Consider the following 1,007,656-nt stretch of genomic DNA (forward strand, 5'->3'; position numbering starts at 1 on the left):
ATGGTTTCGATGTCTACTCTGAGCCAGTGCAACTGGGCAAGTGACCACACTCTTCTGTGTGCACCCGACCTCATGCAGCTGTCCTTGCAGAGGGGCAGGAGTGGGTGGGTAAGGAAGCATTTACTGAGCACCCATGCTCTGCCAGGCTGTGTTCGGCAGCCACCTGCATGAACCCTGTGAGGTAGAGACTCCTTGCTAACCCCACTTTACAGATGGGAAAAGGGAGGCTAAGCTACCTGCTGAACACTGCCGGAACCTGGTAGAGCTCACATGCGAATCCAGTGCTGTCTCACTCCAAACCTGGTGCTCTTCCATGCTGTCTTGCGGCAGCCTAGAGCTTAAAAATATGCCCTCCAGCCATGACCCTGGACCGGGGGTGCCCTGCGGCTGGCAGCGGCACGCTTTTTTGAATTTTTACTTTCCAATTACAGTTTACATTCAACATCATTTTATATGAGTTTCAGGTGTACAGCATGGTGGTTAGGTAACCATTTACTTTACAGAGTGTTTCCCCCCACATTCCCAGTACCCACCTGGCACCATATTTAGTTATTACACTGCTATTGACTGTATTCCCTATGCTGTGCTTTACATCTCTGCGACTATTGGGTAACTACCAATTTGTACTTCTTAATCCCTTCACCTTTTTCACCCAGCCCCCCCAAGCCCCCTCCCTTCTGGCAACCGTCAGTCTGTTCTCTCTATCTATGAGTCTGTTTCAATTTTGTTTGTTCGTTTACCTTGTTCTTTAGATTCCACATATAAATGAAGTCAGATGGCACTTGTCTGCCTCTGACGGACTTACTTCACTCCGCATAGGACCCTCTAGGTCCATCCCGCTGTTGCAGATGACAGTGGCATTCTTAACCATACACACCGCTCCCCTGCCCCTTCCAAAACAGGTCCCCACAGCGGGCACCCCGCACTTTCCCTTCCACATGCGTGTGCCCCAGCTCTCCACAGGTCTCCCCTGCAGCCCAATCTGTCTTGTTTTGTGGCCATGTCGCCCGAGTCTCATTTCCACGCCTGTTTCTTGAGGACAGGGGCTGAGTCTACTTCACCGTAGAACTGGGAACTTCCCCTAGCAACAGTAGACAGCTCCTCAATGAACTACATGACTTTTGTTCCAGAACCAAGCTTCACGAGCATGCGCTTTTTTAGGAATAAGCTTTAGATCGCTATTAAACTTTTTGACTATTTTTCATGAAAATGTTCAAACTATCAGAAAAGTATAAAGAATACCTTTGGATATAACGCATAGTGTAATGAACGCCCCTACACCCATCGCCTGGGTTGAACAAATAGCATTTGCCATATCTGATGGAGCTCCCAGAACCAGGTTTCTCATCTGCTCTGATTGCAGTAAAAGGCCACCTTGTGCAGGACACCCTGTCCGGCACGCACAGAGGTTGCATTTGCAGGCGCTAAGCCTCGGCACCTCCAGAGCTGGCCTTCACAGAATGCCGCACAGCTCCCCGAGGGTGCTCGATGTGTCAGGCCACGTGGAGGGCCCCGATGACCTTCTCTTTTTAGATGAAGAAGCCATGTCCCCATCCTTGAGACATGCACCTCCAGCCTGGCATGCAAACAGACAGAAGTGTAGACAAGACGATTGCGTTATGATGTGCTAAGGCTAACGCTCCGTTCTCTAGATGGACAAGCTGAGAACCCGAGAGGTCTGCAGTCTCATCTCCAGTGGGCATCACTAGCTCAAAGTTGAGAAACTCTGACCAGCACCTGGGCCCTGGCTCCAGCTTTGTTGTGACATAGCTGTGGGACCCTTAGCAAGGCCCTGTCCCACTCCGGACCCTGGTTTTCTCATCTGTCAATTAAGAAGTCAGGCTGGACTATTTCAAAGGCCCCCTTCAGCTCCCGGTTTCTGGCATCTTCACGGGAAAGTGTTTACCCAGCCTCCTCCCTCCCTCTTATTTGCCTCTCCCCTCTCCTCCCAGCCAGGGCCTGCAGGAATTCCTACGATGGGTTCTAATTCCACTCGGCAGTCACCGTGCCAGGGGTAATTCTCCCAGTCAGGAGTTCCTCTGGTGGAACTAATTCGTGTGCCTATTGCTGCAGTTTCCATTAATTTCCTTTGACCTGTCCTTGGGGGAAGCTCATGATTACTGATAATTCTAGTTAATCCTTTAACTAGAAAAAGGAAACTAACCATCTAATAGGCAGAATGAGGGAACGACTTGGCACACCATCTGCCAAATATAAACCTAAAATATTCCAGTGTTCTCTGGGAGGCCACAGCCATTAACGCCCGAGAGCCGGCTACTGCAAGACCCTGTCTCCTAGCGGTGGGCACACTTCTCAGCCGAGCCAGCGGCGGGCACAGGCGTCGGCAGCCCCCGCCCCTGTTCCCTGTCTGCGTGCTTGTGGCATAATCATTTTATTCGCTAAGGCAGAACAAGTCCGACCCTGTGAAGGGCTTTCTGACATCTCTCGGAGCAGCGGGCCCTCCCCTCTTGCAGAAGATGTCATGGTTTATTAATTCTTTGCAGAAGCAATAAGAACTGGGTATTGGCTTAATTTGGGGGCAATTTACTGTTATGGTAGAAAAATTGGCTCTGTCTCCTTTTATTCAATACAAGGGCCTATAGTTCTTAACCCCTCCTGTGCAGGGCTCGTCCCCTTCCTAGTTACCTGTATGACCTTGGGCCAATTATTTAAGCTCTCTGTGCCTCAATTTTCTCAGGATAAGGTCAGGATAACCGTAGTACATATTTCATAGGATTCTTTCAAGTGAATATTAAGTTATTGGGATCTTTTAGGATCTCTCTGTACCGGCTTTATACTGACACACTATCTCTCTCTATAAAAGCCTAAGTGACTGTTTGACTATTCGACTGGTAGCTATGACATGCACTGACCACCAGGGGGCAGTCACTCTGACCAGTAGGTTACTTGCTGCTGGGGTCTGGCCAATTGGGACTGGGCGAGACTGGCCAGACATGCCCTAGATTCCTCCTATGGTCCCTCCCCACCCTGATTGTGCACCGGTGGGGTCCCAGATTGCGAGAGGATGCAGGCTAGGCCAAGGGATCCCACCAGTGCATGAATCTGTGCACCGGGCCTCTAGTTTTTAATAATTTGTAAATTTCACATAAATTATAGCGTTTCAGCTTCTTATGAAGCAGATCCCTCTACTAAGCAACTGGTGACTTAGAGCACATTCTGCCCCTCTCAGCACCTCAGATTCTTCTTTGACACATCGGGGAGGCCTCCAATCCCCCCGCAGGGATCTCCAAGGCCTTTCCAGCCCTGACCGTGGGGACACACCCGGCAGGACCCTGCAAGTGAGGCCGGCTCTGGTGGTACAGTTTCCGGAAGACACGGCACCCTATGTCCACAGTCCCAGGCGGCACTGTCTGGAGCTGAGTAGAAGTGACTCCCTTTAGAAAAGATGTCCGGTGCCTGCTCAGGTGTCGGGGCCCTCCTGCCCCATCCTGCACAGGGCGGGGCCCTTCCTTTATGTCCTGTCTGGCCCTGAGGGCGTGAGTCTGTGGTCTGAGGTCCTCAGGTTGGGCTGGGTAGAGAGCCATATACTAAGTTCTGTTCAAGAAAGCTGCTGAGAGGTGTAGCGTGGGTGCTCACCTGCTCAGAGAGCCTGCGGAGCAGTGGATCTCAACCACAGAGACATGCCCCAGGCACATTTGGCAATGCCTGGAGGCACCTTTGGTTGTCATGACCGGGGTTGGGGGCATATTACAGCCCCTCAACAAAGAATTAGCAAAACAAAATTTCAGTAGTGCTGAGGTTGAGAAAGCCTGTTGGAAGCCAAGTCAAGTTTAAGAGTCTGGTTCTACGAGGGATTTGAGGGTCACCAGAGCCTGAAGTATCATCTGTAATCATCTTGTCAGGCCTGAGCCCTGAGGTGTCCAGGAAATGTGGACATTATCTGGGGTGGATTTATGAACAACAGAGAACGTCACGCCTGGAAGGGAGCTTACAGATCATCTAAGCCCGTGGTTGGCAAACTGCGGCTCGTGAGCCACATGTGGCTCTTTGGCCCCTTGAGTGTGGCTCTTCCACAAAATACCATGTGCGGGCGCGCACGTACAGTGCAATTGAAACTTCGTGGCCCATGCACCAAAGTCAGTTTTCAGCTCTCAAAAGAAATTTCATCGTTGTAGTGTTGATATTTGGCTCTGTTGACTAATGAGTTTTCCGACCACTGATAAGCAAATCCCTCAGTTGTACTGATGAGGAAACTGAGGCCCAGAGGAGAAAGTGTCTTGCTAAGATGACAGTTCGCTCAACTAACAGGTCTGACACTTTACTTCTGAGGGACTGGAGTGTTGGCATCAAATGCAACCCAGGCCAGGGATAGGCATCATTCCAGGGGAAGGCAGGTGCAGTATCGCCTCCACTGGCTCTCAGCTTCTCCATCTGTAACAGGAAGTGGAGGGGCACAGGCCTCGGCATTTCTAGGTCAGCTGGGGACACCATCCAGGGCAGTGGTTCTCGATCTCCAGCAGGTGTCAGCACCCTTGGAAGGTTTGTTCCAGCACAGCTGCCCTCCCCGCTGCGTTCCCAAATCTAGTAGGTCTGGGGTGGCACTGAGACCCTGAATTTCTAACAAGTTCCCAAGGGATGCTGATGCAGCTGATCCGGGGACCACACTTTGAGAACCGCAGTTCTGGGAGGATGGGTCCATTTGAGAGATATCTATTACTTGAAAGGTAGGAGACTTTGCCTCAGATCGGGCAGCTGCAAATTAGATGGGGGATGTCAGAAGATCCCAACCCCACAATCCTCCACATTTTGGCCTAGAGTGGGTCTGAGCCCCTGAACTTAGTGCAGTGAGACCCAAACTTCTGTTCCTGGGAAGGCCACTCTGCCCAATGGGGAGAGTCACCATCTATCATCTTCCCAACGGGTCACACTTGAGCACGAAAGGAGGCGGTGCTACATGTATGTGGGGGACAAAAGGCATATTCTGGGCCTGTCTGTGGAAAGTTGAGCCATGGGAGGTCAGCTGGGCAGCCGGGCCTCTGCGAAGACGGCTGGGCCCACGTGGAGCCTTAAGCCTCCTTCCAAGGCCTTTTGATGTGGCCACGTTGTGTCCACTGGAATCATAGGAAGGGAGGGGGCCATGTTGTCCACCCCAAAGGCTTCCAAAATATGCAGAGCAGAAGCCAGCAGAGCCGTGACCATGCAGGCAGCCCAGGGCCAGCTGGTGGGCGCCTCGGGGGCCAGCTGGGGCCCCTGCTCCGTGCCCTGGGGAAGCTGTGCTGTCATCTGCCCTGTACGTCCCCACAGTCAGGGCTGGAAGGGACTGGAGATCCTGCAAGGAGGGCTGGGGCCTCCCCAATTGTGGAAGAAGAACTTGAGGTTCTGAGAGGGGCAGGGCTGTGCTCCAAGTCACCAGTTGGTTAGCAGAGGGACCCGAACCAGGTTTTCCAGGTCAGAGGTTGTTCCATTTACATCGATATGTAGGCACATTGAATTGGGCACGTATGTAAATTCAGAGGGACACTCTGCTAAATGTTCGGGGGCGTGTATCACCCCAGGGCAGGCAGGCATCACCTACTGCTCATCCGGATAAGGAAGACGGGCATGATGCCTTGTTGAAACTTTGTAGCCAGTAGTTCACAGAGGACCTGTGTGTTGTAGTTGAATGCCCATCCTCCTCTGCCTTTGATTCACATTTCCTTCAAATTGGGAATGTTTGGGTTCTTTCTTTTTTCAAACATATTTTTATTGACTTTAGAGAGGAAGGGAGAGGGAGAGAGAGACAGAAACATCAATGATGAGAGATAATCACGGATCGGCTGCCTCCTGCATGTCCCCCACGGGGGATCGAGCCCGAAACCTGGGCATGTGCTCTGACTGGGAATCAAACCGTCACCTCCTCATTCATAGGTTGAAGCTCAACCACCGAGCCAAGCCAGCCGGGCATGGGGTCTTTCTTACACTGCTTTTCACCACTTTTATTCTTCATGGTGGGATGGAGAGAGCAAGGAGGAGCACAGCCCCTCCCCTCCCCCTCTGGAAAGGCTGTGTGTTCTGGACCTAGATCAAGGCCACACCAGGAGAGCCCGCCATGCTACCCAGATCACCGGCATGGACGAGCCAGGGTTGGGGGACAGAGGGGTGAGCCCTAGGCCCGGTCAGCACACCATGGGAGATGGGGAACTCCAGGACAAGACCTGGGCAAGAGGGGGTTCAGCTCACAGGACCACACAGCCAGAGGAAGGCTTGGGAATCCAACAGGTCAATCTCTTGTTGTGCAGATGGGGAAAGTGAGGCCCAGAGCGGGGAGGGATTTTGCAGTCCCACAAAGTCACATAGCCAGGTCTGCAGTCCTCCTCTCCTGGCCCCTGGCTCTTTCCAGCACTGCATTGGCCAGGCAGGAATTCGGGGTGGCTCTTCAGGTCTCCCACACTTTCTAGAGGTATAAGGTGTGAGGAACACACATGGCTTTGTTTGAAGCTGTGAATGTGGGTCAGGGAGGGTGTTTTAATCATTTCCGAGCCACTGTGAGATGGTGCAATGCCTCCCACACGGGAAGGGCTCAGTCCATGTCTGCTAAGTGAACCACGTCACAGTGATGCTTCCAAAAGCATCTAAATGGACTTGTAATAACATTAGCCTCCCTTATAATGCACCTGAGAGCAAGGCAAGGGTGGAAAGAGGGGTCTCGTGTGTCCTCGATGTGAACCTTCTTTTAAAGACATTTTATTATTTCATGCATTATATAAGCAACACATATTTACTGTAGAAAAAGTCTAAGTAAGCCAAAAAATGAACATTTCAACCACGATGGAGCCATGGACCTCCAGAGAGCATGCTGCGGGCTGGGGTAGTTTGGATCTCTCGGGTCTCTCCCTGCCGCCCCAGATCTCGCTTCTGGGTCCTGATGCCCCGTTCTCTGTGTCCTTGGCTTTAGCATCTTTGAAGGAAGAAGCCCCGTGAACAAACCCTGTCCCAGCATTTCATCTTGTTTCGGCAACAAGTCCAGCTCAGGGCGGGGCTGCAGCGTGCAGGTGTTTAGCTCAGATGCACATTCCCATTTTCTGCAAGAGCAAAACGAACATGTCCTGAGAGACCACTCCCCACTTGGCGTGCTCACAGACGTTGCCCAATGCTACCCTCCCCACCACGTGGAATCTGGGGCTTAAAAGAACTAACAGGTCAGCTGGGACGGGAGAGTGTACCCAAACTATCCCAGACTCTGGCAGTCACTGCCCGGGACCCATCCCAGGCCAAGGACGTTGGAGCCACAGAAGTCAGAGCAGCTTCCATCCGTTTGTCACATGCTGTCTCATGTGCCATGAACCAGCAGTCCTGAAATGAGAAAACAGGCCGTCAGCCAGCCCTTGGCAGCTGTGTGCTCTGCTGGCACTGGCTGGCCCGATGCGTGATGAGAGCCTGGCGGACGTGGGGGGAGGACTGGCGGTGTGACCTCTGACCTTTCTAGCTGAGCTCCTTCTGCAACGCGGGGCAATAACCCGGCCTTCCCTGTCCGCTCTCTGGGGCGGGTGGGAACCAGGGCATGAGGGTTCTAGGGAGGGAAAATGCCGCCCAAGAGGATGTGAGCAGAACCCTGACTTAGCTCGCGCTGTTCTAGGATGGACGGCTGTCTTTCCTTCCTTTGCCTCCTGCATCTCGCTTGGCTCCTCCCACCCCCTGCCAGCCTCGCTGGCTCCCGACTGCTAATGTTCGCTTCTGTGGAAAATGACAGGTGACAAGTAGCTCCCCAGACCCCGCCCCCGATCAGATAAGCCAGGAGGAAAAGTGAGTTCTTGTAGGAGAGGAACAGCCTGTACTTTGGAAATTAAATATTCCTTAGAGCAGAGCAGGGAACTTCAGATTCCCGCCACGGTTTCCGAGGAAGGCCCCCCAGAGAGGCGGCGGGTTCCCGGGCGAGGGCTGGAAGGAGGGAGTGTTGCTCCCAACATCTGCAACTGTCATCCATGCCACCCCACCCCACCCCACACGGGCAATGGGGTCAAGTCCTCGCTCCCTGTGGGCGCCCGACGCCTTCCACTCACTGAACAGCCAGAGCGCCAGGCACTTTCTCAGAGGCCCGAGGTTGACGGCAAGGGAGGATGTGAGAGGCACATCACCGCCAGTCCCAGTGCAGGGACACTGAGGCACAGAAGGGTGAGCAGTTGTTGATGCCACTGTGAACAGAGCTCCGAATGTGCTCTTTTCACCCTGTGGTTGTGCGTGCGCGCTGAGTTTTACAGCTCGCAAATTTATGAGGAGAGTCGAGTACCCTAGATCTCTTAATTAAGCGGCCTTCCCCCAGGAGAAAGGAAATGGGCTTCCATAGTCTTAGCACCGACATCGATGGCATGATTTACTACCCAAGGCCTACATTTCCCCCCAGATCAGCTCCTCTAGAGTGCAAACATCTATCACTTTGAAGGCTGTTCAAACGCCACCTCCCCTCCCCCCTCCCTGGTGCCCTCCAGGCCTCAGCATTTCCTCTGATCTGCCCCCTTACCCCAGAGGTCCAGGGTCAGGCAGAGCCCCGAACACACGCCTTACTGTAGCCGGGCTGGGAGAGAGGGGACGCCCTGAGCCCAGGGCTGGCACGGAGGGGCTGCCCTCACTCGTGTGGGCACAGGGGGCCGGTGCCCGGGACTTTCCCGCAGCCCGCTATGGCTGCTGATGGCTGCCATGAAGATATATGATTTTAATCAGGCCCCTGACAGGTAAAGACCCTAACAACGAGGACAGTTTGTTCTCCCAAACTGTTGAGTATCTAAGCCCAATGTTTACTTTGGAATTGAATGAATAACATTGTTCTGGGAAAGGAAATTAAAAAAAGCAGGCTTGTAATTTACAGTAGAGAGAACAGATCTGGAGGTCTTGTCACCCCCCCCTCCCAGGCCCAGGCCCCCCTCCTGAAAACCCTCGCTCTGTCTTTTTGCTGTTTTAAACTTCTAAACACACCACAACCGACCAGCTCATCTTCTCAGCCCTGCCAGGAAAGGTCTCAGCATTGCCAGGCCCCCTAAAGCTGCCAAGAGAAATCATTGCTTCAAGGCAAAGGTTTTTTTTTTTTTCTTCTCTCCTTTTAAAAATCAAAACCAAATGCCACTGAAATTCCAAATGCTGAGACCCATTCAAAATGTGGAGGGGCGGGCGGGGAGGGGGTGGGCCAGAGATTCACCTGCCCCACCCCCACCAAGGTAGGAGTGACTTTCTATCAGAAATAAGGGGGGAAGCCCACCAACCCCCCCCACACCCCCCCCGCAAGCCAAAGCTCATACCCCTTCACTAAAGTCGATTTATTTTTAAATTCTTGGGTTGAGATCGAGGGATAGTTCTTATGTACCCCACATCTAGAAAACTCCCAGAGACTTCCTCTGAAGAGAGACCAGAGCAGGCACTTTGCTAAGGCCTGGGGTGGTGGTAGTCAGCAGTGGACACCCTGGCCAGCCAGGGGGTGCTGGAGACCAGCCTGTTTCCCTCAAACAGATGAAGCCCTCCTCTTCACAGATCCCAGCCCCAAGAATCCTAAAGCTCTCCCCCAACCTCCCCTTCTGGGGTCGCCCCCAAATGGAAGTCAGGAGGAACCAGGTTGAGCTGGGGAGGGGTCCGATAGAAGGAACCCCCACCCCCGGGCCTGGCCACAGGCTGCAGCAGGGCCCTGGGGCGCGGACACCTACCTCTCCGGTCCTCCTCCAGAAACCAGGCCTCGCTGCCCGCCGACCCGCCTCCGATGCCTCAGATTAGCTAATTGATGGGGGGAGATGACTTTGAACATTTCAAGGCCTGGTCAGAGGCCAAGTCTCATTACTTAGCTTCAAAGCCAGAAAGTCCATAAAAAGTTCATTGGTGGAGCCGATTGTTCCAGATTGTCCCAACGGAACTGAACCCACCACGGCACCCCGGGCCTCATGTCTTAAAGTGAGGCGAGAACACGTGTGTGGTACTGAGCTATGGGGGGGGGGGGGCAGGAGCCCCAGACCCAGTTTGCATTATCTCTTCTCTTCTCAACCACTTAAAAATTACAAAAGAACTATAACTGCATTATGCAAAATTTGGAAAAAAGAGAAGAGAAAAAGAAAATATTCTAGAAGCCCATACCTTAATACAATAATATTTATTTCTAAGCATTTTTCTTATGGGCAATTTTTATATACTACTAACCAGCATAACCAAAGTCTGAATTAATACTTAGTGGGTGCATATATATATATGGCCCCTTTTTTCTTTATGCATTAAATTATAAGCATTTCCCCACCTCTTCAAAACTAGTATTTTAAGCACCGTACGATATTCTGTCCCTGGTAATGTGGAATAATCATTAACATTTAGGTTGTTCATAGTTCCAGATTTTTATAAATAACACGAACATATTTATATTTCCCCATGATTGGTTCTTGAATTTTCTTTTTAAAAGACGTAACAATTTTCTGATTATAAAAGTCACTCATATTTATTTATTTTTTTTAAAGTGTGGAAAATCTGGGAAAGTATGAAGAAGTTAATAAAAATCATCCATAATTGTTCTGTCCAGAGCCACTGTTAATCTTCCGGTGTATTTCCTTTATATAGACACTAGTGTATGTACACACACACACACACACACACACACACACACACACACGAAGCAGGATCACGCTGCACAGAAGTTTTGTAGGTCCCTGGGGCTGGGAGAATAAAATTGGCAGAGGAAATACTATTTCCAGGAGAGATTCAGCGTGGGGAATGTGCGGACTGGGAACGGGGTGGCATTTTCATTCAGGATGTTCAAGGTGGTGCGGACGTGTGTCCAGCCCCGAGCGCGGCGTGGCTGCCCCCAGCGCTGTGGCCTGGCTCAGGTGTGGGGTCAACGGCAAGGCGTGAGCAAACACACTCTCCTGGTTCCTTCTGACAAGCGCCGTGGAGCCCCTGATTTATGGCCGCACTTCACGGGACACTAGTAAATGTCCCATAGTATGTTTTGTAAGAGTAATGAAGTCCCGGTAACCCCAGCCCTCCCGGCAACCTCTGCTAATAAATTTCTTTCTGGCGGAGGGTGAGCCTGCCAGGCGCTTGGCAAGAGGCCCCGGGCTGCGGATTAGCAGAGGGGCACTAGGGCTCCCCAGGGCTGCTGCTCTCCTTCTCCAATCTTCCTGGGAGGAAGCGGAGGGCTTGGCTGTGCCCCCCACCTCCAGGCACCCCTAGGACGCAGGCCCTGTTTGCTCAATGCCCAGCTCTCCGAAGGCGGGAGAAAGATGAAAAGTGAGTCAGGGAGCTGGAAAAGAAGGGGGAGAACCCCAAACCATAATTACCCCTTTCCTGCTGCAGCTCGGGTTACTGGCCAGGGGCAGAGGGGCTGCGGAGGGCTGTTTCTTTTTTGACTACTGTTTCCCTTGAGTTTGGAGATGAACTATGGGATGAAAGAAGACGTTGGGGCATTTGAGATGGGCTGAGTTGGGGGCCACGGTTTCTTCAGGCGGCAGAAGTGGGGTGGGGCTGGGGGTGAGTGGGGCTGGGACATTATATTCCACCGCCATCCCATGCCAACACAGATATCTCAAAGGGCTGGGGACAGGGGATATATTTGTCCCCACCCCCGCACTTCCCTTTCCATATATTTGGTTCGGAGCTAGATATTTTTTTACTCATTGTTTTAGTTTAGCCCACTTTTCAGCAGCACCTGCCAGGGCCCACACCAGGTGCTGAGTAAAGACACAACCTTTGTGGGCACAACCAAAGTCTGAATTAATACTTAGTGGGTGCTTAGGACACGTGCCACACTGTCCTAAGCACATGCGTATTCATTCATGTGCTCCTCACAAAATCCAAAGAACTAGGTGTTTTATTATCATCACTTCCTGTTACTCAGGCACCACGGTCTCTCTGGTTCCTGAGTCCGGGGCCTCAGGGACCCCTGGAATCTTATGCACCCTGAGCACAAAGGCCACCCAGACTTCATGTCCAACAAGCAGGTGATTCTACGAACTAGGAAACTGAGGCTCAGAGAAAAGCAACTTGCCCAAGGCCACACGGCAAAGTGGCGAGGCTGGGATTAGAGCTCCCTCGTTCATATTTGAAGAATTCAGTGAAGTGAGAACAGTTTTCTGACATCTGGAAACTTCCTGTGTGTGATGAACTCCACAGGGACCCACCCAACAGCCCTAGAAGGAACCATGAAGAGGGTTAAGGAAAGAAAATACCCCCAAACCAGCAAGCTGGGGGAGCATTCTAGAATTAGTGAGTGGGAATGAGTTTTTCCAAGTTAAAGACATGTTTCAGTAAATAGAAATGCCCCATGTATGTCATATGGAGCTTACCAATTTCCCCACCCAGATGTGAAGCTTGTGGAACAGGGCACCCCCGAGGCATGTCTGCCACAAGCAGACGCTCTGGTGCCCATGTGAGAAGCGCCGAGTGCCATCGGCTGGGTTCGCAGCCCAGATTGCTGTGCACACAGGAGCCTCGACCCTGAGCTTCTTCTGGTGCCCAGCAGGATTCCCAAGCCCTAAATGCCATCGCAAATGCCTGGGACAGACTGCTTGGAGAAGCAAACCTCACAAATAAAATCCGGGGTTTCAAAGTAAAGTGCCTGGTCTAATTTGACGGTGGTTGCTTTCCAAGTTGGCTTGTGTGGGGGCACCAGGGCACCGGGGCCTGGAGCTCTGCTTCTCGTTAGCATTTCCCTATGCTCTCATACAGGGAAAACCCGCATTGCAGGCTGGGCCCACCGCAGGACAAGGAAGGGCCCTCCGCTGGCAGCCAGGGGCTTCTGTGTCACCAGCCAGCAGTGGCACGTCATATCTCTGTGATTTGGGCAAGGAGATGTCTTGCAGCCTAGAAGTAGAGGGTGGGTGTTGCAAGACCCTGATGTCACCGATCCTCACAGCAACCCTGGGTGGCAAGTGTGGTCATGGCCACTTACAAATGAAGAGGAAGAGGCATTAAGGGGTTAGGAGACTCACCGAGCTTGGAGGGTGGAGGCCGGTGGGGGTGGGGTAGGGATGACCCACAGCTAGGAAAGGGCCATGCAAGGGTAGCGTGCAGAAGGCTGTAGTTATAAACCCTCTCCATGACAAAACCGGTTTGGCTCAGTGGATAGAGCGTCGGCCTGCGGACTCGGGGGTCCCGGGTTCAATTCCGGTCGGGGGCATGTACCTTGGTTGCGGGCACATCCCCAGTTGGGGGTGTGCAGGAGGCAGCTGATCGATGTTTCTCTCTCATCGATGTTTCTAGCTCTCTATCCCTCTCTCTTCCTCTCTGTGAAAAATCAATAAAATATATTAAAAAAAATAAAAAATAAACCCTCTCCAGTAAATGGCCTGGCACACTGCTGGCGTAATCCATGTTAGTTTCTCTCTTGGCCAGAGGACAGACGAAGGGGCTGTGTAGTGTGGTGATGGAACACTGGATTCTGAAAATTTGGGGGACCTGGGCTCAAGTCTTGACTCCAGCGTTAACGGGGCGACAGAGGCCTTTTCCTCTCTGGGAAATGAGAGGCCTCCCTGACTCTTCCAGAGCCATCGCGAGAAGACATGTAGCCGTGTGGGCGTTGAGTATCGTGCCTGGCTCACTAGCCTTCAGTGAGTATTTGTTGAACTAAGTTGGGCTCTCGCCGGGCTCACAGAGATATTACAAGGCTCACAGAAAACGAGGAGGATGGAAGTCATGGCCGAATTCAGCGGGAGGACTCTTTGCTACCTTCTCAAGAGAACAGGAGGAAAGGAGACGCCAGCTCACCCTTCCTGCATTCTTTGCAAGGAGACGTGGGCGTGGGGAGCCTGCCCCCAGCAGAAGCAGACACGTTTGTGGGATTTCTCAGCCTTTCACACTTGGACCCCGTCATCATGAGCGTTAAAAAAATCTGTGCCCTCTCTTGATGTTTTTTGAAATTTCAAAATAAATGAAATAGTGACTTCAAAAAAAAAATCAGTGGTAATTTTAGATCATGCTTTTTCCAAACTTCTCATGTCCCCTGGAGAGTCTGATAAACATGAGGCAGGCACTGAAAAGTGCTATTTTTCATTCAAGGCAGGTGTGGAAATTGAGCTTGTCGGGCATTGCCTGGCCTTTAGGTAAGAAGGAAGGCTCCTCTCCTGGAGACGCCTCTCACTGTGAGACCTTTGGGGCCAGTGGAGTGAGTGTGGCCACGACCTGCCCCGGCCAGCTCCCTGGCCATGATGGAGAAGCTCTGTGGCAAAACGGTGTGCCATGCAACATGTGTTTTTTTAAACAAATATATTTTTATTGATTTTAGAGAGGAAGGGAGAGGGAGAGAGAGATAGAAACATCAAGGATGAGAGAGAATCATTGATCGGCTGCCTCCTGCACACCCCCTACTGGGGATTGAGCCTACAACCAGGCATGTACCCTTGACTGGAATCAAACCTGGGACCATTCAGTCCACAGGCCGACGCTCCATCCACTGAGCAAGATGGACTAGGGCCAACAATTTATGATATTGTTATTAATATGACTATAATTATTTATGACTGTGCTTTTCCACTAGACCAAATTGCTTTTTAATTTTGGCTTTGACTTCTCAGTAGGAGTGATGTGGGCAACTTCAGTGGTGCTCTTGGCTCATCGTTGATTCTCTTCATTGCCTAGGTTGTTCTTCCCCGCTCTGTCCATCCATTTGAGTCAGCACTTCCTGGGTGTCCGTGACACAGAGGACTCGGAAACAGCCGTCCTTAAGGACCTTAGGATTGCCTAGAGGAAAACAGATGGAGACGAATGATAGGTAAATGATTAGGTGCCATTGCATGGTTGAGTGCCTTGAAACGCAGGCTTTCTGTCCAAGGTAACTATTTTTTCAACTTTCTCTTCCGTTCTCTAAGGCCAGAACAAATCCGGCTTAATTACGACCATGGGCAGTTCATCTAACCTCTTTGAACATCAGTTAACTTGAAACCAAGGTTGGGTGCGATGGTGTTTAAAGCCCCTTCCAGGTCTGGCCCAGGGGGTCTGGGGGACACCTGTCAGCACAGGAGTGGGGCCCACTGCCCTTGAGGTCTGAGGTCCTTGTCCCCAAAGCCCTCTGGCCCCACCCTGTCTGGCTCCTCCCAATGGGGCCTCCCTGCTCCCTACCTGGCCCCTTTGCTTTCCCAACGCCGTCTTTTTTTCCTTCTGTCTTTAGGGAAAAAGTGAAAATAGAAGAGCTGGCATTTCCAGGACATTGTGGGTGGCCTGTAAGGGGATTATGCGGTAGAGGACTGGGGGGAGGGGCACACAACTTACCAAACCATTTCACACCACCACAGCCCTGCCCACTGCCAAAGACGATCGCCATATTTGCCATGGACTCGCTGCCAGCTGGCTGGGCCCGGCGCCCTGCAGGAGGCCTCCCAGGAGCCCAGAGTGATGCTGGCTGTGAGTGGCAGGAGGATGGGTAACTGATGAGGGCTGCGGAGACTCTTCATCAGGAAGACGACGAAGCGTTCTGTGGGGCTGGGGTTCTCATCAGGTCCAGGCAACTGGCCAAGAAAGCCTCCTTTCTCCAGTTCCAACCGCCCCCCCGGCCCCAACCCCTGCAGACTGAGAAGCCCCACGGGCCACACCCTGGCACGTACTGGGCACTCAGAGTAAATAGCTGCTGCTTAGCATGGCGCCTGGCCACATGGCTGGTAGGTGGCCAGTGAAGGTCAGCTTAATGAATGACTGCTTCAAACCCACAACGTATTAAGCTCAAATAGTTATTAAATGAATAGCAATTGACAAAGCCACTTTTTACATGTCACTTATTTTCTTATTGAGATTTATTTATTGATTTTCCTGTCCAGCACTTGTTTCAAAGGCCCAAGGATGATGAGGTGCACTTGAACTGGGACCAAGAAAGCCTGGGACCAGTCACTGCACCTCCCTGTGCTTCCGTCGCCCGACTATGCAGCGGTGATGAAAACAGCACCTGCGGCCTGGCTGGGGATCAAGCCAGGTGGTGGGAGGGACCATTCAAGCGGCTGTGATAGGCGTGAGATGTTCCGCATGGACAATGACCTCCAAAAAGAGTGTCTCCCATTCTCTCTGGCCGTCCTTTTGTCTGGCATCATCCAGCAAAGCTTTCGCCCCACCTAACACCACTATTCCTGCTGCAGGTGATGGGATTCTGAAGGAGCGAGGCCCATTTCCCTAAGCCATCCAAGGTGCAACTTCCATGGTTTTCCTTAGGAGCCCAGCTTAGATGCCTCCCCCTCAGGAAGCCTTTACCGAAAAAACTAAAAGAGTGAGTGGAGCAAACAGAGCAACCGCAGAAAGAGAACTCCCGACAGAGGGTTAGCAGGGGACTGTTTGGCTGGGCCTGAGTGAGCAGGGAGGGTGGGCAGACAGCTTAGTGAGCGGCCAGGGTCTGGTTGCACAGGGCCTCGCGGACCATGGGGGACTCTAGATTTAATTCTAAGTGCAGTTAGAAGTCACTGGGGAGTTCTGTGTGGGAAGTGGCATGGCATGGCCTGGCTGTTGTGTGGAGAGCAGTCCTGGGGGAGAGGAGAGAGAAGACAGAATTTTCTGGTGGATTGAGTGTGGGGGGCGAGGAAATGACAAGTTTGAGGCTCTCAGTCTGAGTACTCAGAAGAGTGATCAGTCTGGCCTGCTGGGACCCAAGTCCTGCCAACAGTACCTCACCAGATCTCATTCATTCCTTTCTGTCCCCCAGCCACCACCTTGTTGAGACTCCCATCACTCCTTGCTGGGGTTTTTACAGAGGCCCCTCACTACCAATCAACTGAATTGTTAAAGATTAGGTTTGATTCTTTCACTTTCAGGCTTGAAAACTCTGAGGGCCACCTGTACTGCTTATCTATTACTGAGTAACAAATTGCCCAGCAGTTTAAAGGGACACATTTATTTCCTCATACCTTCTGTAGATCAGACATCAGGGTGCAGCTTAGCTGGACCCTCCATCTCAGGGTCACAGAAGGGTGCAGTCACTATGGCTGCTGGGCTGTGGTCTCATTCGAAGGCTCACACGTGTGGTTGTTGGCAGGACTCAGCTCCTCACAGGCTGTTGGGACTAAGGCTTCAGGTGTCCGCGTTGGCTATTGGCCAGAGATGTCAGTTTCTCCATGGAGCAGCTCACGACATGGCACTGGCTTCCCTTGGAGTGAGCCAGTGCGACAGCAAGAGTGAGCACCCAAGAAGGACGTCATGATCTTTTCTGCAACCTCATCTGGGCAGTGAGATTTCCCACAGGTTCAGCTTGCTAAACCTCCCTCAGTATTTCTCTTCCCTGATCTGCTCCAGCCTTGAATGGGCTTCTGGCCCTGCCATTGCCCCTGGATGTCCCTACTCTGCTCTCCTGTGCTCTAGGTGTGCCCTTCCCTCATATTTCAGTCACACTCAGCTCAGTTCCACCTGTCTTAGGCATCTCACCCAACGAAGTGCTTTCAGGGAAAAACCCCAAGGGTTACAGTGGTTTCTAACAGTTTCCTCCTCTGAATTCCCACCACCCCTCAGTCTGGGACCTCACGAGGCATCTGCTGTTATGGCGCTCTAGGAGCAGGTCTGCTCTCCCTAAGAGCTGGTCAACTCCCGGAGGGCAGTTTTGACCCTTCACCTCCTTCCAGTCTTGATGTCACCTTCTTAGCGAGGCCTTCCCTGATCACTCATGTAAACCTCACTTCTGCCTCCTACACACCCAGTCTCCCTAACTCTGCTCAGTCTCCCCCATGGCACCCACTACCTTCTATTCACAAAATCACGTATTCATTCTGTTTCTCATCTCTCTCCTGACAATAGAATATAAGCTCCCAAAGGGCAGAGCTTTGGGTTTCCTCTGTCCCTGGTGTCCCCCCAGCACCTAGCACAGAGCCTGACGCAGAGTAGGTGTTGCAGAAAGATGTGCTGAATGAATGACTTTTGAGCAGTGCCCTTGCATGCAGGGGTGCTCTCTAAATGCTCTTTGTTGGTTGCTCTGTTAATTGAGAAAGCCTGCCAAATTAGAGCAAACCCGTCTCCTTCTCTTCTAGAAGGGTCCTTGGACAGACAGCCGAGGCTTGGAGACTCTGATTTCTTCAGAGTGAGCCTTGTTGAGACTGTCACGGCCTTCCTCGCTGGGCTGAAAAATGCCTTTGGAATCAGTGCCGGGAGGCGATGGGCCAGCTCCAAGACTTCCCAAGGAGCCGGAGTCAGGCCTGGCTCCACATCCCGCTCGTCAGCCCCAGCACGCAGCGGAGAGGCCTCCAGCTGCCAAGGACTTTGTTTTATTGTCACTGCAGTTGGCTTCCCTCTGGATGGGAGCTGCCAGGGCAGCAGCCCTCAAGCCCTGGACACCGAGCTGGGGTAATAATAGCAATTCCATAATTCTCACCGGAGCCACGCTGAAAGGAGGAACTGCTGGAGGTGGCTGAGCAAACAGGACCCAGCGGCAGCAGGAGGCGGAGCTGGTACTGGCTGTTCTCTCTCACTTCCTTGCAGACCTGGCCGTGGGACGTGGCTCACGGACCTTCTTCCAGCCCAGTCTCAGTTCAGTTTTTTCCAAAGCTTGTCGCAGAAAGAGGGCTGGGATGTTATTCTTAAGTCTTAGGGAACACAGCAGAGGACTCACAGGTAGGAAATTCTGATACCACCTTGTAGATCTTGCCACGGACAGCCTGCCTCACAGGCGAGAGGGATTGCTGCTCAGAGATGATTTGAACTGCTACTACTGTTATATGTGCCTCTGGCCACTGGAAGATTGAGAAATTACCCCAGGACTGTTCTTGTTACCCACCCCCCTGGGCTGTGAGACCCCCACGTGTGTGGGACAGTAAATCTTTGCACCAGCCTGGTCTGAGATAGCCCTGGCTTCTGGCCTTGGAATGGGCGGCCTATGACACACACGGCTGTCTGGGAATCACTGAGCCATTGCAGTACATTCCTGTTCCGTATTCAGAGAGAGAAAATAACTGGTGTCCTAAGATCTGCCTTGTCAAAGAGCCTCCCTCTGGTGCCAGAAGGTAAGGCCAGATTTGAGAGCCCAGGAGATTCTCCAACCCAAGTATCCATCTCAGGCACTGGGCAGGGAGGCAAAGCAGGTAGCTCATGCGAATATTAGATATGTGATTGCACACAATCCCTCCATCCAAGACCGTATTTAAGGCTAAATAACATTCCAGCCTCCCCCCCCCCACCTCCCCCCCCCCACCACACACACACACACACACACTCTGGCATCACCTAGACCAGTCTTTCATGAAAACCATTCCCTGGCACATGAAGTCTATAAGATGCTTCATGAAAAAGGCCTCCTAGATCCAAAATATATAGGAAACGCTACCCGTCTTCTTGGAGATTGACAACACGCTAACCTATTCAATGCTCTGAAACGTTCTGCAATGAACCAATCTGTTTCATTTTATTTAACCCAATGTTTCCCACACTTAAACCCTTTCCCTTTATCATTTTTTGATATTCCTAAGTACTGGGGTTCCCCATATAGCTTATTGGGAAACACAGGTTTTGAGGATGAGCTTCCAGAAATGCTAAAGGTTGGTTGGGCCTACTTGGCACCACTCAGTCCAAGGCCCCGTGTGATTTTCATTCATGGCCACGCAGCCTCCCAGGGAAGCCCACTGGCCTGAGCGAGGAGCACCCGACTGCTCCAGCTTACTGGAGGGGCCAGGAGCACAGACTTGGAAAATGCAGCCTCTGCTCTGAGCTGTTTTCAGGGGAGTGTTTCCACCATCCATGCAGTCACACAGATGAGCCCAGACCCTAGTGATGCATATAGGTGTGGCTTTAGGATACCACCATTCCTTCCCTTTTCAGCACTTTGTCTGGCCCTACTCTCTGGTGCTGCCATCTGCTCACCTGACCAAGGCGAACCTGTGGCCCAGATTATGGATTCTGTTTCCCCTTCATCCACAAAGGCAAAAAATTGTCAAATCACCCATGTTAGTAATATGACTTCCCCCTTAGTGTTCTAATCTTATAGTTCAGTGAAGATAACAATCATTATAATGTATGTTTGCTACCGGACCTTACTCATTATAGAGACTTCCTGAGTTACCCGAGTACCCCTCATGTGTGTGGTGCTGCCTTTGGAGGTAATGGATGGTGCCAGGCCTCCTTCTGAGGCTGAAGAGATGTTTGTGCAAGGGATAGGGCAGTAAAATCAAAGCCCCTCTACTCTAGGTCAGGCCTGAATATGGCCTGTTGGGCAGGAAGTTATATTAACAGTTGCTGCAAAGAAGGCAATAACTCTAAGCTCTCAGAGGAAGGACTCATAGACATTGTCACAGATCTGAAACTCCAATCTCACCATTGGCTGACTCCATCTGACTCTGTATGTTCACTCATTCACATCTTGGGCAGAGAACACTTGAACCCATCTCGGAGGTGACCTGAGGATGCCTGCTAGTTTCGGCAGCATCTTCTGTCCATGGAATTGTCGTTTTTCCTCCTTGAAAGAATTTTTCAGATTTTTACTAATACCTCACCTTCTTTCCAATGGTGTTTCAGTTTTCAGAGGTCTGATGGATACTCTGGCCTTGGTCTTATTTCATTGTCTTTACCCTTTAGACTTTCAGACATCTGATGATTTAAGTTCAGGAGAGGCTAACATTTTATGTTACTGCCTTAGTTTCTTTAAGCTGCTTTTGGTAACACACACACACACACACACACACACACACACACCCAGAGAGAGAGAGAGAAAGAGAGAGAGAGAGAGAGAGAGAAGGATTCATCCCTCAAAAGCTTTCAAGATGGCAGTTAGTTGAGTGTAGTAGTCAAGAGAGGCCCCCAGGGTGCCAAAACTACTCAATGGAGAAGAAATAGTCTTTTCAGCAAATGGTACTGGGACAATTGGATAGCCACATGCAAACACATAAAGTTAGGCCTCTACCTCGCACCATATCAAGACCTAAATATAGCCCTGACGGGTGGCTCAGTTGATTGGAGTGTTGTCCAGATACACCAAGGTTGCAGGTTCCATCTCTGGTCAGGGCACATACAAGAAGCAACCAATGAATGCATAAATAAGTGGAACAACAAATTGATGCTTCTCTCTCTCTCTGTTCTCCTCTTCAGAGGAGACCAATTTTTTTTCTCTAAAAAAAATTAACAAATAAAAAGACCTAAATATAAAACCTAAAACTTTAAAACTCATAGAACAAAACATAGGAGCACATTTTTATGACCTTGGGTTGAGCAAAGCCTTTTAAAATATGACACCAAATGCATAAGCCACAGAAGAAAATGACAAATAGATAAATTGAACCTCATGAAAACTAAATATTTGTGCTTCAAAGCACATCATCAAGAAAGTGAAAAGGCAACCCACAGAATGGGAGAAAATATTTGCAAATTACTTATGTGATAAGAGACTTGTATCCAGAATATATAAAGAAATCTTACAACTCAACCATAAAGAGACAAATAAACATTTTTATGAGCAAAGCATTTGAACAGATATCTCTCCAAAAGAAAAAAAAAATACATGCAAATGGCCAATAAGCACATGAAAAGATGCTCTCATTAGGGAAATGCAAATCAAAACCACAATGAGATACCACTTCACATCCACTATGATGACTATGTTAGTGAGGATATGGAGAAATTTGACCTCGTACATAGCTGGTAAGAATGTGAAATGGTGTAGCTACTTTGGAAAACAGTTTTGCAGTTCCTCAAGAAGTTCAACATATAGTTAACACATGACTCAGCAACTGCATTCCTAAGAGAAAAGAAAATATAGGCCCATACAAAAACTTGTCACAATGTTCACAGCAACGTTATTCATAATAGCTCCAAAGTGGAAACAACCCAAATGTCCATCAACTGATGACTGAATAAACAAAAATGGTACATCTATGCAATGGGACATTATTTAGTCATAAAAAGAAATGATGTATTGATAGATGATACAACATGGATGAATCCTGAAAACATTATGCTACGTTACAAAAGCCAGTCACAAAAGTTTGTATATTGCATGTTTCCATTTATATGAAATGTTCAGAACAGGCAAATCCTGAAAGTAGACAGGAAGTAGATTAGTGATTGCCAGGGGCTGGAAGAAGGGGGGAATAGGGAGTGTCTGCTAATGGGTATAGGGTTTCTTTTGGAGGTGATAAAAATGATCTGGGATTAGATAATGATGATAATTGCACACCTCTGTGAACATATGAAAAACCATTGAATTGTACACCTTAAGAGCGTTGATTTTATGGTATGTAAATTATATTTATTTCAATAGAGCTGTTTAAAAAAGAGAAAGAAAGGAGGTCTCTGGAGCCATACTGCTTGGGTTCAAACCCCAGCTCTTTTGGTTACTTTATCTTTTGATAACTGTATAGCTATATAACCTTGGGCTAGTCATTTATGCACTCTGTGCCTCAGTTTTCTCATGTGTAAAATGGAGATAAGGGTAGTACCTTCTTCATAGGGCTGTAAAGATCACGTAAATTAATGAAATGGTTCTGGCACAGAGCAAGCATTGCATACAGATTTGCTGTTGTTTTAATTATTAATGACCGATGTCATGAGGACCAATGATCCCAGTCATCTGTACATAAATCAAAGGGCCAGAGAAGACTTGTCAACAGGGAGGGTTTGGTCCAGGTTGATGTCCACAAGCAGGACCATGGTTTGGAGATCTGGGTAGCTCCCACGTTGAAAGAACCACTCACAAAACTTGTAGAGCACTTAGTACATCCAAACATACATAAATACAGAGTTTGGCTCCAGGTTTTTGGCTGGAGTCCATCGAGAGTTATGAATTCCTCTTTGAACAATGGCAGCTATTATTAAAATCTAGAGACTTTGAGTTGGATGTTTTCTCCAGCCCAGACACTGATTCAGAGCTGCAACATTCTAAATAGCAAGGCTAGAAATTGATGCCGTTTTGGAGTTGATTTATTGAGAGGTTTCTTGATTTGGGTCAGGTTCCTGCAACATTTGGAAAGTGACGACTATAGCATCACTATTTCCCCCAAATGACCAAAATTATAGCCGGTAACTTGAGGCCAGTAAATTTCCCTGCAGCAGATGTTAAACTCTTTTAAAAGATGATTAACAATGGGAGACTTGGGCTCTATGGCAGAGCAACCAATCGGGTGGTGTTGCTCTCGAGTCAACGTGTGAGGTATGGGGCACATCCAGCCCCCAAAAGCGTGATGGGGAGCCCAGGTTGGAGACTGTAAGAACCCACAGGTTGCGGCGTAAATCATGCCTGTGGTCCTGGGTGGCTGGACACGCGGTACTGTGACAAGAGACCTAGACCGGGTGTTTGGAGACCTGGGCTTCACGCTGGCTTCTGCCAGCAGTTGTGGCTGAGGGCAACCTATTTCCCTTCTCTGGGATACAGTTCCCCCATCCTTTCAAACAAGAAGGGACCACATTTGGTGGTCTCCAAGGTAATTTGTGAGTTTTAGACTGATTTGTTCTATTACTTAAGAAGAATGAAAGTAAATCATTGGTTAACCTCCAAAGAATCTGTGATTCTTAGAGGAAGCAACCACAAAAGAACCAAGATAGGTTATAGAATTATGATGATGCTCACTTCACAACGTCACCGCCAAAAGTGTGGGGACGAAAAGGCCGCTCCTGGGACACCCAAACCATCTGGGACCAGATGCTAACGTTTGCTGGTTGAAAACCAGGTGCCATCAAAGTCCTCTTGAGAAATGCTAAGCAGCTTTTATTCATCTGTCCAGCGGTTAAGTTCTCCACCTATTCATTTCTCCTCCCCTTTCCTAAAGGTTTGTCACCCACGCGTGAGATTTGTGGATCAGCTACTCAATGTGTATACTTACACAGATTCACATGTACACACGTGTGTACACAATTGGTAGGTAGAGTTGAATGGTGTTCTAATTAACTTCTCCAATGCAGGTGTCTTAGGATCCATTCTTTATCAGTTCCAACCTTTCCAACCAAGCTCCCAGCTCAAAGTGACAGGACAGTGGAAAGGGACCACTGAGATCCTTTAGGAAAGTCCCAGAGGGTTTTTGACTTTTGCATTCCTCCATGTCTTCCCCCTACACTAAGGGGAGATGGCTCAGATTCTGCACCTCATAGCACTTCAGTCATGGGGCTCTGGGAACTTGAGTTCTTCCAAACTCTTTCTGCCATGTTGTAAGACAACATAATACACCCCTCAGAAGAATCATCCATCCATCCACTCATTCAATCAATATTTATTGAGCACTTACTGTCAAGTTTGGTGCTAGTCCTGGAGACACAATGCTGAGCCAATAGTCAGGAAAGAGCTTAGGTTATTCTAGGAAATGAAAGAAGACCAATGTGAGAAGTGCCTTAGTTCATTCGTTCAGTCTATTATAACAACACTAGAGACCTGGTGCATGAATTCGTGCACGGGTGGGGTCCCTTGGGTTGGCTTGTGGAGATCAGGCCCCAGATCACGCCCCCAGCTTTGCAGCCCCAGCTTGTGCCCCCAAGCCTCACAGCCCTGCAGCCCCTCCTGGCACCCTGCCTTGGCCTGGCGCCGCCCCCTCACCTGCTCCACCATCCCGCCTCAGTCCTGCTCTTCTTGGGGCCCATCGGAGCTGGCAGTGCCTCCACTGCTGCCTGCTGCCAGTGCCATGTTCTGCACCACCCTCTGGTAGTCAGCGCACGTTATAGTGAGCAGTCAAACCCCTGGTCTCTCCTTCCAACGACTGCCCCAGGGGGCAATTTGCATATTAGGCTTTTATTATATAGGATACCACAGACTGGATGGCTTGTGAATAAAAAACATTTATGTCTCAGACTTCTAGAGGCTGGAAGTCCAAGATCAGGGTGTCAACAAGGTCTGATGAGGGCCCTCTTTTGGGTTGTAGACTTCTTGTTGTGTCCTTGCCTGGTGGAAGGTCAAGGGAACTCCGTCTCTTTAATAAGAGCACAATCCCATTCATGAGGGCTCCACCCTAAAGACCTAAGCACCTCCCAAACACCCCACCTTCTAATACCATCACATTGGGCATGAAGATTTCAGCCAATGAACTTGGGGGTACACCAACATTCTGACCACAGAAAGGAGCAATTGTAAGTATGTGTGTGGGATAGTGATATGGAACAAGTCTGGAAAGGTAGGTAGGGCTCAGGCCATGCAAGGTCTAGGCATCCCAGAGTTCACTTTACCAACCCACACTTCTGAGGGAAGTGGACACAGAAAAATATGTTGAGGAAAGCCATGTGGCATTGGGGTAGCCCATGGTCATTTCTTGGATTCATCAGATTGAATTCTTAAGTCAGTTTTAAACACTATAAAACAGCTTTTTAATAAGTGAGTTATTGAACTCACATAAATATTGAGAAGAAGACAACATAAGCTTTAGATTCAGACTTGAATTTGAACCTGGGCTTTGCTAATTGCTGGGTGACTTTGGGCAGGCTACCTAACTTCTCTGGTTTGAGTTTCTGTCATCTGTACAGTAAGGTCAGCAGTGCCTATCTCATGGGCTTCTTAGAAGGTGATACAAAAGACCATGTCTGCACTATCTACAGTTCCCACCAAGCTCTGCTCTATCACATAAACACCTACATATAATGGTTCTCAGTTGCAATAGACAGAATCTAGTCGGGCCAGTTTGAGCAGAAAGGATTGTAGTAAGAGATAGTGACTAACTCCCAGACTCGGTGGGAAAGCTGGAGAAACAAACTCAGGACCAAGCTTTCAGGACACTCCTGGAACCATGCTGCAGAACTGACCCTAACTGGAAACTGCTTCCCTCACAAATGACCTAGAATCACTCCACCTCTGCCATCACCCACGCAGATGAGAATGGAAATCCCCAGTCTACAGAAGTTTCTGGCCTTAACTGGTGATCCTTGGTTCTAGACAACATTCTGTTCACCAAGTAATAAATACCTAGAGGCCCCTGCTATTTCTGGCCACAAAAACTTCAAGCTACCACTGTTAGCTCTTCTCAAGCTGAGTCATCCGATTCTCCACAAACTGAGTTTGGGGTGGCACATTCTCTAACTAAAATTTTTATTTTTCTATACAAATTATTGATATCAGTCTGTCTTAGAACTCCTAATAATCTCACCTTTTCAACCTCTAGTAGGAAATAAAGGTTAATTGTACCATGAGGGCTGTTTTTCAAGCAGCTGCTCTCTCTTCTCTTCCTCTTTCTCTTCCCTTCCCTTCCCCCTTCCCCTGCCCCTTCCCTTTCCCCTTCCCATTCCCCTTCTCCTCCTCCTCCTCCTGCTCCTCCTCCTCCTCCTCCTCCTCCTCCTCCTTCTCCTCCTCCTCCTTCCTCCTCTTCCTTCTCTCTCTCTCTCTCCACCTCCACACACATGCATACACACACATCTTCCGTCTCTCACTCTTTATTATTATTTTTTTTTTACCATTCTTTATTGCTTTAAAGCCAAATAAAACCACAGACTTTTACTTCTTGAGAAACCTTCCAGATCACGGAATCTAACCCTATATCTAGCCCAGAGCAGGGCTGTGGGGCTGTGGCTTGTCTGAGATCACTCATCAAGCTGAAGACCCTTGTGACCAGAGGAGATGGAATCAGAGGCTCTACATTCTTGTTTCAGCCTAGCTACTAAGAGGCTGAACCCTTGCCCGGCGGCGTGGCTCAGTGGTTGAGCATTGACCTATGAACCAGGAGGTCGTGGTTCAATTCCCGGTCGGGGCATATGCCTGGGTTGTAGACTCAGCCCCCAGTGTGGGGCATGTGGGGGACCGTGGATCGATGATTCTCTTTCATCATTGATGTTTCTCTCTCTCTCTCTCTCTCTCTCTCTCTCTCTCTCTCTCTCTCTCTCTCTCTCTCCCTCTCCCTTTCTCTTTGAAAAAAAAAAATTAAAAAAAAAAAACGAGACTGAACCCTTGACAAGGCACTTCCGGTACTAGTCAGGACTCCAGGCTGTAAGTGAAAGAAGCCCAACTGGAGCTAACCGTAGCAAAAAGGGACTTTACTCACTCATGCGCTCTGGAAATGCAGGGGTGGGGCCGGGGAAGGTAGCAATCAGGGACTTGCAGTCATCAGAAGTCTTCTGTGGCTTTTGTTCTACTTTTTCCTGCCTCAGATGAGATTTCTCCACACACTGCGGCCATGGCTGCTGCCTGATCTTGACTCACATTTCCCAGATTTTTCACTGAAAAGGAAAGGGCTTCTTTCTTCAGCTCCAGCTTTAAAGGGCCTTTGGTCATGTGATCGCCCCTTTGGGCCCTCCTGGACTCCTCAGGTCCTCAAGTCTATTGTCTAATATTTAGTTTGCATTCCCAGCCATCTTTTTTCCCTTTCTTTCTTTCTTTCTTTCTTTCTTTCTTTCTTTCTTTCTTTCTTTCTTTCTTTCTTTCTTTCTTTCTTTCTTTCTTTCTCTCTCTCTCTCTCTCTCTCTCTCTCTCTCTCTCTCTCTCTTCCTTTCTTTCACTTTGAACCTTTCTGTGTCCTTATGTTTTGGGTGTATTTTTTATAAGCAGCATGTAGTTGATTTTTTAAAAATTCCAGTCTGATAATCTCTGTCTTTTAAGTAAGAGGTTATTATTATTATTATTTTTTTTACATTTATTGTTATTGCAGACATATTTGGACTTGTTTCAGTCATTTTACTTTGAACTCTCTATTTGTCCTGTCTTTTCCTATGATTCTTTGTTTTCCTCCCCTTTTTGGATTAAGTTTGTTTTCTTATTCTATTCCCCCAACCTCCCACTGATTTGGATGTTGTAAATGCCTTCTATTATTTCATTGAAATTTTATAATGCATATAAAAAGATTTGAAGTTAATCAACATCTTAAGCCTCTTCATAAATAATACAAGAGCCTTGCATGTTTTTGACTTTTTGTGCACACTTTCCAGACTTATATGCATTTATGTTCAGTATATAATTCTGTCTCTTTCTGTTTCTCCAATAGATACTATTATAATTTCTCTATAAAAGTGTTTGGTTGGATGTATGTATATGATTATTAATCTCTTTGTTCATCAATTCTTCTTTCATCCTAGACCTTCTATCTGGGATTATTTTCTTCTTTCTAAAGTATGTTCTTTAGCACTTTTTCTTTAAACTAATGGCTTGTTGGGTTTGTTATTTCTGTATCAGAAAATATCTTTACTTCACCCTAGTTCTAAAAGATAATTTTTTCAAGTACACAAATCTAGGTAGACAATGATTTTCTCTAATCATTTTGAAGATTATTTCTATACTAGAAGCCCAGTGTATAAATTTGTGCATGGGTAGGGTCTGGCTGGCCCTGCCCTGATTGGGGTGGGGGGTGTTCGGCTGGGAGGAGGGGCCATGGGTGGTTGCAGGGGGGCGGGGTGCCGATTGGGGCCCCGATTGGGCCAGTTGGCTGCCGCAGTGTGCATCATAGCAATGGGTCGCTTGACTTTTATATATATAGATTTGCTCTTGAGAATTATGCTCTCTAATTTTTATGTCTTTTTGATAATCAGCCTTCTCTTTAGCTGCTTTAAAATGTTTAAATATCTTTAAATCTTCTTTCTTGTTGATGTTCTATGGTTCACTATCATATATCCAGGTATGTGTGTGTGTGTGTGTGTGTGTGTGTGTGTGTGTGTGTGTGATATATTTTGTGCTTCTTATATCTGTGGATTCAGACTTTTTATCAGTTCTAGCAAAAGTGAGGCCATTATCTCATTGACAATTGCCTCTTTCCCATCTTTTTCCTTTATTCTAGAACTCTTGATTAGAAATGTTAGCCGTCTTTATTCTTTCTTCCACATCTTTTAACTGCTTCTGGTCCTATTGACTTCCTTTGCTCTGGACTCTTGCACAACATCTAATTTATGCTATGAAATTGAATACAAGCATTATTTCTTCTGTGTTAGTCCTGTCTTCTTAACTAGACTGGAAGCCCTTTGAAGACAGTGTACCTGTCTTATGTGCCATTTGTATTCCCACAGCACTTGGTCCAGTGCTTGACATAATAAGTGCTCAACTAATACCTCATCACTGCAGGCCTGTTCATTCATGCTCCCATGTTGCACCCTAGCCTGAGTCTTACACTGTGGCCTCTTAGGAGCCAGATGAGTGCATTGGACCAGGACACTTGGGGGTATAGTGCTTGGCTCCAGGGGCCTTGGCGGATTTCCTAGGATTTCACCTTTCACCTTCATGATCTTCCATCCCCTGTGTCATTTGAACTCACATCTTGTCATTTCCATCTGGTATTTTCAAGCCAGTCCTGTTTGGCTGCCACCCACAGCCCAGAGATACAATTCCAAGGGCAGACCTTGGAGCTATGCGGGAAAGAGTGCAGTTTAAGTTGGAAATGTCAGGGCTGTGTGGCCCTGGGCTCTGAGCCTCAGTTTCCTTTTTGGAAAACAGGAATGATGTGGTGGTGAACAATAACTGAAATAATGAAGGTGAAAGTTCTTACCAAATGCTGTGTACAGTGATTGTCTGAAAAACAGCATTGAACGATGGCCATAACCATTAGACACAGGAAACATGGAACATAGTCCATATATCAGCTTTGGGGAAAAGTTAAATTACATTATTCAGCCTGGTTTTTAAAAGATTACTTTAAGAAACTCTATCAATCTGACTTTAATCAAAAAGTGCTGAAAGGAAAAAAAAATCCCAGATCTTTTTTTTCTTCTGGGTTGCAAAATAAAAATTAAAAAAAGGGGGGATTGAGTGGTTTATTTAAAACTCTGAGCACCTTGAAACTATTTGAAGTCCTGCTTCCCCTTTAAATCATGGTGCTCCTGAGTTAATGGGTAAGATTACAGTCAGGAAGAACAGGGTAACAGGAAATAAGGGAGAGGATTTAGAACATAAAAAGTGTCAGACTTCAGAACTCCAAGAATGCTGCATTTCTTCTCAGTCCCAGCATCCTGCCCCTTAAGCCTTTGGTGAGGCCACCCTGCATTTGCAAGGATCATCTTCTCTATTGCAAACTGTTGAAATCAAAGCCACACGAATGTCTTGCTGCTCCACCCCGTGACCACCCTCCAGCTCTGTTCCTGCTCTCTTTGGGGTCTGGTGACACTGGAATCTTGAAGCCTCTGTAAGAAGCAGTTTCATCCTTAGACATTCTTATGGCAGCAGAGATAGAAGGGGTGATGTCATTACAATAAATGTCTCTTGTCTTTTCTTTTTTTTTAAAAAAATGAGTCATTGTTACAGACATGGGGTCATTTCTTCTCAACCCACCCAATGCTCTGTGAGGAAAGTAGGAGAGACTACATTCCCATTATATAGACGGGAAAACTGAGATTTGCTCAATGTCACACAGCTTGCAAATAGCTAATATGGAATGGCAGGTCAGGTTTCCATCCAGGACCATGCAGGGCGGGGCCAGTTACAGCACCACCGCCCATGGAAAATGACCCCAAGATCATGGGCCTCTCAAACATTAAAGAAATGCCTTTAAGAGAAGCCATTTCTTCAGAGGCCTGAACACTCACCCATGGACCTACCCACAGGGGGTCGTTTCCAAGCCTGGGTTTCGTGACTTTTATTCTACATTCACAATGAATTTAGTGTTGCAGATTCTGATTCTTTTAAAAAGCAGAAATCCATATTTGGTGTTTCTGTTAACTAGAGGATTTAATTAGCAATTGAAACTATGTGTTCAGTCACTGAACTCTCTCCATTCTACAAAGCACTTTCACATCCTTCTTTGTCTTATTCGGTCCAGACACCCCAGTGCGAAGTGTGCCAATTACCCAGGATGTCACCCCCTCCACGGAAGCCCGTGTTCCATGGGTATTACTACAAGCGCTCTCATGTCACAGATGGAGAAATTGAATCACAGGAAGCAACTTTCCTAAACAGAGTTGACCCAGAAGTAGAGTTGCTCCTTTCTCGCTCTAAATCACTGCCCATGTCCTGTGCCACTGGATTCTCCTGGTGGAAACACAGATCATGAAAAGACCCTTGCTTTGGTAGGGATTCAGGAGACTTGGGTTCAAGTCCTGCTTTTGATGCTAACTAGCGGAGTGACCTTGGTCAAGACACTTTCCCTCTCTGAGCCACTTACTTTTCTCATCTATGAAACGGAGGGGGGGGGGGCGTTTAGTATCTACCTGAGAAAATATGTGATTGTGCTAAGTTCAATGCCTGTCATGTTCTATAAACATCAGCTGCATCTTTCTAGGACTTAATTTTCTTTTTTTTAAAATATATTTTATTGATGTTTACAGGGAGGAAAGGAGAGGGATAGAGAGCTAGAAATGTCTATGAGAGAGAAACATCGACCAGCTGCCTCCTGCACACCCCCTACTGGGGATGTGCCCACAACCAAGGTACATGCCCTTGCCCGGAATCGAACCTGGGACCTTTCAGTCCGCAGGCCGACGCTCTATCCACTGAGCCAAACCGGTTTCAGCAGGAGTTAATTTTCTTATCCGTAAAAGAGGGATCGTAGTTTCTGCCTGCCTTCTTGATAGGGTGGTTAAGCACCTCAAATGGGATCGTGGATATAGGCTAACTCAGGGAAATAATTGGTAAAATGTTTAATTATGAGAGCTTTGTTCGTTAAAACTGCATGGAAATTGCTGATGCTCATTTATAAGTAGGATCCTGGACACATTGGCTTTTGCTCATGCTCCTCTCACACCAGAAGATGTACAAGTAGCCCCGTTTTGCAGACAGAGCCATTGAGGGGTGGTTTGCTGGTGTCAGCGCAGAATGTAGGCATGGCGTCTTACTCAAGTGCCCACAGGAAGGCATGAGGAGGCAGGAGCGTGCACATTCTCCCCGTCAGGGAGCGTTCAGAGAAGGGCAGTGTGTGCGCTGGGTTTTGACGGGTCGGTAAGATGGATAAATGGAAACAGTGGAGGACAATGCCAGGCTGGAGAAACACCAGGGCACAGGCGAGGAGACGGGAAAACAGGGGAACGCGGGAGAGACTGCAAGTCCTCTCATTCGACCGGAGCAAAGGATGGGGGAAAGTAAAATTCATCAGAAAGTGTCCGGACCAAAAGCACAGCCTCTAGACCATCAACAGAATGGACTAGAAGTTTCTGTGAGTGTGACAGGAGGGAGCCCAGTCTAAGGATCAGATCTAAGAAGAATGTAATCTCAGAGGTTCAGGAGGCATCTTTATACCACTAAGGATGAAACCTGGGCAACTGTCCCTTTGGTTTACCAAAACAGGTGGGTGAGTTTCCCCCTATAATTACTACTTTTAATAAAAAAAGTAGGTTCAGATAACAGTAAGTCCAATAATAAGTCCAATAATTAGGCCCAGTCATAATAGTTGCTAACAGTCATTGAACATTTCCTACATGGCAGGTGCTGTTTGAGTAGTTGTATTAATTTCCCAGCAACTGCCACACACTGGGTGGCTTAGCATAACAGACATTTGTTCTCTCACAGTTCTGGGGGCCAGGAGTCCAAATTCAAGGTGTCAGCTCTGAGGGGAGGATCATTGCCTGCTTCTTCCGCCTTCTGTGGCTTCACATGTGCCTTGGCTTATGGATGCATCACTTTAGTCTCTGCCTCTGTCTTCACCCGGCCTTTTCTATGTGTCTTGTCATTGGATGTAGGGTCTGTTCAGGCAATCTGGGGTGATATCGCCTTGAGATCCTTAACTTAATTCCTTCTCCAAAGACCTATTTTCCAGATAAATTTATGTTTACAGATTCTAGGGATTTGCATGTAGTCATATCTTTGGGGACCTACCATTCAGTGATCTACATGAATCATATAATCCTCAAAGGGTGTTTCTCCTATGGGGTAAGTAATGTCATTTTCCTGGTGTTATACATGAGGACACTGAGGCTCAGAGAGCTTAACTAACTTACTCAAACGCACATGGCCAGGAAGTGGCAGAGCTGGGAGGTGGACCCCAGTGGTCTGGCTCAGGGGTCTGTGTACTTCTAACCATCATGTGATGCCACCTCTTCTTGATGTTGAAGAGAGAACTCACTCTGGGTGATAAAGAATCCTGGAATTTGGAACCTTTCCTTAGTGGATGGGCGCCCTTGGGGTGGGGGGAGAGGGGCAGGGGCGGGCAGGAGGGGATGCTGGGTCCTAGAAAGGAGAAAAGATGTGACCTAGGGGACAGGGCTCTGACAAGAGCAAGAACAGATGCAGCCAGGCCTAAGGAGAAGGGCACAGCACAAGAAACTGTGTGTGTGCACGTGTGTGTACGCGTGTGCGCATGTGCTGGGTGTCTGGGTGGATATCGCATCAAGGCCCTCTGGAGCAGTGAGGTCTCATGCTGGCTAACATGTTGGGTCCTGGACAGGTGTGGATCTGTGGTTCCTTAGGGAAAGGAGGAGGAGCCATGGGGGTCATATGGGGCTCAGAAAGAGGATAGAGGCCACAGGAGGGGTGACCCTGAGGGTACCACTACCCAGGAGCCTCTGGGTCTTGGGGACAAAGTTGCTGACCCACATTTACTTGGGATGAGACTGGAGTCACTTCGTTGGCTGTCAGAGGAAGGCCAGGGGGGCCCAGGCTGCAGGAGGTCGGAGAGGGAGGATGGCCTGGGATGTGGAGGGAGGTGCTCCTCCCACACGTGCCGAACGAGTCAGCACCCTCCCAGGAAGCGTGGTGGGGACTTGCCCACAGGAGAGGAAGCAGCCCCTCACAGCTGGCCGTGGGGGCAGCGGGCAGCTGCAGGGAGCCGGAGGGCGGGGGTTGGGGAGGAGGGGAAGGCGCCCTTCTCCACCCATTCCTTTTTTCTTCCCCAAGGCTATTCTGGGAAACAGGCCAGTTCAGGACACTTTGGAGGCAAGGGGTGCCCTGTGTGAGGCCCGAGCACCAGGGAGGTAGAACCAGAGAAATATGACCTTGGGGACTCTGTGCCTGGTTCTAGGTGTGAGCTAGACAGCAGGGTGAGTGGCAATAAAGCCATTGAGACGCTGCACAAAACTAAACATGGCAGAATAGAGACGTCCAAGGAAGGCTCTGCCCCAAAGCTGCCCATCATTCTAACTAGGCTGTTGTTTGGGGTGTGCCTGCTTGCTAGCCACATCCTTTAGGGTTAAGCCACTTAAGTGCTGGTTCTGTTTGTTCTCTTTCTGTATTGTTTTCAATGTATTTTTAAATAGATAAGAAATACAGGATTCAGAGATTTAAAAACATCAAAGGTATTCAATAAAAGTGTACTCTCCCACTCTTGTCCCATCTGCTCAGTTCCCATTCCACCTGACAAGGAACCATGTGGCTAGTTCATTATGTCTGTTCATATTTTATTTTGGAAATTTGCAAGATGATTGAGATATGCATTCTTTTTATCCTTGTTTTTCTCATGGATAGTGTCACGCTAGATAGCATCCTGCTTTTTTTTTACTTAATACATCTTGGAAGTATTTCTATCCAATAATGAAGAGTATAAAGATTGCTTTATCTTGTCAACAGATACATAGTACGTATTCCATGGTAAGGAAGTACCACCATTTATTTAACCAGTTCCCCGTTGATAGACATATGTTGTTCCCAACCTTTTGCTATTACACAGAATGATGCAATGCATATCTTCTACACATGCCATTTTGCATATTTTCAAGTGTACCCAAAAGATAAATTTCTTCAAGTGGAATTTCTGGGTCAAAGGGTACATACATTTTACACTGTGATAGGTGCCAAATGGCCCTCTACAGGGGTTTATTGTGACAATATTATTCCTATCAGCATGCAGTATATAAGAGCGATATTTTCTGTACAGTTTTACCAACAGAATGCATGTTCAAACCTCCAGACTTTGTTATTCTGATAGAGAAAAGTAGAATTGTTTTAAGTTACATTTCACTTACTATGAGTGAGATTGTACATATTTTTAATGTTTATGAGAGATTTGTAGTTCTTTTAAAATATTTTTATGATTTTTAGAGAGAGAGGAAGGGAGAGGGGGAGAGAGAGAAACATCAATGCATCAGTGTGGGAATGGAACATCGATCGACTGCTTCCTGCACACCCCCTACCTGGGATCGGGTTATGAAATTTGGGCATATGTTCAGACCTGGAATTGAACTGGCAACCTTTTGGTGTATGAGACGACAACCAATCTGAAACACCCTGGCCAGGGTGATTTTTAAAAACTCTTTGTTCCTCTCCTTTGCCAATTTTATACTGTTACTAGAGGCCCGGTGCACGACATTCGTGCACTGGGGGAGGGGGTTCCTCAGCCCGGCTTGCACCCTCTCACAGTCCGGGACCCTGCAGGGCATGTCTGCCTGCAGGCTTAGGCCCTCCCCGATGGGTCCTTAGTGCTGCCGCAGAGGCAGGAGAGGCTCCCACCACCACTGCTGCTCTCACCAGCCCTGAACCTGGCTTCTGGCTGAGCAGCGAATCCCCTGTGGGAGCGCACTGACCACAAGGGGGCAGCTCCTGCATTGAGTGTGTGCCCCCTGCTGGTCAGTGCACGTCATAGCGACTGGTTGTTCTGGTCATTCTGCCGTAACAGTTGCTTAAGCTTTTATTATATAGATTGGTCTATTAATTTGTAGGAGCTCTTTATTTAATATACTAGAGGCCCAGTGCATGAAATTCATGCACGGAGGGGGGTTGTCCCTCAGCCCAGCCTGTACCCTCTCCAATATGGGACCCCTTGAGGGATGTCCGACTGCCCGTTTAGGCCCGATCCTACCGGGATCGGGCCTAAACGGGCAGTCGGACATCCCTCTCACAATCCAGGACTGCTGGCTTCCAACTGCTTGCCTGCCTTCCTGATTGCCCCTAACCGCTTCTGCCTGTCAGCCTGATTACCCCCTAAACCACTTTGCTGCCAGCCTGTTTGCCCCCAACTTCCCTCCTCTGCCAGCCTGGTCACCCCTAACTGCCCTCTCCTGCAGGTTTGATCACTTCCAACTGCCCTCCCTTGCAGGCTTGGTCCCTCTCAACTGCCCTCCCTTGCAGGCCAGGTGCCTCCCAACTGCCCTCTCCTGCTGGCCATCTTGTGGTGGCCATCTTGTGTCCACATGGGGGCAGGATCTTTGACCACATGGGGGCAGCTATATTGTGTGTTGCGATGATGATCAATCTGCATATTACTTTTTTATTAGATAGGATAGAGGCCTGGTACAGGGGTGGGGGCTAGCTGGTTTGCCCTGAAGGGCGTCCCGGATCAGGTGGGGTTTCCCTTAGGGTGTGGGGTGGCCTGAGCGAGGGGCTTGTGGTGGTTTGCAGGCCGGCCACGCCCCCTAGCGACCCAAGCAGAGGCCCTGGTATCTGGAATTTATTTTCCTTCTACAATTGAAACTTTGTAGCCTGGAGCGGAGCCAAGCCTGGGGCTCCCTCCGAGGCCAGCCGGCAGCCATTTGTGTTGGGGTTATAATTGAAACTTTGTTGCCTTAAGCGGGTGGGCCTGGCCAGGGTGTGCGGAAAGCTTTGCTTCCCCTGTTGCCGGCGGCAACCCTGGCCTGCTCTCTCAAGCTCCTTTGTTTGAATTTGTTTACCTTCTATAATTGAAACTTTGTAGCTTGAGTGGAGGCTTAGGCCTGGCTAGGGCAGGCAGAAAGCTTGGCTTCCTCTGTTACCTAGGAAACCTTGCTCTCTGTGGCTGTAGCCATCTTGGTTTGGGTTAATTTGCATACTTGCTCTGATTGGATGGTGGGTGTGGCTTGTGGGCGTGGCTTGTGGGTGTGTCGGAGGTATGGTCAATTTGCATATTTCTCTATTATTAGAGAAGACTAGAGGCCCAGTGCATGATTGAATCATGCACGTGTAGGGTCCCCTACACACTTTCGCTTTCGATCGCAGTGGAGCTGGGTGCCTGTCTGCTGTGCCGGAGTGGACAGGCACCCAGCTCCCACGCTTTCGCTTTCAATCGAGGGGGAGCTGGGTGCCTGTCCACTGGTGCACCAGGCCTTTCAGAAGCCTCCGGCTCGGTGGAGGCTTCTGAAAGGCCTGGTGCACCAGTGGACAGGCACCCAGCTCCCCCGCTTTTGATGGTCCGCGGCGGGACGTGAGCTTGCTGCCCCAGAGGCCCCTTCTGTTCCGCAGCACAGCCATGGTGCAGACACTGAGCTCGCGCTGCCGCTGGCCCAATCAGCTACCATCCCGCTGGCCCAATCGGCTACCCCGGCCACCCCGAGTCCCGCCCCCTGCGCCTCCCGCTGGCCCAATCGTGGGCGTAGCGGAGTGATGGTAATTTACATATTACCATTTTATTAGGTAGGATAGGTCAGCTTTTTGTCAATGAAATAAGTAGCAAATGTTTTTCCCCAGTTTGATATTTAAAATAAAATTTTTGCTTAGGATGTGTGCTTTCTTTTTGTTTGTTTTGTTTGGTTGTCATGCAGAAGTTTTTTATTTTTATGTAATCAAATCAGCCTTTCCTTTTATAACATGAGTATTTTGTTATAGTTAGAAAGGCCTTTTCTATTCCAAGGTTTTAAAATAATTCTTCAAAGTCTTTTTCTAGCATTTTTATGGTTTTATTATGTTTTGTTTAAGTCTTTGATCAATTTTGAATGATCTAATTGAGACCAAGTTTATTTTTGCTAGTCAGATATCTAATACCACTTCTTGAATAATCTATTTTTTCACTAATTATTTGAAATGCCACCTTTATCATAACAAAATTCTATATTATTTGGATTCTCTTTCTATTCTGTACCATCGGTTTATCTGTTTATATGCCAATATCACAGTTCTTTAAATTATTGTACACATTTTATATCTGGTAGGGTAGGACCTTCTTATCTCTCTTATTTTTCAGAGTTGCCAGCGTTTTAAAAATTTGTTTATTTCTACATATAGAATTTAGAATCAGACAATCCAGTTCAAAATATATGTTAGTATTTTATCAGAATATCCTGAAGAGTAAGAGAGGAAAGATTGACCTCCTATTTTTTACTTTGAATCTTCCTATCCAAGATTGTGGTGTGACTTGCCACGGTCTGAGTCTCCCTTCTGCCTCTCCACCCATTTGGTCCTGCTAACAGCTGGGAGATGGAAACATTTCCAAATTCACACGTACGCTTTAGTGTTCGCCATGACAGCAGTAACTAAGGGCCTGCTTGGCCTCCACTCACTCCCTGTGGGTCACCGCTCACTGGCCTCTCCCTCACTGGTGTTGGGTTGGAGGTTGAGGGGTGAGAGGGGAGATAGTCACCAACAGATAGCAAGATAAGGGAGGGGACTTGGACCTGTGGAGAGAGGCACCATCTGTGTATCCAGAACTGAAAGTCAGCAATCTCGGACAAAGATAGAAAGAAAGAGGCAGGCGTGGAGGACTGCGGGTAACTGGCGAGGTCTGCAGGAAGGCAGGGAGGAAGAGAAACCATAAGGGAGGGCAAGAGCGAGTGTGGGTTTAGAGGAGGAAGAGGAAGAAGAGTGGGAGAAGGAGGAGAGGAGAGGGAGGAGGAGGAGGAGGAGGAGAAGAAGGCATCTCAGCAGGAGTACGTTCTAGCAAGACCTTAAAGAGACTGCACCCTCTTCAAGAGCCGGGGCAATGTCTTCAGTGTCAACATCTTTCTTTTCTTTTCCTTTAAAAATATATTTTTTATTGATTTCAGAGAGGAAGGGAGAGGGAGAGAGAAACAGAAACATCAATGAAAGAGAATTATCGATTGGCTGCTTCCTACACGCCCCACACCAGAGATCAAGCCTGCAACATGGGCATGTGCCCTGACTGGGAATCGAACCGTGACCTGTTTGATAGGTTGACGCTCAACCACTGAGCCACGCTGGCCGGGCTCAACATCTTGTTTTAAATGCGATATTTAACATACATATAAAATGTACAAAATATATATGTGCTGCTTACTAAGTGGCTATGAAGTCAACTCCCTTTCAGCCTCCACCAGATCAAGAAGTGAAGCACTTGTCAGCACCCCAGAAACTCCCTCTCACGTGTCTCCTAGAGGTAACCAAGGTCCTGATTTTTTATGATCAGAAGACAATTGCTATTATAATAAAGAAAAAAAAATGTTGAGAAATGAGAGACCAGGACTGAAATGTGCTAGAAAGAAGATTGAAACCTAGGCCAAGAAAGGAGACCTGGAAGACAAATCAGGAAACTGAGGCAAAGCTGCAGGCCTGCAGACAAGGCCCCTGGAGCAGGGGTCCGGAGCAAGCCGCTACCGTGGGTATGTGGGTCGTGGCAGCCCGAAGGCTCTCCACCTGCCTGGCTCCACGTGGGCAGCCCAGGCCAGCCCGACAGCTGGGAGCAGCATCTGTGCACAAACATTCAGGGCCTGGGGGGCCAGCCTGAGGAAGGGGGGTGAAGCCCAGCTGGTCCCAGGTCTCCAAGGGGAAATCCAGAGTGTGGATTTCTAGACCTCTCTGTGAGCTGCTGGTCTCCTTCTGTGCTTCTGTAGGCTCCATTCCTCTCTTGCTTTTGGGGGGTACTTTGTCCTCTTGCCCAAGACCCAAGAGAAGCCTTCTTTATGCACCAGGACATTTTTCAGTCCTGGATCCCCAGTGCCCTCCATGCCTTAGTTCCCTTCCCTAAAAGAAGAAATTTGAGAGCTCTCTCCATCAGTCCCACCTAGTTTAAGTGGGGTTCTTTCCACTCCCCAGAACTAAGATAATCCTGCACTGTGGTCCCACCCAAGCCCAGAATGTCTGTGCACCGGAGAGTGGGACCCAGATTCCGGGGGAGGGGAGCATGAGCAGGACTTTTGGCAAATTGTCCATCACAAGGGGTACCAGGCACCTTGGTGTCCACGGACAGAGCATCAGTAGTTTCCAGGCTTGATTCCTCCCGAGGCCAGTAACCAGGAGATTCGCTGAGGGTCCATTTGAATGGCCTCTGCTTTCTCATCAAAAGAGAAAGTGTTCCTAATAGTCTAAAAGGCGTTACCCTGGGGTGGAAAGACAGATTCAGAAAACCCATGATTCTCAATGCCTGGGGCCTGTAAAAACACTTTGGAGTTTGAATATTTGTGAAGGTCAAGGGCATGTGTGCTTGACCAGCCAGGAGTAAAAAAGGATATGGACCATGTGAGGCTCAATTAGAGGGGAAGCCAGAAAGTGGTGTCCGGGCAGGTCAAAGGTCAAGGCAACACAGGCTGAAGCTGCAGAGTGTGAAGTGGGCAAAGGTTTCTCTCTATTATGTTCATGGATACACCCCCAGTGCCTAGAAAAAGTGTCTGGCATATGGTAGGCACCTAGCAAACATCTGTGGCATGAACTGATGGTCTATAACCTGAGGATGCTGACAGGCCGAGGCTGTCCTATGCCCGGGTGATAAGGCCATCTTCAGTGGCTCAGGGGATTAGGGACAGGTATTTCCTGGCCCCTGGAAGCACCACCTCTGGGCAGAGACTGGGGTTCCTGGATGCATTTGCAGGCCCTGCAAGTGGTGACCACGTGTTCCTTGCCAGGTGGTTGACGAGAGGCCGTCCCCTTAATGAGAGCGAGAGAGAGTGCTGTTTGAAGCTCAAACGGAGACTCTGATTCTAATCAGCACTTTCATTCCAGGACATTTGGCAAACTGAAAACAGCTGTGAAGCGAGCCAGTGAAACAGGAGAGCCACATCCTTGCCTTTCAACCGCAGCTTTGGGAGACACTGGGCCATCTCAGCCACCGTTCCTCTCCCTTTTCTCTTCCAGGCTTGCCAGGGAGCATGGTACCTGCCAACAGGCGAGTGCCCCCATCCTCCGACCCTCCAGGTTCCGGGCGGGGCCTGTCCCTTTGCATTGCTGTGTGTGGGTGTCTGTCATTTCACATGGACTCTGTGACCGGACAATCCCACAGACGCGATCCACAGGGATGACAGTGGGTCTGTTTTCAAGACATGGGACTTGCAAGCGAGTCCCACACAAAACCAAAGAACACAGCCCATTGCCCCAGACACCACTTTGCAGCTACTGATGGGTTTGGCCTCAGTCCTCTTTTTTGTGGGTCAGCCGAGAAGTGTCCACTTACACAGGATGTAATTTTAAAGAGCTTTGAGATGTCCAACCATCCTTTGGCCTGAAATAGAAATTCTCCTCCTAGGAGACATGCCTTTGGGTTGAGAAGGCTCCTGTGAAAAAGAAATAGCTAACCAGAGAGGAGCAGCCTGCTTTACCCACCAGCAGGCACCAGCACCCGAGTAGGCTTTTATGTTTTTGGAGGGGAAGGCTCATGGTAAATTGCATGTAATATAGGACAGGTGCCTTTTGATATGGAGGCAGGTGTAGGAACATGTGGATGGCCAGGGGAGGAAGTTCCTGGTAGGAGGAGCAGCGTGGGGACCTGGCTTCTAGAGAAGTTGTAGTAAGAAGTGCAGAGGCAAGAAGTCCTGATTCCACTGACTTCACTGTCTTGGCCACTGACTGGATTCAGGACCACGTGTTGGTCCAAAAGTTCATGGAGCTATTCATTCGTTTACGACTCTACCAGTGCTCTCCTATTATCTTTCTGTGTTCTACAAGGGAAGCAAAATCCTGCTCCCACTTCCCCCAATTGAACCCAAACATCAGGAACAAGGCCAGGCAATCTTCTAGCTAGGCTCCAGGTTGGAGAGCAGGGCCATGACTTTGCTTATTTGAATACTCTGAGGGGTGGGGCCGAGTCAGATGCAGCCCGCGTGTCAGGCTCTCTGGTTGATGAAGGACCTTGCAGCCCGGTTTTGCTCTGTCTACCAGGGACCCTAACTCAATGCAGACAGCCTGAGGAGGCTACTTCTTTGTTGCTGTAAAGTGAGACACTCTCAGAATGAAGGTTGTTTCTGAACTTGGTTCAGCTGACAAGTGGGAAGAAAAACCAACAAGCAATAAAATATTTAATATTCTCAATGTTTTTTATGTGCCAAGTTCTGTGCGAGGTACTGAGGGGATACAGCAGGGACGTAAGGGAGGGACCACACCTCTGGGGGCAGTTCTGGCTATTGTGATGTAATTCCCATAGCTCCCTCTCTTAATCTCAGGAGCACCCTGGATTGGACAATGCATTGTATGTCCATCCCCAGAATAAAAGCTCTCCTGGAGAGCTCACAATCTAGTTAAAAAAAATAAGTAGCTCATGTGTTTGGAATGAGTGAGGTGAGATAAAGCTGGGCTGCAGGTAGGGAGTTGCTTACTGGAATCCATGCATGTCCAAAGAGTGAGCTGACATTTTGCTTTCATCTGCTGTTTAGGTTCCTGCATTAGCTCCAGGTGGCATGGCTATGGCACCTCATATGCACCATTCCATGTAGGAAACATACTCGGGGGACATCCCTAAGGTCAACTTGGGAAGGGTGCCCCCTAGAGTTGTGCATCACAGCTCCCTGGGTCTTGGGTTTGGAGGGGCTGAGAGGTCATTGTCTTATTCCAGCTGTTCACGCTCAGCTGGAAGCCTGCCAGCATCCCAGGGCAATGGCTTTACCTTCTTCATCTTCACATGCCTTGACACAAGTTTATGCAATGGAGAAGTTCTCCAATACCTGTGGGTTGATCTGAGCCAGATTTAGCCATCAACCCCTAACATGGGCCCCAAACCTGCATGAAGATGGTCTGACCCAGTGGTTCTCAGCTGTGGCTAAGGAGATGTTAAGATGACTTGGGTGCCTGAGTGCCCCTCACAGGTGTATGGCATCGGCATCTCGATGATGGGGCCTGGCATGTGTGGGGTTCTGACATGTGGGCTGGGATCGGAACCTCTGGTCTCTCCTCTCTGTAGTCCAATCCCAGCTCAGTCAGTTTCTACCTCTGTAGACCTGTGGTCAATCTGAGGTCCAATCCCAGCTCAGTCAGTTTCTACCTCTGTAGACCTGTGGTCAGGTGGGAGGTCAGAACCTTCTAAAGGGGCAGTGCCATGATGGGTGGCTCTCACAGTCTATGGTTTTACGATGTCCATTGGCTGGGTCCTCTTCAGAGGTGCCGATTCTGATATAGAGAATAAACCCAGGCTATAGGGCTTCTGCTGGGGGCAGGTTGCAATTCTGGGAGCTGCTAATGAGAGGGGAGGGGCCTCTGATTGGAAGAAGAGATAGCTGAATCACTCTCTTCATGGCCCTCACTACAGGCCACCATCATCTGATTAAAATGTCCCCATCTCAAACCTCTCCAACAGGGCTGAGAGCAAGCAAGAGGGAAGAGGTCAGGGAGTGCATGTCCCCAGACTTGGCCTCATATCAGGCCTTCTGAGGGTTGATTACAGTGTTAACCTTGGGATTGGCCGGGCCAATACCCTGGCCGCCAGGGTATCGCATCGGTTTAGAAAGAGAAGTGTGCAGCTGGAGGCAGGGCTGGTGGAAGGAGGGGAAACAGATATGAGCATATCTCATCCCAGGACAGGTCGTGGGGACACTGCTACGTGGAGGCTCCTCATATAAGGCCAAGTGGTATTTGATAAAGTGGCCCCACAACCCCAGCCTTCTGCCCAAGATGAGTCACAGGACTCATGGGGTGGGGGTGGGGGTGGAGCGGGGCCTAGAGCAGCAGACAGGGCATCTCCTCATACAGGGCAAAGGCGCCGTGTGGCCGGCCCAGACTCCTGCTGATGGGATAGAGCTTCTCCCCAGCTGGGAGCACGCGGCTCCCAGGGAGCCCCTGTGGTGGGGCCAGAAGGAGAATCTGGGAATCAGTTCTGATGTTTCGATCAGCTTTCAAAAAATTTATTGTTTTAATTCCCAAAGCGCTCTGGGAGGTGTTTCTATTTGCTCTGTATCATTTTACAGGTGGGGAGGCGAGAAATAGATGGTGAAAACAGATGAACGTGGACAGAGGGATTTCAGTTCCCCATAACCTGCCTCCCAAAGTGACCATAAAATTGTGTGCCCTGGCTTCTGCTCTGGAGCCAGATAATAGGAGGTCCAATCCCAGCTCAGTCAGTTTCTACCAGGATGGCCCTGGGTAAGTCATCCCACTTCTCTGAGCCTTGTTCTTCTCAGCGATCGCATGGCGGCTGTGTGAGGATTGAAGATAAGGGATGTGGCCTGGCTCTGTGCTCAAGAAATGGTGGCTGTTCATGTTGGTCTGAGTAATAATAGGGAGCACTTACCAGGTGTCAGGAGTCCTGCTAAACAATTTACACACCGCAGCCCATTAATGCCCTCAGCTCATTTCCCAGATGAGGAAACTGACATACAGCTTGGCTCAATAGAGGACAGAGAGGTTCAATAGCTTGCTAATGTGTAGAGGTCTGGGATTTGACCCCATGTGGGCGCCAGAGTCCACACTTGTTCTGCTGACTTTGTCCACTGACAATTTATATCAAGGCTAGAAATAAACCCCATCCTTCCTGCCCTAGTAAAACTCATGGCATTGACACAATTTGCCATGGAGGAGTCCCCATCCTCCCTCACTGGGCTGTTCCTTTTTTTGTGGTGGTCCAGACACCAAGAACACTTCAACCTTCCCATGTTCCCGCCCCTGGCTCCTGTGTGCCCAGTGCGGTTTGAGGAGCTCTGACTACATCTCCTCATCGCATCCTCTGTGCAGCTCTGGTGACCATCCTTGCCCAATTTACAGATAGGAAGTAGCACTCTCTGGATCACCCAATGTGGCCTCCCTTCCTCAAGGGTCCTGTTTTCTGGAGGAGAATGTTCCACCTGAGGGAACAGCATGGGAAGAAGCTCTGAGGCAGCACAGCCCTTTGGGGAATTTACAAGTGTCTACGTGGTTGGCACATGGTGAGAGGGGGACTCAGGGAGAGATGAGGCCTGGACTACCTTCTCTTTGCTGAGCCCAAGCACAGAAGACTGTGGTGATCCTGAGTCTGCTTTCAGGGTGGGCTCAGGGAGACCAATGGTCCCAGGAGTGAGGGTACGGGAAGTCAACAACTTATTTTCCAGCTCCTCCTCTGAGCTAGAGTGGATGTCACTCGATCTCTAGTGACGCTGTGTCCCCAGCTATAAAAGAGGCATAGGTGTAAGGGTAGATGGGGTGGGCAGCTGAGATTCAGGAAGGGGCTTTTTGGGAGAGAGGTGTTGTGTCTAGGTAGCTTCCAGGAGGAGGCTGGGCTCCGTGGGGGCAATAAGCAGGCAGCCGGAGTCATGATGATGCACAAGAGGGCTGGTCTCTGAAGGGGAGGAGTAGGACACCGGCAGAGAAATGGAGGTGGTCATGGTGCCCTAGTCACTCTTACTCCTGGGATCAGCAGGCTGGGCGAGTTGAAACCAGCCAATCCATCCCCACTAGCTCCTGTTTGAACTCACCTCTGTGGGTTTCATTCTTGGCTTTCCAGCGAGAACCTGTGTTGACATCCAATTCTCTGAGAATCTTAGCCTCAGTGAAGAAGGTCCAGGCCCATACTCTAGACTTGTTGTTCACAAACCCAAATTTTCCAGATTTCTGATTACTAGTCCTGCTCTGAGGCAGAAAAATCTATAGGTTCCATTATTTCCAATATGCCCATAGCTCCCTTCCATCTTCTCAGTCCTGAATGAACACAGGAATCAGAGATAGTTACCTTCGTCCTGGTGTCTAAGCCAAATGAAGCCTGCATTTCCAATTGAGAGGGACCCCAGGGTAGCAACTCTGTGTCCCAGAATTTCTAAGAAAGTCTTGATTTCAAACAGCCTGCTGTGTTGGGAGACCATGTGTCAGGCCAGTGCCAGATGAATGTGTCCTGATTTTTATTTCAGAAACTATGGTCAGCATAACTGGGGAGAAAGAAATTGGAAAGGACAGTAATTGGAGCCTGGTCCTGGGCATGAGATGGAAACCACAGAAAGGCTCCATTTCAGTTTGCTTAAGCAACTGTAGCTATCACAGCCTATCAGGGTGGAGGGGCCCATCAACGTCAAGGTCATCTGGTTCAGCCTCAGTCTTTCCATAAACATGTCCTGGTGGCTTTGAGTATTGGCTCAAAGTCAGATATACGCAGGTTTGAATCCTGGCTGTGCTACTTCCTAATTGTGACCTTGAGCAAGATGCAGAACTTCAATCTCCACAGTGTGTAAACCTGGAGGAATAATAGTTCCTCTGGTGCAGGGTTGCTTTTAGAGTTAAACAAACAAATGAATGGAAATTGATTAGTTCAGCCCCTGGCTCCATAGTTGTTACCACCCTCTTCTTCCTCATCGTGTGCCTGGAGCTGTGTTGGGTGTGGGGACTCTGGAGTGAACTATGCCTGGCCTGTGGTAGACACTGCTCATTGCCTGTTCTTTACCCACACTGTCCTCCACCCTGCCTCCTCTCTCTTTCCCTTTCTCCACTCTTCCTTCCACGATGAGCCCTGGTTTATTCATAGTGGCAAAGTATCTATATAATAAAAACCCAGTGGTTGTAACACCATAACGACCAAAGACTGGTCACCAGGAGGTGCATTTGATGGGTCCTGTGTGCATCCCACAGCGCCAGCGGGACTTGATGCTGCATCCTGCCGCACGCTGGGTCTGGGTCTCACACAATTTCTCGGGCTGGGCCCCTAGTTCCTCTATAAACAACCACATGATCTAGGTGGTCATGTGATGTGGTTTGAGCCAATGAGATGTAGGTGGGAGTGACTGGGTAGGATCTAGCAAGATGCTTTAAAAGAAGATGATGCTAAAGGTGGGGTAGCCACCTCTGACAACAATGGGATAAGCATGATGACAGAAGCCACGTGTTAAGGCAGAGCAGAAAGAAAGAGAAAGAGTTGAATCCTTAACGGCATAGTCAACAAAATAGGACCCACAGGCCAAACCCAGCCTGCTGTCTTTGTCAATAAGCTTTTTTTTGGAACACAGGCCTGGCCATTTCTTTATGTATTATCTGAGCCTGCTTTCACATTACAACGGCAGGATGGAGTAGTTATGACAGAGATTGTGTGGCTCTATTTATGATCTGGCCTTTGAAAAGAAAAAAAAAAGAAGAGAAAAAATAGTCAACCCCTGCTTAATGGGATCCGTGTGTCCTGTACAACTCTGGATTGCTTACCCCTGAGTATCTTAGTGATGCCATATAAATCCTTGTATAAATTATGTCATTTAGTGGGCATTATGCTTTCTGACTCTCCAATGTAATACTAGAACACGCACGGCCCTACGACAGCATTGCTTCTACTTCTTCAAAGATGTTGCAACTTCTGCTGGAAGACTCAGGGACAGTGTATCTGTGAGGGGTCATGGGTGTAAGCAGTAGAAAACCTCTCTATTTCTGATCATGACAGAAAGGAAATTTTTGGAATGACAAGGAAAGGTTTGAGAACTGGTATGAGAAAGGGCAGGTACTAGGCATTTCCAGGGGTAATGGGAATCAGTCTTTCCCTGAGGTTGGAGGTAGAATGAATGATGGAGCTCTTGGCTGTGGGAGAACAGCACCTGCATTAGTAGTCTCTGCAGATAGTTCCGAGGAAGAGTGGTCCATCCCTGAATAGGAAATCAAGGTGCTATTGGAATGCCAAAACAGCGAGGGTCCATCGCAGACAGGAAAATTCCTTTGTCCAAATGAACCAATCATCACTATCAGAGCCTGCTAGTTGCCCCTCCCCCAGTCTCAATTCTCCCTTCCTCTTCCATTACCTTCCAGGGTACTGGAACTTCCAATTTTTTAGAAGGTCACATAGTCACCCAGAATAAGGATGAGTTTCCCAGTTTCCATTGCTGCAAGGAGAGGGCATATCACTGTGTTGTCATTGGACTAAGAGCAAAAGTGATGTGCATTATGGGATGTGAACTTAGAGGTTGCCCCCTTCCCTCTTCCTGTTTCCCGGAATGTGGATGTGGTGTTCTCTGCTGAGGACCAAGTGGGCAAGAGCATCAAGCCAGGGGAGGCAGTGCGTCAAGTGAAAAGGAGCCTGGGACCATGACATCATAAAGCCATCAAACAGCCCTGCACTGCTCACCTCCAGAGGCATTTACCAGGATAGAAAAGACACTTCTCTCATTTAAACCACTGTTTGTTCTTGTCCCTGTTATTACTAATTGATACAATCATAGATTTCCAGGAAGGAATTACTCAGAGTGAGCTGAGTGTTGAGTTCCAGTAGATTTTACCCAATAGATTCCCCCTTTGGGACTGTACACGACATTTCTAAGTTCTCTTCCAAAAGACAGCCCATCAAATATTTCCCAACAGCTCCATCCAATCCCCACATCACAACTGTCTTTTCAGCTCTAGATTCTCCACTGTTCTCTGTGGGACCTGCCAGTTTCCTTTGGAACTGCCCTGACTCCATGGTCCCTAGGCCTCACACCAGGCATGCTCAGGCCATGCCGGGGGCACAGAGGGGACTGTCACTCCATTTTAGATTTTCCACTTCACAGTTTTTCAATCAGCTTTTGTAAGTGGTTAATAAATCAATATATTTTAATCTTTCTCTTTAGCCCCAATAAAATATATATTACATTTATATTCTATGGATGCTGTAACGAATTACTACAAAGATAGTGGCCTAAAACAACACACATTTATTATTACAGTTCTGGAGGTCCAACGTCTGAAATGGGTCTCACTGGGCTAAAACCAAAGTGACAACAGGGCCCTGTGTGTGTGTGTGTGTGTGTGTGTGTGTGTGTGTGTGTTTCTGGAGGCTCTAGGGGAAAAATCCATTCCTTGCCCCATCCAGTTTGGCCACATTCCTTGCCACCCACATTCCTTGGCTCTTGGTCCTCTTCTTCCATTTTCAAAGCCAGCAATGTTGGGCCAAGTCTTTTAAATCCGCCATCTCTCTGGTTCTGAATCTTTTTCTTCCCTCTTTCCATCTTGAAGGACTCTTATGATTATATAAGGAGCTGATCCACGATAATATCTCTATTTTACAGGAACCTGATTCCACCCGTAACCTTTACAAATCCAGGGATATCCACAGGTCCCAAGGATACCTCCACGGGCCATTATTCTGCTTGTCACACATCCTATGACTTCTGCTCCTTGAGGCTTCTGCGGGACACGTGCAGAAGTCGGCACTTCACACACAGTGTCTTATTTGATCCCGAAGCCCCAAGGCAGGCAGAGTTCTAAGATGGTCCCCGAGAGTTCCGCCTGCTGGTGTACAGGCCCCACCTAATCCCCGAGGCAGGGCCTGTGAATGTCACTCTCGTGCGTGGGTTCTGTGATAAGGCAAAGGTGATGGGCTTGTTAGCCCCATGAGTAGGTTATAAAATGTCACCTTTTGCAGACAGGGAGAGAGATTCTCCTGTGGACCTTGAAGAAGTGCCTGCCCTATTGGGGACTGCCAATGGAGGGGCCATGGCAAGGAGCTCAGGGCAGCCTCTAGGGGCCAAGAGCTGTCCCGTCCAACAGCCAGCAAGAAGAGGGGACTGCAATCATATAGCTGCTAGGAGCCGAGATCTGCCAACCCCTGAATGAGCTGGGAAGCAGATTCTTTCCCAGAGTCTCCAGAGGAGAACGTGCACCTTGATTTTAGCCTCAAAAACCTACAGAAACGATGAGAGGATGAATGAGTCTGTTTAAGGCCTACTGTTTGTGGTAATTTGTGACGCAGCAATAGAAAACAAATACACTTCAGTGTGAGAGAACTGAAGCTCGGAGAACCTAAGAAACCTGCCAAGGTCAGAGAGCTAATAAGGGGCAGAGCTGGTATTCAAACTGAGGTCTGTCTCCAAATCTGAATTCTGAACCACTGCTTCTTCCCCACTGACAAGCATGAATAATAGAATTGGTGTTATTTTTATTTTATTGTTAGCTCTTCCTTTGTGCTGATAGAAAAGAAATAGTTTTTGGCTTCTGGAACAGGAATTATGACTTTTCTCTTACCTGCAATGAGATACCTCAGCTGCTCTGTTTCACTGGGGCGTTTCTATGCTTCTGCGGGCTTCCCATTGTAAAGTGATGTCCTATTTTTGAACTCTGTGGCACCAAAATTTAAATTCTGAAAGAAGCTGGATGTGTGACCAGATTTAAGGTAGAAACTTTCGTCATTTCAACCAAACTTCAAATTGACAAAAGCTACCGAGCTGTGCCAGTGAGTTCGCCAAGAGAGTCAGGCCAGTGTTTGACATGGACTGGAGAAATATTGGTGTTGCTCACATACATGACAGACGTGAGCCCTGTTGTGAGGAGTGAAATGCAAATTAGTTGAAAAATGTTATGAATTTTTAGTGGTTTTTCATCTTTAGGAATTTTCTCTACCACAGATGTAAAAGCATAACTACTCCCAACAACTTCTACTTTCAAAAGGGGCCCTTCTGCCCTGGCCGGTGTGGCTCAGTGGCCTATGCACTGAAGGGTTGTGGGTTCGATTCCTGGTTAAGGGCACGTACCTGGGTTGCCGTTTACTCCCTGCCTCTGGTTGGGCGCATGTGGGAGGCAACCAATCAATGTTTCTCTCTCACATAGAAGTTTCTCTCTCTCTTTCTCTCTCCATCCCTCCCTGCCTTCCACTCTCTCTCTGAAAAAGCAATGGAAAAAATAGCCTCAGGTAAGGGTTAACAAACAAACAAAAAAAGGGGCCCTCCTACATGAAAGCTAGGGTCCCCACTTCTCAGGGGGTCGTGCAAGCTCACCTCTGCTCCACAGCCCGGAGCTGCTCAGAAAAGCACAGGTGTTCTGGTTACCCTGGGTTCCTTGCCTGTGCCATGTGCCTTTTCTCCTTGTGAGACGCTCCCATAGCCCTCTGATACCAACACCATCTCAGTTTTCTAGAAGTTATTGGGTCATCTGACTGAGGTATGGTTTACTTGTTGAGGTGACTAAGAAGCTATGGGGATTGGGGAGGGGCGGGGGGAAACGGAGCAAAGCTCCCCAGCTACTGGCTGTGATGCTCTGTGGCCTAAAAGTAGTTTCCCACTAATTCTCTTGGGCCTGAGGAGAGGGTGCCCTTTGGACCAGAGGTGGTTTAGTTGGGTCTTCTGTTCTCAGGGCACAGCAGGCGAAACACAGCTAAGGGCCCTGCCTGCCAAGTGACAGTCCTTAATCAGATAATCCCAGGCTCCTCCTTAGAGAAGTGGATTCGCAGCACCCAGGCAGGGAGCTCCTGAGGAAGCTCCTAATCTCACTGAGGAAGAAGGTGGGAAGGGTGCACTGTCATCCCGGCTTTGACGCCGACAGCTGTCAGCTTTGGGCAAGTCCTTCTACCTCAAGAGCGCAGTTTTCTGGTGCCCGATGTGGGTCACATCTTCCTCACAAGCCTGGGGGGAGGACCCTGTAGAGCTAACGTGTTTAGTTTGCTGTTACCACATAACAGATCACCACACACACAGCTTAACAAAACAGTTTTCTTTTAAGAAAATCATACACATTTTTATTTATTGGCACTACACTACAAACACAATGAAGAGCATCTGGTTTAATGAATGACAGCCGTGTTTTGCTCAGGATACTATTGTACACGTGCCCTATAGGTTGTTTGGGTACCAATCTGCCGAACTTCAGACGGCAAGATGCTAAGCTGTGGGTTTGATATTGTCCAGCCAGCTGTTTCTTGTCGCCCGGCAGAGTCTGGTGGTGTGTAAATGTTGGGAGACCACCTTGTCACCACCACTTCCTTTCTCACAGGTGACTCCTCTGAGGTAGAACTCTCAGATCCTTAAGATGCAAGGCCTCGCCTAAAGGATCCCAGAAACCCACCGGCGATCAAAGGTTCTGTGCGACAGATTCTGGTGCCTCCTCAGTTATGTTGTTGATTTCAGGTGCTGCCTTCACAAAACACGTTCTTACCTCAGTTTCTGTGGGTCTGGAGTCTGGACATGGTATGGCTGTGTCCTCAGCGTAGGGTCTCACAAGGCTGTGATCCTGCAGTCAGCCAGGACCCAGAACTAAGTTCCGTGAGGCTGAAGGGCTGTGTATTCGATTCCTGGTTAAGGGCACTTTTTTCGTGGCTGTCAGCTGAAGTCCACCCTCAGCTCCCAGAGGCCGCCCTCAGGTCCTTGCCACAGTGGGCCTTCCCACCAAGGCAACCCACCTGGCAGCCTGCCCCTTCAAAGCCAGCAAGGGAGCGAGAGATGCCATAAGACAGGTGTTACAATCATGTGGTGTAATCATGCCATCTCAGCCATGCAATCATATACAACATGTCATGTTCTGCTGTTGGAAGCAAGTCACAGGTCCCACACTCAAGGGGTGGATCACACCAGGACATGAACACCAGGAGGTAAGAATCATGTACGCCACCTTAGGAGTCTGTCCTCCACAGCCCCAAACTGCTCCAGACCAGGAAGTTTGCTCAAACCCTGAGCACCATTTCTTCCTGCGGAAATCAGAGCCTGACTGTTCTCGTCTCAGGCCCTCTAGGGACACAGTCAATACTTACCACTCATTTCTTTGCTTCCATGAGTTCATTCACTCACTCAGCAAGCAGCTGAGCACTTACCATGTGCCAGGGAGTGAGTAAGGCACTGACCTGAAGCCCCCTCCCCCTACCTTTTCCTTCCTAAAGTAAATGTCAGTCAGAATTGAGGGGCCTTACATCCCCAAATTTGGGGGCAAGATAAGAAAATGTGTCTTTAAGAAATATAAACTAGAATAAGATATGCGACTGTCCATCTTGAGAACAGCCTACCATAAGATGTAAATTGGGGGTTGGGACAACTTTAGAATATTGAAGGTAGACACTATCTAAAATGTGATTAGTATAAGATAAACTGTGATCGATCTCAGATCAGTTAAATAGAGTCCAATCAAATGATGCATTTCTTGGAAATTATTAAAGATTACTTGTGGTAGATGATCTTACTGTTTCCGGTTATTTGCTGCTGGCCCATAAGAGGGCCATACATCCCTGCATGTTGCTATGTGATTCACAGTGCCCCCTTTGGGAGGGGTAGACCGCCTGGTACTGTTGTTGTTGTTGTTGTTGTTGTTGTTGTTAGGAATAACCATGTGACTTGCTTTGGCCAATGGAATATGAGTAGGAAGTGGTGTACGCCACATCTGATTGGACACTTTAAAAGCCATTGAGATTTTCCCTCTGCCACAAGAATGGCATGCTCCAGATGGGGGCTGCTGCTTCATCCTGGGCTCTGGAATAAAGACATGTGGAGCAGAGTCACACCTGCAGGTACATACAATGCGACTGAGAAGTACACCTTGTTGCTTGAAGCCACTGAGATCTGGGGCTGATTAATACCACGCATGACTTAGGGAAACATGACAAAACACCGCACTGAACCAGTTGTACTTTCTGCATATGGAAGAGGGTGCTAGATGGTGCCATCCTTGTTGTCTTTGAATTTCTGCTGAGACCCCAAAGCAAGGAGGGTGGGGAAGGAAGACAGAAGTCTGAATTGGTAAGAGATTGAAGTTTTGATTTACATTGTCCTAGACATTCAGTTGAAAATCAGACTCTTATACTTTCTCAAGGGGATGAGAAAAGCTGTCATCCAGGGCTGGAGAAGTCAGACCCAAGAGACTGTGGTGACGGAAATGGAGCTCTTTCCTGATGGTGCCCTGCCCAAGTGGCCCATCGCATAGACCTGCTACTTTATTTATATGGCACTCCCTCTTTACGGAGACAGTTTGAGGAGCTACTAAGGCAGCTGTGGTACCCAATAAATAAGGAACCTGGTTCTAGATAAAGACAGTAGCTTTCTTAGAATAGGAGTTTGGGAATAGAAAAGACTCTAGAAGCCATCATATCCTATCCCTGTATTTTACATGTGAGAAAATTGGGATCCAAAGAGTAGAGGCCACTAACTTACTTTTTTTTTAACTCTCTGGTCACTCAAAGGCTTGGGGTTTTTATTTTCAGAGTGGCCCTACCCCTCTGGGAAGAAACACCACACCAGTTACCCTGCCATATACAGGCACATTGGTTCCCTTTTGTCCTCCTGTGAGTTAGTGATTATGACTTGATTCCCCAGGGCCCGTGTGCCCCTGAGTGAGCTGAAAAATCAAGGTGTGAACCTGACTGCACACCTTGGGGTGAACCCGATGGAGCTTGAGCTCCCCTGGGAAGCAGCCTGCAACAAAACAGCAGGAATGGGTCATGGGCCTTCATCTTATTTCCAAATTCTTAATCCATTTGGCTCCATTATGTCTGCCCTTCCAGCTTCCTGTTTTACTTCCTCTGATTGCTTGGTGCACCCCCCTCAGGATGCTGGAGTGGGGGTGGCACTGCTGATACCCATGGCAGCCTCAGTGGATCCTCTGGAGGACCCCATCCAGGTGACACATTGCAGAGACATCACTTCTGAGGGTCAAGGAAGGCCTGGCAGAAGATTTCATCCATCACACACATGCCCAGATAGGCACACAGCATCTGTGCTCTCTGAACAATCTCTCTGCAGCCAGGGCTGATCACAGCCCTCCCTTCCCCACACCAACACCTCAACTTACTTGGTTTGCCTGCGGACTCCTTAGGGACAAGCCAATCTCACCATCCACCTCACCAGGACTGAGAATTAGAATGTCAGAGGTAACAGAACCTCCACAGAGCACGACCTCAATGGCCAGATTTTACTTTTAACTGCAACATATAGAAATTGTTGCCTTTGGTATCTTCTGTTTCTGGATCTCTGTTGACCCATTTTTGTGGCTCCATCCCACAGAGCGAATTTGTTGACTTTGCACCTGTACATGATTTAATCCCTGAGCTAAGGCCCGGGGTGGGGGAGGGGTTAAGGCAGGTTATGGTGCAGGCCTCACAGGCAGCTCCCCCTAATGGAGCCCAGTGCCTGGCACGTGTGCTCAATGAACCCCAATGAGCCCAGTGCTCAATGAACCCCAGCCCAGGGGAGTGACAACAGAATGGAAAACCCATCTGAAGCACAACAGCCTTAGTCTTTTACCCACAGTGGGGAAAGGAGCAAGGCTGTTGTACACTAACGATAATTAAGGGACCCAACCCAGCTGACTTCCTTTGACTTTCGGTTCCTCTATTTAGAAATGTCATGTCTGTGGCTTCAAATACATCAAGAGAATTGAACCTGAAAGATAGGCAATTTGGCCAGGTTTCAAACCCACTTAAAACTCCAGCTCTAAATTTAGACGTGATCTGGAAACTTAAGTTTCAAGTTCCCCTTGACTTGGGCAAAGCCTGAATTTCGAGCTATTGCACTTTTTTATTTTTCTGTTCTCATCTTGATTCCCCCAAACATCTCCCTCCCTTTTCCAGTCCCATTGCTCTGGTTGTCGTAGCTTCCATTTGGCCATTGATGGACTTCGCTCACATTATTGGCTGTTACCAATGCTCTGACATTGCACCGTGCATCTCCCCTTAATCTTCTTTCCTCTGCTGAACTGGAGGCCCCTTGTGGCAGGGGCTGTCCTCAGACCTCTTTCCTTCTCCCTCAGTGAACCTTGCCCAGGGTCCAGCAAGCCATGGTCACAGTTGGGGCTTGAGGGCTGCTCAGTTGTAAAGCTAGGACCTGGGAGAAGATGCGTTCCAACCAGATTTCCAGAGCCTTGGCTTTCTGATTTGGTTAGTTATTCATTGAAAATAAACAAGTAAATAGCAATATAGACGTCTGAGAACAGTGGTTTGAATGAAGAACTTTACACAATTTAAGAAAAATTTGATAAGAACCACACCATGATGCTGGGCAAAATTCAATCAATTCAGAATAGCTCTCCCTTACCTCCGCCATGCGGGACTGCCTGGCTTGTCTAGCTCCATGTTGTGGGAGGACTAAAGGAATAAAGGGATAGAATTTGGCACACGAGGCAGAACTAGACTTCAGAAGTCAAGCGCCTTTTCACCCCTTCACTCTTCCTTTGGAGAAAGTGGGGGGTATTAGTTTCCTAGGGCTGCCTTAACCAAGTGCCGCAGACTGGGTGGCTTCAACTATAGAAATTTATTGTCTCGGTTCTGGAGGCCAGGCGTCTGGTCAGGGGGAAACCTGCTCCACACTCTCACCTAGCTTCTGGCCGTTTGCTGTCATCTTTGGGATTTCTTGGCTTCTAGGGCTCTGCCTTCATCTTCAGATGGCATTCTGTGGGGGGTTCTGTACCCACATTTCTCCCTTGTGTAAGGACACCAGTCATATTGGAGCAGGGCCCCACTCTACTCTAGGATGACCTCACCCTAAGTAATCCTATCGGCAGTAACCCATTTTCAAATAAGGTCACGTTCTGAGGTACTGGGGATTAGGACTTCATATATGAATTTTTTTTTGTTGAGGGGCAGGGGGTACAATTCAACTGATAATAGAGAACATAGTCTTCTTGTTTGAGTTTATTGTTCTCCAGATCCGGGTGTATCAATTTGATTCAGTCTGTGCTACGACTATGATGAATTTGGATGGTAAGCATCTGGAAGAACTTAAAGGTGGGTTCCTTTCTCTCCCCCTCCTCCCAGTAATCCATCCATCCATCCATCCATCCATCCATCCATCCATCCATCCATCCATCCATCCATCTCTTGTTACACACACACACACACACACACACACACACACACACACACACTTTATATAGCTGGGACTTGGGGAGTTCCCACTTGGAGGTTCCTTGCCATGGCAGGGGCACTACTTGGAGCCCTATCTGCATGTGTCCTATGAGACACCTCAGAGGAGTGAAGTGGGGTTCAGAGCTCAGCCTCTATGTACCCCCTGGGTGACCTCAGTGACCTCTTCCTCTTGGAGCCTTGGTTTCTTCATTTGCACACAGCAAATACTAGAGCAGAGCCTGGGGCTTAATAGAGGCTGGAAAAAAATGATGGCGGTTATTAACATTATTACTGAGTGGTGGCGGTTATTAACATTACTACTGAATGGTGGTAGCTATTAATGTTATTACTCTTGAGTGAGGTGTGGAAAAAGGGAGAGAGAGTGGAAGCATTGGTGTCTGCCAGCTTCCAGGAGCTCAACACAATACATCCCCCCAGACAGAATCCCAAGCTCCCTCATAGACCTTGTTTGGTTTATCCTTGCAACCAACCCAGAGCTGTGGTTCGTTACTGTTTTGGGAACTGGATCCCTCTGAGAATCTGTGTACTCTCTTTCCCAGACAGCCCGTGTGTGTGGACTGCCCACACCGATTTGTGTGTGATTTCAGAGGGCTATGGTTCCTCTTCAGTCCGTCCGTGGAGGCTAAGAACCCTCACTTGGGAGGCAGCAGCCTCAGAAATTCATTTGTTCACTCATTAAACATTTATTGTGTGGCTGTCACATTCTGGGTGCTGCAAGAAAGGCCAGGGAGTCAGGGAAAAGTCAGACAGAAGACCTTTCCCCAAGTTGCTCATAGGCATCAAGAACTGTAATCAGAAGCAGAAGTACTTGCAGAGGAATCAAGAGGGGTTTGTGGAGGGGAGGATATTTGTGTTGGAAAATGAATGAAAGTTTGGCTTGAAACAACATGTTGGCATTTCTAAGTACCCTTCCTGACAGCTCACACGAGTGCGCATATGTCAATCTGCCGGCATTTGCCTTCACTTCAATGAAACTAGTTGGTAGATTCTTAAAATGCGGCTCCACTGATAAGAAGCCAGATGTAATTCATATCCTGTTCTTCAAATGTGTTCTTCCTAGCTCAATACACCTCTACAACACGAATCACAGTTGAACCATTTATACAAAACACACAAGACGTCCTACCTGTCTTCAGTCTTCACCTTTGTCATGAGGACTCCCTGAGGTCTCTGACCCTCAAGGGGTCACTGCTGCTGAGGCTGGGTGGGAGGTAGCTCAGCTTTCTGTCCCGCCCCATAAACAGGAGCCTCAGATGCCCTACTAGGGTGTGGAACAGGGAAGTTCACATTGTGGGTAGTTGGCCACTAACTTCTATTTTCTCTCTACCAGGAGAGAGTTTTCTCTCTACCCCACTCCCCCTCTTTATCCACAGCACTCTAATGGCCACGAGCTGGAACTCCAGGGTCAGAACATCCCGAGGTGCCAGGTCCTGTTCTGCTTTGGCTGCACTGAAAGTGAATCCATGTGGTTCTGGTTCACAGTGCTCCACGAGGAACCTTTCTGAGGGACTGGAGTTTCTTTGTGGTTCAGTGAAAACACTGGTATTTGGATTGGTGGCAGGTTAGGATTAGGCTAGGAGCGAGGCTTGTTCTGGTTTGGGTTTTATAAGGTGATCATTTAAAAAAATTTTAATGTATTTTTATTGACTTCAGAGAGGACGGGAAAGGGAGAGAGATAGAAACATCAATGAGAGAGAATCACTGACTGGCTGCTCCTACACACCCCTATTGGGGACCGAGCCCACAACCCCAGCATGTGCCCTTGACTGGAGTCAAACCCCAGGACCCTTCAGTTTGAAGGCTGATGCTCTATCCACTGAGCCAAACCAGCTAGGGCTACAGGGTGATCATTTATAAGACCCCGTCTCAAGCCAGCCCAGCTGCAAGGGCAGCGGCAGGTGGCCTGGGAACCCACTTCGGGGAGCATCGTCCATCACTGGACTGAGAACACAGCCTGTCCTCCCCTGCCCAGCAGCAGCCGGCAGCCTCCGAGGAGAAACTGGGCCTGCAGTAGAGCGTTAGGTTCCCAATGTCAAATGAGTTCACTGTAGCAAGAAGTCAGGAAAGTGATTTCTGCTTCAGGCTTGGGCACAAACTTGCCATGTGACCCCAGGTAAATCAATTCCCCTCTCTGGGACTCGGTTTTCTTATGTGTAAATAAGGAAATTGGACTGGAAACTAGATGATGGTCGAGGCACCTTTCAGAGCTAAAATGGTATGATACTATGAAAATAACTTTATTTTAAATTAACTATGTCTCTAAGGAGAAGACTCAAAGTCTCCTTTCCCCAGTCGAACACCCAGTTCTTCCTTCATCGAAATTTATCCCTCCCTCGTGCCACTCCCTGAGGTTGGGTGGGAGGTAGCTAACACGATGCTCATTGGAGAGCTAACTTAATAGCTTAAGCAGCCTTCCTGGACACCATTTATATTTCAACAGGAGCCTTGTTGTCATTAGCTGAGGCTCCCTTAGTGACTGGGGCTGTGTAATAATAGAATCGTGGGCCCACACATCACAGAGCCGTCCTGCCTCCCTTCTCCCCTCCCCCCCTCCCCCCCCCACACCCTCTTTCCTTTCAGTAGACCTTGTGTTGGGTGCTTCCCTGGCATGATGCCCTGTGTTGGGGCAATGTCAGGCCTGATCCACACAGAAGGCAATGCGCTGCTTCCAGGTGCTAGAAGGTCCTCCAACAGGGGAGGCAGAGAGTTCCCGTCCTGCTGTGACCCCTGTACCCCCAGTCCAGGGGCTGGATAAGTTCTTAGGAAACAACATGGCACCCGTCTTGTAGTCACCGCCGAGCACTGCAAGGCATTTCATGCCTGAAACTCTCCCTTTAGATGAAACTGCTCTCATTCATTTTAGCTATTTTACATGGAAATATGTCTACTTTGGGGTTCTTGCCTCTTGCTTTAGTTGGATATCATGAACAGAATGGAACCCCCACCCTAAGGAAAATCAATTGTCATGCTTCCATGGGTAAATTGAGGAAAAGCATACCATTTGAAGCCCAGTGATTTTCTAACTAAAGCACCTGCCTGGAAAGAGGTAAGTGCTTAGTTACTAGTAGTTATTATTCTAATCGCCAGTTGAGTATATGGTGATATATTCAAGACTGATTTATGTGGAGCCATTTGCCCTTCTAGGAAGTGGTTTCTAGACTGTCAGGCATTTTGAATTTTTGGATGTGAATTAAATAGTTTCTCTTCCTTTCCCCCATTACCCGTTACATGGCTTGCAGCTGCCTAACCTAACCTTCCTTTTCTCTCTCTCCCTTCCTCTTTCCTCATTTCTCTTTTTAAAAGTTCATTGGGTGTTCTTCATTATAAAAGGACTGCACACTCATTACAGAAAATTTGAAAATGGGAAACTATGACAAAAATGTAGAAAGGAAACAAACTCACCCATGGCATTCAGAGAAAACCACATTTGGGTATCTTCCTACTTTATCTCTCTTTTCATAGTTTTGAATTTTGTTTGCTTGTTTGCCATGTTGAAGTCCTACTGTAGATATAATTTTATCCTGCTTGTTTTTATTTTTAAGTTTAATATATTTTTATTGATTTTATAGAGGAAGGGAAAGAGAGAGAGGTATAGAAACATCAGTGATGAGAATCATTGATTGACTGCCTCCTGCACACCCCCTCCCCTCCTCCCCACCACTGGGGACTGAGCCTGAAACCGGGGCATGTGCCCTGACCAGGAATGGAACTGTGAGCTCTTGGTTCATAGGTTAACACTCAACCCCTGTCCTGGCCAGTTTTTAGTTATAACGACCATATAAGCACTTCCCGATGTTAACCTCAAATTCATCTCTAACATCATCTATATTGACTGCCAATGTGGCTGGGCACGATGCTATATTTTGATTTCCGCCTCCCTGCAAGGTTGATATTAACTTGGTTCTAATTTGTTGCTAATGGGCTGTGGCTGGGAAACCACCCACCAAGCCTGTTAGAACTGCCTGTAAAATAAGAATTAATCCGTTTTTGTGATCTTTTGGGAAGGCCTGAGGGGCTTTCCTTGGGAGTCTTTGGATTTGAATTTTGTGACACAGTCTTGAGTCTCAAAGACCCCCGTTTCTTACATTTTCAGTTCTTGATTGAGGCCTGCATGGTTGAGACTATCAAATAATGGACTTATTTAAATGGAAATACTACTGCACTAGTAAAAATCATAAAAATCCACTTTTCCCTCCATTACAGAGAACTTCTCATTAGAGAGGTAGAAACATGCAATTGTCAGAGCCCTAGTGTTCAAATCCCAGCCCTCCATCCTGGCTGGGCGACAGCAGGCAAGTTTCAGCCTCTCTGTGCCTCAGTCCCCCGCAGAACTGGATGATAATAGTACTCGCCTCAGGTTGTTGTGAACAGGAAAGGAATGAATCTGTGTTAAGGTCTCAGGACAGTGCCTGGTGCTTGAGCCGCTCTAGTGAATGTTTGCTATTATTATGGTCTACTAGTATAGAGAGCATTTAAAAGTTTCTTTTAAACATTTTGACCTGCTCTTTAGGCCTTCAGTTTTTTAAAGAGGCTCAGGAGTGAAGGAGGGAAAAGAGGAGTAGCAGGGACGAGAGCAGGGGAGGAGGGAGCCAGGCCGACCCCTGGGCACCTCAACCCCCCAGGCTGGGGAGTGGGTGCTGGTCTCAGGGCTCCCTACATACTGTGCAAACTGGGCCAGGAAGTGAGAGTTAAGGCCCAGAAAGGGAGGGGAAGGCAGCGAAGCTACAAACTAGAACCTGGAGGAGAAAGGGGCTAGGGTGGGCCTCCCCCAGGGCCACAGCCGAGCCGGGGCTTGCAGGGTCTGCAAAGAAAGCCTGAGTTGGGGGAGGGGCAGTGAGGGAGTCTAACTATAGAATTTGCAGTTTTCCTTACAAGGGGTGCAGCACAGTTACACTGTGGTAACGGAAGCGAAATTAAAAATATGAGCAGGAAATAAAATTAATTTAAAAATATCTGAAAACACATATTCTGTGGCTTGTCCAACTGGCTGAGCGTGGCTGGCTGGTTTCCCCTCAGCCTGACTGATTAATAGGACGGACATGAGGAGGTGTGAATTTATTTTGGACCTGGGTGGGGAGCCAGGGGGGTTGGCATCAACCCACTTAGGCTAAAGCTGCGTTTTAAAGTCCAGGAGGGGTGCCCACCCACTGGATAGCCTGAGGGGTGGGGGCGTTGGAAGGGAAGCGCTGGGGCCTGAGCTCCTTCTCAGCAAACTTCTAGAAGCAGTTTGTTTTTCGCCATCTTTTGAAAGTACAGTCCTGCAGGCCCAGTGACTAGTGGACGCTGGACGCCTTTTCCTGGCCAGGCCCCAGGCCAAGGACACAGAGCTGCCCCCGGGGGACAGAGAGCCCGGCAGATTGTCCAGCCTCAGATGCCCCCTGGGACGAGGTGGAGGACAAGCCGGCATTCAGGGAATAAATATAAAATCCCCCTGGGCTGTTTTCTTCACTGAGCATGGAGAATCATTTATCGGCATGGAAGGTGGTTGAGAAGCAATAAATAATCTGCACTTGGGGAAAGGCCTAGTTTCAACTTTTTGCATGTATCTGTCCAGTTTTCCCAAGACCATTTATTGAATAGCCTATCTTTTGCCCATTGTATGTCTTTGCCTCCTTTGTCCAATATTAATTGACCATAAAGGTGTGGGTTTCTTTCTGGGCTCTCTATTCTGTTCCATTGATCTGTATGCTTATTCTTATGCCAGTGCCATGCTGTTTTGATTCCTATGGCCTTGTAGTATAGTTTGATATCAGGTAGCAGGATTCCTCCAACTTTGTCCTTCTTTCTCAAGATTGCGGTGGCTATTCAGGGTCTTTTGTGGTTCCATATAAATTTTTGGAATATTTGTTCTAGTTCTGTGAAATATGCCATGGTATCTTGATTAGAATTGCATTGAATCTATGGCTCTCTTGGGTAGCATGGACATTTTGATGATGTTAATTCTTCCTATCCATGAACACAGTATATGCTTCCACTTATTTGTCTTCATTTCAATTTCTTTCTTCAGTGTCTTATAATTTTCTGAGCACAGGTTTTTTACATCCTTGGTTAAATTTATTCCAAGGCATTTTTAAAATGCAATTGTAAATAGAATTGTTTTCCTAGTTTCCTTTTCTGATAGTTCATTATTGGTGTATAAAAATGCAACTGATTTCTGGATTTTTGTTTTGTGTCCGGCTACTTTACTGAATTCATGTATCAGTTCTAGCAGTTTTTTTAGTGGAATCTTTAGGGTTCTCTATAAACAGTATGTTATCTGCAAATGATGACAGTTTTACTTCCTTTCCAATGTGAATGCCTTTTATTTATTTTTCTTGTCTGATTGCTGTGGCTAGGACTTCTGGTACTATGATAAATAAAAGTGATCCCTGTCTTGCTCCCCATCTTAAGGGAAACACTTTTAGTTTTTGCCCATATGATGTTGGCTGTGGGTTTGTCATATACTAGTATGTGGCCTTTATTATGTTGAGGTATGTTACCTCTATTCCCACTTTGCTGAGATAAGTTATTCCACTCCTGAGAATATGTCCAAAGACTCCTGAAACACTAATTCTAACGAATATATGAGAACACATGCACCCCTATGTTCATTGCAGCATTATTTACAATAGCCAAGATTTGGAAGCAGCCCAAGTGCCCATCAGCAATGAATAGATTAAAAAAACAACAACTGTGGTACATTTACACAATGGAATACTACTCGGCTGTAAAAAAGAAGGAAATCTTACCCTTTTCGACTGCATGAGTGGATCTGGAGAGTATTACGATAAGTGAAATAAGCCAGCCACAGAAAGAGAAGTACCATATGACTTCACTTATATGTGGAATTTAATGAATAAAACAAACCAACAAACAAAATAGAGCAGACACATAGCTACAGACTGACAGCTGTCTGAGGGGAGGGATGTTGGGGCGATGGGTGAAAAAGATGAAGGGATTAAGCAAAGAAAAAAACTCATAGACACAGATAACAGTATGCTGATTACCAGAAGGAAAGGCGGGCGGGGGCTGTAGAAGAGGGTAAGATGAGGATAAATGATGATAGGAGACTGGAGTGGGGTGGTGAACACCCAATACAACATACAGATGATGTATTATAGAATTGTACACCTGAAACCTATATAATTTTATTAACCAATGTCACCCCAATACATTCAATAAAAACTAAAAATTAAAAAACTAAAATTAAAAAAAATGGGGAAAGGCGACCTTCTGGGAGGTAGAGAGAAGGCTGCCACGCCGAACACTTTATCGGAGCTTAAACTCCAGAGAGAGGCTGATTTCGCTGTGGCCCAAGATAGGGATAATTAAAAACAAAGACATCTTTAAGACAGATCTAAGGCAGCCTCCCTGTGCCGCTCCTTCACCCTGCCAACCCCCCAAGTCCCGCCCCACCCCCTTCTCCTTTTCCCGGAAAAGGCCGGGAACACCCTCAGAAGTAAAATCACCCTAATGAGAGAAGACGTGTTCTTGAAGAAATTTTGACTTACAGTTTACAGCTTTATAAGCATCTCAGCAGAGAGATGTCCCGCACTTGGGCACGAAGTCAAGGGCACATAGTTTCAATGCTAGGGAGTCTTCTGTGTGATTATTTTTACAACATTTGCAATGAAATGCAGATTTTCTGCTGCCAGATTCTGACTGGACAGGGGCTCTGGTGCTCCGAGGTCTCCCAGCACACACTCAGGCACACACGCAAGGACACACCCACCCACAGCACACACAGTGCAACCCGCCCGGACACAGACGTGCCCTTAGAAAAGCCGCTGTCCCCAAACCTTCTTCATTCGAAACAGATCCGCTCTGCTTCTCTGTTACTTCATTTTGATGATGGAAATTTTCCTCAATCAAAAGTGAAGGAACAATGACCTTTTTAAAATAATACTCCAGAAATCTAGGAGAAAACATAATTAATAAATTCATATATTTTGGTCTCAAGAGGAACTGGTGTGTGTGTGTGTGTGTGTGTGTGTGTGTGTGTGTGTGTGTGTGTGTCAGGAGGGGGGAGCCTCAGAAGAAAAGGGCGAGGAAGGTTCTACAGAGATGAGAACATGGTGGGTCTGACAGGCTGCTTAAGGTAGTAGTTGCTACTCTAGAAGAGAAACAATGACAGGAGATGAAGTGTGGAAATCTGGGTTACTCCAACAAGTCCCTGTAAACTTGAGGACTTAGTGGACTTCCAGAAAGTTCCATATTGTCTTTTCTTCTGGGGTGGCCCATGCTGCCCAGTATTGATTGGGAGCAACTTGCAGGAAGAGAAAAGGTTGATGCTAGTTCTGCAAATTCCAGCCCCTGCCCAATCCTGCATATTCTGGGCTCCACCAGGGGAGTAGTATGTTGCTTTCCAAGGTCAGTTTAGGAGAGGTCAGAGCCCACCTCACCTAAGGCAGGCAGGGTCGGTAGTGAAACAAGCCAGGCCTCGAGTAGCAGAAAGACCTAGAGCTGAATCCTGCTGGCCGCTGATTAGCAGTGTGACCCTGACTCTCTCAGCCTCAGCTTCCTCAACTGTAAATTGGGGCCAGTGATCTCCATAATATGCAATTCTTGTGAGGCTGTGAGGAGATAGTGTAGGCATAGTGGCTGGTGCACAGTGAGTGCTCAAGGGATAGCGGCCCGGCTCTCCTCTCTCACCAAGCCCTCCAGTCTGCTGTTGGAAATGGACTTGGTCAAGGGAGGCTTATTCCCTTTTAGAAAGCCCCACCCCATCTTCCCACACCCTGGCCGCCTCCCTGGGCATCTCCTCAGCACTTGGAGCTGGAGTAGGTTTCAGTAAGGGGAAGAGGAGGAGTGGAAGGAGGGCACTGAGGCAGGATGGGGTCGGCCAGGCTCGGGAGACAAACTCCCACCTGCTGCCCAGTTTTGCCCAGAGCCAGCCCTGGATATGTGGAATTCACCCATTTTCCAAATAGCCAGTTCAATGCCTGCAGCCCCCAACAAGCCCGTGTGCAGACTCCCTCTCTTCTCTGGAGAGCTTCCTTTGTTTTCCTCTGATACCGTCTTTGACCGCCCTGAGCCGCGCCACAGGAGTAGATCTGGCGCGGTCCCTTACCAGTTGGCATTTGGGGATGCCATCATTATTTGTGCCGGGGACTGCCTCTTGGCATCTCGCCTGATTTCTCCTGGAGCCCTGGGCATCTGCGCCACGCATGGCTGTGCTGGCCCTGGGAGCAGGAAGCCAGCAGTAGGAGTCCTTAGCCAGTTCCAAGGGCAGAAAGCCACACCGGTGCTCAGGCGAGGCCTGTGGGGTTGCTGGCACTGATTCAGGAGTTGAAAGCCGGACCTTTGGACATTGAAATGTAATCGATTGTCAAGTATGTTCAACCCATCTGTTTTTTCACAGGAAAATAACTGGATGGAAAACATCCCTCCACCGCCACCCGGATTTCTCCGAAGTTGGGCTTTTGACATGGATTTTCCCAGCTCCGGATCAAGGGTAGCATCACTGGAGATCACCAAACTGCTATTTAGACATTTTAAAGATGCAATTTGAGTTCCAGGCAGGGGAAGGGGGCGGATAAAAGAGATTATATGATAATGACATGGCGGTGGGAGCCTGTCAAATCAAGTGCCTTTTCTCCGTTGGGCAGGCTATTTCTGGAGCTGAGCATGGCTCGCCTCACTGAGGGATGTGTTTATCCTAATGGGAAGCAGGACCGAGCTCGGCCGCAGATCCCTGCACAGCTTTTAAAGCCTTAGGATACCGCAAAGACATTTGTGGTGTCCAGAAGGCACGGTTAGTATGCCCTGGCCCCTTCAGTGTGTGCTGACTTGGCTCTGACAGGGGCCAGGGGAAGGAAAGGGGACGTTGAACAGTGGAAGTGGGGGAAAGTGTGTCCGTCCAGATGTGCCCATTAGGATGCTTTGGATAAAGGGAGAAGTCGATGCAAAGTGACTTAAACAATAAGGAGTTTACCGTGGGATCTAAAAAGCAGCCCAGAGCCAGGCTTCCAGGTAGGGTACGATCAGGGAGCTAACTTTATTTTCCTGTCATCTCTGCCTTCTAATTCTGTTCCTTAGGCTGACTTCCCTCAGGGCTGCAAAGTGGCTGCCTGCACCAGCTGACACTTGCTTCTGAGGTCCTGTCCAGGCAAGAAGAGGGGAACCCTTTTTCCCTTCAGTCTACACTAGGCTGACATCCTGGGATGATTGGCTAACTCAGGGTTAGGGGCCCAACACAAGCAAAGAGATTTTAGTTACTCTAACTGCTTGGATGGGATTCCCCAGAGACATGGGCATTACGTGGGTGCAGGGGGGCGGGGCAGATTTTACTTGGACTTTGTAAGACTTTGTAAGGAAAGCAATAAAGGAGTGAGTTGGAAATGAAAGCAGTTAATCAACCAACAGAGTTCCCAGCCAGAAAAAGAGAAACTGAGTGCTAGCAGAGCTATGCCCTGGGCCGAGAGGCTGTCACCCTGCCTTTTGACCTCCCAGAGCTGCTGGGGATCAAGAAGGATGAAGGAAAAGAAAAAAATGGGAAATAGATGTAAATAGCATCGACACTAATAAAAGATAAAGATGCAAATTGACCAAACCTTTGTGACGCCCACCAGCCAATCAGGAGTGAGTATGCAAATTAACCCAACAAAGATGGCGGGTTAATTTGCATATGGAGTGGCCAGGGGCATTCCGCACCGCCCCAGCTGCTCCAGGCCTCTGAGCAGCATGGGAAGGCAGAAAGGCAGCTCAGGCAGCAGCGAAGGCGGTGCCAGCAGCCAGGGGAAGGAAGTCCCGTTCTTGCACGAATCTTCGTGTATCGGGCCTCTAGTTATATATAATGTAATGTGTATGTACATGAATAGTATTAATACTGAAGCTGTGAACTTCACAGATGAACCTCATACCTTGGTTTTCCCTCACGTGAAATGGACGCAGTAATTCTGACTTACTAGTATCATCCTTTGCAGAGGGTATGGAAGTTTCATGAATTAACTCCAGTGCTCTTAGAGACCTGCTAGACCCCCAGATTGGGTTGCCCTCCTCCACAGTGGAACGGTGACAACTCCAGCCTCCTGATACTCTCTCCCTGCCTCCCATCACCTGGACCTATGAGGTTTCAGCAACATTCTTTCTGGAAAGTATGAAAAACAAACTTCCCCACAGTTGTCTGTCACTGTCCTGCTCAACATGGCAGGGCTGGGTCTCCTGGATCTAAAACACCTCATCATAGGACTCACAAGGAGGAACCTGCCTCTTTCCATGAGTCCCCAGGTGACTGATCAGGGACAGTCACAGAGATGAAGCCTGGCTATGAGTATGAGATGGGGTGGACAGGGATGGGGATGGAGCCTGCTGGCTGGTTCCCAGGACAAAGCAGCGCTGGTGACAGTGGGAATTAGGAGGGTATTCTAGAGTGGTGAAGAGGGGATAAGGAGAGTATTCTAGAGCAATGACATAGGGAGTGAGGGGCATATTCTAGAGCAATGACACAGGGAGTGAGGGGCGAATTCTAGAGCAATGACACAGGGAGGGGAGTGTACTAGAGCAATGACACAGGGAGTGAGGGGCGTATTCTAGAGCAATGACACAGGGAGTGAGGGGGGTATTCTAGAGCAATGACACAGGGAGTGAGGGGAGTGTTCTAGAGCAATGACATAGGGAGTGAGGGGGGTATTCTAGAGCATTGACACAGGGAGTGAGGGGAGTGTTCTAGAGCAATGACACAGGGAGTGAGGGGCGAATTCTAGAGCAATGACACAGGGAGGGGAGTGTTCTAGAGCAATGACACAGGGAGTGAGGGGCGTATTCTAGAGCAATGACACAGGGAGTGAGGGGGGTATTCTAGAGCAATGACACAGGGAGTGAGGGGCGTATTCTATAGCAATGACACAGGGAGTGAGGGGGGTATTCTAGAGCAATGACACAGGGAGTGAGGGGGGTATTCTAGAGCAATGACACAGGGAGTGAGGGGGGTATTCTAGAGCATTGACACAGGGAGTGAGGGGAGTGTTCTAGAGCAATGACACAGGGAGTGAGGGTGTATTCTAGAGCAATGACACAGGGAGTGAGGGGAGTGTTCTAGAGCAATGACACAGGGAGTGAGGGGCGTATTCTAGAGCAATGACACAGGGAGTGAGGGGGTATTCTAGAGCAATGACACAGGGAGTGAGGGGAGTGTTCTAGAGCAATGACACAGGGAGTGAGGTGAGTATTCTAGAGCAATGACACAGGGAGTAGGGGGTATTCTAGAGGGTGACAGAGTGGGTGGGGTAATTCTAGAGGGTGACAGAGTGAGTGGGGTTATTCTAGAGGGTGACAGAGTGAGTGGGGGTATTCTAGAGGGTGACAGAGTGAGGGGGTTATTCTAGAGGGTGACAGAGTGAGTGAGAGGGGTATTCTAGAGGGTGACAGAGTGGGTGAAGGGGGTATTCTAGAGTGGTGACACAGGGAGCGAGAGGAGCACAGGAAGACACAGGGAGACATCTACTCCTTTTGTCACAGACAATACAATACTCAGAGCTGAAACTGGCTCTGAAGGCTGCAGCTTCCAGCCCCGAGGACAGCCCTTGAGAAGTGCACTTGATTGTTTCCCCAGGCCCAGCCTGGATTTTCAGGAAGAAAAGCCAGTATTCATTCCCCCGAGGCCAGGAGCTCCTCTGCACCCTCTGTCTTCCTTCAGGCCTTGTCTCTACTCATATGGGAACAGACTCTGAAATATGCACATGCAGGAACATGCACACGTCACAGGCGCATGGACACACAGGCACACATATGCACACACATACACACACACACACAGGCACACACAAGTGCTTTTTCCTTACTAAGAGGGACTGACAGGGGAATTCTTAAAGGAAGAGCAGTAGAGGTCCTTACTACCTTAGGCCCATCCGCGGCACAGTCTCTCAGCAGCCCAACACGATGCTAAGTGCTTTGAGGGGAGAAGTGGCTGCCATCTCTTTCTGGGTCCCCCACGGTGCCTTGTACAAAACAGTGATGCAGTATAAACCGCATGTAAACGCTGCAAGGATCTTAGGGGCTTGCGATGCCAGGACAGCTTTACAGAGGAGGGATGGGCCCAGACAGGAGTCTCCTCCAGCACACAGCTGATCTCCAATGGCTCCTGGTCCAGGCCCTGGGGTCAGAGGAGGTGTTGGGCAGCCAAGCCAGAGGGAAGGACTGCATTTCCAGGAACATGGGTAAACCCCTGGGGAGCTTGTTACTTAAGACCAGCCAGGAGAAGTCAGCGAGGACTCCGAGGCCCACCTCTGCTCACCACAAGATGGCAACAGCGCTTTGTATGCTCCCTGGCGCGGGGGAGGGGGGACGGAGGGCAGAGAGGGCAGTATTCTCTGGGGACTCATACATCCCCAACTCTGATGGCCTGAGTATTCCTTCCATGTCTTCACTTCAGGCTGAGAGTCCATCTGATGTGGGCCTGGGTATGTCTCTGCATGCTGCTTTGAGCCCTGGACTGCTGCTCTGACACGCACCCATTGACTGGTTCTGATCGCTGTCCCTTAGCGCCTCTATAGCTCTGTGGCTGCGTGGGTGGCCGGATGGCAGCGTGGGTGGCAGGAGGACACAGTTTTACTCACAAGACTTTAAGGGCCCTTGGGAAGACAAGCCAAAGATTGAAAACCCGTTAGACCATCGACAACTAGATATAATTTAGTACCATATGCAGTGTGGATGTGCATTTTCCACTTTGGAGAAGAGGTTTACAGTGGCTTTTCCAGCTGGAAGCAACATTGCCCAGCTTGTGCACCTCTCTCCAGCAGCCCCCTAGGCTCCCATTCGCCTCTGCTCTCGAGCGCTCCTTCCCGTTGGGCCATGTCTGGCAGCAGCAGGCACACTGGCTGGCAGCTCTGGGAGGAGGTTGGGAAGCTGGAGTGGGAGAGTGGATGAGCCACAGCATCGCACCCAGGATCCCGCTCCATTGGTCCCTTCACTGCCAGGGGACTCTTGTGAGCTGGCCAACCAGGAGTCCATTGAGGAATCCATTCCCTTCATGATAACCACTATCTGTGCTTATCACTCCAACTTGGCCCTGGAAGGCTGGATGCTGAGGGGGGTGGGAAGACAAAACAGAATAAGACACTCTGCCCTAGATATAGGTTTATGAAGTGGATGTAAAGAGAGCACGAATGCATGGTGCGAATGAATGCATGGCGTGAATGAATGCATGGCGTGAATGAATGCATGGTGCGAATGAATGCATGGCGTGAATGAATGCATGGCGTGAATGAATGCATGGCGTGAATGAATGCATGGTGTGAATGAATGCATGGTGTAAATAAATGCATGGTGGATAAATGAAGGGTGAATAAATGAATGGTGAATAAATGGGTGGTGTGAATAAATGAGTAAATGAAGACATGGAAGTCCCGGTGAGGAGAGATGAACTTCTCCATAGGCCTGGCTGGCCCAATGGTGTGTGCTACCTGTGTTCTTGTGCCTCGGAGGGGGCACGTGCCTTTGCCAGCCCCCAAGAAGCAGCTGTTTATAGACTCCCAAGAAGTCAACCCTTTGACAATAGGAAAGGGTTGACATGTTCTCTGCTTTGTGCTGTCTCTGCCCTATTGGGTGGGTGTCCTGGTGAAAGATTGGCTCCTTTCTGTAAAGATGAACATCTCTGTCCATTAGAGGGCTGGTTAGAGACTCTGCGTGCTGCCGAAAGGCAGGCTTTGGGGACAACTTTGTGGTCAAGGGCAAACATTAAACATATTCTTATTGATTGTTTAAGTAGAAAAACATTGTATATCTATAATAATAAAAGCCAATATGCTAATTAAACCAGACAACCAAACAACCTTCTGGACGTCATTCCGGATGTCCTTCCAGCCGAAGCTGTGGCAGCGGGGGCCGAGGCAGAGGTGGTTGGGGCAATCAGGCAGGCAGGTGAGCAGTTAGGGGCAATCAAGCAGGCAGGCAGATGAGTGGTTAGGAGCCAGCAGTTCTGGATTGCAAGAGGATGTAGGATCAGGCCTAAACTAGCAGTTGGACATCCCCTGAGAGGTCCCGGATTGCAAGAGGGTACAGGCTGGGCTGAGGGACCCCTTCCCCTCCCCCCTGTGAATGAATTTCATGCACAGGTGGAGTCCCTTGGCCTGGCTGGCAATCAGGGCTGATCAGGGCCGGCCAGGGGGAGGGACCACTGGAGATTGGCCGGCTGTGGGAGGTTGGCTGTGGGAGTGCTCTGACGACCAGGGGGCAGCTCCTGCATTGAGCGTCTGCACCTTGGTGGTCAGTGCGCATCATAGCAACCGGTCAACTGGTCATTCAGTCGCTTAGGCTTTTATATATATATAGACTAGAGGCCCAGCGCATGATTGAATCATGCATGTGTAGGGTCCCCTACATGCTTTCGCTTTTGATCGCAGGGGAGCTGGGTGCCTGTCCGCTGGTGCACCAGGCCTTTCAGAAGCCTCCGGCTCAGTGGAGGCTTCTGAAAGGCCTGGTGCCGGAGCAGACAGGCACCCAGCTCCCCCGCTTTTGATGGTCCGCGGTGGGATGTGAGCTCGCTGCCCCAGAGGCCCCTTCTGTGCCACAGCACAGCCATGTTTCAGTATCCCGCTGGCCCAATCGGCTACCCCGGCCACCCCGAGTCCCGCCCCTTGCGCCTCCCGCTGGCCCAATCGTGGGCGTAACGGAGTGATGGTAATTTACATATTACCATTTTATTAGGTAGGATATTTGATTCTCCTTCTTCATCAATTCCATATTTGCGAATTTACTGACTCACTAAAACTTGTTTGTAAACCACAAATCAATACATGTGGTGCTTCTGCAGCCCTCTGTGCACATGAGCAGATTGGCAAAAAATTTGATCCCAGGTGAGGTCAAACAAGATGACATGTGTTTCAGCTCTCATAGTCTAAACAAGTATCCCTTTCTCAATCTATTTAGTGTCACGTTTTTTGCATTTTTGTGTTTTATGTTGGTGATTTTGCTGTTTAAAATGCCTCCCCAGTGGCCCTGGCCAGGAGGCTCACTTGGCTGGAGCATTGTCCCACATACCAAAAGGTTGTGGGTTCAATTCCCAGTCAGGGCACATATCTAGGTTGTGGGTTTAATCACTAGTCAGGGTGCATATGGGAGGCAACTGATAGAGAGCTTCTCTCTCACAGCAATGTTTCCCTATCTCTCTAAAATCAATAAAAAAATATACATATCCTTGGGTGAGGATTAAAAAAATAAATAAAAATAAATAAAAATAAATCACTTTGATGGATCGTTTAGTTTTGCCTTTTCCAGAATGTCATGTAGTAGGAATCATACTGTATGTAGCCTTTTCAGATTGGCCTCTTGCACTTAGTAATAGACATTTAAGGTTCCTCCATGTCTTTTCATGGCTTGAGAGTTCATTTCTCTTCAGCATCAATAAAATTCCATTGCCCGGATGTGCCAATTTATTGATTCAGTCACCTACTGAAGGACATTTTGGTTGCTCCCAAGTCTTGGCAACTATGAATAAAGCTGCCTGCGTGTTTGGTGTGGACATAAGTTTTCAACTCCTTTGGGTAGAGAACCGTTGTTCAGGAGCTGCACCTGAAGCAGGAGAGCTGAGTGTTGGCAGGGGGATGAGAGGGACAAGAAACAGCATGGACAAAGGCGCAGGGGGCGGGGCAGCTGCGGGCCTGCTGGAGCCCACACAGCAGGGTCCAAGGTGATGGGTGGGGTGCAGGATCCCAATGGGCTCTCTGGCTAGAGGCCAGGTGTGTGTGTGTGTGTGTGTGTGTGTGTGTGTGTGTGTGTGTGTACAGGCTATGGACAGTCTTGTTAAGGAACTTGGGCTTTATCTTTAGCTGATGAGGAACCGTTTGAGGGTTTAAGGTGATCCACCATCCAGTTTTAACAGTAAAAACTTGCATCCCAGGAAACCCCTCCATCCTGGGCAGACTGAGATGGTTGGTCACCCTAGGTTTAAGCAGGAGAGGGAGCAGCATGGAGGAGATACCCGGGCAAGAAAGAATGTGGGGACCTCCCTTAACCGGTGCAGGAAGGTTATGGATGTAGACTCGACGGGACTCCTAGATTGACGCTGGCTGATGAATCGGTGATTGCAGTTGAAATGCTCCATGTCTCGCTTGCTCCTGCATTTTACCCAGCAGTCTGTGCAGCAGATCATTCCTGGGCACCTACCAGGTGGCGGGCACTGATGTTCTCTGGACACATGGCTACGATTCCACCTGCCACCCTCCCACCTCTCCAGCTCTCTCCTGCTTTTTCCCTTTTCACAGCTCCCGCTAACTTCCGCTGCCTGTGAGTATGCTAACGGAAAACCCCACTCCTTAAAAGAAGTTCAACCCTAAAAGAATTTCGCAGCCTGTCCTTACTGCTGCCAGAATATATATTACCAATTTCCAGTGGGGGCTCAGATGTCCCTTTGCACTAACCTGGCCTCTGAGCACTGAGTGGCGGGGTCACCACAAGCTGGGACTACACCCAGGGCCCCGCCTGCCATGCTGCCCAGCGAGAGGTGTGGAGGGAGACAGGCGTGAGGTGGTGATGGGGCTTGAGCCCCAGGGTCTGGATGCACTCTCCCCTGGGTTGCAGCCCAGAGTTAAGAAAATTCAGAGAAACCCTGGATGGCATGCTTCTAGCCCAGATGGAAGAGAAAAGGACAACCTGCTAACGGGTTCCAAAACCAACACAGGAGAAGTGCCTGCTGCCAGCAAATTCCACGTATGTTGGCACGTGCAGTAGAAGAGAAATGCATTCGCTCCGTTGGGAAGGGGAAGACAAGATGACGGACGGCTGTGGAGAGAAAGCAGGGTGCTCCTTCCAAATGACAGAGCAGGACTGGCTGGAGCCAGAGGAAGGGGCTCAGACAGCCAGGCGACAGGCACCTCGAGATGTGGGGCTCTGTGGGGCGCGTGGCTTGTCAGCCTGACCCCCCTCCCCTGTGTCTCAGCCACTCACCCGCCTTTCTGCACCAGTTAGGAGAGGCGTCCAGTGTCCACATTCTTTCTGGCTTGGCCCCTCCTACATGCTGCTTGCTCTCCTGACGGGGCTCCTCCTCCTTCCTCCTCGGCTTATTCACACTGACCCCCTCTGTGGCCGGCATTTGTCACCTCTCTGCATACTGTCCCTACAGTTTGGATAGCTCCTGCATTCCAAACACCACATTATGAAGGGAGAAGGTAGAAAACTTGCATCTCTAGACCCCTGTGCCCTGCATTGTGTCCACATGAGAGCTGGATTGGAGGCCGTGTCCCATCAGGGAGGTAGCAGAGACACTTGGTTCCCGAGGACATGGAAGGATTGAGCTTCCTGATTCCAGTGCAAAGGGTCCCAGGTGCCAAGGGGCTGTGGGGTCATCCAAAAAACCCCGTTGTGCAATTGGGCACGTTATGGCTAATGGCTTCAGAGTTTGGCTCACCTGGACATTTTGTGGCCTTGCTTAGAGTCCTGATTAAATCCTCTCTTTTTTTTTTTTTTCTTAAATGAACAAGAATGGCTTCTTTTGTTGTCAAGTAAGAATACCGACTATGACACCATCTTAGTCATTTTGGGCTGCTATAACAAGACACCATCGACTGGTGGCTTAAACAACAGACGTTTATTTCTCAAGGTTCTGGGATGTCCCAGATTGGGGTGCCGGCAGGTCCATGTTGGGGAGGGCCTTCTTCCCGGTTTGCAAATGGCCATCTTCTCCTTCTATCCTCACTTGGGGGCGAGAGAGCATCTCTCGTCTTCTAAGTGTACTAATCCCATTCATGGGGGCCCCACCCTATGACCTAATCACCTGCCAAAGGCCTCGCCTCCTAACACCATCGCACTGGGGGTTGGGCTTTAACATATGGATCTTGGTGGACACAAACATTCAAGCTATAGCACCATCCTTCAAGAGCAGCCGAAGAAATGACTTTTTCCCTGCCTGGGCCTTAGATTCTGTAGATGTGGCTGTCTTCAAATGCGCCACCCCAATGAACACTATTGCCTGTTGTATTCCAGTGTTTGCAGGGTTGGGTCAGCCTCCTCATTGGTTTGGTAACATCTGATGACAGTGAGTCTATCTCTTCTTGTCTTGTTAGCAGCATCCCACAGCTGCGAGGAGATGGACAGCATGTTGGCCAATCCGCTCATTGTTCAGGCAGGGCGAGGTGACTGGCCAAGGGCTGGAGGGGCCGGAGAACCACAGCAGGGCCTTTCCTTCCCGTTGCCTTTGGGGAGCGCGGTGAGCCCACACAGGGGTGTTTATGAGGAAGATGTGCTGTGACAGTACTTGCGTTTAAACAGGGTCTTCTGTGGGATTCAAAGTGCTTTATCAACCTGCAAGTTCCAGGTTGTAGACTTTATACTCCTGGGAAGTACGAGGAGTGGAGAAAAGCTCTTCTATGTATAGTAGGTAAGCCTGAGGTCCCACAGCACTGAAGTGATTTGCCCAAGATCAGTATTGAAGTTGGGAGTCTCCAGCTCCTTAGATTCCCATATCTGTTTCAGGAAAACCATAGGATGTGGGTTCCAGTAATGGAAACACTTCCCAAGATGCATTTGGGCTTGCCATCTGAGACCTCCCTGAATAATGTTCAGTCTTCAGGGGTTCCCTGGAGAGGAGAGGATAGAAAGCCCCCGTATGAGGTATCTTTGCTGCTTAACATACGGCCCCAAAGCTGAATGGCTTAGAATGACCCTGGCCGTGTATGACCTCTCAGTGTGTGTGTCAGGACTTTGGGAGAGAGAGTCAGTGCCTCTCGTGAGGTTGCAGTCACTGAACGGATGTGGCCGGGATCATCTTGGAGGCTCCTCACTAATGAGCCTGGTCCTTGGCTGGGAAACTGGAATGGCTGGGGCCCCAGACATCTCTCACTGTCTCTGTCTCCGTGTGGCCCCTCCAGCAAGGTGGCTCCAGGCGGCTGAGCTTCAGAAGTGTGTGTCTTGAGAGAGAGCACCAGGCCTAGCCTGGGAAGTCACACATAGTCACCTCCACTGCCCTTGTACGTCAATGAGTTAGAAGTGAATTCGTTGAATTATTGCATTCAAAGGGAGAGGAATTAGGCAACATCTTTTAAAAATATATCCTTTTTATTGATTTTTTAGAGAGAAAAGAAGGGAGAAGGAGAGAGAGAGAGAGAGAGAGAGAGAGAGAGAGAGAGAGAGAGAGACATCTATGAGAGAGAAACATTAATCACCTGCCTCTTGTATGCCCCTCTACTGGGGATTGAGCTGGTCACCCGGGAATGTGCCCTGACGGGGAATCGAACCAGTGACTTCTTGGTGCATGGGATGATGCTCAATCCACTGAGCCACACCAGCCAAGCAGGCATCATCTCTTTATGGGAAGAATTTGTGGACCTGTTTTAAAACCGCTGCAGTCCCCAAGTTTCAGAGAGTGATCTTCCCAAGTTACATGGTAAAGGATGAGCAGGACCAGGATCTGAGCAGCAGACCCAGCAGCTCCTTGTCTTTTAATGACCAGCATTTAAATATTGAGGGAGCCAGAGAAAGGGGTCTGGTTTGGGCAGCTTTCTTCAGGGTGTTACCTCATTTTTAAGCTGTTATAAATTCTTTGAGGAATAAGATACCTGAGGGTAGCTAACACGCAAACAAATAAACAAGCCTACAGACAAACTCATCCTGCAGGAATTACTGCTGGTAACAACTGTAATACTGCCCCTTTACACTGAGTGGCCAGATTATTATGATCTCTGAAAGCATAATAATCTGGCCACTCAGTGTATATCCTATATAATAAAAGGCTAATATGCCAATTGTCCCCTCGACCAGGAGTTCGACCAGCAGGCAGGCCAGCCAACCACCCATGTCCCCTCCCCCTGGCCAGGCTGGCCGGACCCCACCCATGCACGAATTCATGCACCGGGCATCTAATATATATATATATCCTACATAATAAAAGGGAAGTATGCAAATTAACCATCACTCCGCTACGCTCACGATTGGGCCAGCAGGAGGCGAGGGGGCGGGACTCGGGGTGGCCAATCGCGCTGGCAGGAGGAGCTGGGAGCGGAGACTCGTGAGTGATCCCTGGCAAGCCGAGCCAGCTTGGGCTGGGGGATCTCAGGCCGCCAGGGCCTCGCCCCCAAGCGCGATGGCTCTCAAGCCACGCAGGTTTGGGCTGGGGGTCTCAGGCTGCCAGGGCCTCGCCCCCAAGCGCGATGGGTCACAAGCCGCACCAGTTTGGGCTGGGGTCTCAGGCCGCCAGGCCACACCCCCAAGCCACGTGAGTGATCCCTGTCAAGCCGCACAGGCTTGGGCTGGGGGGGGTCTCAGGGCGCCAGGCCTCGCCCCCAAGCCGCGCGATGGCTCACAAGCCGTGGCGGCTTGGGCTGGGGTCTCAGGCCGCCAGGGCCACGTCCCCAATCCGCACGAGTGATCCCTGGCAAGCCGCACAGGCTTGGGCTGGGACCCCCCAAGCCGCGCGATGGCTCGCAAGCTGCGCCGGCTTGGGCTGGGGTCTCAGGCCACCAGGGCCACGCCCCCAAGCCGTGTGATGGCTGGCAAGCCACACCGGCTTGGGCTGGGGGTCTCAGGCCGCCAGGACCTCGCCCCCAAGCCGAGCTGCTTGGGCTGGGGTCTCAGACCGCCAGGGCCCCGCACCCAAGCCGCAGGATCCCCTGGCCATGAGGACAGCTTGGGCTGGGGTCTCAGACCTGCAGGGCCCGGCACCCAAGCCGCATGATCCCTGGCCGAGGTGGCTGCCTGGGCTGGGGTCTCATTCCTGCAGGGCCGGGCACCCAACTGCATGATCACCCAGCCAGCAGCAGCGGCAGGGTGGTGCACCCCCACCAAGCTATCTTCAGGCCAGTGAAGGCAGCCTGGGCTGGAGACATACACCCCCACCGGACTATCCACAGCCAGGCTGAGATGGCAGCCTGGGCAGGGGTCTCAGCTTGGCTGGACTGAGGCAGCAGCCTGGGCTGGGGTCTCAGCCTGGCCAGGGCCCCATCCCCTGCCAGCGGTGGCAGCCTGGGGTCCCAACCATTGAGTCACACCAGCCAGGCAGATATGGAGGAATCTTAAATGTTTATTTTTTATATAATATATATTTTTATTGATTTTTTACAGAGAGGAAGGGAAAGGGATAGAGAGCTAGAAACATCTATGAGAGAGAAACATTGATCAGCTGCCTCCTGCACACTCCCCACTGGGTATGTGCCTCCAACCAAGGTACATGCCCTTGACCAGAATCGAACCTGGGACCCTTGATTCTGCATGCCAATGCTTCATCCATCCGCTGAGCCAAAACAGTTAGGACTGTCCAATATGCTAAAGAAAAAACCCTATCTAATAAAGAGGGAATATGCAAGGAAGGGCATTTGGGGGTGACCGGGGTATCAGGGGCTGACAGGGAAGTGGTTAGGGGATGATCAGGCTGGCAGGCATAGCGGTTAGGGGCAATCAGGAAGACAGGCAGGCGAGTAGTTGGGAGCCAGCAGTCCTAGATTGTGAAAGGGATGTCTGACTGCCTGTTTAGGCCCAATCCTAGGATTGGGCCTAAACAGGCAGTTGGACATCCCCCAAGGGGTCCCAGATTGGAGAGGGTGCAGGTTGGGCTGAGACACACACACACACACACACACACACACACACACACACACACACACACACCACCTGTGCACGAATTTCGTGCACCGGGCCTCTAATATATATATATATAGTGGCCAGATTATTATGCGTTCAGAGATCATAATAATTTGGCCACTCAGTGTATATTTACCGAACACGTGATCCAGACACATGTTGAAAGACTTGTCAAAGATCACATGGCAAGTCAGGTCCAAAACAGAATGCGAACCAAAACCTCCGTCTTGATTTCTCTTGGTTCTGCTGTGTGGGCAAAACTACCTGGACAAGCTACTAGTTAATGAGAATACTCTCATTTCATCTTTCCTAGAAATAGCAGCCAGGAGACCCATCACTGACTCGGGGCAGCGTGGCTCTGGCTGGTGCTGGGCAAGGTTCTGCCCAGTTAGGGGACCTGCAGAGTCACTGGAGATAGCTCCCCGATGACACAGCTTCAAAAGCCAAGGTGGGGTGGGCTGCTGGGATATTGCTTACATCCTCTGATGAGTCACACCTGAGATGGGTGGCATTCAAACCCAGGCCTCTTGACTGTAAGATCTACTTTGCCTCTCTCCCGCCACCCACACCCCCGCCACCTTGGATTCTTGTGTTTCTGAAATGGAAAGCAACCTCGTTCTACAAAAGTGGCTTGGATTTAATCACCCATAGGTTTGCTCCCTGCAGGGGCCCTGGTAGAGTTCTTGCTATACTTCGGGCAACTTACAAAATAAGTTGCTCCCTGTGCAATTACTGAGCACTCTCTGTTTACCTAGCATTGGACTTGCTATGGATGCTGCTGAATGTAAAATCCTGGTGTATACTAAGTGTATGGTGATGGTTCCAGATGTCAAATAACTTTATGAACCAAACCCCATAGAACATGCTATTGAACCAAATATTGATCACATGAGTGACCAAAAATGGTCACATTTCACAGAAATAACCTTAATCAGTACTTTCTAGGAAAAACAAATAATTAATAGCCGTGTATTTCATTAAAAAAAAAAAAGCAAATATATGACGGCAGTGAACTTAAGCACTATTGGAAAATCCGAAATGTGTGGCAGCCTCCTAATTAAAAAGATTATTTCCTGCAAACTCAGATGGAATATCCGCCCCCTGCCTCTGTTCTTTTTTCCATAAAACAAACTCTTTGCAAGAAATGTGAAATTTATTATGAGAGGGAACATGCTAACTTTCCAAACAGCCAGTCGGTCTGAGGAAACAAGGCAATGATGGCCTGGAAAACGCCCCCCTCTACGCACACAGCCCTTCACTTGTGTCCAGGCACCGCCCGCCCGTCACCTCGGCCCCGTCGGCCCCCAGCAGCTGGGCTCTAACAGCAGGGGGCATGTCTGGTGAATCAGAGCCCTGCCGATTAAAATCACCTGGTGGGTCTCCTGCTCCCACCACCAGACTAATCCAAACTCCAGCTTTGTCTATTGTACATCCTCCACGATTTTCCCCAGCCAAGGTTTCAATGACTCAAGTTCCACCATGTTCCCTGGAGGGCTGATATTGCAGCCAAATAGAACAAACTCACCATTCGGAAATTTTTTTCCCTTTTATTGAATCTAATTTTTCCTTTCCTTCTTTTCCCACTGTCATGTTCTTGCTGGATCCCTTTGGACCACCCACGGTGCCTGCTCTTCAAACGTGTACAATGGAATTTCCCAACATGATTTGGTCTATGACACACTTTTGAATTGTCTGCAGTCTTGGCTGTGGCACTGGGGTCCCATCCCTTAGATTCAGATACACCGGAGGTCCTGCCCTCTGACCACACTGCTGATTCTCTCCTACGCACTCATGAAAACATTGTCTCTTTGTGCCAGGGTCCCATCACCTCACTCTCAACCCCTTGGGCCACCTTTCACACAGTGGGGTAAGAAAGTGGCAAAACAGGAAGGATGTGTTTGAGACACAGAAAAAAGGTTAGGCTGCCCAGCTGAGAATCACTACTGAATATGAAGCTAAAGAAGCTAAAACTCTTTTTTTAAAAAAATATATATTTTATTGATTTTTTACAGAGAGGAAGAGAGAGGGATAGAGAGTTAGAAACATCGATCAGCTGCCTCTTGCACACCCCCTACTGGGGATGTGCCAGCAACCAAGGTACATACCCTTGACTGGAATTGAACCTGGGACCCTTGAGTCCGCAGGCCGACGCTCTATCCACTGAGCCAAACCAGTTTCAGCAAAAGGTAGAGCTCTTAACTCACTTTCCCCCATAGGCACTTTTACTCTTCCTTTTAACATTCTTGCTACTTTATTTTGAAAATTCTATGACAATTTTCTAAGTCCTCCTTCAAAACCTCAAGTCAAAAGCAACCATGTCTAATCATAGGCAAATAGAAACTCCTGGTTGTTGAATTCAATCATAGTATGGGAATACCCGAAATAAGCCTGATGATAATATTTACCTTTTATTGATAAATGTATACAGACATATGCAGTCTCATTTAATCCCAATAGTTAGTACAGAGCCCATTGTTTGGGTAAGAAAACTGAGGCTTAGAGATGTTAAGTAACTGGGACAATGATAAGCCTGAAATTGGACTTGAGATGAGCTGGAGAACATAACCAGTGCCAGCCCTGTCTCCGGCTCTTTAAACGAAATCATCTTGGAATGACCCGGGAGAAGGTAGAGGTGGAGGTGGGGTGGGAACCGACGCACCCACACAATCCAGCATCGCCCGAGTTTCTGTTTCCCCTCATTGCACGCAGAGCAATATGCGTCAGACCCACTTTCAGCTCCCAGGGACAGCTGCTGTGCCCAGCTTTACTCGTCGATGCCACCATGCTGCCTCTGCCAGGCCTCTGTCATCAGGGATAGATGGTCGTGGGTAATTGGGACTTTGCCTGTGAGGGAAGGCATCCAGACCTGGGCCCAGGAGAGACTGTTGCGCCACAACATCCTTTGGTGGTTTAGTTTTACTTTTGAGAGTCCCATCAAGGCTCCATCTGTCACTGAGGCTCATGTGCCAAACACAGTGAAGCAGAGTGTCTGTGTGAATCACCTAGTGGTGCCTGCCCTGGAGAACCACAGAAAGACCCAGACCCCGGGGTGCCACCTACCTGCCCTTTAGAACTCTGTTCTTCGTGCTTCAATCCCCCAATCCAAACAATGGACAGACACTATCTCGTCTCTCCCTTTCTCAGAAGGATACTGACCCCAAATGGTAAAACAGGACCACCCTGCTGTTCCCGCCACTTCACCCGGGAGCAGGCCATGTTTTCCCGGGATCTCCGCCCGGGGCAATGGCACCCCTCTGTGCTTCCCATCCTCCTCAAAGCCTCCTCAAGGCTCAGAACCTCTGCCTGTGCATAGAAGGCTAGTTCCCAGGGTGCTGTCCCATCAGCGTACTCTGAGGCCGCCCTACTTCCCAAGCACCTCATCTCAGAGCAACCGAATTCCACGCTTTCTATCTTAGCAACTCAGCTCAGATTCCGCATCCGTGGCTTGGTGTCAGCCATAGATTCCGAGACATCTTCAGCTATTGGGCCGTCAAATCGCCTCCTCCCCATTTCCTTTTTCTTCGCCCTTTAAAACACTGGTTAGACATATCTTGGATCTTTTCATTCTGTACTCTACGGCTTTTATTTAATCTGTTTTACATTTTCTGCCTCTTTATCACTCTGGGATGTATCCAGGTCTCAAAGTGTCCCTTCATGGGGTATATAGTCTGCTGTTAAATATATCCATTGAGTTTTTAATTTCTATTTTATTTCCAGACTTTTATTTTCAATAAGTTCTGATTTATTCTTTTTACAAATCTGCTTATTCTTTCCTCAAGTTTTAAAGATTATCTTTCATTTAGTGGAAAACATTGATATTCTGTTTGATAATTTCACAACCAGAAGTCATTGCAAGTTGATTCTGCTGCCTGCCACTTCTGCTGGCTCTTGCTCTTGGTGCCTTGTTTCCTTACACTGGTGGTGATTTTTTAGCTGTGAGCATCTCATCCTCCTAAGAAATTGCTGGAAACTCTTTGAGGACTAGGGAAAAGGTGAATTTTTTCAGAGAAGATTTCGGTTTGTCTCTTTGGGTGCCTGTTGATAGTCTAATCTGATATCATTTAATCTAAATTTTCTGCCTTTTTTTTTTTTTTCAGATGACCCATGTAGAGTGAATTCCAGCTACAATTTTATAAGAAGTCTGGCTTGTAGTTCTCAAGAAAGATATTTCTGCCTCCACTCCACTGCCAAGAATTCAGATAAGAGATTCGCCTTGCAGGTGCTACCTGCTCCCCAAATCTGAAACAGAGGTTGGGTTTATTTCTGGTCCTTTCTTACATGGGGGGCATAGTCCTTGGAGAGTTTAATTTTATGAGACATCTTTTATTAGACAGACCTGGCTTTGGTTTCCTGTCCACAAAACCTCAAAAGGTTCCCAAAATATCAATTCTCAAGTTCACTAGATCCAGAAAATTCCTTGAAGTGCTTTCCAATGCTCTTCTCACCTTCTGAGTTCTACCTTCATTTATTCCCTTGGCCAGAATATTCAGTTCTTTCTTGCAAATTCATGGAGCATTTGAAGATAATAAATATGTTTCCCCTGAATTGTTAGTTGTTTTGAGGAGGGGGCTATTCTGGACACCTAGTCTACCACATTTCTAGTAGCAGAAATCTCAGTTAATGTTGACCTTTTCCAGGAACCATTCTACAACCTTTTCATCTGACAGAGCTTCTTACTCCTCAGAAATGTGATAGAAGCTAACTAAGGTGGTCATTTAGCATGAGAGACGCTGGGGTCCATCTGAGCCTTTCTGTCCTATCCAAGACCCAGAGCTGAGCAATTGGCACAAGGATGCTGAGCCTCTCAGTCTCCCTTCTGTTTCATGTGCTATAGTTTACATTTCCCTGTTCCTTCGGTTCCTCCCTGGGTGCTCTCCTCCAGGTAAGTGGACATATGACTGTCACTGAGCTAAAGTCACTCCCTCTATTTGGGTCTCAATGCAATACTTTCATATGAGCCTGAGGAGAGCAAAAGCTCTTTTTTTCTGAACTGAAGGAAAGAGTTGGTCTGGGGTAGTATATTTAGATACTCACATGATTATCATTTGTAGTCAGTGTGGAGACCTCTGTGTTAAAGTACAAACTGATGTTTCAAATTCTACTAGTAACTGTGAAGAAAAAAATTAACTCAACAAATATTAGTCCCTTATGTGACACTATCATGCTATGTGAAAAGTTGTCATTCAATTAGGAAAATGTAAGAACCTTGCCTAAACTCTTTCCAAGATAATCAACATTTATTCATTCAAAAAAAATTCATTGTGCATCTACTACATGCCAGACCTTATGCTAGTCATGGTGTCTAGGGATGAATAAGACAGACATGGTCTTTGCGGTATTTGCTCTTTAAGGCATGCAGTGTGTGTGTACGTGATGAGGGTTGGAACATGAGGCTGGTCCAGGATTGGGGAGTGAAGGGGGAATGTTGGGTGGATGAGGCATCAGCAAGAGCAGCAGGCCTTCCCCAAAATACCCACACCCAAGCCCCACTCCAAGGGAGTGTGTATGGCTTAAGCTTAGGTAGCTTTTAAAGCTCCACAGGTGATTCTAATGACTACCCAAAGTTGGAAAGTACCAATTTAATCAACAACTTAAGAGAATTTCCAAAAATAGGGTCTGGGGATGGGTCACAAAGTGTGGAAATCTTGGTCCATTCACCCCTCACTGCTGAGCCAGATGTGAAGCTGCCAGAGCCCCCAGGCATGTCACACCTCCATAAACAGCAACATCTGTTTGCTGGCCCATGCCATACAAATGTTATGCTTCCTATGTGTGCCATGATATGGGTGGTCCTGAAATGGAATATCTGTACCATAGGATTTGGTTGGCAGTGTGATTTAGTGGGGGAAAAAAGAATTTTGGGTCAGGTAGACTTAATTTTATACCCCTTCTCAACTACTGACTTACTATGTGACCTTAAGCAAGTTTTTAAGCTTCTTTTGGCCTCAATTTCCACATCTATAAAGTGAGAATATCACCTATTCTGCATGGTTCTTCTGAGGATAGAAATAATGCCTATGAAGCAGTTAGCCTCGGAGCTGGTTTGTATGGACAGGTGTTTAATAAGTGGTAGCCATCATCATCATCTAACACAGTGCTTACGATTGCTAGAGAGCTTCCCAAACTTCTATCAGGGCCAGAGCCAGAAGATTAAGAATGAAAGACAGAAAGATAAACGTGGATGGAAGCTTGGGAAATGGTTGATCTTGGATCTGTCAGCTAGAGGTTGTCCATGTATCTCCCTTTAGGGCCCTTGTGGTTTCCAAGATGGGTGAGGCAACAGCAAATCAAACCCACGAGAAGCATTTGTGGGGACACTTCTGCCCAAACATGCTGCTTCTGGCTCCTCCTGGGGCCCAGGGCTCCCTGCACATTCCTGTTTCAAACACACTGAGGGATCTCAAAGGTCCTTTTCTGCCTCTGGGCTGAGTCTGGGGGCTGTGGCCTGTCCTGGAGTCCCCTTGGATCTTCCAAGCCAGGCTTCTTGCGGTCAGGAGAGGATGGATGAGAAGCTGGGCAGGAACCGCAGACAGGGCCTGGTTCTCCTCCCTGGGACATGGGAGAAGAAAGGAGACACAGCACAGCCTTGCTCCAGGCCTGCTCCAGGAAGCTGTCGGGTCCACTTCTGAGGAATGACAGCTCTGAGACAGCAGGCTTCCTGGGCAGTCAGGTCTCCTGCCCAGACACCGCCTGGAGGTGTACTTAGGGTGCTGAGGACCTGACAAGTAGAGCTAAGCATGAATGCAAGGACACCTGCCCTACGCCTGAAAGGACTATTGGGTGTGTCCCCAGGGAGTGACGCTGCCTGCTTTGCAGAAGGAATTGTTCACATTACAACCGGATTGATGTCAATGGTGAGCTGACCCTCTGCAGCCCATTTAGGAAGTCATTCATGAGCTTGTCCTCTTTCCATTCCTCATGTCCCACCAATCTCTCTTGACACGTCCTTGATCAGTTCAACTGTATCATGAGGAAGATAATAATGACATCACCAACGCAGATGCTAACACACACCCCATAAATAGCCCAACTGAGGCTCCAATCCACATTATGGGATGCCTCACCACACCCTGGGCTGCTCTATTTCCCAGGCAAGATTTATCTCTTCAAGAAGACAGTCAACTCATGGATGGCAGTGACCGTGTCTCCCTTGTTCTGTGCTGCCCTGGTACAAACTCCTGTGGGAAACAGAATCAGCCACGAGCATTTCCTGTTTGCCTGCTCATGGCAACCTGCCAGAGAGGACAACCTTCGGTCTCTCCCACCTTCACAGAACCCAAGGCATCTCGCAATAAGGTTGCCAGGTTTGCCAGGTGGGTTCTGTCCTGTGGGGCACTGGTCAGGAGGGGGAGCCACACCTGGCCAGAGTGTTATTCCATTTACATGTCACCACCTGGGTGGTTTCAGGCTGTTGATCTATAGACACTGTATTTGCATCTCATCCCTCTTCCTCTTCCTCTCTGATGGTCTGAGTCCCAGGGTCCACATATGGTTCATTTTGGTATTAAAAAGTAAATGTCCTGGCCAGAGGATTCAGTTTCCAGGAAGGCTCTCCCGTGGCCTGTGGGAGTCGGAAGCGGCCCCAGGGGCCTGCCTGTGGTCAGGCCGTCTGCTCTCTCTCCTCCTGGAGGCCATTCTCTTTGACTCATGTCTTCTTCCAGTGTGAGTTATTCTTGCCTTGACCAGCCAGACCACATGGGAAGAAGTCTTGGAGAAGCCCATGGCTTCCAGTTAGCTGGAAGGACACCTCAAGAGGACTTGGGTGTGCCCTTGGCCAAGCCTCCCTCCAAACCAGGCCTGTACTCTCAGCTGCCCAAATCTGTGGGTCAGACTAGGCTGAGTTTTCAGATTCCATTTGTTACCCATTTCACCTTCTGATAAATATTAAAATCATGAGACTTCTCCTGCCACCAAAGGATACGCTGAACAGCTTCAAGAAAAAATAATGATTTTACATACAATGACCTTGTAGATAGATTCTGGCTAGGCATATGCTCACCAGCCAAGAAGATTTTGTATAACTGTCCTTTCTGTTTCTTAATTTGTGGAAACAATAGTCTTTTGTTCTTCCCACAGGATGTCTAACAAGTGTTTGTGGAAGGACAGGTGCTCCTTCCTCACCCCGTGCCCTGTCTTCCTGGAGAAATACACCTATGGAGGCCAGGACAATGGGGCACTGGGCGGTGTGACTCTAGGCAGAGAGGAGCCCTAGATCCTTATGCCCCAGCTGTGCTGGGAGAGGCCAGGCAGTCACAGGTCTGCTCACAGGATCCAGGGCCCACTCACCTCCTCTCCTCGCCCAGTCCCTGCCCTCAGACCAGTGAGCGGGGCCAGGATGAACAGAAAGCTTGAGACCCCACATGGGAAGCCCAAGGGAAGGAAGAGACAGGATCCTGGGGAAAGGAATAAAGGGCCAAAAGCACATGAAGCCACGGAGAGAGAAGAAAGGGCCGCCCACAGCCCTTTGCACTCCTTACAGGACGGAAGAGAAGCCTCAACCTTGGCGTCAGGATTGGTGGGCACATCTGGGGACTCCCTGTTCAGGCCTGACTGATTGGCACCTCACCCCCATTAACGTCAGAGCCTGTGATGACACCGTTTTACGTCACATTTTGTTCTCCACCTCACACATGGGATTTCAACACACTTGTGTTCCCCTCCCTGCAAATAACACAGGGCCCACAGCTTGAGAAAGTCCTGGGCCTCCGCAGCATCACGTTCTCAACCACATGATGGCCTTGGTTGCCCAGGCTTTTACAGATGGGAAGCGCCTTGAAATCACACATCTAGGTCACCTTGTCCACATCCCTCACCCTTGGGGCCTCCCTTCCCTCCCCCTGCACGGGCAGTGGCTTTGCCACAAATCACCCAGCCTCTGTTCTTTCTGCTTCCCACTGGCCATGGCCTTCACAGAGACCAACCAAAACCAAAGACCCCACGCTGTGCCTGTACCTCGTGATCCATGTCCCAGTTGGAGCCCCTGATCCACAAATCAACCCCCAGCTCCCAATCCAGGGCCATTCTACTGATGAAAGTAAAGTGGGTATTTGAGCAACAAAATACATAATACACTATTGTATTATAAGCCAAAGTCTAAAATAAATATCCATGAGTCCATACTTGCAGATGACTGAATAAGTAAGTGGTGGAAGAGAAGCTAATCTTTACACAGAAGAAATCCAAATAACATGTCCATACTCCCTCCTCCGAAGAAGGGGCTTCATCTCTCGCCACTTGGAGTCTGAGCTGCACATAGTGACTCGCTTCCAAAGAATAGAGTGTGGAAAGGGGTTCACTTTCCATGGAAAAACCTGCAAACCCTACCTTGGCCAGGTGGTCAAGGTCAACGTCACCAGTGATAGGTTGCCATGACAGCATTGCTCCTGGTACGATGCATTGAAAGGGCACTTCACCCTGCGGTTTTCTCCCAAACTCACAGCCCCCGTCTAGTCATGAGAAAACACCAGACAAGCCCAAATTCAGGGGATTTCTACGAGATGCCTGCCCGGTACTCTTCAGCCGTGAGGAGGTCATGAAAAACAAAGACAGACTGAGGAACTGTTACAGCCAGGGAGGCTCAGGAGACGTGATGACTAAATGCACTGCGGTGTCTCGGATGGGATCCTGGAACAGAAAAAGGATATTGGGGGGGAAATCCCAATGAAGCCTGGAGTTTAGTGAATCCTAATGCATCGATGTTTCTTAGTTTTGACAATTGCACGATGGAAATGTAAAATGATAACATTAGTGGAAACTGGAACTAGGTGAGGGAACATGCTGTGCTATTTTGCCACTTTTTTTGGGGGGGATAAATCTAAAATTATTCCAAAATAAAAAGTTTATTTAAAAAGATGAGGTGGGCTAAACCAGAACATTTATTTCTTTTTTGTGTGTGTGCTTTATTATACAATTAATATATAAGTAATGTCTCATTATGCAGGCTTTAAGCAAACAGGACTTAACAGAACAAAAGTCTCCCTTCCACCCTATAATCCTGTCTTCCTCCTCGGAGCTAATAATGTCAGCTATGGCTCAAACCTGGCAACTGCTTACCCTGTGCCAGGCTTGGCCAGAAATGCTTTATCTCTACTAAGTGATTGAACTTAATCTTCAGAACAATCCATTGAGGTCGGCACTGCAAATTCCATTTTACAAATGAAGAAACTGAGGCACATGGAGATTAAGGACATTGGCCAGGGTAGGTCATAAGTGGTAGAGCTGGGGTTGGAGCCCAGGTAATTGAATGTCAGCATCCAAGCTTTAACCACTTCCACTGTTTTGTGTTACGAGGGCACACAACCCCCGTAAATACACACACACACACACACACACACACATACACACACACACACACACACACACGCCTTTTTATTGGGACTAATATCTCTTGTCATTGGCAACTTACTTTTCATTCTTAAACAACACATGCCAGTGTCCGGGCTTTCCACCCTCTTCCTTCATTGCTCTATGCCAGTGGTTTTCAACCAGAGGTGCTTTTGTTCCCAGGGAACATTGGGCAAAGTCTGGAGACATTTCTGGTTGCCCCAGCTCAGGGAGCATGATACTGGCAGGTAGAGGCCAGGGATGTGGCTAAACACCCTACAATGCATAGGTTAGCCCCCAGATTATTATTATTTTGGTGCCGAGGCTAAAAAATCCTGTTGCGTGGTATTCTGTGGAAAAACCAGAAGGTTCCCCAGTTCCTTCCACCTCTAACACGTCACTCAGGCCTGCTCTCTCAGATCCAGCCCTTCCCGTCTCTCTCTGCTCAGTCCTGTCCCATCGCTTCCTGCTGGGGACTCACCCCCTCAACTCGCCTCACAGGACACGGTCACTTCTCAACCCCACGCTGTGGAGCACCTTGGGAGGGCTACACAGAATTGGTCACGGTGTTCGTTTCTGTATCATCGCGACGCCCGGCACGCTGCACATGATGGGTGAGTCAGAAAGCGACATGACTCCCACCCCTAAAGCGGCCCATTTACGGTGGTGATATTTTATCCGGGGCCCCCAGCCATGGCGGCACAGTGGAATGACCGGGATAAGTCAATACCAAGGCCAGGGCCCCTTCCCAGACACCAGTTGAATCACAGTCTCGGGTTGGGCCGGCACATCCATATTTTTATTGTTTTTAAAAAGTTTCCTCGGTGATTCTAACACAGCCAGGGCTGGGGAGTTACCCCTGCAGAGTGATCACAAACATCTGAACCGAATTCCTGCAGTTCTTCAGATAATGCCTGGTGATAAATTCGTGTCAGAGGAGGGGTCACGTCCAGTTTCTGTTCTCTAATCCAGGGCTTCTCGAATGGTGATGTGCACATCAATCACCCGGGATCGTGTTAAAATGCAGATTTGGACTCAGGAGGTCGGAGTGGGGCCTGACACCCTACGTTTCCAGCGAGCTCCCCAGGGCTGCTGCTGCTGCTGGCCCCGGGGCCACACTCTGAGGAGCAAGCCTTGCCATGCAGTTCCAGGGGCTCAGGGCCTTCCGGCTGCTCCCCATCCCTCGGCTCTGAACTGTTTGCTTGCTCCCAGGCCAAGCACCCAGCCACCCTCTCGGAAAACTCCACGCCAGCAAAGTTGAACTGAAACAAAGGCTCCGGGAGAAATGGCAGATGTTTACTGGGAGTTAGAGAATCAAATCAGGGAATAAAGCGAGAGCGTGACAGCTCGTGAAGCTCAAACAACAACAAAACAACCAACCCAAAGCAGCCCAATCAGGAGCTCGGGGCCCCTTCCCGCTTTAGCCGTCGCGATTTGAGGTCCATTAGAGTGTCAGCTAAGATCCATCAAGAGCGCAATTTCCTCCCGCAGACCAGGGACCTCGTGCTCCTCCAGCCGCACTCTGTTCTCCATCAGTGGGATTTACGCATATGGAACCGAGTGTGGAATTGGGCCGCATTACATTTAACTTCCTTTATCTGACATATTTAATACCTACTTTTCAAATAAATGAAATCCCTGTTTAGCGCCGGCCGGGAAAGGTGCCGCTGGCTGAGATTTTTCACGGCGGGTCTGTCAGCCCACAGCCTCAGGAAGAGTGTGCAGTGACCGAGTCTCCTGAAAACCGGGGGCAGGGTCACGGAGTAATAGAACAGCCTTTATGACAAATGGGCCAATGCATTTTTTAAAAAGTCTCCCTAAAAGGAGAGCTGCTTTGTGTCAGAATTACGATCACGCTTAGAAATGTATGTGTCTCAGACTTGGGGTGGGAGGCGCCTCCAGAAGGCGCCGGGTCTATGCACCTACCATCATCAGGTGCCGTTCCAGAGAGCCTCGTGGATCTTGAGTTGGTAAAGTATAACAGCAACGTTACAAGGGGGCCCGGCTGCGATGGATCCTCTGTGTCCTCACGAATGTTTTGAGCTCATCGCCGATGATAGCGCAGAGATCGGGGCTTGTAAGTGGGTGGCTGAGACGAGAGGTCAATACCCACACACACTCTACTCTTGTCCACCAGCTACCTGGCCCTCAGGTGTTGAGGTGGCTGTATCCCAGGGTGTCTGAGCTGGGCCAGCGCTGAGGGTCCAGAAACTGGAGCTTCTGGAGAGAAGAAGAAGGCACCCCCGCACCTTGCCCTGCACCCCAAGGACCCCATCGGCAAGAGCTCACTTGCATAGGGTCTCTTGGTCTGGGGCGGGTAGGGAAGTGGCATGTGTGCAAGTGAAGGGATATGTAGGAGGAGAGAAAAATAAAGGAAATGGAGGGGGTACTGTGTGTTTCCTAGTCTTGATGGAGAGATGGAGAAAAGCTGAGGAGCTCCTTTGAAGACCTGCTTTGTGAGACGGTGACCGGGTGGCAGGGGCCGGGCTCAGCCATTCTTGGCTTTCATTTCCAAAACCAGACTCTCTAGCCAGAGTCACCGTCCTGCAGTGGTCAGAGTCACTGTCCTGCAGTGGCAGAGGCTGCGACATGACGAAGCCTCGCAGTAAACCCATAATCTGGGCCTTGGTTCTGGAATTGGCCGGGCGAAGGTCGGGCAAGGGTGGGGTGCCGTCAGCGTGTGCAGGAGGAACTACGTGTGAAGAATTTGGCTCTCTGCTTTATAGTATTCCCTTTGGACCACGCCCCTTAGCTTAGCACACACCAGAGCCCCTAAGAGCAAAATACCTTAGAAAAGTGAAACAAGAGAACCTGGAGAGAAATCCATAGTTGTGATGTCCTCATTGCTGCAAATATCCTCCGGTCCTCTGTTCGAGGTCAGGGCTCAGCTCACCTGTCCTCCAGGCCAGCTCTTTCCCGCCCTCGAGGTTCCGCCAGGGCCCGGCCACCTGGGCGTCAGCATTGGGCTGGGGCTGGTCCCTTCCTGGCTCCTCCTGCTGCTGCAGGGGCAGGAGCCACGTGAGCGGCTCCCGCTGGAAGACAGATGGGTGGAGTGCTCCTCCTGCCCCCAGCCCTGCCCCCATCTCAGCCCCGACACAATAACAAACAGGCCTGTAAAAGGCACTTACATTTATGAACTGTTTATAAATTTACCGACATTGATTTATGACCCTTGGCTGGACTTGACATTAGACTCTTTAGGGGTATTTCGTTCTCTCTTCCTTTTTTTTTTTTTTTTTTTTGACTTTTTTAAGTGTTAATGTTACGGTTCACATTCTTAATATAGCCACACGCCAGGAACTACGCGGAAGACAGCTGGGAGCCCAACCAATGACCCGTGGGCAGGAACCAGGACGTGATTTATGCCGGGGCTGGGGCTGCGGGAGAGAGTTGCTTGGTTGGTTGAGGGACAGGCTGTCGCTCCGGGAGAAGGCCCCGAAGAGCAGAAGGCTCTGAAGGGCAGTGGGGAGAGGCAGGAAGAGAGCGCCCTGGACCTGGGACTGTGCAGACCTCACTGCTCCTAGATGTGGGACCTCAGGCAAACGGCCAGATTGCCCTGAGGTCCCATCGATGTCATAGGACAGCAATCCCGACTTCAGAGGGTTGTAAACTACCTGGCCGTGCCTCCCCTAGGTGGGCGCTCAGTAAATGGGGATGGACATGAAGTGGATCTGTGCTGGGCACACTGGGCCCTGGAGGTTTTCCCCACAAAGCGTAGCCAACAGTGACTTGTCTTGTTACTTATTAACCAGCCTCGTGTAGGGTTTGGAGCGGAAAGGAGCCCTTAGCTTCTTTGACGGAGCTGAGCACCGAGTAGTGGTCCGTTCAGACGCCCCTTCCCAGCCCTGCAGACTCGGAACCACCTGCTGTGGTCCGTGCCCATAAGCTTTTGTTCGTTTGTCTTGTTTGTTCATTTATTGCTGTCAGTTTTATATCCCACTTGAAATCTACACGGTTTTATTAACCAATGTCACCCCAATAAAATTAATTTTAAAAAGTGCTAAAGACTCTGGGTGTTGGAGGAAAGTGAGAATGAAGAGGTTCCCTCCATCCCCAATTGCTCTGCACATTACCCCACACACCCCGAGAAACAAATACTACTGTCACCGTGTCTCGAACTTTTACCATTAACCATATTTTTATTTACGTTTCCTTATGCCTGCTAAGAAAAGAAGATAGCAACATTTATTGAGCTAGAACAAGTTGTCAAGAACTGGGAGGCCTTCTCTCATTTTAAATCTCGCACAGCGCTCTCAAGTGGGTATCGTCCTTCCAATTTCACAGATAAAGAAAGGGAGGTTCCGGGAGATTTGAATAACCTGCCCAAGATCACACAGCTTGTAAGTGGCTGAGATAAGGCAGAAACCCCACCTGGCACCCAACCAATCCATTATCCCGGAATCCCTTCTCTCTCAGCATAGTAAAAGCAAAACACACCTCTGGAATACCCACTGAGGGTCTTGGAGAGCTCCTGGTGAAAGCCGGCCCTGACCATGGCTAGTCCTTCAAGGCAGGAAATGTCCCTCGTCCGCTTGTGTCTGCTCAGCTGCTGGAATCCAGACAGACCCCAGCATTCACCACCGAACCTTTCTGGGCCTAAAAGAAGAGCAGGGAAAACAAAGACAAATGCAAAAACCACTTGTGCCCTTTCCCTTAGGCCTGGAGGAGCCCACCCGCAGGGACCCTCTCGGACACCAGGTGGCGCCCGAGTAAGGCCAAATGGGGAGTTGCAGGCCGGGCTGATTTCTGAGGGGAAGCGGTGCCTACACACTTGTCAACTCGAGTGGGTCAGACTGACCACCAGCGAAAGAGAGGTTTCCCGCCTCTTGCCGGTGGCATTTTGGAGAGAGACTCCGATCTCAGGGCTAAGATGTCCTGGCTGCACTCTGGCTGCGATGGCAGAGCGGCCTGGCAGAAGGTGTGGCACTGGGTTGGAGGGGTCTGCCAGGCAGGTGGAGGGACAGACCACGGAAGGTGTGTGGTGGTGGGGGCTGCTTCTGTTTATGGAAGAAAGGCACCCTCAGTTCTGGGTGGCCCTAGATGGCGCCCCGGGTGGGCACCAGCCGATGTATGTGGTCACATTGAGGAATCCCTAGACCCCCAGGGTCTGATGGCAGCGAGGGGAGGGGGGCTCTCTGACCTTGGGGCTGCCCACAGAGGCTGTGTCCTTCTACCCACGGCCCCGCCCCCTCTCCCGTGGTCCATGGAGCCTTGTCTTGCTCTCGGTGTGTACAGTGTTTCGGTGAAAACACAATACCTGGGGCCCAGGGACATGGACAAGCCCAAACGGATACGGGGCGTGTCACTATCATCCTTCACTGCCCCCCCCTTCTCATTACGGGCACTATCTCAGCCCTTCCAGGAATGTCCATCCCAGTTTTTCTCATAAATCATTGAAAATAGTCTAGAAAGCCCAATATTCCTCATGGCTTTTCCCAAACAGCTTCTCTCGGCCAGAAGTGGGACGGGACATTTTGGGGGGTTCGATGTTCTGGGTTTGGTTTAGATGATGAGGTCACCCGCGGTGCATCTTAACTCCCCGGGGCTGGGGGTTGCCGGGCAGGGGGGCTGGCTCTCTCCTGCACGTGGAGTGCGGACGGGGAAGGCCCCTGCCTCCCAGGCGTGGCGTCTGGGCCCTGCGGTCCTCCTTCTGCCTGCTGTGGGCTCCAGAGCCAGAGCCTAAGCTTCTGGTCTCGCAGACAGAGGTGGAGTTCATTTAACTACACGACCAAGGGAAGGAAGGGGAGAAAAAAACCCATGAAAATGTTCATTTAAACTTAATTGCCGCCCATACGCTTACTAATTGAAGTAGCTCAGTTGGTTTTCACTTATGTACCTGTGTGTGTTTAAAATGGGATATTATACAATATAAACTAAGCCACATCACAGCCTAACGATCTGGAAAATCTCAGTTTAATAAACAAAGCTGGCTTTGAGTTACTCAGGAGAGCATACATTCGCTTGTGCACGCACACACACACACACACACACACACACGTGTGCGCGCACACATGCACACACACACACACACAGCACCGGATCTCAGACCTCCTCTTCATGCCTTTTCCTCCGTAGTTCAAATTAAACACAGTCTCGGTCCCTGGCTCTCTCTCTTCCTCTCTCTTTCTCTTATTAAAATTTATTTTTAACACACCTTAAAAAAAATAAACACACCCCTCTGTGCCACTCCTATGCCAGGTGCAGCCAGGGGCACATTTTTACAGCTGAATTACACGACCTGAAAAATACGGAGCGCATAATGAGGACATTGAGAGGCACCCATCTAGAGCGCCGGCCACCGGCGGGTGCAATAACATTCCTGGAGAGAGCAGTAGCCGGGCAGCTCCCGAGTCAGGCCTGCAGCCCTTACTCAGCATGAGGGATTATATATATCTTGGAACTCTTTCTCGAACCTAAACATTATTGCTAAGAAAGGGATAACAGTGTGAGCGGCCCTCGCTCTGCAGCGGGGTGCACACAGGGGTGCACACAGGGGTGTGTGTGTGTGAGTTTCCACACAGGCTGGCGGGGAGCCTCCAGACCAGCTCTGCCTGGGGTGGGACGTCAGCTCTGGAGCAGCGCTGGCCCGGGCCGGGCCGTGGGACGAAGCTTGGCACTCTGCAAGCCCAGGCGTCATCACCTGAGGGCCCCTAGAAGGTGTCAGGTTTTTTTTTTTGTTAAAGTCTCGGGAGCCCCTTCAGTATAATAGCTGATGGCATCATCCTGGGACCCTCAGGATCTGGAGCTTCAGAGTCCAGCCTCCTCAACCTCAGCGTCCGCGACCACAGCATGAGCCGGGGGGGGGGGGGGGGGGGGGCGGCCAAGCTGCCAAGCAGCAGGGATTACAGCAACAAAGATGGCTTTTAGACGGCGGCCCATCCTATAGCACTTTCTTTCTTGAGGTAAAATTCACATAGCATAAAATTAACCATTAACCATTTTAAAGGGAACAGTTCAGTGGCATTCAGTACATTCACAATGTTGTGTAACCGCCACCTCTGTCTAGTTCCAAGACATTTCATCACCCCAAAAAGGAAACCTCCTACCCATTAAGCAGTCACTCCTCACCCTTCTAACCTCTGGCAACTTCCAGTCTGCCGTCTGTCTCTTCGGATTTACCTATTCTGGGTGTTTTATACATTGGGTAACTTTTAATGTAAGATACAGATTTAAAGGACCTTTTATTGATGTATGATATGCATCAAGTACACAGATCCCAACCATACAGCTTGACAAATTTTCATAAACAGACCACACCCAAGTAACCACCAGCCAAATCAAGAAACAGAACATGGCCAGTCCCCAGAAGCCCCCTCATACCACCGCCCAGCCCTACTCTGCAGAGAGAACCACCTTCCTGACTCTTGTGTTGTGGATTACTTTTACCTAACTTTGTACTGTTGTGTGTGGTTTTCATTTGTCCGTCTTCATTGCTGTATAGTATTCCATTGTGTGCCTTGTTGGTGAACATTTGGGTAGTTTCCAGCTCCCAAGCTATATATTTTAATTGACATTCAAGCCCAACAAAGCTTTTGAGTGTATTTTTTTTTCAGATAATAGCAGATAAAAGCATCAAAATTGAAGGTATGGGGACATATTGGGGCAGGGGGCTGCACTAAAGGGTCCCTGAGGTTTTCAATAGTTCAGGCATACTATGATTTGAGGCACAGTGAGAAAGAGTAGAACAGAAACAAAGCACCCATGAGTGGCCTCTCTCTGAATAAACTGGAGAGCCCCAGCTGGTTTGGCTCAGTGGATAGAGTATCAGCCTGTGGACTGAAGGGTCCCAGGTTCGATTCCGGTCAAGGGCACATGTCTGGGTTGTGGGCTTGATTCCCAGTCGGCGGGAGTGAGGGGGGGGTTGAAGGGGGTATGCAGGAGGCAGCCAATCAATGATTTCTCTTGTCATTGATGTTTCTCTCTCTTCCTCTCCCTCTCCCTTCCTCTCTGAAATCAATAAAAATATGTTTAAAAATAAATAAATAAATAAACTGGAGGTCTTCATGGGTAAAGGGTCATGGAGTCAGAAAAAAACACACAAAAAACAGACTAGCTTCCAGAGTTCATAAACACCTGTCCTCTACCCCCATTTTGGACCCCAAATGGACAGCGGCTTCCTCTGTCCACAAGGGCACACCTCAAGGCCCACCTGACCATCCCTCCTCTGTGACTGTGTCATGTAGAAGTACAGAGAGCTGGGCACACAGCAGGGAGAAGGTCTGACTGGACGATGGTGGTCTGGGGGCTGCTCAGGCAGTCTGTTACGGATCTGGGCTTGCGCGGGGCTCACCGTCCTGGCACCCAGCAAGCTCCAGCTTCCCTCCAACCTGCCCACTGCCGTGAGTCTGTTGTCCAACTGACGTGAGGCCAGACCCAGGAGAGAGGCACAGAAGGAGACCTCCACTACACCCACGTACAGCTTGTCTGCGGCGCATCCCCAAAGTGCTCCTCTTTAGAAGTCAGTGGCAGGTCAAAATGTATTTCCCTTTGCACATATACCGAATTGTGCCTTTTCTTGTTCCACTGTCCGTTCTGCTACCCACACCGCTAAAGCAGATTTTTTCACTTGTTTTGCTCAATTTCTGAGATGAAGATTTGGGGCAGCCTCTTTGAAAACAAAAGATTCAGGTAAAAGAAATGCAGCTTGCAGGCACCCAGCCTTTTTACGTCCTGTGTTTGCGCAGTTAAAATTAGGGGACCGGAGTGGCCCTTTCATTTCCACCTTCTGTGCTGAGCACGGCCCATGTGGGGAAGTGGATAAAGCGCTCACTCACCGGTACGCTTCGTCCGGGGGTTGCCTTTGTGGGGAGAACGATGTCTTGGAATGCGGATTTCTTCATTTCCTTTCCCATTAAGGATGCTGTTAGGACAACTTACCACCTACCGTCCCCATGGGCATGACATCCTGGGGAAATAAATGGGTTAGGAATCGAGATCTCTGCAAAGAAACAGAGCTGAGGAGACGGGCTCACCTATCCCTCCTGAGAGCAGAGTGAGAGCCCAGAGGAGGGTCCTGATTTCTGGGTGACCTTGGCTCACTGTTTTGTCTACTCTGCTTATCCTTCAAGGTTCCACTCAAGTCTCCTCAAGTCTCCATTTCCTGGGAAACCTGTTCCAACCGCCCCCTCCCACCCCCATCACCTCTGCCTCCTGCAGCCCAGCCACCCGTGGTTGCTCCCCTGACCCTTGGTGTTGCACCGTGGTTTGTCTCTCCTCTCTCATTTCTGTCTCGCTACCCAACTCATAAGCCCCATAAGGGAGGAGGGGGTGCGCGGGCCAGGTCTTCTGCGGGCATCTCAGCTCCCAGCTGGACACTCGGGGAGCCTCAGTGTCTCCATGACTTTTTGGTTGCTGACGTCAACGGTGCGAAGTCATTGTCTGCTTTGGCTTTTCCCTGTTGGTGTATTCTCGATCAGGGCTTTTTTACTCAGAATTCTGGGAAATCGGAGGTCAGAGATGACAAGTAGGTTTGAGGCAAGCATCGGTTCCCCGGATGGATGGTGGGTGGCTGGAATGCTCTGTTGAGTGCAGCCGGCATGGCTGGCTCGCGGGGAAGGGTGCTTAGATCAATTAGCGATGTCTGCTGCGGCTCTGAGCAGTCGGGGGCAGCAAGTGTGCACAGATTTGCCATGCTTGGTCTCATCCAACCGCTTCATCTTAGTGGAAGAGACTGAGGTGCCGAGAGGGGAAGTGCCTTTATCCAAGGAAAATCAATTTCCTAAAAGGACTCCCTCCGCGCTCTGGGCGATGAGCTAACACATTGGCACCAGGCACACGCGGCCGCCGTGAGCGCGGTCTCCGGGAGGCCATCTTCCGCTTCCCTTTGTGGTGGTGGATTTTGACAGGGGAAGACACACTGTAGCAGGAAAAGGCATGACTCAGATCTTCTGAAGCCGCTAAAGAGCATATTAAGCCATCGACAGCTTTTTCTGATTTTCGGTTTTCTTGCAGTAATTGAACTGATTTTTTTGCTTTTTAATGTAAACAGACTTTCCCTCTGTAGCCAGCCAAGTCCCCCTGGCGAATCTGGTAGAGCACGGTGGCTTTTATGACTTCACTGCTGCAAGAGTTGAAAAAAAGGCAACCGATGTCATAAGAATTTGTGCTGCTTTCACTGAGATCAGTCCCCAAGGTTTTAGCTGGGACTTGGCTCTCTTAATTCCTCGAAGTTGGCCATGCCCTGTCACATGGAGTCTACTTAGCATGGACTCCATTCTGAATGGTTTCCTGTCACTTGTTCAAACATCTCCAGCCCCAGTAGACAGTGAACTTCTCAAGGGCAGGGGCCATGACTTACTTATGACTATGCCTCTCCCACAGCCCAGCCGACACCTTGAACTTGGCCTTTCATTCATAGTCTATTCATTCACATATGCCCGCATGCAAACCTTCCGTGAAGGGCCCGCTCTGTACCACAGGACTCATTCTGGGGAGAACGGCTCCGGCAAGGTGGGTCATGCAGACCCCGGGGACCGTTAGCGTTCTCATGGAGCAAGGACTCCGCCGGATGTGACTTTTCATGGCACAGCTTGATGCCTTTTAGGGTGGTGGACGCATGGCACCGAGTTCCAGAGGGATCTGATTAAAGGGCAGATTGGGAAAAGCTGGGGAGGAGGCAGTAGCTGTTCTTTGAGGAGGAAGAAAGTACCTCCAGCTTCAGAATCCTGGCCATCATTTCCCTTCAATTCATTTTCTTTCTTTGTACATATTTTTTATGTGAAAAATTTCACCAACACCCAAGTGAAGAGTATAATGAACTCCTTGACCCCATCACGTATCTGTAACCTTTAACTCACGACCAGTCTTGCGTCTTTGTTTCACTCTCTGTCCCCAAGTCTGGATTATTTTGAAGCCAAGCCCAGTTGTCATACCATTTTATTCAGATGTTTCAGTATGTACTGCCAAGAGATAAGGGATTTGAAAAAGATACTCAATGTCATTATACATTTAAAAGTTAATAATTCCTTAATAACATCAAATATACAGTTCTGCAATTGTCCCATGAATGAATGTTTCTTTTTTCTTTTAAAATGTATTTTTTTAATTGATTTTAGAGAAGAAAGGAGAGGGAGAGAGGGATAGAAACATCAATGATGAGAGAGAATCATTGACTGGCTGCCTCCTGTACACCCCACACTGCGAATTGAGCCGGCAACCCGGGCATGTACCCTGATCCAAATCGAACCATGACCTCCTGGTTCAAAGGTTGATGCTCAACCACTGAGCAACACTACCGGGCCCTTTTTTATTTTTAAACAGTTAAATTTTTACTTGTTTGATTCAGTATCCAAATAAAGTCCATGCATGATGATGGGTCAACGCGCTTCTTCAGCTTCTTTTTAAAAAAATATTATTTTATTGATTTTTTACAGAGATGAAGGGAGAGGGATAGAGAATTAGAAACATCGATGAGAGAGAAACATCAATCAGCTGCCTCCTGCACACCCCCTACTGGGGATGTGCCTGCAACCAAGGTACATGCCGTTGACCGGAATCAAACCTGGGACCCCTGAGTCCGAAGGCCGACTCTCTATCCACTGAGCCCAACCAGTCAGGGCTTCTTTAGTCTCTTTTAACTCCTGGTGGCAGTGCTTACCTCGGGGCAGTCTCGCTCCCGAGGGGCCTTGGCAGTGTCTGGGGACATTTTTCTTGGGGGGTGTTACTGGCATGTAGGGTGGAGGCCAGGGGTGCTGCTAACATCCTCTGTTGCCCAGGACAGCAACTGTGACAAAGCATTATCTGGTGCCAATATCAAGGGTGTTGGCACTGAGAAACCCTGACCTAGAGGTTCCACTTTGCTGTCCTTTTCTTTGTTGAGGAAAGCAGAGCCTGTGGAGGCTCCGAGCGTCCCCCGTGCTGGCCTGGGCTCCTCACACCTCAGCGCTTCATTTCAATACGTCCCTGGTTCTGAATTTCCTGAAACTTGGTGGTTCAATCTCCCCACATTTTCTCAAGGCGGATCCTGTGCATGGCCTCTCACACATGTGGGCATTTTCCTGAGAGGGTGCCCCCCTGCCTTTAGCTGGGTCTTGTGTTGGCGGCTGACCTCCCCCACACACAGGGCCTGGCTGGGGGGAACGCTGTGTGAGGCCTGCTGTCCCAGGAGAGGCGTTTTCAAGGGCACGGATTGTCCTGGGGCCCCAGATGGCCTCCCTGGGCATCCTTCTCTCCAGAGGGCTAGTCATCCCTCAGCTTAAGCAAAACATCTCTCTGTGGTTTTGAATTTGACACTAAGAAACTTGACATTTACACAGATGCAAGCTCTCAAAGCAGGTTCCAGGAACTCAAGTTATTCTTAATCAAATTAGCCCTGGAAGCCATACGGAAGCTCTGGTTTCTGCAGTTGGCATGCTGTCCACCACATTCCCCAAATCATCACGAGCTGAGGTATTGCACACGCCCACACTGTGCCCCCCACCACTTGTCCAAAGGCCAGATTCCTGCCCCCTCCAAGGGCTGAGGGCAAAGCAGAGACAAAGGTGAGGAACAAGACCCCTGCCTGGTGGGGAAACAGCTCAGGGCCCTGCAATTTAATTTTTAAGACAGGCAATGCCCTCGCCCAATAATTGTGCATGAAGTTAGGCCCACCATCAGCAGCCAGAGCTGAGGATTGACAGCAGAAGAACAAACAGGAGAATTTAAACCCCCAGTGGCCTGGGCCCACTTAGGGTGGAGATAAAGAGCTTTATTCACGTAGCCCCAAGGGTGTAATCACCACCCCCACCCCCAGCCTTGGGGGCTCAGTCTCAGGCAAAAGAGTAAGAAAGGAAGCAAGATGGAGCCTAAATGGGCACGGGCTGGCTATTCATCACCACCACTGTGGGCGCTGGGAGCAGAGGGAAAGGACAGCCCGGCCCTTGGGAGGTTCATGGGGGACACAGGCAGGGTTTTAATGGGATGAGAAGAATTCCATGGACAAGGGAGCCCCATATAGGTGGGCCTGATGCTGTCTGGGAAAGCTACTAGGAGAGCTTAGAAGAGGAGTAGCCAAGTAGAAGGGGATCAGAGTACCTGGATGCTCTGATCTGCGAGGACCGTGTCCCGGAGCATAGTGCCCCGGGAGGGGAGGGATGCCCCGGAGTGCAGTGCCCAGGGAGGGGTAGGTGGAGGGAGGGAGGCCCAGCTAGGATGCTTTGCAGCAAACCAGAGGCTCAAATCAAATTCTCAACGCTCTAGTGGTCGGCAAACTCAGTAGTCAACAGAGCCAAATATCAACAGTACAAGGATTGAAATTTCTTTTGAGAGCCAAATTTTTTAAACTTAAACTTCTTCTAACGCCACTTCTTCAAAATAGACTCGCCCAGGCAGTGGTATTTTGTGGAAGAGCCACACTCAAGGGGCCAAAGAGCCGCATGTGGCTCGCGAGCCGCAGTTTGCCGACCACGGCTCTAGAGACTTCTGAAGGTTTTAAGGAGGAGGGAGACATAGTGTGATTTACATTTTGGAAAGGTTTTTTTGGTTGAAAGCGTCAGGGAGAGGAGAGGAGGGGACAGAAGCTAAAACAAAGGTTTATTTAGTGGTTGGCAGTAACTCAGGCAAGCGAGGAGGAGTGTGCAGGAAGGTGGTGGAGATGAAGAGGAGGGAAAGGGGGTGATTAAAGGATTACATCATTTAATCCTTCCCACACCACCAGAGGTCAAAATCATCTCTTTGTTAGGAGGCTGTCTGCTGGACCTGTCAAGGTCTTAGGTAGTAAGCGATGCCCTCTGGATCCGAACACAGCTCTGACTCCTGACTCTAAGCTTGGTTCCAGCTACCAGAGTCATCCTTCATTTTATGTTTTCAAGTTAAATTGTGCTCAACACAATATGCATTGTTTTGTGTGTTTTTTTGTTTGTTTGTTGTTGTTTTTTAGGTTGGAAAGCACAATAGTTTTAGAAAGATTCCCTTAAAGTATCAGAGTGCATTGTCTGGGGAGAACCTGGTAACTCATGAAGCGGGTGTTCCCATGCTGAGTGGGGACTGTAAAAACTTGTATCCCAGCCACTGGGGACCCGGCTCTCAGAGAGGCCCATCATTCCCTGGGAAGAGGGGCGGCGCCAGGGCAGTGAGCTGGTCCCTAGAAAAGTCGTGTCTGACCTAGAGACTCATGGGAAGGTGAATGGCCCTTGGGAGAGAAGGATGGTAGGGAGTGCAGACCCAGGGCTGCTGCCATGAGCAAGGAACTTGCCCGGCGAAACTTGCCAACATCAGAGCCACCTACCACGTGGCTCTTATTGAAAAGTGTGGTCTCCCTGCTGGGAGAAGAATGGTATATTTCAGTTTCTCTCTCTCTCTCTCTCACACACACACATACACACTCGTTTAAATGTAAAAAGCAAGGGGAAAATGTCTATTTGCACCATCTGGCTTGTTCTTTAAATAGCTCATTCCAAGAAAGAAGTATGTTCTCCTTGCCTTAATTTATGTTTCTACCTTTTTCTTCCAATAGCCCTGCAGAAGGAACAAGGGGGAGGGGGGGAGGGGCAGGTCTGATGCCTTGCAAGGATTCCGCAATGGCTTTGGTATGCTGCTGCCTACACAGCAGTATTTAACCCAATTACAGGATAATAAGGGCTCAGACAAATTATCTGCAAATAGATATGTCTATATGTAAACCCTCGCATTTGGAACATGCGTCTGGAGCCAAAGAAAAGTTAAGCACTTAGCCAGAGAGAGACTGAGCTCACAATCTTTTATTTCCCAGCCCTGTGTGTGGAGATTCCTGAGTCAGATAAATACGAAATCCCAGGTACAGACTAGAATCTAGTCACTAGATGGTCCAGCCTTAAAGCTGAGCAAGTGAGCAGTGTGGCTCCGAGACCATCAGCCTCTGGGGTCTGTGCCTGCTAGTGACCCGGGTGCACAGAGGGGCTCTGCGTGGTCCTCACATAGGCTGCCCGGCGCTCTCCTCTGGGTCCTTCCCAGACCAGCGAGGACAGACCTCCCTAGAGAAGACTCCCAGGCTGGCCCTTCCAGCCCAATAAGCAAAGGCCGTGCGCGGGGCTGGGAGGGCAAGGGGGCAAAAGGGTAAATTGCAAGGAACTAAAGCTTGCATTTAATGGCCTAACCGTCCACCAATGCTCATGCGCTAAAAATTCCACTTTCCAGCAGAGCAGGAAACTGAGGTCCAGGGAGAGGGACTTGCTGTGAGGCCACCCAGCTGGCTGGTGGGGAGGCCAAGACAGAGCCCAGGCGCCCGGCCCAGCTCGGGCCTCTGCAGGGCCAGCCTGCCCGCACAGCAAGGCTGCGGGTGTTGCCACGATTCTCAGCAGTAGGACTCTTCTCTGAGAACACAACTTAAAAGAGAAAGTGGAATTCATTTTCTTTCCCCCTTAATAATTGGAAATTTTAAAAATCCCCACGATACATAATGTGAACAAGGCAAGTATAGATCGCAAGATGCAGAATTCCTTTGTTGCCATGTAGGGGTATGTTTGCACGTGTGTGTGCACGGGAGCGTGATGGGGCCTGGCTCTGTGTGTGGGTCTGTGTGCGTCTGAGCGGTGTCCCGTTCAGCCCAGCACTAGGACGTGTTAACCAGCCTGTGGGGTGACAGTTCCCACTTGGGGCCCGTGTCTCCATCTGCCCGCGCCCGCCCCCCCCACACCCCCACCCCGTGGCTTGCCCGTCCACAGTTTTCTCCCTGCTGGCTTCTGCTGCGCCTTAAACACTGTCTGCTTCAGGCAGGGTGTTTGCTGTTTCACGTGGGCATTGGCACCAGCCCACATCTAGGCCTTGGAAAATAGCTTTGCTTCCCAGGGAGAGGGAGGTACACCAATCCCAGTGGCTGGGGGCGAGGGGGTTCTCGGTGAGGCCTGCTTGAGACACCTTGACAGTTTCCCTGTCATTCCCGGGAATGTCCGCAATCAGTTTGAACATCTGCGAGGCTTTGAGGACCATGTGGCAGGGTCTGGGTGAGGCTGTAGGAGGAGATGTGGGAGGGGAGGCAAGAGGAGGGAGAGGGGTAGGGAATAAGCCCAGAGGCCCAGCCTCAAAAGTCCCCTGTCTGAACTCTTGCAGGACACCCCCATCTGCCCCGGCCCCTCCTGCCTGCTTCCACCAGCTGCGGTTAGTACCTGGGTTTTTCAGTTCCCAAAGATCAGGGACAGCTGAGCACGGAGCAGGGCCGGGAGCGGCGGAAAGAGCAGGGTGTTGTTTTTGTAGCCGGGAGGCCTGGTTTCCATCGGTGAGAGGAGGTACCCAGGTGTTTTAAACGAAGCCCCCAGTGCAGGCCTGGCCCGCTGGCTGGAGTGGATTTCGATTCTCATTTGCCAAACTACACTTTCAAGAGGTGTCAGATATCGATCCCCCTCACCCCCGCCCCCCCGGCCCCGCCCCAAGCCAAAGCAAGCATCTGGGGGAGGAGAGGTCCCGGCGGGGCTGGAGACTGTAGGAGAAGATGCTAGTTGAAAAAAAGGAAAAAGCAGAAGCAAAAAGAAAAGTTCTTTCACACAGTGTTCCCAGTTGGCTGTTTCTTTTTAAAGTCACTGGTTAAGCTGTGCATGAAGCCAGGTAGGTCTGTTCTGCATTGCAAAGGAGCCTGGGCAGGGCCCGTGCTTCTTGGCACAGGTGGGATTTGGGGAACCAGGGCTTTGTAGGACGAAGGAAAAGGCTGTGTCCGGTGACCCAAAGTGACCTTTCCATTCAGGGACAGCGGTAGCAAAAAGGGTGTGAGGAAGGGAGGGAAGAGAAGGGGATAAAGGAGTAGGGAGATGAAGGTGTGTGTGTGTGTGTGGGGCGGGGGAGGGGGGCAGGCCTCTTAACTGCCTGGCCATCAGGCCTTGCACGTCTGATGGGAACTGCTGGAAGGACCCCGGGGACCCTGGCTGGTGTTCTCCCACGTGGGTCTTCCTGCCTCAGTCCTTGCTGACGGCTGCTCCTTCCACAGGGTTCAGATGCTTCTCTCCAATTACTCACGAAAGCCTAAAATGAAGACATTCTGGGAAGCCAGAGGAATCTGGTTTAAAATGTGCGTTTGGGGAATGGAAGGCATTAGAAGAATGCTCGTGTCTGGACTCTTCTGTTGTTTTCTTCCCGTTTTCTCTTCACATTAATGAATGAGTCACGGTCGTCTCTAGGCCTGGAGAATGCTCCAGAGGGGGAATCAGGGGGGCTGACAATCTCATTTTCTCTGGCTTTTTGGACTGTTCAGACTGCTGCTGGTTTTCTCTTCCTCTTTCTGTCTCTCTCCAGAGAAAGGCTCTTTCCCATTAATAAGCAATACAACTTGAACATCTTTTTCGTCCCTCCTCCCACTCCCAGGTCAAGACCGCCTTGCCTACCCTGAATACAACCCAGCCCAGATCCAGGGGTGTGCACAGGGTGCTCCCACGATCTGACACCCCAGTGGGGCGGGTCTTGCAAAAGCCCTGGCTTCTCACCACGCACCTCTGATTCTTCCCGAAGCGCCTGCCTTCTGTCAACTCCCCAAGCCGAGGGCACTCCCTCAGGATGAGTAGAACTATCACAGGGTTAAAGAACAATCCTTTAGCTTTTAGAAAGCACAGAAGGTCTCCATGTTGCTTCTGGTGCCTTTCCCTCTCTCCCTCCTGTACCTCCATGACCCACCGGTCTGGGCCCACAGTCCAGTTGCCTTCTCCCTGCCCACCGGGCCTGACCCCTGCCCACCGGGCCTGCCCCCCTGCCCACCGGGCCCGCCCCCCTGCCCACCGGGCCTGCCTCCCTGCCCACCGGGCCTGACCTCCTGCCCACCGGGCCCGCCCCCCTGCCCACCGGGCCTGCTCTCCTGCCCACCGGGCCCGCCTCCCTGCCCACCGGGCCCGACCCCCTGCCCACCGGGCCCACCTCCCTGCCCACCGGGCCGACCTCCTGCCCACTGGGCCTGAACCCCTGCCCACCGGGCCCGCCTCCCTGCCTACCGGGCCTGCCTCCCTGCCCACGAGTCCTGACCCCCTGCCAAGCAGGCCTGCCCCCATGCCCACAGGCCTGACACCCTGCCCAGGCATCACTTAGCCACAGGACACCTCAGAAGTAGTTCTTGCTCAATAATTATTTCTTGAGGGAACAGCTTCTTTCCTCTACTCCAACAAAAGCTCCTCTTCCCTTAACATCGGCCTTAGGAATTACTATAACACAGTGGTTGGCAAACTGCGGCTCTTTGGCCCCTTGAGTTTTTAGCAAAGGCAAGCTTAGGAGTACCCTAATTAAGTTAATAATAATGTACCTACCTATACAGTTTAAGTTTAAAAAATTTGGCTCTCAAAAGAAATTTCAATCGTTGGACTGTTGATATTTGGCTCTGTTGACTAATGAGTTTGCCAACCACTGCTTTAACAGAAGGAGGGGAAGGAGGAGGGACTCCCATTTAAACAGCTCTTTAGAGGACCCCTCATTGGAGCCCCCTGAAGCCTGGGCAGCTGCTGCTGACGGTGGCGAACAGACATCCTGGACCTGCCTCCTTGTCAGTGCTCATGGGCTTCTGTGTCCTCTCCTCCGAGGAGAGAGGGGGCCGTAGACTTATTTCATGGAGCACCTACTGCGCACCCAGAGACTCTGAGACTGAATCATGAAGACTGCTGAGGCCTTTGGGGGTGAATAAGCAGCCAAAGGTCACATGCCCAGCTCACACCGGACTCCTCAGTCTTCTGGGCAGGAGCCGCCTGTCTCCTGGGGGCTCAAGCATCTTCCCAAGTTCTGACTTAGCTTTTCTTCCAGGAGACAGAACTGGCAGCAGCCACAGCCCACTGTCCTCAGCGGCCGGGGCCGCAGGCTCCGCACTGGGGGTGCATCTTAGCTTAGGGCTGGGCTGCCTCCTGTGTCCAGCTCAGACCTGGTGGGAGGCAGTGACAGGGAAGAGGGCTCCTGCCTCCGCCCCATCCCAGCCAATCTCCAGAATGCGTGAAGTTGTTGTGCCCAAGTTAGGTGAAGAACATGTGTGCCTTGTCACCAAGCCACAGCAACACCTACGTATATGATTGAACATGCATCAGATGGCCGACCCTGAGTTTGATTTAATCACAACACTAGAATTCTACATTCATTTATTCCGCTTCTATAGCTTCTTGCTTGTTGAGTATGGCCATTTGCTCAAAATAAACGGAGGGAACACTGTTTGTGTATGCCAGTTTCAGAGCCAGAAGAGAAAAGCTGATGTGTGTGCAAGATGTGATTATAACATAATGACTGTGTTTTTTCAGCAAACAGAGGAGGACTCCAAAGACATTCCACTGGAAAGCTCCATCCCATTCCGGAGACGCTGCCATCGCTCCAGGGCCTTGAGGCATCTCGTTTTGGAATCACCTTCAGAGTCCATTTGTGTGGGCCACATGGAAAAAAAAATAAACCACTCCACCCCACCTCGTTATTGACTGAAAAATTCTATTACCAGTTTGATTACTCACCTAATTCCCCAGGATTGGCCTCAGATGGCTTTCAATTACTTCTAAATATCAGATCGACCAGTGTGAGAACTAGCAGGGCATTTCCAAGAATGCTGAGCAGGCTCTGGGAGCCGTTCCAAAAGAATGGAGACCCCGGGCGGGGCTGGAGGGTGAGGCCGGTGTGGAGCTGAGCCTTGAAGGAGAGGAAGGCTCTGAGTAACGTTAGGATCACGCTGCAATTTACCAAGTGCTTTCCCCACCGACTCCTTTTTTGGAGTCTCACACCAGGGGCGGACATAATGGTGATCACCAGGCTGGAGATGAGGAATGTGAAGCCCAGAGGAAATCAGGCTTCCTAGTCACACAGCTGGCAAACAAGTCCCAGAGTTGGGACTTGAAATCAAGGCTTCGTGCCCCTGTGTGCACAGGGCCCACTGTCCCCTCTGGGCCAATGGTGTCTCAGGAGGTGGAGGCTGCCTGGAGGAGGGGGCACCTGTAGAGAAGAGGTGGAAGGCCAGGCCCAAGGACTAGGTCGGGCTTGCTTCTGGAGGCTTTGGAGCAGGTCCACAGTATGGCAGAGCCAGAGGCTGAAGCTACTCACTATTCACAGGACTACGATGCAGCCTGTTTTGTCACAGGAAAAGCCTTTTGTAATCATGCTGCATGCTCAGCTCTCCTTTGTCATTCGAGATTTTCATAGAAGGAGTCTACAGGCCATGGGGCCACATCTGCCCCTGGGTCCCCCCCAGGCTCTTCCCCTGAGCTCTCTGGACAAAAGGCTGAGGCAGGAGGGCTGAGAGCATTTTAACTCGGTTTTCTCTCTCCTTGAAGCAGGTGAATTTTTATAGTTAGTGCTCTGCCACAAGGATTTCAGAAACCTAGGTTTGCTTCCTCTAATTAAGTGACAAAGACCTGAAAACACAGAAGGCAAAGATTTGGGTTAATGGGCTCAGGTCTGACCACCATCCCCAGAGAGGCAGGCCCCCCTGCCCAGCAGACAGGGAGGTGCTTCCGGCCCTTAGCTCACCTGGAACAGCCCATGGGAGGCACCACCCCTCCCTCATCTCCCTCACTTCCTCTACTGCTTCAGTTTCTCAGCCCCTTCACTCCCTTGCCCTCGGCCTCCATCATAATCTTCACTTCTCTCACCCCCTTATTCTCTCATTCCTCACCTTCCTCATCTCTACCTCCACTCTCTATTCTCCCTCATCCCCCTCCAATTTCATACTCTTCTAATGTCTCCTACCCTTTTACTCCTCGGACCCCTCACCCCCTCAGTCCCATCAGCCTTCTCACCCTCACCTCCCTCATCCCTCACCCTCACCTCCTTCATTCTTCACCTGCTCACACCCTGCTCCCTTTGCTTCCCTGAATCTTGGGTGCCCCGTATAGCTACTCCACTCCTTCCGAAATCTTCTATTAGAAGTAACAAACTCAGGCCAACTTCTTGGATATTCTGAGTGTGATCATTTCTATTGCAATTAATAGAAAACTCAGCTCAAAAATGACTTGACTGTAAGGAAATAGTACATTAGGAAGGAGTGGTTCAACCTTCAGGAATGGTTTGATTAGGGCTATGTCTCCATTTCTCTGTGATCCTATAGTCCTTGCCCTTTAGGGTTGCTTGGCTTCATAGCAGCCCGATTTCCCAAATGGTGGCAAAACAGCTGCAACAGTTCCAGGCCTCAAATCCACATACCACACCATGGAGAGCAAAAGAGAGAGCTCTCCACCCCACCCCCAAACATTCAAGGTGGTCTCACACTTTTCTCTGATTGGGTCAGCCTGAGTCAATCACTATGGCCTGGAGAAGGTTGAGCACCCATTGGCTTAGGCCTGGTTTACTTCCATTCTTGAACAAGGAGGATGAGACTATGCTGATTGGCTCATGAATCTGGGAAAAGGATTAATTCTCCCAAACAAGCATGCTGCCCCACTGTAGGAGTGGGCTGGAGAGGGGCTGGAAGGCCGTCACATTATCTGCCTCTGCAGGGAGCTGGTCTTTGGTCTCAGATACAATATGAGCCACAGGGCAACCTAGTAAGAGCGTGGGCTTTTGGTCCTGACAGACCCAAATCATTGGAGCTCAAAAAATTTGGTCAGCTACTTTCAGGTTAAGGAACCTTTAATACATTACTTAATCTTAATGAGCCTCTGTTTTTCCAGCTGTAAAATGGACATAATTCTACCTGCCTTCCAGAAGAGTAATATATGCGAAGAGTCTGCGTGATGCCTGGACACCGTAGGCACTTTATAGGTGGCAGCAATGCTTATGATATGAAAAGTTTTAAATTCCTGAGCTCAGGAGCAGGCTCTGTCTGTTCTCTGCCCATCCATCACTCCCCCCTGCTGGGAGAAAGAAGCTCTTTGGGTAGCATCTGAGTCAGAGGCCAATACAAAAGCCTCAGGAGACCATCAGAGCCTCCTCCCTGTCCCTCTGATTGTCTGTGAGTCAGGACCCAGCGAGATGCATCCGATGTCCTCAGCCATGGGTTCCGGGCAGCACGGAGAGGTTGTTCCAGGAGACACACTCAGAATTGGCAGGCACAAGGCTTTGAAAACCTTCTTGTCTGCTTCAAAAGTTCCAAGCAAGATTCTGGGAAGAAATCAAAGACAGTCTTGACCCCAGACATTGGTGTCAGGCTTTAGGGGATGAGATAGGCTTTGGAGTCAGACATCCCTGTTCCAATCCCCATGCTGCCACTTAGGAGTTATAATCTATACTAATAAAAGGGTAATATGCTAATTAGACTGGGAGACCTTCCTGGAGACCTTCTGGAAGACCTTCTGGATGACCTTCTGGACAAAGCCACGGTGGCAGGGCCAAGGCAGAGGCAGTTAGGGGTGATCAAGCCAGGAGGGGAGGGCAGTTAGGGGTGATGAGGCTGGCAGGGGGAGGGGCAGTTGGGGTTGAGCAGGCCAGCAGGGGGGCAGTTGGGGGCGAGCAGGCCGGCAGGCAGAGTGGTTAGGGGCGAGCAGGCAGGCAGGCAGGTGAGCAGTTAGGAGCCAGGGGTCCCAGATTGCAAGAGGGATGTCCCACAGGGATCGGGCCTAAACCGGCAGTCCGACATCCCCCGAGGGGTCCCAGATTGGAGAGGGTGCAGGCTGGGCTGAGGGACACCCCCCCTATGCACAAATTTCATGCACCAGGCCACTAGTAAGGAAATAAGAATCGGGCTCACTTCATGGGTTTGTTGTAAGGATTGAGTAAAATAAAGTATGCAATCAGCCTAGGACTCTGTCAAGGAGTAAAAGATTATAGATAAACTAGAGGCCCAGCACACGAAATCATGCATGGGTAGGGTCCCTAGGCCTAGCCTGTGATCAGGCCCATCTTCTGTCGGCTTGCCAGTCCCCGGTCCTGCCCTGCCGCCACCGCCAGCCAGCCGGTTCCCCTCGCTGGCCCCCTACCTCATAGTGACTGGTCGAGCAGTCATTCTGGTCATTACGCTTGTGGTCACTGGCCTCTTATTATATAGGATATTATGATGATGATGATCAAATGCCAACAAAATATTTGTATTTGAAGAATCTATCTTCATTATATCTCTAATATTCAAGGACCTTTTGATTATATCTGGGGTTCACTATGTTTTGTAGGATGCTCATGTTATCCTCTGTTAGTTTCAGTTGCATTAACATGTTTTCATTGACCCATATTTACTGATCGCCTACTAAGTGCCAGGTACTCTGCCAGGAACGGAAACACAAGGGGCTGCCATGCATGGCTGTACAGGTTGTGCACTGCACAGTTCCAGGCGTCCAGTCACATCTCAATCACATCGGGGTACGGCACCACCTTCCTGCATGGCCACACAGAGCGTCTACCCACTCTCTATAGTGCTCACATCATCCCCTTTATATAATCAAAACTCAGATTTGTGCAATAAAGAAAAAAGCAAGGGGTATGATGAAATTTTTATCAAAGGAGGGCTTGGCAAACCATGCAGGACCGTATTGGCTGGGTTAAAGAGTGGAATTTTATTCTTGAAGCAATGAGAAGCCATTGAGAATTTTTAAAGGGAGCAACATGGTCAGATTTGCATTTAAAAAATATCCTCCGGCCCTAACTGGTTTGGCTCAGTGGATAGAGCGTCGGCCTGCGGACTCAAGGGTCCCAGGTTCAATTCCAGTCAAGGGCATGTACCTTGGTTGTGGGCACATGACCAGTAGGGAGTGTGCAGGAGGCAGCTGATCGATGTTTCTCTCTCATCGATGTTTCTAACTCTCTATCCTTCTCCCTTCCTCTCTGTAAAAAAATCAATAAAATATATTTAAAAAAAATAAAAAATATCCTCCGACTGCAGTGTAGAGAATGGATTCTCGGGGCAAGTGTGGAAGCAGGGAGTCCTCCATGAGGCTTTTAGGGGAGAGGGATGGTCATGGCTTGGACCAGGGCAGCAGAAAAATCGAAAGGAGAGACAAAGTCAAGTGCTGGGGTGGGAGAGGAAGGTCTCCATGGAGGCTGGTGAGTTTTTCTGAGACCTGGGAGGAAGCTCATGCTTTCCCCAAACTTCCTAACAAAATCTGTGAAGGACTTTATGAAGAGCCTTATATTTCCATGTGTTGGGACACTTAGAGTTTTCTCCACAGAGGCAAGAGCTGGGCTCTGAAGGGCAAGCAGACAAGGCGGCGCGGAGAAAGGGGCGTGGGGACAGAACCCCAGCCCAACGGCTCTACTCAGAAAGATGCTGTGATCTCAGAGTCCAGGGCATGCCTCTGCCATGAACTTCCTGGGATCCTCAAAGCAGAGCAGCCATCCTCGCCCACAGGTGACAGCAAACCCAGCATTTGAATTCCACAAAGGAAGGTGCTTGTATGGAAAGCTGCCCCGGGGCCCTGGAAAGATGAGTCAATCCCAATCCCAGGCACCAGAAGTCTGGGTGGATTGAACTGGCCTCAGAAGTTTACCTGTTGGAAAGCCTATTATTAGACCTCCGAACTGCCTTAATCCAACCCGCAGAGGCACACCCTGCCTGCATGCAAATCTCCCTTCCACCCTTCAGGTCAGAGCCATTAGTCACCCGTGTCTCCTGGCTTCCAAACGTATTTCTGCTCCACAGAAGTGACCCAGGCTGGAGCTGGTGCCCCTGAGGCAAGGGTTCCACACAGACCAACTTCCCCTCTTCTCCACCACAGGGTTCAACAACGGGCCACCACCCTGGCCCCAGGCAGACAGGCCACCTTCCCCTGAAGGATAGCTGCACTCTGAGCACCTCTCTCCCCAAAGCTCAGCTATGGAGACACAGACCCAAGCCTAAGAGCTGCGCTTGGTGCTGAGGGAACTTCTGGATGCTAAATAACCCAAATGGGTAATATTTGCAAAATGGCTTGCACTCTGGTACCTCTGGGAAAAAAGAAATCTCCAACAAATCAGAAGCAAGCTTTACCAAAAGTTCAATCTCTCAAAAAGAATGACAGAAAGCCTGGCCGTCTTAGCTCTGTGGTTGAGCATTGACCTATGAACCAGGAGGTCACAGTTCAATTCCTGGTCAGGGCACATGTCTAGGTTGTGGGCTTGACCCCCAGTGTAGGTCATGCAGGAGGCAGCTGATTCATGATTCTCTCTCATCATTAATGTTTCTCTCTCTCTCTCTCCCTCTCAATCTCTCTCTGAAGTCAATACAAATATATATATATATATATATTTTAAAAGAATGACAAAAAAAAAAAAAAAAAAGACAAAGATGTAGGCTTTCCATTGAAAGATTCCAAAGCACTTGTCTTTGTTGTGTGTTATTTCTCAGTTCATTGGTTCATTCATTCATTCATTCATTCATCCATCAAAATGTGAATCAAGCATCCAGCATTGGATTCACACCGAAGCGGCCCAATTCCAGAACCTGTGCCCTAACCACTGCACCCCTCTTCACCTGGTGAGAGCTTCCTGGGGAGGAGCCTGGCCCACGAGGAGCAAGTATGCCAGTCCATCCATGCTGCTTTCCTCGGCCAGGTTCCAGGACGAGAACGTCAGTGAAAGACGGTAGGGACTGTGTTTCTGCTCAAGGCCGAGAACTCTGCCCACGTGAAGATTCAATTGGGTAGGAGAGTAACTGGCTGACCAACTGTATTCAAGGGGTGCAGACTGGGTGGGTATTCCCCCCGGAGGGCACTTTCCAGAAAAGAACCACATTCTAGAATGTTGGAGCCAAACATCTGAACAAAGCTGCCCTCAGCTTTGTCCTGTTGAGCATTTGCCCCGGTGACTTGGATGAACAGTGAGCGGCTGTGCCGATGAGCGGGCAGCGGCGGGATGCGGGATGGAGAGCCAGCGTGGGCCGTGGTGGTCTTTTCGAGAGGAGATGATTAGAGGCTTTGAGGAGACAACTTCCGGGAAACAACAGCAATGAGCGCTAAGCAGAGGGAGGCTTTACCTGCAGGAGGCCCTGGCTGGATCCAGTGGGGATGCTGGTTTTGTGGTCTCCTGTGCCCGTCCTAGACACCCTGGAGCCTTGGGTTCAAATCCCATAAGACCCTGGCTGACTCAGCCTGAAAGGGCTCCTCATCCAGCCTGCAGGCGGTTTCCTGTGACTGGATCCCTCGGAGGTGACGTCAGTTGTGAGCTTTGTAAGCAGAACTGGAATCTGCTCTGCTGGCTGGCTCGCACCGTCACCCCCGACGCCTGTGAATGCCAGGACTGGATGTCTCCTACTCAATCCACTCCAAAGCTCAGCCAGGAGACATCCTACTACTGCCATTTGCAGATCAGCAGGAATTGGTTTCTTGGTTCCCAGGCCAAGGACCAAGAAGTGTAGAAAGGAGAGCAGGTAGTATTGTTTTCCTAAGGGAGAGGAATAAGGAACCAGCCAGGACATAGGCTGCATCAGGGTCCCGCAAAGGCAGGTGGGTGGATGTATTGGTTCTCAATGCAGCAGTAACAAGTTACACAAACTTCATTTATTATCTCCAGAAGTCCAGCGTGGTGTGGCTCAGCCTAGGGTCTCACCTCCATGACTCACTTGTTTCAGAGAGAAAGAGTGAGACAGAGGCCTGCAGCCTCCGGTGATTGGGTGGAGCTGCCTCATGCCCAAGCTCCCCATTGGCCCCCCTTCTCTGCCTTCCTCATTCTCCTACCCAGTGATAAAGGCTCCATCCAAGCCCAGTCCCTGCCTATCCAGAGGGCCCAGCAATGCAAACCAGCATCAGGAAGAAGGCTCTCCGGAGTGTTAGAGGCATTTGATTCCACTTAATGGGATGCCCCCATTACAAATGGTCTTGGCTATACATGATGACACCCAACTTGCAAAAAGCTTAACCCCCAAAGACATCTAATTATCTCATAGAACAAGAAGCCAAGGTAGGCAGTCCCAGGGCATAGTGGCTCAGTGGTGTCATTGAGACCCAGGCGCTCCCCAGCGTCCTACCCTCAGCCCGACTTCCCTGGGTCTCCACATTGTCACACAATGGCAGCCACAGCTCCAGACATGACATCCTCAGAGCATAGCGTTCAAGGCAGATCGAAGGGTGTGCTACAGGGGCTTTCATTCACGTTATTTCTGTTTCAGGTATGAGGTACTTTCAGATCTGGCAAGCCCACATAACCAAGAGGGATTGCTACAGCCCACAGCTTAACATGTCCTTGGCTCCTTTGTCCCTGTGTAAAGAAGGTCAGAGTCAAGATTTAATGCTCTCAACTAATTTGCCAAGGAAGGCCAGTGTTCTTCTTCCTGCCTGTTCTCACCAGTCATGCCTGCTCCCTTTGCCTCTCTTACTCCTGTTTCTATGAACCTTCTCTGCCCACATCTCTATGTGGCAGCCCGAGAAGTGGGAGTCAAGGTTACCCATAAACAAATGAAGTGTTCAGCAAATACGGAATATTGGTTTGCAATTCCTTCATTCATTTGTTCCTTCATTGAACAATTACATATTAGTCTTATATAAGTGCCAGGCCCTGTGCTTGAGAACAGACGTGGCCCTGTCCTCGTGAAACTTATCATCTAGTGGGAGGCAGATAATAACAGAATCACACAAATAAACGTATCATCACACTTTGTGATAGATGCTAGCCAGGACAATTACAGAGTTGCTGTGGGCTCTGAGAGCATCTGGTCTGGTCTGGGGGTGGCGGGGGCGGGGGAGGTGGAGGAGTGGTGAGAACAGGCCAGATTTGAGAGAGGGTTGGGAGTTAGCCAGGCCAATGGGAAGGCCACAGGCAGAGTGTGCTGCAGTTGACGGGGTGGGTACTAGCTTGCTAGAATCTATGGTGGGGATCACTTTCCAACTCTGCTTTCGGTAGCTTCCCATCGGTGGCTTGAGATAAGCCGTAATAGGAGTATTTACACTGCAGAAATTGGCAACTGCTACAAATCAGGGCTGCTTTTCCTGGAGAGCCAGGAGCATTTGCCAGCATGCCACTGGGCAAAAGGGCGACTTCTGGGCATACGCAGAGACCAGGTGCCCATAATCATATTTAAAATCATTTCTTCACACAAAGTTCTGCAGGCTCATGCAGATGAGGTACAGATTCTCTCCTGTCAGATGCATCATGAGCACAGTTCTGAACCACCCCACATTTAGGGCTGTGGGGTTGAGAGCACTGAGGTCTGATGAGAAAGAGTGAGTGGGCATTTAATGCTGATGGGCCTGATGATGGCCACAACCCATCAGAGGATGGCCTTTGATCCACAGAGTGCTCTCCAGGTCTCCTCAAGACTCACAGCTCTCCTCCAAGTGCTACTGCAGTCTCCCCAAGCCCATGCCTGGTTATTTTCTTCTGCAGATCATCTGCTCAAAGTAAAGCTCAACAAATTCCTTCCTATTCAGCCCCTCCCCCTTACCCTGCTCCCCAGATCCTTCCTTCCTTCTGTGACTAACTAGTTCACACCTTCTCAGAATGTAGGCTTCTTATATCTCCAATAATTAGGTATATTGTAGCCTCTAAAATGTTCTTTAAAACCCACCTCCTCCGGGAAGCCTTCTCAGATTGCCCCAACTCCACCTTGATGCTCTATTATTTGGTTACCATTAGCAGATATGCTTTTCATTCCTATCTGCAAGGTTGGTGGCTTTGTAACCAGCCTCAGGTTAATTCACAGGTGTGCAATCAGACTTCCCAATAGATTATAAGTTCCTCCAGGTCAGAGAGTACCAGTACATCTCAATATTACTATGATTATTATCATGTGTAACTCCTAGAGAACACTAAAATGAGACTGGCGCTTGGAGACAAATCCCAAATGCTTAGTTACTTATTGTAAAAGTATAAAAGAGAGTTCTAGAAAGTAGGCAAGAAGGCAGAAGAGGGGTGGTGTGAGCCTGCTCTTTACTACCTTCCTATCCAAAGCGAGATAGGATGCTGGAGATGGACTTGTTAAACTAAGTCAAGCACAGGCCTCCCAGCCCCACCAGTGACTAGCTGAGCCTATTATTCTAATCTCTCTCTCTCTCTCTCTCTCTCTCTCTCTCTCTCTCCTCCCTCCCTCTGTGCCTCTCAATTTTCATCCCCAATATGAGGACAACAAACTCGCCTCAGAGGCCGGGTGTGGCAGTTAAGGAGAGAGTGCCCATAAGTGGCACACGGCAGGGCACAGAGCATCGCAGACTCGTGCGCTTGGCCCTGATGGATGGGGTGAAAGGGGTCTGTTTCCTTGTACCCACAAGACATTATATCGTTCATTCTTGGACTTCGTCTGTTTTGCTCGTTGTTTCCCCAACATCTAGAACAGGCTCTGCACATAGTAGGTGCTTACTGCTTCTGGGATGGAGAGACCAGTGTGGTGTATCCAGCTGTCTGAGAGCAGTTACCGGTACTTACCTTCACGGGAACAGGGAGATTTTCTGGTAGCTCTCCCGCGCCCCCCCCACCCCCCACCCCCCCTGCTCTGCTTTCAGTAGCATAGTCAGCTGGGTCCCATTATTCACTCTCTGCCGTCCACAACCCAGGAACTCCTGGGGTCCTTGCTGCAATTTACGCCCCAACAGCTGCCCCAACCTGACTCCTGGCATGCAGTCCCCTTGCAACAGGCTGCTCTTTCAAGTCTACGCACATTCTCTGACCCTACTTGTCCCCGCTCTCCAATCCCAGCCCTGCGGTCTCTGGGTCACCCTGTGGTTTGTGGAAGGTCAAACCGAATGAGTCCAAGCAGAATCCAAATGCTGCCGGGGGGAGGGGAGGAGGGCTCAGTGAAGTGTGCCAAGTGAGCCACCCCTCCCGAGCTCTGTCTCCTTCCTCCAACGGGGCCCACCCCCACGCACATATCTAGGAGGCACCCCGTGTTGAAGGGTCCCTGTCCTTTGAGTTTTTTATGCTTCAGCTCAACTATGTATCAGCCAACCTCTTGACTTGGGAGAAGCAGTCGGGGCCAGGAGACCTGGGTCCATTTCAAAGCCCCATGTTTTTCCAGGAAGAGTCATAGGAAGCCCAGCGACCGCTGGTTCCTCAGAAGGAAAAGGGGGGCCAGCAGAGGTAGGCCCTGTGCTTATAGACACCCTGGCAAACCCTCCTGGCTGCGCTGCCGGCCCTGTCTACCCTGAGGACATGACCTCCAGACGCTCCTTGGCCAGGAGTCAGCCACCCTGGGCCCCCAGGCCTAGGATTCCCTGTGGACCTGGGCCATCCTCTCCCGGGGCCAGCTGTCACCCCTCTAAGCCCCTCAGCAGCAGGCTTCAGGGATGGGGGCCAGGACACCAGCCCCGGCGCCCGTGTGCCCCTTCCTGCCGCTGCGTTGCTGCCGCCTCCTCCCTCCCCTCTCCACTCTCTCCGTGGAAGCCGAGGCTGGACTCAGAATTGTGACCAGATGACCATGTAACTGAGGGGAGCTCCAGGCAGTTGTGACATCACCCTTGTTCTACAAACCTCCACGTTGGCTCCTCTGATGAGTTCACTTTAGGGTTTGGCTCCCAAGCGGCTGGTCTTACTGCCTCCATGTTTCCTAAACCCTCTGCCCCAGCTCAGCGGCAGCCCCGGTCCAGGCTCCAGGCTCCAGGCTCTGAGGGAGGGACCGAGGCCAGGATGCTCTTGGCTCCTTGGAGTCCTGTGGAAATCCCTGCAACCTACAACCAAGCACCATATTTTTCTGTGTATAAGACACTATTTTTTTTTTCTAAAATCCTTAGACTGAAAATTGAGGGTCATCTTATACACAGAAGTCAGCCGAGGAGGGAGCAGTGGGGGTGCATAGCTGCCCATACCTTGTCAAACAGGCTTCCTCCAATCACGAGCTTTATTGTTACTGATGTCAGCTGATGCCATAATTAAAGGTGGAGAGTGCGCAGATTCAACAGGGTCCGGAGCGTTCCGAGCCCATAAAGATGTCAAAAAATAAAAAGATAAACCCAGTAAGCGATTGTCTTACTCTGCAAAATTCAAACTGAATGTAATCAGCTATGCAATAGAGCATGGAAATAGAGCTGCAGAGAGACCATTTGGACCTCCTCCCACTGCGTGTATGATCAGACAGTGGAGAAAACAGGAAGAACAACTCCTTAAGATGCCCAAAAAGAAGAAGGCCTTAAGAGGAAAACCAGCAAAATGTTTAAAATATTGATTTCTTAATTATGGGTTGGAAAAGTGGGTGGCGTCTTATACATGGAGCGTCTTATACACGGAAAAATGCAGTATTTCTCAAAACCCCTTTAAACATGCTCATGCTTCCAAAACATAGAGCAACAGCGAGAGAAGCTGTTCGTGGACTCATCAGGGGACGGGGCAGGACGCACCCCTCGCTGAGTACATCCCTGCTGTTTCTGCCAGGAACTAGATGTCACATGGTCAGGTTCTTGGATGGTGAGTTTTGATCCTTATCTTTGGGGAGGGGGCCATGAAGGCCACAGTCAAAGTCATAAAACTACGTCTATAGCACAGAACTGTGGCGGCCCTGCCCAGTTCCCGCCCCCAGCTCCTCAGTCCCAGGCCTGTCATCATCTTGTGTCTCAGCTCCAAGGCCGCTGCTGCGGACAGAGCCTGCGGGACGCAGTGGCTTTTACTGAGACCCTGGCCCCTCCTGACAGTGGCCGGTGGCGCCCACATCGCCGCAGCTTCCACACTCTCTCCAGCCCGTCTCCGTTCTGAGGGCTGATGGCCTGAGAACATCCGTCACCCCCTCAACAGCCAAGGTGATCAGCCTCGATCCTGGTCACAGCCCTTTTCCTCTCCTACAGTCCTTTCTTTGGAACCCCAGCACCTGTCCAGGTCACTTGTGTTGGAGGCTTGGGGTGCAGGAGCCCGCCATAGGAGAGGGTGATGAAGTGCACACATGCGAATTGTTTAAGAATCTCTCTGCTCCCCTGGAGATAAACCATGGTCCTTGCATCAAGCATGTGCCTTGGTACCTCTCTTCCCGTAGAGAAGTGACCCTCAAAGGCGGCCCTGGGGGGGGGGCGGAGATTTCCAGCCCTGTCTCACACACAGAGGTTCTGATGCCTCCACTGTGCATGGGGGTCGTGATGGCTGCTGGCTGCCTACTGTGCCACGTTGACTGTTGTGACTCTGCACCATTCAGGCCCCACCCTCTGTAATGCAGGGGCTGCACCCCAGGGCACCGCATTCCCGGAAAGGCATTGCCAGCAGGCTTCCGGTTTAGACTCCCAGTGAGGGGCACTCATATGAGAATTGGAAGGCAGAGGGAAGCGCAGGTCATATTCTTTCCCAGCAGTGGTGGGAAGACACCTTGGTCTTGGCAGGTGTGGGGTTTGCAGCCACCTCTGGTCCTTCCCGTGGGAATCACCTGCCTCAGGGCTACAGGCCGTTCTAGTAGCTGGCAGCTCTGGAGTTCGTGGTGGGCCCTGTGGGCGTAGCTTTTAGAGCCAGCACCGGCCTTCCCGCCTTTAGCCCTTTCAACACAATTCCCTGAATCAACTTCCTTTCTGCTTTTCTAACTATGCTTTATACCGTCTTCCTTATGAATAGAATCCTGACTGTAACAGGACAGCCATTTACCCTGCTGCTAAAATGTCCAAATGTGATCATTCTGACTGATAAACCATAGCAAAAGTCAACGGGGCATTTGGGAAAAATACTTTGCTTTTCTGATACAGGTATTGCCTCCCTTTTTTTGCTCTTTTTTCCTATTCTCTACTTCCTGGTTAGAATTTGGAATTTGTGGCTGGAAGTTCAGCAGCCATATTGTGACCATGAGGAAAAGGCCAAGGAAATTGCAGAGACCTCAGCCTTGGGACCTTAAACCCCTGAACTAATAGTAGGCATTGCTTCTTCTGGATTTCGTGCTTTGTGAGGAAAAATTCTCCTCAATTCATGTTAACCACTGTTCAGTTATGCTTCCTGTTACTTTTAGCCAATAGCAGTCCCAATTAATTTTCTACCCATCTACTCAGCCTCTGGGGATCACTGTCATGTTAAGCCACATACTTCAGGCATGGTGAGAGAGAACACTGGTTGCAGATGTCTGTGTATGCAGAATTCCTTCCTTGCCCTCTCATGCAAATTCAGGGCTCTCGGGTTGCTTTGATAGTTTCTGAACATGTCCAGGCACATCTGCATCCACAGGACACAAACATCTACGACACAGGACACAAACCTTCTAGCATTAAAGCATGCATGGGCTTTATCTAGAATCTCTTAATCAAACGAACTCAGTTCTAAAATATAATGTGTTTCTTTCATCTTTATAAGGCCTACCTAAAACTCACAACCTGTAATCTGTTATATGTAAACTAGGGTCACAAATTCACACACACACACACACACACACACACACACACACACACACACACACACAGCCTTCTTCCAGGTGTCATCATGGAACAGAACTGGCCTACTTTGGAAAAAGCCATAACTAACATGGTGATAGAGACTATCTCACAGGTAATAGTGACAGAGAAGTAGTTAGTGGTGTTTTGCTAATTAAGGGGAAAAGTAATTGTGTCCTAAAATAAAGAGTTTGGTAGTTCCAGAATGTGAAAGTATAAAACCTCTATGAATATAAGAAATAGTAGAACTTTGTGAAAATGGAATTTTATTTGCCTTAAATTATAAGACCTACAAATAATGAGTTTCAAAAAAGGCAATGAAATATAAAATTTTGCCAAAGCTGGCTAAGTTTTTATGGAAACCCTTAATTCATAAGATTTTTTAAAAATGAAATTGTTAAGCATTTATGCCAAATATATGAATGCAAAAGTCAGAATTTTGTTCTCTCTCTACTAAAGTGACAAATTAATTTGCTCTTAACAACTAGTAATAAAAGATTTTTCTTTACCTGGACAGCAGAGGTTCCATACTTCAGAGTGACTTTCTGTGCTTTGTGCTGTTTTCTTCATGCTTTTGATTATTATTATTTTATTCAAGTATAGTTGCCACACAATATTATATTAGTTTCAGGTGTACAACATAGTGAATCGACATTTATATACCTTACGATGTGATCACCCCGATCAGTCTGGTAACCATCTGTCACCGTACAAAGTTATTATAATATTACTGACTATGTTGCTTGTGCTGTACAGCACATCCCTGTGACTTATTGATTTCATAACTGGGAAGTTAACGTAGCAAACTACAGAACTCTCTTGCTTTGGAAAGAGCTGAGCTTCATTAAAAGAGTTGTTTTCAGGGTCTCAAGACCATCTTCAGGTTTGCTGATTTGCGAGGAGAACTCACAAAACCTGGTGTCAGGTTATAATCACAGCTAAGGTTTAGTACAGGAAAAGGACACAATGCAAGCCAACAGGAACAAGGCTATGTACTATTGATTTAGCCTCGTCCATGGTTCCCTAAAGATAGGTGTTAACATGTAGAAAACGGAGAATGTTGTAAATGAATCGTGTCCAATCGCAATGTAAATGAATTTTGTTCAAAAGACAGACAATTATTTTTGTGGGGTAGAAAAGATAACTCTAAAGGTTGCAGTGTTAGTTATCGTTCTGTGGAATATTAACCACTGATGTACCTAAATTAGCAGCGACACACAAACATTCTTTCTTTTAATCAGTATGGTTTGCTCACTCCAATTTTCTGTGAATCAATCTTTCCATCTTGCTGGTTCCACTAGTGGTAACCTGCCTGCTCAAAACCAAACACTCAGAATGAAGAAACATCAACATTGAGATAGGCTTCTAAATATTCTTTTTAAAATATGAACGTTAATCTTCTGACTCCGAGGAAAGCAAAGAAGAAATGATATTAGTCATCAGCTGTAGCCTGGAACACCTCCCCACACCATGTGAGCAGCCCGTACAGCTTGCCTTGTGGTCCACAGAAGAACTGGTACAAAATAAACCAAGTAGGTCATATTTCTGGGATGAAAGACAGCTCACAACTTGATTATTTCAACAAAAAATGAACAGCTTACTTTGCCAGTAATGGAAGCGCGGGATACAAATAATGCTCAAAATGGTATCATTAAAAGTTGAACGTGCAAAACACATGTTACCAGAGTGGCAATCCTGTTCCGGGGAAGGTCACGGTCCAAATCGTCAGTGAATAAAAAATTATCGTGAGTTAATTTTGTATAAAGTAGCACTTGAAATCATCAAAATGTCTGAAAACTTGTTCATCAATGGCTGTCAATAAAACCAGACCCACAGAAGATTCCGTCAAACATTTAGAAAGTACTACCAGATTTCATAACAATATCAAGTGGTTAGTTAAAAACAACGGAGCATTCTCAGATATAAAATCCTTAATAAAGTTCAAAAATAATAATTTCAATATGGGTGTATTATTATAGTCTAGATTTATGGTATTGCTTGTTATAAAACATTTATCCACTAACATAGGAAAACTGCTTTTTGGAAAACTTATATACATCAAGGCAATAAAATGTCAACCATTACTACAGAACCTAACTGTCTCACATGGGAGTGAATAATTTACTTATGTGTGGAATTGAATACTTTGAAGCTATTTCAATAGATTTTGTTTATCATATGGAACTGGAAGTAGTAACATTTGAGATAATATATCTAAGTTTATCATCAACGTTTGAGAAAAATAACTTTTCACTGAGGAATACAGGGTATCCTCCCAAAAATGTGTACATACTTTAATAGCTGATAGCTCAATTTTGAAAATGAAATGTATTTTAATAAACACTGCCTTCATAATTATTCAAAGTGTGTGTATACATCTTTTGGGGATACCCTTTATTTATATGAAAATCTCATTGGATTTTGAAAGTACCAGTATAATGCTAGAAAGGATGTTTGAGATTTCAATCCAAAATTTAGAAAACTTTCTAGATGTTTTAATTTGATATTGTCTAAGTCACTGTGCTCTTTGAAAGACGCGATGAAAGATACAATACAATCAATCGCCTTAAATGTCTCTTCCATAAATTTTATATTTGCCACCATTCTTCAAGTAAAACGTTATTAGGGATTAAATAATACATTGGAAGAGCTTAGAATTTAAATAAGAAGAAGTGGAAAACTATTGAGACCTCAAGAGCAGCCTGCAGTGTCAAATTCCAAAAGCAGCTTGGAGATTGTGCCAAGGTTTGGATATTTGTTTTAACAGAAATGATGAATAGCACTAGTTGGACATTTTGAAAATATTTTTTAGAGATTCAGCTTTAATAAATGACATGCTACAAAAATATCAGTTCTTTCTTGAGCTTCATAAGAAAAGAATGTTTCTGTGATGGTGGGTTTGGGGACAGCAGAGACGGAGGCAGAGGATTTTACAGACACCAGGCAGTGGGAACACCTGTCCGCCCCACAGACCCCCTCTCCTTCCTGCGGGGCTCTGCTCTCTGGCCAGGCAAAGCTGACCAGGATGGGTTCACCAACAGGCTCCGGGCTTAGCAGACTGGAGGATCGGCAAGGTCTGAGAAGGGAGGAATCTGAGGTCTGAGGGAGGTAGCCAGGCTTTCTCCCTCACTGCATTCTAACAAGGGCCTGGGGCTGCCCTTCGGCGCGGCTCTCTCTCCGAAGCTGGGAACCGCTCACTCCCACACCTGGGCTGAGTGAGGACTCCCTACCGCGGCCAGCCCTTGTGCTGCACTGACCCTGGCCACCTTTAGTAAGAGTCCTTTTTATCAAACTCTCCTCAAATTACCGAATTCGACTGATTTATATCCCATTTGAAACAACAACTAAAAAGAATATCTAGGCCTGGCTGAGTAGTTCAATTGGTTAGAGTGTCGTCCTGATACGCCAAGGTTGTGGTTCGACCCCAGGTCAGGGCACATACAAGAATCAACCAATGAATGTGCAAGTAAATTTGGCTATCTCTGTTGGCTAACTCCCTTCTTGAGAATGCCATTTAAAATAAACCAAGGTGTATATTTTTATAGTTGCTATGAATGTGTGTATTTAAATTTCTGAATTAAAATATAAGTTGATTTAAAGTAAAAAAAAAAGTGGAACAAATCGATGTTTCTCTCAAATCAATTTTAAAAAGTTAAATAAAGAGTATTTACTCTGTGAAAAAAACAATTAGATTAAAAAATGTTTATTGTTTGACAACAAAAAATAAAAATATAATAAATGTTTATGTTTTTTTCAATTTATGGACTCCTGAAGTACGACTAAATGATATTTGGGTTAAATGTAAACAAAATAAAGTTAGGCCAATTAATTAAATATGACATTCCAATAAATGATGCCAATAATGGAGATGTTAAATGTATAAAAGTCAATGTTTTAATTTGTAATATACTGTATAATGAATGGTTGTATATTTTTAATAGTGGCCACACCATCTGCCACATGGAGGGTGCGCCTCATATAAATAATGAACAGTAGAAGGTAGAAACCAACTTAAATGACAATAATACAATCCAGACCTTATTTTTAACAAAGCAATATTCTGATTTCCTTTGGTCATTATCTGGGGTTGAATCATAACCAGTTGTTTTTTTTTGTTGTTGTTTTGTTTTTGTTTTTCATATAACTTAGAAAATAGCCACAGGAAGAGGATCCACGATTTTTTCCAGCTCTTGCCTCCCTGGGATGTCTTAGCGGGGACATGAGGACAGTGCCCTGGCCTCAGCCCAGATCGCTGTGCCCAGTTACAAGGACAGCAGGGTCTCGGGATGGCGGGCAGGACCCCGGAGAGCGCCCCTCGCCTGCTCCCTGGGTCAGTGAGCATCCTCTCCCCCCCCCTCCCCCACCCCGACAAGAGACCCAGGCTAAAGTCTGGGAGGGCACACACTCCTCCAGAGGAGTTAGTCTCCAGTGACGAGGTGTCACCAGCTGTGAGAAGGTGCCTGCCCTCCTTAGACAGGAGTCTCCCTCCAGCCTCAGAGGTCTTGTCGGCAGCCCCGCCGGACTCGCAGGGGGCCCCCCCGCAAACCGGAGTGAGACCGACATGGACACGAAACCCCACACCGGGGCCACTGCAGCCACTGCACGAGGCTCAGCTGGACCTGTCAGGTCTAAGAAGTTCCTGAGTGGGAGAGGGCTCCGACCCCGGGGCCTGACACACACGCAGCGTGGGGGCAGCGGGCTGCGGGCAGGGCACAGGGCGGAATGCAGCATCCTGGGGTAGGGGGGGCCAGGGGGAGGCGGGCACACTGCTGCCAGCCAGGCCCAGCCGTGCGAGCCTTCAGGCCGTGGCACGCCTGCAAGGCTGGTCTCCAGACATGCCTTTGCCAACGGTCCCTCTTGGACCACGAGATTCCCTTCATGCCACGGGACTGGGGACAGGGGATTTTTGAGAGAGAAAAAGTCCGCCACGGCCAAGAAGTGGACAGGACCCTAAGGAGATTTCATTCATTGCTTCCACCCTTTCTTTCTCCCACCCCTGCAAACCCATCCCAGGAGATATATGTTCTCTCTCTCTCTCTCTCTCTCTCTCTCTCTCTCTCTCTCTCACACACACACACACACACACACACACACACACACACACTCAGTCACGCTCCGGTTTTGAAAGTGTCATTTATAAGTGATTTTCATGTGGCTGCGATGATGACATCCTGACGCACGGGGAAGGCATTCTCGGCGCAGAGGCAGCGGGGTAGGAGCGCGGGCAGACAGCTGTAATCCTCCTGCCTCTCCGGCGCGCACAGAAGATTCCGTCAGCCATTTAGGAACCACAGTGTCGGGCCGTGGCTGCCCCAAAAGGAGGCTCAGAGACAGGTCACACCCGGCGGCTGAAGCCGCGGTTTGGAGATGTGTCCCGGCTAAGCCGGCTGTCGGCGCCCAGCCCTGAGTGTCAAGCCGCCTAGAAAGTGGGCCCGGGCCACGTGGGCTCCTCTCAGGTTGCTAATTCTGACGTCAGCCCGGGAAAGAAAGCCAGGCCTGCACAGCCAGAGCAGGGTGGTAAGAGCAGCGGGTTCCTGGGCGTGACTGCTGGGCATGGTCTCATCTCCCTCTTAGGTAAGGGGAGTTGGGAGGTAGTCAAGGCAGCCAGCTGCCTCCACTCCTGGGTGATGACCACGAACGTGGTGCCCTGCCCAGTGGGCATACGGGACGGGCCTGGAGCAGAGAAATCCAACTGCCTTCCCCCGCCATGTCCTCCTCGGCCAGGAAGGCTGGCCTTCCCCTTGGGGGCTGTGGTTGTCACCTCTATGTTCTTCCCTAGGACCACAGTCTAAGCCACCACGTCCATGACCACAATTTACACCCATGGCACCATGGACCACCAATTCATGTCTCTCTCCTCTGCTTGGTCTACTTTCACTCTGCCCCTTCATTTTCTCAGCGCATTTATTGAGCATCTGCTACATACCAGACCCAGAGCTAAGCCGGGAAAGTTCATGCATGAAATAAGACAGACCACGTATGATGTATGGCCACTTACATCACTCAACCTTCCTGAGCCTCGCGTCGTGTAAAGGGGGACAATTGCACGTGCCTTAGAATGTGGTTGTAACAATTAAGTGAGGTCATAAGTGTAAGGTGCTTAGCACAATAGGCAACAACTCTAAGTCTTCTTCCTACTTCTCTCTACCTTTTTAGAAGGTAGTGGGCTTGCTTTGTGCTTCCCCAAGGGCCCAGCAGCACCTGGCAGACATGTAGCACTCCACAAAGATGGGGAGAGACGCCAGACGTTGCCTGGTGACGAGCTGGCACACAGGAATGACCCTGTGCCGTGCGCGGGGGTCTCACTGCGTCTTGCTATCCTGGTACCAGTCTTCCAGCTGCAGATGCCTTAGAGACACTGTCATTGTTTCATTTTGTTTTAATTTTTTCTCTTTTGTTAGCAAATGAGCAAACCAAGACCTGAGGAGGTGGCACCGTGCCAGTAGGGAAGCTGAGCAGAAGCGTGGGGAGCACGCTGGATGGACCAGGAGATCTGGTTCAAATCACAGACTCATCGCGGACCACATGTGTGCTGCGCCGAGGCTTCTCAGCTCTCGGTGTCCAGCCCTGCCTCCTCCGAGGTCGTGGGGCTCATCCTTGCCCCATCTGCTCTCTGAGGTTGTTGGCAAGGACTGGGGCCTCATACAGGCGTGACTAGGATGACAGAGAGAGTTCACAGAGCTGGGACAATAGGGCTGGCACCGTTACTGCTATCGCACCTCAAACCACATGCACATTTGTGCTAAACAAAACCGCTGTCATGTTGGAAAGATCAGGGCACCGGGGCAAGGTATTGGAATCTCCAGCTTAAAACTGGGCACGGCTGGTAACCCTGTGTGTGACCTTGGGCATCTCCTTGCCCACTCTGCAGACCCAGAGTCTGCGCTGGTTAACCTGTCACATCGCTTTGGGACTTGAAGGCTAATGACTGTGAACAGACACGAATGACTTTGAAACGCAGCAAACGCAACTCCAGCTCTCGATGCTTTGGAGAGTGACAATCTGTTGACAAAGCTCTAGTTGGCTGCTTTAGGCCGACGCTCTTGGCAGTCAGTCACCCTGGAGGTGCCTGGAAGGAGTGGGGGGCTGCCCAAGGCATGGCTACGGCCCACGTGCAAGGCAGCTGTGGGGCTGCAAGCACATATTTGAGAGGGAAAATCATTTTCCTTCAGCAATAAATCTGGCAGCTGCAGGAGATGTGGATCCCCGGCCCAGGGGTTTTCCAAGCCCTATCAGACTTCTGGCTCCTACCCAGGGTGCTTTTGTGCCAAAGACGCAGGAGGGAAACCTGATTCCCCCACTCCCAGGCCCGACAGGCCTCAGTGGGGACTCTCCACACATTGCCACACGGAGCCCACCTTTGGACCTGCTGTTTTGTGCTGTTTTGCCTCCCAGCGGTTCCACATCATATACGAACCCCACAAGGTATCACAGGGCTACCAGGGAGCCACGGAGCCTCTGCACTGGAAGAATCTAGAGAAACTTGATTCCTCTGGTCTTCCAATCTTTTCAGTAGTTTCATTAAAAGAAAATGAAATCACCGCAAACGGTACTTTTAAAGTTCAGTTTTATAACATTGGCTTATTATATAGCCAATAAATGAACACAATGATGCAGTTTAGATGGACTTTAAAATGAAAAATTCAGGATTAGGGGTGACAGTTATAATCACATTAACATCAGCATTCGATTTATTTCTGCATGTGGTGTATTTTTTGGTGTTTTTTTTAAATGTATTTTTATTGATTTCAGAGAGGAAGGGAGAGAGAGAAACATCAATGATGAGAGAGAATCACTCATCGGCTGCCTCCTGCATGCCCTCTACTGGGGATCAAGCCTGCATCCTGGCATGTGCCCTTGAATAGAATCAAACCTGGGACCCTTCAGTCCGCAGGCCAACGCTGTACTGTACCCACTCAGCAAAACCGGCTAGGGCTACATGTGGTGTTGTTGCAGATCATTAAGAAGATAAGTAGCTGAAGATGGTAATATGTTTTAATTAGCCTGCAATCTTAGGATACCCTTCAATTAGAGATGGCTAAGCAGCATCATTTGAGTCTGCTGAAGAATGAGTTCACCTGTGTCTCTCTGGGAGTTGGGGTGGATTGGCAGGTTTAGGAACTACAGACAAAGTTACTCAGTCATGGAGCATGCTTTCCACATCTGTGTATCTCTGTGCCAGCACAGCACCTGGCTCATAATAGGAACTTGATAAATGTTCGTTGAATGAATGAATCAATGGTTAGTTTACTTGATGTTTTAATCTTGAATCTATCTTCCTGCCAAACTGTCTACCATATTCTCAGTGAAGACGGATGGATGGATGGATGGATGGATGGATGGATGGATGGATGGATGAGTGGATGGATGGAAATACAGGGCTCTAGTAGTGTCTCAGAGTCATCATTCTAAATGGAAAGCCCACGTTTATATTTTCATACAAAAAGATTGCCTTCTGTGGTGGCAGATGTTCACCTTGCTAGAACCGCATTGCTCAGTCTCCCTAGCAGCTACGTTTGGCGATTTAACTAAATTCTCATGGGTGGAATGTGAGCAGAACCGAGGTCTGTAATGCCTGCATCACTTGCTAATACAGCACCCTCCTCTGCTCTGCCTTGCTCCCTATGAGCAGGGATGCTGGTGTGGTGGTGGCCCAGCTCTGACCACGTGGTTGAGGACAGCTCTCCAGAGGACAGCAGGGCAACAAGATAGAAGAAGCCTGGGTGCCGAGTGACCGGGTGGAGCAGAGCTTCCCGGACTGGCCTTGGCCACTCACCTCCAGACCCTCATGCCACAGAGAAATAGCGTTCAGTCTGATTAGGGTCTCTGATCTAGCAGCTTATACAGCCTGCGTCCTACCTACCACATCAGTCTAGGATTTACTCCTCAATTACAATCATTTTTTGCAGAGGATGTATTTTGCTAAAACCATAAAAGGTCAAGCCAGGGTATGGCATGTGGAAACCTAAATGGGAAAATTAGAGCCCTCTCCTCCAGCATCCAACCTTCCAGGGACACACGTAGCAAGGACCAGTGTGGCGAGACACCAGTGGAAGAGGGAGCAGTTCCCAGTGATGCTGGGGAGAGGCACCAGGGCCTCCATAGCCACAGCTCTGACCCCTCGCCCTCAGCTCCGACCAATAGGAGCAGCCTTTCAAAGAAGCAGTGTCTTCAGGTCCTCATCATCCCAGGACACACCTCTGACTGACAATTTCCATCTTCCTTCTTCATGAAGAGTGTGTGTGTGTGTGTGTGTGTGTGTGTGCGCGCATGCATGCGTGTGTGGGTGCACACATGCATGGATGTATGTATGTGTGGGTGCATGTGTGCATGTATGTGTGTGCATATGTGGATGCATGTGTGTGTATGTGTGTGCACGTACAGTGGGCATGTGTGGTGCTGTGAGGGCTAGACAGAAGGGGTGGAGGTTGAGAATTTAAACAAGGCCCCATCTGGAAGGCATGCTCTAACTTCCATTCTGCATGTTGTGCCAATCGTCCAGCTGTGATGGATGTGACTCTCACACTGGAGTCAGCTTTTCACCTAGACCTCAGGGTACAGTCATTACTGGGTTATGCCCCCCACAGGGTGTAGGTCTCCTCTACCTGTGAGCAACCCCTCCTCGGCCTAAGCCTTCCGTCTCAGACTCCAACATGAAATGCCACAGAGCCAGTAGCCCCTCTCGCTCGCAGTTCCTCACCGCTGTTCACTCCCACAGGCCTCGTCTCTCTCCCTTTTGATCTCCCCGAAGCTGGCACCCAGCGCCAGCACTGCAGTGGGACTTTGATCCGAGTAATAGAACCAGGCAGAGGGAGACAGTAACATATGCTGAAAACCCTTTTCGGCTGGCTTTTGGGCTTAGATGTTTAATGAGGGCAAATTCTGGAAAACCCGGGAAATAAAAACTGAAAGATGCAAATAGGAAGAGATTATCACTGAATTCTTCTAACTGTCTTACAAGCCCCTCTGGAGGGTAGACAGTGACTAAGAGGGACTCTGCCACGGATGACGATTAGGGCTTGGCAGGCAGAGGTGCGGTTTATAGCTGCTCCTGAATGAAGCTAAACGTTCCAATCCGGTTTTTTCTATCACTGGTTCTGTCAGCTTTCCACCTCCCACCCCCGCCCCACAAGCTTGTTAGGCGTGAGTCAGGGAGAGGATGCTGTTCCTGAGGAGCTGGGGATGTGGGCCCCCCCCCCCCGCCCCCACTCCAGGAGACCAGGGTCTGCTGAGGCAGGGAGGCAGGAAGCTGTAGGAGCCACTCAGGGGCAGGCCAGGACTGCATGGTATTACTTATATATGGGATGTTTAAAAAATCAAACTTGTAGGAACAGAGAGTGGAAAAGTGGTTGCCAGGGACTGGGGGTAGGGGGGGGATGGGGAGAGGTTGGTAAAAGGGTATAGACTAGCAGCAGTAAGATGAATAAGGTCTGAGGATCGCAAGTATAACATGGGGACTGTAGTTGATGACAGCGTATGGTATAATTGAAATTAGCTAAGCGAGTAGAACTTAAATGTTGTCATCCAAATATATATAGTTTTATTTGTATCAAATCATCATGATGTACACTTTAAATATCTCACAATTCTGTTTGTCAGTTATACCTCAATAAAGCTGGAAAATGGGAGGTGGGAGGATTAAATTAAAAGTGTCTTACAAAATGCTTGGTGACCCTCATGCTTTACCAAGTGAGCACTCAATTCACATTTCCTACTGCTATTCCCTCCCGCTTTCCTCTCTGGCCAAGGTTCCCTGCTGCAACTAGCCCTGGCCCCTGGGTCCTATGGCCGCCCCATGGCCTCTGACTCTGAAATTCAGTGTTGACCTGAAGATGGTGAGATCACCCATCCGCGGCGAAGGAAGCACATCTTTAAAAGATTTCCCTCTCTTCAACCGCCACCGGCACTGCCACGCCATTGTGCATACTTATTTCCAATTCTCAGCACTCTTACAGGGAAGGCATCACTTTCTTCATTTTATAGAAAAGGAGACCGAGTCTCAGTGAAAGTAACAGAATGGACCAAGTTCTGGAGCCAAGATTTGCACCAGTTGGATCTGGTGTCAAAGCCCACAGAATCCCATGCCCACATGGGTACCAGATAGGCCCTCCCACCTTCACCTCACCCTCTGAGACCAAATGCCTCGGCCAAGTGGGCAGGACCAGACCTATGGGTGTGAGTGGACAGGGCAGCCATATGGGCATCGTGCTCCCGGCAATGGAGCCCTCCTGAAAACACCTGGGGAAGAGATAAAGACCAAAGGGAGCCTCCCAGTCACAGTTATGAAAAGGCTGAATTTTTAAAAAATATATTTTTATTGATTTCAGAGAGGAAGGGAGAGGGAGGGAGAGAGAGAAACACAAATAAATGATGAGAGAGAATCATTGATTTGCTGCCTCCTGCACACCCCACACTAGGGATCGAGCCCGCAACCCTGACTGGGAATTGAACTGTGACCTCCTGGTTCATAGGTCGACACTCAACCACTGAGCCATGCCAGCTGGGCAAAAGGTGGAATTTTGAATTTGGACAGGGGCTGGAATGAGTCTTGTTGCTATCTAGAGAGAAAGAACTTAATAATGTAAACAGGCCTTCCCAGAATCTTTAATCCATATAATCCTGTTCAAGTCAGTGAACATTTCATACGGGTACTAGAGATACAGAACTGAATGAATCGGTCTCTTTCAAAGGGAGCTCACAGGCCAGCCCAGAAGCAGGCATCTAAGTGCTCATATACACACCCAATAAATTTTAAAATTTTAATTAAAAAAAAAAAAGAAGTTCTGCATGAGCCCAGTGACAAGAGGGATGAATTGAGTTTGGGAAGGTCCAAGAAAGCGTAAGACTCAACCAACTATTTTCAGAAACCCATTTCCTTCAGAAGTACCTTCAATTGGAAAGATTAACCTGCTGATTACAATGATTCTCTTCAGCCCTGACTGGTTTGGCTCAGTGGATAGAGCGTCGGCCTGCAGACTGAAGGGTCCCAGGTTTGATTCCGGTCAAGGGCATGTATCTTGGTTGCAGGCACATCCCCAGTAGGGGGTGTGCAGGGGGCAGCTGATCGATGTTTCTAACTCTCTATCCCTCTCCCTTCCTCTCTGTAAAAAATTAATAAAATATATTTAAAAATGATTCTCTTCAAGTTATTAAAGCAGGATATCAAAGGGCTGATACCACCTCAACCTTGGTAAGCCTAGTGGAAACTATTAGGGAAGCTTTAAAACACTAAGATTTAGCCTCTTCTAGAGACATTTTAGAATTCAGATGTATGCTTAGTTCAAGTAGGTGTTCCTCTCAGTCCAAGTTAGTCCAGCCTCTCTGTGGGCTGTGTGTTGAAAGGTTATGCGTTCCATTTCTTGGGGGAGGGAGTTGGAGAAGGTGATGGTCCCGGCGGTGGCTCCTGGGCAGGTCCTTGCCCTTCCAAGCACATGGCCGTGCTAGTGGCACCTCCGAGGGCTTTGCAGGATTCGCACGAGAAGTTGCTACCCACGTGGTTCTCCAGCCTGCTTGCTTTGGTGTCCATTTTTTGCAATGACATTTACCATAAAAATGAGGAGAAGGTGGTACAGAGGGGATGCAGGGCTAAGATGAAAGGGAGGGCGCAGGCGATGGCACCAGAGGGAGGGAACCAGTCCATGGACTTGGCATTTAACTAGATTTCCTGGAGAGGCAGGGGCAGAGGGACCTAGTCAAAGAATGGCAACGTTCAGAGGCAGAATTGGCAAGGAGCAAAAAAGATGGAGCAAGAATAGGCCTTGGCCTGGAAGGGTCTACTTTGGAAGGAGGTTGTGAGGCCATGAACCCACCGTGGCAGGATGTTGGGGCCATGGGAGGTCGGCAGCAACCAGAAGGCGCCCCGGCGGTTACCCCCCAGGGCTGCTGGGCCTGCGTAGGCCCGATCCACACACCCCCTCTCAAAACCCAACAACAGCCCGCCTCGCAAGCTCACCCAACCCCAACTACACTGACTCAGCAGGCCCGGGAAGCACCGAGAAACCCTTTGGGGGAAATCCAAAGCCCAGATCTTCTTATTCTGAGAACCTTCCACCACCGGAAGGAAGAAAAGATCAGGAGAGTCAGCACTTTCCAGCTCGCCATCCCTCTCCACCGTGGGGGCACCAGCCAGAGGCTGGCGGCGCGGCAGCTATTTTTACCCTCAGATTTCCGGCATTGCAGACCAACCTTGGTTACAGGACACCACAGTCAACTCAGCTCCGTCCACAGCAATCCCAAGAAGCTTAGCCACAATGCGCAGCTGTGCATGGCCACACTCATCCTTACCCCGGACACCCGGGCCCCAGCTACAGAGTCAACTTCCAGGGCCCACCCCGGAGAAGCGAGGCGGCGGCTCCCTCGGGCTGTCCAAGCGACCCTGTGAGGCCCGTTGTAGCCAGCAGCCTCTGCCTGTGCAGGAGGACGCCAGGCTCAGGGTGCCTGTCTGAATCCTTCAAAGGGCCTCTAAGTTGAATGTTCCCGTGGTTTGTGGCGGACACAGTCCAGGAGAGTTCTTTATAGCCACAAGGAGCGACTTTGTTGAAAGCTGTCTTGCTCCAACCCTGTTTTGATGGTCACCCACTCAACATGGTTCCTTTCCTTCTCTTCTAAACTTCTCACCTGGGAGCCTCCAGGCAGACTCACCTTTTGTTTTCCATCTTCCATGTGTCTTTCAGTCTATAGACTTCTCTCAGGGGTCCCAGGGGCTGGCATGTTTTGAGAAGGAAACACTGCCTCATAATGTAGACAGATAAATCGTGTTGATGCCAGAGAGAAATTTTCAAACCGAGATAGGACTTTTCTCCTGCCTGGGAGACATGTGAGAGGATCCCGTGAAGTGTCAAGTCCCACCCAAGGCTTTTTCAGGCCACGGTGAGGAGGGTTTCGAAGGGTAAGGACATGATTACCACATTCTCTTTTCCAAAGACAGCCAAGGGCTTTGGGAGAGTCTGGGGTGATGGCTAGGAAACGGGTGAAGAATAATCCTATATAATAAAAGGCTAATATGCAAATTGTCCCTTCGGGCAGGATTTCAACCATCAGGTGTTAGACGTGCGCTGACCACCAGGGGGCGGCACGGAACATGGTGGGCATCGGTGATGGAGCAGGAGGCTGAGGGAAGGGAGGCCCCCCAGGCAGGCAGCTGCCAGGGACCCTACCCGTGCACGATTTTCGTGCACTGGGCCTCTCGTCTCTTATAACTGTTGTTAGTAATGGCACTTATGGTTGTTGTGACAAAGAGATTCCTGCCTAAAGGCCAAAGGCTGAGCTCCCCGGCTTCTCTCGGGAGAGGGCCTCACATTGAACATTTCTAACTCCTGTGATCGAAAATCTTGTCAACTGGAAGCAACTGAATACCCGAACTACCATTTTCTTCTTCGTTATGGGCCAATATTTTTTAAGACTCAAAACACCACTAAATTATGAGGCTTTCCCCCACCAGATTTCCTTCAGAAAATTAACTTGGATCAAGAAGGATTCAGTGTGGGTCAGACTCTAAGTCTGCACGGCTCAGGGAGCTCAAGTGCTGGCCAACGGCCCCTCCTTCGCAGGTCCGGCTTCCGGTGGCCATTCATCAGGGGATTTGCGGCAGCAGTATTTTCCATTTCGGTTACTGAGCGGTGACTCACCGGCTGAACTCACCGGCTGCAGAGTTACCCGCCCACCGGCAAGGGCACCGCAGGGTTTAGAAGGCCGGGCTGAGGGTGGGAGAGGGGTGAGCTGAGGTGGGAGGAAGGCTGAGAGAAAAGAAAGTTACAAAAATAACAGACTCCATAGGCCCACTATTTCATCATGCAATATTCAAATATTAGACCCTGGCCCAAAATAGCTGCTCCCTGACTGCCTTTCCCCTTTGTGTTGGCTCCAAGAAACACGGAGCACGCGGTAGCTGAACAAAATGCCTCATTCATGAGAGTCTGGCGGATGCCAGCGAGTTCATGACTTGATAATCCCTGACAGCCCTCATTAAATCTGGGAGCTGCAGGTGTGAAGGCCGCTGGGGTGGGGGCTGTAATCCGGCCGAGGACTGGGGCTCTGTCAGTTGAGGGACCTTGTCAGGTTAGGGCAGCTGTCCAAGTCGATAAGGGAACAGTGCCAATTCAGCAGGAACGCTCAGGCAGAAGTCTCTTTTCATGGCCAAGAGTCAGAGGCTGTTCTCGGAGTTCCTTGTGTGTGTGTGTGTATAAACGCTTGGTTTCTTCAACAAAATTGAGCTGCAGGTACCTCAAAAGGGAGAGAATCTCCTAGTATTGACTCTCATCCCCCAAAAAACAACAACAACAACAACACAACTTACCTTCCTCTTAGGGATCAGTCCTAACTGCTGTTTCCTGTGGACCAACTTCAGCAGCTGGAGCACAACCATCTCTGCTTGGGGCAGGGGACCTTCCCTGGGGAGCTCTCCCTCCCAGTCCATCTCAGAGTTTTATTAGGCAAGTGAGTGCACCTCAGGGCATGTTTTTCTGACAAAGGAACAGGTTTAGGTTCCGGGCAGGATCAGCTGCCACGCTGCAGTGTGATTTTAGGAGTGCCTTTAGGAAAGTTTGAACTTCAAAACATTTCTCCCACACTGATCCCTGAAATCCCTCAGTTAGGAGTTTATTAATCTTGGTAAACATTTTATTCTATTGCAGGTACTATTGAGAGTCATAACGCATAATGTTGTTTCTGATATTACAAGCTACCGAGAGGGGACATTAAGGAGAGACATCACCCAGGTCCTGCTGCCAGTGGCTCCACCAGCAAACTCTTGGTTGGCTGTCATGAAAGAGAACTGACACGCATGGCAGCTTGTGACAACCTTTGACCCTCGTCTTTACAATGGGAAGGATAACAAAACCAGCACCTAACTCCAGAGGTTTGGTAGGAAAATGTAATGAAGTCCAGAAATCTGCATGGGCACCACAAAAGTATAAAAACAGTCAAGTGGAAACTTCCTAAATGTAGCATTTGCCAGAAGATGGGGTCCAGGGAAGTACAACTCTGTTAGACCCTTCCACATGGTTTTGGTCCTTGACCTAGCAGAGGACAGGCTCTCCAGGATGGAGGCCACAGGATGTGTCCCAAAGACTTGGCTTTGTGAGGTCTCAGAGTCTTTTGGTGCAGAGAGGCAGTATTGGCTGCTGGGGCTCCTGGTAGACAAGTTGTCTAGTATCTAAGGGAACATCTGTTTCCAACTTCAATATACACATTGAAATCTATGCTTCGTGAAAATACCTACGACTAATTCACTCATTCACCTGGTCACCTAGATAGCAACCAATATTTGAGGAATCAGGAACAAAAACACAGAAGTCATTCAAAACAATCCAAGCCATTGAAATTCAACCACCGTGTCAACACACTTTGCAAGCAGACAAGAAAAATGTAACACTGAAGCTATTTCAATGGCTTTAGCTAAGCAAAATAAACCTAGAGGGGAAAATAAAATTATTTCTTCCAACTGGAGTTTTAACAAGGGGAGAGAAATCAAATGCTTTCCTTGAACTCTACAAAGCAAATAAAGCCTTTCAAAGGTCCACGAGAACTGGCAGGTATTTAGGTGATTAAGTTTGAGTGGCTATGCAAGAAATGGTGCTGGAGAACCTTGGGGCAAGCGGCGGGGACAGCACTCATCAGAGTTATGAGGATTTGACAGCGTTAGAAATGCAAGCCTGGAGCTATGAACTTGAAACCCAGGGCGTGGAAACTGAATCCACTTCTGACTCCCCGCTACCCTCACCTCCCAACAGAATAGAACCCTAATGTCTTCAGAAAACTGTAGTGTGGAGAAATAACAGGCAAAATATTTGAAATCATTAACATTTACTGGGGCCTTCCTTCTCTGTTTTTCTAATTGGCCTTTCTCTGTAGTTCGCTAGGGCTGCCATAAACAGAATACCACAGACTGGGTTGCTTAAACAACAGGAATTTATTTTCTCACCGTTTTGGAGGCTAGAAGTCCAAGATCAAGATGTTGGCAGGTCTGGTTTCTCCTGAGGCCTCGCTCCTTGGCTTGCAGACAGCTGCTTTCTCACATGATTGGGGTTTTGTGTGCTTGCATCCATGATGTTTCTTTGTGTGTCTAATTTTTCTCCTCTTATAATAACACCACTCAGCTTGGATGAACACCCACCCTAACTCATTTTAATTTAATTACTTGGTTAAAGGCCCTCAGTCACATTCTGAGGTACTGGGAGTTAGGACTTCAATGGGTGAATTGGGTGGGGAGAGGGCAGGGGAAGGGGCACAATTCAGCCCATAACACTTTGTTCTTAATCTCTACACCTTTGCACTGGGAAGATTCTGCTATTAGCTCTCTTGTCTCTTGTCTAGTCTACCTGTCTCATCTCTTCGTCTTTCTAATTCTCTATGTATCCTCAGTTCCTCTATGGTTGTTCTTCTTTGGGTATCTTCCACCCTTACCCAGGCCCTCTCACCTACCTCATTCGATTGGTCTTTCTTCAAATATCTAAAGAGCAATTCCTATGTGCCTGTTCTGACTGATGGCAACAGAAAAATGCTGTCCCTGTTCTCAAGGAATTTTTATTCTAGAAATTGAGAGGAAATTTGACCTCAAATAGCCATAATATAAAGACACCCTGTGATGAACTCCATGAAAGGCTAGAGCAGAGATTGGCAAACTAAAGTCATGAAGTTTTTGTAGTTTCTTGAAACACAGCCATGCCCATAAGCATGCCCATTTATTTATGTATTATTTATGGCTACTTTTGCAGAGTTGTGTAATTGTGACAAAGACTGTCCGGCCCACAAAGCCAAAGATATTTACTATCTGACCCTTTAGAGAAAAAATTTCATGACCCCTGGACTACAGTCAAATTACATAGGAGATGAGAGCCAGGAAGAAGCCCATCTGACTATTGTCTTCTGCGATATGCCACTGAGAACATGTGATTTAAGCTGGGCTTTTAGGGATGAATAAGAGTTCAACAGGTAGAGGTGGGAAAGGGGGTTCTAAGCAACATCAATGTTATGAACAAATGTGTGAGGCAGCAGGAATTCAAGGCACAGTTGGGGCTCTAAGCAAAGACCCTCAGACAGCAAGATAGGGGCCTGGCAGGGGCCTCAATGTGAGGGGGGGGGAGCAGGGGTGGACATATAATCAGCAGATGCTGTGTGAGGGGCGCCGCATGGAATGCACAGATGAATCAGACCCAATCCCTGCCATCAGGGAGTGTCTGACTCTAACAGAGGGAATAAGACAGGTACCCAAACAATTACGGTACCGGGTAGAATAATACCTCCACGGGGGACACTTAAACCAGGAAAGTGATCAAAGAGGGGTTTGAGCAAAGTCAAAGCTGATGATCAGGTGGAGGATGGATTAATGTTTGCACGGATTCATTCGGCCCACGGTATGCGTCTCCTCTGATAAGGTGTGTGCTTTACACACACCTCTCATTTAAGCTCATAACAATCCTGTGAGCAAATATTCATCCCAATTACCTGGTGAGGAAGTGGGGGCTCAGACTGAGCAGGGATTCAAACCTAAGTTAGACTCTCCCATACTCCAAACATACATCTTAGATTCTCCCACCCATGCTCTTCACCATTTGGCCCGGAGGCCTATTAAAGGACTTTTGCAAAAGTCTATCATTTGGAGAGAAGCAAACAGGAGGATTTAAGATTCACAGTTTAGAGTTAGTATTTGAGGAAGTTCCAATTTTTGAAAAACAATGTCAAAGTGTAGAAGAATGACTGCTATGCCTCAGTATGTGTACTTGGCTCTGGTGTGTGGCTTGCGAAGGCACAGAGTCCCTGCAGCTCCTGAGTGCAACGTATGCCTCCAACCCATGGACCGCGGGCCACAGTGCTCCCCAGAGAGGCGCAGAGAGGAAGAGCTTGTCTTTCCAGGAGGGAGTCTAAAGAGGTGTTGTTCTCAGTACCAGGCCAATTGTGTGTGCTCATACCATAATAATGTGTGCTTGCATTTACATGCACCATAAAATACTCAGAGAAGAAGTCCCTCTGACTCGACCTCCCCTCCTGGTGGTGGTGGTGGTTGTTGGGGGGGGGGGGGCGGGTCAGAGTGGTTGCTGAAACAGTGCTGATAGGGCTCCTAGCACTGGAGAGGCCGGTGCTACTCAGAACCACATCCAGAACCGCGGCGGACAGGGCCCAGGGCATCAGCAGGAGCTCTCCTTGGGCAGCGAGTGTAAGTAGGTGCTATACAGTCCTGACCACCGGCAGGAAGATGGCAGACTTCTTGCCTACACTGGGGTCCTGATGGGAACTGTCGGGCGCTACCTCCCCGGGTCTGAGGGAACACAGAGTGGATTCAACATGGGAACTCAGTCGCTCTTGGTCACCCCCCTCCCTGCCTCCTGGGTTCCCCACATACCACGAGGCCCTAGATGACAAGCTGCAATTACAGTAAAGTGCTAAAGTTACAGGTTGTTCTATTCAGTGAAAAGGAACCCTGGGCGGTTAGAGACCTTTTTTGCTGTGTAGAAACCATAAGGTTTGCATCCAAGAATGTGTTGTCTGTTTGAGGCTGGCCTTTATTCTTTCAGTCGGGTGCCAGTGGCATGCATTTCAAATGAGCAGTTGTCTGTGGCCCGAGCCTGTGGCTGAGGCATATCTAATCAGGTTAACAGCCGTTCATCCCGGCTGTCAGCTCGCTGGAAATCAGAACATTATCTGCAACCACACGCAACTCAAATAGCAGGTTGGCACTCGGAGCCCTGCATCCCCAGCTCCCTCCTGACCTGGCTGTGGTGGCCCCTGGTTTTTTCTTTTCCTACACGAGGGGAGAACAGTAGCAAAGCTATTTCAGGGATGAAAGCAGCTAATTGCAGATTTCCATCACGGCCAGCCACTCAGAACACAGGTTTGGAGAGCACGCTGGTGGTCTTTGGCTGTGGGAGGGTTTTGGCTTGTTTGCCCGTGTAGTTGCTCGTCCACACCCTGGACCCACAAAGCTGTTAATTGGAGGCTCTTGCATGTGGGCCGTTTGGTTCTGGGTGTGAGGAATTTGGTGGAATTTCGTGTGAAATAGCATGCGATGTTTTCTTGGCCCTCAAAGCACGGCTGGAAGGGCCTCTGAAGGCCCTCTTCTCCTCCTGCCTACTGGGTGGGTGAAGAAGCCGTGGCTCAGGAAGTCCCCTAGCCAGCCGGGGGGCAGAGGTAGTGAGACCCTGTGTTTCCAGGCCTCCTTTCTGGGGCTCTCTTTTCTGAGATGTCTGCACAACTCCGTCATGCTGCTTAAAAGCTTCAGGAAGGCAGTAACACAGGCTTCATTAAGGCCAGGTTCATTCAGATCCAAGCTCCACCACACACAGAGGCATGATCTTGGGCGATAGTTGCCCTGCCTATACAACAGGGATCATTAGGCCTGCCTATCGGGTTGTTAGGTAGGACAGGAGTCTCAAGGTCTGAGCCATCCCTACTGAATGCTATTCTTGATAAATGTTAAAGTGTAGTACACTATTTTGCAGACCAGCTCTAAACAGGATGAGCTTGACAGAAACTGAACTGAATCAATGTAGTCAACTGCACAGAAGAAATCAACATGTAATTGACCAAATGAGCAATGGCCAAGCCTCCCTTGGTATCCTTTGGATACAAATCTCACCTCTCCGTTACCTGATGCCAGTAAATAAAACTACCTTGGGACAACCACCTCTCATTTTTGAATAGAGCACCCCAAGCAGTGAACCCCTTGAGTTCAGTAACAGGTTGGCCAGTTAAATGAATGAGATCATGACTTGATCACACCTGGAAGGTGATTCTCCTGTGTGACCCCCTCCAGCTTCCTAAGCACTTCCTGTCATTTCTCAGAGGTGTCTACAGGGTCAATGGAAGCTAGTATTGGAAAAAATGGAGACGTGAGTGGGATCAGAAATTAGGGAGAAAAATACCTATTATTTTCCATAAATAACACTTTTATAAATGTCCAATGAAAAATAAGACCTTTGCCCTGGCTTGTTTGGATGGGTGGATAGAGCGTCGGCCTGCGGACTCAAGGGTCCCAAGTTCAATTCCTGGTCAGGAGCATGTACCTTGGTTGCGGGCACATCTCCAGTGTGTGTGGGTGGGGGGGGTGTGCAGAAAGCAGCTGATCAATGTTTCTTTCTCATCGATGTTTCTAACTCTCTATCTCTCTCCCTTCCTCTCTGTAAAAAAATCAATAAAATATACTTTTTTTTAAAAAAAAAGAAAGAAAAATAAGATCTTTGATTATGGTTCTTCCTTCTCTTTAGAATGGAGTGATGTGAGGATGGCATGCTCACAACTGCTCAAGGTCCTTGGCCTCTCAGAAGAAGCTGTTTGCATCTCTCCACCATTGGCCCAAGGACACACTGCACGGAACGGCTGGCAACAGCCAGAGAGGGCTTCCCTCCTGCAGGGAAAGAGAGAATAGGACAGGCTTTGCTGGCTCCATCCTCTCGCACTGACCTTGGGCCAGAGAAGAGTCAATAGGTCTGAGGAGCCTCAAAGGCCAGGGAAGGAGCCACACAGGGTGGAGACTGCCAGGCTCCTGGAGATACTGGGGATGCAGAGTTTATCTCTGCCGAACCAGACACCTGTCTGTGGAAACTGAAATTTCATGGCAATCTTGCCACATCTTTGAGGAAGATTAAAAAAAATAATAATAATTTAAAAAAAAAAAAAAAAGAAAGTTTGATTAGAAAATCATGAGCTTGATCATTTAAAGTCATAGCTGGAAAAAGAAAATTTGATGATTTCAGAGATTATTAGCAGGGAAGAAATAGCTGTCCTTAACTGCAAATAAGAAAAATTAAAAAACCCCAAATAATCAGCAAATTTACAGACTGATAATGATCAGAACTGATAAGGATAAGGACTGATAAGGATATTTAGCAAGGTTGCTAGAGACAAGTTTAACTTACAAAAAACTCAACTAATAACATTTTTTTCTATATTGGCAATAGAAAACTAAAATATAATATAAAATATTATTGTTAATAATAGAAAAACTGAAGTATCCAGGATTTTTTTTGTATTATTTTTTTAAATTTCTTTATTGATTAAGGTATCACATATTTGTCCTCATCCCCCCATTCCCATCCCACACCCCTCCCCACACATGCCCCCACCCCCCTGTTGTCCTTAACCGCTGGTTAGGCGCATATGCTTGCACACAAGTCCTTTGGTTGATCTCTCCCCTTTACCCGTACCCTCCCCTACCCTCCCTCTGAGGCCCGACAGTCTGATCCATGCCTCCTTGTTTCTGGGTCTGTTCTTGTTCATCAGTCTGTGTTGTTCATTATTTCCCCTAGATGAGTGAGATCATGTGCTATTAGAAATACACTTATAAGAACCGAAAATGAGACAAGCAATAATGGTTATGGTGACAGGCAAATGAATCAGTGTGTAGTGAGTTTCTTTCTGGGCCAACAGTTCTTTTGAAACCCAATTTCAATGTCCAACAGTTCATTATGTGTACATTTCAGCACTGACATTACAGTTCTGGATGGTGGACAAATGGTGGTAATGCAGGTCCGACTCTCTCTGGTTTGGTCCTGGGCAACCTGCAGGGATGCACAGCTGCTAACTGCTAGTATGGGAAGGCCATGTTAGTATTTTAAAGACTACACCATGGAAGAACGTTAAAATTCTTCTACGGGATACCAAAGAAATCTAAATAACTGGGAAAGACACTCCACACACTCAGATGGGATGGCACAACATTATAAGGTTGAAATATCCCCTAAATCAGTGGTCGGCAAACCGCGGCTTGCGAGCCACATGTGTCTCTTTGGCCCCTTGAGTGTGGCTCTTCCACAAAATACCACGGCCTGGGAGAGTCTATTTTGAAGAAGTGGTGTTAGAAGAAGTTTAAGTTTAAAAAAATTTGGCTCTCAAAAGAAATTTCAATCGTTGTACTGTTGATATTTGTCTCTGTTGACTAATGAGTTTGCCGACCGCTGCCCTAAATGATCTACAAATGCAGTATAATCCTAATATAAAAATACATTGCATGTTTAGAAACTCAATATGTTTATTCTAAAATATTTATGGAAACATAGAAATCCACAAATAATTAGTCTATAAAAGATTTGCTTTACCAAACATCAATATATATTACAAAGGAAAGCCAAATAGAAAAAGATGGGCAAAGGATGTAAACAGGCAATTTATGGAAAAGGGAGACCCATCTAGCTAAAGAAGCATGTGGTGAGATGCTCAGACTCTTCAGAAATGAGAGAAATTCAAAGTGAATTAAGAATTCTGTATCACTTGACACACAATGGGATGTTGAAATGGAAAAGTTGGATAGAGCCAAGGTTGGATGGATCTGTGGAAACAGGAAGTTTGTGTGCTCCTGGAGAAGTACAGTTGGGGGCACTCACACTGCTAAGCAACCTGGCCACAGTCAGTCAGTGAAGTGTGTTGGTGTGTTTGTGTTTGAGCAGTGCCACTTCCGCACACGTAGCTCCTCCAGATCTATAAGGGAACATGTATGAGCAGGTTCACCACAGATCGTTTGTGGCAGTGGGAGGAAGAGGAAACCTCGGTGTAAACAAGTAAAATGGAGTGAACGTGTGCTATGGAGTACCGAGAAGCAGAGAGGCATGGATATATCATAAGAACATGGTGTGTACTGAGGGGGAAACTAAGAAACAGAATGAGGTTCATAGGACCATATCATTTATACAAAGAAAATACTTGCATGCTTAATTATCATACTAAGCATTGAGAAGCATGTGTACAAATTCAAGAAAACATAGGAAACACATTAGAGTGGTAGCCTATGGGGTGAGAGGATGCGTGCAGGAAATGGGGCATCAGTGGGATAAGGCCTAGACCTTGCAGACTGACAGGTGCTGTGAACTGAGTGTGATGCTCTCCACCTGTGGTCCATATGCAGGTAAGAGAGAAAGAGAAACCTGTTGTGTGTAAAAGAAAGTTCCATGCTTGGCATTTATTTTGAGATTACACAGAAGCAAATTTGGAGTGATTTATCCTTCTAAGGAGATTCTGGTGAGTCCAGTGAGGTTTAGTACATTAGACCTGCTGGATCCATGGTTCATTCACTATGTCTTCAACATCTCGTCCGTTTTCATATGTCTTAGAAAACTGGGGCCTGAGGTAGTTTCAGAGTTGGATGTTGGAAAACAATGCTGCTAAGCATGAGTATTTTAGCAAGAGTTGATCATTTTGAGAGGTTTTAACACCAAACAGGTAAATTGGAGAAAGAGCTCGAAGGCCTCACTTAGAGATTGCTAAAAGGGTAAGAGAGAGAAAAGAACAAAAAACAAAATATAATTTAGGATTGATGCAAATTTGTATTTTTAAAGTATTATTCATCTTAAAATGTATCCTGGAGAAATATTATCTCAAGGTTTCTTTCTAGATCTTAAGTTTCTTTTCTGTGAAAAAGAATGATCCATACACTGATTCATTTCATTCTCTAGCAATCCTGTGAATGAGATATCAGAACCTCACTATACAGAAGAAAAAATCTGAAGCTCAGAAAGGTATAGTTACCTTTCCCAGGCCATGAGAACAGAAAGTGGAGAATGATTCAACCCAGATATGGCTGACTAGTTCCAAAGCGCCTGCTCTTTCTTTCCGTGTCCACTAAAAGGCATTTGAGCTTAACTATGCTTGTATAGAGGCCTTTTTGACATTATTATATGGTATGCAGTACAGGAAAACAGAAACCATGCTGTATTTTAAGTGAAATGGCATCTAACAGCATGAAGTAGTTGCTTATGAAATCATTGGAAGCGTTGAAGGGGCAGGCTCTCAGCTGAACCACCATAAAATACTCCCAGAAGGCTGCAGAAATGACATACCAGTCAGGAAGGTGGGGAAGATGGGAGATCAGGAACCCCTCAGTAACTAAACCAGGAATCAGGAAGCCAGTCCAAGAAGCTGTCATCATGACCAATATTGCTCCTACACACCCAAGACGCTGGTGATTGGACAACTGGAAAGCTGTGTTCAACTTGACAGTGCTTTAGCTGCCTTTCTAAGACCATGTAAGTGGAATGGACCCTGCATCTTCATGACCTTGATTGCTAGCAGAAAAAAAAGCCAAAAGCATCTGGAAGGAGGCTTCTAGCTCATTTCTGCACCCAGGTGGCAAAACATAACTGTCATCCAGAACTCTGGCTGAAAGGGAGTCTGGGAAGTGTAGTTTTTAGCCTCCCAGACTCTGTAGTATGGGGAGGCACACTAGAAAGGTGTGGTTATGGGAAGTGAGTCCACAGGTATAATTTTATTGGAAACTCTAAAATCATACCACTAAACATAAGAAAGTCAATGAACTAACCTCTTAAACTCAAGAATATCACACTCCCTGCCAGAATCCTGCATGACCATCATCTATTATTATCTGCTAGCAGCATATCAAAATATAAGACTAAGAAAAAAATCACCCTCAGTGTTGATCCAAGTGAAACTTCTAGAAATAAAATAGACATTAAAAAAAAATCCAAAAATACTCAATGGTCAGATGAAACAGCAGATTAGATATAGTTGAAGAGAGAATTGGTGAACTAGAAAATAGTGTTGAGGAAATTACTCAGATTAAGGCACAGAGAGACAGGAGTTGGAAAATATGAAAAAGAGAGAAGAGTCATGGAAGACAGAGATACTGTACAGATAATAGGAGCTGTAGAGAAAGTAAATTCAGAATGGAGGAACATGTTTGGAGTTAATTGCTAAAGTATTTCTAGAATTTATTAAAGACATTCATGTTCAACTTCCAAGCAGACTAAATAAAAATAAACCCACCACCCAGAACAACCAAAGTCAAAGAAAATTTAACAAAAACAAAAGAAAGGAAACATAGATCACCTTCAAAGGAATGACAGACTGAAGGTAGACTTCTCATCAGCAACAATGGAGGCCATAAAATATGCAATAATATTCTCAATGTGCTGAAGGGAAACAACTCCACCTAAAATTCTATGCATAAACTATCACACGGAAGTCAAACAGAGATTTTTCTAGTATTGCAGAAACTAAGTGAATTTATAACTCACAGACCCTCACTCAAAGATCTAAAGGACAAACTCCAGGAAATAGAAAATTGAATCTGAGGAAAGAAGATGCAAGGAAAAATGGCGAGCAAAGAAACTGGTACATATTGACTAAGTCTAAATAATTACTGGCTTTTCATATAGTAATAATAACAAGCAGGGGGGGTTAAAAACAAAAACATACTAGAAAATAATGACAGAAGATGAGAGTAGTAATCAGAATTAAAGCCTTTCAAGGCCCTTGTTTTGTTTGGCAGGAGGGAAGGGATACTGATTAGCTTCAGTCTTTGCTAGGCCAGGATATGTTCTTGGCATGTTTAGGGCAGCTATTTAAAGGATAGAAAGAAAATGTGTAACAGGAAAACTAAGAACTCCTCACCACTTGTCTCCAAGAGAAGAGGAAGGGTTCAGCTGCAGCCTACATTTCAGTGTGAAGGACAAGTAGTACATTTAAAAAATACTCTCCTTTTTTTAAATTAAATATATTTTTATTGATTTCAGAGAGGAAGGAAGAGGGAGAGAGAGACAGAAACATCCATGATGAAAGAGGATCATGGATCAGCTGCCGCCTGCAAGTCCCCCACTGTGGATCGAGTCAACAACCCGGGCATGCGCCCTTGACCGGAATCGAACCTGGGACCTTTCAGTTCACAGGCCGACGCTCTATCCACTGAAAAAATACTCTCCTGGTTTAGTCCTAAGTAAATACAAGACACGAGGAGGAAATGGACATATTTCCTTGCCGAAGACTTGCTAACTCAACCTTGGTTCGGTGTCACCCAGCAGTTGGAAAGAGTCACATAGCAAGGGGGACTCGGAACCCTGCCCTCAGCCTGGCCTCTCCTCCCCGGGCGCTGGCTGCCAGCTCAGCTCTAGCTCCTGTCTGTTTCCCACGCACCCCTCCCATCTGCATCCCAGCTCTGCCTTGCCTTACCCTTCTTCAGTTCCAGAACTCTGAGCTCATCTCTGCCTCCTGCTCAGCTATGGGAGCAGGTTCTGCTCCCCCATCTCATCCACCCCCCAACCCCCGGTCACATGCTGCCTGCCATGTTCTGCCATGCTCAGACAACATCTTGAAATGGCAAGAAGGGCCACTTACTGAGCATTTGTGAGCCATCGTCATGCTAGGCATCTCCAGACAAGTTACTGAACCTCTGGGACCTCAGTGTTCTCAGCTATAAATGGGAGTAACAGTAGCACCTACCTCATAGTGTTGCTATGAGGCTAAATGAGTTACTGTACTGGTATGTAGAGCACACAGAATGGTGCCTGGCATTAAGTAAGCACAATGTACGTGTTGATTAAACAACAGGTAGTTCATCTTAGTCCCAATGTTACATGTGAGGAAACCGAGGCCTTGAGAAGCTCAGTAACTTGCTTGTGCCCAAATGTTGTCATGCTCGCTGAGGCCGGAGCCCATAAATGGAGCAGTGACCCCTACAGCTCAGCACTGTCCCAGCCCAGGAGGGGGTCTCTTTCCAGGGCCTAGGTTTTGGATCATGTCCCTGCAACTGACCAAACCATGCTTAGCCTTGGGCACAGTGTGGGTTGCGCCACCATAATACAATGGACTGAAAAACTGGAGAGAAGTGCTCAGCTCAGACCAGAGCGCTCTCTCTGTTTGAGTGACAGGGGGAAGAAGCTGTTTGGATGAGACTTCAAATGCAGGGGCCAGGTGACCAGCGGCAGCCAGCCCGGCGACGAGGCCAGGGGTTTGGCCGTCTCCCAGAGAGGGAGCAGAGCCCACCTCCCAGAGCAGCTCCCAGGGCCTGCAGACACCTCTGTGGCTCTCCCTCAGCCCCTGGAGCCCACAGCTCACATTGCCACAGGGGCTCAGCTATTGCCAAAGAGGAAGCTTGACAAAGCGAGCCACGGGGTCACACAGACGCAGCTCAGACTGGCTCTGAGGGGTGGGTGCCAAGGACGAAAGGGAGAACCAGGGCCATGAGAGCATCTTGTTTAAACCGCCTTCTGCAGGAGAGCCTTGACAAGACCCCTTGGTGCCTCTTGGGTGCTGCTCAGGGTGGATCATCCTTGTTGTTCAGATAATCTGAGGGAAACATTGTTCACCCACACCTTACGGTTCAGCATGGTGGTTGGTGTGTCCCCTCTGGTCCCACCCCTTCCTGGGAGTCTGTCTCAAAGGGCTTTGCGAAGGCTAAAGGCCTGAAGCCACGTAAGACGCAGGGAAAGGTGTGCATGCTCAAGAAATATTCGCTCGTATTTCTGGGAGGTGCCAGGATAAAACAGCGGCGGTGATGAGCCACAGGTAACCCGGGTTTAGAATCAGGTAACCCGGGTTTAGAATCAGGTAACCCGGGTTTGAACCCCAGGTTCTACTTCTCAAAAACCAACCTAGTCCCCCAGAGCCTCAGTGTCCTCATCTGTAAAGTAAGGATAAAGACACCTACCCCTTGGGTTGTTCTGAGGGTGAGTAATACACGGTGAGCTGAGAGCTGAGCACGGAGTTGGCGCAGCACAGCCCCCGTACGTAGAGGGTACAACAATAACGATGATGATGATGATAATGCACCTTAAGGACGCTGAAGCTTTGGGAGGTCAAGTGACCTGTCCGAGTCACCCAGGTGGTGAGGGCAGGACTGGGTCAGAGGCAGGTTTGCTGACCGCCCTCAGAGCTCTTCTCCCAGCTCTTGGCACCCGCCCTGGACGCCACCGTGTCCTTCGATGCCCAGTGTCCTGGAGTCTCGTTTTTGTGGTGAAGTAGGATGTAGGACCTGTTTGAATCCGGATGACCTGATGCTTTTAGCCTGTAGAAGCCTCTCCAGCTCAGGAGGCCCCAATCTGAGTGGATTTCAGAAGCGTGAGTTTCCAGATCAGGGACAACGGCAGACACCTTGCTGGAGAAGTGGGTCTTTAATGGAAAGAAATTTGACCAGCAATAGAAAGAGAAGGGAGCTGTGAGAGGGGGAAGAAACAAAGCAAGCCTTTGGGCAAGGACCTGATGTGGGGGCGGGGGGGATGCGCTGGAGGAGAGGCCCCCCAGCACAGGCTCCGGGACCAAGGCCAGGGGAGGGCCGTCGGGCCGCCCTCGGAGGCTGCCCCTCGCTCTGGGAAGCCAGCGGAAGCGCTACCTGGTTTGTGCTCCTCGAATTTTTTCCAGACGCCATGTGGACCTGCCAACATTTTCCACATTAAGAACAAATCAAAAGAAATTTTTCACTAAGCATGAGTTAGTGCAAGGGAAGGAGAGCAAATCAAATTCATGCAAAAATAGAGGAAATTAATTTTTAAAAAGTCCAACCGAACACCCTGTAATTTTCAGTGATTTCCTTTCAGGGAAACTGACCACTGTCACTATAAACAAAGACGAGAATAAATAAATAAAAAGGGAAAGAAGGCTGTGTTTTTTCTCCTCGCCTCCCTGATGGATGGTTTATAGAGGCCTCGGGATAAAAGTCAGCCTCTAATTGTTCCCAGATGAGGCCGCCTCTGCCCGTGCTGTGGTGTTTCCCCAGCCTCAGCCGGGCCTGCCAGGCGGGCTGCTGGTGACGGGAGCTGGACACTGGTCCCCGTGGCTCTGGCCACAGCCAGACGTAGAGGGGCAGCAGGAGGTCAGGGCCATTGGTGGGAGGAGCAGACGGCCAGGAAAAACCCATCACCACCATGGAAAGGAGGCTCTGCCCTAGCCAGCACCCATGCCCCCCTCCCCCTCAGAAGGGCTCCCGTGCCCCCTTTCTCTCGGGGTCACTTTCCTCACTGGCTCACTGCCATGCTCTGGGGCCCACCAACGTCCCGTCACCGAGGAGGGGCCTGGCTGGGCAGAGGCCCTCTCCTAACTCAGGAGGCCTTAGCCCCTCCAATGCGCGGCCAGCGTTGTGGCGTCTGGGCTGGTTACTTATCCCAGGCAGCCTCAAACCCCTCTGAAATGAGGCAGGTGCTCGTCGTCATGCGAGAAACCGGCTCATGCCAGCTTTGTCCCTCTGGATTGCCCTCAGCTGGCTTCGCTGTCCCATCTGCTAAGAGTTCCCTCACCTCACGTTGCCATCCTCACGTCCTCTGCTGGGTCTGGCTCCCTTTGGGAAGTGTGTTCTGTCTTCTTCCCCCTCCCGCACCCTGCATCCCAGGAATGACGCCCGAAATGCCCCGTGAACGGGTCTTGTCCTCATTTCTCCACAGCAGGGGCTTACCAAAAGTGGGGTCGACATGTGGCCAGATCCCGAGCCTCTGTTCTCACCATCTTGGCGTCCCCACTGGCTCCATTTCAGAGACCCCAGCCCTTTCACAAGATCAGACATTCCCTTTGTACAAGAGAAGACAGAAGGCTTTCTCTCTGAAGAACTAGAAAATGACTTTTTAGTTGTTGAATATCTCTGGCAAAACAAACATCGTGATGAGTTGGGGTAAATGAATCAGAAACAGATGGATAAAATGTATCTGAAACACAGAATTTCAACCCAGAGGGAGGGGTGGGGGGGAGTGCTTGGGGTTTCCATGAACCCAAAATATAAGGCAAGGGGCTTGAGCCACTTGACTGATCCAACCAGCTAATCTGGGAGCGCCCAGTCCAGCGTCAACAGAGACGTGTGTGCGGTCGTCCAAGGAGCCCAGTTATCAAGAACACAGAGCTGCTATCGGGTTTCCGAAACGGGGCTTCTGGAAATAAGCTGCTCTAATTTACAGTATACCTTCTAACGACTCCCCTGGAGCACATGGCTCCGTGAAGATGGAAATTATTTTGGAGATAACCAGTTGCTGGGTTTGGCATCCATTCTGCACCAGTTACATGTGTGGAAAGAGGCCCTGATTGGTGGGGTGGGAGTGTGCTGGGGGGGGGGGGGGGGTGCGGGGGGGGGCACATCAGCGGTTTCAACAAGAATGCGAAAATACTGTATTCTGTGACAAAGTTGCTCCAGGGTAGGCAGATTACTCACAAATCGGTTACAGACTTTCCTGGAATATGGAGGCCTTCCATGCAGAAGAAAGGGCGTGCGGGGCTCAGATGCCTCTGGAGTTCTGCTGACCTCCAAAACTGGGGACGGGGTTGGAGAAGGTGATGGTCCCGGCGGTGGCTCCTGGGCAGGTCCTCGCCCTTCCAAGCACATGGCCGTGCCAGTCGCACCTCCGAGGGCTTTGCAGGATTCGCACGAGAAGGTGCTACCCACGTGGCTCTCCAGCCTGCTTGCTTTGGTGTCCGTCTCTCCAACACTGGTCTGTTCAGAAGAGGAGTCTACTTCCCCGCCTGGGACATGATATCCGACACCAAAAGGAAGAGCAATTGGGGATCTGTCCTGATAATAGTGTTCCACTGAAAAATTTAGACACTGCATCACAGGCCCAACTGCGGTCCTTCCCAGGGAACCCAAAGCATTCACTAATGTGCCAGTTCACACGCATCTAAAACGGGACCCTGTTTCTATTACCATCTAACAGAGGCTCCACCTGGCCAAAGGGGTTAGGCACCTCCTCTGATCTATCCCCTGGAGGGGCTCCATGGGCTCAGATAGGACCCGTAGACTGCTGGATGGAGTTGGGGCAGAGGGTGGTGGTGGGGTGGAGTTCTGAATGGCGTTGCCCAAGGCAAAGGCAAGGATAACCAAGAGGCAGGGTTGGGGAGGCAGTGGGTAGCCTGAGACAGCAGGCAGAGGGGGCAGGATGGAGCAGAGGCGGGGCAACCCATCCCGGAGGTTCCTGGGAGCTCTGGAGTAGGACTCATGGCAGCCTAAGGGCCTTCCAAGGTGCCAAATCTGTTTAAACATGTGCCCCAAATTATAAGGTGCTATTTCCTGAGCTGCCTAATTTAAAATCCCACATCAATGACTGAGTAATAAAAAATCATTTCATATTCCACATACGATGAAAGCTTCCTCAGTGCCAACATTTCCACGAAGGAGCCTCCTGCTCTTGAGATGGTCCCACTTGCACCGTCTCAGAGTCTGCTCTGATGCAAGGGGAGCTGCAGTGAAGTCATCAAACCCCAGCTTGGCAGCTCAGCTGGTCGAGGGCAAGTTCCTCACCTCCCTGTGTTTCCTCCTCTGCAAGATGGGGACAAAGTGGGACCTGTCCCACAGGTATCCAGTCACATAACTGCCTGGAAGAGAGGTTATAAGAAACAAGCTTTCTCTGGCTGCATCTACAGTGTAACATGGAGAAGGACCTTCTACTTACCAGACACCTGAACAAAGTCAAATCACTATCCAATGTGGAGAGCACTTCCATGCTTTGTTTTTTGTTTCAGTTCAGGATTTTTTGTTTGTTTGTTTTTTAATTTTTGTGAGTTTATTTGAAACAAACTGTCAACAATTGCCGGGAAGCAGTATCTCCACAGACTGGGATAATTCTCCAGAGTAGCAGTTGCCAATCGGTGGTCCGAGGACCACTGGTGGTCCGTGAGGTCCGAAAGGTTGGTGACCGCTGCTCCAGAGAATGGCGGTTTCTTCATCTATTTTATACATTGCAATCAAAGGAAGGGACATAGGTGGGTTACATGAAATCCACTGGTGATAGATTAGAGAGGTGGAAGAAATCAAAGCGGGGAAACCTCTGGGATTGGATAAAAAGTAAAATGATAGACACATACTTAGGTGGGTGCAGGATAGTTAACAGTCAACAATTAACATGATAACAATAACAATGAAGGAATTTGTGGTATCTGTCCTGGCTCCCAGGCACATTAAGTTGTGCCCCAAGGGGTCTGGGAAAAGGGAAGTTACAAGTTACCTTGACATTTCGAGGATATGTTATCATAGATGCAAAAAGACAGATAGGCTCAGTTCAGGTAAAGGTTGACCTTGTCAGGGAAGATACAGCCTAGGAGGTGACTACCCACCATAACGGCTTTTAATTAAAATTTAATTTCAGACCATCCTTTGTGGTTACTTTAGGTCTTTGAGTTTGCAAGACCACCATGCAGGCCTTCCCTGAGCTTATCAGGTTAGCATGCGGCCCCTTTCGTCCACACATCCCCCTTTTGGTTATAAATCAATCCAAAGGATGCATTGAAGACCAACCTTTTGGTTGGATAATGGATTCCCGCGGTGCTAGGAAGGCTCATTCCTAGGATGTCTCAGTGTTAGCATGTCTTGCTGAACAGGGTAGACCACTAGTCAGGTTTTTTGTTTTTATTTTTTAATTTAAAAAATTTTTTTTCATTTTAAAAATTTATGCAGGCCTAATTACTTTTTCAAACTAGGTTTACTGGGCTAATGTAAAACCTTTGGCTTGGTTAGCAGCAAACTTTGAAAACTAGCATTTGGGTTTGGCTTGATTTTTCATGGAAGAGAGGAGCTTGGGCTGAGATGGGTGCACAGTTGGGGTCAGCTCCAAGACTGACCTTGGGATTTTTTTGTTGTTGTTAGGAAACCTCACCCAAGGAGATTTTTCCATTAATTATTAGAGAGAGTGGGAGGGAGAAGGAGAGACACAGAGAGAGAAACATCGATGTGAGAGAGACGCAGTGATTGGTTGTCTCCCGCCTGTACCCTGACCTACAACCGAGGTAGGTGCCCCTGACTGGAATCAAACCCAGGACGCATCAGTCCATAGGCCGACGCTCTATCCACTGAGCGAAACTGGCCAGGGAAGACGGTGGGATTTTGTTTCTCTTTCTCTGTTGCCCTTTGGGATGTACATAAAAAGAGATAGTAATGCCCTTGAGGCCCGCGCATCTGCACATTCGGCAAAGAAATTACTTGAAAAGAGTGGCTCATGCGCATCTTGAAACAGGACCATCCAGAGGTCTCAGAGCCACGTTCCTCACAGTGCGGACTATGATGGAGACAGGTGTTTTTCTTTCTTTTTTTTTTTTTAAATATGTTTTATTGATTTTTTTACAGAGAGGAAGAGAGAGGGAGAGAGAGTTAGAAACATCGATGAGAGAGAAACATTGATCAGCTGACTCCTGCACACCTCCCATTGGGGATGTGCCCACAACCAAGGTACATGCCCTTGACCGGAATCGAACCTGGGACCCTTCAGTCTGCAGGCCGACCCTCTACCCACTGAGCCAAACTGGTTAGGGCTCTTATTGTTTTTTTAAAAAATATGTAGCATAACGGCTTTACCCAAAACCCACAGGCACTTGGAAGAACCTGCAGCAGAATCAGGTCTTAACCTGAAAGTTCAGCAGATATTTGCACTGAGTTCCTGTCCACTGATGAATTTTGACTTCTGGCCTCACACTGTTTGAGAGCCACTAAATTGGTAGGAGATGCTGGAGTCATCACTGAAAACTGCTTTTAGACACATTCCCCAGCGACTTTCAGACAGGGAGGTCACGTGAACTCCCAAGTCACCTGACAGCACAGGGGGCATGAGAAATGCCAGCGGGAGCCACTGTCTGGTGTCCCGCCCTAAGCTCCAGGATTTCCTCGTCTTCAGGAAGGCTGGCACCAGTCTCAGTGGGACCCCTTAGTTCATGGGTAGGTCTGTGGTCACCAATCGCTCAAGTGAATAGGGAGTTTTCTCCCTTTCCCTTTGGGTATCTCACAACCTGAACGCAGGTCCATAACCCAGAGCGACAATTACGAGTGAATGTGCCCTGCTTTCATTTACGGAGCTTTTCCAGAACTGATCGTTTCCCCTGGGGTCCCGGTCTCCCCAGGCTCGAAGCTCATTAACGACAAGAACCACATCTCACTGCCCCCCCCTCCCCCGAGGATTTCTGGGGGTCGTCCCGTAGACACAGCCCCTGGGCTGTGGGGCAGCAGCCCCTCTTGTTTGGGTTGCAGGCTCCCATCAGCTCTGCCTCCAGGTCTTTTACTGAAACAGCTTGTTTGCCCTCAGCCTTCTATCTTCTTAGGTCCCAGAAACGAACCAAGCACGAACTCTCCTCAGACCCAGGCTGCCCTCTGTGAGGCCTGTTTTGGTGGCTCGGTCACCGTCACGTTGGGCCCTGGGGCTGCCTGTCTCCAGGGCTGTGTTCTCCCAGGTGCGCCTTGCTCCTGTGGGCACAGGTGCTCCTAGTGACCCTGCCCCCGTGCATCCCAGCCACACCCAGAGGAGTCCCATTTCCAGTGGAGGACTTGTCTGCTGTCTTAGATAAACAGTGGCCGTGGGGAAGTGCAAATGTCATGAGTTAGGGTTTGAGCTATGGGCTGATGCGATGGGTTGAGTAAGTGACAGGAAAGACTCCAAGTGCCCTGCAGACAGCAGGCAGCTGCTGTCCTTCCCACTTTTCCGCGCCCACCCCTGCCTTTGATCAGGCCCCATGACCTACCAACCAAAGTGCTGTTTCTCTGAACTACTTACGATGTTGATGGTATTCACACTGTGTGAGGTGGTCTCCGCAGCCTCAGGGGAGCGTTTTCTTGTTTTCAGTTCCAGTTTTGCTGAGGCTTCCTAAAGCCAGTCCCTGAGCCGGCCGGCCGGGGGAGAGGGGCTGAGCCCCTGGAGAGAGGGTCCAGAGAGCTGCCTTTCAGAACAACGCTGGTGCCCTCCTGCCCCACTTGCCCCACAGCTGCCCCTGTGCCCTGCCCTCAGAAACACCTGGGAGCGAGCCCTCATGCCTCCTCTCACGCCATCGTGGGAACGGCCAGTTTGGAGTGCAGCTGTCACTTCTGGAAGATTGTCCAGGGGTAAGACTTATTCTAACCGGGGTAGACTGTCTGCAAACACCACCAGTCACAGTTCTTCCCATCCCTCCGGGCATTGAAAGGCTGGGTGCCTTCTGGGCTGACCTGTGGAAGGAACATTCTGGAATGTCTGAGTGCAGGCGTGAAGAGGCCTGGCAGCTTCTGAGACTTAACACTCTGAGCTGCTCCATGCAAGTCAGACTCCCCTCCAGGGGCAAAGGTTCCTCCCTACCCCCCGGCTCTGGGCTGGTCCAGCCATGGCCACTGAAGGACCAGGCGTGCGAGTGTGGCTTTTTTGATGTATTCAGCCTCAACACAGCCTCAAAACGGTAGAATCATGAGCAAATAAATGGTTATTGTTTGAAGTCACGACGGGGTGGCTTGTTACCTGGCCAAGATAACCGGTACGCCATCTGCAGCAAGCTGATGACTCGGGCAGCTGGCGTATGACTGACAGGAAACACTGGGAAGATGTGAGCAAATTTGTATAAGGGGCTCGGGTCTTCTGGGAGAAACCTCAGTTCCTCCTGGAGATTTCAAGTCATGGAGGAATCTGAAGCCTGAACTCTAATCCTGAAATAAAACTGGGGGAGTGGCTGTGACCAGAGCTCAGACCCTCATTACCAGCCAGCGGTTCCTGTACGAAGGCAGGAGCCACAGGCAGAGGGACTCGAATTCCCTACAGAGCTGGGGTCATTAAGAACAGCCAGATCGACAGATTGGAGTTTCTCTAAGAAGGGGAGGTTATGGGAAGGAAGGAAAGAAGAGAGAGAGAGAGAGGGAGAGAGAGAGAGAGGGAGAGAGAGAGAGAGAGAGAGAGAGAGAGAGAGAGAGAGAGAGAGAGAGTCAACACATTGGAGCCTTAAGCACCGCTGTTCACGACATTTTGAGAATTATATTTTTACTCCCAAACTGTGAAGCCAGCTATCCCAGGTATATTGGGTGTGTTGCTATTATAATTTTCAGCTTAATTTTCCATCTTGAGGAAGAAAAAATTGTTGGGAAAAAAACATCAGTAACAGGAGTTGTACAGCAAAATCCTCCTGTTCAGAGTCACTTTCCTTTCAAATACGTACTGTGTGTAGCAGAACACAAAGAAATAATTTTTAGCATATGAGGAAAATTGTTTATAACATTCCCACAACCTAGTGTTTGAAAATAAGCTCTGACCCTCACTGAATATATGAATGGTTAAAATAATGATTTTTTTTTTTTTTAAATAAAGGCTCCAAAAGATGACTGATTTGGTTTTTTTCTGGTCTTTCCTTTCTGTTTTCCTCCCAAAAATCAACAAATCAGTACACACCTTCACCTCGCTGAACTTGAACTCCAAACGTGTGCTTAAGAGAGACAGGGCTGACAGCCCCGGGACTCGGGGTCCCATTAGCAGTCATCCACACCCATTCCCCTGTCTCTCTGGATTTCCTTTCATGCCATGGTTCCAACACTCTTTGCCAAAGAGATCCGGCAGACAGATTGTGAAATTTGCATGCAGATCCTTCTTGATAGTAAAAATGCTTCAAGATGTGGCGCGGAGGCCTGGGTGGTTGACTTCTGGGCTTTGAAAGACCCTCTGGCTTCAGCCTCATTTCTGACAGTGGAGTGACCCTCTGGACAGAGCAACCCCTCGCCTCCTCTGCAGCCAGGAGTTCCCAGGGGGACCATGTGACCTGGAGGGTGATGTTCTCCATACTCCGGAGCACCTGGAGGTCAAGGTTCAGAGTGGTGGGGAGGGGTAGCGAGGGGCTGTAGAGGGTAAGTGTGTGAATACGCTGGGTGTGCAAACCCTGTTCAGTGACTGTCATCAGGGCTCGAGTCCATCCCTGGCCATGGGGGGATTTTTTGATGTATTCAGCCCACGTCATGCTGCCAGGTAACCGGGGGGCTGGAGGCTGGGCCTACCACTCTAGCAGCTCTTTCCCTGTAGCTTCAACCTGTCAGGTTTCCGGATCCTCCCCCAGGAATCTCTCCAGCACACGTTTTCTTAACCTGGGGTCACGATTTGAAGGGGCCCACGAATTTGGATGAGAAAAAAAGTACATTTTTACTTTTACTCACTTCAAATTGAAATTCAGCATTCTGTGTGTGTGTGTTTGTTAATTCTCACCCAAGGGTATTTTTTCCATTGATTTTTTTTTTTAGAGAGAATGAAAGGGAGGGAGGAAGAGGGTGAGAGAGAGAGAGAGAGAGAGAGAGACATTGATGTGAGAGAGACACAGCGATTGGTTGCCTCCCACACAAGCCCCGATCATGGCCAGGGATTGATCCTGTAACCCAGGTTTGAGGGCCAACGCTGTAACCACTGAGCAAACCGGCCAGGGCAGCATTCCATTTTAAAAAATTGAGATATAATTGAAATTTAACATTATATTAGTAACAGGTGTACAACATAATGATTCAATGTTCGTACATATAGCAAAATGATACCCACAATAAGTCTAATTAACACCCATCACCATAATTAACGTTCTTTTCTTGTGATAAGAACTTTAAGATCTACTCTCTTGGCAACTTTCCAATGTGCAGCACAGCATTGTTAGCCGTAGTCACCACGCTGTATGGGGACATGACATCCCCAGCACTTCCTTATCTCAGAACTCGAAATTTGCACCTTTCGCCCCCCTTCCCCTGTTTTGCCCAACCCCCACTCTTTAGTGTTCTTTTTAAATGTCGTCTCTATCATCAGTGGAATTCACAGGTACTTTTAAATGACAGTTGTGTGTATCAAGAAATACTACTTACAGACCGTCCAGCATGGCTCGGTGGTTGAGCGTCGACCTATGGAGGTTATGGTTCGATTCCTGGTCAGGGCATATGCTGGGTTGCGGGCTCGATCCCCAATGTGTGGCGTGCAGGAGGCAGCCGATTCATGATTCTCTCTTGTCATTGATGTTTCTCTCTCTCCTTTCCTAAAATCAGTAAAAATATATTTAAAAAATACTATTTACACCCATCAGTACTTCAGCTTGCTATTTAAGGTCTTAATAAATAAGCACATATAAAACTATGCATCACCTACCTCACACCCATTAGGATGGCTACTATTAAAACACTACCTGAGGACCCAGCCCCAGGTCCTGGATAAATAAGGAAGGCCCTTGGAAGGTCAATTTCATTCAAGCGTTGCACCTTTCAAACATTTTTCTATGAAAGCAAATCTGATGCACTATGGGGTAGAAAGCACACACTGCGGGAATTTTGGGGATAAGCCCTGAAGTGTTGAAAGCATTTCCTGCGTGGCTGATTGTCTGGGCGTTGCCTCCACACCTTCAGAGGCCCACAGTAAGCCTCCTCCCGTCTTAGAGACAGATGTGCTGCCCGGCGTGGCCCAGCCCTGAACATGCCAGCCAAGCCCTGCTGTGAGGAAGGCCGCAGGTCCCGCTTTAGCCTGCGGCCCTTTAAATCAGGGAGGCTGCACAGAATGGCTGAAAAGGAAAACGTTTTTGCAGGAAATAAACTTGGGTTCAAATCTGAGCTCTGCCTGTTACGAGCTGTGTGACGGGGGCACGTTACTTACCCTCCGGGGCTTCCCCATCTGCAAGCAGAGGTAGCAAAGTCTACCTCATCAAGATATAAGACACCTGCTCCCTAGGGGGCTCAATACATCTGAGCTTCAAAAGAGTAAGGCCAAGTTCCTTTCTGCCTGTGGACCCACTCTCCCAGGGATTTCATGGCTGGGCACCAATGTTCATCTCACCTCCTCCCTCCACCCCCAGCCCCAGGGAGGGGTCCAGGAAACAGGCTTGGGAGAGGAGCCTGAATTGCGTTTCCTTCTTTCTCAGTCAGAACGTGGGGCCCTCGGTCTTTTCGAGCTGCATCCTCTCCAGTGCTTCCAGTTTGATCGCAAATCCAAACTGGCCGAGCACAGCCGCAGCGGAGCCATGGGAAGGTCGCAGAGCTGAGGGGGCCCCGGCGAGGCCCACGCGCCCGTGGCTTTTACCAGGACAGAGATCAGCACCAAAAACGTGTCAGCCAGTGAACGAGGCCGCAGAAACCCCAACCCAGGCCAGAGGGGTGGCCTCCAGACAGGCCTAAAGCAGCACACAGGCGTGGTGTGAGGCTGTTCAAGAGGCAGCAGGTGCCACCCCTCAATTCCCCGCTGCCCCTGGGGCCCAGGGGGAAGGCCGGAAGGGTAGGGACCTTGGGCCAGGCCACAGGAGGAAGGACAGGATGAGTGGAAGGGAAACCAGTAGCCTGAGCGGGGCCATGAGCCCGCTGCGAGCCTGAGGCAGTGAGCGGGTAGGAACGCTGGAGGACTGCAAGCAAATGGAACAGCCAGTCTCAGCTCTGTTTCTCTTTGGGGCTCCAAAGCCCTGCACTCTCCAGTCCCAGCTTGCCTCTTTAGTCTTGTTTCTCACTATGTCACGGTCACACTCTCAGCTCTAGACATCTCCCTCGGGTTGGGGAAGACTCCCCAGTAACTGTACCCTGGATTGAATGTCCCAGGCCTGGCTCTGCCCCCTTGGAACTTGGCCTTGCTTTTTTGAAGCTCAGATGTATTGAGCCCCCTAGGGAGCAGGTGTCTTATATCTTGATGAGGTAGACATTGCTACCTCTGCTTGCAGATGGGGAAGCCCTGGAGGGTAAGTAAAGTGCCCCAGTCACACAGCTTGTAACAGGCAGAGCTCGGATTTGAACCACCTGAGCAACTGGGAGTAGCTGTAAGGTCACCTGACAGTATCCCCGGGATTCCCACTCCACTGTCAGCGGCGCCTCAGTCACGGCAATCATCTAGAATTGTTTGGGTGAAGCCCTCTGCTCAGGGCAGAGAGCGCAGTAGACAGGGGGTCAGCCTGGGTTCTCTTCTGGCTTTGCCCCTTCCTGGGGGTCAGAAATCATTTCAGAACTCAGTTTCCTACCCTGTAAAATGGGTCTGATTTTATATCTGCCGCCTCTCTACCAGGGCTGTAGTGAGAATTGAAAAAGGAAATAGAATCAAAGTCTTATACCCTGCAAAGCTGTATGAAAGCCATTGTCATTGTTTGGTGTTCGGTTGCTGTGCCACCTTCTGGGGAGCCCCTCATGTTCCAGAACAGCCAGCTCCCCCTTCTGCTGGCGGCCCACTCAGGTTCCCACAGGTGGGGCGCGCCCCCTGCGGGCCAGCCCTGTGCAGGAGGAGAGCGTGCAGGCCAGGCCAGGGGAGCTTGGCTTGTTCCCCTGAGGCCAAAGGATGGGCTGTGGTCAGCACTAGTTGGATGTTTCTTAGATGTTCTCAGTGAACTAGTGTTAATACTGTAAAATAAAAGAGTAGTATCACCCTACATTTGTTATGTTACTTTTCATTTACAGTTGACATTCAATATTATTTTATAACAGTTCCCGTTGTACAGCATAGTGGTTAGACATTTATATAATTTCCAAAGTGACCTGCCTAATAAGTCTAGTACCCAACCAGCACCATATAAAGTTATTATAATATTACTAGTGGCCCAGTGCACAAAATTCGTGCACATTAAAAGGGAATTAATTAAAGGAAATATTTTAATATTGCTATTTGCCCTTTATAATAGAAGTGTCAGAGATGAAAGAAAATTAGTAAACTGTATATGAAAATCTCCCTCCTGTCAGAGTCTGGAGCGCATGGTGGGACCCAGAGTCAAGTCCCCGCCCTCCCACATGTGCCTCAAAATCACGCCAGACCCAGAGCCAGCCGGCCCCACCCCCATTGGGTGAGACCCAGACCCGGCTGGCCCCACTCCCGTCAAGCCCCGTCGGGTGGGGGGTGAGGCTTGAGGTCCCTTGTCAAGCCCTGCCAGGCAGGGGGCACAGTCTCAGGTCTCCCGGCTGGGTGCCAGGGTGGGGGGCGAGGCCTCAGGTCCCCCATCCGGCCCGGCACCACGCAGCCTCAGGTCCCTGCTGATCAGTTGTTACAACATCACAGCATGATGACCATTTGCATATTAGCCTTTTATTATTATGATTGACTATATTCCCTAAGCTGCACTTTACATCCTGTGACTATTTTGTAACTACCAATATGTACTTCTTAATCCCTTCACCTTTTTCACCCAGCTCCCCAGCCCTCCTGTCTGACAGCCATCAACATGTTCTCTGAGGCTATGACTCTGTTTCTGTTTTGTTTGTTTATTTTGTTCTTTAAATTCCACATATATGTGAAATCATATGGTATTGTCTTTCTCTATCTGATGTATTTCACTTAGCATCATATCCTCTAGGTCCATCCATGCTGTTGCAAGTGGTAAGATGTCATTCTTTTTTTATGGCTGGGACATATTCCATGGTATATACTAGTATGTACCACAGCTTTTTTATCCATTTGTCTATTGATGAGCACTTGGTTTACTTCCAAATCTTGGCTATTGTAAATAGCACTGCAAAGAACATAGAGGTGCAATGCCCTACATTTGTGCTTTCAAGTCTGAAAAGCCCTTGCATCACTATTATCTAATTTAATTCTCACAGCAATCTTATAAGGCTAATATTATCCCTATAATATTATTTCCATTACCGATGAGGAAAACGAGACACAGAATTATTAAGCAACTTGCCTAGGTCATGGGATCTTTTGGTTTATTTTTCTGTTTAGGTTCCTGATTATAAGCCTTTGTGGTTAGACTGGGGGTAGAGGGTTAAAGAAGAGCCACTGCAAGTATTACATACAGACACTGTCTGGTCCAAAAGTTCTGAAAGCATCCCATGTAGAGAAGGCCACTCCTGGGCCCTCAGTGCTGCCACCAGCCCGGCTTATAAATGGATCTAAAGCTAAACGAGACCTGAGATGTTGGGGCTGGTGTAGAGGCGGAGGACCGTGTGACAGACAAAGCTGGGGCTGGGGGTTGGTCAGGGGATGTCCTTGGTGCTCCAACACAGCTACCACCACGTCTACTCCAGCAAACCAGAGTGATGTCCTAACTAATCCTATAGGTCCAGTGTCCCCGCCTCCTGCCTCCAGAAGTCCTGGGCAGCGAGGAGACTCCAATTCAGCCATTCTGAACAGGGTGGTACCACCAGCTGGGGCCACAGCTGGCATTTTAGTCAGTGGGCCAAAGGACACCATTCCTGAGACTGTCCTATAAGAGGAATTATTCCGTGGCCTGCACAGCTGGCAAATGTCCAGCTTGGACAGTTGTTCCTGGAAGTGAAAAGCCTGCTTTCCTCATCTTATACCAGAACCCAATAAAATTATTTTCCCATGGTTTTAGAGTGCATTGACTTTTCCCAGGAATGCAACGTGTACATAAATTGAGATAAGATTATACTTCAACAATATACAAGGTTTAGTTAAAATTTGTTGTCCATAGACATGCTATAGATAGCTCTTTTCTTTTTTCTTTCTTTCTTTTTTTCTTTCTTTCTTTCTTTCTTTCTTTCTTTCTTTCAATAAATATATTTTTATTGATTTCAGAGAGGAAGGGAAAAGGAGAAAGAAACATCAATGATGAGAGAATCCTTGATCGGCTGCCTCCTGCACGCCCCCTACTGGGGATCGAGCCTAAAACCCAGGCATGTGCCCTGCCTGGGAATTGAACTGTGACCTCCTGGTTCATAGGTCGATGCTCAACCACTGAGCCACACTGGCTGGGTGCTGCTCGTGGTTTTTGAATCCCAGTATGACCCACCTGCATCCCTGGCATTGGTGGTATAGCAGGCACAGGGGTCTATTCACGGGGGCCGCTGTGCTTTTTCAGTTCTCCCAGAGTAGTCATTTGCATATGGCAATACATATGAATGTATCTTAAATCTCTTTCTTTCTAATTAGTTATGATGTTGACCTAAAATTGTGTGTGTAGATACATATTACCATTTCCTTTCCTTTCAGGACAATAAAGGAGCATATGAAATACTAGTATTTGTAATAGAGAAGGTTGAGTTTTCTTCTTTTCCTAAGAACCACTCAGGGTTGGAAGAGACCCTTAAGGTCACCCAGTTCTGCCCCTGCCTCCGCTGTGTTCAAACTGTGCAGCTGGAGTAAGGACTAAGGGACTTCACACACCTCCTGCTTCCTTCCTCCGATGATACGACCCCTGTGCGGTCTCAGGATGAGGCAAAACAAGAGATGGGCCTGGAGTGTTAAGGACCCAGACTCAGCAAGCCTTATGGGTCCAGACAGGAGGTGTTATAGATGCTGGGGTCCCAGAGCCACTTACGTTGTCCACTGAGAGCTCTGGGCATCAGCTCAGTGGGAAAACTTGGACCTGCATTCCAAGTAGGAATAGTCTCCTCTCAAAGGCTCAGTCCATATCAGGATCCCCGAAATGCCAAGCTGGTGGAACACGCATCATGTCTCAGAACAGATGCTGGTGCCTGAGTTCCGAATGACACGGTGGACATCTGATTCTCATAGAGCACTGGGCTTGTGGAAATGAGTAAACAGATGGCTGAGATCAGTCCAAACCTAGAGAACAACTAGGCAAATGTGTCCGCTCTTGGTAGGTTATTCCAGAGTCAAGCATCCATGACTCCATATTTCTCGGATAAAGGGACTGTGTTAGAGGTGGGCTTCAGCCAGAGCCAGCCCCAGTGTTTCTGCTGACTCAGTGTCCCCAGAGCTGCTCCAATAGGAGTGAGACCCGAAGAGCAGACGCTGGGATAAACCAGCACCTTCTGCTTTCTGATCATGTTGCTTTGCTGTCTGCTGCTACCACACCCCATCCTGCACCGCCCCCCCCCCCCACAACCTTCCTCCCCACTGCACCTTCTACCCCATGGGTTTGCACCTTGTCCTGCCCCTTGCCCTGTGCCCTCCCCACTGGGGGCTGGACAGCCTTACTCCCCCTACTCCGCGGCCCCAGGCTGACACAGAGTCCTCTGTCTTCCAGTGGAATGCAGTAGCAACGCTGAGCATGGTGTTGGACAAGGAGCCGGCTCCCCCTATAAACTTTTTATAGCTTAGGAAAACAAACATGTGGTTTAAGGTCTTTGCATAGGCAGTGCTTGCCGAGTTGGAGCTTGCTCTACAGATCTACGAAAGAAAATACTGGAAGAGCCAATAAATCTCCGAGCCAGCCGAGGGACAGTAGTCCAGAAATCTCGGGGAGGGTTTGATGGTTTAGGAGATAAAAGAGGAGTTATCACTGCAGCTGCCACTTCCCTCCCCTCCCTCTCAGAATCTGCCTGCCTGAGTTCCGTGGCCAGGCTCCCGAGCTCCCCCCAGCAGGAACCTGGGAAGGGATGGGGGAGTCGCAGCCTTTCCCTACTGTGGGGCCCCTGGGGATGATGTTACAGATGAGGAAGCAGGGCCCAGCGAGAAAAAGTGGAGGAAGTGACCTGCCAGGTCACACAGGTCATTAGAGCTGGAACCGGGGCACTCTTCACTCAGGCGGCTCTCCCTCCAGGCATGCGCTGTGTGCTGTGTGCTGTGGGGTAGGATGCAGGAGCCCACTGATGCGGGCATGCCTGGGGCAGGGCAGCCTGGAGAGCCTCAGGGGCCACTTCTGAGGTTTAATTCCTGGGTTTGTGAAGGAGCAGAGAGCCCAGAGGAGATAGAATGATGAGGAGGTTTCCAAATGGAACACTGGGTAGTAACAATAAAAAACAACAACATTGCTCTTGCTACCATTTATTAAGCACTAGAGGCCCAGTGCACGAAATTCGTGCACAGAGGGGGGTTGTCCCTCAGCCCAGCCTGTACCCTCTCCAATATGGGACCCCTCAAGGGATGTCTGACTGCCCTCTCACAATCCAGGATTGCTGGCTCCCAACTGCTTGCCTGCCTGCCTTCCTGATTGCCCCTAACCGCTTCTGCCTGCCAGCCTGATCACCCCCTAACCACTCCGCTGCCAGCCTGGTTGATGCTTAACTGCTCCTCTGCCAGCCTGTTTTCCCCCAACTTCCCTCCTCTGCCGGCCTGGTCACCCCTAACTGCCCTCTCCTGCAGGGTTGATCACCTCCAACTGCGCTCCCTTGCAGGCCTGGTCCTTCTCAACTGCCCTCCCTTGCAGGCTGGGTGCCTCCCAACTGCACTCTCCTGTTGGCCATCTTGTGGTGGCCATCTTGTGTCCACATGGGGGCAGGATCTTTGACCACATGAGGGCAGCTATATTGTGTGTTGCAGTGATGATCAATCTGTATATTACTCTTTTATTAGATAGGATAGAGGCCTGGTACAGGGTTGGGGGCTGGTTTGCCCTGAAGGGTGTCCCAGATCAGGTGGGGGTTCCCTTGGGGCGTGGGGCGGCCTGAGCAAGGGGCCTGTGGTGGTTTGCAGGCTGGCCACACCCCCTGGCAACCCAAGCAGAGGCCCTGGTATCTGGAATTTATTTTCCTTCTACAATTGAAACTTTGTAGCCTGGAGCAGAGCCAAGCCTGGGGCTCCCTCCGAGGCCTGCAGCCATTTGTGTTGGGGTTATAATTGAAACTTTGTTGCCTTAAGCGGGTGGGCCCGGCCAGGGTGTGCGAAAGCTTTGCTTCCCCTGTTGCCAGTGGCAACCCTGGCCTGCTCTCTCAAGCTCCATCCTGCCGCCATTTGTTTGAATTTGTTTACTTTCTATAATTGAAACTTTGTAGCTTGAGTGGAGGCTTAGGCCTGGCCAGGGCAGGCGGAAAGCTTGGCTTCCTCTGTTACCTAGGAAACCTTGCTCTCTGTGGCTGTAGCTACCTTGGTTTGGGTTAATTTGCATGCTCGCTCTGATTGGATGGTGGGCGTGGCTTGTGGGTGTGTCGGAGGTATGGTCAATTTGCATATTTGTCTATTATTAGGTAGAATTGACTCTGTGCCAGGATCTGAAGTCAACCCACCGAATCCTCACAGCCCCGAGAGGCCGGGATTACCATCCCTATCCCTCAGCTGAGAAAAACTGCAGCCACTTGGCTGGAGAGTGGCAGGGCCAGAAGTCAAACCCAGGCTGCCCGAGCCCCGGAGCCCGTGCACCTGCCCAAACAGCTGCTCCAGGAGCAGGTTATGGGGAAGGCAAGGAGGCTGGGTTAGGCCAGACGAGTCTGAGGACCTGGTGGGACAGTCAGGCAGACACACAGGTCCGGGTTGGAGACGGGCATCATAGATTGGTGTGTGCATTGGGGGTCACCAGCTGGAGAGTAGATATCAAATCCAGAGAAGTTCCTGCATGGGGAGGGGTGCTGGAGGGTCCGGTGGAGACCTGAGCACATTAGTGGTTATGGCGCGGAAGGCTCTGGAGGTGGCTCCGGCCTTGCGTGCTGCCTCAGGGAAGGCCAGGCCACAGCAGATGTCCCTGCTCAGGGTATCATGGCTCTTGAGGCTGGCCAGTTGCTCTCCAGTGAGAAAGAGGCTGACCCCATGGCCAGTGAGGACATGCGCATGTTCTTCTGCTGTGGTGTGCCTTCCAGGGCGGTTCACGCGTTCTCTCCAGGCCAGTCCCGCAGTATCTGAATCAAACAGCCCTAAAGCGGGACATGCCCTTCAAATGGAGTGTGTCCTCTCCTAGGAATTTCTCCTGAGGACATACTCAGGGCCATATATGAAGATGTTCATCACAGCACCCTTTACATTTAATGTCTCACAATAAGTGATTGGTCAAACAATGAAATGCAAGCAGCCAGTACTAGTAAGATCAAATCGTAGAATAGCATTTATGGCCAATGTTTTTGACATGTTGTTAAGTTTTGATTGACAGGCTATGAATAGTATGAGTAGCTACATACAATTTTTTTGTAAAGACAAGAAGGGACATGTGTGTATATTTCAGCACACGTGCCGTGCAGTTGGTAGATCGTGGGATCGTGGTGGCCAGTTTTTTTTTCTTTCTTTTATTTTTTCACTTTTCAAGGTTGGTTTTTTTCTTCTTACATTGAGCATACAGTGGTGGGTAAAAGTAGGTTTACAGTTGTTCCTATGGAAAAAGGCATCTGGGTGATGATGATTACAATATCTTTATTAACTCTGTTCTGCATACTCGCAGCTGTACACTACTCTTGCCCACCCCTGGATATAGTTTTTGTGATTTGAAACGAATTGCTTTCTGTAGGAATGCATCGTGAATATTAGCAACTACTAGCCTGCTGGTTATTTCATGCCAGGTGCTGTTCCGAGTGCTTTACCGGAATTAAAGAATGGAATCCTCAAGAGAATTCAGACGAGGGAACCATGGCTCAGGAAGGTCAGGCAGGTTGCCCGAGTTCACAGAGCTGGGATGAGGCACAGCTGGAACCCGAAGCCAAGCCCTCTGCCTGCAGAGTCCATGCTCTGAACTACTGCATGACACCACTGCGCCCCAGTGAGGAAAAGGTGGTCCCGTGGCTCACAAGAATGTAGGATGACATGCATGTGCTGCTATTGGTAGTCGGGGCTACCCCTTGACCCACTGAGTGTCCCTGATACCCCTTGACCCACTGAGTGTCCCAGAATGGCAGTGCTCAGGCTCTGTGCTCAGTGAATGAATGAATGAGTTAAGGAATGAATGCATGCATGCCAGTGACAGCCCCTGCTTATCCTCCACGATCTGAAAAGGAATCCCAGCAAGAGGGAGGATGGCTCCAGGCGGCATGGCTCTGTCCCCACCAGGAGGGATTCGCCAGCTGTGGTAGATTATTGCATTGGTTGCCTCCAATGGACCATGTCTTCCAGAATTCACACTTTTGTGTGGTCCCACCCACATTGATTCTGGGGTTGGTCATCTGGTTTGCTTTGGCCCATGGGACATTAGCAAGTCTGAGGCAAGCAGAGGCTTGGTACAGTCCTTGCACAAAGGGCTTGTCTTCTCAGAATGGTTCCTCTTGGAGCCCAGCCGCCATGCTGTAAGGAAGTCCAGGCTAGACCACTGAATAATGCGAGGCCATGGAGAGAGGCCCTGGAGAATAAGAGGTCATCTTGGGCATTCCAGCCACAACCAAGTCCCAGGTGAATGCAGCTGCTGAGCGAGCCCAGCTAAACCGCCCAGCTGAGCCCAGTCCACCGACAGATTCATGAGAAAGAATAAATCGTTGTTACTTTAAGCCACTGCATTGTGGCTGGTTTGTTTTGCAGCCACAGGTAAAGGACATACTGGTTTTCCTTTCCTGGGACAACTCTTGGGAACAAACTCACACACATTTATTAAAACCTACTCTGTGCCCAGCACTGTGGGTTAATAATGAAAGGACTCTAAGACAGTTGCTTTCCCCACATTTCCTCACATGGTAAAGCTGTTCTAGCCGATATATTTGGTGAACAGGGATGGAATCTTTGGATGCATTGACCTTTTACTTCATTATAGCCATAGTCTTACTGACAGTCCTGGATCCCTGCTTTGCTAAATGATTTGACCCCCACCCCCACCCCCACCCCATGCACTTAGAAGGGTCCTGGGCCCTCAGAACAAAGAGGAGAGAAGAGATGGGGAACTAAGTGTTCTGCCCAGCTGTGTGTGGACCACGACACCATCACTGCTCTATATCAGTGATGGCGAACCTATGACACGCGTGTCAGCACTGACACGCGTAGCCATTTCTGATGACACGCGGCCGCATGCTGAGGATGAAACATTTGCTGCTCCTGAGGATGAAACATTTGCGACTAGAGTCTTGGAGTTAGTTTTTTCCTCAAAGTGACACACTACCCGAGTTATGCTCAGTGTTTTGGCGAAGTTTGACACACCAAGCTCAAAAGGTTGCCCATCACTGCTCTATATATAGCGGGTGGGAGGGGCATTGGGTTGTGCTTCTTGGCTCTGGCCTGCCCAGAGCTTCATGAATATGCAGCTGCTCCCTGAAGCCCATAACCTAGAACTTGGGAGCTGGGGAGACTCAGAGATCACCTGGTCTGAGGTCCTCATTGTAGACAGGAGGAGACTGAGGCCCAGAGCTGAGAGGAGCGCACAGGGTTTCTTTTCTTTCGCTGGCCTTCCTCCTGGCCAGAGCTCAGCTGCAGCCCACTGGCCGCTTGGCCCTCAGCTCCCCTGCTCTCTCTCTTCATGCCCCGCCCTCCTCCTGCTCAGGGCTTGCTTTGGTGGCCAAGCCAAGCTGGGCTGAAGGGGACAGCTTCAATCAGGGAGTGAGAAAGTCCAGCTTGTGAGCAAAGCTATAAATGTTAACCTCCACATCAGACAATACTCTGAAATGGCACAAGTGTGTGGAGAGAGAATCCCACTTAAGACAAACTATGTAGAGGCATCAGGGGGAGTCCCTTTAGAAACCAGCCAGCCAGTCCATCCTTTTGCTCTCCTTCTTCGCTTGACTTTTAATCTGGGTGTTGCTTCCAGGGAGCCATTGCACATTGGAGGGCAGGCCACGAGTGCTTGGAATCCTATGTTCCAGGCGTCCTTGTTTCTTACTGACCCAGCCTAGAGTGGCAGGGCATCGGGCACCTCGCTGCAGACATCAGCCTGCCGGGCCTCATTGAGCTGCTCACTTCTTCGCTGTTTCCCAATTTCCTCCATGGGACCAGGTGAGGAGAGCCAGGACTGAAGGGAATCCTGTGACTCAAGCACACATCTGGAAGGAGCTGGAGAGCCTGGGCGGCTAGTCCAGCCAAGTGTCATCATTTCGCAAAACCAGGAAGTGCAGGCGTGGAGGGGCAGGGGGTTCCTCGAGGCCTGGGGCTGGCGGGCTCGACGCCAAGGAGAGACAGGGGGGCGATGCTCCCGGGCGGAGGACAGGATGAGTCAGGCCCCGGGGTGTTTTCCTCACATGGTTTCAGTTCTCAGGTCAGGATCTTGGCACCCGCGGGGAAAGCCTGGTCCAGGCCTTGAGGAAATCCTGAGCGGTGCACCATCACGCTCGGATCAGGCGTGGCTGGGAGGCGAGCGGCTGCCAATAAGTGATTTACAGCATGTTCCTCATGTTTTACATTTTCATCATTTCATGTTGCAGCCCGATCTCCAGTAATGGGATCTGCAGAGGTGTCCGCTCCCGGACTGCTGCCCGCAGAAGGAGCCCGAGTGGGGAAACCTGCCCAGTCTCAGGCGCTTGGCCTTGATTTTCAATGCGGCTCTGTCATGTCTCAGAACTCTGGGTCTCAAAGCCTTCTAAATGAGCACCTTCCCAGTGCCCCTCCCTCCCTCGTTCTTCATGCCTCAGACTCCGAGGGCCTTCTCTGAGTCCACACTGTTCTGGGTGCTGGGGGTGGGAAACTTGGGTGCCCTAGGAGCAGCAGGAAGGACCCTACATCTTAGCCTCCCCCACAAAACGTAAAACCCCCAGGTGAATCTTCTACCACTTGCTGTCTGAGGATTCTCCACTGATAGGAATGTAAATGACGCAGCTCCTGTGGAAAACAGGAGGTTCCTCAAAAAGTTAAACATAGAATTATTATACGACCCAATGATTCCACTCCAAGGTGTACACAAATTGAAAGCAGGGACTCAAGCAAATACTTGTGCATGCATGTTCATAGCAGCATTATTCAGAATAGCCAAAAGCTGGAAAAAATTGTCCCACACCAGATGAATGGATAAACAAAATGTGGCATACACATAAAATGAAATATTATTCAGCCATAAAACAGGAATGGACTATAACATGGATGAATCTTGAAAACATTATGCTAAGTGAACGAAGCCAACACTAGGAGTCACGTTGGGTATGACTCTGTGAAAGTGAATAAGGGCGCGTCATTGAAAATGGAGTTGGGAATCATGAAGGGGGAGCTCTCACACACCACCGCTCACGGCACCCTGCAGACTGCAACAGAAAAAAGCTTACTGCACTACTCTCAGGAGAAAGGATGGTTTTCTACTTGCCTAGCAACAGACCCAGCCAAGGAGAAACTGCCATGACTCAGACAATGGGAAGTGACTATACTTTGAACTCTGGTTTTCTCCGATGCACATTTAATTGATAACAGCTCCTCCCAACCCAACTCCCCTTTTTCTCCATAAAGTGATGGTCCCTCTTCTTTGTTCTTTGACTTGCCATCATTTTCAGGTCTCGAATTGCAATTCCTCTGCCATTCCTGAATAAAGCCATTTTGCTGATAAAATAACTGGCTGTTTTATTTTTAACGTCCACGACTGCATTTATTTGAAATGTCCAGAGGCAGAAAGCATATCAGGATTGCCAGGGCTGGGTGGGTGGGGGGTGAGGGGAGTGAGGAGTGACTGCTTAATGGGTACGGGTTTCCTTTTGGGGTGATGAGAATGTTTTGGAACGAGATAGAAGTAGTAGATGCATCACATTGTGAAGGTACTCCAACCTCCAGTGACCCCTCCTCCCCTGAACTCCTGAAGCAACTGTCGGGGCCTCTTCCTGGGTACTTACTCTACCAGGTGTGGACACAGGTTGGACATATGGAGCTGGTGTTTGGCAATTCAGAAAACCCAGCATCAACCACACTTTGCATTTGCTCTTTGAGAAAGTGACCTGCATCTTATGCATTGATTTTATCTTTTGCTCCTGGTCAATATTCAATAAATACTAGCTGCTGTTTAAACACAGACCTGCTGCATGTGGCTCTTTCAAATTTGACACCAAGGACTTGACAAATGGGTGAGTTGACCCTGGCTTGTCCCTGGACTGTGGAGGAGAGCAGCGGCCTGCAGGGCTGTGATGACAGGCAAGGGGGAGCAGGGGCTCTGTGGATGGAGGGGGATGCCAGAGGCACCCCGTGTAGCCAGGGCGAGCCCTTCTGGTCAGGGTTCCCATCTTCCCAGGCCAGCCCAGCTTCCAGGAGGGCTGAGAGCCACGCGCCCTGTCCTGGCTCCTCCCAGGCTTCGGTAGAAGGTCCCCTTAGTTCCCTCTTTATATTGTTACTTATGCTTCTTAAGACTTCAGGCTTCGAGGCCTCAGGCTGAAGATGAGCAGAAATGCAGATGGGGCCTGGTGGGAGGTGGCACATCCAGAGCGTTAGGATGAGCCCAACACCTGGGTATCTTCTCTCTTGCAGTGGTTTTGAAATTGCTTTTCCATGTAGAAGAAAGTCCTTTGGATCCATCTGAAAACAACACTGAGGAGGCACCTCATCAGGAGAAGGGTTAAGACAGGCCACTCTGCCTCTCTTTGGCTGTGAGGATGGGGTTTGGGGCTGGGGAGGGGAGAACAGGCAGGCAGAGGGGCAGAGAATGTCAATCCAGGTATGGCGGCTGTCACTGGGAGGAGGGGCTACCGCCTGGGGAGAAGATCACGGGGGTGCAGAACACCAGGAGGTGGGCTGGCTCAAGAGCAGGGACAGAGAACAAAGAGAGTGAATACCCTCACGGAGAGAAAGGGAAAAGAATGGGGGGAGGGGACCAGAGCACAGAGGAGGCCTCCCCCCTTCTCTGCCCCTCCAAACGCTGAGGTTCTCCGGCTTCCCTCTCACATATGGGCCTAATTCAGGTAGAGTGAAATCTCGCATTGCTCTGGTTAAAAATTATTGCTTCGGATAATGAAATCTTTGTCATTGGAAACTCCAAAAGAAAAAAAAGGGCCTTCAAGCCGTGACTTATGGGCAGTGTGGTGATGGAAATGAATTCATCATCCCATTTTCCTGCATCGTAACCGGAGGACAAGCTTGATTCATAACTGGGCCGTGTGCGGCGGTCCCCGAGGGCAGGGTGGCGGCGGGGCCTGTGGAGCAGCCAGGGGGGAGCTCCTGGGACCGAGGGGGTGTGGGAAGTGAGCGATAAGCATCTCATTGGCACGCTCCGGCCTCAGGTTTTCCTGAGGATTTGCCTGAGCTGTCAAAACATTTCAGGGCTGCGCAGACTGTCTGCTTCTGCAGGGGAAGCCCGTAACAGCGCTATGGAATGAGCCGTGCTTTTCTCTTCAGGCCCTAAGCTTCACACCCACATAAAAACCTCCCAGACAAAGCGACGGATGGCCGGGGCTCTCTCTCCGATCGGGGCACTTTTCATCTGAGAAGCACAGCTTGCTTCTGATTTTATATTTCACTGATCCCCGGCCCCCCTGCAGGGCACTTAAAGGGAACAAGGGGCTGAATCTGTTTGACAGAAGAGGGATTTAATGGGGGCCCAGGGGTGGCAAGCATGTTGCACATGGAGCCGGGAGCCTCGGGGCCCAGGTCCAGGTCAGGGTCTCCTACTCAGGCCTCCAAGTGGCTCCCACGCTGGGCCCCGCATTCCTTCCGTCTCCTGGTGAGGGTTTGGCCACCTGGAACCAGGTGCCTGAGGTTGTGATGGGCCAAAGCTATTTTTTGTTTCCCTGAAGCCTCGAGGTGGGTGAGCAGAAGAGGAGATGGCAGCGCTGGGAGGGCATCCGGGGCAGGGCTGGTGGGAAGGGCTTCACAGGGCGGGGTCAAGGCCTGGTCAGCCAGGGCGGAGGCCACCAGGTGGGTCTTGGGTTCCTGGGTGACGTCTGGTTGAGATGTGAATTCCCCCGCAGCGATTCTCACGGGGAAATGGGGCGGAAAAGTGACCGCTGAGGTGGTTGTGGCTACAGAGACAGGGATGTTGGGATGGACACCTTTGCTGGTGTTCAGAGCCGGCCCCTCATTCAGTCCTTCACCAAACGTTTGGCGAGAGCCGTGACCCAGGTGCTGGGGACCCGGAGGACAGCACAGGTTCGGCCACACTGTCATGCTTGGGGAGGGGGCAGATAATGAATAATAATTGGATAAATGAAGGAAGGAATGTCAGGCAAGAGCCTTGAAGAATCTATGGCAGGTTGAGGAGGTAGAGAGGGTGCTTTGGATTGGGAGGTCAGGACTCTCCAAGGAGGACCCACCCACCTGAAATGAAGCCCCAAAATGGGATGGGAACTGCCAGGTTGAAATCTAGGAGAGAATATTCCAGAACAGGGCAGAGTCCCTGAGGTGGGAATGGACAGACCCGATTCACCAACCACCGCCAGCAACTGAACATTTTCCTGGAGCCACCATGGCAGACCGGACACTGGTCAGCAGCAGAGGCCACCCCAGGCGGGGAGCAGGCGCCAAGGCCTGACCTGAGCTCTCCCTCCCGGGACCCAGGGCCTGATGAGCTCGGCCCCTCACCCCCGTCTGGCTCGGGCTATGCCGAGAAGAGGACCAGTGGTAGAACTTAGGGGACACTCCTGATGGGAGCCCAGGCTGGCTGTTCACTGGCCGTGGCTCTGAGCAAATCACTCGACCACTGTGAGCCTCAGTTTCCCTATCTGTTAACTGGGAGGATAACTGCCCCTCAGGCTGGCTGTGTGGTTAAGCAATGCTGGCTGTACAGACTTTAGCATGGCGAACCCTCCCGGGCCTGCTGCTTTCTGAATCCTGCCTTGTGCCAGCCCTTACCCCACACCCTGGCTTGGTATAGGCCCAGCCACCCCATAGTCTCTCTGGCTCTCAGGATGGCCTGTTCTCTCGGGACTCCAGGCACTGCTGCTGGAACTATGACGAGGAGGTAGCACCACTGCTTCCTGCCGGGGCCATGCGGACCCCTTCTCAGAAGCACCCGCTCCTCCCTCTGCAGACCCCTCCTGCAGGCCAAGCCCACGGTCAGCCCAGGAGGAAATGCCACGGTGAGTGAAGACAGATCCGAGTGGCATCCCAGCTCTGCTTCTTACCTGCTGTGTGACCCCGGCAAAGTTACTTAGCCTGTCTGAGCCCCCATGTCCTCATCCCTAAGGAACGGTCCTTTCAGAGGAAGAAAGGTACTGCTTCACCACAACCTGCATCCGTTTCATGGAGGAAAAGAACAACCTTAGTTTAGGAAAAGGGGAGGGGGGGCTGGAGCAACAGGACCTGAAGCTGAGGGGAGGGAAATTGCCTGGGAGCTTCTTAAGAACTTCAAAGCCCACTGCTTATTTCCTCTGCATCTCTGAGAAGATGCATGCTTCTTGCTGTTGCCCACAAACCTTCAGGAAAACCTCTCCACTCAACTTCCGTGCCTGCCTGAATACAGAGGGCAAGGGCCATCCCGCTCCTGGGTCAGTGCTGGGGGGTGTCATAGGAAGAGCGACACAATACAGAGAGGACAATTCAGCAGAAGCCGGGAATCAGAGCCCAGGGAAGCCAGAGAAAGTGCGAACCTCCCAGAATTCCCAGGAGTCTTAGGCCAGGCACTGGACATGCCATCGGAGGGGGTCAAGCCTATCAGGTCTGCATCTTAAGGGGCAGGTGGCCCTGGGTGACAAGAGGGTTATGCCACCTTGCAAGTCTTGAGGGAGATTCAGTGGCATCTGTAAAGGTTTGTATTAAAAGGCTCCCTCACAGGCCCAGTCCATGGTCCCAGCTGGCATTCTGGGGGCTGAGCCCCATCATGGCTCCTTCACCGGGCCTGGCCAGGCAGAGGGTCTGGTGATTTCTGTGAAGGAGAACTGGCTGGGCAGCTTCCCCAGAGCGGGGGAGGCCTGGCTGGCGCCTTCATGTAGCCTGACAGCTCCGCACCAGCTGCTGGCCGTGAGTGTCAGAGACCACGCCTCGGGAAATGAGCCGCACACTCTGCAGAGATTTCTGCTCCTTTCTGCTCTGAGCGCAGGCACGCGCTGCAGGCCAGCCAGTTACTGAGTGAGCCAGCGCTGCCAAAGTACGCCCCCCTCCCCCCGTCCTCCCCCCCCCCCTCCCACCGCTGTCTTTGCTCATCCTGTGGCCCCTGAGCCACCAGAGGGAGAAAAAAGCCATCAAGCTGCATTATTTGCTTTAAATTAAATCAAGTCTGACCCTGATCCCCCATTGCCAGTCGGGGGCCCTCTCCTGGGATGGCACAAGCATTGGGAAATGTATGGGGCAGAAAACAGGGCAGCCTTACTTCCAGTTCCTCTTGGTGGAAGCTCTGGGCAGGGGCTCTCACATGGGCCAGTGGGGCCTCTGCTTACCCCGGGGGACCAGCCTGCCCTGGGTTGCTCAGGACTTTCCCGGCTGTAGCACTGAGAGTCCTTTGTTCTGGGAACCCTTCAGTTCTGGGCAACTGGGATGGTAAGTCACCCTCTTCTCATCTGCATCACTCAGGTGCGCCAGGTGGCCATGCCCCGGGAGGCCCGTCACCTCCCTAGGGGGTGGGTTACAGACTAGGGAAGCCCATGGCTCCTCTGTGTGGGTCCCCTGTCCCCCATCTTCTTGCCCTTGCTCCCATTGCATGATCCACTTAAGCTTCTCCAGCTTCTGGGAGGCAAAGGCCCGGAGAAGGGTGGTCCCCAGCAGCCCTTCCCCCCAGCCTGCACCAGGGGCCTCCCCAATGGGGCAGGAGCACAGCGGCTTCTTAATGCAACAGAGACAACCAGCCTTCATAGACATCTCGGTGGTGTCGCCTGCAACAGTCCGCATGTGAAGGCCTTCAGGTGCTCAGACCAGGGGGGCTGCTGCCAGTCTGTGCCGCCGCGGCAGGCTCTTCCCGGAGCTCTGGGAGCACAGCTCCTTGAACCCAGGGCTGAGAGAAGGACCTCAGGCTGCGAGAGTGCAGCGCCAGGGACCGCAGCCCCCTTCCCCAGCACCTTCCCCAGCTTTCCCCGCAGGAAGGGTCTCCTCCCCGGGCACGATGCTTTAAATTTGCTGAAAATCAAGACCAGGAGCCTCAGACATCTGGGTTTGCCGCTGATTACAGAAATGGTCTACGATTTAAGACAGTTCTGGGCAAGGTACAAGAACCAGCCTGGAGAAAATGATGCTCATTAGCCGGTAACACCACGGCTGCGAGAACCACAGGCAGGGAAGGGGCAGTAACGGGCCAGCGGCCAGGCCTGAGCATGTCTGTTTCACCAGCTGCAGAAAGATGTTAAAAAAAAAAAAAAAAGACAGAAAGATGTTTAACCCAGGTAAGAGAACACATAACTGTAAGCACTTCGGACATGCTGTCTACGTGTAACCAACTGACGCACTAAGTCCACCTCATTCTTCATGCTGTACTAGAGGACGCTCCAGAGCTCCTGCCAGTAGCCCTGTCAGGCTGTTTTCTGCCCTCAGAGGGAATAAGCCGTATTTCTTTAGACAGTGTTCGATTTCTTTAAAACAGCCTGTAGTTGGGGGTTTTAATGCATTCTGTTAATGGCCAGTGCGTTCCCAAGCAGCAGGCCCGTAAGCATTGCCATCCAGGTCCCCACAGGTGCCTCTCTGACTTCCAGGGCCAAGGGCAGGGTGAGGGGGACATGGCTGTGCGATGTGGTGACATCCCTCCTCGGGAGATGAGGGACGTTTCTAAGCACCTAGAGCGTCCTGATTGTCGGGCCTCCCCGATGTCACCTAAGCAATGCTGTGGGCCCTCCATTGGTCAGCTGGGAGAACCCGGCCACACGTTCCCACCGACGAGATGCCTTCCTTTCATTTTCCAGAGCTCAGCTCTGCAGCCTTACCTGGCAGGACCTCTCCTGTTGGACTCATGGGCGTGGGGCATGTGCTGGGGACCCAGGTCCTGGTCCATGCTCCCTGGATCTCAGCCTTCTGCCTTGTGGCCTGGGGACTGGGTCCCACGTTCAGGCTCCCTTTTCCTCCTCCCCGATTCCTCCCGGTTAAAGCTGCTCTTCGATGCACCTCCTCTAAGTGAACCAAATGCCGTATTTTGAAGGGCTGGTCTGACTTCCAGAGCCAGAGGAAACTCACTCAGCACAAATGTCACTCACCCGGGATTTCCAATTCTCCCTCCACATGGTATTATATTTCTCTGCCCCTCGGAGCCAGGCTGGCTATGTGACATGCCCTGGTCAAAGCAATGTGAACCGAAGAGGCACCTGTCACTCACTGCTGGACACATACAGGAAGAGCCAGCATATCCACTCTGTGGATATACCATTTTATTTAGCCAGTCCCCTTCAAAGAGACCTGCAGTCTCCTTCTAGCGCCCCCTAATGGCAGAGTAAGGGCAGCAGCTGGCAAAGCAGAATGGTTTGCTGCATCCCAGCCAGAGGATCACAAAGCAGAAGAGAGAAGGGTGAGTTTGGAGCTGAGAGTGAATAACATACATTGGAACACCTCAAGGTGTGTTGTCAAACATTTGCATTTTTGCCAACCTGGTAGGTAAGAAATGGTATCTCAATGGAGTCTAAACCTGCATTTCTCTTATTCTGAGTGTGATGGACCATTTCTTTATAAGTTTGGGGGCCATTTATATTATCTTTCTGTGAACTTGCTGGCCATACCATTTGGCCATTTTTTCCATTGAGTTGTCGATCTTTTTCAGCAACATCTTCGTGCAAATGAGCAGTTAGCCGAGTGATTGTCTACCGAGCGCAAGTTCATATGTAGAGAGGGAGAGGAACCCAGGGGAATGAAGCTTTCTGGGGAATTTTGGGCATAGCAAAACCCAGCTTGGCTGACCATCAGGCCTCCGAGTGACCCTCACAGCACACTCTCATAGCTCAGAGTGATATCCCTGTGTCACTCGGGCCCTGACCTAGCAGCCCCCTGGGACTCTGGCCATCTTGGACTGTGGCTTACACAGTTGTTTGTACATCTGTGGTCTCCGTGGTGGGCCCTTGGGCCTGCTGGATCCTTATTTGTGCCTGAAATACGGGTGGTCACTGCCAATGCCACTTCCTCAACAGACTCACCCAAGGTGGGAAATGCTGTCACAGAGCAGTTTCTTCAAAACCTGGAAAGTACTGGAGAGTTGCCTCGCATTCGGGGTATATGACATTGGACGTGAAACACACTTTCCCAGGAGAACAGGAACCTGCATAAAATGGGTAGGTCACACAACAGATTGGGAAGCCCCTCAACTACACGCAGCTGAGAATCAGGGAGGAAGCAGAAAGTCCTGGAACCTCCCAGAGGTCATGCGCTGGGCTCACACTGCTGAGCTCCTTGGGCCTCTGCTCACAGCCTGCTCACCCCCAACAGGCAGGGGGAGTGAACCACACAGGGAAAGAGAGGTTTGGCTATGACTCGTACTAGCTGCTGTTTAGTGAGTGACTGCTATCGAGTGGCACCTGCTTTGCGAGTTCTATTTATTTCTAACTAGAGGCCCAGTGCACAAAATTTGTGCATGGGAGGAGGGGTGTCCCTCAGGCTGTTCTGCACCCTCTCCAATCTGGGACCCCTTGGGATATCCCTCTCACAATCTGTGACTGCTGGCTCCTAACTGTTCCCCTGCTGGCTTCATTGTCTCCTAACTTCTCCCCTGCTGGCCTAATCACCCCCAACTGCCCTCCACTGCTGGCCCAATTGCCCCCAACTGCCCTCCCCTGCCAGCCTGATTGCCCCTAACTGCCCTTCCCTGCAGGCCCAGTCATCCCCAACTGCCCTCCCCTGCTGGCCATCTTATGGTGACTATCTTTTGACGGCATCTTGTAGCAGCCATCTTGAGATGACGTGGCAGCGACCATCTTGTGACAATGTCACGCTACGCCACCTAGGCTTTTATTATATAGGATGCCTACAACAGCTGGCAAGGCAGTGTGATTATCCCCATTTTACAGATGAGAAATGGAGGCCCACAGGGATCAGGTAACTTGTGGCAGGGCGCACGTGTAGTAAGCCTGGAGCCAGGTTTATTTACTGGGATGCAGGCAGAGGAGTTGAGTCGTGTCCTAAGGCAGGGGTGGGGTGGAAGTCCTGGAAGGATGCAGTGGAGGAAGAGACTGGAGTCAAGGCAGCCCGAGGAGACTTCTCAGAGACAGTGAGGCTTGAGCTGGGCCTGGACGACTGCAGAGGGTGAGCAGTGGGGAGAGAAGATGAGGGGCAGTGGCATTCCAGGGAGGGGAGCTCACTGGGGCGAAGGAACGCGGTGGTCCGGGTACAGTGAGGACCTCTGGCTCAGTCGGCACTTCATTGCTACCCCTGCAGTGACAAGCACGTCGCCTGCCCATGGGTGCTCTGGCAGGAAGAGTTCCTGCACAGCCTGTACTAAAGGGACTGGGCCCCAGGCCCTTACAGAACCAGAACAGGAACTGAGGGGACATGGTGTCCTGACCCAGTGCTGATCGAAGCTGCAGTCAGGGGCAGGGGGGACCGGGGGTCCACCCAGGTCCTTTGGGTTTCTGTGTTTTCTATTTGAAATGAAACGGTGGTGACACCCAGACGCCTTCCCAGGTCAGCAGGAGACTCCGGGCCCCCACTCCGAATCCCCCAAGGGAACTCTTCCTAATCAGCCCCAAGTGCAACCACTGTTCTTTGCTTCCACTGGAGAGGATTTCCCCTCGTTAATGCAAGAGGAAGCACATTCACTGTTTCTTTTGAGGCTTATTTACAAATTCCACCCGGTACAGAAAGCACCCAATACATATTCTCCTATAAAATAGGAGAAAGAAAAGAAAGAGTAAAAGGAAAACATTTTCACTCCCCAAAACCGTAAAGGGAATTTCAGTCAAGGACACAGTGAACGGGTCCAGGTGGAAACAGGATCCCTTCCTCCCCGGGGCAGCCACTCGGGATTTTCCGGTGCCTCCTCGGGAACTGGAATGTGGCTAGGGAAGTGAGGGTGGAAATGGAGTCAGAGAAGAAAGAGAAAAGCCAAGTTGTCTTTACAGGATCCAAGCTATAGAAAATGCTGAACGCCGCCTCCCCTGGCAGTCCAGATGAGGACAGCTGCAGAAATGACTGCGGTGGGGCCCTGGCCCATGCTGCAGCTCCTGCCCTTGGCATCTTCTAGGGCAAAGCCAGCTTGCACGACAGAGTTGGCCCTGGTGGTGGATTCCTGACATGGTGCTAACATCCTCCAGCTGAAAAGCAGGCAGCCGGGCGGCACGTGGGGGACAGGCTTCCCCTGGCCTGGCCTTCGCTCTGGGGTATTCAGTGCATTTTTTGGCAGCTTCTACATCAGTATGACTCACCTCCAGCACCAGATCCTGGCCGGGGACCCAGGATAGAAGGGCACAGGCAGTGAGCAAGTGTCCCCATGCATAGTACTGTAGGGGTGAATCCTCTCCAGGCCCCTGCCTTACTGCTGACCCCGCCATCTGGAAGCAACATAGGCTTCTGCTTTTAGTGAAGAATGTTGACAAGTGATTCCATCGAGTAATATTCCTGGCTCGGTGGGCAAGAGTGTACGGTAGCTAAGAACCAGCCACGTCACTTACTACCAGGGAGAACTTTGGCAAGTTAATTACATGCTCAAAATACCACTTCGTTCACTTGTAAAATTTGGATGATAAAGAATCCTGAATTAGACAGAGGTGGCCATCTCATTTCATGACTTCGTTCCTCCACTTTGCTTAGATCAAAACCTTAGAGACCTTGACCCTTCTCTCAGACTCCTTATCCAACCGATCACTCAATCTTATCAGCTTTGCCTGATAAGATGTTATTCACTCTTAGCTCCAAACTCACCCTTCTCTCTTCTGCTTTGTGATCCTCTGGCTGGGATGCAGCAAACCATTCTGCTTTGCCAGCTGCCCCACTGCAAAATATAAAAATATATCTAGGATCTGAGCACTGGTTCTTTTCTGGTCCCAGCCATCATATCTTTCATAATTTTATTAGCTTCTTTATAAGTTCCCCACTTCTACCTGCGGCACCGTACAGTCTATTCCCTTCACAGCCACTGGAATGATTCTGGTTAAAACGTAAAGTTAGACTCTCCCTTGTATCGCTTGCTCTGTGGGAAGCCAGCTGCCATGTCATGATGACACTTAAGCAGCCAATGAGGAGGGCCATGTGGAGAGGAACGGGGGCCTCCGGCCAACACCCGTGTGAGTGAGTCACCTTGGAAACTGGTCCTCCAGTCCAGGTGAGCCTTCCAATGGCTTCAACCTCTGCTAATATTCTGACAATCACTACATGAGAGGCCCTAAGCCAGAACCTCTCAGCTCAACTGGCCCTGGATTCTTGAATCCTAGAAACTGTGTGATAATAAATGTTTGCGGGTAGTTTGTTCCATATCAATCAGTGACTAATTGATACAAGTGTTGGTACCTGGAAGAGGAGAGTTGTCATAACAAATACCCATAAATATGGCAGTGGCTTTGGAACCAGGAAGTGAGTAGAAGGATATCGATGAGAGGGCCAATAAAAACCTTAAGTGCCTTGAACAGTCTGGATGTGGAGGAGGCTGCTGGTGTGGGCTTAAAAGCAAATAAGAAATTTATTATTAGAAACTGGATAAAAGGGACTCCTGATATGTAATAGCTGAAAGCTTAGCAATAGTGTCGCCTGTATGTTATGTGGCAATAGAAAAGGCACCCAATAAACTGGGCCATCCAGCTAAGATATTTTCAGCCAAAGTGTTAACAGTTCCCCTGGTTCTTGCTACTTGTGCTAAAATGCAACAGGAGGGAGATAAGCTAAAGGAAACACTGTTAAACAAAAAGAAACCAAGACTTTCTGATTTAGAAGCTTTCCAGAAACTCCAGTGGCCAAATGATGATAAAATTAAATAACTCTCAACTAAAGCTGGGGATATGGCTGTGGAATCCTTTGTTAAGATCCCAGAAAGTTGGGTACATTAGAAGGCCATTAGAGTACCATTCAGCTAGGAAAAAGGTGCTCTAAAGTGTCTAAGAATATGTCTCAGAGATTCTCTTAATCAAACAATAGAGTTTCTGAGGAGCTTACAGGCAAGCTTAGCCATTGCAATAGACGCCCAGCGTTGGAGAAGGGCTTATCTCAAAGAGATTTATGTGTGGCTTTTGTCTAATGGAGAAAACCCCAGGAACATTGATAGGAAAACCACCAATTTTAAAAGATAATTAAATTCACACACACACAAAAATCTCCAGATTGGATTGAAAGGGACAGATACAGTACAAAATAAATAGAGGTTTGGATCTCCAAAATTTTACTGGCAGGACCCAGACAAAGCAGGGAAAAGGTAAAGGATGACTCAGGGAATGAAAGCAAGAGCCCCAGAGCTAAAATGAAGAGCCTAGAGAGTAGAGTCAAAAGCCAAAGAGAATTATTTCCTGGCAGAAAGAGAACTAAGTCCTTACCCAGGAGCCTACACAATTCCATTGGATTTCAGAACTGCTATGGGCCAGTGACTCCTTTGTACCTCCTGCTTTTTCATTCTTTAACAGGAATGCCTAGAGCAGTCAACCTATCCATGCTCCAACAGCATAAGTTGGAGGGGATACTTTGTCTGTTTTGTTTGGAGCTTATCTAAGGAACTGCACTTGAGGAGCCTCATTTACACTTAGACCTGATTTAAATGACGATATTCTGGACTTTGAGTGGATGCTGTAATGGAATGAGACTTTGAAGGGCCTTGGGAAGGGGTGAGCATGTTTTGCATGTGGGGGGATGTGAATCAGTGGGGGGGCAGAGGGAAGACTGTGGTAGCTAGCCTCAAAGATGTCCCCCTGTTAGGAGTTACCTTGGGAAATGCCTGGGAGTTTACACCTGCCCCTGGGTGTGACCTACAATGCCCCCGACTGATACCGGGATACATAAGGATAGTCTCTTTGCTTGTAAGAGGAATGACTTTTTGTTATAACTCATATTCCAGAACTCCCCTGGAATCAGACTGAAGTTAGACTTCAGTTGAACCCATTTCCTTGCCAAGCTTTTTCCACTGTCCTATCATACCTTCTTTACTCCCTCAATAACACACTTACACATAGAGTCCTTGTCTCATGTTCCGCTTCTAGGAAACTCAGTCAAAAACACCTAATAATTATGAAGTGGTATTCATTCAATATATGCTCACTTTATAATGGAAATCTGGGATGTTTTGTGAAATCATCATGGGTACCAGGTAAAAGAAGAGCAAAATAGCCTTGATGTCAAATTCAGGGCCTCCTAGTTGGCAGCTTTTATTTGTTTTGTTTTCCATAGTAGATTTTAGAAGCAGAACAGAGATATCGTATGCACTAGTTCATACTGCACTATCTTCACCAGCCTGAGCAAGATCCTTCTTTCATTTTATTTAATTCCATTTTCTCCTTCTGTCTGACTCACGTTCTCATTTATTTCCAACTAGAGGCCAGGTGCATGAATTCGTGCATGGGTGGGGTTCGGCTGGCCTGCTCCAATTGGGGTGATTAGGGCCAGGCCAGCTGGGAGAAGGGGCCAAAGGAGGTTGGCCAGCTGGCCCTGCCCCCACCCCCAATCGGGCCCTTTAGCCAGCCACAGTGCACGTCATAGTGACTAGTCGTTCCGGTCGCTTGGCTTTTATATATACTAGAATATACATAGCTCCTATAGGATGTACTACATTTTAAAATATATTTTGGGACTTGATTACTAACTAACCTTTTATTCGGGATCTATGTGTCTGTGTTCAGGAGTAAGCATGTCTTGTAATTTTCCTTTCTTGTACTATCCTATCTGGCCTTGGTGGAGAATTGAAGAGGAAGGAATAAATTTTTCTTATTTGTTCCTCAGTTTATATTGGAATTATTAATTCTTTAAATGAGTCATAGAACTCTCTGTAAAGCCTTCTGGACTGATTTTTTTTTTTTTTTTTTTTAGTGGTTTTAAACTTGTGATGTAATTCCATTAAATAGTTACAGGATTACCCAGATTCTTTATTTCCTCTTAGGTCACTTTTGTCAAGTTGTATTTTTTGAATAATTTATCTATTTCTTTAATTTTTTTAATTTGCTGACATAAAGTTGTTCATAACTTCCTCTTATCTGCTTAATCTCTCCAGCACAGTATATGTTGGCACGCTCTGGTTTTCATTCCTAAACGAGACCAGCTGAGCCTTCAGGTGGCATTGAATGCCTTCACACGTTCCTTCCCACTGTGCCAGCTGGTTGGCATCCCAGAGGAGACTCGCCACACACTCACTGCCAGCCCTCGGCAAAGGCTGTGATGGGGAAAGGGGAGGCAGAGCCAGTTTTAAAATCTGGAATCTTTGTGGAGGGCCCGATGCCTTGCTAGAGGGTGGAGAGGGCTGTGTCAGGGATGGAGCGGGAGCTCAGCACCGGCCACTTTCCTCTGGTCTGGTACCACCAAGGATTGTGTGAAGGGCCACATCTCCCCCTCATGGTCTCCTTGACACATCACTGACCCTAAACTATCTCCTATCTCACCCCACCTCACCCCACTCAGGCCCGCCCCCCCCCCCCCCGCCCCGCAACTGCCCACTGTCACTGATGAGTTTGCACAGGCCCCGATGCCACTGCAGGGCCACTGGAGGTCCAGCAGAGGGGCCGTGGAGATGACAGGGCTGCCCCCGGGCAGCTTCCTGGAAGATGTTTTAAAGACAGAGCCCAACTCCCAGGCCAGGCTCTTGTGATCCTAATTTGTGGCTTTGTCTGATGGGATTGGCTTCCCTCTGGCTGTTTATTTGGGTAAAGGATAGTCTTCTCCCTTTCATGTCTGATCAGCTTCCTTCTGTGTTTGTTCGCTGTGAGGTCTTCTGTGCGCCTGGCCCGCAGGGAGGGGAGAGGGTGCTTCTCCTGTGGAGGGAGCCCTGGGCAGGGCGGTCAGCCGGACCCTCCCTGGGGCTGCCCCCGGGGGCCACCTCTGCCCTGTAGGCCATCCCTGCAGATCCTTGCAGCCCTCACAGATTTCCTTGGACTTGGGCTAATAAGATCTTTCTTTTAAAAGGAACTTTCCATTGTTTGTTTTAAAAGTGAAATGAGCATTTTTTCCAACCACTGAGGCGATGCTGAAGGAGCCTGTAATTTCTAGGATCCAAGACGGGAACTTAAAAACAAGAAGAAAAGGAAAATTTTAAAAAGCTTTCCAATTAAAACGGGCTCTCTCTTCCTCCCCTCAGGCATTCTCTCATCCTCGGTCTCCACTCCGGGCATCAGCAGGGCTCTTACTTTCCCCTCTTACCCCAACTCTAATGAGCTCATTCTTCCGTTCTCTTTGCCACAATAAAGAGGTACCTGCCGTTAGACATGAGGAACTGGGTCGAATCTCAAACTGAAAATGGAATTTCAGCGCCTCCCAGTTCGATGCACACCTACTGGGGAAATTTTGTAAAAATCGTATTTGAAAAGAGTGTTTCTATTTTTAGTTTGCAAAGAGTTGTTTTTCCATTGCGAATTTTTAAATTTCACCTAATGCTCTATAAGGAATTCAGTCGCCCACCCCCTCCCTCCCCGAACATTGGCCCACAGTGTGGCCCCTGCTCTCGGGGGAAGCACAGGTTAATAGAAAACTCCACTATCTTTTTTTTTTTTTTTTCTACAAGAACTGTAGCAAATAACAGTAATACAGAGTGATGAGAGCCACAGATCGTGATGGGAAGGAGCAGAGGGAGCACAAAGAAGGCCGGATTAACTGTTGTTTGTCTTTCTTTTTGTCTCCCGGAGCAAGCCAGTGGGTGAAGGAGCCAGGCTGAGGAAGATGTAACCCTGCTTTCCGGAGACCACAGCCTTGGGGGACAGCAGGTCCACTCACAAGTCCAGATGGAGGCAGCCAGCTTTGTAGTAAGGACTTGACCTAGTGAGGAGCCGGTGCCCCAAGGCCGAGGGTCGGGAGGGATGAGTCTAGCCTGCGGAGGAGAAGGGCCCAGAGACTGGATGACCCAGGAACCCCACATACCTTTGGGGGCAGAGATTTCTCTTAGATAAACCCCAGGGGAAGAGGGACTCTGGCCTGGGTGGGTAAGGAGGGTACAGAGCAGCCGAGCGGCACCGTTGGGAGGGAGGGATGTGAGGTCCCTCCCCAGCAGTGAGGGGGGCTGCCAATCAAAAGATCTGGGAGCTGACCTGGCCTGAGTGCTCAAGTTCGTTACCAGCCTGGATTCTACCCTCCAACGTTTGCAGAGCTTGGCTGGAAAGTTTATGAGAACTGGCTTATTCTCTGGTGTCTTGGCACTTTCCCTTCATGTCCTGATTGGAACCAGGGAGGCTGTAAGTGCAAACGTTTCTGTACCTTAGAGTAAATTAGATCTGCGTTCCCGGAGAAGCCGTGGTGAAAGTGTCTCTTGTTTCCAGTGGCCCCCACCCCCCCTCAGGAGACCTGAATTCCAAGCCGGCGCTACTATAAAGTTGATGAATGCGTGCCAGGCCCTAATCCAATATGCAATTGCCCTTCTTTTTCTCCTCTCCTTTCTGCAACGAAAGGAAGCTGGATTTTTTAATAAGGTAATAGCACCTCTTTTATATTTTCCTTTCATAAATTATAAGGAATTGAAAGCAGAATAAGGCAGCAGCTTGGCATAATGGAAAGATTACTGAACCGGGTGGGAGTGTAAATTGGTAGAGCCACTTTTGGAGAGCAAATTGGCATCATCCAGTAAAGCTGAGGCCGTGCGTGTCCACAGCTCAGCTCCTCCTCTCAGGCGAGGCCGGAGACACCCTGGCCGCGTGTCCAGGAGATCATACAGCACCCGTGGGGTCAGCACACTGGGAGAAGAGTGCTTCCCTGGGGAATGAAAAAACCATGTCCCTCAGTGCTTATTGCAACATGATTGGAAACAGTAAAAAAAAAAATTAAAAATAAAATAGAAAGAGCTTAAATGTCCATCGATGAAAAGATGACTAAATTATGGTATCTGAGTAGCTAAAATGAATGAACTGGCCCCTCCATTTATTATCATGGTTAAATATAAAGAACATAATAGCAAGTTGCAGGACTTGTACAGCATAATGCTGTTTATATCAAGTTCAAAATCATACAAAATGGTTCTATGTACTATTTATAAATATAGCGGGTGGAGCAAAGGTAGGTTTACAGTTGTGAGTACGTGAAACACAGAGTTTATTCTTGTGTTATTATTTGTTAATTATTGTATTATTTTCCATATGAACAACTGTATACATATGTTGGAAAAGTACCAAAATGTGTGGGAATGATATACACCAGATTCAGGTGGTGGTAACCTCTGGGGAGGAGGAGAGAGGAATGGAATCGGAGTAGGGTATGCGGGGAACTTCAACTCTGTCATAATATTTTATTTAAAAACAAAAACTGTTTTGCAAAATAGAAGAATTTGGCAGAGCTGGGACAGGGGTCCGTTATTCACGACGCTCTTCTGTCTGCAGAGAGCCTGGCTGTGCCCCAGCTCTGCGCATACTCTCCGGGGGACTCTGGGCAAGTCACATCCCTCTCCGGGTCTCGTGGCCTCATTTGCAGAATGAAAGGCTTGGACCAGGTTATCTAATGTCCCCTTTGTGGCTCAAAGCTCCCATAGGAAGTTTGGGGTAACTATGCCATGAGATCCTGAGCAGGTGTCCCAGGAGGCTGAGGACAGTCGCTATGGAAGGCCTCCAGCGGGAAGGAGGCCCAGGGGCCCTTCCTAAGCTCGCCTGTGTCCTCCGACTGGGGAGGCACCCAGAGTGGAGTACACTCAGGTGGTTTACTGCTCAGCTTTCTCAGAGGCCCCAGAGTAGGACAGTGTATGGTACGTGGTCGTGAAGGAGCACTGAATGGATCCTATTAATTGGCTGTGTGACCTTGGGAAATCACGTCACCCCTCCTGATCCTCTGATTGGTGAAAAAAAAAGAGAGAGGAAAATGAGGGATTACTCTTGTTCTCCTTAGGATGGAGCTTGTGACAGCCAAATAAGCCAATATCTGGAGAAATGCTATAGAATGAGGGGCACTGTTATTTTTGTCATTTTTCCCAGATCCTCGGATTTGATTTTTCTTCTATAAACACCCAGCCCGGACTAAAGATTCCTTCTGTGCTCTGCTCACTCTTGTTTTCTACTTGTAAACCACACTTTCTTTCAAAACAGAGAAACCGGCCCCAGCTATATATACGTTTGTGGGTTCATTATTTCAATAAATATTTATTGAATGCCTGGTACTGTGCTAAGTGTTGGGAACACAAGGTCCCTGCTCTCATAGAATTTATATTCTGGTGAGAGGAGACAAAATAATCAAGTAAGTTAACAAGCTAATGTTGAATGATATAAAGAAAGGAGATAGTGCGATGTGGCAGAGATTGAGTGTCAGGGAGGGGCAGCTACTAGAAGCCAGGTTAGGACTCTGAGGAGGTGACACGGAGCTGAGATATAAATGACAGGAGGGAGCGGGCCACACTCTCTCTGTAGGCAGCGGAAGTTAGTGAGAGAACCCAGGAGCTCAGTTCAGAAGTAATGGGGTCTTGGATTAGGGCAGTTGCTGTGGAGATGGAGAGAAGTGGATGAGGAAGGGGGCATATTTTGACTTGATGTATTGGATATGAGGAGAGAGGATGATTGAGGGTGACCCGTTATTACTGAAATTGGGAAGAAGGTGTTTCTGGCATAAATTCGATAGAGGTATCTTTTGACCATGGGGAGTTCGAATTCAATATCCAAATGAAGACGTCAGGTAAGCAGCTGGGTATATCGATTTGGTGCTCCGTGGAGAAGTGAGGATTAGGGACATAAATGTGGGAGTCCCTGGCCAGGAGATGGTGTTCAAAGCCAGAGGACTAGCTGTAATCTTCTAGGGAGAGCCCGTGGGTAGAAAAGACCTAGGGCCACTCTTAAGGCATCTCAACATTACATGTGTGATCAGAAGAGGAAAAGCCATCAAAGGAGACCAAGAAGGAGCAGCAGCTGATGTCGGGGTCGGGTGGGGGAACCAGACAACTGGTGTCACTGACATCAAGAGACAAGAGTATGAAAAAGGAGGGACTGGTCAACTGTGCCACAAGCTACTGAGAGGCCAAGAAAGGAGAAAAAGTGACAGTGGATTGGGCAGGGTCACTGATGACCTCAACAACGGGGGCTGGGGGTTGGAGGAGGACAGATTTTGGAGTGGGAAGGAGTCAGGGCACGTGCCCCAGGTGCTTTAGGGAGGAGGCTGTGAGCCATGTGACTCCAGCCTCCTGGCCTCAGGTGAGAGGCACAGGAGTAGACTCTTCCCCCAAGCTGAGCCTATTGACTGAGACCTGGAGATGCAGTGACTCCAGTTGATCGATTGGTGCTCCTGGGCCTGGAGTGACTGTTTTTGTTGTAAGTATAAGAGAGCAAGTTTCACCACGGTCCCAAGCAAAGGAAGGTGCGGGAGGCCGGGGGCTTCATTTCCACACTAGACCCCCTTCTGTGCATCACTTCTGTGTGAGGAACTGTAGTCGATGCCATTAGAATGGGAATGAGCAGTGTCTTGGGTGCCAGAACAGTCACCAGGCCTTGTGCCGGTTCCACCGGTGGAAGATACATGGTGACTCACAGTGAGACTCCCCACTGTGCTTCCGAGTTGGATGGAAAATGGGGTCCAGGAGGCTGTGGGTGCTGCCTGGCAGTCTCTAGGTAATGAGCCTCCTAGCCTCTCATCCCGGACCCTGCCAGTCCCCCTTTGTCATGTCCCCTTTGCTTGTCCCATCCATTCCCCAGCTTGTGGCGCAGCTGATCTCTGGGATCGGTGGTCTCTGCCTCTCCTAATCCTCCAGGTCACCAATCTATGGCTTATGGCATACAAGCTCTTCAGGGTTTTGCCTCTGTGTTTCCATAATCTGGTGCTTAGAACTCAACAGACTCTTTTGCTCCCACAAGAGCTTGGCTTTTGCCAATCAAAAGCCCTGTCTTTCAAGACTACTGTTTTGGCTGTTCCTGTCAGAAGTCTCTGTTTCAAAAATGGGCTTTGGTGGTTTCTGTCTGATTCCCTTCCTTGGGGTTAAGAGCCCCAATGCTCCCTGAGACAATGGATGCCACCGCATAAGTAGGATCAGGTCCAGAGAAAGCACCTTGTTCACGATACTATCCCACCGCGTCAGGGAGAGAACGCTGGTGGCCAGAACCGGCAGGGAGAGCCGTTCCCGTGTTTCCTGTCACTAGCCAGGTTCCAGTTGCAATCCCTGTTAGACCTGCCCTATTTCCTGCCCTGACTCCTCACACCAAACCCCCTCTTCCTTGAGGCAGTTGGGAGGATGTTTATTTTTTCCCACCTGAGGAAGTGTGAAGGGTCCAGGGAGCTCATTTGGCTGGAATGTGTGCCAAGGAGGCTGCTGGCCACACGAAGACTTTTCATGGGGGCGGGTGCAGCCAGTGGTGAATGGACACGAGTTACTCTCACTCTTAGACACAAGAGAGACCTCACAATTACTTCCACCTCCAAAGGAGTGTGTGATTTCAACGGATAGGCCTTGAATTCTCCCATCTTCCTGGTTTTCTTTGTTATTTCTTTTGTAGAAGCCAAGCTCTTGGAGAGCCTAGTGATCAATGCCACAGTAGATGCTCAAAAAACATCCAGTAAAGAAATGACATGTAATTTATTTTTCTAGAGAGAGTCCTTTACTTCTGGCTCAGTCCACATGGAGAGCACTCAGCATCAGCTAGTGACTGGGAGCCACCCCTCCAAGCCACGCAACGTGTCACTCTTGGTGAGCCCTCCAACCTCATGCTGCACCACAAAACCACCCTCCCAACCTGTCCTTTAAGCCCTCTTCTTCTCCCCTGCCCACTCTCTCCCACCACCTGTAGTTTTTCAAAACCCCTTTATTAGGGAAATTTTCAAACGTAAGAGTAGACAGACTAGTATAATGAATCTCATAGTACCCATCTCCCAGTTTCCACATCTTTCATCTCTCCCCCACCACTGTTTTCCTAAAGCGTTTTAAAACAGATCCCATATGTATGAGTTTTTTATAACTACTGTAACAAATTACCCAAACCTTAGTGACTTAAAAGAATATAAATTGACTATTTTATAGGTGTTGGCAGGGCTGGGTTCCTTTCTAAAGGCGCTAGGGGAGTATCTGTTTCCTTGCCTTTTCCAGCTTTTAGAAGCTGCCCACATTCTTTGGGTCCTGGCCTCCTTCCTGCATCACTTACGTATGTGATTAGATCAGGCTCACCGGATGGTCCAGGCTATCCCTCCACCTGAAGATCCTTAATTGAATCACAGTGGCAAACTATATATCACCGTTTCTTTACCCATTCATTCATCGGTGGACACTTAGGTTGTTTCCCCTCCCCCCATCATTTGAATGCTATTGATTTGGTGGAGAAATCAGATTATTTGACCTGCAGGATGTCCTACGTTTTTAACTTGACTGATTGCTTTCTTGTGGATTTGTTTGATTTCTTTCTCTACCTCTTAGATTTCCTGTATCTTGATAGTTAGAGCTACAGGCTCAGTAGGATCAGATTCAAGTTGGTTGGGCTTTGTATCCAAGCTCTGTAGGAGTACATCACATGAAACACACCATGTTCAGCTGTCCCACCGTCAGTGAGGTTAGGGTGAACTGGGGGATTCAGGCGGTGCCACCCGGACTCTTCCATCACAAGGTTCCCCATCAACCTTTTGCCCAGTGATTTTGGCAACTTTCAATGATTGGTGCTAGATATATTATTTCATTAGGAGTTGTAACATGGTGACTTTTATACCGCTATGTCTTTCTTGCATTTATTACCTGTAATTCCTCCACAAAGAAAAATTTCCCCCTAACAACAATTTGGTTAAAAATACAGTTCATGCCCTGGCCAGTGTGGCTCAGTTGGCACCAAAGGGTTGCTGGTCCCATTCCCCATAAGGGTGCTTGCCTGGGTTGAGGGCTTGATTCCCAGTAGGGGCGTGTAGGAGGCAGCCAATCAATGTTTCACTCATATCAATGTTTCTATCTCTCTCCCTTTTTCTTCCTTTCTCTCTAAAATTCAGTTTGAAAAAACTCTTAAAATATATACAGTTTACATAGCAAAGATGAAATAAATGTATAATTCTTCCCAATTTTAAAAATTAAATTTCAGAATAGTTAATTTGTGGCTCAGTAACTTGCAAAAAGGTAACATGTGAATTTTCATTTTAGAATTGTTTTGAGCTCATGGATATGCTTAGATCTTTTTAATGTTCAAATTGTCCTCAGGCCAACAAGAGCCCCTTCAAGTAGTCTCTATGTCTTATGTTCTACTGCGTGGACTCATTAAAATTCATCTTTAATGTTTTCTTTACTTTTTTGTACAAGACATCCAAGGCTCATCCTGTATATCTCTTGTCCTAGACCTGGAATCAACCATTTCTTCATAAAATTTTGGTTCCTTTTGATAGAAAATCACATTTAAAGTCCATAAAACTAGGAGTTTATTGCTAGTGGGTTGTCAGCTTCTAAGCCTTTTCAATGGATAGAGCTAGCAAATGTTACTTTTTAAAAGAGAAAGGAATTGTAAACTTATAGTAGTTTTCCAATGTGGATTAAAAATTATAATAAGGCCACTGAATAAAATTTAAGGTTTCTTTGTTCTTTTTCTCCAGGGAATATATCTTACTAGCAATGTATAAGTAAAAATACTGTACTTTAAAATGACCTGAAGTAATTATTTTTTCTGTGTGTCTGTATCACCAACTTTATATACAATTAAGATTATTTCTCTCAGTTTGAAAAATTTTTTTATACTCATGTATATGCTCAATCATATATCCCCATAGCAGTCATTACTCTTGGGAACTTCTCTTGTTCATTATTATATTGTTTATTACCTACCTCCCCCTTTAGCAGGTAAACTCTCCTCCTGTCTTATTTGCTGCTTAGCCCTAGCACCCAGACTAATCCTGGCATATCCTAATCCTAATATATAAAAAGTCAGGGGCCATCACAACTGAAACAACCGGATGGACAACCGAACAGCAGGCTGCGTGGGGCGACAAGGCCAGCAAGGGGTTAGTGAGGGACAACCAAACAACTGAACAGCAGACTGTGTGGGGTGACCAGGCCGGCAGGGGAGGTTAGTGAGGGATGACCAAATGACTGAATAGCAGGCTGCGTGGGGTGACCAGGCCAGCAGGAGGGGCAGTTGGGGGCAACCAGGCTGGCAGAGGGGCAGTGAGGGGTGACCAGGCCAGCAGGGGGATAATTGGGGGCAACCAGGCTGGCAGGGGGGCAGTTGGGGGCAGCCAGGCTGGAAGGGGGAGCAGTGAGGGGCAACCAGGTCGGCCAAGGGGGCAGTTAGGGGTGACCAGGCTGGCAGAGGGGGGCAGTTGAGGGTGACCAGGCCAACAGGGGGGTTAGTGAGGGACGACCAGAAGACTGAACAGCAGGCTGCATGGGGCGACCAGGCTGGCAGGGGGGCAGTTGGGGGTTACCAGGCCGGCAGGGGGGGGCAGTTGGGGGCAACCAGGTCGGCAGGGGGGGCAGTTAGGGGCAATCAGGCTGGCAGGCAGAGGCAGTTAGGGGGTGATCAGGCTGGCAGGGTGGCAGTTAGGGGCGATCAGGCAGGCAGGCAGGCAGGTGAGCAGTTAGAAGCCAGCAGTCCCGGATTGTGAGAGGGATGTCTGACTGCCGGTTTAGGCCTGGGATTGGACATTCCCCAAGGTGTCCCAAATTGGAGAGAGTGCAGGCTGGGCTGAGGGGACCTCCCCTCCCCGTGCACAAATTTTGTGCACCAGGCTTCTAGTAATACATAAGATGCCCACACTATGGAAATACAGATGTATGAGAATTCATCATCCCAACAGTGAGAAGTAGGCATCATTATCTCCAATTAATAGATGAGGAGACTGGGGCTCAAACAGGATAATTCCTCACCCAAGCCTTCACATGTGGGAACAATGGAGACTTGAGTGAGGGTGGGCTGGTGGAGAAAATCCTGGACTTGTAAGGACTCCAGATTGGGACTAATCCCACTGCTGAGTGTAGAAACAGAGGCCCCAACCCTGTGTCCCTGGAAGAGAAAGCCATAGCAAGAGCCTTCCAGCAAATGCAGGCAGCAAGGCAGGCCTGGGCCACCCTGGCGCCTATGCCCACACCCTGGGCCACAGTGAGAAACCCTTCCCTGCCTTCGGTATTCACCCAGAAGAAAGGTTTCTCCCAGAAGAGCTTCCTGGTGTTAGGAGCTCTGGTGTGGCGTCAGAGGCCTGCTGGCTACACTTATCACTGGGTGCCCCTGGCAAGCCACGCAATCTCAGGGAACCTCAGTTTCCCCATTTGTAAGACGGGCTGACGGTCGGTCTCAGCTCTGACCACTCCTCGGGCTGCAGTGGATGGAGCTCTGGCCGCAGAGAGGAAGCACCTCGTGAAGGGCTCTTCAGATAGAAGGCGTGTGGCTGCTCCTCCCTCCAATCTCCTTCCTGGTGGCATTTTAGCAGAAGCGGCTCCTCTCTGCCCAGGCTCTCGGAGCTGGCCAGAACACACTCACCCGGGAGACAGGCAAACAGTTTTCTGGAGGAAATCATCAGATGAAAAACAAAAAACAGGGAGCAGATGGAACATTTGGCTTTTGGTGACTACTCACTGTGGCAGGAAAAAATCTTCAGCATAAACAAAGCGTAAGAGATACAGTGCTGAGAACCGGAGGTGTAACAGTGGAGCGCATTCATGGCTCGGGCTCCGCCGGCCGCGGCACCGCCTCCCCGCCTGCCAGGTGGAGATGATCACCCCACGTTATGGATGAGGAAACTGAGCTCGAAGAGGTCAGGTGACACGCCCAGGAGCAGACATCTGACCAGACCCAGAACCAGAACTCTAAGCCGGGGAGGGGCTCGCTGGTTCTTAATGCGCCCTCGCCCAGGGAGGGTCAGAGAACTCGACCAGGCAGTGGGGGTGAGAGAATCGCACAGTTAATAGTAACCCGATACCAGGTACAGCTTCACTTCGCTCGCCTGCGAGGCCCTGAAGCAGCTCCCTGTGCTGCTGCGTGTGGCACAGAGCTGGGCACCGAGGGCTCAAGGAAGAGAGAAAACAGGCTGTTCCAGAGGGTCTTAGACAGTCTGCAGGGAGACGGAGCAATCACCACGTTTGGAGATGCTGGTAACAGTCACCGGAGCAGGGCTGGGCCAGCGGCCGGCCGTGTCTGGCTTCGTGGCTCTGGGGAGAGAGAAGCCCAGGCAACTCAATGAGAGACTACGTGGGAGGGGCAGTACCGAAGGCCACCACGTACCTTCACCGCCCCAGGACCAGGTAAACATGCTGGTGCTCCTCCCGGCTCCATCACGTGGGTTTTACCAGAGCTGGTTCAGCGGGGGTGGGCGGCCTGCTCCAGGTGTGGGGTCAGCATGACAGTGGCCCATCCTCGGACAAAGCTCCCCTGCAAGGCTTCCGGTTTCTCCACGCTAATGGACAGAGAGGGACGGTCACCTCTGAGCACTCCCTAAGCCCCCAGAAACGGTCCAGAACCTTGGCCGGGTTCGATGACTTACTTGCCTTTCACCACCTGAAAGCAGAGGTTCGCTGCTGTGATGTCATTAACCTCTGGCTTTGCCTTCCTAATGGCACGAGCCCCCTTTCCTGTCTAGAACCACATGGGGATTCCCAATTCAGTCCATGGTCCCATCGGGTATCCTCAACCCCTCTGCACCCAAGATTTTCAGCTGCAAAATAATCACAGTATCCATGCCGTAGGGTTGTTGTAAAGATTACGTGAGAGCTAGATAAATATAGATGCATATCCTATCTAATAAAAGAGTAATATGCAAATTGACTGTCACTCCAAGACATAAGATGGCTGCCCCCATGTGGACACAAGATGGCCACCACAAGATGGCCTGCAGGGGAGGGCAGTTGTGGGCAGTTAGGGGTGACCAGGCCAGCAGAGGAGGGCAGTTAGGGGTGACCAGGCCAGCAAGGGAGGGCAGTTGTGGGGGGACCAGGCCTGCAGGGGAGGGCAGTTGTGGGGGGACCAGGCCTGCAGGGGAGGACAGTTAGGGGCAACCAGACTGGCAGGGGAGGGCAGTTAGGGTGACCAGGATGGCAGGGGTGGGCAGTTAGGGGTGACCAGGCCAGCAAAGGAGGGCAGTTAGGGGTGACCAGGCTGGCAGAAGAGGGCAGTTGGGGGGGACCAGGCCTGCAGGGGAGGGCAGTTGTGGGGAACCAGGCCTGCAGGGGAGGACAGTTAGGGGCAACCAGACTGGCAGGGGAGGGAAGTTAGGGGTGACCAGGACGGCAGGGGTGGGCAGTTAGGGGCAATCGGGCCAGCCAGGAAGCAGTTAGGCATCAATCAGGCTGGCAGGGGAGTGGTTAGGGGATGATCAGGCTGGCAGGCAGAAGCAGTTAGGGGCAATCAGGCAGAGACAGGTGAGCGGTTGGGAGCCAGCAGTCCTGGATTGTGAGAGGGATGTCCGACTGCCCGTTTAGGCCCGATCCCACCAGGATCAGGCCTAAATGGGCAGTCGGACATCCCTCAAGGGGTCCCAGATTGGAGAGGGTGCCGGCTGGGCTGAGGGACACCCCCTCCCCATGCATGAATTTTGTGCACCAGGCCTCTAGTGTATGTATATTTCAGATAGCACTGTGTGCGATATTATACGTACTGTTAGCTTTTCCTCTTTTCAGTACAGAAAATTCTGTCCCGTTCTCTGATTTCTTTCCCTGTCCCATCATCAGAACAAGATGACGGGAGTCCGTGGAAACCTGGAACTTCTAATTCCGAAATCTTAACCTGAAACCGCAGCAGGGGGAAGTGTTTTCCTCTGGTTTGAACGAAAGTGCAAGAAGAGTTATGACTGCAAGTTGCCGGAGTTTAATTCTTACATATAATTACATATTTATTATATATAAATGCTTTTGTTACTTTTATTTTGCCCTAGAGGGAAATAAGAGACTTAATTCTCTTTCCATTCTTTTCCTGATTGGAGTTTTTGCTCGCTGACTTCCCTGCCTGTTTATCTCTCATAAAACATATCTCAGGTGATGAAGCCCTGGAGCAGGAGGAACCACCTGAGGACGCGCGGGGCTTCTGCGGAAAGCAGCTCGCCGTTGCTAGGAGGGCCGCAGAGTGTTTGTTTAACATCCTTATTCCTGCCTTGTCGAGTCCAATGGCGTGTTATTTCCACTGGGTGGGAGCCAGCGCCGAGTTCCTCCCTGTTGTGTCCAACCTTGAACGTTTCTCTGCGATTATGTTTCATCCAGGGATTAGCAAAATGCAGAGGGGAAAAAACCTGAGAAGGTGTCTGGCACGGGGCTCGGTGCTGCGTTAGCAGATTTCGCACAATCCGCGGGCATTCTCGGCTAATTGGCGAGCAGCATCGCACAGAAGGGCTCAGAGCTCAGCTGCCTCTGAGTTCCTGCACATGGTTTATTTATGGAGTGTCAAGCTTTTTGTGTGTTTTTGTTTGTTTGTTTTTTATAACCCCCAAGGAAATTCCAAATAAACAAGCAGTTCTCACTCCCTGGCGGGGCCTGGCTGTGTCCGCACCGTGGCTGAGCTACCAGAAAATCTGGGAGCAGCAAGTGAGAAGCTAAGCATTTTTCGCTTCAGGCTTGCCAAGCGTTGTCTTTCCCGAGCAAGTCTTGAAGATGCATTTTTGCTCTTATAAGGGGACACCCCTTACTTAGCTATTAAAAGCAGAAGACGTGGCCATTCCCAAAGATGCTCCTGAAAGATAAAGTTCTGCTCCCCCCACAATCTGCTTTTTGCAAAAAAAAAAAAAAAAAAGTGCACAGGGGGTCTTCCTGAGTCAGCCTCAGTCTGCACGTGGTCACCCCAAGTCTTCAGGGCGGAGCTGGGCAGGCTGGTGGTGCCTGTGTGAGGGGAAGGGTGGCGTCCAGGGCAGCCCCGAGAGCCCGGCCACCCGCCCTCCACTCCCCACCTGGCCGCCCTCTGTGCCGCTGCTGGTCCTGAGCCCAGAGCTCTCAGCGCAGGGCCAGCAGAGCAGCTGTGTGCCGTGTGCCATGTGCCGTGTGCCATGTGCCGTGTGCCGGGGCAGGAAGGAGCCGGCTGGCTGGAGAGCGGCAGCCAGTCCTCTCCAGGCCCAGGAGCCGTGTGAACAGCCTCTGTCCAAACGCTCAGGGCCCTAACCTTTTACAATCCTTCTGTGGGGCCGGGGGAAGCAACACTTTAGCAGGTACGGAGCCGCCACCAAGTTGCTACAGAACCAGGAGCTCCAGGTCAAGTTTCTTAATAAAACTCCGGGGCCGGTGGTTGCGTTTAAAGAGTTTGCAGCGCAGTCGAGGAGCGTGTGAGGTCACCAGCCGGTCCCATAAAACCTGGATGAGGGCTATAAGTCCTGGGGAAAAAACAACAGCCCTGAGATAGGAAGTCATCAGGAGAGGAAGGAACACGGATTCAGGGTGCAAGCGGCAGGTCCGAGGCGGGCTATGCGGCCAGAGGTTGAAGTGGAACGGTGGAAACAGACACAGTCCTAAGGTAGGGCCAGCTGGGAGGCCGGATTTAGCAAGAAATAAGGACATTAGAGTGAGCCCGGGCCGTGAAATCACTTATCCTGGAGGGAAGTGTCTGAGGATGTGCAGAATACAGCCTCTCGCTGGGATTATTTGCCTGAGGGGGCGGGGGGGTTCCAACGTTGTCCCAAGGAGACACAGGGGCCAAAGCACGGGGGTCAGGCTCCGTGGGGATCCATGTGCCCCACCCGTACCCCATCCCGTGGCCACAGATTGATTGCTCTCTTCTTTGGAGGAAACCATTTTGAAATGCATGCCATTAGGCCGAAGGGGACCCTCTGAGGGGAGGGTCGGAAATGACTGACCTCACGGCGGAGGCCCTGGCTGTAGTCCTGGGCAGCACTCACCCGATCTCGGCCGGCGACCCAGCCTCGCAGAGCCTCTGGTGCCCTCCGCCAGCGGGTTATGTAACGGAATGCAAGATCAAGAGCTTTGAAATTATAAAGACATGTTGTCGCTTACATTTAGAGTGAAGAAAATAAAAGCTATTCACAGACCCTGGGTAGGCTGATGCCAAATAGCCACACGTGGCCACTCTTCCCTGTCCACAGCCTTCGAAGTGACACTTCGCAGTTCCTCTCACTAAGAGTCGTGCCCTGGCTGGTGTGCTCAGTGGTTAGAGTGTCGGCCTGCACACTCAAGGGTCTCAATTTGATTCCTGATCAAGGACAAGTACTTGGGTTGCAGGTTCGATCACCGGGATCCAGTTGGGATTTGTAGGGGAGACAACCAGTTGATATGTCTCTCTCACATCTCTCTCTCTCTCTCTCTCTCTCTCTCTCTCTCTAAAAGTCAATAGAAAAAATATCCTGGAGTGAGGATTAACAACAAAACAAGGAGAGGCAGAGCCATGTTCTCACCCCTTGAATCTGGGCAGGCCTTCTGGTTTGTCTTGGGCAATGGAATGTGGCAGAAATGACACTGTCATCAGGTCTGAGGCCAAGGTCCAGGAGACTTGGTGTGCTTCCTCTCGCTCCTGGAACCCGGCCACCTCTCTAGGACCAACCTCGGAGAGGGGGTGAGAAGAACCCCGTTGTTTCCGCCATGGCCGTTCTAAGCCAGATGCAGGCCCCTGACCGCCAGTGTCAGCCAGAGACAGCAGACTGCCTGCCCACCCGCAGCTGCCCGCAGACGCACCGGTACGCTGGCCTGGACTAGAATACCTCTGAGCTCCGTAGTGATAGCAAGTGCTTTTTGGGTTAAGCTACTGATTTTGGAGTGTTTCTGTGGCGAGAGCTAACTGATACAGAGCTTGTGGGGAACTTTGCCACAAATAAGTCAGTCAGAACTAATCGTCAGGTTGAGGTCAACATCTCAGACCATGGCAGTGGCGTTGGCGGTTGGTCACGGAGAGGAGCAGTCTGGAGGCCAGCGCCCCCCCCCCGCCTGCCCTCCCCGCCCCCCCCCCCCCCCCCAGTCACACTCTTGGGCAGGAGGATGGAATGGCACATGGAATGATACGCTAGTGTTGTCAGGTCTCAGGGGGTTGGTGACATTGCAAGAATCATGGCATGTTAGTGTGAGAGGCAGTCTCTGAAAGGGAAACCAGTGTTTGTTGAGGGTGTATAAAAGCGTGATTGTAACCAGTGAATTCCTTCGGTAGAATCGGTTGAACTAATATGCAGCGTTGTAAATATAATAGTGCCAAGTCAGAATCCCCTTTCTTGATTTATAGATTTACCAAATCACATCCTTCTTGCAAAGACAAAGAAGCTCCCGGGAGTGGGTTCGATCGCCATCGTCCTCTGCAGAGCCGCCCTGCGGTGGGCATCGGGGACCTCAGCGGGGGCTGCAGGGCAAGAAGGAACCCACAAGCACGTGCTGGAGTTCACACGACTACAGAGAGTGCAGGCTGTCCCGTGGAAGATGGGCACTAGTCCCCGTCACCGTCTGAGGGGCGTGGTAAACGGGGCTCCAGGCAGGGGTATCTGCCCACGTCCAGGCTGCTGTGGGGAGCCAGCGGGGTCTTCGCAGAGGCAACGGTCAGGAGCTGGCTCCAGGGGCCTCCTCCACCCGCGGGAGCTGGATCTCCTCAGGGAGAAGGGGTAGGACACAAGGGTGTCCTGGGGGAAGTGGGGGGCGGGTTTGAGAGGATGGTCCCTATATCATCGCAGTGGAGTGGAAAGGCCCCGGGAAGCCAGGGCAGCCATGCAGAGGCCTTTGGCGCTGCTGAGAACGGCTGCCACGCAGGCTCGGTTGGGACTGGGGCAGGGCCGAGCATGGCTGTAGGTTGATGACGCTGAGTTCCTTCGGAAGCCTATGGTGATCATGGACGGCCAGTGAAGAGGACTCAAGCCATCATGTCACTCTGTGTCATCCATGGCAGCGAGGCCTTTCCCAAAAGACTTGTAGAAGGAAGCGGGCACCAGGGGTCAATGCCCACAAATTGGAATCCTCTCCCCAAAGATCTAGAGCATCGGGCTTCGGCAAGAATGCATGTAGAGGGGGGAGCAGGCTCTGGGCGGAGAAGACACCACCTGTGGGCGGGCGGGGGCCTCCGCTCCTGGGCCCTCCTGGGGAGTGCAGACTGGCTCTCACTAGGCCCCAGGCTTCCTCAGCTCCAAAGTTCATTTCCCCCAGAACAGAACCAAACTGGCCCCTGATTTAAAGGAAACACAGTTCTCTCTGTAGACACTGGGCCTGCAGGCTTTGGGCTGAACCCAGTCATTCCCCCCGTAGCGATGGCTGGTCCTGGAACGCTGAGGGACTCCAGACTCACTGTCCAGGGTGAAATGACTTATCGGGGGGCACTCTTTCCATAGCAGTGACGACACCATTGACTCTCACAGCAGACTCAGCCAACCCTGCTCCGTCGGCGTGCCACATCCTGACCCTCCAGGGCTGGGCCCAGGTTCCTGTGAGCATTCACAGTGACACCCTAAACCCCCAAAATGTGTCCTCTCAGGGCAGAAGAATTACAACAGTGCCTCCTCTAGGTGGAGAAGTGAGAATCAGTGCTCCCTCTGAGTGACCTTGCTCTAGGCTGACACGTGTCCCCAAGCACGACGCCAGGCTCGGCCAGGCAGCCCCCGCTGGTGAAGGCCCCATGCGGGCCCCTGGCCGGCTTCTGTGCAAGGCACAGCCTGTGCAAGTCACAGGACTGAACAGCCTGACGCCTCGTTCCAATGGGGCCTGTGCACACTGAGGACAGGACACGTAGGATTCCGATTGGGTGGCGAGGAGGCCGCAGAGACAGTGTGCATGAGAACATGTGTGCGTGAGGACATATGGACAGGCCTCCTTCAGGCTTCCCTTCCCCTGTCCTCAGAGTCTGGACTTCTTGTCCCTTGCCATTCAGTGACCCAGGGGACTTGGGTGAGCAGGAGAACACCCAGGTCTTTCTCCAACAGCCGGAACAGGTGGTTCTTCTCTGGAAAACAAATGTGGGTGACAAACAGAAAAAGGCCAGCGGGGGATCAGGTCCCATGAAAGCACACATGAACAGTGTGCCCTTCTGTGACACAGGCTCGCAGAGATGGCAGACTCAGCGCGCGAGCTGTGCCCTGGGCGGGGACACATGTGGCCCTCAGAGCTGTAGGGAAGGCGCAGGCCTGCACAGGCTGCCAAGGTGCACCCCACTTATCTTCTGGGGTCTCTCTGGAGCCTGCTGGCAAATGAGCGATTCTACTGTTTCTTGCTTCTCAACACCACTGACATCACCCCTTAATAAGTCAGGGAATCACAACCACATCTCAAAGAATCATTCGGTTTGCTCATTAAGATTCTATAGGAATTTCCCCCCACAGCAGCAGCCTTGCCAAAACAATGTTAAAAAGAGGCCTGGTAATACTTTTCACATTTGTAGGCAGTCACGAACGTTTAACAGGGTGTATGTCCAGCAGATGCACACAATTTCGGCAGCAGGCACTGAATTTTACACAGTACCTCGGAGGGTGTGTATTGGCCAAAAGAATTCTTTAAGAAATGAAGCAACACACACACACCTTGGGCATGGGTTACCCAGGGGAAGCGCAACGTGTTTGCCACTTCATCTTCTTGTAGGAAAGTATTCACTGCAGAGAGTATCAGGAGTAAAACGCGTGTGTGAAATTAAATTCAAACGTGGTTAAATCTGGACATTTTGTTTCAGTCAGCTCCTACGGTAAATTCCCCCAAGTCAGGGGCCTGAATTCTAAGCATGGAATTATTTGTGACGCGGCGGCGCCCTGTGCTTGTCTGGGCTGCAGCGGTTGGAGAGGGGCCCGGTCTGGGTGCAGCTGGGACGCGGTCAGGGTCAGAAGTCTCCCTGCTGAGCAAATGGACGGAGTCCGACAGCCGGGGATTTTTCAGCCAGGTAAGATAAGGCCCACGGAGAATGAGACGCTACCTAAAAAGAGGGAATGAAGTAAAACTTAATTATAATGATTAAAAAACCTAAGTACCACACATTAGTAACTTTATTTGGGGAGTGTCCGTAGCGAGTTCCAAATAAACCACCGGCTGCCTGCCAGCGTCAGGGCTGCGCGCACTGGCCTAATTGGCCTGTAAAGAATCCTTCCAGACCGGGCCCTCGACGTCCTGGAAGCAGAGAAAATGGGCCTCTGTGCATTCGGAGGCTGGAGACACGGATATTTCCCGAGCCCCCAGCTCCATTCTTTGTTAGTGGTTGGAACTGACCAACGGATGATAAAGAATGGATGGCTCTTAACGGTAACCGTGACTTTCTAATTTAGCCTCAGCTGGAACTTTTTAATCGCCAGAGGTACATCTGCAAACGGAACTTTTCTTGCTTTTTGGGCAGTCACGTAGATGGAGATTAACCCTCTTCTTCCCCCAGGCCCTAAACATTATTTGGACCGAAATGTTTAAGTCAGGGGTTTCGTGTAGACACAGCTTAAATGAGTCATTAAGAATTTTATTGGTTAGAGTAGGCATATTTTTTCCTAGTAGACATAATGACATAACAGTAATAAAAATGTAATATTCAAGTAATTGCTGTAATGTAATTATAGCTTGGTCATAAAGTGAGATTAGAGGTCTGGGATGGCTGTTTTGTGGGTGTGTGTTTTAACGTCTGAATGCAGTCTCCGAGGTGCCTGTCCCGTCTCCCGGGGCGGCTGGTGCAGTCAGTTCAGCACATACCCAGGTGGCCGGGAGCCCAGCTGAGCCAGCACTATCTGGGCGTCCTGTTTACCCAGTCTGCCCTCGCTGGACACTGGCATCCTGCCTGCCTCGGATACCTAACCATCGCAGAAACTGAACACAGTGTTTCTGGTCTTCTACAGACAGCGAAAGGGGGACAAAGAAGGCCAGGTCCTCGCGGGGGGAGGGCCCAGATGGGGCCCAGGTGCCAGCCGGGAGCAGCGGCATCTGCCCACAGGGCGCTGGGAGCTCTGCTCTCAGGACTGTGCTGGGCTGCCCGGCTCTGGCTTTCCAAGGGGAGGACAATTTCCAGATTGAGTCTGAACAAAAATAGCTGGATTAGGCATTTCCCCCAAGTCTATTTTATCAAAGGGCTTGGCTCCCTCTAAGTCTATCTGTCATCGCTGGAGATATTCTTTGATCTGTTATACATTTCTGTCTGTTTTTCTTTTTTTTTAAATCTAAACACAACATTTAAGCAAAAGAAGTGCTTAAACATTTGCAAACCAAAACAATAACAATACGTTGATTAACAATATTTACAATGAATAATTAAAAGAGGACTAGGTTTGTGTCTGTGGTTTGTGGGGATATGATGTGAGACTATGTAAATGTACACGCCTATCTGTCCTTCTCCCATTGATGGTCTCTCAGTGCCGTGACTCCATCTGTTTATTAGCTGTCATTCTGTGTCAAAGAAGAGCTACCACTTCCTCCTCTATTTATCTACTTACTTATACTGTGGGGACTCGGGGATATTTATTTTATTCTGTGGTGATAACCCATTATTGTCATTTACGCTCAAATTGTTGCAGACTTGGCCAGTTGGGAGTCTCTTCAACCTTCCATGTCTGACACGTACCCATGGCTCTTTGACCAATTTCTTACTTTCTGGTGAGTTAGGATGTTCCAGGCTCATTTTCCCAGGCTCTTTCCCTGCCCTAGTCCTGGAATCAGCCGTTTCTCCAAGGAGCCTGAGTACCGGTGCAGAATGCTTACAAGCTAAGATCTGGGTTCCAGGTAAGAACATCCCTTTGTAAACGTGTAAAATTTACTTCCAGAGTGATTCGTCAGTTTTGGAAGGATGTAGGGGGTCTTATAAAGAGCCGGGCATGCACCAGAAGTGAAGGATCCTGAAAGAGGTGGAAACTGAAGAGGAAATCAGCCCCCTTGCCTCCAATAATACACACCTGTCACGCGGTTTCTGCGAATTGCTAAGATCCTTAGGCTTTTTCTCCCTCTAAGTCTAATCAAATACTGTTCTCCAAGCCTCTGATAGCTCTTGCCGTCTGCTGACCCATGACTCAGTCACACACCAACCAGGTAGAATATTCCACAAACTTAGCCTCTTGCCAATATCTGTGGCCTTCAGTATCCATGGTCTCTGAGAGCAGGTGTGTAAACCACACACCTACAAAGCTCAGTCAGAAACACAAGTGGCCACCTGCAGCATGTCTGTGCCACCTTTTGTAGAGTCTCCTTCTACACCTTGAGTCTGTGGTCTTGTTTTCCACAACAGTGACAGCTGAGCTCAGGCCTCAGGGAACTGGGAGAGCCACTGAGTCAGCGGTGGCAACAGTGGCCGGAGCAAGGCTGGTCGGACAGAGTTTCTTCTTTTCCTTAATGCCTTTGAGCGAGGTCAAGGGAAAGCAAAGTTTGGGATTTGACGGATTCAGGAAAGTTGTTGGCTTTCACTTGGCACCTGCATTCCTACTGCTTGAGGAATGCTATTTCCCCCCTAAACTTCTATCTCATTAATCTTGTGTTAAGAGCGTTCTAACCCTATTAGTGGGGTAGGCTGCTTCTGTTCCAATTAGCATATGTTTCCGTAAGTGTTGAGTTGGGGAAGGGGGAGGAAGAGGCAGAATTTCTAAACTTTGACCTGGAGGGACTTGTACGAAGGTGTGTCTGACGTGAGTGTAATACAACTGAAAAGGCTCTGGTAAATGGCAAGTTGTGGCTGGCTCTGATGATTTATGCTAAGCAGAATAAACTCTGATGGAAACATAAAATATTTCCAAACTTACATTTTAGTCACTCAATACACAGAAAACGCATTTTTCTTCCTTAAGAATAGATATTTAGAGCACTGAGACTTGCGAAGAAATCAGGTTATTTACTAACTTTGTAGTCGCCCATGTTGCACACTTCAAGTTTAAGAGTTGACAATGTTTTGATCTTCTCAAATGAAAATTTGATGTGATGCCCTGTTTAAATCCTATTACTTTCCACTGACAATTTGAAGGGGGGGGGGGGGGGGGGGGAAGGTCAGGACAAGGCTTCCAAAGCCAAATTGTTTCATTGTTTAAATATCGTCAGGTTGGTTGCCTAACCAGAAAATGCAGACTTAAACCAAGGAAGCTTATTTTGCGAGCAGGTCTGTCACCATGTACAATGTGTATTACCAGGAGGTAAACAGGAAGTGCTGAGTTGGCTTGGCTTACTCCTACAGGCACAGAGAGAAATAAAATCAGTGTTTACCAAATGGAAAAGCACAAAGTTGGTACAGGGAGAAATGCTATTTTCATGCTTCTAAAAAGGTATTACAAATAACAAAGTTTAAAACCTGTAATTAAAAACTATTTTAAAAATGCTTTGATTAGGTTCCTTTCAAAAATAGACATTCTTGGTTGAAATAAATTTCTTAAAGGTCTGACTTCCACTTAGGCTTGTTTCCCTAATCCATACCCTATAAACGTCCCTCTTAAATAAGACTTCAAGAGTAAAAAGTGTGCCTTTGAGTCATTTAGCAGAATTTCAATGCTCCCACTTAATGGGTGGAGAATCCAAGGCCACAAAGTTAAAGCAACTTATCAAATGCCACATAGCCAGTCGGGGCAGGGAGAATTTATGATCCAAGTTACTCATGAAGCAAAAGTCATAGATGAACTGAGTTTCTTAGTGCCAGGCCTAAGGACACAAACCTTTTGGTGAAGGGGTTAAATGCATTGTTGGTGTAGTGTTGACCAGAAGCCAAAATCTTGGTCCTATGGGTCCAAAGTTAGTGGACTCTTCCACCTTCAGAAAGGACAAGACCCTTTCCTCTTTTGATGTCAATGGCTTCAACGGAAAAGTGAGGCAATTTGCAGTTCTAATATTGTGAATCTGAGAAAAGAAAGGACTGAAAATGCTGATATGATCTAGGGAAGTAAAGAATAAACGAATAGAAATGAGGATAGATTATTTTGGGCAAGGGTAATTCATAATATTTAAACCTAGCAGGGTTGTCTGAGGTCAATTAAACTTTAATAACCCAGATTTCAGACCAACATCAACACTCAAACCAGGAATAGCCCAAGAGAAGAATGGGCAAAGGACAAGATTAGGCCATTCAAAGAAGAACATCTACGCATGGCCAATAAACACATGGAAATTGTTCAACCTCAACAGCATCCAAAAATGCAAATAAATTTTGCTTTAAACTGGAAAAAATAAAAAAGGGTAATGTTATCCAGTGTTGGGGAAGGCACAGAGGAACTGACTTTCAAACACTGCGATGTGAATGCAAACTGGTAAAACCCAAACACAGGGCCTTTTGGGTATGCGTCAAATTTTTTTAAATGAAGACTAACTTCGATTTAGCAATTCCGATTCTAGGAACTTACAGTAAAGGAAATAAACAGATTTCCACAACCAGTTTAGTGGATTAAAAATGGGCACAAATTCTTTGCTGCCCTCCTCCCAGGAAGTAGAGTCTTTGTCCTTCCCCTTTTAAGCTGCACTGGCCTGGTGGCTCGCTTTGACTGCACGCTATAGCAAAAATGACTTGGTGGGACTTCTGAGCCAGGCCTTACGATGACTGGCACTTTCTGTTTCATTTCTCTTGGAAGCCAGGTGGCTTTTAATCCCAACTGCTCTGAAATCACCATGCTGGAAGGAAACCAAAGCTTGTCTCAAGCGAAAGGAAAGAGGTGGAGGTCCGAGGCTCCAAAACGATGAGCAAAACCTTTCTGATCCTTCCGGGCAGCTCAGATGCTGGCTGAACGCTGACCAGGTGATGCCTAAATCTCTGACCCCAGAATCACAAGAAATAAGAAATCACTGCTTTAAGCCACTTAGTTTTGGGATGGTTTGTTATGCAGCAAAAGACAATTGAAACAAATAGGCAGGCTCACCCCATCACTGGCCGAGCTGCTCACTGAGGGCACAGGGAGTAGGACTGGCGAGCTGAGGAAGGAAGCCATAAACACCAGCCATGGCCAGTTCCAGAAATGACGACAGAGTGGCTATGGGTATTTCTTCCTTACCTGAATATACAACACATTTATTTAGGTATTAAACTGTTGTATCGTAAATTAGCTAATGAGATACAAGACGCCTTAGTGAGCCAATTAGTTAGGAGTCATCTATTGCTCGAGACCCAGAGGAAGGTGTCTCTTCCAAATCTCTGAGCATCCCATACAGGAAGTCTCCCGTATTTATACTTTTCGAGCCTCTTTGTTTGCAGATATTACAAAGGGCTCTGTGTGAGTTATTGTTACAGACAGTTGTAACCTTGCATACATAAGGAGTGTGTGCTTGGCATAAGAAATTGGGGATTGTTATCAGTATTAGTCTATTTTAGTCTATTACATTGGATGGCTAGCTTGCAAGGTCAGACAGTTAAGTTTATCTTTTTCTATTACTTGAACTAAAAACAAAGTCATTTTACAGAATAACAGACTGTCTTAAAGTGATAGAGTTTATAATGACAGAGTTTACAGGACTAGGGACTATCTAACAATAGCAGAGAGTTTCAAACAGCAGTTTTTTATACAAGATGGAGATTACTATGCTTCAAAACAATTCTTTTTCTTTATTTTCCCCCTCTCCCATTCCCCTATTATCTAGCATATGAGGTATTGATAGTGGTTATCTCAGTAGTTAAGTTATAGGATATCAAAGGGGAAGTACGACTCAGAGAAAAAAACAAATACCATACCAAAATGGACAACATCATACTTTATAACCTTTACAATATAACCTTTTTATTTTAGACTAGTTTTACATTCATAGAAAATTGGAAGATAATACAAAATCTGAATATAATCACCGTGTACCCCCACACCCGGTTTCTCCTACGTTAATAACGTACATTAGTATGGTACATTGGTCATAATCAATGAACCAATTTTGATACATTATCATTCACTAAAGTCCATACTGCATGCAGATTTCCTTAGTTTCTACCTATTGCCCTTCTTCTGTTCCAGAATCACATCGAGGACCCACATCACTTTCATGTCATGTCTCCTCCGCTCCTCTTGGCTGTGGCAGTTCCTCCAAGTTCCCCTGTTCTTTGTCGCCTGCACAGCTTGGAGGAGTACTGCTCAGATATTTGGTTGAATGTCTCTCCATTGCGACTTGTTTGATGCTTTTCTCACGATTAGACTGAGGTAATGGTTTTTGTAAGGAAGACCACAAAGACATTCATGTCCTCTTTGGAGAACAGGGTCAGCGTGCATCATGTTAGGTAGGAGCATTGTGTTACTGTCTTTCTTTGGAGGCTTCCTAATACAGTTACAAAGGGTAGACTGTGGTTCTTGGTACTGTGTTACTTGGTGAAACTGAAACCACTTTTCCACGACCCCCTGGCCTCTATGGCTGGGCAAAAGAAAAATCTGTGGAAGATTTGGGAGATGGGAGTGAAGCAGTTACTCATTCATTGGGGTTGGGTGTAGCTGCAGACATGGAAATGCTGGTAGTTCCAGCTTGTCCTCACCTTCCTCTACTCTACATCTTCTTCCTGGATGAAGACCCTGCTTACCCACAGTGGCTCCCACTCACGGCCAGCCACGTGGTAGATCCCAGGGTGGCAGGTACACGGAAGCATGGCTTCCTATGGGCCTTCCTATGCAGCCTCTTTTGCCAGGTGGCTGTGCTTTGCTTCTCAAATTGATGGGTTAGTGATGTTTTTCTGATTCTTCAACTTTCTTCTTAGGCCTTCACTTTCCCAGCTCCTCCCATAACTAGGTGAGATCTGTAATAAAATCTTTATCCCACAAAAGACAGTGGTTCTGACTCTGTGAATGAACTCTTGACGGGCACAGCAAGCTATGAGAGGCTCATCTTTGACCTGAGAACAACTATAAAAGCTGGACAACATACAGAACAATTGTGTAATAGTTCCCCATACTGCGACAACAAATTACCACAAATTTCGCAGCTTACATAAAACGGACAGGTAGGTCAGAAGTCTGGTATGGGTCTCTTGGACTAAAACCAAGTCTTCTTTTCTGGAGGTTGTAGGAGAGAACCGGTTTCCTGCTCATTCAGATCATCAGGAGTGTTCAGTTCCTTGTGGCTGTAGGACTGAGGTCCCATTTTCTTGCTGGCTCTAAACTAATAGCCATTTCAGAGGCCACCACATTCCTTGGTTTGTGGGCCCCTTACTTCATCTTCAAAGCTGGCGATGTCAAGTCCTCATGTCACATCTCTCTTACCCACTGTTCTGCCTCCCTTTTCTGTTTTGAAGAGCTCATGTGATTAGAATGGGCCTGGGTGAATAATGTAGGGTCATTTCCCTATTTTAAAGTCACTTGATTAGCAACCTAATTCCATCTGCAACTTTAATTCCTGTTTGTCATGTGATGTAAAACATCCGCAGATGCTAGGGATTTGGGTGTGGACATCTTTGGTGGGGCACATTGAATAGGAGGCATCAGTAAAAAGCCAAGGTAGTCAGGATTTGAGAGACCAAGGTACTGAAGAAAAGGAATGTTCATTTTTTCCTCCTTCAGGGAATTTGCCAATAAAATGTGAGAAGAAGAGAAGCCAAGCAGAAAGAGGGGTCCGAGTTTGCAGCAGCCTCGCTGGGCTGGGGAGGCAGGGGTGGGAGCTTGGGGCCGCCAGGGCAGTTGAGGGACTGAGATCTCGAAGAGGAGCAAACTGCAGGGAAGTCAGCTTATAATTCTATATGCAATTTCCCCTTGAGTATATGTCAGCTCCAGGGCTGCACATGTGTGTGAGAGCAGCATCTGGGAGGTTAAAGAGGTGAGAAGACATCTCATCAATCTCGAGGGGGTAAGGGAGTCAGAGGCCAGATTTTAAGGATCACCAAGATTAAAGGGGGTTGGTGAACCCCACAGGCTCTCAGCTCAAACCCTAGGGATACTTTCCAGGAATAAGGGCAAAACAGAAATATATCCGACTGTGGCCCCATCTGTCAGAGAATTAAATCCTCTTTGGAGGACATCACCATCCACTGCTTCTATATTTTTCCATGTACAATGTCTGGCCTCCAATAAAAACTCGTAAGTATAGCAAGATACAGAACCAAGTGGCTGAAAACCAAGAATGTTTTCCCCATAAAATCAGGATGTCTGTTCTCACCACTCCTATTAAACCGTGTGATAGTGAACTCTCACTTAACCTCATCTGTAAGTTCTGTGACTTTGAGCAAACCAAGGTATACCAAAAACAACTTTACCATAGGCTAACTGATACAAACAAGATTTAAGTTCCTACAGCATCTCATGTACTGGGGCAAGAAGAAATGAAAAGTATAGTCCTGGCTGGGAGGCTCAGTTGGTTGGAGTGTTGTCCTGTACACCAAAAGGTTGCGGGTTTGATTTCCGGGCAGGGCACACACATAGGTTGTAGATTTGATCCATAGTCGGGGCACCTACAGGAGGCAACTGATCGATGTTTCTCTCTCTGTCTCTGAAATCAATAAAAACATATCCCCAGGTGAGGATTAAAAGAATAAAAAGCATATAGATTAGAAAGAAAGTAAGAACACTGTCTGCATTTGAAAAACATGGTGATTTGTGTAGAAAGTCTCAAAGAATATACAGAACAAAACAATAACAAAACAAACAAAAAACAAAAAAACACACAAGTGTGAGATTGTCAAGATTGCAGGACAAAAGTTTCCTATCAAAAATAGATTTTTTTCCCTTTTATATTAGCAATGAACTGGAAATGGAAAATAATTTTAAATCTTTCTTATAGTATCAAACATAAAATATCCAAGGATAAATATAACAAAATATGTACTAGATTTATAGTCTGAAAATGATAAAACATTGATGAGGGAGATTAGAAAAGACCTAAGTAAAGAACTATGCCATGCGCCTTGATTAGAAGGCTTACTACTGCTAAATTCTTCCCAAATTGAGCTATTGATTCAAAACAATTCCAATCAAAATCCCAGAAAGTGTTTTGCAGAAATATAGAGAAGCAAAGAATCTAGAATAAAAAATAATTTTTCAAAAGAAAAGCTGAAGTATTCATTGCACTGATTTCATGATTTAGTAATCAAGATAGGGAGGTACTGGCACAAGAATAAACATATAGGCCAATGGAACAAAATAGAATCCAAAATAGATCCGTACATACACGGTCAATTATTGGTTTCAGACAAAGTGTCAATTTAATGAAGAGAGAGATAATCTTCTCAACAAATGGTGTTGGGACAATCAGAAAACCATATGCAGAAAAGGAACCTCAACGCTTACTTTGCACCACATATAAAAAATAAACTCACAATAAATCAAAGACTTCAAAGTAAAAGTTAAAATTTAAAATAATAAGAATAAAACATTGGAGAAAACCTTTGTGGCTTGGGTTAGATCAATATTTTTTAGCTAAGGCACAAAAAGTATAAGCCATAAAAGAACAAAAATTGATAAATTGGACTTCTTCAAAATTAAAAACTTCAACTCTCCCAAAGACACTTTAAGAAAAGTAAAACCTCAGACTTAGAGAAAATATGTTAAAAACACATTTCTGTCTCTAGAATATATAAAGAACTCTGATGTTGTAATAAGAAGACAACCAACCAATCCTAACACATATAGTGAGCTAGGCGGCGCCACCACTGAACGGGTAACCGGTCACCATGAAGTGCATGGAGCACCTCTTGGTCCCCCCTCTCCCCCAGCCCCTGAGCCGCTCACCATGAGGGGGCGCTGGCGGCGGGGTGGGGCTGGGGACTGTTGAGCGGCGGTGGCGGGCTGCTTTGTGGGGTGGCCGTGAGCTTAGCAGAGCAGTGGTGGGCGAGGGAGTTTCACGGAGCAGTTGCAGGGTCAGGGGAGCCTTGCGGAGCAGTGGTGGTGTGGGGGCAGTTTTGCGGACCATCCAGCAGTGAGCTTCGTGGGGTGGCAGCAAGCCTCACGGAGCAGTCGAGGGGCCGCGAGCATCGCGGAGCGTCCCAGGGTGGGGAGCTTCACGTAGTGTTGCAGGGCGGCAGAAGCCATGCGATGGAGGCCAGGCTAGGCCTAGGGACCCTAACTGCGCACGATTTCGTGCGCGCTGGGCCTCTGGTTTTTAAATAAATGGACAAAAGATTCAAACAAACACTTCAACAAAGAAACAATATAGATGGAAAATGAACACATGAAAAATGCTTACTATCGTTAGTCATCAGAGGGAAGCAAAGTAAAACCACCGTGAGATCCACTATCCACCTATGGGGATTGCTAAAATTAAAACTAAAACATCCAACCAAACAAACAAAAAAATAGGTTATACTAAATGCTGGCAAAAATATGGAGCAACTAGAAATCTCACATTTCTGGTGGAATATCAAATGGTACAGCAATTTTGGCAATTAAATATTCACTTACCACATAACCAAGTAATTCCACTCCTAGGTATTTACCCAATACTAATGCACACTTAAGTCCACACAAAGCTCTGTCCATCCATGTTCATAGCAGCTTTCTTCTTCTTTTTTTTAATTGGTGCTTTATTCTTAACTAGAGGCCTGGTGACAAAATTTGTGCATGGGGATGGGGGGTCCCTCAGCCCGGCCTGCACCCTCTCACAATCTGGGATCCCTCAGGGGATGTCCCACTGCTGGTTTAGGCCTGATCCCTCAGGGATCCCTGCAGGATTGGGCCTAAACTGGCAGTCGGACATCCCTCTCTCAATCCAGGACCACTGGATCCTAACCGCTTGCCTGCCTGACTGATCATCCCTAACTGCCTCTGCCTGGCTACCTGATGGCCCCTAACTGCTCCCCTGCCTGCCTGATCGCCCCTAACCACTCTGCCTGCCTGCCTGATCACCCCTAACTGCCTCAGCCTTGGCCCCTGCCACGGCGGCTTCATCTGGAAGGATGTCCGGAATGACGTCCAGAAGGTCGTTCCGCTGTCCGGTCTAATTAGCATATTATGCTTTTATTATTATAGATAGCCAGTCACCCAATGGAAAGGTCCATTCAATACTGAATGAGTAAACACATTGTGGTGCATCCATACAGGGAATACTCAGCAATGGAAGGGAATAAACTACTGATTCACACAGCACTGCCGAATCTCAGAAGCATTCTGCCAAGTGAGAGAAGCCAGGCAACAAAAAAGCCTTGAAATCCAAATTCATGTAGAATGATTCCTTTTTATTTGCTATTTTTGAAAAGGTAAAATTAGAGAGATAGAAATCAGATCAGTGGTTGCCAGAAGTTAGTGATGCCACGGTAAGGGGAGAGGGTCAATGACAAAGAAACAGGAAACAACTTTTTGATGTTCATGTACCTTCACTGTGGTGGTGGTTACAAAAATGTGTTTATTTGTCTAAAGCCACTGAATTGTACTGTACGTAAACTGATATCTAAAAAAAGGAATATATTCTATTTGTCCTTTCTGAAAAACACTATGCCCTGGCCGAGTAGCTCAGTTAGCTGGAGCATCATCCTGATACACCAAGGTTTCGGGTTTGATCCCCAATCAGGGCACATATAAGAATCAACCAATGAATGCATAAATAACTGGAACAAAAGATAGATGTTTCTCTCTCTCTCTCTCTCTCTCTCTCAAATTAATAATTGAAAAATGAAAATACTATTGTAATATATGAAGTCATAAATAAATGCACTAAAAATATTAACCTGGAGTTGTAGTAAAAAGAAAATTTAAATAAGTAGTGAAATAGATATATTAAAAATTCACCCTATCATTAAAGAAAACATCACTGAATCATAACTCACTCTTGCTTGTGGTGGCCAAATTTCTTACTCTGTTGAAGATGCACTGTGATTTAGGAAGTACTGGATGTAAAGCCGTTTAAACAGAGTGCTGTTGAGGAACACAGTTGAAGTTCAGAGGAATTAGGAAGGTCAAGGGGAAGCTCACAGTTGAGGCTGGAGGAAAACAACAGCAGCCAGGACAGAAGTGAGAAGAAATGAAAGTCCAGCAACATGGGTCCAGTGTTGTGAAAAACTGTAGATTTAAGGACTGATCAATCCATGATTCACTCAGTAAAATACTGACCGAGTGCACTATGTGTCGGGCCCGTTCCAAGTGCTGGAGATGGGGCAGTGGGCAAAATAGGCCGTATCCTTAATCTTAGACAGGACACATTCTAGAAGGAGGAGACAATACACAAAGTAAATAAGTATAGGAAATGGTACGTGTTCAAGTGAACAGCAACAACCAAAAGCAGGGAAGGGAAATAGTGTGGTAGCGCAGAGGCTGGGGTTTCAATATTTAAAAGGGTGGCTAGTGAAGACTTCACTGAGTGACAGTGTGAAAAGATGTGAAGAAGATGAGAGAGCCGAAACCGGTTTGGCTCAGTGGATAGAGCGTCGGCCTGCGGACTCAAGGGTCCAAGGTTCGATTCCGGTCAAGGGCATGTACCTTGGTTGCAGGCACATCCCCAGTAGGGTGTGTGCAAGAGGCAGCTGATCGATGTTTCTCTCTCATCGATGTTTCTAACTCTCTATCCCTCTCTCTTCCTCTCTGTAAAAAATCAATAAAATATATTTTAAAAAAAAGAAGATGAGAGAGCCATGAGGGTAGACATTTAAAGGGGGGTGCTTTTGAACATGCAGTAATCATGGGGTGCTCGGCTAATATCATCTACTTTGTTGAGATCCACTTAGTTCCCATAATAATCCTATAAAAAGATACCACTTAATGTGATAACTGATTATGAGAGCTTATAAACATGATTTATAGAATACATATAATCTTGATTTCAACTGAACAAGAAACATTTGAAATCCAGCTGAAAGAAAACCACCACCTCAATTTATTTTTAACTCTGACTAACCCTCCTCTCTCTAACCTGCCCCTCTTTCAATTTTCATTATGCCTGATTCTGGAAAAGCTGAATGGCACAGTTTCATGTTAATACATTGTTGAGTATTATTAGTTGGGAAAGGGGTTTAGAAAAAACAGAGAGGAAATAACCTATCCATATGAAAACAATAATCACATAATATTTATTGTCTGGGATTGAAATGTTTCAAATACGCAAAGCAATAAAATGCCAGGAAACGCAAAACTTCCTACTGTTAAAAAGATCATAAATTTTTCCAAAAATAAGACGTCTGAAATAAGTTCAGGTGACAGGTTATGCCAAAGGAAAAACACCCTGAATGCTGAGTGAAACGGCCCCAAGCCTTCAGGAGGCACAGCCCCTCGCTGCTGAAGAGCTGAGGCGACTGGCTGTTACTGTCAAGCACAGAAAGCAGTGGGGCCTGTGCCCTGAGCCTGAGAGTCACTTTCAACAGAAACACACTCACTAACCCATGCATTCGATAACTTGCATTTTTCCTACCTTGTGAATTAAAAAAAATATGTAATGTTAAAAAGCTACCAGGATTCTACGATCACTTTTAAATGAATTTATATTTTATAAATCACAATGGTGCATATATGTACTTATTTAATGTATATTACACATCATATGTATTGTATATGTATATTTGAAACAGAGTGGTGCCCATGTGGGCAAAGCATGCATAGTTAACCTACACATAATTTAATCTAAGTAGCCTCATGAGCCCCTTGAAGACTTCTGATGTTCCCCACAGGCCCGTGACTCATTGTTTGGGAATTTATAGACTCCATAGTGATTGCTTGGCTTTCATAGGTGCTAACGTATTTTTTTTTTTAATGAAAACAATGAATAAATGAATGAATGAATGAACAGAGAGACAGAAAACAGATATTTTTATCGCAAGCTATTCTTGGGTGATAAACTGTTGCTTCCAGTTCACAAAAATATCATTATTTTCAGTCTGAACAGATCATCATATTTACTTTAAGGTTGGTGGAAATGTTATTTCCATTACCTTTAAGGACATTTTATCCTAAAATGGTTCATTGTCCTTACAGGAAACAATGGGAGAGCTAGCAGGTTTTCAAAGACGGTGCTATATACAAAAGTAGCGAGTGAGTCTAGGATTCATTTTTACGTTTGTGTGGATTGCGTTTGAATGGGACAGGGCGGTTCCTTAAGTCTTGAGCAGGGTAAGTGAGATTGAGCTCCTCTCTTCCTGAGACCATTAACCCCTTCAAACAGCCTGAAGTCACAATGCCCACTCAGAAAGGCCACAGTGGACCTGAGCATGGGGCGCTCTGAGTTGGTTTCCCGGAGACACTGTATTTGTTTTTAAGAAAAAGGTTGTGATCATCTACAGTTCAGATTTGCAGCCAAATAAGTGAAACAAGCATGGATAAGAGATTACACAGAGAATTAACAACAACGAAAAGGATTCTGCGCTTCTGCTTAAATGAATTTTTCTGTTAACCAACTAACAAATGTTTATTGAATACCTAGTGTGTGCATGTGGTGATTAGAGATGTGTACATTCAAGACTTGCCCTCAGGAAACCCTTACTCTGGGGCAGGCTGCAAAGCCCAGGGAGAGGTGATTAGGGACACTCACAGGAAGGATGGAGACCAACAGGGAGGTAGAGGTGAGAGCAAGCAGCAGGTCTAGGCACTGAGGCGGCAGGAGGTTTATTGGTGGGAAGGAGGTCACCGTGGAAACCTAGGAAAGAGGAAGCGGGTTGATTTTTCCTCCTGTTCACAGAAACTCACACTACACATGGCAGGGGAAAGGCGCCCAGTGATCTCGCACGTCCCCACACAGGCCGCCTGGGTAAGATTCCACGGCCGTCTGTGATCACCCGAGGAAGTGGCCAGCCAGCCAGTCCTGGGAGGAGCTGCCTGAGGTAGTTTCTCACCTCCCACCTGGTTTGCGGGGAGGGAGGGGGGCATGGCACAGTCCGTCGCCACCTCCTTTTGGGTATGGATGCAAACTAAGAACTGCGTGGCTGCCCTTCGGGGCGGGAGCCTCCCTGACTCACGACTCCATCATCAGGATCAGGCCCACCGGCTGGGCGGGTATCTCCCCGTGGCCTAGGAACATGGGAGGCTGACGCCATGCGGATCTCGCTTATGCTGCTGCCAGGGTGGAAGTGTCGCTGCCGCGTAGGGTCTGCATGCCGGATGGGCACATACAGGTCAGGGAGGAGTGACGGGTACTGGCCACTGCACTGCTGGGTGGACTCACTTCTCCCAAGGAAAGTGGCTGGAAGAAGTCCATCAAGGCCACTCAGAACAGCCAGCTGCAGGCCCGCAGGCCCGGTGGCCGGTGCGCTGCTAGGGGATCTGAACAGGCAGACATCCGAAAATGACTTGTGCTGAGGCAGCACAGACCTAGGGCTTGATGGGAAAAGGCTGCCAAGCCCTGATGAGAGGAACAAGGATCACTTCTAACTCAAGCTGTGCCCAGCCGCCTTCTTCTTGACCTCTGCTCACCGCGCCCCTCCAGCTCACGGGCCTCCTGGGCCTGGAGAAACGATGACCTAAGTAATGAGCAAACACCGGCCAGGGGCTGTGGCTAGAGCTCCAAGGACTGCGTGGGGACTCTGTGCCACGGCAGACACATGTACACAGGTGGGACTTTTATAACACGAGGTACACACCTGCATGAAAGAATACAATAGCAGCCTAAGTAACGAGAACTTCCTGGAGAGATCTCCTCTTCGCAAGGGGAGGCTTGGAACACATGGATCTTTGAGGCCATTTCGTTCATAATCTGTATAATGATGCTTAGTATGTGCATTCATCATATTTATTTATCTTACGGCTTAAGACATTATAGAGGACTTGGCATCATTCTATGTAATTATATTCTATTATACATGATATGATATTCTATTATATACACACTACTTGGCCTTAAAGAAGGAAAGTTAAAATGGATTTCTCTTGTAATCAGGATTTTTAGTGCTGACAAGTGCTGCCAGGTTCGGGAGCAATCCTCTCCGACAAGCCGCTAGAACTCTTTGTTCGCGAACACTCCATGCTGTGTCTCAGTGGTTATGAGCGTGAGCCTCGGGGTCAGCGTGCTGGGCGTGGACGCCAACTCCACCGTGGGTGCCTCCGCATAAGGCACCGAGCTTTCTGTTCCTCAGTGTCCCCCCTGCTGCCCAAAGGTGACAGGGAGAGCAATGTGTGTTTCTGGTGGCGGGGTTGTATTTAGTGATTCAACCCACACAGTGCTTAGCGCACAGGGTGGCATACGGTGTGCCATCAGTGTGTCAAACTTATTAAAATACTGATACAATATATCATCATTTTTAATAGCAAGTACAGTGTTACTTGGTATTAGTAAAATTATGTAAGCAATCATCTTGATTATTCATTCTTCCTATATTTTTATTCTATTTTTATTTTCCTTTGGAAAAAAATGAGAATAGTGGATATTGTTGGGTGGTGATGAGCAGAAAAGAGAACATGAATATGACGCTGCATACAGAATCACCATGGTTTCCAACAATGAAATACTGTATGTGGGCTTCTCGTGACTTTGTAAGAATTAATTGTTTTAAAATCTGCTTCAATTGTCAAAATTCCCATGACTTATGACAGCTTAAATATTTGCTATTTTGTTCCAAAACACAAATGCCAGTCTCTTTCTTTGTTTCTCTTTTTAAGTGCTATGATATCACTGTCCTATTCACAACACGAGAGACTTGCTTGAAGAGATATGACTTTTTAATATCCGAGTTTTTAAAGGCATCTGGCCCTTATTTAGGCGTCACATTTCCCTCCGGCTCCTGCAGGCACGGTTCTGTTGCTGAAGCTCGGCTGGCTGCCCTCTGCAGAGCCCCTGCTTGATGAACACAGCTCCCCTCAAACTGCCGGACCCCACCCCTGCCACTGCACAATCAGAGCACACAGTTTCCCTGTGGCTTTCAAATAAATAGATAAAAATAAGAAAATAAATTGCTGGACACTCAGCTTTATGTGGGGGCCACTGCCATGACATGTTCAGTTTGATGCCTGATATTATTTGCAGAAGTGTTTATGTACTATGAAATGTTCAGCCAGAGCATACAGGAAACTGTAAAATATTTTATGAGATGTGTACATGGTTGATGGTAAAATTTTAAACGCAACCTGGGACGGTTCTATCTAAATTCCAGGAGGACAGATGAGGGAATAGTTTCTCTATAGTGATTCCGTTTTACACAAGGGGTTACATTAACTGGGAAGAAATATCTGATATGGGAACTATATAAATTCTTTTTCATGAAATTAAACTTTATAATTTCTAGACAAGTAAACATATTTTCTTTCAGAACAAGAATCACCAGTTATGTTTATTTGTCTTCTACATGGTAAAAGCATTAAATATGAATTGTTTCTTATTTTACAGAAACAAAGGACAGACAGTAATAAATGAAGAATTTCCCCACATACAGAAAGTACGTACATAATTTAAAAAATATTTGTACTTTTGTTTTTAAATAAAAATTCTTAGTTCTAAAATGGGAACATTATTATTTATTGATGTGAGAGAGAAAGAGAGAGAAAGATCCATTTGGTGTTCCACTTACTGATGCACTCATTGGTTGATTCTTGTCTGTGCCCTGATAGGAGATGGAACCCACAACCTTGGCATATAGGGGGACGCTCTAACCAACTGAGCTACCTGGCCAGAGCTGGGAACATTATTTTTGGATCTCAACTATTGCAATGTGTGAAGACAGGAAGGTTAAAGACATAGCTTTAAAATGTCATGTTCACAAAGTTGAATTTTCAAATTCAGGTGAAAGGAGAAATCTTTCTATTTCCTTTACTCTCAAATCTATGAGGCAGTGTCCATTTCCCACTAGAGAAGCAATTTACTGATTTGCTGATTTTATTTTCAAATTTTATCTCCAAAACACAAGCCTACAAAAATAGGAACTATTTTGTGTATTCACATTTGATTTAGAGAGCATGATTTTTGTGTTTATTTTGTGTTTTACTTTGTTTTATAGCATGTACCTCATAAAGTCATTGTGAAGATAGAATGCCAGAGGTCTGCTTCCTGACACGAAGTAGGTTAATTCCCCTCTCCCTTGCTTGCAGACTTCTTTTTTAAAAACATTGTTGTGTAATTGACAGATTATTTAATTAATATCAGTCCCTTTTAAGAAGATTTTAATATCACACATCTAAGGTACACATGCCACAGAAGCGACGTGTCTTGGTAATGTCGTAGCAAGCCCAGCACGGAGCACACCGCGAGCCTGGGACCTGGGGCCAGGACCTGGCTCTGGTCTCCCTGCCTTTGCTGAGCCATCTGGGGATGTTGGTTTCCCTCCCTGGGCCATGTGTTTTAATGTGTGAAACAAATGGTTGTTTTCAATGATCTTTAAGACCATCTTCTGCCCTAATATTTTATGAATCTACGTAACATTTTAATCTTTAGAGAGAAATTTGTTGAAGTCACATTTTCTGAAATGTTCCTTCTTTTTTTCTATATTCACCGCTTAAGGAAATTTTATTTCACTTCGAATTTAGTGTTGTGGAAAGAGTCAGAGAAAGAACCTATGGGTAGAAAAGTAAAAAAAGAATTAAAAATATTAATATTGAGCAATTATGGGGACATGTAGGCTGGTTCAGGAAAGACATAAATGACCTTGTTTGATTCTAAATTCAGCTCACTGGCTTATGATGGAAAGTGAAAGGTTATTATATGGACTTACTGGGCAAAACCAGATTTTATAAATAATTACCTGTCAGACTGTTCAAGATAGACAAACATACGCCAGACCAACAAAAACACAGACCTGTCATATTTCTGAGAGAAATGTACGTTGAGTCTTCCTTCTCTGGGAGTATAAGGAGATCAGGTAGAATAAAATGAAGGGGAAAACCCTAAACCCTATATTTTCTGCCTTGTGCATACTTTAACATATATAATGTGGGAAGAGAAGGAATTTTGATGTGAAAAAATAGCCCCTGAAAATTTTATACATCAATAAGCCAGGCAGATTGAAACCAAATACAATAAATGCTGTCGTTTTAAAAGTTAGGATGTTTACTGCAAGCTTATAATTTTCTATGATTAGGGATGCCAAGAAAAATAAGAATGATGATAAAAAGAAAAGTTTAATCATACATTTTAACAACACAGATGGAACATCAAAACCCTTTGGAAATTTCTGATATTACATATCTGCACTTTCTGTCCTTGACATAAAGATTTTTTCCAGAAGGACTAACATAGAACAGGTAAGTGATAGTTAACAAATGGGAATAATATGGCCCAATCATATTAACTGGGCTGCACGATGACTTTGGTCACCAGACGAAACCTTTCATGTTTCTCATTTCTGTTTCTATTAATTCTTTACAAAGGCTGTCTCAGTGTGAGTAAAAGCCATGATAAAAGCAAAATTACACAAAACTCCTACGAATTTAAAGGAATAACTTCCTGTGTTCTTTTGCAATTCAAGTCTAATCAGGAACTGTACAATTACGTCTGCTCTATTTTGACGTGTTCCCGAGGGTGCCGGGTCCTCGCTTACTGGAGAGCGTAGATGCCAGAGGGGAGCTCAGCTGCTACCGGCAGCTCCTGCCCACATGTGCAGCCTCAGGGAGGTGGTGCTGGGAGAAGGCACATCCTCGCTCCTCTCCTGAAGGGGAGGGTGGGTGTGAGAGTGGTCGGCTGGGACGACAGGGACAGGGAAGGAGAGAGCTGAAGATGGGGAGAGGGTCTGGGTGCGGGAAAACACACGCCAGGCAGATATGCAGAGAGCTGGGAAGAAGGCATGGACATGACATACACTGTAAGTGGGAGCAGGGAGGCGAGGGTGGGAATAGAGTTCATCAGGTCCCCTCGAACTTTGATTCCTGTGAGTTTATAAAATAGACATCTGTCTCTAAAGTCCATGTGGATGTAGTCAACGAAGTTGGAAAGTGAAGTGCAAAGGGAAAGCTGACTGTCCTTTTAATTTTGTTTCCTTTGTCCCAAAGTTGGATTACTAAATGCATCAACTAAAACATAGACTAAACACTGAAAAAAAAAAAAAAAAAAAAAAGACACTGCTTTTAAGATATGTGAGCTGAGGGCAGTAAATCCATTCCAAATTAAAATTTCAAAATTGTGTGATCCGCATTCTTGTCCACCTACACACTCTCCCAAACATCCTGCCATTAATTAGCCAACGGCCCGTCTAGTAAACAAGACTCGGCGTTGAGGGGGCTGGGGAAGAGCTGGAGTCGGCCCCTCCGTAGTCACAACAAACCAGCCCACTCCCGAGGGTGCAGCGAAGGCCAACGTGTGCTTTCCTTTGTCCGCGCCGGGGAACAGAAGTCACCTCACGGAGCATCGCCTTCCTGTGGGCCCGGTCCAGCCACGTCAGCAGGCCAGAAAAGCCATCCCGTTCCTGCGGTAGGCACTCTGTCGAGAAGAAGAAATCTGCAGTGAATTATCACAAGTCGGCCAAGAAAGGAGGCACGACGCAAGGAGAGCTTCGTCCTGTGCTGTGGCCGGCGGGCCGCACTCTAACGGGGGCTTAATCCGAACAGTTCTGGTGGCAAAGCTCTAGCAGCTGCTTTGTCTATTAAAAAGTCAATGTGGTTTAACAAGTGGCTAGTGATCCTATTTTGGGGGAGTGGGAGATAGGCAAAATAAGACATCCCGTTTTGTTAATTGCCTGGACTTGGTTAGGTTAAAGACATGTTGTGTTGAATCTGTTTGTCCTTTGTAAACATGTGTTCCCTATTGGACATGCTCAAGAATCATTTCTAACTAAGTATCTTAATAGTCTATAAATTACTGGCTCATTATAGCCTTCCAAGGCCTAATTTATAGTCTCCGGGCAACGCTCTGGGAACAGGCACTAAAGAGGCCGTTCCTCCCCCCGAAAACGGTCTCTAAGGAGTTCTGTACATTACAGATGTTATAGAAAGCTCGAATCTCGCATAACTTCATATACACGCATGCACATGCAGTGTAACTGTGGATTTTCATGATTGGATAAACAGTCCCATGAAAGAAACTGGGAAAGTGGATGCTAATTACAATGTATTTCTTCAGACAAAGTAAAATGCATGACTTTTCATCCCAAGAGCTGTCTCTGCCCCGGAGCTGGGAGAGCCGGGCTACCCAGGCCTCTGTGACTCGCCCTGAGCCTCGCAGCGAGACCGGCGTGGAGCAGAACTGAAACCCACGGCGCAGGAGTAAAATGAGCCCTTTCACCACCACAGCGCTCAATATTTAAACTATGAAGTCACATTCAGACAATTCATAACCCTCAATTAGATGCCATTTTTCTATAATGTTTTCAGAAAAATGGAAACAATTACAGAATCTGTATCAGGGATTTTCCCCTCTAAGGTAATAACTCGGGCTATTCTGGAATCTGCACACTTTCAGTCCAATAAATTTACCGTCAACAGCATATTGTCAGAAATGCAGAATAAGCTTTTATGATTAAGCTAATGCCATGGACGTACTGTACAGTTTTATCCAAAAAAAAAATGACAAATACATTTTTAATTACATTGCAAAAAAGGTAAGTGAACCCCAAGCTTTTAAAGACTTCTACCAACATGAGTTGAAACAAAAATGTTTTTTTTTTCAATAACATTCTGTTAATCATAAAACCAGTTCACTTCACATGCATCCCTTCCAAACAGCCGGCTTGTACGGGATTTCCTGTGGTTGTCAGGTTTGGAGCGAGGCTGAAATTCCATCAGCCGCGATGCTGCCACGCAGCTCACTCCGGAGCAGCGGCGCAAGGATGAGAAAACGGGCACATGCCTGTCCACTCCTCAGGGCTCTCCCGTGAGTTCGTTCCTGACATCAGGCTTTTTGTGCCAGAGGACACCTCTGGACTGGAGCAAACATCCTAACAAGAACTAGAAAGTTCCACGTCCACCCCTGAGAGCCTGCACTGAGAGCAGTGTTAACTGCATTCCTCAGAGAGCCACAAATAACTCGCAGCAATGGATAGAGTGTCTTCCCGCAACCACAGGCGGGAGCCTCAGGCCCCCGCACAGCCTGCCACCAAGGCTGCCTGGGAAGCTTCCGCCCCAGTAATACTTTGTTTCTGGACCTCGGTATTTTAAATTTTACAACCACAGTGACAACCTTTAACATAACATAATATTTAAACACAGGGACGGTTTACATGGAGATAAAGGGACCTGGAGTCCAGCCGGATTTCTCTTCCAGGTAAATGGCAGAGTGAGCCCTCCTGGAGAAAGAAGTCTGGTTCAGGAGAAGAGCCTTGGCTGACGGTACCTAAGAATTTACCGAGTTTAATCTTTCCAGGGTGGGCAGTATGAAGTGGTTCTCCCCAGGACTGAAAAGGTCACTTTTAGAAAATTAATTCACCTTTGCAAACAGTGAAAAGATCGCAGGCTTATTTAGTAACAGATCCCCAGTAGCCAAGCTGACCCAGATTTCTGGACGAAGGTCTTCCTATTCTAATTCTAAAATAGAGGAGGAACAAACATGCATGTATAATTAGCGAAGAGCAATTTCAGCAAACCAATCCCCCAGGGTCCCTCACCCTGAGTCACTGCTGTTCCCTTTGATGTACAAAGGATGTGTGCTGTCTGTGTAGGGTGATTATGGGAACGTCGAAAAGTTGGCATCTTTTCCAGAGTAAGCAACTTTAAAGGAAGATGGATGAAGACAACTCATCTTTGTGTCAACTGTGAATTTCTCTTTATTTGTGTTGCAAATGTTGAAACTAAATTTAAACATCGCTTGGTGTGAGGGCCTTCCAGAGGCCACATTCTCACGAAACACTTTGTATCCCACTTACTCTCTACTGTCAGATCCTATGACTGATTCCCACTTCTATATCTTCACAGACACTCTGCAGACCCTGACCGGAAACAGCCAGGACCACACCTCACTACTGAAAAGAATCAATCAATCAATAACCAAATCAGGTTTCCCCATTAAACCAGCTTCTTCCGTATGCCACTTAAGATTTATTATTGATTTAATAAAGGTCTGTACTCGACTACTAGTTGCTCCTATGTGAATTTGTTGAATAGCTCAGACATTTTAGCATGTTACCAGTAAAGCAGCGAAGATAATAGTTAGGTCGTTTTTAAAGTACCAATTGCAGTTACTATGCCTTTTTTAAAAAAATTGAAGATCAAGTGAGCTCCCACCTTTTACATTCATTTATTCACTCAGCCCCAAATTATGACCTGTTACCAGAACCTCAATATACCTGGATAAGCAGACACAGATTCTATCTACTGCAGGGGCATGGGTGGGGAAATTAACTTATGACTGTGTACTTCTAAAGAATGACTTTTTTTTTTTTTTTGCTTATTTGAATATGGATAAGCTAGAGAAAACATTTAAATCTCAAATTGTTTTACTTCTGCTTTGTTTGTGGGTCACCTAAATTGCACATTTTAAAGAATATACATTACTATGACAAAGTAAAAGATTAACATTTATCTTAAGCAAAAGAAGGTATTTTACAAAACATATCCTGTTGTTCCAACTTGAATATACTTGTGTGTGTTATTTATACCACAGTCTAAATCTGTCCTCCACCCAGTTCAGATGTACATTTTATTCTCACTACCACCTTTCCTGACTCTTTCCTACTTTCTCAAACTTGAAATAAAACAAGAGTTTCATTGTAGGGACTGACATCAGCAAGGCAGGCTAGAGAGTCCCAAAGCTCATCTCCCACAAAAACAATAAACAAACAACTACCAACATGCAGAAACAGCTCTGGGGAAGCTCTGAACTACAGCAAAGAAGCAGAGCCCTGTGGAGCTGAGCAACAAGCCTGGCCACTTAGAAGTGTGGGAAGCATTTTACCTGCGTCACCCCACCCCACCCCCAGTTCAAGCAGCTCAGCGCAGAGGGACTCCCTCAGGTGAATGTTACCCCAGGGGAAAGAAGAATAGGAGCACCTCAGAAAGTCTCATCACTGCCATGGCCATTTGCAGCCTTGGCTACAACACTGAACCCTGCTGATGGAGCTGCTTGGGATCCCCACGGCTGTGTCTCCTCATGGGGGCTGCTGCTGTGAGACCTGCCCCAGGGCCCCACCTGATGCTGTGCCCACTCTCTGCTCTGCGTTTGGACACCACAACACCTCACCCTCTATGGACGGGAGCTGCTGCTGCTCTCTGTGCCCTGCCTCTCGGATCCCAAGTCACAGCTTTGATCCAGCACCACTGGGCGGTGCTCCTGCAGCTGCTGCTCTCTGCAGACCCACTCTGTGAGTCTGATGTCATGGCACTCACTTGCCATTAGTGGGCAGTACTGTTGCAGCTCTATGTCCCATTCCCTGGGTCCTGAGTCATGACTTTGACCTGGCATCACTGAGGCTGAACTGCTGGTGCTCTGCCCCCTGCCCCCTAGGGCCAGAGTCGGGACTTTGACCCACCATTCCAGGGCATCTGCTGCTGCACCCTAGCCACTGCTGGGGTTCCCCACCCTCGGGCCCAAATACTGTAGTGAGTCTCAGAGACTCAGACCTGGGTTCCCCAGGAGACCTGCACATGTCTGCACCTAAGACACTAGCATTACCATTGCAGCAAATGCACCTGTGCCCCAGGACTCAGGCACTGCGGTAGTTCCACATGTACCTGACCCAAGCACCCCAGCTTTACTGCTGCTCTGAGTGCATGAAACCAAGTGGGATAGCCATGTCTAGCGCATTTTCCTACAGGCAAAAAGGGCGACCAGGAAGACCCAGCAGCTCTGCCACTGAGGACCCCAAGAGTCCTAGGCACCACTGCCACTTGCAGGACCCCTACAGTCTTGGCCACCAAAGACCATGCAGTCTTGACCAATGTTGACCTTGGTTGATGGGTGTATGGAAACTATGCCACTGTGCTCTCCCCAGAATCAGAGATGCTGCATCCACCCAGCCAAAGCCCTCATGGCCACCTTCAGAGAAAGGTCTTTCCTAACCAGTGTTAGTCTTTAAAAACTATAGAAGAGCTGACTGCTCCCTCAAATGCACAGACATCAATGTAAAGCCACTAGAAACATGAAAAAGTAAGGAAACATGATACTGTCAATAATTTTCCAGTACCCAACTCCAAAGAAATAGAGATCTATGAGTCAACTGAAAAAAAAAATTAAAAATACTTATTTTAAGGTAGTGCAGTAAGATTCAAGAGACCACAGACAACCCAATGAGCTCAGGAACTAAATGCATGAATAAGATGAGAAGTTCAACAAAGAGAGATAAATCATAATGCACCAAACAAATTCTGGAGCTGAAGGATGCAATGAATAAAATGAAAAATGCAATAGAGACCTTGAAAAAAGGCTTAATCAAGCAGAAGAATTAATCTGCAAACTTGAAGACAGATCTCTTAATATTATTCATTCAGAGGAGAAAAATAAATAAGAATGAAAAGGAGTGAAAAAAGCCTATGTGAATTATGGGACAATATTAAGTGAAACAATATTTGCATTATGGGAGTCCTAGAAGAGAGAGAAAGGATCTGAAAAGTTAACCAAACAGAGATTTTGAAAGAATTAAGAGTTTAAAAAGAGTCATCACATAGAAGCAAACCCAGACAACATTCTCAGCAGGTTTCTCAGAAGAAACCTTGCAGGCCAGGAGGGAGTGGGGTGATATATTCAAATTGCTCAAAGACAAAAACCTGCCAATCTAGACTACTTTACCTGGAAAAGTAATTCTTAGGTAGAGATATAGACAAAAATGGAGGGAATTTATCACCACTAGGCCACCTTAAAAGAAAGGCGAAAAGGAGTTCTTCAAGATGAAACTAAAAGGATGCTAATTAGTAACATGAAAACATATGAAAAATATAAAATCCATTGATAAAGGTAAATACACAGATAAATTCAAAATAATACTGCAATGGTGGTATGTAAATCACTTTGGACTCTAGCATATAGGTTAAAAGACAAAAGTGCTAAAAATAACTATAGCTAAAATATTTTGTTAGTGAAAATACAATATAAAAAGATGCAAATGGTGAGATTAACAACATAAAGTGTGTGTAGGGGAGCAAATAAATGTGTAGATCTTTTTAATGAATTGGAGTTAAGTTGTTACCACTTAAAATACACTTAGAAGATGTACTATAAAAGCCTCTTTGTAAACACAAATTAAATACCTATAATAAGTACACAAATAATAAGAGAACATACCATTATCAAAAAAATCACCAATTCTCAAAGAAAGACAGCAACAGCGGAAGAAAGGAATGAAGAAAGTATAAAACAATCAGAAAACATTTATAAAATGACAATAGTAAGTCCTTACATATATAACATAAATGTTTTTAAATTTCCAATGAAAAGACATTGAAGTGCCTGGATGGATAAAAAGAAAAAAAGAGACCTAAGTACATGCTGCCTACAAGAGACTCACTTAAGCTTTAAAGACATTCACAGGCTGAAAGTGATGGGATGGAAAAATGCTAATGAAAACAAAAGAGAATAGAGGTAGCTATAATTATATCAGAAAATGTAGGCTTTAAGTCAAAAGCTATAGCAAGAGATAAAGAAGGCATAATCCTATATAATAAAGAGGTAGTATGCAAATTAACCCTCATGCCCTCACAAGATGGCTGCCTACGACCAGGCCGGCAGGGCGGGTAGTGAGGGACGACCAAACGACTGAACAAGCAGGCTGCTGGGGCGACCAGGCCAGCATGGGGGTTAGTGAGGGACGACCAAACAACTGAACAGCAGGCTGCGTGGGGTGACCAGGCCGGCAGGGGGGGCCATGAGGGGTGAGCAGGCTCACGGGGGGGGGGGGGGGGGGGGGGGGGGAGAAGTTGGGGGCAACCAGGCCAGCAGAGGGGGCAGTTGGGGGCAACCAGGCTGGAGGGGGTCAGTAAGAGGTGACCAGGCCGGCGGCGGGGGGGGGGGGGCAGTTAGGGGTGACCAGGCTGACGGGGGGGTGTAGTTGGGGGCAATTAGGTTGGCAGGGGGTGCAGAGAGGGGCGACTAGGCCGGTGGGGGGGGGGGAGGAGGAGGAGGGGAAAGTTGGGGGCAACCAGGCCGGCAGAGGGGGCAGTTAGGGGCAACCAGGCTGGTAGGGGGGGGGGCGTAAGGGGTGACCAGGCCAGTGGGGGAGGGCAGTTAGGAGCGACCAGGCTGGCAGGGAGGGGGCAGTTGTGGGTGACCTGGCCAGCAGCGGGGGGCAGTTAGGGGTGACCAGGTCGGCAGGGGGGGCAGTTAGGGGCGATCAGGCTGGCACACAGAGGCAGTGAGGGGCGATCAGGCTGGCAAGGGGGGGCGCAATTAGGGGTGACCAGGCAGGCAGGCAGGTGAGTGATTAGGAGCCAGCTGTCCCGGATTGTGAGAGAGATGTCTGACTGCCGGTTTAGGCCCGATCCCCAGGATCGGGCCTAAACCAGCAGTCGGACATCACCCAAGGTGTCCCGGATTGAAGAGGGTGCAGACTGGGCTGAGGAGACCCCCCCCCTTCCCATGCACGAATTTATTTACCAGATTAATGGCTTATTAACAAAAGGATATAACACAGGTACAACCAAATGGAAGAAATGCATAGGGCAAGGCATGTGAGGGCAGAGCTTCCATGCCCGCTCTGAGTGTGCCATTATCCTGAATCTCTGTGTGCTCACCAACCCAGAAGCTCTCCAAACCTCATCCTTTTGGGTTTTTTAATGGAGGCTTCATTACATGGACATGATTGACTAAATCACTGGCCACTGGTGACTGAACTCCATCTCCAGCCCCTCTCCCCTGGCAAGAGGAACAGGGGTGGTACTGAAAGTTTCAACCTTCTAATCACATGGTTGGCTCCACTGGCAACTAGCCTCCATCCTTAAGTGCAGTCCAACAGTCACCTCATTAACATCAGAGAAACCTTTATAATTCTCATCATAAGAAATTCCAGGGATTTTAGGAGCTCTGTGATGAAAATAGGGACAAAGACCAAATACAGCATTGGGCAAAAGTTGTGAGTTTATTCTTGTATTATTTATTAATTATTATATTAATAGAATATAGGGGTGGGCTTACAGAATAAAAGATAAAAATCATATAATCATTTCAGTAGATGCAGAAAAAGCATCTGACAAAAGTCAACATTCTTTTATGATAAAATTACTCTCAATGAATTAGGTATAGAAGGAATGTACATCAAAATAATAAATGACATATAGGACAAGCCCACAGCTAACATAATACTAAATGGAGAAAAGTTACAAGTCTTTCCTCTGTGATCAGGAACAAGACGATGTCCACTCTTTCCACTTCTATTCAACATACTGGAGGTCCTAGCCACAGCAATTAGGCAAGAAAAAGAAATACAAGGCATCCAAATCAGAAAGGAAGAATAAAATTATTTCTACTTGCAGATGACATGATCTTATACATAGTAAACCATACAGACTCCACTAAAAACAAAACAAAACACACACACACAAAAAAACACAAACCTGTTAGAATGTATGAATTGAGTGAAGTTGTAGGACACAAAACCAACACACAAAAATCAATTGTGTTTCTATACACCAACAATAAACTATCTGCAAAAGAAATTAAGAAAGCAATCAAATACAATAAAATAATCAGGAAAAATCTAACCAAGGATGTGAAAACCTGTTCACTGGAAACTAGAAGACATTGGTGAAATAATTTAAAGAAGACACAAGTAAATAGAAAGATATCCTATAGTGTTGGATTAGAAGAATTAATATTATTAAGAATATCAATACTATTCAAAGCAATCTACAGATTAAATTCAATGGCATTTTTTTCATAGAAATAGAAAATACAATCTTAAAATTTGTTTGGAACCACAAAAGACCCTGAATAGCCAAAGCAATCTTGAGAAAGAACAAAGCAGAATGCAACACACTTTCTGCTTTCAAACTATATTATAAGGTTGTAGTAATTAAAACAGTATGGTATTGGCATAAAAACAGGCATGGATCCATGGAATAGAATAGAGAGCCCAGAAATTAACCCACACATATAGTCAATTTTTGACAAAGGAGCCAAGAATATATTAGGATAATCTCTTCAATAAATGGTACTGGGAAAACTGTGTAGCCACATGCAAAAGAATGAAACGGGACCCCTATTTTACACCATATAAACAATCAACTCAAAATGGATGAAGGACTTCAATGTAAGACCTGCAGCTGTCAAACTCCTAGAAGTAAACATAGGGGATATTCTCCTTGATATTGGCCTTGACAGTGGTTTCTTAGATTGACTTTTGCATAGCAAAGTCAATAATAAATTGAGAAGGCAACTACAGAATCAGAGAAAATCTTTGCAAACCATATATCTAATAAGGGGTTAATATCTAAAATACATAAAGAACAAATGATTCAATAGCAAAAATGCAAATAATAAAATTTTAAAATTGGCAACAAAAACTGGATAGACATTTTCCTGAAGAAGACATACAAATGGCCAATAGGTACATGAAAAAGGTGTTCAACATCACTAATCATCAAGAAAATTCAAATCAAACCACAATGAGATATCACCTAACACCTGTTAGGATGGCTATTATAAAAAAGACAAGAGATAACAAATGTGGAGAAAAGGGACTCCTTATATGCTGTTGGGGGGAATGTAAATTGGTACAGTTATTATGGAAAACAGTATAGTGGTTGCTCAAAAATTAAAAATAGAACTACAATTGGACCCAGCAATCTGACTCCTGGGTATGTATCAGAAGGAAATGAAATACATATCTCAAAGAGATAACTGTACCATGTTCATTGCAACATTATTTACAATCACCAAGATATGGTAACAACCTAAATGTCTTTGGGTGAACCTGGAGGGCATTAGGTTAAGTGAAATAAGCTAGACAGAGAAATACAAGTACTGTTTGGTATCACTTGTAAGTGGATTATAAACAAAATAAAACTAAAATCAAAGCAAAACACACACACACACACACACAACACACACACACACACACACACACACACCAAAAACAAAACAGAGTAGAATTGTGGTTGCCAGGGGCTATAGGGACAGAGAAATGGGGAGATGTAGATCCAAGGGTACAAACTCTTGGTTACAAGTTCTGAGGATCTAATGTACAGCCTGGTGAGTTAAACATACAGTGTTGTATACTTGAAAGTTGCTGAGAGTACATCTTAAGTGTTCTAACACACACAAAACAAAACAAAAAGAGTTAACGGTGAGATGATGGATGTGTTAATTATCTTGATCATGATAGTCATTCCCCAATGTAAATGTATATCAAATCATCACATTGCATACATTAAATACATGCAATTATATTTGTCAATTATTCCTCAAAATTGGAAATAAAAAAATAATTTCATTGTAGCAGGTCCCAAATTCAGTTATAAATATTTCCTTTCTCAAAGTCCTAAGACAGAAGATTTTGGTTCTATTGCCTGAAGTGCTATACATTTGTATGATATGATTTTAGAAAATCTGAGTTCTTACTCTATATAAACCACTCTGCTCGGTGTCTAAGGACAAAAGCTAAGTAACACAGTCCCTGCAGTCAGTAAACTTCCAATTTAATGCCAACAGCTTACAAGTAAAATGCAATGAGAGGTCATTCGCAAGGGTGGGAGGAGGGAGAAAACAAGGCAGCTCTTTTGTTTGCTTTTTAAAAAAATTATCTTTATTGTTGAAAGTATTATTACAGATGTCCCCCTTTTCCCCCATGGACCCCCTCCACCTGACCCTGCCCCCCCCCCCCACAGGCCTTCACTGCACTATTATCTGTGTCCATGTGTTATGCATATATGCATATAAATTCTTTGGTTAATCTCTTCCTGACCACCCCCCCCCCCTTAATCACAATATTTAATTTCAAATAACATTTAAAGGGCACGAAATCTGTAGATTTCTTAAGGCAACGAGAAAGGGGTAAAGATTAAAAAACACTACATGGTTTTATGGTTGATAAGCACTTTCATGCCCATATCTAATTTACCCTTACCACAACTAGTAAAAAGGGTCTTATTATTCTCTTTTTTAAAGTTACATACTCCAGTGAATGGTAGATTTAGTATTAAAAACCCAGGGCCTGTATTCTTTTCATTATACCACATTGTCTTACACTAAACAAAAGAAAAAACCCTCTGAAATCTGGCATAATTCATTCCACCCGGATTACTGAAGACATACAAAGTCTCCTAGTCCTGACAAACTCAATTCTTGCTAACTCAACATCACTTAAAGGTGAAATGAAAATTTAACTTCAAATTTAAACTAAATCAGCCTGGTCCGATACTTCAAAGTGCGGAGGGGGACTTAAATCTAAGTCATCTTCAGTTTTGAGGCATCTCAACGAGTGCTTATTTTCCAGGCTAATTTTAAGAACAGTATATACTAGAAAGCACTGTGCAACCTAATCACCGAGGGAGCTTTGAAAAAGAACAGATCCTCTGGCTCTGCTGCCTCTGGACTGTTTCCAAAGCCCCCAGGTGACTGGCTGCAGCGAGGGCTGAGAATGGCGGCAGAGAGGACAAGGACACCATCAACAGGACCAAAGATGGTTTTGTCAGCGGTGGGAACCATTTCAGAATCTGTCATGATTATACAGTAAGTAACATCTCTTAGTGGAAATCCTAATACTGGCATTTAATTTAATACAGAAGAAAGAGAAATTCAGGTTTTCAGACCATGCCTTTCTACCCAGACAGCAAATGGGTTACCTGTGTCTCTCTCACATTTCTCACCTGCAGTCCATCTGTAGAGTAGTCATTGTTTTTTTCTTTTTCCTTCCTAGATGCTGGGATGCCACTCTTAGGGACATAATCCTTCAGACTGTCTCCCCATATTTAATTCCATAATGAAAAAGGAATTTGGAAACAGCCTATTAACCCAAGCTGAACAAACCCTTTGCATATATCAAGGAATAGACTTTGGAACTGGAAAGTGTCTTTGTGAACGCCTCAAGCCCAATTCCAAATTTAACAGAGAAAACGAACGCCCAGAGAGAGCCACCCATCCCTGGTCATGTGGGGGGAGAACCTGGGATTCCTGACTCAGTTTAGGGCTCTTTATGGATGGTTCTCATTCTGTCCAAAGCTATGTGTTTAGCGTCCCAGACCTTAATGGGGAAAACAGATGTAGGGGGAAAATTGTTTTTCCGGATTAAGAGCCCTTGGGAGCAGAACAAAAGTGAAGGGACTGGGAAGGGGAGACTTAACGATGTCCAAACAGCACAGCTGAGGAGTCAGAACAAGGAAGACCGTTATGAGCTGCTAGCTCTACTTTTGGCTCTTCTGCTGCATGATTAGCTCTTCCTTGGAGAATCACTAATTTCCCAAAGTGCCCCAAATAATAACTTTGATAAATGGACGAAATATCAAAATAATTAAGATAAACCTGTCTGGAAAGTTGTGTGGCGAAAGCACACATCTTTAGGACCTTCAAGGGGCGACACACCATGTGTTCCCATTCAAGTCTTACTAAGGCTGTGCTCAGTGTCCGACTTAGGGCTGAACAAATAATGTGGCTTGCCTGGATATGCTTGGAGTTGACCATTTGGATGAAATCCAGTAAGAAAAGGACAATAAAAAGATTTGGAGCATATATTCTCTCTCCCAAACTACTCTTAACTCCCAATTAACTAAGTGTAGGGCAGACTTTCTGCAGAGGATGACTTGTGGGCCACAGGACCCGCCCTGGTTACCAAGGGCCTGGTGGTTTCACAAACGTTCCCCACTCCAGAGACTCGGAGGGCATGGAGGGCACAGAGGGCACACGGGGGCTTAGCTGGGAGAAGAGGCAGGGAGGTAGCAGAGGAAACTGGAAGCATCTGCCTTTCACTAGTCCTTACCGATTTGGTTAATCTAAGTGATTTGTTGGAATACTCAGTTGAATCGGGGTTGGGAAGGGAGCTACATCTCTGAATTTCACGTATAAATGCTGTTGCACAAGCTACATGAGCCCTCCTCTCTGCCCCGCCTCACACCCAAGTTTTCCAGGAAAAGCCAGTTGTTTTTGCATCTGGCCTTTCCCTCCCTCCCTTCTGGCAGCCACACTGGAGACTACATCAAGCTGTTCCCACACGCCCCAATTCAGCCCTGCCCTCTATGGAGCCACTGGATTCAGAGACCAAGCCTCCCCTAGACCTTCATTTGCCTCAGGAGGTATCTATGCCCCAGAGACATACTGCTTTGCTTTAATACTGTACATCTCTGAGGCTCTGGATCTTCATATCAAAGCTGTGCAACAGCTTTTTAAAAGATAAAATATGACACCCCCCCCCCCCCAGGCCTTTGGCTGCCCTTGTGTCTGCGTGTGGGAAGAGATTTAATTATAATGAATAAATCTGAATGGTGGTCTAAGACTCTTAAAATCAAAGTGGGAATCATGGCTGAATTTCATTAGCAAACATAAATACAAATAGGCACATCTTGTTTGCACCAAAGCCATGTGACTTTTCCCCTTTTGATAATTTTATTCTAACTCTGATATTTCAGAGAATCTAAATTGAACCATATGATGAATAGCACTGCAACACGCAAAGTTCTTCATTAAACATCTTCCCTTTGTATACTTCCCAGTGTTAGAAACATCCTGTGGAAACCTGGAGGGCAGTTTGTCGGACAGCAGGGCACTGGTTTAAGAACAGGAACAGGGAGGGAAAAAGACATATCACTAACTGTCCTTCTGGTCCAAGTAACTGGGAGCCTATATAAATTTCAAGAAGTTGTCATTTTATGCATGCTTTCCTGTATGTCTCTGTCATATTCTTATTACCAAGTTATTCCAGCATTCTGAATACAAAAACCTCTAAATTAAAATTTAGTTATTAAAAATTGCCATTTATAATTGTCCAAGACAACTCAACCAAATTATATGAGAGATATGTTAATTCTGTTGTTAAGCAAAATAATTAAGTAACTGATAAAAACAACATTGTTTTTTAGCACAAAAGTGTTTTGTGAAAGTTATTTTTAGCAATTTTATATGAGACTAAAAGTATACCATTTCTATGTATAAATTATTCTTTCCATGATATCGTATATACTTAAACACAACTATGGTTAATAATAATTTAATGCCTATAATGTTAAACTTTTCTTCAGCTACCTTATATTAACAACAGTCAAAACACAGATGTCTGAAATTATTCCAAGCTGCAAACACATATAACTCTATATGAAAACAGTGCTAAATTGGCAGAATTATTAACTGAAATCTCCTTTTTTGGGGGGGAGGGGGACAGGGCTAACAACAGTTAATTTTCATTTCTCTATAGCGTTCAGAAGGCAGGGACCTTACTATTTTATCTATGTGTGCCCACAGTATAACCCAATGCAGAGAAAATAAGTAGGTGCTCAATAAATACCCATCGTGGGAATGAATGCATTTGATTAGCAAGTAGGTTAGTTTCCTCTGGGCAACAATGAGAAATGCTAACATGTGTTCTCCACCAGAACAGGGGCTGGGATAGTCTCAGCTCTTAAAAATTAGGCTTAGACCACACACTTATCATTTTACAAGATAACCATCAGTAGCAATTGTTAAGAAAAATAAATTAGTGACCTTAATAATTCAACCATAAACATTGCTGCAAAAAAAAGTCACTGTGATATGGGTTCTCAGTTCCCACTGGGAGCATTTCTGGGCTTCTCCTTACTGTTATCTGCTAGGAGTAAAAAAATTGGCTCCCACATGCCTTGTTTGCCAAAAAAAAGAGAGTCCAAGTTATCTAAAACAACACTGTTACCGTACTTTCCGGCGTATAAGACGACTGGGCGTATAAGATTTTCCTGAGTTAAAAAGTCGTTTTATACGCCGGAAAATATGGTATATTGGACTATATTGATGGGATTAGATATTATGGGTTAGATATATTGGACTACCGTATTTTCCAGAGTATAAAACGACTTTTTAACCCAGGAAAATCTTATACACCCAGTTGTCTTATACGCCGGAAAATACGGTGATTATATTGTTGAGTCTAAACATTTGAAGTTCAAATATACTGCTACTGAAAATTATAATTAATAGCGAGTTTACAGTAGGTAGTATAAAATAATTTTTTTTTACAATCTTGGTTATATGGCAGTGATATTCAATTGTATTTTCAATCTTCAACAATGATACAAAATAAAAATAAAATATTGCCTCAACAGCCAGTGCGACATCAAAAAACACAACACAAAAAATAAGATCGTGGGTAGCAATACCTGTTTACCAATGGTCAAGACAGCAATTCAGGTTAGTAAATAAGTTATGATTAAGGTTCCTAAGAATTCTTTGAAGACAAAAAATACTAAAAATTATGATAAAAACAGTCAGGACATAGTAGTTAATAATATCAATCATGTATGGAAGCTACTTGAGAAGGTATATTTCTGTATGGATTGTCATTCATTCAACAATACAGCCTACAAGGTTCAGTGGATACAGCAGTGATCACAGCCCCTCATTTTCTTCTCCTTTAAAAAAAAAAAAATCCTGAGGCTATGTTTTTACTGATTTTTCGAGAGAGAGGAAAGGAAAGAGAAACATCAATGAGAGAAACATCGATCAGTTGCCTCTAATACACGTCCCAACTGGGGATGGAACCCCAAACCTGCAACCAAGGTATGTGCCCTGACCTGGAATTGAACCCTCAATCTTTTAGTGCATGGGACGCTGCTCTAACCAAATGAGCCACCAGGCCAGGGTCTGCCCTTCATATTCAACAGTCTAATAAAGAAGACATATTGAATGAGAAATGACAAAAGTAATACAAGTTTAAAAAATGAGTATAGCATATAATGGGACCATAGAAGAAGGCGGTAGAGGTGGTATTGGTGATCAAGGCACCTTCTTGAAGAAAAAGACACTCAGCTGAGACCTGAGTTGGGGACAAGAGAAAATGGTGAGCAGAATAGAGAGTTTTCTAGGTAAGACCCAGAGGAGGGAGAGCTTGCCTTAGCTTGTTTCTAAATGCTAGACTATAGGCTATGTCTGTCGCCATAATATTAAATCTAAGACACCATCCACACTACCTACCACTAAAGTGTTTATCAAAATTCAGATAAGAGCCCAGCTAGAGTGGCTCAGTGATTGAGCATTGACCCATGAACCAGGAAGTCATGGTTACATTCCTGGCCAGGGCACATTCTTACCATATGATCCAGCATTTGCACTACTTGGTATTTACCTAAAGGAGTTGAAAACTTATGTCCACATGAATACCTGCATATGGGTATTTATAGCTTTATTCATACTTGTCAAAACTTGGAAGCAACCAAGATGTCCTTCAGTAAGTGAAAGGATAAATAAACTGGTAACATTCAGACAGTGGATTATTCAGTTCTCAAAAGAAATGAGATATTAAGCCATGAAAAGACACGGGGAAAATTTAAATGCTTATTACTCAGTGAAATAAGGCAACCTGAAAAGTTACACAATTTATGACTCCAAGTATATAACATTCTGGAAAAGGCAAAACTTTGAAGCCAGTAAACTATGGACTTAGGATGAAAATGATGTGTCATTGTAAGTTCATAAACTGTAGAAAAAGCATGATTCTGATGGATGGTATGGATAATGGGGGAGGCTGTGCATATGTGGGGCAGGGGATCTATTGGAAATTTCTGTACCTTCCATTAACTTTTGCTGTGACTCTAAAACTAGTCTAAGAAATATAGTATATACAAATTTGAAATACTCTCTCTTGGCATTTATTTCAAAATTAAACTGCTCTGTATTGACATTGACAGGGATGCCTCCTTCATACCTTTGTGTCTCCTCCCTAATAAGGTGTATTTGAGCTCTTGCAAACATATTCTTTTACCTTGTACATATAGAAACACCTGTATTTCTATGATAGAGTTGTGTTAATGAAATTTGCCACAAACATTTACAATCTGCCTTAACCATTTTGAAAATTTACCTCCAAAACAAATAGCCAGAGTATGTTCACCAGTATGAAAGATTAATTTGAACAGAATTATCATATTAAATGGCTAAACTTTCTAAGGTATGAAACTATCCTGTCAGATATGATGTATTATTTATATAGCAGCGACAGTGCTCATTTTATTGGGTATTTTCCTAATTAACCCTAAAAGGTCAGCTATTTGGGTCATAGTAACTGGGATGCTGAAGAGGCCCAGATCACCCATCACACTAGTGTTCAAGTCTACTGTTTACTGGTCGCAATGTCTCTCAAAGACAATGAGAAGGTTTAGGCTTAGCACCTTAAAAAGAAAGGTTCTTTTCACTTCTACTTTCTTTTAAAAATATTTTGTTTTATTATTCACCAGCCAAATTAAAAAAAAATAGATCTTTCAAAGACCTATGAAAAAATTAGCACCAATTCTAGACTAAAGAATTATGAAAGAAGTTGTCTGTTGTGTTTCAGTAACTCTTACCATGACTTCTTGAGAAAGGGCTGAATGGATTCTATCTTTATGTATTCTATTCATGGCATTCTAGCCTCAGGATGTATAATCCTCATGCTGAAATTAATTCCACGAATCATTTCAACTAGCTTTCAAGAGAGCCTTTTTAAATTAATCTATCTCTGCCTGTCCAATCCATGTGGTGGGGTTAGTGATGGAGTAGGCTGGTCCCATCACTCTCAGGGTCCCTTGGCCCCCTCTGCATGCAGCCAGCTCCTTCTTCAGCACAGGCCTGGGAGGTGAGAGGAGGTAAGCTAATGCATGAGTAGCTGCCAGGAGAAAAGATGGGAGGAAAAAAGCTAAAGAAATATACTATTTCAATCAAAGTCAGAAATTTGTAGAAGTGGTTTTGGTCTCCATATAGTAAAAATATTTATCCAAGAAACTCCTGCTCGGGTGTGAACATCCTACTTCTAGTGGGATTTTGTTTGGCAAAGGACTGTGAAAGAGTGGAAGCTAATACAGAACATGTCTATAAACAAATTTATTTAGTTAGTACAGATTGACACATTCACTAGAGGATTTCAGCAATTACATGTGTAAAACTATTTCCTACAGTGGTTTCCTTTTGTGATTTTGCTAATTTATTCAATCTAGGCCATTTTCATGCACTGACTGTTACAAGCCATTTAGCCACCCAGGCTGAAATGAACATATGGGGACTCCACACCTTCTTTCCAATGCTTCATGTAAACATAATTATATGGTGATATTAGAGTCAAACTTCTAATGAAAGAAAGTCAAGCAAGGTTATAATACCTTAAAACATGATGCTATAATCTAACTTTGGAGAAAAGAGCTTTGGCTATGATGTACATGAAAGTTTTTGGTAAAATGCAAATATAATGTGTTTATATTTGCATTCAATATGTATTTGTAATCTATTTATAAGTATAACAACATATAATCAAATCATATTCTTGGGAGAATTTTAACTTTTAGCAAATGTATATTTATTGAAATTCATATTCTCAACTCTGGAAATACTTTGATTATAATTCTCTACTGATGCATACTTCTATTTGTAAATGTTAGTATAATTAATTACATTAATTAATAACTTCTATCTCTTGAACTCTAAGCCATTATTATAGTTTGTATAAATGTCTTACTTCAAATACTCAATAAATATTTGGTACATGAGTAAAGACTATTCAGGTTTGAATAGTCCTCATGTAATGAAAATCAAGCCTAGCTGGTTTGGCTCAGTGGATAGAGCGTCAGCCTGCAGACTGAAGGGTCCCGGGTTCGATTCTGGTCAAGGGCACATGCTCGGGTTGCAGGCTCAATCCCCAGTAGGGGGTGTACAGGAGGCAGCCAATCAGTGATTCTCTATCATCATTGACATTTCTATCTCTCCTTCTCCCTCTCTGAAATAAATAAATAAATAAATAAATACACACACACACACACACACACACACACACACACACACATATATATATATACACTGTATGTATATAAAGGAAAATCAGTATACATGAACACTTCCTTTGCAAAATAATTTATTTCATAAACTGAGAATTTTAACTTCTGAAGCATATATTATCTTCAAATATATTTGCAATTAATAAAACAAAATGCAGTGTAGCTTTACTTAGATAAAGGGTTGCACAACTGCTATCAGTAGGGAGAGGGTAGGTATCCCACAAAAAACATTTATGTAAAATGGGGTCTTCATACTCAAAACAGTTGGGAATCATTGGCCTTGCCCGAGTTTAGGTGGGTAAACCATCCAGGCAGGTATGGCAGGAAATGGCAGGGTCCTGGCAATCAAAGGCAGAAGGAACTTGAAATAGCTGGTCCCTTGAGTAGGCTGAGTGACAAGCTTCTAAAACCCTCCATTGGGATTCTCAGGTCACTAGGCCACTGGAGAACTCTCTGTGCTGGGTGCAGAAATGAGAAGATCTCAAAGACCAACCTCTACCACAAACGAGAAAGTGGAGGGGAGATATTCCATTACCTATTGTTCTAGAGTTAACGTTGACATTATTTTTCAAACATTTTGAAAATCCTTACCAGTAGTGGAGAGATAATAATGGGATATTTGTTTACTCCTCACTTTAATGTGCTCTGTTGAATTTATTTTTCTTTTTTTTTGGTGATTTGTTTCACCATAAAATCAGTAAGTCTATTTTTATGGGGTTTATGCTAGGGCTAGTTTTATTTACAATTACTATCTTGATGTAATAGTAATTAAATGATGTTATGGGTTGAATCATGTCCTCCATAAAGCTAAGTTGAAGTCGTGATTCCTGGAAGAAGCGACTGTGCCCTGATTTGGAAATGGGGTCTTTGCAGATGGGATCAAGTTAAGATGAGGGCATTAAGGTGGGCAATGGTCAAACATGAGTGGTGTCCTTGTATGAGGAGCTAAGAGACACACAGGACAAAGACCACCCCTAGCTGGTTTGGCTCAGTGGATAGAGCGTTGGCCTGTGGCCTGAAGGGTCAGGATTCCAGTCAAGGGCACATGCCTTGGTTGCGGGCTGGATCCCCAGTAGGGGGCGTGCAGGAGACAGCTGATCAATGATTCTATCATCGATGTTTCTATCTCTCCCTCTCCTTTCCTCTCTGAAATCAATAAAAACATATTAAAAAAAAAAAAGAGAGAGAGAGAGAGAGCAGAGACTGGAGCGACGGATCTTAACCAAGGAGCATCAGGCATGGCTGGTCATCATCAAAAGCTGGGAGAGACATGAATCAGACTCTCCCTTGGAGCCCTCCCAGGAACCAGCCCTGCGCACACCTTGATTTCAAACTTCCAGCCTCCGGAACTGTGAGATAATAAATCTGTGCTGTTTTAGGCCACCCTGTTTGTGGCACTCTGTACAGCAGTCTTAGGCAAGTAGTACAGGTGGTAACGCACCCACTTTCACTCTTTTCTTGTATGAATCTTTTTTAACCACATAGTCTGGAAACTAAGGCAGTGCTGAAGTCCTCTAAAACCGAAATCAGTCTATAAAGTAGAAATAGCTGCTTTGCAATCGAATTTTCTGGGCTGAGAGTGTCAAATGAGATCAGTTCAGCTTCCACCTGGGCAGGAAATTTTCCCTTTCTGGCTTTTTCAGCAGGTACAGGGGTGCACAGTACCTGAAACAAGGTCTGGCCCCAAAGTGTACCATTAAGTAAGGCTTTTCTAAACCTAGAAAAAACCTAGAGGGGGAAAAACTTAGGGTGCATTCTCAAGACTGTGGCGCTTTCATCTCAAACACTGTGAAAGTATAAGAGAAAATCAAGTACAGTCGGCCTCCCATGTCCACGTATTAAAAAATAAAAAGGTTATGTTGCTGCTGACGTGTAATATGCAGTTAGGCCTAAGGTGGTTGTATCTCTACTGAACATGTACAAACTTTTCTTTGGTCATTATTCCCTAAACTGTTTACACAGCATTTTACCTAGTATTGGGTATTTTAAGTAAACTAGAGATGAGACTGGACAAAAATCATACACCTATGGATAAGGATTGCGGGGGGGGGGGGGGGAGGTAAGGGAAGGGGGGGGTAGGAACTGGGTGGTGGGTAGATATGTGGGGAAAAAGGAGAAACAATTGTAATCTGAACAATAAAGATTCATTAAAAAAAATAAAATAAAATAAAGTCAACAGGAGGATGTTCATAGGTCATATGCAAACACTACATCCTTTTATATAAGAGAAGAGCATCTCTGGATTTTGGAATCCCTGAGGGTTCTCTCCCCTCTGCCCCTCCTCCCCCAACCTTCCATACCAAAGGATGACTGCATTGGCCTCAAAGAAAGGAGTCTGAGATACTTTAAAAGCTAAGCTCTTGATAATGGAATCACACCACAGTCCTTTTGCTTTAAGACAAACCTAAGTTACTAAGTTCAAGTTACTTTATATTTGGCCTAGTAAACGCTCAAAGTAGTAATCCTCATTTTTATAATGTATAAAGGAATGTTAAAAACATACATTATGTTGAAAAAATTTGAGTATGAGGAAATATAAAAAAATGTAAAAGCACTCACATGGGAGTTATACTTCTGGTAGCTACTGACTGAGGAAATACGTAATGATAAAAAATCCTTCGATGACGTATCTAAATGAATTTTATTAACACAACAGTATCTACATATAGTTGAAAACATATCAAGACATATCAATTATCTTCTCTATAGACAATACTAACTGCACCTTTGGGCCTGGCAATGACCTATTCTTACTGCAAGGCTCCGGGGGAACTCAGATTCACAGGTTTGAAAATGGCTTGCATTTCTTTCTTCACTAATTCACACGTAGTTATTGAGGGCCTATGATGTGCCATGCAGTGTTTGAAGTGTGGGCGATGCATCATGAGTACATTAAATTGAACTTTTTAGTGGGGTGAGATAGCCAACAAATAAATACACAATATGACAGCAGTGGAAGTGCTATGAAAACAACTAAGGCAGAGTAAGGGGACAGAGAGAGATGGGGTGGGAGCCCTGCCCTCTGATAAGGTGACATTCAGAGGCCTGTATGAATGAGGCAGACACACCTCCACAGGAAAAGACAGGCTCAAAACAATGGTGCTCCTCAACCTGAGAAAAGACATCTATGAAAAACCCAATTATTAATCTTAATTGTGAAAATATCTGAACACTTTCCCCATAAGATCAGAAGGAAAGCAAGATGCCCACTCTCACCATTCCTAGTCACCATCAATGATGAAGAAAACAGATATACAAATTGGAAATGCTAAAATAAATCTGCCTCTATTCACAGAAAACACAACCATCTACATAGAAACCAACAGAGAATCTAAAAATGTTACTAGAATTGAGTTTAGCAAGGTGTCAGCACATGAGGTCAACATAAAAATAAATTTTATTTATATATTCTAGCAATGAACAAGCAGAAACAGAAATTAAGAAATTACAAAGGCATGCAAATATAATATACTTAAGGAAAATTTTAACAAAATATGTGCAAGATCTGCACAATGAAAATAACCACGTGCTTATGAGAAAAATTTTAAAAGATCTTAAAGAGAGATATCCTGTGTTTATGGATTAGAAGACAATCTTGTTAAGATATTCTCCACAAACTTACCTATAGAGTCACTGCAATTACTTTCTAATCCCACCAAGCTTTTCTGTAAAGGTGATAGACTAATTCTGAATGAAAATGCAGAGGACCTTGAACAGCCAAAAAACTCTGAAAAGGAATGGAGGACATACACCACCTGATTTCAAAGGTTAGTAGAAAGCTAAAGTAATCAAGTCAGTATGGTAACAGCACACAGAGAGAGATGCAGATCGATGGAATAGAAGTGAGAGCCCCCAAAGACACCCACATGTATGTGGTGTATTTATTCTCAGCAAAGGTGCCCAGATAATTCAGTGGAGGAAAGGAGAGTCTTGATAGTCTTTTCAACAGATGAAGCCAGAACAACTGAACGTCGATATACAGAAAGGAAAGAAAAAGAATCCTTATCGCACACACCAAATGCCAATATTAGTTAGTAATTAATGATGGACCCGAACATTAGAAACTATAAGACTTCTAGAATAACAAATAGAAAATCTTTGCGAACTTGTGATAAACAAAGATTTCTCAGCTCACACATTTATATCAACTAAAAAGAACTGAAAAATTGAACTTCTTCAGAATCACAAACTGAAGAGAAATAAAAACATGTCTATACAAAGACTCACATTTGAATGTTAACATACTTTAATGTAAACTCTATTCATAATTGCCCCAAACTGGAAATAATGCAAAATGTATATTAGCATAGATAAAGAATGAGCTATTGATGCCTGCATGGATAAATTTTAAATGTATTATGCTAAATGAAAGAGGTCAGACTCAAAGTAGTACATATGTAGTACATATGATTTCCATTCACATGACATTCTAAAGGCAAAACTATAAGGTCAGAAAATAGATTAGTGGTTGACAAGGCTGGTAATAGAGGAAAAAGATTGATTATAAAGGGCCATGATACTTTTTTTGGCAGCAATGGAAATGCTAAATTTCTATTGTGACGGTAGTTATATAACTATATATATATTTGTCAAAATACATCAAATTATATACTTTAAATGAATAAATTTTATTGTATGTAAATTATAATTCAGTATAGCAAAACAAACAATTATGCTTTTCTGGGGATGGTCAGGATTTGTACATCACAGGCAGGAAGAATATTTGAATTGAACAATGCTAGGAAATGAAAAATAACACTTAGCAAGTTTCCAAGTTGTTGGTCTTCATTAGGAAGGTCTAGTTGAATACAAAAAATTATATGGCTAGAATTATTTTGTTAAAACCAAAATTAAAAGTGTACATATCTATAAAATCAATTTAATTTGGCACATATTTATTGAATGCTCTCTGAGTACCAGGCACTGGACTAGGCACCAGGTGGGAGGAAAACAGATATGTGAGACATAAAACAGTGTCTCCAGGGACTCACAATATAGCAGATAGGAGCCACCCATTCATTCGCTATCACTGGAAGTGATCAGCAATCAGTAAAAAGCTTTAAAATGGCATTTCTCTCTGGAGGGCCTGGAATAGAATTCTGCAGCACTGCCCTTTGATAAGGTGCATGAAGTAGCAGGCTGTGAAAAACTGCTCTGAGACCATCTCTGATCCTTGATGCCTTTCATCACTTTGCTTTCCTCTTGCTCCTTTTCTGCACTATAACTGTAGACTTGACAATCATGATATAAGCAGTTGGGCTCACTGATCTCTTCAAGAGCTAAACTTCTAACAATCTCAACAAGCTAACCACAGAGATAGTGACAAGAGGCTCAAGACTAGTACAGACACCAGGAAGCCTTGGGGAGGAACTTCAGAGCCCTTCGATGTTGTCTGTGGAGCAGACAACAAAACAAAGGGAGCTTTGAGATGGGAAACAGTGGGGAAAAGGAGGCAAGGCTGAGACGGACATGTACATTGCAGGGAAACGGACAAGGGTCTTTGGAGAGAACAGGGGAGGCCTGACCTTTCTGAACATTTTTGTCTTTTCCTAATTGAAAATATTTTTGAAGAGTAAAGAATAACTTTCCACATGAGAAATAAAGTTCTTAGGATTACAGTTTCTTCAACTTTCTTGGCTCTTCCTATATTTAAAAACAGAACTTGAAAACACACATAAATGGCACTTTTTCTTGGTTTCTGACACTAGGATCTGATTGAACTCTTGCGCTTAAGCCAGAACAAAGCTCTGGACCCTGTGCATGTGATGAAAATCGAATACTTTTCCTTGCATTGGGACTGTGCTAACTACTATATACTTTTCCAATTGCTGATACAGTTATTTTGCTAAGTATAAAATGCCACTGTCTTTCTTACAGAGAGATTTTTTTTTTTTTTTTGGCATTTCTGTAAATGACCTGAGACTATAAGTCTGGACACAATCAAAGTGTCTGCACATTAAAGGGAACCAGCCATGATTAGTTATAACAACTCAGATTAGCCATTATATAAATATTTACTACAGGGAACAAGAATTGTGAAAATAACACTTAATGCTCATGTTTACGTATACCTATTGCCACTCCACTCACTCTGTAGCTATCATATTACTGGTTGGAAACTCATTTTCCAATGGAAACTATAACAGTTATGGAAAGCTTTCTATAACTGTCTTTTCCTCAGCTCTATTTTTTTTTTTAACCTGTTGAGATGTTAGCCTAAGCTACTGTATATAAGAGGCCTGCGGGTCCCACTAATTTTCTCTATCATTCATTAGACACATATATTCTTCTACTGTTGACAGTTATCTCGTTGTGTCCATAAATTCTATCATTATGACTAGACTTCTGGAGGTCTTTCTGTGATCTCTCTAGCACAGTGATTTTTCTCAACACTGGCTGACTGTACATTAGAACCACCTGGGAATCTTAAAATACCTTGAGGCCAGACGGCACCCCCAGACCAATTAATTTCTGGAAGTGGGGCCCAGGCATCCATTCTAATGTTCAGTCAGAATGGAGAACCACTCGTATAGAAAAAAATCCAACCTTCATTTGTCTCTCAGGTTCATTCTGAGTTTTAATTCCCTGCAGCCTTCATCCCTTGTGATGAGAAAAATGTTACAGTGATATTCTGTGTACATATGCTGTGTGGATATTTGCAACTGGCCTTTTCTAATCAGGGTTCTTTTGTTGGCTTGCTTATACATTTACCTTTTCTATTAGACACTGATCGATATTACAGAAGTCCAAACTGCTTGCTCTTGATACATTGTCCTTGATTTGCCTTCATCATTTCCTTTCAGCTGGCATCAATAACAACATGTTGTATGTTCGCACGGTGGTTTATGGTTGACAATGTACTTCTATAAGTATTATCTCATATGAACCTCATTATAATTCTGGAAAGCAGGCAGGATTACTATGCCCATTTTAGTTGAAAAACTGGTGCAGGGAGGTTAAATGACTTATCTAAATCTTAGAGTTCAGTGACAGAGGCAGGACTAGGAGCCAGGACATCTAACTATTTCAGCATACTTTCCACTATTTCATTCCGTCTGACTTTCCTTTATAGAAGAACAGAGAGGCGAGTGAAAGATGACTTCCTTGTTAACTTGTGAATAATTTCAGTTCAAATGTGATATTAGAGACTACCTTATAGCTGAAGCCCTGGGTACCATATCTGGGATCAGTTCAACACAATTTAATGAGGTGCCTGGAATATATAGTATAGGATCATCAAATATCTGTTGAATGAATAAATGTACAAAACCCTATTTATTTATGGCAACATATGTGGCCCTTCTATAGAGGATGATATAGAGATAAGCACGCCAAATGAATCCCCATTTTCATCTTGGTTTGACCTGCCTATAATCGTAACAAACTGGAGTCTAGCAAAGTACTTCAGCATTCAGGCTGAACCAGTCTGGGAGGAAGACCGAGGCAGACTGATGGACAATAGGACTCACAAACACAGTCCTCTATTCTTCCTGTCTGGAAGAACAGTCTCAGAAAGTAACTAAATATGTGCAGGAGAAAATATTAACTGACAATAGCTTATAAGACCTACATATTAAATGAAAATCGCTGTGCAGGAAGAATAAAGGTTAGCTATTCCAGTAGATCAACCAGATGGATGACCAGAAGTATAGCTATCGAGGCTGCATAGCTGTACATTTATAGAAGCTAATTCACAGGTTTGGTGATGTATTTAGCTGGAGAGAAGACAGTTATTATGTATTTGTAACAATGCTCCCAACACCCCTGGCCCGAGGACCACCCCTGGTTGACAATGGGAGTAATGCACAGACACCACTTCCTCTTTAGACGCTCAAGTCTGAGAAGGTGCAAAGTGGATGAAGCCAAGAATTGGTCAGAGATGATGACCAAATGCTGAGAAACAAAATGCTAGTTAATGGGAGGACAACTTCTAAGAAACAGAATCAACAATTCTTAAAAATCACTAAAGTAAGAATGTATTAATAATGTTCAGATTAGATTTTAACAAACCAAAAGGTTTACAGAGGCCTAAGGGATAATCTCATTGCTGAAAAATAAAAACTTAAATAAAATTAGCAGAAAATCGTTTGACTCATAGTCTCTCCGCTTCTCCTTGCTCTTTTTTCTTCCTTCCGTTCAGTCTCTTAGAAAGTCCCTAGTGGGGCTTTGAAGGGACACACACTTCTTGACATATATTAGGCAGGTCAAATCCAGATGTATGTTTTTTGAATTAAGATGGCTTATTTAAAGCAATAAGAAGCTGCCACAGAATAGCCAAAATTGTAGATATTAGGAATGGAAAAGACCTATTAGATCATCAAGTCTGTCCCTCAGGGCTAGTGCCGGAGAAGCAATTGAAAAAAAATGATCCACTCGCTCCAACTGTTCTCTGTGGTTAGCAAGACAAAACACTCAAATAGAAACAAGTCTTGGAAATTTATGACCGAAATACTGAACTCTTTCTTTCTCTCCAATTATTTTGCTGTTTGTCAGAGTCTTGGGAAGCTGGGTTTATTTTGCTATTGTTTTTACCCATCCATCCATCCACTCACCCACCCACCCACCCACCCACTCACACATCCACCCACCCATCTGTCCATCCATCCAAATGTATCTGTATTTGTGTGTATGTACAAAACATTTATTGTGCTGTGAAGCCACCACTATGGCTTTCAGTTACTTCCTGCACATCCACAGTTGTCTTCTTAATCAACTACTGATTCAGCTAGAGGTGCAGATTCAGATTATGTTCCAGATTTGCTAGTATAGGTATCGTACCCAGAGACTACATCTCCTCTTTTTTGGGAGTTCAATCTAATGAGGAGTCTGTGACCACTGACAGATAGTGGACATGGACAATGAATTTAGTTCAGGAGATGGAATTCTAGATGTAAGCTTCAAGGAATTGAGGATTTTTCCATGTGCAGAGACCATAGAAGGGAATAGGAGCTTTTAGCTTTCCTCATTGGAATGGTTTCAATAATTTTGAATAATACCTTCCATTTGACTTTTTAGATATATTTTGAAGTATTCATATATAAAATTTGCCTAAGTACAGGAGTAGAATAAAGCCACATCAGTATATAAGGAATAAAAAGAGTATTCCAAACTGTCTGGGATGGATAGAATGTGGAAATACAAGAGCCTCTTTCCCAGGGACACAGCAGTCTTGGAGGGACACAGGTGTGACTCACAGTGACGAGCAAGCTTGTGTTTAGTGGCCACCTCAGTTAGGGCTGGCAGCACAACTTATAAGGAAGTTATGAGGGAATGAATCCAAACTCAAATTGATCAACCAAAACACTCATTCTCTAAAACTTGTGCTGGCTCTTAATAAAATTAGCAATGAGAAAAAGTGTGATTTTTTTTTTCAAGCCTATATTTTTTTATTGAGGTATTATATGTGTACATATCTTACCATTACCCTCCCCCACCCCACACCCATTCATGCCCTCACCCCCCAGAGTTTTGCGTCCATTGTTTATGCTTATATGCATGCATACAAGTCCTTCGTTTGATTTCATAACTCCCCCACCTCTCCCTAACTTTCCCCCTGTAATTTGAAAGTCTGTTTGATGCTTTACTGTCTCTGTATCTATCTTTTTGTTCATCACTTTATAATGTTCTTTACTATCCATAAATGAGTGAGATCATGTGGTATTTTTCTTTCATTGACTGGCTTATTTCACTTAGCATTATTTTCTCCAATTCCATCCAGGTTGCTGCAAATGATGAGAATTCCTTCTTTTTTATGGCAGCATAGTATTCCATTGTGTAGATGTACCACAGTTTTCTGATCCAGTCATCTGCTGATGGGCACCTAGGCTGTTTCCAAATCTTAGCTATTGTAAATTGTGCTGCTATGAACATAGTGGTGCATATATCCTTTCTGATTGGTGTTTCTAGTTTCTTCGGATATATTCCCAGGAGTGGGATTACTGGGTCAAATGGGAGTTCCATTTTCAGTTTTTTGAGGAAACTCCATACTGTTCTCCACAGTGGCTGCACCTGTGATTTCTTTATCAAAGAGTCATCACTGACTGGCCATACGTTTCCTTGAAGAAACTTATTAAAATATTCCCCAAAGAGCCTTTCACATTTCCATACTAATGTAGACAGGTTGTCGCCTTCTAGTTTCCTTAAAATAAAAATGTAATAGAAATTTTTTTTAAAAAAGATTCCATATGGTTTCCTATGACCTTATAGTAAAAATACATAAAAGTCCTAACTCGTGAAATACTAGAGTGCCTTCTTTAATTGATTTAGTTGATGAAATCTTGGTGTCTGGAGTTATTTCTATAAAAAGCTGGGCATCAAGCCCTTGGTCAAGAATATAAACTCCTACTGAGAACTGTTTCTATGGGAAAACTGAAAACTGATTCACACCATTTTGACTTGTCAGGCCTTTTCCAGGAACTTAACCTGCCAAAGGGATGAAGATTGACTCCTTGTTTAAAAAAGAGGGACCCCTAAGGCATTTCCTATACATTTGGGTGCCAAAGGGAATGGAAAATCCATCATCCTTAGACATTTGAAGACCAGTTCATGGTAATGATACCAATATCTTCTATTTTCCAGCCTTGGGGAAATTCAAAAGACTTTGCTTCTAATTTTTACTGTATTCTAGTGAGGAAGGAAGAGCTTAGGATCAACTATTTTAAATGTATTTAAGCCAGAATTAGGCAAATGGGCACCCGAGGGAAAGTAATTATGGGTGACACCAGACAAACTCCCGACTGTAGTTACCTTTTCCATTCGGCTTTCTTTTCCTCTCAACTAATCCCACTCTTCTATTTTCCCCTAATTATGCACTATGCTTGGCTGTGACATGCTTGGACCTTGCTCGGCTTCATTAACTATGCCATCGAGCTGTGAACATATAATATGGCACTCACCTCACAATGGCTTGAGAGGTCAAATTTCAGCAAGGCTTCAAGTTTACATTTTTACTTAACTTCTGATTGCAAGGCTGTTGAAGGACTCCTCTGGAATGGAGAAGGAACCCTTTCATCTCCCATGCCTCTGCTTACTTTCCCTACCCTCCCTTCAAACCCCCACACAAGAAATGGTATTCATGAACATTAGAAGAAAATGAAAACATTAAAAATATTTCTGCTATATTTATCCACTCTCCTAATTTGGAGATTATTTTTTTATAGAAAAACAGCTATGGTAAATTCTCTGTATTGTTTACCTTTTAGTGTTTTACTAATAAAATAGACTATCAATTCACACATACTCTTATTCTCCCCAAAACTATAAGTTAATTTGCATAAAACGATGCTACTTCTTACATATTTGTCTTTGTGAGCTAACCTTGGGCAAGGCAGCAGGATGGTGTGTTCAGGCATAATCTCACTGGGCAACAATTTGATTTCACATTTTGTCTTGAGGAGGTTCTTCAGTGTACTTCAAAACAATTCTACACTGGAAGTTTTAAATTGATAGCTTAAGATTTCTAAATAATTTCCTAGTGACTGTAGAAAGTATTTTACTTAATGCTGCTTTCCTTTTCTGGAGATGAAAGAGAAATAAGCTTTTGTTTCTTTATGACCATCATAAAGGCTAGCACACCATGATTACCCTGTGCCAGGCACTGTGCTAAGCACTGTACTGTAGTGGCACATCTAATTCTTATAACAATTCTGTGAGATGGGCACTGTCTAGAAAGGCTATATAACTCCCAAGGTCACACTTCTACTAAGTGTTGGAGGCATGCTGTGAACCTAGGCGGTTGCTCCAGAGCCCACGTTCTCAAGCTCTGGATCAGACTGGCCTTGGACTCACTGATACCCTCAGGAAGTTCAAAATCATCACAGAAACATGCACTCAACAAATGGGTGCCTGTAATGAATACGTGCTGCATGTCTACGCTGTACCCAACCTTGGGCTGTGCACTGAGATGGAAGAATGAACAAGACACAGACATCACTGGCATGGCATGCAGTCATTTAAACAAATGAATAGTTATACTGTGCTCGGGGCTTAGAAATAAATGCACAGAAAGCAAATTACAAAAGTGAAAACAGAGGTGGCCCCAAACAGGGGAATAAAAAGGAATGCAGGAATGGTGATAACAGGCAAAAAAGAACTGGCTGAAATCAACTTTCCTGAAGCAAAATACATTGTACGATCATCCCTCTGTGACCTCTTGTAATAACCGTCGTCTAACTGGTCTGCCTGCTTCTCCTCCTGCCTATAGGACACTCTCTTCGATGCCAAGTGATCCTTTACCATCTACCTGGGAAAGAAGCAGTCAATCAATTGGGAAAAACTAATTCCGAACAGCAGCTACTGTGAGTCATTCTGCTCCTCTGTTGAGCTCGGTTCTGGAGTGGGATAGCTTAGTGCGGTCAATGTCACTGAACAGCCTCCCAGTCCTGGGGCTCCTCTCCGTCCCCATTTGCTACCTCCCCATCCAGTCTTTTTTTTCTTTTTTAATCCTCACCAAGGATATTTTTTTCCATTGATTTTTAGAAGAGGGAAAGACAGAGAGAAACATCGATAAGAGAAAAACACATGGATTGGTTGCCTCCTGCATGAGCCCCGACCAGGGCCCAGGCTAGGGAGGAACCTGCAACCAAGGTACGTGCCCTTGACTAGAATCGAACCTGGGACCGCCGACGCTCTATCCACTGAGCCAAACTGGCTAGGGCCTCTTTTCTTTTCTTTAAACCTCTTGTAGACTCAGCTCCAATCAGCTTCCACTAGCCTCTATGACCCAGTCCCTGCTCATCACCAGGAACACACTAAGGTGAAATGCAAGCATTCTGATGTATCTGAAGTGTGATTAAAAAACATTATTCATATAAAAAATAAACAGAAACTTATTTACTATTTAGATAATTCTCTTTTCCTTTGAAGATTTTCTAACAGGATCTGGACACAGAATAGCTATATTCAAATACCTGAAGTCTATCTTATGAAACAGGATTAGCTCTACCCCTTAAGTTCCAAGAAAAACCCCAGAGATAAAACACAGTATTTTCTTATCTAAAAGATAAAAATGAAAAGGAGGAAGCACAGAATGTGTTCTTGATGAGGTACATACTAGTATTAAAATGAAAACAACCACTGAGTTCATTTTTTCCATTCAGTTCTGCAACTTGAAGTTCTTGGGTTATCAAAGAACAGTCAGATCTGAATGAAGAACTTACATTCTCTGATTTTAAAGCTTAGGATTTTCCCATCACAAGGAACTGTGTATAAACATGTTGCTCTCTCTAAAGAGAGTCATGTAACACAGTGTGCTTAACTCTGCCCCTCCACCCAGGTCTCTCTGCCATGGAGGAGGGAGGTGATCATGGGCTGGAGCCCCCCTTATGGGGCTGGCCAGTTTTGATTGGCAGATGCTTCTACTGAGGCAGCAGTTTTTCATCTCCCAGGCTTTATGGCCCACACTGTAACAGATAAGGGGTAGCAGACATCCTGTCTCTAGTGCACTCAGAAACGAATGCAAACTAATGCAAAACAGAATCAGAAAGCACAGTTTTTCTTAGTTTGCTCTCCTAATGAAACTGTCATCTTTATTTGTAGAATGGTTTCTTCATATCTTTCCACTCCTCCTACTGTGCAGCCACAGGTATTGACCTGAAATGTGCTGTATTTGACCCTTGATCAATGCCAGTTTTTCAAATATTGCAGGGAATCAAAAGCTAATATACAGCAAAGACTACTCTGACAGAAATGATATGAGCATGTATGTACAATGTAGATAAATATCAGATATATTCTTGCATTATATACTCTCATTATCTGTGTGTGTTCACATTCTTTTTTCTATTTTGGTTCAAGGACAGCCTTTAGTTTTCCCCCACTTCCTCTGATCAGGAACATTTTTTGACTGTCTAGAAGGCAGCCAAGCATTTACACTACCATTACTCTTATTTAATAACAAGAATGAAAAGCTTCATAACTGCCTGCCACTATGCCTGTATAAGCTGATTGTCTTTTAATAGCTTCAGTGAAAGTTGGACAGGAAAATAATATTCTCCAATCTCGGGTCTCCCGGGAAGAATATGGCCATTCCCCAAGGTGAGCGAGCCTTTGCTGAATCTGCTACTTTGAGTGAAACAGGAAGGTCAGTCCTCTTTTATTGTACCCTTTTCATTTTTGAAAAGCTGCCCAAATAGTTCCAAGTAGAGTTGAAGCAAAGTTATTAATGTCAAGAAGCCAAAGAGCTTTCTCCTTGGTTTGCTGAATGAGGAAGAAAACTGTTTGTACTCTGCTGTCCTTTGCTTCTTCTACTTGAGCCAGAGAAGCAGGAAGGAGAGGGGATGAAAAAGTGAAAGAGATGGTGTTTACCCTTCAACAAAATCCCAACGTTCTGCATGCACTCAGCGCTGGCAGTCAAATGTGGTCATTGCACCTTTAAGACAGATAGTCTCTTCTCTGGGAGGCGACACACTAATTACAGTGCTCCTGCCAGAGGGAACTCACACGTGCAAAGCATTATGTAAAATATAATTTCTTTCCTTTAAGACTACTCAAGATCATTAGACATGGTTCCTTCAATGCTAGCAAGTCAGGCCCCAAATGAAAACAAACAGTTTCAAGTATTTGCAATGTAGTTCCTGCAAGCATTTATGGAAATAGAGTAAAAGTGCCCTAAAATGTAGTTTGACATTTCATGCGACACTGTGCTTCTATTTTTCCAGTTGTAACATGTGTCCTCTTATCCTGTATCACTTTAGTTTCCCTGTATTTCAAATATTCACATAGCAATAGCCACAGCTATTACCAAATAGCTGGGCTTTGAGGGAGCTAATGAATAACAGGAAGAAGTCCAGGAGCTTGTTGTAAATTAAACAAACTCCTTATAAATTAAACATGGTAACATCTGAACACAAATGTAGGGCATGACAACATGACATAACTTTTAAAAACAGCAATTAAATGTATAGCATTGCTTTCCCTAATGATGTGCTATGCTAATTTAAAGCTAAGGTGATGATTCCGTTGATTTAACAGTTTAACATGGAACTCATAAATGAGAATAAAATCTGTAATAAAGAAATCATGGGGATTTAGCATTTATAAGCATAGAATTATAGGTATGTTATTAGATGGGAGAAAGATATACATTTCAATTCAATCAATTTTCTAAATCATAAACTAACCCAAATTTAGGTTGAAGACTTAGCAATCTTTTTAGATTCAAAGAAATACATCCATTTATTAAATAGTCAGATTCTCAAAGGAATATTAATTGGTAAATTATTGTCTTCATTTTTATTGTCTAGGTTTTGCTTCTTTCTTTCACACTGTTTACAGTTTTAATCTTTTTTTTTTGGCAGATAATCTGAAAATACAATAGAAATGTAAGGCATCACTTATAACACTTTTATCAAACATAAAGTAGCGTAATGGACATGTGAGTTCCACGTGAGTAAGAAGACAAGGGAGGAAAGAAAAACGTATCTTCTGAACACATTTGGGCTTGATGGAGGACGGGATGTTCTGCTGGGAGGGGTTCTGTTGGGAGCGGGAGGGGGGCTGAGTGGGGGGCAGCTTCCCTGGAAGGGCCTGTCTGCTGCAGTCTTTCACGCTCACTTGTTTACTCTGCTTTAGAGAAAAAAAGGTCCAGATCAATTAGGTAGATTGTTAATGTCTATGTTTAGCTCAATGTTAACTGGCATTGTTTTTAAAAAAATGGACCTTTTTCAGAGAAACAGGTAATTTAGCTTCTACAGCTAACTTGCTATTTTGGGGTGCTGTGAACAGATTTGTTTAAAAATATTTTTTTTATTTTGGAGGCCAGATTGTTTTAGTCTACTTTTCCTATCTAGGACCTTTGCTATACAAAGATACCTGTATAGAAGAGCCACTTCCATATAGACAAAAATATTATAGTTAGTAAGCAATTCTCAAGCTATCCAAACTCGCAACTGGCAATGAGTTCATCATATCGGTAGAAGTCACCCACATTTCTGCTGTAGTGGCAGGCGAGCTGCTGATTTATGGCACAGCAAATGCGGAGCAGGAGGGAAGCAGTGACTCCACTTTTGGTTCCCTGCTTCTGCCACGTTCAACTACTTGCAGATCTCAGAACAAACATATCATGCTCCCTCTCCCTCAGGCCTCTGTACTTCACACTCATGCTGATGAGACTGATCTTTCTGATTCATTTGCTTAACTAACTTCCACCAGTCCTTTAGGTTTCAGTTTAGATGATACTTCCTGCAAGAAGCCTTCCCTGATTGTTATGACAAAGTTAGGCTTTACCTGTGTTTGTCCAGAGCACCTGTTGACGTCACAGTAGCATTTACTACGTTATAGGTGCCATACACTTGCTTGTATGCTCCTCAGGGTAGGGAATGTAGCCTGCTCAGAAATTTGGTCCCAGTGCCTGACACTCAGCCTACCATGTAGTCAGATGCCAATAAATATTTGTTGAACAAACAAGTAAGGTGCTGACAATGATTACAATGCCAATAATGGCCCAATTTATTGAGTGCTTATTATGTGCCAAGCAATATGCTAAGACCTTCGCATTTAATCTTCATGATAATCCTACAAGGCAGGTACCATTATCATCCTCTTTTTATAGAGGGAGAAGCTGAGGCACAGAGAACCTTCTGTATCTTTTTGAGTTGCTTGGTTTTGGAAAATGGCTTGCTAACTTAGGTGAATTTAGTTTATGCAGGGAGCAAAGGTGAACTGAAGGGTCATTGCTAACTGATAACAGATAAAAATAATCACTAGGTTGAATTATATGAAACAGTTGACATTCATTTGGTTTTGACTTACAAATATGGCAATTTCATATGGTTCAACCTCATATAGTGAGTTCAGATATAGCTTAGTCTTAATCCATGTGCCCTACTCCACTCACCCCCAGCTGGAAAAACACCACACTCCTACATATTGTTATGTTAGGCAGTGATAGGTACATGAATAGGGACCACAGAAAGTATTTATGTATTATGAATTCTTTTTAACTGTGTCAACAGAACCTTGTTTCTATGATTGCCTGGGCCTGAGGATCTCTCTGCCATGTGTGACCCTTCTGTACGCAGTGATGTTGGCTGTGATATATTCTGTCTATGTAGAGCAAGTCAGGGGTTCCAACGAGGCAAAATCAGTAATTACATATTTTCCCATAGTTTTAACTCATATATGATGACATAAAGCCAAAGGTAAAAGAAAAAAAGAATTTGGAATTGAAAATGATTTAAATTTGCCAGTTCCCAGCACTTTTGGAATACTGCCAGGCTTACTTTGGATTGGGCCTTTCAGAGTCTTCATCGTTCTAACCTGATGTAGCCTAAAAAATAGACTTGATATTGGTAAAAAAAAGTGCACCTAACTTAACACAAGACAGTCTGTCCTCAAGTTGCCCTGAGCCAGAATGTTTTGTTTGTTTCACTCCAGAAGAGGGGGATACTGTGTCTCTCAGTGAAAGGTATTTGTGATGAAAATAACTTATAGGCTAATACGAAGCTATGTACGGCAAATGCTCACAGGAGGGAATAGGGCTTGTTTTCAAGGTGGAAACATTTTTAGAGTTCGCTGCAGATTTTTATTTCGAAATCTCCAAATTCAACAATTCTTCAGCCTCTGTAAACTTTCAAATGGAAAGCTCCAATATTTAGAGTAAATAATGTCTAAGCTTCCCCTTCATAGCAAGTTTTCTTTTTCTCCCCTGTCATAAGAGTGTTATATCCTGGCAAATGGAATACAGAACCCCTTTGTAGTACAGCTATCATATTATACCACTCAGAATGTGTTGCTAATGAGGTTATTGCTTAATAGAACCATAGAAGAACGTTGAAAAAAGAAAATACCCTGACAAATGTGTTGACCAAAGGACGCCAACAACTCTCCCAGGGTCCTGTCCGAAATTCAAGGATTTTCAAAAAAGTAAAAATGAACTTTAGTGTATGTGAAAAATCATAACATTGAAACATAAGTCCATTTATCTTTTAACTATTTTTCTAGTTCTCTTCCAAAATTTTACTGGTTATTAAAACACTGCTGTGTAAATAAAAATGTTCTGCTTTATAACTTACCCCCTATTTCTTGTCCTTACAATATAATAATGTCATTGTTTGTTATATCACACTTATTCTTAAAGTAATAGGCTAGATGCAAAGGACTTTCAACAGCGCACTGAGGAAGGGCTTCTGCAGAAAAATGGGATTAGGGAACCAAATATGGAATGGGGAGTTCAGAAAAGGACTCTGGACTTCTATGATCCTGAGAGTCCTGAAAGAGTTTATATAGCATGATGTTCACTGAGCTAAGCAGAGCTCTTCAGAAACATCCTCCTACCTGCTAAGTGGGCTGTCCAAGGCTGGGCTGTCCACTGACCAGATCATGGGGAATGTATTACCCGAATTGCAGTGAAGCTACTCAAATGCCCAGATTGGAAATACAGTTGCAGATAAAGTAACACACTGCATCAGCATATATCCTTTGCACTGATGAGTAAATGAATAAACAACTACTTCTTTTTGCAGATATTCACAATTAACTACTTCATGTATCCAACTATCCTGAATCATTAGGACCACCAAAAATGAGAGCTTATGACATCCATAAAACGTCAACACTTTCAAAGATAAAACACAACACATACTGTAATTAGAATCTCAGACTGGAGGAGCTGGAATGGACCTTTGAGGTAATTTAATTCAACCTTCTCACTGTACAGCTGAGCCTGAGTGACTTTTCCAAATGTTATTCAGCTAGTTAATGGCTGGCCTGGGAGTAGAACCAGGTCTCCTGACTCTTATTCTACTGCTTTAGCCATTAGAGCAGGTTTCAGCCAGGATATACTATTCAGATGAGGTCAGACACTATAAAGACTTCATCGGAAGGTATCCCATTGACAAGAGATCTTAACAGAAAACTCTCTATATCTAGTTCCTATACATTTACATTGAGGGATAACTTGGCATTCTCTCAACATAAAAAAAGCCAAGGGAACTGTATGAACTAGGACACAATTCTAAAAGAATCTGGTATATTTAAAAAACTACATAATCTATAATAATAAAAGCATAATATGCTAATTAGACCAGACATCCTTCCGGATGTCCTTCCTTCAGGACAAAGCCGCAGTGGGTGGGGGCCAAGGCAGAGGTGGCAGAGGCCCCCAGCCACAGCGGCGGTGGTAGGCGGGGGCCGAGGCCACGGCCCTTGCAGGAATTTCGTGCATCGGGCCTCTAGTGACTAATAAACATGTACTACAGGCAGAATATTTACTCTAACTTGGACAAATTTTGTCTCATATGTTGCACCTGCGCAACAGGAGCAAGGAATTTCTGTTGTATGAAATAGTAAAATTTTCTCCAATGACAGTATTTTAGACTAAAAAAAGGGCGCTATATTAGGAATCAAGAGACGTGGTTCTATTCTGGGCTCTTTCATTAATTCACTGAGACACTCTAACTTTCTGAGTCATAGTTTTCTAGTATAAATGGAAAGGGTTGTTGTTTAAAGTGTGTGCAGAGAAGCCCTGGAGGTTCTGGAAGGTGTCCTAAGAGTTGACAAAAGGGGCCAGGAGAAGAGTGATGGGGAGGCCAGGCTAAGATGTTCTGAGTTTTCCACCCCAACCTCAACTGGGCAGCTCTGCTCTGATCTAATTTTGATATTAAGCTAATATGTAAGATTTTGTTTGAAGAACAAGTTATGTGGTAAAGTTTCAAAACCACCGAGAAGTTGAAAGCACTACAATATTCCCTCTAATTCTGATGCTTGCTTCCCAGCTTTAAGGCCCCCACCAAGGATTAAGGCCAAGCTCCCAACTATGGCATCTCTGTGCCTGAGCCTCCACCCTTTTCTTCTCATCTCCAGCCATTCCCCACCATGTACTTAATGCTTTAATAATTTCAAATTGTTGGTAGTTTCCCAACCATGTAAGGCTGTTTCACATCTCCTGAGAACTCTACTTTTACTTAGATTCCCTCTGCAGCTCCTCCCACTCTGCTTGGCTAAACTCTTTTTGTCCTTCAAAATGCAGCTCTGGCAATTCTTCCTCCATGAAGCCTTCTCTGAGCCCTAGAATGAGGTGAAGTACCCTCTACTTGCTTTCATTTCATCCTGTGAAGGATTATCACAGTAAGTATTATAATAAAACTAGAGGCCCAGTGCACAAAATTGGTGCATGGAAGGGTCCCTAGGCCTGGCAGGTGATCAGGGCCGATCTGGGCCTTCCGGCTGCTGGCTGGGGCCTCCCTTCCCCAGTTACCAGCTGCCAGCAGGGGACTTCCTTCATTCCATGTCACCCCCTGGTGGTCAGCGTGTGTCATAGTAAGTGATCAAACTCCTGGTCTCCCGGTCGAACTCCCGAGGGGACAATTTGCATGTTAGGCTTTTATATATCTAGATAACACTATGCTGTCTCTTTCAAGTGGGCTGTAAAGACTTATTGAAAGATGAAATTTAAAAAAAGAAAATCTTGGACTTGACCAAAAATTTTAATTAAAAAAATTCTGGCAATAAAACAAAAAGGCAACCAACTGAATGGTGGATGATATTTGCAAACAACAGGTCTGACAAAGGGATAATATCTAAAATATATAAAGAACTCAGACAACTCAACACCAACCAACCAAACAATCCAATTAAAAAATGGGCAGAGGACCTGAACAGATGCCTATCCCAAGAAGACATACAAATGGCCAACAGATATATGAAAAGATGCTCAACTTCACTAGCTATTAGGGAACTTCAAATAAAAACTATAATGAGATACCACCTCACACCTGTTTGAGTGACTATTATCAATAAGACAAGTAATAACAAGTGTTGGAGAAGTTATGGAGAAAAGGGAACACTCATTCACTGGGAACAGCCACTGTGGAAAACAGTCTACCCAAAAAAACTCGAAAACATTTATTTGCAAAGATATATGTACCCCTATGTTTACTGAAGCATTATTCATGGTGGCTAAGACGTGTCCTACGATAGAGGACAGGATAAAGAAGATGTGGTACATACAATGGAATACTACTCAGCCATAAGAAAAGATGAAATATTGCCATTTGTGTCAACATTGATGGACCTTGAGAATATTATGCTAAGCAAAATAAGTCAGCCAGAAAAAGCTAAGAACCATATGATTTCACTCATATGTGGGATATAAAACTGAAATTCATAGACACAGACACAGTATGGTGGTTACCAGAGTAAACGGGGTAAGGGAACTAGTAACGGGTAAAGGGGGCCAAATATATGGTGATGGAAGATTTGACTTTGGGTGGTGAACACACAATACAATATACATATGATGTATCATAGAATTGTACACTTGAAACTTATATGACCTTATTAACCACTGTCACCCCAATAAATTTAATAAAAAAATAAAAAATTCTGAAAAAGCCCTTGACAATGCACAGCTTACCTCTTTGCAGGCTTATTTTCTTATTGTGAAAATCGTAATTCCAAGTTAAATGAAGAAATTAGTCTCAACAAGGATTTGAGGGTATGAGGTGGAGAAAAAGAATAATTCAGAAAGCCTTCATTAGACTTGATATCTGTTTGCTATCATATATAATAAAAGCCTAGGTGGCATTGTGTGACATCATCATAAGATGGCCACCACAAGATGGCCACCACAAGATGGCTGGCAGGGGGGGGCAGTTGTGGGCAATCAGGCTGACAGGGGAGGGCAGTAGGGGACAAACAGGCCAGCAGGGGAGGGCAGTTGGGGACGAACAGGCCAGCAGGGGAGGGCAGTTAGGGGCAATTGGGCCAGCAGGGGAGGGCAGTTGGGGGCAACCAGGCCTGTAAGGGAGGGCAGCTGGGTGCGACCAGGTCGGCAGGGAAGGGCAGTTGGGGGTGACCAGGCCTGCAGGGGAGGGCAGTTGGGTGTGACCAGGCTGGCCGGGGAGCAGTTAGGCGTTAATCAGGCTGGCCGGGGAGCAGTTAGGGGGCGATCAGGCAGGCAGGCAGGCGAGCGGTTAGGAGCCAGCAGTCCCGGATTGTGAGAGGGATGTCTGACTGGAATTGGGCCTAAACCGGCAGTTGGACATCCCCCAAGGGGTCCCAGATTGTAGAGGGTGCAGGCCATGCTAAGGGATGCCGTCCCCCACCTTAGCCCCCCATGCACGAATTTTGTGCACCGGGCCTCTAGTGAAGAAATAAAAGGACATAGCCAGACAGAACAGCACTCAGTTAAAAGACTTTTAATAACTTCTTCAAAGAGAAATCATTACTTAAACAAACAAACACGTAAGTTAACCAAAGAAAGGGTCAGTACATATTTTTAGGATATTTCTATGTATCTATACTATATCTTTCATGAAACCATTCATTAGTTATTTATCGAGTACCCAGTGCTTTTAACAGTCATTCTTCTAGATGCTGAGGATGCATCTGTGAGCAAAACAGGCAAAGGCCATATCCTCATGCGACATATTATAGTGGGAGTCATATATGACAAACATACAAAGAAATATATAGCACAGTAGGGGTACAAGTGCTGTGGGAAAAAGGCTGGGAAAAGCAATGGGGACCCAGTAGAGGGGATGGAGAGACTGTTAGAGTAAAGGTTCAGGAAGGCCTGTCAGCTGAGGTAACATTTGATCAGAGACCTACAGGAAATGAGGGGTAAGACATCCCGATTGATGTCAAAAGAGCAAGCCAGGTACCAGAACTGCAAGTGGCAGGGCTTTGAGGTGAGAGCCTAAGGGAGTAGGTTAGGCTCAGAAGAGAGGCCAGAGTGGCTGCAGCAGAATGAGCAAGAGGGTAGGGAGTGGGAGATGAGTTAGGAGAGGTTGTCAGGGGCAAGATCATGCAAAGCATTAGAGGTAAAGACTTGGAGTACATCACTTGTATGAGGTAGAATGTTTTCCAACCTTCTGAGGACTCTGTTGTAAAAGGGCAATTATAGTAATTGTGAAATGAACTGTCAAGGACAGGACTCAAGATGGCAAGCCCCAAATCTGCTCATAGAGAGAGGAGGCCAGGAGCAGAGTGAGAGCTTGGGGTGAAAAAGAAAAGTTCAGGCACCTTGCTTGACAAAACAATGAGTACTTCCTCCTCAAAAACATGTCCAACAGAGGTCACTGTAATTACTAAATTTGGGCCATACATAATTCAATTTTCAAAGAAGTTTTTGGATAGTTGCTTATAAAGGAAGATGCAGCTTTCATTAATGATGTTTTTGTTACAACAAAGGGCTACTAGTCAATCTTCAATTCAGAATAATTTAAATTAAGTATCTTCTACTACAAGTAAGATTCACTGACATCTAAGGCAGGTTCAGCTAGTCAGAATTCCAACCTCCCTTGCTGATCTCTTCTAGCGAGTTCTTGATTGTTATTTTTTGTTTGTTTTTAGAAAGCAGTAATAAGCAATCCCATCCTCAATGCAGACTTACAGCCTGTATGTGCAAGCCCGTAACAAATGTGTATGACACATGGTAGAATCTCATTGGTTCACACCCCTGCATAAACCACAACCCCCCAACTTTCAATAAAGCGAAGGCCTCTTTACCTAAGTGCACATTAGCTGCTGGCTTCGGCAGGCTGTGTGACATGGCTGCCTCCCCAGCGGGCAGGCGCACCACAGCAAGGCACTCATTAAGCTATTGGGTTTCATTCCAGTAACCATTCAAATACATTCTTCATTGTACCAGAAAGTATGTTTGTTTGATGCTGGAACTTTGATTCCCCCCTCTCACTCTCCCTCCATACGCCTCATCCCCTCACCCGTTTTGGTATTTGTTCTCATGCTAACATCTTCACAAATATTCAGTAATTCTCAATGGGTCTCTTGGTCATTAGTGCAAATTAGTGAGGTTTTACTGAATATGGTCAGATTTGATTTGCCAAGTTCTTTTCCCTTAAGCCCATGTGTATTTCAAGGGAAATCTAATTTGTAGGTTTCAGATTCATTTACACTCAGCTCACAAGCCTGGTTCTGTGAGTGCCTCCATAGCTGGTGCACAAGAAGCCACAGGGTCTGGTTTCCCTTCCTTTTAACAAGTTCTTGGTAGAATGTTTGCTTTGAAGTAGGTATTTAGACCGTGCTGGAAGCAAATATAACTTAAACCCCAGGAAAATGTAAAGTAAAATTTAAAAACCAAGTTCAAAACAGTTTTTCTTGCCCCAATAATTATACGTTTTAAAGAAAAAACTCTAAGCATGGAACCATCCATTTCAGCCTTTTAAGGATGATGTCACCACCCGCCTGCCTAGTTGAGGCTGCGTCTCACAATGCTTCTGCCTTGTAGAGGGTAAACCCATCTGCGAGAAGGTGGCTTTCTCTGCTGCGACCCTGCCCAGTTTACTTTGTCATTTCATTCACTGACTCATTAACTGCCACCCCTCCCCGCTTCCCACTAGGACTCTGCTGCTGGGATTCCTTTTCTTCAGGTGCCATTTCATCCATGGGCCCATCCCTACTGACTCCTGCCTGGCTCACCTTCTTTGAGCTCCTCAGTGCTTCTTGCCTGTTTCTTGCACTCCACCATAGCCGTTGCTTCCTAAATTTCCCGATGTTTGCTCCAACCTCCTCACAGGATGGATTGCCTCCTCATCACAAGTCATAGGTTTCCAATGCTACTCTGTGGCTGGGGCCCACAACTGCAGATGACTGCTGCAATGCAATCGTAGCCCCTATGCTTTGCCTCCAGGCTGGGCTTCTGTGATCAAGACTTGCTTGGTATCTGTCCTGCCCCAAATGGAAGACTTGCTGCTGATTCTGGCTCCTCTCTGTCACTGTATCACTCTGAATAAATGGGCCAGATCTCACTGATGAGTCCAGTCTATTGCCCGTTTCCATGGGGGACATCAGCAGTAGGACAGGAATGCTACTGAGACCTTGTGGCCTTGCAGATGGCATGCGCAGTGCTTAACAAGGCAGACCATCTGTAGCAGTACCAACTCTTGTCCAAACATCAAAAGTAAGTCACTCTCAATCTTGAGAATATGTTGGTTGGTTTGCCTTTTTTTTTTTCCCCTTCAAGAGTGCCTGCTTGGAAAGACAATAGAATTATCACACCCCAAGGATGGGGGCAATACCAAAAAATAGCCTCTTGACCAACTGTCCCCTGCACAAACAATTCCTTCCAATGCTTGGGAGCCCCCTTTAAGTGACTTTGGAGAAAAATAGCCATGGACACTGCTAAACGCTGGGATAACTCATTAAGACAGTGGTGAACTCTGAGTGGTGATGGAAGAAAAAGCTGAGACATAAACCTCAAAGAGCAACTAAGACTTCAGTGGATTTGGACAGACTTTAACTTGTAGATTTTTGAGAAATCTACAACAAATTTAGAGACTAGCAAAGAAAGCTCATTGACAAATATTCCAAGTAAGCTCAGATAACGTCGGTGTGTCTGTATATGTAAATACAAATGTATATATGGCTATAGTTCTATATCCTATATAATAAAAGGCCAATATGCAAATTGACCAAACTGTGGAACAACCGGTCGCTATGATGCCTACTGACCACTAGGGGCAGACACTCAATGCAGGAGATGCCCCCTGGTGGTCAGTGTGCTCCCACATGGGGAGCGCCGCTCAGCCAGAAGCCCTGAGCTGGGCTCACGGCTGGTGAGCGCAGTGGTGGTGGGATGTCCGACTGCCGGCTTAGGCCCACTCCGGGCCTAAGCCATCAGTTGGATATTCCCTGAGGGCTCCCAGACTATGAGAGGGCACAGACCAGGCTGAGGGACACCCTCCCCCTCCCCCCCGAGTGCATGCATTTCATGCACTGGGCCTCTAGTATTATATATACACATGCAAAGACATCTAAACGGACTTTGCATTCTATAAATGAGAAAGGCCCGACCTAAACTGCCTGGTATCCCTCCTTCTAACACTCTGGAGAGCACAGTGTTCCATCCATGGAGGATCTATCAGAACTGTCTCCTAACCACCAGTTACGGAGCCCCCAGAGAGGACGCTCTGACTGCTGGGATGGTCACTCATTTAAACTCATTCACTAACTCACCCATCCATCCTTAACAACCATGTGTCAGGAGCCACCAGAGGTTCTCTCCCTTTAGTGGAGAAAGAATTTCTAGGGATGAGAGCAGAGAGGAGAAACAGCATGTTTGTTTGTTTTGTTTTGTTTTTCCATTTCCCTACAAAGCAAAGCAAAGGTAGAAAGCAAATTATTTACATATGTATGTATGAAGTATCCGGATGCCTCTAACCACCTGTCAATTTGCCCTTAATAAAAAAAAAAAATAGAATTTTGAAAATTTTCTTCATGCTCCCACTTCAGAGCTCTGTCCTTTTAGCGATTTAAATAATGGTGGTTTCAACAACTAGCACAAACTATAATTAGCTTCTACCCATGGAACAGAATTCCTTTTTTTCACAACATAACTCTTTCAATTAACATGTGTTAGAACATAGCAAGATTTAAAATGGTGATCTGAAAGAATTTCATCAGAATGATAAACTTAAAATTTGTGCATTTCATTGTATAAAATTTTTATCTTAAAAGAAAAAAAACTTTAGTTAATATGCATGCTTAAGCACTGGTTTCTGCAACTTACTTTGAAATAGATTTTAAAAAGAGGTTGATGGGTGAATGGATGATGGGTAGATTTGTGACAAAACAAGAATAAAATACTACTTGTGGATACAGGTGGTAGGTATATGGGTGTTCACTATAAACTATCAGCTTTTCTATAAGCCTTTGTGTTTTAGGTGACAAAGTTTCAATAATAAAGTGCTGAAGAAAAGTTTCATCAAAATGCCATTTCTATTTCTACTTCTTTCATACATTTGTTGGTAGTATATTTATTATTACTCTAATTTTGGAAGCTCATGAAATTTTAGTTTTTTTCTTCTTATCTTAAAAAGGAGGATAATGAGTATGAACCATCTGGAATGAAAGAGTGAAATATAAAGGGGAACTGCTGTGGCTTATATTGTGTTTCCCCCAAATTCGTATGTCGAAGCCCTAACATCTAATGTGACTGCATTTGGAGGTAAAGCTTTAAGGAGGTAATTAAGGTTAAATGAGGTCATAAAGGTGGGGTCCTAATCTGATAGGGCAGGCTCTTCCACAAAATACCTCGTGCGGGCGCGCACGTACAGTGCGACCGAAACTTGGTGGCCCATGCGCAGAAGTCGGTTTTCGGCCTGGGCGAGTCTATTTTGAAGAAGTGGCGTTAGAACACTCAAAGGGCCAAAGAGCCGCCTGTGGCTCGCGAGCCGCGGTTTGCTGACCGCTGTGATAGGCTAGCGGCTTTATAAAAGGAAGAGAGAGATCCTTCTCTCTACACTCTCACTGAGGAAAGATGATACTAGGAGACAGCAAGAAAGTGCCATTTGTGAGCCAGGAAGAGAGCTCTCACCAGAAACCAACTTGGCCAGCACCCCGACCTTAGACTCCCAGCCTCCAGAACTGTGAGAAAAGAAAGGTCTGGTGTCTTGTTATGGAGCCTGAGCTGACTAATACAAATTCTCAAAATTAAATACCTGTGGATATTCAGGTAGTCTGTATGCGAGTAATACAGAGGAAAAAGAAGACCTGAACCAGTACATTCAGAATTGGAATGACAGAATGTGACAGCTGGAAGGCGTTTTAGCAACCAAGTATCCCAAGTCCTCATTGTGATGAGGAAGCTCACAGAGGTCAAGCGATCTGTCTTGACCCTTCACAGAGATTAGTGGCAGAACCAAGGACTTTTAAGCCCAAGCCTCTTGACTTCCGCTCTTTTCACTGCACATTGTGGCCTCACTGAATCAAACCCCCTGAGTCAAGTGGCAGCAGCCAAAATTCTAATTACTTCCCTTCCACTGCAATCTCTTTCAAGAATTCAACTCCATTTTTCTGACTCTGTACCCTTCACTCTCCCTTTATTTATTTTTATCACAAATCAATGTACCCATACAGGGTAAAAGCTAAAGAGAAGTCTTCTGAACAAATACAAATGTGTATAAGTATACAAAAGAATGAGTACAAACACAAAAACCAACATTTAAATTTGGACAAATGTAGAATAAATTATGCATTTACAGCAGAGGCTGGTGTGCCCAAAGATAGCATATGTGCACACAGGAGGCATCATACTTCCTAATAGTTGCCTATTATAACACATAAAGGCATTCTAGAAAAATAATAAAAATGTATTTGTTTTCCAAATTAATTTATAATCTAATTTAGCACAGTATTGCATCTTTATAACATTTAAAATATCCATTTTGATAAAACATTCCTATAAGTAGACCAAAAAAACAGGTTAATAAGCTTGTGTGTTTTATAGGGCAATAAAATCATGTATTTATAATATTTAAAAATAATATGAAATATAAAATTGAACTATATAATAACTAAACATTATTTTGTTTAAAAAGGCTCTTGTAGAACTTTTTATTTAACTTTTCCACTAGGTAAACTTAGAGTATATGAAGATAAATACTTTTTAAAAATATGTTTTTATTGATTTCAGGGAGAGAGGAAGGGAGAGAAATATCAATGAGAGAGAAACATTGATGAGCTGCCTCCTGTGCTCCTCCTACTGGGGAATCAAGCCCGAAACCTGGACATGTGCCCTGACCAGGAATCAAACAGGTGACCTCTGGACCTCTCGGTGCATGGGACTACACCCAACTAACTGAGCCACACCAACCAGGGCTGATGATAAATACTCTTAATGTTGGTGATACAATGTAAATGTGCCCAATGACATCCAGAAATGATAATTATCCATTATTACCAATCAACACTTCAATTTTTTCCTTTAACATTTCTTTACTTTTCTGCATTAATTTAGTTTTATTATACATAACCACTGAATTGAGCCACAAGTCACATTCTATAATTTTTCTTTTTATATTTATTATCAGTAGTAGTTTGAATCTACAACTATCTGGTGTGTTAATAAGATAATGTGATTGATTTGTCACCCCTGAATCTTCTAGAGATGTGTTGCAAGCTCTGAAGATAATTTCTAGAGAGTAAGTTCAAAAATATTTCGAGAAAAGGCAGCACTATTTGAAATTGTAGAGCTACTCAAGGACATTTGGTTTTGAAAAACACTCTGTGAGAAATAATGGTCTGGTTATATTTGAAAATAAAACAAACAACAAGAACAATAAAACTAGTAAAATTACTTTCTAAACCCATCTGTCTTTTTAAAATGGCTACAATGGCGTTTGCATTGTCTGGGGCCATGGGCCACCCTGATGCAATAAGTGCATTGGAGACCATGAGGTTTTACTTTTTGTGCATTCACCCAAAGCAGAATCACAATTAGTGGCAAAGATTGGAGAATTGGAGAGCAAAAATCTGTTTTAAAATCAAAGCATTAATTATTGCTATAGATTGTAAAATAAAATTCATTTTCTTTATCCAAGTAAGTGAGAAATGTGGAGACATAACTAAGGTAGGGTAAATAAATGATTACAGGCAGTGTCAGCAGAACTGAGACAGAGTCATTGGGAATGAGGTGGAGTTCTTTTCCACCTTCTTAGGTGGTGAGGATTTGGTGGGACTTCTTAGTTTTGAAGGAACCTCTCACCTGTGTCCCACAGACATCCAGAATCCTGGGGACAAACAATGTCACATCTTCTCATTTTGTACGTTTTTCTGTAAAATGACCTTGGCAGAGGGTGATTGGGGAGGGGTCTAGCTATTTGATGCTGTGATAATCAATCATATATTTCAAAAATAGATAAATAATAAAGTTTGAAAACATATCTATATATATAAAAGCCAAGAATGACCAGAATGACCAGAACAACTGGAACAACTGGTCACTATGATGTGCACTGTGGCTGGCCAACCAGCCTGATGGGGGTGGGGCTGGCCAACCAATCTCCTGTGGCCCCTCCTGCACAAGCCCGGGCCCCTATCGGCCCCTCCACCCTGATCGGGGGTGGGGATGGCTGGCCAACCTCCCACATGCCCTCCCCCCAGCTGGCTGGCCCTGACTGGCTCTGATCAGGGTTGGCCAGCTGGACCCCACCCATGCAAGAATTCGTGCACCAAGCCTCTAGTGTGCAAATAATGTGGATTAATATTAGACCTACATTCAAGTTTCAGCTCTACTACTATGTGACCTCAGGAAAAAAATAATTAACTTTTGTGAATTTCAGCTACCTCATCTGAAAAATCAATACTTAAATACTAAATCATTATGGTCACCGAGAACACTTACAGCATACTTACTACATTTCAGGCACTGTTCTAAGGGTTTCACATATGTTAATTCATTTAACCCTTAGAAAGCCCATGAAAAGGCATTATTACTAGTCTCATTTTCTACATGAAGAAACTGAGTTACAGAGAGGTTAAGTAACTTTCCCAAAGATAACATTCCATTGGGTTGTTGTGAGAAAAATACAAAATCAATAAGATGATTAGTGATAGAAGGAATCTTTAAGATCATCTAGTCTTAAACTCTAGCTGTAAATGTGAGGCATCTAAGGTTCACAAAAGAGCTGGTTACTGAAGACACTGAATCTCTTTGAGATCTTACTCTAGTGGTCTTTTAAAAGAACCTCTTTCCTATTTTGCTTTTCTCTAAGTAATTTTCATATATTCTTCCACTTATATGTATAAAATTCCTCTAGGCTGTCTTTCCCACTTTTTAAAAATCATACTTCAAGGTTAGTGTGTAGTATAGCTGGACAGAAGGTCAAGGTCAACTGCATGAATGATGATGAAGATGATGAGATTAGGATAGCTGTGATGCCATCTCATTTATTGCATCCTGATTCTCTTTACAGCACTGTGCCAAAGAATCTTATATACATTACTAGAGGCCTGGTACATGACATTTGTGCACTGGGGGGGGGCGGAGGGGGAGAAGGAGGAGGGCATCCCTCAGCCTGCCGGCTTACAGACATCCCCGGAGGGGTCCTTACTTGTAGTGCTGCCGATGAGGCGGGAGAGGTTCCTGCCACCGCCACTGCGCTCGCCAGCTGTGAGCCCGGCTTCTGGCTGAGAGGCGCTACCCCTGTTGGAGCGCACTGATTACCAGGGGGCAGCTCCTGCATTGAGCATCTGCTCCCAGGTAGTCAGTGTGCGTCATAGCAACTTGTTGTTCCCCGCTTGGTCGATTTGCATATTAGGGTTTTATTATATAGGATCTCATCTAATGCTAAATCTACTTCTGAGCATATAACTTAAAATGTTACTAGTTTTAAAATCAGAGAATAGCTAAACCTGAGGTTTAAAAATGCAGACTTTCTGGAGTCCAGATTCCAAATCCCAGTTGTGTTGATTTAGCCCAAAGTCCTACTAAAGAGGATGAACTGAAGGCCAAGCCGATTAGTTAGTGTGAGTTTGAGCTAGATATGGAGAATGGAAGCCTTCTCTCCATAGGGAGGATGCACACAGGCCTCTCAGTACTTTTTTGAAAGAGTGGGGGTTAACCTCAACTCTTTCAGCAGAATCTCAGGTTTATTTGCCAAAATGGATTTTTAAAAACAATGGCTGAATTACACTACAATCCATTAGTCATCCTACAGAAATCTAATGTTAGATAAATGTTCACTTAGGAGTTACTGGGGGAAAAATATCTTAAATATATTAAGTATGTTCAGCAGTTCTTGACTGTGGTCCTTTATTCAATAGAAATTTCCTCCTTTAAAATCACCAGTTACTGGATGTAATATAACCTAATCTTCAGCATTTGTGCTTATGGAGAAGAGATGAAGCTCTTGACTTTGCCCCCCACCCACACCCCTGCCTTTTTTTTTTTTTTCTTTTTACTGAGCCTAAATTGCTCTTTTCCTAAAAACTAGATCCTGCTTTAGCTGCTGTGGTAGCCAGCTTCCAAGATGGTCCTCAATAATCCCTGCCTCCTGGTATCCACACCCTTGTCTAGTTCCCTCCCACACTGAATCAGTGTTGGTGACAACAGCATGTGACCTTTGGGGCTAGGTCACAGGAGGCACTGAGGGTCCCACCTTGCTCTGGGATAAGCCACCTGCCATGTCATATGAACACTAAGCAGTCACATGGAGAACTGCGGTCCCTAGGCAATGGCCAGAGCTCATCTCAGTCAGGTAGTGAGCCACTTTAGAAGTGTATCATCTAGCCAAAATGAACCCCTGGTTGCCTTTCAACTGCAACTTCATGGGGAACCATAGCCAGAACTGCTCACAAATGCTGCTCCAAAATTCCTAGCCTATAAAAATCCTGATTACTGTTATCTTAAGATACTAAGTCCTATTACAGATATAATAGATATGTAATAATAGACAATGAATACAGCTACTAACACTGAGAGCATGCAACAGCTTTCTGGAATCTCTTATAATTCCTAAACCACCATCATTCCATCAGCTATTACAGACTATGTTGTTATTAATGATCATAGTGGGCTAAAGGCCAACAGTTATATTACATTCTGATTTATCTCTGATTGGTATAGGAATCATTGCTTTGGGAGGCAATTTTTTAAGAATAATCATATTTACGACATGGCTGTTTCCACCGTGTGAGATGCTGACTTCATAGGCTTGCAAAATTCCTGATTTGATGAAATTATTGGTAATATACTTATCTTTTCTTCAATGTTACATTTAAAAAAGATAAAACTTGCTTAGTTTACTTTTTGAAGATAAGTTTTGATGTCATGTCTGTGACTGTAGAGTGATAAACTGTGGAGGATCAAAACAACAGGGAGGATTTGAAAGAGCAGCAAGAAACAAATCTCTCTGCTGAAATCCATCAGTGACTTTCCAACTGCAGGAAATTTTAACAACTCCTAATGTGTCCAAATTCATTTCAACCAGTGCAAAAATGTAGTGAGACTTCAGAAAGATAATTTTAAAAAATCGAGGCACTGGGCATTGGACCTTAATTCTAAATAGAAAAGAAATGCTACACATGAATTCCTGAAACCTGCCTGGCTGCCAAAAGTATGATATTTCACACTGGTACTATGGGGGAAGCATTGAGGAGGACTGCCAACTATGCAATCCTGCTTCCCAAATTAGACCCATTCCATAGAAAAGGAACGTTACCTTCACACTCCAGAAAGTCTTCACTACAAGCCTACTCTGTGTCCAGGACTATGGAAAGAATTGCAGGAAGGTAGGTTTATACAACTCCTGATATATTAGATACCAGGACACTAAAATTGTGGAATGAAAAGTTAAAAAAAATCATTGACATAATTGGTTTGTAGAACTTCCTACTGTCTCTGCTTTACAATGAGCTAATATTTTAAATGAGGTAATATTTAAAATTGGTTTAAGAGCCCCAAAATATAGCAAAGTGTAATATTAAATAGTAAGCCACCCTCTCATCTCTGAACTCACTGAATGATAATAACTTTTACCAGTTTCATGTGTCCTTGGAGATAATTCTATGCATATATAATACAAGCATATACATAAATGTGTGTAGAAATAGACTATATGTATAGATAGGTATTTTCCCCGATTATCCTCTTAATATAAATAATAATGTAATATGCCTTCCTGTTACTCTATATCATAGTTGTTTATGTATTTTTTCTTTTTGGTTACCAACATATTTTAGAGACTATTTTTATATCTTTATCATATTTGAGTATATTTCTGGCCTTTCTTGGCTGCTCAATTATTTTATGTATGTACTAACATGAAACTTGAATTATTATAGCATTATAATATGTTTTAAGAGTTGGCCTGCCTAATTAATATTCTCTCCCCATGATTATACTTTTTGAGAATTTTCCTGGACATTCTTATATATTTGTTTTTTCTATATGAACTTTAGGTTTTTCCCATCCCCTCACCTCAAATTTCAATTTTTAAAACCTGGAGTCAGAAGTGATATGTCTTTATTTAAGTCTCACACAATCCTGTGAAGTAGGTACTCAGCTTATGTCTTACTGTATGCTATACTAATATAATATATATACTGTATAATATATATATATATATATATATATATATATATATATATATCCCCTATCTAATAATAGACAAATATGCAAATTGACCATACCTCTGACACACCACAAGCCACGCCCACCATCCAATCAGAGCGAGCATGCAAATTAACCCAAACCAAGATGGCTATAGCCACAGAGAGCAAGGTTTCCTAGGTAACAGAGGAAGCCAAGCTTTCCGCCTGCCCTGGCCAGGCCTAAGCCTCCACTCAAGCTACAAAGTTTCAATTATAGAAGGGAAACAAATTCAAACAAATGGCGGCAGAATGGAGCTTGAGAGAGCAGGCCAGGGTTGCCGCCGGCAACAGGGGAAGCAAAGTTTTCTGCACACCCTGGCCGGGCCCACCCGCTTAAGGCTACAAAGTTTCAATTATAACCCCAACACAAATGGCTGCGGGCCTCAGACGGAGCCCCAGGCTTGGCTCCTCTCCAGGCTACAAAGTTTCAATTGTAGAAGGAAAATAAATTCCAGATACCAGGGCCTCCACTTGGGTTGCCAGGGGGCGTGGCCGGCCTGCAAACCACCACAGGCCCCTCACTCAGGCCGCCCCACGCCCCAAGGGAACCCCCACCTGATCCGGGACGCCCTTCAGGGCAAACCAGCTGGCCCCCACCCCTGTACCAGGCCTCTCTCCTATCTAATAAAAGAGTAATCTGCAGATTGATCATCACTGAAACACACAATATAGCTGCCCCCATGTGGTCAAAGATCCTGCCCCCATGTGGACACAAGATGGCCACCACAAGATGGCCAGCAGGAGAGGGCAGTTGGGAGGTACCCGGCCTGCAAGGGAGGGCAGTTGGAGGTGATCAACCCTGCAGGAGAGGGCAGTTAGGGGTGACCAGGCTGGCAGAGGAGGGAAGTTGGGGCAAACAGGCTGGCAGCAGAGTGGTTAGGGGGTGATCAGGCTGGCAGGCAGAAGCGCTTAGGGGCAATCAGGAAGGCAGGCAGGCAAGCAGTTGGGAGCCAGAGTCCTGGATTGTGAGAGGGATGTCCGACGGGCAGTATTGGTGAGGGTACAGGCTGGGCTGAGGGACAACCCCCCTCCGTGCACGAATTTCGTGCACTGGGCCTCTAGTATATATATAATCTTCAACTTTATATTTATCTAGAATTTTACTATTTATGAATGTTCACTTTTATCACCTCCTTTAACCTTCTCAAGCACTCTGGGACTAAGTTGGACATATATTGTGACTCTACATTACAGACGGAGAGGAACTCATGGACTTGTCCTTAGGACTGGGAGGAAAGGGCTTCTCCCACCACACCAAAGGCAGAGAGCACTGGGAGTCTCCAAGGAACATTTTAAAAACAGGGATGGTTTTAGTTTTATTGCAATGCTATATTTTAGAAATGCTGGCAGACTATCAAATTATTAAACTTTTAATGAAGTTTAAAACTTACAATACTATAGGCATGAAGACAGTGAAGACTGAACTTTCACAGACTGTAGGTGGGAGAGTAAAGTGGCACAGCCCTGTGGAAAGTACTAGTATTGGGGCAACACACACCAAAGGGTTTTAGAGGAGGAAGGAAGCTGCTTCTGGGATTTCTGGGCTGCAGCCTCCAGTGCCCTCCACTCTGAACGCATATCCTTTGCTCCAATGTCCTGCAGTGCCTGTGATCATGCTCATCTTTCTGCCTGTCTGCAGATCGCTACATCCCTTCCTTTGTCCTTCTTTCCCCTCCCTCTAAACCCTGAACCATAGGGCTGACAAGGCCACACTGAAACCCCACCTCTCCTGGTTCTCATCTTCTCCCATTAGCTTCTAATTCTCTCTCCTCCCTTCCCAGTCTGAGATGTCCTCCTAAGTTTCTTTCTTTCACATAATCTGATGGAGCCGACCATTTATTTCATATTAGAGGCCCGATGCGCAAAATTCATGCAAGGGGCTTGGCCCTCGCAGCCCTGGCTTCGTCCGGAAGGTCATTCGGCTGTCCAGTCTAATTAGCATATTACGCTTTTATTATTATAGATAGTTTATATTCCACAATTAATTTTGTTCTCATTTTCCAAGTTAAAATTAAATGATAAAACAGAAACTTTTTCAAACAATGCATATCCCCTCACTAATCCCATAGAATTTAAGTAACTTTTCCAGAAATAACAACAAAACAAATAAATTAAGAGATTTATTGAAATGATTTTCTTAGAATAACACACCTTAATCAGAATACATTCTCTATAGAAATTACTTTTAAGATTATTTGTTTGTGAAATTTCCGCTTCATAATTAAAAAATAGGCAAATGTTTTCATTTTCTTGTTTGAATTTTCCCGATTTAGAAAAACTATTTTCCCTTAAATTAAAAAATGGTAATTCCTTTTATAAGTGAAATAACCAAACTTATATTTGTATGCTTTTGCTAACACTATTTGTAACAAGCAATAGTTTATATCAAATAACTGGACAGCACAATTTAAAATTGATTTCATTTTCCTCCAAAGACCTTGGTTTATTCTTCATTTGAGAAATTTCTGTGGTTCTAATTTTTCTTTTGGTTCATCTTGTATCTTTTCAAAATTAAATATAATCACTTTAACTGTTTTCAGTCAGCAGCATTCCCAAGGTCAAATTTGATATCTATTCATCAAGATGATCTCTCTTTGGGCAGATCCATAAAATAACATAACCTTCAAATTGTTCCAAAGAATGTCATCGTTATTGGCAGAGCTGTGACCACAACTTCTAGTAACAATTTCAAAAGAGTATGCATTGCTCAAAGCACAAAAAAATACTTCTGGAATTTTGGCCAAAATTCTGGCAGGTATACCTTTTCCTCTGCCAGTAGTGTTAATACCATTATGATAGTCTTGCCCTTAAGATGCTTTACAATTACTGAAAGCTAAAATTTTTGAAAATTTAATGAAATCCTAAATATTTATTAAAATGTAATTGCAATTCTAATATTTAATGCCCACCTAGTTGCCAACATAAAGAATGACTATCATACTTCACACACTTTACATCCAGACCTATATATACACACATTTCAAAGGAATATGAGTTGTCACTGTTTGTCAACCTCCATGTGCAACTGTTGTAGGTACTGTGTTAATACATGAGTAGATTAGAACATAAAGAGAGGATTTAATGAGGTAATTTACAAACTTCTGCAGCCCAATCCTCCCCTTACTCTCACTCCAGCAGGGTCCATTAAGACTCTGGGGTAGCATAAGCCACAAACCTTCATAGGATCTGGCAGTGGTTGCCTTTATGGGGGTGGCCTGGGGAGAGTGTAAAAATATATATAACATTAAATTTGCCATTTTAACCATTATGGCATTAATGGCATTCACAATATTGTGCAACTATCACCAGTATATATTTCCAAACATTTTTCATGACTACAAACAAAAACTCTGTACCCATTAAGCAATAATTCCATCTTTCCCCCACCTGTGGATATTTCTAATATACTTTCTGTCTCTATGAATTTAACTATTTTAGATCTTTCACATTAAGAATTCCTGAAGCACCTGCAATCAATGAAGAAAAGTTTAACAATTACCTACAAAGTGAGCTACTGTTGCCACCACCATAATTAAACGTCAAGCTCCCTTTCTGTTCCCAGGTGTTGGTGCTGGTGGTTACCAGGGATGAACAGGAACACTGGCTGTGTGTGCCAATTGCTGTGGTAGGCGATGGAGCTCCATTGATGGTCACTATTCTTCTTCTCCAGTGTCTAGCATGTACTAATCACATTACTGATTAACTGATTGGAAAATGAATTCTTCCTAACAAAATACATGACTTACTCATGACCTTTACTTTTTCTTGCTCATTAGGGAAACTAACTTCCCTGGTCAGTGAGAAGTAGCAAACCAATCATACACTCAGGAACAGAGAACTGGGTTTCCTGATTGTACATGGGGAAGTGATCTCTTCTCCTCTCCTTCCCAAGTCTTTTCTCCGCCTGTGAAGCAGAATCACCATCCTGCCATCAGGACACACCCCATTGCACTATTTTCTCTTTGGTACAATCCTGAGAATTCTTTTATTTTTCCCCAAGGAAAGTAGAATCACAGCATTCCTGTAGATATCTGCTTTTCTTTGGCATAAAAAGAAAGATGAATTCTATAGCAAGGAAAGCCCCATCTTCAAACTGAAGCTGTCCAATGATTTTATTTGGCCATATAACACAGATATTATATGCCGGGAACTGATTTCTTAATGGAGCGAGAGAAAAGCTCCTCAGTCTGTGTGGGAGCCTGACATTTCACAGCAGCATGTGAGGTTGTTATAAAAAAAAACAACAACAGCAGTTCTTCAAAATCTGAAAGCAAGATGTCTAGACTCTTGTCCTAATTGATGGCCCTGCATAAAAATGTATCATAAAAATGTGTCTGAAACTATACAGGAGTATAGCACTAACAAAGGCACTTCTTTCAGAAAAACTAGAATACATAATCATCTAAAAAAGAGATGTGTCATAATAGACAAATAATTCTGTTATTTTGGGTTTTTCAAATCTTGTTTTCCCAATGGTTATTTCTGGTGCCTAAAATTTTACAGACAAAAACTTACTGAATAGATAGTGATGATTCAGTGCTATCTCTAGTTTCATATTTATAATTGTTGTCATTTTAAAAGCAATTGCTTATTAACTATCAACTTTAGTCCTCATTAAATGTTTTCAGTTCAATAGCTCATAAAATCATACTTTATCAAGTACCATTACAAATAATAATTTTCTATAACAAGGCTAGTTCCAGAGCCCAATAGTTGGACATTGCTCTCTGGGATGTGTGTGTGTGCGTGCGCGTGCGCGCGCGCGCGTGTGTGTGTGTGTGTGTGCACGTGTGCGTGTGTGTGTAACTTGCTATCAAGAGCAGTCTACTACTATATATATAAAAGGCCAAGTGACCGACCCTATGTCCGTCCAACCATCTGACTGACCGACCAGCCGGTACATATGGCGTGCACTGGCAATTTAAAAATAAATGTTGACTCGCGCATGTGTGATACATATAAAGCTCTCACTGGTGCCAATCGCATGTGACGCCAGAATGTATCTGAAGACCAACTATTGGCACAATGTACCAGGGTTTCTAATATGAAGCTGTATGCTCTTTTAAATGATATATATAAATTCGACTTATTTGGCAAATAATAGCTAAAATTCATGTCATCAAATTTCACAAACACGGACTGCCTCAGGCTCACATATTATTGATATTAGACAGTGAATCCAAATTATGAACCGAAGATGACATTGACCATATAGTTAAGGCAGAAATTCCAGATGAAGACCAGTGTCCTCAACTTTTTCAAATTGTAAAATCAAATATGGTACATGGACCATGTGGAATACAAAATCCAAATAGTCCATGAATGAAAAATGGAAAATGTTCAAAGGGATTTTCACACCTATTTGAGTGATGATTCCATCGATTCAATGTATGATGCCGAAAAGGAAAATTTTCCCATCAAATTTCTTAATAGTATTACTCCTTCGGGAATGCTGTGTCATAAATTAAAACTGAAAGTAGGTATAATCATCATGCTACTGAAAAATCTTAATAGTAAATGGGGTCTTTGTAATGGTACTAGATTTATTATCAAAAGATTGTGACCTAATATAATCGAAGCTGAAGTGTTAAAAGGATCTGCAGAAGGAGAGGTTGTTCTGATTCCAAGAATTGATTTGTCCCTGACACTGGCCTCCCATTTAAATTAATTTGAAGACAGTTTCCTGTGATGCCAGCATTTGTGATGACTATTAATAAGTCACAAGGACAAACTCTAGACAGAGTAGGAATATTCCTACCTGAACCCATTTTCAGACATAGTCAGTTAGTTATATGTTGTTTTCTCTTGAGTTCGAAGAGCGTGTGACGTTAAAGTTAAAGTTGTAAATACTTCATCACGAGGGAAATTAGTCAAGCACTCTGAAAGTGTTTTTACTCTTACTGTGGTGTATAGGGAGATATTAGAATAAGTTTAATCAATTTATCAGTCATTGTTTTTATCAATGTTGTTTTTATCATGTTTTTGTTGTTTTTATATCATGTCTTTGTTGTTGTTATATCATGTTGTTGTTTATTTATTAATCAATTTATCAATCATTGTTTTTATCAATGTTTTTATATCATTTTTGTTATTTTTATATAATGTCTTTGTTGTTTTTATATCATGTTGCTATTGTTTATTTACTAATCAATTTATATGTTATTTTCATATACATTTTACTAATTTTCTTTCATCTCTGACACTTCTATTATAGAGAAAGGGTGAAAAGCAATATTAAAATATTTTGTATTTTAATTTTATAATACTATATTATGTATACTATTTTGACATGTAATTTTTTACAGTAATGTAATTACCACACAAATCTTTCTTCTAATTAATTTTCTTTCAATGTGCATGAATCCGTGCACTGGGCCACTAATTATATAAATAAGTTTGGTTTCTGTAATAAAAATAACAGCTGTGAGGACTGGCTCTTTTATACACATGATCAAATTTGCTAAATACCACTGCAAAATAATTGAAGAGTGATGTAAAAAGATAATACTTGAAGCCTTACAACTGATAGCAAAGTTCCTTCTTATTGGTTGAGAATGTGAACCTTTGTTCCTCAGTGCAGACAGGTGCTGAGTGCCAAGGTCAATCAATTAAACATATATATGTCAGCTTCAATTATGGTTCCAGCATGATGCTACGAGCTGAGCTTCATACTTTTCCCAATATGCTAAGGATTCAATATGACAGATTTTCTAGAGGAATCAATGGTTAATACTGGATTGTAAAAATGAAGCAACCATATCATTCTTTTTGCTGCCCTGCAGTGACCCATAAACTAATCATAGGTAGGGAAGAGTCTATTTATATAGGGCATACCAAGTTCAGGGGGCCTAAAACTGGTCAAGGAGATTGAACTTTGTCCACTGGAAGGTTGTTCTCTCTTCAGACCATTATTCCACCCATCTGTCCATCTATTCATCCATGGGCTTATTTGGAGCGCATCTATTGTTGGGCTCCAAATAAACAAAGATCATTATATTTTGCTGAGGGGAACACCAAGAAGATTAAAGCATGGTCCCTTGGTCTACCTGAGGATACATCCTTATTAGTTTGGGTCAGACCAGGAAGCACAAAGCATCTTGGAGGAAGTGGGTCAAAGTTTAGGACTTGGTTCAAAAGAAGAGGAAAATCGAAAGTAAGTCATGGAAATAAGAGGTGGGATCTGGACTCTTCCATGCCCTCTATCACCAGGAACTTCCTGGGCCTAGATCTATCCAGTTTAATCAGGATTCTTTCTCTAGACCCTGACCTCTAAGAGAAGTGTAGTATTCAGAAGCTGTCTTAAGATTAAAATGGAGACAGTGACAAAATTTTCCCGAGCAAGTATCTAAGAAATACTGTTACCAAAATTACGAAGAGCCTTGGAGAGTTTGTTCATATAACATTATAATATTTTTCTTTCCATTGAGGAGAAATAAAGAAAAATTTCAATTTAGGTTGGAAGAAAAGTGTGTAATTATTGGATACTGAAATAACTTGGGAATAGAGATTTCACAGTTAAATTCTTAGGAGATTTTTAGAAACACTATAAATTCTCATTTGTCTTGAATAACAAGTAAAATCCTGCTGAAATTGACTAAAGATCATACTAGTCACCAACTTAAATATCATCACCCAACAATCACATTGAATTATGGATCCTCTCATCTAGATATTTGAAACATTGACTTTTCATAAATATACTTAAGAGAGGACAATGACTCTTCACTAGTAGAAGTTTAGGAATCAGTGAAAGCAGGAGTAAAAATATTTTCTGAGTAAGGGTCCTTCCCTGATCCTCAAGTTGGAAACTTATAATTAAAGCCAGTTCGCAATGGAATACATGTTTCATTCTTTCCTTTAATCTAAGGCTTCCAACTTCTCTAAGCTCTCATTCCTGGAAAAGCTTTTGGCAGTCAGTTGTAGCAACCCACAATCTCTGTAGCTTTTCATCTTTTTACCATACTCCTTCTGCATCTAAGCCTCATTTCCCATATGTGGTCAGTAATGCCACCACCACCGGAAGTAAACTGGTCCTCAGCATGGGCCTGTTTGCCCACACATGGGCAGAATGGGTGGCAGGAAAGGAGTCCAGTGTTCATGGATCTCAAGGTATCTGAAGCTATAAAGAACACATTATCACATTATTACTCATTTTATACACATGAAAATGGACACAGAAACATTAGGGAATTCTCTGAAGGTACAAAGCCAATCAGTGGGTCTGGGCTTCCATCCCACACTCAGACGTCATGCTGGGTTTCCCTGTGCAGTTCTCAGAAGGGCGCTGCTGGCCAACTAGCACTGTCATCTCTACTTTTAAATTCTATTAGGATGATGATGATTTTAAAATAAAACATTCCACTTGCATTTTTTGAGCATGCTCTATATTTTAGGCACTCTGCTAGAAGCTTCCAAGTAATATTACTAAATATTTACTAAAAATTGCTAATTTTTATAAGTGATTAAACTGGGGCTTAGGCAAGTCAGCTGATTCAGAGGGGCATTGTTGGCCAACTAGCCTTTTCATCTCTGCTTGTGAATTCTATTAGGATGCTAATGATTACATGTAACAGTATCAGTGAAATTTTGGTTTATAAGACAATCTTCTCTTTCCTTCCTTCCTTCCTTCCTTCCTTCCTTCCTTCCTTCCTTCCTTCCTTCCTTCCTGATACTCATAATCTTACTACTTTTTAGGTTGTTGTAATAATTACATGATATCCTACTATTAAAACACTTAGAAGGCAATCTTTTAAAATGAGACTATATACATATATGTATGTGTATGTGTGTAGCCACACACACACACACACACACACACACACACACACACACACACACAATTATACCTCTCTAAAAGGTTATATGTACATGCATATTTATTACTTTTAAATAAAAGTGACATCTCAATGGAAATACAGTGCTCATATCTCTGGTGCTGATTTTTCTAACAACAGCAGTCCAACTCATGATGCTTTTCTGAAAAGCACATCAGTACCATGACTGACTAAACCATGCAAATATGACTGCCACACTCCTGAGACATCTTTCACCTTGATAGAACACAGGGAGTTGCACATAAAAATTTTAAGAGTATAAATGAAGCCTCTTGAGTCTTTTAGAATAAATAACTCCAGGCGTAATGGGACCACAGCCAAGCAGCCTAGAAGTTGTATCCTTTGCTTCCAATAGTCTGTGAACTATGATACCAAGATCTGTGTAATCCAAGTATTTTAAGTGCTTCCACACCATTTCAAGTACAATCATGAAATTTAAAAATACTCCTCTACCATTATATAGAACAGAAAAAGAGCAGTGCTTTGCAAAGCTCAAGTGAGATATTTGAAAATCTACTTTAAAATTACATCATTAATGCCATGATCTATCAGCACACTATTGGCTCTCTCATTAGCCAATTCACATGAAGTATGAAGGTTACCATCAGTGGTGAGAGCTGGTCACCTGCAACATCGAGCTAAATGGCATGCTTGATGGCCAACGAACTCCTAGAAAACTAGTTCAAACTGAAGCATCATTTTGTCAGAATTAGCTCTTTAAGATCTCTCTTTAGAAATTAGAAACTACTATCACAAATAGCCAACATCTATCTATCTATCTATCTATCTATCTATCTATCTATCTATCTATCTATCTATCCATCCATCCATCTATCTATAAAATCTATATATATAAAAGGCTAATATGCAAAGTGTCCCCTCGGGAGTTAGACCGGGAGACTGGGAGTTCGATCGCTCGCTATGACGTGTGCTGACCACCAAGGGGTGGTGCAGAACGAAGGAAGGCCCCGGCTGGCAGTCAGAAGGTCCCGATCGGCCCTGATCGCTGGCAGGCTTAGGGACCCTACCTGTGCATGAATGTCATGCACCAGGCTTCTAGTTTTAAATACCTGCCAACCCACCTGCTTTTCTCTAGGAAACATCAGAAAACTCACAAGTTAGTAAAGTTCTGTAAAGCCTACAGAGTCTCCATCTTTCTGTCAAAGTTTACTTATTTTGTTTAAGAAACTTTATTTTCCCCTTCCTGAGAAATATAAAGTCCCCACATCAGATTCAGTTCAAGGGACAGACTTATTTAAAAGAAGATCTAAGAGAAGTGGGTGCCAGAGAACACTTCTCTGTCTCTTTAGTCTTGACTTGGCATAGAGTTTCAGATGGTATTCATTTAGAATAAGGAGATCGATGACATAACATGGCCAATCCTCCTCTCTGGCTCCACTAGAAGTGGGTAAGGGCAGAAAAATATAAATTCATCTGTCTATAGGCAACCAAAAACATACCAACTCATCTTGGAGCAATTTAACCAATAAGATGATTTAGAGGACAGTTCAGTGGCACCATTTTTGGAAGGTAAAAGCTTAGCAGAAGGAATATAAATCAAAGGTGACTGGCAGGTAAAGGATATATGCAGCAATCAGCCAAACCATGTGCACACTGGCACAAATTCAATGAGATCATTTATAAAATTTTTAAGGCAGGAGTATACAAAAGGGGGTCTGGTGCTAACTAAATCCACAGATAGCTTACATGCCACTGAAATAAACACTTCCAGATGCGGGTGTACAAAAACCTTTCACAGAAAGAAATACTTTCTTTCATAAATCTGAAGGAGGAACTCTTAGCAGGGAAGGGCAAAAAGTCTGAAACAGACGGAGTTTCGAGTAGCTGGAAGTGCTTGCTGAGGTGGAATAACTGTGCGGGAGCTGATGGACGGCATACGGCGCGTCTCCACTAGAAGCATCTCTACAACCAGGAAGAGTTCATTCCCGTTAAACCAGAGGAACATACTAACAACTCTCAATACATCAGTCCTGGAAATGTGATGTCCGAGTCAGGGTTGCTCTCCTTACTTTCCTTAGAGTTTCTGTTCCCAGAGGTTTATGTGGTGGTGAAGACAATGGATTCACACAGAGATGAAAGCCTCTACTCAAAGTTTAGAAAAGTGATGCTTTGGAACTTAACATTAGCAAAGCTGTTGCAGGCGTGGCTTTTATGATGCAAATATTTTAACAATCTGGTTAGATTATAGTCATCTTTCAGGAATGCATGGCCAAGTTCATTAATGCCTTAGAAAGTCAATTTGTTAATCAACAGCCTAATAATACCTGGGACTTTCTGGCCACATATATAAACACTCCCAGAAGTTCAAACAGAAAGCTAGAATGTCTTTTTTTTAAGTTCAGGTGATCTATCCACTGAGCTTCCTCCACCCCCACCCCCACCCCCTGGGAGTTCCTTGAAAGTAGTTTCCTTGTTGAATCGTTAAACTGCATGCAAATTCTTCGTAAGCATCTGAGCACTAAATTGACTCTTGAGACTGTTTTTAATTGTTTCTTTTATGTAATGACCCAAATTATAAACTTGTCATCTTTTATTCTTCTTTTACTCAAGGTCTTATTCTATTTACTATTTATGCCAAATAGCTCTTGAATACATTCTATCTTCTCTATTCTCAATGCCATTGCCTTAGCAGAGGCTTTCCCGGCCTCTTGCCTGCAATATTGTGGCAGCCACCTAATTGGTCTCCATGCCTATTATATATCCTAACTCCAGTCCCTCCTCTACACCATCATTGAAATTATTTTTCTACAATACAGATCTGTTCATGTCAACCCCTTGTTCAAACACCCTAAAATAGCTCCTTGATGACCATACTAGTTGTCTAAAAAGAAATTTTCCAAACAAAATAATCCTACCCAAACATATATATATATATATATATAAAATTATCAGAACACCTGTAAAATACCTACGGGGTTCTAAAGAGCTGTTAGATAATTGCATGTCTACACCATAAAGTCTAGGTAAACTGGCTTGGCATTCAAAGCCTTCTCCAAACACCATCACTCCACCTTCGACACTTCCTTCATCTCCCCTCAATGTACTCTGGACTCAATTCCTCACCTTGGCCTAACAGCCACAGTGCTTTCAGACATTTACCCTTTCCCCTCCCCCCACCCCCATTTTATTCCAGCTTTTCTTCTGCCTAAATTGTCTTTTAGAATTCCTACTCATTTCCCTCACCTCTGCCTCATAAACCCAGTTCGAATGTTAATGACCTCCCAGAGCTTCTCTGATCTTGCCCCTTCTCTGTACCTGAGGCACTGTCACTCTTCAGTGACAGCACCAATCACAGGGCACTGCTTACAGGCGCATCTCTTTTGTTACACTGGAACATGCAGCTGCTTATCTCCCTCCACATGCCATACCCCCACGTGAACATATTTCTAACACATTGTTTGGGAAATGCTTATTGAATTAATAAATGGAGATATCAGAGCCATAAGAATCCTAGGACATGTTAGGGATGTTATTACTGGTCCTTCCACTTCTAAATCATGTGTAGTTCAATTGTACAAATATGGATTCTGCCAAATGGACTGTTATTACCTAGTCCAAACTTGGAAAGCCAGTGCTGTCCTATGTCTGTGAAGTGTGCTTTCATCCTACCAGGAAGGCATGTGCTTTGAATTGTTTTTCCAGCAGTGGTGGGTGATAGATTGACTGTAGCAGTACAGTCTTGCCTGGCTTTCTTCTTCATTTTTTGTTTTAACCATTTGTGAGCTGATTGTGTGGGTTAAAGATATTGTTTGCCACCTAAAACTGAAGTGAAGTTAGTTTACCCACACGAGGACCAACCCTACTGTCTTCTTTGGATAGTAGAAGAAAAGCACAGTGCAGAGCCCAGCCTGGTTTTCTTTCCCTTCTCCTCTCTCCTCTCCCTTCTCCTCCCCAACCCTGCCCTTTCTCCTCCACTCTCCTCCCTTCCTTTCCCTTCCTTTCCTCTCCCCTCTCTCTTTTTTAAAAATACCAACAGCTTGCTTGGATGAGGAATGCTTGTCAACTATAACTTATTTACTTATTAGGCGCTTACCTAATTAGTCTAGAATCCGGGAATGGGTGTTTTAGGTTAAATCAGGAATGTAGAATTAAATCAGAGCCAGAAATGTAGTCTCTAACTTCTCTACTGGAAACTATAAAATCTGCACAAGTGTTTAAATTGGAATTGACAGGGACTTGTAGGCCAGGCTGCAAACTTCTGGAGCCAGAGAGTCAACTCAAATACCCACTCCCTGGTATTTCCACCAGGGGTGCAGCTGCCCAACTGTCACCTTGAATGCACCTGGGCAAATTCAGGCCTGACATTGGGCTCTGCCCTCATGACCTCTGCCAACTAATCAGCCAAAATACATCCAGATCTGGAGAGCCTACTCCACAGTTTGGGTATATGCCCAGAACTGCAAGTGTACACCAATCAGGTGGGAGAGCCTATCCAGGTGCCAGGGCAAGAATCACCATCTGACTGACATATGGGCTATGAATTCTCTTCTCACAGCGTGGGATCACACACAGGCACTGTGTAGGGGTGGAATATTTGATCTGTGCATACATAGGCAGGGGGTTTGGTTTAAATCAAATCATGACTAAAACACCAGGCAGGAAAATAATGCATAATAATTTTTTTCCCTGCATATTTTCCCCACCTTGAATATAGCCTTAAATATACAATAAGGGGAAGGTATCAGTTCCATTTTGGGAAGGTATAAATTTTCCACTTAAAACAATCCACTTATTATGTTGGGGGATTAACTTTGCAACTATATCAGTAAATTAAATGACAGTTCAATAATTATATTTGTGAGACTAAAGTGCATAACACTATTGAAGAAATCATTAAAAAGTAAATCATCACCAGTGTAAAAGGTTCTCATCATGGCTGAGAAGGGATTTTTGTCACACTATCAATAAAAAAGTACACAAATGTTTCACTTAAACCATGATTACAAATGCTAGATGTTTCTGGCAATGGTAAATAAAAACTCTATCTTAATAAAACTAATGAATTCTTTTCTAGTATTTACTTAGTTTAGATATGAAATCTTAATAGAAAAATGTAAATAGTATGTTTGCTAGGTGAACATGAGCAATTTAACATACTGACTGAGTTATATGTCTAATTCGGCGATTTTCAACCTTTTCATCTCATGGCACACATAAACTAATTACTAAAATTCTGTGGCACACCAAAAAAAAAATATATTTTGCTGATCTGACAAAAAACAGGTATAATTTTGATTCATCCACACCAGACGGCTATTGTCATTTTTTTATTTGACAGTCTAAGGGAAAAGAGGCAGTGCCCTGACTAAATGGTTACGCACTGCATGTTTTAAAATTTCTTGTGGCACAACAGTTGAAAATGGGTGGTCTAATTCTGACACCATTGTAATTAGCTAGTTATTAATAATAGGAAAGGAGCAAAAAGGAGGCTAGACATTATAAGCATGGCCATTTGAGCAGCTTCACCAGGGAGCTGCAACTTTGCACTCCCCAGGGAACCACTGGACCATTCCCTGTAGATCACTGCGGGCAAGGGTCCCACAAAGGGGAGATGGATGCACGCACAGTGAAGTTGGGATGACACAGGGAAGGTACTTGCCTGTCAATCTAACTTGGGGAACCATGGATTGGCTAGAATGGGAATGGCCAATTCAAGTCAGAAAATGTGGGAATACATAATTTCCTAAACAAAGGAATTCTTTCTTGGCTCTTGGGACTCTCTTGGCCCCGTTTCCTTGCATTTCCCCGATGGCCTATGGCCATGCAGCCCCTAGAGGAAATGGACTGATGGACTACAGCAGGAAACATAAGCTAAGCTAGCTTGGTGATGTATTGGACTGCTCCAACATGGAACTGTAACTCTGGTCACTGGCTCTTATTCTAGCCCTATTAAAGCCCCTATACTTCTTCCATGGCAGGAAGGAGGGAAAGAAGATCTTGGAAACTCAGGGGTTTGATTCTTTGGAAATAAAAAGCTTTCTACAATATTTCCTCCCCCCATGCGAATCTCAGAAAATTCTTTTTTCTTGGGATATTACAAGAAATCCACTACCACAAGCAACAGTTGGAGACATGGACCTCTCCCCACTGGTAACAATTCAATACTTAACATCTCCTTGTTTATTTATCGATTTAAAAAAGTTCCTTCCCATTTTTAGAGAACAATACTTAAATTTTGAGACATCTCAGCTTAGTTTAGTTTCTCGCAATTAATCCTTTTGCTGCTTTCATGAATTTGTAAGTTAAAAGAATCCTGTGATTTTTTTTAAAGAAAAAATAATTTCATTTTGGGAGTCACTCAAAATATTTTCTATTCTGTACCTATTCCTTCAGAAGATTGCAAAAACCTAGACTATAGTAACACTTTCACATCTCAAGATTTGGATCTTTTAGAATATTCTGCTAAAAAAGTTTCCCTCTGTGGCCAATTACTCATCTTTCCTTGCTCTCATGTTCAAATTCTTCCTCCACTCTCCAAGATATCTAGCCTACCATTCACAATGAATGTTCACTAACTTCTTGAACTACTTCAAATTTAAAAAGAATAAAGGATACAAGCTTGGAGACAATACACAGGGCTAATTAGGGTATCATCTTTCATTTCTATTCTGACCATCCTCCCATTAGAAAAGACTGCTTTTCTCCTTTTCAAAACATGTACCTGAAAATTCTAGGATTCTTTGCAGGATTTCTAGGGGTCTAAGAGATCTTTGATTTGAAAGTCCATTTACAGTTTTTTTGCTATTCAACATAAAAGTTCTGTCATTTCATGTTTTATATTTAAACTTCTTGTAACTGTTTTGCTGATTAGGAAGTTATGTTTTGGAATTTTGGTTTATTAAAATTTCTTACATAATTTAAGCAGTCCAAATAAAAGCTCTACACAACACTGTGCAGTGAGCACATCACCTTTGTATTAGACCCACGTTGAACTAAACGTGAGGTCTTTACTACTGATATAAAAGTGAAGGCAGAGAACAGCAAAATATGTCTGACTACTTACTGTGTACTGTAGAAGCAAACCAGTTAACAGTACCAGAATTTTTCAAAATGGAGCCGGATAATTCCTTATAAATAGTTCACTGACTGTGCCAATTTAAGGCATTGCTGCAGAGAATTCAAATGAGAGGTCTCTTTTCACTTCTCCCCAAATTCTGTCTGATAACTAAAAACAGTTTAACAATGAACTTAGGGGTGCTTACAAATTAGTGCTTTCATTTTCTTTGCACAAATACCCAGAATCATTGCTGAGTCATAAGGCATATCTACTTTGAGTGATCTCCATACAGTTTCCTATAGTGGGTGCACCAGATTGCAGTCCCACCAACAGTGCCCAAAGGTTCCCTTTTCTTCACCTCCTCGACAACACATGTCAGTGGTAGACTTTTTGGTAACAGCCATTCTGACTGGTATGAGGTGGTATCTCCTTGTGGTGTTGATGTGCAGCAACCTAGGTGTCCAATGATAGATGAGTGAATAAATAAGATGTGCGGTGTGTGTGTGTGAGACAACATAAATGAATCTAGAGGCTATTCTGCTAAGTGAAATAAGTCAGAAGAAAGACAAATATTGTATGGTTTCACTTACATGTGAAATCTAACAAAATAAAACAAAAACAGACTCACTGAAACAGACACCAACAGGACAGTTACCAGAAGGGAGGGGGTGGGTAGATGGAAAAAAAGGGAAAGGGGAATATAGTCATATTATTGTGATAAATGTACACAACGACAGATGATTACTAGAATTAACGGGGTGATCACACCGTACAGTATAAAAATGTTGAATCACTATATGGTATGCTTAAAACTAATATGACCAACATAAGGTACATTTAAATGAAATAAATTTAAAAACTAAAAACATTTTATAATATAACACGATTGTGCCACCTCTATTTGGCAATACAGACTCATGATGCTATGCATACAATAGCAGTATCATAATGATGTTTACCAAATTTGGATTCAATAGGTAAAGGAAAATAAGTTTAACCCAGAAACCTTAAGCAAGTATTTGTAACAGAAAGGTCTGCCGGAAACTGACATTTTCTTTCTGACATCTTTGAGTAGCTTGTAATGTTTTAAGGTACCTTAAAAATATTTCCCAGAAAACCATGAAGAATTACCCTAGGTAAGAAATCCTATATTGATTCCCTATAAACATGACCAGTTTTAAAATGTGAACATTTGTTAGCTATTGTTAGTGAAACAACTTTTAAGCAAAAAATTTCTCTTTTGAGCCATGGCCATTGCATCTTGTGTAGAACATTATTAAATACTGCTATATTTGTGACTCAAAACTTCTCAATGCTGTGTAAATAAAATAAAACATGGAAATAAAGTGGACACTGTGATGGTTATATTCCAACTGTTACCCATAACTTTGTGAAACACTTTCACTTTCCTACTGAATGAAATTTTAAGAGTATATCTTCTCGATATAATATCCAGATAGTCTGAAATATTTGATAAAGAAACCCTTTTCTGGTAGAACATCTTTTAATACCTCTTGCAACACTTGTCTTCCATATAATGTAGTTTGGGAAATGCCACCTCACATTACAGGACGAGACCACTCAAAGAGTTAAAAACAGGTCAGTCTGTAAAGAGGAAGTTTAATGAGTAAGTTAGTGAGAATAAATGAAGCCCTGGTCCTAGGGAACCAGAGTATTTAGTTCCTGTCCACAGAAAGAGCTCTGGTTCTTACTAGGCAACCGTAAGCTAGTTACTTAACTTGCCTGTAAATCTTAGTTTTCTTATCTATAAAAAAGTGGGGGTGATACCCATCTTGCTGTATTGTGAGAATAAATAATATAATGCAGGGGGAAAATTACTTTTAAAGTATTATATAAGTTACTAGAGGCCCGGTGCACGAAATTCATGCACTGGTGTGTGTGTGTGTGTGTGTGTGTGTGTGTGTGTGTGTGTGTCCCTAAGCCCAGCCTGCACCCTCTCTAATCTCGGACATCCCTCTCACAACCCAGGACTGCTGGCTCCCAACCGCTCGCCTGCCTGCCTCCCTGATTGCCTCTAACCACTTCTGCCTGCCAGCCTGATCACCCCCAAACCACTCCCCTGCCAGCCTGATCGACACCTAACTGCTCCCCTGCCAACCCGATTGCCCCTAACTGCCCTCCCCTGTTGGCATGGTCACCCCTAACTACCCTCCCCTGCCAGCCTGGTCACCCCTAACTGCTCCCCTGCTGGCCCTAACTGCTCTCCCCTGCAGACCTGGTTCCCCACAACTGCCCTCCCCTGCAGGCCTGGTTTTCCCCAACTGCCCTCCCCTGCAGGCCTGGTCCCCCACAACTGCCCTCCATTGCAGGCCTGGTCTCTCCCAATTGCCCTCCTCTGCCGGCCCGGTCACCCCTAACTGCCCTCCCCTGCAGGCCTGATCACACCCAACTGCTCTCCCTTGCAGGCCTGGTCCCCCCCAACTGTCTTCCCCTGCAGGCCTGGTCCCCCCCAACTGTCCTCCCCTGCAGGCCTGGTCTCCCCCAACTTGCCCTCCTCTGCCAGCCTGGTCACTCCCAACTGCCCTCCCATGCAGGCCATCTTGTGGCAGCCATCTTGTATCCACATGGGGGCAGCCATCTTTGACCACATGGGGGCAGCCATCTTATGTGTTGGAGTGACAGTCAATTTGCATATTACCCTTTTATTAGATAGGATTATTTTCTCAACCAATACTTGTCTCAGAGTCTAATGATTTTCTCTCCCAAGGTCTTCCAACTTCTTTATTTCCACATTTCAAACATTCTCTCCCTAACTAATCCTAAATTGAACACTGTGTTAAGAAGAACCATGTAAAATTTCTGGTATTCAACTGTTTTTGTCCCATAGAAACTGTAATTTCACTTAATATGACATTATAAATTTGTTCTCTCTTTTTTAAATATATTTTTATTGATTTCAGAGAGGAAGGGAGAGGTAGAGAGAGATAGAAACATTAATGATGAGAGAGAATCATTGATTGGATACCTCCTGTATGACTTCCATTGGGGATGAGCCTGCAGCCCTTGACTGGAACCTGGGACTCAGTCTGCAGGCTAACACTCTATCTACTGAGCCAAATGGGCTAGGGCTGACATTGTAAATTTTGTAACTGCAACCCTCCAGCCTATGTTATTTATTTTTTGTTAATCCTCACCAGAGGATATTTTTCCATTGATTTTTTTAGAGAGGGTGGAAGGGAGGAGAAGAGACAGAGAGAAACATCAGTGTGAAAGAGACACATTGATTCGTTGCCTTTTGCAGACTCCCTGACCAGGGCCAGGGATCAAGCCTGCAACTAAGGTACATGCCCTTGACCAGAATCAAACTCTGGACCCTTCAGTCAGAGGGCTGATGCTCTATCCACTAAGCCAAACTGGCAAGGTCCCCCCACACACACACCATTTTAAAATTAAAAACAGCTAAATTAAAAGTTTCACTTTTTTTTTTTTCTAGAGAACACTCAGTTTTAGGTTATTCTTATAAGTATGCCACATGTTAATTTTTTTCCTGAGAATCAGTAGCCCAAAACTATAAAAAGGTACTTGGCTCCAATCTATAATGATAGACTTAGTACTTCCAAAAAATGTGTTGAGAAAATTTTTATTCCCAGTAAAAACACAAATATTTAAGAATTCTTACCCTATTTCTAGTTGGTATTTACATTTGAAAAGTATTCTAATATTTTGTGACATTATATTTTCCAGGTTGAACCCATAAGACGCAAATGGTAATGTGCTTATGACATAAGACTTATTCATGAATGTGAAATTCTAAATCAAAACAGTCAAAGCAATCTGCTATGCCATTTTTGTTTTAACAGTTTAATGTAAGAGATTCTTAAAGGAGATTTCCTATCTTTGATTCTATTTGTCTCTTGTGAGCACCTGAATAATCGATGATCCAAGAGTATCCCTATGTAATAGATGTATACACATCAGTGAATGGCCGCAGTGGAAGAACAGTAACTGCGAGTCTGGAGGCTGGATCCTAGAGTGCCCTGTCATCCCCTACAAGGTGCCTCTTGGTACAGTGCAAAGCTTCTCTGAGACCGAGACTAACGAGCTTCCTCAGGTCTTAGCTAGCTCCAAATACTAAGAATTTTAGATAGCTTAGTGGATATTGAAGCAACTCAGTTCTAGGGATGCACGTAAAGTATTTAGGTTAATGACCATGCTTAAATGAGCAATTTTATGCTTTCATTATCCTAGTTCAGTAGAAAGCACCTGATAATATGCAAGCTCATGGGGTTAACATATTTTTCTACTCTATCACTCAGGAGAAACCAAAATAGATGTAGGCACTACACATGGGGTTATGTCACTCAGTGAACACAAGTTTCCTTTCTCTGGCTTTCAAAATTATAGACCTGGTTTTACATCAGCCATTCACAGCACTTCCCATTGAGAGCTGGGATTGAGCTTCGGAGTAGGTAACCACGGGCACCACCCACTGCTTGTAAATAGCAAGGATCTAGATAAAACATATGTCTCACCACCTTCCATATGATAGACAACCAATATGCTGGGTTGCTCTGCGGGTATTTTCTCTGAGAGAAAAAACAAAATGCTCTAAACTATAAAAATCCACTTTATTCACAAAATTTTTAAATGTTTTTTACATCTAAACTTGCACAAGTAAATTCTGAGAATACTAATTTTTAAAAGATTTCTTAAAAATTGATTTTTAGAAAGAAAAGAAAGGAGAGGGAGAGAGAGAGAAACATTGATGTGAAAGTTAAACATAGACTGGCTGCCTTCTGCCCTCCCCCTCCCGAGGACTGAGCCCTCAACCCGGCATGTGCCCTGATTGGGAATTGAACTGGCAAACTTTCAGTGCATGGGCCAATGTCCAACCAACTGAGCCACACCGGCCAGGGCTCTAGAATATTATTTTTAAAAGACAACTAGCAAAAGCACTTGAATTTTTAAGCTGCAAAAATAAAATACCTTTCAAACAATTAAATATCAACTAATTTTCCAATAGAACAATTCACTTAAAGCTTTGGCTACACCTTGTTTTGAGTCCTGATGTTCTTCTTAATATAAGTTTTTTCCCCTTTACTTCTCTATATTTTATTAATTTTCTAGCACACTAACACTACTTTCATAAACAGTAAAATGAAGAAATTTTAAAAACGGAGGAAAATTAGGCTAGTAAGAATTTCTTTGTTAAAAATTACCAATTTTAATTTAGTCATCAGTCTGTGAAAACCTTTTCAATTAACTTATATAAATTATGAACTCATAAAAACTGAATTTTTGATGAAGCTTCATAAATTTGAGGCCATGTAATTTGTACATTAGATTTTTGCTGCATAAGAGTTAGTGTACAAAATCTAGCTATGCAAAAATCTATCGGTAACTATATACATTTAGTTACCGAGACCTCATTTTTTAAGATGATACAAAAATCATTAATGTTCTTCAACCATTATTAATCCCCAAAGTAAAAATGAATATTTATTCTCAGGAACAATAATTTTTAAATGGTAGTTAAACTTTACTGGTATAAACAATTAGTCTGTAAAAAAGAAATTACATTATTATTCAGGTTTTAGTTTCTTCTGTGATTACAAAGTGAGGTGTGTGTGTGTGTGTGTGTGTGTGTGTGTGTGTGTGTGGTTGGGTGGTGGGAAGAACCATTTCTACTTTCATCTGTATATTTATCTGTTGTCTTTTAGAAAATATTCTACAGGCACTACCGCTACTTCTACCACACATCAAGTTCATAGTACTCCTGAAACTCTATCATGAAGAATATTCTATTATTATACCCATTTTATAGATGGGGAAACTGAGACATAAAGAGGTTAAGAATCGTCCTTAAGGCTTCTTAACTAGTAGGTGGCACAGCTATTATATAAACCCTTGTCATTTGTCTTTAGGATAAAATCAATCATCACACAATCTAAGCTCACCTAATATCAACCACTACGAGTAAAAGGACTATATAAGATGTCAAGCATCAAAATAACTTAGGACATTCTAGATTACATAAGTACTCTAAAATAACTACTATAAATTACAAACCCTGAAGTGATTTTCAGAATTACTAATCACTTTCAATGTTCTTTAGCATGTGCATCCAGAATATCAGGCATATAGGGGTAAAGGACAGTTGCAAATATCTTGTTTTAGGAGAAAGCTTTTGAAGCTGGGAATTAGAAGGCCTGGATTTTAGCTTTGATTCCATCACTTACTCTAATCAATAGCTTAACCTCAGGAAAATTACTTAAATCTTCTAGGTATGATACTTTCTCTGATCTTCTGTACAGAATTGAAAATAAATGGGAATACAGGAAAGAAAGAACTAATCAATAAAAACCAATATGCCAAAAACAGTACAGGCATTCTTCGGAGCTATTTTGGGTTTGGTTCTAGACCACCACAGGAGAGCGAGTATCACCATAGGTCAGTTGTAATCTTGCTGGGGAGGGTCTTGCCTTCAATATGTACAAAACACATCTATGGAGTCTTCCAATATGTAAAAAACACATCTATTGAGTCCTTCAATATATAAAAAACACATCTATAAAGTACAATAAAGTGAAGGGCAAGAAAATGAGGTATGCCTGCACTGTTACAATTGGTTGAGTGGGGATGGTTTACAAGGGTCTCCACTGCACTCACTTGAGTGTCAGGCAACTGATGTTCACATTCCGACCCTCCTTCTCTGCTCTAGCAGCTACACAGTGCAAAGCATTATTGGTACTTTCTCCTTTCCTCCAATTAACATGACTTTAATAATTTATTTCTTCTATGATGTCAACTAATTCCCAAGGTGAAGAACTTACAATTCTTTATACAATGAGTTGTATTCCCGAAGCAAATCATGTTTTGATTTTGTATAGAATTATTTCTGAAGTCATAGAGAGTACAGACTGATGCCTCACTAAAAGCATTTTATCAGTTTACTGATTAATGCTGGAGTTAAGTTTCTGTGTAACCTACTGTTATTTTACTTCTTCAAATCAATTTCAAATTATTGGCTTCATACAAGTCAAGTTATAGATACTCTAAGTTAGATTATCATATTTATATATATACATCAGACAAGCATTCTAGATTCAGAATGACATGTTGCAAAGTCAAGATCTGTGTTTCATAAATATAAACTAGTTGTTCATGGGCACTTTAGTTTACAAAGGGAATTTTACATTGGAGGTAAGTTAGCTTAGCTTTTCTGTATGAAAATTTAGGTCTCACTCAATGGCTACTGTAGAGGCAGCCTACATGCCTCCTTTCCTCTTAGGAGCTGCAGCTCGCAGCCTAGGTAGCAGAGTGTTTCTAGTGCTGCATAAAGTATCACCTCAGGGAGTGGCCTCAGGGACTGAGCATCAGCACCCCAACACCAGGGACTGAGCATCAGCACCCCCAATATCAGGGACTGAGCACCAGCACCCCAACACCAGGAGCACCTCCATTTGGCAGTGAAGATATGTGAAAGCCAGGGCAGGGTGGCCACACTGTCAGCATAAATGGTCTGACAAGCTCTCCCACTTTAAAGAGAATTTTTAACTTAAAGAGGCAGATATATAGAAACTGTGTCTAAAATGTAATAGGCATATTTATTCTCTTAGGCTGGGAAAATTCTTATAGCTCTAGGGAATGAAGCGAACCTTTCAAGGTAGGTCCTTCCTGAGGAGTGATAAAACTGGGCGCCCCTTCCTGGTGGAGTGCTTTTACCCCTGGCTGTTGATTTAAGCCATCTGCTCTGGCAGTGGCCAAGTAAACCTTCCAGGTCATGGCTTATTTGTTCTGTTTTCCAGATCTATTTAAATTAAGCATTTAAAAATGGCATCATTAGTTTTAAAAGCATATTGGTTATATATTTATTAGATAAAAATTAGCTTAAACTCTATATATTATACTTACATGTATATGTATAATATTATACATAGATATTCTGCTTTAGTGTATTAAAGCAGAAGTACATTAAAAAAAGGAAACAGTAAATTCTACTATTCCTCAGTCACAAATCAAACCTCACTTTCTGAAAATCAAACCGATTCCTTATAAACAGAGGATTTGGAGATAGTTCTATTAACATGAATAAAGTTTTTTTTTTTAAAGGGCCACAAGATGAGCATTTAATTAACACACACACACACACACACACACACACACACACACACACACTTTAGACTATTGAAATATAGTCTTTAATTCTCTATTTAAAAACAAACACAACAAACACTGATTACAAGCTTTAAAACCATTTGAAGATGTGAAAGACTGTCTGCATTTCAGCCTACTTCAAAGCCAGTAAAGAAATCATTTCTTCTTCTTCCAACTCAAAGTATGTTTAGGAGCAGGAGGACATCTGATAGAAGTGGTATTGCCAATCTAACCAATTTTAAAATATAAAGTGCTTCTAGCAATATTTGGATACATATAATTTGACAAAAATGTTTTATAAACCTAAGCTTTGAAAAATAGAAAATATAAGCTCCAACGAAAAAAGCATAATTTGTGATTGAAAGAAAATAATATTTTGTAGAAAAAAATTGTCCTTCCAAAAAGAGACAAAAATGACTAACTTTTATTTCCCAAGAGAATTATGCCACTTTTATACAACAAAATTACAGTCACCACAAATTGCTTTCAACAATTCCATTGCTTCTTCATTTGACCACTTGAAAATCAAAATTCTTTCAGATTATAAATATAACTTTTTATAACTCTGTTATTACGTACTGTGAATGGGGAAAGGGGGCCAATCTTGTGGCCGTAGCGCCGAATGGCCTCTCTGATGTGGCAGGGCTGGATGGCATCGCTGTGAGCCTCAACACCACAGGCCGCAGTGCTCTGCGACAGAAAAACACATAAATTGTTACTAAATCAAAAACACACAACAGAACTACAGTGTATAAAATATGAAAATAAATTTTTATAAAAATGGACATTTTTTTTCCCCTTAGGATGCACATCACTGCTGCCATACACTACATCTAAAAAAATTCCATGAACAAGACAAAGATGACTTGCACATGACCTCTTCCGAGCAGACCTACCAAATGCAATTGCCATGCTCACAATATTTTGCCTAGGCCCGCGTCAAGGTACAGGAGAATGCAGCCACTTGCACGCACGTGCAGTCTCAGCGGTTTGCTGAAAGAACCACAGGAAGCTATTTTTTTTAACATTCAAACATATAAATGTTTCTTTGGAACTTGTTGTGCATATTTCTGAAATAACTTAAAGTTCATCAATTTTAAAATGAAAATATTGCTACATATTTATTTATAATATGAAGACTGTCATAAAAGATAATTTCAACTTGGTGCTAATTTCTAGGTGTTCCTCAGGGCAAAAGCAAAATAAAATAAAAATTTTCTATTTTAGTTTGTCTCATCTGTAAAATATAGTACAAAAAGACACAAGAAAGAGAAAGACTATTTGCAGTGAGCGTATGGATACCAACTCAAGAAATGTATATAATATGATTAAAAAATTTTAAATGCACAATAGGGTCATGATAGTCCCATGGTTCAGTCGCAGGCTCCAGCTTCCCAACCACTTGGGTCTGTATCCTGTCAGTTACCAACTCTGTCAAGTTGTGTAATATCTCTGCACTTCAGTTTCCTTGTTGCAAAACTGGGATAATTACTGTAATTGCTTTATAGTACATTGGATACCAGATGTCAGATCATGAACATTAAAGAATCAAGAGAAGGAAGCAGTAGCTTGTATATTACTATAAATATGGTCTAGAAATCATTTGTAGTCACATAATGAAGAGTATTCTTTTTCTGATAATTACTACAATTACCACTCTCATAATTCCTCATAAGGATGTAACTAATACCACCTCCATGTACAGTAATTTGGCAAAATCTTATCAGCCTGGCCAGTGTGACTCACTGGTTGAGCATCAAACCATGAACCAGGAGGTCATAGTTTGATTCCTGGTCAGAGTACATGCCCAGGTTGCAGGTTCGATCTCCAGTAGGGGGGATGCAGGAGGCAGCGGATTGATGATTCTCTGCCATCATTGATGTTTCTATCTCTCTCTCCCTCTCCCTTCCTCTCTCTCTAAAATCAATAAAAATATATTTTAAAAAAATCTTACCAAAATGAAAAAGCACAACTATTTTTTTTCTTTATTGATTAAGGTATTACAAATGTGCCCTTATCCCCCCTATTGTCCCCCTACCCTCCCTCACTCAGACCCACCCTCACCCTCACCCCCTGTTGTCTGCGTCCATCGCTTATGCTTATATGCATGCATTCAAGTCCTTTGGTTGATCTCTCCCCCTTACCCCCACCCTCCCCTACCTTCCCTCTGAGGTTTGAGCATCTGATTGATGCTTCTTTGTCTCTAGATCTGTTTTTGTTCATCCGTTTATGTTGTTCATTATAATCCACAAATGAGTGAGATCATGTGATAGCACAACTATTTTTGATCCAGTAATTTCACATATAAGAATTTACCCTACAGACATATCACACCAGTATAAAATAATATACATATAAGGATCTTCACTGGATTGATGAACTAAATCTTCATTAATGAGGAAACACTGAAGTAAATTATATCTATTCAATGAAACAGAAACCACCAAAAAGAAAGAGGCAGTTGCATACATACTCCTACTGAGTTCCAAACATATCCTATCTCTAAGATTTATTGTGTGAAACAATGCAAGGTATACAACTAGGTGGTACCATGTTACCACTTGTTAAAAAAAAAAAGCAAAAAAGGGCTAAACATGATATAGTCATAAAAGCATAGAGCATTTCTGCAAGGGTACACCAAAACTCAGGAACAGTGCTTAACTCTTGGAGGGTAAATGTGTGACTGGAGGACAAGGGTTAGAGGAGAAATTTTTCACTGTATATCCTTCTGTACTTTGTAAACACACTTTCTGTCCTTGTGCACACTTTTCCTATTACAAACTAGTAAAATAATTTAAAAATTCCTACAAAACGAGAGCATCTGCTAATTATCCAAGCTGAACCTGAAATAAGACTTAAAATTTCAAACAAAATACATCTTGATTATTTTTACTATTTTCACAAGATTTGAAATAAGCCAAATAGAAATTTACTCTAGGGTATCTTTCCCAATTTCATTCCAACAATATCCTAAATAACATATCTGCTATGCCCACAATAACACGGATTAAGTTATATAACAACACAGGTTAAACCCTCACTTTGGCACTGATATAAAAGTGCACAGGGTTTTTATTGAGTGCTTTCTGGATTCTTATTCCAAATACTTTGTTTCAGTTGGACTATATTAGAATAATGCAATTATCAGGTGCCTGAGTAAGGTAAAGACACTTCTGAGAGTTCATTTGGCTCCAAAATGTGAATAAGACTAATATTCAGAGGTGGGAAAAAGTAGATTTACAGTTGTAATTTAAATAAACAACACAATAATCCTATATAATAAAAGCCTAATATGCATATTGACCAAACGGCAGAACGACCAGTTGCTATGATGCACACTGACCACCAGGGGCAGATGCTCAATGCAGGAGCTGCCCCCAGCCTGCAGGCCCCAGGCCAGCCAAGGTGGGTGCCAGCGGGGGCTCCCCGATTGCCCTGCTGAGGGAGGCAACTGGTGGCAGCAACGGGGCTGGCGAGTAGGTGGAGCCAGGCCGGCCAACGTGGGTGTCAGCGGGGGGCCCCCTGATCACCCTGCCCGTCACCCCACAGATCGGCCCTGATCGCCGGCCAGGCCTAGGGACCCTACCAATGCACAAATTTCATGCATCAGGCCTCTAGTTAATAAATAATAATACAAGAATAAACTCTTTTTTTGAGTACTCACAACTGTTTTTGCCTACCCCTATAGACTCATTAACCTGCTAGATCTAACAAAAAGATGAAGTTAACTTATATAAAAATAAAAATATTGAATTTTGTGAAAAATGTCTTTAGATTTTCCATTTTGCCAATTTCAGATTTACCTACTATACGTAAGCAACTGCAAACATTAGCGTAAAGTTACCGTGTAAACTTCTACATTATACTGATTTGTGCACTGGACTCTTTGGAAGGGAACCTTTAAATCTCAAATGTTTATTCCCAGTATTGTTTCTACTTCAACAAGTACCATTACATTTCTGTCAACATCCAGTCTCTCACCAAGGTACTTATAACCTGTTCAAATTCCAAATTCATACCAAGTTTAGAATTTTTAATTTAGAAGTGACTCTAGCATTTTTGCAATGTTCTTCAAAATGTTTTCAGAAGAACTAGCATTACATTTATATATGTTATCTAATATTTTAAAAATCTTATATATGCTGAAAACACATATAAAGAGTATTAAATTTTTGCATCAATTCATGTTTCCTATTCTGATTGTGCCCATACTTTAGAATATTCTTTAAATTTTCAAAACTGAACCCATCTATTTGACAAAATACTGATTGCCAAAATCTCTGTGGGGACTGAACTCTTTATTTCCTTGCATAAAGTACAAGCTACTGTCAAGTTCTTCATAAGTCAGGTCCTCTTCCTCTTGGCTGAATTCCTAATCTATTCTTGTATTTCTCCATTGCATTTCTATTTATGTCTCTTCATCCAGAAGTTGATGCTGAGTAATGGAGGCTGGAGTCCTATATATTTCCTGGATTTGAGTATTATCCTTTTACTTGTCCTTTCTGTCTTGCACTGAATAAAATCTCCTGCAGTTTGAACGCTCACTTGTGGTACAAGAAGTTATATTGAAATTTCTGTTGCCCCTGGATCTCTTATAAATGTCTATACCTGTCCTGACTCTTTTCTTTCCAACTTAAAAGTTGTTGGCAACGAAAAATATCCTATCCTTGTTCAGTCTTCCCCTTGCCAGGGTAATCTAATGTTTAAGAAGGACCTGGAATCTCAGATAATTGCCTCTTATTCTTTCCCCACACAAATGGTGGCTAGATCTTTTGTTACACTTGAAGTATTAAGTCTTCTGAAGGAGTAACACATATCTCAGATGAGAGCAAATGAAAGGTTAGTACTACTATTACTAATACTTCTGTCACTCACTGACCACAAAGGTTGATATATAATCTGACTGGCCAGGCGAGTGTCTTTCTCCTCAGATCTCTGTGCTTAGAGAGGATTTCTTTTCAGAGGAAAGTGGACCATTCCTTGCTCAAATGTTACAGTATATAATGTAGTTAATTTATTCAGTTCAATTGACTTTGGGTGGTGGGCACACGGTGAAAAAATACAGATCTTATAATAAAAAAACCCACACCTGAAACCTATATGATCATGTTGACCAATGTCACCCCCAAAATTTAATAATAAAATAAGTATAATTGAGATGTTAATTTTTAAAACTGCAGTCTATATAACTAGGAAAAACTTTAATGAAAAAAATTAAAAGTAGAAATGGTATTTAAGGGGAAGAGAAGAGAGAATCACTGAATTCAAGGATTTATACATTATTAAATCTGGAAGGAACACAAAATATCATCTATTCTAAACCTTCCCAACTCCTACCCCCTTTTATAGATGAGAGAGTGAAGATAAGGGATGTGCTCAAGATTATAATGATAGAATCAGAATACGGCTATACATAAAATCTCTTGGCTTCTAGTACACAAAGCTGATATATAATAGAGACTTTATTATTTTATGTAGAATAAATTTTACCATGTTACCACCACACCATAGCTAAGATTTCCAGTGAGTAAAAATATAGCAAAACTGTATACATGCAGAAAGATGTGAATGAGTAAATAGAAAAATAAAGAATAGCTTTGAAGTGAGACATTATTCATTTTGATGCCAGTAATTTTGAATTTAGGGAAATTTAGACATGCACTTGGCTAATACTTCATTCAGGAAACCTTTGCTGTAAAATAACTCCAATTTAATAACTTGCAATAAGATTCAGAGTGAAATGTTTAAATATTTAAGAGAAAAAAATTTCAAAAATATTCATACTTATAAAGAATTATTTTTGTATACATAACTACCAGGTTAATAACAACTTCTTACATACTTTGTAAAGCAAGTCAACAGAAGAAGCTTTTTAGGTAACATTTTTTACCATAGTTTAAGTTACTTAGTAAATTAGAGAGCACTATATTTGAAATTCTTTAGAACTACTTCATAATAGTTCAGACTTCCCCTTAATAAATAAGCAGTGGACTGTGCCATTTTGTAAATGAAAGTGGAAACTGGATGAGGTGGAAATTTAAATTTACTTATTATCAATTTTGAAATTACTAGAGGCCTGGTGCACAAAATTCATGCACGGGTAGGGTCCCTAGGCCTGGCTGGTGATCAGGGTTGATCTGTGGGGTGATCGGTGGGGCAATCGGGGGGGGCCCTGCTGGCACCCACCTTGGCTGGCCTGGCGCCACCCATTCGCTGCCCCCCCCCCCCCCACTGCCGCTGGTTGGCTCCCTCTGCAAGGCAACTGTGGGGTGATGGCGGGGGGGGGGGGGGCCTTGCACCTGCCTTGGCTGGCCTAGGGCCGGTGGGCTGGGGGCAGCTCCTGCATTGAGCATCTGCCCCCCTGTGGTCAATGCACATCATAGCGACCAGTTGTTCCACTGTTCGGGTCAATTTGCATATTAGGCTTTTATTTTATAGGATATTTTGGCCTGGTTCCACTACTTGCATCGGCAAATGGTTCTTATTGTACCAACCTAGTTGTAAATGAGAGTATAAACTGGACAAATTGTAAAAAAAAAAACACTAGTAACTGAAAGTAATAGAGATTGATCAAAATCAGGTGGGAACTGAAAGGGGTGTGTAAGAAGAATGAAATGACAATGCGATGAGTTTTCTGTTTTTAATGTTTTAGCCTAAGGGCAGATGCCAGTCAGTATAGTGGGGCACACAAACTTAGCAGCTCAATACCTATAAAGTGAAAAAGGAAATTCCAAAAAGGACAGAATCAAGAATCAGTTTATAAACTACCCAACTCTTTGACTAATCTCTAAACCATTCCTGTATGATACTGAATGTAAGAAACCCTGCTAAAGCTAAATGAAGAGAGATTCTAGCTGCTGCCATGGAAGAGGAGTTTGAAGTTTAGAGCTGAATCAAGTAAACTGCCTGCTTAACACCCAGCTAGGAGAACTCTCTTCTTAGGAATATAACAGAATCTGAAATCTCTACAATGTATTACTCACAATGTCCAGGATATAATTCAAAATTATTAAACATGCAACAACCTAAGTGACTTTTACTCACTGAAGACAAGCATTTTAAAGCAGCTAATATAACTTTGCTCAAGGATATAAAATAAAATAAACTTGTAATAAATGACAAATAAAACATAATGGTAGATAAACAGAAACTATAAAAAACTCAAATGGAAAATATAAAACTATCAGAAATAAAACATTACTTGATGGATGTAACAGCAGATTGGAGCTGACAGAAGAGTCAGGAACATAAAGCAAGAACAACAGAATTTATCCAACTTAAAGAACAGAGAGAAAAGATTGAAAGAAAAATGAAACAAAGTCTCAGGTACCTGTGGAACAGTATGAAAGTAACAAATATGTACTTGGAGTCTCAAAAGTGAAGAACAGAAAGAATGAGGCAGAAAAAATATCTGAAGAAATAAATGCTGAAAATTCCCCCAAATTGGTTAAAGACATAAATCAATATTGAAGAAGCTCAGTGAACTCTAAGCAGGACAAATACAAAGCAAACCATGTATATCATGGTCAAACTGCTAGAAAACAAATTTAAAGATAAAATCCTGAAAGCAACCAAAGAAAATAACACTTTATATACACAGAAGCACTAGTACAAAATCCATAGGCATATAATTAAACATAATAAATGCCAGAAAACTGTGGAATTATAGCATTAAAGGCATGAAAATAAAACTGCCAATCCAGAATTCTATATCCAGTGAAAACATCTTCCAGGAATAAAGGAGAAGTAAAGATATTTCCAGAAAGATGAAAACTAAGAGAAACCATTACCAGCCAACCTGCACTATTAGAAATGCTAAATAAAATCTAGTAGAACAACAACAAAAAAACAATATCAGAAAATTCTGATAATAAAAAAGAAATGAAAAACAGTGGAAATGGTAGATGTTAAGGTCTCTTTTTTCTTTTAGTTTTACTGAAATACATTTGATTATTTAAGTCAAAAAATAGTATTATGGTTTATAACATATATAGATCTAAGTTGTTTGACAATTATAGCTTAAAGAGCAAGAGTAAAGTAATCGACCTATACAAATAGTCTTATATATTACATGCGTGAAGTAGCATAATAACAATTCCAAGTACACTGAAAATTTAAGAATGTATACTGGAAAAAATGATGCAGAGAGACATCACTAAGATACCTGTAGATAAGTTAAAATAGATTTCTAAAAGAAGACACAATTAACCCAAAAGAAGACAGGAGAGAAAAACAGAGAAACAGAAACAGAGAGAATAAGCAGAAAAAAAAAAAGAGAAAAATAGATGACCCCTATCCAACCATTTCAATAAATACATTAAATATCATGGAATTAAAGACTATAATTAAGAGATACACAAAGGAAAAAAAAGAAAAAGCAAGACTCAATTATTTATTGTCTACAAGAGATGTATTTTAAATATTAAAGATAAAGCTATAATAAAAGGAAATGGATAGAAAAACATATCTATACATATAAAAGGCTAATATGAAAAGTGTCCCTGTGGGAGTTCAACTGGGAGACCAGGAGTTCTATCACTCGCTTTGAGGTGTGTTGACCACCAGAGGGTGGAGCGGAATGAAGGGAGGCCCCGGCTGGCAGACTGAAGGCCCCAATTGGCCCTGATCGCTGGCCAGGCCTAGGGACTCTACCTGTGCAGAATTTTGTGCACCAGGCCTCTAGTATCATATAAATAGCACAACATTAGGCTGCAATGGTTACATTAATCAGATGAAAAGAGTTCAGGATGAATAGTATTTATAAAAGAGAGATTTTATAAATATAAATAAATGGGGAGATATACTACGTTCATGGATTATAAGAAATTCTTGGTATCGTTGAAACATTCAGATCCCCAAATTGAGTAAGTATTCAATCTAATCCCTTTCAATTCTTTTATATTTTATTTTTCCTATCACCATTTATCCCTTCTATGCTCTCTTCCCCCTACACCCCTTTGCCTTCCCTTTGCAAACACCACACTGATGTCCATATCCATGAGTTCTCTCTCCTTTTCTGGTCAATCCCTCTACCCCCCAACACCACCTCATAGCCTGCCCCTGCCAACACCAGAGCTATCTGCTTGCTCTCTATCCCTTTCAAAATCCCACTAGGCTTTTCTTTCTCTTTTCTCTTCCTGCCTTTCTCTCTCTCCCTCCCTTTCTCTCTCTCATTCTTTTTGATAGAAACTAACAAGTTGATTCTAAATTTACATTCATGCAAAGGACACAGAAAATTCATATTAAACCTGAAAAATAAAGTTTGAGGACTTACACTACCAAACTTTAAGTCTTATTAAAAAGCCACAGAAATCAAGAAAGATGATACTGACAAAAGGATTGACAAATAGATCAATGAAACAAAATTGAAATTCTAGAAATAAATCCACATAGATAGGTAGTTATGGATTATCAACAAAGCTACCAAAGCAATCCAATGGGAGAGAAGTGTCTTCAACAAATGGTTCCGTAATAACTAGATATCCATATGTGAAAAAGTGAACTTGGCCTCAATTCATACAATATGCAAAAGTTAATCTGACTTGATTAATAAAACTAAACATGAAAATTAAGCTATAAAGTTTCCAGAAGAAAACATAAGAGAACATCATCATGGTTTGGGAGTAGCCAAAGATTTCCTAGGACACAGAAAGCAATAAACATAAAATAAAGAACTGGATAAATGAGACTTCATCAGAAGTTCAAAACTTCTGCTCATCAATATACACCAACACAGTCTTGTTACACAGGATACATAAAGAACTACCAGTTGGTAAAAAAAGATAACTCATCCTCAAAAATACTGTGTAAAGGATTTGAAGAGATTCTTCCCTGAGAAATGTGTATGAATGACCAATCAGCACATGAAAAAAAAATGCTCAACATCATTACTCACATGGGAAAGGCAAACTCAAACTATAATGATGTACTATTAAGTATCCATTAGAAGGGTTAAAAGTAAAAACAATGACAACACCAAATGTGGATGAGCACATGGAGCAACTGGAACTCTCAGATATTGCTGGTAGAGGTAAAAATGATAGAACCATTTGGAAAAAGAGTTTTTCTTTAAAAACTGAACATATACCTACTCTGTGACCCAGTAATTTCTTTCTTAGCTACTTACCTAAGAGGAAAAAAAAAAGCATTTTTCCATGAGGACTTGCACAATGTTCATAATAGGTTTATTCATAATACCTTAAAAACTGGAAACAGACTAAGTGTTCACCAAAATGAGAATAAGTAGACTGATATATTCATACAAGGGTACATTACTCATCAATAAAGAGAAATACATTATACTTCTACTGAAATTTATAAATTTCAAAAATATCCTGAGTGAAAGAAATTTCACACAAAAAGTATACACACTATATGAAGTTTAGAACAGAAAAATTCATCTGTGATGGAAAAAAATCAGACCACTCATTCCCTTTTTGAGAAAGATGGCAAACATTGACTGGCAGGAGGCATGAAGAAACTTTCTCAACTGGTGGTACTGTTTTATACCTTTGAAAGGGTTTAGAAAACAACAGTCTTACACATTTGTCAAAATTCATCAAGTGGCATACTTAAGAACTGAGTGGTTCACTGTGTATATGTTTTATCTTAAAAAAAGAACCATAAACAAATTATACATAATGAAGCATTTAGGCATGAAACGCATTGATGTCTGCAGCTGTCTTTGCAATGTATCAAAAAAATTGAACTGATGGATACATAAAGGAACAATTAGATGCATAGATATAGTAAATGTAAATATATGGTTAACATAGTAAATATAGTAAAATGTTAATTGTAGCATCTAGATGGCAGATATATGATATTCATTCTACAAGTCTTTCAACTTTTGTATGTTTGAAAATTTTAAAATAAAATGTTAAATTTTTCAATATCTTGCTTTATCCAGAAGAAAGCTGTAAAAGTTTGAGTAGAAGTCATTAAGTATGATTAAGTATAAATTGGCTGCTTCTAAAAATTTGAATTATGAGAAAAACAGCACATTTTCCCTATCTCTGAAAAGAACTCAACAAGGCTTTCTCCTCTCTGAGGGGGTGGGAGAGAGGAAGGAGGAAGAAAAAAATCACTGACCTTTTTTCTTTTCCTTTGCTTGGTTTTAGCTGAGTCTTGTCCAGCATTCCCATTCCCAAGGGATCCTGCTGTGGCTTTCCCTGCATGCTGTGGTCCAGAGGATGGAGCTGTTGGTGTAGGAGGAGGTGTATTCTCAGGGGAGTCTGGGTAGGACTTCATGCAAGATCCCTGTCCAAAGAGATGTGGCTTTGAAATCAAGTGAACAGGACTTCTACTAACATTTGATTTTGTTTAGTAGATCATGAATTTAACACTAGTTGAAGCTTACAAATATACAAACACATCTTATTATTACCAAGTTCACAGAAATGGTGCCTCTATCTTGCCCCTAAAGGATCTAAATATCTTCACTTATAATCTGTCTAATCATTTAGATATAATCAGGAGTCCTCAGATATAGCTTCTAAACTTTCTGTGGATTTTGTCAGATACAGACATTTCTACCTGGAAGTTCTGTTAACATTTAAAACTTACATGTTTCAAAAGGAACCTCTAAACTTTCCCCACAAAACTGGACACCTTTCAGACATTTTTTTATATCAGTGTTGACCAGCCCTCTCCCAGTGTCTCAGGGTCACTGTAGATACCTCTAGCTCCTCCCACATCTAATTCCTTCCTTCTTTCACAAATCCCTCCTATCTATCTGGTTCCATTGGCTATGACTGTAAGTCTATTCTCTCTTCCATTTAGAAGTACTTCAAATATTTAAAAATCACTATACTTCACAGCCTTTTCTACAGGTCAAACACCTCAGGTTCCTTCAACCACTGGTACATGTTTTCAGGTTCCTTCACTCCCTGTTCACTCTCCTTAGACATCCACGTCCACCCTATAAGATGATGCCTAAACACTAAAACCAAACAAAGAAAGCTTCCTTACTGTAACATCATAATATCGGCTCCTAAGAAATTTATAGGCAAATAAAAGTCTCTGTCTTTTTTACATATGGTACTTATAACCTGTCATCCCATCAACCATACATACTAACCATACTATCTACTCGCTTACACTTCTCTATAATTTAAAAAAAAATTATGCTAAAACATTGTAAAATGTTTTGCTGAAATTCAGATATTGGTTTCTTTTATCTGCATGCCTAGAAACATTATCAAACAGGAAGGATAAAGCTAATCTAGCATAAGTTGTTCTTAGGAAAAACAAGATAGCTCCTAAAAATCATTGCTTCCTGTGCATAAGCCATGTGCTAGAAAAAAAAATCTAGAAAATTCACTTGAATTAATATTAAACTTGCTAATTTAATATGAGAAACCCAAACTTAAATAGCTCAGTTCTTTATAACACTTAATGCTTAAGAAATGATAATCATTAAAATAGAAAGCATTTTGTATTAAATTCATGCCTTAAGTTTCCAATTCCAATCCACTGTACATAGCACCTCCACTTGGATCTCCTTAAAACACCTGTTTGAGCTCATGACGCTTTAGCCAAGAAATCTTCAACACTTCCTTAATAACTAAGTGTCTAAGGCCTTAATTTTCTAATCTGACTTTCTACTACCCCTCCCCAATGAATCCTTTCCTTGAATATTTTAATCAGAGATTTTTCTTTCCTTGTACAATTATACTGATGCTGCCTCTGAGGCCAAGATTCTCCCCATTTGTACTGTCTCATCAAAGTCCTATCTCTCCTTCAACATCCAGCTTCCTCTTTGAAGTCTTCTGATTGTAATTAGGAAGTGATTTTTACCTTCACACTGTCTATGCCACGCATTTGGAAATTAGCATATGCTATCTTGAACTGTGTTTGTTTGCTTGCTCATTACTTTCCTTGTTTGTTTTACCTCCCTGAATAGAGATCATATCAGTCTCCAGAGTTCCCATTTGCACCCAAAGAGGTTAAGTCCTTAAAGCAGGCCCTTGATGTTGGTTGCTGATTAGTAACGGTGATGAGTAAGACTCTGACTTTAGAGTGGCCATGTCTTTGTGTTTAGTGAGGTGACCAGCCCTTTGAATACTTCCAGTCCCCTTGAATGTTCATTTGACTACCAGTCACATAGGAGAATGGGTGTCTGGCAGGCAAGAGAATAGTTTGGGGCTTGTACTAACATATTTAGTCAGGATGCTTTCTGAAACTCCTGCTCGCACCTCCCAGAGAGCCCAGGAACCCAGCACACATAGACCATTTTTCTAACTGCTGGGTAGCTGGGAACAGCTGCTGTGGTTGCTGAGCAGTTGCCCAGGGCTGCTTGGCCACCCTGGAGAACCAAGAAAGGGGAGAAATAAAGAACGTTCCTAGCCATGCAAGCAATCCCTTGAATGTTAAGATAAAACTAGGCTTGTTATGTTCACTGTACATTTCTTCAATTAGAAATGTTACAACAAATTTGTGTGATGTTAATGAAAAGCATACTTATAAGCATATTCATAAAGAGAACATGTACCAAAGACCTTTTAAAGGGTGTTCTTTGACATCATAATTTGGGCTTGTAACATAAACAAATATGTTTAATCAACTGGGTAATCTTTAGGGACTTTAAAAGTATGATGACTGATAATGATGTATGTCCTTTCCCAAGAAAAAAAGGATTTTTAATAGGTATAAACATTTTAATTCCTACTTGGATTCCAAGCCAATATGATTCTTTAAGGAGCATAAAAAGATGTCAAATTTTTGGCTATAATAATACGCTGTATAGACATACGAGGTATATAGTCATGGATTTACTAGGTATCCTAGAGCAGAGTTACTTAAACTTGGGAGTCCCTAGGGTCCATAGAATGGTTTCAGAGGGTCTTTGAACACCCTGAAATTGTATACAAAATCTGCAAATGTGTTTATGAGGAAAGGGTTTATAGTTTTCATCAAATTATAGCAGGTTCTTAATAAATATTTGTTTGAATGTTGACTGTCTTAAGATTCTTTGAGTAAAGGCCACAAATTCCAACATAATCTTTTCCAAAGAACTATTTGTATAAATACTGGACATGAGAAAAAAATCCATAGAAGTGTCCGACAGATTTTTCGATACTTACCTCAGCAGAGCTGTGATACTGAATGAAGGTCGCCGAAATGGCGTGGCTGAACGGGTCTCCTGCCTTGGTTACCATGTCCTGCCTCACAAGAAGAGCCAGATCCACTAACTAGGAGACCAAAGCAATGGAAACAAAGTCAGAAAACTGGGAATAATAATCTATGTCACTGAAGTGGCAAACCAAAAAGCAGTACATTCCAAATGTTATTGAGAATATTGTCTGCCTAAAATTCTGTATTGTGGACATGAGCACATACTTTCATTGACTGGTATACAAATTTCCCATGAACAGAAATGATATGTTCTGATCTTCCAGTGGAGTGGTTCACAAACTTTATTTCATAATCACTAAGCAATCATTTTAAAATACAGATTTTTGGGCTTTAGGCATATGCTGCTTTATAGAGAATATTTTTAATATTGAAATTATACAAAGCCCTCATACTCTAATACAGTAGGTCTGCTCTGGGATGTAATCTAGGAATTTACATTTTAAACAAGAACCAAGGAGATGCTGATGCTTGTGGTCTAAAGACCATGTTAGAGGGTGGAGTCTAGACTCAGATTTTTGCACCCATTCAAATAGATTGAACATATTTAGAAAAGTATTTGAAGATCAAAACTAATCTCTAAACATCGAAGATGTATGCTTGGAATTCAATATTGAGAAAAATTATGTATGGTTTCATTTCTAGTTGGAATAGATTGCATGAAATAGTCACTTTTACCCTAACCACCATCAGAGCTGAGGATGCAAAGAAACATAATTGAACTAAATCTCTGAAAATGATAAGACTGTCATAGCAGAACTCATGTCTGTTCTCATCCCTGGTGGAGCAGCAGGTGGAGTAAGAACTGATCATGGACAGGGTTTAGGAGAAAGCAGCCATGTAAGGGCTGATATGACAGATTAGAATTCTTACCTGTGCCACAGTTTCATACGCTAAATATGCCAAAATTTCCATAGCGATAACATTGGGTTTTATCTCCATACTGCTACAGTCCAACCAGTCCCGAAATTTGGAGGCTTTTTTGGCTAGCCAATAAAAACAACAACAAAAACAGGTATAGAAAATTTAATTTTTGAAGTGCCTTTTTTGTTTTGTTTTGTTAATCCTCACTTAAGGGTATTTTTCCATTGATCTTTTAGAGAGAGGGAAAGAGAGAGGGAAAGACAGAAAGAAACATCTACGTGAGAGAAACACATTGATTGGCTGCCTCCGGAATGACCCTCCACCCACCCCATCCCCCACCAGGGCTGGGGAAGAGCCTACAAAAAAGGTATGTGACCTTGACCAGAATCAAACCCAGGACCCTTTGCTCCACATGCCGATGCAATGTCAACTGTGCCAAACCAGCTAGGGCTTTAACTGTTTTAATACTGCTAATTACTATCACAAAGTGAAAAATGTCTCTTGAAAATTGCATATGAAAGATAATGCATACAATATACAATGTTTTTGAAGTTTTATTAATCTACATATTCTAGCCCCAAGAAATTTCTTATGCATTGGGCCCTTTATTTTGTATTCATGATACATAACATAGTATACAAAGCCACTTAATGTTTAGCACTTTTTCCAATATGTCAGAAAGTTTTCAGTTAACAGTAGCTTATGTTATAACAATAGAAGAATTACTTGCTTGCCATAACTTTAACTTATTATTGGGGGGGGGGGGGGGGACCCTGCAAGAAAAAAAACCAACCTGTGATGAAAAAAGGAATATACAGAAATTGTACTTATAATACCTTTCAACATGTGTCTCTTATTAGAATAGGTTTAAGGTAGCGAATTTAGAATTAAATAGAATAAACTGATATCTGGCCTGATCTAATACTGTGGTTACATTTTCCTTGTTACAAAGATGTCCAAATTCTTAAACCTGACTCTCAGAACCATATGGACTAATCCAACCTGCCTTTATATTATTCCCTATGAAAATGTCACCTGGCCTTGAGTATAATCTCTCTGTGTTTAACCCTGTGATTGCCCTCCTATCATTCTTTATTCATATGAATCCTGCCCATACAGACCAAAGATATAGTTCCCCACTCTAGTCATTTACTGAATACTTATCAGCCATCCTTTCATGTCTGCTTATAGTTTCTCAAACCGTATTATAAGTTCTTTGTGGGCAAACACCATGGGTCTGTCTCTCAGTATATCTACCAATAAAATACACAGGGAACCTTCCACAAAATCTCTTTAAAGTGCCACAGTGCTAAGCAGAGTCTAACTAGATACAGGGCCTTCATTAGATATTACTAATTTAACTATTAACCTAGAGGGAAAAGATTGATAATGAAGATTTTATCATGTCTATAACATAATCGTCTTAAAAAAAAACCCAACAATTACTCTTTTGATTAATCTGGTCCCACAGGTCTATAAAACACTTAACAGTAACTCAAAGCATGATGTTTTGATCCTCACAGATACAGTCTTCATGGATTCCACATACAGAAGAGTTTTTTTCCTAAATAAATCACAGAAGACCTTAAGTCCTGCTATCGAAGCGCATATGCAAAGTTGTCAACTGTGGCAGAATTATGGTAATCCCCCTTAAAGCTATCTCCCTAAAGTAACCAATCTTCCAAATACTCTCTGACATGCAACATTCCATCTAACTAGTAAGCTGCAATAGCTCACAAACACTTGTTTAACATATGCGGAATACTTCTGAAGTTAACGTTAACAGGCAGCAATTTGGCAAGATCAATAAAATGTACCTTATTCATTTTTCCTTCTGACAGATTGTTCAAAACACAGAGACAGATATCTTGTGAGTATGCTCTAAAAAATTTATTTTAAAAGTGAGAGAAAGAATAGTTCTTAGTATGCCATCAGATCTGTTCACCTAAGCAACAGCATTAGAACTTTCTCTCTAGATTTTAAGCACTGAGAATACAGGGACAAGAATCATGTGTCCACCATTATATCCCCAGCACCCAGAACAATGCCTGGCATTAGCAGACTCACAATAAATATTTCTAGGAGAAATTAATGAAAAAATAAACAAACAAATGAAAGACATTTCTTCAATGGAAGGGTAGGCTGCAAACCTTTTTACACATCTAAAATAGCTACAGGGGCCCCATACACCCACTTGGGTAACTGCTATTCCAGCAGCAGGTGAAGATCTCTGAGCTAATTCCCTCCCTCCCAGTCACCTGGAGCAAAAGTGCACAGAGATGGACCCTCTCAGGGTATTGTTGGTTCCAGAAGAGGAGGCACAGAGGCTCTGAGTCATGATAGTTTGTTTCCATCAGGAAGTGAGGGGGCATCAGAATGGATGAGTTCCTTCTCCTTCACCCCTCTTCTCAATATATGAGGAGAAAAGGCAACCCTGGACACTGATCAACATTTAAATAGAATCCTGAAAAGTTGAAAGTTCTTAGGATTATTAGCTTTCTCATACTACCTGGGTTTTCAGTCCATGCTGGACAACGTTATATAATAATTTCACATAAAAATTTGAAGTTAGTCCTCATACATTTTTTTATCTTTCTCATCAATGATCACTAGATCACTAGCAAAACTCAAGTTTCTCCCAATTTTCCATTTTCTCCTCCCTGCATACTATTCTATTATTTCTAGCTCATCCCTTCTCACCAGTTTTTTTCATTCCTAATCCTTCCCACAGAGCCTCTTAGGTCACTCTGGAAATTTTCCTACAACTTTAATCTCTTCAAAATCACTGTTTTTTGAGTTACTTGAGAACAGTCTTCCTTAGAGGACATGGTTTTCCCTGGGATCTTTTATAGTAGAGGTTCTTTCTTTCTTTCCTTCTATAAATATTCAATGGTCAGCTATGGATTGCTAGCCTTTACATTTCCCCATATACCAGAGGGCCTGGAGGTAATACATCTTCGTTCTCTTAGTTTCTCCCACAGGGAAAATATAGAACAAGTGGATAGAATTCTTACCAACAATGCAGGCTAAAAGACAATGGAATCATGTTTTAACAAATAACTACTAGTCTACAATTTTCTACCCAACTAACCTATCATTTCAATATGAGGAAAAGCCCAGCTGGTGTAGTAGTGAGTATCAATCTATGAACCAAGAGATCACCGATTCAATTCCTAGTCAGGGCACATGCCTGGGTTGCAGGCTCAATCCCCAGTAGGGGGCGTGCAGGAGTCAGCTGATAGATGGTTTTCTCTCAAGGATGTTTCTGTCTCTGTATCCCTCTTCCTTCCTCTCTCTCTCTCAAAAAAAAAATCAATAAATATGAAGGGAATAGAAAGCCATTTTAAGACAAAAATGAGTGCTTTAACAAGGCTGAGAAGGCAAGTTTACATATTTACCAACTTTAAAAAATCTAACTCAGGGATGTGTATTAAAATATTAAAGGTGACAACTAAAATAATCGAAATAGGATACATAATATCCAAACTGGTTAAGGAAAATGGAATGAAGAACACTCAATTGGTCCAACAGAACAAAGAAAAGGAAGAAAAGTAAATAAAAAAGCACAGTAAATTTAAAAGATAAAACAAGACAGCATATATAAACCCAGATTATAATTACATCTAAATTAAATTCATCAATTAAAATACAAAAAGACCCTCAGATTGACTAAAAAGAAAACCTAGATATTTGTTTACAAAATCCACATATTAAACAAAAGGTTGAAAGAAAGGGGTTGGGAAAAGATTTATCAAATTATAACTGAATTAAAGCTTTGTAATTAAAGTTAATATCAGACTTTAAAAGACTTTAAGGGAAACAACTATTGACATATAAATATAAAACAAAAGACTAGTGAATTTGACCAGTATCCCAATTCTACAACTTAACTTCAGCCTATAAAGTTATAGACTTGTTATCTTAAAATGCATCAGTAGCCCTGGCCGGTGTGGCTCAGTTGGCTGCAGCATTGTCCTGTACACCAAAATGTGGCAGGTTTGATTTCCGATCAGGGCTCATACCCATGTTGCATGCAGCAGGCAACAGATCTATGTTTCTCTCTCACATCAATGTCCCTCCCTCCCTCCCTCCCTCCCTCCCTCCCTCCCTCCCTCCTTTTTTCCTTACCCTACCTTCCCTTCCTCTCTCTAAGATCAATTAAAAAAATATTTTAAAGAGAGAGAAAAAAAGATAAAACACAGCAGTAGTCCCAATTCATGAATGCTATGATCAACTACTTAAGAGGACATATCTATCACAGTTCCTATATCCCAGTAGTTTATCAGAAGGGGAGGAAGGAAGAGGGCCCAACAGTCTGACCAGTGTGGGTATCAGCTCTGAATCTGCTGCTCCCTTGGATTCAGCATTCCCAACCACAGCACTTTGGCATATAAAACAGATTCTCCCACTAAGGTTTCATAATGAAGCACCCATGGGTAACATATAAAGAAACATTTTTAAAGGCCCTAGTCTCTCTTCTTTAAATTAAAAAAAAATTTAAGCATAATATACTGTTTATACTATAATTATTTTGTAAAGAAAGAAAATATATTAACTTTTAACCTGATACAGTCTATTATTGAATTACAAACAAAAAAGTGGAGTTATTAAAACTCTATCAAATGAAAGATGTATTAGAACACTTCAATGACTCTATGTTTTAATGTGAAAATAGCACTTCTGTTCCTTTAAGTGAATTAAATTTAAAATATGATTTTAAAAAATAGTTCAATAGCACTAAATGTTACTTTATAAACTGGAGATTTATACTTATAAAAGACTTGAATGCCATTTTTAAACCTAAAAATTACAATACAAAAACCTTTCATTTGCTGAAATTGCCATGATCTGAAGTGTCATTTACTTAATGCTTCACAGATGTATGATGCCAAATTGTTAGTCAGACTGCAAAGTATATTTAGTTAGGAAAAAAATCTTCCAAAACATGTTTTCCTATATTTTACTGACATTTACATGCGGCACTATTTGAAATGTGTCATTTATTTGCACTTTATGATCTATAAATGAAGCTCTCATTTTCTTTTTCCAACTCAAATACGTTGTTATTGTGACCACATAATAGCTCTTTGTTTAAAGACACCATTGTGTGTATAATCCTTCAAACCAGGGTCATGTGCCACTTCGTCAGATTTTTAACTGGACTTTTCATCACACTTACTCTTTGACCTTTACCCCAAGAGTCTTAGTCATCACTGAACTGTTACTGGGAGGATGTTTTGCTACACAATTGAGCCCCCTATTTATCATGGGCCTTAATGTACTTGTAGTAAGCCTGTGTGCATTGTCAGGACAGTACTAATTTACCACCAGGTCAGTATTACAAGAGCACGAATAAAGAAATTTGGCTAATAGGGACAAAGATGGAAGAGACCATTGGTCTGTCTTGTGGCAATATGAGTATGCGTAAATAAATGGAAAATTTGGTATCTATTAATATGTATAAAGGGCTTTTAAATGTCATTACTGTACCAAGAGAGTCCATTATGGATCAAGTACAATCAGCAATACTAGAGCAAATATGACTAAGAAACTGAAATGAAAAATGGGAATATTAAGACAAAGGAATTTTTCTGACTATGTGAATAATTAACATAGCTCTCTGTGTATTACTCAGACCCTTTAAAATCTCTTACTACTATTAATTGCAAAACAGTAGAGTGGGGTAAAATCTTTTATAGGCTCCCCAACAATGCGGAGGCTGTTTCTGTAGCAGTTATAACTATGCATATATTAAATTCACCAATTTCCAAGGAACAGATTGTGTCATTCTTTGCTATATCTGTAACACACACTCTCTTAAACATATAATGAAGTAAAGTTAAAGGCTTACTTACAGAAACTCAATTGTCGACTTTCACAGAATTCTGCATATTGGGCTGAATCCATAATTCGAGTTTGTCTTTCTGCTCTCTAATAGATAAAAATAAAAAGGCACAAAAATACTTTGAAGCAACTAGACTATTGTATATGTTTTCACAGCTAAAACTTAGAATTGAAGTTCCATGTTCCTTGCCTTACTCTTGGCGAATAGATTAGCACTACCCAAAATATCATGACACATAAAATTAAAAGTAACAGTTTTGAAGCTTGTTTCTTTTGGAAATAAAGTTTAAAATACCATTTTCCACTCCTCTGTTATTGTCATTATAGTGGAAGAGGAAACCAAAGGACCTCACTTCTCAGATTGTGCACTTCTAAATTTTCTAAAGTGTACCCTCCTTTAATTAAAAGAAAAAAAAAAAAGAAAGAAAACTGTGAGAAGACAATAACCAGTCACTTATGAAAATTGTTATTAATGATTACGGTCCATCTGCCCTGAAGCTGGGATTTTTAAATATTAAATAGGAGTCAACAAATGGGGTCCATAGATTTCCCTTCAGTTAGAACATGAAGCCAGAGCTAACAAATCCATATTTTAAATTGCAAAGAAAATAAAGAAAAAGGTAAACACAACACAAATCCTTTCATCTGAGTCCAGGTATGACTCACAGTTTGGTATAGCTTCACTCGTGGGTTTCTGATTCAGTAGAGCAGATGTTTGCTGCTTCATTGTCCCACACGAGGTAGGATAATTATAATTCACCCACAGTTTGGTGGGAAAGAATACGACCGCTTCCGCTTCCTTGGCAAGGGAAGCATTTTGAAATGAGACAGGCTGGTACTTCTTGGAATGAATTTCTGGCCAGTAAAGGAAAAAAATTCCCTGAGATTTTAATTTCTTTTCTGCTTTGGAAGGACTTTCAGCAAGTTTTCTTTATCATAGTTGTTGGAGTACATAAGTACCACTTACAATGTCTGTGGATATTTTTATATCTTTTAAAACTAAAATTATTCTGTTTTTCATTTCATTTGATTGGGGGGAGTGATCAACTTAACTCCAATGATATATCAGTTGATGGGATGAGTAATGGTACACCAGTTTTGGCTCAATACAGAAAAGATATACATGGGGTTGTGGGAGGCAAGTTAACATTTACTAACTACTGTAGTTCCTTCTAAGCCCACTGAGTACTTTACCCCTTCTTTCTCTTCCTTCCCTCCCTCTTTTTTCTTTCCTTTTTAATCTCCCCGCACATACAAACACATATATGCACTGACACAAAACAAGACTTTTGTTTATTTACCCTGTAGTTCAAGTATCCTTTCTGAGCACATGCAAGTAAATATTATACACACACACACACACACACACACACACACACACGTATGTATGCATCCTCGTGTGTGGATATGAAACATCATGGTCCTTAATGGTATAATACTTGGTGAATTTTTATGTACTTAGAAGTATTTTTTGATATGTGAATGCATGATTTAGTTTTGTCCTTTTTAAACGTATCTAAAACAACATTCTTTGCTACTGGAGAATAGGAAGTAAGGATGGGGTAATTTTTGTGTTTTGAACATAAATCAATTACTATTGTGTTTATAAATACTTCAAAGGCTGATAATACTCTGACATGTCTGTCTGTCTGTCTGAGTTTGACTATAGCAGGAACTTCTCAGGTTTGAATTTCTAGAAAATATCTGACATGGTAAATAAACAAACATTCACAGAATGAACAAGTGCTACCAGTTTAGTCTGAATCAGGGAAAATGGCTAACACCATAACGTAGCCAGTCTTTTAAATAGTAATTATCCAGCATTACTATTGGTCTTCTTTGCTACTCTCCAGCTAGGCAGCCTCATCCACCCAACACGTGCTGGACAGAAAGGGCTTAGATAAGCATGAAAAAGACAAAGTTCTGAACGGGATCCTTAAGATGAACTTTTCTTCTACCAAGTTGAATAATCAAGATTTGACTTTTACAACTATGCTTAGGTCACTGATGTCCCAGCAGTAAGGATTTCTAGAAATGGGAGTGGGAGTACTGATCCTAAGAGGTTAAGGCTGCCAGGCTGCCAGCTGTAATTGAGGTGTGTGGCTAGCTGGAAGATTCTGAGCTGCAAAGCCTATCATCTGACTACATTTAAGAGACACTAAAAGCCTTTCAACGATTACAGCTAGCTTCATTCCTTTTCCACACTGTCTTCAGTGTCTGTTCTCTTTTCTTCATTTAGCATCTTAGTTTGATTTCAATTCCTCTGTCACCTAAGCAGTAACCTTAGATCTGCGGAGTCCCATGAAGCTGGCCCTCGGGCAATGCATGGAACCATTCACTAAGTGCCTAGCACACAGCAAACAGTGCAAAGCAGTTAATTCAACAGCAAAGATTTACAGGCATACAAAATGGTGGCATGTTAGAGCTAGAGGGTGGCTTAACTTTCACCTTGTTCCATCCTCTAATTTTAAGGATAAGGAAATTGAGGTTCAGAGAGAAGTCAGAAGCCGAGGCCTACTGATTCCTGAGCCAGCCTAGTTTCATTATAAAAAGCTGTCTCTAACCTGTAGTACTTTATACCTCCAATAATTCTCCTTGGAATTCTGTAAACTCTATACACTGTGTTACTAAAACATGTTCTGTAGCCCCTTTAATTAATATGCCCAAACTGTTCATGAGAAAATAAAATTAGTGGGGTCCTGGTTCAACAAAGAAGGCACATCCCGGGGATCACACAGTACAGAGTGCACAGGTTGTGATGGACCTGACAATGTACTGGATGCTGCAAAGGTGCCACAGGTGTGTGGAGTCACTGTTTCTCTTCAACCTTCTGGGAGCCACACAAGGCAGGGGCACAAGACCCCAGAGGTAGTATCTGGCTAAAAGTTGCCTTGTCCATTGACCTTGGTGCATCATGAAAATATCATTTCCTATGTGAGCCACGGCCTGGAAAAGCATGCACACTGCTCAGAGCGTGTTCCAGTGAGCTCAACATGAAATCAGACACAACCTGGGATATGAGGATGATGAGGGTGACGCTTCTCTCTTCCCCATGAATTGTTTTAAATAACCAAAAAAGAGAGACCAATATGGCCTTATTGAAGAATTACCACCATTCAGCATCTGCTTATACTACCTCCTGTCCTTACACTATCACCTTAAGTCCTGGGAAAGAAAGGAAATACCTAACCTTCATGGACTCTGTGTTCTTTAAAAACAGTAACTGTGTTTTGCTTCTATAATCAAGTATTGGCCAATGTTTAGCTTGGATTTACTGGGCCTCAGTAAATGTTTGCTGGCTCGCTGAATGACTGGGCAGATGGATTGACGGATTGAGGCAAAAGAAATGCATATAAATTCTTGTTGGCTGATCTAAAATCAGAAACTGTAATATCAGTAATCAAACTGTATGAATTCCAGAGAGGGTAGGTAGTCTTTTTAACCAAAGACCCATAAAAAATCAAGACACTGGCCAACGATTAAATTAAGTTTGGCTTTTATTTTCTATGTTGTTCTATTTCCACTTTCCCTCTGCTCTATGCAGATGACCTGTTCTAATCCCCATGGAAGCACACACTGGCCGTCCTGTTTTACTCCTGCCACAGTAAAAAAAAATCTCTGGAAAAGATGCAAGAGGTAAAAATCACAAACCTAGTAAAACAGCATGATCAGAATAACAATGCCTACTCTTTACATATAGCGACATCATAACCTTTAAGATAAACAGCTAATTTAAAGCATACAGTTCATAAAGTAAAACTTGGGTCCTAAATGACCTACTCTGTGGTATATCACTGAATCATCAGAGTAAGTTTATCATAGTGTTTATTCATACTGAACGTTCTCCAATTACTCAGTGTTCTTCTGATCTCAGACTGCCACATGAATGTAAGGTCACCGCTGGGGTAGTCAGCTCCCGTATCTGTGAGTCCAGTTGTCATCTGTCAGCTCCACCCACTCCGTGGCTTCTTTGGGCATCAGCAGTGCTCTTTTTCTTTCTTTCTTTTTTTTAAATTAAATTTATTGGGGTGACATTGGTCAACATCAACATATAGGTTTCAGGTGTGGGTTTCTACGTTATAAAATCTGTATATTGTGCCATGTGCCCACCACCCAAAGTAGCAGTGCTCTTGAACACTCAAAAATGTGCTACACACTCAGAGGTTTTTCTGAAATGGAACTTCACTAGTGTTACCATACGGCAAAGGATTACCATATAGGGGCAGAAATAGAAAAATTACTTTTGAAAGAATTACTTCTAAAATTTTCTAAACACTCAACAATATTTTTAACATGAATTGGAATGGCTCTTAAAAATGTAAACCAGAATAAGTTATGTTAATTGTTTACTCATCTCACTACCAAGAAGTTAAAGCCTTTTCTGGTTATTGTAAAATAAATATTGTAAGAAAGGCGAATGCCATGCCAGATGAACTTTTTTTTGGGTCCTACCTAAATGAAAACAGGGAAGCAAATATCTCTATGATGCAGTACCTACTACCATTTGTGTTTGTTTAATCTTGAACACAGCAGACGCTTAGTATATATTTGTTAATTTAAATTTTTGGTTAAAGTTTTTATTTCAATTAATGTGAAATTGGTTGTATCTTTGAATAAGCCTTTCAGCGTGACAGGCAGCGTCTGCCCTGCTGGCACCAGTTTGCGTCCTTGCGTCCCAGGCTGGAGGACTTACGCGGCACGCAGTTCATTTCCATCCTCCACAGGTGTTCACTGAGGCGTATGTAGGTTATAGAAGCTCTGTGCTGGCATATCTCTTGGCAGCTTTTCAAGACACATGACATTTATCTTTCCTCAGCAATACTGAATCACAGAACATAACTTTTAAACCAAGATGAAAGTTTCTCTGCTCTCACTTCCACCTCAGATTTAAAAAAACAATCTTATTTTGATTACTCTTAGAAGTCTTACATTGGAAATGCAAAGTCCTTCCTGCACGAAAAAGGCAAAATGCCAGTGGTAACCTACCACCTACTTCATGTTAGACAGAAATGGTTGCTGGACTTGAAAACTTCAGATGGAGGAGTGGTGGGCAGCGGCAGCCAGCAACCCGGCAACATGTGAATTATGGCATAGCATGTGTGTTCATGTATGTTGTGCTCTGTTGGCAGCAGGACACTAACAGATCAGTGAACATCACAGAACGGTGAACAAAATGAGAAACCATATCCCCAACGCACAGTAAAGAAGAGAACTGAGGTGCAGGAAGGTTAAGGGTTTACCGAGATTGTAAACCAGGAGGGTACTGGTTCTGCTGCTGGGTCAGTTCGTAACTGAAGATTCCCCTACGCAAGAGTCAAGTGAGTCTCCCTTGAACCATTCGGTGGACTTTCATTGCCGTTATGCCGCTGCCCAGCTCATCATTTGGGCCTGGAGTACTGCAACAGGTTCCTAGCTGGTTCCTTCCACATTTTTAAGCTCCCAGCCCATCTGGGCACAACAATGTTAAACAGAAACAGAGAAAAGGCCTCAGCACACAGCAAGACCTCCCCCATCTCCATCCCACACCACTCTCACTCTCTGCATCATAAACTGAAACAAATGGCTCTCACCATCAAATTCAAGTTCAAATGCTTGGTCTACTAGTATAAATGCAGACATAATCTGACCCATTCTAGGTAGGCAGACATTATTCTCACTAAAATGTGACATAAAGTATAATATATATATTATACTTTAAATAGTATTTATCTCTGTTGGTAGTTCCAGGAAATTTACTTTTGCAGTTACACATTTCAGTACTGTCTTAATTTTTTTCTTTGCTTTCTCCCTGTCATCCTTTGCCATATCCCTCATTGCTGTCCCCTGCCCCTCCTTCATTACTGTGCTGGCCATTTCCTCTCCCACCCACATGGCAATTTAATGCCTTCCCTTCCAGGATAGGTACCACCTCCTCTAGAAAGTTTTCCCTGAAGGTCCCAAGTGACATGATTTCTCTCTTCTGAAACATATTTCTTCTTATACATAGCATTATTCTCCTGCACTTTCCTATGTGTGCTACTTTTGTCTCTCCTAAGAAAATTATAGCTGTAAGAATGTATTAACGGAAAAAGCAAGTTGTTAATTAGAATGTAGGCACCTAGATCCAGCTTATGTTTAAACACACAGAGACACACCACACAACGAGTGTGCAAATGTTTAGAAGCATATATATTATACTTTAAATAGTATTTATCTCTGGGGGTAGTTCTAGGAAATTTACTTTGCAGTTATACATTTCAGTACTGTTTTAATTTTTTTCTTAAGCGAATTACAATCAGAAAATAACTTTAAATAAAAAATCTTTCCCCTTGAGTTAATTTTGCTTGACTTACAGAGGTCATTAAATAAATGTCCACACACAAAAATAATCAAGAGGCAGAAAATCACAGAGAGAAGCACATGCTTGGATAGATGTTCACGAGACAATATGAATATGTTACTGCAATATGGAGCGAGTCAGCTCAAAATCCTGACTGATGTAATCTTCAAATCAAATGTTTATTTAAGTTTGACCCAGAATTTTCTCTGAATTATATAACTGAATAAACATATTTTGTAGCCTAAACAGTAAAGGTTTCCATTGGTGCTAATTTGTTCTCCCAGTGATTTTTTATAATTTACCAATTTTGTGTGTCTAAGGTATTAAGACTGTATTAATCACATGAAGTTTCCTAAAGAAATAACTGTGGAGTCCAGGAGGACATTCAAAGGATTTAAAAGGAATTTTGTGCTAAAAACAAGTGAGTAATTCTCAGTAAGTACAAAGCATTAGTGATTATGAAACACACAAAGGGATATTTGTGAAATTAGTTCATAACAGAGTTGTTTCAAAATATTGGATTTTTGGGGTCTATATTAATCAATGTAACTATAAAAGTTTTTTCTTTTCTCTATATTTTAAACTATCAAGAGTGAGGATAAATTGGTTGTATAAGGAAAATACAGTTTTTATTAAAATAAAAATACATTTAAAATTGGCTTAATGTCTGTTTAAAAATTTTAAATATGGATTTATTAAACTAGTAGTGGGGAAAATTATACGCAATAAAATATTTCCTGTCCTGGGATAGAATGTGTGCTAAGAAAAGTGTCATTTTTTTTCCCCAATAACCTAGTACCATACAACCCAAAGCCGAGTTTAACTGTCAATCTCCATGTGGTGTTAGTACTAATTTTTACTAATGTTCTCCTTAAACTGCAAACATGCTCTGTAATAACTAAGCTGGCAAATAATATGAAAAGCTATATGCATTTCTGCCCAAACTAGTTCTTAACGTAATAGAAGACTGACATCTTTTTTTATTTTCCTAATTGAGGATACTGTATCCCATTCTTGTGGTTTTTATTTGGCTGTATTTCTAAAAGTGAACATACTAGGTTAATATGTGTAAGCTCTTTAGGTATTCTGAATAACTAAAAATTCTCATTGTTTATGTCATATCCGGATGAGATGAGATGGTTTTAGAGTCTAGCAAATACACAAGGATACAGTTAAATATTTTGGTCATTTAGAGTAAAGCTTCACAACACTGCCTGAAAAATATGTGTAGAAAGCCACTATTACACAAAATTCAGTTCATACTTTCTCTTTATTCTTGAGTTATACTGTAGACCATTCCATTTTGATGTAGCCAAGATCACATTCTCAAGCAGTTTAACATGCACACCGAACCGAGGCTGTCTTCACTTAGGTACAGGGAAGGTCTGGCTCTTTTAAAATAAAATGCTGCTAAGGGGAAGCCTGTCAGTGCAGCCTGGAGGGCTCTCACCATTCTCCCCAAGGATACATGGAGCTCTGCACAGAGCAAGAGAGGGTCCTGCTGAGTTTTTCAATAAGGATTTTTTTCCTTTGAAAATAAGGTTTTATCTTAGATTACTTCATCAGTTTAATTCCCTCTAAGCAAGTCCAACCAGCTATATCTTTAAAATATATCTGGAATAAACCACTTCATCTCCTTCCACCTTCACTGCTACTGCTCTGGTCCAGGCCATCACTGCCATCTCTCCCCTGGATAAATGAATTATCTCCTAATGGATGCTCCTACCTCCACTTACCCTCTTCTGCTACCCAACACTGCATAACAGCCAGAGTAATCTTTTAAGAAATAAAAACTTGACCATACCATCCTATCTAATAAAAGAATAATATTCAAATTAACCATTACTCTGCTACAGACACAAGCCACGCCCACCAGCCAATCAGGAGCAAGTATGCAAATAAACCCAACCAAGATGGCTGTGGCCACGAAGAGAGCAGGAAGCTTGGGTTTCCCTGGCAATGGAGGAAGCCAAGCTTTCCACACACCCTGGCCACCCCAGGCCTCCACTCAAGGCTACAAAGTTTCAATTATAGATGATAAATAAATCCCAACAAAATGGCGGCAGCCATGGAGCTGGAGAGAGCAGGAGGCTTGAGTTGCCCTCAGCCAAGCTTCTGCAGCCCTGGCCAGCCTTGGACTGCACTGAAGGCTACAAAGCTTCAATTATAGAAGATAAATAAATCCCAACAAAAATGGCTGCAGCCATGGAGCAAGCAGGAAGCTTGGCTCCACTAAAGGCTACAAAGTTTCAATTATAGAAGATAAATAAATCCCAGATACCAGGGCCTCGCTTGGGTCACCAGGGGGCGTGGCCGGCCTGCAAACCACCACAGGCCCCTCACCCAGGCCACCCCACCCTTTAAGGGAACCCCCATCCTGATCCAGGGCACCCTTCAGGGCAAACCAGCCGGCCCCCACTCATGCACCAGGCCTCTATCCTATCTAATGAAATATTTATATGCAAATTGACCATCACTCCAACACAGAAGATGGCAGCCCCTATGTGGTCAAAGATTCTGCCCACATGTGGACACAAGATGGCCACCACAAGATGGCCAGCAGGGGAGGGCAGTTGGGGTGGGATCAGGCCTGTAGGGGAGGGCAGTTAGGGGTGACCAGGACTGCAGGGAAGGGAAGTTAGGGGCAAACAGGCTGGCAGGGGAGAAGTTAGGCATCAATCAGGCTGGCAGGGGAGTGGTTAGGGGGTGATTAGTCTGGCAGGCAGAAGCAGTTAGGGGCAATCAGGAAGGCAGGCAGGCGAGCAATTGGGAGCCAGCAGTTCTGGATTGTGAGAGGGATGTCCAACTGCCCGTTTAGGCCTGATCCTACTGGGATTTGGTAGTCCCTCACTACCCTCCTGCCGGCCTGGTCATCCCACGCAGCCTGCTTGTTCAGTTGTTTGGTCGTCCCTCACTAACCCCCCTGCTGGCCTGGTTGTAGGCAGCAATCTTGTGAGAGCATGAGTGTTAATTTGCATAATACCTCTTTATTATATAGGATAGCAGCTCCCCCCAAGTCACTCTCTATCCATACCCTGATTCATTTTTCTTCATAACTCTTTCAACCATCCACCACAATTATATTATGTATTTATTTGTTGATTGTCTAGTTCTCCCCAAGTAGAATGTAACTTCTTTGATGGCAGAAACTAAGTCTATTTTATTCACTGCTAAATCCCCAAAGTCTCTTATAGAACTTGACACAGTACGTATCCCCTATATTCTATATCACATAAAGTGAATATCTCTAAGGCAGGGTTTCTAAATCCTGACATTATTCACATCTTGGGCTGAAGAACGCTTTGTTGTGGGGACTGTCCTGGGCACTGTAGTAGGGTGTTAAACAGCACAGCATTTCTGACCTCTACCTACTAGAAGCTAAGAGCATGTGCCCACTATTCTCTGGTTTGTGAAAACCAGAATTGTCTTCAAACATTGCCAAATGTTCCCTGGGGGCAAAAATCACATCCAAATGAGAACCATGAGTCTAAGGGGCAGGGGACTAACACTGGGCAACTCCACCCTATGTGCCAGATGCCTGTGTGGTCCTTTACATGACCTCTTCTAATTCTTCCAGATAGGACTGAATTGCAGGGAAATACTGCAGATATGATTCCTATTTTAAAAATGAAGAAACTATGGCTCAGATATATTAAGTAACTTGGCTGAGGTTGCTAAGCAGGTAAGGTATGCTGCAACCTGAAACCAGGTCTGTTTTACTCCAAAGTCTATGCTCTTTTTACTATATGAACCTCATAAGTGAAAGTGTCAAAAGCAGAGATACTCTGACAGAGGTGAGGGAAGGGGATTAGAGTCCTCCAATTTTCTTTCTCCTTTGACAGGTATTTATCAATGAAACACCCAAAACTGTAGAACAGAATGAAAACCACCGGCCCTTCAAGGAACTAGCACTGCCTGTCTCCCTTTATATCTGGTTTCAAAACAGAGGCCATTTCACATAGGGGATGCACAGCATAAGATACTGAAGGAACAATTAATCCCCACACCTTAGTCAGAGTGATCTTTAAAATGTAATCATGTCCTACATTTCTATCAACTCCCTCCTTGCTTCTGATATCGTGGTCTGTTGCAACAATGACAGACTTATCTGTGGAGCACGTACGAAGGAGTGCTCCTGACACATAGACCCGAACAAATGCTGCTACTTCAGCCCTCCTCAGCCAATATAGTAAGACCTGCCCTCACCTCTAATCAGAATCCTGCCCCTGTGTGAAAACTGTAATAGTGCTGTCAGAAATGTTTAGGGCTGTAGAGATAACTGGCTCACGGAAGGATTACAATGACCAGTTATAGTCTTCATTACCTATAATATATGCTGATAGTTTCACTCTCTCTGTTTATAAAATATTTTAAAAACTGGCTCTTCATATATTGAACCTTAAGCATTCTAACTAAGAAGGTATTCATTTAGAAATTTTCAATTGCAGGAAAATACAGCTGTAAACAAACTCTGAAAGAGATGCAGATGTCAAAAGATGTTTAACAGTAAATCTGAATCACTCATGTTTTAAAATTCAACAAGAAGATGACACTATGAAAAGATGAACAATGAAGTCCATTACATTACGCACCAGTGAAGAAATGAAGTCACCAGTCTAGAAAAATCCTCAAGGGAAGATACTATGAAGGAAAAATAGGCTTTTACAACTGGACATCATGTGAGTTAAGATTAGAAACCAAATGAAATTGTTTGTTCCCCTAAAGAGAATGTTCTTAATCATTTTAAAGCTGAAGTTTCTTTTCTCATGATTAGCTGAGTTGTTTTCATGAGTCAGAAATGAGCAAGTTCATCAATAGAAATCTGCCACAGAGACTGATCTAGCTGAAAGCACGAGTTATCACAAAACAAAAGAACACGATTTCCTGAAAATGCCAAAATTTAATCACTGAACAACACACACAACAGAAACAGACTTGACCAAATACGACTATAGTGAGAATACAACAGAGAATAATGAGATACAACTGCTATCCTAATTGTGTTGCTTCAAATGTAATAAATGCAAATTCCTCAATACTTAACAGGAAGTAGCAGAAATGTCTACACATTCAGAAAATTAATGTCTACTTTCAATTCTTATCTTTAAAAGTCTACCTAATTAAAAATAAACAAAAACAGAAATCATCTTGAAAATAATTGTGGGTTCAAAATCCTTGAAAGATAAAGACCTGGGGAAACTTATCTCACAGAGAAGCCCTGGCTGCTCCTTAACTGGGTCTTTCAAAGTAGCCTGAATACTGGGGCAGCCTCTGGGGCTTCAAAGAATGCAGAATAGCAAAATCCCCTGGAATCACAAATGCAAAACCTGTAATTATGGTTATTTAACAAAATGGTTTCTGTTAAGATATTTGATGATGAAATTCCCTTCCTCAGATGTCAGTGCCCAAATGTTAATCAGCCTTTACTCATGAGTAAATGTATTCTAACTGTTATTTGATTAAATGTCAGTAGCCATTAGGCCCAGTTCTTAAGTAAGAAGGCTTAATGAAGGCATGACACAGAGGGTGTGGAATGGATTACAAAGAAAGATGAAGAAAGGAGAATTGTTTCAGTAACTTGGTGATGTGAGACAGTGCTTCACCTTAAATAAAGTAACCACAAAACCTTTAAAGAAGCATAGGACAACTTTGGCAGCAAGAAGAAGGGAAGATCAGAGGTGGTAAAGGGTGAAGTCAAGTGAGAAAGAATCACAGCACAGAATGGCAGCATTTTTGAGTTTGATGTATGTTGCCTTGTTGATTTTCTCAACAACTGTGTGTGGTAGGAAGAAGCAGCTGTTATTATTATCTCCATTCCTTAGATGAAGAAACTGAAGCTCAGTGACTCTTTGTGGTTTTTAAAAACTTATTTTAATTTATAGAAAATTTGTAAAACTAGTATAGAGAGTTCCTGTGTACTCTTCACCCAGCCTCAGTACCCCAAACACTCCTCATCCTTCTGATCTCAGAGGCCAAGCAGGGTCAGGTGTGTTTAGTACAAGTGTGGCTTTGCATCAGGGTAAGATGTATTGCTAGAAAGATTTAAGATTACTACTCCCAAACCACTGTTATCACTGATGTCTGTAACAAAACTCCCTACTCAAATATAAAAGTTTCTATATGGATACAGATAGAATAACCCAAGTAAATTTTACCCAAGTAGAACTACCCAAAGAGCTCATTCAGGGGTGGGGAATGTCTGGTCCCCGGGCCTTATAAGGCCCAAGAAATCACTTGGTCCGGCCCTGCCACGGCATCAGGGGTGTTAATTAAATGCTTGATCAAATATAGCAGGCTCATTTCTAAGTTGAAAATTTTGTATGGACTGTGAATGATCTTATAAATACCCAACTGGCCCTTGGCAGAAAAAAGGTTCCTCAGCCTTGAATAATTTACTAGACATTGATACTTCATGTTACAGTTCTAGAGATCTATAAGAATGGCAGTAATCTAAAAAATTCTACCTGTAGAAGATAAGAAACAGGCTTAGTTTTTACAGAACTCAAAACCCTAAAACTTTGAGCTTATATGCAGTTTTAGTAAGATTTAGAAATGTATTCTAACATGATTAAGTTATTTAATAAGATATAAGTGGACAAATGTTATAGAATTATCTTGCATAGTATCTTCTGAAGATAATACTACATTTTCTGAGCCTTTTTTTAAAAAAAATTAGGGGATAGCAGTCAATGTTAGATACATATTCCAATAACTTGATCTCTCATATATGCTATATTTTCTTTGACTAGTTCTGATTGTAGTCATTATGAGTGTATCTAAAGTAAATTCCATTTGTATGTATATCTATTGGAATTCAGCCATAGTGTACATTTAATAAAGAATATTTTTTCAAAGAAGGTTACTATTTCTTAAAGACAAGTGTTGGCCATTGAGGTAGGTACATTACATATGTCATCACAAATCCTTCCCAACACTTGTAAGATACTGATCCAATTAAGGAATCTAAGATTCAAAAACATGAAGTAACTTGTCTAAGGTAACAAGGATACTGTGAACAAGAAGAGGGATAGAATTGTGATATTAGGTGTGCCAGGCTAATCCCAAAGCTGATGCTCTGGTCATAATATCATGCAGTCTAAGGAGATATCAGAAAGAAGACAGGCATATTGAGCTTGGTAGAAAAAAAAAAATCATCATGCTATAATGAAGACTTGATACTCTTTTGTGATGAGTGACATTCATGATTGAGAAAATGATGTTAAGGGAACGTATACATTGGCTAAACACTTTGAGAATATGTACAATGTGTGTGTGTTGTTAGTCTGTAGCTTTTAAATGAGAGCACATTAGTGTGACATGAACATGTTCTCATATGCCTGGGAAGACCATCCTCTTCCAAAGAAGCCTTCCCTTGGGAGGAGCAGGTGAGGGTGAAAGTGGGAACAGCAGTTTAGTTAGCCAGCCAGATGAGTCCAATAACCCCAGTGATCACTGGGGCAACAGGTTTCACAACCAGACTGCTCAAATATTGCTGGTGAATTAAAAAAGAAAACATTGAAATGAATGACAAAAGCCCACATAATGAAAATTTGACTTTGCCAAAATAATGAATTAAGATTCTTCATTGCACAAAAGTAATCCTCCTAGAATTCCTTTATATTGATGCTCTCCTGGTACATTCATGATATACTGAAATAAACTATGATTTGATCATACAATTTTGAGAATACTACTGTACCACAGCAGGTATCCCTAAGTACAGTTAAGTGAAGCATGCCCTGATACTTTGCATACCCTCTTTGCATAGTGTTTTTTAGAGGAGGTGGAAAAACACACAACCCAGATGGTATTTATTTTCTATAGCACAGTATTTTAATTTCTTAAGTAGCAGGATGGATATTTTGATTAACAAAAAAAAAAATCTAAAATCAAATCCTTTCTTCTATTTTCCTCTGGAATTTAAGAGACAGGAAACATACCAATAAAAGCTGAATGATTTCTTTAACCTCCTGATGTTTATACATTTTGATAAATAAAACTCTTTAAATTAATATGAGGCTTAGGCTGAAACACATTAAGACATTAACGCTTGTCCTGTAGCTATGATAGTCCTTTGAAAATCATAGGCGGCATGACAAAATTTTCCTTCAATATTTAAAAAAACCTTAATTTATCAATTATCTGGGAAAGAATTAACAAGGCGGGGGGGGGGGGGGGGGGGGGGGGGGGGCGCGAATCAATGTCCTATGTTAAAGGGCTTAGCCCTGTCCCAAGTGGAGCCTCAGAACCGACAGAGTCCAAACAGAAGTGTGTTAGAGGGTTAGGACAAGCTGTCTCCACAGCTTCCCTGTTACACAGGGTGAGTTCACACGACAGCTCAGAATGATCAACTCCATGATGCAGCACAAAGTCTGTTTCACAACTATGAGTTCATTGTAGTGGCATAAACTAAAAACAGACTGTATGTGATCACCTAGATTTCTACCAGCACCAAGCAAAACAGACTCCAATCCTTGCAAGTAGATTGGGAATATCAAATGTCTTCCACTTGTGACTGTTAGCCGAAACAATTTTTATATCAGACTAGGTCTGCTCTAAGACACTAATTACTCTCTAGAAGTACATAGTGCCCGCCCCCCCCCATCCCCCCGGCAAATGCATACACACTTTAACAGCTGATAGCTCAATTTTGAAAATGAAATCTATTTTAATAAACACTGCCTTTATAATTATTCAAAGTGTGTGTATACACTTTTTTGTGTCACCCTATATTTTATCAACCTAGGGGGCTCATTTACAGGTTTTACTAATGAAAATATTTTGGCTACATCCAATATTACCCTAAATTATTGTTGCTTTAGCAAGATAGTTTATTTTTCCTCATATAAATTAAGTCTGGAGACAAGTTATTGAGGCTTGACATAACCACTTGCTGAAGTCTCGAGGACCTCAGTCTCCTCCAGCACCTGCTCTGATATTTCTAGGCTGTCGATTCCCTGCCCCCACTATTTTTAAAAGTTATTTATTTAATTATTTTGTGCCCCTACCCCCCACTTTATTGAGATATAAATGACATATAACATTGTATGGCCTTTGTCTTTGTCTTCATGATTCAGAATGGCTTCTAAAGCGCCACATCTGCATAAAGCAATCAAATGTAAGAAACGAGATGGCCCTGGCCAGTTTGGCTCATGGATAGAGCATCAGCCCATAGATTGAAGGGTCCTGGGTTCGATTTCAATCAAGGCACATACCTTGGTTGCAGGCTCAATCCCCAGCCCCAGGGTGTATGCGGGAGGCAACCAATTGATGTATCTCTCTCACATCATTGTTTCTGTCTCTCCCCCTCCCTTCCACTCTCTCTAAAAATCAATGAAAAAAATATCCTCAAACAAACAAAAAAAGAAAATAGATGTATCCTTCTATTTTAAGAAAAGTAATAGGAAGTCCAATTGAATATTTATGCATACATTTCACTGGCCACAACTCAGTCATATGATCAAACCTAGCTACAAGATGAGAAGAGGAATGTGGCATTTTCTCTGGATGGCAATATTTCCAGTTAAATATCAGAGTTTTGTGACAAAGGAAGAAGGAGAGGATGGATATTGTGTGGCAAGTAACTGTTTCTGTCAGTTGGTATATGGTTGAAGTAAAAAGTTGTTACATTTATGGGATCTATCACATTGATTTCCAGATATGATTTTTATCCGTCATTACCTGGAATGTGCTTAAGAATGAGAATTCTCTGCCATCACACTCACCAGCATTTTATATCTTAAAATGCTATTTATATCTTTTACCTTTATGGAGTTCTTTCAGGGGATAAGAAGAGGACAACATTAAGTCAAGTAAATAACCAATATCCTAACTACAACAAGACTGAGATACTCCAGTTTACAAAGAAATGTTTAGTTGCATTTAATTTACTCATGTATTAGGTTAGCATAACCATAACTCAAGGAAGGTGAGTGTTATGAAAAAGGCTTGACAAATGATTCACTCCAATGTGTGCTTAAATCTATGCTTTTGCATAAATGCTGGCTGGCAGGATGGGGACATTGCCTTTGACCTGTTTCAACCCTTTACTGGAATCCTAGACATACCCAATGAAAAGCCATCAATCCCAAACTTCATCAAAGACAGAAAAGATAGTCGGATAATCGAAGCAGACCGGGGGTGGTGAGGGCTGAAGTGATCCTTAGAACATTTAGGCACTGCTTTATCTTGAAGAGAAAGATGCAAACAAAAAGCAAGTAAGGTGGCATTCAAGATACATTTGAAGAGGAATGGATAGGGTACATTATAGGGTTAATACAATTCCAACCAATCATATATTCTAAATCAACAGTGTTGAACAGTAATAACTGAGTTTTCATCTAAGCTCTGAAATATTCTTATACCATTCTGAGAGAGATTCTATGCCATCAGAAAAAGACTGGAGTGACTGGTGAAGAGATTGCTGACCGGAAATCAGATGATCTGCACTTCAGGTTTGTTTTGCCTTAAACACAGGCAGGAACTCTAAGTTAAGTTGCTTCAGCTCACTGTGACTGAGGTCTCTCTTCTTAAATACAGCATCATGTGCTGTGTTCTGCATATATACTGTATCTTAGGGAAGTCCTGAAATCTTCAGAAATGTTTCAGTCCTGAGAACTAAGATTTAAGAGATCAGACAACCTATTCAAGTTCACATTGGAAAATAGTCTTAGTCCATTTATGATTATTATATAGAAGAAATATCACTGGGAGAAGCTATCAGTTCCTAACTTCTGGGAAACAGACATTTCAAAACTATAAAAGTGTGTGTGAGCCACCTCACCTGGAGCAGTGATACAGCTATTCAATCAACTGCATCTACTTTCTCTATGCCTCCCATGCCTCACGCTGAAGGGCACAGGATCTAGGAAATCAGGCGGCCTTGTGATATTGGTAAGGAAAGAGAGACTGTGGCATTCATAAGAATCTGCACCTTCATAATAGATGGACAAAGAAAAAGAGTTTCAGGTACTAATTTTCAGGGAAGGTAAAGGTGAGGAAGATCACTGGCACTGTGGCCTCAACTACCTCCTCCTCACGCTGTTCCTTCCTACAGTAAACCAGGGCCAGCACCAGACATCTAAGTGCTACTGAACTTTACAATAAGTGTAAACCACTATGCAATTCCCATGAATGCTAAATATGAAATCCGTCTTTTAAAAATAAATGAGATATACTCTGAAAGCTATTAGCAGTTTTCTTTAGAGAAATATATTTAAGGGACTGTAATAGTCAAAGGCATATAAATGTTCTTTAAAAGCAAGAACAAACTTGAAATGGACATTAGAGTCACATAGACACAGACGAGCAGAAGAAAAGGGAAACCTCATTAACAAATAATGGCAGTTATTTGTAAATCACCATAGCCTAGTACTTTTTCATTGTCCTGGTCTATACAGAGTCACTGTTAGGTAGAACCAGATATTCTACAGTACAAGAAAAGTCTAGGTATTGTGGTTTCAAGAAAATAATAGTGAGGCTTCAAAAATGTAGGTACATTTGGTGGACATGTTTTAAGCCTCCTTTAAGAAAGTTGGTGTCTATTTTCCAATAGCTAACGACGGTAGTAGGTACCTTCGGTAGGTAGGGATTGTGAACATTTTGCTTATTCCTTAGGAGAAGCACATCCTATACAGTTCCTCATGTTGTGGTGACCCCCAATCAGAAAATTATTTTCGTTGCTACTTCATAACTGTAATTGTGCTACTGTTATCAATCGTAATGTAAATATCTGTGTTTTCCAATGGTCTTGGGCTCTACAGAAGCGGTTCTCAACCTGAACCGCTAGCAGGGTCGCCTAAGACCATCGGAAAACACAGATATTTACATTACAATTCATAACAGTAGCACAATTACAGTTATGAAGTAGCAATGAAAATAATTTTTTGCAATGGTAAGATATGTACACATATAATACTTTAATAAAAAAAATTGAAAAAAAAAAAGAAAATAATTTTATGGTTGGGGGTCACCACAACATGAGGAACTATATTAAAGGGTCGCGGCATTAGAAAGGTTGAGAACCACTGTCCTATACCATTAACTGGAGGAAGAAAAAAAACCCTAGTATGTCCTTAATAAAAAGAAATCAGATTTGGTATGCATGTGACACTTCAAAGAGCACACTATGTGGAAAAACAAAATAAACACTCAACCTGGCAAATGAAAATGGACCTGGAGCTTCAACATATTTGGCAGACGGGTAGAATTAAATTCAAGTCAAGTATGCAGAGGGACTAATATAGTGTATAAATATTTGCTTAAGTGATATAGTATTTAAAATAACATATTTGAAGAAATGTTTTTGTTGAAATGTTTTACAGTTTTAGTGAGGATATTTTTTAAGAGAAAAGGCTTGACTAAAGAGTATTTAACTTTCTTTGTTGTTCTGTGAACTTTATTGGGATATTTTATATTACTCTTTCATTAGCCATTCTCTGTTAAGTCTAAGATAACTGTATAGTATCCCATATAATTTTAAAAGGAAATTAGTTTTAGATTATGAAATCATTTTTGGAGTAGAATGTTTTCAAGTAGATAGTCTCACAATCAACTTCAGTACTGGATGGACGGTCCGCTGGAACAGGCAGCTAATGCGCTGTATCCCTCCAGTGCTGCTCCCACCCTGCAGTCACCCTCCAAGCCGCCTCGTTAGAGTGGCACAGCATGGCCTTGCCTTCCAGCCACACTGCCAGCTCCAGTCCTGGATGCCTGGTATGAGCTGGGCCAATCAGAGGCCACCTCCTGAGATTTAAGATTGTAATGCAGAGCATTGGGTCTGCCTCCCTCCAGGTGATGGAGCTACATCGGAAGCACCTGCTGGTGCTTATCTTACTTATCTATCAAGTAAGAAATGTAGCTTAATAGTAAGCCTATGTAGAGAGAGACGCATAGATCAGAAATAGTGAACAAAAAATTGATTTAATTGGTGCCTGAGCTGTAGTTCCATTCTTGGGCTGCTTAGAAGATAAACATACTTACATGAGGAATTTTTCGATATGCAAAGTATTTTTTTAAACAACATATCAAATGGATTATAGTGAATAAATTTAGCCTGTTTGTCATGCCTAGTCTCTAAATGCACCCATGATCTTTATACGGTCTGTGCACCAATCACAGAAAGAACAGTGGGAACTCCCACTGAAATACAACTCCTCTGAGAACTCTTGTGTCATCATCCTGAAAAAAACGTGACCTCTTTCCCATATGGAAGCAACACTTCTTTTATTTAATATACTAGAGGCCCAATGCACGAAGATTCGTGCAAGAATGGGTCTTCCTTCCCCTGGCTGCCGGCACCGCCTTCGCTCTGGCTGGAGTCGCCTTTCCACCTTCCCACACTGCCCAGAGGCCTGGAGCGGCTGGGGTGGTGTGGAATGCCTGCATTGTCGCCATGGTGACAATGAAAGCATCCCACCCCCTGCTGCTGGGTGCCTGCATATGCAAATTAACCTGTCATCTTTGTTGGGTTAATTTGCATACTCACTCCTGATTGGCTGGTGGGTGTCGCAAAGGTACAGTCAATTAGCATGTTACTCTTTTATTAGGTAGATATCTTTAATTTACCATCAGGATACTGTCAGTAGCTAGACATAAATTATATAAAAGCCTAAACACAATCATTAACCTTTTGCACTCGGATGTCGAGTGTGACTCGACATGGTTAGCATTAGAATAAAGGAATTGAGAAAAAGCAAGCGAGTGCAAAGGGTTAAGTTCTTTACTCAGTAGGAAATATGATCATACTAACTAACCCTACAAGAAACCAGGCGAAGGTGCGGAATTTTTATTGAATACTGATCTCTAATACTAGTAGTTGTTTGTTTCCAGAGAAAACAAGCTTGATAAGAATTTCTAGCAATGACAAGCAGTTCTGCTTCACTAAAAATTTGTATAACCTGTAAAAAAAATTCACATTTAAAACTAAAATATAGAATCCTCCAACTTACAAATATACTATTATCCTAAAAATTTATCTTAAATTCAGAATGCACCTTCTCATAGAAATAGTCTTAAATGGTGGTTAGGTTCCCAAGTATTCTGCAAAAACCTCTTTAACCCACTTGCAGCCGGACTATGCTGTTTATTTAGAGATCAGAGGGGCATAATTAATTAAGAGAATTCTGTCCTCTTCCCACATGACAAAATTATGCAAAATTAAGAAAACATAGTAGTTGGTGTTTGACGTCTCACTGAAATTTCAACTTCCTAGCACCTCTCTCTTGAGATTTCTCTTTCTCACAAGCACATAATAGAGCACATCACTTAATGTTCTCCACTCTTCAAATTTCTCTAAGGTTTAAAACTACTTTACCTCTATTCTTTGTTGACCAAAATTCTTTAAACAAAGTTCCTTTTGGCTAATACTTACAAGGTAAGCAATCTGATTCATTTCAATATGTAAATAACTGAGTGTCCTTGGCCCTTCAAGTGTTTTGTAAAAATTTTGAAAGCTACAAGAATCTCTTATCAAGGATGGTTTTGAAAACTGTGGAATTACGATAATGAGACTTCACGTTTGTAAAACAAATACGATAAAGCTGTTATCATTTTAAATGTGTGATTCAATTCACAAAGGACCTGAAATGGCCAAAGGAAAGCAAAATATTTTTATCAGCTTTGAAGTAAGGGCCTGCTTTATTACTATTATGTCTATTTCTCTGGAATATTACCCATTCTGTAGAGGAGAGAACTATTGCGAACACGACTCTGTATTCCCGGATCTAGTACAGTAGCTGGCATTCAGTGGATGGTCAAAGCATATTTATCAAATGGAAAAAAAACACTAATTAATTTTTAAAGTTGACAAATTGAGACACAGAGATTTAAGTTTCCTCAGAATTTGAAAATAACCACTGAAAGATTTAAATGCAGGTAGACACTGAGAATCATAAAAAAACAGAAGAATAAGTAAGATAAAATATATGTGCTAGGTCAATAAAGGTAAATAGGGTAACCTCATCAATTGAAAAGACATTAAATAAAAAAATCTTACTATTTGGAGGAAAACACAAAACTCCACTGTATATGGTGTTAGCAATAGTTACATCTAAACCAACTGGCTCAGAAAGAGTAAAAGTAAATACAGGCAAAACTATAACAAGCCTAGGTATTAATTTGAATAAGAGAACCAATGTCTACTGCTGAATGGTCCATCAGTGATAAAAAACCATTTTTGAACTTCTCCCTCCCAATGTATAACTAAACTATATGGTTAGATAATAAAGGAGATATTTACAGTAACATAACATCAATAAAAAACACTTTCTTTTAATATACTTGTTGGTTTCTATTTGATTAAGTAGAAAAAAATTGGGGTGTCCAAGTTGACCAATTAAGATGTAAACTAGTGGAACCCCTATTTATATTTATTTTTAATTAAAAAATTGAATACATTTAACAGAAACCAACACTGATATTCTCAATTAGTCCATATGTCCAAAAACGGTATGCGATAAATAAAATATCCTGAAGGAGAGGGAGCAGTGCTTACACATGGACAAGCTGGCTGTGGCAAAGTCAAACGTTTGTTCAATTTGAGGAAATTGCTGTTTCTTTCACCTTACTTGGTATAGGAGAATGTCTTCATTATGCCAATATACATAAAAAGACCACCAATAGTAGGATCTTTGCAACAATTTGAATAGAGATGTAGAATGAACATAAAAATCTTTCATATCACCCAAAGGTTCAGGGATTATTTCCAAGCAAAGTAATTAAAAGTGATATAGATCTTAAAGGCGAATAAAAGTTTTTCTTGTTGTTATAAATTTGCTGAATTTTTCTGAGATGATTATACCAATAAACATTTAAAAAAATAAACACAATTTATGTACCCCTTTAAAGGTAAAAGTAGTAAGAAAATAAGTGCTTTCCAAATGATGAAACATCTATGATTTATAGATGTTTGGGAACATTTTCATTATTATTTGTTTGTTTATGTAACATATTTATTGAGCACCTACTATGTAGCTACACATTGTTCTTGGTTCTGGAGATATTGTATAAAACAAAACAAAGCACTGATCCTCCTAGAGCTTATATTCTAGTGGGGAAGACAAACAATAAACAAACATATAAAAGATTAATGTTAAATATTATGAACAAAAGATAGTAGAGTAAATGAACAGAAAAGGATTGGGTAGGAGAGGTACTCTGCTTGTCTTAGTCTATTTATGCTGCCCTAACAAGATACCACAGACTGGGTGGCTTAACAACAGAAATTAATTTCTCATAGTTCCAGAGGCTATAACTAGCAAGGTCAGGTTCTGGTGAGGGCTCTCTTCCCCGCTCACAGCCAGCCAGTTGCCTTCTATTGTGTTCTCACGTGGCAAAAGAGCTCTGGTGTCTCTTCCTTTTCTTATAAGGGCACTAATCCCATCATGAGGGCCTCACCCTTATGACCTCATCTAAACCTAAGTATCTCCCAAAGGACTCATCTCCAAATACCAGTACATTAGAGGTTAGGGCTTCCACTTACATTATTCATGAGGGAACACAATTCAGTCCATAGCACCTTTCTATCACATTGTTGGAGCAGGTCTCTCTGACGATGAGATATTGGAACAGAGATCTGAGGGAAATGAAAGGGCTAGAGAACAGTACTTGAAAGATGAAAAATTGTACAGGGAGGGGCACAAGTAGGTTTATAGTTGTTCCTATAGGAAATAATAATCCTACCTAATAATAGACAAATATACAAATTGACCATACCTCCGACACACCCACAAGCCACGCCCACCATCCAATCAGAGCGAGCATGCAAATTAACCCAACCAAGATGGCTACAGCCACAGAGAGCAAGGTTTCCTAGGTAACAGAGGAAGCCAAGCTTTCCGCCTGCCCTGGCCAGGCCTAAGCCTCCACTCAAGCTACAAAGTTTCAATTACAGAAGATAAACAAATTCAAACAGAAATGGCGGCAGAATGGAGCTTGAGAGAGCAGGCCAGGGTTGCCCCCAGCAACAGGAGAAGCAAAGCTTTCCGAACACCCTGGCCGGGCCCACCTGCTTAAGGCAACAAAGTTTCAATTATAACCCCAACAGAAATGGCTGCTGGCCGCTGAGAGAGCCCCAGGCTTGGCTCCTCTCCAGGCTACAAAGTTTCAATTGTAGAAGGATAATAAATTCCAGATACCAGGGCCTCCACTTGGGTTGCCAGGGGGCATGGCCGGCCTGCATACCACCACAGGCCCCTCGCCCAGGTCGCCCCATGCCCCAAGGGAACCCCCACCCTTATCCGGGACACCCTTCAGGGCAAACCAGCTGGCCCCCACCCCTGTACCAGGCCTCTATCCTATCTAATAAAAGAGTAATATGCAGATTGATCATCACTGCAACACACAATATAGCTGCCCACATGTGGTCAAAGATCCTGCCCCCATGTGGACACAAGATGGCCACCACAAGATGGCCAGCAGGAGAGGGCAGTTGGGAGGCACCCGGCCTGCAAGGGAGGGCAGTTGGAGGTGATCAACCCTGCAGGAGAGGGCAGTTAGGGGTGACCAGGCCAGCAGAGGAGGGAAGTTGGGGGCAAACAGGTTGGCAGCGGAGTGGTTAGGGGGTGATCAGGCTGGCAGGCAGAAGCGGTTAGGGGCAATCAGGAAGGCAGGCAGGCAAGCAGTTGGGAGCCAGCAGTCCTGGATTGTGAGAGGGGTCCCAGATTGTAGAGGGTACAGGCTGGGCTGAGGGACAACCCCCTTCCGTGCACGAATTTCGTGCACCGGGCCTCTAGTCCTATATAATAAAAGGCTAATATGCAAATAGACCAAATGGCAGAACCAAAAAACCAGTTGCTATGACGTGCGCTGACCAACAGGGGGTGTGTGGCCGGATGGTGGAGCAGGTGAGCGGGGGTGCCAGACCAAGGCGGGGTGCTGGTCGCTGTCATCAGAAGCCTCTGGTGGTTACTGAAAAGTCTTTGCTCCCGTGTACCAGGGTCCCTCCTGGCACTCGCACCTGCTGCTGGCGCCGGCCCTGCTCGCACCCACTGCTGGTGCCCAGTGCCCGTCCCGATTGCTCGGTACCATCAGTGGGTGCGAGCAGTGGCTGCCGGCCCTGATCACCCCTGAGGGCTTCTCCACCTCCCCCTGCTCCTAAGGGGCAATCGCTTGCACCCGCTGATGGTGCTTGTCCCCACTTGCACTTGCTGCAGGTGCCGGCCCCAATCTCTCCGTGCTGTCAGCGGATGCGAGCAGGGCCGGCGCCATCAGCGCGTGAGCCGCAGCGGTGGCAGTAATGGGGCTGCCGGCAGACAGGGGACCAGGGGCCATGGCAGGAGGGGCTGGGTGGGAGAGTGGAGGATGGGCCGAGACCTGCCCCTGTGCCTACCACAGCCTCGCAGACCCCAGTTCCTTTCAAGGTGCACAAATTTGTGCACTGGACCCCTAGTTAATAAATAATAATACAACAATAAACTCTGTGTTTCATGTACTCACAACTGTAAACCTAGTTTGGCAATAATGGAGGTTACTAGTGCCCATATCAAGAGCAATTTCTATAAGGTGATAGGGATGGAAATGTGATTCAAGTGGGTTCTAAAGAGAATGAGAGGAGAGCAAATGCAATCTTTCCTGAGAAGTTGTATTCTGAAGAACAACAGAAAGATGTGGCTGGAGGTATTTTTGTTTGTTTTAAGGCAGTGGAAATGGTGTAAGGAATTAGAATAAGTATGGTGTTGTGGTAGGAACTTGCAGAAGTACTCTTCTGATTGCTTCTCTTTTCTCAGTGAAATAGGAAGCAAGGTGTCAGCTGAGCAACGGCAAGAGAAGTGCTAGAGGCCTGATGAGAAAGGAAGTTTAAATGATTACAAGGTCAGTGGGAAAACAGGTGCACTAAGGATATTCTAAAGTTGCTGGGCAATACTATGGGCTATTTGAAGTTTTTAGTTAATAAATTTGATGTGAGACTATTCAGCTTGTCTGTGTTTGTCTCTAGTCATGTTCTGCTATTGAGGAATAGACATTATGTAGCTATGAAATAAGCAACAAATTGGATTTAATCAGGATAAGGATTTTGCTAGGGCAGGTGTAAGTAGGAGCTCCCAAATTTTACTAATAAGGATCTGTAATAAAAAAGTATAGATTAATGATAAAAAGGAAGTGAATACTATTAATAATGATGAGCTAATATATACATAAAATCTCCCAACCCTGTCCATGAATAATTTACAAAAAGTCATCACATATTAGAACACTAAGTAAATTTTAATAAATTCCTAGCACTAAAAATACTATCTAACAATCTGACTACTATGCAATAAAGCAACTAAAATATCTAATAGAGGCAGAAACAAACAAAACATCCAGACACTCGGAAAACATATATGTATATATTTTAAATATTCTCCTATATAAATTAGGCCAAAGGGAAATTCAAACTTGCAATTAAAGAATATTTACAAAAAAATAGTTAAATAATAGAAGTGTTTCATATTTTAAAAACTTGTGGGCTATACCAAATCTAGGCTAAGAAGAAACTTTACAACTTGAATGTTTCCATTGTTTAAATAAAAATTTTCCTATTAAAAATGAACACTTTTAATTAAAAAAAGGCACTGTTCAATTATTTCCTTAGGATAGTATCTAAAAATGCAATTTCTGGATCAAAGAACATAAATTATTTTTTCTTTTAAAAGAGATTGTAGATATTGCTATACTTCTCTCTAGAAAGCTACAGCAACTTATATTTCCACTAATACATGGCATAGTCTACTTCTCCACACCCAAGTAAACACTGAATAATTCTTGATTAAATGTAAACAAAATACATTTTCTAGCTTAAATAAAATTATATTTTATTCCCGAGCTTGGTTTGGTTTCTGGGGGTGAATGGGAGGGGGTGGGGGATTGAGATTCAATATTATTAAAATGTATTATAAATGATTTATAAATTTGCTTATAATTGTCTTTCGAATTAGAGAATCCACAAGTTGTTGAATGACTTCTGAATATAACCAGCTAGACTTCAATCATTAAACTGTATGAAAGTACCCAGATTCCACAAAATTGGATGAAATGGTTTAAAATAATGCCATGAGACACTAGTAGAAGAGTTTTTAGAAGAGATGATGAGTTTGAGATAGCCGATATCCCTAAGAAATAATATCCAGGCCACCAAGATAACTTATTATGCTTTGGTTACAATAAATTAAAAACGAAACCTTCATGATGACTTGCTGTGATTCACAGGAAAAGTTTAAACAATACTTGAAAAAGTCTGCAAGTAGCAATGTGCATTATTTATTTAAAAAATAATGTACTACATTTTCTACTTAAAGATATTGTGCATTATCAATAAGAACTGCTTGAGGTGATGGGAAATATTCCCCAAAATTCCTCTTGAAGCGTTTTGTTTTGTTTTTTTCCAAAAATGGAGAATGATAACTGTCTTATTAGGCTATTATATTTTATTCTATTAATTGTACTGAACTCATTGTCAGACCACAAGAAACAAGTCTTCCAAGATTCAAATATCCCCCCTACCAAACCACTGGAAAATAGGAATTTTACACAGAGCTATTGTCTAGGAAAAAGGGTTTCAATCTTTCTCTGCCTTTCTCTTTTTCCCCCTTTCCGCCCCCTCCTCTACTCTTCTCCTTCCAGTCCCTCCCTCACTTAGAAAATATCTCCAGATTTAGTAAAGAATACAGTAGTATTTTTGGAAATATTTGTGTATCAACTGAATTTTGGTAAATAAAGCTTAATTTTAAATTATTTAAATGCTCTGGTATGACTTTTATATAATAAGGCATTTAAAAAATAAAAAACAATTACCCCAATGATTTTTAATTTTTCTATAATGTGTTGTCTACAAATTTGGGACATTGCAAGTCAATTCTGAAGCACTGTGGTTAGAGGAAGTTCTATAGCTAGAACTGTGGAAAAGCCGTGACTATAATTTGAACAGGAAGTTATTCAAGCAACGAAAACCATTAGCAAGTGGCAAGCACCTCTAAAAGACTTGTTGAAGAACTCCTAATATATACATTCATAAAGTACATAACTAAGTACAATATCTCTTAGCATTTCTAGGTTAGTCAGAAGAAATGACTGAAAATTCAAATCATCCAAAGGATAGATTAATAATATTCACATATAACAGCTATAAAACTATACCTATTTTATTCACCTTATTTGGACAAATATTTTATGAAAGTTTATACTGTTCAAGGAACTGTACTAGGAACAGAAGATATAAAAGTAAATAAAATAATTCCATGCTCTCAGGAGCTTATTTAGTAAGTTAAACTAAGCAAACACAACTAGTTATAAATTATCACATGCTAAAATATTTCAACTGAAATGTTGCCAAATGGCTCAGGGGAAGGGAAGAAAAGTGAATGCCTATTTAGGGAACTACAAATACTAGTATAAGGTGATTCCTTAAGTAGTGTATGGGTGCGTGCGTGCGTGCGTGTGTGTGCGTGCGTGTGTGTGTGTTTGTGTGTCCCGCGTGCTTGGTGTTTTCAAAAGAAATATGGGAGAAGACGGAGAACAGGAATGGTGGAAGATGAGGATAAAAAGGCTGCTTGGGGCCAGATTATAAAAGATGTATTACTGCCATGCTAAGGAGTTGAGACTCTTTTGTAGAAAATGGAGTCATGAAAAGCAGAAGCTTGGACCGATGCTTATGAAAAGGATAGTTCCCAACAGATATCCAAACACAATGGATTACACTGATCAAAGTATTATAGCTTAATCTACATGATTAACCTACATCATCTATAATTTATTTCTACATGAAAAAAATATTCTAGAAATGAGTCTCACTCAATTACATAGCTTGCTTGCATGATTTACCATTAAGTGGTAGCAACAATAAGAACTGAACTAAAGGCAGCTCCTTAGCATGGATGAAACAAAGGAATAGAGGGGGAGTTATCTATACCAAACAAGCAATGATCTGTTAATAAACTAGAGCATTACAAAGACAAAAGTCTTGTCACAGAATACATTTATTTTCATATTTAGAAGTACTAACTTATTGAGATTAAACCAATAAAGATAAATAAAATTCAGACTATGTAACAACAATCTGCCCACCTACTGTGGGAATGTGGGTGAAGGAGAAAGAATAGGGTAATATAATCTACAAAATATCCAGGACAAAAATATTTTGGTTATTATAACAGCCACAATTTGAGAACTATAAACATTAAATGTAAATTAGTGGTAAATCTTGTGGTGTTCTTAAATTCGATGATATTTTAAAACGGTTCTCTGCCAAGGTGTTTTATAAACAAGTTAGTATACTGATCTCTAAGAAAACCCTTGAAATGTATCTTTTAAAAGAGAAAGATTTCATTTTAAAAAGAACAAATTGAAATTATTTGAGCAAGAAAATATTGATTCTATAAAAAATTTAATTGAACAGTATAATCAGATGTGTTAGTCAAACATCCATTTATGCAAGACTAAACACTGCAGCCCAGTAAGGCCTGCAAGCATGCATTCCCAATGGTAGACACAAATGTTTACTAGTGCCTGTTTGTACCTTTCCTCCAAGAAATGATTGTTTGCCTCACTCAAGTTGAAACTCCTTGATGTGCGAAAGGTGGACAATAAAGGTGGACAATAAATAAATGACAATCATTGATCCTATATTTTCCTATCAAGTCCTGATTTAAAATATTCCATCCCCATAATTAAAGATTTGTGGATATCAAATCAAAAGTCCTGATTCATATAAGGGAAAATGATTACTGTAAGTATTGCTTCAATGCTGTCACATGTATTTTGCTCCCCAGCAGACTAGTGAAAGGGCAGGGAAAAAATCATTTAAATTTCATCCAAAGACTAACAGTAAGAAATTCTAAATAGGTCTGAGGTTAGAAGACAAAATGGGAGTGATACTAAAATTTTATCATAAAGATGGTAGTTATTTGACTTATTTTACTCTAAAATTTTTCAATAGCAAACCATAACCCATGAGATTATACATCCTATAATGTTAGAGAGTGATTAAAAAAAAAAAAAAGACGACAGTCCCAAATCCCAACCACTTCTAGTTTCACAACCAATATGTAGGGAGCTCTAATTACAGCAGAATTAGACTCTACCCTCAGAACCCAGAGTTCACATGGTTAAGAAAAGCCTAAAAGAATCCTGAGAACTATCTGTCAAATATGACATATTAAGCAACAGAATAATAAGGACTTGGGTAAGAGTTAGGGAATGCTCTATTTTTGTAAGATCTGTAACTTAGTTTCCATGTCATTAATTGAGAAATGTCTTTTCCAGAAGACACCTTTCCTAAGTTTAGACAAGTTTTTACAACAATGAAAATATACATGTTCACCATTATGTAATCAGAAGACAGCTACAGGTGTGGAGAAAAAGTAATTTGGTAGAGTGTATCCAGTCACAATGGAAATCAGGTTCAGAACTACACATTACACCTACCTTTGGGTTTCCTAAAGTCAGGTAATACTTCCTGTTCTGCAATTTCTAGGTCAAAAGAACATACACTAACTTACATTAATTCTACTCTGTATAGCTAAAAATGCACATTTTTTGTTGTTGTTGTTTTTTCAGGAATTGAAACTAATATTCCCTAAGGAATGATTTTAGAGTACTTTTAAATGATCCGAACAAAATTTATCCCCTAAAGAATAAAACAACAACAACAACAACATAGTAATGCTTCCTCCTGATGAAGCTCTTTCAGAAACTAACCCAGACACATTACACTGTTTCATGTTTTAAAATATACCCTAACTAGAGGCCCGGTGCATGAAAATTCATGCACTGGAGTGGGGTGGGGGGCCCTCAGCGCAGCCTGCCCCCTCTCACAGTCTGGGAGCCCTCAGGGGCGGGAGGCGACCTGGTGATCAGGGTAAGGTGACACCCCCATCACACCTCTGCTGCTGCCACTGCCGGCAGCGCAAGACTTGGCTGGCCCTAGTTACCTGAGCCTCAGGTGGCCCTGGGCGGCTTCGCAGCCACTATCCGAGGCTTGCCTGCACCTCAGGCCCACCCTTCGTGCCTGGGCAGCCGACGTCCAAGGCTTGCCTGTGCCTCAGGCCCACCCTAGGTGCCTGGGCTGCTGAAATTCGAGGCTTGCCTGTGTCTTGGGCTGGCCCTGGGCGGTTGAGGGGTTGAAGGGACTGGGGTCTGAGCGTTCTGGGTCTGAGCGTTCTGGGCGCCGCCATCTTTGAGGGCGTGACAGTCAATTAGCATATTCCCTCCTTATTGGCTGTGGGCACCATCTTTGTGAGGGTGTGACAGTCAATTAGCATATTCCCTCTTTATTAGCTAGGATTCTGTTCTATTTTACTTTGTGTCTTCTTTAGCAAACCACACTGAAACTAATTATATGCCCCTGTCTAAAGTTAATCCTAAAAAATTCTTTAAAAAGAACAAACTTTATTTCATATAAGATAGTAAGGGAACTAGAAAATTTGTGGCTCCATCACACAACCAATAAAGTACTAAGGAGATTCAAAATAAAGATAAAATCCTATATAATAAATAGGTAATATGCAAATCGACCCTCACACCCTCATATCACAAGATGGCTGCCCCCACGTCATCACAAGATGGTCACCACAAGATGGCCACCCCCACGTTGTCACAAGATGGCCGGCAGGGGAGGGCAGTTGGGGGTGACCAGGCCTGCAGGGGAGGGCAGTTGGGGGGGACCAGGCCTGCAGGGGAGGGCAGATGGGGGCAACCAGGCCTGGAGAGGAGGGCAGTTGGGGGGGACCAGGCCTGCAGGGGAGGGCAGATGGGGTCAACCAGGCCTGGAGAGGAGGGCAGTTGGGGGTGATCAGGTCGGCAGGGAAGGGCAGTTAGGTGTCAATCAGGCTGGCAGGGGAGCTATTAGGGGGTGATCAGGCTGACAGGCAGAATCGGTTAGGGGCAATTTACTGAATTGTCTTTCTCCTTATTTTTATTTACTATTACTGAAATATGAGGAATACTATTGTTTTTTAAAGTATTTAATATGATTTAAGACTTTAATTGGTTCTAATAGTTTTTAGATTGATTCTCAAGAATTACCTAATAAAAATACATTATCTATAGATAATGATAATTTTTGTCTCCTAACAATACTGGCTAGTGCAATTGAACTCTGGCAAATAAAAGTGATAACAGTAGGAATTTTAGAATTTAATGAAACTCTTAATATTTTTAAAACTATAATGATGTTTATTCATTTGCATGAGATATTTTTTATCACAATATGAGGTACTTTTCTATTTCTAGTTTATTGAAAATTCTAAAAACAATAGGAAGTGAATTTTGTCCAATGCATTTTAATCATCTACTAAAACAATCATAGATATTCTCCTCTGACCTATTATCTGGTATATAACAGCAATATATTTTCTAATATTGCAGCATACTTGAACTCATGAAAAAATCTTGTTTGGTCTTGGTACATCACCCATTATATATGCAATCAAATTAAAATTGCTAATATTTTAAAATTTCTGCATCCATATTCATAATCAAGATTATATTACATTATTTTGTAAAAATTAATGAGTTTTCCTTTTCTTCTGTGCTCTAAGATAGCACGATATTTAACTGTTTTATAAATATTTAGAAGAGTGCTCCCACACACTGGTTTGGATTCAGAAATTTCTGAAGAAACAACACTTCAAAAACATTTACCATTTCTTCCAAGGTTATTGATGTATCCAGGTTTTCTACTTCCCATTGAGTAAAACTAATAATTTTATTTTCTTTGAAAAAAAGTACATTCCATCAAGATTTACAATACATTATTAGATAATTATATAATAATTAATTTCTTAGTCTATGGCTATATTTTTACTCATTACTAATTTTTAGCAGCTACCCTTTTTTGGTTTTGCTTACTTAGACTTGTCATAAATTCATTCCACGTTTGTTTTTATTTTTGCAAAGGATTTATTAAATTGGTAAGTTCAATAATTTGTTTTTTAACTCAATTTTCTTTTATTTTTTATTTTTCCTTTTTATTTGGATGTAATATTTCTAATTTTAGTTGACTGTTTATTTTATTTTCATTTTCTCAATTTAGTAATGAACAACTTAAAAGCTAAAAAGTTGCCTCTTTTAAATAAAAGCTTTGTTCATACTTCTTAAATTTTATATGTACTATTCTCATTACTATTATCATCTAAATAGTCTGTGGTAGTAATTTTTAATTTATTTGTTATTGGTCCATTAGTTGCTTATATGATTTGTTTTTCTTAAATTTTCAATTAATTAGGATTCTGTTTGTTTTACCTCTGTTATTACTTTCTGGGTTTTTTTGCTCTATAAATTTGTACTTTTTTTGAATTTGTGTTTGTGTGAGAAATACTCCTCTTGGGCAGTTAAATAATGGTGTTTTGCAATGATTTTTAGTTAAAAAATAATGAAACCTTTCTTTATTGATGGTATACAGATTCATTATATAAAATCAAAGTTCTTCTGATTGAATACATCGATGAAGGGGGAGGATACAGGCTAGAGCCCTACCAAAACTCTCCTCACCTTCCCCAAAGAGCACCATGAAATCTTTGAGTTACCTGGGTAAGATTTTAAAACTGCTGCTGCCCTGGCCGGAATGGCACAATAGTTGGAGCACTGGCCTGGGCATTGATGGGCCTCGGGTTCAATTCCTGTTCAAGGGTATGTACTAGGGTTGCAGTTTCCATCCACAGGGGTGTGTGCGTGAAGCAACTGACCTTTCAAATCGATGTTTCTTTCTCTCTCTCTCTCTCTCTCTCTCTCTCTCTCTCAATCAATCAATGGAAAAAATATCTTTGGGTGAGGATTAACAAAAACCAAAAGAAAAGAAAAGAAAAAAAAACAAAACTGCTGCTCATTTCTAAAATGTTTTATATGCATCTATTAGAAAAACTTAACTCTTTATTATAGTTTTCCCCAAGTCAATCTGTTAAATACTGAGAATGTTGTGTTCCAGTCTGTACAAACAAATGCATTTCTCTGACCTCTCCTGCACCAATCGAAGCTTTCTTTTGATTGGAATGTTTTAATTCTTGGAATTTGATGATTAACATTTTATATTTACTATCTTCATTATAGGCAGCATCTCTTAGTAATGTAAATTATCGATTTTGTTCCATTTTAAAGCTTTTCCCTTTTAATTATTTTTTCTGTAAACTAAATTACTACCACTAGTATTTGAGTTTGATATCCTATGATTGCTCTTTTACTTTTACATTAAAAAAATTTAGTAAAATCCTATTTCTGGTCTTATAGATATAGGACACATGCATATATAGGCAAAGTATATTTGTGTAAATGTATATGCATATTTGTGTATATAATGTATACATCTTAAACTATAGTTTTCTAGTATATAAATTCTGTATATTTTAATCCTATATACATTTAAATATTAAACTTTTTAAGAACCTTTAAGTTTTTAACTCAAGCTTTTCAATTTCTTGATATCTGTGAAGATTTATCTTAATGGGATTAGGCTTTTTTATGATAAATCTTATCTTGAATTCTTACTCTTAAGGGAATATTATTTTACTTTACTTTATAATTTTAAAAGACCTCATTCTAGGTAGAAAAAAGGAATAGTAGAAAGAACACACTTCAAAAACCAGGGATGTAGAACTTCTACGCAAGCATGTCTAACTTGCGGCCGGCAGCCATTCACCTCTCTGGCTTCTTCAATTAGTTTTCCAATCTCTTTAGGTCCAAAAACTATAACAATGGGACTCAAAAACACTGGAGATCATCATAACCTCATTATACTTGGGGCATAACTGAACGATATACCTAATTTCTCTGATTATTCAACCTTCATGAGAAACTCTGTGTTTTTAAATCCATGGCCAGTCACTTCAGGTTAAATTCAGATGGCCACCTGGGATTTTATTCCATTTAAAAATTTTTTAAGCTGCCTTACATTTTATGTATTTTATTCTGTTTTTTCTCTAGACTCCAGTGCTAGGCCTCTGACTTGGAAACACAAGATGAACAGTCACTGCGAATTTTGTCACCACAATCTGTGTAAAGGCTGCTTTCTGGTGAGCTCCAATCTTGGCTCTCTTGTTTACTTTTATCAAAGAAGGTTAGTCAGAGGTAAGAGTTCACCCAAAATTTTAAGCATTTATTTTTATGTCCCCTTCACAAACCTAATGGCTTATTAGACCAGATATTTAACTTGATGAGTAATGAACTTGAGCTCCTGAGGTTCTTTAGCAGAAGAGCAGCTGGGTCTCAGGCAAAGCTCCTCTGTGAGTGACCACGGTTCCTCCATTAAGAAACTCCAAATGCAGCTTTTAGCGATCCTTTCTTGGCCTTTGGTTGACACCGCTGATGTTCAATGGATCAGATCTCAAAACTTAGAATGTAAGATACAGTAAACACACTTGTGTCATTCTGAGGTGGGGTTAAGTGAGGATGAGAGGTGGTTGGAGGGGAGTGTATTTATATGTATTATTATGCCCACCATTTCCCTGCTTCTCTTTCCCAGTCTCTCAAATACTCTGAAGCAATTATGAATGTTATTTAATCTTTATTTGATAATTTAGAAAGATCTTCAGAGATCACGGATCATAGCTCTCTAGTATACTTACACCCAAGTATTAAAAATTTGGTGCTGGAGAGAAAGAAATAGTGTAAGAGTTAACTATCATGATAATGAACTAGCAAGTAGAAATGGATATAAAAATTTAGACATTTTTATATTTAAAATCACATAATACTTAATATTAATGATATAAATTCTGAGTGGAATACAGAGCCAGATACACACAGAAATCAGCTGGAAAAGAAAAGGAAAGAACTCTGTTGTTGTTTTATTTGTATGCTTGCTCAATGTTTTAAGAAAAAGCGAGGGTCCCAAGTGAGTTTTTATGTATATCTATAAAATTTTTCTCTTCTAAATTATACTTAAATGAAAATAAAAAGAAGAAAGAAAGAAAAACAATAATAAGCTTTGCTGGTAGGTCTCTACCATTTTCATACATCCTAGAAGAGAAGGTAGTAAACAAAGTTTCTGCAACCGTAAGTGATGCTTAGAGGAAAATTAAATCACTGAGTGATGCCAGGACTGATTATTCTACTGCACTTTAAAAGCAAGAGATTGCAGTCTGTGAGTCCAAAGTGGTTTCATATGGACTGCCACAGTTGTGGTTTATGCTTGAAACTATAACCTGTCAAATTAGAAGCAGGCAAGGCCTGTGCTCTTAACGGTTCCACTTTCTACTGTCTACAGTTATGTCTACAAGTTCAGCACTTTTATTCAGTACAACTGTGTTATTTGGAGGAGTAGCATCTCAAAACTGCTCTTTTAAAAAAATCTTGGTTAGAGAAGATTTTAGTTAGGCTATAAAGCTTAGAGAAACTACCAATCTAATTTTTATTATATAGATAAAGCTGACTTTCATTGCAACTATTTTTATCAACTATTGATATATTATTATCATGGTTAATTCTAAGTAATGTATAATGCAACTACAGGTATATAAACTGCATAAATTCCCAAGCTTATTCCACCCAGCATTGACAGAAATGCTATTGACTCTAACTTGTACCTTAACAACTCATCATCTTTCCAGGCCTACAGTAGCTTGCTATGATGGCTCAGTGTTTCAACACGCTCCACTTCTCTTCTCCTTGATTGGGGAATGCCCTTCTGGGCAATGGGCTTAGTTCACACAGATTTTCCCATCAAGAGTGAAAAGCTACTTGTTCAATTTTACTAATGTTTTCTGTAGAGTTATTCCTTAATGAATCTTCCTTCATGCCCATTTGTATAATGTAAAAATGTTTTTAAAATAAAGCATAAACAATATTTTCTCTCTGTCATAAGTGAAACCATGCCACTAAACAATCATATCCTGTTTAGGCCATAATGACATCAGAAATATATGTTTATCATCTGCATGGGACAACTGAGCATGTTTTTGGCCCAAGGCAGAGTTGAACTAAAACCATTTGCAGTTGCCCCAAACCAAGATAACCACACATTTCTAAGGTAATTGATACCTAAGAAGAACACTGCTTTTAGATCACAGTTCCTGATCTAAGCATACTAATTCTTTAAAGAAGGCTGTTAAAGTTTATAAACCATGTATGTCTATTGGACTTCCTCCAAAATTTAACATGAAATAATAATATTCTTAGCATGCATAGAGACTATGATAAAGTGGGTACTTAGCGCGATCTTTTGGAGTTCTGAAATTACCTCTCTTGCCTAATTTAAAGAGAAAAGGGAAAATGGGGATTTTTTTTTTAATATGTAAAAGTATAATAATAAGAAGTATCATAAGAATAACGCCTTGTATTTTGGATGGCATTCAAATGAAATCAATCATTACTTTTATTTTCCCAAAGTATTTAAGGAAACAATTTTATGAATAGATAAGCTGAGGTTAATAGAAGGCATACAATTTTCATATTCATTGTTAAATATATCCAGGGAATCCAAAAATATGTCACTAACTTTGTGTTAAAGTGATATAAAGCATGTAATTGCCCTGGATACTACCTTAGCTGGTGAGTCCAACCGTAGCCTGGAACTACAGCCTGAAAAAGTTCTTCACGCTATATTCCAACACAAATGCAGTTAAAGATTACCTTTGCTCACAAAGCTAACTAGATATTTGGAACAAAAATAAATAAATATCTAATCATGAATTAGCTTTTAAGGAATAAAATAATATCAGTAAAATTAAGATCCTGAAAAAAAGAAGGAAGCTGAGGGAAATCTATCTATACTCAAAGAAGGAAACAGAGAAACAGGAAACTGAAGTCCTCTCTCCACATCAACTCTGAAGGCAGAGTCTCACATCCTCTCCAGGCTACTCCACTGCACAGTGCTGTCTTCAGACATGAAACCACTGATTGAGGCATTTCAGACGACATGTAAGGAATATAATAACAGAACCAAATAGCATAGGCACTTCGAACTGCAATGTTATTCTTTAATGTAAAAAGGGAAGAATGAACTATACCTCCATTCTTTCTTGTTTAACTTCATCAATTTCATCATCTTCAAACATTGCCAAGAGTTCCCCTGTTTGGTCAATAGAGTTGAGAAAGTCTTGTGCGATTTTCTGTCTTTTGTTTGCATTATTACTGCCACTCAGTTTGTCTTCATGGAGATAAAGGAAAGAAAAAAATGTTTAATAAGGTTATATCAGTACCGATCATGTATTGAGTAATGAACATGAAATTCATAATTAGAATTTTCTCAAAATAATTTTTAAAAGAATCTTTGCATCAAAAATAAAAGTGTAAGTGTTATAGAATTAAATCATTTATTCATCTCATAAGACTGAGAGAATAAAATCAAATTATCAATTACCACAAAAAGTGTTAATGGATTAAAATTCCACTCCCCCCCCCCCCCCCCCGCAAATAAAGGGGGAAAGGCTCTCAGATTTGGAAAAAGAATCCTGTTATAGCAGGCCTCATTAAAAACAAAGGCATTAAAAAAAACCCATCTGAATTGAGACATTAAAATAAGAGATTATTATACACATTGCTGTGGCAAACATTTGAAACCGAAAGGGATGAGATTTTATTATTTTTCTTTTAAAAGATAAAACTATCATACTTATTTAAAAGCAAAACATAAGTCTTAGAAAGTTATTACAATATTGCAATTGGTAATTAATAAAGTTTAATGCATTAAAGTATCAGTCTGAATTAGTGAGTAAATTAGTGAGAATGAACTAGATTGTTTTTTAATGTGATAAAATATCTTTATATCAAATAAAGATAACCCAACATCTTAGGGTGAAAACATCCATTTTTTTTCACCGTTAATTATGATGTGAGCTGTGAGTTTTTCATAGATGGCTATATTGGTCACTTTGGCTGCTATAGTAAATATAGCATAGACTGGATGGCTAAAGAACAAATATTTATTCTTATAGTTCAGAAGGCTGGGAAGGCCAAGATCAGGTGCTGGTAGACCTGGTGTCTGAGGAAGGCCTGCTCCCTGGTTTGCAGATGGCAGTCTTTTCTCATGTCCTCCCATGGCGGATTACCCAAATCCAAAAGTCTCTCATGAGAGGAACACTCAACAATCTAGGAAGAGAAGGGAACTTTCTCAACCTGACAGAGGTCATTGCTGTGAACTGAGTGTCCCCGCTAAAATTCATATGTTGAAACCTAACACCAATGTGATGGTATTTTGAGGTAAACACTTTGGAAGGTAATTATGTCATGAGGGAGGAGCCTTCATGAATGGAATTAGTGCCTGTCAAAGAAGATACACAAGAGAGCTTTCAAAAAGGTGAAGGGATTGAGAAGTGCAGATCAGTAGTTACAAAACAGTCATGGGGATGTAAAGTACAGCATAGGAAATATAGTCAGTAGTATTTTAATAACTATGTATAGAGCCAGTTGGGTACTGGAAATATCAGGAGGAACACTTGTTTTGAGGCAAACCATTCAGAGACTCAATTTTCCACTTCTTCGTACGTTTTGAAGAGCTGCTCAGAAAGTACGTGTGCCACCGATTGGAACAAGTGGTAGGTAATCTGAAGGAGCAAGGTCTGGCGAATACAGCGGGTGGGTTAATACTTCCCAGGCAAGATCTTTTAGCGTGTCTTTAACTGGTTTTGAAATGTGTGATGGTGCGTCATCATGAAGCAAAATTAGTTTGCCATGTCTTCTGGAACATTCTGGTCGTTTCATGATCAAAGCATGGTTCAAATTGATTATTTGTTGTTGGTAGCGATCAGTATTAACAGTTTCACCTGGTTTTAGAAGCTCATAATACACCACACCTTCCTGATTCCACCAAACACAGAGCATTGTCTCCTTTCCAAAGCAATTTGGCCTTGCAGTCGATGTTGATGGTTGACTTGGATCAACCATGATTTTGTGCATTTGGGATTCTCAAAATAAATCCACTTTTCATCACCAGTCACAATTCGATGCAAAAAAGACTTTCTTTCGTGTCGTTGAAGCAACATTTTACTGATGACTTTTCGGTTTTCCATTTGTCTTTCATTCAGTTGATGTGGCAGCCATTTCCTTCCTTTAAAATCTTTCCCATTGCTTGTAAATGATCGGAAATTGTTTGCTGAGCAATGTTTAATCTTTCTGCAAGTTTGTTTTTGAGTTTGACATGCATCTTCATCCAATAATGCTTGTAATTGTTGGTCTTCAAACTTTTTCAGTTGACCTGGACGTTCTTTGTCTTTCACATAGAAATCACTACTTTTAAAGCGTTTAAACCAGTGTTCACAAGTATCTTGAGATGAAGCATGTTCATCATAAGCTTCCCGAAGTATTCAGCAGCACTTTTCTTCAAAATAAAGTAATGAATTAAAACTTTCCGAAAATGCTCTTTTTTTGGCATGAAATTCAACATTTTTAAGCGTAAAAATATCTATGATGTTAACACCTTCAGCAAATCTGACATATGAAGGTTTGAAGCTTGTTGTCAATACAACAAAATAGCATACATATCAAATCATATATATATGAACATATGTGTAACTCCATCTATTGAAAAAAGTCCACATTATTAACCGGTACACCTGGTATGTTATTAATATGATGAATTACACAAATTGTTTTTTAAGTTTAAACCTATCTTCCATTTCTGGGATAAATCCCACTTGGTAATGGTGTATAACACTTTTTAGATGTTGCTGGATTTGATTTACCAGTATTCTGTTGAGAATTCTTGCATCTATATTAAAAAAGACATTAGTCTGTAGTTTTTTTTTTCCCTTGTGATGTCTTTGCATGGATTTCATATAAGGTAATACTGACCTTGTAGAGTGAGAAAGTATTGGTATTATTGTTCTTTAAACATTTGTTGGAATTCATCAGTGAAATCATCTGGGCATGGGCTGTTCTTTGGAGGAAGTTTTTAAATGACTAATTCAAACTATTTATTATAGGTCTACTCAGATTTTATATTTCTTCTGGATGCAGTTTCAGTCTTTATAGGAAAAAAAGTAAATATTTATATATTTATTTACCAAGTCTATTTCTTTTCATTTCTTTTTGCAATTTGAACAACCATCTTGTGTCACTCCTGACTCCAATATAGCTCTGTTACCACCCATTTCATTTATGTTGTTAATATTAAATACATTACATACCTACATGTTACAGACCCAACATTATAAATATTGATATTGCTTTATAGTATTGTTTTTAAATCAGTTGAGAAGAAAAATAAATATGAAATTATATCATCTCATATTAACCTACATAGTTATCTTTACTTCCTTGTGTATGGGTGTGTAGATTCAAACTGTCATTTGGTACAACTTGCTTTCAACCTGAAGAACTTCCTTTAGCAGTCTTCATATGAGTCCACTAGCAAGAAATTCCCCCGTTTTTGTTTATCTGGACATATCTTTATTGTGCCTTCATTTTTTAAAGGTTTTGCTGAACATGTTTCTTGGTTGACATATTTTCTTTCAGTTTAGGGCTTAAATGGGCAGTCGGACATCCCTCAAGGGGTCCTACATTGGAGAGGGTGCAGGCTGGTCTGAGGGACACACACACCTCCTCCCGTGTACGAATTTTGTGCACTGGGTCTCTAGTATATATATAAAGCCAGCGACCAGAACACCATAATGACCATAACGACCAGTTGCTATGCCGCCCACTGTGGCCAACGAACTGGCCCGATCGGGTATGGGACCAGCTGGCCAACTTCCGCCCCCTGCAGGCCCTTTCCCCTGGCTGACCCCACTCCTGATTGGCCTGCCCCACCCTGATTGGCCTGCAGCCCCTCCCCCTGGCTGGCCCCGCCCCTGATCCCCCCCCCACAACTCCAATAGGGGGTGGAGCTGGCCAGCCAACCTCTTGCAGCCCCTCCCCCCAGATGGCCCCACCCCCAATGGGCTCCTACCACCTCGATCAGCCTGCAGCCTCTCCCCCTAGCCACCTCTGCCCCCGGTCGGCCCCCCCACTCCAATCAGAGCCCAACCACCCATGGCCCCTCCCCCTGGCCACTGGCCCCCAAAACACCCCCCCACACACACCAATTGGGGATGGGGCTGGCTGGCCAACCTCCCACAGTGCCTCCCCTAGCTCCATTCTGGGGCAGGGCCGGCTGGCCCACTGCCCACAGCCCCTCCCCACGGCTTGCCCTGTCCTCAATCGGCCCCCCTACCCCAATACGTGGCAGGACCGTGGCCCCTCCCCCAAGCTGGCCCAGCCCTAATTGGGCCCTGATCAGGGCAGGCCTGCTGGCCAACCTCCTGCTGTCTCCTCCTCCCAACAGGCCTGACCTGACCCCGATCCGCCAATTGGGGCCGGGCCAGCCAGACCCCACCTGTGCAGGAATTCGTGCACTGGGCCTCTAGTATTGTTAATAAGAAGTCAGCTGTTAATAATATTGTTAGGGTTCTGTTGTATATGATGAGGTGCTTTTTTCTTGCAGCTTTCATGATTTTCTCTTTGCCTTTGTCTTTCAACACTTCTACTAGAATGTGTCTTAAGTGTGGATTGCTATGTGTTTATCCGACCTGGACATTGTTGAGCTGTTTGGATGTATAGATTAATAGTTTTCATCAAAGTTGGAAGCTTTTCCATCATTATTTCTTTGAATATTTTTTTCCTGCTCTTTTTTCTCTTTCCTTACCTTCTGGTAGTCTTATTATGCATATGTTGGCTCACTTAATGGTGTCTCATATTTCTCTGAAGCTCTTTTGATTTTCTTTCATTCTTTTTTCTCTTGGTACTTCGGACTGCATAATCTTTAACAATCTGTTCTAGTTCACTGATTATTTTTCTTCAAATATTTTTCATTCAAAGTTACCATGAGCCCCTCTACTGAATTTTTTCAGTTTGGCTTTATACTTTTCAACTCTAGAATTTCCATTAGCTTCTTTTTATAATTTCTAACTTTTAATTGATATTCTCTATTTTATAAAACACTGCAATCATACTTTCTTCTGTTCTTTAAACATGGTCTCCTTTTATTCTTTGAACATATTTATAATAGGTATTTTGAAGTTTTTGTCTCCAAGTCCAACATCTGGGCCTTTTGTGTTGTCTGCTCCCTGATGCCTTTCAGGGATCACATATACCTATTTCTTTGCATATCTAGTATTTTGTTATTACGGCTGTTGAAAATGGAGTAGTATACTACAGTCAGGTAGTATATAGCAGCAACTTAGATAATAATTCCCTTCCCTGCCTGGGGCTTGTTGTCATCATTTGCTTGTTTATTTGCTCAGTGACGGCTGAACCAGTTCAATACAATAGCTTTCCCTCTTAGTGTGCAGCCTCAGAAGTTGCTCCTCAGACGCACAGACTTGAGCATACAAACAGTCTTCTCATTTCCCAGGGATGACTGCTTTTAGTCAGTTTCTCTTTGGCTTTCACTTTTCCTGATCTCTCCACTAAGTTACTGACTGGTCTGACTCTATTTATTGATATCACATACAGCTGTTACTTCCACTAATTCCTGGCTGACTGCTCTATTGCTTTTGTTAATATTCTTGAGCATGGATTGCTCCACAGAATGATCTACATAATGCTGGACCTCTTTGCAGAGTTAAGCTACTGTCAGCTTTTAAGTTTTGCTCTGATCCCAGGAGGACACTTCTTATCTGTCTCTTCCCTTTGTTTCCTCTGTTAAACTTTTAGCTTATGCACTGTTTATGCTTGTTGTAACAAGTATCAAGAAATTACCAGCTTCCTCTTAATTGCTCACCACAAGGATCTCCACTGTTTTTTACCTGCTCTGTTCCAGTCAGTCCCCTTAGGGAGGGCTGCAGAGCTGTCCAGTTATCGTCCTGCCTTTCCCTCTGGGCAGAATCTTTGACCACTATACTGGAGCTGGGGGTGGAAACAGCAATCAGTGTCTCCTGAAGAAACTATCCTGGATTTAAGAATCGGGAGTTGGTCAAAGATGGGAATTCTGTCTTTTAGGCTTGTCCCTTCAGACATGGATCTTTACTCTCTACGAGAAAGCTAAGGTGGGGGCAATCAGGGCCCAGTATTCTCAGCCTGCTATGTCTGCAGTGGAACTTCCCTATGAATAGAGGATGAGAGGAAGCTCCAGTCCATGTAGTTATGCCTGCCTAGAATAGAGCTTCTGCAACGTGAAGCCAGAGATGATAGATGCTGACCTCCTGCCCCTCCTGAGGTGAAACTGTTACCCTAGACTGGAAGCTGGAAAACCAGGTGTCCAGTGTTCTTGGCCACACTTGCCCAGAGTAAAGCTTCTATCATACTGAGATGGGGTGGCAAGGTAGGCTGGGAAGAGAGGAATATTGGGAGTAGGTCATGGCTCAAAAGCAACAGACTCACTGGTCTTAATGAGATTTAGAAGATTTTCTTGAACATGTGTTTGTTTCTTCATTTGCTGTATGCTTTTGGGACAATTACTAAAAAAACCCAAAAACTTAAACTATAATTAAAAAAATTTTCACTAGGTAAACGTCTTTCACTGGGGAAGAGAACCACACTCTTCACATGGTCATTATACAAATCCCACCTCAGTAGATGTATTTTACTTGAGTAAATAGTTTATTGTACATGTTATATCAACTTTTAAAAAATTTTATATAAGACACACAAAATTAGAAAACTTAAATGAGTATAAAGAGGAGATATTTGAAATTAATAAGAGAGGACAGAGAACTGATATGACGACGCTAGTGCAACTGATACTAGTCTTACCATTCTGAGCATTGTGATGTTCAAAGCACGGTATTGACAGCTATCATTTATTCAGTGGCAGGAATGTATCAGGAGCTTTTCATACATTAGGTTGAAATTTCATAATAACTACACATGGTAATTGGTATAATTTCTGACTTACAAATAAGAAAACTGACCCTCAGTGTCTTACAGAGAGAAAGCAGATTAATTGAAATTCAAATCTACTTCAAATCTGTACTCTTTATGCTCTTCATAAAAGGGAACATTTAAATTAATCTGGAGAACTACTTTCCAGGAATTAAATTCTATGAGAATTTCAGGAATATTAAATAGACAACACTGACTAAACATTTGATGAGAATATTTTTTTGCATGGCTATTACAATTGCTGATTTGTTGAGGGTAAATGAAAGTAGTTTCTTTAAAAGTCTGTTAACTCTTCAGTTGGTTTTCTGGAATTCTTAATCCAGTAGAGTTTGTTTAGATACTTTATCAATATATGTCAGCAATAAATACCACTATGCAGTCACTATGTTAAATCCAAAATATGTTATTTTTAAAACTAATATGCATTGAACCTTGAACAATGTGAGGTTTAGGTGTACCAAACACAGTTCAGTCAAAAATTCACCTGTAACTTTTGACTCCCCCGGCACTTAACTATTAACCCTTTGCACTCGCTTGCTTTTTTCTCGATTCCTTTATTCTACTCAGGATTTAATTTTTTAAATACCCCAGATTTTACAAAGCACGGCAGTAGAACAAAAAACTGTAGTTTCTTTACATACAAACTTATTTATTTGGATTTTTTTATATTTCAAATTATTGATACATTCAAAGAGTATAAAAAGCTGCTACCGATGCTAACCGTGTCGAGTCACACTCGACATCCGAGTGCAAAAGGTTAATAGCCTACTGTTTACTGGAAGCTATACTGATAACATACATTGTCAATTAACACATATTTTTTTATGTTATATATATTATATACTCCATTCTTACAATAAAATAAACTAGATAAAGAAAATGTTATTAAGAAAATCTTAAGTAAGAGAAAATACATTTATATTATTTATTGAAAAAATCTGCATATAAATGGACCCACAATTCAAATCCATGTTGTTCAAGGGTCAACTGTATTTATTTTAATTCAATAGCATTGTTTAGTAATTATCTATTTCGGCTTAGCATTGTTAGATTCTGCAACAATAATATTTTTTCTAAATATTCCAGAATGGAGAATTGAGTTGGAAAATTAGATAAGGAAAATTTTCTACTCTGCGTAAGTTTTTTTTACTGGATTTCAAACAGCATAGAAATACACACAAAACAAGGTGATTTTACATCATAAAACATATCAGATACTTTCTATAATAAATTAAGAAAACCCCATATGTATCAATTTCAAGGACATAATAGGTCTGGTTCTCTACATCTACAAGAGAAAAATTATGCTTGCTAAAACAATGTTTTAAATCAACAATTTGTCAATTGTACCCCAGTAAAAAAAAAAAAGATAAAAGTTGAAGAACATTGTAGGCAGAACATTGGAGACTAGTGTTATAGGTTTAATTGTGTGTTCCTCTACTGCTGCAAAAAGATATTGAAATCCTAACTTCTAGTATCCTGGTTTCATGATATTCTGATGTAAATCAGGTCATATTATTAAAAGAAAGAATTTAAATACCAGATTACTATTAAGTCATCTAAGTAGAAAATGATAAGAATTAGCTGTCAACTAAATAAAATTTTGGTTAATTTCTAAACTACATTATTTAACAGAAGTACATATATTCTACTCTGACTAGAATACCTTCATTGACATTGCATAAATGTGAGGTCCAGCATACCTGTGTCACTGTTCTAGTTTAGTGTTTTGTTTAGATTACCTTCAAGAAGATCATCCTCGTCTATGCCTTTGACAATCTTTGATTTGTAGTCTCGGAAAAACATGTATTTTAACAGTCTTCTAAGTTTTTTCTATTAAAAATATGAAATCAGTAAATAAGAAAACTTATACATATATTCACTTTACTGAGTAAAGACTATAATAACTAAATTCAATAAAGTAGTACCCCAGAATCACTGGGGGAAATACGCCAATTCCCAGCATAATACTATGTAATAAAAAAAAAAAATGTAGTCACAAATTAAACATAAAAGTTGAAACACAAGTATTTTTAAAAGCACTTTTCATTTACAAGTATCCAGATGCTCTAGAATCACAATAATTACCTTTATATTTTGGTCGTATAAAGAGCTTTAAATTCTTTCTGAAGACTGTGAGAAATATCACACTCTCCATACAAAGCTATTTTATTTTTTTAAATGATTTATAAGCAATCCAGACAAGAATTTTGTAACAACTGCTTAAAAAGGCATGCACTCTCCTTTTATTGTGTTTTATTCTCTGAGACTTTTATTTTATTTAGAAGAGCTGGTTTATATTTCTGGAAAACATTCAGTAATATGAGAAACATATTTTTATGAAACTCAAAGCTGATTAATGATAGTTGGGTCTTAATGATGGCTTTCCTTAGGTTTATTAGAAAACCATAATACTGCTTAGCTCTAAAAGTAACTTACAAATACTTTGTAATTTGTTGTGCGCTCACACTTGGAATGTATTATTACTGGTTCTTGACCTTTAAGGTTAAGATACCGTAACAGCTGAAAACTATTGCATTTTACAAAGCTCTTTTACATGCATTTTATTTTATATTTTCAGTAGCCCTGAGATATAGACAACTATAATCATCTCCTTTTTATACTTCGGAAAATTGAGGTTAAAATTAGTCTTGCAGCTGGAGCTTAGCACGGTCACAGGTAAAAGATAACCTTTGAACCTTAGTTTCTTTATTTACAAAGTAAATAAAGTACCTATGTTACAGGACTATTGTGAGGAATAAATAAACTGCCTAGTGTAAAACATAGACAGTCAATAAATACTGCTTTATATAAACTGAAATCATGAAAAGAAAAAAACAGGTCTTTCGCTATCCTTTTCTCTTTGCTGATTTTGTTCAGTACTTGAGATTGTATTTTGTTTTATATCACTCCTGTAAACTACTTTAAATTCTGTTCAGAAAATATCATCATATAAATAAAAGTATTATTTTAAGGAGAAAGATGATAACAATTGCAAATATAATATTACAGCTATGTTCTCAGGTGCTGAAATGATTCTGGTTAAGAGTCCCACTGGACAGTAAAGGGCATTGTCAATTAGTGTGTGCTCCTAAAGTTTCAACAGGATTTTAAATTTTACTTTCCCCAAAGGCAGGAAAACGTGCCAATGTGGACTTTTTGTGTGTGTGCTAGCCTCTTCACCTCCGTCAGTGAAAAGGAAAACTTGACTAGATACATTCTGCTAATTCCCTCTTCCTAGATGCCTTCATAGGGAATCGGGGCTCCAGGCCCTCATTTCTGCCAACAGCACCTTTCGGCTCCTTCCTCCCAGGACCACTGCTATGTAAGCCTATTTTTCCTTAGTCCTCCAAGTTCAATGGTCACCAAATCCTGCCTATTTTGACTCTTCATGATCTCTTCGAATTCTTCCTTCCTATCCAGTTCCAGAGCCAACACAGTAATCAGATTTTGTCTAGATTACTCAACCAGAATCCTGGTGAGTTCTTCTGTGTTTGGTTCATTCTAGATATAATTGCATGAGTCTTACCCCAGGCAGAAACCTCCACTGCAAAAAAATCCTACATCTTCTACATCTAATCATATAATCTTAAAATTGTGTGAGTCTTAAACTGCTTCTTTCAACTAAATCATACTGGTTTTCTAAACTAAACTATACTTTCTTGAAAGTGAAGATATTTCTTTTCTTTTCCTTTATATTCCTCAGACTAGCTAAGAGGTAATGAGCCAAAAGTTTATCCAAAAGGTCAAATGGGAAGCCTTTTGATAAAAAACAGAGCCACAAGCACACAAAAATGGTGGCAGAGGAATGGGTGAGTGTAACAAAAGGCCAGGAAACATCAGTGGAGAAATGAAAGATGGGACTGACATTGGGAACGAGGCATTGCTTGCTCATTTACATCTGTCACAACACACTGTGATTATATTTTTACATGTAACTTTTACATGAAACTTATTAAAACCCATAAAATTTTATAAAATATTTTTCAACTAGCTACTCATGGAAGAGAGTTATGACAAAATTAGACATGTAAATACCAGTTCAGATATTTCTATAACAGTGTTCAAAGAATAATAAAAGTAGATCTTAAGTATAAAAAACCCTAGACATTATGGTATATATTCATGCTAATGGAATATACATCTTGATTGATTTTCTATTTCCTATAGTGTCACAGAATAAACTTTGTATTTCAAGGTAAAAAATTACTCTCTGAAAGCCTGTAATACTGTATAAAATTAGAAGAAAGGTAAATATGCCACTCACTTATCAGAACAGTAAATATTTAATGACTATTATGTAGCAATGAACATGTCAAAATAGGTGTGTACAGATAAGTGAGAATTAGTTGTCAACATAGTTTTACATACATGCCTTTGTCCATGTTAAAAAAAAATTCTTTTACAGTAAACTATGAAGTTTACTGTAAACTTCATGCAAACTATGAAGACTAAAATACCAATTCAGTAGTTATGATACCAATTTGAAAGCTATGTAAAAAGGGTATTTAATTTCCTCATATAAGTATAGTTAAGCACCAAACATTGCATTTTAATTCAGTAGAACATTTTAGATTACCTTATCTTTGCGCATCAAAAACAGAAGATCTTCAGGAGATATTACCCTTGCTCCCCGGAGCTGAGAAACTTCAGCAGCTTGGTGTAACTGACAACAACAAAATTTAGGAATTTTTCTCAATATAAATTAAATACATGGCAGTCATGATGTCTCAAGAAAGAAAAAATACATTAAATTAAACATTTTGGGGAACAACTCAGCCATCACATTACTGTTTTTAAAAGTAAAATGTCTTATGTTTTAAGGTATAAAAAATGCAATTAAATTAACTTATAAGCCCACCTATAACTGATACAATAAACAGAAATCCTTGATTTCTTTCATGCAAAAGAAAAATCATGTGCAGCTTCCAGAAATGCATTAATACACCTGAAAATAATTTTATGAAATTGTATCCTCATATCCATGTGAGCAATGGTTTCACTCAGTATCACTAGTTGAATAAGTATATTATTAATCTGAACTCCCATGCTGGTATGATTTGAAATAGGCCCATTCAGACCTTTAAAAGATCAACAAAAACAGTAGCTGTTTCTAATATCCAAAGGAAAAAAAATAGTTTTAGTTTTGGCAAGTCTTCAGTGGGCAAAGGATTCAGTCCATAAATCATAATACGGGACTGCATTAATTTCTTTCCACACTAATCACATGCACACAAAAAGTTAACTGTATCTGGAATGCACAACACAAAACATACTGCATGAAAAGTTAGAGTCCCCCTGAAATGTTCATCTGGGCCCTTATATCTACAAAGTCGGGAGTTTTCTGGAATTCAGAAGTCCTAGAAACACAATCTTACTTGAAAATGCCCTGGAAAAGAAAAGAATGTGAAAAATGATAGTCCTATTTTTTGGCACAGGCAATCACTTTCTTATTTTGATTAGTTAGAAGGAACATAAAATACATCCAGCTGAAAAAAATAAAGATGCTGCAGAAAACTCTACAAAAATGTGCCTGTAACTTCTTTCAAACTTGATCACACCATAGTGATTGCACCAAACCAACTCTATCCAATATTACAAAAATATTTACATATAAAAGCTGTTTCTGAATGCACCGTTCTTTGAAAGGAATAAATCTAACACATATTACTGAGAACTAATCTTTATAAAGTGACACACTGTTATCTTAACAATTATAAGAAATCAAATAGAGCATTTGTACTAAGAAATTCTGCTTGAAGGTTTAAGCGATTTTGCTAAGTAAGCTTCAAACCTTGTCTAAATACACAGACTACAAAATAGACTACAAACTCCCTATGTGTCAACCTTACCACTGAACTTCCTGGATACTGGTGGTTGGTATATAAACATAATTCTACCTAAATATAGAAATTTAAATTTAACTGTGAACCATTTAAAAAGAAATCTTGGGGGAAGGTTTTTTAAAAAGATGATGTATTTATTCAGAAAGAATCTAAATGTTTTCAGCAGGAAAATTTAAACATTTTTTCTAAAAACTGGAAGAGTACCAGGGAAATATGTATACACATGTGTGTATTTTCCAAATAAAAACATTCCTATCAGAGTCTAAAATACATGCAATCAGTGTGAAGAAGAATATGGACTCAATGTCCATTCGTCTGTACACATACAGAGAACAAGAGGCAGCGCTGTCAAGTACTACGTAAATATCAGTAACTTTACTATGTTAAGAAAGGGTCAGGATAAGTATATATCCCTAAACAGCTTTCCCATTAGTCAGTTATTTATCCACACTACATCTATATAGTCTGTATTTATAACACTCTCAAAAACATTCATTTACAAACATTAAGTAGGAAAAATGAGAAAATAAAGATGAAGGGTTAGACATTTTATTTTTTAATTTTTAAAATATATTTGTATTGATTTCAGAGGGGTAGAGGGAGAGAGAGAGAAAAATATCATTGATGAGAGTGAATCATTGATCAGCTGCCTGCTGCACGCCCCACACTGGGGATGGAGCCCACAACTCGGGCATGTGCCCTGACTGGGAATCAAACTGTGACCTCCTGGCTCAACCACTGAGCCACACTGCTGGGCGAGTTAGACATTTTAAAACATCTTTTCAAAACCAGTACACAACTATTGTAGAGATCAGGAATTTATGTCTTGGTTAATTAGCAGGAAATCTTTACCTTTAGTTTTCATCCACCCCATTTGCTAATTTCCCTCACCTAAGGTAGAATCCTTACTAGCACTAGTACCGCTAGTTCTCACTAATACGCCTTGGACTCCTGTGAAGTGAATCCTCTGGACTGAAAGCTACCATTGTGTTACTCACCAAGCCTATCTGGCCCTCATGTGACCCTTGTTTCAAATTTACCTCTCCCAAACTCTGACCTCTTCTTTTTTACTAAGTGAGGTGAGCAATTTAATTAGCTAATTACAGTGATCACACTAAAGTGTGTATTACCCATTAGCTTACTTCTAGAAATATTTCTCTACATCTACCAGAAAGAATAAAGAAATTCCTCTTCAACAACACAAGCTTAAAACATGGGCGAACAGCTTTGGAAATACCAAAACCAGAACCGCCCCCCCGCCCCCGCAAAAAAAAAAAAAAAACACAAAAAAAAAACAACCCTCTTAATATCTTCAAGTGCTTAAAACAAAAGGTAGATTCTGTATTCTAAAAAAAATCCCTCAAATTCTTAATCCTTGAAAATAAATAGAAGTTATACTTTCTTATTCACTGTAGCAAGTCAGTAATTAAAATAATATGAAATAATAGCACATTTATACTTTTTATTATAATAAAAATATACATTTAGTTAATTATAAAATATGCAAGAAATGATAGTGTACAGAAATACTTTAAGACCAATCTAACTTCAATGTGGTCTTTGAAGCGTGACTGAAATATCTATAATAATAAAAGCGCAATATGCTAATTAGACCAAACGTCCTTCTAGATGACCTTCCGGATTGACGAAGCCGGGGCTGTAAGGGAAGCCCGGGTCTTGGGTGCCAGAGGGAAGCCGGTGCCGGCAGCTGGGGGAAGGAAGGCCTACTTTTGCATGAAATTCGTGCATCGGCCTCTAGTTTCCCTATATGCCTTCATTCTCATTATGTTTCTTGTTTATCTCTCTTATTTTTCTACACTTAAGCTCCAGTAATTTCAGTTTTATCTTTATGTCTTTGTGTGCTTGTGATGGTTACTTTTGTCAACCAGACATTTGGTCAGACATTATTCTGGGTGTTATTTTTGAGGATATTTCTGGATGAGGATAATATCTGAATCAGTAGAATGAGTAAAACATATTGCCCTCCCTAATGTGGCTGGGCCTCAACCAATCAGTTGAAGAACTGCATACAGTCATGCACTACTTAATGGCAGAGACATATTCTAAAAAATGTATTGCTAGGAAATTTTGTTTTTGTGCAAATATAGAGTGCACTTACACAAACCTAGATGGTATAGCCCAGTGGTCGGCAAACTCATTAGTCAACAGAGCCAAATATCAACAGTACAACGATTGAAATTTCTTTTGAGAGCCAAATTTTTTAAACTTAAACTTCTTCTAACGCCATTTCTTCAAAATAGACTCACCCAGGCCGTGGTATTTTGTGGAAGAGCCACACTCAAGGGGCCAAGAGCCGCATGTGGCTTGCGAGCTGCAGTTTGCCAACCACGGGTTAGCCTAATACACACCTAGGCTATATGGTATAGCCTATTGCTCCTTGGCTACAAGTCTGTACTGTATAGTATATTACTGTACAAAACAACACAAGATTAAATCACCACAAGAGAAAATGATGCAACCAAGAGATTCAGTTAACACAAGATGTATGAGGCTGCTAGCTGGTTAATATGACTTGCTGTTTTACAGCAAAACTTTTTAAAAATATATATATTTTTATTGATTTCAGAGAGGAAGGGAGAGGGAGAGATAGATGGAAACATCACTGATGAGAGAGAATCATTGATCAGCTGCCTCCTGGATGCCCCCCTACTGGGAATCGAGCCTGCAACCCAGGCTTGTCCCCTGACAGGGAATCAAACCGTGCCCTCCAGGTTCATAGGTTGATACTCAACCACTGAGCTACACCGGCTAGACAGCAAAGCTTCTTTTTTTTTTTAAATAAGTAGAAAGATTACACTTTAAAATAATGACAAAAAGGATAGTATAGTAAACACATAAACGAGTAACACAGTCATTTATTATCAACATCAAGTGTTTTGTACTGTATAATTGTGTGCACTATGCTTTTGTACATCTGGCACCACAGGTCTATTTCCCCAGCATCACCACAAACACATGTGTTATACTATGACGTTACAACGTCACTAGGTGATAGGAATTTTTCAGCTCCACTGTAATCTTATGGGACCACTATCATTGGTGGTCTGTCATTGACCAAAATGTCATCAGAACAAAAAGGCTAAAGAAGAGAGAACTTCCTTCTGCCTGTCTTAAAGTAGGACATTTGGTATTTTCCAGCCTTCTGACTTAAAATGAAACATCTCATTGTTCTCAGGCCTTTGGACTGGATCTGGCACTACATCTCACCTCTCCTGGGTCTTCAGCTTGTCAACTACAGAACTTGGAACTTCTCAGCCTCCATAATTATATGAGCTAATTCCATCTAGCTATCTAAATGTCCGCCTATCTATCTATCTATCTATCTATCTATCTATCCATCCACACACATATATCCTATTGGTTTTGTTTTTCTGGAGAATCTTAACTAATAGAGTACTTACTAAATAAATTATGAGAAATTCTTGATTGTGGGATACACTTTCTTCTTTAAAATACAGGCTTCAAAATAATTTTCTCAAAGAAAAAATATCTATATCTTCATACAAAATAGTGTTTATTACCTAACTTAGGCATGACAATCAGTTTACAATATCTTAATTGTAGTTGTCAGTAAGTTTTTTATCTTCCTCAACCAGTTACCTAACATTCTCACTTCAAAACTTCCTTTTGAATAATATCTATAGGTCCAAGACCACCATTCCCAAAAGGAAGTTTATAAATCTTAAATGTTGACATTCTATTTCCCCTCGATGATTTTCAGTTTTACCATCTATAATAAAAATGAATTGGGCTACATGAAGTCACTAACCCCTGCATTTGGCTGTGGCCCACATAAATTCAGTAGAAAGATTTCTCTAAAGTTTCAAAAGTTTTTAAAAAGTATAGCAAAATAAAAAGAGAAAGAACTCATGGACATGAATAACAGTGTGGTAGTTGTGAGGTGAGAAGAAGTGGAAGAGGGTATAAGGAGGAGAAATGGTGATGGAAAGAAGTAAAATAAAGAGAGAATAAGTAAATAAAAGTACAACAATATTAATTTGATGATTTAAAAATCATTAACAGCCTGAAAGTATTCCTTTATAAACATGTATGTTGCACTTTTTTCCTTTTGTTTCTGGCTAGCTTCTTGGATCTTTCCTTTATGCGGATACATAATACATACATACATACATTCATACATACTAAGAGGCAGGAGTTGTTGAAAGCTGTGTCACAAAGAGGCAAAATCTTAGTCTAGGTAGTCACCTGGCCTAAGATTTGTTTGTCTTTCTATCCATTGGTCTATCATGCACTATTTACAAGACCAGATTCCAGGTTAGACTATGAAAGCACAGCTCTGCTTGCAACCATACTTGACAGCTATAGATAACGTCAAAGATCCTCTCTGAATATTTCCTGTTGAGTCTGAAGCAACTGGGAGTTAGGAAATCTGGACTACAGTTCTAGCTCTACCACTAAGCAAATGTATAACTTTAGATACATTAAATAACTTTTCTAGGTTTATATGTTTCTTTTCCATTTGAAATGGATAACCAATGTCTTTACTGACTAGAAGAGTTAATAATCTTAGTAGTAATAATAGCTATCATTTATTGAATATCTAAATTGTACCAGACACTTTGCTATGTATGTTATAAATACTTAATTCTATTTTTTAAAAATTTTCTCTCAGTTAAAATGTATGCAAAGTGTTTACTTTCTTTAAATAACCAGCTCTGTAATAATTCTTTATGTTTCTAGGAGTCTGTGTAGGTTTCTCACGTTTCTGGGGTTTTCTTGTTTTTAGGGTGGTAAGGTTTCTTTTTTTATTTATTTTTTTCTTTCCTAAAATCAATGCAGGTGAAAGGGGGGGTGGGGTAAGGGCTGTTTTTAACTAGCATGCTAGATATACTCAGGTGGGTGGGAGGGTTGTTATTTGTTGTTGTTGTTTGTTTTGTTTTTTAATGAATCTTGTTTAATACTGCCCATTAGCTGTCATGCCTGGTCAGCAAATGCTTTAAATGTAGAACACATTACTCAGTTGAGTTTTTTTTTTTCTTTTGTGAGAAAGGTAAATGCAGAATTGGAGAAATTAACATGGGCATCTTGCCTGATATTAGACTAAGTACACTTTTTTTCCCCCCCAAGGCAGACATGCGTAGGTAAGGAATATGCACCCCCAGCATAACTGTCTAGGCAACAGAAACTATCTCCAAGCCCATCTTGGGGTGCCGTCTGCCTCTGGACACTTTTAAATGGGCATCGCAGCTGTGGTGCAGACCCCATCAATTAAGTGGAGAAGGTTTCCCTCAAACCTTTAAAGCGGGTGTTTATTTAGGGTGAGTGCTTTTGTTTTGGTTTTCCCCCCTGTGGATTTTTACTTTAAATCTTAAATGTTATACTGCAGGCCGCAGGCATGACAGGCAATGAGCAGGTGAAGAACCAATGGATAAGGGTTCAAAAACTCCTGTGCTGGCTAGTGGACTTCTGAATGTATCACTGTGGTCCACAGAGAAGGCTGGAAAAGGTAGCAAGGAGATCCTGTATCAGCTACTGCAACCTTAAAACAAAGTTGGTGTCTCTTTGGACTTTAAAACAGTTCCTATGCAGGTTATTTTATTTTTTGTTTAATCAAATAAACAAGAGGGTTTCTTTTTTCCCAGGGGAAAAAAATAAATAAAATGTATGTAACATTAAAAATCAAATAATACTTTCGATACTAATAAATGCCAATTAGACCGGATAGACTGGGACGTCTTCTGGACATCCTTTCGGACAAAGCCACGATGGTGGGGGCCAAGGCAGAGGCAGTTAGGGGCAATCAGGCAGCAGGGGAGAGCAATTAGGGGCGATCAGGCCGGCAGGGGAGAGCAGTTAGGGGGAGCAGATGAAACCATTAATACTGATCACTACCGACAACAAATAATCAATTTGAACCACGCTCTCATTGTGAAGCGACCAGAATGTGCCAGAAGACACGGCAAAGTAATTTTGCTTCATGATGATGCACCATCACACACTTCAAAACCAGTTAAAGATACATTAAAAGATCTTGCCTGGGAAGTATTAACCCACCCACCTTATTCACCAGACCTTGTTCCTTCAGATTACCACTTGTTCTGATTGATGGCACATGCACTTTCTGAGCAGCACTTCAAAACATACGAAGAAATGAAAAATTAAGTCTCTGAATGGTTTGCTTCAAAACAAGAAAAGTTCTATTGGGACAGTAACCACAAATTACCTGAAAGATGGGGAAATGTGTAGCTAGCAATGGATATTACTTTGAATAAAGCACTTTCGATGTTTCTCTTGAAATTATCATGTTTTCTTTTATTACAAAATCCGCTATTATTAACCCGTACACCTAGTAATTCTGATATTCAGGTTCCAATGCTTTATTTCTCTCAGATCTGTTAAACCTTTACCATTTCTATCCACTTTAAAGCTTCAGTAATATTTTTTTATATCTCTCATCTGATATTTTGTCCTCTCTCATTTTGTCTTTGTAGTTTCATACCTTTTAAAATTATTATATTGTCATTTAGTGGGGTTTTAAGAAAGTCTCAAGATAAGGACATATCACCCATATTTAAACAGCAGCTGATACTCCTTTCATGCTAACATTTGTTGAATGTACTGTCCTATGCTTCATGATTTCTACAGATTATCTCATTTAACCCTCACAGCAAACTATGAGAGCTGTTTAGGTACACAAAACTGGAACTGAATAATAAATGCCTAAAACCAAGCCATTTGTCTTTCTCCCCAAGATTAATTTCTCATTCAGAATAGAAGAAAGTAAGATCACTAAATCAAGCCTTACATCCCATAGAAAAGTCCAACCACAAAAACATTTATTTGCCTTTCAAAACATTTTCATTGCTGGCAAATAAATGGTTGCCAAAAAGAAGGTTTGGATCAAAACATTCAAGCCAATTGCTTCATGCAGACCCAGCTTAAGGATTGAGAACTAAACAAATGTTTGATGACTGGACTTCCACTGTCTTAGACATTTGAAACATAAACAAGTATATAAATTGATAAAAGATGTGCCTAACTTTTTAGAGTTTCATTTTAACTCTTCTTTTTTAGAATAGTAAGTCAAACACAGTTAAGTCAAGTTTTAAAAAATATGATAAGTCTATAATTATCAGTATCTCATGCCTCAAAAATCCATATGTATATATAAAAGAATTACCAGCCACAATCAATATAAGCCTGCAAAGCTTAAAAACTTCCAATAAACAATGACTGCATTATTGTATAAGAACAACAACCTTGACAAGGAACTAATTCTTTGGTTACTCTTATTTAAATGTGAAATTAGTTGAACAACAACCATTTGAAAGTTTTCTTTTAAAGTATTCTGCATATAAGTTATTCATAAGCAACTTTCAAATCTAAACACATCAAGTTTTGAAAGCAAGCAAAAGTATATTTTGGAAAAATTTTGAAGTTGAAATTAAATTTACATACTAGATTACAGCTTAAATGATATACCTTAAATTATTTACTATACTAAACTATATTATAGTTTAAATACTATAGTATTAATTAACCATAGTTAATACTATTAAAAATTTAACTATTTACTATTTAACTATTAAAACTAAAATACTATTTAACTATTTAAGCTAAAATACAATTAAAATTATAGAAAGATGTCAGCATATCTTGAATTTGTTCAACATTATATGCAGCTATTTTTCTGTTACTCATAACTAAAAATGATAGTTTAGACGTCCAAAGATGCATTTCAGGTGCATTTCTTAAAATTTTAGAAGCATAAAGTTTTTTTCTTTTGAAGCATAACATTTTTTAGTAGCCTACGAAATATGTACTTTCCTTGTCCATATTTAATAATACCTCTTTTTCCTCTTCTTATTTTTTGGCATCTTTGTGCCTCCAACCATGTTCTCTTCTGCTCACATTCTGTGAGAGTTGTAGCCATTACATATTTCTCCACAGGACTAAAATCTAACAGGTAAAAGACTGAGCTGATTACTGTTCTTTGGAATGCTGCCTAATTTTTCATATGATAATCTGACTTCATTTCATCCTAAAATGTTTAGGAATAAACATAGGTCTTATACTACATTTTCACAGTTACATGAGGATATCAAAAGCACTGAATTACACCAGACCACACACAGACCAATGGAATGATTAGAAAATTTATCAAATACAAAGAATAAAGTAATTCTAAAGAATAATCATGAGGAATGAGGAAAACTGATTTCTAATTTTATCTCTATTACTATCACCCTTGTTTTAGCAAAAGCATTTTTATAAATTTTTTGTTTAGAAAATACATGGAGAAAGTACCAACTTTAGAATTTTAGAATGGCAGCTTCTGATGCTGGGTCTTCGAGCTTGACCCATGCACAAGGAGGGCACAGGCCTGCTATGACCTGCAGTTACGGGCATTTCTTCTGTTAGTGCTATGTATCCTGAGGCGTGTTCCAGAGCATTTAGATTACCTCCATTTTATGGTCTAACTAACTCAGCAAATTATCTCCACATATTGCACTATACAAATTGATTTCATGAGTAGTTTAATAAAAAAAGCTTTAAATGATCATTACTTTAAAAAGTTTCCAAAACCATCTTAACTTTTTCCCTCTCATAAAAATTTTAAAAATGCCTATATATAGGGTGTTTCAAAATATATATACCCACACTTTGAATAATTATAAAGGCAGTGCTTGTTAAAATACATTTCATTTTCAAAATTGAGCTATCAGTTGTTAAAGTGAGTATACATTTTTGAGGAACACCCTGTATATCTGTATGTATATATACACTCATACACATATGTATATATCACTAGAATCACTTCCCTACAAGTTTTAAGAAAGTTAACGCTCAGCTAAAGTTAAAGGTTAAAGTACATGAGCTTCTTTTGATAAAGAACTAATAACTTCTCTAATAATTTCTCATGTAGAATCACCTCAACATAAAGTATAACGCATGGCTTAGTGTGAATATATTTTTGAAGATATAGTTTTGAACAGAATAGTTTAGCTGATATTTTTGGCCCCTAGTTTCTTCATGTGGGAACTAAAGAAAGGTGGACATCAAATGAGCTCCAAAGGTCCTTTCAGCTCCTACGTTCTGATTCCAGTATTTAACCCTTGGCATAGTTTACTTTTGGCTCCAAAATTAATCACATCTATGAGAGAAGAAATAAAAAAGAAGAATCACAAGAAAAAATAGTACAACTTAGTGAGATGCAGATGTGAGTCAATTTTCAAAGGAAAATCTACTTAGCTATACCAGTGAAAACAGTCACCAATCCTATTTAGCATTCATATGTTATTGTACCCCAATGTTTACCATGGTACACAAATCAGCAGGTGATATAGTTAATTATTCCAGTATCCTACCAAATAGTTCCAGTCACATTTGAAAGCCAAAGATAGTTGCAAAATGGGATTAAAGTGATGCAATTATTAATGCACAGGAGAGATTGGTGCCTATCCGTTTCCAAGTTTCCCTATGCTTTTATCATCTATTGAACAGAGATAATTTGTATATACTTCCCCCTCAGTTGTCAGAGAAAGTTGCCCTTATTCAAATTTTGTATCCAAATCAATGCTGTATATAGTATTTGTCAAATTAGATGTAGTATATGTAAAGCTAAATGAAAAATCAGGTTTCTAAGGCTCACATGTCAATCCTATATTCCACTTAAGAATTTAAAAGGTTACTAAAAGGGTTCAAAAGGTGATATAGTAGAAATCTTATTACACTCACAGGTCTCTGTGAAGATCATATGAAATAATGTGGTGCAGGCAGCTGGAAAATTAGAAAACACTATAAAAGCATACGGTATTGCTAGGGATGACTCATTCTTGGTTAGGAATAAAATGAAATAGCAGTCTATATAAGGCCCTGACAGTGTGGCTCAGTGGTTGAGCATCAACCTATGAGCCAGGAGGTCACGGTTTGATTCTGGGTCAGGGCACATGCCCCGGTTGTGGGCTGGATCCCCAGTGTGGGGTGTGCAGGAGGCAGGTGATAAATAATTCTCTCTTATCATTGGTATTTCCATTTCTCTCTCCCTGTCCTTTCTTCTCTCTGAAATAAATAAAAATATATTTTAAGAAATTTTAAAAAAAAGAAAAGGGGAAAGAGTTTACTGATAATTTAGTGAACAGAGGAAATGTTTTAGATTTGTTACTAATGCCAAGACCAGGACTATTGGAGCCCCTGGGTGGGCGTCCATTAATGCTGGGGTTCTTGTCCCAGTATTACAAAGGGTTCAGCAATCTGGAGAAAGCGCTGATGCGCAGATGATTAAGAAGGAGTTCAAAGACGAAAGACAGTTTTGAAAGGCATTGGAGGTCAGAGGAGCTTCAGCTAAAGGAGCTAATGACTATCCCTTGACTCAGGATCCCGTGCTTTTTATTAACACAATTTGTCCTAAGGCAAGGTGGAGATAATACACTTCAAAGGGTAGGTTTTACAGAAGCATTGACAGATTGGGGAATAGCCTACTGCTGTTCAGGTGTTTGGCCAACAGGGGGCAATAAAATGCCCTGAGCTGTCTGGCAGCAAACGATTATCCTATTCAGGTTTGGGGGAAGTGCCTTTCCAGCCGTTCAAACAGGTAAACTACATATGTGGCTCAGCCCTTGTTGAGCCCTCCAAGCTTCACCAACCTTCTGATGAAACTCTTGTAATTATGACATGTTGGAATTGGTTCCCAGCAAAGGACATTCTTGAGACTCATTCACACCAGGATAAAATGGTACAACCATCCAACAACACTGACAGTCTCATTCTGAGAAAGAAGATAGACCCTATATCCTTCAAGAGTGCATCTGAGGTGCCATACCTCCCTGGGGTCTCCTCTAACTTAAGCACAGACCAAATATCACCTCCTTTCCATTGTGTTTCCTGGGGACCTTGTATATAACTTCAGCCAGTTTACCCCTTACCACCCTCTTTTGTTGTATGTCTGTGTGTTTTTTAATATATTTTTATTGATTTCAGAGAGGAAGGGAGAGGGAGAGAAAGAGAATCATTGATCGGTTGCCTCCTGCACGCCCCCTACTGGGGATCGAGCCTGTAACCCAAGCATGTGCCCTTGACTGGAATCGAACCCGGGACCATTCAGTCCACAGGCTGACGCTCTGTCCACTGAGCCAAACCAGCTAGGGCTCACCACCATATTTGGTAAAGATATCTTTACAATAAGGCTTCCATTCCAGAATGCAAACTCTCAATGTGTGCCAGAATGAAGTGAAATGATAGCTAAGCCATTTGGCAGGAGCCACATAAGACAAGAAACTGTATGACCGGTACTTGGAAACAGGCACAGAGACTACAGGAGAAGGCTGAGGACTGTTGGAGCCTAGTATGGGCTCTGTGTGAATGCGGCCAGTAACTAAACATACAAAGAAAGAAAAAAATACAGGAGTTATAGCAGTTGTCTTGCAGGGATATTAAAAAAAACAACTGAGGAAGAAAAAGTAAACAGAAAAGATGATGCCTAAAACATAATATCTGCCCAACAATATTGTTTTTTTACTTCTTTGTGTGGATTTTTAGGGCAGTGGTATTGCTAAAAGGGAAGCTACATATGGCAAATCTTCAAACGATAGTCTTATAGGTGAGGCTAGAGTGAAGTAAGCAAGCATGGTGGCTAAAAAAATTACATTACTATTTTTAATTGAACACCAGACCCTGGTTTGTTCGATATATATTTATTGAGCACCTAGTAGAGGCGAATCACTGGGCTCAATCTAGAAATTAAGCTAATCAGAAGCAAAGCAAAGCAAGCAAACAACAAGAAGAAACTCAAAACAATTCCTAATATCATATAGTTTATAAACTGTGCTTATTTTTTAGTTAAGATGTGCAATAAATGACAGTAGGCGTTATGATTATTATAAACAAATTTATTTTAATAAGTTAAACACATTTATGCTGAAAATCAAAGAAGGTTTATACTGAAATTCAAATAAATAGGAAATAAGCACTATAATTTATATGGTATGATGAAGAATATACTAAGCTAACACCTTTGCAAATGTTCCACAAGGAAGCCACAGGCTACCTTAAGGTTACTAATCTGAAAAGAACCTCAAAGACATTATTACTACAGATTATCTAAAATGTTTAATGAAAATATGCTGACACATCTCGTGCTAGTTCAATTGTATTTTAGCCATGATGAATTTCCAGCCTAAAGGTAAATCAAATTGTGCCTTCTAGTCTCTAACCAGGATTTAGGAAAAAAAAACCCTCAATTTTTAGAATTTATCTGGTTGAATCTCAGCTGATATGTGTCTGGGAATGACCCCAACAGGATCACTGATATTTATTTAAATACTAGAGGCCCGGTGCACGAAATTCATGCACTGGGCCTCTAGTATAGGATATATTTATCAGTCAGGGGCTTGGAAAGAAAAAATAGCATAGTTAAACTAGGTAATTGGAGAAGAGTTTACACATAAACTATTTACAAAGATGTAATGAGGGTTTAGGGATAGTGTGGTACCCTCTAACAACAAGAGAAAACAATTAAAAAAAAAAAAAAAGAATGACAACAGCCAACACAACAAAAGCCATCTGGTGTTAAGGCCCTGTATTGAATCTTAAATATATAGGTCACATCATAGAGTTGCATCTTATTGGTCAAGTCCTATAATAAGGTTGCATCTGATTGGCTAATTCTTGGTACTAGAAATCCTCTTATACTGCAGAATTTTAGTAATTAGATCATCTGTGCCATGAGATGAAAAAAGGTTGAAAATTGCTGGCTTAGAGAGTTAAGGGGAAGGCAGCTGACCCTGAACCTGAAAGCTGGAGAAGCCCACCTGGGCCTTACATTCATCCCCTGCTCAGCTCTCCTGCTGGCGCCTTGCACAAACTCAACACAAGTCAGAGGGCAAGAGAGATGCTGGAGATGAGCCTCCCAGGATACAGAAAAAGAGGAAGGTGAAAAGTGGATCTGGAAGTACAAACATTACATATCCATTAACATAAAAGTCAAGAAACTTATCAAGGATAACTTTACCAGGGCCACTTTCCCCAAAAACACCTAAAGTAGAATGTTTTTTATTCCCTTTTAAAACTATTTTTGTTCAGATCATTTAAAATAGAAATGGGTTGGAAGTGTCCTCCTCCAAGTAAATAACGTGAGCCAGTGGTGGAACTTGTCATTGCAGACGCCAAGACTTAACTAAGAAAGGGTAATACAAATAATAAGAGTAACAAGAACATAAACTAGCATTTACTGAATACACTACAAGATGTCTGAAATATTTTACATATTTTAAAAACTGCTAGTTCTTCTAATCTTCATAAAACTTCTATGGGTTAAGTTATATTACTATTTTATAGATTTTTTTATAGATAAGGAAACAGCAGCTCAGAACATTTAAATGACTGAGATGGGATTTGAACAAGTCGGTCAGACAATAAGTCCCTGTTCCCACTGTATGCCCACATCCAGCAGAAAGCTAATTTCTCCATTTTCCTCATGTAAACTAATATTTAATAGTTTCCTCATATAAACTAATACTTAAATATGTAAAATTCAGTAACTTGACCAATAAACAGAAGCAGCAGTTTAATATAGTTTTATGGAGTTTTAACAGTCTGATAAATTTCTGTAAATATCCTTATGTAAGTGAGTTTTATTTTTTGAAATAGGGGAAGAATTTTTCATATGGTCCATAACAGATCTACTCTTAGACACATAGCAATTATTTTAGAAGTCTTAACATGCTATTAAGACTTTAATTAAATTCAAAGTTATCAGTTGATGTTTCAGATCTGACACAGGCTGTGTGAACTTGTGCTAATTAATGCATCTTCGCTTCAATCCATTTTAAACATGGATATAATGACACTTGTATTTCAGAATTATGTAACAAGTATATTAAATTACATGTACAAAGTGTCTGGCACCGTTTTTGATATCAGATTATTAAGAAAAATTCATTTCTTTCGTACCCTTACCATTTCCTGTCCAAAAGGATGAATGTAGGAGTTAGTGAGAAAGGTATTAGCACAGAGCCTCACTAGACGCTGTGCTCTCTGCCTCCTTATAGGTAAGGGTGTAGGAAGGAAAAGAAATTTTCACCAACTACCTGGATTTAGGTGTCATATATTTACAGATTCTGGTGTTTCTCCTGCCCCACATAAATATTTATACCATGTATTTGTTCAAATAATTTGTTTAGTTATGTATTGTCATTGCCATAGCTATGAATTAAAAGTGAAGAACTATAAAAAACAATGTACTTTTTTGGCATTGACAATTTGCAAATAAATGTCCATAATTACTATAGATTCACAAGAAACTATAGGTCGACAGTTTCGCATTTTTATTTCTCCAAAGCACTTAAACCTAGTATATAGTATAAGTAATTAACTAAGACAAGAAATAAAAATAAGAAGGGATAAGTTGGATAATTATTCAGGTTCAACATCCCAAAATACAACTTTCTGAAAGAGAAAAAGGAGGTAAAGAAGTTATTAAAAAATACTTTAGGAAAATTTCCCCAAACTGAAGACCACAAGATTCCAAACTGAATCTAACTGCTGACATAATAGATGAACAAAAAGCATACCAAGTCACATGCACTTACTTATTCACAAACATTTATTGAGAACCAGGCACAATTCTCAACAACAGAGATACAACATTGAACAAAACAGACTAAGTCCATGCTGCCATGGAGCTTAACTTTTAATGGTCAGGAGACAAATTAATATGTCATAATTATTCCTATCTAATCTAATAATAGACAAATATGCAAATTGACCATACCTCCGACTCACCCACAAGCCACGCCCACAGGCCACGCCCATCATCCAATCAGAGCGAGTATGCAAATTAACCCAAACCAAGATGGCTACAGCCACAGAGAGCAAGGTTTCCTAGGTAACAGAGGAAGCCAAGCTTTCCGCCAGCCCTTGCCAGGCCTAAGCCTCCACTCAAGCTACAAAGTTTCAATTATAGAAGGTAAACAAATTCAAACAAATGGCGGCAGGATGGAGCTTGAGAGAGCAGGCCAGGGTTGCCGCCGGCAACAGGAGAAGCAAAGCTTTCCGCACACCCTGGCAGGGCCCACCCACTTAAGGCAACAAAGTTTCAATTATAACCCCAACACAAATGGCTGCCGGCTGCCCGTGGAGGGAGCTCCAGGCTTGGCTCCGCTCCGGGGTACAAAGTTTCAATTGTAGAAGGAAAATAAATTCCAGATACCAGGGCCTCCGCTTGCATTGCCAGGGGGCGTGGCCGGCCTGCAAACCACCACAGGCCCCTCGCTCAGGCCGCCCCATGCCCCAAGGGAACCCTACCCTGATCAGGGACACCCTTCAGGGCAAACCAGCTGGCCCCCTCCCCTGTACCAGGCCTCTATCCTATCTAATAAAAGAGTAACATACAGATTGATCATCACTGCAACACACAATATAGCTGCCCCCATATGGTCAAAGATCCTGCCCCCATGTGGACACAAGATGGCCACCACAAGATGGCCAGCAGGAGAGGGCAGTTGGGAGGCACCCGGCCTGCAAGGGAGGGCAGTTGGAGGTGATCAACCCTGCAGGAGAGGGCAGTTAGGGGTAACCAGGCCGGCAGAGGAGAGAAGTTGGGGGCAAACAGGCTGGCAGCAGAGTGGTTAGGGGGTGATCAGGCTGGCAGGCAGAAGCAGTTAGGGGCAATCAGGAAGGCAGGCAGGCAAGCAGTTTGGAGCCAGCAGTTCTGGATTGTGAGAGGGATGTCCGACTGCCCGTTTAGGCCCGATCCCAGGGATCGGGCCTAAACGGGCAGTCGGACATCCCTTGAGGGGTCCCAGATTGGAGAGGGTACAGGCTGGGCTGAGGGACAACCCCCCTCCGTGCACGAATTTCGTGCACCAGGCCTCTAGTGCTAAAATAAAAAGAGTAAGCAGGATAAGGTGTGCTACAGGGGTGGCGGTGGGTTATTATATATATTTTATACAGGGTGTTCAGGGAAGTACTTATTATTAAGTTATCATTGGAGCAGAAACCAGAAGGGGGTAAGCAATGAATATCTGGGAGAACATTGCATGCTGGGGATAGGAAGCACAAAGGCTCTGTGCAAGGCCATGCTTGAATATGATCGAGGAAAAGAAAGGAGGCTAAGCTAGCTATAGGGAGGAGAATGGTTAAGGAAGAGAACAGAGGAGCAATCAAGGTGGGATGCATGTCACATAAAGCATCCTAGGGGTAACACTGTGAAATTTCAGAATTCTGAGGACAGACAGTAGATACCACAAACTTATCGAAAAGAAAAAAAAAAGCTATCTCAGTTGTAGCAGGTTTGGCTTAGTGGATAGAGCATTGGCCCATGGACTGAAGGGTCCCGAGTTTGATTCCTGTCAAGGGCACATACCTTGGTTGTAGGTTCCATCCCTGACCTTGGTCAGGGCGCATGCTGGAGGCAACCAATCCATGTGTTTCTTTCCCATCAATGTTGTTTCTCTCTCTCTCTCTTCCCTCTCCCCCTCATACCCTTCCATTCTCTTTAAAAATGAATAAAATAAATCCTTGGGTAAAGATTAAATGTGTGTGTGTGTGTGTATCCTCATAAAAATTATTTTACAAAAACCACTCAAGTTTTACTTATAATATGAACAGTCCAAAATTTTTCTTCCTGGGCTTGATAGAGAAAATGCTAGTTGGCTTATTCAGAAGATACTTAAATTGATTGTTCAGCTCACTCCCTCAACAATCTATTTTTTGTACAGGTTTTACTAGCACTAAAAAAACAAACAAACCTATGACAAATTATAAAACCAAAATGAAAGAGCTGTATGTATACCACCAATAGCTCATACAAAGATGAATATGGGAACTGTTAGTGAAAAGAAAACATCCAATGATTAGAATAGCTATCAATATATATAAAAGCCTAATATGCTAAGTGTCCCTCTGACCATTTGATCAGTTGCTATGACGTGCACTGACCACCAGGGGGCAGATGCTCCGACCAGTAGGTTAGCTTGCTGCTGGGGTCCAGCTGATTGGGACTGGGCGAGACGGGCCAGACACACCCTGGAACCCTCCCATAGTCGCTCCCTGGCTGGCCAACCTCCTGCAGTCCCTCCCTCGCCCCACTGATCGGCCCCGTTCGGGACTGGGCGGGACAGGCTGGACACACTCTGGAGCCTTCCCACGGTCCCTCCCCCATCCCAATTGTGCACTAGTGGGGTCCCTAAGCTTGGCCTGAACCCTCTCACAATCTGGGATCCCTCAGGGGATGCTGGAGAGCCAGTTTCGGCCCGATCCCTGCAAGCCAGGCTGAGGGACCCCACCGGTACACGAATCTGTGCACCGGGCCTCTAGTTTATATTATAAGGATGCATTTTGCTTTTAAATTATTTTTCATAATAATCAGAATTGAATATTTTATCAGAATAAAAAGAAACTTTAGTACTTTCCACCTCATTATACCTAAAATTGCTGAATAAAATTGGCTGGGAAAGTGCATGAGTTTACTTTTGCCTTCAAAATATACAGAAAGAGCTATCACATTCTATGCAAATATGAAAGAATAGCCTGGTTGTTATTTTGTTGAGACAACAGGACTTCTTTATTCTAAATCCATAATTATTTTTATGATGCTAAGAGGAAATTATTTCTCAAGATAAATGAGTTAATTGAACATAGAAGATATATAAATACAATCTGAATTGAAGATATGATTTTTAAAAGGTTTAAATATTTAGCATGATATAAAAATCAAAGCTTATTTGATAAGGACTAAGTTGTCAACTTGTTAAATTATACTTAATTGTGTATATATTTTATAGCACTGATTTTTAGGTGATTGAATAGTTATGAGAAATTTTAGTATTATTTTCAGAGCAGAATCTAATTTAGATTTAACCATCAGATATTTCCAGAGAAAAATTATGTTTCTGTTCTTTAAAGTGTATTTTTTAATTAACATTTATTTCCCCAGAACATTGATTTGAAAGGGCTATTTCACTTCCCTTAGTGCAGAAAGGATCTCATTTAAACTTTAGAAGGGCATGGAAAAAAATAAACAAGTCTGCTGAACATAATTTCCTCTTTATTCCTTCTGAGAAGTTATGAAATAAAATCTATTATTTAATTACATTGGATCAAGAAACAGGAAGAAAAAGATGCAGTTAAGTCACAATACCACTAAAAGGACAAATTACTATACTTCCTCTGGGAAGAAAACTGTTTTAATATGTGGATGGGAATTATCTAAATATTTCAAATCTACTTTTCTAAACGTGTGAAAGGCTTTAAACAAAAATCAGCATTAAAATACCAAATGTCAAAATCAAGGGCAGAAATAAAAAAAATTACTTGCTAAAAGTTATATATGAGTATTTCTATAATATTCGAAAATTTAGTTTCTGCTCTAAAATCTGTTTTCATCAGTTGACTTAAAAAAAATTCTGACATGCACAACTAAGAAAATTTTATTGGACAAGTAGGATTTATCTTTCCTATGCGTGAATAAAATTTACAAGATGTTCCAAATTTTAGTACAATGGCTATGGAAATAAAAAGGCTTTCAGCTTTTTAACCTCCAGTAGGATTTAGAAGTTGGTCAGACTCCATCAGGCTACTAAGAGGCTGAAAAGTGATAAACAGATCAGACACAGTCACTGACTTCATATGGTCTGCAGCAGAGGTCAGCAAACTTTCTGTGTGAAGGGCTAAATGGCACATATTTTCAGCTTTGTAGGCTAGACACCCTCTGTAGCATCTTCTCAGCTCTGTCACTGTAGCATGAAAATAGCTATCTATACTAATAAAAGGGTAATATGCTAATTAGACCGGGAGACCTTCTGAGAGACCTTCTGGATGTCCTTCCAAACAAAGCCATGGTGGTGGGGCTGAGGCAGAGGCGGTTAGGGGCGATCAGGCCAGGAGGGGAGGGCAGTTAGGGGTGATCAGGCTGGTGGGGGAGCAGTTGGGGGCAATAAGGCCAGCAAGAGGGGGCAGGTGAGGGTGAGAAGGCCAGCATGGGGGGCAGTTGGGGTTAAGCAGGCCAGCAGGGGGGGGGGCATTGTGGGTGAGCAGGCCGGTGGGGGGGCAGTTGTGGGCGATCAGGCCGGCGAAGGGGCAGTTGGGAGCAAGCAGGCTGGTGGGCAGGGCATTTAGGGGTGATCAGGCTGCAAGGGGGGCGCAGTTGGGGGCGATCAGGATGGCAGGCAGAATGGTTAGGGGTGATCAGGCAGGCAGGCAGGTGAGCGGTTAGGAGCCAACGGTCCCAGATTGTGAGAGGTTTCGGGCCTAAACCAGCAGTCGGACATCCTCCAAGGGGTCCCAGATTGGAGAGGGTGCATGCCAGGCTGAGGGACACACACCCCTGTGCATGAATTTTGTCCACCGGGCCACTAGTATATAATATATAAATGAATGAGCATGGTTGTGTTCCAATAAAAATGTTTACAATAATAGGCAAAGGGCCAAATTTGGCCCATGGGCCACAGTTTACTGGCCCCTGACCTACAGAATCATGGGGAAAATATGACAACTATATTGTGTCAGGAAAAAAATACTATGCTATAAAGTAAAACTAGACAAAAAAAGAAGCCTCAAAACTCAACATAAATTTAAGAGTTTAAGTATGCAATCCATATATATGTACATGTAGATAAAGAATAGTTGGAAAAGATATTAGTTATATTAACTGTTCAAAAGTTTTGATATGACTTTATAAATACTTTATTAAAACAGCATTCAGTACTTTGATAGTTACTTGCAAAGTATATACTTGCAAAGTCCTATTGTCTCCTAATACTTTGATCCTTACAATCACAGACTAATAGCTCCAAAAAGAAAGAACAACAACAAAAAACAAAAACAAAAAAACACACACAAAACAACAACCACCTTCCTTGAGGAGAAATTCATATCCTTGAGCAATACATTAAATACTGTATTTGCACTCTATTCTCAGGTGCTCTCAAATAATGAACTAGGTGCTACTGATGCCCAACAGTCCTGCTGAATGACAGAGGAGCCCCACAACTTTAAGGTATATAATTGATTAAAGATATTGATAGTGCTAAGGAAATCCAGAATACAAATACACAATAAGCCACACACTTTGAGTTTGTGACATATAAGTTAAATTATTTTCCCTCTCCTCTCCTGAGATATTTTTCCCTTCTTCATATGTGTGGTAAAAAAACTTGGGTATAAATCTCTTGATATGCAATTTATTTTTTCCATTTCAAAAGAGGATTAATATTGATTTTAGCACAGAAATTTCAAAGAGAACAGGTGACTATTTTGGTTCTTGTCCTACAAAAGCAAGGATAAAGCAAGTTTTGGCTTTCAATTTGTCTTCATTCATTCATTTATTCAATAAATACTTCTTGGGTGTTTACTGTACATTATGCACTTTTCTAGGAGCTATGGCATCACACTGAAAAAACACCATTGTCTCTGCTTTCAAGGAACTTTCATTATAATAGAAAATAAATTAAATAAATAAATCAGAAATTTACAAGTAAAAATAAATGATATAAAGAAAAAATGGGTTGCTGATGTAGAGCCTATGATAGGGGTGTCAAGGAATGCCTCTCTTACTTGGTGACATTTTAGTTGAGATTTGGGACCTCAAAAATTACAGGGCTCTAGCCATTCAAAGAGCACTCACTGGTGAAAGAGAGGGCTGGAAAGAAGAATCTGTGCAAAGACCCTCAGAAAACATAGAACTTGACCTAAATGAGAAATTGAGATGACAATAATGGGCTAAAGAAATTTATGAATGAACAAATGAGGAAGGAGAAAAGGGCAGATGTCAACTCAAAGTTGGCCATTATAGGAAGTTTAAATTTGCATGCAATGGAAACCACTCAAAAGCTTTCAGTCAGCTGATCACATGATTTATCCACATTAGGACTCTTTGTAAGTATGAAAGGGGGCATTATTAATAATTACACCTTTGCCCTAGCTGGTTTGGCTCAGTGGATAGAGCGTCAGCCTGGGGACTGAAGGGTTCCAGGTTCGATTCCAGCCAAGGGCACATGCCTGGGTTGCGGGCTCGATCCCCAGTAGGGGGCGTGGAGGAGGCAGCCGATCAATGATTCTCTCTCATCATTGATGTTTCTATCTCTCTCTCTCCCTCTCCCTTCCTCTCTGAAATCAATAAAGAAATATATATTTAAAAAAATAATAATAATTACACCTGGATAACTGGTTTAAACTAGATTGTCCGGGGTAAACAGAGACCCAAACAGAAAAGTGACAAGGTTCGACTGCATTTTAAAAACTCTTTTGTCTGAGGAGAATAAACGGAAATAGTGGAGGCAGGAAGACCAGAAAGGGGTAGTGCTTGACAGCACTGGTAACAGCAAGAAGTAGCTGAATTTGAGATATACTTTGGAGGTAGACTCAACAGAACTTCCTGATATCTCATCAGTAAGTTTACTCATGGATAAAAATGATAAAATAGGAAGTAAAGTACTATTAATGGGGATGAAGTGTATGGGGTATAGTGATTTATTGTACAACATTTTAGGTCTTTTTAAGATATGACTCCACAAAATATTATAAAAAATTATTAAACAATAAACAAATATATATCTACTATCTCTAAGTTTACCTTTTAACTAACCCATTCTATACTCATCAAAAGTAAACATTTATACAAAGTAATAGTAAATGTTGATTTTTAAAACTAATAATGTATTTTAAAGAAAAGTGGTATCTATTTCCCTAGTTTACAGAGCCTTATATAATCAACAGATAAGGTTTTAACAGAGTTGCAATATTTTGTTAATTTACAAGTCTATAAAATCAAAGTTTAACTGAGAGGCATTTCTTTATAAACCTTCAAAATTAATGAATAAAAAAATAATGAATAATAAATGTTAAACTTTTCAAATCAGGAAATGATCTTACCTAATAAAAGAGTAATATGCAAATTGACCATACCTCCGCTACACCCACCAGCCACGCCCACCAGCCAATCAGAGCTAGTATGCAAATAAACCTAGCCAAGATGGCTACAGCCACAGAGAGCAGGAGGGAGGCTTGGGTTTCCCAGGCAACGGAGGAAGCCAAGCTTTCCACCTGCCCTTGCCGGCCTAAGCCTCCACTCAAGGCTACAAAGTTTCAATTATAGAAGGTAAACAAATCCAAACAGAAATGGCAGCAGCCACGGAGCTGGAAAGAGCAGGAGGCTAGGGTTGCCCAGCAATGTAAGAAGCAAAGCTTTCCGCAAACCCTGGCTGGCCCAGCCTCCGCTCCAGGCTACAAAGTTTCAATTATAGATATACATAAATTCCAACAGAAATGGCTGCTGGCCACGGAGTGAGCAGGAGGCTTGGCTCCGCTCCAGGCTACAAAGTTTCAATGGTAGAAGATAAATAAACCCCAGATACCAAGGCCTCCACTTGGGTCACCAGGGGGAGTGGCTGGCCTGCAAACCATCACAGGCCCCTCGCTCAGGCCACCCCACACCCCAAAGGAACCCCCACCCTGATCCAGGACACCCTTCAGGGCAAACCAGCTGGCCCCCACCTGTGCACCAGGCCTCTATCCTATCTAATAAAAGAGTAATATGCAGATTGACCATCACTCCAACACACAATATGGCTGCCCCCATGTGGTCAAAGATCCTGCCCCCATGTGGACACAAGATGGCCACCACAAGATGGCCACCACAAGATGGCCAGCAGGGAGGGCAGTTGGGAGGCACCAGGCCTGCAAAGGAGGGCAGTTGAGAGGGACCAGACCTGCAAGGGAGGGAAGTTGGAGGTGATCAACCCTGCAGGGGAGGGCAGTTAGGGGTGACCAGGCTGGCAGAGGAGGGAAGTTGGGGGCAAACAGGCTGGCAGGGCAGCAGTTAGACATCAATCAGGCTCGCATGGGAGTGGTTAGGGGGTGATTAGGCTGGCAGGAAGAAGGGGTTAGGGGCAATCAGGAAGGCAGGCAGACGAGCACTTGGGAACCTGCAGTCCTGGATTGTGAGAGGGATATCCGATTGTGAGAGGGATGTCCCACCGGGATCGGGCCTAAACAGGCAGTCGGACATCCCTTGAGGGGTCCCAGATTGGAGAGGGTACAGGCTGGGCTGAGGGACACGCCCCCCCTCCGTGCACGAATTTCCTGCGCCGGGCCTCTAATTACTTATAAAATGGAATTTCCAAGAACACAAAATGCAAAGAGAAAACATGCCCTTCTTCTTATCCCATACCTTTTTTACAACTCTAGACATGTCCTCCTCAGTAGTCATAAGTCCTGAAATCAGGTAAAAGTGTCTTGTGCCAACAGGACATTCTAAAGATATTTGTATATTCTCAGGACTCAGTCTTTTTGGGCTCCAGTTTCCTCATTTAAATGAGATAATAATAACTATTTCCTTAGGATTATTATGATTATGGGCTTCTCTTACAAGGGTACACAGATATCACAGCATGCAGACATATTCAGTAAGGTAAGAAAAGTTAAAGAGTAAATGTATAGCACATCTTCCAGAAGTGCTGATTGTATTAGATAGAAAGTAGCTTATATTTGCATTGAAATATACAAGATATATTTTGGTATAGAATACTAAATTTGAATGAAATTTTCTTAAGAGACTTTTTAAAAGGTCAAACTTACCTTTAAAACCATTTAGTCTAATCCCTCCCGTTTGAATGCATGCAAAGTGCCAGGAACATGGAAAAGCTGCTTACTGTGTGTCTGGAACAGAGCAGGCACTATGTATGTGGTATTATTAGGGAAAACCAGCCTTAGCGCATTTTTTAAAAAGCCTTATCCCTTTCTCAACATTTTGATCAAAACAGGACTTTACAAAATTGTCATTATCATCCTTTTCTAAATATTTAAAAAAGTGTGGTATATATAGCCCACATGAAAAGAATCTTTTCTGTCTCGTTGGTTATTTGAATTGTCCCATAAAATGCATACTTTTCTAGGAGACTTACATCTAAAAACAAACACAATGGAATACTATGCAGCTGTAAAAAAGAAGGATCTCTTACCCTTTGAAACAGCATGGAGGGACCTGGACAATATTATGCTAAGTAAATTAAGCCAGTCAGAGAAAGACAAGTATCATATGATCTCACTCATATGTGGAATGTAATAAACAAAATGAACTGACAAACAAAAAAGATCCAGAGACATGGAAGCATGACACAGACTGACAGAGCTCAAAGGGAAGGGGGGAGGTGGGGATAGGAAGAGATTAACTAAAGAACTTACATGCATACATGCATAACCCGTGGACATAGACAATAGTGCGGAGAAGGCCTGGGGGATGTGCAGTGGTCAATGGGGGGAAAAGGAGGATATCTGTAATACTTTCAACAATAAAGATTAATCTTTTAAAATAATAAAGACAAACACACAAAACCCAGAATGATTACAAAGAGAATGTAAAATCTTTAACTCAATTGATTCCTATTTAATTTCCTTTTATTCCCCATCCATGAAAATGAGACATAACAACACATGCACATAAACAGAAATAAGTGCTTGCAATGTTAGTTCTTTTAACACAGGCCTTCTCCTCCAGCAAAACTCCCACAGGGAGCAATGAACAGACTTACATGGAAGCTAAAAATCCTTTTCTGACACACTTCTGAATATCTGTTTCATTCTGTGTAGAACATTATGTTAGATGCTATTTAGAGTTACAAATAAAATGATAAATGAGTGAAAAATGGAAAGCAAAAGTCCCAGCTTGCCTTTAAGGAGCCTATCCCAGTGCAGGAAACCATACCTGCATCTCAAAAGCTGAAAACAAACATATGGAAATTCATAAATAAGTATTACTTGATCATAGCTATGAATAACTACCATTTGGTAAAATCAATTCATTCATCTTTCATTAATTGCAAATTTATAATTACTGGGGCACCCTGGACATTGAAATCCAGTTTTTACTCATTGAAGAAAATTGATTTGCTGAATGTTGAAGCTACAAACAACTCTTACAAAGGGAAAGGGCTCTCAATAAGTACTCATTGCCTTTTTAAAAAAAATGAGAAACTCAGAAATATGAAACTTAGAAACAGAATTTATTAATTTCAGGGATGTGAGTTAAGAAAAAGATATTTCTTCTACTTTTATTTGCCAAGAAGAGAGGTAAATGAGTTCATTCCTGTGCAGTTGCCATCTAAAATGACAATACTAATAGTAAAGAGTACTGATGATAGAGTATCCATCTATTGATGTCTTAAGCCCCTGTCAAAAACAAACGTTTATCATCCTCTCCTACCCATCTCCCTGCTACCTGGCCAAAAGCTCTCCACACAAGTCCTGCTGGTCTGTCTTTGAATCTATTGTTCCATCAAGCTGGAATATTCTTCCCAATTTTGTCTAGCTAATTCCTACTCAATCTTTAAACACAGCTCAGATTTCATCTCCTCTAAGAAATGTTTCCTATACCCTGTTCTCAGAATGCCCAGAGCACTACTGAATAAATGGCACTGAACCGGTAGGTTCGATTTCTTTTTCTATCTCTACCACCTATCTGCAGTCATTTGAGGTCTGGAATCACATCTTATCCTATTATGTATCTCAAGAAGCCAGCATGAGAGTAGAAACATAAAATATTTTCTGGTGAATGTTGAATGAATGAATGTGTCAGGCAGAGTTCTAGGAATTTAACTATGCTGTATGAATATCTTAACATTTTACCCATTAGTTTCAGAAATGGAAAATAATCTGATAAGGCCTCACAGTTACTAGTGAGTCAGGTGCTGAAGTCAGGAATAAATCCAGGCCTGCTGGGTTCCAGGCCAGGCGACGCTACGCTGTTAACTGAAAGTATTATCTTAGAGTTTTTTAGGTCTTAGGTTCTTGAACATGATCTTTCCCAGTATGAAAACAGAACCAGCTACCACCCTTTGGCGAACTGAAGAGTCATTTTAAAGCATGCAAACTGAGGTTTCAAATTAAAAAAAGAAAAATTAGTGCTTCCAACTGCCAGTGAAGGAATTCTCAAAGCTTTAATAATCATATAAATAGTCGATATCTCTAAGGTAACAGTTCTCAATTTCACATTGTGGACTATTTTACCAGAGGAATAAAGAATGAGTGGACCACCAACTCCACCTATACCCACTTGCCACTAAAAAGAAACCTCATCATTACTCATGGGAAGAATGGCATATGAGAAAATACTTTAGAAATGTCATTAAATTATTAATTCCTGCCACTGTCATATTATAAACCTTGGAAGAAAAGAGCTAGCAGACCACCCAGAGATGCCTAGGAGCCCATCAGCAGTCTGTGGGGACCACACTTTGAGAATTACTGCTTCCTCTTCAGTAATTCAGGACTCAACTTTTGTTGTTGAGGAATCACTGTCCTTGTAAGCCAAAAACATCAAAGTATTAAGACTTCTAAATTCTTCTAAAAACACCATCATAACCCCAAAGTGCCTTGTTTATGGGATCTAGTCAAGTAGTTTTATTTAATAAGATAGTGAACTTCTAATATGAGTATTTATGTGTGTAAAGAATATATACACCCTAACACAATTCATATTTAGCTTTTTTTCATTTCTTTCTTTTTAAACAATAGAGCCACCAATCACTTAGGGGAAACAAAGAACTTGCTACTTTTCTTCTTTAGGTTCTTACTTTAAATAAATTATTTTTATCAGATATACCGAATATCAGTATCTAAACCAAACCAAACCATTATGTCATTTAAAACAGTCTGCCTAGATGGTTATATCTTACTAGAGGCCTGGTGCACGAAATTCGTGCACGAAGGGGGGTTGTCCCTCAGCCCAGCCTGCACCCTCTCCAATCTGGGACCCCTCGAGGGATGTCCAACTGCCTGTTTAGGCCCGATCCCGGATCTAGTGAGTCAGGTGCTGAAGTCAGGAATAAATCCCGGATCGGGCCTAAACGGGCAGTCGGACATCCCTCTCACAATCCAGGACTGCTGGTTCCCAACTGATCACCTGCCTGCCTTCCTGATTGCCCCCTAACCACTCCGCTGCCAGCCTGATTGATGCCTAACTGCTTTCCTGCCAGCCTGTTTGCCCCCAACTTCCCTCCTCTGCCGGCCTGGTCACCCCTAACTGCCCTCCCCTGCAGGGTTGATCACCTCCAACTTCCCTCCCTTGCAGGTCTGGTCCCTCCCAACTGCCCTCCCCTGCTGGCCATCTTGTGGTGGCCATCTTGTGTCCACATGGGGGCAGGATCTTTGACCACATGGGGGCAGCTATATTGTGTGTTGCAGTGATGATCTGCATATTACTCTTTTATTAGATAGGATATCTGTCATCACTGAGAGCAATTGCGACTGCCTTCACAATTAGTTCATGAGCCACAGAGGGAGCAGTCCTGATACTTTGCAGTAAGAATTCAAATATTTATTGGTAACTGGTTATGTGCCAGGACATTTTAGAGAAACTGAGAAAACAGGAGAGTGAAGGAAAACTATCTAAAATTGCTGTTATCACCTTAGGACTTATATTCTAGTAAGAAAGTCAGAAGAAGGAGATAAGTCTATAATAATAAAAGCAAAATATGCTAATTAGACCAGATGTGCTTCTGGAGTCCTTCTCGGCAACCTTCTGGACGAAGCCAGGGTTGCAAGAGAAACCTGGTCCTGGGTGCCAGAAGGAAGCCAGTGCCGGCAGCCGGGGGAAGGAAGGCCTACTCTTGCATGAATTTCGTACATGGGGCCTCTAGTAAATAAATAAAAGACAGAAGTATGAAGGTGATCATAAGAAGTGCCAGTGGGAAGGAGGGATACTGATATTTTTGGTAAAGTAGTCAAGGAATAATTCATTGAGAAGGTGCTCTGTAGGAAGTGAGGGAGCAAGACACGTGGCTATCTAGGGGAAGAATGTTCTAGGCAAAGGGCAACAAGTACAAAAGCCTAGAAACGAAAGCAGCATCAGGGAGGCACACAGGCAGCAAGAGATAAGGTGGAAGATGTATGGGAGACTAGATCTTGTAGGGCCTGACAGGTGCCTAGGAGGACTCGGGCTTTTACAGTGAGGTGAATCACGCTGAGGGTTTTGAGCAGAAGAGTGGTGTTGTATGTCTTGTATCTAAAAGGATCATTCTGCCTGCACGGTTGAGATTAAACTCTAGGGAGGACACATCAGAAGCAGCGACACTAGGCATCAAAGGGCACTGTAAATGGGATATACAAGTTTGAAAGCCAGTTACTATATCTAGGCTGGAGATATAAATTTGGGGCTTATCAGCATATATGTGGAAATTAAAGCCAGATCCTACAAAAGAACACCCAGGAGGAAGTAGGGAAAAAGCAAGAGCGCTAGGGACTGACTTCTGGGGAACTCCAGATTGAGCAGATTTGTATATTGCACTGTATGCCCACCACCCGAAGTCAAATATTCTCCTGTCACCTTATATTAGGACCCTGTTCTCCCTCCACCCCCTTCCCTCTGGCAACCACCACACTGCTGTTTGTGTTCATGAGTTTCAGTTGTATATCCAACATATGAAGGAAATAATATGGCTCTTAGCTTTTTCTGATTGACTTATTTCAGTTATCATAATGTTCTCAAGGTCCATCCATGTTGTTGTAAATGGCGCTATTTCATTCCTTCTTATGGCTGAGTAGTATTTCATTTTGTATGTGTACCACATCTTCCTTATCCAGTCCTCTATTGTGGGACACTTTGATAGTTTCCATGTCTTGGCCACCATGAATAATGCTTCAATGAACATAGGGGTGCATATACCTTTGTGAATACATGATTTTGAGATTTTTGGGTATATACCCAGGAGAGGAATTGCTAGGTCATATGGTAGTTCTATTCTCAAATTTTTGAGGAATTGCCAGACTTCTTTCCATAGTGGTTGTACCAGTCTACATTCCCACCAGCAGTGAATGAGGGTTCCCTTTTTTTTCACAACCTCTCCAACACTTGTTATTGCTTTGTTGATAATGGCCACTCTAACAGGTGTGAGGTGGTATCTCATTGTAGTTTTGATTTGCATTTCCCTAACTACCAGTGAGGTTGAACATCTTTTCATATATCTATCGGCTATTCATATGTCTTCTTAGGAGAGGTGTATTTTCAGGTCCTCTGCCCACTTTTTGATTGGGTAGTTTGTTTGGTGTTGAGTTTTATTAGTTCTTTATATGTTTTGGAAATTAAACCTTTGTCGGAGCTATTGTTTGCAAATATCATCTCCCCTTCCATCTGGTTTGCTGCCTCTTTGTGTCGTCATTGTTGTCATTTCCTTTGCTGTGCAGAAGCTTTTTGGTTTGATATAGTCCCATTAATCTATATTTGCCTTTACATCCCTTGATTTGGGATCAAGTTCATAAAATGTTCTATACGACCAAGGTCCTTAAGTTTGGTACCTATGTTTTCTTCTATGTAAATTATTGTTTTGGGTCTTATATTTAGGTCTTTGATTCATTTTGAATTAATTTTTGTACATGGGGACAAACTGTAATGCAGTTTCATTCATTTGCATGTGGCTTTCCAGTTTTCCCAGCACCATTTATTGAAGAGACTATCTTTACTCCATTTCTGACTCTTTTGTCGAAATTATCTGCCCATATACATGTGGTTTTATAGCTGGGCTCTCTATTCTGTTCTTCATTTTCTTAATGGTATATTTCAAAGAGTAGTGTTCAATGTTGAAGTAAAATTTATTATGTTTTTCTCTTATTGTTCTTGCTTTATTCGTTCTAACAAGGAAATTTCTGTCTGCCATGAGGTTATGAAGATTTTCTCATATTGTTCCCTAGAACTTTTATAAAATTAGATTTTATGTTAATGTTTATACAAGGCAAAAAAAGATAGGTTTACATTCATTATTTTTCTACATGAATATTTAGGTTTTTTTTCAGCACAATTTGTTAAAATCATTATCCTTTCTACTTTAGATTACCTACCCAGCTAATTTGCTGAAATTCAATTGAACATACATCTCACTCTGTATCTGCATTTCTTATTCTCTTCCACTGATCTCTGTCTAATCTTGTGCTACACCACATTGCTTTGATTATTGTAATCTTGAAACAAAGTAAATCATCTAACTCTTCCCTCTGTTTCAAAGGTGTTTTGGCTATTCTAAGTCCTCTACATTTCCATATGAATTTCAGAATCAGGTTGTCAATCTCTAAAATAGCCTGCTGGGCTTTTAATTGGGGTTGCAATAAATCTATAGCTCAATCTGAATTAATTTGATTCTTCCAATGCATGAACAAATTATATCTCTCAGTATATTGAGGTCTGCTTTAACTTGGTAATGTTTTTGATATACAGGTCTTGAACAAATTTTGTTAAACTTATCCCTAGGCACTTTATGTCTTTTATGCTATTTTAAAAGGTGGTGTGTTGTTGTTTTTTTAATTTGTAAGACTCTCAACAATAAAGATAAAAATAATAATTACAAAAATTCTATTTACATTACTAATGTGTAAAAATACAACTGTTTTTAAAAAATACATTTTTATTGATTTCAGAGAGGAAGGGAGAGGGATAGAAATATCAATGATGAGAGAGAATCATTGATTGGCTGCCTCCTGCATGCCCCCCATTGGCCCGCAACCCCAGGCATGTGCCCTTGACCAGAATCGAACCTGGGACCCTTTGGTCCACAGGCTGACGCTCTATCCACTGAGCCAAACCAGCTAGGGCAATACAACTGCTTTAAAAAAAAAAAAAATTGACATTGTGTCCTTGAGCTCGCTAAATTCATTTATTAATTCTAGAAACTTTTAAAAATATATTCTATAGAAATTTTTATGTACATAATTATGTTGTATTTAAATAAAAATAGTTTTCCATTTTTCTTTTTATTTGCAATGTCTTTTATTTTTTTATTTTACCTTATAGCAATGGCTAAGGCATCCTATACACTACAGTCAAGATACACAATAAGAGAAGTACACTTGCCTTCGTCTCATTCTTATGGAGAAAGCATTCAGTCTTGAATGTTACTAAGGGGGTTTGTTCTGGTAGAGGTACTGGCATAGCAAACCTGCAACCATTTTTTTATGTATTAGAGGACTGGACACATAAATAAATATATTGAGGTTGTTGGTAAGCTGGTTCTTACTATGAAATAAAGGAGAATAAAATATGAAATAAAAGAGCAAGAATTGCGTTGTTAGATTATGCTAAGTGAAGTAAGCCAGTTGGAGAAAGATAAATATCACATGATCTCACTCATATGTGGGATATAATGATCAACATAATCTGATGGACAAAAATAGATCCAGAGACAAATGGCAGGGGTGTGTGTGGGGGGCGGTTAGAGAGCAACCAAAGGACTTGTATGTACACATATTAGCATAACCAATGGACACAGACACTGGGGCGGTGGGGGCTTGCCTGGGGTGGGAATGGCTGGGGGGGGGAGTGTCAATTGCGGGAAAAGGAGACATATGTAAAACTTAAGACAATAATAATAAAAAAAAGAATTGCGCTGTTAGGAAGAGAAAACCAGGAAGAAGGAACTGCAGATGGCCTATATAAATAACTATTTTAAGGAGTTCTGCTGTTAAGGAAAGCAGCTTGAGAAAGAACATCAAAAAGAAAAGGGGGAGTTTTCAGATAGGATAAATAGGAGCATATTTTATGCTGATAAGAATAATTCATAAGATTATAATCTATACAACAGTGGAAATGTGATGAAGTAGAAGAAAGAAGTGCTGGTGATCTTGTGTGGGTGGGTGGGGGTAGGGGGGCTGAAATTTAAAGCACCAGTGGTGAGGTTGGCTATAGCCTGGAGAATGGATAATTAAGCCACAGCAACAGGACAGAAAGCATATGAGGGTATACATGCAGGGAAACATACAAATGTGGCAGAAGAATGGGCCTGATTTATTTACATCAACTTTCTTAAAGAAGTAGGAAGTATGCTGTAAGTTGTGAATGGGAAAGGAAAAGAAATGGTTAGAGATTTTAAGAAAAAGAAAAGGGTATCATACGTTATCCAGGAGACTAGGAAAGTGAATGAATTAGGAAAAAAAAATTATACATTAATGTAATTAATAGTCAGCATAGTTGTACATTTTTCTCCAGTGATATTTACTTGCATGGGTGCAGAATGAGAGCTAGTGAAAAGCAAAATTTAAGTAGTGTTGGGTTTGTCAGGTGAACAGATAAAGGAGAAAAGGCTAAGGGAATTAAGCACATATGCAAGGGAACAATTATAATTACTGACCATGAAATCTAAAATTTCGTGAAGGATAAGGGAAGGTGGTGGGTGACTGAAGAGAATACTTTAAAATGAAGTTGTGGAGGGGTTGCACTTATTAACAACAAGATCTTGGGTATTACTCTGGGAATTGATGGCTGAAACAAGCCGGGGAGCAGTGTCATTGGAGGAGAGGAGGAAAAGACAGTGAAAGACCAGGGTATTGGAGGGATCATGCAAGTAACTATTGAAATGACCAAGAATTATAACATGAGTATGACTGAAAGAAGGAAAATGAACCAGACAATAGGTCTTTTGAGAAGCTAGAGGAAATGCCCTAGGTATTGTCTGATGAAATGATATTTTAGTTAAAACAGGGAAGTGAACAAAAAGCTCTTTTGAAGTGAGTCAGTGATAGAAGATTTAAAATATATTTTCTGAAATGGGATCATTAATGGGGTGGGAGAATTATGCCATTAGGGAGTTAGGAGTTTCCAAAAGCATACTTAAAGTACAATTGTTATGATTTGATTTGTCATATTTAATTCACTCTGAAATTTAAATTAATATTTAAAGGGTCATGCGACTTGTTTATCAGAGGTGACAGGAGCTAAGAAAGATACACACTTAACACTGAAGTTTCACTGAAAGGCTCTTTAGGAATGTGCTGTATATAATTTCCAAATTATGGCATGAATAACTTTCAATGCTTTGCAAAAAATTCCAATTACACAAATGGTAGAATCTTGTTCAAACTGCATTACTCAGTAGATGACGATTGTCAATATAATTAAATACCTTTGACGCAGACACTCTTATCTAACCAAATTTATAGCAATAGAAAAAATAATAATCCCCCAAACCACCACATAAATATAGCTCTTAGAAAATGCCCCATTATTACTAACAGACATTACCTTAGTTCTACTGTCAAGTGAGACAAATACATAGACTTATACCTCACCCCAAGCTCCTGAGAGAATGTCCAGTGTACCGAACACTACACCAGAGTCTAGGAATACAAAGATGACTAAAGTGTGGTCCTCACCCTCAGGCAGGTCATATTTAATAGGCAACTCAGATCAGAAAAGGAGGGGTGGGGAAGAAGAGTATGAAAGAGGAAAGGACATTTTAGGCAGAAGAAAGCATAAGAATGGCAGAAGGAGAGAAAAAGTTGCATAAGAGTGAGTGAGAGAGGTAAAGGCAGAGGGAGTGGGGAGAAGGAGGAAGAGAGAGGGAGTGAAATTAAGAAAACAAGGATGGATTTATGTTTTTTTTGACTGGGTAGAAAGCACTATCCCCACATGAGAAATAAAATATGGCAGTCAAAGAGGAATTTCAGGGATAAGCTAAGAGTTTGGTTCATATGCATATCTGAAACTAGAGGCCTGGTGCACAAAATTGGTGTATGGGTGGGATCCCTAGGCCAGCAATCAGAGCCGATCAGGTTCCTCGCCTCCCCACGTCCTCCTTCCCTTGCCGCCCAACCACCACCACCATACAGTTCCCTGCCTCCCTGTCTCCCCCTCCCCTTGTCACCCACGTGCCACCACCATGCAGTTCCCGAACTCCTTGCCTGCCACCCCTCTTTCCTTTGCTGCCTGTATCCACTGCCACCCACCCCCAGTTCCCCGTCCCAGCCCAAGGCCCGGCTCCAATCTAGCAATGGGACCTGCCAGCTGTGGGGAGGGACCGGGAGGTTGGCCAGCAGGCCCCATCGGTGATTGGGGCCTGCAGACTGGGGGCAGCTCCTGCGTTGAGAGCATCTGTCCCCTGGTGGTCAGTGTGCGTCATAGCAACCGGTCATCCTGTTGTACTGGTTGCTTCAGCTTTTATATATATATAGACTAGTGGCCCAGTGCACGAAATTCATGCACGTGTGTGTGTGTGTGGGGGTGTCCCTCAGCCCGGCCTGCACCCTCTCCAATCTGGGACCCCTCAGGGATCGGGCCTAAACTGGCAGTCAGACATCCCTCTTGCAATCCGGGACCTCTGGCTCCTAACCGCTCACCTGCCTGCCTGCCTGATCACCCCTAACTACTCTGCCTGCAGGCCTGCTTGTCCCCAATGGCCCCCACTGCCGGCCTGTTCACCCCCAACTTCCCCCCCCTCCGGCCTTCTTGACCCCAACTTCCCCCCCTGCCAGCCTGCTTGCCCCCAACTGCCCCCCACTGCCGGCCTGCTCACCCCCAACTGCCCCCCTCCTGCCAGCCTGCACGCCCCCAATTGCCCCCCCTCCCACCGGCCTGATCACCTCCAACTGCCCTACTCTCCTGGCCTAATCGCCCCTAACCGCCTCTGCCTCGGCCCCACCACCATGGCTTTCTCTGGAAGGATGTCTGGAAGGTCTCCCAGTCTAATTAGCATATTACCCTTTTATTAGTATAGATGTCCATTAGTATCTAAGACTAAGGAGACAAACTCAGACCCATCTTTGCTTCAGTTTCTGTATCTATTTAAATGAGTTAATATATATGATGTGTTAGGCCAGGACAGCATGGCTTAGTGGTTGAGCATTGACCTAAGAACCAGGAGGTCTCAGTTTGATTCCTGGTCAGGGCACATGCCAGGTTTGTGGGCTCGATCCTCGGTGGGGAGCTTGTAGGAGGTAGCCAATCAATGATTCTTTCCCATGATTGATGTTTTTATCTCTCTCTCCCTCTCCCTTCATCTCTGAAATCAATAAAAATAAGAACACATATGTAATACCTTAAACAATAAAGAAAAAAATTTAAAATATATTTTTAAATGTTATTCTACTAGAATGTAAGTTCCATGAAGATGATAATTTCTATTTTTTTTCCATGAAATATCCTATGCACCTGAAACCTCAGTAAATATTTAATGAATGAGTAAATGAATGGCAATTATTGTTGTTACTGATATTAAAATAATCAACCTTTCTTACATTACATATGAAAATAGCTTAGGCTCTCAAAAGTTTCGGTGTGTACTATTTAACATTTTAGAGATCAAATATTTCATTCTTTAAAGGAAATCACTTATATATTCAAACTACAGATAAATTTTGGATACAGTTTATCCCCTTATTCATTTCTTGAGATGGCACTGGGACATATTTCTGGACAATTTTCCTATAATCAGCATGCAACAACCAATGTTATTAGTTATTACTCTTTAGATTATAAAGATATTGTTGATGAGAATCCCACTTAAAAAATCTCAATAAGAAGAGTCAGCCATTCTCCAACACCTGTCTCTGATCGCTATTTTTGTAAGGATTTCTACTGCAAATTAACTTTCTTAATGTTTATTTTACTCATGAAGTTTTTTAAAATTAGCCTTTATAATATGAAGTGAAACTAGGGGGATAAAATTTCACAACACTCTTATACAATGTCATTCTAAGGTACCCTAATACTTCCTAATATTAAACACAATGAACAAGACCTGAGGAATGATGGAGTGAAAACCTTGACACACACCCTCTCTCTCTCTCTCTCTCTCAAAACAAACAAACAAACAAACAAACAAACAAAAACCCTCCAGCAAAATGATTGAGAACAAACATTTCTGAACTCTGGAAGGACCAAAGGTATACAACAAATCGAAAATATTTACCTAAGGAAAATGATTGAATTGTCCCAAGAACAATGGGATAGGTGGTATATTAATTTGAGGAGCAAACATCAACTGGCACTCCACCCCTGCCCCCACCAATCCAAGGCATGGTTTAGCAGTAGCCTTGCTGCTGCTAGCGGAGGGCCATCTATATAAAGTGGAGCCCTGTGGAAAAGGCTCTTTCCCAGGGGGCTGTCTAAAACAAGAACAATTGGTGGCAAATACTCAGGAATACCAGCATCAGAGCTATCTAAGGCTGCAAATGTGGCAAGCAAAAAACAACCCAGAATTTAAAATGGCAATCCGCAGAACAAGACAGCCACAGGGGACTGGAAAAGCATCTGCATATCCCAGGGGATCTGAAAGGCTGATACATGCACAGGATTGCTGCACACTGAAAGCCAGAGAGGACCGCAGATATTTACTCCTCCATCGTACACCATGAGGTCCTGTGCTTCTGCAGGTAACTGTGAGGAAATAAAAGCAAATACAGACTTGCAAAACATCTGATCACAACACACAGAGATCCCTCAATAAAAGTGGAAGCCTATGGGAAAACTGACCAATCACTGCCTCACCATTCAGAAAAAAGTGTAGCCATCACTCAGTAAAAATAGCAATCAATAGAAAATGTCCCTGAGAGAGCTCGGGTGTTGGACTTAGTACACCACGATACAATAGTGTTGGATAAACTATTAATCATAGAACTGAATAATGTATTTTTAAGTATATCATATATACACATACATTTATTTTCTATTCTTTTAAGAGTCTAAGCCTCTTCATTTAAGGTTTTACTCCTTCCCACTGTCATTGAGAAACACTGCTCTGTAGTATGACTCCAGCCCCCTATCTAGTTTCATTACCCTTTTGCCCCATCATTCTTAGCTCAGCAAAACTCATTATTCACTATTTACTACTTCATGAAGTTGCCAAAGTGCATATGTTCACACTTATCTGTTCCTCTTGGCCTGGAATGACTGTCCTTTCCACTTATCCATCTTTCCACTTGAAATCCTATTTATCCTTCAAGACTCATCCAAAAATTCAAAGTGCTTTATGAAGCTGTGTTTGATCTATTAAGCGGATCTGATATCTCCCTTGGCTGAATATCTAAGCACCTGGTATTTCTTTATGGCACTTATATTTATGAAGTGTCATAGACATGAGACAGGAAGCCTCAGAGGGGAGGGTCTGTGCTTTGCTCATCCTTGCTTTGTTATCTGTCAGCATTTAGCATAGTGCTTTTTACATGGTATGGAACCAATTTTTTATATACAGCATTGGAACACACCTTATTCAGAAATTAGAACTTGTTTATGCTTTTAAAACTAGAGTTTATTATAATGTAGATCCATAATTTTTATTATTTTAAGCTTTTGCCATGTGATATATGTACTAGAGGCCCGGTGCACGAAATTCATGCACGGAGGGGGGTTGTCCCTCAGCCCAGCCTGTACCCTCTCCAATCTGGGACCCGTCCAGGGATCGGGCCTAAACGGGCAGTCGGACATCCCTCTCACAATCCAGAACTGCTGGCTCCCAACTGCTTGCCTGCCTGCCTTCCTGATTGCCCCTAACCGCTTCTGCCTGCCAGCCTGATCACCCCATAACCACTCTGCTGCCAGCCTGTTTGCCCCCAACTTCCCTCCTCTGCCGGCCTGGTTACCCCTAACTGCCCTCTCCTACAGGGTTGATCACCTCCAACTGCCCTCCCTTGCAGGCCTGGTCCTTCTCAACTGCCCTCCCTTGCAGACCAGGTGCCTCCCAACTGCCCTCTCCTGCTGGCCATCTTGTGGTGGCCATCTTGTGTCCACATGGGGGCAGGATCTTTGACCACATGGGGGCAGCTATATTGTGTATTGCAGTGATGATCAATCTGCATATTACTCTTTTATTAGATAGGATAGAGGCCTGGTACAGGGGTGGGGGCCAGCTGGTTTGCCCTGAAGGGCGTCCCGGATCAGGTGGGGATTCCTTGGGGCGTGGGGCGGCCTGAGCGAGGGGCCTGTGGTGGTTTGCAGGCAGGCCACGCCCCCTGGCAACCCAAGCGGAGGCCCTGGTATCTGGAATTTATTTTCCTTCTACAACTGAAACTTTGTAGTCTGGAGCAGAGCCAAGCCTGGCGCTCCCTCCGAGGCCCGCAGCCATTTGTGTTGGGATTATAATTGAAACTTTGTTGCCTTAAGCGGGTGGGCCCGGCCAGGGTGTGCAGAAAGCTTTGCTTCCCCTGTTGCCAGCGGCAACCCTGGCCTGCTCTCTCAAGCTCCATTCTGCCGCCATTTGTTTGAATTTGTTTACCTTCTATAATTGAAACTTTGTAGCTTGAGTGGAGGCTTAGGCCTGCAAAGGCTGGCAGAAAGCTTGGCTTCCTCTGTTACCTAGGAAACCTTGCTCTCTGTGGCTGTAGCCATCTTGGTTTGGGTAATACCCCATGCACAAATTTCATGCACCGAGCCTCTAGTATTTAAATAAAGATAAATCTGTTTTTTCCATGTCTTGGCCACCATGAATAATGCTACAATTGACATAGAGGTGTATTTATCTTTGCGAATAAATGTTTTCAAATTTTTTTGGTAGACACCCAGCAGAGGGGTTACTGAGTCATATGCTAACTCTATTCTTAATTTTTTGAGGAACCTCCATACTGTTTTCCATAGTGGCTATACCTGTTTACATTCCCACCAGCAGTTTACATTCTATAACCTCTTCAACATTTGTTAGTACTTGTTTTGTTAATAATAGCCATTTTAATAGGTGTGAGGTAGTATCACATTGCATTTTAAAAATTTTTATTAAACCTTTTATTGTTGAGCGTATTAAAGATGTTCCTCTCTCTCCCACCCCCATTGACCCCTTCACCCCATTCCCGCCTGCCCCAGGCCTTCACCACCCTATTGTCTGTATCCATAGAAGGTAATGCACATATGCATTAAGTTCTTTGGTTAATGTCTTCAAGGACTTCCCTCTCCCCTTCCCTCTGAGATTTGTCAGTCTGTGCCATGTTTCCATGCCTCTGGTTCTATTTTATTCATCAGTTTATTTTGTTCATTAGATTCCTTGTTCATTTATTTTGATTTTTAGATTCAATTGTTGATAGATATGCATTTATTGCCATTTTACTGTTCATATTTTTATCTTTTATTTCGTCTCCTTCTCCTTCTTCTCCTTCTCCTTCTCTTTCCTCTTCCTCTTCCTCTCCTCCACCTCCTCCTCCTCCTTCTTCTCCTTGTCCTTCTTCTTAAAGAAGATCATTTAACATTTCATGTAATACTGGTTTCATGGTGATGAATTCCTTTAGCTTTTCCTTGTCTGGGAAGCTCTTTATCTGATCTTCAATTCTAAATGATAGCTTTGCTGGGTAGAGTAATCTTGGTTGCAGGCTCTCACTTTTCAACACCTTGAATATTTCTTTCCACTCCCTTCTGGCATACAAAGGTTCTGTTGAGAAATCAGCTGACAGTCATATGGGTGCTCTCTTGTAGATGACTAACTGCTTTTCTCTTGCTGCTTTTAAGATTCTTTCTTTGTCTTTAACCTTTGGCATTTTAATTATGATGCGTCTTGGTGTGGGCCTCTTTGGGTTCATTTTGTTTGGGTCTCTGTGCTTCCCAAACTCTGTTGTTAGTACGTCTATTTCTTTCACCAGGTAAGAGAAGTTTTCTGTCATTTTTTCAAATAGGTTTTCGATTTACTGCTCCCTTTCTTCTCCTTTCGGTACCCCCCTAGTGCGAATATTGGTACACTTGCAGTTGTCCCAGAGGCTCCTTACACTATCTTCATATTTTTGGATTCTCATTGTAATTTTGACTTGCATTACCCTAAAAGCTAGTGAAGTTGAGCATCTTTTCATATATCTGTTGGCCATTTGTATGATTTTTTGAGAGAAGTATGCATTCAGATCCTCTGCCCATTTTTGGTGTTGACTTGTACGAGTTCTTTATATATTTTGGACATTAACCACTTGTTGGAGCTGTTGTTTGTACATCTCTTCTCCCACTCAACTGGCATTTTGTTTCTTTGGGTGGTAAACACACAATCTAAAATACAGATGATATATCATAGAATTGTATACTTGAAATTTATATAGTTTTATTAACCAAAATCACTCCAATAAATTTAATTTAAAAATCTATTAGAAGAGGGCCCTAGTCAGTTTGGCTCAGTGGATAGAGCACTGGCCTGCAGACTGAAGGATCCTGGGTTCGATTCTGGTGAAGGGAATGTATTTCAGTTGCAGGTTCCTCCCTGGCCCAGGCCCTGGTTGGGGCACATGCAGGAGGCAACCAATCGATGTGTTTCTCTCACATTGATATTTCTCTCTGTCCTTCCCTCTCTCATCTACTCTCTCTAAAAACGAATGGAAAAATATCCTTGGGTGAGAATTAAAAAAAAAAAATCTATTAGAAGAGGAGTAACTATTTGACATGGTCTTCTTCCTTGAGAGCATCTCAATACCACTCTATATAAATGGATATGATTATATAAATGAAGACTTTTTTTTTCTAAAAAAAATCTGAAAAAGATTAATAAACCCTACACAGAAAAATAAATTTCTCAGTATTTTGTCTCAGCTTAGAATTTTGGAATATGTAACTGAAGAAAAATGAATATAGTAGGAGAAATATATGTATCTTCATTTTAGGCGGATTTCTGTTTAGCAAGACTTTGAAGTTTACTGAGAGAGGGAAACAATGAAGCCATGGTTAAGAGATCCAGAAAATCCAAATTTGTATTCATCCCATAGGACAGTGAACTGAGGATTCCCTAGGCCAACATCAAAAAGATCTAATCTATATTTTAAAATTATCTGTTAGAAACATTTTTTAAAAGCTGCAAAGTCACATGTGAGAAACCTACCTAATCAAATATCTAATTTCAGGTACAGGTATTTTCTGTCTTTGTTTTGCCTTGCTATACCTGTCAAAAATTATTAACCTACAAACTCAGTCCTTCCTAGACATGGAGCCAATGAGCCAATGAAAATGAGTCCAAAGCCAAAAAGGACAAAAAAGGAATCTGTTGTATTAGTCTGATTATCCAATGAGCCTGGTATCCAATATAGGTTCTTATACATTTACATGTCAGGTAAGACATGTTTCCCAGAACTCTGTCATGTAACATGATACCTTCTAACTGGGCACCTGGTCCTGGTTATTAGCTTACACTCCAGTTTTCTTTTCAGTCTCTCAAACTGAGTCCTGATGACCTAGCTTAGCTTTTATCTCCCTTTCCCTGAGAAGGCAGACTTTGATTTTTCTATCAATTGCTTACCAAAGACCTATTTCAACCCATACAGACTTCCCTCTTTCAATATGACAGAGATTCCTGCTGACTAGACCTATCAAAAAAAATACATAGGCAGTTAGTATTCCCTGAATTAAACCTGAGTTATTGGCTCTTGGTAGGCAGCTCTATAAGGAGAAGTAATCTCCTGTGACTTTCCCCAACCAGACCTGGCATGCTAACCATCTCTCTACAGTGACCTGTCATTGAGTTCCCAGAATAAAAATACCCAGAATGACGATATGCATTAATATATATGACAGTCCTATTATGCCATGCCAAGCAATTTCCATGACTGTTTTTATTTAATTATCACAACAATGCAGTGTGGTAGGAACGAACATTAACCCCATTTTACAATGAGGAAACTGAGGATTAGAAAGGATACAAGACTTGCCCCAAAGTTAACTAGGCAGTCTGACTCCAGAAATTCTGCTTGTAGAGAAATTAAGCAACATATACCAAGTATTTCATCAAGCCTCTCACACCTTAGTGTAAGAGCACTAAGAGAAAAACAATAGACTGCCAATTAAACTGATATGAAACTTTCTTATCAGTGCCACTCAAAGTCTGGGCCCTGGCCAATGCCAGATCATAAACTGTTATCAGTCTATAGCAAGATAAGAATGGAATATGGGACTGTTTAGAAACTTTTATAACATTTTGATGTTGCTATAGTGGGTTTTTTTTTTAAATTATATTTTATAAAAGTGGTGAAGGTAAAAAAATAATAAACAAAACTAGATCTTACTTCAAACAGTATGAGAAGCACAACTTCTGACTCTTTGACACAGAGTCCTCGGCACTCATGCTCCTCTCTGTACCAAGGCTGTGCCATTAGCTCTTGGGTGTTACTCCCAGAGATGGACAAGCACTCTTCCAACTTGGATACTGACCCTTCCTCTATTTTGCCAGAAGGACTCAGGCAATAACAGCTGCATCACACTTCACATTTAAACATTATAAAGTTAAAAAGTTGAAAGAAAAATTATTTTAGAGTCCATAAAACAATAGTATTGTTTCCCAGTAATTTCTAAAATTTCTTGATGCTCTTTACTATTTATTTGCCCAAGTATAATTTTAAAGAAATTACTTTTTCTCTTATATTCTGATTTTTGTCCCTTATCTATCTACTAGAGGTCCGGTGCACAAAATTCATGCATGGGTTGGGGTGTCCCTCAGCCCGGCCTGCACCCTCTCTAATCTGGGACATCCCTCTCGCAATCCGGGACCACTGGCTTCCTAACCCCTCTTGCCTGCCTGCCTGCCTGATCGCCCCTAACCATCTCTGCCTGCCAAGCTGATGCCCCTAACTGCTCCCCTGCCTGCCTGATCGCCCCTAACCGCCTCTGCCTGCCTGCCTGATGCCCCTAACTGCTCCCCTACCTGCCTGATCACCCCAACCGCCTCTGCCTCAGCCTCGGATACTGCGGCTTTGTCCAGAATGACGTCTGGAAGGTCATTTGGCTGTCCGGTCTAATTAGCATATTATGCTTTTATTAGTATAGATACTCAAAAAGACCATTTGGCTGATACTTTGGCACACAGTCCCCATTATTTACAAAGAAGATGTGAGGGTAGTCCACAAAGCAGTATTACTGAAAAATACAGATTTACATAGCCAAAACACATCAACTAAAAGCATTCTAGAAGGTCAATTTTCTCCATATCTATTTACATTAACTTAAAAATTCATTAAGCAAAAATACCCAATATCTAAATATGTCCTGTTAGTTGATTAGGCATTGCCAAAAGTTTAGAGAACAATATTTGGACATTATCAATGGCTATTCTTTCTTTCCTGCTTATAAAAACAATGTATGTTTATCATGGAAAACTTAGCAATAACAATAAAATTAACAGAAAAAAATAGGAGAGTATCTTCATGACTTTGGTGTATGTAACAATTCATAGGACAAAACATGGAAAAGATCAATGACTCCATAAAAGTAGGCAAAAAAATTGAAGACACATCACAAAGTAAGATACGTATATACATATACACACACACAGTGTGAAGCTCATTGGTCATTAAAGAAATAGAAATGCAAATCACAGTGAGATTATACTATAAAACAAAAAGACTAACAAATCTAAGGAAGCTAAGCACAAAAGAGTACACTCTATATGATTCCATTACAAATGGAATGAATCCAGGAACAGACAAGGAATCAATGGCGATAGAAATCACCTGGGGCAGTTGGGAGGTTGTGACTGGAAGAAGAATTGTGAGAGAAGAATTTTGTAAAGTAATGGAAATGTTATTTCTTGTTTAGAGTGGTGGTTACATGGGAGTGTAGAATTGTCAAAGCTCCCTGAAATAACTACTATCTGTGGGTTGTTTTTTTGTGTGCTGTTTTATATATACAAATATGTCTATTTACATATATCACACATGTGTATTTATATATGTATTCTGTATATATAGTCTAAGAAAAAGTGTGAAATTTAACTAAGCCTTCTTTGTATAATGAACAAATTAATATACATAATTTGAATTTGTATCATGTGCTATGTATTCTAAATTATTTGATTTTGTGTTAAAAATGAACATATCATAAATTGACTTAAATGTTTCAACACAAATACTATGATTAACACTATTATCCTAAGAAAGGATAACTTGTCAATTCTTGCATGATAGCATGATTTGGTGCCTTACCTTTTTAAAACAGAATATGCCATTATATTCAGAAAAGAAATCTTCAATTATAATATTTTAAAAATTATTATTGTTTGCTATCAATTACTTTCTACTTGTGTGCGTGTACATTTTAGAATATGTTCCTAAAGTGGGACAGTTAACCCAGGCCTGAGAAAAGTACCTGCACAACATTGGCACTAATACCGTATGGTCACACCTGATCTTATCCCATACTCAGTCTGAACTGTCCTTGGCTTCTCCCCCACATGGCATTTGTAAACAAGCCGTAGGTCTCTCCAGACTAGAACATTTCCAAGAAAACAGTGTTAATCACTTGCAAAACAACCACTGAATTTCAAAATATTTCTTTGGAACAGATGCTTACTGTCTTCTGCCTAGATTGTTATGCCTGAGTCATTACATTATCTGCTGCATTTCCTTATTACAAAACTCCAACTCATGATAGCAAATTCTCAATACTGTTGATACAGATCTTTCAAAAGTATGGGTTGTTATAAATTCACATGCTTCTTTCTATGATTTCAAAATTGCTATTTATATTGGAACTGCAAGTTCCAGGCAGAGGAAACTATTATTATTTAACATACAAAATGTACCAACAGTTTGCAGAACACTGCCCAGAATGTTCGGATTCTTCCAAATTCCTGAGTACTTCTAAATTCAATTAAGGGAAGAAAAAAAAAGTCTTCTTGATTTGAAATTCTTTGAGTCATTTCTTATCATAAATAATAATGGTCTAAAATTACTATGTTTGCATGTACCTAGGATTATAATAAATGCCATGTGTCAAAGGGGGTATTACTAGAGTAATTTTCAATATCTATATAATTAGTTCACATAATATATTTAATGGTCTGTTACATGTTTAGCTGGCAAGTTTCTACATTTACCAACCCCATAATTTTAAATTAGAAAATTATATTTCAACCTACTGTTTTTATTTTGACTGCATCCAAAATATATTAATTGTGGAACATGTAGTCAATAAATGAGCCATTATTTCTCCAAGGTGTGTAAAATATATACATAGTGATGCCAATTGCATTAAATTTTCCTGCCAAACAGGGAAACAATTAAAGTTGTGTTAACTATAAAATCAGGATTACATTAATTTTAATAAAAGGAAAAGGCTTGCCTTATTATGTTTTTTAAACTTCAGACATATAGTCATGTGAATGGTAACCTAATGCTGACTGTATAAAATATGAACTATGCAAAGGTTTCACAGCTGGTTTTGATCAGCTTCCTTTGTTTAACATTAAAAGTTAACTTCCAGAAGACACATACAAGCTACAGGTAATGATTACCAGATGGAGATGTTCTTCCTGTTACTCTGTCTGATATCACACAAAAATATACTATAAGAAGGGGAAAACAACTTGGACAGAGATTCTGATGTTTTCTGTGGTAAAGAAAAGGCTTTTCCCAACTTACACTAGCCGGCAAAGTCAAAGACTCTGGCATCAAAATGCTTTTATACTTTTATAATAGAGGGAAATAAGGTTAGAGTCAATATATATGGCCAAATATATTTTAAATTTCATTCAACACTTAATTATTAGCTCCTTTTTTCTGTCAAAATGATTAAGTTGCAGCCTACTGAATAACATTAATTACTTGCTACTCACAGTCAGCTCAAAATAAAGGTTTGCTCCCCACTACATACGCTACCCTTCCACTCTTTGTCCCATAACCACCCAGCCTTTTTCCATGCCCTGGGAGTCTAGATGCCCAGTCTCCTAGCAGGGCCCCTGGCAATAGTCTCTCTGCCCCAAACTATTCCATGTACTGACATTAGGTTATTACCTAAAAATAGCAACTGAAAAATAAGCTCAAAAGCTTAAAAGGCTCTCAATTTCTATTAAATGTGGTCTGGTAGTTTAGAAAATTTTTGTTTCTCCTTGTTTCTCTTCACGTATGCTATATTCCCCTGAAAATGCACTGTTTCTTGAACTGTTCTCTTACTACCTTCCACTACCTAATTCCATAATGACTTCCAATAGCTACAAGACTAGACATCACTACTTCCAGCCCAGCATAAAGATTTCCTCCAGGAGTCTTCCACTGATTCTTAGAGGAAAGACTACTCTGTCCCTAACTGTCATATCTCATACAACATTACATCTTCATTAATAGTAAAGTTGACCTTTGGACAATGTGGGGGTAAGAGGTGCTGACCCCCATGGTCAAAAATCCATGTATAACTTTTGATTCTCTAAAAGCTTAACTACAGTACGTCAGCATCCATGGGGGATTGGTTCCAGGACCTCCCATGAATACCAAAATCTGTCGATGCTCAAGTTCCTTATATAAGATCTAGAGGCCCGGTGCACGAAATTCGTGCATGGAGGGGGGTTGTCCCTCAGCCCAGCCTGTACCCTCTCCAATCTGGGACCCCTCAAGGGATGTCCGACTGCCCGGTGGGATCGGGCCTAAAAGGGCAGTCGGACATCCCTCTCACAATCCAGGACAGCTGGCTCCCAACTGCTTGCCTGCCTGCCTTCCTGATTGTCCCTAACCGCTTCTGCCTGCCAGCCTGATCACCCCCTAACCACTTCGCTGCCAGCCTGTTTGCCCCCAACTTCCCTCCTCTGCCGGCCTGGTCACCCCTAACTGCCCTCTCCTGCAGGGTTGATCACCTACAACTGCCCTCCCTTGCAGGCCTGGAACCTCTCAACTGCCCTCCCTTGCAGGCCTGGTCCTTCTCAACTGCCCTCCCTTGCAGGCCGGGTGCCTCCCAACTGCCCGCTCCTGCTGGCCATCTTGTGGTGGCCATCTTGTGTCCACATGGGGGCAGGATCTTTGACCACATGGGGGCAGCTATATTGTGTGTTGCAGTGATGATCAATCTGCATATTACCCTTTTATTAGATAGGATAGAGGCCTGGTACAGGGGTGGGGGCCAGCTGGTTTGCCCTGAAGGGCGTCCCAGATCAGGTGGGGTTCCCTTGGGGCGTGGGGCGGCCTGAGCGAGGGGCCTGTGGTGGTTTGCAGGCAGGCCACGCCCCCTGGCAACCCAAGCGGAGGCCCTGGTATCTGGAATTTATTTTCCTTCTACAATTGAAACTTTGTAGCCTGGAGCGGAGCCAAGCCTGGGGCTCCCTCCGAGGCCGGCAGCCATTTGTGTTGTGGTTATAATTGAAACTTTGTTGCCTTAAGCGGGTGGGCCCGGCCAGGGTGTGTGGAAAGCTTTGCTTCCCCTCTTGCTGGTGGCAACCCTGGCCTGCTCTCTCAAGCTCCATTCTGCCGCCATTTCTGTTTGAATTTGTTTACCTTCTATAATTGAAACTTTGTAGCTTGAGTGGAGGCTTAGGCCTGGCAAGGGCAAGCAGAAAGCTTGGCTTCCTCTGTTACCTAGGAAACCTTGCTCTCTGTGGCTATAGCCATCTTGGTTGGGTTAATTTGCATACTCGCTCTGATCGGATGGTGGGCGTGGCTTTGTGGGCGTGGCTTGTGGGTGTGTCGGAGGTATGGTCAATTTGCATATTGGTCTATTATTAGATAGGATGGCACAGAGCAATGCATCCATGGATCCCCAACCACAGACCAAAACTAGTTTTCAATCTGCAGTTTGTTAAATCTGTGGATGCAAAATCTGGGGATACAAAGTGCCAACTGTATATTTAGTTTAAAAAGTCACATACACGTGGACCCCCCATGAAGTTCAAGCCCTTGTATATTCATTTTAGCATTTATCACATCCACTACTGGACTGTTACCTCTTTGGTAAGATAGAAGTTATCCTCCCTAGTACCTAATGTAGAATTGTGCTTATGGTAGGTATATAAGAAATGTTCACAGGTTAAATGAATAAACTCCTAGATTTCTGCAGGGCCAAGTGCAATGGTGGAATGGAAGATGCTAAGAACAACCCCCCACCCACCCCCCACCCCTGGAGAAAAAAACAACACACAAAATCCACAAACATTTTTCACTTAATCAAATATCATATTATTAGTAAAAAAAAAAAAAAAAAAAAAAAAAAGCACCGAACGCAAGCATAAAATAGAAAATTGAAATAAAAAATATCCATGCTGTAACTTTTCTTCTTGCCTAATATTTCATGAAATTTTTCAAATGTATATATTTGGGGGGGCGGTGAGAAAACATCAAAAACACCACAAAAATAAATAATAACATCAGTGGGCCAACATTTTTAGGAAACTCCTAAAAGATATAAATTCAACAGAATTAGATGGGTGAAAGATTGGTTGAGAAACACCAAAATCCAAACATAAGAAATAGAGGTAGAAGAAATTCCTGGGAGGGTCCAAACTCAGAGAGAAAAGAGCAAGAGGGAGCCCTAAGGCAAACATCTGGTGATTAATGGAGGAGCAGTGGAGACTTATCAAGAAAAAAAGAATCAGGATTTTCATCAGCAGAGCTAAGACAAATTCCATGGAGGGTAGAGTCCATGGGATAAGGAGGTAGGTAGGTCCATTTGCAGCATGTGCCCCACACCCTAGAACCCTACAATTTCCTGGTCAGTTTCAAGCCTACAACTCTAAGATGTGAGTGGACTCGTCACAGGGTGCACCTTCTTAAGGTCAGACCATTCTATGAGCATGTACACCCGCCCCCCAAGCCTGAAGCTGGATGTGAGGGGCTGAGTATCCACACACAAATATGACAGACCCTCCGACCCTCCATCATGCAGCTAGAGTTTAGGAAGAGAAGGGCTTGAGACTCTCACAGTTTTCAGGTATGAAACTCTGTAAAGTCAGATATTTCTAAATTTGAACTGCCAGTTCAGATTGTTAAAAAGATACCTGTCAAAATAGGGGATGGAAGATATTTCATGTAATAATTTAGATTGATTTTTAACTTTCAAATATTTAGACATATAATATATAAAGATCTATATTGATTCATTTTCAAAATCACAACTCTATTTTATTCTTCACAGAGTAAAGGAAAATATTCACAACATACAAAGTATGTTAACTTGGAAATAAACTTTAGTCAAATAATAAATTATTTAGAACAGAGAGATATATCAGTTGAAGTAGAAAAAGAAAATAGAGCAAAAAAAACTTTGCTAGAATTAAATATGATTAAATAGAATTAGGTATTGATAAGACTATTAAAGATTCTTAAAGTAGAAGAAACATACTGCAAAGAATACTATGGACTTAAAAATATTTAACTAACTCAGTAAAATGTAGGAATTCAAGGAAACAGAGGAGAAAATAATATCAATTAAACAAAAAGCTGGTTCTATGAAAAGATCAATAAAACAATAGTATGCTAACCAGGATAACTAAGAAACAAAGAAAGAGAACACAAATGACAAAAATCAGAAACCAAATTTCTACAGAATTAGAAATAAAAAATGATTGTAACTGCATCTAATACTTGGTACACTCTCCATAAAGCAAAGAAGAAATCTAACCTCTTACTGAAAATTACATGGATAGCAAATGAAAACAGGAAGCTATAGGTCAGAGTTAAAACTATAATTAGGAGAAAATTAATAGCCATAAACCTAGTTACCAGTAAAAGACTGAAAATTAGTAAAGTTAGTCCTAATCTTAAGAAATTAGGAGGAAAAGAACAATAAACCAGAAAGAGGGACAAAGAGAAGAAATTAATCAAAGAGAACACAGAAAAAACAATGTAGAACCAATGAAGTAATCCATGTGCTGATTCTTTTAGAAGACCCCTAAAATAGGTAATCTCCCTTGGAGATTAAGCAAGGAATAAAAGAAAGAGAATAAACATAGACAATACAAGGAATTACTTCTTTAAACTTTCATACCCCAAACACAGAAATAAAATTCATTAGGATAAACTGTCTGATCCATCTCTCACTATCAGAAACCCAGAAACAAGCAGATTCTGATAGCATGGTATCCTTAGCTATCAGAACTTCCTGTGAGAACCTGAATTATCTGAATTCAGGAACTGAACAGATTTGGGTAACAAAAAATATTCTTATTCTAAATGCAAACCTCTGGCTATTGTATTCTTTGGGACTAGGTTCCACTGTACATCAAAGAACACACCAGAATAACAGCATTTTAAGTAGAATGTAAGCTTATTTTCCTCTGATGCGAAGAAAAGGAGCCCAAAGTAGGTAGTCTAATGCTGCTATGATAGCTTTGCAATGTCATCTACAACCTACTCTGCTCCACCATCCTAGTGCGTGGCCTTCATCTTCAAATCATTTTTAAAACCGGGGGGCTGCTGGAGCTCCAGTAGCTCCTTTTAAGCAGGCTTCTCACAAATCTCAAGGACCAGTCACAGGGTGCCTGGAAAATGAAGACTTCTGTTTAGGGCAGCACTGTGCAAACAACAGTTTTGTAGCTAGGAATGAAGATGAGAATGGATGTATGATTAAGCAACTATTAATTTCTGCCACTGCAACAAATCTGAAAACCTAAAGAAATATGAAAGTTTCTCTAGCAAACCATAAATTATAAGATTTAACCTTAAAAGTAAACATCATGACATGACCAATTGCCTTAGAACAGTGGTTCTCAACCTTTCTAATGCCGCAACCCTTTAATACAGTTTCTCATGTTGTAGTGACCCCCAACCATAAAATTATTTTCGTTGCTACTTCATAACTGCAATTTTGCTACTGTTATGAATCGTAATGTAAATATCTGTGTTTTCCGATGGTCTTAGGCGACCCTGCTAGCGGTTCTCAACCTGTGTGTCGCGACCATCGGAAAACACAGATATTTACATTACGATTCATAACAGTAGCAAAATTACAGTTATGAAGTAAAAACGAAAATAATTTTATGGTTGGGGGTCACCACAACATGAGGAACTGTATTAAAGGGTCGTGGCATTAGAAAGGTTGAGAACCACTGCCTTAGAAGAACCCGAGAAATTTAAAAAGGTCAATCATTTAAAAACAACCCAATGTCAAGAAAACTTTCACATATTATTTCAATCTAACCTTTAAAGAACAGTTAATTTAAATTTTAATTAAACTATTCCACAATATATGGTTCATTTTTTGAAATCAGGATAATCTTAAAAATTAATCTGATACAGATAGTAACTAGAAAAAAATTGCAAAATTACTAATAACATAGAATAACAAATAGAATCCAACAATATAATGAAAGGATTACAAACTGTGATCAAGTAGTTCTAGCAATACAAGAAAATTTCCATTTTGAAATTTTTCATTTCAGAAATTCAACTTCAAAATTTTTAAAATTTCAAATCAGTGTGGCAGTGAAGCATCTCTATGAATAATCAGATAGGCAAACAACACCGGTGCAAATAGACTGTTAAAGTATCTCTGAAAAAGTACCTAGTAATGTCTATGAACACATATTTTGTTCAGCAACTCCAGTCTGGGGAATCGGGTACAAAAGGATATGTTATAAGAAGAACTGCTGCAGCAATGTTTATTTAAAGCAGCAAAAAATTAGAAGTAAATGTCCTTCAATAATGCAACAGTTTAATAAAATATAGTCATTCCATACCTTGGAATGTCATAAACAATGAAAAAAATGAGGGATTGACAGGAGATTAAGTATAAAAAGCATGCAGCAGAAAACTATATAAGTAATATAATTTCAACTGTGCAAAACAATGACAAAAGAAAACTATTATAGTTTTACCTTTTCTCTATATATTTATGAAGAAGGAAATGGAAAGTTATACAGCAGGTTGTTAACAGTAGGTACTTAGTAGGAAGGAATAGGAGTGTCAGTTAAAAAAAGTGGCCACAAGTTGCACATACAATTTATTTCTTAAAATTATCAATTTGCATGCATGCACATGTGGATATGAAGTACAAAAGGATGATTAACAAAATGTTGATAATGATTATCTCAAAATGGATATCAGTTCGAATTCAGATGACTTTTACTTTCCTCCTCACTTTTACATATTTTACAGTGAGCACGTGTAAAAACAAAATGAAGACAGGAGCCAGAGAAGATGACAGGAACCAATGTTTAACAATTTCAGTGAGAGAGAAAAAAATTACTAAACAAAACTTGATTAACATATGTTAATACAATTTAAATGTGTTGACTTCAAGTTTTCAATACAATGACTTTTCCCAAAATATATATATAATTTAAGTACAAGTTCATGCATTTGTTAAAAAAGACCAAATTACTGAGTTTGGCTAGATAAAGTTATGGACCAGAAAGAAATAGAGAACCAAATAGCTTTTAGTTTTTTCTGGGTCAGTCATTATTTACTTCCAAAGCTTTGCTTTCAGAAGAAAACAAACCAAATTATTACTATTGACACTGATGTCTAAAGCTGCTTTCCAAAATGAAATACAAGTGATTTTTTTAGTTCCCTGCCATTTTGGATTAGCTTTATTTCTGGAGAATGAGAATTGTCATTAAATTTCTGATATAAAATAAACTCAGCAGCTAATTTTAAAACTATTCCTAGAAACAATACTGTATTGATAGTCAAGAAAAGTGAGAGAATAAATCGAGTATTTTATATATGACAGAGAGTCAGATATTAAGTTCTGCCAATTTCTGGCATTTCCCTTTCTCTTTTATACTTCAATAAAGATTTTATAAAAAGTAAATCTACTCTGACATAAACTTTAAGTGAAAATAGAGGTCATTGTTAAAAAAATAAAGTTTATCCTTATCTCTACGGCAAGAAATAGGTGTTTTCTGCTTCACCTATCTATGCACTTGGGAAAAGAAACCAAGTCACAGACTCTTCGAGGTCGAAGGGAGAGATCTATGATCTTGTTAAACATAACATATGCTATAAGGTAAATTGCCCCCCTCACATTGTAACATCAAGTCTAAGCCTTCCAAGGTTGGCAAAGAAGTCTCTAGTTAATGAGGCTAAAGAGCTGTAATTCTGGATCTCAGAATCCGTCCTTCATTGTTAATACTGGAGGAGTTAGCTGTGGCTTCATAAATAAAATCATGAAATGTTCTACATATGAACTCATGTACATGTGTGAAAGACATGATCATTTTTGTTTCAATCATTCCCATAGTTGATAGAAAAAGTCGTCTTCTGCCCTGGCCGGTGTGCATAGTGGTTAGAGTGCTGGCCTGTACACTGAAGGGTCACAGATTTGATTCCCAGTCAAGGGCAGGTACTTTAGTTACAGGTTTGCTCCCCAACCCCAGTTGAGGCCCAAAAGGGAGGCAACCAGTTGATGTGTCTGTCTCTCACATCCATGTTTGTTTTTTTTCTCTCTCTCCCCCACCTTCTCTCCCTCCTACTCACTCTGTTAAGCAATGGGGGAAAAAATATCCTCAGGTGAAGATTAAAAAAAAAGTCCTCTCCCTATAAATATTAATGATTTAAAAACTATAAATTCAATTTTGATAGAGCTGTTATTTTGGCAAATCAGGTATCAGGTTTGAGTATAATGTAGATGGATAATACTTCCAACTGCCTCTGAACCCAATGTGCATATGATTATAAAAAGGTATAACTTTGATTTTCTATTTATATTTAAACATCTGAATTATAGTGACATTACCTGTTTAACAGCATAATTAGATTCTTAAAATGACCAACATCTCAAGCTCTCCTAGATATTATAATTCTGTACTTCAGTTTAAATCCTACGCTCTTGAAGGTTTATTTCATTTACGCAAATTTTTAGTTAAATTAATATAAATAAAATCCTTGATAAAATATTCCACAGCAATTTATTCAGTAGTAATTACACTTAAAGAATTAATAATATCTCAATGGCTTTTACAATTAAGTGAAACAAATTACCTGGTCTCTCTATAGCTATCACATTTTTTATTAAACACTAGTGGTCCGGTTGCACGAAATTCATACACGGAGCGGGAGGTGTCCCTCAGCCCGGACTGCACCCTCTCCAATCGGGGACCCCTCGAAGGATGTCCTACTGCCGGTTTACAGGGATCGGGCCTAAACCAGCAGTCGGATATCCCTCTCGCAATCCGGGACTGCTGGCTCCTAACCGCTCACCTGCCTGCCTGCCTGCCTGCCTGATTGCCCCTAACCACTCTGCCTGCCGCCTGCTCGCCCCCAACTGCCCCCCGCCGCCAGCCTACTTGCCCCCAAATGCCCCCCCACCAGCCTAATCACCCCCAACTGCCCCCCGTGACAGCCTGCTCACCCCCAACTGTCCCCCTGTTGGCCTGCTCGCCCCCACTTTCCCTCCCCACTGGTCTGCTTGCCCCCAACTGCCCCGCTGCTGGCCTGCTCACTTCAAACTGCCCCCCCCCACTGTCCTGATCACCTCCAACTGACCCCCACTGACGGCCTGCTCACCCCCAACTGGCCCCCCTGTTGGTCTGCTTACCCCCAACAGGCCCCCCCCTCCCGCACCAGCCTGATCACCCACAACTGCCATCCCATCCTGGCCTGATCACCTCCCGGTGACCAAGCTCCCAGCTCCTCCTTTTTTTCTTTTTTGTTTTTCTCAGTGCCTCCTTGAGCGGAGGCCAGGGCCGACTGAAAGCAAGTATCTGGGATTTATTTATCTTCTATAATTGAAACTTTGTAGCCTTGAGCGGAGGCCAGGGCCAGCTGGTAGCCTGGGTTGCCACTGGCAACCCATGCTCCTAGCCTCTCCTTGAGCAGAGGCCAGAGCTGGCTGGAAGCAGGTATCTGGGATTTATTTATCTTCTATAATTGAAACTTTGTAGCCTTAGAGTGGAGGCTAGGGCCGGCCAGGGTGGGCGGAAGCTTGGCTTCCTCCATTGCCAGGGGCAACCCAAGCCTCCTGCTCGCTCCAGCTCCATGGCCGCCTCCATCTTAGTTGGGTTAATTTGCATACTTGCTCCTGATTGGCTGGTGGGTGTGGCTGGTGGTTGTAGCAGAGGTACAGTCAATTTGCATGTTTCTCTTTTATTAGTGTAAATTGAAAATCAAAGTTCAGAAACAATAATTTGCCTAATAAATATACATAGTCTGATACACAAAGGTAATAATTATAGGACCTGTTTTTGAGCATAAATGTCTGTTATTACATATACTAGAAGCCCGCTGCATGAAGTTTCGTGCAATAGACTTTCCTTCACCTGGCTGCCAGCACCAGTTTTCCACCAGCACCAGTTTTCGTCTGGCCACCCGCCGATTGGAGCGTCTCCCGAAGGCTGAGGGCGGGACTCGGAAGGCGCTCTGATCGGGGGGTGGCCAGAGGAAAACTGGTGCTGGCGGAAAACTGGTGCCGGCAGCCATGCAATAGGCCACCCCGAGTTCCGCCACTGGCATCTTCCGCTGGCCCCATGGGTCCTCCAGCAGCCCCGGCCGTTTAGGCAGGCAGGGGTCAGGGACTCGCGAGTCCCTGCCCCCCGCTCCTACCAACAGCCAATCGGCCACCCTGAGTCCCGCCTCCCGCACCTCCAGCCGGACCAATCGTGGGCGTAGCGGAGTGATGCAATTTGCATATTACCTTTTTATTATGTAGGATTATATACACTATTACAATTATAATACAAATTAGACTATTATGGGATGTGAATCCTTTTAAGAATTCACATCCCATAATAGTCTAATTTAGCTATTATTGTATTAATTTAGCTATATAGTATATATTGTATTAATTTAGCTATATAGTATAATCTAATTTAGCTATATAGTATAATTTAGCTATTATTGTATCCCTAATGCCCAAAATTAAGACAGTCAGTAGACCTTTAAACACGTGAATGAAATGAATGCCGTAAAATCAGGTTTTGTTTTGCTTTATAATGTCTAAATTATAAAATAACTTAATCATTTTGTATTAAACTAACCTACCTTATGTTAAAAGAGCATTAGAAAAGCAAATCTTACTGTATTAAATAATGCTATTGGAAAACTAAATAATATTAATACACTGAATTATACATTTAAAAAAGAACATAAATTTTATGTTATGTATATTTTACCACCAAAAATATTGCAATAGACATACTCAACAGAACCACTGAAATAAAAAAGCAAATCAGTATACCAAGTGACAGCAAGGTTGTGGAGTAAATGGAAGTCTCATACACAGTTGACAGGAATAAACACTGACACAGCCACTGTGTAAAACGATTTGTCAATATTTATCAAAGTTGACATTTTAGACACTATATAACACTGTCCCTAAAAATACCCCTAAATGTGTGCCTTATGTTCATCAAATACCTGTACAAGAATATTCATGGGAACATTATTAATAATAGGTCTAAATTAAAATAATCCAAATGTATATGAAAAGTGAAAAGGATAAATAAACTGTGGCAAATGTATAGAATGAAATCAATCACTATTACACATAACAACATGATGAATCTCAAAAACATGATGTTGAGTAAATGGAGCTAGACTCAGAAAAATATACGCTGTAAGATTTCATTTATATAAAGTTCAAACATGAGAAAGATTGTATTTATAGTGTTAGAAGTCAGAATATTCTGTTCACATAAAAGACACAGACTGGGATAAAACATTTGCAGATTATATATCCAAGAAAGACCTTGTATCCAGAACAAATAAAGAACTCTCTAACCTCAGTAGTAAGAAAACAAACATTGCAATTAAAAACGGGCAAAAGACTTAAAACACTTCATCAAAGAGGACACACCCATGGCAAACAAGGAACAAAATTACTTTAACATCAGCTATTTGGGAAGTGCAAATTAAAATCATAAAGGGGTACTGTAACACACTGATAAGAATGACTAAAATAAAAAAAATACTGGCAATATTAAATGCTGGTGAGGATATGGAAAAACTGGATCTTTCCTGCATTGCTAATGGGAATGCAAAGTATAGCCACTTTGGAAAGCAGTTTGGCAATTTCTTATTTCTTTTTCTTTTCTTTTCTTTTCTCATTTTTCTCCTCTCCTCTCCTCTCCTCTCCTCTCCTCTCCTCTCCTCTCCTCTCCTCTCCTCTCCTCTCCTTTCCTCTCCTCTCCTCTCCTCTCCTCTCCCCTTCCCTCCTCTCCTCTCCTCTCCTCTCCCCTCCCCTCCCCTCCCCTCCCCTCCCCTCCCCTCCTCTCCTCTTTTCTCCTGCTCCTCTCCTCTCCTCTCCTCTCCTCTCCTCTCCTCTCCTCTCCTCTCCTCTCCTCTCCTCTCCTCTCCTCTTTTCTCCTGCTCCTCTCCTCTTTTCTCCTGCTCCTCCTCCTCCTCCAAGTTTGGCAGTTTCTTCTTTCTTCCTCTCCCCTCCCCTCCTCCCTCCTCCCTCCTCCCTCCTCCTCCTCCTCCTCCTTCTCCTCTTCCATGCAAAGTATAGCCACTTTAGAAAGCAGTTTGGCAGTTTCTTGTTCCTTTTCTTTTCTTTTCTTTTCTTTTCTTTTCTTTTCTTTTCTTTTCTTTTCTTTTCTTTTCTTTTCTTTTCTTTTCTTTCTTTCTCCTCCTCCTCCTCCTCCTCCTCCTCCTACTCCTCCTCCTCCTCCTCCTCCTCCTCCTCCTCCTTCTCCTCCTCCTCCTCCTCCTCCTCCTCCTCCTCCTCCTCCTCCCCCCCTCCTCCTCCTCTTCCTCCTCCTCGGGTTTTTATTTTATTTATTTTTTTCTTTTTCTTTATTGATTAAGGCATTACATATGTCCTTATCCCCCCCCCCCCATTCCCCTCCGCCACACTCACACCCTCACTCCCCCTCCCCCTGTGTCTGTGTCCATTGGTTAGGCTTATATGCATGCATACAAGTCCTAAAATTTTCAGGAGGGTTTTTGACTCTTGAATCTAAAATGCACTTCCCATACAACCCAGGAAGAACAAATCCATGGCATTTATCCAAGTGAAAACTATGTCCACACAGAGACTTATATACAAACAATTCAATGCCTTTCAACGGGTGAATGAATAAACAAACTGTGGTACATCCATGAAAAGGAATACTACTAAGATGTAAAAACAACATAACTTTTGATACCCGACACAACTTGGATGGATCTCAAGACCTTGATACTATATTTAACAAGGCAACCTGAAAAGGTTATATACTACATGATTCCATTTTAAAAACGACAGGAATGAAGAACATTAGTGGTTGCCAGGGTATGGAAAGAGGGGTGGGTAGGGAGAAGTTGTGCAAATTTAACGAGTAACATGAGGGGGTTCTGTATCCTGACTGTGGTGGTGGTCACACAGATCTCCACGTGACAAAGGGTCATAGAAGTACACACGTGTGTGCACAAGTGCATGTAAACACTGGAGAAATCCTAGTTAGTAGTACTGTACTAATGTCAATTTCCTAGTTTTGATAATGTACTCTAGTTGTGTAAGATGTTACCATGGGGAGAAGCTGGATGAAGGGTTCATGGGAATTCTCCTTTTGCAACATTTTGTGAGTCTACAATTAATTCAAATTAAGGGTTCAAGTATTCTTTTTGCAATATTTTGTGAGTTCATAATTAATCCAAATTAAAAAGTAAACTACAACAACAAGTCATAAAAGTGGTTATGCACGGAAAGGTTGTTAGTATCTAGGAGGCATGAGAGGGGCTCCTGTGCACTGGTCATTCTTTGTTTACTGGGTGTGTGCTGGTTACATGGCGGGGGGTGGGGGGGCCTCACTTAGTGAACATTCATCCAGCTGCAAATTCTTATGATTTATGTGCTCCTCTGTGTCCATGTTCCACTGAAGAAGTTTACTAAACATGAAAAAATAAGTATAATCTTCATTAACCTCTAGTTGTTAACTTCATTAACAACTTTCCTAGGAAAGTTCTAGTTAAAATACACATTTGAAACAGTACATGTGTAAATCATGTTCAGACATGGTAAATATACAACAAAAGTATCTTAATTGGGGTACAGTTGCTTTGTTCTTTTAGAATCCTTCATATTCCCATAATTTAAAGTCTATGGCATAACAATTATGTTACTAGATTCATTAGAATACCACTTATTAGATTCAGTAAAATCCTCCCATGATACCACATCCTCTCTCTTTGACAGTAGAAGGAGTGCTGATAGTAATTATGCTGGGATGATGGGCACAAGCCAGGTTTTCCTGAGCAACCATGACATCTGTTGACACTACCCTTTGGAACAAAAATTCCTTAAAAGATTGACTATCATTTCTGCCTTCATTTTCTCACCTCCAATTCTGTTATTAATTCTAAAAGACTTTTTGTCCCCTCCACTGAAATAGAATTACTTTTGCCAAGTTTCATTCACTGCAATTAATCAACTCTCTATCCTCATTTTACTTAACCTCTCAACAGGATTTGAACAATCTCTTCATTTGGCTACCAGGATACCACTCCTCATGTCACACCCCACCTTGTCAGTGTCTTCTTCTCTCCAACCTGTGAATGCTGGAATATTTCCATTCTTCTGTCTTTTCCTTCTCTTCCCAGATGATCTCTACTATCTTATGACTTTAAATCCCATTTACATACCAATGACTTCAACATTTTTATCCTTATCACAACCTCTCTTGTGAATTAAAATCATAACTTAAACTGCCTACTCAATTTCTCAGATGTCTTACAGGCTTCACAACTTTAACACAATTAATATCAAATGCTAAATATTTGCTGCAAACCATTATTCATCTAGCTGATTAGATAAAAATTATAGAGGTCATCCTTGATTTCTTCCATACCTTCACATTTAATATCCACTCTGTCAGAAAGTCCTGTTCGTGCAACCTCCAAAAACAAACAAACAAAAAAAACAACCCATATTGGACCACTTCTCTCCATCACCACACCAGTGTGAGCCACCACAATGCACTACAGAATCCTGTTAACTAGTCTACCTGCTTCCTCCCCAAAACTCGTGCAGCCTAATCACCTCAAAGTAGCTGGAGTGATCTTTTAAAAACCTTAAATCATGCAGGGGGGCGAGGGGGGGGGTGTCTGGCAATCTGTTACACAACCATGTGCATGTGGTTGAAAATACTGTATTATATACTCAGAAATGGTTGGCATTGTGAAAAAGAGCATTCACTTGGACAAAGATACTGTTGAAACTGATGTGCTTTTACTTGAAAGTCAAATACATATTAAAAAACACACACACTTAAATCAGAGCACAAATCACTCTCCTATTAAAAAAACTTTGGTGGTTTCCTATGAGATTTAATGAAATTCAACTCTAACATGGTTTATCTATCAATGTAAATCAAACCTTTTAAAAACATCTGTCCTGTACAAAGTCAAACAGAGTGGAAGTGACACAGAGAGAAATACAATGCCTACATAATCTGACCCTTTTTCCCCTTTTACACTTCATCTCCTACCACTGGATCCATCACTCACTCCATGCCAACACCATGATATTTCTCACTGCTTCTGAAGTACATTCCAGTTTCAGGGCCTTTACATTTCCTGTTCCCTTAGTCTGGATTGTTCTTCCCCTAGAACGTGGTATCTTACTTGATACCATTTAATTTTATGTGCAAATATAATCTTCTCTGAAGTAATCTAATTTTATTTCTCCCTCTCCTTATCCTGCATTATTTTCTTCACATCAGGTAACATTATCAGATATTTAATGATTGTGCTTTCACACAAAAATATAAGCTTCATGAGGGCCAGGACTATACTAGTATGTTACAATTATATCCCCTATGCCTAAAACAATGATTGGAACCATTTAACAACAAACCTTTGATGAATGATGGATGAATGAATAATGGAGCCTCTGCGTGGCTAAATAATCTAACTCTATCTCCTATACATCCAGTATAATTGAGGAGATAGGATTTTACTTATATCAGAATCCACATAATTGTATACTATTTTTAACAGGGGTCTACATCAAGAGTACATTACTAGTAGCAATATAAAATTTCAGTAGTTTCCTATTTTACTCTTGGGACTGATAAAACATTAAACCAGAAACTATTCTAAAATAACTGCCTGCCCCAGCAGTTTCAGCCAATTTTTACACCTGGAACAAAGGGGGAACAAAGAGGGAACAAAAGATGAACTTCCACTAAGTTATATGTAAGTGTTATGCCTTCTTTAATTTTAATTGGGCTTTTAAATGAAATAAGCAATTTGAATAAAATGAAAGCCAATTAACTTGTAAATTAAAAAAGTATAACATCTATGCATTTTCATTAAGTACCTGAGAAAACATGTGATTTGAAATTTCACTCTATTCTGTCTTATAAGGAGCAGACCTAAATATCTGACTAATAATCCATAAACATAGATCCATAGTACTTATGCACATTATTTACTACTGCTCCAATTTTAACTCAACATAAATATATGCTGATATGCTGAATTGTAAGTTACAAACCATTTAAGCCAATGAAAACCTATGTACTCCACAATTGTTACCTACTTTATTCATTTTTGTTATATCAGACAAGTTCCTTTCAGACCTTTAATGTCACATGTGCTAGAGTAGAATTAAAGAGGTTGAGTGTGTGTGTGTGTGTGTGTGTGTGTGTGTGTGTGTGTAAAATAAAAAATAAAGAGATTGGCACTTCATTTTTAGGAACTTGGTTGATTTGTGGGTGAATTTGAAAATCCTGAAGACATTAACTCAAAAATATACTAAAATCCAAACCAAAACAGGACCACGTGAGAAATATACTAGAATTATTAAAAATGAAGAAATGGTAATAAAATTGTTTTCAACATTTCTTTATTCTTATCTTTTCTGTTAATGAAAACAGTGTGAAAGAAGACCTCATGAGAAACTTATCTCCTGCATCTAAAGCAGTGGATATCAAATAGCAGATGATAAATACTAAACAGATCAAAGGAAGGATGATAAAATGTTTGATCATCTTGGGAAAAGGTATTACATGAATTATAAAACAACAGCTTATGAGATATTTCCCCCCTTCAGAGTTCTTACATCATAATTAGTATTAAACCTAATTAAATTATTATGTATCCTCCTATATTGATAATGCTTGATTTTAGGTATGAGAAAATCATACTCCATTGAAAGATACATTTGAATATTCAAATATTCTGAAGTTTGCAGCAATTCTATTGGAAATTTCTTGAAATTTAGTCTTTGTCACTGATTTTATAAATATTTAAATTAAATGTTCAATCTTAAAATAAATGGTGAGTGAATATATTGTACACCTGAAACTGATATAATATTGTATACCAAATATATTTAAATAAAAATTATTTTCCACTTTAATGAAAGATATAAAAAATATAATAAATGAATTTCATTATGTGCAATAGTCACCTGGATTTTTGATTCAACAATAACTTAATGAATAAATAATTCTTTTCCCAACTTATATATACATTTTCATTTAATTGCAGATAATCTCACTCTAATATAGCTCTTTAAACTTGATTACTAGAAAAATTGGAGCACTTAAATCACCCTTAGAAATTCACAAGAAAATAATAAACATATATCATCACAAGATTACCCATTTCAAAAATTTGAAACGACTTAATCTTGCTTTATTCCCATACAAGCAGTAATATCAAACTCTCAATGCTAACAGGACTAAATGTGATTGCTACCTCTATCACCCAGGAGCCAGGCTCACAGAAAACAAAATCATCCACTTGGACTTGCAACTTGAAGGAACTGTGGACATGACTAAACACTGAGGTTTTAGGAATTTTAGTTTTGAGAACTCTCTCAAGTTCCTTCTACTTCTCAAATCCTATGCTTCCTTGAGTCCTGCTGAATCAATAGTCTCAGCAATTGATTCATAATGGTGTCACCTCCGTAACTAGAAAAACTTGGTCAAACGGGTGTTGAAAATAGGAGCTATTTATCTGTTAGCAGGTGCAATGCTAACAAATATTTAATGTAAATCTAGTTCCATAGCTATTAATAATTAAATTCAATATTTAAGATATCAGGAATAGTGAACACTAGGTGTCAGTGTAAGAAGTGGAAAAATATTTTTCAAAACTTGTTTCCTATCAGGTATATAACAAAGAAATCAAAAGCAGCTGTGAACACATCTACTTATAATTACATAATTCAGTTAACAAGCCAATCTTTCTTTCAAACAAAAATTCCTGTTTCAAAACCATCAAGAGTTTAAAATCAGATTAAGCTGATTATTAGAAGTTACAAGTCTTTTGTAAATTCAGCTATATGATGCACAAAAAATAATTTTACTTTTAAGAATACATATTTTGAAAAATGCGGTTAAATGAAGGTATACGTCTGAAAGTATTATGTTACATGATTTTAGTTGGTAGAAAAGAATCATTTTTAAAATAGTAGTGCTGGGTGTTTAGTAAAGGACATTGAATTTTAAGTTTCCCCCCGCTCCCCCGAATAGAAGTCTCCTACACAAATGTCAAGGTATTAGATGTTAAAATGCTTAAAGTGTTAGTTCACACACAAAAACAAACAAACAAACAAAAAACACATGAACTCAGGAAGGGTAATTGACTCTTCCAAAATTCTGGTAGCTAGAGTTTCAAAAATATAATCATCATTAGCAATAACAATTACAAGGAAAGGGTAACATTAAAATATTGACTCACATTTTAAAAGTGCATTCATAGGAAATACCTAATTTAGGCCCAATAATAACTTAAGTTTATACTCATTTTAGAACAGTGTGCATTAAGGGGGCTTGACTCTCTTCTATCTACTGAACCTTCTCTCACCTATTCATTTATCCATTTCTCTGTTCCATCTCTCAAACTCCACACCATTATCTGTTTATTAAATCTTTCCATGTGTTTTGCAAGCATATTGGGAAACTTTTTCATACAATATTCTGAAAGTCATTCAATCGTGGGAAAGTAACAAAACTCAATACAAAATGATGGGACTAAAAAAAAATAATTTAGGAGAACATTCAGGATTTGCTGGAGAAAAATAAATGCTTTAATGTTCTTATTTCACTGATAGTTAAGTTATATTCAAATTATAGTAATAATATAAAAAAGTATGAAGTTTATGGAACAACTTTAAAAATCCAGGATTGAAACAAGTTAATGAAAGCAATTTAGACTGCTCTGTGTCTGCAGGTTTCTTAGGGACATAAAGCCTAAGGGGACAGACAGTAGGGAATGGGGAAATTCACAGATAATAAATTATTTAAGCTGATATCTAAGAATTTTAAGATCTCTAATCATATTAGTAATGAGAAGTAGAAGTAGGAGAAATAGAGATAGACTGTATATGTTGAGACATTCAAAGGCAGGAAAGAGGCCCCAGAAATACAGATAGCATATGGTTTTATATTTTTTAGAAATTTCATTTTTTTGCCTCCATATATTCTATTTTTTAATATTTACTTTTCAATTACAGTTGAAGTACAATATTATATTAGTTTCAGTGTACAAACATAGTGATTAGACATTTGCATACATCATAAAGTGATCACCCTGGTAAGTCTAATAACCATCTAACTTCATACATAGTTACTACAATATGATTGACTGTATTCCCTATGCTGTTCTTTACATCCCCATGACTATTTTTATAACTGCCTATTTGTACTTCTTAATCCTTTCAACTTTTTCACCCATTCCCCCCATAAAGAAGTCAGACAGGGAAAGATAAATACCAAGTGTTTTCACTTATATTCTAAAACAAACAAACACACAAAATAAATAAACAAAACAGAAACACTTGTCAGAATGGCTACCATCAACAAATTAACAAATGACAAGTGCTAACAAGGATGTGGAGAAAAGGGAACCCTAGTACATCTCTGGTGGGAATGCAGACTGGTACAGTCATTATGGGAAACAGTATGGAGTTTCCTCAAAAAATTAAATATGGAACGGCCGTTTGACCCAGTGATCCCACATCTAGAAATATATCTTAAGAAACCTAAAAACTAATCAGAAAGAATGTACGCACCCCTATGTTCATAGCACCACAATTTACAATAGCTAAGATCTGGAAAAAGCCCAAGTGCCCATCAGTAGATGAGTGGATAAAAAAGCTGTGGTACATTTACGTATACAATGGAATACTATGCAGTAAAAGAAGGATCTCTTACCGTTTGAGACAACATGGATGGACCTGGAGAGTATCATACTAAGCAAAATAAGCCAGTCAGAGAAAGACAAGTATCACATGATCTCACTTACATGTGGAATCTAATGAACAAAATAAACAGACTAACAAAATAGATCCAGAGACACAGAAGCATGCAACAGACTAAAGAATCTCAGAGGGTGGAGTGGGGGAAGTGGAGGGGGTGTGGGGGAGAGATTCATCAAAGAACTCATATGCATATATGCTTAGCCCATGCTTAGCTCATGCTTAGCCCATGGACAGATAATAGTGCTGTGAAGGCCTGGGGAGAGGGCGGAATCAGGGTGAAGGGGGGCAATGGGGGGGTGGAGTGGGGGGAGATATTTGTAATACTTTCAACAATAAAAATAAATTAAAATAATAAATTTTAAAAATCAAAATTCTATTCCTGACGTCATTTAAATCCATTCTGAAATCCAAACATAGTTTTAGTTATTAATGATTACTAAGTATCTTATAAAGACTAAGTCAAAACAAAAAAACAATTGGCTTTAAAATTTAAGTGTAAAATTTTAAAAGTATTAATTATCATTCCCTCTTTTGGAGAGAAGCCATTTGGTCTTTCATACTGACATAGATAAATAAGTTCTTTCTTGCTTCCAAGGAACTTTCATTTCCTGAATAGCATTAAAAAACCCACAAATAAATTAGATATGTTAGAGGAAAAAGGCTGAATTCTAGTATTTTCTTTATTTCCACAAGCGAGACATTTGAACAATAGTAACTGTATCAATGCCTGATCTCTGATTTATATGAAAATTCAGTGGCTTTATTTTGTATCCAACATGATAGAAAATACCAAAGTTATTTATAAAAAAAAAGGGGGGGGGGAGTTAATAGTTTTGCTTTTAAATGGAAAACACACACACACACACAAACATTTAAAAATACTGAGTTCTACCGTGGCTCATGTTTCCCAGTGGTTAGACTGTGGCCCTACGTGCCGAGGTTAAGGGTTCCATTCCTGGTAAAGGGCACACACCAGGGTTGCAGGTTTGATCCCAGGCCCTGTTTGGGCAGGAGGCAACCAATCAATGTGTTTCTCTCATTTCGATGTCTGTCTGTCTCTCAATCTCTCTTTCTCCTCTCTCCCTTCCACTCTCTCTAAAAATCAATGGAAAAAATATTCTCAGGTGAGGGTTAACAACAACAAATTGAGTTCCTAGTAAACACAAGGAACCCATAACACCCTATTCTTTTTTTCTTAATTTTTAAAAAATTCTCACTCAAGGGTGTTTATTGATTTTAAAAAGAGAAGAAGGGAGTGGGGAGGAAGAGAGGTTACCTCCATTGATCAGTTACCTCCCATACGCACCCTGAACTGTAGATGGAATCAGTAACCTGGGCATGTGCCCTGACCAGGAATCGAACCCTCAACTCTTTTGGTGTACAGGACAATGCTCCAACCAACTGAGCCACCGAGCCAGGCACAATGTTATTCTTAACAATAAAATCAAATGCTTGTATATTTAGGAAAAAAAAACCACAATTGTTTTTAAAGCTACCACAGACAATATTATTGAACAGAATAAAGCTGAGACTTCTATGATGAAAGTAAAACAAAATAGGATAAGAAACTGAAAAAAAAATTACTTTTTCTTTATGTGGACCATAAGAAATTTTTTAGGAACACTATTAGGTATTTTACTTCTCATAAGATCATCACGTCTTACTCAAGTCTAGTGATCGGACACAATAGCCTTCAAGAGGAAATTTTCAAGGAAAAAGGCATTACCAGGACTTTTCTTTTTGAAGCCTATTACCAGGGCAAGCAGAAATATGGTGAACTTCTAAACAAGTTCAATATTTTGAAAATATTTTTCAATTATGTTTAAACCTATTCTTTTTGATACATTTAATTACCTTGTCTGGAGGTCTATTAAATGATGCCTATTTTAATGTTATCAAATTACCCATTATGCCTAAGACATTTTATAGGCTAAGACCATTTTCATATAGAAGAATATTACTTTTTCTCTTTACAAACTTCAAGTCTGGTAAATCTCCATCAGAGACTTGAGACTGAATTTATATTTTCCACACCAAAAGAAGATTCTGCTTCCCTTTCCTGGGATTTCTCTTTTTCAAGTACTTTTTTTCTTTTTTTTTTTTTTACTATTCTCCACAAAATATAAATCCTTCTCGCAAAACAATACTCTTCACTTCAGAGGGCCACAGAATACTCAAATTTAGAAGGGATCTTAGAGGTGTGGATAGTCCATTCAGTCAGATAAGTACCCATTAGTACCTATACAAGAATAAGCATATTTCCAGCTACACAAAGAAGAAATGACTTGAATTCCATATTCACTGCTTATAAGCTGTATGATTTGTGGGACAAGTTGCTTAATTTTTCTGTTCTTCAGTTTCCAAGTCTATAAATGAAGATACTGCCTTCTAACTCTCTAGATTTACTATAATATTAAGTAAAATGTTTGTTACAAGAGATGCCATTCTGTCAAAGTGTGTGCAGATTGGAAGTTTAAAAATAAAATATTTGTATTTTCTTAAGTGCATTTGCTAAATCAAGGAATCTTTACATAAAATTTTTTTGGGAAAAAATTTTTGGTCTCAAGAATCATATGCTACACTGTATATATTTATACAAAAAACCAAACTTCATTATTGAGAGATATATTTCTATGTTTATCAGACAATATCTTTAGTTTCTAAAAAAAATACCCTGAATATATCAACTTTTTCTAATTGTTTGAAGCCTTCCCTAGGAATATGAATAATCATATTTTATTATTTACGAGTGATGGTCTCTGCAACCAAAAAACTTTAGACATTACTGTACATACTTTCTGGAACATACTTTATAAATTTTTCTCCTAGACCACCTAGATACCTATAATTTTGTGTATTTGTATTTTTAAGCAATTATTTTCTCCTGGCTACTTGTGGTTTCTTATCAATGCCTCACTTAGTAAATAATCACCATTCTGCTGCTTCTACTCTATTGTGAAGAAGAAAAACAGATAAATTTTTTAATTAAACATACTGAATAATGAGCAGCATTTTTATAATATCTACCTACTTTTATTGCTTACTGTCAATTCTTAGCTGGGTTAGAGTACAAAGTCAGTATAATTTTATTGATAATAAAACATCATTTTCAAAATTAGTCTCAAAATATTCTTAAGATTTTTTTCTTAATCCTTTTTTAATTGATACACTTATTTAATAAACCTTATATCTCCTTCCATTAACTTTAAAAAATTGAAGTCAAATTTATATCAGTGCTCCATTTAGAAATACCTTATAATTTCAGATTATATACACTAGAATTTCAGAACAACTTACTCTAGAGAAGTATATAAGGATAGTTAATGTATTTAGGGGAAACTAAGAATATGATTTACACATTTATCAAGATACATAAAAATGACTAGAAATTATTAGCATAAACAAATTGGTCCCTATCCCAATATATTAAAGTTACCTGGTATATCCCTAATATAACATTAGGATGGGTGCAAATATTTGAAGGGACTAAAAACACACACACACACACACACATCTTTTAATAAAGAATTACATATTTTTCAAGTATAGAATACTATTCAATACTAGGATCTGAGAAATAAAGTCTCTTAATTATATCTACACTAGAGGCCCGGTGCACGAAATTTGTGCATGGTAGGGGGTCCCCTCAGCCCGGCCTGCACCCTCTCCAATCTGGGATCCCTCTGGCAATCTGGGACTGCTGGCTCCTAACTCTTCACCTACCTGCCTGTCTGATCGCCCCTAACAACTCTGCCTGCCTGATCACCCCTAACCCCTCTGCCTGCCTGTCAGATTGCCCCTAACTGCCTCTGCCTGCTGGTCTGATCGCCTCTAACCACCTCTGCCTGCCTGCCTGATAGTCCCTAACTGCTCTCCCCTGCTGGCCTGATTGTCCCTAACCACTCTCCCCTGCAGGCCTGATCGCTCCTAACCGCCTCTGCCTCGGCCCCCGCCACCGTGGCTTTGTCCGGAAGATGTCCGGTCTTTCAGGTCCAATTAGCATATTACCCTTTTATTGGTATAGATAATAAATAAGACAATGTTAACTGGTTAAAATTTTGCGACTTAAATCACTAATACAGAAATAGTAGATATTTTTTAAAACCAGGAAAAGGTCTATATATGTACAATAAAATATACATATAAAATTTTATAAGAAAATTTCAAAATATACATCTAAAACAAAATGATTATAGAAAAAGAATCATATGTATACAGAGGGGGAGAGAGGAAAAGGGAGAGATGGAGAATGGGAGGGAGGGAGAAAGGGGGGAAGGAGGAGAGAGTGAGGGAGAGAAAGAAAGATGGGAAGATACTGTTTTATACCCATGCTAAGATGTGAGAAGAGAAACATTGATTGGTTGCCTTCTTACATGCCCCAAGAGGGGAGGGAACCCTCAGTTGAAATAGCAACCTTTCAGTGCACAGGACTCACTCCTGCTGGGTGACTTACAATTTTTGACTTTACAGTGGTGCAAAAGTGAATGCATTTAGTAGAAACCATACTTCAAATTTTGAATCTTGATCTTTTTCTGGGCTAGCAATGTGTGATATGATACATACATGATGCTGGGCAGAGGCAGAGAGGTACAGCTCCCAATCAGCCACATGATCGCAATCACATGGGTAAACAACAAATACTCTACACAGTGTACTGTGCTGTTAGCAATTTTTGGTATTTTGTTTTGAGTTTTTGAATCCCATCATGTCTACAAAACACCCATCTGTGTCTTCTGCTTCTAGTGAAAGGAAGAACAGGAAGGCAATTACTCTTGAGATGAAACTCAATGTAATTGTCCACCATGAGGCAGCAAGTCATAATCACATAAATAACGTGAAATATTCAATGCTTCATTATAAAATGGACTTTGTGTTAAATGATTTTGCCCAATACAGGCTAAATGTAATTGTTCTGAGCACATTTAAGGTGGGCTGGCAAAGCTATGATGTTTAATAGGTTAGGTTTACGAAATGCATTTTCTACTCAGGATATTTTCTGTTTATAATGGGTTTATCATGATGCAACCCCATCATAAGTTGAAGAGCATCTGTAGTTCCTGATAGACTCATATAGCAAAATCCAATGTGATTTTAAGTTAAATGATAAATAATTATATTCTATGTATAAAAAAAGATTTTTCTAATATTTAACTTTGAGTTAAATGGAGAAATAAAAATAGCCATAAAGCCATCAAAAATCATTATAATTTTTGAACTTCACTGCAAATGGATATTAGCAAAAAGGATTTTATTCTCAGAATATCAATTCAGCCACATGATTTCCAATTGGTACAAATCTCTACCTATTTTAAGTAAGTAATGCAACTCAATCTTGAGTGGGAATTTTATAAAAGGTTTGCATTTCTTTGGTAAATCCAAAATTCTTGGAAACTATACATTAGGTATTTATAAGATGTTTCAGTCAGAACTGAAACATTCAACACAGGTCAGAAGTCCAAGCATGATATAGGATCCCAGCAGCTAGTACAGAGTAGTGAGGTGAAGGGAGCCTAGCAGGCCAGCAAAGGGGAGGAAAAATAAAGAAGCCTAAAGAAAAATCTTTGACACATGAAGAAAAATGGGAAGATACTGTTTTATACCCATGCTAAGAAAACCAAGTAACCTGAGACACTACATATCAGTACTGTGAACAACTTATGCTCTGAGATTTTCTTACCTTGAAGACTTGAACAATTGACTATTAGTGATATATTCTCTAGCAGGATAAAAAAGACATGCTAAGAATGGAGTGGGGGGTGGAAATTAGAAATCCCTTCCTGGTTGGTCCTCTAGGTTATGCTGTAGCAAATTACCCAGGGGAATTCAGAGAAAACGTAGCTCAAGAGGTTTTCTACTTCAAATATGCCCATACTGTGTCACAGATTAAAAACTACTTATCTGTTAACAGCAATATGAACTTATTTCTTTTTTTAAAGAGAAGATGCAATAGTATCTTTTGAAGCATGAGGTGGTAACATATGAGAGAAAATAAGATTAATTAAATAGAAAAATTTAAGGTCAATCAATCAGAAATAAGTGCTGTTCCAAATCAATTATAAAATTATCACAATACATTCATAAGAAAAGAAAGTTATAAGTACAAACAAATAAAAGTCATCAGTGTTTAGCAAAACAATGTTTTATATTTTGAACCACCCTGTATGTGGACATGGGCACATGTGTGTTTTCCACAAAGTGGGTGTGTTTTCAGTCTGTTTATGCTAAATATGTGGTACTTCACTTACTCCATAGTAGGACCAGATGAAACAGACCAAGATTTTTTTTCCCCAGATGGTATTTGTGAACTCCTGTATCCCATTCACATAAACACAGAGTGTGTTCCGGTTTGCTGAGTTACATATACATGCTGTGACTCAGTACAAAGTCTGAATGTTTAGTTAGCTAGAAGTCTGCTTCCATTCTGTGATTCATGAGGTCCCCCTGGTACCGCTACTTCCTTTATTTTATGCAATCACAAATTATATTAGTTTGTCCTATTTTGATAACCCTTATAATTGAAGTTCTGCACAAGAAATTTTATGACTATTTTAAAACATACTCATAAACTATTACTGAGGTGGCATAAGTGACGCCTCACAGAACTGGTGATTAGGATTGAGCAGGGTCTTGCATGAGCTCCTTCTACCAGGTTAACTGCCAAGTTAAAAAGTATTAGAAGTAGGAGGGGGATGGGGGAGCAGGGATAGACAACTCAGCGCATGCTGACCAAGATGGGAGATTTAAGCAATCTATTTTCACACATATAAATTTGTTACTAATTTTCACAATTAAAGATTATTACCATGACCCTGAAAAACTCGTTCTGATATGAAAACAGTACAACAGACCGAATAGCTTATTCATTACCTGGTAAACTAATATAGTGAAAGTCTGACATAATTTTGAAAAGAAATGTAATTACATTCTATGCATAAAATGAAGAGACTCTCTGACAAGTAACTTTGAATGAACAGAAAATAAAAGCAGCTATATAGTCATCAGAAATCATGACAGCTTGGAATGTGAAAGGGTATTATTATTGAGAGCATTATAAGAGCAATTCATTAATTGATGCTGCGATACTGAGTATGGTTCCCAGGAAGGAGCCACTCTCATTGCTCAGGGTACCGTGGCACTATAATGGCTCAATACAAAAGAAAGACGGAACACTATTTTCCCTTTATGTCTTTTTTGTAAAAGTCAAAATCCTCTTCAGATTTCTTCAAGTTAGTGAAAACAGGTACTGAGGTAGGTCTTTAGTAAAAGTGAAGTGGCGGAACGCAAACTTTCAAAAAGCAGGGGATGCCTATATGTACAGGGTGTCCCAAAAATGCATACACACTTTGAGTAATTACTAATTCCAATGGGTTAAATCTGAAAAGAAGGAAACATCAATTGAGCTATCAACTGTTAAAGTATATATGTATTTTTTGGGATACCCTATCTTACATCACACATAAAATTATCTCAAAATGTCTTAAAGACTTAAACGTAAGACCTGAAACTATAAAATTCCCAGAAGAAAATATGGGAAAAACTCTTTGACATTGGTCTTGCCCATGATTTTTTTTTTCTGGATATGACACTAAAAATGCAAGTAACAAAAGCAAAAATAAACAACTAAAACTTTATCAAATTAAAAAGCTACTGAAAGCAAAAGTAACAATAAAATGAAAAGGCAACCTATGAAATGGGAGAAAATATTAGTAAACCAAATATCTGATAAGGGGTTAATATCTAAAATATATAGGGACCTCATACAACTCTATAGCAAAAGAAAATAAAAAAGAAATAATTTTAACACTTGCAAAGGATGGGTGTCAGGAAGCCCCAATTCTGGTTCCAACTCTACCACTTACTAAGCCTGTAACTTTGGGCAAATCATCTTTCTTCACTTGGCCATTCAAATTAGGAATAATAATATCCCCACTGAGATTTAATAATAAACAAATAATACATACATGAAAGCATTGATAAAGTTTTAAAAAAAATGAGAAAAGGATCTGACAGACATTTTCCTAAGAATTTATGCAGCTGGCCAACAGGTATATGAAAAGATGCTGAACATCACTTATCATCAGAGAAATGCAAATCAAAACCACAATGAGATAGCAAACTTTGCCTGTTAGGTAGCTATTATTAAAAAAAGACATAAGATAGCAAGTGTTGGTGGGATGTGGGGAAGAGGGAATCCTTGTAGGCTGTTAGTAGAAATGTAAGTTGGAAAACAGTATGGAGGTTTCTCAAAATATTAAAGATAAAACTACCATTTCCCTTTAGTCTCCATGTTTTCTAATGAGATTTCAGCTATGTTTCAAATCATGTTCCCTTATCATAAAAAATCTGGCTATTTTCATATTTACATCATGTCTTTAGTATTCAGTAGTTGGACCATGCATTTTGGGGGGATTACCCTATTTAGAGTGGGCTCAGCTTCTTGAATCTGTAGATTTATGTATTTCGGAAGTTTTCAGTCATGATATAATTATTGAGAAAGCCCATTTACAATAGCACCAAAGAAGATTACACTTAGGAATCAATCTAACAAGAAATACATGAAGCCTATAGAAGAAAAATGTTAAAACACTCATGAAAGACACAAAAGTAGTCTTAAAAAAAAATGTTAAGACAGTCCCTATTCTTAAATTGATTTAACACTATAAAGATGTAGTTCTCTCTAAATTTATGAATTCATGCAATCTCAATAAAAATACCAACAAGCTATTTTATGAAGCTACAAAATTTAATACTAACATTCACTTGGAAAAATAAACATACAAGAAATGCCAGGAGCATATTGAGAAAGAAAAATTACAAGGTAAGACTAGCTGTAACAATCTTTAAAATATACTATAAAATTTGTATAATTAAAAATGTCATATTAGCACATGCATAGACAATTTAAGCAATGGCATAGAATACAAAATTAGAAATGTATCCTAAAGCATATACTAATTTAGAGTATGATAAAGTAAATATCTCAAATGCATCAAAAAGATTAGATCCATAGCTTACACAATAACAAAAATAATTTACAGATGAATTAGGGATCTAAATATTAAAAAGGAAAGCCATACAAGTACTAGAAGGCAAGATTGGATGATTATCTCTTTAAACTTGGTATAAAGAAAAGCCTTTCTAACTATGATTCTAAATCCAAAGGCAATAAATGATTAATGAATTTTAATGTTAAAATAACAAACAAGTAGAAAGAAAACTGACCCACTGCAAGGATATATTATTAACATATACCATAAACAAAGGACTAATATATCTAATATATATCATCCTAGGACCAAAAACCAGATAGAAAAATGGGGAAAGAACATGACAGTGTTTTTCACTGGTACAATTTGAGCAATAAAAATAACTAATATTACTGCATAATACTCTAAAAATAAAATTTAAATATATATTAGTCCATACATATATTAAAATTAAATAAATATGTGGTGATAAAGAATGGCTATTCCTTTAATCATAATTGAAATTAAAAAATAGAAAAGGAAAGAAGGAAATAGAAAACCACTATTAGGTAAATATCTATATTTATAAAGGCTAATATACAAAGTGTCCCCTCGGGAATTCAACCAGGAGACTGGGAGCTTGATCACTCGCTATGACGTGCACTGACCACCAAAGGGCAGCGCGGAAAGAAGGAAGATCCCAGCCAGTAGCCGGAAGGCCCCAATCGGCCCTGATCACCGGCCAGGCCTAGGGACCCTACCCATGCACAAATTTTGTGCACCGGGTCTCTAGTATAGTAATAATTGTCTTAAAATACACTGATGAATGCTAAAATCTACGGACAAACATAAACCTGTTCATATGATACTCTTAGAAAGACCCCTAACTTCTATTAATAAGTTACTTTTTTAAAAATTTTGTTGTTATTAAGTATCTTAGGGGAAATATTTGGTGACCATGCAAATATTCTTTTTAGCCTGAATTGGCTCCTGGAAGAGAATAGGGACATTATGAGAAAAAAAAGATGAAATTCAAATAAGGTTGATAATTGTATTAACAGTATTATGCCCACACTACTTCCTGGTTTTGATAATTGTACTATAGTTATGTTAGATGTTAACAGATGGAGTTGAAGAGTATTTAGGAATTCTCTGTACTATTTGTACAATATTTTGATGTCTAAAATTCAAAATAAAAAAGTTTTAAAAATAGTTCTGGAAAAACTATGCTTGTATAGTGATAGAATACAGATTATAAAAGCTATTACCAGGGGTCAAAGGGTAAGTGAAAAAACTGATTTATACAGACGACCCATGGGAACTTTTATGGATGATGAAAATGTCTACATATCATGATTGTGTTGGTAGTCATATGAGAATAAGTCGTCAAAACTGGTGAAATTTTGCTACATGTAAACTGTAACTCAGAAAGACTGATAAAAAAATTCCAAATGCAATCCCAACATAAGCAGAATGCAGAGATACCAAATGAGATTATATATGCTCTTACCAGATTAATTAACTGAGTGTGTACCACATCTTCTACCAAAACTGCTGTTTCATGAAGAGGCCTCCTAGAATCACCTAAAGAAAACCTGCAAAAAATAAAAAATTAATCACACCAATATCAAGAATTGCAAAGCTAAGAATAAAAAAGGTGAAAGATATTTACTACAATTATCTGTTTAATAAAGTACAAATTGTTTTCTCAAATAACAGAGTAGAGGTACAGTTTCCTATGGACAATGAATTGCATCTCTCTTACACCAGGTGAAAAGCAGTGTTATCTATGCTATTTCTTGATTTGTGTAGAAATTTTTAAGGGTATTTACTTTTTCAAAATGTAAAATATTAACAACCATTTAACACTGATAATCAGAAAATCATATTACCACCTCCAAATTGCCAATACAGTTCTATAGTAGCCATATAGAAAGTTGTAATAGCACATAAAATAATTAAAATAAAAACTGCTAAGAAAAATTTATGTAAATGCTATAAATCATCATTTTAAAGTATATACAAGCCAATTATTAAGAATGGATTATAAAACTGTTCTTAAAAGTCCTATTCTCAACTTTCAAGTGGTGGATCAGATGTGCAGAGAGTCACTTCCTGGTAGAAAACATTTGAAAATGCACAATACTATATTAAAAACTAATATTTCAGCAGTAGGGAAAACAAAACAGAAGTCAGACATAATGACAAAATACAGTTCCATAGGCTAAGAGACCCTGCAGCAAAAATGTATTCCTAGCAGCCTATAACCTGGACTTCAACTAGCATGGTACTCAAGGTATAGGAGAGAATGCCAGGAACCCAAGCAAGGTAGGTAAGTTTGCAGAACCTAATATGGAGAAAAGTTGAGAAAACTAACACCCAGATGGTGATAACTTCATGTGTGAACTAGGAAAATACCTATTCCATAGAAGGCACTTTGCCTATATCACCCGAGGCTATCAATGAAGAAAAAAAATGTGGTACTCTCCTAAATATAAAAAGATGAAAAATAAATCCTTACATATATGGTCAATTGATTTTCCATAAGAGTGGAAAGAACACCTAATTTGGAAAGGACAGTCTTTTCGATAATTGGTGTGGGAGAATGAACTCAAAATAGATCAAAGACCTAAATTAAAGAGCTAAAACTGTAAAACTCTTAGAACAGAGAAGAAATTTTTCATGACCTTCGATTTGGCAATGGTTTCTTAAGTATGGCACCAAAAGCACAGGCAACGAAAGAAAAAAATACATTGGACTACATCAAAACAAAATCCTTTTATATATCTAACACTATTCAGAGAACCTTCTGTTGTGTTCACTGATATATTCAGTATTGAATTCTCTGGACTACATGAACAAAGTTTTCATTCCATTTTTAAAAATTTACTTCAAATCTCACTATAGAAAAAGTAAAAAATTTATCATCTTGAAATGATTGACTAAAAGATAAAACAACAAATTCAATTAATAACTAGTAAAAAGAACATTTTAAAAACACATTAATTGGATTGTTTTTAACATGTTTTTAAAATGTTCTTTTCACTAGAGATTTAAATTAAATTTGTTGTTTTATCTTTTAGTCAATTGGATTGTTTTAGTCAAGTGAATTGTTACAACTTGAGCAATAAAAATAAATGATGTTACTGCATAATATACTAAAAATGAAACTTAAATATACATTAGTCCATACATACACACACACAATAAAATACTATTCAGCGATAAAAAAGAATGAAATTTTGCCATTTGCAACAAAATGTTTAGACCTTGAAGGCATACGCTAAGTGAAATCAGAAAGAGAAAGACAAATACTATATGATCGCACTTATATTTGGAATCTGAAAAACAAACAAAAAAACAAAGTTGACAGATACAGAGACCAGATTGGTTGTTGGGTGTGTGTGTGCAAAATGTGTCTAGGGACTCCACAGGTACAAACTTCCAGCTATAAAATAAATAAGCCCTGGGATGTAATGTACAAGATTATTATTATTATTATTAATACTATATTGCTTATTTGAATCTTGCTAAGAGAGTAGATCTTAAAAGTCTTTATCACAAAAAAAATATATTTTTTGTAACTATATATGGTGACAGATAACTAGACTTGATGTGGTAATCATTTCTCAGTATACACAAATATTGAATCATTATTTTGTACACCTGAAACTATTAATACATCAATTTTACTTCAATTTAAACAAAAAACGTGCCTTTTCAAATAATCTTTAAATCCTAAAAATTTCTGTCTTCAATAATTATTTTATTTTATTTTTATTTTATTATTATTTTTTTTTATATATATTTTATTGATTTTTTACAGAGAGGAAGGGAAAGGGATAAAGAGATAGAAACATCGATGAGAGAGAAACATCGATCAGTTGCCTCCTGCACGCCCCCTACTGGGAATGTGCCCACAACCAAGGTACGTGCCCTTGACCGGGAATCGAACCCGGGACCCTTCAGTCCGCAGGCCGACGCTCTATCCACTGAGCCACACCGGTTAGGGCTTATTTGTCTTTTTTAAAAAACATTTTTATTGATTTCAGAGAGGAAGGGAGAGGTGAGAGAGAGATAGAAACATCAATGATGAGAATCACTGATCAGATGCCTCCTGCACGCCCCCTACTGGGGATCGAGCCTGCAACCAGGGCATGTGCCCTTGACCAGAATCGAACCTGGGACCCTTCAGCCCGCAGGCCAATGCTCTATCCACTGAGCCAAACCAGCTAGGGCGATCCATTTATTTTTGACGAATGTGCTGAGGTTATTCAATGGAGAAAGGATAAACTTGAAGTACATAATAAATAAGCTGTGGCCCTGTATAATTATGTTAATTATGTGGCATTAACATAATTTACTTAATGAATGGATGAGCACTTTAAAAATTAAAACAGGCCTTTTTTCTTGTACAATTTTTTTTATATATATCAGAATAGAATAGTCTCTGAAACAACATAGTAAAGGCTAAAATTTAAGTCTTTCAAACTGCTACTGGAAGTATTCAATTTGTCTTTGTTTTTTTACAGGAGAAAAAGCTTGATGTTACTAAATAAAAGTAATGGTTATTGTTAGGTTTTTTTATATATGAAGGCTTTAAGTCTCCATTATCATGTTGAAAGGTTAACAGTCTCAAGTTGCCTGCTACATTCTATTTCAGGAGTTATAATAGTGTTGGTTATATATATATTCCTTTTGTAGAAGTATGTCTTAGTTAGGCTTGGAAATCTCCTTTCACTTTTTTTTTTTTTTTTTTTTAAATTTCTTTATTGATTAAGGTGTCACATATTTGTCCTCATCCCCCCATTCCCATCCCACCCCTCTCCCCACGCATGCCCCAATCCCCTGTTGAACTTAACCGTTGGATAGGCTTATATGCATGCATACAGGTCCTTTGGTTGAACTCTCCCCCTCCCCCCACCCTCCCCCTACCCTCCCCTATCCTCCCTCTGAGGCCCGATAGTCCGATCGATGCCTCCTTGCTTCTGGTTCTGTTCTTGTTCCTCAGTCTATGTTGTTCATCATTTCCCCTAGATGAGCGAGATCATATGTCACTAGATATATACTAATAAGAACTGAATGTGAGACGAGCAATAATAGTTATGCTGACAGGCAAATGAATCAATCTGTAGCGAGCTTCCCCCTGGACCAACAGTTCTTTTGAGACCCAATTTCAATGTCCAGTAGTTCCTTATGTGTACATGTCAGCACTGACCCCTCAGCTCTGGATGGTGGACAAATGGTGGTAATGGAGGTCCGACTCCCTCTGGTTTGGTCTCGGCCGAACCCAGGGGCACGGCGTCACCCAGACTAAGGGGCACGTGGCCTCACCCCTACCCAAGGGGCGCGTGGTCTCACCCGGGCCTGGGACCCAGCCTCACCCGGATGGATCCAGGGGCGCACGGCCTCACCCGGACCCAGGATCTGGCTTCACCCGTACCCAGGGACGCTTGGCCTCTCCCAGACCCAGGGGCACGTGGCCTCACCCGGGCCTAGGTGCACGAGGCCTCATCCGGATCCAGGGACACATGGTCGCACCCGGACCCAGGGACGCTTGGCCTCTCCCAGACCCAGGGCCACTTGGGCTCACCCGGGCCTAGGTGTACGAGGCCTCACCCGGATCCAGGGACACATGGTCTCACCCGGACCCAGGGACGCTTGGCCTCTCCCAGACCCAGGGCCACTTGGGCTCACCCGGGCCTAGGTGCACGAGGCCTCACCCGGATCCAGGGACACATGGTCGCACCCGGACCCAGGGACGCTTGGCCTCTCCCAGACCCAGGGCCACTTGGGCTCACCCGGGCCTAGGTGCACGCGGCCTCACCCGGATCCAGGGACACATGGTCTCACCCGGACCCAGGGACGCTTGGCCTCTCCCAGACCCAGGGCCACTTGGGCTCAACCGGGCCTAGGTGCACGAGGCCTCACCCGGATCCAGGGACACATGGTCTCACCCGGACCGAGGGACGCTTGGCCTCTCCCAGACCCAGGGCCACTTGGGCTCACCCGGGCCTAGGTGCACAAGGCCTCATCCGGATCCAGGGACACATGGTCGCACCCGGACCCAGGGACGCTTGGCCTCTCCCAGACCCAGGGCCACTTGGGCTCACCCGGGCCTAGGTGCACGTGGCCTCACCCGGATCCAGGGACACATGGTCTCACCCGGATCCAGGGATGCTTGGCCTCTCCCAGACCCAGGGCCACTTGGGCTCACCCGGGCCTAGGTGCACGAGGCCTCACCCGGATCCAGGGACACATGGTCGCACCCGGACCCAGGGACGCTTGGCCTCTCCCAGACCCAGGGCCACTTGGGCTCACCCGGGCCTAGGTGCACGAGGCCTCACCCGGATCCAGGGACACATGGTCGCACCCGGACCCAGGGACGCTTGGCCTCTCCCAGACCCAGGGCCACTTGGGCTCACCCGGGCCTAGGTGCACGAGGCCTCACCCGGATCCAGGGACACATGGTCTCACCCGGACCCAGGGACGCTTGGCCTCTCCCAGACCCAGGGCCACTTGGGCTCACCCGTGCCTAGGTGCACGCGGCCTCACCCGGCTCCAGGGACACATGGTCTCACCCGGACCCAGGGACGCTTGGCCTCTCAGACCCCGGGGCACGTGACCTCACCCATGCCTAGGTGCACGAGGTCTCACCCGGATCCAGGGACACACGGTCTCACCCGGACCCAGGGACGCCTGGCCTCCCCCAGACCCAGGGGCACGTGGCCTCACCCGGGCCTAGGCGCACGAGGCCTCACCCGGATCCAGGGACACACGGTCTCACCCGGACCCAGGGACGCCTGGCCTCCCCCAGACCCAGGGGCACGCGGCCTCACCAGGGCCTAGGCGCACGAGGCCTCACCCGGATCCAGGGACACACGGTCTCACCCGGACCCAGGGACGCCTGGCCTCCCCCAGACCCAGGGGCACGCGGCCCCACCCGGGCCTAGGTGCACGAGGCCCCACCCGGATCCAGGGACACATGTTCTCGCCCGGACCTAGGGGTGCGTGGCCTCTCTCAGACCCAGGGGCACGTGGCCTCACCTGGACCTAGGTGCACAAAGCCACCCGGACCCAGGGGCGCGTTACCTCTCTCAGACCCCTGGTCACTTGGTCTCACCCGGATCCAGGGGCTCACGGCCTCACCCGTACTCGGGACCTAGCCTTACCCGGATCCAGGGGCCCATGGCCTCACCCGGACCCAGGGTTCAGATTCGCCCGGACCCAGGGGCACATGGCCTCACCCGAACCCGGAATCCAGCTTCACCTGGACCCAGGGGCGCGTGGCCTCACCCAAACCCAGGGGCGTGAGGCCTCACCTAGACCCAGAGGCGTGTGACCACATCTGAGCCCAGAGGCTCGCAGGCTCGCCTGGACTCGGGTCTCAGCGGGGTTTCGTCTTCTTGATCCCAATTCCTGTTGGTCAATTCCCTCTCAGCAATTTCTTCGGTCATTTTCTCAGAGCTCCAGGGCGGCTGCCGCAGAACTCGTTGGGCGGCGGGCTCGGCAAGGCTCCGGTGTGCCCGGTGCCCGGCGGTGGGCTGGTCCGGTGTCGCTGCGTCGGCCCTTGGGTCTGCAACGGTGGCCAGTCGCTGAGCGTGCGCACCTGGCCACTTCGGGGCATTGAGATTCTTGAAGGACTCGGAGGTCAGCAAGCATGGAGTCTCCCACCCCATGTCTCCCAGGGGCTCGTCTGTCCGTGCTCGGCAGCGAGTGGAGCCGTCCCCTCAGCCGGAGACCGCCGGGGGAACTGCGCCGAGCACGTTCCTGGCCACCATTGTGTCGCCTGAGCCATAGTTCTTAAAGTGTGGACTTTGGGTCACCGGCATCAGCATCATCCTGCGTACCCCTCTCTTTTATTCTAGTTGTAGAGCATCTGCTCAGCCAGCCCCCCGGTCTTTCTGGCTGGTGTCTGCTCTGCTCTCCCGTCGTAGTCTCAATATTGTTGTGGTAGGCAACGATCAGGTTGCCGCCCTATGTCTCCATCTTGGTCCTCCTTTGTACAGTTAAGTCTTGATTGTTGTTGGTGTCACTGGGAGGAATTGTCCTCCAGGCCAATTGGCCGTGAGGACCCTCTTTGTCCATATAGGAAGAGTTGCTGTGCAGGAGACATGTTTGTGGGCCGGGTCTTGATGCAGCAATGCCTTGGCGCTCACTGAGTCTGCCTCTAGAGTGCCTCCCTTATGCAAGTGATTGGAATCTGGTGTCATCTCCCACCAACCACTAGATGCCCTCGTTTCTGGGTCTCCAATGCAGTGTGGGTCAGCCACTACCTGAGGCACTCAGCAGGAAAAAGCTTCTGCTCAGCTTGGCTGGGGCGGAGCTACAGGGTGGAGCCTACAACCTTGGCTTCCTGTCAGCCCCGCCCTATGAGGCTCCTGTGTCTGTGTCCCTCTGTATTCCTTGCAAACACCTCTGAGAGAAACGCGCCCTGGAGTTTCGCCCACTGCCAAACAGTCCAGTCCCTCCCCTAATGAATCTGGACTCCCAGATTCTCGCCTGGAACTGGGTTTCAGTGCAGTTGGAACTGGGTCTCAGCGCAGTCTGGCGTCCCTGTCTCCTTCCCAGCAGGGCCACCCAGTGGCGCAGGCAAAAGTCCGACCTCTGCGCACCTTCCAGTGCGCGCGTCTGGAGCCGCCGCTTCTCTGTGCCTCCGCCACCACAGCCCAAATTCATTCCCCCAGCGTGCGCCTGGCTTCCCAGGGTTTCGCCCGGAACTGGGGTTCAGTGCAGTCGGAACTGGGGTTCAGCACGGTCCTGAGCTTATGTCTCCTTCCCGCTAGGGCAGTTCAGTGGCGCAGGCAACAGTCCGTCCTTTGCGCCCCTTCCCGTGCGCGCCTCTGGAGCTCTGCCTTCCCCCGCTCCTCTGTGCCTGCGCCCCACAGCCCAGATTCATTCCCCCAGCCTGCGCCTGGCTTCCCAGGGTTTCGCCCGGAACTGGCGCTCAGTGCAGTCGGAGCCGGCGCTTAGCGCACTCCGGAGCCTTTATCTCCTTCCTGCCAGTGAACGCCGGCCAGGCCGTCAGCCGCCCCTTCCTCTCCGGCTCCATCCTCCCCGCAGGCGCGCGTGCTCGTGTCTCCGCCAGTTTCTCCATACCTCAGGCTTTTACGGCTCCCCCGATTGTCCCCGTGGCCTTCTCCTTCCCCCCAGCTGTGGGCATTTCAGTCCGCCAGCTCTCCTGTGGTTCTGGACGATGTCCGTTCTGACCTCTAGTTGTGCCTTTGAAATTGTTGTGCCCGGCTGCAGGTTAGGTGTTTCACCTATGCCGCCATCTTGGTTTCCCCTCCTTCAATAATTATTTTAAAGTTGTATTTTACAAAAATCACTTTTATAAGAAAATTCTTGTGAGAAATTAAGTTGTACTAAATTGAGTAATTGGATACCAATTATGAAATTAAGAAGAGATGAAGGTTTTATATGCATAAGATTGAAAAAGATGAATAAAAATAAATGAAGGAAGGGCAATAAGGACACAACTTATTTTTGTTTCTATATGTGAAAATATTCCATTTCCCTTAAAGAATTTTTTAAAAAAGTGTTTGCACTTTTGGATTTTGTCACAGGATTTTATATTATTCTTTTTCAGTGTATTAAATAGGGTCCACTTTTGGGTTTAAAATAATTGTTTTCAACTTTTCAAGCCCTGTTTAAGAACAGAGTGAAGGACTGAAAGGGATTCTATAATAAAGGAGATCCTTTCACAATGCATACATATACCAAGTCCTCACATTGTACACTTTAAATAGCTTACAATTTTATTAGTTAACTAGAGGCCCGACACACGAAAATTCATGCAAGAGTAGGCCTTCCTTCCCCCAGCTGCTAGAACCTGGGCTGCCAACACTGGCTTTCCTCCGGCACCTGGAACCCGGGCTTCCCTCCTCCGGCCTCTGGCGGGCTGGCTTCCCCCAGGCCACCCAAAGGCACCCGGGACCCGGGCTGGCTTCCCCCTGGCCCCAGCTTCATCAGGGAGGATGTCCGGAATGATGTCCAGTCTAATTAGCATATTAACCTTTTATTATTCTAGATTATACCTCAATAAAGCTGATTGAATTATTGAGGAAAATAGATTCTGAAAAAGAAGCCAAGAGGGTAATTTTGATAAAAATCTGTGGCAAAGAACCTGCTAGGCCCATCAGGAAGAACACAAGGCCCACAAGCAGACCTGCTCATAAAACATCCATGAACCCACCAAAAAGAAAGGACAAAGAGACATTTCTTTACTGCCATGTATGCATCTTTTTGGATGCTGAGCTGCTTTCAGTACTTACTACTGGCTACGAACTCTAATGTGGTTAACTTATTCTGGATGCTGTGGTTAAGTAATTGCTGTGGTCTTGGGAGTTAGTTACTTTTTTTTTATTACTTCTGGTTTTTGGACATTTTTCTACCTCAGGTAACTGACATTACTTTGAATGGACACCAACTGACTACTGCTTATTGTAAGAAGGTCCTGGGTGCCTTTCTGTCCCCAAAAGAAAATTTCCTTTTTCCCTTCAAACTACTTATTTGATTATACTTTATAAACTAGGTATTACTATAATACCCAGGAATTTCTCCTAACTGGAATTAGAGTGAATAGCAGGCTACAGCCCTCACTACACTCTTGTCAGCTAACCTGGCACTAGACAGCACTTGCAAACACAGACATCATACTGCTTATGTCATTCTTACCCAATATCTGTTGAGAATGATTTACCCACTGTTCAAAGGGGTGGGGAGTGCATAAGTTTGCTATGATCATTCATTTAAGGCAACCAGACAGTTATAAACACATGAAAATTATCCTTTAATGTGTTTTGTTCATTGATGATCCTAAGTACTGTATTTTCCGCTGTATAAGACGACTTTTTAACCCAGGAAAATCTTCTCAAAAGTCGGGGGTCATCTTATACGCTGGGTGTCGTCTTATAGGCGGGTGCTGAAACTTCCAAGCCGGACTGGAGAATCTTCGGTCGCCGCATACTGTGCAGGGAGCTCAAAAACGGCCGCACTCCATTCATTTCAATGGAGCCGGACGGAGACCGCAAGTGTCTCCCGTCAGCTCCTTTTTGTGGCGCATACGGTCTCTGTCCGGCTCCATTGAAATGAATGGAGTGCGGCCGGGTGCTCGCCGCATACGGCGGGGATGGGGCCGAGGCCGTTTTTGAGCTCCCCCCACCATACAAGGCGACCTTATGAAAGCAGAAAGGGGGGGCGCTGTACAAGTACGGTAGAAGAAAATCCACTCACCAGGATTCGTGGAAAGAAGTGACTTAACGTGGTCCTGATGACAAGGTGAGTGGGTGCCTCACCAGGAAGGTGTATGTGAAGGGCGGAGCAAGCTGCAGGTGTCTGGGACGCCCGGGGTATGGAAAAAAGAGATAGAGCTGTACCCAGAAAAACACGCCTTTCACCTGTCTGGCCCGCCCTTGTATCCTATTACCATACCTCCTTCTCTGCCTCTCAGATCTCGCTCCTGAGGACTGCAGTGAAGCAGCAGTTGCTAACTCACCAGGGCCTTGCCTGGCACTTGCTCTCTCTCTATTGTTTGTTATCTTCCTCCTATCATCATCAGTTCCAGTTTGGTTTACAGCTTAGAAAACAAACAGCATGGCAGCTCCCCTGGGTTTATTGTCTTATCCTTCCTTTCAGCTTTAGAGTTAATTAGGAAAAGTTTAATCCACTTGCACTGTTTTATGTTTACATGTTTGATGACAAACAGCCTTATGTTTATAAGTGACAGTTTTCCTGCTAAGTACCTGCATGTCATAAGCATTTGAATTAAAATTACCATATTGAAATCAAATCTGATGTTTTTTTAATTTTTATTTGGTGTACGTTGGAAGAGGGGTAGTCTTATACGGCGAGTATATACCAAATTCTGTATTTTAACTGGAAAAGTTGGGGGTCGTCTTATACGCCCAGTCATGTTATACACCGGAAAATATGGTAACTGCAAGAGTGCCCCCCCACGCCTCCTGGCCAATCACGGGGATAGCGAAGGTACGGTCAATTTGCATATTTGTCTATTATTAGGTAAGATATGTGGTGTTAGATTATCTGTATGGTCACTTCATGTAAGATATATAAATGTCTAATCACTATGTTATATACCTGAAACTAATACAGGGTGGGACGAAAGTAAGTTTATAGTTGTGAGTAGGTAAAAGAGTTCTCCTTGTATTATTATTTACTAGAAGCTCGTTTGCACGAAGATTCGTACGAGACATTCATTCACCTAGCTGCCTGCACCAGTTTTCCGCTGGCACCAGGGGGACCCAGGCCTTGGCTCTGGCCACCGTCTTCCGCCTTCTTTCAGGGTCGGGGCTTGGCCCCGCCATGCCAGCTGCAATCTGGGCACCTCCCGCCGGCCTGGGTCCGTCAGCTGCTCAGTGTTCGGAGCGGCGGGAGGCCCCGCCCCTCCCGCCAGCCCGGGTCTGTCAGCCACTCAGCAATGGGGTGCAGGGCAGCTCGTGGGGGCCGCCATCTTGGTTAATTTGCATAATGCCCTGATTGGCTGTGGGCATAGCGAAGGTATGGTCAATTAGCATATTACCCTTTTATTAGGTATGATTGTTATATTATTTTTCATACAAACAACTGTAAATCTACTTTTGCCCTACCCTGTATAATACTGTTTTTGAACAGTAATGAAAACATAAATTTAAAATTGTATAAATAAATAAATACAAAGCCTTGACTGGGTAGCTCAGTTGGTTAGAGCATTGTCCCGATACACCAAAGTTGTGGGTCTGATTCCCAGGGCAGTGCACATACAAGAATCAACCAATGAATGCATAAGTAAGTGGAACAAACAAATCAATGTTTCTCTCTCTCTCTCTCTCTCTCTCTCTCTCTCTCTCTCTCTCCCTCTCTCTCTCGCAATCAATCAATAAATACATTTTTAAAATCTTAAGCTTTTTAGAGAAATATGCAATAATTTCCAAAAAGTTGTTTTAGTCCCTGTGGGCCTTGAAAATATTTAATTACACAAGAATTTATCTTATTGTTGTTGAAAGTTAACAGTCAAAAATTAACTTCTATAACATTGGATATAGACACACTATAATCACAAATTTCACCCAAATTTTCAAGCACATTTCATGGACTGGGAATCAAAGACACAATAAAGTTAAGAGATTTGCCCATGGCGTTAGCGAAAATAAGCTTATGAATTACATACTGTGAGAAAGTCACTTAAAAATAGAATTTTGCATTATACAGATATTTATAAAATTAAAATGGATAAATGTGGCAAACTGTACAGAAAAATTGATCTTATCCAGACAAAAAGTATTCTGTAGTTAAATGAGTTTAGGAAATGCCTTATATTTTAGTCTTTTCTAGATTTGCAACGCATATTACCATATTAGACACTGAGTAGTTCTGAAGGAAAGAAACTTATGGTTTTCAATGTATTTACTGTGTATGTAATTATTTTTCTAAGCCCATTTAGTTATGTAGCATTAAAAATCAATTCAGGCAAAACTGACATAAGGAAAAGGACGCCAATATGACTTCAGACCTTTAGTGAGAGGAGCCAAAATAAGCGGCAGCCTTAGGTATTAGAACTTCAAAGTTCTTCTGTTTTAAACAATGAGATGATGATGTGTAATAATAACAATTGTTTTTTTTAACTTATTAATCACTGAACAAATATTTATTGTGGCCCTCTATATCAGGCACTAAATTTTACACTAGCTGAGAATTTTGAAAGTTGTACAAACTAGGGAGTTTTCAGTAGCTATGGTTAGCAGTCACCCTGCCGGTATTAAGCTGGCCACTGGGCCTCCTCACAATGGAAGCTCCTCACTGCTGGAAGCCAGTCAGGAACAGAATCATGCCAATAAACCTGCCTCTGAGTGCAGCGGTCTCATCCGAGTCCTCGCTTCTAGATGACATCCTCCTCCAGAACAACGCCAACCCCTGAACCCATGCTTCCTGCACTAGTAAGATGAGGAGTTTTCCTGCTAAGAGACTGTGTATGACCAGCATACATTGTTCTTTAATAAGAAAAATAAATTCATTTTTTTCTATTTCAGACAGTGAATGATGATTTCATTAAGTTTCATAGGGTTTAAGAAAATCTGCTCTCACAACCCTATCAACCTAACCACGAGTCCTCCCTTTTTCCTCTTTTAACTTTTTATTTTGAAAAATTTCATATCAACAGAAAAAAACAAAATAACGGTACAATGAAAATACACATTTTTCGTATAGATTCACCAACTGTTATCATTTTGGAACATTTGCTCTCTCTCAAAATTATACATACACATTTATATATAGTATATATATACACACAAACACACTGCAAACATATATACTTACATACTTCTACTTTACCTACATCTATTTTTCTTTGATGAGCAAACATTTATTGAGTGTTTTACATGTGCCTGGCATACTTAGGTAAATTGTCATTTAAACCTCTTAAAGACCCCCCCCCCCAAGTCTTTCCCACTTTTGGAGAGCTATTCATTAACAATAAGTAAAATTATGTTTCTCTGTTAACTTTCACACATGAGGCTTAATTTTGTCACCTACAACTAGATGAAATATCACATCTATCTTTTACATGTGACAGGTCTTCAAAAATATGAAAAAAGCTGCTTAAAACTTTTTTAGGTAAAGTGTCATTTTAAACTTTTCTTGAGATAGCACTATCCTATACAATAAAAGGCTAATATGTAAATTGTCCCCTCAACCAGGAGTTCAACCAGGGGAAGGGGCCAGCCTGCCAACCTCCCGTGGCCCCTCCACCCGGCCAGCCCCAACCCCAATCGGCCCCACCCACCCCAATAGGGGGCGGGGGCAGCCAGCCAACCTCCTGCGTTCCCTCTCCCTGGCCAGCCTGGTCTGACTGGCCCCAATCGGGGTGGGCCAGCCAGATCCCACCCGTGCACGAATTTATGCACCAGGCCTCTAGTATACTATAAAATCACATGTAAACAGGATTTAATTCAGTGACTTTTAGTAAATTTATACAGTTGTACTCATCACTTCCTTTTAGTTTTAGAATATTTCCATCATTTCAAAAAAATGTCTCTTGCCCATTTACCAGGTGTACTGGTTAATAATGCGGATTTTTTAAAATAGATGAAGTTACACATATGTTGTTATATATGTGATTTGATATGTATGCTATTTTGTTGTATTGACAGCAAGCTTCAAAACTTCATATATCAAACTTTCTGAAGGTGTTAACATCACAGATATTTTTACACTTAAAAATGTCGAATTTCGTGCCAAAAAAAGAGCATTTGCGGTAAGTTTTTAATTCATTACTTTATTTTGGAAAAAGTGCTGCTGAAAGTTATCATATAGTTAAGGAAGCTGGTGGTGAACATGCTACATTTCAAGATACTTGTGAACGCTGGTTTAAACGCTTTAAAAGTGATGATTTCGATGTGAAAGACAAAGAACGTCCAGGTCAACTGAAAAAGTTTAAAGATTAACAATTACAAGCATTATTGGGGATGAAGATGCGTGTCAAACTCAAAAAATACTTGCAGAAAGATTAAACGTTGCTCAGCAAACAATTTCCGATCATTTACAAGCAATGGGAAGGAAAATGGGTGCCACATCAACTGAATGAAAGATAAATGGAAAACCAAAAAGTCATTAGTAAAATGTTGCTTCAACGGTATGAAAGAAAGTCTTTTTTGCATCAAATTGTGACTGGCGAGGAAAAGTGGATTTATTTTGAGAATCCCAAATACACAAAATCATGGGTTGATCCAGGTCAACCATCAACATCGACTGCAAGGCCAAATCGCTTCAGAAAGAAGACAATGCTCTGCGTTTGGTGAGATCAGGAAGGTGTGGTGTATTATGAGCTTCTAAAACCAGGTGAAACCATTAATACTGATCGCTACAGACAACAAATAATCAATTTGAACTATGCTTTGGTCGTAAAACAACCAGAATGGGCCAGAAGACACAGCAAAGTAATTTTGCTTCATGATGACGCACCATCACACACTTCAAAACCAGTTAAAGACTCGTCAAAAGATCTTGCCTGGGAAGTATTAATTCACCCGATGTATTCACCAGACCTCGCTCCTTCAGATGACCACTTGTTCCAATAGATGGCACACGCACTTTCTGAGCAGCACTTCAAAATGTACGAAGAAGTGGAAAATTGGGTCTCTGAATGATTTGCCTCAAAACAAGAAAAGTTCTATTGGGACGGTATCCACAAATTATATGAAAGATGGGGGAAATGTGTAGCTAGCGATGGACATTACTTTGAATAAAGCACTTTTATGTTTCTCTTGAAATTATCCTGTTTTCTTTTATTACAAAACCCACATTATTAACTGGTACACCTGGTACAGTTAATCCACATTCCCATCCCTAGCTCAAGGCAACCACTAATCTACCTGAAGAAACCATGCATCCTCACTAGTCTTCAAGGTTAAAAACTCTTCATTTCTTTTTTTTTTTTAAATATTTTATTGATTTTTACAGGGAGGAAGGGAGAGGGATAGAGAGCCAGAAATGTCGATGAGAGAGAAACATAGACCAGCTGCCTCCTGCACTCCCCCTACTGGGGATGTGCCCGCAACCAAGGTATATGCCCTTGACCAGAATCGAACCTGGGACCTTCCAGTCCGCAGGCCGACGCTCTATCCACTGAGCCAAACCGGTTTCGGCAAGACTCTTCATTTCTTATCCTTTAATAAAGGGTACTTAAATGGCATATCCTTAGATAGACCTTTTGTAACTATCACCATTTCCAATCCTCATTGAAACAGAATAGCTTAGCATTTATTTAGTTTATATATTGACATCCCACTCAAAATAATATTTAAAGAAAAAGATTCCAAAACTTTTAAACTAACAAAGGAAATGAAAACTTCTAATGTAAGTGTTGAAGAAGTCACAAACCCAATATGAAGCCCTGTAGCTAAGAGATAACCTTGGGACTACAGATCAACACTTTGTGGGCTAGGAAATGGTGAAGCAACTGTCAAGGTGTCTTTGTCTTTACTCCAGTTCTCCACCTCACCCATAAGAACATCTCGCTGAATTTTTGTACTATCCTGCTGTGGCATTACCCTATCATAAAGGGAAGTCATTTTACTCTGATACGTACTGTGAACTCATGCAATTTCCTCATAATTAAAAATGCCAGATTTTTTGTTGAGATTGATGTCAAGTTCACTGGAGTGCAAAAACTAGAATCCCCCTGCCCCCACCATTTTAAAATAAAGCAAACTCATGCCAAAATTATAACTTAATTATATTTCCTTAAATAGCCTTCTAGAAAAACCACCTGGTAATAATTAATACCACTGTTGTAACTATATTCTCTCCTAATGTACTTATGTTTCCAGGATTTAATTTGTCACCTAAAACAACAGTTTTAGTCTCATATACTATAATACTGACTAAATAAACCTATAAATTCAAAAATATGGAAAACAGCGCAAATTTGTAATATTATCAATTAAGCAATTAATTTTGCAAATATTCATGACTGCCAACAGGAAAATGCATAAATATTCCAGTTGTAGTACATAATACATTCCATTTGTTCCTTCACAAAGAGCTTTAGTTTCAATCTGGAAATGTACAAGACAACTGTCTTTCTAGAATATGTAAACTAGACAATGAACTGTCACTTCTGTTCTGAGGATATTAAGAAAAAGTTTATCTCTAGTTCTACCATAATTTTCCTCAAGTCAAAATAAAATTTGAGTATGCCAGAAGAAATGCATTTTAAGTCTGTTCTCCAGAAAATGGATAAAAAAGTGGTAACAGGAGAAAGATGTTAAAAATTAATTATATATAACAATTATACTAAAGAAAAACATATAGGATATATGAATGATCTTTTGGCTTTATTTTAGATTACACTCTATAACTTTTAAAATTTGGCATGTAATAAAAATCTTTTATTGCTGTTTACACACAGTATCACTGAAACTCATATTAACCTTTTAATTATACTATGAAAAGTTTAGTTTAAAATTTTCATAAAACATCTATGTACCTTCCAAACACCAGCCTATATATTATTAAATATATTCATAAAGACTAGCTGTGTGGAAGCAAATACAAATATTAATAATAATTAACATCAACCACCAACTTACAACATACACACAAAAAAACTCAAAAAGGATAAAGGACTTAAGCATAAGATGGGAAAATCATAAAAAATATTAGAGACATCCACAGGCAGCAAAATCTCAGACATAAGCCAAAGCAATATCTTCACCGATACAGCTCCTAGGGCAATGGAAACTAAAGAAAAAATAATCAAATGGGACTACATCAAAATAAAATGTTTTTTAACAGCAAAAGAAACCATCAACAAAACAATAAGAAAGCCCACTGCATGGGAGAACATATTTGCCAATGTTATCACCAATAAGGGTTTAATCTCCAACATTTACAGGCAACTCATACAACTTAACAAAAGGAAGATAAACAATCCAATCAAAAAATGGGCAACATACCTAAATAGATACTTTTCGAAAGAGGACATAAGAAAGACCAAGAGACATATGAAAACATGCTCAAAGTCACTAATCATCTGAGAGATGCAAATCAAAATGACAATGAAGTACCATCTCACACCTGTCAGAATGGCTAACATCAACAAATCAACAAATGACAAGTGCTGGGGAGGATGTGGAGAAAAAGGAACCCTCATGCACTGCTGGTGGGAATGCAGACCGGTGCAGCCACTGTGGAGCACAGTATGGAGTTTCCTCAAAAAGCTAAAAATGGAATTCCCATTTGACCCAGTGATCCCACTTCTAGGAATATATACCAAGAAACTAGAAACACCAATCAGAAAGGATATATGCACCCCTATGTTCATAGCAGCACAATTTACAATAGCTCAGATTTGGAAACAGCCTAAGTGCACATCAGCAGATGAGTGGATTAAAAAACTGGTACAACTACACAATGGAATACTACGCAGCAGTAAAAAAGAAGGAATTCGTACCATTTGCAACAGCATGGCTGGAACTAGAGAGGATTATGCTAAGCAAAATAAGGCAGTCAGAGAAAGATAAATATCACATGATCTCACTCATTTGTGGAATAAATGAACAACATAAACTGATGAACAAAAACAGATCCAGAGACAGAGAAGCATCGATCAGACCAACAAACCTCAGAGGGAAGGTAGGGGAGGGTGGGGGTAAGGGGGAGAGTTCAACCAAAGGACTTGTATGCATGCATATAAGCCTAACCAATGGACACAGACACCAAGGGGGTGAGTGGGGGGGGGGGCGCGCAATGGGGGAATAAGGACACATATGTAATACCTTAATAAAGGAAAAAAAAATAAATAAAATAGCAGTTAACACCTAGCCTTAGAACTATCACAGAATCCTATAACTTTCTAACTCCTTTGCTTATTATAAGAAAAGTCTTTGAAATCTGGATTCTACCTTTGGTTCTGGACTTATTTCCAACCACGCATGCTTTCTTCCTGCCTTACCTATCAAACTACCTGTAGAGTGCTGACCACACAATGAGTTTCACATCTTTGGGCCTTTGTATGTGATATTCTCTCTGCCAAATATGTCTTTGTTTCTTCTTTCATTCAACTAATTCCTTCAAAATTTAGGTCAAGGGGTACCACTCTTGGGAAATTTTCCCTAATCCCCAGTTTAATTTAGATGCTCCTCTGCAGTATATTGCATTGAGAGCCCTAATTCTTCACCACACACTATATCAATTCTCATTGTCAAATATCTTTAAATGCCTCCACACTGTAATTCTGAGCTTAATCATGTTATGTACTTTGGCCAATAAGATATTAGCAGAGGTCAGCAAGCAGAGGCTAAGAAGCACTTATATTTCAACTTGTGCTCTTGCACTGTGCCACTGCCATGAAAACATGCCCAAACTAATCTGCTGGAAGACTACAGACACCTGAAGCAGAGCTGAGTCAGCTCAGTTCTCCAGCTGAGGCATCCCAGGATGGTTGAATAGGCTGACAGTCAGCTAACACGTAGACAAATGACAGAACTCAGTCAACACTGGTGGGGCTGCCTAATCTACCATGCTAGACACATGAACATAATGCTGAGGTTTTATTACTAAAGATTTATGGCCTTTTCTTATACAGCATTATTGTGGCAACAAATAACAGATCTACCCTCCTAGATGCTTACATAGCACTTATCATAGAGAAAGGGAAGGATCAAAAGTAAAGTCTTGTGGAAGAAAAAAACATTCTTATGGAATAGGATACAGTGATGAAGAACAGCCATTTAGATGGATTCATCTCCCACTGATTTCACTGGGATTTCGGATTCTAAGGAATTTCCCCCAGAGTGTGCAACTGAAGGGGGCATACAAACTAAATACTGGTAGAGCAAATTAAAACCCTACAGCATATAGGTAGCTGTGTATTAGATGAGAAAAAAAATACCTACAATTCATGTGACTTGTGGATACAATGTTAGCAGTAAAGAGCCAATAATTGTAGTACTTTGGCTGACAACAATATGGGGTTATGCAGTAGAAGATACCAGGGCAGAGAATCAAAGAGTGTATTCTTAAAAATCTTAACATTCTCATAGTAAGAGGTAATTGGCAGAACTTCAAAGATGCAAAAGAAAAAGGGCCCTCATTTTTTCTTTTATCCTGTAATCCCACATACATTTCCCATACTTCACTGCTTCTGCACCTTTGCCTCTACCTAGAAGGCTTTGTTGTACCCCTTAATCTGCCAGCACCTTTCATATCCTGTTTAATACCATCATATCTCTTAAGATCTTGATCAAATGTTTCCCCTTCCAGAAATCATCTCTAACATCTGTCACAAGAACTAATTATACACCCTTAGAATTTGTACATGCATATGTATAACATAAAAAAAATAAGTGCTAAATTAGGTGATGATAGAGACCTGATCTTTTTCATCTTTAAGAAATGAAATAGCAGATAGTGCAAATCCAATAAATTCTTACCAAATGAAATCACAGCATAAGGAAAAAATATTCAAAATCTTACTATATTTGGTATGCTTTTGTGAACAGGTAAAAATTATTCAAAAAGGTACCAAATTAATGCTATTTTTAACATCAGTAAATATAGAAAAAGAAAAGAAAAAAACAATGAATCTGAAAGGATATAAGATTTAGAATCAATATAATCAATAACAGTAATGAGGAAAATGACAATCAGTACATGATATTTGCATAATGAGAATTTACTATTTGCTAGACACTATTGAACTGATTTAAATGTCAAAATGACCCTATGAGGTAGGTACTATTATTACCATTTAGAGGCATGGACAGGTCAACTAGATTACCCAAAGTCACAAATTTAATTAGTGAAACAAATGGAATTCCACCTCTCACCAGTCTAACTGTAAACTCTAAATATCAAAACCCTGACTACTCTATAATATTGTCTTTCAAAGAAACTGAAAGGGCCTCAAATGTAATTTATTTAAACTTCCACAATTAAAAATTAAATTAAAAATTTAAGACCACATAAGCATATATCCAACTAGAAGGTGGCTACAGTAGGTTATTGGATGACACTTAGATAAATTACAAATTACCTTTTATTAATTAAGTGTGGAACATGCAGAAAAGTAAACCAATGTTTAAAGGCTATAGTTGAATTTACAAGATTAAGAGGAAAAATCTGGAGAACTGAAACATCAAATGCTATCAGAAGGATAAAAAAAATCTTCCAATTCAAATGTAAATAACTAGCTTTCTTCCTAGTCATTCAAATAGCTGAGTTTACCACATGAAATTAATATTTTAAGTATCAAGAATTAATTGTCAATATTAAAACTGCATAACTGGGAAAATCCATAGTACATTTATGTATAAATCAATGGAGTTCTGGAACAAAATTCAGAAATCATTCCAGTAATTAATGTAAAACTTCCCAAGGTTAAAACTTGGTAAAATTTATGCTTTCCAATGTAGAAATACCAAAAAAATAAGAATAGGGTTAATCTCATCACACATGATTAAAACTGATACTTGGGCACAGGCCAGTTAACTAGGTACATAATTATGATATTCAGAGTGAAATTTTATTCCCAGCTTAAAGGCACCAATACCATGCACATAACATGCACAAAGAATTGGATAAACAGAAAAATCACAGCCCTGGAGTTCCCCAAATAACTTCAGGAATTTGGGATCTCTAATTTCCATAATCTTATGTTCCTATAGAAGTAAAAACTAGAACAAATTTCAAATCTCAAATCCCTTGGTGAATCTCCACTACTCTGAGGGAAAAAGGAGTAAGTGTGATGCCCTATGACATGGGGCCTGGAGGATACCAAGATTCAAACAAGTGTGATGTCTCCCTTAGTATTGATAAGCAGCTAGAATATTAGATACACAATCTGCGTTCTCTTAGCTTCAGGGAGTTCCCTCTCCATTCCTCCCTCTCATTCCAATGATTCAAAAAGCTATGAAATTATATTCAGGTGATTGTCTAAATATATATTTCACAGCTGGATGACTCAAAATAATATTTAATACTTAAAATTAATTTGTTCATATTGCACTATTCTTCATTAAATTCAGATAGCTAGTTTCTACTTATATATGTGGTCCTAAAACCCTAAGTGAAAAAAGTTAAGTGAAAGAAAGACTATTGTTTAAAAACAAAAGAAGAGAATAGAGAGTGCCAGAGTGAGGAAATACTATTTTCTCTGCTGTTGTTGTTTTGTTAATCCTCACCTGAGGATGTTTTTCCATTGATTTTTTAGAGAGAGTGGAAGGAAGGGGGAGAGACAGAGAGAAACATTGAAGTGAGAGAGACACATGGATTGGCTGCCTCCCACCAGGGCAGGGGATTGAACCTGCCGAGGTACATTCCCTTTACTGAATTTGAACCCATGACCCTTCAGTCAGATGGCCAATGCTCTATCCACTGAGCCAAACCTCCTAGGGCAGAAATACTATTTTCTATACACTTACCCTTTAACTTTAAATAAAAAAAGAAAGTAATCTGTTTACCCTCACTATTTTTTTACACAGGTGTCATCTCTATTGTGCTGTTAACATGCAATAGCCTACAACAATCTATTCCAGACCTGGAGCAGACTGGGGGTGAGGAATCTGTGAGGGAGAAGAAGACTAACCAGGTTGTCTTAGCACTTTTAGTACATGTTATAAGAATAACAGAACAGAAAAACCTTGGTTCCATTCAGTATAACTACCTCAATTTTTTAAACATCACATATACTTGAGAGCTAAAACCCTTATATATTTTCTCTCTAAAAATCTTAATTTCTGAACATTTGGCAGCACTTTTGGAATAAGAAAAATATTAATATTTATAAATATATATTTATATTTTTAAATCATGAAACATTGATATTTGTATCATCTAAATATTCTAGATTGTCATTAGTTAAGAGGTTATTAATATCCACCACATATACATATGTACGTATATAAACATACACCTTAATTTAGATATAAATTCAATTATGTTTAACAATATTCATTGAACATCAAGATGTAAGCCCTCTCCTAAAAGCTAAGGAACACAAATATGAACAACATCAGTTCTTGTGAACTCTAAAAATAATATAGAGCATATTGGCAAATGAGCATACACATAAACAATTATAACTGTCCCTTTTAGTCAAACATAAAATTATATTATCTACTTTTTAAAAAATGTGTGAGGTAGTCTAACAGGTTGGGAATAAACTACTGGCATAATCCAGGGTCAGCAAACATTTTCTTGAAAAGGTCAGATAGTAAATATTTTCACGTTTGTGCACCATAAGGTCTCTGTTGCAAATGCACAACTATACTTTAGCACCACAGCAGTCATCAACAATCCATAAATGAATGAATGACCATGACTATGTTCCAGTGAAACTTTATTAATGACTAGAGGCCCGGTGCACGAAATTCGTGCATGGGGGGGGAGGGGGTGGTCCCCTCAGCCCAGCCTGCACCCTCTCCAATCCAGGACCCCTTGGGGGATATCTGACTGCCGGTTTAGGCCTGATCCCAGATTGGGCCTAAACCAGCAGTCGGACATCCCTCTCACAATCCTGGACCACTGGCTCCTAATCGCTCACCTACCTGCCTGCCTGGTCACCCTTACTGCCCCCCCTGCCGGCCTGGTCACCCCTAACTGCCACCCCCCGTTAGCTTGGTCACCCCCAACTGCCCCCCCCCCCGCCAGCCAAGTTGCCCATCACTGCTCCCCCTGCCAGCCTAATCGCCCCCAACTGCCCCCCCTCCCACCAGTCTGGTCACCCCTAACTGCCCCCCCACCAGCCTGGTCGCCTTTTACTGCCCCCGCCCAACAGCCTGGTCACCTCTTACTGCCTCCCCCCCACCTGCCAGTCTGGTCACCCCTAACTGCCCCCCCACCAGCCTGGTCGCCTTTTACTGCCCCCGCCCACCAGCCTGGTCACCTCTTACTGCCCCCCCCTGCCAGCCTGATTGCCCCAACTGCCCCTGCCGGCCTGGTTGCCCCTCATGGCCTCCCTGCCGGCCTGGTCATCCCATGCAGCCTGCTGTTCAGTTGTCTGGTCATCCCTCACTAACTCCCCTGCAGGCCTGGTCACCCCACGCAGCCTGCTTGTTCAGCCCTTTGGTCATCCCTCACTAACCCCCCTGCCGGCCTGGTCATAGGCATCCATCTTGTGAGGGTGTGAGGGTCAATTTGCATATTACCTCTTTATTATATAGGATTATTAAAACTTGAATTTCACATAATGGTTCTGTCACAACATATTACTACTCTTCTGATTTTCCCAACCATTTAAAAATGTAAAAACCATTCTTAGTTACCCATGTACAAAGCACATGGCTGTCAGCATTTGGCCCTCAGGCCATATTCTGCCAATCTCTAGTATAATCAAACACCAATGCCAAATAATGCATGAACTTAGAGTGACTACAGTAGGTACTGCTATGAGTATTATAGAGGAAAATATGTTAGAATCATCAAGAAAGATTTCTTTGAGTAAGAAGTACTTGAGCCAGGATCTAAGAATGATGAGAACTCCTACCATAGTTGCCATCTAATTAGTATATGCAAGAAAGCTGCTCCGCTCTCTGAAAAAACAACAACACCTACTATTTTGTCAAAATACGTAGAAAACAACACGCAGTTAAGTGTATACTGTTGTTTAAGCTGCACTATACAGCTTACCAATTTTTGAAATATTGTATACTCTCATTTAAAATGATAAAAAACAGTTACAGGTTATCAAAAATGAATGTGGAAGTCAACCCCCATTGTATTTACAGAGGCAATGGAGCTAAAACAAGTCATTAGGGTAAGCCCTAATTCAATATTCCGACATCCTTATCAAAAGGAGAAATTTGGACACAGACAGACACACAGAGGGAAGACTATGTGAAGACACACAGGGAGAAGCAATGTGACTGAAGTGATGCATCTAAAAGCCAAGAAATTTCAAGGACTGCCTGCAAACACCAGAAGCTAGAGCAGACAAGAAAGGATTCTCCCCAGAGCCTTCATGGAGATTATGGCCCTGCTGACTCCTTCATTTTGGACTTCAGTCTCCAGTACTGTAGGAAAATATGTTTCTGCTGATTTATGCCACCCAGTTTTGGGTACTTTGTCACAGAAGCCCCAAGAAACTGATACACAAACATAAAGTACTAATAATGTTTTTCACTTTGTAAGACTATTACTATAGTACTCAAGTAACCATGTCACCATTTAATGAACAACAAAAATATGAAGTCAGAAACAAAATGAACAATGAGTTAAAATTGTCATGTTAAAATTAAATTGATTTTCTTTGCATGATATGGCTAACAAACAAGTCATTCCTTGTCCTTTCCCCTCAATACCTCAAACCAGATGTTCCTGGGCTGTATAGAAAGCTAACACGCAGAAGGAAAGATAGGCTCATACTTATTTATCTGTTGCCTCTTGGTGTCAGGGTGAGTTTCCTAAATAAAGCAGAGGAGTAATTAATTTGGTTGTTGCAATTAGGGACCCTGGTCTCCTCAATGTCCATATGGTATATCTCTTCTCATTACACCTCGTGTGCTCCTCAGTAATTCAAGAAATGACCACTAAGACCACCTTCTTTCCAAATGGAGGTAACATAAGCAACCAGGAAATTGATTTGGATCCATGTCAATTTTTTTTCTTTTTCAAGATGGAGCTTTACATTAAAGAATAAAAGAAACCATATTTTTCTTAAAGCAAATGAAAGCATAACTACCTTACTCAAGAGCTCTTTCTTACAGTTGTTATGCTTTAACATTTTCATTAAATGGTATGCTAATGGTTTAAATGTGAGCACAGTCTCACTTCTTTAGGAAAAAAAAAAGAATAATTGGGGCATTGTCTTGGATCAAGGCCATTCAGTAAAAATAAAGTAGGTCAGCAACATCAAGGCTACCACAGAATTGTTAGATTACCTTTTTTGTTATTTTAAAAGTATATATTGATTATTTATTAAACGATGATTTATACAATGTAGGATATTTTTAAAATATTAAAAAGAATTCGAATTATAGGATAGCAATTATTATCTTCAGTCTGTGTTTTAATAGAACATCTCTGAAAATGTGTGTTTACTAGGAATGTGAAAGAAAACTTTAATTTGAGTTTCTTTACATTTGCCTGGAGGAAGCTGATTGATCTAGGCCATATTTAACTGTTACAACTCCTTATTTTGTTTTTCCTTCTAATGTTTCCAATTTATACAAACACTTTATCTGGAATCCTTTCTAATCCTTTTCCCCAAAGTAATCTTTTGTATAATGTGTAGAATTAAAACAAGGTGGTAGGTTCTAATTCTAGCCATTAACCATAGTCCCAAGATTATAATGACCTATTATAATGTACTAATATACTATGATAAAAACTTGTTTGGGCAAAAATTAGTTTGGAGTTAGGAAAACTTATTAAAAGATTCCTTTGGCCCTGGCTGGCGTGGCTCAGTTTGTTGGGCGATGTCCCTTGCACAGAGAGGTTGCTGGTTTGATTCCTGGCCAGGGCACATGCCAGGGTTGCAGGCTAGATCCCCAGTAGGGGGTGTGCAGGAGGCAGCCCATAGATGTTAAACACTCACACTGATGTTTCTCTCTTTTCCCTTCCTCTCTCTCTAAAAAATCAATTAGCTATTCTTTTTTTTTTTTTTTTTTAAAGACCCTTTGGTGGTAAATTAGGAGAGGTATACTGGGTACCAATTTTGAGACACGGTTCATTCCGTTTATATTTAAAGCAGAACTTGAGATTTCTACAATCAATCAATTAAATTTATACTTGGGTTTAACACTATTACCTTAAGATGTGGTAAGAGAGAACTCTACCCTGAGCCTTGAATGTCACAAACACGACAACTTCAACACTCATCACTGGCACATAACTCATATCATCTGGGTCCTGGGGAAATACTTCTCCACATTTCTCAAAACAAAAGGCTACTGCATCAGAATGCCATGAAGGTTTGTAGGCTGTGTTACTACTGACCTGAGAAATGCACACTGCTCTAGGGAATTGGGAGGATTAGTGGTAGAAATGCAGAGGTTCTCAAATCCTCCCCTGAGACAGCATGTATGCAAAGAATTCTTGCATTACAAAGTACCATTTTCAAATACTGCCCAGGATCCATTTCCTTCCTTGTCTTCCAGTTATGACTGGTGATTTCAGTGATATTTATGATGACATCAATTGGTTGCCCACCTCTCCTCTGCAGGGAGCCCTCCCTTACATGGGATTTCATTTAAATTCTTGTTCTTTGCCCTGCAAATCTGGGGGGCGGGCTTGAGCAAAACTGGATCAGACACACTAGGGTTCAAATAAAACATTTCTAACTCATTTCTAGCACAGACTTATTTTTTTGTAATAGAAAAGAATAATGTATGTTTGGAAATTCTGATTAAAATATTAAGAACTATTGACCCTAACCTATTCCAAAAAAAGTGGACATCTTTTCTATTTTTAAAGATTCCCAGTAAAATAAAGTCCAAAGCTATCTTATTGTTTATGTTAAAGTGTCCATTTTCAGCTTATTTGTATTTTTATCCATTACAAACATGTTTTGAAAAAGGAGATTCGCATACAATGTCAGCCAACTTTTCAAAGACCCAAACATGATCTCTCAAAATATGAACTTACAAAGTTCCTAATGTCTCTGAGCCCAGAGGTGTCAATGTCACCTAGGTGCCCCAAATTTAAATTTCAAGGCTGCTTATCAAGCACAGTAACTGAACACTTTAACTAAACTCACAAGTGTTCAAAGAAGTAAATATCCATTGGAAAAAAAAATCCTGATTTACAGGGTGGCCCATTTAAAACAGTTCCCATTTAATAATGTGGCTGTGTACAGGGCCTCTTTTAAATGGGCCACCCTGTATGAAGCTTAAGTCCAAGATAAAAAATGTCCTCCCTTGAGAATTTTTAAAAACCAGAAACACTGTAGGTTTAGTGGTTATTTTTAAGGTTTTAGATGGTTTCTTTGGACTCCTTTAGAACTGAAAAAAGATGGATACACATTTTAAAAATGAAATGTTACAACCACACATCTGTAATGAGAACCAGTGCCAGTGGATATTTTTAAAGCAAATTAAAACGGTCAACTTTTTTTTTAACGTAGGCAAACAGCTGCTATACACACAGTGCACAGTAACTACTTTTCAGCAAAAGTTCAGAAGGAATTTCCTAATGAAGATTTATAGGATGTTCTGGGATTGATAATTAAAGGTTCCCCTAAAAAGATATGAATGACAGCATCAAAGATGTGAGGGGTAAGGGCACTATGCATGCCTGTGATCTAAGGGAAGGGCCTGGAATTTAAAATAGAAAATAGACAAAGTAGTTACCACAAAGGGAAATTAGGATGAAACTGACACAGAGCAAACCTTTATTGTACATCTTTTCCCTACTGACTTTAAAGTGTTTTATAAGATTCCAAAGTGATTTCTAATTTTTAAATGCCTCTATTATTTAGTTGGTTTTTGAAATTCTCACCCGAGGATATGCTTTCATTGATTTTTTTTTTTTTTTTTTAGAGAGAGAGAGAGAGAGATAGACAGACAGACATTGATGTGAGAGAAACATCAATGGATTGCCTCCTATACATACCCCAACCAGGGATGGAAACCTGCAACCCAGGTGTGTGCCCTGACCAGGAATAGGACCTGCAACCTTTTGGTGTAGGGCATGATGCTCCAACCAACTGAGCCACCCAGCCAGGGCTAGTTCCTTCTTTTATAAAGGGGAGGGGAGAAAAAGGGAAAGGGCTTGCCTAAAAAAAATTACACTGATAAAAGTGATTACAGGCTCTGAAGATTTTGACTTCCATTCTGTATCTGACTTGAATAATGTTATTTCTTCTCAAAAATCAATAATAATAATAATAATAACAACAACAACTATGAAACCCCCCATCATCCTATGTGCCAAGTACTCTTCCTAGGCACCTGACATGATTAAATTATTTAATCCCCACAACAATACAATGAGGTTGATAACCGTTATATCCATTTACAGGAAAAGAAAGTGAAACACTAACAGAGTAAGTAAACTGCTCAAGGTCACAAACATAGTAAAATTGCCTGTTGTGATTCAAGATATGACTCAGGTTCCAGGATCAGTGCTCTGAGGTATTAGGCTACTCTAGATCTTCAGTAAGATCAAGAAACTGCATAGTTCCCTAAAAGTATCATTTAGTAAGGTCATATTCTGAATATTATATATCATCCCCCATCACAAGTGTAACAGCTACATTCAATTTCATCCTCAGCAGTAGCTCATTTATTCAACAAATATTTATTGACCACCTTATTGGGATAAGTATTGGTCTAGACCAGTGGTCAGCAAACTCATTAGTCAACAGAGCCAAATATCAACAGTAAAACGACTGAAATTTCTTTTGAGAGCTAAATTTTTTAAATTTAAACTTCTTCTAATGCCACTTCTTCAAAATAGACTCGCCCAGGCTGTGGTATTTTGTGAAAGAGCCACACTCAAGGGGCCAAAGAGCTACATGTGGCTCGTGAGCCGCAGTTTGCTGACCACGGGTCTAGACACTGGGAATAAGGCAATGAATGAAACAGACACTTTACATTACACTGATAATCTGGATACTGGGTCATAACTAACTGGGATGAGCACTTACTCTAAAGGCATATATTTATTGACAAGCCAATAGATAATAATGTAGACCAACTAATAGCTTTGTTCTACAATCCTAATATATAAAAACCCAGGGTCCGTAACGATCCATCGAAGGCTCGATCGAACACCGTAAGTTAGTCCTGCAGTCAGTGCTGGGTTGCTGTGGCAACCCAGCACTGACTGCCACTGGTGCGGGTGCAACAACCCAGCACTGACTGCCGAGGGGGCTGCGGATCAGGCCCAGAGAGAGGCCTGAAGTGAGAAGTAGGGTCTGATCCGCAGCCTCCATGGCAGCTGTTGATCAGCCATTGCCCTTCTCTCTCCAGGCTTCACCAGTAGCTGCACCTCTGTTTCTCCCCAGGCCTCCATGGGGGTTGCTGATCAGCCCTGCCTCTCTGATCATGCCTGGAGATAGGCCTGGAGACACTGACTGGCACAGAAACCAACCAATCCGAACCAAATTGGCCAGCAGGGGAGAGCAGTTGGGGGAGAGATCAGGCTAGCAAGAGAGGGCCATTGGGGGCGAGATCAGGCCAGCAGGGGAGGGCAGTTGGGGGTGATCAGGAAGGCAGAGGCAGTTAGGGGCAATCAGGCCGGCAGGAGAGGGCCGTTGGGGGTGAGATCAGGCCAGGAGGGGAGGGCAGTTGGGGGCAACCAGGCTGGCAGGAGAGGGCAGTTGGGGGCAAGATCAGGTTGGCAGAGGAGGGCAGTTAGGGGCGATCAGGCAGGCAGGCAGAGAGGTTAGGGGCAATCAGGCAGGCATGCAGAGGGTTTAGGGGCAATTAGGCAGGCAGGCAGAGGCAGTTAGAGGCAATCAGGCAGGCAGGCAGGCAGGTGAGTGGTTAGGAGCCATGGTCCCAGATTGCGAGAGGGATGTCCGATTGGAGAGGGTACACGCTGGGCTGAGGGAACCGTCCCCCTTGTGCACGAATTTCGTTCACTGGGCCACTAGAACAATATAACAGATTATATTTATTTTCTTGGAAAATTGACAAAATCAACAGGAAGTAGACTAGACCGAAGGAAACACAAGAGGAAAGCAGTAAGTTTAAGCAATGGAGCAACATATGCCCAAGTAACCAAACACCACAAAATATGAAAAAAGGACAGTAAAGACTGTGAGAAATGGCTCTCCTGTCCTAATTCAAATGATGGACTCTGAGGAGACAGATATATGGAAAAAATGAGACCTTTAATAGTCTCTCGAGAGCAACACTCCATCCCATTGTACAAGCACAGGCACACAGGTGGGGCAGGGAACATAGCCTATTTATTCAGTCCCTCCTCCGGTTGCTCATTGGCTGAGTACTATTAGGAAGGAAGAGGCAGAGGCAGTTAGGTCACCTGTTTCCTCATAAGTTGCCTAAGTATTGCTGTCTCCCACTGGGCCATTTAAAAAAATTGGGCTGAAGCCTTTTTAGCTGCCTCTACCTACCCTGTCTAGCTGAGGCGGACGCCTGGGGGTTTCCACCATGTTGTCCCATGTGCACAGTTCTTTGTTCCTCTTCTCTCCTCCCTACATTGTTTGTTCTAGGGAAATTCAGTAAATTCCATCAAAAGCCGACCATGCTGGAGATCAGAACACAGAGGTCCCTTTCCTACAATGTAGGGGGCTTGCAGGAGGCAGCTGATCAATGATTGTCTTTCATCATTGATGTTTCTATCTCTCCCTCTCCCTTCTATGAAATCAATAAAAATATATATTAAAAAAAGACTTGCACAGGCTGAGTAGTTCAATTGGTTGGAGCATTGCTATGATATGCCAAAGTTGCAGGTTCAATTCCCAGTCAGGGAATATAAAAATCAACCAATGAATAAGTGGAACAACAAGTTGATCTGTCTCTCTCTCTCTCTCTCTCCCTCCCTCCTTTCCTCCCTAAATACCAATAAGTTTTTTTTAAATTTATTAAAAATAATAATAATCTTATCTAATAAAGAGGCAACATGCTAATTGACTGTCACGCCCTCACAAAGATGGCAGCATCCACAGCCAATAAGAAGGGAATGTGCTAATTGACTGCCACACCCTCAAAGATGGTGGTCCCCAGTCCCCTCAGCCCCGCCAGGGCGGCAGGTGCTAGGCACAGCTGGGCCCACCCCCAGGTGTGCCTGGCCACTCTGCACGCCTGCCTCCGGAGTCCCCCAGTTCCCTCAGCCCCCCAGCCACCCAGGGCCAGCCCGAGGTGCAGGCAAGCCTTGGATGGCGGCTGCCCAGCTGCCCAGGGCCACCCGAGGCTCAGGTAACCAGGGCCAGCTGAGGCTTGCGCTGCCAGCAGTGGCAGCAGCAGAGGTGTGATGGAGGTGTCACCTTCCCCTGATCGCTGGGTCACCTCCTGCCCCTGAGGGCTCCTGGACTGTGAGAGGGGGCAGGCCGGGCTGAGGGACACCCCCCTCCAGTGCATGAATTTTCATACACCGGGCCTCTAGTTCATAATAATAAAAGCGTAATATGCTAATTAGACAGGACAGCCAGATGACCTTCTGGACAAAGCCGGGGCTGCGAGGGCTGAGGTAAGCCACCATGGCTGCAAGGACTGAGCCCCTTGCACAAATTTCATGCATCAGGCCTCTAGTAATAATAATAAAAGCTTATCATGGAATACTGAAATCTAGTCCTTGTCACTATCTTCCTAGTTATATGACCTTGCATTTCAAATTCTTGGTTTCCTTGTATAGATATTTAAGCAATAATTTATCTGTAAAATTAGGAGAATGTAATACTAAAGACCACTGATTGAAAACGTATCATGTGCTATACCAGTCTGGAACAAATATCAGCCATCTGACTACCTCTTTTACAAGCTGTACTGTTTTTTGTTCTAGTTAGACTTTATTTATTTATTTCTCTAAGTCAATACATATTTCTACTTCAATAAATTACTTTAAAAAGAAACTATCTGTCATGAAAATTGATCATGGAAAAATCAGTATTATATGCCATCTACCACTGATGGCAATTAACAAATCAATGAGATCATCCCTTTTGGGGGAATTCTGAACGATGAAGTCATGAAGGGATGGAGAGGAACGTAGGAGAAAAATGAGACAAAACAAGCAGAAAGAAGTCAAGTCACAAAAATAGCAGTGTTAAAATGGAGTTATGAGTCATGTGATGTGCCCCAGACAACTAAGTCACCAGTGTATACAAAAATTTATTTTTAACAGCTTTATTGAGGTATAAATAACATTACCATAAAATTCACCCACTTGAAGTGTATATTTAAGTAATATTTAGTATATTCCAGAGTTGTGAAATCATCACAATCTAATTTTAAAACATTTTCATCACCCCAAAATGAAATCCCTTATTCATTAAGTCATTCACCCTTCCTGTTACCAATCCTAACTATTCCCCTACCCCTGAGTACCAATAATCAACTACCTGTCTCTACAGATTTCCTATTCTGTACATTTAATAAGGTAAATTATATAGTATGCAGCATTTATGCTTGATTTCTTACACTTAGCACAATGTGTCAAGGTCCATTTATGTTGTAGCATGTTATCAGTAAGTCATTCCCTTTTATGGCAAAATGCTATTCCTTTGAACAAATATACCACATTTTATCCTATATAATAAAGAGCTAATATGCTAATTAGACTGAACAGCAGAAAAACCATCCTGATGACCTTCCAAGGCTAGGCCGGCCAAGTCAGGCAGGGCAGCGAGGACCAAGCCCTTTGCACGAATTTCGTGCATCAGGCCTCTAGTTTATAATAAAATTCAGATGATGACATTGTTTCCCACATGTTGACTATTATAAATGATACTAGTGGCCCGGTGCACAAATTAGTGCACATTGAAAGGAAATTAATTAGAAGAAATATTTTAATATCGCTATTCGCCCTTTCTCTATAATACAAGTGTCAACCAAATTCATGATCGACAATGACAGATCGAAACACACGCGTGTGATGGGCACCAGCAAGAGCTTTATATGTATCGCGCATGTGCGAGTCTACTTAGCTTTTTATATCTATAGAATAAACTTACTTAATTAAACCTGCTTTCTGATTTAGCTAAACTTTTTCCAGCCCAGTGAAATACCCCTACTTCCCTTTCAGGTAATTTTCAGCAACACAGCAGTAAATATAAACACGAAGCAGTTTATTATTGTAGATCACACAGGGAGAACAAAGGGTAAAATATTTAACTGCAGCAGTGCTTGATTATATTCTGCGCAGTGAGAAAACCTGACGTCATTTTCAAGGTCCACTATTTCTTACTTCTTTTCAGTCAGGTCAAGTTTCTAAGCTTTCTAAATCTCCATTTTCTGGCTAATGAAAAGAAAACAGGATTCTACCAAATCTCCTATCTACCTACTCCAGGACTTCTGTGAGGATCAAATGAGATGAGGCACAGGAAAATGCTTTACAGACATTTGGTTAAAGTGTAAATGTTTCCATCTGGTTATAAAGCAAGTTGTGGTCCTGGGCTGAAGAAACTGCAAGGAGGCTAGTCGCTAGGGAGAGGAAGCCAGGCGTTGCTACTGACATCATTACCTGGCGCCCACAGTCACCATTTCCGGGTTAGGCTTGGCTGTGGGCCGCATTTTGCACCATGGGTTCTCGGCAGCATCAGCTGTGATTTGGTGGGGTGTTGCTCCGGGGTGGTGGGGGGCCTGTGTCCCACTTGGGGGAAGCCAAGTGTTGCTTTGTCAGCGCCAGTTTCGCGGTGCCATTTCTCCTGCATTGAGCATCTGCCCCCTGGAGGTCAGTGTGCATCATCGCGACCAGTTGGACAGTCAGACATTTAGCATATTAGCCTTTTATATATATAGATTATTATGAATATTTGTGTACAAGTTTATTCTTGTCCATTTTAAGACCTAGCTCTGTAGTTGCTGAGCTGTAATTTTATTATAAACCCACATCATCTGAGGTACTCTGTAGGTATCCTTTATCCATTCAATATGAAATAGCTTCACTAGTGTGAGCATACATTACATGAGTTAAAGAAAGTTATTTAAAAATTTGTAAGTACCACGAAAGAGCAGTGGACAGAATCAATAATCTGAGTTATGTTTTCAATGCTAGATTTTCAGCTCCATAATCCTGATTATATTACTGTCCCTGAAAGGATCTCAGTTTCATCATCTGTGATTGAGGGATGCTGGGCTAACTAATAATAAATGTTATATTATGTTCTAAAGTATTATGATTTAAAGTTAAATCCACAGAGAAGCATGTGGATATGGATATATTAAGCACCTAAGTCCCAAGGCACCAACAATAAAAGACAAAATTGATAAAATGGACTTGATGAAACTCAAAACTGGTTCATTTCAAGAGAACATTAACAGAATAAAAAAAGCCAGATAGGGAGAGATTATTTGCAAATCACCTATCTGATGAACTTGTATTCAGACTATATAAAGAACTCTTAAAACTCAGTAAGATAAATAATCCAACTGAAAAATGGGCACAGGATTTTAATAAATATCTCTTCAAAGAAGATATATAAATGGACAATAAGATAATGGCATGACGTTCAATATCATTCATCATTACCAAAATGCAAATCAAACCCACAATGAGATACCACTTTACACACCTACTAGGATCACTATAATCATAAAGACAGACAATAACAAGTGCAGGCAATGATGTGGAAAAATGGGAATCCTAATATTTTGTGGGTTCAAATGTAAAATGAAACAACCAATATGGAAAAATGTATGAAACTTCCTTAAGAAGTTAAACATAAACTTACTATTTAACCCAGCAATTTTTCTCCTCGGACTCTATCCAGAGAAAACATATGTCCATTCAAAGACTTGTATGCAAATGTTCATATTGGCATTGCTCATAGGAGCCAAAATGAACATAATCCAAATGTGTATCCAAATGAGGATAAACAATACGTGGTATGTCTATACAACAGAATACTGTTTACCAATAAACATTCAGGAAATACTAATCCATGCACAACCTGAATGAGCCTCAAAAATACTATATTAAAGTGGCAAGATGGAAAATACTACAGGTATATGATTTCATATGAAATATCAAGAAAAGGCAAATCTATAGAGATAAAAAACAGACTAATGGGGCTGGAAGTGCAAACATGATCAAAATAATGTTAGAGGGGATTAGAAATGTTTACAACTGGATTGTAGTGATAGTTATACAACCCTATATATTTAGTGAATTCAACACTTACAATACTGACTTTTATACTATGTAAAATATACTTCCATAAAGTCTGAAAAAGCTAAATAAAGCATACTGTCAACACTAACTTTTAAGTTCAAATCATGTCAGAGAATAACCCAATCTCTTAGTGATCGACGTATTAGGCAGCAATTAAGTACTTAAATTATTTGAATAAAGAAATGTGTCATTAGAGAAAATTAAGCAATAATCACATGCTAACTTTGTACACTGTAGTATCATAGTAAAGCAAGGAATTAATGTTGGTAGCAACTGAATTACAGGCATAGTAAATCATGCCAGCAATAATTTAAATCACCCTAAATCATCCATAGAAAGTTAAATCATCTATAAAAAGCTCAAATCATCTATAAAAGTTAAATCAATATATCTGTGCCTAATTAGAGAAATAGATGTCACAAAAACATATATTTTACATTATTAATTTTGCTAAGGGCAACTTCTAAATAGGGAAGTACTTAATTTAAAACTAATACATACCGCCTGGCCAGTGTTGCTCAGTAGTTGAGAATCCACTCATAAACCCAGGAGGTCGCAGTTTGATTCCTGTTCAGGGCACATGCCCAAGTTGTGGGCTCAGTCCCTAGTTGGGCCGGGGGAGGGGGGGGGAGGTGGCGGGGGTGCAGGAGACAGCCGATCTATGACTCTTTCTCATCATTGATGTTTCTATCTCTCTCTCCTCTCCCTTCTTCTCTCCGAATCAATAAAAACATATTTTTAAAAACACACAAATACATGCCATGTTCTAGTCTAAACTTGCATGTATATATTCACCTAATCTTAACCCAACCACTGTGAGGTCAATAATATTATCCTTATTTTACACATGAGGACATCAAGGCTCTGAGAGGTTAAATAGTGTGCCAAAGATGACTAGATGGTACAGTTTGTTCTGTTTATTTTGAAAAGGTAAATTTATTCCAATGTAATTGATATATTAGGGAACAATGTGAGCATAATTCAAATTTTGTATTTGCTTATGAACAATTTCATTCACAACAAATATAAGGTGAATGCAAAAAACTTAACCCAGCTGAACTTTGCCATGTAAAAATACATGAAAAGCACATACCTTTTGCAATTGGTCTGGTAGCTCAATTGGTTAGAGCATAGTCCTGATATGCCACAGTTGCGGGTTCAATCCCCAGTCAGAGCACATACAAAAATCAACCAGTGAATGCATAAATAAGTGGAACAACAAAAATCGATGTTTCTCTCTCTCTCTCTCAAATCAATTTTCTTAAAAAAGCATACACCTCAAACATCTACAAGCTACCTCAATACACCTCAGTTCACGATGAGGTGTGCATCACATCCATTCACATCTGGTTTTTCCACAAGGGAATAATATATTTTGCAATATAAAGTGTCCAACAAATTACAGTCTTTATTAGCTAAGCATTTAACATTTATGATATTTTTTAATGTCACTGACAAGTTTTTTAGTATTGTGCCATAACCTAATTTTCCCATAAATCCTATGATTTTTTTCACTGTATGATTTTGCATAGTACAGTGATATTTTAGCAATAAACATGCTGCATTATATCAGATCTAACTCTAAGTAGTAGAGTGATATCCAGGTTTGCTCATTTCATATCAATGCTCTTAAGTTACAAGGTTTCCCACCTTTATTCATGTAGTCGTCCCAAACTGTTAGTACACTATGTGGTTTTGGATACCTTACATTTCTAGTTCTCTTTTATATGAACTACTGTGACTACATGTATTTGCTCACTTAGTACTTCAGTCAAAAGGCTTTAGAATTCACTGACTTCTTTCTTTTTCTTATGTTCCACATCTGATTTATGAGCAAACCTTGCCAGCTACCTTCAAAATATTTCTAGAATTTGACTTTTCACATCTCCAACTGCTACTGCCCTAATCTAAGCTGCCATCATCTCTAGCCTGAACTATTACAATAACCTCCTATCTAGTTTTTCTGCTTAGATCTTTATCCCATCTAACATCTTTCTTCCACACAGCAGCTTGAGTAAGTCTTTTAAATCACCTAATGAAAGTCCTCCAATTAAATATATAAATATATTTAAATAAAAGCATAGCTCCTGACAATGTCCTACAAAATTTGGCTTCTATGCCCTTATCTACCATGTTCCATTTAACCTTACCAAACAGCCTTCATGCTATTCCTTGAACATACCAAATCTGCTCCCACATAATGGCTTTTACATTCACTCTTCCCTCAGCTGTGAAATGCTCTTTCCTCAGACATTGGCATAACTTCACTCAGATCTCAGCTCAAATAGCACCTTTCAGATTGGCCTTTCTTGGCCACCATACTGAAAATATCAGCTTTACACTGATTTATTTGTCTCCTTAGGACTTATCACTATCAGAACATCATGTATTTATCTGTTATCTACCTCTGCCATGAGAATATAAGCTTCATAAAGACAAAGTCCTTCTTGTTCATGACAACATCAGTACTGGAACAACGCATCAGGCATGGCAGATATACAACACAATTAGTTGAAAGAATTAACTCTTAATAGGGACAATAGGAATTGGTTACTTAATAGAAACAAAAGATATATTACACTGTATTTCTTATGTTCACTAAACAACATCTAACAATAAAGTAAAATGAATAATAGAACAATTAAAAGAAGATGACTAAATCTGCATAGGAACTATGATACATTAAATATCAAATGGAAAATGACTGCATATTTGTGTTTCCAGAGACAGGTCAAAAGTTATTGCTAAACATTCACAAAGGACTACATTGTTTGTGTTGCCAAGTCCCTAGTTTCATAATTAAAATAGGTTTTAAAAGCTCACATACTCTATTAGGTTTAGTTTTTTTCTTACTAATATAAAATGGGAATTTTTCTATACCCCTGTCTATGTATTTCCATGAATCACCCTATACCATACAAAACATATTCATATAATTACTTGTAAAAAAAATCCTTTATATAATTCATCTATTTGGTTTTTGTTAATATATCATATAATTTAAATTTCTATAATAATTCAATTTCATTTCATCTTCATATCTACAATATCTCAGAATGAAAGAATTTTATTTTGAGAAAATAGTGAAGAAGGCAGGTAAAGAAGAGCCTTTAAAGATTATCAAGCCCACTGATTTAAAACTATATTTTTTTTCTTTTTTTTAAGCAGCTGGAATATTGTCCTTAAATGAAATTTACATGAAAGCCCAATACATAGAACGTGAATGAATCTACTTTAGGCATGGGGGTAGAAAGAAAAGTGTGGGTCTAGAAAGAAGAGGAACACTTAAATCTTGACTGCTTATTTGCCTAGGATTCAATATCCATCCTATTTATTTGAATATCTAGGAAACTCCAAAGGGGAAAATGCCACTTCTAGTCAAAGTGTTAGTTTACAGACAAGGAAATGGGGTTCAAAGATGACTGGCTGTAGGAGTTAACTATCTTTAGTCAGTTAATAGTGAAGATGAAATTTAGTATAATTATCAATTGCATTAAAGGCATTTGTGTGCATTTTATAAAATAAATCCTATTTCCTGAACAAAATCATTTTCTAGGCTGAGAAGTAATCTTTTGTTCCTTATCTACAGAAAATTAAGTAGGACCTTTTATTTCACTTTGCCAGAGCTGAATACACCATAATACATTCTGGTGACAATATAGTCCACTTTCTCTATGTACATTTGTACTTGTCAAATATGTCCTGTTTTAGGTAAAACTGACCTCTTTATCTATAGGAAGCAGTTCCTTTCCTAGGTTAGAACTAATTTCAGATGAAGAAATCAGTTAACACCTGTTGTCTTGCCTACTTGGTTCTTGATATCTGTATTGTTCATTCACTCAGAGATTATTTAATTACAGCAAAGATTCCACAAGTGTTAGAAACCCAGTGAGCAACATGGTCTCTGCCTTAAAGAGATCATAATGAGCTCACAGTAAAAATGATATTTAATTTTTTTTTCTCTGCATTTGGGCACATTTCACCTAGCCATTTGCAAATAGACAACTGATGTCAAAAGTTATGAGTACTGTAAAGACAACCTTTTCACTATAGGCAAATTTCATCTTAAGTATGTGACTATTTGACAATACATAGTGAAAACTTCCAATCTTTATAAATGAAGGATTAAGTAACCAATGAAAAAATAAAAGAAAGCTTACGAGAATGTCATCAGGATAAGGAAAGATAACATGGCAAAATATGTGATATATGGACATTGAATATGACTTCTCTGGAGAAGGTAGTTTTGCTCTACAATTTGGAGCTTGTAACTCTGATTATCTTATTAGAAGAAAGGTTTAAAAAGGATAACACACTAAAATTAGTGTGAAACAAGATAAAACTAAAAGAAACAAACACACTTGGCTGATTAGAAGCTTGATTAAGTTGGTTTCTTCTAACTTCCTATCTATATATATAAAAGGCTAATATGCAAAGTGTCCCCTTGGGAGTTCAACTGGGAGAACAGTTCAACTGCTTGCTATGACGTGCGCTGATAACCAGGGGGTGGCGCGGAACATGGTGGGCAACCAGAGGCAGCTGTGGGTGCTGAGGGAGTGATGGAAGGAGGAGGCGGGGAGGTGAGGGGGAACTGAGCGGTGGCGTCGCAGGCGGCAAAGGAAGGAGGCAGGGAGGCGGGGAACCTGATTGGCTCTGATTGCCCGCCAGGCCTAGGGACCCTACCTGTGTATGAATTTTGTGCACCAGGCCTCTACTTAATATATATATACGTTGAACCATAAATTTTATCATAGATAGATTTTGCATTATAAACAAGTGATTGAGAATGTTGTTTTTAATGACTAGAACAAAGTAAGTAGGAAAAAAAGGAAAGACTAAGGGACTAAACTGAGATTCTAGGGTCACTGTGTTGAGCAAAAAACCCATGGGTTAGAGCCATGGTCGGCAAACTGTGGCTCGCAAGCCACATGCGGCTCTTTGGTCCCTTGAGTGTGGCTCTTCCACAAAATACAACGGCCTGGGCGACTCTATTTTGAAGAAGTGGCGTTAGAAGAAGTTTAAGTTTAAAAAATTTGGCTCTCAAAAGAAATTTCAATCATTGTACTGTTGATATTTGGCTCTGTTGACTAATGAGTTTGCCGACCACTGGGTTAGAGCAATGGAATAACTAGAGGCTACTGTGAGGCATTCCACTGAAGAACATCAGTAAAAGTTCCCTTATATATGCATCATAGGCCACTCTATCCACAAGTAGGCAATTTTCATTAGTGAAACATATATGAGAGTAAATAATTCATCTGATATTCAAATACAATAAGAATAAAGCCAAGACCATTACTTCTATCTTATAGAAAACAATGTATTTGTAATTCCTCAGTATGATCCATCCACAGTAGGTAATAAAACAAAAGAGAAAAACAGCTTGTCACAAAATGGCCAATGGAACAGATTCCGTGACCAATTAATTATGCTACCAAGCTACAGGGACTTAAAAAGTAGCTCATTTTGCATATGTAACTTGTTTCCTCAATGTCTGAGACTAACAGAATCAAAGAAACCCACATCCTAAGCCACAGAATAGAGCCACCTGGCCTTATTCTTATCACAGGATGACAAAAATAATTTCTGCAGACATCCTCAAAATTTGTATAGTATTTTTTTAACTAACAAAACTGTTGCATCCTTCCTGAATTCTAGAATGGTTAAAAAGTTCAATGCAAACACTTTTTCAGATAACCTTTGCTACCACATTTAAAGGCATAGGACTCAATGACTGGAATATATTTCAAAATACATCTCCCTTTTCTTTCCCATTTCTGTTCTAGAATCTTTGCTTCTAAAAATGTTTAAATCAATGCCAGCTTTGCAGTATTCATCCATCCACCAAAATAATTAACAATTTTATGATCATGATAAGAAACAATTAGTCTGAGTAGGGGCCCAGGCATCAATATTTTCAAAACAACTTTTTAGGTAATTCTAATACTCAATCAAAGGTAAAAACCATTTTCATATCATGATCAGCATTCTAGAAATTATATATCTAAAATTACAATGTTTGTAAACTAATATAAGTATTTTAGAAATTCAACCTTTAACCATACTTTCAACCCCAAACTCTGATCTACAATCTTTGTTATTAACCTATATATTTTTCTTGCTTTATCAAATGATTATCAAATAAGAGATCCTCCAAGTATCCTTTCTCAATTACTTTCTACAGTGTACACATTTATGTATCTAAGGTGGTTCTATAATTTTTATGTAAATTCTTTCAAAATTCATTTAAGTCATAATACCATTAAAACTTGCCCCATTAAGAATTCTAATCCTAACCTATATGGAACACTTTAAAAGGACTTTGCATTGAAATAAGCTCCTCCGTAACTACATACCAATAAAGTTAAAGCCTCAATAAAATGAAAAGTGCTTAATGTTTCATTAGGAAAAAAAAAACTAAAAAAATATGTAGTAATTTTTTAAAAATTATTTTTTATTGATTTTTAGAGAGAGGGGAAAGGAGGGGGAGAGTGACGAGCAGCACATCAATGGGCTGCCTCCTGTAAGCCCCCTACCAGGGTTTGAGCCTGCAACCTCGGTGTGCCCTGACCAGGAATTGAACTGGCAACTTCTTGGTGCACAGAGCAAGGCTCCAAGCAACTGAGCCACACTGGCCACAGCCAGTAACATTTAAAAAAAAAAATCTTTATTGTTGAAAGTAATACAGAGGTTCTCCTTTTTCTCCCCATTAACCTCTTCCAGCCAGCTCCCTTTACCCCCCTTCCCCCGCAAGTAACATTTTAAGAAGTATCATCTCACTTGATTCTCAAAGGCACACCATCAGTTAGCAAGTGGTTAAATGGCTCACTGAAAATAGTATGGATGCTGTGGCTAATTCAGAATTGCTTTTCTTTATTTATTGGCAGAACTTCAAAGAGGAAAATGAGATTTGTCAAACAATGATAATCTGCCAAAATATATGTTGAAGTCCTAAACCCTAGTACCTCAGAATGTAATCTTATTTAGAAAAAGGGTCATTATAGATGTAATAAGGTAAGAGGATATCATACTGCAGTAGGATGTGCCCCAACCAAATCCAATATGACTGGAGTCATAATATGGCCATGTGAAGGCATAGGGAAAACATCATGTGAAGATGAAACCATTATTAACAGAAGATGACCATGTGAAGACAGATATAGGGAGAACACCATGTGAAGATGTAGGGAGAGATGGTGTGGTCTAAAATTAAACCTTTCCCAGCAATCTCTAGAAGCTAGAAGAGAAGCAGGGGACAGATGCTCAGTGCCCTCAGAAGGAACCAAGCCTGCTCACACCTTGATTTAGGACTTTTAGTCTCTAGAACTCTGAGACAAAAGTATTCTCTTGCTTTAAGCCACTCAGTTTGTAGTGCTTTGTTGCCATGGCCATAGGAAACCAGTATAATTACACTTTATCAAACACAGTATGATAAAAAGTGTTTCATTAATTACAAAAGAGGAAAAAAAACTTCAAAATTTTAAAGAAAAAAGATAGCCAAGTGACACGGATCTTGATCCTAGCTCCAAGATTTACTTGCTAATTTTATTTCTGTAGCTATAAAATGATTTCTCTTGGGGGCAGCTCAGAGAGTTGTGAGGATAGCATGATTCTCATACACAATACCTACAGTTATTAAATATAACTATATTTATATTTATCTTACACATACATATCTTAAATCATTCCATGTGAGTATATCTGATCACCCCAACAAGATTTATGAACTCAATGCAGATAAGAATTATATTTGTAATTCCCATAGGGCCCAACATATGACTTAGTGAAGATTAAACATCCTAGGTTTAAATTAAAAATCAATTCAGCCTGGCCAGCATAGCTCAGTGGTTGAGCGTCAACCTGTGAACCAGAATGTCGCGGTTCCATCCCCGATCAGGGTGGTCAGGGCATGTGCCCAGTTGCGGGCTCGATCCCAGTGTGGGGCATGCAGGAGGCAGCCAATCAGTGATTCTCTCTTACTGTTGATGTTTCTCTCTCTCCCTCTCCCTTCCTCTCTGAAATCAATTAAAAAAAAATTTGTTTTAAATCAATTCAGAGCCTTTACACATAGCTTATTCAGCAATCTATATATACATAAATAATAGAAAGCAGCTCAATATTCACAATACTATACTGATTAACTCATATTGTTTTATCTGTATTGTTTTCTTGATATTGAAGTAATTTTGATGTTTATTTTACACATACTTTTAACAAACACATGTAAGTGGATTTACCATGAAGTTAATGAGGTTAAGCTTCAGGTCTCCTCATTTGGCCCTTTCCATGGCCCTGGAGAGATATAGGATACATGGTCACACAGTTTTATAAAAAATCATCTAAAATAAAGTATTATCATTACAGTCAGTGAAGAAAGCTGTCTTTTTCTATCCTCCATCACATTCCCCTCTTGTTGGATGACTATGGTAACTGAAGGCAGTTTTGGAATACTGTTAAGAAAAGGATGAATTCAGGATACCTTTAGATTGAGGTTAATGTGATAAATTTAATGGTTAATTGCCACTTCCTTAAATGGTTATTGCTAGTTGTCATGGTATAGAAATGGCTTCCAGAAATATTCCTATTTCCCACTGTACTGACTCACCTGTTTTATGTTATAAAGGTGCAAAGCCAGAGGTCATATCCTGATAAACACATTGTACAGCTCTTGGCACTAAGAGTATGTAGATAATAGGAAAATAACAACAGATATCCCACCATTACTAGTGATTAGGAAAAGTGGTTAACTGATTAAAGAAACAAGAGAGAGCAAAAGGGCTCAAATCCTATGCCTCTCAATTCAACTGACTGCCCATCTCTATTGCTGTGTTCCATAATCTATAAGGGTATGTCAAAAAACCTATGCAATTGTGTTGGGGTCCTGTCTCCACAATCCTGCTCTCGCACTCCCAAGGAAGGGCATGAGCAAACTGTCCAGTTCTCCAGTTATCTTTACAGGTGGTCAAGCTCCACCATTCAAGGATAGTATGACATATGCCAGATTGCTCCACTTGTTAGCAAGGCAACAGGCCCATTTTCCTATGATGCAGAGCAATACTAGATGCAGTGCCTTTGAATCTACCTTTGCAGAGGTGAAAGACTACTGGGCATGTTTGAATGCACCTGCTCAGACTCCTCATGAAGTCACAATTCCAAATTATTTATCAGCTGCCTAACGAGGCGTCTAAGGCTCCAAAATAATGAAATCCATCAAAGTTTCATCCCAAGGCTGCCATAATTAGCCTCACCCAATAGGTAAACATCAAACTTTCTTCAGAAACAAGAGTTCTGGAGCCTAGCTAGAATGATGCAGACTCACCCATAAGCCACAGTTCATCTACAGAGCTTCTGAACATTCAGTGTTTCCATGTTTCAAGCAGACAATAACTCTTTAGTTTCTACACAACTCTATCAAAAATTGGTAATTTTTAAGTTCGAGTATTTTAATTTTTTTTTTGTGTTGCACTGAGATTCATATTTACATAGATTTTTCTTATTATGTTTTTTGTTTGTTGGTTGGTTTGTCTAGCTCTTATTTTATTTTGTTTGTTTCAAAAATATAAGAATAATATATTAATACATATCACTTAAGTTAGAAATTTTCACATAACATTTATTAGACTAAGTTTGTTTTTCTTTAAGTAGAAACCAGGAGCCACAATTTAAACACACACACACACACACACACACACACACACACACACACACACACACACAGGTCCAATATCCCAAAAATTAGTTCTAGGTTGTAACAATAGAAATTTTGGTCCAAATGATTAATTTATGTTTAGTCATCAGATAAATAAAATAGAAATTTAAAATATCACTTGAAATGTAGGTACCATAGGGCAATTATAAAGCATGGTAGTTAAAACCAAGATCATTGATAAGTATGCCAATGTGTTTCTCTTAAACAACCATTTGGCAGGCTGGGATGTGACTCATTTTATGTTATTGTCAATTAAAATACAAACTCACTATATTGCTTATTTTGAAAAATTGTTAGAATGAGGCAGGTCTCCTAAAAAGGCAGTTAAATTTTTAGGGTATATTAAAAAGAGAGTTTACAATAAGATAGATCTGTGGCAAATATTCAGAGGAATCGCCCAACAACAGTAGGGCTTCGAAGCAGAAGAGAAAACATTTTAAATGCATGACCAAATGTTTTCTTGAAAATTACTCTAAAATTAGGTGACCAAAAATATAAGTACTATGTCTACAGTCTAGATATGTAAAGATTTTCCATAAAAATGAATGAGCACAACACACATAGATCCTGCAAGCATAGCAAAATCTGAAACTAAAAATATTGTTTTAGCTGGTAAAAACATTTTTATATGTAAGTGAATTATGGTGAGTTTCCTAACTGCCTGAAATGAATACTGAATTGAAACAAAAATCTGTAAAATTTGTATGTTTAAATGAGAAGACTAGAATAAGAAATGAGTACAAAGGAAAAAATAAATGAAATTTTAAACTACCAATAGAAACAAAGGAAGTATAATTGTAGGAGATATAATGCCTTCCTTATACAAGGAAAAATCTAGATACCAAAAGGTTCTATTCTAGGTCTTGATAAGAAGTCCCATCTATAACACTCTTTAACCAGTCCATAAATTTTCCTGCCTATAAAATAGGGTAATGGTTTAACTGACAAACTACAGTGTCTGGACGGAAGCATTACCTGGGCCTGGTTATAAAAGTGATTACTGGGGGTTGACTCCACCCCACTCCAGGAGACCCAAATTCTATTGCAGGGCAATCCTCTGCCAGAACAGAAGATTCTAAAAGTACAGGCAGAAGAGAAATCTCTCTATTGTCTATAACCCTATTGCATTTTCCCTTTGCTAAAATGTGGGTGGGATCCTCAGAAACAACATTTTTAAAAGCACATTTGGAAGCATCATCCTGCCAAAGGCCAGGATACCTGACTGACAGAATTCCATGAAGGCAGGAATTGTCTGGCTTGACTTAACCCTTCCTCTCCATTCAAAGCCTGTCTTGATGCCTTGATCACAACTGGCAATCACTAAATATTACAGCAATGAGGACCTAATATAATTATTGGGGCTTTTCAACATCACACAAGTAGACACTTTATTTTAAACTACTTAATTTAAGCACGATTTCTTTACTATTTCACTAAAATGTCTTTATCACCCAACAACATTGCAAAGCCAGCAAGGTTAAAAATTATGCCTTTTTGTTTCTGATTTGTTTTTTAACGTGAACAAAACTTTGCCTTTTTATTTGAAGACTTGCTATGAAAAAAAAAAAGCCTTTTGTTTATTTTGTATCTCAGAGATACCTTGAATAAAGGTTTAATAACAACCACAGTATCCCATGAATATATATAGGAATGAATGTAATTCTTCAGAACATGCTTTAAAAACAAAACAAAGGTAACACTATAGTTTACTTTTAAGGGGCATGGAAATTTTTATGTTTCCCAACCCTACAGAAAACTAACAGGATCTTAATTCCACATATTTACAAACAATCATATAATTTTCCAAAATAACTTCATATTAAGTGATTTGACCATAAATGAGACTTTTTAAAAATAAAAACAAACCATTAGATAATTCGATTCAACAAATGGGTATGAGACTATTTATGAGGCCCTGTGCTAGAGGTTGAGTAAGATATGACCTTTTGGGTTCACAATCTATCTGAAGACTTGCCCAGGTAGTTCAAAGGACAAATCCAGCAACAGCCCCAAGTTCCTTGATGCTTATTGAGGAGGCTTTTTCATAGTGACAAATACCACACAAATTATTTTTATAACAAGAATAATGAACTACCTTAATGAATAATCAAATAAGGGGAAACTGGGCAGAAGAGATTTCACTCAAACATAAGATTACTTGATCACCTAGGGAGAAAAAGACTAGGATGTATTCCAAAGACTGTCTTCATCCTTGGAGATGTTTAGGTTATGAACTGAAAATTACTTTCTTATTTTGATACCTGCCTGAAAGTAGGGTACAGGAACAACTGATGTTTCAAGGTCTTTTGCTGACCTAAGAAATTACAGAATAATATTTATACTGGAAGAGAAGTGAGGAAGATTACATATCTAAAATGGTGATTAACAGAACTGTTGAGCACTACTCCCTATATTTCCAGTCTTTCTGGGTGAACTACAGATTTAAGAAGAAACATTAAGCTTTAAATTGCATTATTAACAACTAAAAGTAATAATGCCACCAAAACCAAAGCTCAAGTTGGTATAATTCATGTCATTGCTAATTGCTTTGTAGTTTGTGACTATACAAAGACATGTGGTAAAATACTACACTAAACTTTAATCAAGTATTACCCAAACCTGGCCATGAATAGAGCCAGGTAAAATAAATTTTTATCTAATACTGTACATAAATATCACATACCTAAAGCAGTGAGCATAATTAACCACCAATAAGTACATTAAAATCCCATGTTTCAAAAAAGAAAAATAAATACATAAAAACTGTATGAGAGCATGGCTCAGTGGTTGAGCATCAACCCAGGAACCAGGAGGTCATGGTTCGATTCCCGGTCAGGGCATACCTTATACCAGGGTTGTGGGCTGAATCCCCAGTGTGGGGCATGCAGGAGGCAGCCGACCAATGATTGATTCTCTCTCGTCATTTCTATCTCTCTTTCCCTCTCCCTTCCCTTCTAAAATCAATAAAAATATATTTTTTTAAAACTGAATTATTGTCTATATCAATTAAGAATGCATTCTGTTCCAAATAATAAAAAGTCTAACCAACAGTGGATTAAATGGGCAGGGAGTTATTCTTTCTCAATTAAAATGATTGCACGTAGGTGACTGTTAGGATGGGGTTAGCTACTCATCAGGTACAACCAATAAGCACAATTTTTCCACCTTATAGTTCTGCTTTACATCCTCATGCTTGTCACCTAGTTGTTAGAGGACTACTGCCACGCTTCCCAACACATATCAACATTCAAATGAGAAAGAAAAGATGATGCAGCACTTGTCATTTCACCTTTTATGGAAAAGAAGTTATAATCCATAACAGTTTTACCTACTTCCCATTAGCTAGAACTCAGTTACCTACTCACCTCTATTAGGGAGATTGGAAAAGCAAATGCAGTTGAACCTCATTATTCACAAATTCTGTATTAACAAATTCATCTACTCACTAAAATTTATTGGTAACCCCAAACCAATGTGTTTTCATGATCACTCATGGACATGTGCAGAGTGGCAAAAAATTTGAGTTACCCAATAGACATATTCCCAGCTGAAGTCTAAAAAGGTGAGAATCTGCCTTCGAGTTTCAGCTCTCACACAGAGGTGACCAGAGGATGGACACTTCAGAGGACAGAGCACTAGAGCGAAAAAGATCCTGCTCTAAGGCCGGTTGGATGGTGTTTGAGTTTCAACTCTGGGACCTGTTAGTGGGTGGTTCCAGGCAAGTGAGTTCACATTTTAAACCTTGTTTTCTCTTCTGTAAAAAAAAAAAAAAAAAGAATCTACGAAGATGTTTTTAGGATTTAAGATTATGTTCATGTGAGGTATCGATGTGTGCGTGCGTGCGTGCGTGCGTGTGTGTGTGTTTACATGTGTGTGCGTGTGTGTGTGTGTGTGTGTGTGTGTGTGTGTTTACATATTTGCCCTACAACAATGGTACAGTGTTTTTGGCAACTTTACATAACCCAACTACTATCAATAACAAGAGTCACCTGGATTTGCCTTTTCCAGGTTCCCTTTTATAGAGGTAGACAAGAAACGGGTTTGGTAATGAGTAGCCAACCTACAGGTGTCTGTTTCATAGATGATACACCATTGTTTTAAAGTGTGTGTTTCAGTCTTTGTTTTTTGCTTGGCCTAAGATTTAGTATTTCTCCAACTCTCCACAAAAGATCCCCCAATGTCAGAAGAGAGGAACATATATGCCAGATAATTTGGGAAGTGTCACAGAGCAGTTCACTGCAAACAGGTTATTTTTGTGGATTCATATTTTATCATAAAAACTCATCTCAATAAAAATTCATTGGGAGTTCTTGTTCTGCTTTAGGATGTACAGAACCAAAAGAGAACACTGATCCAAGCTTAGCAATGAGAAAGCTTCAGATAATCTACAAAATTATACTTTTCATGAGCCCATCAGAGGGCTAAGGTTACAAGGCACAAGTAAACAAATTTTAGAGAGTAACAAAAGCCTCTCAAACTATTTTGATTCAGGTTGTTTTCCTGAGCAGGATGCAAGGGTGATTTCTTTCCCGCGTTCTTGTCCCGGAAATGGATTCGAAGAATGAAGCCACAGAGCACTGGAGAAAGAGGTAGTCACCATAAAACTGAGGTAAGAAGAACACAGGTAAAATTTTACCAATTTTAAAGGGTGAGCATGAGCCTTAGTGACGCATATATAAAACTCCATCCATCCCACAAGACCATTACTTCATACAAAAGAAAAGCTTATTCTACTAGAGGAGAAGCAAGAAACCCTTTTGGGCTCAGACTTGAGCGCATACAAGGCAAAGTGTACAGAGTCCACTTAAGATTAACGATGGACAAGAAGGATTGAGAAAATTCCATCAGGCCTCCACCCCAAGCCCCACATCCAGGAACAAGAAACAAAAGTCTAATGCTGGGGGAAGAGCAAGAGCACGAAGAAGGACCCTCTCTGTGGTGCAGACATACAAGAACTTCTCAAAGCTGTCCTGAAAGAGCAGGAAGGAACACTAAGAAAAACCCACCAGGACCAGAGACCCCACACTAAGCACGAGGTAACATCAGCCCCCACTGGAGGAAACTGAAATCTGGTGCACCAAAGGTGACCGTAGCTACAACAAAATCCAAATCCAACTCAACTATCAGTTGTCTCAACCACACAAGAGGGTTGTGCCCATTTTCATGTGTAAGTACAATTTAGCACAATATATACTACTCCTCTATAATATACAGCATTCATCAAAACTATTAAACACACAAAAATCAATGAAACTACAACCAATTGTCAAAAAAATTTAAGTGATCAACAAATCCAGGATCAGAGATGACCCAGTTGTGGGAAATATATAGAAACTTTAAAATAAGTATTATTAACATATTAATTAAAGGTTCTAATGGAAAAGGGTACAACATGCATGAACAGATGGGGGGGTGGTTTACAGCAGAGAGATAAAGCCTACAAAAAGAGTCAAATCCAAGAGCTAGAAGTAAAAAAGAACATCAGAGATTAATTCCTTAATTGGGCTTATCAGCAGTAAGGAAACAGTAAGGGGAGAATCAGTAAACTTGAAGACAGGTGAACAGAAATTATCAAAACTGAACCATAAAGGGGTGTAAAAAAAAAAAAGGAAAAAAGAGGGGGAGGGGAAGACAAAAGGATCCAAGAACAGTGGGACAATAGTAAATGTGCTCACATACATACAACTGTAATGCCAGGAGGAGGAGAAATAAGTCACATAACAAAGAAAAATATTTACAAAACACATACCTGATTAAAAAACAACTTGGATCTGGAATAAAGAAATCTTACAATTCAATAGTAAAAGGACAAAAACACAAACAAAACGCAATAAGATCTAAGCAAATGATTTGAACAGATACTTCACCAAAGAAGATATTCAAATGGCTAATTAACACATGTAATGACACAAAATATCATTAGTCTTTAGGGAAATGCAAATTAAAACCACACTTATATACTACTAGAGGCCCAGTGCACAAAAATTCATGCACTCAGGGGCGGGGAGTCCCTCAGCCCGGCCTGTGCCCTCTCTCAGTCCGGGAGCCCTCTGGGGATGTCCAATTGATGGCTTGTGGGGAGCAGGCCTAAGCAGCAGTCTGGCCTCCCTCTGCGGGAGGCGACCGGCTGCACACCCCATCAACCCTCCGCCGCTGCCAGTCACTACCGCTCCCCCGCCCCCCGCCCCCCGATCACCATCCCCTCCCTCTGCCTGCTGGCACCCACCTTGGCTGGCCTGGCACTGCCCGCTCGCCAGCTCCGCCCCCCACTGACCGGTAGTTACACCATTCAGTCGATTTGCATATTAGGCTTTTATTATATAGGATTACACAGTCACTAATGTCTAGCATTTAAAAGACACAATACCAAGCATTGGCTAAGATGTGAAGTAACTAGAATTCTCATGCACTGCTGCTAGGGAAATGAGTTGTACAATCACTTTAAAAAATACTTTGACTGTTTTTTTGGTGTGTGTGTGTGTGTGTGTGTGTGTGTGTGTGTGTGTGTGTGTGTGTGTGTTTTAATTGAAAGATAGACAGAAAATTATCCATATGCCTCACTCCCTTGGTTTTTTTATTTTTTAGAGAGACAGAAAGGGAGAGGGAGGGAGAGAGCGAGAAACATCGATATGGGAGAGAAACATAGGTTGCCTCCTGTAACCCACAACCTGCATATGTGCCCTAACCAGGAAAATGGTGACCTTTTAGAGACAAGATGATGCTCAACCAACTGAGCCACACTGGCCAAGGTAACAGGTTTTGGGGTGTTTGTTTTTTTATATACAATTAAAGTTTTTTAATATAATTAAACTGTGAGGAAATAGTTCCACTCTTAAGTTATTTACCCAGTAGAGTAAGCAAATGGTTAAAAAGCAGCCTTAAATTGAAAAGGCCAGTTTATTAGGATATCTACATATCCTAATATAACCATGTAGTTTAAGACGGCTCCTGAACAGGATTCTCCAACTGGGTTAAATGTTTTTTATGGATAGGAGTTGCAGACACTATAAAGCCTAGCCAAAGTCATTACCTTCTTTCCAACTTAATGATATGGCAAGAAGAAGAAGAAAAGGAGTGATGGCAACAAAGTGTATATTTCAAGTATTCCGAAGTCTGATTGCTCAATTGGAACTTGACATCTGGATTCATTGAGCTTACTAAGTGATAACTAAGCATCTGTCTTTCCTGTGAAGCTGCTAGAATCCTTAATGTTATTTGGCAGATAGCAACACAGTCATGTTAACAAATTTTTTAAGAGTAATTTTTGGTAATGCAGCCTATTAATAAAGGGTGGTTATATTTTTTCTATCTTTTCTGTCTTTGCTCATGTGCTAACTTAACTGCTTTTTTTTTGTTTTGTTTTGTATTTTGCTTTATATGTTTTTAAGTCTTGAGCATCTGTATCTTTTCGTTAGACTTTACATTTATCACTTTAGGGATTTGGGCAAGGAAGAGACTGGTGATTTTCCCTTCCCAGTTGGAATAAGGAAAATTTAGATGATGATGATGAAAAGATAGAAAGAAAATAGTTACTGAACTTTTGATGAAATATGGCAATAGCTTGCTCAGGTTTAGTTTCTGGCATTGGCAAAGTTCAAGTTCACTTCTCACATTACATGAAACTGTACCCTGATCGTAGTAAATGATATTATTTGGTTTTAGTTTGTAATTAGAGCATTGTTTACCTGTGTTTCTCAAGGAATTATTGCTTTCAGGATTTCCACAATTTATGTTAGGAAGCCTTTCTTTACAGCTGGAATTGTTGATAAATTAACTATCATAATTTAGCATAATTAACTATCTGTGAGAAATTTTCTTAGCCCCATGCTTCCCAAATAGGAACAGAGGTACTTCTGTCACCAAGGACAATAGAAAGTCACAAGATAGAAACAAAGGCCTTTCTTCAATGGGTATCAGGTTTACTTCATATTACTTTATTTGCAAAGGATTTTTAAAAGCCTATTTAATATTTAATGAGGTATAATTTTCATACAGTAAGTTTTACCCTTTCTGAATGTATAGTTTAAATTTTGACAAATGAATAAGTAACAGGTGTGAAATACCAAGGAGAAGCGAAAGTCACAAGATAGAAACTAAGGTATATCTTCAATGGCTATCAAGTTTACTTCATATTACATTATTTACAAAGGGTTTTTAAAAACCTGTTTAATATTTAATGAGGTATAATATCCATACAGCACATTTGAATGTATAGTTTGAATTTTGACAAATGAATAAATAACAGATGTGTAATACCATCACAATTCAGATAGAGAACATTTCCATCACTCCTAAGTTTCTATGTGCCCTGTATAGAAAATCCTCTCACCCCCCACCATCCCAATCTCCACTGAGCTGTTCTCTGTTCCTTTTCTAGAATGTCAAAATAATGGAATCATACAGTGTATTCTTTTACAGCTGGATTTTTTTTTCATGTAGCATAAAGTTTTTCAGATATACCCATGTTGTTTTCTATATTAGTAATTTGTTGCTATTTATTGCTGGCAAGTACTAGTATTCTATTGTATACATGTACCATAAGTTATTTATTCATTTACCAGTTGATGGACATTTGTATTGCTTCCAATTTTGACTTATTACGAATAAAGCTGTTATAAACATGCATTTCCCTCTGCCCCTGAGATATCTATATGCCTCCCTCCCTTAGTTTCTTCAGAACCCTGTCCCCATGTCATCTATTCAGAAATGCCTCCTCAGACTACTCTCTATCTGAAATGGCACTTCCTATCACTCTCTAGTCCCTTAGCTCCTTCAGACCGCTTAGCATTACCTTCATTTACGTTACATATTTCATAAGAAATAAAGACAAAAAGATTGTATTAGTTAATGACCTCCAGAGAAACAGAGCCAATTGGATATATTCATAAATTTAGAGTTGAAATCTAGCCCAAATCAGTTATTTACAGATGGAGGAAAATAAGCCCAAGGTAGTGATGTAATTTGGTCTTACATTAAGTCCATTATTCTTTTTACTACTCAAATACAATCTTATATTCAGAAGCTACTGTACTTTGTAACACTAAAAAACTTACTCTGAAAAAATAAAAAGCATTCTAAATTATAAAAATTATACAGAATTTATGTGAAAAATGGAATTCATACTGAAAATTATAAAGACTTCCTAAAAATTAACATTTACTCAATAAATATTGTTGAACATTGCTCATGAACCAAGTGTGTGTGGCACTAGATCTACATTATTCCAAAATAGAATTACTCATTAAATAAATACTTTCTGAGTGCTTATAATAAGAGTAAACATTGCTTGGAGGTTAAAAAAAATTACTATGTTCAGTTCCCATTTTAAAGTTACTTACTTGCAGCTAGAATCTTTAAGCATTTCACATACCCACAATCTTACAATTTTGAAACAAGTCAGAAAAGAGCGCTTTCCAGTATTAGTGTAAACATGCAAATTAGGAGGAAACTTTGATAAAGTGGAAAAAGCTGTGGAACTCCAGGCTGGAGACAGGAATCTGTTCTGGGATCTGTCATCAGCAGTCTCTGGGCAAACCAGTTCACATCTGTGGGCCTCACTAGAAACAGTAAGACGATGGGCTTCCATAGTTCTTCACTATGGATATGGATCAGAATCACTGCCCCAGGAACTTATAAAAACACTAGTGGCCCAGTGCATGAAATTCGTGCATGGGGGAGAGGGGTGTCCCTCAGCCCAGCCTGCACCCTCTCCAACTGGACATCCCTCTAGCAATCCGGGACTGCTGGCTCCTAACCGCTCACCTGCCTGCCTGATTGTCACTAACCACTCTGCCTGCCAGCCTGCTCTCCCCCAACTGCCCCACCCCACCAGCCTTCTTGCCTCCAACTGCCCCCCTTGCTGGCCTGCTCACCTCCAACTGACCCACCTGCCGGCCTGATTGCTCCCAACTGCCCCCCCTGCCGGTCTGCTCCCCCAACTGCCCCCTCCCACCAGCCTGATCACCCCCATCTGCCCTCCCCTCCTGGCCTGATTGCCCCTAACCGCCTCTGCCTTAGCCCCGCCACCATGGCTTTGTCCGGAAGGATGTCCAGAAGGTCTCCCGGTCTAATTAGCATACTACCCTTTTATTAGTATAGATGCCTAGAAGCTGCATCAAAACTATCCAATCAAATGGCCAGGAGAAATCTGTTGAAAAGTTCATCAGATTATAATGCTATTGCTCCTTGATCAGTCATCTCAGTGATCTAGGGTTCTTTCTAATGGACTCATTCTGTGAAATTTAGTTTTAATATTTTCTAGCCAGAACAAAAATTTAATTAGAATCTCTTTACTACTTTTATAGTAAATAAGACTCAGTCTAGTATTTCAAGAACTGCAAAGTATATGGAAACTAACAGTTAAGAAGGATAAACTGCTTGCATTGTAATTTATTTTTAACTTCCAATTTAGCATTCCAATTCAAGCCAGTATATAAAGAAGATGCTAAATAAAATTACTTACTTTGGGTCTAGCAGCTCAAAATATATCCATGGGGCACAATCCCAGGAGGCAAGAGTGGTTAACAGAAAACCAAACCCCTGCAGCTTGCTTTAATACTTCCCACACCTATCTTTCAGCACAGGAAGTTAACAGTTGTCTCACTTTGATTTAGAAAACACCTCTTGGTAGACCTCTATGTAGGAAATTTATCTTCTTGAAGGGTATACTGGTAAGACTTCTATTAGCTATGGATATGTAATTATTATTTCTGTGATTGTTGGAAGCAAAAAACAAAAAAGTCATTTTTGAACAGTTCTGTAGAAGCAGCACTACATGGGTGCACATGTGAGCCTTGTTGAGTTACTGGCCAGGAGGACTGCAGGGAGTACTCTGTGTTTCCTTAAACTTTTTCTGATTTAGACAAATCATATCATATGAAATTTTCTTCATTCTCCATATGTAGAGCATTTCCCCTGTTTCCTACAGAAAAAACTTTCTGCCATCTCAGCCAAATGAAATATTTATGTTAACTGACTGCTGGCAATGTCCAAAAATCTCTGGTAGTGAAATGAGTTCAGGGAATTTGGAAAAAGCCCAAGTGCCCAAGCTGTGGTACATTTACACAATGGAATACTACTCAGCCATAAAAAGAAGGAAATGTTACCTTTTGTGACAGCATGGATGGACCTAAAGACTATAATGTTAAGTGAAATATGCAAGGCAGACAAGTACTATATGATTTCACTCATGTGTGAAATCTAATGAACAATATAAACAAACAAACAAAATAGAAACAGACTCATAGATAGAGAACTGACTGACATCTGTTGGTGGGGGAGAGAGGTGCCTAACTGGGTGAAAAAGGTGAAGGAATATTAAGAAAATAAACAAACTCATAGAGACAGACAACATTATGATGATTACCGGAAGGAAAGGGGTTGGGAGGTGGTAGGAGAGGGGATAGAGGGGATAAATAGTAATGGAAGGAGACTTAACTTGGGGTGATAAACACACAATCTATATATATATAAAAGCCTAAGCAACCGAACGACCAAACGACCGGTGGCTATGACGCGCACTGACCACCAGAGGGCAGACGCTCAATGCAGAAAATGCCCCCTGGTGGTCAGTGTGCTCCCAGAGCCACCTCCCATGGGCCCTACCCCCTGCTGACCAACCTCCCATGGCCCCGGCCAACCTCCCACGGCCCAATAGGACCCCACCTGTGCGCAAATTCGTGCACCGGGCCTCTAGTACAATATACAGTTGGTGGATAGAATTGTACGCCTGAAACCTATATAATTTTATTAAGCAATGTCACTCCAATTAATTTTTAAGTAAATTTTAAAAAATTCTGTTTAAGGGAACTAAAATACTTCTGTGCAGTTTATCATAAACTTTAAAAGGTATACCAACACATCATCAGTACCTTTAAAAGGTGTTATTTTAGTAAGGCTTCACTACAAGGAAAACTGGTGTTTGGGTTCCTTTTCCTTTTGTTTTTACTTTATTGTCCTTTATAATTTGAACCTGGAATTCTCACTTAGTTTTGTGTTCAGAATGTGAATATAATTTTCTTTTACTTAATTTAGATCATACAATTACTTTCATTTCCATAGGGCCTAACATTTCCCCAGTACCTCTATAGTTGTCATTTCTGACTAGGAATATAAGAATGCTGGCTTAGGCAACTCACCCTCCCAGAAGCACCCCAGTGCCGTTTCCCTCCTCTTCCCGCCTCCCCCCCCCCCCCGCCCCCCAAAAAAGGTACTTTACTTTAGCCAACTCTCTTGTAAGCTCCGGGTCCTTCTTTTGCTTCTGTAACTTGTTTCCTGAGCCCATTACTTCTACAGCTCACTTCTTCTATCTCTGTGACTTTCTAAATAAAATGTATCTTATAATTTGAAAAAAAATAGAATGCTGGCTTAAACTGTTAATTTTTTTTCAAAATTCAATGGGAGATAATATAAAATAATTCTAAGACATCAAGAGCCCAATAATCATTAAGATTAATTTTAGCATCAAGACATTTCCTTGGGAAATGTAGAAAAGAACATGGACTCTAGAGTCTAATACCTTGGTCACTATGTGTTATCATTATGGGAAAGTCAATTAAGTTCTCTGAGATAATAACACCCGTTCAGCAAATGGACAGTAGGATAAAAAACACCCTGCACATAAAAGGCTCAAGTATTACATACATGCTAGCTTCTAGGGGTGTTTTTTCCCCTTTTAATTGAATTTATTGGGGTGTCATTTGTTAAAATTATACAGGTTTCAGATGCACAATTATACAACACATCATCTGTGTACTGTACTGTGTGTTCCTCACCCCAAGTCAAGTATCCTTCCATCACCATTTTCCCTCCTTCACCTTTCCCCCTCCCCATAGCAATCCTCACACTGTTGTTCCTGTCCATTAGTTTTTTGTCTTATTTTTCTTTTATTGTTCAAACACTCCACCCCCCCGCATCTAGTCCTTTCAATCCCACCCCACCCTACAGCTGTCAGCCTATGACCCTGTCTCTGTTTTGCTTGTTAGTTCATAGTGTTCATTAGATTCCACATATGAGTGAAATCATATGGTACTTTTCTTTCTCTGACTAGCTTATTTCACTTAGCTCCCAGTGTTTTTTAATTTATGTTTCAAAGTAAATCTACAAAAGTCTTTGTATTTGGCCAATGAAGACTATCAATAATAGGCTCTTCCAGATTTGCTTCAAATCTCAAAGTTAGCCTATTGAATCCACTCCTGTCACATCTGAATGGACCGATTATGAATGTTAAGTACTGAGATCTCCAACAGAACAGTTCATGTTTATAATAACTTTAAATTTCTAAAAAGTATTCGTTTTTGTACCTATTTTAAGTATTAGCTTTAAGATGATGAAAATAGCATTAAGTTTTATTTAATCGTAGTGCTCTAATTTATCAGGAGAAAAGTACAGAAAGAGGCAAAGAAAAAAAGGCAACTACTCTGATGTTATTTTCTAAAATTAATACCTTATTTAATATGTTATAAAATGTTTATAAATTTACACCTTTAGTTTTGCTTTTTCTATTTTATAACACAAACAAGACAAAAATACACTTAAATATTTGCTATAAATAAAAGCAATACCAACATTGAGTAAATGTAAACAAAAATGGTAAGCACACCTACACAAAAATCAGCACACTCTATTTTTAATCAAAACCCCAAACCAACATCGCATTTTTACGGCTTATAACTGAAGAGAACCTTTCAAACCAGTACCCCCAACTCAAACAGTGAATCACTTCAAGATTGATAAAAATTAGATCATAATCTAATGTAAGACTAATACCTAGCTGTTATAAAATGTAGACAACTCTGAAATCATCCTCACCTAGTAAGGCATTCACAAAAATTCAACTTGCTTTTTAAAAAGTAGTGGAATGGGATTCCAATAGAATATGGTCATTTATTTTCTTATTTTTATTAAGTTACCCTGTATATGTTTGTATTAAACTTCTTCATTTAAGATTTTAAATTACTTGAAACCAGGCATCACAACTTTCTTAGGATTAACAATTGAATGTAATATGTTCCTAAACAGAACAAGAAAAAAATCTGAAGATACTAAAAAAAAAATCAAAAAAAAAAATCAGTAGCTCAGCACATTGTACTGGCAATCCTTCAACAATGATAAAAGAAGCAATCTAAAATTACTAATGAAACAAAAAATTTCCTTATCAAAAACTTCTTGGTCCAAAGATAGGATGAAATGAAGATGTACATAAAGCACATAGATTTCCAAGTATCACAGAAGGTTCACATCAACAACCAAGTGCTAAACACTCTGATGCCACACACTGAGGAATTCAATGGGTCAATTCTTTGTGGTTTTCTTAGAAAAACACTGTTCATTATCAATCTACGAAAATAGGACTGCTCTTAATTCTCATTTCTTCACAGGTATTTAAATTTATGGTTATAACTAGAAATATTATTATAAGTTTACAATAAGCTTAAATAAAACATTTTCTTAACTATTTTAAGCACGAATTTAGCACCAAAGTAGCATGTACTGACATTATATTTTTACAAAGTTAAGGCTCCTTTTTAACAAAAGCAGCTAAGGCAGTACTCAGTACATGCCAGGCCCTGTGCTATGAGTTTTGTGAATATAATCTCCTTTGATCGATGAAACTGTAGAGTCCCTGTTTTACAGATATTATCCCCTTTATATGTGGTCATAAAACTGTAGGAACCAGATTTCAATCAATTTAGGCCTGCTAATTCTACAAACTAAGGTATTTTTTTAATTAAATGTCACTACCATGAACATCTCTTATTTACAGAAGTTTGGTTCTTTTTAACGGTTCAAAACCAACCAGTGTAAACTGTACTTTCTAATTTGGGGTTTACAATCTTAGTAGGATGGGGAAGACTGTTGTCAGCATGCAATGGAGATATTTCAAAAACCTTTGACTTAGATGCTTGAGACTTTAAGACCACCTTAATGAAGCCAATAGCAAAACTAAACTAAAAATATCACTAGAAAATAGGATATTTGTACCATGTTATGATGCCAGTGGCTAGGCTGGGGATCTGACCAGATAATATTTGTATTCAGGAATAAATCTGGTCTACTGGGTTCTGATCCTGCATTCTAGATCACTTCAGCAACTGGACTTTAATATCAGGAAGTGAAGAAGTCCAGAAGAGCTCCTCATGTGCAGTCCTTCCTTCCTGAAGTGGTGAAGAGTCCCCACTTTTAATCTGGGTTCTGACACGAACTTCCTGAGTGATCGTGGGCAAGATTAACCATTTCTTTAACCCTCTAGTGTGTCAATAGGTAAATATATAAAGAGTGGTTATAATAACAAAGTAAGAGTCTAATACTCAGTTTTGCTTTTCTCTAAGCAAATAAAATAAGAAATTAACCTTGAGAAATTGACTACATGTCTAGAGTTTGGTTCCTCTTTTATAACAATAAGGGTATTTAAATATGTTAACTTAAAGATTCTAACCCATTCCTTGTTAATCCTATCTAATAAAAGAGTAATATGCAAATTGACCATCACTCCAACACACAAGATGGCTGCCCCCATGTGGTCAAAGATGGCTGCCCCCATGTGGACACAAGATGGCCACCACAAGATGGCAGTTGGGAGGGACCAGGCCTGCAAGGGAGGGCAGTTGGGGGCGATCAAGCCTGCAGGGGAGGGCAGTTAGGGGTGACCAGGCCAGCAGAGGAGGGAAGTTGGGGGGGACCAGGCCTGCAGGGGATGGTAGTTAGGGGCAATCAGGAAGGCAGGCAGGTGAACAGTTGGGAGCCAGCAGACCCGGATTGTGAGAGGGATGTCCGACTGCCCATTTAGGCACAATCGGACATCCCTAGAGGGGTCCTAGATTGGAGAGGGTGCAGGCTGGGCTGAGGGACACTCCCCCCCACCCCCGTGCACGAATTTCGTGCACCGGGCCTCTAGTCTATACAATATGCTACAAACTTAAGAAGATATACAGCATGAGGCATTTTAAGAATCACTGGCCATAAAAAGTGTGAATAGGCGGAAAACTGAACAAAATGAACATCAACTGCCAAAAAATGAATAATTTTAACTGTTTAAATTGGCTTTCACTTTTATGAGTTATAAATCAAAATAGTACCTTTGCAAAATACTCTAAAAGAACATATGAATGGTTTGTAGTAATAGGTTCTACTTAAAATGAACATTTATTAAAATGGTTGATACATTATACTTCACCTTACTAATGTATTTAAACAACTATATTCTCCAAATATTCTAATTAACTAACTTTTTAAAGTGTATAGATATTTCATGATAGTGAATTAAGTACAGTAAAAATATAAGTGGTTGCTAGGAGTTGTGGGAAAGCAGCAGGAAGGGATGAATGGGTGAGCACAGGGGCTTTTTAGGACAGTGAAACTATATGCATGACACTGGAATCGTGGACACATGTTGCTATACATTTGTCAAAACCCACAGAATTTATGTGGGTCATCAATTGTAACAAATGTACCACACTAATGCAAGATGCTAACAATAGAGGAAAGAGGAATACAGGAAGAGAGTACATATAAACTTTCTACTATTCATTTTTCTATAAACCTAAAACTATGCAGAAAAACAGTCTATTAATAAAAACAAACTTTTGGAAATAGATAATGATGATCATTACACAATATTGTGAATGTAATTAATGCCACTGAACTATACACTTTAACAATGGTTAAAATGGTAAATTTTATGTTATATATAATTTACTACCATTAAAAGGTCATAACACTCCTTGTTTAATTAGAAAATAATTCTGTGATCCCTGGCCAGGTGACTCAGTTAGAGTGCCATCCCCTACACCAAAAGGTTGCAGGTTCAGTTTCTGATCAGGGCACACACCTAGGTTGAGGGTTTGATCCCTGGTCCAGGTGCTTATGGAAGCAACTGATCAATGTTTTTCTTTCTTTCTCCCTTACTCTCTCTAAACATATCCTTGGGTAGGATTATAAAAAAGAAAGAAAAATAAATCTAATATATCAGTTTTAACTGTAGTAAGAACTTACCATATAATGTTTCCTTTTTTTTCTAGCTTCCTTAAGAGATATTCATGAAAAAAATATATTAAATATTGTTATTTGAGATAGGGCATTATTCTTATTCTTTTTCTCACTAAGAACAGAAGAAAAACCCACATTTTAAAAGAAAAAAGTAAGTTACAAACAGTTAAAATCATGCATTTATATATTGCTTTAAATTTTTCAAATGTATTAAAAACATCTAATCTTCACAAAGCTTTATCACAACATTTAGGTCTTTGAATTAAAGAGCTGATAATTTCATTCTCCCCTAAAAAATTAACAGAAAGTAAAGCAACTTGGTTCACATAATAAAAGAAGATGGTGGCAAAGACAAAATCAGGTTCAAAGTTTACTATCAAGTCTATATCCAGTATTTTTCTACCACTCACTTTCTTAGTCATAATTCAGAGGTGATATGGTTCCATAAAATATGTTTCAAGTTTATATTCTGTTAATAGTTAATTTTTTTAAAGAAAAGAAATGTTGTCCGGCCAGCGTGGCTCAGGGGTTGAGCACTGACCTATGAACTAGGAGTTCACAGTTCAATTCCTGGTCAGGGCACATGCTGGGGTTGCAGGCTCAGTCCCCAGTGTGGAGAGTGCAGGAGGAAGCTAATCAATGATTCTCTCTCACCATTGATATTTCTATCTCTCTCTTTCTTCTCCCTTCCTCTCTGAAATCAATAAAAATATTTTTTAAATAATAAAAATTTAAAAAGAAGTGTCTGATTTTATTACCATTGTGTCCTTTATTTTGTTGTGTTTAATTTATAAACATTACAAAAATTACTCAAGAGTAGACAAAATATAGAACTTTATAACTAAATTTTAATATGGGATTTAAAAATTGTTTTTTAAATAAACTCCCGTCGAATAGGCAACTGCAATTATTCCTTAAATCTGAGATATTAATTATAAGAAACCACTGATTAATAAAAGTTTAGGGGGAAAAACTATCGCTGTAAATATACTTATCAACTTAAAAAACATCCTACCTTCAAGAAGTTAAAACACAAATCTCAGAATCAAGATATCTCAGATAGCAAAATCCTATAATTCTAAAGTTCAAAAAAACTATGGTGATTTCTACTCTAGCCAAATGTAGACCTGAGAATTAGATGATATCACTACCCAGTCCCTGTTACAAATCAATTAGAAATTAGAACCTGAATCTCTTGATTCCCTGAGTACAATGGAAATTTTTTTATGAAACAATTTTAAAGGTACACCTCAAAATGGTACAACATAGCATTTTAAAGTACTTCCTACAATATATTCTTAATGACAAAGTTCTATTAAGTGTTCTAGGAGTTTCTAAGTATCTATACTAATAAAAGGATATGCTAACTAGACCGGGAGACCTTCCGGACGTCCTTCTGGAGAAAGCCATGGTGGCGGGGCCGAGGCTGAGGTGGGTAGGGGCGATCAGGCCAGGAGGGGAGGGCAGTTGGGGGTGATTAGGCTGGTGTGGGGGGGAGGCAGTTGGGGGCGAGCAGGCCGGCGGAGTGGCAGTTGGGGGTGAGAAGGCTGGTGGGGGGGAGGGGGCAGTTGGGAGTGAGCAGGCAGGCAGGCAGAGTGGTTAGGGGTGATCAAGCAGGCAGTCAGGTGAGCGGTTAGGAACCAGCGGTCCTGGATTGCGAGAAGGATGTCCGACTGCCAGTTTAGGCCCAATCCCTGTGGAGTCCCAGATTGGAGAGGGTGCAGGCCAGGCTGAGAGACACCAGCCTCCCATGCACAAATTTCATGCACCAGGCCACTAGTGTGTATGTGTGTGTGTGTGTGTGTGTGTGTGTGTGTGTATACATACATATATATATATACATATACATATATATATGTATGTATACACACACACACACACATATATACATATATATACATATGTATACATATAACTAGACCGGGAGACCTTCCGGACGTCCTTCTGGAGAAAGCCATGGTGGCGGGGCCGAGGCTGAGGTGGGTAGGGGCGATCAGGCCAGGAGGGGAGGGCAGTTGGGGGTGATTAGGCTGGTGTGGGGATATATATATATATATATATATATACACATATACACACACACACACACACACACACACACACACACACACTAAAGGCCCAGTGTGCAGACTGGCGCACCAGTGGGGTCCCTCAGTCTGGCCTGTGGGGATCGGGCCAAAACTTGCTCTCCGACATCACCTGAGGGGTTCCGGATTGCGAGAGGGCGGTTCTTGGGTGATGCACCCCGGAATCAGGCTCTGGGTGCATCACCTGAGAACCGCAGCTGCCAAGTCACCACAGCTCAGCAGCTCCTGTGTTGAGCATCTGCCCCCTGGTGGTCAGTGCACATCATAGCTACTGGCTAGTTGGCCGGTTGGTCGCTTAGGCTTTTATATATAGAGAGATATATATATTTAGTTATAACACATCTTTTTTTTTTTTTTTATCCTTATCCAAAGATATGCTTTTTCATTGATTTTAGAGAGAGGAAGGGAAAGAGAGAAAGAAACATCAATGTGAGAAATATCAATGTTGCCTCCCTCCCACAACCCAACTGGGTATCAAACCTGCAAGCCAGTATTTAGGTAATGCTGGTCTCCAAAAATGAGTTTGGAAGTGCTCCCTTCTCATGTATTTTTTTTTTTTTTAATAGTTTGAGAAGGACTAGTAATTCTTCTTTAAATATTTGGTAGAAATCTCCAGTGAAGCCATCTGACTGTAATATTCTTTGGTGGACAGTTTTTGAGTACCCATTCAATCTCTTATTATTGGTGTGTCTATGCATTCTATTTCTTCTTGATTCAGTTTTATGAAATTGAATGTGTTTAAATGTTATCCATCATTCCTAGATTGTGCAATGTGTGGGGATATAACTGATCATAAAAGTATCTTATAGTTCTTTGCATTTTTATGTTATCACTTTTAATGATTCTACTATTATTTTTAATTTTATATTTCTGTCCTATTTTTCTTCGTTAGCCTACCTAAAGGCCGGTCTATTTTATTTTCAAAACACTAGGTTCTTAGTTTCATTGACTTTTTTATTGTCTTTTAGTCTCTCTTCCATTTATTCCTATTCTAATCTTTGTTATTTCCTTCCTTCCACTAACTTCGTGCTTAGTTTGTTCTTTTATTACTTCCTTCAGATATAAATTAGGTTTATTTGAGATAATTCTTAATTCCTAATGTAGGCATTTATTGCTATAAACTTTTCTCTTTGAACTGCTTTTATTGTATCCCATAAGTTGTGTTGTTGTTTCCATTTTCATTTGTCTCAAGATATTTTCTCATTTGCATTTATATTTCTTCTTTGACTCATTGGTTGTTGACAATAATATTACTTAATATTCACATGTTTTCCAATTTTCTTCTTGTAACTGAATTCTACTTTCATACCATTGTGGTTAGGAAAGATATTTGGTAAGATTTCAATCTTCCTAAATTTATTAAGATGTGTTTTGTGGCATAATATATGATCTATCCTTGAGAATGCTTCATGTGCACTTGAGAATATGTATTCTGCTACTGTTGGGTGGAATATTCTGTAAATATATGTTAAGCCATATGTTAAATTTCCTAATAGATTTTCTCTGGACAATCTATTGTTCACAGTGAGGTATGGAAGTCTCCTACTATAATTATATTATTGCCTATTTCTCCCTAAAGATCTGTTAATATTTTCTTTGAATACTGTACTTAGGTGCTCCTATGTTGGCTTCATCAATATTTACAAATATTATACCTTTGATGAATTGATCTCTTTATCATTATATAATGACATCTAGCTCTTGTTGAAGTATTTGGTTTTAAGTACAATTTTGTCTTATATAACTACCCACTTAATTTTAGTTTCTTTTAGCATGAAATATCTTTTTGCATCCCTTTATTTACAGTCTATGTGTGTCCTAAAAGGTAAAGTAAATCTCTTATAGGCAGCACATAACAAGAAAAGAAAAGCTAGCATCGAACAGACTGTCCAACCTATGAGGGAAGGCAGGGGTGAGGGAGTAAGAGATCAACGAAAGGACTTGTATGCATGCCTATGAACATAACCAATGGACACAAACAATAGGGGGGTGAGGGCATGTGCTGGGGGTGGCTGGGGGAGGTTAATGGGGGAAAAAGGAGCCTCATGTAATACTTTAAACAATAAAGAATAAAAAAAAAAAGAAAAAGAAAAGCTACTTGTCCCTTCCCATTCCAAAGAACATATATGCATAACTCATAGACACAGCCAACAGTATGGTGATGGCCAGAGGGTCAGGGCCTGGGTGGAGGCAGGCAAAGGGTGTGTGGGGGGGGCGGGGGGGGGAGAGGGGGAGGGGGGGTTTATAAGTTAATATCAAATGTACTTTACTGTGCTGTAAATCTTTGACTATTAGATATTCAATGCATGTTAAGTCTTTGTGGATGGGGACATCTGTAATAGTATTAACAATAAAAATATGCCCTAGCCTGTTTGGCTCAGTGGATAGAGTGTTGGCCTGCGGACTGAATAGTCCCGGGTTCTATTCTGGTCAAGGGCACAGGCCCAGGATGCGGGCTCGAATCCCAGTAGGGGACATGCAGGAGACAGCTGATCAATGATTCTCTCTCATCATTGATGTTTCTATCTCTCTCTCCCTCTCTTCCTCTCTGAAATCAATAAACATATATTTAAAATTAAAAAAAACAATAAAAATAAAGAAAAGTTACTTATCCACAATCATATAACTAATCAGGAATAATATTTGAACCTAGGTGTGTCTGACATCAAAGCCCTTGCTCTAACCATTACATAACCACCCAGAAAACATTTTTGAATTTCTATACTAAAAGATTTAGAAGGAAAGCAAACCTTCAAAACGCTTTCTTAAGAAAAACTTGCATGTGTGTTTATAAGTTAATACCAAATGTACTTTACTGTGCTGTAAATCTTTGAATATTAGATATTCAATGCATGTTAAGTCTTTGTTAACCAGAATATTTAATCTGTTGCTCTTGCCAGATAATGGGATCCACATGAAACAAAATATTCACACAATATGCAAGATTGCATACTGGATGCCAAAGAGAACAAGATGAGTAAAACACACTAGAGTAGCTTATAATATATTAGAGCAAAAGACATGCAAATTTAACCACAATGAAATAAATCACTTAGTGTCATAAAAATAAGTTACCAAATTGATGTATAGAAAAGAACAAAAGATTTCATACATGAAATGGAACAGTGGAATTTGATCACATATTTTAGCAATATGTAAATCTTAGCCTAAGAAGCTACAGGATTTACCAAAACTCATTAATCCCATTACTCAAAAAATGTTTATGTATTAGGTAGGCAGTCTTCTAGGTAGACCCTTAGGGATAAAGCAAAGGCAAAGAATGGCAGTGTACTCTTAGCTTACATTCTAACAGAGAAAACAAAAGAAGGAAAAAAAACAAATAAATGTACAATATAAGGACAGGTAGGAAGAAGTGCAATGAAATAAAATAAGGCCAAGTAAAGAAGAGACTAAAGGATGATGAGTGTTATTTTAGATACTAGAGGCCCAGTGCATGAAATGTGTGCATGGGTAGGGTCCCTAGGCCTGGTCAGCAATGAAGGCCAATCTGTGGGGTGACCAGCAGGGCAATCAGGGGGCCCCCGCTGGCACCCTCCTTGGCTGGCCTGGCGCCACCCGCTCGCCATCCCCGTCCCCCGCTGCTGCCGCCTGTCAGGGCCTGCAGGCTAGGGGCAGCTCCTGTGTTGAGCGTCTGCCCCCTAGTGGTCAGTGCACATCATAGCAACAGGTCGTTCCGCCATTCAGTTGATTTGCATATTAGGCTTTTATTATATAGGACTAGAGACCCAGTGCACAAATTCGTGCACCAGTGGGGTCCCACGGCCTGGCCTGCAGGATCAGGCTGAAACCAGTGCTCCGACATCCCCTGAGGGGTCCCAGATTGTGAGAGGGCGCAGGCCAGGCCGAGGGACCCCACCAGTGCATAATCAGGGTTGGGGAGGGACACGGGAGGGCTCCAGGGCTTGTCCAGCCCATCTCACTCAGTTTTGATGGGCTGGACCCCAGCAGCAAGGTAACCTACCGGTCGGAGAATCTACCCCCTGGTGGTCAGTGCACATCATAGCAACTGGTCGACCAGTCAACTGTCTGCTCCCTGGTGGTCAGTGCACGTCATAGTGAGTGGTTAAGCGTCCTTAGCATATCATTAGCATATTTACGCTTTGATTGGTTGAACAGACAACTGGACACTTAGCATATTAGGCTTTTATTATATAGGATGGTGGTGGCCAGGTTAATAATTTCAGATGGCGTAATATTAGGAGTGATCTAGGGGAGGCTAGGAAGAGAAGTCTAGGAGAAAGATGTAGCAAGGGGAAAGGGTTATCTGAGGAAGTAAAATAGATGTACTTGAGGATATAAAAACCAACTTACTTACATTTGGATTCATATTGCTTTCCACTGTAGCATATACTACATAAATCAATGCTTACCACTATTGAACCATGTTATTTATTCTTACAAGTAATTTGAATTCATCTCATAGCAATCTTTCTATTCCACTGTACAATAACTCCTCTTTATAGTGACAAATATCATTGGTCCTTTCTTAGGAAGGCACTAAAAAAAAAAATGTCAGAGATCATGTGTCTTACTTTCCAAACAAATAGAATTAAATTGGGCAAAAGCAAATTTTATATGTTAAAAACACTGAGGAAAAAAAGAAAATCCTTCAGGTAATTACTGTATCCTCAAAACTCTTACATAATTATAATACCCATTCTCTGTTATAAAATAATTAGATTGAAATAGTTTTCTCCATTTCCTCCTTAATTTTAAGAAATAACAATTTTTAAAAGCCCATCACAAACCATCCTAAACTGTATCCTAGAACTTGAAAATAGCTAAGTACATAATATATATACTAAAAAAATTTTATGCAGCAAAATATTCAAAGAAAGAAGCATATGATAAAATGCACAGAACTCTAGGGAGAAATTTAATCTGTAAATTACAAAAGCAAAAAAGTTTAAGAAATAATTAAAAGCTAAAAGGAAGATACTCTTTTTTTTCTCCTTGCCATGCTCATAAATCATAAGTTGGCATTAAAACTCACATTTTTAAAGCAGAAACAAAGCCTTTGAAATATCAGTCTCTAATATGAAAAATATATTTTTATACTTCAGTTCAACGAATAAAACATGTTAATGTTCTCATCAGTCCAAGATTTCAGAGAAACATGGTTCCCTTCTGAAAAATAAGCTTCAGAAAAGCTCATGTGCCAGTCCTACTCTAGATCTATAGAGGAAACCATAAGAAAGGATTTGAATGAGAGCACTGCAGTGGTTTTTTATCAGAAAAGGTAAATTAAGATTTTTTTAAAATCAATCCCCAAGCTAAAAGACCACCAAAGACACTTGCAACGGTCCAGTAATACAAAATCAAAGAGGAAATCCTCACCACCAACGAAAATAATATTCCTTCCAGGAGAATTTATTTGTGAGACAAAACAAACCCCTAAGTTTGAGACCCCTTTTTTTACACAGGAATAGCAAAGTAATTTTATTTTGATTGGAAAGCCATTAGTAGTAACCCTATGTTCCTTGATGTCACAACTATATGTAATACAATTGGCCAGTTTTAACAGGTAGAGGACTAGAAACACTTTTTGAAAAGTCATCACAGAAAGATCCCTTTATAATCATAGTAAAAATTATTATTTTAACTTTTTATCTTCCCTTTGGCACTAGGCCAAGGGAATTTCCCACTGTATGCAGCTTTAGGGCATCCTTTTCCTCACTTTGGCTCTGCAAAAAGGTATTCTGAAAGTTGTGGGTTCCACTATCAAAGACTTCTGTAACCATTACATTGAACATATAAAATAGGTTTCTTTAGTATAAAAATTTGGAAAGATGAAATCCTGCCATTTGAAACATGGGTGGATCTTGAGAATATCATGCCAGGTGAATAAGTCAGAAAATGTTAACAACCATAAGATTTCACTAACATGTGGGATATGAAACTGAAATCAAGATATGAATAAATAGGAAAAAATCAAACCGCCCTAGCCAGTGTGTCTCAGTGGTCCAAACGTCAAACTATGCACGAAAGTGTCTCGGATTCGATTCCCAGTCAAGGACATGTACCTTGGTTAGGGTTTACTCCCTGCCCGTGGTAGGGACCTATGTGGGAGCCAACCAGTCAATGTGTCTTTCTCTCTCTCCCCGTCCCTTCCACTCTCAGAAAAGCAATGGAAAATAGATCCTCAGGTGAGGATTAACAAAACAAACAAACAAATAAAAACTCAGATACAGACATCAGTTTGGTAGTTACCAGAGGGAAGGGAGTGGCAACACTAACGCCTAAAGGGGGTCAAATATATGGTAATAGAAGATTTGACTTTGGACAGTGAGCACACAATGCAATATACAGATGATGTATCATAGAATTATGCAATTGAAACCTACATAATCTCATTAACCATTATCTCACCATAAATTATTTTTTTAAACTTGCTTTTAAAGCTTTAATATGCACTGCACAACTCAAACTGATGACATATAGTATGAAATAGTTCCCAAAATATCTAAGAAATAAAATTGGCGGGTGAAGAAATCTACATACATCTTTAAAATTTTTCAAGCATTTAAGAAATGCTATTGGAAGTTCAAAGTAAGATGAATGAAAAATTCTAATAGGCCCACAGAAATCAGTGGGTTCAATACAAAGCTTTTCTAAGCAAGACAGAACGCATGTCCTGTGCTTTCAAACCTGACATTAAACTTCGATGAATGTTTTTACTTATTTAAATTCCTTAAACAGACCAAATCTTTGTGCTGAAACATTATGAAAAAATACTTCCCAATTTAATTAAGTAGAAGATACTTAATAGACAGAATATATCAATATTGGCTTGTCAATTGTAACAGAAACAGGAGAAAGAGCAGTGATGGTAGGAACATGAGGGAACCTCTCTAAAACTGCTCTTAAAAAATAAAGATTATAAACTTTAAAAGAAGACAATAAAATAAGGTAGGTATTTTAAGACAGAAAAAGTTATCTACAATCAAATTTTATGAAATTTTTGTTTTTATTAAATCACAATTTCCACAGTATGACCAATTTAAAAATATTTATGTCGTCTACTCTAGCAGAAGAGGAGAGAATAATATATCAGGACTTCCAGTGTCCATGGCTTAAAACAATTCAGGTCATGACAGTAAAAAATATTAATATACCATGTCTTAATTGATGGCATCAAATTTTACACCTGCTTCATCTCTAACATATTTTATTGCAGTCACCTCATGTTCATTTATGTTACTAAGTGAACTGATGTCAGAGAGACTGTTGTCCAAGAGGCAACATTACCTCATGGGAAAGCTATGAGAAGGAAATAAATTTCCTTAGTCCAATACTCCTATTCTTCAAATCTCTTCAATTCCGATTTCTTAGAAATTGCTATCCATCCCCAGGATATGTCTGATTATGTTTTAGAGGCAGTCATTTGAACTCTTAGTCGATTTAAATTCTTAGTTTTGTGATGAAAGAAGTCAAGGTTCTCATTCAGGTATTATAATCCTGATTCAGATAGTGATTTTGGAGAGAGAAATAGAGAGAGGGGACTAAAAAATAATCAAAATGAAACACAATAACAACATTTTAAACAAAAAATTGATTAAAATGAAAAATTATGACTAAAATTAAGAATCATTTGCTTGGAAATGAGAATGGAGAACTGAAATCATATGAACTTTAGTTACTTCAAAAATAAGTTTAAATTTGTTTTTTAGCTTTAATTTTATTTTTTACAAGAGGGTACATTTAACTATATTCTAAATAAGAGTCTTACAAGAGCTAATAATTAGGCAATTTTTGTATTTGTCATTTATATAGTTCATTAATAAACTAACACTATTTAAACGGTGTTCTTGTCTCAGGAAAAGAATATTTTGCATATTTGTAAGCTTTTAATATACAAGGATGCAAAATTCATTCAATATTTTTCTGATTTAATATTTCTAATCAAAGCAAAAGAGTTATTTGCCCCCCCCCTTTTATTTGAGAATAAAAGGTACAATGAACTGAACATCTTGATTATGACTCACCACATCACATTAAGTTAGATGTCTACCGCAGAAATTTTAGCTACAACACATGTGGTAAGTCAGAAATATAAAATTACATAAGGCTTAAGACAAAAACAAAACAAAAAAATTTAAAGCCCTCTTACTTCTAGTATCCTAGAATACCGGCATATAAAAGCAATGTAAAATTTTAAGAAAATGTATCCTATGTGTCTTATTCTTCCAAAGATTATTAGATAGAATTTTTGAATAAAGTGAGTCCTCATACATATGAAAAGACTGTGATAACCATTAAAGAAAATTAACTTTAGTTCTGTGAGCTAACATGTAGTTTTTGAAATTTTAAATATTTTATCTATATATATAAAATCTGTCTTGGTTTAAACAGACATTGAACAAATATCTGTCCCACATCAGAAATTTAAAATATCAACTATGTCACCTTCCTTTACTAGTTCATTCATACATTAGTTCTCCAAGTCAGCATCAAAGCTACTATGAACATATATTTGAGAAAATACTATGGTTGTATGCAATAAAAAGAATTCAGTTGCAATAGAAAGTTAAACTGAAAATACACTATGGTTGTATGCAATAAAAAGAATTCAGTTGCAATAGAAAGTTAAACTGAATCTGCTATACATTTTTTATTACAGTGAATTAATAAATCAACCCAATGCAGGTGCATAGATTTCAATCCCCTCAGCCTGTGGGCTGGCTGCTGGGGCTAAGGGTATTTTGGATGCCCCTAGACTACTGTCTCCTAAGAAGCAACCTAATGCTTTTAGAGCCTGTGGTCCTATGAATACTAATTGTTACTTGTGCCCTGATGTGAAAAAAAGATTGCAAACCACTAGGAAAACATTAACAAACTCTTATGCCCCAGCAGTCACACTGAGGAAAAGGACTTATTTTTAGAGGCTAAAGTGTGTCAGATTAAATTAAGACCATTATTCTGTTATTGGTATTAGGGATTTGTTTTTAACTTCTACATGTTTTGATTTTAGAGTTTCATTAGATTTAAATGCAATAAAAAGCTGCTACCAAGGTTTTTATGTTTTTACACATTTCAGTAATGTTAGCATAATAGTGCCTTAAGTTAAAATGGATCTATAAGACTTTCTTTTCCCTTTCAATGGGATCTGCACAAAACACAAGGTTGAAAAACACTGGGATCAGTGGATCTGGAGCTCAAGTCTCGCTTGAATCAAGTCTACCACTGAGATTCTGGGCTGTGGTGTACCTTCTCTTTAAGCCTGTTTCTTCATTTGTAAGATGAGGATAAGGATAGTTCCTGTCCATGGAAGGGTCTTTGTAGGATTAAAGTCTATCAAGTGATTAAGCTCAGAACAGTAACAAACCTTTGCAGGTTAGCAAAAAGAGTTGATTCTAGGATGCTCAAACTATGTTTCATAGCTAACAAATACATACTTTTAATTTTGTTTATTTAATCATTCATAGTTAAAAGACAATGGAAACCTGACTTTATATATGTGACCATATTCCATCTTTAAAGGGGGTGGGAGACGGTTCTATTGCTTTAGAAGGAGGACTCCTACCCTTCTAAAAATACTGTCCCGCAGCTGTTTAAAATTTATTTTTTTAGACCATAGCACCACTGTTTGGTTGTTTCCAATTTCTAAAACCACAAATAGTAAAAGTGTACTCAGTCTACTGCAAACATAAATAGCAAATGCACGCTTCAGCACTTTTTAAAGGATATGGAAATTGGCAACAAAAATGCAGTTCATGTTGAAAATTTATGACAGCCCTGCCATATTTCTTCAGAAATACAATCAGGTAAAAATTAGGAAGATCTCTACCAGCTGGGTGGTATTTTTATGTGTTTTTACTTATATTTTCACTAACTGAAAGACTTTCATTATGCAACTTCTGGCACTTGATAAAATAGAGCAATAGTACCTTTGCTAAAACCACAGTTTCTTTGGTTATGTTTAGCATTACACAAACATCTTTCACCTTAGATATCCTTTTGCATTAGAGTGTTTAATTTTAAATTGACTAAAGGGAATTTTTTTTCCAGAATATTATGCTTTCTGGATATCATTAAGCACAAGAATTGTATTTTCATAACTTTTCAAAAGATTGTGTGGTGTGCTACAATTAGGCTTTTGGTTCCGTAAAAATATTGTGAAGACTACTGCTTAAAAATGAGAATATGAAAGTGATTCAGGGAAACATGGAGAAGATTGATTTAATGTGATGCTATAAATCAAAATTTTAAAAAGTCTTGTTTTATAAAAAATGTAAAAAGGAACAACATGGATTTAGTGTCTCTTCCCTGATGCAGTTTATCTAAAAGAACCCATCCTCAGAAAACATCCTGGCAAAAAAAGGTAGAAATAAATAATACTGACTGTTAAACTTAACAATGGATAAAAAAAAAGTTTTGTCATTAGGAATAATGCTTTAACACTCCATTTGTCATTACAGTGATAGAATTCCTATTTCTACATATTTTAACTGGATTTTAAGAAACATTGCTAGGAATATTGAAAGATTGTTAATCTTTGATGAAATCAATTAAAAAGTTGTTGAATTAACACAGAGTGAACAACGGATTAAATAAATGGGGGAGAAAATGGCACATGGTCATTTCAGGCAATTTTTGCTTTTAATGACTTTTTTTAATGAATGATTCAAAAGTTAATGAACAATTAGCCAGCACTATCTTCTAATTACTAAAATGATCTGAAAAGAAAATAAAACTACCAAGGAATTTTTAAATGGCTCCTGTTTTTCACGGTGGTTCCTCTTTATATGCATTTTTACCAAGCATGCTTAACTAATAAACATTTTCAAAGATTCACTAAATATATGCCTATTGAACTGGATGAAAATTTTATATATCACTTATATGATTTTATAAACTAATAAAAATAATATCGAGGAATTCATATTAAAATATGCAATGTAACAAAATTAAGGTACAATGAATGACAAAAAAAAGTTCTAGGGTACTTGCAGAAAAACAAACTGGATGTTATGTTTTTTAGTTTACTAAACAGAACCAAAAAAGTCAAGACTATAAAATTATTTTGCTTTGTATTTTTAAGTCCCTATAAACCTTATGTAAGCAGTGGCTTTCTCATGTCTTTTAATAGACATTTGCTTTTTCCCAGATAACTGCTTTGCATTGAATTTACAAACTGAAAAGTGAACCTACTAAACAAAATCTATAAAATACCCGAATTCCATGTTAAATTAAGAAATTTAAATATGTATTTGTCTCATCTACATTTAACATCTATTCAGCCTGTGAACTTAGAAAAGCATTCAGACTTACATTCTCCCTACTATGAATGTTGTTTCAATAAAACTTGATAATTCTACACCACTGCATTTCTACAAATTATCTAAAAGTATCTCAAAGTTCTCAATTTATCTTTTATCTTGTCTGCTGACCAAGATCTCATCTGAAAAATTAGATATTTTGAATTGCCCATTATTACTTTAAAATGATACTTAATCACATTTTCCTAAAATAAGAGATATAATCAATATGAAAGCTAGAAACAAAATATCTTTAAAATAGCTTTCCAAAATAGGAACATATATTCTAGTGAGGAAGTTTTCTGATTTGAAGTAGGATCACTTTTACAAAAATTGAGTGTCATTTTGTACTCAGCAACAGTAGAAAAAAGAATAAAAGTATAAATGTCTGCCTCATTGGCCATAATCACAAGCTCTGAGATGTGAAGAAGTTAAGAATTGAACACTAGGCAGCTTTGGGAGCATACAAAACTTACGATTTAAAACTAGAAAGTTTCCTCCTAATACTTTATGATAGCTCAAGTTAAAATTCATTTTTTTAAAATTAACCATAAGAAAATGGAGGAAAAAAAAAGAATCAGTCTCTAGTATATTACAATAGTTTACTGAAAATTCCACTTGTGGAAAAAAAATCAAGCTTCATAATTTGGGAATAACCACAATATAATGAATCAATGTGCCATCTATAATAACATTGACATACTTAAAACAACATCCATTTTAAGCTTCAAAATAATTAATATTTTGAAAAAATTAGCTTGATCCTAAGTTAGTTATTAATAGCTGACAGGAATGATTTTTGACTAAGCGCTATAACTTTTTAATTCTATACACATAGTCTGTGAGTTCTGACTTAAGCCATGCTACCTGAAATTATAACACTAGGAACACTAATGTCTTAGTTGTTGAAACAGTTACCTATTGTGTTTGAGTAGACACATTAACTTCAAATTATATCTGTTATTTTAAGCTCTGAATAACATGAAACTAAATCATTTGATTGAGGGTATAGAAAATTGTAAGAGAATAGCTACAAACAGACCGATTATAACACTTTAGTTCCCCGTACTGTTACTTCCTTTACAAATATTTGTGTTATTTTATAACATTTTTAAATCTTAAGAAAGAAATCATTACACTTTCTATTAGTGCTTATAAAGGCTGTTGTCATCCTCAGGGATAGAGTCTCCTTAAATTAGTAATACAAACAATTTTATGTTTCAAAATTTATTAACCCAAGATAATAAGATACATTGATTAAAAAATACTTTTAAAATGTTATGCTGCATTAAATTATGTATGCAGTTAATGAATACCTCTAATATAGAGGTAAGTCTGTTTTTCCTTGCCAGAAAATAAATCAGCTTAATTTTAAATTACTTTATCACACCATTACAAACTTAAATTATGTACAATTAATGTAACCTGAGACCTACTCTGGTCACCTGAGGAATTACCAATTAAAGCAGAATCTTCACAATTCAGCAGCACCTTAAATAATTTGATGAGAAAAATTATTTTTTGCATATTTATCCTTAACCACATGAAAATCATTTCCTTGGCTCTGACAGTGAAAAAAATATCACTTGTTTTGGAGCAAAGTATACACCAAAAATACTTGGTAACTCAATAGACTATTTTTCCTACATTATGGTCAGGCAACAAACCTTACCAAATACTGAAGATTGACATTTGTAGGTAATTCAATAGTAGGATGATGAGTCTTCAGTACTTTCACAGTAGCATAATTTTTCACATTACGTGAAACCACTGTTAAACCTATAACACATTTTCTGTTTTGCTATGGGTGTTTTTCTCTATCTTTCAGCCTAAAAGGAATATCTTTTATTTGCTTGCAGTACAAAAAGCATTCATATTTCATCAATGTTTTCCTTTTTTGCAATGCATGACTTTGAACTCTAGATTTTTCAAAGATCAGTTAAACATTATGTTTCTTTAAGACCAGAACCTTACTTATGTGAGTCTGCAGCTTGACTGACAAGAATTTTTCTGTTCTAGGGAAAGTTAGTTTGTATCTTAAATACCATAATCTAGCTTCAATCCATAGAGACATCTACAAGGGGAGGCACTCAGTCATGTTACATCCCCCGTCAACCCAACACTAAAAGAATCATTTCTCTATGCAACAGACAAAGGAAAAATGAAAAGCAAAATAATAGGAGGAAATAAAACATATATATATATATATATATAATGCAAATTAGGCCAGGACGCCATAACGGGTCATGACCAGACAGGAGGATGTTGTGTGGAGGATGTTGTGTGAGCAGGTGAGGCCCAGAGCCGAGGCAGAGACAGAGACAGGGGGGCCTGCCCAAGCCGGCGCGGCAGCTCGGGCAGCCCTGGAGCAGACACAGGCAGGGAGGCCAGGGGACACTGTGAGTCAGGCACGGGTCCCAGGCCCCGCGAGGTGCCTCCTTACAAGGCGGGAGGCGGGGCGCCTCCTTGCTGGGCCTCTAGTTTATAATAAAAAACTAATTATCAACAACACATCTCTATGTTTATTAACTATTTTTATTCAATTCAGCAAATATTTAATAAAACACCAATATGTGTAGCGAGTGCCTTGTTTGATCAGATGCCAGGCGCCTCCATATGATAAGCATTTAGAAATTTGTTCTCCAATTGTATTATTGTATGAAGTATTGTCCATATAATTTCTATGTAATTTTATTGTCTATTTCTTAATGGTTACCAGTATTAAATGACAGTAAAATTTTACCAGTATTAAATGACAGTAAAATTTTCCAATGTTAAATGAAAATAAGTATACATTAATACATTAATGAGAAATAAATGTATAATCAAAATGGCCAGTAAAATAGTTAAAGCACAAACCATTTTGACTCTTAATTTTTAATCAACAAACTTTCAAGATTTCAAAATCACTTATTTGTATAAGTGTAGCTAGTATAATAATCTCACATATATTACATGCAAATTAACACTTACTACATGAAATGTACTGTTGATAAGCACTTTATATTTTTGAACTTACTTAATGCTCAAAACTCTCTTCACTTTATAGATGATGAAAATAAGGCTCAGAGGGGTTAACAAACTTGCCAGAAGTCACAGTTATTAAGTGGTAGACAGTTGGTTCCAAAGTCCATACTCTTGTAAGCATCAGAGTAAAATATGACTTTGTAAAATTTGAAAAAAAAGGTGTTACATTCACTGATATAATGTCTGGATGAAATATGTACAAGATTATTATTCTTTAACCTTTTGCACTCGGATGTCGAGTGTGACTCGAAACGGTTAGCATCGGTAGCAGCTCTTTTTATACTCTTTGAATGTATCAATAACTTGAAATATAAAAAAATCCAAATAAATAAGTTTGTATGAAAAGAAACTCCAGTTTTTTATTCTACTGCTGCGCTTTGTAAAATCTGGGGTATTTAAAAAATTAAATCCCGAGTAGAATAAAGGAATCGAGAAAAAAGCAAGTGAGTGCAAAGGGTTAAGCCTTATATGAAATTATTGAACTTGTAACAAATGGTCATTCTATATCTTATTTATCTTCTACTTTCAAAGGAACAAAATCAAATTCATATTTACCTATTTTAAAGTTTGAATACTCTTGATTTGATTTAAACAGTCATAAACACATGCCTACTACTCTTCCTTATGGAAACAAGATGAGGAGTTCAAAGAAAGCGAACTCATTAAAAGCAAGTATAAAAATATTTTCTGATTATTAATAAACTATATTAATAAAATAATTAAATATATACTAAGCTATATTTTATATACTGAAATTTTAACATTTAAATTTAAATAAGTAATAATATAATATTTATTTCTCCTTTAATGTAAACAAAAAGATACCCTTTTAAACTGGCTCAATTATCTCTTATTTTAAAAAACTGAATGTTGCCGAGACCGGTTTGGCTCAGTGAATAGAGCGTCGGCCTGCGGACTCAAGGGTCCCGGGTTCGATTCGGGTCAGGGGCATGTGCCTTGGTTGCGGGCACGTCTCCAGTGGGGGAGGTGCAGGAGGCAGCTGATCGATGTTTCTCTCTCATCAATGTTTCTAACTCTCTATCCCTCTCCCTTCCTCTCTGTAAAAAATCAATAAAATATATTTAAAAAATAAAATAAAAATAAAATAAAAAACTGAATGTTATTCTAGAGTTTAATATAAGAATTGGTAAATGCAAATAATCTTGTTAGGCAACTTCCAAACTTAAAATGCAAGAATTAATTTCTAATTGTGTGGCTTATTGTTCACTCCTTAGTTCCTTTTCAGTGAATAATGTTTCGTGCTTGGTCAAATACAGGAAGTTACACCATGAATAGAATGTAATTATCTGTAATGAGAGTAAGTTATGCCATATTCTCATTTTGAAAAATAAATTAATATATCAACACACTCTATAACGTTTATATAAACATTAAAATACTAGCTAGCTGAGAGTGAAAAGAACATAATCAGGATAATTTCAGACCATGCATAATCATTCTTCACAGAATTTTTATTACACAGTATGGAATGGATTATAGTAAATGTATTTCACACATGCTATTTCTTATTCAAAGGGAAATAGAGAATAGGATATAGAAAAGTTCTAGCCAAATCTTTATTCAAATCCACCATTCATGGACGCCACTGTAATTGAAAGACATTTCCAAACAGATAGCTGTGGACCTCATTTTCCTTTAAAATAATATGCCTTTCACATCTGTTCCAACTAAAACATTCATGTTCTTAAACTTTACCAAACTGCCTTATGCTTAGTTTTTAAAATATTGTAGTTTTATTTTGCTTTACGTTAACTTACAACTAGTTAAGCTCATAAAATATAGTTCAAATTTTCAAATTATGTTAACATGTTAAAAATAGTATAGTATGTATACTAATCAACATTTACATCAGTTATTTTCAAAGTTTCTGAAACTTCACTTTTTTAACTGATCTTCTTGCAACTTCCTAAAATGGGATAAATTCTATATTTTGTCATTTTAAGATTAATGAGAATCCATTTTTAATTTCATTTTGAATATATCTTACAAAATAGTCAAAGTTCTCAAACTCAGACATCAAAATGAATACTATTAAATGTTCAATATTTCACTTTTCTTTTGACCTACTTATTACAAATTAAAAATATACATACACTATTAAAATATGATGCAATAATCTTTGAATTAATGATGGTACTCCTTGGAATGGCTACTAAGTTATAAGAGTTCAGATAATTCTGAAATGAGCTAAAAGAAGTTTCAGATAGAGGACATATTAAAACAAAATAATTATAAAAGGATGAATAAATAGATGAAAAAGAGAAGAAAGGAAAACAGTAAACTCCTTATGTGCTTCTTAATGAAATATATTTAAAAAGCAAAAATCATCTCTGCGGGCCTAGGTCGTGCGTCCCGGCCTGGAGCAACTGGGGTCACCCTGAGCTGCGGACCTCGACGCGATGCTGAGCAAGTTCCTGGGCCCGCGCTACCTCCAACTGGCCAAGAACTGGATCCCCACGGCGGGCATGTGGGGCACCGTGGGCACCGTGGGGCTAGTGTGGGCCACTCACTGGCGGCTGATTCTGGACTGGGTGCCCTACATCAATGGCAAGTTTAAGAAGGACGACTAATTAAAATGACTTCCTCAGACCCCTCTGGTGACTGACTGGTGGTGCCAACAGCTTCCTTCTCAGCACCTGCTGCATCTGGAACAGCCCCAGCCTTCAGCATGGATCGAGAGGAAATCTACAGTGTGACTTAGGACTTTCTATGTTTCTGAAAATAACTTTGATGTGTGAATGCATTAAACCTTGCTCTGAAACCTGGAAAAAAATAAAAAATAAAAAATAAAATAAAAAGCAAAAATCTACAGTAATAAAAATTTAGGATTACTATTCATCTAACAATAAATTCAAAGGCATTTACAAAGTTGATGCAAACAATCTAATGCTTTTAACCAATGATCTTTTGTATAAAGTAGTTAGATGTCCAGTTTAGAAAGAACTTCTGAATAATTTTATTCATAAGCCTTTCTTAACATCTAGTTTTAAAAGATCCTGTATACTATCACCACTCCTCTCATCAAAATCCCTATTTTGAAATATCTTTGCTATTCAATTTAGATGATTTATCTAGAACAGGCACTTAATATTTCTTAACAACATAAATGTAACATTTTTAATAATGTAAAATTCTACTGAATGTACTGAAGAATGAACTAATACAACTGAGGGGGTACTCATACTTTTTACTCTGATTTTCAGGTGCAAACATTCATAACGTAGAAGGAAATGACAGCATAAATTAGGAACATCTGTAAATGTATGCACATGCATATAAAAATGGCCAGAGAATAACTGCAAAGCAGCACCAAATACAAAACAGGAAGGTACAGACTAAAAACAAATAGTGATAAGCTATAAAATAAAGATAACATAATCAAGTATGAGATTATTGATGGAGTCTCCAAGGATAAAGTTTTATACCATGATTAGGAGGAAGGTTTGAATTTGAATTAAGACACAGAAAGAAGCAGTCATTTTAAATGTGTACAGAAAACACGAAGGCATGGAGAAGATGGTGATGAACAAAGGCAATGAAGGGACAGAAGAAATAGAAAATGAGAAGTGAAGGCAACATGAAAAACTAAAATATAAAAGGTATAGTCCATAACTTTAATAAATGGCATGAACATTTATACAACTGTTCAGATCAAAATCTCAGGTGTCATTAGTGATACTTTCCTTTATACTCTGGAGCGAAATAATCATCAATTCCTGTTACGCTACCTCCTAAATATATCTTGAATTACTTTCCTCTCTAGTTCCCCAGTAACATTATACACTATTAAGACTAACCAACTTTCATCTGAACTACATCTGTGGTCTCCTAGGTGGTCACCCTGTATCCCTTTGGCCCCATCTCCACCTCACCCTCACTTGAAACCTACTCTTTACTAGGTTGATAGGTTTGAAATGTAAATGAGTTCCTTACTCCCTTACTAAAAAGCCTTTCAGTGGTTTACCAATAATCTCAGAAAAAAGCCCAGAATCTTTCACATGACATATACTTACCTGTGTTTCCTTTCACCTTGCCCTGGCCATGAAGGAACCTGTCTTCTCTCTCTCTCTTCAACACCAGGCAATCTCAATTGTAACTTTCCCAAGGAAGTCTTCCTTGAATTCTTCTTCGCAACCCCCTCAGGCTAGGCTAGGTGTTCTAACAAACTCCGATCAATGGATATTTATCACAGCCCCTGATGGATTATACTTACAATTATTTGATGATTTTTAATTCTCTTTTAAATGGTGGCTTTCTATAAGGAGCTATAAATTCCATAGGTGAGGGACAATATCTTTTGTGTATTCTGCCATTCCCCATAGTCCAGACAAGAGACTAAAACAATAAATAATGGCTAAGCCAAGAAGACACAAATGTTGCCACCTCGATAATTCACAGGATATAACAAACTCTCAGGTCACCAAATAGTCAATCTAGAAAAACACTTACACATAATCTGCTTCATTGATTTCTGACTATCCTCATTAGAGCCCTCAGATTCAAAGAAGTGCTTCAAAGAATAGGAGGACCAGCCAGCAAGATGTTGGTGCCATCTACCACACACCTCTGCCCTTGTGCCAAACAAATAAGCTTCATTTTTTACTATTAATTTTAATTAAATTTATTGGGGTGACATTGCTTAATAAGATTATATAGGCTTCAAGTGTACATTTCTATAATATGTGATCTGTATACTGCATTGACTGCCCACCACCCGAAGTCAGATCATCTTCCGTCACCATATATTGACCCCCTTTACTCTTTATTCCCGCCACCCCCTTTCCTATGGTAACCACCATACTGTTGCCTGTGAATGAGTTTCAGTTTTATACCCCACATATGAATGAAATAATATAGTTCTTGGCTTTTTCTGACTGATTTGTTTTGCTTAGCATAATATTCTCAAGGTCCTGAAGTATCCTTCAATAGATGATTGGATAAATAAGATGTGGTATGGTACATATATACAATGGAATACTACTCAGTCATAAGTAAAGATGAAATACTGCCTTTGCAACAACATAGATGGACCCTGAGAATAACCTTTCATTTTTTATGTATTTTTACATATTGGATCTTCACATAACATTTCATTTAGAGGGGAATAAAAAGTTTTAAAACCTCTATGCCCAGTAATTTCCAAATCCTGACCTGCAGTCCATCCATCCATATAAAATACTTTCCTCCAGCTATCACTCATAACATAGGATAAAAACACCCTACTAACCCTGGCTAAAACACAAAATCATCTTAATTCTCCAATTCCTTGATTCATCCCTTCTAATATCTTTCTATCTCCCCTTTCCCCATTTCCACTGCTTTCAGGAAAGAACATTCAGATCCTTTTTGTTCCTAGAATTATTATACCAGCTTTTTCCCCCCATTGATTTGAGAGAGAGAGAGAGAGAGAGAGAGAGAGAGAGAGAGAAGAGAGAAACACATTGATTTGTTGTTCCACTTATTTATGCATTCATTGATTGATTCTTTTATGTGCCCTGACCAGAGATTTAACCCACAGCCTTGGCCTGTTGGGATGATGCTCTAACCCAGTGGTCAGCAAACCGCGGCTCGCGAGCCACATGCGGCTCTTTGGCCCCTTGAGTGTTCTAACGCCACTTCTTCAAAATAGACTCACCCAGGCCGAAAACCAACTTCTGCGCATGAGCCACGAAGTTTCAATCATACTGTACATGCGTGCCCGCACGTGGTATTTTGTAGAAGAGCCACACTCAAGGGGCCAAAGAGCCGCATGTGGCTCGTGAACTGCAGTTTGCCGACCACTGCTCTAACCAACTGAGCTACCTGTCCATATCAGCTTTTTCACTTGGCTTACTTAACTCCAATCTTTCCTTCCTTAAAAAAAATCCATGTTGAACTCATCTTTTTCAGATGGTACTTTCATTTTTTCCACATAAAAAAACCTTATTGAATTCCAGTTTAATATCATAACAAAATTAAATACCCCTCTCTGGCTTTTAATATTCTCCTCCAATAATCTGCCCAAACCAAACCACCATTCAATCTATTAGAACTCCTTCTTCTTTGATCAGTTTTCTCAAAAATACACCATATTCACTCAAGCAGGATGCTCTCCACACCTCTCCTCTCTGCTATCTATACCAGAGATCCCAGGCTGCACAGCCTAAGTTACTGAGGCACATCAGACATGGTAGAGTAGAACTCCATATTTCCAGTTTGACAAGTTTAAACTATAAGAACAATCTTTATTTCCCTGCATTCTCTGCACTTCTTTGGCCCAATAAGTCTTGGCATAAAATCCCACAATTACACAATATAAAATTACTGAGGTTAGAAGACCTTAGATAACATATAGTCTACAATCTCCATTTTAGAGATGAGGAAATGAAACTCAAAAAAGTAAGCAACCGTCCTGGCTGGTGTGGCTCATTTGGTTGGCCCATCACCCTGTTCACCAAAAGGTGGCAGGTTTGATGCCCCATCAGGGCACATACCTAGGTTGCAGGTTCAAACCCCAGTCAGGACACACATGAGAGGCAACCAATAGATGTTTCTCACATCGATGTTTCTCTCTCTCTCTCTCTCTCTCTCTCTCTCTCTCTCTCTCTCTCTCTCTCTCTCTCTCCCCTCTCCCCCACCATTTCTCTAAAATATCAATGAAAAACATATTCATGGGTAAGGATTTTTTAAAAAGGAAGCGACTTGTTTAAGGTCACAGAACTAAATTAGTGGTAGGCTAGGAACTAATCTATTAACTAGCTCAGCTTACCCTATTTAGTTCCAGTCTATCTCTATTCCAGCTATCTTTCCAGGAGGTCTTATAATATAAAAATGAGAGAGGACTCTAGACTCTCGACTCAGACCGCTGGAGTTTGAGTATAGTTCACAATGCTTACTTGAAAAAAAATGTTGGTTCTCCATTATATTACTTTTTAGCTATTGTCTTTCTACCTTTGCAGAATGTTAAGACTCATTCATTTAACAAATATTTATTGAGTACCTACTATGTTCTGGGGATACAGCAGTGAACAAAACTGACTAAAATCTCCACCTGTGTAAAGAATATACTTTAATAGGTGAAAATGATAATATATGAATAAATAAGTTAGGTATTTACAGTGTCAGTGAGGTGGTCTTTGGAGAAAAATAAGATATGGAAGGGCACACTCTTATTCTTTAGAGATCCAGGAGATGAGAAGCAACCAGCATCTAAGGAGTGAGTAGATGTAACTAATGAGATAAAAGAAAAACCAGAAGAGTGAGGTTCTACTAGGCAAATGAATAAAGTCTTTTATAAGAAGGAGGTGATCAACTGTATCACATGCCATTGACAGGTCAAGGAAGATGAACATTGAAAAATGATCAGTAGATTTAGCAATATATAGAGGTCACTAGTGACCTGGAGAAGAGCAGAAATCTGAATGAAGTGGATTCAAGTCAGAAGGGTATGATAGCTGGAGAGAGAGAGAACAGACAACTCTTTTTGAGGAATGCTGCTTAAAAGAGAGCAGTGTAATGGGATGGTAAATGGAGAGTGATGGAGAATCAAGATGTGGTTGTTCCTGCTGCCTGTTGTTTTTGATGGGAAAATTTTATGCAACTCTATATGCTGTGGATCAAGTAGAAACAGAAAACACAAAGAAATTCTGGAGTAACGTTCTTGAGGAGGTGAGACAAATGGAATCAAATGCATATGTATATGGGCTGGCCTTATATATAAAGGACAGGTAAGTTCATCCATAGTAACAGTCGGGAAGATGGGTATGTATATTTAGTGATGGAAACTTCAGTAAATTTTCTGTGACTAGTTATATCCTCTCAATGAAAAAGGGAGAAAAGTCAGCAACTGAGTGAGGATATGGAAGAAGGAGCTGAAGGTTTAAGGAGAAAGGAGAACATATGAGATGGCTGTCTAAAATAATGAAAGAGTAAATAGACTAAAAGAATGAAAGTTTACAAAAAAGTAGCAGTCAGTGACCATGATTTAAATTAGAAAATTCGTATTATGTTTTTTCTTCAGACACATTGACTTGTGCTTATGCAAGCACAGAGTAGGCAGAAAGTTGAATTTAATCAAGGGAAGAAGAGAGAAGCAAAATAATTGAGGGAGAAAGGATAAGAGAAAACAAAGCTAAAGAGTTGAGGATATTTTTATTGTGATGATTATAATAACAAACTTCAGACTATAGTTGGGTAAAGGAGGGAGGTAACAATTCCAGAATGGCAAGAAAATAAAAAAGGTCCAATCAATGGATTTGGAGTTGGAATAGCAAAGAGGTGTGCTATAAAAAGAAACAGTGGTGATCACAAAGAGTGAAAGTCATAAAATTGAGATTATAAAGTGGTTGCTGGTATTGATAATAACAAAATTAGAAATAGAAATCAGGAGAATTCATACTTAAGGTATGGTGCAGAACAAGATGTTTAAATCCTACAAATATCCATTCTCCCTGAGAAAACCATCTATGAACATAGCTTCAACTGCCATTCATTACGTTGCTAATTCTAAAACATCTATCTTCAGTCCCTAAATAATCTGCACCCATATTTGACTGACTACTGAATTATCAATTTATGAAATCCCAAAATGGATCAAATTTCACTTGCCTCACACAAAAGACACCAAATCATGCCCCAAATCTGAAACTATTTTTACCATCTCCCAAGCCCAAAACTCATTCTAAACTTCTGAGTTCAGACCCACTCATGTCCCATAAATTCTACTTCTTAAGTATGTTTCAAATTTTTGTACTTTTCTTCAGTCCCAGTGATGTCAACTTAGCACAACCCTTTGGCATGTCTCCCCTGAGGTATTTTGGCACCACTGTTACTCTTTCACATGCGCCAGGATGGTGGGGAATATTTATTAGGAAGCTCTGTCCTACAAATGAAGTCCAAATTCTACGAAGGTATTCCACATTCTGTCGCTGTTTACTGTACCAGTCTTATTTCTCCCTGCACTGTATATTCCAGCCTCTATCAAACAAATTAGCCCTGACAAGTTTGGCTCAGTGGATAGAGCATTGGCCTGAGGACTCAAGGGTCCCAGGTTCGATTCCGGACAAGGACATGTACCTTGGTTGTGGGCACATCCCCAGTAGGGGGTGTGCAGGAGGCAGCTGATTGATGTTTCTCTCTCACCGATGTTTCTAACTCTCTCTCTCTCTCTCCCTTCCTCTCTATATAAAAAAAAATCAATAAAATATATTAAAAATTAAAAAAAAACAAATTAGTAATTCTCTCTCTTGTACCTTCAAGCTTTTATATACACATTTCCCTCTGTCTAAAATACCCCTCCTCACTATCTACAGAGCAAACATGATAGACTTCTTTTGTCATCCAACATCACCATTTTGAATACATCTTCCCTATTTAATGAAGAGCCTTTTAAGAGAAGGATTATATTTCATTTTCCAGAACATAAGAGGATTTTAATTAATAACAGATAAATAAAAATCAGAATGAAATTCTTGCTTCTTATGTATTACTCCATGTAATCACAATACCGAAAAGCAGTAATGAAAAATATTAAGAGTGAAAAGGGAAATGTAAGTATATATATGGAAAATGAAAACATATCTATTTACATATTACTCAACAATACATAGAATTATTACCTTGCAAGACTTCAAAATCCAAAGGGGAACAATAATTATCTTATTTTATTAGTGGAAAAAGTAACATTGAGGGAAGTTAGGTAATTCGATAAGGTTACACATGTAAGTGAATAATATAACAACCTCATTCTCCAATTGAAATGCAATTAATTTTCAAAAAAAATGTAATCTGAACTCTCAAGTGTTGGGAAATTAAAAATATAATGCCATATAAACGTCTCAAAGAAGAAATCAAAATATATTAGAAAATATTTAGAATTGGATGATAATGAAGGCTGATATAGCAAATGTGATATTGTGATTTATAAGAAATATATATTTGATCTTAATCCCAGTTCATGGCTCATAGCCCCTAAAACTCATAAAATTTCCTAAGTGATCACAGCAATAGTGATGTCTTTTGTTATGCTAATGGGGTGACTTTTGGAAAGTCCCTAGGTAATTAAGGACTGGAGATGGTTGCTAGGAAAACGTCCCATCTGCTTCTCCTCCTCCACCCCAGCCTCCACCCCTGGTATGATTTCATTGCCTATGTAGTGAAGCCTCCAAAACACACACAAACACACACACACACACACAAAAAAAAAAAACACCTAAGAGTACTAGGTTCAGAGAGTCTCCAAGCTGGTGAACTCATGCAGATTCAGGGAGAGGTGCTTACTCAGTGAATATGGAAACCTGTGCTTCCCACATACCTTGCCTTGTGCATTTGGCTGTTCCTTTTATAAAAAAAAAACAAACAGGTAATCTAGTAAGTAAAATGTTTCTTTGAGTTCAGTGAGCCACACTAATAACGGAATACAAGGAGGGGGAATTACTAGAACCATCTAACTGGTCAGTCAGAAGCACGGGTAACAACCTAGACTAGCCACTGGCAAGTGAGGTGAGGGTGGGGTCAGTCTTGTAGGACTGAGCCTTAAACCTATGGGTCTGGCTTGGTGGTGTGGGGAAAACAAACAAGCAAAACACACACACACACACACACACACACACACACACACACACACACACACTGAAATTGGTGTAGATGCCCTTATAATAACCTGGTTATCATTTAACAAGAAAGGAATAAAGAGAAGACTAGATAATATAAGCATGCCACTTATATAGATTGGCTAATTTAACACTCTGCAAATCTGTTTCCCGCTGATCAATGCGGGGAAGGGACTGGACAAAGGCAATTTGGATGCATGCCCAGTAAGGTCCCAGTGTGGGAAGGTGCTTGCCCATCAGTCACACCTGGGAGCAAGTCAGTGGCCAGAATAGGCCTGGACACTGCAAAGGCAGGAAACCTGAATATTTGAACTTCCGAACAAAAGAGCACACTCCTTTGCTCTTGGCGTTTAGCCCTGACCCACTCCCCTGCACCCACATGGCCCACACAATGGACGAATGGGCTTTAATTAGCTTGAATGCTGAACTATACCCGGCTGCAACATGGAATAGAAGCTCTGGACATGAGCCTTGCTTTTGGCTCTGCTGGAACCCCAGCTGTACCCCTTTCAGGACTGGTTTAAGGTGCATGGGACTTTGGAACCCAAGAAATGTAACTCCACACAAATAAAGCCTCTTACTACATCTAATTCTTCAGTGAGGGCTTCTGAAAATTCTTATTTCAGCGGTATCTCAAGGACCCTACTCCCATTCGTGTCTGGGAAATCTGACCCATTAATTCCTCTGGCAACAGTGTCAGAATCATACCAAAACATGTGGGATACAGCTAAAGCTATAGGGGGGGAAGCATACATTAGAAGATAAAACATCAATGTGTTTATTGTTTAACTCAGATGTTGCAGAGGTAGAGAGTGAGTCCAAACAAAGGCAAAGAAAAGAAATAGTAGTTATAAGAGCAGAAAACAATATAAAAAAAAAAAGGAAAAGCTACTTCTTTTTAAATGGTTTACACAAGATTGATCAAGGAAAAGAAATACACAATATTAGGAATGAAAAGGTCATTATAACCACACACAGAGAAAGTATTATAAGTACATTAACTGAGATAAATTTGAAAATGAAATTAGACAGCTTTATAATATAATAAAATGAATTTAAAAATATAGTAAACCTAAATACACTGATGACTTTTAAACAAATTCAAAGTTTAGTTTTAAAAAAAACCCACTTCATTCTTCCCCATGCACATACACATGCACACACACATACACTCCCAGCCAGGCTAGATGATTTTACAGCTGAGTGAAATAAAACAATCTACAAACAGATAATCTTGTCCTAATACCAATGGTTCTACAAAGGACATAAAGGTGGAAATTACTCTTACGTGTCAGGAATTATAAATACCTGTCTATAACAGATTCAACAAGGAAGACTTAAATACGTAAGTCTTCCTTCATGTAATAAAAAGTCCAGACGTAGGTGATTGCTGATGTTGGTTTAATGGTTGTATTAGTTTCCTATTGCTATTGAAATAAATTACCACAAATTGGGAGGCCGGAAGCAACACAACTGTGTTATCTTATAGTCCTAGAGGTTAGAAGTTGGAAATGGGGTTCACTGGGCTGCAATCAAGGTGTCCACAGGCCTGCATTTGTTCTAGAGGCTCGAGTTACTCTTTCCAGATTCTAACGCTGCCTGTGTGTAGTAAAATGCTATAGAAAACAATAAGAGTTCCTCAAAATATTAAAAATAAATTTATCACATGACAGAGCAATTCCACTAAAAGGATTGAAAGCAGGGTCTCAAACAGATATTTTACAGCCATGTTCATAGCTGCATTATTCCTCATAGCTAAAATGAGGAAGCAACCCAAGTATTCATCTAAGGATAGATGGATAAGCAAAATGTGAAACATACACACAATGATATATTATTCAGCCTTAAAAAGATGAAAATTCTGACATACTATGACATGGATGAATTTTGAGGCCATTATGCTAAGTGAACTAAGCCAATCACAAAAAGACAAGTATGATCCCACTTATATAAAGTACTTAGAGAAGTTAAAACCATAAAGATAGAAAATAAAATGGTGACTGTCATGTGCTGGGAGAAGGGGGTAACTAAAAATTACCTTTTAATGGTTACACAGTTTCAGTTTTATAAGATGAAAAAGGTTATAAAGATGGATGGTGGTGATAGTTATATAACATTATGAATGTATTTAATACCAATTAAATGAACATTTAAAAATTAGTAAGACAGTAAATTTTATGCCATATATATTTTACCACCAAAAAATGGGGGGGGGGGGGGATTTAACCAGTTAACTGCCACGATATTTTGAATTTAATTAAAAAAGGTCCACTGCTTGCATCTATAGACGCTTATGGCATACAAATGGTTAAAATATAGGGTGTCCCAAAAATGTATACATACATCTTGAATAATTGAAAAGGCAGTGTTTATTAAAATACATTTCATTTTTAAAATTGAGCTATCAGCTGTTAAAGTGTATATACATCTTTTTGGGATACCCTGTATATATACCAGTTTAGATTATAGAAGTGCTATTCTCCCTAATATTACAAAACAAGTGTCAGAAACAGAAAACAATTCTGCTGGCCACACAATTCAAATAGTATATGCCCTGAAGAGAGAAATATATCTATTTATTGCTTTAGTCTAAGTTTCATCATGTTTCATTTAGCTTGAGTATCTCACCACACTTATCTGTCTAGAGCAGTGGTTCTCAGCCTTTCTAATGCCATGAAAATTATTTTCAGTTATGAAGTAGCAACGAAAATAATTTTATGGTTGGGGGTCACCACAACATGAGGAACTGTATTAAAGGGTCGCGACATTAGAAAGGTTGAGAACCACTGGTCTAGAGGGTTTGGGCATCATTATTCAATCACAGGACTCCTAAATATAAGAATTCTAGTGCTCAACTAAATCTAAAGCAAATTGCTGGCTGAAGAATACAACAAGCATTTGTTCCAAAATGGGTTAATATCTGTAACATATAAAAAGCCATTTAAATGTAATATGAAAAGGTCAATGCCTCAAAAGAAGAATGACCTGTTTGTAACTCACAGAAGAACAAACACAAATATCCAAAACCTTTGACAAAACGTTCAAGTTCACTAAGAGAAATGTAAATTAAATAAGCTATCATTCTACATTGTTAATGTTAAAAGAGCTAAATACTAGTGCTAGTGAAGCTGTTGGAGAAATAAATATTCAAAGCCACTGTTGCAATGAGTATAAGTCAGTACACTCATAACAATTTGGTGATATTAATCATAACATTAAATGATCAGTCCTACTGAAACAGTGGTTTCACTCTAGGTAGATATCCTATAATAAAAAACTGAACTAATTATTAGGAATAAAGTTGTTCATTAAGTGCTGGCTAAATATTTAAAAGCTGGAAACAATATAAATGTTTACTAACAGAAAATACCAGAATAAATAATAGGACCATGCAGATATAAAAATAACAGAAAACTGTAAGTACTGACATAGAAAGATGTCCAAACATAGCACAAGGTTTACAAAAATTTTGTTTTCATTGCAAATAAAAATAGTTTGATTCATCTGATTATAAAGATAATTCTGAATCACATCAAGGATGTGTGTAATATAGAAAAGAAAAAAAAATCATCCTGAATCCTTTTAGCAAAAAAAAATCTTCCTACGTCACTAGAAAGATTTTTAGGCTCAGTCATATAAACATTACTCCAAATTCACAATTAAAACAATAGTCTTTAGTACAAACTTTCTATCATTTTAACCTAGACATCTCTTAAATTCTTATGCTATACCATGGAGAACACTGAAGTTGGCACTAAAGAGGATTTATTTATAAGTTTCTAACTCATTTAAATTTACATAATATACCACTCAAAGGTGACAACCAAGTCAATAATGGAAACAATCTTATCAAGATAATAACATCCAAAAGACTTGAGATTGTGGGGGAAAAAAGTCTATAGACTGAAAGCAATTAACTCTAGGAAGTAATTTTAAACAATAAAATAATGTACAAATAAGCAAGCATAGCTCACAGCTTATAGTATCAAACGATTCAGTGACCACCCAAGTACATAACAGCTCAGGAGGAAGAAATGGGTTTTCTACAACACCTTATGAAAAAAATTTAAATATCTGACCACACACATTCCAAATCCATGCAGTTATAGAGGAGTGAAAAAAAAAAACAGGAAAAATGATATAAAAATGAAGAAAAAGTAAAAATTATGCCAAAAAAAGTGTTTTGATTGCCACATTGAAAAAAACTAACTATAGTAAAAGTTAATGAAAGGAAATTAGCATTATAAGAAAGGAATACAGAAACTTTTGTCTGATGATTACCCTATTAATTTACTCTATTAAAGACTAGATGTTATTCCATTGCAAATGCTTGTGAATATGCAGAAAGAAAAAAATACATTTATGAGAGCTTTAAAGATAGTCAATAGTATCTGTTTACAAAACTGCTTGAACCAGTATAGTAAGAAGCTAGGAAAATTCCTTGGCAAGTGGAATGGAGAAACTGAGATAGGTGGCTGATTCAAACTGACCCAATCCAGTATCTCCGTGGTCAGCAAACTGCGGCTCACGAGCCTCACGTGGCTCTTTGGCCCCTTGAGTGTGGCTCTTCCACAAAATACCACGGCCTGGGCGAGTCTATTTTGAAGAAGTGGCGTTAGAAGTTTAAAAAATTTGGCACTCAAAAGAAATTTCAGTCGTTGTACTGTTGATATTTGGCTCTGCTGACCAATGAGTTTGCCGACCACTGCAGTATCCTGACTCACCTACCTCCTTCTCCCTTGCAGGACCATTCCCTTAATCATTAATCCCTCAGGACAATGAGGTTTCCATCAGCACAGGGGGGTGAGGGCATAAGTGGAGGGGTTGGGGGGGTTAATGGGGGGGTAAGGACACATATGTAATACCTTAGCATCAAATAATCTTAGAAACAAAGCCTCCAGTCTGTGGACCATAGAGTTTTGGTCAAAGTATAGATAACCTCTAGGCCTCAGTTGTATTTCAGCTCCAGGCCCAGAAAAACAGCAAAACCAGATGAAGCCATGCAATGGCTGGCATCAGGACCAGACACAATGACTGATGACCCCTTACCCTAGTGCCAACCAATCAGTAATGACCACGACCCTGAAAGGACACACCTGGAAAGCTGATGAATATTCTACTGAGATCCTCCTCTGAGAGCTCCCCTAAAATTCCTGCCTTAAAAAACAGATAAAAACCCTTTAGGCAAAGGACCCACCATTCTGGTTCTTTCTTTTTCTTTTTTTCTCTCCCTCTCTCTCCCTCTCCCACCTATGCCTTCCTCCCACTTCTTTGCTAAGGTGTGTATCTTTGCTTTCTTTCTCCAAGGACCTTTCTTTTGCTTCAGTAACTTGCTTCCTGAGTCCATGAAGCACACCTGCCTCACTTCTTCTGTCTCTGTGACTTTCTTTCTAAAGGGCCAAGGCAGCCACACCTATGCTCACTCCTGTGGCTATGACATTGCCTCTTCTATCTTAAGCCCTTCTCTTGTTTCACTGTCCCCAGCTTTAATAAATGTACTCTCAAAATCACCTGTACTCATATTGGGAGATCTTTCCTGGACTATGTCAAGAACTAAAGCCCTATTGCCTATAACACTTTCACATAAACAATTTATATAATCCTAACTTACTTCGAAATTCATATGTAACTATATACAAAATTAACAGCCATCACCTTATATAGGTATATTGTCAAAGTAAGAGCTCCAATTAATCTAAGAAATCCCAAAACCTTTATTAAAAATCACACTAGTAGTGTTTTACATCAAAAATATTTCTATCTTTCATTTATAATGTAAATTGGTGGGGAACATTATCCTATATAATAAAAGGCTAATATGCAAATAGACCAAACAAAGGAACTGAACTGAACAACCAGTCGTTATGACATGTGTTGACCACCAGAGGGCGCGTGGGGAACATAACGGGTATCGGCCACAGCTTGATGGTGGAGTAAGTGAGTGGGGGCGCCAGACCAAGGCAGGGCACCAGTCGCTGTCATCAGGGCAAGCCTCTGATGGTTACTGAAAATTCTTTGCTCCCGAGTGGCGTGGTCCTGCCTGGTTTTGCACCTGCTGCCGGCACTGGCCCTGCTTGTACCCGCTGCCAGCGCCAGAGCTGGTTCTGATCATTCAGCGCCGTCAGCGGGTGCGAGCAGCAGCTGCTAGCCCTGATCACCCCTCAGGGTTTCTCCACCGCCCCCTGCTCCTGAGGGGCGATCAGGGCCAGCAGCTGCCTCTTGCACCCGCTGCCAGCAACAGCCCCACTTGCACCTGCAGCCGGTGCTGGAGCCGCCACTCACACCTGCTGCTGGCACCTGGTGCCGGTCCCAATTGCTCGGCGCTGTCAGCAGGTGCGAGTGACAGCTGCTGGTCCCGATTGCCCCTGAGGGCTTCTCTACCTCCCACTGCTCCTGAGGGGTGATCGGGGCAGCAGCTGCCGCTCGCACCCACTGCTGGCACTGGCCCTGTTCGCACCCACTGCTGGCACCAGCCCTCATCACTCAGTGTGTGGGAGCAACAGCGGCAGGAGGGGGACTGCCAGCAGATGGGGGCCAGGGGCTGTAGTGGGAGGGGCCGGGCAGGGGTACAGGGGATGGGCCAAGACCCGTCCCTGTGCCCACAGCAGCCTGGCGACCCACAGTTCCTTTCAAGGAGCACGAATTCATACACTGGGCCCCTAGTAGATTATAAAATGTTTGCATTAGTATTAAGATACTTTTGTTAGTGTAGAAATCAGCACAGTATTTATAAACTAACCTGCAGATTAATTACATGTTGATCTATTCTTTTTTAAATATATTTTTATTGATTTCAGAGAGGAAGGGAGAGGGAGTGAGAGTAACATCAATGATAAGAGAAAATCATTGATCAGCTGCCTCCTGCATGCCCCCTACTGGGGATCAAGTCCAAAAACCAGGCATGTGCCTTTGACCTGAATCGCACTGGGACCCTTCATTTCACAGGCCAACGCTATATCAACTGAGCCAAACCACCTAGGGCCACGTTAATCTAGTCTTAAGATTAAAAAATTTGGCAAACAACTCTTATTTCAAAGCTAGGACAGTGTAATCAAACATGTTCTTAAATCATTTTATTATATTCCAAAAATCTTTTTGTTAATTATCACAAGGTACAAATTATCTTCATCTGTATAAGAAAATGTTTTAATGTTCTTCATACCATTAAAACATACAATGTCTTTAGTATATATAGTGCATTTGTATGTACTTCAAAAATTTAATCTTATGTTTAAAACAATAAATGCAGGAATTTGTCCTTAAAGACTAGCTAAAGAAAATTCATCACAAATAAAGGAAATGAATAATATGAAAAATGCATCCCTATGTTTATAGCAGTGTTATTTACAATAGCCAAGATCTGGAAACAGCCCAAGTGCCCATCAGTAGATGAGTGGATAAAAAAGCAGTGGTACATTTATACAATGGAATATTACATGCCTGTGAAAAAAAGAAGGAACTCTTACCCTTTGCTACAGCATGGATGGACCTAGAGAGTATTATGCTAAGCAAAATAAGCCAGTCAGAGAAAGATAAATACCATATGATCGCACTAATAAGTAGAATCTACTGAACAAAATAAACTGATGAACAAAATGGAACCAAAAGCATGTATACATGTAATAGACTGGCCAGTGCCCCAGGAGAAAGGTGTGGGGTGAAGGGATTAGCTAAAGAATATTTATGGGTTCCTCATGGCCAAGGGAGTGGGAGGGGAGGATGGGTGGAGGTGGGTAAATGGGTGAAAAAGGAGTACATCTGCAATAATGTCAACATTAAAAAATTTTAATTAAAAAGAGGGGGAAAAAAACTAAAAAAGGAAATACCTCCACATACAATAGACAATTGCTCCCCCAAGTTTTATAAATTACATTTGATGATTAGAACTAACCCAATAACACCATCTGATATTAACATAATTATATTTAAAAGCAGGGAGGATAAAGGGACCTAAATAGGAATAAGGTTTCTATGTCACTTGAAGTGAAAAAAGGTAGATTAAGATAGCTCATATGTATATTTTGTAATACTGAGAGAAGCCACTATAAATTTATACAAAATATATTCAAAAGTGCTATAAAAAAAGATCATGATAGAATCCTAAATAAAAATTTTTCAAGTATCCATAAGAAGGCAAGTAACAAAACCAGAGAAATAAGAAAGAGAAAAATAACAACAACAACAAAAAACACAAAAAATTAAATGGGAGACAAGCTACAACATATTAACAATTAGCGAAAATAGAAGTGGTAAGTATTCACTAATAGCACACTTTTGCAGAGTGGATAAAAACACATGAAAGCAATTATTTGAAAGGAAAAACTTGAAAAAGACATATCATGAAAATATTAGTCAATAAGGGTAGGAGTAGATATATTAATACCAGAAATTTATATTTCAGAGCAAAGAAAATTAGTAAAGAAATAAAAGTCATATAATGATAAAAAGGGTCAATTCACTAGGAAGACATAACAATCCTACAAATGTTCACATATCAAAAAATAAGTCTCAAAATGCATAAAGCAAAAACAGAGTTATAAAGAGAAATAAACAAATTCACAATGATAATTAGAGACTCAAAAGCCGCTTCTCAGCCAATGATAGAAGTATTCATCAGAAAATTATTAAAGATATAGAAAATCTGAACAACACAACCATCAGCATCAAATTAAAACATACTCCACCCAACAACAGTGCTCATAGAACATTCACCAAGACAGACTATATCTAATTCCATAAAACAAATCTCAACATATTTAAAAGAACTGAAATTATACAGATAGCTATTCTATCACACTGTCAATATTAGTCCTAGCTGTGATCGCTGCTAAATTTATTACCATTTGTTAAAATTAAGATGTCAAAATGTTTCTATTCATTTCACATAGGGAAAGAGATTAGCTGATTGGAATTTATTGCTCTCTTTCTTCCTCTATTTTCCTCTTCCTCATCACTGAATAGGTGGTTATCCAGTATATTTTTCCTCAACACTGAAAATATATTGAACTTTTATCTCAGGCCTTTCATAAAAAATATAAAGTAAAAATAAACTTTTTCATAGAAATTGCTATAGAATTATAGATATAATTTTAGTATACTTCATTCTCATCACTTTTAAATATGTATGAAAACCTCACTCTATACCCACATCAGACATATCTCCAAAAGACACACAAACAGCCTTCCTCTCCCTCTTCCACATGGTATGGTGGTTTATAAGTAAAACTAAAATATGTATACAGCTATAACATTCCCTGTTCTACATAAATAAGAAGCAAGTTGGTTAGAACAAGTGGAGAGGGGACATATATTCATTAAAAAGATAAAATTAACCTAAACACTGTCATCCTCAAAAGACTTAAATATTCCATTGTGATCTTCAGATCACAATGTACCAGATTTACTGAGCAATTATAATGTACAAAGTACTGCGCTCATACATGTATTAACTAATTTATTCTCACAATAATCCTACATATTATTTCTATAATTTCATACCAGATATATCAAATCCAGGCTATAATGATATATTTGAGTTGAATGTATTAAAACCATAAATTTGTTTTAAAAAAGTAGTTATTTCAAGGCAGCTAAATTTTTTTAAATAGTTTTCTGCCACTATTGGGTATACACTATAAGACTATAACACATCTCTATCTATATATAAAACTTGTTTACTCAAATACATATATATATATATAAATATATATATATATAAAATACACATTATTTACTCAAATACAGGGGAAAAAATAAGAAAACTTCAGTCTCCATAATGACAAAATGTGCTGATAAAACATGCTTATTAAATTTTAATATTTTTAATATTTTAATGATTTTTAGTTTATAAAATGAAAGAATATGAAAATGCTTTCCATTTACACTACCATCAAGCCTAATTAACTGAAAAGGAAATAGTGAAACAAAATTTATATTAAAAGTAGAGCGACCGTGTCTGGGTGGCTCAGTTGATTGGAGCATCTTCCAGTACACCAAGAGGTGGCAGGTTCAATTCTGGGTCAGGGCACACACCCAGGTTGAAAGTTCGATCCCTGGTCAGGGGCATACAGGAGGCAACTGATAGATTGTTTCTCTCTCTTTCTCTCTCTCTCCCTCTCTCTTAAAAAAAAAAAATCAATAAAATATTTTTAAAAGTGGAGCACTCTGAGGACTAAGGACAGTTCAATCGTCTCTGTCCATAAAGTTATTCCCAAAAGCCAAGGTTTAGCATCATAAAAATACATTCATACTGTAATTACATTTAAAAGGCAATGCAATGAGTGGAGATTACAAAGATGTCTTTATAACAGAATTTCTAAAATTAAAATAGTTACAAAAATTATTTGTATTACATATCCTAAGAAAAAAATCTATCCTCAGAAATTCAGCATTTCTAATATTCATTAATTTAATGAATTTCTTAACCCTATGAAGTATGCATGCTTATCCCTTCACAACTGTGTTTAACTTATTTAACATAATTCTACATCTCAGCCTTAAAAATGCACAAATGATTAATTATAAGATACTTCTCATAAAAACATAAAATTCATTTAACTTCAATGATTAGCTTTTGCTACTAGTTGTAGACTGGTAACAAGCTTCCCAAGTAAATGAGTTTTTATACTTGGGTTTCATTTTCCATTTTATGTTTCAGATGCAAAATTTATTAGGTAAAAGGAAGATGGACCAACACCTGTTGCATTTCCAGAGATATAGGATACCCAGAGCCACCTGGCAGCTTTATGCTATGAATAGCAAGAAACAAAGGCAGGAAATAAAGAAAGGTAAAAACTTGAGTATGGCTACTTCACTGAGCAACTCAATAGTAATAGCTTAATTTAACATTTTGTCTGCCAAGACAAATTAAAAAAAACAAACTGAGGTTATAAAGCACTTTAGAGTAACACAGGTAATGTTTTCAAATGGGATGGTGGGAAGTTGGTGAGAATGATAAATATATTCCAAAAAAGTAAAAATAACTAATTTTTATATCTAACTTTTCTCAAAATAAGGATAGGAAAGAAAAACTAAAGCACAACTTCATATCTACACTCAAAGTACATATTAAACTTTTGACAATTTGAAAATAGAGAATATGAAAACACACAGTAATAGAATAGCCATAGCAATAGTACATATGAAGGAGTAACCTCTACAACTAAGTCATCTTCCATCTGGTCCTCAAGTGTCAGTTTATGCCAGGGGGTGCTCAGATATTCAGTTAATTATTCTGCGTGGGTTTTTTTTTTTTGAGGGTTGTGTTGGACGAGATTAACTTTTAAATCATCGAACTGAAAAAAGCAGTGTCCTCCACAATATGGGTGAAGCCCTACACGGAACAAAAGGCTGCCCCTCCAGCAAATAGAGAATTCTTCCACCCAATGGGCCTTCAACTGGTACACAGGCTCTTCCGCCTGAGAGCCTTCAAACTGAAACATCACCTGCTCCTGATTCTACAGCAGCTTCTAGCCTTACTTGCCAACCTCCATATCACATGAGCCCATTTCTTTATAATAAATCTCTCTCTCTCTCTCTCTCTCTCTCTCTCTCTCTCTCTCTCTCTCTCTGTTGTGCACACACACACACACACACACACACACACACACACACACAAACACACCCTAATGGTTCCATTTGACTGGCAAACCCTTTCTAAACATCTTCCAACACTAAATTCGTTATGATTAATTTACACCAAGATTATTGAGTTTATAACATTATAGAGAATAATTCTGCACAAAAACATTTTATTTGAACAAATTAACAAACACTTTAAAATGTGCTAAAATGAATACTAACTTTTTTTTAAATCACATGTAAAATCAAAATTATGGCCTCCTGTTTTATACAAGTTATGAATTTAAAAAGAGTAAGTTACTTTAAATGTTACTGGTTTCTGTTATTTATCATTTTATTTTTTACTTATTTTTATTATTTTACTTACTATTATTGCAATAATCATATTCACTGAAGTTACTTTTTCCTAATGAACTTCTTGGGACTGTGTGTGTCCCAGCAGCATAAAAGCCTTTCAACTTATTTCCCCTAGGACAGTGGTCGGCAAACTCATTATCAACAGAGCCAAATAGCAACAGTATAACGATTGAAATTTCTTTTTGAGAGCCAAATTTTTTAAACTTAAACTTCTTCTAACGCCACTTCTTCAAAATAGACTCGCCCAGGCCATGGTATTTTGTGGAAGAGCCACACTCAAGGGGCCAAAGAGCCGCATGTGGCTCGCGAGCCGCGGTTTGCCGACCACTGCCCTAGGAGAACTATAAATCAGCTTACATTGAAAAAACAGGTTTCTGAGTGAGCTGGGTTTTTCATTCTGAGAGGTGATACTGTCTACTTAGCATGTAATACATGGAATGAAATATAAATATGAGCCATGCATTCTGCTATACCGGAACACCATAACAAAAATAACAATATTTGACATGTACTGGGTATCTCTATGTTCCAAACATAGATGGCATTCTAAATGCTTTACATGTGTTATGCCATTGCATCTTTCCAAACAGCCTCTTTTGTTGATATATTCTCAGTCACATTTTGAATATGAGAAAACTAAAGCCCAAACACCTCAAGTATTTCAAGAACGCACAAACTAGTAAGTGGGTAACCCTCCAACCAAGTCCAGAGTGACTCTAAACCCAAATTTTTCACCACCACACTATCCGGGGAATGGTTTACCTTCCAGTAGTAAATCTTTCAGAACAGTTTGACTGAATCTCTAAGTTACACTCAAAATAGCTGCTATGATACTGAATAAAATTATATGCACACAATATCAAATTCTTATTGTTAAAAAAAAAATGGTTGAGCAGTGCTTGAAATATATTCACTACATATGTACCAAATTCTAAATCAACTATGATGTTCTAATAACTTCCCTTTTTAAAGCCATAAAAGGCCTAAACACTTTTTAAAATGTTACCTATACTGATAAAGAGTGATATTTTGTTCAATTATTTAAAGTTCTCTATTCCTTTGGTAAGCCACATCAACATTACTGAATGGAAGCAGGAACAAGGCTTCTAATTTCTAATTCCTATTTGGGATGAACAAATACTTATTTTTAAATTGAACTACTGAGATTTTTTAAATCTTTGGTGGAAATACTATATATTTTCTTCATTTACCTAATATAATCACTATTCCTACAGCATAACAACTTACAATTATTACACGTGAAGACTTTGAAAGTATAAAAATATGTAACTGGATATCAATTACTACCTTTATATCAATTTATAATTTTCTTTATTTAAATAATAAATAACAAATTTTCCAAGATCTCTGCTGATTGGAGGCTCCTCTAGGGTACAATGGATTTGTATAAAACTGAATAGTCTCATGTTCTTAAAACCAGTAGAAATAGTTCAATGTAATTCAATAGTTCAATAGTTCAATATGTAATAAAATATAACCACCAAATAAACCTGACATTTTGCCAAATTCTGTCCTAACCTCCCAAATGTGAGATTATCTCCCTTGGAAATTATTTTTAGATTTAAGAAAAAGGACACAGAAATTATCTTAGATTAGAAAGCAAGAAGGGAAAGAAATTAAAATTAATCCTCAGAAAAAAACCCATTCCAGAGATCAACAAAGACATTATATAAAATTATGAATAAAATGTTTTAATTGCTATTAAAGGGGAAAATTTAATTCAAACAGATGTTTCGGAGCCAATATAAAAATTTTAATGATGCTACATTTTAAACTAATTAGTTAAAAATTAAAGACCCCTCCATATAGTTATAGTTATATCTTAAAAGTTTACACTATTGGTAAACAACCAACTACATTCTCTTTATAAATGTCTTTCTTTTCACCCAAAGTATCAAAATCCAAAATACTTTCTCTTCGGAAATCTGGAAGGCTCAAGTAGCATTACTGAGAAACAAGTTTGCAGATACTAATCCAAATATTATTAGGGGAAAGGAGTAACTTCTTACAAACAATAGTTTATTTTTAATGTTTGAGGAACCACTTCCAGAGCAACTGCATTATTTTACATTCCTATTAGCAATGCACAAGCATTCCAATTTTTCCACATCTCACCAAGGCTTGGTATTTTATGTGATTTTTTTTTACCAGAGGCCCAGTGCATGAAATTCTTGCACGGGAGGGTATGTGTCCCTCAGCCCAGCCTGCACCCTCTCCAAACGGGCAGTCGGACATCCCTGACACAATGCAGGACTTCTGGCTCCCAACCACTCGCCTGCCTACCTGGCTGATTGGCCCTAACCGCTTCTGCCTGCCAGCCTGATCACCCCATAACCACTCCCCTGCCAGCCTGATCAACGCCTAACTGCTCCCCTGCAGGCCCGATTGCCCCTAACTGACCTCCCCTGCTGGCCTGGTCCTCCTAACTGCCCTCCCCTGAAGGCCTGGTCCCTCCCAAGTGCCCTCCCCTGCCCCCCCCCCAACTGCCCTTCCCTGCAGGCCTGATTGCCCCCAACTGCCCTTCCCTGCAGGCCTGGTTCCCCCCAACTGCCCTTCCCTGCAGGCCTGGTTCCCCCCAACTGCCCTCTCCTGTTGGCATAGTCGCCCCCAACTGCCCTCCCCTGCAGGCCTGGTCACCCCTAACTGACCTCCACTGCAGACATGGGTCCCCCGCAACTGTCCTCCACTGCAGGCCTGATTGCCCCCAACTGCCCTCCATTTCAGGCCTGGTCCTACCCAACTGCCCTCCCCTGCTAGCCTGATCACCCACAACTGCCCTCCCCTGCCGGCCATCTTGTGGCAGCCATCTTGTGTCCACATGGGGGCGGCCATCTTATGTGTTGGTGTGATGGTCAATTTGCATATTACCTCTTTATTATATAGGATTATATAGAATAGACCTTTTAATGGATTTGAAGTGGTAACTCATTGTGGTTTTGACTTGTTTTTCTCTGAAAATTAGGGATGTTGAGCATTTTTTCATATTCTTAATGGCCTCCTGTATATGTTCTTGGGAGAAGTGTTATATCAAGCCCTTTGCCCATATTTAATTGGGTTCTTTGTTGTTCAGTTGTATAAACTCTTGATATATTCTGGACATTAGCTCCTTACCATACATATGACTTGCAAATATTTCCACTCTCATGATAATGGTCCTTGGATGAGCAAAAGTTTTTAATTTATTTTTTGTTAATCGTCACCCAAGGATATTTTTTTCCCATTGATTTTTAGAGAGAGTGGAAGGAAGGGAGAGAGAGGGAAAGAGAGGAAAAGAAGGGGAGGGGGGAGGTAGAGAGAGAGAGAGAGAGAGAGAGAGAGAGAGAGAAACATCAATGTGAGAGAGACATATCTATTGATTGCTTCCTGCACGTGCCTGACCCTGGTCAGGGACTGAACCTGCAAATCAGGTACATGCCCTTGACCGAGAACTGAACTCTCGACTCTTTGGTGCATGGGCTGACACTCTAACCATTGAGCAACACCAGCCAGGGCAAAAGATTTTAATTTCAATAAATTTCAATTTTCCTACTTTTTTCTTCTTCACTGTGCTTTTGGTATCATATACAAGAAATTATTGCCAAATTCAATGTCATGGAGGTTCTTCTCTAGATTAAGAGTTTTATTGTTTTAGCTCTTACATTTAGGTAATTTGATCAATATAAATGAACTTTTGAAACATTACTGTTCACAAGTAGGAAACATCATTAACTTCCAAACTAATAATTACTTTTTATAATAACCTAAACTATGAAGTAATTCACATTAAAACTCCACTTGCTATAGAATACAGTATTTCATTGCAAGGTCAAGGCTGAAAATAAAATATTAATCATTTAGAACACATTAAGGATAAGGTTCAGACACGAATACAGATCATGAGAAAATCTACACTTCCCTTCAACTGTCAATCTGTATGGTAAAATGACTCCAGAGAGCATTTGAGAGCTTGCTTCCTGGTGTCTTGTCAGTTTGGCTCAAATAAACTAATAAAAGTAGATAGGTAGGTAGGTGGGTAGACAGACAGACAGACAGATAAAAGATGGCTCCAAATCACCTTCCTATATGGGCAATCCAGAAGCATGATACTTAAATTGTGACTTCTTTTGATGATGACTATGACAACTAAGATAAATAGGAAAAGACAGACCTTCAAAATACAACATTCAGCAAAAATATAAAATTTGTTTGAGAAACTTCACAAAAACTTATCCAAAAATAAAAATATATCAGTGCCAAGCAATGAGCAATGTTTTAAAGTTATAAGTTGACATGAAAATATTTTTTCATATATATCTTATATAATAAAAGCCTAATATGCTAAGTGTCCGGTCGTCCAGTTGTCCATTCAACCAATCAAAGCGTAATACGCTAATGATATGCTAAACCTGCTCAACCGCTCGCTATGACGTGCGCTGACCAACAGGAGCAGATGCTCCGACCGGTAGGTTAGCTTGCAGCTGGGGTCCAGCCGATCGTGACTGAGTGAGACGGACCGAAAACGCCCTGGAGCCCTCCTGTGGTCCCTCCCCGGCTGGCCAACCTCCCGTGTCCCTCCCCGGCCCTGATTGTGCATCAGTGGGGTCCCTTGGCCTGGCCTGCACCCTCTAGGAATCCAGGACACCTCAGGGGATGTTGGAGAGCCGGTTTAGGCCCAATCCCGCAGGCCAGGATGAGGGACCCCACTGGTGCATAAATTCATGCACCAGGCCTCTGGTATAGATATATAAGAGGAGAACAGAAAATAGGGTATACCTTTGCAACTAAGTAGAAATTACCAGGTCCATGGTTAATTTCTCCAAATTATGAAAAGCATTTACTATTATGAATAAAGAAATCATATTTACTTAAACTCCTACCAGGATTTAAAAATAAAAAGTAATGCAGATTTAAAATAAAAATAAAAAGATGATGTTATTTACTATGGAACCAAAACACTGCATTGGGGTCTCAGACTCCACGACACCATCACCACATGGTTCAGGAAAAAGGTGTGTTATAGTGAAAAGAACAAATAGTGATATGATGTCTGTTCCTTTCGTAATTCTGTCTCTATTCATTCTTTACAATTTAAAAGAAATAAAATGTAATGATCTCAAATGTCTCTACAAATTCTAATTATATATGATTATTTTAAACAGACAATGAATACAAGTTCCCGATTTCACACTGTCTAGGGAATAAATGTAGAGGATTTGTTTTATTTTGTTTAATTCATCAGTTATTCAATCATTCAGTAAGTATTTAATAAAATTCTATGTGATAAGCACTATTCTAAACACTAGGGATTATATCCAGACATACAAAGTCTCTGCTCTCAGGGAGTTTCTATTCTAGTGGAGAAGATATTAAATAAACCAAAGGACAGCCCTAACCAGTTTAGCTTAGTGCAGTGATGGGCAACCTTTTGAGCTTGGTGTGTCAAACTTCGCCAAAAAACTGAGCATAACTTGGGTAGTGTGTCACTTTGAGGAAAAAACTAACTCCAAAACTCTAGTCGCAAATGTTTCATCCTCAGGAGCACCAAATGTTTCATCCTCAGCATGTGACCGCGTGTCATCAGAAATGGCTACGTGTGTCAGTGCTGACACGCGTGTCATAGGTTCGCCATCACTGGCTTAGTGGATAGAGCGTTGGCCTGCGGACTGAAGGGTCCCAGGGCATGTACCTTGGTTGCTGGCACATACCCAGTAGGGAGTGTGCAGGAGGCAGCTGATCGATGTTTCTCTCCCATCGATGTTTCTAACTCTATCCCTCTCCCTTCCTCTCTGTAAAAAATCAATAAAATATATTTAAAAATATAAATAAATAAATAAACCAAATGAGAAAATACATGTCACTAAATATCATTCAATGACAACTTGTTAAGAAAAACAAAAAAAATGAGAATAACAAGTTGTAAGGGGAAGGCATGTTTTAGGTGGTGTAAGGTAGATATGTGATCGTTGTGTTTAAGAAACAGTAAAAAAGTGTGAAAAGTATGGTATGAACACAGGAGAGACAAAAACGAACTAGATCTGAGAGATAGCTAGGACATGCACATGTAGAATATTAAAGGATTTTTTAAGTAGTTTGAATTTTACTGAGTGAAATAGAAGCCACTAAAATGTTTTCTGAGCATGGGGATGATAAAGAATGGTGTATATTTTTTTAAATAAAATATGGCTACTCCTTAGAAAACAAAGGGAGGACAGAGGGAGAACCAAGATGGCGGCATAGGTAAACACCTATACTTGCTGCTTGACACAACCACATCAAAATTACAACTAAAATGCAGAACAACTACCACCCAGAACTGCAGGAAAGCTGGCTGAGTGGAAGTTCCACAACTAGAGAGGTGAAGAAAGCGCATTGAGACTGGTAAGAGGTGCGGAGGTGTGGAAAGTGCTGGCACCTGAATGTGCTGCACTTTTACACGAGAGAGATACAAGCTTCCGCTTGCTCTGAACTCCAGTTCCGGGCGAGACTCTGGAGGACCCAGACACATACAGGGAGAAACTGGACTGTCTGGCATCGGGACAGGAATGCGAGGGTGGCTTTCTCTCAGAGCTGCTCGCAGCGATCATTGTTCCTGCACCAGGGTGCTGGACGCGGAGACCCGGCGACCTCTCAGGTGCAGGGTTGACTGGCAGCCATTGCTGTTTGCTCTACCCTGGTGATTCCCAGAGACCCTGCCCCACCCAATTTATAACCCCATCCAAGCTGTGTGCATAGGCTTTTACACATGAATGGCCTATCCTTTCTCCGCCTAAAACCTGTCAAACTGCAGCTGGGTCAGAGAGCCCCAGAGCTTCCAAAAGAAGGCCCAAGGCCTGTCAGCAGCAGCCTGCCTTGCTTCACAGCTGGGCCTCCTCTGGGTACTTCCAAAATCCATACAAAGAGGAGGAATCTGCAGATGTCTCTGTAGCTCCTGCTGGGCGGCCCCAGACAGTGGCTGACCTTGCACCTCCTTGGAGATCCAAGAGCCAGTGTACCCAGTGGTCAGAGTGAGACCATACCGGATTACAACTCTTCACATCCATAAGAGACACACTCAAGGGGCAGACTCAGTGAGCACCAAAGTCCCACTGAAGCAAGTCCTGCCCCATAAGGGTGTCTCTTGCACAACAGATCTTCCAGTGTAGACACAGCTGGTCATCACAGCCAATTGGTATGGAGGTCAATTCCTCCCAGTGATACCAACAGCAATCAAAGGTTAACTACAACAAGACTGTGCAAACAACCCATAAAGGGGTGCACCAAGAGTGTCCACCTCAGGTGACTAGGGAGGCTGAGCCACTGCGCCCTATAGGACACCTACCACACAAGGCCACTCTATCAACTCAAGGAGACTTAGCAGCTACCCAGTACATAAAAACAAACACAGGGAAGCAGCCAAAATGCGGAGACAAAGAAACAAGGCACAAATGAAAGAAATGGATGAAAGCAAAATACTGGATATAGAGTTCAAAACCATGGTTATAAGGTTACTCAAGAATCTTCTAGAAACCTCCAAGAAATTTAGTGAGTCCCTTAAAGATATGAAAAAGGACCAATCAGAAATTAAGCATACACTGACTGAAATACAGAATATACAGAGATTCAACAGCAGACTAGAGATCCCAAGAATCAAGTCAAAGATTTGAAATACGAAGAAGCAAAAAACACTCAACTGGAAAAGAAAAAAGAAAAAAGAATCCAAAAACATGAAGACAGTGTAAGGAGCCTCAGGGACAACTTCAAGCATACCAACATCCAAATTATGGGGGTGCCAGAAGAAGAGAGAGAACAAGATATTGAAAACCTATTTGAAGAAATAATGACAGAAAACTTCCCCTACCTCGTGAAAGAAATAGACTTACAAGTCCAGGAAGCACAGAGAACCCCAAACAAGAGAAATCCAAAGAGGACCACACCAAGACACATCATAATTAAAATGCCAAGGGCAAAAGACAAGGAGAGAATATTAAAAGCAGCAAGAGAAAAACAGTTACCTATAAGGGATTACCCATATGACTGTCTGCTGATTTCTGAACAGCAACTATGCAGGCCAGAAGGGAGTGGCAAGAAATACACAAAGTGATGAATAGCAAGAACCTACAACCAAGATTACTCTACCCAACAAAGCTATCATTTAGAATTGAAGGTCAGATAAAGAGCTTCACAGACAAGAAAAAGCTAAAGTAGTTCATCACTACCAAATCCATAATATGAAATGCTGAAAGTTATTCTCTAAGAAGAGGAAGAAGAAGAAAAAGGTAAAAATAAAAAATTATGAACAACAAAGTGACAACAAATACATATCTATCAACAAGTGAACCTAAAAATCAAATGAATAAAAAACCTGATGAACAGAACAGACTGGTGAATGTAATAGAATAAGGGGCATGGAAAGGGAGCAGACTGACAATTCTCAGGGGGAAGGGATTGTGGGGAGCGTGGGAAGAGACTGGACAGAGCCTACACCTATGGAGGAGGTCAGTGGCGGGTGGAGAGGGGAAGGCCTGGAGTGGGGTGGGAACCGGTGGAGGGGAGCTATGGGGGGGGAAAAAGAGGAACATCTGTAATAATCTGAACAATAAAGATTTAAAAAAAGAAAACAAACTGAGGGAGATATGCGTAATTTTTAACTATGCAAATATGTAACACTGTTCTAAGAATATTGTAAATATTATTAATTCTTTCATTCTCGTGGCAACTCTATGAAATAAGTATGACATCCATATTTTGAAGTGAGGAAACTGAGACACACAGAGGTTAGAAAACATGCCAAAGATCACACAACTAAAATACTGTACAGCTAGAATTTTACCCTAAGTAGTTTGGCTTTCCTTGTCTAGGATCATAACCACTATCCTCTGCTGAATCTTAAAAAAGGTGGAAATATTTATAAATAAAAGCTCCTTGAGTTAAAGAATAGTAGACTGATTTAAGCATATCTTAAAGACACAGGTTAGAGGATTTACTGAAAAAGTAGATGTGGAATATAAGAGAAAGAGAACAATTAAGAATTATGCTAAGAAATTTGACACCACACTGAGATGAAAAAAAAAAAAATGGGGGGTAAAAGAATGTTTGGTAGAGGGAACCAAAGATGTTGTTTTAAATTATTAAACATCCAAATGAAGATGTCAAGCAGGCAACTGAATATAACAGTCTGGAAATCAGGATAATAGTGTGGACTACAGATATAAATTTGTCATCAGCATATCAATGGTATTTACAGCCATCTGAAAAAAATGAGGTAATCTAAAGAAAGATTATACATAACTTACTTAAAGCCTTGATAAAGATTATAGACAAAGTAAAAACAAGGAAAATTATTTCCCTATATCATTAATGTACAAACACTGAGATTTGCATTTGAAAATCTAAAGTTCCATTTTCAAAAAAAGAGGTATATTTTTATTATAATATATTATTGTGATTTGTGTGTATATTCCCAGAAAAAATAATTCCTGGGATACCAAATGTATGGGAGTGCAGATGGAAGAGAAGAGATATAAAGGCAGACACAGGCTCTGAGCTAGAATTAATATGGTTATTTTAATAGTAATGTAAAAGTAATTACAAATGACAGAGCACCAGGAGAAGAAGAAAAAGTCATCGGTTTCATGCAACCTTTATTTACTACCAAAAACCATACCCCTCCCCCAAATATCTAGATAATATCCATCAAACTGTCAGTGATCCAAACAGTCCTGAACCTGAGAACTGACAGTGCTTATTGGATTAGGGATCCAAGGGATCAAGAGTGGTAAAAAGGGTTTTACCCCGAGCCTGTAACCAAGGCTCAGAACAGACAAGCTGGTAACTGCTCCCAGAGGAGTTTTTTTATTCTTTTTATTACTTTCCTGGGCACTGTGGTCCAGTGGTGCAATCCAATTACAACCACATATGAAAATAAAAATCTAGTAACAACCTCAATTCCTGGTTAATCCCAAAATATCTCTTTTTACTTCATTTATGGATACAAAAAGACAAGTTTCCTCCTAATCCATTAAGAAGATGAAGGCATCAAAAAGAAAGGCTTAAAACACCTTAACTGAGGTGACAGAGATAAGTTTAAAGTAAAAAGATGAAAGACATAACATGAAAACATGAATAAAAATAAATAAGTGACTAAATTAATATCATAGAAAGTAGACTTCAAAAAAAATTACAAGGAATAAAGAATATTACTTCATCACGAAAACATAATTTCAAATGTGTATGCACCTATCAACAAAGCATCAAAACACATAAAGCAAGTACTGATTGAACAGATAAGAGAAATAGAAAAATCTACACATAGAGATGGACAATTCTACATACTTATCTAAATAATTAATACAACAAGTTGATAGAAAATCAGACACATGTCTATGACCTGAACAATACCACTTAACAACCTGACCTAAAGGACATTTATAGAATATTACACTCAACAGCAAAATAAACATTTTTTTCAAGTGCACATGGAAGTTCACCAATACAGACCACATTCAAGGTCATAAAACAAAAGAGATATAAAACTGAAATCTTACAAAGTATGTTCCCTAATAAATTGAACCAGAAATCGATAAAAGAAAGGTATCTGGAAAATCTTCTAAATAATAAGACATTATAAAACATAATTCTAAGCAATCCATAGGACGTCTTAAGGAAATTAAGAAATATTTTAACTATATAAAAATGTAAATACAACAAACCAAAGTTTGTTTGATACACCTAAAACAGCAATAAGAGGGGAATTTATGGCATTAAAAGCATATAAGTTCTTAACCTTTTGCACTCGGATGTCGAGTGTGACTCGACACGGTTAGCATTAAAATAAAGGAATCGAGAAAAAAGCAAGTGAGTGCAAAGGGTTAAATCAATAATCTAAGCATTCCATCATAAGAAGTGAGAAGTAAACCATAAGCCAGCAAATGAAATCCTATAAAGATGTAATATGCAAATGGTCTTTACGCCGTGAAGCGTTAATGACTGGCCGAGTAATGACCGGATCACGGATCAGCAGGAGGGGTGGGGCAGCGAGCTACAAGCAGGCAGTGGAGAGCTACAGGAGGGGGCAGGGCAGCAAGCTATAAGGGGGGAAAGGAGGGTGGAGGGAGCTACAGGAGGACGGGGCAGCGGGCGGAGATCTACTGGAGGGCGGCAGTGAGCTACTGGCACACGGATTTGTGTACAGGGCTACTAGTATATAATACAGAGCAAAAATCAATGAAATTGAAAACAGAAAAGCAATCGAGGGAAATCAATGAAACCAAAAACTATTACTTTGAAAAGATCAATACAATTGATAATGCTCTAGCCAGTTGGTCAAACAAGCAGAAATGCAAGAACTATCACAACAGAACTCACAGATACTGGATGATAAGGGAATACTACAAATAAATCCATGAACACAACTTCGACAAATTAGAAGAAATGGACCATTTCCTTAAAACACACAAACTACCAAAACTCACTCAACAGAAACAGATGACTAAAATAGTCCTATATTGTGCAGGAAAGAGTTAATGTAGTGGGCCTGAAGCTTCTAGGATTAGGAGGGCCTGACTGTGGACCTGGCCTTTGGCTAACATTATCAGAACTTTCCTTTTAGGGTGGTATCCATAGAGCAGGGTTGTTTTGCCTGCTAGGGGCACTGAGCCCTGCTATACCAGCCTACATAGATTGTTTGTACAAATACTGTGATTTATGGTAAATATCTGCTTTCCTTCGTGGGGTCTGAAAATTGGTAGTTGTGGCTAATCAGGCAGACACAGGGTGTGCCTACATGACCAGCACTCAATAAAAACCATGGACCTTGAATCTTAAGCAGGCTTCTGTGGGTAGAAACACTGCACATTCATTACTGTAATTCACTGGTGGAAGAGTACGTTCTTTGTGTTCTTTGTGCCCACTGCTCTCAATAGGGAAAACTTTGAAGCTTGAGTGTGGATGCTTCCAGATTCTCCTTGAATCATTTTCCCTTACTGACCTGTAATAAATCATAACTGTGAGTACAATTACATGTTGAGTGCTATGAGTTTCAGTGAATCACTGAATGTATAGGTGGTCACTGAAATCCTGGAACATAAAGCTATTAAATATATTACATGTGTACTTTAAAATCCCATCCCTCACACACTGCCAAAAAATTCCAGGCTCATATGGTTTTACTGGTGAAGTCTATCCAACATTTAAGGAAAGCGTAACTCCAAATCTACACAGTTTCTCCCAAATAACTGAAGATAAATAGTTTTCAATTCATTTATGGGGTCAGCATTACACCAGAAAAGAACAATACAAAAAGGAAAATAATAGATCAATATCCCTCATGAACATAGGTGAAAAATCCTCAACAAAATATCATCAAATTGAATCCAGCAATACACATAAAAAATAATTCATCACAATCAAGTGTGATTTACTCCCAGGAATATAATGCTAAGGGTAAATCACATTTAAATATCAGTGAATATAATCTACCATGTTAACAACTAAGGAAAAAAATATCACATGGTCTTCATCAGCTGATACCAAAAAAAGTTTTAAAATTCAACAGTTTCCTAATAAAAATTCTCAACAATCTAGAAATCAAAAGGAAAGTCCTCCATGAAATAAAGCACATCTACAAAAAACCTATAGTTAACATCACATTTCATGTTGAAAGACAATGCTTTCCATATAAAACAGCAAACAGGCAAAATGTCTCTTCTCACCACACTGTACAAGAAATCCTAGACAATGCAATAAGACTGAAGAGGAGGCAAGAGGACAAAAAGAAAGATCATACAGTTGAAAAATAATAAAACTGTTCCTATTTGCAGACAATTATCTACAAAGAAAATTCCAAGATATCTATTAAAAAGCTCCTAAAATTAATGTGAGTTTAGCAAAGTCACAGGATATATCTCACCATACAAATAGCAATTAGATTTCTACCTATTAGCATTGAGCAATTTGATACAAAAACTCTTTAAAACAGTATCATCTAAAATATCTCCACAAAAATAAAATACACAGGAATCAATCGAACAAAATATGTGAAAAACTAGTACACTGAGAACTATAAAATTCCAAAGAGCTAAAAAATGAACTTTAAAAAAAGTAGAAGAAACCATGTTCATGGGTTAGAAGATTCAGTATAGTTAAGATGTCAATTCTCCCAAATTGACCACAGATTTAAGTCAAATCAATCAAAATCTCAGCAGGATATTTTTATAGACATTGACAAATCAATTCTAAATTTCATACAGAAAGGTAAGGAAACTAGAACAGCCAAAACAATTTTGTAAAAGAACAAAGTTGTAGAAATCACCTTAAGAGATTTTCAGAATTATTTAAAACTAAAGTAAACATGGCAATATGGTCATAGAAAAAGGCTAGACTCAAACATCAACGGAAGAGAAAAAAGGGTCCAGAAATAAATCCCAAACAAGAATGGTCAAGTGATTATTCACAAAGGTACAAAGTCAAGTCAATGGAAAAATGATAGACATGTAAACAAACAGTGTTAAAACAGTTGAACATCCATACAGAAAAGAGGTGAATCTTAACCCACACTTCACAACTTATTCATTCAAAATAGACTTAAATGTAAAACAAGAAAACCAACCAACTCTCTGAACAAAACAAACAAACAAAAAATCTGTGACTTTCAGATAGCCAGAGTTCATACCAAATGCATGATATATAGAAGGAAAAAATTAATAGAACTTCACCAAAATTAAAAACTTTTGCCCTGCAAAAGATATTGAAAGAATGAGAAGACAAGTTATAGACTCAAAGAAAATATTTTCAAATCACACACATCAAACACAAGATTGCCCAAGGCCTAGTATCCAGAATATACATATAATTAACCACTAAAACTCAAAAATAAGAAAAAAATAATCCAGCAAAAAAAATGGGAAAACATCTGAACAAACATAACATTTATGATGACAAATGAACATGCTCAACATTATTAATCATTAGGGAAATGCAAAATAAAATCACAATGAGATACTACACACCTATTAGAATGGTGAAATTTAAAAAACACACTAGCATGCCACATACCAATGAGGATGCACAAGAACTAGAATTCTCATACCTTACTGATGGGAATGTAAAGTACAGGACATCTACTCTGTAAAACAATTTGGCAGTTTCTGATAAAACTAATTGATCTGACAATTCCACTCTTAGGCATTTACCACTTAGAAACCGTACAATATCCTTACAGCAATAAGAAATGAGAATCAAACAATAGTATTCTTCCCCAGTTGTAGGAATATTTAAGTAACTGGTTTGTTGGACTAACATTCAAATATTATTTCCTCATTCTCCAATTTTACTAACACATTCTTTAGAGATATTTATCTTTGCTTATTATTGTTCTTTTAATTTGCTTGTAGTTTCTCCGTATTTCATTTTTCTCTATCATGTAGAGAAAACTATATGCAAACATTACATTTTCCACCTTAAAAAGTCAATGGAATGTCTAATATGACATTTATCTCTGGTCTATCTTGAAAACTAAAGTGGTAAAAATGCCAGTCTTTTACTTTGGTAAAAATGCTAAAGCAAAACAAAATGGACAAAAGAAAAAGGAAAGGAGGTAACAGCTGACAAGAGTATTAGTACTACTTTGGAAGCTAGAAAGGAGACAAAGTCTAGTCCTAAGCTATCCTAAGGATGTCAATAAAAAGCAAAGAGTTTAGTGCTACCGACCATACAAAGTTTGGAAGCTGAAGACAGGAATGCACAGTGGCACTGAAAACCAGAATATGCTGTAGTTTCTACAGGGAGCAATTAGAACTCCAAATCCCTTTTCCAACCTCATTCAAGTCATGCCACTATTCATACACCACTCTTGCCAAAGAATGATTTCATCTTTAGGGAAATTACTTCAGAGAAATTCTGTGCTTCTGAACACCAAGTGTGGCGGGGACAGGTGGGAGGTTGTGGGGAATGTCAGATGCATCCTTCTGAAAAGAGAAAGATTAATGAAAAGTCTACAGTCTAAATACTAAATTACAAGAAACACACAGACACACTCATCCCAGACTCCTCCTCCTGCTCAGCTAACAAAATACTCACAGCCAGGTTTAAAAACCCTGGGCAGAAGACTAAAAGGTTCCTCTTTGGAGAAATTTTCAATCAAATTTTTGTGATGCCCCCACAAAAATGGCCATAATAACATCTGATCATCATACAATAAAAACTTTCCTAATATACATTTTGATGCCTCAATCTTATTTTTTTAATTATCAGACAATAAGAAGAGCCTGTCATATAAAAGATAGAAACCAAAACAAAGAGAATAAAAAGGAAACCAAAAGAAGCAGAGAAAAGGGGCGTAAAAGAAAGCTTCATAGAACCATAAATATTCTGTGGGGATGAGAAATTACCTCCACAAAAGACATAGGGGGATTTTTAAAAAAATAAAATAAATAAGTAAAAGAAACATCCAGAAAATAACAAAAACAGCTTTGGAAATTAAAATTATGACTAGAAAAATAAAAAATTGAATGAAAAGTTTAAAAGATGAAGTTAATAATCTACTAGAAATGAGACTAAAACCATAAAGGATGAAAAATGGGATAGAAAAGTAACAAATTTGAAGGACTATTTCAATAGGTCCAACCAGCTGAAAGCTGAATAACAGCAATTTAAGCAAGAGAGAAGGAAGGAGGGAGGGAGGGAGGGAAGGAGGGAAAGACAAACAGAAACAGAGGAAGATACACAGGGAGAGACATGGAGAGGAAGAGAGACAGAGAAAGAAGGAGAGAGAATGTAAGAAGTTATCAAAGAAATAATTCAAAAATTTTCCAAGAACTGAAAAACCAAAGTACACAGCAAAGACCCAAATCATAAAATATCAGAACACAGATAAAATATCCTAAAAGTGTCAAAAGTAGCCAGGGGAGGGGTGTGTGGGGGGGGAGGGAGCATGGGGGGGGGGGAGATGGTCATATATAAAGGGTCATAGATCAGAATGGAATGGGACTTGTCAACAGCAACAATGGTAGCTAGAAAATGGTTGTAGAAAGGCTTCAGAATTTTAAGAGAAAATGACTCGCAACCCAAAAATCTGTTGTCAAAGGATATGTAATTCATACACAAATAGTCTGAGATGTATGCATATGTAATCCATTCATTGTGCTTGACTTTAGAATTCTTTCAAAAATAGTTAACATATAACCAATGAGGAAATGCTTTTCTTTAAGAGCATTCTAAATGACTCTGAAGGAAAGTTGCCAAGAAAAGTGCTCAATGCCAGCAGAAAGCAGAGTTAAAAATTTGCTATGAGTAATCCCCATGTACAGTTCACTAAAAGAAATTTATGCCTGTCAGTTTTAATAAGAACAAGCTAGCAACAGAATTTTCAAGTCCTAAAAATTCCTCTTAATATAAACTAAAATAGAAAAATTAAAATGAAAAGATAGATGTGATAAAAAAGATTAACTTTTTAAGCAGAAAAGGATATGCTTCATTAGAATATCACTACTGTCTTGGCCAGTGTCGCTCAGTTGGTTGAGCATCACCCTATGCACCAAAAGGTGGCTGGTTCAATTCATGATCAGGGCATGTGCCAGGCTTGCAAACTTGATCCCCAGTAGGGGGCATGTAAGAAGCAGCTGATTGGTATTTCTCTCTTCGTCTCCCTTCCTCTCTCTCTAAAATCAATAAAAAATATATATTTATACTAGAGGCCCGGTGCGCAAATTCGTGCACCAGTGTGGTCCCTTGGCCTGGCTTGTGGGATTGGGCCGAAACCAGTTCTCCGATATCCTCCTGGGTGCAGGCCAGGCCAAGGGACCCCACCAGTGCACAATTGGGGCCGGGGAGGGACACAGGAGGTTGGCCAGCTGGGAAGGGACCACGAGAGGGCTCCAGGGCATGTCCGGCCCGTCTCACTCAGTCCTAATCTGCCGGACCCCAGCAGCAAGCTAACCTACCGGTTGGAGCATCTGCCCCTGGTGGTCAGTGCATGTCATAGCAAGCAGTTGAATGGCCTTAGCATATCATTAGCATATTATGCTTTGATTGGTTGAACAGATGACCAGACACTTAGCATATTAGGCTTTTATTATATAGGATGTATTTATATATACTAGTATATTTATATATAAATTTATATAAATTTTATATATTTATATATATATTTATACATATATATATATATCACTACCTGATATTTTTATTTAAGAAGATCAAAGTGCTTTCACATAACTCACATACTGATATAATGAAGCCAGTTCTCGCTTCATTTTATCATTGACAAAAGCCAAGTGAACTGAATGAATTACCCTGATAAAAAATTTTGTTCCTTCCACTAGATTATATGGTCTCCAAAGTTTTAGATATTAACTGTTCTTAAGTATAAAAGAACAGGGCCCCAAGATAATAAAGATTATCTAGAAAAGATCATAATTCATACTATTATCCCAAATACTCCATAAATTACATTTAAATTTAAAACAAGATTATATATAGGGAGAAAGAGAATGGAAATGAGTAAACAACCCAGTTGACTTGAAGATAGAAGGGGCATATGCAAATTTAGGTCTTCATCTCAAATTTTAACCCTACCAGACCGCTATACCAATTTTTCGGTAATTTCTGAATCTGCTGCTATACCGCTGTACCTAATTTTCGGTACTTTGAGTTCTGGTAGGGTTAAAAAGACTGGATGACAACATGTAAATATTTAATGATTCTCAACTATGTACCACGTATCATATTATAGACATATCCTTTAGTCCTCATCAACAATAGGCATTAATTCCATTTTATAGACAGGGAATTATGCTGAGAAAGGATAAATAATTCGCCCAAGATTACAGTTAATAGGGAAAGGAAGTGCATGATTTAATTCTATAGTTGATGTTCTAGTCCAAAACTAAGTTATACACAATTTTAAAATGGAATTTTATACTTTTGCTTGAATATATGTTTCTGATGCTATGAAGCCCATAATACTAGTATTTCTACCAAAATAATGAAACAACACATATTCAAGGAAAAAGGTTACTTGGCAGTTATCTCTATGCTGTCCTGCTCAATTTGCTTATTAGTTCAGCTTAATAAATGACACTGAAATTTAAAACATAGCCCATGCCCTCAAAGAAGTTTTAATCCAGTGATGACATACAAGCTAAAAATAAACATACACTCTGGCCAGTGTGGCTCAGTTGGTTGGAGCACTGTCCCCTATACCAAAAGGTTATGGGTTCGATTCCCAGTCAGGAGACATACCTAGGTTGTGCATTGTATCCCCAGTCGGGGCCTATATGGAAGGCAACCAATTGATGTTCTCTCTCTCTCTCTTCCCCTCTCTCCTTTCTTTTCTCTTTTCTTCTCCCTCCCTTCCTCCCTCCATTCCCCCCTTCCCCTCTCTCTAAAATCAATAAGCATATCCTTGGGTGAGGATTAAAAAAATAAATAAATATATATATATATATGCCTAAGTGACGGTCCGACCATTCGACCATCTGACCAGTAGCTATGACACACACTGACCACCAGGGGGCAGACGCTCACCAAAGGAGCTGCCAAGCTGCAGTGACTTGGCAGCTGCGGTTCTCGGGTGATGCACCCAGAGCCTGATTCCGGGGTGTCACCTGAGAACCGCCCACTTGCAATCCGGAACCCCTCAGGAGATGCCGGAGAGCCCGTTTCAGCCCGATCCCCATAGGCCAGGTGAGGGACCCCACCTGCCAGAGAGACCCCACTCACTCCGCATATGACCTTCAAGCTGCGGTGACACCCCAGGTGTGGCAGGCCAGGGAGGGACCATGGGAGGTTGGCTCCAGGGCATGTCCAGCCCATCTCACCCAGTCCTGTCCCGCCGGCCACCTTCTAATTAATTTCCTGTCAATGTGCACAAATCGGTGCACCGGGGCATTAGTTATTATATAAAAATCCAAAAGTGAGATGCTTTCAGCTGCAAGAAATTAAGTCCTAAATCACATAGCTGATTTCATCCTATAGGCAGTCCCAAAGCAAGGCAGACTGAGTCCTTTCCAACTCTAGACCTTGCTTCTTCTACATATTGTCTATTTTCCTGGTCAGCTCTTCTTAGGGCTATAATTAATTTTTAGCATACTTACCATCATTTAAGTGTTTGCTAAGCCAAGACTATTCTAAGAACTTTACACTCATTAAGTTATTTAATTTTTACAACAAACAATAAGGTAGATACTATTATTTTTAACCACTTTATTAAATACCAGGGGCCCAGTGCATGAACTCATGCACCTTGAAAGGAACTGTGAGCCATGAGGCTGTGGTGTGCACAGGGGCAGGTCTCGGCCCATCCTCCATGCCCCTGCCCGGCCCCTCCCACAGCGGCCCCCGGTCCTGTCTGCTGGCAGCCCTGCTCCTGTTGCTGCCGCTGCTGCTCCCATGCACTAACAGTGCTGAGCAATCGGGGCTGGTGCCTGGCATCAGCAGCAGGTGCAAGCACCGGGCGCAATTGCCGCACGCTAGAGCAAAGAATTTTCAGTAACCACCAGAGGCTCGCCCGGATGACAGCGACTGGCATCCCGCCTTGGTCTGGTGCCCGCCTCCACGCCGCCCCCCCCCCCCCCCCTCCCCCCCCCCCGCTCAAATGCTCCACCATCTGGATGTGGCCAATGCCCACCATGTTCCGCACGCGCTCCCATGTGGTCAGCGCACGTCATAGCAACCGGTTGTTTGTTGTTTGCTTGTTCTGCCGTTCAGTCTATTTGCATATCAGGGTTTTATATATATAAATAACTCACATACTGTATAATTCACTCATTTAAAGTGTACAATTCAATGTTTTATAGTATAGTCACAGTCATGTGCAACCATCATTAGTCAATTTAGAACATTTTATCACCTGAAAAAGAAACCCAGTAACCTTAAGCTATCATTCCCCATCCCCCATATCTCTGAGAAACCACTAATTTATTTTGTCTCTATAAATGTCCCTTTTCCAGATGTTCATATGAGTGGAATATGACTGTGTGGTCATTTGTGACTGACTTTCTTCACTTACCATAATGTTTTCAAGGTTCATCCATGTTGTGGCATATGCAAGTACTTCATTCCTTTTGGTGGCCAAATAATATCCTGTTGTATTGACATATTATATTTAGTTTACCTATTCATCCATAAATGGACATTCAACTTGTTTCCACCTTTTGGCTATTAAGAATAATGCTGCTATAAACATTTGTATATGAGTTTCTATGTTGATTTTCGGTTCTCTTGGGTTCATACCTAGGGTTGGAACTGCTGAGTCACAATGTTAGGGGCAAAAATAGAATATTGGGAACTAGCTATGGTTATGGGAAATATTAATCATGCTCTGTTAACCAATATTGTCTACGGCCACAAAGCTGGTAAGGAAAAAGCTGGGATTCTAACACAGGCAGCCCAGAATCTTACATTGTAATGAATGCTGCAGGAGGTAGTACCAGCATTTCATCCAGTGGAAGAGGACAAGCCTTTTCCAGGTAATTTGTTTTATCAGTTAGAAAATCTTCCCAGAAGCCATTCAAACTTCTCTGTCTCACAGACTAGGTTTGGGTCACATGACTCTTCCTAAAACAATTACTGATAAAAACAGGGTCATCATAATTTGCTTATATTATTCAGGATTTCTATACAAAATCAGAGCTCTTCCAGAAAGAAAGGAGATAAGAATGGCTCTTAATCAGTTGCATAATAAATGTCTGCCACAGGTGTATATGAAAACAAAACTTGATTTTCTTGGTTATACCATCCTAGAAATGAAAGAAATGATCAGATATAAAAAAATTATCATTTAGTGCTAGTGTTAGTTGTGTAAATATGAGTAAATGGATGATAATAATCACGTCAGTCAATCAGTCAATCAGTGACTTGACAACAAAGAAAGCAGCCATTTCAATAAAGCAAAGAAAATAAGACTTGATATAGGCTGAAATCTACCTCTGAGAAATTTAGCCTTGACTATAGAAGCAAAACATTAAATAAGGAACATTTATCTGCCCATTTTCAAATTGCCAAAATATAAATTAACTCCACTTTAAAACTGAAAAATGGCAAATACTCATTGAAATATAGCATTTTTAATTATAAGGTTTCAAAATACCTCTTCCAATAAAATATCATTATAACAAAATTTTTCATTCACTTTAAAGCTTTGTGAGGCTTAGATAAGCTCTTCTTAAGAATGTAAAATTTAATTGAAAATAATTTTAAGTACACCCTAGCTGGTTTGGCTCAGTGGATAGAGTGTCGGCCTATGGACTAAAGGGTCCTGGGGTTCGATTCTGGTCAAGGGCACATGCCCGGTTGCGTGCTCCATCTCTGTAGGGAGCGTGCAGAAGGCAGCCAATCAATGATTCTCTCTCATCATTGATGTTTCTACCTCTCTCTCCCTATCCCTTACGCTCTGAAATCAATAAAAAATATATTTAAAATAATAAGTTTAAGTGCTATTTTACATTATTTTTGCAATTGTACTAGCAATTAGATTTCAAAAACCATATTTTAAGCACTGTACTCATTCATAATGAATAAATGGTTTTAATTTCCCATATTTTTAAAATATATTACTTATAAATTATCATGTATGCTCCAAAAGTGATATAATACATATTAGCATTTGCTTCTTGTGGAGAGATTAGAAAATAAGATGAGTTTATCAGATCATTTAAGTGTGCATTAGAAATACTTTCAAAGTATCTATGCTGAACCCTAATTTAAAAAAAAAAAGTAATGCTGAGGCTTGACTTGGGGTGGTAAACACACAATTATAGAATTGTATAGCTGAAACCTGTGTAATTTTATTAACCAATATCATCCCAATAAATTCAATGACAAAAATAAAAATAAAAAATTTAAGGTGGGGAAGCAATTAAATAAATAATTACAAACCAAGCCTGCCTTTAGATATAGGGTTTATCATGTAATTATAATACTGATCATTTAAAATTATCCAAAATGTCTCCAGCATTTTAAAGAGCTAAGCAGAGTTATTTTTAAAATCAAACATATGTGCTTTTTCTGTTTATGTCTTTGGAAAGAACATTCTGTATAATGAAAAACACGACCAAATTTTTCACCCTATAATTGACTTTTGGGGTTGGTTTACTCTATATCTATTTTTGACCATGTAGAAAAGAGCAATGATGTGGTAAAAAGCCCAAAATGTAAGTCCCATTGCAGGATAAGACTCCATCCTGATTAGTATAGAAGTATCATGTTTATGCTGGGAAATGTGCCCATTTTCAAAGAGAAAATTTCAGTGCATTAGGAGCCACCTCTTTTTTAATCAAGCCATGTGAAAACTATCTGGTGACTGGTCCAGACTTTGGATAGAACCTGGATGCTGTATGTGCTGATCCCCTCCAGTAAAGGCAGCTTAGGTTGATGTTCTAACTAGTTGTTGGAAATAACAGGTTTATTTCTATCAGTTAATCTAATGGAAGGTAACACTGGATATTACAATTTAACACTATAAATTAACCTTTAAAAATACAAATTAAAAGCCTGGTCAGTGTGGCTCAGTGATTGAGCAGCAACCCAGGAACCAAGAAATCACCTGTTCAATTTCTGGTCAGGGAACATGCTGGGGTTGTGGCTCAATCCCCAGTATGGGGCATACAGGAGGCAGCCAATCAATACTGTTTCTCTTTCACCAATGCTTCTATCTCTCTATCCCTCTCCCTTCCTCTCTCTCCAAAATTCAATACAAACAAATTTGTAAAAAAAAAAATTTTTAAAAATACAAAATTATCATTTTAGAGTCACTTTTCTCATGTCTTAATAAAGATTAAATTTTAAAACTTAATCTCCCTGTAAAAGCTTTGAACTCTGTTATTCAGTGACAAAACTAATTTGTCATCCCTAACAAAAGCAGTTTTTTCTTCATAAAAAAGTCAAAAATATCTCTGAATGAGCCCTCCTGACTTCATTAATAAAATTTACATATTAGCAAGTAAAATAAACTAAAAGAGGGAGATGGTGTGTGGTTTAAAAATCAGCCCTGTAACACCTACCACAGATTTATCTCCTGTGAGTTGACTCAGCCATTCCTTTTTCTCAGTAAATAAACTAAATTCTAAGAAGGGTACTGCGGTAGAGTTTTTCAAGGGCCAAGTGAAGGAATATGTTTTAGATGGAATCTTTCAAATTGACAGCCTGCCCACTTTGGATAGGTATTAAAGGGTCCACAGCACTTTATGAATTAGTTGTGGTTTACCTAAAAAAGTATGACCCAAGTTGCCACGGTCACTGCACATTCAATTTATCCCTATCAGAAATCAATGTGCCTTAAAAATTTTTAACGAGTTTAGAAAAAAGACTGACAGCTTTCTAGTAGCACTGTTGATTGAATGGCAGTCACAATATATCATTTTAAAACCTACAAGTATATTTAATATGTCAATATTTTTATTACTATTTAGGTCCTTCATAATGCATTATCTTTTATCCCTATGTTTTAATTGAACCATTAAAACAATGAATTAATATTAACTGCCTAAGACTGTTTAATAGTTTTGCCAACTTCCTGGGATGTTCACAAAGATGAACATATTCCTACAAAGATGCTCACTACTTTATAGTAAACAAAAAACTCCTGAAAATCCTTATGTGGATTACCTATAAAAAAGATGAGCTGAGCAACAGAAGAATTCTATACCAAACTGACTAGAGAAATAAAATATCACAGATATCTGCTCTCACAGTAAGAAATATGTGAAAGAGAAACCAAGATGGCGGCATAAGGTATACACCTGTACGTGCTGCCTCTCATAACCACACCAAAACTACAACTAAAAGACAAAACGTCTATCACCCAGAACCATGGGAAAGCTGGATGAGTAGAAGTTCTACAACTAGAAGGAAAGAGATAAGAGCATTGAGACCGGGTAGGACATGTACAAGCACGGAAAAGCAGAGGTACGGAGGCGCGTGAATCGGGCTGGCGGCTGGCGACTGGGTGCGCTGTTTTTTTCAACCCGAAGGGAGACACAAGCTCCCGATTGCTCTGAACTCCAGTTTCCATCGAGACTCTGGGGAACCAGACTCCTATGGGGAGAAGCTGGACTGTCTGCCATCGATGGGAAAGTGAGGGTGGCTTCCTTGCAGAGATGCGCACAGGAATCATTGTTTACTGCACTGGGGACTCGGGGACGCAGAAACGCGGGGTCTTGGAAAAGTGGAGTCGCAGAGACTGCTGACTGGCAGCCATCACTGTTTGCCACACCCTAGTGATTCCCTGAGACCCCACCCTGCCCAATTTACAAACCCACCCAAACTGTGCGCAGCGGATTTTGCATATAAATGGCCTGCCCTATCACAGCTTAACCTAACAAACTGCAGCTCTGGTCAGACAGCTCCAAAACTTCCAAACCCCAAGCAAAGAGGAGAAATCTGCAGATCTCACTGTAGCTCCTGCTGGGTGGCCTCAGACAGTAGCTGACCTGCACCCCACTGGAGATCCAGAAGCCAGTGTACCTAGTGGTCAGTGTGAGACGACACCAGATTTCAAGTCCTCACATCCATAAGTGACACATTCAAGAGGCAGACTCAGTGAGCACCAAAGCCCCACTGAAACAAGTCCTGCCCCATAAGGGTGTCTCTAGCACAGCAGTTCTTCCATTATAGACACAGCGGATCCTCACAGCCAATTGGCCGGGAGATCAATTCATTCCAGTGTACCAATAGCAATCAAGGCTTAACTACAACAAGACTGTGCACTCAGCCCACAAAGGGGTGCACCAAGAGTGTCCACCTCAGGTGATTGGAGAGGCTGAACCACTGGGCCCTATAGTCACCTACCACAGAAAACCACTCCATCAACACAGGGAAACAGCCAAAATGCGGAGACAAAGAAACATGCCACGAATGAAAGAAATGGAGGAAAGCAAACTACTGGACATAAGAGTTCAAAACCACAGTTATAAGGTTACTCATGAATCTTCTAAAAACCTCTGAGGAACTTAGTGAGACCTTTAAGGATCTTAATGAGAATGCCAAAAAAATGGAAAAGGACCAGTCAGAAATTAAGCATACACTATCTGAAATAAAAAATATACAGAAATTCAACAGTAGACCAAAGGACCCCAAGAATCAAACCAAAGATTTGAAATATGAGGAAACAAAAAACACCCAATGAGAAAAACAAAAAGAAAAAAGAATCCAAAAATGTGAAGATAGTGTAAGGAGCCTCTGGGACAACTTTAAGCGTACCAACATCCGAATTATGGGGGTGCCAGAAGAAGAGAGAGAGCAAAATATTGAAAACCTATTAGAAGAAATAATGACAGAAAACTTTCCCTACCTCGTGAAAGAAATAGACTTACAAGTCCAGGAAACGCAGAGAACCCCAAACAAGAGGAATCCAAAGAGGACCACACCAAGACACATCATAATTAAAATGCCAAGGACAAAAGACAAAGAGAGAATCTTGAAAGCAGCAAGAGAAAAACAGTTAGTTACCTACAAGGGAGTACCCATACGACTGTCAGTTGATTTCTCAACAGAAACTATGCAGGCCAGAAGTGAGTGGCAAGAAATATTCAAAGTGATGAACAGCAAGAAACTACAACCAAGATTATTCTACCCAGCAAAGCTATCATTTAGAATGAAGGTCAGATAAAGAGCTTCACAGACAAGAAAAAGCTAAAGGAGTTCATCACCACCAAACCAGGATTATATGAAATGCTGAAGGGTATTCTTTAAGAAGAGGAAGAAGAAGAAAAAGGTAAAGATAAAAATTATGAACAACAAAATGACAACAAATACATACCTATATCAACAAGTGAATCTAAAAATCAAGTGAATAAAAAATCTGATGAACAGAATAAACTGGTGAATATAATAGAATCAGGGGCATAGAAAGGGAGTGGACTGACAATTCTCGGGGGGAAGAAGGTGTGAGGGGTGCAGGAAGAGATTGGACAAAAATCTTACACCTATGGATGAAGACAGTGGCGGGGGGTAAGGGCATGGGGTGGAGTGGGGAATCAGGTGGAGGGGAGCTATGGGGGGGAAAAAGAGGAACATCTGTAATAATCTGAACAATAAAGATTTATTTAACAAAAAATAAAAAGAGAAAGTCTCCCCCCAAAAAAGAAAGGAAAGAAAGAAAGAGAGAGAGAGAGAGAGGGAGGGAGGGAGGGAGGGAGGGAGGGAGGGAGGGAGGGAGGAAGGAAGGAAGGAAGGAAGGAAGGAAGGAAGGAAGGAAGGAAGGAAGGAAGGAAGGAAGGAAGATGTGAAAGTTTTAGCTGAGCAACATTGGAAATCAGCAAGATCAAAATTAAGTGGCAAAGGCTTGACCCAGATGTGTCACCATCCTAGTACAATTTCTGGCAATAAATTCCTCATCCAAACAGATGAAACTGTCCACAGTATTTTACCTGCATCTCTACATGAGACAGCTTTTAGACCCACTATTAATTGTTATGGCAAAGGTAAACAAGAAAAAGTTTCCCAGCCAACTTTTTCTTTCATTGGCTAACTTACTCAAGAAAATTATGCCTATGTTAAGGAAGGGAAAAGGAATTACCTTCTCATTAAGTGACATAAGAAGAGTAATAAGTGGGCCTGAATAGTTTGTTCAAAATCACTGCACTGATCCTTTTACTGGAAATGTTTCCCAACTACATTAATGGTCTGTTTGATAACTAAAATTTGATTATTAAGCTCAAATTATTAAGACAGTAGTATGCCTTAAATTAGAGGCCTGGAAATATCTAAATTTCAAGAGGAAAAAAACAACACACACAAATATAACTGCTGCAACTTGCAATGAAATCAAGATATTGTTACTTTCTCAAATACCTCTTATGTAAGTTTTAAAATACTCAAATGGTAGACTAAACCAGCATAATCTGGCTAGGAAGACTTCCCTGTCATCTTCAGTTAACTGGATATTATCTACATTTTACTATCTCAGGTGGAACACAGGAATACATTTGGCATCCAGCCTCTGATGTTTACCAAATGTGAGACTTTGAATAAGTAACTTCCACACCAGACTTGTTTCCTTATCTCTAAAATAGGGGCCATGATCTTAACCTCAGAGGAATGTAGTAATGCTATAATTAAATAATTCAATTCATTGAATAAACTTTTATTAAGAACCTACCACTTGCCAAACACTGAAGATAAGAGTCCCTATATCCTCACCGTTGTAGTATGCATGCCACAGGCTAAAAGTAAAATAGAACACCTTCTCAAGACTCAAAATCCTTACAATAGGGCAGAGACAGTATCTATAATTAATTGATAGGCAATGTTATAAGTGGTACAACGGCTCCAGATGTAAGAATGTGGAAAGGTATTTAGGAGAGATGATGATGGACTAAAGTTTTGAAAGTAAAAATGTTAATTCTTTTTTTTTTCTTTTTAAATGTTTTTATTGATTTCAGAGAGGAAGGGAGAGAGAGAAGCATCAATGATGAGAGAGAATTATTGACTGGCTGCCTCCTGCACACCCCACATTAGGGAACAAGCCCGCAATCCAGGCATGTGCCCTGACCAAGAATCGAATCATGACCTCCTGGTTCATAGGTCGATGCTTAAACACTGAGCCATGCTGGCCAGGCAAGATGTTAATTCTTAAAAGAACAAAATAATTTTGATAGCTGGAGCAATGAGTACATGTTGGGGAGTAGATGATAAAGCAAAAGGGGGTATACAGGAACAAAAATATTAACATACACTGCAAGCTGTAATAAAAAATAACTAATACAAATATAAGGTACTATTATATCTCAACTAAACTATTCCTCATGCCATATTACAAAGATATGTTTCTATATCTGTTTCCTGAACTAAGACAGTGAGCTGAGAGGTAGAGGTGGTAGTAAGGTGATCCATGCAGTATTTGTCTCTGAATCTCTGATCCTTAACTATCCTCAAATAAGTACTTTTTTTTTTAATTTAATGACATTCTTAAAACAAAACCTATCAGAATACATTTCACTGCAAAGTAACCACAAGGAAACCTACTTTTCAGCACATTTCACTTATTCTTTCTTTCATTCTTGCTTTTGAGATTGGGTCTAAATCACTATCTGCTCTTTCCTAAACTTGAAAATCAGAAGACCTCAGTGTGGATTCAGGGTTTCTTACTTAACAGTAAAAACACACTAAACAAAGTACTAAATCTTTTTTGAACATCAATTGTTTTATTCCATTAAATGTATTTATTACCATCTAATATGTCTGTCTCATGGGGTTTTAATAAGATTCAAATTAAAAATTGAGTTAGACATGTACATAAATACTTAGTTCATAAACTATAAAAGACTTTGCCAATATAAGATGTATTCTCCAGAATGATGCTTCTGGAGTTCCTCCTCTTCCACACTTGAGATTTTAGAAGATAACCAAATATTTCCCCTCTCCCAGCTAACCCTAATCTTCCTAATGAAATGAATATAGATACCAATGTGGCAACCCAGAGGATAATCCACTGGAAGCATAAAGTTCAAAGTCTTTCATAGAATCAAGGCAGACAAAATTATATCATCTCTCACTTCAACTACTCCAGGAGCTTTCTAAAATGCATTGTCCTGCAGTTTCCCTAATCTGGCTCAACCTCCATCTGCCCAAATAGTTTTCTTCCAAAAATATAAAACTCAATCAGTAACCTGTTTAAGACCCATGTTGGCTCACTAAAGTTTATGCTCCTCAATATGGTACCCGCAATACTTAATTACATGACCTCTAACTACTATTACTATCTTCTTATACTCTCCCACTTCCCACTCAATGTCGCCCACAATAAAATCAGCATTTCTTGGACATAGACATTTTCACAATTCTTTCCTTGTCTCCCTTTACCTCTCAGGTTTCTACTACTCTCTTGCCTAGCTCAAAGGTTTCTACCTGAGTGAAATATTTCTAGACTTCTACAAGCAAAATTAAGCCAAATTCATCCTTGAAAACACATTATGCATGCACCTCTAGTACTGCATTTTCCACATTATAATGATCTCTGATTCAAAGTCTCTCATGTTGCTACATGCAGAAGAGGATTTAGGGAGAGCAAAAATAAAAACTGTGAGAGGGGTTAGGAAATTGATAAAAAGACCAGGCAAAAGATAATGATACCAGCCCTAACCAGTTTGGCTCAGTGGATAGAGCGTCGACCTGTGGACTGAAAGGTCCCAGGTTCGATTCCGGTCAAGGGCATGTACATTGGTTGTGGGCACATCCCAAGTAGGAGGTGTGCAGGAGGCAGCTGATCGATGTTTCTCTCTCACTCTCTATTCCTCTCTAAAAAAAAAAAAAAAAATCAATAAAATATATTTTAAAAAGATAATGATACCAGAAATTCACATTAGGCATGAGAGATCAACAAATCCTCATGCGAACTAGACAAAACTGTCAAAAAAACACACACCATTTCAGCACTGTGGAAGTCAAGCAAAAGAATACAACAACCTGAGAATCATTTACTTGTGAATAGTATAGAACTCTAATGGGAAATATCATGTATCCACGGTATTTTACCAGGTATGCTTCCATTTACCAAAGTCCTATCAGCAGAGGAAAGCAGGGCCGAAGAGGCTATAAAAACCACCAGCTTTTCTGCTGTTGCTAAAGTGAGTTTACACTGACTCTGGGTGGTAGGCACATAATACAATCTACAGATCATGTACCACAGAAATGTGCACTTAAAATCTATATAATCTGTTTTGGGGGATTTTTATCACTTATTTTGTGGAATTTATGCATTTATACCCATTTATTATTTTTTATTGTTGACAGTATCACAGATGTCTCTCATTTTCTCCCTTTATGCCTCCTCCACCCAACCCCTGCCCACCCAGGCCTTCCCATACTATTATCTGTGTCCGCAGAGTATACACATATGCATATATGTTCTTTGGTTAATCTCTTCCTATTCCCCCGCTCAAATGAGATTTTATTCTGTTCCATACATCCATACTTCTGGATCTATTTTGTTAGTTTATTTTGTTCATTAGATTCCACATATGAGTGAGATCATGTGATATTTGTCTTTTTCTGACTGGCTTATTTCACTTAGTATAATAGTCTCCGGGTCCCTCCATGCTGTCTCAAAGGTTAAGAGCTCCTTCTTTCTTACAGCCACATAGTATTCCATTGCATAAATATACCACAGCTTTTTTATACACTCACCTACTGATGGGCACTTGTGCTGTTTCAAGATCTTAACTATTGTAAATAATGCTGCTATGAACAAAGAGGTACATACATTCTTTTTTATTGGTGTTTCGGAATTCTTATGATATATTCCCAGAAGTGGAATCGTTAGATCAAATGGCAGTTCCATTTTTAACTTTCTAAGCAACCTCCATACTGTTTTTAATAGTGGCTGCAACCATCCACATTCCCACCAGCAGTGCACTAGGGTTCCCATTTCTCCACATCCTTGCCAGCACTTGTTGATTTATTGATGGTAACCATTCTGATAGGTGTAAGGTGATACCTCACTGTAGTTTTAATTTATATCTATCTGATGATTAGTGACAATGAACATTTTTTCACATGTCTTTTGGCCATCTGTATGTCCTCTTTGGAGAAGTGTCTATTCAGGCCCTTTGCCCACTTTTTAACTGGATTGTTTATTTTCCTGGTATTGAGTTGTATGAGTTCTTTATATATTTTGGAAATTAACCCCTTAGCAGATGTACTGGTATCATTGGCGAATATATTTTCCCATAGAGTAGATTCCCTTTTCATTTTGTTGATGGTTTCTTTTGGTGTCTAGGAGTTTTTTTAGTTTGATGTAGTCCCATTAATTTTTTCCCTTGCCCTAGGTCAGTGGTCAGCAAACCGCGGCTCATGAGCCACATGCGGCTCTTTGGCCCCTTGAGTGTGGCTCTTGCACAAAATACCACGTGTGGGCGCGCACATAGTGCGATTGAAACTTCATGGCCCATGCGCAGAAGTCGGTTTTCAGCCTGGGCAAGTCTATTTTGAAGAAGTGGCGTTAGAACACTCAAGGGGCCAAAGAGCTGCATGTGGCTTACAAGCCGCGGTTTGCCAACCACTGCCCTAGATGATGTATTGGTGACAATACTACTATGTAAGATGTCTGAGATTTTACTACCTATAATTTTCTTCTAGGATTTTTATAGTTTCACAACTTCCATTTAAGTCTAAAATCTTATATAATCTTACTAGAGGCCCAGTGCACGAAATTCATGCACAAGGAGGGAGTCCCCTCAGTCCAGCCTGCACCCTCTCTAATCCAGGACCCCTCAGGGGATGTCCGACTGCTGGTTTAGGCCCGATTTCAGAGAGCGGGCCTAAGCCGGCAGTTGGACATCCCTCTCACGATCCAGGACCACTGGCTCCTAACTGCTCACCTGCCTGCCAGCCTGGTCGCCCCCAACTGCCCCCCCCCCACTGGCCTAGTCACCCCCAACTGCCACCCCCCCGCCAGCCTGGTCGCCCCTAAATGCCCCCCCACTGGCCTGGTCACCCCTTACTGCCCCTCCCCACTGGCCTGGTTGCCCCCAACTGCCCCCCGTCAGCCTGGTCACCCCCAACTGCCCCCCCCTACCTGTCACCCCACGCAGCCTATTGTTCAGTCATTTGGTCGTCCCTCACTAACGCCCCTGCTGGCCTGGTTGCCCCACGCAGCCTGCTGTTCAGTCATTTGGTTGTCCCTCACTAACCTTCCTGCTGGCCTTGTCACCCCACGCAGCCTGTGTTCGGTCGTCCGTCCAGTTGTTTCGGTCATGATGGCCCCTGGCTTTTTATATATTAGGATTAAACAATGTCACCCAATAAATTTAATTAAAAAATAGAAATTAAAAAATAAAGTGGGTTCACTTAATTTGGAGTATTGTCAGGCAAAGTGGAAATCCCAGTGAGGCTAGAACAGGAATTATCAGAAGCTCACCATACCTCAGGCTATGATCATGTTTAAAACAAGCAATAGACAGAGAGACTAGTGAGGGGGTAAACAGAAAGTTCCAGAAGGTGAGACTGACAAATAGGGGCTGACAAGCTCTTCACATATCCTAGGTTGACCAGAGGCTGTGTATATGCATAATAGAAACTGAAGTAGAAACAAGTTATCTACACATCCATAACCTATAGTGCCTACATACATGCAGAAAAGAGACATAAGACAGAACAAAAGAAAAAACAAGACAGAGTTAAAAGAGCCAGAACAGGGAATACAGATCCATCAGCAATGAACAGAAGCTTTACTACCTCAAAATGTTTGAGTATCACCTCTATCCAAATACTGACTGAACAATAAATAATGTAGATAAAGAGATATCTCATCTTTCACTTAAAAATAAGAAAAAATGAGAAGAGATAGAAGCATTCTCATATTTTGAGGGAAACAGACTTCACAAACAAAGACATTTTTTATGGGGAAAACATCAGAATACAGACTTGCTCTATTATCTTAAATGTCCAGTATTCAAAAAACAAGTACTAGACATGTAAACAATGAGAACAAATGACCAATACCAAAAAAAAGGCGGGAGCGGGGAGGGGGGGCGGGGGGGCGAGGGGGGCGCGCAGTCAATATTAACTATCTCTCAGTGTGCCAGATATTAGATTTAGTAGGCAAAGACTTCAAATTAGCAATAAAAATACATCTAAGGAACTAAAAGAAACCATATTTTAAAAATTAAGCCCTCAGTGTGGCTCAGTTGGTTAAGTGTCATCCCATGCACTGAAAGGTCACCGATTTGATTCCCAGTCAGGGCACATACTTAGGTTGAGGGTTCAATCCCCAGTCAGGGTGCATACAGGAGGCAACTGATCGATGTTTCTCTCACAGTGATGTTTCTCTTCCTCTCTCTCTCTAAAATCAATTTAAAAAACATTTTAAAAATATGCTAATAATCCAATTAAGGTAGGACATCAATAAAGAGATAAAAGTTATAAAACATGGAAAATGTAAATACTTGAATTTCAAAGCACAATAACTGAAGTGAAAATTTCGCTAGAGGCACTTAACAACAGATCTGAGATGGCAGGATAAAGATTTACTAAAATTGAAGACAGTGAAAATAAAAATTACTTACTCTGAAGAAAAGAGGAGAAAAATGAACACAACCCCAGAGATATGTGAGACAAAAACAAATGTAAAAAATGCATGTGATAGGAGTCTCAGAAATAAATAAGAGTAAAAAAAGGGAAGGCCAGATATTTGAAGAAATGGTTAAAACTTCTTAAGACAATATACAAACCAAAGGACATCAATGAATGCAGATAGACATTGTTTAACATTTATTTATTTTTGTTTTGTGAACCTTAAATTCTTAAATGTAATTTAGTCTAGTTTGTGGCTCTCCAACTTATTCCATTGATCTCAAATCAATTTAAAGATAAATTCTAATAGCTCATAGAAATAGTTCTATTTTAGAGGTGTCTTTCTGATATGACATATAACTGTTTCTATAATATTATATAACACAACACTTTACAAAGAAAAGACAATTGAATGAGATAATCATTAAGTATCTACTATTAGCTCTTGTGATATGTCTGGAATTCTGGAACTAAAATGTACAGGTTATATGGGCTACAACTCATAGGAAAAGATAATTCAGGTACTGGTAAAAAATACAGATGGAAGTGATTAGGGCACGAAGTCCTTATCTCTACTACCCATAAAGTTTCAATCACAAGTGGATGTGGAGGGCAAAGGACCAGAAGAGAATACATAGTAATATATGGTAAAGCAACAGAAATTCAAGCAGATAGAGACTACATGGCTCTGATTACATCATCAGCCTACAGGGTCTCAGTAGAACACAATTCTTGGTAGAATTCATATTCTGTGTGCTGAAATTCACACATAGAATAGTGCACACTACTTGGCTCTCCCATTAGGAAATATAAATTAATATTATCAAGTCTACAGAGGTCTTTTTCTAACTATGGTATAAAATACCAATTACATACTGACAATGTTAAGAAGAAACTGTTGCCTTTAAAAAGTTCCATTACTATCTTACTTCATTATATTACAACTACGAAAATAAGTGTGTGTGTGGGGGGGGGGGGGGCGGGCGGAGGGCGCAGATAATTTGAAAATATTTGGTCAAAGAAAAAGCCCACTATGACTAAAACAAGATGGCTAATGATTTCATCTTCTTTTGGAAAATGACCTCATCATGACAATTAGCTTACCAACTAGCTTCCAAAGCCACTAACAGTAGCTTACAAAGTCACAGCTGTTACTTTTTCTAACAACTAGAAGTTGATTTCATTTCAAATGTCATTCCACAAGAACTGAATGATTTCTTCAAAGTATTACAACTTATGAGCAAGAATTACATTGAAGAGAGTACAATGATAAGTCTGTGAGTTGCTTAATAAAGATAATTATAAAGAATGACAGAACAATCAGTTAAAAAACACTCAACTGCGGCATTCTTGGACAACAAGCAGACATATTTAAGAGAACTGTGCATCATTCATGAGTAAAAGTTAACATAAAAAGTGCTTACTTTAACCTTTAAGCAATATAAAAATCATTTAATTGACAGAAAAGGTAGGATGTAAACTTTTGATAACTAGTTTATTTCAAAGGAAAAAACAGGTGAATATTTGAATCATATTTCTGGAAAAAATATTCAAATAATTCATGAAATTGAAAACTTTCAGATCCCAACTATAATGAAAAAACTGTCACTAATGAAAATTTTTGTGGAATTCCTGTTCTTCAAGTTTATTACCACATCTTATTAAAATCTCTTTACGAGGAAGCCCCTAATCTGTCTTTGAATTCCAACTTCTATCTGCTACATTCCCCAGCCCACCTCTACTCACTCCATTCAAGTAGATGTAAACGAAGGTAGATGTGGGATTCTCTAAGATACTCTTAAAACTACCCCTTAATAAAGACAACTCATAAGAAAGAGCACAACTTTTTGCCCATTCTCTATTCATCAACCCATCTTTACACCTGTCATTCCTCTCTTCCACTGAACTGCACTTTGGTGGGAAAATATCAAGCACTGTGACAATCCTATATAATAAAAGGCTAATGTGCAAATAGACCTAACTGTGGAACGACCGGTTGCTATGACATGCACTGACCACCAGGGGTCGGACGCTCAATGCAGGACCTGCCCCCTGGTGGTCAGTGAGCTCCCACAGGGGGAGCGCAGCTCAGCCAGAAGCCGGGCTCACGGCTGGCGAGTGCAACATCGGTGGCAGGAGCCTCTCCCGTCTCCATGGCAGCACTAAGGATGTCTGACTGCCAGCTTAATAAAGATAATTATAGACAAAACCAGTTTGGCTCAGTGAATAGAGCGTCGGCCTGCGGACTGAAGGGTCCCAGGTTCGATTCTGGTCAGGGGCATGTACCTTGGTTGTGGGCACATCCCCAGTGGGGTGTGTGCGGGAGGCAGCTGATCGATGTTTCTGGCTCTCTATCCCTCTCTCTTCCTCTCTGTGAAAAATCAATAAAATATATATTTTTTTAAAAAGATAATTATAAAGATATTGTATAACACAACACTAGTTAATTTTCTTTTAAAAAGAAATGAATATGGAAGGGAAAGACAGGATATAGGAAAACAAAGAACTGACAAGATTCTCTATATATAACAGGTTAAGTGACCAGAGGACCATACATATGATGTGCACTGACCACTAGGGGGCAGCACTCAACGCATGATCTGCAGAGCTGCGGTGATTTGGCAGCGGCAGTTCTCGGGTGACGCACCCTGGAACCAAAGAAGAGGGAGCCTGATTCCTTTCAATGAGCACGAATCCATGCACCGGGCCACTAGTCTACTATACTAAAGGAATCAAAAAACAAAATTTCAAATCTGATGAATGGAAGAATGATGGTGTCATTAAGAAATAAAAGTGATGCCCTGGCCAATGTAGCTCAGTTGACTAGGCATCATCCAGTGCACCAAAAGGTTGCTGGTTCAAATCCTGGTCTGGGCACATACCCAGGTTGCAGGCTCCATCCCCAGTAGGGGGCATGCAGGAGGCAGTCAATTGATGTTTGAGTTGCTTTCACACTGATGTTTCTCTCTATCCCTAACCCTTCCTCTCACTCTAAAAAATCAATAAAAATGTTTCTAAAAAAAAAGAAATAATAGTGTCATTAATTACTGTAAATTGGTGCGGCCACTGTGGAAAACAGGATGGATGTTCCTCAGATAATTAAAAATCCAACTATCATATGACCCAGCAATCCCACTTCTAGGTATTTATCCAAAGAAATCCAAAGCACTAATTTGAAAAGATATAAACATCATTGCAGCATTATTTAAAATAGTCAAGATATGGAAGCAACCTAAGTATCCATTGATAAACGGTTGGATAAAGAAGGTGTGGTACATACACAAAATGAAATATTACTTGAGCATTAAAAAAAGAAAGAAGTCTAACAATTTGCAATAACATGGATGGACCTAGATGGCAGAGATTTTGAAATTATCACACTAGAATTTAAAATAACTATGACCAGTATGCTAAGGGAGCTAATGAAACAAGTGAACAACATGTCAGAACAGATGGGTAATATCAGCAAAGAGAAGAAAATGCTAAAAATAAATGACAAAAAAGGAAATGATAAAATAAAGAAGTCAAACCACTGTAAAAGAAATGAAGGTTTTTTGTGAGGGTTTTTTTTGGGGGGGTGGGAGGGGTAGGGGGCTCATCAGTAGATTGAAATGGTAGAGAAAAGAATCACCAAGAATGAAGATATGTTACAAGTTTCTAGAACTGAAAGGTAAGAAGAAAAAAAATGATAAATGAAAAAAAAACATTCAAGAACTGTGGGAAAATTGCACAAAAGTAACACACATGTAATGGTAATACCAAACAGAGAAGAAAGAGAGAAAGAGAGAAAGAGAGAAAGAGAAAGGAAGGAAGGAAGGAAGGAAGGAAGGAAGGAAGGAAGGAAGGAAGGAAGGAAGGAAGGAAGGAAGGAAGGAAGATTTATTTGAAGTGACATTGGCTAGGAATTTTCCAAAATGAATGACAGACACCAAAAGATCCAGAAATCTCAGAGAACACCTAGCAGAATCAGTACCAAAATATTGACACCTTAGGCATATAATTACCAAACTATGGAAAATCAAAGACAAATAGAAAATCTTGAAAGCTGCCAGAAAAAAAAAAACACAAAAAAAAAAGCTTACCTATGAGGTCAAGAAATTACATTCAGAAACTATGCAAACAAGAAGATAAATGAAAGATTTAAAGTGTTGAAAGAAACAACATATACACACAAACATTGAATTCTATCCGCAAAACTATTCTTTAAAAGTGAAGGAGAAATAAAGACTTTCTTGCCCTGACCAGTTTGGCTCAGTGGATAGAGCGTCGGCCTAGAGAGTGAAAAGTCCCGGGTTCGATTCCAGTTGAGAGCATATACCTTAGTTGCAGGCTCGATCCCCAGTAGGGGGCATGCAGGAGGCAGCTGATCGATGTTTCTCTCTCATCGATGTTTCTAACTGTCTATCCCTCTCCCTTCCTCTCTGTAAAAAATCAATAAAATATATATATTTTTAAAAAGAAATAAAGACTTTCTCATAAAAAAAGAAAAAGAAAAAACAAACAAAAAAACTTGAGGAAATTCATTACCAGTAAACCTGTCTTGAAAAAAATGTTGGAAGAAATCCTTCCAAGAGAAAAAAAATTATATAAGTCAGAACACAGACCTATATAAAGAAAGGAACAGCATTAGAGAAGGAGTGCTTGTCTAATAATATTTATGTTATTTCTTCTTAAATAATACTAGCAATGATATAGTCAGTGATTATAGCTTTCAGATAAGCGATATGAATGTCAGCAATACCATAAACAGGACATACTCTTTTATAAGATACTTGAACTACCCGTGAAGCCATATGGTATATTGCAAAGTGGGCTTGAATTAGTTTTAAGTGTTTATTCCAAACTCTATAATAACCACTTTTTTTAAAAGGGGTAAAAAAGGATAATTGACATGGAAAGGGAGAAAAGAAAATGGGATAATATAAAATGCTCAATAAAACCTGGGAAGGCATAAAAAGGCATAAAAAGTGGAAGGCGAAAATAAGAAATAAAGAAGAAGGGCACTGATGGACAAAAGTTACAAAGTTACAAATATGAGAGATGTTTAAGTGGTGAAAATAAAAAGGAATAAGCATTGCTAAGAGTGTCACTTAAAATGGAAATGGTAGAGAAAAGAAACAATGCTGGGAAGATATTGAAGAATTGGGACCTGTGCACATCTCATGTCACTGTCTCAGAATAGCTACTAAGTTGCTGACCTGTTGCCTAACTCAGTTCAAGGACAAACCATAAATATCTTGCATCAAGGACTGCTACATGGACATATACTGTCATTACTTCCTCCTTACCATGGCAACCAGATCTACTATTCCTCACCTTGAAAGGAGCCAATCCCTTCTAACTGAGCCACATACTTTATTTGAATAAATAATTTAAATAAGAACTGTACCAGTGTTTTTGCTTTTATAAATCTTGCCTTCCTTTGTTCTCTCTGGAGCACATTTTAGGTTGCTACCTGAATTTGTGTGTCCTGGGTTACAATTCCCCACCCCCTTTTTTCCTGTTCAAATAAAAGCTTTTTACTTTTTATTACAATCTGAACCTTTGTATTTTTTTTATTTTTAGTTAACAATATAGATCCAACTATATCAAGAAACACACTGTTGAAAATAATTCACAAGTTTAACAAAATTTCAAACTAAATGAAAAGGAAAATACAATCCATCAAAATTTGCATGTGCAGAAAAAGAAGTGTTTAAAAAGAGAGTTGTAGCATTATATGCATTTAATAGAAAAAAGATCCAAAATCAATAATCTAAGCTTCCACTTAGGAAATAGAAAAAAAAAATTAAACCCACAGTAGGCAGAAGATACAAAATTTAGAGCAGAAATCAAACTGAAAACAGGAAATCAACAGAAAAAAATTAATGAAACCAGAAACCAATTCTTTGAGAAAAAATGAAATGTATAAATCTCTACCCAGGTTATAAAACAAAACAACAACAAAAAAACATGAGAACACAAATTACTAACATGAGGAATGAAAGAAGAGGACATCATTACTTATCTCATGGACATTTAAAAGGTAATAAAGGAATACTAGGAACAATTTTATGCCCCAAAATTTAATAACATAGATAAAATGAACCAATTTCCTGAAATACACAAGTTACCAAAACTCAGACAAGATAAATAAATTATCTGAATAGGCCGATATCTAATTTTTCAATTGAATCAATAATTAATAACCTTCCAGAACAGGAAGCACTAGTCCTATTCACTGGTGAATTCTAGCAAAAATTTAAGGAAGAAATTCTCTACAACCTAATCCAGAGGAAACATTTCCTAACTCATTCTATGTGGCCAGCATTACTTAATACTTAAAGCAGACAAAAACATTGCAAGTAGGAAAAAATACAGAACAATATTTCCCATGAACATAGATGCAAAAAATCCTCCACAAAGGATGAGCAAATCATATCCAGTAATATATAGAAAGAATTATACACCACAACCAAGTGGGATTTAGTCCAGGTATACAAGGCTGGTTCAACATTTCAAAATCAATTGCTAAAATCCATCATATCATCAGGTTAAGAAGAAAGGCCAAGTGTTCCTAAGCAATAGATAAAGAAGAACTATCTAAAAACTCCAACACCCATTCATGATAAAAATTCTCAGCAAACCAGAAATAGAAGGGAACCTCCTCAAACTGAAAAAGATCATCTGCAAAAAATGTATAGCAAACATCACACTTATCGGAGAGAAACTAGATGTGTTCCTCCCTAAGATCAGTAATAAGACAAGGATATTCCCTTTCACCACTCCTATTCAACTTCATCCTGGAAGTTCTGGCTAATGTAATAACTCAACAAGAAAACAAATAACAACAAAAACTAAAAATAAGGTGAAAGAGCTGAACACCTCCCAAAGAAGATCTATGGATGGCAAATAGGCATAAGAAAAGATGCTCAACATCATTTATCATTACGCAATTGCAAATTAAAATGCCAAGGTGCCACTACACACCTACTGGAATGGCTGAAATCCAAAACACTGAGCAAAGCAAATGCTGACAACTATGTGGAGCAACAAGGGCTCTCATTCATTACTGTTGTGAATAGAAAATCATACAACCACTCTGGACATTTGAGCAGTTTCTTACAAAGTTAAACATAGCCTTACCTAACAATCTAACTAATACTCCTGAATATTTACCCAAATGAGTGAAAAACTTAGGTCCACATAAAAACCTGCATTCATATTTACAGTAGCTTTATTTATAATTGCCAGAAACTGGAAGTAACTGAGATGTCCTTCAATAGGTAAACATATAAACAAACTGTGGTACATCCACACAACGAAATATTATTTAGCAGTAAAAAAAGAAATGAGTAATTAAGCAACAAAGAAAGACAAGGAGGAGATGTAAGTGAATATTGCTAAGCGAAAGAATCCAGTCTGAAAAGGCTGTATTTTGTATGATTCCAACCATATGACATTCTGAAAAATACAATACTATATACAGAGTAAAAAGACCAGTTGCTAAAATAGTTGAGATCCTAAATTTTATGTAATGTTTAGTTAAACAAAATTTTATGGGAATTTTTAGAAAATATATTCTGTATGATACTACAATAGAGGATATATAAAATCATGCATTTGATACAACCTACAGAACTACACAACATAAAGAATAACTCTTAATGTAAACTACTGACATTAGTTAACAACAATGTATCAATATTGGGTCATCAATTAAGGGAGGACACCAATGCAAGATTTTAACAATAAGGAAACTGAGAGCTGGGAATAACGGAACTCTTTACATCCTGCTCAATTTTTCTATAAAATTAAATCTGCTAAAAAATAAAACCTATAAATTTTTAAATGGGTTCTTTTTGATATATTCAGTATTAAACTTTATTATGATTTCATGCAGTAAAATATTACAAAACAATTCTGCTATATTTATCAACTATCTTGATAATGCATAACTTCTTCCAGAAATATGCAATCTTTAGAATTCTTAATTTTAAAAAATGGATTGATAGGTACAAAGGACAATAGTCCTAGAAATTTAAACAATACAAAGAGGTAGCAAAATAAATAATACTTAACCATTAATTTTTGGGCCAGATTCTATTGTCAAAGGTTAATTTTCCTACTAAGTGAACATTAAAATTTTAAATGCCAAAACTTGTTAATTTAATTTTGGATGAAAATATTTCCTACATAAATATTAAATATTTCCTTATCTTTTTAAGTAAAGTATGTTTAATATCATATTTCTCCTGTCAACTAGTTTATTAAATTGCTACAGTACAGTGTTACTTTTTAAATATATTAAGGTAGGTAGGGCAGGCTTAACTTACATTAAATAACCCTAGATCCAGAGACAAATGGCAGAGGAGGGGGGGTTAGAGAGCAACCAAAGGACTTGTATGTACACATATTAGCATAACCAATGGACACAGACACTGGGGCAGTGGGGGCTTGCCTAGGGTGGGAATGGCTGGGGGGGGAGGTCAAGCAGGGAAAAAGGAGACATATGTAAAACTTTAGACAATAAATTAATTAATTAATTAATTAATTAAAAACAAAAACAAAAGAGAAAAAAAAAACCCTAGATGACGCTTTTTGAGTCTCTATAGGTTAGTTTTTTATGTGTTGCCTTCCCAGGAAGGCTATGTTACTCACATAGTGATTTATGTTAAACAGACAATAGCCAGTGCTTCTAGGGGAGAAACAGGAGAAAGAATGCTCTTTTACGATGAAATTATGAGTTATATAATAATTTTTGAACTGTCCGATCCTTAGCTGTGTATGTAATAACTGGAATTGCCTAAAATGACCATAGATAAAATAATATATATAAATTATTTCAAAATAAGGTGCTCAACAATTTGAACTATAAACTTTTGCTTAAAGTTATCTCCTTTACCTGTAGCTCAACCTAAAACCTTAAGTATCCTATATAATAAAAGGCTAATATGCAAATTGACCAAATGGCAGAATGACCAGTTGCTATGACGTGCACTGACCACTGGGGGCAGATGCTCAGCACAGGAACTGCCCCTGGTGGTCAGCGTGCTCCCACAGGGGGAGCACCGCTCAGCCAGAAGCCAGGCTCATGGCTGGCGATCTCAGCGGCGGTGGCGGGAGCTTCTCCCCTTCTGCAGCAGTGTTAGGATGTCTCACTGCTGGCTTAGGCTCATTCCCTGCATCAGTCAGACATCTCCCGAGGGCTCCTGCACTGCAAGAGGGCACAGGCCAGGCTGAGGGACCCCCACCCCCAAGTGCACAGATTTTGTGCATCAGGCCTCTAGTTAATACATAAAGGTCTCAAATTCAGATCAGGATATGAGTTCATTTGCTCATTGCTAATATTTAAAAGAAAGGTTATTTTCCTGCTAAGTTGATGTAACGATCACCATCATCCAATAAATAGTACTCACTCTATCTAATGTAGGTGAAGCCTCAGAAAATTAATTTATTTTGGATATTATGTCCAATGGTGGGTGCAATGAATGTTCTGGAGATTCAGTAATACCAAAAATAATTCATTTTCTACTCAAATTTAAATTCAAATATAAATGTAAAAGAGGGGAAATAACTCATCACAATCACTATGAAATATTTTATGCTTGCACATTAAACCCAGTTTATTGAAAAAGAAATATTTCTGTGGGTGAAAGGAAGTTTAGTATATTTATTGATAATAATGAACAACTAGATAAATTCTCAGATTAATGATAACCTTCAAATACACTATAATCAAGATTATTTATTCCAACCTTATCCCTAAAAGGATTTTAGATTGACATAAAGCTATTCACAATATTTAATAATTACATGATCAAGATGAAATTGCACTATTCAATTCAACAGACAGTTATGAAGGACCACGGATGTCATCTTTCACATAAAAATAAACAAACAAAACAGATTTTATAAATACTTTAAGAAAAAAATCCATTATAATATGTAAATTAAAAGTTGGATCATTTTTCAAATATTCTTGCCTTTTCTATAAAAGAAGATATCCACTGGGCCACAAATTTCTATACATGAAGTACAGGTGGCAGGAGTGGGCAAAGTACAGAGGCCAGCTGCCTGTTTACAAAGTTTTAATTATTGTCTAACTGACTGCTTTCAGACACAATGGCAGAGTTGAGCAGTGAACAGAAACTCTATGTTCCATAAAGCCAAAAATATTTACTATTTCGCCCTCTAGAGAAAAAATGTACAGACCTCGGTAGGATATTAACTAATATAAATACAAATTCAGAATTAATAATTTGCATAGAGAATATAGGCTTCTGCCCATTAAAATACTTCTTGAAAGAGTACAATTGAAGTTAATAGTATATAAACAATTTAGTAGCAGTAGTATTCAGTAGTATGAACTTTATGTGAATGAACTTTTTAAGGTTCTTTTATATACAAGGTAAGGCAAAAGTAGGTATACAGTTGTGAGTACATGGAACACAGTTTTTCATTATTAATTATTGTATTATTTTCCATACAAACAACTATAAACCTATTTTTGCCCTATACTCTTTTTTAAAAGCATCCAGTTCAGAATAAATAAATGACAACATCATAATTGTTTTGGTCCTCTAGAAATCTCTAGCATACTGGTCTAGCTCTGAGTTACTGTTACACAAATGTAAAATTGTAAAAGTTGCTATTTTCAAAAATATTATACTATTTCTTATTTATATTTGCCATGTATAAATTTGTGAAAATGAGATGTTTTATGGTGAATAGAACAAAAATGTAAAAAATAGAACTAAAATCTCAAATTGTTATGTACAACCCAGTCTGTTCATATTCACTTATTATTAAAAACTATACAAATAAATGAATTTTCCCCAACTATCTGATTTCACTTTGAAATAAAATAAATCTCTATACACATTCTCCACAAAGTGCTCCACCTTTCAGAAGTCACTATTTAAGTTTAAAAATAGTAAAATGAATGTCTGTATACCCTTTGCCAGAACTCACCAATTGTTAATTTATGCCACATTTGTTTTATGTATGTATTTGTTTAATCATGGTATTAACTTCTTAAAAATATCTCATCATTCACCTTTTTTAATAAGGATATTTCCTATTATATACATGCAATAGTATTATCACACTCAATAAATATGCCATAGTATCACTAATAGCCATTTTCCTCAAATATCCTAAAAATAACTTATAAAACTTTTTTAAAATTCTAGCATTCAATCAAGGTTCACATACACGACCAACTTCTGAAAGGTAAGGGCCAAATTTTTCTATAGACAATCTTTTTGTATATACTATGTTCTCTCTTCTTTCCACAACTTGTTCTCTGAAAAAGCTGTAGGAACACAATTTCCCCAGTACTTTCCTGCCAGACCATTAAGCAATGGAAGGGTATTGCAATAATAGTAGAGAGAAAACTGAATTTCCAATTATCTCTGTAGATTCTGTTTTCCCTATGAGAATACCTAGAATGAAACTGTAATCTTACCGTAGCTGGTTACAATATTTTATAAACATATAACTAACCAACATGCATTGATCATCAAGTGAAAAGTCTTATAACTATTTACCTGCCAAGGCTCAAGAAGTTAAGCTTCTTAAGCTTAATCTTCTTATCACTAGTAACTTAAGAATCATAAATAATTATACAAATGTATTTTATAAAAAGAAACATTTTATAGAAGTCTAAAGAGAGATCTTGACTAAAAAAGCCAGTTTTAGAAGACTAAACATACTTTTTTTAAACATACAGTCAATTTTACAGTTCACTAAGTTGAATAAAGTTTTAATCATCCCATAAAAAGACTAGATGGCTTGCATTTTATGACTATGCATTAAGAATTTGACTTCTCTGGCCATTTGTTTCGATGCTTTTAAGCTTTTACTAAAATGTAAAACTTACATTTTGAACAATATGTTATTGTATAAATATTATAAAAGCTGTACTTCTGAATAACAAGAACCATAAATTTTTTACCATTAATGTAATTGAAGTAATATGAATATTTTAACATTCTCTCCTAACTTATTTGATCTTAAAGTTCAAATTGGAGCAATTTTTGACTACTAAACTATCTTGAAAATTGAGATTTCCAAAGGGAATACTGTCAAATTTATAAAAGCAAAAAGACCAGTATTCTAGTGATTCATTTTCAATATATTTTCTATATTGTTAATTATGTCTGAATTCAAGTGTATTTTCCAGTGTAAATTATACACAAGGCTTAACAAATAGAGACTAAATGTGCAATCGCCTTTACTAAGACCAATGAAAAATCTATACACAGCAATGAAATTGGCATGCAAATAAAAGAACTGTCAAGACATGTAACCCTAAAAATAAGCCTACAATAACTATTTTAAAGGCTGTGTGTGGTCTCACCCATATATTTTGGCAAGATGCACTCTCTCCAACCACAGCTAGATTCATCCAAAAGCAGTGGCACTGGAGAGCCTCTGTCTCACCTGTCAAAGCTGAAGAACGTTGTTCCAAAGACCACCATGAGTCCATGGAGAAAAGCCACAGTGCTACAGCTGGTATTGATAAGCAGTCTCTGAAGGAGAAACTACTTCAAACAATTAAGCAAATCATCCTTAATAGAGATATAGACAGAGAGATAATATGTTAATCTTTAAATAATGAGATGACAAATACCATGCCAGATCTGACACAGGTAATTTATATGCTGGAATACTAAGAGGGGATCTTTCACAACTAACACTAATTTAATAGTCTTTTCTATTCTTTCTCTGATAAAATTTCTATACATTTATCAATCTAAAACTCCACTATGTTCCCTTTTTAAATCTTAAAAACCTCCCTTGTAAAGCTGCATAATTCATATAAATTACTAAGGTACTAAATTCATCAAAATTGCTATAGTCTGACAGCTAAGAGCACAGAAGATTAAGATTTACAAACAGAAACCCTAAGTATATTAAAATCTGACCTTTTCAGAAGATACCATAATATCTTTTTCAACCACATTATAAAAGCAGTTTACATTTTGCTTTAGACTAACCCTCTTTAGAGTAAAGCATATAGGTTGATCAGGTAAGCTATAGGTAGGTTAACATAAATAAAAAGACCAAGAAAAACAATTACTCTGAAAAGAAATATGCTTCAGTGGACAATTCAAGCCCCACCTCAAACCTGGTAATAAAAGACAACTTAAAACAAAATGGAAAGAAATATACCTGAGCTGGATAAAACATTTAAATAATCATGAATGTCTCATCATGATTTTACCTACCAAATGACAATGTCCTCTAAATACATTTAATACTGCAACAATTTAATTTCACCCCCTTGAAAAGAAAGGGGGTGCCGTTTTGTGCCTTTCCCAGGAAAGTTAATATCCAAAAGGTTGTCATTATAAGACAGTTTTCCTACAACCAAGTCCCACAGCACAAAGTTACCACAGAGCTCCAATGTACTATGATGCCCCGGTTTCATTTACTATATTCTCTAAATACTAAGTTCCAAGAAGATTAGTTTCATTTTTCCCTAGATAGATTTAGTATGTTAACTAGCATAGTTGGGATATTATTTTTCTTTGGTTTTGTCAGTAGCATGTTTGATATAAATTTTATTAAGTGGTAGTATATGTAACATTGCATTGTGGGTAGTAGTTTCCTGCTTTAGCCTAGCCACATCCTCAGCTGTCATATGAGCATGTTTCCCATATTTTCTGCAAGTTCTCGCCTTTTTTTTCTTCTTAGAAAAATGACAGCATTAGAAGATGAATTGTTCCAATAATTATAAGAAACATGAGTTATTTATACAGCTACATTACACAGTATGGATCACTCTGCACTTCGAAGAACAGTCAAAGGGGGAAAAACAAATCCTCATAATTAAAGTGCCAATGTCATGTGAAACAATATGTTAAAGTAAATTAACATAGAGGAAGAAATTAAAAACTGTTAAAAAGGAAGAAAATCACTGTAATCAGATGCCAATACCATCTAACCAATGAGGTGTACATATAACAGTGTAGACATAACAATGATTTGCCTTGAAAACTTAGGTGCTTCAAACCTGCCAGGTGTTCATTAGTGAGAATTAATGTCAATATCTACTACTAGAACCTTAAGAATCTACTTTGAGACACTATAGAAATATCAAAACAGAGAAAAAGAAACTGAAAAAGCCTGGAGGAGAGAGGGAGGAAAAGAGGGAAGAAAAAGAGGGGGAAAGGGACGGGGAGTACGAGGGAGAGAGATAAGTTTAGTATTTTCTCTTTTGGCATCTTATTTCCACATAATCTCACATTTAGACAGATAGCTGCTAATACTAACCAAATGAAGTTGTTCCAGCAATCATGGACATGGTGGTGCTTTTGGTTTTTACATAATTTAATTAAAACAAACTGAGGAGGAAAAAAAATACTCATTACAAAAAGTAACACAAAATAATAACCCTGAACACACGATCACAGAAATATGCATGCAGTTGTGTACACAGTAAAATTAATATCTCATAATCATCATAAATTAAAATACTAATAATGTATTTAACTAATATAAAAACTTTTCAAATAATCAATATAAGGCCCAAAAAATGCTATATCAGCTTAAATAGCTATACATCAAGTCCAAAAAAAGTCAAAAAATAAATTGTCATATATCAAGGTAAAACAATAAATTAAGAAAGTGTCTTCCTAAAAACCTCATTATCAGTGAGAAAAATTTAAGCCAAATTAGAATGTCTACAATTAATAAAAAACATACATCAAATCATTTGGCCCGGTTGTTTTCAATTAAAAGAAAAATTGAACAGCACCAAATAGAAGTTAAAACAATAAAAAAAAAAACACATAGAAATAAGCACAATATTGACACTGATAAAACTATTGAATCTAAATAGGATCATTAGTTCAGAAAATAAAAAAAAATAATTCAAAGGTAACAATGAATATATATGAAACATTTAAAAAACTATTCTACTGTTATATAGTCTAACAGCATACAATATAAAAAGTTTGACCAATGTTGACAAATTTAGTAAATACAAGGTAATGGGGGAGCAAGATAACTAATGTCTTTACTTATTGAAATTGATTTCAAGTTCAAAGGGGTATTTCACGTCTATGGCATTAAAGTACATAACTTATACAACAGACCTAAATTTGTTACTTACATCAACATAGCAAATACTAACATAATCCCCAAAAATGAAGTTTTGAGGGTCTTTGAAAAACAACAACCAAAGAACTCTGTGGCTTGCATTTCTCATTTTAAGCATCGTATAAATCCATAATCAAGAGCTTCATTTGCAGTGACTTTTTTGAGTCAATCTCTCTTTATTACATGTGGTAAGTTACTTCTAATTAAACAAACTCTCAATTATTATATATGTAACTTTATCACTTGTTTTTTAATTTTTATCACAAAGTAATATTTGCTTCAAAGTGGATATACTTTCAATTTAGAAAAAGAATGTGTAGATAATGAATATACAAACTTTAAGCACATGACTTCACTGTCTTTCTTCTGCCAGAATTTGATGGGACTCACACAAAATATAAAGGTCATATTTAACAATATCTACTAAACTCTTACATAATATGAGTGATTATCCTGACCCAAAAATTATGTGCAGGAGGGTTACCCGCAAAAAGAGAAAAAGCAGGTAATAGATACACAGATGTTGAAAATTATTCAAATGCTTACAAAGTTAGGTTAGAGGGCCAATGTGCACATAATTTTTTTAAAACATTTAAGGGAGAAAATATTTAGCTAATAGTTGGGGTTGTAAGACGTCAGAGAATCCTTACACAGACACTAAAAAAACATTTATTTGCCATACTATAGCGGCTACCTAAATTTTTTCAACTGCCTGATTCTGCTGCTATTGTATGTGCATATGGAACTACATTTGGAAATTCCACAAATTATATAAACAAAGACCTCCTTTAGATATAGATCAAACCAGTACACCATAGTTATTTTAAAAGTGTAACTAAATAACTTTTCTCTTTTGTATGAATAATTACATTAAATGAAAGCTTTTACTTCTCAATGTAAAATGTTTACATACACAATCAGGCATAAATATATATTTAAAATGAAACACTAAAGTGCATGTCTAGTGTTTTATCACTAAAAGTTTGTTATGAGAAAGTTCTGGACATGTGAATAATAAAGGATTAAAATCATTCCCATGTCTTCCCTGTGCATTTTGGGCAAATCAAATATTTTGTGAAGAAACTTATGAATATGTCTGCACATTTATCTTTATCTAATATAAACCAAAAGCAGATAATGAACTGTGCTGGGAAGTCCATAGGAAAGGATATTTTGGCTCTAATACCCTCCTTAGTGTTTCCCAGCCCTTGCTCCATTATCTACCCCAAATAATGTTTTGTAATTCACTGTCTCCGCCCACCCTCTCAGTCATTCACTCTATGCCACTCCTAGTTACTATCACACTAGGAAGAAAAGTCTAACATGCAAATTCAGAGTGGCTGATAAATGGGAAAAAATGCCTAGAAAATTGGTCTGTTCAGCTTTATAATTTTTGTTGAAAAATACCCCATTGCTCCCAACTGATGAAAACAGGAAGCTCTATTCATAAATATGAAATTCTCTGCCTATGATATATAATCATCCTAATAAGAAAATGAGTTCTATACATACATGTCCAAAGGGGCAAAAAAGGAGATAGTTTCCCAAAGATGTTTCCAATTTTCTTCTGAATCAGAATTAGCAAATCGAGACGACTAACATACTCTGTCTGTGTGCATTATTTCTTGCTACACACAGCATTTTGCAATTTATTTCAAAGCTTTCATTATAAACAAAAAATACAGCTTCTGTTAACCCCCTCTATTCTGAGTTTATCAAACCTAATATTGAACAATCTAAGTTACAACATAAGAATTTTACTTTATACATGTATAAGATTTGCTAGCAAAGACTCTGATGTTAAAGTTAAAATCCAAATAAACTAAAGAATTATGCAAAATGAATATAATTCCTTGAAAAATAAAAATCATTACAAGCATAAAGAAAACTAAAATTCAGCCAATAATCTGTTACAATTCTTATAACTGATTTTTATAAATCCTTAAACTAGTCATAAAAGAAAGGTATAAATAATATAATGATACTAATTACATTTAATCCATACTGTAGGAGCCGGCATCTAATATTGATCATACATAAACTAGACAGACATGATTTAACATTTGTAAAAGGAATCCCCAGACTAACACTTTCATGACAGCCAATTACAGTCAAGCCCAGCAAGCAGTTTGCAACCAGACCTTAAGAAAGGTAAACTTTTTTACAATGAGTTACAGATTCACAAGTTTAAGAAGACAGGAAAAAGAAAAACAGAAGGACTCCAATCACCCAGCAAATATGAAGCAGACCCCAGAATGTGATACAATCCAAAGATGTAAATTATTGTAAATCATCACTGTTGTTCAGAATTTCACACAGCCTCTTGAGCCAATTTTGCTCACTTTTCCACAGACACAATAATGAACTAAATAAAAGGAGGAGTCAAAAAAAAAAAAGTGGGGGTGGGGGGAATAGAAAGGAAAGCCCTTAACTGCAGAGTTCTGCTCTACAAATGCTTAACCTTACAGGAGTTTGAGCTCCTTCAGCATTTGTATTCTATCCAAATCCTCATGAGTCACAAAAATTAAATAGCTATATCCTTCTGGATGCCAGGAAGGGCCTTACCACAAGCCTTTTGTCAGAGAGAGAGAGAGAAAGAGAGAGCAAGAGCAAGGGGGGAAAAAAGCCACAGTGGTAGGCAGTCCCACTTCACTTTGAGCACTGTGAGGTCACAAACCACATGATTCTGTCTCTCCAGTAATAGTGCTTGCAAAAAAAAGGAGTTTTAAAGCTTTTGCTTTTTTGGATTGTGTGAATGCTTCATTCGCCTCACAAACAACCACAGAACCACAAGTGCGGTGCAAACTTTCTCCAGGAGGACAGCAAGAAGTCTCTGGTTTTTAAATGGTTAATCTCCGCAGGTCACTACCAGCCACCGAGACCAACAGAGTCAGTGAGTGCTCTCTAACCACAGTCTATGCAGTAATAGTAGGTCCTTCAAATATTTGCTCATTCTCTTTTTGTTTTGTTTCCTTGCTTTTCACATGTTACCAGCTACATAATTTCTTGACAGAAAAAAAAATAAATATAAAGTCTATGTACTCCAGGCATACTGCAAAACTAAAACAAGGTTTGGGTATGGTTTGTATTTTCAGTTTAAGGCTGCAAGCAGAATTTACAACAGAGGGTACAAGTTCTATCTGAAAAAAAAAGGAGGGACTATGGCATCAAACAGCCTCTTCAGCACAGTGACACCATGTCAGCAAAACTTCTTTTGGGGTAAGTGTTACCATATTTTAAAATCCTATAAGAGATGAACCTGTTAAACATAAAGGTATGTTTCTTGGATAAATTAACTGCTAGCTTTTCCGGATAACATTATATTAATGAAAATAATAATAATGCTATTTTGTTGCACTAAAACGTGAAAAATTAAATTGCTGTACATATTTGCATTTGGCATCTGTAACTTAACTACTTCTCAGAGTAATGACCTGAAATAGAAAAAAATTAAATTATCTCATATTAGTCAAAACGTTTTTCAGAAGTATAGAAATAAGGTAGTTAAAACAATAAAAAGGTTTAATATTCTCATTAACCCTTACTGAAATAAAATTAGATAATAAATTAATCAAAGTATTATGAAGTATTCATTCCGGCAGCTCCCAATATTTGAGCAAACTTCAAAAAGGAAGTAATTTTACAAAATAACAGACCGCAGAATTATCTCAACATTATGCTCTCCCATGTAAAACAGAGAAATAAATCTGCAGTGCAGCTAACATTTTAACTAGTCCGACTACAAGAAATCTATTTATAATTTTAAACTGCATCATATCATAAGCTATGTGTATAAGTTTGTTTCTAAGCAACTTTTTATAATTGAAGCATATGTTCAACTGAAATAAAATTATGTTAAGTATGTAATAGCCATTTTTAAAAGATCTTTATAGTTAAGCAGGATATCCAGGATATTAAAAAGTTTACAGAAATCTTTAAAAATTCCATGTAATTGTGCTTTTCTATATAATTTTAACTTCACATCTACACACTATTACCCATGTGTAGAACCTGTTATAAAAACAGAGCAAACATTGAGACGACTAGGATTCTTTTAATTATATTCTTGGACCTACCAAAATGAATACCGTTTAGTTTCATGAAAAATAAAACTCCGTAAGGATACCCTGCATGATTTAAAAGAGCTATACCCACTAAATCATGCTGGACTTTTAAAGAAAAACAGCCATAATATAGTCCCTTAATATTTAATTTCAAATTAATGTTGATACACAAAAATAAACTACTTCAACATTCATCTGCTGACATGGTATTATAATAAAATATCTAAACACTTACAAGATTTTCTTTATGATGTCCAACATATTCCAACTACAAGGCAAGTTTATAAAATTTTCTTTTATCCTTTAAAATAAATCTTTTGCTGTGTATATATTAACTTTGCTTTATAACTTACAACTAACGATTGGAGTTTCCTTTACTCCTCCTACTTCACACATTTTAACTGGCTATCAGAGGATCAGTCTTAGTTTAGGTCAAAGAGAAATAAACCTGAAGGGGAGAAAAAGGTTTCTCTTAAAAGGGTGAGGAAATGTACTCTGTATTTTACCAACAAAATGTAAAACTGCTGTAGTGACTCCTTTAATAGTTGTAGTGGGTCCCCTTAGTTATAACACATACAATATAATAATCACAGATTATTTTTTTAACTTAATGGTAGTCAATAAGAGGTACTCTAAATTTTTCTGCATTAAGGAAGCAGAACATAGAATTAGACTGCATTATAGATCATATCATAATTATAACTTATAAGTGAGTACTTTTGCTGTTTCTATCCAAAAATGAAAAAAAAAATGGCTAAAACTATTGTTATATGGAGGGATAACTTAAAACAGGCATCGCAAGCAGTTAAGTTACTCTTTCACAATATTATTCTGTTTAAAAATAAAATACATTTTTCTAACCAGATCGGAAACACAAGTTTCAAGGACTATTTCATCATTACAACTAAAGTTATTGATATTATCACAAAGGATATGTTAAAATGCTCTTTATTCTATCATATGAGCCGTCTTATATTTCTGTGACACCCTTAATAACTATTTCTATAGTAAATTTCTAAAACTTCACCAATTTCTAAAACAAGGCACTATAGTGAACTAAATAAAGATCATCTTCTATAGAATGTCATATATTTTTAGAAAACATAACAATTATTTTTCTGACAAGTGGAATTTATCCTCTCCCAACCCCAAATAGTACTTTAGAGCCTGTATAGAGATTTCAGATGAACCCACTACACTGAACTAATTACAGGTGAGTGGGTAGTGGACATTATGTATAGGTTATTATCACACTGCAAACATTTCACCAATCTATAATCTATTTGAAGTTGAAAATCGCACTTAGGGCTTTAAATTCTTATATGATAATTATCAAAACAACCTCCTGAAATGAAAGTATGTGCTCTAACTTGATAAATCTGTTTTTTAAAGTTTAGGCTTTTCCTAGGTGAGGGACAAAGCATACACCGGACCATCGCCTCAGCCAAATATAATGAGTGAAAAGGTGGTGTGTGAGAGACAGAGAATGCATTTCAGTGTCCTTGCTCTCTTAGCATATCATTTATCTTGAATTAACAAAGAATTTTCAATCTGTACTACTCAAAATAAGCCCATTATTTATCATAAAATCTGTTGAAAGTGATAGATGTGACTCATAGAGTATATTACAATTAAGAAGTTATGAAAATATATCAGTTGACCGATTAATATTTCTACATAAAACCTTTGTAACTGACCATAGTGACTGATTGAAAATGATGTGTGAACACTGATTTCCAAAATAACAGTTGTGGTCCATACCAGTAATGATAATTTTAGTTACAAGGTTTAATAGTGACAAAGTGTCACAACTTACTTCCAAAATAATTCCAAAATCCAGGGAGAGAATTTTAAAAGTCAAGAACAAACACAGAAGACCACTCCAACACAAATTAAGCTAAAAATAACTATGCAATTCCCAAAGACTCATATTATAAATTATTTTAAATTGTAAAAAACAATCCTAATTTTGCATGAAAAATTGTTAGATTTCACTTTTAAATTTTAGAACTCTATTAAAACGTTAAATATTTCAAAGAAATTGCATAAAATATTTTGGTAGTCTATATGACCTCCTAGTCTCTAAATTACAAGGAAGGCATGAAATATATGTGATTACATTATTATTTTAGTTATTTTTTAAAAAGAAAAAATTAATATATTCAATTACACCCTTCAAACTAATCACTGATAGTTTGACTTGTTTAAATCAGTCATGCTGAAGTTAAATTCAGTAAGATAGAAATGTTCCAGTTTGTTAAAACAACACTGAAATATTTGATGGTTAAATAAACTGCAGAGGGGGGGAAAGCTAACTCATTGAAAGCACTAAGATTTTATCAAACACACAGAATTAATCCTTATTGAATAGAACCATTCACAAATCAAAACTCACTGTTCTTCAATACTTTCAACCAGCACTAATCAATTACAAACCTTTCCTAGTGCTTCAAAAATCATATGCTTTCAATTTTATCCACTGGTGGTCCTCAAGTACTGTATTGGGGCTGAGTTAAGACATTCTGTATCACAACTGTTTTTTTCAACAAGTATTCATCTAGAGAGCTTTTTTTCCCCTCTCAAGAGCTGCTCACATGAAAACTGTGGTAATATTTTTATACTGTACTTCTTTGTTGAAGCAAAAGGTTAGGGGTTACCCAAATACCTCAACTGTATATACAAAAAAAGGGAAAAGGTAAGTATTCATATAAAAAATCCAATTGGACTGAATCATTATTTATTTTTGCATTTCCTATGATTAATGATGCACCCATGCATACTTGAAAATTGATGGCAAAACAGAGTAGCATCTCAATCCCTCTCCAAAGCATACAAATACCAACCTCCCATGCTGTTCTAACCTTTGTCCAAGGATACTAATATGTGACAACTCTGAGTCAATAGAGAGGTCATACCAAAAGCTCCTTAAAAAGCATTAGGAGTGCAAATGCTATTAGCTAAGAAAAGCACTGGAACAGTCAGTCTACTTATATAGTGTCTCTTTAAAAATATTATATATATGGTCAAATAGACAAATACCTTCAAAAGAAAAAATCCTTCCTTTGAATAATAAAAGTGTAAATGTGACAAAGCAAAACTATTTTTTCTAGTCATATACCATGTAAGGCCTTATTAAATGGGTGCTAGCAAAACCAATGCAGAAACTTCCCAATGTTACCTTAATGCACTACTTTTTTCTCCTAACAACTGAATTCCACTAAAGATAAAATTCTACAAAAAAACACACCACATGTCATTAAACTCCCATAATAAGGATAACGATAAACTCCAATACTTAATATTTTCCAAAGAGTAAAGTACTATAAGATAACTGTTTAAAGTGTATGAAAAGCCTTCATGAAATATGCAGTGTTTCATACTTTAAAATGAATCTTTAGAAAAGTCTCACATAATGAAAATATACACCTGAATACAAGCTATTGCTATTATAAATATTATGAAATTCATTGGACGTGTATTTTGATTAATGTGCTATAATTCAAAAAATAATAAGGAAATCATACCTTATTCAAAGGGAGCTTCCTTACAATTTCAACAACAGTAGACCACAAACTTTTGTCCATTCAAGAGCAAACACACATAAAACAGGCCTTACATCCCCACATAACTTTTTAAAGACCTGTATAGCAACTGAGATTAAGTGCTCTTCAATTACAGTGAATATAATACACTCATCTAATGTTGAATTCTTAAAAATTTCCTCCTCTATATACTATTTATTAAGGACATAGGGTTCAAGGTTTGAAAAAGGGTTAGATGGATATAAGCAATACCATATTAACCATTTCACGTGTTTATAGTGTTATTATTGAATAGGATGTTAACTCTGAAACATATTTCTTCATAAATGCTTTCTTTTACTAATAAAAAGCTTATCATTTTCCTAATATATAAAATGATTCCCAAATAAGATGAGCTGCAGAATTAAGAGTTCTTTAAAAGCTAGTTGCTACATAAGCATTTAATACTTGCAGTGAAAAATAATTCATTATTCATCCTATTCCCTATATTCCTATTAATACTCATAAACACAATATCTAATATATAGTCTAGGAGCAAAAGTCAAACCAAGTGCAATTTTGGCTATAATAAAAAGAACATAAATGTTACGTTTATCTTGATTAAATGATTTTCATTTCTTAAATAATTGCCCACAAAACAAGGAATTCTTTACCATATAAACATAGCAAGCAAATGCAATTTTTAAAAAATGTTTAAGATATTTTAAAATTATTATATTGATGTCAGAAGATGTATAAAGTTACAACAGTGTTCTGAAACATGTATTTAAGATTATTGTAGTAACAGTTAAGACTCTAATATCTGTACTATTTCTATGCCATCCCTTAAGAAATTAGACAGAAGAGTTATAATAGAGAAGTGACATTCCTAAAAAGGTACATCTAAATATCCTTTGCAAGAAAAATAACTTTTACAACATCATCAAATAAGTTATTTTAATTTTCAGTAAAACTGGCATTTTTATTTTTTTACAGCAATGGTGGTCTACTGAAATCATTATGCCATCAACTATAAAAATATATTTATATAAAAGACTTTTAAAATTCAAAAATTAAAATACACATTTATAGGTTCCTCTAAAATTATATGAACCATGAGTCTGCCAAACCATTGTTTACATATTCCTTATAATCAAATATCTTACAATTAAGTCTATTTTGTGGTTCAGTAAAAAAAAAAAAAAAAAAAAAAAAAGCAAATAAAGGAAAAATATTAGCTAAATCACAATGATAAGCATCAGAAAGGTTTTAAAAACATATATAGTTATATGCAGTATTTCTTTGGAAAAATGAATAATGATGCTATAGAACTTTATATGGACATTTTCATATGGAAACAAAGTATTTGCCACATAAATATAATTTTAATTTCTTTCAAATATCAGTCCAGCTCAAAATTTTAATACATAGTATATGCTTTTGTATGTGCATATGCATACGAGTGCATACACATAAGTGATGACAGCACTTGGGATAATTATTGCAAATCAGAGAAAAACAGTTGTAAATTATTGAACTGAGGTATTGTTTGTAGCTCTGTTGTGAAAGATAATTACTTTTTTGCATGTATACTAACAGAGAAATGTCAATCTGTAAAACCAATAACAGAGATCCAGCATCTATTGGGAAATTCAAGATAAAAACAACCAAAAACTATGTCTGTAAAACTCAAGACTTTATTTTCCACTTGTAAACTAAAAAAATTAAAAATTGATATCAGTTAAACAAATTATTACAGTTCACAAGAACAAATATGAATGTAATTACTCTTAACAAATAGCTATTTATGGACATGACCTCAAAGACCAACTCTAGTCTGGAGTTAAACTCATTGCCCATGTAACCTGAGTAAATAATTTAAATTAGGCATTGTGATTTTAATTTTGTTATTTTGTTTCATTAGCAATAGTAATTAATTTTATTTTTAAATTTCTCTACTGACTGTGCAATTTAGATTTCAAATTTCCAGGATAAGTGAAAATGTAGCATTATTTCTATCAAATGATTAAAAATTACCTAAATGAAGCTCAACAAAATGAATTCATCATGAAGTTGAAAAGAAAAAATAAAGTGCTACATTTTACAATTAATATTTTAACCCACCATTGGCTTAACTTGTGTAACTTGATCCTAGAAAACATACACATAAATATCCAAAAGACAAAGGGTGCAGATTTCCTTTAATCAACAATAATTTTATTGTAAGACTTTTCTGTATATACAGCTCAAAGAAGAACTATTTTTTGGAAAAAAGTGAATTCTCACTTTATTTCATACATTTACACCAGATTGTAGAAATCTGCAATAATATAGTACAAAAGAAAAACTTCTTTATGCTAATAATCTACCTTATACCAATTACTGAGTTTTCTATAAAATGGATATAAAAGTATATAGTTTCATACAAAAGACCTTACCACCCAATTCAGAAACATTAAGACGTTATAAGAAGATACCCACAAGAAAACTTCCATCAGGACAGTAGCATCTTAACATTAAGTAAAATAATTGGTTACAAAAGATAATCTAGTGAGATTAATTTTTACCTGTCATGAAATTGGCAAAGCTTTTAGGTAATTCAACTTTTGACAAAATGCAGAAAAAAATTGCTCTGCTCTTACAAATATAGAGTTCAAAACTAAAAATGAAAATATTTTTTAAAATAGTCCACAATGCAGATACTACTTATCAAGTCAATGTACTAGAGTACATTTGTAAAGCAATACAAACTTAAAATCAATGCAATCCAAACCTTTGATCATTAACTTCTCTCTATAGTAAAAACTCCTCTTTTTCATATTATTAAAACTCCAATGTTCAAACAGAATTCTTAACATTCCCCCAGTTGTTAAAACTAAATACGATAATGTGTGCTCTCTCCCTGTCTTTCTCCCTTTCTTTCTCTCTCTCTCTCTCATGAATTTTAGGAGGAAAACTTAATAACATTTTCTAAACTTTTTGCCACTAGTAGCCACCTCATTTTAAACAGGTTATTATCTAAGCTAGATAGAAGCAATCACTATTGTCAGAGGTATATCATTCTTGATTTAGTAATAAAGGTTTAACTGTATATTTCCCTTATAATATGCATAAGCATACTGCAGAATATTTTAGTACACCAGTAGGACCAGAGAAAACACATGAAGAGATTTTTTTTTTAAATTATCATTCACAAGTATTCAGGAAGAAAATTGAGTCATATGCTAATTATTAGGCTTATTTTTATTTTTATAAATATTACTTTTAAAAATATAATGATAAACCATAATATATTAAGACAAACAACACTTTTTAAGAGAGCAAAATATTTGGTTTAAATTGCTAAATTGTTTAATTATTAGATGGTTAAACTACTCTATATATGTTTATATATGGGAAAAATTTTTGCTGAGACATGTTCAAACTATTTTCTTATCTATGAAATAAAATTATGTGTTCCAACAAATAACATAAAATATTTTCAATAAAGTATTTATTTACAAGGTAGTTATATATTACACATATAAAATGATAGGAAGAAATTTTCTATAATGAAGCTACATTACTATATGTAACTCAAATTTTCCACTTTGATTTAAACCTATTCAGCCAAATGCATTGTCAATTCACTGCTTTTCCATGATCCAAAAACATCTAATACTCTCAATGCTATTTTTAGGAAACATTTAAGAAAAATCATATTATTATAAGCTGACAAAAAGATATTTTTTGAAAAGTAGCTGTGAAAACTATGTGATCAGAAAGCTTACATATGCACTTAAAACTTGCATACTCAAATATATGAAATAAGATGAAAACAGCAAACATTGCATAAAATAAAACTCTACCTAGCAACAATACCATACTAAGAAATTCAACCCTGAGCACAGGAGAATACATTATGCTTTTTAAAATAAATGCTAAAATTAAAGCTTGCCTTTTGAACTGCTCAAAGGAACATATAACATACCAGTGACTACAGAATTTTCTTCTAAACTGGCAAGACTAAAAAGAATCACATCTAATTCCTAAATTTACAATTATAATTTGTGATACTTTCTTTATTCATAAGACTATCATTTATTCTAAACTGGCTGAAAAGGCTTGCCCATTGCATTTTTCCTGTACATACCTCTTCCTTATCAATTATGGTTTATCTTCAGCATTCGGAGGGAAAAAAAGCTTCAAAACTTTAACTGAGTTTATAACACATCATTAAATCAATACACATAGGTCTACTTTTAAAATATTCATCTCTAAAAGACCAGAAAATCTTACTTTTTTAAGCTGATGCGTCTACACATAGAAAGCAACTTTTAGTAAGTTCTTTGCTACGCCATAATGATCTGCTCCAGAAACTCAAGGGTACCTAAAACAACGGGCTACCTGTTCTAGCCATGCTTAGGAATGTGTCCAAATCATTTTTATTGATTTAACCTTTATAGGAATGCTACATATCCTCAGAGCAAAACATTTTGAATGTATTTATAATATGATACACTTCTGAGAAACCATGAAAAAGAAAGCTAAAAACAAATCTAGATACTTCTTCACCCTTGGTTGTTATGGGTTTATTTTTGTTTACTTTAAACACTATCAACAGAACTAAATATTAAATAATTCTATTTAGGCAAACTTACTTTGGCACCACTATAAGTAGAAATAAAAATTTATTTGGGAAAAAAGGGCATTTAAATAAATTCTAACTTTAAGAAATAAAATGCCTGACTTGACAATGATGTCACATCTACAAATTTTAATGGATTCTAAATACTCCTTTCATACTATGTTACACATTAATCATGGAATCTACAAACATATCAAACTTTAAAACTTTAGTCCTTATTGAACAAACTAAGTTGTACTCTACTTCACATTCTGAGAATTTACAGAGAAAGTTCTGTGTTGCCTATCTCTAGTTTTCTGCAAGTGGCAGTTTATTAATGGCTTCAGCAGCTAATGCCTACATTAGTTATGTTTGCCAAATAATAATTCACAATATTATGCTTCCTCACATTATGGTTCATCATTCGTTAACTTGAACCTCACCTCTAAAGAAGTTGTACTTTCACTGCAAACTGTTCCTTTAAAAAGGCAAACAACTTTTGAGCATTTCCAGATGTAGCACTCAAAAAAAAAGAAAAACCATAGGCAAATTCTCAAAGAATTCTAAAACTATTAATAAAAATGTAGTAAAACTGTAGTAACTACTTATTATTTCAATAATCATCCATAATTGTAAGAGCTGAATGTATTATATGTCAAATTAAGAAGCTTATGATAGAGAGCACTAATGATTTCAGGTAACTGCCAATAGATAAAACAATCAAGCATATTTCAGTGAGATAAGATTATACTGAACTTAAATTTCTGAAACTCTGACAATTACTGAACATGCAAGAATAAAATCATAGCCCTAGCTGGTCTGGCTCAGTGGATAGAGCGTCATCCTGCAGACTGAAAAGTCCCGGGATTCGATTCCGGTCAAGGGCATATACTCGGATTGCAGGCTCAATCCCCAGTGGGCGGGGGGGGGGGGGGGCCGTGCAAGAGGCAGCAGATCAATGATTCTCTCTCTCATCATTGATGTTTCTATCTCTCTCTCCCTCTCTCTTCCTCTCTGAAATTAATAAAAATATTTTTTTAAAAAAGCATAAAATCATAATGTTATCTTTTAAGTTGTTAACTGATTTTTTTTCTGGGAAACATAAATTTGAGTTTGGCTACATAATTTTCATCTTATAATTAATCCTATATAATAAAAGGCTAATATGCAAATCGACCAAACGGCAGAACGACCAGTTGCTATGACATGCATTGACCACCAGGGTGCAGACACTCAATGCAGGAGCTGCACCCTGGTGGTCAAGGTGCTGCCACAGGGGGAGCGCCACTCAGCCAGAAGCCGGGCTCACAGCTGGCGAGCGCAGCGGCACTCGCGCCTCTGCAGCAGCACAAAGGATGTCCGACTGATTGGCTTAGGCCTGCCTCCCTCGGGGACCAGGCATAAGCCATCAGTCAGTCATCCCCCGAAGGCTCCCCAACTACGAGAGAGACCCTCCCAAGTGCATGAATTTCGTGCACTGGGCCTCTCATCCTACCTAATAATAGACAAATATGCAAACTGACCGCACCTTCGCTACGCCCAAGCCACGCCCACCAACCAATCAGGACGAGTATGCAAATTACCCCAACCAAGATGGCGGATAATTTGCATATCAAGTCAGCGTAGAAAGAAGCCAAGAGCTGCAGAAGAGAGCAAAGCTGCGGAGAAGCAAGCAAGCCGGGGGGAGGAGAAGGGAGGAGCAGAGGCAGGGCTGGGGGAAAAGGGAGGAGCCCAGGCGGGGCCGGGGGAGAAGGGAGAAAAGCAGGCGGGGCGGGGTAGAGTACAGCAGGAAACCCTATTGCAGGATTTTTCCTGCAACGGGAATGCTAGTTCTATATAAAACAAAACATCTAAGCATGCATGAGATTATGCTAAACTAAAATTAAAATAATTTATATGCAGTCTACTTCTCTGGGGTAGGGCTGGGGCTAGAATGAGGCAAGCAGGCATCTAGGGCACAAAATTTAAGGAGGTACTGACTCCTACACAACAGTGGAAGTAAGTGCCTACCTAAATGTTGTGCCCTAGGCACTTTGCTTGCCTCACCCTGAGCCCAGGTCCTGTTCTGGAGGCACATTAGTGTAAACCATTTCATGAGACATTCTAAGCAGGATATCATAAACCATAGAAATATGGTAATATAAAAATAATATAAGAAGAAGAATTTTGTACATTTAATGCCCTATCATATTTATATTTTTCTCAAAAAGTACTCATTCTAACTTAAATGTAAGTAAACATTTAAAACACAATCATTTTATATTCTAATGAGTAGTGAGAGTTCTGAGATGTTACAAATAGTTGACAAAGTTTCTTTAATGGAGATTTACATTTGCTATAAATATAAGTAAACTAAGTGGCTTTATTATTTGACATAAATCTTTTTAAAAAAGGATTGAGCACGTATGTTCCATTAAAGGGTTCAGAGGGCTACCTACACATGACTTGTTATAGCCCAATGGTATCCAAATCTGGCTGATCAACAGAATCACCCAGGAACAAGTCTTGGGGAGTGAAGAAGGAAGAAGAGAAGGCCTTGGAAATTTTTGAACAAAGCTCTCTAGGTAAATTAGCCAAGTTTAACAGCCAGTAGATTGCCAACTTTAAAACTACCTAGAAATTAAGCTAAAGTTAAGATGTACATACAAAAAATACATAAATTTCCAAATTATTTTCCCCAAACATGCATAAAGCTAATTCACAAGAAATAAAATATTAACATTTCAGTTCCTTTCTTCCCTTTTTTTCTAGTAGAGATGTTAGCCAATGCTGATGTGTCCACAAGTAATAGTAATAGAGAAAATAAAGTCAGATGCATAGACAATTCAATAAGATGATTATAGCCAAAAATATTAGTACTTTTCATTTTCATTTCAGTTTAAATAGCTACTATAAATGTATACTCAATCTATTCTAACACCTCAATATTATAAACTTTAAATTCATTTAATTAAGCTCATAATAACATTCCAAGAAAATACAGAGTGTGGCAAAAGTAGGTTTACAATTGTTGGTATGAACAATAAATAATTAATAAATAATAATACAAGCATAAACTGTGTTTTGCATAGTCACAACTGTAAACCTACTTTTGCCCCACCCTATATATGTACCTAACAACATACCTCCATGATTTTCAAAATATACCTGAATTGAAACAATACTTTGTTTTTGTTAGCTTTTCTTTGTAGACTGTTTATTGTGACAGGTACTGTGCACAATAAGTATATCTTTAAGTATTACTGATCCTTGAGAACCAAAGAGATTAAGAAAAAAATAAAACCTAAGAGTATACCAAAAGATTAGATTTAGATCACATGTGATCAGAAAATTAATTTCCAAGGAATTAAATACTTCTTAGCCAATCATTAAACCAATAATCCTATTCAATATTCACATCACATAATATACACTTAATGTGATATGAAAATACCATTTTAGGAGTAAAAATTAAACTCTTAAATTAAAAACAAGGAATTTATAATCCTCATTATTTATAAAATAAAATATTAATAGTGTCAATGATTGGCTTTGGTGTCAGAGCTAAAGTCAAATCCTAGTTCCTATAATTATCTGTAACACTCCCTTTACCATGGTCTCACTGTCCTTACCTAAAAAGGCCTAAATGTCCACACTTATGCTAAGTGACCAAGACAACCCTAATTTCTTAATCATAATTTCTATATTTCTTAAATCCTTATTCTCTTAAATATTTGATGTTTCCAAAGATCCACTGCTAAGGATACATTTTTCTTTGGCTACTAAAGAGATTATATACACGATTCTATAAAGTATATCTCTAACATGCTCTACTGTCCCAATTTCATCCACAACCATTTCTACATTATTATTCAAAACAAAATTCTCAGAGAAGCCACAAGAGCTCTAGATCCTTTTTTTTTTTTTTCTGGCAGAATGTAAGAATAAAGCTGAGATTATATTTCTCAGTCTATATGGATCCACTGGGCTGACCAGAAGCCATAGAATAAAGAACTGAGAAGAGAAAGTTGAGTATCTACAGATGTCAGCAGATCAAGCCAGTCATTCTGTGCACATATTTAATTTTACAAGTAATGTTTTAATGACCAAACCAACAACTTTGAAAAGCCTAAATGAAGTAGAATCATTCATTAAAGTTAAATACATATGCAAATATAAAATCTCAGATACAACATTTTAGAAAAGGAAACATACAAACTGGCACCGTATCTGGCAATGGAGTCAAGTAGTTAGGAAAAGAAGCTGATAGGGTAAGATACTTCACTGACATAAGTTTAAACTCCATAAGTATTCACACTTATTTCATCAGAAGTCACTGAAAAATGTGAGAAAAGAAAGACAAAAGGTTTTGTGTGCAGCCAGAACAGTCAACCAATGAAGCAGAGAACTTTAAGAATGACATGGTGATTCAGGAGTCATTAATCCATAGGAAAAAACAAGCCTGGAGGTGAAAAATATGGGCAAGTTGAAGAGATAGTACAAAGAAATGAGAAGAATTTGGCAGCAGTAATTGGAAAAGGCAAAGAATAGGGAAAATGAGATTGCAGCCTAGGAGCGAATGGTGAACAAATAAATAGAACAAAGAGTTCTATTTAGTCATTATTAAACTTGTGTTTAGTGGGAAAAATAGGATACTAATTATATGTAACACGATCTCATTTTTTATTAGACAGGAGTATAAATGTGTACCAGAGGAACTTGAAATAGTGATCATTATGTTCAGATAATATAATTCTGAAAGACTTTGTTTTTTTAAGCTTGTCAATATTTTTCAACTAAAGAAAAAATAAACATGACAATTTTTAAAATTTAGTTAATAGCCCTGGCTGGTTGCTCAGTGGTTAGAGCATCAGCCCCTGTACCAAAGGGTCTCAGGTTCGATTCCAAGTCAAGGGCACGTACCTCAGTTGTAAGCTCAATCCCTGGCCCCAGTAGGGATGCAAGAGGAAGGCAACCAATTGAGTGTACCTCTCACATCGATGTCCCTCTCTCTCTCTCTCTCTCTCCCCCCATCCACCCCCGTCCCCCTCACCTTCACTCTCTCTGAAAAAAATCAATTGAAAAAATATCTTCTAGTGAGGATTTTAAAAAATTTTAGTTAATAGTATGCTTTAATGTTTATAAAACTTATTTTTCCTGAACTCATGCAACAAATTTGGTATTGGGAACTAACAATTTTGTCCCCTCCTCCCCCCACAATGCTCAAGTTGTAAAAAATAGAGCAAATTCCTGCAATTACAAACTATTTTTATGTGGGAAAATTAGTTTCACACACACACACACAAAAACACACACACACACACACACACACACACACAAAAAAAGAAAAACAACCACAGAATCTCATGAAAAAATGACAAATATAGCAAATGTTTTTGTATCCTTTAAGTTTAAATCCCAATTATATCAATTATTATAAAACCTTGAACAAGCTCCCTGTGTTTCCACTTGTAAATATATTATCACCTATAAAAAAATAACTACATGCCTTGAAAGTTTTCTGTGAAAATTAAATAAGATAGCCCTAACCGGTTTGGCTCAGTGGATAGAGCGTCGGCCTGCAGACTGAAGGGTCCCAGGTTCAATTCCAGTCAAAAGCATGTACCTTGGTTGTGGGCACATCCCCAGTGGGGGGTGTGCGGGAGGGAGCTGATCAATGTTTCTCTCTCATTGATGTTTCTAACTCTCTATCCTTCTCCCTTCCTCTCTGTAAAAAATCAATAAAATATATTTTAAAAAAATAAAATAACACTGGTAAAGTGCCTACACCCAATCTGAAAAAAAAAAAAAAATCATTGCAGTTACTACATATAATAAACTTTCCAATCCTAAATCCTCTTAAGAGTTTAAATCTGACTACTCATAGTGTGGCTCAGACAAGTAACTTCAGCATTACCTGAAAGCACATATATAAATGCAGAACCTCAGGCCTCACCCCAGACCTTCTGAATCTGAATCTGCATTTTCACAAGACCCCCAGGGAAAACAATGTTTGAGAAGCCTGTTCAAAACAACATTCAATTAAGACCGTGTCTGACTTGCTTATGTGTAGTGTAACCAGCTCCCTGAAGTTGTCTACTTCATCTCTGCTCCAGAGTTCTTCTTTCTGATGCTGAGGGAGGAGCACCTGGCAGTGTACTTCTAATTCTTAATTCTGAGAGATTTTTAAGAAACTGACAAAAAGTCTAATCCACTTTCACTCCAAAAGACAACTTAAAAACCTAAAGAGAACTCTCATGTTCACCCCTCAATTTATCCCCACAACTAAACAAGAAAGAGGGTCCTATGGTGCATAATTCTGTCTTATAAAACAATGTCTTCAGCAGTTTGAGACATTTTGTAAATCATTAAGCTGCACAACTGCATTAACTAGCTACCAGTTTACATTTACCATGATGTCTCACCACAAACTTGTCAAATGCCTTATGAAGTCGAAATGTATCTGCCCCATGTTCCTCAGAGAGTGATCCAGTGGCCCTGACAGCACAGACGTTGTGAGACAGGGCTACAGAGAGTAAAACCATTCGCTCCTAGTACTCACCACAAGTGGTGGCTCATAAATCATGCCTTTAATAACCCACTATGGAGTCTTAGCCGGCAGAGGCTTCCAACTGACAGGTCTTCAGACTTTTCATTTTGCAACTCATTCCTCTTTTTGATATTTTATACTAATTGTTTACTGTTAAGTATTTTACAATTTCAGGTGCCTGTTTTTGTCTTTTTTCCATTCCACAACTACTGACTGAATAAAATGGGAAATATAGAAGACATTATAGATAGGAAAAATTGTCAAGCCAAATAATTCAAATTTCCTAATTTAGAGAAATAAAAGGTGGTATGAAGTAGATATGACAAAGAACATCTGCTAGATTCCGAGGGATCTAAGAGTCAGACTATTTCAGAGCTCCTAGACATTTATCTCCTCTGAAGGGATTTCTCAGACTGCTTTAAGCAGAACTTTCAACTTTTATTTCTTACACTGTAGAAAACTCCCTGATTTATTTAGCCTAAATTTGCTCTTACCTATATTCTTACTCTCTGCCCTTAAAAAAGACATGCCTTTAGTTGCCCATTCATGCACTGCTTAATTCTTTCATTCTACTATCTTTCTTCTCATTCATGGCCATAAGAGCACTGCCTTAGATTCCAAACTTCCAGTGAAGAAGTAGATTTCCCTTTGAACACCTTCAATAGTAACATAATCACTTAAGCACTTAATTGCTTTATGATAAGCAAACCAATAATGATTAAGAGTACACAGAAATTTGTTTGCCACAAATTTAAAATCCATTAAAAATTTCAAACAGAGAAAAAGCATGTCAACTTTTTGGATAAAAAGATTGTATATGAACAGCACTTTACTCTTGGCTGGGAAGGGTTAGAGATAAAAATCTAAATATAAAAAGTGAATTGGCCTCTAAGGAAAAAAAAAAAAAAAAGGCTATACTTAGAGAATAGAGAAAGAAAGGCCATTTAAGAAATAAAGAATGTGCTAAGCCAACACTCAGAGCTAGGACATGGGAGATAATAAAATAAGAGGAAGGAGAGTGGTTTTAAGCAGAGTGATTTAGTAGTTACCATATACCATTCTCTAAAACGGGCTTCATTCCTGTGAGTTCAAAAATGTCTCCATTGAACCTAATTTAATCAAAATCTATCAAACTGATTTATGTTAACAAAAGAACTGTATATTAAATTATTCTTCATGGCCAATATCTACTTGCTCAGAGTACCCAAATATCTAATGAGTAGACCTAGAAAAGAAAAATCTTAAAAATAAAAAGCATGATAGCCAAGAAATCAAAAAGTCAAGTGACACATTAATTCTAGTCACAGGATATATTCTTAATAAATTATTCCTCTTGAATTTTACACATTTTATAGTTTCCCTGATTTTCACCAGCTTTCCACCTCTCCCCAATTTTTCTAACATTTTATGACTTTTAAAAAACTATGCTACAAGTCAGGAGAAATAAGATCTAGTTACATAGGTATCTATAATAATAAAAGGGTAATATGCTAATTAGACCGGACGTCCTTCTGGACGAAGCTGGGGCCAGAGGGAAGCCCAGGTCCTGGGTGCCAGAGGGAAGCCGGTGCCAGCAGCTGGGGGAAGGAAGGCCTACTCTTGCACAAATTTCGTGCATCGGGCCTCTAGTCATGAGATAAGAAGACAAAACTCTTCATTTTTCTGAGCTTCAGGTTCATCACTTACAAGTACTGAACTATATGTACTCTCTAAGCCTTCTTTAAATTCTGTGTTTCTGCCATATTGATTATGTTCTAGATAAAAAATCATTTCCAGTAGTATCTCCATAAGACCACCCATAGCAGACATCATGGTGCAAGGCATTTTTTCCCACTGAGACCCTGCATAGCCGTAATTCTCAACTCAGGTCTTCAGGGAGCACTAACAATAGGAATATGCAGGCAGAAAGGTTTTTGTCATCCATGTCTGAGGGTGTATATTTTCAATCAAAGTTCAATTTCTTCTTCCTGGCTTTCATCTATAAACTTATTTCTATAGAATCCTTGACATCTGTCTTTTACTTTGGGTCTTTGCCTCTGCAGCCCTTGATCCATGTTTTCAGAAGGCACTAACAAGGTGTGATACAAGGTAGAAAAAGCAATTTTAAAAAGGCCAAAAAATGGAAGATCTTTCTGCATGGCTTTTTTTAAAAATATATTTTATTGGCCAAAACCGGTTTGGCTCAGTGGATAGAGCGTCGGCCTGTGGAGTGAAGGGTCCCGGGTTCGGTTCCGGTCAGGGGCATGTGCCTTGGTTGCGGGCACGTCCCCAGTGGGGGGTGTGCAGGAGGCAGCTGATCGATGATTCTCTCTCATCGATGTTTCTAACTCTCTGTCCCTCTCTCTTCCTCTCTGTGGAAAATCAATAAAATATATTGAAAAAAATATATATATATTTTATTGATTTTTTACAGAGAGGAAGGGAAAGGGATAGAGAGTTAGAAACATCAATGAGAGAGAAACATCGATCAGCTGCCTCCTGCACACCCCCTACTGTGGATGTGCTGGCAATCAAGGTATATGCTCTTGACTGGAATCGAACCTGGGACCCTTCAGTCTGCAGGACGATGCTCTATCCACTGAGCCAAACCAGTTAGGGCTCTGGGCTCTGCATGGCTTTATTTAATATATATATATATATTGTGCCTTAGTTTCCTCATCTGTGAAATAGGAAGAAAAACTATGCACTACCTGCCATGCTTCACATGGATATTATGAGATTTAGATAAGCTAAAATATGTTAAAACACTAATAAAAAATGTCAAGTGTATCAAGTGTTAAGTTATTACATTTTAGTACTATTAAACAAAAAAACAAAACAAAGTTGAAACTTCTATTCACTCGACTAAAAGAACATGCTTGCACCTTAAAATGAAAATGCAGGATAAGGGTTGGCCAATTTGTTTTTCCAGAGAATAAAACGTTAATGTCTTTAGCAAACCAAACAGTTTTGAATGCTAAACTTTGTGAAGCAATATTTATTACAATTATCTCAAAGTTACTGTCTATGGATTCCTCTAGTTCACTGGAGCTCATCTTTTGGACAATATAGCCCATTAGTAAAATATACATGTAATGACCAATGCTGTATATTTATTTATAAATTATACACATCTGTTACCTTTCTAACACATTATTTACCTTATAAATTATTCATAAAAATAGAAATTTTAAGGTATAAAAAAGACATATAAATAGAAGTCTTAGTACCGTACTTTCCGGCGTATAAGACGACTTTTTAACCAAGGAAAATCTTCTCAAAAGTTGGGGGTCTAATACACCGGAAAATACGGTAGGTTAGAAAAATCTTTGACAATCCTATCTAATAAAACAGTAATATGCAAATTGACTGTACCTTCGCTATGCCCACAGCCAATCAGAGCGCACAAGATGGCGGTTAATTTGCATATGCTGAGGGAGGGAGGAGTGAAGAAAGCAGAAAGCATGGTGGCTGCACGGGTGGGCGGTGGCGCAGCTGTGGAGCACGCGGCCATGGTGGCCTCTGAGGCGGTGGCGGGCAGTGTAAGCGGCCGCAACGCGGCCACAGCGGTGGCAGCGACGGCGGTGGGCGGGGCGCGCAGGGGAGGCAGCAGGCGGGGCATGGCGGGCGGTGTGCGAGGCCGAGGTGGCCTTGGAGGCGGTGGTGGCTGCGAGTGGGGCATGGCGAGGCGGGTGTCGCGTGGTGGGGCGGGTGGGGCATGCAGCAGCAGCAGCGCACACAGGGTGGGTCGGGGTGATCAGAGGTGGCCACAGAGGCAGCTGTGTCAGCGGGCGCAGAGGGTCGGGAGTGTGGGGCGAGGTGGGCTGGGTTGGGTGGGCGGGATGGGCGGGAGGCGCCCCACCCGTTCGGCCCGCCCCACCCCGCCCGCCGCAGCGGGAGAGGTGGGGGGGGGGGGGGCGGGAGGGAAGCCCGCCGCCAGAAGTCTTGCAGGAAATATTCCTGCAACGGGTCCCTAGTGTATATCAGATTGCTTAAAACCCAAATACCGTATTTTCCGGCGTATAAGACCCCTGACTTTTGAGATTTTCCTGAGTTAAAAAGTCCTCTTATACGCTGGAAAATACGGTATTTTTTCACTGAACTCTACTTTAGAGAGTCCTGCTATAAGTCAGTGGTTTCAAACCTTTTTAAGCTGTGACACTCTATGCAAACACCAAATTTTAAAATGTAAGCCCATCTATAAAACAAATAAAGACAGACCTGCTCATATTACAGTGGGAATAAGAGATCATGAACCTGATGGTCCATGATGAAAATGTTATGATTCCAATAAGCACAATTAGAAACCACTAATCTTGAGGTCAGACTTTCCATTTACTTAATAGTGCTATTTCCTTAGCTTGAAGTCAAAGGTGTTACAAGATTCAACTGAATACTCATGTTATATTTACCTTAGAGATACAGTTAAGGATGCAGTTGATTATACAATAAAGTGTCCCCAGAGACTTCCATGGCAGAAAATCCTCTCAGGCCTCAGCACCAAAAATTATTATACTCCTAACAATTGCTACGTGTTAGATCACGGACCGTGAATGCAGTTTCTTTTGAAACAGTATAGTATACAATGCTATGTTTTCCCATTTGCTACAAAGTTTTACAGTAAAACTTTTGCCCCATTTCAGCAACCAGAGAGGGGACTTTATATGTGCATCTCTGTGCACTTTTACCTCCTGGATTAATTTTGTGTCTCTATTCCTTTTAGGCTTCACCTTCATTTTCTGTTTTTCCTATCCTATCTATAATAATCTATAATAATAAAAGCATAATATGCTAATTAGACCGGACAGCCGAACAAACTTCCAGACGTCCTTTTGGACTAAGTCGCGGGGGCAAGGCAGAGGCAGTTAGGGGCAATCAGGCAGGCAGGCGAGCAGTTAGGAGCCAGCGGTCCCAGACTGTGAGCATGATTGGGCCTAAACTGGCAGTCAGACATCCCCCACGGGGTCCTGGATTCAGAGAGGGTGCAGGCCAGGCTGAGGGACCGCCCCCCCCATGCAAGAATTTCATGCACCGGGCCTCTAGTTCTATTATAAACACTTATGATAAAGTCTTGAAATCAGCTAAGATACAAAAGATCAAACTCAACACTCAAACTTGTCACTTGGCACCATTAATTACCCATTCCTACAGGATAGAAACCTTGGAATTATTTTTGGTAACTAATTCGCCAATTCCATCAGCTCTCAATAACTAATAAGCTAGCCTTTGTATTATGATTGTTTCCCATTCTTCATTCCACTGCCATTACCTCTCACCTAGACTACTACAATACGTCTTACCACAGCCAATCCATTTTGTATGCTGCTTGTGATCAATTCTCCTTAATCATATATCACACCTTTATATTTTCAAACACCTCTTAAAGGATTCCCAAACCTATGGAAAGGACCTAACTCCTGTTAGTCTGGTATTCAGCACTTGCCACATTCTGATACCAATCAACAGCTTTGCCTGTACTTCTTCCCACAATCGAGTTTCTCTGTAGACACACTAAACTATTTGCCCCAAAGATGCCTCATCTTTGCCTCTAGGTCTCTAATCACTGTTTTTCCCTTTGTTTCCTTTTCCTGTTTCCCTTTCTTGCAGTGTTCCCTACCTATCCTCACTACCACCCTCCTCTCAAATTTCTTTTTCTTTTTAATATGTTTTTATTGATTTCAGAGAGGAAGGGAGAGAGAGAGAGAGAGAGAGAGAGAGAGAGAGAGAGAGAGAGAGAGAGAGAAACATCAATGATGAGAGAGAATCACTGTTTGGCTGCCTCCTACATGCCCCCTTACTGGGGACCGAGCCCGCAACCCAGGCATGTACCCTTGACTGGAATCGAACCCAGGACCCTTCCAACGCTCTATCCCACTGAGCCAAACTAGCTAGGACTCCTCCCCTCAAATTTCTACAGTGCCAAATATCACCTATTCTTGAAGGCAGCACAAGTAGCATTATTTTCACAAGTTCTCATCAAAATGAAAATTCTCTTACCTTCCTCTGTATTCCCATAATAATATATCTGTAACTCCTTTTACATATTTATCACCATCATTCTCTCATTCATCTCCTATAATTCTGTCTCAGTGTCTGGCTGTGTATAAGAACATCTATCTACTTATGCATATATATATATAAACATATATTAATTCATCTAGTCAGTGACTCTGAAGAATTTTTCTTTTTAACTGTAAAATCTATTTTTTACAAGAAATGCTATGAGAAAGCCCAAACAAATAAAATGGATTTTTAAAAGGAGCCTCTCTGGTTCCAAGGGAGAATACTAGCCAGCACCTCATGTCCTCAGAGATATGGCACACTAACCCACACTCAATCCAGATAGGAAGTGTATTTACTTTCTTTACCTGTCTCTCATGTAGGAAGGCAATATTAAAATCAGATATTATTAGAATCAAATCGTAGCTCTATTATTTATAAACTATGTTCTCTATGCAAATCCTTAATCTCTCTAACACTAAATCCTCATCTGTAAAATGGAAATGGTAAAATCTACACGTGATGACCACATAAGAGATCAACCTACCTTGTAATAGACAAATATGCAAATTGACCATACCTCCACTACACCCAAGCCACGCCCACCAGCAAGCCACGCCCACCAGCCAATCAGGGCTAGTATGCAAATAAACCGAACCAAGATGGCTACAGCCACCGAGAGCAAGGTTTCCCAGGCAACAGAGGGAAACAAGCTTTCCGCCTGCCCTTGACAGGCCTAAGCCTCCACTTAAGCTACAAAGTTTCAATTACAGAAGGTAAACAAATTCAAACAGAAATGGCGGCAGCCACGGCGCTAAAGAGACCAGGCCAGGGTTGCCCACGGTAATGGAGAAAGCAAAGCTTTCTGCACACCCTGGCCGGGCTCAGGCCTCTGCTTAAGGCTACAAAGTTTCAATTATAGAAGGTGAATTAACTCAAACAAAAATGGCTGCGGGTGGAGCATGCAGGAGGCTTGGCTCTGCTCCAGGCTACAAAGTTTCAACTGTAGAAGGTAAATAAATTCCAGATACCAGTGCCTCCACTTGGGTCGCCAGGGGGCGTGGCTGGCCTGCAAACCCCTTGCTCAGGCTGCCCCATGCCCCAAGGGAACCCCCACCCTTATCTGTGACTCCCTTCAGGGCAAACCAGCTGGCCCCCACTCCTGTACCAGGCCTCTATCCTATCCAATAAAAGAGTAATATGCAGATTGACCACCACTCCAACACACAATATGTCTGCCCCCATGTGGTCAAATATCCTGACCCCATGTGGACACAAGATGGCCACCACAAGATGGCCAGCAGGGGAGGGCAGTTGGGAGGCACCCAGCCTGCAAGGGAGGGAAGGTGGAGGCGATCAACCCTGCAGGGAGGGCAGTTAGGGGTGACCGGGCTGGCAGAGGAGGGAAGTTGGGGGCAAACAGGCTGGCAGGGGAGCAATTAGGCATCAATCAGGCTGGCAGTGGAGTGGTTAGGGGGTGATCAGGCTGGCAGGAAGAAGCGGTTAGGGGCAATCAGGAAGGCAGGCAGGCAAGCAGTTGGGAGCCAGCAGTCCTGGATTGTGAGAGGGATAACCAACTGCCCATTTAGGCCCGATCCCACCCACTGGGATCGGGCCTAAATGGGCAGTCGGACATCCCTCGAGGGGTCCCAGATTGGAGAGGGTACAGGCTGGGCTGAGAGACACCCCCCCCCCCCATGCACGAATTTCGTGCACCGGGCCTCTAGTCAGAAACATAAAAGTCATAGTTCATAGTATTGATAGTTTAAGTACAAAAGAATTTCTATTCCCTCTCTCCTCCCTTTCTTTCCACATGATGTAGCAAATGCCTAGAATATAATAGGAATTCAATAAACATTTATTTTTATTTATTGGTTTCAAGTATACAGCTTAATGGTTCGACAATCATATACTTTACAATTTACATAGTGTTCCCCTTGATAGTTCCAGCACCCAACTAGTACCACACATAACCATTATTTCAATAAACATTTATTGAATTAATTAACGAATAAGTAGATGGACAGATGAATGAATGAGCAACAATTGTGCAAACAAAAAAATAAAAAGTCTCAGAAAAGGGATTTAATAACAGATCCAAAAAAAGGACATGCTAAAGAAACACTGTATAAGAAAAAAGAAAAGAACACTTTAAAAATAACTTCTGTGGCTGGAAAAGAATGAAGGTGGTACTTTATATATATAAAAACTGGAGTTCATTTCAATAAAAATTTACTACCAAAGAAAGAAGCAAAGGTGAAAGGAGTATTTACACACATCATTTTAAGGCTTATGTGTGAATAATATGATATCTGGCTAATATATCAACTCCGTTTACTTCCACAGCTTAGAAACAAGAGTTATAGTAAATTAAACTATAGTGAATGATTATCATGCTTTTTAAAATAAATTTTATTTCACTGATTTTATGTATGACTTATGGAATGGTGCTCTGATTTTCTTTTTTAAATGTGTTTCCTTGTTTCTCAAGTTACTAACGTATAGTTCTGCAATTGTATTTAAAATGTTCTGGTGGTAGATGTGCACGAAAGAAATACCTCAACACAAATCACTATGACACATAATGAACCCAAAATGAATAGGCATGTATCATTAAAGGCAAGATGTTAAGTTTGATAAAAAGAAAATCTGACCCTTAGTATTTTTTAAAATTGGTCAATAAACAAAAAATGGGACAAGGCTTACACTCCACATGTTTTTAAACTCTTCTGGCATCCTTGGGATCTGTCTACAAATGCAAAGGGGTATGTAGAGATAATGTTAAGAAAAAGAAACATAATCCTATGGGACTGTCCTTTATATAGAAGGCTGCAATCTAAATGACTTTTTTCCTATACTCACAAAACAAACTTTCTTCATGAAATGGATGAAAATCAGTGTGAAAAGCAATACTATAAAAAAATCAGTGACACTATTAGTACAATATGCTTTTAAGTAAATATCAAACTACAGGTCAAAACTAGGTCGTATTGCCGAAACCGGTTTGGCTCAGTGGATAGAGCGTCGGCCTGCAGACTCAAGGGTCCCAGGTTCGATTCCGGTCAAGGGCATGTACCTTAGTTGCGGGCACATCCCCAGTAGGGGGTGTGCAGGATGCAGCTGATCGATGTTTCTCTCTCATCGATATTTCTAACTCTCTATCCCTCTCTCTTCCTCTCTGTAAAAAATCAATAAAATATATTAAAAAAAAAAAAAAAAAAAAAAACTAGGTCGTATTCATTTATGGTCCCTCAAATTGAGAAAAACAGAACAGAAATTAGATTATAAATACCTCTTTAAAAACTTCACTCAATTAGAGAAACAAGGTTAAAGAAAGATTTCCCACATTTGACTCCTAAAGATGACTATTACAGAATGCTTTTCATCTGACTTCATGAACTATGTGAAACCTCTTCCTTCTCACTACCTACAGAAGACTCAAGTCAACATATTATGCAACTATTAAAAGAGTATTAGTATTCCAAAAAACAGATGTATATTTCATTTGAACACTGTAAGTCTATTTATTTGTAAATAATTTTGTATATATGGTCTGATTATAATTTTAAAAAAATAAATGACCAAATACTGAAATAATGAAACATAATGTCAATATGGTTATCTCAGGGTGATGACATTATTTCTTTCTTTTGTTGTTCTAGAGATTCCAAAAATTTCTCAAACATGTTACTTTTACAATCAGAAAAAGTTATACAAATATAAATTATATATATGCATATATATGCATATGTGTATTTGAATATATATGTGTATATGCTCCTAACCTGCCTACTTACATCTAGTTTCCTGTAACTCCTATGTAGCCAAAATTCCTGTTTCCTTAGAGAGGTTTGCCATAAATTAAGTTTCCACATTTCACTACTTCCTTGTTCCCTGAGCATTTTCTTTCATAGTCCTTATCACAATTCATAATCATTTACTTTTGCAAATGTGTATCCACAGTGCATAGCATATCATATGTACTTAGTTTTATGAATAAAGATGTTTGTATTTAGCCCTGGCCTGTGTTCTCAGTGGTTAGAGCATCAGCCCAAGCACCAAAGGGTCTCGGGTTCAATTCCTAGTCAAGAGTACGTACTTAGGTTACAGGTTTGCTCACTGACCCCAGTGTCTCTCTCACATAGATGTTTCCTCTCTCTCTTTCTCTCTCTCTCTCTCTCTCTCTCTCTCTCTCTCTCTCTCTCTCTCCCTTCCTCTTTCCCTTCCACTCTCCCTGAAAAGCAATGGAAAAAATATCCTCAGGTAAGAATTAACAACAACAACAAAAGTTGTATTTATAATCTCTCCACTGATATAAAATTTTATCTCTACATTATAAGTGGCATCATGATTTATAAATGTTATTGATATAATATGAATGGAGTATCTAAATGTCCATTGAGTACTTCTGGGGACAACTGTACTGGGGAGAAAAGAACATCACTAGTATTTCAGTCTCCTCTACAAACTGAAAGTCAATAATAGGATCACAGTAATTCTCTACACTTTGTCCTTCAATCTTCTATTAATGAATTTACTAAAAATAAGAATTAGGAAAAATGTTAAGTTTCTTTCTTGGCTTTTAGATTCCCTGCCAAGTTTTCTCTCAATCACCATCCAAGGCAGATGTGATTAAATCAAGGGGGCACTGCTCCAAACTATTAGTGCACTGGCTCTCAAAGTGTGATTCGGGGCCTAGAGACAATCAGCATCACCTGGGAGTTTACCGGAAATGCAAGTGATTGAGCTCATCCTAGATTTACTGCACCAGAAAGCCTGTTGGTGAGGCCCAGCACTCTTAGAATTAGCAAGGCTCTCAGGTGATTCTAATGCATCCTAAAGCTTAAGAGTCATCATTTGGATTTATTTCTCATAAGCAATAGGTTGTTTCATTGGTTTTCATCAATTTAGTCTGCCAGTATATTTCATCATTAAAACTCTACTACTGCAGTGCAAAACACTATCTCAATGAAGGAAGCAGGAGGTTTGGTGTATAATTGGGCTCAAACTACTTATCTCATAAAAGACCCATGACAAGCAATTCACATATACTGGCACTGCTTTAGACTAAATGTTGGAAGTTGAAATGAGAGGGGAAAAAGCTAAGCACAAAGAATAATCTGTAAAAAATAATGTCTGGCTGCTGAAATATGGTCAAAATTATATCACTGTGTCTTTTAAAGGAAGTATTTGAAACAAAACAAAAAATGTTTTGAAAGATAAGCTCTTTTGTTAGCTAAATGTCAGGTTCTAATCAGGAAATTTAGACATCCTAGCGGTGTCTAAATAAATGAAATCTATACACTCAAAGGAGTCTATAATAGATAATCACAGATATTAAGGCACATACTAGCAGGTAGCAGCTATGCATCACTGCAGGTTGCCCAGGACCAAACCAGAGAGAGTCGGACCTGCATTACCACCATTTGTCCACCATCCAGAACTGTAATGTCAGTGCTGACATGAATACATAAGGAACTGTTGGACATTGAAATTGGGTCTCAAAAGAACTGTTGGCCCAAAAAGAAACTCACTACAGACTGATTCATTTGCCTGTCACCATAACCATTATTGCTTGCCTCATTTTCGGTTCTTATAAGTGTATTTCTAATAGCACATGATCTCACTCATCTAGGGGAAATAATGAACATAGACTGATGAACAAGAACAGACCCAGAAACAAGGAGGCATGGATCAGACTGTCGGGCCTTAGAGGGAGGGTAGGAGAGGGTGGGGGTAAAGGGGAGAGATCAACCAAAGGACTTGTGTGCAAGCATATGAGCCTAACCAGCGGTTAAGGACAACAGGGGTGTGGGGGCATGTGTGGGGAGGGGTGTGGGATGGGAATGGGGGGATGAGGACAAATATGTGATACCTTAATCAATAAAGAAATTTAAAAAAAAAGAAATTATGCTCTAAATACACAGTAACACTTCAAGTATATACATCAGTCATCACTTTAAAGTGGGTCCAATATTATAGTGGCATCTCAAATATAAAAGAACTGAGTGAGGGCTGGTAGTTGAAAAATTTAGAAATAAGGAGAAATAGTCAATATAATACTTATAGCAGAGAGGCTCTAAAAAATGAACTGAGCTGATATTAAAATATATAAATATATTCCTAAACCCAAAACTAATCTACTACACATCCTAGGGCAAATAACCTCTGCTCTTCAGATTTTTCATGAGTAAATAAAAGACTACCCTAAACAATTTCTAAAGACTCTCAGATTTTCCATTTAAATTAATTAATACTAACAAGAATCCTTTGTTTTTGAATGAAGGCAGATAGTTGGTCCTATAAAAATATGCTGTGGTTTAATTCTATCTATAATCCTAAGAAGTCAAACTAATTTAATAAAGGTATAGACATTTATATAGATTTGCACCGAACACCTACCTATCTGCTATGTAAATGATTTACATCACCTCATTCAATCCACACAAGATACCTAGGAGATGATACTGTTAACTTTATAAACAATAAAGCCCTCACAGAAATATATAAACAGAGAATTAATGAGATACCTCCTTCCTTCCACAAAGCAGACACTACATAATATATTAAAATTTTCTAAAAGCAATCGTTTTTAAGTAAATCAGAGACACTCTAATAGAATTTTACACCTTGAAAGTTTTTATCATGCAGCAAAGATTAAGAAACAATTCCAGAACTTTACATTTGTAACTTTACATTTGTAACATTCCTTGAGAAAGAAGGAGTCACATTTACTAATAGGAACGGAATGCCTTTAGTTCTCGCTCGAGTTATTAGTAAGGAAGCAAAATAAAAACCTGATGTGTGATATAAAAATGTTCAAAACCTTAACAAATCAGGTGATGGCCAAAATAAAGCAGTAATCTGAATTTCTAATATGAATGTATAGTATGAAGATAGATTACCCAGCCCCTATTTCCTACCTTTTTAATTTTGAAAACTTCTGACCTCTTATTGAATTTAGCAATTCCTAAACTGTACTATCACACTATAAGCACAACTGCCTATTCATTCTACTAAATTCAATACCTACTAGGTACCTAATAGATACTATGGACTGTAAATAAGAAAATTAAAAATCTCTGTATTCAAGAAGCTTATATTAAGAAATAGATAGGCAAGTAAATAGAACTCTGTAATACAGTAAAATAGGAACTGTTATAAGAATATAGGTACAAGGTGCCACAGGACAGAGAGGGAATAACCAAGACTAGATAAGTAATGGAAGTGTTCCAGGTGGATGACATGTCCTAGATGATGCTTAACTTTTCTGTTACATTTTCTATTCTTCCAGCTCTCCTAATTACACCTTCTACTCTTCTTAATTTTATACTTCATTGAAATATCCAAACCTTCTCCTCCCATTTTTCTACAAATTGATCAACTCCTTCATACTTTCTATTCCATTTCTCCCCACCAGCCTAGGCTCAATGATCAGAAAATTTCAATAATCTTCTATTACATCTGTCTCTCAAATCCCTAATATTCTTCTATTACATCTGTCTCTCAAATCCCTAATCTAAAATACCAGAACAAATGTATATCATTTTAGATCCTTATTTAAGATTATTTAAACCCCATGAGTTTAAATTAGGGTGGGCTTGGCCCAGTGCACTGAGATGATCAGTCCAATCATCTTTCTTTTCCAGTCCTATGCCCAGCAGAGCTGAGCACTGCTAAGAAAATTATACAACCTCTTGCTGTTAGAGAGTCCTTAGAAATGCTGACTAAATTCAGCTGAGTCCTTGATAACTTAGGCAACACTAAGCATATTCCTAATTAGCTTTGTCTCCCTAACTCCACTATTGACACCACAAAAAACCTTGACCACTCTCTTCAAGCTTCCCTACCTCCCATCCTTGCCAACCCCAGCTGGTGGCCTTGCCTACTTCTTCCAAATGGTATAAATGATCACTAAGCATAGCTAAAAATACTACTTCAAACTTTTTTTATGAGAAAAAAAGTTGTATGTTTGTACTGAACCCAACAACTGAACTAAAATTCCTAACACTGTTTTGTTGAGAAAACAGATGCGGTCCCAAACAAGAACTTACAAATAAACTTTGACCTGCTTGCTACCTGACAATTTCAGCTATTAAAAATACGGGCAAAAACCAGAACTAAGAAGTAAACTCAGCTCTCAAAACTGATACTAAGTTTATGCACCAAAGATCACATGATTTTTCTAAGACTTGGGAAAGTATGTTAGGCTTTTCTAGCTTTTGAACTCTTATTTTAGATACAAATCTAATAATTTTGATTACTGGCCTATCATTGACTGGAAGCAGAATTCAAAAAAGGGGAATGTGAAATACTGCCAGAGTATGACACAATGACAACAACAAAACTATCAGTTGCAAAGGAGAGAGAAAACATAAAAATTCTACAAAAAATATATAGATTATGACAGCAAAGAAAAGAACTATTTACCATAGTAGTATAAAGTATATTGCATGCCTCTATGATGCCCTAGGGCAGTGGTCGGCAAACTCATTAGTCAACAGAGCGGCAAACTGCGGCTCTCGAGCCACATGCGGCTTAGGAGCCGCAGTTTGCCGCTCTGTTGACTAATGAGTTCAAGTGGATTGCAATACCTGATATATACAACAAAATTTCAGTTAAAAAAAAGATGAGCCCTAGCCAGTTTAGCTCAGTGGATAGAGCATCAATCTGTGGACCAAAGGGTCCAGAGTACGATTCCGGTCAAGGGCTCGTACCTTGGTTGCAGGCTCATCCCCAGCCCAGGCCCTAGTTGGGCTCATGCAGGAGGCAACCAATCAATGTGTCTCTCTCACATAGATGTTTCTCTCTGTCTTTCCCTCTCTCTTCCACTCTCCCTAAAAACCAATGGAAAAATATCCTTGGATGAGGATTAACAAAAAAAAAAAAAAAAAGATGAAATTGTACCTGGTAATCTGTTCATACATAGTCATAATTATGCATAATCTACTATAGAAATGTTTTCATTAAAATGGTCAAAATAAGATCCATTTGATCATTCAGATTAGTTCATATACTTATAAAATGAAAATATATAGCCCTGGCTGGTTTGGGTCAGTGATTAGAGCATCAGCCCTTGCACCAAAGGGTCTCGGGTTCAATTCCTAGTCAAGGGCATGTACCTGGGTTTCGGGTTCACTCCCTGCCCCCAGTGGGGGCACATGTGGGAGGCAACCAGTGGTTCGATGTGTCTTTCTTATATCGATGTTTTCCTCTCTCTCTCTCTCTATCTCTCTTTCTCTCCTATTACCTCCACTCCCTCCCTTCCACTCTCTCTGAAAATCAATGGGAAAAATACCCTTGGGGGAGGATTAAAAACATTTTTAATATATATAAAATTATATTTATTCTCTATGATTTATATTGCACAAACACCCTTGTATATAATCCCATTAGTCAGGATACAGTTTAACATACATATAAAAATTAAACTAGTTTTTTGTTTCCAATCATACTCACCATTCAGTCATAAGAAAATAACTATATAATTTAAAGTTGAGAGGATAGTTTGGCTTATTTTTACATACTGAGGACACAGCACAATTTTACATTTAAGCAAGAAAAACAAATATTAAAGAAAACTGAGAAGTTCTTCAGTGTCTCTAATCATATACTAGTTAACCAACTCACTCATTAATCAGTATCTATCCAGTGTTGTTTCAAATAAACTTTCTAAATGTAAAATTATTTCATTAATCAACTTTAAAAGTAAAATGAGTTGCACAAACCAATGTCTGAAATCTGAGTATAGAGCAAAAATCAGAAAAAGAAAAATAAAACTGCTTAAAATTTGCACTTAGAATTTGTTTTGGAGCTTGTTAAAATGATTCCTAAAAATTCATCTGGAAGAACAAAAATAGGAAAAAAGAGAAAAATCTTTTAAAAAGAAAAGTTATGCAGATGACCCTGAACTATAATACGAAATATTAAAACATATTAAGAAGCTATAATAACTAAAGTAATGCAGCACTGGCAAAGGAATAGACAATTCAATGGGACAGAGCAGAAAGTCAAAAATAATAATTTATTATCTCATAAAGGTAGCATTTCAATTATGAGGGGAAAGGAAGGCTTATATAATTGTCGTATTGACACCACTGGTAAACCAATTCAAAGTAAAAATGACACCATACAACAAAATAATGGATTAAATAATAAACTGTATAAAATAAAAGCCTGAAATATTAGAAGTACACATTATGATGTATAAAACTGAAGGTAGGTCAGTGGAGGCAATAAAGAAGTATAAGTCTAATTTAACTCTACATTACAAATGAAAACTCACATATTAAAAAAAAAGAAGAAGAATTATAAATAGACTGTAAGGAAACCAAAAGATGGAGGGAAGAGGGTTAGAAAGACTGCCAAATATGATCAACAAAGAATCAATGTCTTAAATATATTAAAAACCCTTAATAAACAATAGGAAAAAACAAGAATTCGGTAAAATCGTGCCAAGAATATGAACAAACACCCACAAATGAAGAAATATAAATACTTTCAAACTCAGTAGTCAAAGAAGAGCTATAACACAACATGGTGTTTCTACATCAGAGAGAGATGGAGAGGGATGCTCTCCTAACTGTTGACAGAAATGTAAATCAGTCCAACTTTCCTGGAGGAAAAATTAGAAAGAATTATCAAAAAAGCTTTTAGATTCAAAAATTCTTCTTCTAAGACTTCAATATAGGGTAACAAGTATCAAGATTTCATTACATCATCCTATATAATAAAAGGGTAATATGCAAATTGACCCTAACAGAACGACCAGAACAACCACTCAACCAGTCACTATGATGCTCACTGACCACCTCTGGGTCCCTTTCCCTGGCCGGCAGGCTCTGATCACCCGATGGCGAATGGGGAACCGGGGGTGGGTGGTGGGGGATTCGGGTGGCTCCAGGCCAAGGCCCCCTTTAACTCAGTGAGTTTAATGTGTTCATAATCTTTCTATATTTTCTCATTTTTCCTTTTCAGAAAATAATATGAACTGCTTCTATATAAGGAAATATAAAAAACTCTTCATTTTGAAAAAACTAAAGATATAACAATTCTCCCTCCCATAACATTTCCCTGTGTTGTTGTTTAGAAGGGGGAAAGGAGGGAGATATTTTGTTGTAAACATAAAATCCACCATTACAGAAATGACTAAGATCTTCTGACTTTGAATTTACAATCCTTTGCACTGTGTCATGCTATCTTAATCACTTACTCATGTATATATAGCCTTGTTGTCCTTTACATCAATTTACCCTTTAAAATACTTATATTTAATTACAAATCCTAGATAAGTGAAGTTTTATTGTACATTAAAAACAATCATCTCTGTTCACATCCTTCTAAAGAATTAGAGAGCACTGTTAATAATCCTATATAATAAAAGCCTAATATGCTAAGTGTTCGATCATCCGGTCATCCGGTCAACCAATCAAAGCGTAATATGCTAATGACATGCTAAGGCCGCTCAACCACTCGCTATGACGTGCACTGACCACCAGGAGGCAGACAGTCAACTGGTTGACCAGTCACTATGACCTGCACTGACCACCAGAGGGCAGACAGTCGACCAGTCGCTATGACGTGTACTGACTACCAGGGGGCAGATGCTCTGACTGGTAGGTTAGCTTGCTACTGGGGTCTGGCCAATTGGGACTGAGACTGGCCAGACACCCCTGGAGCCCTCCTGCGGTCCCTCCCCGGCTGGCCTACCTCTCACATCCCTCCTGGCCCCGATCGTGCACCAGTGGGGTGCCTTGGCCTGGCCTGTGCCCTCTCACAATCCAGGTCCCCTCGGGGGATGTCGGAGAGCCCTGAATTTCAAGAAACTACTTCTAAGACTGAACAATTGTTTCCCCCCTGGTAATTATGTACACCGTATCCTAAAATAAAAGTCCCATTTATTTTCTTTACATGAGAGAACTGATAGAAATATTTAAGTACAAATTCAAAACTATATTTCGTCACATTTACCAAGTGACACATTTTTTTCAATACAGGCCATTAATTCAGTTGACTAGCAACCTCAACATTTTCTTATTCCATTTCTGAAAGGAAAAAAAAGTATAACCAACTTTCAGTTACACAGCACTTTTATGTTATCAATCAACTTTTACATACATTTTCTCACTGTCAGGAAAGATTGTGACCAATTTAGTATTATAATTTGAAAATCATCCTCAATCGTGTTATATTTATAAACCGGTGTATATCTTAAAATACTCCAAATAGATGCCTCTCACAGAAAGTAAAAGGATAAGTTTATCCACACATTTAGTGTAATGTAAATATCAGGAATTAAAATAAAATATTTAATAGTGACATAATATAAATATAAGATAAACACTTAAATATTCAATAATAATGTGGCTATATTTATATCTAAAATTATAAAATATTACAAATATAAACAACCAATATGGAGTATACAAACATCAGCGGGATGGATCCGATCTCTGGCCGGCAAGGGCATCCCACCACCCACCTGGAGGGCCGATCACGTCCTGGCCCCCCCTCTCCCACTTCAAGATGGGCGCCAGATGCAGGGCTTATGGCTGGCAAGCGCTGCTGTGGCAGTGCGAGCCTCTCCCGATCGGGATTGACTGGGTGTGAGCCCGCGGCAGGTGCAGTGGGGCCGGGATGAGCAGGAGCAGCAGGCAGGAGCAGCAGGTGGCATTGGACTGCTGGTTTCAGCCTGATCCCTGCAGGCCACCCCGAGGGACCCCACCCATGAATGTATTTGTGCACTGGGCCTCTAGTATAAAATAAAATAATAAAATAAAATAAAATAAATAAAATAAAATAAAATAAATCACACAATATGGAGTATACTGAGTACTTCATTTCTATGAAAAATTATATTTTCTCTTGGTTACTGATATGGCCTTGCTTGAAGATTTGGTGATTAGGAATAAGACATTGAAAAAATGCTATGATAATATGAAAATAACAACTTAATCCAATAATTCTTATTAAATTAGACCTCATTTCTAGTAACAGTAATTAAGTGAACAATTATTTTACTTTCACATTATTACTTCATTATAGCACACTAGTCAAACATAAACTGGTAAAAGTTCATTTGTTCACTAAATTTTATAAATCAAAATAAAAGTTTTATTGATTGAAATGTAACTTAGCATAATTTGTCAAGAGCATTGACTCTGGAGTTAGACTTCATGGATTAAATCCAGGTTTTGCCAATTACTATAATGGCAATTTCTGGTGCATTATTAACCTTTGTATCTCAATTTTCTCATCCATTAAAGGGAAATAACAGAATTTACCTTATACGGTTGTATAAGGATTAAATGAAATGATATATGGAAATACTCAGGTATATGGTACACATTATGTTCTATACAAGCATTCACTATTATCAATAGTATTGTTAAAGCAACTTTGAAATTATAATGTATTAATGCTAGCACTTTTTACCTTTAATAATTTTTCTTCCCTCCAATTTTCTGAAAAACTTAAATGTACTATGTAAACTCAATAATTGAAGGGACCTTGTGTCAGTTTAGTAACTTTCTATTACTAACTCATAAAGTTAAATTTTTTTATTGACTGATTTTAGAGAGAGAGGAAGGGAGAAAGAGAGAGAAACATTAATTTGTTGTTCCACTTATTTATTCATTCACTGGTTGCTTCTTGTAAGTGCCCTGACCAGAAACTGAATCAGCAACTTGGGAGTATGGGGACAACACCTCAACCAACCGAGTTACCCGGCCAGGGCTATGAACTCAAATATTTACATATTAAATCTCTTTAAAGTTAGACTGAGGTAAGGGTAGAACTAGGAACATATTCTTACACAACTCATAACTTCAAAATGCTAAAAGGCCAAATTATACCATTCCACATATACAATTATGCCTTAGTCTAGTGCAGTGGTCAGCAAACTCATTAGTCAACAGAGCAGCAAACCGCGGCTCGCGAGCCGCATGTGACTCGCGAGCCACAGTTTGCTGACCACTGGTCTAGTGCACAATAAATAAATGGTTGTTGCTATTTATCCCAAAAATTCCCAAGAGAAGAAGCAAATCTTACTGAGAAAATTATTAGTTCAGTTTTGGACATACCAAGTTTGATGTGCTCATGGGCATTCCAGGAAGCAATCAGAATTAGACCTAAAGTTAGCAAGCTTACCCTCAGAAGTTCATCACTTCCTCCTATATACTGCTATGGAATTTATCACATCCTACTACACGACAATTATGTCTCCACAACCCTTCTCTACTGTCAGACTACCTTAAGGGCACTTAGGTTCTGCCATGTATGGGCTCAATAGTGTTGATTTTTTTAAATGCAGAACTTGCAGAACCATATAATTAAACGAGTAAATTTTATCGTATATAAAGAAAGCTCTGATTTTAAAAAATTATTTTTCATCTGTGGATTTTAAATAAGGCTGAAATTTTCATTTGGCAGAATTCTTACAGGTAACATGTAAACAAAATCTTTTTTTTTTTATCACATAAAAATTACTAAATGTTACCAAGCAGTGAAACCCTGGCATCATCACCAGGTCTATAAACCTGAAAAAGAGTAATACAAGTAAAGAAGTATATGAATAAGGGAGAGTCCAATGAAGACTTCTTAAAGTGCATTTAAATTAATTAAAATTCTTATGAAGTTTGTTAAAATAACTGAAATGTGAATTGAAAAGATTTCACTTTTTAATTTACTAGTACAAGTTACTTGAGTTCAGTAACTTAAAAATGAAAGGCCTCTGGACCCTGCCAGCACACGTTATTAAAAAAGCTGTGATAACTGTCTCACCAACTGTGTCTACTTTGCAGCAGCCATTGTGGAGAACAGTATGGAGTTTCCTCAAAAAACTAAAAATGGAACTCCCATTTGACCCAGTGATCCCAATTCTAGGAATATATCCCAAGAAACTAGAAACACCAATCAGAAAGGATATATGCACCCCTATGTTCATAGCAGCACAATTTACAATAGCTCAGATTTGGAAACAGCCTAAGTGCCCATCAGCAGATGACTGGATTAAAAAACTGTGGTACATCTACACAATGGAATACTACGCTGCAGTAAAAAAGAAGGAGTTCTTACCATTTGCAACAGCATGGATGGAACTAGAGAGCATTATGCTAAGTGAAATAAGGCAGTCAGAGAAAGATAAATATCACATGATCTCACTCATTTATGGAATATAATGAACAACATAAACTGATGAACAAAAACAGATCCAGAGACAGAGAAGCATGGATCAGACCATCAAACCTCAGAGGGAAGGTTGGGGAGGATGGGGGTAAGGGAGAGAGATCAACCAAAGGACTTGTATGCATGCATATAAGCCTAACCAATGGACACAGACAACAGGGGGGTGAGGGCATGAGTGGGGGGGGGGGGTAGGTATTACATATGGGTCCAATGGGGCGATAAGGACACATATGTAATACCTTAAACAATTAAGAAAAAAAAGCTGTGATAAGTAGCATGTAGCAAATGTGCTCTGTTGTAAGCTGCTGCTATCCCCAACCCACTAGCATTTGTGTGACTGCTAATCCTTTGACATAAAATCTGTAGAAGCACTTCCTAAAGAATGCTTCACTGGCAGTATTTACCACCTAAACTTAAAATATGGTCAATTCTATTAAGGCTCCAACAGCACAACAGACTGGCTGCCAGTGCTATATTAAATAGAAAATCATGACAATTTCATTTGTACTTGACAACTAGATACCTGAAACCATTCCCTGGAAATGTCACTACAATATTGTTACTTATTTGGAGGGGTAGGACCCAAGAGAAAAACAGGTCATTAGTGGTGAATGAGTGAAGAAGACAGTAGCAGTAGGGATGGGAAAACAGCAATACAACACAAACAGACTTAGGAGAACTGTGAAACTGCAGAAAAAATTTAAAAAAGGTAGGGCTTCACGGAATGAAATTCCTACAACACAAAATAAACACAGAGATGTAAGCCTACACTTTCTCATTTGAAATCACATAAGCAAGGATCAAACGTATATTGATTCTAAGTTTATATAACAAAAGCCTGAAAACTTTATGCCAATAGAAAATATTGTTAAATTAAAAAATATCCCTCTAATTTGGGCCCTACTTTTTTTGCTCTATGAAGCAATTCATAAGGGGAAAAAAATAACTTCAGACTATAAATGATGAATGTAACTATTAGGAGTAGCCTCTCTATGAGGTCTGAAATAGAAGGAAAATATATATTTCTTCCAAAGCTGTAGCCAACAATAACTTTTGCATTCTGAATCCAGCTTAAGCACATTAGTAGGGAAGATGTTTGCAAAAGTATTTAATAAGAAAGTGCTGAATTTAGCTTTTATTTTTATTTTTTTCTCAGTTTTCTTAAGTGGCCTGCAGTCTATCAAATGCACTAAGCAGAACCTCTCCTAAGTATAAATGATAAAAAGGAAAAAAAGCTTTCTTATTATAAAAACCAGTTTCTATAGATGAGGGGTCATCAAACTTTTTCTATAAAGGGCCAGATAGTAAATACTTTCAGCTTTACTGGCCATGTGGTCTCTATCACAAATACTCAACTCTGCCATGAAGCATGAAGGCAGAGATAAATAATAGATAAACGAGTAAAACCTTATTTTCAAACACAGGCAGCCAGTCTATGGGCTCATGGCCATAGTTTGTTGATCACTGCTATAGAGCATATTAATTACCTACCAACAAATATATTGCTTTAATAAGTACCACCAAATTTAAAATATGATGTCTGAGATGTGCTTTAAACTGTTGCATTAAAAACAAGAGGAGAGTAGGGGAAAAGGTTAAATAAGACTGGTAAAACACAGTTATTGTTAAAGCCAGATGATGGATGCATGGGGTTCACTATACTCTTCTCTATAATATATACTAGTGGCCCAGTGCACGAATTCGTGCACATTGAAAGGAAATTAATTGGAAGAAATAGTTTAATATTGCTATTCGCGCTTTCTCTATAATAGAAGTGTCAGCCAAATTCATGATCAACAATGACAGATAGAAACACATGCATGTGATTGGCGCCAGCGAGAGCTTTATATGTATCATGCATACATGAGTCAACTTAGCCTTTTATATATACAGAATAAACTTGCTTAATTAGACCTGCTTTCTGATTTAGCTAAACTTTTTCCAGTGAAGCACCCCAACTTCTCTTTTAGGTAATTGTCAGCAACACAGCAGTAAATATCAACATGAAGCAGATTATTATTGTAGATCACACAGGGAGGACAAAGGGTAAAATATTTAACTGCAGCAGTGTTTAATTATATTCTGCACATTGAGAAAGCCTGAAGTCATTTTCAAGGTCCATCATTTCTTACTTCTTTTCAGTCGGGTCAAGTTTCTAAGCTTTCTAAATTTCCGTTTTCTAGCTAATGAAAAGAAAATAGGATTCCATCGAGTCTCCTATCTACCTACTCCAGGACTTCTGTGAGGATCAAATGAGATGAGGCATGAGAAAACACTTCACAGATATTTGGTTACAGTGTGAAATGTTTCCACCTATCTATAAAGCAAGTCGTGTTCCTGGGCTGAAGAAACTGCAAGGAGGCTAGTCATTGCTAGGGAGAGGAAGCCGGGCGTTGCTACATGATGTCATTACGCAGATGAACACTAAGCATATTTGCCTTTAATATATATAGACTATATATAATATGTTTTAAAACACAAAGTAAATTGGTAGACTGGCTCCCTATAGGAAAATGAATTTCCCCACTTTACTATAAACCTAGTTAACATATTTGATGTTTTTAAACATAATTAACACAATACAACATAAAAGATTCTGTTTTGTTAACCCTCACCCGAGTATATTTTTCCATTGATTTTTTATGGAGAGTAGAAGAGAGAGGGAAAGACAGAGAGAAACATCAATGTGAGAGAAACACATCGATTGGTTGCCTCCTGCACAAGCCCTGACCAGGACCTGGGCCAGGGAGGAGCCTGCAACCAAAGTACATGCCCTTGGCGGGAATCGAACCTGGGACCCTTTGGTCCTCAGGCCGACGCTCTATCCACTGAGCAAAACTGGCTATGGCAACATAAAAGATTCTTAACATAAAGCTACTAAACCATAATGAAAAAAACTTAAAACTAATAAACTGTATACTAGTATACTAAAAGTGTATAAAGCGTAAACCCTTAACATTTTCCACAATTTAAAACACAAGGCCCTGGCCGGGTAGCTCAATTGGCTAGAGCATTGTCCCAATACTCCAAGGTTACATGTTCAACCTCTGGTCAGAGCACATACAAGAATCAAACAATGACTACATAAATAAATGGAACAACAAATCTCTCTCTCTCTCTCTCTCTCTCTCTCTCTCTCTCTCTCTCTCTTTCTCTCTAAAATCAGTAAATTAAAAATAAAACAAACTGACTCACCTTATACAACTCCTAAAGTAGTACATTTATTTTATTCTCATCTCATCTAACAAACTGTGTCTCCAATCTCTGGTTTTTTAATATAATTACTAGCAGCCCGATGCACAAAATTCGTGCAAAAGGCTCAGCCCTCGTAACCCTGGCTTCGTCCGGAAGATCGTCCAGATGTCCAGTCTAATTAGCATATTATGCTTTTATTATTATAGATTTTAGGGCATATATATATTATTTATGATATATATATAATATATATACATATAATAGGTTTAATTTTCAAATGAATTAAATAATTTTTACTCAGTTTTAAACTCTAGGCAATAAATATTAATAGATACAACCCACATAAACAGATGCTGATCAAGGTCTCCAATAATTAAGAGCATGAGACCTTGATCAGCATCTGTGGAGGGAGCCTGAGACCAAAAAGTTTAATAACCTGTGACCTAAATGTTTTCAATGTTGTTTAAAGTATGTTCACCAAGCTAGTATTAGATATATGCTCAAATGCATTTTTTCTTAGAACAATAAATATCACACAGTGGAGTCCATCCATTATGAAGTGGAAGTCCATCCATTATGAAGGCTCTCAATACACCCACAAGAGGAAGACACTTAAACCTTCAAAAGAAACATTCTTTTAAAATTGCTGGACATGTCAGGAATAATGCATCCACATCAGAAAAAGAAGAGCTCTAATGTGTTGACCCCTTATGCAGAAAATTATCTCCTGAACCAATAATAAAGAAAAACTAACATGTGCCAACTGACATTTCCAATAAATATGCTGTTAAATCAAGATATGCATTCTCATTCAATGCAGGAAGCCAGAAATCAAGCTGAGAAGAGTCTTAGGCAAGAAATCTTAATGACTGTGCAACTTTTCAAAAACTGAGTGTGTTTTTAAAATATTCTAAGTTTTTTCTCAATCTTCTGAAATACAGTGATTTCAAATATTATCAAAACAAAAAGTAAATTACATTAGGCAAACAGAATTATTGTGACATTTGAGAATAACTAAGAACTCTGTGAAAACACTGCAACTATGCTAGAATATAATCTACATCATAATTTTCTAAATCTAAAATAGGAATAAACAATTTATAACAGATAATTAGAGCAAAAATATTTACATAAATGTTCATTGTTTTATAAATATAAACCAATACTTATTTTCCTAATATAGTACAATTGTAGCATTCTTAACTAATGTTGCCCCTTTTGTCTGCATATTGCTATTGAAAATGTTATCAGACAATTTCATTTTTATTTAAGTACAAGTTTCCCAGTTAAGTTTTATAAATGTTATTTCTATTGTCTTTTATCAACATGAATAACTTAACATAGTAATAAGTGATATGCAGAGACATACTTACATCATACTCTGCAATTCTGAGGCAAAGCTTGCAGACTTTCCTGTACTTCTTCCACTACTTGAAGTGGCAGTAGACATTGGGCTGGCTGCAGTATTATTCATCTAAATAGAAAAGAGAAATGACACAAAATGTATTTAATTATAAATAAATGCAAGGAAAACAAAAGCAATTGTAAATTACATCAAAAAGTATAGAAAGCCCTAGCTGGTTTGGCTCAATGGATAGAGCGTCGGCCTGTGGACTGAAGGGTCCCAGGTTCGATTCCGGTCAAGGGCATATGCCTGGGTTGTGGACTCGATTCCCAGTAGGGGGCGTGCAGGAAGCAGCCAATCAATGATTCTCTCTCATCATTGATGTTTATATCTCTCTCTCCCTTTCCCTTCCTCTCTAAAATCAATAAAATATATATTTTTTTAAAAGTATAGAAAATTTTAAATTTCTAATTTTTGTGTGTAAATCTGATTTGTTTATACTTAATGTTCTTTATTAAAATGAAATGTAAGCCTAGCCAGTGTGGCTCAGTGGTTGAGCATCAACCCATGAACCAGGAGGTCACGGTTTGATTCCCGGTCAGGGCACATGCTTGGGTTGTGGGCTTGATCCCTAGTAGGAGGCTTGCAGGAGACAGCCCACTGATGATTCTCTCTCATTGATGTTCCTATCTCTCTCTCTCTCCCTCTCTCCCTCTCCCTTGCGCTCTCTAAAGTTAATAAAAACGTATTTTTTTAAAAAGAAATAGTAAGGTGGGGAAAAACTGCTTAGTCATGTATGATATAAAAAATTACTCTCTTGAGTGATAAAACATTTCAGTACATATTTTATAATAAGTAATGGAAGAAAAATAGTCATTAAAATATTTTAATAGAGCTCAGTGGTTTTCAAAATGTGTTCCAGGGAACCCCAAGACTCACTGGCACTATTTCAGGGAGCTCCGAGTGGCCCTCATGCATATACCAAGCATATACCTCATCCAGAACACCAAAACAACTCAATATATAAATAAGGTTCCAAGTGAGATTTCATTTAAAGAAAAAAATTGCACTACTATAAGATACAAACTTAGAAAATCACAGCACAATCTAATCCCTATATGAACTAAAGCCTTAATACAAATAATAAGTCAATCAGTAAATCAGAAGTAAGCATTGTGATATTTTATAACTTTACTAGAGTCCCGGTGCACGAATTCATGCACGGGTGGAGTTCCTCAGCCTGGCCAGCAATTGAGGCTGATCGGGGCCGATTGGGGCCAGCTGGCCAGGGGGAGGGACCACGGGAGGTTGGCCAGCCACAGGAGGTTGGCTATGGGAGTGCACTGACCACCAGAGGACAGCTCCTGCATTGAACATCTGCCCCCTGGTAGTCAGTGCGCATCATAATGACTGGTTGATCAGTCATTCGGTCACTTAGGCTTTATATATAGACTAGAGGCCCAGTGCAAGAATTTGTGCACGGGTAGGGTCCCTCAGCCTGGCCAGAGATCAGGGCCGATCAGGGCCGTCTTACCCAGTCCCGATCGGGCTGATTGGGGCCAGCTGGCCAGGGGGAGGGACCGTAGGAGGTTGGCTGGCCATGGGAGGTTGGCTGTGGGAGCACACTGACCACTTGGCCGGCCAGGGAAAGGGACTGCGGGAGGTTGGCCAGCCATGAGAGGTTGGCTGTGGGAGCGCAATGACCACCAGGGGGCAGCTCCTGCATTCAGCGTCTGCCCCCTGGTGATCAGTACGCATCACAGCAATCGGTCATTCGTTCGCTTAGGCTTTTTTATATATATAAATATATATAGATGGTTAAGTAACTCATCAATTTTAAATTGTGTGACTTTTTTCCCAATAAAATTAAGCTGATGCTAATCCTAATATATTCCACTAGAGATCCAGTGCACGAAATTCGTGTATGGGGTGTGTGTCCCTCAGCCCAGCCTGCACCCTCTCCAATCTGGGACCCCTCGAGGGATGTCCGACTGCCCAGTAGGATCGGGCCTAAACGGGCAGTCGGACATCCCTCTCACAATCCAGGACTGCTGGCTCCCAACTGCTCGCCTGCCTGCCTTCCTGATTGCCCCTAACCACTTCTGTCTGCCAGCCTGATCACCCCCTAACCACTCCTCTGCCAGCCTGCTTGATGCCTAACTGCTCCCCTGCCAGCCTGTTAGCCCCTAACTGCCCTCCCCTGCAGGCCTGGTCCCTCCCAACTGCCCTCCCCTGCTGGCATAATCGCCAACAACTGCCCTCCCTTGCAGGCCTGGTCCCTCCCAACTGCTCTCCCCTGCTGGCCATCTTGTGGTGGCCATCTTGTGTCCACATGGGGGCAGCCATCTGGGCAGCAATCTTGTGTTGGAGTGACAGTCAATTTGCATATTACTCTTTTATTAGATAGGATAGAGGCCTAGTGCATGGGTGGGGGCCAGCTGGTTTGTCCTGAAGGGTGTCCTGGATCAGGGTGGGGGTTCCCTTGGGGTGTGGGGCAGCCTGGGAAAGGGGCCTGTGGTGGTTTGCAGGCCAGCCACGCCCCCCAGCGACCCAAGCAGAGGCCCTGGTATCTGGGATTTATTTATCTTCTATAACTGAAACTTTGTAACCTTGAGTGGAGGCTTAGGCCAGCCAGGGTGTGCGGAAAGCTTGGCTTCCTCCATCGCCAGGGCAACTCAAGCCTCCTGCTCTCTCCAGCTCCGTGGCTGCCGCCATTTTTGTTGAGATTTATTTATCTTCTATAATTGAAACTTTGTAGCCTTGAGTGGAGGCCTAGGCTGGCCAGGGTGTGCAGAAAGCTTGGCTTCCTCCATTACCGGGGAAACCCAAGCCTCCTCCTCGCTCCATGGCTGCAGCCATCTTGGTTGGGTTAATTTGCATACTCGCTCCTGATTGGCTTGTGGGTGTGGCTTGTGGGTGTGGCAGAGGTATGGTCAATTTGCATATTACTCTTTTATTAGATAAAGGATTTTATTTAATGTAACTGTCCCATAACCAAGGATTAATAAAAATAACATTAAAATAATCCAAGTAGATAAAAACCTTAATTATTACACAGTAAGTGCTCAATAAATGTTAGCTATTAATTCATGGTCATATAAACCTTGCAATACTGTAACTTTCCTAAAAATAAAAATACTTTGCAAATTCTAAAGAAGAATTACATTTAGAACAAATGATAAAATAAAGCAGTGCTAAGAACTTTAACTATAGTAAACTAATTAGGAAGAGTCCAGAGTCAAACTGCCCAGGTTTGAATCCCAGCTTCGCTACTTTGCTAGTACTTTAGGCAAGTTACTTAACTTCCCTGTGCTTCAGTTTCCTCATCTGTAAAATAGGAATAATTTCACCCTCTTAGTGTTGTTGTGAAGATTAAATGAACTCATATGTTTACAGCAGTTCTAAGCATACAATGTTTGCTTTGTTATAAACAGAAAGATCTTAAGAAGTCTCTTTCTTGATTTGCTACCAGCTTTTTTATGACAAATTTAGATTACTCTCATTTCATAATCACAAAAATTTAAGAAACTTGAATATTTTCACTGAAAGACCTTAATGCATTTCAACAAATAATAAGTAATTTCCTTATAAGTTATGTTTTCACTACAGACATCACTACTGTTACCGGTCACCCTATCTCAAAAATCTGTCATTTATCTTTGACTCTTTCTCCAGCACCCTATAATCTATTGAAAGACAAATAAAGTCTACTTTATGTTCTTAAGAGGTCAAACAATTCTACTTTATGTTCTTACATTCTCCCTCTTTTTCTACCCTATGGCCCTTTATAAGCTCTATTTATAGCTTCTCTCTTTCCATCTCAATTCATTCTCCACATTGCTGCCAAATTTATCTCCTAATACATCCTCTAATATGACCATTTCTATGGGTAATGTTGGCTAAAATTGATAAGGAAACCTGAACCAGGTCCATTCACCAAGAGCTGGGATGGAAGGGCGGGACCTTATGAAAGGCGGCTGGAGGGGAAAAAACCTACTACCAATCACTGCCCTGCCTACATAGGCCATATATAAAGCTTTTGAGAAGGCAACAGGACAGAGATCTACAACAAGAGCACACTAGCTGAGTAGCTAGATGGGAAATATCTGAAATAACCTTCTGTGGCAGAACCAGCTATCTGCCAACATAAGCCCTGGCCTAGTCCAAGGGCCGTAAGGACCAGGCCAAAACCACCAGACACAGAATGCAAGAGCAGAGAAAGAGAAGGAAAAAAGTTTCACTCAAAATGAACCTGAAAACCAAAATTCTAAAACAAATAAAGAAGCTAATGCTATGAAACATCATCAGTTTTTTTAAGTCTAAATTTGCTCTATTTTTTTCAAAAAGCCTTTCGGAATAAGTAATTTTCTACAAATAATATAGGAAAAGAAGGATCACCACTTGAAACTTGGCTTTAAATAAAAAAATCACATCACCAATCCAAGATTGGGGAAAATAGACAGGAAACCAAGAACTTCCAGGAACAGTCCTGAAGAATCAAGACAAAGTGCTAACAAAGAAACCTGGCTTCGTCAAAGACCTTAGAAAATGTTTCCCTTATTGTCCCAACAGAAGATTGACAGAGAGGTATGAGATCCTAGAGAAAACGTTAAACTCAAAGATTGTGTATTAACGCCAGGCTCCAAAAACAGTTATGACTTAGTTCACTCATGTTGGATTTGAAGACATGCCATTCTGTGGGATTTTCCTGTGGCCAAATGTCCTGAGACATTGTTGGAGGAATCTGTCCTTTTTTCATTTTACAAATCCAGTCACCCTGCTTTAACACTTTCTAAAGAGGAGACATTTCAGAAAGTAAATTCATATTAAAACCACAGCTTTCTTCAGTTGTCCTCCTACTGCAAATGTTTCACATCAAGAGTATTTATTGGTAAGAGGTAAAAGGTCCCAATCCTACTTTATTATAACCACGATCATCCTTTCACAGTCAAGTTATTTAATTTTTAAATCAAACAGGTGAATAAGATTTTTCTTGACATGATGAGTTGATAGCTTATTAGAATCTTTAAAATAATTATTTCCCATACCCATTTTGTTTGATGATTTAGATAATTAACTTCTTTCAACATTAACTTCTTTACACATCAAAGTCCTATCATTCCAGCGCTTTATTTCCTTTCTCCCAGACATTAAAAAAAAAATGTCGGTTAAAAGCAGAAGCACTCAAGTCAATTTTCTCTAATAAATACAGTTAACATGGAACTGAAAACCTACTGTAATCTTCTCAATGGGTTAATGTCCTACAGTTGTTTTAGCTTTCAATTGAAATGCAGCTGTTTGCCATATTTTACAAAATGAATTCAGATGTGCAGACGGAGACCTAGATTATTTCAACATGCCACAGTTTAAATGTGAACCCAAGGAATAAGTTCATCTCTGATTAATACTTATATTTAAACCTGATCACTAAGCCAATAGCCTATACTATGTTACACCTGTAAAATCCTGTTCCAGAATAGAAAATTTGACATCTTTTAATTTAACATAATGAGATTTAAGAATATACTCCTTTCCTCAAAAAATACTGCAACAGAAAAAAAAATTTAACTATGGTAAAGTTATGTCACAAATGTAAATTTTAAAAAAAGGAATAGACATGTTCTCTTTATAGCTGGTATTTTTGATGACAAAATGACCAAAAAAGAAATACCATGAAACATCTTTAGCTTAAAATAACTCAAAGAATTGGAAGTATATTACTAGTTTCAGCACCCTCAAAACATCAAAATCTGAATTGTGAAATCCATCAGTCTACCCATTCATTAAAAGACAGTAGAAATTAATTCAGCAGGCCTATGTACTGATTCTGAGCACCTGAGTCTCAATTCCAATCATTCATAACTTGAACATTTCACATAATATAAATAGAAAACTGTTATACATTTTCATTGTCATAGAACTCCAAAGGCAGGAAGCAATTATGGTTAGGCCAACATTATTATATACTGCATTTTAGTTTTGTAAAAAAAAAAAATTCAAGTTACATTATGATCTTAATTTCTCCTGCTGTAAAAAAAATAATAATAATAACCACTAAATCACTGAGAATTCAAAGAAAATAAATTAAAATATACAAATTTTAAAACATCTATATTTGGGATAACACTATGGTAACCTAATATATTTATATATGAGCCATTTCAAGTGAACTTGGAAGGTATAAAACTCAAGTGTCCATTCAATTATCTGCTAAAAGAGAAGTAACATGAATAATACAAAGAACAGATGATTCACATGTAATTTATAACTTTTTTGAAAATAGCAATTTTTATGAAACAACTTCTAATTGCATTTTCATAACTAAAACATCATCTGTATTCACCTACCATATAAAAAAAATGAGCTCAGATCCTGAAATAAGATGTACCTATCATAGCACTTCTTATACTGCTTAAAAACAGGGACATTCTTTTATCTGTAATTTCTATAACTAATAAACTGCCTGACATAGCTGATGTTCAGTAAATGGTAGGTAAATTTAAAAATGACTGAATGATATAACAAAGAGTACAAAGATAAGAAAAACACACCTTCGCCATTTAGTAGCTTACAACCTACTGAAGTTAACAGATATATACAATGCAATGAGCTTAGAGATAATGTACAAGATACTATGAGAGAAGAGGAGGAACATCAGACCCAGTCAATTATTACATGATAATTATGCTGAGATTTAACACTTTCTATAATCTGAAAATAAACCAAATTTAACTGTACTTAAAAAACACACACAGAAATAAGTGAATAGCAAATCCAAACTACTCCTATCTCAGAAGTGAAAGTACTTTGAAAATTGTGATGCACCATAAACAGCAATATATCATCTAAGGAAATATTCTGCCTTACCACTCATTAATTATTTTTCTTATAATTAATGGAACAGGAATAAGTACTTCCCAATCCAAATCAGTCTGATTCTAATTAATATGTGTAAGAAGCAGTAAATATTCATAAGAAACACCTAATGATCAAAATGACAAGTTATTAGGAGTAATATAAGTAGAGAACCACAATTTTAAAACAATTACCAAACACTTTATATTTAGAAACAGAAAAACTCTTCTCTGTAATATCTGATACTATTACCACACCTGCTTCCATGTCCAGCAGTTCTATAAGAACACGACTAGTCTTTAGTCACACAAAGTCAAAAACTCCAAGACATTTTAGATTGTTCAGCTCCTTCCATGCCTACAACCAGGAACTCTGGTCCTGACATTTTTTCTTATAAAAAAGCAACTCTAAATCAATCCCTTCCTTTTCAATTTTATCTAATACCTTTACTGCATTATCTTTTAAACCTCCCATCTTTCTAATTAATTCTGCAAAATATCTCCAGAGTACTCATTCTAAATATGTGTTACTCCTCTACTCAGAAGCCTCCAATGGCTCCCCTTTGCCTGGAAGACAAAACTTGTCACTGGACCTCTCCAGCTTCCTGTTCTATAGCAGTCAAACCAAACATTCGGTATCTCCCAAACCATCCCAGGTTCTTTTGAATCTTTATAGTTTTTCCTGCTTGCAATACCTTGTTACCTCTCCACCTATCCAAATCCTAGTGGTCTAGAAAAGCCTGACCTAAACTCATTATCACCAAGAAGCCTTCCCAGTGACACAACCATCAAGAATTATTTCTCTGACATCTAATTGTTTCAGTTTACTAATTCTTTTGGTTTAACATTAAATATTTTAGTACATACTAATTATTTTAGTATATTAATAAACCTCTGCCCCATAATCTTCCAACTACTGGCAGGTGACTATACCTCCTACTTCATCCTATATAATAAAAACATAATATGCAAATCGACCGAATTGCGGAATGACCAGTTGGCAGGGGGCCGGCGAGCAGGCAGCGCCAGGCCAGCCAAGGCACGTGCCAACGGGCAGAGGGAGAGGATGGCGATGGGGTGGTAGGGAGGTAGCAGCTGTGGAGGGGCAATAGGTGGGGGCGGGGCCTAAGCCATCAATAGGACATCCCCTGAGGGCTCCCTGACTGTGAGAGGGTGCAGGCTGGGCTGAGGGGACAACTCCACCCCCCCCCGCCCGAGGGCACGAATTTTCATGCACCGGGCCTCTAATAGAGAAATAAAAAGCCTTTATTTAGTAACTTCCTCCATTCTTCTCTAATAAAGCTAATACATCCTTTCTTGATTCCCTCCTCTTACAATAAAGGCACCCTCTCATTTAAAGCCAGTGCATCACCTGTGCTTTGGCTTCTTCATTTATAATTACTTATTGGGTACCTACTACAGGCCAAACACTGTTATAAGAGCTAGGGCGAGAGCAGTGGTCGGCAAACTGCGGCTCACAAGCCAGCCGCGGTTTGCCGCTCTGTTGACTAATGAGTTTGCCAACCACTGGGCTAGAGTAGTGATTAAGCTAGACAGAAGAGATACAACAAGAGATACAATGCAGGAGAAAAGCACATAAATATAATCTGAGGTAGAAACAAATGCTTTGAAAACTAATTAAACAAGTTGAGTCCAACCAGAATATAAAATCTTAACAAAGCCAAGCGACTTGAAATATTTTAGGTTTTAAAAAGTTAACTCCAGCCCTGACCGGTTTGGCTCAGTGGATAGAGCGTCAGCCTACGGACTGAAAGGTCCCAGGTTCGATTCCGGTCAAGGGCATGTGCCTTGGTTGCGGGCATGTCCCCAGTGGGGGGTGTGCAGGAGGCAGCTGATCGGTGTTTCTCTCTCATCGATGTTTCTAACTCTCTATCCCTCTCCCTTCCTCTCTGTAAAAAAATCAATAAAATATATAAATAAAAAAAAAAAAAGTTAACTCCAGCTGTTGTGAGGATATACTATAAGGAGGCACTAGTATAGGCAAGGTAACCAGATAGAAAGTTATTGAAATTATACAGACAAACAATAACAGTGGCTTGAATTAGTGAAACAAGTCAAGATGATGATAAGTGGTCAGATTTCTGGAGTATATTTTGAAAGCAGAGCTGACTTGCTGATGGATTAGACACAGGGTGTGAGAGAAGAGCAGTCAAGGATGATTCTGAAGTTTGGGACCTGAGCAACTGGTTGAATGGTGATACCATTTACTGAGATCAGGAAGATTGGAAATGAGAAAAAAAGAAATCCAGTTGGGGCCATGTTAAGTTTGAGACAGCTATTAGATATTCAAGTGGAGATGAAATCCTACAGATGTTGTAAGGCAGAAAACTGAAATAAAAGTCATGATCATAGCATTTTGTTAAGGAGATTAATTAATTTAGTAGAACCTGGTAATAAGGATCAACTAATCTCTCAAGTTCAGTTTCTCCACCTGTCAATAATTTCTGACTATCTCAGAGGGGTGTTATAAAGACAATAGACCCAACCAGCATGGCTCAAGGGCTGAGCATGGGCCTATGAACCAGGAGATCAAGGTTTGATTCCTGGTCAGAGAGCATGCCCTGGTTGGGGGCTTGATCCCCAGTGTGAGGTGTGCAGGAGGCAGCCAATCAATGATTCTCTCTCCTCATTGATGTTTCTATCTCTCTCTCCTTCTCCCTTCCTCTCTAAAAATCAATAAAAATACATATATATTTAAAACAAAAAAACAATAGCCACCATATAATGGGCACTCAAAAAATATATCTGAAATGAAAAGAATACCAGCTGTAAACTATAAAATTCCCAATAGGTAAACAGACATATAAACTGTGTGCCTACATACACTAGTTGGCAATATAGGCATTTTTTTTTTAACCTACAAATAATAGGATCTTAGTGACAGACTGCTCATGGAAGCTATATTATATTTTTCTTTAGTCTCACATTAATGTAAGTTTCTATTCCATGTGCTTTCATATCCAGTACTCTTATGAAACTACTAGAGGCCCAGTGCACGAAATTCTTGCACTCGGGGGGTGGGGAGGAAGGTCCCTCAGCCCGACCTGCGTCCTCTTGTAGTCCAGGAGCCCTTGGGGGATGTCCGACTGACGTGGAGGCAGGAGAGGCTCCCGCTACCGCCACTGCGCTCGCCAGCTGTGAGCCCGGCTTCTGGCTGAGTGGCGCTCCCCCTGTGGGAGCACACTGACCACCAGGGGGTAGCTCCTACATTGAGCATCTGCCCCCTGGTGGTCAGTGCACATCATAGCAACCGGTAGTTCCGCTATTTGGTCAATTTGCATATTAGCCTTTTATTATATAGGATTGAGTTTTTTAAAAATTTTCTTTTGAAAATAGTTCTTAACTGTATCTACCAGATCCTCCTGCAATACATAAGCAAGCAAACCCTGACAAAATGGCAAGTTTATTTTTCCAATATTAAACACTTGTTTTTACATAAAATCCTTAATAAAGAGGGAATATGCTAATTGACCCTCACACCATCGCAAAGATGGCGGCGCCCACAGCCAATAAGGAGGGAATATGCCAATTGACTGTCACACCCTCAAAGATGGCGGTGCCCACAGCCACAAGATGGCAGTGCCCAGTCCCTTCAGGCCCGCCAGGGTGGCAGGTGCACACTCCGTGCACCTGCCTCCAGAGCCCCCCAGCTGCCCAGGGCTGGCCCAAAGTGCAGGCAAGCCTCGGACTATGGCTGCCCAGCTGCCCAGGGCTGGCCTGAGGCGCAGGCAAGCCTCAGATGGTGGCTGCCCAGCCGCCAAGGGCTGGCCTGAGGCACAGGCAAGCCTCGGATGGTGGCTACCCAGCCGCCCAGGGCCGCCCAAGGCTCAGGTAACCAGGGCCAGCTAAGGCTTGCACTGCCAGCAGTGGCAGCAGCAAAGATGTGATGGGGTGTTGCCTTCCCCTGATCGCTGGGTCGCCTCCCGCCCCTTAGGGCTCCCGGACTGTGAGAGGGTGCAGGCCAGGCTGAGGGACCCCCCCTGCAGTGCATGAATTTTCATGCACCGGGCCTCTAGTCTATAATAATAAAAGCGTAATATGCTAATTAGACCAGATGTCTTCTGGACAACCTTCCGAATGAAGCCAGGGCTGCAAGGGAAGCCCGGGTCCCAGGTGCCAGAAGGAAGCCGTTGCTGGCAGCTAGGGGAAGGAAGGTCTACTCTTGCATGAATTTCGTGCACCGGGCTTCTAGTATTATATAATTGAATGACCTAATAGCTAACTTTTCAGATATGTGCAAAATTTTGGAATCAATTATACTTCTTAGTAGTAAAAGGTAAGTATATTTGACAAGGATGTCAAAGAAGGAGATCTCTTAAACATCAAAATTCTCTTCCAATCTAGATTCACATCTTAGAAATATTAAACCTTATGAGAAGTCTATATTAAATATAAACAGTAAAATCTGATGTGATTAAAAACATAGTTCATCAGAGGGGGTGGGAGACGGGTGGAGGGAGGCAAAGGGAGAGAAATGGGGGACATCTGTAATACTCTCAATAAAAATAAAACATAGTTCATAGAACTAAAAAAAAAAAAAAAAAAGGAATATTTACTCCCATGTAGGCATGTAAAATATAGATGAATTTGTATAAGCGTTTCAGAGTTTATAAAGGGTCTTTAACTTTCAACTCACATTTTTTATAATCACCCTATCAGGTAACAAATACTTCTCCCCTATTAATGAGGAAGCTAAAAGTAAAAATACTGGGTAAAGGTCACAAATCTAACAAAAAACAGGCTTTGATTCTGGTAGCTAATAACTTGAAATATCTAGTCCATGTACATACATATTTTAACAAAAATTTGCCAACCTTTTCACATTTTAATATCTTTATTTACAAAAGATGCCTATCTCCTTTAGCAACTAAAATAATGTGAAATTACAGAGAAGTTGTACACCTAGTGGTCACCGGACTTGTCATTAAGTTACCTTAGAGGCTGATGACTTTAAAATGGGGGTGGGGAACCTTTTTCCTATCAAATGGGTATTTATAACATCATTCTTGGGCCATGCAAAATTATCAACTTAAAAGTTAGCCTGCTATATTTCATCAAACATTTAATTAACTCACTCCTAATGCCTTGGCAGAGCCAGATCAAATGAGGTTCCCCACCCCTGCTAAAAGCTAGTTCATAAATTCCTTCCTTAAAAGTAAAGTCAGCCCTAGTTGGTTTGGCTCAGTGGATAGAGCATCAGCCTGAGGACTGAAGGGTCCCAGGTTTGATTCTGGTCAAGGGCACATGCCCGGGTTGTGGGCTCGATTCCCAGTCGGGGGCATGCAGGAGGCAGCCGATCCATGATTCTCTCTTATCACTGATGTTTCTATCTCTCTCTCCCTCTCTCTTACTCTCTGAAATCAATAAAAATATTTTTTAAAATAAAAAGTAAAGCTTAGACAGATGGATAAACAGCTATAACAGACAAAAGCATAACTATGCAAATTGTCGGGAGGGGGACCTAAGACATCTGAAATTCAGAACTATAGTTTGAAAATCACTAATTTCATCCAAATCCCTCATTTTTCAGGTGAGGAAACTGAAGTCCAGAGGGGTTTCTTGAACTGCCCAAGGACACATCACTATTTAGTGATACAGCCGGGACTAAAACTGAGGTCCCCTGACTCCTGGTCCAGAATTCTTTCTACTATCCCACAAGGAACATACAAATAAAAGTTGATCATAATTAACTCACAAGACCTCCACAATGTGTTTGTCATAGTGAACTTTGTTGTGAAATACCTGCCTATGCTAACTCAGTTTAGCAGTGAAGAGCTGGGCTCTGGAGTTCAAATACAGGCTCTAACATTTACCATGTGACCTTGGGCAAGTCGCATCACCTCCCTGCCTCAGTTCCCTCATCTTTAAAGTGGAAATTAAAAATACTCTTCTTATAGTTTACATGAAATAATGTCTATAAAGCACTTAGGACAGTGCCTGTATATGGAAAGCTCTCAATTCATGATGATGATGATGATGATGATGAATAAGCATAAGAATCATCATCCAAGCAAAAGTATAGCTTCTTGAAAACATATCACAAAGTATTATCATTAAACATGTATATTCTCTAAGAAAGAATGGTATGATTAGTAGTAGTTGTCTTTTAAAGATTCAGAAACAAATATGAAAAAAGTTAAATAGACAGGATTCAGTCATAAAACCTCTACAGCATTTAAAATAGCAAAAGTGCACTTCAAGATTTTAAAATAATTTATATTTGTATTGTATTTACAATTTATAAAGTACATTCACATATATTATTTCAACTTATTGTCCCATGAATTCAACAAACACGGCATTTTTTCAACTACTACATATGCCAGATAGTATGCAATTTACATATTCATTACCCTTTTAACATTCAATAACCACTAGCTGTTATTAGAGGCAGTAGTATAATACAAAAAAATAACTTGATATCCGTTCCAGACAGAGCCTCATCAGTACCACCTATTAAGGAGGAATGACATGCTTGGATAAATAAATAAGATGCAGCAATTAGCACAACGAAAGGAACACCTCAAGTGCCCATGAAAATGTGGTTAGCGTAAGGAATTGTTTTGTGTATGTAGAGAATATTATTGTAATCAGGTCAAGAAAGCACCATTACTGTGACTTACAGTACTGTTGGTTAAAGAAAATAATTTTGGGTAATGGTGCCTATTATACTCTATGTGCTGTTTCACAAATTAAAATATACAACAATTTTTGCAGATCTAGGGTCAGTCTTTACTGGAGGTAGTAGGTAGAAAAGTTGAAACAAAACCACTTAAATATAAAATATGTGTAACACAAGACAATTTATATAATTCTCATCTGAGGCCTCTGACTACCCTGTGAGGAGGTAAGATTAGGTACTACTTCCATTTCACTGATGAGGTAATTGAGGCTCAGAGAAGTAAACAGTTAAAATCACAAAGAGAAATTATAGCAGAATAATTAGTTTTCAGAATTAGTTTTAAGTGCTCTTTTGAACCCATCCACAATGCATTTCAGAACATTAGTATCTTTTCCGGGTCCATTATTCAGTACCCTTAAGACTAGAGCAGGTGACCACTGGCCGGTGTGGCTCAGTTGGCTGGGTGTCGTCCCATGCACCAGGAGGTTGCCGGTTCAATTCCAGTCAAGGGCACAAGCCCAGGTTGGGGGTTCTACCCAGCTGTGCAGAAGTGAAGGAGGCAGCTAACAGATGTTGCACTCGCACATGTTTCTCTCTTTTCTCTCTCCCTCTCCCTTCTTCTCTCTAAAAATCAATAAGGTAATCTTAAAAAAAAAAAAAAAAAGGGACTATAGAGATGGTGATACTTATGTCACTACACCCAACACACCACATGAGTTACTTCATTTAACCATCAGAGAAATGAGGGCTCAAACTAAGTGTGTCTCTCAATAAAATATTGTATTCACTAATAGTATAAATTCAAATAATATAATAATGCATTTGGCTTACTATTTAAGTAAACTATAAGCAAATTTTTTCTTTAACATTCTAATACATAAGAAGCAGATTCTGACTGATTTCACTATTCAACCTCACTGTGTAATAAAAACAGGCATTATTTTCAACAACAATACTCAATCTTCTGATTTAACTGACATGGCCTAATTCTTTGCAGCCTCCCACACCAAAAAGCACTTTTTTAGAGAGAACCAAAAATCAAGCTGCCCAAGATTTAAGGAGAAAAGCAAAATTTTTAAATTACCAGTGGCTTAAATGGACAGGTCACTTGCTAGTCTTATTCTAGATATCTCATCTATTATTTAAGCTCATAAGCAATAACTTTGTCACTACTTAAAAGCAAGTACCATTTCTAAGACTGCAATATAGTTAATCCTCCTAAAATTACATATTACTATGTTCAACAAATCTAAAAGTATAGGAACCTTATTATTATGTGGTTCCAATTGGGGCATTTTTTACAGTAAAAGGAACTCTATTAATAACTATGCTGGGACAAATGCGCTCAAACATGACTGTCCCAGAAAAAGTGGGGTATAAGTCACCCTACATAAGACAACTATTTTGAATTGTATGTAATGACTTATTCTCTGTATATGCTTAATTCATGAGCTTTAAGTTTTGTTCCAGATCTAATGATTATCCTCAACCTTGAAACGAAGGTCACCATTTTACAGACATCAGGCCAGAGTTAAGTTTTATTTTCAAATAAACATTTGCTTGAAGAAAAAACAGATGTACATATTTCAAAGAAAATAATCTTGCAAAATATCACCAAATTTCAGACTTATCTCTTTAAAAGTTCTGAATACTGATAAACTGATAACCACAAAACTACTTCTTAAAAAAAAAGTCACTGTCTTTCAAAGGAAAAACAAGAATAAAAGTATTGAAAAGTTTTCAGTAAAAACTAAACAAAATGATAAAAGATAAGAGGAAACCATGATTAAAGGAAATTCTGGTTAGTATTGTTATGGCTTTCCAAATGAAACTGGCATTAGCTGTACAACCTATGAGACAAAAGAATGCTTTGTTTTAATTTGTCAAGCTGTAAATAACTACTAACAGACCCATGCTTTGAACTATAGTACTTTAATGAAAGGCATTATTTGAATATAATTATGATTCCCTAAGGCAGCGATTTTCAACCTTTTTCATCTCATGGCACACATAAACTAATTACTAAAATACTGTGGCACACCAAAAAATACATTGTATTTTTGCCAATCTGACAAAAAAAAAAAAGGTATAATTTTGATTCATTCACACCAGTTAGCTATTATTGTGTTGGCTGTTGTCATTTTTTTATTTGACAATCTAAGGGAAAAAGAGGTCAGTACCCCTGACTAAAGAGTCAGGTATTGCATATTTTAAAAATTCTTGTGGCACACCTGTGTGCCTGCCACAGCACACCGATTGAAAATCGCTGCCCTAAAGCAATAGCTGTCCCAAGAGTTAGTTTCTCTGATTTAAACCCAACCAACTCACAAAGTTGGAAGGGGTCTCAGTCTAGATTCTTGACCTTATGCTATCCAACAAGGCAGCCACTAACCACATGTGGCTATTTGTATTTTAATTAACGTAAAGTTAAAAACTAAGTCCCTCAGCACACCAGTCACATTGCCAGTGTGTCAGAGCCCCTCGTGTCTTTGATACCACAGATTATTCCAGAGTATTTCCATCATGACAGAAAGTCCTATTGGGCAGTGATGCTCTAGACCTAGGCTGCTCTAGATCTTTGCTTGAACATCCCCAGAGGGTAGAAACTTTGCAATCGCACAATAACACACACTCTTATTTCTTGCAAGTACTGTCAGAAACCTTCCCTCACACTCAGTCAAATCCAGCTTCTATGTAACACCCACCACACATCCCATCCCCCAAGTTCCGTCTAGTTGGCCTTCAAGTAAATCTTGGCAGAGCTCACTTAATTCCACCTAAAAAGTCCTGCCCCTCACATATATACTAAGACCCAGGGTCCTCCCCATCCCAGAATGATACACTTTCCAAAGAAATAGTTCCAAGTTCCTACCGGCCTCCTGGTGTTATCCTAACTTCCCCACGTGTTAAGAGTACTGTACGTGCAGCATGGGCTCCTAGTGTCAGCGGTACATCCCCACCCCACGGTTGGTCAGACCCAGTGTCTTGATTTTTAATTTAAAAAACGAGGTCACAGTCCCTCTCTGAATCGCTGAAAGCGTGGAGGCCGAAAGGAATTACACTTAACATGTAACTGACCAGCGCCTGATGCGGTTCTAAACATTTCACGTGGGTCACCTCCTACACCCCTCACGGTTCCGATTCCGAGCCACACTATTACTGTCCCCATTTTACGGGCCTAAAGCACGTGGCCACGGACACGGCACATGACTTCCCTGGGGGTCGCAGCTGCAGGTTCACCCCGCAGAGAAGAGCCCATCTTTTCCCTTTTTTTTTTTTTTTTTTTTTTTTTGGATGTTACACTTCTAACGCCACCTCACCCTTCTCCCACCCCGCTCACAAAGCAAAAGCTTCCTTCTTTACGGATTCCTCCTCCCAAAACTCTGCCTAGGGGACACCTAGGGAGGTGCTGCTTCTACCCCAGCAAACCCCGCTCCGGCTCGCCGCCCGCTCCCCGCGCCCCACGCCCACCCGCCGGCGGGGAGGAGCCAAGAGCCAACTCCACACCCCGCGGGAGAACCCGGCCCCACGCCGGGCCAGCCTCTCCCTCTCCCAACCGTCCGCCCTTCACCCTCCAGGGCGGCCGCCCTCGGGCAGAGGCCAGGGCGGAGCTGGCGCCGAGGCCCCGACGCTGGGCTCGCTGCGCCGTGTCCCCCCCCCCCACCCCCCCGGGTTCCCGGTCTCGCCCCCGCCCGCCCCCGCCCCGCCCCCCACGCCACCAACAACCTCTGCTTTAAGAACACTTGTCGGCACGGCTGCGCGTCCCGCGTGGAGAATGTGGGGATGGAGACGGCGCGGTTGCTGCTGCTGCGGCCCGGGACACGCCGGGATAGGGGCGGGGTGGGGGTGGGGCCGAGAGTGTAGAAAGGGGAAAAGTGGTTCGGCGGGAGCGGGGGTCGCGGCGGGGGTGGGGGCAGGAGCGTGAGTCCGACTCTCTCTGTGGGGCGTGGGTTGCTGGGACCAAGGAAAGAGCCCTACAGACGCCCCCGCACAGGCGGCCCCGGAGCTGGCGCTGGCGCATGCGCGCTCGGCCAGGTGGCGCGCGGTCTCCTTCCCTCCCTCTCCCCCCCCCACCCCCACGAGCCACTTCCGCCACGCTCTCTGGGGGCGGGGCGTCGTGGAGGGGGCGGGGCGTCGTGGAGCGCGCGAGCGGCGCTCTCCCAGCGCCTTGGGAGTGGCCGCTGGGCCCCGGGCGGGCGACCTTGAACCTGGAGTCAGGTCTTACTTACAGCGGGGGCTGCTGGGAGAGGAGTGGGTGTGCGCTGAGAGCCAAATGGTGCTCCTGGGCCAGGCTTGGATTCTGTAAGAGTGGAGCTGAGAGGGAATCAGTGACCGACTACTGGAAGTTTGTTTTCAAGTTCAGGTCAGAGATTGGCTCCTGTAACTTTGTCTTCAGGAAATGAGCCAGAGAGGGTTTTTAGAATGGTGAATTGAAACGAAGAGATGAGAAAAGACCTGCCGCCCCCATAGTACCGCAGTGCCTAGGGTGGACTGGAACCCTCTCTGGGAACTTGAAACACCAGCTTATTCACTGCACCACTGCCCTCCCTGCCCCTGCACAGTCACTAGAGAGGCGGAGGGAAAGATGGTCCACAATGAAGTCTTTCATTCTACTGGTGTTACCAAACTCTGGCATTTAAGGACCCACGTTTTTATTATTGAATTTTTTTTCTGTATTTTTCCTTAATTTTGGCCTGTTCCTCCTTATTTTTAAGTCTTGCACCCCCTCTCCCCTCTATTAACCTGTACATCCTGTTCTCTCGGATTTGATTGATACAGGTGTAGTTCTTTAAATAATAGGGTGGTAAGACAATGATTTTGGTTACTTTATTCTTTATATTATATGGTCTTGCTAGTTATAGTAACATTCTTTTCAACTGCTTAGGGAAGATGAATAACCATGCTTATGTCTACTCATATGATGTTAAATAATATAACACACCTCATAGAGATTCAACTAACCTTCAGGACTTCTTAAGCGTTACTGCTTCAGTTTTTTCTGCCTATAAATATTTGTGTTCTGAAATAACCCCTTCCTTCCCTTATTTGCTTACAATGTTTAAAAATAGCAGTTTATTTGGTTATTTCCTATGTGGTTGTAGTTGTGTGTAGTTGTGTTGTAGTAGCTGCCTAGTTTTTGTGTTTAGTTTACACTCATATACCTAACATTTCAATATTTGTTAAATACTTCAAGTTCCAAAAGAACCAATATATGTAGGATGTGAAAGCTCACTATAATGTATAAGTCAGCTCAATTCAGTGCTGGGCAAAGTGTAGAACATAAGGAAAAGTAACAAAATTGTCGTAATTTCTTACAAAGGAAGACTGCTTTACTATACAATAGTTGAAAAGCCCTTTCAAATACATTACCAAGAAAATAGAAAATTAAGAGAAAAATTATTACATCTAAGGAAATATAACCCAAAGCAGATAATTTCAATTAAAATTATGTTCAATTGATGTTGCCATAGTAGTTCTTGCACAGGACTTCTACCTGCGTCACATGGAGGCCAGATTTGACCTACTTTTTCAGAATTGAACCCAGATCTTCTTACTCTCAGGCTTCTGGTGTCTAACCAACATACAATCACGCACAACAGGAGTTAATGAAAGTGAGCCATGGAGAAAGGAAACTGAGTTAAATAAGACTCTGGTTGAAGGAGCTAAAAAATTCACTCTTAGGAAATTGTAAATTGTGCTGTTGGCAGAGATCTTAGCTTTGAAGTCACATGTGCTATTCTAATGTTGCTACCTCCTGGAACCTATTAAAATTCATTTTTAAGATTTTGATTTAGCCATAACTTCGTAGTTTGTTAGCACTGCTGTACACAAAGGGTCAACAATATTTTCCATTAAAAACTAGTTTCCATTAGATTAACATCAAATATCCTAAAATATCAATGGTGCTAGTGTATCTTAATCATAACAAAGCTAAAACAAGCTGTGGCTGAAATTAAGTCACTGAGGACTACCACCTCTCGGAAAACTATGTGATTTCCAAAGCATGTGGAGAAAACACATCAGGAGAGCAAGTGAATTGATTACACCACAAGAATGTCTCCATCCCTTGAACAAAGCTGGTAAAGGAAAATGAAGCATTGTTACTGTAGACTTTTACATTTCCCTGACATAATAACCTTCACATGGATTCACTAGTGCAAAGAGAAAGTAAACATACCTAAGTAAAAATGCCCCTTGGCATCTTAAAAGAATGGCTAGATTAGGTAATAAAAGAAGCCCTAATTCTCCAAAGAATAGCAGAAGTCATGCCTAATATGGAACCACTAGTGGCCCGGTGCACGAAATTTGTGCACATTAAAAGTGGGACCCAGAGTCAATTCCCCGCCCACCCATATGTGCTTCAAAATTGCATGAGACCGCTGAAACCGGTTTGGCTCAGTGGATAGAGCGTCGGTCTGCGGACTGAAGGGTCCCAGGTTCGATTCCAGTCAAGGGCATGTACATTGGTTGTGGGCACATCCCCGGTAGGGGGTGTGCAGGAGGCAGCTGGTCAATGTTTCTTTCTCATCGATGTTTCTAGCTCTCTGTCCCTCTCCCTTCCTCTCTGTAAAAAATCAATAAAATATATTTTTTTAAAAAATGCATGAGACCCAAAACCAGGCACCCCCCCCATATTGAGCTAGATCCAGACCCGGCCAGTCCCGCCTTTGTCAAGCCCCGCTGGGCAGGGGGTGTAGCCTCAGTTCCCCAGGCCCAGCGCCAGGATGGGGGGCATGGCCTGAGGTCCCCCAGATGGGGTGGGGGGTGTGCCTTGAGGTCCCCCATCAAGCCCTGCCAGGTGGGGGACACGGCCTGAGATCCCCTGTCACGCCCCCGCTGGGTGGGGGGCATGGCCTGAGGTCCCCTGTCAAGCCCTGCCAGGTGGGGGGGAGGCGTAGCCTCAGGTCCCCTGGCCCGGTGCTGGGGCGGGGGGTGCAGTCTGAGGTCCCCTGTCAAGCACCACCTGGTGGGGGGCACGGCCTGAGGTCCCCTGGCCTGGCACTGGGGCAGGGGGAGCAGCCTGAGGTCCCCTAGCCCAGCACCAGGACAGGAAGCACACCTTGAGGTCCCCCGTCAAGCCCCACCGGGCGTGGGGCGTGGCCTCAGGTCCCCTGGCCTGGCGCTGGGGCAAGGGTCCCGGCCTGAGGTCCCCCAGCGTGGCGCCAGAGCAGGGGGCGAGGCCTGAGGTCCCCCAGCCTGACGCCAGGGTGGGGGGCATGGCCCGAGGTCCCCTGTCAAGCCCCATGGGGGCAGGGGAGGGCATAGCCTCAGGTCCCTGCTGATTGCTCCTTAAGGCTTCTTAAGGCAGTGATGGCGAACCTATGACACGCGTGTCAGCACTGACACTTGTAGCCATTTCTGATGACACACGGCCGCTGAGGTTTATTAAATACAATTATATGTAACAATTATACATTTATGTTATTTAAACTATAAATATCGCAAAATAATGTTTTTTCCTCAAAGTGACACACTACCCGAGTTATGCTCAGTTTTTTGGCGAAGTTTGACACACCAAGCTCAAAAGGTTGCCCATCACTGCCTTAAGGGAACTTGGCCTCAACTGTGGGTGCAGCCATCTTTGTGATGGAGTGATGGTCAATTAGCATATTCCCTCTTTATTAGATAGGATTCTTGTGATAAAGTGGTTTCTTCTCCTCGTGTAAATGCCATAGGGATAGTTCACCTGCAAATTTTAACTCTTGTGATCCATGACTCTTATTAGGATACTTGTGGAGGCATTTTCTTTCCTACATATCAATTATTTTACCCTTTTTTTATATTTGTCTTAGATTTACTAGTATAATGCTTATATCGTAACCATGGCTAGAGCTGCATATTGTTTAGACTTGCATATTGCATTGTTGCTATATTCAGTTAATTTCCTGATATTAAGAACTATTTTTCTTGCAATCTCAAAGGTGCCTTATTTTAGTTTTAGAACAAGTTGTTTCAACAAAAAAAGATTACTGAGTTCTGTGGTACCTGGATAAGTCACTTACCAACATTGGGCTTCAGTTTCCACATCTGTAAAATGAGGTGATCAAACCAAATAACTAAAACCTTGCAGCCCTAACAGTCTGTGCTCCTTTAAATTAGGAATGACCAAAGTTGTACAGAATAATTTCAGCATCCATATTTGTGCTACCAAAAATTACATGAATATATATGCAGGGCTCTTGCTTTAAGCCGATTATCAGAGTTCAACTAGTAATATGCATTTCAAAAGAAAGACCATGTGAAAAAGTATGTACTAATCAAATACGCTGATACCTGGGAGGGTACATTACATAATTATTCAGAGTGTAATCAAATCTGCTACTCATGCTCTGGCCAGTATGCTCAGTGGTCAGAGCATCTGCCCTTGCATGAAGGGTGGTAGGTTCCATTCTGGTCAAGGGCACATACCTGGGTTGCAGGTTCAATCCCTGGTCCTGGTCCAGACATGTGTGGGAAGCAACCAATCAATGTGTCTCTCTCACATCAATGCTTTTCTCTCTCTCCCCCACTCCCCATTCCCTTTCACTCTCTCTAAAAAAAATCAATGGAATAAATACCCTCATCTTCTGGTGAGGATTAAAAAGTAATAATTAGCTTCCCATGCCTTCCAATTATATTTATATATTTCTAAGTAGGAAGAGCAAAACATGATGAGAGAAGAAATGCAGTACTGCCCTAGTCGGTTTGGCTCAGTGGATAGAGCGTCGGCCTGGGTACTAAAGGGTCCCAGGTTCAAGTCTGGCCAAGGGCACATGCCCAGGTTGCAGACTCGATACCCCCAGAGGGGGGTGTGCAAGAGGCAGCCAATCAGTGGTTCTCTCTCATCATGATGTTTCTATCTCTCTCCCTTCCTCTCTGAAATAAATTAAAAATATATATTTTTTTAAAAAAGAATTGTAGTACTGAGCAGCTTGTAGAACTATAATCATGATCCATCCTCTTAGGAACCCTTCATTGTAGGTTTAATACTCTGGGGTCTTTTAAAATTAGTGCTTAGCTGCTGGGAAAATGATGTTTTTGAGATTCAGAGTAAGAAAGGAATCTTAGAATATCAAGGTTTCAAAGGGCCCTGAAATCTCTAGACACATGGAAACTTTGTTGCTCCCATTTCCATGAAATCCAATATGTAATACTTCTTGTCCCCACCCCCCGAAGATAAGGTCTACTCACTGAGGGTGAGTGATGGGTGCTAATTATTTCATTCATTCAACAAATGTTTATTGTAGGTCCACCATATGTCTGAGATCATTCTAGGAGTTGCAGATATAGCAGTGAACCAAAAAAAAAAAAAAAATCATGTCAGCATGAAACTCATATTCTAGTAGAAGTTGGACAATAAACAAAATAAATACCTAAATTATATATGTGTAGAAGCGCATGAGTGTTACAGGGGGAAAAAATGATCCAATAGGGAAGGGATATGGAATGAGATGAAGCACAGGAGGGGTGGAGGATTGTGGATTTTAAACTGAGGAAGGGGTGTTAGAATAATGACTTAAAGAAGGTGAAGACAGCTGCAGATAGCTAAAGAAAGAGCATCCCAGGCAATGAAAATGACCCATGCCAAGGCCCAGAAGTGGAAACAGGCCTAGTAAGTTGCAATAATGGCGAGGGGTCATGTTAGCTGAAGAAGAGTGGCCCTGGAAGAAAAGAGTGTAATGTAAGGTTATAAAGATATTAGAGAGGGCAGATGGCAGAGAGCCTGTATGCCGGGACTGGGAGGCTACTAGCAGAGGATTGACATGATTTTACTTCGGCTTTAAAATAACCTGTAGAGTTACAGGTCCTATTGCAGTTACTCGGCCAAGAGATTATGATAGCCTGTACGTGGGTTGTTAAAGTAGATGCCATAAGACATGGTTGGATTCTGGATACATTTTGAAAAACAATGCTATTTACTGACAGATCGGAATCGAGGTTCTTGAGAAAGAGAGGAATCAAGGAAGACTAAGTCTGACAAACTGGAAAGATGAATTTTCCATGAACTGAGATGAGAAAGACTGAGGATGGAGTGTGTTGGGTGGGTGTAAGAGATCAAGAATTCAGTTGTAGGCACCAATAAGTAAGTTCAGTGTTCATATTATCTGTAATGTTTTTGTCATGATAAGTGCGTTCTTATAGAAATGAAGGAAAGCCCAGCCCAGTGGTTGAGCATTGACCTATGAACCAGGGGGTCACAGTTCAATTCCCAGTCAGGGCACATGCCTGGGTTGCCGGCTCAATCTCCAGTGTAGGGTGTGCAGGAGGCAGCTAATTAATGATTCTCTCTCATCATTGATGTTTCTATCTCCTTCTTCCTTCCTTTCTGAAATCAGTAAAAATATTTTTTAAAAAAGAAATGAAGGAAAGTTTGTATTTGCAACTTTTTATAATAATCATTTAATTATATTCCAATCCTGCTTCCAGACTAGAGGTCTATCTAGACATGTATAACATATGTCAAGGAATAATTTACTTTTGTTGTAAGAAGACGTGAAGAAAGTTGAACATCCCCTGTAAAAAATAATAATAATAATAACTTTTGGGGGGTAAGTCAGTCAGTCAATACCTGGAAGTAAAGTAGAGACAAATATGTAGAAACATCCAGTCCCCCAAAGTATTTTCATTGAAATATTTGAATGTAAAACTGAATATATTCAATGAATTTTTTGAATTACTGCCTCCATTTTATTGCATATGCATTTTTTTATTGCGCATGGGAACAGAGCCAAAAATTAATCAGTGCCATGAGTGAAATAAACCACAGTATGGTTAATGCAACCTGTTATTCCTAGTTCACACTCTGAAGCTGGATGCAATAAACCTATTTTGATTAAGGAGTGCTCAGATCAATTGTTAAATAGTGATCAGGGAACTATATCCCCATATTTGACCGAGTCATTTTTATTTTTAGCTTTTTATAGATGCAGCATAAGCTATATTTTCTCTTTTTAGGCTATATTTAAAATAACCATATTAATTTAGTCAGATATAGTGAAGAAAATATGGGCCTTGGTGCCACTAACTAGCCATAATACCCTGGACAAATTATTCAACCTGTCAGAAAATATGTAACTATTACACTGTAAAATAGGAACAAGAACACCTATGTGGTAGTTGTTATCAGGATTTAAATGAAAAGTTCCTGACACGTTGAAAATGTTCAGTAATTTATAGTTAATGTCTTCCAGTTTTTAATTAGTTATTAAATAATTTTATGATGTTTGTATTTTTGATGTATTAGACATCAAAATAAATTAAATACAAGATCCCATATCAAGTTTTAGGGTTTTATATTTTCTGAATTCAATAAATATATGTCAATATGACAATTATTTTTTTAACAAACATTTATTGAGGACCCTTTAAGCACATCAGTCATTCTTAGGCCTTGGAGAAATAATGATAAATAATACAGAGTTTCTGCCCTCAAAAAGACTTCTTACTGATAAATTTAGGAGTGACAAAGGTATATAAATAAGAGCACTGGTGCTATGATAATACAGAGTGGACAAAAGTAGGTTTACAGTTGTCCACATGGAAAATAATGTAATAATTTATAAATAATGCAAGAATAAACTCTGTTTCATGTACTCACAGCTGTAAACCTACGTTTGCTCACCCCCGTTTGTACCCAAGATGTCAGCTGAGATCTCCGTGCATCTAAGTCCTAAGTTGAGATTGGCTCACCTCCATTCCTCCTCATTTGCAGGCCCAATGCCCAAATCAAGATACCAGGGGAGCTAATGTCCGCACAGTCCCCTCTTGCTCTGAACTTCCACTTGTGCTAAATTCATCAAGTTGTGGATGACCTGCCAACTGTCCTTGTTCCACAAACATTCACTCCTATGTGGAATTTAAACCTGTTTCTAGAGTTCACCCCAAAGCTTTTTCACAGAGCTCTGTGGAGGAACAGCTGATTTTACTAAAGTTTTAAAATGATGAAAAGTGGTTTACATCGCAGAAGCACAATATAATGTAAATGCCTATTGTAAGAATTCCCCTTGCCACACACTATGTTTCTCTACAGTGCCCCCTTTCTTTCCATTCTATCTTTTTCTGCTCTTCCCCACCTGCAAATCCCTAGTAATTTCTAATGCTGAGCAGTTTGGTTATCTTTTTTATTTTTCTTAGATTCCAACAGCCCCAGACCTTTGAAGGCTTACTAATAAATTTTTTATACAATTTGGAGATCATTGCCTTCAAAACTATCATCTGTAATATAAATTATCTTACTTTCCTATGTGTAGATTATAACAGACACAAAGTAGAGAGTAATTATTTGAAGACATTACGTGTTGACGGAAAAGAAAAGGTGTCAAGACAGGCAACCTCTCTGAGCCTCACTTGCTTCATTCATGAAATGAGGATGATACAAACTTCTAAGTCTTATTGTGAGGATTATGTGAAAATATAAAGTACCTGGCACATAATATGCACTTAGTAAATGTTGGTTTTCATTATTATGACTATCAGGAAGATGGCTCAAAAGCTGAGTCTTGAAAGATGAGTAATCGTTGAGCACAATGAGGAAGGATAATATAGGCAGAGGGAGCAGCATGAGCAAAGTCGCAGTGTGTTAGAGGGAATTTCATGTTACTCAGCATGATAGGATCATAGGGTGTAAGAAGGGAAGGCAGAAACTTGGTAGAAGCCAGATCAAAGAAAGTCTTATTCATTATGTTAAGGAATTATACTTTAATTTTTTTAAATGGGGGACCTTGGAAATATTTTGTTTTTTTAATGCAATGACATGATTAAATTTACTTGGTAGTAACTTGGCAGTAACATGCAACAAAGGATGGAAGGGTAAAAAATTGGAAAGACCTAACAATTCAGGAAAGAGATGATATGGGCTGGTGCTATGTCAATGCAGTATGAAATGATAGAAGGTGACAGGAAAAATACTAAATGGGAAAAATACTAAGAAAGTAGAATTTATAGGACTTAGCCATTGCTATGGAAGCAAGACAAAGAGAGCAAATGCAAGGATGGTTCTAAGATTTCTCAACTTGTTGAGTGGCAGGTTAGACATTTTGAGTTTAAGGTAACCACACAAAATTTCAGGTGGCTGTAACCAGTAGCAAAGTGGACTATTCAGACAGAATGGTAGAGATGGAAGCTAGAATAATGTCTGGAGCCCAAGAGAGTAGCTAGACATCTAGATTTGGGAACTAGCAGCATACAGCATACAACATACAATATTCTACACACATCACTTAGATATGGAATTTAGCTCCGTTCCTAGATTTAGAACTAAAAATATTCTCACAGAATCTGTGTGGTCACAACTGAAGCCAGTAGGAGGCAGTGAAGTGCCCAAGAGAGCATGCTTTGAACAAAGAGAAGTGAATCAAAGGTTGGGTTCTAGACATCCATATTCTATGCGAGAGGGGAAGGAAGAGTCTTACAAAAGAACACTGAGAAAGTGGTAGTGTCACAGAAACCAGGAGAGCAGAGAGATTCAGGGGGTTAATGGGACTCAAATGAGAATTAGAGCTAATTGGACTTAGCCAGTTCAAAATAACCTTTGGCAAAACAGCCTCAATAGAGAGATTAGAAACTTGGTTGTAGTGATTTGAAAAGAGAAAATAAGGGAGTTGAAAAATCAAGTGAGTTATTCTTTCCAAGAAAGTGGCTTGTAAAAATAAATAGAGTAGCTAGAGAAATATTCAGAATCACAGGATAGATTTCCAAGATCAAGGACTTGACCTTACTTATAAGTTTTGGAGAAGAAATTGGTAAAGAGGGAAAGATTGAACACTTGAGACAGAAGAGGGACAATGACAAAATCTCTAGGATGTAAAGGGAATTAGATACTGGAAGACATGGGAGGGTTTTCGATCAATAGATTGGAAAGTAAGATGAGCCTTAAAATGGAAATGGGATAGACTGGAGAAATGAATAAGAACTTGAGGCAGTTCATATTCAATGACTCCAATTTTCCCCGTAAGAAAGTGGGGATGCTGAAAAAGTAGGAGTGATATAGTAAAACGAGTATGAGGTGATGACGTTTTGTTGAACCACTGGGGAATGGGAGAGAGATAACTAAGGACTTTGAGGTTGAACATAGTCAGTCCAGGGAATAGAGCAGTGGTCCTCAAAGTGTGGTTGCAATATCTACATCTTGTTAGTGAAAATTTCAGGCCCCACCCCACACCTATAGGATCAGAAACTCTGAAAACGGATCTCAAAAATCTACTTTAATAAGCCCTCCAGGTGATTTTGAATTTAACTAATGTTTGAGAACAACTTCTGTAGGATTTGTGACTTCCCCCAATTAGCAACTAAATGATAAAGCATAAACTATGCCACTCAATCACATTCTTGTCATCTTTAGTATCATTTTCCATATTATAGTAAAATACATTTATTCAGAAAAATATTCTTAAGGATTTTAAAAACTTTGCTGGTTTCTCTCTGAAAATGGGTGTCATATAAGGTTTAAAAATCTAAACAAAAAGAATCCTTTCTTCCAAATTTTACAAAGCAGATATGTACTATAAAATATTTTTCCTTCTCTACTCAATTTGTACATTTATAATAGAGAAAAATAAAATTATTGTTCACGGCATCAAAAGTATTCAGTAATTCACTGTATAGTAGCAGTTCTCAAATTATATTCCTGCATTAGTATTATCCCATTGTAACTAAATAGTAGTGATCATTTCTCAATTCATGGGGAGAGTGTTTATGAATTTTCTCGATTTTAAGTATTCTCCCATAAATTTTTCTTAAACTTTTGGCCCTTGCAACTGATTATCTTGCAACAAGTGCTAATAGATTACAAAATAAATGTACAAATAGTAAATGAATAATAATGAAACATAAAGTGAGCCAGTCAAGCTTAGTTTGACAGTTTTTCTATAACTGTTCCTGGCTGAGATTTTTATATTACATACTAATAATACAGTCATTTTCTACTACCATTATCCCATTAATGTTGCCTTTGCACAAATATTTGGAGCTTAACTTGGAACTATTTTCAGGATCTGAGCAATGTTATTTTGATTACCTTAAACAATGGAAAAGCTAACAGTCATAGTCTGGAAGTATCTTAAAGACTTATTTTACAGCCAAATATGTAGGTGGGTGATTAAGAAGAGAGGTTAGTTAGTCACAAAGCCTAGAAAAAGTAGAATTAGAATAAATTGGCATGACAGGTTTGTTTACTGTGGAGAGGGGTGGGAAAAGATAGATGGGTCAGGCTACCAGCATCCTAATATTACTCAAGAATTCAAATTAGGTACCTAACTCCCTTTATCTTGATAGCTTGGCTTCTGTGAAGCTTCCTCAATGATATGATGATCAAGCTGATAGGAAGGTTCCTTTCGCCCAACAGTTATGTTTCCTCATGCCAATCAATAACTCAGCGTTTGGGACTTTATGCTGGGTCTCTTATGAGTTAGAGTGAGTCAGCTCTGGAGCAGTGATAATGTTGCCAGGTGACAACTGGGGAGCCAAACCCCAGACTCCAACTTTACCATTATAGGCTCAGACAGCCCTCCTTGGCAGCACCCTAACCTGGAGACCTGCCTGTCTTACAGGAAACAGATAAATTAGCATGTATTCATTCACTTCATAAAGGATTATGTGCTTTATGAAAGTATTTTAAAACACAAGGAACTTAAAGTGGATGAGAAACTGGTAAATGACTTTTATCAGTCTTGATGATGTGGTGGGGTTGTAATTGTGTATTGAGCAATCATGCACTTGAGTTTAGCAGTTAAAGGAAGGAAGAAAACAAGATGGAAGATGGGAAGGGTAATTGGATAAATAAAAAGAGATTTGGTTGTTTTGTTTTGAGGTTCTCCCCTCCATACCCGCCCATGAAAAGGACACTAGATCAAAAGAAGCCAGTGGAAACAGAGATATGAAAGTCATGTGGTAGAAGGGGGATGAGAGATATCCAGACTCCCCAAGAAGATTTGGATTGTAAGGCAAAGGAGCAGGTTTTGTTTGCTTGTTTGTTTGTTTTTTTCTGGGGAAGACTCCTTCAAAATTACTCTGAAATATAACATTTAGAGGCAAAAATGACAAAACTGAAGCTACCTTACTTTGGGCACATCATGAGACAGCAGGCTTCTTTGGTGGGGGAGGAGGAGGAGGAGACAGATAATGCTCTGAAAAATAGATGGTAGCATAAAAAGAGGAAGACCATAGGCATGAGTCTACAGGAGCTGAGCATCACTGTTGAGGGCAGGACATGGTGCATGACTCATTCACAGGGTGCCAGGAGTCAGACTAAACAGCACATAACACATACTTTTAAATGCATAACCTTATTATTATAGAATGCCTCTCTTTCGTCTGATCAGGTATCTCTCAACTTTTTATTTACCAGATATGAATTAAGTCCCTTTCAAATTAAAGGAAGAAAAAAGATGTGATCCCTGTCCTAGAAGAGCTTCAGTCTAACAGGAGAAATCTATACTAATAAAAGGGTAATGTGCTAATTAGACCGGGTCGACCAGACATCTTCTGGACGTCCGACTTCCTTCCAGACAGTTAGAGGGCGACCAGGCTGGCAAGGGGGACAGTTAAGAGGTGGCCAGGCTGGCAGGGGGGCAGTTAGGGGGAGGTCAGACCAGCAAGCAAAGGCAGTTAGGGACAATCAGGCAGGCAGGTGATTGGTTAGGGGCAATCAGGCAGGCAGGCAGGTGAGCAGTTAGGAGTCAGCGGTCCTGTATTGCGAGAGGGATGTCCGAGTACCGGATTAGGCCCCCTCCCCCAGGCCAGTTAAGCTCTGGTAAAATAGTTTCTCCTGAGGGCAGGTAAAGGCAGGGCAGAGTTCAGCTGAATAGAGTGCTCTGGGTGTATTTCAAAACGTCTGCTTTTCCCATCTTTCTGTGGGAAGTTCCAGGGTAGTTTTCTCTGATCTTCACCCTGAGAACCTAATGAGTCTCCTGAAGGTAAAACTAGTGACTGTATCGAGTCCTCCTTTGGGTGGGTCCCAGGAGTTTTTGTTTCTCAAGCTGGTCCACAAGCCTAGTCTCCAGCAATTACAGATACGCTTGAAGTGCTGCTACCGGCTCCACTGGTGGTTTCTGTTCCTGGTGCGCTATGATTTTCTGTCTCTCCAGTGTTTGGGGCAGTGGTTTGCCCTGTAACCTCAATTCTCTGATGGATCTAAGAAGAGCTGTTGATTTTCAGTTCATTCAGCTTTTTTCTTGTGAGGAAGGAAGGGACAACGTCTAATCTTTTGGACTGGAAACGGGAAGTCTATTTCACTTTCATATATAGAATTAATCTGTGAGTATTAGAACTCTAATATTCACTCTAACAGTTGAAGCCACTCTAGTGTTCAATGGTAGAATGACACACTGTTTAACGTCAGATATAGTTGTTAACCCCCCTGGGTGTTAGGTTATTTTAGCTGAATCATCCACCCATCTGAGTTCATACTTACTCATCTGTAAAATAAGAGTAATACCCATCCTTCTTAAATCACAGGCTTAGTGGGAGGTAAACTACAAATATACAAAAAGACATTGAACAAGAAAGAAGTGTCACAAAAACTCAATGAACAACAAAGCAATTTCTGTGCTTCTTTTCCTTATACTGTAGCCTATAAAAGTAAACATTTCAAATGAGTCATGCATTGTTCAACCCAAAACCTTTTTAAACCACTGTATTAATTACAAAAATATTCTTTGCTTTTAAAATATGTTTCTTAGTTGAGTAATTGCTTTAAAACTAAGGTAGAGTTTAAATCTGAATAGGTATGATCTAATGACAGGCAATTGTAAAGCTTTAGTATAGAAAACTAATATATTATATATTATTGAGTGCATTTGTTAAAATAAATATTATATAAAACAGAAGTAGATTCCGTATGAATAATGAAAATACCTGAGATTTTTAGTAATATAATTGTCTAGGATTTTTAAAAACTTTATTAAGGTATAATTTATATATTACAACATTCAATTATTTTTATTATATGGTTTTAGTAAGTTCACTGAATTGTGTAACTATCATCATAATCTAGTTTTAGAATGTTTTCATCACCCCCCCAAATTCTTTTTTTTTTTAATTCTTTATTGTTGAAAGTATTACAAATGTCCCATTTTCCCCCATTGACTCTCTCCAGCCTGTTTCTCCACCCCCAACCCCCACCCCAAGCCTCCAGGACCCTATTGTCTGTGTCCATGGGTTATGCATATATGCATACAAGGTCTTTGGTTGATTACCTCCCACCCACCCACCCTCCCCCACCTTCCCTCTGAAATTCCACACTCTGTTCCATGCTTCCATGTCTCTGGATCCACTCCATTCATCAGTTTATTTTGTTACTTAGATTCCACATATGAGTGCAATCATGTGATATGTGTCTTTCTCTGACTGACTTATTTCACGTAGCATGATACTTTCCAGGTCCCTCCAAACTTCAAGTTATACTACAAAGCCACTGTAATCAAAACAGCCTGGTATTGGCAAAAGAACAGGCATAGAGGAACAGAAGAGAGAACCCAGAAATCTACCCAAGCCATTATGCTCAATTAATATTTAACAAAGGAGGCAAGAGCATACAATGGAGTCAAGAGAGTCTCTTCAATAAATGGTATTGGAAAAATTGGACAGATACATGCAAAAAAAAAAAAAGAAACTAGACCACCAACTTACACCATATACAAGAATAAACTCAAAATGGATAAAAGACTTAAATGTAAATCAGGAAACCATAAAAATCCTAGAAAAAACCATAGACAGCAAAATCTCAGAATAGATTTACAGATACATCTCATAGGGCAAAGGAAACTAAGGAGAAAATAAACAAATCAAAAATAAAAAGCTTCTGCACAGCAAAGGAAACCATCAACAAAACAAAAAGAGAGCCCACTGTATGGGAGAACATATTTGGCAATGATACATCTGATATAAGGAAGACAAACAATCCAATTAAAAATTCTTTATATCCATTTACAGTTAATCTCTGCTCCATTTCTCAGCCCTAAATAAACACTAATTTACTTTCTCTTTATGTAGATTTGCTTATTCTGAACATTTTATATAAATAGAATCATATATTATGTAGTGGTTTGTGTCTGGATTCTTTCATTTAGCATAATGCTTTCAAGGTTCACCTTCTAGCATTTATCAGCATTTCATTTCTTTTTATTGCAGAATAACATTATTTATTGAATGGATATACCACATTTATTTATCTATCTACCAGTTGATGAATAGTTGAGTTATTTCCACTTTTTGACTATTATGAATAATGCTCTTATGAATAATACATATACACATTTGAGTATAATTTTTGTGTAGATATCTGTTTTTATTTATCTTGGGATAATCCTAAGAGTAGAATTGCTGAGTCATATGGTAATTTTATGTTTAACATTTTAAGAAACAGTCAAACTTTTTCCCCAAAGTGGCTGAACCATTTAATATTCCTACCAGGACCCTGGCAAGGGTTTCTCAATGGTTAGAGCACCAACCTGCCCACCGAAGGGTCATGGGTCTGATTCCAGGTCAAGGGCATATACCTCTGGGTTGCAGGTTTGATCTTGGCCCAGGTCAGGTTGCATATGGAGGCAATCAAACAATGTGTGTCTCTCACATCAATGTTTCTCTTTCTCTCTTTTCCTCTCTCTTTCTTTTTCTCTCTCTCGCTCTGCCCCTCAGTGAGGATTAAAAAAATTTTTTTAAATAAAATAAAACATTCCTACCAGCAATGTTTGAGGGTTCTGGTTTCTCCACATCCTATTTTCTATCTGGTTATAGGCATTTTAATAGGTGCGAAATTATTTCTCATAGTGCATTTAATTTGCATTTCCCTAATGACTAATGACGCCAGACTTGTGATACTTGTTAATATTTCAAGAAAGGCATATAAAGCCACTTACATACCTTCTTTGGTGAAATGTGTATAACACCAAAATTAAAGAATTACAGATACATTATTTAGATTCAATTTGTTTTTGTTAAAGAATTGCACATATGCGTTAAACATAATTGTAGTACAGTTAATTATCTTTAAACTTATTAAATAACTAGAGGCCTGGTGCACGAGAGGGTGCAGGCCAGGCCGAGGGACCCCACTGGTGCATGATCAGGGCTGAGGAGGGACATGGGAGATTGGCCGGCCGGGGAGGGACCGCGGAAGGGCTCCAGGGCATGTCCGGCCTGTCTCACTCAGTCCCGATTGGCCAGACCCCAGCAGCAAGCTAACCTACCAGTTGGAGCGTCTGCCCCCTGGTGGTCAGTGCACATCAATAGTGACTGGTCGACAGGTCAACTGTCTGCCCCCTGGTGGTCAGTGCACGTCATAGCGAGCGGTTGAGCAGCCTTAGCATATCATTAGCATATTACGCTTAGTTGAACGAACGACCAGATGACTGGACACTTAGCATATTAGGCTTTTATTATATAGGATAACACAACAGAATATCAACATTGACCTGCTAAAGTCCTCACAGCAAGGATCCTGTCTCATCTTGGTATTTCCTGCATCTAACATTGAACCTAACATTGCGTCTAAAACATTTCATGGGTTTAATGGATGTTTATTAAATGGTTTATATTCAAGTTTGAAAATCCAGACTGTGTGAAGTTGTGTTTTTGTTGTTGTTGTTGTTGTTTTAACGTTGCCAGGGGTTCCAGTGAGCTGCCTCCTTGGCTTTGGGAAACATGGCAATATAAGAGTGCAAGCTGTAGATTCAGGTTGCCTGGCTTCACTCCTTTCTGTGTGCACTTGAGAATATTACTTAGCCTCCTTTATTAGGCCCAGGTTCCTCACGGAGTAACTATACTTGCGGCACAGAGTTGTGATGAGAAGTAGATGGGGATATCCATGCAAAGCTCTTAGCATAGTGCCTGGTCACAATTAGTGCTACTAAACATTAGTTACTATCACTGTGGTTGTCAGAGTCTGAACAGCCAGACTTCAGCTATAGCTTTGATTAACAGAGAGATAAGTTAGCTGCTTTCCCCCCTCAATTTCCCCTTAAAATATGTTTATATGTGTATGTTTTCTTTTGAAGCCAATACACATAACATTACAAATATTCAAAAGATGATATGTAAAGAGAAATGTTTTAAAGAGATTGGCAACTAAATACAATGTGGTATCTTTATCACGAATCCTTGCATATTAATACATGTTATTTTATTATATTCTAGCATATAATCCCCAAGTATAACTTTTTCCCCCTAATACATCTTAAATCTTCATCTCAAAGTCAGGCGGCCCCTCAAAAGAGCACCTCTAACTTTCACACCAATAGTCATCTAGAGTTCCAATTTAGTCTTTCCTCCTTGTATCATGAATAGCTATCTTTTAATGAGTGCTTAGGAGGCATGTGCTCAAACACACTTGATCTCTAATCCTTACAACAACCTAGAAAAGTAGGTATCATTTGCCCCATTTTACACACAAAGAATTTGAGACTCAAGGTGGTTGTATAATTTTCTCAAGTCACACAACAGATAGAGCTTAGATTTAACCCAATGTTTGTGTGACTCCAGAGGTATCTTCTCTTGCAGAAAAGGAGTTTCAAGTTTTTTTTTTTTTTTTACCAAAACAAACTGTAAAGAAATTTCTAATTGGGCATAACAAGTCACTGAGATACCTGGACTGTGAGATGGAGTTTGGCGGACTGAATATGGGATTACGTGGATAGGAATGATGCTTAGAAAAATGAGTGATGGACTTCACATGAGTTTTTCCTCCTCTTCCATTTTTCTGCTACTCCTCACCCCACAGTTTCCTCCTCTGTTTATCTTTATGCTAATAAATGGTCCAAAGTAGGAGCAGAAATGAACAAGATCAGCATTGGAAGCAGAGAGAAGTGCCCAGATCCTAAAGTGACTTCTTTTTTCTCTTCTCCTTTTCCCTTTCTCTTTTTCCTATTTCTACTTTCTTTCTCCTTTCTATGTCTCCTGGTTTCTTTCTTTTATCCTCTAAATTAAGGAGGTGAGAAAAGGAGATACACAGGAAGGGAGGGAGGGAGGAGGGAGGAAAGGAAGGAAGGAAGGAAGGAAGGAAGGAAGGAAGGAAGGAAGGAAGGAAAGAAAATTTGGAGTTGGGAGGATGGAAAAAATGGGGAGAAATATTGGCAGTGGTCAGGTCTTAGGGTACAAGTCAAGGTTTTCTCTCCTCTTTCTTTGCTGCTACTTTCCCATCACTGGTTATGTCTCTAGTAATAGAACACCTCTAGTCTCAGTAAGTGGTAACCAAGGAAGAGTGGGTAAAGCTACTTGTCAACTGATGTTTGGTCATTAAAGGATATAGATAAGATGGGCTCAAATCCCTACTCCCAAGGCTTCTCCAAATCCCAAGGAGTTGATAGTCTTGTGGTCTCCAGTTCTAACTTCCTGATTCCACTAAATTTGGCTTCTCCCCTCTGTCTTATATATTCTTTCATCTCAATTTCTGCATCTCTTTACACCTGGAACTCAGCCCCTTTCCCTGATGTTTATTATTTAAAAACACCATTCTCACAAGGCCTCTTTGTGTAGAGTGAGCTTTACCGAAGGTAAGGAGAAATGAAGAATTACAGTGCAGCACAAACAACTTAAAATTGAATACAATACATCCCTGTCTTTAAAATGCTTGCAGCTGTACTAATTCATGCAACCTTCTTTGAAATTCTTTTTTTTTTTAGAAAGATGAATTTCTGTAGAGATAGGACAATGATAGATGTACAGTTGTGTGATAAAGCAAGTGTAACAAAATATTAATGTAGAATGTAGGTGGTAAGCAAATGGGTGTTCACTGTAAAAATTCTTTCAACACTGCAGTTTGCTTGAAAAATTTTATAATAAAATATTGGGCGGGAGCGGGGGGGTGCGGGGAGAGGAATCCCTTCTGTCTCTCTGCCAAGTCATTTAGTCATCTATCCTACATACACTCCCTCTCTTCAAGTCTGGATTTTCTCCACAGTAGGGAAACCCTGCCAAAATTTCTGTTCATTTCTAATGGAAAACAGTTCAACTTTCTTTGTTGCATTATCTCCTACTATTCAGACCTTTATTATCTTCTCACCCAAGCTGCTTAAAGCCTTCTCCTAAACAGAGATTTCCTTAAGAATTCTTTAAGAGCAGGAACTATCTTATATATTTTATGTACTCTTTAATGCATTTAATAGTGCCTGTCCATAAGAGATGCTGAATATATACAAGAGGGCATATGAAGCTGAGAAAAGTAGGTCTAAGTCCTGGATCTGTCACTAATTATGTGACCTTGGACTCACTGTAATAACTTCTCTGAGTCCATTTGAAAGTTTCCTAATCTGAAAAATACATATGGTTGTTTTTTTTTTTTTTTTTTTTTTTTCAATTTAATTTAATTTAATTATTTATTTTATTTTTTAAAGTATTACAACTAGTAGTACATATGTCTCCTTTTTTTTTCCAATTGACCTTCCGCCAGCCTCCCCTACCCCCCGGCACATGCCCTCACCCCCCTCCCAGTGTCTTGCGTCCATTGGTAAAATACATATGGTTTTTTAAAAATGCCTACCTTACAGGATTGCCATGAGAATTAAATTGGATAATGTGGGCTTTTTAAGATTATAACCAGTAATTGATCAATTGGATAATGAAAAGAGGGCAAAAACTGTTTATGTGACTGACTGTTGGGGGGTCCCTGCCCTTCTGACTAATGAGCAACAGGCAGTGCAGCCCAGCCGGGGTGGCTCAGTGGTTGAGCATCAACCTATGAACCAGGAGGTCATATTTGATTCCTGGTCAGGACACATGCCCAGGTTGTGGGCTGAAACCCCAGTGTGTGGCGGGCAGGAGGCAGCCAATCAATGATTCTCTCTCATCATTGATGTTTCTATCTCTCTTTTCCTCTATGAAATCAATAAAAATATATTTAAAAAACCACCACCACCACAACAAAAAAACAAAAGTCAGTGCATTTTTCTAATGTGGAAGCTCAGCTTCTTCCAATGGCCTTCCTTCTCCCATTCCCAGTTTCAACCGTGGTGGCAGTCCTCTTAAATGAGCTACGGTCCAGATGGTTTTAGTGCTGCTACTTTCTGTAGCGTCCGTGTGGCACAAACAAAACTCGGCATCCTTGTCAATGCAAACAATAGTAATGTGGATACCTAACTTCTCTTTGTCTTCAGCTTTGGGTCCTAGTGCCTTGGGTTCTAGTAGTTACTTCTAGAACCTCAATAAATGTCCCATTCAACAACTGTTACACTATGAGAAATGAATTAGATAATGCAAGGGGGGTTGGTTAATTATATTCATAGAATGTACAATAGTATTTCACTGGGAATTTTTATCTTCCTCTCCACACATTTTCTTTACCCATTTAAGAATTTCTTTACCACTTCACTTTCTTGAAAACAATTTAAGCATTCCTTGTCCTCTTTTTTTCTTAAATCCTCACCAGAGGACATTTTTTCATTGGTTTTTAGAAAGAATGGAAGGGAAGAGGAGAGACAGAGAGAGAAATATCAGTGTGAGAGAGACATCGATTGGTTGCCTCTCGCATGCATGGGCTGATGCTCTATCCACTGAGTCAAACTGGCTAGGGCCCTTGTCCTCTTTTAATGTGTCTACTTTCTTAGCTGAAGGTGATATCAATGGGAATATATATATATATTTTTCAGAGAGGAAGGGAAAGAGAGATATAAATAGCAATGATGAGAATCATTGATTGGCTGCCTCCTGCATGCCCCCTACCAGAGATTGAGCCTGCAACCGTGCATGTGCCCTTGCCTAGAATTGAACCCGGACCCTTCAGTCCCCAGGCCAACACTCTGTCCACTCAGCCAAACAGGATAGGGCTATAAATAGGAATTTAAAAATAATCATTTCCTTAGCAACTGGCAAATTTTGCAAATTGCCTCTTACTGAGTTTGGAATTGCAAAAATCATATACCACAAGCTGAATTTTGAAAGATCAGTTAATATCAGGATGTCTTCAGAGCAAGTCATTTGAAACCAGTATTTAAACAGAAGAATACAAAAGATTTTAAAGACCCCTAAAATGGTTTGACCCAAATTGATTAATTATTAACATTTTATTGGTTTTCAGTGAATATTTTAGGAATTTTTATAGAGATTCTTATAAAATGCCAAAAGATAATAATCAGTTATATAAGGCATGTTTTTAAAATATTGGATATAGCCTGGCCAGCATGACTCAGTGGTTGAGCCTTGACCTATGAACCAGGAGGTCATGGTTCAATTCCCTGTCAGGGCATATGTCCAGGTAGTGGGCTTGATCCCCAATGCTGCCTGCAGTCGATCAGTGATTCTCTCTCATCATTGATGTTTCTCTCTCTCTCTCTCTCTCTCTCTCTCTCTCTCTCTCTCTCTCTTTCTCTCTCTCACTCTCCCTGCCTCTCTGAAATCAATAAAAAATATATTTTAAAAATATTGGGTATAATAATACTTAAATATTCATTTAATATTTAATGGTTCTTTTTTAAGAAAGACATAAACATAAATTTAAAAAACAACAACCTTGCCCTGACCGGTTTGGCTCAGTGGATAGAGCATCGGGTGGTGGACTGAAAGGTCCTAGGTTCGATTCCGGTTGAGGGCATGTACCTTGGTTGCAGGCTTGATCCCCAGTAGGAGGCATCAGGAGGCAGCTGATCGATGTTTCTCTCTAATCGATGTTTCTAACTCGCTATCCCTCTCCCTTCCTCTCTGTAAAAAATCAATAAAAATATATTTTAAAAAACAACAAACCTTTACCACAATGTCTGCAAAACATCTGCAGTTTTAAAAAGTAACCCACACTCATAGGTTATTTTTCTTCTTATGATTATAAAACACAAGTAGATAAGCACAACAACCTTATAGTAAGAATCCAAGTTCATGGCATTAACTGTGTCATTAACACAAAATAGGACTTAAGGATTGCCTTTGTTTTTCTTCCATGGTTGGCAGTGGGATTAAGCTGTCTTTTTCCATACTTAATCAATTTGATTTTCTTTATAATCAACAGAGGTGTGTTGAATTTAGCTTACCAGTGTTGGAAATGTGTAGCCTAATCAAGGAACTAGAACATCTCTGCTACCTTTGATCACCATTCTTCATTTATTGGTGTTCAAACTCCTATTTATTGAGTGCCTGCTGTAAGGTACTGATGCAGGTGCTGGGATTAGCAGTAAGCAAAACAGAGAAGCTCTCATGGCTGACAACCTAATATACTGTATGTGTGAGTTGGGACAAGAGGGAAGACAGACTATGAGCAAATAAAAGGGCAAGCATATACCAAATAGTAAATTACTAGAGAAATGGAGAATAATAAAGCAGAGGAAGAGACATAGGAAATTAGGGCCATTTGGGGGAGAATTGTTATTTCACATGCAACATCTGGGAAGACCTCACTGAGAAGGTGACATTTGAAAGGATAAAGGAGTAGATATTCTGGAAAAAAGTGTTCCAGGAATAAGGAACTGCTAGTGCATCTCCTTGAAGCTCTCTCCTACTCTGAAATGTCTCCATCCACAACGCTGCCTCTCCACTCCTCTGTCCTCTGTGACCTTCGGTGGTGTTTCTCCTCTTCCTTCCTGGTGTGGAAACTGCTTTCTGCTCCTCTCTCTATTATAGCTCATCCATTCTTCTTGGTAGTGTTGTCAATTGACTTTATTAATTCATTCTTTAAAATATCCATGCAATTGAACAGAATTTACAATTCTCAGGATGTCTGTGAGCAACATATTAGACATCAACGTAGACTGACCTGATTGATTTCTCACAGTTTAGAAAAAAAAAGAAAGCTGTGAAATTCATATTTTAGCCAGAGGAAGATTTGCACCAGTCCAGAACCAGAATATCTAATTTTGAAAGATTAGATTTCAATGCTCTCCTTATTAGTGCATTTCTGGAAAGGCAGCGATAGAGACATAAGACCAGGAAGGCTAATGTGTTATAACTGCAAGAACTAGCAAATTTGGAAAAGATTTCAAGAGGTCATCTGGTTCATCCTCCTGCCTCTTGTCAAATCAGTGTTGAAACTGATCCAGGTGCCTGGAAAAATTTTCATGAGTGAGATTCTACAATTTTTCTTTGTAGTCTGATTTAGTGAACTGAGCTGACTTCAAAGAAAATTAATTCACTTAATAGCACTTTCTGTTCATGTTCTTACTCCCTGTTTAATTTTGCTTTCCTCTTCACCCATGCAAACACTGCAATGACTTCATAACTTGTTAATGCTCCATAAAACCTTACTTGTCCATAGACACCACTGCTATTTTCCACCTCTAAATTAATATCTATAACATTTGGCAATTAAATGTGAATTATCATTCCTCTTATAAAGTTGCATTATATGTTTTATTCAATATTTCATGACTGTAAGTATTGTCTTTCCATTCATACCTTCACTACCATAAGCACAAGAACTGGAGCTTAAATGCCTTTTTTTCTGCTTTAGCAAAATACTTATTATCCTATATAATAAAGAGGTAATATGCAAATTGACCATCACACCATCACAAGATGGCGACACCCACAATGGGGGCGGGGCCGGCTGCTCCGCACCTGCCACCAGAGTCCCCTCAGCCCTGCCAGGGGCCTCAGGTCCTCCTGCACCCCCCACTGACTGAGGCTCAGGCAAGCAGGGCCAGCCCAACCACCCAGGGCCAGCCTGAGGTGCAGGCAAGCCTCGGATGGTGGCTGCCCAGCCACACAGGGCCGCCCGAGGCTCAGGTAACCAGGGCCAGCCAAGGCTTGAGCTGCTGGAAGTGGCAGCAGCAGAGGTGTGATGGGGGCGTTGCCTTCTCCTGATTGCCGGGTCGCCTCCCGCCCCTGAGGGCTCCTGGACTGTGAGAGGGGGCAGGTCGAGCTGAGGGACCTCCCCCCTCCAGTGCATAAATTTTCATGCACCAGGCCTCTAGTATATAATAAGCACCGGTAAATCTTTGTTCAGTTTTGCACTAAAGCTGGCTATTATCAGTTTGCTAGAACCCACTGTGCATATCTCTTCTCAACCCAGTGTTTGGTGGCATCATGATGGTAACTTAAAATCAACTGTAACAAGAATATTTACACCATAGAAATTGGCAGATGCTACAAATCAGTAGCCTGGGTTCACATCTTGTGTTACCATTTGGTGAAATACTATTCTGTCTCTCAGTTTCATCTGAAAATAAGGATATTAAATTACCTACTTCATAAAGTTGTCATGAGGAGTATATAAGTTTATGCATGTAAACTACTTAGAAAAATGCTTAGTACATAGTAAATATTTAATAACTGATAGATTAATTTTTATTAAATCATCGCTCTACCTAAATCACAAATTCCAAACCACTCTGTGAAGCTTTCAAGGAAGTCTACAATGTGACTATGCTCGATATGTACAATATCTCCCACAACTGCTTTGCTGTACAGAGGAGCAGACATCCTTGTTGCCTCAATGGATTCTTCTTCACCTACCCCTACAATAAAGAACCTGACTGTGGGATGGAAATCTCTTACTCTATATTCTGCAGTAGAAGGACCACTGACTCTCTGAGAGGCTGGCGCTAAAGTAGTAGCTAGCATGTTCTGATATCCTGACTTCTCAGGTAGAAGTTGTGCCTCATTTTCCACAAAATCACAAAAGAATGTAAGACTCTTCCTATAATAGTTAGTTATGTTACACGTCAAATAGGCTTTCCTTGACCAGATGGGAGTTTGACCAATAGTGTTCCAAACTCCCCCCAACCCCAATCAAATCCTTTTGCAAACAAAATTTGGGAATACATTTCTTCTGAATTGGTAACTGTTTGTATTTGAAAATTGACCAGTAGATGGATTTTCCTTTAATAATTGATTCACATGGGATTTAACTAGAAACTTATGCTTATCTAATATCTTGACCCCAATAAGAGAATAATTAATAGTATTTAAAAATAAGCCAAGCCCAGCCAACCTCTGAACCAGAATGTCATGGTTGGATTCTAGGGCCAGGGCACATGCCCAGGTTGCGGGCTTGATCCCCAATGTGGGGTGTGTAGGAGGTAGCCGATCAATGATTCTCTCTCATCATTGATGTTACTATCTCTCTCTCTCCCTCTCCCCTCCTCTCTGAAATCAATAAAAATATATTTAAAAAAATACTAAAATGACATAAATTTTCTAAACTAATCTCCAGCCTAATCCAACACTAGGAAATAGATGTGCTTTAAGTTATAGATTTTGGTATTCAGAACCATAGAGTTTTTAAAAATAGTTTTTATTAAATATTGAGTAGTATCAAAAGAATATTTGTAAAATATTGTTGAATGTAAAGACTAGCAATACAATGAATATTTATATACCTACCAAAACTGCATATGAAATAAAACATTATTAATACCTGTGAAACCCTGATCTGGTCTCTGATCCACTTCAGAGGTAACTGCAAGCTTGATTTTGGGGTTTATCATTCCCTTGATTTTCTTTATAATTTTACCAAATATTAGTTTCTCCAATATATTATTTAATGTTGCATGTGGTTAAATTTCATATAAATGATTTCATACTTTACTTATTCCTTAGCAACTGGTTGTTTTCTTTTTGAACTTTTATGTGCTATATGAAATATATATAGAAAAGCGTGAACATTATAAGTGTGCTACTTGGTGAATTTCCACAAGTGAAATGTCTGGTATGTTCTGGCATCCTGACTTCTCAGGTAGAAGTTTACCCTGCACTGAGAAAAACAGCATTATAACAACCTAGAAGCCACTGTTGGCCACCTGATAGCCACTACCCTTCTTTCTGCCTGGGGTAACCACTATCCTTACTTCTAACCTTACAGATTAGTTTTGTGTGGTTTTGAATTTTATGTAAAGAGAATCATACAACACATACCCTCTCACTTCTGTCTTTTTCACTTAATATTGTTTTTATGAGACTCATTCTTATTGTTTACATGTAGCTGAATTCTACTCGTTCCCATCGCTCACAGTGTTCCATTGTGTCAATATAGCACTGTTTATCCATTCATTCTCTTGATGATGTTGGCTGGGTGGTTTTCTTTCTGGTTATTATGAGTAATATTGCTATTATCATTCTCCTACATGTCTTTATATTCAACAGATTTGTTGCTTTAGCTCAATATTAGGTTCTTGCGATTCATCCATGATATCGTATGTATTATTGTCCACTCATTTTCACTACTAGCAGTAGTCCTTGGCATATAATATTCCATAATATATTTATCCTTTTAATATTGGTGTTTTCCTAGAGTACATATGTACAGGTTTCTCTAGGAAATAATTTACAACCGAAGTGCTCCTTTTACCCAATTGAGCTCTGAAAAACAGTGGACCCATGCATTCATTTTTAAAATTATTAACTTAATTTTTAAAAATTGAGATGTAATTTCCACACCACAAAATTAAGACTTTTAAAGTGTATAGTTTGATGGTGTTTTTTTTTTAGTATATTCACAAGGTTGTTCAGTGATCACCACTATCTAATTCCAGAATATTTTCATCACCCTATAAAGTAACCCCATACTCATTAGCAGTCTCTCCTTTTTACTTTCTCCCACCAGCCCCCAGAAACACTAATTTACTTTCTTTGTGTCTATATTCTAGACATTTCATATAAATGAAGGCATACGATATGTATGTAGGCTTTTGTGTCTGGCTTCCTTCACTTAGCATAATGTTTCCAATGTTCATCCATGTTGCAGCATGTGTCAGTACTTCTTTGCTTTTTAATCCATAATAATAAAAGCATAATATGCTAATTAGACCAGACGTCCTTCCTTCCAGAAGCCCCTGGCCATGGCGGGGGGGGGGGGGGGGGGAGGGGCCGGGACTGGGGCCAGGGCAGGGGCCAAGGCCCTTACACAAATTTCCTGCATCGGGCCTCTAGTGATTAAATAATATTCCACTGAATGGATATACCACATTTATTTCTCCATTTACCAGTTAATAGAAATTGAGTGGTTTCCATGTTTTGGATGTTATGAACAATGCTGCTATGAATATCTGTGTATAAGTTTTTTATGTGAACATCTGTTTTCTTTTCTCTTGAGTGTAATTGCCGTGTTTTATGGTAATACTGTATTCTGTTTAACTTTAAAGAAACTGCCAAACTGGTTTCCACAGTGACTTTACCATTTTGCATTCACACCAGCAATCTCTCCATATATTCTCCAACACTTGTTAATGTTTATCTTTTTTATTATTGCCATTCTACTGGGTATAGAGTATTATCTCATTGTGGTTTTGATTGGCATTTTTCTAATGACTAATGATACTGAGCATCTTTTCATGTGCTTATTGGCCATTTACATGTTGTCTTTGGAGAAATGTCTACTAGTATTAGGATCCTTTGCCTATTTTTAAATTAGGTTGTTTGCCTTTATTTATATTTTTGGTGTTGTTGAGTTACAAGAGTTCTTTGTATATTTTGGATTTTAGATCCTTATCTAAAAACATATGACTTATAAATGTTTGCTTCCATTTTTTAAGTTGTCTTTTTTTTCTTAATAATATTCTTTGAACACAAACATTTTAATTTTGATTAAGTCCAGTTTATCTAGTTTTTCTTGGTTGCTTGCCTCTTAGGTACCATATCTAAGAAACTACTGCCTAATAAACCACTTTAATCCATAGTTACAAAGATTTATACCTATGCTTTCTTATAAGAGATTTATAGTTTTAGTTTTTACATTTAAAACTTTGATCATTTTGAGTTACTTTTTGTATACGGTGTGAGGTAGAGATCTCACTTTATTCTTTTGTATATCGCATACCAGTTTTAGGCCGGTCACTTGTCTGTCCTCCCTTACCATGTCCTGCTTGTGTATTTTAGGGAATTACTTTTCTCGGGCTTCCTTAACAACTGGCTCTCAGGTCGTGTCAGCCAATGGAGGCACTAGTGGAAGCTTGGAGGACAGGTGTAGAGGGGAAGCCAGAAAATTTCTTTCCTTCTTATTCAGTCTCAGGTAGTGTCTTCAGCAGTTGCTGCATTGCCTCTGTGGCTCCATGTTATACTAAATAACTCTCCTCTCTGTGGTTCCCAGATCCTCAGTGTGGTCCCACCATGCTTCTGGCTCCTAGGTGGCCCTCCCTGCTTTCTGAGTTATGATAACAAAACCTACTGGTAGTGTTCCTATGGTTCTGGGTGGAAGTAACTCCAGATGTTGCTAACCTGTGAACAGCTTCATATCCCCTGTTGACTTCCAAGCTCTTCTATAGCCTGTTAAATTCCCTCTGTTAAAAAGAATAATACCTGGAAATGTTTCTGTTTTCTTCATTGGATTTGACTGATAAAACATCTAGCATTTTTCATTGTATGTTAAAATACTTGCCAAAGATGTAATTTCCACTGTGTTGTAATTATTAACTTTTACAAGTAAAACATATATCACTCAGATGTATTCAGTTCAAGCTAACTACTATAGTGATATGAGACCACCTTCATCCATTTAAAATATACATGATCAAGATCCTCATCAGTTAAAAGTTTTACATTGTTTTTCTTTGTTAAATATATTTTATTGATTTTTTTTTTTTTTACAGAGAGGGAGAGGGATAGAGAGTTAGAAATATTGATGAGAGAGAAACATTGATCAGCTGCCTCCTGCACACCCCCCACTGGGGATGTGCCTGCAGCCAAGGTACATGCCCTTGACTAGAATTGAACCTGGGACCCTTCAGTCCGCAGGCTGATGCTCTATCCACTGAGCCAAACCAGCCAAGGCTACATTATTTTTTAAATCCCACTTCTATTCCACTTCCAAAAAAGTATCTTAATATAATGTAATCTTATGCTTTAAAGTCTAGACTATTTCACAGCAGCAAAAATAAGTATATATGATTAGAAATGTTAAATTTTCTAAGTCCATAAGTTTCTGTTAAAATACCTCTTCTGGTTAGAGGTATTATAATTGCCATAGTATATAATTTATGAAAACAATATAAGTACATTATAATCTTTATTGCTAATTATTGAATATAAAAGTTAAACTTTTTTGGAAAATGTATCTAAGGATTTGAGTAAAGTGGTGCTTTTGGTGTCTTGATTAATGGAGGTTCTGTGTGGCAGCCAGGAGATTTTTTAATGACCTGGGGTAGTGCACAATAGGGGAAAAAGTTGGCCAGGAGGTATTATTTCTTTTGGTAAGTGGGAAAAGGGAAATATAAAGAAAGAAAATGACAAGAACAGGCACGTTCCCAGGCAGATCACTTTTAGGAAGAAGTATATGTGATTTTGAGGATTTGGAAATTAATTCTTAAAACTATCTGTGCTCCTGAAAGTTTTCATGTCCTGTTACACAGATACATGCAACCCAGAATTCTGTGGGAAATTACCTTGATGCAATGGTAAGAACACTAAGGCAAGCTATTTGTCACTGAACGAAAGGCTTACAGACCAAATTAAGTTTCTCCAATAGAGCAATTTATTGAATTAATTGAAAACAAAAGGAGAAGCAAGGGGATAAATACTTAAGTGTAGATAAATACACTTAGGATAGGGTGCAAGCAAGGTGGAAGGATTACAAAGTTCATAGGTATCATCTCTTTCTCTGATGCATCAGCCTTCCCCCAATGGTATAGCTGTAGTTGAGGTTTGTGCCAGAGAGCTCTGTTGAAGACAGATGTCTAGAACCAATACACACTTAAACTTATGGCACACTAGAACACAGCTGTAGCTTGCAAATTAGATTACTGAACAGCTATAGATCTTATTGAGCAGAACACACATGGGCCATAATGTCATCAATGGGATGCCAATTTAAAGATCTTAGTAGTATCGAGTCCCTCAGATGTACTTAGTGTATTATGAAGATTTGATGTTCTTAGTCCTTCTATGCCTTCCAATTGATGTTAAGCATACATGTGCTCTACTTCCTTTATGTCACACATGTCTCACAAGCTACTTGCTTCTGTATTTATCCCCCTTTTTGGAATGAATATTCTTCAAAAACATTTTTAATGTTTTTATTGATTTCAGAAAGAGGAAGGGAGAGGGAGAGAGCGATATAAACATCAATGATGAGAGAGAATCATCAATCAGCTGCCTCCTGGGCGCCCTCCTACTGGGAGCCCTGACAGGGGACTCAAACATGACCTCCTGGTTCATGGGTCAATGCTGAACCACTGAGCCACACCAGCCAGGCTGGACTGAATATTCTCAAATAATACAGTAAACCACATTACACAGGGTTTCAAGACCGCCACTATACCACAAGTGCTGAGATATTGATCCCTGAGCACTGAGGGCACAGTGTGGGCTGAGGTGGCTGGAGCTGGTCTCTCTTGCTTCCAAGTACAAGTCTCTCATTTCTTCACTCCTGTATGACACAAAGTATTGTCATTCTCCAGGTCTTTCATAATTAGATAGTTACTTAGGTGTGGAATCGCAAAGTCACAGAGCATATGCAACTTCAATTTTACTAGATAATGTCAAATTATTATCCCAAGTCTTTTCCCCCAATCCACATTTTCAATAAAATACAAGAAAGTTCCATGGCTCCACATACTCATCAATATTTGATAATTTCAGACAGAGCCATAAAATGTAATAACATGAAAAGTTTTACTTTAAAGGACAAAAAATTCAGGTCAAAATAGAATTTTAAGTAAGTTTATTTATTCATTGACTCATTTAAACAAATATTTGTAAGCACTTTTGTATCCTATGCATTATGCTAAGTGCTGAGGATAAAAAAGGAAATAAAAACAATTACTGACCTCAAGGAACTTGCACTCTATTTTGGCCAAGACCTGAATTAACAGAAAAAGAACTGTATCGGCAGAGGAAAGAACACTGGCCAAGTAAAAGCTTTTTTTCTTTTTCTCTCTTTTTACAATATCTTATGTTTTTCCCACTATGGTGTAAGTTCACCTTTACAGAGGCACCAGTGGGGATTGTCTCTTATAAGCCTCTTGAAAAGATTTGATAATAAAATCCATTAATTTATTTAAAGAATCTAATTAATTTAACACCAAAGATATACTTGTGGAAATGAAAAATAACAAGCTTTAAATGTATTGTGCTTGCAACATATTTTATTTAAATAAAATTGAAGATCTAAAATGGAATCAAACAACAATGAACTTTGCCTTTTAAAAGTGACGTACTAAGAACCATATGATCTGTATTTTTGTTGTCAAAGAGTGATAACCAGGTGCACACCACACACACACACACACACACACACACACAATTACCCGTACACATTACTGAAGGCCAAACTCTTCTGTTTTATCTGCTATTGAAACCTCAGTTAGGTACCGAAAGTTAAGTGTTCTTTTGTGGAATAATATGGACTTATTTCAACTTGTGTTTACATTTAGTAATAGATTTTTAAAAAGTAAAAATAATAACGAAGCAGGGAGGTTAGGAATCACTCTGTAAATTCTGTATATCCCCAGCACTAGGGCTGAGCCAGGAGTAGGATGAAATGAATTGAGGTACCGGCCTTGGGTGCAAAATTTAAAAGGGGTTCCAGGAAGCTCATTATTTAAGATAACATTTCAATGCAATATTCTTAAAAATCTAATTTTATATCAAAAGATCCCTGGTGAACAAAGTATCAAAACTTTAAATAAAGACAGGATGTGACCCTGCACTTATACAATTCTTTTGCCTCACCTTTCTACCGGCTCTGCTCTGCCCAGAGAAACTTCCATTCGACTCTCCTGTTCAGACCGAGGAGGGCAATGAGCTGGAACAGTGGGACAAGGCCCAAGAGCATGGCCTCCAGAAGCAGCCTGAACATTCTCCCTCTTGTAAATGTGTCCAAAGCAGTAATCACCGCACCAGGGCCCTCTGTGACCCAGCTATAAGTAGTCTAGCCAACTTTATTTCCTGACTACATTAAAATATTCCCTTCCAGACAGGATGGTCCCTTTAATGTTCCAACAAATTTTTTTCCACGTTGATAGCTCAGTATTTTCTAAAAATACTTCAAAGACTTTAAATCTGGTCATAAGCAATACTTAAATAAATTTAGGAGACAATGTATTCTAGGTTCTTTCTATGGAGACTCAAGATGCATATGGCATATTAAAGGCTTGGAGAAAATTAGCAATGCTAAGTCTATTTATTTTGTTTAATCCAATATTTTACTGATTTATTTTACTGTAGAGCCATAGCATTGCCTAGTCTCTGACTTCAAGTATAATAAGGCAAAATCATCTAATCCTGCTCTCCCTCCTGTCCTGAGTGGTAGTAGCATTTTGCTTCTCTGATCCTGCAAGATAGCTATCCACTTCCCTGACCCTGGCTTTTTATCAGATCTAGGTATGGATCAGCTCTGGAATTCTTGCATATGGTTTTATTTATATTTCTTTTAATAGAAGTTTTGACGATGAGTTTTCATGGACGATGTCAAAAGGACTTGGGGGTTGGGGATGATATTGATCAATTTTATCTCTAATCTCTGCCTACAACTTTTTCTCTTAAGAATATATGTCTTCTCAGTATATAGCTATTATATCTATCACATAGAGATAAATCATTTAATAGGTGTGATGTAGTGTTGGAAATGCTTACCTTATAATGATCCAAATAAAGTGGCCCAACATGGAAACCAACGTGAATATGAACATCTTAGCGGCCAGATCTTTGAAGGAGGTCATCTATAGCATTACCCGTTTGGGAACAATGAGGAAAAAGACCACACAGTAATTTGAACAAGGAAAGCTCATATAAAGAATTATTGACCATATCAAGGAATTGGAGTAGGAAAGAGTTGGTCAGGAAGAAGTAAAGAGAACTCTAAAGACTCCAGGATTAAGAGCATCCACTACAGACAGGGCTGAAATAGAGCAACCGAAGGATGAGAAACAGACCCTGTTGGGAGAGCAGAGCCTCAGCTCTCCATGGCAGAAGTTGCATTGGTGGAACTTGCTAGATATCTGCCCTATAGGGTGCTGGGGAAAGCTGTTCCCAAGTAGGTTTCTCACCAGAGGCACACTGCTGCAAAACAGCCAAAGGTGGGGTGGGGGTGCTGGGGGAAGCTGTGCATGGCAGGGCCTGGCACTAGCGAGGCTCCTGCTGCAGAGCTGGCTTCCCTGGAGAAGCTCCTTGTGCTGGGCTGTAGAAGCCTGTTGCTTCTGAATAGAGGGGAACCAGGAAGCAAACCCCTTTCCTTCTGCCATGTTTCTCTAATGCCCCCTACTGACTAAATGTCAATGCCAACTGGTAAAGAGAAATACTTAAAGGGCCCAGATCCATTTTCTCAGAGCAGGTAAATAAGATGAATCTGGATCCAAGAGGCAATTAGTTGGCAAACTGGAACACCTAGGAAAATGATCTGGAAGGAAAATAATGACTTACAGGATTGTGATTAAGGAATAGATCCCGCCCAACAAAAAGATAATTCATTTGAAGTCAAAGAAGAGAAAAGAGTCATTGCTTATAGAACTTGATCATGGCTAGATGGGAAGAAGAAAGTTCTTGCTCTGAGAAAAGCTTAGAAGCTTGGTGCAGGTAAGCACGGGGCGGGGTGTGTGTGTGTGAGGAGAGGGCGTGGAGGGGTATCCTGGAGGAAGAGTTTCTGAATATGAAATGCAAAGGAGGGAAACACTTAGGATGGTTCCTTGGAACTACATCCCCTAGAACTAATAGGACCAAGCTGGCTTTTTGGTATTTTATTTGTTTTCTCTTCTATTTTTCCTTCTTTTCTAGTTTGTAATTCAAATTTCTCATACTGTGCAAATTCTGATTTTGTCTTTGTTAGGTGAATTGAGAGTATTATGATTTACATTTCTCACCCTGATGGCAAGGTGTAAGGTGTGATGAATAGTTCAGGCCACCATCCCAAAGTCTAGTGAAGCTTTAGAACTCTGAGTAGTGGGATTACAATTAGATAGCACCTTCCTTGATGCCTTATGAAAGCACATCCAAAAAGGATGGTTAGATTACTTCAGGAAACCTATAATTTTAGGATATTCTTAAATGTTTCATCAAAATATATTAACTTCTGCATTTCATATTCCACTACTTCTCAAAGGTCACTGCTACCACCACAGGACAATTGCCAACACCAAAATACCCAACGGCTGCCTTGGGAAAATTGGTCTTATTTCTCTGACCCGTGGGTAATAAATTAGAACCTTTAAAAAAATCTTTCCATTAGCTTTATTTTTTTTTTCTTTTTAAATTTTATCTTTATTGTTTAAAGTATTACAGATGTCCCTTTTTTCTCCACATTGACCCCCCCCCTCCCAAATTACAGCCTTTTAAGAAATTACATAGGTCCTTCAGGTAAATAGGATGTAATTTAGTAAGTTGGTCTTTTAGTCAAACACGACATATGTCATTTTAGTCAGTGCCATTCCTGAAGACCAATTTGACAGGTGCTCCATAAACGTGGTTCTGAAAGATCACATGTCGAATGTCAGCCTTTTTATGACAACGCCGAGCTCTCTTATAAATGCCTGGAAATGGCCCATGGGGATGCTAACCAGAACAACAAGGCAAGGTTTACAATGCTAAGCCCTCCAATACAAACATTTCATCTCTTGTTACAGCCATGCAAATTATTATAGGTCCATTGACAAAGGGAAAAGTTTACCGAGCTTAAAACAAATCAGACAGTATTTAACTGTATAAAAAATTAAAATGGAAAACATGTCAGAAGGCTTTGGGATCACTTAGCTTATTAAGCTAACTGTCTGAAAAGTATATATAGGACTTGTGAAAATATTGTATTCCAGAAAATTCTTGGTAAGCTTGTTTATGCTTCTTGTGTAATCAATCTGTAAAACAGATGGAGCAAACCCATGAAAACTTTACCTGTTTTTTTCATGTTCAGACTACATGAAAGTTTTTTCATCTTTTCTCATCTATGCAGTTAATGTGCTCCCACTATGAAGGGCAATGGGAATGCTGACATACAGAGACCTATAAGACAACTATCCCCCCCTCATTTTATTTATTTATTTTTAAAATTTATCTTTATTGTTGAAGGTATTACAGATGTCCCCCTTTTTTCTCCATTCTAGCACTTCCACCACCCCCCCTCCCTGGGCCTTCACCACACTATGGTCTGTGTCCATAGGTTATGCATATAAGTTCTTTGGCTAATTAATCTCTTCCCACCCACCCCAGCCTTCTCAAGGAGCTCATGAAAAAGCACTCCTCATTCTTTTCTGTCTGTTTTGGCACATCCAAAATTATTAATTGAAAAATATTAGTCTACGTGATTAATGTTTTACACAGAAAAGAGTAAGTTAAATGATGTATTTTTAATTTTTTGAGAACTAATCTGGACCTCATACACACTCCATCCCAATATCTTCTCTTAATAGCTACTCCTTTCTGCTGTCCCATTCTGCCCCCATCCTTTCACTTTAGGGCCTGGCTAACTTTTTCTATAAAAAAACAGATATCAAATATTTTAGGCTTTACAGGCCATACAATCTTTGTCACAACTATACAATTATGCTGTATTAGGTGAAGGCAGCTACAGACAATACATAAACACATAAATATAGCTATGTTCCAATAAAATATTATTTATGGACATTGAAATATGAATTTTATATCATTTTCAAGTCTCATATTCTTCTTCTTTTAATATTTCCCTAGTATTTTAAAATATAAAAATCATTCTTAACTAGTGTGCCAAACAAAAATGGACATTAGGCCAGATTTGGCCCGTGAGCTGTATGCAGTATGACAACTCCTGGTGTGCTGGCAGTACTACTTCTTCAAGGGCGAGGTATCCTTAATTCAATCACCGTCCAAAGGAAAACTCTCCAAAGATGGTTCTGTTTATAACGTTTTCCAATATTACACCTAAAAACTTTAGGGATCATAAATATGTCCATGGTTTTCTACTGAACATCTGAAAAGGTTATCCAACTTTAGCTGGTCCATTGAAAACAATTTTAAGATTTTACAGTGACTTTTTCACTTTTCTTTTCTTTTATATCCTCACTGAGGATATGTTCTTTTCATTGATTCTAGAGAGAGAGGAAGGGAGAGGGGAGAGAGAGAGAGAGAGAAACATTGATGTGTCAATGTATGAGAGAGAAACATCCATCAGTTGCCTCCCATAAGCGCCCCAACCAGGATGGAACCCATAACCTGGATATGTGTTCTGACCAGGAATCTAATCCAAGACCCTTCAAAGCATGAGACCACTTAGCTACACCAGCCAGGGCAACATTTTCACTTTTCATCAAGAAAAAGTATATATAAAATAATGAGTAGGGGTTAGAAGATGAAACCTGAATGAAAGAAGCATGGGTTTTGTTCCTAGTTTAGGGATTCAGTTCTTCGACTAAATAGCTTGATCATTTCACATCTCATGTACCAAATGTTGTTACTAAACAGTGATATTAAGAGTTAAAAGACATGAAGGGGAAATGTATGCTGTATCTTCTAGAGTAGCCACATTTTCAGAAAAAATATGTATATTCTTTTTTTATGTCACAACCTACCACAGAGAAGATACATATTTCTGAAGAGGAATCTAGTGGTTGATTTGTTCCAAATACTTTGGGGTGAAGAAAAATCTAAACCCGAGTGAGATAATGCAAAGTACAGCACAAAATACTCAGATGTAAAATGTCAACGTTTTCCTGTGTGCCTACTATTACCAGGAGAGGTTTGGGTGAGGGGTCTGTAAAAATATTTTCTTCCTTTAAGTACAATGCTCTGAGCCAAGACATCATCAGTTCCAGGCCCAGTCAGTTCCAGTTGAAAGTGTGAATGTTCAGCAAGAGGACATTTTGGAAGAAGACTGAAAATCTGCTGTGCCAGATACCTGAAATGCTGGGAGGGTATTTGGTGGAAAATTTCATTTCCACATTATAAATAACTGTAGGATATTTGAAGGGATCCAAGACTAGTAACTTCCAAGAGCTGCTTGTATTAGTTCCACTGAAATGTGAAGTGGAGGGAGGAAGGCTTTAAAGGTGAATTACCAGATATGATTAATTAAAACAAATAAGTTACCATTGATTAAATTGCCCTAAAAAATCCCTAGTCAGAGTCCTCAACCACTGAGGCCTGCCTATCTTGCTGTCCACCAAGTAAAACAAAGGACAAAACAGCGACTGAGCAAGAGGTAAAGCCCCCCCCCCCCCTCAAATGCTTATTGAAATCCAAAGAGCTCTAGAATATCTCATTCAAAAAAGCCTCGTTTGGTTGCCCATCACTGAAATATTAATTATTACTTAGCGTCTTCAAATTTTCTGGGAGTTCCCCGTTCTGTGGACTTCCTGAGATAAGGACAATCCCAGATAAGGTGGCATATCACCTACTATGGTAGTTACTGCATTTCTGTCTCCCTTTGACCACAGAAATAATCCACTTCCTGTGACTTATTCCCTCCTTTGCAGCCGCCACATCTTTAACCAAATACAGAACAGGTCAGAAATCTTTGTTAGACAGTGGTATAACGTGCCCCAAATAAAGCGGCCCGGCTAAAAGGCAAAAAGGCGAGAGAAAAAAAAAAATCACCCACGTGTATGAGTTGTGTGTGTATTTAAGAGTGCCAGTGTGTGGCTGTCCCAGCGTGTGTGTGCGAGTGCTTGTGAGAGGGTGTAAGGTGGGAGAGTGACGGCTGCAGCCTCGTCTTCAGGATTCTTCCTGCGGGGTGAGCCGCTTCCCTTCGCAGGTTGGCTGCCGGGGCCGGGGCGCACGCTGCCCTGGTGCGCGCAGGCGGCGCGGTGCCCGGGGTTAGAGCTCTCCCCTGTGACCGAAAAGATAATTAAAAATCGCACGCGCTGGAGACAGCTTCGCTCCTCGCTGCGCCAGTTCGTCTCACGCCCTGCGGCCCGGAGGCCGGTGGACCCGGGCTGCTGTCCTAGTGGGTGGCACGGAAAGCCTCTCGAAGTCTAGGAGGGTGGCTGGCGGGCCTGGGAAGGCCGAGGGGTCTGGAGGGACGAGGCCAGGAGACTCGCGTCTGTGGGGGGTATTTTGGGGAGAGGCGCGAGCGTGGAGGGAAAAAAAGTGGGAATGGGAAATGCGGACGAGGGAGGCGTGGAGTTGTGAATGGAGAAAGGGGATGTAAAATTAAATCGAAGAGGCAGGGCAGAGTGGTGTCCCCCTGAACCCCCATCCTTACCCCGGTGAGGATGCACGCCTAGCCACCCTCCCCCTTTCCACCGCTCCCGCGCCTGAAAGCCCCTGTATGGGCGGCGCATCTCTTTATCGAGGCCAGTCCTGGGGTCTAAGTCACGCGACGACAGCCCTCCAAGGCCATCTTGCGCTTGTAATGGGTTCTAGAATCTGTGACAGGCTCCAGGTCCCCTCTTCCGTGCCGCCCTCCCCCCCCCCCCCATTCTCTCGAGGCCCCTCCAAAGGCGCAGACCCCAGCGCAGGCTCAGCGCGGGGACGCAGCGCTTTGACAACCCAGAGGGAGGGTCGTGGCCGGTCGCTACCCGGGTGAGAGAGGCGTTTATGCTGAGCAATAAAAACACCAATTCATGGGTAGTCAATTGTTTTAAATAAGATTGGGGGGGGGGTGGATATTTATCAACTACCTTGCTTCCTTAATACTACTCCGAGTTGGAGGCATTCTAATTTCTCATTTATTTATAAAATCACTTATTACGGTGTCAGCTCCCCTAGTAGGAATCTCTGACACTTTGACAACTGATGATTCTTTTTGCAAGCACGTTTTCCAAAAGCTTTGGGAGGTTTAAAGGAGTTTGACAGCAAGCGAGGAACGTAGCTGTACGCAACGTGGAGGGCAACCGGCCTGGTGCCCCCTTCTTAGGGGCGCAAAAGCCTCAAGCGGATTTCCAGGCTTTTGCGGGCGCCGCACATTGTTTTATTTGTTTTGAAGGCTCCGAGTTTGAGGCTGGTCGCAGACACCCACGTGCCTCTGACTCTCATCAGCGTAATGATTGCCTCAGCCAGAGCCGTGTCTATATAAACCACAAAAACCTAATCATTAGAAATCCCAGCCTCCAAAAACCACATTTTAGGTAAAACTGCCGCTTTCCCCCCCGTGCTCCCTCATCCTCTCGACCACAACTTTTTGGGGGATCCAAAGTCGCTTTTTAAACCCACATTGGGAAATAAATACATAAATAAATAGCCATCGAAGCATTTTGAATATTTTATTTTGTGTTTTTACTTTTTTTTTTTTTTTTGCCTGGGAATGGTGGGAAAGAAAGTTAAGACATTAATTTTAGATGCAGAATCGACTTAATAAAAGATGAAATGGATGGAAAACTGCTGGAGTTGCTCCCCAGCGAGGGTTTTTGCAACTTATTTTAATCACCGGGATGACAGTTTTCCAGTCTTTAAAAAAAAAACACTCATCCTTGTTCTCTAGGAACAAGTTTGAATATAGAGGAAAAAAAAAACTGTCCAGCCACCCACTTGAGTTTCTAAAACTATTTTGACGCGTGCACCCCCGCCCCCATTTTTCGTGTCACTTAAAACAAAAAAACACCCAAACCCTGCAAAATCTTCTCCCCTTCTCCCCCCCCCCCCCACCGGGAGCCACTCAGGCAGAGGTGGGGGTGGGGTGGGGGAAGGGTGACGAGTGCTGAGAAGTCAGCACAGACACTCAAGAATTTTCCTTCCTCCTCTCCTGAAGTTACAACGAAAAATACCGACAGTCAGATCAGCCCGCAGCTCTCTGGCGTCTCAGCTTCAACCTCGTCGGACCGAGAGGGGGTTCCTTGCCCTGGTGGCGGGGGAGGCGGGGAGAAGCCAGAGGACGCGACCAGGCGAGATCCCTCAAGACGCGGGCGCCTCTCGGCTTCGGAAGCTGCTGCGCTCGGCGTTCCGGGGGCTCCTTCGCGCGGCCGGCGGGCGGCGGCAGCGGCTGCGATTCGAGTGCGAATGCTCAAGATCCGCTGCCCCGAGTTCCGCCGCCCGAGACTTACCTCCTGGCACCTCGAAGCGCGAGGGTCAGGGGAGCTTTGCAAGTAGCAGGAGGGAGTGGACGCAAGGAGGTGGCGGTGAGAGGGAGAGAAGAGAAGGGGAAGGAAGGAGCGGAGCCGGGGAGCCTGGCTGGCCGCCGCCGCCGCGGGAGGAATCTGAGCGTGCAGCCGGCGCGGGGGGAGCGGCGGCCGCGCGGAGGAGGCGGCGGCAGCAGCCGGAGCCCGCGGGCGGCGGCGCGGGCGCCTGCAGCTGGGTCGCTGCGCGCGGTGCGGCGCGGCAGTGGCGGGCAGCGCTGGACTATGCCGGTCCCGGGGCTGGATTGAAACCGCTCGGCTCCACCGCTGGACTCAAACTGGGAGGGGGCGCCAGCGCACCCAGGACGCTGTGCCCAAGAGAGACCCCACTCCGAGCTGCAAACTAAAGCCACCCCCCCCGCCACCCCCACCTCCCCGGGTCAAACACATTCCCGCACCCGGTCGCAGCTGCCACCCCGGGTGTTCCAAAGGCTCTGGCAAAGATCTGCGCCTCCCGGGTCTCCCCACCCGCCAACCTGATTGCACCGCATCGCTACCGCTGGCCCCCCGTCAGACTTCGCCTGGCAGTCGGCTTCAACGAACTTGATTTCTCACCTCCTGAGCCCCATCACCTCCATCCTCATTCCCCCGTCTCGCCTCCACCCCCCCCAATTTCCTCCTCCTCGCCCCTCATTTCCACCCTCCTCCCCCTCCCCCGGCCACTTCGCTAACTTGTGGCTGTTGTGATGCGTATTCCCGTAGATCCGAGCACCAGCCGGCGCTTCAGCCCCCCCTCCAGCAGCCTGCAGCCCGGCAAGATGAGCGACGTGAGCCCGGTGGTGGCTGCGCAGCAGCAACAGCAGCAGCAGCAGCAGCAGCAGCAGCAGCAGCAGCAGCAGCAGCAGCAGCAGCAGCAGCAGCAGGAGGCGGCGGCGGCGGCGGCGGCAGCGGCGGCGGCGGCGGCGGCGGCGGTGCCCCGGTTGCGGCCGCCGCACGACAACCGCACCATGGTGGAGATCATAGCTGACCTCCCGGCCGAGCTCGTCCGCACCGACAGCCCCAACTTCCTGTGCTCCGTGCTGCCCTCGCATTGGCGTTGCAACAAGACCCTGCCCGTGGCCTTCAAGGTAAGAAGCTGCGGCTGCTCCCCGCCCCCGGCCGGGCGCCGCGGGACCTGCCGGCCGGCGTCTCCTGGACCACTGGGGCCCCGGGCCCGGATAGGGTCTAAGGCCTCGCCCACCTTAGAGGCTCAGACCCGGGGGACCCCGGATGGCCCTTTTCCTCCGGATCTCCCAGCGGGCTTGGGCGCAGTGACCCCGCACAGATCCTTCTCTCTCCCACCTGTGCCCGCAGCCACCACCGCAGTCCTTGTCCCCTCTTATCTGTTCATCGACCCCTCGAGCCTCCTGGGCAACGTCCTAACCCACTCCTCTGAGCCGTCTCCCCTCCCCCAAGAGCCTCCAGGTGCCCACTCTTTGCGTCGCCACCCCGCCCCCATTTCCCAGGGGTGAGGATCCCCGACACATCCCCCCCGATCCCCGCGTCTTCCTCCCAGGGCATCCCGGCCGGCCCCTCCCGGGATTCCTCGCGTCCGGCCGGTCTAGGAGTCCCAGATCCGATCCGCTAAGTCTCAGCGGCCCCGGCCCATCCCGGGCTCGGGAAGCGTGTTCCTGGGGTGACGGCTCCAGGAGTTTGCGCCCAGGGCGGGGCGCCCGCCGCGGCGCGTGGGCCGCGGTCCCGGTGCCCAGGAGGGTCGCAGGAAAACCTCGGACTCCAGGAGCATGTGAGGTGGGAGACGGGACGCGGGTATTTGCTCGGCTTGCAGACTCGCGCCAGTTCCCTTTCCCGGGAGGAAGGCGGGGCCGCCGGGGTCGCAGCGCGCCCCGAGGCGGGGGAGCCCGGGAATCGCGGGCGCTGGACCCTCGAGTGCGGGAGGCGCGGGCCAGCTGAGGGGGCGGGGGCTCGGGCCGCCTCTTCCCGCCGGGACTTCGCTCCCGCCTCGCCCAGCCCGGCGGGGACCAGGGAAACCTGTGAGATGCCTTCCGTTTGCCAGCCTTGAACTCGGAGGTGACATTTTGCGGATTTTGTCTTATTACTTCTAAAGGACGTGGATGCCGAAGCTCCCTCCTGTCTCTGTAAGGTCGTGGGAGGCTCGGGCGGGTGGCCTGGGTGCAGAGGGAGTGGTCCCGGGGTTTGGGAGCGCCCTCCGCGGCCTCCTCCGCCGCCGGGCCGTTAGTTTGAGGGCGGGTGTCCGAAGCGGGTGTCGCCGGCATCGGCTCGGCGGGTTGAGGGTGTAGGGTCCAGAACAGCAGCCTGATGGGTGTCACTAAAGCGACCCCAATTGCTAAGGCAGCCCTCGCCTGGGGGAGACGCGGAGCCCCTAGGGCGGAGCTGGGTTGAAGGGAAGCGGGTTCCTGGGCAGTCGCGGGACTAGACGCCGGGATGGAGGGGGCCGGTGGAGCCCTACGCGGGGAAGAGCCTCCGAAAGCCGCTTCTGGCCCCATCTAGCCTGGACCCTTGGGCTCTGGGATCTAAGGAGAGCAGGGTAGCTAGGTGATGGGGTAAGGGTAAAAAAGGAGGAATCATGCCAGATTCTTCACTGTGGACCCTGGGGCCAAACTCCCAAGGCCACTGGCAGTTCCCAGTTGTTGATCGCCCCCATCCTCCCCCGTCCCTCCAGGCATCAGTTCAGATTCCATGTGTGGGTGGGGTGGAAAGAGAGGAGTCCAGGTCAATTAGAGCTGGTTATCTCCCTAGGTCTTATATCAGAACAGAAATCAGAGTGAACTGTTATGGAAAGGGGTTGCTGCATTCTGGGGCAAGTTTCATTTTGCACTTGGCTCAAGAAATGTATGTGTGTGTTTTTTAACCGTCCCCTTTCTCCTTTTATAAACCACCCATTTTGTAGGTTGTTTTCTTATTGAAAAGCTCAGAATATTGTAGAAATTTAAATTTCTGTACAGGAGGTATCTTCTACAATGTTCGTCGTCCAAGGGTCCAGAACTTTCTAATTAGCCTTTATTTCCAGCCCTCTTCCCCCCCCCAAAAAAAACCCCAAACCCCCCCCCAAAAAAACCTGTATAATAAGCATATATGTTGTTTATACAATGCCACAAGTCAGGATACGTGAAAATTTAAGGATAAGTACCTGCATTTTTAAAGATAACATTTAGATGTTTGATGGTCTGCATTCCGTTCGTTCTGCCAAACATGTTTAGGTGTAACTGTTTTGAACTATTCTTTCATATTTATGATGCTGAATTGATTTTGAACTACAGTATTTTAGATGGAAAGGGTGTTTTTGGCATACAGATAGGATGCAACTTAGTTTGACCTATTCTCAGATTTTGGTGGCACGTAGGGCTCTGTGCCACCACCTTTTAAAAATGATTTTGAAAAGAAATTGCTTTCTTTGCTATTAATCATATTTATTGTTACTTAGGGTGATTTTACTTGTAATCAGCAAACAAAGCCATAGATAACACATGACCACACTAAAATAAATATTAAATACATATTAACTGAAAAAGAAATTGAGTTAACCTAAAACGTGAACTCCCATACCTGTGTTTAACAGAATTCAAATAGTAGGTAATAGCTGAGATCCACTTAATATAAGTCTTGTCTCTGCTGAAAAGGATGTGTAGATATTTGGAACATCCAGATATAGGCAACAATTTCTGTTTTCATCTGAATGTTAGTAACAACACACTCATTATCTTTTGAGATGAGCCTGAGAGCAGTAGACTTTTCACACTTGCAACAAAACCAAATACATCTGTAATGAAGAAATAACAAGACGAAGTCCCAGTTTTAAAAGTGATGAGAACAATTTGGCTATGATAGAGCCATGTACCAAGTATATTATAGTGTTATTGGGTAGATAACAGGTAAAGACTATATCTTAAAACACACAGAGAACTGAATGTGTTGAGAAATCTGATATTCAAATCAATACAATATTTATTGAGCCTGTATTTTATGTCTGTGACATTGAGCTCACCACTGTAGAGAATCAGATATGAATTCAATGAACTGTGTTTTGATATGTTAATTTAAAATAGTGCTTCAAAGTGATATTAACAATGTACTGTATTAAGTCCTAAGTAAACTGTTAGTGTTATCCATCTGATCTTGTTTAGGGATTATACAAGAATACTTAATTCGTTTATACTCAACTGCAGCATACTTTAAAATATATAAATTTGTTTATAAGCACTGTATTTTTAACAAAGTTCTGCAGTTTTGAAACGTTCAGTCCTCCCAGGTGTCAAGGAAATGGAAATAAATATTTTTAACATTTCTTTCAGGTGTATCTCACCGAAAGCTTAAAATAGTTAAGACATACTATTAGAGGATCCCAGGCCTTTCTGTCCTTGAAATTCTAGTGACAAAAAAGCAGTTTGCAAATTCATCACTTTAGTTAATGGTCAGATAGAAAAGAGAGAGTAAGTCAACCCTGCATCCAGTAGCACCCTTGCAGTTAGAGGTCTGTCAGCATTTCCACCATGAAGCCTGGTGTTCAGGGTCCATAACTCAGTTGCTTTAAATAGCTTCAAGCTGAAACACTGTGCAGAAATTTTAAGTCCAGATGTATATTTTAAAACTATAGTAAGCGCCCAGCTATTGCGCTGTTTTAAGTTAGAGAACGTTGCACTATATATTTACCAGTATCATATGTTTTTCTGGCAACGTTAAAGAAAACACATTTTTAGATATATGATCTATTACTCATAGTTAATTCTGTATGCTTAATGATAGCTTTCAGTATTTGTCATAAGTAGGGTTTCAAAATGATGGAGCAATGGGCTGAAAATGATTTTTTTTTACATCATTGGCCTATTTTCAGAAACAAATATGCAACTAATAAATATTTGACACTAGTGAGTTGTATTTTCCTTACATATTTAATGATCAGATTTTTATGTTTGTGTCTTTTTAATATAATTGTACCTAAACAAAGAAAAACAGGTTATTAAACTAGTTAATACCTTATTAAGCCTACCATGAGCTGTTATGCAAAATTATGTAAATCACAATAGATTTCAAGTTGTGTGAAGATAGACACATATTTGTGTTATGCCTTTAAATACAATCCAGTTATTTAAAGTTAAAAATGTTAGGGTTGAATATATAAAACTTATTGGTAAAGTAATTGAAATAAAAACTTTTAGATGGAAAACAAATATTAGAAAACTTACATTTGAAAACAGGCATGACAAGATATCTTTCATTATATTTTCCCTTTGTCATTACTATGTTTGTATCCTTTCAAAAATTTTTCAAAATATCCATTGTTAGATGATCTAAACCAGCTTAAAACATGGCACATATATTCTTGGTTTAAATTGGAATAATTTTAATCTATTTTCTCTTTGACATTTATTCTAAAAATTATGGAATGATACTTTATGTTGTATTTACTTTTTTCTCTACAATTCAATGGGTGTTCCTAAATTCTGGGTTAAACTTGAAAAATTAACTGTAATATTTGTGACAGTTTTTGATAGTTTAAAGTTATTTTTAAATAATTACCATAGGATTAAAATTTTTTCTTGTTGCAACTATTTCCTTACCTTGCTTTTATTCCAAAGAAAGATTTGATCATATTCTATCTTAAAAAATAATTATATTTCAATTTTGCTGCAAGTACAACATGCCAGATCATATTGGTCTGTAAGAGTAATTGATTAGTTAAGACTAGACTTCTGTTCATGGAAATGTAATGGGCAATTTTTATTTCCGTATAATAAGACCACAAAAACAATTTTAAGAGTCTGAGTTAATTCTCTATTGCTCCTCTTTCAAAGTAATTTACAGATTTAGTCATAAGGAATCTCATACAAAATTTCAGTAGTGTTTCTAGAGTTAAATAAATATCCTTTATTTTGTACAAGCTGCACATCATGTGATTTAAATACTGGTTATAGTGAGGTGTGCTAAATAAAGGAACTTCTTTCTCAAGTCTGAAATGTCAGGACGTAAAATTACTTCTCTTTCCCATGAAGTCTCTTGCATTTGTAGATTTTATGTTTCATAAACACTTAAAAACGTAGTTGTTAAGGTTTCATCACAAATTATTTTTGTAGAACAGAACTTTTGTATTGGGGAGCACGGAAACAAATTTTAATGTGTGCTTACTCCTAACTAGTTAAGGAGCAATTTTTGCCTGCTCTCTCTCTGCCCCTTAAAATGTTTTCCATTGCTTGGGTTTGGTACAGATGAAATGTGCAAAAATTTCTCGATTCTTTTGGTTTTCTTTTAGATAAACATAGTTGAAAATCTTCAAGGGAAAAGTTTTAGCTTCAGAAATCTACTATAAAAAATCTCAAACATATAATTTCGCTTCTGACTGATATAAACTCAAATATAGCACTCCCTTCCCCCTTTTCCCTCAGAAAAACATTAGGCAATGTGATTTGGTAGCGTATATAGCAGAAAAAAATAACCCAATATATTTAACCATTAAAATAGAGTTCAACTATAACAGGAAAAGTTGTCACTATATCATTTTAGTTAGCATTTTTTTAATGCCAAGTTCTAAACATCATAGAAGACTCACAATTTGTGATTACTTATTTGTTTTCTTATTAAATATAATACGTAAGACATACCAGTGTTTAATATGGTCATTATTATGCTGCTTAAGCAAAGTAAAATGGATTTATGTATTTCACTCTTAGGGATCTTTTCTTTCATATTTTCCCATATTGAATCAATTTTCCTTTTCTTCTAACTAAAAAAAAAAAAAACCCATTATGTTAAAAATATGCAGTAAAATAATAATGTCCCAGAGCTCTTGAAAATCTTCATATCGGGGCAGATTTCTTTACTTTCTTCTGAAATTTAGCCAGACTGGAGTGAAACCCATCAGCAGTTATCCTTTATCTTTCAACAGCAACAAAAAACATCCCAGGACATGAAGACTTACATATTCAATAGAATCCTTTAAGGATGCTCACAAGTAAAAGCCTATATTTACCACATAGCAGACTTGGAATAGAAGTGAGCCTCCTCATCTTACAAAAAGTACATCATTATAATTACACTCTATACTTATATAGTTTCTTCTACATTTTACAGACTTAAAAAAGTTATTTCCAATTTATATTGGAAAACTGTGGTTCCTGGAGATGAAGTGACTTGTATGAGATCATAGCAGAGGTGGGAAAAAAGTGGGGCCTCTTGAGTTTTGGTGCATTCATTCTCTTCTAAACAGTACAACTTTTCTGCCTTCATTAATACACTTACTGGTTTCATATTTATTTTGACATAGAATGCCACACACACAGCAGGTGTTAAAACGCAATATGCTGAGTGTAAAAAAATGTCAAACATTGAGATGAATCCTGGCAAACATAGTCAATTATTTCAGTATTTTCAAATGTTCACATTTTTGGCATTGTGAGTTTGAAAAATTGAAAAGCACATTGCCCCCATCAGCAATACAGCATCACCTAGATCAGTGGTCGGCAAACTGCGGCTCGCGAGCCACATGCGGCTCTTTGGCCCCTTGAGTGTGGCTCTTCCACAAAATACCACGGCCTGGGCGAGTCTATTTTGAAGAAGTGGCGTTAGAAGAAGTTTAAGTGTAAAAAATTTGGCTCTCAAAAGAAATTTCAATTGTTGTATTGTTGATATTTGGCTCTGTTGACTAAATGAGTTTGCCGACCACTGACCTAGATAGTCGGTAGCCACTTGAGGCACTAGATCAAGTATGCAGGGAGGAAGTCATGTTCTCAAGGCATTTACCCTTGACCTGGGACTCTTCTCAGATTGAAGAGAGTAACCATATACTATGAGTAAAGGATCTTTGGCATGATTCCTCCTCCTCTGGGATGGAAAAAGTTGTCAGAAAACTAGTTTGGAACAAGGGCACATGGCCTCTAGTGAGGCATGCTGACTCAACCTTTAACTGGGTCTCTCTCGTAGAGTTTTATCTGGTAGCCTCACAGACTGTTGGCTGTGGGACATGATGCTTTTTTTGGAGCTCTTTAGTTTGTTGATTTCAAAGATATTTATCAAACACTTACTATTTGCCAAGCAGTTTTGGGAATTGGGCATAGCACTGAACAAGACAGATAAAGGCCCTTCCCTCTTGTAGTTTTCAACCTAATATAAATCTGGACTTCTAGGAGTGAGTCTCAGTTTGGGGCTAGTATATCAAAAGGAGTAGATAAATTATTAATATATGCACATTGAAATGAGGATTGTTTGAGCAAGGTGGAATGCTGTGGAAGTGGGCTTTGCAATGTAAGGAAAGCTCTAGGATTTTAAACTGAATAACAAAGTGCTAAAGAAGGAATGGAATTGAAAAATAGCCTAAGAAAAAAGTATGGGTAAAAAAAAAATATTGACAAGTTAATTTTCCCCCTCCCTCCTCCCCTTGTCTGGAGCAGAGGGTAGAGTAAAGGAGTATTGGGTTAGGGTTCATGGGTAGGGGAAATTAAGCCCCAAAGTATAGTTACAGTGTCTGTTTTATCATAGTCTGAGAAATCTGCTTTGATGAGAGCAAGTATAAGTTGTATTGGGAGCAGGGAATTAAATGCTTAGGTTTGCCTTACAGAAATCTTGACAAAGGAGAAGAGAGTAGCACTAAAAGTAGGAGAAAAGAGGAATGGGATATTTGCCAAACAGGCACGCACGTATGGCTGTTAATGTCAGAGAGTGAGGAAGAGATGGAAATAATCTGGTTATAGGATCCTGGAAGTTAGTTGAGAGAAAGGGCATTATCAAGGGTCAGTGTCCTGGTAATGGATTAAGAGTATTGTGTTTTATACGTGACAGCAAGGCTCTGCACCGGCATTCCCTTACCAGGCTCCATGTTAATCCGAGGCACCCATTTGGAAGTTAGCTGACCCCGGTTAAAAGTGTGATCCCTAGCCTTGGAGCAGTGAAAATGTTTATTAGCCTCAAAGACTGATTATGCTGGGTCCTTATTTGCCTGATTAATCTGCCAAAGGTTAACTGTTGAAGGTTAAGGAGGCAAATGTGTCATTCCAAGATGTCAGATGGGAAAAAGACAGAACACAAGTATTTTTTTCTGTATATACCACTCATTTGTCAGTCATCATTATCAGCCTGTTTTATGTCTTGATGCTGGACCTAGACTTGATGCTTCTTGGTGACTTTGTATATCCCACTGAATCCTAGCAGAGTGGACATTTAGTAACTGTTTGCAGTATGATTGACAGTAAGTAAATCTAACCCAAAGCAAGGAGATGAAATGTAGTCCTGGATACCACACCATGCTTAGGCTTCCATATAGTCAGGAGCTCCAAGGTTTCGCCTAAACGTCTTCTCCCATAGAGCTGACCAGACTTTCCTTTTTAAGCCTGTGCCCGGGATGAGACCACACCTCAGGCTGCTCCTGGCTGCAGACAGGCGATGCCTTAATATGCACAATGCAATCTGCAGATGGGGCATCAGCCTTCCTCCTGTGGCATGATTCCTATGGACAACCTAACATGGGGATTTAATAAAAAAGTACATATATTCAGTGAAGAATGCAGCAACAAATGAAGGGAACTTTTGCCTGCCTTTGAAATGGGTGGATCCTGAAACATTGGTCTGTTTGAAGTGGCATCCTAACCCACATGCAGATGCTTCACTTCTGTCTGCCATTACGGGACTAGAGCACTAAGTCCTGATAAAACACATCATTTGCCATGAGCACGTATTCTCAGTTTTTAAGCTTTCCTGATGTGCCATTATTGCTGCTGTGTTTCCTATTTTATGTAGGTGGTAGCCCTTGGAGAGGTACCAGATGGGACTGTGGTTACTGTCATGGCGGGTAACGATGAAAATTATTCTGCTGAGCTCCGAAATGCCTCTGCTGTTATGAAAAACCAAGTAGCAAGGTTCAACGATCTGAGATTTGTGGGCCGGAGTGGACGAGGTAGGTCTCTGATTTTTAATATTGGTAATGGAATAAACACATTAGGGTCCTCTGATGACATGTAGACTAGTCTGTATACAAATCAGCACCCTCTTCTACTGAACTGAATTATTGAAGGTTTTACTTAAATATGTCCAGATGAAGCGGAGTGTTTTTCTGAGTACTCAGGCCTTTTTCATTTGTTTTATGATATTGAATATTCAAACAAGGTTTTCAGAGAACTCTTTCCTAATTTCATTGGGTGTGAGCACAGAAGGTGGAGAGAAGAACAGTTGGAGGTTCAAGCTATGAATTATGAGGAGCCAAATAACTGAGTAAATTTAGTGGCAAAGGGGAAAGAAAAAGGAATGCATTGGATCAATTTCCTGATAATATCAGTTTTGCTCTAAGTGGTAGCAAGGACAGTTGGTATACTGCACTTCACTTGTCATATATGTTACCTCTGTATGAGTTAATTTATTCTTATAATAAAACTCTATTTAAAAATCAAAGTTTTTTTTTAACAAAAGGCTTTTCATTTGAATAAATGCATAATGTGTTACTTGTGTTAGAATGACTATATAGTTGCCTAGACAGATGAATGATCAGGACTTGAAATATTTCCACATTATTTAAGGGTTTACACCATCTGAATGCTAATATTCAAATATTAGGAATCCTTTAAAAAGATCATAAAATAGAAAATAATCCCTTTTAGGTTTTTTTATAGCTATTTTATAGGAATGTTTTTTAAAAAGTCTCTAAGGAAACTGATTTTTGGCTTTACTTATTGTACTGAGAGACTTTTAATAGTCATTCTTTAGAAGTATTATGTTCATTTATTTATTTATTGAATCTAATATTTCCATTTTAAGTATTTCAATAATAAGAGAGAAAATAGACCACTTTAGGATTAAGGTGAAATAAATTATAAAGACCTATAGAATTACTCCAACCCAGGTTTGAATTAGGAAATGAGAAGCATCAATTTTTAAACTATGTTCAGTAATTGCTCTTTAGTTTGGATCAGATGTCAAATTATTACCATTGTAAAAACTTGATAAGGGAAATTCAAGCAAGACTGTTTCCGATGAGTAGTTTTAGTTTACTTTCTAGGAACAGGGCCAAGAAGTTGTACTTTTTAACTTAAAATAAAATGATGCATGCTAATGAGATACTGTCACTGAAAGGTTGTTTGAAATGAAATGAGGCTCAGGGCCTATGGTAGAATCAAAATTAAAGGGGTTATTTCTGCATCAGGGTTAGTTTACTTTCATTAAAAAAGAAAAAGACACATCCTCTCTCACTATTGACTGATTAGGTGTGAAGTGCGTACGTGTATGTATTCATTCTTTTTTTTTTTTTCTCTCTCTCTCAGCTATTGGTGCAGGTCCACAGCACCATTAAGCTTCTTTTTTTCTAGTAAGAATCAAGAAAGATTTGAACATGATGACATACCTGTATGCTCTGAAGTACATTGTTCTTCTTATGTAATATTACTTTGTTGTTAACTAGAGTAATGAATTTTAGTATCTAAAAGATTGGGCATTGTACTTTATTTCACTTTACAGATTCAAGCTAGTGTTTTCATTTATCTTGCTTTTGTATTATGTAGATGCTGCATAACTTTTCTCTGATCAATTTGAGTAGAAACTATGGCAAAGTGATAGTGTACTTTGTAAACCCTCAACATATTTATTTAAGGAACTTCAAAGAGAAACAAAGGGTGTGCACTGTTTTACTATATTGGCTTTCTGAGTTTTGGCTGGTTTCCCAAATAGCAATTTTTATATTTAAAAAAAAAAAAAAAAGACAGACTTAACTGCTTGCAGACTTTTCACGCATGGAAGATGAAGAAAGCTTCTTTTGATGAAGTGTAATTATGTCCAAACAGAGCTGACCCCCTCCCCCTATATTTCTTATGATCTTAACTGAAGAAAGTAGGATTTTTCCTTTGAAGCAGCCGGGACTTGGTGGAGGATCTGAAATGCTACAGTCTGCTGCCAGAGGCAGGATGGAGAAATTGGTCCAGACTTGTCTTCGAGACTTAGATGGGGAGTGGGGGGAGCGGGTGGAGAGAGAAAGAAAAATTGATTTATCACTAATAGTAGATTTTTATATCAGTACATTAACATTATATGAAAGGAAACAGTAATATCAAGCTGAAATGAAGAGTGAAATAGGACAGAGAACATTGATAAGAGGTACCACTCTTTGTAAAAAAAAAGAAGAAAGGGTCAGTTTTTCGGTGTCAGGAAGCTCTTTAACCTGCCTGTGTACCTGTCCTGCTTTCTAACAGACTCTTTCTATCGTCCTCTTTGATTTTCACACTTCTGTATTTCTCTTAAGTCATTAAGTCTGCATCAGCATGCTGCTACCACTGTTATTTTCCCCCAGCTATTTAAAAATTTCTCCTTTCAGTAGCATTTGAAAAATAACACCAAGTTCCTCAAATTATTGTAGTTTTTCTTTTCACGGGTAGAAATAAAAACTCTCAGAAATTGAAAACCAGTTTTGGATTTATCAAGGCGTCATATCACTACTTACTTTGGCTTTATGGGTTATCTCATGACCACAACTTCTGGAAGTGCTTTGGAATAAAAGTAGAACATCAGTGAAACCTGCATGCAGTTACGAGTGGCTTACGTGTTCTCATTGTCTTTCCCCTTTTTAGCCTTTATATTTTAAACAGAGGAATGTAAGATGCCTTGGGTCCTTAAGCTTTCTTGGTGTGCTTCCTCACTTTGGACATCAAGCACGCTGCTTTTAATTACAAGCATTTTAAAAAGCACCTATGGTATACAGAGCCTGGGACTCTGTCAATTTAGGCTGCAATTCCAGCTTACAGTCTCAGCCCTCCTGGCTGACTGTTCCCGACAGCCCCTCAGGTTAGGTTGGAATTGTCTCTTAATGGCAGGTCCTATGTTTATCTTAGAAAAAAAATATATGAATGATACAGTAAGAGCCTGCATTTTAAAGTAGGAGGAGCCTGAGTTTTTATCATTTATGGAAAATGATAAAAAATGGGATTTGGAAAAAGGTTGTTTTTTTTAACCTTTAAGGAAAGAATAAATACTCACATAAACATTTGACTTAGCAAATGTATTATTATTTTTATGGTAAGGTGAAGAACCAATCACCTAGTTGGGTGGTAGTGTCTGGAGCATTACATTCATGTTCTTCCCGAAGGAGCAAAAAGAAGTAGAAAGAACCTCCTTGATTTTTGTTTTAGTTGTTAAAGTACATCTTGATCCTTAGGATTTGATTTTAGAAGACAGTAGTTTTATCAAATACTCATTTCCTCCCCGCAAACCCACTTCTTTTTAAAAGAGGTCTTCATAGAAAACGGGTTCCACGTTGAACATTTAGATGCTTTATACTTACAGAGTGAATTCTGTATTTGGCTTTTGTCCCTCCATGAGGTGTTTCTCTGAATTCGGGGTAAGCATCAGTGACATCTAACATCCTATGTAAGTTCCAAAGGTCTCAAATGGAAATGTTCTCAGAACCAGTTTAGATAACTTCATGGACAGTAGCTCTAGCAGGTTATTTACAGACATTAAAGACACTTGATATATTGAGATTAGCCAGGGATGACAACTACCTTCCAAGAGATGCAGTTCTGACTCACAACCATTGCTATAACCCAGGATGGCATCTTTTTATGGTTTCGTGTAAATTAACTTTCGGCCTAGGGATTCAGCCTGTTCACTCCTCCGGACAGATCTTCCCATTGTTTTGAGGTCCTGACCTGGATCCAGTGGCTTTCTATTCAACTTTCTAATCTTGATTTCTGTGGGTTTTGAGTTTTCTGTAACTAGTTTAGACTCCTGGCTGTCTTATTCTTCTGGTTAGTTTTAATGTATATAATAAATCCTGTTCTCTAATGAGATAATTAAACCACTTACATCCATGTAACATCCAGTATATAATAATGAGCTATGATACATTAATGACACTAAGAATAGATGCTTTTATCATCTTGGCCAAGATATGGAGTTAGTAGATTTATATTTACTGTTTATTGGTCTTATAGAGTATTTTGGGACACATGTAGAAATAAATTACCTATTAATTTTTTTTAATGTTTTCTGGCAATGTTAAAAAGAAGAGCACTCATTTTGGGGTCTGGAAGAACTAGGTTCAGATCCTGACTTTTTCCACTTATTAGCTGTGTGGGTAAATTACTAAAGCCTCTCTGAGCTTCAGTTTTTTCATATGTGAAATGGAGGTGATAAACTTAACTGAATAGGATCAAATGAGGTCGTGTGTATGAACCTGGCACTTCATAGGTTTCTAATCAATATTCATCTTCCCCTTCCTTGCATTCCTGTGTTTTCTTTCTATTTTTCCCCCTTCTCTTGGGTATAGAAAAGTATATCTAAAGAGACTTAAAACTATATATCCTGAGTAACAAATGATGTGTGTCTTAAACATATTTTAGGAACTTATATGGTTTAGGTTGAAAAGAAAACCCATTCACTAGACTTGACAGTCAAAGACCTGTTCCACATTAAGCCTTGTATATAACCTGTTCCATATTAAGCTTTGAAAAGATTGCATTAAACTTTGCATTGATACATATTGTTTCAGATTTGTGTTTTGATTTAATACCCTCAGCTTTCAGTAAAGGGAAAAAACAGTCTCTGACCAAAAAACAAAGCAAGACAAAATGAGCTTTTTAAAGGTCTGTTACCAAGCAGGCTAAATGAGTCCTCTGGCCTGAGATTGCTGAATGTTTTATTGAGTCACTGTTTCACGCCCACCTTTTCCTGTCTTGTAACAGTTTGCAGTTTTGACTATCTGACATGACTAACCGTTGCAAATCTAACTGATTACAACTGTCAGTGAGTCTGTGTAACAGAGTCTGGTATCCTCTGCTGGAGAAAGAAAGAAACTCTAATCTGCTACCAAACTTTTCCCTGTCTTTCCCCCTCCATTCATCACTTGTAGTTCATTAATTAGAAACATCAGATGTAATATTTCCATGAAGCACACCCTCTGCTAAAAGCAAAACTTCATATTTATATTGGGAGGTGTCCTGTACATTTAGCAAAAATAAGTCACTGTCAGGGAGTTATTTGAAGATTTAGCAGCCAGGATGTATGTTAGGGGAGGGGTGGGCAGGGAGGAGAAAAATCTTTGTTCCAGTAATGATGAAATCATCATACCACAGGCACATTAAGGCCGGGACAGGAGACACTAGCTCCTGTTAAAATGATTCCCATAAGAACCTTCCTCTTTCATCTTCTTATTGTAGTGCAGTTGAGCAAATGCAATGCTAAAGCCATGTGAAGTAAATAACATAATCAACAGTGATTTACTATTGTTCTCTCAAGGGGTCATGACCTAATCCTAAATAAAGACTTCTAAAATTGTCTGTGCTTGGATGTGTTCCTGATGTTGGAGAAAACTGAAAGGAAGAGAACCTTCTTCAAGTGGACCAGGGTTTTTGTTTTCATTCATTACAACTATGGCTACTGAGCAGGTTTTTCTTTTCTTTTCTTTCTTTCTTTTTTTAAATTGGAGCTGCCTTGTATAGTACTACAACGAAGATGAAGCTCTTAACACTCAATGAGTTTAGTAACTTCCTGCAGTGGCCATCAAAGAGATTCTAATTTAGAATAAGGTGTCTTATTTGTCTTTGTTTCATTACCAACTCGGAGATACTTAAATGAAGCTTGGACATCTGTGCTGTTATATTGTCATCAGTATTATCTTTTTATACTCACTATGGATTTTTCTCCTTTACATCTGCAGGCAAGAGTTTCACCCTGACCATAACTGTCTTCACCAATCCTCCCCAAGTAGCCACCTATCACAGAGCTATTAAAGTTACAGTGGATGGACCCCGGGAACCCAGAAGTAAGTCCTTGCCTTCCCATTGGAAATGGTAATAGAGTGTGCACAGACCGTATGAGGAATTTATCCCAAATAAGTTAGTGCTACTTCCATGTAAATAGTTTCTTTGCGAATTTGCTATCTGCATGTGTTTTTAGTGAGGGACAGTTAGTACAGCCTCACAGATAGTAGAGAAAGAAATTATACTTTTAACCTTTGCCACAAAATTGCTAAGGCCTACACAACTTTGGGAAATGAGTGAATAATTATTCACTCACTGTAACTATTTTCTAAGAGATTCTACTCATCCACTGTACCCAATAGACGGGGCAGATCAGACCCACGAGAGCTGAGGGAGAAAATAATAAACTGAAAACTCTTGAGCTTAGTCAAAAAGCATTTGCGTATGTTTCCCATGGTCTAAGAATGTGTTTTAACTTTTTACCTCGCCCACTCAATTCCCTTTATAAAGAGCACACTGCTTAATTACAAAGAATTTATTTGCAAACGATAACTTGCTTGATTGTTACAACACTGTTGTTCGGTCATGTTCTAGTAATTGTTATAGATAGTTTCTTTTAACATAAAGAGTCAAACCAGGTTTAAATCCATCTTGGTTTACTTGTCTGTCTGGACATCCAGAAAGTTTAATTAACCAGCATCAGTTTAAGGAAGTGCACATAATCCGTTTGGGCTGATATACATTTTCCTCCTGAATCTGAATTGAAACTGGTTTGGTTTCCCCCTCCCCCAAACTGATTTGAACAGACTTGGCATAGCAGCATTTAAATGTATTTAGAGATTAACGATTATTTGCCATATACAACATTAAAAATTCTGTGCCAATGGAAACATCGCATAGGACTCTGCCTTTGATGAGGGAATACATTGGAGACCCAGCCATTGTGTTCAGAGTTTAATTTGGTTTGTGTGGGGGTACACCTGGTAGAAATATTTGTTATATAACAATACACCTGCCTAGACAGGGAGAGTGGCGTATCCTTTCTTCCCCTAAAACCGAGAGAAAAGGGCGGGTGAATTTTGCCTCGGCCCAAGTGGGAGCACACGGTGCCTTCCGTTCCTCCTGCGGCTGTCTCTTTTCACAAAAGCTGACTGCTTGCCTGAACGAGGGAGGTTTCCTGCCTCAGAAGCCAGTCTTTGAGGTTTTTCTTTTCTCCTTTCATGTGTATGGCTTTCTTCCAGGTTCCCAATGTTGGGTCAGTGCTGGCCCTGTCTGCTCAGTTTGAGAATGTCCTATTAGGTGCTAGCCGTACACTTGTCTCCGGTTGCACCAATTCTCCATTCATAGGGGCCAGTGGTGATGCAGTGCAGGTGAACAGAACAGAGCAGGCTGTCTTGCCCGGTTCGGGGCTTTGCCTGACTTTTCTGGACTGCCATAAATCTGGGGTGATGCCTTACGATAGATAGAAGACATCTTCTAACATTTGATCTAATTAGCCCCTGAGTTCCTGAAAAGGCAGGGACATCCATTTTAGTAAGGCACAAAGCAGGAGAGTAGTCTTTGAACATTTAGCCCTACGGATACTTATCTTTTAAAGATGTTTCCTGCCGATCTCAGCTGCTTTTCTCAGTTCTTGGAAAAACCATCATTGTGCGTGTGTGTGTGTGTGTCTCTGTGTGTGTATCTGTGTGTGTTCATACACTCAAGACTTGATGCTTAAAAGCTGATGAGTGGGAGAGGAAACAGGGAAGGGTGGGTACTGACACATTCTGAAAGATGTGACAAAAGGTAGCATTGGGAAAGTCACTTCTCTTTCAAGTGAGGATGACATGACTTTGTTCCCAAGAGGCTGTTGGCAGTATGAATTAGTTGATAGGCTCAATGCCCTGTAAAGGCAAAGAAGCGAGGATTAGAGGTAGCAGGGGTAGACGGTACATGTGTGACTTGAGATCAAGCTGTGGGTACTGCTGAGGGTGCTGAGGGTGTGCGGGGGAAGCAGATACAGATCTTGAGTGGCAGACCACTGCCCTAGATCAGCCTGAGTGACATTTCTCCAGAACCAAAAGTATCTGTGAAAATGTGACGTCATTTCTCTGACATCATGAGGTGACTAAGTGTCTGGATATAAGGATGGGTCTGGTATCAGTAACATCTTAACCCTACCACCTGGACCTACTGTGCTGGGTTATTTCCTTCTGCCCTGCTCTTGGCCACCCTGGGCACTAAATGTAGTATTGCATGCTTCCCAATATTGTTCTTTAATTTTGAGACTCACAGATGTGAAAAATGCCCAGGATTTTCAGTATTTTCAGCTGTGAGTATAGTAGGATGTTGATGGATTGGTGTGTGTACATAATGTTAAACGATAAAACCTCTAGAACATGGTTTGGCAAACTTTTTCTCTGAAGTGCCAGATAGTAAATACTTTCAGCTCTGCGGCCATATGATCTCTGCCACGAGTACTCACCTCTGCCATTGTAGCTCAAAGGCAGCCTTAGCCAATACATAAATGAATGCTTGTGGCTGTGTTTCAATTAAACTTTATTTACAAAACCAAGCGATGGGTCAGACTTGGCACACAAGTTGCCGTTTGTCAACTCTTGCTCTAGATCAGCAATTTTCAACCAGCGTGCTACAAGAATTTTTAAAATATGTAAAACCTGACCTCTTTTCCCTGAGATTGTCAAATAAAAAAATGACAACAGCTAACACAACAACAGCTGTCCGGCGTGAATGAATCAAAATTATACCTTTTTTCTTGGTCAGATTGGTAAAACCATAATCTATCTTTTGGTGTACCACAGAATTTTAGTAATGTGTGCCATGAGATGAGAAAGGTTGAAAATAGCTGCTCTAGATTTCAGAAAGGTTTATTTTATTGACTGTTAACAGAGAAGGGCTATAGAAAAAGGCTTTCCTGAGGGGAGGGGGGGGGGGAAGACAATGCAATTGTTTTAGCCTCCTCTCCCACAAAATTATAATCCTTTAAGTAATGGTTGTCATAGAAATAGTGTACATCTGTTTATTACTCTAATGGTTTGAAGCTGAGGATCCTGTACTGTTGATTCCTGTTAAGGAATTTCACTCTTTCCTCTAAAGGTCCGAGTAAATATTGAAGAGACTACTTCTGGGAGATCAGCCATTTGAACAAGGACAAGTTCTGGGTTAACAAGTTCTGGGTCTTTATTCAGCATAGCATAGTGATTAAGGGGGTGGGCTTTGGTGTCCAGCTGTCTGGATTGAAATCCCAGCTCCACTTCCTAGTTGTACGGTGGCGGGCAAGTGTCCCAACTTCTCTTTGCCACAGTTTGCTCATCTGCTCAAATGAGAATAATAATAATAGTATCTTCTCCGTCGGTTGCTGTAAAGACGTTAAATGATGCGGTGTATGTGAAATGCATAGGGCAGTGACTGTCAGGTAGTGGGTGCTCGTGAAGTGTTAGCTTTTATTACAGCAATTTCCTTCAGCGTCAGACGTTTGTTGTGAGTTTTGTTTATCGTTTGCTTCCAGGAAACAGATACCATCTAGATTCTGTTCTCCAGTGAATTATTTTTTTTTTCCCTTGCAGATGGCTTTGCTAATTTCTGCTCATTAGTACATGACACTAATGAATATTATAAATTGTGTCTTGAGCAGGTATCCATGCTGCCTGGAGACAGCTGTGCAGAACTGATGATTCTGTTGGCAGCAAGGCAAAGTCCAAGAGAGGATGCTAGGGCCCTAGTACCCCCTCTGAGGCCCTGGTTATCAACACATCTGCCAAAACTTGCTTTTCACTCAAAAATCAGAACGGTTTTATCCTCCTATGTTTTCTGTCTCTGGCAGCTGAACCGGCGCTGTCACATCACAAACAACTTCTCTTCTTAATATACACATCTGGCGTTGGCAGTTGGACTCACTTCATAAGAGCACATGATCATCACTCATTACAAGATTAAAAAGTACCCCATGGCATCATTGATGTTTTTTAACTTTGATCTTTTGCAGTTGTGATTCATCTCAGTTATAAAACTTCCCTTTAAAGGAACATAGCCGATGACTTATTAGAACCTTCATCTTAAGTAGCGTAAACATGAAAACGGTGCACATCTTTACAAAATGCCATTTATTTTCTTTGCCAGCTTATCATTTTAAGACATGACATCATACTTAAGATCCCAAATTTGTAAGTCTTGTGTTTAGGCAGGGTGTGTTGACCTCCTGTTGGCAAGTTAGCTCTGAGGAGCAACTGCCGTCTGTTCGCCAGCCGGAGAAGTCCGTGGAGCGGCGGCAGCAGCAGTAATGCATTTGGAGACCTGACTCTTTCACACATCAGTTTCTGTTAGGATCCTTTGTTCCATGGATGCGCTGGGTTCCAACTGCAGTCTGATTTAAAGGATTTCTGCAAGAAGGTGAAAACGTGGTTAGCAGTGTCCTATTCTATGGTGAGGGAAGGGACTAATGGTAAAGGCGTTGTTGGCTGTGCAGAGGATGGAAAAATAAGCTGTCTTACATGGTCAGCATCCTTTTAACTCTCTTGCCTCTTTTCCAGTTATCTATTGCTAGATAACACCCATCCCAAGACCTAATGGCTTAAAACAACCACAACCATTTTATTATTTCTCACGATTCTGTGGGTTGACGGATTCATCTGGGTGGGCGTTCTGCGGTCTCGCTTGGGGTCTTTCATGTGGCTGCAGTAAGATGGTGGCTGATGCTGGAACATTCACGATGGCCTCGTTCACATGCCTGGTGCCTTGGTGGGGTGTCTGCAAGGGTGGGCTTGGCTGGAATGATGGACAGTGGGCCCTTTCTCTTTCCATGTAGTCCTAGAGCCTTCCTCTCTCCACATGCCTCTCATGTGGTCTCTCCATGAGGTATGTCCGGCAACGTCTGACTTCTTACATGGCAGCTCAGGGCTCCCTAAGGTGCAAAAGTGGGGAGATGCCAGGCCTTCCGAAGCCTTCTTAAGGCCCAGAACTGTCACGGAGTTACTTCCTTCAGATTCTGGTCAAAGCAAGATACAGGGGCAGCCTAGAGTCAAAGGGAAGAATCCCCACAAAGATATGAGTGATGGGGGCAGAGGTCCCTTGAATCTCCAATAACATCAACTTCCATAAGTGCTTTGATGGCAAATGTCATTGTTGTAACAGGAGAAATAATTTCTTTGAGGTGCCATTCTCCGAAAGGCCTCTTGACTTTTTAATCTGGGGGTCATTTAAAGTTCTACAAGGTGACTCCAAGTTTCCATTATAGTAGCTTCATTCTTAATTTGGTAATTATCAGACAAATTACCTTGTGGTGCTTGGTATTAGCAGGTCGGTAGCAAGCTGAGCCAGATCAATACTTGTGTGAGAGGAGAACATTAGACATTTGAACATAGGGAGGCCTGGCAATGTGGAAAGTCTATAGCAGAAGTATTTTAGGAATCCTCAAGTGGACAAGCCCGAGGTTTTATACTTTACTAGAGGCCCGGTGCATGAAAATTTGTGTACTTGCGGTGGGGCGGGGGGTCTGGGGGGGACCCTCAGCCCGGCCTGCGCCCTCTCGCAGTCCGGGAGCCCTCGAGATGTCCAACTGCTGCGGAGGTGGGAGAGGCTCCTGCCACCACGGCTGCACTTGCAGCCGTGAGCCCGGCTTCTGGCTGAGCGGTGCTCCCCTGTGGAAGCACACTGACCACCAGGGGGCAGCTCCTGCATTGAGCATCTGACCCCTGGTGGTCAGTGCGCATCATAGCGACCGGTTGTTCCGCCGTTCGGTTGATTTGCATATTAGCCTTTTATTATATAAGATATCACCCAGCTTTGAAAATTCTCACTTGCCCGCACATCTTCAAACTGGATACCTAACACAAGTGAGTGGGTTTCTAAGAAATTTGTGTCATGCCCCGGGAAGGAATTCATAGTTACTCTGACAGAGAGACCAAAGCCAGCATCTGTGTACTTACTGCTGGGTTCCTACTGTTCATCGCTGACCAGCCATGTACTGGGAGAAGCCCCGCCTTTTCTTTCCCAGTGACCTGGCTTCTTTCCTGCAGGCTGCAGTGCAGGCTGCAGTGCTATTGCGCTTGGCCCCACCGTGACTTCAGCAGGGCTGACACGTAGGTGAGTGAGCGGTTACCAGGAAGTGCGCGGTGATGTTTGTGTATCTAGGACAGCCTCAGCACCCGGGTTCACTCAGCTTGTTGGGCTGAAGGCCCCGCAGCCAGGCTGTTCTCTTTTCCTGTTTGCTTCTCCCCACCTGTGCCCAATTCATCAACGTATTTTTATTTTTATTTTTTTAGAGAACATTTTATTCTTCCATATTCTTGAGGCACTTCCGCTTGCAGACACTTTACCTTATAAACGGAAGGTAGCAGACTTAAACAAAGCAGGGTGGTCTGGACACAGCATCGTCTCATTTTCTCTCATGCTGTTCCACCCAGTTCTGAGACTGTTTTCCAGCCCGGTGAAGGGTGGGGAGAATGAGGGCTAGGCATGCTCTCTTCCTCATTCCAGACGATGTCAGTGACAGCTCACTTTCCTCCTGCACTGCTCTGCATCCCAGCTGGGTGAAGGCGAGGCTTCTCATGGTGGCTGGATACCTACCCCACATCCTTTGTTTGTGCACCCAGGGTGTTTAGAGGTTGGTGACATGTAAAAGAAGGCAGGGACCATCTACAATGTGTTGGATGGAGGGATAGCAGGAGAATATTTTTAAGGTTATTTGATACCTCTGGACACAGTTCTTGCATTCACATTCTTGCTGTCTGTGAAGACAATTTGAGAAAAACTTGATAGGCCTGGTACCATACTCGTGATGCCACAGGCCTGAATTTTAGTCCTGAGCCTAAAATTGGAAAAACCACTGAAAAAAAGCATTGGCAAAGCCCTGAACTTCTTGACTTGCAGACTTTACTCTGGTTCCATACTGTCTCTGTGCCCGAGGAATGGACGTTGCGGGTAAATGCTGTATTTTGATATTTACAGGGCAGCAAATGTAAGCAGCAGCTTGATTGTCGTCAATATTAATTATTTGGTCCCTAGTATATAAAACATTGTTGAAAACCTTTTGACTTAAGAGGCTAATAACAGTTACAAAAAAACCTGCCCCCCTTTTCCCTTCCTTTAAGGAGAATGGAGAAGGGGGGGGTCAGAGCTCTGGTGGAGGTTATGTCTGGTGGTCGGTGGAATGTGCTCTTGAGAAGAGCAGTTTTTAATCTCTTTCAGTACTTTTGGTTGTTGACTGCCTGTCAGGAGCTGGGAAGATGGCCAAGAAGGAAATGACACATCGAGAGGCATTTTTTTGTGTTGTGCAACAGTCTGGATCTGATGCAAGGATATATGGCCTGTTTACACATTCCTTCGCGAGCAGACTGCATGGCAGTAATTTAATTCAGCAGCACATGGCATGCTGTAGCAAGGAGCTGTGGCCCTCACATCCTTTCATGGCAAATTATCACAGCCGTTAAAACATGCTCGTGGCCCTCCTTTGCACTCTCCCCTGGCTCCCCGGTTCTGAATGTGCTTTCTCATTGTATTGGACTTGTGTTAACAAGGAGCCCTGGCTTTTACAATAGGAGCTCACTTTCCACATGCATGCGTTCCAGCTGATAGATTTACTCTAAATATAGCTCGGCAGGTTTTCCAGCGGTATGTGTTCTCTGAAAACACACGTACACTCAATCCAAATGTGTCAGTAGTTTGTGCCTTGGTGTAGTCAGAAAGCATTCATTCTTAAAACAGCGTTAGGGACTTGAGAGATGTGTTGGTTTGTTTGTTTGTTTACTTATTTATTCATTTGAATATAAAATTTCCTTCCCAAAAGAGATAATTTCTGGTAGCTCACTGAACTGCTTTGCTTCTATTTTGTTTGTACTGGAGCATTTTCTTCAAGGACTGGACCAGAGGCGAATAGCATATACTTAGAAATAACAGAGAAAAGGGATTCATTGCGTTGCTCTTCCTCTTTGCACTGTTCCTACCCAGCATAGGACACACTAGGGTGTCAACTAAAGCACATCTTTGGTCGTCACATAAAATCTCAGAAGTTTTATACAAAATAATTGCTCATGCCTTTCGAGTAACTTTTGGAAATTAAGAGAGTGCATAGAAGCCATTTAGATGGAAACTGTTAATTTAAGGTCATATGCAACAGTTCAAGCAGGAGACTGCATGTGGGATGTGTGCTGAAGTAGCAAACGAAGGGCTCCCTGTTCCTCCCCAAATTTCTCTGCTACTGTGCATGGGTGGCTAAAGTCTATTTGATAGCAAACAAAAGCACAGCATTACAATTTAGGATAAAGGCTTAAGTCCAAGTACCCCTAGAAGAGCTAACTCAGACTTCAAGTCATATGAAGATAAAGATAAGTGACCTAGAATCCTTTATTGGGGGCAGGTTTGGGGAGATAAAAGGAGAGGGACAGTGAAGTCCTGGGCACCAGAAAGTGGACAGTAAGTCAGGTGTGCAGGTAGGGCTCTTGCCGGCCTTGAGGGCAGCCGTTGCCAACCGCAGGCATCACAGCGTCCCTGCAGGTCGGCCGTAGCGGTGTGGGGTCCTGATGCTTTTCAGAGCTGGCGCACTCCTAAGAGCACAGGATATAATTTTAAGTGTCCATTTTTTTAAAATATTTTTCTGTATTTCCCTCTTTTTGCTAATAGTTTCTTTTTACTGAGTATTTCTTATCCAGCTTTGCTCTAGATTCGGGCCAGCTTTCTTCTCTGCTGGTTTGAAAATTATTTATCGTAATAAAATTAGTCACGATCTCTGCCCACCTCTTGGATAATTTAGCATCTTTTAAAGCATCGTCAAACCCTCTCTTCTAATGTTCTGGTCTTATATTTTCATCCTTGTTTTTTTTTTTTTTTACAGTCCCTGGATTAGGCATCACCACTGTTCAAACTGTGTATTTGCTCTTTGTCTCTATGCTGATTGATTGATTTGCTCACTGCTCCTTCTTGCACCTCAGTTCTTCCTTCAGGATGCAGTTTTCTGTTTCTTGATGTAGATCCTTCGGTGGTCCTTCAGGAAGAGCCTGTTAGTGGTAGCCTCCGTTTTTGATCCTGCAAGTGTCAGCTCTGTGAAGACTGGCTGCCCACCTGGTGGGAGTGGAGGGGCGCCCCGCTGCAGGTCTGTCTGCTCTGAGTTCCCCAAGAACCACACTGCTGGTCATACCTTCGGTGCTGACATTTTTCAGGCCATTGTCATCAGGTTCGTTGGAATCGTATTGAAGGGAATGGAACACAGGACAGATATATTTTCATGGGAGATGGATGGAAGGAAATGTCTGCTCACCTTTCACCCTGGGACGCTCTGAAGAGCCCGGGGCCAGCTGGTGTACAGGTGGGAGGGAATGTTCCCGCAGAGGGGGAGAAGGCAAAGAAAGGGGCGTCCGCGGAGGAAATGAAACCCCCCACTTACCGTTTTCCTTTGGGCAAGCCCTAAGCTGCTTTGGAACTTTCTATCCAGATTGGTGTTAAAGGACTCCACCACCACGCTTGGTCCTCAGAGGTCCTCTCGCTGTTTGTTGCTCATTGAACAACCAGAGCAGCATTTCTTAGATGTTGGTATCCGCACGTTTTCTGACATTATAGTGGGAGTACAGGACTCAGAAACAAAACATACTTCTTTTATGTGGTAAGTGAATCACTGAAGGAAGCAGAGGGAGGAAAAGGTTTGAGAGAGCAAGGTTTGAGAGAGCCGGGAGACCATGGTGAGAGTAGGACTGCGTCTGGGCACAGTGGATGGTGACTCCCGAGTTGGCTGTCATTGGAGCGGTGTAGAAGGGGGCTGGCGGGGAGGAGGTCAGCTGACACTAAACCCAGCTGGCACTCTCTGTCTTTCCTTTGACCCTCGAATTGCATGAGCACCCTCCGCGACATGCCTCTTCTCATTCTTCACCTACTCGGCACTAATTTTCATGAGCTACAACTTGGGGGTACAAATGCTACCGTGTGTTTTGGTGGTTTAACCTGGGCTGTATGCTTCCTTAGGATTGGCTCTGGAAATTAGTAAAAAAAATATGGGCCCTTCAAGGACATTATGAAGATATCAAAACGAAGGCTACTGTACCGGAAGTGAGGTGAATTGTAGATGTGTAAGAAAGCAAGGTGATTGTGAAGACCAGGTTCCTAATTCTAGAGGTTTGGTTTCTGTTTCACCTCCTCGCCATTCACTGTATCCTACAAAAACAATTCACAATGTGTTTTGTACCATGAAACATGACAGTAGCTTAACAGAGAATTCATCTGTATGGGTAGTTTGTATTTTAAGATGGGGGTTCAGTTATGGTTAAAGGAATCGGAGGACTGGAAATTCCTCTCTTGAGACCTCAGTGCTATCTTAGTGATTTTAAACGAATCACTAAACTTCTCTCCAATACAATTGCTTCATTTTTTAAATGGAAATAGACATGAAGACAACTTCAGAGTAGCTGGGAGTAACTCCTAAGGAATGATCATAAAGTACTTGGCACACATGAAGGGCAACTTAAATACCAAATAGTAATTATGTAGCGCCTTTCTGCCAAGGAGTTCCAAACACATAGACATTACCTCACTGATTCTCTTTACATCCCTCTGAGGGATGCATTATGCATTTTACAGCTGGGTAAACTGAGGCACAGGCATTTGAAAACTCATGTCCTCTGTCACTCTGCAAGTCAGCACATGATTCTGGGAGTGGGCAAGGAGCCCAGGTCTCTTTGTGTTCAGTTATTCACTACTCAAACTCCCTGATGCTTTGTCAGTAAAGTGTGGAAGCTCCTGGTGTTGGGCCCAGGGTGTTCCTGTTGATGTTATGAAGTAGGGTTACCCAAGAAGCAAGTTTTACTATTGGTGATGTAGAAGTGTTACGATACAGTAAACTAGAGGCCTGGTGCATGAATTCGTGCACCGGTGGGGTCCCTTGGCCTGGCCTGTGCCCTCTCGCAATCCAGGACCCCTCGGGGGATATTGGATAGCAGGTTTTGGCCAGATCCCTGCAGGCCTGATCCAGACAGGAGGGAGCTTAATCCCCGCAGGCCCAATCCAGATAGGAGGGAACCCGATCCTGTGTGTTGAGTGTCTGTCCTCTGGTGGTCAGTGCACATCATAGCAACTGGTCGACTGGTTGCTCGGTCATTCGGTCACTTAGGCTTTCATATATATATGTATGTATGTATATATATATATATATATATATATATATATATATATATATATATACATACATATATACACACACACACACACACACATATATATATATATATATCCCAAGGTATAAGGCCTCAGACAGAGAAGGCATATATGTAGTGTGTGTGTGTGTGTGTGTGTGTGTGTGTGTGTGTGTTTCACCTTCAGTTCATTAAGGTGAAAGTTTAACAGAGCTGAAAACACTGCATTTTATGAGATGAAAATAAGTTGTGTTAGGTAACCGTCAATTGAATTTCACTTTGAATATCAGTGAAGTAAAGTTAGTACTTGAACACAAGTGTACTTTAAAAAAAAAATCACACAAGTAGAAAATGGAGGCAAGTACATAGCACAAAAGTTAGAAAATAAAAATTAATCAGAAGAAGAAACTTAAAAAGTGTCCATATTAGCATCTCCAAAGATGACTACTGCTAATATTTTGATGCATAATCTCCTGAATATTTTCTATGACAATGCTAGTATTTTTGTGAAGGTAACAGCAGTGAGGAAATAGCATCAGGAAAATGATGGAAAGCTACAAGTGGCCTGATTATGTTGAATCTGAAAGGAGGGAGAATAGCTGGAAATGAGATTAATTGCTTTAAGGAGCAGGAGCAAGAGAGTGGGACTCACAGCATTTTGTGATGGGAGCGCTAGCCTTGCCTGAAGGACTAGGACTAAATGGATCAGAAGGACTCCTTCGTCCTACTACCTCACCCCACCCCCCAAAACATCCTCCTCCTTTATAAAAGTTGACAGAACCTTTTTAATGACAATTCAAGATATGCTTTAAAACATAAGTATTTCTGGCAGTGGGGACATTTATTCACTCAAAAATTATTTTTGAGTGTGTACTGTTAGCCAGTGCCAGGCTCCAGAGCAGCGCGGACACGATCCCGCCTTTGAGGAGCCTGCGTTCTGTGGAGAAGACAGACAAGAAACGAATAAATGAACATTTATCTATAATTGCATCTAATTGCGAATTGTGGTAAGTGCTATAAAGGGCACTGCTGTATTAATAAAGAATAATGGGGCATTAGGGGACGGATAGGAGCCCATTCCAAATGTGCAGGGAAAGGCCTGTTTGGGGAGGGAGTGTTAGAGCGGAGGGAAAGCCAGCTCCACGGAGAGCAGGGCAGAGGTTTCAGGCAGAGGGCACACATCTTATGCAGAGCCCTGAATGCGATCAGTGTCAGAATAAAAAAAATATATAGTTTGGATAGAAGAGAGGGCATTAGAAATGCCCAAATGGTTAAGAAAAGGTTGCAGAAAGAGTTGAGTAGAATCACACACCCAGAAGTTGACAGTTGAATAATTCTAACCAAGGCCGGTGTGGCATGATTGAGGAGCACGGAATTCTTCATGTCCATCCCCACTGGCCCCAAACCTCTCTCATTTGATTTTTACCAAGGTGCCTGAGTCCTCCTTGGAGTCAAGGCTTTGAGGACAGGGCCTTCATTGTTGTCTGCAAAGGATAAAGTGTTTTTTTAGACATTGGTGGCTCACAACTTGGTTTAAATAAGTGGCCCAGGTCAGATTAGCTAGGTGCTCATTTTGTAACAGATAGTTTAGGGAAAGTGGGTCGGGAAAGACCTTGAAGGGCTCTGGTGAGGAAGACCTCGGGGCGTAGGTGGAGGGGGAATGGTTCCTCTGTTGCTCAGTAAGAATCCTGGGTTCCGAAGAATGTGGTTTTCTTGGAGAAGGAGCCATAGAAGCAGGTTTGTATTAAAAATAACCCAAACAAAGCAGCGGGTTACCTGCTCTAGGAGGTTCTCCGGACTGTGTGAAATGCACCGAAGTCTTGGGCTTTCATGGATGAGGAGCAATTCCAAAGGTGAGCAGGGTTTCGAAACATAAGAGCAACTTGGAAAACTTAAGAATGTTTAGCAAAGAGCATTGATGTTGATTAAAGGATTGTAAAATTGAACCTATAAGGATAAGTTGAAAGACTTGAGAGATTATTTAGCTTCAAGAAGAGGAGACTAAAAAATGACTTAATAACAGACTTCAAAATTATGAGGAGTTATTAAGGAGTGTATGGTGACCAGCTGTTCTGTCTCTGGCACCGTCAGAGAAAGAATAGGTTTTTAACTGAAGCATGATAGATTTAGGTTAGATTTCAAGAAGCACTTCTTGACTATAAGCATTGTTAATAAACGGGTTACTGAAGGCTGAGGGTGTGACTGGAGGGCTTTTCATTCAAATCCCTTCCTCGTTCTCCATTCTGTGTGTTTATGAAGTTCAGCAAAGCCCCACCTTTCTGCTTTTAAAATCAAAGGCACGATTTCTGTTTCCCATTATAATTCTGAAGCTCAGAGTCACAGAGGTTTGTAGACATAAATGATGAGGGTAATTTGTCTTACTTCAATGGCCATTAGAATCTTTAATTGAGAAAAATATGACCAAAAAGAGGAACAGATCTGCCACATGATCAAAAAACATTGTTATTGATAATCAGAATAGACGCATCAGGAAGAATTTGGGTCTGAGTGAGGGCGAGACTGTTTCGTTGTTAGAAAAACTCAGGTTTATTTGACGTGTCTATGCCAGATAGAAAAGGTAGGGCTTTATGAAGTTGGGTCCTTTTTTTCTGTTCTTTCTCTACCAGGAGAAATTGAAAACATTTCCAGGTGACCCCAGAGTTCATATAACCTGGGGCTGTCGAGGTGCAATCCAAAAATCACCCTCAAGGAACTTATAGGCCCAGAGAAGGAGGGAGAGGGGAAATGGGCCGGATTTATTTTTTGAAAACAAACCTTCATGCATTTCAAAGCGGGCAGAGCAGCGAAGAAGTTAAGCAGAGCAGATCTGAGAAAGGATGGCTGAGTGACTATCCGTTCCTTTAGACTCCAGCCCTGCTTCCTGGGTCAACCTTTCTCCGTGAAGCCCTGGCCTCAGAGGCTTTGTTTTCAAATTTATTCTTTAATCTTCTCTTTTGCTTATTAAATACCTGTCTGAGCAACTTTTGTAATAATCAATTAGCACACTTGCAGATGGTTTGCTTTAAGCACTTACAGGTTCCCGATGGAACCAGGACAAAGTACACGCACACATGTAGTGTTCTCAGATGGGTTTTTTGTTTTGTTTTGTTTTGAATGAAGTGGATGTAATTTTCTCTAAAGGGAAAAAAATAATCAAAGAGACTAAAGAAGCAGACTTTGAAACAGGTGACACGGCTGGGAAGAAGGCGACATGGGTGTGGTGCTAAGCGAGGGGAAAGGAAAAATACTCAGGAGACCTATTTTTCTTTCCTCCCAAAATAACCTGGGCTCCTTGGTTCACCAAGCACATTTAGACCCTTGAACCACTGCCCTTGGCCCTTCCACAGCATCGTCTCCGACGGAGAACCACCCACAGCCATGGCTGGGTCAGAAGTCACAACCCACTCCCTTGTACCGGCTTGCTTCCTTCCTTGTCTGGGCTCTTTTCTTGGTGGCCTTGGCACTTTTGGACTTCATTTCGTTCTTTTCATGGTTTCTACATTTGGGTGTCTCCCACCCCTTACCCCCAGATAATTTATTTTCCAAGCCCCTACTAAGGAGTCTTAAAAATGGCAGCTACCTTTTCCGTGGGGAAGGGGAACTTCCAAGGGATGTGTGTCCTTTCTTTTCTGCTCTTGAGGCCGAACGATTGCTCCCGGGAAGGAAAACAACCGAACGGAGAGAGAGGTGGTTTACTGCTCTGGTGAAGAGGAGCCCTCATCTGAAAACTTAGTTGTGGAAAAGCCTCTTCATTACACAGATGGGCACAGGGGAAGGGCATTGGGTCTTTATAGTCTGCAATCCCTTTGAAATACCGTGAACGGAGGCTGTATTTCCCTGAGGAGTAAGCTGTGACACTGACGATACTGGTTTGTCTGCAGCAACAGATGACCCACTGGTGTGGTCGCAAAAACTGGTTGTCTGTTCTTTCCTGAGTTCTTTCCTTCCTTCAGGTCTTTACTTAAGACTTATGAACCAAGTTCTCTTTCCTTAGAGAAGCTGTGCTAGAGTGGAGCTTTCTGTGCTCAGGGCTTTCGAGAAGGTGGGACACGTGGTATGACCATGTCCAACGTGTAATCCCGAATGACAGAGGTTTCATAAAGGCCTAAGATTTAAGGGAGCAGGAGTGGGCGATTTGGGTGGCCTGTCAGTGGAAGGCGCTGGGCTTTGGTCAGTTCTCAGGGGATTCCCACCAGGACTCTCCGTGGGTAATTTTAGAACTCGACGTTGGTGGCACAGATCGGACATAGCAAGGAAATTTGCTGGGGCCTGGGATGCAGACATTTTTGGGTTCTATAATTAGGAAAGCATAGATGGACAAAATGTAGAATATACGCCCATTTTATTACTTACAGAGCATATTTCTGCCCCTTTTAAATATGATTTCTTGGTAGAGCCAAGTCACTGGAATAAACCCAAGAAGGAGAGATGCTGTTCTCTTTACTTTTATTCAAGTTGTCTAGGATCTGTGCTGAAGTTTGATTGCAGTTCATTGGTCACATACTAGTCCAGTGGTGGCATATGAATAGAAGTTGGTTAATAGGAAGGGACTTGACGAGATGAAACAGCACCAAGCATCCTTTTTTTGCAGAGGGTTAACCTTCTATCATCAGTGACAGCTGGGAGAAGCCCTCATGTACGATGGTGTCACCACATCAATCTCTCTTGTTAGGAGGACTCAACTATGAGTAAAGAAAAATTTGCAACTGAATTGGAAAGACTCTGACACTGGCAGATGAAATGTAGCTTTTGCAGCGCGAGATTTGTGGCGCACACTGACCAGAGGAAGGAAATCTGATGATCTCGATAGATGCCTCTGGTTATTACCGCTGCACGGTGTGCCTCTGTGCTAGGAACTCAACAGGATGAGTCAAATATAGCTGTAAATAAAAACTTTTATGGGGAAGGGAGAGATCCTTGTGTCTGAAGGAGTAGGTAGCATTTCTAGCTAACTATAAAGGCCTCCTTTCATTCTTTTCAAAATTGGAATACATTGCATAAAAAGTCTATTGGAGAAAACCATCTCTTTTCCTCCCCCTTCCCCTTCCTCTTCCTCTTCCCCTTCCCCTTCTCCTTCCCCTCCTCTTCCCCTCCCCCTTCCTTTCCTTTTTCTAATACTGCAAAGAGCTCCAGAAGCCGAGCCATATCTGAGTTCTGTCCCTAGTTCTATCCCTGGTACTATTTGGCCAGTTCTTAGAATGGATTTTGATAGTTTTGACGTCAGGAAAATGTTGTCACGCTGGCCTCTTGCACATTTAGCGAGGCTATTGGAAGACTCACGGTTTGTAAATTATTTAAAATAACTGCTTCAAAACTATTCTTATTTATATCTTAGGGTCTTAAATTTCAAGACCTCTGCACATTTACAAAGTCCCTATAGTAATTCAGTGAAATTCTGATTTTGATACTTAGATCCTTTTATTCTCGGTGACTTTGGTAACTTAAATAAGCTAACCTTAGGAAGAAAAGTCAGTTTGCATAAAATAAATAAATAAATAAATAAAGCATACTTGCTTCTACATGGATTTCCACATTAGTCAGGTGAACATTTACAGCAAGCCTGCTCTGTGTCAGAGCCTTGGAGCGCTAGGTGTTGAGGAAATAACTTTGAGAATCTAACTTGAAAGAGCCACCCCAAAACTGGAGTAAAGCCAAGGGTTGTACCCAGTTTTATTTTTAACATATCAGGAGATAAAGGGCTTCTTTTATAGGGAAATGTGTAGAGTTCCAACTTTCATTTTAATAACTTACAAAAGTTTATGACTAATAAATTGTACGTGTCCGTTGACAACTTTTTGGCCAAAAACCATGTCTCTTTACAGTTTTCAGTCCCCTGGTCCGCCCCACACCTGCTCTCTGCCCTCATGGAGAATCCATCCTGCAATCTCCCATTTATCTCAGTTTATTTGTATTTCCCTTCTCTTCACTTTTTTGTCAACCACTAGATCTATTTTCCTTACGAAGCTGTCTTTCTCTCTAGCCTCTTCCTTCCAGCAGACAAGGTGAGCATGACTGCAGCACAAAATGGGCTTCCGAGTACGTTTTGACTTGCAGGAAGGGCTCCAAAGCTAAATAGAGTGTAACAAAACTCATCCAATTTAAAGTGTGTGTGTGTGTGTGTGTGTGTGTGTGTGTGTGTGTGTGTGGTGTGTGGGGGTATTAGGAGGTGTCAGAGAATAAAACTAAATTCTGAGTTCCTGAGGATCTGTGCTGGATGTTTTCTATCCATTACCTTCTCTTTTATAAATGAGCAAACTGAGGTCTCAAGAGGTTGCATTACAATAGGGAGTCAACTCTGTTTTCTGACTTCACAGCAGGAGTCGGTACTTTTTCTGCTGCTTGTTAACAAAGGCTTTGAATATCTGTGAGTAATTTTTAGGGGAAAACTTTATATCAGAGGTTTAGTCAAATCTAAACTAACTTAGAGTCTCAAATGTCTCAAATATAATTTGTGGTCTTTGGTTTGTCCTTTGCACAGTGTGCTAAGGTGAGAGACCAGGGTTAAGAGGTTTGTTAGGACAATCAGCCATATAACTCTGGACTCCTCTGGGTCTTGTTCATCTTTACCCAAGTCATCTTTTCCTCTTAGAGAAATTAGTGTTATTATTAGTCACAAAAAATGAATATTCTTACCTACTATACAGGATTTGTTTTTTCCTATCAGTCTTTAATGCCACCATGGGTAAATGCCCTGCCATTGTAGAGAAGTAGTAATAGTTTTAGTTTCAATAGTTTTTGTGGAAAATACCTGGTTTGGTGAAAATACATTTGTGGGACTAGTAACAAAGGCATATGTGATGTTCAGTACCGTCCCGTTGTTCTTACATTTTCAATAACATTTGTTTTTTAGATAAAATATATTAAGAGCAGTTTCAGGTTCATAGAAAAATTGAGAAGAAGGCACAGAGATTCCCTTGTCCTCCTCCCCCCACCCCACGTGCACAGCCTCTCTATCATCAATGTCCCCCTCCAGAGTGGTACGTTTGTTACAGTTGATGAACTTATATCGATTAACACATGCTTCTCACCCAAAGTCTTTAGTTTACATTAGGGTTCACTCCTGGTGTTGTACATTCTAATGCATGTACGATGATATGTATCTACCACTGTAGTATACTTGGTAGTAGTTTTACTTCCCTAAAAACCCTCTGTGTTCTGCCTGTTCATCCCCGAGTCCCTGGAAACCCCTGATATTTTTTATTGTGTTGATAGTTCTGCCTTTTCCAGAATGTCATATAGTTGGAACCGTAGTCTAGCCTTTTCAGATTGGCTTCTTTCACTGAGCATTGTGCATTTAAGGTTGCTCCATGTCTTTTCATGGCTTGATAGCGCATTTTCTTTCTTTCTTTTTTTTTTTTTTTTTGAGGGTTTATAACAAAATGATATTGGTATTTCATATTGGTGTTTACATTAACTGGCTTCTTACGAGTACCAATTAGTCTTAGACAGCAAGTGATTTCTTTGGCTAAATTTTACACTGAATTTACTGAATTTGTTTGTTGAACAGATAGTGCGTTTCTTTTTAACACTGAATAATGCTCCGTTGTCTGGGTGTACCACAGCTCATTTATCCACTCACAATAACATTTGTTTTAAGTTAATTACTACCTAAAAAACACATTTGTTGTAAAAGTTTCAGAAAATTTAGTCAGCATAAAAAAGAAAGTAAAAGTCACTTGAAACTCAATACCAAAGATAACCCCAAGTAATATTTTGATGTATTTCCTTTTAGTATTTGTCATAAGTGCATATTTGTGTGTATGCATGTGTATTCATACATACTTTTTATTTGATAAATTTCAGCTCATAGTTTCTAAACTGATTTTATTTTTTAATTATTAGAAGGAATTGGGCTATACCCTAATTCTTAATCTCAAAATGGTAAATCTTCTATTTGGTAAAGGTAAACATTTAAAAAATCAACTTACAAAAATTAGTATAAAATTTTCTATCTTAGTTTTTAAAAAATATCATAGCCTACAGGATGACTTATTTTTAGATAACAGAATGTAACTTATGATTGATTGTACATTCTCCTCCTTGCTTTCCTTTTTGTTTCTTTCCCCTTTCATCTTTATTCCATTTTGTAGCTGCTCATGTGATGTCTGGTGTGCTAAATGACCAAGTATATGTTGTGCTGGGTGCCTTAATCTTGCTTTGAGGGTCCTGTGGGTCTCTTCTTCCAACCTCTTGGAGGCCCCATCTCTGCATATCCTCCTTTGGAGTGGTTCTGTGTGCCTTAGCTTAGAATTCGCAGACCTGCCTTTGAGAAAAATATCATAGTCTATATTTGTGTAGTTTATAAAATTTGTTAACTCTGTTGATTTCACAATAACCCTGTGAAATGGGCAGGAAAAATGCCATTTTGCAAGTGAGGAAGAAGTCTTGAGAAGTTAAGGGACTTGCCCAGCTTCACACATCTCTGTTGAACATTTCATATTTACAAATGACTCAAACCAAATGCAAGAAGAGAAAAGGTTCCAGATGAGGATTTAAAGGAAAGTGAGGAAAATATTTCTGGGGCCAAAATGATTTCAGGTTACTCTAACTAGAAAAGTTAACCAATTTTTATATAACTTTTTTTTTTTTTTTTGGCAAAAATTGTAGGAATCAAAGTACAAGTGAAGAAAAAAAATTTAGGTCAATTAACATGGAAAAAAAGACGTAAGAAAAAGGATTGTCTCTTTAATGTAGCTGCTCCGTCATTACCAGGAATGGAAGGAAAAGATAGTTTTCACTTTTCCCAACAGAAAAAGGCTGTGGACCAGCGAGAGCTGAATTAGTGGGCAGAGTAGTTCTTTCTGGTCCATCTCCATTGGAGACAGTAGAAGGAAGATCCAAAATCAGACAATGGTTTTGCCTATTTCTGGAGTTCTAGAAACATAAAAGGTGACAGAATGTAGATTCAAGATTCTTAAAGAATCCTGAAATCTAAAATACATCCTCAGTTCATAAGGATATCTGGAAAATAAGAAGCATCTTATTCAGCAGATACCTTGTTTTTTAAGATACTTAGTCTACCTGGAAATGTAATTTGAATTACCATTATTTTTATTCAACACTTGTGAAAAGGAAACCAGCCTTTCCTGTCTGACTTCTAATGCTGGGAGGAGGGGGAGGTGGGAGGACTAAGTGAAGTAGAGAAAAAGAAGCAACAACTCTGTGGGGAGTCTGCCCAATAGAACAAGGCAGAAGAAAGAAACCAGGGCAATGGTGACTTGGCTGAGGGGGGGGGGGGGGGGGGGGGCGGGGATCTGTGATGGAGAGGAAAACCTAGAGGCTCAGTCAGCCACTGGGGTCCAAAGCTCTGAATAGTCTGCAGAGGTGATTCTAAAATGCGTTCTTCCTTGTTAATTAGACAAAAGGCTTACAGGCATAGACTAGGACAAATGGAGATTCCCTGAGTACATGGGAGCTCAACAGAGGCAATGATGTGTTCTGGGGTAGGAAATTAAAGCAACATATAGGCGATGCAGAGTATTCGTTAAGCATATTAATGTCTTGATGAAACTAGAGTTCATATTTCACTTTTGTAACAATGAAAAAAATCAGAAATACTGGGTCACTAGGGAACCAACTATGATTACTTAAATAAATTATACAATTATTTAGTGCCAAAAGGTGTTAACTGGCAAGTACAGTATGACCTCCTTCGGTTTCTAATCCTTCTTACCCTGTAAATAAATTAAGTCAACAAAAAAAATTTCATGATTTTTTTCTCTCTGGTATAAAATTTCCATTAAAAATACATGAATAACAGACTGCTAACAGAATCTTCCAGTTAGCTCAATGAACCTGTCAGGTTTCACATATTCATCTTATAAATAAAACCTATAGGTAGTAATCTGTGGCAGGAGAGATTTATTTTAAGAACTAGAGACCTGGTGCACGAAATTTGTGCACTCGTGGGGGGGGGTGTCACTCAGCCCAGCCTGTGCCTTCTCACAGTCTGGGCCATCAGTCAGACAGCCGTAAGCCCTGTGGGAGTACACTGACCACCAGGGGGCAGCTCCTGCATTGAGTGTCTGCCCCCTGGTGGTCACTGCACATCATAGCGACCGGTTGTTCCACATTTGGTCAATTTGCATATTAGCCTTTTATTATATAGGATGATTTGGAAATATTACAAAACCTCCCGATACCCTGAAATTCCAGAGCTCTGCTACTTGAAATGTTTTTGATTTGAGATGTGAGTGCTACTGATGCAAAGTCTCAAGGTCCATATTCCATCCTCTCCGAACAGTCTGTCAATAGAGAAGTGTCGCTGTGTTCTTTGTTTCTAAAATCTGACAGAAACCTGTAGCTTTGAACCACTTTCTTCTTCTTTCCTGTCTCCTGATTGATTATCCTTTCATCTTTTGTATGGAATGTTTTTCAGTTCTTATTTCTATCTTCATTTCTTTCTTCCTTTCTTTTTTTTTTTTTAGGGGTTTTGTTCCTCTTTATTTTAAATTATACTGCACAATTAATAGATTAAATATCTAGAGTTTCATCTGAAGAATACTGAAGTACCAGGTTAATACTTTACTTTCTCCATTTCCTTATTATCTACTTTGCATAGATTGTCCTTACATTTATTTTTTTTAAATTTTAATTTTTTAAAACATTTTAAAAAAATAAATCTTTATTGTTCAGATTATTACAGTTGTTACTCTTTTTTTCCCCCCATAGCTCCTCTCCACCTGGTTCCCATCCCACCCCATGCCCTTACCTCCCTCCCCCAACTGTCCTCATCCATAGGTGTATGATTTTTGTCCAGTCTCTTCCCGCAGCCCCCACACCCCTTTCCCCCCCGAGGATTGTCAGTCCACTCCCTTTCTATGCCCCTGATTCTATTATATTCACCAGTTTATTCTGTTCATCAGATTTTTTATTCACTTGATTTTTAGATTCACTTGTTGATAGATATTTGTTTTTCATAATTTTTATCTTTACCTTTTTCTTCTTCCTCTTCTTAAAGAATACCTTTCAGCATTTCATATAATACTGGTTTGGTGGTGATGAACTCCTTTAGCTTTTTCTTATCTGTGAAGCTCTTTATCTGGCTTTCAATTCTGAATGATAGCTTTGCTGGGTAGAGTAATCTTGGTTGTAAGTTCTTGCTGTTCATCACTTTGAATATTTCTTGCCACTCCCGTCTGGCCTGCATAGTTTCTGTTCAGAAATCAGCTGACAATTGTATGGGTACTCCCTTGTGGGTAACTAACTGTTTTTCTCTTGCTGCTTTTAATATTCTCTCTTTGTCTTTTGCTCTTGGCATTTTAATTATGATGTGTCTTGGTGTGTTCCCCTTTGGATTTCTTTTTTTTGGGGTTCTCTGCGCTTCCTGGACTTGTAAGTCTATTTCCTTCACCAGGTGGGGGATGTTTTCTGTCATTATTTCTTCAAATAGGTTTTCAGTATCTTGCTTTCTCTCTTCTTCTGGCACCCCCATAATTCGGATGTTGGTACGCTTGAAGTTGTCCCAGAGGCCCCTTACACTATCTTCATATTTTTGGATTCTTTTTTATTTTTGCTTTTCTGGTTGGGCGTTTTTTGCTTCTTTGTATTTCAAATCTTTAGCTTGATTCTTGCAATCCTCTAGTCTGCTGTTGGATCTCTGTATATTATTCTTTATTTCAGTCAGTGTATGCTTAATTTCTAGTTGGTCCTTTTTCATATCCTAGAGGGTCTCACTAAATTTATTGGCGGTTTCTAGAAACTTCTTGAAAAACCTTATAACCATGGTTTTGAACTCTATATCCTCCATTTCTTTTATCTGTGACCTGTTTCTTTGTCTCCGCATTTTGGCTGCTTTCCTGTGTTGATAGAGTGGCTTTGTGTGCTAGGTGTCCTATAGGGTCCAGTGGATCAGCCTCCCCAGTTACCTGAGGTAGACACTCTTGGTGCATCCCTTTGTGGGCTGTGTGCACAGTCTTGTTGTAGTTAAGCCTTGATTGTTGTTGGTATCACTGGGAGGAATTGACCTCCAGGCCAATTGGCTGTGAGGATCATCTGTGTCTGCGATGGGAGAACTTCTGTGCTGGAGACACCCTTATGAGACAATACTTGCTTCAGTGGGGCTTTGGTGCTCACTGAGTCTACCCCCTGAGTATGTCCCTTATGGATCTGAGGAGTTATAATCTGGATGGTCCCACTCTTACCACTGGGTACACTGGCTCTTGGATCTCCAAGGAGGTGTTAATTTAGCTTCTGCCTGAGGCCACCCAGCAGGAGCTATGGAGAGATCTGCAGATTTCTCTTCTTTGTTTGGGTTTTGGAGGTGCCCAGCTGAGGCCCAGCTGTGAAGCAATGCAAGCTGCTGTAGGGCCTTGGGCCTTCTTTTGGATGTTCTGGGTCTCTCTGACTCAGCTGCATTTTGTTAGGTAATTTTAGATTTCAAAGGACCAGGCCATTCATATGCAAAAGCCTCTGTGCACAGCTTGGGTGGGGCGGGGTTTCAGGGCGGAGCAAACAGCAATGGCTTCGTGGGGCGGGGTCTCAGGATGGAGCAAACAGCAATGGCTTCCCGTCAGCCCTGCCCTAATAGGCCCCCGGGTCTCAGTGTCCCTCGGTAATCACTGCAAGCACCTCTGAGAGAAAGCTGCCCTAGAGTTACGCCTCATGCCAGACAGTCCAGTTTCTCCCCATATGAGTCTGGGTCCCCAGAGTCTCACCCGGAACTGTAGTTCAGAGCAGTTGGGAGCTTGTGTCTCCCTCCCGAATGAAAAAGACAGCCGCGTACTCAGTTACCAGCCCTTCCCTCGTGCGCACCTCTGTACCTCTGCCTTTACCTCCACAGCTCCTCTGAGTCTCAGTGTGCTTTCCTCTTTCCTTCTAGTTGTAGAATTTCCACTCAGCCAGCCTTCCTGTGGTTCTGGATGATGTCTTGTTTTGTCTTTTAGTTGTAGTTTTGAAGTGGTTGCTCACAACCTTTACTCTTCTATCTTTTAGGTGAATTTATTTCAGTATGGGTTCTTGGCATAGGCTTGACATATTTTTATTTATTTTTATACCTTTTTATGTCTACATACATGGTTTTCCATTTTCAACATGATAAAACTATATCCCCTCATGGCAGGGACTATGTAAGTTAATTTTCTTTGAGAAAGTTTTCATATGTAGAATAACCTAAGAATAATTACTTGTTGAATATCCTTGAAATTCTGGTCCCGCTTTTCTTTGCATTGCTCAGATCAGTCAATCAGGCATCTACATTTTTTTTCTTGAGCATCTACTGTGTGTCTATAACGCTGCCAACTACATACAAATTTGGAACACAAGGCACAAAATTCTGCCCTTAAGGAATTAAAATATGATTCAGAAGATAACACTATAATTACCAAATAATTAAATAAATGGTATTATTTATTCAATTGTCTGATGCTATCACACGTTCATTCCTTCAACAAGTATTTATTGAGTCCTTCTCTGCTAGACATTCTTCTAGGTGTTAGGAATATAACCTTTAATAAAACACACTTTTTCCTTCTCACGGAGCTTGCATTCTGTTGGAGATGCAGTTAATGAGGACATATACATTCAGATATGCAGGTAGTGATAAGTGCTTGAAAGACAAATGAAGCAGGGTGAGGGGATAGAGATAATGAGGGGAGGTAGGTGCTCTTTTATGTAAATTAGGCAGTCTTGCTGAGGGGCTGATATTTGAGCAGAGACCTGAATTAAGTTAGGGAGTGAGCCACCTATACCTGTCTGGGAAAGAACCAGGCAGTGGAATGTCAAGGGCCAAGGCATTGAGGCCAAGCTCCTCAGTGTGCTTAAGGAGTAGCAGGTGTGGCCTACAGTGAGGCTGTAGCAGAGTGAGTGATTGGGCAAGTGGTAGGTGATGAGGCCACAGAGAGAGTTGGTGGCAGAGAGTGGTGCTAGCAGGCCCAGATCATGAAGGATCTAGAATGTGAGTCAGATCAAGTCTGGAGTGGTATTTAAGCCGTGGGACTGGAAGAAATACTATTTAGATAGAGAAGAGAAGAGGGCCAAGGACAGAGTCCTGGGGTAATTCCCCACATTTGGAAATTATGATTAAAAGGAGGAACCAGTGAGGGAAACTGAGTAGGTATAGTCAGTGAGTAGGAGGAGCCCAAAAGAACATGGTATCCAGGAAGCAAGGGACTCAGTGTTCAAGAATAATGACATCAGCTGAGTCAAATTCTTCTGACCAAGCACTGCCCCTGGGTCTGGCAATGTGGAAGACATTGGCAATCTTGGCAAAAGAAATGTCAGTGGAAGGATAGGCTCAAAAGATCATTTGGCACACACAATACATTATACAGATGATGCGTTTTAGAATTGTGCACCTGAAACTTATATAATTTTATTAACCAGGGTCACCACAATAAATTCAATAAAATTTAAAAAAAAAGATTGTTTGGTGAAAGTTTAAGAGAAAATGGAGGCTAGAAGGTGGGAAAAGGAATTTAAAAAATGAACCCAATTTAGTGTGTTTTCTATAAGGGGATTAGTGAATGGGGCAGAGACTGGAAGGGGATTGGCATAATGGAAAGACCATTTGTACTCAGTTGCAAAACTGGGGCCCTGGTGCTGACCCCTCATGAATGAGTGACCTTGAAAAACCATCTTGTCTCTCAGGGCCTTGGCATAATGGAGATAATCAAACCTACCAGTAATGGTGAATATTAAGGACAATGTAGAGGGTGGGGCATTGTAAGAATTTGTCATTTGTAAACTGCAACATAAATGTAAAAGTGTTATCATCTTTAGTGTGTAGTAAACATTTTCAAAGAAAGACATGATCATGTGGAGGAAACTGAGTCCTGAAGAAAATGGATACGAATAATTGGGTGAACTGCAGACATTCATTGAAGGCACAGGGAAGGGAAAGCTCATGGAATGTGAAGAGAAAGTAGAGAGAAAGGCCAGATTGGAACAGAGGGTGACTGTTGGGGAGAAAAGAACATCAAGTCGGATTGGGCTAATGATGCAGGGCTATGATGGTCATTCAAGAGGGTCTGAGTTCATGGGTCAGGTTGGAGGGTGGCCCTATTGGTTCTCCTGCAGGAGAGTTGAAAGTGGAGGGCTTTGGGTTTCTAAATGAGGTGGAATTGCAGGGATTAGAGAAAATTCTACCGCTGTCTACAGAAGACCTCCAATGTTGTGATACAACTAGGATATTTTAGTTTGGTGGGGGAAGCTGGAGGAACTAAAGATAAGAAACAGGAGGTAAGGAGCCTATGGTGGCAAGGAAGCCACCTGGAAAGGTACCTTCACAATCCACGTGTGATGAGAGTCAGGATTGAACCTTATTGTTAGGGAGTTCATGTGCCATTAAAGTAAGTGTTAACACCCCAGAGAAGGAAAGTGCATAAGGATGGAATGTCTCGAGAAGGGGAAACATTCGTGAAATGAGTCCTAGTCAGTCAGTTAACAAGTATTTATTGAGTACCTACTATGTGCCATGGCACTCCGGGCACCCTTCCAAACTCTGTTCTAAGCGTGGACTGCAGCACTCTTAATGGCAGGAAATGTGTGGGAGGAAGCCAGACTGTGACAAAACTAGGTTTATGTTTCTCTTTCTTTCTGTTTTGTGAGGGATTACAGCTTACTGGATTTTGTATGTTTTTCTGTGGCTATCACATAGTTTGCTAAATGAGTTTGTAATATTTAGTAAATACATTAGCAATATTAATCTGTTGCTGCAGTTTCTATAAAAAAAATGTGATTTGTTTATACACATTTCTAGCCTTAAAAATATTCTCCCAGTACAGCTGTGGTTAGAATGCATGACCAGATTTGGCTTGCCCAACTGCAAAAGAATACTATCAAATTCGAGCTCTCCCCCACCTCCAGCCATTCATGTGACACTCATAAAAATGAATCATCAAAATAGAAGGTATTAAGATAAAGCAAAACAGTGATTAAAAATAAAGGGAAAGGGGGTTCCATTTCTGATCGTCTGTCTGGAGGAAATTGGTTTAAATACATTGCAGGATTTGTTATTGTGACTTACACTGCAAACTTATTTATATCAGTGATAACTGCACTGTTTTTCCCTGATACTGCTGTTCTCATGGGTCTGAGGTGTCTTTGGATGAGAAGACCACCTAGCAATGCAGCTGGGGATAGACGGACCCATGAGTGAATGAGCTCTTGAGTTGGCTAAAAACTAACTTTAAGCATGCGATAGTGAGTGCTCACTAATTTATGAACTATAGTTCTGAGTAATTCATCAGGACGAAGGCTCTGGTTTTAATGGTTTGTGTGGTGACGATATGCCACTATTCACAATAGAAGTTTAAAAACAGTATGCTTTAATTGATGTCATTAAAATGATGGACTTGGGTTTGGGTTTTCAAGCAGATGTTCCGTGGTTAAGATTAATTTCTAGCAATGGTTTTGGAGGTTGAAACCAAAATGTGTACAAAAGTAAACATTTCCCTTTCAGGGCAAATGATTTGAACTCGAATGAAATGTAAGCAAGTAGGCATCCACTACAAGTTAATTTTGACATAGATGTCTGGAAAGCATCACCAATTAGCATACTTTTTTATGAGCCACAGTGCAATATTGTCTTTCTGTGCTCATGTCAGAAAAGAAACAAGTTATTGTTTGAGCCCAGACGTGTACTGGCTGGCCAGAACCCGAGGCTGGAGGCATCCCCATCTGGACCTGCGTGAAGGATACATGCGTTGGCACAGGCCGCTTCGCAGCGCGGCAGCCACTTATATATCTGAAGTGAAACAGGCGCAGGCCGCAGCCAGTTTCTCTGCACCAAATGCTGATCAGTGACTTTTAAAGGGAAGGAGTCTACCAAATATTTTGGTTTCTAGGTCACTTCTTTGTCTTTCTTTCTGCTCTTATGCGCACAGGAAATAAAATACACGCTGATACTTTCTAATGGAAATAAAATGCATACCATTGCTTTCCAATAGAAATAAAAATTTTCCATAAAGAAACAAGAGGAAAAGCCTGTATGAGGAAGCATTTGTCATCCTCAGGCAATATTACAAAGTGAGTGAGTTGACTAAGTAATAATAGTAAAGTAATGCTATAAGGTGGGCTGTATTGCTAAATAGGCTGACATTAAGGCATTTTAAATTTCCTTATTATTCCAAAAGGATGGAGATATTTCCTTTCTAGCTGGGGAGGAAAAAACCCTTTCTCACATTAATCTTTCTTTCATTTGCTATATGTTGGGTTTTTTCCTTGTGTCTGGCCAGTAGAGTTAAGAGTGATGGATTCCCTCAGCATAAGTGTCATATAGCAGTAAACCAAAGAAATGTACATCGTGATGCTCACATTTATTTAAATGCTATAAAACACACACACACATTAATTCTCTACCCTTTTATTTTTGTTCCCTTTTCCTTTAGTTTAGTTTCCCTGGCAAGCATAGGGAGCTCAGTTTATTTGTTCCTCTTCTTTCTCTGGATCACGCTGCTTTGAGACAATACACTGAAATATGTGCACCCTGATCTTCACTTTATCCTGGAAATAAATTAATGGGAATGTTTTTATCTCATTAATTCTCAGGATAAGGCCAATTAGACGATGAGTTGAACTCCTGGATTGTGTTCTAAATTAGAAAAATGTTCTCAACAACGGAGGTGGTTGGGTTTCTAAATGTATATTAGGGTTCCATGAGGCGCTCTGACTTTTCACCCCAAGAACCAGCACCCAGCTTGGTGCCTGTCAGGTTCACAGGGAGTAGGGTTCCAGGATGAGTAAATGAACGGTTAAGTGATTGCTAAACCCAAGAAGCAATCACTAAATAAACACAAACATGTTTTTCCCTCCTTTAGTGGACTAGGATGATGACATGAGAATAATGTAAAAGGAAACACAAATCCTTTACTTCATTGTGAGAAGTGTCAGCATCCTAAAGCTGTATCTACCATGGCCCTTGGGTGGCATGAGCTGCCTGAAACCAGATTATTATGTCCTTTACTTTGTTCTCTACAGAGCTGGAAAAACCAGCTGGGACCAGTGTCACAGCATTTATCCAATACTTTCTTGCAGGAAATGGAAGAATTTCCTCCTTCGGAATCAGTAAATGATTGAGCTGAGAGATAGCCTGTTCATTCATTTTCTCATTTTACCCTAATGCATGTCCTCAGATCATTAGTTCCATCAGAAGTTGTCGTTTTGATAGCTACAAGCACCTGCGTCTTAGTCCGATTTACAGTGTTTTTAAGTTCTCTGGACAAAGCCCCTGGGTGTGAATCACAGTATCTCCTGTTGCACAACGGGATCATGGCAGCTCCTTAACTATCTGGAACATTGATCTGTCACGTGGCCACAGCACTGCTGTAACCACAAGAGAGCTCTAAGGGGAGTGTCATTGATACTTGAGTTCGCAAGATTTGCCATCTTTTGTGCCATGTAAGATAAATGTTTGTAAACTGGGGGAAATGCTTTAGGGTTTATGGGTGGCTCTCTTTTGTCTCTTCTGTAGTTCCTTATAATTCACCCAGTGGCTCTGGGAGGAGTAGCATGTGTCTGAAATAAAGTGACCTGTGTTGTGACATGTTTATAAGCCTTGGCCAAGCCATTTCTTGTGGGCATTCCACAGACACTCGGAAAACTCCAAGTTCCTATTATGATCGCAGGGGATCTTTCAGAAACATTGCTCAGTAAGGTTTCTCAGCCCCGAAAAAACACACTGGCCAAAAGTCTGTGACATTTTCAAGTGCACTCAGTGCCAGCCAGCTGGGCTCCTCCCTGGCACCAGATCCTGGGTGCCCTTTCCTGCCCACACTCAGCGTTTGTCTCGTGGGTAAGGCGGGTCAGGCTTCTGAAACCAAAAGAAGGCAGTGGAATGGAAACATCACGGCTTTTAATCCATTTCTCTGAAATGTTAGTGTTTCATGGTTAATTATATGATCTTTTGGGGGTTTTGTATGATTTATTTAGCAGTAGATAAATAGGATTGGTCACAAGAATCTCATTCTTCAAGGTCTCTAATTGTCATACCTTGTATAATGAATATTGATACTTCATTGATTGGAGCTGGTACAGATATTCAGTTAAAGAAACAACCTGGGTCTAGTTGATATATCAGGTCACGACACTGTTAGCTTAGCCATTTGCCCTTGATTCTGTATCTGCAACAGCTTAGGAAAGCCACTTCATCATTCCATGCCTCCGTTACTACAGCAGTACTCTAATCTTGAGATAGTGAGAATAAATACCATGAATAACAGCTCATGTTATATAATGCTCATGACAAACTTAGGACACTGTAGTGACAATTATCTCAATTAAAATGTGAAGAAGAAAAGGCTTGGAGAAGTTAAGTAATTGTGCTCAAGTCCTCCAGCTCTATAGGTTGCAAAGCCAGGTTGGACCTGATGTTGGAGCCTGGGTTCTTGCTGGCGTCTGCGCTGTCTCTCAGGTGGTTGTGCAGTGGTCTCTCAGGTCTGAAGCAGGGCGGCCAGCCTGGCTTCTGGCACCTCTTCGTGGGCGGGCTGTGTGGGCCCTTCCACTGGTACAATGCTTGGTGGTTCATAGGAGGCGCCTAGTAGGAGCTGGCAGTTTATCTCTTTCCCTCTTTAAATCTCACGGAGAGAGAAATCCTGTTTGCACGAAGCATATTCTTGTTGGAATACTTTATTTCTTCACCATTATCATTTGTACATTAGAGCAGCTCATCATAGACTCTCAGAGTTGTAACAAAGGCCACTGGGACTCAGTTCATTTGTTTGACATAAGGAAACTGACAAACAGTCCCTGCAACATGTTGTTATTTATTTGATCTCAGTTTATCGTCCAAAAACGTCCCTCTTCTTTACTACTCCTTTGAACCAACACCTTATTTCTAACCACCAAACTTCTTGAGCCACTTAGACTTGTCACCTCCACTTCCTCACGCCCACTCACTCCCAGCCTCCTGCAGTCTGGCTTCCGCTCCGGCTTGAAGGTTGCTAGCAACAGCCCACGCCTCCTCTGGGCAGCCTTTCTCTCAGCATCCGCCTTGACCCCTTGCAGCATGTAGCGCTGGCGATTACCTCCTCTGCCTCTGGCTTTGGCTGCTGTCGTCTTGCCTTCTAATTTCCTCCTCTTTCTCTTTTGCTTTATCTTTTCAACTCCCACTTACCTCCTACAAGTAGAACCACCAGAAGTTCTGTTCTTAGCGTTCCTTTCTCTGGTTCCTTGCTTGCTCATTTAAGGCACCATCACACGAGAAATCACCCCGGTTTTATGAATAACTCCCAAATCTTTATCTTACGTCCTATCTTCAATTTCCCCATCTCCCTTAGCCCCAGAGCTAGTGCCACCAAAACCTGTTTGGTCTTTGATCTTTAAATAATGTTTCTCTGTAAAAATTATCCCTTTCTTACCTTAAAATAAGGAACTGCAGTGACAAACCAGGGTTACTGACTGTTCTAGCCACCTGTCGCTTTCCCCTTAAAGTTCTCTTTACCCAGCACTGCAGCTCGGCCTTGCCAAGACTCATCTTTGATCATGTTAACAGGAGGGCTTCACCGTGTGGAACCCACAGTGGTACCCTAGGTGCTACCCAGTCAATTACAGGCTTCTCAGGAGCCTCTCAGCCCACCATCACTTGGCCCCTTCTTATCTTCACATCTCCAATCACTTGCACACGAACTCCAGTCCAGTGGTTTTCTAATGCATTGGAGCTGACACCCCCCCACACTTTTTAAATGACAAATAATAGTGTCCCTTTACTACTCTGAAAAGGAATCATAGCTTTTCTATGTCTATCTGTTTATCCACATAATTTCTAAAAGATTAATATAATGCCATGATTCTAGCATAAAGGAAAAATAAAGGAACTTCATTTGAAACATATAGCGAAGTATTTTAGTGTCTAAATACTTGGAGAAGAGTGTGCTAGAAAACATAATGGACTCTCCAGCTGCTTGGCCATGTGTAGACCCATCTTGAATGTGACAGCTGCAAATTGAGATTGATGCAGGTGTGCATTAGCGGCTCAAATGCCAAAAGTGATGTTACTGCAGGTGAAGATTTTCTGAAATGCTGAACGCTCTTGGTAAAATTCCTAACAAAACAAACTATGCTCTTGTCCTCGTTTTATTTCTAGACAATCCAATGTATTAAAACTGTAGGAAAAATACTTTATGTTTATATTTAAGTAGAGTTTAGGTTCTAGGCTCAGGTAATTACAACCAGATTTTTTTTTCCTTTTACCTACTTGAATGCCTGATGGGTTTTCCAAAAGTTGTGAGGGATGTGGAAAAACTTTGTTGTGTAGGACTGTCCCATGCATCAGCGGGCTAGCCTTGTTAGCCTCTGCCCACCGAATTACAGTCCCGCACCTCCAACCACGTGACAATCAAAACCACCTGCACAAATTCCTGAACCTCTACCAGCGGTTGGTACTATCTGTGTGGAGAACCACCGTTCTAGCCAAACTGTTCTCACTGCCTTGCCCTTCCCCAACTGCCTATCTCTTCTCACACTCTGCTTTTGCTTTGAATATGCTTCTCCCATTTCCATCTTTTGAAACCTTGTCCACCTCTGTAGCTCAAATGGTATATATTCCATGAAGCTTTCCTTCAGGAGCGAGGTCTGTCAGTCTAAAACCTTGCAGCACTCCCCCTCCGACACTACAATTCTTAAAACATATTGCTCCATGTTAGTTATTTATGTATAGATACTACCTTTCAGCTTGTAAGAACCTTGATGATATAGATCATGTATTATGGGACGTTATGCTAGTATTCCCCAGTATTTCCAGCAAAGTGCTTTGCACATAGTACATGCCCAATGAATGTTTACTGGGTAAATGAATGGATAGTTTAAAAAGACTATTGGTAGAGAAAAACAAAAGGAAAGATTTCTTATGATTTTAGCATTTAAACCTTACTTTTAAAGTGATATTTTCATTTTATCTTCATGTCATAAGCTTCTAATGATACCACTTCATATCAGAAAAGTGTATAAAAAGTCTATGGGTCTATGGATTTGGTCTGTATATATTTTTATAAGTGTGTTTGTTGGAATTATTATTAGAGATACGACCTTATTCACTATCCATAGCAAAAGTTTGGAACAAAATTAAATCAGCATTCAAACATTGTAAAGAACGTGTGATAAATGTGGCTACATGCCTCTTTCCACTCAGTTCTGAAATGCACAGATAAAATAGACTTTTGAAGTCAATCAGGATGCCTGTGCAATTTCCCTGTTTTCCCCCTTTATTCAAAAACCTCAAAACCACTGTGGGTAATTCCCTCAAGATCTACTTCTAACACATGCAGTCTAAAGAGTAAGCAAGATTTCCAAGAACTGAATGCTTTTAACTTTTACTCTTTATACTCCATTCTTGAGCATCTCTCTCCAATGACATGGGCGAGGAAAGCCCAGGGCTCACTCCACCCACCTTTCATCTCTAACTAGAGGAGCATGAAGCATTTGTGCAGTCTTTCCTGCCACGGCTTCATTTTCTGTCATCTTAACTCCATCACCAGTCCTCCGCCTCCTAACAATATCCGTATGAAAGAAATCAGACCCCTTCAACAATGAAAAACACATTTAAGCTACTGCATACCACCATTGCCACTGGAAAAGTAGGTATTATTTTTTCTGTCAATCTAAGCGCAGCACTCTGGCAATGTGTAGTTTTGATGGTTGTGTTTTCATGTATTAAATAACCAGGCAAGCCATAGTTGCTAATCAACAAAAGTATTGTTTCTGTGAGAAACTTCACAGCGCTTTGTTGATCTGTATTTTTTGTAGTAGGAAGTATTTGTCTTTGAATGTAGAGACCATGTAAAGTGATCCAAGAAAATGATATGGCCAAATGACATGATTAATTTTCATTACTTTCTTTCCATCTCTTGCCTCAGATGCATTTGAGCCTTGCCCAGATTTGATCGGAAAAAAAAAAGCACAGACTTTGGACAAATCAGCCCTTCTTGTAGTTTGGGAGACAGTGGCGTATAAAGATGTATTTTGCCTCCAGAGATTTTTTTTTTTTACATAGAGATGGGAAGTTTAGAAATACCTGCCAGAGAAGATTACAAAGAAATATATGGTAGCCTTGGCTGGTTTGGCTCAGTGGTTAAAGTTTTGGCCTGAGGACTGTAGAGTCTTGGGCTCGATTCCAGATCAAGGGCACACATCTCGGTTGTAGGTTCGATTCCTGGCCCCTGTCTGGGCACATATGGGAGGCAACCAATCGATGTGTCATTCTCTCTCTCTCTTTTCCCATCCTCCCTCCCTGCCACTCTCTCTAAAAATCAATGGAAGAATATCCCCTGGTGAGGATTAAAAAAACAAACATAGTAAATGCCAGATGAAGAAACAGATACGAGTACCGCAAAATTCTGGGACAAGATCATTGTGGACCCTGATCCTCAGAAAAAGCCTGCTGGCCCCCTTCTGAGCCCCAGATTGTCTTTTGATCAGATTGCCTTCTTTGGTGCCAGAGTATCTCTCACTTCCCTTTGCTTCTGTTTCATTAAAACATTTCCTGTTTCCCTTTGTAATTCACATCTTTGAGGATATACCCCAAACTCTGTAGTTCTTTTTCTTTTTAATATATATTTTTATTGATTTCAGAGCGGAAGAGAGTGGTAGAAACATCTGTGGTGAGAGAGAATCATTGATTGGCTGCCTCCTGCATGCTCCACACTGGGATTGAGCCCTCAACCCCGGGCATGTGCCCTGACCGGGAATCAACTGTGAACTCCTGATTCATAGGTCGATGCTCAACCACTGAGCCACGCCGGCTGGGCCAAACTCTGTAGTTCTTATATTTGTTAGCTCAAGACTCTGGCAGGTACTGTGGCTTTGGGGAAGGCAAAAAGTTTCCTTACAAAGTAAGCGGATTCATTTTAACTTGCTCTTTTCACAACTCTGTCCTAGGGAAATTTTTGTAGGCTTTGTGAACTCATGTCCCAAAATTTGAGATTTAACAAAACTTACATAATAATGGCATTGTGATCATTAAAAAGCTATAGCTATTCAGTTTTGCCAGTTAAAGCCAAGGATACTAGAAACCCAACCCAGGATCCATATGAAGCCGGGACACAGAGGGTTCCTAGTGGGAGTGGGGGATTACCATGTGTTCCCCTTCTTTTTAGCAGAAGCACCTCCACTTTTCAACTTGGTAAATGGATTCTCACTCACTGGCTTCACCAGATGTGTTACATCAAAAAGCAGGTTCAGACCAGAGGGTTTCCTGACTGTGAGGAGTATGTATGGCTTTCATACAGAATGCTAGTGTTTGGGTGATGTTTATGGATATAAATCAGAGAATCGTTCTATTTTTAAATGGCTAAAAAGCAGGTCTGTTTTGTGCATGATTTTTTCCCTCTGGAAACTCAAGCAGTACCTCCATCCCTCACCCCAGGATAGATGTTGTCTGTTAACACTCACTCTGCCAGGCTCACCGCCCTTCACTCTGTTGAGTTCTGACTTCTTGCTTTGGAGAGCGCACAGCAGAGGCCAGTTTCTCTATTTAACAGACGTCCTCGTTTTGTTGTCTTAGCCAGCATACCAGCGAAGTAAAACTTTGGTACTGCTGGTGTTTTAAAGAAAAAGGGCCGATAAATGATGGTATGTAGATTTTTTTTTTTTTAATTCGAGAAAATTCAACGGAAACCTGTTTAGCAACATTGTTTTCATGCATGGCCATGGCAAGGCCGTTGCCAGTTGTTTCTGTTTTTAAGAAATTTCAATATCTTCAGGTTTTTTTGTTTGTTTTGTTTTGTTTTTAATTTAAACATTCTCCTGGATTGTCAGAAGCAAAAACGCCTTAGTTTTGAGTGGTGCCAAAAGGAGATGGAAAGGATGGAAGTGAAAGTGAGCAGAGAGATTGCTCTGCCCAATCAGCGCAGGCATCAGAAACATTTACAAAAGTGAGAAACCAAATTTAAGTCTGGAGTGGCAGCAACAAAGGCAAAAATTTCGATCAGTTGTGTGGGATGTTGGAATTATATTCCCCTCTCCCCCCAAAAAGGACATCCTTAGGTTTTCTCCTGTTCTGCCAAGTATTCCTTCCCAAGCTTTCGATATGTTCTACAGGCCACACACACAGGAGCAGGGCTGTCTGTCATAGAACCCAGATGCCCAGCTGTGGAAGATATTCTTTCAGCAGCATCCGTCTGTTTCTTGGCAAGACTTTTCGGCAGTCTAACGAAAACAGCCCCGGAGCAGCCTCTGGGCCTGGCTATGCTGTGCCGGCGGGTATCTGGTTCCTGCTCTGACCTTGAGGCCTGCACGCTTTCCCTCTCTCCTCTGTCTCTCTCTCTGTCTCTCCTTTCTCTCTCTCTTCTCGCTTTCTCTCTACTCTCTTTTTTCTCTACTCTCTCTCTTTTTTTTCTCTCTCTCTCCTCCTTCCCTCTCTCCCTCCCTCCCTGTCTTCCTGTCTCTCTCCTCTCTCTGTTTTTTCTCTCTGTTCTCTCCTCTCTCTGTTATCTCTCTCCCTCTCCTCTCTCCTCTCTTCTCTCTCTCTCTCTCTCTCTCTCTCTCTCTCTCTCTCTCTCACTCTCTCCCCTCTCTCTCTCTCTCTCCCTCTCTCTTCCTCTCTCTTCTCTCTCTCTCCCTCTCTCTCCTCCCTCTCTTTTCTCCTCCCCCCCCTTCCTCTCCACCTCTCTCTCCTTCTCCCAAAGGATATTTGTGACTTGGGGAAATTCCTGTGGACATCTAGAGAAACTTTACTCTTTTTGGGTTGTTTCTCTACTGATTCAAACAGAGGTGGGTAGGTATTGGAAGGCAAAGATCTTAGGGGAGGAAAAGAAGATCTTTCTGCAGGGTGCCAAGTATGCTGGCAAACTAAAAAGTAGCTTTCATGGGTTCACTTTCAAACCCGGTTAATAGTCTGAGAGGGAGAACTAGTTCATTTCATAGCCAACTACTATAACGGAATTCAGATTCAGGGGCAACCTGGCGTAGGTCAGCGTATTCTGTTCTTAGGGGAATATTCTTAGGCTTAAAGGGTGGTCTTTTTGAAAGCACGGCTTAAGAGTTGTATTCTTTGGTTGAAGTCTTTATTTTTACAGCATTTGTGTTGCTCCATTTTTGCGCTGAAAGGGTTTTATTTCCCCATTCTCTTGATTATTTTAAGGTTAGCAGTTTAATGTTGCTGAAACTTACACAAGGAATGGTTCCCCATCCCCCCAGCTCCAACCTCCCCTAGTCCTCCTACCTGCCAATTGTATCTGAAGTAATTTCCCAGCAGTGTTGTTGACTTTGGGTGATGCAGTATTTTTGGTTCGTGTGTGTGTGTGTGTGTGTGTGTGTGTGTGTGTGTGTTTGCCCTAATATATGACTGGTAATTGATTGTTACTCAGCTTGGAAGTTCTGTTAATCTCTCTCCTCTTTCCTGACCCACTCAGAGAATTAACATGTGATAGTCAAAGTGTGGGGGGTGCCATATGTGTGACGACAGGTGTTAATCTTCAAGGAAATTTACCTTGCATTCCACCCATTAAGGGTATGGTCTATAAAAATGGCTTAATGTCTCTTTGAAGGTGTCAGCAGGCATGTGTGGACCACACAGAATGGGTTTCACTGCAAGTAATAGAGTGAAATTGTCTGCATAATTATTTTCGTTGGATTGAGAATCAGCGGCCCTCTTTGGGTTCAGGAAATAAACCTCTGTTAAAACCATATGGCACTATTCTCAGAAGAGATGTTATTACAGGGCCACTTCCCTCTGAATTTTTGAGTCAGGAATTCTTGAAAGGAGTCACATATGTCTGAGAACGAATGTCAAGTTTTCTTCCTCCAGTGTAGTTGTGAAAGTCTGATGTTTTCATGCCCTTTTCACAAATGCCACCACAGCCCACAGGTATCAGGTCCCCGGGAGGCTGCCTGACCTGCACCAGCACGGCCACCTCAGGTGGACATGTTTGAATTATTAACTGGGCCAAGGGATTTTGTTCTCAAAAGAAAATAAAAATTTCCCTTAATCCAGTGAACCATGTGATTTGTTAACACTGAAAACACATCTTAAGGTCAGCATAATTACACTCTGTCTGCTCAAGCCCTTAATGCAGATTTAGTTGGCTTTGCTATTTTTTTTTCTCTTGCTCAGCTATAAAATTTTCCTCTGAGCTACCGTCACTAGTAAGTGTGTTCCAGAGTAGTAGGTAAAGTGAGGAAGAGTGAAGTTTGCAATAATGGCTGGGGAATATTTTGCATAAAACTAAGTTAGGTAAATATATTAAACTAGAGGCCCAGTGCATGAATTTGTGCATGGGAGGGGTCCAGCCAGCCAGCCCTGATTGGGGCAATTGGCTGGCCGGCTGGGGAGAGGGGATACTGGTGGTTGGCTGGCTGGCTCCACCCCCTGATCGAATTCCCGGTGGAGGGGACAATTAGCATATTAGCCTTTTATTATATAGGATGACACCCACAATATTTTTATGTGATATATAGATTGTATGGGATATATTTTATATAATATATATATTATTATGTGCCATATATATATATAAATATATATATATAAACATACATACACATACACACACACACACACACAATACAATATGTGCATTGTGATGAATCTTTTTTTTTGGGGGGTGTGGTCTTCTGTTTAGTCTTTTCTATAGAAGGAATATTAGCAAAAGTTAATGTCTGTTCATTTCAGTTAATAAGCCTGGAAAATTATCAGAATCTATAGAGCCTAGTCTGGCTGTTGGTAATGCTAGGAAGGTAAAATGTCTCCTGACTGTCAGACTTCCATTGAGTACTTACTAGATATTATGTCCAGCTTTTCATTTCATATTCTAGAGGAAGAAGGTAAGATCCCTATGACTGAATAGTTAGAAGGCTTTTCTAATGTCTTAGGTGTTTTCATAGTGAGAACTATTTTTGTTTTGTTTTTGTTTTTACTGGATAAGAAAGGTTGTTAGCATTTAGATTCCTTCAGTCACTGATACATTCTGGATTCATTCATTTATTTATTCAACAAACACTTATTGGGTATTTCCCATATGTACTTAAGAAAGGACTGTAAGAATTCAGTGATGACTTAGTTGTATATATGGCCCAAAAGAAACTCAGTCTAATAAGGAGACAAAGCATGGATATTCATGATTGTGTGATAGAAGTGATGGAAATGGGAAAGGGCCTAAAAAAGTGGCAGATGATGTGACATGGATGTTTAGAAGCAGTCTTCCTTCTGTTTGGGGGGAGGGATGTTTTATTGAAGTGAAGCCATTGAAGCTGAATCTTGAATATCAGTAATTAAACTTACTGGAAGAAATTCTTGAATGTTAAATTCTAGGTAGATAGATGGGAGTTTCAGAAAACACTAAATCTCTTTTATTTTTATGATAAACTCTCCCAAACCCTCCATCTTAACCCTGGTTCCCTTGGCAGAGGTATGATGGAAATTCCAGCATGGCTCAGTGCTTTGGCTCAGCTGGTTCCTCCGACCTAAGCTCTCTTCTCTGTTAATCTGGGGCCTACTCAACATTTGCGGCTAAGTTCAAATGCTGCCTTCTCTAATACTCTAATGATTCTATCTTTTTTTAGTTCTGTATTTGTTGATCTCCATTAGAGCTGTGCCAGAACCAATGTGACAATGTTTTGTTCATTGTAGGTACCCAGTTGAATATAATTCAGTTGAACAAAGTAGATCAGGTAATTGAATTAACTTTTCAAATACATAAAGAAGTTTGTTTCAATTAGAATTAAGGAATAAAAATGTATACTGTGACCTGGTACATACAATTATAGACCAGCCTAGGGCCTAATTTTGAATTAATAGAAAAGAAGCTCCCATTACAAAATCAGTAGAGGTGATAATCATATTTTTTTTCAAGGGAAATTCTAAATTACTCTACAATGTAGCGACTTCTGGAGTTCAGTTTTCATCCAGGGAAAAAGAAAAGATCTAGCAATTTTCAGGCCAGGTTGGTGACTTTCAAAAGTCCTTTTATATGTGTTTACTTATAAGTCAAATTGTAGTTCTATAAATTATATCACTCTTACAGATGGATTCTTTTCTTCCATTCCATATACATTCTTCAGGGTTTGTTACTTTCTGATGGACAGCGGGAATAAGAATGCAGAAAAGGGGAGGCCCTAGAGGAGGAATGAGTTTATTTTGTTTCTGTATTTTTCTGATATTGATTGGACTTGCGACTGGCAGGATAAGAAGTAGTCAAAAACACTGCTCCCTGGGGTTCAGGAAGAAACCTTTCTCAGAAGAGAGGTTGGGAAAGATGGTTGATTTTAGAGATTGTCAACTGTCATTTTATGTTTTCTTTTGCTCTCCCTCATCTTTGATGCTGACTCTGAGCTTGGCATCCCCAGTGTATTATTTAGACTAGAAAAAAAAAAAATGTTGCTTGCTCTCTGACCTGTGCAAGCGATAGGTACAGAGCCTCAATCTGACTTGTGACTTGGCCCAGAAAGGACTGACTGCCATGAGGTGGGAGGCTTTGGGCCTGGTACTCTCCCATTCCTTTGAAATAGCATGACCAAGCTCGAACTCAGAAGGTACTGTGTACGCTTATAATCCCCATGAAAGGTGTTCTTATTCAAAAGATGCCCAGGAAGCGCCTGGGCAGTTCAGGAGAGGCTGCAGATGCATTTTTGGATAGTCACAGGTACTTGAAGCCATTGGTGTTGAGGAGGTTGCTCAGGGAATGGGTACAGAATGAGTGGAGGAGAGGTACCCCTTTTACCTTTGTGGCTGAATTTACTCTGTGCCCTTGGTCCCAGAATAGAAGGAGAGGTTGCTCTCCACCCCCACCCCCACCCCCCCACCTCAAGGCCCTCACAGGAGCCGAAGAGCAGCATCAGGACTGACTGCTTCAGGGGCCAGGGCTGTGTCACCCAGGAGTGCTGGGCTCCCTGCCACCAGGGGCTCCTCCTTCTCCGCCTTCCTGCATTCTTCCCTGGCTCCTCTTCCTTACTTACTCCTTATCTGTCTTAGGTTCCTTCACTCATTCTACATCCGTTCTCTGAGTGACCATGTCATTCACACCAATGGCCTCCAGGTCCCTTGCCTCCTGAGAACATTCTCCAGCCCCTCCTGAGATTCAGACTCATTTTTCTAGTTTGCTTCCTGGGCATTTCCACCTGAGTATATCCCACAGGCACTTCACTCTGATGTCCCGCACAGTATTCAGCTTTCCCATCTCCACTTCAACCAAACTTGTCTACCCAGATAGGAGCCTTATCAAGTTTTATCCTTTTTATTGAATTATTGGGGTGCCACTGGTCAACAAAATTATACAGGTTTCAGATGCACAATTCCACAACACATCATCTGTACACTGTATTGTGTGTTCACCACCCCAAGTCAAGCCTCCTGCCATTTATCCTCCCATACCTTCTTCCACCTCTTCTCCTCCCCTCTTCTCTCAGCAATTCCCACACTTGTGTCCATGAGTTTTTTCTCTCTCTTTTTTCTTTTTTTCTCAACTCCACCACTTCCTCCACCCAGGTCCCCCTCCCCCCGCTACCACAACAGGGCCCCACAGTTCACCCATTTGACCAAACCAGAAACCTCTCTGCCTTACTTCTAATTATTCTGTTATACACTGTTGTGCGAACCTCTGCTCTGTGTCTCCAATGCATTCCCTTATACCCACTAGCACTGCTTTAGCTTAGTTCACACTCCCAGTGTTTATCTCCTGGCCTGTAATATAAAAAAAATTTTCTAACTGGTTCCATGCCTCTAACTGCACTTCCTTCTAGAACACGGGTGGGAACCTTTTTTTTTTGCCAAGGGCCATTTGAATATTTATAACATCATTTGTGGGTCATACAAAATTATCAGCTTAAAAATTAGCCTGCTGTATTTGGTCAAACATTTAAATAGCTCACTCCTAATGCCTTGGCAGGGCCAGACCAAATGATTTCACAGGCCTTGCGTTCCCCGCCCCTGTTCTAGAACACTTTTTCCCTCTAAGTAAAGTGGTCCTCCTAAACTGTATGTCAGCTCCTGGCATTCACGTGCTTAAGATACCTCAGGGGTCCCTGTTTAGATGAGGTTCAGACTTTGTGGATGGTGGAGAAGGCCCTTCAGCCTCTGATCTGCCCCTGCCTCTTTGAGCCCCAGCTGTGCCAAAGTGTTTCCCTCTCCACACTTGGTAAATCTCTGTCTTTGCATGTGCTGTTCCTTCTACTTGGATTGCCTTTTTCATCTGAATTTGCTTGGCTGAATTCTGTTCGTCTTTTAAGTTTACTTCTCCTCTGTGAGCCTTCCTGACTGCTCTTGGAAGTTAAGCATTTAATTCTTTGGTTCCGCTTTTCTTGATCAGACCTTGTCACATTGCTGTAGTTATTATATGCTGCCGCCCCCCACCCCCACCCCAGTATGCGCCGAGCCTCTTAGTTTAGCATATTTTATAGTACACAGTAAGTCAATAAGTACTGAGGAAGTTTTAATAGACAAATGACTATTGTATTCGCATAGTGGTTTTACCTGTGTAGGACATTTTCACTTCTAATACATTTCATCCTGATGACGTCCCTGTGATACAGATACTTTGATCCTCACTTGACAGATGAGGAAGCTGAGTCACAGGAGGAAGTTGAGTCACAGAGATGATAGTTTATTTGCTTGCAGCTCCACAACCAAGTTAGCAGCAAAACTAGGAACAGACTCCAGGATTTTTGCTCCTTGTATAGTCAGGCCCAGATTTAGATAAGGAATTCTCCTTCTTTGTCAGACACTGGCTTGGTCTTTGACCTATTCCAATTCCATTAAGTTCTCTCTCTCTCTCTCTCTCTCTCTCTCTCTCTCTCTCTCTCTGTGTGTGTGTGTGTGTGTAACCCATATTGACAGGTGAGGCTGAGTTTTAGAATTAGAAGTTAAGTAGTCTATTGTTGTGCAGACAGGACAATTCTGTACCTGAGAAATTCACCACTTATCATTAGTGGCAAAACCCACATCTCCTGACTTACAGTGACACATTATCTCTCTTACTACATGTTGGGCAACTATCAGTTCTATTGGACAGAGGTTTTACTGTTGAATCTCAAGGGTTGTTAGTAGGATTTGTTGAGCTATTAGGCTGGTTAACTCTTGGGAAGAGACCACCCTTGTAGCAGAAAGAGTATCATTTCTGTGAACATTCTCAGTGAAGGTCCATGAAAGAGATAGGACCCAGAAGAGAATCAAATGATGATGTTCTTTCATTGGTTACCCCACTCTTTCAGATTGTATTACTTCTTTTCCAGTGAGTTGTGTAGATTCTTGAGCCTGTGCCATTTCAAAATAAAACAAAGATATTTAATTAGGCTGACAGAGAAGAATTCCATATTGCAAGAAAAGGTGTGTTCAGCAGTGAGAAGGGTTGTGGTGGCATGGTGTAAATAGAGGATAAAGTCTGTTGGGCCTTGAGAGGACAGCATCCGAATTATCTGGAAAGAGATGTGGAACTTAGTAGTAGTATCATGTTCCTTTGACTAGACTTTCCTTCTCTGTACAAATACATGCATGCATACAATAGAGATTGTATAAATTTATAACCATATACGTGTACATATAGAAAAGCCAATCAGTACTTTATACATTTCACATGGACAAAAGAAAAAAATTTCACCAAACTATCCTTACTGATTAAATAAGTCAGCAGGAAGCCTGCAGATAAAAATCTTTAAACCTTTACTCTTGCTTTTGAAAACAAATTAGTTTTAATCATCTGAAGGGTTTCTTTGGAATATATATATTTTAAAGGCATTGAGCTGTTTCAACAGAGTTCTTTAATTGAGGTAGCTGGTGTTGATGAACTCTGCAAAATGAGCGCCAACCCACATCCTTCAGTTTGAAAAGAATGCACTTTTCTAACCTGCTGTGCCTTGAAAAAAAGGGGAAAACTTGCTATCTTCTAACTCCATTTAACACTGTTTTAGACTCCTTTTACATAACAATAACTTGATCCTACTCAAAATACTTGGCACCTTTAGTGACAGAGTGGAATGTAGGAACACTTTAGCAGATCTGAAAGTGAGACAACTCCAGTAATTTTGGAATGAAGAGGTGGAGTTTTCAATTCCTTATTCAGAGTTCACAGAAGATAAGAATCCCGGGATTAACACAATAGACTCCCTTCATAACACATGGCTGAATAAAGCAATTATCTGTCTATCAAGACTATAGTAAATTGTGCAACAGCATTAGGGAGTGTGGATGGATAGGTGGATAAATGCTATTCCATCAGAAAAGGGTGCTGAAATATGAAGGAATCCTTTGAGTTTAACTTGTAAACTGTTTTATTTTGGAGTTTATATCATGTTACCGTTGCAACTTGGAGTGAAATGATCTTTTTTTTAAAAAAATATACTGTTGATGGCATTTTTCAGTTCCTTACCCATCTGAATTTTATTAAAAGGGTTATTTCAAAGACATCTCCTGTTTAATCATGTTTAAACAATCTGTTTAAGACCTGTTGTGTAGATATAAACACAATAGCCCTTTAATGTCGGAAAACAGACTTCTGACAGACACAGCGCTGAACAGACATCCATCCATTATTGCTTAAGCTGCTGTTCCTTCCATGCCTGACCTGAAAGGGTAACCACAGCTCAGCTGACAGCGTTCCCTGCACAGAGACACTGACATGCACCCTGTTACTGTCTAGCAAGCAGAGAACTGCAGAGAGGCAGACAATTGGAGAGGCCTTAGACTAGATTAGAACTAAGCACCTTAAATCTGTTTTAATGGCTGTGTTTACATCTCCTTCTTCTTCATTCCTTTAAGAAAGTAATCAGGTTTCGCAAGCGTTAAGAAAACCACCTCTTCTTGCCAGCTGGATGAGGTCCAGTTTAAGCAAGAAATTTCCCCCCCTTTTTTTCCCCTTCTGTCTTTTTCTTTTTTTTTCTTCCTGTATGATCGTCACTGCCATTCAGCACAGCAAGACCAGGCTCCGGGAGCTGGCTGACTTTTTTCTTGGTTATTACTTTTTAACATTTTCTTCCTGTTACAGAAATGGGAAAATTGAAAATGATGTGCTGCTGCTGTAGCAGCAAATGTCAAGAGAGGAGTCCTTTGCACAATTTCATAACTGCTGTGTAGTGTTTTTTCTCTGCCTAAAACACACACAGTCATATAACATATGCACAAAGCCATGATAACAGAGAAACAGAGAAGATCACATGGGAAGGAAATGCAGCCAGGATCCCGGAATTGCGTGACTGTGTAGGCTAGCTGTCACTGGACTCTTTGAAGAATAATGCCATCCATGTTTGGCTGGATTATTGGCAAATAAACAGCGATGCTTTTTGTTCAACCGTGAGAACTACCATTTCCATTGCTTAAAACGTGACCATTAAAGAATCTTTACATCTCTCAGTGGGGTCTCTATAAATGCTAGTAACACAGCCCTGTGGTGTGCGTGACTGTATTAGAATAAAGAAGGCAAAGGAAATGTTTCCAAAACGAAAACACTCAAGTGTTACTAAGTTTTGGGAGTAAAGTGTAGATACAGAGAAAGAGATCTTTGTTCATTTCCCAGAAACTGAAGGGAGAGATGGAGATTCAGATGGCCCAAGATGGTTGTGGATGTTGGGTTATAGATAAAGGAGAACAAGATGCATTGTGATAAAAATGGAGGCAGAAATGTCAGATATAATGTAATCAAACCTCGGAATTAGGCCTCTCTGCTTTTCCTTATTCTGTTCTTTCTAGGTCTCTTTTCCTCTACATTCTTTCTCCTTTGCTGGTATGGTAGCCTGGTACACGAAAAAGAGGGCTGAGGCAGGTCAAGGGACTGGCTTCCAGTGTCGCTGCCTCCTTCCATGATTTCAAACCAGATGTTTTTCTGGGCATCAGTTACTTTTCTAAAATGAGGAACATGGTCTGGTGCAATCCATCTTCCCTTCCAACTGAAAAATTCTAATTCATATAATTTTACTTTGAATGGGAGGAAAAAAGGAAAGAAGTGTCCCTTGGAAACAACAGGCAGGAAAAGTCAAGGGCAGCAGGACTGGAACTAGTAAGAAAGTGCCAGAGAATTTGGAGGTAAAGAGGCAGAGTAGATTAGTGCTGTATTAGGACCTGGGAGAGGCCCTGCAGTGAAGTCAGCCAGGTCCCTGGTAGCTCTTTTTCCCCCTGTCTGCAAAAAGCGTTACATCTCCTCTGGTATATTTCCATTATGCTTTCATCTGGTCTTTCTTTAAAAATGTTAATCCTGTTTTTCTTCATACCTCCCATGAGTTGTTTATTCTTCAGATGTCTCAAGTTTTTTTTTTTTTTTTAAGTCCATTATTTCAAGAATAAAATAATTATATTCTAAGATATGTTTAGTAGAAGTTCTCCCCTGATGTGTGACTGATACAGGCATAGCCTGATAACCCTGTCCTTTCTTCCAGATACTTGGTTTGCTTGATTGTGGTGATTTGCCACAGCCTAAAATCTAAAAGTTATAAAGGAACTTGCATTTATATACATGCAAATTAAAATTTCCCAGTTCTTTCATTTGTATATGTATTGAGAGATCTTGAATTCTTTAACTTTTAGAAGCCTAAATTGTGAAAGAGGCTGTCCTTCAATGGTCTCTCTCATGCATCTAATTGTATTTTAAAAATGACTATGAGTTTGGGAGAGTGAACTTTTTACTCACTGATCTAAGCTGGCGCCTTTTATTATTAAAAGAAAGCAAATTCAGCTTTTAACATTTCTTTTTTATGAACTGGAGTTCCTAGAATATTTCTATGGAGTCTATGGCTTAACTATGTAATTATGTCTCTTGAGTAGATTATGTTTTTCTTTCCATAATTATGTTTTTACCCGGGAGACTGGAAAGCTTCAGACCTCTCTTGGGTGAAATTGTTCTTCCTCTCTTCTTCCTTGTTAAGCTTTGCATTCTACATGCCTGACTGTGTTCAAGGGCTGAAAGGGGCTCTTGAAGATATGTGGGAGTGATTATGATTTTTTCCCTTGAAATTGGTTTATATATTAAGAAGGGCCTTTAGCGAGAAGCTCTGTTAGTTCATTTTTGAAATGCCATCGGAGAAGAATCTCCTGGAAGGAGGTTTGTTTATGATCTGTGGTCCTCTGTCTGAGCCACACACTAACATTGCTCTAGGGCTGTCTCCTCTCACAGGCTGTCCTGTGTGAGCTCTGGGGCCCCATGCACACGTCATACTGCATGGCTGCTAATTTCCAGTGGCTCAGAGGAGCTAGAGGCCTCAAACATGAAGATAGTTTCTCAGTCTAGCTCAGTATTTTAGTCCAGAAATAGTTTTGACCTGAACCAGACAACATAGTCTTAGGAAAAAAGATGACTCAGCAGCCTTTCCCAGCAAAGATTATAGACTCATCAATTTTACTGTGGGAAATGTTTCCCAATAACCAGCCTTCCCCCCCCTCCTTCCTCTCTGTCTTTTACTGCACAAAAGGAGAGATAATGTTAAATTGAACAATGTTCTTATTTGTCAATTCAACAAGCATTTGTTGTCTGCCTTCCCATTACCTAGGCTCTAAGTTATGTGCTAGACTTAAGACAAGACACCCATCCTCAAGAGGTTCATAGTCAAGTCCAGGAGAATCTAAGATATTAGGGTTTGAAATTTTATAGAAACTTTCAATTCATAGTAAGTTAATGCTTACTGAACGCTTACTATACTTAAGTAGAACCACATGTAGTAGACAAAAAACAGTTGTAGCTGCTCTCAGCTTCCTGAGATAGAAACCAGAGGGATCATTGAGGCCCTAGGGACAGGGAAGACCAGAACAATGTGATGACTCAGTTGAGTCTGGGAAGGGGTTTGGCCAAATGGAGGTGGTGGGGAGAGGGCAGTCTGTGTAGACAAGACAGCTTGGGCAACCACAGGGGCTCTGAAGAACTCTGGGTAGCCCAGTGTGAGTAGAACATGGGCTGGGAGCAGTATAGATGTAGCCATTGGAAAGGAGAGTGACAGGGTACATTTGAGACCATATTTTCCAGGCCCTTGTTTGCTGGGTTCCGGGGGCTGTTTCATTCAATAGACAGCGCAACATAATTGATAGATTTTGAGAAGGTAAGTTACATTAATGTTAGGATTTAGGGACTGAAAGGATTTTAAAAAGTATGGAAACTAGCCCTTCATTTTTGTTAGGTTCAGAGGTTTCCATTAAATCCTTTCTGTGCCCTTGAAATATACCAGGCTGCCACTCCAAGTATATTAGCCACAGTGAGAGGTTAGGAGTGGTTCTAGTGGGAATGGGGCCTGTCCTTGTAGAAACTTTAGGAATGGGCTTCGCTGGGTGATGGGGTCTAGGAAAGGGAAGTGGAAAAGGTACACCTAAGCTGGGTTTTGAGCCTGGGAGACTAGGAAATGGTGATATGAATGGAAATAAGGAAATGAGAGGGGAAGCTGATGGGACTGTTTGTAGTGGAGAGTATGGGTGTGTCAGGGAGAGGCAAAAGGCTTAATTTAATAGTACAGGCTTTATAAGAGAGGAGGTCTTGGGTTTTTAGATTTTTACAAACCACCAGTGAAATGTGTAACCAGAGAAGAGTTTCACTTTTGTCAATAGTATTTCCATCTTCACACATATGTAGGAATGCAGAAAATCAAGGTTTTTAATCTAGTGCCTCAGTAGTTGTGAGTTATTTGGGTCCAAGGTTTGTATGGCTTCCCTAAGAACTCGAGCCTGTAATCATCTTTGTCATATTGCTTTTGCTGCAAACCATTGAAACTGAACTCTCTAAGATATACTAAGGTTCCTCCTTTGTAGCAGGATCCCAAGTAATTTCATTTGGAATTGAATTATGGCTTTAAAATTAGTCAACCTAGTCCCTAATCCCTCCCTGCAAACTCTCCTTTATGTACCACTTTCAGGGTAGAGAGATTAGAACTGAAGGCGTCATCTCCCCGACCCCCCCAAACTGCTGTGGAATAGGCAGCTCTGTTTCTGTATTACCAATTTACTCTGAAAAATGGTCATTCGGATGCAAGGCCTTTCCTCTCTTCCTTTTTACTCCAAGGATTATTGTCACAACATTCTTAAATGGTTATATCCTGTGGCTGAGCCCCGGAGCGTTGGACCAGATTTCATTCTATCACATACTTGCTGACAGCAAAATTAGCTAATGTGTCCCTGGTCACCTCTCTCCTCCAGGGAAGCCCAAATTCATGGCAGAGGAGTGCATGGGTTGCCAAAGCAAAGTGTTATTGGCCTGGGAATGAAAAGATCTGTCTTAAAAGCATGTTTCCCATATATATTGCATAATTTAAAAGAATTAATGTAGTTGTAAAACTAAAGGTATCAACTGATTTGAGAATCTCTTTAGATTAATTAGTAAATTTATGCAGCCACTATGAAAAATGGTATGGAGATTCCTCAAAAAATTAAAAAATAGAGCTGCCATATGACACAGCATTTCCACTTCTGGGTATTTATCTGCAGAAAACAAAAAGACTAATTGGAGAAGTTATATGCACTTCTCTATTCACTGCAGCATTATTTACAATAGTCAAGATATGGAATTAACCTAGATGTTCATCAGTAGATGAACGGATAAAGAAGATGTGAGATACATAAAATGGAATATTGCTCAGCAATAATAAAGAATAAAATCTTGCCATTTGTAACAACCTGGGTGGACTGGAAAGTATTGTGCTGAGTGAATTAATTCAGACAGAGAAAGATAAATAGCGTATGACTTCACTTATATGTGGAATCTAAAAAAGCCCCAAAATAAGTGAATAAACAAAACCAAATAGAATAGTATGCCTCTGTTTAGATTAATGTTACGTTTCTGTTTAGCACCATCTTGACTCAAGATATTTATTATCATGTTTCTGTCACTTGGCCTCTAGCTAGCTTTTCTCCTTCCTTCTCTGCTTATCAAAATCCTACTCAGCCTTAGAAGACAGGGTAATCCCATTAGTGAAGGTCTCCTCTTTTAGTTGACATCAATTGCCCCCTGTTCTTCCTATAGATAACACTTTATTAATTTTAATTTTTTTGTGATAAAAATTTCAAACATACATTAAGAGATTATATTTAAATAAAACTGCATATGCTCACCATATTTTATAATTAATAACATTTTGCAGTATTTGCTATATTGGTTATTATGCAGAAATATTTTAAAGCAAATGCTAGACATCATGACACTTAACACTAAGCATATCAGCCCTTCTAAAAAATAAGGGCATATTTTTTACATAATCACCGAAGCACCATTTCCTTAATATTCTGAAGTAGTCATATTTACTCAGTTGATCCCCAAACCATAGCAGTTTAGTGTTTGCACTCACAATAGTCTTTTTTAGTTATATTTAATTGCTTGCCTTTCTTCTCTACTAGATTGTGAACTGCTTGAGGGTAAGGACATTATCATATATTTTCTTACAGTGCCTAGTGGGACCTGCATGTGGAAGATGCTCAGTACTCTAGCTGGATCAGCTGACCTGCGTATGAGCATGTACTGATTCCTGATTGATGCTCTATTGCAGATCTGCCTTTTCACTTCATTTCATTAAAAAAAAATGTGTCTTCATGATACCCAGGATAAAAGTAGGGACCTAGTAAAAACACGTGTTTAAATTCATTTAAAATACTACTGTAAAAAGATCAGCTGCTAAACAGCATGCCCTAGTGATTAACAGAGTGACCCTGCTGTGCCACATTAGGGTGGACTGGCCATGAACATTGCCCTGATGAGGTTTAGTGGTAGAGGGTCTTTTCAAATCTGCATAAAAAGTGCCTTATTTTTGAAAGGCATTCATATGTGGATGTAAAACTGAAACTAATCGACACAGACAACAAGATGGTGGTTGAAGGGGGTGGGGAGTTAGCAAAGGGTAAAGGGGCCAAATACTAGTATATGGTGATAGAAGGTGATTTGACTTTGGGTGGTGGGGACGCAATGAAATGTATAGATCACATATCATAGAAATGTACACTTGAAACTTATATGACCCTACTGACCAGTGTCACCCCAATATATTCAGTCAAAAAAAGAAAACCCAGTGGCAAAAAAAAAAAAAAAAAGAGAAAGAAAGAAAGAAAGAAAGAAAGAAAGAAAGAAAGAAAGAAAGAAAGAAAGAAAGAAAGAAAGAAAGAGGTGCACTCTTTTGTATGTGCCTTCGGGCATCTGTCAGGAGGAGTGCCGTGACTGGTGTAGAGCATCCTGTTGTGAATATAGTGCATGGGGTGTGACATTGTGAGGTTCTGGCTGGGCCTAACTAGTTCTCCAAAGTTGTGAAGTTGTTCTCAATCAACTTTTACAAAAATGGGCAAAATGGGTCACATTCAGCGGCAAGTTTATTTTCATAGTTCACATATCACAGTTTTCACGTACCAGTTTCAGATGTGTGATATTTTTACATGGACGTTCTAATGGCAGTACTACTAACTTACACTGTGAGGTAGTTGCCCTTGGACTAAAGAGCTGGGTGGGGAGGAATGGAACGATTAGATGGACTTTTGCTTCGTGGCTTAGCAGTCCCTCACAGGTCTTTGCTTTAAGGATATGTGAATGCTGTGACCTTTTTGATCATGCTTTCTTCTTGTGCCCCTGGATTTATTGCAACAAAAGTAACATTCAGTCAAACACACTCAACTTTTTTGAGAAACATTTGTTCTGAAAACTTTTTTTTCCATTTTAAATTCTTTTGATCATGCTCTCCCCTGAATGACTGAGACTGCACTGTTAGAATCTAAAATAAACTTGTTGGCAATGGGAGGGAAGAGTGCTAGACCAACACCCAGAAAACCTGAGTTCTGATCCTGCCATTAAATATGTGACTTTGGGTAAGTCACCTCCCCTCTCAGGGACTTAGGGTCCTCATCCATAAAAGAAGTACATTGCTCTAAAATTTAGAGTCTAAATTATTTCTGTTGTCTTTTTTATCCCTATGGTTCAAAATGACTTGCAACAATGCTTAAGAATTACTGAGAGAGCAAATGGGACTTTTTCAGAAAGAACATAAGTAAGCTTTCACTTGAATGTCTTTTAGGGAAATTTCTTAGGAAGCACTAATAAAGGCCTTTCTCTAAAGAATGGCTTTGCTCACTGGACCCACTAGATTGCCAAATAAGAAGAGAAGAGTTTTTTTTGGGAAAGATAGTGTTGTAATATGAGATTCTGGGCCAAAATGTTTTCTCTCAACCAAGACATTCATCTAAAAGAGGAAAATATTTATTCATCCATTTATTACATAAATATTGAGTACCTACTGTATGTGCAGGCACTGAACTGTTGGAGGATACAGTGGTAAACAAGACAGAGCACTCATTCTCATGGACTTACAGTCATGCAGGGGAGACAAATAAATACACAAGCTAATTACAGGTGGTGGTAACAGCCATAAGGAAATAAAGAGAGGGTGTGTTTGAGAGTGAGGAAATATACTCTGGGTGTAGTAGGCCGGCAAGACCTCTCAAAGGAGGTGGTGTTCACTCTGAGGCCTAAGGGATGAGGAGAGGATTATACAAAGAATCAGGGGAGAGCATTTCAGGAATATGGAAAGGTTTTAGAATAAGAGACGAAAAGGAGACAGTGTCAGATAACCAGCGTGAGATAATGGGTTCCTGGACTAGGGTGGTACCGTTGGAAATGAGAGATTTGAGAAATGCTCTCAAGATGGAAATGACAAGACTCGGTAATGGATTGAATGTGGGAGTGAGGGATAATCGACCGAATGGCTGGTGCCACTTTTATTGAGATGGGGGGACTCTTAGGGAGAAACTGAGGTTGGTTTTTTTTTTTGATAGAAGAATAAATAATTTTATCTTAAATATACTGTATTTAAGATACCTTTGAGACATCCCAGGGGAGAGTCAAGTAGGCAGTGAGATACACAAACCTGGAACTTGGGGCAGAAGTCAGGGCTCACCCCAGAAATGGGGAGTCATTGGCGTGAATAAGTACATTGAGTGCGTGGGACTGAGATCATAGTGGGCAATGGTTCTCTACCTCAGCTGTCCACTGGACTCATTCCCAGAGATTCTGATTTAATTGAGCTGATGCGGGGCCTGGACACTCATATTTTCAAAGCTCCCTAGAGAGTTTTCATACTCAGTTAGGGTGGAAGAGCCACTGATCAAGGAAGAAAGTAGAGAAGATCCTATAGAAGAGGATCTAGGACTGAGCTTTTAAAGAGTTTTCTATTCTTTATACCTTTATCCTATTTGGAAGATCCAGTCTTTGGCTGTGTGGTTGAGATTAAGTTCTCCTTACACCATGGCAGAGCACCTGTCCCTGATTACAGTCAGTGTGCCCTCTGTCTTCCGTGTCCTCCATTTCTGAGCGCATTGCTTGGGTGCTGAGGGTTTAAGTACATCTTCTCTCAGCCAGTCGTTCAAGTGATACCCTGATGTGGTGTAGTGGTGGTGGGTATTTGTCACGCTTGAGAGATAGAGAATCTGTTCAGCTTTTGTTCTTCATTGTACTGTAAGAATTTGTTGTGGTTGTGGTGGTGGCTGTGCAGGGGCAAACGTATACAAGGAAAAAAAATGTGTGTTTTCTGTATATATGCAGCCACAGATAGATGGCCCCTGGGTTACTCTAGGGTGTCTGTAGATATTTGGTAGCTCGCCTTCAAAGATAATTTCCAAAAGGTCATTGAGGCTTTTAAAATTTCACCTGCTCTTAAATTTTTCACACTTGTAAGTGCTTCTCAAGTCCTTTATTTTTGTCTGACTTCCACTTACTCCCCTGAAGCACTAGGCTAAGAGAAAATAAAAGTGTGCTCACACATCCATATACTGAGCTCAAATCTCATACAGTCTCCATGAAAACCCAATGAAAAGGCTGTAGAAAGCAGAGGCAAAGCTTATTAAATTTTCTTGTGACCCATGGCCCACATAAAGTCACACTGTATAAAGGAGCCATGCAAGATCCTGTAGCCCTCCCCTTAGCCCTCAGGGAATCTGCCATTCCAAAAATATGGCCTATTAAAAAAAAATAACTTCCAGGGACAATTCCATAAGCTTTCTTGTTAATGTTTACAGCTGTATCAACACCACACCAATACTTTTTTTGTATGTGTGTGAGGAACAGAATCCACAGATTTAACTGTGACAAGTCCTATATAATTCCCTAATCGTGAAGCTAGTTAGACACAGCAAGATGTATTGATGGAAGTTTGTTTAGGGTAATGGGTGCGCTATTAACTTTGTAATTGAATCCTTGCTGCTGCTTCTACTTGCTTTGAAAACCAGCCTTGACACTTCACAGGGCTTAGTTCTTAGGTGTCTCACTCTGCAGATCTGGATATTTTTCAGTTCTCCACAGCAGCTGGAAGAGGAAGGGAAGAAAAAAAACTAGAATGCCAACATTGGTAGAGCCACGTGATGAGTGGAAAACTTAGTCAACCAAGACAAGAACCATACCCTAGTCCAGGACTCGCTAGTCAGTATCTGAGGACCATAGGGTAGTTGTTTTCCCTCTGTAGGGCTCAGTCACTTCATCTGTGAATACCTTACTTGCCAGGGTCTAGGAGCTGTTTGGGGTAATCTCTAAAGGCTCCTCAGAGTTCTAAAATCTATTTGTAAGCTGGATAAAAAGTCATAAATGGTGGGGTAAACAACCATCAACAAACAATGTGAATTCTCACATTCACATGGTAACCCAAAGGGTAGTTTCCCTATTTTTTTTTTCTGATCATTTTCCTCCTAGTCTTAGTCCCTCTGTTATAGCAGATGCCCCAAACTTGCACTGGCAGGAAATAGGGTGGTGGGTGCATTTCAGTTAATGGGTCTAGTTGGAACATGTTTGGCTGGGGAGACAGCTACACTCATATTACCAAGCCTTGGCTTCCTGTCTGTTTTCTTTGGGCTGGGTAGGCAATGAAAAAGGAGACAGGAAAATACATTTTGGGGCAAATAAAATAAGGAATTTGTCTTATGAAGACAGCTTATAGTTGGGAAATTCTAATGTTCAACTTAACCCTATCCTGATACATTCCTCTTGTCCTGTACTAAGTGGAAGATGAGTTGTTCTTGCTGCCCATAGAATATACCTTCCTGTTCTTGAAGGATCTTAATAATCCTCCTTCAAAGTTTTTTCTTTTTCTTTTATGGATATTAATCTTCATTCCCTTAATCAAAGGGCAAAGCAAAGACTTATTCCAGTCTTCTTAATGGTTCTTTAAATCAGCTTCAATTACTTAACATTTTACTAAAATGTTGGGGCAACATGCTAGGGCCTCACTGGTATATGGAAGGAAGAATCCACAGTATATTTCTGTTTATGTATTAGGCATTATTGTACTTGTTCACCACAGCATCACTGTACAGATCTACACTTTATTAATGTGGCAGCGAGACAGTACTGTACTCTTTACTAAGTATGATTTGATGTCTTTTTAAAGAAGTCTTAGAACCTTAATTATCTTTTAATTTGTATATTTCCAATATTTTAGGATTTCCTTGGATTTTAGACTTGAATAAACTAGAAGAGAGACAAAATTTTTTGTTTTTTAAATAATGGATTATCTCATTCACATGGTAACCCAAAGGGTATTTTTCAATCTTTTACAAAGCCACAGTTCTAGATTTAAAATAAAAGAAGCTCTGATTTAACACAAGTCATTACATGCTTTCAGGCTTTGACATCTCACAAAATATCCAGGTTTCTCTTGAGAGTTTGAGTTTCCTTTCTATGTTTTTCCCCTTAAAGGGGTTCTAGGGTTGAGTTTTAATTTTTCAGAAAAGAGTCTCAGTAAGGTAATAATTGTAACAGAAAAAAGAAAAAGTCTCTATAGTCATCATGGAAATTTCCCTTTGACAAATGTGTGTGCCCCAACTTTGGGATAGTAGGTGTCACAGCATAGCCTCTTTGAACTTGCAGGGAGGTCTTGTCCTTCACGAAACAAGAGGACACACCCCAGAGCATGTTCACCTTCCCCATCCTCACTGAAGGGCTAGAGGAGGTATCCAGAGAGTCCCTCGTGAGCTCCAGTGTCCTGGCCTCGCTCTGATGCTTGACTCAGAGTCACCCTCTGGGACCTCAGCTCTCCACTGTAGAACAGAACTAGGAATGCTTGCCACCAGATGATGCTGATAAAGCAATTTGAAATGGAAGGCTGTATATACTAGTAGACACTCCATTATGAGTACCAGTATTGCTAATTCCTTGGCTTAAACCCTCAGTATGTATGTTCACATATCTATTTAGCATGGTCAATTGTTCAGCTAATTAATATGCTTTTATTTTATGATTTGCTGTTTCCAGGGCACAGACAGAAGCTTGATGACTCTAAACCTAGTTTGTTCTCTGACCGCCTCAGTGATTTAGGGCGCATTCCTCATCCCAGTATGAGAGTAGGTGTCCCGCCTCAGAACCCACGGCCCTCCCTGAACTCTGCACCAAGTCCTTTTAATCCACAAGGACAGAGTCAGATTACAGGTAAGACAGACTCCTAGGTTCACTTGCGCAGACTCTGGCAGGCTGGGGGTGAGGGGCTACAGATGAGATGTGTTCACTTCAAAACTCCTGGAGCGATGAAATGGCTTACTATTCAAGAATCAAACTTGAAGGCACTGACCTTGTTTTTTAAATTAAAAAAACAAAAAGCAGATTCCAGCATTTACTAACTTTGGGATGAAATGTGGGTGAAGTTTCTGCTGTAGCCGTGTCAGTCTGCACACTGGTGGAATGGTAATAACTGTAATCTCTGGGAGAATGTTTGTTGCAAGTTTCTGTATTGTGTCCACATGGTGCAGGGGAATACCATCACACCCTCACTCTTAGAAAATTAGTTACTGTCTCAGATTTGGGCTTAAATTTCTTGTATGTATAAGTATTTCATTAAGTTTTCTTGAAAATCGCCCAGGGCTAACAGGAAGCCTTGACTGGTGGTTCTAAGGCAAGGTCGACGAGCAGCTCATTGGCACAGAATTTACTTCTCATTCACATTTATCTCTGGTTCCTCCAGCGACATTTCTCTTTTACATTCTAGTAAGCTACTTACTTCACCCTTATTCTTAAAAGCTACCATCAGCATTGAATACAGACTAATTCACAGTTAGTGCATTAAGATTCCCATCTTTTTTTTTGCCCTGGCCCCACTTATGGTAGGACTATTCTGCTCTTTTAGGTCATGCTGACAAGAGAGAATGTCAATCATTGTAGAGTTTAATTCGCAGCTCATAAGTATTGAGAGCTAAAAGCAAGTCTACATGTAATCTTGTTGCTATTGTTGGCAGAGGTGGCCTAGAATATAGAGGAGAAAATAACTCAAAACAAAATATACAATAAACTCTCAAAATGGATATTTTTTAATGGTCAGATTTTTGTCTATCATGGTTAGGTTTGAGTGGCTTAATGGTCTATAAACATAATTGTTTATAAATTAAATGACCTCCCTTCCCTTCTCTTCTGCTTATATTAAGTATATATTAGGTATATATAAGGTATATGTCTCCTGGGATATTTACTTAGAGTATGTTTCTGTGGGTACATGGATATTAGTCTGAATATATGAGGATGCCTGAGTATCTATTTTAAAAATAATATAGAATTATAAGAATGAAATGTCTGAACACTGGGGAGAACCAGGTATCTGCATCAGGGAAGAACATTAGAATGACATGTCTTAGCCTCATAAACCTCTAAGTGTTAGTATGCAGGATAAAAAAGTTAATGTGTTCACTAGGCATGTGTCCTGGATAAAAATGCAGGTGTGAAATTTACACTAATGTGAATTTGAAGCTTGTAGCTACAGGTGCTGCTGCATTTAAAGTAGTGGATTTTGGATCACTGATTAAGGTTCATGATACCTGTCCTTTTGTCTTTATAGTAATCCTTAGACTCTGTGTGCTTGGAGAAGCATATGTATACATATATAAAAATGTTTATATATGATTGGTAAGGGATATATATATATATATATATATATATATATATATATATTCATTCTAAATTTTCCTTGTTTGCCAGTTATATTTTGCTAATGACTAATGCTTTTAAAATGGTCTTTGGAACCTGTGTGTTGTTAGATTCAAGTAAGAAGATGCTTTTCTCAAGACTTTGTCCTCAAACCTAAAGATGACATCATAAAATAGAACCAGGGGACATTTTGGAATCTGAAGTTACCTTAGATACCATTAACCAAAAAGCTGGTAAAAGTTGTGAAGAAGAGCTGCATTTTCACGGCACCTACCCCCCAGCCCCCAGATGTGCGTGCAGTGAGCGTGGGGCAGGTTGATGCCGGAAGAGCATCTGAGCTGATCAGGTGTGTGGCCACCTGCACAGACAGCTCTCTGCTGGTTGTCAGCCTCTCTCCACCCTCCTCCTGTTGGGAAGCTCAGGAAGGATAAGCTCCTTGTCTACAGTTTATAGCCAGTTAGTGGCAGAGCAGAATTAGGTCTCTTCACTCCTAATGCAGTATGGCTTTTCTTATACAACTAGAGGCCTAATGCACGAAATTCGTGTAAGAGTAGGCCTTCCTTCTCCTGGCTGCTGGCACCGGCTCCCCTCTGGTACCCGGAACCTGGGCTTCCCTCTGGCTGTTGGCAGGCACCCAGGACCCGGGCTTCCCTCTCAGCCCGGCTTCGTCTGGAAGGACGTCCAGTCTAATTAGCATATTACGCTTTTATTATTATAGATAGATACCAAGCTGCAACTCCATCATGGTCATTTAACAATAATGTTTAAATATCCACTGGATATATTTCCAAAAAATGAAAATATAAAACAAGTTTATTTCTAGGTACGAATTGCTTTTTGGAATTATATTACAAGAGCATTATCTCTGCATTTTGGGGTTGCAGCATAGTAGAATTGATTTATAGACAAGTCTTCCTCATTTTATTTTTAACATTCACAAAGTATTGGGCCCAACAACTTTCTCAAACTTTCCAAATTTGAAGATTCCCACCTTCACCCACTTTCTTTCAATGTGTACTTTCTTTAAATGCTCCCATATTGTTAGTGAGACAATACAAGTATCTGCCCATAACCAAGGATTTCTACCATGAAGAGTTCTACCATGGCCCAAATTATTAGGAAAACCCAAGAATACCCATTGCGTGGCCACTTCAAAGTAAATTGAATAGATTTCATTATTTTCTCTCTGGATTAATTTTTTAATTTATTGAATAAGTATGATTTAGAGCCTACCACACACATATTGAGAATTGGGTCTTAGGTAATATGTGGGAGAGAAGAAAATTAGAGTCTATTCTTTTTTGTTGTTGTTAATCCTCACCCAAGGATATTTTTCCATTGATTTTTTTAGAGGGAGTGGAAGGGAGGGAGGGAGACAGAGAGAGAAACATTGATGTGAGAGAGACACATCGATTGGTTGCCTCTTGCAGGCACCTTGATCCTGGCTGGGGATTGAGTTTGCAACCAAGGTACATGCCCTCGCCAGGAATTGAACCCAGGATCCTTCAGTCTGCGGGCCAACACTACATCCACAGAGCCAAACCAGCTAGTGCTAGAGATCAGACTTTAACTTTCTATGCCCTAGACTATAATATTGTTGTTTCCTGAGTCCACTTCAATAGCACCCCACTGCAATCAGGACAACCCTTCTCTCTGTATCCCCTTACTGAGACTGTCCTATCTAAGGTGGTCTCTGTGCTGGCAACATCCACCCATCTTTTAGGTCACTGTCATTTTCCTCAGAAAAGAGTCCCAGAACTTCATCTAGAAGGCTGCCTATCCAGCCTCTAAGCTTTAGCTGAGATTGCTTTATTTCATAGCTTCTGTGAATTTGCTTTCTTCTGCCCTGCTAGATTATAAACTCTTTGAGGGGTTTATTAGAGGGATTTATTTTCTTTTGTGCCTAGTGCAGTGGTATTATCTCATTAAATATTGAACGAAAAAAAAGTTTAGATGAGAAGCAGTCAGTGCAAGAAGGGCTGGAATATCATGCCTTGTTAGCATTAACTGTTCTTTCTAATTTCCTCTCCCAGGGTGTCACTGTTCCCTGGTGATGAACAGTAATGGGAGAAATCACATTTCAATGTAGCACTTACAGGGTTAAACCATTTGGTAGCATTCTAGTTTGGGATCTACATAATTGCATGATTAAATTTAAGTTCTACTTAAGAGCCTTACCTATAATGGATTTTGTAGCTTCTTTGTAATGTGCCACACCTGCATTTTAGTTCATGTAATCCTTTGGATAAAGACATTTGTACCCGAAAGGGCCCAGTTCACTCTCATTGGCTTGGCTCTCTTGATATCTCAAGCTCTTACCCCAAAACTGAGGATAACGATCATGGTTGTATAGTCACCACTAGTTCTCACACTTGCCAACATAAAGGGCAAGTCAAACTCCCAGAAGAGCAAAATGAAATTAGAAACCATAAACTGAGTCATAAGCACTTAGTGTTTCATATTAGTGTTCTCCGGTGCCTCTTACAATTCTAGGGCCACGGGTCTAGCCACGTGGTGGGCGGGCATCCTCACAGTGCTGGTCTGCTGGTGTCACTCTGCTGCGGTCTTCAGCTGCTGATGTTCTGCCTGAGGGCCCAGGGCCTCCCCATGGCTTCCTGAGGAAGTTGGTTCCTCTGTACCTTTTTTTTTATCTTTCAGACATCTGGTGCCTGTCTCTGGGTGCTAGGAAACACCTAGTCTATCACAAATGTCTCCTTCTTTGGGTTCAGAATGTGGTTATAGCAGTAGAGTAGGGATAGTGTGCTAGGAGATATTGCTCGAGATAATTGCTGCTTTAAACTCAGTGCTGTCCACATGGGCAAACTGCACCTAAGAGGAGAGCTGACTCAGGCCGTTGGGTTTGGTGGATTGGGACAGTCGTCTAACCTTTGGGCTGAGCATTCTGCTCTTCTGTTATTCAAGTGAACAAGATAGATACAGTTTCTGCTCACCAGGAGCTTACATTTTACTTATATAGTCAGTAAATGGGCAAATAAGCATACATACAGGACAATTTTAGATTATAGTGAATGCTTTGAGAAAATGAAATAGGGTAATGTGATAGCAGTTTAGGAAGGGAAGAAGCTAATTTTGATTAGAAAGTTGGGAAAGGGATCTTTGAAGAGCTTTGAAGACCTGTGAGCACACATTTCAGGCAGTGAGAAGCTCGTGCAAAGGCTCTTGGGAAGGAATGAATGTGGCCTTCATGGGACAGGAAGGTCAGCGTAGGTGGGAAGTAGTGAACAAGGGGGATGATACAGAAAGGCAGGCAGGAGCCAGATTATAGAGAGCTTTTACGGCCCTGATAGGGAGCTTGGGTTGTCCTGATTGCAGTGGGGTGCTATTGAAGGATGTGAAGCAAGAGAATATTACATGTTTTTTTTTTTTTTAAACCCCTTTGGACACTATGTGAAGAACAGATCATTAGGAGACAATGGTAGAAGCAGGGTCATCATTTAGGAAGCTACTGCAGTAGCCCAGGAGATAGCTGAGGATGGCAGCATTTCTTTTCTTTCTTCAAAACTCAGATCAAATGCTGGCACCTCTGCCGGCCTCTTCCAACCTGAGCTGAGTCTCAGTTTTCCATACCACCGGTCTGTTGATGACAGTTATTTGTTTACACGTCTCTGTCTCCTCCATCAGACTTTGAACTTTCAATGTCTAGCGCCATGTTTTGTTTATCTCTGTACCTCCATTGTCTCCTATTGTGCCTCTGCTTGGTGATTTTGGGTTGGTGATGAATAAATGAACAGCTCATTAACTTCTTCAGGAAGTGTGGCCCATTATTATTCTAGCCCTAATATTTTTCTGGTACCTATTTGATTGAGTTACCATTAGCTAGCATTTACTGAATGTGTGTCTTGTGCCAGGTATTGTTCTAATGGGGTTAACTAACATACCTCATAGCAGCTCTATGAGATAGGTGGCTTTGTTATGAAAACTGAGGCTCAGAGAAGTTAAAACACATGCCCAAGGTTCCACTTACCTCTAGTAAGTGGTAAATATAGGAATTAACTTCCGATCCATGTAGTTCTTCACCACCATGTGTCCTTGGGAAGCTGACATGTATTCTATTCAGACTCTGTTTCCTCCTACTTCAGTACCTAACAACTTTCATTTATGCAGCTCTTTACCATTAATAAAATGGTTTTACATGGAGTTTTTATTAAAGACTTATTCTCTGAAAAGTACATATATTGAAGGCTGGAAAAATTGTTTCTCTGAGAAATGGCTCGCTGAAGGCCTCATCAGCTGTTAAACTTGACTGTGAGTTCCAGTTTCTTAGCAGGCTGTCACCCTCATCCTCATCAAGCCAGGCATGTTGCTAACAGTCTAAGTGACAAGCGTCTTAAGGGACTAATTTCTTTTCCTTCTCTCTATTGGGTATTACTTAGGATCCTTAGAGACAATATTTTTATTAAAAGGATGCATTAGGCGTATCTGAATTATACTTTAAAATGCAATGTAATCATTTTAATGATTATGTATTTTTGAACATATGTATTCAAGGTAACATTTTTAGGAATATCTTGAAAAACAACTTGCCAGACATGTAGAATGACAATGATCTTATCAGCAGTCACCTGGCCAAATAGTTGTTCCCACCAGCTTCAGTCTGATTCTGTATGCCCTTGGCAAACAACGCTCCTCCTGTGAACACTGAGAGGATCTCAGCCCATTCGGCCAGTGGGGCCTGGGCTGCATGTGAGTCTTGCTGTCCTAGGCCTGAGCCCACTGTGTTTGCATGGATACATTTATTAGTGTAATCCTTTTAGAAGTAGGAAGGCACAACTAAGGAGTACGTGTCTCAAATTACTGTTTTATTCAAGGGCCAAGTGGCCACATGATTCTTTAATGTGAAGCAAGTTGGGAGGTGCAGTTGGGAGGGGCTGGGTGGCGTGGCTCTGAATGGGAAGGAGAAGGAACCCATGAGAGGCTCAGTGACTGTGAGCAGGAAGAGTGACTGCAGGTGCCATCAGTGCGGAGAATTGTAGGAGGTGGAGAGTGGGAATTAAGTGAGGTCTCGTGCTTTATGACCACTGTGGTCCTACTCAACTGTAGCCATCTGTGTCTTAAGGAACTGAAATAATCACACGCAACGACAGGTTGTTAGAAGTACTGTTCTTCTACTTTGGTGGTGCTGGGTTTTAATTTCTGAAGTTACTGGAAAGTCTTGTCCTGTCTTCTTCCTTTCAGATCTCTTGGGCAGGATAGCCAAGTAAATTTGCTGCTACCATGCACACGTGTGATCAGGAATTGTGTTTAGTGGAGATGCTGGTTACGATCTTTGTGAAGAAATGGTGCAGATCCTGTGTGTAGGCACTGTTTCACATCTGTGCAGCTGTGGCAGCCACCTCGGGAGGAAGAGCAGCGTTCATGTCCTGCCTGTGCTGGCTTTGAGGAATAAAGCTCAGTAAGACCCTGTGAAGGGCTGGTGGTCCTCTTGTCATATTATTGCTTAACCTGTTAGCAGCATCCATAGATCAGTTTCTTATAGGTCTCTGACTTCTGTCAGCTGGAATCTCCCTATTAACCAAAGATGCTTTGGTTTTATTATGCTTTCAGAAGAAACAGAGGGGTCATGTTCCAAGAAAAATCAATTTCTTGAGTTCCAAAAACTTGTCTTTATAATTTCCCCCTATCTGGAATAGGATATGCATAGTTAATATCTAATTGGGATAAGGCTGCATTTCCTGCATAATGTCTCACTAATGTCTCCATTTCTAGCCAGCCTTTAGGTCTCTGCCCAGAGGAAATCTTAGTTTCTTTCTCTCTCATTCTTTTCCAAAGCATCATCTTTCTCATTTCAGTTTTATATTTAGTTACAGCTTTACAAACATGTGTATATATGTAAGTGTGTGCACACATGTATGCATATCTTTTCTCTTTATTAGTTGCCTAAGGACCTCTCTCACCCCCTTTTATCTTTTGCATTGGACGGTGGGCACAAAGATCACAATAGGGAGCTGACTTTGAGTGAAATATTCAATCTACAGGGCTAACCCAGGGGAAAGTTAGGCATGAGATTTGGTATAATAGACGCTCTGGTGGTATATTTTGATATTTAAACATGGGTGGGCACCTACCCAGGGCTTTAAACAGAGAGTTGGTGTATATTGTACTCTGCAGTATTAAAAGAAACAAATATTTTACATATATTATCAGTTTAAGAAGTATTTTCATTCCTTTTTTTCTTTTTTTTACACTTCAATTTATACAGAAATATTCCAGGAATATAATTGTATAGCACTACTCCCAGTTAAGGCTATCAGATTCTTTCTAGGGCTTTGTTTATTTTGCTAAGGATTTGCTTTTTAACTGTTTAAAAACAGTTGGAAAAGACAGCCATTACAGAAGAGTCAGTATTGTGAACCTGGTTTAGTGAATAAGAAAACGTAGGCACCAGGAGATTTCTGAAACTAGAAATCAGGGTCCCAGGAAGGTGAAACCTGACAGGGTGGTTCAGGTGAGGAGCAGTGGCGGATGTGGGGGAAAAGGTTGAGAATAATAATACATGTTTGGAGCTGTCACCAAGGTGAACGGTGTGAAAGGAAAATGGCTTTGGTTGAGCATCACTGAGGACCCAGCTAAGGAGAGAGATAATTGGGAGAGCCAGTCAGCTCAATTATGTGATATTCTCCTACTGTGGCCACAGTCTGTGAACAAGAGTGGGCTCTGGTGTGGTGGGTCATCAGTAGGAATGACAGTTTCTCATAGGACTCGGTACAAGTCAGGGGAACCAGGAAGATGTTGAGCCAGGTACCAACATGAGGGAATGTTCTGGAAGTTTGTAGGTTATGATAAAGATGGAAGAATTTCTGAAGAGAAGTTGGCTCATTCTGTGGCCTTGGAGGATGAGCGGCAGCCAAATGAAACGGTTAGGAGGAAAGATCTGGGCCAGTGATTGGCAAACTCATTAGTCAACAGAGCTAAATATCAACAGTACAACGACTGAAATTTCTTTTGAGAGCTGAAAACCGACTATGCGCGTGGGCCACGAAGTTTTAATCACACTGTATGTGCGCGCCCGCACGTGGTATTTTGTAGAAGAGCCACACTCTAGGGGCCAAAGAGCTGAATGTGGCTCGCGAGCCGCAGTTTGCCGACCACTGATCTGGGCAAATCCAAGTTTCAGTTCAGGTGGGAAGTAGGAGCATCCGATGGAAAGGCTGAGGGTAGTGCTCTGTTAATGCATCCCAAGCTTCCCCCATCCTGTCTTGGAGCTGACCAGATGCAGCTCTGTACTTTTGTTCTTACTCAGTTTCATTACTGCACTTTCACCTCCTCTTTCTAGTTTGTAAGGTTATTTTGTGGCTCTGAATCTTCATCCAGAGTGCTGGCTAGTCCTTACAACTTTGTCTCATCTTGAAGCTTAGACAGGTTGCTTTTGTTCTTCAAGACTTTGATGAAGATGCTGGACATAATTAGGACTCTAATATCCTTGGATACATGCCTGTGTACCTCTCTCAAAGCTAACCCCGATCCACATCAACGGCCACTTTCTGGTTGGCTTTTTAACTAGCTCTAAATCACATTAGAGATAAGGCATTATCTTGCTTAGGTCAAGATGTGCAATAGGCAGATGAGCTTGCTCTTAATCTATTGCTTTATTAATCCTAGGAAGCAAGTTTTAGTGAACCCCTTCTGCTTTCCAATAGTCACAAAAGGTAGGCGATGAAGGTGAAAAGTTCATTGTACACAGACTACTGAAATTGACTTGAGGATTTTTATTGGTCTGCAAGCAAGTCAGTAACAACAATGGCTCCAAAACAACTGCCAATGGTCCCCAGCTTACAATGGTTCAACCTAAAATGTTTCAACTTTATGATGATTCGAAAGCAATATGCATCCAGTAGAAACCAGCTAGGTCGATGTTGACCATACTCTGTCAACCAGAAGCCATTTGCCCATTAGTTGCCGCAAATTCTTGCAGTATTGTGGGGTATAATTCATCTTGGAGGAGAAACTTGAATGCATTTAAAGGAGCAAATTGCTCTCCTTATCTCCTTACCTCTCTTGGGTCTTAATTTCCTCTTTAGCATGTTTGTTCTGCTCCTTCTATTTGAAAAACATTCTTGATAGGGAAGATTACATCAAAAACAGTGTTGGGTAATTTTCCTTTATAACTGTCATCAGTAAAAATGATGTTCGTTGTTCTCAAATTTGGTTGTACATTAGTATCACCTGGGGAGCTCGTTAAATGTACAGGTGTCTGGGCTTCACCCCCGAGCCAGAAGGTACCAGGTGGAGCCTGCCTAATTCAGTGCTGCAGGCCCAAGGCCAATTACCCCAGGCTTACCTTGCTCATTCAGAGTCAATCCTGATCCAGCCAGGGGCGTCTCAGGAGCCTCATTTTCAAGGTCAGATGATGTGTGGGGGCAGCTAAGTGCCCTCAGCTGCTCCTCGGTTTCCTGAGGGCACCACCCTTGTGTCCATTTCAACTGCTGTTTTCCCTCCACACCCTTCCCCATGTGCCCAGTCCTGGACTGGACTTCTGCCCTGTTTCTATTATGATGCTGTCAGAGGGAGATTTTAAACCCGCATGTCTGATTATGTCACGCCATACTTAAAAACACCTCAGCGACCTTTCATTGCCCCTCAGTGTGGCCCAGCAGGTTCTGCATAGCCTGGCTCCTCTCTGCCTGCTCTCCCTTTCTCATGTCATACTATTTTGAACCTTGTGTCAGTAATCTAACCAAACCGGCTTTCTCAACTCCCCCCCGCCCCACCCCCGCCTGACCAAAACTATACTGCCTTGGTCCCAGGAACTTGACACACGCTGTTTGCTTTTCCTTAAGTTCTCCTAGTCCTCATCTACTTAATCTGCTAGACTTCTGCTTACCATTCAGTTTTGGTTTAATCTATCTCATTTTTTCCATTTATCACAGTTGGATGATTAGTTGGTTAACATCAGTCTCACCTGCCAAACTGAAAACTCTACGAGGGCATTAATATCCCTAGTGCTAAGCACAGTACCAGGTAGACACACAATAAATTTTGTTTGAATGAATGGGTGAATGATGGGGAGACAATTCTTAGAACCAGGGGCAGCATCATCTATCCAATAGCAGGACTCACCATGCCCGGGACCTTCTTTAACACCTTGGATGTTGATATCAAACTGATTTGAACCTGAATTTATTATACCCATTTCAGTACTGTGATTTGGACTAAGAGTCACTTTCATTGGCCAGTACCACATCCCAGTTGTATCTCAAGTTCTGGTTCTACCTGTGGGTAGCTTATTCCCCACTCTGCTGGCTTTACTTCTGAGATCCAGGCTAGGCCAAGGCTCAGGCCAGGTTAAGTGTGACATGTGCTATAACCTCTTGTTTCTTCTATTAGGTTTTCCTTTTAAATAAAACAAAAAATCCCTTCATTTTCTGTAAGAGTTATGAGTTCCATTCAGCCAAAGGTTGGAGAAACTTGAAAGGCCTTTCTCATTACCTTGTCCTAATAGTTCAACTTCCCTCTGGTTGTACTTTTAGCGTTTTGTTACAGGCTATGATGTCTTAGGCTATCCTTATCACTTCTCATTCTCTTTCCTTCTGTTGTCTCCTAAGTTTCTCTTCTCATAATCTGTTGTCATGTCCGGTATACCCTACATAGCATGCAATTTTAGCCAGTTTGCTGCCTTTTCCCCCCTCAAATTTCAGTTTAAAGTTCTGTGACTCAGTTGGGTTGGTTTTCTGCCAAATGATTCTGTCAGCCACCTTGGTCAGTGTGAGAAAGTTCATTGAAAAATCCAGTCTAGCTAAAAAGGTTATTAGAGAGGACATAGACTTTAACATTTAGTATTTAGTCTAAGTTGTTTTGAAATGGGAATTAATGTCCATGTGAATGTGAGTATATATTATGAATGACAGTAATGTGACAGAAGTAGTTGAGGATAGGAAACTGTAACTCTGCCTCTCTCTGTTAATAGTATTGACTTTACTTGACCCTGGTAGCAATTGAGATACATGATTTTAAACTAGTAGACTCTGTTCACTGTAAATACCCCAGTTTTCTCAAGAAATAGTTGAGGTCTAGAGAGCCTGATATGAGTACTGATTAAGAGAAACACAGGGGTGGAGGAGAAGAAGGGGAGATGTGGATCTCTCTAGTTGCCCCTGCTCCCCAAGTGTAGCAGGTGCTCACTGCAGGCACACTGAGCTTGGGCAGAAGTCACACTACTCAGAAGCCTGCTGGCAGCACAAACAGGAAGCAGCCTCTGGGTGCTGGTGCAGGCTCTGCCGTGTAGACTTGTTTTCTCCGTCTCCGCATGGAGTTCAGCGCCGTGTCCACAGTGCCTCGCTGTGAGTGATCCTGAGGAAGGCAGGCCCTTCTTCACACCCATACACGTTTAACCGAAGTATTTACAAAAGGGGGCCTGCTTGGAGCCACCACCGAGTTTCTACACGTACCTTTCACTGGGCCTCTGTAAAGCTCTCTGACTACTCTGCCCCCCGCTCCCGCCCTTCAAACTTATTAAGAAAGACTTCTACAGGTCTTCCCGGAGTCAGTTCATTTCCTAGCGTGCCTTTTTTCTAACCATCTGCCCTCCCCATTCCTCTCTGATTATGACCCCAAGTGTTTGGAGTTCACTTATGCAGACATGAAATGTAGGTTTTCAGTCATTTGCAAGTATGGCTGCTCGTAGAGCCCATGACTCTGCATATCCCTTCAGAAAATGCCCAGCCACTCCTTCCTTTTCCCCAGACCAGTTATAATCTTCAGCAGCTCTAGTCCAACCCAGAGAAGAGAGCTTGCTCTCCTCATACTCACAGGAGGAAGTCAACGGTCGTCTCCATTTATGCAAAGACAACTTGAGAGATGGGACCCTCCCCCAATTAGTATCTTTGAGCATCCCCTGGGCATGTTGCCTTCTGCGCTTCTATGCTTTGGAGGTTTATAGAATGGAAAGCAGATGCAACCAATCTCCAGGCAGCCTAAGCTGAAGGAACACCACCTTAGAGGAAGGACATACAAAGTCCACTCTGACATTGGTGTTCTGTGGTTCATCTCTATCTTCACAGCTTTTTTAAAAGATACAAGTACATGCTTTGAAAGTTTCGAGTTCATTGTTTACATCTATTAGTCCTACTTCCCCAACTGGTGGTGTGAGATTTTTCAAGGCAAGAAATATCTTCTGTTTCTTATCTGTCTCTTAAACATCACACTGCCATGTGGGCATCCAGGAGCTGTTTATCTCAACAAAAACGGATGATTTGCTGATTCACCAGAACAACATGTAAAACGTTTCCCCCTCAAAAGTCCTGTTCATGCGGCAGTGGTGACCATTTGTACTTTGTAGATGAGAAAGGGATAGCTAATCAGAGCCTTGCCCGCCACTTAGTGAGGTGGGAGAGAAACTGCCAAGTGTGGGCAGGCTCTGAACTTCGGTGTCCTTTCAGAATACAAGCTGTGTGGGGTGGTCCCATGCAGTTTTGGGAGTAGCAGTGTCTCTGACAGACTCTGCCTCAGTTGGAACGATTGCTGAAGTGATTCCTTAGGTCAAATGACTGCTTTTTATTTAAGTTGAACTCTTAGTAGCTAGATTTGGTCTGTTCTTACAGAGGAAGCCACGTTTTCTTTGGGAAGTGTGCTGTTGAAGATTTGAGGTGTCCAATAAAGTGCCTGCCCTTCCGTGCCCAGTGGTAGTCCTTAGCATGCGTTCACAGGTGGAACTGGGGCTGTTTTCTCATTGGTTTTATCTCCAAGCTCCCTAGGTGCTCTGCTCTGCCCTCGGTCTACTGCTTCTTTCTCTTCTTTCCCATTTAGTCATTTTGATTAGTCATATCCTGCCTGTGAGACAGCAGGCCCATAATCTAGGAAAGACCTGATTTTTTCTCTGTTTGTTACAGTTCAACTTCCCTTTAAATCCCCCTTTTTAGGCACTAGGAGAGACGTTTGGGGAGAAATAGGGGTGGAGTTCTACTGAAATGCTCATGTGGTATTTAATAATGCAGCTTTCCCAAGGACTAGTGTATGTGCACATAAAACCCCAACACCAAGGGTTTTGTTTTTAAATTGTCATATTTGAATCTCTATAGTATAGTCATAAAAATAGCATTGATACTGTTTCTGAAGATTGCCATGTAAAAACAATGAGTTATAGTTTATAAAACACCATAAACATATTTAACATCAGTTTTCATCTCTTTTGAAAATTTCAGTTATCCTCTCAGAACTTATGGGTGCTTATAGTTAATGAAAGCCACCCGGGATGTAGCATCAAGACTATGATTGGCCCCTCTATCCCCTGAGACACAAAAATCAAGAATATTCTTTTATGTTGGAGTGGTAGGACATGGTGTGCCCTCCATATTTCTGCCGGCTGGAGAAGACAAACTATTCAATGTAACTCTGGATGGGCAGAGTGAAAGAGTGGATTATACTGGCTCTGTGGGGCCTGAGGTTGAGATGAAGACAGTTTCTGGTTTGTTAGTGGTTAATTGGTAGGTTTGTCTCAGAGCTGGGCCCTGTACTCTTCCCTATTAATAACCTTGGGATTGACTGGTGATGCCTAAAAAACATCTGTCACCTGCTCTGACTCATCCAAGTTAAGAGTGAATCTCAGAAGTCTCAGGTTTCTTCAGGAAGTTGAGATCAGAAATCCTTTATGAGATCAGGTTGAGCTGAATTTTCTCTTCTATAAGCATGAATCATTGTCTACAACAAAGCAAATGTGCTGTAATCGTATATTTATAATTGAATGATATTTTCTTGGTGATTGGGCATTTGGAAGTCAAGATATTTTATAGCCATATTTTCTTCACTAACATTTTGAAAAAAGTTAAAGTGTACAGTCTTAGAAAATACACTAAAAGAGATTAAGATTTCTTGGTCTTGGATAAACCAAGACGAAGAAAGAACATGATTAAGGTTAAATGATTGCAATGGCTACTGACATGACTAACACAGATATATTCTCCAAATAGTGAACTTCAAAACTATAGGGAGCTTCCTGAAAATTGTCCTCTGCTAGAGTTAGAGTTCGTGGGCTGGAAACCTAAATACAGAATGAAGGTTCAGTGTAAGTTTTAACAGTGGTGACCATTGATTGGGTTCCTTCCATGTGCTAAGTTTGTTATTACATTATCTCATTTACTCTTCATAGCAACTTTTGTGGGGAGGTCTATCTCCATTATACAGATTAGGAAGCTGGAAGCTCAGGCAGGTTATATAATTTGTCCAACATCACCTAGGCCAGAAATGGTGGAGCTGGGATTGATGTCTGATGGTTCCGTCACAGGATATTAGGGAAGGCCTAGGCCGTGGTCGGCAAACTGCGGCTCGCTAGCCACATGTGGCTCTTTGGCCCCTTGAGTGTGGCTCTTCCACAAAATACCATGGCCCGGGCGAGTCTATTTTGAAGAAGTGGCGTTAGAAGAAGTTTAAGTGTAAAAAATTTGGCTCTCAAAAGAAATTTCAATCGTTGTACTGTTGATATTTGGCTCTGTTGACTGATGAGTTTGCCGACCACTGGCCCCAGGGTGTTTAGAGACCATTACTTGTTTGTTAAGATTGCCGTCCCACACAGGGAATATAATCAATAATATTGTAATAACTGTATGTGGTGTCAGTTGGGTACTAGCCTTATTGGGGGGGATCACTTTGTAAGTTATATAATGCCTAATCACTATATTGTACATCTGAAATTAATATAATATTTTATGTCAACTGTAATTGAAAAAATTTTTTTAAAAGATTGCTGTCCCCTTTAAAATTACTTATACTAAAATCTAGTGATCTCCACATGGCAGTTCTTGTGTTCTACTTTTCTTTAGTAACTCTTCTTAAGTAGGTCATTATCATAGAATCTTAGGATGTTGATGGTGTCCTTGAAAGAGATTGGCTGGACTGCAGCTTGCCCTCTGAGAGACAAAGCACCCCAAAAACGCAGAGAGATCTTCTCAGTTGTTCAGGGATAGTGAGAAGTTATTTTTGCTAATCTTGGACATCTGCAGGAAGGACCCCCACTAAGTAAAACTACCCTTTAATAGACTGTTCTGACAGTCAGGAAGTTTATGTAGAAGCTAAAACCTCACCGACACAACTGTCTTTATAGGGGAAGTTAGAAAATGACTAATTACTACTTCTTGTAAAATTCCATTATTCACTCAAGCCACCGTGGAAACTTCACTCACTGGTTGTTCATTGAGTACCTACTGTGTGCCAGGCATTATACTGAATTATGCTGAATGTGACCTTGGAAATCTTCACGAATAACACTAGGCAACCCAGCCACACTGAATAGTTTAGAGTCAGATTTTTAACTTTTTGGATAATGATGATTTGCACCCACTCTATATTATTTAATGCTTACACAACTCTCTGAGATAATATTATCAAACCTGTTTCACAGATGAGGAAATTAAAGCTCAGCAACATATAGAAACACACAGCCCTCCTAAAGAGAATAAGTTTCAATATAGTACTTTCCAGTTATTCAAATGCTTTTACTTATATTATCTCATCTAATTTTGTAAACAGAATGATAGTAGTTGTCATTATATTCCTTTACAGGTATCAATAGTCACTTCTAGATATTATGTACTTAATATTGCCAGGAGTGTCAGATGACTAGTTCATGTACTGCTCACAACCACCCTAATAAGTACCATTATTCTCATTTTCCAGATGAGCCATTGAGGCACCTAAAGTTTAAGTGCTTTGGTTAGTGCAGTGGGGAGCTCTACCCAGCCAAGTACACATAACCCCCCTTGCTGTATTCGCTTTACCATGTTATGCTGCCTCATTTTCCATGCGGGGAAACTGAAGTACAGAGAGCATGCTAACACAGCTGAGGTCACACAGTTTATAAAGAGCAGAGCTGGACTCCAACTCAGATCCTTTCCTCACTGTTTTCCTGGCACCGGGCTACCTTTCTGCACGAGGAGAACTGGGTTATGTGAGACTAATCTTAAACCTACAGCAAATGTATTAACTCCAATGCAGACGTGTTTTAACCATGCAAATAGCCTATGTCACCAAGAGTTGTTTTTTGTTGTTGTTGTTGTTGTTTTTTAAAGAGAAAGGCTGTATCTTACATCCAAGTTAAGTTCCCCAATTCCTCTGTGATATCTTTAACTTTAATAATTTTAGTCACTCTTTACAGTTCTTTGTATTTTTTCCCATTTGGGGGCATGGCGCCCCAATACTCCTGGTGACAGCATGTCACAGGAGAGGAATGGACATTCAGGCCACACTACTTTGCTCAGGAAGTCATCTGGTGACATTAGAGTAGAACTCAAACCCAAATGTGAGTCCTCTGTGCCCAACTCAGCTCTGTGGTTCTTGACCCTGGTGTCTACTGAAAATGTTGCCTGAAAGAAGGCCTTGCCTTTATTAGGTTGCTTCTGGTGCTGTAAGGAATGCGTCTTTTCCCATCTGAAGATCATTTCCCATTTCTCTGAATAGTGAATTACATTAATGGTTAAAGCAAGGAAGTCAGTATCAGATACATAACAAGGACCACTCACTCAGATTTGAAATGCTGCCAATCTATACAATCTCAGCCTTGAACATTTTAAAGTACAAAGGTTCATTACTTTAACAATCAAGCATCCTTTAGATTTCTGAAGGAAAAGTTTATGGTCACCATTTACACTAATATACTTTTATTCAAATTGCAAACTCAGGTAAAAATGTTTCTTAAAATGGAATAGGATGAAATTTTTCTATATATTTGTTGATAGAGTAAATATCAGATAAATATCCAGATGTATTTAATTATTTTGACTCAAGAAAAGTATGTCCTATTTAGACAGTCTTTAAATAAATTGTTTCTGAACTGAACAAATAAACAAGAAATAGCTGAAACTAAACGACTTTGTGGAGAAAAACTGAGAGTATTTAAAAAGAGGAATCATCTCAGAAAAACCTGTCTTGTTATTCTCATTTTTATTTTTAGGAATAAACTTTAATTGACTATCCAAGTATTTTAATCATTTTTGAAAAATAAGCTTTTCATATTCAGAGGCTGACAGGTGATGTGGGAATAATTTAAAACCTATTGCAAATTTATTAACTCCAATGCAGATGTGTTTTAACCATGGAACTACCCTAGTGTTACAAAGAGTTTTTTTAAAAGATAAAAATTAATACTTACTTAGTGCCTCCTATGCTAGTCCTCTATTCATAGTTTTCTCCTGTAATCATCACATCCCTGTGATTTAGGTATTATTATTCCTCTACCTCTTTTACAGATGAGAAAACTGAGGCTCAGAGTCACTGAGTAATTAACCCAAGATTATAGTTAGAAAGTAGAAGTCTCAGAGCCTGAACCTAATTCTGAACATTCCAAAATCCATAGATATTCTAATATATAAAGCTGTCTTGTGAATGGCCTGGTATATTAGAATTTTAAAAATTAACAAGCATTTTTAAATTAACAAAAATGTTTGAAATTAGAAAAAAAATGTTAAGAGAAATGTGCTTGTGATTCTGTTTGATTAGCCCTCAAGTAAGAACAAAACAGTTTGAAATATACACTTTTCCGCCCTGGAAACATAGAGCAAATTTACGTTTTTTTTCTTATGTAGACTGAAGCTCTTGATAAATCCGCTTGGGCCTTGATTTAGTTTGTTCCTCCAAGAAACTCCATAGAGATACCCCCAAACATATCATTGATGGTCAGCAGTGAACCCTAACAAGTTGGCTGCCCATGATTTTTATTATTACAGTGACTGTAGGTAACACTAGGTCACATTCCCAACACGTGACACCTTTTTGAAACAGATTCCAATAGGTTTAAAGACATGTCCCCGTTCTCCTGTTTTGGATCATTTTTCTTATTGTCTGGATGGTGATGAAGCTCTTCAGTTCTTCATAGTAGCTGACTTTGAAATTAAGTTTTGCCTTTTGGTAAAGGTTATTTTCTGGAGTCATTTTACCAGGAGAATACTATAACCAGCTCCCCTCCATTCTACTCTTCTCACATGCTGCCTTACCCTGTTCTCATCTCTGCTCCCACATCCGTGCTAGCAGGTGACACCCCACCGACCTGCCCGGGAAGAAAGCGAACCGTGCTAACATGGTGGCATCACACACCATGAAAGCCGGAAAGCATGCCTGAGAGAGTAGCTGGGTAGGCCGCAGTGGAAAGCAGCAGTCTGCCTGTTCCTTAACTAAGTTAATTGTTCAAAGGATTTTTAAACGCTAAAAGAAATAAGGAATACATGTTCGCTGGAGTAAATGAAGAAGTACAGAAAGCAAATAAAATGGAATTCAGCTTTGCAAAGATAACTGAAGCAGGTTGTTTTCTAAGGACGGTTAGACTTCCTAAGTAGACGTATTTATGTGAGAGACAAATCGTCCTTCCCTGTGATTCATTTTGTTACTTTTATTGACACCCAAAGTCGGTCTAGCTTTGTGCTATTCAGGGCCTGAGGGGATGGGGTTGTAGGGAATAAATAGACTGTGTTTGTGCGTGCGTGCGTGTGCGTGCGTGTGTGTGTGTGTGTGTGTGTGTGTGTGTGTGTGTTTCCCCCTGTTTTATCCTGTCTGGGTTGTGTGTTCTAAGGTCACAGCAGCTGGTATACTAAAGATTTTTTTCTTTTTCCCAGACCCCAGGCAGGCACAGTCTTCCCCACCGTGGTCCTATGACCAGTCTTACCCCTCCTACCTGAGCCAGATGACTTCCCCGTCCATTCACTCCACCACCCCGCTGTCTTCCACACGGGGCACCGGGCTCCCTGCCATCACCGACGTGCCCAGGCGTATTTCAGGTAAAGACCACACTTCAACTCAAAACTCACTCCCGTGCAGGGGGCGGGCGTGGGCTTGCAGGATGGGCCACGTCTGTCTTACCCGTGCTCACAGTAACTCTCTCAGACGCATGTGGGCCAGGGTTTGACAACGGGCAGACCGGGTCTTCTGAATTAGGGGGTTAGCACATATTCTCCCAGTTTAAGTCAGAAACCCTCCAGAGATGGCACATTTCCTAAGGAGATTGCATGCCACCAGTTTGCGTCCTGCTGCATTGTACCCCCTGGTGGGCCCAGCCCCTCATCACCAGGGCCTTCTCCTGAGGGTCTCCTGCCAGGCCCTCCTCTGCTTGTTCCTTTCTTTTCCTAACACCTGCCTGTGAGCCAGATGACAGAGGGATGGCACAGCCCCCCCATTTCTAAAGGCTTTTAAGTCCCAGGAGTCCAAGCTAACCAGCTTCAGGAGAGAGCAGCTGCACACTTAAGATCCTTTTCACAAACTAGTTACTTGAGGTGCAGTGAGGCCTGCAAGAGTCTTAAAAGGCCACGCGTGGCTTCTGAGCGGCCAGCTCCGCCCAGGGCAGGCTTTCTGTGAACCACAGAGCGCAGTGCTATCGCTCTCCGTGTGGCGGCCCCAGTGCTCACACGTCCACTCTGCCAAAGGCGCCGCAGAGACCTGTGGCTCGCGGTGGGAGTGCGTGGGGTCCACGGCCTCTCCATCGTGGAGAATCCCTCGTAGAGAGCCAGGACGTGTCCACGAAGACTTCCAACTCACAAGTCCACCTAACAGCTCTCGGCCAGCCCCGTGAGTCCTGTGAATAAGAAATAAATCTCTCAGCACACCCCCACCGCACATACTACGGCATTGCCCGCCCCAGAAATAGTCGCCTCCAGGGCACATAGTCAGATCCTACAGGTCAGACACTGCTCAGCGGTCGGGCTCCAGGCACCTGTGTGACTCCTGGCCAGGTTAATGCCTTTCTCTCTCTCTCTCTCTCTTTGTGTTTCTGTCTCTGTCTCTCTCCTGCTCTCCTTTTCCGCAAAGCTCGACGCCGTTACTCACTCCGCTGAGTTGCACCACTGCCAAGCTGAAGCTCCACCAGCAGGCTTGCAGGTTTTGATTAGTTCAGTCTCCTTTGTTTCTTTCAACTGGGGAGGAGGGAAGGCTTTGCTTCTCCAGCAAATAGCAGGCCAGGGCTCTCTGGTCCCAGGGCCCTCACCTTTCCTGCCACAGATGGACTCCCGTGGGGGTGAGTAGGCAAAGACGGGATGGAGGGAGAACCGTGCCACGCCTTTCATTCTGACTGCCGGGTTCCCGAGTCACATGCTCTTGACTGGGGAATGGTGCCGCGTGCAGAATCTTAGCTATCATTTCCCTTGATTGGAATGACTGGCTCCTCCAGGCAAATGCCGATTAAAGACACAGGAAAGGACAAGGAAGGCACAGGGTTATGATGAGGCAGGCTGGGGTGGCGCCAGAGACAGTGTTGGACGGTGTCGGGTCCCTTCTGGTCACCCCTCTTGTGTGTCATTCTGGGTGTTCTGTGTTGCACAGGCCGACGCGACACTGTGTCAGGACGGGTTGGTGCCAGCCTGCTTCTGTCAGGGTCCTCTGGGTTCCCTCTGTGGCTGAGGCAGGTTTGCCATTTGTCCCCTGGCAGCTGTGAGAGGGAAAGCCTCGGGGAGTTGGCGGCAGCCTTAGGGGACCCCCCCTCCCCTCCACTCTTTCTTACTGAGTCTGCCTGTATGTGAATTCAGCGGGGAAGCCATCGAAAATCACCCTGAGAAGTGTTTCTCCTTTGCACGTGTCACGTAGGACAGCCAGGTTATTTTGAGTCTTATCTCCCGATCATGACGTGAAACATGTCCATAAACAGAGGAGGCCGAAGGGAGGAACGAGCCTCTGCTTTAAACTGGTTGAGAACGAGTTCAGTCCAGCTTTTCCCTCCCACCCCAAACATGTCTATGAGTTGTTACTGGCAGAGTCGCACCATGCCAGGCTGGGAGGGTCTGTGTACACACTGAAGTGAGGAGAACAGAAAATCCCTTTGGTCAGCACACGGGGAAGCAGGAAGCAAGAACGAGGCGTGGACTGTCACGGAACCGGAGGGACCCTGCTCCACCTGCCCTTGCTCAGCGTGCTACCTGCGGGGCTTAGGGACCAAGTTACGTGGGATGAGCACCCTTCTCACTGCCCTGGCGACCAGTCATAGGCACCTCCGTGGAGAGGGGCCTGTCTCCTAGGGGCCTAGGTGCCAGGGTGCATGGTTCCTGTTTCATTATCTTCCCCCTCAATGTCTGTAGCTATCCCTAAGGTCCAGGCCCGCGTTCTCTGTGACACGGACAGCTGCAATGCTAACGTTCGTCTCCATCGCCAAGCAGTCCTGTGTTCACCTCTTCCAGTGCTTTCCAGTTTCATGTTTTCGTGTGGAGTCATCAGTTCTCATCCCCAAATAGGAAGGGATACATAAAATATTCTCGCAGCATCATGGGTGAGAAAGAATAGGATTGGAGGTTCAGACTCAGGCTGGAATCCTCGCTCATACACCTATAGGACACGTTTCTTACTTCTCTGAAACCCAGTTTTACTATTTGTAAAATAGGGATATACTATTTCTCTCTTTAAGGTTACTGTGTGGATTAAATGAGGTGCTTTATGTAAAGTGCTTAGGATGGGCCTGACACACATTATGTGCTAAATAGATTGTAGCTGATATTCTGGAGCTAGAACTGTTGTGCAAAAATTGTATGTCTATATATAATTTGCAGGCGAGCCCTGGCTTAAATATATCAAGTAGATAACAATCTAAACTTTCAGAGGGTATTATTTGCTTTATAAAATGGGTCACCACAGAGCATATTTGAAATAAAAACCTTTGACATGAGTTAATACTCATATGCATTCATAAAGCACTTAATACTGTGCTTGGCACATAGAAATACTCAGTAAATGTTTGTCGTTATTACCATTATTATTCTGCAGATTTACCAGAAATATTTATAGAGCTAAAACAATTGGGAGCCATTCACATAAAGCCAGTAAAGACTAAAGAAAATAACTATTCAATTATATCTTAGAAAATAGAAAATGTTAAGTTATACTTACATGTCACTGGGCTCGATAATGTTTTTCTCTGAGAGAGCATAGGAATAAAAGCAACCAGAAGGCTCTCTCTGAAAGACGTGTTCCTAAAGAAACTCTGTTTCATCCTAAAAGACCATGACAAAGAAAGGCATAATTTAATCTATTTAATTACCTTCAGAGATCTGATTTTACAACTTGCTTTTTTGGTATCCTTTCTTATGAGTAATGTTTCAAGTATGGATACAAATTCCAGAACTTAATGAATGACAATGATATTATATTATATAGTTTCTTTAGTCTTCCACAAATCCTTTATGGAAGCAAGGTGTAAGTAAAATAATATTATAATGGTATGTTACCCACAATCTCTGTTGCAAAGAATGATACACAACCAGGTGTCTCGAAGCTCATAGTTACAATACAAACTTCAGGAAACATTTTCTTAACCTTGAATAGCCTGAAGTATTATAACAGGAATAATAGCAGCATGTGTAGGGTTATGACTGCCCAATACATTATTGTCGTGTAATGGACTAATAGCGTCTACCTTATCATAACGAGGCATTACAGCGCAGAAGCAGCCCTGTAGGGATTGGCCCTCCGTTCCCACCACACTTACTGTGGTAATTGTGGCCTCATCACAAAGTAATCTGTATTTCAGTAGCACCCTGCCTCGAGTGGTTTTGCACATTATCTCGTTTTATCCTATACGCTCCTAAAAGAATATTCACTATGCAGAGGTAGGCGAAGTTAAAGAGCAAGCCTGGCAAGGCGAGGACCAGTGAAGCTGACAGCCACCCTAACCACGGCCCGTCTTTATCATCGTAATCATGTTATCTCCCATGGCATTTATGATGTTCAGAGCACTTGTGAGGCTTGACACAAAGATTGTAATTACTTTTCAGTAGGTCATTACCAAACACTGTGTGAATAAAACCTCACTGACTTTCAAAATATATTTTATGTAATTATCCTACCGTGAAAAGAAGCACAGCTGTGTATCGAGTCTGCTTTTTTGACTTGCAGGTCAGATGGTGAGCTGTTGTCAGCCTGCTAAAGGAGTTGGTTCATCGAAAATAACCCCACCCTGCACCCCCCCCCCTCCGCCCCACCCACCTGCGTGAAGTAGCTCAGATGAGGCCAAGTCTGCATCCCTTTTTGGCATCCACGAGGTAGAAGGGAGAGACACCGGTATTTTTTTCTGTGGTCTTGGCCACTGTGCCTGGGGCCTCTCTGATGCTTTCTGGAGGTCTCTTGGAGACTTAGGACACAGGAATGAGATTCAAGGGAAGGGCCTACGTGTTCTCTGCCTGGGTCACTTACTCTCAGAGGCCAATACATATATGGATGATTTTTCTCTGCATTTGTAGGGCCTTTTTACACAAGACAGTTAAGAACTATAATCTTTCTGAAGGTTATTTGTTTTGTGTAAGCCAATAGTCTTGAATTTCTTTCAAGACATTTAAATATCAAAAAATTCCACTTAACTACACAGGACATTAAAGAGGTCTCTGTTTTTATGACTCTTGGTCGCTAAACTATAATATTTTCAAAGGTCAGCAGAATGGGCATTAGTGTAATAAATAAAATGACTAAAACTATTTTATTGCTACCACAAAATCTAGAAATTGCTAGTGGAAAAAAACCCCTCCTTTTATCATTAAAGGTATATTGGGATGATGGTTTCATGTAATTTAAAAACCAGTGGGGATTGATGCAGTTCATTTTTAAATGACCCTTATAACTGAGTTCTTATCAAGTCCCCTGAATCAAGGTTTGAAACCAGCAGCCTCAGTAATGTGCCGCGTACACGTGGACATAGCCAGGACATAGGAGGGAGTGGTGCCCTAAGAGAGGTTAAAAGGAAAACTCCCGCAACTAATACCAAAAACCAGAACGTTGAAGCCACTACAATAGAACAGCAGAACATCCACTTTTTACTATAGGACCCTTCCTTTATTAAGAGCCACCTGTTTGATAGACACACCTCTGCCACAGCAGCCACGGGCGAGTGATTACATTTAACAGGATCCACTTTTATTTTGAAGAAGTTCTCTGTTTAAAGCCACAGAAGGGGAAGATATTAAATGTAATGAAGCCTAAACAAAGGCAAGTCCTGTGTTACCAACTGAATGTTCACTATTCTTCTCTGTTCTATGGACTGTGGCTTGTTGGGTTACTTTTGCGTTCTGTAAGTTGAACTACCTTCTGGCATGAGCAGAGGATGTCTTTATCCTATTGCCGTGGGCCCAGGTTCAGGGTGTACCTGGACCCCAGTTTGTTGTAACTTTTGAGTTACTAGAGCTGAGAACCCAAGAAGTGATTTCCATTCCGATTAGGTCAGTTGGGGATAGTTGGCCCAGCTCGCAGAGCTGACTAAACTTGGCTGTGTGACGGGTTCCTGTTATTTGTAGCTAGACCGAGGTACCAAAGCTCGGGATGAAATGCGTGTACATGGTTTGACGCTGATTTTCTGCGTGGTTCTTGTCAGATGTTTTTGGTGAGGATTTATCTTTGATACGTGTATAAGCACCCACACGTGGAGAAAGGATTCAGTAGTGAAAGGAATCATGCTTATGCGGGGACGGCAGAGACCTGGTTAGGAATTGGATTGAAAGACTTGCCGCAGTCCCTCTCTTTTCTTAAAAGGAGACCTGGAAGCTTGAACCTCACCTTGCCAAAAGTATTAAAGTTACTTTTCTGATGACACAGTGGCTTCTGTGGTTCACTGGGATCCGAGAAGAGGGTGGAGGCAATGTAACCGAGGAAACCCGAGTTTTAGTTTCATTGTCACTGATGATTCTTTGCACTATTCTCTGACGTGTCGGGGTGTTTGTTGTGCCTCAACCGTCTCACGTAAGTGACTACTCAGAATTGCCCGTGCACGCGCCTCAGAGGTTCTGCAAGGACTAAGATGGTGTCTGTCCAGGCATTTGTTGTTCTAAGGACTTTGGGGAAAGAAAGCTTCTCTTACCTAATAAATGCCTGTGAGAAACTAAGTTGTGTCATTAACTTCAAAAGAGTAAAAGCATGCTATTACATACATTTGTTTTGAAATTAATACTTTATTTTTAGAGCCATTTTCGATTTACAGAAAATTTGAGCATGTGTGTACAGATTCTACTAGTAAACTCGCCCCCCCCTCCCACTTTCTCTTACTACTAACCTCTTGCATTTGTGTGATGCATTTGTTACAATTGATAACCCAGCGTTGGTACATTATTATTAACTGTAGTTTACATTAGGGTTCACTCAGCATTGTGCACTTGTATGGGTTTTGCCAAATGCATTAAATGCCATGCATCCACCATTACAGAGTCATACAGAATAGTCTCATCGCCCTAAAAATCCCCTGAGCTCTCCCTATTTGTCCTTCCCTCTGTGCCTCCGAGCCCCTGGAAACCACTGGTCTTTTTCCTGACTCTTTATTTTTGCCTTTTCCAGAATGTCCTATAATTGGAATCATACAGTATGTAGACTTTTCAGTCTCGATCTTTTCACTTCGAAATGTGCACTTAAGCTTCCTCCTTATCTTTTCATGGCTTGATAGCTCATTTCTTAATGCCACTGAATATTCCATTGTAGGGATGTTCTGATATTTTTGAAAACATCAAGACTGCTCTCCCCACACTGGGAATACCACCGCACTATTTCCTTTTGTCCCTGACTGTGTCAGCGATGTTTCTTTTTCAGAAAGTATTTCATGCATTCCTTGCTGGGAAACATTTCCTCCGCCCAGCAGTTGTCGCCCGTGTACGCGCCTCAGATAGTTTTCCATATCATTGGCCCATTCTTTGATTAAATCGTTTCTTTAGTTTTGCCCATAAGACCAATTACTAAACGCTTACCTTTAGGTGGTCATTCATATCAATTCAAGTGCAGCACAGACCCAGCTAAAAAGAACAACCCATTTATGTGGCTACTTCGCTGCCTCCCCAAATAGTACAGTCAGCTCTCCTGGGTAGAGGACTCTCCTTTCTCTTAGGGATGCCTGGCGCGCCTCAAGTGTGTGGAGCTGGTTCACTCTTCCATGCCAGTGCAGTGGCTGCATCCGGGGGCAGGGCCCTGCCGAGCCTTCTCAGGCATCCCTTTCCCAGCCACCTCTTTCCTCACAGCAAATCTCTCTCTCATCTCCGTATATTCATTTCTCACCTCTGTACGCGGGACACCCTCGCCTGTGTACATACCCGCCTTCAGTATCATAGTTTGACCGCATGCTTTTCCCCTTTTAGGAGTTTGCTTCTCAGGGACTGTGCCTGTGCCTCTGCCTTACCTATTCTTGAATCCTTATACCCTAGCACAGTTTCTAGCACATAGGAGGTGCTCAGTTCATGGTTAATGAAACAAATATAGTAGAAAAAAAGGAAGATGAGCATGTAGAAGAGAAAAAAAAAGGGGGGACAAATGAAGAAAGAACAGCTTGTTCACCTGGAACAACAAAGAAAGAGCAAAACCAGAGGAACTTTGGTTGCTGATAAGGACAGGAAATAGCACAGTAAGAGTGTGCATAAGCAGTATGTATTTTTATCTCCAAGCCTCTCTGCAATGTGTTTCATATTTAGAGCACATATCCAGCCTGCATCTGTTTCCAGAACTTGCTGCTAACAGTTAGTAATAATGCCAGAGCATACTTCAGGTCCAGCTTGCAACCAAGTGATCAAATAGAATTTTTTTATTTCTAAATTAGAGTCTGACATTAATTATAGCCATCATGTAATAAAGTGTCAAAGTCTTTTCTGAGGAAACGATAGAAGTGATATCAACGGGGCTGTACACTGAAGCAAAACTCTTCCTCTAAAACAAAGCAAAAGATCTCGTTTTGACAATGATCATTTCTCAAACAGTCTTATCTTCAGGCTGTTTTTTTTTTTTTTCTCCCTAGACTCCCCCATCCTCTCCCCTTTCTAGATCCTTGCTGTACGATAGGGTTTTCTGTCACCTCACCATCCTGCTCCATGGTCTCGGGCGCACTGCAGTTTGCCAGGGTCCCTCTGAATGCCGGAACCCAGAACCGAGCTCCTTTCTTCCCGGCCTCTGTGAGGGCCCCTGAAGCGGCCTTGGCCGTTGGTAACCATGTTGCCCTGTTTCTCACATCGGCCACTCTGTGAAGCTGCATGTCTTCCATTTTTTCACTTTTACTGATTTTTTAGTTTCAGGTAGGATCATTTATAGTTAATCCTGTTAACATTATCTTATTTAATTCCGGTAATAGTATCTCGCTCTCAGGAATTTTGTGGATGTGTATAATGTCACCCAATATATTAGTGGCTTCTCTCATTCCTTCCTACCTGGAAAGAATTAATTTTAATTCACTTCAATCATTTCAGGTCAGCTCAACAAATACTAGGTCTACACCTGAAGGGTACCCAGGGAGGCAGTGAATAGAAGGGAACAGAAGACATTGTCTCTCCTTCAGGAAGCTTTTAGTCTCCTGGAGGCAATGACATCTTGCAAATATGACACAGTCACATGTCAGAATAGGCAAACAATGCTCTGATTTTAGTGAAAGGAGGTCTCTTTGCTCTGCTGCATAACCAACATAAAGCCTTCTCCTTTAAGAAATTTAAAAAAAAAATCAATTCCATTCTGCTCAGATTATACTGAGTCTGAGTTGCTCCAACAATTACATTTTTCAACTGAAAAAAAAATTACACTTGTTGACATGTGTGGTTTCATAATGTTTCTTAAGATATGACAAGAATATGTAAGATCTTATCTTTTCCCAGTGAGATTGAAAGCCCCTCCAGGCTAAGGGCCTGGCCTTCTAATCCTTTGCTCTGTGTCTGGGTGACTCCTAGTTTCAGGCTCTGCCTGTGGGTGCTCACGGGAAGTGCTTGCACGCAGAGAAAGGTCGCCCGGTAGTCAGAGCTGCTTGCTTCAGGATTACTTATGCTATGACCGTTGCAAGGAGGAGTTGGCTCATAGATCTAGAAGTGGGACCGTGTAGGAGGCTAATGGCAATGGCCATATACCTTAATTTCACATTCCATTACACAAATACATTCCTAGCAAGTTATTATATTATAAAGTTTCCCACTCTCCTTAAAGGGGAGCAACACCGTTAGCTCTATGCTATAACACACACGCACATGCACATATGCATGTGTACACCTCTTTACAACATTTAGAATGAGTACACGTATAAATATTCTGGACAGGCCTATTATTTTCAGGAAACAGGACCATTGAAACCCCATGCCTTAGTACTATTTTGTTCCTTCATTGAGCATTGGTTTCTCAGGAAATAGTACTTGATTTCTGCTGAGAGAAAAGGGGACGAGAAGCTGCATGATTGTTTGGAGTTAGTTCTTAGGTTTGTTAATACACACAAATGGTTATCAGGGGAAACTTAGGAAGATATATTTGAAAGTGGTGACTAAACATGTAAAAATAATTTTTTATAATTAAAATCCTATATGATAAAATGCAATGACATCACTTTAATTTTAATTGTTCAAATTCAATTTTTGGATATTTTATTTTGAATAATTTAGAGTCATTTTCAGACTCTTTGTTTTCTTGAAGAACCAGTAGGAAGACATATATTATAAATTGAGTCAGAATTTAAGTGACTTGTTCTGAGGCAAATCTAGGAACCCACTTGACATATTGTCTAAATTATTATTTTAATGTGACTCTGAAGAAATTCCTGTATCTCTAAATCCATGCAAGTAATGTAAATGAAAATAAACTACTGCTCAGGCAACATTGTCCCTGAATATCTCAAAGGACAATGTGATCAACTGAAAACAGGGCAGCTAAGCATGGCAGACGAGAATAAGACCAGTGTTTCTGCACCCGAAGTTCGCTGCTCTCTCCCCAGCCAACACAGTCACCATTCTAGCTAGTTTCCTATTATAATTAGTAATAATGCCGTAGTTAATGGAATAATAGCAACAGATATAATGATGGTTATAAACACTCCACCCTGTGCCAAGGAGAGGAGTGATTCATGATAAATCAATAAGAAACCCATTGATGTGGTCACAATAAAGCCATGCATAATTAAGAAGAACCCTTTCTAAATAAAAACTACAAAGAAAATAAAAACAGGCTTGGAAAAAAAAATAGTCTGATAATAATGTTGTGGTGCTCATCCTTAAAAAAACACACAAATCTGTAAGCTCCCAAACTACACCTTAGGAAAACAGTATATTCTCAGTGTTGCTTAAAAGTGCTGTGGAATGTTGGCCAAAGGGCTCAAAAAAGGAAAGTTTGACCCCCTGGCCAGTTGACAGAAGAAGTTAAAGTTGTTTTCTGCCCTTGGAAGTTGGTAGGTGTCACAGGTCCAGTAATTTGGAACATTCGCTGAGTCTTGGCTTTTCTTGCATTCAGACAGTCTGTCTTTTAATTGGTGCATTTAGACCATTGACATTCAAAGTGCTTATTGACAGGGTTGGATTAATATCTCGCATATTTGTTACTGGTTTCTATTTGTTGCCATTGTTATTTACCCTATTTTTCCTTCTACACTTTTGCTTCCTTTGTGGTTTTAAAATGCTTTCTTAGCATATAAGTTATGCTTTTCTTTTAACCTTTTTTAGTGGTTGCCCTAGAGTTTGCAATATACATTTACAACTATTTCAAGTCTGCTCTCAATAACACTACATATACCACATCATAGGTAGTATGGGTACCTTATAAATATCTGTGTGTAGGTTTTGTGTAGACGTAAGTTTTCAACTCCTTTGGGTAAATGCCAAGGAGTACACTCACTGCATCACATGATAAAAGTATATTTAGTTTTGTAAGAAACTGACAAACTGTCTCCCAAAGTGGCTGTACCATTCTTCATTTCCACCAGCAGGTAATGACATTTCCCATTGCTCCACATAATCTATGTGTCTTTATATTCAAAGTGGTTTTCTTGTAGACAACATACAGTTGGGTCTTGTGTTGTGATATGGTGAGGAAGAAGTATTTAAGATGAGTTCTAACAATCTGTGACTTAATTGGTACATTTAGACCATTGATGTTCAAAGTGATTATTGATATGGTTGGATTGATATCCCTTTGAAGGGTAACCAAACCTCAAATAACCTCTTTAATCCAGCAAATGATTGAAGCATTTAAATCAGGACATGGATCTCAATGGAGAATTGAACCCAACACTGATAAAATAACAGTTGCTCAATAAACTTGTGTTGAAGTAGTTTGGTTTATCAGAAAACTTTTCTTCTAAGACCCAGGCATATGGCATGGTGACTAAACACTCGTTGAATCATTGGCATTGTGTTGGAAATAGTGCTTGATTGGGAATTGAGGAATCTGCCATCTAATTTTGATGTTCTTGAGCCGGTCACTTGATAATTTCTGTGGGTCTAGTTTCATCAGGTGTGAAAGGAGTTAGTTGGGCTACATGTTCTCCAAAGTACATCATAAGCGTTGAACATCTGTGAATCTAAAATAAGGCCTGAAAGGGTAAGTTTTCTCACAGAAAGCTTCTGTAAACACCACAGCAGAAAACCAAATACAGGTTCTCAATAAATTCTTATTTATAATAAGAATAAAGGCTATTTTGAACTAACTAGAGGCCCGGTACATGAAATTCATGCACTGGGGGGGTGGGGAGGGGTGTCCCTCAGCCCAGCCTGCATCCTCTCCAATCTGGGACCCCTCGGGGGATGTCCTACTGCCGGTTTTTCCCCTGCTGGCCTGACTGCCCACAACTGCCCTCCCCTTCCGGCCATCTTGTGGTGGCCATCTTGTGACCACATGGGGGTGGCCATCTTGTGATCACGTGGGGGTGGCCATTTGAAAAACCGGCAGTCAGACATCCCTCTCACAATCTGGGACTGCTGGCTCCCAATTGCTCACCTGCCTGCCAGCTTGATTGCCCCCTAACCACTCTCCTGCCAGCCTGATTGATGCCTAACTGCTCCCCTGCTGGCCCAATCACCCCAAACTGCCCTCCCCTGCTGGCCTGATTGCCCCCAACTGCCCTCCCCTGCAGGCCCGGTTGCCCCCAACTGCCTTCCCCTGCCAGCCTGGTCGCCCCTAATTGCCATCCCCTGCTGGCCTGACTGCCCACAACTGCCCTCCCCTTCCGGCCATCTTGTGGTGGCCATCTTGTGACCACATGGGGGTGGCCATCTTGTGATCACGTGGGGGTGGCCATCTTGTGCAAGGGCATGACAGTCAATTTGCATATTACCTCTTTATTATATAGGATAGAAACAACTACTATAGATTTGAAGAAAAGCTTTGTCTTGTTTGCTTCAATTGATTCTGACGAGAAGCAACCTAAGCTCAGATGAGTTAATGCCTAAGAACCAAGCACTTAGACCTTGGCCACAGCTGAACTTCTGTCCAAGGTGAAGCCTTATGTATGTGCATGTGTGTCAGAGTCTGCAGACAGATTGGAGAACCCCAGCTTTATTTAACATTACAGAACTTTATTTATTGACGTTTTACATGCCCTTGCATGGTTTTATGTAACTTATCTGTTACACCCTTTTTACCTGGAAATGTTTATCATGGAATGTAATTTCTCTAACTGAAGAAATGAGAATCTTATAAGCTAATGGTTACTAAAACAAAAGAACTGGTGATTTTTGTTAATAATAGAATAAATGGGATCAGAGGACCAGACTTTCTATATTAAATATATTTAGAGAAAATATGAGTGGAATTGTAACAAAGTTCCTTTTAGTTAAACATTGCTGCCATAGTATTTTATGACCACGTGATAAAAATCTTTATTAATACAAATTATTACAAACATTAAGTTGGCTCATTTATTGAGACTGTTCTAGCTACCGGAGAAACAGCAATGAAGGAGACAGAAAGGGTCAGGGGCTTTTCCTACTGGCATATGGCGTAGTCATTGAACAGTCTTTGCAGCCAGACTCCCTGGGTTTAAATCTAGGCTTCTTCACTCGCTAGCTTTGTGATCTTGCATATTTTACTTAGCTTGTCTCTACCACAATCTCTTCACCTGTAAAATAGGCTAATAATAATACCACCAACCTCAAAAGGTTGTTATGAGGACTAAGGGAGGGTTAATATACTCAAAGCCCTTAGACTAATGCCTGGTACTCAGTAAATGTTGGCTACTATTGGGGAAGGGTAGGCATTTGAAAATAAGAAAATACGATTTAGTAGGGATATGTACTGTGAAGAAAAGTACAATAGTGTGATGTGATGAGGAAGAAACATTTTAGTTGAGATCTAAACAGCAGGGAGTTGGCCCTGTGGAGATCATTCCAATGCAAGGGCCCTGTGGTGGGAAGAAGGATGCCGAGGGGCTGGAGTGCACAGAGGATGAGAGGAAGCGGAGAAGTAGCCGGCTCCAGGTCACTCGGGGCCTCTACTGGTCAGGACTAGAAGTTTGGATTTGCCTGGTACATGCAGTGATAAGTCATTGGTAGATTTTAAGCAGGGTCACTATATAAATGGATTTCTATTTTCAAAGGATGTCTCTGGCTGTTTGGGGGAGAATTGTGCAAGAGGGTGAGGGAGGAAGCAAGAATGTGGCTAGGTGGCTGTGGCGGTCACCCTGGTGAGAGGATGGTGCCTTGTGCTTGCCTGCGAGTGGGGGATGGAGGCTCTGGATGGGAGAGGGTGTTTTGCCTATATTATCAAAATGTTTTAGTAATGCTTTCCCCCAATGGTTAGTTTCCTTTATAAGGAATAATATTGCATCCTATAAGTTTTTAGTTCATAATTAGACATTGTTTATATCCCTGTAATGAAGTGGTAATTCAGGAATTGCTTGATTTATTAAGTGAATACAGAACCACTAATCTGGAAAATTCCGGCCAGAAATCCATTTTGAGAGCTGAAGTGCTTGGCTTGGCTGTTTTCATTGACACATTAATCTGATTATTTCCAGTAGCGCCCCTTCCTTGGCATTGTGCAAACCCAGTCTTCAGTGCAGTGAAGCCCAATGATGGGATTAATCTGGGCGATTGACCAGCATTATATGCTCCTCTCATCCTCTCAAAATGTAGGTAGCTTGTTTTTGTGCCTTTCACACTCTGTGTACACACCCATTCGTTTTACTGCTTTCAAGACGGAAAGAAATGAAAATCACTAGATTGGTAAGCTGGCTACACAGGTGCTTGTTAGCCGATAAGACCTGGAGGTGTGTGGCAACAGCCTTGAAGTGAGCAGACTCCTGGGCCAGGGGCTAGCGGTTAGTTACAAAGGGCTCGCAAGCCCACATCCTGCATTTGAGAAAAGTAAAGCCAGGGGAGGCACCAGCCTCATCCTCCCTGTGAATGGAGTCCACCCCCAGGACAGCTTCTTCCCAGAGGACTGAGCATTGGGGCATATCTTAAACTGGAAAGAACTTAAGTTGCTAAGGGATGAGAAGCTTGTTCTAAGAAGAATCTCATAAATACAAACCAAGGTTAAAGGAGGAAGCGTTAAATAGCTGAGACTGTTGTATGACTATCACTCCTTTCTTAGATCCTTTATCTGTGCCTTAAAAAGAAATTTTCCCCCTCCCCCAAACCTTCCATTTGTGGCTCTAGAAATCAGCTCCAAGATCTTCTGAAGCTGTGAGCAGTTCTTGTATTTCCTGTTTGAAAGTTACTAAAGTCCTGTTTCCCGTGGACATAGCTTCCCCCTTTCCCTGGTATCCCGAGATGCAGAGGTATCCATCCATACTGCAAACAGTTACAAACATCTGTTTGTTTGTTTTCAGTCAGAGTCTGGGTGCACACTGCTCAAGAAGTGAACTATTTACTATATTTCATGGATTTATTTTGAGTTTGGAAGCGCAAGCAAAGGACTCACAGTGAAGTACCATTCACAGGTGTCAGCATCTCCTAGGATGGGAAATCTAGAATGGTTCCCAGGGAAACCTCTGTAGACTGGAGTTCTGGATAATAGGTTGCTGTTTCTTTGGCTTTCAAACTAGTTTCCACCGTTCTCTCTGGCTTTGCCATTTAGAATGGAACAGTGACGGAGAATAGAGTCATCACCTTCCGTGCGAGTGGGATGCAAACTAGAGTGAGAAATAACAGGTAACAGCCCACTGTAAAAAACAATAGTCACCTTGACAGGAATAAAATGTAAAGATAGTGTACTGCACTGGAAAGAGGGGTGTTTGCTCCCCAGGGCCCTCCTGATGGGCCAGATGTGTGTACTAATTTTCCTCCTCTTCACATGAGGGGGGTCCTCATACTCAGGGTCCTCTCCAATCCGAAGGCTTTGGTATGTCCTTTTTCACAACAGCACTGCAGTACGATACTGAAAGTCACCGCAAAAGTGGGTAAGGAAACAGATAACGAGGCCTATATTTAGGGACCTTAGAACTAGAAAACTGGGGATGTGGTTATGTTGCAGCCCGCGCATGCGCAGGCCCTCCAGGCTGGTGTTGGAAGCGCCAGCCTGGGCGCAGAGCAGCTTCGTGCCAGGGCCCTGCGATGGCCATGCTGCGCCGGCGTCCTGCTCTCCTTTGCCATCTCCCTGGTGCCTAGAAGAGAAAAACGATTTCACCAAAGTGAACCTCACCCTGCCAACATTTTCGTAAAAAGGTCAACTTCCAAAAGGCAAATTACAGAACTTCTAGATAAAAGTTGGAAAAGAATCTTTCTGAAAGTTTATAAAAGTCGAATAAGCCAGCACCACGTTGGGGTTATATAGAAGGCAACTGGAGCCATGCAGAGTCAGGTTAGAGAAAAATATGGCAAGGAAGTAAGCTCTAACAAACATAACAAACAGGTTAGCGCCGAGGGAAACAGAGGAGAGGGAAGAGACGAGGACAAGCACAGTCTGTGAGTGAGGACTCTGGTCCCCACAGCCTCACACAGGATGTGAGGAGGCGCATGGCCAAGGCAGGTAGATGAAGAGTGGGCGCCGGCAGGTCAGACGGCTGTCCTCAGAGGACGTTAGCCACGACAGGTGGAGACTCGGCAGGGGCCACAGAACATGAGAAGAAAAGCTGAAGACACCAGAAAGAAGGCGGCGTCCTTGGGAGAACCTTGAACTCTTGTGCTGCTGTAAGTCAGGAGCTCCAGGCAATGGGGATGGAGAAGACCCAGGACACTCATCTGTAACAGTGGCTTTTCGGACGGCAGAAATCACCGAAAGCTTCCAGATAACGGACTCACGTTAGGACCTCAGACAAATTAAGAAAATGGGGAAAGAATTCTAACAACTAAGTCCAAGGGAGATAGGAAATAAAAGCATAGCAAAACTTGGTATGAATAATTATATTATACATTCATAATTATATTTAGATAGTGGTCTAAGTGTACTAAAGACACTTTGGCAGACATTGGCTCATGTAATCATCACAACAGCTCACTGGAGTATAGATACTAGTACAGTCCCTATTTTCCTGGTAGGAAATTAGGGCTCAGGGACATTCAGAGACTTGTTCTAGGTCACTTGGGGAGAGAGGGAGAGTAAAGGATCAACCCCAAGCCTTGCAGCTCCCACTCTGACTTGTCAGGAAGCCTCCATACCACAACCAGACTCTCCTGGGGCAGCCTGTGGGTGTCATCCTCTGAGGGACTTTTGTCACCTTCATCTTTCTGGGCTGTACTCAGGGACTAACCCCAGCAATCCTCACGAAGTAGCCAGTGTTCTTGCTTGATGCAGGTCAGAGTTCCAAAAATAAGGTAACATTCACTGAGTTTCTACCAGAAATAAGGGTGGAAAAAATCCATCTCCTAATTTTAGAAAACAAAATTGTATTCTAGAGGTTAAAAGTGCACATATTTATGAAATCTTAGAACTTCAGAGTATATATTGTTATACATAGGGCATGGAGACTTAAGCTACTTAAACTATGCATCACACTATAGCCTATCCTGCAAGAGTTGGGAAGGTTGATATAAAATATTATTAATTTTAACTTCAGATCAGAACAATTTGTTTAAAAGAATATAGAACAAATAAGTAGACCACATCATATCTCATATTTAATATGTGAGCCTAAAGCTAGTCTGAGCCCCCTTTACTGCTAAATTGAATGATGAAAACCTTTCTAAAAAGCTAATAGTGTTTCTATTTCCTTTGGGCCTCTGTTGCAAACTCGTTAATGATTCTATTTTTTTTATTCTGTGGAAAAGATAATCTAAATGTTCTAATTGGTATTTTCTCTCTAGAGAGAAAACCTGGGAATATTTTGCAAAGTGGACATACCTCCTTTTCGAAAACGATAATACTGTATTGTAATGAATGGGCACCGTCCTTAAGAGGGACAGTATTTCTAGTAGAATTTTCGAAGGCATATTGGGAATCCTCAAGGTTGTATGTATGTAGCAGAATCAGAACTTTAGAACTGGAAACCTGTGGAGATGAGTTAGTCACATTCCGACATTTTACTGCAGAGGAGTGTGTGAGACAGGGAGTGGAAGGGACCCAACCAAGATCCCCCTGCTTGTTGGGGGCAGCACTGTGACCAGATCCCACAGCCCTGACAGCTAGTCCAATGCCCTCGGACCGTTTTCTCCTGTGACAGTTCTAATAGGCTGCTGGCATTTTTGTTGTTGTTATTGCTGTACATGCCATTGTCACCTGAAGAAGAAAAAGCTACCCCCAAATTACCCCCCCCTCCTCCTCATCCGTGCCTTTCCTCTATTCATCCTAAAATCAACTCTCTATGAAGAGACTGCACAGATGGTGCCCTGGATCTGTGACAGCACCATCTCCCCTGACCAGTCACCAGCTGTTTGGTCCACATCTGGCCTGGACTCCGTGGACAGTCTTCTCAGGCTGGGAAAATGGGGCTTGGGGTGGTCTGTGGCAGACAGAGAACTTACCCTGCCACTGGGTGCTTGTCCCACAGCACACTCAGTCCTTCCCCTTTCGTGTTTTTTTTTTTGGTCATCAAAACAAGTAGTTCTTCTCAGACACCTTATACACAATTAGGTGTGTTTGTTTACACTGGGAAACAGGGCTTCATGTCCCAGAAACATACAAGGAGCCTGGGAGCAGCCACAAACAGATGTTGAAAATGTCCACTGTGGCGAGTTTATCACTATAGCACCAGGAAGCAACGTTGAGGATGGGATGCAGCCCTCTGAAGGGGGTGAGTGTGTGTATTGAGAGGGGAATGTTACCGAGCAGAGTAGAAAGTGAAAGAAGCCCGCCCCCCCCCCCCACCCCCGTTTTTTTTTCTTCAGATTTGCTCTAGTATTTATCTCCTTCAATGAGGAAAAGTTCACTATTTGGCTTTGGCTGTTTGAAGGCTTTTGCCAAACGCTTAACAATCTGTAGGGTTTGATTTCGCTCAAAAAAAAAAAAAAAAAACTCACTCTGAGAACAAGGCTCTATGTAACTAAGATGTGTTTGTTTTTGTTTAAATCACTCAGAAAAGAAATCATCTCTTGTCCATTGTTAAAAGAGAGGTTTCAATCAAAGGAAAATTCTACATATTCTAAAATATACAAACAGTTCTTTGAAATCGATGCCAAATCAAACTCAGAAAGGGACATTTTCCTTGCAGAAGTTTTGAGTTAATTCCGTGTGCAAGGCTCGAGTGGAAAAACTCTGCGACTGTCAGAGAACGAGTAACTACAACACTGCACTGGGACTCGGAAGTTACATAGGAAAATTGTGTCACGATAGTACGAAGACGCTTGTACATGGTTTCAGGCTAAATCCTAACCAGATAGAAAAATAAAGTGAGTCATTTTGTCAGTTCACTCAAAGGTAGTAGATTGGTTTCTGATGTTACTGGATCTGCCTCCAGTGTGAGAAGCAGGCCAGTCATCACTGTTCTATTCAATGGAAATGTCCCCTGTTGTTAAAGAAATACCATCCTTTTCCCTATCTAAACTTCCATTAGGATGGACAGTAGTAGATGCAAAGGAGAAAAGTCTAGTGGGGGAAAGGAACACAAATTAGGAAACCCAGCAGGGTAATTTCAGCTCTGCCACTCATTGGCTGTGTCCTTGAGACAGCCATTCTTTCCTTGACCTGGCTACATATCCAGTTGGTACCTGTTGTGCCTACCTCACAGGCTTTCTGTGGAGGGAAAAAACAGTGACAAATTAAAAACCAATATGTAAATTTGAAACTTGAAATTCTATTATTATTCTTAAGAGTCCATGTTGATGTGGGACAGAATAGTTTGCTTGGGACTGAAAAAAGCCAGAAAAAGTTTTTGTTTATAGGATAAAGGAATAAACCAGGGAAAGGGTAGAATAAGAGACACATCCAAGCACGGCTGGCGTGGCTCAGTGGTTGTGTCGACCTATGAGCCAGGAGGTCAGGGTTCGATTCCCAGTTAGGGCACATGCCTGGGTTGCATGCTCAATCCCCAGTGTGGGGCATGCAGGAGGCAGCCGATCAATGATTCTCTCTCATTGTTGATGTTTCTATCTCTCTCTCCCTCTCCTTCCCTCTCTGAAATCAATAAAAATATATTTAAAAAAAGAAAGAAAGATACATCCAAGAACTGGTGATCAGAGCAGAGCTGTACATATGGAATTAACGTGAGCCCTTTCAGTCCAGGTAAATAGGGATGGTAGATCAGCAAAGCAGTTGGCTGAAGGTGAGACAGAGTTAGGGATTCTCATCCCTTTTTCCTCACACACATACTTCGGTACTTCCTGTATGTCTCTCTGAAAGGGGCTGCAGTGCATTTAAAGATGAGTAGGACAGAGTTCCTGTTGTCAAGGAAGTTGTAGGCTAGTAGAAGTGATAAGGTGATTGTAACGTGTGCATGCCTATGAGAGACACAAATGAAGAACTAATGCAGAGGAAGGAGAGGTGACTGTGGGCTAAAACTCTCAAGCAGAGTGAAGTCAATTTTAAAGGCTGCTTAGAATGTCAAGGGCCGAGAGAAGACGACAAACCGCAGAGGCATGAAGGGAGCACAAAAAACGGAAAAGGGTCCAGGTTGACTGGACTGTAAGGTTCATGAAAGAGTAGAGTGAGAGATGAGAATGGAAAGGTAAGTTGGGGCAAGATTACTGTTCCAGCAAATGTTTGTTGAGTGCCTAATAAGAGATCTAGAAATGTGCCCATCCCTGAAAAATAGCATGACACGCAGTCTCAGAACAGGTAGGCAGTCATGAACAAGGAAGTCCTGAGGAACCAGGAAGCTGGACGAGACAAGGATTCAGGAACCCAGATAAGCCGTCTGGGCAGAAGAGACAGCACACAAACAAAAGTGGATCTTGATTCTAAGGCAACCTTCTGTCAAAACCAGGAAGCCTCTCACATTTTCCTCCTGGGCCAGGAACCAATCCCGGGGCATGATCAGCCCAGGCCTACATTGGGGAGCAGGTAAGTGGATACATCTGACCATAGAGGGAGAGAGGGCAAAGATAAGGATAGGAGCTGGCAGGATACAGCACGAGGCGAAAGTCTGTGGCTTTGATCCTAGATTAACATGGATTGTGTTAGGACCGGGATAGCCAGACCTCTTGGAGCTAGCCGACTTAGAGAGATGGAACAGCATTTTGGTAGTCTTGTTCAAGTTCTGAGTCTTGGGGCATTGGGTGGTTTGAGTCACGTGCTTTAAGGTCCAGTATGGTCTCAGGGCTCTAAGCCTTTGGAGGAGAATCCTATTTGAAAACTGTCCCTCAAGCTTGCCAGGTTTTGAGCGATAGTGCCTTGGGGGCAGCTGCTGCCTGGAGCCACTCCTCCTTTTCCTGGGCCTCTCAGGATCAGTGCTACATTCCGTCAAGGGGATGGTCTGAATCTGGATTTGTGTTAGATTTAAAGGAGCAGGTCTGTTCCTACTTTGAGACGTGGAGAATTGAGGCTCCATCTGGAAACACAAGTGTGCGCATTCACACTGTGGTGGGATGTGGCCTCTATGGGGATGGTTTGCTCCTTTCCCGCCACAGCAGGCAGGTGAGTTTGGTTGGGCCTGGAACTGGGTGTGTGGGGCTAATTGGGAATTTCAGGATTCTGATTCTCCCGTCTTTTCTCGTTTGGACCCAATCTTTTCAGTTTCCTTCTTCTCAGGCTCTACTTGTACCAGTAACAAGGAATGCCCTTTCGAGATGGAGGTGTTTGCTATTTTCTGTGTACTTTTGCCAGCCCCTTACAAGATTTGCTTAAGATCACTCAGAACATCCGTGGTAAAGACAGTTTGAGAACTTCAGGGCATGGCAGATACCTGGCACTCAGCCTCCCCATTCCACAGCCCATCTCCATCTCCAGAGCTGTCATTGAGACGTGACCAGAACCCTTTCATGGTTGCCGTCTAGGTAGACATGGCCAATCTGTTAGAATCTGCCAGAAAAGGGCACTAAATCTGATACCATGGAGGAGACTGTGGCCGTTGAGCCCTACTCAGTGGGTCAGTGACACTGTCTACCTCACAAGGTTGTGATGAGGACTTAACGCTATAACGAAAGTGTTTGGATAAAGATCCTCTGTAGATCGGAGCCATTGCATCTCAATTGTTTGGTTAGCCACTCTTTCCTCTTAGTAAACCTGTAACGTGCTGGGATACTGTGAATATTAAAGCACTACAGGAGTCCTATGCTTGGAGCAAAGCAAAAACCCGTCTGTTAAGCAATAGCCAGTACTGGTTCCCAGCCCATCATCAAGCAACCTCGAGTCAGAACATTCCTAAACAATGGGTTTAGGCTTGCTACCAAGCTTGAAAGAAGCACTCCTCAGATTTTTCCACTGAAGAACCCCAAAGGCAGAGCGGACTCCACGGCTCCTTCACTGCTCCCGCTCTCCCAATCTGCTGACATAACCCTAAACAACCCCAGCTCCCGCATGGTGAGCATTTTTCAAGCCTCAGGTTTTATCTTAAAAGTCATGTGAATTTTTACCCCATTATATGCCAGTGTTTTATATGTAATATAAAAACAATGTTTTAACTTACTAATATCAGTTAAACGTCCCTCTTAAAAAACCCTCCCCCATTTGTTCCCTTCCTGCATTTCATGCCCTCCTATCACTTAGCCTGCGGTGTCTAATATATAACATCTCAACCAGTTCATAAATTTATGCTTTTAATATAGTCTGAGTTACCACTAGCGCAGGCCACAGGAAAATACCAGGCTGTCCCTTCTGCATTCGAGCTTTTTTGAAAGATTTACTTAGGAACAATTTATCATTTAGTTGCAATTTTTAAAATAATCTTAATTGGCCACATATGTTATCAAATAAGAGCCGGTCCTCTAGCCTCCGCCTCCCTCCGAATTACCTCCCAATGTGCGCATGCGTGCAACATTCTGCCAGGATGTCAGAAAATTCATCCACTCCAGGCAGATACCATCACAGGAGAGCCTCCTCCCGATTGAAGATGAGATTACTGATGTTAAAGCTGTTATTTTTAGGAGAGATAGACTACTGCTTTTAAACGTCTTTCCCTCCTTTTCCTAGTTCCTTCTTTCTTAATTGTGGCTCCATGTTTTGGTAGCCATAAGTCATTAGTGGTTTTTAATTTCTCTGAAACTGAAATAAGGTCTGAAAGGGTGGATTTGTCCCTTTTTTCTTCCTTTTTTCCTTTTTTTCTTTTCCTGGCTAATCGGAGGAACGCAACCACATCTGAAGCCACTTGGCTCATTATGAATTTCATGGAAACTGATTCTCTGAAAGTGTTTCCATATGTGTGTTCCCAATATATCCCATCCTCTCTAAATGGGAGCACAGACGTGTGCATGGGCTGGAAATGGCTTCAGGATGTGACAGAGCAGTCATATGACCGCCGCGGCACCGTGGGTGGCCTCTTCTGAAAGACACGGTGTCCTGGGTGCTGGCCTCCTTCCTGCAGCGGATCTGGTTTCAAAGACTATCCACCCTTCCTAGCCTTTAAAAAGTTCTTAATCAAGGCCTAGCAAGAAGATCTCTCATTTTTCCTCCGTTTCTCCCCCACCCACAAACCTTGGTTTCTTCCTTCTCTCTTACTCTCCCTCTGAACACATACACACACACGCACACCTCTCCTACCGCCTGCCTCCTTTCCCTTCACAGAGAGGAAATGTATTATTCCAACAATATCCTCAAAATTTGGGTGAGTTTAAGGAATGGTTGAAGTTTCTGAAAACTGGCAGGTTGTTGGGTCCCCCCGCCCCTTTCCTTCAGCATAGCATACTTTCTTAGCCTTGGGATCAGCTGGTTTTTCAGAATTTGTGAGCATGCAGTGGAAAAGTACAATTCATTACAACACGGAAAATAAATATTTATACTGGATAGTCAAGGCGCTTTTCCACTCTTTTGCAAAACGATGGAGTTTGCTAGTCTGATCTTTCATTATCTTAAAAATTAATTTCAGATTCTCATTTTGCTCGTTTCTTCTCCATCACATGACCCATTACATTTCTCCCATATAAGATATATTTTCCAGTTATTATCTAGGGAAATTAAAAGTAAAACTAATTTAGTGATAGATACCTGATCATTTTAGTGTAAGAAGACAAATTCAGGGAAATTAAGAAAATCGATGTAAAATCCCTTATAACCTCAATGTAGAAAATGCAAAGGAATGGTCTGCATATAGTCTAAGATTGATTTTGGATAATGTTTACATAGCATTTCTGCTCTGTCATGATGCCTGCTTTGAGACTATGCTAGTCATTTATTCGTTTAGCACTTTTTTTTTTGAAGAACCCATCTTTTCTCAGCACCAGGCTCTGTACTAGTAGGATCAAAAAGGACACGAGGTTCTTATTCTTAATTTGCTTTCCTTTAGTTGGAAAATGAAAATACTTATCTAAATGACAACTCCTTAAAATGCACAGAGAGGTCAACTTTACATCATCAATATTCAAGATGCATATGATAAAGAAAAGATGGTGAGAATCTGTGTGCCTGGGAAGTCCTTGTGTAGTGGTGAGATCTAAAGACTGGGCTTACTTACTCGGTCTGAGAGAGAGAAGAGAGGTGGCGGGAGTGTGTGGAGAGCATGAACCCAGCTCCAGGGGTGTCCTGAGTACCTGGCCTGCCATGAAGACGGGGGTTCACACTGAGGAGTAGTGGGACATGACCTTGGTAAGGGAGGACAGAGGACTCGGAATACGCCAATAGCCTCCTCTTTATTTTTGGCAGAATTGCTGATTCATGCCTGTGAGAAGTGGCTGGCCTGTGCTGGTTGGGGGTGACACCCTCTGGTTTTAAGGCTCTGCCACCTGTGTGGCCTGGAAAGGTAGTGTAAGTGGAAGATGTTCCCCTCCCAGGTGTGTTTTCACGAATGCAGCTCTAACGAAAGCCAGGAAGCTGCTCCTCCACCCTTCCCCCGTCACGCTGTGGCCAGCCGCAGAGGTAGAGTGGAATGCTCCCACCTGGGGTAGAACTACGTTTTAATCTTGTGACGCCATATCTCCGTTTCTTCATCTACAAAGGCCATCTGTGATTCCTGACAATTCTTACACACCAGCTCTCCATATTAGTCTAGAAATTCACGCAGCACGTGAGCTTTACCCTCGGTTATCTTTACCACCTACTCCAAACATTAAATAACAGGACTGCAGCCGCAGCGGTTACCCTAGGGCCCCGAGGGCGAGTGTGCTCACTAACTTGCCAGTGGGCCATGCATGTCTGGCCTGGCCCTCTTCCTCCTCCATGTCTTCTCCCCATGGCTTCTCAGTGTAGACGTACACACAGATACAGTCTCTAAGGACACTGGGGACAACACCAGAGGCATCTGTCTGTTCACCAGTGGCAACTGCCATGTGCGGGCCCCTGTGTGAAACATGAGGTCCGGTGACATAGCGATGCCTGACAAGAGCTTTGAACACTCTTTAGAGAGAATTTCACACAATTTTATGGGTATGGAATGGTATTCAGATTACGTTTCAGTTTTGATGCCATCATTGCTTAATTCTTATTAATTTTTTAATGTGTCAAAAATGTACCAGTTATCATACAGAGTTCCTGATGCCTAATTCACTTATTCATTCTTGTATCCCTCCACTCATACACAAAATTAAAAAAACTGTAAGCTCTTCGAATATAGAAGATTCTGAGGGATAGGAGAAGAAAGTAAATCATGACCTTGACCATCCAAAGCTTACTTTGCAGTTGGAGAGAACAGGCTAAGAAACAGCTAATAATTCAGTAAAGTATTGACGAAGAGCCCAAAAGAATGATATGGAAAGTAAATGCTATTGGAACAGGAGTGAAATAGGAAATCATATAATAGAGCAGTTGTGGAGGGGGCAGCAAAAAGGGTGGAAGGGGAAGGGGAAGAAGATTCTTAGAGGAGAGTAGCCCTAGAGAGCTTGTGTATTATGTGTTCCAATAGAAAGAACACCGTGAGGGGGTTTCATAAAAAGTACTTGGACTTTATTTGAGATTGGTTGGAGCAATAGCTCCTGTCATTTAAAAGGCCCCAATGAAGCTTTGAAGTTCACACCTCATTGCTGAGAAGTATGATGGCTTTTCATGATGTACATTTATACCCTTGTGTTAAAGAAGCAGGGCAGACAACTCTAAATATGCCAACGGATGTCCCGCCTGGATTTAGGCCCCTTTTTCTTTTCCTCGGCCCTACCTTCCTCCTCAGCTGGGATGTGTAATTCCACTGTTTACAGGGCATGAGGCACGGCACAGTGTTTCCTAGCTGACAGCCTCAAATGGCGAGTACCCAGTCTGTTATTTAAAAAAATAAAAATACTATTATTTCCTTTCATTTTAGAGATCTCCTTGCTCACTTTCAACCAACCATTATTTATTGAGCGCCTAAATGAGAAAATGTATGCTAAAATGCTAGGTAAAGGCTTGGAAACATCAAGTATTGTTGTCATTAAGCACTGAAGGAGAGAAAAACAAGGGTTCTACAGATCTCTGCCCTCAACAGCCCACTCTTCAGTTACGACTTAAGCGTGACCTGGGCAAGATCGCTGGCATTAACAAGCAGTGTGTTAAAGACGCTGAGTGGGGAGTTGCAGGCGACGAGTATTAAAGATCAGAGGTTCTCTTTTATCTTCCCTTATCTTGCTTTTCTTGCTTTGAAGACCCAAGAAACCTGGTTATTTCCTTTTTACCCATAGATCTTGGGCGGGGGAAGAGGGAACATTTTTTTTATTTTTAACATTGATTTTATTTTTATTTGTGTGTCATGGGCATCTTATTAAACTATTCTTCCCCCTGTATATGAGGTTGTGAAAAGCTTTTGCTGCTGCTGCTATTTGAATGAGCAAGGTTTTCGCGTCTGTGTTTGTGATAGCTACATTCATTTGCAAGCTGTCTGACTGTGGCTAGGGGTGCAGATAGCAGGTCTAGAATGAAATGTATCTGTAGGAAGCCAGCAGGTCCTTAGGGAATCAAACCCTTGACCTTGGTCTCATTCACATTATGTCATGAGCAACTGAACTAATTGCTCACTATTGAGTAGGTTAGATCAACAACAGGACTTAAAAGAGTTCTTAAAAGTATTCCAAAGACCGTAACTCTCATTGGGGCAATATATAGGCACCAGAAGAGCCTACTTAAATATTTTCAGGCGAATGTACTTACGCAAATAGACTTTTAAGGCAGGAAATATATATGCATCTGTGATTGTATCAACCAGATTCCTTCAGGACAAATGAGGTTCCAAAGAGGTTAGAAGTCAAAGAGGTCTGGCTAGTTTGTGGCTCAGTCTCTCTTAAACTGCTTGATTTTGTAGAATAAATGGCTCCCCTTCTCTGGACCTTCCCTTTCCTATTTGTCAACGGGTTAGATTAGGATGATCTACACAGTAGATGAGAAATTTGAGTTTTTCTATCAGAGCCCCCAACCAGCAGGGGAAGGTAAGAGGGTGCTTTAGGGCGTCTGGAGACATAGCCTAAAGCTTCACAAGTGCAAAGATTTTTTGTCCAAGTCATATTTTGTCTGTCTAAATATTCACCCAGGTGTTGCATTTAGCCCATATCATATCCTTGTTTGTTGTACGGTCTACCCTGACTCCAGGTGGAGTAAAACCAGCGCATCGGGAAGATGTCCCACGTTTATCATGGGCGCCAAGTAACTTCTGGCAGCACTGGCTTAATTTAATCAGTAGGTTGCAGTCAGGAGTTTAAACTTCCCTGGGGAGCTCAGAGACTACAAGGCACATCACTGGGTCGGTTACTGAACCTAGGTCTCACATTTATAAAATTAGACTGGGGTAACAGTACATTCCAGACTCTCCAGGCTTTCATCTTGACCCTTTTAACAAATAGATTCATGTTTTCTTTAGTTTCATTGATATAATATCTAGGACTATTTTTTAAATTTGTAGTTGTAATGTGGCTAGTGACACAGGAATGAATAATTCGGGACACAGTGTCAAAATAACCCAAGAAGGCTGTCTAAAAGAACACCTGAGTTCATATACAAAACAGAAATTAGAAGTAGAGATGGAACCCTAGTCAATGAAAGAAAAATTAGTTATATCATTTGCTCCTGCAACAATTATTATAAATAAGTTGAAGATGAGGAAAGGGTTTATGTTGTTTCCATCGCCCCATCGTAGATTATTATAAGGCAGTGATTTTCAACCTTTTTCATCTCATGGCATACATAAACTAATTACTAAAATTCTGTGGCATACTGAAAAATATATTTTTTGCCGATCTGACAAAAAAAAAGTATGATTTTGATTCATTCACACCGGACAGCTATTGTTGTGTTGGCTGTTGTCATTTTTTTTTTTATTTGACAGAACTCACAGAAAAAAGGTCAGTGCCCCTGACTAAATAGTCAGGTATTGCCTATTTTAAAAATTCTTGCGGCATACTGGTTGAAAATCGCTGATGTAAGAGATCTCATATGATACTGTGTTCTTCATACAGAACACATTGCAGTATGTTTCAGAAACATTTCTTGTAAACACAAAATGACTAAGCAACTTCCAGAAAATTCCATTTTTTGTAAGTTATAAAAATTACTGTGTAATTTATTTAATGTTCGCATTAGCTCTCTTTGCCCAGAAGGAGTTACTGCTCAAAACCTTACAGTCTCCAGGGACCAAAAATGATTGGTCAAAATTCTGTAAACCCAGCAGAAATTTGTTGCATTGTTTCCTATAAACCACAACCAGAGCTCATTAATTGAAAAAATGAATGTCAATTTGCATTAGCTGGCATCAATAAACTGAAAAAGTGCAGCGATCCTGGCATGCTATGGATAATAAAAACATCAGCAACATGGATCAGGTGAAATAGAAAAGGTGGAGGGATAAATTCAAAACCATATTGGAGTTTACTGGCAGGGCCCCACATAAAGGGTTTTAATAAGGCTTCTGCATCAAAACAAGGGAAACCACATGGAATTTTAATTATGACTACAGTATATTTTAAGTACAAATGCCCACGAGAAGCATTTTTTTACGTTGGCAAGCCTCTCTGTGTGAGCTCTCTGCTTCTAGGGTGGTGGGAGAAGGGCGGGGGACAGACATTGATGTTTTAAGTGTGACTTCTGTTGGAAATTGCTCCCATTATTCTGGTTTCTTTCACATGATCCGAGCATTGAGCTTAATGTGTACAGAAGTGGCCCGCCTGTAACTATTAGCTCTGCCAACTCAAGTTCACCTAGATGTTCTGCAGTGAGAGGGGGCTGAGGAACATCTGTGGCCTCGTGTTGTGCCTGTCTCCTGTATGGCACGCATAAGCACGGAGGCGTTCCATCTCATCTGCTCCCATTTGCGATTCTGTCATCATCACTCCTTCTCCATGTTTAAACTTGAGCTTGTCAGAATTTCGTATTTGGGAGGGCTTAGGTAGAGGCCAGTGGAGGAGGGAAGGATTTATAAAAAGCAGAGGGTAACTGCCCAGACGGTGTTAGTTTTGGTTTGTCATCTTGAAAGTGTTTGCTTCTGGTATTAGAAGCTGCTCACTAGCTTTTTAGCCTCTGCTGCTGGGGCCTGTGGATTCCGGGAAAGTACTAACGAGGGGGTGGGAACCTCTCTGCCTCCCGCTCCTTTAAGGCTGTTGCTTCTCCTTCTGTCTTGGAATTCACGGCATAGCACGTAGATGGAAGGGAACTTAGAGCTCATCCCCCTCGTTTTACAGATGATGACACTGCCACCTCTGACTTCTGCCTCTGGCCTTCCCCTCTCAGTAAGAAGAGCCAGGCAGGTGAGACTTTTAACCATGGCTGGGCGGGGCCGGGTGGGCTGTCTGATGGCTACTGTCCGATTGGTGAGAAAAACTTTGGTTAACTGCATATTGCTTGAAACAGTCACGTTTTTATTACGAATGCACACGGTGGCACAAAGTCCTGGCATTTTATGAAGGTCACAGGCAGTGTGCACTTGAACAAAAATGAACAACTCTCACTCAGCACCTTGAAAGAAAAGTATTAGAGTTATTCATTCAACCAGTATTGGAGCATCTAAGAACAAGTGCTAAATAAAAATGGGGCTGAAGAAGTACCTACTCCCCAAGGCTTCACGGGTTACCAGATGCTTCCCCTTATAGAGAACAGCTATCAGAAAAGCAAAATACACACGATTCAAAGAATTGGAAGATTTTAGATGCGGTCAAAACCTTAAGAACACTGGTATCATAAAAGGGCTTGTCACATCTGTCAATTTTAGAAAATCATAACCCGATCTTTGAAAACTGATTTCCACATGAAGTGGTTTATAACTGTGGTTTCATATGCACAGCACCAGAAATATCAATCAAGGAAGCACGCTGTTGGTTTTAGCAGCTAAAGGACTTCACATTTCAGGGGAAACCATCTTTGTCTCCCCGTTACCTGTTCAAAGTGGCCTGAAACGAATTCTATAGGATGTGGTACGGGGGCCTGCTACATGGATGGTGACGTGCCTTCCTCATGTGTCCCCTACCCAGAGAGCCTTTCACAAAAACTTCTGTCAGCACCTGGCCTAAATCAGTCCTATGTCTACTATCAAGGATTGAAATGCAATGATTTCTGGGTACTAAGCCCCACTTTTATTTATTTTCATTTTAAATTGTTAATATATTTTTATTAATTTCAGAGAGGAAGGGAGAGGGCGAGAGAGATAGAAACATCAGTGATGAGAGGGAATCATTGATTGGCTGCTTCCTGCATGCCCCCTACTGGGGATTGAGCCTACAACCCAGGCATGTAGCCTGACCAGGAATTGAACCGTGACCTCCTGGTTCATAGGTCAACACTCAACCTATGGTCGGGCATAAGCCTCCTTTTTAAAGCTACTTATTTAGTTTATGACCCTCAGGAGAATTTCTAAGGGCTAGACCCTCCTTATATATCCCCAGATAATTAATATAGTTCAGAATACATTGAAATCTTCCTTGATTGCAGTCTGGTTTGATTTTTGAAATCTGTTACTCAGATAAAGAAGATTTCAAATTATTTCACAAGTTGAAAAGCAGTGATAGGAACATGTTAGGGGATCTTCTTAAAGTTCCTTCATTGATGAAGGGGGGCCAAGAGTACCAATAGCAAAACTGATGGTTTTGGAATTTCTTTCCATTTGGTTGAGAAAATGAAGCTAGTATGCCTTAGTAAAAAAATGTCACCTTCAAGTATGTGAGGTGCAACAAGAAACAAAAAGAGAGAAAACAATCAATGAAGAGTCAGTGTTAAAGTCTGGTGAGTGAATCTATATGATGAGTGTTGGGTTGGTTTACACATATGACCTAGCACATGTTTGGGTTTTTAAAGCCCTTTGATGTTCTCTGGGGGTGAGGAGCTTAAGGACAAAATGCCGCTAAGAGGGGGTCGGGGGGAGGAAAAAAAAAAAAAAGACTGCAGCGACCTGTGCATTTGAAGGTCTGTTTGTGGCTTGCTGTTCCTGTGGGGGAAGCTAAAGTTTTATTTTTTCTTGTAAAAAATTCTTTCATTATTTTAATTGATATTTACAGATTTTTCCCCCCATCTTCTGTTGTAATTTTTAGGTGCTTCAGAACTGGGCCCTTTTTCAGACCCCAGGCAGTTCCCCAGCATTTCATCCCTCACTGAGAGCCGCTTCTCCAACCCACGAATGCACTATCCAGCCACCTTTACTTACACCCCGCCAGTCACCTCAGGCATGTCCCTCGGTATGTCCGCCACCACCCACTACCACACCTACCTGCCACCACCCTACCCCGGCTCTTCCCAAAGCCAGAGCGGACCCTTCCAGGCCAGCAGCACTCCATATCTCTACTATGGCACTTCGTCAGGATCCTATCAGTTCCCCATGGTGCCGGGGGGAGACCGCTCTCCCTCCAGAATGCTCCCGCCATGCACCACCACCTCGAATGGCAGCACGCTATTAAACCCCAATTTGCCTAACCAGAATGATGGTGTTGACGCTGATGGAAGCCACAGCAGTTCCCCAACTGTTTTGAATTCTAGTGGCAGAATGGATGAATCCGTTTGGCGACCGTATTGAAATTCCTCAGCCGTGGCCCAGCGGTATCTGGGAGCCACATCCCAAATGCATCAATATATACATATATATAGAGAGAGTGCGTATATATGTATATCGATCAGCTATCTACAAAGTGCCTATTTCTTAGAAGATTTTTTCACTCGCTCACTCAGTCATGCTCTTGCAACCGTAAGAGGGTAGCTGTTGAGAAGCAAAAGGCCAAGAGAGACAATCATAATCAGGTTTCAGGTTTTCGATCTATTTTTTCTTTAAACAGAAAACACACACACACACACATACACACACACACACACACACACGTGTACTTTTACAAACAAAAGAAAAAAAAGGTATTTTTGTCGCTGTTGTTTGGTCTGTTATGAATCACCTGTTCATATGCCAATTCAGAGAGGTGGACTCCAGGTTCAGGAGGAAGAAGAGCAAAGCGCTTCCTCTCTGCTCAAACCACGCGTCCTCACGGTGCAGCCGCCTGGGGCCCGCGCACGCTGCAGACCCGCTGGCAAAGCCAGTCGCGGGGCACGCTGAGGGAAGGAGGCAGCATGATGCTTCCGTGGCAGTGTAACTGCTCCCAACCTGGCCTGCAGACTTGCTGCAAGTGCTCCTCTGAACTGGTCGGTTCAGTTTTTTTCTTTTCTTTTTTCCTACTTTAAGAAAGTGACTTCAAAAATACTGATCAGGAAAGGTTATTTTATTTTACTTTTTTTGTAATTTTTCCTCCCCCTTTCCCATTTAACCAAAAAGAAATACCATCCTGAAACCCCTCTCCTTCTTTTATGCAAAACTGAAAATGGCAATACCTTATTATAGCCATAATGGTATAGATAGTGTTTGTGTTGGCTGCGTGTTATTGTTGTTGTTTTTTTAAATTATGAATATGTGTAAAATCTGAGGTAACTTGCTAAGTGAATGGTCATATAACTTTAAAGATATATTTATAATTATTTAATGACATTTGGACCCTTGAAACATTTCTTAGTGTATTGATGTGTTGACTTCGGTCTCTAAAAGTGCTCTTTATTAAATAACAAATTTCTTCTGGGCTAGAGCCATACCTGAAATATTGCTAAGCAATTTCAGTTCATCTGGGCACAATGTGATTTTTAAAAATACTTCCATCTCCAAATATTCTAGATGTAGCTTGTTGTTGTGATGTATGAAGGAAATGTTATGTTTCGTTCTTTCAGATCTTTGATTGCCTCTAACACAGCTTTGCCTTTTAAAGCAATAATTAGGGATTTTATAAAACAACTCTTAGCCCCTTATCACTTAGGTTGCCCTTTATCAGCATGAAATGCTGGAGTGATGTGGTTTTCTCATTTATTTCAAATAGCGATGACTCTTGTCATATTAAAAAAAAGACAAGCACAAGAGAGTCCTTGAACTGCAGAAAATGTTCTGTGGTTTCATAGCAGAACTCTAAATCGCCAGGCTGCATAGTGAAGACGCAGTGAGCCTAGAGCCACACCTGTGGCTAAGGGATCGGTCATGATACACACAGCACAGGAACGCGGAATTGCACCAGAGCTTCCCAACGCACCCGCCTTACCAAGCAGTAGGTCAGGGGAGCCCCAAACTGCCCAGCTAAGGCCCCACTGGCACCTCTCCACAGAATTTGCATTTAAAGGAGCAGAATTAAGTCATTGTCTTATGGGAGCAGGGTCCTCTGAAGCAGAGCCGATCTGAGAGAACACACCAGCCTTCAGGGCCCCACATACAACCTTAGACATTCGGACTTCTCACAGTGGAGGGTAAAGGGAAGGCAAAACTATGTGGAGTCTGGTGTCTACTACTGTCTATGAACTTGAGCAAAAGCCCTCCTGTAGGATGCACTTTGACCTCTCTGGCAGCCACATGGCGAATTCTCAAGTGTGACTCCTTAATAATCCAAGCCAGGATCATTTCATGACACCACCAGGCAAATCCCCGCCCTCCTCCCCACCGGTCAGGGCCCCTTCGTTTGAATTCTGTGCCCCTGTTGGCAGAACTTGGTAGAGATTTGCCTCCAGCCCCCAGAGGCCCCTTGCTCTCTCTAGTGACCCTCAAGCCCACCTTTCTCAGCCACCAAGTGTTGCAGGACAGCTTGCCCGGCTGTGGGACCTGTGCCTCTCACCAGGCATTCATCCCGATTCCTCCTAATAAAAATTGAGGGGAAACCAAAGCCAAACAAAACACGTTGCCTTCTAAAGGTTGTATACCAAGTATGCTTAGATCAAGAAGCCACTTTTCTATTACTAAGTAAGATGGAAGTAGTAATTGATACTATTTATTGTTTGTGTGTGGTAGCTTGAAGCACGCCACTGTCCATTTATTTGTAAGTGTAAAATGTGTGTGTTTGTTTCAGCAGCACTTAAAGAAGCCAGTGTCTGGTTACACATTTCAACTTTAATTAATTGACATAAAAACGTTACCGCCAGTGCCAGCTGTACCCTATTTAATAAAACAGGTACTATATTTGTACGTTCGTTTCTAATGTAAAAAAGGGCTTTTTTAAGTTTACAGTACACATACCAAGTGACCTTAGGGATGCTTTTGTGTTGAAATGCTATTATAGTGGCTGCAGGCAGCAACCCAGAAACACTTAAACTTTTTTTTTTTTCCCCCCATGGGAAACATTCCAGCACGTCATCCTTCCACCCTCACTCCAACCACTCCAATGGGGTAGTTCACATTTTTAGATCAAATTCTGCCCTTTTTTTGGCCTGGGGGTTAAATTTTTCTTTTACCTTTTTTTTTTTTTTTTTTTTTTAATGAACCCTTCAATTGCACTGGGTCACGTGTATGATTTGTGATTTCAAGACCAAAGCACAGTCTTCCTACTGCTCTGGCACCACGCACGAGCCAACACTCTGTTTCCTTCAGGTTGAAAGAGCACACACGTTGCTGGCGACTACAGCGTGGCCGACAGCCGCTGCTCTGTCTGCTCCAGGGTCTCCCCAGTGTAACCTGTCAGAGTTCCAGAGCAGGCACCACAGCTTTGGCTTTAGATTGTGAAATCACATCCAGCCTGGAACTGGGAGACGCGACAGATGAGCTATTGTTTGCTCTTCAGGCTGTCTTACCCCGACCAGAGCCTTTCAGAAATGAGCAGAGAAATCCCACGATTAGGGACCCTCCATTGCAAATTCCGAGGGGAGAAGGTTTGCTTGCTGGCTTAGAGAGCTCCCTCCATTCCCAGGAAAGGGACTGACTCAGAGTCCAGGGTAATACATGGAAACACAAAGCTTTAGCAAAAGTATCGATGATATCCGAAAGAACGAGGACAAATAAAATAAAGGACGACTCTTCCAAACCTTGATTTGTTATTCTTAAAAAAAGATAATGCCTTTAAAAAATACTTTCTGTGTGAGAATTTTTTAGATGTTTGTTTACTTCATGTTTACAAATAACTGTTTGCTTTTTACTGCAGTACTTTGAACTATATCAGCCAAAAACCATAATTTACAGTAATTTCTTAGGTATTCTGAATAAAATTCCATTTTTTTTTTTTTGGATATGCTTTACCATTCTTAGATTTCTGTGGAACAAAAATATGTGTAGCATTTTGTGTAAATACAAGCTTTTCATTTTTATTTTTTTCCAATCGCTGTTGCCCAAGATTTGCTTCCCATGCACATATTGTACAAATTCTGCTTTGTGCCACAGGTCACGATTGTGGACGAGTTTACTCTGAACTTCAAAGGGACTATTTGTATTGTATGTTGCAACTGTAAATTGAATTATTTGGCATTTTTCTCATGATTGTAATATTAATTTGAAGTTTGAATTTAATTTTCAATAAAATGGCTTTTTTTGGTTTTGTTATGTGTGTACATTGGGTCTTTCCTCATTTGCGGTTTCTTCTCTAGTCTCACGCCTACTCCTGTCTACACCTGGGCACTTACTGGTCATAGGCCTCGCCAGGGCTGAATGAGAGCAGAGAGCCAGTGTTACTGATGAGAGGGAAAAAAATCTTGGTAAGCGCTGGGTTCTTGTCCTACTCCTGAAGAGGGGTGGGCAAAGAATTTAGCAGTGAATCCACTTCCTTATCAGCCTGTGTCTGAAGGAAAGAATGCTCACCCCCTTTGCCAACTGTGGATGGGTCAGCGTGTAAAGACAGCAGCCTCGATGGTTTCATGAGTCTAATCTCTGAGCACATGAACGGACCAGCAAGTACACCGCTGCCTGTAGTCAGATCACAGGCTGCCCAGCCACAGTGGGTAGTCTATTTGCCTTCCCACATCTCTTTTGGGTTCTTAAAAAGACAGTCAACCGAAGCCCAAGGATAAGTAAAACAGGATTTTGGCCTGGAGAGCTCTAGCCTCAGAAAAATTCTACTTGTGAGCATAACTATAGTTTTCAGATTGTTTTTTTTTTTTTTTTTTCTGGGCCATTGTTTGTTTTTGGTAAGTCCCTCCCCTGTGACGAGGCAGAGGGCCTGGGTAGAGTGGTGGCTTTTTCTACGTCTGTGCTGTCTGTAGGCCTTGGCTGGCCACAGTTCTAAAACGGGGACCAGGAAACTAGTGTAGAGTAGCTCCAGAGCTGGCCAGTGGCACACGTCACGCTCTAGTTAGAGGCCTCCTTAAGATCCGCTCACTCTTACCCCGCGGGCACTGTTTTCTGAGAAACCGTGGAAACGGCTCATTTCTAAGACTAGGAGACATCCTAAAAGCACTTGAGTGGACTTAGGCCAGGGAACTTGTTTGCAACTCTCTGAGGATGTATACTTATTTATCCTTTTAAATTAAACATGTGTGTGACCTCAAAAGGCGTCGCATGGGAGGTGGGCAGGGGGGCGTGCTCTCCCGCTCCAGCTGGGTCTCCTCTGGGTCTCAGGTTCTTGGTTTGTGGAAAGGCGCTGGGCTGGTCCATGGCACTAGGGACGTTTCCGGCTGGGCGGTGCTTCGCTGTGTGTGGAGGGAGTGGGGCCCTGTGCACTGGGGGTTCAGCAGCAGCCCTGGCTTCACCCACTAGATGCCAGTGGCACAGCCCCAGTCCTGACAAAGAAAAAATATCTCCAGACATTGCCAGATGTCCCCTGGGAGGACCCCACCCCACCCCCCTAATTGAGAACCGCTGGGCTAGAGGCTCTCTCTAAATTCTCAGGCTAGGTTACTGACCGGTCTGCTGTGCGGAAACACTGCTCATTGAAACATTACAGCCAGGGCCAGGGAGGAGACGGAGGGGCGTCCCAGTGGTGGGGGTACATCAGCCTGTTCCAGCCCATCTCCTGCTGGCACCCTAAGGTTTGGGTGTGCTGCGCGGGAGGCTCCTGGCCTTGCCGATCCCATCCCTCATCCTCCCTGCATTGCACGGTACAGCCGCGATCGGCACAGCTGTGGGCTTTGTTAGGCCTGGACGCTTGGCCATGTTTATCATGGCTGCTTCTGTTTCTTACGGGAAACGACAGGCGGGAGAAGAAAGCAATTTCTGCAGTGTTTTTGACCCCTGGTGTCCCCTGCCCCCCAAATATTTAATCATCAGACATTTCTCCCAGAGTGGGTGTTTCCTGTTAACTCAATCCCAGCCGAGATGGCCCCATAAACACCTCAGCTCTCTGTCCCAGAGTTTATTTGGCTGGGAAATGGGTATCGCCATGTAAACAGGAAGCCCCCTGAAGTTATTATGTACAGATGCGGCCGAAGAGCACGTGTTTATATTTATGGGATTTGAAAACAGCCTGAAAAGGCAAGGGAGGAGGTGGGGGAGCCCTCATTCACAGTCTGAGAGCAGGGCCTAGGGAGCTTCGCGGGTCATTTCTCATTCCCTGTGGGAACGGGTGATTCACAATAACGACACATTGAAGAGACACAACAGAAATAGGCACTGGTGTCTGCTTTAAGCAAACAACCCCACCTAGATTGTTAGGAAAACAGGCAGCCAGTCAACTGGTCTCTGTGTCCCAATTATTTGAAAATCATTTTAGAGACTAGTCCTAGGAAACAATGGTTTGGGGGCATCAAAGAAGGTTGGAGGCTTATGGTAAGACTATCATAGTCACTACGTTTGTCTGGGCACAACTCCACTGACTGCCAAGTTCTAGTGAGCACGGGCCCGCTCACCTGCGAGATCCCAACTCATGCATTTGCCCCTACAGTCAGCATGAAGGGGCCGGGAAGGATGCCTGTGGGGAGAGCTACCTGGGGCTGGTGCAGAGACCGTGCAGGTGTTGAGACAGCCGGCCCGCACACTAGGTCTAGGTACACCGGCTACTCTAGTTTGTTTCCCACCCATCTCTGCTCTTCCTTCCTTGGCTCTCACCTTGGGCCCGGAGAAGGTGCTTAAGGACGGCCATGTAGGAGCCGGTACAGGGAGAGCGGATGCTCTCTGTTTAAATGAGGAGCTCTGAGCAAAGGCCTGGGCACCGCCCTCCTCCTGGCTACTCTTTCTGTGCACTCTCTCACTTCCCAGGGCTTTTCCATCGGTAGCTACTCAATCAGGAGACCTTGGAACTGGAGTTTTAAAAAAATGTTATGAATTAAAATTCAGCAAAGAAAAGGCTCCACTGCAGGTGCTAAGGGTAATAAATACAGTGTGTGTGTGTGTGTGTGTGTGTGTGCGCGCGCACGCGCCTACATGCCCGAAGGAGGCTGGAAGGAGGCACCGTAGCAGACATTCAGGGGAAGATGAAGCTCACGGTGCACACACACAGGCCTCTTGGTACAGCATTCATTTGCCTCCGGTGTCTGTTATCCCTGCAAATGAAGAGCATCGCCTTGACCCCACACGTGGTGAAGAAGCAGTTACCCCGCTTCAAATAGTTTATGTAGAGGGGACCGGGGACACTGGGTGCCCCCAAAATGCCAGGAGCACGGTGAAGCTGACATTTAAGAAGGGTTATTATTAATTTTTGTAAAACTTTTATTCAAAAGCCTTCTATGATTCAACCAGCCCTGCTGTTCAGACATGCTCAACCAGTTGGAAAAGCCAAGGATCAAGTTTCTGGGAACCCACTGAACCTTTACTAAAACTTATTTTAATTCTTTGTCTTTATTATCTTGTTGCAGTAATGTCTGGCCACCCTGTGGGGTTTTCTGGAAAACCTGCTTTATGTTTGAGCATTGCAGATGTAACTCAAGGATTGCTATCTTCATCCCAGGTCATTCTGTCCCACCCCGGAACCAACAGAAAGAATTGCCCCCACCTGTCATTCTCATAAAGAAATCAAGACCATATAGCAAAATGCTAAAATTCTTCCACAAAAGCCCCTCAAGAAGTAGTCTTGTCGCCATAACAAGAGACAGGACACAGCATTGCAGCCAGGCCTCACGTGGCCTGTACACTTCAGGCCTCGGGACATTTCTCCCGGGAGCCCGCAGTGCTGGATGAGCGGTGTGGAGAACAACAGTGGGAGACACAGGAGACAGCGGCAGAGCGCTAGGGGGTGTTTGAGAGAGGAAGGTACCAGCAACTCCTAAAACACAATGGGATGATGGATTGATATCACTTTGCAAATTTATTATTTAAAAATAGCAAAGAGCAAACAACATGATCATGTGACATGCATAGTGGTGTGGGAATGAATAACAATGATCTAAAGCTCCTTTGACATCCTTTCCTTTTTAAATTAGGTCATTTATTTTTTTATAACTCCATCCATCTCAGACCATTCCACCAATCGGACCAGTTTCACTTTCAGTTTCTCTTGATTCTTCGGCCCCCAGATGAGAGGAGCCATCTTTACACGTTCCAGCGATGCCTCAGCCTGATTCTGTCTTCTCTAACAGCCACTTTATATTTCAATCTTGAAAGTCACGGTGCCCTTCCTCCTTTTAGGCAGTGTGTTTAAAAAGTCTTCTTGGCCCTGGCCGGTTGGCTCAGTGGATAGAGTGTTGGCCTTCGGATTGAAGGATCCCAGGTTCGATTCCAGGCAAGGACACATACCTGGGTTGGGGCCAATGTGGGAGGCAACCAATTGATGTCATATCGGATGTTTCTCTTTCTCTGTCTCTCCCCTTCTCTCTAAAATCAATGGGGAAAAAAAATATCCTCCCCCCAAACAAAAAAAAAAAAAAAGAGAGAGAGAGAGAGAAATCTTTTTGTGCGTGGATTTGGGGGCATAAAAAAAATCAGACTCCTTATTGTGATCATCTTCCCAGTGGCTTCACAGATGAGAAATGCAGAGAACATTATTGACTATGATTCTCAACCGCAACTTCCGGGACACACACTGTGAGCTCAGGTTGTGTAGGGAAAGGCTGGTGGACCAACTTCATTCGTTGTGGGCATGAGAGGGAGCGAAGGAGGCGAGAAGGAAGCAAGTGTGAAACTCTAGCAAGGAGTTAAGTGGTTAATAGGAACTGAGGGTTTTTTTTTTTTTTTATTGGCTAATAAAACCTCTCAGGATTTTTCATATTATATGGTTCCTTCAGGCCCCTTGCTTAAAACAGAAAAAGACAAAAACAACAACAAAAAGCTGGAGCCTAAATACCGATGCAGTCCCAGTCTTGTTTACTTTTTCATTTCCGCAGTTGTAAAATAAAAAAAAAAAAAAAAAAATCCTCTGGTAGTTCAACTTTATCACACTGCCAGAGCGGGCCAGCGTTTGAACGACTAGGGATCCCAGCCTCCCAGTGAAAGGCAAAAGGACGCCCTGCCTCTCTTGTTTCAGAAAAGGCAGCCGGCGATGCAAATGATGGATGCATCAGGAAATTTTGAAATGAATGCGGTGGGGGTGGGAGGGCGTGTGTGGAAGAGGGAGCGAGCAGATATGGAAGGAAACACATCTCTAGACTCCTGCATGCAAATGATCTCGGGCCTTTTATTGCCAGTGGTGCTGTTCTCCCAACAGAGCAGGATGTTCTTGTTTTTAATAATAGCCAGACCAGATGCTAAATTCTCCCCGGCAACATGCTGTATAAGTGAGAAGGCAAACAGCTGATTCCTGTTAAGACGAACACCAGGAGAATAAGCCAGAAAGTATGAGAATTCTCGGGAGGTTTTTGCTTTGTAAACCCCTGTTTGGCAGGAGGATCACAGAATCCGAGCTGAAAACACAGTGTGTGCTCCGGCACCCGGTCCTCATCGGAGCTGCTCGCTGGGGGCCTGCGAGCCTCCCGCCTTCCCCATCCAGCCCTTTGCTCCCTTCTCCAGAGAGAGGCCTGGCTCGCAGGTTCCCCAAGAGGGAAGCCAGAAGCCCCGTGCTCTTTGGCTTTCAATGACTGCAGAAAAATACTCATCAACAGGAGGGATTTTTTTTTTTTGCTCACTCCTCGCCATCAAAAATAGTGAAACCTTGAACGTGAGCCAATACTTTAAAAATGGCATCTTTGTTCCATCTTTTTCACTCCCTTCTTCCCCCTGTCAGAGCCCATCAAATCTCTCGGTTATTATTTTGTTGTAGAATATGCCACATGGGCAAGACCCCTAGCTTCTGTCCCAGGCAGCTGCCAGAGCGCCGTGGGCTCTGTGGGGCCAGGCGACCAGAGCAGCAGCCATGGCACGGGCTCCTGCCACCTCACAATGCCGCCAGGGTCGCCTCCCAGAAAGCAGGGGGCTCGGTGGGAAGGGCCACAGACTGGCTCTCTGACCGTGTCTCTGGGGCAGCGCTTGCTCCTCAGGCCTGCAGGAGAGTGAGTGAGAGAGGGAAGGGATGTTGGGAGCAGGTGGAGAGGTTCAGGTCAGTAGTCAGTTCCAACACGCCCCCCTTGTTCCCTTTCCTCTTCACACCATCCTGCTAAACCCTCCCAATCATCACTCCCTCCCCTGCAGGGCACAGGGCACGCTACCCACCTTGTCTCCCTCCATAGCTGTCCTTGAAGTTCACTTGGTCTTGATCTCACAGGTAGGAGCATCCTGGGGAGAAAGAAATGGGGACCAAAAGTGACTGTCCTGCTTCCCCCCTTACGATGGCTCTGAAGGCCGTTCTAATGCCCTTGTGGGGAAGAGTCCTGTTGGGTACAGCTGGCATGATCAAATAATCATATTTAATGATATTTAATTTTTATTGCACACTTGACTTTGGGCCTGGCACTTTGTTTAGTATTTCACGTGGCTTATCTCCATCTTCCCAGCAACCGCTGGAGAAGTTAGGACTGGTTTGATCCCCATTTCACTGATGAGGACACTGAGGTTCAGACTTGCCCAGGGTTACTCAGCTATTAAGACTCAAGCCTAGATCTGCCTGATCCCAAACACTACGTTCCTCAGCTAAACCTTGAGACAATCTCCTTTATCATCTACAGAATGGAGGTGATGAGAAGTAAATGAGTTAATGAGCGGTGAACGTGCCTAGCAAGCAGCCAGCACCTGATAGGCATAAAAGACATTGTACTTATTTTTACCCATAATAATTAAGAAGATTATTTTTAAAAAGCACAAACAAAATTTTCAATTAGTTTGAGTCACAATACAGCTGGAGCCCCAAATAGAATGGTTTTTCAAAAAAAAAAAATGCTATTTTAACATTTTACAAAGTGTTGCTCTTGGAAAGAAATATTTTTCTATATATTTTATAAACCATTTTCGACTGCACATCAAGGCTAACTTTGGCATGTGGCTTACCATGGGCTCCTTCCCTGAAGGAACTCAGAGACATCACATCACATAAACCATAAATACAAAACACATGGACACATTCAGAACAGAAATGTTGACCCTACCCTGACCTCAATCCCCAATTTATGGTCTCTTCCAACGTTTGCCATCTTAGGTGTGATGAGTTTAGTGTCAATGGTGCTACTAGGAAACATGGTATTGAACTTAAAATGGTAGCATTGAGCTCATCTAACAAGAGAAGACCCAACCCAATTAATTTTGTCAATTTCAATTCTTACCTTCCCAGGAGTGGCTCTGGGGTCCTTCTTGCCCCTTGAAAGAGGGACAGCACCCAGATCCCCCATTACTGAACCGACATCTCTAAGAGGCAGTACTAAGCTGTGTGAAGAGGTGATCTGGGAGCCGCAAGGCCTGGGGAAAACTGATGTGTGCCAGGCTCTTACACTTGTGCATGGGTCTGGAGACACCCATCAAGGTGTCTCCCAGGAATGGGCATCTGTGTTCCCTGTGCTAACTCATACAAACGTATCTAACCAAACAGGCAGGCTCTTCCTCAAGTATCTTAAAGCACTTTATAGATATTTTCTTAAATATACTATCATCTGTGGAATTAATATCCCATTTTACTGAAATCCCAGAGAACAGAAATGACTCTATCCTCTCTCTCTCTCTCTCTCTCTCTCTCTCTCTCTCTCTCTCTCACTCACACACACACACACACACATCCTGTCTGCCTTCTTTACTTTCTTCTTTCTGAAATATTTATTGAACACTTACTATAGGCAGAACAATATGCTGGAAGGCCTTTAAAAAGCATATTAGAAAGCATCTCTGTTCAACTTAATCCATACCAATACAATGTTTGTGATGCCATTCTTCATTTAAGCAAATAAGCGAATGCTTCATATTGCCCAAAACAGATTAATTAGCTTCTAGAGAGAATTCAGATACTTTTGATTTCTGCCTATAGCCTATTTCATTTCCCATTTCTCATTTCCTAAAATACTCAAGTATTTGTAAGGTAGTTGGCAGCCTATATTTAGTCATATAATCCTTTCATTTCATCACAATATTTAGGAGGCCTGGTGTTTAAAAAGTGGGCAATTGCCGTATAGTCAAAGCAGTGGGAGGGGGTTGCTCTTCCATTTTTTTCTTCCAAGTTGTCACAGCCTTGCAGCCAACTATGTATTCGGGGTCAAGTGAAATATTGAAAGGAGGAAGCAGAAAGTGGCAGAAAAATCTGGTTCCAGACCCTTAACTCCTACTAACTATATGTGTGACCTTGAATAAGCCACTTGCCCTCTCTTGACCTCCTTAAATGTGGACAATAATATACTAGTATTACCTTCCAGATGGTGTGTTAAGGGTCTATGCAGTGGTTCTTACCAATAGCTTTGGAATACCTTTAAGAATTAAGAAATTACAGGGAGTTTTAAGAGGTGCAGCTAGAGTCTGCCTAGCATTAAGAGAGAGAATGAGGTCCATTGCTTTTCACAGAATTGGCAAAATGCTATTTTGTAGAGGATGAGGAAATGCAATCCCAGAGAGGTCCGATCTCTTCTGAAGGATAGCATGTAGGTAGATGAAGGGAGGTCAAGGGTTAGACATCTATTTCCAAGCAGCTCCCATCCTCACTCATCTGAAAGACACACTTCCTTTATGATAGTAGCATCTCTGCATTATCTTTCTATTAAGCACCTAGACCTATTTACTTTTCTAGAATCTATTAGCATTTGTTACAAATCTAGGCAAACTGATCCTGTAAACAATTGCGTATATTCAAGAAAATTAATTTCCAACATGCTGATTTCATACTATGCTCCAGCTAACTTCATTGAAAAAGTCCTATTATACATTACTTCATAAAAAAAAACAAACAACAAAACAAACAAAAAAACAACCCACCACACAGCAAGTTTTATAGCAGGCCTGACTTAATGAGTAGCAATTCACTCTAAGAGTGACCTATCTGCAGGCAACATGCTTCAAGCTGATTGTCCTTCAGTGGACAAGAGACTCCCTTGCCCTCAATGCTAAGGGTCAAAGTCTTTCTATTTGCTATTTCACTCTTTGGCTGTAGAGATGATGCCACACTCCTGACTTCAACATGATATCCCAGCCACCTAAACAAATTAAAACATGACAGCTAATCTTGAAAAAAGATAGACTTCTCATCTTAATTTTACCTTTTGTATGCTTCTTATCTGAGTTTCCTATAACCAGCGTCTCTTTAAGTTAAAAAATGCAAGAGGAAATCCATGCTAACAGGGCAATGATGGAACACACAGGAATTGGGTGGTAGTGTAAGTAGACAAAACGTAACTGACCCCTGTTTAATGATAGGCATGGTCTTATCGGGCCAGGTGATTACTAGACACAGTGCTAAGCCATTGGTAGGACCTAAGGAGGCCAAGGCTTAGATCAGGGGTCCTCAAACTTTTTAAACGGGGGGCCAGTTCACTGTCCCTCAGACGGTTGGAGGGCCGGACTATAGTTTAAAAAAAAACTATGAACAAATTCCTATGCACACTGCACATACCTTATTTTGAAGTAAAAAAACAAAACGGCAAAAACACCCACATGTGGCCCGCGGGCCGTAGTTTGAGGACGCCTGGCTTAGATATCCCTTGAGAGGAGGAAGGAACTGTGGCTTCACCCTATCCCTTGGTGAGAGAATAGCTGTTATTGCTTTGCTTCACGACCTCTAACTCTCATCTGACCTTAAGGGAGGGACAGTACTTTGACTCATTCAATAAATATTGATTGAATACTCATTAGAAATTATGGAAATGAAAAGGAATGAGACTTACCCTTACTCTCAAGAAGCTCACCATCTGCTCCGAGAGACAGGAAAACAAACTTGTAGGTGACAACACAGTGCGGCAGGTGCCATAAGAGAGAAGTGAGCCCAGGGTAGAGGAGCCCCGGGAGGGAGCAACTTCTGGCTCAGGCAGGAAGATGACTTGGCTCGGGATCTGGAAGGATGAGTAATTCCCTGCCATTCTGGGTCTGCAACTGAGCTAGTGGCAGCTCCACACCATCCCTCAGTGCATGACCTGGGAGTAGACAAATCTCCCACCAGGATGATCCCATGAACAGATCTCAGAAAGAAAAAAAGAGGAAGATTCCTCCTGGACCGTGGCATTCTGTAGCATGTCAACCACACTTGGCCTCAGAGATGAGCGAGAGGGATTCTCATGGGGGTGCAGTGGCAGGGTGGGTAAGCAGTATCAGAACCTCCATGGGATATGGCTCATGCTTCAGAAAATTATACTCAATATTAGAATAATTGAAAAAAAAGGAATACCCATGTTATCAAAATACATAGGAAAAATGTGAGATCTTAATGTTTAACAAAAGAGGACATCAATAGAAAAATGCGGAGAGATGGCAACACGAAATCCCACATTTTCAGTACAGAGTGTAGATAAATGTTAGCCGATTGCTGGCTGAACACCTACCATCTAGTGCACTGGAGTCCAGGATGAGATAGTGAGGGGCAGCTTGGCACTCAATAGGGAAGGATGACAAGGATAAGTGGTTGGGAGACATTTATGCTCTGGATGTTGACATATTCAAAGAACTTATTGAGAGCTGTGCCCGTCGCTGACCCTAAGTAAAACTTTAAAGCAGGCGCTTGGGGTCTTCTCTACCCACACCTCCTGACCTCTCCTTTGGAGGCCCACCATGTCCCTAAAGGACCATACGTACATGGACTCTGCCTCTCTCCCCAAGCCCACAGCAGCCACCCCGCATGGTGAACCTCTCCTTTTAGCCAACGAACCTGTCTTGACCCTCACCTTTGAGGAGTCTGTGTATTTGCATTTCCAGGAAGGTTTTTCTGAAACCACTAAAACCTCACTTCCAAAGCCACACACCCTGCTGCAAGGGCACGCCCTTCCTTGCCATACTGCCCTGACATCCCTCACATCCCATCCTGGGGCTGCTGCCTCTTGCAGGCTGCTCTTCCTTGCCCAGCTGAAAGCCAGTCCTCATTCTCCTCTCTCTCTCTCTCTCTTGCCCGAGCACCCTGCCCAGATCCCTTAAGGTAACAGAGGATCCGTGCCCTTAGCCACTGTGGGTAAGAGTGAAAATGAGGGCGAGCTCTGGTCCAACCTGAAGCTCACTTTAGGGACCTTGCATTCATTTCAGTCTCTGCAAGAGACCGTTTATTGATTAATGGAAGCTTTATTAGAGTTATTAGAACAAATAAAACACATGCACACAGACATAAATCCATCTCTCCCCTCCTCCCAAACCACCGGCCGCTGAAGCGAGTCCTATTTCCAGCCCTGACACCTTGCCAGTTTGTCATTCTCCTTCCTGGCCACATCAAGTTCCATCGGGTTTGAGTTTATTGGCTACGCGGTGAAGTTTATGTTGTCATAGAAATTAGCCTTGATGGACAGGGATATGGCCAGGGGATCAGGAGAGCTCGGCAGGCTCGTGGTGTTGGCATGGCTGAGATGTTGGGGTGCCTGGAGCCCTCTCCAAGAAAAATCAAAGCTGGCTCTTTGCTGCAGCAAGCGAGTGCAACGAGACACTCCCGGGGGACGGGGGCTTGGACGTGATTGTGAGCCATCCAGTTCCCATTCCTTCCATCCGCCCTCCCCCTTCCTCCCCAGCCCTCCCGGTGCCCCCCAGCGCCAGAAATCCTTCCCCGTGCAACGGAGGCAGGGCCAGGAGGCCTGAGGTTAAGCCACTCTCCTCTACAGTTCGTGGTTAGCTTTCGTAGGCTCTTGGCCGTTTGACAGAAGTTGGATAATAATTCAATATTTCTTACTGAAATACTTGACCTTATTGTTAGTTTTTGTGACAAGGGGAATTTAAAGGAGCTGCAAAAAATGCAAGCAAGTGTGGCTGAGAAAGGCCAGGGTATGCCACTGCGCACGGCACGGTTTCTTTTTCTGACATCTATAAAACTTAGGTGAAAACAGGTCAACATTGATGTTGGCAAATGAGAAGACCAGTTCTATTGTTAGCAAATGAAGTTCAGATATAAATGCAAGTCTGGTTCAATCAAAACCACGTTTGGTTTTAGACACCAGTGATGTGCTTTCTATTAAAAAAAGAAAAAAGGCGTGTTTATATAGACACACAAAGTAAAAATATTCTTTGGCCGAAAGGATCATTTTCTAAGTATCAAATCAACGTGTTGCAGCACAAGATGGGACCGCTATCGTTTTCTTTTTAAATTTGTAGGGTACATTCTCCCAGAATCCTCTCTTCTCTCTACTTTAAATTGGCAAGGGCTGTTGAAAACCAAAATCCTATATTAAGAAACAATGTGCATTGCTTGATGTAGGGACTTCCTGGAGACTGCTGGCTGGTGGCAGAGGAAGAAATGAAGTTATAGGATTCAAATATATAGCTCCCCAGATTTGGCCCGAGTCTTATAATCACTTTTATGGGTTCCTCTCAGGAGTCTCATGAGACACGTCTGAGCTCACAGAGGAGGAATATCAGAGAAGTGCAGTCACTGGCCAAGCCCAGCTCGTGGAGGGCCAGCTAATTTTAGCCTCCCGGGCAGCTGGCTGATCTCATTTTCTCTCTGTCCTGCGGTCATCTGAAGTCCCTGTCCTGCTAGGAACTGGGACAATCTCTGAATGTCGGAACTGCTTCTTCCCCCACGACCTCCTGTTAGCAAAGAGGCCGCTGAGGTCCGGAGTCAAATGTGTGCCGGTTGACGGGATTTGAGGAGGGTTCCTCTTTCTGGGGTGAGCCTTTTTTAAAAATTGAGGTGAAGTCACATAACATAAAATTAACTAGTTTCAAGTGGACGATTCATTGCCATTTAGTAGACTCTCGGTGGTGTACAAACACCACATTTTCGTCGCCCCAAGCAGAAACCTGCACCCACTAAGCCATTGCTTCCTGGTCCCACCTCTAGATTCATTTGTGATGCAAGTTGACGAGCTTGGTTCCCACAGGGTTGCTTCCCAATTTTCAATACGGCACAGCCATCTTTGCAGCAAGGACCCAGAGGGGAGCTTTCTGGTGGGGAGCATGAGGCCCTGGTCTGGGGTGGGGGGCCACAGGAGAGACAGCGCCTGGAATCACACAGGAACCCAGACCAGGAGATCTTGTGAACCGGAGGGGACCATCTGTTGGGGTAGCTGCTCTGTCTGAGACTGGTTTTTGGTCTCCTGCTGAGGTGATGATCCCTTTAAAATTCTCGGCATTCTCACTCTCCCATGTCCTGCCTCCCCGTCTGGGAGGCATTTTATTCCTTTAATTTGTGTTGGTCAGCATCCAAGTCTGGCACCAGGCAGTCCCTACTTGAGGAGCTGGGGGTGGTGGAGGCTCACCCAGGTCTGCAAGGGGAGTCTCCCCGGGATGCTAACTGCTGGCTGTCTCCTTCAATACCCATCATCCCGCTGGTAATCACTTTCAAATGGCAAACAATAATAAAAGCTTTCCTCGGCTTGGCTTCCAAGTGTCAACGTATCTACCCAGGCTATGGGTGTGTGTGTGTGTGTGTGTGTGTGTGTGTGTGTGTGTGTGTGTGTGTGTTTGAATTGTCCAAGAAGAAGAAGATGTTTGGGGAGCCCTCAAGTATGTTGGGACGGGCAGGAATGGCCTTAGGTTCCTTTCCAAACACTCTCCGTGAGGCTGACCTGGAGCGGGTCAGAGGGAAGAACTAGACTGTCAGGTGGCTTTGGCTTTTCATCTGAATCTGGAGGGAGTTGGCAGGGTCTCTCCTGATGGGGTCCCTTGTGAATCTAGGCGTAGCTTGAAGCTGGGGATGAGACAGGAGGGGAGAGCCCAGCCTTCAGATTTGGCTGCTGAAGATGTGTGACTAGATTCCAAAGGAAAAGTCCCAAGGGTCTGAGCTGGGAGGGAGGTGAGGCTGACCCCGCCCCGGGGTGTGTTTCAGGCCACACAGAGCCTCAGCTGTCACTGAGTCCCTCTCCCTGGAGGGTCTGTTTTCCTTGGGAGGGTTGGGGGAGAGTAAGGCTGAGAATTTAACTGGTAGGCAATTTCAACCTCGGCTCATATCAGAATTCAGATGCATAAATTGTGGCATGCAGTGCAAAATTCACAGGAGTTGTAAACTGTCTTCCTTACTGTGGCCTCACTGAGATGGGTGGCCCAGGGTTAAGGGGCTGCTCTCTGCAGGCAGGTGGCTGTGGTAGAAATAATTGGGAAGTCCTGGCAGTGGTCAGGGCATTTCCCCGGAGGCCTGTGGAATCGTTGGACCTTGTAGAAATCCCCTCCTTGCACCCTTTCACTCATCCAACTGCACCCCCTCCTGTAAACCTCCAGGTCCCCCTCCCCACAAAGGCTTCCTCCCAGTGGACCCCATGGCCCAACACAGCCTAGGTTGTCTGCACTGGGCCTGACCTCTGTCCTCTAACACCCTTTCAGTTACCTATTTCTGCTTCACAAACTGTGCCGCCACTTCGTGGTTGAGAGCCGCAGCCCTTTGCTTGCCCCTGACTCTGAGGTCAGGGAGGCAGGTGGGGCTCAGCAGGGAGTCCTGCAGGGCTCTGGGCCTCCCCACAGCATTGCTGGCCCCAGGACCCTTTCACAGCACGGGCTTCTCAGAGGCACGAGAGTGGCGGCTGCACTTCGTTTAGGGTCCACCTTGGGAGAGGAGATGGGCCGTGTCACCTCACTGTGCTCTGGTGGTCAAAGCTGGTCCCAGGGGCCACTAGCCCAGAGTCAAGGGGAGGAGACAGAGACCCCCAACTCTCCATAGGAGGAGAGGCAAAGGATCGACAGTTATTTTAAAACTGCCCCATGGAATGGTTTGGCTTTGAAGTTTCTGGTCTGAACCACTCTTTCAATCATTCCTCTCAGATATCACAGTTCCCAAGGACCCCTCCCTGTGCCGATGGCAGCGGGGACTTAGTCAACATTTGAAGATCATTTCAGGATTCGGGCATCAGTGACAGGTGTGTGAGGAGGGGCTTTGGTTGGGAGGATCCCGCTACAGGCAGAACCCGCTTCATCAAAGCACCGGGGCCAGAAGCAGCCTGGTGATGAAGAAGGTGCGAGGGGGCAGGGGATGGTGTGTCCTGGAGTCAGCCACGTGCTGAGGGACTCTGTGAAGGAGAAAGGAGAAGCTCACCCCACATCACAGAGTTGAGATCTGCAGGGAAGAGCTGGGGGGCAGATTCCTCTGACACACACACACACACACACACACACACACACACACACACACACACACACACGCATGCCCAGGGCACCTGGGCCTTGGGGCTGCAGGGCTGCCCTGGTTGTCACTCAGAGACTCGGCAGGGTCCCAGAGCCACCCTGCCGGGAAAGCAGAGAAAGAGGCTATTGTTTCTCCCCACTTTAAGTGGCTGATGACAGTACAAAGGAATGTAGTTAGGACCCTCCCTCCTCGCCACGGAGGATTACAGACTGGAGAACCATTGGGCACAGGGTGTGGAAACCACTGGGGTGGCAGAGACTGGAGTGAGCATTCCCTGGGGGCGCTGCATAGATTCTGGAATTCCAGCCTCCAGCTCCCAGCTACTGAAACCTCCGGCTCACTGGGCAAAATGGGAATGCTGGTTCTTAGGATTTTTTTTTTTTTTTTTAGGATTAAATAAAATAATCCAAAATAGAGGGCCTAGTATGATGTGTTGCCACAGGGTAATAAGTACTAAATAAATACGAACTTCTTTCTCCCCAAAATGTTAGAAAAGGGGCCTTAGGAATCCTTGAGTCCCATTTGCGATGACCACACAGGGGCCTGGAGGCAGTGAATGACTTGCCCAAGTGTAAGCCGTGTGTTGGCAAATCCTTGCTTCCTCCTCTTGGCCGAGCTCTGCCTTCTGTGCTGCGGGCCTGTACGTCCCTCTACGGACGTGAATGTTTCATTGCAGCCACACCGCAGCTCAACATGTCCCTGAAGATCATGGGGGCCTGGAAGAGAAAATGCTAGCAAAGCATTAAAACAAAACACGAAAAACACACACAACAAAACCACATCTAAAATGCCAGCATATGTCAACATGACAATCTAATCTAATAATAGACAAATATGCAAATTGACCATACCTCCGACACACCCACAAGCCACGCCCACAAGCCCCACCCACCATCCAATCAGAGCGAGTATGCAAATTAACCCAAACCAAGATGGCTACAGCCACAGAGAGCAAGGTTTCCTAGGTAACAGAGGAAGCCAAGCTTTCTGCCAGCCATTGCAGGCCTAAGCCTCCACTCAAGCTACAAAGTTTCAATTATAGAAGGTAAACAAATTCAAACAGAATGGCGGCAGAATGGAGCTTGAGAGAGAAGGCCAGGGTTGCCGCCAGCAACAGGGGAAGCAAAGCTTTCCACACACCCTGGTCGGGCCCACCCACTTAAGGCAACAAAGTTTCAATTATAACCCCAACACAAATGGCTTCGGGCCTCAGAGGGAGCCCCAGGCTTGGCTCTGCTCCAGGCTACAAAGTTTCAATTGTAGAAGGAAAATAAATTCCAGATACCAGGGCCTCCGCTTGGGTTGCCAGGGGGCGTGGCCGGCCTGTAAACCACCACAGGCCCCTCGCTCAGGCCGCCCCACGCCCCCAGGGTACCCCACCCTGATCAGGGACACCCTTCAGGGCAAACCAGCTGGCCCCCACCCCTGTATCAGGCCTCTATCCTATCTAATAAAAGAGTACTCTGCAGATTGATCATCACTGCAACACACAATATAGCTGCCCCCATGTGGTCAAAGATCCTGCCCCCATGTGGACACAGGATGGCCACCACAAGATGGCCAGCAGGAGAGGGCAGTTAGGAGGCACCTGGCCTGCAAGGGAGGGCAGTTGAGAGGGACCAAGCCTGCAAGGGAGGGCAGTTGGAGGTGATCAACCCTGCAGGAGAGGGCAGTTAGGGGTGACCAGGCCGGCAGAGGAGGGAAGTTGGGGGCAAACAGGCTGGCAGCAGAATGGTTAGGGGGTGATCAGGCTGGCAGGCAGAAGTGGTTAGGGGCAATCAGGAAGGCAGGCAGGCAAGCAGTTGGGAGCCAGCAGTCCTGGATTGTGAGAGGCAGGCAGAAGCAGTTAGGGGCAATCAGGAAGGCAGGCAGGCAAGCAGTTGGGAGCCAGCAGTCCTAGATTGTAAGAGGGATGTCCGACTGCCCATTTAGGCCCGATCCCAGGGATCGGGCCTAAACGGGCAGTCGGACATCCCTTGGGGGTCCCAGATTGGAGAGGGTACAGGCTGGGCTGAGGGACATCACCCCTCCGTGCACGAATTTCGTGCACCGGGCCTCTAGTTTTTTAATAAAGCCATTCATTGAAATCACATTAGTAAGTCCTTGCTCCTCTATCCATTTCTTACTTACTTAAAAAAGAAAATTAAAGATCAGAGTTTAGAGTGATACTAAAGCAAAAAGTAAAATGTCCCCCTCCTGCCCGTGTCCCCTCCCCCAGACCACATGGACGCTGTCCAACAAGGCCTCCTGCTTATCCACGAGTAGCAGCCGGAACCGACTCTCAGGGTGGTTCAGTTTATGGAATCCAGTTTTCCAGATGAGCTGCCCATCAGGAAGCCTGGGTTCTATAAGACACTGTACTGGGCCCCATTATTGATTACTGAGCAGCCAATCACCCCTCACATGGTGGTGCAAGAGGGCAGCGTTCTATTCGAAGATTCTGTGGGTCCCGAGTTGGCGCAGGCGCAGCAGGAATGGCTCACTGCACAAGTCTGTGGCCTCAACTGGTGAGACTAGACTGACTGGGGGTGGGAGGGATCCTCACTCACATGCCAGCACCCGGCTCGGGCTGGGTGAAGGATGGTCTTAGCCAGGACTGCCTCCTGGAGGGCCGCAGGGTGATTAGACGTCTTGCTCAGTGGCTTGGGCTCCGAGAACAAGTGTCCCAGCCAACCTGGTGGCAGCTGCATGGCTGTTAAATGACAGCCGCAGAAGTCACAAGTTGCCACTTTTGCCATCCTCTATTGGTCGAAGCAGACACAAGCCCACCCAGATGCAAGGACAGGGCACCCCAGCTCTCACGGGAGGAGGGTCAACGCATTGGCACCTGTGCTGTTGAGCCGTCACCTGTGGTGATCATGCTTTGTGAGTGCTGAGCCCACCAGCTAACAAAGGATTTGGGGGCTCCTCAGGGGAAAGAGACAATCGAAGAGGGGAGATTCAGGCCTTTGATCTCTAGGGCATTTTGAAGGTTGTGGAGACAGATTATAAAAAATGGGACTATCTTGGATAATCCTGGGGAAAGTATGGCTTTGAAGACTTTGCTCACAATTTACTTGCCACATTTGAGAAGTGGGACCACCACGCCTACCTGCTTTATAGCTGGAGTGAACTGCCCCGCGAACACCAAGGCCTTGACCAGAGCTGCTGTGGGAATGAGCTAGACTTTGCATTTCTCCATCAACAGGAGGAAGTGGCAGTGCAGGGGCGCAGCTCCATGAGAGCCAGGCAGAGGGAGGTGTGGCCTCGTTTTGAAAAGGGGTGGGCTCCACCCGCCCCACCTTTAGTCTCCCCCCACCTGTGTACATACCCAGAAGGAACATCGTTTGTGTTGAATCCAAAGAGGAGTCTTTGAAGCCCTCAGAGATCTCCAGAGCAAAGCGCAGGGTGAGGCCAGGGCATTCAGGAGGCCTGAATGGAGGGAGGGAGGGCATGTGCGCAGCCCAGCTGCTTTGAGGCTGGCTGAATACCGCACGAGCGATGCCCCACTTGTGCCTCTGCAGCCCAGCAGCCATGTGGTTGGGGCAGGAAAGTGAACCGATGTACTGTCCCCCATCTCTTTGTGCTCCAGGACTGAAGGGAGAATGAGAGCTCAGGGCTCGCTCTGTGCTTGGCAGGCACTGTGTTAGGTACCGTATTTTCCAGCATATAAGACGACTTTTTAACCCAGGAAAATCTTCTCAAAAGTCGGGGGTCGTCTTATATGCCAGGTGTCATCTTATAGGGCGGGTATATCCCAAACTCTATATTTTAACTGGAAAAGTTGGGGGTCGTCTTATACGCCCAGTTGTCTTATACACCTGAAAATACGGTACTTTGTATCATTAACCTGTTTCATTAAAGCCTCACAATAATCCTCTGAGTCCTAATTGATAGTTAAAAGACTGAGGCTCAGAGCAAAAGTCTTTTCTAAGGTCACATGGGGGCAGGTTCTGTTTGCTTTTGCTATAAAATAGCATCGCTGCAGGGCAAGGAAGCCCCCTCTCCTGTCCTTTTCTTCCAGTCGTCATTCCATTCCACACTTTCCCCTTTACTCTGAACCACAAGATCCTGTCACCAGGCTTCTGGATGCTTGCAAAACCCAATCCTATCATGGTTAGGACCACAAAGGAGATACCTGCAAAACATATTTGAAGAAATGATGCTTTAGACTAGCATGCTATCCAATACAGTAGCCATATATGACTGTTAAAATAAAACCAAATAAAATTAAAGAAATTCAAAGTGCAGTTCCCCAGTCATACTAGCCACATTTCAAGTGCTCAACAGCCACGCATGGTCAGGAGCGACTGTATTAGATGCACAGGCATAGAATATTTGCATTATTGTGGAAAGTTCTATTGAACACTGCGACTTTAGAGAATAAGTATAGGAAGAACCACATTTTTTCTCAATTACTAGTACTATTGCTATTTCTGTTAACACTTTTAATGGTAATTGAGGTATTTAGTTTCTCCAAATCTTTCTCAGAGGTACAATAACTGACTCTATTTTTACAGTACTGAATAGTTGACAAACTGCATCCACATAGTTGATCTTATTTAATGCAACAGCCTTGCAAAGTATGGTAGGAAATGATGTGACAGGTAAAGCAACAAAGGTTCAGAGAGGTTAAGCAACTTGGCCAAGATTCTGTAAACAGTAACTAGTAGAGCCAAGATTTCAACACAGGTTCTCTCTTTGTGCACTTTCTGCAGGGCGAATGTGTGTATACAAAGCCTGGAATTCTCCTTAGGCAAAATTATTAAATCGAAAGTAACTGGCCAGGGTTCTTGTGTGGAGAACTGTGCTCGTCAGTTTTCTTGTTTAGACTGTCAGATTTTTCATTAGATCTTGCCACTAACAAATATCTTTGTTTTCCTTCCAAAGTTGTCGGCAGCTTTTGTAATTATTTTATCATACGAACACAGTTTACAGAGGCATATATTTATTAATTGGGAAATTACCTTTTCCAATTAGTTTATAATGAGAATAATTATGTTTACTGTCGCTTAGACAAGTGGTAAATAAAAAAGAACCAATTTTTTAAAACGTAACTTTCCAGAATTAGGAGTGATGTAAGATACATGTGCATGGAAAGGGAGCCAGCAATACCTGGCCAAGCATGATATATAAAGAACAATTCATTTATGCACTCATTTATTTAGTTAATATAAAATATTATCATCCACTGGTCTAGACACTGGAGATAATAACAAAGGCAGGTAAACAGTAAACCTATAATAAAATAGACAACATCATGTCAAGCTGTGATAGTGCTTTGCATAAATAAAAAGCAATGAAAGGGGATAGGTAGTAGCAGAGTAGGTGGGGATACTGTTTTAGACAGCGTTGCTAGGAAAGATCTTCCTGAAGTTCACTTGAAGAGGAACCTGAAGAACTCGACTAAGCAAGCTATAGCCCCAGGGAAACTGTTCCAGCAATAGGCCCCCTATGTGCCAAGGCCCTGAGGCAGGCACATGCTTTGTTTTACTTTTCGCACTAAATCACCACTGATCTTATATTTTCTACTTGATGGCATATTTCTTGTCTGTTTTCCTATGCGTGATGCCTATGCTTGGCTCTAGGAGCAATGGGGAGGCTCCTGTGGTTGGAATGTAGCGACAGAGCTGCGGAGACGTAGAAGCCAGGACCAGTTCCTGGACCACCAGTGGTAGGCTGTGAAGGCCTTTGGATTTTATGCTGAGGTGACTGGGGAAGCTGTCGGTGGTGGTGGTGCATGGAGCACATGAGTTACTGTAGGCTCTATTGGTTAGTTGGTTTTTTTTTTTTTGGTAAGAAATCTGATTATTCAAATGTATTACCTTCAAGGATTAAGCAATGATGCTGTAGTTTTCTTAACAAATAGAAAACAGACTGTGTACAACAATGAACTCTATAGTACTAGAGCCAACTTTCTATTTTGGACCTTTTCAGATCTTCAGCAAAGTTGAAAGAATTTTACAATAAATACTCTTTACCTAGATTATTCGCCAATTAACATTTCACCACATGTACTCCCCCCTCTATTTGTTTAAACCATTTTAAAGTAACTTGCAGATATCATGGCACTTTGCACATAAATACTTCACCATATACACTGAGTGGCCAGATTATTATGATCTCTGAACACATAATAATCTGGCCACTCAGTGTATATCCTATATAATAAAAGGCTAATATGCAAATTGTCCCCTCAACTAGGAGTTTGACCAGCAGGCAGGCTGGCCAACTGCCCATGTCCCCTCCCCCTGGCCAGGCTGGCCGACCCCACCCATGCACAAATTCATGCACCGGGCCTCTAATATCCTATATAATAAAGAGGTAATATGCAAATTGGCCATTACTTCAATATACAAGATGGCCGCCCCCATGTGGTCAAAGATGGCTACCACAAGATGGCCGGTAGGGGTGGGCAGTTGGGAAGGATCAGGCCTGCAAGGGAGGACAGTTAGGGGTGATCGGGCCAGCAGGGGAGGGCAGTTGGGGGGGGGAACCAGGCTTACAGGGGAGGGAGTTGGGAGGGACCAGGCCTGCAGGAGAGGGCAGTTGGGGGTGACCAGGACTGCAGGGAAGGGCAGTTGGGGGGGGGGACCAGGACTGCAGGGAAGGGCAGTTGGGGGCAAACAGGCCAGCAGGAGAGGGCAGTTAAGGGTGACCAGGCCTGTAGGAGAGGGCAGTTGAGGGTGACCAGGCCTGCAGGAGAGGGCAGTTGGGGGTGACCAGGACTGCAGGGGAGGGCAGTTGGAGACAATGGGGTCAACAGGGGAGCAGTTAGGCATCTATCAGGCTGGCAGGGGAGTGGTTAGGGCAGTGATGGGCAACCTTTTGAGCTTGGTGTGTCAAACTTCGCCAAAAAACTGAGCATAACTCGGGTAGTGTGTCACTTTGAGGAAAAAACATTATTTCGCAAATGTTTCATCCTCAGGAGCAACAAATGTTTCATCCTCAGCATGCGGCCGCCTCAGCGGCCGCGTATCATCAGAAATGGCTACGTGTGTCAGTGCTGACACACGTGTCATAGGTTCGCCATCACTGGGTTAGGGGGTGATCAGGCTGGCAGGCAGGAGCGGTTAGGGGCAATCAGGCAGGCAAGCAGGCGAGTGGTTGGGAGCCAGCAGTCCTGGATTGTGAGAGAGATGTCCCAGATTGGAGAGGGTGCAGGCTGGGCTGAGGGACACCGACCCCCATGCACGAATTTCGTGCACCGGGCCTCTAGTGTGTGTGTGTGTGTGTGTGTGTGTGTGTGTGTGTGTGTGTACTGAGTGGCCAGATTATTATGCATTCAGAGATCATAATAATCTGGTCACTCAGTGTATATCCAAAATACAATGATCATACCCAGGAAACTTTGGTAAAATAATGTTATCTATAATTATTAAAATATTACTATATAAAATTATATGGTAAATATACTCAATAGTAATATATTAAATTTCTCAAAATTTCCCAATCATATTGTTTACATCTACTTAAAAAAAATCCAGGATTCAATCAAGGATCACATATTGAATATCTGAGAAGTCAGAGGACCCTTTGGGGAGGAGCTTGGGGGAGAAAAAGGAGATAGGTTTGAGAAGGGAGATTGGAGCCAGAGAAGGGAGCCTTTAGGTGCAAAGCTAGCGCTTTGGGGCACCAGAAAGCCAGTGAAAGTTGTTGACAGTGACTCAATAAAAGCAATATTTTAGGATGATTCCTCTGGCTGTTGAGTGCACAGTGGATTCAAGCTGGGGATGTCATTGGCAGAAATACATGAAATGGTGACATTTGCCTCTGTCCTCGTCCTCTCCTGCCCCACCCACTCCTTCCCCATTCTGGTTTCCAAAGCAAAGGCGCTATTTCCCATCTTTCCAATCCTCCTCCTCTGCTTCTTCCTTCTTTCTTTCTGACTTCCCTCTGCTGCTCTTTCCCCCACATCTTTCACCTCTAATGTGGAACTGCATGGGAGGGAAATCGGGGTCCTTGTCATGAAGGAGGAGGCTCTGTAGTACTATGGGAGGAGGAATCCTGGCCTGGATTTTCTCCAGTCAGAGCAGTTCTTTCCCAGAACTTGGAGGGAAAAGAGAAATCCATGAACCCAGAAATTTGGTAGTTTGCAGTTTTAACCCAGATTCCTGCCCCTGCAAAGTTCTTCCTTCCTTTCCCCCTCTTCCTGTAGGCTCCCTCCCACACCAGGAATCTAGAGAATAAGAAAGCTCCAGCCTTAAATGCCATCCCCCTCAGCATGGAACCTGCTCTCCCTATGTCCTTGCCAGGCCTGCCAGCACTTCCAGGTGACAGTTCCTCATGGAGTAAAGGGATAATGGCTACTGCTTTTAAGGGCAGGGTAGGAGAGAAGGTCTGCTCAACAAGTGGAGTCTTAGGGAGATATGGTAACCATAACCTTCTGGGGCAGCCTTTGCCTCTGTGGTTTGGTCTTGAGAAGCGGCCTAGGCTGGAAAGATAGCCATGGCTGGTGGGGGTACAACATGGCAAGTGAGTCTTGAGCAGGTGAAATTTGTAGGAGACTCTCAGAGACCACCAGGTAAATTGGCTACTTGGCTGTTTCTCATTATGATACCTGTTCTTGCAAATGCTGGTGAATGTTAATAACCGGCTCTCAAAAAAGTATAAGTAAATAAATAAATAAATAAATAAATAAATAAATAGAAGAAAAGAAGGAAGGAAGGAAGGAAAAAAGGAAGAAGGAAGGAAGGGAGGGAGGGAATAAAGAGAAAGACAAAAGCCCTTATTTTTAGTTTGCCAATTTCTATGGTATAAATACTCCCACCATGGCCAAATTCAAGTTACCAATGAGACATCACTAGAACCAGAGTTGAGAGGTGATGTGCACAGTTGGCTCACAAGCTGGTGTGAATCTGTTCCAGCACTCCTTTTCTTCCTACCTTTGCAAAGTGCCTGCCAACCTTCTTTAGGGACATCTGGAGATCCTGGAGCCCCTTCATCATTTCTGAGCCCAAGTGGAAACCACAACTGTGTGTTTTAGACTACACTTGGGAACAGTTGCGTTTTGGAGCTATGTTGCTGAAGTTGAAGGGTTTGTGGTCCTAGGTTTGGTAATTCCACCACCAGCTGTATCTGTTCATTGAAATGCGTGTGCTGGTCGCCATTGTAAATGGTCAGTGGTTCTTTATTCCTGAAGGGAGAGCCCTGATTGCAAGCTTCACAATACGATGAAAAAGAATTAGCTGAATACAAAGGTAAAGGAGAAAACCTGGCTTATGGTGAAGGTTCACGTGATTGGTAAGGGCAGAAATCATTTCCCTGAGAAAACATGGTAGAATATTGGATCGTGTAAGGCTTTGAAATGAGGTGGATATGATTTGAGTTATTCATTGACTGTGGGCAATTGTTAGCCTCTTTGAGCTGGGTTCTCATATCTCTCATAGAAGATCATGGTGAAGATTACATGAGATAATGTAAATAAGTTTACGATACGTGAAAACATAGTGCCTAGCGCAGGGTCTGGCTCAGAATAGGCACTTTATTTTAGACTAGAGACCCAATGCCCAAAATTTGTGCAAGGGGCTCAGCCCTCGCAGCCCCGGCTTTGTCCAGAAGGTCGTCCAGATGATCGTTCAGCTGTTCGGCCATCTGGTCTAATTAGCATATTATGCTTTTATTATTAAAGATACCTCCAATGTAAAGAGCAAATGTCATGAGTGTATAAGGAAGCCACCCTTAAGCAGCTATCCTCATCAAGAGAACCTTAGAGGCCCCAGCCAGTTTGGCTCTGTGGATAGAGCATCGGCCTGTGGTTCGATTCAGGTCAAGGGCACATGCCTGGGTTGTAGGCTCGGTCCCCAGTGGAGGGCATTCAGGAGGCAGCTGATCAATGATTCTCTCTTATCATTGATGTTTCTATCTCTCTCTCCTTCCCTCTTCCTATCTGAAATAAATAAAAATATTCTAAAAGTAGAGAACCCGAGAGGAGCCAGACTAGGAAGGGTGATGGAGGAAGACGCAGCATGACAAATGCTGGAAGGTCAGAGGATGAGACAGCACACTGAGCAAGTCCAGCAGCTGAGAGACCCCAACAGCCGTGAAATCAGGGCCTTATTAGTCACCACTGCTCCAGCTGGTGCCTTTGGCTTCCTTTTTAACCAAATGATGGTGGTAGTAGCACCAGATGGTTGATTTCTGACGGGAAGTTGAGGAGGAAAATCCCCATAAGTTTTCCAAGCAAAATACAAATTAAGAACCTGCATATAGCATGGGCAATTAGCTGTGGATCCATTGGAGGGAATTTCCTACAATCTTAGAGTCTATAGAAGCGAATCGTGGTCCAGGCCCTCTCTTCGATATTCTATGACTAAAACTGAATTGATATAGGAGTAGCATGTTGGCTTAGAATGAAATATGACATTTCATAAGCCAAGCAAAACAAAGAGCAGATAAAGAACTAGAGAAAGCCAAAAAGGGTAAGGAAAACACCCTTGGACCGTGAGCCATGGAGGGTTAGGTCTGAAATGACAATAGATCTGAGCTCCAGAGAGTCCAAGTGTTACGTTAGGAGCCAATTAACACAAGCAATGAGGCTGCGGTCCTGCTGAGGGACACTCATGAATAATGGAAGCAGGTGGCCTAAAAACAAAACCACTTTCCTCCCAGTGTGTTCCTGGGTAATCGAGTGTGCCTGGGATCAGGATGAATTTGAAGGTATCAGGACATGTCTCACAGTGCACCCCTCAGGGCGTGCCAGCGGGACACTGAGCAGGCACCGCCTCTTTGAGTGACAACATCCTGCTGGTCCACCCACCTCCACGTGGCCCTGGTACAACGTGCTGCTCACGGAACTTCACTCCCTCCTCATGAAGGCTCTGGATCTGCAGGTGGGAGGGGCATGGAGAAACGAAGTGTGTAGAAAAATACCCTCTTCTTCTTTTATTTACAAAAATGTTTTTTATTGATTTCTTAGAGAGAGAGGAAGGGAGAGGAATAGAAACATCGATGAGAGAGAAACATTAATCTACTAGGAAGGAATTCAATGGGTGACCTCCTGGTTCATGGGTCAACACTCAACCATGAGCCATACCGGCCGGACCAAATATCCTCTTCTTAATTCAGGTAGACTGGTGAGCCCCTGAGCACCAGCTGCAGACAAGTAATACGGGAGAGCCAATGGCTTAAGAAGGAAGAGAAAGAAGTCAGACGAGTGCATTAGAAAACCTGCTGGTTCAGGCTGGGAGGCTGAGTGAAGAGCACATTCTCTCGAGGTCCTGGGTTCTGAGCACTGCTCTGCCCTGGCTCACCTTGCTGACTAGGACAAGTCCCTTCACAGTCCTGAGGCTTTAGCTTCCATATCAGCGGAATGGTGCTGGTGGTGTCCCCAAGGGCTTCCAAGTTCCTGTCTAGTCCCCTAGCTCTCTTATTGTACTGTGGCTGGTGCCCAGGTTGGTGCAGGGTCCAAAGTAGCCAATTGCTCATGTGGATGGGATACACTAGCATCACCTCCCCCATTATCCAACGTTTGCCATTCTCTTGTTAGATCCAGTGGAGAATGGCTCTAGTCTGGGGCAGCCAACATGTGGCATTCACATTCTGTCCACCACACCACAAGCCAATGGCGTTATGTTGCTAAATGGTCCTTGTTCTCCATTGCATCTGGGTTAGGCGTCAGGATGCTTAATTGCATTGCAGGTGGCATTGAGATGAGCGCCATGCCTGGCCATGGTGTCCATGCTCTTATATTTGGACCAGGCAAAGGGGACCTAAGAAGAATTTAGCTTGGGGAGGACTCCTGATGCTCAGAGGGCATCTAGGATCCCCCAGGACGGCTATTGATGCCTGCTAACCGTATCCTTCTCATGAGATACTTACCTGCTTATCAGCTGACCCCTTGCTCACGGGGCCAGTGAGTCCTGTTTTAACATTGCTTAACTCATAACATGGAAGTAATAATATCTGTCCTGCCTGCATATTAGGATTCCAGGGAAGTGCTTGGAAAAATACTAAGTGCCATGCAACTATAAGGTTATTAATAACGTCGCTATTATGCATTTTGATTGATGAGACTTTGATACAGGGAAAGGCTGCTCCCCTCCCTCCGCCACAAGACCTGTTCCCAAAAGTACATCTCAGTCCACACTCCAAAGACATTTCTTGCAACCACATCTTAGTGCGGTTCACCCAATAAAAAGCTCCTCTGGCTCCAAGTGGGCATGCAAGTTCATCACAACATTTGCCATCAATAAAAGCCAATTCTTTCCATATGAAAAGCATTACAGCTGTCGAACGGTTATTGAGTGATGATACCTGAATAATGGGGATACAGGCACAGGGAAATGTACAAAGGGAAACTTCACAGGGACGCCAATTGCAAAGATAGACATGTCGGCATCAGAGGGAATTAGTTAAGCAGAGTGGAGCACTTTGGCCTTCACCAAGCAGGAAAGACGAGGAGCAGGGGTGGTGGGAGGTGGAGAGAAGCAGCAGGGAGCAATGAGAGAATCAGTGCTACCTGGCAGAGGAGCCACCGATGAGGGTGGTGGAGAATAGCCGTTACAGACCACGCAGCCCACAGCCCACGCAGACCACAGCTGCACTATGGCCAGTTCTCCCAGGCCAGGAACTTGTCAAAAATTATCTCCTGGAAAATTCTGTCACAACGGTTCTTGCATTTATAATTAGAGCCCCATTTAATCCTCAAAAGTGTCCTGGTTTGGGCAGTAAACGATATCACCCTGGGCATTGTCGTTATTGACAGATGGAAATCTGGAGGGACTAAGCGAGGCTGGGAACTCTGCCCAAAGACCCCAGGTCCTCAGAACCCGTGTCCCTCCCTCTTCTGTTGCAGAGCAGAACTTCATCTGACTCACTTTCAAAACAAAAATTCTTCAGTTAGTCCATTAAAAGAAATAACAGCCCTGTTTTAATTTCAGCAACGGCCTTGGGATGAAAAGACTACTAATTACTCTAATTAACCAAGCGCATTAAGTGCACATGTTCAAACGAACATGAAAATACCATCCGTCTTGGTCCTCAGATTCTCGAGATGCTGGAATCCATAACCATTTAGTGGAAGAAACTGACTTCAGAGAAAACACAACCAAAGCCGCTGCTTGTTTGTGCGACTGCCTACTTGTGGAGGAGCAACCAAGAGACGAGGACAGGCAGGAGGGTGTCTCCTCAGTTTGTGTTTCCAATTACTGCCCAGAGGAGACAGAACAAAGAAGCTCCTATTTATAGCCAAAGTCTAAAGAAGGGCGGGGGGAGTGAAGAAGCTTAATCATGAGAAAATACAATCCACTGTTGGCATTCATAGTGGATAAAACTGTAGTTTATTGTAAGAACAAACTGTCTTCAGGGAAAAGAACGCCTTCCAAGTCTTGCCTCCATGTACAAGGTTCTCTGAAACCACTTCGCTGCCAGTGATGAGAGCAGGGTGGGGCAGACGGGCATGGTGATGGGAGCTGGGTCTGGAGCAGGGCAGGCACCGAAGCTTCTGGGCGAGGACGTGCCTCTGCACCTGTAACTGAGAAGCCAATGAAGGTCACGTTTCTTTGTTTCTGTGAGCGTGCCAGTAACCCTGGGTCATTTCTCAGGGCTCGGACCTCAGGCAGTGCTATCAGGGAGCAGGGGTAATGGAGAGTAGCCGTTAGCTCCTTGGAGAGGATCTGGTTAATAATGCACAAATGACCTCAAGGTTCAGAATGCCATCTTGTTTTGGAATAGGTCAAATGGTGGGGGAGGGATGCCGGGGTGGCACTCAAGAGCTCTCTTTTATCTCCTCTCCTTAAGACATAGATTTAAAAAATAAGTATGAAGTTAGTACATTGGTCAAGCACTGTGCTAAGTAATTTCTATAGCATCATCCCATTCAACCTTCATTACAAACCTTTAGAAGTTTATTATTGCCAACCCATTTTACAGATAAGGAAACCAGGGCTCAGAGAAACTAAGAACTTGCTTGCTCAGGTTCCATACATGGAGTTCTAGGAGGCCTCGGAAGGGTCAGTGTGGCTACCATTCTGGTAGTGCCCAAAATGATGATAAAGGTGCTTCCATTTTCAGGTAATTCGTTCCTTGCCTTTTGGAGCTCAGGGTCCTATCCAACCACTAGATAACGTAGCTCCAGAAAGAACCTGTCCGAGGCCCAGAGGTTGCACCTACCAGCCCCATGTCACAAACCTGTGGCATAATTAGAATACTGCCTTCTCCCTTCAATTTATCTGAAATTCCAAGGTCATTCCATTTCCTCTAGTATTGTGGACTAGGTTTAGGGAAGGTCCTTGTAGAATGTACAAATGATGTGGGTTTGTTGTTGTTTTTTTTTTTTTATTTTTATTTTTTCCATTCTAATCAAATTGGCTTGTGCTATGGAGATGCTAAAGGCTATAGTGGTGCTGCATCCTCTGCTATGCCAAATCACTCCCAAGAAAGATATCAAGGAGAGGACCACTGTTCTGTACAACCCTCTAGGATGTCTAATACGTGAGTCTTTTGCTCTCCAAATAGAGACTCCCTGGAGTTGGCTCAGGTTAGTAATGAATACTTCTGCAGAAGCAGACTAGAGCGGGCATCGTTGTCATTACCATTTATTAGAAAATTTTTGCCTCTTGCTTCATATTTAAGAACTCAATTGCTCAAACCACCCCTGACCTGCAGGAACAGGAACAGTCAACAAATTCTGTTACTTCTTTCCTTTTAGATTTATCCTTTCCTTCCATCCTACATTTATCACACTGTTCCAGGCAGTTTCTTCTGTTGTTCAAACTTATTTCTTTAACTCTAGTCTTTGTGTCCTGATCTCTCAATTCATCTTGCAGGCTAACCCCGCTACCTCCAAATATTCCATTCCCAAGTCCTTCTTGACTCAAGAATCCACAGTACCCCACTGCCAAGTTTTGAGCTTTATAAATCACAAAAATAACACATAAATAATGTCCCAAATTTAAATAATACAGAAGGAAATATAGAGGAAAATCTCAGATCTATCTATCTATCTATCTATCTATCTATCTATCTATCTATCTATTCAGCTTTAAACCAAAGGACTGTTCTTTATTTTGAGATTCTTTTCTTTTTTAATTTTTAAAATGCTTATCAATATATGCTATGCATATGCTAGATAAAATTTCATTAAAAATAATAATAGAAGTCTTAAAAAAATAGTCTCCTGCCCCATGCTTCTCATTGTAAGAGCCCAATCAAAGTCAAATGCCTCAGCTAAGCTGTTAAAACCTATGTGACATAGTGCTGCTGGGGTTACCTTCTGAACCTCAGTTCTACTCCTCCTCAACTTTAACCAATTACTCCATCCAGGTCATGATCTATTCTGATAGTCTTTGTCTTTTAACTGAAGAGTTAATCCATTTACATTATTTGTAATAACTCTACTTTTTGGATTCATTTCTACCATCTTGGTTTTGTACTTTCTAATAATATTTATCCTGTGTTATTTTTTTCTGTTTCATTTTCTTTTTCTTCTTTTGCCTCCTTGTTTTGAAGTTATTGGTTCTATTTCTTGCACCTCTAATTCCAATTTCCCTCCTGTATTCTAGTTCTTTTAATAAACATCCTAGAAACTTTAATATGCATAATTAACACAATGGAATTGAAATTTAATCAGTATACGTAAGCTTTTTTTGAACAATAAAAGAAGCAAAGCACACTTGAATTCTAATTACTCACCTCCAAATTTTATGTGCCATTTTCCACAATTTTGATTCTTTTAATTTTTAAAAACCCATAAATTAAACATTGTTGATGTTTTCTACTATCATTTTTTATTTAGATTTTAACCACATGTTTAACTTCATATTTGCTCATTGACCCTTTGCATTTCAAACCTTCCTTCTGGGATTCTTTACTTGTTTCTAAAATGCATGTTGTTTAGAAGTTTCCACAATGAGAGTGTTTTGGTAGTAATTTCTCTTAGTTTGGTATAATCTGAAGTAGTTTTTTTGGCCCTCCCCCTTTGAAAGATAGCTTTTCTTGTTTAGAATTCAAAATTATTAGTTATTTGATGCTAGCTGATTTGTATTAACGCTTGTCACTTTTTTTCTAGATAATCTGCTTGTTCTCTGTGATTGCTATTAAGGTCTCCTCTCTGTGTTTGTTTTCCAAACATTTGATACGTCTAGGAACGAACCTCTTTTGATATATCCTGCTTGGGATTCTCTGGGCTTTCTTAATCTATGCACTGATGTCATTCACTAATTCTGGAGAATGCCAGCCATTGTCTCTTTTAATATTGGTTCTTCACATTCTCTTTATTGTTTTTATTGTTTCATATAGAATATTCTCATCCTAATCTCCAGGTTTCTTAAACATTTTCATATTTCCCATTGCTTCCCCCCACCATGAGTCTGTGTAATCTCTTCAATATTCCAGTTCATCTATTTTCTCTGATAGACTAGTCATTGAAATTTCAATTTTACTTATCATTTTTTTATTTCTAGAATTTCTATTTGGTTGTTTTTCAAATCTGACCAGTTATAATAGTTTTAATTTATTACACTTTCAACCTCCTCTCATATTTTTGAACATATTAATTATACTAATTTTATAATATATGTTTGATTAGTCCCAGTATTTGTGATCTCTGAGGATCTGATTCTAGAGTTTCTTATTTCAGCTGACTCTCACTCAGGGTGGTTTATTTCCCTGTGTTTAATGATTTTAAAAAAGAGTTTATTTTCCTTGTAACTTAATTTGCAGGAGTTCATTGAGGCCCATTTTGAAGTACTTTCTTCCAGAGAAGGTTGGAACTTGCTTCTGTCAGGTGCCTGAGGGTTTCACCAAGTTGGAACCAACTTAAACTAAAAAGTCAGGGTTTTCTTTCAGCCACAATAGTTGTGTATATTCAGGCCCCAAACTCAATAAAGGTTATATCTGTTATTAGAAATGGGGAAGGGGAATTTTTCTTTTTCTCTTTCTGCTCCACATAGAGCTGAGGCCAAGCTGGCCACGTGTCTACTAGTACATGCACTTGCTCTGTGGGGTAGGCGTTTTTCTGTTCACTCACTGAGGTGCTGCCCTTTCGTTTTCTTGGCTGTGTTTGTGGGTCTCTGTTCTGACCTTTTACTCATCTTGGGCTTTAGGTTTTGTCCCTTCTGCCTGGGAAATGCTGATCTGATGGCTCCTGCGGATTTGGGCTGTCTCATCATTTCTGGGCCCCAAGGAATCACTTTACTTTCTAGCCAAATCTGTCATAGGTTAAAAAAATGTTTTTTATCTTTTACCAAGTGCTTTTAGGAATTCCTTGAAAATCTAGTCCGCCTATTCGCAGAAAAGAAAGACTTTATTTTCTTGCAGTTGGGCAAATTCTCTGAGCTTTAGTTTGTCTCATCACCAAGGTGGACGAATACCTGTATCATTATGATGTTTGTGAGGATTAAATAAGATACTGGATATAAGTGTCTCCGATGTAGAAGTTTAATAAATGATGGTAATTACTATTACTACTGCTACTGTTTTGCTACTAGTACAGTTAAAAGAAAGATAGTTAATTTTAAAAGCAGTTAAAATTCTAGCTTTCTAAACATATTCATCATGTATATTATGTGTGAGGGCCTTTTTTTTTTTTTTTTTTTTTTTTTAACACCACCCTGAAGTAGCTAATAACAGCTCTCCCTGTAGGACTTGAGCCCTGTCCCTGAGCTGTACCTTTGATAGGGACTGTGTGTGGGCTGGAAGCTAGGCTCCAGGCAGCAACCAATGTCAGAGTCCACCGTGGAAACACTTCCGCTCTGTGCAGCATGGGTGGGCAAGCTGAAAGAACACCATTTATTGGAAGAAAGGTGCTACACATATACAACGAGGTGTTATATTTATTATTATTTCTATTTTAAATTATCCATTGAAGAAAGACGACATGGCAAGAATTTTAAATGAGGCCCAGGGTCAAATTGGGTTCAGAAGCCCAAAGGGAAACGTGGTCATGTTCTGACTGAGATGCCCGTGACCTTGGGCAGGTCAAGTTACTTCTCAGCCTCATTCCCCTCGTGTGTGAAGCAGCAGAGTGCGGCTGTGTAGTTTTAGGAAACTTCTACATCTCAACTTCTGTGATTCTCATCTCTTCCCAACCCACATCCCCTGGGCTCCCTCGTTCACTGACTTGTAAGACCCAGCACCACAGCTGTGCTAAAGAATACTGTTTATCCAACGATGTCTGCCCGGAGTCTCTCCCCCCTGCCCTCCACCCCCCCTGCCCCCCCCCCCCCCCCCGTTCTCTAGCGTGAGAAACAGAATCAGAGCCATAGTAGACATAGAATCCTCCGTGTGGCTCTGGCTTCTTTTGCTTTATGAGGTGCTCACCTGTCTCAGATGTGTGGTTGGAACAAGAGGAGCCACAGAAAGGTGCCACAGTTGCCACCTAAGAAAGGAAGTCGTTGGAACTAATACCCCGTGAGAGAGGTTAGCCGGGTGCAGAAGTGGGCCACACCTAGAGACAGTGTGTTTGTAAGGAGACTCCAAAAGCAGCTGGGTCCCTCCAAGGTGCTGGGCTCTACCCTCAGCCCGAGGGCAGCTCCCGGGAGTGAAAGGACAGCCATGGTGCGAGGCCTATTCGACGAAGGGGGCGGCTGAAGTGCAGTGGTCTCTTTGGAGTCTGAAAACTGAGTGGCTGGAAAGCGAAGGCCTCTTCCTGTTGATTCACATACTGGGAAAGGGCAGAGGCGTTAGAGGGAGGAAAAACCAGGTGCAAAGCTGGGCTGTGTTGCTGGGAAGGTGTTGAAGCCGCATCTCTATCTGAGGCTTGAAGCTGTGATGTGGGGACTGCCCTGCCGTCGTTTCCCGAACTTCAGTCATTCGAGGCCGCAGTCCAGGGATTTGCTGTTCCCCTGCCCCCTGTCCCATTACTTCCTCAATATTTTCATTGAAGTTTATGTTAAAAGGAAGCTTTCTGTTACCATCACTTGCCACAGATAGAAGTTAATCTCTTGCGCACACACCACCACCACCACCACCACCACCACCACCACCACCACCAGGAAAGCAACGTGTTAAGTGCTATTACCTGGGCCTGAGGCTTGCTCTCTTTTTGTTACAGGGCTGATTAGCAATTCTAGACTTACCAGCACACCCAACAGAGACTTCTTCCTTGTTGCAATAAAGAAGATTGACAGAGGATAACAGTCATGGGGAAAATCTGTCGAGTCCCTCACTTACATGTATGCCCACCCACACCTGCACCGTCATGAGACAGGGGCTCCTATGACTCCCATCCCTTTTCCAGCTGGAGGCCCCAGGCCGAGAGGAAATCCTGCACTTGCTCAAAGCACACAGCTAGTTAGAAACACAGACACTGGGGACCAAGGCGGTTTGTCCAGCAAGCTGGAGTTCGTCCCCACAGGGCGATTTCTCCTCTTGCCCGCTGAGTCAGCATTATCTCATGTTATGACTTCGTGACGCCCAGAGCATCTGGGGTGCTGCCTAAAAGCATTCCTGCATCATGAGTTCTGGGTATCCTCCACACTAGAGACATCGCCCTGCGTGGAAACGAGGAACATTGTGGCTGATTCCTAGAAAGTGCTCACTCAGTAGGGCTTGGTCCATTGCTCTCCAACTCTCCTGAATCCTGGTTCTGGTATTCAAAGATGCGTGAAGACTGTAGGTTCGTTTCCTGGCCAGGGCAGGTCAGGGAGGTAACTGAGCCATGTTTCTCTCTCTCTCTCTCTCTCTCTCTCTCTCTCTCTCTCTCTCTCCCCCTCTCTCTCTCTCCCTCTCAAAATCAATAAAACATATCCTTGGGTGAGGATTAAAAAAAAATAGGGAACTGACCACTTGAAGTTGCCACAACTTGAGGACTCTTATCATCATTCTCTGATGACTCTGAAACTCCCAGGCAGACTTCCACTAGCAGCTTGCTTTGCAGAGTTGACTTTGGGGAGAGCATGAGCTAACAGTGTGCTATCTTGCTTCCCCCGTGTATCTCCGTGACTGGTACAGGGCCCTCTGTGTATGTTCACAGAATGAGTGAGTTAATATGTAGTGGTTACATTTCTAATGATAAGAAAATGCCCACATTATGGAGCTCTTACATTAGATCTGACTCTGTAGTAAACGTCCCTCCTGTATTATCTTATTGCCTCAACAACCCTATGAAGTAGGCACCATTGTCCTATTGTGCAGATGAGGAGGAGGTTGAAGTTTGGATAGTCAAGTAACCGACTCCGAGCCCAGAGTTGGGGGGAGGGGGGGCTCTCCTAACCCTCCTTGTGCTGCTCCTGCCAGAGTTGCTCACGTGGCTCTGAGTTCTGGTGAATCTGGTGGATGATCACCAGGCACTTTGAACACAAGTCTGACCTCACAGACAACCCGGTCTCTTGCCTGCACAGCTCTCCCCATGGTGTGGTGGTTGCAAGCTCTGGCTTTGGTCTCAGACAGGCCCGAGTCTAAACTGTTCTCTGCCAACCACCGGCCATGTGCCCGAGGCAGGCGGCCGGGTGTCCCTGGGCCCCAGTTTCCTCATCTAGGAACAGAACAGTACAGAGGCGAGCACATGGGAAGCACTCACACAATGGCTAGGTACCCGCTAGCACCACTGAAGGGTACTCAGTATTAGGCAGAGGAAGCAAAGAGGACCTGGGCTGGGAAAGGTAGGGCATTTGAAGGGGACTATGGAAATGGAAGCAAAGTTATTTCTTTCTTCATAACTTTGGTGAAAGTGTCAGAGGAGGCCTCGGAGTGCCGATTACTTCATTTCTTAGAAACACCCACGCGCCCCCAGAAGGAGTGTCCAGCACCCCTAGTTGTTAGATACCCATCCTCCGGAGCCATGTGCCCCTCCCGCTGCGTGTTCCCAGAACGGCCTGCTGAGGCTGTGGCATGTGAGGAAGTTCATTCCCTCACCGGCAGCCAGAGCCTCGGAACACCCAAGAAGCCCGGGCAGCAGCAGCGATGATGAAGTGAGTGTGAGCCGGGCACAGGGAAGAAAAGGAAGTGTCGCCTGGAGCAGCCCAGGCTCTGCCCTCTCCAGCCTGGCACTGGCGGGCACGGGCCTTCTCCATGGCATTCGAAGCTCGCATCCACAGTGGAGTGTGGGTTCTGAACTTGAGAAAGACTCCGTCCATAAAATATGGCCTCTCTTCCTCCTCCAGCCTCCCCTCCACTCCCTCCCCTTTCTTTCCAATCACTGCATCAACCCTCACTTGCCTGTTTACTTGGTTTTGTGGTTTCAGCTTAGATGTGGTTAGAGAGGTGGGGTCGGAGGACAGGCTCCCCACCCCACCCCTCCACCTCTCCCTGCCAGACAACTATCCTACTTGGTCTTAGAGACCAAACATGATACTCTTGATGTAGCAGATGGGGACATTCTGGTTCGGTTTCTGTGGGGTGGGGCCTAGATATGGGTATTGGTTAAGGGCTCGCAGGTGATGGAGAACCGGTGGTCTAGTTCTTGAAAGAACCAGGATGACTAACTCAGTTTCGAGGACAAGTCACTGGGGAAAATTGGGCCTCAGCCATAGTAAGAGTTAGCACTGCTTATCCTGCGTAAACACTGGCTCAAGATGGTTTGATTCGCTGGGGTCTTTTGACAAGCTTCTCAAAAGCTTATCCCCAACATTTCATGGATGTAGACAAAGGGTACCAGCTCATTGCACTCCAAACGGCACACTCAGCAAACCTCTGGGAGAATTAGGAAGTTATGTCACCAGTGAAATGGGTTAGCCCAGGTGGTGGTGGTGGTAAGAGGAGCCCGCCAAGACCTGGAACCTCTGGTGCTCAGATCATTCCAGATTTCTCCAGATATTATTGAATTGGTAGACGTGGCCTAGGATAATAAGTGCCACCCAGTATGGTCTGCTGGATCCTAGGAGCCAGCTTGGCAGGCTCAAATGTAACTTGAAGGAAAGAGGACGCTGTGGGCTGCTTCTTACCAAAAAGTTTATAGTGGGCATCACAGGCTCAGAGCCCCAGGGAGACTCTGCCGGGGTTTTAAAGGGAAGAACAGGTTACTTTGTGGGTACGCTTGTGTGGTGAAGTTGGATGGTCAGTGAGGCAGGGGTTGGGGTCAGGGAATGCCAGGTGCAGGCGTAGCAGACCCACAGGGGCCTCAGCGATGAATAACATGAAGCACACTGATGGTGACACAGACACAGATGGCCCTCCACCCACTCCAGACCTTTGACCTCAGGTGCAGACGCTGACTTGTGGCCATGGCTTGTGGCTCGGGGTTCTGTCAGAGGCTCCTCTGTTGTTTTATTTACTTGTCCCTTCCCCGGCCAGGTTGCCATATTCAAGATTCATTATCCATCAAATAATAACCAACCAGAAAAGATGATAGAAAATGAGATCCCATTCACAAGAGCCACTAAGTCCACAACAAACCTGGGAATTAACCCAACAGAAGATTGCCCAAAAGCTTTGGGGAATTTTTCAGTATAAAATTGAAAGAATGATATCATGTCAGAATGTCTGTAATGCAAACTAAAACACACACTCCATATTTTAAAAGGATATAGACATACTCAAGGATTGCCAGGATCTCCTGGGGGAGGAATGAAAGAGGGATCACAGACATAGACACATGCACACCATCAATGACACTCGAACACATTTCCTCAGCAACGAGGAATACTCAGCCCAAACAGGCCAAACCTGCCTATACTTACCACCATTACATGTGTCCTTTAAAAAACACACACAAGCTACCAGATTTTAGATTTCCTTGAGGTCAAGGATTATTTTTGATACATCTTTATATTCTCCATGGTGCTTAACTCAGTGCCTTGCCTATGAAAGGCACTCAATACATATTTTTGTAAAAGTCCCATTAAAAATAACATGTATACATTATGGAATGCTCAGTAGAGAAAATCTAGACCATGTACATTCCAGAGAAAATGTAGAAAATGTATATCATGAAAACGTAGAGAGTGTGGGTAATCAAAATATATTGAACTCATCCATAATATCACTACTTATTGGATGACCAATATGGACATTTCTGGTTTTCCATTGCAATATTTTTTTTTTATTGTTTGATGGCTTTCTGATTTTTTCATTGAATAGTTTTGCCATTTTGTAGTTTGAATGAAAAGCATTTAGCAGTGAATTCAGTATACAAAATATTTGCTACGCAACCAAGTCCAGGGTGTCTAAGACCACTGGCCGGAGGGCGAGGCCGCAGGACGATGTGGAGGAGGCGGAGACTGCACCCAGTGTGGGTGTCTGAGGTTGATGAAGGGAATTCGTGCAGAGGTCAGCCAACTTCCGTACAGAGCCAGCTGGCACACCCCCGCGGGTCACACCATCTCTGTCACAACTGCTCAGCTGTGCTGCTACACGGTGAAGGCAGCATAGACCCTATGTGAGCTAGTGAGCATGGCCATGTCCCAATAAAACTTCACTCACAGACATTCAGGTCTGAATTTCATATCCTTTTCACAGTTTTCAGAGGGAGAAGACCAGAGGCAAGAGAAAACCGAGCCAACCCAAAGAACTAACAGGAGGTTGTGATCAATCACCGAGTGGCCAGGAGGTCAGGGATGTGGCTGCAGAGGCTTCAGCCCCTGACAGTTTGGCTCCATGTGCCAGGGGAGGGTTTAACATCCGGGAGCCAGATCAGCTGGAGGGAGCGTTAGAAGTCAGAAGTCGATGCATTCTGGGATTGAGCGGAGATTAGAACCATTGCTCAGAGTGCTTCAGGCCAGAAAGTCGGCTTTCAGAGTCTTCTGCACTCCCTCGAGCAGAAAAAGCAACACCCAGGAAAACAATGCCCCACCATGGGAACGCCCAACATTTCATGCAACTAACCAACGTGGGAATGGTGCACAGAAATCGCCACGCCAGCAGGGTGGACAGTCTGTGGGATCCTTGCGAAGTCAGCCCGGGGTAGGTCTTGCCTCACTCTTGTTATGACACTCCTTGGTACACGCCTGTCATTTACACTTCCTGGGTCCTTTGCTGCTGTTTCCCCATCAGCGCCACCCACCTCGTGCCCAGCTCTCCTGACTGTAAAATCAGGTCACCTTGTCTCATGGCCTGTTACCTTCTCCCTCGGTCTTATCCTGATACCGATGCTGCTGGGAAGCCGTCGTAAACACAGATCATTTCTTCCCTGCCTTCCCACACCTCCCGACCACCCCAGGCTGCAAACACAGTGACCCAGACCAGGCGGAGGAAAGCTTATGTTTATTTCCATTTCGTTACATTTTACTGAAATTAACTGCGCGCCTCAATGAAACATGACACATCACAAAATCTAAGCAGGTTGTTTTTCCACACCGAGGGCCTGATCTCGGTTCCTCACACCTTTGCCCAGGCTTCCTGGGCGTGGGGTCTTGGCGCGATCAGCGATAGCCTTTCCGACGGAAAGAGGCTCGCAGCACTTGGAGTCTGAGCTTCGGTTACTCAGCGGGGGAGACGTGCCGAGGTGATCTCAGACCCATGATGTGCACCTTGCAGACTCGCTTAGAATGTTAAGCAGGGGGTTTTCCAAGTGGACTGGCCTCACTGTCCTGGTTTGCAGGCCTAAATTATGAAGCAATTAATATACAGCACATAAAACTGTCCGGTCTGTTTGTTCTTGCTGTCATATCGTTGGTAATGATGGCAGGAACTGACTAATGAACCGGCCCAAGTATCTGTGTACACAGAGAACGAGAGAGGAAGGAAGGGGGGCAAGCGGGAGCGAGCACGCTTCGCAAATATAACTCATATTTCTCCAAGAGCGCGACTCTTCCATTTCCTAATGCCTTTCTCATGAATAGTCCGGGTCTTAACACACACACACACACACACACACACACACACACACACCCCAAAAAACCTTTATGTAATTTAAGCCCCGTTTCTCATTTCATTGAAAAACCTTTAAGAAAAGCCATTTTTCATACTTAAGACTTTTTCAAATCTCTCCTAACCAGTTACACTCTGTATTGTATCTTTCGGAGCTGGCCGCCATCCAGCGACAATCCTTAAAAATCCCTTTACAGTTTTAAAGGAAAATACAAGCTCTCATTTACCACTGGATGGAGTCAGAAAATAAAAGCTTAATGCCTTGACAGGCCTGGCTATTTTTTTGAGGCCTAAGTCTGATTTATGGCAGTAGCCGGCAAACCAGGCTGGTGAAATATTTGCTGCTGCTCCCAGGGATATGGAAAAATGAAGTGTGAAGTTCTGGGGAGAGCAGGCCACAGCCTTCCAGTCACTAAACACTCCCACCAAGTTGGCAGGGGAACAGAGCCCCGGGCTGCAGGATGAACCTCAAAGGACTCGGGGAGGAGAAAGGGACTGTGCACCGTGTCAAAATACTGCCAAGGCTTAGCGCTCGCCATACATTTTGTGACGTGGGGTGGATGTTTACGAGGGGGGTTTAGGGAGGAAAGAGAAGAGAGACGTTGTCTTCCTTCTTTCCTTCTTTTCTTTTCTTTGCTGCTTCCCTGTCGGGGTTCCAGTCCAAGCAGAAGAAATTAAGAGCAGCCACGGGGAATGTAGGAAGTTGCTTAAGCCCCCACCATAAAATCATTCAGATCGAAAAATAGGATCTGGTTAAGAGAGAAGCCCTGGCCTGCCCCAGGGCTGCAGCTCCCCGGCCGGAAGGCAGACCCACTCCCCGCACCACCACCACCACCACCACCACCACCGTCTCCGTCTGAGAGCGTGGGAGCCAGAGCTTCACTCCCATGAAAAGGGAATTTCCTAGAGGTAGCAGTGGGGTGGATTTCCCCCCCCAGAATTTTCTCGAAGTGAGTCATCACAAACACACACCAGGTGAAACACTTACAGGTTTCCCCCTCCCTCTCCTTTATTGAAAAGTAAAATTAAATTAACAGCCACTGTTTAGATTTGCTTTCAATGTTAGGTTTCTGAAGTGGCGTGTTGGACACTCAGAGGTCTTCCTCAGTACTTGGCATTACTCACAGGAGAGGGGTGGAGCCCCCCCCCCCCCCCCCCAACCCCCGGGGGAAGCAAGTGTTAATTATCACCGTTTTCTGAACCAAGAGAGCCTTCTCCGAGGTGACACTTTCAATGAACAAAGGCAAAGAGGGGAACATGCACCTCATTTTCTCCCCATGCAAACTGATCTTTGGGAGATCAATGTCAAAATCCGATTCCCTTGAAAATTAACATGTGCCTTTTCATTGTTATTAATAAATTTAATAGCAGCATGTCTACCTGCCAGAGGAGATTTATGTCACTGTGATGTCTCCGGGTCAGTTAAAGCGGCTCAGTCATTACAGAAATGTTTACACCCATCCCGCGTTCCTCTCTAAATCACTAATAAACACACCTACTCTCACTGAAACAGACTCTCCCAGACTCACGTTAACACCCCCACAAAAACGGCCTCGCTCATTTACTCCCTTATCATAAAGCTAAGCGTAGAGATAATTCAACTCAATAAACATCTATTGATGTCTACCATGTATACGGTGCTGTTGGGCAACAGAGGGGGCAGGGGAGCCTGGCCTGGAAGAGAAAACAAGATTCTGGTCTTAGACCTCAAGACATTTGCAGGTTGATGGAGGGAGGAACTGGTCTTTGATCTAGTTGCCTTTTGTTAAAATTGACACTTAAAAAACTGTGTTCCCTCCCCCGTCACATGGGCAGAAGAGGAGAAAGTGGAGACCTAGAGAAACTGAGTGGCCTGCTCTCCCAGTGCCACCAACAGTGATGGCACAAACGAATGAGCCTGGGGTCCGTGCTGGGCATTAGCCCGGCACTCCCCATGCTTTGGCTCCTTGAATCTTTGCCAACCTGCAGACAGCCTCCTCATTCAACAGATGAGGAAACCAAGACAGAGGGTGGTTAAGTAACTTATCCAAGATCACACAGCACAGACGGCTGGAGGAGCAGAGGCAGACGGTGGGACAGAAATCACAGCTTTCCCAGCGCCCCCGTAGTCCCTCTGCAGAGCTGAAGTGAAAACTTTGGTCCCCTGCCTCCTGGTCCACTGCTCTTCCTACCTGTCTCAAGCCCCCAAACCCGTGATGATGAGGTGGAATTTCAAAGAACGTCATACAACACTTTACCCTTTTGTTTATTGGTAAGGGGCTATGGATAAAGAGTTTGTGGAGTGCTTTGCAAACTATTATTGTTCATTTGGAAGCACCTAGATTTCAGCCTAAGGAGGTTTGTAAATACTTGAATAAATTTTGAATATGGTCATTGCTACACCCTATTTTTTTGGAAAACACTCTCTTTTGGGAAACTGAGAAATCCAGGGCATGTGCGGGGTGACCAGACCTCCAGGGTGGCTGCTCTGGTGCTGGTAGTGATGCTGGAAGAGATCACAGAATGCTGACTTTGCTCAGTGGTGGCTACCACACACATGCAGGCCTTAAAGCACAAGCCCATAGCTCACATACTTCAGCGAATGCCCTGGCTTTTCTCCACCACTAAAATGAAAGTGAAGGTGAAATCATTTGGGGGCCACTAGAGTAGAATTCTCACCCTTGATAGCTGCCCATAGATTTAAATGTCTCACAGGAGACCCAATTAAACATTAGTGAGATCCCAATTCACGGAAGGATCATATTTTCTGGCCATTTTCATCACTCACACTTCCCAGCAATTTAACAATGAGTTTAGGATATGACCTCTTCCCTCAGCACCCCTCCCACCTCTTTCATTTTATTTGGGATCTGGAATCGGGTTGGCTCAAGTGTCTGAAAATACTGTAGGCAGAATTTTTTTTGAACCAAGTAACCAGTTGCTCTCTCCACACGCCCTGACTGTTAGGATACGAAGTTGCCACAAATGAGGGCTGATAGGAATCTCCGTATTTTGTTGATAGTGATCATTCAAGGTGACCTCTGGGACACAATGCCAAGGGAGCATCCAGAGCATTAGGGCTCACACAAAGGTGTTTGTTGAATAAATAGATGAGTGAGTGAAGGGGTGACGCCTCGTGCTGTGGCGGCTGGAGGAAGAGAGGAAGACGGTGGTGCAGCAGATGCTGCTTGCCCCGGGATGACCCCATCCTGTGTGCTCGATCAACAACAGCCATCCTCACACTGTGGCATGCGTCCTTCTGGGGGCACCTGAAGATTTTCTAGGGGTTCTGCTGGTGCGGATGGCTTTAACGACATTGATTTTTGGATTAACACCCACTGTACTCTTTTCTAAAACTCACAGGGCTGAGAATACACCTCTGGTTTTCCGTTCATCCCTCTACAATTGCCCTTGTCACACTTTTTAAATAAAGGCATCTTCTCATCTACCCCAATCTCACGATACAGCATCGCCCCAGGGTCTAAATATCCTCTGGGTCTCTAAATAATGAGATCATTTGAAGAGGCATTTCTCCCAAAGGAGAATCCCAGGAGAACAAAACGAAGAGCTTTGGAGAGAAATATTGAAAGGGGAACGAGCAAGTCTCCATGGATGTATGTATGTATCTGCCATAGCTGTCTATCTACCCACTCGTCTATATATCTATTAGAATGACTTAGTTGCTATGGGAACACATATTAACACACTTATTTGAATTAAAAAATGAAGTTAGAATTTCTCTGTGAGATAGTGAGTCTGGTTTGGTTAACTGGAGCAGCAGTGAGAACTGCTTTGTCATTTAGGTCATATATGGAAGACTTTTCCCGTAAATGGAATAAGATGGAATCGATTGCAACAAGGTTTTGATGAAATAAAGCTAAAGCACAAGTAGAGTACATACATTGCCAGGTGGTACATTCTTTATAACTATCTAACTGTGTGATGATGAAATTTAGATGTCATCTTGAAAATTCTTTTGGCGGGTACAAAAAAAAATGTCACTTGAAGACCCCTAGTTTAGAAAAAGTTTGGGGACATAGGAAAGGAGAAAACTTATGAATAGGCAGGAAGGAGCCTTGGGGATTAGAAAAATGCTCTCAAAATTGCAGAAATCTGAAAAGAGGTGGAAAAGGGTATAAAGAATTCAGGACCCTGGGAGAGAAGATACCACTGCCTACACTTGGGAATGAATTTGACCTTCTGTGCTCTTGACGAGCTGTCTTATCTAGAATGAGAACACCTGTACCATTCAGGTTTATTTGTTTTATCTATCAGAATAATCTGGAATGTAGCTTCCTTCATACCACATTTTACTTTAAGAGAATCAGATAATCAGAACATAGGCACAAAAATCATGAGCTTATTAGGGTGTCCCCCGCACCACTCTCCCCCCGCCACAAGCTAGTTAGTGAGAGTATTTCTAAGTCCTACTAAGAAGTCATTGTTGTTACATATAGATTTGGCTGTTCATCCAATAATAAGCCATGAGTATACATATCACATATTAAGTAGGGGTTTCTGAAGCAGTTGGGGCAATGGAGTGGTGAATACCAGTAGGCCAAACTCCCCACAAAAGTGTTATTCCTGAGGTACTTTAAAGAGAAAACACCTCGTGAAACAGATACACCTTTAAGAAACTGTGAGAAGTGGCCAACACTCTGCAATGTGCAATTTAGTGCCGATGTGACGCCAGAGATAGCTGTGTTTAGCTGCCTAATTTACTGCTGTCGGCCTCTGCTACCCCCCCATTAATCTGTCAGCCGAATGAGCTCTAATTATGCCTCTTGTAAGCTGGTGTGCTGTGGCACATTCTGTTCGAGTGGGGATAGATCTTCAAGATTTACTGCACGCATGCTGATGATCTCCAAGCTCGGGGGTGGTGGGGAGGCCTGGCCTCTCCCAATTACTGAGGACGCCATGAGGGGCAAAGAGAAGCAGCAGGCAGGGAGGAAGAAGCTGGCGTTTCAGCTGAGAGTCATTGTACTCTCCGCCTGACAAAACACAGAACACATTTTAGCGTGGTGCTTGAATGTATATGGGCAACGCTTAGCCTAAAATATATAGTCTATGCAACCAGTTTGTTTGAGGGGTTATTGTCAGAAGCTCGCTCCTTCCACTGCCAGTCTGGCTGCCTCCTTCTGTGCCTGCTCCTTTTCCAGATGGATGTGGCAGTGCAGAGGAGAAAGGGAAGGGTTTAAGAGGGATTGCCTTTTATTATGGATTTGGTTTTTTTTTTTAATAATAGATTTTTATTGATTTTTTTTTTTATTTTAGAGAGAGAAAGGGAGAAGGATAGAGAGATAGAAACATGGATGAGAGGGAAACATCAATCGGCTGTCTCCTGCACACCCCCTACTGGGGATTGAGCCCGCAACCTGGGCATGTGCCCTGACCAGGAGTTGAACCATGACTTCCCAGTGGTTCATGGGCCGATGCTCAACCACTGAGCCACACCAGCCAGGTCTGGATCAGTTTTTATTACCTAGGTCCGTGGTCGGCAAACTGCGGCTCGTGAGCCATATGTGGCTCTTTGGCCCCTTGAGTGTTGCTCTTCCACAAAATACCACGGCCTGGGCGAGTCTATTTTGAAGAAGTGGCGTTAGAAGTTTAAGTTTAAAAAATTTGGCTCTCAAAAGAAATTTCAGTCGTTGTACTGTTGATGTTTGGCTCTGTTGACTAATGAGTTTGCCGACCACTGACCTAGGTCGTGTCCCTGAGTCCTCATCAAAATCCTTTGAAGTAGCCCTAACCGGTTTGGCTCAGTGGATAGAGCATCAGGTTGCAGACTCAAGGGTCCCAGGTTCGATTCTAGTCAAGGGCATGTACTTGGTTGCGGGCACATCTCCAGTAGGGGGTGTGCAGGAGGCAGCTGATTGATGTTTCTCTCTCATCGACGTTTCTAACTCTCTCTCTCTCTCTTTCTCTCTGTAAAAAGTCAATAAAGTATATTTTGAAAAAAAATCCTTTGAGGTAGACACCATAATCCCTATTTTAGAAGTGGAGAAAAGAGTCCCAGGGAGGCTCGGACTGTGTGTGTGTGTGTGTGTGTGTGTGTGTGTGTGTGTGTGTGTGTGTAGGGGGAGGCAACTCCTTGGGAAAGCTGAGCGCCTCTGATTCCTTTTCCCACCAGCTTGCTTTTGCTTGAGCAAGTCACTTACACTTGCTCTTCCTAAAATGGGCTTTGTGGATTTCCGATTGGTGTTTCAATCCACACTGCTGGCTTCCTCTCCTCTCCTCTCCTCTCCTCTCCCTCCCATCTACCAGAAGGTTGTGGGGATAAGTCAGATCATACTCATGAAAGGCTTTAAACTCTTGGGAGAAAGTTGTCCACACGCAAACACTGGGCACTAGAAAAACTCCCTGTGTGTTCCTAGCCGCATCCATCCTCAAGGAGCCAGAGACAGTCCCGGATGCAGAAAAACGTCTGGGCTGCTGCTGTGTCCGCTCCTGCTCAGGTAGAGGGTCGTGGCGGATTGACTTTGCACAGCCACATCACCCCAAATGCCTTGGTGGGGAGCAAGAAAAAATCTGTTTCCCAAACACTTTGACCCAATTTTCATATTTCTTTCTTGCTGTTGATCTCTATTTTAACCAGTGTCATGGCAGGGACTTTAGATGTTGTGAATCTGACTTTCAGAAAAGGCCATGTGCAGGCTTAGTTTCAATTTTCATATTAAGTCTCATTTGCTTTCAGTCTAATATCTTTTAGGCTCATCTTGGCTTCACTGGCATAGAAAGGAAAAGAGAAGCAAAAATGAATTACTTCATTGCAATTCCATGGACTAAATTAAAAAATTTAAGACCCCAGAGTCTGGTTGAGATCCAGGACAGGCCCCCAACCACTGATGGAAAGGAATTTTTAAGTGACCCCAAACATACAGGACGTTGGGTTTCATGGGCTACCCTCAAATTCTTTGCCAGCAGCCCCTGAGCTCCTTTTGACCACATCGGAAACCCAGTTCTCTAAACAGAAAATGTAACCACGCTAAGTTGTGTCACTTTGGTGATATATCTCTCAGAATATTATAAACCGGGTAGCTGAATTTTTCATTGCCTTAAAGATGTCCACAGCCCAAGATCTAAGGATAGAAAGTTCATGTCTCTCTCCATTAAGAAATTTAATTCACATTTTACTCGGTCTCAGCCTTTGATTAATACTCTGGATACATCATGCAGCAGTCCTTAGGATTATGAAAAGTGATTTGTCTAATCTGCGTGTCAGTCTCCTTTGGGGTCTACATAGGAAAAAAGAAACAAAAAACCAACACTCTGCAGCGATTGATTTCATAGCATTTGCTTCGCGTTCGCCTTTACATTCCGGCCAAGTCAAGTGGATAAAGAGCAACTTGATCCATGGAGTGTGGCGAGAGTGTTGTCACCATCTACAGACCCAATTCATCTGGAGGATTTCATGTTGCACATATCAACACTGGAAGTGGGTTTTAATGAAATCTCGAGCAAAACGAAGTTAATATAAAAGTGAATGCAAAAACATATGCTTCTGCTTCCAGCTGGCTGGTGGAGGTGCAGTCAAGGTTGCACTCAGACCCTTGGCCCCACAGAATACATTTTGGATGTTCCAGGTCAATGCTGCGCGGAAGGACAATTGTGAAGGACAAAAGTGTGATGCTTGGCCTACACCGGTGTTCTCTGAATGTGAACTAGCCCTCCTCTCTCATTGGCTTTTCCTCTCTAATACCCTTTGACTCACTTCTCCACCAATGCAAAAGTCTCAACCTCTCTGCCTTTTTGTCCGCAAATCAAACGCCCCCGATCTCAGCTGGTAATCTCTCAGAACCACTCCTTCTTCCAACCTCAGAATGCCAACCTGATGTGCACATCTTTTTAAAGAAATGTGGCCAAGCTGATGCATATGCTCTATCAGTAAGGTTCCAGAAACTCTGCCTTACCTTACAGTATCACATCAAGTGGGAGAATTTCATGGCAGTTGGCCAGGGAGATGTGCTGGTGGAAGTGGGGCTTTTACTAGTACATACCTCTGTGTAAGAACTCACACTGTAGTGGCCTGGTTCTTCTAACTAGGGATTTGGCCCTGCCTGGAAGGGTGGGTCATGCAAGAGTCTTGCTTTAATTAGTCACGTGAACCAGAGCGGAATTTGGAAACACCAGAGATGAGCAGTATATGGAGTTCAGGCACTGGTGGGATCGATGGGGAGCCTGTCATTCTAATTTGGGAAGAGCAGGCAAGGCTGAAAGAGGCTTTGGAAGTCACCACTTGCCTTCACTTAAGATATCCTATATAACAAAGAGGTGATATGAAAATTGACCCTCACGCCCTCACACAAGATGACCACCCCCATGTGGTCAAAGATGGCCACCACAAGATGGCTGGCAGGAGAGGGTAGTTGGGGGCAACTAGGCTGGCAGGGGAGGGCAGTTGGGGGCAATTGGGCCAGCAGGGGAGCAATTAGGCATCGATCAGGCTGGCAGAGGAATGGTTGGGGCCATCAGGCAGGGAGACAGGTGAGTGGTTAGGAGCCAGCAGTCCCAGATTGTGAGAGGGATCCCAGATTGGAGAGGATGCAGGCTGGGCTGAGGGACACCCCCCCACCCCCTGCCCAGTGCACAAATTTAATGAACTGGGCCTCTAGTGTGTGTGTGTGTGTGTGTGTGTGTGTGTGTGTGTGTGTGTGTGTGTGTGTATGACTTGAAAAACAATTACTTTTTGCAGAATGAGATCACATAACCTTTGGGGCAACAAACTTTAACATCTCATGAATCCTTGAAAGAAGCAAGATTTTCCTGATGGAATAGAAATGTACTTCCTATTGTTTTGTTTTGCTTTTTTCCTCCAGCAAAAATAATAACCTAGTGCTTATGAGCAATCATTGATATCACTTTGTATACTAAGTATTGTTATTTTAGCTCCTTTCTAGACTAAGTGCTAACAAGCATTAAAATTTTCTGTCTTGATTTAGATCTCTAAATCTTTCATTATTCTTATCTATTTTCTTGGGGTTCTTTCTATGTTCCCCACTTTATTTTTGCTAGATGATATCCCAACTGAGGGAGAACATTGAATTATGTCTGAAACTAGGCTTTAGAGTCTGAAGTTTGGGTTCGAATCCTACCTCCACTACTTACAAAGGAGATGTTTCTGAGTTGCAGCTTTCACAGCCTCAGAATGGACATGGCTGGGCCTCCCTCCCTCCTAACACTCTATGAGGATTAAATTTGAATGATGGTAGCACATTGTTTAGCGCCTGGAATATGGGTAATGCATAATGAAAACAATTTGTACCTGTAGCATGACCAAAATAGACAGCGTTACCTGAACTACCAAGACAATAGTGTTGATTCCTAATCTTTTTTTTGTCAGGATGTATAGGGCTTTTCAAGATAACATCTCTCTAAAGAGTGTCTTTAAAGAGTTAGAAAAGATTCAGATGTAAAGCCCTCCAAACATGGCACCACCCTGGAGAACTATGAGCCATGACTTTCAGTGAGTTATTTAGCCTCTCTGAAACCCAGTTCCATCATCAAGAAACTAGAAATAATAATAAATAATAACATGACTTCATTGTATTGTAGAGATTAAATGAGATATAGTATGAAGGCTTATGGAACATTTGGAAGGGTGGAATGAGGAAGCTTGTCAAACACTTTCCCCAAATGCAATAATAAAATTGGAAAAAAAGAAAAGAAAAAGACAACCATTTTAGGACTCTGAAAAATCAAAGACATACAACAAATTGAGAAGTATTTATTCAATACAAAGTACTGAGCCTGATTAAGAATAAAGGGAATCTTCAGCATTTTAGATGGGGGCTGCTCCCATCCTCCGCTCCCAGTTCCATCAGCACAGTAATTCCACCAGGAGGGCAAGCATGAAAACCAGCAGATTTGCTGTTGGAGGAGGCCGAATTACTTTGGAGTGGAATGCAGAAAAACTGTATAAAAATTAATCATCTTGGTGGTAAATGGATAAGAAAGGCCAACATTGTAGTTATCTTGAGGCTGCAATCCTGGTAGGGGCAAGCAACAGACAGGCAGACTTGCCAAAAATTAACAGGGAGATTCAAGGAGTGAGAGAATCACGGTGGACATTGATAACATCCTTGGAGGTCTGGAAGCCTACACACAAATGCAAGGCTGTGCATATACCCAGGAGTGACCATCCATACATCTCTGGCTGAAGATGGAGTGTAGGAAGCCAGACTTTAAGAGAGAGAGAGAGAGAGAGAGAGAGAGAGAGAGAGAGAGAACAAACACCTGAGTAGATACATCAGTGGCTACACACTTCAGGAAGACTTTATAATTGGTCCAAGGAAGTCACTAATCAAGTGAGCAAACAAACAAGCAAAGCAGCCCTCTCTTGGGTTCTCTCTCCAAGTTGATCAAGAAAAGAAGGAACAATGGTCACATCAAAGAGGGCTGCAGCCACATGTAGCCTATTTGATGCACCAAAGCACCCGAGGCGTGCCAAAGGACAAGACCGTTAAGAAGTCTGTCATTCAAGTTCTAGACAGTTTTTCTCAGTGTGTAGAGCATTGGTCTGTAGGCTGTAGGGTCCCGGTTCCATTCCAGTCAAGGCACGTACCTTAGTTGCAGGCTCCTGGCCCTGGTCTGGGGTATGCGGAAGGCAATCAATTGATGTGTCTCTCTCACATCGTTGTTTCTCTCAGTCTCTCCCTCTCCCTTCCACTCTCTCTAAAAATCAATGGGAAAAATATCCTTGAGTGAGAATAAAAAATAAAAAAGAAGTTTGCCATTCAAAACATAGTAGAGACCTAGCCAATATCTTTGATACCTATGTTCTTCCCAAGCTGTATGTGAAACTACATTACTGTGTGAATTGTGCCGTTCACAGCAAGGTAGTCAGGAATCATTCTCATGAAGCCTGGAAGAACCGAATACCCCCGACAATGAGTTAGACCTGCAGGTGCTGCCCCACAACCACCATCAAAGCCCATGGAAGGAGCTAAGTCCTTAAGGACTAAAGAAAAGTTCTTTGGAAAAAAAAATAAAATGGAAATTATACTTAAAAAAAAAGAAAGAAAGAAAGAAAGAAAGAAAGAAAGAAAGAAAGAAAGAAAGAAAGAAGCAGCAACCACCTTGGGGAGAGAAAATTAGAATTCAGAGTTGTTATAATATAGGAATTGAAATCTTCAGTTTACAATAACAAAATTACAAGACATGCAAAGAAACAGGAAAATATGACTCCTACACAGAAAAAAATTAAAGCAGCCAAAACAAGCTGTCTTTGAGGAAACACAGGTTTTTGATTTAGCCAACGAAGACTTCAAAGCAGATATTGTAAATATGTTCAAAGAACTAAAAGAAACCATGTTTAAATAATTAAAAGAAAAGTATGATGATGACACATCAAATTGAAAATTTTCATGAAGAGCTAAATTCTATAAAAGAACCAAATTGAAATTCTGGAGGTGAGAAGCACAAAAAATTAAAGCCCCTTAGAGCCCCTCAGAAGCAGATTAGAGATAGCATTAGAAAGAAACAGCAAACTTAAAGCTAGATCAACAGAAATAATCTAATCTGTAGAATGGAAAGCAAAGAGCATGAAGAGCCTCAGAGACCTATAGGAAATCATTCAGTATACCAACATAGGTGTAATGCCAGTCCTAGAAGAAGCAAGAGAGAAAATGCTGACAAAGCACTTAAAGAAATAATAGTTTAAAGTCCAAAAATTTGATTTAAAATCTTAATTTAAAAATCTAAAAAGCTCAACAAACTCAAGTCTTATTAGAAAAAAATAGTTATACCTAGACACATCATAGTCTAACTATTGAAAGATAAAGACAAAGAGAAAAACTTGAAAGCAACAAGAAAAAACAATACATCATGAACACAGAAACGATAAATGATTAAAGTTGAATTTCCATCAGAAACACTGAAAGTCAGAAGGCAATGGATGGCATATTCAAAGCACTGAAAGGAAAAGAAGTCAGCCAAGAATACTAGATCCAACAAAACTGTCCTTCAAAAGTGAAGGTAAATTCAATATCTTCCCAGGTAAACAAATATTGAGAGAGTTCATTGCTAGCAGACCTTCCTTATAAGAAATATTAAAAGAAATCCTTTGGGCTGAAAGGAAATGACACTAGCATCCACATGAAGATATAAAGAACATTGGAAAAGGTAATTGTGTAGGTAATTATAAAAGACCATCTATGTATATAAAACCCTAATATGCAAATTTACCAAACAGCTGAACAACCAGTTGCTATCATGTGCGCTGACCACCAGAGGGTGTGCACGGAACATGGCGGGCGTCAGCCATGGCGGGATGGTGGAAAAGGTGAGCGGGGATGCCAGACCAAGCGGGATGCCGGTCACTGTCATCAGGGCGAGCCTCTGGTGGTTACTGAAAATTCTTTGCTCCCGTGTGCCACAGTCCCGCCTGGCGCTCACACCTGCAGCCGGCACCAGCCCCACTCGCACCCGCTGCTGGTGCTGGTCCCAATCGCTTGGCACCATCAGTGGGTGTGAGCGGTGGCTGCCGGCCCCGATCGCCCCTGAGGGCTTCTCTACCTCCCCCTGCTCCTGAGGGACAATTGGAGTAGCAGCCACCGCTCACACCTGCTGATGGTGCCGGCCCCAATCGCTCTGTGCCGTCAGCGGGTGCAAGCAGGGTCAGTGCCATCAGCATGTGGGCAGTGGCGGGAGCTGGGCTGCCGGCAGACAGGGGACCGGGAGCCACAGTGGGAGGGGCCAGGTGGGGGCGAAGAGGATGGGCCGAGACCTGCCCCTGTGCCCACCGCAGCCTCACGGCCACAGTTCCTTTCAAGGTGCCTGAATTTGTACACTGGGCCTCTAGTATTATATATTTCCTCTTTTCTACTCATATCAGATTTAAAAACATAATTGCATAAAAGAACATTTACAAAACTGTATTTTGGGGTCTATAACATATAAATATATAATATAATATATAATAAGAATAGCAAAAAGGAGGGAGATGTTATAGAGCTATATTGGAGTAAACTTTCAGTACTGTACTGGAATTAAGTTACTATTAATCCAAAGAGGATTTTGACAAATTTAGATATAAACTATAATCCCTAGAGTAACCACTAAAAATTATTTTAAAAATCCAACAAAGACATTAAAGGGGCACACTAGAAAATACCTATTTGACATAGAAGATGGTAAAGAAGAAGCAGATAAATTAAAAAGAGTATGAAACTTATAGAAAACAAAATAATATGGCAGACATAAACCCAAGTATATCAGTAATTGCATTAAAGGTAAATGGATTAAACACTCTAGTCAAAAGGCACAGATTGTGGGACTGCATTAAAAAACAAGATTTAACTATGTGCTATCCACAAGAGATGCACTTTAGATTCTAAGACACAAATATGTTGACTATAAAAGGATGGAATAAGATATAATATAGAAATAGTAATCATAAGAGAGCTATATTAATGTCAGACAAAGTAGATTTTAAGACAAAAAATGTTATTAGAGACACAGAGAGATATTTTATTATGATAACTAGGCCAATTTACCAGGAAGATATAAAGATAAAAGTTATAAATTTATGCACACCTAAGAACAGAGTCTCAAATATATGAAGAAAAATGATGGAATTGAATAGGTAATTTAACAAAAATAGTTAGAGGCCATTGATAGGTAACTAGACAGAAAATTGGCAAGGATCTAAGGCTTGAATAACACTACCAACCAACATGACCTAACTGACCTCTATAAAATGTACCACTCAACATCAGCAGAATGCCCATTCTTTTCAAGCATACATGGAACATTCTCCAGGGAAGACTGCATACTGGGTTGTAAAGCAAAGTGTCGATAAATTTAAAAGCATTTAAATAATTCAAAGTATTTCTCTGAACACTGTGGCATTACATTAGCAAATAACAACAGAAATAAATATGAGTAACCTCCAAATATTTGGAAATTAAACAACACATGTGTAAATAACCCATGGGTCAAATGAGAAATCACAAGGGAAATAGAAAATATTTTTAACTGAATGAAAACAAAAACACATCATCAAAATTTATATGATGCAGCCAAAGTGCTTAAAAGAAAATTTGTTTAAATGGAGAGATTGAGATATACTTCATGTACCATAAAATTTACCCCTTTAAAGTATATAATCCAGTGGTTTTTAATATATTTACAACTCTTTGCAACCCTCACTGCTAAGTTCAGAACATTTCATCATTCTAGAAGGAAACTTCACATCCATTACCATTACCTCTGTATTATTCTCTTTCCTCATTCCCTTGCTGACACTAGTATAATTTCTATTTCTATGGACTGCCAATTTTGGACATTTCATATAATGATATGTGGCCTTTTGTGCTTGCCTTCTTTCATTATGCATATTTTCAAGATTCATCCATGTTGTGGCATATATTAGTATTTCAATCCTTCTTATGGCTGAAGAATGCGTTGTATGGATAGCCCACATTTTCTTTATCCATTTACCAGTTGGTGGACATGTGGGATGTTTCCACATTTTGGCTTTTATGAATAATGCTGCTATGAACATTATTGTACAGGTTTTTGTGTGGACACGTGTTTTCAATTATTTTAGGTATATACCTAAGAGTGGAATTGCTGGGGCTATATAGTAACTCAATGTTTAACTTTTTGAAGAACTTTCAAACAGTTGCCCAAACCAGCTTCACCATTTTACATTCACACCAGTGATAAAGGGCATCAATGGAAAACCTAGAGCTAAGAAAATTTAGTGGTGAAAGATTGAGAGCTTTACCCTTAAAGTCAGGAACAAGACAAGGATGTACCCTCTCACTACTTCCATTAAGTATTGTACTGGTAGGTCTAGCCAGGAGAAATAGACAAAAATACAAACAAAGACAAAAGTAAAGAAAAACCAAAGAACCAAACCCAAACAACAAAGGCAACTAAGTTGGAAAGAAAGAAATGAAATGATCTCTATTTGTAGCTAGAGGTGACCTGCTCCTGGATAGAGAATCCACAGAAAACCTTCCAGAAGTAATAAACTAGTCCAGTAAGGTGGGAGGATAGAGTATCAATATGCAAAAATCAACTGTATTTTCTTTCTTTTGAAAAGACAAGTCTGTGGCAAAGCTAAGTAAGAAAGAACAGAAGGCATGAGCAAACCATGAAAAAAGGGATGTAATCCTATATAATAAAAGCCTAATATGCAAATTGTCCCCTCGACTGGGAGTTCAACTAGGGGGCCCCAATTGGCCCCCCTACCCCAATTGGGGGTGGGGATGGCTGGCCAATCGCCCTCAGCCCCTTCCCCCGGCTGGCCCAGCTTGATTGGCCCCAATCGGGTAGGCTGGCCAGACCCCACCCATGCACAAATTCATGCACCGGGCCTCTAGTTATAAATAAAAGACTATCTTGACAAATGTTATGCCATAAATTTGAAAATTTAAATGGCCACTTTTCTATTAAAGTATATTACCAAATTGACTCAGACTAAATAAAAAAATGAATAGGTCTATAACCACCAAAGAAATTTTTAAAAAATTAGTGGCTTGGCCTGGCTTATTCTAAGGAGGTGTCTTCCAACCCTGGTGGTCTATGAGGATCTCCCTTCTTCCATGTGTCTCTCTCCCTTTCTTTGTCTCCCTCTGCCTCTTTTTCTCCCTCTCTCTTTGCATGAGTGTTTTGAATGTGCAGAATCAAAGCTGCAATTCTTCCCATTCGGTGTTACAACTTCTGGGTGGGCAAATGAGAAGATGTGTGTCCAATGGGAAGCTGTTGGTCCAATGCCCTCTAAAAGGTTGGCATGGGAGCATTGATTCTCTTTTAAGATTGGTGCTCTAGCAGCGTGTGTGTGTGTGTGTGTGCGCATGTGTGTGTGTGTGTGTGTGTGTGTGTGTGTATAGGGGTCTGGCCACAGTTGGTTTTCACATGAGGGGTTAGGGGTCCAGTCAGTTTTTAACTCCTGAGATGCAGTGAAGAGAGGAGCGGTGGGGAGGGGCTGTGGGCACAGGCTGTGTGTGCATCTCTCCGTGGTGTGCACACAGAGGCTCCTCAACCTTTACCCCATGCTGCAGGCTCAGCGAGGGGGGATATGTATTCTGCACCTGGCCTTGCACTATGTGGTCGTGGACTCCTCCCAGGTCTTTCTGTAGAGAGGCATTCATTCTTAGGGGAATTCTGTTTTGGGTAGGATGTCACTGTGTGACCAGGAGGCTGTGGAGCAGGGCTAGTCTTTTGGAGACTCTCTGTTCTGTGCAGGAATGAAGGGGGAGGTGGGAGGGAATCTCTTGATGTGCTGAAACGCAGACTCTTTCTTGAGGAGTTAGAGAGCATAGGAAACAAATCCCCTTCGCCTCCTCCTTCACCTCTCCTTACCCCTTCTCCAGGTGCTTCCAGGTGCCTGAAATGCTGAAATTAATACAGCTAAAGGTGTATTCCCTACTTACAAAAAGAGAGCGATTTTTTTTTTCCTGAGAACATATTACAGGGGAGAAAGAAATGTAATTAACCAGGGGTCGGGCTCCTGGAGTGAGGGCGGCAGTGCCTGGGAGGACAGCCACAAAAGGGGACGTGGGTGCAGGTGGCAGGCGCACTTCCTCATTCAGGGCAGGGCTCTCTGCTCACGGAAACGCTCCCAGAAGGTGGCTGGCTGGAAGTGGGGCGCAGACAATGTTCTCATCCAGCTGTCGTTTTTCAGGTTAGGCAGGGTAGATTTCATTTGATTGCTTTTTGCATTTTCTTTTTATCTTAGATAAAGGGTGTGCCTGGCTTCTCTGCTGTGAACAATCGCCCGATTGTTTGGAACCTTGCTTACATGTATATGTGTGTGTGTGTGTGTTTTGCCATGACTCCTGTGTTTTGGAAGTCTTTGGGGACAGATGATATTTATGAACGATGTCCCGAGGGTATAATCAGGATGATTCATTCTTGGAACCAGTTTTATCCGTTAGGGATGCCAGCTGCACCCAGTTCACAACCGAACATACTTGAGATGTCTTCCCGCACCAACCTGCTCCCGGCTTGGGGTCAGAAGGGCATGTTTTAGGGGCCTTTCTACTCTTCCGAGGATTTCATTTCCCATGATGGAGCCCTGAGACTTCTGTTAAGTGTTTCGACAAGGTGAAGACTGTTACCTAGTTGAGAAAAAATTGTTTCAGGCTTTCAGAAAACATACCCCCATAGGCAGGTTTCTGAATTTCATCATCATAGCAATAACAAAGTTTCCTATTCATTCCCTGTCATTCTCGAGGTAATTGAGAAGAATTTCCTGATGTTATCGTCTCTGTATTCATAGGACATCAGTTAGGCAGGCGCGGTGGAGATTATTAATCACCTCCCTTATTCTGCCTCCTACCTCCCCCACCCCCAGCGGTCACCAGCAGAATGGGGAAGCGGAGGTCCAGGTGGTTGCGTAACATTCAAAAGCCCCTCCAGGGAGGCAGGGTCAGACCTGGAGACCACAATCTGGGGGTCGAGGTTAGCGAGCTTTTGTTACACGTCCTGCCCCATCCAGTAAAGCCCAGATCCTTGGTTGCACCCAAGACTTCACTGGAGTTGTTGAGGTATGTCTCACAGCTCCAAGAAACCCCCGTGACCTTTACAGAGGGCTGGCCTTTGAGCGTGACGGGCGTCACCTTACCTCAAAGGCACTGTCATTCCTGAGGACTCACTCTTGCTACTTGTGCTTTCCTGACTTTTCCTAGGGACGAGGGTCCCGGAGCACCTGGATCGGCCCATTCGTGGTTTCTGTCTCCCCTGCCGTGTTTTCTGGGGTCTCCAAGGCCCACAGATTAAGTTCCCCTGGGGAATTTCCCCGTTTTCGCTTTTTCCACCCACTTTGCCAAATCAGACATGCCACCAGCATAAGGATTAGGGAGGCTCCCCCTCCTTTTTTGACTCATCTTTCAAATAGCTGTCTGATCTCGTCTCTCGGAGAGGAGACATGCGGAGCATTGAAACCCACGGCAACCTGCACATCTGGCTGGCGGGCGGGTGGGCGGGCAGGCGGACTAGAGTGGAATTCCTGGATCTGTTCTTGGCTGTGGTCTCTGGGGACTGCTCGGTGAATAACTCCCCATCACATCACTTCACAGATAAGGAAGATGTCATCCCCACGGCATCTCTGATTGCGGCACAAGCTGCAGAAAACCCCAAGCAGCTAATCTAGAACACGATGTTTTAAGCCACTGTCATCGCCAGCCAACTTTGAACATGTGCCATGCACATGAGGGCCTCCTTTTCTCAACTGCAACCCTCAACGGTGGGACGACCTGGTGTGCCCTCTCCCCGGTTCCTGCAGAAGGTGCTGGAGCTGGACACCAGGATCTTCCCAGTGCAGGCCAAGAGCCCTTGGATCATTCCTTCCCCAGAACCAATAGTTTATGTGATCTCAGCCAAGTGGCCTCTCTGGGAGTAAGTTCCTTATCTGCTAAATGGAAACCTGTCTGACATGAGGTTGGGAGGGATCTTGACTATTTGGGGCACAGAGCCAGGATCCAACTGAGGCGAGCTGACACAATGGATCAAACAAACTAACAAGATAAAGTTTAATGGGAAGAGATTTAACACCCCAGATATGGGTTCAGAAAACAGCTGCACCAGCGAGGGATGGGGAAGAGCTGAATAAGCAGAAGCACCTGGGGATAAAGATTGGCTGTTTCAGTTAATAGCAATGGAAAATGAGGATTCCAAAAGAGCAAGCGTGAACATGGGCGGCATTAGCAGAAATGTAGTTCTCAAAACAAGGGAGGTGACCATTGTATTGGCCAGACCAGCGCCAGAGACCCGAGTTCTGTTTGGGGCCTCACCCTGGAGAGGACCGTGGTATCCTGGGTTGTATTTAGGGCAGACTGACCAGCATGGTGAAGGGTATGGAAACCCAGGACATCTAGGGATCAGCAGAGAGAATCAAGAATGTCTTTTTTCCATTTAGCAGGACCTCATAGTTACCCAAAGAATCAATCCCGACAAGAAGCAAAAAAACTTGAAAAAAGCAGATTTTTTGCGCAGCTTAAGGAAGAACTTTCATTTCTCCTTTTTCTTTTCTCTTGGTTTTTCAAACTGCCCTGGTCCCCCCGCCCACCAAGTATCTAACATACCTCCTCACAGCAGCTAGAGAAATTTTTAGTTAGTATGTAATACACTTACATGGTTCAAAACCTAACCAACCAAGTGAGTGAATAAATAAATAACCAACCAAACTAACAAAAATCATACAAACAAATACAAATACAGGGAAAAGCCTTCCTTGCATCCGTGTAGTCTGGTAGGGGAGGTCTGGCATGGCCTTTAAGAGCATAGTCTCTGACGCCATGCTGACAGGTTTTGTGTCCCAGTCCTGCTGATTTCTAGCTGTGTGACCTTAGGCAAGTTACTTCACCTCTCTGAACCTCAGCTGTCTCCTCTGAAAAATGAGGATAATGATACAGAGTTCTTGTGAGCATTAAATGAGTTCATACATGTACTTAGAATATTTCTTGGCATGCAGTAAATTTCACATACAGGTTAGCTCTCTCTACTCTCTGCTTCATTCTTCCCTTTCTTCTGTAAGCAGCTAATACAGGGTGGGGCAAAAGTAGGTTCACAGTTGTTCATGTGGAAAACAATACAAAAATATTAATAAATAATACAAGAATAAACTTTTGCATACTCAGAACTGTAAACCCCACCCTGTATTTTTAAAAGTTTCTTGTGTATTCTTTCAGAGTTCCTTAATGTTTAAGGAACATTTAAGCAGATATGAAGTACCCCTGGCCAGGTAACTTAGTTGGTTTTAGTGTCATCCATGCACTGAAAAGTTGTAGGTTCGATTCCTGGTCAGGGTACATACCTAGGTTGCAGGTTCCATCCCTGGTCAGGGGAGAGTACAGGAGGCAACTGATCGATGTTTCTCTCTGTCTCTTCCTCTCTCTCTCTCTCTCTCTCTCTCTCTCTCTCTCTCTCTCTCTCTGTTTCTTCCTTCCTCTCTAAAATCAATAAACATATCTTTGGGTGAGGATAAAAAAAATCCCAAAGCAGTTAGCATATTGTACACATTGTTCAGCACTATTATTATTTTTTACTTAATAGTATATCTTGGAGATTTTTCTGCATCAGTACAAAGAGAACTTCCTCATTCTTTTTCACAGCTGCACATATAAGGAAGAACTTTCTAACAATTAGACCTTGTTTGGAAATAAAACTCTGTCACTGGAAGCATTCAGGTGCAGACTAGATGGCTATTTCTCAGGGATGATGGGGCAGAGATTTGGGTCAGCGAAGTAGTCAGGCTAGAATACTTCTACTGTTCCTCCAACTAACATTTCCTGATCCTATGTTAACTTTTCCAAAAAATTAAACACAGTCAGAACGACTAGAAATAGCATTGTTGTTTGTCTCGGACAAGTTCTGACTTGGGGCTCAGCCAGCCTGTGGGAGTCGGACCTCAGGGAGGCGGGCTTGCAGGCCTCACCTGTGCCATCTCAAAATGCAGGCGCTCTGAGTCAAGGTCCCGGCTCACCCTCCGGCCCTGTCTAGAGCTCACCTGGCCCCGTCATTACCACCCAGAGGGAAGAAGGGTTCCGTTCCAGGGAGAGTCAAGCACCCTTTGGCAGGCATAGTCTCACTGGAACATGTTCTTGATAAGACATTGGGTTTGCTCCCAATTTCTCAGCCTGGAACTCACCATCCTCAGCGGGGGCCAGCACGACTGGGTTTCCAACAGGCAGCACAGACTCCAAGCATTGCCCACCACCGGCTCTTTCCTGAGGTTCAATTTGAAGGGAGGTCCGAGGGGAGCTCTGCTTCCCTCTATCAAGAGGCCAACAATCGGAGAGTAAAGGTCTGTGACTTGTAGTTGCCAAGGTGATAGGTGATTGTAGGTGATTGTTCTTGTGGTCCCACAGACCTCAGTGGAGTCGTTAATGTCCCCTCCAGAAATGAATCCTTTTGAGTCTTTTTATTCTACGGATCTACAAAAATGCAGGCCCGGGTGAGGACAACAGTTAGTTTTCCAGGCACTAACTCCTCAGTGGGAGAAGCTGAGAACAGAGCTCCTCCCCGGGTGCTCAGACAGGCAGCAGGAGGGAGTGCAGAGGGCATGGGGTGGGGGGTGGGGGGCAGGAGAAGGTGCTAGAGAGGTGGGAGCTGGGGGCTGGCTGGGGTGCCGGCCAGATGGGACCAGGGAATCAATCTTGTTTACCCATTAGGATTCTCAGCAGAGTGACCTGCAGCAGCAGAGCGGCAGGCACAGGGGCATTAGGTTCCCTTCCCCTCTCCCCCCCAATCTCCACAAAGCACCCAAATAAACAATAAAAAAATAGCCATTTTCTATACAAACTCAGCTCCAAGGTAAGTTACTAGAAGCACCTGCACCATTTTCATTCACTAATGTCATTCCTGAGTCCCTTGTTCTATAGAAACTCCGGAGCCACCATCATTCATTGGTTTACAGGGAAATCCAGGGTGAACGTTAATGGTGCAGCTTCTATTGCAAGCTCCTCACGGGCAGGGAGAGTGCCTTACACTACGGCCACTGCTGCTGCTGCTGCCACCACTACACCACCCCCTTTCCTCTTTCTCCCGCCTCTCCTCCTCCTCCTCCTTTTCTTCCTTTTAAAGGTATAAATGCACATTTTTAGTGCGTACAATTTGATAAGTTTTGACACATGTATACACCCGTGAAACCATCACCACAATCAAGCTAATGAGTGTATCATAACCCCAAAAGGATTCCTTGTGCCCCTTTGTTATCCCTCCCTCCTGGCCCTCTGACAGTCACATAGTACACTTCAACTATGAGGTTGTGCTCCTGAGCATCTCTTTCCAACTCTGGGTCTTAGCTTGAAGTTGGTAGGAGTATTTACACCACAGCAAATGGCAAATGCTGCAAGTCGTGGGTTAACCCCCACATTTATAAGTTGTTAAAACTTTATCAGCGCACCCTCAGAACGCTCTGGAAGATGTCAACTCAATGAGATGAAAGATGCCTGGCACATGTTCAGTGTTCAATAAATGGTAGCTATGATAATAATGACTGGAAGTCTGAATATTTAGGTCAAAAGGCTATTTCTGTCCTTTCTCCCTCCCCGACTCTTCCAAGAGGGAGATTATGTTTTTGTTTGAAACAGTTTGTATCATTTCTGTAAGCTTTTCCCACTCCCCTAACTCTTGGCTTTTCTATGGCGAGTGTTCAAGTGTGAGGTTAAGACTTAGGCGTTACAGCTGACTCTTGGTGGAGCCGTGGTAAAAAGTCATTCTCTAACTACCCTCTTTCCCCTTGAGAACCAAGAGGGAGAAAGAAGGCTTTAAACATTACAAACGAGATATTCATAGCACTTCTCTCCAGGAGGTGGGAGTTTTTCTTTTGCTTTTCTGCATTTTCTAATTTTTCAACAACGACACTCCCAGTTTTAAACAAGTTAATCTTAAAAACAACACATAAGAATTAAACCGTGTCTTCAAAGGCCAATTTAGGCATAACTAGCTGGGAAGAGGCGTTAAGCATGAAAGGCTTTCAGCTGGGAAGGCTGAGTCTCCCTGGCTGCCTGGCATTTGGGAATGAATCAATTAAAAGGAGGCGAAACAGGAAGGCAGCAGACAGGTCTCTGTAAACCCTGGAGTTTTTCTGCTGAAGTTCCCTTCCTGCCACGTGAGAGCCCCATTCATCCTGGCAGACGACATGTGGGATGTCTATAATGAATATGGATTTGATGTGATTTCATCTCTCCGCCAAACTAACTCACAGAACCAATTCCACTTTAGACTATGTTAAATGAGGTTTTAAAAAGTGTATTAGAGGATAACTTTTGAAGTCTCTAAGCAAGATCAAGAGGTGCATTTGGGAGGAAAGTTTGGGGACAACTCTTTCCCGGTGCCCACGGTTGGAGCCATGTTCTGATGTCTTTGATTTATAAGGGCGAGAGACCATGGGGATCTGTCTTGAGAGGGTTTTGACTTTTAAGGGATTCAACTAGTTGAAACCTTATGTGCATTTGCAAATAAAGCTCTTTCATATCACAGACTCTAAAAGCTTGAAGGTGGGATGGGACCTCAGAGGTCAATATTCTAAACCTAAATGGAATGCCCGAATCCCTGCCTGTACGTCCCAGTGTCCAGCTTTGCCTGACACACCTCCACGTCAGCCCTGTCCATTTCAGGTGGAGCCCATAGAAAGCTCGGCCCACATTGACCCTAAACCCACCTTCCTGTAATGCACACCCATTGTTGTTAGGCCTGGAAGATGGGGGCAGGGACACCCAGGGATGCAAGCTAGTGAGATTTGTGTAAGGAAGAAAGACCATTTTTGTGATAACTTAATTCAATGTGATCCACACTGAGCCATCCTCTATGTGTAAGGCCCTGATCTGGGCACTGTGGGGACATAAAAATAAATAAAACAGAGGCTCTACTTTCAAGGAGTTTATGAGCCACAGTTTAATGTGTGCCTACAACAATCTCTAACACAAGGCAGAGGATGATCCAAGAAAGCAAGTGGAACCGATATTTGTCGCATAACTTTGATGTGCCAGGCCCTGCTTCCAATGTCAGGTCTCATGTAATCCTTGTGGGATTGTGCATTAAACTCTCTGAACCTCATTTTCCTTATTTGTGAAATTTGATGTTGCACCAGTTGCCCTCTGAAGTCCCTTCCAGCCCTCATATCCCATGATTCATTGCTCCTTTCCCGGTGGCCCCAGGCTTCCCTCTCCTGGGTTGGGCTGGCCAGGGAAATGGATGGGCAAGAGACATTTTTGTTGTTGTTGTTCTTTTCCCCCCTCCCTGTGGGATGTACTGTTGACTTAAAACCAGTTTGAACAAAGCACTCAGGAACAAACCACAGAGAACCATCTAGAATTGGCAGAGGATAACCCTATGACCCCAGAGGCCTTTCCAGCTCTAATTTTTATGATTCACTAATTTGCCGCACCACACTCAGCTCTGTCCGGGAATTCAGAGTTCAAAAAAGATGCAATGTAAATTGCTGGAGGTAATGAGAAGGCTGCAGGCGCAGTGGGGCCAGCAGCGTGGTTTTCCATGAAATTAAATACAGGGGGATATTTAAAGAAGCCAGGGACTTTTTTTTTTTTTCCTCCAGAGAGACTCCCATTTTAAGGGTAAATTTCAGGTTTTCATTTTTCAGTGGTATGACTAGATTTTTGCTATGTTATGACTCCGCTAGAGCTGCTTATCTGTTTCATATAACCTCCCAAAGGGCTATTGGATGCAGACGTGGCTGCTTAGCAGTAAGTTCTGCTGCAATTTTAAAAAGCACGTTTGAAGTGGGAGATGCTGAAGGAAGAGGGGTGTTCTATAAATATGGATGACTTTTTTGAGGCAACTGCTGAGAGCAAGCAGCAGAAACAGGGTATTGGATAAGTCTTACGGATTTTTAGCGCGGTGTGCATTTCCCAGCTTTGGGGAGTCTTTATGCCCCTGATGGCTTCTTTGTAGCTTTGCACTGAAATGACATAATGAAGATGAGATACAGGCAGGATAATTGTCCCAGAACTACAGCAATGCCGGGACATAAGTAAGCTAGTAGCATTTGGGAGCGCAGGGAGGGTTGAAATGAAAGGAAAGGGCTGGATAGCCAAGTGCATGCCTGTGTGGGAGGCTAATGACTAGTCAGTAGTGCAGTCACATCCCACCTGTTTATAAGGTATGTATGATGCATGCTTAAAACGAGTGGTGACCATCCCATAGGAAAGCCCCTTTGGGGGCTGGCAAGCATTCAGGTGGTCTTTCTTCTGTGTTGGATCATATCAGTGTTTCTCGGTTAGGTACCAGATGAAGAAGTGGGCATGTGTTTAGGGACTGTGCTCTATGAAAACCTTTGTCTTTAAATGTTGGACTTGCATCCAGAGCATGCACTCAGCAGAAGCAGCTGAGGTTGAGGCTGCAGAAGGAACAGAAGATTCATATCCTTCATCCCATATGCTCTCTGTGGAAAGTGCCTATAATTACCAGCACGATTTAAACAGTTCATTACCAGCGCTATTTAAATAGTTATTTTTTGTTATTACTATCTTTCTTTCATTTTCATTTCCCCCCAAATATGGAAAGTTCAGTTTGCAAGGTAAACATGTACATGATGCAAACCAAACTGCATTAAAATTGATGTGTCTTACCTCCTTTGCCTTTCACATGAACCCTACATAGTAGGTGGCATTATCTCCATTTTGCAGATGTGAAAACTGAGGGAGGTTACATGACTAGCCTAATTTTTCTCAGCTAATGAGTAGTGGTGGTACTTGTACTGAGCATCCAAAGTCTGTGCTCCTTTATCTTTTATATTTTACTAGAGGCCCGGTGCACGAAATTCATGCATGGAGGGGGTGTGTGTCCCTCAGCCCAGCCTTCGTGCTCTCAAATCTGGGACCCCTCGAGGGATGTCTGACTGCCCGGGATCGGGCCTAAACAGGCAGTCGACATCCCTCTCACAATCCAAGACTGCTGGATCCCAACCACTCGCCTGCCTGCCAGCCTGATCATCCCCTAACCACTCCCCTGCCAGCCTAATCGATGCCTAACTGCTCCCCTGCCAGCCCAATTGCCCCTAACTGCTCTCCCCTGCAGGCCTGGTCCCCCCACAACTGCCTTCCCCTGCAGGCCTGGTCCCCCCCACAGCTGTCCTCCCCTGCAGACGCAGTCACCCCTAACTGCCCTCCCCTGCAGGCCTGATTGCCCCCAACTGCCCTCCCCTGCAGGCCCAGTCACCCCTAACTGATCTCCCCTGCAGGCCTGGTCCCTCCCCTGCAGGCCCAGTCCCCCCTAACTACCCTCCCTTTCAGGCCTGGTCCTTCCCAACTGCCCTCCCCTGCTGGCCTGATCGCCCATAACTGCCCTTCCCTGCTGGCCATCTTGTGGCGGCCATCTTGTGTCCACATGGGGGTGGCCATCTTGTGTGTTGGGAGTGATGGTCAATTTGCATAATACCTCTTTATTAGATAGGATATCCTTTATATTTATGCCTTACAGATTGGATCTTTTGTCAAAGGAGGATGAGAAAATAGAAGGCATAAGAAGGAAGGAGAGGATGGAGAAAGGCATGCAAACGAGAAACAAACATTTATTAACTGTCTACTATGTAGCCATTTTCGTGTTCTGGACTGTGTTAGTTTCTAATGGCTGCGGTAATGAATTACCACCAGTTTAGTGGCTTAAACAGCAGGCACTTATTCGCCATAGTTCTGGAGACCAGAAGTCTGAAATCAGTGTCACTGGGTCGAAGTCCAGTTGTAGGCAGGACCAGGCCTTCCCCGGAGGCTCTCGGGAGGACCTACTCCTTGCCTCTTGTAGCTTCTGGTGGCTGCCCACACTCCCTGCTTTAACGGCATCTCTCCAATCTCTGCCTCTCTACCCTGTGTGGCAAATCTCCTTCTGCCTCTCTCTTTATAAAGACACTTGTTATTATAGTTAGGACCCATTCAGATAATTCAGGATAATCTCCCCATCTCAAAAATATTTAACATCTGCAAAGTCGTTTTTCCCCCCATAAAACTTAATATTCACAGGTTTTGGAAACCAGGACATACATGGTGATGTTTAGAGGGACTGTTATTCAGCCTACCATGCAGACTAATCCTAAATGTTATGGAATGGCTTAGGGCCAGCTCAGCCCTTTATATATTTTGTTATTGTTTTGTTGTTGCTTATTTTTCTGACCCCAGATGCCACAGAATCAATCATTGGCTATCTTCCTCACCTCTGGGGATTACTTGTGCTGAGGAGGAGTCGGAATCATCCAGCAGCTTAAGTCACTTCACACATGCGCTGTCGCAGTAATTTTTAAAAAATGTCTTTGTGGCATGTTGTTGACTTTTTATTGATACCTGAGCCTTAATTTTTGCTTCTGGCATGAGGCTGACTTTCAGTTTGGATGCTTAACTCTTGGTCGGCAGTTTTTCAGAAGGCCACATCTTTATTTTTTTATTGTTGACACTATTACAAATGTCCCCCATTTTCTCCCTTTGCCCCCCAACTCCATTCCCCACTCCCTTCACCACATTGTTGTCTGTGTCCATGGGCTATGCATATCTGCCTATATGTTCTTTGGCTAATCTCTTCTAACCACCCCACCCCCTTTCCCATGTGAGATCTATCACTCTAGTCCATGCTTGCATGCGTCTGGACCTAGTTTGTTTGTCAGTTTATTTTGTTCACTAGATTCCACATATAAGTGAGATCGTATGGTATTTATCTTTCTCTGACTGGCCCATCTTCTGAAAGCACCTGAGCTCATGCCAAAGCAAGAGAGACTTGGGGGAGATATGCAGAAGAGCTGATCACAGAGGCAATGAGAGTATCTGTGAACCTGAAAGGGGATGGAGATAGAGAGCTTTGAGAGGCCCTGAGATGCTGAAGCTGCAGAACAGGAAGCGACTCTTTAGCACGTTCCTTGGCCTCCACGTTCCTTGGCCTCCACGTTCCTTGGCCTCTGCGTGGAGGAAGGGGTAAGGAGGCGTGCACCCCAGGAAGGGCTGAAGGCCCCTCACAACCCAAATGTGTCATGAGGACACTGGTCCCATGAGAGGGCAGGTGCCCTGTTCACGAGCTTCAGTTACCTTCTAGGGACTAGGGAGTGTCCTTTGCACAAGAGGGCAGGTGCTGGTTCTGATCCAAAGGTGTGCTAGCCCAAAGCCCAGCAATCTCTACCAGGGGTTTGTAGTTCTCTTTTGACTTGAAAATTAGTCACTTGGATGTCCCCCCATCACTTTAAATTCTGGTTTTTCCCACTCCCCTATTGCACAAACTACTTCCCTCTGCTTAGGTACCCATGATGCACATTTGTACCAGCATCTTCTCAGCCACTCAGGACTGAAGCCTCAGTGTCAGTACTGACTCCTCATTTCCTTAGCTTCCACCTCCCTCAGCCCCTAGGAGGCGAGGCAGGGAGCCTGGGTCTAGGCCTGTAGGATCTGGAGCACAGAGAAATCAAGAACACCAACTGGGCTGGAACCAGGCTCTCCCACCTGTTTGCAGTGTGACTTACATTCAGCCTTTGAAAAGTCAGGATAGCACAATAAATACCTCGTTAGGGTCATTTTGAGGATCACATGAGATAATAACAATAATAATTATTGTTGTTGTTCTTTTTCTCATAGCTTCCACTTCTGTTCAGGACTTGATCATGAAAATCAGGACTATATTAGGTTCTTCCAAATCAGTAGTTTTCAACACTTTTAACAGTGACCACAGTGAAAATTTTGTTTTGTATTGTGACATTACAAACACATCCACAAAATGAAAATACGACTATTACAAAAATATCCTATTTTTGATTCTATTTTCTTTTATTGCATAAAATTTTTGTTTTAATCTATCAAATTGATTTCATGGCCCACTAAAGAGTGAAGATCCATAGTTACAAAAAACACTCTTCTAGAGGTAGTCCTGAGTGTAGTCCCTTCATCCCTCCAGTTTATCAAATGTCAAATTTTTAAAGAAGGCCTCATTCCATGTTTTATAATATAGCATCTACACTCCATTTACATCTCACTTCACAGTTGCAAGAGCTTTTGCATATAGCATCTCACTTAATGCCCACCACCCTTTGAAGATGTTATCTCTAGCTCTACTTTAACAAGGAAATTCAGGTTCAGGGATGTCATGGGTTTGTCCAAGATCATGTACCTGGAAGAGACCTAATCAGGATTAAATTTCACCCTCCTCAGCCTGAGCCAAGGCTCTTCTAAAATGAGTTGAAAGAGGAATTCAGGTTTTTAGGACTAACTAAAAATATCAATGGATTACAATTATGGCCAAATCTTCTATTTTATGCTCTCTTTGACGAAACAAAACTCATAGGATGGCAATCATGCAGTGTTCTCTAAGAGTCCCCTAAAGGTTCTGCCACCTTACTGAACCTTCATCCATTCATCCATCCACCCAGCAAATTCACCCATTGTTGTCTGTGTCCATGGGAAATAGTTATGGAGTGCCTGCCAGGCACTGCCTATGGCTACTATGGTAAGCAGAAGAACATTTTGTAAATTCCCACACTCAAATCAGTATGTAAGGTGGTGCTAAGTACTATCAATAAAAATAGTGCAGAGTAAGGGGGAAAGATGGTTAGCAGTGCCCTTGTAAATTGCATGGTCAGGGAGAGTTCTCGGCTAAGGTAACATTTGGATCGAGACCTAAATGAAGTGATGAAGCCTATCTGAGAAGAATTTTCCAAAAACAGGATGCAGCAAGTTAAAGGAGTGAGCTTGGCCATGATTAGGGACGAGCCAGGACAAGAGTGATGGGAGAGGAGGACAAAGAAGGGGCTCGATCACATGGAGCATTGAAGCCATGGTCAAGACTTTGGATTTTATTTAATTAGTTCTTCAGAAAAGAATTCTATGGAATATTAAAAAAACACACACAAATTTTGTTGAATGTCAAAGACACTGAAATTTCTTTATGGCCTAGTAGCTCACTAAGTTGCTCTAGCTGTGAGTTCACATCATTGTCTTTGGTGATAAGAATCCCAAATGGTAGTTTGGGAAGAAAGCGCCAGCCCCCATCCCATCCTGATTCCCTCTGAGCAGGGTGGTATCCCCAGGCCTCAACTGACCTTATCTCTAGATGACAATTTAACTTGTGAAGAGCTTTGCTCTATCCATTCTCAGCTAAAAAAAAAAAACCTCATTGGTCAAGAACCATCCAATTTCAGAATGCAGCAGCATAGGGATGGCATCTCACCTGCAGGGGTGAGTCCCAGCTATGAGTCTGACCTTCAGCAGGGGATGCATGCAGAGCACTGGTAACTTGGCGCCTGGGGATTACTTGGGGTTTATAAATAGGTGTCATGCATGTCTTTAATGTAGTTCATCGAGCTGAGCTCATTTTTCCATCTCACATGGTGCCACTCAAGAGGCTTTGGCAACCCTCAGCACTCTTGTCCTCCTATTTAAAAAATATTTCCTCCTCTACAGACCTGCCCTGGAGTGCAGATCATCCATGTTCCTCCCTGGCATGAACAACAGCTTGCACATAGTGAGTCTCTAGTGGGGAAGGCTTAGCATGCAGTACCAGGGCAGAGCTTAACTTGCTTTAGTTCTTTTAGTCCTCAAAGCAACCCATTGAGATAGGTACTAATGTTAACCTCCTTGTATAGGGAGGAAGTCAAGGCATAGAAAGGCTTACTTCTATAAAATGAGAGGTAGAGACTGGATTCAAATTCAGAATAGTCCTATCAGCTTGATTCCCTGCTGGGCCACATGCCCTGTGGTATATTTTTTACCAGGTTATGAGGAAGGGAAGAGCAGTTGAGCAAAATTGTGAAGGAGGCTCATTTTCACCTCAGCACCACTGCCTTTGCTTTTCCTGTCTGTCGCTTTTCTCTTTCCTTGATGGAAACTATGGAAAGAACATGTTTCATGTTCTGCCTCATTTTTTAAAAGTATATATTTTTATTGACTTCAGAGAGAGAGGAAGGGAAAGGGAGAGGAACATCAATGATGAGAGAGAATCATCCATTGGCTGCCTCTTTGCATGCCCCACACTGGGGATTGAGCCCACAACCCAGGCATATGCCCTGACCAGGAATTGAAGTGTGACTTCCTGGTTTATAAGTAGATGCTCAACCACTGAGCCATGCCAGCCAGGCAACCTCATTTTTTTTCGTCACTCTCTCCCTTTCTCTTATTTTCTCCTCCCCTCCCCTAAATAAAACCCAGTATTGGGAAAGAATCTGATGAATGTGCAAGTATAAGTGATCATAAGATCTTAACTGTTCTACAGGACAATTTATGGCAGGAACACATCTGTTCACCAAATATTTAGGGAGCACCCCCTACACATAGTCCTCGGTCTGTGTAGCTTTATTGAATCAGTAAATTGCCATTATTGCCTGGGACCTTCATGAACTACTGGTGAAATGACTGCCTAGGATCACAACATCAGTGAATGGCAGTGTCAGGAGGGAGATAGAAGTCCTTGATTCTCAGGGGCATGTTCTGCCCATTGTATTCCTGCTGCCTCTTAGATTTGCTTTTTAACATACATCACAGTGAACCTCTAAGTGGCCTTGACTCAGAGGTGAAGAATTCTTGGGCAGAGGGAAGCAAACAACTGGCACTTTTAAATTCCAATCACATAGGAAGTGGCCTTCTCTAGTTACTTTTTTAAGGGTTGCCCTGGAAAATACATTAACAAGGATTATTGTCCTCTCCTATTATCAGCAGAGAGACACAAGACAGACAAGTTTTGATGGGTCAGAGGTAAAAATCTGGAAAGGGCAACATACCTCCCTATCAGCAAAGACGTTACCTTGAGAATTCCCGGGCCTCTCATTCACAGAGAGGGACAATAGAAGCTAGTGGGAGAGGAAGGTCTTAGAACAAGAGTGGAGGACAGCCCACTTCACAGTCGCACACACCACATCAATATTAACCGACCCTTCCATTATGGTCATCCTGAGACTCTCCCAGTAGCTAGTTCATCTCCATGATCATAGGTTCCAGCGCTGCAGGGCTGAGCTACTGACCCCTCAGATTCACATGTATGATCTCTGCCCCCCACCCCCAGCTACCCAAGTGCTTTTAACTCTCCAGGCAAAATTCACTTTGCTCTTGGGTTGAAGTACACTGGGCACATTCTTGAACAGAGTTCAAACTAACAGGATTTCCCTAAAACAAGCAACTCCCTGGATGCCCTAGGAAGCACTGTGACTACTGGGGGGGATTAACATAGCCAGAGCAACATGGCTCTGGTCCAGAAAGAAAATGTATGTGCTTTAAAAAAAAAAAAAAAAAAGCTGGCTCAGAGTCTTGGGAACCCCATAATCAGAAGCATACTCATTCTGACCGTTTCAAAAGACCCAACACCCACCTCAATGTGACCTGGCGAAGGTTCAGAGAAATCCACCCCCTCTTTTGTCTTTTGGATGGAATGCAAGAGCCATATAAGACTTCCTGCCTAGGAGGCAAAGAGAGGACAAACCTTTGCCACCCTGTCTCAGCAATGTGGGGGGACAGTTGGAGGCCATCCTTTGGCTTGTTTTGGGCGCTGTGATTTCATCTTATGGAACAAGGCATTCCGTATTAATTCCGCATGGTGCCCAAGTCACTGCAAATCTGCCATATAATCTTCAGCAAGGGTTTTTATTGGTTTACGTTTCGTTCTGTTTCCACCCCCCACCCCCGGGGGAAGATTTACTTGCAGCTAGGTGGTGTGGGTGGCTTTTGTCAGGACTGGACATGCAGAGGTGGAACAGGAATTGAGACTAGGGGTCTGCAGGCCAAGAGTGCTGAGCTTTATGCTTTCAGAGGTCAAGGGCAAGCCTGAAGCCCAGCCAGTGGATTAATCATGGCAGAACAGGACAAACATGACTTGGAGGTCAAGACAAGCAGGGTCAGCAACACTGATGGCTGGGCACAGGTTGGTAGAAAAGTCACCCTGATTCTAAAGTAGGAGCTGAGTCTTTCTGCCTTCCTGATTGTTCTATTAGGCTGGCACAAGTCCGGGCCTCAGGGGAGTCTACTGTCTATTTTTAATGAGCAAGAGACAAAGGTTTGAGGTCTGAGAAAAGGGAGAGTCTTACAGCTATGAACAGACACCTTCTTGTGGTCTCTAACTTATACTCTGCTGAGGGCTTTGTCTGTGGGTGTTGGGTTTGCAGGCCACTTTGGCAAAGGAAAATGAAGGAGATGACTGCCTGTAGTCTGTTGTGATCCACATTTTATGCAACTGGAAATGCCAGTGGAAGATTTTAAAATATTGGATCCATACTTAGCCAACTTCATGGGGACACTCTGGGAAATGAATGCTTTAAATATTTCCGAAGAAATTTTGATTTTCTAGAATTAGTTAAATCTTAGGACAGAACCTGTTTTTTAGGTCTGGTCACAGCAGCCAGCCTGCCGCTGCATACCCTGGTCCTGGTCTGTGCCCAGAGAGGGGGTTTCAGCATTACTCCTTGTAGGGCTTATTTCTGGCATACAGCCCCAATGATGATCAAAAGTGGATGTGTTACTACATTTAAAGTAAGATTTCTATACCAGTGCTTTGTAGACAGCTTGCTAGCACATCAGTGGTTGCTTCGAACTCCAAACTAATCAGTTGTGCATCCATAGGATCATTCATTCAACAAGCAGACACTTATTGAGGGCCTTCAGTTCGTCAGAACCTACCAGATGCTGAGCAAAAATACACAGCTGATTAAGAAGGAAGAGGTGGAAAAATCATGGTCTGAAGGAAACTGAAGAGCAACAGGGTCAGTGTCTGGCTTGGAGACAGAGAAAGAGTGAGGTGTTTTGAACACGTAGGAGAAGGCCACCTTTAAAGGTTTAGTAGATTCAGAGCACAGAGTACAGTGAAATGAATGACCAGAATGTCCAACCCTGAAAGAGACGGAGCTCTGAACTCTGCGAGGGGGAATACCGTCTCCTTCCTGGGGGTACACGTCACTACCCTCCCTATCTGAATGATCTTAGTGATGGGTAATGCTGTGAGGATGAACTTGAAGAGCCTGCCTTTATGTTTATGAACGTCTCTACCCAAGTGACTTCAAAGATTGTCGTCTATGATTAATTTATCTGGCTGGTTTGATTGCAGCAGGCCATTCTAAGCCAGCACCACAGATCCATGCCAGTGGGGCCAGTTAACTTTCCTGTGTTCTAATGGTAAGGGCTGATCCTAGAATAGGATTGCATTATCACACTTGACTGCTAGACTGGAAGTTCCTTGATGTCAGGAGCATTTTTGTTCATCATATATTTCCAGGGTCTAGCAGATCATGTGCTGGTGAATATATAAAAGATTTCACATTTATGTTGGGATAAGACAGTGTGAAAACCCATCACTATGAGTAGAAACTGATCGCTATCACTTGAGAAACTTCTCTAGAACATGTCTGCTCTTGCTGGGTTAGTGGGAAGACTTGAATTAATTTGTACCCCACTGCCCCAATCTCCAAAGGCTAGGTGCAGAGTTATCATTCAATTTTCCTCTTCTGCAACACTTTGTGTATTGTTGTCTACAAGTAATTTTAAAAAGTGATGCTAGCCCAGGGAGCTTAGAAATCTTGGAAGGAAGTTGGTTTTGGCAAATTCTAATCTCCAGGGTTGAAAGTATCTGTATCATCCAGAGTCTCTCAAGAAAAAACAAAACCCATGTGGAGTGATTTATTAGAAGAAATTTAATATGGGACATGAGTTACAAAGGTTTTTAGAAGAGTTGTAAGAGCAACCATGAAAGGCAAGGCAACCCCAAGATTAGCAGTTGCAGAACGCCATCACTCCTACGAGGACTGGAGGAACAGAGGTGTTACCTGAGCCCAACAGCCTGAGCTACCTGTTGGAATCTGGTTCTAGGGGAAGTCCAGTTGGTGTTGTGTTGGCTGGAGAAGACTTAGCCTCATGTACAGGGTGGGGCAGAGGTGAATACTGGCTTCTCTTTCCCTCCCATTCTCCAATTTTCTGCCTGTGTTTCTCATTGGCCAAACCAAGCACGAAGCAGCGGGCAAGGAAGCCTTAGTGGTTTTCTGGGGTCAGCCCTTTTGAATACAGAAAAGAACAAGGAAATGGTGGGAACTGGATCTGAGGGCAAATGGGCAAATGACCACTGCAGCATCCAGCCAGCCGGCCATAGACGCCCCCAACAGTCCTTATGGTGTGAGTTTGAGGGAGTATGGCTGCACTCACCTTAGATAAATGGTGGCCCCTTGGGAGGGATGTGCTGAGTCATTTCTCTCTTCCATATTTAGCCTTACTTGGAAAATATCTAAACTGCTTAGTGAAGCCACTCTATCCCTAAAGTAGGCTCACACTTGAAACTGAAATGTACGTGGGTGGAGCACCTTTTAGAAAGCTCCTCTACACAAACACTTGTCCTGTAAGCACAGGCAGGTGCCTTGTGTTGCCCAGTCTTTGTATCTTCATTTGCTCCCACCAGTGGGTTGGGAGTAAGTAGATGGGAGAATACAGGACTGAAATGTGCTCTTGGATTAGACTAGAGACTGACAGGTCTTCTGAGTCCTGGTTCACTAGGAATGTGGTCAAGCAAACCTACAGGAGAGAAATGGGGACAATTGGCAGCCCATCCAGATTGCGGAAGCGGTCTTACTTGCCTTGTAGGCTTCCAGGGGATGGAGTCCTGGTTGGGGCCCATTTTGTTGGGAGGTCCTGTGATCACATAAGTAGTCAAATGCTCTATGTCAGGTAGGGTTTGATCAAAAGCCAAACCACTATGAGTGATGAGGTAAATAAGAGATTTTCTGTGGCTATTATACCTTACACATTTGTGGGAGCTGGTGAAAAAGTTTATGGAAGGCTCTTGCCTCTGTATCTGGTGGTGGGCCTGAAGTTACTGCAGGTCAGTGTTGCTAATTGGAAAGAAGAGCTTGGTGTGAAGTGGTGGAGAGCCAGGATAAATTGGCGCACACCTTTAAGAAGCCCATGAGAACGCATGGGAACCTGTGTGTGCCACTTATCACCTTTAACCTAACATTATGGGTGACCTTCAGAAACAGGTGCCTTTCCTCATGGAACTAAATGCATGCCTGGCCCAGGGCTCAGAGGAGCTGATGGAGGAGATCCTGCAGGGTCTACAAGAGCTACAGGCCCAGCTCTGCTCCCCTCCAGCAGGTGGGCTAGAGGACTAGGGCAGGTGCAAGGCACGGAGGTGCTCGGAGCCCTCCACCATCTCCCCAGTGTAATGGAGGCTGCTTGGCTTCCACTTCCCAAATCCCACTCCAAGTTCTCTTAGAACTTAGCTGGAACCATAGAGGGAAGGACATTCTGGGAATCCCAGTTACAGCTCCGCTAAGTCGACACTGGGTAAAGTTAGCGCACGTTGCCGGAACTGAGCTTGCATCATCCATGGGAAAAGAACTGTGTCTTTCAGTTCTTGGGGAGCGGCAGCCATAGCTGGTGGCCTCCTCTCTGGATGGCTCCTTCGCCCAGGGGAGCCAGTTAGTCTGAAGTCTTTGCAGAGCTGGGCAGGCCTTAGCTGACCGGGGTTGGCCAAGGATGTATATCTCCAGGCCTCTCTCTCAGGCCCGGGGAAAGGGAAGTCCTCCTTGGGCCACCCTGGCCCCTCTCTCCAAGACAGACCTAGTCACACCTTCCCGGCAGCACGCTGTGAGGATTCATTAGTTAATGCTGGGGAAAGGGCTTTGAAGGCGAAGAGTACATTGGGAATGCTGTCATAATTGCACACAGATGCCTGAATCCAGACTCACAGGCACTTTGCTGACTAATAGTAGAATTTGCTGGAGTTGGTGGTAACCTTTTCTCCCCATTACATTTCTAAATATTTTGGTTGTCAGTTGTAAACAAGCCCATTCCCAAACAAAAATCAGACTCCATTGGAGCTTTTAAAATTGTCCTTGTTCCACCGAGCATTTCCAGCTCCCTTCTTCCTCTCTCATTTCTCTCTTGTTCAGGAGGCTGAAAGCGCCCCACTGGCTTCTGATTTCCCCTGGGAGGAGCTGGTGGGGAGACTTGAGCGCACTCATTCCCACCAGGGTGCCTTCACACCCGTTGCTGGCCTGGTGGACAGGGTGTCAAAGCTTGCAGTCCATCTTATTGGTATGACAAACATAGTCAAACATTTGGATTCTCTTATTTTTTAATGATGAGAAATAATACTTTTCTACTAAACTTTTGACATCATGTAAGCTGGGCTGCTGTTTGCATTTCTGCCTATTTGACCTTCATCCCTTTGGATTTTGTCCCAGTTGCTTCTGCGTTATAATCTTGAATATGAAACAAGGACAGCAGATTGCAACAATCCTATGGCCTCTCTCTTCATCTATCTCTTGGAGGAAGGCTTTTAATTTTCTGGAATCTCTGATATCGGGCGGGTTAAGATGAGAAAAGGAAAAGACAAATGGCTGGAGCAGCCAGGCAGGCCCAATAGACATCCATCATAAAGAGCCACAGAGGGGAGTGGGAGGAGAGAAATGCAAACAGGGCATTCGGGAGAGTTTGAGGGCCATCGAGGGAGAAGGAGTACATAGATTTTTTTGGGGGGATGGGTGGAACCACTGATAAGCGGGGAGAATAAGTACAAAAGATATCTAAAGAGGGGTGTATTAGTTTGCTAGGGCTGTCATAACAAAATGCCACAGACTGGGTGGCTTTTAAACCACCACCATTTAGTTTATCACACTTCTGGAGGCTGGAAGGCCAAGACCAAAGTGTTGGAAGGTTTGGTATCTCCTGAGGCCTCTCTCCTTGGCTCAGTGGCCATCTTCTTGCTGTGTCCTCACATGGCCTCTGTGTGCCTGCATCCCTGGTGTCTCATCTCTTCTTATAAGGACACCAGTCATATTGGGTTAGGGCCCAACCTATGACCTTATTTAAACTTAATTACTTTTTAAAGGCCCCATCTCCAAACACAGGCATACCTCAGAGATGTTGTGGGTTTGGTTCCAAACCACCACAATAAAGCGAATATGGCAGTAAAGCGAATCACACACATTGTTTTTGGTTTCCCAGTGCACATAAAAGTTATGTTTACACTATAGTGTAGTCTATTATGTGCGCAATAGCTTTATGTCTGAAAAAAATACATACCTAGATTAAAAAATACTTCATTGCTAAAACATGTTTCCCATCACCTGAACCTTCAGCAAGTCATAATCTTTTTTTGCTGGTGGAGGGTCTTACCTTCAATTTGTAAAAAAAAAAAAAAAAGCTTTTTAGCAAAGCACAATAAAGAGAAGTGCAATAAAACAAGACCTGCCTGTGCAGCCACACTGGGGATGGTCCTTCAGCACAGGCATTGGGAGGGATAGGACTCAGTTTGTAACGAGGGTTAGAAGTTGTTTTGTCATATTACAGGTGCCCTCTGCCCCAATTTGGTGTTTGCTAAAAAGAACCCAAGAAGGATTTAAATTCTTTTCAATTACATTATTTTTTTTCCTGTTTCATTGCTTTTGCTACACCACTGCACCAAGCCTGGGTTACAGGGACCCTCAGTTTATTAGGGTTATATGCAGATTTAGGTAACTCTGTTACCCAATTTTCAAAGAATTAGAATGTAATAAAATAGATTTGGATAAGAAAATCAAAAGGAACATAATCTAATCTCTCATTTGTAATTTGGAAGGCCACGTAGGAGTGAACTTACCCCTAAATGTGAAAATTACATCTGTGAAAAATATCTACACGTAGTTATGTCATTGAAACAACGAATGTCATATAACCTTTTTCATTTTTGTGGATATAACTATGTATGACCACACGTAGGTCCATATTGTTGTAATGCAGATTGTCTTTGGCAATTAAGAAAAAGATTTACAGCCTCGACTCTGCTAGTTTCATTTTCGATAATCACCCAGAGGAAACCTGTCATTTAGTGAGTGCCATTTGGAAGTATCAATAACTGTTTGAAAACAAGCAAACCACAATCTGGATGGAAAAAGAAGCCCGCCCTTCAATGCCGCGTTCTGCTTCTCTGATTGCTGCTGGGAGCTGCCCCCTTTCGCATAAGGGCCCCTCATCCAGCGCTCTGTGCAGCTGCTGTGAAAGCTGGGCTGAGCTTTGCCGAGGCTGCAGACACATGCTGTGTGTCAGACACACGGTGCTTGTCAGGGTGCAGCTCTGAGGGCTGGTGGCCTCAGGACTGCAATGAGATGTGTGTTCAGAGCATGGAGTGACATGGATGTGTGACAGCCACTTGTGACATGGATGTGTGACAGTTTGTCCTCACTGCACACATCTGAGCTACTGTACTGCCTTGACATGGTTATTTGCTGGGTCTAACTTTTGATCATTTTCTGGAGAATGCCACAGAGCAAATTTAGAGGTGGGGCTGGAGTGGTGGGGGTAGGAAAAGAAGGGTGGGACAATGGGGAGGGAGGAAGAGAGAGAGAGAGAGAGAGAGAGAGAGCGAGAGCGAGCGCAGAATCCTGAGATATGGATCGCTTACTTATTTAGGGGCAATTTCTAGGCTGATCAATTAACACTGCAATAAGGCTAATCTCGTCTCTACTTGTGCAAAAGGATGGCAGTGAGATGCAGGTCCAGTGTGATGAAGACCATCAAAGCCATGTATGTTTCTCTGGTATAAGCCTAGTTGTTGTTTTTCAAGTCATTCTTATTTATAATTCACTTATATGTGGAAGATGATGGCTCTTCATGGTTCGGATGATTTAAATCTGGGCCTTTAAAGCCAGGCATGATTTATTTGCACAAGGAAAGCATGTTTTCTTTGGAGCTTTTCAATGGAGGTATAATTACAGTGTTGCAAATACAGTGCTCTATTTAAGGGTCTGTCAGCATTTCCATAACAAACCTCTATTTTCAGGAGTCCAGAATATCGAGAGAGAGAGAGAGAGAGAGAGAGAGAGAGAGAGAGAGAGAGACAGAGAGACAGAGAGACAGAGAGACAGAGAGAGACAGACAGACATGGCGGGACACAGATAGAAATCCTTCTAAAATAAAAGCTTGGTGGGTACATCTGATTTGTAGCTCCAATCGGTATCTGTATTTGCAGCCACACATTCTTCTCTCTGTGTGTGGTGGTGCCAGTGATATGCCCGCATCCCCAGACCCCGCGTCACCTTCAGGGGAAGCAGCGGCACGTTGGGTGGCTGGCTGGCTCCCTTGCCACACCCAGCCAACTGCCAAGGTGCATCTCAGCTTTAAGAAAAGAAAAAACATTTTTGTCCTTTCTCCAGGTTTGTTTGTTGCTTGGTTGATTGGTTTAGGCATATGCCAACCTGGACTTTGAATCATCATCATCATCATCATATTATGAGCAATATGAAGTACAATTTCAGTGCCTAGTGTGTGCCTGGCACTTTACAAATGTTATTTAAACTTTCACCATGATCACAATTCTGCAAAGTAGAAATCATTATCCCTGATTTTCAGAGGTGGTAAACAAGCTGAGAGGAGGCACGTGCCTGGCAGAGAACGGAGAGCAGAGGTCAGGATAACGGAGGCAGTGGCTGAGGTGGCCGGGTGCTGGGCTCCACCATTTAAACCCAGTAGAAGGCGTCTCTCAAATGAGAAGAGCTGAGTTTAGAGAACAAGGCTTGGGCTGTCCGGTGGACTTGGAAACAACACAGGCAGGACGGAGAGGGCTGGGGGAACGGGCCCATCCAGAGGGAAAGCCTCGAAGGTCATTTAGCAGCTCCCGGAGTGTGGTTGGATAGGTAAGCGTGAATCTGGTTGAGCCTGGATAAAAATACCTGGCTTGCCCGGCTGGCATGGCTCAGTGGTTGAGCATCGACCTATGAACCAGGAGGTCATGATTTGATTCCCCGGCAGGGCATGTGCCCGGGTTGCGGGCTCGATCCCCAGTGTGGGGTGTGTGGGAGGCAGCTGATCAATGATTCTCTCTCATCATTGATGTTTTTATCTCCCTCTCCCTTCCTCTCTCTGAAATCAATAAAAAATATTTTTTTTAAAAAAATCTGGGTTTTTTGAAGCTTACTCTGTGGCAAGCTTGCCCTTTACATGGGTTATCTCACCAATTTCCAAACTTTAGCAATGCAGAGAGTGCGCTTTATGGAGATCGGATGACATGCCAGGATTATATAACCGGGAAGTGGCAGAGTTCCCAGGTCTGGAAGCCTGGTTCTTGACCGCTGTGCTTGCTGGCCCCAAGGGAGCCCGTCTCCCTCGGTTTGGAAGTACGTTGTGAATGGAGACAGGAAGCTGAAACTCGGATCCTCCCGCCTTCTGTGGGAGAGCCTGTCTTCGGACTGCCGATGGACCTTTTCCAGGGGTTTGTGCGTTGGCATTTAACAGAGGGAGAAGGTAATACACACCCCTTCGCACAGGGAAGACGAGGGCCAGGCGATGGAGGGAGAGACCACCCTCCACTCTGTGTTCGCAGCCAACCACGGGAAACTACTTTGTAAACTCCTAATCCCTGTGGGTGGTGTGATCCTGTTTCCTTCTCTTTCCTGGGACTGCTTTTGGGTTGCTAGTTCCGGCTGAGACGAGAAGTGGTCACACACAGCCCGGGGAGAGGCAAGGAGGAAGAAGGTTTTCACTAAGAAAATGCCTTTCCTTCTTCTTGAAGCAAAATCAGGAAACTGTACGGGGTATATTACTTATGGAGGTGTTTTCTCAAAGCTGGGCTTGAGGCTCACGGTCAGGAGAAGGAATTCAAATTGCCTTTCGAATGCAGAATACATTTATCTTATTGCAAACAGCTCTCAATTCTCGGAGGCTGCACATTCTGTTCAACAGGGACTGACTGAGGTCCTCTAATGGGTCGGTGTTGGGTGTTATTCTCCATGAGGGAGGCAGCTCTACTGACCTGGAAAATTTGACTCCAGTTAGTAAAATGGTAGAGAGGCCACTCCATGTTGCTAGAACATAAACACTAATTTGAGTAATCACCCTATTAGTGCTACTGAGAATAAGGAGCGAGGTAACCAGCGTCCGTCCATTCAGAACAAGAGCTATTCATTTAACCAACGACTATTTACCGAGCATCTACTACATGCTGGGCACTCTCCTCGGAGCTGGGGATTCCATGGTGAACTAGACAGATATGGCTCCTGCCCTCATAGAACTTAAAACCTAGTTGGGAATGGACACATGAGACAGATAATTACACTAATAATTAAACATTTAAAAGTAATTACAACTGTGATAAGTTCATCAGAGAAAAACACAAGGTTCTATGAGAACGGTGGCTTACATAAATAGGATTTACTGATTTTTTTTCACATACCAAGAAGTCCAAAAGCAGGTTGGCATTGGTCCAGTGACATGGTCAGGGATCCAGGCCCTTTCTATGCCTCCTCCCTGCCGGCCTCCACATATGAACCTTTCCCTTTGGGGCTTATCGCCTACTGATTACAGAATGGCTGCTGTGGCTCCGTCCCAAAGACAGGAAGCCCAGGGAAGGAGGGTGGCCAGGGAGCTCTTTTCTCGGACACAAGGGTATTTCGTCAGCAGCAAAATTTCTTTCCCAGAAAGTCTCAGCAGACTTTCCGTTAATTCATTAGCCAGACTGGGTTTATTAGTGAAAAGATAGAAAAGACAAAGGAGTCAGCAAGCATACGTGAGTCGCCGTAAGGAACATTTGTGGAATGTCTGGCAGACGGCACTCAGAAGTTCTTTGCTTCTCACGTCAATCCCTTGAGAAAGAAAGAGCAATTTCTCAGATGCAGACACTGAGGCTCGAGGGAGGGGCCTGCGCTAGAACACCTGGCCAGTCCGCGGTCGGCCCGGGCCTGCAGCTTTTCCTGGGTGCTTGCACTGCGCCCTGTCTTCTGAGATTCAGAGAGTGGGACAATCCTGAGCCCTAAATGCACTGCATCCCAAAGGGACGTGTGAGTGTGTGCAGGTTTGCTTTCTGGGGTGTTTGCTTAAAGACCCAACATTTAGATGATCCCTCTGATTTTTTTTTTTAAATGACTGTTCCTAGGGTTGTAAGTCTCACAGCAGGAAGGCAGGCTGGGAAGGAGGAAGCCTCCTGGTAACCAATCAGAATCGCACAGGGGACCCTTTGGGGTCCTCACTTGCCAACTGAGGGACCTCATTGCCAGACGACTTTGGACATATTGATTTTAAATGTTTTCAAGTACTGCTCTCTAACCCCTGGCACACTACCCAGGCAACAGGAGGTATGTTTAACTTCTTGCATAAACGAATGAATATTAAAACCATGGGTTCTCATGATATTTTAAAGGCACCCCAAAAAAGTCAGCCTGCCAGTCACATGTAGCACCCTAGCCTGTGCCCCTCCCCCAGGCTCCCAGCCCTCAGTGTGTGCCTGTCACAGCCCAGTCCACTCTCCCCACCCTTGGCCTCTTGGATTTGGGCTCTGAGGTTGTCTGTTGTCTATTGCTGGGCTGGTGGAAGGTGGAGACAGACCTTTTGGCTCGAGCCCATCCCATGAAAGTTGGGATGGGCAGGGTGCCCGGAGGCACACCAGCATCCTTGAGTTACACCAGTGGAAACAAGAGGCATGTACCCTGTGCTGGAGAACGTGTAAAACTGACACCGGTTACCAGATGTTCCTGGCTTTTATGAGCTTTACAAGGCCTTCTGTTAAGTAACACTTTGAAAAAGTAAGGCTTGCCTGCCCTGAGTGGAAAGTTTTTGTTTTTGGGTTTTTAAAAAATCTTTTGGGTGAACTCTGCAGCACCTGTTTTTACAGCGGAGCTCTGGCCTGCCAGGGCCCACTACTGGTGAGTGACAGGCAGGAGAGAGGTATGTGGCAGGCAACCTGGTCCTGATTTAAAAGGCCAGAGACCAGAGGCCCAGGCTCATGGCTGTAGAAACACACAGACAGGGACCCAGATGTGCCCCCCTCTCTTTAATGCAATCAATATGCTCCTGAAATGTTGGGTACAAATCATATATTTTTGCAGCACAAAATAGGATATTCCTTTTTTTATGTAATGAATTGTTTTTTTTTTAAACAAGTGATGACCATCTCACCCATCTTAGTGTGAAATAGGTTGATTAAAATAGCATCCATCTTTGTCACATGCTGGGGTGCGCAGCAGCACAAACGAAGTGGCCATTTATCCTATTTGGTGCCTTAAAGATGTCGTGCAAGATGGCGACGAGAGGCATGTATGCACAGGCGTGAGGGGTTCAATGCAGAACACAGCGAATCTATTCAGGTGAAGGGCAGGAGAACCAAGATCTTAAATAACTGGACAAGGAAGGAAGGAGCTGCTGGGAAAGGGGGTGGGGAGCAGAGAAAAACTCCCTTTAGTAGGGTTGAGTGCTTTGCAACTGGGAAGATGTTTGTGTGGGGTGAGTGGAGCCATGAAAGCTGGAAATGACCTGGTTGGGTGCCTTCCTGCCCAAATTACTGCCACCCACAGAGAACCAACTGGAAGCACCACCTGAAGGAGCCATGAGTGTATAGAAATTCACACAGAACCCCTCCCCTTATCCAACATAGCTCTGGGAGGAGGAGGAGGATACTCTGAGGCTGCCGCATCTGTCCTGCCAGTGTGTTTTGAGCAGAACTCAGTTATGGCCCAGCAACCGACTTTGACAATCTTTAAAATTATAGCACCACATCCATCATCAATGGGTTAGAGTCTTCGGACTTCCGATGCGAGATTCTTTCATTGCCTCTGTGGACCTTTGTCTTTGTCTGTCCCCAGGGTCCATTGTCAAAATCTAGGCCTTCATAGGACCAGGGCTTTCAATGAACTCCATCACTGGGTGGAGAGAGCAGGCAGAGATTAGCATGAGAGGAGGCACATTAGGGAGTGTGGGTTTCTTGTAGGGGGAGTATTGAAGACAGGGAGGTGGGGCATAAGACAAAAAAGAGAAAAAAGTGCACACTCTATAGAACACCAGCATGTATGGCCTCCCATGTATATAGAAAGTGTATATATGTTCACATCTATATATATAAAAGGCTAAGTGACCATCCAACCACTGGTACATATGATGCACACTGACCACCAGGGGGCAGACGCTCAATGCAGGAGCTGCTGAGCTGTGGTGACTTGGCAGCGGTGGTTCTCAGGTGATGCAACCTGGAACCAGAGAGGAGGGAGCCCGATTCCTCATGCAACTACACGATTCCACCTTCAGCCAAGGGTGCACGAATTCATGCACCTGGCCACTAGTAGAGATACAGAAATGAATCACTAAAATGTTAATGGTGACTAGCAGATTAGTGGATTTCAGATTAGTTTTAGTTTCCTTGTTTTCCTAGAGTTTGAATGTTTTGCACTATTTATTAATCTTAAATCAGAAAACAATAAGGCTATTTTCAATGTAAAAATAAAAAATAGCAGCAATATGACAAAGGCAACTCCTGCAGTTCAGAGCACAGGGTGTCCCTCTCCTCTTCTCTCCTTGTGGAACCCCGACTGCGCACAGGCCATATGGCCTTCAGGAGAAATGGGAAGAAGCTTTGGGACTTGGGTCAATCACCCATAAGTTGGGTCTGTGATCTCTCTTGGAACCCAGTTGCTGATGTTAGCAGATCATCTGTGTCATCCCTGATGAGAGCTGGGCGTGCAGAGGCCCCTGTGGTCAGAAACAAGGCTCAGCCTCAGCTATTGCACCCACATTCCTCTCTCCAACACTAACACCACCAAGAATCATCAGACAAAGTCAGGTTTATTAACTCGCTGCAGCAGGGGAGAACACTCCCCAGAGAGCCATGGGCATCTCAGGAGGGAGAGAGGAGGACCAGGCAACAAGGCAGCTCCTCTGGATTTATTGCCAACACATTGTGGGGACTGTAACCGGGTCTCTCGGCAATCTCTGAGGCAGGAGGGAAGAAGCAGAGCTGGAGACGTCATCAGCAAGCCCATCCCTGAAAGGAAGGAGGGTTCTTCGTCGCTTTACAGCGTGGTTTGGTCTTTGGAGAAACATTAGTTTGTGTTGGCTTTGTCACAGGGCCTTGTGTGCGTCTTTTCGGGATGTCTCTGTCTGTTGGTGAGCAGGGCTGGTTTCCATGTTTCACTCCTTGGGGCCCAGGGTGAGCTGCCCGTCCTAGGAAGCGGTACATGGAGTTCATGGAGTCTGTTCTGTCCATAGGCCTGGCTCCGACGGGTGAGGATGGAATGTATGGTACTCTAGACCCTGCCAGGACTGCCTCCTTTGTCATGTTGTCCAGGCTTTGGAAGTTTGAGGGCTCGTGGAGGAAACTGCTCATCGAGTCCCATGGTTTAGTCCCAAACCTCTGACATTGAGGCTTTTAGAGACAGGTGTTTAGCAAGCAGCCCAGATCCCCCCTGGCCTCCTGAAAGGCCCTCCCTCGGGGACACTGGACAATGCTGGACTGCAGAGCTTCAGGTCCAGTTTGAGGAATCTGCCTCCATTGCTCCCACTGCACTTCCTTCTCTCTGCACCTCTGTTTTCTCATCTGTGGAGAGGGCAGATGTACCAACTGCTCCAAGGAAGGCTGGATGGCTGTGAGTGGAACCCACATGTATTCTCTGAGAACTTTTAACTCGAAGGGAAGAGCATGCAGATGTGTGTCAATCAATGTCTTCACGTGGGCTGAAATCTTATTCCGCGGCCAGAAACAAACAGTGGCCTCGCTGACGATGGTGCCCACCTGCCCGAAGTCCCTGGGTACCTTGGGGAGTCACGACTGCGGCTGCCTCCTGCTTCTCTTCCCATGTCTTGTTCACCCCGCATGGCCCCTCTTCAGGCAGACCCTCAAGCCGTGGCTGCCGTCCCTGTCTTAGACACACCTCTTCTCCCCAACCCTCTTCTCCAGGCAGGAAGGTGCCAATGGGCTTGAGGGGGAGATCTGGGGTATGGTCCTCTGACTCAGACCATGAGGCTACCCCTTGCTGCCCAACGTGGCAGGCCCGGCCTCCGTCCTGGTGGCTGGCCTGGACTCACTCTGTCTGGGGAGATCAGGACTGGCCTGGTAGTCTGCTCATGGGACCTCATCCTGACCGCGTCTGCGTCTGTGTGCATGGAAAACAACAGTCGCCACGTTAACAGCAAAAGCAACAACCGCACACACCAAGCGGAGACCTCTGCTTCACTCACAGGCGGTGGTAGGCAGACTCGGAGGAGACGCATTTTCCTGTGATGTTAGAATAAGATGAGCAGCGGTCCCCTTGGGCCGAGCTCCAGCACACACTCGGGGAGCGCCTCCACCCTGCAGATGAAGCCCCGGGTGGGTTTTATTGGGTGATTTCAGCACTGCCAAATATTTGTAGTGTAAAGAAATCATAAAACGCGCTGGTGGTCCAGAGGCTGGATGGGGTCCCCTCTGCACATACCTGAGACGACTCTGTGATTTGGGGACAGGCCTGTTTGATCCCCTCACCTAGAAATCACTCAGGATCTGCCAGAGAAATACATTGAATGTCGATGGCCCCGAATCCATTTCTCCTGCCGGCCTCTTCCCCCCCTTATCTGGGGAGAGCAAGAATGTCGCTGGCCCCAGGCGCGATATGTATTTCATTATCACAGCTCGGATTTTCTCTACTGCCCTGGAAGCCTGGACCCGCTTCCTCTCCACCTCCCACCCCGCTCCGGAATAACATTGCTCCCTGCTGATGATTATCCTCGACGTTCGGGTCGTCTGCAGCATGCACAGCGCAAGGCTGGGCAGTTTGCTTTAATTAAGCTTCAAAGGGAAGCCGGAGCCTCGGTCTTATCTCCAGTTTGCTCCTTAATTCCTTTTGCACGGTCGGTCCTGCTGTCGGTGGGAGGTACAGCGCGGTCTCAGGTGGCCGGTCCCTCCTGCTCTGAGCCAGCCTTGCCCAACTTCTCTGAACCTCCTCCGGGGCCTCCCCTCCACGGTCCCCATCTCCACAGGGAGCTGATTGCCAATGACCTTTAAAAAAAAAAATCCCCTTGGGTGTTCCCACTGCTACAAACCCAGGAGGAAGGAAAAGGGGGTGCTAGCAGGAAGAAGGGGACGTTGTGGCCGGCTGCCGCTGCTGCTGACCCCACCCCCTGAGAGCTCCCAGCAGTAGCCCTGTTCTCAGCAGACCCCCTGGACAGCCGCCTCGCCCTAACTGAGGACGGCCTGCTGAATGGGCCCCTCGTACTTTAGTAGAATTTTCCTCCTAAAACTAACACGGGGGCCACAGAGGCAGCTTTTTGTCCCAGGTAATCACCGGATGGAATTTTTTTTTTTTTTTTAACATCCAGCCACCAGCTTCTGTGGGCCTCAGAAAGAACATTTGTAACCATGCATTCTTTATGTGGTCTTCGATTAATAAACAGGAACCAACCTTTCTAGACGGACGGGGAAACAGTTTTTTTCTGTTTGCTGCTCCTGTGTGGAGGGTCCATGAATGGGGGCTTTGAGAGCTCGCCCTTTCATGGCCAGATATCAAAGTGCTGCTCACACATGCGATCGCCCGCCTCAAGGTGCAGCTCTGAGCCGCCGCCCGTGTGGCCGCCCACAGCGGTTCCACGCTGGCCGCCTCGGCGGGCCGCAGGGCCAGCCCTGTCATGGCCCAGTTTTCCTCCCTGGGATGAACGCCGACCCACCAGGAAGAAGGGGGAGACCACCAGCGTCCATTCTCCGCCGAGTCCCAAAATAACTCTATTTGTATTGACTCGTACGTGCTCCCTTTGGTGGCATTCCTTCCCCAGTCACATCCCTCTGTTTGGGAAGAGAAAGTTCTTTTTTTAAAGGCTTCCTGGCTTAAAATTCCTCTCTTCCTGTTCTTTGTTTTTTTCTCTCTTTTTTCTTCCTCTCCGCTCCTCTTCTTCCCTTCTCTATAGCCCCTTCTCTCTTGTCCTTGGACAATGTGCCCTGACTTTACGGGTTGGGGTTCTCCTGGAGTCTCCCCTGTGCTGGGACTTTGGGGAAGGGAAGCAGGCAGTCTCAGGCCAAGAACAATGACCACAGTCAGATCTCTGCAGAGAGAGGGTGTGTTAGGGCCGGGACTTGGTCTATACACCCTGAAGTCTGAGATTGGGAGGATGAAGGCTTTGCGAGTTACAATCCGGAGGATAAAGGGGCCACTGCCCAGGCCCAGGAAGCCTTGCGCTGAGCACGTTGGGTGCTCTCCTGTCCCGGGGATGACATCTAATCCTGAGCTTCCATTTGAGTTATGTTACGCCGGGCGGAACGCTGGGAGCTGGCTTCAGAGTGTCTGAAACTGGAAGCCGTGTCCTGGAGATGGGCCTGAGGGAGTGAGGCAGAGGCAGAAATGAGCCCATCCTGGCCTCTCCTCCACCCTTCTTTCCTGTGCTGGGCCTGCCCTCTCATGCCACATGCACCAGTTAGGAAGAGGGAGGACTGGGTCGCCTTGGGTGAAACCTCGATAGGGTCAGGGTACCATTTTCTCTGCCACAGCCTTGGAGAGCTTCCCAGGAAAGGGCTTTGCAGAGGTGACAGGACACCCAGCATCGTTACAGCAGGGTGAGTGGTGAGGGAGGGGGTCGAAGGTGCAGTGTGTCCCAGGTTAGGCAGCGCAGGAACTCCTGCCATGTAGCTTTGGAATTGGAATCTGAGGAGGGGGAACCGTGGGGTCTCCTTCCCCTCATGTGTCGGCACAGAGGGAGTCTGGATTTGATCTGCGTGGGGAAGAGATGCCGAGCGGCAAGATGGAAAGCTTTGGGACAATGGAAGTGAGACCAGTCCTCAGATCTCTCAGGCCCCCTCTCCCCACCGTGAACCTCAGAAGGCCCCCGTGAGACAAGCCAGGAGGGGACCACTGTGCTCACGTTGCAGACGCACACACTGAGGTTCCCCGCTGCTAAGTGACTACACTGAGGTCACTCGGAGCATTGATGGCTCCCGAGCGGTGCTTCCCTCGCTGTCCCATCGGGCGCGCTCGCTCCTGGAGAAGAAGGAGCATGCTTTGGCTTGCAGATGCTTGCTGTGATTCTTAGCAGCCCTGATGGTTGTCCAGAGGAGACTGTCTGCCTGGTTCTTGGCCTAATTCCTACCCCTCTGTAGGGACAGTGCTGGGGGAAATGAGGAGGAAATGGTGGGCGTTAATGCCCCATCGACAGCGCTGCTGCTGTACCTGGCAGCGGCACGGAGAGCCTCTGCCAAGGGCACTCTGTTCTTCAGCGCGCCTGTGCTGGCAGGGCTCTGCGGGACTTGCCTGGCATCTCCAAACACCCTGGCCTGTCCTTGGCTTGGCCCTGACAGTGCTCCTACACCCCAGGCCCCTAATCCCAGGAGGCTGGGAGACCACTCCTCTCTTCCCCTGGTTTGAAGGGAAAAAAATTGGCCAATGGACACATGTCCAGGCTGGAGGAGGGTTTGGAGGCTTCCAGAACAAGGGCCCAGATCCCAGGTCCTTGTCCCATGGACCACCAAAGTGAGGCCTCTGGGAGCCAGGGGGTAAGAGTTGATGAATGAGGAACTCAAAAGAAGTTAGAGCAGGTCAAGAAGGTGGGCAGTGGAGGGTAGAGTTGTAATGAAAAGATTCCTCACAGCCCAGGGCTGGATCTGTACTGTTCTGGGCTTGGGTTGCCCTGATGCTGGCACTGCTGGTGGCGAACTGAGGGATGTGGCTTTGTATGGGGGGCCTTCGTGTGGGCTTTGGGTATCCCTTTATTATCCCAGCTGAAGCACCCCTGAGCAAAGACTTGAGCTCTTCCCACTGGGACAGTCATAGGTTCTGGAAGACGAGGCTTGAAGTAAGGGGAGGTGCTGGTCTTTATTAAGTGTCGGCCTGCCCAGGGTCCTGTGCTGGTCGCTGTACAGAATTCAAGAGAGGAGCTGAGGTCTCTTGCCCCATTGGCCACAGGGATAGCAGTCCCTCAGAATATTCCTCCACAAAGGGGGCTTCGAGGTTAAGTGAGCTTGGAAATCCCTCTCTCTCATGGATGCCGGCCATGCCCTTTATCAAGTTAAGGTCCTGAAAAGTCTGCAGTGAGGGAACCATTTAACTTTGTTCAGCTCAGAATATGCCAGCATTCCTTGATCATGGAACTAAATGTTCATGGAACTCCATTTACAGTGAGGGGGAAATATAAAATAAAACACAGTAAAAAAAATAAAGTAAAATGCAGGTGATAAAGTAAAGTAAATGCAGCTAAGAAAGACATAAATATAAGTTGCTTCCCAAGTATAAGGTACTAGAGGCCAGGTGCAAGAATTCATGCACAGATGGGGTCTGGCTGGCCCTGGCCCCAATTGGGGTGGGGGGGCAATTGGGGGCTAGGCCGGCAGGGGGAGGGGCCAAGGGTGGTTGGCCGGCCCTGCCCCCTGGTCAAATTCCTGGTCGAACTCCTGGTTGAGGGGACAATTTGCATATTAGCCTTTTATTATATAGGATTGAGATAGGAGATTTTTATACACACACACACACACACACACACACACACACACCAAGGTAACTAACTGTCCCTGAGGCGAGGGCAGGCTGCATGGGATTAGAGGCCAGCAGGAGAGGGGGAAGAGGAAATGGTGGGCTGGGAAGGGCAGTAAGGCAGGAAGGAGGGGGTCAGGGGCCCTTTGGGTCCTGCCCCCAGGCTCAGGCCCACTTTCCCTCGCTGGCTCTTCCAGTTTGTGGGGGCAGTGCAGTAGGGCCCTGACAGAATTCTCGGGAGAGGCTGGCATGGGGCTGGGTGCCCAGTGCAGAGCCAGCCAGTGAAGGGTCAGCTGTTCTCTTCTCTGGGAACGCTTCCTTTCCTGGGAGGCCAGGGGGGGCCGGTCAGTTAGCCCCACGCGGAGGCGGGAGGGTGGAGGAAACGTGGCTCTGGGTGCTTTTTGTCACCTGAGGACTATCTTGTGCTCACATCCCTGCGGCCTCTGGACTGGCCAGGGCGTGTGGCCCTGGTCGGGGATGTGCCCAAGGAGGATGTGACACATGCGTGCACAGCCAGCAGCCAGCAGCACCTGTTGAGGACGCAGCTGTGCCAGGGCGAGGGGCATTCTTGGCCGCTGGCTCACGCCGCCCCAGCAGCTGCCTGGGCGTTTTCCCACATTCCACGTGTGAGCTGCTGCCGGGAAGCCCTGAGTGAGGAGAGCCTCCCACGGCAGCGGGGCTCTGAGCCGCACCATGACAGTGACCCGCACCCAGGCCGCACTGGGCTCCAGTGAGCGGATTCAATACCCGGTTTGGGCCGCCAGTCTGAGAGGCAGAAGCAAATGCTATGGCCAAGGGCTCAGAGTCAACTTTGTCTTAAGTTATTAAGATGGGTGGCATGTTACAAACGGGAGGTGCGGGGAGCAGAGGCCAAGGGGGAGCAGGGGCGAGAGAACGAGAGAAAACATGAGACGGGAAAGGTCCGTCTCCAACCATCTGGCTCCTCTGCGGGTGAGACCATGAGCAGGGAGAGGTTTGGGCTGCACGAAGCAGGAGGAAAGCAGAGTAGAAGACGAGTTAGCTAAACAGTAAAGAAAAGCAAGCCAAGCAATCATCTAGAGCAGTGGTTCTCAACCTTTCTAATGCCGCGACCCTTTAACACAGTTCCTCATGTTGTGGTGACCCCCAACCATAAAATTATTTTCGTTGCTACTTCATAACTGTAATTTTGCTACTGTTATGAATCGTAATGTAAATATCTGTGTTTTCCGATGGTCTCAGGCTCTACAGCAGTGGTTCTCAACCTGTAGGTTGCGACCCACAGATTGAGAACTGCTAGCAGGGTCGCCTAAGACCATCGGAAAACACAGATATTTACATCACGATTCATAACAGTAGCAAAATTACAGTTATGAAGTAGCAACGAAAATAATTTTATGGTTGGGGGTCACCACAACATGAGGAACTGTATTAAAGGGTCGCGGCATTAGAAAGGTTGAGAACCACTGCCATAGACGTTCAGTGGTCCCCTTTCAACACTCCCTTCATTTCCACTCCAGGATCTTTTGAAGGATGTCATGGATCCAAGTCCTTCCCTCCAATCCCTTGGGCTAATTGTACTAGTAAACACCCACCTCCCTGGCAAGTGCTGGTCAGTCCTGGTACTTGGACAATTTTCAAGTGAAATGATAGTGAATCCACTTGGTTTGACTGTTTCAGGTTAGTTGTCACCCACAATAAAAAATGAACCGATAATTCTACCTACCTACCTACCTGGTCCGCTTCACTGGACCTCTCAGGGGATGTTCTAAGCCCTAGGGTCTAGGGTCCCAGAGCTTGTCAGGACGTTGCAGATCTGAGCAGTGGGGCTCCTCTCTTCTCTATTCCTCTTCTCCTTCTCCCTCCCATTCTCTGAATAGCCCACATATAAAGAGCAACAAAATCATGCAAGAGAGCTTAATTTTGAAAGGACAAGAACTGCATAAATAGAGATTTTTTTTTCTGTACTTTTAGACAATATTAATGTCCTGCTTAAATAAAGCTTAATATATATAACTATATAATATAAATACATGATAATATTAATATATGTTTATATATTATATAATATGTTATAATAAATACATAAATATGTAATATAAATCTATAATTATATAAATATCGATTAAGTGGTGTAAATATAGTTTCCTTACCTCCTCCTATTTGGGGACAGTATGGAGGGAGAGTCGGGGGGTCTTAGGGGTTTTCATGCCCAGTCACTCAGCAGGGAGGTGCTTTTCAGGCCATCCCAGAGGCGGGGGGGGGGGGGGGGCGGCACTGTAAGCTGCACCCTGCATCACAGCGCATTGCATTGCCTCACGGCCACATCTTGAGAAAACTTCACAGAGGTCAGGAAATTCCCAGCACACGCTCTTATTTCTCCCTCTGCTGACCGTGCCGCGAGAGCACAGGTGGGGTCAGGCTGAGCACATTTGTGAAAAGGAAAAATCAAAGCACTTCTGCCCCTTTGCAGGCCCGTGGCAGGCGGGGTCCGCACAGGCCTGGCCGGGGCTGCAGAGTGGGCCTCAAGCCCGGTGCCTGGGGCACTGATCTGCTGCTTCATTCTAGACTTTTATTTTGTAAAAGTTGCCCGCCCCCCCTTGCTTTGTTTCCCCTTGGGGAGCAGCATCTTTCCTCCTGGGCAAAGCAAGATGCCCCGACCTCTGCCTCCAATGGATAGGGCCATGTTTAGGGTTGGGGTTGCTCACTGAAGCTTTGTATATAACTGAGCCTGGCACGAAGGGTCATCCTTAGGAGGAATGGCATGAAACGAAGAAAAGGGAAAGCATAGACCCAACGTAGAAAAGATACCCTGAGGAGAGACACAGTGGCGTGGCTGGGAGGTCTAATCTCCGAGGAATTCTCAGCAGAAAGGAAGGACTGGGTATTAAAAGTGCCAGATGGGGCAATTAGGGAACCTACTAGGGCCCTGCCATCTCCTAGGATGATGAGCTCCTAAGTTCAGGGGTCGGGGAGGGAGGGGGTGGTAGCAACAGGTGACAACAACGCCAGAGGCATCAGCTGTGAAGGGCCAGGGCCTGCTGCCCGGGCCGCAGGGATGCTGACGGATCCAGTCCCTTCACTGGATGTGCACCAGGCATCCAGGGCTGGGCGCTGTCACTTGGTCCACGTGACCATGGAGGGTCCTGGAGGATCCCGGGCCCTTTCCTCCGCCCTGCCACTGCCGCAGGGAACACCCTGGTCTAGAACGGCTGCTTGTTGCCTTGGGCAACGGGCCATCATCCCTCCCTCCTCTCCAGGTGGTACCCCACTGCTTTCTCACTCGGGCTGGGGTGACAGCTTGGCGAGGGAGCTTCTTCCCTAAGATGCTGTCCCAGATGAGCTAGTGAGTGCATACCTGTGTGCCCGCCCGCCACACCCCAGAGGTCCTGGAGCCTCGGGGTGTGAAGAGGGCCAAGTGAGCCCGGGGTGGCCGGACGCAGCCTGTTCCCGCCTTGCGTCCTGGTCCTGTCCTGCCGCCTGTGGACTGACCTCGGAGGAGCTGGCAGCATGGGGCTCCAGTTGTTCCCCCAGCCCCGCCAGACTGTCTACCCTCCCCGCATTCCTGGTGGCGGCCCGGCTCCCTGTGACCCCAGGTTCTAATATCCTTGGGTTTGCTCAGACTACCCAGCTGGCTCTGCTCTGGGCTTCCCGGCCTTGTTAAAGCCAAAATGCCGACTTTACAACCTGCTCTTTCCATCCAGTGCATCAGGCAGCCCTGTTTTTACAAGCGAGATGGCCCCTTTGGTGCGCTCTCTCCGGAGGGGGAGGGGCAGGGCGCTTGGGCTTCGGCAGGTCTGGTCTGTGCTGTGTTATTTTTTTTTAACGATCGTCTTTAAAAAGTGAAGTTCAAAGGTGAGTGACCGTCCAGGAGGAAGAATTAAATGGGTTGATTTGGAAACGGTTCAACCCTGGAGGCATAGCTAAGGAACATAATCTATTTTGAATTTTCCTTCATGAGCCCAAGTTGGTTATGGTGTGGGAATAGCTTTTTTATTCTTTCTCTCCCTCTCTCCATACGATACTACAGAAAGACTCATGCCATGGAAGATACAGGCTGTATAAACATCTCTTCAAAAAAAAAATCACATAAAGATATTATATGTAGTCACCTATGTCTCCTTCCAAATGGGCATGTTCGGAGAGACGCATAGAGATATCCTTCACACCCTATATGTGAAAAACAGCCAACTTAGGAATTGGCAGAGCAGCCCTGCCTAAGTGAGTGGAAAAGCCTGGCTCGGGGCTTAACAAACAATCCCATAAAGCCCTCTCTTGGTTTTATTGAACGCTGATGCATGCAAGACCCAGGGTGGCCAACTCGAGCGAGGGCAGGAGCCAGCCTTCACGGGCAGGGTCATAAAGGGTGGCAGGAAAGTTTCTTTTTGCTGAAATGCAATCTGTTCCTAGAAAAAAAAAAACAACACAACAAATGCTTCCTATAGCGGTTGGCTGGACTTCACTCTTGTGCTTCCTTCTGCTGTAATATCATTTTAGCTCCTTTAATGTGCAAGATGTTACTTTTCCATTTGGTCTTCTCACCTCCAACCTCACCCCCTCCTGTTCAGCCTCCACACTGCTGGCTGCCAGGGTAATCTTTTAAAATTGCAAATCAAATCTATCACTCTCCTACTTAAGTCCCCTCCTTGGCTCCCCATAGCCTGCCAAAGTTCAAATTCCTTAGTTTCGCAGACAAGCTTCTCAGCTGTCTGTCCTTGTTATCTTTTAAGCCATTTCATGCAAGTCTCCCAGACCTGTGCACCCCACCCTCCAGCCATTTCAAACTGCCTTTCTGCCAAGCCTCATGCATTTATTTGCACATGTAATTCCCTCCACCTGGAGGGCCGTGGGGATACAAGTGGGAGAGTGACAGCATCGGCTGCGCAGTGCAAGGGGGACTGAAAGCTGATGTGGTGGGGTGGGGGTGGGGGTGGCACTTTCAACTAGGTGTCCAGAAACAGTCCCTTGAGAAGGTGACTTGGAGCAAAGGTTGAAGGATGTGAGGGGTGAGCCGTGCAGATATCCAAGGGAACAGCATTCCAGGTAGAGAGAAAAGGATGTGCAAAGGCCCTGAGGTGGGAATGTGCCCAGTACCTTCAAGGAATAATTGAGCAGAGTGAAGAGGAAGCGATGGAGCAGCTATAACTCTGGCTCAGGACCATCGGCTCTTGAACTGGAACAACTCCCACCTTTTTTCTGTGGCCAGTGGTGCTAATGAGAATATGTGATCCTGAGGAGCCAAAGGCTTGCTGTGCAATGCTTGAAGGGTTAAAATCATCTTGCTTGCTTGCCCTAGCTGTTTTGGCTCAGTGGATAGAGCTTCAGCCTGTGGACTGAAGGGTCCCAGGTTCGATTCCGGCCAAGGGCACATGCCTGGGGTTGCCAGCTCGATCCCCAGTAGGGGGCGTGCCGAAGGCAGCCAATCAATGATTCTCTCTCATCATTGATGTTTCTATCTCTCTCTCCCCTCTCCCTTTCCTCTCTGAAATCAATAAAAATATATTTTTAAAAAAGTCACCTTGCTTGTGAAAGCAGAATAGGTCTAAAAGTGGATCTAAGGGTGTCAGGCTCTGGACTGTACTTTCTTCCAACCTATATCCACACAGTATCAACAAAGCCATTTTAGAGGCTTTCACCCTGGTGACCAGAAAAGGACACATCTTGGGATGTTTAGGTCCAGGACTGAGTAAGTGACCCTCATCCTTAGGGCTCCTTGGGGTGCTCAACCATCATCTGACATAATGTTCTCAACAGCAATTTATTTTATTAATTCTTTCCTCTTCCTATTTTACAAAAGTCCCAAAAACGTCATATATAGACCTTCTTTCAAGTGTTTGGATAAAATTGTGAATTCAATTGTCATACCTTGCCCCACCCATTTTATTATTGTGGTAAATTATACACATCGTAACGTTTATCATCCTAACCATTTTTAAGTGTACAGTTCTGTGGCATTAACTATCTTCACACTGTCAGACAATTATCACCCTCATCATCTCTAGAAGTCCTCAATCTCCCTACTGGAACTCTGCACCCATTTAACAGTAACTCTCCATCCGCCCCCCCTCCCCCTCCCCCCGTCGCCCCCCTCAGCCACTGGCAACCATTGTGCTCCTTTCTCCCTCTATGAATTTGACTACTCAGGGACCTCACACAAGAGGGATCATACAATCTTTTGTGACGGGCTTATTTTATTTAGCATAATGTCTTCACGGTTCATCCATGTAGCATGTATGAAAATCTCCTTTCTTTTTAAGACTGAAAGGTAGTCCATTGTATATGTCACATTTTATTTATCCATTCATTCATGCGTGGACACTGGGGCTGCGTCCACCTTTTGGCTCTTGTGAAGGATGCTGCTATGAACATGGACGTACGGTACCCGCTTCCACTTCCTTTTCTCCCTTTCTTCAAAGGTGCTCTATGGGCAGGAGCACTTCCGGGCTGTTTGAGTCAGTCCCTGTGGCTGCCCTTCTCCCTTCCCAGCTACTTTGCTCTATTAACTCACTTGATGATGAATACTCCTCATTAGCTCAACCCCCAGCCACTCGGAAATTAAAGGCTGGATAATTCACATCGAAATAAAGGGGCCATGAATTTTCCTGTGTCGCTCCTTGGGAAGTCACTAATGCTGCAAGAAATAGAGACCAAGGACTTCCCCAGGGCTGGGCCTTCTGACCCCAGAGGGTGGCCCCTCAGAGGCTGCGGACTATAGTGGATTGACAGCATTCTTCCTGGGAGAGTCAGAGGGCATGTACTGGGCATCACTTTGGAGGACCTGGTCCGTTGGCTGTAGCAGAGCCTGGATGAAGCCAAGGCCATGGTTTCAGTGACCCCTGGGCCAGCCCATCCTACTCAGTGGCTATAGACTGCACCGCTACTCTCAGGCACCTGGGTCAATAGCACTTGAACTTGAACCAAAAAAGAATGCAAATTGCAGAAGAGGTTTACATTTAAAAAGTTCACACACTTTCAAAATAGAGGAGGTCCAGATATGAGAGAGAATGGGTCAACATGGATGAGCACTGATGGGGAAGTCAGCCACCAACACTGGGATGTGAGTCATGTCAGCCATGGGCTTTGTCCAAACTCTCCAAACTCTGAAAGCCTCAGTTTCTCCATTTGCAAATGGGTTGAGGGTCATTGTCGAGTAACCCTAGCTGGTATTCATATAATCACCTGGGTGCTTTTAAAATGCAGGAAGCCTGGGCACCATCCCAGGAGATCCTAATGTAATAGTTTGGGGGGGCATCAATAATATTTACAAAGCTCCCCAGGTGATTTGAAATGCAGATCACAGGCCTTAAGTGTACAGATGTTAGCCTTCTTCCATGCCTGCAAAAATCCCATAAAGCACATTCCCTCCTTCACATGGACTGGCCTCTGACATCAGCTGCCTCGATTCACACCCCAGATCTGTGATGGTGAGCAGGGTTCTTAACATAGCAGAGCTTCAGTTTTCCCAACAGTGAAGTGGGACTCAGAACAGAACCTACTTCATAGTTTTCCACGCAGATTAGAAGAGATCATTTAACACGTAGCATGGAGAGAGTGAGCACTCAGTAAATGTTGGCTCTTATTGTGGGAATGGTCAGTGTCAAGTCGGGAATCCCCTTGTCTCCAGGACAGCCAGCCCTTCTCAGCCCTCCAGAGAAACCCACCCTCCTCTCCCCTGCTGGGGCTGCCCTCCTGCTGAGCCACGTTCCTGAGAGATGCCTGGTGAGAACTTGGGATCAGATTGAGTCAGAGGTATTTGTAGACTTGACTCATCAGGTCTTAAAACCAGAAGATTGCCCTGTGGTTCTCATGACGTTCCTGGAAAATAAAAGAAGCGAATATTATTGGGCTGAGTTCATCAGACACTCAACCCTCCCTTTTGTGTGCCCGGCATCCTGAAAGGAGCAGGCAGCAACCCAGCCAAGTCTGAACCATCAAAGGCAGGGGCCCGGCCGCCGTGCTGAGAGACGTTGCTTCTCCCGCAGACAGGTCTGGTCCTCTTCCCACAGACCTCTGCCTCTCTGCTTCCCCCAGGCTACCCAGTTTCTCCTCCCTCCAGGCTCCTGGGAAAATGTTCCTGAGGGCTGCCTCTGGTGAGGTGTGTCAGAGCTGAGCTATGCTGGAGGGCTGGGTGTGGGCTGGGAAGGGCCACCCAGACTCCAGAGAACCAGAAAGGGAAAGTTCCCCTTCTGCAGCCAGAATTTCTGGGATCTTGCACTGAAACAGCAGCCAGCTAGGGTACCCATTTTTCTTTGCCTCCTTTTCCTCACCCTGCCCATAGTAAGTCTTAATGTTTCCACGTCCCAGATTTCTGTAGAATCTACTGCTCTGCATCCCCAGAGCTACAACTCTAGCAGAAGCCACTGTCATTCTGTAATTTCTCACCTGCACCTGGAACCTCCTTACTGGTCTCCTTGCCCCCGTTCTGTCTACCCGCTGCTCAGTGCTGCCAGGTGAGCTTTTAAAAAAAAACACCAGAACTAATCATGTCACGCACACACCTGTATGCTTAAAACTTTTCCAAAGCTTTCCATTGCTTAGGATAATGACGAAACTCCTTAACAAGTTCAACAAGGTCGCGTGTATCAGGATTTGGTTTGGCTATAACAGAAAACCCAATTTAACGGGGATTTGGACAGATAAGATTTTATTTTCTCACATGAAGAACCTGCAGTTGAATGAGTTAGGATTGGCGGAGCAATTCCTCAAGGTTATCAGGGACTCGGTTCTCTGCTCTATCATGCCTAGCATGTGATTTTCACCTCATGGTCCAAGAGGGCTGCTTGAGCACCAGCCACTGCAACCAAATCCCAGGCACAGGAAGGAGGAATTGCACACAGCACTTCTACTTGTATCCTTCTGTCCCAAATTTAACGACATGGCTACAGCTAGCTGGAAGAGAGGCTGGGAAATGTAATCTTTATTCTAGGTGTTATGGTCCAGCTGAAAAGGAGGTGTAGGAGGAGAATGGATAACTGACAGTGTATGTTATCTGCTACATCTCCAGACCCCTGTTCACCTCCTGAGCTTCATCTCACCTCATGCTTCCTCTACCTTGCTCTCTATACTCCTGTCACTTGGCTTTCTCTGCAAGGCCCACATATTTGCAATATTCCTTCCTGCCACCGGCCCTTGCTCACACTTCAATATTTCCACCCCCTCTTCCTGCTTAAAGACTCATTCTTCAGGATTCTGCTCAATCAACATTTCCTCATGGAATCTTCCTTCATTAGGTCAACCCCCTATTTCAGATGTTTATAGCATGTAGATTGTGTCACTGTTGCAATTACATATTTGAGCAATTATTTGATGATTTTATACCCCCACACTCCCCGCCATGAGGTTTAAGTCTGGTTTTGCACATGATGGAGCATTCTGCTGGACATACTGTAGGTGCTCAAGGAATATTTGTTGCACAAATTAATGAATAAATTTAGCCATTATCTAATAGCTAGACCTCAGCAAATGATTTCCCGAACGAGTGGTGGAAGGTGGCCAGGAGGGCTGGGACATGCAGTGAGTAGGGGAGCATTCTGAAGGATTCATTCAGATCATGTGGGCTCTTGGGTGTGGAGAGGAAACATTGAACAGGAACTCAGGAGACCTGTTTTCTTGTCTCAGCTCAGCCCCCAGTTGTTGGACCATTGCCTGGAGACAGTGAGAAGACAGTGAGAAATGGTCAGATGCTGGATATATTTGAAGGCAGAGCCTATAATCATTGCTGGCAGATGGGGGTAGGGTTAGGGAAAGAGGGGAAAGAGAGGGGTCAAGGATTAGTCCTGGAGGCTTGGATGAACAAATGGAAGGTTATTTACTAAGAAGGTGAAGACAAGGAGAGGTAGAGATTTTAGGGAGATGATCATAAGGGCATATTTGCAAATGAATGGCAAGTTCCCATAGCCCTCTGGCCTTACACTTCAACTCTTCCACAGGTTCCCCCAGAGAAAGCCAAAGCCCCAGGTTGGTGCCAAGTGGGTGTACAAAAGGTAAAACAGTTGCCAGCCAAGAAATGATTCGGCCTTACTCAGCAATCCCATTGAACAGAAAGTGGTCAGAAGACCGTGCCCTGCAGGCTTGGTAGGAAGTGGTCACATTCTACTAAAGATCAGTGATGGGGGAAGGCATATCTGTGCGTGGTCGCTGCAGAAATCTTTGAAAATTCAGAAAAGTATAATCTCATCACATGCCTAACATCTTCGTGTGTTTTCTCTCAATCGTTATTTTGCACAGTTTTCTACAGGCAGTTGAAGGCATCCACATAACATGATTTGGCAGTTTCCTTGTCTCACTAAGCAGTGAAGCACATGTTTGTAAATTGCTTTCCGGAGAGGATGTACTGACCTACTCGACCACAAACAATATCTTAGAAAGAACACCTCTTCCCTGCCTAGCTGGCCAGCAGCGAGCATCGGCATGAGGATACTTTGAAAATTTTACAAGTGAAAAATAGCAACTCATTATTCATAATTATTTCAATTCATAATCATTATTATTTTAATTTGCAATTCTTTCATTTCTAGAATGAACACTTCTCAAGTGCTTATTAGTTATATATTTTTAACATATATTTCAATATATTTTCTTATATATATTTCAATTCATAATTTATTATTTTGATTTGCAATTAAATATATATTTACCATATGTTTACCATCTATGATATGTAAATATATATTTAGTATGTATATGATATATATTTACATATATATTATGCACTTTCAAAACTGACTTTTGTGAAGATATTTGCAGGATAGTAACAGGAACAGAATCATTGACATATAGTTGAACTTCATCTTCCCCATCTCAAGAAGTAGCATCCCCCGCAAGTGGTTGGTTGTGTGTGAGTGAGATGGGGATGGCAGTGGGGAGAAGAAAGAGTGCCAGGGCTGGGAAGCTTGTTCTCAGCTTTTCACACGCCAGCCTCTAATACGCCCGAGAAAGGCTGAGGCTCCACGCTTTCCGAGCAAGCCACTGCTAACTACTAGCTGGTGGCCATCTGCTGGGCAGCTTTTTTGGATTTCTGCCCCAGTCTGAGCTGTCAGATGGCAACCTGAATGCTCCTTTAGGGTAGGGACGCTGTCTGGTCCGGCTGTGTTTACCAAGCCTGCTATAGCATCTAGCACATAGTAGGCCCTCAGTACCTATCTGTTCTGTAACCGAATGATAGATGACAAGGAGAGAAGAGACTGTTCTCAGCTGTGTCATGAAACAATGAGTCCCTTTCTCTCACTGGCCTCCATCTCCACGTCTTACGTAATTAATCCAGTCACGGCAAAGATTCCTTCTAACTCTGCAATTCTGTGAAAACACCTCTAAGTAATTAATCCAGTCATGACAAAGACTTCTTCTAACTCTGAAGTTCTGTGAAAACACCAAAGCCATCTTTGCTTTCGTTTCCTCTTCTATGAGACAGGATGAAAAAAATCAACTTCCCATCAGGTTGCCAGATAAAATATGGGACACCCAGTTAAATTAGAACGTCAGATAAACAAAGAATAAGTTTTTTTAGTACAAGTGTGTCCCAAATATTGCATAGACTCCATAAATAATCGAAGCACCGAATGATTAAACGACATGCAGCTGGATCAGTTTATTGCATTTGGAGTTGTGTTTCTGGCCCGATGATGATTATATGGCATTCATTCAACAAGTATTTATTGAGCATCTACTCTATGCCAGACACAATTTCGGCCCTGGTGACACAGCAGAGAATGAAATAAGCAGTGTCTCTTATTTCATAGGGCTTGCATTCTAGTTAACAAAAAAATACATAAAATGGCAGGTGCTCATAATTCTCAGGAGACTAATAAAGCAGGATAAGGGTCAGAGACCAGGTGAGGGGGCGAAGGAAGGAACTAAGGAGTCTGATTAATCGACCCTCTGCACCTGAGAGCCCCCATCCTCCACAAAGAGCAGTGTCAGTAACAGCAAGATCCTGACATTATTTTGTAGCAATCACTGAAGCTGCATAAAAATGACATCACTGATTCAAAAGTTTATGTCCCAAATCAGGGATAAAATGATCAGTTGTGGATGGAAGAGACCTATAAATCATTTAGCCCAGATTTTTGCAGCCACCGGGTTTCCTGACAGCCAGGTGAAAGTTCTGGAAGGTGAGGTACTTGCTCAAAAGATGCTTCAGTTTTTAAATTCTATTTGCCCTGCAGGTTGGGGTGAGTCCTGACAACTTGAGGTTTTTTTTGAAGTTTTAGCTGAAACAACAGTGAAGGGCTTTTCTCTTTAAGAATCTTCACACACACACACACACACACACACACACACCCCTCAAGCCAGTGTCCATGGTTCAAGGCTTTGCTGGAGGCTATTAAGCTAATGGCAGGTGAGGTCACGTCCCTATTCCCCTGGCAGCTGAGTGGTAATCAGCATCAACACTATTACTATTTTCATGATCATATTAGGTTTCCAGGTTGCTCCTCTACACCTGGTTACTCTAATGTCTACAATCATAAATCCTAGGCTTTATTTGCCAAGCTTGTCTCTTTGGCTACCCCAGGTATGGTCCCTACCGGCAGCATCCTCATCACCTGGGAGCTGGCTGGAAACGCAGGGTCTCAGGCCCCAGCCCCGCCCTGCTGAATCACAACCTGCCCTTTAACAATGTCCCCGGGGAATGGCATGCACAGTCAAGTTTGAGAAATGCTGCCCTAGAACATTCCGTGTGCTGGCCTCTATTTCATGTTACACACGAGACTTCTATTTGGTTTCACATAAAGGGCTCTTGTCTGCTGCAAGAGCTGGATGTGTGAAGCTCATTAGCATCTTTCTCAAGTAAAAGCAGGTCCAACAGTTTGGAGAGTTTCTCCTTTACCCTTTCCAGCTCACAGGAGTTACGTGCTTAGAAATGTGTGTGATTCTTGGTTTACAACATAAGGTCATCACAGAACCCGAGGGGGTTATGTTTTGGTGGAGGAGAGGCAGTTCTATGAAAGCCAACAGTAGAAAGTACCCGTGACATTTCTCCCAGAGAGGTTTGCAGGCACGTGGGTGGCTTCTCCTCAAAGGTTGTCCCTCAAGGAACAATTGCCTCCCTGGTCCCATCAGACATAATTCCCCACCACGCCAACTGGGCATCGAACATCTGGGGCCTGCGAGGACGTTGTTGGGAGCTGAAGTCAGGATGGGTGAGGAAACAAGCTCTCACCAGATGATGAGGGCTCCTCTGAGTCTCTGCCAGACGCAGACGAAAGAACAGCTCACCCATGACGAGTGTTAAGAGCACACGTGTTCCCATGCAACGGGGGATGTGTTGACTCATTGACTCTCATCATAGCATCTCCCCAGCATCATACACCGAGGCAACCAAGGGTTCTTCCCTTGAAAGGCATGGAATCCCTGAAGGGCAGGGCATACAGGTGGGCACCCAAACAGACAATGCAGAACGGAAAGCAGAGGCCTCCGAGCCGTGGCTCTGGTGAAACGCAGAAGAGCTTCTAGGGTGAGCACGGACCATGTGCCCAGAGCAGCAAGCAGGGCGGCTGAGACAGCTGGGTTAGGTCATTGGCATTGATGTGGGTCCTTTGATCTGAGGTGGGCAAGCCCAGTCACAAAGAGCTGTCGCCCCCTTTCTACCTGGAGGCAGGGGATTAGGAGAGAAGGAGCAAAGGCAGGTTTGTCAAGTGCTTCCAGGTCTCAAGCGTTGCCCACTGTGAACTTAGATCAAGGCTTCAAGTTGAAGACCTTCCATGGCAGGTTGATCGGTCCTGGGAGGGTCCCCCGGGGTCACTGGGCCCAGCCTTCCTGTACAGATGGGAAATAAAATCATGTCTCTCAGAGCGAGAATCGGCACTAAGGTCTTCTGGCTCCTGGCCCCAAACCCTTTCAACTCCCTGCTGAGAGCTTGGCTTTGCTGGGCAGGGAGGGGCTGTCTGGCTAACCCACTTCTACTTCTGGGAAGAGTGGGAGGGCCTTCCTCCCACTGTCTGCACCTACTGTCCTTAGCAAGATGGCCTCCAAAATAGGTTGCAGCTCCTGCCCCTGCCTGGGACTCCTCGCTGTCTGCGCAGGAGTGCCGCCTCTCCTGACGCCAGGGGAGATCCTCACCCGCTGAGGTGCCACGGGACCCCGCGGTTCTCCCTGCCTCTGAATTCCAGTGCTGGGCCACAGCTGCCCACGTTGTGCGTTAACTGGTCATGTACTCCTCCCTTCTGTGCTAGATTGCATGTCTGGGGGTAGGAAAGGCTCTCGCACCTTCTTCCTCAGTCCCTAGCGTGGAGCTGGGCTTACAGCGGACCATAAAGCCTGAGTGACCCTTTCTCGTTTCTTCCTTGGCAGATTCAGAGCCCAGTACCTTGGACTCCCAGTCTTCGACCTTGTTCCTTTCCTCCGAGGAGCCCGGCCCCTCCACCACCGCCCTGCCTTCCCCTTCCTCCTCCTGCGAGCCCCAGGCGTTTTCTCCCTCCGTGCTGCCCCCGCTGCTGCCCCCTCAGTTCCCCACCGCCCCTGCGCCCCCTGGCTCTGGTGCCCCCAGGCGCACCGGCCTCTACTCTGTAGTGGCCTCCTCTCCAGAGGCTGCCCCGCGCCTCCTTGACTGGCTGCCCGGCTGCCCCTCGGCCACTCCTCCTGGTGGCCGCGGGGAGGAGCGGGAGTGGCCGGCGCCTGTCCAGGGCCCCGAGAGGGGCCGCGCCCAGCGCCCGGGAGCATCAGCCAGAGAGGAGGGCACAGAGGATCCCGGGGACCACCCTGCCTCCCGCCGCCCCGCCCGTCACCGCTGCCCCTGCCAGCTTGGAAGCCAATGTTGGGGACATCCTGGTGGAGTTGCGGACCATGAACGGCCACCTGGGCGTCATAGCGAAGGCCCTCACCAAACTGGCCTCGTCCCTGGGGCCCCAGCCCCAGCCCCAGCCCCTGCCTGATGGGGTGGATGACAACTAATGCAGCGGGCACCCGGCTGTGCATCTGAACCACGCTCAGTAACGGGGTCCTGGAGGGCACCCGGCATCCGCCTGTCCATCACCCGGCATCCTGTCCGTCCCCCACGAGCCCAGCAAACCCAGCAGAAGCCGGAATTACTCTGATCAACCTACTTAGGGGAATGGACCTCCACGCGCCTTTCCATCTGAAATGATGTCACTCCTCACACCTCTCCCATGCGAGGCTTTCTCAGCTCTCACGCTGCCTGCCCCTCGCCTCTGGACTCTCCAGGCCCCTCAAATGTCCTTCTCTTGTTCTGGAAAAGGCCTTGAACTCCTGGCAGGAAGAGCGCCCTCAGTCGGGGGTGGGAGCGTGGGAAAGATGCTTAGAGAACCAGCCTGTCACAGCCCACTCCTGTGACTTCTGGGAAGTGTGGAGGGAGGGCAGGTGCACAGCCGGTTACAGAAGCAGCAGTTCACGGCAGCCCCAGCCTTCCTCTCATGAGTTGCTGATGGTGTATCCGATCTCTGGTAACGTTTACATGTTTCTTTAAAAAAAAAAAGTTTGGGGAAAATTTATTTTTTTTCTCATTATAACCGCATTTCAAGACGTTTGGAAAATAGAGAAGTGAAAAAACTGATGTATCTGGAGAAGGGTGGGGTATTTAAGTCGTTCTTATGAACAAGAAAATATTTTGTGTAATAAAGTTTTTCTATGTACTGCCTGGCAGTGGCCGCTCTCTGCCACATCTCTTTTTTCCCAGGGCCCGCTCTTCCTGTTCTTAGTTTCTTGTCCGGCTCCCTTTCTCCTTCAGTCTCGGTCCAGCTTTTCCCATGCTTGTGAAGAAGAAGCTGCAAAAGGTTCTCATGATTCTTCTCTAAAACTCCCTAGCCCTCATTGGTTTGGCTCAGTGGATAGAGTGTCGGCCTGCGGACTGAAGGGTCCCAGGTTCGATTCCAGTCAAGGGCATGTACCTATTCTAGCCACCCACTTCTAGCTGATCGAAGTTTCTCTCTCATCAATGTCTCTAACTCTCTATCCCTCTCCCTTCTTCTCTGTACAAATCAATAAAATATATTCAAAAAAAATAAAAATAAAACTCCCTGATATCCCCAATTTGGTAAACCCATCCCTTTTCTCTGGATGGAAGCTGAAACCCAGTCACGAGTGACTGGCATATGGAGGAAGCTGGCATCCCTGGCCTTGGTTCACTAGATACCTCCCTCCCCAACAGTGACAACCAGAAAACATCTCCAGATCCTGCCACTGTCGCCAGGCTGAGACCGGGATGGGATTTCAGAAATCTGGAATAACCTGTAGCTTCCAGGATCTGACTTCCCACAACGAGCCAGGGTCCTCTCACCTTCCTATTTGAATTAGAATTTTAATAAAGTCTAATCATTTGCCCAAACTAGCATACCGCTCTTTTTCCAGAAACAAATCTGGGGTCAGAAACCACATGGCACGGAGTACAATCCCATCCCTGAGCATTGACAGGCTCCCAGCTGGGGCGCCGAGGCGGGCTGTTTGGTTTCTGGCGTAGGAACCACCTGGAGAGCTTGTTGAGATGCGGATTCTGCCTCAGCGGCTCTGCGGTGGGACCTGAGACTCAGCATTTCCACTCAGCTCCAAGGGGATGCTGATGCTACTGGCCCGAGACATGCTGAGTAGCAAGCGAGTAGAGAGGGGTTGTCTGCTGTGGGATTCCTGCTGCTTCCAGTTGCCACTATCCCCAGGAATGCCACTTGTCTCTGCACCCCACGGTGGCCTAGATGGCTCAACCTCTCACCAAAACTTTCCCGGCAGCTCCTACTGCAGCTCCTTGGGGGAGGTGTTATTTTGTTTTTTAAGCCAGGGTGCATTAGGTCTAGCCACCCACTTCTAACGAAGCTTCAACAAACCTTAATTGAGTGTCTATACTGCTGGTGACACTGGGGACACATGGATGAATAGAATAATGCTTCTTTCTGCCCAGAGCAGAGAGGGGTGATCAGGTTCCAGTGTAGCCACAATTTGAAGGGGTTGGGGACAAGTAGCAGAGGGTGGTGGAAATGGCAGTCCCATCGAGGCCAGGGTTCCTGGGGCTTGGCTTTGGGAGAGCTACTTAACCCTTCTCTTCATCTGTGCCTCAGTCTCTTCGTCTGTGTCCAGTGGGCATGGCAGCCCCTGCTCTGCCAGGGTCTATCAGGACCAGACATGGAGGTGATGTCTTCCCAATGCCCTTCTATGGTTCGTGGGTACTGCTACTTCCCCTCTCCTGGTGCTGGGTCAGGAGGCCCCGGGGGAGTGAGAGTCACACACTCAGGTCTGAGCTGCCCTTCTGTCTCTGAGGGACAAAACATTCCCCCTTCTTTTTTTTTCAGGAAGAGAATCCATGGCCCACAGTCACTGGCCTTCATTCTGCTTTTTAGCTGAAGAAACAGCTACATTGGCAACAGGGAGCATCAGCAGCAGGTTTCCACTCCTGGCTCATTCACACAGCCTTTTGTTCTCATTTCAATGGACTTCTTTTGTATTAGATTGAAAATAAAAATGCCGAGATTAAGTCTTTCAGGAACAAGAGGGGCTGACATATAAATCCCACATTCAGAACCTGTGACTGAATCCTCCTATGGTCAGTATCCCATTGTGTGTGTTTATGTGAGATTCGGACTGAGAAGATCAGAGGAGGGAGCTGATATAATGCTCATTCCATCCAGGAGAGCAGAGCGAGGTCTGAGCTCCTGTCCTGGGTGAGTAGGGCCTTAGACACTGGAGCTGGGCTGGGTTTTTGGAGATGGGGCTGAAGGGGAGGGTAGGAGCAGGACTGGCCTTCACCTTGCAGAAGGTACAGCCAGGGGAAACCTGCCAGTGCCCAGGAGCTTGGAGGGGAATGGAATTGAGTTAAAAAAACAATAATAAAAAATTGAAGGGGCTTGGCAGAAAAAAAGGAACATTAGTTTTGTAGATTTTAGATTGAAACTTCCCCCTGAATGATGCTAAACTGTCCTGATCTGTGTTTTTCCCAAGGCTTAGGGAGTTGTTAGGGTTGGCACAGCATAAGACAAGCACACAATGGTCCAAAGTGGCAAGCTGAACGTCGGCATAAGTCCACTGGCAGAGAATGGCACACCTAAACCAAGGGAGAATGTACCAGCAGTTACAGCAGCTCATCTTTGTGAGGTAGTGAGGGGCCTGTTTCTGAAGGCATTCAAGCAGAGACCAGACAGGGAGCTACTGATGCTGCAGCAGAAGGGATTCCGCACTGGATGGAGCAGTGATTTAAGGACCCTTTCCCTCTCACTTTGAGGTAATCCTTGGCTCTTCTCTATCTCTCACACCCACACCAATCCAACAGCAAATCACATTGGTTCTACCTTCTCAAGAGTTCCATTATCCAACCACTTCTCACCACATCCTTTGCTACCGTCTAGTCTAAGCCACTATCCTCTCTTACCTGAGTTACTGCAATAGCCTCCCAGCTGGCCTCCCTGCTCCTGCCCTATTCTCACAGAGCAGCCAGAGTGGTCTTTTAAAATAGTTATGATCAGCTTAGTCCTCTGCATAAGACTCTCTAGTAGCTTCTATCTCATTCACAGTAAGAGCCAGCATTTTACATAATCTGGTCTCCTATTATCTGCCTGACCTCATTTCTTAACACTTTCCTCCACTCCGGTCACACAAGCCTCCTCACTGCTTCTCTCCTGTGCCGGGCATATTCCTACCTCAGGGCCTCTGCGCTGGCTATTTCTGTAGCCTAGACTACTCTTCCCCTAGGTCCATGGTCGGCAAACTGCGGCTCGCGAGCCACATGCAGCTCTTTGGCCCCTTGAGTGTGGCTCTTCCACAAAATACCACGGCCTGGGCGAGTCTATTTTGAAGAAGTGGCATTAGAAGTTTAAGTTTAAAAAATTTGGCTCTCAAAAGAAATTTCAATCGTTGTACTGTTGATATTTGGCTCTGTTGACTAATGAGTTTGCCGACCACTGCCCTAGGTGTATCACGTGGCTTGCTCCCTTACCTCCTTCAGGCCTTCACTCAAACATCACCATTCTTTAAACAGTTGTAACCCCTTCCCTAATCCTAACCCACTTCCCCGGGGCCTCCTGACCCAGCACAAGGAGTGGGAAGGGGTTACAACTGTTTAATTTCTTAGGTGCATTTATTACCCTCCTTTCTTACTTTTTTGCCTCCCACTAATCACCTCCCACACACTATGTATCTTACTTTATTTTTTTTAACTGGACTATCAGCTCCATGAGGGAAGGAATTTTTGTCTGTTTTGTTCACTGCTGCTATCCCAGCATACTGTCTTTCACAATAAAACGGTATTTTGTGAAAGGGACACATCAATTGTAACAATTAAACAATACAGAGGAGAACAAAGAAGACTATAAAACCCATCCAAAATTCCACGCCCAAGAGATATTTGGCAATTGCTATTTGAAACATCTGTCTCTGCACAAATGCATCCATGTGTGTGCAGTTCTGCTTAACTGTGATCATACTATGTCTGCTGTTCTATAGCCTGTTTTGCTTTTTAACTTGATAATAGATTTGCCCATGTTAGATATGAAGTGAAATTTACGTAACCCATTTTCTATTTATGCTTCCAATTTTTCACGATGATCAGCAGGGCTGGAATGACTATATCTGGGGCATGCATGTTTTTCTCTTCTGTAGTTATGTTTTAAGGTAAATTCCTAGAGGTGTGACTGCTGGGTCGGAGGGCATGCTTCTTGTTTTAGGTTGCTGCTGTGGCTGCATTAGGTTCAGAAAGGGGAAGTGAGTGAACGGTAGGAGAAGCACAGGGGCCTCGGGTGGTTCCATTGAAGAACCTGGAAAAAGGGGAAATAAAAACAAGCCTGCCTTCTGAAGGTTAAACTTTAAACCAGCACACCGTGGGCCGGATCAGAGAGGCGCAAAGCCACCGCAAACAGTGAATCCTGGATGGTCACTCAAATGGTCCATTAGTCTGGGTTGGCCAGGACACAGAGCCCCCCAGGTTTTTCACACAGAGGGGATGTCACTGAGCAATTGGAAGCGAGGCTGTTGGAAAGCTGGGGGAGCATGGAGAGAGGTATGGAACCCCAAAAAGAGTAACTGCGGGGAAGTGCTCCCAGCCCTGGGCTGCGGGAGCCAAGGGGGCACAGGACATGTGACTCCAAAGCCCTGGCTCAGAGGTGAGTTGCTTCAGCAGGAACCCAGGAGCGACTCTGCCAGGCCACAGCCCCGGCCACTGCAGACACTGCCCCGTTACCCTCACAGGTTGCCAGCGCTGTTGCTGCCACCAGGGACCCCCACCAGAGGTCTAGCTGCAAGCCTGTTGGAGGGAGCCTGGGAAATGCAGTTTGTGGGACCCTGGCCCCTGTGACACAGAACAGAGCGAAGAAGGGTGGGAACGCAGCTGACAGCGAATAGGCAAATGACGAGCGGCAGCAGCGACTTGAGTCAAAGCAGTGGGCCATCTAAAGATAGCAGCTGTCTGTCGGGGAGCAGGCTTGGCCAGCCATGAGCGCACCGAGCAGCAGACGCGTGGGCAGTCCTCACAGCTGCAGAGGAGGGCTCGACCCTCTGGGCCCCGCCGCAGGTGGGCTGGGGCACCTGGCTCTCTCATCTGCGTGGCAATGGGAGACTGTCCCTGAGGGATGTCTCCACTGCAGACTGCCCACGGGTTGGGTTTCTAAGCCTTCTTGGTGGGCTGTTAGGCCCTGGATAAGAACAGGTTAGCGGGTGTGTGTCACCCTGGGAGACAGGAAGCCAGCCCTGGGACTCGCCTTCGGCCATGCCCATTAACTAGAGGACATCTGCACTAACATCTCTCGGACTCCTGTGAGGCGTCTGGCCCTGTGCTGTGTGCTCCATATACAGGTTCTCCTTTACTTCTCACAAGGTTGGGAACAAGGGCTTATAAGCCCATTTCCTTGACCAGAAAATTGAGACACAAAAGGATCCTGTGATTTGCGCCATGGCCGCACAGCTGCTAACCGACAGAGCCTGGAATTGTCTGTCTCCAAGGCTCTGGCTGTGTCACCATCTGGGGCTGCCTCTCATGGAGGACTTCTCCCTCTCAGAAGTAGGTCAGAGACCTGCGGCCGGCCAGCCGCCTTGGGCTGGTGGTTCTCCCCGGGGTGGCAGCAGCGATTCTCTCTGGAAGTAACAGGTCTCTGAAAAACGAGAAAATGCCAGCAAACTGGAACGGTAAACTGGAAAACAGGGGACCTTGCCCACCCCCTCCCTGCCTCTCCCGCACCGGGCCAGAGCACCGATGAAGTTGTGCATATGGGGTGGGGAAGAGAAGGAGACCATGGAGGAAAAGGCAAGGTATAGGGAAGAGTGGATGAGGAGAGAGGCCAGGAGGGTTGTGCCAACCCGATGCCTCCAAAGTACCAATAACCTCCGGGTCCTTTAAGGTCAACGTCATTAACCACATTGCATGTACAAGTGACTTGGCCATAATTGTACTTTCCCCCCCTCTTGCTCCTTAGTCCCTCGGCTACCTGACTTAAACAACCAGCTCTGCTTAGAGAACCAGAAAATGCTAGAATTTCTGCAGTTTCTGTGGCACCTGCATCAGGACCCTGAGTCCCAAGGGTATTTGCTAAGCCTTCTGTAAAGCAAGAGCCCAGCAAGCAGCAAGCATGCTGACTCCAGCCTTGGCTTTCATGGGTGAGGCTGGCTCAAACCATCTCCACAAAGCCAATGTGCAAAGCCTCTGATGAGGGGCCACCAGGAGCATCTTCCAAGGCCCTCGGCTCCAGCTTTTATCTTCAAAACACACCAAGAGCTGTTTCTATTGCCCACGTGCACTCTGGTCCAGCCATCCCTTCCGGAGGAGCAGGCCTAGATCCTGTTTACCCCGTCCCTGTCCCTGCTGTGCCAACACCATTCCTGCCCGGAGCTGGTGCTGAGTCAATGTTGATGGAGGGAGCAGCCCCCGGGGTCTGCCCGGCCGCGGTGGGCTCCACCTCTCACTTCCTGAGGGCTGCCTGGCTGCCTGCACGGAGATGAAGACCCGCCGTCAACCAGTCTGGTGCTGGCTGGGCGGGAAGGTCATGATGACCTGCCTCCACCGCTGCCCCTTCCAGGCCTCGCCTATGCTTGTTTTCTGGGAGCCTCGGTGTCTGCCCACAATGGCATGGCTCGCTCAGCTGCCCGGATTCTTGGCGTGGCGCGAGCTGCATCCCTTGTTTCCATGGTGAGCAGGCCAGGGATGGCAGGCGCCCCCAGGCTGAGCATACCTCCCATGTCTCCCCGGGCAGGGTTTGCACCCAGCGGCTCCGGGGTTTTCTGATGGGGGTGGTCACCTCAAACTTGGCTGTGCTTTGAGCTGGAATGAACAGATCTAACAGACTTTATCCGCTCCTCCCTTTTACATCCCACTTTGTTCCAAAAAGTGTTTGAGATGGAATTTCACATGTAGGAGGGCGCTGGCATCATCTGGCCTGACCCCCTACATTGTACCACCCTACAGGAGGGTTAGCCAGGTCGAGGGACCTGTTCAGGGGCACCGGATAGATGTGGAGCTGAGCTGGTTTGGGAGCTCACGTGTCCTGAGTCCTGTGTTCTCCCAACCGCAGAACGCCCTGGCTCCCTTTGTGTGAATGTTTCCCCGAGGACAGGACTGCCCCGAGCTGTCAGCCCACCTCCGTGGACACAGCCTGTGCCCCGACAGTGGACACACACACTCAACACGTGCACACACACGGAGGATATCTCAAAACTTTTTAATGAAAACAATTTTTTAAAATAGTTTTCTAAACTGAGTCTGCAGACTATGGCCCATAACCTGACCTTATTCAGTGTGTGAACTAAAAAGGCCTTTTCCATTTTTAAATCGCCGTGAAAACAGAATGCATGACAGAGACTGTATGTAATCTGCAAAGCCAAAAATATTTACTGTCTGACCCTTTGCAGAAAAAGGTTGCCTATCCCTGGTCTCGGTGATCCTTTATTGTTCACCCAGCAGTGACAGTAACCAATCTTCCCAGGATACTGAAAGCACCTCTTTCTGGGTAGGTCTGGGCCTCTTTCTAGGGATCTGACCCAGGAGTTCAGACTCCCCAGCTTTCATCCTTCATCCAGCAGATGCTCGTGACATTTCTGAGTCCTGTCTCTTCTCTGGATAAATCAAGTGGTGAACCCTTTGTCAGGAGACTTCCAAAGGTGAATTAGGGGGTCGAGCCTGGCGATGGACCCACGTGGGGTGGGACCCACGTGGGGTGGGGCAGAGAAGTCGGGCACCACGGCCCAGAGGCACCCTGCAAATGACTTGGTCGTGGCTGACTGGAGGTGGGGGCTGCGAACAAACCGCCAAAAGAGGGACAAGGGAACTTCCTTTCCCGTCAAAGACACTTCTGATCTGAGCGCCTCTATTTCCTCCCCATCACACAGGCTTCTCAACTAGTTCCTGTCTGTCCAGGCTGCTCATTTCGTTATAGTTACTGAACCAGAATAACCACAAGTAGAGCCGGAAGCACACGATAACCCGCTGAACTCTGCACGGCCTTGGCCCGGCTTCTCCAGACGCACGTTCAGAGGCTGCCCTGGCGGGGCAGCTGCCGAGCAGCCAGCGAGCGCCCAGCAGTGTCTGACGCTCCAGCCGCGGCTGGTTACTTCCACAGTCCAAGCGAAGAGGGGAAAAAAATGACGGGCAGATGGAACCAGGGACGTTCAAAACTGTCGGAGCCATTCACAGTTGTTAAAGATTTACGGGCAGGCAGCTTGGAGTTTAAACACGAGATGACACCAGAAGCCTTTAATGTACAGCCGAGCTTTAAGCATGATCTGGGAGGAGAAAACGGTCTGTGAACTCCCTCTCTAAGATCTTAGAAGTTCTGCTCTATTGTCTGCATGCTGGGCTGCAGCCACGGTGCACTTCATGGGCTCATAAATATAACATTATTGGACAAAAAAAAAACACAACACACCAAAAAACAATCCTTCTCCAACTGATTAGGCCCAGATTGGTCAACCCGTAAATCATTGCTGAACAAGAACTATAAAGTTGTGAATCAATGTGTCTGTCCCAGATCACCAAATCGGAATGAAAAAGCTGGAATTAAGTAGCTGGAGTTCTTCCAAGATCCTTCTTTTCATCCCTGCCTCCCGCCAGCTCCATATCCTAGTGCGCTAATTTTAAAAGGCCTTTTTTCTTCTCTCTCTCTTTTTTTCTTTTTCTTGCTCCTGGGCCTGCCTGTGGACAGCATTTCAGAGCAGGAAATTTGTTATAGAAGCAAAGCTGGGGAAACAAGAGGCCTGCCTGTTGCATTTCCGGTCAGGACTGATCTGGGGCGCCATCGTGTCTCCCTGGCGAGGTCTCCACCTGCAGCTGAGAGGTGATGGCATTTGTCACCGGTGTCCTGAAGACAGGGAGGCAACAAGATGCCCCCCATGTGACTGGCGTGTAGTGGGTGATCAGGTTCTATTTAGTCAATGAATGGATGTTTAGACCCAATGTATTTAAGGGCTCTGAGCCCTACATTGAATTACTAAATGCAATCATCCTTTCTCTTAGAATGGCACATCCGGTTCAAAAATGCCACCCGCTGTCCCTGTCGGATGTGGCCACCCGTTGTGGACCCAGGAACCGAGGTTGTCTGCTGTGAATGCTCACACGTGCTCGGAGAGCATTCTGTGCCCCAGGTCCTCTGGGTCCTGAAGCAAAGCTTGTTTTCTGAATCTCCTTTTCAAAAATATACTCTCTCAGTACTCTCTCCCCCTCTCTTTGACAGCCCCATTTTGGGGACACTCCATGTACCTCCTTTCTCCCACCCTCCAAGGGCTTATTGTCCTACTCTCCTGGGCTGGGAGCTCTTATTACTCCCCAGTCGTCTCAACGCCCAGCTGGCCTGTCATCTCCCATTTGGGATGGGAATATGCGCATGGTCCCATACAAATTCCTTGAGCTGGTGACCTCCGGGTTTTCTCTAAACACAGACTCCAAGGGTTGGAAGGAACTTCAGTCCCACCCAGTTCCACCTGCTTGTTTGGGGAAACTGAGGCCCTGAGAGGAGAACTCACTTATCAAAAGTAGAACTCAGGCTTCTCACAACCGGTTTTTCTTCCTCCCAGTGTGAGCCTTGTGCTGACTGCCTTCTTGTTCGTCTCCCGTGGAGAAGGAAGGCCCTTGCCAGGTTCCCCTGAAGCTGGTCTTCAAGCCCTGTTGCTGTGCACTTGGCTGTTTCCTTTGGACACTTTCATTTTCTCTCGTATGTTCTTCTCTCCTTGCTGTGACTTATATGACCATGAACAGACAAGCCCAAGACCCCAGAGGAAACATCCTCCCTCCATTGTGTGCCTCTAGGAGGAAGGAAGCTGAGTGACAGTGCGATTTGATGAAGGAGCTCCATGTTGGTGTGTTCACACCAGCAGTCAGAGGAACCCTGCAGGATGTGCCCAGGGAAATGGATTCTGTGAGGATAGCTAACTCTGTACAACCCTCCGCACAATAGCAGCACTGTGCAGAAAAGGCGGCTTTGAAACGGGTTTAGTTTTATGTTAGTTCCAAGTTTAGGTGAAGAGCCAAGTTCAAGTGAAGGGTCATTTCTACAGCTGAAAGATTCATATTCCTCCTACTCACCCTGATGAAGCCTTTGCCACCCTGGTTCTTCTACCTCTTAAAATTTCTGGCATTTTACTACTGTTGAGAACCACTAGCAGGGTCACCTAAGACCATCGGAAAACACAGATATTTACTTTACGATTCATGACAGTAGCAAAATTACAGTTATGAAGTAGCAATGAAAATAATTTTATAGTTGGGGGTCACCACAACATGAGGAACTGTATTAAAGTGTCGCAGCATTAGAAAGGTTGAGAACCATTGCCCTAGAGAATCATTTTTAGCCACTTAATGCTTATTTGAGCTCATAGATCTGAGGGCCCATGGAGAGAGGATGGCAAGATGGTAAAAATGACCCTAACACTTCATCCCTCCTGTATCCATGCCCTTTGCAATAATCCTGTATTGTCCCTTCCATGGCCGTCTCTAGGCTTAGTCATGAGCTTGTTTTGGCCAACAGGATAAAGTGGAAATGATGTGTATCTGTTCTAAAGCTAGACCTCAAGAGGCCTTGCCTGTTTCCTCTTGCTCTCTTGTGCATCTCTCATTGCCATGACAATATGTTTGAGCTAGCCTGTTGGAGGAATAGACACTGTCCCCAGAGCTGAATCGCCCCAGTTGTCCCAGCCAAAGCCAGTCTAGATCAGCCAAAAGCCAGCCAGCCCCAGACATGTGAGTAAGACATGCGAGTAAGCCCGGCTAAGCTTAGCAGAGCCACGTAGCTGACCCCCAGCTGACCTCAGGTGTTTATTGTTGCATGTCACTGAGGTTTGCTGATAGTAAGACAGCATTGTTATGGGAGTAGATGATTGATATGGGAAATTATGCCATATACTTTTTATCATGTCTTTATTCCTTGTCTCAATCAACTGGTCAGATACACTATATGGTCTACATTTTTAGGTGCCTACTCAATATCCATCCTTCTTCCCTTCTTTCTTTTTTTTTTTTTTTTTAATTCTTACCTGAGGATATGTTTTTATTGATTTTAGAGAGAGGGAGGGAGAAAGAGAAACATTGATCAATTGCCTCCCATACACACCCTGACTAGGGATCCAACCTGCAACTTAGGTATATGCCCTGACCGGGAATTGAACCGCAACCTTTTGGTGTATGAGACGATGCTCCAACCAACTGAGCCACCTGGCCAGGGCACCATTCTTCCCTTTTTGCTACTAACAGAGCCATGTGCCCAGCTAAAAACCTACATTTCCCAGCTTCCCTTGCAGAAAGGAGTTGTCATGTGACACTCCTTTGGCCAATGAGAAGCCAATACACTGAGTGGAGTTTCCTGAAGAGGAGTGGGGACTCCCTTCCCCCCTCTACTTCTTCCTGCCTGGAATGAGACTGTAATACTGGAGGGTGTTACTCTGAGGTGACAGCAGAAGCTAAGAATGACTGAGAGAAAAGACAGAAAGAGCTTGGGCCTCTGATAGTATGGCCACAATACTTAGCACTGTGCCAATCCCAGAAAGCCTTCTTAGTGGACTTCCAGTTACAAGAGAAAAAATAAGACTTCTAAATTATTTATGCTACTTGTAACTTAGTGTAATTCTTAATAGCAAACTCTATCTCCCACTTGATCCTCATTTGAAGAAAGTGCTTAGAGCAAACAAATTAAGGCACATTCTAAAGCTATCTCACAGAAAATATGACTGCTAATTACTATAGAGCTTCATTAATTATACACATAAAACAACAACAACCTCTTTGCATTTATATTTATTCATAATTTTCAAAGTTCATGATGTTTTTACTTAATCCTCCTTAATATACTTGAGATTAGTATCCCGTGTCCATTTTATGCTAGGGGAAACTGAGGCATGGGGAGGTTGAGTTCTCCAAAGTAAAACACCTGTTAGTAAAAGAACTGGAGAGATACTTGAAAACAGGGTCCCAGGCTTTCTGAGGAAGGATAGTAGACCAAACTCGAGAGATTTAATTTATGTATCTTGAGCTTCAACTGGACTCCATTTAGGAAGATCAAAGGCACTAAATTCTTTTAACTCTGCATGGACCATCCCAGAATGAAAGTCACTAAAGTCCAAGACAGGCTCATTTACAGGAAGCGAGAAGGAAGGAAGGGCAACTTGTTGCCTTTTGTGTCCATAACATTATTTTTTTTCTTCTCTGCTCTACAGTGGAGTAGTGTTAATTGGTTGTGGATCTGCTTCCCAGAGCTTTCTGGTGAGTCTCTTAAGAGTAGGACTAGGTGTTCTTTCTTTATGCATCTCTGGCAGGGCCGCTGGGTAGAGTTGTGCAGGCTGGTCATAGCACAAGGGTGCCTGGCTGGGGAGTGACTAAAATACACACTCAGCAGGCTGTGGGCCCCATGGGATTGTCATACACTGAGAAAAAGTACTTTTTTAAAATTTGCACAGAGGTGCTCTATGGAATCGTAGGAGCCCTCATCTTGGCACCTGGAACATAGTATAAGGTGCTTATTTGATAAATGCATGTCCCCCAGTTGATTTCTGAAGATCATTTTGATCAGTATTACCAGTGATAAAGTATTTCAAGGGTAGGAATTGGCGAGTGCAACAGATGCTTTAGATTTTTCTTTCTCAAGTTGCTATAAATACAGAAGTAGAGCAGCAGTTTCAAGGTTCAGAGAGTAGAGTAAAAAAATAAACAGCCATCTTTCTTAAACATGTAATATGTGTCAGATATAAAGGTAGGTTCTATTTACACTCCCATTTTAAAGATGAGGAAACTGGGGTTCTGAAAAGTTAAGCAAACTACTCATACAGCTAGTAAGCAACAAAGCTTGGATTTGAATCCAGGCTTGTCTGATTTCAAGATCTTTGTACTTTGTCCTGCATTTTCCTAACCATGTGAATCCTTTGTCATTAGTGCAGGTGTAGCAAAGACAGTGGTATTCGAGCCGAAACCGGTTTGGCTCAATGGATAGAGTGTCAGCCTGCGGACTGAAGGGTCCCAGGTTCGATTCTGGTCAAGGGTACGTACCTTGGTTGCAGGCACATCCCCAGTGGGGGTTGTGCAAGAGGCAGCTGATCGATGTTTCTCTGTCATCGATGTTTCTAACGCTCTATCTCTCTCCCTTCCTCTCTGTAAAAAATCAATAAAATATATTTAAAAAAAAAAAAAAGACAGTGGTATTCGCAATTAGTCCATGGGCTTCCCTAAATTTCCCACCCTTGCTTACAATAGGTTGGACCACATGATTGGGTTCTACCCGTGGGAGGTAGGCAGAAGTGATGTACAACCAACTATAGGCATGACCTCTAATAATATCCTGGGGGAACCAACACCCCTCTCTTCTATCACAGTGACCCTGGAAGCCACATGTTGATATATTAGCATCTCAAGATGGAGGGAGCCTGGGTCCCAGAATCACTGTATGGAGAGAATTGCCCTCAAGAGCCACCCAATCCACATCTGACCTTGTATAAACAAGAAATGACTTTTTGTTGTGTTCTTGGAGCACAGTGTAGCTGAAGCTAACTAATATAGCAGAAATAGGAATTATTTTACACATTTATTTTATATAATTGTTTATACTGCACAAAATATTTTCTTGATCCTCATATTAACTTTGAGAGATCAGCAGGGATCATAAGCCCCATTTTATAGGCCAGGAAACTGAGGCTTAGAGAAGTGAAATGATTTGCTCAAGACCACACAGTTGGTAGGTGGTCAAACCAAGGTTAGGCCCTTGGTATTTTTCCCACACTTTGCAATTTTATAACTTCCTAGCTTGATGTTATAAAAGCAAGCAATAACCTCCGAGGGAATGAGGGTCCCACTGTATAGAGTTCTGCAGATTAAATTAAACACCTTGAAGGACTAAAAGGCTAGGTAGCCAGTACAGACAGGTGTAGTGCATTCCAATGGCTCATATTCTTAAGTCAACAAGCTGCAGGCGTCCTGTGGCTGCTCAGACTCCTGGGTGGTCCTGGAGGGGAGTCCGGAGCCTAGCTCCTAAGCAGTCCAATGTGCAGATCTCCAATCTGAATTGCAGGCTTGAATTAAAGAGAAAAAGTTGTATGCTCTAGGTGAAAATCCTTAGTATCTCCAGGAAAACTTGATCATGCATGTGTGTGTGTGTGTGTGTGTGAGAGAGAGAGAGTCTGTGTGTGTGAGAGAGAGAGAGGGAGAGAGAGGTGAAACTCAGAAAGGTTAATTTATTCTAAGATACTATCTACCTCTGAGGATACAATCTGACATTTGTTGAGCACATACTATGTGTATTATCTCACTCAATCCTACAACGGCCCTCCAAAGGTGGCGCTACTCTGCCTAATCTACAGTGAGGAATATGAAGAATGAGAGCTTAAAAACTCATTCTAGGATACTCAGCTAGGAAGGCTCACAGGGAAGCTCTATAAAGCCCATGTAGGAGTTCTCAACAAAGACAAAAAAGGAAAGGGATGAAGGGTAGAAGCACTCAATTTCCCCATCCTATACAAATACCCAAGTAACTCTTAGGTTATTAGCCATAGTCAATTTAACACTCTTTAAAATCTATCGGAGTCTTTGATCTTACCTCTTCTCAATGGAAGAGGATCCACAATCTATGTTGTCCCTTTCATAGGAAGTATAGCTTCCATTTAGTTGACCTGTGTACTAAGAAGAGGGCTGGAATCTCCTTGTTCAGGTGACCCCTTAATGACTTAGTAAACACTGATCTTGTCCATGTTCAGTCTCTTTTGCTGCCTAAAGTCTTCAAACCTTTTTCTCTTTCTCTAGGTCAAGCTCCTGGGCTTTTTAGCCCAGAGACTTGATGAGCTGTCAATAGCTTGAATGTGACAAAGATCCAAGTCACCTCCACTGTGGTTATTTGGCGTCCTCCATTCCTTGCTGTGGTTGAGTCTTCATTTAGCGCTCCTGCCTGTGAAGCTCAGGCTATTGAGACAGAGGTCCATCCTCAAACTGGGAGTTTCCCTGTGGGGCATCCAGCTGCCCAACTCCAGGGCACCATTCAGCAATCAACTTTGCTCTCTGTGTAAATGTCTCTTTAGAGTTGGACATTGAGACAAGACCTTGTCCCTCTTCTCAACTTATTCATTCATTCATCATGCATGCATGCATACATTCATTCATGAATACTGTTAAGCACTAGCTGTATCTTAGAATCTCTATTGGTCTCTGAGGATGGAGAAGTGAATAAGTCAGGTCTGTTCCAGCTGAAGGGGACATACCATCCGGACACAAGCCACTTTGGAAACTCAAGAATTACTGTTGACTCTTCCTCTCCCTTAACCCCCACATTGCAGTCAAACATCAAGTCTTATCAATTTTGCCTTTGAAATATTCATCACAGTCATCTCTACTTCAGCATCCCAGCCACTGCTCTCCTAGTTTAGGTCTTTCATACCTCCTTTGTTGAGTGTTGCAATTCCCTCGTAACTACTCTGTCTGACCTGTTCTTATCCTCCTTAACCACTCTCCCGCACTATAGCACAAATGATTTACCTAAAATACACATCTAAATGAGTCACTCACTCAAAGTTTCAAGAGGTTCCCTTCTGCCCACTTAACTTCATGTACAAAGTCCTGGGTGCCCTGGCTTACACCTGCTGCTCCAGCTCTGTCCTTTTGTGGATGCTCCTGACCACCAGACTGATTATCCAGCCCTTTGGTATGGGCTGGTCTCCTGTCCTCCTGGTGGGCAGGTGTTTTGACTCTCACCCAAACCCACTGCCTCTCTGCCTTTGGTCCCTGCTCCCTGCGTCCTTTGTAACTCCTGTACCTGGATAACTCCTATTCATTCTTCAAGGCTTATCTTTGGGCCCAAAAGCTCTTTTTTAAAAAAAATATATATTTTATTGATTTTTTACAGAGAGGAAGGGAGAGGGATAGAGAGCTAGAAACATTGATGAGAGAGAAACATCGATCAGCTGCCTCCTGCACACCCCCCACTGGGGATGTGCACGCAACCAAGGTACATGCCCTTGACTGGAATCGAATCCGGGACCTTTCAGTCCGCAGGCCGACACTATCCACTGAGCCAAACCGGTTTCGGCGGGCCCAAAAGCTCTTATTAATCCCCAGTCTCTCCTTGAAAAATGCCTCTGCTTAGCAGGCCCAGGCTGTCTCTTGCACATCTCCATCATTGCTCTTAACTGATGGTTTCCTTCAGCATCTTTTTGCTTCACTAGATGCTGGATTCCCAGGGCACACACACAGTAGGCTCCCAAGAAACTAGCTGAATGAATAAACAAACAATTTCAATGCAATGGAAAACAAGGCATCCTCAGGGACTTACTGGCTCCCACTGGGGAATCTGGAAGTGGCTTTAAACAAAAGATATGGGGCTGTATGTGGAAGGAAGCATAGGAGCTTGTGGGAGGGGAGTTGGGAGGATACACCCTTAATGACCCACTAACAAAAGTTTTGCTTCCTGTTCCTGTGACTTTATGCTCTGCTGGCCTAGCGGGCTTAGTTCCAGAGGGAGGAATGCTTTCACCAGGATACAATAATGATTCAATTGAACTGAAGGTTAAGGCTGCCACTCAGCCACTTTTGGCTCCTCAGCCTCTGAACCATCATGCGAAGAGGGGAGTGACTGTGCCGGCCGGGCGGAGTGATCCTTATGACCAAGGGGAAATTGGACTGGGACCCCATAGTGGAGGGAAGGAAGACAATGTCTGGAACACAGGAGATCCCTTGGGGCATGTCTTGGTATCACCATGTTCTGTGATTAAGACCAATGGGAAACAGCAGGACTCCTAGTAGCCCAGACCCTTCAGGAGTGAAGGCTTGAGTCGCTCCACCAGGTACAGAACCACAACCAGTGAGGTGCTTGCTGAAGGCACAGGGAATATAGAATGGGGAGTGGAAGAAGGTAGTTAGTACTACCAACAACCACCCCGAGACCAGTTACAGGAACGAAGACTGTAATTGTCATGAGACTTCCTCCTCATTTTGTTATGAACATGTATGTGTGTGACACGAAAAATTAACTGTCACCGCTCCTCTCATGCTCATCTTCCTCAAAAGAACATATCCTATCTGATCATAGCAGGCCCGGGCCCCCAACCAGTCCTCCCTGGGGTCATCTGTCTCCCTGTGTGGGCAGGAGCTTAGTGATTTCAAAGAAATTGTCGGCAACAGCCTTCGAGAAAAGCGTACTGAGAATTTACCAGAGTGAGAGGCTGCGTAGAATGGTGAGTCAGCGACAGACTTGACCCTCAAGTGGTTTTACAGTCTAGTAGCAAAGCAAATATAGGTGTTGTTTTGTTTTTTTGTGTGTGTGTGGTGTTTTTTTTTTGTTTGCTATTTTACAGTTATGCTGGTCTGTATCAGTACAATGTTCATGCACAGGTACAGTGAGGGCAGGCGCACCTCACACACACTAGTGTTGTGGTCTGAGTGCTCTGCTCATCAATGCCCGTGGCTGCCAGTGACCGTAGCTGGTTAAGCAAAGGCTCCTTTGCCAGCTGGGCAGCGTCCAGGAGGACAGGGCCCTTCTGGGCTCAGAAGCCTGAGTTGTGGACCACCAGGGCTGCCATAACCCCACTGCCACCCTCCCTGGCCCCTCTTCCCCTGTGTTCCTTTGGCTGCTTTCATTTTGTCCCCCAGGTAATCCATGCTGGCAGCTCTGCAGCTCAGGAGGCAGAATGGTGCTCTCTGAACAGTGGAATTTCAATCTTAGCTTTTCGGGACTGCTCAACCCCAAATCACCATACTCTAATGGCAAAGTGCCTCAAGAAACCACCACGGACAATTCAGTTGTGTGCCTCAAGAAGGCTTAAAGTGTGTGTGCATTTCTAGCCACCCAGTGGAATACTACTCAGCACCAAAAAGGAATGGACTATCGATGCATACAATAATGTGAGTGAATCTCAAAATAATGATGCTAAGTCAAAGAAGTCCGAGGGAAAAGAGTGTATACTGCAGGAGCCCATTCATACAAAACTCTAGACAATGCTAACTGATCTATAGTGACAGAAAGCAGACCTGGCTGGTTGGGAGGCAGAGAGCAGAGACAGGGAGATGAGGAAGGAGCGCAGGAACTTATGTGGGTAATGATCGTCCATGATCTTGATTGTGGCAATTGTGCCACGTGTGTGTACGTATGTCAGAAATAATGAAATCGGGCACCTTAAATATGTGCAATTTGTTGCATGTCAATTATACCTTAATGGGGCTGTTTGAATTTTTTTTTAAATGTGTGTATATTTTTACCCAATAATTCCATTCTGGTCACCCTCCTAAGGGAATAATTGAGGTGCTCAATTTCTGTTCAAGATCTTTAGCACATTGTTTAGAATAGTGAAAAAGTTCAATAAGAGGGCATAGTTAAAAAAGCTAATGCTTAAATAAATTCCAGATGATGATGGAATATGCTGTGTATGCTTTTAGCACACTCTTATTTACTGTGATGACGAAAATGTTTACCGTGCAGTGTTAGGTGAAAAACTCATTTACAAAGCAGTACAAACCTTATGAGATGAAGATGTTACAAAGTAGTGATATGTATAGAAGAAAGACTAGAGGGTTTGTACAAAATACCCCAAATAATCATTTCTGGGTAATGGTGGGGTCATGGGTAATTTAAGTTTTCTTTTTAGTGCTTTTAATGTATTATTCAAATTTTCTACTTTTGAAATGTATCACTTTTTAAGGTAGAGAACAACCTACAGCAATAAAAGGTGTTTGTGCGTGTGTGTGTGTGTGTGTGTGTGTGTGTGTGTGTGTGTAGGTGCCACAGCCACTCTGTTCTCTGCGGAGGCTGCAGGGGAAGGGCCTGCTCCTCTGTTCTCTCTTCTCCCATTGCCAAATAGGTGCTGTCCCTTGACCACCGTGAGCTCCAGAGAGCTTGGGAACACCCGCGGCTTGGGACTCCCAATCCTTCTGGGGGCCCTGGCACTCGTCCCCCACCTGGTTAGCCTGCACAAGAGACCACTTGCTCTCTGCACTGTAAATGGCAGTAGCTGAGCAAAGAATGATTGTGGCCAGGTAATGGCAGAGCCTAAGTGTCGGGGAAGGAGGCAGAACTTGGCCTTCCCAGCTCCGTTTCCTCTGAGTAAGTGTGGCTTTTAGAAGCACTCAGGGAACAAAGTGGTCACCACTGCCCAGGCCAGAGGTCAATTACCTTCCAGTAAATACTATAGCCACAGGGTGGGGAGGCTGAGTGCAGTTTGGTGTGTAGGCCAGCCGCCTTTCCTGACCTCCTTCTTCATTTTCTTCCCCAGCAGCAGAAGCTGAGGAGGACTGCGAGAGGTGCTTTTATCTTTCCACCCAGAGCGGGCTGGCTTCATGGGCCTGGTGAGCTGCTCTCTGGGTTGTGAGCTGGCCTTGATCTGAACCAACAACTGAAGTCAAGAAGTTTAATGCAAAAGGTCTGATGCACTTCGCAAACATAGCTGCTTGTACTCCAAGGATAGTAGGGTTGGAAGGGCTGAGGGGCCGTGACTCAGGCAGCTGCAACTGAGAGATTATTGCTGAATGAACAATGGATGAATCAAGACCAGAAGTGTCTGTGGCCTGAAAACTAGGTTTGTTTAACTGGGAGAAGAGGCTTGGGGCACAAACCCAGGGGTATACTGTGGATGGCCTTGAATATGTGGAGGGATAGTAACATGATGGGTGGGCTGCCTCATCTCTGTGAGGCTCAGTTTGCTCATCTATAAAATGGGATGTGAATACCCATCTTGTAGAACTCATTCATTCATTCATTCATTCATTCTCTAAACATTGATTGAACAACTACTATGTGCCAGGGGCTGAAAACACAGCAAATTAATTAGACATGGCTTCTAGTTCCTTATGGTTCTTTCCTGTTAGTTGCTGAGAGGTCGGGAGGTTATTTATACCTATGACCATGTTGACTGACATGATGCCCAAGAAGTACTATAGTCGTCACTGAGGCAAGGTCCCTGCAAGGGAGTAATGCTGGGGCCAAGTCACTGGACCTTGGTCACAAGGCAGAAGCCTGGAAACCAGCTCTGGTGCACTGACCAGAGCTAAGGGACCTTCAGAAGCCAGTAAAGGTTTAGCTAGAGGTAAAGAAATGTGTGGGGTCCAGGCTGCCATTTAAAACAGGTTTTAATTGGCTGCTGGAAACAATTCTTCTGAATACATGCTATTCATGTGACTGGATGTTCATTTTGTATATCATTCACTTATTTTTAAATCATCTATTTAGTTATAAAGCCTGTGTTCAGTTCTAGGCACTGTGCTTAGAGCTGAGGAAGAGACTAAGGTATCCTGGCACGTGGCACTCCAGGATCTTGCAGTCTGGTGGGAAGAAAAAGAAATGCACATAAACCAGGCCGGTGGTAGCCCGAAGGGCCAGCTGAGTGACACAGGTCAGTGCAGTGGGAGTTCAGCACGGGTGGGAATGGTTGGGTTTGGAGAGGCAGGAAGTTGGAAAATATCTTAGAGCAGATGAATGGATAAGGGGCCTTAGCTAGATTCTGAGTCTCAGGGATGCTTGTGGGAGAGTGAGCAGACAGGCCCTGGTGAGTGGAGGGTGCCGTAGGGGACATTCATTCATTCACTCATTCATTCATTCAACAGATCTTTCCTGAGTGCCTACTGCCCAGCACTCTTCTAAGCTCTGGGGACTCAGCAGTGAGCAAGACAGAAAAACACCCCTGCCTTACTGTAGTTTGCATTCTAAAAGAGGAAGACAAAAAATAACTAATGTTATGTATAGCAGCAGTTCCTGAATGTTTTCGTTTCAGACCCTATATGTTCTTAAACATCATTGAGAACCTCAAAGAGTTTTTGTTCATGTAAGCCAAAGCTATTGATATTATAATACTAGAAATGAGGCTTAGAAATTAAAACTGTATAAGAAACTTTAAAAATAACAACCAACTCACAACATTTTAGTGCAAATAACATACATTTAGTAAAAAATTACTATTTTTTTCCAGAAAAAAAAAGAACAATTTAGACAAGGGGGGGACTTTTTTTTTTTTTTTTTTTTTTTTTGCAGATCTCTTTAATTTCTGACTAACGTAGGCGACAGCTGGGTTCTCATATCTGCTTCTGCATTCAATCGGTGCTGACGTTGTTCTGGCTGAAGTATATGGAGGAAATCTGGCTTCACACGGATATATAGTTGAAAAGGGAGGAGTCTTCTAACAGCCTTTTCATTTAATTGTGGGTTCTTCTTCGATACTATACCATAATTCAAGCAGCAGTTTCTTGAAGGTTAGTTGTAATGTTGAATTTGAAACTATAACAGTACTTTATTTCATTCAAATATGTTGGTCCATCCTACATTTTGAATGTCTTTTATCCACGCACTATGAATTGATCACTTGGAGAGCATGGGTTCACTCAGTTTTGTAGATATTCCAAATGTTAATCCACTTCATAATCTAATAACAGCAGTCACGGTTACTGTTATCAACACCAATTTCATGAGAAAAGTCTTTTAAGTATTGGGAAGTGGTAGAAATCAGTTTTTAAAATTTTTTATTTTTACTTGAAAGCCTGTGTTTTCCCTTTGGCAGTAAATACCGTCAGTTATTTTCCAGAAAATATCAGTCAAATAGCCAAGTCTGAGTGACCATAATTTGTCACTTGGTCATTCTTTCAAGTGAAAATGGATTTCTGAAAAAATCAGCTTGTTCAGCTTGTGACTCAAACAGTCTCACAAGTGCTTTCCTGAGACAACCATCATACTTCTCCGCCAGCCCGCCTGCTTTCCCCTTCGCCCCGGCCCTGACTTCGCTCCTCCCTTCTCCTACCCCCCCTTCCCGGCTTGCTTGCTTCTTCGAAGCTTTACTCCCTTCTGCAGCTCTTGGCTTCTTTCGACACTGTCTTGATATGCAAATTAGCTGCCATCTTTGTTGGGGTAATTTGCATACTTGTCCTGTTTGGCTGGTGGGCGTGGCTTGGCTGGTGGGCGTGGCTTAGGTGTGGCGAAGGTGCGGTCAATTTGCATATTTGTCTATTATTAGATTAGATTCCTTGCTTATATGACATATACACTGAGTGGCCAGATTATTATGATCTCTGAATACATAATAATCTGGCCACTCAGTGGAGGGGACAATTTTCATAAGGCTAATATGGAAATTGTCCCCTCTACCAGGAGTTCAACCAGCAGGCAGGCCGGCCAACCTCCCATGTCCCCTTCCCCTGGCCAGGCTGGCCGGACCCCACCATGCATGAATTCATGCACCAGGCCTCTAATATATGATGTGTGGCCAGATTATTATGCATTCAGAGATCATAATAATCTGGCCACTCAGTGTAATTGGTGGAGTGGGGTGGGGAGAATGAGTATTTGGGAGCCATGATAAAATCTGGAAAGGCCCTTCTGAGGGTAAATGTGGTAATAGTCAGCTAGATAAATTAATGATGCTTTTGACTACCTCTTTTGCTTATGGGACTCGGCAAAGGCCATCTTACAAGAATGCTGCTGCCAGAATTGAGTCACTGGCTCGTGTACACAAAGAACCAATGCATAGTCCTCCTTCTGTGATTCATTCCAATAGAAGGACCAAAAAGCCATGGCCTTTTCACCCACTGAGCACAGAGCTATTGTAGGGTTGCTGAACCCCAACTATAAGCATTCTGTTTGGGGCCCATGCGTGGGGCCAGGCTTGGTGCTCTGGGAGAGGGATTCGGTCACCACAGGGTCTTCAACCACAGCACTGGGATCACCTGGTGGGAAAGGGGCTTGTTGACATTCCAGATTCTTGGACCTTAAGAAGCTTTGGCGATTGGGCCTGGAACTTTTCCAGGATTTTCTCGTGTACTCTGAGAGTAGGGGCACCCTAGCCAATTTGGCTCAGTGGATAGAACGTTGGCCTGCAGACCGAAGGGTCTCAGGTTCGATTCCAGTCAAGGGTATGCATCTAGGTTGCAGGTTCCTCCCCAGCAACCAATCAATGTGTTTCTCTCACATCGATGTTTCTCTCTGTCTTTCCCTCTCTCTTCCACTCTCTCTTAAAAAAAAAAAAAAAAAAAAGATCAACGGAGAAATATCCTTGGGTGAGGATTTTTTTAAAAAAAGAGTAGGGGCATCTTAATGACATAAAATTGGAAAATGAGTGATATCACAAGAACCTGCTCCTGGCTGCTCTGCCATTGTCTTTGTTCTCTTCATCTGGGAGGACCTAGAGCTTGGACTTTTGGGTGGGTTCCTGGTTCCAGACCACACACCAAACTCTAGGGGACTTTCTTACTTTGAAGTCACATCCATTAGCTGGCCAGGTCGCCGGTCACACTGGCCACCCTCCCACCTTTATCCCTTCCTCATCTGGATTCAGCTGACTGCTTGTCCCATATGAAAAGGAAGCCTCTCCCAGGTAACTGAACATTTCCCTTCCCTGACTCCGGCCCTTTAACCTTAAACTGTAGCCCCTGGGTCTCAACATACCCTACTTTTGAGAATGCTTCCTTAAAAATCCCCCCACTGCCGGGACCCCACACATGCCAGGTTCACTTTTGTTGGGTGATTTTGTGGGATCAGAGCCATGGCCTCTTAACCACTTCAGGGGATTAGAGTGGCCCAGAACCTGCCTCCCCCGCCTCCCCGGCGGGAGTGGGTGGAAGTTTCTTCTGTGCAGGTCTCACCAGGTTCCAGCAGCTCAGGGACACCTCCACGGAGGCCCTGTTTGCGACCTGGTGTGATTTATAGCAGCACTAAAACCTCTCACAACAGACAAATTAATACTCAAACACCTTTTCAGCGCCTCCTTTGAGAACGAGGTTTTGACTTGGGGCCAAGGTGTGGGAGGCAAGGTGTTTCCCTCCAACTCCATTGGATGGCAGCCTCTGGGATCACACCCAGCGTGGCCTCCAGGCCTGTGCGCTCCAACATTCCTCTCTGCTTTGACTCCGTTTCTGTCTCTGTCTTTCTTTCTCAGTTTTGGTTTGTGTGACTTCATTGTTCCCTAAGAAGAGGAACATCATGGGGACACGGTCAGGGTGGGCAGACAGTCCGAGCTCTGAGCGGTTGCACATCCTGGGTTTGAGCCAGGCTCACTCTCCTCCCGGAGGACCCCATCAGTGACGCCCAGACACTTGTCCTTTGGCGGAAGTGTGATATTATGTTACTAAAGTTCCAGCTAAGTCCTCCAGGTTTATAATTAGAACTGAGGAGGGACGCTCCCAGCCCTTGAGTGAAGGGAACACAAGGCAGGGCTCTGGAGTCTGGGCAGAGGACATTGCAGATGGGCTGCGCAAGGGAGCTCTGAGGAAAAAGAATACAAATCCACACGGGAAGGGCTAACTTTCAAAGATCGCATGAGGTGAAGAAGGGTTTTTATTTATTTTTTTAATATATTTTTATTGATTTCAGAGAGGAAGGGAGAGGGACAGAGAGATAGAAACATCAATGATGAGAGAGAACCATTGATCGGCTGCCTCTTGAACGCTACACACTGGGGATCAAGCTGGCAACCCAACCATGTGCCCTGACCAGGAATCAAACTGTGACCTCCTGGTTCATAGGTCAACACTCAACCACTGAGCTATGCCAGCTGGGCAAGACAGGGCTTTTAATCAATGAAACCTCAATTCCTGTATCTTTATGTGGGATGATTAGAAATTAAACATTTTAAGTGAATATTCACAAAGGATCTAGGTAATGGACGGATTGCTGTTATGATTCCCCCTTGCCAAGTGGCAGGGTTAGCAAGAAGCCTGTTCTCTGCAGTTTTAATCGCAACAGATAAACAGAAGGCTTATAAGGCATTCTCCACAATGTTCCCCGGGGGCCCTGTGGTTCAGAAGTGGTGGTCATCAGGCAGTCACCTGTGACTGTCACAAGTTCACAGGACCCAGCTCAGCCAGGGTCTTCTGATTCAATAAATCTGGGTGCTTCTTAGGAATTGGGGTTTTAAATAAATGCCCTGACAATCCTGTTGTTGTGGATCTTGTGTTTGGAAGCTGGAACACCAAGAAGGTCAAGATTATCTGCTTGTGAACTTGGCTCTGCTGGTCCACCCTGAACCTTGGCTCCTCATCTTCATGGCACTGGACTCAGAAATTCCTCTTCTATCCTAAGGAAAGTGTCCCAGAACTGGCGTGTGTGTGTGGGGGGGGGGGGGGGGGCGGACAGGGGAGGGGAGGTCAAGCCTTTGCACACACAGTTATTTGCTGTCATAATTTAGGAAAACAGGTAACACTAGAAACCAAATGTCTTTCCAGAGGAGGAGGATTAGGTGAACATGATAACTCCTCCCACAGAATCCTCTGCAGATATTACAGATGGTGTTTGCTAAACTGTATTATTATAAGGGAAATGCTCACAATATGACAAAAAGCAAGATACTGATGATAAAATGCTTACAACTAGCTTAAGGAGAAAAACCTCTGTGCCTAGAGAAATGGAAGGTAAGACATACAACAAATGTTAGCTGAGGTTGTCTTTGGATGGGGGTCTTTGGGTGCTTTTGTTTACATAATTTTTAAAATATTTTCTTAAATATTCATTATTTCTTTTATGTTATATTACATATACACATGAATCTATATCTATGTAGAGCTATAGGTATATCTTCATTTTAAAAACAAAGAATTATGCAGATTTGGTTATGAAACAGGACCGGGTGCCACAGAGTGGTGGTCGAGGCCAACCTGTCCCTTTCATTAGGAGGAAGTGGGTGCATGATTCAGTGGTGTGTGTCCGCAGGTCACATGGAAGGAATGATGTCCTTGACCAGGAAAGAAGTATGTTTGTATCACTGTCCCGTGATGAGGCTCTCCCCCTGCACAGAGATAGGCAGATGGCATTTCTGAACACAGTAGACTTTGGTGTGGAACCCTTGAGGTCTAAATTGCTGAGGTTGTTCTAGCTCCAAGGAATACCTTGGACAAAGATGCAATGGGTGGACTCCTTTTACCAAGCAGAACCGCCTCCTCTGTCCTACTCAGAAAGCCACCCAGTCCCTACAGGACACAGACGTCCTGAAAAGCCCCACATCTAGTCAGATAACAGACCCCGGAGCTTCCCAGCTAAATGAGAATGACCCTTGCCTCTTAGGATAGGAGAAGAGCTCGTATGCCAATTCTGGTTGCTCGGAGTTCTGTGTTGGAAAAAATTGTAAGTCTAGGAATTAAAGAACAAACCAAACAGACAACCAACTCCCCCACATCAACGCACTGTCATTGCCCAAGCTGGTGCCTGCTGTGGGCTCTGTGCCTGAGGGCACTCCTCGCTGAGCTGGTCCTGGGTCTCAGGAGGCTCTGTCTGCCCAGCTCCCTGCCCTGAGCGACCGAGATGGAGGGGCTCCCTGAAAAGCCCAGCTTTCCTCTCAGGCTTACCTGGCCTCAGCGGCATCCCAGACAGAGCTTCCTGCTTTCCCAGTCAGTGCCCTTGCCCTTCTTAACACGATCACCAAGGTTGCACTGTCCTTCTTGAGCCAAAGCACCATCCAACTCCACTCCTATGCCTCGGTCTGCAGGAGAGCCTTTTGCCCAGCTTCCATTATTCATTCAGAACGCGGCAGAATAAAATCTTTTTTCAAAAATAATGCTGCTGAGTTTTCAAAAATAAGGCTGCTGAGCCTTCAGACTTGTCTTATTGACTTATTTAGCGACTTGTTCAAAACCAGTGCTGTCCAGTATAGGGACCACTTGACACGCATGGCTATTTAAGTTCATTACAATTAGATGTAATGTAAAATTTAGTTCCTTAGTTGAACCAGCCATATGTCAAGTACTTAAGAGTGGTAAGTAGACACTGCACAGGGAAATTCCCATCATTGCAGAAAGTTCTAAAAGTTTTGTTGTTACAATTTCCTCTGTCTATCTATCTATCTATCTATCTATCTAACTACCTATCTATCACTAGTTTCCCAACTCATTAAGATTAAACCGAATGATGACAAGAAATGACCTAATATAAAAGGAGACAGTTACTCATTTATTCAATCACCAAATAAATGGTTATTGAGTGACCACATGTGGTGGGCACTGGTCAAGGTGCTTAAGCTACATTATTAAACAAAAGAGACAACATCTCTGCACTGAACTGTACTATACATCACTTAGGGGATATTTAATGCAGCAGCCTTATTTTCTTCACTATTTTCCAAACTGGCCCATCAATTAACAATCCAATTCATTAACAGATGTTTATCTTGAATCATTAAGAATAATTAATATACTTCAAAAAGGCAACAAGTATATACAGTTTAGACAGGTTACTGTTTAAGTAGCTAAAGGAGCTAGTTTCAGTTATTTGAAAAAATCTGGGTTTGTTTCCTCTCTTATTCCCTAAGTTTGGATAACTGTCATTTTATGTGTTAAGGGTCAAAAAGCCCCACACCTGTGATTTTCTGAGCTTTTTTTTTTGCAGAGGAGTTTATACTGACCTTTCTCTCTATGCCTCTTCATGCTGATATAATTTGCTTTCCAGTTCTGTCCCTTGATACTATGTGACTCTGGATTAGTCATTTGAACTTTTCTATGTCTCAGTCAGAAGGAGAAAAAGAAATAGAACTAACACAGACATAACCGTGGGTGGCATAAATTTTATCAACAAAGTGCCTGAGAATTAGTACAAAGGTTCTGAGAGAGCTTTCTGAAGCAAGCCAGGACCACGCAGGATTTGACACATCCCTATTCTCTCTTTCTCTCTCTCTCTCTCTTTTCACTCTTTCCTGTCCTCCACTCAACACCCACAATGAATTCTCCTCTTACCCCTCATAACTGGTGAAAAACAGAAGCCAAGCCATAATAAGCTTAAATATTTCCTTAGAGAAAGAATTCAATTCTGGTAATAAAAAAATTGTGTCAAAACAGGTGAGGAAGAAATTAAGGTTTCTGAAGCACACTCCAGGGCTTGGAATGCATAATTCTTCCAGGTGGTAGAGGGGGTTCTGTGAAGGAAAGGGAAACATATATCTGAACTGCTTTTAAAAAGTATAGGTCAGAATCAGGGCAGAAACCCCTAAGTTAAAAATGATGTCAAAGACAGAGTCCAGGATCACTGATGGATGGGAGACAGGGTGATGTATTGGAGCAGAGAACTCTCCATCATTTGGAGCCAGACAAACCTCGGCCAAACTCCAGCTCCAACACTTGTTAGCTGTGACCCCCCTGTCTCAATAACTTAACCCCTCTGTGTCTTAGTTTCCTCGTTTGGAAAGTAAAAAAGAAGGGTAATGATAGTACCGACCATTCGGGGCTGTTACAAGTGTTCAGTTGTGTGAAGCACCTGGCATATAGTAGGTACTTACATTAAGGTAACACTAAGTGTTTAACAGTTAAATGCCAATTCCCAGTGATTTGATACTTTATTTCTTGCCCATGTAATAGAGTCAATGGAGAAAGGGGAAGGCTTTCCTCCATGTGGTCATTCAGGGATTCAGGCTTTCATCCCCTGACTCCCCCAACCTCCAGAGCCTCAAAGACCGCTGCTTCCAGGCGGCAAAGGGAAATAAGATAGTGAAGAAAAGCCCTGGCCTTAGAGGTGACACTCAGCCACTTTCATTCACATTACTTTGATGAGAACCAGTCACATGGTCACACCGTGGTGCAAGGACATTTGGGAAATGTAGTCCCAGCTTAGCTGCCACCTCTTAGCAATAACTCCACACTCTGGAAGGGGTGCCAAATGTTTTGACAAACAGCCTGCCATTTTGACACAATGCTCAATCAATGGTAGCTCTTCCTACATTATTTGGTATAACACACAGTCAATTGACAGGTGATTTTGTTGTATAAGAAAACTAAGTATGCTGTAAAATGCTGAAGGATAAGGCAGAACATTGAAAACCCAGATGATAAAACTATATAAGTAAAGTAAAGGTTCAATAGGATTTTGGACTATGTTTTATTTGGTCATATTGGAAACCAAACAGTATAATGTCTTTATTAATCCATCAAGCAAATATTTGTTATACTGATTATATGCAAGACATTGGGCTAGGCATTGGGTGTGGACTGGAAAGAGGGTACAAAGATGAGTAAGACTTGGACTTGCCTTCAAAGAGTTTAGATTCTGGTAGGGGAGGGAAGATTTGCACATCCTCAAAGAACCATAGCGACAGTGTGGGCAGTGCCCTGAGAAGTAGCGAGTGCTATGGGATTTGAGAAGGGGTGGGATGGCTTCCATCCAGCATGATTCAGCAGCATGAGAACACACCAGACACTCAGAGTATGTCTGTCCTTGTCCACTTGCCCCTTGATACCACCTCTACTTGTTCTACAAGAGCTCCCAATTTTTCTCTCAGATATCCTATCTGCTCCATTCCTACTCTCCACAACTCAGAGTCCTATTCTGCTTTGGGTCTTTGACTTGTCTCTCCTCCCTGGCAGGGCCTGGGTCTCCAGACCCCAGTACCTGCACTGGGTCTCTTCTCATGGCAGTTCTTGAGAGCTCTGCTCCAGTGAGCTGTATCTCCAAGGTAAGGCCTGGTGTCCCAGACACCAACTTAACCACCTCAGCTTTTTCTTATCTTCACATTAGGGGGTTAAAATTGCATTTGAAGCAGGCCTTGCAGAATGCACACGATTTTCCCTAGCCAATTTGGCGCAGTGAATAGAGTGTCAGCTGCAGACTGAAGGGTCCCAGGTTCAATTCCAGTCAAGGGCATGAACCTCGGTTGCAGGCTCGATCTCAGCCTTGGTCTAGATGAGTGCAAGAGGCAACCAATCAATGTGTTACTCTCACATCAATGTTTCTCTCTCTGTCTCTCCCTCTCCCTTCCACTCTCTCTAAAAATCAACGGGAAAAATATCATTGGGTGAGGATTAACAACAACAACAACAAAAAGAATGCATAGAATTTTGTTAAGTAGAGATGAGGCTTTCATCTCCGTAATGCTTGACTCAAGACGACTTTCTCAATTTAACTACAATCTTTTCCATTCCATCTATGTTTTTGGAAAGGCTGCGATCTATCAGGCATTGTGTTGATTGCAAAGGACACTGAGAGAAATAAGATACAGAAACTCCTGTGATGTAGGTAGGGCAGTTGGTATCATACCCATTTTATGGATAAGGCAGATTGAGGCTTGGAGAAGTCATTAACTTTCCTATGGTTAATCTTGCAGTAAGTGGAATAGATGGAATTCCTCTCCAGTTTTCTTTTGCCCTAGTCCAGTGCTCTTTTGCCACATCGGAAAATACCATGAGGTTCAAATAAAGGAACTGAATTTTATCAAATTGATGTCCATTCAATAAGATACAATATCTTGTAAGACTACGTGCAATGTGATAGGGCACTCTTGAAGATTAGACTGTAAAACCGTCAGTAGTCAAAGGAATAAACTTCTCATCTACTATTTGCTACATAAACAAAAGACTGCATTAATGAATTAATGGGTGCCTGGAGCCCTGACAGTTCCTCTAATCAGAGGGGACAGGCCAGTCCACACCTTGTCTGTTTATTCAGAAGCAGGTGCGAACCCAGGAGTCGGGGATGAAAGGTCCTCGCCCTTTGCTTTTGTGACCCTCATCTGTCTCTGGAGGCAACATCTGAAACACCTGGTGAAAGTGTGCCTTGCTCAGTTTAGCTGAAACTGACATTTGATTTCAGTTCTAATATTACTCCTTCCTCTTCAGATTCTTGGGGCGGGGTGGCGGGAGGGAGGGGGGCCTCCTTGTGAGACTGAAGCAGAGGGTTTCACTGCCGAGTGCAGAGGGATTTAAGAGGGAAGTAGATTCGAAAGCAGACTGGTTGGGTGGAGCAGAAGGAATCGGCTGTCCTGAGTACAAGGGGCGGCTTTGAAAACGACAGAGCTGTGAAGCTAGTGGCGGGATGGAAAAGTAGGTTCAGCGCAGGGAGTGGGGATCGAGGAGGAAGCATGCTTTGGGTATTTCCTGTAAGATAACTACCAGGCCTTAAGCATGAGCAACATGTTTGGAGCAACTAATAGCAAAGCATAGCAGCCATGGGTTAGGGGAAGAATTCAGAGAGGTGGTGTCGCAAATGCAAACATGGCCAAGCTCACGGCCCTCCCAGGCCCAGGACCTGTCCAACTCATGGAAACAGCCCCTGCCTGGTTTAAAAAAAGGCTGTGTTTCTCTATTTGGGATCAAGCTGCACCCCTTTCGCCCCTGGAGGTTGTGACCAGTAGGTATGAAAGAGCCTCTCTCAGTTCTAACCAGGAGCACTGCTTTTCTTAAATGCCCTATATTTTGAAAGGTAACAAAATCTATATTTGAGATTAGAAAAATAAATGAGCAGGGAAACAGTTCGACAGAAAGAAGCTGACGTGGCCATTGGGAGTGGCTTTCTAACGCTGAGCACCCCAAGGCAGGGCCTTCCGCTCTCATGTCATCTTTACCTGGGCTGGCCACGGCTAAAGCAACCGTGGAACGAATGACTGATACCTAAGGAAACCCACTTTTCGGCCGACGAAAGAATTGTGAAATTGAAACAGGCCACCTGTTTTAGATCAGGCGTTAGGGGCCGTGCTGTGAACCCAGAAGGTCCAGAGGCCTGCATTTCTTTGGTCTCTTCTCTCCCACCCGACCAGAGTGGTGCAGGGGCAGCCCTGACAGAAGCAGGTGGCGAGGAAGGTGTTGGGGAACGTGTGCATCCCTGGGGATTAACATAAGGATGAAAGGAGAACATCGACTCCTGGAGCGGCTGATGGTTGAGATCCTTGTAAGAGCCAGGCAGTGGGGCCCAGCGTGAACAAATAGAAACCCCTGCCTTCACGGTGCTTCCTGTTTCAATGGTGTGAGGCAGACGATGAGTAACAGCGATAGGTCGTGTGTTAGACAGTGGTCCATGATGGAGAAAAATTCCGCAAGGAAGAGGCCGAGGGAGAGCGGGACAGCCGTCAGGGAAGGCGATATTTATTTATTTTATCTTTTTAAGGAAGGTGATATTTATTTATTATTTATTTTATTTTGTATTTTTGTTGTTAGGGAAGGTAACATCTAAAGCAGATGCTGGAGCGAGCGCTGTGGCTATCTGGGGGAAGAGGGGTTCATGCAGAGGGAACAGCGGACTAACAGGCCCGGAGGTTCATGCCTGGTGTGTTCTAGAAGCTGTAAGGAGCCCGTGGCTGGCTGAGTGAGAGGGGCGGAGACTGGTAGGAGGAGAAGTCAGTGAGGAGCCAATCCTCCAGACCTCTAGGCCATGCCTAGAATGTGGGCTTTTATTATAACTGAGGTGGATCCTCTGGAGGCGAACAGAGCGGGATGGGATCTGAATGAAGGGAAGTGGAATCACCCTGGACTTAGGTTGTATGGTGAGAACAGTTAGCTGGTGCCCCTTGTCAGCTTATGAAGACACGATGCGGGGAAGGGATGGCAGAGTGGCCCAGGCTTTCCTGTAACCTGTGTGCTCACGTTTGCTCTACCAGCTGCTCACACATTGGCTCTGATGTTATTCTGGGAGTCAGATAGGACACGTGACTAGGGCCTTAGGTCTGAAACAGATCAGCGAGTGTCTGACATTGTGGTTAATTGCCTGGTGAGGGGAACCGCATGTCTTGAGCATCTCATCTTCCTATGCTGGTATGTCAGGTGCTGAAGCAGACTCTGGGGTACCATCATGAATAATGATGGGTTCCTGCTTCGCAGGTGTCTATCGATCCAAACCTCCTCCTCTGGGCGGGGGGTAAGATGACATTAAACACAAGTATGCAAATAATATCTCATATTAACAGTGATGAGTGAAGGGAAAGGTGCTTGCAAGGGGCTCTGGAATGTACTGCAGAGGGTGGCTGGTGATCACAAGAAGCTTCTCTGAGGGAGGGACATTTAAGTTGAGGCACAAAGATGGGGAAGAAGATGTCCTGGTGGGAAGCAAGGTGGGCCAGAGTGCTCAGGGAAAAGGGGCCACCACATGCAAAGGCCCTGTGGCAGGAAGGAGGAAGTGCATGCCTAGTGCCTGTAGAGCAGACAGCAAGGGTGAAGGGTGAGATGAGCCTAAAGAAGTGGGCAAGGCCCTAGCTGTTTTGGCTCAGTGGATAGAGCGTCGGTCTGCAGACGGGAGGGTCCCAGGTTCGATTCCGGTCAAGGGCACATGCCGAGGTTGCAGGCTCATCCTCAGCAGGGGTGTGCGGGAGGCAAGCCGATCAATGATTCTCTCTCATCATTGATGTTTCTCTCTCTCTCTCTCTCTCTCTCTCTCTCTCTCTCTCCCTCTCCCTCCCCCCCGCTTCCTCTCTGAAATCAATAAAAATATATTTAATAAAGAAAGAAAAGAAGTGTGCAGGACTGGTCAGGCGGGACTATCTGGCATGTGAGGATCGGGGCGTTTCTTCTGAGTGCAATGGGCAGCGCTAAAGGGCGTTTAACGAGAGAGAACTCACCAGGCTTGCCTCAGTCACGCTGGCTGAGTGTGGAGGGTGGCCTGCTGGGGGACCAGAGTGAGCTCATAGCCTGTTGGGAAGCCCCTGCAGCATCCAGCTGGTCAAATTGCCGCACAGGGACAATTGAGGTACAACAGGAGGGTCCCCCTAAGAATCTCCCCCATTCACTGGCCTAAAAGCCCTCCAGGTTAGCATCCCTCATTTGGCTTTTACCTTTGCTAAGGCATCCATTTCTATTCATCCCCATCAGCACTAACGCTGCTGGACTCAGCCTGGCTCGGGATCCCAATTCTGCCCCTTTCTGTTTGTGGCTGGGACAAGTCTCTCTGACCATAATTCCTTACTCTTAAAATGGGAAAAATTGCACTTGGGAGGATAAAAAGTAATAGCAACAATTAAGGCTCTGTCCTGATGCCTGTATAGGTAGGTAACTCAACAAATGCCAGTTTCAGGCTATCTAAATGAATCATTTTCTAATGAGAATTAGTTTCTTGAAATCAGGTTTCTTTCTGTTCCACAAAGAGAGAGTGAAAAACATGATGGTGAGAGATTTAAAAGACCATGACCTTCACCTTGGGCCTCAACAGCCCCCTGGGGCTCTGAGAACCGAAAATATGGACAATATCAAGGCGTCTGACAAAAGGTGCTGAACAATGTGAGAAGATTAAAGTAGTTTCTCTTCCTGTATAAACTCATTTCCAAGGTGAATGAGCACATTTAAAAAGAAACAAACACCACCAATATGGCCCGAAGCTAGGTGCTGTCTCCCAGTGACAGGGGCGGCTGGTGTCTGTTTCTTCCACAGACTTCCTGACTTGATTCCTCATTTAGAAACCAAAGGGGAAAACTCTGCCTTTTCAGTTTCTCTGGGTGTTTTCATTGTTCCTCCAAAGCGTCAAGATTTCATTGTGCATCATCGGCTCCTAAATTCCATTATCTTGAAAGCTTCTGCTCAAACCCCTACCATTTGAACATTAAAATTTTAAAACCTTTTTTTAAAAATGATGAAGCTCAAGTAATTGACCTCATAAAGTTACAGAGGATGGAAATGGGGCTCAGAGAGGACTAAAAAAGAGACAGAACATACACACACATGGATATATCCAAACTTGTAATGTCCTCCCTGGCCCACGGAGATCTGGAACCCACATAAATCATTGGCTTCTGCTGTTGAACACATGACATGAGGTGGGGGCAACGCGTGGCCCACTATCTCTCCCCGCCCCCCCCCCCCCCGGTAACATGCCCTTGTGCCAAATAGTCCACCTGGGTGCCCCATCACGCCTGAAAAACATGCAATTGTCAGAATCCTGGCAATACAGTCAATGCGCCAGGCACATTGTGAAGTATGAGTCACGGCTCCATTTCTTTTGCAATTTTGAAAATAGCAGAATTTTTATCAAGATAGAAACTGAAAACTCTGAGTGTCACCTCCTGGGGAGCCCTGACACTCTCACGTCAGACTTGTTCTCACCCACCCCCACAACTCTAGTCACGCTATGCCTCCCAGGGAGTTACCCTGCTGTTTAGTGCTCAGCACCCAGACAACTAACTGCCTGCCCCGAGGCACTTTCAAATGGCCCCACAGGCACCTTACTGCGGCCTGATCTCCAGCTCACATGCAGGCAGGCAGCTTGTTGTCCTGGGATGTCATTTCTCCCATCACCCTCCCCTCCTACTATTCAGACTCTGGAGACCAGCCCTTCCTCTACCCAGGTCCGCCCTGGCCAGCATCCCTGCCCTGCAGCTGGGATCTTACCTGTTCTAAGTCCTATTTTCTCTAATACCTGGTATTTGAAAACTGATTCCTACGACTGCACTAATTCATTACTCCTGGGAGGAAGGAAATATTATCTTAAAGTGACCCTTAGTAGATAGCGTCTTAACCCTGTGGCTTTAGAATTGTGTTCCAGGGAATCTTAAGCTTCCAGGGATGTGCCTGAGGGTCTTCCTATGGAGCCTGGAATCCGTTGCCTTCTCCCTGGGCTCCGACCAGGGCACACTGTGTTTATATGCCTTCAACCTCGGGCCCACCCAGTGGGGTCAGTAAGAGGATGGGCTCCCGAGCCAGACCACCCAGGTTTGACCCCCAGCTCTCCCACCTACCAGCTGTGTGATGGCGGGCAGGCCAATTAACCTCTCTGTGCCTCAGCTGTGTCACCTGTAAAACATTAGCAATAACAGTACACTGTATCTTACAGGGTTGTGGTTAGACTAAGTGAGTTACAGCATCTGGCACATAGGAAACACTAGGTAAGAATCTGCTATTACGATTTATGTGGGGCAGTCTGCAAGATGCCACTTGAGAGACGTTTTCCACTGTTTAAGAAAAAGGTAAAACAAACAAACAGAGTCCCAAACTCCCACTACCTTCACTCAATATATGAATAACTAATTGGAATTCTGCCACTGAGGGCAGCGTTTTTGGTGTCCCCCCAAATCCTACCTAAGTGCGGGGCTGACCTGGCTTCAGGTCTGCCCTTCGACTCCATCAACCAGCTCGCGGGGAGCATTTCCATTCGTTGTTGTAGACTTAGGGAGAGGGCTTAAGTGCCATGTCTGGGGCATTTATTCACTCCATTATTCTATGAGGTTTTTTGTGTGTTTTTTTAAGTTGCTATTATTAAGCTAATAATACTATCAGGCTCTTTATATGTGCCAAGCAGGAGACCATTGGCTCACAGTGTGACAGGGTCCATGGGAAGACGTGTTGCCTGATTTTCTAGGCCAAAGGTCAGACACTATTATCAGAGTTTGCCACCGTGTGTATGTTAGAGAGCTTTGGAACCTGACATGTGGCTTCTGTGTTTGAGGGTCAAGGACATAACCTTTGTAGGACGCCTACAGGTCTTTTCCACTTCCAGGATAAGCATCTGAAGTCTGTTCTTTCAAGTTCAGCACAAATTATGCTACGGCTGTGTGCATTGTGAAACTTGGAGAAAGTTTCCTTGTGACCTTTGCTGTGACCTTTGCTGGCCTCAGATGCTCTTACCGGCACCTGCCTCCTCCTCCACGTCCCCAGGAGCCCTCCTGTGCCCCAGGCAGGCTGACTCTCCTATCTCAGGACCTTGGCCTCCTGGTTGCAGACAGAATTGTTCATCCCTGACTGTCTCCCTCCTGTGGGCTCCACAGCGTCCTGGGTGTGCCCTGCACTGCTCTGGTCCCCTGTGTTGTCCATCTCCCCTGCACCCTTGTGAGGTCTTTAAAGGCTTTAAAGTCCAGTTTATTCTTCATTCCCCAAGGTCTGGCACAGGGCCTGGTATGTAGTAGGTGCTTAATAAAAGTTTGTGAAATGAATGAATAAATCAGCCCGCTGTTCAGTTAGGGGTGGCAACATGTTAATGATCACTTGAGACAATGTGTCATAAAATAATTTCTTACCAAACTTGAAAACAATGCTTTTTTTTCATTCTTTTAAAATTTTTTTTAATTTGTGTGGACTCAGGTTCTTATCCCGTGCTAATGTAACTCTCACTTGCAGAAGCAGCTGGACTGGGATGAGAACCCTCCAGAAGTGTGCTGTCACTGAGTTGCACGGGAAGCACCTCATTGACCATGGCCAAGGGACAAGGATGGGGACTGAAGCACACGCCATTTAACACCATCAGGGTCACGCCCTGCCCAGTGCACAGCTGTTGGCACAATGATAACACCCCAAATCCCACTATGATGCTCCAGTGGGGTCCGAAATGAAGGGTTATCGTATTATGGTAAGGGATAGAATGAGGTGGAGGTGGGTGTTTTTACAGGATTTATTACCTTGGGACATGAGAAATACTTGTGTTTTGGTTGATTGGTACTCTGCCATTTATACTGCCCATGTGGCTTGCTTTGTAGAATTCCAAACACAAGAGGGCTGTTGGGTAGACCGGGAAGCACAGGTTAGGAAGCACCCATCAAACTCCCCCATGACATTTCTGTGTGGGTCGGTCTGAAGTCACACAGGCCTCAGAATGTCAGTCCGAAAGAAATCCCCACAGCCTGTGCAAGAGAGTTTTCTCATGCGTCTGTGTCTCTCCACGCGGAACACTGAGGTGTCATTTCATTCACAGAATAAAGGTAGCGGCTCGCATCTAGTGAACACTCCCTCCACGCCAGGCAGGGTGCTGAGCGCTTCACACAGATCGCTTCATTGATTCCTTGCAGTAATAAATCCATAACAGATGAGAAAATGAAAGTGCAGCGTTTCTAGGTGACTTGTTTCAGGTGATCCAAGTAGAGGTCATGGGGCTGGGATTTGAAGCCGTATCGGGCCTCAAAGCCCCCTTCCTCTCACACACAGGCTCTCCTGGTGAACCCAGGGCCCTTACTTCTGTCTGTACTGTGCCTGCATTCTCCAGGAAGTCTGGTGCCTTAGAAAATATTGTGCGAGTCCTCACTCAGGTAGACCAGCAGACACACCTTATGTGCTTGGGAATCTCCCCATCTCTTGCTCCTTTGTCTATTCAGCTTGGAGACCAACCTCCAGGGATGAAATTTCCCTCTGCCCACAACGAATGTTCTCTAAGATTGTTTGCAGACACCCGCTGAGCTGCCCTGCACAGCTCCAGGTGCCTCTGGTTCAAACAGAAGGTGTCACTGCCCAGGTCAAGGCTTCAGCACCCCTCCCCCGTCTCCTCCCTGCTGGAAAGCCTGGGGCATTGGAGATGTAGATGTGGCTGGATCCAGGCACCTTCTGAGCCTTAACCCTTAAATGGGACATTTACAAGGAAAAGAGCCTTTCTGTGAAAATCTCACTGGGAACTTGCAAATAACGTGTGCCCTGCTGGCCGCCCCCGCCACCCCGCGGTGGGTGCTCACACAGTCAGGGGCTTTCTTGACATTCTTTACTCTCATCTTTACCTCTGAAGACCTGAAGGGAGAAATCACAGGAGCTGGAAATTCCGACCAGCCTTTTGCTTTCAGTTGTTCCCAGGGCTGGTGAGTCTTGTTCTGAGAAGATGGTGAGAGATTGTGGACGGCCTGCCAATCAACCTTTATCTGAGGAGGAGGTTGGGGTCCCCTTGTCAACGTGGGAAGTTAAATGAGGCCGTTAGGAAAAAGTGAATGGTGAATGCCATTTTATTTTCTTAAAAGCATTCTTTATCGAAAGAGGCACACTGCCAGGCGCTTAGGCAACCTCGGAAGACAAGGAACAATTCTCCGAGGAAGGAGTGGAGGGCAGAGAGGGGAAAACCCATCCGGGACATCAGTGAATTTTGAGCTTTAAAACCCCGTTGTTCATCTTGCCAGGTTCCAACTTTTGACAGCTGCTAAGTAAGGCACCTGGGAAAATTAGCTTCGATTTTATAATCTGGACATGGGAAGGGAAAATTCATCAGGGCTAACGGCACAGAAAGAACACGGGGCTTTCCTGGGCCTGCCCCGGAGCTTCTGGCTGTGACTCACTAAGCTTGGTGTGTGGAGAGATTTGGGGTCCTGCGAGGACGAACGAGACACACTTCCTGCCCTCCGAATCTGGGCGCTCACAGCCACAGGATCAAGTCAGGAACTGGCCTGTGAGGAACGGCCTCTATGCAATGTCCCCCTCTACTGGATTCCTGCGTGGAAAACAGTACCCCACAGGCCCTCTGCTGCCTTAGAATCTCTTCAGAGGTTTTTCTCTACATTCGAACATGGGTCGGTGTTGGCCAAGGCGACTGCCCCTGCCCTCTCCATGGCTCTCTTGATTAAGATGAAAATTCCTCCAAATGCACACACACACAAGAAAGATAAGACACGTCCCTGAGAGAGATGAATGAAAGGATGTGGAATTTTAAGACTTGAGAAGACAGAGTTGTTTCCCTAGTGGGGGATTCAGGACCAGAGAGGGGGAGCTACTTGCTGAAGACACACATCTGGTAACAAGCAACAGGGGCGCTGAAACCCCCTTCTCCTGACTCCCACTTCGATGCTCCTCCTCCGGTGACAGAGTGACTTGTGAATATTCAGGGTGGCTGAGTCTTGAGAAAGGCTTCTGGTCTTGGAACCCATAGGGCCAGTCTCAGAAGGAAGTGGTCCTTTAGGCTGTTTCTCTCTGGGATCCCCTGGTCCTTAGGGTTTGGGGTCCCATAGACCCTAAGTCCAGGCCACCTGCAGGGTCCGGACACCTCCCTTTTAGAGTTACTACTTCCGGAGCAGTGCTGCCCAGTAGGACTTTCTGCAGTGATGGGAATGTTCAGGTCCACCCTGCCCTTTGTGGTCACTGCTAGCCACCTGGGTCTACTGAGCACTTGGGACATTGCTAGTCTGAACCTGAATTATAAATTTTATTTGATTTTTTAATTAATTTTAAATTAAGTATCCACATCTATCCTGCCTAATGCACAGCACAATTCTAGAAGGATCTGTTGACATGTGGACATCACTTGGCCAACCTTACTAGGTGTCACCTGGAAATTAGCAGGGTTGTGTGGAGAGGGCGGGACCCAGGATGTGACAGAGCAACTTGACCAAACAGCACTGCAAGCGAAACGCCGGTAGTCATCTATAATCCCGCTTCTGCCCCATTTGGGTTTGGGAGAGACCTAACTTCTGGGACTCTATTTCTTCACCTGCAAAATGGGAGAGGTTGGTGGGTTTTACCAATGTGGCCACTAAGTCTTTTTATTATTTTCCCCCAATGGACTCCTTAGTTAGAAAAAGTTTGTGCTACACTCATCAAGTAATCATGGCAGCCATTTTAAGTTACAAACTACTAGTCAGAAGTTTAAAAAAACACACATTTTTGTATTGAATTCAGAGAAGAAAGGAGAGAGAGATAGAAACATCAGTGATGAGAGAGAACCATCAATCAGCTGCCTCCTGCCTCCTCCCACTGGGCATGGATCCTGAAACCCAGGCATGTGCCCTGATGGGGAATCGAACTGTGGTTCATAGGTTGATGCTCAACCACTGAGACACTCAGGCCAGGCCTAGTCAGAACTGCTGTTAGCACCAGCTAACCAGAGTGACCACATTGAATCAATACAGTTCCATCCAACAGAGGCCTGAGGCATGGTCAGCCTGTCCACTCTCACGTGAGGCATGTGCACTGTATGAATGGTTCTCCCAAAATATTGAGACTATCTCTAGTACCCCATTACTGCTTGCTAGGACATTTTCAGGGGGCTTAGGATGACAATCCAGATGAAATGATGCCCATGTCCTACCTGGCTCTCACAGTCCTGAGTCTAAGGAGGCTTTGACAAGAGGGACCTGACCAGAGGGAGGGGGACAGGCTGGTGCAGCGCTTCTTAGGGGGACCTGAGCTTTGTTGGGGGAGAGTGCTGGAACACAGCTGGGAAACCATGCAGGAGGGTTTTGCCTGCTTCCCCCTTTTCTGTAGGACCCTGTTTGGGGGCCGCTGGGAGACATTAGAGCCATTTGTCCAGACCTACCCGCAGCTACCACATCAGGCCTCTTGCCTCCCCTCGGGCACTGCCTCCACCGGCAGGAACAGAGCATGAGGCAAAGGGCCGTTTGCTTCCCCCAGTGCGACTCTCCAAGGCTCTGGAAGTGCCCCAGGGAGGGTGGTGGGAGGAAACCCAGAGCAATGAGGCAGAACCCAAGACACACTTACACAGGAAGCGCCTCTCCCCTCTGAGGGTTCTGAGAGTGGACCGATTTCTTTGAAGGACGTACTTTCAGGTTGAGTTAACATGTGTGCGGCACCTCTGCGTGTACTCTGGTCTCACCGACCTCCCTGGGTCCTGGCAGTGTCCTCTGTGAGGGAGAGGACATGGGTCCACCTCTACAGAGAAGGCAAAGGGCCCAGGAAGCTCCAGGTTGTGGAGCTGGTAGATGGCAGCTCTGCATTCACTCCCAGGACAGCAAGGTTGTGAGCCTAGGCAAGAGGACAGAGGCCTCCAATCAGCAAACACAACCCGTTATTCTGAGCGTTCTTACTCCTGTTACGCAGGGCCACTGAGGCAAGGAGCTCCCTCTGTAGCTTAATACCAAGAACCCTCTCTGCTGGGTTCTCACGGCATTTGTCCTTCACCCGCTGCTGCCGGTTTATGTTTCCATTCTCCAAACACCTTTCTCAGGCTGTGTAATTTTGTTCTCCCAAGAATCCTGGCAGGTAGGTGGAAAGCAACCTCTTCGTTCCCATTTTCCATCTGCATAACGGAGGCCCAGGGTTACGTGGCTTTGCCATTGATTTCAGGGTTGGATTGGCTAAATGAAATGGAACTTTTTTGGCTGGTATGTTTGCCTTTTTGACCTGCTCCATATCCATTCCACAATATCAGTATCCTTCTGACACTTTTTTGTTGGTGGTGGTGATGAATCAGAGGTGTTGTTCACTCTGGTTTTGATAAAGCATCAGTGCTCCCAATCTCAGCAACTTTTGTAGAGCTGACAGAGATTCCAAAATATTCACGTGGTTCCAAAGTCTTCTGAGAACAGGATTCTCTCTGTTTAAGTGTGTCTGTGTGGACCCATTCTTTGAGGGACCTCAGGAAGGCCAGGTGCAAGCTTCCATATGCTGATTTGTCAAACCAGCTAATAAGAACAGAGGTGTTTTGAAAATCACAGCATCCTGACTTTGGTAACAAGAACCCATCTTGTCTGTTCAGGCTGGGCCTGTGCAGGCATGGTCCACAGGGCTGCTGGTATGTATGTACTTATTTTTAAAAAAATAAATATTAACTGAGCATCTACTATTTGCTAAACGTGTTATGCACTTTCGCAGTCATCATCGGTTTTAATAGGCTCATGTTTGATCTGGGTTTTGTTGGGGGGAGTACTTGAGCATCTGGAATAGGATTAAAATAATCATAGCCCTCTCTTTTCCCTTCTTAACTTTTCAGATTTTATTTCCCAGGAGATGGTGTTCAGTTGTTTGATTTTACGATTTATGATGACGGAGCATTTTTTTTTTTTTTTTTACATTAAATGCTTGCCAAGGAGGTGTGTTCTACTGAGGGCATACATCAGACTGGAATGAGAGTCTGCGGTGAGGGCAGCTTAACCAGGGGGAGGGGACTGCAACATTAATAAACTGAGATCATAGAATCACGGGGGTGGGGAGCCCAGGGCCTTTGTTGGAGAGATATTAATAGGGATCATGCTTACATTTTCAGCTGAAGAAACTATTTGATCTCCTGAGCATAGCTCTGATGTCTCTTATGATATGTATTAAATGTAAAACCCTTTTCCACTCAGAAAGTCATTTGTCAAATCAAGTGGTTAGATGTTTCTATAAAGTCTTGGAGCCTTAGGAAGCAAGATAGGCATGGCTGGTCCATCAGTGCTGACCTGAGCCGGCGATGTGGTGAAGGGGCTCCGGGGAGGAGGGCCTTCACTGCCAGTTCACGGTGTTGGCATACGGTCTGGTTTTGGTGGGAAAATGTGAGGGATGGGGAAAACAACCTGACATGAATAAAGTGCCAATTGTGTGCCTGGCACAGAGGGAGGCACTTTTGAATCTATTTTCTCAGCTAATGTGACCAATGGCCTCATCAACCATGGCTCGTGACGTTTTATCGCCCTTCGGGCCCACTCTAACCCAAAGACAGAAAATGGGCCATTATCACTGTCATTTTGGCGGGGGAGGAGGGTGATTCTAAAAGGTATTCTGGTCAAAACTATCTCCCCAGTTGGATTAAAATTCCAAACAACTGAGTTACTTGTGAGTCAGATTTGAAGCATGAGGCATGGACTCCAGGAGCCTCCTGTTAAAATGTCCCTAAAATTTCCTGTGAGGAAAGAAAAAAGTCCTCCTGGCACCAGCATGTGGTGATTTCTCAAGTTAATGAAAAGTTGGGTGTTGGTTTCATTGCAAGGGATGGAGACCTAAAGTTTTACATCGTTTCACCTCTCTCCCTCAGCATGCAGGTGTCAGCATAGGCTGTTTCCCACATGGAGCCTAAGATGTGGGTGCTGTTCTCACAGGTGAAGTCCAGGCACAGTTGACATTGTATGCCAGCAATGAAGGACTCGGGGAGACTGATATTTGGTAGAATGCTAGTCTGGCCAGAGCTGTTGCCTGTGTCTGAGGTGGCCTGGCAGTCAGAGGAGAGGGGAAGGGAAGGGAAGGAAGAAGGCTATTGCTCACTTACCTAATTCCCACACCCAGCTGGGCAGCCAAGTTCCTCAAAGGGAATTTTAGGAAAAGCAGACAAGAATCAAGAAAGCAACAACCTCAGTTGGAACCTGCACGTTGGCGGTTCTTGCAGGGAAAGGCAAAAGGTGAGCAGTCATCTGATAAATGTGATCACGCACATGGGTTGAGGTTAACAGTCGCGGCCAAGATTTCTCAAGAATTTCTTGGGCATTGTGTGAAGTGTTTCATAGGAAATACCTGATTTCCTCTTCAAAACTGCCTCACGAAGGTATGATTAGCACCCACATTTTACAGCTGAGCAAACGGGGTGCTGAGGATTTGCTAGCTCTGAGAATGAAGCAAGAAATATGACCAGTTATATATTCACATTAACTATATGATCTGAACAACCCAGTAGCTTAGGAGCTACATAAATATGTCTGCTATTGAAACCGGAGAAAAATGTCTTGTGAAACATATGGATGATCCACTGTCATAAAGTAACACTATTTTTAAACCATATTGTACCTGAATCTATGCATACAGATGAGTGCTGGGTTTCAAGACTCCCCCGCCCCCCCCCCCGCCCCCGCCATGTTGCTGGCAATCCTTGGAGCTCTAGGAAGGAGGTGGCCCTCACGACCACGGAAGGGATCACTGGTGTGTGGAAGAAAATCTGTCCTCCCTGGAGATGACAGTTGACTTTTCCAGTGACAGAGCCACAGCTGGAGATGTGAATATCCTCAGTGGTGGCCGATTGCCATCCTGGGGACAAATGGTTCCAGTTTTTTGCAAGAAGAGCCAGGTCTGGTGAATAAAGTAAGTGTTTAAAGTGACCTTCTGAAGGAGTAATGACAAGGCCGGTTTTCTGGCATGATCCATAAATCAATCCAACTCCTAGAAAGGAATTCCAAAGATATTTTGGCAGCAGCCTCAGGATAAATGTACATGGCTTCCCGAGATGACAGCTTTGGCGATAGTATTCATTTGCCAGAATAAGTTCTGATGTATCAGTAATTAATCAGTTGTGTTATCTTGTGTGTCTTGATTTCATAAGTGAAATATAAGATCCTAAAAGCTGGGGGCCAGAGTAGAGACGTGGCTGAACTGTGTTGGTGGAAGTATTACCTGATGTCATCCCTCCCCACCCCTGTTTCTCTCAGTCCTCCCCTCCAGCAAGCAACTCCATTCTCTGATGTTCTGAACAAAATCCTTGGCATCACCTCTCTTCTCTTCCTGTTGCCTCCCACGTCCAACCTGTCAGGAGATCCAATTAGCTCTCCCTTTAAAATATGCCTGCAATAGGACTGCCTCTCACAAACTCCATGGTTTCTACCCACTTCCCTCTCCCCTCACACCTGGGAAGTTACAGGAACCCTCTCACTGCTCTCTCTGCCTCACCTTTGCCTCCCACAGTCTGATCTCTACCCACCAGCCATTTAGAAAGCAGGTCACTTTTCTGCTCAGAGCCTCCACTGAGTTTGGTGGTTGGCAGACTAATGATCATCACGATGTCCATAGCCTAATGCTCACAGCGCATGAATGTGTCATCTCAGGTGGCTAAAGGGACTTTGTAGATGTGATTAAGGGTATGGGCCTTGACATGGGTAAAGTACCCTGGATCACCCAGGTGGGCCCAACCTATTCCTGTGAGTCCCTAAGAATAGAGAACCTGGCCACACTGAGGTCAAAGCCGGAGAGCTGTGTGAATGGACGAATGGTCAGAGAGATGCCAGGTGAGAAGGGCCTGACCCCCTGTTGCTGGCTTTGAAGCTGGAGAAAGAAGGCCACAAGCCAGAGAAGGAAGTCAGACTCTGGAAGCTAAAACATGTGAGGAAAGGGATTCTCCCTGGAGCCTCCAGAAAGTAACCCAGCCCCACTGACACCTTGAGTTCAGCCCAGCGAAATTCATGTGGATCTGTGACCTTCAGAACTGCAAGATGATAAATTGGTGTCATATTAAACCACCGTGTTTGTTTGTTCACAGCTTGTGTTATAGCCGCAACGAGACCTACTGGAGTTTCTCAGCCCACTTAGGTAAAACCCTAAAGGCTGTGAGTGATCTCTCTGACTTTATCTCCTTCACTTCCCCTCAGCTGCTCACCCTGCTCGTCACACAGGCCTCCTTGCTCTTTCTCTGAACATCAAGAGGGTTCTTACTTCAGACGGTTACACTTGCTGCTTCCTCAGCCTGAAGCACTCTTCCCAAAAACCACTCAGCCCCCTCCCTCACCATTCAGATAACAAGGTATTAATCTGTCATATACTATCAACAAGCCTCCTGCTATAATATACTGGTAGTTGTTAGTTCAGATTGACATAAAATTAGCTCTCAACAACAAATTCCCCAAACAGGTAATTAATTTTGGACACTTTTATTTTATTTTATTTATTTTATTTTTTAGACTATGATGAGACAACCTGTTTGAATCCAAAACCCAGGCATGGACAGTATCATCCTTCTCCCTACAAATTGCCTGGATGGTAACTTCTGCCTGCAACACAGCTGCCCCCACTGGCTTGGTGACCTTGGGCAAAAGCACTTTCCCCTCAGGGCCTTCATCTTCTGTGTAAAGGGGAGCCAGATGAGATTCTTTGGACCTCTTCCACCACTAAGGTCTTCAGTGCCCACTGGTTCTGTATCTGTGGGGAAGGTTCGTGATGGTGAGCTGTGGGGAGGTTGGGCACCATTTCTCTGGGTGCTTTTGAGAGACAAATGCTCCTTTGTACTCTGACCTTGGATGCACTCCAGATTCCCGGAGCACAGGTGGGGTGTGGGTGTGTGTCAGCCAGTGTCATCACCGGGAAGATGGGGAGAAGGGGGTGGGTGGGGAGGAAACAAACAAGGCAGGGTGGCCCAGGGAAGGGGCAAGAAAGACAAATAGGTCAGGACACATAAAAAGTCCTTCAAGTTTTGGAAGAAAATGTTTTGAATCTGACTGAAGGATGTGAATGGCATGCATACTGAAGGAGGTGGGTGGGTGAGTTGGGAAGCCAGTCTGGAGCATGGAATTTTGAATTGACTTCTTCACACAACAGTTCAGCAATCGAGTCGCCCTTTGATACCAGCAGAGGCTTGGTTCTACCCAGCAGCCATTCAGAAAGCAGGTCACTCTTCTGCTCAGTGCTCTCCACTGACTGGTGGTTGGCAGACTAATGGCCCCAAGATGCCCATGGCTTAATGCCTAAAGCCCATGAATGTGTCATGTCATGTGGCTAAGGGGACTTTGTAGATGTGATTTAAGGGTATGGGCCTTGATATGGAAAAAGTACCCCGCATTATCCAGGGCCCAACCTAATCACGTGAGTACCCAGGGCCCCTGTGTTTAGCAAAATCTGAGGATGCTCAAGTCCCTTATATAAAACTAGAGGCCTGGTGCATGAATTTGTGCATCGGTGGGGTCCCTGGGCCTGGCCTGCACCAGTGCACAAATCCATGCACCGGTCCTCTAGTATGCATATAAGATCTTTGGTTAATCTCTTCCCACCCTCTCCCCTTCCCTCTGAGATTCACCTGTCTGTTCCATGTTTCCAAGCCTGTGTGTTGAGCGTCTGCCCCCTGGTGGTCAGTGTGCATCATAGCTACTGGTCGAACGGTCACTTAGGCTTTTATATATATAGATGGCATAGTATTTGCTTATAACCTATGCTCATTATCCCATATACTTTGTCATCTCCAGACTCCTTATAATACCTAACACAATGAAAACACTATGTAAATAGTTGTTGCACTGTCATGTTTGGGTGTAAACTTTCTGGAATGTTTTTGTGCAAATATTTTTTATCTGTAGTAGGTTGAATCTGCAAATGCAGAATCTGCGGACACAGAGGACTAACTGTGTCTAGTAAGTTGAAGATATGAGTACACTAGGACCCAGCAATTCCACTCTTCTATGGACAGAATGTGACCCCCTCTCCAGTTCACACGTTGAAGCCCTAACCCCAGTATGATGAAATTCAGAGATGAGGCCTTTGAGAGCTAATTAGATTTAGATGAGGCCATGCAAGTGAAACCCTCATAATAGGTTTAGTGCCCGTATAAGAGAGCTTTCTGTCTCTCTCTCTGCCATGTGAGGACACAGTGGGAAGGTGGCTCTCTACAAGCCAGGGAGAGAGCTCTCACCAGGTACCAACCATGTTGGCACCTTGATTTTAGATTTTTAGCCTCCAGAACTGTGAGAAACAAATTTCTGTTGTTTCGCCTGCCCAGTCTATAGTATTTTCTATGACAGCTTAAACTAACTAAGACACAGTTCTAGTATTTATGCTCTAGAGAAACTTTTGCCTATATACAACAAGAGTATTTACAGCACCATTGTTATAGGAAAAGGTAGGAACAAATTATATATCCACTATAGTAGAAGAAACTTAAAAATGGTGATATAATCATATAGTGGAATGCTATACAGCAGTGAAAATGAATCTATTCCTCCCGTCATGTCTATACAGATGGATCTCCCAAGTTGCAGAAGAATACTGTGGTATGAACCTTAAATAAAGTTCAGAATTATGCACAAGTCAATAATATATCGTTGCACATACTTATGTAGTATATACATACATAATAAAACTCGACAAAAAGAACAAGGTGAAAAAAAAATGATAAAATTCAGGTGAGTAGTTACCCTGGAGAAGGGAGTGAAGGACATGAGAACAGAGTGGGCACGTGGGTGGCTGGAAAAGCATTCAAAATGGAACAATGTTTGAGGCTGTGTGGTGGGGACATGGGTTTTGTTTGTTTTTCTTTACACATTCTATATAGTGTTATGTTTATTATTGTGTATATGTATGAAATATTTCATCATTAGAAAAACAATTTAAGCAATGAAACAAAACATAATAAAACCATAGGTCTTGGAGACAGGCCAACCTGGGCTCCGCTCCAGGCTCTGCGGCTTTATTAGCTTGGGGTCCAAGCAAGGCTCCTCCCTTTGTGATAAATGGCACCTCCTCATGGGCATCTGAGGGAAAACCCGGGGAAAATGAGAAGAGCTTGCACCCACTAGGTGTTCAGCGGTGGGAACGATGATGATGAAGGTGACAAGAAGGCATATAAAAGCTCTTAAGAATCCTTCTCAAGATGATGCGAGGTGTGAACACTTCCAACAGTAACAATGAACCTTCACGTGATGCTTCATAGTTTGCAAGCCCTCTCTTCCTTGGAGCTGATAACTCTGCAGCAAGCCAGAACAGATACGTTTGTGGAGGCTCAGTGGACTAGAAGGATCGATTGAATCCCACCATCGCGGTGGGAGATGTTGAATGCAATGCTGAGTAGACCAGGAGTTAATACAACTGTAGAGGATTTGAACGGCTTAGTGAACAAGCTGTGTTGGTGGACATATAGGGAGCTCTGCACCACCCAGGTGGGGCTTACATGTTTCTTCCTGTGTAAATGTTCATAGAAATTGACCATACCTTAGACAACAAGGAAAGGTTCCCAAATTTCAAAAAATATCAGGAACATATAGATCATGTTTTCTGACTAAAACACAAGTTAGAAATTAACAACAAAAATATAATACACATTGAAAACTTGAACATGCTTTTAAATAACTTGGGGATCAAAATAAAATTACGTGAACTCTGTGTGAACGAAAGGAGCCACATGCTAACCTGACAAGCTCAGGGGAGGCCTACGTGGCAGTCTTGCAAACTCAGAGACCTGAAATAACCACAAAGGATGGTTTGAAAATTAAATATTTAACTACAAACAGGTTATAGTGGGTAGTCATGTCCTAGTCCGATATCTTCCCTGACAAAGATCAACTTAGATCTTTCCTGAGCCCATTTGCCTTTTTGCCTCTAAGATAACATATCTGTGAGATGTCTGTGAGATGTCTGGGTAACTTGTAACTTCCTTCTTTTGCTGGAGCCCCTGGGGCACAACCAAATGTGGTGGGCGCCAGGATAGATACTTCAAATTCCTTCATTATCATGTTAATTGTTCCTGTACCCACCTAAGTATGTGTTCATCATTTTGCTTTTTATCCAATCCCAGGGGTTTCCCACCGGTTGACTTTATCCCACCTCTTTAATCCATCACCAATGAGTTTCATGTAGCCGACCTATGTCCCGCCTTTGATGGCAATGTATAAATACAGATGTAACCTACCATTTCTTCGGAGCATTATCTCAATTCATTGAGGTTCTGCTTCCCGGCATATGTCGACATTTTGGCTCAAATAAACTCACTAAAATTCTTTACAGGTTTCAATGGTTTTTTTCGTTAACATCTGGCAGAGAAGTTTTATTTTTAGTGCATTTATTCTTTTTTAATTTTTAATTTTTAAATGACAGTTGGCATTCGATCATATTCTGTATCAGTTTCAGATGTACAGCAACATGGCCAGAAAGGTTTTAAAGCCGTCAGTGGCTAGCACTCTGCTAGGCTTGGGCTTGTCTGGAGAACATGACCAGGAAGGGGTGCCCGTCCTGGGTTCTTGCCTCCTATGATTGTTCTCCTTCATCCAGCCTTCAAGGGACTGCCTGTTGTCCTCAGACCAATGAAAAATGTGTTTACTGCTTTGACCCCACTCCTCCCCATCACTCCTTCCCCCAAATGAAAATCTCCCAGCTGACAGTCAGGGGTGGAAGAGAACACACGTTTGTTGAAGGCTGGCTGTGTACCAGGTGCTGGGATTTGGAGCACACAGATGAATTAAGCTCAGTCCTTGCCCATAGCGCTCACAGTGGAAAGGGGGAAAGGAATATTATTATATCCATTGTATTCACACATGTATATGAAAGAATATAATATTCATTTATATCCATTCATAATCACTGGCCCGTGTGATGAGTGTCTTTGTGGAGATCTCCATAAAGCATCTCTGGGATGAAGAGAAAGGCAGGACGGAGAGTGCAGAGGGAGTGGGGTGGGATGTGGAAACCCAGCACAATCAAGACAAAATTTCAGGTGGATCTCAAAATGTGGGGAGGGGGAGGGGCAGAGGAGGGGCGGAGCAGTGTGGGAAAGAGAGGTGTGAGAGAGTCTGGTTCCTCTGGGAAATGCTCAGGGTGCGGGTGAGGGAGGTGACCGGCTGCCATCTCCTTGCAGGGGCTAAACCATGTGAGGCCTTGAATTCTAAGGGGTTTGAGTTGTATTCTGTAGGCGAAGGGGAATTAACAAAGGTTTTGAGCCAGGGAAGCGACAAGGATGAAATTTTTTTTTTTTTTAAATAAAAAAGCAATTGCTGGCAGAAGAGGAGAAGATGAACGGGAGGGAGAAGGGAACAGCGGCAGGGCAGCCAGCGAGGGGGCTGCTGCGATGGTCAGGGTGAGGGTGATGAAAACATGATAAATGGATTCTAAGATGCTGGAGAATGATACTCAATGTGCTATCCTTTCCAGGAATTTTTGTATTTTGACAGGGGACACTATCTTAACCTAAAGGAATGAAACTTTAAGGATGGCAATTCCTTGGGTTGTGACAAGCCAGCGGGCGAAAGGTTTTGGGTGTGTGTGTGGGGGGGAGGGGGTGTCTAACAGGGTTCTTTGGGGTCCTTTAAGTTGGTCCCATGTGAGCGGGGGGTCACTACATGGTTTTCTATGAGGTTCTTGTTTGTGGTCAACATGAATCTTCATCCACATTGCATTGCAGGTGTGACGAAAATAGTTACAGCTGAAACTGTATAAAAAGATGTAATTCTACCTGATTTGAAAAGAAAAGCTCTTTCTCCACCCACATCCAAGGCCCAGGCTAAACTCGAGCCAAGGGTCCTGAGAGCATTCACTTCCCACAGCTGGTCAGTGCAGTGGCATGATGGATGGAAACCTGGGCCAGGACCAGTCAGAGGCAGGAGGTTCTTCTGCCAAATCAGTCCTGTCGCTGAAACTGCTGTAGGGCTGCCATCTCAGGAGCCACAGGACCAGAAGGGGGAGGCCGGAGTGGGAGCTCTGGATGGGCAGGGGGTGCCTGGACCTCGGGAAAAGCCCTATGCTGTCCTCAGGTCTGGACTAGGACTCTGGCTGAAGTGGTTTCTCCAACCCTGAACAACGGTTACCATCCCGTCCACCACTGGAGTGAACAGAGAAGGATTTTGGTACCCGCGGTGATGGAGCTGCTGAGAAGAGTGGTTCTTTTCACATTTAAAGATGAGGCTAGTCCATCTCCACCCCCTGGGTTGGGTTGGGTTCTTTCTGTGGTAGCAGGAAGGAGTTTCCCTGAGCCATCCGCACTCTCACCTGTCTTCCTTGTTGTCTACACATGGGCATTAATAAGACAGCTGGCTCAGGCTGCAGGTAGAGGGCGGGTATGTCTATGGCTCAAGGCTATGACCTGCCTGGGCCACCCAATGTTCCCACACTGGGCCTTGGAGGATAGTGTCTGACACCTACTTGGCACAGTTTTTCCAGCTTCCTCCCCAGACTGGCCTGGGGCCTCTTTTCCTCATTCTCACATGCTTGTCTGAAGACACACACGTGAATAAGACAGGTCCTCCCAGAGTCAACACAGCTCCAAGAAGAAGGAAGTTCAGAGTTCCCTGGGGCCTAATTTCATCGGAGGTTGGCTGAGCTCTGGTGTCAGCCTCATGGATGCCCCACCAAAGTCTAGTCACTGCCAGGACCCAAGTGAACTGCTAGCCCAGGTGGTGATCCACAAGCCATTTATCTTCTTCCTGCAGCAGTCTTGGCTTTGGCCTTAACCCACCTTTGCAAAGATGGGCCTGCAGGCAATTAGATAAGCAGCTGTGACAGGAGATGGATGCTCTGGGTAGGAGAAGGGAGGGCTGGGCCTGGCTGCTTCTCAGTCTCTGTAGCTTGTATGACATCCTAACCGAGACCAGGATGCCCCTCAGCAGTCCAGCAGCGGAAGTGGTGGTGGCTGGCACCTGGTTCTCCAGATGGCGGGAACTTGGTGTGAGGGATATGGAAGCCACCCAGAATCCTCTGCGTGCTTGCTCAAGTGGGAGAGGAGATGGTAGGCGGAAGATGGGTCCTGAAATTTATAGCATGTACTCTGGAAGCAAAAGGTGGCAACATTTCCCTCCTTAAAGGTTTGAGAGAATGTTTTAGCTTGGCTGATGGCTTGAGAACTTCCATGAAGACTCTGGAGTGTTCTGGAATACTGATAGTCATTTGGACTCCAGAATTTAGCTTCTATTATAAAGGGGCTGACAGAAAACATTCAACTTTCTAAAATGTGCTAACCCCCATCCCCCCCCCCCACCACACACACACACTCCAACATCCCCACTCCCTTTAAATGCCTCCTCCTGTCCCATGATGGCCTGGGACGAAAGGCAGGCTTGGGCAAAATGTGTGAGGAAACCAGAGCCCGTGGCGGTACTGGCACCCCAACCCCATTCAGGGTAAGATTCTCCCCCTGGCCCTGCTCAAGTGAGACTTAGAGTCTTTTAGCCAGAAGGACCCTGAGAAAACCTCTGAGTCCAAAGTTTTCAACCTTAAGTATCCTTGACCTCTATTGGTAAGTGTGACAAGTTCATGCTGATCAAATCCTGACCCCTGCTATGGAGAGGCCTGGGCCTTCTTTTTCCCTTCCTACTGGCCAAGGTTTAGGTGAGCTTTATGTCTTGTGGTGTGTATTATAAAAATAATTTAAAAATCAATTTCTGAATTGAAAATGAAGTTACAATAATACATATGTTTGTATTAAGATTCACAGGCATGGAGGGAGGGGTTTGCTCTTGATCCAGAAGGCAGTGGAGAATCCTTTATGTAGCTCAGAACAAAGGCCAAGTTCAGGGCTCCATGATTTACACATGGTAGTCCTCTCATTCACCCTATTGAGATAGATGTTGACAGTCCCATTTTACAGATAAGAGAATTGAGGCTTGGGGAGGTGGAGTGACTTGCTCTAGGTGCCAGCATTCAGAAGAGCAGAGGCAGGATTAGAACCCATGCCTATTTGGCTTCAAAACCCACGTGTTTTCCAAGATTGCAGGTGGCCTGGGAGCTGGCACACCCCCTGTGGAACCTCTGGGTTCCTGCCTCACCCTTACTAGGCTAGTGCAACATCCCTCAGTCCCTTTGAATATGCAGCAGTTGGTTCAGGTTTTCTCAATAGAGCATCTCCCTTTTTAAAAATTGAGATATAATGGCATCATATGATGTTACTTTCAGGTATACAACATAATGATTCCATATTTTTATATATATAGCAAATAATCACCACAATAAGTGTAGAGTGAACTTTCATCACCACACATAGTTGCAATGTTTTTCTTGTGATGAGAACTTTTAAGATCTACTTTCTTAGCAACTTTCAAATATGCAGTACAGTATTGTTAGTCACCATGCTGTGAATTACACCCCCAGGACTTATTTACCTTGTAACTGGAAGTTTGTATCTTTTGATTCCCTTCACCCATCTTTCCCCCAACCCCACCCCTGCCTCTGGCAACCATCAATCTGTTCTCTGTATATATGAGCTTGTTTTGTTGTTGTTTGTTTTCAGATTCTACATATACTAAGATCATATGGTATTTGTCTTTCTCTGTTATTTTGCTTAGCATAATGCCCTAAGACCCATCCATGTTGTCACAAATGGCAAGATTTTATTCCTTTTTTAAGGCTAAATAATATTCCATTATACATTTATTCATTGATGGACACTTAGGCGACTTCCATATATTGGTTATTATAAATATTGTTGTTATAAATGTGGGGTGCACATCTCTTTTCAAGTTAGTGTTTTTGTTTCTTCAGATGAATACTCACAAGTGGAATTGATCGTATGGTAGTTCTATTTTTAATTTTTGGAAGAACTCCTTACTGTTTTCACAGTGGCTGCTCCCAATAATAGTGAAGGAGGGTTGTCAGTAGGGCAACTCCTTCTACATCAGATTGGGCCTGTCAAAATCCTACCCATCTATTTGACTGAGCTCACGTGGCCCCTTTGCCTGCGACCCTCTCCAAACCACCTCTGCTCCATCCTCTCTACCTTCTACTGTTGTCCACTGTGGCTGTGTCTAAGGCCCCTGTAACTATGTGGACTTGGTTTGGGCAACTTCCAACTTAGAATCCCATCCTCTAGGCCTCTCCTCCCCTGGGGAAGTGGTCAAAAGTGGGACCTGGAAGACAAGATGAGGAAAGGGGAGGCATGTGGGGAGGAGAGCAATCACTCTCCCCTCCCCGGAGTGGGTCCAGATTTGGCCAAGAAGTGGTTTCAGGCATTGGGGTCGGGGAAGCAACAGAGTCTTTATCTCTGAGATTAAAGAGAAGGAAATCCCAGGTGCAAAAAAGGGTCACTGGATGGGAGTTGAGATGATGGCAAAAAGTGAATCAGCGGTAAAAGACCGGATTAGGCATCATTCCTGCTAGTGGGTGAGGAAGGAGGCCATATGCACAAGAGGGCAGCTGTTTGGACAGTTGCATGATGGCCACACTTTCTTCCTAGTGGGATGGCAGGTGGGCCTGGACCTCAGAGAGAGCCCCATAAAACCACTGGCATCTGGCCTGCCCTTTTAAAAGCCTGAGGGGTTTCACATCTGAGAGCAGGCCAGAGGGACATAGAAGTAGTCTGGTAAGTAGGGTTTTTAATAACTTCCCTCCCCATCAGTTGTTATGCCCACTTGCTGTGTCATCTCACCTCTTGCTCACCAGACATGGGTCATCTGAGAGGGACATGCTTCCAGGTAATGGGGCTAGGGACGCAGTGGTGACTGAGACCCAAGTGTTCCCTTCCTCAGGAAGCTCCCGAGCTACCTGCGTGGGGTCAATATCTTAGGGTTTCTGAGCCATAGTTTGTTTTCCTGTAAAATAAGGAAATGTGTATCAAGATATTTGGAAGGTGTCTAGCTCTTGGTGGGCATAGGAACAAGGTTGATTACCATGCCCTTTGCTCAAGGTATAGGGCCATTGCTCAAGGTACATTGGACACAGGTATCTCTCCGGAGCCCCTCCCTTCTTCCTCCTGACTCTACCTGATATCAATCAGCTATTTTGAATTGTTCTGTCTTTTATCAGTTTTTAAGTGCTTGGTCTTAAGTACTTGATTGGATCTTCAAAATAACCACAAATATCATTATCCCCATTTTGGAGATGAGGAAACCAAGGCACAGACAAGTCAAGCAACTTTCCCAAGGTTACAGAGCTCATGAGTGAAGAGGTAGGATTTAAATCAGGATTTTTACATTCAAAGAGCGAGTCAAGCTGCTCCATTTAGGAGCAGGACCGAGTGAGGAAGCAGGCCGACCACACACAGACCCTTCAGTGGTATTTGGAGGACCAGTGTTTAATTTTGAGGAACTAAGCCAAAAGGTCAAAACTAGGGCCTAGGTTCAGGATATATACATCAAAAGAAACTGCACACACACACCATTTAGCTTAAATAGTTTTACTTTGTTCAATCAACAAGCTAAGCAGCAACTATGGGCAAGCAAGAGGGATTGGGGGGGCGGGGCCGGGGGGTGCTGGTATCTTGTCTGGGACCAGCGGTTTCCTCTCACAGCCTCCACTGTCGCTCATTCTCAGCCAGCATGTCTACTGGTTGCTGAGTTCCTCCCTCAGAATTCTCTGTCCTGACCTGCACAAGGGTTGGGGTCACTGAATGGCCAGTGTGTGGTAGTCGGCTGCTAGTCCACTGTGCTCCAGAGAGATCCAGGGAGCTGATGTTCCACATCCTGGGAGGCCGGGCTGGGCACGATGAAATGAAATGCTGATGTAAAACTTATTTGATGGTTATGAGTCAGGCAAAGGCAAGGCATTGTTACTGAGGGATTGGGCATTATCTCTGTTGAAAATGAATGACCTGAAGATCAGAGGCGCTAATTCTTGCTCAAGGTCACAGATGAGGTAAATAGAACCAAGACTTGAGTCTTGGTCTCCTGACTCCTCTTTCTCAGCTGGGGCTGGATTCTGAAATTCTTGACTCCACACTGGTTTGAAAATATGAATACTTTAAAATGTATGGCTTTCCTTGTAAAGAATGCAGTGTTAGTGAATTAGGGAAAATATAATTATGTCTCTTGTGTGCATTGGAGCTGTGTGCATCACACTCCAGAATGCAGGTCACGAGAATGGGTATTTGTTCCTTCGTGTAGAATTATTCCTGGCACATGGAAGGTACTCAGGACCTAGAGGCCCCCTGAAATGAGTCACGACCTTTGTCATTTCCAATTCATACATTGTCCACTTAACCTGGGACTTTCAAGCTGGTATTGAAGTGGCCTGGGGTCTTAGAAAAAACTCTTGTAAGTTTCACAAAAGACTTTCTTCATGAGGGGTATTGTGAACAGAAAACTGGGGAACATAAATTAGTAGCAGGTGATATAAAAGAAGAGACAGGCATGAAACAAAAGGAAGGCAAAACAGTTATGAACTAAAATTTCAAAAGATCTGTTTGTATGTTTATGGATTTATACTATACACCACCTTTCCAAAAGTATTTAAGATACATGAAATGCCCGGGGGGATGTAGTGGAGATGTGTGCAGTGTGGTATGGAGAAAAAGGTGTGGATTGAAGATAGGCAGACTCAAATTCTCTGTCTTTTCCTAGGGCTGTGACCTTAGGCCATTTACCTAGCCAAGCCTAAGCCTCAGTTTTCCTAACTATAATATAGGGATTGTCAAATATCAGGCACAGTGTATGGAAAGTGCCCATCCTGGTGGCTTCCTGATACACAATAGACCTCAAGAGGCTGGAATCTATTGTTATTGTTATTTTACCAAAAAGGAGGAGAGAGAAGCATCCTCACCATCATCACCATCACCACCCTTATCATCACCACCACCTTCATGGTTACCACCAGCTTCATCACCAGCACCTTTATCATCATCACCATCATTGTTAACACCATCTTCATCACCTTTATCATCAGCACCATCATCATCACCTTTATCATCAGCACCATCATCATCATTTTCATGATCACTAACACTATTTAGTGAGTTCTCATATAGTTTGGGTGCTACTCTAAATTCTTTTCATGCATTAATTCATTTAATCCTCACATGTAGGGATATGAGGAAAGAGATGCATAGCGAGATTAAATAACCTGTTCAAGATCACACACCTGGCCCATGGCATCAGGTAAGTAAGGCGATGGCTCCTGCCCGCATCGGGCTGTGCACGCAATCTGAGTATAGGCTCATCCTACGCATGCCCCAGGATGTAACAAGAGGACAAGACCAGTAGCTTTTCAGCTGCTCAGTGACTGACAGAATGTATGTGAAAGAATTCTAACCCACCAAGCAATATTCAAACAGGAGGCATAACAATAATGGCTTGGATGAAATATACCCTGGACTTCAGAAGTTTTTCCAACATCTTCTGCGTACGGTCAGCCCAGCCCCTTCCTTCTCCCCGCTTGCTGAACAATAAAGAACAAAGGAACCACACTGATTTCCAATTCACTCCTTGTAGCCCATCATTCAATGCCCTCAGGCAGACCAGTCATCTTGTCCCAACAAGCAGAGATGAGATGCAGCAAACTTACCACCCTTTGGCACTTGTACTATTGGAAATAAACACACAGAGGAAATCTCTCGTTAAAATGCATGCAATGTTCCTTTAAAATACACAGCCACTTTCTAAGACAGCCATTTCACTTGGCAGTTGGGCGCTCAAGGCTCCAAATTAAACAAGAGTGTTAGTGAATTGAGCCAATTCATCTGCTTCGTCCCAATGTAAATGTATACACTAGTGTGGCCATGGGTGTCTGTGTGCAGCCAGAGTGTTTACATGGTGAGAATCGAGCCTGGACAGTTAGGGTTTGATCCCTCCTTCCCACTTTGCCTCCGGTGCTCCACAGATTCTTTCCTGTCCAGAGGTGGAGATTCTCTGCACGAGGTGAGCTCACAGCCTGGCCCTGGCCCCCAGCCCAGGAAACAATGTACCTTTTGTGATGTCCTTTTCCTTTGATATTTTGGGCCACAGCAACAGGTGTGGACACCAGACCCCCATGAACTGTAGGAAGAACAGGCTTAAATGCTCCTTTGAACAGAGCACACGACTAACCTTTAGAAAGTGCCATCTTTAAGTGGAATTTTCAGTACGTGAGCGAAATTTGTAGAGAATCATTACACTTTCATCCCCTTCTTATCTTATTGCATCCCCATTTTACAGATGAGAAAGCTGAGGCCCTGAGAGGTTAAAACACTTTCCTACCATTGCTCAAGTTGCAGCGGCAGATCTGGGATTCACACTTAGGGACCCTGACTCCAGGGTCCATGTTCAAAATAGCTCTCCATTGCTTCACTGTCTGCGAGGGCACAGTCAGATTTCAGCTTTTGAGGTGTCTGCTCTAAGAGTGACTCTTCATATAGTAGGTGTGAACTTGGCCAAGTTACTTCATGTGTCTGGGTCTCAGTTTCCTCCTCTGTGAACTATCCATGTGGCATCCAGTTGGGTTGTCATGAGGAAGAAATTATATAGAATACATATAAAAGAAGTGGAGATTATGAGTTAGAAGTTATGCATACTTGTAGTGTCTTTTTAAATTTATAATGTGTTTACTCATGCTGCTTAATCTTGATGCCAACTCTTTGATCCAAGTTTTATCAATCCCAACTCAAATATGAGAAAATTGATATTCAAAGAATGACTTTACCAAGATCTTCTGAACAAACTGAAGACTCTTCTATGTGACCTTTTTATGCTAAGAGTTCACAGGTTGGGTGGGATAGGGCATGAACAATGTCATGGTCTTTATTTTGTTTTATTTTATTTTACCTTTAAGTCTCCCTGATCATTTAGCATGGTGACTTGAACATGGAAATGATTTAGTTTGTTCTTGACTGAATGAATCATGACTGGATAGAGAAGAAGTTTGATTAACCAGAAACTTGGGGAAATGCAAGTTCTCACTGAGTTTCAGATGAATCTAGAATCATTCTTGAACAAAGGCACTGATAACATATCTAAAAGGTTCCAGTTCACTCTCTTTGTTGCAGGAAGGGAAATGTTACACACATAAGTGAATCTTCATAGATTGACTAAGGATTTTACAGTGACTTCTAGCCATGCAATTATGAAACTTTTAGAATTAAAATGCATCTCAGAAATCACCTGTTCCAACTTTTTGTTCAATGGATAGAACCTAGTTGAAGATACAGACCAACTCTTCCCTCTCCATCACTATTCAGAGTTGAAATCAGATAATTTGGATTTAACTATCAAACTATTTATAAGAAAACAACCTTGAGCAAATTCTTTAACTACTTTATACCTTAGTTTTCTGACTTGTAAAAACAAACTTTGACACCTTGCTTTTTTTTACTTAACTACACACCTGGGAGTCTGTTCCATATCAATATATAGAAAGCTGCATAATTATTTAACACACCCACACACACACTTAATTATTTAATCGGTTCCCACCAATAGAGTTTATGTACTAATTTTTGTTATTGCAAACATTCCTATGATAAATCTCCTTGAACAAAAAACAAAAAACAAATAAGTTAATTCATATAAAACACTTAAAATAATGCCTGGCACATATCAAGCAATCTATAAATGCTAGCTATTATTATATAGTTTTGGTAACTAAATAATTGGAAGATGAAATATTGGAATAACTGGAAGAGGAAATAAAGTAAGAAGACATGCAGCCTATGAAGAAAATGTATCAGGTATGAATCAGTTTAGCTATGAGCAGGGTAGAAGTTATTTATACCTTACAGTCAACAGGTTTAGAGCTAGTCAGTCCAGGGCTACAGTGACACTCAGGCATTTTTAATCTGCACCCTCCATCACAGTGGCCTCTCAAAGTTATCTCATGGTCCCCATTTGCTGCTGGAGCTCCAACCATTAAGCCACATTCTAGCCAATAGGAAGGAAAATGGCAAGGAAGAGGGCAGGAACAAAGGAGACAACTTTGCTTTTAAAACCATCCCCAACAAGTAACACACACCATGTTAACCCCATTGGCCAGGACTGAGTTCACATGGTCACACAACTGCAAGGAAGGCTGGGAAATGTAGTTTTTAATCTGACAGCCAGGTGCCCCATAACAATCATGGATCTAAATACTGTGGAAGAAGAAGAGAATAGGTATTGGGGGACAATCAGTAATCATTGCTACAGGGAGTTTGTGGAACTTGGGGAAAGTCAATCCTGCAGCCTTTGTTTTGGTAACAGGGTGTCTTTTGGTCCAAGCTAAAAGTTTTTGGATTCATGCCTCAAGGATTTTCATCAAAATGACCTTCTCTTCAAAATGTTGCTTCTCTGCCGAAACCGGTTTGGCTCAGTGGATAGAGCATCGGTCTGCAGACTGAAAGGTCCCAGGTTCGATTCCGGTCAAGGGCATGTTCCTTGGTTGCGGGCACATCCCCGGTGGGGGGTGTGCAGGAGGCAGCTGGTTGATGTTTCTAGCTCTCTATCCCTCACCCTTCCTCTCTGTAAAAAATCAATAAAATATATTTTTTAAAAAAAATGTTGCTTCTCTGAATCATGTCTAGCAGGCTAGTGCAACAGGGTAGAGACTCCCCGTCCCCATGGTGGGGGTGTGTGCTTCAGTTGCTTAGCCCTTGAATGACTTTGCAGTAGCCTGAGACATGTCTATGAAGAGCTGCATATCATGTGTGGCTTATGGAATCAGCTCGCCTGACTTACACTGTCAGAGATCCGCTTGACTCAATACTGAGCCCAGGTCAGGCCTTGAAAGTTTGAGCTACACACCTGGGATTTTGTTCCATTCCTGATAGGGTTTCTCTAAAGCTCTTCTTTTTAACCATGCAATACAGACCTTCTGGTTACTTGAAACACCTAGTAAACCCCATTCGCATTGATTGTGATTCTGTATTCATTAGAATTCCTCCTCTTATTCTGGACCCAATCTCCTTCTCATTCCAGGAAGTGATCACTATCTAAAGTAGTCCCACCTGTGGCAGGAATTCGTCAGGATGCACACTAATTCCTTTCTGGGAATCAAAGCAATCTTGAAAGCAGTTTTTCTCCCTATATGGACATCATCTCTCTATTTTTCCTCTCTCTGTCTCTCTCTTTCCCTCGTTCCTTCTGTTTGGAAATGTCATGTAACATGGGCAGGGGTACTGGCTGCCCTGTGACCCATTTTTTGCAGGCAGAGACCTCTGAGGGCACAGGGTGTAATCTGGAATGAGAGATGGCACGAGTCACGCACAGGACATGACAGAGAGGGGCTACTGCCGTCACAGCCTCCGGGGAGGGGCCTTTTGCTTTTCCGAGGAGCTGAGCACCTCTGTGTGAGGGTATCTCCTATCTGTGGCCAAATTGTGGGCTAGGTGGAGTTGGCTTTCACTTCCTCCAGCTCCACTTCATAAACCCCCTGCTCTCCCTCCTCAGCCCCGCCCCCCCCCCCCCCGCCCCCCAACTCAGGGCTCTGGTTACTTCTTACTCTGCCCATCCTCATCCCTCTCAAGTCTCTACCAGTTTCCCATTCTCCTAAACATTTCTTAACTATTCCATTATTCAGTTCTCCAAAGCCACTTGACACTTTTAGGGGAGTGAACTATTGATAGATAAACGAGTACTAAACGTGTTGACTGACTCATCAAAGTTGGAGCAACAATGTGATTTTGGGGTAGTAAGACAAATGTTAGCAATTAAAAACAAACAAACACATTAATGTTTGCATCAAGAGTTTGGTGGTTAACCCACCAATATCATACAGATAGTAAATTATGGAGGTGGGTTCAAAGCCAGGTTCTCTATTGATTGCTGTTCCTGGCCCCAAGGGAAATTTCAGAAAGGGCAGCAAGATGACATTTGGGGGCAAATGGGTCTTTCGGGGAGGCCTTGCCCCTCCCTTACAGACAGGGAGTGGGCTTCTAGGAGAAGTGAAATACATGGCAACTTGGGTTCACGGTTTAACTTGAATGTAGCTGGGAGGAAAGTTAACCAGGAATCAGGACTCCAGAAGTGAGTCAGGGGTAGGCTTTTGTAGGAGAAATTGGAATGAGGCTGAGGCAACCTTTCCACCTCTTTCTTCTCCTCCACTCAACCTGAAAGTACGTCAAATGATGTGGTTTCGGCTCCATTTAGCTTCTTTCAACCTGAAAGTCAAAATTTCTCTCCCAAGGAGGGAAACCTGCAAGAACTGAAACTGAAGTACGTGGACCCAAAGCCCTGGGAACAGAAACTGTCCGATTTCACACAGCTCCAGATCGCTTTTCTCCTCTCCCATCCAACCCCACACCCCACACTATATTCATTCAGGGAACAAGTCAGATTTAGATGTTTTTCCAGTTGCCAGGCTCAGAAAACCATCTACACACCCAACGTATATTCTGCAGTGAGGGTGGCTGGAGGCAACAACTAATGCTTGGTTTATCTACCACCCGGTTTGACATGGTGGGCTAATCCAAAGGATTATTCCATTGAGGGTAGAAAGCTCTCCACATAGAGATACCTCAGCTATGCGAAAGGTTTTCAAGGAAGGCGAGAAAATACCTGCTTTTCTTCCTGCCCTCTCTCAATATTCTCTTCCCTCCCATGAAAAGACTGAAATGTCAGATTTACCCAAAGATGGCTACTCAGAAGGCCCGAGTCTTATGCAACTAAAGGAAGTGGCTGAGACAAGTAAGGCTCACCTAACACTGAGAAAACCAGTGGGTGGCTGTGGAATATGACTTGGAGGTTCCTATTCAGGGGTTGCCTCCAGAAGGTCTCTCCCATGGCCCCCGATGACTACCACTGGAGGCACAGTGGTGGTCATGGACTCCAGGCAGCAATGAATGTAGAAGGCCTGCTGACCACATGAGCACTCTCTGTCTCCACTGGGCTACCAGGATAGAAAACAATAAATTCTACAGCATAGAAAAGTATGCCAAGTAGTAATTCCTTTGACCTTTGGGTGGGGGTCTTAACACTTTGTGATTTACTTGAGTCCTCTGTCAACTCAAGAAGGGGCCTGAGTGAGGAAGGGAACCAAATGGAATAAAAATGAACATGTACTTGTGTCTGTTTTGTAAAGATGCTTTCGTGGATGTCGTCTCACCTCCTCTTCCCAGTGCCCGTTTGCCAATGGCTGTTCTGAAACTCAGAAACAGGCCCAAGGCCAACTATCTAGGAAATGGTTGAGCTGGAATTCCAACTGCCATCTCGCTGACTCCTTCCATAATGTCAATGCTTTCTTTCTAAAGGAAGGGATTTTCAAGATCACTTAGGAAAACCTGCCCATTTCACTGAAGAGCATGCTGAGGCCAGAAAGGTAAACAACTTACCTAAAATCAGACAGCTAGTTGATGTCGGACCAGTGGAGACCATGTTTCTTGACTCCTAGACCAGGATTCTTTCACTACACCACACAATTGCATCAAGGAGAACATAAGCCCCTTTGCAAAGATCAATTAAAAATGTCAGACTATGAGTATGGGGTGGACAGGAGAATGATTTCCATTTCAGACATTATCAGGGGATCACTATACAGTATATAAGCCTTCTTGCCACAAGTTTTCATTCTTATGAGCAGACTGTTTCTTACTGTGGCAGAGTGAACCTAGCATATGAATGTGGTGATATTTTGTGAATAGATTCTGTATAGGAATAGATTAAAAATAACATGGTCCAGGTGATTCTAATGTGTAGCCAGAGATGAGAACCACTGTTAAAACTCAAGAGTCTTGTGTAGTCGGTGGTTAATTCACAAAGGTCATCTAGCAACTCAGCTAGCTCTTCTGTCCGATTTCTAATCCTAACAGTTGAGACCAAGGGGCTTCACCAGAATGAATATGAGCAGCCAGATGGTGTGAGGTATCTCAGAGACCCCCATTAAGATCCTGCTCCCATGGCAGCTCATCAGGCCTGGAAGCCCCCCTGTGGACAGGAGAATGACTTACATTTCAGACATTGTCAGGGGATCACTATATTAGTATACTAGTATAAGCCTTCTTGCCACAAGTTTTCATTCTTATGAGCAGACTCTTTCTTTTTTTTTCCTTCCTTTATTGATTAAGGTATTACAAATGTGTCCTTATCCCCCCATTTTCTCCCCCCCCCCCAATCCTGTCCTCACCCTCACCCCCTGTAGCAGACTGTTTCTTACTGTGGCAGAGTGAACCTAGCATATGAATGCAGTGATGCTTTGTGAATAGATTCTGTATAGGACTAGAATAGAGCACGGCTCTGAGTTTTAACGGTGGTTCTCATCTCTGGCGACACTTAGAATCACACAGAAGGGTCTTGGGTTTGATTCTGGTCAAAGGCATGTAACTGGGTTGCAAGTTCGATCTTCTGCCCTGGTCAGGGTGCGTGTGGGAGGCAACCAATCAATGTGTCTCTTTCACATTCACATCAACGTTTCTCTCTCTCACCCTCCCTCGCCCTCCCCATTTCCACTCTCTCTGAAAATCAGTGGAAAAAAATATTCTCCGGTGAGGATTAAAACAAACAAACTAAAAGAAAACTCAGAGCCCTTTTATTAAATTATTTGCCTTTAACCTCACTTTAAACAAAATGAAAGTGTTTTTAAATGAACCTTATCATAATTTAGGGTGTGAATGAAGATCCTGGCTTTGTCAGGTGCTGTCTGCAGAATTTCAGTAGACTGGCTAAATGGCAGAGGGGTAGAAATTGCTCCCTGGCTTGAATCCATGTTACATTAAATTCAGGAGTAATTCAGAGTACATTACAGTGAAGGAATTCTACTATACTCGCCCTTCTGACCCTGAGATTCTAAGATTTAATGTGTGTATGTGTAGTCTGTCACACACCCACACATACTTATACATAAAATGGAGATAATCTGCATACTACCCAATGAAAGGATTATAGGTTTTTATTTTTTCAGAGTCCATGATTTTGAAGAAATGTGACATTATTTCTGGGGAGAGCTTCCTTGCCTCTTGCCCTGCCCAGGTGAAAATCCGCTCGGAACAATACGTCTTCTGTGCGCACTCTCCGCAGAAGGCTGTGGGAATAAATCTCCCCTCTCACCGCTGGAGCTGAGGTCACCCCGAGCGGACACAGAGGCTGTGGAAGGGCTGATGCTCAGAGGAAGAGGGAAGAGGTCTTGACAACAAAATAGGTTGGGGGAGGACCCGGCCTAGAATTCCTGTTTGGCAACTGTTCTGTGGCACCAGGAGGGTGCGAGTTAAGGCAAAAAAGCATATAGAGCCTCTCCTTAATAAATCCTTGTCTCTCCCCTTTCATGCCCCTTTAGTGGGGAATTATAACAGTGTGAAAGGGTTGTGAGGCTCCACGTGTCTTTTTTTAAAATATATTTTTATTGATTTCAGAGAGGAAGGAAGAGGGAGAGAGAGATAGAAACATCAATGATGAGAGAGAAAATTGATTGGCTGCCTCCTGCTCACCCCACACTGGGGATCAAGCCCGCAACTTGGGCATGTGCCCTGACTGGAATCGAGCCATGACCTCCTGGTTCATAGGTCGATGTTCAACTACTGAGCCATGCTGCAGGGCAGGGGCTTCACGTGTCTTAACCCCCTGCTGTGTGGGTGAGAGAAAACCCACAGGCCAGCTGGAGCCAGCATGGCCCGTGGCTCCAACCCCTTGGGCAGTCACAGGGGGGCTTCCAGGCCTGGTGAGCTGCCATGGGAGCAGGATCTTAATGGGGGCCTCTGAGATACCTCACACCATCTGGCTGCTCATATTCATTCTGGTGAAGCCCCTTGGTCTCAACTGTTAGGATTAGAAATCGGGCAGAAGAGCTAGCTGAGTTGTTAGATGCCCTTTGTGAATTAAGACAAGGTTGTAAGTAACACTGATTTTATTTAATTAATTTTAAAGTAATCTTCTCCATGGAGACTGCCCTTATCACCTTATTAAAATGTGCCCAGTCCCCTTTCCAGGCTTCCCATCCCCTTTTCTCCCCAGCATGTGTCACCTTCACACACACAGAACCAAGAGCAGGATCTTAAATGTGGGTCCTGACTCCACCCCTCACCTCCCCCACCCCCCCCGCCCCCCTCGCCAACCACCACCAGGGAAGGTGCATGCAACCAGGATCTCTGTTTTGTTCTCAGATGTCCACGAGCCTCTGGTACAGAGGGTGTGTAGTAAGTGCTCAATTAATATTTTGGGGCCAGAATGAATCAAAGCCTCACTGTGTGGCAGGCACTGTGCTAAATGCATTCCTGGTAACTCCATGAAATCCTGAAAACACCCCTGCAAGGCAGGTCTATTAATCCCTACTTCACACAGGAGGAAGCCAAAAACAAAACAAAACAAAAAAACCCCCAAAGCTTAACAAATTTTGATCGCCCCGGAAGCTGTCTGAGCAGCTTGCTGGGTTAATCCCCCAAAGGTCAAGGCAAAGACGCACTAGGCAGATGGTGGTCCCCTCGCTCCCATGCCTGCCCCCTCTGTGGTGAAGGCCTGGGCTTCCAGAAGTTTCTGTGAAGAAGTCTTGTAGGCTGCAGTTCTTGAGGCACTTTCTGGCCTTGCTGTGGGTTCCTACAACCTGCCCTTCCAAACAGAGGCATTTGCTAATTTCCTGAAGAAAGCTCCAGGAAGTCTTGTCCTCTGGTAAAGGCTGTTCACAGTAGGTGAGAAAAAGGGAAGTTTTCAGACCACCACACACTTGGAGGTTTCGTTTTCAGTGTTGTGTGGAGCTGACAAATAAACCTATCTGACTTGCCCCCCTTCCCCTCCTCTCCTCCAGTTCATGCGCATGTTGTGGTTAACTTTCTGCCCTCCCGTGTTGTTGTTGTTGTAGCGCATATAAATGTGCTGCTTCTGCAGCCCAGAGGAGCACGGCTGAGTTACAGTGACCAGCTACACGCAGAAGGAAAGAGCCGCAGTGCTTGGCTGGTCTGGTCCCAGATCTACACCCGCACATCTGGACAAGAGATCATGTGACAGCTTGAAAAAGCCAGAAACTTATCCTGGATGCCATAAAGAATGGTTCTGTTAAATTAAAAAGGCTTTAAATACTGGCTCAGCTGGTTCGGGCTCTGTATTTCTCTCTCTCTCTCTCTTTCATTGATCTGGAATGTGTTGGAAGATTTGTGATTGCTGAAGACTTAATTTAATATTGCAAACCCATCATCTTGTGAATTTGTTTGCAAGTTTTTCTGAGGTTCAGCCAGCCCTTCTCCACTTTCATAACTTTGGGCATGGCTTGTCGATTTTGGGATTGGGACTTGGTAAAAAACACACACAACACTAGAATTGAGAGAGAGAGAGAGAGAGAGAGAGAGAGAGAGAGAGAGAGAGAAACAATTCTCTCCTTGCCCACTTTCTAAACCCCTGGTCAAAACCTGTCTCCTTTTACAATCTTTAAGAAAGATCCTGTAGGCTAGTAAGCTTTAAAATACTATTGATGAGGAGAAATGTCATCGTTCTCTTTGAATAGAATCCAAAACAAATTGGAAATAAAAAACTTCTTGAGATGAGCGCATGTTAAACACCAAAGTATGGTCAAGACTCTACTCCTGCCACTCAGAAAAAATATATATATCTATTTTCTTTTTCTTACGCAAATAAAACATTTTTGTGTTGCCCACTGGTCATATCTTTCTCCCTGATTTACCAAGGATGCAGAAACCAGGATTAAACAAGGCGCCCGTTTCCAAAACCCCAAATCTGTTTTCTCAAACTATCAAAGAGAGAACGACCTTGGAAGCGAGCATGTGATAGAAAGACAAGATGGGAAAGTTGTTCCTCGTTTCTTTTTTTAAGAACAAACAGCCAATTAGGCAGAGTGCTCTCTCTCTCTTGGCATTTTATTATCTGCTGACGATGGTTCATCTTTTAGTTTAGGAAACAGTAATTGAAACGCTATTGGTAAAATATCACTAGCTTTGGGTTTTCTAAAATGATGTGACATTACCTTATTTTAGCATATTAATTCAGTGCTTCTCTTCCCACCAGGAGACGGTCAGCTTCCCATGGTGGGCAAGGACCTGTCGGTCCCCCTCACTGTTGAGTCCACAGTGTCTAGAACAAGGCCTCATGGGTGCTGCTGTCTAGTATCTAGCTGGGTGTCTGCTTCCCCTCCAGATGTAGTCGGGACCCTCCGCACCCGGCTGTGCGCCCCAAGCTGATTTTTTTGAATCCTACCAATGGGCTCTGTGATGGCTAAGTTTACATGCCCTCTTGACTGGGCCAAGGGATGTCCAGAGAACTGGTAAAACATTATTTCTGGAGGTATCTCCAAGGGTGTCTCTGGATGAGATTAACATTTGAGTCAATAAACTGAACAATGTGGGAGGGCATCATTCAATCTATTGGGGGCCCATGTGGAACAGAAAGGCCAAGAAAGAATGACTTCTCTCTCTCTCTGTTCCACATGTTTCTGCCATCAGACATCAGACCTTCTGGTCCTTGGGCCTTTGGACTCCAGGTTTACAGCATTGGCCCCCAGGTCTCAGGCCTTGCTTGCAGATAGCAGATCATGGACTTCCCATCTTCCAAAACCATGTGAGACAATTCCTATAATTCCTCTCCTCTCCCCTCCCCTCTTCTCCCATTCTCTCTCTCTCTCTCTCTCTCTCTCTCTCTCTCTCTCTCTCTCTCTCTCTCTCTTTCTGTCTCTCTCTTAAGGATGTGCTGGAGTTTTCTTCAGTAAAAACCCACAGTCTTCCCCAACCTCACCCTTACTTGGTTTGTCTTATGATCAATGATAAGAATAAACAAAGCAGTTTGCTGCATTTTGAAAGGTCTATTATTGAATCACCTACCTGCTCATCCATTCATTAATTCCTTTATGCATCATTCAATAGAAATTTAATAAGCACCTACTGTGTGCCATGCATCTAGGGATAGCAATTATATTTCATCTTACATGCCATCTGGTGGATTCCTAGAGCCTGGCATTGCAGAGACTTCTGAAGCCGTCTGAGATCCTTGGGAAAGTGTATCAAAATCAACAGAGAAGTTGAGCACATATCATCAGTACTTATATGATGAGTATTTGCCATCCCTCTGTTAGATGCCACTGAGCGAGCTGAAAATAAAATAAAATAAAATAAAATAAAATAAAATAAAATAAGCCCTAGTAACAAGGTTATTTTTGTCTCCAGCTTTGCTGCTTAAGAGTTTCTGACGTACAATACTGCCACCCCTCAGTCACACTCAAATGCTATCATTGATCGGACCTTTTTTCATTGCTTACATTCTGGATTATATTTTCTGGGTTAAAAAATCCAAATTGAATGGAAAGTTTTTCCAATCCACTTTCCTGAAATGCAAATCATAGACTGCAAGGACTAGACAGTCCCTAGCCTTAATTAAGATGAAGATTTGCCACCTGGTTTTTTATTACTTTTAGGTAACTTGTCACAGCCATCAGCTGGCAGCCAAAGAAAGGCTTTCTTTCTGAAAAACTTTTCCCTTTGGACCTTTCTTTTCTTAATTAGGGAACACACGTTGAGGCAAATCACTGTTCTTAGCTCTTTATTCTTGATATACAGTCACTTCTGGTTCTATATCCAGCTCAACTCATAAGACACTGGACTTGACATGCAGATTTCCTTGAATTGAACTTCCTGTGTCCTGGGCAGGCATTTCTCTGGGGTCAGGTTTCCTGATAGCCCTGTTTGGCACCTAATCCTCTTTCTTGAATCTTATTTCTTTGCTATTACATAGCTGAGCAGCCCTGGGCAAATCCCTTACCCTCTCTGGTCCTTCATCTGACAGGAGGGAATTACATGGTAAGAACTAATATTTATTGAGCACTTGCATTGTGCCAGGCTGTGTCCTGAATGTATTTTGTTAAATGTACACACATTTTAATGAATGCTTGACATCAAGGATCAGTAAACTCTATAAAGGACCATATAGGAAATATTTCAGCTTTGCAGGCTACAAGCTCTGTGTTGCAGTCACTCAATGCTGCCACTGTAGTGTGAAAACAGCCACAGATATGTGACCAAATGGATGTGGCTGTGTTTCAACAAATTTATTTATGAAAACTGACAGTGGAGTCAGTTTTGCCCAATTTAATTTGTGTAACAATCCCATGAAGTAGGTACTAATTTTGGGGGGTCTATCCTCACCCAAGGATATTTTTTTCCATTGATTTTTCAGAGAGAGTTGAAGGGACAGAGGGGGAGAGAGAATAGAAGGGGGGGTAGGAGAGAGTAGAAGGGAGAGAGAGAAAGAGAGAGAGAGAGAGAGAGAGAGAGAGAGAGAGAGAGAGAGAGAGAGAGGCTGGTTGCCTCCCTCACGGGGATTGAATCTGCAACCCAGGTACATGCCCTTGATTGGGAATCAAACCTGAGAACCTAAGGTGAGCAGGCCAATGCTCTAACCATGGAGCACCACCAGCTAGGGCACTAATTTAGCTACATCAAGTCACTTTTCTGAGGTCATCAACATAGGAAGAGCCAAAGCTCAAATGACACATTTTTTTAGTGACCCATTTTTTTCCTTTTTAATCCTCACCCAAGAATATGTTTTTATTGATTTTAGAGAAGAGGAAGGGAGAGGGAGAGAGAGAGAGAGAGAGAGAGAGAGAAACATCAATCGGCTGCCTCTCATAGGCACCATTATTGGGGATTGGACCCACAACCTAGATATGTGTTCTGACTAGGAATCAAACCCACAACCTCCTTTTGGTGTACAGGACAACACTCTAAGCAACTGACCCCATTTTAAAAACCCTTCTGAGTTTCTAAAATTACTAAAGACTGACCCACTTCTCCCAACACAGGGGCCTCCTGGGGCTCCCAGTGTCCCAGCCTGAGTCCTACCAGCTCTCTCTCTCCTTCCCCTTCCCCTCTCATAAAAAGGTTACCCTTCTTAGGCATTCATTATCTCTGAACGCACTGTCTGCCCTCAGCACTGTGTTGGGCATCAACCCAGCAAGTACTAAATCCTCTTACATGCTGAGTTTTAAGTCCTCTGTCAGACTGGGGTTTCTCTAAGTCCACATTCAATTGGAATGAAATCACCAGATGAAACCAAAGAGCTCACATTTGAACAATGCCCCTTCAATAAATATGTTGACTATTCCGTGGTTTTGAGTTTGAACCCTTAGTTCCATTGTTAATTTGTCATGTGACCTTAGGCACATTGAAATTTCTAGGTTTCTTACCCATTAATGATGATTAAAAACAAAACAAAACTTACGTTTGTTGTGGGGACTTGCCAATAAAAGCATTAAGCAGCCATTGAGCTATGGAGTGCAGGGATGCCAGGCCAGGCCTGATTCCCTTCCCGTTGTTATTTCCTTGTTTTGAGGGATGGCTGTGAAAGTATTGACTCATAGTCAGTTAGCGGGTGTGCTTACCTCTGTTGGCCCCTGTGTCCCAGGTGGGTGAGTGGAAAGCCAGAGAGACATGGCTTTAATCTCATACTCCGGGACAGAACTCAGTCCAGGCTGAGTTGTAGAAGCACCACGTTCGAGCTTCAGTCCTCATCGTTTGTGTTGAGTGGATCCACCTCCTCACTGGGCCAATAGTTACTGCGTGATGGCTCTGTGCCAGACATGACCCTGGGCCTGGGTAACAACACAGACAAGGTCTTCTGTATTCTAGTTAGATGCACAGATACACACCAACTCCTTTCCCAGGCTTGTAATAACATGATGTGATAAATGATGTGAAGCAAGCAGGTGCCCTGAGAGCTATGACAAAGAAGGACCCCAAATGGAAGCGAGGCGAGTTGAGGAAATCCTGCCTAGAATGTGTCTTCACCCTCCTCTACCCACCAAGCCTGGCTGTGTAAAGGATCCGAGGACAGAAGGAGGTGGATGTTCTGAGGAAATAAGCTCCGAGTGCTATGCGTCGTGGGGGTAGGAGCTGAGGCCAGGGAGATACCAGAGGTCAGATCAGGTGGTGCCTTGTAGATGATGGGAAGGAGTATTTTTTTTAAAATTTCTTTATTGATTAAGGTGTCACATATTTGTCCTCATCCCCCCATTCCCATCCCACACCCCTCCCCACGGATGCCCCAACCCCCTGTTCAACTTAACCATTGGTTAGGCTCATATGCATGCACACAAGTCCTTTGGTTGATCTCTCCCCCCTTCCCCCACCCTCCCCTATCCTCCTTCTGAGGCCTGATAGTCCGATCGATGCCTCCTTGTTTCTGGTTCTGTTCTTGTTCATCAGTCTATGTTGTTCATCATTTCCCCTAGATAAGCGAGATCATGTGTCACTAGAGATATACTTATAAGAACTGAATGTGAGACGAGCAATAATAGTTATGCTGACTGGCAAATGAATCAGTCTGTAGTGAGTTTCTTTCTGGACCAACAGTTCTTTTGAGACCCAATTTCAATGTCCACCAGTTCCTTATGTGTACATGTCGGCACTGACCCCTCAGCTCTGGATGGTGGACAAATGGTGGTAATGCAGGTCTGACTCCCTCTGGTTTGGTCTCGGCCGGACCCAGGGGCACGGCTTCACCCGGACTCAGGGGCACGTGGCCTCACCTGGACCCAGGTGCGCGCGGCCTCACCCGGACCCGGGACCCAGCCTCACCCGGATCCAGGGGCACACAGCCTCACCCAGACCTGGGATCCAGCTTCACCCGGACCCAGAGGCGCAAGGCCTCACCCGGACCCAGGACCCAGCCTCACCCGGATCCAGGGGCACACGGCCTCACCCAGACCCGGGATCCAGCTTCACCTGGACCCAGTTGGCGCGAGGCCTCACCCGGACCCAGGGGTGCGTGGCCTCACCCGTACCCAGGTGCGCGTGGCCTCACCCGGACCCGGGACCCAGCCTCACCCGGATCCAGGGGCACACGGCCTCACCCGGACCCGGGATCCAGCTTCACCCGGACCCAGGGGCGCGTGGCCTCACCTGGACCCAGGGGCGCGTGGCCTCTCCCAGACCCAGGGGCACGTGGCCTCACCCAGGAGTATTGATTTTATCTAAAATATAAGAGGAAACTATTAGTGGGTGATAAATAGAGAGTAACATGGTCATGGATGGGCTAAGAACATAGGAGCTCACAAGAATATTGATTGATCTGAAATCATTTGGAGTAAAATATTGGCCCAAACCAAATTTCTTATTCTTTTCTCCCTGTATTGCTTAATATTCCCTAACCCTTGTCTCTAACAGACAGGTCTTCTCGATGTCCCTTGAACAATGCCACGCCTCTATTGCCATACCTCTGGCAATCTGCTGCTCCCCATAGCTAGGTTCTCTCTGCTCCTTATCTAAGTCCGGCCCTTCTTCAGAAATCAGGTCATGTCTCACCTCTTCCATGAAACCTTCTTTGGTAGCCCTTTATCAAATTACAAGATGTAGCTGGCCCTACAGGCAAAAAAAAAAAAAAAAAAAAAAAAGCTGGGGGGGGGGGGAGCAGGGGGAAGGTCAAAGTCCTTCCAATGTCTCAGTTCTATCTTTTCCCCTAAAGTCCCTTCCAATAGTTCCAGGCTTTCTCTCCAAACCAACTTATATTTTTTCTCACCATGAAATTTTCTGCCGGTCATTAACTACCTTTTTTGCTCATCCAACTCCTACTCATCCTTCAAGATGCACCTCAGAATCACTCCTCAGAGAAAACCTTGCTGATCACTGCCGAGGGAAGACTTTGATCCATTCCTTCTCTCCAGTCACATCCACTTATTGATTAATCTAAGTTAATAAGACAAAATAGAGCAAAACAAACAAGCCTTTGTCTGCATACCCATCATTAACTGGTTTTCTGGAAGATATAAGGTTCCACCCCTTTAATGATTCTTGTTAAAGTCCACCTTGCTTTGCTGTCAAGGAGCTTCTCTCAGGGCAATGCATTACTGAACTTTCCCCTTGTTTGGTTTCCTAGGAGCTTTTAATCGTCAAGAAAATGCCCCAAAGCAAGATGTGGAGCGACAAGAAACACACCATATTTTGTCAACTAAGAAAATGGTGGCCATGAGGGGGACGTGAGGAGCAGACACACAGGTGGAGGTGCTGGTTTACAAAGCATCTATGGATGAAGAAGGTCTAAAATATTCTCTTAAATTATTCTCCCCTATATACCCCCTGGGAAGTCTTTGGGCCCCATAGGGATACATACACCCAGTTTGAAGATTATTTCTGTAAGATACGGGTTGAAGGTAAAGGTGAAAATAAAAGGAAAGACCTCAGTGAAATAAAGAGCCGGAGAGAAAAAAGTGGAAATGAAGAGCTCAAAGCACACAGAAAAAGTGTGAATGCTGAGGAGTAAATGCTCTCCCTGGCTGAAGCTGGCTAGGGAGATGACACAAATCTCCCCCATCCTGGAGAGGAGGGGAAACCAGTGATGGGTTGGCTGAGGAACGAGAATTGGGGAGTGCATCCCGGAGTGAGGGGTAAGCACAGAGGAAGGCGGCCTGGACCCCGCCTGTGAAGGATGAACACGTCGGTGCCAGTTTGAGGAAACATCACGTACGTGGTCTCTCCAGTTGATTCCAGAGGAAGTTTCAGGAATCATTGATTTCATCTGCTCGTCACCAGCATGATTAATACGTGTTTCAGGATACACACACACACACACACACACACATTTTCTCATTAATGAAGCCCGTATGCCTTCCACAAGAAACACACCACAGAGCTCTGGAAATACTTTCTGAGGACATTTCCTGTCCCTGCCCCCACCGCTCCATCTCCCACCACCCACCACCCACCACCCACCACCCACCACCCACCACTTCTTTGCTTCCCTTCTTCACCTTCTTTCTTCTTTCTCCTCCTTTTCTTGTTTTCTGACCCTCTCCTATTCTCCCCTTTGATTCCCATACTCATCTCCAAAGGCTTTCCCCGGCCTCAGCTGATCAGTCAGCAATTGACACGGATTTAGAAAAAATGAACACACTATGGACCTCCATACTCTGGGCCTCATCCCAGGAAAGCTGGGGGAGGTTTTAGCTTAGAAAGAGCCTCTTGGTTGGAAAATAAGTTAGGAAGGTAATAAGGTGTTGCTGAACATCTCTAGCCAGATACGACGTGGCACAGCACCGAAGGGCTTACTTATGTTTATTATTTTTAAAAAATGCATATTGATATAGAATTGTAGGATGCCAGAAGGGGAAAGAAACGTAGAGACCATCTAATTCAAAATTTTGCAAAAGAGGAAACTGAGGCCAGAGAAGAAAAAAGATTTGTCCAGAATCAGAGGACTGGTGATTTTCTACCGTATAGTCCATTATATATGGGGAAAGTGAGGACTCGTGTGTTCAAAGTCCAGAAGAAATGCATTTATTAACATTGACACAATGGAGCAATGCATATATACATATATAGTAGTTTGTTCGAGCAAATATAATAAACATAGTGGGCACACTCTCTTCTTTGTCTCCTTTTTGTTGGGTTTTTAACTTAAAATAGTCAGCTCCTATTTTTCTCAGAGTGGGAGACCTTTGGTAACTCATTTGCCTATTTGTAGCCATGTGGCAATGGTTTAGGACAGGTCAAGCTGGAAGGAAATGGGCCTGCACACAGCGATGTGTATCTGAGCCGACTTTAAGCCCTGAGGCTTGGATCTCTGATTGAAGTCTGAAGCACCAGAGGCTGAGATCAGGATTATCCAACATGATTTATTCTAGCAAGCATTTGGCTGGGAATTAGAATCGGTGGGTTCTGATCCAGCCCTGCCACTGGGTTTTCTCTGGTTGACCTTGGGAAAGTCCCCTTCCCACTCCGAGACTCTATTTCAGCATTCTTAAGAACAAATAGTACTTCATAGCATCGTGAGAAATGAAGGAAAGGGGTAGGAGAAAGCATGCGATAAAAGGTTACGTGCTGTAATACTGCAAAGGACTTTAATTTTGATCACTACCTTCCATTTGATTACTACCTTTCATTGCCATGGAGAATGGAGAGGTTTTTGTTTTTGTTTTGTTTTTGTATTTTTTTGGTAATCCTCACCTGAGGATATTTTTTCCATTGATTTTGTTTGTTTGTTTGTTTGTTTAGAGAGAGAATGGAAGGGAGGGGGAGAGACAGAGAGAAACATCAGTGTGAGAGAAACCCATCAATTGGTTGCCTCCCACAGGCACCCCAACAGGGGCTGGGGATGGAGCCTGCCACCTAGCTACATGCCCTTGACCAGAGTCAAACCTGAGTCTCTTCAGTACACAAGCTGATGGTCTAATCACTGAGCAAAACCAGCTGGGGCAGTTTTTGTTTTGTTTTGTAGATGAGATGTCCTCATGTATGCCTCTCATTACACCTCAGTCTCTACCAGGGGCCTCACCTAAGGGGGGCTTTTCTGACCATCCCCTTGCCATCTGCAGTGCTACCCAACTCCCTTGGCCAGCTCCCCCTCCATCCTCTGGACCGGTTCCATTTTTCTCTTTGGCACTTATCTCCTCAGCCATATTTCAAAGCTTTTACTATCTTTTGCTCGATCTGAATGTGAGGGCCATGAGGGCAGGGATTTTGGCAGTTTTGCTACTGCCTTACTCCCAAGCCCTAGAACAAACAGGGCCTGGCATAGCACATGCTCTATAAACATTTGCTAACGAATGAATGAACACTAGACCACTTGAGGGAACTTGACACCGACAGTAGTAGCAGGAGATGATGGTGATAGCTCAGGTGACCCACAAATTTGAATTTTGTAGCTTGACCAGTTGGTTTGAATACCCAGAGATATTTGAGTACTTTCATCAGAATTTCTAAATTTCAGTGATAGAACAAGACCAGGAGAGTGAGGCATTAGCAACTCTCAGAGTGAGGTATGCTCCTGCTGGCATCCACCCAGAGATGCGGGTGGAGCTGGGAGGTGGGGAGAAATCGCTCATTCTGAGAATACTCTGAGCCCGCAGGAGAGGTGAGATGGTGAGGAGGGGGGTCAAGGAAGGAAGGCAGATGGGCCTAGCCAACTTAGAGCTCTGACTCTGCCACCAGCTTCAGGTGTGAGCCGCCTCCACTAGATGCATGTCATGATCTGAGACCAACTGTTTGCAGACCTAATAAGCCTGTTCCTGACGGCCTGTACACATGACAGTCATGGAAGCGTCTGGATTTCTGAGTAGAAGAATCCACCTGCAAAGAATATTCGGAACACTGGTGCTTCCTGCATAAATAGGGGTAGGATATAGCCAGGATGTATTATACTGCAGGGGCAGAGGCCTCCAAGGGACCCTCCTGAGCTGGCTTTCCAAGTGCCCTTTGAAAAGTATGCCCCAGTCAACTTGACCCAGAAAGTCAGTTTTGGGGTCTCCCCCTCTGTGCTGGTTCACAGGGCATATTATACTGTATCCTATTATATTATGTTCTGTTTTGTAGATCATATAGCATTGTATATGTATACATGTGTGCATACACAAGAATTTTCTGTGAAAGAGAGAGAGAGAGAGAGAGAGAGAGAGAGAGAGACAGAGAGAGAGAGAGACAGAGAGAGAGAGAGACAGAGAGAGAGAGAGACAGAGAGACAGAGAGAGAGACAGAGAGGCAGCAGACGGGAAGGAGCAAGGATAGGGGGGTGGGGATGTCCCGCATGTCATAGGAGCCTGTGGACCTCAGGCAGGGGCCCAGGTCCTCCTGTCCTGGCTGAATTGCGGCATCCCAGGTGCCCCTGCAGTGCTCACATTTCACATGAGGCCCGGACTGAAACGGCCCGAGCAGAACTTACACAGATGAGAGAACATGCTTAAATGCAGCTCATCCTGGCTGCCACCCGGGGGCCCAGAAACCCGCTCTGGTAGCTGCCATGGTTTGTGTTTGCACTTTTCCCCGCATCTGCAGTCCAAGGACACTGGGCTGCCTGTTAGCGATCTCTCTGCTGTTCTGGTTTCCTGGCTGGGCCTCCTGAGACACCAGGCACATCCATTGGAGTCTGCCTGGGGCCTGGCGGCTCAGGGTGGGGAGTGAGCTGTGGGGTCACCAGGCTTTGCCTGGGGCTGTGCCCTCCTAGGGAACAGATGGCTCTTCTGAGGGTGTCTCAGTGTGGCAGGTGGGAGGGGGGACGGGAACGCTCCTCCCTGGTGCCCTCTAAGAGGCTGGGAAAGTGTGTGGAAGAGCCACCTCCGTCCCCGCTCTCCCTCCCACGGCTCCTGTGTCCTCTGGTCAACAGCGGGTTTGAAGAGGCTCCTCCGGGTGGGGCCATGGGACACCTGAGCGCCCCACGTCCTCCCGCCTCAGAGCAGGGGGGCCCACCTTGGATCTTTCTGTTCCCCGAGAAGAACTGGGCAAGCTGCTCTGCTCCTCAGGATGCTCCGTCCCGCCAGCCAAGTCATGTTCCGCTGAGGTCATGGGAGATGGATTATTTTACACAGGCATTTGCAAACGACGGCTCAAACTTGAATCTACAAGTAGGTGTTGATGGCAGAAACTCCCAAGCATCTGTTTCCATCTCTCTGGCCTCCCCACCCCCAGCATCTGCTCCACACCTTTGCAGCCTGCGGAACGTGTCTGGTCTCCTTTGAGTTTCTGTCTTCCCTGACATACGGTAGGAGCTATGACACGTGGAGCCCAGAGCAGGGGAGGCTGGGAGCCTCAGGGTGCTGCGGGTTCGTCTGCCTGAGACAGAGGTTCAAGGCTCAGGGCTGAGTGGCATGGGAAGTAGCCTGTGATACCCAAACTCACCCAACAATTGTCTGTGAGGGGACCACACAGCACTGTTTTCTCTTGTAATCCACTCCCTCCGGCCCCACCTCCTCTTAGACTCAATGTTGTGCCACAGCCAGGAGAGTTTTTCTTGGCACAATCATAGATTTGTCTCTATTTTTGACTTAAGTCACAGAACAATTGTTCTCAAAGGCAGTGAAAGGGAACATGAAGGGCCTGGGACTGAATCTTCTACCTGCTCCTTCATTTCCTGCCCTCTCCCCAGCCTCATAGCCTGCCCCTCCTTCCATAAACTCCTGCAGACATTCATGTTATTAAAGAGAATTTTAGAACAGCCTGCAGTAAAGTTTAGGCAACTATTTTAGTCTGAGATTTCCCCCTCCCCTCCCACCCCCAGTCAGCTTAGAAAAACTGTTAACTTGAACCAACATTCCTTAAACTCTGAAGGTGCTAAGAGCCAGGGCTTTAAAACACCCAACTGGGTGCTCAGTTATCTCACTGAATGGACGACTGCTTCCAAAAGCTCTTCCAAGTGGAGTGCATTGTCCTCAACCTGAGGGGTGAAGTCCAGAGA

The 1,007,656-nt window shown here is 42.5% G+C and overlaps 3 protein-coding genes across 7 annotated transcripts; 2 read left to right on the plus strand and 1 right to left on the minus strand.

Annotated features, from left to right (window-relative positions):
* Positions 1-223,817: 223,817 nt before the first annotated feature.
* SUPT3H (SPT3 homolog, SAGA and STAGA complex component) lies at positions 223,818-657,141 on the minus strand. Of its 5 annotated transcripts, XM_028127963.2 has the most exons (12): positions 656,988-657,133; positions 639,793-639,893; positions 446,903-446,987; positions 370,725-370,811; positions 367,888-367,978; positions 359,356-359,495; positions 322,134-322,209; positions 316,288-316,400; positions 315,366-315,473; positions 312,373-312,540; positions 301,861-301,971; positions 223,818-225,130 (listed from the first exon to the last, which is right to left on the minus strand). In XM_028127963.2, the coding sequence occupies exons 2-12, from the start codon at positions 639,891-639,893 to the stop codon at positions 225,089-225,091; spliced, it is 1,122 nt and encodes a 373-aa protein (XP_027983764.2). In that variant the 5' UTR covers positions 656,988-657,133; the 3' UTR covers positions 223,818-225,088. The 5 variants fall into 5 exon arrangements, with proteins under 5 accessions (XP_027983764.2, XP_054578630.1, XP_054578631.1 ...); XM_054722655.1 differs by lacking the exon at positions 223,818-225,130 and having other exon boundaries at positions 301,788-301,971; positions 656,988-657,141; XM_054722656.1 differs by lacking the exons at positions 223,818-225,130; positions 639,793-639,893; positions 656,988-657,133 and adding an exon at positions 597,905-597,912 and having other exon boundaries at positions 301,788-301,971.
* Positions 527,070-527,499, plus strand: LOC103296613 (cytochrome b-c1 complex subunit 10-like). The gene has a single exon (XM_054722658.1). The coding sequence runs from the start codon at positions 527,138-527,140 to the stop codon at positions 527,306-527,308; it is 171 nt and encodes a 56-aa protein (XP_054578633.1). The 5' UTR covers positions 527,070-527,137; the 3' UTR covers positions 527,309-527,499.
* Positions 598,041-820,246, plus strand: RUNX2 (RUNX family transcription factor 2). The gene is made up of 9 exons (XM_008153225.3): positions 598,041-598,232; positions 598,435-598,558; positions 697,739-698,103; positions 706,718-706,874; positions 712,614-712,718; positions 768,800-768,973; positions 788,008-788,169; positions 817,084-817,149; positions 818,923-820,246. The coding sequence occupies exons 1-9, from the start codon at positions 598,095-598,097 to the stop codon at positions 819,399-819,401; spliced, it is 1,770 nt and encodes a 589-aa protein (XP_008151447.2). The 5' UTR covers positions 598,041-598,094; the 3' UTR covers positions 819,402-820,246.
* Positions 820,247-1,007,656: the final 187,410 nt, after the last annotated feature.

Source organism: Eptesicus fuscus, chromosome 10, assembly GCF_027574615.1.
Source record: "Eptesicus fuscus isolate TK198812 chromosome 10, DD_ASM_mEF_20220401, whole genome shotgun sequence".
Taxonomy (NCBI): domain Eukaryota; kingdom Metazoa; phylum Chordata; class Mammalia; order Chiroptera; family Vespertilionidae; genus Eptesicus; species Eptesicus fuscus.

What these genes read in the sequence shown, in the direction of transcription:
- LOC103296613 (XM_054722658.1), top strand. Translation starts at nt 527,138, where the DNA reads ATGCTGAGCAAGTTCCTGGGCCCGCGCTACCTCCAACTGGCCAAGAAC.
- RUNX2 (XM_008153225.3), top strand. Translation starts at nt 598,095, where the DNA reads ATGCTTCATTCGCCTCACAAACAACCACAGAACCACAAGTGCGGTGCA. An exon ending in TCAGCAAAACTTCTTTTGGG is followed by an intron (nt 598,559 to 697,738) that starts GTAAGTGTTACC and finishes GTATTCCCGTAG; the next exon opens with ATCCGAGCACCAGCCGGCGC. An exon ending in TGGACCCCGGGAACCCAGAA is followed by an intron (nt 712,719 to 768,799) that starts GTAAGTCCTTGC and finishes TGCTGTTTCCAG; the next exon opens with GGCACAGACAGAAGCTTGAT.
- SUPT3H (XM_054722655.1), bottom strand. Translation starts at nt 639,893, where the DNA reads ATGAATAATACTGCAGCCAGCCCAATGTCTACTGCCACTTCAAGTAGT. An exon ending in ACACTCAGTTAATTAATCTG is followed by an intron (nt 370,812 to 446,902) that starts GTAAGAGCATAT and finishes TGTTGTTGTCAG; the next exon opens with TTACACCAAGCTGCTGAAGT. An exon ending in TTTTGATGCGCAAAGATAAG is followed by an intron (nt 367,979 to 370,724) that starts GTAATCTAAAAT and finishes TATTTTTAATAG; the next exon opens with AAAAAACTTAGAAGACTGTT.